This window comes from Dicentrarchus labrax, unplaced genomic scaffold, assembly GCF_905237075.1.
Source record: "Dicentrarchus labrax unplaced genomic scaffold, dlabrax2021, whole genome shotgun sequence".
In the NCBI taxonomy this organism is placed as follows: domain Eukaryota; kingdom Metazoa; phylum Chordata; class Actinopteri; family Moronidae; genus Dicentrarchus; species Dicentrarchus labrax.
Genome location: NW_026136712.1, coordinates 1,632,809 through 2,715,080, shown reverse-complemented (window position 1 = coordinate 2,715,080; position 1,082,272 = coordinate 1,632,809). Strand labels below are relative to the sequence as shown.

The 1,082,272-nt window shown below is 40.7% G+C and overlaps 29 protein-coding genes, 7 long non-coding RNA genes and 7 pseudogenes across 78 annotated transcripts; 25 read left to right on the top strand and 18 right to left on the bottom strand.

The window, feature by feature from the left end:
* Positions 1-5,268: 5,268 nt before the first annotated feature.
* On the bottom strand, positions 5,269-55,863 carry myo15b (myosin XVB). Its single transcript, XM_051416720.1, has 67 exons — positions 55,798-55,863; positions 52,620-55,174; positions 52,275-52,451; positions 51,014-51,078; positions 50,858-50,921; positions 48,808-48,917; positions 48,601-48,675; positions 47,821-47,914; positions 47,575-47,678; positions 47,375-47,438; positions 45,951-46,064; positions 45,673-45,834; positions 45,422-45,535; positions 45,283-45,341; positions 44,870-44,993; positions 44,678-44,773; positions 43,910-44,041; positions 43,600-43,725; positions 43,427-43,504; positions 41,281-41,429; positions 40,554-40,599; positions 40,340-40,464; positions 39,686-39,797; positions 37,415-37,590; positions 34,499-34,592; positions 29,840-29,902; positions 29,642-29,699; positions 28,556-28,680; positions 28,170-28,265; positions 27,825-28,060; positions 27,288-27,457; positions 27,095-27,167; positions 26,777-26,959; positions 26,579-26,685; positions 24,716-24,783; positions 24,270-24,354; positions 23,706-23,738; positions 23,525-23,587; positions 22,981-23,084; positions 22,619-22,882; positions 21,984-22,062; positions 21,461-21,583; positions 21,200-21,368; positions 20,033-20,123; positions 19,620-19,896; positions 19,381-19,490; positions 17,766-17,825; positions 17,535-17,610; positions 17,253-17,371; positions 16,690-16,805; positions 15,950-16,091; positions 15,678-15,789; positions 15,302-15,575; positions 15,126-15,189; positions 14,424-14,496; positions 14,257-14,333; positions 14,064-14,140; positions 12,578-12,708; positions 11,902-11,996; positions 11,712-11,789; positions 11,521-11,617; positions 11,016-11,164; positions 10,707-10,837; positions 8,519-8,649; positions 8,258-8,391; positions 7,702-7,842; positions 5,269-5,772 (listed from the first exon to the last, which is right to left on the bottom strand). The coding sequence occupies exons 2-67, from the start codon at positions 55,143-55,145 to the stop codon at positions 5,686-5,688; spliced, it is 9,927 nt and encodes a 3,308-aa protein (XP_051272680.1). The 5' UTR covers positions 55,146-55,174; positions 55,798-55,863; the 3' UTR covers positions 5,269-5,685.
* A 2,108-nt stretch (positions 55,864-57,971) lies between these two features.
* llgl2 (LLGL scribble cell polarity complex component 2) lies at positions 57,972-92,685 on the bottom strand. Of its 5 annotated transcripts, XM_051416763.1 has the most exons (27): positions 92,184-92,683; positions 81,183-81,304; positions 76,891-76,984; positions 75,524-75,605; positions 75,227-75,342; positions 74,675-74,833; positions 72,161-72,323; positions 71,933-72,065; positions 71,781-71,835; positions 71,455-71,609; positions 69,132-69,343; positions 68,172-68,239; positions 67,941-68,094; positions 67,347-67,451; positions 66,324-66,419; positions 65,944-66,140; positions 64,535-64,682; positions 64,256-64,403; positions 64,061-64,177; positions 63,790-63,956; positions 62,512-62,776; positions 61,429-61,570; positions 61,316-61,344; positions 61,029-61,076; positions 60,684-60,726; positions 59,888-59,949; positions 57,972-59,769 (listed from the first exon to the last, which is right to left on the bottom strand). In XM_051416763.1, the coding sequence occupies exons 2-26, from the start codon at positions 81,259-81,261 to the stop codon at positions 59,910-59,912; spliced, it is 3,015 nt and encodes a 1,004-aa protein (XP_051272723.1). In that variant the 5' UTR covers positions 81,262-81,304; positions 92,184-92,683; the 3' UTR covers positions 57,972-59,769; positions 59,888-59,909. The 5 variants fall into 5 exon arrangements, with proteins under 5 accessions (XP_051272723.1, XP_051272724.1, XP_051272725.1 ...); XM_051416764.1 differs by lacking the exon at positions 59,888-59,949 and having other exon boundaries at positions 92,184-92,685; XM_051416765.1 differs by lacking the exon at positions 61,029-61,076 and having other exon boundaries at positions 92,184-92,684.
* Positions 92,686-93,558: 873 nt separating this feature from the next.
* On the bottom strand, positions 93,559-108,069 carry galk1 (galactokinase 1). 3 transcript variants are annotated; one of them, XM_051416817.1, is made up of 8 exons: positions 107,742-108,068; positions 107,073-107,262; positions 106,686-106,805; positions 105,647-105,782; positions 105,332-105,513; positions 103,554-103,704; positions 103,057-103,219; positions 93,559-95,101 (listed from the first exon to the last, which is right to left on the bottom strand). In XM_051416817.1, exons 1-8 carry the CDS (start codon positions 107,904-107,906, stop codon positions 95,027-95,029), a joined length of 1,182 nt encoding a protein of 393 aa, XP_051272777.1. In that variant the 5' UTR covers positions 107,907-108,068; the 3' UTR covers positions 93,559-95,026. The 3 variants fall into 3 exon arrangements, with proteins under 3 accessions (XP_051272777.1, XP_051272779.1, XP_051272778.1); XM_051416819.1 differs by having other exon boundaries at positions 107,999-108,025; XM_051416818.1 differs by lacking the exon at positions 93,559-95,101 and adding an exon at positions 101,544-101,683 and having other exon boundaries at positions 107,742-108,069.
* On the bottom strand, positions 96,296-101,301 carry LOC127372900 (BTB/POZ domain-containing protein KCTD21-like). Its single transcript, XM_051416840.1, has 2 exons — positions 100,860-101,301; positions 96,296-99,838 (listed from the first exon to the last, which is right to left on the bottom strand). Exons 1-2 carry the CDS (start codon positions 101,271-101,273, stop codon positions 99,374-99,376), a joined length of 879 nt encoding a protein of 292 aa, XP_051272800.1. The 5' UTR covers positions 101,274-101,301; the 3' UTR covers positions 96,296-99,373.
* A 4,911-nt stretch (positions 108,070-112,980) lies between the features above and the next one.
* On the bottom strand, positions 112,981-131,233 carry LOC127372865 (voltage-dependent T-type calcium channel subunit alpha-1H-like). Its single transcript, XM_051416748.1, has 31 exons — positions 131,145-131,233; positions 130,574-130,698; positions 130,294-130,382; positions 129,801-129,960; positions 129,239-129,557; positions 128,949-129,041; positions 127,867-128,033; positions 126,164-126,212; positions 125,944-126,069; positions 125,532-125,680; positions 125,188-125,373; positions 124,959-125,076; positions 124,696-124,851; positions 124,567-124,614; positions 124,331-124,405; positions 123,343-123,428; positions 122,364-122,487; positions 122,151-122,219; positions 121,858-122,039; positions 121,610-121,736; positions 119,531-119,656; positions 118,877-118,966; positions 118,228-118,414; positions 117,977-118,122; positions 117,716-117,825; positions 117,484-117,617; positions 117,093-117,151; positions 116,665-116,743; positions 116,218-116,339; positions 113,949-114,107; positions 112,981-113,662 (listed from the first exon to the last, which is right to left on the bottom strand). Exons 1-31 carry the CDS (start codon positions 131,181-131,183, stop codon positions 113,561-113,563), a joined length of 3,801 nt encoding a protein of 1,266 aa, XP_051272708.1. The 5' UTR covers positions 131,184-131,233; the 3' UTR covers positions 112,981-113,560.
* Positions 131,234-132,711: 1,478 nt separating this feature from the next.
* Positions 132,712-137,330, top strand: LOC127372932 (uncharacterized). The gene is made up of 3 exons (XR_007886756.1): positions 132,712-132,781; positions 136,197-136,318; positions 137,244-137,330. It is a non-coding gene; the product is annotated as an uncharacterized LOC127372932 (long non-coding RNA).
* On the bottom strand, positions 137,302-169,648 carry plcd3b (phospholipase C, delta 3b). Its single transcript, XM_051416780.1, has 16 exons — positions 169,327-169,648; positions 157,251-157,306; positions 157,027-157,138; positions 151,192-151,420; positions 150,617-150,746; positions 150,176-150,401; positions 149,298-149,499; positions 147,968-148,112; positions 147,553-147,705; positions 144,933-145,076; positions 144,677-144,830; positions 144,316-144,432; positions 143,964-144,142; positions 143,541-143,676; positions 142,301-142,450; positions 137,302-142,215 (listed from the first exon to the last, which is right to left on the bottom strand). Exons 1-16 carry the CDS (start codon positions 169,409-169,411, stop codon positions 142,079-142,081), a joined length of 2,355 nt encoding a protein of 784 aa, XP_051272740.1. The 5' UTR covers positions 169,412-169,648; the 3' UTR covers positions 137,302-142,078.
* A 1,957-nt stretch (positions 169,649-171,605) lies between these two features.
* acbd4 (acyl-CoA binding domain containing 4) lies at positions 171,606-179,601 on the top strand. The gene is made up of 11 exons (XM_051416808.1): positions 171,606-171,841; positions 172,661-172,792; positions 173,697-173,817; positions 174,703-174,787; positions 175,027-175,147; positions 176,125-176,289; positions 176,368-176,465; positions 176,650-176,860; positions 176,954-177,165; positions 177,322-177,375; positions 177,750-179,601. The coding sequence occupies exons 2-11, from the start codon at positions 172,702-172,704 to the stop codon at positions 177,876-177,878; spliced, it is 1,287 nt and encodes a 428-aa protein (XP_051272768.1). The 5' UTR covers positions 171,606-171,841; positions 172,661-172,701; the 3' UTR covers positions 177,879-179,601.
* A 4,314-nt stretch (positions 179,602-183,915) lies between these two features.
* Positions 183,916-256,749, bottom strand: LOC127372859 (rho GTPase-activating protein 23). 10 transcript variants are annotated; one of them, XM_051416733.1, is made up of 24 exons: positions 256,213-256,749; positions 203,349-203,540; positions 202,294-202,324; positions 201,974-202,069; positions 200,218-200,296; positions 200,061-200,121; positions 198,037-199,486; positions 196,656-196,820; positions 195,875-195,983; positions 195,441-195,480; positions 195,199-195,336; positions 194,145-194,453; positions 193,995-194,056; positions 193,619-193,725; positions 192,435-192,547; positions 191,783-191,935; positions 191,558-191,636; positions 190,400-190,473; positions 190,183-190,272; positions 189,965-190,090; positions 189,827-189,871; positions 189,581-189,674; positions 188,137-188,168; positions 183,916-188,036 (listed from the first exon to the last, which is right to left on the bottom strand). In XM_051416733.1, the coding sequence occupies exons 1-24, from the start codon at positions 256,222-256,224 to the stop codon at positions 187,032-187,034; spliced, it is 4,662 nt and encodes a 1,553-aa protein (XP_051272693.1). In that variant the 5' UTR covers positions 256,225-256,749; the 3' UTR covers positions 183,916-187,031. The 10 variants fall into 10 exon arrangements, with proteins under 10 accessions (XP_051272693.1, XP_051272689.1, XP_051272688.1 ...); XM_051416729.1 differs by lacking the exon at positions 256,213-256,749 and adding an exon at positions 234,346-234,526; XM_051416728.1 differs by lacking the exon at positions 256,213-256,749 and adding an exon at positions 210,416-211,582 and having other exon boundaries at positions 198,088-199,486.
* Positions 256,750-260,764: 4,015 nt separating this feature from the next.
* On the top strand, positions 260,765-265,394 carry LOC127372884 (zinc finger protein ZFP2-like). The gene is made up of 3 exons (XM_051416806.1): positions 260,765-261,075; positions 262,159-262,563; positions 263,644-265,394. Exons 2-3 carry the CDS (start codon positions 262,377-262,379, stop codon positions 264,936-264,938), a joined length of 1,482 nt encoding a protein of 493 aa, XP_051272766.1. The 5' UTR covers positions 260,765-261,075; positions 262,159-262,376; the 3' UTR covers positions 264,939-265,394.
* Positions 263,231-351,341, bottom strand: LOC127372866 (AT-rich interactive domain-containing protein 5B-like). Of its 3 annotated transcripts, none has more exons than XM_051416751.1 (11): positions 350,731-351,341; positions 350,255-350,509; positions 339,873-340,086; positions 334,437-334,667; positions 278,221-278,375; positions 277,801-278,044; positions 277,583-277,635; positions 276,814-276,911; positions 269,623-269,673; positions 269,511-269,592; positions 263,231-268,345 (listed from the first exon to the last, which is right to left on the bottom strand). In XM_051416751.1, the coding sequence occupies exons 1-11, from the start codon at positions 350,749-350,751 to the stop codon at positions 266,324-266,326; spliced, it is 3,426 nt and encodes a 1,141-aa protein (XP_051272711.1). In that variant the 5' UTR covers positions 350,752-351,341; the 3' UTR covers positions 263,231-266,323. The 3 variants fall into 3 exon arrangements, with proteins under 3 accessions (XP_051272711.1, XP_051272709.1, XP_051272710.1); XM_051416749.1 differs by having other exon boundaries at positions 269,511-269,673; positions 350,731-350,863; positions 351,098-351,340; XM_051416750.1 differs by having other exon boundaries at positions 263,231-268,342; positions 269,511-269,673; positions 350,731-351,339.
* Positions 283,996-285,134, top strand: LOC127372915 (high choriolytic enzyme 1-like; annotated as a pseudogene).
* Positions 287,461-288,599, top strand: LOC127372908 (high choriolytic enzyme 1-like; annotated as a pseudogene).
* LOC127372907 (high choriolytic enzyme 1-like) lies at positions 290,979-292,064 on the top strand (annotated as a pseudogene).
* Positions 294,444-295,528, top strand: LOC127372906 (high choriolytic enzyme 1-like; annotated as a pseudogene).
* Positions 297,909-298,992, top strand: LOC127372904 (high choriolytic enzyme 1-like). The gene has a single exon (XM_051416845.1). It carries the CDS (start codon positions 297,909-297,911, stop codon positions 298,707-298,709), a length of 801 nt encoding a protein of 266 aa, XP_051272805.1. The 3' UTR covers positions 298,710-298,992.
* On the top strand, positions 301,320-302,454 carry LOC127372903 (high choriolytic enzyme 1-like). The gene has a single exon (XM_051416844.1). It carries the CDS (start codon positions 301,372-301,374, stop codon positions 302,170-302,172), a length of 801 nt encoding a protein of 266 aa, XP_051272804.1. The 5' UTR covers positions 301,320-301,371; the 3' UTR covers positions 302,173-302,454.
* LOC127372912 (high choriolytic enzyme 1-like) lies at positions 304,779-305,918 on the top strand (annotated as a pseudogene).
* Positions 308,247-309,380, top strand: LOC127372905 (high choriolytic enzyme 1-like; annotated as a pseudogene).
* LOC127372914 (high choriolytic enzyme 1-like) lies at positions 311,760-312,844 on the top strand (annotated as a pseudogene).
* LOC127372902 (high choriolytic enzyme 1-like) lies at positions 315,171-316,308 on the top strand. Its single transcript, XM_051416843.1, is given in 2 exon segments — positions 315,171-315,934; positions 315,936-316,308. Coding segments are annotated over 2 exon segments (801 nt in total). The 5' UTR covers positions 315,171-315,223; the 3' UTR covers positions 316,026-316,308.
* Positions 318,638-319,773, top strand: LOC127372909 (high choriolytic enzyme 1). Its single transcript, XM_051416847.1, has one exon. It carries the CDS (start codon positions 318,690-318,692, stop codon positions 319,488-319,490), a length of 801 nt encoding a protein of 266 aa, XP_051272807.1. The 5' UTR covers positions 318,638-318,689; the 3' UTR covers positions 319,491-319,773.
* Positions 322,098-323,237, top strand: LOC127372913 (high choriolytic enzyme 1-like). The gene is given in 2 exon segments (XM_051416850.1): positions 322,098-322,863; positions 322,865-323,237. Coding segments are annotated over 2 exon segments (801 nt in total). The 5' UTR covers positions 322,098-322,152; the 3' UTR covers positions 322,955-323,237.
* Positions 325,617-326,700, top strand: LOC127372910 (high choriolytic enzyme 1-like). The gene has a single exon (XM_051416848.1). The coding sequence runs from the start codon at positions 325,617-325,619 to the stop codon at positions 326,415-326,417; it is 801 nt and encodes a 266-aa protein (XP_051272808.1). The 3' UTR covers positions 326,418-326,700.
* LOC127372911 (high choriolytic enzyme 1-like) lies at positions 329,080-330,163 on the top strand. Its single transcript, XM_051416849.1, has one exon. The coding sequence runs from the start codon at positions 329,080-329,082 to the stop codon at positions 329,878-329,880; it is 801 nt and encodes a 266-aa protein (XP_051272809.1). The 3' UTR covers positions 329,881-330,163.
* LOC127372916 (high choriolytic enzyme 1-like) lies at positions 332,491-333,522 on the top strand. Its single transcript, XM_051416851.1, has one exon. It carries the CDS (start codon positions 332,544-332,546, stop codon positions 333,342-333,344), a length of 801 nt encoding a protein of 266 aa, XP_051272811.1. The 5' UTR covers positions 332,491-332,543; the 3' UTR covers positions 333,345-333,522.
* A 13,981-nt stretch (positions 351,342-365,322) lies between the features above and the next one.
* cabcoco1 (ciliary associated calcium binding coiled-coil 1) lies at positions 365,323-375,957 on the bottom strand. Of its 2 annotated transcripts, none has more exons than XM_051416855.1 (6): positions 375,832-375,957; positions 375,613-375,701; positions 371,534-371,703; positions 367,810-367,954; positions 365,839-365,911; positions 365,323-365,711 (listed from the first exon to the last, which is right to left on the bottom strand). In XM_051416855.1, exons 1-6 carry the CDS (start codon positions 375,874-375,876, stop codon positions 365,631-365,633), a joined length of 603 nt encoding a protein of 200 aa, XP_051272815.1. In that variant the 5' UTR covers positions 375,877-375,957; the 3' UTR covers positions 365,323-365,630. The 2 variants fall into 2 exon arrangements, with proteins under 2 accessions (XP_051272815.1, XP_051272814.1); XM_051416854.1 differs by having other exon boundaries at positions 375,811-375,902.
* tmem26b (transmembrane protein 26b) lies at positions 375,888-382,651 on the top strand. Of its 4 annotated transcripts, none has more exons than XM_051416839.1 (7): positions 375,888-375,980; positions 377,555-377,678; positions 378,429-378,525; positions 378,617-378,691; positions 380,196-380,395; positions 380,543-380,622; positions 382,108-382,651. In XM_051416839.1, the coding sequence occupies exons 1-7, from the start codon at positions 375,974-375,976 to the stop codon at positions 382,359-382,361; spliced, it is 837 nt and encodes a 278-aa protein (XP_051272799.1). In that variant the 5' UTR covers positions 375,888-375,973; the 3' UTR covers positions 382,362-382,651. The 4 variants fall into 4 exon arrangements, with proteins under 4 accessions (XP_051272799.1, XP_051272798.1, XP_051272796.1 ...); XM_051416838.1 differs by having other exon boundaries at positions 375,906-375,995; XM_051416836.1 differs by lacking the exon at positions 375,888-375,980 and having other exon boundaries at positions 377,395-377,678.
* Positions 377,562-383,980, bottom strand: LOC127372935 (uncharacterized). Of its 2 annotated transcripts, none has more exons than XR_007886760.1 (3): positions 383,822-383,980; positions 383,685-383,741; positions 377,562-377,646 (listed from the first exon to the last, which is right to left on the bottom strand). It is a non-coding gene; the product is annotated as an uncharacterized LOC127372935 (long non-coding RNA). The 2 variants fall into 2 exon arrangements; XR_007886759.1 differs by lacking the exon at positions 377,562-377,646 and adding an exon at positions 382,646-382,734.
* A 1,639-nt stretch (positions 383,981-385,619) lies between these two features.
* adgra1a (adhesion G protein-coupled receptor A1a) lies at positions 385,620-401,000 on the top strand. Its single transcript, XM_051416799.1, has 7 exons — positions 385,620-385,950; positions 386,311-386,580; positions 395,257-395,384; positions 396,654-396,777; positions 398,413-398,564; positions 399,112-399,207; positions 399,291-401,000. Exons 2-7 carry the CDS (start codon positions 386,578-386,580, stop codon positions 400,753-400,755), a joined length of 1,968 nt encoding a protein of 655 aa, XP_051272759.1. The 5' UTR covers positions 385,620-385,950; positions 386,311-386,577; the 3' UTR covers positions 400,756-401,000.
* An 11,163-nt stretch (positions 401,001-412,163) lies between these two features.
* On the bottom strand, positions 412,164-429,938 carry si:ch211-214e3.5 (zinc finger protein 518A). 6 transcript variants are annotated; one of them, XM_051416741.1, is made up of 3 exons: positions 429,557-429,938; positions 426,211-426,289; positions 412,164-421,300 (listed from the first exon to the last, which is right to left on the bottom strand). In XM_051416741.1, the coding sequence occupies exon 3, from the start codon at positions 421,287-421,289 to the stop codon at positions 417,138-417,140; it is 4,152 nt and encodes a 1,383-aa protein (XP_051272701.1). In that variant the 5' UTR covers positions 421,290-421,300; positions 426,211-426,289; positions 429,557-429,938; the 3' UTR covers positions 412,164-417,137. The 6 variants fall into 6 exon arrangements, with proteins under 6 accessions (XP_051272701.1, XP_051272702.1, XP_051272703.1 ...); XM_051416742.1 differs by lacking the exon at positions 429,557-429,938 and adding an exon at positions 429,054-429,521; XM_051416743.1 differs by lacking the exon at positions 429,557-429,938 and adding an exon at positions 427,020-427,355.
* Positions 429,939-452,493: 22,555 nt separating this feature from the next.
* On the bottom strand, positions 452,494-484,258 carry rab3gap1 (RAB3 GTPase activating protein subunit 1). Of its 2 annotated transcripts, XM_051416768.1 has the most exons (25): positions 484,116-484,258; positions 483,953-484,008; positions 481,198-481,276; positions 480,954-481,086; positions 480,443-480,521; positions 480,165-480,284; positions 478,140-478,305; positions 476,842-476,941; positions 475,890-475,971; positions 475,521-475,589; positions 474,552-474,625; positions 472,976-473,068; positions 472,599-472,771; positions 471,642-471,749; positions 470,843-471,015; positions 469,832-469,886; positions 468,191-468,547; positions 467,865-468,002; positions 466,811-467,038; positions 466,578-466,674; positions 465,116-465,219; positions 464,059-464,174; positions 463,703-463,805; positions 460,915-460,938; positions 452,494-455,387 (listed from the first exon to the last, which is right to left on the bottom strand). In XM_051416768.1, exons 1-25 carry the CDS (start codon positions 484,131-484,133, stop codon positions 455,154-455,156), a joined length of 2,979 nt encoding a protein of 992 aa, XP_051272728.1. In that variant the 5' UTR covers positions 484,134-484,258; the 3' UTR covers positions 452,494-455,153. The 2 variants fall into 2 exon arrangements, with proteins under 2 accessions (XP_051272728.1, XP_051272729.1); XM_051416769.1 differs by lacking the exon at positions 460,915-460,938.
* A 1,191-nt stretch (positions 484,259-485,449) lies between these two features.
* fasn (fatty acid synthase) lies at positions 485,450-523,748 on the bottom strand. 2 transcript variants are annotated; one of them, XM_051416723.1, is made up of 42 exons: positions 523,726-523,748; positions 515,814-515,949; positions 511,805-511,957; positions 511,410-511,583; positions 508,686-508,886; positions 508,387-508,509; positions 507,724-507,839; positions 507,415-507,549; positions 506,074-506,536; positions 505,777-505,964; positions 505,226-505,415; positions 504,007-504,101; positions 503,143-503,277; positions 502,791-502,994; positions 502,360-502,475; positions 501,846-502,021; positions 501,516-501,707; positions 501,328-501,408; positions 500,717-500,902; positions 498,731-498,910; positions 498,359-498,562; positions 497,937-498,253; positions 497,439-497,840; positions 497,038-497,202; positions 496,749-496,864; positions 496,447-496,601; positions 496,111-496,314; positions 495,831-495,981; positions 495,367-495,545; positions 495,003-495,122; positions 494,759-494,881; positions 494,018-494,241; positions 493,713-493,914; positions 493,218-493,369; positions 492,514-492,605; positions 492,030-492,424; positions 490,681-490,872; positions 490,315-490,542; positions 490,016-490,227; positions 489,681-489,779; positions 488,745-488,996; positions 485,450-488,563 (listed from the first exon to the last, which is right to left on the bottom strand). In XM_051416723.1, exons 2-42 carry the CDS (start codon positions 515,938-515,940, stop codon positions 488,426-488,428), a joined length of 7,557 nt encoding a protein of 2,518 aa, XP_051272683.1. In that variant the 5' UTR covers positions 515,941-515,949; positions 523,726-523,748; the 3' UTR covers positions 485,450-488,425. The 2 variants fall into 2 exon arrangements, with proteins under 2 accessions (XP_051272683.1, XP_051272682.1); XM_051416722.1 differs by lacking the exon at positions 523,726-523,748 and adding an exon at positions 522,933-523,254.
* A 1,814-nt stretch (positions 523,749-525,562) lies between these two features.
* ccdc57 (coiled-coil domain containing 57) lies at positions 525,563-559,344 on the bottom strand. 5 transcript variants are annotated; one of them, XM_051416771.1, is made up of 20 exons: positions 559,127-559,343; positions 557,509-557,661; positions 555,101-555,223; positions 552,106-552,249; positions 548,487-548,595; positions 546,208-546,309; positions 544,669-544,826; positions 543,888-543,962; positions 538,369-538,569; positions 537,961-538,119; positions 537,563-537,725; positions 536,216-536,308; positions 532,505-532,775; positions 532,190-532,354; positions 531,969-532,057; positions 531,468-531,696; positions 530,937-531,034; positions 529,201-529,338; positions 528,779-528,959; positions 525,563-526,742 (listed from the first exon to the last, which is right to left on the bottom strand). In XM_051416771.1, exons 2-20 carry the CDS (start codon positions 557,652-557,654, stop codon positions 526,525-526,527), a joined length of 2,862 nt encoding a protein of 953 aa, XP_051272731.1. In that variant the 5' UTR covers positions 557,655-557,661; positions 559,127-559,343; the 3' UTR covers positions 525,563-526,524. The 5 variants fall into 5 exon arrangements, with proteins under 5 accessions (XP_051272731.1, XP_051272732.1, XP_051272730.1 ...); XM_051416772.1 differs by having other exon boundaries at positions 530,937-531,037; positions 531,978-532,057; XM_051416770.1 differs by having other exon boundaries at positions 530,937-531,037; positions 559,127-559,342.
* Positions 559,345-560,934: 1,590 nt separating this feature from the next.
* slc16a3b (solute carrier family 16 member 3b) lies at positions 560,935-572,652 on the top strand. Its single transcript, XM_051416807.1, has 6 exons — positions 560,935-561,033; positions 567,296-567,551; positions 568,362-568,505; positions 569,381-569,991; positions 570,144-570,324; positions 571,314-572,652. The coding sequence occupies exons 2-6, from the start codon at positions 567,329-567,331 to the stop codon at positions 571,622-571,624; spliced, it is 1,470 nt and encodes a 489-aa protein (XP_051272767.1). The 5' UTR covers positions 560,935-561,033; positions 567,296-567,328; the 3' UTR covers positions 571,625-572,652.
* LOC127372931 (uncharacterized) lies at positions 571,807-616,745 on the bottom strand. Its single transcript, XR_007886755.1, has 2 exons — positions 615,467-616,745; positions 571,807-572,816 (listed from the first exon to the last, which is right to left on the bottom strand). It is a non-coding gene; the product is annotated as an uncharacterized LOC127372931 (long non-coding RNA).
* Positions 574,682-590,711, bottom strand: csnk1db (casein kinase 1, delta b). Of its 2 annotated transcripts, XM_051416816.1 has the most exons (10): positions 590,228-590,711; positions 582,416-582,526; positions 581,928-582,076; positions 581,286-581,514; positions 580,986-581,156; positions 580,730-580,878; positions 579,758-579,926; positions 578,905-579,044; positions 578,381-578,451; positions 574,682-576,427 (listed from the first exon to the last, which is right to left on the bottom strand). In XM_051416816.1, the coding sequence occupies exons 1-9, from the start codon at positions 590,301-590,303 to the stop codon at positions 578,419-578,421; spliced, it is 1,227 nt and encodes a 408-aa protein (XP_051272776.1). In that variant the 5' UTR covers positions 590,304-590,711; the 3' UTR covers positions 574,682-576,427; positions 578,381-578,418. The 2 variants fall into 2 exon arrangements, with proteins under 2 accessions (XP_051272776.1, XP_051272775.1); XM_051416815.1 differs by lacking the exon at positions 578,381-578,451 and having other exon boundaries at positions 590,228-590,710.
* c1qtnf1 (C1q and TNF related 1) lies at positions 597,986-614,895 on the top strand. The gene is made up of 4 exons (XM_051416841.1): positions 597,986-598,380; positions 607,400-607,539; positions 607,666-607,790; positions 610,238-614,895. The coding sequence occupies exons 2-4, from the start codon at positions 607,400-607,402 to the stop codon at positions 610,786-610,788; spliced, it is 816 nt and encodes a 271-aa protein (XP_051272801.1). The 5' UTR covers positions 597,986-598,380; the 3' UTR covers positions 610,789-614,895.
* Positions 616,746-623,728: 6,983 nt separating the features above from the next.
* LOC127372936 (uncharacterized) lies at positions 623,729-666,548 on the top strand. The gene is made up of 2 exons (XR_007886761.1): positions 623,729-624,131; positions 666,364-666,548. It is a non-coding gene; the product is annotated as an uncharacterized LOC127372936 (long non-coding RNA).
* Positions 661,869-951,106, bottom strand: rbfox3a (RNA binding fox-1 homolog 3a). 8 transcript variants are annotated; one of them, XM_051416824.1, is made up of 13 exons: positions 951,046-951,106; positions 863,196-863,317; positions 738,849-739,097; positions 727,368-727,514; positions 711,066-711,119; positions 706,947-707,039; positions 704,069-704,129; positions 700,141-700,194; positions 685,676-685,808; positions 683,588-683,627; positions 683,363-683,427; positions 678,663-678,741; positions 661,869-662,325 (listed from the first exon to the last, which is right to left on the bottom strand). In XM_051416824.1, the coding sequence occupies exons 1-13, from the start codon at positions 951,065-951,067 to the stop codon at positions 662,323-662,325; spliced, it is 1,122 nt and encodes a 373-aa protein (XP_051272784.1). In that variant the 5' UTR covers positions 951,068-951,106; the 3' UTR covers positions 661,869-662,322. The 8 variants fall into 8 exon arrangements, with proteins under 8 accessions (XP_051272784.1, XP_051272781.1, XP_051272782.1 ...); XM_051416821.1 differs by lacking the exon at positions 661,869-662,325 and adding an exon at positions 673,252-675,739; XM_051416822.1 differs by lacking the exon at positions 661,869-662,325 and adding an exon at positions 673,252-675,739 and having other exon boundaries at positions 727,368-727,511.
* A 41,553-nt stretch (positions 951,107-992,659) lies between these two features.
* Positions 992,660-1,015,500, top strand: LOC127372926 (uncharacterized). Of its 2 annotated transcripts, XR_007886749.1 has the most exons (7): positions 992,660-992,710; positions 996,224-997,835; positions 1,006,259-1,006,335; positions 1,009,014-1,009,400; positions 1,010,553-1,011,011; positions 1,012,170-1,012,646; positions 1,015,299-1,015,500. It is a non-coding gene; the product is annotated as an uncharacterized LOC127372926 (long non-coding RNA). The 2 variants fall into 2 exon arrangements; XR_007886750.1 differs by lacking the exons at positions 1,010,553-1,011,011; positions 1,015,299-1,015,500 and having other exon boundaries at positions 1,012,170-1,012,749.
* On the bottom strand, positions 998,674-1,011,673 carry LOC127372927 (uncharacterized). The gene is made up of 5 exons (XR_007886751.1): positions 1,011,240-1,011,673; positions 1,009,081-1,009,610; positions 1,004,329-1,004,568; positions 1,000,805-1,001,163; positions 998,674-999,081 (listed from the first exon to the last, which is right to left on the bottom strand). It is a non-coding gene; the product is annotated as an uncharacterized LOC127372927 (long non-coding RNA).
* On the top strand, positions 999,224-1,006,083 carry LOC127372929 (uncharacterized). The gene is made up of 3 exons (XR_007886753.1): positions 999,224-999,679; positions 1,000,878-1,001,336; positions 1,005,816-1,006,083. It is a non-coding gene; the product is annotated as an uncharacterized LOC127372929 (long non-coding RNA).
* Positions 1,015,501-1,082,272: the final 66,772 nt, after the last annotated feature.

Sequence of the window (1,082,272 nt, the reverse complement as noted above, 5' to 3'; positions counted from 1 at the left end):
TTTAAGTCTGTGTGTTTGAGTGGGACTGCTGACAGACAATAGTGTCAGCCTCCAGAGAGAGCTCACTGCAGATGAGATAACTAGAGAGAAAGGTAAAATCCCCAGGATGGTGCAAATAATTGTTGCCACTGTACTGCCCTCTAGACTCACAATTTGATTACATTTGAATATCTACACACATTTGACTCTTACATAATACACTTTGGGTTACATCCACTTTAAACTGATGAATGTGCTCCAGGGATATGTTTATGTATGTTTGTCTATTATGCAACATGTATGCATTTTGAATAGAATATACATTTTTCATCCATTTTGTTCTGGATCTATTTCTTGTGGTTTGGACTAGGGCCCTCCGATCCAACTAGGAAGATAATTTCAAAGAATTTGGGGTGTGCTGGATGTTAAAAAGCTGATGCTAAACTGCATACTGGCTTTAAAAAGTGTGTGAAAGGTGGAATAATATAAGGTTTGTTGAAAAGATAATTCTAAACTGAATTTTAATTTGTGTGAAAAAGAAGCTGAGGGACTATAAATTATGGCTGGGCGTTCCTGGCTTTAAAAGTTGAATAATAACAATAATGATGAATGAATGAAAAATGATGTTGAACTGAATTGCTAAGTTCAGTTTGTATGAAAAAGTCCCTTTCCTGTTTCAACATGACACTGCTCCTGTGCAGTGATTGCAGCGCAGTGAAGCCAGATCCATTAAAAAAAGTTTTTTGCCGTTTTGTTGTGGTCTTCTACGGAGTCCGCCATGTTGAACCATCATGTTTCTACAGTAGCACAGTAAGAACAAAACAAACACTCTAGATAGGACCTTTAGCATTACCATAGCTTCTCCTCCACATTTGGAACTGGTGGGTGAGCTGAGGATGTAATCTTCATTGGACTTGGACTCAGGACGTGGTACGCCAAGTTTAGCATTAAGATTAGAAGGACATGGTTAGCCTATGGTCTGTCCAAAGTTCAAAACTACCAACACCTCTGTCGGGCTCCACGTGGTAGGGAGTTAGAGTGGTCTAACTGCATTAGTTTAATCAATTAATGTTATCAAAAATTATAATTATCAAAAGATAATAGAAAATAACTTTAATTGATATTAAAGATCCTCAGGGCACCACCCTTAAATAAGGGAAATGATAACCAATAATTGATCGACCAGTCTCATAAAAATTACCCTAAACTATTAATTCAGAAGTCAGATTAATAATTAAACTAATAATTACAACCAAAAGGTAGTTGTTGCATAAAAAACGTTTAGGTACAACTTTCTTATAAGGCACACGTTATAAAGGCTTTATAAGTTGCAAATAATGGCTTCATTAATGGTTAGAATTGTTATAAAGAATATGAATGATTGTTGCAAAACCATAAATTTAATGACTAACATTTAAATTTGCAGATGACTTTTTCTGTTCGTTTAGTAAAAGTGAGAAATTGCAAAACTGCAAATTGCAGACTTGATGGTTTATTAAGAATCTGGACCCATTTCAACTTTCTGCTTTATTAGTAAATAGAATCATACAAGTATATAATTAGAGCATGTTGATAAGGTTTAAGGTATAACAATTAGTAAATGACTGATTAACTTTGAATAAATCCATTAGTTAGGACTTGATTGTACATACTCACAAACACACACAGGAAACTTCTCTCCTCTAACCTTCAGGCTGTGTCTCTGCAGTCCAAACTGCGTCAGTAGAAACTGAGGTCAGGTTGCCTCCACAGTGTAATTTCATTCGCTGTATTAATCAATACCTGTCAGCCCCGGCTGGTCCTGCTTTCCAACTTTCCAAACATTCCTCATAGTGATGCTTTAATATGAGTCCTGCTTCTGGGAGCAACGAAAGAACAAAGAGCATGTAGTACTTTTCTAATTGGTGTTAAATATATTATTATTTCTATACGATCGACTTGAAGCTCACCCTGTGTTATTGAAAATAAAATATGAAGTGGATCATACTGACTTTGACCTCAAATTAAACAAATTTTGCCTTTCCCTGCATCAGCACCGCAGCATTTATTGTTTGGTACACTATGCTATATACTATAGTGTAGTATACCATAGTGTCCTGACCGTACCACACAAATAATAACATTTGATGATAATAATGGAATAAAGATGATAATCATCAACCAATCCTCATGAATTCTACAAAACCTTCCTGTTTTGTCTAATCACTGCATTGCAGTTTCCTGTGAGTTTCACCAATAATAGAACCCCCCTCCTGCAATCCTTTCCTTGCATGGGATCAATAAAGTTGATCTAATCTTATCTTATATTGTGTCTGTTCACAAAGACAGAGGACACATGTGATTTATTAAATTGAATAGACTGTTTCCATCAAATATAGGAAGGACAAGGGAAATGTAGTGAGGGAGGGGTGGATAGAGCTGGGGCAGGAAGAGAAGGAGGGGTTAGGGTAGCTCATGGAAAGAGAAAGACAACACGTATTTCACTTCCAAAGGTCTGAAGTCTTCTGAAATAAGCTCGAGCTTGTCTTTTTTCAAAGGCCCGGCTGATGTTTGTCTTTCTCAGTGAGGAGTTTTTCAAGCTGGTTGACTTTCTTCTGCCACCTCCCTTCCACTCTCTTCAAACCTCTGGACTCTTTCCACTTATCAACAAAGACTATCGTGCTCTTCATGTCTTCTTTCTGAGCGCAGAGGCTCTGATGAATAGATCTGCTCATCTCTCTTTTTCATGTCCTCATCTGCCTTCTCAAGCTCTTTATTCAAATCCTTTGAGGCAGCTATGGTTGCATCATATTTCTTCTGCAGAGCAGAGAGATGGTGAGGAAGAGAGCCAATCTTCTCTTCGTCCATGTCCTCTTTTGCCATCTGGAGGTCAGCTTTAACTTTCTGTTTTCTCCTTCAGTGATGGATAGCTACTTCTGGAAGAATCCAAGACTCCTCTCCTTCAGGGCCATGGTTTTTGCTGTGATCCTTAACTTGTCTTCCATTTCTTTCATTTCACCCTCCATCTGTCTCTTCATGTCCTCCATCCCTCTCTTAAACGCCTGTGCTCAATGAGCAAAGAAGTATATCTTTTTCATATCACAGAGTCAGTTGGCTCTACTGTTCTTTACCTGAGAGTAGTCACCTGTTCAGAATACTGCAGGGAAATATGTCATATTTATATTTATACAAGTCTGAATAGAAAGCCATTGTTTGTAGAAAGCCAATTGTTTGTTTTGTATTGTTTATTGTTGGCCAAAATCAACACCATTTGTCATAATACATAAGTTAGTGTCATGGATCACGTTAGCTGGTGAAGTCATTTTACAAGCTAATGTTAGACAACTAACTTATCCACTCACATTATTTCTCAGAGTATTTTTCTAGTGATACCATTAGTGAGCAGGCAAGCTAAAGTTAGCCAGCTGTTGCTGAGCCAAAGTTACCTGCAAATGGAAAGCTGGTAAATATCAAATGAAATGAATGAATAAATATTGAATGAATAAATCTATTTAGTTCTTTATGCCTATAGCAAATACATACCCTCAGCAAGTTATTGTGAAACGTAATTTCATTATTAATTTTCATAAGAATTTTATTAGACATCATTTGGATTTCATTATAGACATCTTGAGTTGAAAATGGCCCTTTTTTATTTCATACTGTCACTTTTGATCACATGGTCGTTACTCCCTCCTCACCTTTCAGCCTATCACATGTCGGGCGGCTGTGGCTCAGAGGCAGAGCGGGTCGTTCCTTAATCGGAAGGTTGTGGGTTCGATCCCCGGCTCCTGGTGCCACATGTCGAAGTATCCTTGAGCAAGATACTGAACCCCAAATTGCTCCCGAGGTGTGTGACTTTGCCATCACTGAGTGAATGTGTGTGAAAGGGTGAACGTGGCACGTAGTGTAAAAGTGCTTTGAGTGGTCGGAAGACTAGAAAGGCGCTATACAAGTACAGGTCCATTTACCATGTCCCCTGACTAGTGAGCTCAACTGTTATCAAATTAATTTACTTTTAATTTTGAGCATAAATCTTTTTTATAATCTAACATACAGTGTGAAGACTGACAGAGCTGGAGGAATATGAAACCTTCTTCTCCAAACAGAAGATCAACCTTTACATGCAGGGCTAATCAGATAACTTCTAATCTTACTGTTATAATAGTTATGGTGACCGGTCAGACTGTGTTGGTATTTATGTTTTATTATTATATGTACACATATCACATAGTTGGGTGAAAATTGTATATTATAATTGATATGAATCTGCTGTCAGGCCAATCAACTTGATTGTTTGTGGCATCTGCAAATTAATAACTTAAAGGTTATTAGCATTACTAGCATGATCATTTTAAAGACTCAGGGCTTTTTTTATCAGCTAGTTGAGCTAGTAATAAGCTAGTTAACTCTGTATGTAACTGTTCGCCAAAAATGGTCTTTTTAATCTGATATCTCCTCTTTTCACTTGAGTTTAATAACTTGCAATAACAGCTGGAAGTTAAAGGTCCAGTGTGTAACATTTAGGAGGATCTGTTGGCAGAAGTGGAATATAATATTCATAGGTATGTTTTCATTAGTGTATAATCACCTGAATATAGGAACTGTTTTAATGTAACCTTAAAATGAGCTGTTTTTATCTACAGAGGGAGCGGGTCGCCTTCCATGGAGTCTGCCATGTTTAACTGTCATGTTTCTACAGTAGCTCAGAAGGGACAAACCAAACACTGACTCTAGATGAGGCCATTTGTGTTTTTCACACGTTTTGCAGCCACCATAGTTCCTCACTGGCACTTGGAAAGGGAGGGTGAAACTTTTTGAGTTGCAGTTTGAATTTAACTACACGGCTAGATGTCACAGAATGCTACACACTGGGCCTTGAGGAGACCGCACCGGAAATGGAGAAAACAAACAATGGTTGTCTCAGTTTTGTCTGAGGGGGGAACCCCAGTGTCAGACTTTAGAAACCCAGCTGCTCTGAATGGTATTAATCCTTTTCTGTGACAGTGCCACTATTGGCCCAGTTTAGGGGCATGTGAATGTTTATTCTGGCTTTCTTCCCATTCCACAGAATGTCCCTAATTAAATGATCAAACTGTTTAAAAATCCCCAGAGGAATGTTGACTGGCTGCTACTGCCCATTTATGGGTTTAAGCTGTGCCCTGAACTATTTCTTTTAAAGTTGTAAAAGAGATTCATATTCATATGACAAAGTTTATCATCTCTTTAAAACAGAAACCTCTCTGTAAATATTGTATGCTTGTGGAAGCCTCCTTGCAAGACAATATGAAAAAGATTAATCTCATGAAATTAAATGAATCAACATATTTTTTTAATGCTTATAAATTATTCTCTTATATTACATGACATCATTACATCAACTTCCCATAATGATTAACAAACTTTACATTTCAGCAAGTATGTCATACAATTTGAATGCCGTTTTAAATAATTGATTCATTCATACAATAACTGGAGAGTTTAATCTCTGCACCTGCATTCACTTATGTTCTATGATCAGAGTGGTACACATGCCATCACTTCCTCTCAGATAACACTGGAGAGAGCGTCGGCATCGTTGTGTGAGCACATTCATGTTTCTGTTCGGCCCATTTCATCAGTGAAACACTGTCGCAGGAAAAAAAGGAAATTAAAAAAAGGTATGACATTGTCAGTACCGTGTGTGTGTGTGTGTGTGTGTGTGTGTGTGTGTGTGTGTGTGTGTGTCTACAGGCGATTTGAAATGGAGCTGCTGACTGATGGTCGGATCGACTCTTCCATTATCAGAGCAAGGATGTGGCACATTTCCTTAGCCTGAAAGAGACATTGACAGATGGAATCAGAGATGAATGCACTAATGAAAGTTTTTTTCAAAGTTTAGATTTAAAGTGCCATATACTAACTCACAGTAGCTAACGGTAATTACCTAACCCTGGTGGGCTTTTTTTTTTACATTGCCTTAATGCTGTATGCAAAATTCAGTTTCTTTTTTCTTACCACATTAAAAGCCCATAAACAGAAAAGCATTGAAGATGTAATCCTTTTCTGTCTTAAACTGGGCTTGCATATTTGAAAAAGGTGATTAAAATGACCACAGTGCACAGCTGTCACACAAAAAAGGAAATTCGTGTTTAGTTGGCTCTGTGTACTGTACATGAACAAACATACTTCAGCCTTTACATACACGTTTATGTCGTGGGTATTTCACATTTCAATGATTTCTAAAACTGGTCTTTTTGTGTGACAAGATGGTCGGGAAATACACTTGTTGCTTTTGTGAATTTGTTTAGAGTCACAATGAGGCCCATTATGTAATTGCAGAGAAAATGATGAAGGACAAACATTTTCACAGGACACCATTATTTCTTTCTAAGTGCATTTTCCCACTGCTCATCATGGGATCATTCTCTTGTTGTTGTAAAATATTCAGTTTGAATAACTATGGGCCTCATGCAGCAACATTATCTTAAATTATTATCTTTCTCTTAAGAGAAAATATAAAAGAAGTCCAGAACTCCAGATCCACCAAACGTTTTAACCATCCAGATCTGCTTTTACTCAAGTATGCTGAACGATGAATCCCACTTGATCTTAAATTGGAGGCGTGTGGCTGATTGTTTGTAATTAGCATAGGTAACGCCCCTAAACACTATATAAGGGCAGGTGATGTGCCACGTAGAAATACTCTGACAAATAGCCAAGAACTGGAAGCATGCTAGATTGAATATATTATATATATAATATGAAAATATCAATATAAAAATAAACACACCAAATAACAAATGAATAGCTCAATACAGAGTATTAAAGTAAAAGTATAAGAGATCTATATGAAATTGATATATTGATGATACATATGATAAACTGAATGCACACACCAGGGTTGGGGAGTAATGGATTACATGTAACTGAGTTACATAATCAGGATACCAAAAAACAGTTACAGAAGAAAATACGTAATCAGATTACATTTAAAAATAAAAAATTTTAAAAAGTAAAAATGGGGATTATTTAACAGGATTGCAGTTTTAAAATCCATCAGTTTCTCTTTGAAAATACACAGAGGACAAAAACAATTCTGTTTCCATTTTCTTTTAAAGGGATAAATTGTTCTGTTGTTTGACCGAATACAGTTTCATCTTTTTTTTATTACAAATTTCATGTCGAGGTAACTCAAAAGTTACTTTACTTCTTATTGTGATACTTGGATTAGGTTTTATATTTATATTTTTTTATAATATTAAGTAACCCTCCCAACCCTAATGCAATATCATTGAAGGGTTTTTATAGTTTTAATAGGCATCAGTGGAGCAATAGTATTTTAGCCTTCAAATTTAATAATCCTATAATTATGCTAAAACATATAATCTAATCTGATGATATAATATTCATGGATTTTCTTTTATGTTCTTATCTTGGTAAGACTGCTCTCCACCACTCGTACAATGTTCTTTTACCAAAGAAGAGCAAAAATAGGAAAACATCCAAGAAATCGATGGGTACTAACAAAATAAGAACAAAATCATGGATACGGACAAAACTAAGAGAACATTTGTTTGTGTATCACTTCTTTCATGAGTCCCAATGTTAGAGAGGAATTAGATCAATATTTGGATCATCCCATTATGAGAGTGTCTCTCCTGTCTCAACCGCATTACCTCTACAGTAGCCAAAGTACAACAATAAGACCCTGACTGTAAAAGACAGTACTATGAAGATGCAGTCACAACTGTAAGTCATTACCTCTTTCAGATTAATGGTGATCGTTTTGGGATGAACTGGATTGCCATAATTGATGTTCATAGCTGGAGGTTTGCCTTTTTTCTTGGGAGAGATAGTCTGCATGGACTGCACGTCTGCCAGGAGAATCTGAAACACTCGCTCCTGCAGTAGAAACACAAATGATGAGCTGAAACTGGCTTTTTACATGAGTATAATACACTTCTGTTATCCACCAGGGACGCTGACCAGCTGCTGGCATGGTCTATATACTTTTGGGTTCAAACACAGGCTAAGTGCTGCTTCAGATGGAACTGCTTCTGACTGAAGAAACATCCCTGAAGGACAGGAGAAGATAAAAGGACAAAAAGCAGTTGTTATGGGGCATGAATTCCTACTCTGTTTAGCAAAGCATGTTGGAAAAAAACTGTACCCCTAAACCAGGAAAAATAATGCTAACAAATATGGCAGTACATGATGTCAAATATTTTTTAGAATGAAATCTGGTTGCAATTTGTCTTTAATATTGAGGAAATTACATATTTATACAGACACAGACACTGAGATCAGCTGAAGGTACCTGTGTTTTGGGGTGTAGGAACAGTATCCCCTCCTGGCTGATGCTGATCATACAGGGGGAGGGAAAGCCACGCTGGCTGACCTTCTGGGCCAAAAAAAGGTTGGAGCCAAACAGAGGCTGGGTGCTCAGACACTCTGAAACACAGGATTCACACAAAGACACTTATCTTCAGCTGGAGTGGAGAGGAGAGGAGAAGAAGGGAGAGCAGACGGGAGGAGAGAAGAGGAGAGGAGAGGAGAGGAGAGGAGAGGAGTTACTCACCAATGAATTGTATTTTGGCATCTTGAGGGCTGATGGACTGCATGTTGATCATCTGGCTCTGACAGTAGGAGTGGATCTCTTCAGCTTTACCTCTGAGCATGTTCTGTGGCAGGTACCCCTTTACCTCCGCCCTTGCAGAGAAATACAATCAGCAAGTGTCAATATACAATCCAGTTTGGCCTGTTAGTCAGCGTTGGGGTTGTGTTGACAACATAGAGGCCAAGATAATGAATATGTTACCAGGAGACTATAGGCGTTTGTTGGAGATGATCAGAATACTGGAAGGAAGTAATGACTGATCATTGCTGCCAGGTGCCACAGAGTGATACCTGGCCCCTGTGTTAAAGGGGTATTCCAACAATTTAGAACTGCACTAAAGAACTATTCCAGTTGAAACTTTTCGTAGAATGAAATCACTTCTTGATTTTAAGGGGTCAGGGAGAAAACCATCTATTTGTCAAAAAGAAACCTATTAAATATGTATGATTGTTAAAGTACAAAAATAGATAATAGATGCAGGATTGTACAAAACATTTCCAAAATAATTTGATCAATATTCACAGGAAATTGTTTAGGTTCATTGTACAATTTATCAGTTGTTCTCTACTGTTATTGTTGTAAATTGAATATAATATGAAATATACATAAAAGATGTCACTCAGTAATTAAAATCTACAAGTTGGAAAAGGCTATAAAGGTGGATTTTTTTGTTGCTGCTCTGTGCAGCCATATCACAGTAAGTAAGTAAGTAAGGCATTATTTATATAGCACCTTTTTAACACAGAGATCCAAAGTGCTTTACAAACAACAAATATCCATATGGGTATAACCATACCCAATCACACATACATAGGGAGCATGTAAATACAAACATAAGGAAGATAAAACAAGAGGGAAGGATAAATTAAAAGAGAGACGACAGATGAGAAACAAACAAGGAGATCTATAAAAAGCCTTGCCTGTAGAGGAGGGTTTTGAGTAGGGTTGGGTACCGAAAGGCGGTACCAATAGGGCACTGGTTCCGACTTAAACGGTAGTAACCAGACCGAATAAGAACGAACATTTCGGTGGCTGTCTTTTTTTTCTTTTTTACCTCCCCCCGGTGTTCCGGTGTCAACGTCAGTGCCGCTACTCAGCACACTTGTTGATCAGAACTGATAGTGAGAGGATCAACGAAGAAGCCGAAGGCAAAACGCTCCAAGGTTTGATAACCTACGTGACGCAAGGCCAAGCACTTCAGCAGCCGCAGCCAGTGTCGGCCTCGCCGGACAAATTGAAGAGACTCCCAGCCCTGCCAGTGTGGTGGTGGACATCACAGATGATGATGATCACAGCAGCCTTTCCTCTTCGGTAAATCTAGTAATTTAATGCCAACCGCAAATCATGCATGCATGACAAAGTGTGTGTGGTTTCGTTTTTTTAAGTACCGGTTCGAGAACCGTTTAAGCACCGGAACCGTTTAAAAAATACAGAGTAGGCACCGGTATCGGATCAAACCCAACCGATACCCAACCCTAGTTTTGAGGATACGGCTGGTTCTGGTTAAAAGTCTGGCGACTGCCTTTCCTACTGACTGTTAACGGTTTATCAAAGCTTGATTGAGGCACGTGTAGAGGGAGTTACAGTAATCTAGACGGGACAAAATGAAGCTGTGAATTAATTGTTCAAGATCACAATGTAATCTCACTTGCTCACTTGCTCACTTGCTAACTAGTTTCCATGCACCCTTAATAGCAACAACACCTAAATGAGTTAATTGTTTCAGATCACTGGAGGACAGGAAACTTTGGATTTTTGCTGTATTTCGTAGCTGCAGGAAACAAGACTGGACCAGTTTTGTAACATGAAGGTCAAATGTAATATACTGGTTGAAGATGATACCCAGATTCTTAGCAGTGGGTTTGATATTTGTGCGTAATGGTCCAATAAACTGATCAACTGCAGTGACAAAGTTTTCAGGGCAAAATAAAATTATTTCAGTTTTGTCAGGATTTAAGTGGAGAAAATTAAGAGACATCCAGTCTTTGGTGGCAGCTAAGCACTCATGGAGAGAGGACATATTGGGTTTTGCAGAAAAGTAGATCTGTGTATCATCTGCATAACAGTAATATGTTTGTGTTTGATTCCTTTTCTTTTCTTGATTAGTATTGTATTAGTGTGTGTGGCTCTCAGTGTGCGTGTGACTCACAGTAAGGGCAGGTGTGTCAGTCCGTGAGCCAGATGCTGCAGGGACGACAGCTCTGCCATCTGCTGGACTGGTGGAGAACCATCTGGAGCAAGAGAAAGCGTCAGCCGGCCACTCAAGTAGTCACCTAGGAGCTACACAAACACACAAACACACACACACACACACACACACACACACACACACACACACACACACACACACACACACATACACACACACACACAGAGAGAGACAATATAACAGTGAGCTGGAAACTGGATTAGTATGTAGAAATGTACTACTACTACTGCTCCTGTCTGATTCTGCCACCTGCTGGTAGTGGAACTCCAGATAAAGGTCACTGTTGAAGGACAGAGGGTTTCTCCACATCACTCTTCTCAGAGACAGGACGATGGAGTCGTCATCCATCAGGAAGTCGAACAGATACTCCTCAGCATGGATGGGACGCACTATCCCTTCTGATGGGGGAAGAGCAGAGGAGTAAGGAGAAGGTGCATGACACAATATACAGGAAAATACTAAACTTACTTCAAATCACATTTCAGCCATCTCATACTGTAAGTATTTCCTTTCAAAATGTTGTTGTATTTTGATAGTATTGTATGTTTTTAAATTAATTAATATAATTTTTTACCACTAGAGGCAGCTCGTACCATAGTTTGAGTTTAACCCAGGATTAGGGGTTCTTAGCTTAATAAAGCTGTATTAAATTCCAAAGACTGCCACACATCTATGAATTAATCCATTTGAAATTAGTTAATTAATGCAATGAGTGCTTTTTACATCAACAAGAAACAGTACCAGTGGGATTTACCTATATGTCGGTTGGCGATGAGGGAGAACTCTTTGATTTCTGTGGGATTTGAGATGCCCATTTCTTTACACAGCTCTGCTACCACATCTACTGCCAACTAGAGGAAGACAAACAAAATACAACCAGAGATATTGATAATAAAAAAGACTGCTGTTTTTTTTCATAGATAAGAAGGTATAAATAAATCTCACACTGAAGGTCCGAATCTTGATGGGGAAATCTACTCCTCCTGGCAGCTGGATAGGAATTCGTAGAGACGCTTTGCCAGCCTGCAGAAAGCCAAGACACATTCAAGACTAGTTCAGCTATAAATGCATATAATGGTGGTACTACATCATTAAAAAGACTGCTTTTATTTGTTTGAGGTGTAAGTTAACTTGCCAGAATGGCCTCCATCTCCACATGTGAGGGGAGGTTGCGGCGACCGCCGAAACTGAGACAACGCTGAAGGTTATCCTGAGACACACTGGCCAGCTCTGAGGACACATGTTTATGTTATTAAACTTAGAAATCAATATATAGCTGACTTATTTCCACATTACCATCAAATTTGTGGCACTGTGTATGTTATTTGACACTGATATCAGTGTGTCATCAACATATAAAAGATGGACGTCACATTTCCACTTCCTCTTATGGTACAAAAATTAAGCCAAAATATCCCAGATACGGCCGCTACCATCTTGCAATGTGACTTTATTTGGAGCCAGAGTCCACAGCCAGTAGTGATTGGGGTTGATGCATTGGTATCAAAGTCCCGTCCACGGCTGACTAAATCGCGAGCTGTGCTCAGCTGTAAATCATGACATGAAACCCCCTTCTTATAGCTTCAAATAACTAATTAAACCAAACTGATCTGAAAAATTAACACTTGAACATACATCAGCGTAATAAGAAACTATTTTTAGTTTGGCCGATGTCCCATCTGCTAACATGGAGGCAACAGGCTTTATGACCTATACTGCCCCCAGAGGGCGATAGAGATGTTTTGGCTTCAATTTTGGAGAGCTGTCGTGTCGTCCATTTTCATATATGTCGATGGTGTGTGTATAGATACCTTGGTATGGGTGATCAAGGTCCTGAGAGATTTCTTGAAGGTGATGTGTGACGTAGCGCTGCAGAGTAGCAGAGCAGGGGAAGAACCCGGTCACCAGGGTGAGCAGGCACCAGCCAAGTGTGCAGGTGGCTCTTTGGAGACAAAACACAACAATCAGTACATAACTGTTGTGAGAAATTGTCTGAAGTTTAGTAAAGCTGCAACGATTAAACCATTATGAACAATTCTGATCATTTTTCTCGAGGTTGAAAAATGTCTGCTTTCTTTAGTACTCTATGACAGTAAAGTGGATACAGTTTTCACCATTTTCTGACATTTTGAATCATTTAGATCAATTCTGCAACGCGGTGTTTCTGCAACTACAATCATTTGATTGTGACTCTCCTAAAATAAAACAATCAACCTCTACCATTTAAATGTAATCAACCTCTATGAATTTTAATTCACCCCTCAAAGTCTGTAATACATATAAACAGCTACACAAAATTGCAAATAGTTATTAACACTTAACCGCAACACAAGCTCTATATAACTGAAACTGCTGCGTTAAAGAGATATTGGGGAAATTACATTTTTGCTAATATTACAGATAAATGACTGCTAGCAAGTTCTGCTACATTAGCTTTGACTCTTAGCATCTGATATGAATTCCACCATAATATTAATTTATTTTTAAAATGTAGTTCAAAATACACAATTACTAAGGTAAGGTAAGGACACAATAAATTCACACAATAATTTAGAAAAATAGGTGTTGATCTTGACCTTGTTTTCCTTGATCTTGAGGGTAGATTAAGTTTATTAATCCCTGTAGGGAAATTATTGCTCTGAATTTGAGCCATCCAAGCAGTTGACAGCCAACTCCAGACCTGAGCCAGTGCCTTGGTCAATAAGTACGTAATAAGTTTAGAACAATTTATTTTAAAATAATGTTCTATTGAAATGGAATTATCTCATTTTACGTATCTTAACATTTAGACTACAGTTATGGGACATGAACAAAACTGGTGTTTGGATCCATAAAATTCAAAAACTGTTTTTCAGTGCTTTGTAATTCTTTGCAGTGACAAAAAAAATATGGATAAAACATTATTATTTCACAGCTCTGTCTTGAGTCCTATTCATAACAACGGCGTCAGACACTTTTGACAAGCACTGCACCATTTATCAATAAAGCACAGCAATGTAATGATGATGGCCAAAATGCCATTTATTTGTTGCTAAGTTAACTAATAATGTTCAAGACATCAAAGTTAACCAGCATGCTCCTATGTTTCTGTGTTGGGTACCACTGAGGTCATAATAACAGTTGTCCTTAAAATGCTAAATTTCTGCTGGCAAAATAGCACTTAAATAGTCTTAACAACCTACTAAGATTGATACTTGGTTAATTTAATGTGTAATTGTATTTATTTCCTGTTGTTACTCAGTAATAACATGTATTGAAAATATTACCAAAAACCTGTAATAAATGACACACACTCACTTGGTTGGGTTGTTGGTGGTTTGCTTGATGATCTGGCAGTAGATTTCATCTCTCAGCAGCTCCTTTTCCTTCCCTAACTGAACAGAACAAAGAAACACTTTAAATTCCATCAAACTCAGAGATACAGAGATACACAGACACAAACCCCATATGGATGCAGTCCATTAGATACACTGTTTGAAAAAGCACTGACCAGTAAGATGTCGTTCAGGCAGTCCAAGTGGGTGCTATTTTTCTTCACTGGCATGTCACCCATGAACTGCATCAGGTCTGGAGGGACAGAAACATGGGAGGATGACAGGGGAACAGACCAACAGTGGTCTCAGTGTGTGTTAGTACGGTTAGAGTGGATGCACTCACTTGTGAAGCACTGGACAGACAGATCATTGAGTTCAGGATCATTGTAGAGAATGAGGGACTCCTGTATGAGGACCTTGATAAAAGAAAAACACAATGCAGTTAGTCATCAAGATCTCTTATACAAGATAGACCTAAGAACAAATTACATATCCACATCACATCACTCCCCAGAGAGAGCCAGAGAGAGCACCTTTGGTTGAGCTCTTGTACATAGACGTGACGTTAACAGAAGTTTCACAGAGGTTACATTCTAAAGCACAAACACACACAGCCACGCCTCCACACAAACCTGCAGGAATGCCATATTTGTGGATTGTGTGTGAATGCAGCTGGAGTGTAGCTTTATCCTGTCTTCCCACAGTCAAACTGACACTGACACACAGACCTGCTGCTCATTGTGCATCCAGAACACAGACAGACAGGGAGCAGAGGACAGAGATAGCCAGAGACAGCGATGTAACCTGGTAGCTTTGTTTTTTTACAGTCACGAGTTTAGACCTTCCACGCTACCCAAAGGTTGACTCCCAGAATCGTCCGAAAATATAGGCTGGGGTCTCTGCAGATACAGACACTGCCACACACTTCGAGTAGATCCTGAATTTGTGACTCGAGTGTGACTCCAGTCCACACCTCTGCCAATAACTGCACTATGAACAGTTACAAACCATGGGATGTGATGTAAGAGCTATTATAGTGTCTCACCTCTGTGTGTTGAACAGTCTCTGAAAAATTCCTTCCACTGGCTGGCAGACCTGTAGTCCCCACTCTTTAACAAACAAATAATGGTAGCACAAAATTAGCCTTAACAAGGTTATGTGAACCCAAAACACTTGAACATAATCAACAACAATAGTTATCATCCTTCTTTTTCTTAATACCTAAAGTATTTCATGGCAAATTCAGCCATGGCTGAGTGGGTCTCTAATTCATGGACTGAGCCCCGAATTGAGTTCTGTGCGCTGCCCACATTTCCAATGACAGGAACTGAAGATGGGCCCTTGGCTGGACCAGCAGGTCTAGCAGTCCTCATGCTTTTCCTCCTGTCATCTCTTCGATCAAGGTGGAGGCCATGGTAGTCCGGGGCCGCAGAAGGCTGGGTGTGGTCCTCTGGGAAAAGACCAGAGCGTCCTCCCAGGGTGCCAAAACGCCAGCCTGGTGGAACACATGAAAATGTCACATGATGTGAAGGAGAAGGCATATCTAACCCTAAAAACTATTGCAAACATATGTCTGGCATCCGAATAATGACCTCACCTATCTGGAGCCCTTCCATTGGCAGCAGTTTGATGACGTCACCCTTGCTGAGAGTGAGAAGACTTTTGTCATCTGTCACAAAACTCTTCAGGGCAACCACATGGCCGGAGTCCTAGAGAGCAGGGAGAAGGACGTTAGTGAAGGTGATATATGGACCAAAAGTGATGTACGTAAGTACGTAAGTATCGGATCAACATGACCAAAAGATGCTACAGAGCATCAAAAGGAAAGATTGTGAAATATATGGTGATCATTAAAGAAAGAATAGGTACCCTGATGAGTTCCCGGAGGAATAACTGGATCATGGCAGTGATCTGAGGAGCTCTGGACGACTGCAGGACCAAGTCCTCACTCTTCAGCTCTAGTTCCACTCTGTCTGCACCCTGGAGGTCAACTGACAGCAGCTCTGCAAAGCTACATTCATGCAGACCTGAGTTAACATTCTGTGCTAGAAACATGAGCTGAAAGTGACTTATCAAGCAGAACTTGGAGAATAAGTAGAAGACACTGCTTGTGACAGCATTGCAACATATTCTACAATGATAACAGAAAATTTGAGGGGTGTGCTTAAAGCTTCGACATCTCAGCTCTACAGAAGTTTTTGCATCTTTCAGCGCAATATTGTGGTTTTACAGCCCAGAATTTTAAAGTTGAAGTTAAGGTTCTGCAAGTTGTGAAGACCTTGTTTTTCTTCAAGCATTTTTTTAGGTGGTTTACATTTAATATCAGAAAATTACTTTTTTAATATCAGAAAATTACTTTTGACAATTAGCCTTCTAGCAATCCCCAAATCTACGCTCAAAACCAAAGATGAAAGAGCGTTTGCGGTTGTGGCTGGAGAAAGGGTTCTTATTGTTATTATCTTGTAACTCTGCTTTTGAAAAGCGATTTATAAATAAAGTTTACTCACTTACTTAATTATTTACTTATTTGTGAATGTGAATTATGTAATTATGCATGTGTCATAATGTGTAGTTTCTGCTGTATTTGTGTACATAGGCTGCATGTTCACCTGTAGCTCCTGAGCAGACGGAGGTGTTTGGGGTTAATGCCTGATGCTCTGACCACCTTTAGGAGACGAATGCTGCGATGAGACACACCCAAAACCTGTGCGTCCCCACTGTCCGACTGCAACAAACACATACATAGTGGGGACACTTGTTAACATTCACAAGTGGTAAGTGGTTTGGCATCAACTAATGATATCTGGAAAGCCATGAAATCCCAGCCGGTATTAAATACTGTCTAAGAAATTTTGATCTTGTCTCTGAATAATTCTGCAGCACCACAGGGTTGAATTTCCACACTGTTAGAAATTAGTTTCCATCGTTTAAACTATGTATTGTGAGGTTAGAATTATGAGTTTTAAGCTGAAGATACTGAAGGCCTCAGGCCTTAGGTTAAGTGTTCTAATGCCTTTCTTTACCTACATAAAGCACTTTTAATTGCCTTTGTGTTTGAAATGTGCTGTAATGATAAAGCTGCCTTTCCTTGTAATGTCATAAAACAATGGACACTGAGATCTTTCACACTTAAATGATCCCCAACTTTGCCGTAATTTTTTGTCTTGCTCACCTTCACAGGGAACAGGCGGGTGAAGTAGTTTTCCCAGTTGTCTCGAGCAGCGATGACAATCCTCTTCTTCATGTTGTCATTCTGGATGGTGCTTATACTCGTTCCCACATTGAAATTTGCTACAGAGGGCAGATGGTATAGAATGGGATAAAAACTAATGCAGAAACAAGTTAGCAATAATGCACTGTACATTCAGTGTGTATTCCTTAAAACCACAACATTTGCGCCAACACTGCAACAAATGTAGCATCCAACTTCATGATCATCCATCAAAACTCTCACCCAGCAGGTCCTTCATCTTCCTCCTCTCCTCTCTGCTGATCCTCAAACAGCTGTCAGAATAGGTGTCCCTCATAATCTGAAAAACATCACATAATGACAATAAGTATGACGTGTACTGCCTCTGAAGTGCAATGGAGATAATGAGCAATAAATGGTTGGGTACTGTAGCTAAATATAACAGGATCAGTAAACTGCAGTATATAGTATATATAATATATATGATAGACCAACCTGTTCACAGAGCAAATTGAGGATGTAGGGCCGGTTGAACATCTCTCTGGGGTAGAACACCTGCACACAAATACATTATACTTTAGGTTTTTGAAGGGGCTTTAATCAAAAAGATTTCCAGTTCAAATCCCCTATGAAAGGCGTTATTGATGAGTCAAATGTACTGGTTTTGAGTGGGTCCCCGTTTTGTTTTTCTGTGCACTCGGACAACGCACTCTTGTCAATGCTTTATCTTATTCTGTTGATCTACAGGCAGCGTTTGTTTGTTTACAAGAAAACTCCACAGGGCACATTTAAGGTTCATGTTTAATCTCACACAAACAGGGAACCTGCATTCATGGATTGTTTAGCCACTGGGTGCAGGGGAAATTGTTGTTATGGTGAACAATTGGCTTTTATTTGGTGGTGTTCTGGCCAACCGGTGAATGTAAGTCTAAAATTAACTTTCCTATTAGCTCTCCTGAGAAAAATGTCTGGCTCATAAGCTGCTAAATGCTCCACTATCTTTGCCAGCTGGTCTGTTTGGTGCTGATCAAGTCATGTACAGTGAGTTTATCACTGCAAACAAATGCCTGCTGCTGCTGCAGTTTCATAAGAGCTGTGAGACTGAACCAAAACAGTTAAGTTGTGCACTGTGAAACCAAACAATGAGCTGAAAGACACCAAAACACTGCTGAGGAGAACTGTAGAGTTGGTGATAATTCTTGGTGGGTTCATCACTACGAGTGACACATTTTACATTCAGGAGAGCACCCAGAGGGACCAATCTGATTGGCCATCCCAAATGCAACCCCATTATCCTTACTTCTTCCACTCAGCACTATTTTCAGAGGCTGTAGTGGGCCCCATTTTAATGCTAGTGAAGATACTGGTATCATATGAAATTTGATTACCTACCGCATCCATTAGTACCAACCATGTGCATGTAAGGAAGGGGGGCAAATAATGCTCCAAAGTTAGGCTAAATTTTGGTATGGCAATTTTCAAAGGGATCCCTTGACCTCTGACCTCAGGATATTTAGGCAAAATAGGTTCTATGGGTACCCATAAGTCTCCCCTTTACGTTTTTTTGCATGTGGTAAATATTCATTATTTTCACTTTCTGCATACTGAGGTCCATGAACAGTATTGGAATTGCATTAATTGGGAATGACTGGAAAGCTGAGACCCATACTTTATGCCACCCCTGCATAAGTCAGTGCCCCACCCCAGTCAAAAAAATCTGGACACGCCCCTGTTCACAATACACATTCATTGGAATTGTTTGTTGTTCTTTGTTTTATATTTTTTAGGGCTTTTATTGCCTTTAATTGATAGTGACAGCTGAAGTGTGACAGGAAAAGGGGGAAGAGAGAGAGGAATGACACACAGCAAAGGGCGACAGGATTTGAACCCAGGAAGGACTCAGCCTTGGTACATGGGGCGTCAGTTCTACCAGGTGAGCTGTCTAGGCGCCCTGCATTTGAATCATTGTTAATATAAAAACATTGATTAGTGAAGCTTTAAGTGAATCACCGGCCTCCAGATAAATGTCCTCTGTGTGTGTGTGTGTGTGTGTGTGTGTGTGTGTGTGTGTGTGTGTGTGTGTGTTTGTGTGTGTTTGTGTGTGTCTTACTTCTTTTCGTAGGTACAGTTTTCCTGGCATGTTGGAGTTAGAGAAGTAAACGCCAGCAGAGAAGCGGTGGAGCTGGGAGCGAATGCTGTCTTCATCTAGCATCCCATCATCTACAGTTAATAAACAGCAAACAAAGGTCAATGACTGACATGAACTTCCTGTCATTGGATAACACTGGCCTATAAGCATTTGTCTCATATAAGAGGCCTTTTAATCCACATTAAAGTAATGACACCCACTGAGAGACGGGGCAGCCATGGGTGGCGGGTCGGGGATGTCCCGAAGGACGGGTGCCGGATGTGGAGGAGGTGGGGGGGAGTCGGGGGGAGCGGGCGGAGGGTCCTGGGAGCGCTGTGAGCCGAAGAGATCCCCCAGGGAGCGCTGTTTCTGCTTCATGTTGCTGGAGATGATGCGGCGACCCCTGGTGGAGGGAGGAGAGCGCTGCGGGGAGGGGGTCCTTGGACGAGGGGGCTCCCTCTTGGGCTTGACTAGTGGCGGAGGAGGCGCCCCCTGTTTCTGCAAGCAGGAAGAAGTGGAAGATTATCAGGATGTAGCATGATGTATATAATAATGAAACTTAACAATAGCTCTATCTTTTCTAGAGAAATTTAGATACATTTGATTTTTATTTCTAGTTGTAGATAATCCCAACCTTCTCTTGTGGCACTGGTCCTTTGTTTTTGAGTTTGGCTAGAGCTTCCTCTTTGGGGTCACTCTTCTTTACAAAATGCCGTACAGGAGGTCTGTAAAGAGTACACAAAAGTTATTATTTTAAGTGAATGAGGCCATTGTGGGATCAATTTACTCCTCATTTTGCTTGAGACCCCCAGGAAATTCATGGTACTCCAACTCCTGGTAGTATCAGGCCCAAAAACGGTTCTAAGCAGATTCTGATGCAAAGGGAAACAAACCACCAATGACAGCATTTTACGATATTAGATACATGATTTTAGCATGAGTGCAAAAGATAAACTAAATCTGCTGATCGTGAGCTGTCAGGAAAATTGTAATCTGTATGAGCAATGTATATATTACCCCAAAGTCATGGGGTAACTATGATAAAACGTGTTTAAAACAGAGTTGTGTTCAGTGTGTGTCCTACTCCGACTATTTTAGCAATTCTTCATTATAAAGTGGAGGAAACCCAGAGATCATGCAGTAACTGTAAAATTACAAAAATTCATCATGCTTTAACAAAAAAAACTTATATAATATTAAGAAACACAAAACTATAAAGTGCATGTAGCTTCCATGAAGCACTGATGGTGGTTTTGTCAGTGTAGTCTGATCGACTGTAGCCCCCATTATTTTGGTCTGAAATGCTGTGCTCTAGTGTGACATCTAGTGGCACTTGCAAGGTTCAAATCTTCTCCTTCAGCTTTGCATGCTGGGATTTCTGACACCGTTTTAACTGGGTAAACACATTCCTTGATTTCCAACCTCTTTTCCTTGAAGGCAAGTATTGATTGACACCTGATGCCTGAGGATTTCTGTTTGTTGTTTGTCAGTTGAGTAGTTTGTAGTATGTTCAATCTCTGCAAGGTGTGTTCGGAAACTGAATTTATAGCTTTCTAATATTGAATATGTTACACAGCTACAGAAACTATAGTTAAAACATTCACAACATGTCAAATCAAATGATTTCACCTGATACTGGCTGCACAGCAACGCCACAGAGACATTGCACCTCCGATGTTTCCTAAACTACTGAGTGATGTTCTAGGCCTAATTCAAACTTCTTGTGAAGGTGAAAAGGTGTGCAAGGTCCAAGCAGGATCCAGCAGGATATCAGATCAGATTATGTATAATGTGTACAGACCTGACAGGCTCAAAGGGTTTGGGTTCTGCTTGGGGTCGGCTGTTGTACAGTTTGATGATTTCCCGGATGCTGGAGGTGGGTTCGGGCTGAGGCTTAGTGAGGGGAGCTGGGGTAGGGGCTTCTTTTGGGGGGTCTGCTTCTCTGGCAGGAGGGCTGCGGAGACGCCTCACTGTGGTAAAATAAGAAACTAAATCTATATCCCAGTATCACCAGATTCCACACAATATTATCTAGCCCCTTTAAATTGTTTCATTTTCTTACCCTCAGGCTTAGGTGCGGTAGGGGGGGTTGATGGTTGAGGTAATGGCTTGGAGGGTTTCTGCTGTCTGGGTGGGCCGGGGGTGGCTGGGTGAGGCTTTTGGGATTTGGATTGGCCTGGAGTCCCTGGAGGACAGTAGCGGAGAGAGATGGTGAGAAATAAAGAAATCCATGACTTAAAGGATGAGTTTGTTTTTTTAAGTGGGGTTGTATGAGGTACTTATCCATAGTCAGTGTATTCCCTACTTCTCCAAACTGTGCGATCTCTTTCCATACACTAACTGTGTACCCGATACCACCCCATTTAAAAAAGTCCAAAGTAACCCTTTAAAATAAATTGTATAAGAACATTACTGAGTATATATGTAATATAGAATGATACTGTTAATATGATGATTTGTAGTGCTACGTATAACATTACAATATTGATTTTAAGACATAAACACATTCATATTTTGGCCCCAGCCTCTCTTGCAAAAAAAAAAGCCAAAAGTATTACTAATGGATGCTTGCTAACTCCACTCACCAATCTGCTGGAAGTATTCCCTCTTTTCTCTGAAAGACTGCAGGTCATCTGGATCTGCTAAGTCCACTTCTCTTTCTGGCTGTGGAGGCAATGGACATGGGAACACAACATGTATATATATGAATATGTAGATCTTCTTCCTCTGTGCCATGGAGCTCCATGGTTGTCCAAAAACTATTAAAAACACACCAATGACATGTTACTTCATTACCATGAACACACACTAGTAGAAGTAGTAGTTTATTATGACTCAATCCCACATACACCTTCCTGCTGCTCCAAACTCTAGTGATTCAGAGTACAACATGTGGGTTAATCCACAGCTAAAAAGAGACCCCAACAAAAGCATTATTTCCTCCTGTTTGAGTGAAGTTTGCTAAAAGCTACAATGAGCAGCTGTTTTTAGAAATCAATGAGCCTTTTTTACACGTTACATTTTTTTGTTTTTTGTAACAGTTTTCAATTTGTGTACTTGGGATAGACAGGTTTGGTAACAACAACATCAACTAAATGGTAGGGTACAGATCTGAACATAAATAGGGACAGTTTGCAGAAATGTAAGAATAAAATAAAAAAAAGTGTGTAATAAGGATGTGTAAAAAAAAAAAAGAAAGCAGCAATGGACTATACTATACCTCTGGCTCAGGCTTCCTGTAGCTGGAGGTGCGTTTAGGTGCAGGTGCTTTTGGCCGGGCTGGTGGGGGTGAAGGAGATTGAGGCGGGGGTGAGCGTTCCCGTCGCTGAGAGTGACGTCTCCGTTGCCTCTCCTCCTCCTCCTGCTTTCTCTCCTGCTCCTTCTGCCTCTGCTCCTCCTTCTTCTTCTGCTGCTCCTGCTTCCTCTGCTGCTCCTGTGTCTGCTGCTGGGACAGAGTCATCGCCTGCATGGTCATCTGTTGGGCCTAAAGAGGTAGATGGAGGAATTAGGAAAGGTAGATGTGGGTGGATTCAAAAATGGACAGTGCTATATGAATAGTTTACTAAGTGTGCTTGTCCCCACCATGAGAAAGGCCTGCTGGTTGATGAGGGCCTGCTGCGTTGCTGTCATCTGCATGGGGTCAGCGACAGGTGGGGCAGCCATGGCAGTCTGAGGCATCATCATGGCTGTGTAGGAATGAATACGACATGAAATCAGTTACATTTAAATCCATAACAAGGGAATGATGGATGATTTTTTTACCGAGCATACTACGCTGCTTGCTCCACTGATAAGTCTATATATTTATATATATATATCCAAAATATAACAAAAAGTGATGTGGCAAAAGTGACTAATTTTCTTTAATATACATGTACCAGTGTGTGGGATTTAGCAGCATCTAGCGGTGTAGTTGCTGATTGAAATGTCACTGCTTCACCCTCTCATTACAAGTATGCAGGAGAAACTATGGTGGCTGTGAAACTTGTGAAAAACAGCTATCCAGAGCCAGTATTTTGGTTGGTCTGTTCTGGGCTACTGTAGAAACATGGTGTATACTGAAAACATACCTATGAATTACACACTGGAGCCATAACTAGATGAAAGGTTAATGTAGGAGGATTACCTGGCATGGTTGGCATCATGGGAGTTGCACCATAGCTAGGCATTGCTGGGTTAACTGGCATTCCTAGGCAGAGGCGACACAGTAACATAAAGATTAGAGAACTGAAAAGTCTGAAAGAAATGTCTCCAACACGACACAAAAAGTTTGATTCTTGGCGATACAAATTAACCTCCTCACTTACCCATAGGATAGCTTGGCATTGTCATAGGCAAACCTAAAAAAACAGAATGATCAGAGACTGAAACATTTCTTTCCAAAATGAGACCATAAAAGTTCAAACGCTTTCTTACAGTTTTTATAGGTAACATTTACACTTTATTGCAATGGCAATGGCATAGGCATGAAGTGCTGCTACCAGCTGTTACTTTCAACTGTAATTCTGTATTCATAATACTTTGTAGCATTACTAATTTGTAGTTCTTGGTTGTATACTGTATTATTGTTCATTAAAAATGTATTTTACAGGGTTCACCAAGTTGAATTTAAGACTTTTTAAGACCTGTGTAATACTCCATAGAATGTACGTTCATACTGACCAAAGTATGAGAGTCCAAACAACCAGTGAGGACAATACAGACTAGAATGTATAATTATATCACTTTTTTCAGGTTGAAGAATGGCTGTAATGATATAATGTTGTGTTATATGTAATGCTATAATGTAATTATACATTACACTAAATGATTATGGTCCACATGGTGTGGACTGTATTGTGGAGGTGAAGCAAGAGATCCAGTTTTCCTACCAGCTCCATACATGCCAGGTTGCATTGGTCCAATCCCTCCTCCTCCTCTCATCCTGCGGTTTAGCATGGCTACTCTTTCCATGTCCTACACACACACACACACACACACACACACACACACACACACACACACACACACACACACACACACACACACGTACACACACACGTACACACACACACAATGAGTAATGCATTACATTGTGAGTGACATGGCAGCCACAAGGAGGAGTGCTGCTACTAGAAAGACAGCAGGAAATACAAACCAGTGACTTCACACACTCAGTAATAAGATACAGCTAGAGATACAAAATCCACCAGAGAGAAATGAGCATGCTCAGTAAACCGTATTGGTATAAAACTTTAACGCTTTTCAGGAACAGAAGAACAGATCATTTACATTAAATCCAGTTACAGTTGAAAATAAATCTGATGACATCACTGACCGGAGGTCCTTGGTCCAGCACAGGGTCAAACAAGTCATCAACATAGGCATCAATCTGTCGACCACGGCCTGTAAATAGGTGGAGAGGAGATATTAGAACAACACAAGGATGCAGCTAGGCATGGTTGGAATTTCTTAAAAGTGGAATCCCATTGATACCCCCTCCACCACCCTCTGCACTGTTTATGTATTCTGTCATGTTCAAAAAAAACAATTAAATCACTTTATTTAGGAATATGCACTGTGTGAACATGCTATAAACTTACATAATACGTATTAAAACTAGTTTTTGATATAATGGCATTATAAGCAGTCTGAATTGCCATTTAGATTCAGTTCATCAATCCAGAACAAAACTGCATGTGGACAAAGTTGGCAACTAGCTGGTGAACACAGTGAGCATTTAGCAGCTGAAAAGCCAGATAGTTCCTCAGGAGTTGGACACTGACCACAACTAGACTTGGAACTTACCAGATGACCAGAAATGCAACTGAATGCTAAATGTCATGCTGGACATGTAAACAGGCAACTATTTGCCAAATTGTTTGCCATCAACTTTCTATGTCTTGCCATATCTTTATACTAAAAGACAGCACTCACCCCAGCCACACCCTAATCACCCTGCTGCCATGTGACAAGCGATACAGAAGTATCTGCTGCCATACCACCAGACTTCAGAGCAGCTTCTTTCCTCAGGCGCTTACTAATTAAATTCATCCTCAGCCCTTCATTAAATTGTTTTATTTGTAAGACTTAAAATTTATTCACACATCTACTGTGCATGTGTCGTCTTTACCCAGTTGGTAATCAAGCCTGAGTTGGGACAATGCAAAGTCACTTGATTACATTTGTGCCTGAGTTCAAACCAGTCTCAGTTACATGACCTTAAAGTTCAGCCAGTGCGAGTGCAGTCACTTGGGACACAATCAAGTGAAAGTACATCCAGAGTAACTGATAGACGAGCTGTTGCCAGGCAGAGATAATAATGCAAGGGTAAAGTATTTGATTTGTTGTTGTGCACTGTGTAATGATTTGGGAACTTTGCCATCGACCCTTTGACCCGTAAAATAAAACGCAATCTGCCTATACCAGGAAAAGAGCAGGCTGGCCAAAGGCAGAAGAGGACTAGAAGAAACATATTACCACCTCCAGGGTGTCACGTTGCAAGGGTGATACAGAGTCCAGTCCTGCAGGGCGGGACTGTGGACAGGTGGAAGGCAGGCAGAAGCCTTTGGGAAAGCCCTCAGTATGCTTCAAACTATTTGTTTGTACAAAGTGTTACCTGAACTAACCTGACTGTGCAAGATGGTTTGTTACACAAAACCATCGGGAAAGTCGTCTTTGGAACCTTAGAAAAAGGGCAGTCACTTCACCCAGTCAGATCAACAAACCATATAACGTAGTAAACTGGGAGAAGGGTAAAAACATCTTTTCCATTGAGAAAAGCCTTCAGTGCCGTTCTCTGCTTTTTCTTTCAATGAAGAAATACTCTAAAGTTCTGATTTAACTGATTCTAGCAGCATCTATGCTAACTTCTTTAGCACCTACTATCGTTGTTCTCCAGAAAACAGTCACTTTTCACACATGTTGTCACAAACATCTAGCATTAAACTACGCCCACAGCTCAAGTGCATAGCTTGAAGCCTGGCAAGATTCTTGCGTGATGTTGTGAGTCCAGCTGCCTCGCAAGGTTATAGCTGAACACCTCTTAAGGCAAAAGAAGAAGAGTTAAGAAATGTGCCAGTTGCAGGACTTCAATTCCCACATCAGAAAGGTCTGCTGGAAGGCGGTCTCAGATGCTGTTTGATGATCCAGTAAGTATTTTATTTGAAGCATGCTGATCTCTTCACACTGTCACACTTACCTTCCTGTGGATAATCTCTTCCCCAGGGGCGTCCCTCAAAAGGAGGCAGCCCAGGAGCTTGCATGGGAGGTGCTGGTGGGATGAAATCCAGATCTGTAACTGGCATTCTAGAGGGAAAGAGAGAGACACAGAGATGCTCACTGTGTTGGCACAATCCTGGATTGACCCTAAAAACTAATTACTTGTTAACCCCTCTACCTGTCTCCTTGGCTGCTGAACAGGTAGTCAGAGTTTGTAGAGGAGGGAGTCCCTGGGGGTGGCATCACTTCAGCTTCAGCTCCAGCCAGAAGATCCATGACAAAGTCCGAGCCGGCCAGGTCTGACCAGCCTTCATCAGTCAGAAGAGACACCGACCAGCCCTGCACCGCCTCTTTCACACCTCTAACACACGAGAGAAGAATGAAAATTAGCATATGTAGCAGGATAGAACAGGGAATATGGATATGGAATATGGAAGTAAAAATATTAACAAGTAAATGGAGGTAAACACATGCATGTTCAGAAGAAGAAGAGTACCTGAAATGAAGAAGCCACGAGGCCAGCTGCTCTCCTGTGGTCCATGACTCCACTTCAGCCGTCAGCTTTTCATCTGAGAAAGTATACCAAAGGCTTGTTATGGGTTTATAAAATAGAGTTGCCAATAACGAGATTAGTCCAGTTTTGTGGGAAAACTTAAGGTGGTTAAGAATTGCACTTTAGCAAGTCTCACCATTGAAGGTGTGTACATCCAGCAGCATGGTGCCCTTCCTCTGGTTGGTGGTCCACTCCAGCTGGGTCAGGGGGTAGATTCGGGCAGTGGGAGCAGGCAGCTGCAGAGATGTCAGCAGTTTGTGTTGGCACAGTGAGCGGTACTCCCCTGGACCACGGTCTGACACATACCTGCACAGGAAATACTGTAGTCTGAGTCATGTGCAGACAGAAGGTTAAGTTGCAGATTGCAACTAAATGAACACCGCTCTTGTCAGTATTTGACGACAGTGGTGGCAAAAAGGCCTATCTATAGCCAGTGTTTGGTTTGTCCATTCTGGGCTACTGTAGAAACATGGCAGTTCAACATAGACTCCATGGAAGGCAACCTGTGGCGTCTGTAGATAAAAAGAGCTCATTCTAAGCTAACAAAAACACAACAACTATTCCTATATACAGGTGATTATACACTAATGAAAACAAACCTATGAATATTATATACCATCCACTGTATAACCCCAGTTGGTAATAGAAGGCTAACCGCTAGTGTAGCACCTACTTGAGCAGGGGTTTGTCCAGCGTTGGTGAGGGTGTGAAGGCACTGAGGCAGCAGGCGAGCAGCAACCAGCCCCTCAGACTGCCGTGCTCCTCCTGCAGTCCCCACGTATGGTAGGCCAACTGTGCCAGGATCTCGTCCCTCAAGGCTGGCCGGCTCTGACCCTTCTCCACTATGTAGTTACCCAACATCTGCTCCTGCCAGCCAGTGAGGTCTGACTCACCTGTAAAACGCAAGATCTGAGGAGAAAAGGATTGAATAATAATAATAATAATAATAATTAAATAATTAAATTTGATTTAAAAATAATCTAATGTAATCTAATCAAATCTAATTACTCCTTTATACCAGTTTGTAAATCTCCAGGGCAGTTCTGGCATCTTCAGGCTCCAGAGGGGTGAGGGGGCTCTGGAGGGGGTATCCCTGAGGCTGGGACCATGTATCCTGAGAAAGACACAACATGAGGAAACTCACAAAAACAGGAAATACAATCCAATATAAGGTGAGAGTTTGTTCCTCAAACCACGATGAAGTGTAAGATATAGCAGGATTTACAGTTTAATAAGCCTTAATAAAATTTATTGAATGTAATTTATATAGATTTTGTTTTCAAAAATACCATAAGGTGAACTCTGACCTGAATTTCAGTATACAACCCTACATTGTAAAATGGGTAAATAACCTTGTATCCTTGATTATGAATGTGTGCATGTGTGTGCTCCAACCTTGCTCACCTTTAATATGGACTTGGCATAGCGAGAGAATGGGTATCTGTCTATATCCAGAGGCAGGGTGAGCTTGTGTTCTGCCTTCACCTGTGGAGGTGCGACCTCTGTCACACCTGATGATGGCGGCCGCCCTGATGGGAAACAGAACAACAATCACAAACTGACACCACGGTGGCAGATATGTGAAGACTGGAGTATTATCAGATCAATTTTCTAATGGACCCTTCCTAAGTCCCGCCCCCTTTTGGAACCTTGGTCAATTTTCTCCTTTCCTCTACTTAAATATGCTATGTGCTAGGCTAATTTATGTTGAAAAGACAACCAACTTTTTTTAACACATTGCTTAAAAGATAAAAGTGACATATGATAAAATTTTAAATTAGCTTATGTGAGAGAAATGTGAGCTAAATAGCTACCTAATCTACATCAATCAGTTGCTAGCCTATTAGCTAATGTTTTGCTATGTAGAGTAGATAGCTACTTAGCTAGCATTTTTGTCTGTCGCAAAATAAACAATTGATCTAGATTAGCTAGATAGCATTTTGCTAACATTAGCTAACTTAATATGTCACTTTTATCTTTTAAAAAGCTTTAAAATTTTAACATAGACAAGTCTAGCACATACTAGCATATCTAATGGTGTGTTCCATTTCCCTTGGAAGTCAGGGTTGGGAATGACATCACACCGAGTTGACAGTGTTCCAGTAAAAGAAGTTGCTAAACCAAGCTCTAGCCAGGTTAGCCATTAGCCATTGTAAGCGATACCAACGAATTACACTGTAATGTCCACAGACTGAAGTTGGTCAGTAATGTGTGTACAAATAGAAGTCATCTCGGATTTTGAGGTCAGGGTAGGTGAGGTTCTCCGGACTTTCCGAGTTGGAAATCTGACTTCAGGGGGCATTCTGGTTGAAATTTCCGACTTCCGAACTCGGAAAGACCGACTTCCCAGTTCAAATGGAATACAACGTAAGTAAAGGAAAGGATGAAGTTGACCAATATTCTGACCGAGGCTTTCTCAATTATCATTGGAGCATAGAGCGAAAAAGGGCTTGACTTAGGAAGGGTCATTCAGCTTTTAATGATGCTGACCTCCTGCACTGCGAAGTCTGGCTGACAGCTCAGCAGGGATCTCCAACATCCCCACATCCTGACAGGGAAGAGAAGCAAACGTACAGCACGGTTACCACAGGAGAAACTAAAGGTTGGTCCTTCTACTGGGGCTTAAATCTATATTTCGGATTAAATGTTACAGCAGGTTCAATGATACAGGCCATTTTATTCCCTTACCATTCCTGGAGAGACAGACTTAGTCTTTGTCACTGCCTTTACTTTGTTCTTCTCGTGAAATTCCTGAAATTGACACACACACACACGAGTTAGTCATCTAATCATATTCTCCAACCAGCATGGTTTCATAATCTAAAAGACATATTAATCCCTGATTTAGCCTCCTTCACCTGAGGCTCGTTGCTGATTCAGTATGGAACTCCACAGGTAAGTTACCCTCTTGTTATCCGGTTACATCAAGCACACTCAACACTCCCTCAGAGTGTGTTCAATCAGACCTATTCTTAGATACACGTCCTGTTATATACTCCTGCAACACCCACGGCCCTGTTGCCCCGCCTCACATAATACGCCATGCTGTTCAAGAGTCCAGAAAGTTCGTTTTTTATCAGGAGGTTTACAGCTTACAGAGAGGAAACACCTCAATGAGGCAGGGCAGCGTCACTCAGATATGATTGTGGTGATGGTCAAAACCATCCCATGTATCTCTGTCCTTCCCAGCATGTACAGCATTTGTACATTTGTATTCCGTGGTCAGTAGTTTATTCTGTGTTATTCTACTGGATACAGGTATCAGACCAGTTCTGTAAACAAATGTGAAGTATGCAGTTCAGATTAAACATGGGTGTGCACGTGTATTCACGCAGCAAACACTCTTCTTTTATCGTGGCCTCACTTCAATAACCACAGTTATCAAATAACAAAATAACTGGTCTCTACAAATATGCAGGCAGCCCAACCCTGCTCTAGCTCCACATGAGAGGGTTTACAATGACTGACCTTCCCAAACCAAACAAGTGTGTCACATAAAAAAAAAAAAAATCAAATCAAAACACACCTGCTTGTTTTCATTCAGGCCCGGTGGATTCGTTCAAATACCATTAGGAGCACTAGGAGGAGCCAGAGGAACCTGATTGTTTCACAGATTACCTGTCTCATGTTCTACTGTCAGGATATAGTGAAAGATTCAGAAAATATGACAAAAGTTACCTACTGCAGCTTTAAAGCAGATTATGTTACTCATCTGGAAAAAATGACTCATATATGCAGATATGTTCAGTGTTAAGTCATGAGAGATGTACCTGAAAGATTATCCACACATGATAAACACTGGCTCACTTTTATGGCTGTTGTTAACACACATCTGTTTTGCTCAAACAGGTAATTTAAACTGTGTTTGAATTCACAGGGTACTTGTTTCGTTTAAGTGAAGAGGATCATATTGTAAATCTGTACATTTATTAGACTTCATTTTCTGGACAAATAGCCTGGCACAGAACAAGACACAGTATCTGGGGTTTGTGTGTTCTCTTTAGGTCAATATTTATAAGGATTTAAATTAGCCTTGTATTATCATTGTTGTCTTTTTTTTAACTTAAGTTTAATATAAATGAAAGGGAAACCTGCAAATTTTGTCAGGGACCCAAATATTTTGGTTGGTGGCTGGTGGTCAAGACTGTAGAAATTTGGAAGCCTATCCAATAATTATTGAGATATTACAGACATTAATGGTCCCATCAGCCTTTTATTGTATACTCCCCTGAAGAAAAGTCTTTAGAGTCTTTACCTCAGTGGTGGGTACACCCATACTGTACACAGGTGGCGGTACCCAAACCCAATAAGAAGTAAGGGGTCTCATGTGGACAAAAAACAGAAGTGCCGGTACTCAGTACTGGTGTGTATTGGCCAATTTCAGACACAGATTATCAGAGAAAATAAAATGTTACCTATAGGACTAATGACACAAGAGTACACATCAATAAACCTTCAGTGGAATTAGACTTATATGTTAATTCAGGTCCCAGACCTCAGTAAGTGAATCAGTACCATAATGAATATGTAAATAGACAACATTATATCAGAGGTAGATGACACTCACTGGCTGATGTCCCTTTTGGCCACAAAATCTGTCAAACTACAAATCTTTTTTTTTTTAGTAACTAAGGTACAACTCATGATGAGTCCTAATAGGTTTGAATAGCTGACATAAGCAGCCTGTTCATAGTCCAAGCCTCATAAAACAGTAACACCAAATAGACTGACAGGAATTCATCTCAAGTAAAAGCAATAAAAAAAGGACAAAGCGGTCGGTTAAGTTTACGGCTGAGGCACGAAAAGAAAAATAGATGAAAAAAGGAAGCATCAGAAGTGTGTTTGAGAGACTGTTTTGAAACATGATACAGACTATCACAATTCCTAATTCACGCTATATTCATGCTGCAAACTCTTCCTCTAGTGAAATAGGCTAAAAGGCTGAAGACGCTGTAGCATCTGCTCTGGTGCAAAAGGTAAAAAGGAAGAATGGAAGCCTACCTGTTGGAGCAGTGGAGCTGGAAGTCAGAGAGACAGGTTTCTGAAGGCGGAAAGAGAGATGCAGTGCTGCTTCAAATTTCACTGAGAGGGGTTGAAGTCCAAGACCGGAGTGTGGCTGAGGTGTAAGCAGGGTGCGTGTATGTGTGTGTGTGTGTGTGTGTGTGTGTGTGTGTGTGTTTGTGTGTGTGTGTGTGTGTGTGTGTGTGTGTGTGTGTGTGTGTGTGTGTGTGTGTGTGTGTGTGTGTGTGTGTGTGTGTGTGTGTGTGTGTGTGTGTGTGTGTGTGTGTGCCTAAGTGACATGATTAATGCAAGATAAGTTAGAGGAAAGGGATGGGATATAATAAAGTAACTGTAATGTTGTCAAGGAAGAAACATTTACGAGAATGAACACGCCCAATGTTGTGTATGTAATGTATCTCTATAGCCAAAAGTCTTGATCTGGATTATATGATTTCGCTGGGAACTCTCCCCTAAATCTCTCTTTAAATTAAAGTCAGCCAACATTTCAACTGATTTACAGTAACATACATAGCCTACATAAAAACAAAATAACAACCTGACCTTAAAACCATTGACAGTATATATAATGGACACAGCATCCAGGTCTGTTAAGTGAAAGCAACGCAATGTGTCTTAAACCTGCATTCTATGTAAAGGCCAGCAGGGGGCAGCTCCACTGGCTGCAATAAAAAAACTATACCTTGCACTCTAATAGAGAATGAGCCTGCTTCTCACTTGCTTTATTAATGCAACATTAAATCCAAATAAATATTGCAATCATTCATACTATCAACACAGTCTATGTGGCAGGTGTGGAAAGTTTGGTTCACTCAAATTAACATATCTGCCCTATGAATGGAATTTAATTGGTGCTTAGTGATGATATTTCAATTTAACAACATTTATTTATATGAACAGCGTGCTGTTGCGTTTGATCAACAGAACACGCTGTTAACAGTCTTCATAGGAACTATTTATTCATTAGAAAGTAGTTCCACTGAGAACTGTTCAATGCAATTTCTGTCAATTTTACAGAGTAACAGTTTCTGTAAAGACACAAGTCTTTTAAAGCTAAATGACTTTTTAGCCATCAGCATAATATATAAAGATGGACGACATGACAGCTCTCGAAAACTGAAGCCAAAGCATCTCCTCTGGTGGTGACTGCAGTTTAGTGGAGACGCAATATCCATCTTTTATATGTCCATAGTTTTGGCCACTTGTTATGGCTAATACGTTAGCATACAGTTGCCTATTTACAGGCTTTGGAAGTGACGAAGTATATGTAACCAAGTTACGTAAACAAGATACAAAAAAAGGTAACTGTATTACTGTATAATGTAAAACGTGAATAAACGTAAAAAAAAACATTTCACATTCAAGTTATATTTAATAAAAATTGAGATTTTAAAATACATTTTAAGATAAAGAATTATATACTACCATGCACATGTGCAGTGCTTTACAAGTCTCACAACAGCACTCTGGTCTCGATTCGAAACTTTAAGCTGTCAATTCATTATCATGGCCTATAGTGAAAAAATGTCTTTAAAGCAGAAAAGGAAACTACATCATATTACAGCGCCGTTCTGTCCTGTAGCGATGGAAATGCCCTAAAGGCTACTGCCTGAATTTGCTTTTTTCTTTAAAAACACACAAATACAATTTATGCTAAAAGTCTTGATTTCCATTTTCTTTTCTAAGGTTGCATTGTCCTGTTGTCTTACAGAATATGTAAAAGTAACAGAGACTGTTGCAGCAAGTAAAATCATAACAATGAACTTGTACAATGTACACATTTTCAAATTAAAAGTCATTTTATAATTTTTTATAGGAACCAAATTGATATGGGCAGCTTTAAATGTAAAGTTTTAATGTTTAGAGAAATATAAATTAAATTCCATTAATATCAGTTATATTGAGGTGGTAGATACCACTAGAGATAACAAGAGAAAACTGATTTTAAAGATAATAATTTGGGTTCTATATAATAAGGCAAAAATTGCCAATATAGGTAAATTGTGAATACAGACCTTTGACAATACAGGCAGCAATAAGGCTTAAGTCATTTGAGAGGAAATGAAAAAGATCCCAGTAAAAAAGACTACACTTTGACCCCAAACATGGATATCAAGTTGTTGTCACCGAGAGGGCATGGACATATTTTTCCTATTACAACTCATATGCTGTCGTATTAAGCTATATTGTGTAAGAGACACTGGGCAAAGATTTATAGCACAATAAACTCAGCAAACATAAGGTTGCCAAGAAACCCAGCCAAGGATCGATCTCTCTCTCTCTCTCTCTCTCTCTCTCTCTCTCTCTCTCTCTCTCTCTCATGTCTACCTTCCTCCAATGGCGTCTCTTGATGGTGTTCCTGGTTATCATCATCACCGCCCAGAACTGGGTGAAGGACTGTCTCAGACGCTTGTAGTACTTCCTAGAAGAAGAGAGGGGGCAGCAACACACAATACTCAATGTAAGTCTATCACTGTCTGACCTCATTTCAGCCCGCAGGTGAAACCTGGCCCTCTCAGCTCAGCTTTCTGATCCATCTCTAGGTTTTCTTCTATTCTTCTCTGATTCAGCCTTCACTACAGACACACTTTCCTTGCTGCATCTCTACGTGTTTATTTCAGCTGAGTTGACCGATATGGCAACTCTCTATGGAGACTCTCCATCTCTCAGTTGATGGGAGTGAATGAGGTGTCATCTGGAGGTGGAGTGCTTTATTTGAGTTTTCCCAGTCCTTCACACACTGTTTTCCATTTTATATGTTGTACTCCAGCATCTTCTACTCTAATTATTATGGACTTAAACACACATTAAATAGGGCTGTGTATTGGCAAGAATCTCGCAATACAATACAGGGGTTACGATTTATTATATTGTGATACTGTAAGCAAGGTGATATATTGCAATTTTTTAGATCTAATTTTTGGAAAAGTGTCATTGTATGAGGAACACCACCATATGCATAAAATAAAATATAATATAATATATAATAAAAATATAAAAGTTGCAACCAGAACATTTTAATTCAATTTTATTTGTATAGCGCCAATTCATAACAAAATTTATCTCAGGACACTTTTCAAATAGAGCAGGTCTAGACCGTACTCCTTATAAAATTATTTACCTGACAGTTTCCACCATGAGCAAGCACTTGGCGACAGCAGCAAGGAAAACTTCCTTTTAAGAGGCAGAAACCTTGACCACACCCTTCAGCTCTAGGTGGGTGGTCGTCTGCCTCGACCAAACAGTGTGATCTGCATTTGTATTTACCACAGTCCCTGTAACATCCAACATTACAGCCCTCAGCTTACAACACTGCTATCTAGCGGTTGGGGGTTTAAACACAAAAATGAATAGTGTTTTTGAGAATCAATATAATATCACAAAACTAAATATCATGCCATCAAGTATCCGATTAGAGTCTGAACAATATATCAGTCGACTGATATATTGGTTGACCGATATATCGGAAGACTGATATTATCACCCAAAATTGGCCAGTTTGCAGACATTGGTATCATATCAGTTAGGGTTACATAATTAATCACATTGTCCAAATCGCAAGAAGCTGCAATTTTTTGATAAAGGTCAAGTGTGTGAAAATTTTAATTGTGATGCAAAAGTTATCATTCCCACTAATCATGGGTAATATTGCAATATGATGTTTTTACCATATCATGCAGCCCTAGTATCTGTATCAGCATATATGTTATTCAATATGCGCCCATATGAAAATAGTTTTTTTCCTAAATATAATGCAGAAAAAAATGCTTACGGTAATATTTTGTCCCTGCAAAGTTTCTCCAGCAGAGTGCGCTGTGATTTATAATACTGTGGCAAACAGCACAGAATGAGAGAGAAGAAGCAAGCTCAACTAGAATTGGTTGACATATACATTATATGTTAAATTATTGAACATGTTAAAGAATATTTAATTCAGATTTTCTTTAATAGCTATTTGTTTAAGAAAGCAGCCTTCGGAGTACCTTTGAATAGTCCTATTAGTGCACAATCCACATATCTTTACTATATCAACTATACCATCGGTAATCAGTATGTTTCCCCCCACTAAAATCAATAACCACCTTAAAATTTAGTATCGATACATCATTACATCCCTAACATTAAGCCAACTACAAAACCAAGCAAATAGCAAGACTTAAAGAAAGTGGATTTTCAGTTGAGAACTGGATGTGATCTTTGCACTGGTTCCTGTGTGTCAAACAACAGATTTTAAAGTACTTCTGTTGGTATATAGAGCACTGAATTAACATTTCTGATCTGCTCTATTATGGAGCTCTCAGACGCTCTGGAACAGGTCTGCTTGTCCCCAAACTAGACATGGAGACACAGTGTTCAGTCTCTGTGCTCTACTGTATGAATGTGAGGCCCGTTAATAACAGGAGAGCTGCCGTCTGCAACATGAGATCATTTCTGTCCTCTTCACTCTGACAAGTTTCAGTAATAACACTTCCCTCCCTCCCTCCTTTCTTTCTCTCCTTCCCCCTTTTTTCCTTCTTTCTTTGTTACTTTCTCCTACTTTTGTTTACTTTCATTATTTCCTCATTCCTCCTTTATTTCTATCTTTCTTTTCCTCCTCCCTTCCTTTCTTTCTATCTTCCCTTTCTTTCATTTTTCTTTCTTTTCTTCCCTTTTTCTTTCCTTTGACTTTCCTTCTTTTTCATCTTTCTTCCTCTCCTTTCCATTTTCTTTCTTTCTTTCTTTCTTTCTATCTCTCCTTCCCCTTTACTGCCTTCTTTCTTCCTTTCTTTCTCCTTCTTTTGTTTCCCTCCTTCTCTCTTTCCTCCATCCCTCCTTTACTTCTACTTTTCTTCTTCTCCTTCTCTCTTTTCTTTCCATCTTTCCTTTCTCCCTCCTTCCCCTTTTTCCAATGTTCCTTTCCTCTTTCCTTCTTTCTCTCTTCCTTTAACTCTTTCTATTTTTTTAACCAAAAACACAGGCTCCTGACTGGAGATATCAGGTTTTCCCTCAGCAGCAGAACTAAACTCCACTCGTCCTAACGAGTATTTTTCCTTTGGAAACTGGAGAGCATTTTACTGCTGACATCATTTTGATTTCAGGACTCGTATAACAGTATTTCCTGTATTTTATTATGTCAGTTTGTCATTAAATAGATGAAGAGTATAAAGAGAAAATGGAACTGAATAATCTCTACATTATGTCTCCTAGATGCAGCTTTCGTCACCCTGGTGCTCCTCTCCTCTCTGCTCTCCCTCCGGTCTCTACCTGGCCTGGTGTCCTCGGATGTGGCTCTGGATGATGATGGCTTTTTGTTTGAAGAACTTAAAGTTCCTTCTGCAGAGGAAGCCTCTGATGTTCCTCTGGATGGTAATAGCAGCCCAGGTCTGGGTGCTGCTCCACTTCTCCTCCAGCTGCTGGTACAGCAGCTCCTTGAGGAACACCTAGCACAGATAAACAGAAGAAACAACTTGATATACCAATTCTACTCACTTTATATATGCTTCCCCTAGGTAATATTATTAGGAATCACTCCATTAACTCACTGTTATGCAGTTATATCTGTCGATTAAGCCAGATGAAATTAATCATCTAAGTTACAAACATGTCTTAAGGACATAAAAACCTTGATGAGCTGCAATTTTCTCATGCTAAACTCGCCCCCCCCCCTCACTTGGCCCCAAAAACCTTAGAGACTCACTGTCTAAAGACATAGTTACTCTAGATGGCATTAACTTGGCCTCTAGCACCACTGTCAGGAATCTTGGAGTTATCTTCGATCAGGACATGTCATTTAACTCCCACATAAAGCAAAGCTCTAGGACTGCTTTTTATCATTTACAGATTTTTACAAAAATTAGACACATCCTATCACAGACAGATGCAGAAAAACTAATCCATGCATTTGTTACTTCTAGGCTGGATTACTGCAACTCTTTATTATCAGGTTGCCCCAATAAGTCCATTAAAACGCTCCAATTAATTCTGAACGCTGCAGCACGAGTACTGACAGGAACTAGAAAAAGAGATCACATCTCTCCTGTACTAGCTTCTCTGCACTGGCTCCCTGTAAAATGTAGAATTGAATTTAAAATACTCCTCCTCACCTATAAAGCTCTTCATGGTCAGGCCCCTTCATATCTTAAAGAGCTCATAGTACCCTATTACCCCACTAGAACACTACGTTCTCTGAATGCTGGGCTACTTGTGGTTCCTATAGTCTCTAAAAGTAGAACAGGAGCCAGAGCCTTCAGTTACCAAGCTCCTCTCCTGTGGAACCAGCTTCCAGTTGTGGTTCAGGAGGCAGACACCCTCACCACATTCAAGAGTAGGCTTAAGACATTCCTCTTTGATAAAGCTTATAGTTAGGGCTGGATCAGGTGAGTCCTGAACCATCCCTTAGTTATGCTGCTATAGGCCTAGACTATCGGGGGATTTCCCATGGTGCACTGAGCTCCTCTCTGCCTCTCTCTCTCTTTCTGCACTCATTCATGTCCCATTAATGCATGTTACTAACTTCACTTCTTCCCCGGAGTTCTTGTGCTTTCTTGTCTCGCAGGTTCTTGTCGATCCTGGTGGAGCCTCCTACCATGGTCCTGCTTGACTGTCATTGCTAATATCACTGATATTATTGTTAGTATTATTATTACTATTATTATTACTACAGTTACTATTATTACTATTGTCACTGCTCATTGTCCCCCATTATTGTTGTCGTCATCATCTTCTTCATGTTCATCATCATTATCACCATCAGTTGTTGCTACTGTTGTTGCTGTGCACCTTTGTCTCTGTCTCTGTCCTTCTGTCTTTACCCCATTCTCTCTCACTCTCACTCTCACTCTCTCTCTGTCTCTCTCTGTCTCTCTCTCTCTCTCTCTCTCTCTCTCTCTCTCTCTCTCTCTCTCTTTGTCTCTCTCTCTCTCTCTCTCTCTCTCTCTCACCCACACTGGTCGAGGCAGACGACCACCCACCTAGAGCCGGGGTCTTTCCGAGGTTTCTGCCTTTTAAAAGAAAGTTTTTCCTTGCCCCTGTCGCCAAGTGCTTGCTTGTACAGTCTAGACCTCTATTTTGAAAAGTGTCCTGAGATAACTTCTGTTATGATTTGGCGCTATACAAATAAAACTGAATTATATTCAATTCAATTCAATTCAATTCAATTCAATTCAATTCAATTCAAGTAGTCTAGGCCTATAGCAGCATAACTAAGGGATGGTTCAGGACTCACCTGATCCAGCCCTAACTATACGCTTTATCAAAGAGGAATGTCTTAAGCCTACTCTTGAATGTGGTGAGGGTGTCTGCCTCCTGAACCACAACTGGAAGCTGGTTCCACAGGAGAGGAGCTTGGTAACTGAAGGCTCTGGCTCCTGTTCTACTTTTAGAGACTATAGGAACCACAAGTAGCCCAGCATTCAGAGAACGTAGTGTTCTAGTGGGGTAATAATCGAATAATTGAATTGAATTGAATTAAATTGAATTGAATTGAATATGCACAGTCAGAACTTGTAATCAGTGTCGTCATGAGTTGGTCAGCACCTTGGTGAGTCCCAGCTGGTACTGTCCCTCCTCTGCGCCAACCATGTCCAGCAGAGCCACCGTCTGCTCACTGTCTGTCTCATTCAAGCGCTGGGTCAGCAGCACTCCATATCTGTGAAACAGAAACACACGTTGTCTTCAAACTCTTCTTGGAAGTTCCTAAATCCAAGTAAAATGATGTAAACAAGGCACATGATTTGTTGGTGCATGCATCATGATTCCTCAACATCACTTCCAGCTGAAACTCCACACAGCCAAGCGTGGGTGTAGAGGGAACTCCACTCTGCATTAAGGGGGGTACCCAGGAAGGAGTGTCCTCAGCCAACTGGTCCTGGGGCTGGCTGACCTTTCACCTTCTGATATCACAAACCCCAGCCAGCCTCAGAGCAGTTTCACTATGACTAAGATTAGACCTAACCAAATTATAACTAAATAAGAAAAAGTAAAACACATCACTTGTTGGAATGATATTACACACTCACAACACAAGATAGAAACACATTTGGCACACCCACACAAACCCTAACCCTAACTCTAACCCTCCCACCTCCGCTGACTGAGACTTAACTGTTAACCTTGTAAAGCACCACTCTTCTTTTGCACAATACTTCGTAAAATTGCACAAGTACAGGAATACTTGTGTGTTTGCAGCACCTCTCAATGAAGTAGGAGTACTGTATACGTATGGGGAACCCCTCTTTCCTGATGTGGATGGTCTCCAGCATCCCAGCATGCCTCAGCTGAGCCGACACGTAGTCTACGTCAAAGATCCCAGGAAGCTAACAGAGGACATATGAGATATGGTAAATATGGTCATATGTTGACTGCTGACAGTTAGCCAGCATCAGTGTAAAGTATCTGGAATTACCTTGACGTAGTTTGGCTTCAAACAACGAATAAAAGTGGTTTTGCATCTAAGAGTTAAAGGACAAAATGTTGACACGTTATTCATCAGGAAACAAGCATGCAAAGACAGTGTGAGCAGCATCTGACAGCTGTTTTATAGAACTGAAATTAAATATCTACACTCTACATTGAGTAAGGGGAATGAGCTTTTCCTCTGCAACAGAAAGAATGTTTTTAAGTTGTTTAGGCTATTCGTAAAAATGTAGTTGTTTCAGCCAGTTTTACCAGTTATTTATGTCAACACAACTTAATAAAATAATCTTTGCATCTTAAAAGTTTTATCTAACCACTAAATTTGATTTTTTTATCTTGAAACCATGCATTTATTTAATTTGACAATAGGTCCAGTGAATTACTTATAGAGTGTACAGGTATATGTGTGATTGACATGTTTCCATGGACAGTCCTCACTCAGTCCTGTGTGATGTTTGTCATCTTGTTAAGTCTGTTGTAGAATGTCTTTCAGTTATGATTCCCACCAAACGAAAACATTATGAACCAACCATCATTACTCTCATATTTCTTTCCATGACATTTACTAAACCGACATTCTCTACAAACCGCAGCTGATTTTAAACACATGCAGTCAAACTGTGTCCCTCCGAGCGACGCTCTACTGCCTTTCAAACTGGCCGACAGCTCTGATAATGACGGCTCAGTGTCAGTCAGTCTGGTCGGCATGTTGGTACCTCTCCAGGCGGGTGGTGAGTTCGGTCAGGGACTGGAGGAAGTGTGAGGCAGCAGTGGAGGGCTGCTGACGGAGGCCCTTCCCTCTCCAGCCCAGTTCTCTCTGCTGAATGTACCCATCCTGAACCTTCCGAAACAGCTCTGACACCATCTGACAAACAGGGCCATGTGAAGAAAAAATGTAAAACTGTCAGAAAGAGCTTTTTTTATTTATTTATCTACCTACCTACCTAGGCGTGTTTTTAAAAGCCTATGGATGTGTTTCATTTTGATATGTGATATCTTCAAACTGGTCACTTTGGTATTTAGTATTTCCCTCAAATTTTTACTCTATAGTAACCCCAAAGTAATATTTACCGGTGTAAGTTTAAAATAAATGTGTGGCTTTAACATCATTAATTACATTAATCTACAAACTTACAATAGGAAAATAAATGCAATGCGTCTTCCTCTTCCTCCTTACAGAATCTACATAATGATGACTGTGCAATGTTATACCTGTTTAGTTGTTTTTTAGTAGCGATAGTAGTGATTTTATAAAATATGTTGAGTTGAAAGTTTCTGCAGTAGGAATTAATTGTTTTGTAAATTGTTCTGAAAATTTGTTTCCAAGGTATTAATATAATAATATTAAATTCATCTTCCCATGGGAAAGCAACAAGGCCTCTGTTCTCTAAAATAAATGTATTAATCATTTATTAATCTTTGTTTTTGCTAACCATTTCTGAAAGTAGTAGTAGGTGCACAGACCTGCTGTCTGTATCCACCTTTTTTAGTTTCCCCTTCCACACTTTCGCATCTTAATGAAAGCATTAAGAATGCTGCATATAGCCATACATATAAGAAAACTGATGGGACGTACCTTTCTTTTGGGAAAAAAATGGCCAGTGACAATTACAAATTAGAACAACATGTATAATATAATGTTGCAGAATTTCCTGCATTACTAAGGAAGCCCTGAGATGCAAGTGAGAAAACAAATACTGGTGAACTCCATGCGCTTTAAACACAAGGTACATATTTATTTTTCTTTAGGCTAGAAATTTACCAGTCAGTGCTAAGAGAAATTAAAAGCCTCTTGTGGCAGAATGGATTATTACAACAACAACAAACAGGCCAAAAAAAATTTGAAGTTGAGATGCCTTTTAACCCTTTTAGATCACATCCAGTCACACCGTTCACCTATTTAAAATGCCAAAAAATACAATAAAAAATATGTCATATATGCTTACATGAGCTTAAACCAACCTATTTCAACCAATAATATCATGCCATTCACCCATTAATCAATCCCCAACTTTAAGCTACACAGAGCTAAGATTCATTAGCATGTGTAGAGTGTTTCTGGAGGACCTCACTGAAGTTTATCACCGGGTGAAACTGTATCCTATTTTATGGAGAAAATATTGTCTGGATTTCCCTCTGATGCCCTGCTCTGCCTCTGCTCACTGCTGCTGTTTGGTTAGCTGCCGTTAACGCTCATTGAGCGCTATTGGCTATCGGGCTAGTTGCCTGTTTCTACAGCAAATAGCATAAATATTATACATTTCATTTATACTTTAAGGAACCTAGAAAGATTATCCAGGTAAAACCATTTTTCATGTGTTCTTACGTAATAAACACAGGAAAGAAAACAATTTTTTTTTCTCACTTGCCATTCAGGGCTTCCATATGTTTCTGTATGAGAGAACGTTTCAAGACAATTTAAGAAAAAGACATGAAAGAGGAAAAAACTAAAAACCTTCACCAGTTTGACAACTCACACAGAAATACAAATACACAAACAGAAGCAGAACCCCTGCAGGTCGTACACAACAACAGAGTATTCCTGGGAAGATTGAACATTTGTAAATATACCTGCATGTGAAATGTAATCACTTTTGTTATTATCTTATTGGCTTGTATAATTTGTTACTGTTGTCTATACATAGCTGTCTACATGTTTAGTTTTAGTGTTTAGTTTGTTAGTTACCCATAAAGCACTTTGACCTGCACTTGAACGGTGCAATTTGACTGATACACAAAGTTGTGTAATCTGATGTGTGATCAAAATCTCAGGCAAAGGGCTTGTTCTGTAGCTGCTACACATGTTTTTCTATGCTACGCAAAAAAGCCCATATCAGTGTGGGTCTAATGCTGTCGGTTCACCTTTAACCGACTCCTGGCGAAAAGCTCCACCACTTCTGTCCTGAACTGGTCGTGGTTCTTATTCAGGAAATTGTGAACCTGGAAAAACAGTATTTTTTAAATACAAATGTTCTCACTGCATTGGCTTCTGTTCGATAGATGTGCTGAATGTAGCAGTGTGCTGTGCCCGATACCTGGTAAGTGACAGCTCCAGCATAGTGATAGATAGTGAAGACTGGCAGTGGGTTCTTAGGCTTGGCATAGTAGGGGCTGTTCCCATGGTGGTAGTGGCACTTCTGGAGGAAGGTGTGGTCAGTGGCCTGATAAAATACAGGGACAACACTAAAAACTGATTTCAGATTCACTTCTACTTTGTATAAAAACGTATCATAATTCTTGGTAAAGTAAAAGGGTTGATGTATGTGTGTGTGTGTGTGTGTGTGTGTGTGTGTGTGTGTGTGTGTGTGTGTGTGTGTGTGTGTGTGTGTGTGTGCGCGCGTGTACCTGGGGGAGGCAAGTCTGGTCGTCCAGTATGCGCAGGATGCCGTGTGGTCTGGAGGAGATCAGCTCCAGACAGGAGTGGAAGTCCTTGAGTGGCATGGGATACCACTGGATCTGTTCTGCACTGTACTCCTCCTGCAGGAAACACACACATCATAAAAATATTGCAGTCTACACTCAGTTTAAGTGTGTAAAAGCATTTATTGAAGGTGCTCTTTGCTTGAAAGAATATAAATTCTTGCTTCTATTGGTCACGTTTCCTACTGGGTGATTAGAACACGGACACCAAAACCATTGGCTTACTTACTTAGTAGGTTTTAGAAGTGTTGAGGTATATTTTATTTAACTTTAGAGAGAGTTTTTCCCTCCTGCTTTGAGTCTTCATGCTAAGCTAGGCTAGTCACCTTTTGACTTCAACTCCCTACTTAACACACAGACATGAGATTGGTATCAATTCCAGAATTGCAGAAAGAAAGCAAATAAGTGTATTTTCCAAAAGTGTTCTAACACTAATCAATCAACTCTAGCTAATTAGCTAAAAAGTCATGCTGAATGATGACACTGGATGATACAACCAGAGGGATTTTTCACAGCCCAAAAGTTTTTCCTATTAATGCCTTATAACTGATCTATAGGGGATTAGTAAATTACTTATCAACCATTGATAAGCCATTAATCACAGCGTATGGGCTATTTATAAATTGTGACTTATTAGAAAGTGGTGCCCTAAGGTCAGTTGATCTTCGTGGATCCAGAATAAAACCCACTGACCTGCTCCTGGGCGATCACTGCCTTGTTGACAAAGTGCTGCAGCTGCTCATTGGCAAAGTTGATACACAGCTGCTCAAAGCTGTTCACTCCCAGGTCCTGCAGAAGAACACAGAGGAGCTGTAACGTCAAATCCAACACCATGAGCACATCCTCAGTTAAGTTTTCAGGTCTCAGTCCAGGCAGAATACCAACCTCAAACCCGTAGATGTCCACTATGCCCACAGTACTGTCCATCTCTGTGGGACTTAGCCAGTCATTGATCTGCTCCAGCAACCAGTCAAACAGCACTGAATATAAGGCTTTGGCAATGGCATCTCTGTAAAAGAGGACAAGGAGGAGAAGAACCTTTAAATGCAAGATAAAACAATTCCAAGTGCTCTCCACTGGCTCTATACTTTAAGATCTCTGGACCATGGGGAACACTACTCAGCCTGTGAAAAGCCCTGCAGGAGCTATTACAAAGTATGAAAAATTAACCCCTGATGATATCATAGTCAGGGTTACACTGGAACAATTGAAGTGCTAAATTTATTTTGGTTGGACTGACTTGCCTGCTACTTGGACTTATATTCAGCCTGCACCAACATTTAAGGAAATTGTCTTACCTGGATTCTATGGCACTTTCCACAGACAGAGGGCAGTAGATCCTGTCGTAGGTTGTCTCCTGTGGACAAGAGAGCTAATTAGTTTACATACGTGCAGAGGTATAAACGATAACTAACTGCTGCATGTGAGGCTACTGACTGTGACTCTGTGAGTGATGACAGTCTGCAGGGCCTCGGAGGAAATTTGCAAGAGGCAGCCAACCCTCCTGGCCTCAGCCTCGCTGAAGATACGAGCCACCTCAAACGACTCGCTCTTAAGAAAAAAACCCAAGTGAATTATGATATCAGTGTCTGATATGTTAATTCTGACCCTGTCTTCTATACACACACACACACACACACACACACACACACACACACACACACACACACACACACACACACACACACCTCATATGAGCTGAAGCACATGTTGCCGAGCTGCAGGATAGAGGAGAGAATGGCCCAGATGGTTGAGATCTGGTCAGCATGCAAACCGATGGTCTCAAAACACTGAACCAAAAGCTGGAAGTCCTGCTTGTCCTGCTTCCCCTTCAATTCACAGAAACCACCCTAGAGGAAGACAGAGAACAAATAAATGTGTAACATGTATGTGAGCAAAGACGAAGAGAAAACGTTACAAAAAACAGAGATGGAGAATTATTCTGGAGAATTGATGTCTGATGTACTTGGTTTAGGTAGTAATAGGTCTCGGCTCCCTGCAGGTAGAGCTCCTGTTTGTCCCAGTCGTTCATACCTGCCAGCAGCTCATAGAACACATGGTAGTTCCTCTCCTCATTGGCCTACGAGTGAAATGAGACAAACCTTAGAGAGTGACATCAACTGAGTTCATGACTTTTGATGATTTTTGTGATCTACTTACAGCATAAACCACCTTACCAGAAAGAACGTCAAACATACATTCTTAGTTCTTAGGACTAAAACTCAAGTCAAAGGCTATAGACATGCTATGCCAGCAGCACTGTGTGTCATGACTGGTGCGAGTGGGGCAACGGGAATAGGACCCAAATGCAGACAATAGAGGTATAGCTGGTGCTGATCAGTGACTTACTAAAAAAATAAGGAGCAAAGGCTTACAGGATTATGAGGCTGGCAAAGGTCAAAACCAGAGAAGCAGTCCAAAATAGGCAAACAGATTAATCTAGGAGAAGAAAGGAATCCAAACTCCAAATAATCAGACAGAAGACCAAACCTAGTCAGTCTATTATATCTGCATGTACACAGCACTACAGGATACTTCTACTATGTGACACGCCTTTGAAATAGTCACAGTTTGGATGGGTTTAGAAAAAAAACTGTTAAAAGTTAGTATGTTTATCTCAGGTGTTGTGTCATATAGTAAAGTGGGTGTGTTGTGTATTCTGCAATACTGCAGCTAGACCCTCTAGGTCAAACTGGCAGGTCAGGCAGACAAAAACAGGTTCAGGTATGAGGTTAGGACTGGGTTCTGACTTGAAAGCAAAGGCATGAGATATTTAAAAATCTGGGAGTGAGTGAGTGGAAAAGGGCTCATTAGATATTTGCAGGCCTGATGAAGAAATGAGATGCAGGTGAGGAGGTGGACAGGGAAGTGCAGGTAACTGCAGAGCAGATGGGGGAAGTAGGAACAGGTGTGTGGATAGATGGGGCTGTCATGTGATGGGGAAAGGAGCGAAAGGACGTTTGGTGGATGGATGGAAAAAAGCTAAAAATGTTCATTGAACATTTGTCAAGTCTGGAGCAACTGTTGTACCGACCAACCAACCAACATTGCCATCCATAGAGCCATATTGCTAGCTAAAGAATTAAAAACCTATTTGATCAGTTTTATAGCTGGAGGTGTCTTGTATCAAGCTAGGAAAGCTGAGCCTCCAAATTGTTCATTTTCTAAGAAGCAAAAGCACTCAACAACAAAAGGAACTTGAGACATTTTCCTACAGGACAACACCAGCAGCCATGCAATATATTCATGCTGTAGACGCCAAAGCCAATGTGAGTGTATCTTGTAAACAGTTTGAACGTGATGACATTTGCTTCTCTGGCAAATGTAACATCATGGCCTCCTCATGATGTCTGTTTTGAGCACACAGCACACTCCACTCAATGTTCTCACCTGAAAGACAACTCTGGACTTCTCAAGGAGATATTTGGACAATGAGGTCCCTACAACAACCCCACTGTCAACCAAGAGAAGAGACAGTCGACAAATAAAACAGCTGAAACCAATCTTGTCAGGGGCAGCAGTAAAGGAACATACTGTGTAGTGCAAAATCAACAGATATTTCTACAGAAGATGACATTAGGTGGACTCACTGGAGAATGTGGATGTGGAGGTACTTGCCAAAGCGGCTGGAGTTGTTGTTGAGGATGGTCTTGGCATTCCCGAAACTCTCCAGGATGGGAAAGACCTCCATGGGCTGGTCAAAGAGGAAGCAGTGAATCAAAGATAAACATGGAGGGAGGACTGCAAGGTACACCTGTCAGCACTTTTCAGTGATGCTAACTGATAAAACTGTACATTATTGAAGGTATTCCTTTGTGCTTTCCACAGCAAATTACCTGGCGCAGGTTGTCATTTCTGCCCTGATACATGGAGCTGAGGTAGTGGACAATCAGCTTGGTAGCTTCAGTCTTCCCTGAACCACTCTGACCACTATACAAAAAATAAAGTATTAGATAGCTGTTACTGAAGAGGACAGGAAAATGAGGGAGAGAGAGATGACATGCAACAAAGGTCCTTGTCTCATTGTCAACCAATGACATTGAGATAAGGCCACCAGGGCATCCAATGACCCAGCTTTTTATTAGATTTATACCATGTAACTGCACGGCCACACATGCGCAAATATAGCTAAGTGACCTTTTGCCTGCGAGGCAAAGACATAAGGTCACATGGTGTGGGGAATTGTCACACTTAAGAAAATAAGAATCGTTGTGTCTCTGTTAACTTTATCTACTATTTTCAGTGCCGAATTAATCTACATTTGGTGCAACAGGACAATTTATGAGGGATTGAACAAACTACGGTGAGTGTTCATGGTAATAAGGAAGATGTCACCCAGTGCAACAGTGGGGCTCATGGAGCTCTACAACACAGAGGAAGAAGATATATGAGGCTTTGGTGCACACACAATAATTGTTAGGATCAATTCATTGTTGGTTTGGGTATTTTCATTTGTTGGCCATAAGACAACATTGAACATAAGCAGGCCTCTCATTTTAATCAATCTGTATAGACTGTAGATAATGAGAAACAGCAGTGTTTATACCTGAGGCAGTAAAGGAAAACTACATAGAAACAGACTGTAAAATTGATGAATTGAATATTCTTGTTAGTACCTTATAATGATGCACTGCTCCTGTGTGAAGGCTTGAGACTGACTGAAAGCAGTGTCGGCTATGGCATACACATGGCTGAGGCAGAGAACAACAGAAACAATAACTAGGGATGAAAACCATAAGGGGGGCAGGTGTTCTGAAGGCACACAAAACCTGCTGCCAGTTGTTATAAACACTAAGCAGAAAGCAGAATAATGTCCTGCTTACGGTGAGTTTCTCTGCTGCTCTTTGCCCTGGTATTTCTGTCTCAGCTCCTCTGTGAAGATGTTAAGGGGCTTGAAGGGGTTAATAGACAGCAGCATGTTTCCAATGTAAGTCTGGGGGAAAGAAAATGACAGGCATTCAGAGTATTTGCAATACACTGTGATCTGTCACTATTGGGTGTGGTTGCAGGTGCAACAGAGCACACATCTGACCACACCCAAACACACATTGAACTGTGAATCACTCGTTTTCAGCCCAGTGCCAAGTCACTCTCAAGGGGTTGGTCTACCATCTGATTTTCAAAAACAAATATACATTATTTTACTATCTTCTTACAAATTCATGTAAGATTACTTTATTCTGCCTTCCCAGTGAGCACCAACCAAGATTTCAATGTAGGTTCAATGCAGAATTATTTCCTGGGTGTATATTTATATAAATAACTGTATATATTGATTTAAATTATTCAGTGTTACTTTCTGAATTTGATTACCCTTTTCTATGTGTGTGGCATAAGGAACTACAAACTTTCATTTCCTTATTCAACCTTGTGTTTTACAATGATGAATATATTTCCTTGACTCCTTGATTTCTCATTGAAAACTTGGTGATATTTGGACTAAATGTCTCTTTTCAACAAGTTAGAATGCAGTTACAGTGTCACAAAACACTAATGTGTTTAATAATTTTGATAATGTGTTGAGTTGTAGGTTGAGTGAAGATAATGATTAGAGTGCAGGTATTTCTGTCATATTACACTTGTAGGTGAAATGTGGTTTACACATAGACGTGATTTCAACACATTTTATGTTTAATATAAAATATGATGATAGGCTATTATTTACACATTGTAAAGGATGAAAAATGTCACTATTGCAGATCCCGGTGTTGATGGCCTAAAAGTGAACATTCAATCTCTTCAAATAGTCGGTGAACAAAACTTTCAGTTTTCAATCAAGGTTTTTAACCTTGCGAGGCAGCTGGACGCTTCAGTCCCTACGTTTGTGGCCGACCTACAGTGGTACCGGCCCAGTCAGTCCTTTGAGGAAGTACTGGCAGCTACAGGCGCCAGGTGTGATGCAGCGAGAAGACACTGTTCACTAAACAACAGTGGTGGCTGCTGAAGAGGCTAGCGTAGATGCTGCTACCATCAATTGTATCAGAGCTGGAGAGTATTTCATCAATAGAAGAGCAAAGAACAGAACTGAAGGAATTTCTCCATGGAAAATGTGTTTTCACTCGTCTCTCCAACTGGCTTTGTTATATATATATATATATATAGCGTATATAGCATATAACATAGTTTGACTATGTTATATGGTTCATTGATCTAATTGGTTACTTTAGAGCAGCAGGTAATTTTTATAAATATTTGTTCAATCTTTCACTATATCCTGACAGTAGAACATGAGACAGATAATCTGTGAAACAATCAGGTTCCTCTGGATCCTCCTAGTGCTCCTAATGGTATTTGCAGGAATCCACCGGGCATGAACAAAAACAACCAATCAGATCAGAGAAAGATAGTTGATTTTTAAGTCTCATTCCCAGGGTGTCAAATACAGATGCTTTGGTACTCTGGAAATGAGACTCAACAATCAGCTATCTTCAAGCCCCCAATTCAAAGCGTCTTTACACCTTTCTCGGCTCTGACTAGTTGTTTTTGTCCTGGTGGATTCACGTAAATGCAATAGAACAAGAGGAACCTGATTTTTTCACAGATTTTCTGACAGAACTACTGTCAGGATATAGCGAAAGTTTCCTACTGCAGCTATAATATTTTAACAGATTGTTCATCCAATCACCTGCGAAGTATTTTTTGAAAGTGCCTCCTCATTTCCAAAGAGTTTCCAATAGCGATTTCTCAGTTGACAAACCATCTGATGCAGTCAGGTATTGTCTGGTGACGTCTTTATGTCTGAAAAATGCTCACTTGGCCTCTATTTACATAAAAATACAGTTGCAACATGGAATTATTTCACCCAAACATTTCACCAAACATTTTACCTGCTATAAATGCTTCAGATAGTATGATGTCAGTAATGAAACTTACATAAATACAGTCACGGTGGAATCTCTTCTTCAGATTCAGAAGCACAGAGCTCTCGCACACCTCTCTAAGAACATAAGACAAAAAGGTTGAAAAAGCATATTTATACTGTACTGTGTGGTACTGTGTGCGTGCGTGCGTGTGTGTGTGTGAGCTCACTCCAGCTGGGACAGATCCTCCACCTCATCAACCTCTACAGCTCTTTTGCTGCCAGGCATCACCACCTGTGAAAGGCAGAGACATGAGCGGAGCATCAGCATATGAGGACACGGGTCAAAATTGAAGCATCCCTCTAGTCAGGACCATGAACTTCAGATTAATTTGCCCCTACCTTCTCTCCACAGCCATCCTTGAGTCTGGCTGACATTGAATTAAATTAGTTTTTTCTAAAAGTCAATGAGCCTTTGCAGGAGCCCCTTGTTTCTGCACTCCCCCACTGCTAATGCTCCACTCCACTCATGACCATTCCATAGCAGGTACCCAATCCACTTGCAGCAGTGGAGCAGTGTGTTAGCTGATATACTGCAATCTCATAGCAGTGTGCTGCGGTGTGTTGTATGCCCTATTGTATCTGGATCGGGAAATAAATAAACCAGCAGCAAGTCCTTTATGTCCTATTGTCTGGTGTGCACACCGGCTTTAAGTGATGAAGTAGAACTGATACGCTGACACTCCAGACTTCAGCCATCAGACTTAATTTATCTAAATTTAAGGTAATGTTTGTCTCTCTGGGATTAATATGGTCTAAAGGAAAATGCTACTTGACACAGTAGAGTGACAAATTACTAAAATGGCAAATACTGAGCCACACCAGTTGTAGCAACATAGAAAATGCTTTGGAGTTCCTGGAACTATATCTGGGCACTTCTCAGGAGCTGACACTAAACACAAGTTCCAGGTACATACAGTGGTAGCTGGAAGTGCTGTCAGTCATTACTGGCTGGCTCAATAAAACCTAAAACCACAATCAGAGATAATGGGTATGATGATGGTGGTTATCAACTTTCTTTGTTAACCAAAGTTTTCTTCATGAGGCTGTGCATGTTCCCATAAAAGGGGGATAGTGGCGCTTCATTTGAGTGTTATTCCACACAAACTTTATCAATCGGGTGCCACCTACTTCACTCAAGACAGACAGGTTTTTATAATGGAGAGCTATGAAAAATATAAAAAAATAATAGCAAAAAGCAATACTGTTGCTTAAAAAAAGGGGATAGAGGAATGCTGGCAGAAAATTACTAATCGACTCAAATTCATCTACTTGCCAAAATGGGTGTGACAATACCTTTTAATTTTGAACCCTTTTCCCTAGTACCACACTCAGGCAAAAATGAGAGTCCCAAGAAATTTGCTTTCATGGTCCAAAGACTCAACTAATTGAAAGGAGAGCAAAGATAAAAGAAAATAATGCAGTATCCACCTGTGTGCTGACTAGTCGACTCTCTAGCATCTCCTGGGTAGGGTCCTCTGATTCCCAGGGCCCTCTGCCATTGTGGGCAGGAACAGTTCTGGCCTGGCCCCCATCATCATAGACTGTCCACTTGGTTAGCTTCTCCACCGTCTGGTGGGGCAACAGGTTCTCAGCACGCAGCCAGTCCTGAACCCCACACAGCAAAGATGATTGACCTTAATAATCATCACACTGATTCAACAACATTTAGGCACTCACAGAAAGAACAGAGAGACTATTTATTCTCACTAAGACTGACAGAATGCTGTTTTATACTCATAATTTTGTGTCTACCACCAAAAATGTAGCACATACCTGAGGGTCTCCACTCATCCGTGGGTTCCCAGCCCAGTGCATCTGTGGTTGGGCATTAGTATATATACCCCCCTCACCCATCAGCTGGGCCACTTCACTGTCTGCCTCTTCTTCATACAGGGACCGGACACCTGACGTCACTGTACTTGCCTCCCCATTTGGAAAGGGCTGAGTGGTGGACCTGGGTATCCCTGCCTCTCTCTCTGGGTCTGGTTCCTTAGCCCGACTTGGTCTACCACTTATCGTTCCTCCTTGCAAGGACATCTTTGCCAGTTTGATCTGGGAGGGGTCCAGTTTTCCTCTTGCAGCATGTACCACACTGACTCCAACTTGATTGTCTAGGGCAGCTCTCCTGTTTCCATCCTCAGTGTTGGATGATGCTTCTGGTGTACCACTGGACCCAGGGCTCCTCTCTGCCACATCTCCACCTGATGTTAACCTTCCTAGCAAAGGCTTTTTGATAGACTTCAGGAGGCTGAGATCTGGTTTGACAGGGAGCACGAGCCTGGCCCCTGGTTTTGGAGGTTTGGGCTCTGATGCAGTGGGTTCTCCTATTGTTGTACTTGATGAAGTAGAAGGTCCAGGAGCTGCCTGGGGCACCTCAATTGTCTTTGCCTTGCCAAGTTTGTTCATCCTGGGAAGTACCACAGCGTATTTGGCCTCTACCTCTTTCTCCCCAGCTGGGGACACTTCTTCCCTTCCATCCCCTGCCTTTTCCTGTAGGCAGGCTTTGTCTTTAGCCATTTTATCCTCAGTGGAGCTCCTACTTTTCTTACTGGCCAGGTTAGTTTTACTGGCAACTCTCATGGCCATCCTGTGTTTGAGGATATTGCCCTTGGTTTTTTTTTGTCCTTGTCTCTGCTTTATCGCCCGAAGGGAGAGCCAGTGGGAAACCCCGATGGCTTTAGTCCAAGCAGAAAGCTTCTTTCTCAAGTTTAATCCCCCTGGCATTTTCTTCTGAATCCAACCAGACACTCGGCGAAGAGTGGTCATACTTTTTCTACGTGCTATCAAACATTCTTTGGGTTTGCTGGACCCCCCGTCAAGGGCCTCACCCTCTGATGTTTCCCCGTTGGGTTGTGCTAACATCTTGTTTGCTTTGTGTCTGAGAGATGTCATTTTGACCTTCCCCAAGAGCAACCTCTGTGGCTGCCCTTTGATGATGTTTCCTGGGTCCTGCTGCTCCTCAGGCTCCAGAATGGCTTTGAGGTCTTTACCTTTGGCTTTGAGAAGCATAATTCTGTTTTGGCCTTTGATGGCTTTGGTCAGTGTTGGTTCAGCCTCCCCCTCCCCCTCTTCTTCCTCCTCCTCCTCCTCCTCCCCCTCCTCAGCTGAATCAACTTCTACAGGAGCATCCTTCTCATTAATATTTTTTGTTTTGTCTGCTAATTTGGTCTTACCTTTTGCTATGTCAGCCTTGTTGAGGGAAAGACCTTTTGGTGGTTGAATCTCATATGTTGCAGAACTAGGTTTGTCTTCTTTTTGTGGCTTCTTTTTGTTCTTTTTGTCTTCCTTGGCTTTTTGTTTGGCTTCCCTTTCTAACCTTTGCTTCTCCGCTTTGGCCCTCTGTTTCTCAGCCTTCTCCGCCTGCTTATCTGCCTTTGTTTTCTTAAACATCTTGTATTTCGACTCTTGCGCAGGTTTCGAGAGACGTGGCGTCTGTCTGCGTTGTCTGCAGGCTTTATCAGCAGTTGGCTTTTCAGACGTGTCCTCCTGGGTTATGTCCTTGTCTTCACTCTCATCACTGATGACTGCATCGGATACATCAACTTCCTTCTGGTTTTCTTCTTCTTCCTCACTGGATGCGACTGATTTGACCACAGAGTCACTCCTGGATTTGGCTTTGTCTGAAAGCTCTTTGTCTGATTCCTCGTTTGCTGTGTGTTCTGTATCTCTTTGGGTATCGTATGCCTCAGCCTCCTCCTCACTGCTCTCCTCACTCCCCTGCGTCTCAGCTGGCTCTTCTTTAATGTCCTGCTCCACCTCCTTCTCATCGCTACTGGTTTCCTCTTCCGTCACCTGCACTGAACTTCCTGCGTTGTTCTCTGATTCCTCCTCCTCACTCTCTGTCACAGTGTCATTTCTCTCATTTTCAGGCTTGGTGGGGAGCTTGTTTTTGATCTTCCCTTGCGTGGTTGGGGGTGCTTTTGGTGAAGGTTTGAGTTTGGTGGTCTTGTTTATGCCCCCTGTAATCTTACCATCTTTCCCATATTGAGATTGTGAGCTACTATTTGCAGTTGTCCCATTTCCTAATGTGCTCCCCGCTTGTTTCTGTGGTCCCTTTTGTTCTGTACCTCTATTTTTACTTTGATCTGCTTTATTCCTTCTATTACTCTTCACTACATCTGTCTTTCCATCCTCCAGAGTTGGTAAATTCCCTTTACCTTTTCGTTTTCCATTAGACTCTTTAGAGGGAGGCTGGGATGCTTTGGAACCATTCTGTCTCATATCTTTTTGTTGCTTTCCTTTTTTTGCTGCCCTCTGCTTCGTTGCATTTGTTCTACCTTGGGACTTGACCGGTGACATTGCTATGAATTCTTCAGAGTTGAAATTACCTAGAGTATAACAAAACTTTATAGATGTATTTATTTATTTTGTCATATTGACCTGGAAAATTGAAAGACGTGCAGGTTTTACTAGTCAAACATGAGACATTTTTAATCTATCAATGTCACACTTAAGTTAGCCACTCACTAAAATGAACAATTCCGGTCTGTAAGTTGAGAAACGCATCTGTCAAACTATGTGAAACCAGGTCCTTGGCTCCATCCATCAGCATTTATACCAGGTTTCACACTTTAAGTCCTTGATCCTTGTTCTGAGGCTAAAGACACCCAGGTCAAACCTAGTTTATCCACAACTGACCTGATTCTTTATCTAACAGTCATTGCTAAGTTGGAAGGCTGCAATGCATCTCCATCAAGACAAACTCAACAGTAAAACTGATATAGTGAAACATGGAAAATCACAACAAATTCATGCAAAGTGGCTATAATCTTTCCCGTAGTGGATGAAAATGACTCTCATTTTCCTTCTGTAACAAAACAACAGCTATTATCTGCAGGATGAATCTAAACTGCAGTGAAAGGCTATCTTTAGATCCACCTAAATGTAGTTGTATAGCCTGTACACCCTGGGGGTAGAGCAGTGAGAGCTCTTTCAGTGTAATATAGCTTACCAGGCTTCTCAGGTGAAACCCAGGCATGGCTGGGGGGCTGCAAAGTGCTCCGACTTGTCCTCAAGAGCTGGTGTCACTGATACAAACGTGCACCCATGCTCAAGAGGATAAGTGAAGGGAAGTTACACACTAATATCCCACCCACTAACATTATACAGCAAGGCACACTGCCACCAGTGCAATACACACCTAACAAAAGTCTGTGTGCGGTTTATGCATACACACAATGCCCCCGTTGACAAAGGTGAGCTGGCGAGGGCCGACGCACGCGCACACAAACAAAAAGTGCCTTCTGAATAATACAGCCCTGCCTGGCAGGTCATACAGCTCTGCTGCCGTTCATATGGCCAGCTGGTGAATGCTTGGGAGGAAAGGTGAGAGGTGCTGCTTGGAGTGATCAACAAAAGGTGCTGATGGAGGAGAGAGGGAGAGGCAGAGAGAAGAGAGAAAAGGGGTTCATTACCTGTTTTTTTTCCTCTGGGAAAGGGATTCCGTCAGTGCCTGCTGGAATGCTGGACTGGACTCATTTCTAAATAATCAATATCTCAATGCAGGCCATAAGTATTTAGACAGTGACACGTTTCTTCTTGTATTGGCCTTGTGCTCAGATGACAGTTACGTTTAGTAAAAATTTTGATCATTTAGCAGGATTACAATTTTAAAATGTTTTTCTTTAAAAATACAGAGCAGAGGACACATAAAAATCTTTCCATTTTTATTTTCTATTCAAAGGTTACATGTTCAGTTGTCTTTCTATTTGCATATTTGGTGTTGAGGAAAGTAATCAAGTTAATTACTTTAATATTGTACTTGTATTAGTGACTACATTTTTTAACAGATAATTTCATTGTACATTTTTAAAGTAACCCTCCTAACACTGCTGCTCCAGGAAATAACATTTAAGAAATGACTACGGAGGTCTAAGTGCTGACTTTCACTTTACTTTGATCATCGTCATTATCACTTCAAATAGTATAGTTGTTGCTATTGTTGTTGATGTGCAACTTTGTCTCCATCTATCCTTCTCTCTCTACCACCAGTGTTGTCAAGTGCTTGCTCATGGTGGTACTGTTGGGTCTCTGCAAATAATGTTATGAGTTCAGTCTAGACCCGCTCTATTTAAAAAGTGTCCTGAGATAACTTCTGTTATGAATCGGCGCCATTCAATTCAATTAAATTTTCTTTGTATCTTCTATACAAATAAAATGTAATTCAATAAAATTTTCTTTGTATCTTCTATACAAATAATTTAATTTAATTGAATTTTCTTGTGTTTTTAAAATAGTTGTTGATTGAAAGCAAATGCAAAATAACAGATTTTACCATCCCTTGACCCTGGTCAGCAAAGTACAGTAATCCAAAACTATATTCTTTTCCAACAGAAATGAACAGGGTTTAAACAATAAAAGTGAGTACACATTAGATCTTGTCAGATGAAGTAAAATAAAAAAGATCATGGGTTGGCAATGGGAATAGAACATTTCTTCAGTGAAATTGTCTCACATTCAGGGATCAGATAAAGATGGAGTTGGTGATTTCTAAATTAGTGTATATGAAGAAATTTTCTCTGAGCTATGACCTGAATTTGTAATGGGGAAGGCAACTCCATAACAACAGGTTAAGCTTAATACAAAAAAGGTATCCAGGCACCATTTTCTCGCTCATTTAACGTCTTCAGGTTGCACATGACAATGACTCGTCTTGCAGGGTCATCCTCTAACAGAGCTACTGTTGTTAGCTGGTCTGACCTCAGCCAGGTCCTTAGAGAGCTCAGGTTGCAGCGAAGCCACCGTGGCTCGAGGCAATTAGCAGACAAAGCGCCTCATTCTATAATGGATGATCAAAACTCTTGGCTGTGCATGTATGACAACTGATCCCTCTTTTATCCACTTCACCAGAGATGGCCCAGCCTCTGCGGCTCACAAAGACCAAGATTATAGCTGGGCTTTTCACAGAAACCAGAAATTGAAAAAGAGCACCGAGCTTTGGAATATAATCAGACAGGCCAAAATGATGGGTTGGGAGTCTAAATGTTATGGCTTTTTTTAAGTTTCAGTGGAGCATACAGAGACTCTGAAACAACATTCATTCACTGTGCAGGATTTTTTTGCAGTATGACGTGGAATGATGTGGAAAATGTGAGGCGTCTGAGAAAATAAAAACAGACACATTCATTCTTGGGAAAAAACATGTAATAATAATTACAATTGTAGTGTGAAGTTACAAATCAAAAAAAAAAAAAATTAGGGTTCTTAATCAGTTCACTACAAAAATATATTCTAGGCTGACACTAAAATACCCAGCATTCTGAGACACAGTACCAAAATATTTCCTTGTACGATCTAAATAGCAGCCAACCCCGTTACAACAGGCCCACAGGTACAGACTGAGTCACATACATACTGTATATATTAAAAACATTTCACTACAATAGCTTACAATTACATTCCTAAATTACATTATTCATTGCTGGCATAAAAAATGGTTTACATAACAATTAAAAACCAAACCCCATAGAAAGCTGTTCCCCCCAAAAAAAGTACAGCATCGCGAGCTCCGGAGTAGTGGAGAAGTACCTATGGCCGTTTACAAAGTTACAGAGTGGACGGGAGGGACAGGGCACAGGGTGTTAGCAGTATACAGATTGTAATGCTATTACTAATTTAGTAAATGTGGACTGAAACATAAAAAAAAAAAAGTCAGTGTGGTTTAACATACATAAAACAACTTTTTTTTCCTCTATTCTAGAGCATCACTGACAATATTTTCCCTTGATAGTATGAATAGTATGGGAGCTCATTTATGCAAAAAATGAAAAACAAACAAATTTAAGGAATGACAAATAAAAATATTCATGCTTAGTCAGTTTTGACTTAGCAAGGTAAGATTATAAATAGTAACTTTTCAAGGTCAAAAGTCAAAATTATGTGATTAACTAAAAATTCTGATTTGAAATTTGTAAAAACAAAAAAAACAAAAGACTTATTTTAAAAATAAAAATAAAAATGAAACAAGTAAAAGTCAAAATTATGAGAAAGTCCAAATGTAGTTATTTAATACCATCTCATAATTTTGAGTTGGGTCAAAAAAAAAACCCAACATATTTCTAAATAAACTAAAAACCCCACCAAAATCGCAATTTTATCTTAATATATTATAATATAGTTTTGATTTAGTATCACATAATTTTGACTTAGCATGAAGTTTTTTTTATCATTCCTAACTTTTCATCATTTTTTTTTAATCTTGGCAGAAATGGGCTTCCGCAGTAAAGTCTGAGGTTTCTTTAAATAAAAATTTAAAACGATTTTAAAAATCTGGCACAAATGACATAAAATTTAGGCTACAAAATATTTTCATCAACATTATTCAAATCACCCCCCCCCCAAAAAAAATCCTTGCAGCTGTGTGTCCCATGCAGGGAGATGAAGGCCGGTGAGATTGCACAGCAGTGTTGATTGGACGAACCGTTTCCACTGGCAGAATCCACGTGAAAAGGCTGGTGGTGATAAAGGCTGCCAGGATGAAGTGGGCGTGGTTGAAGTTAAACAGCCTCAACGAGTGGTATCTATGGCAGATTTTGAGATGCTGGCGTTGATCTTGGTGTAATGAATTATGGCATTGGTCACATGTCAGGAATGTGCTTCATGTAACTTTGGGTTAATGGTTGTGACCATGCCCTGATGATCTGTGTACAGCGTGTGGTCTTTAGGCACAGGTGGTGTGTCTTCCTTCACCCTCTGTCTGCACCGTTTAGTGAGCCTTCAAACAGCCCGGTGGTGCTCAGAAAGCACTACTGCCAAGAGCCCTTTAGTGTCTCTCTATTAGGGGGCCGTTGTGAACTGAGAGCGGGGAGGTCAGTCACTGAGGCGAGGGGTCAGGGGTCAGTAGTGGTTGTTGTCAGCCGAGCAGGAGGCGAGTGCTGCTACGGGACTGCAGTACGCTTCATAGACATCCACGTGTCAGTTCACTCTGAGGACAGACAACAGAAAGACACCATTAACAAACAGAGTCTGACACTACGTTGACTACACAGCAATGACAAAAGCAGTTTTTAGTACCAAAGGTAAAAATGTGTCCTTAGTCTAACCTCAACTGTCCAGAGATATCTCTCAAGCTACAGCACTCTTCACATTATTCTCCAGGAATGACCTGTGGCAAAAAGACAATAGTTCCCATTAACATGACTAGTCAAAGCTTTAAGGCGACTGGACACTTTTCATGGTTGCCTTTAGATTAGAGTAGAAATGAAATAAAACATTTTTGTGAACTTAATGCCATGTTCACATCAAAATCAAAGCCCTAATTACACCTGGGAATATATCCGACATGGCCTTAAAAAGGGCCTAATAAAGCAGACAAACATGGATGCCTTGTGTCAGCCAAAGTTTTTCAAGAAAAATAAATGCTGAAAGGACCAGCGTGTAGGATTTAGTAGATGTAGCGGTGAAGTGGCAGACTGCATCCTATTAAATACCGCTCGCCTTCCAAGGGTGTAAGAGAAAGTATGGTGGCTGCAATCCACACAAAACACGTGTTGTGGGTTACTGTAGAAACATGGTGGTTCAACATGGGGGCTCCATGGAAGCAGTCTGTAGATAAAGTCTCATTCTAACATAACAAAAACACAACTAGTCTTATATTCAGGTATATTCACACTAATGAAAACAAACCTATGAACATTATATTCCATTCTGACAATAGAGCCTCCTAAATGTTACATACAAATATTTCCCCCTGTACTTTCCGGGGAGCTGGTGAGGACTGGATTTACGTCATCATGAAATACTTCCCTTACATTTGCTCATTTCACTCCCAGTATACTGATAAGAATGCTTTTAGAAAAGAACAGCTCTCAGATTGACTCATCAGGGGCTGCTACTTACGTCTGGTCTCCTTCTAGCGACTTCTGGATCTCCTGAAGAACTTCTGCAAGAAAACAGAACACGATTGTAACTAAACAGTGTCCATATGTTTATATGAGACCTGTAGCAGTCACATTAGGATACAGCCTGCAGGGACTGAAACCATGCTTTGGGATGATGTTTGGTACAACAACCTGCTGATTGAGGTGTGTCTGATGACAATGGGAGCAGAAAGCTGACATACCAGTAAGGAGAGGCAGCACATGGGGCTATTACAGCTCAAGCAACACTTTAAGGGTTCAGATACAATAACATGAATTTTCTGCTTTACAGTTTGAATACGCTCTCTCTCTCTCCAGTACTCACTCTCGTCATTCAGCAAAGCATGCTCCATAACACGTCTAGCTGCACTTTCTGGAACACACAGGCAGCAGGCGGAGGACAAGTCAGTACGTTCAGCCACAAACAAAGTGTGTGTGTGTGTGTGTGTGTGTGTGTGTGTGTATAAAAACAGACAGCACAAGCACAGAGTTTAACAATGTCAAACTACTACAAACACTACATCTGGACGTGTAGTGTTCTCTCAGCCAATGGCACATGCATGTTTAAGTATGATGCTGTTTTTTGGATTTAGAGCTCCCTGAGACGTTTACCTGCATCCTCACTGTCTTGTCGGGCGTTTCTAGAGGGACAGAGAAGACTAATGAGTACAGAAAGAAATTATGATATTGCCAAAGTAAAAAATAGGAAGTGGGAGTGTGGTTACCTATGAGCTCCGTCGTGTTTTGGCCTGTGTTGGTTGGACAAGCCTGAATGGAGGGGAACCTCGACCAGACAACGAGGCTCCACCACGTGGCGGGTGGACAGAGAGAAGCGTTCAAACTCGGATGGAGAGATTAGGTAGAAGCCTGAAGGGAGACAACAGGACAAAAGTTGGTTTTCTGTACACATGTGGCTCACCAGGCCAGCATGGCAGGGATTTGCTTCTCCATTCCAACAGGGCTACCTGCTCAAAGCTGTGTCTCAACAGGCAGAGAGCCGCAATGGTTGAGAGTGAACAAAGATAGAAAAGAAAAGAAAGGGAGAAAGAAAGTTGGGTCTCATTCCCAAGGTCTATATATAATGACCTGGGAATGAGACCCAATCAACTGTCTTCAAGCTTCCAACCCAAAGGGTCTTTCCATCTTTCTTGGCTCCGATTGGCCTTTTTTCATTCAGGCCTGGTGGATTTTTTAAATGCCATTAGGAGCACTGCGATTTATTTGTAACTAATTAATGTATTTTGTTTGTATCTTAAAGGTTATCAACCTATTCTGCTCCATCCCAATTTATCAAACCATCTTCAAGAAAATAAAAAACCAAAAAGTGAACAGATTTGAGTTGTCCTTTGCGTCCATCAGAGATCAAGCAGTTTTTCAAGTTTGGGCAGTGCTGTGGTCAATCACAAAACACACAGAACTTGACAAGCACTGATTATTTTCACAGATTATCTGTCTAATTTTTTTCAGCAAATAGGATGGAAATAGTTTTTTTTATAAAAGTTACCTACTGCAGCTTTAAACTCAGCTGATTTAACTTACATTGTAACATACATGAGTTTATTTTGCTTTTTCTATATAGTATCAGAATAATATCATAGTGACCGTCTGTGTCTGTCCAGATAACAGAGGAACACATTTGTGTGTCACAGGGGCTGCTGCAACAACACTGTTGGTGAAAGATTCCTAACAGACCTCAGGATTTTAGGGTTTACAGTAGAGTAACAGCTGGTGTAAGGCCTGTAGTTGCACTGTTATCAGAGCGTCCTCACAAATATAAAATATAAATGTGTGTTTAGGCATGTCCATACCCTGGCCGTGCTTGGTGAAGACGCAGGAAGCGATGCCGCTGACGTCCTCTCGGCGGATGCAGGGGTATTGAACCTGCATCTTGACTGTGGGCAGCGACACCACGTGGAGGTCGCCCTGATTGGTCAGAACCACCAGGCCGCTCTCGCCGTAGTCCTCCGACCGGCTGCTGCCAAACCAGGCCACACCGACCCTCCGTACTCTGGAGCCGTCCGTGGCCGTCAGCTTCAACTTCATCTTGGCGCTCACCTTCGGCAGCGTGAAAACCTGTACAGGCCCCGACATGGTCAGCTCAGCACTATCTAATACCGTTTTAGTTCATTTAGAAAAATGTCTTGCTCTCTAACTAAAGGTTTCAAACTATCAGGATCTCTATAGTCTTAAATAATATCTCAATTCCATCATCATTACAACTAGTCATGTCTCTGTCCCTTTGTCATTCTCACCCGGTTCTCATACACATTTGTCATTTCTCACTTTACATTTAATCCGTTCTTTTTCATAAGGATGATTTAAGACATAAATTGAGTGAAATGTAGCCTCTATTTGGTGATACTGTAAGCACGGTTGAATTCTATTATCATTTCTGAGTTCCTCACATTGAGATGTTTTTGATCAGAGACTTTTATTTTGAAATTATGGGTTTGTTTATTGTGTATTTTGTAGTAATAAATGTGTTTGCTTTTTTCCAATTCAGTTTAGTTTCAGAGTTTACTCGTTTCAGTTGAGCGTTTAAAACAATAATATGGGGGTATTTATCTGGGGCAAGACGTTCAGAAGAGGTATTACAATACAAACACTTTGTGAAGGCAATTGATTCACAGTGATGTGAACATCCCAGATTTATGCTTATTGTGTTCATTTCCTAACTAAAAACATTCTTTTTGACTTGTTTCAGAAATTAGCCTTGTTAAGTGTTAAGATAACCGGCTATCCTGACTAGCTTGCCCTGAGATACTGTGAACAGTATTCACACAGATTCATTTACAGGGGGAAAACACTGTTCGGTTTGCCAGTGCCTGGCGCTGAAACGCTGCGGTCTGCTGACCACGCACTTGTCATGGACCGCTTTCTTCTCAGATCTGCTCAATTTCAGGCACACCAGTGTGACCAATGAAAATGTGATGGAAAAGAGACATCACTCTACAACCACATGTGCTGAGGATTCAGCTGAGTAATGATCTTTTAAGCTGATCAATGTGTGTGCTAAGGTGTGTGTGTGTGTGCGCTAAGGTGTGTGTGTGCGCGCGCGTGTGTGTGTGCGTGTGTGTGATTCTGACCTTAAACTGTTCCTCTGATATGACCAGGAGGTGGTGTGAGCCCTGCATGTCAGGTGAGCGAGCCAGGTCGTGGGCCACCTCCAAGGGCTCGGGAGAGGGAGCCCCGTGACCGTCCAGCACCACTATACCGACAACGGGAGCTCGGTGCATCAGCTGGATCTCCTTAGCTGGGGGGGGAAAAAACAAAAAGAGGAAAAGGGAGAACGTTACAAAAAAAAAGAACAGATGAAATAAAAGAGTCTACCAAGAACACTAAAAAACTGTTTCTCACCCGGCTGTGCAGTGATTGGTTCATCTGCTCTGTGCTCTACGGGAGGAAGGCGGAGCATGTATGCAAAAACACAGCCGCCGTTGGTCCCTGCCCATAGGGAGGGTGTGTTGTGTGAACCTGAGAAAATGAGATGCGTGAAAAACCTGAGGTATAGTTTGTTACGGGCTGTATTTAGTGTTTGACGGTGTAACTCACTGTCTGAGAGGAAGCTGTCGGCGAAGTACAGTGTCCGTACAAGACCGGTAAAAGAGTCATCTGAGGAGCGAGCCTCAATCTTCCTCTGGACCGGAGCCAGCTCCATCTCGGCCAGTTCGGCCTCCAGACGAGCGTTCGCCTCCTGGAGCTGCACAAAGATAGAGGGAAAAGGTGAAGACGATAGCAGGAATCTGGGGGTTCTCCCTGGTGCCAGTGGTTCACTCAATCCTGCTTCTACTGAAACCCAGTGAGCAGAAGAGCAGAGAGTTGCAGGTCTACCTTAGCAGCGTTGTTGACGTGATGTTTCCTTAGCGAGACTCTGCTGCGTCTGATTCTCCTGAAGGATTGTCGGAGGGATTTCTTTATGCTCTTCACCCTGGACAGAGGACCCTCCATGGCAAGCTGGTCACTGGGGTTTAGGGTGCACCTACAATTGGGAAAATACAGAGTTAGCACAGAGTAATAAATGCACTCGTGCACAAACACTGGCACTGTTGATGTACTAAATAACCTTAAATTCCTGTAAATGTTCCAAATAATACCAGCAGTATCACTTTAAAGGGCGGCCCAAGTTTAAACCTTCGTCAGAGTAATTATATCCTATATAGGTATACCTATATACCTGCAACTAACAATTATCAGTTCATTTGTGGATCATTTACTCAATCAATCTATTAGTTGTTTGGTACATAAAATGGTCAATAATGTTGAACAGCGTTTCCCAAAGTGACGTCCTCAAATGTCTTGTTTTGTCCACAACCCCAAGATATTCAGTTTACTGTCATAGAGGACTAAAAATAGCAGAAAATATTCTCTACTAAGAATTTTTTCTTAAGAAATTACTCAAAATAACAGATTTATTATCAAAATAGTGGGCGATTAAGTTTAGGAGCAGCTCTATTAACCCCTGCCCAAATGTCCATGAGCAATAGATCTCCAACAGTCACAGGGGTCCTGAAGCCCTGTCATTCTCATCCTGCAAGTTGGAAATCAAAGTCTTCTTTTCCTAAGTTTGTTATGAGCCTAAAAAGGTAGAAGACCACTTCTTTAGCCGACTTTGAACTGTTGTTCAACTGTTGTGCTTCTTATGACTGCTTTGGTCATTCCAGCTTGAATGTTTGTAGAAGCTGCATTTCCCTCCACATGTTACATGTCTCATTTCACTCATGCATGTAGTTATTTTTCGGTATTTTTCCTCAGGATGGGAGTCACAAGGTAAACAATACAGGCAACTCTGCCTGCATGGTGATATCAGTGCAAGTGTATAAAGTCTGCCAACACTCCAAAAGTCAAACAGCTGAGAAAAGGTTCACAGTACAATAGTCTGCCATGGACAAAGACTGTAGATATGCATGAGCGTCACCGTGTCACAATATAATGCTTCAGCAATGTTTGTCTCGGACCACTAATGTGTACTATATTTGAACCTGGGGCAATCTCTCACGTCCTTTTGCATGTGAAAAGATGTTTGTGTTTATATAGCAGTCTCCAGAGGACTGTAAGTTAGAGCTTAGAGAAGGCGGCTTGTGACAAACACTGAATCTACAAACCAGCTAAGAAAACCTGGATGGCTGTAAAAGGAATCCATTAGATGTAACTATGCAACTGCTAAAACCATGAATCAGAGAAGTCCTCGAGGGTGGAAATGTACAAATACAGCTTTACTCTCTTTCTCTGCGTCTCCTTACTTGATGAGGACGGTGTTCTTCTGTTGGTAATCGTAGAGGCCAAAGCCGTGGCTGGTGCCAAAAGCTACCAGCTTCCACTCCGAGTGCAGGGTGAGGGCGGTGACCACGGCAGGAGGCTGGCATTGGACCAGAGAAAAGGGCTGGAAGCCTGGAGGAAACAGCACCGGCTCCTCTCGAACATCCAGCCGAGTGTGGCCCTAATCAATGGGAAAACCAACGATATACTGATCAGATGACTTTAACAAGTGATGTGACAAGAAAGTAATCTACTGTAACGAGCACTGTGAGATAGTACAGCTCTCAGGGAGTGATGAGTAAAGCATTCCAATAGTTATCTTATGAGTAACGTTTTTGCAGTATCCAGTCACACTGCTCATTACCTTCCAGCGGAAGCCCTCTTGGCCCTGCAGCAGATCCACGACTTTAGCTTCCACCGTCTGCTCCGCTGCCTCATCGTTCAGTTCTAGCACCAGGATCTGGAAAGACAAACCCAAGACACAGCGGAATAATGAGTGAATAAGCAGAACAAAGCCTCTGAAAACTAATGCAGATAAGGTTGAATGAAGAACAGGAGAACAGCTCTGTCCACCACACCCTCACCCTGTACACTCTGCCATGTTTGTGTGTGTGGAGGGTTTTTGTAGTGCCATTTCAAACCAACTAATGGGAGTGAAGTTGACTATAAAAACTTCCATTATCGAGTCTACACCACACTGACTTCTCATACTTAAATTAACCCGAAAGAGAAGTGCACCCTGGCAGATAATTGAGGAAATGTCATACAAATTCAGGTTCCCTTTTCAAACTTCATCAAATGTAATTTTGGTAATGAACTACACACATTTTACTACAAACCTTTAGAGACACCTTTTGCCTTTATTTGGAGGCATATTTTCGTGAAGCATTTGCACATAATTTCCAGTTATTGAGTAAAGTTTCATGTCTTAAGATTGTTCTAGGTTTGAACCCAAATATACCAGAATTCATCTTTAAAACAATGGAGGAAAAACTTCACTTTGTCCCTCGTCCGTTTGTACATAGGCATAATGCAGATTTAGATTTTATTTGCACAATAAAAGACATCAGGCACAAACAAAAGAAAAGTAGCAAACTGTGCAGGCGAGATCTGAAAACCCCTAGAGGCTTGTGAAAGATAGTCTCACCTATAATGCAACATATCCATTCCTGTTTTTAGGAATGAGTTTAGAAGTTCACAGAATATGGAATTACTCTCCATCTTTCTGTAATCATCATCACACCCTGAGGTGGAGAGCCTATCACAGCTGTGAACATGACTTCATGCAGAGTGACACTGAGGTAGTGCTAGAGCAGTGGGGATGAATCAACTTGAGAAACCTTCAGTATGTGACCTATGTTATAAATCGCAGTCAGTGTTGACTCACCTGTCCAGCAGTGCCGGCCACAGTCAGATAGCCACTGTATTTACAGAGGTGGATCTTCTGAATGCCGAGCCTCGGGTCATCACTGTAGGGGTCAAAACAGCCAACCTGGACCAAATGTGAAAAATGCAAACCAGCAATTCAGTACTGTTCTTACCTAAAGTTAGGAGACTTATATAAACTCAACCTCCAGTGTGCTTTCTGTTATACATTTAAAAGGCTCAAGGCATAAATGACAACATCAGGGTTATTTTCTTGACTTGATAATGTTCTTCCAGGTCCTTAGAACAGATTACACCAATGCTACCACAGGCTGAGCAGTAATACTGTGAAGAGTAAACAGATCTTTATGTCTAAAATTGATGGAACGCCCATTTAAAACAAACTAGTATGTGAATCACAGCTAAGGAACAGGAGCCTTCCCACTTCACAGGATGTGGTTCAAAGCGCCAAAAAACTTGAGATTACACTTTGATTACAAAGATTTCACTTCTAACCACTTCAGTTTTGCGTGAGGTTGCCACAACAAAGGTTTCAGCACACACACACACACCTACACATACCCACACACACACACACACACACACACACACACACCTTTCTGAATGGCGGCCACTCTCCTTCAGTGCCTTGGTTCATGTTATCATTGGGGTCAGCGTCTGTGTGGAACACTCCAGCTGTGCTCAACTTATACATTGGATACAGACAGACTCCTGATGCATCCCAGAAACGCACGGTCCCATCCTCGTGCCTTCACACACAAATAAACAGGATGTTGTTAAATCTGCCCAGAAATGTTTGATGATTCCAAATTTCAAATAAACTGACCCTGTGAGCAGCAGGTCTCTCTGTGGAGGATCTGGGGCCATGTTCTGGCCTCCTGTTATTGGCCACGGCTGCACGGAGAGAGGGGAAATTAAAGTTTAACAATAATACCAACTTAATGCCATTCTGTTAAACCAAAAATGAAGGAATGTGTCCATAGTCAGGGTACAACATACCATGTATGAACAGCTTTAGAGTCACATACAAGACTCATCACAGGTGCCATTATACTGCTGACTAACATGTATATAACTTTTAAGGCTATGAATCAACCTTTAAAAGTATGTTAAAACACATGAGAATTAAAAAGATTGTTATAGCAGCAAACCACTATTTGCTATGTAAAAGCAGAGAACAAGGTCCCTTTGCTGGTATTGTTACAACAGCCTCTCTGTGCTTTGTTGGTGATTGCTGAAAGAGTGGAAAGACTAACAGACTGTTTTGGGGAGGTCAATTTTGTTTCTGTCCTGTTTGAATAAAGATAAGTAAAGTTGATTTTTGTCAATTGAATCGGGTGGGCTATAGTGCCCATTGTTTTGCTCTGAGATGCTGGTGCTCTAGGGCAATATTCAGTGGTAGGTGAATTACAGGGTCTGGTAAAAAAAAAAAATAAAAATAAAAATAAAAAATAAAAAGGAATGAAAACAGTGTTTGAAAGACATTTTGAGGAGAAAAGACAATACAGCTGGTGCTCTCACAGAGATGGCAGGAAAATATTACTACATTTTCTTCAGTCATAAGTTAATGAAGCTAGAAATGTCTTAACCTTTGAGGTAAGTAAGTAAGTAGTAATAAGTAATTACTACTTATGGACCAAATAAATTAGACTACAGACTACCTTGACTCCTGCTTATGAATCATTATTAGTTTGCCCACTTTTCATCAGCATCATCCTTCCCACTGATGTGGGATGTGAATGTGATGAATATGCAAACCAGCAATGAACACATGAACGTTTGCTACCTTTTTGGAGTAGTGTGTCTTCTGCAGGTCTCCAGCAGCAATGACTCTCTCCCACAGTTTGAGGGGGATAGCGGAGACGTGGTGGGAGCAGGTGATGGCTGAGCTGTGGAGGGGGACCAGGTACGGTGTCTGAATGACAGGCCAGCCCTCCGTTTGCAGGTCAATCACTACCAGCTCCTCCTCTACCAGGACCACCAGCGCACTGGGATCTCCTGCAGAGGGTAAGGACAGAGCGATAACAGTAGTTAGATACACTGTGTGCACTGATCTGGGATAGGCTGGTCTCACTTTTCTAGGCTTTTCAGTGTCTGAGAAAATTTGAAGGACACACTAAAACAAAGACAATTATATCAACCACTTCTTTGAAAGCAAAACCAAGAGTCGGCACATCTTCAGGCTGTTTACCCCCTCCCCAGGACAACAGTGGGAGTTCACAATGAGTATATTTACAAGCACAGAAGAAACCAGGTTACTGGGAGAAATCAGGTTACAGCAGGAAGACACACAGTTTACATGGCAGTAATGAATCCTGTACCATTTGCCATCAGGCATGTATTCTTACACCGCTGTCAAAAGCTTTCAAACTGACTTTGAGTCTCTGAAGAACATAAAACATTTCCAGCCATTTATAATCACAATTCAATATAATTCAGGCTTCCTGTAAAAAATGTGTAATATCCAAGCTCAAAATGAGATGACATCAACATTTCTAAGACATTGTAATGCTCCCTCCACAGTCTCAGAAGATATTATACAGCTGTTTCACAGGCTGAATAGTACTCCACATGACAAGTCTAATGTGTGAAATTGGCAGTGGCCTTTAGGCCGAGCAGACACTGTACGGATTAAGCAATATTTTAACCCCAAAGTGGTCACCCTTGACTAATCTTAGAATTGTGCTGAATTTCTGCAATATGTGCAGTTTGAGGGGGTTCGGTACAATCAGTGATTGGTTGTATTTCTGGCAGGTCAGAAGGTCTGATTTCCCTCAGGGCTGCTGTTAAAACATCTCAATAAACTGTATTGAGCTTGTCTTGACATGGGAGTAGTATTTTACATGTTATGGCTAAAACTGTTGTCTTGATCAAGACTTGTCATATAAAACAATCATACTGCCATCTGTAGTTCCATATTTACATTTCTTCACGACACGACCAGTCTGTTTTTTGGGGGTTTTTAAAAAATATATTTTTGGGGTTTTATTGCTTTTAAATCCATACCGACAGCTGAAGATTGACAGGAAAGGGGGGGTAGGGAGGGGGGAGGACACGCAGCAAACACAGGTCAGAATGGAACCATGTGCCGCTGCAGCAAGGACTCAGCCCGGCTGACCCCACAGCCATCCTGTTTGACTAAACTTTATTGGAATTGTCACAGGACAAATGGGGTTTGGTGCTTCTGGTCATAGTGAGCTCTACGTGGTTGCTGGTCAGCTGATCTGTACCGTGTGATCATAAAAGTTTCAGGTTCTGGCTGTGCAGAAAGTCAGATTCAAATGTGTAATGAACAAGATTAATAAAAACACACACAATCAACAAAATAAGCCAACCTCCTCAAATGTCATACATGACCTAATGCAAGCAGTGGAACCAGACAGCTTTCAATACATATTTCAGTAAGAGCCACATAAGTATCGAGGTTAGATAGTCGGTCCAATGCAAAGGCATTTAAAATTATATATTATATACTTATTGCATATAGACATAGATAAAGGCTTCATTTCTACCTGGTATTAACATGTGATCAGTATCTAGATACATTATCTGGATGATGGCTAGATGCCTTTGCATTCACACCTGGTATTAGAGTAATCAAGGGTTTTAATATGTAAATCAGCTAGGCAGGTCTGCCAGCAAAAATGACACATCTGAGGGAAAGGGAAGCAATGCCATGGACACGTCATTCATCTTTAAATCACTTTTTGCGAAGGAAGACTCGCTGCTACCTCTTGTAGTTTTCTGCTGCAGTTTAAGATAGCAGGAAGAGGCAGGGTTTGGTGACCTTTGAACTTGCAGAGCTTTTTTTCTTAAAAAGTGTGGCCATGCTGTATGCGTTCACATCTGGCTGAGATCTGATCTCAGCGCGAGCCAGACCACCGATCACAAGGTGTTCTGGGTGCATTTACACCTGCATTAACAAATGTTTGCTTTTATCCAGAAAAAAAAAAAGGAAAACTGGATCTCACTTCTTTGGAAATAATGTATATAAAGTACTTTAGTTTGGGATGGATATCGACCATAGGCCTGTCAGGCTTTGCTAAACAGCTTCTTTTCCATTATTGCGCATGAGTCAGTCATTTGCGTTGGGTGTGTGCGTTGCCTGCCTGTGTACTGCGGTCCGTCTCTGATGGCGAAGAAGTCGATGATCCTGGAGGTGAAGTCCAGAGCTACGTGCGTTTTACTGTGGATCACTGTGATACAGTGTCTGTCCCCGTAGCTGGCCCTGGGCATACCGCCACTGAACAGCAGGAACGGAGGCCTACACACACACACACACACAGTTTAGTTTAGTTTGCCCAGAGATTAATGTGTAACAATGAGTCATGTAACACATTTAGCATATGAAGTTAAACATTAAAAAGGATGAACCACTTTCACTGAGGGAGCACAGGTCACAAATGAATCTCACTGGTGAAAAAAGTGAACTTACCCCTCTTCCGTAGGTAGCTGCACTATTTTAGAAATGGCCTTGCAGGGAAAATGACCTGCAGTGACAATAACACCATCATCAGACTCCAAAAAAGGAACGAAACATTTCCTGCCTGACCGTGAATAAAAATGTCAACGCCTCTTTGTCCTCACCGTAAGGAATGTCTGATTTCTCCTCCTCCTCATTCACATCCTCTCCACCCACCATCCATCGACAGTAACTTCCATCACTGTGCGAACTGAGAATGTAGCTTCCGTCCTCTGTCCACCACACACTTTCCAGTTGCTATGGTTACAAGGAAAATACACAAGGCAAATATCAACATTTAGCATGCTGGCTATAACCAGTTTATCCAGGTGGCAGGCCTTCGTAGCAGTTACCTGTGTGGCAGGGATATGCTGGATGGCACACTGTTTCTCCACATCCCAGATCACCATGAGACCTCGCCCGTAACCGATAACAACCTGGTTTGGGTTTACTGGGTTCTCCTGTAAGGCCTCTACGTGCTCCAGATTCCTGCGGCCAATGTAGTCGTCTGGCACACTGGAGGAGACAGGAGAGTGAGGATAAACACGAGAGACACAACAGAAAGACTGGAGACAGGACATCAACCTCATTATTGATCTGTAGGCACTGAGGCAGTGAGCACAGAGCTGGTTTGTTGAGGAAAACAAAGTGATGTATTTGTATTGTGTGACAGCGGTAAGTCTAAACGATCAATACACATTTAGGTTGGTTATAGTCAAAACATTTGAAATATAGGCAACAGCAGAACGGTGCATTTCTGAGGGAAAGCAAATCTACTGAGTATTAATGTAGCTTGTGTCTGCTTTCAAGCCCCTGCCTTTGTGTTTTGTGCATCTGGTTGTAAATCCCTGACTTGTAAGTCAAACAATTTAAGGGAGACAGCATTTACCTGAACAAACTGTAAAAAGCCCAGGGATCACAAACTACAAGAGAACCCACATCTCAATCTTGGGAAAACATGTGCTCTCATGCTGCCACCGAGGTTGGAGTAATAAGGGTCCCAGACCTTCACTGGGCTCTGTACCAACAGCAACATTGCTACAAGTCTGGCCGAGGAGAGAGTGGCTGCACTCTAGCCGGCAGCTGGCTGAGACATAATAGCCTTAATTTTCCACCAGGACTTGAGGCTGAAGTTAAACTAAACTGAACTTTGGGCTCAAATACGCTTTTGACACAAGTAAAAAAAATCCCTAGTGTGGTGGACAATATGACAAGGTTAAAACATTTAATATTGTGACTGTTTACTTTAGAAGTAGTGTGTAACATCCCCAGTTAGCTGCTTTGCAGGATTGAATTAATTACTTGACTTCATTCAACTCACTACTGTGGATAAGAAACTATAGCTGCGTTTCTAACCAACACTTTTGGTATAGTACGCTTGAAACCCATACCTGCTGTAAAGCCTACCTGGACGTACCTAAACCCTCGATCTGTTATGCATTTCCACCACAGACAGTTAAATATAAGCAAGGTTGTTACCAGCGCTTCGGGGCTAACCCTCTTTGATTTTCCAGCAGTTGGGAAACAGAGATTTCTCTAAGTATTGAAAAATTGTCACAATTCTTAACTGACACACTGTTACATACACTGTACATTTACTGCCAGACAACATAACCGTTTCTTTACCCGGTCTTTGCGACGCACACAGGGACACAAGCTCGAGTGTGGGAAATTCTACATCAGAGTGCAGACAGCAAGACGACTGTGGTGGCTTCGAGTCTTTCGGACTGCAGCGTTTCTAGCTCCACCTCAACGTCCTGGTTCAGTGAGTAGGTACCTCAACAGAAGGGTAACGAAAATCCAAGACAGAATAGAGTGTTTCTGGTGGTACCATATCCCACTCCTGGTGGATTGCTGACCATAACCGCCCACTCCCGCTATGTGTGTGTCCACTTCCAGCTGTAATCTTCTTCAATTTCATTTGTTGGCTCTAGCTCATCTTTCTGGCAAACTAAATCTGGGGACCCGCAGTTTATTTTTTGCCCACCAGCTCTCACCTGCAGCAAAGTCAAAACTGCCCGCTGCTGTGCGATTTGCATTGGGTCCCACAGGATCCCCATGCAGTCGTCTAGTACCATCCACAACTTTTGACAATGGAAATGCCAAAATAACTAACTACGTTCTAATGTGTAACGAACTGAACCAAACTGCTTGGTGGAAACTGGGCTTACGTGCCGTTTTGGATTTAGTGGGTAAGTGGCGTCAGGGGCCAAAAGGCCCCCAGGTAGTCTATGACTAAGTTCTTAATGCAGGCATAAGTGATCCAAATCTGATTTGTTTGCTCATATGTGACTCAGATTTGTTTTGTTTTTTTTCAAGATAGTGTGAACAGCACAAATTACATGCAATCTGATTTTTTCAATACTAATTTGGGCCATTTTCATATGTGGTCCAAATCAGTTACAGGTCTGGTTCTTTGTAATGCAACCTCAGTGTGAACAGTCATATGAGAACTCATGTGACTTTTATGTCAGATCTATGTCATGAAGGTCACTTGAGGGCTGTGACCTATTCTCACTGAAATTGGATATGAGCTACATTCAAAAACTAATATAATCAACGTAAAAAAAAAATTCAAGAAAAGCTGATCTGAGCCATAAATCAGAATTGACCGCTAAGGCTTGCAGTGTGAATGTGTGAATGTGTAATTTGACTAATTGCTCATTTGTTTAACAGTGGCTTTTTTTTTTTTAACCTAATCTTAAGACTCTGTGGCAACCTTTAATGTATTTAACATTTTGGTTGATTTTGTGAATAACCGCCAAAATAAAGTCACTTTACACAGTTGTAGCCTTTCCACTATACAGCCCGAACTCAAGGCTTTAAACGAGGGTGATGCAGTGTGTTGGTGTGTTGTAGATGCCGACCTGTTGGCGACTTGATCGAGGCTGATGTTTCTCTCTTCCAGCTCTCTGAACCCCGGGACTTCAACTATGAAGACGTGTCCTCCTTCTGTCCCCAACAGCAGCAGCTCCCCTGAGGAGTGAGCCAGCACTGCCGTCACTCTGGTCACACTTGGAGGGGCACTGTGGAGAGGAAGAGAGGGAGGTGAGATCACTTAGTGAAACAATGGCTACATTTTCTATAAAGTAGGGCTGCAACTAACGATTACTTTGGTTATCTATCAATCTGCGACTACTTCCATAATAATTTGTTTTACGAATTGTCAGAAAAATACCCATTATAATTTCTCAGAGCCTGAGGAGATTGCACTCTGTTCTAGCCTGGAGGCTTTATTAGTCAGCTCCACCTTGAGTGATTGGAAGGTACTACCTCAGGGACTTTTGGGGGGGAAGAAAGTACAGCCCAGAAAACCACAACTGGATGAATATCATTTGGTTGAAATGTAGATAAAGGTTCCTTGAAAATGACCAGCTCATTGAGACGGGGGAAAATGTGAGCGTGTCTGTGTGTTTTACCCAGGTGGTCCAGTGAGAGTGAAGCGTCCTATCTCCAAAAGTTCAGAGAGTCCCTTGTGGGCTCTTAAAGTCCACATGTGCAGACTGTTGTCGTCCAGCAGAGTCACCAGTTCAACCTAAACAAAAGCCACAGTCAACCAGTACTGTCCAAAAGGCTATTAAACGTCCCAGCAGGGACATAGTAGCAAGCAGGCAATATGGTACCATACAAAAGACAGTGTGCTCTATGATAAACAGGTCAAGATACTTTGAAAAGTTGAACTGCTGTTGGGAGTGTGTTGTGTGTTCTCACTATACCTGGTGGGGGAGGAAGTGCACCTGTGTGACGGCAGCATTCTCATCATGTAGACCCATGAACTCCACACCTGGAGCTCCATACCTGACCACTGGTCAAGGACACACTGGATTTGTGATAGACAGTCCTATCAAACATACTCACAACAAATGGTGAAGACATCGGCTCTCGGTTGGTTTTTTGGGGCGTATTCTTTTAGCAGATTTTGTCATTTCGCTAATTTAATGCGAGAATGAGAGCTCGGCTCAGCGACAGACACCGAACCAAATGAGTGGGAGGAGAAAGAGCTGTTTCACATCAAACTCTGTGAATTAAGGTTTTATTTTTACCAGTTTGATGACAGGGAATACAACACCAACCAAGTCCCGACTCCGGGGACACCGAAGACGGGACAGGAGTGAGAGGGAGGTTGGGTGAGTTCTGATGAGTTAACATGGCATTTAAGCTGGTCTCGGTTAAAAAGAGAAACATAAATTCAGAATTTGCACGGTTGTATTGTTGTGTTTAAAACAGAAAATAGGTGTTGGAGATTATTTTGTTTATTAAAGCTGAGCAAGCTTGTGGCACATAGTAAACTTGCCACTAATTTCCCAGCTGAAACTATGACAATACATCAAACATCTTTAAACCTAAAGATGGCTGGCTAACCTGCTAATGTGATTTTGTCATACAGGCCCCAGGCTGACAGTGAGCAGGGAGTCTGTCCATCATTGTGGGGAACAGACATCTCCCACACCAAGTGTCAATGAGCAAACCACTGAAGCAGCTCTAGGGATGCTGCTGTGTATCTGACCCCGACTGCACTGTGGAGGAAGAAGAACAACAGTAGGGACCATTAAAATCTATGGAGATTGATTGAAGTGTCACATTATTAAATCATTTGTGTGCTACATGAAAATAACAGAAGCTGCTCTGTTCTTTGACTTAGTCTGAAGCATTCTGTGCGTTGACAGATTTCCCTTTATCTGCGCTCTCTTGCTGTTCTATCCCTGAACAATATGCTGCATTGTATGAATGGATTATCCTAATGAGAGAAGGTACTGTGGTTATAAAATTCAGTGTGTGTCTCTGTGTCAGTGGGGAGAGCGTACCGACTGGCTCTGCTTCACTGTCAATGAGCAGAATTGTGTGAAAGGCTCCAGCGACAGACTCCACTGTCTGAAAATGCCAGGCGATGTTGAGCAACAGCGTGGGAAAATGAAAATACCTGAACCAGGTGTCTGTATGAACGGCAGACAAGGATTTAGCAGCGTCACAGAACCGTCATTAGAACCGCCTGCCTCAAGTTCAAACACGCCGCTCGGATTCCTCCCAGACAACAGCTTCTACAAATACTACAGTATTTACACACAGGTAGAGTGAAGGATACAGTTTGATGGCCCCGGAGCGGGTGCCGATGGCCAGCAGCTGCAGGGTGGGACTGTAGCTGAGAGCGCTGGGCTGGTGGGGGAATCCATGCTCAACTGTCTGCAGGAGACAAGAGGACAGACAGGGGGAGGGTGAGACTGAGCTGTGACAGCAGAGACAATGACAGGATAGACACATGAGACCGCAGAAAAACACCCTGCAGATAACAGCAGAAACAAGAAATAGGACGGATGACAGATAAACTTAAAACCTGCTGTCTCAAACTCGCACTTGAGCGGCATGTCTAGTACCAATCATTCCTCCATTTCTCAGACAAAAATCTACAAAATATAATTATAGTATCCTTTTTTATTTCTGAGGTAGGGTATAAATCAGAACAATGCATATTTCCTTTTCTTTGTAAAAATTAAACGGTCATCTCATAATGTAACTGTCTCGCAATAAATCTTTACATTCCCATCTTTATACTATGACAATTGTTCTAAAATTAAATTGCACTATATCACCTTATTTCCTGTATTGCAATATATTGAATAGCAACCCCTGTTGGAATACGTATTGTATGAACAGATTCTTGCCCATACACAGCCCTAGTTATAACTCCGCTATGTTTTGAACTTATACACAACTGGTGCAACAGGCTGCAGATGGATAAAACTCTCTCTCTCTGTGTGTGTGTGTGTGTGTGTGTGTGTGTGTGTGTGTGTGTGTGTGTGTGTGTGTGTGTGTGTGTGTGTGTGTGTGTGTGTGTGTGTGTGTGTGTGTGTGTGTGTGTGTGTGCGCATAGTAGGGCTGCACAATGCAAGTGCAACATCCAAACCGTTCCAAATTTGCCCTAGTTTACAAATCCGTTCCAGATGTCAGAGAATGTTTGTTTGGCACAGACCCCAACAAATGTAACATGACTGTAATAGTTTTTTCAGTTAAAATAAAAACTGATGCAAAAATGATCTTTCCCACTAATCCTGAACCATATCGCAATATCTGTCAAAGCCATATTGTGCAGCCCTAATGCATATACTCTTTGTCAGACTTATAAAGTCCTGTGTAAAGCCTGATTTCCACTCACACAGTAAACACCATAAACTGATGTAAACACACTTATAAGCACATGTTGGTATATCAGTACCTCTGCAGGATACACCAGTCTTTATACCGGTCAATAAAGAAAACCCACTGTCACACTGACATGGTTCTCCAACGGGGCAGGAGCTGCTGTCATTTTACATTAGCGTTAGCCACAGCTGGGTCTATTTATAGCTTCGGAATGATCATTAATTCATCACATGATCATCAATGATTTAGTTTATAGCACGAAAATTCAAACTAACTTTGCAAAGTTTTTTTTTTTTTTTACAATAAAAAAGGCCAAAATAAAAACCACATGCAATAATATATTGCAGAGAGAAAAAAAACACAAATGAACACACAATCCAAAAATTACACATAGCCATACACATCTAGTGAGATTAGTTAACAACCTTTATTTTTCCATCTCTACCTCATAACAGAGGTAGCTTGCTCTTGAAAACTGTGTGTTACGTATTATGTGTGTATGCATTATTTATACATTTGGCCCCTGGATTGAGCAGTACTAGTAACTAGGGCTGTCCCCTAATTAGTCGAGCCACTTTTCATTAGTTGGACAGTTGCAAAAAACAAAAACAACGTCAAACAGGGAGCTGCACCTTGTCACCAGGACCAAAGAATCAGGGGACTGTTGCAACACAGACCTTTTTTCTTGTAACACAGGGAATCTGGTACGCTGTTATGCTAACTGTACTAGCTGCGGCCACTAGCTAGTTAGTGGTCCTATTAGCTATCTGTACCAGGACTGGGAGCTTGAAGGACAGGGGGAGTTCAAACACTACCAGGAGCAGGGGACCCAGTGGGGAATGCTACCAATGAGCGGGGCCAGTACAGGTACAGCTCAAAAAATTACAATATCGTTTCTTGTAATTTTGATGATTATGGCTTACAGATAATGAAAACCCAAAACTCAGTGTCTCAGAAAATTAGAATATTACATAAGATCAATAAAAAAAAATAATAAAAAAAAATAAAAAAAAATGTCAGGCTTCTGGAACGTATGCTCATTTCTATGCACTCAATACTTGGTTGGGCCTCCTTCTGCATGAATTACTGCATCAAAAAGAGGACATTGGACCACTGAGCAACAGTCCAGTCCTTTTTCTCCTCAGCCCAGGTAAGACGCTTCTGACGTTGTCTCCGGTTCAGGAGTGGCTTGACTTGATGCGCTGACTCCAGCCTCTCAAGGCTGCGGTTATCCCTGTTGCTGGTGCACCTTTTCCTACCACACTTTTTCCTTCCACTTTACTCTCTATGAATATGTTTGGATACAGCACTCTGAACAACCAGCTTCTTTAGCAATGACCTTATGTGGCTTTCCCTCCTTATGGAGGGTGTCAAGTCAGCAGTCCTCCCCATGATTGTGTACTGACCCAGACTTAGCAGTGTTTGCTGTATTGATTGTATTGATTTTGGAGCGGCGGCCCGCCACTGTTAAATTTCTGCCGCCACGGTATCAGAAATGGGGCAGACGCACAATGTAGTCCCGGTTGCCTTTTAAATGATCCTGCCGACATAATGCACCCCCGCTGGCTGCCACTCACATTGCAATTTAACAACAAGTAGAACTATTCAGAGGTTATTGGGGCTGTCCACTTCAACTCCACATACTGTTGTGTTGATGGAGCTTATTGTCAAAACGTCAAAACATCTGGAAACATTAAAACGGTAAATATATTTGTTTGTGTTGCAGTGAAGTGTCAGTTCTGTTTCATACGTAAAATGTTTGCCAGCGTGACGGGGGAGACGTGCCTGCCCCCACTGCTAAAAAAAATCCTAGAGGAAACACTGCTTAGAGACCGTTTAAAGGCTCAGGAAACCTTTGCAGGTGTTTTGAGTTAATTAGCCGATTAGGGTGTGACACCATCAGTTTCCAATATTGAACTTTTTCACAATATTCAAATTTTTAAGTTTGGGGTTTTCATTATCTGTAAGTCATAATCATCAAAATTACAAGAAACACAGACTTGAAATATTTCACTCTGTGTAATCAATCTATATAATATGAGTTTCACTTTCTGAAATGATTGACAAAAAATATTGAACTTTTTCACAATATTCAAATTTTTTGAGCTGTACCTGTATGTGCGACAGAACTGGAGCGTGGTGGACTAACGAAGGCCAGCTGATTTACAGCAGCTCCAAGCAGGACTCTGGGCATAAAGAAGCATTAAACAGAGGAAGAGGAGCGAGTTTGTAGCGAGTTAGTTAAAAGTAACTGTTAAAGTTATCGATCAGCCATCACTGAGTCCACGAATATTTGTTTTTGTGAAGTTATTTATTCCGTGTTATGAACAACAATGATGTTAAACTGTGCAGCAATAAATGAACTAAATGTTCAGTCTCCTTGCTGGTTGTTCTGACAGATTCATATTCAACTGTCAATAATATACATTTAAATAATTCTAATTAAACGTGGACTACTAGTCAACTATAAAATCTAATAGTAACAGTGCTGAACATCAAAGTTTGCTCATGGTAGAGTACTGGATCTGGTCTAGCACATTAGAAAAGCTCTCCTTCTTTTTGACTAGTGACTGTAGAGTATATAAACAGGATGCATTAAATGATTTATATTTAGCATGCTTGTCATGAAGATACTTTTCTGTAAATCATCATTCAAATGAAACACACTATGTCCAATTCTATTTAGACAAAAGTGATAAAGCTGTGCACTTTTCTGGTAACGGTAAATTAAAATGGTAAATATACTTGTATAGCGCCTTTCTAGTCTTCCGACCACTCAAAAGAGCTTTTACACTACGTGTCACATTCACCCTTTCACACACATTCACTCAGTGCAAAGTCCATCAAACAGAAACTAATTCATTCATACACATTCACAAACCGATGCACAGCATCAGGAGCAATTCAGGGTTCAGTATCTTGCTCAAGGATACTTTGACATGTGGCAGGAGGAGGCGGGAATTGAACCAATAACCTTCTTATTGGTGGATGTCCCGCTCTACCTCTGCCTCTGAGCCACAGCCGCCTCACTGCACTGCAAATGCACCACACATAGTGGAACAGTTCAGGAAAAAGTATGCTAACATCAGGAAGCAGTTTTTTGGTTGTTTAACGCACTTAAATGGTCAACATTCCTTTCCAGGAAACAATTGAGGCCTATTGAACTTTCGGATGAGTCCGCTGATGCGATTTATTTCTTGTCCTGTCTGCCAGCTGTTGTTTTGTGTCAGGGTTCACTTGCCTTGTTGAACTGGAAAAGCTCCTGTTTGACTCGATCCCTCTGGGACTCCTGGCCGTGTCGCCTGAACCTCTTCATCCTGACTCAGCACCGGCGTGGAGCCTGCGGGCCCACTGACACGCTGCGGGGAGAAAAGAGATGGCATGAGGGAAGAAGAGGGGAGAGAAAGGCGGTGACCCTCCAGGGTTGTGTCGTAGTAGGCACTCATTGCCATCATGTTTTTACACTGATTTTGAAGTCTTTTTCCTTGAAGAGGTTTGCAAGATTGTGGATCGGGAGTTCACATGCTTGTGTTGGTTAATTTCTCTTTTTTAAATCGGCACACAGATTAAGCGCTTTCCTATTTTCTTCCCTGTTAAAACTGGGGTCAGGAATGACTTCAACAGTACGAGAGAGCTAAATGCAATTGGTAACATAATTGTGATGGCAACTTTACTTACATTGGTTGCCAGTGTCTGCACTGATTTTTTCAATTCTTTTACTTGTTTTTAAAGCACTTCATGGTTTTGGCCCGTCATATACGTCACACATGTTCACAGTGCAGGAGTGTGGAGGATTTAAAACCCACCTCTTCTGTCTGGCTTTTGAGTAAGAATATGACAATTTTATGTTACTGTATTCACTTATGGCATCCTATTTTGTTGTACATTGTTTTTCTATTTAATCTGTTATTTTCATCTCATCTATTTTATCTAGTTTCTAATCTAACTTTTATTTCACACAAACCTTTATTATTATAGCTGTTAAATCCATTTCATTGTATTTTATAGTCATGTTATCGTTGTTTTGCCTTCAATATATTTCATCAAGTTTTTATTTCACTCTATTAAGGTTTACACATGTTCTGTCTTATTATGGGCTTGTCAGTCATCTGTGAAGCACTCTGAAGTGCAACCTGTATGAAAGGTGCTATACAAATAAAGTTTGACTGAGATTCTTTTCACACAAAAACAGTCAATAAAAATGACCCCCTTAATGTCTTCAGCTTGCTAGACCAATGGTTCCCAACCTGGGGGTCACCAAAACTTCAAGGGTGGTCGCAAGGACTTCTTGATTTTAAAAAGGGGTTTAAGAAAACTTAATATAAAACACATGGGCTATATCTCATCATTTCTGTGAAGAAAATGAAATGCAACTGTTATATTTAAATTTTAGATTATTTTTTAAGATCTAACCTTTGAAGACCTGAACACAAGCTATTTTCACAGAGCCTAACAAAAAGACAGGACTTAAATAGTCCGGTTAAGTATGTATGATTGATTTAATATATAAAACAATACACAATACAGAGAGAGAATTGTATAAAAAAAAAGTTCCTAAAAATATGTCTGATCAATAGTCACAGGAAATAATGTGCTCAAACTTCCTGTAGTTATTGTGTTCACTGTACACTTTCAGTTGTTCTCTACTGTTATTGTTATACCTTGAATATAATATGAAATATCCATAAAATACACCACACGAGAAAAAAAAGGTAATCCGTCAAAAAGCTAAAGTGAGAGCCAATAGTGATGAACAAACTACTAACTTTTACATTGGAGTTTAGGATGATGCCTCGAGTGTTGCACTTAGAGCTGACTTGGGACAGTCCTGTCTGTAAGTATGTGCCTGCCTCAGTGCTCATAGGAAAGTGGGACCACAGCCTGGACTCCATGGAGCCTCAGGTAGCTCACTGTGTGTTTCCTCTAACAAGACTGATGATGAGAGAAAGGAATTCTACAGGCGGAGTCCGGTACTTCATCCCTTGTCATCAGTGCACGCACGCACGCACGCACGCGTACCCCCGCTGCCAAAAACAAAAGATAACGGCCAGAGGTCGATCAGGCACAACTAAGAAACCATTGTTTGGTTGCCACAAGGCACGCACACACACATACAGGTGCAGGTGCACACACACGGTCAGCCATCGCGATGAAATCACCTGTCACACACACGGGCGGTTTCCATAGAGGCCACTTCAGAGAAGGATAAGGAAGAAGACAATGAAAAGTATTCTTTCTTTAAGCAAGACATAGGAAGTGACTGAGCGCTGTAAAACACAACTTTTGATCAGTGGTAAAGTTGTGGGCTCCACGTTGTACACAGACTGACTCGCTAAGCTCCATCACGTGAAGGAAAGGTTCAACCACAGAGCAGCAGAAAGGCCTCTGAGCCTCAGTGTCTGTGCACTCTGAGGCCGGGCTCCGTCACTCACTGACACTCAGCTATGCAGCAGAAAGCAGCTCAGAGCACAGCGTTTCAGACAGAGGGACAGGAAAACTCATAACTGCAGTCAGACATATGATCCAGAGTGTCACAAGTTCGTGACAAAGGCCTGCAGCGTGAGTCACGGTTTTCCGTCTGAACTGGCTCGTTTTCCTGGGTCCAAATGGAGACATAGTTCTGGTATTACCCTCATATCAGCAGTGCTGCCTTGACTCACTGCCGGGCTGCGTCATACATTTCCAACTCCAGCTTCCCCAAAGAAACAGTCAACACTACAGCTCGGGGCTCAGTACTCACTGCTCTCAAACTCTTATGAGGGCAGACGGAGCTGCTCAACTAGACACACTTTACCTTTCTCTCCTGGTGAATGTTTGTTGCATCACTCTTGGCTGTAATGGTACAATGTGTTTATGAGTGTATACACATGTAGCTTTCAATATGTTGGACTTAGCATTAAATGTTTAATTCTTGTTACCACAATACACCTGCACACTGCTAGTTTGTTTGTTTGTTTGTTCAACCTTCATCAGGTATTAAGTAGGTACCTTCATTTAATATTCTATTTCTAAATTGTTACAAATGAATGAATGCAGCCAAACTTTCTCAGTACAATTTTTAAAAAACATTCATTTTTGATGTACTAAGACCATGATGCACCTGACAGTAGTAAATACATTGAAAAATACATTGTCTTGTTTGACATCAATAATGCTGGTTACTAAACCTCAGTATTTTTTTTGGTACTGACAAACTGACAAAGGCTTGCTCCCATTCATACGCTCACAAGTTAGACATTTATAGATTCAAATCAAAACTGACAATTTTAGGGCTTTGTTATATGAGACAGATTTCAACATTTGGCATCTTTTTTTTTTTAAAAGAACCAGTGTGTAGGATTTAGTGACAGTGATGAGACTGCAGCCAATTGAAACCCCTGGACTCAACCAAGCGTGCAGGAGAAACTACAGTGGCTACCCTACATAGAACCAGTGTTTGGTTTGTCTGTTTTGGGTTACTGTAGGAACACGGTGGTTCAACATAGTGGACTCCATAGAAGAGGACCCGCTCCCTCTGTAGATAAAAACAGCTCATTGAAAACAACGATTATTTTATTTTTAGGTAATTATACACTAATGAACATAACTTTGTATATTACTTGCATATATTTAAATTATATTATTTCTGACAATAAATCCTCCTTAATGTTACACACATACAAAAAAAGTTTTCATTTTGCCATTTTTGAAGAGAGGACATATTTGTTTAAGCCTTGAGCTCCCAAACAGGGTTTCCAATGAAATCGTTGATTGACAGCTAAGAGTCAGTGTTGCTAGGACAAACAGCTTCTGTGATGCCCCATTGATTCACAGCATAACTTGCTAACATTAGCAGTGATTACATTACTCCATTATTAATCACGGAGCAAAGTATGGAGGTCATCGACAGGGTTAAAAGGTGAAGTCAGTGAGTCTGCAGTTCAAACCAACTAATGATTACTTTCATTATCCATTCATCTGCCAGTTATTTTCTCCATTAATTGTTGCACAGCACAGGTTATTAGGGCCTAAGCTGATGTAAATGGTAAATGGACCTGTACTTATATAGCGCCTTTCTAGTCTTCCAACCACTTAAAGCACTTTTACACTACATGCCACATTCACCCTTTCACACACATTCACTCAGTGATGGCAAACGGCTCATCACAAACAGAAACTCATTAACTCATTCACACTCATTGATGTTGTCAAATGTCTGATAATAATTTTGAAGACAAGGAAATGTTCACATTTGAGAAGCTTGAACAAGAGAATTTTTGTTGATGATTGTAAAAAACAAAAAACATTTTAATAATAATTAGCACACCGGTGAAAAGAAACAATATATATTATATTGGACTTTAAAAGAGAACATTTCAGAACACAAACAACACTATCATTTAGACTGCTGAGACTATGAGGGATGTTAGAACTCTCACTGGTAAAATAAACACAAGTGGAGGTTCATCAACAAGTAACTTGCTTGTTATTGCAGCAGGTTACAAACTTGTAGTCCTTGTAGATACCGTGTGTGTGTGTGTGTGTGTGTGTGTGTGTGTGTGTGTGTGTGTGTGTGTGTGTGTGTGTGTGTGTGTGTGTGTGTGTGTGTGTGTGAGAGAGTGAGAGAGAGAGAGAGAGAGTGTCCCAGGAGAAGCAGCGGAGCAGAAAGAGGGAGCTCAGAGCCGTAAGCTCTGCTGACAATGGCAGGGTGGGAGGTCTGCTTCACAAGCACAACGGCTTCTACGGGCTACGGGAGGAATCTGCTGATGGAAAACCAGAAGAAGGATACAACCCTCACGCATGCACACGTGTAAACACTGACGCAACAACCTGCATGGAAAGCTTGGGTAAAAAACAGCCATCACCACATGCTACGTTGTCAGGTCAGGTGGGAGTTTCTCTCTGCAGACATCTTAATCCCACGGCTGTTTCTCTCCAACCGGATTAATTGTGGCCTTTCAAGTAACCTGACAGACATTAGAGTGCAAATTACCCGTTCATTAAACGCACTCAAGTGTTATTTCTACAGCAGCTACTTATCAAGGGCCGAAGCTGGGATTGAACATCACAATTATGTGAGCTGCAGTGATGTTTAAGGCTGTAAATTCAGACAGCTAGATTAACCTCCTCCTCTTCTCCCGCTCCAAATCGTGTACAGTCTGGCTTTGGCCACGAACAAACAACCCAATGTTCAACAAGCTGAGCAGACAAGGCAACAACTCAGCAGTTGTTAATGATCACCATACAACAATTTCTATGGAAGAGGTGTCTTTTTTATCCTCTCCGAGACACGGAGTTTCATCAGAGGACAGGTCACAGAGCATTAGTAGGCAGGAGAGGAGCAGGAAGTAGACCTGTGTTTTGCTCAAGGACACATGGACAGGGATGGACATACTTGCTGTGTGACTTGGCTTGCTTTAGGAAATGATCTACTAATCATCTGAGCAGCGTTGTTCATCTTAACCTCAGTGCTGACGGCACTGGCTGAAATGTGTCTGTGTGGCTGCTACTGTCTGACAATCAAACACTGGCAGTTGTTGAGATCTGCTGTCAAACTCCTGCTCAGACTCAGAGCACTGTTTAGTAATAACTTATGGATTTTGCAGCTTGCACCATTTTATTTGAGTGTCCTTGATTTTAGACAACATGTAATGGATAAAGAGGGTGATGTTCTGTGTTGTTTTTTGTTCAGAAAAGGCTTGGCTGGCTTTACCAGACAGATATGAATGTGCTATAGATCCTATCATCCAACTCTCAGCAAGAAAGCAAAAGGGCAAGTTTCCAAAAAAATTTCCCAACTATTCCTTAAAAAGATTCACATCTTTAGTTAGGAACCAGTGGGGCCTGGGGTTGAAAAATATAGAGAAAGACATTGTTGGTTGTTCATGGGATTTGTTCAAAATGAGAAAACTAGAAACAGACTTATCCTTTAAAAAAGGTCCAGTGTGTATGATTGAGTGGGTAGTTAGTTAACTAGGGATGTGGGCGATTAGCCGACTAGTCGGTTACACGTTGATAATCTCACTAGTCAACACCAGAAATACTAGTCAGCTAAACTAATTATCATATTTTATTAATGTACAGTGCTGTCTTTATGCAGCCACCTGCCACTACCCGAGGTAAACAAAAAGGCATCATGTATGAGGTTATCCAACAACAATCAAGCGGCCCACAACTCTAAACTGTGCTATGTTCTCATTAGAAGTCGTTTTCTAGCTGGTGCTTAACGTTAAAAAAGGTTCCACCTTCTGCTTTCTTGGAAAGAATATAACTTCCCCAAATGATGGTAGACTGACACGTGGAATTTTTCAGGTTTGCCATACACACAACATACTGACAAAGATATGGTTGTTATTCTGACAGGGAAGTACCTGTTAGTTTCAAGTTAATCAGGAGAACAACGACACAATGCCAGGTCAGGAGTGAGCAACACACACACACACACATACAGCAGATCAGGCCACTTTGAAGCAGAGCACTGCACAGTGACGTGCCCTAGTTCTGCTCTCGCATATGGATTTTCCCAGGAATTTCACCGGGCAGTAGAAGAGCAATGAACTTGTGTTGAGAAATGACTGTAAATGAGGGCGAGCGCTGCGTCTTTTCGTCACACTGGTCACATTGTTTGATCTACAGTGAGCTCATCTCTCAGTAAGATAAGGTAACATGGAGTATTTACCCATGATAGCAAATTCACCTGGCCTATTGACTCTTCTCACAAGGTCACAGTCAACAACACAGTCTACTTTAAATGTGTTGTCTCTGCTGTCCAATACACAATCCCAAATGTCCTTTACTTAAAATGGGTTCACTCTCGGTTAGCTTAAGTGATTTCATCAAATTCCCAGCATATCAACCGAGCAATCTAAGTTGAGAAGGGAGTCAATGGAGGAAAAATGTGCATAAACATGCCTGGACACGGCAATAACAACCTCAGGAGAAGGCGTCTCGACCAGCGTCTCTCAGCAACATAGCTAGCATAGTACCTCAGAGGAAGAATGAATGGCCAGGAAATGCCTGGCATCCAAATAATTCTACTTATGGACTTTAAGTAGACTTTCAATTAGCTGCTATGCCAGCACATGCTGCAAGACAGGAAAAAAAAAAAGATAAAAGAAAGATAATCAGCCCCTCCCTGGGGGGGGGGACATCTGATCGAGTCCTACACTTGGAGCTACAGAAGCTCACATTCATGGGTGTCAAAAATGCAGCTATAAAGTAAACCATACTCAGACAGGTGGAGCAGAACCTGTTTGACAGCTGCTGAGAGAACTGGCTCACACACATGGTCTGATCACAAAAAAACACTTGTGACTACACCTCCTGCTCTCCCTCTCCCTCTCTCTCTCTCTCCCACACACACCCACAGTTGATAAGGCACCAAATAAAACTGAAAGTGTACAGCCTGACACCTCTCTGTGATCTTGGGGTGGACCTCACTGAGCTATTTTTGGTTGTGGTGATGGAAACGAGCCCTCTCAAGTCAGCGTTGGATGGTGTGCTGCGGGTTAGGGTGCGACTGGTGTCAGGTCAGTGCAGTGAGTGGGGGGAGGGAGGGAGGACGTCTGAGCAGCATGAAACAGAAACCATCAGGTGCCATCATGCTGACACTTGGCTAAGACCAACCTCTGGTGAATTATGTGTGAAATAGAAAGTGTTTTCCCAGGTATTCAGACTGAAGAATGCAGATAACAAGACAGAGCAGTGGGAGGAGCTGTCAGAGCCACTACAGCAAACATTGCAGAGATGCTTCCTTCCACTGACAAAACACAAATGAGATCTTGTCAGTTTTGGGTGTGGCTGGCAGGATATCACGTCTCCCACCAGCTCCCTCCCTCCTTCCTGTAATCAGAACCAGGGAAGCACAGAGAGAAGAGGGGGGTGATCAGAACGTTTACACGAGTCAAGTTTTGATGGTTCAGGGTTCGGTTGGGCAAGTGGGTCAGAAAACTGCTTGCCCGAGGTCAACTAAGTGTTTTATTTATTGGCGGTTATCAAATAACAAAGATTCTCTTAGCTGCCATGCTAGCCAAACAGTCCAGCGACATTTTTCAAAAACTTTAGTCAACGTTTCAGTTGTCCACGTCTTCCCACGCCACCCAACTCAACTCCTGTTTTGAGGATAACTGAAATACTCGTGTTTCTGCACATAAACTTCTCCTGCCGCCTTTTTCTCACGAGTGTCTGATCGGTACTGAGCATGTGCAGCTCTCAACAGAGATGAAAAGGGAGCGAGATGGCTCACTCCTTAGCTACTTCCAGCATCAGCTCCAGAAAAACAAAATAATGCATTTTGTTGAGCCCTGCAGTGGCGAGTCAGCACAGTTAAACTGCAATTCACTCACATGACGGGGAACAGAGTGAATTTTAAGTTGGTCCTCTTGCTCAGTTTTTGTGCTGCCTTCATCAGCAGTTGCATGTAGGAAACAAAAACTACACTGGTACTGGTACGTGGTACACACGTCAGGTCTGACAAACAGAACAGAGGACAACTGCTGCAGGAGGACAACACTGATGATGAGGGCAGAGTCACAGCACTGGTGGATCAGTTAGTGCTCCAATTAACTGCCCACTTGTCTAAATGTGTCAGTGTTTATTTGTAGTGATGGGAGTGTTGAAACGTGACAGTAACATTTGGCTGATCTTGTGAATATTGTTGTCTTTTCACATTAAAATCTCAATAGACCCACAGCTTCAGAAAAAAAAAGCATTCTGTCTCATTCTGAATGTGGAATAATAAATTCAAATCTGCACACAAGATATGAAACAATTAGGGGTGGGCGATATGGGCAAAAAAATAATATCTTGTTATTTTTGGGGATTTTGGTAACCATAATCAGTTGATATCTTTTAAAATGTGATTGGAATTGTCTGAGTTAGGGCTTGTGTCCACCAAACGCGTTTTTAGCGCTGAGCGCTCAAAAACTAATTTTCCGACCGCCCAACGGTGTTAAAAGTTACAGTTTTCAACTCAAAGCGCTCTGAGCGCTGCCACCAAAGCACCTCTGCCTTTAGGCTGTGCATTTACAAAACCTGTCTTTTAACATATCCGGCAAAATGTATTTGGAACCATCTATTTATGCACTTGTGACAAATAATTAAGGGTTTCTTACTGCTGCCATGCTCTCATTGGTCTGGAACAAGATGCAACACTAGCAGCTCATATGTTGACTTCATGACAAACTTTACAATCCTAAGGCTTCATGGCATGTTTTCTGGCTGAGCTTTTATGCATACAATCTCACAATGAGCTATATCCTTATATATCTGCTGCAAAGCCTGATGAGCAAGAGGAAATTTTACAGCATTTCTACTTCCTATGCCATCCCATTAGCAGACCACAGATAAAAGCATATTTTTCTGCCTGATAATGTGTTGCACATTAGGGGAGGTAAAACAGAAATGGAGTTAACAGCTAACAGCGCTAAACACAGCGTGACAGTCTGAGGCAAGTGCTGTGTTTGAAGTTTACAGGCAAGGTACGCCTCTTGGACGTCTCCTCGCCCGCACAAGGTTAGATAAATTAACTTTCCTGTTCAAAGTTTAAAGAGGGAAGCCTTTGAAGACAACACTGACAGTCTTTGCTTGTATATTCACACTGTGCATACGGCAAAGACAGACAAAGAATTCCTGCCTTTGTTCTAGCCTACTCCTAAAATATAACACATTGGAAGCTGAGCAGGTGAACATGTCTCTGTGGCTTGCCCTACACATTGGGAGGGGCCATTTATTTTGCCTCCATTATAGTTTTCAGGTGGACTTTACTATGCAAGTGGAATAGTCCACAGAGAACAAAGGCTTTTTGTTTGGCTAGTCTTGCCCTGATGCAGGTGGAGCTGGAAGGACAGCCTGTGTGTCCTTCACTGTATCCTGTCCAGATTATGGGACTTTTTTTGCTGCTTGGCCTCCACAGTCTTTGTCTGTCCAAGTTAATCAAACTATGATTTAAAGAGGCAGATGATGAAGTAATGTTTGCAGAGGTTAGCATGGAGTTAGCAGAAGAGGACTCAGGTGTATCACACAGTTCAGCTACACCTGAGCTTTAGTTGAATGGATACAATGGGAGCAGGCCTGTGCAGTGTCATTCATTATTTTATGCTGTTATGTTATTGAGTTGTGTTTTTGTCCTGAAACTAGCCAAACCGGTGACACACACACACACACACACACACACACACATATATATATATACACACACACACCCCCTCCCCAAACGCTCCAATTACTCATGCTTGAAACTAGACCGTTGACTCAAAGGGCTTACTAACATACCTGCCGGGGAGACACACCTTGCTGAAGTTATACGTTTCCGTAATTATGCAACACAGCCTGCCACTACTACTCACCTGGTTGCACACTGAGGTTAGCAAGAAAAAACGCCACTTGTTTCTTCGGCACGACTGATATCAAAGTTAAAACACACATCAATTTCTTGCTAATTTTCTGCTGACTCATGTCTTGCCAAAATTAGGTCAATATCATTATGCCCAGGTGTGTGCTAACGCCCGTGTAACATAGTTATTTTTTTCTATCTGGACGCGTCTACGAGGTTTACGGTTAACAACAAGCTAGCCAGCGGTTAGCCAATCAGAACACGAGCTTTGATTAAAACTCACCCGTACCAATCTCTGTGCTGAGAAAGGACCATTGAATGTTGGCGTTGTTACAGACAGACACACTTACTTCATAGAACGTAACTGACGAGTTTGTACGAGCCGTTGGGGCAATGTGGTGCATTCGGCATGAAAATAATGCACCAAGCAAACTATTCAAGCACAATAAAAACTGAAAATAGAAATAAGTAGTGTTAGTGACCATCCGCGTAATGTGTTTTAATGGTGGAATATGTTTGTGAGATAATTCAAAACAACTGCTGAAAGTTAAACTTGTAGGTAAACAACCTCTTCTTGGTTAAGAATATGGTATAGGTGAATTTATGTGCAGAACGTTACTTACTCTACAAAAATTGCAAATTAGCCTGTATGTATATAAAAAGGCAACAACACTAAGCTGCCCGATGTGAGGGTGGAATATCAGCAGTAACAATTAGCCAGCTAGCCAGTGAGCAAATAGTAAAATGATGTCTGGCTAAACAAGCAACTTTAGCTAGCTTGAGTTAGAGCCGTTCAGGTGTTAAACAGAAACAGGTGGCTGTGATGAGCAGGGCGGTTCAGTTGTTAGCACGACTGGCTCACAAGCAAACACCTGTGGGCACCAGCTCTGTGTAAACGTGAAGAGCGGGCCCACCTCCCAACCCACCTGATTCAAAACGGCCGTTGCTCAGCCGATGTCCACCGTTCTCAGACGCTGGGTAAAGATTCCACCTCCGGCCAGTGTCCGGTGTTTTAGTTGGCTAGGAGCTCTCTCCTCATACAAAAGTCAAGAAAAATGTGTCCAGAGCGACAGCGAGTACTCCCAGGATCCAAGCGACAGCGTGTTTGCCGAGGAAAAATCACGTCTGAACACCGGTTACAAACTAAAAACTGCTCCTTCTTTTTCCACCGCTGCGGAGGTAGCTTCGGTGTTTCCTGCTAGGCTAAACTTCACTGCTAACTCCTCCCTTATGATGCATTCAAGTGCACCTTGTAAACCCCATGCACATATCAAGTCCCGCCTCACTTCCGCGTTCTGCTCCAAAAGCTTCCTAGGCTCAGTGCAAATTATTCTTATTATGCTACACTACCGCATTACCACTTTATCATTGTGACTTCAATTTAAAGACCCAATAAATCTGCGCTCACAATAGTTATAGTCCAGCTGCAAAAGCAATAGAGAGAGAGATGTGCTATCACTTTGTTAGGTTGTCCAGCGTCTCTCTGTTTCGGACAGCCTTTTAAAGCAGCAACCGGGCAGTAGTTACATACAAACATTCAGTACAATTTATATACACACACACACACACACACACACACACACACACACACACACACACACAGAGGAAGTCAGGTTATTGAAGGAACTCGGTGAATTAACAGAAAAAAGGACCATATATCACCAAAACTCGTGTTTACAGGTAGCTGAACAGTACTCTGTTCTCCAGTTTGGATACCACTCTGGGTACACTGTTACACCGTTACAGTAGGCAATGAGTGGAGATAAACTGTGGACAGGAATGCCATCCCATTGATAAAGCTAATACTTTTATCTTAACTTTCACTTCAGTCTAAAAGAAGGTCTATAACAGCTTCAGCGCCAACCATTAAGGTTCCTCCAGACATATTTAGACATATACAAATAGTATGCTTGGAACAATATAGACAGACATAGAATCTCTGAATATGCAAATATTGTTCCTTTCTAAAGTTTTCCTGTTGGACACATTCTCAGTGGATGTGCACTGGTGGCTTCAAGTTTCTACATCCCACTGTACAAGTTGATACTGGACCAGGATGGACTTCCTAACTATTTGTGATGTCACAGATCATGCTGGTAGGCCCCGCCTCTTAAAATCAGATTTTTAAGGAGCACAGAGAACCTTTCCACTTTCAGCAGATGAATGTTAAACCATCCTTGTAGAGTCACACTCTGCACAGACAGCATTCAGACAGCACACTGTAGGGACGAGAAGAATGTCAGATTGTGGAAAAGAGGGAGAAGTTTTGCTTATTAATATTTTACAATCAACACAACAAAGTATGCTTTAAAATCTTGTTTATTCTCACAAATCCAGTATACAGTTTATCTTGATTATTGGATTTTGAACATGTGCATGCTAAGATAACTAGTGAATAAGAAAATAAGACTTCCAGTATAACCTTTAAAAGCAAAGTGCAAACAGTTTCATTTATTTTCATTTATCTGAAGACAAGAGCAGACAACAGCTTCACTAAATTAAATATTCTAAAGCCCCTATATACCCATGGCTCCCATCTCTACAGGTGTTTTCACTTTATGTGCTAGCTAGCTATCAGTTGGTCAGCTAACATTACCCAAGCTAGCATAACTACTAATTTCTAACATTGTTAGGTTTGTAACGTCTGGACTTGATGCTGTATCTGAACTATCTTTCTTGGTTCTGATGGGTTGCTTTCATTCAGGCCTGGTGGATTCTTGCAAATAACCCGCTAGAGTAACTGTGGTAACAATAGCTAACATGTGACTCTGTGGTGGCTCTCTAGCTCATGAAAAAGCTGAACCAACTCTGAGCCAGCACGAGCACCAGCCCAGAACCAGCACGAGCACCAGCCCAGAACCAGCACGAGCACCAGCCCAGAACCAGCACGAGCACCAGCCCAGAACCAGCACGAGCACCAGCCCAGAACCAGCACCAGCCCAGAACCAGCACGAGCACCAGCCCAGAACCAGCACGAGCACCAGCCCAGAACCAGCACGAGCACCAGCCCAGAACCAGCACCAGCCCAGAACCAGCACGAGCACCAGCCCAGAACCAGCACGAGCACCAGCCCAGAACCAGCACTAGCACCAGCCCAGAACCAGCACCAGCCCAGAACCAGCACGAGCACCAGCCCGGAACCAGCACCAGCCCAGAACCAGCATGAGCACCAGTCCAGAACCAGCACCAGCCCAGAACCAGCACAAGCACCAGCCCGGAACCAGCACCAGCCCGGAACCAGCATGAGCACCAGCCCAAAACCAGCACGAGCACCAGCCCAGAACCAGCACGAGCACCAGCCCAGAACCAGCACTAGCACCAGCCCAGAACCAGCACTAGGTTCACCTATTGAGTCGGTCTACTTTTTGGGGCTGTGTAGATAGTGTATAGTGGCTTTATTAGCACTCTCTGGGGGGTTTTCTGCTGAAATCAGCTGCCTGTTGCTGCCAGAAGCACGGTTAATAAAAGCGCTTAGAGTTAACATGATTTATTCCATGGAAGTAATATAAAATGTAGCCTGTATTCACAGTACATACATGTCCTAATTATACAAACAGCTGCCACAAGTTATCGTGTTAAGCACCAATTTTCTATTTACGGTGAAGGCACTTTTTCCAAATAAACATAATGCTTTTCAATTAGTTCCAATCTGCATAACAGCATATTATTTTATTCTTATTAGTGAAAATTAAATAAACAATCAAATAGTAAAGCCTGTAAAGAGGAATGAATCTGTTGTGCTCATACAGCAGAGATGTGTAGGCAGAGGTCAGGACAGACTGAGAGCCCGAGCTCCCTCTGAAGGGGTTGTGACATAGAAAGTCGGGGTTCCTTTGTATCGCTCCTGTTTAGGAAGAAATAAAAAAAACATACAAACACACAAACAATTAGTACATTAAACCACCTCCAACCAGTAATGAATCTGTAACAAATCACAAAATCTGAGATCTAAGCATTATAGTTGTGTGAGTATACTGATGTTCCTGTGCAAAACAACCATAAACCCAACTGGCTGCAGAACCATTCACATTTCTCACAGTGTGAGGAAGGAAGTTCAGAGAGGGAGCAAGAGGAAAGAACCATTGGGTTTGTTTTTGCAACTAGACACCTTTCCTCTTCAGCTGAGACACATCTTTCCCTCCTCCGAACTTCCTTTACTACTGCTTCCTCCAAACTAAAATTACACACTCGGCCCATCACTCATCTGACTCCCCCTGTGAGTCATTCAAACGGATATAACCCTCCCACGAGGAAACTTTAATTAATCATGTAGTTCTGTGAATAACCTAATTTCAATGTGTAGGTGTTGATTGTTTTAGTAGGTGGCAAAAAATTATTAGCTAAATCGAACTAAAGTTTCATCTTCCTATTCATGCCAATTACCAAAACCTTTCCCTTCAAAATCAGTGCCAGTAAAAGGGAACTAAATGAGAGCCACAATATAACTATAACACATGTTTAGGCTAAATTCGTAGGTGTAAAATGGGGTTACCACTACGCCTACTACAACACCTCCTCAAAAATGAAACTACACGCAGCGGCTGCGGTGGCTTCGGAGATACCATGTGCGAACAGGAACTGTGACTGGTCAACTGTGGCTGCTTGTGTTTTCTCTTTGTCTCAGTAATGAGACATGGTTGTTACTTTGCAGCAACTATAATTAGAGTATAAAAGGAAGAGTTCCAACATTTTGAAGAATAGACTTATTAGATGAGATTCAACACACTCATGTCTGTCCATTAGCTGGAGCAGGAGTCTGGAGCTGATTAGCTAAGCTTAGCATAAAGACTAGTAAGAATGGGAAACAGCCAGCCAGAACAGATAAAATTCAAATTGTTTCTTGGCAATCAGCCAGTCTCGCTGTCAGCTGGTTGCCTGGCAACCTCGTGGTGATGGTGAGAGTCCGGGAATTTATTTTTTTCCCCCGTGTCTTCCAGTCTTTGTGCTAAGGTAAGCTAATCACCTCCCAGCTGCTGCTCCATAGTTAAAGGTACCCTGTGGATTTTTTGACCGCTAGGAACACCATGGAGTAATTCAATTTCAATTCAATTCAGTTTTATTTGTATAGCGCCAATTCATAACAGAAGTTATCTCAGGACACTTTTCAAATAGAGCAGGTCTAGACCGAACTCTTTAAAACATTAATTACAGAGACCCAACAGTACCACCATGAGGAAGACCTTGGAGACGGCGGCAGCAAGGAAAAACTGCCTGTAAAAAGGCAGAAACCTAGGACAGACCCCGGCTCTAGGTGGTCTGTCTGTACCAGTGTACAGGATTTAGTGGCGGTGAAATCGCAGATTGCAACTAACTGAACACTGCTTGTGTCTGTATTTGACGACTTGGGCATGAGAATGGGCTGTAAAGTGTGTAGGAGAAACTATGGTGGCTGCCAAACTTGTGAAAAATGTGAAAGGCCCTATCTAGAGCCAGTGTTTGGTTTGTCTGTTACGGGCTAGAAGAAACATGGTGGTTCAACATGATGGACTCTAAAAAAAAGATTTCTATATGCAGGTGATTATACACTGGGCCTTATTGTACAAAAACACAACCAGGCTCAGCAGCCTCCCAGTGAACACGGCTGGACCAGGATCAAACTCCTGAACTCAAGTCCCAGTACATCACCTCTGCTGGCTCCAACAAACTGTCATGTGAGGACCATAATGCCATACTAGAGGCTTCAAAATGGTACTCCACAAACCAATGGGTGACGTCACGACAGGTTTAATCTAGAGCCAAATCCAGAGGAATAAGAAAACCATCTCAATACTGTATTCCCTGTTGTCAAACTGGCCTCAGTCAGTCTTGGATGCTGTGTTCGGTCCCGTAGTGGGGGTGTAACACACACTCTAGGAAAAAACAGTTAATATCTGCAAAAATGTGCAAAAACAATAAGCACTGCTAGTCGTTTAATTGGAACTTTAAGTCTGTTTCCATGTTGTGCAAACACACAAGGACCAGAAGCCGGCAACAGTAACGTGTCGAGCAATGTAGTTTTGTTACAGTCCACTGGGCACCTTTAATGTACAGCCATGAGGGTTGTGTCTCACAGAGTCTCATCAAACCTTCACTTTTTTGTATAAATAAGGGAAGACACAAATTTCCCAAAATGTTGAGTTTTTTTAACTGTGCTTCAGTGCTGTCAGACATGGACAAAGGAATCAGAAATCTACATAGGGGGCGCCCAGTTAGCTAAGTCGGTAGAGCTGGCGACCCATATACGGAGTTGTTGCAGCAGCCCGGGTTCGAATCCGACCTGTGGCCCTTTGCTGCATGTCATCCCCCCTTTCTCCACCCACCTTTCCTGTCTCTCTACAGCTGTCTCTATAAAAATAAAGACAACAAAAGGCCAAAAAAATAACGTAAAAAAAAAAATAATTCTACATAGACCATAATGTAATAAGTGGCAATGAGAGATTTTATTGGGGATCTACAGGGTTATTCAGGAAGCAGGAGCAAGTCCTGCCCCAGAGCTGCCACTGGCTGCAGTTAAGCTTTGCTGATAAACATTCATTAAACTGCAAAGTAAGTTTCAGAATCAGTCACTCATGCAGCCTGTGTGAGACCTGAGAACATTCTTGTTCCTTGATGAAATTATTTCCAAATCACTGCTGTTCTCCAGTAGAGCTGTCACTGCAGTAGAGCTCTATTTGTAACACAGAGTCAACATAGAACATTTCCACTGCAGACACCTATGTTTGAAAGCCCAAATGCCGTCACTTTAATGGATAGATGAAGCCAGTAATGTTTTAGATTCTATATGAAAAGGGCTAAGTTACATCCAAATGTTACACGCAAATGTTCACAATATGAAATGTCAGCATTTGTTAAAAACTTTAATGTAGCGGAGTTTATTTTTTACTATTTTGTAAACTATGACATGAGTAGGAAAGAGTATTAGGGTCAGGCACAAGGAGAAAATGAGGGGGAATTTGTATTTATAAAGTAGAATTTTGAGTCTTTTTTTTGTCTCATTTCGAGAATAAAGTGGAAATTTCTAGAATAATGTGTGGAAATTTCTAGAATAATGTAAACTACTACTGAAACGAAGTTAGGAGAGCAACTGATGCCTTTTTAGTTTTGTATGGTTTCTCCTTCTGAACAGACGCAATTTTAGGCACAAAGTCCTAATACTTATCACCATACTGTTTATGTGCTAAAAGAGAAATAATGTCCTTGAAACTGAAACTAATGAAGTATAATTTCACTAATTCATCCAGACATTTCAAAGACACAGCAGTGCTAGTAATCTGATTCATTCTCAAAAGTTCGACTTTTATCTTGAAATGTCAAGTTTATTCTCAACAGTTTGACTTTATTCTGAAAATACAAAATGAAATAAAAAATCCTTAATGTTCGTCTTATACCTGGCACTAACACATTAAGTTTGACTCTATTCTCAACATTTCAACTTAATTCTCATAATGAAAAACAGAAGAAAAAAAAAATCCAACTATTTTTTCCCCTTATACCTGGCCCTAACACTCCATCGTACATAAGAACAGACTTAAGAGCCGATCACACAGAGAGGCATAACTAGAAATGCGTTGCTTGCAAAACCATTGTTTTCCTATAGTATGGCACGCCTGGCGATGTATTACACCGTGCTTTTCATCGCAGGGCAGAGTCCACCACTCGTCAATGTCGCCCAGACAGCCAATCAAATCAAGCAAGATTTCGTTGCCGTTTAATACACTGGTAAATAGGCTAGCTAGCTAGTTAGCGAGCTCATTGATGGACTGAGGGGTATAGTGGGGGTTAAACCCAAGTAAACTCTGTTATCCACCTCTTTTAAATGATAGCCCGGTTGCACATACTGCCTCGCTCCACAGGCGCATTCGCTGTTTTTTTTCCCCCCCACGCTTTTTGCCAAGGCCTTTTTGAAGTGCCCTCTCCTCTAGCAATGCATCTCTGTGTGATTCACCCCATAGAGGCCAAAGACCAGAAATCTTTTCAATAACCTCATAATCTGTAATTACAAAATTACACTAACCCTAAGATTTGATTAAATAATCGAAGTCCTAAAGATAATTGGCTCAGTTGTGAGTAGAACCATCCACAGTTCATTGACTTGGCTTATTCTACAGCTTTTTAGTTTATGTTCTTCGCCCAAAGCTCAGCACTTGACAAGTCGAAGTGAGGTGCAGTTGAGAATTTCCGCTGGGTCTGGAGTCACCAGATCAACCTTGAATCCCTCAGCCAGAGACAACTTCAGCAGCTCCTCCACAAACCCCTGCATGTCGGTGATTTCACAGGTGCTCCAGTGCACGTTCATGATGTCGTCCGACTGCGGGACTTCTGGGTTAGAGACAATTAGCCCCCGGTAGCGCTGCTTGTCGTACTGGTCCTGCGGGAGTTCATCAGGCCTCGGCACCCACTCCAGTTTTAGCCGGTTCTGCCTCGGGTTGCATGGATGGGGGCTGGTGAGTCCCTGGGATGTCCTGTAGGAGAAGCGCTCACAAAGCAGAGCCAGGAAGGCTCTCCAGGTACAAAAGAGGTCAACTGTGAAGGCTCGCACAGAGCATGTGCGAAGCTCATAGTTTTCTGGCCCATGGCGCAAGTTAAAGTGGAGAACGCGGACCTGGAACGAGAGGGCAGAGTATGCTGACTACAAAATCTCCGGGGTGTACACAACAAAGAACCGGTCTTTCCATGTCTCTGAATGTGCAAATAGAGGCACACACACATCCTCTGCTCATCTACTGTATATACACTAAACATTAGCTCTAAAAAGTTGGTGAAGGCCACTATCTAAGACTGACTTTCTAACTAAGAGTTAAAGCACTGGTTTTCAAACTATGGTACGTGTACCACTAAGATGACCCTAGTGGTAACTACTATCAAAATACGTAAACTATGAGATTGCTGAAATGTAACTGAAAATAACTGTAATATTTTTTCTCTATATCAGCGCCTAAAATAAATGGTTCAAATACTGCAATCGTGGCTCCTAAAGGGAACTCTTGCAAAGAAAGGTGTGGATCAGGAGAACCTCTTTTCCACCAAATTTGGTCTGGTTCTTGAACTGGTTCTGTTCAGGATTCAGCAACAGTCAACCAGTGCCTGAATTGGAACAACAGGGGCCAGTACCCTTAATCAACACAACCCTAACCGTAATTTCTCGAAGTAAAAAAAAATTCTTAGCGCTAAGCTTGCTATTTGTTTACACAGGGATGCAATTTTAAATGGCCATTATTTTTTTCCCACCCACACTCCACACCTAGTCTACCTCTGATTGGCTTGGACCCTTAGATTTTTTCTAAACCTAATCATCTCATACCTAAATCTAACCAACAAAGGCAAGGGACCCTAGCCAATCAGAGGCAGAATAGGGTGGGAATGCCAGTGGGGAGTTCGTACCTAGACGAACCCTAGAGGTGGCGGTACTCATGGACAAAAATCAGAAGTGTCGCTGAATAAGGTCAGCCTATGCTGCTGTATTTTCATTATGGTGGTACTTGGAGAGCCTAATATTTTCCACGGTGTAAAACGTTTGAGTTAGATAAGATTGATAGAGTGACAGGTAGGCTATCTGTACATGACTTGTACAGACCTGTATCACTCTCAGACCGGCACATTGGTCTAACTTTAAAAACACGTACCTTGGAGTCAACATTCACCATAATCATGGCTCCTAGTGGCCCTCCTCTAAGGCTGAGAGGCACAGATGCCTCATAGTGCCGAATCTCCTCCAGCAGGGGCCGTATCTGGAAGAAGTCTGCCTCTCTCCGAAGCAGTTCCAGCTCTGAGAAGCCATGCGGCAGGTCCAGGGAGCTGGAGCGCAGGTAATTCAGAATGTACCTGAATACTTTTCCGTCACGGTCTATGAAAACATTTCCTCTGTTGTCTCTCAGCACTGGGATTTGTCCGGTGAACATAGCACCTAGCATCGAGTCCCGGCAGCGCGTCAGAGTGTCCAGGGTTGTGGTATAAATTTCTCCACCAACATTCAGTGGCACCGGGTCCTGGAGAGAATTCCTGTTGCTGTTGTCATCCGGCGAGTTGAGGTTCAACATGTTAGAGGCGATTTTTATGAAGCCTTTTCTGATGTTGTTGTTGAGGAAAAGGACCCTTCTGCTCTGGTCAGGAATGCTGAGGACTGAGGGATGTGGAAGTTTCAAGTGTTTCTTTTGTGTCCAAGAAAGTCTTGTTCCCTTTGAAAGTTAGCCACAGTAGTAGCCAGGATACCGCCAAGTTAGGAAAGATGCAAGGAATTCTGCCAAGTCTGCTTCCAAAGCTTAAGATTTATAAAACCGGAGTTTCAAGCCTATAAAAAGGCTGCTGCTCTCTTCCCTCTCACTGTTCCTTCGAAGTAAACATATCATCCTTAGAAATACAGCTGTTTCCCGTGTTTTTCTGTTTACATCTTTGTTGACGTGTCTCCTGTAGGATTCTGGTGTCAGCCAACAGCAGGCCTTCAGTCTGACTGTGTTAAAGCAGAAAGGCAGCGGGGGCTATAGTGACCAGACCAGCATGCTAATAACTGGACACTTCTGGCTCCGTCTCCACGAAGCTCGCTTTTATTCTCAGCTCATACCCCCTGATCTCTCACTCACACACACACACACACACACACACATTCACTCACACACACATTGGAGCTGTCTGAGCAAGACACGGGGGACTGGGCAATTTGTCTGAAATGCCCCCCCCTTAAAGTGACAGCCAGAACACTGAAAAGTGCTTTTTATCCCCAGTGAACAAATGAACAATGTCCTCAGACACTTTTCATTTCAAATACCCTTTGGAATGCAAAGATTTCCCAGAAAACAGAATCATAAAAACAGACACATTTCCCAACTAACAGCAAAATTGACTTTGTTGCCCCTGCTGTATTATGTTGCAGGAAAAAGCTAAATATTTAAGTCCATTATTGTGTACTGCAACAAATACGATCTATTAAAAGGTCCAGTGTGTAACATTTAGGAGGATCTATTGGAAGAAATGGAATAGAATATTCATAGGTATGTTTTAATTACTGTATAATCAGCGGACAAAATAGGAATCATTAGAATGAGCTGTTTTTATCTGCAGAGGTACAGGTACAGGTACTTCTACAGAGTCTGCCATGTTGAACTGCCATGTTTCTACAATAGCAGACAAACGAGGAGGAAATCTGCAACTTCGCCGCTAGATGCCACTAAATCCTACACATCTGTGGATGTGGTTCTAACATGTTACTGTCAGTCGGCTATCATTTGTGTTGCTATCAGAAGAGTAGTGTTCCAGGATTAATGTCAGCGTAATTTTCCCTTAGATGTTCACTAGGACTGCACAATTACAGTACACGTGATCTCTACAGCAGTGGTTTTATAACCTTTTTCCCTGAGGGACACTTTTTCTATCATATACTAAACTGACAACCCCTGACTAAATTACATATTTTATGGATATTTTATATTATATTCAATGCGTAACAATAACACGAGCGAACAACGGATAAATTGTAAAAAGTTATCTCAACAAGTGCTAGGAGTTTGTAAAATAAGCAATTTGGAAGAATTATTTCCTGTAAATATTGTTCAGAGATTAGTCTTCCTGATGTTTTTAGAAATGTTTTATACAATTCTCTGTCTGTATCATGTTTTTGTTTTTTTTAACAATCACACATACTAATAGACTTCAGTGTTTTCTTCTCCCTGATGCTTGCTCTATTAGCTCACTTCTTTACTGCAGGACGAGGACATATAGGCCTTATTCTTTAAAGTTTTTCTACACACCTCCTAGTGGGGGTCTGACTCCCAGGTTGGAAAGGACTGCTTCAGTATATAATGTATATGTGTGTTTGTGTGTTTTTACCTGGATGTGTAGTATAGTCCTCTCGATGGCGTGGGCCTGCAGCAGAGTCACAGTGCATCCGCCGAATCCTCCACCTGTCATCCGGCTGCCAAACACCCCCTCCACCTCCATGGCTGCAGACGCCAGCTCATCCAGCTCCACACAGCTCACCTCGTACAAGTCTCTGACACGGGGACACTGAGTTACCTCACAATTCAATTCAATTCCATTCCATTCAGTTTTATTTGTATAGCGCCAAATTATAACAAAGGTTATCTCAGGTCACTTTTCAAGCAGAGCAGGTCTAGACCGCACTCCTTGTAAAATGATTTACAGAGACAGTTCCCACCATGAGCAAGCACTTGGCGAATGGCGGCAAGGAAAAACGTACTGTAAAGTAGGGAAAAACCCTCGGACAGACCCCAGCTCTAGGTGGGTGGCCATCTTCCTCGACCAGTTGGGGTCACACCGGACTCATTCTGTCCAAAACACCTAGGTGAAACAGATGTTAGCTGTACCTCAGGGAGTTGTGGCTCTCCACCATGAGCTTGCCGAATTCTTTGTAGGCTCCTCTCTTCAGGGCTTCAGCGGCTCGGGCAGTCCTGTCTATCTCCTCGATCACATGACGAGCTCTTTGATAGGTTACGTCATCCAGTCTGTCCTGTGCCTCTGAAATTACAGAGGCGGTCAAAACTGCACGATAAATGGGGTTTAAGAGGTTTTATACATCCAAAGATCTTCTATAAAGTAGTTCTGTAGCACAACTGACCAGCTTTAAATGTAAATGAAATGTCAGTTGAGATGTATAGAGCTGTACTAAACAGTTCAAAGCTTAGTTCGTAATGTTGACATTTGAATTATAAATCAGTGTTCGAATGCTGCGCAGGTCTGACTTATTTTTGGTTTAATAGTGTTGTTTTTGTATAGACCCAGGCTAACTCGTTCCCCTTGTTTCCAGTCTTTATGCTAAGCTAGGCTAAACGTGCTTACCACTGACATATACAAAGATGGACAACATGACAGCGCTCTAGTAGTGAGGCCAGAACATCTCCATTGCCCTCTGGTGGCTGACTGTAGTATAGGTCATAAAGCCTGCTGCCTCCATATTAGCAGAAGAGACATCAGTTTTATACGGTGGCCGACAAGGGCAAACGTGCCCCAGACGGGCAAACGCGCCTCAAACGGCAAAACTTTGCAAACACAGGAATGATGCAAAACACACAAACACATAAAACAAATGCAACAGAAAAATGCAGCAACAGAAAAATGCTGCAAATACCAAAAACACACAAAACAACAAAACAACTGCGAGAGAAACGTTGCAAATTCGCTCCACAAAACGGAAGGGGGGACCCGACCTGAGGGATGGACCAGTCCTGTGGGACCAGACACGAAAGACATCAAGAAGAAGAAGAAGAAGAAGAAGAAAGTTGGCTAAGTTTTGGAGAGGAGAGTAAAAAGGTACGTTTTCCTTTATGTCTTTTTTAAACACTTGGCTGTAATCTTTTATAATATGATAATATTACAATAATAATATTAAATCATATTAAATCATATTATTATAATATTATAGAGGAATATTATAATGATGAATATTCTTCTATAATATTATAATATAATTATAATATTATAACAATATTATAAACGATTACAGCCAAGTGTTTAATAAAGACATAAAGGAAAACGTACCTTTTCACTCTCCTCTCCAAAACTTAGCCAACTTTTTTAGTTTTTGATTTGCGTCATTCCCGTGTTTGCAGCGCGTTTGCCCTTGTCAGCCACCGTAGTTTTAAACAAAAAAATGTAATTACACATCAAAGATATTTTTCTGTCATGAACAGGTAGGTAGTTCGTATCACAGTGATGCATGTTCAAGTGTTCATTTTTCTTAAGTAATAAGTTGAGTTTTAATTAGTTATTTGGGGGTTTCACTTCATGATTGATTTTTGTACAGTGGGAGGAAGTGGAGACGCAACATCCATCTTTTATATATCCATCTCTGTACTTAACACACAGACATAAGTCTGATATTGATTTTCATCTCACTCTTAAAAAAGCATTACACAACACAAATATTTCCAAAAATGTTGAATTTCCTTTGAGGGAAAGAAAAAGAACAGCACCAAATCACTGGAACATAGCCAGTAGTATGAGACACAACCAGAGAGAACTGCATCAGTGGGATGGAAGAGGATATGATGGGGAAGGAATCAGGAAAGCAAGCAAGTCCAAGACAGAGGATAATAAAATAAGACAGAATGGATCGGCACAGGATAATAAAAAATATACTTCACACCCTCCAGGTCCTTCATGGTAGCATCTCTGAGACTGTCCTTTCCCAGGACGGAGGCAGCCATCTCACACTGTCTGCGTCTCATGGGGTACTCACTGCCGGTCAGAGAGTGTTTCACATTGGAGTTGGTGATGAGAATGACCAGACCTGGATCTGCCAGGGGGACAGGGGTGGCCTCCAGGGACCTGAGTCAAACCGCAAACAAGTACACAATTCACAACAGCGGACATAAATACACAGAATGCCAAAACATGCCAACAAGAGGAAGCAGTAATCTCGATGTTACCAAAGATTCTGGCATTAATGTACCCTCACTACCTGCAGTCAATGAGCAGAGCATGCCCCTCCCTGCCGAGAACAGACACAAACTGGTCCATAATGCCACAGGGTACACCACCATGAGTGTGTTCTGCCTGCTGACAGGCGACTGCTTTGGAAACCTTGTCTCCATCATCTGTGGAAAAGAGACAGAAATGTCAAATAGATAGTAGAGATCAATGATCATATACCTGCCCTTGGAGGGCCAAAAATGAAACTTATACAGTAACTTCAGTATTTTTCAAACTGGACTCCAAAGTACATCCACTAACAGAGTTTGTTTTTGCCACTGACAGGCTCAGATTGTTATTCTAAGCTTCTGACAACATCATGGAAAAGATCCCTACAGAGAAAGAGCCGTTGTATCGCTGAGTTAAAGCCACTGAGAAACAGAATATAAATCACCAAAACCTTGGTTTGTCTTTCCACCGTTCCAACAATCACCAACTGTGGTTTGGTCGAAATAAACTCCAGTGTGTATGATTTAGTGGTCCTAGCGGTGTACTTACAGAATGCAACTCCCTCGCTTCAGTGTTTTTTTAGCATTTAGCTGCAGCGGATTTGTGAAAATACCATTAGGAGCACTAGGAGGAGCCAGAGGAACCTGATTGTTTCACAGATTATCTGTCTCATGTACTACTGTCAGGATATAGTGAAAGATTTAACAAATATGACAAAAAGATATTATTATAAAAATTACCTACTGCAGCTTTAATTTTTTGCTAGAAATATCTGTTTGGCCAAATCAAACCTTATGGCGCGCCCCACTTTAGCCCTGCTGTAGGTAAATCATTAGGTATAATAAGTTAAGTAAAGTTGAATATTGAGACCATCAAATGCAGCAAGACTTCAAGTGTAATTAGGCAATATCAGTTTATATTAACATCAATACATCAGTTTGCCAATTTGTCGATCAAATATTAGACTTTCCTCGAAAATCACTGGACACTAACTATCTCTAACTAATAACTATCTATCTGACATAACCCACTCACTGATTATCAGAGTAACACTGGAGAGTCTCTAATCAGATTCTGACCTGGCTTGAGCTGCTGCAGGAATGTGTAGAAAGCCACTTCCAGAGAGGCAGAGCTGGACAGACCTCCTCCCAGGGGTACACTGCTGGCTATCACCGCCCTGAAACCTGGGACAGGAGGAGCTGAAGCACACCAGAGACAGACCGAGAGAGTGCACATTAAATAAATATCCTGTGGTATCCAAACAAGGCAGGATAAAAGAACATTTGTGAGATCAACAAGCTTCTGCTTTACATCTGCTCTATTTCACTCTGACAGGACATGATTCACTACCACGAGGTGAAAAATGAAAAATAAACTCCTTTTAAAGTTAAAGTTTCTTTTTCAAAATTAGAATACCTGAGTGTAATGTTTTTATAGCTGTGTACAGTCATTGCTCATTTGTTTACCCCTGTAATGGCATATAACACCCTTCACATAGTTTGCCCAGCTGGGTAACCCTGGAGACAGTGGCGATCCATCACTGGACAGGCTGAAGTCCACCCTCCGCGGCTCATCAGCATCTTCACTTGCTGTTACCACGGTAACATCCTGGCCAGAGGTCTGACGCCCTACCACCACAGTCACCAGGGGCAGCGCCTGGCTCATCAAACAGAGACACATGCATCTGGGTGGTTATCTTCTCCTCTGTGTCAGAGAGGACACACCCTGCCAAGCTCCATTTAAAAAATCAGGAAGTATTCAGTTTTATGCTTATTACTGGAATATGGAACTTTAAACTATGTGCTTATACTTAGTTCTGCTTTTCTGATAAATCCGGCAAGTAAGTGACCCACCAGACAGCAGAGGAAATCTTGTCATTTTAAACTCCAACATTGTTATTACTGCAAGATTACAAGTCAGTGCTTGAAGTTGCATTTCTTAAAATAACTTATAGCTGCTGGGTGCACTTGCATGCCGAACAGTAGACACCTTCAAACTGTTTGTGAAGAGCCCCAGAGGCATATCATGAGAACATGTTCGAGCAGGAGAACATTTAAATGCCACATTATTTGAATGACATTTGGTGCGACGATGATGTTCCGCTTGCTAAAGCAGCGAGTGAGCGGTCATGTTACCATTGGAAGAACAAATCCCTGGTTGTAGTCAGTGTGCTCCCCTATCAGGTTGACTCTTCCAGGAGCACACACCGCCGTCTGAGGAGCCTCTTCCCCGAACTCCTGCCCGTACAAACGCCGAGCCTCCGCAACCAGCCCGGGTACAGTTGGAAGGGAGCTGGCCATGGAGCAATAGCTTATACACTAATATATCTATAATGTATCAAATAAATGATATCAAATGATATCAAGACGCTGAAACGACCTGTGTAACTCACAAAGTGGCACATGCAACAGAGTTATTTTGACAAGTCAGTTGATTTTCACTTCCTGGTTGTGTGGCTAAATAGTTTGTTGTGAGGTTGTGATTGGTGGAAAGAGGTCATATGACACATCCACTTGCTCTCAGGATTTTTGAATGGGAGTGTCATGAATGTTTTTTTTGTTTAGATGAATTTATTGGAAATATAGTAAGTGAAATAAAGTAATGTGCAACTACAAAATACAAACAAGCACATTCCATTTTACCACCACAGTGACGTTACATCATCGTCGATCATTCCAAATCATTTTAAATTTAAAGGTAGCAATACACAACAATATATGATGCACAATAAAGTCAAGAAATAAACCTAAATAGGTCAACGGAAAGGGGCCCAGATACCTTAAGAATAGAATTAAAAATAAAATAGAAGATAAAATATAAAGTATTAGATATAGATATATATATATATATATAATATATAAAATTAACACTAACTACAATAAACGGTGCAAACAGTAAAATGTTGTATGTATACTATACATGCTATTTTATTTTATTTTCCATTTCCAAATGATATCTGCCATCATTTGGGGAAGGGCGATCCAGATATGGCATATATAAATGCCTATATACAACACACGGGAAAAATACTTTCCCATCCACCCCATCTGACATTTCCTTGGCTGCTTTACACCACTAAGGAGAGCTAATGCACAGGTACAGTATATAGTCATTCAGTTCACACATAAACTACCCTGAGAGATTGAATTACTGAGACAGTGAAACCAGAGACACCTGAAGGATTTCTTTGTTCTTTTTTTTCTGACACTGTCACTGTGAGTACACTGGAAGTCTGGGGGTGAACATTGTTTCCCCACAGTAGATGCACATGTAAGGTTTAGAAGTTAATTCATATATTTAAGGTAATTTACTAAAAATATATTGACAGTTTTTACACAGTTAACTATTTACATTTGTGTTTGAGTTATTCACATATTCACTTATTCATCTTTAAAACAGCTACAATATCATGCAGAATCTACCTCCTACCTGTGGTTTCTCCTTCTAATTTCTGATTGGTTAGTTCAGTCACATGATGGTCAGAAGGAGGAAGTGTTGTTGTGAACTTGATGAAGAACAGAAAAGTGTTGCTTTATCTGTCTCCATCCTGCTGTTTCTTCTCATAAAGAGAGCTCCAACCACCACACATCAAACCCTCGCGTTACACACATTAGACCACATTGAGAGGATTTTGTCTTGAGGAATCCCCTTTGTGTACATTTTTTTTTCTACGTTTCAAAATGAAGTCACAATTAATAAGTCACATTACAATAAATACCTATACCTTGTTGTTCTAACTTCCAAAAAATAATACAAATAAAAATGATAAAACAATGCAACTGACCCACTGAACAGCAGATGAAATCTTGCCATTTTAAACTACAACATTGTTATTACTGCAAGATTACAAGTCAGTGCTTAAAGTTGCATTTTTTTTAATAACTAATAGCTGCTGGGTGCACTTTATGCAAGATGGAACTACTTTCACAACACCTTTTCCAGAGACATGAGAAAGGACATGGCAAACTTCAGAGAAGACGTCAATTGCAAGTTAAATTAAATTGCAAAATTCTGCGTATCCTTCAACCACCTATACCAGCCCAGCAGAGGCGATGGAAGATTTGAAGCAGAGGGGATTGATCGGGGAGAGCAACGGAGAAGAGACCCCTACTGCATCTGCACCTATAGAGAGGCTGAAGAAAATCTCAGGTGGGACGGTGAGCACAAAAAGGCAGCGAAACCTAAAGCCCACTGGGAGAGAGCGCGGAAAAAGCTTCAGGAATTCTGCTCCAACAGCAGCTCCAAGTAAGACTTAAAGTAGATATCTTGATTATAGAAGTCCTTTCTTCTGAGTGTATGTTCCTCATCTCAAAGGGCTTCTGCATTTGAGGGAAGTAACATTGCTTAAAGTTTATAGACCACCAGGACAGAACAAATTACTAATTAAGAAAATATTTGATATAGTCGCTACAGAAGTTTCTGGTATCCTAAATTGTGGAGGGGACTGGAATGTACGGCTGCACCCCAGCTTAGACCCCAACATCCTCACTCCCTCAGTCATTATACTGTATGTAACAAAAATGCTTAAAGGGATAGGTATGAAGGCGGTGCTGAGAGGAAAACTTAAAATGTGGCCCTCAAGAAAGAAAAAAAGAAAAACAGAATGACCAGACTGACTTGACAAATAAATTGAAATGACCCCCAAAATTCTGAAACAAATAAATGCAACGAAGCAAAGCTTAAATCAGATACTTGACAAACTGGTGGAGATTAAACTCAAATATATGAATATGAATACGAGAACGGGCCCATAGCTAAAACAATTCTAGCATGGAAACTACACAAACAACAATCTGACTAACTAACGAAATGTGATATAAGCCAGAAGACCAGTCTTTTTGGAATCTGAAAAATGGGTAACACAAAAAATTACAGAAGCAGAGATTGATGTCATATCAAGACTTAGACGACTAGAAAATATCATTCCTGACTCGACGGACACCGACCAAACAGGATTTATTAAAAGCAGGCAGACACAAGATAGAGGCGAGCTTTATACCTGATCGACCAGCATGTCACAAAAAGGAGAGGACGACACGTGACTTTCATTCAACAAAATATAAGTGAAACCTATGCATCAATAAAGAAAAGTCACCAAGAAAAGTCTAACCCAAACAACAAACCATATACCAAAGAAGAGAGAAACTGACTGACTCCTCTAGCTTATATAGCTGAGGAGCTGCACTTCCTGCTTCCCTCCGAAAAGGGAAAGACAGCCCCAACAGGAAGTCAAGAGGGCTTTCACAATAGTATGAGTAAAAGCAGTTAAAGTCTCTGTTAATTAACCTTGATGCAGATGCTTGTATTACAGCGTTTCAGCTTTAATGATGAAGTCATAGGATGTCTCCAGTCCCTGGATCACTCACCAACTGCCTGAATTAAAAGCAATGGCAGGTTAATCTAGAACGGGGCTGCCGTCAAGGATGTCCCTTAAGCCCCCCCTTTGCATTATTCACAGAGCCACTTGCTCAAGCAAACAGATTTTAGTTAAAGAAGAGAGCCCAAGATATGTCTATATGCAGATGATGCCTAAACTCATGTCCCTTCTTGAACATTTTGGTTTTTAATTAGAATATAAATTAAATATACATAAAACCCAAACCCTCTGTTATAACTAGTCACCCCAAGAGACCATATGTATAAAGTACAACTTCAAATGGAAAACTTACATTATTAAATATTTTAATATACCAAAAAATCTGACCAACATTTATAGTATAGTAATTATAATCCAATCCAAAAAGATAAGGGAGGGATGTCTCTTCCATGCTTAGAAGATTACTACAAAGCAGCACAATTGGGATACTTAGGCTGCTGTTGCAACGATGATTATAATGCAAAATGGAAAGAGCTAGAATTAAGCCATTTGGATATTTCCCTGCAATCAATGTTGGTATACATTCAGATAATAATATAATGATAATAATAATTATATATATTAATCATAATAATAATATCTGGTTCAAAGAAGGTAAAAAATCTCAAACTGGAGAGGAATTCTAAGAATGGTGATTTTAAACCTGCACTACTGGATTTGAGGTTTAAACAATGGATTTGGAAAGGCATTACTTCATATTATTTAATGTCAACCAATACAGGCTTGAAAAGCTTTCAGTATCTTACTGACACTCACAATTTAGGCACCACTTTGATAGAAATATTAATATTAAAGAGGAAACCGGACTGAGTCTCATCAGTGTTTTTATTGATGCATAGGGGCAACAGCCACAAGAAATTAATTTAACACTCAGGATAAGTATCTTCTTAAAATACTACTCGTAGCTAGCAAAAAAGCAATGACGAAGAACTGCTTGGATAAGGACCCACCAACAAAAGGAGAGTGGATGGCAATAATAATAGAGATCTAGAGAAACTGACCTTTTCTCTAAGGTTTTGTATCAATACATTCCATAAGTATTGGTCCAAATGGTGTATACACATCAATATATGTTAAAGATATTGCAAAGAAAAAGGAAAGGGGAAATGTTTTACTTTGTATTTATTCTATTTACTTATTTTCTTTTCCTTTTTTAATTTGAAAAAAAAAAGTATTTAATTTATTCTCTCCTTCCTCCTGGTTGCAGTCTACTAATACAATCATATGCATAAACATTTCTCCTTCATAAACATTTTCAAACCGTGCAGGGTTACCACTTCATCTTTAATATCATCTATTATTAAAACATCTTTATTAATCATTCTAATAATCTGAGTTTGCACCAAAGGTCTCATACACATAAGAAATAATAAACATAAGAATAAGAATTGTTTGTCTGTCAGTCTCCGGTTCACTGCTTTTCCTTCCTTGAACTACTTTTGATAGGTACTGACCTCTGCAGACCGGGAACACCCCACAAGAGCTGCAGTTTTGGAGATGCTCTGACCCAGTTGTCTAGCCATCACAATGTGGCCCTTGTCAAAGTCTCTCAAATCCTCTCTAAGGACAAAATGTTCACTTGCTGCCTAATATATGCCACCCACTGACAGGAGCCGTGATAACCAGATAATCAGTGTTATTCACTTCACCTGTCAGTGCTCAGAGTGTTATGGCTCATCAGTGTATGTCATTCATTTGCTCATTTGAGTCCATTTTTACATTCTTTAAATGAAATTCTTGAAGAGGGTGGCATCTTGCCAGCTGGGGATGCTGGCTGCAGATGCTGAAATCAACCTTATTTAGCTGGCTTTACAGAAAGAGCAACCTTTGTATTTTAAATACAGTTAAATAAAACATTTCCAGCAGTAAAACAAAATGGTTTTATTCTTTTATCATCAATATTACAAATATTAAATATCTACAAATTACACTCTTTTTTTAAGAAATCTCTCATTACATTTTTTAACAGTATTTGACAATACACATTAAGAACAGCACATGTTAACTAATAATAACAATAATAGCAACAAAAGGAAAAAGGAAAAGATGTGATAATACGAGAGTTGAAGAAAAAATGTAAATTCCATAGTCCAAGCTGACTAAAGACGCAGATCTGGACCACCTATGGACTGTAGTTCATGCACAATGTACGAGGACTGCGTGGGCCTTCACTGGGCCAGACCAAGTTTGGAATGTGGGGAACTTAAATTTGTCAAGGGCAACCATAGGACACATTGACTTGGTCTGCAAATGAAATTGTCATTCAGACTAGAAAATGCATAGTGCAGTCAGTGTTATTAGAGGAGTTTCATTTGAACTAGGAAAATCTATCACAACAAAAGGAAATGGAGGAGACAGATAATGAAGTATAAAATGCACATATCAATATACAAACTGAGTTAAGAAAGGCTGAATATGGAAATATGTGAGCACTTTAGAATGCCCAGCGTTAAAATGATATATATATGTAAATAAAGGAATAAAAAGAAAAAAACATATATGCATGTTTACAATATCCAGTAGTTTTGTCCACCCAAAGTGGAAAGTTTTTACACCTGACCACGTCTGTGCGTGGCTCTACTCTGAGGGCCCGGCTGTGCGGATGCGGCTAGTGCTACTGGAGGTCCCGCTCTCCCCTGGAGACGGCTGAGCTGGCTCGGTGTGCACCGCTTCCTCCTCCTCCAGGGGGAGACAGAAGTTAGTAGGTTTGTTCTGAAATATTAAAATATTCTTCTGTCACATTGGTATTTCAATCTCAAAGTTAAAAATCTAAGTTTTTTTTTTCCTGCCCAATGTTTCTATTTCCAATATAATTGGTACCAAAGGCAATGACATCCAGGAAACTTTTACAGAAAATGATCAATAAAATATGAGGATATTACAGATGGTAAAATAAAGCTTTACAGCTGTCCTTATCAAAATGCCTCCATGTTTGTGTGCTGCTCTGCATTTGTAGTAACCGTACCACGCTGGAGTCCTCCAGTGCTTGCATTATTGCTGCCACCACCAGGTTCACCAACACAAACTGGGCCGTAACAGCAAAGGTGCTGTAGTAGATTGGAGAGGCCCACGACAGGTAACTGGAACAGCTGTTATCCCCAGGATGGCACTCCCTCAGCGTGTCCTTGAGGGACACAGAGCAAGATTCAGAAAGGAAGAGGGACCGGCACACAGACTGGAGGCTACATCACACAACCTTTCTTACATTGAAATCTATCTATTGAAAAATATACAAATAAATAAAATATACACTGCTTTGACTGAGATGCAACTTGCTACCTTTCTGTTTGAATCTGTATTGTTTTCAGCCTTCTTGCTGAAACATCACTGAAAGATGTCTGATTGGGTCTGACTTTAAGGGGCTGAGAACTGTTCAAACTGACTGGATTCAGGAGATTTTGACTATGGCAACAGCTGCACGTTCAGATGCTGCGACCGGAAGGCTAGCTCCTGAAATCAGAGACTGTCGTGCCCTCACCTTTACAGAGACCTGCTCCATCGACATCCAGGATCAACACTCCACTGGTGGACCGTGTTTACCATATTAAAATCACTATCTTGTTGCTTCTGTTTACATTCCCACAGATGCAAATGATGACCTGCAGAATTATTTACTGGGTCGTTTACGTGTATATACGTATCTATATAAATAACTGTATAGATTGATTTATTATATTTTATTTTATATTAGATTTTCTTTGTCTGTGTGTAGCATGAAGGAACTACAAACCTTCATTTCATTATACAATCTTGTGTTGAATAATGAATAGATTTCTTTGATTCCTTCAAAATTCCTCTCTTTAGCCTAAAAGATCTGATGTTACAAGTTGGGATGCAACATTATTCTAACACTTCATGGATCTGCGATTTAGAATTTCCTGAGAAGTTTTGGGCGAAGAACAACAGGACAAGAACTACTTGGTGCTAATTACAGGGAAAATAAGGCTTTCATTGTAAACTCTGTTTAAACTCAATTAAGTTAATTAATGCATTTTTCATTCATTATAGCAAACACTATTCTTCCTACTGTTGAATCACATGCTGCCTGTTTTCCACTAATACATTCCCTATGTTACACTAGCAACTCACTGAAATTAATTATTTGGATTCAGGTCCAGCAGATTCTTGCAGATAGCATCAGGAGCACTAGGAGGAGCCAGAGGAACCTGATTGTTTCACAGATTATCTGTCTCAGGATATAGTGAAAGTTTCAACAAATATGATGAAAGGTTATTTTTAGAAAAGTTACCTACTGCAGCTTTAATTGACAAACCGTTGCAGCTTTCAGGGCAGTGTAAATGGACAACTATGATGAAGTTTGTTTACAGCTCTAAATAAATGCATCAGTATTTATAACATAACTAATTCTATTTTTTTATTTGATAATATTTGGCAATTTGTTGGTAAACTGTCAGGTATAATATCCCATACATAATTGGTTTAGGGCAGTGTTTCTCAAATGCGGGTACGTGAACCTCGAGGGGTACTTTGGAGTACTGCAGGGGGTACTTGAGATAGTTTTAATGTTAATTTCAAAAATATCAGTGCAAAATATATAATTCCTAAAATAATTACAATATAATAAGTTTGATAAACCAAATTTTATGTTATATTTTTCCATGCAATTGTTAACTAACTTATTATTAACTGTTATAAACTGTCACCTGCTGTCAAACCTCTGGAAAAGAATTGTCTACCACCAAGAATGACAAAGTGAAGTACAAGCTCAGTTTCTCACTAATAAACAAAAAAATTCACCATGAATGTAGTGATGGATTTTAATGTAAGATATAAGGTTTTTGTTCAATAAAAGTCTTGGAGTGACTGACACACCTCATAATCCATTTTCAATGGAGAGGCAAGCAGGCAGGTTGGGAGACGCTGACAATCTAACAGGGTGGAGCAACACGTGGGTGCGAGGTGGAGTTGAATTTGCATGAACCTTTTCCTACGCGCAGTAACAGCTATGAAGGAGACTGATCCTCGCTGTTTGTGAGTTTCCTGAACTATAGAACTGTTTTTAAACTGCTATCAGGGCATTAAAAGGAGGGTATCAGGTAACTTCAGTTTTAAATTAAGCTTGGCTAAAAGTTATGACTATGCTAATTTGGCTAGCTATCAATAATAAAAGTCTCTGGTTGGCCTCAAGACCACCGATTGCCATTAATGAAGAAAGTTTGAGAAGCACTGGTTTAATGTACATACAGAGCGTGTGTGTGTGAGTGTGTGCATACTTTCATAATGTTGCTCCAGTTGTCTCCGGTGCATACTTGGTAGAGTGTGAGCAGGGCCTTCCCAAAATGCTTGAAGTTGGCGTGCCGATTGAGAGCCAGGCACGGGTTATCCTCAGTACATTCTGAGGAACAAAGACACGCATTTATTGATCTGGACATGTTGGTTTCAACCAATAGCTGCTCCATACTGACAAATAATTTCTTTGGAGTGAGAAAATGTGTTTTTGAACTGATGTGGCCTTTAGTATTCATCCATATAGTTTACTGGAACTGTTTTATTAAAGGAATACTGGAGAAATTACGCTCTGGGTTGGCTATGTTGCTAGAGTTCCTTGCTCTCCTTGGTATCAGTGTGGATACTGGGCAAATATGGGATCAGCTCTGGGACCATGATCCTTTGCAATAAGCCCATGTGGATGCGTGTGTTCTGCTAGTAGTGTGGCTGACCTAGCTTGCCAAACAGCTCCACTCCCAGCGCATCATAGATAAAAAAGAAGAACATGAAGAGGAGGCAAATGTTTCCAACCTGGAATCAAAATGCATGTTAGATCCTCCTGCGCAAGCAACACTACAACGTAGATTCTGCTGACTGTATCTGCATACGTAACACACACTGAGCAGCCAATAGTGCTCAGTGTGTGTTACACTCCCTAGCTGGCGGTTTTTACAGGAAATATGTAAACATGCAGGAGCGAATAGCTCACCAACAAGACACAGATACTTCAGAATCTGCATACAAACATTCAAATATCCCTCAACTCAAGCATAAATGCAGCTGCAATGTGCTTATGCCAAAGCAAATGATTCGTACTCACTTTACATTTAAAATGAATCAGACAAAAGAACAGAGTAAAGGCCACAGTGTGTGTGTTTACCTGCGACAGGGTCTTGATAATGGTCTTCAGCAGAACTCTGATCTTTTTAGCCTTCAGCACTGAAGAGACACACAAGGAAGTTGTCATAAATAACACACTTAAAGCTGCAGTAGGTAACTTTTATGAAAATAACTAATATTGAAGCATTCAATATTGAATACTATATCCTGACAGTAGAACATGAGACAGATAATCTGTGAAACAATCAGGTTCCTTTGGCTCCTCCTAGTGCTCCTAATGGTGTTTGCAAGAATCCACCAGGAATAAGACTCAACAATCTACTACTGCAGCTTTAATTTTACCAGCTTTCTTACACAGATACTCCTTCAATAGCACTTTGTGTGTGTGTGTGTGTGTGTGTGTGTGTGTGTGTGTGTGTGTGTGTGTGTACCTTGTGCTAGTCTGAGTATTCTGAAGACCCTCAGGATGCTGGGGTTAATGAGAATAGCATCCGCCACATTCATCTCGTTGAAAATAATGCTGATGATGGACACTATGACGATAGCAACGTCCAGCAGATTCCAGCTAAATGCACACACACGCAAAAGTCATGTGACATTCAGGCACTTACAATATCAGACATGCAAACACTAACCATGAAACAGACGTCTCGCTCACTCTACCTGACATTTAAGAATCTTAGCACACCAAATGCCAAGAGCTTCAGCAGGACTTCAATGATGAGGATAGCTGTAGCCACATGGTAGGAATACTCCACAAGCTTCTCTACCCACTGAACACACACACACACACACACACACACACACACACACACACACAGGTTAAATAAAGACTTGATGCAAATGTTTTTTGTGGAAGTTCTACGCTTGCAACTCCTGTAGGCAGTGATTTAATGTGTGTGTGTGGATGCGTGTGTGTGTTACCTGAGGTTGATTATAATGTTCGAAAGCCATCACCAAGACGCTGAGGACAATTATGAAAGTCATGAAGAGGTCCAAGAAGTTGCTGGTACACAGTGTGTGGATAGACTGACGGATGGGGGAGTAGTGTGCGTAATATGGGGTTTCCACTGAAACACACACACACACACACACACAAAGATGCGGATATTCAGATGTACACAGACAGCCTTTCTCTCTTTTTTTACACTCTCACAAATAGACGTTCTCCTTACCCTTGCTCAGGTCTTCCCCTGCTTCTCCAGCCTCTTTTTGTGAGTGTTCGTCTCCTTTTTTTTGCTCCTGCTGACAGTGATGGAAAGTCTCCACCATGACGCCGACAAACATGTCGAGGAGAACGAAGCTCAGGACCATGAATGGAATGAAAAACAGAAGCATCCATTCATTGTGGTTCATCACAGGCTGACGAGAGAAGAGACATCAGATATTATTTTTCTCTTGTGCGTACAAATTCAATTCAATTCAATTCAATTTTATTTGTATAGCGCCAATTCATAACAGAAGTTATCTCAGGACACTTTTCAAATAGAGCAGGTCTAGACCGAACTCTTTAAAACATTATTTACAGAGACCCAACAGTACCACCATGAGCAAGACCTTGGCGACAGGGACAAGGAAAATCTGCCTGTTAAAAGGCAGAAACCTAGGACAGATCCTTCGGGTCTAGGTGGGTGGTCGTCTGTCTCGACCAGTACACAAAGACATTTATTACACTGCTGTCTTGTGAAGCATTTCTCTCTGCATACTGACATGTGCTTGCTGCTCCCTTTAATGTATCTGCATTTACTTCAGATTTGATGAAAATTCAGACTTGTGTAAAAACATAAAAACATCAGTGTAAAAAACAATATTAAGCATAAATACCTGTTTGTCTACTTCCGAAGCATCCAGTCCATCATACATGACGTTCATCCAGCCGTCCTTAGAGTACATTACAAACAAGGCCATCAGAGCCTGAATGGAGAATGGAAATATCTTGTTGTAAACACACAGAGATTTTCCAGAGGGCTCTTTCACAAAACCTACATAATGGATTAAGCCAGGATTTTCCAGTTATCCAGGACACACTACAAGACTTTCAAAGTTGTCAGATCTCTGTACTGTTCATGCAACACCACTATCTGTCTCATTAACAGGGGGTCACACACAGGCCTTTCACAAGGAGTCTGACTGGTCTCCACACTACGTTTCATCAGGAGTCATTAAGAACACCATTTATAACAAGCACATCATGTTTAATTAGTAAAGTAGTTTAAGGACAGGCACAAAGGGCAACCCTTTACAGCACACTGCCATGAGTAAAATAAGTTAAAGTGCATTATGTGTTGACAGTCTTCTATCAATTTGGCATCAATATAATACACAAAGATAAACTGCATTCTCTACAAACTTTACATTTTGTCGCTTTAGTGCGTTCAGCGTCTGTTGCAGCTGCCCTCTCTCAGTGGGTAAAAAGTATGGGAATGAGAGGCACACCATTTTTCAAGCTCTAAGATTTCTCCTTTTTTCTGTCCATACCTGAGGCAGACTGTCAAAGTTGTACGTCTTCCGTTTCCAGAGATAGTTGGCCGTCAGACAGTCAGACTTGCTGTTGATGTGTCGTATGTCCTCACCCACGCAGTGGTAGAACTTCCCCTTGAACAGCTACAGTTTTTGTGTGAGACAAAGACAGAGAGTTACACTGTGCTGACACCTTCTCAACCACAGATACAGAAACGAAGATACAGCGTTCTTTGCTGTGCGTCTGTGTGGTCACCTTATTGTGGAGGTCTGTATTAACAATACAGAGAGATTCAGACTTTTTGTCTGTAACTTGCTTTAAGGTCCAATGTGTAACATTTAGGAGGATCTATAGTCATAAATGGAATATAGTATTCAGATGTATGTTTTTATTAATGTATAATCACCTGAAAATAGGAATCATTGTTTTTTTCTTACCTTAGAATGAGCCGTTTTAATCTACAGACGCTGTGGGTCGCCATGTTGAACCAGCATGCTTCTACAGTAGCCCAGAATGAACAAACCAAACACGTTTTTCGCAACCACTATAGTTTCTCCTACACTCTTGGAACAGGAGGGGGAAGCGATGGCGATCTACAACTTCACCACTAGATGCCACTAAATCCTACACAGTTGACCTTTATTTCCAAACCGATTTTCATTAAATTTATGACCAGTGTTGGGCAAGTTACTTTTAAAAAGTAATTAGTTACAGTAACTAGTTACTTCTTCCAAAAAGTAGCTAAATTAGTTACTCATTTACAAATTAACAAAGTAACTAGTTACTTTAGAAAGTAACTATTGCGTTACTTTCAAGTAAATCTTTAAATGCTCAAATGTGACCCCACCTCCACCCCTCTTTAACGGAACTTAAAATACATGTGCATGTTCAATTATTTATGATAAATCTGAATATTATAATGAGATGGACACTTAAGACAATACATTATTAACAGAAACAATGTACACAAATCTAAACTATTTTAATGTTGCTGTGGGACAAAGTGAGACTAGCCTCCAATCAAATGCCATGTATGTAGATATTATGTTTATATAGTGGATCCATACAAATAACACAATAGATGTTTTGGAACTTTTGATATTTATTGGCCCTCAACAGGCCACAACTGGGCAAAATTAAATGATGCTTGTTAAGCACTATACCAAAAATAAATAACAAACATATACACTCTTTGTAGTGCAAATAAAAAAAAACTTCAGACAATTGGTAGATATACTGTACTTCAAGTATTTTCTTCCTTGAAAAAGTAGAACAGTGTAACAATATGAGGTGCTTTCAATCTAACTGAAAAGTACAATGTATAGTAAAACTAAGGAATCCAAATATAAACAGGTAATACATAAGAAATAAAAAATATATCTCCTTAAAAATAAATCTCTTTCTCTGGCCATTGACAATCTCACTTCAAGAGGCTGCAGCCAGCCAACAAATAAATCTAAATTAAATGATGCTCTTTAAGCAATGTACCAAAAATGTATTCAAACAATGTAATAAGATGCAACACAACTCGCCATACCTGTCTCTCGTTGACTGTCTCTCTTGTGTTGTTGTGTGTGTGTCTCTACCTCTGATTGGCTTACCATGAAATTTTACTCAACCTCAGCCAATCGTCAGCATTTATGTGCTTGTCTCGTGCACTGCCCACTAACCAAGGAAGAACAGTAAAAAAAAGTCTTTGCCTCTCGGCTCAGTTGGTCTGATAAAAAAACAGCTTCAATTATAGTAACGCGCCGCATTTTTTGGCAGTAACGGTAACGGCATTATTAAGATGGAAAGAGTAATCAATTACATTACTCATTACTGAAAAAAGTAACGCTGTTAGTAGCGCCGTTATTTATAACGCCGTTATTCCCATCACTGGTTATGACTAACCAAATTTCATGAAAATCGGTTCAGAATGAATACAGTTGGTGTTGCAGTGAAATAGATCTTGACCTCCTCAATATGGCATACAGCAGCGGCCAATGATCTGCGTTTGTATATCTATGATCTCAACTGCATCAAAGCTAGTCGGCCATTACTTTGTTAATGGGAAGAATAAAAGCTGTGTGTGTGTGTGTGTGTGTGTGTGTTACCTGCACCCCAAGGATGCCAAAGAAGAAGAAGAAGGCACAGCAAATGAGAACAATGTTCCCGATAGGTTTAACCGAGGCAATCAAAGCCTCCACAGCCAGCTTCAGTTTCGGGGCTCGCTTGATCACTCTGGAACACACAAACATAAACAAACAGACGTTTGTTAAAAGCAGCACGTGTACCCACAGACAAAAAACTGACATGAAGCAAGGTAGAATGCTTACACACACTAACAGAGAAAAAGAAGTACCTCAGGGGGCGAAGTGTGCGGAGCAGGCGTAAGACTTTAAGAATTCCCAGCCTGTTGTTGCCTGTGCTCGCCAGAGACACGAAGATGTCGACAAAAGACAGAAACACTAGCAAACCATCCACCATGTTCCAGGAAGACTGGCAGTAGTTCTCCTTCCCAAACAGCAGACCAAGAGCTAGGACCTGGTGTCAAAGCAACAATACAAGCTTCAAGAAAATGATTGATCCATATTTCAGTTAAAAATAATGTCATTTCACAATAGACAAGCCTCTACACTTAAAACTGCTGTTTACCTTGAAAATCATCTCCACCAGGAAGACAGCAGAGAATACGTAGTTGGATATATCCAGGATCCATCGCTCCTACAGGCCAGAGTGAGGGTGGTTTTTAACCTCTGTGTGTTTAGTACTGTCAATCTCATATCGTTTGTTTCATGAAGTACATGACATCCAGCTGTGTGTGTGTGTCTGTCTGTGCTTGCATGTGTCTGTCTTCATGTGTCTCACCATGCTCTGAGGGTCAATCTCAGGCCTCTCCATAGCAATGGTGACACAGCTCAGGAGGATGAAGAACAGAATCACGTGGTCGAACGCGGTGTGAGAGATCAAACGTTGCAAACAGACACGGAACCTAAACCGAAACACACGGACGCACACACACACACACACACACACACACACTTCAATTAAAATATCAGCAGTCAGTTAAACATGAGAAGAAAACTTTAAAAAATGATGACATGAAAAATAATCCTGTGTCCCTGTATTCATTGTTCAGTTATCTCTTGGAATATGACAAATGTGTCAAAGAGACGTTTTTGTTATAACGTGTTTGTTATAACTCATACACAAAACTCCCCATGCACTACTAACAACAGGTTGCTGGCTGGTTGCAGGACCATGCTCGTGACTGAGTCAGCCAGGCGTATGGGCGGGACTTAGATACTGTGGCACCAACCCCAATCACTACTGCGCAGACTCTGACTCTGAGTCATAAAGGGAGTGGCCATATCCAGGATATTTTGGTGTTATTTTTGTATAATGGAGACATCCTTCTTTTATATGTCAGTGGGTTCACCACATAGAATGCAATTTAATACCTGTTTCACAATCACACTGGCCAAAGTATGAATGCATGATGGAAAAGCAGATGATATAGCCTGCAATTGTTATATCAGCACTATATAACAATAATTCTTTATGATACAAGTTAATAAATGAATGCAACCTGGACCTGGAAAACAGATTATATTATTATACAAGTTTTTGCTAAAATTGACCCTTGCACATTATGAGCTAGCAGTAGTAAATCACAGAAACAGCACTGTTGCTGCATATGGCAGGCAAGTGTGTGTTTAGATCTCAGTTGGCATTACATTTGTTTAAAGTCTTATTTATCATTCATCATAAATCTATCACTACCATTACTACTTTTTCTGTGTTCTTTCTATGTTCTTACTAACAACTTATTGTGTGTGAGACTCACCTGTTCTGAGGAGAAAACACATAGAAAGACCATTCTTCATGGTCTTTGCACCAGGCGAGCACTCTCTGGATCAAACTCAAAGATCTCTGCAGGGGTGAATAGTTACACATCAGTCACCTCTCTTTATCGAAAGCATGAGCAAAACACTTGAAAGAAAGAACAACCGGCAATACTGAGGAGGAGTGGTAGCCCAGCAAAATGTTGCTAAGAATAGAGACAAAGAGAGATAATTAACTTCCCTCTTATAGGCCTTTTCCACCAACAGGGAACCGGCTCCGTTCCAGCAGCTAGTTACGGAGCATTTTGACCAAAAATAATAATAATAATCAGTTTGGAAGCTGAAAATATTTTTATATTTTATATTTGTTTTCTTGGGAACCGTGTCATATTCTACAGGGCGTTATGCATGGTACAGCGCCCTCTGTTAATGATATGAAAGATATACTTTATTGATCGCCTAGAGACAAATAGAAAAAAAAAGAAAAAAAGAGTGAAAAAGAACAATTTCCCCAATTGTTCTTTTTCACTCTTTTTTTCATATACACGCACACACAGGCTGAAATACACACTTCACACACTTGTGGACATGCAAAGGGGAGAGAGATGGTGGAGTGATGGGGCTGCACGTTACCAGTGCCTCATGAGCAGGTTTTGGGGTTAGGTTGCTCAAGGGCACCTCAGCAGTGCACAGGAGAAGAAACTGGCACCTCTCCAGCTACCAGTACACACTCCATATTTTGTGGTCTGTGGGACTCTAACCGGGGACCCTCTGGTTCTCAAGCCAAGCCCCTACACACTGAGCTACTGCTGCCCCGTGCATGCTAAAATAACATTAAAATTACATTGCATCCCATTACAATGAATCCACTCAAAACTTGTGGAAACGTGGGCTGGTTCACTGGATAGCACCAACGTTATGAGAATCTTGAACAAAGCTCTTTCAAGAACCAGAGCTAATTTGGTGGAAAAGTGGCCTTGGTGAACTTACATAGTCATCACTGGTGTCTGTGGGTGCAGTTTTGTCCTCTGGGGCTGAGCAGTCTTGGGTGAGTACTGAGGAACTCTGGAACAACATGAAAAAGAGTTGAGTAAAGGTGTGTGTATTTGAGCAAACACCTTGGTTCTCCACACTGCAACTGCTATGTCAACAAGGGAGAAGTGAAGTCGATTGCCATTACCCTCTCTTTGGATTCTGAAACACAATTTGAAATCTTAAGAGCTTACATTTGTCTCGTCATCTGTTACTGAAGAGATGGATTCTTCATTGGTAGACTGCAACAACAGGAAATAGAGTTCAGCATTGGTGTGTACATCTAGCTAACATCTAGCTTTTGAAGAAAATTAAGTCCTCACCCTATCCTGGAAGCTCTGAACAACAATGCCTACAAGTATGTTGAGGAGAACATGTCTTCCAATCACATTGAGTGCCACAAAGTAGAGAGCGGCCCACGGTGAGGTAGCAGCCATGGCGTTGCTTTGCACGAGATTCCAGTCCTCCAGAGTCAAAATCTGTATTGACAGATTAAATAGAAGAAAGTCACACACACACAGATTGGGGCACAAACTGCATGATAATGGAAAACAATGATGACGACAAAAAACTCTCAAAAACCAACCTGGAAAACAGTCACCATGGACCAGAGTAGGTTGTCAAAGTTTTTCCGGTCTGTGATGATGTCTCCATTTGGTGCCTCGTAACTAAATTTGTCGCCGAACAGCTGCATGCCCAATACACTGCGAAGGATCAAGACAATATAGTCATTCATGTACAGTATGCATCTCGTAGGTGATAATCATTATAGAATAGCATTTGGTAGGAGGAAGGATTTGCGTTTGTGTACATGCCTAAAAATCAACATGAAAAAGACCAGCAGCCCACAGAGCACGGCTGCCTTTTGCAGGGTAATCTTCAGCACAAGCAGCTGTTGCTTCAGGTAGGGAAGGAAGTGAACCAGCCTCACAAACCGCAGCAGACGAAACGCACGCATGACCGACATCTTGCCATCAGCTTTAGCAATTAGCTCCCACAAACTGAAAAAACAGTTATTGAAGTCAGTGTCATCCACCTCCAACATGACAGAAACTATGCATTTTGCTTGATTCCTAAAATCAAATGTCAATAATGACACATATTACAGGACAAAGCCATAAGAGGAGGTCAAAAATTAGACTGTGTGGGATCATGTTACCTGATCATCACAATGGCAAAGTCAAAGATGTTGTTTGGGTCGCAAAAGTATCTCCACGAGAGAGCCATCAGCTTTAAGATCATCTCCACAACAAACACAAAGGTGAAGATGTTGTTGCAGATCTTTAACATGCTCGTCAACTCCTTCGGCTGTAGGAAGACAAAATGGAAATAAATAAAGCAAAAGATGAAGAGAGGACAGAGAGGAGGAGGAATATAGATGAAGAGATGGAGAGATGATGGGGAAGATCAAGCAATCAATACAAAATAATCGAAACAAGAAATGTTATCAAACTGCTGTCTTTATAACAGTTAGCCAGAGCCATTTTCCATCATTTACCTTACACACATGAAATATATGGGAGCCTGGAGAGGCCAAACAGTAAGCAGAGTGAAACACTTTTCCTCCTCACCTGCTTGTGGTGCTCTATGGCCATGGTGAGAACACTGAGGAACACAACAAACATGATAACTCTGTCGAAGAGTTTGCTTCTGACCATCCTCTTCAGTTTTCTCTGGAATGGGATCCAGGCCTGAATCTGCAAGACAGGGGAGTCGGTAAAGTGACTCCTCGTCAGTGATGCGACAATACTGCTCGTTGTGCTTCTGCAGAAAGCTATTTAATTGTCTCACCAGTGAGGAATCCTTCCTGCTGCCATCAGGGTGCACCCTGTTATGACGACTATTGGTAAAATGACAAGACACAATTAGCAGTGAACAGCTGAAAATACCAGGGAGGTGTTCATTTAAGATAAAATCAAGACATAATGATTTGTTCTGATAGAGTGTGTTTTTTTTGTTTGCATTTGAATGCATCTCTTCCCACTCTTTTTGAGAAATCATTTTCCAGGACATTTCCAGGCGTTTTTCTTGACAATACAGGACAGCACTTGCTCACCAACGACCATATCATTTACCGGCAGGCCTAGAATTGACACACTGAACTCAAGTTTGAATTGTCACTCTGTGCAGCTGATCCTGCCAACCGACGAGTTTCAAACAAAATATGCGCTACAAAAAAGTTTACGTAGGCGATCTGACTGAAAATACTATTACACTTTTCGAGGACAGCTTAGATTTTTTCCAGTATATAAGGTCATTGTAATACATTTCCAGGTCTCTACATTTTCCAGGTTTTTCAGGATGTGTAAGAACCCTGCTCTTAGGAATTGGCTCTCAACATTTTTGGGGTCCCATTCTTTAAATAAAGGTGGGGTATGGGATTCACATAAAATCAATCGGTGCCTGATTTTGGTACCTGGGATATAAATAAATAATTACGATACACGATATTATCAAGATAATTATAAAAATATACTTCATACTTTAAGAATGGCACTAAAAAATACTGGAATCCCTTTACGTTACATTTTGTTAAGAAACACATATTTAATGCATCACAGATACACCGCATCTCCCTGTTCTGTATTTTGGAATCTATACTATTTCCACACATCCAGTTAATTTTTTTTGTGGAGGATACAACGGGCCAGTTGAGCCTTCAGCCAGGGTGACAGGCTTAGTATTTTGGAATGAGTGGAAAGACGCAGGCTCCTCCTTGTCCCCCTTGTTCAAAATAAATCAGGAAATCAATATAAGACTGTATGCTGGAGACAGCTTTTTCAAGTCAACCCATGTGAGGAAATTCACCATTATGACAATAATGTAAATTCACATTTATTTATGTTTTTTACCTGAGGGTACTTGTTTTTCTACAGTACCAAAGGTACTGAGAGGCAATTGTCCCAGACCTCAAGGCACAGCATATACGCCCACACTTATTCTAGTGGGCTGTTAAATGCCACATGAAGATAAACATGTCAAAGATGGTGAAGTGCAGCTGCAAAAATAAACATTCATTCCGGTAACTCAAGTTGGCCAAGGCTACACTGAAGCAACAAACTAACAAACTAGCCTACTTTGTTTATATGTATATATATATATATATATATATAAACACAAAGTAGGCTATATCTTTGTATCACCTGTATTATTAAGGAAAATATAGGAGTATTGGATCAGGTATTGGTATCAGCAGATTTTATATGGGGATCGGGAGCAAAAGAACTTTTGTTTGGGTTGGATTAGAATCGTATTACTTATAATGACTACCCCACTACTAACTAATGCGAGCTCCATGCCCAGAAGATAACGATTTAATAATACCAAAATGCTCCAGACACAGACACAGGAAGACTAACAAGTAGAGGCACATCCAAGATTAATTTAAACTTGAACTATCATACACATAATTATACCCATCACTGCAAACTACAAATTTAACCACAAACACAACAAAGTGCAGCTTTAAGAACCATACATATTCAGAACCTAACCTGTAGTATCTGCTGTAGAGCTCTTCCACCCAGCAGCTTAACTTGTGAAAGATATGTGCGATAGAACCAGCACCAACACCTTGATCTCCAGTAGTGGTCTTCATGTTCTCTGAGAACTGGGTGGCGATGACAACTGCACACACGTTCATCATGATGAAGGAGCCCATCTGGTTTGAGAAGCAAACGGGGGCTACTTAGATCAAGGGTTTTAAAACGCTGCTTCAGAGAAGAAGAAGATGGATCGTTTGATATCCCATAGCTCTGACCTAACCAAATAAATCACAGTTCTGACTCTTCAAATGTTCACTGATTTTTTCTAAAAAAAAATTAAAACATACTTTGGCTTTCTTAGACCACAAAGCTTTGCGTAAGAATTCTTAATCAATTGTTGTTATTAAACTCAACTTTTTATCATATTTGCTGAAACTTTCACTACTGTGAAAAAATCAGGTTCCTCTGGCACCTACTAGTGCTCCAGTGGCATTTGCAAACATCCACCGGGCCTGAGTGAAAAGACCCAATCAGAGCCAAGAAAGACAGATTGTTTAGTCTCATTTCCAGGTTGGCAAAACCAACACTTTGGATCCTGGGAATGAGACTCCACCATCTTAAATCCTCCAACTCAAAGCATCTCTGATTGGTTGTTTTCGTTCAGGTCAGGATATACTGCTATACTGCAGCTTTAATTATCAGGATAATACATAATAATATCAATTTCCCATACGTTTCTAAATCAGAGCATGTAAAACAATTGTTGTTGTGTAAACATGTAAGTACATGGCAGAATATTAAATAATGATGTATTTAGCTTCTGGTCTAGCTCCCATCTGGTGTTAAGCATGGCATAAAACACAAATCTACAGCTAACAGATGTTTTCTTTTAAGAGTCCGGTTATTTAAAAAAAACTATAGCAAGCCAGGCTTACAGTGAAAGTACTGGGCCTGACATTATGTAAACTAGATTTTACTGCTGTTGTTGTTCTCAGTGAAGTTATTTAACCAGCTTCACAAACCATTAGGTCAACCGCAGCTAAATTTGACCAGTATGGAGGAACACCAGAAAGACAAAGAAGACCACTTACAATGGTGACCAGGATGAAGAACACAAAACTCCAGAAGGAATGAGCATCCATGACGAAAAACATGATCTCGGCCCATCCTTCTAGTGTGATAACCTGAGAGCAGAGAGAGACCAAGTCATGAAAACAAAATGTTACTAAGTGGAAACATTTCAACAACATTTAATTAAGCTTTTGGTGAAACGGTTGAAAACAAAATACAAAAGGATCTGTTAAAGATTGGGTCTGATGGGTTCTCCAGCCAGAGGAGAGTTAGATTCAACTATACTTGATAGACAGATAGTCCTTCCTACCTGGAATATTGTTGACCAGGCGTAGCCGATGTTGTCGAAGCTCACAGCTCCCATGTGAGGGTTGAGGTCCCCGGCACGACAGATGTTGTAGTACATGTTCCAGTTAACACAGGAGGTGTCAGCGCTGTCCCCAGCAACCGCAGGGACTAACTCAGGAACATGGTGGGGAGCGGGCGACGAACAGATTTCACCATCCTCCATGTAAGGTGGCACATCACTGCAGCGTAGCATTCCATTCTTGTTGTCAGGTGAGCAGATAAACGGTACCTTTTCTCCAAACGCGGACATATAGTATGGAGACAAGGACATATTGTACATTCTGGAGAGAAAAACAATGATGACAGCTATTACACACTAGTACTGATGTACTATAGAAATCATTACATAGCTTTTAGATTTCAGATCAGAGGGGGTTTTATGCTGTGTGTGAGAAGAGGGTTTACATTCAGCGGTTCGTATTTGTGACACATGGAGTCAGACACTGAGTCAAACGGGTCAGTTGCAACTTCGAACTCGTAAAGAAATGCCAACACTGGAAGAACAGAACAAACAGTTTCCTTACGCAGGAATGTCCTCTCCCAGGAAGCAGCGATTAAGCAGCTGCCCCGCCCACAGCTGGACCCCCACAACAGCAAAGATGTGGACGATGAAGATATAGAGGACAAGGACATTGGCAAGCATGGGCGCGGTGTCCAAGAGTACTTTCACCATGGCTCGCATGCCTAAACAGATGAACACAAAAAGTCAGAAATAATTTTGACTAATTCTTAGTACATACGTGCTTAAAGATAAAAATTATATATATGGTTCTATTGATCTTGTAAGCCTCCTCCTTGTAGCCAGCATAAGTATAACAGCCATATAATATAAATAATATTTATTCAGAAGTTACAGAAATTCCCCCTCAGCCACTGTACTGATCATCAGGGCTCTGGATAAGGAATCTGAGGACCACTGAGGAGTGCTAAGTAGTTAGCATGGGGCCAAATCAGTGATGGACAACTTTGGGGACCACATTCTCATTATGTCCAGCAAATGTTCAAATGTCAACTTACTTGGTTCTCTGCCCATCAGTCTCACTGGGCCCAGTGCTTTGGAGATTTCCCAGGGGATGCCGAAGGAAGCCAGGACATAATCCAGCAGTCTGAAGGGAAAGTAACACACAGAAACAGGGAGAGGAGTTTTATTTCTTTACAAAAGTTAAAACATACGCACATTCTCATACTGAATATTACATTCTGCAAGACGTTTTTCTAAGGTGACTGCTTTTGTCTATCGGCAAGAGAAACTAGAGTGATTTATAGGTGTCAGTGCAAGGAATTGTAGGATACTAACTTTCCGGAATTGATAAAGACATCGAACTTGTTCCAGTGGTTGCTAAGGTAGCCAAAGACACCCAGGGCCACCATTTTTATGAGCATTTCCACTATGAAGAATGCAAAGACAACGCCCTGCAATACCTGGACATAGATGATAAAAAAAGTGGAAACACTAATGCTAACATAAATAACCAAAGGACAGGTGTCTAGACAAACAGTAACAGAAACTGAGGTAAACAGAGTTAAAGCTGCAGTATATAACTTCTCTAAAAATAACTTTTTGTCATATTCACTGAAACTTTCTCTATATCCTGACAGTAGTACATGAGACAGATAATCTGTGAATTTCCCCTTGATGAATAAAGTATCTATCTATCTATCTATCTATCTATCTATCTATCTATCTATCTATCTATCTATCTATCTATCTATCTATCTATCTATCTATCCATCTATCAGGTTCCTCTGGCTCCTCCTAGTGCTCCTAATGGTATTTGCATGAAAGTCAACCAAACCTAAACGAAGACACAGTAGATGTTCATCCCACTGCCAGTGCTGGCATACAGGAATGCAGGGCTCACACTAACCTCTTCAGTGGCGCTCTTTTGTTCATAGGGCTTGTACATGGCCAGAGCCACACAGTCGAGCAGGATCACAAATTTGGATACAAAATCCAACCACGTGGAGGAAGAGGTTAAGGTCAAAGCATCATATTCATTTATTCATATCATCAACAACAGAGGAAAGAGAATTATATACTGGAAGCACCTACAGTAATTGGACTAATATTGGTTGAATTTATACACAAGCTTTAAAGCTTCTTATTATTACACATATTTGGTCTCACCAGGTACCAGACAAGGTTACACTTGCAGTAAGAAAGGATATGGACTACAGGTAATTTTCAGACACCAGTTACGGTGTCTTGAGGTTTGTTTCATATAGACATTGTTTCGAGCTCTTTGTTCTGGTATAGAGAGGGCCACCTCCTCCACCTGTCCCCCAAAACCAGTCATGATGAAGTTTGAGTATAGATACTCTGGAGGGAGCATAAAAAGAAAGAGGTTAGAAAGACGAGAAGAGAGGAAGACAAGCAGGTGAGAGTGAGACAGGACATGGGAGGGAGAGACAATATGGCTACACACTACTAGCCGTATGAGAGGAAATATGTTTATATTAAATAATTCATTTCATTTATATATATATACACACACACACACACACACACACACACACAATAATGCAATATAAAACACTTCATCATGTGGAAAAGTCCTGCAGTGAATATGTTACTTGATTAAAAGCACATAAGTAGGCCATTAAAAGGTATTAGCAAACTGAAAGTATTCATAATGCAGGAACAATTCCCCTGTATGTAACGTTATATGTATTGTCTATTTGCATGATGGTCACTAATGCATTAATGACAAAGTAATGTTTTACAGTTTACTGGTGAAGGTGGAGCTAGTGTTAAAGCTGCAGTAGATAACTTTTACAAAAATAAACTATTTGTCATATTCACTGAAACTTTCCCTATATCCTGACAGTAGAACATGAGACAGATAATCTGTGAAACAATCAGGTTCCTCTGGATCCTCCTAGTGCTCCTAATGGTGTTTGCAAGAATCCACCGGGCCTGGATGAAAACAACCAATCAGAGCCAAGAGAGATATAAAGACTCCGTGGGTTGGAGCCATGAAAATCATTGATTGTTGAGTCTCACTCCCAGAGTCCCAAAGCATCTGTATTTGACACCCTGTGAATAAGACTCAACATTGCAGATAGCATTAGGAGCTATAACGAGTCAGAGGAAACAGATTTTTTCACAGATTACTGCAGCTTTAATGATGAAGTTACGTTAGCATCTAAAGGTTTAACATTACTTGTGAAGGTGGGACTATTATTTAACGTTACTACTATTTGGTGTAGTAGAATCTCTATTACAGTAGCACATCCATCATATTCTGTATATTCTATTCATCTATGTACTTATTTATTAATCTTATTTTATATATAATGTAGCAGTTAAAAGTACAGTTTTTCCCATTGAAATGTATCATTAAATTTGTCCCAAGCAGCTACTGTACTGCTGCTTTAAGTGCTACTCCAGCCATCTGATTTTGTAAATTAGCTCATTGGATGCTAGCCATAATGCTAGGCTCTGTAATGTCACCTAAAGACGCGAGGTCTCTTCGACAATATACACGACTCCAGAACTCCAGAGGTAAATTCAAACATTATTTAAGGAGGCTAAGTGTTAGCAGCAATTTAAAAGATAACGTAAAGTGCATCAGAACTTCGGACAAACATTTGACAGTAAACAAATGACTCCAGTCAGATTCTACAGTTAACATAGAAAGTCTTTAGAAACCGGTCGAAACCTACTTTATTAATCCCACAGCGGGGACAGTCCCTTCTCACAGCAGCATTTTACGTGAAATAAAGAAATACTGATATAAAAACCTTTGGTTAAGAGGTAAAGCTATGAAAGGACAACATTGACCAAGAGTCTGACGGCGGCCGGGATGAGAGACCTGCGGAGCCTGTCCTTCTTCCACCATTCATTTGCCATTAATTAACAGATGAATTTAAAGTCATTTGTTTTTGTTTGAAGTATATTCTTTAGTAAAGTTGACTGGTTCAGAAAGAAAACATCATTTTAGTCACATTAGAGCTAATGTTGCCATTCACCAGTGCAGCCGGTGTTACAAGAAATCCTGCGACTGTTACAAATCTCAGACAACATTTCCACTGCAAAAGTTTCTGCATTAACATAACGTTATCTTTTATTTTTTATAATGTTAGCTGCCACCAAACATGGCGCGTCCATAGTGTTTAACATAGTGTTCACATATGTCGCACATTTACATATTTGCAGGATTAACTAACATTAGCTAGCGTTCATTAGCCAACATACGGGATACTGACAGGTGCCGTTAGGTCAGATGTAACTCAGTGACCCCAGGAGCTAACGCTACATGGGAGCTAACGCTACATGGGAAACACAAACCGGGGAAAAGCACTTACCAGAGCACGAACAGTCGGCAGAGTGTTGTCCACTTGTCGTTAAATGGTTTCAGAAGTCCGTTCAGGTTTGTAACAGCTCAGTTAACTTCGCTAACATTAGCAGGTAGCTATACCGACATGCAAAGCACAAGAGTTGTTTACACACAATAACATTAAGTGACTTTTAATTTGACAATAAACAGTTCCAGACACATTCTGAAACTGGAAGTCAAACAATAGCAACAGCAACCCAGTTTTATTTATATTTGTATCAGTTTGTTTTCCAGGGCAGTGCTGATCATACTGTATTGTTATAGTTAGTGTTGCCAAGGTAACAGATAACAGGGATCAATTTTAGTAACACAATACACTTATAAACCTTTTTAATAGAAAGACTTTTATTCCAATGCTTCAAATGTGTATTTAGCATTCAAGGGTTTATACTGTATACATAATACAGTTCATTAAAAACACTGTAGGCCTTCTACAGCAGTGAACATACGTTACCATACATAGTGTAACCCTGGCCTCTGACTCAGGGTAAATGTGCATTTATTTGTGAAAATGCGTCACATATCACATTAGTCACGTTGATCTGTTAGTGAATGACTCTAATATAATCAGCCTGTCATTTAACATTAATCCTTTCATTATAAAATAGTAAAATCCCACATTATTTTACTAATTAGACATCAGTAAGGTGTCGCTGGTAGTCATTCCTTCTTGTCTCTGTCTCCAGATGTGTCCTCATGTGCAGCTGCATCAGCAGTCTGTCATGGCGTCTGTCCTCACACACACATCCAGCTGGACTCATTGTGTTGTTTCAACATTGTGTTGTTAACATCACTGCTGTAGGCTCAAATATTACGTCTTATTAAACAGCAGTTAATTAATATTGGCAGTTACTTAAAAGCACAAAACCTAAAATGATCCATTTATAAACGAGGGTTTAAACATGGGCTAAAATACTTCAAAAATGTTCAACCATAAAAATGCTACAACAGAGGGAATAAAATGTCCAACACTAAAATGAGGGGGGCCTGCACACTTCTCTGCCACAGTGTGCTCCAACTGCGCCACCCACAGACCAAAGAGACCCTGCTGGATTTTATGACTGAACTTAATGAGCAGGTTAAACCTCACAAAATACTTAAATCACTCACCTTTCCAACCTTTTACACATGAAACAATATTAAATACAGATTTATTGTAATAAGACATCACATTTTTGTCAGGAAGAAGACACTCAGACTGTAGTTTCTGCACTCTGGCTTTGCACTACCTATATATCTGTTTATGATCGTACAAAGACAGAGTGCAGTATCTGCATTTTTTGGGTCATAGGTCAAATAATTGGTCATGATTTTTAAGCCACGAAAATTACTTAGACAATACATATTTAATAAGCACATAATGGCTGTCAAAAAACATTGAAGCCATTTTCCTCAGTTTCACTGTCATTTCGCTTTGTAGAACAGTATAGTAAGGTAATTACAGGAAGGAAGTCAATTTAAAACTAACCTTTTTCAACTTAAAAGCATGCAATAACAATCATGATTTCACAAACCATGCAATAAATAAGACAAAACACATCATCAAATATTATAAGCAATACTTCCGCCCTATCACAGTAACATTTTCTCATTCACTTTAATTTGTTTAACCCAGTAGGTCATTGGTTCCTAATAAAGATGATTGTTAAGGTCAAGATGAGCATTCTTCCCATACTTCTGGAAAGCAACATATGGAGTGTGGCTCCCCCTGGTGGTCACTGACCCACCCTGCATTAAATCCTCTGGTGATGAATGAGACCTTATAGATTACAGCAAATGTTGCAGGTTCACGTCCCTGTCCTGTTCCACTGGACTCAACAGAACTGATTCATTCTGTAAGTTAAAGGTAATGGACTGGAGAGGGTTCATGGTTGGATGGAAAAGAATACAGATAGGCTGGTTGCCCATGTAGTAAAAATAACATTTTCAGTCATAAAAAGAAAGTTTGATGGATATTTATCAATTATTTGTAATATTTCTGTTATTATTATATTATATTGATTCATATTTGAGTGATCCCTAAAACACAGTTGTATAGGTAAATGTGAACACTGACTTAAAGGAGCAGTCCACCCCACAATCAATTAATACATATTTTAGATTTTTCTTACCTGTAGTGCTGTTTATCCATCTAGACTGTTTAGGGGCTGAATTTTGGAGATATCGGCTGTAGAGATGTCTGCCTTCTCTCCAATATAATGGAACCAGAAAATATTTATCAAAAACATTTGAAAAACTCAACAGCAATGTCATATCACGTTTTGGTCAGTCAATATAATCAGAACTAGGAAAGGGGTAGCTGTTAAGGGAGCAGTTTTCATCTTGTTTTTCTCTATTGAGACCCTTCTCACATCACTGTGTTCTTTGAATGCAACCATATCCATTACCGAGAACAATAATAATAACATCTGAAATATGAAAGATTTAGCCCCTCGTTAGCATATGGGGCCTGAAGTGTGATCAACTTTACATGAATCATTTAAAAAATATATTGATCAAGATAAACTTATTGCTGGAAAAACGAGTTTCCTTTCCTCAGTAATAAAATAAGCTCCTCCCTGCCTTTGCATTTCATGCCAGTTATAACGGACCTGAACCTGAACCCTGCCTGTGCACTGAAGGAGAAGGGTGGAGAAGAGGGAACAAGTCGGAGCCGCTGGAAGCCTGCACACAGTGGTGGAAAAAAAGGGCAACAACTCAGGGTAAGGATTAGCACCCTAGAACACTGGTTCCCAGCCTTTTTCCTCAGGGGCCCCTTTTCTATCAATTAGTAACCTGACAACCCCTGACTCAGTGACATATTTTATGGATATTTTATATTATATTCAAAACTGTACAATGACAGGAAGTTTGTGTAAAACTAGTGATGTGGACACATTTTGAGCAGATTATTATTTAATGTTTAAGGAACTTTTTATACATTTCTCTGTTTGTATTATGCATTTCTTTATCATTTTTAGCAATCATACAGACTTAATATGCTTATTTTTGGGACAAATTCAGTGTTTTCCTCTCCGTGGCATTGTTTTATTTACTTAGATTACTTTTCTCCACAGAACTGAACCAGATATAGGCCTACTGTGTATATGTTTTAAGTTTTCTAGCACACCCTGAAATTAAGAGGGCCTCACTACTCCCCCATGAAGCTTTGGTGATCCCTTAGTGGGGGTTAGCTGAATGTTAGCTATCTCAGCAGTGCTAGGTGAGCTAGCTAACAGCTGTTACAGCTCAGCCAAGGAGGACACCACTGTCAGTAGATGCATGCTTCCTTCTGTGCGGTGATACGTAGAAAGAAAATAGTTCCTACATGAAACTGCCCACAACAAGGTTGTGGATTACACATTATTTCTCTACAGCCAATATCTCTAAAACTCAGCAACTCACACCAAAACAATGCAGATGGATACATAGTGCTACTAAGAGGAAGAATATGTATTTTTGATTTTGAACAGTCAGGCCTTGTTAAATAAAGATTGTAGGTTTCTGTAGGAATCCACAATATAATCATAAACATACAGCACTTTGGTCAACTTTGGTTGTTTTTAAAGTGCTTAACAAGTAAAGTTGGATTGGATTGGATTGGATAATGGAATGCTGACCTTACACATTTATGTTTTTTCACTGTAGAAACATCTGGATGTGTGAGCTGGACTGCAGTTAGTCAAATACCATCTGCTTCTTCAACTGTTTTCAGAATGTTTTATTGCATTTCTATTCTATCATGGTGTATTACCTGTTTAAATAAATAACATCAGGTTGATTAGTATACAGCTGGTGCAGCATAAAAGCAAATATAATACTTCAGATACAATAAATAAACAACAACAATGTCAACGCTTTCAATTGTACAGTTACAGTTTTTGTCTTCATCGCTACGGTTAAAAAAACACAACTTTGGTCTTCTAACCTTATCTGTAGTTCTTACAGCTCCTGATACACGACACTAAGTGCAGTGTTGTCAGATTAGTTTCAGACTGTTGAGTGTTGGCACTGGCTCTAAAACTTTTTTCACAGGGGCGTGTCCAGTCTTTTTGGACTGGGGTGGCACAAGGGGGATCTGACTTACGCAGAGGTGGCATTAAGTATGTGTCTCAGTCTTCCAGTCATTCCCAATTTCTGGGAGTTATTGGCCAAAACTGTATGGGATTAGCATAAAGTGGGTATGTCTGCAAAGGGGAAACTGACGTGTGGGTATCCATAAACCCATTTTCATCCAGATATCTTGAGGTCAGAGGTCAAGGGATCCGTTTGAAAATGGCCTTGCCAGTTTTTCCATCGCCAAAATGGTCCTGACATGATAGCGTGACAGGTCAGTGCCATAGTGCCATAGGATACCAGTATGTTTACTTTTACTACAGAGAGCCAACCTCTGAAAGAGTATGGAGTGGAAGAGGCAAGGGTAATGGGGTGGCCAATCAGATTTCAGGGCCCCCCCTTCTGGACACGCCTCTGCCAATTCTACAAGAGCTTTCTAATAATATGTTTTGTCAAACTGACAAAGCAGACACTGATTCCTCTGACAGAAAAGTTTCTTCTCATGATAACAAACATATTCTGAAGCTGTTTGATTAATTGATTAAAAAATCCTTCAAGTCGTAAGATTCTCTGTCGGATTATCGTCATATGAAATATTCATATTTGCCAAGTGTAAATCAACAAACAACCCTCATCAACAAAAACAACACTGTATAAAAGCTCTTCTTTAACATGATAACCTACAGTAGAGTGATTTGTCTTATACTCTGTTCAAACACTGACAATAATAAAGCCTTCATGTCACAGTCACTGGGATCATCAGTGAAGCTGACTCTCCCAAACACAAAGTAAACAAAGACAAACAAAGAAAAATCATCGCAGTTATGAAGCATATGCATAAATGTCCTCTAATAAGCTAACAATAAGGCAGCAGATTTATCTAGTGCACGTTGTCATTTTGCAATTGCATAACTTGTATTTCTAATATAAAAACTCTAGTATCTACTTAATAATATAGTTTGCTCTCAAGTCATTTACTGATAAAAAGAAACAACAATTAGACTGAAATTAAGTGAAGCTAAAATACAGTCACTGTGAATCAAACAGTTAACAAAAAAAGTCATCTCTTCAAAGTATGTTTAACATGATGATACACTAGGCTACAATTATAAAAGTACTGGGATGGGATTTAAAGGTCCAGTGTGTAACATTTAGGAGAATCTATTGGCAGAAATGAAACATAATATTCATGGGTATTTTTTTCATTAGTGTATAATCAGCTGAAAATTAGAATGATTCTGTTTTCCAATTAGTGAAAATTCACGCTTGGAAGGGGAGGGTGAAGGGAATTAGTTGCAATCTGCAACTACACCGCTAGATGCCGCTAAATCCTATACACTGGTCTTTTACCTGCCAATGGGCCCCTAATTCGTACAGCACGTCAGACAGGCAGAAACAAGATCGTTCATCATCATCATCATCATCATATCTCCTATAATTCCTTATTTTCCATGTGGCTTTTAGTGCTATATAGTGTTGGTTAAAGTTGCCACATTTGAACCCTACATCAGACTGACACATAGAGCTGTAGTAGAATCCAATTATCCCTAATACAGTTTTAAAAAGATAAGTTTAAGTTTTTGTATCTTGATACACGAGCACTGAAATGCATTCTTTGATACAGTAATCAGGGTAGGGGATTAGAAAAATGTGATGGATTTCTGTCATGTATTGAGGTAACCAGGTTTCTAATCAGCTTTCTACTGACAGGGGAAGTAACAGCTTAGGGGCTGGACCAAGTCCAACTGCCCAAAAAAGTAAGCTAAGGTTCCACAATCATCATTTTCACATTTTTAGGGCGTGTCCTCATATTTCCTCTTCCTGGGTAGATAAGTAACAGAGATCAGATCAGTCGTCAGCCCTAGGCTTAATTTTAATTTTAGTGTTATGTATTTGGGACACTTGCATACAGGGCTGTAAAAGCAGGACAGATATTTATTACAAATATTGTTAACCTGTAGCAAAGAGCAATAATCAGGAAAGGGCTGAGCTAAGAATCTCCAACAGGCCCTGAATGGATATTCAGGAAATGTATATAATGGAACAATTGACTTCTTCCTTGAGATATGCCACTTAAAAATGTGAAAAATACTGGAAAAACTGGAAATCTTATCTTATTTTACTTTATATCTGTTTGGAGAACTTTGTTCTATTTCTTCTTGTAATAAAACCAACACAATTGACTTTTAGTTATGAATGAATGTCTGTTAGTATTTTGTTTTTGTCAAAAAAGAATAAAAAATAAAGTTAAAAGAGTAAGGTCAGGGTAGGGGTGAAATCTGATCACTGACCTGCTGCATGTACACACCTGTTCTACCACTACCTGTGTAACCTGGCTGCATGTGGACACAGAGTATGATGCGCTCAAAAGCTTCAGAGAAAGCTTCAAAGTGATCCTTGAAATTAGAAGATTAGAATTTTTTATCAAATATCTTAATGCAATGCTTGCATGTATGTTGATGTATGGCTCCTGTTTGTACAGTGTAACAAAAAGTTTAGAAAACCCATAATTTCAAACAACTGTCTTCCTTAAATGTTTCAGCTCTAAGTCGAATGCAAACTCTTATATATATAAATACTCTTTATAATCTACTTCAAACATTTTCAATTCCAACTATTTAATTTTCAAGCACCCAAATAGTGAAAAGTTGTAGACATTTTTTAGTTTATTTTTAAACTTTAAAGTTTAATTTTGACATAAAACAGAAACATTTAATGAAGACAGCTGCCTTTAGAATTGGTTTTTACAGTGTACTGGCTGTGACCATATCTTTCCTAATATGCCCTCACTGTAAGAAAGCTAGCTAAAGCCAACAACAATATAAGTCGGACAAATCTAATGGGGTTCCCTTTCAGAGGGTTCCCCCGACACTTCCTTGATCAGCTGCAGCAGATAGGGGGACAGCATCAGCATCATCAGGCTACAAAAGCTGACCTCAGCCATGTAAAGTGTTTAGCTCATAGTCATCAAGGCAAGACGATAGAGTGATCGCTACTGCAATTTTAAGAGTTGAAAAACTGGACTTGTAGCTAAAGTATTTATAGCTGTTCTGAACTGCCAACACTCAAAGATGGGGTGATGAGTGGGGACAATGGCAGTTTCAGACCAGGGGCAGAGCGGGGCGTGGCTCCAGCCCTAAATGTTTTATAATTACTAGAACTACCATTCCAAAAGGCCGATAATAACTACTCCAACATAGCTGAACAAAACTAGGCTGCAAGATTAGTAATGCTGTTTATGCCAAAATCCTAACCTACCTGTGTTATGTAACTTAAAAATAGAAGAGACCATTTCTATTGCGTTTTTCCCCAAATGATGGTGATGATGGTGAAGAAATCCCACATTGTTCTGCCTCTGACTAGCATACCCTGATATTTTCACCCCTAACCTCAACCAACCAACAAACGCAGCGTGTGCTCGGAAAAGAAAATTTGCGCAGGGGGACGCAGTTTCAGGTGCCATTCTGATGATCCAACAAGCACTTAGTTTGAAGTAGACCATAGCCTCCAGACTCCTAAAGCCACATAGCTGAACTTTAAAATGTATTTTTTACTGTGATTATGTCTCTTGTCACTTACAGTAAGTCACATTAGGAAGAGATCACTTCACAGCCAGTATGGACGTCAATAATGACTACAGCAACCAATGGTTCTTTTAATGGACATATCACATCAGCGCATTCTTTATAGTTAATGTCTCCTTCACATGCTATTTATAAAGTTAATGAAGGCTTTCTACCCTACCCAAGTAATGTTTGAATCACATGCCAGCAGGCATTTCTACACTATTTAGTTAAAATAGATTTAAAAATAAGTTACTGTAGTTAAAAAAGTCCTTCCTGTGGAAAGCTTGAGACTCAAAATGTAGAGACAAACTCTAGCACCAAACTTTGGTCATGGTCTCGTAGATTGATATATGTAGACTTCTGCAGGCTGGTTCGACGGGTTGTCACTAAGTCCTGCTCTGAGAATCAACCCTCCATTAAATGAGGGATTAAATAGACAGTTCTGGTTTCAGGTATCCACCAGTCACAGTAACTGGAAGATTTGGTTTTTGAGGGAATGCGGTTAGTGCAGTTAAACCTACCATCCACAGCCAAATTTGACATTTGGGTTGATGGTAATTACCTCCCTGATTGTATCTCCTTTTTTTGTTTACACTCTTGGGAGGATCACAAAACTGAACATACTGTACGCATCTCAGAACAGTGTTTTCTTTCTTCTTCATACGTTGAAAATACTGGTCAGTTTTACTGTTTGCATGTCTGTAACAACACAGTTCTCTTCCATAAAATGTGGACAGAGTGGGGATATAGCTGCAAGGTCGACAATGATATAACCTTTAAGTTTATGAATTAGGTCTTCTATTGCGGGCAGATATGTCCTGGGGATCTTCCCATGGTGGCTTCCATGCTTCAGAGATGGGATTAGGGTTTCTTGGCTGAAGACTTGGCCGGTGATTTCGAGGGACTGCTCTGACACGGAGTGACCTTAATGTGGATGAAGAGTGAGGAAGGCGAAAGGCTGGAGCCATCCACCTTAAGCAGCCGAACATGGCGATAACCTGCAGTGATAAAGGAAGGAGGTCAGGAGGGCAAATCTTTGGTACAGTCCCAGTAATAGCCAAACTCTACTGTCCCAACACATACCTGTACGGAGACTTGTGAAAGGCAGGGTGTACTGTCCCAGGAAGTCATTGCTTGAGGTATAGTCATGGTCCTCCACCATGAAACGAACCAGAGCCAGGTCAGGGACATGGACGGTAAAGTTAAAGGTACAGTCCCACCGCGGGTTGAAGCCTGAACCAGGGAAAGAACACTTACTGACAAACTTATTCACACCAATTTGTTCAATTTTACTTGTACACAGTAGGTAGTCACTAGCCCTTTTTGTCTGATGTACAGTATTACTGATATAAAGTGGATATTGTTATAATGATCAGGTCAGTTAACGCTCCTATTACTACCACCTGAAGCTCCAGAAGGGTTAGGGTTGATTGATCTTTTCAAACTTTCTATAGATACTGCAATAATATCATTATTGTGCATTATTTGGCCACAATAATTGTGTAGTGAAAATCTGAAATTGTGTCAGCCTTAGTTTCAACCATCTATCTATTCCTTTGACCTATTTCAACTGTTCATCAATTACTTTTAGCTGTTTCAACCATTCATCCATTACTTCTAGTCAACTGTTAAGGCTGTTTGGACTACTAGTGGTGCCATGGGTAATATCTATTGTAAACACAGAGAAGTGGCTTTTAGTCATTATGCAGCACAGTTCTGAAACCAACCTCCTGATGGTTTTAGAAGAGCTGCAACCATTGGAGTTTTTAAATCCAGACTGAAAAGCAAGCACTTTTACCTAAATGTTTCCAAAACCGAAAGTCCTATTATAATTGTGCTATTATTATTTTCATTTATTTATCTTTATCTTTTATCTTACTTTTACGTTTTATCTTTGAACTGTGTTGCTTTTGACTACACTGAACAGCCCTGTGGACCTACCTTTGTGAAATTTCTTAAAAAAACTGTCTTGCTTTCTGTGCTCCGGGGATTCAATATGCAGATATATTTTTTAAAACATCATTCATTTTATTTCAAATTAGTCAACCTACTCCCTAGTATTGCCACACACCCCCTGGCAACTGCAGAAGTACCCCCTTGGATACAAATGCTTGGGAACCAATATTTTAGGATACTTTAAAGACCCCATGGTAATTGTACCGTTTTTCAACAACTTTTTTAACGAGGGTCCACTTATTATTTTTTTCTGGAGCTTTCAACCACATCTAAAGGTGTTCATTAGCTGCTTGACTTTCTAATAAGCTGTGTAGAATTTAACAAATGCCATTTAAAAGGGTCTTTTGTCGGTATACTAGATATTTACCATTGTTGTCGACATGATGAGTTTTCTTCTTAATGTTGTCGATGGGAACACCATGTATCTCTACCCACACCTGAGGGTCCACAATGGAGCTGGGCTTGTCCCATTCTGGTTTAGGAAGCTGCTGAGCTGAAATAACCTGGAATAACAGAGCTTCATTTGATTAGAGTATCATTATAGTATGTAGCAAGAACAGCTTATTAAAGAGTGAGTCTGACACTCCCATACAATGTGTGTAATGCCATCCATCCATCCTTTTGGGGTATACATTTACAACTGCTTAGAACCATTGGAGTAACATCCAGTCACCAATATGCTCTGTACTTCTGTTTAACAAACTGACAGTGGGGAAAATACCTTTGGATCCTGAAGTTTAACATATTCCGCTACTTGCTGTTCATTTAGGCCAGGGTACCACCTTCTTACCCGAACAGTGAGCAGGACAGGACTATGGGCAGGTCCTCCACCAACATTCTCTGGGTTGAAGGTGGTGTCCGGCCGGCACATGAATGGAGGCTTCAGGATGTACCCACACTGACCATTCTGCAGGAACCTGCCATGGTTTAGGTCCATCTGCTCACCAGGTGTCTGAAAATTCAAAGCAACTGGAAAAAACACAAGCGTGTAAGCGGCATACATTTCTGTCTACCACAATGTTCTTTTGATACTACCACTGGGGGGATGGGTGGCACACAATTAGACCAAAGAGAGGAAGCCAAGAACTTGATTAGTCTGTCTGCTTCTCTTGTGAACAGAATAAGATGAAATAAGCTCTCACCAATCTGACAGCCACCGTTCCACATCTCCTGAGGGTTGTAGTTGGAGGACTGGAGACGCTGGCCTGAGGGGTAGATCCTGCTGAGCTGGTGGCTGTTGTGGCGAACAAAATACATCCCTGGAGGGGAAGGACAAGAAAAGCCCAATTAATCAAATGGTACGCTGATGAAGACTCATTTTGCTTTTGTCTTTGTGCTGCCTGAACAAGGAAGAATCAGTATGTCTATATGCACCTAAATCTTTATTTGAATCGTTAGGATTTTCACTATTCCATTTTACACTTTTGAGTGGCATTGAGGGCAGCATGCAAACTACTTCCCTTTCATAGAGTAAGTTTAGTCACTCACATACACACATCTTACCTGAGTCCTTGATGTATCTGAGCGCGTCGCTCTCAGAGAAAGAGGACATGTCAGTTGCTGGGTTTTTGGCTGCTTGTTCAAAGCTTTTGAAGGGAACACTTTGGGTGTACACCACCAGCTCCGACAGCTCTGGACTCAGCTTAGACGCACCTGGCTGAGACGACACAGAATTATTATTTACCAGCCCAACTGCTAAACTAATGGTCACTGTCAGTTTATCCTCATTGCTATTTTCAAAATGTAGCATTGTACCCACCTTATTTTCCTCTTTCTTTCTCCTGGGTTTGCCTTCGGCGCAGCTGGCCTCCTCGTCTGAGGAGCTGAGGTCTGAAGAGCTGGACGAGCACTCCTCTACCACGCGCTCCTTCTTCCCTTTTACCAGGATTTTAAACTTGAGCTCCTGCACACACAAACACAATACACGCACTACACATTAACAACTTGTTTGAAAATTATACTACTAGTTAACTATTTTATCACTACAAGAACTACTACTGCAGTGTTAGCCACCATGACTACTACTTCATGATCTATATTACTACTGTAATACTGCTACAACTAGGGATGAAATGGTATATATTACCATGTGTCATGTATAATCTCACAATAAAAAACACTCTTCACTAAATATCTTCACGAGTAAATTGAGAAAGCTGTCTAGCTCGCTAATGTATAGTCTTGTACTGTTTTGCTGATTTATTTTACAAAACAGGGAAGCCCACATCTTTCCAGTCATTTCAAAATCCTAAGACTGTCACCATGGCTGAATGAATGAGGGTCAGGCCCCCTTCTGTCCTGTCTGTCACATTATATTAATTTGACACCTGTAGTTGGCAAATGTAATATGATTTATTATTACACATAAAACAATTCAACAATATAAAAAGTACTTCAAATTAGCTCCACCACACACAGCTATATTTGACATTGTGGCAACTTTTCTATCATTGAATCAACTGATGACCCCTGAACTGAGTGACATATTTTATGGATATTAGCTCTTTGTTTTTTTATAACTGCCTACTTTTCTAATGGAGGACGAGATTTAGCAGAGTGAAGGCTCTGTGAATATAGCTTGTGTTCAGGTCTTCAATGGGCCCTCAATCCTATGAGATTTTTAAAAAGTTTATATAAAAATCTAAACTTTAAAAACAGCAATTTCTTTTAGTTTTCTTCACAGAAATTAATGATTTGATGAGATATAGACCTACTGTATATATTTTTTAAATGGTCTTAGACCCCATAAAATCAAGGCCTCATGATAGGGTGGCCATTTCCTTCACATCAAAAAGGAGGACACTTTGCATACACAGGGACACGCAAGCAGATATTTGTTTGGTATGATCTGGTTTTAAATTTGAATGTTTTTCCACCAGATTACATAAAGGTGCATACACATACCACATAGCTAATAATAAATATACAAGATACAGCTCATGACAACGTGCCCTTCCAATTCAGATTACATAGGTCTAATAAACATCATACAGAAACTGTTCTTAATGTTTTTATCTGGGGATAAAGGGCTTTGCCTATCTACATATGAGTATGAGCATTTTCAGAATTTCAGTCCAACAACCCACGTTAGCTCACCTTATGTTCTCTGTCTGAGAGCTTGATTGACAGCCTGGTGGTAGCAACTGCTGTGATCATGTGGCAAATCAACACATGGCTCATTTGAATATTAAAATGAGCCATGTGTTGATAGGTCACTACACGAAAATGTAACCAATGAAATTACTATTTTGACACACATTTTTAGCCAATAAGTATTAAACTAACGAGGTAATGTGTCATAAGGCGGAGCTTTTTATTATTTTCTCAAAAGGAGGACAAACGAGTGTCCGGCTTAAGGCTGCGCCTGCAGCCGGACAGGGTGTTTAAAAACCGGACTGTCCAGCCTAAAGCCAGACAAATGGCCACCCTACCTCGTGACAACCCATGAAGCTCTGGTGCCCCCCGGGTGCTAGTGCTCTATATGAGCTACATAAACAAACAAGACCAACAACAAAATCCGCTATTTCTATATAAAGTAGTTATTCTTACTGCCTGCTACCGGGTCAGATTCCCCTTGAAATCAATGGAACCATTTTGTCCACAGGGGCTGCCAGAATCAACACAAAATGTTCCTTGTAGGGGCTTTAAGTAAAACATCTCAATAGTTTATCCACCACTGTCTACTGCTACTGCTACTTTATCATCACTGATAATAATACAATAATGTACAACAATGGTTAGACAGGAATAAAACGGTATATGGGAATGAAATCCTCAAAGCAAATAATTAAAGGCACAGACAGAAGTCAACATTAATATGAAAGTGCCTCAAGGGAGTGTGACTACTGGGGCACAGATCATACGTGCACATCAGCCCTCACACACGTTATGATCGTGTGCAAATGTAGAATAAGTGGAGCACAGAAAAGCAGATGGCCCCAGATTTCCATCCTAACACAAACAGCCTGCTCTCTGCTTCACACATAATCATAACAAAGTAATAGTTGACATCAAGACAGAGAAACTGTTTACAAATGCCACACATACACATCAGAAATCCACAGGAAACTCCTGCAGTCCAGTTGGAGAGAGTTTTTAAAAAAGTGTGTCAGAGTGAAATCCTCGACAGCCGGTCATTGGCTATTTTTAACCACGTCCACATTCTGTTGAAAAGTAGCAAGCACACTCCAAATATCTATCAGGACAAATCATTTAATCACGTCAGGTTTTTAATCTCTCAGGCAACATTGTGTGAGAAAATTGAATGTGGCTTTACACAGGCTTAATCTATGCCTCTAATTACCATTAGTCTGAATAATGATATAGTAGTTCTTATGGGGAATGGACTTTGATCGGGTTATGGAACAGTGTCTCCTTACCTCTGGAGAGGGCAGCTTGTGAGGATCCAGATCACTGACGGGCTTAGTGAGCAGCTTGTCTCCCAGGATGGATCGTAGGTGTCGAGCCATTACTGTCTGCTGCTCCACGGAGCAGTGGTTCTCCAGGGACAGGATCAGAGGGTACGGAGATGCCTGAGAGAGATGGTGCAAATTCAGTGAGAAAAGGATAGAGAAGAATGGATGGAAATTATCTTTTAAACTGTGAGCAAAATTGTTAATGTACATACAACTCTTCAACAACACAACATCACTTTTGTCCACACAAATTAGCATAAATGTATTAAATTAGAACGTAGTGTTTGATATTTATCTGTACCATATATCTCTGCATGAATGTGACCAAGACCAACTACTGTATGCAGCTGGCATGTAAAATGATTCTGATTCTACTCACTTTAAAAGCATATTCATTGATGGTCTCAATGACCTCGACAAAGGGCACTTTGGAGGTGAGTGTGTGTCCATGGTATATGATTGGCTCTCCTTTATCTCCATCCCAACAGTCCAGCTCCACACAGCGGCAGCTATGATTCAAGGCTCTAAGAGAAAAATCATCAGAAATTGCAATTTAGGAGCTTGTTACTAATCTGTGTTCTTGTCGACGTCCATGTCTGAAGTCTAGGGGCCTGAACTCACACCCTCTAGCCTCGCAGCAACCAAAGCTAACGGTTAATGGTGTGTTTGGTTCCTCCTCAACTTGTCAAGATGAGAACAGAAGGTTCCACATTGGTGTAAGATTTGGTATTTAGCAGTGACTAACTTGCTTCATCCTACCCATACTTGCATGTAGGAGAAACTATGGTGGCCCGCCCGCAAAAAAAGGCCCTATCTAGAGCCAGTGTTTGGTTTGTCCATTCTGGGCAACTGTAGAACTGTAGGACCCAACTCTCACTGTGTACAAGGACTGGATGGCTCCTAGCATTGGCCCTGCCTACTACCTATTCCAGCCTACTAAATACACCAAGGAAGACCTATAGAATAGTAGACTGAATGAGCACTTCCATTAACCCTCTGGTATCCTTGCAAGGGTATTTAATGACTGGAATGGAATCTGGACTGCTCTTCCTGTGGTTCAAGCAGAGTCTCCTCCTTTCCAGCACCCTGGCATGAGCTTACCCACCCACACCCCTATGACTGAAACACAGCTCTCAGCCACATGCACTGTTCCCAAGCTCTACAAATGATTAAAGAGGCATGTCACCTAAGACGGCCCAACAATACTCAGCGCCTCCAGCATCTCAGGGATAACCTCATTCATCCATAGATAGTTCCATAGCCAGGGAAATGGGTAAGATGGGTCCAGCCCTGCCTCTTCCACAGAGGGGCATGTCAGGTTTAGGAGTTCCTCAAAGTGTTCTTTGAGAGTTTCTGGAATTTTCCCAGAAGCTGGTGTCCATCATATAGACCACAGCCTAGGACCTGCCTCTTTCCTGTGCTGTCAGACAGTTTCCCAGTACCTTGTTGAGCCCAACTGAAAGACTTCCTTCATGGCCTTTCCAACTAACCCCCCCCCCCACACACACACACACACACCCCAATTTTTGCTTAGCAAACTACGGAAGCTACAGCTCTTCTGGCCCCAATATACCTCTAATACATAATGATGTGACTGAATGATTAATTTAGCAAGCTAGATATTAAAATGCTGTACGTTCACACGTTCATTCACTAAATGTTACAAAGTGCATACGTACAGGTATGTGTGTGGTCCTGTTCGTTCTTACCGGATATATGGCTCTGTGCTGCTCTCCCCGGTCAGCTGGTCCTTAGTGAGGTAGGTATTGTGAGAGGAGGAGATGAAGTAGTGTGCCAGTGAGTGTTTCATGTCTTGGTAAACCCTAGCATGCTCCGGGTTAAATACACAGTTCTCCTTAGAGAGCATGTACATGGTGAAACCATTGGGGGTCATGAACTGGTTCCTCTGGGCTGTACTGGGCAAAAGGCACAAACACAAGTCAGTAAAGGAGGGAAATTATTATACAGTGAGACAATAGGTGTTGGTAGTCATAGTGCAGGTTGTAAAATACAACAAATTCTTTCACAGTTTTGACCACATTCTATATGTTTTTTAGACCATATAGAAATACAGTAGGTGCAGCAGTTTCCTCACTAGATTCTTGCAGTGATATATTTTTGTGTATTCAAATGTCTGTACACATGTTAGAAATCTGGGCGTCATTTTTTATTCTACTTTAAAGCAACATTATTTAACATATCTACCTTGAAAAAATGACTTGGTGGTGGTGGGGACCGTCATACTTTGGTTTTTGGTTTATTTTGTAGTTTTTCTCCTAAATAATAGCAATAATTAGCTTATTTACACATCCAACCGACATGGAACAAAATTCAGCATTCATTTGGAATTGTTTTATCTGTGAACCCGATAAATACAATATTTTTTCTATTTGAGCTCTATTTTGGTCTTTACCACCTCCGGAGAAGAATATCTGCTTTTCTATGTTTACCGTCTAATCGCTAACTTTATCTGTCTCCCATTAGGGGCTGGGCAGGTAGCATCCAATGGGTTTATCAGAGCCATTTAGCTGAACACACACCCAATAAATGTTGGTCCTTTGCAATATATTGTTACTTGGCACCGTACCCCACTCATTAAGTTCATAGGTGAGTATGACGCTTTGGGCATGGATGAGGGAAGCGTCCTCCCCCTGGTCCATGAAGAAATCCCTAAGGTCCACAGTGGAAAGTACACAGCCATTTGCAGAGTAGCGGATAAACACAGCATCTATCTCCGGTCTCCGTAACAACTCCCTGCAGAAAACTTCAATCTCCCCATGGTCCAGGCGACCGTCAGCGGACTGATCACATTTCTATCAGAGAAACAGAGTGAGATACAGGTGATCATTCTATGTTTAGGTGTTAACATCTGTTTTAAATCTAGTCTCAAGTGTCAGACCCAAGCAACACACAGTTAATGCAGGTTTATCACTATTCAAATCAAATGAGTTTAAAAATCACTTTTATTACTGACAGAAATCCTGGATATGGAGCCAATGTTTTCAAGTGTTTGTGTGTGTTCTACTACCTGGAAGAGGCTGCGGGCATACTGGTCACTCAGGTCAATGTTGATCATCTGCAGCAGTGTCTGGACTTCCTCATAGCTCATTTTATCATCATGGTTCTGGTCGGCTCGACTCAAGTAAGCATGAATCCAGGTGACACACAAACACAGTCAAGGAAGCAGCAAGAGCAGAAAATGGATAGTGTTTGGGGGTGTTATAGTTTGACCAATATGGAATTTTGAAAAACAGAACTAATGTTTAATTATAATAGTGGATCAGGATGACAAAAGAGTTTGCATTGGATACTTGTTACACTGTTGGCATTGAGGGCTTTAATTGATGGATAAGATGTTCTCCCGACTGGCTTTGGTAAGAGTCTGACGTAATATGGTTTGTTGATCTGATTAGTTGAAGTTGCCTGTGATAGAAAAGACGGTTCATCCAATCACCTGACAAGTATTTTTTGGAAGTGCCTGCCCTTTTCCTAACAGTTCCCAATAACTTCCCAGACGGTTCTGTGTAACAAACCACTTGCCGCAGTCAGTTTATTATTATCTCCCCATATACCATTTCTACAAATGAACAAGAAATAGGATATTGGTCAAGTTTTTCCTTCTGGGTCATGTTGTCCACCCTCTCCTGCAGGGTTCGGATGCCGCGGACCCAGTGCTGAGCCTCCTCCTGGCTCTGACAGAGGAGATCCAGACTCTTGCGGGGCCCTTTGAAAACCACTGTCAAACACCGGCCCTCCGGTACTGAGCCGACCATCTGCCGCAACATCTCTGACTGGCAACCCTCACGAATGCACTCCACTTCCATGACTGAAACTGAGGATGTGTCAGAGGAACAGAATGAAAAAGGTGCAAGAACAACAAGTCAAGCGCAATTAATTTTCCATCCAATATCGAGTGATATTCACTCCAAGAGAAACTCATGAATGCTTTGTTGTTTCAGAGGTTTATTGGTTATTAATGGAACTAATGGGTAACCTCTGTTACCACAATGGAAATATTTGAGAGCTTGGACAAAGAGTATTGGAACCAGACATTTAAAAAGGAGACCACAACAACAAACATGGTAATTAAGAAGCCATTCTTCTGGGACCAATCATTGCAAATGACAAATCAATTAACTGAAGAAGTAAGTCTGCTGTGGGTTTTCTAGAGACAAGTGGTCAGTACTATGAATAAATAAGGTCTATGACGATAGATAGATAGATAGATAGATAGATAGATAGATAGATAGATAGATAGATAGATAGATAGATAGATAGATAGATAGATAGATAGATAGATAGATTCTTTATTGTCCTTTCCAGGCAATTTGTTATATCATCATAAATACCAAGGTGTTTTGTTGAGCAATGCTATGGCAGAGGGTACTCCTACGATAGCGTGCCCGTATTCAGGCCATGAGTCATATAAACATGTTCTCTCCTAGCATGATCCTGACCCTTCCATGAGTGCAGGAGAAGTAATGAGAGAAGAGGGAACATTTAGTGTCTTGCACAGCTCTCTCAACTGCAGTGTGTGTCTATGCTCGAATTGCTTGGATTTTATTACACAATCATAGCTGTCGCTTTGGATCTGTCTTTGTGTGATTTTCACTTACAACTTCACATTTTGTAATCTGCTCACAGTACTCAACAGTCCAGCACTCTTGGACATTCATTATCAGTGTTTTGAGCGCTAATTTAGTTTGTCAATACAGTGTACACACACACACACACACACACACACACACACACACACACACACACACACACACACACACACACACACCTCAGCAGCATACTTTGAATACCCATTAATTCCAGAGATTGTGTACTGCTAACATTTGTCCCAGTATTTCTGTGACTACCAGTTTTGCTACAGTGTACCGTATTATATAAAAGTAGATTTATAGAGTCTGGAGTTTGCTGTGCGTCAACAGGAAATCATGGTTAAAGGGTACAAGGCTAGGCCAAGGACAAGAAGTGGCTCCAAGATGTTGTGTTTCTGGTAATCTGGGTAACCCTGAATGCTGAAAATACCAGCCAATATTGTATTTTTGCAGGGAAAAAAAGACTGGATTGGTGACTAATAACACTGATGACTGGGCTGCACTGTTCACTCTAATTCCTACCAAATTTAGACACAAGCAACTCTACAGCTCACCTTTCTGTTTGTGTTATTCTTAACCTGTTTGCTCCTCTAGCACACCTTCCATACGACTGCGTCAATATGTGTACTTTGACAATCAAATCACACCGACTAATGGATTTGAATAAACCAAATTAAACATCAGTGCAGAGACCAAACATCAGCGATGTTTGCTGACCTCTATTTGCTTGTGGTTTCACTAGAAACTAGCTTGTTTAAGAAGTTCCGTGTACTGTGTTTACCTGACAACAGACGGACTGCACTGGGATTCTGCTCAAAATATATCAAATGCTGTTCCTAAGGAAGATGCTCACATAGGCCTTTTCCACCAACAGGGAACCAGCTCCCTTCAAAGCATTTCGCCAAAAAATAAATTGGTTCCAAACCTGTGAGTTAATTCCCAGCTGGAACCAAAAAATACCTGGGTTTTCTTGGGAACCAAAGAGTGTGTCATACTAATAATCTGTCCTTTTTTTGTGAAACATCTGATAAATTTGACAGCAAAACAGAAGCTTTACTTCTTTGTTTTATTTTCCATTTGCTCCAGTGTGGTGTGCAGCTGATACTTCTGTTTTTTTAAATTGAGTTTTCAGCATTTTCAACTATTGATTCCTCCTTTTTATTGTGTTGTTACTCAATCCCCAGTTCCTGCTATCCCACAATGCTTTGAGAGCCATTTCACTAGCCTCCCATTGAAAACAAATACACAGGACGTAGTTGGATTAGACATTTGTCAAAGCATTACCAAATGCCACCTGGGTTATCTACAAGAAGCCTTAACCTAAACATCAGTAGACTGTTATTGTATGTATTATACATTGATATTTTACAGTTTGCTAATGCACCTACTGCTCAGTGTCCAAGCAAAAGAGTGCTTTGTTGAGGTCAGATCTGTGACCTTTTCATCTACAAGCCATAAGGGCTCAATTTCCACTGTGGATTTTTTTTTTTTTTTTTTTTTTTTTAAGGTTGATTTTCTTACTAAAATCTATAGGATCATCTGATGGTTCTGGTCATGTAACTCATTAAAACATTTCTGGACCTCAATATTTCAAGTGTACTCGTAGATCTGCTACAAAACAATAGATCCTAATCCATATATGGCATTTGGTGCACCTTTATAGAACATAAAATTACTTCATATCAGTCATATGCTATAGCAATCACTTCACTTTCACTGTTACCACGATGATTAGTGTTAACTAGATGGAAGGCTACCAGTCTCTCCTCCTTTATATTATGGATCAAGGAAGTCATGATGTGTCTTCAAATGGAGATTCTGAAATCCACTCTAAAAGGATAACTGAAAAGATATACCAGACCCTGGCCTCCCCCTTGTTGATTATGTGGAGAACCCATCCTTCCCAGCAGTCTGATGGCTAATTTTATACAGGAGGTGATACACTGACCTTTCAATTTCATTTCTCTTTCTTTTGTCTTGAGTGTGAATAAATTCCCGTACTCTACAGCAGCTGTTTTCTTTTTTTGTTTTTCTCTTCCCCAGTATGCTGATGTATCTACATATCCCTCAGGAGCAGTATACTGGTTTGTGCCAAGCACCTTCTGTCATTGAAATATGGACTGCATGCTTATACAACTGCCTAGCATCCTTGTTTTATCTCTGTTTTTATTTCTTGGGAGTTCCCTTTGACTTTTTATTTTTCTTTCATTTTGCTTTTGTAGCTCAGGTGGTAGATCGGCTCATGTAATAATTGGACGGTCACTGATTCGATTCCCAGCTCCCCCAGCCCAATGGCCATCAGTGTGTTAATCGGTGAATTGATGTGAACTGTGTTGAGAAAATTCCATTTATCCCCATAATAGCCATAAAATAGGTATTATTATTCAATCTAATTTTTGCTTTTTTTTTCACGGGGAAAACCTGGATACTTGCACCTCTTCAGACGTCCATATTTTTTTCATATGAAACTATGTCTGATCAAAAATTACTATCTGGTTAAAGGGCGGCTGTGGCTCAGAGGCAGAGCAGAGCAGGTCGTTCCTTAATCGGAAGCTTGTGGGTTTGATCCCCGGCTCCTGGTGCCACAAGTCGAAGTATCCTTGAGCAAGATACTGAACCCCAAATTGCTCCCATCGGTGTGTGAGTGTGTATGAATGTTAGTTTCTGTTCGATGGACTTTGCCATCACTGAGTGAATGTGTGTGAAAGGGTGAATGTGGCACGTAGACCTTACTAAATTTTTGCCACAAGACAAAAAGGTTAGAAAATTACTGCAGTAGACCACCCAGTCACCTTAAAGCAAATACCTTTGATTTAATATGAGTGGGATAAATTACTGGGTGTGGCTGACAAACTTCCACTTTCTCGTATCCACATGTCAAGTCCAGTTAAATTGATTTGGGAGTTTTGGGATGCAGGTATGGATCAGAGAGGAGTATAGAAAAACAAGACAATAACAAGCACATCAAACTTTAACTTTAGCTTGTAAGTTTATGTTCACGGGAGAAGAAACTATATGCTTCTTTAGAAGTTACAAGTTCTCTGATGTAGAGTGGACTCTGTAATGATGCAGGGTGTCATGAAAAGCAAAATGTATGACACAAACACACACACACACACACACACACACACACACACACACACACACACACACACACACACACAAGCTATTGGTGGTTAGAGGAAAGGTCCTGTAAAACAAATACACACACACGCACACACACACACACACCAAACACCAAACACACACTGCGCCACATCATAAGCAAACCTAGTCTTGTGGCAATTAAAGGCCATGTACTTCACTTGGGAGGCTAACCTAGTGGGTGAGTCGTATGGTAACTATATAGCGCCAAACCACAGGCTCCAGGGCTGACTCCCACCACCATATAATGTCCTATAATTTCACTGTTTGAACTACAGCAGGATGGGCTGCCATCTTAGGCTCAAAATAGATGAGCTCTGTAATCACAGCACCGTGTGTGACCCTCAGATAGTGGAGGAGAGCGAGAGTAGCTGTGTGAGCGAATCTATGTCTGTACAGAGCAGTAAGTAGCATTTAAAGTTAACAAAAATAGATACTGTATATCCATGTTTCACCTTACACGCCCAGTCAGAGCACTGAGTTCTTCTGGAACACTTCAGATTATCACACAGAGATGGCTCTTAACCCCTGGGTGAGGCACCTTAAAGGGGGACTTCAAAGGTTTTACAAAACTAATTTTACAGCGTTTAATGCATATGGGAGAGGTCCTCATGGATCCACTCAGGTCTAAGTAACCAAGACGTGAACTGGGACCCATGTTGGGCGGCATCCAAATTATCCAGTGAGCATTTTTGAAAAGACGTTCAAACTTGAGACTTGCTTTTGGGAGCACACAGCGTATATTTCAATATTCCTGACTTTTATATGAAACATTAAATGTGTTAAAATTATGTCAGTGTAGACCACATTTCCCCTAACAGAGCAATATGACTTTGGAGAAATAACTTCATGCTAATCAATACTATGATAATATACTCTGTGTCCAATCTAATCTAATGAGGTTAGGTAAGGTCCTTTTCTATTGCCCCCGATCAATAGGTCTAAAGGTAAGGGTAGGCCTAAAACTAACTAGTTCATACTACTTGCAGCTGACCACATCGAAACGGCAAAGTGTTCAAAGTAGCTGTTCCAAATCCTTACTTGTAAAGCCCACCATTATACAGTAGGGGGAAGATGCGAAATAGGGTAACAATGCATACTATCGGTCAGCCTTTGTGTTGGCGATTTCACTTGTACACACAAAAAAGTGAAGTAATTATTTGTGTAAAGAATGTAAAAAGAGACTAGTGAACTGATTTTGATTCAGTTGGTAACCTCTGTAGTTGTCAAATGAAGCCAAAACTGCAGTTCATCCAACAGCCTCTTGAGGCTAGCTTGTGAGTCAATCTCTACAAAGCCCCATACTAAAATGCCAACTTTACAGCAGAAATGTTTACAACCTGGTACAAACAGTTTTGGTCTCTATAGTTTATATCCTGGTTCAGAACAACTGTATGGGGTTGATTTTACATAACTAACCTGATTAAATTATACCAAGGCTTTCAAATTATGCAGAATTAAGGGCATGACCGCTTTGAGTGACTGTAGTAATCAGGCTTCATTCAGCCCACCTCAGCTCCATGTCTTTGTCTGTATTTGGATCAACAGGTTGCCAAAATGGCAACAGCCAGAACCGCCCACACTTCACAACAACTTCAGAAAACTATGGAGACTACATCCATTATTATTGATTTGGTCTATGTTTTGATTTATATAAAATAACCCACACACAAACACACACACTTACAGGATTGTTGCTCCTTGGCCCGGCTGGAGGTTTTGTGGGACTGACACCAGACAGTGACGCCGTCTTCCAGCAGCTTCAGAGTTCGTCGCTTCTGCCAGCGAGGCGAGCGTACCTTTACATATAATGAAGTAAATCATTAAATTCCATTGATTTCATTGCTGCTACCCACTACTATTACTAACAACTAACAGCTACTAGAAGTTCATAAATTCTAATAGCTTTACCTTTACCATACTGGATCCCTGCAACATCCGCTTCACATCTTCATCATCCTGCACTCCTAGAAAGTAAACAGACAAAAAGATGGTTGAAGAAAGACAGATATGTCTTGAAAACATTCTTTCACTTTGGACAGGATGGCGGTAAGTGATCTGAACTCAGTAGCACTCAGCAGAAGGTGGGGGGTGAGGAGAGAAAAGGGAGAGTAGAGTATAGTCAGAATTAGAAGTTGGTGTATATACATCTGTTGGACCGCAGCAGCTCGTATGGGAGCTCTGTAATTCTGACATTTTGGTTCTGAACCAGCAGTCGGGTGTGGCTACAGATGACAAGGTATGGCCAGAGACATAGAGAAAGACAGAAGGACTTAATGTTGTGGAAGAAGAAACAGTGAGAGAAGATGGGGAGACAGAGAGATAGACAGATTGTATGGTGATAAGGTGAGACAGGGAGAGGAAATACCAATTAGTTAAGTGCTTTTGGCCTGTTATGAAAGCCAAACCCTATGACACCTTTCACAAAGAGGAAAAATGAGAATCGCCTGTATTTCAACCAGAAGAGATTTTGCAATACACAAATTCATTCATTTGCAAGCTATATGTGAGGCAGTGCAATAGCTGTATGTATAGCTTATTGTTGTTGTTGTTATGATAACTGCTAATCTCTCCACACTGTTAGGATACCCCTGAAGGTATGATACTGGATACAGTTCTCTTTAACCAACTTAAGTATACAATTACAATAGTTTAACTTGAGCATCAAATTCAACTTCTATACAGATGACACTGTTGCATACGCGGTTAACAAAGTGCATGACTAATAAATGTCTCGACCAACAAGTAGGAAATAAATGCTAAGGCTTTAAGCACCTGTTGACTATTAAAAACAGACAAATATGTCAATGTGATTTATTCAAATACTATTACTACTAACAACTTTCAATGTCATTGATTGATAAGGTCACCTTTCCTTTAGAGATTTCTTTAGAAAATATCTTGTGAAGGACCGTTTCTGACCATGACTATGACTGTGGTTCATACCTTCTACTAGACTTTTTTGAATTTGTTTTATGTTTGAAATACCCAATTTTCTGTGCACTGTAGTGCTGGTCACTATTTACTCTACTGTTTACCTGGGGAAAGAGTAAACAGCCATGCACTACCTCGATTACACATGGTGTTGCCATCCAGTGGCTATCATTGGTTTTGCCTAGCTTCGTTGGTAGCAAAATGGATACAATAATAATAATACATTAAATTATTAGAGGTGCCTCTCTGGGCACTCGAGGACACCGTACAACACAAAAAAAACAAAAAAAAAACAGGAAGAAATAAGAAACAGATAAGAAAAGACAATGTAGATGGTTAAGTGGGGTAGGCAGTTCTGAATAGGTGAGTTTTTAATCTTGATTTGAAGAGTGTGAGAGAGTCCAGGTTCCTGAGGTCCGGTGGGAGTGAGTTCCAGAGTTGGGGGGCAGAGCGGCTGAAAGCCCTGTTCCCCATGGTGACGAGGCGGGCGGGAGGGACAGAGAGGTGGACAGAGGAGGCAGATCTGAGGGAATGGGAAGGGTTGGCGATGTGGAGGAGTTCGGACAGATAAGGAGGGGAGAGGTTGTGGATGGCCTTGAACGTGAATAGGAGGATTTTGAGGTCAATGCGGAGTTTTACAGGGAGCCAGTGGAGTTGCTGTAGAACAGGGGTGATGTGGTGGATGGAGAGGGTTCTGGTGATAATTCGAGCTGAAGAGTTCTGAACCAGTTTAAGTTTATGGAGGTATTTGTGAGGTAGACCGAAGAGAAGGGAGTTGCAGTAGTCGATGCGGGAGGTGACAATGCTTCACCTTGGCAAGTGAATCCACTGATCACAGCAATTTAAATAGAATAACTGGTTTTGGTCTGTAATTTGACTCTTTTTAGTGCAGTTGTGACAGAGCTCTAACATGTGGTCGGTTTGCTCTATCGTCCCGTTTCAACCTCCAATGCAACGCCTCATGACTTCCATACTTGGAATTACAGAATGTAATTTCCCTTCCTGTGACTCTAAATATTAACCAATGATTTACATGTACTTCTAATAATGTGATAACATTACACTGTGTCTATGTATTAAACAAGTAAATATGAATATATCTTGGATTTCAGCTGAATTTTGGTATCTAAATTCTGTTTGTGAGCCCTGTGCACAATTCAAATTTACAATTTTTCAGAACATGCTAATTAACAAGCTTCACCCCAAGAATATCAGCATTGTGGTCTGCCCTCAAAACGTCCACCAGCGCCAAACCCTGCTTTTAATTTGCTTGGAACCCTGCTTGGAATTTCCCCATTGTGGGACAAATAAAGGAATATCTTATCTTATCTTTTATGCAGACAAGCATATGTTACATTTCCAAACAGCTTCTTTCTATAGCAAGAGACAGTCGAGGAAGTGCAGTAATATTACTGCACTCGCACAGGTGGTGGATAACTCTGGCTCCAGGCCTTGGCGCTGAAATCATTTCCAAATATTTACATGAGGGAATAGAGGACAGTGATCATGCAAAGTGGACATGTAAAAAAAATTGATTTTTAGTCATAGTTTGTTTTCTATAAATTTCCCCAAATAATGAGATCATGAGTCATGATAAAGCGTATAGTTAGGGCTTAGTTATACTGCTATAGGCCTAGACTATCAGGGGATTTCCCATGGTGCACTGAGCTCCTCTCTTCCTCTCTCTTTCTGCACTCATTCATGTCCCATTAATGCATATTCCTAACTTCACTTCTTCCCCGGAGTTCTTGTGCTTTCTCGTCTCGCAGGTTCTCATGGATCCTGGTGGAGCCAGAACAAGGTCAAGAGTGTGATTAAAACAATGAGTTGGTTTATTTACACTCTGACAGAAGCCAATTGAGTCTATTAATGATATAAATGCGTTACTAAGGCTGTCATTGTTAACATCCACATCCTCATAGTTGTTGCTGTGCAACTGTCTGTCTGTCTCTGTCTGTCTCTGTCTCTGTCTCTGTCTCTCTCTCTCTCTCTCTCTCACCCGAACTGGTCGAGGCAGACGACCACCCACCTAGAGCCGGAGGATCTGTCCTAGGTTTCTGCCTTTTAACAGTCAGTTTTTCCTTGCCCTTGTCGCCAAGTGCTTGCTCATGGTGGTACTGTTGGGTCTCTGTAAATAATGTTTTAAAGAGTTCGGTCTAGACCTGCTCTATTTGAAAAGTGTCCTGAGATAACTTCTGTTATGAATTGGTGCTATACAAATAAAATTGAATTGAATTGAATTGAATTGAGAATATTCTGCTTTTAAAATAACACTATTTTCTAGACCATATAAATGATTAAAAAAAACATTAACAGAAAAAAGTTTCAACCCTAAATCCAGATATCCAAAGCCTCTCTGACAGAAAATCAGAGCTGACACTTCCCTGAAAATCTTCCACATCCACACTCGAAATTACAACCTACAATGTCTACTTGAATAAATCCAGCTGCGGTTACACCTTCCTTTGTATACTCTCAGTCTGACAGTGCAACATCTGTTAACTCACATCCACATCATGACTGATCTTTGGGCTTATTTCTTCACAAGCAGTACATGAGTCAGAGCTAGGATTATTAGTGCAGTGGCTCTCTTGGATTGGATTAGCAGAGGGGAGCTCAGTGGGATGTATGTATGAGTATGATGCTAAAGATCTTGTGATACATGCACTCTTGACTCAGGAATCAGTATGAATTGAAACTCAATCTTAAAGCTGCACATGTCAATATTTATAGTGTTAATGGAAGAGTTCAACTTTTTGGGAATTATGCTCATTCCCTTTCTGGCTGAGAGTTGCATGAGAAGATCAATATCACTCTTGTGTTTGTCCGTTAAGAATTGGAGTTGGAGCTAGGACGCAATTAGCTTAGTTCAGCGTAAAGAAAAGGCTTCAGCATTTATAATAAATGCACTATAACAAATGTTAAAGCTGCATGTTTTATTTTTGGTCACTTAGTGGAAGTGGAGCAAGCTGTAAACACAACAAACACAACATCTCTAAAGCTCACTAATGAACATGTAATCTTGTTAGCAAGTTGTGGTTTTACAGAGAGTCGCCTGACAGACCTATTTCAAGCAAATAGTGGCTTTAGAGGTCAACGCTATACAGAGCCAGGCTGGATGTAATCCCTGCTGCAAGTTTTTATGAGATTTCAATGATGTCAGTGTTGTGTTTACAGCTTGTTCCACTGCTCCCAACTGGACAAAAAAATATCAATTCAGATTAAATATTTCAATGTTATGTATAACATTGAAATATTTAATCTGAATTGATATTTGATATTTATTTATTTATAATATTTATATTATAAATTCTAGCCTGTTTTGCTCCTGTCAAGTTGCAATTAATGGAGACAAATGTAAAACAAAAAAGCCCTGAGCTGCAACTGCAGACTTGTAATGGGATGTAAGGACGTGCACACGGCTGGGCTAAATTATTGAAATAGAAAAATTCATAATTTAGCACATTTTTGTTCATTTGCCTTGTTAGTGCCAATGCCGTTTTTCACAAAGCCAGATAATAGGCTTTATTAATCAGCCGACTGATTAATCTGAGTAGCCCATAACAGCTAAAGTTAGACCAAATTAAATCACCCCGCCTTATATTATGCTGTCCCATAAACCAATCTTAGCTAGCTAGCATACAGGGATGCAGGGTTAGGGTGAGGGGTTTTTTTTAGGTTAGAGCAACAGCCCTCAAAATGTCTGCGCACATCCCTGATGGGGGTTTCCTTTATCTTCTGCAGCCCCACTTGAAGCGAGTGACCATCAACAGCAATTGTAGTAGCCAATAGAATGTATGGAATGTAAGTTATCTTAAGTTTCCTATTAAGAGAGGCTTAAAATGGGCCCTAATGGGGCCCTGTGGCTTTGTTATCATATAGCCATACATAACCATATGTGTATGTGTACATATGTATTGAGGGAAATAGTAAGTTATACATTGAATTCTCTAGCAAAGGGACTATTTCCTCTGCAAAAAAGAAAATAAAAGTGCTGTGACATTGCCTTGAAGCTCTCCTCCAGTCCAAAGCTGAGTAAGCAGGACTCAGCAGCTGGAACAGATGTCTCACTGTGGGTTGGGATGGGCTGGGTCACTACACTCACAAAGGCGTCTTGATACTGGGAAAACACACACAAGCATGCAGACACACAAACACTCCCCTGTGTACAGCAGTGAGCTACTGTAAATGAGTACAGTAACGTTGCAGCAGTGTAAGGAATTCAGCGTGTGTGTGTGTGTGTGTGTGTGTGTGTGGTTGTAAGTGTGAGGATGAAGAGAGCCAAACCATCCGCGTGTCGATTAGAAACAGACAAGTACCCCACCACGACAGAACAGAGTTCCTCAGCTGGTGTGATGACACCATGTGGTCTGACTCATGCTACAGGCTGTTTAGAACCACATACAGCAGTTACTACAAAAGCTGCTGTACTGCACGCCAACAATGTGGTCATATTTACTCTAGCTAGGGAGTTGAGATAACCAATACACATAACAAACAGTGATATTATGGCACTTATGACTTCTGACGTGTTTCCAACTGGACCTGAAGTCAGTTGGTTGGCCATGGAAAACTACTGGCAAAATGCTACTGGAATTTTGAAAGAAAGTAAAAAGTAAATGTTTAAAACAGGTTTAAAACCGTATGTACTGCAGACATAATATTCTATGAACTAATATGTTTTGCAAGGGAAATCTGACACTGCAAAGTCATTGTAACAGTAACTGTCAAATATGTAGTGAAGTAAAGAGTACCAACGTATTCATATATACCAACATATCACTCCTAACTCCTCAAATACTACTGCTTGGTCAGTGGCCCTACATCATCATGTATGTAGGTAGCCTTCTAGCGTCATTTCGGGACACGCAGGGCTCCATGATCAAGTTAGTGACAACAAATTTCTGTTACCACTTTCAAAATAAAGCTTGCACGGTTACTATTGTGAAATGGACGCAGTTTGAGTTTAGGCACGAAAACTATTAGGTTTAGGAAAACGTCATGGGTTACGTTGTGTACCTGACGTGACTTACAGTACATGACTAAAACATAACTTACTTGCTTACTTTTGGTTAAACACGGGACACCGACAGCGTCTCCTGGGTTAAAGCCCTGTGTTAGTTGGAGCCATCCATCCAACCCATCGCCCCCATATGTGGACTGTCTGGCTTTTTATATATCACCTGACTTTGATGGCAGGTGCGTCCAGGGAGCCACTGACCAAGCAACAGTTTTTAATGAGTTGGGTGTGAGACCGAGTACATATGCATTGGAGTGGAAATACAGTACTTAAACTGGTTGCTCCAGCTCTTCGTTAGATCAACCTTAGCCTAGTGAAAATATTAGCCTTCACTCATTGAAAACAGGTTGGAACTTTTACATAGAGAATAGCTGTTACCAAACATTTACACCCTGTATCTGTCAGGTGTAAGCTGACTGAGTTACTGACAATTAATGCTAATGTGACCCAACATGATAAAATGCTGTTTAATAATAATGTAAACTGGCATACCTAGGTAATTCCCACTCAGTCTAAATTGCATGAAAAGAGAAACAGAAACATATTTTTTCATGTTTGCATATATAAACATTGGCAGTTAAGTGTAATATATTGTTGGACCTTCTAAAATTATTATTTTGGAAGTTATGTGTTAGCTTCTGATGCTACAGTGACTTCCTGTTTACATAGTTGATAGCTTTTGATTGGACAGTGCTACGAATGTTTCCTAGCAACCGATTTACACATGACTCAAGTCTTTACTAGCTCAATTCAATTCAATTCAACTTTATTTGTACAGCGCCAATTCAGAACAGAAGTACACTTCACAAATAGTGCAAGCAGATTTAGTAAATTACTAGTTTTAAACTAAAAACCTTAGTAATGGATTTGCAAATAGCTAGTGCAACCCAGATCCAGTACAAATTACAGTACTTTGCTGAAAGCAAAATTACTCTAAAGTTCGTAGTTGCATCCCATCTCTGTATTATGCCCTTCAAACTATACTTTTCCACAGTAAATGTACCATGCTCTAACTGAGCGGAGCAGTCTTTGATCATGTTCTCTGCCCAAATTCATTTTAGCTTCAGTGTACTTATCCAAGACCTAAATCTGTAGTAGGGGGACCAAACAGGGATTTACTAAAACAACATGTGACCTTGCCAGGATCATGACTGACTGCCTCGGGTCCTTACCTGGACCACAGAGCGACACTGCTGATTCTGGGTCAAAGAAAACACAAATATCCTGTCCAAACCTTTGAAAAAAAAAGTATTTTAAATAACCTGACAATACAACAGTTTCCTCTTTTTCAATTCAATTCAATTCAATTCTAGGCCGTACTCCTTATAAAAGTATTTACAGAGACCCAACAGTACCTCCATGAGCAAGCACTTGGCGACGGCAGCAAGGAAAAACTTTTAAGAGGCAGAAACCTAGGACAGATCCTTTGGCTCTAGGTGGTTGGCCGTCTGCCTCGACCAGTTGGGGGAGAGAGAGAGAGAGAGAGAGAGAGAGAGAGAGAGAGAGAGAGAGAGAGAGAGACAAAGGTGCACAGCAACAACAGTAGCAACAACTACACTAATAGTAGTGACTGATGGTGATGATGATGATGAACATGAAGAAGATGATGGTGACGACGACACTCTCTCACTTCTGTTCCAGGGAGGTCAGGATCCTCTGGAGCCTGTGAGCATTCAGCGCCCCAGCAGGCAGAAAGCTTGTTATCATACAGGATTTAACCACAGCTGACTAAAACACATGTTAAAATGTCCGGCTGCCCAGTTAGCTCAGTTGGTAGAGCTGGCGTCCCATGTACCGAGGCTGTGGCCCAGGGTTCGAACCCGACCTGTGGCCCTTTGCTGCGTGTCATTCCCTCACTCTGCCTCCCTTTCCTGTCTATCTCCAGCTGTCACTATCAATAAAAGCCCAGAAAATACTTAAAAAAATAAATAAAAAAATGTTCATGTGGAAAGGGAAGTCTTCATTAAGGAAGAGATTTAATTGTGCTGGACGATGATCACTGCTAATGCAGTTGGCTTTGAAGTCCCCTCAGACACACACACACACACACACACACACACAGTCAAACAGGGCTTTGAGAGACAATTAGTGCTCAGTCAGTGTCTTCATTAACTGGCTCACACTTAATAACTTCCTCAATAAAGGTCATTGACTGAGGTAAAGGAAACATAACATTACTTAAGGTGAAATAATGTGAAGGTAGATTTGTAATTATTGTACAAATCATATGTTCATTTCTACTACATTATTATGTATAGGCTATTTAGCTCACAAACACATTATGAACATAACACTGAGCGAGCTGGCTAGCTAGCTGTTGGTCAGATACTGTTACTGATGTTAGGTTTGTAACTTAAATATTATATCTGAGGTCTGTAACACTGATGTGAGAAATTCGTAGCAATGATCAGTACTCAGTCACTGCAGCTGTCTTTTTTCTGTTTATTATTATGAACACATCTGGATCAATGTGACAATTAGTGATTCAACACAAGTTGTTTAAAGACATCATTTTGCGTTCTTTTAACCTATGATAGACATTTGTAATGTTTTGACATGTTATAGAGCATGCATTGATTAACCAAGTTGTTTTTTTTATGGCATTAGGCCCTGTGTTGTAGCCCCGTTAGTCACTGGATGTTGCAGACAGACAACTCAACCACAGATCTACAGTCTATATTTGTAGATGATGCTGCTCTACATCTCAATGTAAAAACTGTGTCTGAGTATTAACCGGCTTCTCTCTGACATTTAGAGGCTCAGTGGTTCTGTTGGTGCTGGTATTGTCTGTGCAGGCACACAGGCCAAACTGTGGAGGGTTCTGAGGCTAAGTAATGTATCATATTAAAGGTCCAGTGTGTATTAATGGTTCACACCTGTTAACACTTTGTAGAACATACAGCTTGCTCCATCTCTGCTGTGTTTAAAGCAGAGCTAAAGCAATGGTAAATATCACTATTCTGCCAGCAGTTAACTGTTAAAGTTAGCTGTTTTCTAATTGTTAGTCAGTGTCTGCTGGGATACATCAGGGGCCTAGAAATCAAATCTTTCATTTCATTCAAATTAAACTTATTATTAGAGAAAATACACACAACTGTAAAATACTGTATATTAAAATGAGAGAATAGCAGCAGAGAACAGTGATTACGAGGTTCCAGTTGCACTGTGTGCTAACATACTGACCCCATATTACTGACCAAACCCCAAACAGCACGAGGACCAAAGCAGGGGCTAACACCTGGAACTCTGAATGCGTCCTCTGGTTGAGGAGGACATTTGCTTTAACAGCTGCTAAATGTTTGTTTATTTCCTATGTGGGACACCAAAGTTTAAAATCAGTCTGGACAAATACACAGCACGTCCCCACAGAGCAGAATCTGTCTGTGCTGGATTCCAACGCTCACACTACCTTTTTATGACTTCTTAAAGCTGCAGTAGGTCATTTTTATAAAAAACACGTGCTGTGTATTTGTCCAGACTGATTTTAAACTTTGGTGTCCCACATAGGAAATAAACAAACATTTAGCAGCTGTTAAATCAAATGTCCTCCTCAACCAGAGGACGCATTCAGAGTTCCAGGTGTTAGCCCCTGCTTTGGTCCTCGTGCTGTTTGGGGTTTGGTCAGTAATATGGGGTCAGTATGTTAGCACACAGTGCAACTGGAACCTCGTAATCACTGTTCTCTGCTGCTATTCTCTCATTTATATCTCACATAATATACAGTATTTTACAGTTGTGTGTATTTTCTCTAATAATAAGTTTAATTTGAATGAAATGAAAGATTTGATTTCTAGGCCCCTGATGTATCCCAGCAGACACTGACTAACAATTAGAAAACAGCTAACTTTAACAGTTAACTGCTGGCAGAATAGTGATATTTACCATTGCTTTAGCTCTGCTTTAAACACAGCAGAGATGGAGCAAGCTGTATGTTCTACAAAGTGTTAACAGGTGTGAACCATTAATACACACTGGACCTTTAATATGATACATTACTTAGCCTCAGAACCCTCCACAGTTTGGCCTGTGTGCCTGCACAGACAATACCAGCACCAACAGAACCACTGAGCCTCTAAATGTCAGAGAGAAGCCGGTTAATACTCAGACACAGTTTTTACATTGAGATGTAGAGCAGCATCATCTACAAATATAGACTGTAGATCTGTGGTTGAGTTGTCTGTCTGCAACATCCAGTGACTAACGGGGCTACAACACAGGGCCTAATGCCATAAAAAAACCAACTTGGTTAATCAATGCATGGTTTAGTCTATAACATGTCAAAACATTACAAATGTCTATCATAGGTTAAAAGAACGCAAAATGATGTCTTTAAACAACTTGTGTTGAATCACTAATTGTCACATTGATCCAGATGTGTTCATAATAATAAACAGAAAAAAGAAAGCTGCAGTGACTGAGTACTGATCATTATTCACAACAGCTCCCAGTTCACCCTGTCCTAGACTGTAAACTACAACCCAAAGAGCCTTCTGTTCCTGGATTTTATTTAAGTTCCTCAAATGTCTCTGTTATCCACCATTACTGTTCTGCAGAGACCCAGGTGTATTAGTTTGTTCCTCGTGTTCCTCACTGCACCCAGGAGTTGTTTTTCTACCAAAACATCCAAATTCTGACTGACAAGATTTTAGAACACTATCCACTCTGATACGCTGCCACAATGTACATTTTCATTGACACACATTCTTATGAATTAAAATTATTTTTTGAATTAAAATTATTTTTTAACTTTCACTATATCCTGACAGTAGTACAGATTATTACCCATGTACTACTGTCAGGGTATAGTGAAAGTTTTAGCAAATCAAATTTACCAGATATCATTTTTGGATATATATTTTTTGTTTTTACAAGTAGCATGAAGGAAACTACACCCTGAATTTCATTACACAACCCTTTTTGCAAAATCACAGTTCAATTAGTTTGTAACCTTGTATTATGTGACCTGACGAACAACACAGGGACCTTTTGAGTGGAATAAACCTCAGTAATTCTTAAACGTGTACCATGGCTGCTCATGAGCAGCAGATGCACATTCAGCTTGCTATGGCTGAGGGTGAGCAGATCAGAGAAAGCAGCCAGGCTCTGCGAACTCTTGGACTGAGCTGCATCGTCCCTTTATGGATTTTTCTTCCAGCAACGGGAGGATTTGCTGTTTTTTTTTGCTCTGTTTTATATCACTGTCGGTTGAATATCTTTTGATTGTTAAACTGTTGGTCATATTGGACAGCAGTTTGAAGACATCTCATTGGGCTCTGAGAAAATCTGCTTTTGACATTTTTCATAAAAATAACTGACATAATAATCAGTAATGAAGATAACTGTTGCACATACAACTTTTAATCACTTCCAGCTGAAAACGTAAGAAAGTATTGATACACTAGAGTATTGTGATATTGTATCGATTCTCAGAAACACTGTATGGATTTTTGTGTTTAAGAACCACGCGATAACAGTGCTGTAAACTGCATTTATGGTGGTGTGTCTAAAAATCAAAATGTATCTACTTGCTTACAGTATTGCAATATGTATCCTACCTAATACACAGCACTACTTCAACAGGACTTGATTATGGCGCAAATTTTTTGGCCAAAAAAATTAATCCTATAGATCATGGTTTATAACACAAATGTACACCATTCCTCTTGGTAACCCGAGCTCAGCTGGATTCATTATTCCACTTCTGATAATAACATGTAATTCAGTGTAACATAGGCTACATTATACAGCTGTAACATATTAAAGTGTGAATGTGTATTAAAACGCTAAGAAGAGGAATCTTGTGTTAATTCTACTACTTTTGCTTTCTTTTTGAGGTCGGCTCAGAGTATATGACATGAAAGTGTCCACTGCTGGATCCTTATTTCCCACTGATTTGAAATATTTCCTCATTGCAGAGAAGGGGGGGGGGGCGGGGACATAACGGTAATCTACAGTCAGTATATCAGTCTTACAATCTCAGAGGCAGAAGCCTTTCATCATTAAATAATTGCAGGAGCAGTATCAAACACTCACCCAGGTTCTTCAGGGGGTCGATGGCCTTAGACGTCCCGGCTCCGTTCTTCCCCCCCGGAGCTGCTTTCTTTCTGTTCCCCAACATAACGCAAGGAGGCTGCGCTTTATTTCTCCCTTCCTCCCTTCCTTTGCCTTCCCTGTGGCCGGATCCTGCGTTGTTGCTCGGACAGGAGGTCAGCGGTCTAGTGGATCAGCTGTGTGGAGCTCCTGCAGGAGGACAACGGGAGCGTCTCCGCAGACACAGCGCTGCGCAGGCTGCACCTCATGGTTTTATTCTGGAGGAGGAAACCAGGAGCCGGGCCAAACCTTCACCCTGCTGATGTCACTGAGCTCGGATTTATAAACACAGGGAGCTGTAGGGATCAAAAAGGCGTCGAACCCACAACACACCAAGGCTTCCTGGGGTGGCCTTCAAAATAAAAGTCGCTGAAAGTAGTTGGGATGAACAAAAATGAACAGTAGTTTATTGACCCAGTTTTATATGTGGGGCTGATCTCTTCCACAGAGACACAGATATGTAGATATGCTATGTGCTAGGCTCTCTATGTTGAAAAGACAATCACATTTTTAAGATGCTTAAAAGTTAAAAGCGATGTAGGCTATTCATTTTAAGTTAGCTTCTGTAAGCTAAAGGCTAGCTAACTATCTAGACAGTGCTGACCTCTGAGGAATAAAAGAAAACTCAAGTTGAAAATGGAGGAATTTATTAGCTGTGTTTCATCATCCAATTTCATTCAACCCTGCTTTGAGATGTAACTTATAATAAATTATATATTATTTAAACGTTTGATGCAGATTAGCTAGCTAGAGTCCACTGAGCTTCTGAAGGCTTGCTCAGCTGTTATTGGAGCACAGAGCAGGAAGGGGCGGGACTTAACCACTGTTTCCATCTTTATTATAAAAAAGTAAAAAAGAAAAATCTTATATAAGACATAATCTTATGAAATGGGCTGTGTGTGAAAGTGATTGGGACCCCTTCCCTGATTGTAACACCCCTGCTGTCCTGCATGTAATATGATTTAGGTTTTCACTTACAAGGAAAAACTTGAACTTGAAACTGCTCATTACTATTACTAAATAAAAACTGAATATTTCCCTATGGATCATTTCTCTTTATTTCCACAGTTTGAACTGGAGTTCTTTTCTGCTGTGCGATCTAATGAACATTATGCTTTTGTTGTGAAAGCAAAATCTCAACATGTCCGGCCTTTGTGTTGTGTGTCTGTTGCCGCTTGATAACGGACGGATTTTAAACGGATTATAGACCGAAGAGAGACGTTCATGTGTCTAATCTGAAGCAGCCGTCCTCCTCTCGGTCTACTAGTCTCTAATGTGATCCAAAGCACAGTCTGAGTGATGAACGGAACAGCTGATCCTCCAGTACTGCCCGCTGTAACTGGGGCAAAGGTGCTGCAGAATGATTGCTGTAATAGATGGACTGCAGAGAGTTGATTGATTGATTGATTGATTGATTGCTCTTTAGCTGATCTGAAACACGCTGTACATCAGTGTATGAATGTGTGTGAATGGGGTGAGTGTGGCATGTTGTGTACAGCGCACTGGGTGCTCGAAAGACTAGAAAGGCGCCATATAAGGACAGTCCTTTTACAATTTACCATTATGAAGTACAAACACAGAACTGGGCTCAATGATGTGATATCAGGCTGCCTGTGAGGAAGGCTGGGTCTGCTGCGGAGCTATACAGAAACCATTAAAGCTTATGTATTCATCTGTCTATGATGTGCTTCTTTTTTGTGCCTTTTTTGTATCACATGTAGCTTTTATTGTTTTGTTCATTTCAGTTCAGTTCATTTGTTTTAAGATAATATAGGATAATAGGTGAATAGAAATATATAATACATTTTAGTTATAACACTTTTAATCCAATAATGAGTTGTACAGTGACAAAACACAAACATAAATCAATAAAAACATTTAAGAAAATAAGTGAAAAGCGAAATTCAAATCAAATAACAAAAACAAAATTTGGGAAAAAAACAATATACACGTACATGTATATATAGTTAATGTATATGTAGTATAGATACATGCGCACTTTAGGGAGATAAAAATTAAATTATCAGTAAGCCATTAGATTTTACAGAAGACAATTAAAAGAAGATACTGGTATTACAAGTCTGAGTGCTTTAATTTGTATTATTGATATTTTATTAATGTATTATTATTCATTCATTCATTCATTATTATTGTTGTTTTATGGGTGTCCCTTTAAATACTCAAGTGGGCGCGGTCAATGACGTGTCACGTGACTTGACACGGAAGTCCTCTCCATACACTACAGACGATAGGTCAGTTGCAGCCCAGCTAGGTTCGTGGGCGCTTTCGCCATTAAACTTCAGTTTCCAAGTAAACGTCAAGTAGCCGAAGCCGCAGTTGGCGGTCGGCTCATTGAACGTTGCCGTGTCTGTGTGCTCTCTGTCTGTCTCTCTGTCTGTCTCTCTGTCCGTTCCCTCCGTACCGGGGATGGCAAGCGGCAGGACACACAGCCAGTGAGGTAAGACAAGTTAACAAGCTAACAGGCTACACCGGAGCTCCTAACTTGGTTAGCTAAGTTAGCTAGCTCGACTAACTTTAATTTGTGGCTCTTGCCGTTGTTGTTTTTCCTTATCAAAGTAAAACCCGGGGTTTGGTAATGCGTTGTTTCTCTTCATAAACGTGCAGCAGAATATTATGTGTATGCTCTTAACTTGAACCACCGGCAAGTCTTCCGTTCGGCCCGAAACTGCACGAGATGAAATCCATCAGAAAATGTTCTAATCGGTGAAAGTCGTTAATGCGCCATATAGACTGCGTATTAACCTGTATCAGCAGTACTACACACAGTGCTGGGCGGTAGGATCATGTAGCTTATGTTCTGCATTGGACTTTATTGGTTTCTTGTATTGAATATACATGAAGTATCACATTGAGTATAGCTCGGGCAGACTGTCACACTGCTCTGTTTTACCACTAAAACCACATCATGAACACTTTCCAATAAATCTCTGACCAGATGAAACAGCAATCAGTGGAAGGACAGGAGGACATTCCCATAGTGCTGAGCGTTAAAGCTTTGGAAAGCTTTATCTGGTTTCCCACTCCTGTTTAAGAAATCATTTTTCAGGAATATTTGTCACAATACAGGACAGACAGATATATTGTCCTGTTTGAAAGATATGTTAGCCACTGATGAATTTAAAGAAGCAGCATGATGTGAATACAGTTACTTATTGATTGCGCTCTCCTAACAGACTTGCTATAACTGTGTGTGTGTGTGTGTGTGTGTGTGTGTGTGTGTGTGTGTGTGTGTGTGTGTCTGTGCGTGCTCTCTCAGCTCCAGTTGCACTCCAGCTAGATTAAACAAGTCCCAGTGTCATGCCGGTCCCAGCTATGGCAGAGACCGTGGTTGATCACCAGAGACGCTTTCAGGCTGCTGTGGATGTCATCCATAACCTCCCCAAAAATGGTAAGTAGCCTTTTTACAGACATCACATTACATCACGCACCATGTGATGAAGGTTTGTTGCTGGTCAGACTGTAACGCTTCATGAGACCGTGTCTTTATTGTTGTAGAGTTGAAGTGTGGAGCTCAGAAGCCTCGGGGCAGTTGACCTGTTGGGGCAGATGTGATTCAGTATAAAACCAGATTATTAAAAAACTGAGTGTAGCCTCAACAGCTATGTATTATCTCCTGGATATTTGGTCATATAAACAAACTTTGAAAACAATATCACCTATTAGTATTATTTTTATTATTACATGCAAGTGCTCATACTTTCTATGATTTGTAAAACATTCCATACTATATGTATTGTTGTCAATGAGAAGCACTGTCTAGTGATCTGCAGTCCTTATTGGGTTTCTCCACCTGAATAGAGAAATAGGCAGTTGGTAAAATAACTAGACTTGTGGTACATATTTTATAGAGTTGTGAATGTTTCCAACGAGGCTCAAACCCAGAGGAATTGTCCTTTTATTCAGCTAACGGTATGTTTCTTACTTACTTACTTCTAACTTCTGTGTAAACGGTGGAGAGTGAGAGGAAGTCGTAATGTGAATAAAACTACCTCGTCTGTGAACATAATTTCTGCCTGAGTCAGGTCAGATAGATTTTCATCAGCAATGGTGGTTGTTTAATAATGAACACAACAACTCCCATGTTATCACATCCTATGCTACTTCACCAAATATCATACTATGTCTTTTGTTGCTTTGGTGTGAGAGACCCCCTGGTAGGGATGTATGATATTATTGCATATTGTGATAATAAAAACAGTGTCGTTTCAGTATTGTGAGAATTGTGAGTGAAGTGATTCCAGTATGTTTGTCCGTTTTAAACAAACCAAAAAGCTGTCTGTGTCATCTTGCAGGTTCCTACCGGCCGTCCTATGAGGTGATGCTGCGTTTCTACAGTCTGTACAAGCAGGCAGTGTGTGGACCCTGTACAGTGCCCCGACCCGGCTTCTGGGACCCAGTCGGTCGCTACAAATGGTCTGTATCTGTGTCTGCTTGTATAACATAGAGCCAGTGTGTTTAATTCTTTTGGCCAGTAGACATTACACGTTTTCTGCGTTTTGCATGGACTTTGGTGTGTTGGTCTCTCTGTGAGTCAGTTGCTTTGTCTTTAGGTACAAGTAGCAGATAATTCAGTTAATCTCTACACTGTGGCGACTAATGAGCGCAGAGAGGATCAGTGTCTTGCTTAAGGAAATCTTGATAGGACTTGATGGCCTAACACTGAGCTTAATGTGGGATTTGAACCTGATGGACAGTTTCTTACATACCAATACGATTAAGATGATGCAATTAGTTCTTTAACATATTTGCTGTTTCAAGCTGGTATTGTGTATTTTGCCTTCTGTACAGCTGAAATTATTAGTTGCTTAATATGAACAAACAGAAAAAAAAACCAGAATCGGTTGTATTGACTCAGGCAGGAACATAGCGAGTTACAGTAATCTAATAATAGCATGGAGAATAGCTTTCTTGTTCCTTGCAGAAAAAAATATACATTTTGAAAAGAAGCAAAATAGACAACATAAGTCACATGTGCATGGATGCAGGAGAACAGAGAACCTAAGTGGGGGAAAATGTGATCAATGGAAGAGTCTGGACCTGTGATCGTAGCTTATCAGAGTTTACCTAAAGGAAGTGTGGTGATGAGCAGTTTTTAGCATTTGTAAGGTTGGAATAAAAAAAGAAATGGTTGCTAACAAATCTTCAGGGCATTGATACTGAAGAATGATAAAGTGTCACTGCTACATACAGGTGTATTATTTATATATTGCTCTATTAGCACAGCTGCGAGGTCAGAAGAACTGCAGTACAATCAAATGTTGAGTAATGGTTGATGTTTTTTGACCAATTGTCCTTCAGGGACGCCTGGAGCCGCCTGGGACAGATGAGCAGTGTGACCGCCATGGAGGAATACGTGGACGAGATGAAGAAGGTTGCACAGGAGGTACATGAGGGATTTATTTCACTTTAACATTATGGTCCCCAATAAATGAATAAATAATGTTGATGTGAAGAGCCTCAGCTTTTGGCCACCTGTTTCCTACTTGTTCCTTAGCTCAGTTCACAGTAACACTGTGTAGTGTAAATAAAGCATCTGTCAGCAGCATGCTGCCTGCTCAGATGAACACAGGGACGGGTAAGTAACAATCTAGTGATCAATAAAGGTTTCCACTGACTCTGCAGGTCATCGACACCATGCCCATGAATGAGAAGACGGCCTCGCTCTTCCACCACTTCGAGCCTCTCTACCTGGTCATAGATGACATGCCGCGGCCTCCAGAGTCGCTGCTCACCCTCAGAGAAGGTCAGTGATCCCGATGGTCGGCCTCTAACCAGCACTAACCGAGCTGCACTGAGATCTGTTCTGCCACGTCAGCCAATGCTGTTAAACTGGGTGTCTGTTAGGAGCCTGAGCGGCTTATAATGCACTTCATATTATTTCATACGTAGCAGTGTGACATCAAGTCTAAAATGTCACTCAATGCTAATTCGGTAATGTTGGTATTTGTTTGGAAAATATGATGAGGATGCAGGAGGAAGAACATGCATTGTTGTTCATTCAAAACTGTAAATACAGCAAGTAATTAGGTTTTTAAAGCTGCACTTATTCATATTTTTTTTTAAATATTACCCGTGGATTGAATGGCTCACAGCTCTGCAGCTCTGTGGGGAATTCCAGCATTGTTGTTTGTGTTTTCTGGCTAGCAAACTGGTTTTGAGCAGCAGGCAGCTGTTTTCAATGAGAAAGCTGTGATAAAGCCACTGTGCACTACCTGCTGAGCACCAAACAGCTTCCCATAAGCTTACAGTGTGAAAGAAGTAGCTGTAAAACAGTGGATATATTTTTTTGAGTATCAACACCCCGCAAAATCACTTGTATGAATTTGATCCATTTGGTCTGATAACATTTGGAAAGTCTAGAAGAGCAGCATGATTAAATTGTTTTATCTCCATTCAAGTTAGCAGAGTTAGCCGCTTGGCCGTCGAAGTCTCTAGTGTGCTTGCTCAATGGGCCACGCAACGCAGAACCATATGTGGAAGATCTGGCTAATTTGTTGAACTTTCTTGGCTCCATGCGCCACTGAGCAGTTTCCGTAGGAATGAACTGAGCCCCGGCCCCAACACTGCGTCAGGTTCTTCTTAATACGGCCATGGTTTATCTGCTGTGTTGACAGTTTCTATTCTCACTCAGCTTTACAGGACACGAATGGACCTGTCCTGACTTTTTGATCACGATTCTCACAATGTGGATGTATGTCCGTGCTTCGTCCTTTACTGTAGGTCTAAAAGGAAGCGAGCATGCTAACAAGCCTGTGGAGACGAAGGATGAGGATGAGGAGCAGGGTGGTCCTAAAGAAGACTCTTTTCTTCCAGAGGGTGCAGATCCTGATCAGGAGTTCAACCTCTCTGATGTTATAGACCTCACTGCACACACCATCGCTAATGGTACGTAATGGATAGAGCTCAACTGCTCACAGCTCTCTCTCTCGTTATCTATCTAAAGTGCTTGTTGTTCTCCTGCAGACTCTGGTGTGTGTGAGGGTGTGGTGTTGACCAGCGACTCAGAGAGCGAGATCTTCTGTGACTCTGTGGATTCAGTGGAACAACTTGGCAACATCAAGGTACAACTCAACTCGCATCCTGGGAGATGAAGCACTTGTCCATGGCCAGGGTGCTGTCACTATACAGAGCTAATAAAGATCACCGCAGAGTATCAGAGAGCAGGAGCATGAGGTCAAAAGTAATATATGGAGAGTTTCATTAAATGTAAATAAGACTGTTTCAAAGATTGATTTCTATTCGCAGATTCCAGTTGTCAAGTCCAATGGTTTTCATAATGGCCACATGTCCTTGGAGTCCCCTCCGGACCAGAGCCAACAGCTGGAAGGCCATCTGGAGGTCAGACAGGTCGGAGCAGGTCAGGGTGGAGAGGGTGCAGAGGATGGAAAGGGTCAGGGTCCCAGCAGAAGGAGCCGAGACACTGGACGGGAAGGTTCCTACCACAACTGGAGAGAACGTAAGCTGCTGCAACATGGACGTATCTGAATGCACTGTTTGTCTGATACATCAGAAGAGGTAGCTGCATTCAAAGAACTATTATGGTCTGTAGGTGGTGTTCCTCAGGGCAGTCCGAGGCGGGGGACCCCAGGTGGTGGAGGTGGGGCCGGACGAGGAGGAGGGGACGGTTCAGAGGGCGGGGTCGAGAGGCTGCATGACGCCCAGCTACAGCAGCAGATCATCCTGGCCCTACGGAGGCTCAGAGAGGACATGAGGAGTGTGATGGACAGGCTGGAGGCAGTGGAGAGGCTTGCTGCTACACATGTGAGCACGTTATGTGATACACACGATACATGATAGTAGGATACATTCACTGTTGGTTTGTCTCAACCTAAGAAGAAAAAAGACGCAAAGAAAAACAATGTTGAATATCGCTAGACTTCAGTGGTCTAAGGCTCACAGCTGTTTCCTGTGTGACAGAGTCAGAGTTCAGAGTGGAGACCGTGCCCGCAGTGTGCAGCCTCACAACAACAGGTACGTTACGACTGTTTGCTTTGTTCCTGAACGTCCTAAACTTATGATAGTGTCTTCAAACTAACTGCTGAATATGAGCATAAAAGTTCATTTTGGACTTTGGGAACAGCAGTTTCCATATCTCCATCAGATAATCATTTTGGCTGTTAGACGCAGTTGAAAGCTCTGGAAACTGCTAAAAAGTCGACCTTAAGCTAAGGATCATTTGTCAGATGTGCTGAATTTTGACAGGTGCTAAATGCAGCCTACATGACCAGGTAAAAGGTGTACTTCCATCACGGGAAAGTAGTCTGTCCCTGGTTGTAGCTGCAGTAGGAGCATTGTAACAGCTGACCACGTGTTGTATGATAAATAATGAGATGTTTGATTTGCAGGAGGAGAAGTGGTGGCCGTTTGACGTGTCAGGTCAGACCGTCCTCCTCTTTCTGCTGTGGCCATTTGTCGCTCAGGGTCTGGTCTACATGCTGAGAAAAGCCCAGAAGAGGAGTCGCATATCTTCATGAAGGAAGCCCATGGAGACATTTAACCATCCGCCTGCAGTGATCCACCGGTGCAAGAAGTTTAATTTCTACAGCAGAAAGGATTGAATCAAATTCATGGGAAGGCTTCATCCTCCCTTGTTGTGTTCACCAAAAGGAGGGAGGGAAGTTAGCGGACTTACTGTCTGCTAGGAGAGAAATGCATCCACCTCAGGATCCAGAGATCCTCTCACTCACTACTGCAAACAAATCTTTATTTAAATTTCAAGTGGATTAATCAGCTGGCTTCTGTTGAGCAGCAGGAAGCAGATAGTGAACATGATATTGACTTGGATAAGTGCTTAAATACTGATCATGAGGAGCCTGAATGAAAGACTTGGATTATATTGGTATATTATCCAGGTTACTGAGACATAATGCACATTCACCATATTTCTTTCTGGGATAAGCTCCATGTCTTATGTAATATACAGAATATTGTCAAATACAGCACAATGCAACCGAAGTATCTGCTCTCCAGTGGAAGGAGTCACTCTGCAGATGGGTCGCTGTAGTTGTTGTAATGTCAGTGTCATTTTAAAACCCGCTGTCTCTCTGCGATGGGGACGAGCAGCTCTGTATAGACCTTTTTCACAGCGGCTATTTTGACATGAAATAGTAGGGTAAACACAGGTGACCAATGATGCTAATTAAGGTCTCGTTCTATTTTGGTGGAGGAGCTGCTATTGACCCTCCCTAAGCCCCTCCCCTTCCTCCTTTCCTGGATTTAGATATGTTATATGCTAGCTTCTATATGTTGGAAAGACAACCACATTTTGAAGATGGTTAAAAGATAAAAGTGACATATACAGTACAGTCACAGCTTAAGTAATGTTAAATAATGCTAGCTAGCTTATTAGCTTCTGTTTTGCTAACATAGCTAATTGATTTAGCTAGCTAACTTATGTGATATGCCACTTTAACTCTGAAGATGGTTAAATGATAAGAGATAGCTAGCTAATGTTAGCAAAAACACCAGCTAGCTAATCTACATTAATTGTTTGGTATCTAGTTAGCTGGCTAGTTATTAACTAGCAAACAATTGATGTAGATTAGCTAGCTAGTTAGTGTATATATATGTTATTTTATCTTTTAACTGCTGTTGTCTTTCCAACATAGACGAGCCTACGAGAAAAGAGGAAGTTGACTGAGGCCTGCTCAACTATTATTGGAGCACAGAGCAAAAAGGGGCGGGACTTAGGAAGAGACAGACGTGCATGTCTGCTCACAAGAAAGACTCTGCTACGCTAAGTAGTACACAACCTTCAGTATTATTTTTGGTAACACCTGTGTTTACCCTACTATTTAATGTCAAAGGGGTGCTGTGAAAAAGATCTGTTTGACTACTCGTCATTTCATTGTAATCTTTAAGGTATAATTCTGACAATGAAGCCATCTTTCCAGTGTTGTGGTTCTCTGTCTCTTAGACTGCCCGTGTCCTAACTGTACATAAATGACATCTAGAATACGACTTCTGATAGAACATCTATTTTTATGGATCCAGTATCAACGTTAAAATAATCAGATTGATTTGTTGCACCTGGAGTCATCTATTATGACTCTGGGTGTAATCAGATGAAATGACAAGTGTACTTGAGACTTCTGTCAATAAATGATGGAAGAACTATTTTCACGACTGCCCTGTAGTGAACAGTAATGTATAATACTAAAGCATGAGATCTAATTAAAAAGTCTATATTGAATAGAAGGTTGTGTTGTGTCAAATATGAAGAATCTTCTCATTAGGCCTTACAGTGGTAAAGTAGCAGTGGCTGCTGATAATGCAGTTATGAAAACAGTACTGAAGTGATATTGTTTAGTTAAAGTGAGTGTTAAACAGCTCTACACTCTGATACTGAGAGTTCTGTTGGTTAGCATTGGCCTCCCGGTCCCTCCTTTCTGCAGTAAACGGGGAATACAGTTTCTGGTATCCTTTATCCATTTTATCCAATCAGGACAGGGAACTCCACAAAAATCCCACAGACTTTCAGTGTGGTGGAATGGGAAGGAGGGAGGGTTCCACTAACTGCAAGATTGGACAGGAAGTTAGCCTAAATGATTCCAGCACAATGTTGGTGTGTGTTTCTCCATTTGCATTGGCACTGACTCTAACTGTCCCTACAACATACACCCATCAGCCATAACATTACAACCACTGACAGGTGAGGTGAATAACATTGATTATCTGGTTATCATGGCTCCTGTCAGTGGGTGGGATATATCAGACAGCAAGTGAACATTTTGTCCTCAGAGTCGATGTGTTAGAAGCAGGAAAAATGGGCAGCGTGAGGATCTGAGCGACTTTGACGAGGGCCACATTGTGATGGCTAGACCTTCTGTCCACCAGGGTGCCCAGGTGGTCACAATGTTATGGCTGATGGGTGTATAAACACACTGATGAGTAGCTACAACACAACATGTTAGAGTTCCATATGAATAAAGTCACATATATGTAACCGATAACAAATAAATATAAAGTAAATAATATTTTTTAATGTGTTTGTTTTAAGACATAACTTGGATATTATTGGAATATTAAACATGGGCTGACACAGTCCTATAATGTTCTACTGATATTCTGATTAATTCAAATGAAAATTGATCAAAATCACAGAAAACACTAATGATAGAAATATTGAAACATATTAGATTGATGAAACATATTACAGTGATATTAGAAATTAGTATGTAATATATATATATATATATATATATATATTACAGGCAGGTACTACTGGAGAAAAGAAAAAGCAACGGCTGACCTTTCAACCATTAGGTTTAATAGCGAACTGTAACCCTTAAATCTCTGATCCCCTTCTCCCATCAGGAATAAAAGCAAACTACCAGCCCAACTTACTGTGTCCCCTCCTACTTTAATGATCCAACCAATGCAATGAGCAAACAGCACACAGGGAGTGAGAGTGATCACTAACACGTACAGTTCATTTCTTAAGAACAATGCAAACCCTCCTTCCATCACATTATCATACAAACTGTGTGTGTGCACCTCAGCAGGATATGAATGCATGACAGCCCCCTACCACACAAAACCAACAAACAAGACTATTAAACAATTAGCAATGTGTGCATATTAAATCACATGTTTCGTAGCCACCATTCTCCTTCAGTTTCTCCCTCACGTTTGGAAAGGGAGGGTGAAGAGAGAGAGTTGCAATCTGCAACTACACCACTAGATGGCACTAAATCTTTAATGAACGCTTTCCCAAATAAACTGTAACATACACAACAGTGGCAGCAAGACAGAATAATATCAAGGAGCTCGATGGCCATAACAAATTAGAGCTGATGACTTTTTATTCTAAAAAGTAAAAGCATCCACTGCAGTGATATGTCATTCTAACTAATCTGACTACTGGTTGATTTCTTAAATAACCACACTGTGTATGGCCTTTTACATAGGTTGTATTATGCTTTACACTGATTGATTCATGAAGTCATTTATTCATTGATTGGCTAGCAGTAGTTGTGCTGTGCCTCTTGTACCAGTGAGTTTTAGTTGTACCTGTTTGTAACAAATCTTTTATCTAGTTTAGAAATGAGCTCTACAAACAGAAAACTGATCCCCAGAAACAACAGTACAACACATTCATATGAAAGAAATGCCAGTAAGCATTCAGTCGGTGATCTGGAGGCGGAGAGACATCCAAACCCGGCTCAATTTACTCATAAAGTGAAAGCTCATTAGACGTCTAGACTACATCCAACCGTTGTTTCAGCAGCGTTCTAACTAGGATTTTTCATTTCCACCACAAACAGGAGAACATTTTTGTAATACTGTAATCGGGACTACACAAGAAGGGACAAGCACCCCATAGAGGCCCTGCATGCAGAATTCTGTAGGTCCATACTGAACATCCAAAGAAAAACACCAACCAGTGCATGGAGAGCAGGATTAGGCCGTTACCCATTGATTATGAACATTACATTAAAGGACACTTACAGACTGGTTACATCTTAAAATGATCCCCCAACACACACAGAGATTTCAGGCACTACAAACCCAAGAACTGAACCCCAAATGAGTCCTTTCTGACGGCTGGTCCACTGATCAAATAACAGCCAATAATTCCAGACGTTAAAGAGTTAAATGACAATGAAAAACAAGAGATTATATTAGGAGAGGGACTGCATGTCACAAACTGAGGGACAGAGGAAGAGTGATGATTTCATATTAAACTTTAAACTGTACAGTGAACCCAATCAGTGGACTCAGTAACTGCAAGGAGATTTGGATGAATTTTGAGCTTTCTGCATTATGTATCTTTTTTTTTCATTTCAGTTTCAGCAACTTACACAATCATAGACATGCACATTCACATTTAGTCTGCTGTTTCCCATACATAATCTGCTTAATACAGACTAAGATCACTCTTCAGGTTAATTATGTATCTTTTTAACAATCATACAGACTTAACATTCGCTCTTTGGTCATTTGAACTGTTCTAATCCAGGACGAGGCTCTGTGAATACAGCTTCTGGTCTGCTCTTCAAAGTTTAGATCTTAAATAATAAATTAAACTTTAAAAATAGCTATTTTACATTTAATTTTCTTCACATAACTGAATAAAAAAACAAAGATTTAGGCCAACTGTGTATATTTTTAAAGTCTTCTTACACCCCTGAAAATCAAAAAGGCTAAGCAAACCCCCTGTGAAGCTTTGGCAACCACTAGTGGGGGTCCGGACCCCCAGGTTGGGAACCACTGGAGTAAACTAACCTCTGTATGTAAAATCAGTGGACTGGCCCCCAATATGCTAACATGTGAGTAGCCTATGAGGTACTCAGAGCATGTTCTGTAATCTCAATCTGAAATATTTGTTTTCGTACCACTTCCAAGGAAGTGTCAAAACGTTTAAATACATCACTGATGTTTTTCATGAATGAGTATATTGAGACTAGCCTTTATTACATGAGTTAAGACCCTGTTCTGCCTTTCTGCATTCTCTGTGTCCTAAATGGTGGCCTAAGACCTTTCTCTGAGTTGCACTCTTATATTTTCATAATCTATTACTCAATTGTAAGTAAGAGAGTAAATTGACTCTCAGTTTGTATCATGAATATAATCATTGTATAATCAAACTGGTTCAACCCCGCAAGTGAAAATAACTAGAGGTGAAAATGCACAACACTGTTATTCTGTTGGAAACATTGATTTGACCTGCTGATGTTCATCAGTACACAGAGCAGCCCTCCTGACAATGTTCTCTCTTTAGGTATCAGCTGCTATCAGCTGCTGGAGCCTGTGTTTGTCCTCAGATGTTTGTCCTGAGTTTGTCTGGTGTACCGATGAGATATACAATATTATTGCGTATCGCAATAAAAAACACATCATATTTACATCAGAATAATCATCATTTGGGATAATGGTGATTGTGATTTCCTCACATGGGTTGACTTGATAAAGCTGTCTAGCTCTCCAGCATACAGTCTTATATTGATTTCCTGAGTTATTTTGAACAAGGGGGACAAGGAGGAGCCTGCGTCTTTCCACTCATTCCAAAATACTAAGCCTGTCACCCTGGCTGAGAAAAAATTAACTGGATGTGTGGAAATTGTATAGATTCCAAAATACAGAACAGGGAGATGCGGTGTATCTGTGATGCATTAAATATGTGTTTCTTAACAAAATGTAAGGTAAAGGGATTCCAGTATTTTTTTAGTATTAAGCATTGTTTCATGATTATTGTGATAATATCATGTATAGCAATTATTTTGGCCAAAATAATTGTGACATGAATTCCTAGTCTGGAGGCTGATGGATGTGAGTGAACTGAAATACTACAGATGAACTTCTGTTAACCCTTGCGGCATCTGTATGGTTGATACTATTTTTGTTTAACTCTCTTGACATTTCACGCTCACTGCAGCTGGCTTCACATTTTCTGCTGTGAAACTAGTCTGTCTCTACATTCAGCTTGGTGTGATTATTGTAAATTGGGTAACTTCACATCTGAATTAACTAAACACCCACACTGGAAGCAAAAAAATGAACACAACCCCATTTCCAAAACAAATAATTTAATATATTATGTATAATATTTATATACACAGGTTAACTTAACAAGGCTTTGTACAACTGTTACAAAATTGGTCCACGCACAGTCACCCACGTACATAAAGTACATGCACAAGGGGACAGATAGAGAGAAGGACAGACTGATTTGATTAAGACAAACATGGAGTCTGGTTGTACAACAGTAGTTGGCAGTATAGTTCGGGTCACCTCCATTTTGTTTGTTCTTTTCTGATTAAAGAAAACTAAAGTTCTGGGATGGGGAGCAAAAATGCTAAAAATATCACTCAGGTAAGACTCAGTGGTTTTGGATTTAAAGCTGCAGTAAGATAACTTTCTGTCATATTAGCTGAATCTTTCACTATATCCTGACAGTAGAACATGAGACAGATAATCTGTGAAACAATCAGGTTCCTCTGGCTCCTCCTAGTGCTCCTTATGGTATTTGCAGATTATCTGTCTCATGTTCTACTGTCAGGATATATTGAGCAAATATGTCAAAAAGTTATTTTTATAAAAGTTACCTACTGCAGCTTTAAGGTGGTTATTCGCTCACTCTCAACTGCTCCCATGACACTACTCTCCTAGTAACACCGATATAAACTGAACTGAGCCTCTTTCTTGGCTCCATGCTGCTGATATTGTACAATTATCCAGATAGAAAAAAGTAATCATTTTGGCATGACTTCACATAGCTGCCTTAAACACATTGCTCCTCTGACGAAGCAGATCCTCAAACTCTGGCCCTCCTCCCCAAGCACTCTCTCTCTCACTTACAGACACACAGACACACACACACAGACACACAAAAAGGGAAGCACGATAGGCTTGTGTTGAACACTCAGGGTTTGCATATTTTTATATGTCACTGACCCCATACATGCACTTTTTTAGTCCATGGAAGCTTTGGCGTAATGCCCAAGTGACATCATCCAGAGAGAGAGAGTTGTTTTGCTCCCACAGATCGTAGAGGCTCCCTGTAGATCCACAGGAGGCTTTGGAAGAGCTTGTAAAGGGCTGAGAAAGTAAGATGAAGTGCGCTTTTCTTCTGAATTAGTGTACTGTGATGTACTCCGGCTGACAGGGAAGTGTGCATATGTAATATCTGCCCGTGCGGGTCGAAGACATCATTGGTGAAAACCAGTGGGGGAAGACACCAGCGTACAGCACAGTTGGTTCCTCCAGTGACTGAAGTCTTTGCTGGTGAGGGTAAGTTGTAACAGCAGCAACCGGGCGCTGGAGTTTCAAATGTCTAATATGGCTTTCTCTCGTTTTTTACTTCATCAGTCTAAATTTACAATTGAAGGGTTTCATTCCAAAACATCATTTCAGAAATATATGTTGAGTATAGGATTTGAAAATGCCTTACTTTTGCACCGCCAAGTGGTAGTATGAGGAATAACACTGTAAAACATCAGAATAATCTGATAGCTGCTGTAATCACATGGTGGCTTTTCATTAAGGTTGTAGGTTTTCTTGTCATTTTATAAAGAGTACTTCCTGGATATACCATTCCCTGGATTTCTCACCTTAAATGAAGTTTGATTTTAAAAACAGAACAGTGGATACTTAAAATCCTCTTAAAAGAACTTCTTCCCCCACCTCTGGGGGGGAACAACACAAAGCCAACCATACCTCAGTTTGAGTCTGTTTTCTCAGCATTTCCTATGACCAGTTCTGCATCCGAGTGATAACCATGACCATCTTCAGGGAGCAGACCTGAGGATACAGCATGTTCAGGATGCACCATTCTTCTTGGACCTTCAGCTGTAATGTTAGGATGATGTCTGCTTTCAACATTTCACTGCTCATCAACTGACTGTAGTTCTCTTTTTTTGATATGTTGGATTACGGCATAACTTTAATTGACAGGTTTTGCATTCTGCTTTGTTCGCTTAATCCAGTGGTTGTCAAACCACTCCTGGCATCCCCCCTCTTTCAGAACCCCACCATTTTTATCAGTCATTACAAATGATAGACTTAGCAACTAATAACAAAGGATCCAAGTTGAATTTTAGTGAAATAGAGGTCAACATGATTGGATAAGCTTTAACTTAGTTTTTCTCCATATTTTTCCCCTGGTCATCCACGCCCTTACAGTAGCTCTATGCTCCCCAGTTTGAGAACCACACAGCTAAACTCTAGTTTGAAAAGTTATTGGATGAAACCTCTCTGGGTGAAAAGTGCACCCAATTATATTTCTGTACAGGCCCGGTCAAACCAGCATTTTAAATGGCAGCATCTTGTAGCAAAATCAATTCATTTCAATGGAATTGTTGAGATCAGTGATTTTGTAAAGTAAACCTTTGAAACTACAATACTTGAATTTGCACCATTGACCAATAACAAACTGTGCAGGAGTCAAATACTCCACAAAAGGGTTGTAGATGGTTACAAACTGTGTTTTCCTGTTAGTGACAAAGCTAACAGTCAATTAGTAAGAACTATTGTGACTGACATTAGCATGTCCCTGGTTACTGTGCTAGAAGTTTGCTTGCCAGCTCCATCAGTTCACCACCTAGCCCTTGTGAGTAAGAATCATCTCGCCAAGCTTCTAGCACCACCTATTTCACAAAGACTCACAAATGAACTTTACCAGGGCAGTTCAGGGTTGGACTATATCTACAACTGATGTGTGGAAGTGTAGTATGTGAATACGCGAGTATAAATGGCCGATCCCACAGGTATTTTTCCTGGGAAACAGGATCACATACTGGGGAGAATTTCCCAGAAATACCAAGAAATTCTATCTCAATCCCTGTGTGCAACCCTCTTTGCACAATATATAAGGACATGGATAACTACATCTACAGTTATTTTGTAAGTAAAGGAGTAAAGATGAACAGCTTAAAAGCAGTTGAATAGTGGAACTTGAATATTGTTTTCAGCGAGTTTCAGAGTTTTCAAATAATGGTTATCTAATTTTGGAATGAAACTCTACAACTGCACACAATGTCAAAGAATTCCTTTACCATGAGATCACGTCTCCAACTTAAGGTCCCTAAAGCAACATAACACTTGGCTTTAGAAGCAGTGACACAGATCCAGTGTGTGTGAGTAAAGGGCGAGTACAAGGTACTGCATTAGTAGATGAAACAGTCGGGTTAAACTACCACCGTGTGACGACGCCACGCTCTTGTCTTGTCCCGCGGGTCCAGGGCAGATCTCCTCAGTACCACAATGGAAGATCCCGGGGTGCTCTGATCTATCCAGCCTGAGGAGGAGGAGGACAGAGGGGGTGCCTCCTGGGCGATACGAGGGAGGGGATCTATTTGCTGAATTGACCTTTGACCTACAGTTGATCCCTGAGGAACCCCAACACTCCTGTGCTGACTTCCCTCATTGACTTTGGTCACGTCCACCCTCTCTACTCTCCAACCTCTGACTCTGTCCTCACTCCTGCCCATCTCAAGGTCCAGATTCATGGACATAGCCCTTGTCCTCCCACCCCTGGTCTTCCTGTAGCGGACTGGCGCTGACTGGTTCCGGTCTGGCTGCTGGGTCCCGTGAAAGCTGGATGCCTGGTAGAGGTTGGGAAGCCTGGTGGGGCAGATCCAGAAAGGGACTGTGGGGCGTTTCGTGAGATTGTGAGACTTCAAATGGGAAGGAGGATTAGTCACAGCTGGGGGTCTTGGGTACGTGGCATGGATCTGATGGTGGGAGCAGAGGAAACTGTTCGGACGAGGTTGCGGTGCATTGCCCGTCATGGTTGTTCGCTGCCTGTTCTCCCTTTCTAACTTTTTTGCGTCATTGCCTGTTTCGCTTCCCACATCCTTTTCAGCCTCTTCATCTCCCGCCAATGAATCTTTTCGTTCTGTGGTCTCTGGAGCTTTCACCCCATTTTCCTTTTCATCCCTTTTTTCTTTTTTAGGAATCGTATGTTCTCCTTTGACTGGCTCTTCCTCCTCTCTATCCTCTTCCTCCTCACCTTCAACTCCTTCTCCCCTGTAGTTGCTGGCCTTGACTGGCTCATGCTCGGAGTCTTCGTCAGCACTGCTGCCCTGAAGGTGGGTACTGGGGCTTTTTTTACGTTTGCGGGTCACAGCAGAGATGATGGACATGGGTAGGAAGTCTCTGGCATTCAGGTCTTTCTTGGAGCCCAAAGAAAGCTGCAAGGATCAAATATCAGTCAAATAATGGTAACTCCAAATTCATATTCCAAGATCCTAGTCCCAGAATTAAAGTACAAGAAAGAGATTTCTTACTTACCTTTGACTTAAGTGAATCGCTGGTGGTGGAATCTATTGGGAAGGAACCAGATGTGGATTAGAACCATGTCATCACTGGATGGGTGGTGGTAGTAGTGTTAGTAGTACAAAGGTATGATATCTGGCTAACCACAGCACACACTACCAATTCTGCAACCTTTTGGGAGAACTCTAGCCATTATCTGAGGATCTGTCTTTAAAATAAAGCAAACAACCCTCTGCTTTTACTTTAAGTAGAAAAATGGCTAGAGTTCACCTTTAACGTCAGAGGAATGGTGATACATCGGGGTGAAACCATGGGTAAATGAAACCAAGTGCAATAGAAACACCAAACACACAAGGAGAAAGACCTGGTCCTACCGAAGGGGCTGATCCATTGTCTCAGCTAGAGAGAAACAGTGCCAAAAGGTCCGGGAAAAAAAGAGAAATTGGGAAAAAGTAGGAAACATCATGAGTATACAGAGCAGAAACAGCCGGGAAGTACAGAGATCTATTGGGAAGGGAAGACACTGAGCTGAGTCTCATTTGGTAAGGCCAGCAGTAGGAGTATAGAAATTTGAGTGAAGCAATTTAACATTAGGGTTTCAACTGGCACTAGTCATCAGTACCTACAATAATGCCCATATCATACAGCAATTGGCCAGGTGTGCAGAAGTGAGAAGGTAGGCAGGATTTTCATTCTTCACAGAACTTCCATGCCTCAGGATTTTACATCAACCAGAAATGCCAGCATTTTAAACCAAAACTGATGTATCTACTCACAAATGGAAGAGACACAGTCTGTCCTGAGAATGATCGATTAGCTTCCCAACCCTTTGCAATAAGTCAAAAAGTGTGTATTTTATTTAAGTCCTCTTTCTAGTCCATGGAGTCACCATCAAACTGCATGGCTCCCAGTCTGATCATTCCCTGGAGACAGCAGCGCAATGGCTGGACTACAAGAGGTGACTCCAGGAGTTGTCGGAGAATCACTAAGCACGTCTGTTAGAAGCAAGCGGCCTCACTGATTTTTATTTTCACAAGCCAATGGTTGTATTGAGTCTCAAACTGAGTATTTTTGTTTGCTTCCTTGGATCCTTTTTTTTTGTTGAGATAAGGACATTGTTAGTTGAACTGTGGGTTTTATATTGCATACTGACTTTATGTATAATCTTTAAATTCTGTGTAATTACTCATACAGCCAGACGGGGAGAAGAAAGTTCCGGAATGCAAGTTTAAGGAAAGTCTGTGCTGTTAAGCCCATTTTAATGAATATCATCTGTCTCCGCCTTCGAGTGTGGCTGTTTGGAACAGTTAGAAACACTCATGCCTTCAGACGTGGTAGGATGATGGCACATTGCTGTAGCTTCAAATGTGAAATTTGTGGTAATGTAAGATCCTTTCCCAGGATTTTATGTTGATGAAGCTTAAGTTTCTCTAAGTCTCACTCAAGTTGGATTCCTCACCTGATGCCTCTCCTGGCATGCCTGGCCTGCCAATGTTAGACAGCAGATGGTCAATGTTGGGCACAGGCTGCATGTCCCGCTTATCCTCTGGGGCCTACACACACACACACACACACACACACATACACACATTTACCATACCCAAAAAATAAGTACAAATGAAGACATCTGAATATAAACAATCTCTGTATTCATGACATCCTCAGTTATTTGCACTAATAAAGCCACTACTGTGGTCTAACATACCTTCTCTTCCTTATCAAACTCTCCATTGCTGAAGAACCAGTCATGCTGTTGAAGTAACAAAACACAACATCACTGGGTGATAAGACAAATACTGGTGCAGTATTTCTTGTGTGAGATGGAGCAACTGTTGGTTCTTACGTGCAGGATAAGCGTCTCCACTATTTTGTAGCGATCGGGCATGTGGGTGACCATGTCAGTCATATTGTCCTCTGACGTCCTCACCAGAGTAGGACCAAAAACCAGAGCCAGGTTTCTCGGCTCCATCTGAAAATGATATCAAAGTTATGTTCCTGTCTGGCTCCATTAACGCCCACACTAAACTGCTAATATGAAGGGGGAATAAGGTAATAGGTTACCTTATTCTTCTCAGAGTGATCTGCCACCTTCTTGAGGTGGCCCACCAGGAACTTAAGGGTGTGATAATAGTGATCTGGGAGGTCATGGATCTGGACAAAGACGGACGGGAAGCAAGAAATGCAGGTAGCAAGAAGAAGATAAAATGGTAGATTCAATTTTTAAACAAATCTATGATTAACATAACATAGTAATTGCTCAATATTATTTGACACATACCAGTTTCTTCATGGTCTTCAGCCTGTCCTCTGCGTCTTCTATCCGGTTGGCATCAATGAAGTCATTGTATTTGTCTGTAGACAGAGAAAGCGTATGAGTAACATATAATGAAAGGACTACATTCAATATTTCAACATTGGCCAATTCCTTATAACAGTCTATGGAGGTTTTTACATTATAGCAAGATATTTTGACATTATTATGACATATCATACAACATATCACATTATGACAAGAGTTTAACTCTTTGTTATAACATATACAATACACATTATTTATCTTGTTATAATCAGAGTTATTATAGTTTTGTATTTTTATTAAATGTTTGTTTTCAGTTCAGTTTAGTTTCAGTTAGTGGGTCAGTCTTTTTAGTTTAGTCTTTATTGTTTTACTAAATTGTTTTACTTTAGTTGTTATTCGTTTGAGTCATATTGATTAGAATATTTCCTGTATATTTTTATTTTATTTTACTTAGTTTAGTTTAGTTTACTTAGAATGACACAACATTGTTTTAGTTCTTGTTTTTTCACATATAGTTTTAGTTTCTAGTTTAGTTTTACTATAATAACCTTGCTTAATAACTTTCACATTATAACAATATAAATACCACATGCAAACAGCAGGCAGGAAAATTGCTTTTTATTAGTATCCAAACTGTGAAAATAATCCAGTGGCAACCCTGATTTTGCATTATATACCAGTGGTTCCCAACCAGGGGGTCGCTAAAGCTTCACATGCGGTCAGGAGGCCATCTTTATTTTAAGGGGCGTAAGAAAACCTACACACACAGTAGACCTATATCTCAACTTTTCAGTCATTTATGTGAAGAAAACTAAACTGAATCATTTTTTGATTATCTAAATCTTGACGAGCTGAACACAAGCTGTATTCACAGAGCCACCACTCTTTCATAAACAGCCTTATCCTGCATTAGAACAGTTCAAACAACCACAGAGCTAATAGAACAATGGCCAAGTAACAGGTAGAAGAAAACATTACATTTAAAGCCTATAATGATAGTTAAAAAATATAAATATTTAAATCAGGGGTCAATAATTTACTCAGTGACAGAAAAGGGGTCCCTTAGAGAAAAAGGTTGGGAACCTCTGTTATATATATAGTATTTACAGTTCACAATAAACAAACGAGTGGACGCACCATCAGTAAACAGTGGCTCAGGCAGTTTTCGGAAGAAGGATTTGAGCAGGCTGCTGATTACATTCAGGTCCTGCCATCTCTGTGGAGACAGTCAGCATTATAAAAATAATCTTACACAATGATTCTTGGTATAAAACATTCTTAGGTATGACTCCAGCTAAGACTTTTATTACAAAACAGCTTTGAAAAGACATCCTATGTGATATAAGCATGTTTCCTGCACACCTCCTCAGCAGTGTTGATGTCCATGCCCTTGTTGAGATGCTCCTGCAGGTTGGATACCATGGCGTTATTCCCCGGCACCCGGTAAATACCGGTGTACTCCAAACCTGTCGCCTCAACCACGTCGCAGCACATCTCCACAATCAGAGGGACAAACTGTGGAGAGATGGAGGCAGGCACATATAAAGAAGGGAAATTGATTGAAAACAGGAAGAGGGAAGTAAGTGTGGTGACAAAGAAGGAGTAAGAGATGGAGGTAGAGTCCAGAGACCTGCTAACTGCTAGCCTGCTTGCTCAGTAAGCTAACCCAACTCCTGGGTATTTCTCCAGTATCTGAAATCAGTCCAGTTGTTCCTGTTTCTTTCCTTGTTCTTCCCCTTGTGTATACACCAGGTAAGGACTAGAACTGGAACGCTTAAGCCCTAGACCTGACTGTATCATAAGTGAAAGCAATTAAGTAAATAAGCAGTATTTTCACCTGTGTTCCACTTCAATATTTCTGAAATATTGAAAACTTTGTGGTTAGTGTTAGTGTGTCTTCAAATGACTTGAGTTGTTTGGACTGAAGTAGAATTCATGTTATTTTTATGCTATGAATCATGTTGTTGGTGTAGTTGTAAGTCTTTGGCCTCAGCATGAAACACTCAAGGCTTACTTTATGGTTGACAGCTGGCTGACAGTCCTCCAGTCGCACACCAAAAGCCTTCGGGCTGCCTGTCTTCTTGGCCTTCTTCATGATGTTGATGCCCCACAGCGCCTTGTTGTCATCTGCACACGCACACACGCTCAATTTGATATTTACATCCACATGGAAAAAAACATCATTTAAACAGCAGTTTATTATCACTAACTGGCCCATGTCAGATTTTTACAAACAGAGCAACATCAGCAGCTCTATAGGGCACCTAAATCAAACACAGGTGGTGAAGAGTATGGCATATAAGTGTGTAAGATGCCTTGTGTACAGGAAAATTACTGATATCCATCCTCCAATGACTATATTTCACATCAAGATCCACTGATTGAACCATTGTCGTTCACAGTACCATGGACACCAAACCATTGGCACACACTAAAATGCTGCATGTGGATATTCATGAAGGACACTCCAGTTGTACAGGTGCATAAACTAGTTACCCTGTGCTTTATCTGCAATGTCAGTGCTGCCATATGCTGGTTTCATTTCAACGAAGACACATTTTTATTGTCTATCAATGCAAGACATTTAAACACCACAAAAAGTCACACAAATGATTTGCAAAAGATTACAGCTTCCAATATGAAGGGTAACATTTAGGAGGATCTACTGGCAGAAGTGGAAGATTATATTCATAGGTATTTTTTCGTTAGTGTATAATAACCTGAAAATAAAAATTGTTATGTTTTCGTTACCTTTGAATGATCCACTGGTCTTTTAAATAAGTCTATGCCAAATTTGTCTGTTGCTGTTTGTAAATGCATTATTTAAAGCTCTCGACTGAGCCAGAGAGAGCAGCCTTGGTCTAGAGGTTACGTTCTAAAGCTCAAATACACACAGCCACACCTCCACATAACCCTGCAGGAAGGAACCATATTTGTGGATTGTGTGTGAACGCAGCTGGAGTGTAGCTTCTGCCCTCAGTCCAACTAACACTAAGTCTCTACATTGTTTTTTGCATAGTATGCCTTTAAACCTCAAAATACAGTCCTTTATTGTAACAGTGAGTGTTGTATATTTCCAGTTATTACTAGTTAATAGTTTATCATTTGTTAATATGGTGGCATTAGAGGATGTAGGCTTCCTCCTCTGTAGATCGTGAATGTTTGTATAGAATTTCATGGCAATCAGTTTGTACCCACCAGCTCTGGGGGCTCGGTTCACTAAGGCGTTGTCAGTCTTAGCCAGGAGGAAGGGAGGCATCATACGATGGGCTCTGGGAGAGGAGTCCGGCTTATTACCTGTCAGACTGCACGCAGTGAGGGACACAAAGAAATTTGTTATTTTATGAAGATGGGGTTTGCAGATTTAAGAAAATGAGATGGTCTCCATACGTTTATAAAAATGTCATGATGACCTCAGTTTTATGCCTTGTTTTTCTTGGTCTTAGGAAACTGCATTTAAAGTTATTGTTTCTGACATGCCTATAGCCGAGAGCTACAGTGAGTCCTAATTATACAAAGGTTAAGGGACAGTTGTGATAAAGACTTTTGGCTAAATTTAATCCACCATGCTGACCTGTGTTTTCTGTAGTCATTCAGCTTCTTGTTGATGAGAGCTTGTCTTGAGAAACCAATCTCCTAGAGCAAATAGAGATTACAAAAAATTAGATCAATATGTGTGTGTTTGTGTAAATTCAATTAGATTAACTGGATATGAAGATCTAACCTCATTGTCGGTCTTGCTGTTCTCCCTGATGACCCTGATCCAGGCCAGCATGTCGTCCCTGTCCTCGGCCTGCAGCAGGTACTCGCAGAAGTCCTGCGTGGTCAGCCTCAGGGTATGCTTACGCTTGGTTTCACTGTATGCGATGTCGATCAGGCAGCCGCGGATGCTGATTGGAGGATGTTCATCCTGGCTGGGCCCTGCCCCCGCCCCGTGAAGGACGGCTTCTCGCTTGTCCTTGTAGAGGAAAAGCGAATGGGAGCGAAGCACGGAGAAGACACGCTTCCATGGACGCATGCCACCACCTACTTTCTACAGGAAGGAGAGACAGAAACAAGAACTTTACCTTGAATAGAAAACATCAATCACATAATTAGCTATGACAAGCTTACGTTCCCAGATGTTACTATTTCACAGTTTAGGGTCAATCTGTCTTTTTCTTTTATTACGTTCTTTTTATTCTTAAAAGTGAGGTATTCTCATTTGTTCTTCTTGAAATTAATAATAAATTAATAAATTACTGTAGTACTATAGAAGTCAAAAAACACAAAAAAACAACAAACGGAAAAAAGGAGTTCCCGGAGGCTCAATTCTGGGGAATGCAATATCTACATGCTTCCCCTACCCTAGCAGAGATTATGGAAAATATATATTACCAAAATTATGCAGACACAGATTTATACAATGATATTTAACATTTTTGGCATTTTGTCTTTTTTTTAGACTATTTTGCAGGGTTCTGATTTTCAGTCTGACTCAGTTAGACCCTTAAAAAATATAGATTAATTACTGGTAGCTAACGTTAGCTAGCTACAGATGATTAAATCTGCAGACAACAGTTCAGCTGGCAAACTCGTCAGTTGCTGGGTAGGAATAACAAACCTACTTCTACCTAAAGACAAGGACCCATTGTATCTGCCACTGTTATGGTTGTAAAATGCATATGTGCCATACTAGAATGGAACACTTGAGAGGTGTAACTGAGGCCCTTTATAAGGGGGGTGTGGTTAGAGGAAGAATCAGTTAGCTTACAGTGTGTACAGACAGTGTGTTGTACCTTTCCCTTCTCTGTGAGGATCTGTTTGTAGTGCAGCCAGCCCTCCTTGCGCACATCACTAAAGGTGATGGTTCCCAGTTCAGAGGTGGAGTGGCGCTTGGACCGGGCCTCCTCCTGGGCTCGCAGACTCTCCAGAGACTAAAACATAATTTATGGGCATTATTAGGGTGCACAATAGACAGTGTTTAGTTGGTTGCTGGTGTAAGAATAAAATAGAATTAGAAAGTGTGTTAAAGACTCACCCCATCAGTGAAAAAGCTCTTGACCCTTTTTGGTAGTTTGCTGTGGAACAGAAAGGAAACAAGTTACAAAAACAGCCCGCCTATAGAGTCTAGACAGTGTCTGCGAGGACAGTATTTTGCATACTACATAGTAAATGTAAGTTGTAACAGCCAACATAAATCCAAGTGAAAATTCCAAAAAGTAGAATTTAAATTTTAAAAACTTAACTATTATTAATTAATCTTAAAGCTATAATATCCTATGTTTTTTATGTCTATCAATGACCCTGTGTCTATGTTAAAGCCCCCTTTTAAATTATATTTGTTACTGAAGTTTTGTGGTACATACACGTATAGGCGACAGGTACAAGACAAAACTCATTTCTAGGAATATATCGACCCATTTTAGTAAAGAATACAGCATTCAAAGTGTCCCGTCTGAGTTCCTGACTCACGAGAAGACACGGCCTTCATCCCTGAAGGTGTTGAGACCCTCGTCACAGGACTTGGATCTCTCGGTGGTGATGGCCAGCAGGTAAGAGGAGCGGCGACTTTTAATACTGCCTGAAGAGAGAAAAAGGCGATTCAGAGAGGAGAAATGAGATGAGAGTGTAAAATAAATATGTGCAATATGTATTGCAGTGAACTGAAATGACAAGACAATGAGTGATTGTTGTTGTTTCAAACTGTGAGTGATAAATATGACAATAACCAGGTGGATGAATTAAGGGGTTAAACATACAAACTGCCTATTAAAGGAATACCATTGACATTTGATTTTCAAATTATACACACAGTGGCTTTGAGTACTTCCTTATGAAATGATGAATTAAAGGGAAAGATTTTTTTGCAAAAAGTGGATGGAATTCTTCCATGTAAATATCAATGTACTCCTTTAAGATGAGTCTGAGGCTACGGCTAGACAAATATATCAGTCTGCCAAAATAAATAAATAAATATAATGTGTAATGTGATTTGTATATTTTTTTGTGATTTGTATATTTTATGCACCAATGCACCAAGACAAATTCCTCGTATGTGTAAAAACGTATCTGGTAATAAACCAAATTCTGATTCTGATTCTAAAGGCATTACATAACCGCTTGTCATTTTGACTCAAAAGCACCGGCAGTGGTGTTTGGCAATGTCAGTTCAAGCATACTGGAAAACATACTGTATATTGATCTAGCCCTTTCTGAAGCCTTTCAGTATTTAGAGTGAGTGAGTGAGACTCACTGCAGTCCTGAGAACGAAGTCGGACAAAGGGGGAGATGGAGGAGAGGGTGGGGGAGACAGAGGTGGAAGTGAGGGTGGCCATAGCGGAGGCCTGGGAACTGGACACCACAGAGCAGGCTGGTACATAGTAGGTCTGTACGTCAATACTAGGACTGGTGGGTTCATCTGCAAGGTTGTCATCACAGGTGAACAATAAGGGATGAGAAATTATTAAAAACAACGACAAGACAAGACATGCTAAGAGCTTCCTCAGGTGCTGTTTAGGTTGTGAGGACCTCTTTCTGAGGCAGACCTACTCTGGAAGCAGAAATAGCCTCTGATGGAGATTAGCCACCTGACAAAATTAAGCTGCAGTAGTTAACTTTTATGAAAATAAAACATTCAATATTGAATACTATATCCTGACAGTAGTACATGAGACAGATAATCTGAAAACAATCAGGTTCCTCTGGCTCCTCCTAGTGCTCCTAATGGTGTCCTAGAATCCACTGGGACTGAATGAAAAACAACCAATTAGAGCCAGGAATGATATCAAGATGCTTTGGGTTGGAAGCTTGAAGATAGTTGATTGTTGAGTCTCATTTCCAGAGTGCCAAAGTGTCTATATTTGGTGCTCTGGGAAACAACTACCTTGGCACTGATTGGTTGTTTTCACTCAGGCCCGGTGGATTCTTGCAAATACCATTAGGAGCACTAGGAGGAGCCAGAGGAACCTGCTTGTTTCACAGATTATCTGTCTCATGTTCTACTGTCAGGATATAGTGAAAGATTCAGCAAATATTAGTTATTTTCATAAAAATCACCTACTACAGTTTTAACTGAACCTGTAAGATTATTTCTGACCCCAAAGCATCTATTTGTGTAGAAATGTCTACAGAACTAAAACTCCCTCTCGTTTTGCTTATTTAAAATACAAACACTGGACAGGTAAAGCTTCAAATGCATACTAGAACATTAAACATTCAGTATCCATCAAACACGTACAGAAAACTAAGTTTAGTGAGGGTACAAGCATTATGTTGGCGTGTACATGACACACAGACAGGTATAAACACACACAAAATTTTGAAAAGGATAGAAACACACAGAAAGAGAAGGTGCACGACTAAGGCCTCACATAAGTGAGATATTGAAGAGCTCTGTAGCAACAGACAACATAATTGTTCTAAATATACAAAAATGTGCCTGTTAATGACTGAAAATGCCAGAAAAGTGGTCTATTATTAAACCGAGTAGTGTAATCTCATCTTCAGAGGGATGTTTTGAATTTTACAACACTAATTCATGTAAAATGATGTTACATTTTTGAGTTAAGTTTTGTTATAGTGTTGACATCCTCTGACCGTGTTAAGTCAGTTGCTACAGAGAAAAGGTCACTAACCTATGAAGGGAATAGAGGACAGGGAGTTGAATGCATGCTGGGCCAGGCTACCATTAGCCCTGCGGCTGGGGCCAGGTCCCCCAGAGACAGGAGATGGGGTTCCAGATGTAGGTGTCAAACCAGGGGGCTCGGGTGAGTCCACAGGTGTGGCGTAGTGGGGATGTCGAAGGACCTGAACAGGGGTTCGGCGGCCAGAGGGCGGCTTCTGCCTCAGGACCACCTCTTGATTGAGGGAAATGGGGGAGATGACCTCCCTGTCCTCACCCAGGAGGACTCTCTCCTCCTCTGACGCAGACAGGGTGGGGGTAGACTGGGGCCTGGGTACCATCCCCCCCTCGCTGTCAGCAGGGCTGCTTCTGTTGCTGGGGCTCCAGTTGAGGTGAGGGCCGATGTAACTGGGCTCTCTGAAGGAGTGGGCCTGCTGGAGGAGGTGGCCTGCTTTGCGGCAGAAAGAGGGGCTGTAGCTTTTGTAGCCCACCAGCTCTTCTTCTTTCACTCGCCTCGTTTGGGGTTCAGCTACCTGCTGACCTGGCTGCCTGCCACTAGGAGGCACTGTGGCAGAGGCTGTGATGGGGGATGTCACTGTGGTTTGGTGCTGATGTCCTGCTGTGACTTTCTGCTCGCTGAACTTTGTGGTTTGGGAGCCTTGTGAGGAGTGTTCGTAGCGTGGTGAAACCAGTGCAGAAGCTTGTGCCAGTGTTTCCACTGAACGCCCGTAGTTGTGCTCGTACTCGGCGTAGGCTGCTAGCAGGCTTTCTGAGCACGACCTGCTTCCTGGTCCCGATACACCACCCCAGCTCCCTAGCCAATAGGAATCATGGGAGGCAGCAGCTGCCTGGTGGTGGTACAGGAGGGTTTCTCTTCTGCGATGCTCCACAGAGTTTGTGGAAGCAGATGTGGGTCCGGGGCCGAGTGCCAACCCCAACCCCAGCTCTGCTAAACGATCCTGAGATATACTACGGTGGCGAGGGGACATGTGCTCGGCGGCCTCAGCCTGGCTGTAGTACCAGTCCGACAGAGCCTGGTGGCAGAGAGCATCGGCATGAGAGCGGGCAGAGGCTGGCAGGCTGCTCTTCCGTGGCGGAGGCAGGGTTGCAGAGGCGATGGCAGCGTTGTGGTTAGCGAAGTGAAAGTCCAGCGCATTGACGGCCGAAGACGAGCGGCCACGGTGTCGTCCCAACGGGGGAAAGTGGCCACTAGAATCCTCAGGACCCCCAGGCCAGCCGGAGGTGGGGGTAGAGGCAGCAGGGGGGCGGTTGTCCAGTGGAGAGGCAGTGGGGCCGGGTCGGCACTGCCAGTTGTCCAGCGGACTGTGAAGGTTGTGGCTGGGCTGTGGGGCAGCGGAGATGGGCTTGGTGGAAGGGTAACAGAGAGGCGGTGGCTCAGGTAGGTTCTCGGCCTCGCCTGAATATGGCTCATTGCCTTTCAGGTAGGCATCCTGGGAGTACGCCTGAGGACAAGAGGGGTTAGGGCACAATGTAAAACCTGACAGAACAGATAAAAGAACAAAGATGGAAGGAACAGCTAGAGGGCAGAGTGGGTCAGATGCAACATGCAGTTATATTTCTTTTATCCTAAAAATCTGTCTTATACAACCAACACTAAAACCTTACTTGCTTTAGTAATTGTATCTGAATTTATTTTATTCTTTTGTAATTGATTGTATCTTCCACTTCATTGTATTTTTTTCCTTTATCTTATCTAAAGCACTAAGCTGACAACCATATTCATTATTGGCATGTGTAATAAAAATGAATAAAATCCAATGTGTTTAATTTTTGGACAATTGTGTTACACTGCCTCCTTTCATGCATTCTTTTATACCCGACTCGTAATGGTACAGTTTGTACTCATGGACAATAGCAGATTTCTGAAGTTAAACTTTAATAAGCGGCTACAAGAATTATAATAAAAATACACAATCCATGCTATCAAGTAAACAGCCTAGCTAACTGCTGTGGCTTCACACGGGAAGGAGGTCAAAAGAAGGGAAGAAGAGAAAATAGAAGAAAGATAATACTCACACTTACCAACTGCAACACATCCTCATCTTTTGGCATAATAGAGAGCTCCAGAATGTTTTCACTGCAAAATAAGATCAAATATATGAAAAACATAGGTAATAGGTCAGATTTGAACGTGATTTTTTGAACATGTGATTTATAAACACTAGTCTCCCACCTGTTTTGAATGAGTGCAATCACTTGAGAGTAGGTTTTCCCCAGAATGCTTTCCCCATTCACCTTCACCAGTCTGTCCCCTGGAGAACACACACACAAACACACACATTCAGAAGAAGTAAAATATGTGTTACATGTTTTTGAAATAGGGGAACACAATAAAGCCAGAGGTTCTTCATGTGTTAATTTCTGTATTGTTAATGCACTAAACCTACTTTTGTTAATTGGACCAAAAAAGTTGTCAGTACCCCAGTTGACTTCAGCTCTAACCCATCTAACCATTTTCAGAGTTTAAGGAGTACCTCACCAGCATTGCTGTAGACAGGGTTTTAGAAATATCAAGGTTGAATAACTGAACTTGCAACGGGGGTTTGGGGATAATTATTTCACAACTTTTATTATAAACAACAGAATACATTTTTTTTATGGTATTGTATTTATTGTTTTTATTGTATACAACGGAAAAAACATTGAAGTCCGGACCTCTGTGACCTTAGTTGTGGGTACAGCCAATCAGAAGTGCCGGTACTCAGTACCAGTGGGTACCGTCCCATTTCAGGCACTTACTTTAGATACAAATGTAGATTCCATTATATTTTTATACCTAGAAAGAAAATGCAGAGGAAGTGGTAGTATTTAGGATCTTTCGAGGAGTTTTTTTGACGATACAGAATAGCACTTGTCATATAATTAAACGGTAGGCCTAGTATTTACAATTGTTTTCACATTTTGTTTCATTAAGTATGATGAAGTGACTCAAGTTCATTACAGGTCAGCGTTTTTCTGCAGCGTCTCCAGTGATTTGACAACAGGTTTACCTTGGCGAGCTGAGTGAGGGTCTAAAATGCAATTAAAATTTTCCAAGACAACATAGATTATTTCCAGGATATTTGATCAATTTAATAAATTACTAGGTGTTTCCATTACTGGAAAACCGGTCTCTAAGTATATATTTTCCAGGATGCGTGACAACTCTGGATTTGCATCATCATTGCATTATCAAGAACCATTTGGGAAATCAAACTCCATTGACTGACTGCCCTTTAACGCTTGTAATGTGTATTTTTGTGTTGTCTGTTGTCACAAAGAGCTCATGATGCACAGCATGTGAGTTTATACAGATTGCTTATAAGATCAGTTTCTGAACAGTTAACGGACAGCGAAAGAAATTTAATAATAGTTTTGCTTTGGAATTCATGTTAAAATCACATGTCTGCTATCACAAAGTCCTGTGTTTGCTTTTAGACCACAAACCACACTTTAGTCTGCATCTGGGTTCAGCTGAAAGCTTTCCCAACAGGGAACACAAACAGGATAGATGTGAAAGCGCAGTTAGGCCACCTACAGTCCTAACAATCTTAGAGAGTAACTCCAGCAGTGTTCTGCTGCCCTCCCTGATTGAAATGTTCAAGCCTGTTTAGCCTCTGACCATGCCCAGCATCACTGGTGCTGTCACAGGGTCCTGGAGTACACCTGTTCATCACTGCAGCAAGGTGAGAAGTTACACCACTGGAGGTCAGCAAAGACAACGTGTTACTAAGAAGTTACTAACTTATTGATATCTGCTGCAAGAAAGATCTGTTTGAAGCCTGAGAGACGGAACCCAGGACAAAACACAGAAGGAAATTTTCTCCTGTACAAACTCCACTGTATCTTATGTCTATTGTATGTCATTCATATGTTTCCCAAATATTGTGTGTGTGTCTGTGTGTGTGTGTGTGTGTGTGTGTGTGTGTGTGTGTGTGTGTGTCTTCTACCTGTACACAGTCCAGCTTGTTGGGCAGGGCCATTTTCTTTGACACTTTTTACAAAGATGGTGTCCATTGGCTCCAAACGAGACCGCTGGCAACCTGCTTAAACACACACAGTACAGATTTATAACACATTTCGCACGTGGAAACAATAGCTCCTCCCCCCCAAAACACACACACACACACACACACACACACACACACACACACACACACACACACACACACACACACACCTCCTAAGCATATGTGCATTATGAAACAGAACACAATAGATCCTAGAGACACTTACAAGAAGCCGTGATACTGATTCATCAGACACTCACCTTTTCCAGTAGCGTTTCCATTCTCTTCATCCTGTGGGAGAAACACAGAGCAGTTGTTAGATGTTAGAGGAGAGGGGGACCACAGGGGGGCGCTGCTCGGCTCACATTTAACCCAGGTCTGACTGACTCCAGCTGACCGGGTAGTTTGGGCTGTTTCTCAGTGACTGTCTCACTGACTGACATACTGACTCCCTGTTGGTTTGACTGCCTGTTTCACTGTCTGTCTGTCTGATTAACAGGGCTGCTGGCTGGGTCTATCTGGAGGCTTTGATGCTTCGCTGAGTTAGCTCATTCCTGACCTGGACACACAAAGGGCTCTACACACAGACTAAGGCCTGCTGCTACAACACCAACCTCTCTCCAGGCAGAAGAACGTCAGCATACTGTCTACATTACTACAGAAGTGTGTGTAGATGTTATTACCTTGAGTCAGTGTCAGAATGATGTATGAATTTGTGTATAAAAAACCCTCCAACTGCTGAATAGCAGTGTTGTAAATATAAACTGAGGGCTCTGATGTTGCATGTGATAGGCACTGTGATAAAAAACTAATTCAGATTCCACTGTTCAGGTTGCATGAAAATGTTAACTTGTTTTTTTTTAACTTAGATTTTATGCATTTGGTTGTGTGTTCTTTATACTCTTATATGCATATATATATATATGCATCTATATGCTTTAAGTACCAACATGAGCAGGTTAACATGCTCACAATGATAACGCTAACACGCTAATTTTAGCCATTGCACTTTAGTCTTAGTTTATGCATGTTAACATCTGCTAATTAGCACTAAACTCAAAGTGCAGCTGAGGCTGATGGGAATGTCAACTCTTGTTACTAGCATGGCTAAAAACAACAGGATTAAGTCCAGTAGCATCAAAGCTAAATTCACACTGGAGCTGAGCCTAATGAGGACTTTTAGATTTTCAGAATCTGAAAGATTTTTCAGAATTTTTAAATCAGTGACAATATCAGTTTGACCAGTTTGTGAAATAATAGAAACAAATGTTTGTGTCCAGACCGAGAGTCCGACATCAGAGAGCAGTCCGCTCACCTTGAGGCTGTGGACCGAGGACTCTGGTGGGTAAACGATGAAGTGCCGCAAAGTGAAGCCAAATCCCTGTGAGTTCTTCTGGAGGTAAATGGTCCGTGGGCCCTGCCACAACACGCCCTCCACCTCACCCGACGACAGCGGTCGGCGCCTGTTCTCATTGGACGACACCATGCCATCTCTCCGCCCTTTAGCCTATTGAAAAGAGAAGATAGAGAAAATGTTTAGATCAATAAGCTTTCCTTTTCCTCTTGGTAGGAAATGAACATTAAACTTTACCATGGGAGTCTTAAAGTACATGGTAAGTATCATCTTGACGGGTCTCCATTAAACTTGTTTGTGCGACTGTGTATTCATCTATCATTGAATACATATAAGGGAAGTGAGTGGGTGGATGTGGGCGTATGTGGTCCATTCACTGAGTGCTCTGCCCAGATCTGACCAGGGTCAAATTCCACCAATGCCAGGAATTTTTCAGAAACTTCCTCTCTCTAAAGAGGAAGCTCTATTTTCACCGACAATCTCACCTATAATCCCCTTTATTACCTCCAGGCAACAATGGCAGGTTTAAAAATATATACCATCTATAAATAACAACCATGGAACAACAGGAAATTATTAGGGCTCATAAACACAGATCTGGAAAATCAGATGAACAATAGACAAAGGCAGCTTCACAAAGAGTGTGACTAAAAACATCCACTGATATTTCTATAGGCAGCAGGAGGTGAGAGTTAAGAGAGATTAGACACACAGTGGGCTCTCCAGCACTAATCCAGGGGCTAATCCACATGATGTTTAACCTTCATATCATAACAACACTGATCTTGATCATCAAGTTTGGCGCAAATAAACAAATACATATTTGTTAATGTCAACAATACTAAAAGCTTCAAAACATAAGGAGGAGGATGTAGTCAGCTGACGCATGAATCACTGATGGTGCATGAATGAAACAGCTGATAACTCATCAGCTGATGCCACTGCAGTGCTCTGCCTGAACTAAAGCCCCTAATTAGGCAGAAGGACAGGACTTTTTTGGTTAATTACTTATTCTAAAATTGGTTAGTTAGTTTTAATGACAATTTACAATATAAAGTGTTTTAAAAGCACAAAACACTGAATATAACCCAAACGTTAAAGCTGCAGTAGGTAACTTTTATAAAAATAACTGAAATGTTCAATATATCCTGCCAGTAAGATAAGATATTTTATTGATCCCCCTTAGGAGAAATATATATATAGTCAGTAGTATATGAGACAATAAGCCAGAGGAACCTGATTGTATCACAGATTATCTGTCTCATGTACTACTGTCAGGATATAGCGAAAGTTTCAGCAAATATGACATAAAATCATTTTTAAAAATTACCTACTGCAGCTTTAAAGCTCTAAACAAGGGTACACCAAAAGTTGTTACAACTATCATATTAGCAAACAGCTGCAATTTCTTTCTGCCCAATGAATTCCATGAAGTCCGTTATTTATTCCTCTTTTAGCTCTGGTTTGGTGCCCACCAACTCCTGAGAACATCTGGCTCTTTAGCTGCTAGATGTTCCACTTTCTTAGGAGCTAGTTGTTGGTTTGGTGCTGGGCATGTAGCATATTAAGAGCTAAAAGGGGCTGAAAAGATCTGTAGACCTGCTAATTCCTCACTTCAGGTGACACCTGTTAATAATAATATCTAGTCGGCAATATGGAGAAAATCCTTGTATGCAAATATAATGTCAGATGGACCATAAAACTATCTTTGAATCTGACGTCGTCTTTGAATCTGACGTCGTCTTTGAATCTGACGTCGTCTTTGAATCTGACGTCGTCTTTGAATCTGACGTCGTGGCGGCTGTGGCCCAGAGGCAGAGCGGGTCGTCCACTAATTGGAAGGTTGTCGAAGTATCCTTGAGCAAGATACTGAACCCCAAATTGCTCCCGATGCCGTGCATGGATGTGTGAGTGTGCATGAACGAATTAGTTTCTGTTCAATGGAGTTTGCCATCACTGACTGAATGTGTGTGAAAGGGTGAATGTGGCATGTAGTGTAAAATCTCTTTGAGTGGTCGGAAGACTAGAAAGGTGCTATACATGGTCCATTTACCATTTACGTCTCATTGATGGATTATGAAAAAAAAATTAACAGCCATCATGGGGGAGAAGAAAACAATATCTACAGTATTTACCAGCATACACACTGACACACACATCAGTCATCAACACAGAGAGATGGAGAACAGAAAAGCACACCCATTAGTTATATTAAAAAAACACTCAAACCCAGCTCAGCCAGTTATGAAAACAACAGGAAGTCTGTTTCTTGAGACAGGAAGTGGATGGCCGAGCCCTTCAGGGGCGTGTTTTGGGGAAACCTTCGCCTCTAAGAATAGTTCCAAGGAGAGCAGAGAAGAGACACACACTTTCCACAGAGGGAAGCCAATCACTTTAAATTCATTTCTCCATTATATGGTCAAACAACTAACGACAATTTATGCACTCTTATCAAATCACTGACCACATATGGAAGCCTTTAGAGGACTATATTAAAATGCTCATGTAAATCTTTAAAATCTACACAAAATCCACAATAGCTTTACAATTGTCCACATATGTATGTTTTATTCAAGTTAAAAATGAAAATACAATAATCTTCACATACAATGTTTCACATACTGATATTGGTGTTCTTTGACTATATTAAAATTAAATTTTTTGCTACAACAATTTGTTGCTAACAATTTGACTTGGATGTGAATACTGTCCACTGTAAAGCAGGTTTAAGTCCTTGAAAATTAAATGTCAAATGCTGCTTTTATTTTAAAATAAAATTGTATTAAATTTTTACCTAAATATTGCTTGCACAAATGTGAAAAATTAACATTTGAATATCAGTGAGTGTGAGTCAATTTTGAAACTTAAATGTCAGCTTTTCCATTTTCATTTTAACGTGAAAATGCAAATCGTATCATTGTACATTTTTACTCAAATAACACATACATATGTATGTGAAAGATTATAACACTATTGTGTTATTACACTACATTCTAATATAGTCCCTTAGAGGCTTCTATAGCCAAGCAGTGTTAGTTTGTGATTTCTAACCAAGCCTTGCCTTAATATCAGTAAATTAGCAGAATCTGTTGGATGATTTGCAGCTAAATATCGACCTGCCTAATGTGCTGAAATTATTATTAAATGATCAAATCTTACTTTCAAATATTTTTAAGTTTTACACTTCAGACTTACTTTTTCAAACTTTTTACCCACTCTTATTGCATTGCATAACATACAGTATATTATCCTCACCATCAGGCTTCACAAACAGAATGAAATAGCCTCAGAGGATTCCTGCCCACTGACATTTTTGTGTGTGCGTGGCTGTGGGTGTGTTGGAGAGTCGTGTTTTTTCAAAGCCCCAGAGCATGAAGTCATCATATATATGTGTGTGTGTGTGTGTGTGTGTGTGTGTGTGTGTGCGTGTGAGTGTATATAGGTGTGTGTGTGTGGGTGTGTGTTTGTGTGTGTGTGTGTCTGTGTGTGTGTGTGAGAGAGAGAGAGAGAGAGAGAGAGAGAGAGATAGTGGGGTACATTGCAGTGTTAGATTCCACATGTGACATCTCTGCAGGTGACATTTCACACGAGTGAAAGTAAATGTAGAGGTGAGATGCTCTACATGCTTACCCCCCTCTCTCACTAACACACACTAACCTTACTCGCTCAGCCACACACAGTGTGAAATGCCAACATGCCACGGTGTGTTTTATTGAACAGTGTGATTGTTTTGCCAGCTCTCTCTGTGACACACCTCTGTGCTCAGCCAGATGACTCAATGCAAGTCTGTGTACATTAGTTTCTCTTTATAGCCTAACAGAATTAACACTGACATTATCCATATCTGACTCCCTTTCATTTAGTAGTGGTCCATTACATTTTCTTTCATTTCCCATGGTTTTCTTTTGTCCTTCTTTTGTACAGCTGGAGATTGACAGGAAGGGGAGAGACAGGAGGGGGTGACATGTAGCTAAGGGACACAGGTTGGATTTGAATGTTGGGTGCAAGCTCCACCAGGTGAGGTCCTGGGATGCCTTATTACATTTTATTTTGTAACTTTTCTTTTTGAAATAAGAGACAGAACAGACTATATCAAACTGTGAGTGGTGTGTGTTGTACTTTCAGTGCAACTTAGACACATTAAGACAACATCAACAACTCAAAAAAAAAAAAAGAAGCAAGACAGTTACTATAATCTGACTGCAGTAGCACTCAGATTTTGTGGCATCTAGCAGTGAAGTTGCAGATTGCAACCAACTGAATACCGCTCGCCTTCCAAGTATGGGGAGAAACTATGGTGCAAAAAAGCACAAGGCCCTATCTTGACCCAGTGTTTCGTTTGTATGTTCTGGACTACTGTATGGCGGACTCCGCCATAGAAGAGGACCCACTCCCTCTAGAGAAACACACGTCAGTCTAATGTAAAAAAAACACATCAATTCTTACATTCAGGTGATTATACACTCATGAAAGCATACCTATGAATATGAATAAAGTGAGATGTATGGAAGTAAATAAGAAATAAATATTAGAATTTTAACAGCTACTAAATACTTAGCATTGAAATATTTTACTTTGAAAACCGTGTATCTGAATTTGTTATGAATTTGCCTCTTTGAAATTTAAATGAGCAGATGTAGTCAATGCAAATCACCTTTGGAATGAATGTCTTAGCATCACTATGTTTATATAAGTGAGGGCTTTAGATAAAGTTGTTTCCAGTTGTTTTACTGGTGTCACAGTCAGAATGTTGCTCACGCTGATATTGTGGATGAAATTCATTAAATGTTATAGCAGTAAACAATCAATCTCTTACTTTAAGTCAAAGTCTACGGCCCTTTTTTTGTGATTCATTCATTTAAGGAATTTAAATAAAATATTGTTTAATGGCTTCTCTCTCTCACCCTGAATAAAAGTCCTTACTTGATCCTGGACACTCGGCCTGATTGCGCTGCTCTTTCAGGACAACAAGGGCTTGTTCTAACTCAAATATAGCTCATCGTTAACAGGGCCCACTCCCTCAATTTACTTGTTTTCCTGTCTGCTGCACCGCTAATTTCATTTGGTTCACTTGAATGTAGTGTTTGAATTGCAGACCTTTACTGAAATGATTTAGCTCATCTGACATTCAGACTACGGCAGAGTGAGCTGAACTGAGCAAGAAAGACACACATCAGATAATACAAACTGACAGTGCCTTTGTGTAATAACACACACAGTGTACACTGGAAGCTGGATTACTGAAGCACTCACTCTACCAGCATGCAAACATACAAGAACTGTGTGTTGGAAAAGGTGTGATCCTTGATGCATACTGGAGCAGATGATGTAAAAGCACAACCACACACGCCCACGTGTGCATACACACCAGATTTTATATAAAGCTACATCAATCTCTGTGCGTAGTGAGGGCATCAGCCACATCTCCCTTCCCCTCTGCTAGTCAACAGGCCCCCTCAGTGCTACATTACATAACACCTACAGGAGGCAGAGATATGGCATAACACACACACACTCGAATGAATCAAACACCACGTGCTGAATCTTCCTCCAAACTGTACATAATGACAGGCTGGTAATAGCCATTCTGCTTGACTCAGCTGTGCAGGTTAAAGTCACCCCTAAAGTTGATGGCAAGGACATCAACCTTGACCCTCTGTGATAGAAGCAGGACTTTAACACAGTGGAAAAGGACAGGTAGACAGGGACGGTCAATAATGGTGTCCTCCTCTTGCCCTGATCACAGCAGACAGGAAAGGTTAAAGCAAGATGGTGGAAGGAGCATCCCGGAGGAAATACACCAGACGGGATCAGACAGGAGATGAGGACCCTTTAAAATGGTGACACATGGCTGTTTTTAGAGCTGTAGTCAGTCTACTACAGACAAGGATGGAGAACAAATTCCAAAGTAGTGGTAAAATAGTCCGGTATACTGCAAAGAACAGCACTGCAGTTACAGCAGAGCATAAGTGTCAACTGGACTAGTTAGTCTCACTTGTTTCCAGTGTAGTTACACTCCATGCCGCACTACACTTGTACAGGAAGCAAAATATTTTTTCAGTCAGGTGATAAGCACCGGAAGTTCACTTCAGGGGGAAAACCTAAGTACAAGTACATTCCCAAATAATTCAACCTTAAACCTGCACTAACCAATATTTTCATATCAACAATGTATCAAATGATGGTTGTGGTGACATACCCAGTATCGCCAACTCTGTAGTTCCCTTAAAACACCAGTGTGTAACATTTATGTTTTAATTAGTGTATAATCACCTGAATCAGAATCAGAATCAGAATTAGAAATACTTTATTGATCCCAAGGAGAAATTTGTTAAATATATATATATATATATCCTAAAATATAGGAAGTTATCTTTTCTTTACCTTAGTATGAGGCATTTTACCATGTTAATAGCAGCAGAAGCCCAGATGGGACAAACCACAACATTTGCTCTAGATAGGCCCGTTTGCGTTTTTTGTATTGCCCCTTGACCAGAAAATAATAAAATTTAACAGTACCAAATAATCACGAGAAAGAAATCAGGTATCAGCAGTTTCAGCCCAAAACTAGAAAGGCATACAGTCCTATGATATCAAAATCTGAAAACCATTCAAGTCTGAAAATCAGGGAATTGGATTAATCCAGAAAAAGCCATCACTGATTCCTTGTTTTTAACATACCTGCTGCATTTGTTTCTACAGTGATGTGTGAAGTCACTGTTTTGATTTTTTGTATATTTAGTCACGGCACACCATTCACTTTCATTATGATGGGTTTGCGCACTGACAATTCAGTTCATTTGGCCATTAGAGAAAAAATATTTGAGTAGTGCCCCCCATGATTCTTATTCACTCCAAAATTAAATTGATTCTTCCTTGTCCCAAGTTCCATTAAAATCAGGCCAGTAGTTTTTCCGTAATCCTGCTGACACACAAACAAACAAACAAACAAACAAACAAACCCACAAACCCACAAACAACAAAAACCTAACCTCCTTGGCAGAGGTAACTACTGTTTACCCTCTTACCCAGGACAAGCGATGGCGCTGTATGACCCTCCTTGAGCCCCGCTTTCTTGGTGATGCAATGGGGGTTGGCCGAGGCGAGGCGCGAGGTGAAACACCCCTTAAAACTGCCAACCAGATGCAGCGAGGTTCGGCGTCGCTACAGTCCACCCCGACGGAACACTGAAAACGCCACTCGTGGCCTGACGGAGCTGGTGCGACACCCGACACCCTCAGCATAGCACCTCCACATTTGTACGCACATGCATACACCAGGGGTCACAAGGTTTCAGACCCCACAACTGAGATATGCAGGCACCTCCTCTCAATCTCTGCTTGATGCATCATGGCCAGAAGTGACAAACGAGGGTAAATCAATGGAAAACACACTTCTAAGCAGTAAGTCGACCACTCAACACAGAGTCTTTAATTTGTAAATCTGTAATTCCTTGTAATATCTGGATCCTTCTTGGATTTAGCTTGAACTTCATCATTCATCTTCCTTTGGGCAACACATCAGATCATGTTTCATGGGTCTCAAAGACAGGCTGTCAAGCCATGCAGATCTTGTCCAAACCCAGGTAAAGCATCCAGTTTTCGATTTGATTAGACATCATATGTGGTATTTTGTGCAGTTGTTGCACCAAGTTGTCTCCAGCTAGTCCTCATGTTTTACCAATCTGGGTTTGTTTGGTCCTTGTCTTTCCAATTTAAGGCAAATTTCTGTGATCAAAACAGCAATTCAAGAACTCTCTTCTTGCCTTCTCTCACCTTTCATTTAGTCCAGTTCACAGTTCTAGACTAGGAATTCTTCAGCTTAAATGGCATCCTTGCGTTTTGAATGTGAAACAGCATTAGAAACAGCAGCAGTCACAGGGGAAACTCTAGTTAGCTGACAGCCTTCTACGATTTTAATTAGTCCTCTTCAAAGCTTTCACAGTAAAATTGTCCCCATGTCAGAAAAACTACACTCATTTTACTAAAGTAGAAGTTAGTTGATGCTGTGCGATTTGGCTTAAATCTAATCCTCATCTCTGGATTTCGGAAGTGAATCCATCTCAGACCAGTTGCACTCCATTCCTTGACCAGTTGAGCTGAGAAGGCAGTTTGTTGTCGGACCAGATTTTAGGATTGGATACAATCCCACGCCGCTGCTAAGAGATCCAGTGTGTCCCCCTCCATGCTGGCACTATAGTGCAGCATTGGCTGTTGCTGACTATCTTTATTGCTGTCTAAGTATAGTCCTCCCTCCTCTCAACCCTGCCATGCCTCTCTCTCTCTCTCTCTCTTCATTCTCTCCCTTTCCCTTGGGTCTATTTGCTGACATCCCTGCACACTCTCTCTCTCTTTTTCACTCTCAGTCACATTCCTCTCATCCCTTTGCTACACAGTCCAGCCCCCATTGGTAAGGCAGAAATCTCTCTCTCTCTCTCTCTCTCTCTCTCTCTCTCTCTCTAAGTCTCACATGATTCTGCTGTTGGTGTCCAGGGTACCTATGGACTGTGGAGCCAGTGTGCATTCATGTATAGTGACTTAAGGAAATAATGTAGCCAGAGGCTGTTTTTTTTACACTGGTGCAGTACCGTGGAACAGCCTATCATTAAACAAGAGGTAGGGTCAGTGCTTATTTATGGAGTAAGGCTCATTTATGAAATTTTACTTAGCCATTAATCTGTTTTTGTTGTATTAAGGTGTATTGATTTGTATATTTATCACTTTGTGCAAGATTATATTGTTTAATTTTATGTTAAATTCTTTAGGTCCATATTTTATCTTCTGTGGCCGTCGTGAAAGCAAAAATTAACAGACTGAACCTAACAGCACACAATCTGTGCATTAAATATGTTTCTGGAGATCAGATATGGTTAGCCTAGCATAGCTAAAAGACTAGATGCAGGGGGAAACAGCATTGCAGTATAGATTTAGTGGATAAAGCATATGGGTCTGTGAAGTGAACCAACGTGAAAGTGTCATTGTTTCCAGTGGCCAGCAGGGGGAGCTCCCTCTGATTGTATAGAGTCTTATAAAGAAATTACCCTACTTCTCATTTAAATTATTAGCCCATTAAAAAGTTTCCTTATTAGTTTATGGTCTTAATCACTCAGAAACATATTTTAGAGTACTGTTTATCTACAGACTGCAAAAAAAATTAAAAAAAATGGCTCCAAACTTGATTCCAAACTAGAGGCTACAAAACGGTACTCCACAAACCAATGTATGATAGGTTCATACTTGGTCCAAAGTTTAAAAAAACTACTCACCACCATCTCTAAAGCTCTGCATCTAATGGATTACACCAAGAAGATGCAATGTGTCTATATTTATCCTCTGCAATGTTCTTTGAGTATCCAAATTCTACTTTGGATACTCTACAGTACTTTTTGCCAACAATCTCACAATGCAGTTGTTGCATTTGACATATGTAAAAAATAACAATTGTGCACACATTGCAAAATGACCAAAATTCTAATTTACCGCTCACTTAACAGTAAACCACTGAGTTTCTATAGGGAAGAGTCAATGAATTTCATGTACAAGAGTGATTTATGACCTAGCTTTTATGCTAAGCTAGGCTGCTCCGTAATTAACACACACACAGTATATTGATGTCAGCTCACTGAGGGTAGAAAGTAGGGCTGGGCGATATGGCTTAAAAATAAAATCTTTTTTCACACCAAACCCGATTTACGATTTTAATCGATTTTTTTGTAGACTGTTTTTAGCGGGTGTTTGTGGGCTGTGGTCCTGTATATCTCGCAGAGAGCAACATTTCTCCTACTCGGCTGCATGCCTCTGCTTGAGGTGCTGGAATAAATTGGTCGTCCTGCTACCTTTGGTTGCAACAGCTTTCAAACAAACTTTGCAGTGGGTCGTGGTTTGTTCGCTGTCGGACGCCACAAAACCAAACCAGTTCCAAACAACCGACGACTCTGTGCCTTTTTTGGGGACGAGCTCATCCTGGCTTGCTGCCATGTTGTGTTTATCTGTGGAGAGGTGGGGGGAGGGGTCAGCGGACTCTGACCTACGGGAGCCCAAAGAGAGCGCTGGTGTTGTGGAAGTTCAAGAGAAAACCGATTTTAACTAAAAATAAATCGTGTTTAACTACAAATTCAAATTAATCGATAAAATCGATTTATCACCCAGCCCTAATAGAAAGCAACAAGCAGCGTATTTACCAAAATGTTAATAATGAATGTAACGGTCAGTATGAGTCCTATGTGTGTGCAGTATCAGAGCAGGGGCATGTCTCGGTGTGTTTGTGTGGATATCTGGTTCTAATGAAACTGTAAGGAAGTGTGAGTGTCTGAGAGGGTAAGAAATGATTACAACCAAACTGTCAACAAGCATAAATGTTTGTCCTTTCTGAATAACTCTAAATGTGGATGTCAGACTGTGTGTGTGTGTGCACGTGTCCATCCTCTTCTAGCCCTCCACAACAGCTCTGTCAGCCCCTCAGTCCTCTTTTCATTGACACCTGAGAGCAGCTAGGACGACAGACAGCGAGAGAAAGGGAGAATGAAGATAAAGAGGGAGCAGTGGGATGTGGAGACACTAAAAGAGGCTGACATCCGTGCAAACATCATCCAGCAGCCTCTGCATCTCCCATCTCCTGTCCTCCTCTGGCCTTTTCTCTCCTTTCTTCTTCTCCTCACTTTATTTTCCTCTGCTGTCTTAACAGCTTCTCTCTTTTTTTACTTTATATTCTTGACCTTTCCTTTCCTATAAGGAAATCTATATTACAACTGTAAAACTGAAGTCAAAGTAATGTTATGCTGCCTGACTACTGTGAATCTTGCATTTCTGTGCGTGCCTTCTCCATATGAGGAGGGTTGGTTTGGGAAAAGCATTGTGACCAATCTGTGCACTCATGACAGTGCTTTCCTGACGGCGAGGACTCATAATCATGGAGGAGTCAAGCCAGAACAAAAATAACATAATGTGATGTGTGAGTAGAATACGCATCTGTTCTGCCCTGATTCTTTATGCCTTGGCTCTGTTAGGACGCCGCTGGATCTCAAGGCGAGCCCCGCTGGTATGAGAGCGAGTGATCACATGATGGCTATGAGGAGAAATACTTCTCCTAGGCTGTCTGACTCTCTATTCAGTCCAGTTCATGGTATATAAATACAATGCAAAAACAACACATTTAATCAAATGAGGTTATCAAATCTATCAGTTAATCAATTGCTCTAGGCAGAATGCACAGCACATGTTCAGCCTTGGCTTAAATAACTTCTAAATGCTATCAACAGTTCAAAGGTCAAAGCATTCATAAAGATAGTCTTACTTCATCTTTAGTTTCAGAAGGCAGCAAGGGCGCAGCCTCCAGGTTATGAAAAGATACTTGTTGACTGTTTGACCCAACTGTGATCTGCCCTCACTGAAAGCTGCAGTAGGTCATTTTAATAAAAATATATTTTTTTCATATTTGCTGAAACTTTCTGACAGTAGTACATGAGAGAGAGAGTCTCATTCCCAGGGTGCATTGGTATTTGATGTCCTGGGAATGAGACTCAATCAACTATCTTCAAGTCTCCAACCCAAAGTGCTTTATATCTTTCTTGGCAGTAGTATAAAATAGATAAATACACAATATCACGATGATATCTTCCAGCCTTAAACTCACATCTATTTTAGCAACATGACCCATCCTTTTCTACACTCGTCCACCTCAGTTAAGTAAGTTGTATTCTGTACTCAAGTTTAGGGAGGAGTGAGTGAGAGGGTAAGAAATTGAGTGGGGAGAGGAACAAAGCAGAGAACAAGGTAAATAAAGAGCTGTCAGCTAGAATCTCAGCCTAAAGGAGAAGACACAGTCAGAGAGAGGGGAGAGAGGGGAGAGAGGGAGCAATGACTCAGCCACCGAGTATGATGAGAGAGCGCAGCGCAGAGAGAAAGAGATGATCCCTGTGGGACAGAGAGTGAAGACTAAATCATGTCACATGAGCTACAGTGTGAAAACAGCTAAATGTGATTTAAAAAACATTAAAGGAGAAAGTCAACTGAGACCAACAAAAACAGAGCTGTGTTAATTGACCAAAAGTTTCAAAGGTAATGTAAAATTGTGCCAAATTGTGAACCAAAACTTGCTCCCGATGGTTTGAGCCGTGCGTGGTAACTAGACCGGTACAAACACTCACAGACATTTGTACCTTCTACATTTATTAACATTCACTACTCTTTTGTTTGTTCTCATACGTCTGTACACAAATTTATACTAGCTTGTTTTGCAATATATGCAAACATCAGTGGCCAATTGTGACCAATGGTTTCTTTTGGGACTTCAAATGAAAGGTTACAATGAGTCTGTGGCTGCTTTCGAAGTCATCCGTATGAACAGAAAAACCTGCATATTTATGATATCTGGGGGATAAAAGGTGTTACTTTGCCACCAGGCTTGAACAAAAACAACCAATCTATTTGATGCCCTGAGAATGAGACTCAACAATCAACTATCTCTCTCAGGTCTGATTGGATCTCTTCATTCAGGCTTAGTGGACTCTTGCAAATGCCATTCGGAACACAAGGAGGTGCCAGAGGAACCTGAGTTTTACCTGAGTCAGGATACAGTGAAAGTCTCAGCAAATATGACAAAACGTTATTTTTATAAAAGTTACCTGCTGCAACTTCAAGAAATGTTAATAAAGCCTACACTAAATTTTAATTTTCATTCAATATTTAAATTATATAATACATAAATCCTCTTTAGAGACCCAATAATCCTAAAGTTTCAATTAGGGCTGCAACTAAAAGTAATTTCCATTATTGATTCATCTGCCACTTATGTCCAAGGTGATGTCTTTAAATGTCTTGTTTTGTCAGTTGTACCTCCAAAGATATTCAGTTTAATGGGATATAAAACAGAAGAGGCTAAAAACATCTTCTGGCATTTTTGCATGAAAAATGACTTTAACGATTGATCCATTATTAAAATAGTTGGAGATTACTTCAATGTCGATCGACTAATTGATTAGTTGACTTGCTGCAGCTCTAATTTTAATTACTTTTTACTTTTAAACTACTTTTACTTTACTTTTTACTTTTTTATAGAGCTCAACTAATACTATATTTGTTAGGCTGATTTAGCTGATTTTTTAACACATAACAAGATCAAGATATGGTTTACTATTAAAAAGGTGTGTTGGGTGAATATTATTTACCTGGCTAATAGTAGCATTTAATACTGTGTTCTCAGCCCTTGGCCACTAGGGGGTGGAAGAGATACTAAACATAAACATTAATCATCTGATTAAATGTTAATATAAAAAACTGATGAATGCAGCTGGAAGAACGCCATGTTAGTCTGAATGCTGTTTCAGGGACTTAACAAGAGTGGGAAAATACCAAGTATTGTCACATTTAATGAGGCTCTCTCTCATTCATTCCAAGAAAGCTCAGACGAATTCAAAGTGACATGTGTTTTAAGGAGAGAGTGACAGAGAGGGCCAGAGAAGAGACAAAGCAGACAGGATGAATAGAGGGATAAAGAGGAGGCTGGAGCTGATGACAGTACTAAACTCACTAACACAGCAGCAGAGGACGCTGAATAGAGACACTGGAGCCCCTCAACAATACTGCACGTGGGACAGATCAGTGATCCGAGCACACACAAGGGCTGCAACACACACACACACACACACACACACACACACACACACACACACACACACACACTAATCCCTGGTCATCAAATATGTTTGGCTAACCACTACAATTTGAACTATTGAGTGTTTTTTTATTAATGGATCCTAGTAAGAGAACAATAACTGCTGTGTTACTTCCCCCCTAAATTCGTGGCTGCATCCTCACTTCCTTCTAAAATCATCAGTTTCCTCTCCTGAGAAAGACCAGGAAACCAAACAGGGTTGATGTCCATTGCCCAGTCTATGATACTGGGAATATTTCCACCCAGGGAAAGAACGGTTCTACCATTTCTTATCAAACTAGCTACAACTTTTAAATACTTTCACATTTGTTTTTTAAAATTACATCAGGAGGTTCTCAAAGTGGGAGGTGGGCCTCCGAACAGTTTCTGGGGAGGTTCAGTGAATGGAAGTGATGTTAGTTATTACATTAGTTATCAAAAGGAGATCCCATAGAATAGCCTAACTGTGTGTGATTTGGTTTAAGAGATTCAGACATACAGTAGTTTGGGGGATTTTACTGTTTTCAGAAACTAATAAATGCCTTATAGGACAGACCTTAGCAATAGTAGGCTGTCTACCGGATCAGACAGCATAATCATCCCATAGGCATCCAGGAACAAAGCAAATAAATTAAGGAGGGGGAGGAGGCCTATTTCCAAGCTTTGTCTGAGGGGAGGCCCACAGTGTCAGACTGGGAAAACCCCTGCCTTACATTACTGTCTGGAATATTTTTAGGTGAGATTCCAAGAAAAAAAAGGAGTGATGGATAAAGACTCAAATTAATATCTAAACTTAAAGGAGACATATTGTGCTTATTTCTGTGCTCATACTTTTGTTTTCTGGGTCTACTAGAATAGGTTTACATGTTTTAAAAAACACATTTTCCATATACTTTTTCCCATACTGCCATATCTTCTGATATAGTCTGCCCTTGGTTGATTTATTTCACAGTTTCGATCTGGTAGGCCACCTAAATACCCAAATGTATGTGTACAAACCCTAAAAAAGTGCATTATGTATAACATGTCAACATAATGGACCCTTTGCCAGAAGCAGGTTTAAATGCATTGGGAATATGAGTTCCCTGACAGCTATTTATATATAGTTTTAAAGTACCTTACTTTAACCTACAAACTCATTGAACTCCTTGCATGCTAGGCTTTTTGTTAGTCTAAGTTCACTTTCAAATATTTCCTATCACAATATGCATTTTTCACTAATTTCCAATCTATTGTCATCTATTATATCTACTGTTAGAATATTCTGTCTCAACTAATAAATTAATTGGCAACTATTTTGATGATGAAAAAATGTCCAAATTCTCTGATTTCGGCTTCTCAGATGTCAATAGCTTCTATCTTTAGTCCTCTATGAAAGTAAACTGAATAGCTTTGAGTTGTGGACAAAACAAGACATCTGAGGACATCACCTTGGGCTTTGAGAAACACAGATCAACATTTTATAGCCAAATAATGATCAACAGATTAATCGGCCCTAGAACGCTATTCCCCATTGTGAGAGAGTTTAATGTGTCATTTTTCATAACACTAGGTTTTCACCTAGCAGCATTAATGACAAGAGTTTATATTCTGAAGAATACTGAAGACACACACACACACACACACACATACACACACAAAGCACAGACACAGGGAGAAAACAAAGAGCGTGTCACTGATTCTTCTTTATAGCCACAAGAGGGCAGCATTGCATCACAAAGCACTATTGGGGCATTCAAAATACTCCATTTCACACACTGAATCATTACAGAACACTGAAAAGAATCATGCCGTTAAGTCTATTAAACTGTATACTGGACTCTATACAAGCTTATTTTGTCATGGTACGTTATGTGTAGAGGTCTCTGACAGCTTTACATTTTATTTTGAAAAGACCTCCTCTCATTCAGATACAGCCACAAATTGAGGTCACTGAAGTAAAGCCCTAGTCTTGTTACCATTGATAAAACCATACATTCAGCTGCTGCAGTCATATATATGGGTCTCATATAGTAAGGTGAAAGAGACAGTCTGCTGAACATCTTTCTGATGTCTGTCACATCTAATAAGAGCGTTGGCTGAACTGACCTGTAAGTAAGAAATGTATATAGCGCACTGACCGAAATACGCTAACATGAGTTAGGATGGGATCACATTGGAGGCATGAATGAGTATAAAAGGAGGACACAAGCACTCGTAATATGTCTCTGATGGGATGAATTCAGGAAAGAGTCACTAATTGACCTATTTTTAGTCGCCTGTGAAAATTGTTCTGAGCTAAAAATAACTGCAAACTCATTTTTTCACATATGAGAATTGTTTTTACTTGAGACACAAGGGTTTTTTTATGCCTTTATTTGATAAGACAGAAAGCCGCTGCTCAGTGACAGATGCTAAGTGCACACGTGCAAATATATCATCAATCGCTGGTTGGAAAACTAACAACATATTGCTATATATGAATGGTTTTAATTTACCCGACACCAATCCAACCCAGTCACAATGATGTTCACTGACTTACTATACTCTGAACAAATCAAAAACTCACTCCAGTTTGGTGGAGCCAACATGAGCAGTAGTCAGTGACACCAGTCTGGGACGTTCTGTAACCACAGACCTCAAAGATTCATTATTGTTGTGCCCCAAGAGCAGAGCTGTTCTGAGATCAGCTTGGTCAAGTTAGCCGGCAGCAGACACTGTATCTTTACTGTGGACTAGTGCTGACCACAGACCAGCTCAGGCAGATGTATAAGACCATTGTTTCCCTTTAGACAGTGGCTCTGTGTATCTGAGGAGGCGCTGGGACCAAACAGTTTGGGTGTTTGTGTTTCAAAGAACGCAGCACTACAAGAAAGGAAGGAAACAGCAGCAGAGGATACCACACACTGACAACAAGGACTCAGAAGCATTATTGTTCTATACCATAAACTAGTCTGACTTACTGTGAGGTCCTGTGTTTCTGACCAAAAACAAGCACTTTTGTGGATAAAGCCTGTAAAAGTCAGTCCTAAAGTTTTATCCCTTGATTATCGTGTCTCGCCCCTCTCCGTGATAGCAAGCTTTTCACCCCACTGTGGCCGATCTGCAAAGGTAACATTTTTGCTTCCGACACATTTGGATGACACATTGTGACATTACATGAACTAGTTTGTTTCAAGCATAACTCTGCCCTTCAGGACTAATCTGAAATTGCCAGGAAAAATTAATTTCCCCTGCTCCCCCATCACTTAACGTACTACAAGGAGTTTTTAACCGGTTACGAGAGGCAATTTAATACTGATGCCTCTGTGACCTACATAAACAAACAAGACCATCAGAGAGAAGATTGGTTTCTATATTATTACTTTTAATGGCTAAGATGAAAGTTCTTTGTCAGTGAAACAGAAAGGTCCCTGAAGAAGATTCTGAAAAAACATCAACTGTCTGTAAACACAAGACCATATCCACTGGGAAGAGGTCAAAGGTCAGGACAAGGAGTCAGTGGACGGCTGGATAAAGATTGAGGACATACCACCTGCCCACACATATGACTGAAGTTCTATACCAGTGTTTGGGATATGGCTTTTTCAAAGACCAATGCCGAAGCCAGGCCAAAGATGGCTGTTATCGAATGCCGATATTAAAACAAAGAAAAGTCATGTATAATTCCATGCACAATACAATCTATTAATATACATGGTTATCTTCGACAGTGACAGGTTGGAGATGGAATTTTTCTTACTTAATGAACAGAAAATTAAACTAGAATGTGACTGGTATTTAAGGGAGAGCGGGGTACAGTCTGTCAAAAGAGACGTCATTCAACTGCATTATTATAACAGGACTATACACACATACACAAAGCTATATAATGCTGGCCAGAACAGTTCTAGATTAGACATTTACAAAACACGACCGTGACCGAGGACATTTCGGCAAACATTTACAGCAGGATGCTTGACAGTTATAGTACAGGGCTGGAAACTTGTGGCCTTGAATGCAGGTATCGACCAATGCCAATTATCTGAAAATGCCAGATAATGGGACAGATTAATCAACTTACTGATTACTCGATCCATTACAGTGGGTACGGAAAGTATTCAGACCCCTTTAAATTTTTCACTCTTTGTTTCATCGCAGCCATTTGCTAAAATCAAAAAAGTTTATTTCTCATTAATGTACACTCAGCACCCCATCTTGACAGAAAAAAACAGAAATGTAGACATTTTTGCAAAATTATTATAAAAGAAAAACTGAAATATCACATGATCATAAGTATTCAGACCCTTTGCTCAGTATTGAGTAGAAGCACCCTTTTGAGCTACTACAGCCATGAGTCTTCTTGGGAATGATGCAACAAGTTTTTCACACCTGGATTTGGGGATCCTCTGCCATTCTTCCTTGCAGATCCTCTCCAGTTCTGTCAGGTTGGATGGTGAATGTTGGTGGACAGCCATTTTCAGATCTCTCCAGAGATGCTCAATTGGGTTTAGGTCAGGGCTCTGGCTGGGCCAGTCAAGAATGGTCACAGAGTTGTTCCGAAGCCACTCCTTTGTTATTTTAGCTGTGTGCTTAGGGTTATTGTCTTGTTGGAAGGTGAACCTTCGGCCCAGTCTGAGGTCCTGAGCACTCTGGAAGAGGTTTTCTTCCAGGATATCTCTGTACTTGGCCGCATTCATCTTTCCTTCAATTGCAACCAGTCGTCCTGTCCCTGCAGCTGAAAAACATCCCCATAGCCTGATGCTGCCACCACCATGTTTCACTGTTGGGATTGTATTGGGCAGGTGATGAGCAGTGCCTGGTTTTCTCCACACATACCGCTTAGAATTAACACCAAAAAGTTCAATCTTGGTCTCATCAGACCAGAGAATCTTATTTCTCATAGTCTGGGAGTCCTTCATGTGTTTTTTGGCAAACTCTATGCGGGCTTTCATATGTCTTGCACTGAGGAGAGGCTTCCGTTGGGCCACTCTGCCATAAAGCCCCGACTGGTGCAGGGCTGCAGTGATAGTTGACTTTGTGGAACTTTCTCCCATCTCCCTACTGCATCTCTGGAGCTCAGCCACAGTGATCTTTGGGTTCTTCTTTACCTCTCTCACCAAGGCTCTTCTCCCACGATTGCTCAGTTTGGCTGGACGGCCAGGTCTAGGAAGAGTTCTGGTCATCCCAAACTTCTTCCATTTAAGGATTATGGAGGCCACTGTGCTCTTAGGAACCTTGAGTGCTGCAGAAATTCTTTTGTAACCTTGGCCAGATCTGTGCCTTGCCACAATTCTGTCTCTGAGCTCCTTGGGCAGTTCCTTCGACCTCATGATTCTCATTTGCTCTGACATGCACTGTGAGCTGTAAGGTCTTATATAGACAGGTGTGTGCCTTTCCTAATCAAGTCCAATCAGTTTAATTAAACACAGCTAGACTCCAATGAAGGAGCAGGACCATCTCAAGGAGGATCAGAAGAAATGGACAGCATGTGAGTTAAATATGAGTGTCACAGCAAAGGGTCTGAATACTTATGACCATGTGATATTTCAGTTTTTCTTTTTTAATAAATTTGCAAAAATTTCTACATTTCTGTTTTTTTCTGTCAAGATGGGGTGCTGAGTGTACATTAATGAGAAATAAAATGAACTTTTTTGATTTTAGCAAATGGCTGCAATGAAACAAAGAGTGAAAAATTTAAAGGGGTCTGAATACTTTCCGTACCCACTGTATATCTTACACTTGGGAGTTAAAAGCTTAGATTACTTTATTTTGTGAAAGTGAAATTGTTCTGCCCCACTCTCTTTCAAAATGAGCCTGTTATGGCCAAATTCGCTTTGACAGAAAGATGTAGCCACTTCCCTTCCTTTGTTTTGAATCTGGTTAGCTGCTTTAGCCGTTCTGCCTTCCACTGACCTGGCAAGTTTGACAAGCACTCAGTCTATTTTGGGATCGGTGTTTTGCTCAGAAACATGTGGAAATGATGAAATCAGTGGTTAGCAGACGGAGCTCTTGCCTTTGATGTTGTCTGTCCTTAAAGCGAACGCCTTCAAGGGTTCCACAGATGCACTGATTTTAGTTTTATCACAGTGTTTTACTCTGGAGAGCAGATTTGTGAACATTTCACAACGGTAGCTATCCTATTTTTACACTGGTAAAAGAGAATTATTGTGTGTATTGTGTGAAGCGAAGATATTTGGGCTTCATTCCAATTCTTTGTTCATAGCCTGGTTCACTCTCCAATAGTATTTTATTATTTTTAAGTACATTGCTTTGTATGTGAAATGGACAACTTCCTTCACTTAAGTGTTGATTACGGTATAATTTTCTACTCTAGTATTATAATGAAAAGATGACCTAAATCAGACGTAAACAAAATCTGTATGTTGTCTCATCCGTATCATCACAATATGTTTGTGAGGATTATTGTATAGTATGATCCCAGGGGAAAAAATGTTTCCTCCAACCATACTGCTTTTTCATTTTCACTTTTTAAATTACTGACCAAGGAAACAATTATGTCAAAGTGTTCACATGTAACCTACGTCATATCACAAATTCACTACTTCTTTTCATGGTCGTTTTGCTGAGTCTTAGCTGTGACTGTTCCAACCACTAGGCCTGAAGCCAGTTTGACACCTTTGGCCCAATTCCACCACAAGAAAGCCAATCAGAGCAGCAAACAGCAGATGAGCCACTGCAGCTGAAGAGCGGTCAGTGGCTGTAACTCTGTCTTCTCCTACTTTTTAATTATCACAGTTTATATTTCTTAGATATTCTTAGATTAAAATATGCTTACTTTTAACTTTTGACAAATATTGTGATATGATTCATGTTTACGATCACTTTTGCATCAAAAAAAAAAATAAATCACCTTTTTGTACATTTGAGATAATACAGCCGTTAAACTAGGAACGCTTCGTCAGTTTCAGAGCAGTGACGTGTAAAAACACACATAGCAGTATGCGTGTGCTTTAAACCCTGCCCCAGACAGCAAAGGACAGAAGCAGCACACCCGTAAATGACCCCAAAACACCAGTGCAGGGGACAGCCTTCCAAGATTTACTCGCCTCGTGGAAACTCGACGCACATTTGGTGTTTGGTGGGTGTTCATTTCGGACCCTGCGTGCAGCCACATAGAGTCAACACAAGACAATAACTGCCCAGTCAAAGCTCAGTAAACACAATTAATGCAAACACACCTGCACCATTGACACTCGTAAGAGCCGAGCCTCTCTGTATCTGTATGTGTTAATGCATCATGAGACAGTCAGTGAGGTCTCAGGGCTTCACTGTGGTACCTGATCCCAACAGCACAGGGCAGCAGCTGGATGCCCAGATGGAGCCAGGTCCTCCCCCGTCAGAGAGATCCAGCTGGATCCTTCTGAACTGGCAGGGTAAAGGGGGGGCATGTGTACAGCCACACACACACACTAGATAGACTGCACCTGATCCCTCATAGCCCTCTTCCCACTTTTTGCTGCTTTTATCTGTTTTATCGATCTCTTTCTGACAGAAGTTTCTCTGTTGCACTTTTCCCTCCTTTCACTTCTCTTTTTTCTCATCTGTTTTTGCTCTTTCTCTCAGACACACACATCATTCCGTTGCTGCAGTGTAATCACCAACACTCTTTCATTGACACATTCCTGAGCAGCCCACCTGTCGGAAGAAGAATGGTCCAGTGTGTGCATAGTAACTCTCTCTCTCTCTCTCTCTCTCTCGCTCTCTCACACACACACACACACACACACACACACACACACACACACACACACACACACACACACACACACCTTTCCTCCATGGGTTTAGGTGGGAACCATCAGCATTAAACAAGGCCATACTGGCATCCTGTCCAACCTTTCAACCTTGACCCACGCAGCATCTACCCACATCATTCCTCTCTTTCTTTCTCTCTCTCTCTCTCTCTCTCTCACACACACACACACACACACACACACACACACACACACACACACACACACCCACACACACACACACACACACAGAGCCTAACAGAGCTCCATTGTCACATATTTCACAGCAAGTCTCAGCCCATCCACCCCCCACCCCACGCACATACACACCCTACACATTGAACACCCCCCTATGCCATACAGTAGAGAGACGAGCCCTTGAAGTCCGGAAAAAGCACACAACACAACAAACACTGTTCCCCATCAGCATCACTCCTGACCAGCCCCTCCCCCGATGTACACACACACACACACACACTAATGTGAGGGGGGGTTAGTGCTCGTTTGTACAAGGACGTTTAATCATTGCAATTGGGGAAGTCACTTTGTGACATTGCTTTTTCAGATTTCGATAAATTTCGTCTCTACTGAAAGAACTGAACTTTTCCCATTAGCAGATACAGAGAACCAATGCAGTCCGTCATCTGCCTGATTATTCCGTCTGAACTGTGAACCTCGTGGCAAAATGATAGGGAACTTTGTATTTAATGGGAAACTGTCTTAAGTCTTAAGCTGGACAATGCATCCTTCCATTCAGTAATACCAATGCTGTACAGGATCCCAACATATACACATATACTCACTTAGGCTATGTTCACAATGTCAGATTGCAGTGTGACCCGCATGACTAATGTCAATCAAGAGTGACGTAAAAGTCACGTGAATTGAAAAAAAAATAATAATAATCGGACCTGAAGCTGATTTGGATCACATCTGAAAATGTCCCACATCACAATAGAATATATCAAATTCACATGATTTGTGCTGTTCACAATGTCACAGAAAAACAGATCTAAATCAAATATAAGCAAAGAAATCTGATTTGGGCCACTTTGGTCTGCACTGTGAACGAACATGGCTGCTCCACAGAAAGGCCCATACAACTGTAGCCCAATAAATGATTGACATAATGTTAGTATTTCTCAGCATTTTCATGGGGGCAGGATAGTTCATTTTGTTGGGAAACAGCAGTACATAGGATGTAGACAGAAAAGCAAAGAGATCCAGGGATGGTGTGAAAACCAGAGTTGAGTGTGGCTGACAATTATTTTCATTATACTGTAAATGAATCCATTAATCATCTTCTTGATGAATCAGTTAGTCATTTGCAGAGGTGGGTAGTCCAGTGGACTTAGAGTTGCAACAATTAGTTGATGAATCAATTATTAGTCAACTATCAAATTAATCGCCAACTATTTTGATAATGGATTCATTGTTTTGAGCCACTTTTCAAGAAGAAATGTCCAAATTCTCTGATTTCAGTGTGTCCAATGTAAATAATTTCTGCTTTCTTGAATATCTTTGGATTGTGGACACAAGACATTTGGGGACGTATCCTTGGGCTTTGGGAAACACTGATCCACATTTTTTACCATTTCCTGACATTTTATGGCCCAAACAACTAATTGATTGAGAAAATAATTGACAACAATAAAAAATAATCAGTTAGTTGTAGCCCTATCTATATACCATATACCATCTATGTCCACTATAAGCTAGAATGATCAGAATTGAAAACTACAGAGCACCTTCACAATGTCCACCCCAAAAATAAACTAACACACTGATGTGTCAGTACACCTGAGGCCAGGGTATCAAACGCACCAAATTTATTCAGCAACCCAGTGAATGATAAAACAAGCTCTGTTTGACTCAGAGCGTATATGCAGCAGAGAAAGAGAGAGAGGGACAAGCCAATTTAATGATGCTGACAAGCTTACACATGTGCCCAAAGCTACAGCTTTAACAGTACACAAGACTGTGTATGGTCAACATGCTCCTGAGGACGTGACTGAAGACTGTCTGCGCTGTCCTTGAAGGATAAGGCTGATGATATGTTATATTTTTCATTTTTGTCTGATGGAACAGACCCAAAAGCAAAGCATGATATTTCTTATTCTTCTGTGCCAGTTCAGTTCACTTTGACTCAATTCCACATATGCTGTGAAAATAGTCCCCAACAAAAGCACAAGTTCCTCCTGTTCGAGTAACATTTGCTAAAAACTACAGTGACTAGTGAGGTGTTTTTAAAGTGAGGTGTTTTTAAAGACTTACATCTTCAGTAGGAACCAATGGACTTGGGGCTGACAGCCACAGGCAGGGTGGAGATGTCACAAGTATTAAAAGACGGACTGATACATGGTTTAGATTTATTGAATAATTTAGCAGAAAAAATATAGAATAGCGCTGTAAGGCCATTCAGGGTCATTAAGAGATGCCAGTTATACATTAATCTCAGAAACAGCAACAACAAAGCTGACACCACTCTGTCCGTACAGAAGTATATTGATCACAGTTACTGTTTTTTTAATTATGCTTAGTCAGCATCAGTCCTAATGTAACTGTTGAAATAAAATAAATAATCTCTTCTGTCTTTTCCATTAGAATAACCAGTGCAAGTGCACTTTAGGACTTTTACAGAGCTAATTATGTTCCATGTATTAGTGGTCGATATCCTTTAAAATGTGATTGGAATTGTCTGAGTTAGAGATTGTGTCCACCAAACTCGTTTTTAGTGCTGAGAGCGCTCAAAAACTCATTTTCCAAGCGCCCAGCGGTGTTAAAACAGATTTCAACTTGGAGCGCTCTGAGCGCTGCGCTAAAAAAAACGTCTGCATCTTTTTACCGCTGAAGGCGCTTAGCGCTCTGAACGCTGAAGCTCATAGGATTTGTATTCAAAATAGGCGCTGCTAGCACTAAAAACGTGTTTGGTGGACACAGACCATTATCAGTCTTTTCGAAACCAAACCATTTCCATGCCAGAGAGGTAGACCCACGTCTAGGCACTAAATCATCTGAAGTACCGGTAGCTTCAGGGACTGGAGGTGCTTGCATTTTCTCTCTACCATCACAGCGTGCTGCTAAACTGTTGCAAGGAGGATGCTAGCGAGAGGTCACGTGATCACGTCGGCCCACTAGTCGTGTGACTGAATCCTGCCATGCTGTAGAGAGCGTTGCTGCACCGTGTATTCAGTGGATGTGAGGAGTTTCCGCGTGCGTTTCAATATTTTTGGCGAAGTAATTTAAATACTCGATAATGGAAATTTGGACATCGTCAAAACAACAATGACGATATTATCGCAAACGATATATATCGCCCACCTCTACCATGTATCATAAGTGCTTGTACAGATTTTTTTTCTCTCCATTGTTGCTGTTGGGTAAGTGACCTTAAGGCAATCAGGACAGGCCAATGTTATTGATACATGGTGAGAACAGTTGACCAGGCTCTACAGAAAAAGGGTAGAAAAAGCAAGAAAGAGTCCACAAGCCTCCCAGTGTGCTCTATCAATACTTCATGCATTAATAAAAGGAGTCTTTACAGAGCAAACAGACCTATTCTGAAATCCAGCGCTTGCTGTGGAAGAGACATGCTGCTGTTTTACTCATGTGAGCACGAGAAGTGAAACCAGCACAAACTAATTACCCCTTACTGCCCAAGCTAAGGGCAGAATTAGGCAGCCTGATACAGGACATATAAGGCAAGAGGAGCCTGCTCCACTAAACACACAGAATCTGTTGGGGGGGCCTCAGATAACCCAGACATTTGGAAGAAGTGGCAAAGCAGCAGGACTGTGTGTGATGGGGAACTTGTTTATACTGAAACTAGGGCTGTAACTAACAATTCTTTAGATTCATTTGTCAATTCAATTCAATTTTATTTGTATAGCATCAATTCATAACAGAAGTTATCTCAGGACACTTTTCAAATAGAGCAGGTCTAGACCGAACTCCTTATAAAACAAAAAAAAAAAAGAGAGAGAGGCAATCATTTTCTCAATTAATTGATTAGTTGTATGGTCAGAAAATTGTGAAAAATGTTGATCAGTGTTTCCCAAAGATCAAGGGGACTTACTCAAATGTCTTGTTTTGTCTACAACTCAAAGATATTCAGTCATAGAGGACTAAATAAAGCAGAAAATATTCACAGTTTTTCGCACAAAATTACTCAAAATGATTAATAAATTACCAAAATAGTTGGCACATCAGTCTGTTTTTAATAAATAACAGTTGGTTAGTTATGGTTCTAACTGTAAATTGACCAATCGACAGAGAATTAATTGGAAACTATTATTATTTATAAATTATTAAAGTAACTTAAGTAAAATGTTGAACATTGTATGGTTCCAGCTTCTGAAATGGGATGATTTACAGCTTTTCTTTGTCCAAGGTCATAATAAAGTGAATTTCTTTGGGCTTTGGACTGATGGCGGCAAAAATAAGGAATATGCCAACTTCAGCTCTGGGAAGTTATACAACTTGGGCTTTGGGAAACACTGATCAATATTTTTCACAATTTTCTGACATTGTATGGACCAAACAGTCCATTAATTAAGAATGCAATTGACAGATTAATCTATATGAAAGTAATTGTAATTTGGAGCCCTAGTAATGGTAAATGGACCTGTACTTGCATAGCACCTTTCTAGTATTCCGACCATTCAAAGCGCTGTTACACTATGTGCCACATTCACCCTTTCACATTCAGTCAGCGATGGCAAAGTCCATCAAACAGAAACTAACTCATTCATACACATTCACACAGCATCGGGAGCAATTCGAGGTTCAGTATCTTGCTCAAGGATACTTTGACATGTGGTGGGAGGGAACCGGGGATTGAACCAATAACCTTCCGATTAGTTGACGACCCGCTCACGTGCATTGACCAGCCTGTACAGAGACCTCTCCTTAAACCTGTGGTCACTGATCATATCTGGCAACCCCAGTTATAGTTACAGATGCTGCACACTGGGCGGATGGACAGTGCGGTCACTTTTTAACTACTTTCATTCAGACATGCAGAAAAATAAAATATTCAAACTTTATTGATCCGTCTGAATAAAAAATGACAGTCTATAAGCACAAAAGTGCATTTGAAGTAGATTGCCCTTTTTATTGCATGCTCAGTAAACCACTTGTCGGATGATCACCAGCATCAGTAAAGCAGTGTGTGGAAGTATTCTGTGTTCCAGACGGCAAAATGACAGACAAAGATGAGGCAGTTTGCTGACTTTGCGAAAAAGAATCAGCCTTACTCTGCAACCACAAAAAACCCGCGGAGAAACATCAACTGTACAACTGCGTCTGACAGTCACTCGGACTGCCCACTTAGAACCACACTCAATCTCAGGAGCCTGGCCAGAAGCTTGTAAAAAGGCCATTACTGATAAGACAGCAAGATTTATATGAAGGATATATGCAGCCCACTGGCATTGTCCCAGAAGGGGAGTTTTCAGGGTAATGACTGGAGCCACCACATAAATTCACACCACAATGTCAGACACAGAGAAGCTGACATGGAAAAATATATACAACATTGAAGGGTAAGAGGTCTCTCTCTCTACTCTATTGTTTGTCTCCTCCTAAACGCCCTTGAAAATTGATAAATGATTATATATATATATATATATATGGATACTTGTTTAAGCTGCGTACTCGCTGTGTATTTTTGAACTTTGGACAGAGTTAAGCAAACTTGTCTTTATGCTAAGCTAGGCTAACCATACCCAGACTCCAGCTTTGAACAACATTGATCTTCTCATCTCACTCTTAGCAGGAAATAATCAAAGAATCCTATTTTCCGAGCAGTGTGTATGATTTAGTGTCATCTAGCCATGAAATTGCAGCTTGCAACCAACCGAAATTGCTTGCCTTCGAAGTGAATACGCCAGTGTTTCTTAAACTTTTCACTCTGCATACATCAAACAGTAAAGCACAGTGCAGGCCGACCCAGCTACGGACCGTTCACACAGGAGGCATGTTCATTCCTAATAAGAAGACTATTTATTGTTGACTGTTGTTGAATCCTGAGTGGAACCGGTTCAAGAACCAGAGCTAATTTGGTGGAAAAGGGGTCCTACCCGGTCTACACTTCTCTTCCCAGTAGTTCCTGTTTGGAACCACAATTTTACCTCTGCTGACTATCTTACTATCACATTTGAGCTTGTAACTAATGGGGCTATCCATTTGTCTCGTAAATCCCGCCCGAGTTGGAAAGTGTAAAGCTTGCAGCTATCTCGTGACATTTCACCGAGACACACCCCCTTTTGGTCGTAATATCCACCGTCCCACTCGGGGCTCCTCAGCGTACACCGAGCTAAACGAGGGTGAACATACGACTCGAAAAACAAAGATGGCTGTGCCCATATTTCATATAAGTTGAGATGTATTTTCTTTGTATTTGTACTATGTTGGTCGGTTAAATGTCGATTTTAAATGCTCTTACACACTTGTTTACATTGCTGCTTTAGTCCGGTCACCAATTTATGCATTGCACGGTGTTGCTGTGCGTGTAATGGTAAATGGTAAATGGACCTGTACTTGTATAGCGCCTTTCTAGTCTTCCGACCACTCAAAGCGCTTTTACACTAGGTGCCACATTCACCCTTTCACACACATTCACTCAGTGATGGCAAAGTCCATCGAACAGAAACATTCATACACACTCACACACCGATGCACGGCATCGGGAGCAATTCGGGGTTCAGTATCTTGCTCAAAGATACTTCGACATGTGGCACCAGGAGCGGGGGATCGAACCCACAACCTTCCGATTGAGGAACGACCTGCTCTGCCTCTGAGCCACAGCCGCCCTTACAGCTGTAATACAATGTAAAGTTTTGTTTTCGAGCTGGTTTGCTAAATAGGCTAATGTAGCTAACAATAACACTAGACTGCCACTGCCCCTGGTGGCTCGAGACAAACACTACAGCACTTGTTGAAATTGAAATAGGTGAAAATGGCAAAATATTATTGAAATGTAAGACTTGCAATAACAGAATTACTTGAGATCGTAGTGTTTCTGTAGAAAAACATTATTATTTCACATTGAGCTTGTTTAGATGAGCCACAAACAATAACAAGACAGCTGCTGCACTGGTGACGTCCATGTTCTTTCCGACTCGTAATACCCAAAGACAAATGGAACGCTATAAGTGGTACAAACGTCACGTTCATGCGTCAGAGCAACTCGGGTGGGGGATTTACGAGACAAATGGACAGCCCCATAATCATTCATGTATGCACGTGCTACATGCATGAACATGACTACATAGCAGGCTGATATTTAAACAAAATATTACAGGAAAATCTAAACTTTAAGTTACGTTTCAGCAGCCTCATATTTTTGTATTTTCATTTCAATTATGTAGTATTTTGATAGTTTTATATGTTTTTTAATTAATTTATTTTATTTAAAAAAACATTTTAGATTCCTCGGTGTACCACTAAAGTAGGCTCTATAATTTGAGAACCAATGTTGTAAGAGAAACTACGGTGGCTGCAAAACACAAAAGGCCCTATCTAGAGCCAGTGTTTGGTTTGTCTGTTTTGAGCTACTGTGGAAACATGGTGGTTCAACATGGCCCCTGTAGAATCAAAGGATGTCTGAAAATAACTCTTCTGCAAGTAACCAGACATTTCTACAAATCATCACGAAAACTGCTACGGTTATAAATCAGCTGTAAGCTACCCCACTTCCTCCCTTTCTGTGACACTTATAGTGTTTAATCCTGTATAATCCTATATAACTTCACAGATTGTAACTTCACTTTGAAAATTCCACCACCGATGGCAGTTATCAGCAGTGTATGACCCATGACCCTGATGCTAACTAGGCCATGACACAATCCCACAGTAATAAGCTCTGAATAATATGAAAACCACACAGCGAGCGCAGAAAATAGCTCATATGCTCCGAGCAAGGAACAATGGGTTGTGTGACAGGAGTGATCAAAGTGATGACAGATGAGAGAAAACAATGTCAGAATCAAGATTAGTAACAGCCCTCATTAATATGTGCACTGTGAAGTTCAACGTCAGTGCTGCTGTGGTTGTTAAGAGAGGAGACATATTTGTGAAAAGTCATTTTTGAATGGATTCTTCTCCTCTGAGAGAAGACCAACGGCTACAATGTTCCTTCTGTCACTCCCTGTGCATATGTGGGCCGGCATATGGAAATACATGCATTCCAGCCCAATTTCTTATTGTCCCTCTGCCCACCCACCCGTACCTCATCTCTGCAATGGGGGGGGGGGTAACTGTCACAGCAAAAATATGTGCTGCATTCCCTGGAATCGTGGAGAAATTATTCAGTTATTTGCAGAATGTAACGTACGATCCGCTGCATTGAAGACATGACTCTGAATCTGGTGTTAGTTATTAGACAGATTTGTGTTGTTTCTGCAGTTGCCTCGCTCTGCTTTCAAACTAAACAGTGCACTTGAAGCCATCACTTATTCATAGATTAACATTGTGTGGTTGAACAGCCTGCAGCTTGCACTTTTGTTTCAAGCTGGGGGAATTTGACAAGTTGCATAAGACATGGACAAGTGCATGAGGACATCTCCAAAAAAAAACTCTAGAGAAGCTATGCCAGCAGTTAAAGTCCCCCTCCAGTCAAAAATCTGTGTGTCCTCCAGTCCCTCCACATGGTTGTTGGAGCTTCACTGTGCAAAGTGATGTCTGTGCAGAGTTTGACACTAGAATGTTTTTTTTTTTTACATTCATCTGCTAAAAGTGGAAAGTTTCTCTGTATGCAACTTGTACAGTGTGATCTACTGAGGCCTAGTATGGGAGTCTGGATAAAGAATATGGCCAAATGTATGTCCATGTAAAGAAATGACATACATTTAGATACATACTCAGACTCATGAGTGATGAATCAGGGTGACTTTTGGGGTGTACTGATACAAGGAGACCACTGGGATGAGTTATGACAAGTTTGTTCAAGCTACTGAAATACCTTTGGATCTTTTGCTGGCACTTTTTTTTATTTTTGCTAAATTTTCTTTTTCTTTAAAATATTCAGATTTTATTTTTTGCCTCCTGAAATGTTTTATTCCTGGTTCCGATAAAAGGCACTTTGTAACTTTGTTTTGAAAAACACTGTATAAATAAAGTTTATTATCATTTTTATTGTATTATGTGTCTGGAGGGGGTCTTTAAGTAGGAATACTGGTAGTGTGAAAACTAACACTTATACAATACAAACTGCAACACAAATAGAGGCTGTAAGGGTTAAATAAAAAAATAGAATAATTTAGTGTCCCTTTAAGTTCAGTAAAGGGTGTGTAACAGCATTTCAGGCTGCCTTTATATGGAGATGCCATATGCTAACGTTATATCACCACAAACATTCACTTATTACAGGTTCAAAGAGCATACACTTTAGCCAAAGTGAAGATTAGCACCTGGTATGTCTATATGGTTGCTGGCACTCGAGAAACAAATGCTATTTACAAGCAGAAACCCATTAGTGCAACAGAATAAAAACACAATGTAACGGAAAAAAACGGAAAACACTTTCAGTCATGACTTAAAAGACGAGAAAATCACTCATAAACATTGTAACGAAATATTCAGTTCTGACTTACTTCAGTGTCTGAGTGAGGTGGAATCCCAACAAGGCAAAAAGCAACTCCATTCATTGGTTTCTCAGCGTTTGTACACCGGAAAAAAAGAAACGTTTTACTCTTCTGTCAACATTGTGGACATTTCTCTCAAGTCCCGTCGTTGATAGCGGCTCCAGTGAGGACCGAACTGTCCGCCTCTCCCTCTCTGCACAACGTAAACAGCGCGCTGCCAGCCAGCAGCGTCAGGCGGCCATATTAAGGCACAGCAGTACCGGAAATCGGGTAGTCGGACTTCAAAATAAAGGCGTCAAAGTGCTCGCCTTTGGTTTGAATTTTTTTTGTAATGATTTCCATCATTACACTGTGATCAATGACCATGTCAAAACCCTTATCCTGACTGGGGTACCCGCAAACCCAGAGGTATACGTTTTGTCATATCACACAGGTACTTTTGTTCTATAATTCCAATTCTTCATGGCTTTGTCAATGTTTCCATACACCTACATCATCACTGTGCGAACTAACTCATCTTAACACTATAGCCGCCATTAACGAGATTTCCCGTCATTTAAGACGAAACGTTTCCCTGCCATTGACGAGATATGAATGATTGACTGAGGGAAGATGTCCTTACATCATTAGGAATGTTACACTTCCACTCAAACAGAATATTATTTTATTTATTTTATATAATAGTTGTTAGTTAGTAACAAAAATAGTCAAGTGCAGATACAAAATGAATAAACAAAGTTAGAATAAATTTTTTTTTTTAAATAAAAATTGAGGCCCTGTTCTGTCTTTTGATATATTCACTGTTCCCATATTCATTGAGCATAATATTCTGTGGGTCTTAGTGAATATGATCAAAAATGCTTGTGGTGGCTGGCAACTTATAAATAATACTTTGGCGGAGAAAGTTTTAATAAGACATGAGCCTGAAAACATGATTTGTGAAGCAATTCTGCCTATGCAGTTTTAAGTTCATGTTTGTCATAGGTCCAAACTCAAAGAGGTACTCCACCCTGAAACATGTTTTTTGAGCTGTAAACCTATCAAATGATATTACTGTACTGTGATGAAACACATTAATGCTGGTGTAAAACAATTTACATTATTACCAGATTTATGAAAATCTGCATTTCATGGGTTAAAAATGACTCCACATGTCCTCTGGTGTTTTAAATCACCCTGAACATTGTGAGTGCAATGCTGAGAAGCAGCTGTTAAGCTGGCAGGTGTAAGTTTAACATAAGACTGCAAGTTCATGTGGTCCGTCTACCCCTGCCTCCTGTTTCACTACAACACTGTAATGCGATGAGTTATAAGTTTATAGTAAGTTTTTTTTTTTTTCACAGTACAAATACAAATTACAAAATTAAGTCAGTCCCACCTAAAATTACTAAAGCTGACTTATCAAGAATGTTTTTTTAACTTACAAACTTTGGTTAATTTTACTTAAAAGTTTCAACGTAATCAGTTTCATAAATTTTTTTAGTTAAATTAACTTATCTGGTTTTACAGTGAATGCTTTGGAACTGGCTCCTTCATGTATTGCAACTCCCATTGTGACTGCAAAACTGAAATCTACTACTATTCAATATATGGCAATATATTGAATAGTAGTAGATTTCCTATTTTCAGGCAGCATGTGGTAATACTGGTAGGGACTATAACAATCTAAATTCTGTCTCCAGAGCTTGCATCCATATGTCAAGAGTTGTAAAAAGCTAGAAAGTGGACCTTGATTTTATATTACTTTGTCAAACTACTATTTACAAGGTTATGGATGAACTTCGCTCCAATCTAGAGCAAATACTAGAATATGAAGAAAATGAGTGGCATTGAATATTTTTTTACCCTCTTTCCACTCCTCAGGATGACTCTGCTTACTTCCTGCCTATTTGCTGTAGAAGCTACCACAATAACCTTTATGTAATATAAAAAATGTAGAAACAAGGTGAGTCATACCGAAAGGAAACTCTGCTCAGGAATATTTGCACTGTACAGCTCATGAGATGATTACATGGGAGGAAAGGACTGCAAGCAAGAGCCAATATTCCATATATTTATATGTGTCACCCTAACAGATGACAGGAACATTTTTGTGCTTGAGGCTACAAACATGTGAATTTAAGTCCAGATGTGCCCAGGCTGAAAGGAAAATTTGAATGTAGAGGGCTTATTACTACACATGAGGAAATAACCAATCATGGACAGATTGATACTTCAGTGCCTAACCTACTTTTTCACACACACACACACACACACACACACACACACACACACACACACACACACACACACACACACACACACACACACACACACACACACATACACACACACACACACTATAGGAGTTGACTTTCTCTGTCAGATGTCAATAATGTATATGGACAGCGTACATTGACTGTTAGAACATGCCTTCATATTCTATGGTCCATATAACTCCAAACTGATTTTAAGCCACTGCACACCCGTGATCCATCCACACAGTGCCACCTGATTGGACTTGTACATCACTTGTGTAGGTATAGAACCAATCCTGTAATTGTACTGCCATCAATTGTACTGCAAAATACATTTTGTAAGAAAAGGTTCTGAGGAAGCATATTTCTATTGGAACCACTGACAGTATATATAATGGACAGAGCTCGTGGGTCTATGAAGTGAAACCAACAGTGTCTGAAACCTGTATTCTATCTAATGGCCAGCAGGGGGAGCTCCATAAGTAAACAGTTTTCTAATGAGTTTCTGGTCTCAATCTCTAGTTTCAGTCTTCTTCCATACAGCATGATGTTCATTTAGTAACTGATGGTCCAATTTAGAGTAAAACAGACCATAAAGCAGGGTATGCTTTAGGGCGTAGCTACCCTGTGATTGACAGGTAACTCTCAGTGAGTCCGTCCAGCTCAACGCACCAAATTCAGATCAAACTGTCAAACTAGGCAGTGCTGATCAAATATGGATGCAGAATCTGTTACTGTGTTGACTATTTCTCACTTAAAATATCTTCGCAAAGATATTGTAGTGTACTGTTTATCGGAAATGTGTGACCAGGTGAGCAGCCATTGTTTCTTGCTACGGACAAGTCCAAAAATGACACTGTAGGAAAAGCAAATGAAATATGTTATCTGTGAACATTTTGCAGATATGTTTCCATTTGTTGTTACAAACTGGTACATAGAGATAGGATTGTATGGCCAGGTCCAGATTGGAGACTGAGTCATGCTGTCTAAACCTATAGGATGTCATTTTCATCAGTGTGCTACTCTGTTGACCTTTGCATTGGACTGTAAATAGAGTTTGGGTTGTTTGTTGTGTATCCTAACATTTTGTTTCACCTGGATGTATTTAACTACATGTCTTTTTATCAGGCTGTGTGCTGTGTTATGGAATTTAGTGGGAAGAATTGTCATTGTGTGTGTGTGTGTGTGTGTGTGTGTGTGTGTGTGTGAATATATGTACATGTTTGCGCATGCTCTTTCCTCTGTCCTGGGGGCACTGTCGGCCAACATCAGCACTGGGGCTGTATCTCTCGCTCCACTGACCATGAGCATGAGCATGCACACACACACACCCACACACACACACACACACACACACACACACACACAGGGTCATTATGTAATAGCAGGGCAAAGAATCATAGGGGAGAAAGACAAGAGATAGAGAGTGAGAGCGAGAGAGTGAGAGCGAGAGAGAGAGAGAGAGAGAGAGAGAGAGAGAGACCAGCAGAGAGTGAAGATGTACACCCTCTACTGGCCTTGCAATGCTCTCACAGACAAAGACAGACACACACAGCTACCAACGCTCATCATCCACTTGTTTCCTCGGCCCCTGACAGGCAGGGAACTACTAATGAAATTGCTTCCTGTGCTTCCCATAATGAAAACAGAAAAACACACACACACTTACAAATTCAAATTTCTTGTGGCTATCATCCCATCAATCTGATGTGGACGAACCATCCAGTGTATACTCGCTGACAGAAGATGGTGATGAACAGAATGAAGAAATGAGAACATTTGTGTCACCATTCCTGAAAAACAAGTCACTGCAGATTAGTTTTAATAATACATCTCTTTCCTGCTCTCTAACATCGCTTCTGACATGCGATCACACGTCATGGACCATGGGGGGCGGGAGGGGGGCGGTGGAGGTTAAATTCTGTTATATAAGCATTGGTCCAACTACTTACACCAGCCAACATCATCTGACATTGTGACGTCAGACTGGGATTTTGGATGCTTTTCCTGTTTGCCTTCGCATGGGTGAATTTTTGATCATGCTTAAAGCATCAGGAAATGACTTAAAGTTCTTCAAACCCCAATGTGATACTGGCTGCAGGAAGAACCTGAAAGTGTTGATAGACAGTGAGTCATAGGGGCTGCATAAGAAACCAGTATGGGGAGGAGTGTGACGGATGGTCAAAAGGTCCTGGTCCAGTATCAACTTGTACAGTGTGATGTAGAAACCTGAAGCCCCCAGTGCACATCCACTGAGAATGGACTTTACAGTGAAGGACGAGACATCTTGTGTCCAGCAGGAAAACTTTAGAAATTAACAATATTTGCATATTCAGAGATTCTGGAGTTTTTAATGAGGTAGAAGGAGTTTAATGTGGAAATTATACTCTTATTGTGCAGACAAAAAACATGTCAGACACACATTATTGTTGCAAATAAGGGCTTTAAATTGCACTTCCTGCTTAGTGCTGAACATGAACGAGGTGTATCACTAAGCAATTACCTCAGTAAATGCCAGGTAGCAGTACAACAAGTGATACTGTAGAGTAATGTTTGGATGTTTGGAGTGGGTCCATGTCATACAGCACGCCACAGTACAGATTACTGTTAACTGCAGAAGGTGGTGAAAGTGTTGACCTCAAGATATCTAAGTGAAAATGGGTTCTATGGGTATCCACTTTTTGCATGTGGTATAAATGTGTTATTTTCTCCTAGTGTATTTGAATATTTCTGCGTACTGGGGTCCATAAACAGTGTTGGAATTGCCTAAATTGGGAATGAATGGAAAGCTGAGACACATACTTCATGTCCCCTCTGCATCAGTGCCACACTTGTGCCACCCAGTCAAAAAATTCTAGACAACCCTGAAAGAACATAAGCTTGAGTAAATATATAGGGAATGTTAAGCCATAATAACACACAGTGTGTTTTGGCAAACTATGATTGTTTACATTGATTGTAAAACTATTACAGAGAGTATTATGTTTAGAATTAGTCTTTGATGGGATTTTTATTTTTGGCTTTCATTTCGAGCGATTCATTTTGTTAATGAAAACTATGACATGTATTTGTCACATACCTTTTTTGCTCAACTAATATGATTGACGAGCTAAAAATAGATTTTTGATGAAATGTATTAACCACTAAAATGTTACTGGTGGGCTATCAGATATTTAAAAAATGCACATTTTTAAATAAGTAAGGGACTCAACATGCAGACCAACAACAATTTTTTGCTTTTACTGTTAAATGCTAAAACCTAAAAAATGCAGAAACTTACTGAAGCATAAAAGACTGTAGACAAAACAATACCAAACCAGACATACAAACAAAGCAAAACACAATTGGAAAAAAATTATGATAATATAATAAATAACGGTTGTTTGTTTCCATTTCTTTCCATACACTAGACAGCACATATAGTGTACTTCTAACTTAAGGCACCAGTGCAGAACAGATATGAGATAATGTGAAAGCACATCTACAGTTCTTTATATACTGCCTTTGTTTGGGAATTCCTGCTCAGCTGGTCTCATGTTTGTCTTTTTTTTAGATTCAAACATCACCCCAAAATGTGGCTGGGGATTAATTAGAATTACTGCATCTGATCTTCCATCAGAGGAGATTAGCAGCAGTTATTGATGCCAAAACATCCCTAAACAAAGACTTTCCAAAAATGTTCCTAGAGCAAGAATCAGCGTCCAGGACCCGGCAGCACTCAGGTCTTGATCCTAACACCCCTGTGCTCCAATAAAAACAAGGCTGGTAAGGATTTAATCCAGATATTGTGTTGGAAAGTGATGATTGTCAGGGAGGAGGGTGACGTGTGTGTGTGTGTGTGTGTGTGTGTGTGTGTGTGTGTGTGTGTGTGTGTGTGTGTGTGTGTGTGTGTGTGTGTGTGTGCGCGCATGCATAAGGGGGGTGGTGCGTAGGCACTAATCTGGCCTTGTTCTAAAAAGAGTTTCATCCCCACTGCAGGGGGCCTAGGGAGACCCAGCATCTACATCCTCCCATCATCCACCATTCCCTGTCCTGGTGCACCCTATGACCTCCCCCATAACCCTCCCCCCTCAGTTAACCCTCTGTCCTTACTCACCATCTTCCCTATACCTCCTGCTACGGAGGCTTTGCAGTCATAAATCTCCCCGCAAACACATTCGGTGCTATCATGGAGACTGATGGAGAACTGGATGTGTGGAAACAATTACATGATTTAATACTAATGAGTACAGTGGAGTCTGATAAGTTTGGCTTCTGTGACATCATTTCAAGATGGTTACCCCCACTGCTACCACCCTATCACACACATTAACACCTGGCAACACATCTTAATAAAAGAAGTGAGTTAACATAAATTAATCCTCTAAAAAAGTCACTCATTCATATGAATTGAACTCAACTCAAAAATGAATTGTTGAAGCATCTCAGCAATTTTGAATGCACTTAAATGTGTGCAGTATTTTGTTCCACTGACTAATTTTGATTAGTTGACATTCTACCATTAATAAAAGTTTGGTTTTTCAGTTTTCTAATCATCATAAACCCAATTATGCATCCAAGTAATTCTTAATGATCATTATCACAGTGTGGAGCACTAGGACGAGTCAGAAGAACCTGATTTTTACAAATATGACCAAACTTTATTTTTTATAAAAAATTAAAAAACTTACTGCAGCTTTAATATGTGCTTTGATCCAGTGTATCAAGTGTGTCAAATTAATTTTAAACTTATTTTTGTGATTGTTTTGCATTTTTAAAAGAAAAACAATTAAGGCATTATTAAAATGAATCAAATCAAATCTTTTGATTTTGTCATAGCCACATGTCTCGAGAGTCTTCACAGCATTTTATTTGTTTCCACCTCTAACAGAAAAAATTCTGTGGGTGTGGCTTTTCCTTAACATACTAAATATAGTTGTTAGCCATTAGTGGGTATGGTACGGAAGATCCAAGCTGTAAAACCATTCAACATTATATCAACAAATGAAATTCTATGACTGAAATAAAAACACTATAAGTAACAGAAAAAAATAGGATCTAAATAATCTGTGGATATTGTTATTTTGGAATTAAAGTCTTAAATATACAAACATCTGTCTCTATTTTGTAGTTTTCTGCTATGTTGCAGTCTGGCATGGCAACAGAGAGACTGTGTGTGTGTGTGTGTGTGTGTGTGTGTGTGTGTGTGTGTGTGTGTGTGTGCGTGTGTGTGTGTGTGTGCGTGTGCGTGTGCATGTGTGTACATTGGGGGAGGGTGGGGGACACACCCATCTGTCTATTTACAGCAGCATGGGGAGATTTCGCTAAATATCTAATCCATCTAATCCTCACCACTGAAGCTATGGATAGAACATGTAGTGGCACCAACTGACAGCTAGAGGGCGAGCTAACTGTTTGCTGCTGATGGAAGGGAGGGACTTGTTTTTTCCTCACAAAGAAGGATGAATTAAAGTAAACATGGAAGGAAGAGTGTGTGTACAAGTGGTGGATGAACAGATAGTGCAAAGATATAACACAGTTTACATATACACACACACAGCTTCCTACGACTGTGAGGGCAAGTGACCTCTGCAGCATCAATGGTCCGGTTGTGTTGGAACTTTTCTGCAGGGATGTGCTGTCCTGGCCCAATCACATGTAAATTGCTGATTGAATTAGAGCTCTGTGACTTCAGAGAGAGGCTCTACTGTACTGAACTATCACCTCGCATCAGTATCACTTGCCCGCAGCCACAGCAGGACCCCACACTCTTACATCCCTGCACTCTACGCTGTTGGATGCCAATGACAAGTTTTCCAAAGTTCAATAAAGTTACTCGAGGAGACGATTTTTGTCCAAATACTCAACTAAATCATACAACACAACAGACACACCTGTCACTTCTTCAATTATGGGAAGTGACAAATAATATGTTCAGAGAGGAATCCAGACTGTCCTCCAGACAGCAGCTAGCAAGCATTCTGCCCAGCTCATCATACTGGAACTTTTGCCTCTCTTGTTTCTTTTAAAAAACAGCCAGGTTGCTAAAAATGAGAATGCTGTATAGAGTTTATAATGACATCCCCTCACAAGATCTTTGGCTATTCGAAGCTGTACTATGCTGTCTTTTAGCTCACTGTTTTGGTTTTCTGGCCCACAATGCTCACTGCTCTTATCATGTCCACTGTACACTTACTGGCCCAACACCAAACAGCAGAGAGACACAGGTAGAGACGAGCTGGTGAACAGAGACAGATATTCTTGGAAGGAGTTGGTGGACAAAATGGAAGTTCACCATATTAACTATATGAGGTGATAAAAATGGACTTCCACAGACCCCAAGTGGCCAAAAAAACATTAACATTGTTACAGCTTTAAGTTCAAACTTAAGCACAAATCTTCTCTTTTCCATTATAGCATTAAATAAATATGCATGTTTCCCATGCTAGTAAAGCCTCTTTGAATAGACCTTTTTTTACAGCAGTCATTTTGACATGAAATTGTAGGGTAAACACAAGTGTTACACTGATGCTAATTATCCATTTATCCGTTCCATTTAGCGTGTAGCAGAGCCTTCCAGTGAACCAACATGGACAAGATCGGAGTCTGTTTGACCTGAATGCAACACAACCTTAATTAGTATAATTGGTAAAAACCTGTGTTTACCCTATTTCATGTCAAATTGGATGCTGTGAAAAAGGTCTATGGAATATAATAATAATAACAGAAGTACAGTCTTAAGCCTAGATTTTTGTCTCATGTCTCCAATGTGAAAAAACTTTTGGTATAGTCTAATGCTCATGTTAGAGAAACCATTCAACATTTTGAGAAAATGCAGTTGGTGATATGAGAAGATCAATATTGTGTCTGTGTGTTAAGTACAGAGCTGGAGTCAGGACATGGTTAGTCTAGCTTAGCTAGAGCTACTGCACAGAAGGATGATACACTGTTTTTTGCCAAGAAATAGTAGCAACATGTAACTCCCCCTAAAACTCCCAACTGTTGTTTTCATGTCTGTTTCTCTACAGATTAAAAATTAAATGAGACAGAGGAGTTGGTCGCTGTTCTTTTTTCTTTTCTTTATATCTTGTATTTTTCTATTTTATTTTGTCATTTAATGTGTATTTCTTTTTTTCCTATCTGCTATGTACTATGTGAATAAGATAAGATAAGATATTCCTTTATTGATCCCCCTAAGGAGAAATTCAGGTTGACACAACAGCAATAGGGCAAAGTAGAGCAAAAACAGAGAAGAAAGAATATCACAAATAGAAATATTATAAATACAACATAAAATAGAAGATATAAAACTATAAATGAAAGTATAAGCCACACAATCCTCCTACAAATCCACATATTGAAACAGATCAAATCGATGGTTTTACTTTTCTATTTGTGTAAAGATTAAAAAATTGAATGAGATTGAGACATGTTGGTAACTATTTATTGTTGTTGTTTTTTTTTTAATTCAGACCGAGAGCCAGGATAGCTGAGCTAGCTTGACAATGTTAGACTAGGTTAGCATAGGTAAGATATAAAGCACATAAAGCCTCCTAAAACAACAAATTGTCGTTTTTACTCTTCTGTTTGGGTAAAGATTAATGAGTTGAGTTTTAGACATGTTAGTAGCTGTTTTGTTTGTTGTTGTTTTTACTTTGGAAAGACTGCCAAGATACTTGAGCTAGCTTGAGTCAGGACATTGTAAGGCTAGCTTAGCAGAGGCAAGGTTAAAGGGACATAACCAAAAATAGCTGTACTTTTCTGTTTATGTACAAATTAGCAGTTTGGCTACATTAGATTTAGACGTGTTGGTAGCTGCTTTGTTTGTTACTTCGCACATTATCCTCCTACAACCGCAAATCGTTGTTTTTATGTTGTGTACCTATTATTTTTTTTATTATTCTTCAGTACTCACCTTCAAGTACATTATATCCAGCTGAAAATGTTAACTACAATCCACTAAAAGGATTTTTTAAGTGCTGTAAAAAAAATGCCCTAAAAATATCCTGAAATAAGAGTAACCTTTTGCATTGTCCACACTCGGTATGCAAATTCCCAGTCTAAAACTTAGCTTGAGTACAAAAAATGAAGTGTTTTAATTGAATTTGTCCGACGTTATTCAACTTTAATGGAAAGACATCATGGATGTTCATTAGCGAAGTCTTCATCCCTTACAGACAACTGGCTTTTAGAGGAGCAGTGAAGTACCCCCCATTACATCCACAGGAAAATCCCCACAGAGAGCACATGTCAATCTCACAAAGCACAGGCCCACATACTGTACCATTACACAACAGCCTTAATCTGCTGGATTTAAACCCCACCACCACTCACCATGCTCGCCAGCTCACACTCACATGCGCACGCCCTCACACACACACACACACACACACACACACACACACACACACACACACACACACACACACACACACACACACACACACACAAATAAGTCTTATCTAGCCTGTGCTGCATCCTGTCACACATATCTGGGAGCAAAAACAAAACTTTGAATGATTACATTGTTTTAATTCAAAACAGCATAAGAACTGTTCAAGGGTGTTGCATTTACACCACTACATGTAATTTCCCACATTGTTTTATATAGGCGCATTGATGCATGTGCACCAACTGCATACCAACTAAACGTATTACAAGCACTTAAGGCTTCATGTTGCCAAGATGGTGAGTGGTATCAGGATTCATTTACTTTCTAGGCTCCTGCTTTGATTGTTGCTGCCAACCTGGCTTAGTCACCTGAAGTAAACCTGCTAATGTGGAAACACTCTGCAGGTTTCATGCTGCGCTGACTGGTGCCAATATATCTTGTCACAGTCAGTAAAAACACACAGCGCTCACTTCTTATGTGTTCATAATGGCTGTCCAAGATCATCTTCCATCGGGCACTGATATTTGCGGTCATCCAGATTGTGTTAATATGTTCAAACCTGGCATTAAAATATCATGTGCCTGATTTGATTTGATATGGCTACCGTGGTGATTTAGGCACATCACTACAATGATGACTTCAGTGTTTCCAAACACAGTGTTTCTATTGGCTGCACTGTAAAACAAAAAAATCACAAAAAATATCCTCCCCATAGGTATTTATTGTTTATTTAATAGATGTTAAATTCAAGTTTAATACAGTTAATACATTTCTAAAATTGCATAAAATTAATGACAATTAACAGTAAAATAAGTATTTTTTTGGTGCCCCAGGTTGTTGGAATATTATTGTTTTTGTACAATTTATTTATTTATTTATTTTACGGCGTAAGCCTGGTAATCAGATCTGGATATTTACAACTGGCCTGACCCAAAAATGGATCAGATCCTCTAGAGGCTGGAAGCTCAGTGAAAAGTTCATTCAGGTATTGTCACGTTCACACATTTACCAATAAACAGGCTCAAATGCAGCCAGACACAAGACTGAATAACGTGTGTATAATGTGTTACTGTTCTAATTTTTAACTAAACAAGATCATTTTAAGGCTTAGTCAAGTGGAAAGACGCGCACAGAACAGATAAGACACACACTGCCATCTGCTATGATTAAAAAATCACACTAATATAAAACAATAATCCACAAAATTTGCATGGTAAATGGCAATTTTGCTATTCTCTACGTATATATTCACTCTACATTCACTCATGATGTGTTGATGAATTCAGCCTCTAACATGTTCATAACAGCTGTTATATTTACTTTGTTTATTCATTCTAACATTTTCTAGTTTCTTTAAACTGTTATAGCGAAACTAGTCATTAAGCATGGACAGTGACCACCACTGTGGCCCAACAGACCCAGGTTTCCTTCCAAATTATGCGCAAATCTTCCAAATTTCCAGAAAATCGGCAAAATATACATTATTAATGTGAGGAAGGTTACAGTCTCTACATGCTGTAATATTTCTGTAACTGTTTATTAACTCGACCAGTACTTCTGTGCAGAATCACCATCTATAATGCAGGTTGCCAGATAGAGTAAATGAGCACAGGTTTTGGTTTTGGTTTCTGAACAGGCATGATGGTAGTAAACCTGGCAACCTGTGATGACATAACTCCAGGAAGCTGTACTTATGAAGCTACACAACTGAAGATGAAACAAATTCAGGATGCATCTTTTCTAACAATCCTTGCATCAGTAAAATACGATACGTCTTTATTATTAGAGACCCTATTATTAGAGACTCTCCTCACTAAACTGTTCAATCTTTTTAAGAAGACCAAAGACATAAATTCAAATTATCTGTACCATATTGAATTGCATAGCATCATATTGTTTTGCATTGCAATAGGGGTGAATCACATTGTGTTGCTCTGCACTGCAATAGGGGTGAATCATATCATATCACATTGGTAGTTGCTTCATATCTTTAATATATCTGATTGTTGGCAATGCATCAAGATCCCATTGGCCTCAGTGATGGTGTTGGTGCAGATACAGTATACATACAGAAACATGAGCTGGTTTAACCTTTTGGTTATTTTAAAAGTTCCTGTTGCTTCTGAGCAGCCAAAAACTTTACCGCAGGCAACTTACACATGTGGTGAGCTCATGCACACCAAGATGTATTTCCTGCGTTAAACGCCTCATGTTGGAACATCCATATATACAGTGTAATATGTGGGTAATGAACTGTAAAACACCTCACATAAAAAGGCAACTTTAGAATAAAAAAAATCACTTAAACTGATTTAAATTAAGTGGTATAGCAAAGTTTAGTCATGATCTGTCTCAGTGAGGAAGCACGCTGTCTGTGCTAAATGTTAAAATGATAAAACTGGGAGGATAATGGTTTGGATGAGTGCAGGTATGTAAGCTACAAGAAGAAGTCAAAGAGCACACGAGACAGGCCACTTTTACCAGACACACACACACACACACACACACACACACACACACACACACACACACACACACACACACACACACGTAATATGTTCTCTTTGGAGGACCCTTAGGGGGATGCACTCTGGAGAAAACCTATTATCAGGTCATGAGCAAACCCACACAAACACACACAAACACACACACTCACAGCACAGAAATAAGGCTTTCATCATTCTATTTAAAGCTCTGATGCAGCTGAATGAACTAGAGCGGAGCAAACACACACACACACACACACACTTACATTTGCTCTCTTTCTTTCTCAAATACACACATCATTACACAACGTCCACACAACCCATCCCTGTGGAGTGTGTGTGTGTGTGTGTGTGTGTGTGTGTGTGTGTGTGTGTGTGTGTGTGTGAGAGAGAGACAGCACAGATGGTACAAACAGCCGCTGTAGGTGCGAGCATGCAGATTTCAGCATGCTGATGATGTCACAGAAGAGCCCAGCGGGGCAGCACAAAGGTGATGTCAGACCTCGAGACCTCAGCAAGGACAAATACACCTGATAACTAATGATATAACATTAAAGATGATGATGACAATACTGCATGCTCTGGAAAATCATGTACAAGGAAAGATTTGGAAGTTAAAGAGAAACCATGTAAGTTTAGCTCAAGTGGTGATTACAGGACACCGTAAGGCCCTAGCTACAGCCAGTGTTTGGTTTGTTTAACTGTAGAAATATGGCGGACTCTGCCATAAGAGGACCAGCTTCCTCTGTAGATAAAATCGGCTTATTCTAAGATAACGAAAACACAACAATTCCTATTTTCAGGTTCATACCTATGAATATTATATTCCATTTCTTATAATAGATCCTCCTAAATGTTACACACTGGACCTTTAACACTAGGCTGAGAAGCTGCAGAGTCTTACCCACTACACCCATAAGTGATGCTGGCTGTGCTCTCTGGTTGTCAACGCTTATCTCTCAGTCGGACCAAAGCAAACACAGAGTAGCACCCTGGAAGAGCCATGTTGGCTAACTGCATGAAATCTGTAGCTTGCTATTGTTATTTGTGTAAATTTCCCTTGGAGTCATAAAACCTTGGGACAAATCTGAATGTTTTGATCAAGTTTAAACATTTTAAGCTAGAATGGATGGCTTATTGCCTTAATCTCTATTTGCCTTAATCAAGAGCTAATTTGCTTATATCTGTGAGTGTGTTCTTAAAAGCAGGAGGTGATGGACATGTTTTGTGGTGAGGTGGTTACTACAGTGTAACACAAGTAACAATTAGAGATACAGTCAGGGAACCGTGGGGATGCTACTTATAGAACAGTATTTATTAAAGTATCTCCCTATCATATCAGACCAGGTAAGGTTGTAGCAGCAAACCCTTGAGCAATTCACTTTTTATTTCTAAGAGGAAGATTGTGTTTCTTATTTCACAAGTTATATAGTCTGACTTTATGTCCCAAATGGACATGAAGCACTTTGTGCTGCTTTTGAAAATAAATGAATATAAAATTTGACTGTCTATGATACAATAACTGGCGAGGCTCAGGGATCCCTTTCATTTCACCACCACATTCCTCGCTCATTAAATCAGCAGCACACATTTACTATATTGTTTGGTGAAGTGTGACTAAATGCATGAATTCACTGGCAAACAATGAAGAGCTGCTGTTAAAACACGGACTGTGTGTGTGTGTGTGTGTGTGTGTGTGTGTGTGTGTGTGTGTGTGTGTGTGTGTGTGTGTGTGTGTGTGTGCACCACCAGCCTGTCTTCATTTAGTCATAGTTAAAGGGAATACTGGAAATAACTGCAGTTACATACAGTACATAATTCCCACTCCACACACAGCTTTTTCCACATTGGGGATACAGTTTTTGTTCCCAATTGGACAAGCCTTCCCCAATTGGTCTTTAGTGTGTCCCTGAGGTAGCCTAAGTCAGACCCCCACATACACACACTCATTTTAGTAGCTGCTCTTCAATAGACATACATTTGCCACTGCTACTTGGAGGCTAATGAGAGACTACATTCTACCAAAGTCATAGCTCTTTTGAAAACTGTTACAGAATGTTTTTTTTAAGGATAACCCCTTAAAAGGCTTTATTCTCTTCATCCCTCCAACCGTTAACTTACTATAAATGTAGTTACTCTCATTCTCTGGCTCGTCACTCCAGGGTCCTATATGGTTCTATTTTCAGACAGCAGTGGTGCCAATATTTCTATTGTGTTGTGCTTAATTAAATATCTTCAGAATGACATTTTAGCCATTTGCAGCTTCTATATTTTGCTTAAAATATATCATTACCTCCATCATATCAGAAACACATCTGAAACAATCATCTACTAGTCTTGCTATTTTCTCAGTTGCTGTGTTCTCAATTTCCTGAATGAACACTGAAATAATGACCTATTTAAAACATTTCAAACATTTGCACACAGTCCACAGAAAGAGAAGACAGACATTTCTAATTAGAATGAATGATCTGCAGTCAAGCAGCAATGAAATCCAAAGCTGCTGAGCTTTATAAGGCCGAGCTATTTTTAAAAATGAAGGTGAACGATGGTCACAACTGTGTCTTGTGTCTTGCATTACAGCTGCAAATGTTGCTTCTCTGTGGCAGTCAAAAATCATACAAGTGGAGCTCTAATGGATGAAACCCGTTTTTTCTGCTCAAATGAAGACTGTGGGACAGACTGAAGCTCAGTAAAAATACTAGAGGTAAGAGGTATATTGAATGGTGAATATTATAAAGGCATGTGGTCTTATTATTGAACAAAATATTGCAGTTAAGCCATATAATAAACTTAATCTGACCATCCAAGGTCCATCCAAGTAAAATGTGTATCTGGCTGCAATATACATTTTATTGTAATTATTTCAAATCCTGCTTTCATAAATACAAAGAGGAATTTAAAGATTTTAAACAAGACCAGAGTGTAGTCCGCACCAGTTAAGATCAAACAGTAGCATACCTGAGGGAACACCTTTAGCATGGCTAAAGTATACTACAAGTACATAAAAAGCTGATCGGCAGCAATTCAGTAGTTATCTGCATTCGGAAAAATATACATTATTTAATTCTACTACCGTGGAATTCCATGGCAGTTTTCCAAATAAGAGATTTGTAAGAATGTCTGTAGTAATCATATATTTCACTGTCAGGCAGCCACACAAAGACTAAATCTACAGCAGCTGAAATAAATGTGATCAAACAGATCTGTCTGTGACATGAAAACATTTGACAAGCATGCAGGAATGGGGAATTGTCATTATAATTTGTCACTGCCACCTCCTGCCTCGCTCTCCTTTGTCTCCCCTGCCCTCCCTGCTTCCATTCCTCCCTCCTCCCGCACTCCTCCCCTCTCCTCTGCTGAGTGCTGATAACAGTCAGGGTCCGGTGCTGGGATGTCGATTACAGGCCCGGATGTAAGAATAGACCGCAATGCTTTTGTGTCTCACTTCATAATGTTTCTGTAGTGTGTTTGCGCCTCTATTGAACTCAATAACAAACTTGATCACATTTAAAAACAAGTATCAAACAGCCACAAAGCATGATATTATTGTATGATTAGTGTTTATTGTAAGAGTGTACTGACTATCTTTAAAATACACACATGTTGTTGAAAATATGTATATAGCCTTAAATCTATGTGGCACAAACCCACACACAGGGGTTCCTCCCGGTGCCCCCATGTTCAAAAAAGGCCACAAAAGTGCCCCCTTGGATGCCCTTCTAGTGGACAAAAGACAATAAAATGCCCTGTCTAGGGTGCCCTTCCAGTGGAGAAAACTTAGTGCCCTCTAGGGTGCTAATCCTAACCCTGACTAAGCCGTTTAACCATAAATGCATCACAGTTTTCTGTGAGCTGGTGCCCTTTTCATTTTTTTGCCCCTACCCCTCAAACAGCCTGAGTCTGCCACTGGGGTGAAGTGCCGCAAATTTGCAACCTACAGCGCTCTTTTTCATTCCTACAGGAAGTGAAAGTTGTTCCAAACCATTCCATTTAGTAAGAGTTGAAAACAATATTGAGGAAATCAATGGTCAGTGGATTTCCAATTCTCTCAGGAGTAATAAACAAAAGATTTGATTTCAAAAGATGATTTTGGATTTGTGGATTGCGTTCACTATGATGGTTCACGATAAGTTGTGCAACGGTAGTGGCATGAGTATAGTGGCATTGGTAACGTCAGATAAAAACCACAAACCATAGTGGTTCAGACCAATCAGTGTCCTTTGAGGAACTACTGGCAGCTACGGCATGAGCTACGGGCATGGCTTTAATGATACGTGTGTGACAACATGTGTAAGAAGTGACTGCTCGAAACAAACGACGGCTGCTAGCTGCTAAAGAAGTTAGCATATATGCTGCTAGCATCGGTTACATCCGGACTGGCCAGTGTGGTTGGTTCGCTGGTGTTGGCAGGTCATTGGATGAACCATCTGTCTGTCACTGTCTAAGTGCCTGCCGTTTTCCAAACTGCTTCCAATCACGACCTCCCAGATGGTTCTGTGTAACAAACCATCTGGGACACAGTCGGGTTAGTTCTGGAAGACGTTTGCAAGTGACTTGTCATGTTGTTTAGGTCGGGGAAGTCCTTTAACCTTTATGTTGTTGTCGAGTGTAGCAGTGTTAGTAGTAGGAGTATTCTGTTACAGGATGGCGGATGCAGTCTATGATGGTGTAAATGCTCCACCTTCAGAGGCATATCATTTTTCCAAAAATACGGAATTCAAACATATTTCCTATCTGTACAAATAACCAGTCCAAACATGTTATTGGTTGCAACCCAACAAAAGTTATCAATCCAAGCACACGGAACTGCCCTCTGTGCAACTTCCCCCTTATTGTCTTTGTTTCCTTTGTCGTCGTGCCCATCCCCTCAGCTGGATGAGTCTGTAAGGGCAATGTGCTGAGCGAGATCCACATGTAAGGACACACACTGGCTCCTAGAGCACAAGTGGCCAGTGCAGTGTAATTAGAAGATATAAAGGAGAAGTCCTAGGAGAGGACTCGCACAGAGGAATTAGAAGATATAAAGGAGAAGTCCTAGGAGAGGACTCGCACAGAGGACATGTCAGCTCATTCTGAGTCACTTCAGTGAGTCACACAGTAAAGCTCATGTATGTCGACCGAACCTCACAAAGGCCTTTCTGCTGCTTCACGTAGAACACAGGACTGAATTAATAAACCTTTTCCCCTCCATCCAGTCTTTATGTTAAGCTAAGCTAACCATGTTCTAGTACTGCAGCTATGCTCATGATGGACAGTTCAAAAAATAAAAATAAATAATGTTTCTCATTTTGAAAGTCTAACTGGATGTTGCATATTCATAGTTGTTAACTTGAGGGGTACCTCACACTTTGAAGCATAGGACCACTGACCAAGCTGCGTATTTGATGAGTTGGGAGTGTGCTGTCCTCCATTACCCATAATGCAACTCGACCGCTGACAGTTCGGACAAAGATTCAGGTGTGTTATGCTAGTAGCAGCTAAAGTAGCGTCTAGCATGCTGCAGAGATCAGGAGCAGGTTGCAGAGGTCTCATAAGCTCATGTCTTTCTAACTCAACACCTCTTGATTTTATTTTATTTTCAAACTTACAGTCTTCAAACTGATGCTGACTCAAGTGACATCATCTGAGGACATTCATCAGACTTCACACAGTTCCACCTGGAGACAAAAATGGCTTCATACAACCTTGTTTCGCACGTGAAGCCTTTAGTGCAAGTTCAAGCAGGAAGACAACAGTGGCAAGGCTCCATCTACAGCATCTTAGGGGGATCTATGACTGCTTTTACAGGGCTCTTTCCCTATACATCTCTCTAATTGATGGGGTAAACGCCAAAGACTTTCTCAAATAAAGCTCCTGCATTCATGTTAACTTATATCTTTCCTGATAGAAATAAATCAGGTTCTCCATAAGTAATAATCACATTTGGTCTTGTGTATTTACATGGACTCAGATCAATACACGTCATTAAAACTTCAGTGCAAGTTAAAGTCTCCCCATAGTCAACCAGTTATAAATATTTAATCAGTCAAAAGTGCATACATGAGTCATATTGTAATAAAAGTATAATAAAAGTCTAATTTCATTGCAGTATATTAAATCTGTTTTTGTTTCACATATTGTTGGAAAGTTCATTAGTTTGAACCTGTCTCCTATTTGTTCCAGTAAATGTGTTTGTCTGTCCACAAGAGCAAGAGCAGGATATCCTGACGTTTCCACACACACAAATGTTCAACCTCCAAAAACACAATGCACCTTTCACACTTAGGCCGACTACATAGTTTCTCCATTATCCTGCCAGCCAGAATGAGTCGTTCCACCCTAACACACTCAATGCCTGCTCTATATTTAAGGATAAACTGTCCTCTATATCTAGCAGAAAGATCTCACAGACATCCCATGCTCTCTTTTTCTTGCTGTCTCTCTGTCACAGACTATGAAAAGACCATACACTCTGTCTCACAGTCTTTGCATACACACATGCATAACACAGACAGAGTAAACAGCATCACTTGAGCCGAATGGCTAAATATACACAACCTTCCTTTCTCTCAGAGAGATGCCCTCTCCCTCATAGAGACAAGACCAAAATACTCCCCTCTTCATTTCATTGGGTTTTGTCCATTGACAGTATATATAATGGACAGAGCTTCCGGGTCTGAAAAGTGAAGCCAAGTGTCTTAAAACCTGCATTCTATGTAAAAGCCAGCAGGTGGAGCTCCATTGGCTACAATAACACCAATACAATTCACTCTAGTGGAGAAATGAGCCGACTTCTCACTTGATCAGTAAACAGTTTCCTAATAAGTTTCTGGTCTCAATCTCTAGTTTCAGTCTTCTTCCATACAGCATGATGTTCATTTAGTAACTGATGGTCCCATTTAGAGTAAAACAGACCATAAAGCAGGGTATGCTTTAGAGCGTGGCTACCTTGTGATTGACAGCTCATTCTCAGTGAGTCCGTCCAGCTCTAGGTCAGCAAATATGGATTAACATTCTGTTAGTGCATTGATTATTTCTCTCCTAAAATCTTTTCACAAACATATTTTAGTGTGCTGTTTATCTGGAATATGAGATTGTGTGTGACCAGGCGAGCCGTCATTGTTTCTTGCTACAGATGAGTTGAAACTGTGCAGCCAATGAGAACAGCACTTGGTTAATTGCTGTTCCTCCACCGAAAGCCCCAGACCTTTTGGGTGTGATTTTATCCCCCACAAATTGTTACAAATTGCCTTAGCAAAAAGTGTCCCATTCTCACCAACTGAGTCACCACAGATCGCCCCCTAGTGGCCCAAATGAAATGTATCAGGTGAATGAAAGGAGATCCTCTCAACAAAGGAAACACAAATTAAAGTTGTAGCTCCTAATACAAACTCATAATACATTGTTACAGGTGGCCTAACTTCAATTGTAATTTTAGCACTCTCTACTGGGGGTAAGAAAATATAGTATATAATATATACTTGAGTATTGCAATATTTTGTTTTGTGATATTGTATTGGTTCTCGAAAAATACAAATACAAATACAGATCCCACGGTTCTGGTTGCATAAAGAAAGTAAACTTTTTTAAAACTTATTGTGCTGAGTTCTTTTTTCTATGACAGTTGTCCTAAAAGAAACAAAACAAAAAACAGCATATCGCCTTGCTTACAGGATCGCAATATTCAACATTTTGAATCAAAACTACTGTATCATGATACGAATGGTATCCCCAGATTGATGCTAATACACAGCCCCACTAGTCAGCAGTGTTGTAAACATAAATCAAGGGCTACAGGTATAGACGCTAATATTTTTAAGCATGGCCCACCAGGCTCCTACATTTAGTTGCTAAAGTGATTACCATGGCCCAAAAGTAAAACCAAGTTGAGGCCAGCTGAGGAAACTGGTGACACACATCATGGTACATTATGTCCTTAGATTTGTCATATTCTAGCCACAGGTTTCATTTCCACAAATATGTCCAAAAATGGTTGTGTTTATCCTATTTTAAAACATGTAAACATATGCACAAATGCTGCAGTAGCATTGTCTTTCCTTGCACAAAACATTAGGAGAATTAACATTTCACTTTACCATTTCAACATTGATTGTGCTTTAGTGGTTGATATTGGGAATCAAATGTAAATAAATCGAATTACCACAAAGTATTTGCCACACAGACACCTCCAGGACTTTGGGGCCCCTGAGGGTCTGGCTTCCTGGGGCAGTTTGCTCATTCGGTAATCCAGCCTTGGATCCACGTACGTAATGTTACATCATTTCTGAGTAATGATGCACTTCAAACTCTCAGAAATGTAAAGACTTGTCTTTCACTTTGGCTTGCCAAAGTTTCAAGCACATCAGTCTTACATGGTCATAGTACAGTAGCACAGACATTAAGCTGACAACAAGACAGATTTCACTTCGGTACATTTTCGGTGATGTAACAATTTAACCTTCTTCTGTTGTTGCACCCACTTTGACTTTTTCTGCATAAGATCTACAGAGATGCCTGAAATGTCAAAGTAAAAAAACTCATACAGCTTCTCTTGAGTGTTCGCATCTCTGGTTAGTGCCTGCATGCTTGGTAATAATGTGAGAAGCCGCAAGAGAGAGACAAAGAAAGAAAGGGGCATGTTTTGGTTGATAAAAACTTTAGGTTAACTCTGCCTGAGTGTGTTTCAAATGCATTCAAATACATTTTGTGTGTGTGTGTGTGTGTGTGTGTGTGTGTGTGTGTGTGTGTGTGTGTGTGTGTGTGTGTGTGTGTGTGTGTGTGAGAGAGCGCCTCTCCTCACCTGCTGGGCCATGGTGTTCAACAGGACTTGGGCTGGCTCCTGGTCCTCAGCATGGCTTGTGAAACCTCAGGTTGGTTCTCGGCAGATGATGTTGTGGTTTTGATGATGAAGGGGTGTGGTGGGAGTTCACTTCACACACACACATACACACACACACACACACACACACACAGCTTCAATGTTGTGTCACTCGTGTCCCCGGTTTGTTTCAAACCCACACGCTCACACACACCACCTCCTCCTCCTCCTCTGTGACAGCACTGTCCTCTGAAACGATCACTCTTGAAAACACAGCACTTCTCTTTCTTTTTCTTCCCCCTTCTTCTCACTCTCCTTCCCTCTTCCTGTCCACAACCTGTGTGTAATCCCCTGTTTCTTTTCAACTGACACAGAAGGAGAGAATATGTCAGAGGAGCTCGTATCCCTTTATTTTTGTCCTCCACGCTTCTGTCTTCCCTGCTTCAGTATCTGGTTTGTTGTAATCTGGGCTCACGCCGCTCGCTGCCTCTCCTTTTCCTACTCCTCTCTCTTGCTCTGCTCTCTCTCCCTCTCAGCTGCTCCCCCTCCTCCCCCTTCCTCTAAAACCCTCCTCCCTCACTGTACACACAGCGTTGGTAAGAGACAGAGGGGAGGGTGGAGGGATCAGAGGGATAGAGTATGTGTTTACCATGTGACCTGATGGTGTAGTAGGATTCCCCCAGCAGCTGTCACACTCATTCCTTCATACTGCTTTACTATGAGCTCCATACACTCCCATTGATGAGCGGTGTTAGTAAACTGTCAATGGAGCAGGGGTACTTAGAACCAGTCGAGTCCCAGCTGCATAGTGAAACACAGAGAGGAATTAATTGTCATATACTGTAGGTCCCACCCTTAAGAGGTAAATTATAATTTTTAAAGTTGCACCAATTCATATGGATCACTCATAAGCTGTGCCACACAAATCTTAAACCAAATTTCAAGTAAATCCGAAAAGCGAATTGAATGCTAGTTCCATCCACCGCGATTATAGACCTTTTTCACAGTAGCCATTTTGACATGAAATAACAGGGTAAACACAGGTGTTACCAATGTTACCAATTAAGGTAAAGTTCCATTCAGTGTAGCAGAGCCTTTCCAGTGAGCCAACATGTACAATAACAGCACATGGAAGGCCTGTCTTGTCTGACTTCTCTTTATTACTGCCAGATCTCAGATTTTAACTTGGTGAGCACATTGGCATTATAGGGTTAGGGGATTACAAAAACTACAAAAATAAAAGTATTTACACACCAAGTCTGAATTTACATTTATTACATTTTCTATTGTTCGCACAAGTAATCATCAGCCTTCTCAAAAAAGATGAACCTGAGCACAGGCCGGTCATAGATGACTTTGTTAAATAGCGTGACGAGGCCTTTCTCAGTGCCAGAATGAAAAATGGCAAAAGAATTAGGGTCAGGGTTAGGTTGTGTTCAGGGTTTGGTGTGTGCTGAATTGGGCACCATTTTTGGTCCAATTCAAGCACTGACCTTTCTCAAATTAAAATACCACAAAGACCAAGGATATGGTCATTGATTTCAGAAGGAAATCATCCCACCCACAATCTCAGACCTTCATCAAAAGAACTGTCATTTAATTTATCAAACAGTATAAATATCTTGGAATAGTCATCAATAATAACTTGATGCAGTCTGTAAGAAGGCACAGCAACGTTTCTACTTCCGAAAGAAGTTACATTTCTTTGAAGTTTATGTGGATGGGAAAATGAAGGAAAGTCATTTATTGAATCTGTTCTTACTTTCTCTGTGATTGATGGTACCGCAACCTAAATATAAGACATAAAAATCAGCTGAACCACAGGTTAAGGTGGCTGGGAAGGTGACCGGTATCCCACAGAACCCCCTGATGGCTATCTTTGATCGGCTGGTTCTCCGCAAGACCATACTGGACTGTATAAACCATCTGCCCCTTGAGTTTGAAACCTTTCCCTCAGACTGTACATTTAAGTTTGAAGTGCAATAACCCTGCTTAATTTGTAAATGTAATTAAAAAATTTAGCAGTATTTTGTTTCTCATCTGGGACAGACAAAACCAAGCAGGTAGTTAAAGCCTTGGGTTTCTATGGTTTCTTGCACACCAAAGTTTTAACTTTGGTGTGCATCATCAAAGGAAAAAAAAGGGGTTGTGTTGTCTTGCCCAATTTTGTGAGAGACAATGAAATCTGTGTCTGTTAAATGACATTAACAAGAATCTTGGTTATAACAAACTGGAATGATCATCAACACCAGAGATATGTATTAGAAAGATATTAGACATGTATTGAAATATTTACACTATATCAACATAGAATACCCAATTTGTAATATCAATGAATATGAAACAATAAACCATTGGCTGAACCGTGCAAACCTGGGAATAAAACAACAATCAACTAGACTTCAACCCAAAGTATCTTTATATTTTTATTGGCCCTGATTGGCTTTAATATTTTTCATGACAAACAAATAAACATGCAAGAAAGAAAAAACAACATGAAAATGTACACAGACCCCTTGGCAGAATTGCTGATTTAGACCATGTATGACATTAGGCCTATAATAAAACCCAGAATACCACAATATCACTGCTGCTACTACAAATAAATCATAGGCGCTCTACCTTGTGTGAAATCAAATAAAAAAGTTACAGAATTGTATTTATTTCTTGATGAGTTGAACTATGTTATCAATCACACTATATTATATCAATTATACACAAGGTAGTTAATACTGACTGGACTAGATCTGATTTTTATTAGTGTGTGGACCCATCACTCTGCACCAAAATAAAAGCAGCTGACAGAAATCGAAGAATACTAAAACATTTGAAACATATTAACCATCATAAAAACACAGTAACACACACATGCACAGAGTCATTCTATCCTTGAGGAATGAGGAAAAGGACATCCTGTGGTGCTTCCCCTGAGCTGTATAGCTGGAAACTCCCACCCCACAACAACAGGAACGGGCAGGAGCAGCAGCCCTGTGTTCTCCACTTCACAAATCACTCTCATTACTCCTGTTGCACAGTACTTTAGTGCTCACATGCACGTGGCCTGGAAAATAAGCATCCACCAGAGTCATTTAATTTATGGCTTCTCTATTTCTCTCTTCGATAATTTTCCTGCTGATTTCTACTAATTATTGCCACTGGACACCACAGCCCTGAATACACCCTAACTTTTTATTAATTACTCAGTTTAATTGGGGTGTATTTAAACAAAATGTGGGAGTTATCAGATAATTGTGTGGAACAAAGAGTAATCTCAGATGCTGGAGAGAGGGTGTGAAAATGGACAAAAAAGACAAAAACTATGGAAGGTGAATGGCACCCTCTGGTGCACAATACATGTACATGAACTCAAATGCACAAAGACTCCATTGACCTACGTCCATTCCTGCTCCCTGAGATCCTCTGATGCATCGCTCCTAATTGTTCCTATATGGGTTTTTTTTGCAGCCAACCACTGCTCACCCAGTCTACTACACTTGTATTTTTACTACTTTTGTAGTAGAAATACATTGAAAGGGCTAATACAACCCATTAAATGCACTTTTGAACTTGACAAAAAGTGACTTCAACTGCTTCCATTTACTGAAAGTCTTTTTTGTCTCAGAATGACTTCATTTCACTTATAGTGGTTATATTTTTAAACATATTGAAATACCTTCAAAAGGGCCATGATTCACGATTGGAGCCAAATGCAAGACAGCACTGGCTGCAGGATGGCCTCAGTGAGTTCAGTTTATTACAACTTACTGGCAGGTGCAGATAAACAGATACCAGTCCAAGAAAAGCAAAAGTGAAAATCCAACAAGGCAACACAGGGAAAAAAAGTAGCCAGGGACAAAACCAGGATGAAATGACAACTGAAGGAGGGAAAACACATGGATTACACACAAAAAGAACTAATTAACTCAATAAAAAACAAAGGTGAACCCAATCAGGGCGGTCAGACCCCCATCACGGTCTGAATCCACCCAGCCCTTGCTAGATTCTGAGGAGAACCAAGACATGTTGTTGCAGGAGGGCAGCAGACAGTCCCAGACTAATGTTTTATAAAATGTACACTTTAAATCTCTCTTCTTTTTATAAATGTGAACTTTAGCCTGCTCTAGTGTTCTTTGTTTTATGAATATACATTATAGGGAAGTGGATGACTCTTTCCTTTGGGTTCCTGCACATGTAGGGGTGGAAGGAAATGAGAAGAAGGTGGATACATTGGCAAAACAACCAGTAAAACAACAGCAAATTGACATACAAGTAAAACAGAAGTTAAAACAATCATAAAGGGTCATATGGGCTAAACTCCACAGGAATACTTGAACTTATGTAACACTGGAAGACAGTGTTTACAATATACAAGAACATGTAACGTTAGTCAAGTACATAATCGTTGAATTATTTAAATATAACTGGAATAATAGAGAGAATTTAGTCATTTATTTATTCATTTATCATATTTATTCCAGTCCAGCAGGTAGCGGTAATGCACCTACCAGCTGGTTTGCCAACCGTTATTAAAACCCGAAGAAGAAAGGGCAGCCGCTATGTTTTTAGCATAAAGACTTAACTTGACCCTGGACACTGTGTAACGTAGCGCTAGCTAGCTGTGGAGCCTTTAATGTCTGGCCAGCCGGGAATGTACCTTAATAAAGTTAAAGTCTAAGTCCAAAGCTAGTGTTGTCTAGTCAGCAGTTTGAGTTTCTCACAAGCTAACGTTAGTATGAACTACTGACTGTGTGAACTGGTGACTCAGCTAGCTAGCTAGTCTTCCTGACGCTAAAGCTGAGTCCGCTACAAGAAGAAGAAAAGAAGAAGACTGTCAGTGTCAGCAGGGTACGCTCTTTCATTCACCCGTTATTGTGGTTGACAGGACGGGGACAGCGCAGTGGTTTTTCACGTTATGTTTCGTTTAAACTACCGGAGCAACGTGTATCTCCGACAGTAGCTACAAATGGTGTGAGCGGCTAACTACGCCGAACTTCATTAAAAGTTCTTCCACTTTATCGTTTTCTAGCCGATAAACGTAACGTTACACAGTACACACACACACACACACACACACACACACACACACACACACACACACACACACACGCTGCCTCCTGAGAAATGATTCAGAATCTAGAAGTTAAACTAAACAAGCAATATAATCAGCTCTCTGACGTGAACCATATTTATATTAACATATTTGTTTGGGACAGACAATGATGTCACATCATTATGATTTTAATTTCTTTCGGTGGAAATTAAATGTGTAATGAAAATAATTATAATCCCCACTAATAGTGACTCATCTCACAATATCTAATAATAATTACCATATCGTCGGCACTGCACTAGATCTTATTTCAGCACACTATGGCCACCTGTCCTGTGCAGTCAGATCCATTTCTATCACTTCATTTTATTCATGAACGGTAAAGTAATGTCTTCTTATTGCTTGTTTGAACTGAGTAAAAGTCTAAACCCCCAAAGATATTCTCTTTACTGTCGCAGGAGGCGAACAAAAGCAGCAAAACAGAATATTTGAGAAGATTGAACAGAAACATTTTTACGATTATCAAAGTTGTTGTTCATCAGCTAATCAATAAAGAACAAATCATCTCCCTTGCATTATTTAAACAATGTGGAGAAGCTCCTCAGTTCCTCTACTGTTAGTACATTCTTTACACCCAGTGAAGTATTACAGTATTCAAATTCAAATATCAAATTCTTAAATTAATCAAATTTTCTTATTGCATTAGCAGTGCTACCTTTTTGGGTTGAGATGATTGAGAATCTGATATTGCTCCTCTCTGCGTAAAGAATTCAATAGATCTAATTTAAAACAGACACTACATCAAGGCACTTGAGAAGATCTGAATGAGCATTCTTTCTCCTGAGTAAACCATCACATTACCGTTAAATATCTTCCAGGTCTCCAGCTTATCCGCCTGGTTCTCATTGCTGACTCAGAAGCGGCCTCCTGCCAGCAGGATGTTGTGTTTGCAGACATGGCCAGAGCAAGGCGGGATCTGAGGACACAGGAACTTCAGGTGGAGCCGTGGAGCGAGCAGGATTGACGAGGAGGGTGGAGGGTACATGCCTGCTTCGTAAAGGAATACCCTGACTCTGGTTGTGGAGAACGCCTCCCCATGGTGAAAACGGCAAAGATGGAGCTGCTGAGGGCGCTCGTCAGCGAGTGTCTGTCTGCAGCCGCCCAGGAGATCTTCAGGATTGTAGAGAGAACCATTATAGAGTATGAGGAGGAAATATCCTGTTCAAAGTGGGTGGTGGACAGCCACCGCAGACTGCTGGATGTTGCCAAGTCACATAGTGAAGGTCAGTTTATTATAAGTTTGCTTTCTATAAAAAGAAACCATGACATGGATCCAATTTTAAAAAACACAGAAGTAGCTGAGCTTTAAAGGTCCAGTGTGTAACATTTAGGAGGATATATTGTCAGAAGTAGAATGTAATGTATTATAAGGAATAATAATATGTGTAATCACCTGAAAATAAGGGTTGTGTTTTCGTTACCTTAGAATGAGCTGTTTTTATCTACAGAGGGAGTGGGTCCTTAATGCTGAACACCAAGCTGATTTATCATTCCGGAAGAGTTGCAACTTTAAACAACTACTTGATTAATTGAGAAAATGATCAACAAATTCATCAATAATGAAAATAATTGTTAGCTGCAGGCCTACCTGAAATATACAAAATACTAAAACAAGTGAATCTTCTGTAACCCAGTAACATCACTTTTTATATAATCTTAACCTATTTTTAACCTGTTGTTTAGTTGTTTTTTTGACAATGTAATGATCATGAAATAATTATTACATCTGCAGCTCAGCAGCTTGGTAATGACTTCTGCTGAACATAGTATTTATTCGCTATCAAATGTCATAGTTCAGTTCAGTTGTCTGACAAGGAATGGAATTTAACAGGCTGCCTCCCTCCCTCGCTCTCTAACTGCAAACACACAAATTACTACTTTTGCTGTGTATTTCATTAAAAATGTATTTATTAAATCGGCAATAAATACAGGCATTTACATTCACGAGTGAGTGAATTTCACGTTTCAGAGACGCAAGCTGCTCCATTAAGAACAGACCTGGAGCCTAAAGATAGCAGAGCAAGGGAAAGAACCATGTGTACACTGGCTGTACGTAGTGCTGTCTCATTTGATGCCTGTAGCACACACATAGACAGAAAGACTTGCTAAAGCACAGGAGCCAGTGTGCCGATCTGGGAAGTGTGTGTGAAAATTGTTCGGTGTGTGGGCTCACATAGACAACAATGGGTGTGTGGGTGCCACATTGTTTGTCGTCAGCATGTGTTGCGGTTCAGTTACATTCTTCAAACAGTAATCTAACTCATGAATCTGTGAAATAAATATTGTCCTCTAATTCCTTTCAGACTCTCTCCGGATGTCTGCCACAGATGTGAGGTTGCAGTCTGGTCAACAGCTGCCTGCCGCCAGGGTGAACCTCAGTGCATGCTGGGAACCAGAAAACAACAGGTCAGAGCTGACAGAAGACGGCCCCAACATGAACAGCACTCGTCCAGACTCCTCTCCTGCCAGTGGCAACGATCCAAGTGAACAGGAGATACTGATTGATATTGAGGATGATGATGTGAAGCAGGAGTGTGACCTGAACACGCCTTTAAAAATTCTCAAAGTGAAGAAACCATTTAGATGTCCCATTTGCCTGAGTGGCTTTTCTTCCAAAAAGACTATGGTGCGACACATCAAAAAGCACCCAGAGGAAAAATCATCCTCGTACCAGTGCCAGTTCTGTGCGCGCACCTTCTGCCACAAGTCTGAGTTCATCATCCATGCCAGGACACACAAAGGTGCCAGACCATACAAGTGCCAAGAGTGTGACAAAAGCTTTGACCAGAGGGACAGTCTGCTTGTTCACAGACAAAAACACACTGAGGAGAAACCATATCAGTGTTCTAGTGAAAAGGTGGATGCACTCAGGTCAGTGACACCTGCTGGTAGGACCGAAGAATGGCTGGACTCCAGACAGGATGAATCTGGCATTAAGAAATTTCCTCTTCCTCTTACCATCACTCCCTATGATAAAAGTGAGTTCGATCAGGAGTCGCTGCAGCCCCTCTGTCTTTACCAGATCCAGACCGTCGCTGATATAGATAAAGACACCCCAGCTGCGGTTCCAGTCGATCACATTAAGACTGAGCTGGCTGGAGCTGATGGTGGTGTATCAGATGGCCCCACAGATGATCGGCCGCTCCTCTCAGTGAATCAAGGCGAGACAGAGCCCAAACACCTCAATGTAAAAAACATCCTTCCGAGAAGACCTTCGGCAAATTCCACCGAACTCATCGTTCAGTTCGAAGCAGGAACGGCACAGAAACCCTACAAATGTCCATGCTGCACCAAATGTTTCTCCCTCACTAAGACTTTAATAAGACACGTAAAGATCCACACAGAGGACAAACCGTATCAGTGCCAGTTCTGTGGGAGGAACTTCTGTCAGAAGTCGGACCTGGTCAATCACACGAGGATACACACAGGAGAAAGACCATATCAGTGCCAAGAATGTCACAAATCGTTCGCGCAGAAAGGCAACCTGGTGGTCCACATGAGGAAACATACAGGAGAGAAACCGTATCAGTGCCAAGAGTGCAGCTGCAGCTTTGGCCAGAAGGCGTCTTTAGACTGCCACATGCAGAGCCACTCATAGTTGGCAGGTTTGTCCAAAGACTGGCAGTCAGACCTCAGTACCAGTTTTGGTACAGTTCATGAGAAGCCGATACTGTGTATTCGACAAGGCTCACTCTGGAAACACACTGTTATTACTGACAACAAAAATTCAACAAGTAGCAGCTGACAGTGGGAGGGACTGTTTTTAACTTCTGAATCATAGGGTGGGAAACGTTACTTCTGATCATATTTATGGCTGCCAGAAGAAACCAGTGTAGCAGAACCTTCCTGTACAAGCATGTGTTTGTGTAGGGAAATTGTGGAGAATGGGAAAATGATTTTTGTGAGGCCTGTATTTTACAAATCCTTATATTGTATTCAAAGATTTTTATTTATTATAAGGTTATGACATTATCTGGTTGTTTTGTAATAATATGATTTTGCAAAAATATGTGAGGAATGTGTGTTTTTACATAAAATATAAAACTGTGTGAAAGCAAGCTTCTATCTCAGTGTATCCTAAGGAAAGCTACTGTGTGTACAAGCTGGTGACACTGATATTAGGTGCTCTGGGAGAATTTCATTTTATACATTTGACCTGTGTTTCATGCCATAACGTCGGAAGAATCATGATATGACCTTATATAATCTTGTTTGCCACAAGTAAATAATCATAACAACATACATTTACACCCACTCTATAAAAGTGACATAAAATAACAAAATCTCTAAATACAACCATGGTGACGGGCCTTTTTCACAGCAGACATTCTGACCTGGCACAGTAGGAAAAGCACAGGTGTTACTGACATTAACGATGACTCTGTTCTTTTCAGGTGTCAGGCGACAGTGAGCTAGTGCTGGGTGGATGAAGCTTTGAGGCTTTCTCCCCGTATATGTGGAAAAAAAGATTTGGAGCTTTCGTTTGTTTTGTTGAACACAGCAAGCACAGTGACATCTGGTAGTCAGCAGAATCCATAAGCCCTTCAAGACTGGGGACAAAACACAACATCCCAACTGTGAAAGACCAGGACCACCTTTATTAAATCTGTCTCCCTCCTGTTTGGAAGTGCCAACATGCACAATACAAGGGAACCTGAGAATGCAATGGAATTCACCAGTGATCACATTTATTACTCACAGCTGTGCTTTACCTACTCTGACATGTTTGTCTTTTCTGAAAAAAGTCTATTGTTGTAAAATGTTCTGTCTGTTGTAGCAAGGCAAAGACAAGACAGGTAAGGTTCTCGTATGAACCTTCTGTGAAATAAAAACTCAGAGTCAGGAGCTAACTCTGCATTATACATATCCATGTGATCCAGATGAGTATCGTTAAATTGTATTACACACACTTACGGTTGCTCACAGTAATCAGAAACAACTAGACCTGAGTAACGAGAGAGAGTAATGCCCAGAGCCACGGCCTTATGGCAGCTTGGTGCTTGGCTGAACTGAGTTTAAGTGCAGCTGGCTGGAGGTGGGCTGTGGGTTGACTGACACTGAATACAGCCTATGGTGAATCACATTCCCGTATGTTTGTTGGTAGATACGTATCGGACTGGCAGCTGTCTGATCCAATAGCTGCCTTTGTATGATCGAAGGATAGATGGCAATGGGTGGGACCATTGGGGAAACAAAGTCAGTTGATTGAGTCTTCAAGTATTGATGTGGGTTTTGGAGGTGTGAGTCCGAAGAGTGCGGTTGGTCCATAGCATAGGGAATGCTCAAGGTGTTCCTGCATAGGTCCCGAACCTGAGTGAGTGCAAGGGTTCTTGCGGGTATAAGGGTGTCGGGGATTTGAGAAATAGGTTTGAGAAGGAAGAAGGAGGAGGCAGCTGGACCACCCTCCACCTCCTCTGCATTTTCTCTCCCAAAACTATTATCCAATTCCTTGGGTGACTCGATCTTCCTAGAAGGAGACAAGGAAAGGAGGTCTTTAGGAGCTGGTGTAACAGCTTGCCTCCTCCTCTTTGAGATGTGGTTTCCAAGCTCGTTGAAGGGTCGTGCACCACAGATATTGTGCAGCAATTTGTTGTAGAGTGCCGTTTCAAATTGTTTTTGCTCTCCCTCGTCTCCTGCTTCCTGTTTCTTTACTCCTCCTCCATTGTGGACTGTACCATTCACGGCTTCCTCAGTGGCTCTAGTAAAGGATTCAACTGCTGGGTGTTGTCTGGGACTGCATGTGTTTGCAGGAGCCACCAGGACTGGGGGAACTTGCCTTGCTATAGAATAATGTGCAATATTGATGGCTGTGAGTCCATTCTGAGAGAGCATTGGGGTACTCTTGCAGAACACTTGAGGGGGACAGGCAGTGTAGGAATGGGTAAGTGGTTTAGGAGAGGACTTTGGGAGACTTAGATCTGTGGGTTGCTCATTAAATGCTGTTGTTCTTGGATTGCAGTATTTTTCCAGGTCAGAATGGGCGGAGTACTTTGAAACATCAGCAGACTGAAGGAATCCCACCAAGCTAGCGGGGTCTCTTGAGAGAGTAGCTCCCTGCTCATGATGTTGTTTAGATCCATCATGAACTAACTCAGCATCAATCACCCCATCACCTTTATCAGCTGCCCTGTGCCAATGATGAGGCTGTGAGCAGGATGAGGAGAGATCCTTGTGGAAGCCTTGAGGTGTCCAGCTGGATTTGGGCATCTTAGGAGTGACCAGAGGTGACAGAGGACACCGAGGCTGTTTTTGATGGGGGAGAGAAGGGAGCACATGATGGAAATGTCCGTGAGAATATAATGGAAGAGGTGTGCTTGCTTTAATCTCTGTTGCTCTATCTTTCTCGACTTTGAAACTTTGCACATGCTGTATCACCGAAGGGCGACTGAGTTCCACCACTGAGGAATTTGAGCCTACAACTGGTTGCTCTGCTGCCTCTTCCGTTATACAACTGGTTAAACTTGAGTTAATGAGTAGAGGGGGCTGGTCAAAGTTGGAACGACCGTGGATTTTCTTGGCCAGTGGAGACATAATCGCATTGCTAACCCCAGAGGAGTCGAAGAGAGTTGTGAAGCCTGAAGAAGTGTCCTCTGTCCTTGGTAGTTCGGCTTGTTCACTGGGGGGTTCTGGGATTGTTGGAGATTTCAGGTTTCTTGGTTTCTCAATATGGCCCTGATCCTGTAATGGTACTTGCTGATGCTGCCACAGATCCACCGCTGAGTGGGCATGGTTGAAAATCTTTGGAGCAGCAAGTGGAAATACACTCTTGTTGTCCTTTGTCACTAGAGAAGTTGTCAGGTAGGAGGGGTCACACCCACTATACCTCCTCTTCCTCTTCACCTTATCTTCCTGTTCCAGCATCGGCTGGATCTCGGTTTCATTCTGACAATCCTGTGTTAGCCTTCCTCTTTTTCTCAAACTATGTGAAGGCTGTAGGGGATCCAAACGGGTGATGCAGATTTGGGGTTCAAGTTTCAGCTGAGAATTCTGTTCCATTAACTCCTGCTAAGAGAAAAGAGGGAGGCAGACAAGAAAAACAAATGAATTTAGAAATACAGAAAATCTGTAAATGAGACATAAGAAAATATGTGGGCAAAGTGCTTAATGAATGTGGCTACAAAAAAGGGAGAGAACGAGTAACCTTAATTATCTTGGCTTGCTTGTAAAGAATACTGTAGGTACACAACTATATCTTTTACTCACTCACTAAAAGGTTCAGTGTGTAACATTTATGAGGATCTATTGTCAGAAATAAAATATAATATTCATGATTGATATGGTATGATTTCATTAGTGTATAATCACCTGAAAATAGGAATAGAATAAGCTGTTTACACCTACAAAAAGGAGTGGGTCCTCTTCTACAGAGGCTTTTTTTGTGGCCACCATAATGTTTGGTGTTTATACATGCTTGGAAGGGGAGGGTGTATCCTGTGAGGGAGGGTGAGGCGAGGAGGTTGTAATCTGTTATCGCATAAGGAAACACTTCGGTATTAGTGCTTGAGGAGCTCACCAGGAGTAAAAAAGCATTCAAACTAGTGTAGACTGGTCCATAACATCTAGTAAGTAACATCACTTTTTAAATAATTTATTTATATTAAATTATTACATACTGGTCCTTTAACTAGCTGAATACCACAGGAATAGCAGTATTCCATCCTTGGAGTTTTGTTTGACAAAGCAATTACAAAATGCTTAAAATTGATGTTTGAATCAGAAAATGAGGTTGATGAAACAGGTTTTTGTTATAAATTCATAATTTTCATAGTTGATATACATTTCCTGCTGCTTTAATTGTACTAATTGCCTTTTACTGTAGTATAGAGGCAAAGACAGGCATAATGGTTATTTTTTGAAACAACTTATTTTAAATTAAATGAGACATTTAGTGGTAGAAAGGAAGCTTATATGTTAGATTAATGGACTTTCTGAACATCAGCATATTTCACCTGAATATCAAGTGTGCTTTACACCTCACATGTGACCTTTTGCACTGTTCATTGAGAATGTGGAGTTAAAATAGGGCCTGAGGTTATGTTCTTATCTGTGTATGCATGTTCTGATGCACATGTTATCAGCTTACATTCTGATGTTATGAACCACTAATCCACATGACGGAAGCAAAGACAATGAAATGATGGGTGAACTGACAGATAACTAAGAGACTCACTAGTCTGCTGTGATCCTCATTCTTATCAGGACTTGGCTTGGTCTTCAGGATGGGGGTACAGACACTATTGGATGATTCTTTGTCTGAGCCCGCCTCCTGTTTCCTGGGTTTGACGGTCTTGTCCTCCTCACCTCTGATGAACTTCTCATAGGGCAGGATGAGTCTGGAGAAGAGATGACCACAAATCTCTCACAAATATCTCAATAGTTAAAAGATAGATAAATAGATAAAAGCTACTGCAAACTGTAACTGCTTGTTGATCGGATCAGGACATCCCTAGTTCTATAGGTACCCACAAATCTCCTTTTGCAGACATGACCACTTAATGCTAATCGCATGCAGTTTTTTGAATGTAGTATAAATATATTTTTGCCAAGTGTATTTGAATATTTCATACTGGGGTCCCTAGAGTGTATTGGAATGGCATAAATAGGGAATGGTGGACACATACTTCATGCCACCCCTGCATAAGTCAGTGCCCCACTTGTGCCACCTAAAAAGAAAAACGATGGGTTCTTTCAGGACATTGTGAGGTCACAGTGAAGTTGACCTTTTGGATAGAACATTTCATCAGTTAATAATTTTATCCTATTAGATGTGTGTGAAACATTACTTCAAGGCTGGATTACTGCAACTCTTTATTATCAGGTTGCCCCAATAAGTCTATTAAAACGCTCCAATTAATTCAGAACGCTGCAGCACGAGTACTGACAGGAACTAGAAAACGAGATCACATCTCTCCTGTACTAGCTACTCTGCACTGGCTCCCTGTAAAATGTAGAATTGAATTTAAAATCCTCCTCCTCACCTATAAAGCTCTTCATGGTCAGGGCCCTTCATATCTTAAAGAGCTCATAGTACCCTATTACCCCTCTAGAACACTACGTTCTCTGAATGCTGGGCTACTTGTGGTTCCTATAGTCTCTAAAAGTAGAACAGGAGCCAGAGCCTTCAGTTACCAAGCTCCTCTCCTGTGGAACCAGCTTCCAGTTGTGGTTCTGGAGGCAGACACCCTCACCACATTCAAGAGTAGGCTTAAGACATTCCTCTTTGATAAAGCTTATAGTTAGGGCTGGATCAGGTGAGTCCTGAACCATCCCTTAGTTATGCTGCTATAGGCCTAGACTATCGGGGGATTTCCCATGGTGCACTGAGCTCCTCTCTTCCTCTCTCTTTCTGCACTCATTCATGTTCCATTAATGCATGTTACTGACTTCACTTCTTCCCCGGAGTTCTTGTGCTTTCTCGTCTCGCAGGTTCTCATGGATCCTGGTGGAGCCTCCTACCATGGTCCTGCTTGACTGCCATTGCTAATATCACTGATATTATTGTTAGGATTATTATTACTTTTATTATTACTACAGTTACTATTATTACTATTGTCACTGCTCATTGTCCCCCATCGTTGTTGTTGTCATGTTCATCATCAGTCACTACTATTAGTGTAGTTGTTGCTACTGTTGTTGCTGTGCACCTGTCTGTGTGTCTGTCTCTCTCTCTCTCTCTCTGTGTCTCTGTGTCTCTCTCTCTCTCTCTCTCTCTCTCTCAAATTCAAAATGGGCTTTATTGGCATGAAAGTTTTTAAAAAAACAATATTGCCAAAGCAAATCATTCAAATACAATACAATAAATCAAAGATATACACATTATGAACATTATATTAGTTATATACAGAGTGTGTGTGTGTGTGTGTGTGTGTGTGTGTGTGTGTGTGCGCCTCGATCACTTACTGTCCCTCAGGTTGTAGCATGTTAATATATACTGGGCAGCAAGGTGTGCCCGCTCTCCTTCTCCGAGGATTATTTTTAATTTGGAGAGGTCGTTCAGCTCTTTGATATCTGGTATCAAAGAGCTGAACTTGTTCAAATACATTTTTCTCGTATCATTTAATTTTGTACATTGTAGGAGAAAGTGCATCTCTGTCTCAACCTCACCTGTCAAACAGTGACCACATTTTCTGTTTTCTTTTGGTTGCCATGATTTTTTGTGTCTTCCTGTATTGATTGGCAGTTTGTGGTCACTGAGCCTGTACTAGGTTAGGATCTGTCTCTGCTTTCTATCTCTGACAGTAGAGAGATATTCTGCTCATTCATAATCTCTTTTAAGGGCAAGATAACATTCCAGTCTGCTTTGGCTTTTAGTTGTTTCTTCCCAATGGTCCAGATAGCTTTCTTTACATTGTGCTATAATTTGAATTACCCTGATTACTGTTTGTAGAGCAGTGTTGTTGTGAGGCTGGTCAGAGTGTGTCTGAGAGGGGGCAGTTAGCCTCAGTACCAACTAACATAGGGGACTCTTTTCTGGGCTCAGCTCTTGGGTTTGGAGGGCTTTGGAGTGGAGGGTGTCTCTGGGGCTGGATTTCAGGTGGTTAAAGAAGTTGAGTGTTCTCTTCTGAATGTTAATTATCAGTGGGTATCTGCCTAATTCTGCTCTACATGCATTTGTTGGTGTGTTTCTGTGTACGTGTAAAATGTATCTGCAGAATTCTGCATGTAGAGATTCTGTTGGATGTTTTTCCCAACAGTTAAAGCTCTGATGACTGAGTGGACCCCATACTTCACTACTGTACAGCGCAATGGGCTGGATGACACTATCAAATATTTTAAGCCAGATTTTTATTGGAATATGGAAATCATAAAATGTTCTCTTAATTGCATATAGAGCTCTTTGAGCTTTTTCTTTTAGTGCATTCACTGCCATGTTGAAACTCCCTGATGCTGGGGCGTTTTTGAAAGATCATGACATTGGTTTTCTTCATGTTCACTGCCAGGGCCCAGTTCTGACAGTACTTTTCTACTACGTCCAGCTGTAGCTGTAGTCCTTGTTTAGTAGGAGACAGTAGAACAAGGTCATCAGCATAAAACAGAGACTTCACCTCTCTATCTAGGAGGGAGAGGCCCGGAGCAGCACATTTATCTAACTCAACAGCCAGTTCATTTATATACACATTAAATAAAGTCGGACTTATATTGCAACCCCGCCTCTGGGGGAAGAAATCAGTTAGTTTGTCTCCAATTTTAACAGCACACGTTTTCCAAATACATCGATTTAACCAGATCATATATTTTGCCACCTATACCACATTTTAAAAGTCTGTAATAGAGCCCTTAATGCCAAATAGAGTCGAAAGCTTTCTTGAAATCAATAAAGCAGGTGAATATTTTTCCATTCTCAGTTTGTTGTACATGTTTGTTGATTAAAGTGTGAAGGGTATATACATGGTCGGTGGTGCGGTGTTTTGGGAGGAAGCCAATCTGACTTTTACTTAAGATTAACTGATCCTCAAGGAAATCCAGTATTCTTGTATTAAGAATACTACAGAATAGTTTACCTTGACAGCTGCTGACACAGATGCCACGGTAGTTATTAGGGTCTGATTTGTCCCCACTCTTATGAATGGGGGAAATGAGCCCTTTCCACCAGATGTTGGGAAAACATCCTGCCTGTAGTATAATATTGAACAAATGTAACACTGCACCCTGCATTTCTGGGGTGCTGCTTTTGAGCATTTCGTTTCTAGTGCTGTCTGGACCACAAGCTTTCCTTGGCTTCAGACATTTTTTCAGACACGTTATTTCTTCCCAAGTAATTTCTAAATCAAGGGGGTTTTGGTTGTCTTTAATTGTTTCTTCTAACTTTTGGAGTTTTTCTTTCATAATACACTGATCTGAATTAATTTGATTGATTGGTATGTCTTTGTACAGATTTTCAAAATGTGATCTCCAGATGTCACCGTTTTGGATGGGTAATGTCTGCTGTTGCTTTGTGTTGAAGTTGTTCCACATATCCCAGAATCAAGTTTCAATTGGGTATAATTTTGTTTTTTGAGCCTAATTGTGTATTTATATGTATTTAAAATTTCATTGTATCGAATGTGCAGGGCTGGGTTGTTCGGTTGGCGATGTTTCTCATTTGCTATTTTTCTCAGCTCTTTTCTGATTGTTTTGCATTCTTGATCAAACCATTTGTCAGTATTTTGCCTTTTAACAGGTCTCCGTCTTTGCTTTATGAGGTAAGCCCTAATAGCTTCCTTATGAAATATCATATTGATATCCTCAATGGCCTTGTTTACCCCATCTCTGGTAGGGACATATTGATTCTGAGTATATATTGATATGTAATTCATCAGATCAGGGGAGTTTAAAGCCTTGATGAATTTGTCTCCACTGTCTGGGGCCCATCTGTAAGAAGGATTTAATTTATACAGCTTACTGGGTTCCCTTTTTCTGTCACTAATTTGACCTGACAATTTAAAGAACACATTAATTTGGTTGTGGTCTGAAGAATTGCTGTCTGACAGTGAATGCACTCACTCACGATAGTTAAGGGGTCCATGTCAGTGATTGCATAGTCTACAACACTAGACCCAAGAGCTGAGGAGTATGTGAACCTCCCTAAAGAGTCCCCTCTGAACCTACCATTAACTATGTACAGGCCTAAGGCCCGACAGAGATGCAATATCTCCCTGCCACTTTGATTTAACATTGAGTCAAGGTTATTCCGATGGGTGATGTTTGGTGTGGTAAACAGGGGGGCCTGACCAAATACATGGTTGTTGCCCTGTGTGTCAGTGATATCAGGTTCAATTCCTGTACGTCCATTTAGATCTCCAGTTAGAAGTACATTTCCCTGGGCCTGGAAATAGGTGATTTCTGAATTTAGGGTGTCAAAAATGTCCTCTTCAAAATAAGGAGAATCCACTGGGGGTATGTAAATTGCACAGAGGTATATTGATTATGCCTAGGGTTTGATCTAACCTCAACCAAATGTGCGATTTACCCTGTTTTACTGGTGAGATCTGATTGTAAAGATCTCTATTATACCACACCAAAATCCCCCCTGATGTTCTGCCCTTGTGTATGTTTTTTAGTTTTATGGATAGCACCATGACTTCATTATATCCTGGGGGACAGCGAGTGAGCAAATCATCTTGACACAATGATATCAACGTCTTTGATAGATTTCATGAACTCAGGGTTTCCACTCTTCAGCTCAAAGGTTGAGGAGTGGAGACCCTGAATATTCCAACAGCTTATATGGAATGAATGCATCAAAAAAGAAAACACACAAAATGAACCTGTATAGTGAGACAAAGATTTAAAAATCTTCTATCTATATATTTATATTATATATATTGGGATATTAATTCCATGGAGATGTACTATTTTCAATAATATTACCATTGTACTGACTACTACTATTGCTATTACTATTACTAACTAACAAATATATGTCCATGTTGTTTTGTAACTCAAATGGGAAAGTGCTCTGAGTAAATATATCTTAGCTGGACAGAAGCCGGATGCACAGGGTGTGCAGCATCTCCCTGATGTCTCTCAGCTCACAGGTAGCGGGGGGAGGGGCTGTGACAGCAGGCCGGGCTACAGCTGCAGCATAGCTCTGCTGCTGTGGGTGGGGAGGGGGACGTGACGCTCCATGGCTCAGCTGCTGATGCTGTATAAGGGGTTGTTGGACAGGGACTGAGGAGGGGAAGGGAGAAAAGTTCTTCAAAGGATTTCAAGATTTCTTCGCCCCCCTGGACCATCACCTTTCCCTTTGTGTAGTAGGTGATGGTGAGCAGGCGGTCATCCTTGTTCATGTGTTTATCCTTACAAATTTTCAATCGGCCTCCTGAGATGATGCCCTCACTGGAGATGTAACGTTAAGGATATTTCTTGCACAGACTTTCCTTCCAGATGTATATGGAGTCTGAAGAATATGAGGTTGTTCTTCTTCCTCACTTCTTTGTGTAGTGCACAGTCCGTGAACAAGACTTCTTTGTTCTCCTGAAGTGTCTTTTCCTTAAACTTCTCCCTGGCTGCTGCACTCTTACAGAGAGCAGGGGATTTAACCTCCCTGCTCTCTGTTCTCTGCTTGGCTGTTTCCATGGCGACCACTTTGTTTGTTTACTAGTGGGCTAACTCTTTACTGTTGTTAGCTTTTTTAGCCTTTAAACACAGTTATTAATGTTATGATTTTTGGTTTGTTCTTTTCTTCTCCTCCTTATCTTCATAAAACCCATCTTCTGTTATCTTATTTAGTCTGGTTCCTCCTTAGAAATGTTCTACACTGTGGCAGGTGGTAGCTTACAGCAGTTGATACACAGCTGCCAGCTAGCTTTTGACAGTCAGCTGGTTGTTTTCATTTAAAAAAATATCCAAAAATGGTATTTTCTTTCTTCTGTTTTGCTGATAAAGTATTTACCTTTTCTTTAGAGTCCTTTTTGAAGAAAATTATGTTTTTTTTTGCAAAATGTTTAGGTCCATGTTTGAGATGAATTCAGGAGCACATTTTTCATGCAGCCTTCTCTCTCTCTCTCTCTCTCTCTCTCTCTCTCTCTCTCATTCTCTCTCTCTCTCTCTCTCACCCCAACTGGTCGAGACAGATGCCCACCCACCTAGAGCCGGAGGATCTGTCCTAGGTTTCTGCCTTTTAACAGGCAGTTTTTCCTTGCCCCCGCCGCCAAGGTCTTGCTCATGGTGGTACTGTTGGGTCTCTGTAAATAATGTTATAAAGAGTTCGGTCTAGACCTGCTCTATTTGAAAAGTGTCCTGAGATAACTTCTGTTATGAATTGGCGCTATACAAATAAAATTGAATTTAATTGAAATTTTGTCATAATTAGCAAATTAATTCTTGAATTATGGCCAAAAACTTGTTTTATGAGGTCACCTTTGACCACTGAAATTTAATCAATTCATCCTTCATTTGAAGGAATTTCCCTTGAGGCGTTCCTGAGACATCATGTTCATGGAAAAAAGACAGATGGATGAGTGGATGGACAAAAAAACATAATGCATCCTGCCATGGCTGTCAGGTGTGGAGGCTTGAAATGTAAAAAGAAAAAGAAATGTCAACTGTCCTAAAGGAAAAACTAGGGAAATTGTTAAATGATAGCTGCTGAAATGATCCCTTGAAGTCTGTCAATCCATTATGGCACTGTACAAGCTTTACCTGAGCCCTCTGGGGTTGGAATACACTTTGAGCCGTTTGGTGTTTTAAGGATGTGCTCGAGTTAAGAGAGGCAGGGTAGAGCTGAAGAGCTGTTTTGAGAGAATCAATTGCTACATGAATAGCTGCACTGAAACAGTTATTTTATTTTTGGCACACTGCGTGGCTTCTGAAACAGCATTAGACTTCATGGCAAAGCTCTGCACTGAGGACAATACAAATGTTCTATGAATATTATGTGAAAATAAAAGTCAGCCAGAACAGCAAATGTAGGAGTACATCTTATTAAAAGAGAGCTCCATTCAGCTGGAAATGTCCTTTAGTGAAATGCACACATTAGTGAACACACTGACCTTTCGTAATGTCGACGTGTGCAGGTTGCAGCGCTGGTGCTGCCTGGGTTTCCTCCCAGTTCGTCATAGACGTTCTTCCACTGCCTACGAGCTGTAATCTACACGACAACAATAAACAGAATGCTACCACTTTCTAATGAGGCAACCTGAATCCAGGGTTTATGAGTTGTAATTGTTGTACCACTATTTATCAACAATTTATTGAGGGATTATTGTAAAAGACATTTATTTGAGTTACAAACATTTAAAACTGCATTATTATCAAACAGGAAGGCATCATTGTAACTGTACAAGCACTGACCAATGTGGGAGTACCTTAAAGCTCTGTTGGTTGCAAAAAGAAGCCTGGTTGCGTTTAATGTAATGACCCAATGACTTGACCTATTAGCTCAGTAAACAGTTTTCTAATGAGTTTATGGTCTCAATGTCTAGTTTCCTTCTTCTTCCATACAGCATGATGTTCATTTATCAAATGACGGTCACATTTAGAGTAAAATAGACCATAAAGCAGGGTATACTTTAGGGCGTGGCTACCTTGTGACTGACAGGTCATTCTCAGTGAGCCCGTCCAGCTCAACGCACCAAACTCAGATCAAACTGTCAAACTAGGCAGTGCTGATCAAATATGGATCCAGGTTACTGCGTTGACTATTTCTCTCCTCAAATCCCGTTTATCTGGAATACGAGATTGTTATGATAGTTTTACACTCGGTTACTACACCTCAGATGATTGCCCCCTGTAAACTAGAAGAAAATCTGTAAACCTCACCAGTTCATATCCTCCCAGCTTCTGTGCAGCTTGAAACATGGTCCAGAGGTTTACTATCACACAGAGACAAAAGGAACAAGACACATATATGAATAAATAATATCCACACAAAGATGTGTTACTATCAGGGATTTCCACATTAACAAGTCTATCTTTTTACTTTGTTTTTAAAGTTCAATTCCAGTTTATTACAACTTGTAATACATGAGGTCTTTTACTCTGTTTGAAGCCCAGGTAGGGGATCCTGTCAATTGGTGTCTTCCTCTCCTTCATATATTTATAGAGAGACACCAGGAAAGCCTGCTCCTCCGCTCTGTACTCCACCCCTCGTCCTCGTCCTCTTCCTCTTCCTCTTCTCTCTTCTGACAGAGCGAGTGTTGTGGTCTGGCTACTGTGATTGATCCTGTTACTGCCATCACTGCTGCCTCTGGGTTTGGATAAGCCTGCTTTGTCTGCTGTTACCTGGAAGAAAAAAAAGTGCAGGACAGAGAAATGAGTGTACATATGTCTCTATCAAAATATGCACAAATTAATCAGAATCAGAATCAGAAATACTTTAATAATCCCAGGGGGAAATTATTTCGTAACGTAAGAATACAATTACTAGTTACTATTCCAGAAAATACTTGAATTTGTACCTTGACTGTGGTTCCTCCTGCTGTTGCGTCAGTCTCTTTGGAAAAAAGTGATTTTTGACAGTGACCTTTAACCTCTAACTCCTTTTGACTTTGAGAGTCACGAAACAAAGAATTGGATAGCTTCTTTTTCCGGGGACGGCCCTTCAGATTGGGAGCTGAGGATAGAGAAAACGACAATAATCAATCAATAATTTGTGTTTAGAAAATTTTAATGTGCTAGCTTATGTTAAAGATTGGCAGTGCAAACTCTGGCAGCAGGTGGCTTAAAATGTTGCTTGTTTGCATGTAAAATATTGAACAGGAGTTGCAAATGACAAAAACAAAACTCCTGATATAAGCCCTTCTACCTTGTGGGAAACTGCAAAGGCTTTTATATGTGGGGCTATTATATCTTATACGTCACCGCAGAAAAGAGATGCCCTTAAGAGACAACTGGCTCTAGAAAAACAATATACAATCTGTAGACTCAATTAAATCAATAGATAATAATGGGGCTAGACACCTCAGATCAGAATAAAAGTACCCCCAGATCTGAAGGATCTATGGTAAAATGGTAAATGGACCTGTACTTGTATAGCGCCTTTCTAGTCTTCCGACCACTCAAAGCGCTTTTACACTACGTGCCACATTCACCCTTTCACACACATTCACTCAGTGATGGCAAAGTCCATCGAACAGAAACTAACTCATTCATACACATTCACACACCAATGCACGGCATCGGGAGCAATTTGGGGTTCAGTATCTTGCTCAATGATACTTCAACATGTGGCACCAGGATCGAACCCACAACCTTCTGATTAAGGAACGACCCGCTCTGCCTCTGAGCCACAGCCGCCCATCTATGGAAACTTAACTTTGCCCCAATCTGCACTTAAGTCAAAAAAGACCTAGAGCGATGGCATAATCTACCACTGTCCTTGATTGGTCAAATCAGTCTCAATGAGATGAATATCCTCCCTCGACTACTGTATCCATTGCAGATGCTCCCTCTGTACTTAACCAGGAAAATCAACCAGGACTTAGAAAGGGCATTTTCATCTTCTCCTCTTGGCGAAACTGGGTGATTCATGTTCTTGTTGACTTATTTAAAGATAATGCTTTACTATCCTTTCAACAGTTACAAGAGATGTTTGATATTCCGAAGCAGCATTTCTTTGGTTATTTGCAAATGAGACATTTTATATATTTTCAGGTTACCTCTTTTTCTGTTAACCTCCCTTATAGTAATGGAGAAAGATTTATACTGGCACGCCAAAATCTAAAACCTATTTTATCATCACTTTATTCACTTCTTCGCTCCTATGACACATATGAATTGCCAAATATTTCTCGTAAATAGGATCCATGTTTACCTGTAAGACTGAGGGAGACTGAGGTCAAGATTCTCCACAGGCTGTATATCACACCTGTTCCCCCGTTCCCTCTCACCTCTGTGCATTAAGTGCCATTCTGATAGGGGGACATATTTCCACTATTTCTAGGACTGTAATCTCCAGATTCTGGACATTTATCTCCAAGGTAATGCAAGGAGATTTCCTTTTTCTTTTGGGCCTTCCCTCCAGGGAATTACATCTCCCTGTATCACACTACAAACTCCTTGAGAAACTAATCTGAAATGCTCGAAAGTGCATCCTGCATTATTGGATCAAAGACTCCTGCCAAATGCTACTCTTTGGTACAGAGAGATTGATAACACTCATGAAAGAGCACAGGCTGTCTGAAAAAGAAAAGAAGACCTATTTCTATTCACACACCGATGCACAGCATCGGGAGCAATTTGGGGTTTAGTATCTTGCTCAAGGATACTTCCACATGTGTGGACCAATACTGTCATTCAGCACAGGTTGTGGCCACCAAAAAGACCTCTCACATCAGGCTTCCCAAATCTGCAGAGGTAAGCGGAGGATGGATATAAAATTAAACTTCAACCCAAAGCTATTAATCTTAGGCATCCTCTTAGGAAATCAAATTCTGAAAAAGAAAATGTTTATAATAAAAGGATCCTTCATTAATAGCCGAACAAACTTACAATCCTATAGTTTGCATCCATAACCCCCAAACATAAAACAATGGCAACAAAAGGTCAATGAAATGATGGAAAAGGTCACCACTAAAATACAACTAAAATAGACATTTTTATGGATATATAGATACTAACCGTCAAAAAAAATAAAAAAATAAAAAATTTAAAACACAGAAAATCGCTAGAACACACAAGGAATCTGACTCTGGTTTTATGTTGCTCTCAATGTACAAACAAACAAATGTACTAAGCATAAATAAACATAAATTATATTAATATATAATCATGTCTAATAATAATTGTTTGTTTAGTATTCTTTTGACTTATATTAGGTGTGTTGTTGTTTTTTGTTTCTTATCCATATGTCTCTATTCCATGAAATTCACATGAAAGACAAGACGTGAATGCAGAGATACTTATTTACTAAATGTTGGAAATATAAATTGTATGGCATAAATAAAAAATAAAAATAACAATAAAAATAACATTTTATGAAAAGGAATCATCCAAAGACAGATTAGAAGCATGGAAAGTCGATATTGGAGAGAATATACCTAAAGAAGACTGGGAAGTGGCATGCTTAAAGGCAAAGCAAAATACAATTATTACAAGATTGAAATTGCTCCAATATAAATGGCTAATGCAAACTTATATCACCCCAGTAAAGCTGAATAAAATCTATCCTAATATTCCAGATATTTTTGTTGTAAGTGTTTAGAGGAAAAAGGAACACTGTTCCACTGTGTTTGGGAATGCTCAAAGGTACAGCTATTTTGGCAGAGTGTGATGGGGGCCATTTCCCAGATGGTGGGTAAGAATGTTCCCCTACAAGCGAACTTTGTATCCTAGGTATATACCCTGAAAATTTGGTCGTCAATTCTAAACAATCAGTGTTGACTGATTTTGGGCTTCTTAACAAGCTAGAAGACTGATCACTCTTTTCTGGAAAAATATACAATTACCCTCTGTAAAGTTGTGGCTGAAGGAGATTGCAACATACCTTGCACTGGAAAGACTTATTGTTAGAGGGAAAAGAAAACAGTTTGTTAAAGTGTGGAAACCTTTTTTGGAATTTTTGGAAGATGAATGGAGAATGTTGCACTAACTTGAAGATCATCACTACTGCTGCTTTTTCAGTTATTTATTTGTTTTTATTTACTTATTATTTAATTTGTTTTTCATGTTTTGATTGTTTTGTTGTATAGTACACTTATACATTATTTTTTATTGCTGTGGTCATTGTTATTTGTTTGTTTTCTATATGTGAAAAACTTAATAAAGTATTGTTTTAAAACAATAAAAATAATGATTTAATGATGATAATGATGTAATGCCCAAATCCAGGATTGCATTCTCCCGTAACCTGCACAATTCAGGAGGCTGATATGACCAATATATTAAGAGTGTGGACAATACAAACTGGATGGAAGGAAATCTTCTCAAACACGAGCAGTTAACATGATTTATGTCGACAAAGAAATGTCTCTTCCATTAAAGCCAATACAAACCATGTACAAACATGATGCAAGATGATGCAGGACATCTTTGGAACAAAAAGTCGTTAATCCTGTTACAGGGTACAATAAATAAAGAAACAGAGATAAATCGACAGATAGATCACAGATCTCTTATCTGGGTGTTTCTTTGAATTCTTAATATGGCGAATGGTAGAGGCATATGTGCTGCTAAAATTTGCATAACCTTCTCTTACTCAACCCAGATTATAATTCACAGAGGACTAAAACCATTGCCAAACAACACACGCGTGGGTGAACATTCTGGGTCGGGACCCATTAGTTTTGTTTTCTTGTACTGTTCACATTGTTAGTTGTTCAAAGTTGATCAAAAAATATCTGACTGCGATGGTTGTAACAAAGAAAAAACAGATATTTGTACCAAACATAATTCTATCTTTGTTCACCAGGAAAAAAATCGGATTAAAGCTCTAATCTGTAACATTTCCACGTTACAATATCTATGAACTACAAAGCTGTGTGCTTACATTACACCAAATGTTTCCGATAATGTTCAAACTCAAAGAAATTTGTCATTTTATTCAGGTAACGCTGTGTTTCACGGGTCGCCTGTCAATGGCATCATATCCCCTTTGTGCCTGCGTCAGCATTGTGGTTGTCTATCAGAAGCTGTCATACATTGACTGTTTATCCAGTCTGAAGCCACATTTTTACCATCGACTCTTTAGATCTTGGTGCATTTTAACTCTAGATTTGAACCGGATGAAGGAGTTCAGTCATCGGACGTCTGGATCTTAAGTTATCAGAGAAACAAGCTGAGCTACTATAGCAGCAGCTCGGCTCGCAGCCCCTCCGGGACGTCCTTTGTCTATCCAACAGTGTGGGACAAGCATAAATTTGTAAGGTTGTGGTCATTTGTTAAGATGATCTAAATGTGTAAGAAAACCTTTGTTCGACAAAGAGAATATTGTGTGCAGTAATACCAAATCACATTTGCTTATTGTCGAACAAACCAGGTTGTCCTAAAAAAAAACTTTTCTTCCATGCAATAATATTTGCAGGGTTAAAGGTTAGGTTAGAAAAAAGGCCTGTTCAGGACTTAGACATACACTGGAGCCGGTGTAACTAGTCTTAGATGCTGCTTACCACTTTATCCCAATATCCCGGACCCAAATGCTGGTTTCTCATTTTCATAAGAGTCAATAAGAAACATTAAAAAGTCAGCTAGGGGTGGAGTTTCCAAACAACTCACAGAGTTAATGTTATTTAGCTAGCTAGCTACAGCTACAGGGTTTTGTCTTTTGGGGTTTTTCGGTCCGTACCCTCTAGTACAGGGGCGCCCAAACTTTTTCTCTTAGAGGGCTACAACTGTGACTTAATGGTGGGCCATGGTGCCAGAAGCAAAGACCTGTTGTATTGTATTGTTAGGATGCAAACTGGTACTAGGATCCCATGTTCCCTTAATTGAGTGACTTCCTGCACATGTCCCTCCCTAAATATTTAAAAACCATTTTGTAGTGCACAAAGGTCCTTTGACCTTCATCAGGTAAAAACCTTTTATCTGAAGACCTAAGGTCGAACCGTCGTGAATCGTTTATAAAGTTTAGTCAAAGTAAAAAGACAGAGTTTGGGAGTCCTCTCTTCCTTTGCCTCTGTATTTTTCCTCCCACACACCTATCATAAAAGAGCGGCATGGAGGGAGCCGGAGATCGTACCGCTGATCTTCCGATTGGTGGACGACCAGTTGTAACTCTAGGGCAAAAAACAGCTACGTATTTGGCAAGTTATAGCTATAATGATAAACTGCTGGTTTTCGAAGAGCGTTTTGTGTCTAAATTGTTTCATGAAACAACAGAGTTGTTTGTCCCACTCAGAGAATTAACGTCACATTTATGTTGCAGACACGATGCAACTATTGGCTTCAATAAATCTATCTTTGAAATTGTAGTTGTGATATGAATTGATTTATCGTTCAGCTCTAGTTATTTCACTTTGCAAAATAAGAAAATAAAAGCCAAAGTTGGTATCACATAGATACCATGAACTCTTTAGCTTGAAGACAATTTAAGATGTCTAGTTAAACATGTCTGACCAAGTAAACTAACTGTTCATCCATCTAACGACCAGAGATAACAAACCATGTTGAAGTAGTAGGTTTGTCTGTGGAGTCCTGCCTGAAGAGGTTTATTTAGGCCTAGCAGTGTGGACCCCAACCCATAATCCTCATGCAGACACACCCGTAGAGGAGAGTATAAAGAGCCTGGACTGAACTCAGTGAGACATCAAACTTCAAGGAGTCTCTCCACAGCTACCAGACCCACCCTGAAGATGACTCCCTCTGTCAGTGTGCTGCTGCTGCTGCTCCTGCTCGGCCTCTCTCAGGCACATCCTCTCACGGAGGAAGGAAGTGTTCCGGATGTCCAAATGGACGAAGACGACACTGTCGACATCACCACCAGGATCCTGACCTCCAACAATGCCACCAATGAGATTCTGCTGGAAGGAGACTTGTTGGCTCCCAGAACCAGAAACGCCATGACGTGCTGGTCCCAGAGCTGTCTGTGGAAGAAAGCCTCCAACGGCCTGGTGATGATCCCCTTCACCATGAGCAGTGAGTTCACCAGCTGGGAAAGGCAGAAGATCGACTACGCCATGAAGGCCTTCCACAGCAGCACCTGCCTCCGTTTCGTCCCCCGTCAGAACGAGTACGACTACATCAGTGTCGAGAACAGAGCCGGATGTTTCTCCGCTCTGGGTAAAACGGGAGGCAGACAGGTCCTCTCTCTCAACAGACAGGGCTGCCTCTACCACGGCATCATCCAGCACGAGATCAACCACGCTCTGGGCTTCCAGCACGAGCAGACCAGGAGCGACCGCGACTACTACGTCAGGATCAACTGGGAGAACATTAACCCGCAGATGGCCTACAACTTCTACAAGCAGGCTACCAACAACCTCAACACTCCCTACGACTACTCCTCCATCATGCACTATGGGAAAACAGCCTTCTCCATCCAGCACGGCAGGGACTCCATCACCCCCCATCCCCAACGCCAACGTGCAGATCGGCCAGAGGCAGGGCATGTCCTACTGGGACATCATGAGGATCAACCTGCTCTACAGCTGCTGATGACAATACTACTGATGCCTGATTGAGAGTTCACTGTTAAGCAAACAAATACGCTTGAAGCACAATGCAACAAATTAACACTTTGCTCCAGCTATCTGTAATTCATCAAAAGCTACTAAAAGTGACGCGATCTATGATACGGATTTCAGCTTCTGTGACTGTATTCTTTCAAAACGTTCAGGCAACTGAATATCGGTCAGAAATGTAAAAACTGTTTGTATTAAAGTCAACACAAAATGAAACCATTACAATAAAGTTGGTTAGCAGCAGTTTGGCAGTTAAACTTTGTGTTTTTAGTGCAGTATGTTGAGTGAGATCATCCACTGGCCTTCATTTTCTTTGTTTCTCCTTGGTTTCTGTCAGCTTTCCTTCCTTCTTTCCTTTCCGTCCACACAGTACCTCTAATTTATTGCGCTCCTTCTTCACAAGGAAATCATTTTCACTCCTATCTGTCGGCAGCTCTGTAATGTCCGTCTGAAGGCTTTTCCCCAACCAAAAAGAACAAAGGTTTAAGAGATGTATAACTGCGTGTTTTTCTGCTCAAAAAATACACCGATGCTAATGCTAGCATGCCTAGCTAAGTAGTTACCTAGTCTTACCTGGAAGTGAGTTAGCACATCATTAGCTACTTTATTATTTTGCAGGGTTAAAGGTTAGGTTAGAAAAAAGGCCTGTTCAGGACTGAGACATACACTGGAGCCGGTGTAACACTAGTCTTGGATGCTGCTTACCGCTATATCCCAGTTTAAGGTAACGTTAGCAGATCAGTACTGCTCTGTATTGGGTTTGGGGAAGTTTAACTGAGATGGCTTTGCTTAAGTTATACATTTGTCCTCGTTCTCAAAGTTTATTCTCATGTAAAAGTGAAACCATGTATTACAATACTTACAATAAAGCATAAATCTAACCTCTGACTTATTCGGTAATGAAATGTATTACGTGTATCTAGACTAAGAGGGAAATAGTTTTAAACTACATTTTTCCTCATGCTTTAGTATAATACTGGAGCTAGATAGTTACCCTCTAATATTAGAGCGATGGTGCTCTTTTATTTCCATGTATTCTAAATGTTTCATCGATTCATGAAGATAATGACCTTTTACCTAGGACCTCTAAGCTTTAGCCTCAGTCTTATTTACATAGTTACATAGTGCAGAGCTGGCATGATATCATGTATGTAGCCCTCTAATGAAGGAATATTTCAGACCCAAATGCTGGTTTCTCATTTTCATAAGAGTCAATAAGAAACATTACAAAGTCAGCTAGGGGTGGAGTTTTCCAAACAACTCACAGAGTTAATGTTATTTAGCTAGCTAGCTACAGCTAAACAAAAGCTGTCAGTGAAAGTGGTCATTTACGTCATTCAAATCAAGTCGTCAACTGAGGATGAAAAGCTTCTTTTGCTTTCCTCTGCCTAAAATCTGAGATCCATTGTTTTAAAACGTACTGTAAGTTTTAAGTGGTCAAATGAACCATTGTCATCATTGTAAACTGCATATGTGCAGTGCTAGACTGGATAGCTTTATGGGCATAGCAACAGTAACTAAGGGGGGTTGGGCTTAGTGAATGGTCAGTTGTTTTGGGGGGTTTTGTCATTTGGGGTTTTTCGGTCCGTACCCTCTAGTACAGGGGTGCCCAAACTTTTTCTCTTAGAGGGCTACAACTGTGACTTAATGGTGGGCCATGGTGCCAGAAGCAAAGACCTGTTGTATTGTATTGTTAGGATGCAAACTGGTACTAGGATCCCATGTTCCCTTAATTGAGTGACTTCCTGCACATGTCCCTCTCCCACCCTGCTCAGATATTGAAAAATAATAATTAGGGATCCTAAATATTTAAAAACCATTTTGTAGTGCACAAAGGTCCTTTGACCTTCATCAGGTAAAAACCTTTTATCTGAAGACCTAAGGTCGAACCGTCGTGCATCGTTTATAAAGTTTAGTCAAAGTAAAAAGACAGAGTTTGGGAGTCCTCTCTTCCTTTGCCTCTGTATTTTTCCTCCCACACAACTATCATAAAAGAGCGGCATGGAGGGAGCCGGAGATCGTACCGCTGATCTTCCGATTAGTGGACGACCAGTTGTAACTCTAGGGCAAAAAACAGCTACGTATTTGGCAAGTTATAGCTATAATGATAAACTGCTGGTTTTCGAAGAGCGTTTTGTGACTAAATTGTTTCATGAAACAACAGAGTTGTTTGTCCCACTCAGAGAATTAACGTCACATTTATGTTGCAGACACGATGCAACTATTGGCTTCAATAAATCTATCTTTGAAATTGTAGTTGTGATATGAATTGATTTATCGTTCAGCTCTAGTTATTTCACTTTGCAAAATAAGAAAATAAAAGCCAAAGTTGGTATCACATAGATACCATGAACTCTTTAGCTTGAAGACAATTTAAGATGTCTAGTTAAACATGTCTGACCAAGTAAACTAACTGTTCATCCATCTAACGACCAGAGATAACAAACCATGTTGAAGTAGTAGGTTTGTCTGTGGAGTCCTGCCTGAAGAGGTTTATTTAGGCCTAGCAGTGTGGACCCCAACCCATAATCCTCATGCAGACACACCCGTAGAGGAGAGTATAAAGAGCCTGGACTGAACTCAGTGAGACATCAAACTTCAAGGAGTCTCTCCACAGCTACCAGACCCACCCTGAAGATGACTCCCTCTGTCAGTGTGCTGCTGCTGCTGCTCCTGCTCGGCCTCTCTCAGGCACATCCTCTCACGGAGGAAGGAAGTGTTCCGGAGGTCCAAATGGACGAAGACGACACTGTCGACATCACCACCAGGATCCTGACCTCCAACAATGCCACCAATGAGATTCTGCTGGAAGGGAGACTTGTTGGCTCCCAGAACCAGAAATGCCATGACGTGCTGGTCCCAGAGCTGTCTGTGGAAGAAAGCCTCCAACGGCCTGGTGATGATCCCCTTCACCATGAGCAGTGAGTTCACCAGCTGGGAAAGGCAGAAGATCGACTACGCCATGAAGGCCTTCCACAGCAGCACCTGCCTCCGTTTCGTCCCCCGTCAGAACGAGTACGACTACATCAGCGTCGAGAACAGAGCCGGATGTTTCTCCGCTCTGGGTAAAACGGGAGGCAGACAGGTCCTCTCTCTCAACAGACAGGGCTGCCTCTACCACGGCATCATCCAGCACGAAATCAACCACGCTCTGGGCTTCCAGCACGAGCAGACCAGGAGCGACCGCGACTACTACGTCAGGATCAACTGGGAGAACATTAACCCGCAGATGGCCTACAACTTCTACAAGCAGGCTACCAACAACCTCAACACTCCCTACGACTACTCCTCCATCATGCACTATGGGAAAACAGCCTTCTCCATCCAGCACGGCAGGGACTCCATCACCCCCATCCCCAACGCCAACGTGCAGATCGGGCAGAGGAAGGGCATGTCCTACTGGGACATCATGAGGATCAACCTGCTCTACGGCTGCTGATGACAATACTACTGATGCCTGATTGAGAGTTCACTGTTAAGCAAACAAATACGCTTGAAGCACAATGCAACAAATTAACACTTTGCTCCAGCTATCTGTAATTCATCAAAAGCTACTAAAAGTGACGCGATCTATGATACGGATTTCAGCTTCTGTGACTGTATTCTTTCAAAACGTTCAGGCAACTGAATATCAGTCAGAAATGTAAAAACTGTTTGTATTAAAGTCAACACAAAATGAAACCATTACAATAAAGTTGGTTAGCAGCAGTTTGGCAGTTAAACTTTGTGTTTTTAGTGCAGTATGTTGAGTGAGATCATCCACTGGCCTTCATTTTCTTTGTTTCTCCTTGGTTTCTGTCAGCTTTCCTTCCTTCTTTCCTTTCCGTCCACACAGTACCTCTAATTTATTGCGCTCCTTCTTCACAAGGAAATCATTTTCACTCCTATCTGTCGGCAGCTCTGTAATGTCCGTCTGAAGGCTTTTCCCCAACCAAAAAGAACAAAGGTTTAAGAGATGTATAACTGCGTGTTTTTCTGCTCAAAAAATACACCGATGCTAATGCTAGCATGCCTAGCTAAGTAGTTACCTAGTCTTACCTGGAAGTGAATTAGCACATCATTAGCTACTTTATTATTTTGCAGGGTTAAAGGTTAGGTTAGAAAAAGGCCTGTTCAGGACTGAGACATACACTGGAGCCGGTGTAACACTAGTCTTGGATGCTGCTTACCGCTATATCCCAGTTTAAGGTAACGTTAGCAGATCAGTACTGCTCTGTATTGGGTTTGGGGAAGTTTAACTGAGATGGCTTTGCTTAAGTTATACATTTGTCCTCGTTCTCAAAGTTTATTCTCATGTAAAAGTGAAACCATGTATTACAATACTTGCAATAAAGCATAAATCTAACCTCTGACTTATTCGGTAATGAAATGTATTACGTGTATCTAGACTAAGAGGGAAATAGTTTTAAACTACATTTTTCCTCATGCTTTAGTATAATACTGGAGCTAGATAGTTACCCTCTAATATTAGAGCGATGGTGCTCTTTGATTTCCATGTATTCTAAATGTTTCATCGATTCATGAAGATAATGACCTTTTACCTAGGACCTCTAAGCTTTAGCCTCAGTCTTATTTACATAGTTACATAGTGCAGAGCTGGCATGATATCATGTATGTAGCCATCTAATGAAGGAATATTTCAGACCCAAATGCTGGTTTCTCATTTTCATAAGAGTCAATAAGAAACATTACAAAGTCAGCTAGGGGTGGAGTTTTCCAAACAACTCACAGAGTTAATGTTATTTAGCTAGCTAGCTACAGCTAAACAAAAGCTGTCAGTGAAAGTGGTCATTTACGTCATTCAAATCAAGTCGTCAACTGAGGATGAAAAGCTTCTTTTGCTTTCCTCTGCCTAAAATCTGAGATCCATTGTTTTAAAACTTACTGTAAGTTTTAAGTGGTCAAATGAACCATTGTCATCATTGTAAACTGCATATGTGCAGTGCTAGACTGGATAGCTTTATGGGCATAGCAACAGTAACTAAGGGGGGTTGGGCTTAGTGAATGGTCAGTTGTTTTGGGGGGTTTTGTCATTTGGGGTTTTTCGGTCCGTACCCTCTAGTACAGGGGTGCCCAAACTTTTTCTCTTAGAGGGCTACAACTGTGACTTAATGGTGGGCCATGGTGCCAGAAGCAAAGACCTGTTGTATTGTATTGTTAGGATGCAAACTGGTACTAGGATCCCATGTTCCCTTAATTGAGTGACTTCCTGCACATGTCCCTCTCCCACCCTGCTCAGATATTGAAAAATAATAATTAGGGATCCTAAATATTTAAAAACCATTTTGTAGTGCACAAAGGTCCTTTGACCTTCATCAGGTAAAAACCTTTTATCTGAAGACCTAAGGTCGAACCGTCGTGCATCGTTTATAAAGTTTAGTCAAAGTAAAAAGACAGAGTTTGGGAGTCCTCTCTTCCTTTGCCTCTGTATTTTTCCTCCCACACACCTATCATAAAAGAGCGGCATGGAGGGAGCCGGAGATCGTACCGCTGATCTTCCGATTAGTGGACGACCAGTTGTAACTCTAGGGCAAAAAACAGCTACGTATTTGGCAAGTTATAGCTATAATGATAAACTGCTGGTTTTCGAAGAGCGTTTTGTGTCTAAATTGTTTCATGAAACAACAGAGTTGTTTGTCCCACTCAGAGAATTAACGTCACATTTATGTTGCAGACACGATGCAACTATTGGCTTCAATAAATCTATCTTTGAAATTGTAGTTGTGATATGAATTGATTTATCGTTCAGCTCTAGTTATTTCACTTTGCAAAATAAGAAAATAAAAGCCAAAGTTGGTATCACATAGATACCATGAACTCTTTAGCTTGAAGACAATTTAAGATGTCTAGTTAAACATGTCTGACCAAGTAAACTAACTGTTCATCCATCTAACGACCAGAGATAACAAACCATGTTGAAGTAGTAGGTTTGTCTGTGGAGTCCTGCCTGAAGAGGTTTATTTAGGCCTAGCAGTGTGGACCCCAACCCATAATCCTCATGCAGACACACCTCTAGAGGAGAGTATAAAGAGCCTGGACTGAACTCAGTGAGACATCAAACTTCAAGGAGTCTCTCCACAGCTACCAGACCCACCCTGAAGATGACTCCCTCTGTCAGTGTGCTGCTGCTGCTGCTCCTGCTCGGCCTCTCTCAGGCACATCCTCTCACGGAGGAAGGAAGTGTTCCGGAGGTCCAAATGGACGAAGACGACACTGTCGACATCACCACCAGGATCCTGACCTCCAACAATGCCACCAATGAGATTCTGCTGGAAGGAGACTTGTTGGCTCCCAGAACCAGAAACGCCATGACGTGCTGGTCCCAGAGCTGTCTGTGGAAGAAAGCCTCCAACGGCCTGGTGATGATCCCCTTCACCATGAGCAGTGAGTTCACCAGCTGGGAAAGGCAGAAGATCGACTACGCCATGAAGGCCTTCCACAGCAGCACCTGCCTCCGTTTCGTCCCCCGTCAGAACGAGTACGACTACATCAGCGTCGAGAACAGAGCCGGATGTTTCTCCGCTCTGGGTAAAACGGGAGGCAGACAGGTCCTCTCTCTCAACAGACAGGGGCTGCCTCTACCACGGCATCATCCAGCACGAGATCAACCACGCTCTGGGCTTCCAGCACGAGCAGACCAGGAGCGACCGCGACTACTACGTCAGGATCAACTGGGAGAACATTAACCCGCAGATGGCCTACAACTTCTACAAGCAGGCTACCAACAACCTCAACACTCCCTACGACTACTCCTCCATCATGCACTATGGGAAAACAGCCTTCTCCATCCAGCACGGCAGGGACTCCATCACCCCCCATCCCCAACGCCAACGTGCAGATCGGCCAGAGGCAGGGCATGTCCTACTGGGACATCATGAGGATCAACCTGCTCTACAGCTGCTGATGACAATACTACTGATGCCTGATTGAGAGTTCACTGTTAAGCAAACAAATACGCTTGAAGCACAATGCAACAAATTAACACTTTGCTCCAGCTATCTGTAATTCATCAAAAGCTACTAAAAGTGACGCGATCTATGATACGGATTTCAGCTTCTGTGACTGTATTCTTTCAAAACGTTCAGGCAACTGAATATCAGTCAGAAATGTAAAAACTGTTTGTATTAAAGTCAACACAAAATGAAACCATTACAATAAAGTTGGTTAGCAGCAGTTTGGCAGTTAAACTTTGTGTTTTTAGTGCAGTATGTTGAGTGAGATCATCCACTGGCCTTCATTTTCTTTGTTTCTCCTTGGTTTCTGTCAGCTTTCCTTCCTTCTTTCCTTTCCGTCCACACAGTACCTCTAATTTATTGCGCTCCTTCTTCACAAGGAAATCATTTTCACTCCTATCTGTCGGCAGCTCTGTAATGTCCGTCTGAAGGCTTTTCCCCAACCAAAAAGAACAAAGGTTTAAGAGATGTATAACTGCGTGTTTTTCTGCTCAAAAAATACACCGATGCTAATGTTAGCATGCCTGGCTAAGTAGTTACCTAGTCTTACCTGCAAGTGAGTTAGCACATCATTAGCTACTTTATTATTTTGCAGGGTTAAAGGTTAGGTTAGAAAAAGGCCTGTTCAGGACTGAGACATACACTGGAGCCGGTGTAACACTAGTCTTGGATGCTGCTTACCGCTATATCCCAGTTTAAGGTAACGTTAGCAGATCAGTACTGCTCTGTATTGGGTTTGGGGAAGTTTAACTGAGATGGCTTTGCTTAAGTTATACATTTGTCCTCGTTCTCAAAGTTTATTCTCATGTAAAAGTGAAACCATGTATTACAATACTTACAATAAAGCATAAATCTAACCTCTGACTTATTCGGTAATGAAATGTATTACGTGTATCTAGACTAAGAGGGAAATAGTTTTAAACTACATTTTTCCTCATGCTTTAGTATAATACTGGAGCTAGATAGTTACCCTCTAATATTAGAGCGATGGTGCTCTTTTATTTCCATGTATTCTAAATGTTTCATCGATTCATGAAGATAATGACCTTTTACCTAGGACCTCTAAGCTTTAGTCTCAGTCTTATTTACATAGTTACATAGTGCAGAGCTGGCATGATATCATGTATGTAGCCATCTAATGAAGGAATATTTTAGACCCAAATGCTGGTTTCTCATTTTCATAAGAGTCAATAAGAAACATTACAAAGTCAGCTAGGGGTGGAGTTTTCCAAACAACTCACAGAGTTAATGTTATTTAGCTAGCTAGCTACAGCTAAACAAAAGCTGTCAGTGAAAGTGGTCATTTACGTCATTCAAATCAAGTCGTCAACTGAGGATGAAAAGCTTCTTTTGCTTTCCTCTGCCTAAAATCTGAGATCCATTGTTTTAAAACTTACTGTAAGTTTTAAGTGGTCAAATGAACCATTGTCATCATTGTAAACTGCATATGTGCAGTGCTAGACTGGATAGCTTTATGGGCATAGCAACAGTAACTAAGGGGGGTTGGGCTTAGTGAATGGTCAGTTGTTTTGGGGGGTTTTGTCTTTTGGGGTTTTTCGGTCCGTACCCTCTAGTACAGGGGTGCCCAAACTTTTTCTCTTAGAGGGCTACAACTGTGACTTAATGGTGGGCCATGGTGCCAGAAGCAAAGACCTGTTGTATTGTATTGTTAGGATGCAAACTGGTACTAGGATCCCATGTTCCCTTAATTGAGTGACTTCCTGCACATGTCCCTCTCCCACCGTGCTCAGATATTGAAAAATAATAATTAGGGATCCTAAATATTTAAAAACCATTTTGTAGTGCACAAAGGTCCTTTGACCTTCATCAGGTAAAAACCTTTTATCTGAAGACCTAAGGTCGAACCGTCGTGCATCGTTTATAAAGTTTAGTCAAAGTAAAAAGACAGAGTTTGGGAGTCCTCTCTTCCTTTGCCTCTGTATTTTTCCTCCCACACACCTATCATAAAAGAGCGGCATGGAGGGAGCCGGAGATCGTACCGCTGATCTTCCGATTAGTGGACGACCAGTTGTAACTCTAGGGCAAAAAACAGCTACGTATTTGGCAAGTTATAGCTATAATGATAAACTGCTGGTTTTCGAAGAGCGTTTTGTGTCTAAATTGTTTCATGAAACAACAGAGTTGTTTGTCCCACTCAGAGAATTAACGTCACGTTTATGTTGCAGACACGATGCAACTATTGGCTTCAATAAATCTATCTTTGAAATTGTAGTTGTGATATGAATTGATTTATCGTTCAGCTCTAGTTATTTCACTTTGCAAAATAAGAAAATAAAAGCCAAAGTTGGTATCACATAGATACCATGAACTCTTTAGCTTGAAGACAATTTAAGATGTCTAGTTAAACATGTCTGACCAAGTAAACTAACTGTTCATCCATCTAACGACCAGAGATAACAAACCATGTTGAAGTAGTAGGTTTGTCTGTGGAGTCCTGCCTGAAGAGGTTTATTTAGGCCTAGCAGTGTGGACCCCAACCCATAATCCTCATGCAGACACACCTCTAGAGGAGAGTATAAAGAGCCTGGACTGAACTCAGTGAGACATCAAACTTCAAGGAGTCTCTCCACAGCTACCAGACCCACCCTGAAGATGACTCCCTCTGTCAGTGTGCTGCTGCTGCTGCTCCTGCTCGGCCTCTCTCAGGCACATCCTCTCACGGAGGAAGGAAGTGTTCCGGAGGTCCAAATGGACGAAGACGACACTGTCGACATCACCACCAGGATCCTGACCTCCAACAATGCCACCAATGAGATTCTGCTGGAAGGAGACTTGTTGGCTCCCAGAACCAGAAACGCCATGACGTGCTGGTCCCAGAGCTGTCTGTGGAAGAAAGCCTCCAACGGCCTGGTGATGATCCCCTTCACCATGAGCAGTGAGTTCACCAGCTGGGAAAGGCAGAAGATCGACTACGCCATGAAGGCCTTCCACAGCAGCACCTGCCTCCGTTTCGTCCCCCGTCAGAACGAGTACGACTACATCAGCGTCGAGAACAGAGCCGGATGTTTCTCCGCTCTGGGTAAAACGGGAGGCAGACAGGTCCTCTCTCTCAACAGACAGGGCTGCCTCTACCACGGCATCATCCAGCACGAGATCAACCACGCTCTGGGCTTCCAGCACGAGCAGACCAGGAGCGACCGCGACTACTACGTCAGGATCAACTGGGAGAACATCAACCCGCAGATGGCCTACAACTTCTACAAGCAGGCTACCAACAACCTCAACACTCCCTACGACTACTCCTCCATCATGCACTATGGGAAAACAGCCTTCTCCATCCAGCACGGCAGGGACTCCATCACCCCCCATCCCCAACGCCAACGTGCAGATCGGCCAGAGGCAGGGCATGTCCTACTGGGATATCATGAGGATCAACCTGCTCTACAGCTGCTGATGACAATACTACTGATGCCTGATTGAGAGTTCACTGTTAAGCAAACAAATACGCTTGAAGCACAATGCAACAAATTAACACTTTGCTCCAGCTATCTGTAATTCATCAAAAGCTACTAAAAGTGACGCGATCTATGATACGGATTTCAGCTTCTGTGACTGTATTCTTTCAAAACGTTCAGGCAACTGAATATCAGTCAGAAATGTAAAAACTGTTTGTATTAAAGTCAACACAAAATGAAACCATTACAATAAAGTTGGTTAGCAGCAGTTTGGCAGTTAAACTTTGTGTTTTTAGTGCAGTATGTTGAGTGAGATCATCCACTGGCCTTCATTTTCTTTGTTTCTCCTTGGTTTCTGTCAGCTTTCCTTCCTTCTTTCCTTTCCGTCCACACAGTACCTCTAATTTATTGCGCTCCTTCTTCACAAGGAAATCATTTTCACTCCTATCTGTCGGCAGCTCTGTAATGTCCGTCTGAAGGCTTTTCCCCAACCAAAAAGAACAAAGGTTTAAGAGATGTATAACTGCGTGTTTTTCTGCTCAAAAAATACACCGATGCTAATGTTAGCATGCCTGGCTAAGTAGTTACCTAGTCTTACCTGCAAGTGAGTTAGCACATCATTAGCTACTTTATTATTTTGCAGGGTTAAAGGTTAGGTTAGAAAAAGGCCTGTTCAGGACTGAGACATACACTGGAGCCGGTGTAACACTAGTCTTGGATGCTGCTTACCGCTATATCCCAGTTTAAGGTAACGTTAGCAGATCAGTACTGCTCTGTATTGGGTTTGGGGAAGTTTAACTGAGATGGCTTTGCTTAAGTTATACATTTGTCCTCGTTCTCAAAGTTTATTCTCATGTAAAAGTGAAACCATGTATTACAATACTTACAATAAAGCATAAATCTAACCTCTGACTTATTCGGTAATGAAATGTATTACGTGTATCTAGACTAAGAGGGAAATAGTTTTAAACTACATTTTTCCTCATGCTTTAGTATAATACTGGAGCTAGATAGTTACCCTCTAATATTAGAGCGATGGTGCTCTTTTATTTCCATGTATTCTAAATGTTTCATCGATTCATGAAGATAATGACCTTTTACCTAGGACCTCTAAGCTTTAGTCTCAGTCTTATTTACATAGTTACATAGTGCAGAGCTGGCATGATATCATGTATGTAGCCATCTAATGAAGGAATATTTTAGACCCAAATGCTGGTTTCTCATTTTCATAAGAGTCAATAAGAAACATTACAAAGTCAGCTAGGGGTGGAGTTTTCCAAACAACTCACAGAGTTAATGTTATTTAGCTAGCTAGCTACAGCTAAACAAAAGCTGTCAGTGAAAGTGGTCATTTACGTCATTCAAATCAAGTCGTCAACTGAGGATGAAAAGCTTCTTTTGCTTTCCTCTGCCTAAAATCTGAGATCCATTGTTTTAAAACTTACTGTAAGTTTTAAGTGGTCAAATGAACCATTGTCATCATTGTAAACTGCATATGTGCAGTGCTAGACTGGATAGCTTTATGGGCATAGCAACAGTAACTAAGGGGGGGTTGGGCTTAGTGAATGGTCAGTTGTTTTGGGGGGTTTTGTCTTTTGGGGTTTTTCGGTCCGTACCCTCTAGTACAGGGGTGCCCAAACTTTTTCTCTTAGAGGGCTACAACTGTGACTTAATGGTGGGCCATGGTGCCAGAAGCAAAGACCTGTTGTATTGTATTGTTAGGATGCAAACTGGTACTAGGATCCCATGTTCCCTTAATTGAGTGACTTCCTGCACATGTCCCTCTCCCACCGTGCTCAGATATTGAAAAATAATAATTAGGGATCCTAAATATTTAAAAACCATTTTGTAGTGCACAAAGGTCCTTTGACCTTCATCAGGTAAAAACCTTTTATCTGAAGACCTAAGGTCGAACCGTCGTGCATCGTTTATAAAGTTTAGTCAAAGTAAAAAGACAGAGTTTGGGAGTCCTCTCTTCCTTTGCCTCTGTATTTTTCCTCCCACACACCTATCATAAAAGAGCGGCATGGAGGGAGCCGGAGATCGTACCGCTGATCTTCCGATTAGTGGACGACCAGTTGTAACTCTAGGGCAAAAAACAGCTACGTATTTGGCAAGTTATAGCTATAATGATAAACTGCTGGTTTTCGAAGAGCGTTTTGTGTCTAAATTGTTTCATGAAACAACAGAGTTGTTTGTCCCACTCAGAGAATTAACGTCACATTTATGTTGCAGACACGATGCAACTATTGGCTTCAATAAATCTATCTTTGAAATTGTAGTTGTGATATGAATTGATTTATCGTTCAGCTCTAGTTATTTCACTTTGCAAAATAAGAAAATAAAAGCCAAAGTTGGTATCACATAGATACCATGAACTCTTTAGCTTGAAGACAATTTAAGATGTCTAGTTAAACATGTCCGACCAAGTAAACTAACTGTTCATCCATCTAACGACCAGAGATAACAAACCATGTTGAAGTAGTAGGTTTGTCTGTGGAGTCCTGCCTGAAGAGGTTTATTTAGGCCTAGCAGTGTGGACCCCAACCCATAATCCTCATGCAGACACACCTCTAGAGGAGAGTATAAAGAGCCTGGACTGAACTCAGTGAGACATCAAACTTCAAGGAGTCTCTCCACAGCTACCAGACCCACCCTGAAGATGACTCCCTCTGTCAGTGTGCTGCTGCTGCTGCTCCTGCTCGGCCTCTCTCAGGCACATCCTCTCACGGAGGAAGGAAGTGTTCCGGAGGTCCAAATGGACGAAGACGACACTGTCGACATCACCACCAGGATCCTGACCTCCAACAATGCCACCAATGAGATTCTGCTGGAAGGAGACTTGTTGGCTCCCAGAACCAGAAACGCCATGACGTGCTGGTCCCAGAGCTGTCTGTGGAAGAAAGCCTCCAACGGCCTGGTGATGATCCCCTTCACCATGAGCAGTGAGTTCACCAGCTGGGAAAGGCAGAAGATCGACTACGCCATGAAGGCCTTCCACAGCAGCACCTGCCTCCGTTTCGTCCCCCGTCAGAACGAGTACGACTACATCAGCGTCGAGAACAGAGCCGGATGTTTCTCCGCTCTGGGTAAAACGGGAGGCAGACAGGTCCTCTCTCTCAACAGACAGGGCTGCCTCTACCACGGCATCATCCAGCACGAGATCAACCACGCTCTGGGCTTCCAGCACGAGCAGACCAGGAGCGACCGCGACTACTACGTCAGGATCAACTGGGAGAACATTAACCCGCAGATGGCCTACAACTTCTACAAGCAGGCTACCAACAACCTCAACACTCCCTACGACTACTCCTCCATCATGCACTATGGGAAAACAGCCTTCTCCATCCAGCACGGCAGGGACTCCATCACCCCCATCCCCAACGCCAACGTGCAGATCGGCCAGAGGCAGGGCATGTCCTACTGGGACATCATGAGGATCAACCTGCTCTACAGCTGCTGATGACAATACTACTGATGCCTGATTGAGAGTTCACTGTTAAGCAAACAAATACGCTTGAAGCACAATGCAACAAATTAACACTTTGCTCCAGCTATCTGTAATTCATCAAAAGCTACTAAAAGTGATGCGATCTATGATACGGATTTCAGCTTCTGTGACTGTATTCTTTCAAAACGTTCAGGCAACTGAATATCAGTCAGAAATGTAAAAACTGTTTGTATTAAAGTCAACACAAAATGAAACCATTACAATAAAGTTGGTTAGCAGCAGTTTGGCAGTTAAACTTTGTGTTTTTAGTGCAGTATGTTGAGTGAGATCATCCACTGGCCTTCATTTTCTTTGTTTCTCCTTGGTTTCTGTCAGCTTTCCTTCCTTCTTTCCTTTCCGTCCACACAGTACCTCTAATTTATTGCGCTCCTTCTTCACAAGGAAATCATTTTCACTCCTATCTGTCGGCAGCTCTGTAATGTCCGTCTGAAGGCTTTTCCCCAACCAAAAAGAACAAAGGTTTAAGAGATGTATAACTGCGTGTTTTTCTGCTCAAAAAATACACCGATGCTAATGTTAGCATGCCTGGCTAAGTAGTTACCTAGTCTTACCTGCAAGTGAGTTAGCACATCATTAGCTACTTTATTATTTTGCAGGGTTAAAGGTTAGGTTAGAAAAAGGCCTGTTCAGGACTGAGACATACACTGGAGCCGGTGTAACACTAGTCTTGGATGCTGCTTACCGCTATATCCCAGTTTAAGGTAACGTTAGCAGATCAGTACTGCTCTGTATTGGGTTTGGGGAAGTTTAACTGAGATGGCTTTGCTTAAGTTATACATTTGTCCTCGTTCTCAAAGTTTATTCTCATGTAAAAGTGAAACCATGTATTACAATACTTACAATAAAGCATAAATCTAACCTCTGACTTATTCGGTAATGAAATGTATTACGTGTATCTAGACTAAGAGGGAAATAGTTTTAAACTACATTTTTCCTCATGCTTTAGTATAATACTGGAGCTAGATAGTTACCCTCTAATATTAGAGCGATGGTGCTCTTTTATTTCCATGTATTCTAAATGTTTCATCGATTCATGAAGATAATGACCTTTTACCTAGGACCTCTAAGCTTTAGTCTCAGTCTTATTTACATAGTTACATAGTGCAGAGCTGGCATGATATCATGTATGTAGCCATCTAATGAAGGAATATTTTAGACCCAAATGCTGGTTTCTCATTTTCATAAGAGTCAATAAGAAACATTACAAAGTCAGCTAGGGGTGGAGTTTTCCAAACAACTCACAGAGTTAATGTTATTTAGCTAGCTAGCTACAGCTAAACAAAAGCTGTCAGTGAAAGTGGTCATTTACGTCATTCAAATCAAGTCGTCAACTGAGGATGAAAAGCTTCTTTTGCTTTCCTCTGCCTAAAATCTGAGATCCATTGTTTTAAAACTTACTGTAAGTTTTAAGTGGTCAAATGAACCATTGTCATCATTGTAAACTGCATATGTGCAGTGCTAGACTGGATAGCTTTATGGGCATAGCAACAGTAACTAAGGGGGGTTGGGCTTAGTGAATGGTCAGTTGTTTTGGGGGGTTTTGTCTTTTGGGGTTTTTCGGTCCGTACCCTCTAGTACAGGGGTGCCCAAACTTTTTCTCTTAGAGGGCTACAACTGTGACTTAATGGTGGGCCATGGTGCCAGAAGCAAAGACCTGTTGTATTGTATTGTTAGGATGCAAACTGGTACTAGGATCCCATGTTCCCTTAATTGAGTGACTTCCTGCACATGTCCCTCTCCCACCGTGCTCAGATATTGAAAAATAATAATTAGGGATCCTAAATATTTAAAAACCATTTTGTAGTGCACAAAGGTCCTTTGACCTTCATCAGGTAAAAACCTTTTATCTGAAGACCTAAGGTCGAACCGTCGTGCATCGTTTATAAAGTTTAGTCAAAGTAAAAAGACAGAGTTTGGGAGTCCTCTCTTCCTTTGCCTCTGTATTTTTCCTCCCACACACCTATCATAAAAGAGCGGCATGGAGGGAGCCGGAGATCGTACCGCTGATCTTCCGATTAGTGGACGACCAGTTGTAACTCTAGGGCAAAAAACAGCTACGTATTTGGCAAGTTATAGCTATAATGATAAACTGCTGGTTTTCGAAGAGCGTTTTGTGTCTAAATTGTTTCATGAAACAACAGAGTTGTTTGTCCCACTCAGAGAATTAACGTCACATTTATGTTGCAGACACGATGCAACTATTGGCTTCAATAAATCTATCTTTGAAATTGTAGTTGTGATATGAATTGATTTATCGTTCAGCTCTAGTTATTTCACTTTGCAAAATAAGAAAATAAAAGCCAAAGTTGGTATCACATAGATACCATGAACTCTTTAGCTTGAAGACAATTTAAGATGTCTAGTTAAACATGTCTGACCAAGTAAACTAACTGTTCATCCATCTAACGACCAGAGATAACAAACCATGTTGAAGTAGTAGGTTTGTCTGTGGAGTCCTGCCTGAAGAGGTTTATTTAGGCCTAGCAGTGTGGACCCCAACCCATAATCCTCATGCAGACACACCTCTAGAGGAGAGTATAAAGAGCCTGGACTGAACTCAGTGAGACATCAAACTTCAAGGAGTCTCTCCACAGCTACCAGACCCACCCTGAAGATGACTCCCTCTGTCAGTGTGCTGCTGCTGCTGCTCCTGCTCGGCCTCTCTCAGGCACATCCTCTCACGGAGGAAGAAAGTGTTCCGGAGGTCCAAATGGACGAAGACGACACTGTCGACATCACCACCAGGATCCTGACCTCCAACAATGCCACCAATGAGATTCTGCTGGAAGGAGACTTGTTGGCTCCCAGAACCAGAAACGCCATGACGTGCTGGTCCCAGAGCTGTCTGTGGAAGAAAGCCTCCAACGGCCTGGTGATGATCCCCTTCACCATGAGCAGTGAGTTCACCAGCTGGGAAAGGCAGAAGATCGACTACGCCATGAAGGCCTTCCACAGCAGCACCTGCCTCCGTTTCGTCCCCCGTCAGAACGAGTACGACTACATCAGCGTCGAGAACAGAGCCGGATGTTTCTCCGCTCTGGGTAAAACGGGAGGCAGACAGGTCCTCTCTCTCAACAGACAGGGCTGCCTCTACCACGGCATCATCCAGCACGAGATCAACCACGCTCTGGGCTTCCAGCACGAGCAGACCAGGAGCGACCGCGACTACTACGTCAGGATCAACTGGGAGAACATTAACCCGCAGATGGCCTACAACTTCTACAAGCAGGCTACCAACAACCTCAACACTCCCTACGACTACTCCTCCATCATGCACTATGGGAAAACAGCCTTCTCCATCCAGCACGGCAGGGACTCCATCACCCCCATCCCCAACGCCAACGTGCAGATCGGCCAGAGGAAGGGCATGTCCTACTGGGACATCATGAGGATCAACCTGCTCTACAGCTGCTGATGACAATACTACTGATGCCTGATTGAGAGTTCACTGTTAAGCAAACAAATACGCTTGAAGCACAATGCAACAAATTAACACTTTGCTCCAGCTATCTGTAATTCATCAGAAGCTACTAAAAGTGACGCGATCTATGATACGGATTTCAGCTTCTGTGACTGTATGTTTCAAAACGTTCAGGCAACTGAATATCAGTCAGAAATGTAAAAACTGTTTGTATTAAAGTCAACACAAAATGAAACCATTACAATAAAGTTGGTTAGCAGCAGTTTGGCAGTTAAACTTTGTGTTTTTAGTGCAGTATGTTGAGTGAGATCATCCACTGGCCTTCATTTTCTTTGTTTCTCCTTGGTTTCTGTCAGCTTTCCTTCCTTCTTTCCTTTCCGTCCACACAGTACCTCTAATTTATTGCGCTCCTTCTTCACAAGGAAATCATTTTCACTCCTATCTGTCGGCAGCTCTGTAATGTCCGTCTGAAGGCTTTTCCCCAACCAAAAAGAACAAAGGTTTAAGAGATGTATAACTGCGTGTTTTTCTGCTCAAAAAATACACCGATGCTAATGCTAGCATGCCTAGCTAAGTAGTTACCTAGTCTTACCTGGAAGTGAGTTAGCACATCATTAGCTACTTTATTATTTTGCAGGGTTAAAGGTTAGGTTAGAAAAAGGCCTGTTCAGGACTGAGACATACACTGGAGCCGGTGTAACACTAGTCTTGGATGCTGCTTACCGCTATATCCCAGTTTAAGGTAACGTTAGCAGATCAGTACTGCTCTGTATTGGGTTTGGGGAAGTTTAACTGAGATGGCTTTGCTTAAGTTATACATTTGTCCTCGTTCTCAAAGTTTATTCTCATGTAAAAGTGAAACCATGTATTACAATACTTACAATAAAGCATAAATCTAACCTCTGACTTATTCGGTAATGAAATGTATTACGTGTATCTAGACTAAGAGGGAAATAGTTTTAAACTACATTTTTCCTCATGCTTTAGTATAATACTGGAGCTAGATAGTTACCCTCTAATATTAGAGCGATGGTGCTCTTTGATTTCCATGTATTCTAAATGTTTCATCGATTCATGAAGATAATGACCTTTTACCTAGGACCTCTAAGCTTTAGCCTCAGTCTTATTTACATAGTTACATAGTGCAGAGCTGGCATGATATCATGTATGTAGCCATCTAATGAAGGAATATTTTAGACCCAAATGCTGGTTTCTCATTTTCACAAGAGTCAATAAGAAACATTACAAAGTCAGCTAGGGGTGGAGTTTTCCAAACAACTCACAGAGTTAATGTTATTTAGCTAGCTAGCTACAGCTAAACAAAAGCTGTCAGTGAAAGTGGTCATTTACGTCATTCAAATCAAGTCGTCAACTGAGGATGAAAAGCTTCTTTTGCTTTCCTCTGCCTAAAATCTGAGATCCATTGTTTTAAAACTTACTGTAAGTTTTAAGTGGTCAAATGAACCATTGTCATCATTGTAAACTGCATATGTGCAGTGCTAGACTGGATAGCTTTATGGGCATAGCAACAGTAACTAAGGGGGGTTGGGCTTAGTGAATGGTCAGTTGTTTTGGGGGGTTTTGTCATTTGGGGTTTTTCGGTCCGTACCCTCTAGTACAGGGGTGCCCAAACTTTTTCTCTTAGAGGGCTACAACTGTGACTTAATGGTGGGCCATGGTGCCAGAAGCAAAGACCTGTTGTATTGTATTGTTAGGATGCAAACTGGTACTAGGATCCCATGTTCCCTTAATTGAGTGACTTCCTGCACATGTCCCTCTCCCACCCTGCTCAGATATTGAAAAATAATAATTAGGGATCCTAAATATTTAAAAACCATTTTGTAGTGCACAAAGGTCCTTTGACCTTCATCAGGTAAAAACCTTTTATCTGAAGACCTAAGGTCGAACCGTCGTGCATCGTTTATAAAGTTTAGTCAAAGTAAAAAGACAGAGTTTGGGAGTCCTCTCTTCCTTTGCCTCTGTATTTTTCCTCCCACACACCTATCATAAAAGAGCGGCATGGAGGGAGCCGGAGATCGTACCGCTGATCTTCCGATTAGTGGACGACCAGTTGTAACTCTAGGGCAAAAAACAGCTACGTATTTGGCAAGTTATAGCTATAATGATAAACTGCTGGTTTTCGAAGAGCGTTTTGTGTCTAAATTGTTTCATGAAACAACAGAGTTGTTTGTCCCACTCAGAGAATTAACGTCACATTTATGTTGCAGACACGATGCAACTATTGGCTTCAATAAATCTATCTTTGAAATTGTAGTTGTGATATGAATTGATTTATCGTTCAGCTCTAGTTATTTCACTTTGCAAAATAAGAAAATAAAAGCCAAAGTTGGTATCACATAGATACCATGAACTCTTTAGCTTGAAGACAATTTAAGATGTCTAGTTAAACATGTCTGACCAAGTAAACTAACTGTTCATCCATCTAACAACCAGAGATAACAAACCATGTTGAAGTAGTAGGTTTGTCTGTGGAGTCCTGCCTGAAGAGGTTTATTTAGGCCTAGCAGTGTGGACCCCAACCCATAATCCTCATGCAGACACACCTGTAGAGGAGAGTATAAAGAGCCTGGACTGAACTCAGTGAGACATCAAACTTCAAGGAGTCTCTCCACAGCTACCAGACCCACCCTGAAGATGACTCCCTCTGTCAGTGTGCTGCTGCTGCTGCTCCTGCTCGGCCTCTCTCAGGCACATCCTCTCACGGAGGAAGGAAGTGTTCCGGAGGTCCAAATGGACGAAGACGACACTGTCGACATCACCACCAGGATCCTGACCTCCAACAATGCCACCAATGAGATTCTGCTGGAAGGAGACTTGTTGGCTCCCAGAACCAGAAACGCCATGACGTGCTGGTCCCAGAGCTGTCTGTGGAAGAAAGCCTCCAACGGCCTGGTGATGATCCCCTTCACCATGAGCAGTGAGTTCACCAGCTGGGAAAGGCAGAAGATCGACTACGCCATGAAGGCCTTCCACAGCAGCACCTGCCTCCGTTTCGTCCCCCGTCAGAACGAGTACGACTACATCAGCGTCGAGAACAGAGCCGGATGTTTCTCCGCTCTGGGTAAAACGGGAGGCAGACAGGTCCTCTCTCTCAACAGACAGGGCTGCCTCTACCACGGCATCATCCAGCACGAGATCAACCACGCTCTGGGCTTCCAGCACGAGCAGACCAGGAGCGACCGCGACTACTACGTCAGGATCAACTGGGAGAACATTAACCCGCAGATGGCCTACAACTTCTACAAGCAGGCTACCAACAACCTCAACACTCCCTACGACTACTCCTCCATCATGCACTATGGGAAAACAGCCTTCTCCATCCAGCACGGCAGGGACTCCATCACCCCCCATCCCCAACGCCAACGTGCAGATCGGCCAGAGGCAGGGCATGTCCTACTGGGACATCATGAGGATCAACCTGCTCTACAGCTGCTGATGACAATACTACTGATGCCTGATTGAGAGTTCACTGTTAAGCAAACAAATACGCTTGAAGCACAATGCAACAAATTAACACTTTGCTCCAGCTATCTGTAATTCATCAAAAGCTACTAAAAGTGACGCGATCTATGATACGGATTTCAGCTTCTGTGACTGTATTCTTTCAAAACGTTCAGGCAACTGAATATCAGTCAGAAATGTAAAAACTGTTTGTATTAAAGTCAACACAAAATGAAACCATTACAATAAAGTTGGTTAGCAGCAGTTTGGCAGTTAAACTTTGTGTTTTTAGTGCAGTATGTTGAGTGAGATCATCCACTGGCCTTCATTTTCTTTGTTTCTCCTTGGTTTCTGTCAGCTTTCCTTCCTTCTTTCCTTTCCGTCCACACAGTACCTCTAATTTATTGCGCTCCTTCTTCACAAGGAAATCATTTTCACTCCTATCTGTCGGCAGCTCTGTAATGTCCGTCTGAAGGCTTTTCCCCAACCAAAAAGAACAAAGGTTTAAGAGATGTATAACTGCGTGTTTTACTGCTCAAAAAATACACCGATGCTAATGTTAGCATGCCTGGCTAAGTAGTTACCTAGTCTTACCTGCAAGTGAGTTAGCACATCATTAGCTACTTTATTATTTTGCAGGGTTAAAGGTTAGGTTAGAAAAAGGCCTGTTCAGGACTGAGACATACACTGGAGCCGGTGTAACACTAGTCTTGGATGCTGCTTACCGCTATATCCCAGTTTAAGGTAACGTTAGCAGATCAGTACTGCTCTGTATTGGGTTTGGGGAAGTTTAACTGAGATGGCTTTGCTTAAGTTATACATTTGTCCTCGTTCTCAAAGTTTATTCTCATGTAAAAGTGAAACCATGTATTACAATACTTACAATAAAGCATAAATCTAACCTCTGACTTATTCGGTAATGAAATGTATTACGTGTATCTAGACTAAGAGGGAAATAGTTTTAAACTACATTTTTCCTCATGCTTTAGTATAATACTGGAGCTAGATAGTTACCCTCTAATATTAGAGCGATGGTGCTCTTTGATTTCCATGTATTCTAAATGTTTCATCGATTCATGAAGATAATGACCTTTTACCTAGGACCTCTAAGCTTTAGCCTCAGTCTTATTTACATAGTTACATAGTGCAGAGCTGGCATGATATCATGTATGTAGCCATCTAATGAAGGAATATTTTAGACCCAAATGCTGGTTTCTCATTTTCACAAGAGTCAATAAGAAACATTACAAAGTCAGCTAGGGGTGGAGTTTTCCAAACAACTCACAGAGTTAATGTTATTTAGCTAGCTAGCTACAGCTAAACAAAAGCTGTCAGTGAAAGTGGTCATTTACGTCATTCAAATCAAGTCGTCAACTGAGGATGAAAAGCTTCTTTTGCTTTCCTCTGCCTAAAATCTGAGATCCATTGTTTTAAAACTTACTGTAAGTTTTAAGTGGTCAAATGAACCATTGTCATCATTGTAAACTGCATATGTGCAGTGCTAGACTGGATAGCTTTATGGGCATAGCAACAGTAACTAAGGGGGGTTGGGCTTAGTGAATGGTCAGTTGTTTTGGGGGGTTTTGTCATTTGGGGTTTTTCGGTCCGTACCCTCTAGTACAGGGGTGCCCAAACTTTTTCTCTTAGAGGGCTACAACTGTGACTTAATGGTGGGCCATGGTGCCAGAAGCAAAGACCTGTTGTATTGTATTGTTAGGATGCAAACTGGTACTAGGATCCCATGTTCCCTTAATTGAGTGACTTCCTGCACATGTCCCTCTCCCACCCTGCTCAGATATTGAAAAATAATAATTAGGGATCCTAAATATTTAAAAACCATTTTGTAGTGCACAAAGGTCCTTTGACCTTCATCAGGTAAAAACCTTTTATCTGAAGACCTAAGGTCGAACCGTCGTGCATCGTTTATAAAGTTTAGTCAAAGTAAAAAGACAGAGTTTGGGAGTCCTCTCTTCCTTTGCCTCTGTATTTTCCCTCCCACACACCTATCATAAAAGAGCGGCATGGAGGGAGCCGGAGATCGTACCGCTGATCTTCCGATTAGTGGACGACCAGTTGTAACTCTAGGGCAAAAAACAGCTACGTATTTGGCAAGTTATAGCTATAATGATAAACTGCTGGTTTTCGAAGAGCGTTTTGTGTCTAAATTGTTTCATGAAACAACAGAGTTGTTTGTCCCACTCAGAGAATTAACGTCACATTTATGTTGCAGACACGATGCAACTATTGGCTTCAATAAATCTATCTTTGAAATTGTAGTTGTGATATGAATTGATTTATCGTTCAGCTCTAGTTATTTCACTTTGCAAAATAAGAAAATAAAAGCCAAAGTTGGTATCACATAGATACCATGAACTCTTTAGCTTGAAGACAATTTAAGATGTCTAGTTAAACATGTCTGACCAAGTAAACTAACTGTTCATCCATCTAACGACCAGAGATAACAAACCATGTTGAAGTAGTAGGTTTGTCTGTGGAGTCCTGCCTGAAGAGGTTTATTTAGGCCTAGCAGTGTGGACCCCAACCCATAATCCTCATGCAGACACACCTCTAGAGGAGAGTATAAAGAGCCTGGACTGAACTCAGTGAGACATCAAACTTCAAGGAGTCTCTCCACAGCTACCAGACCCACCCTGAAGATGACTCCCTCTGTCAGTGTGCTGCTGCTGCTGCTCCTGCTCGGCCTCTCTCAGGCACATCCTCTCACGGAGGAAGAAAGTGTTCCGGAGGTCCAAATGGACGAAGACGACACTGTCGACATCACCACCAGGATCCTGACCTCCAACAATGCCACCAATGAGATTCTGCTGGAAGGAGACTTGTTGGCTCCCAGAACCAGAAACGCCATGACGTGCTGGTCCCAGAGCTGTCTGTGGAAGAAAGCCTCCAACGGCCTGGTGATGATCCCCTTCACCATGAGCAGTGAGTTCACCAGCTGGGAAAGGCAGAAGATCGACTACGCCATGAAGGCCTTCCACAGCAGCACCTGCCTCCGTTTCGTCCCCGTCAGAACGAGTACGACTACATCAGCGTCGAGAACAGAGCCGGATGTTTCTCCGCTCTGGGTAAAACGGGAGGCAGACAGGTCCTCTCTCTCAACAGACAGGGCTGCCTCTACCACGGCATCATCCAGCACGAGATCAACCACGCTCTGGGCTTCCAGCACGAGCAGACCAGGAGCGACCGCGACTACTACGTCAGGATCAACTGGGAGAACATTAACCCGCAGATGGCCTACAACTTCTACAAGCAGGCTACCAACAACCTCAACACTCCCTACGACTACTCCTCCATCATGCACTATGGGAAAACAGCCTTCTCCATCCAGCACGGCAGGGACTCCATCACCCCCATCCCCAACGCCAACGTGCAGATCGGCCAGAGGCAGGGCATGTCCTACTGGGACATCATGAGGATCAACCTGCTCTACAGCTGCTGATGACAATACTACTGATGCCTGATTGAGAGTTCACTGTTAAGCAAACAAATACGCTTGAAGCACAATGCAACAAATTAACACTTTGCTCCAGCTATCTGTAATTCATCAAAAGCTACTAAAAGTGACGCGATCTATGATACGGATTTCAGCTTCTGTGACTGTATTCTTTCAAAACGTTCAGGCAACTGAATATCAGTCAGAAATGTAAAAACTGTTTGTATTAAAGTCAACACAAAATGAAACCATTACAATAAAGTTGGTTAGCAGCAGTTTGGCAGTTAAACTTTGTGTTTTTAGTGCAGTATGTTGAGTGAGATCATCCACTGGCCTTCATTTTCTTTGTTTCTCCTTGGTTTCTGTCAGCTTTCCTTCCTTCTTTCCTTTCCGTCCACACAGTACCTCTAATTTATTGCGCTCCTTCTTCACAAGGAAATCATTTTCACTCCTATCTGTCGGCAGCTCTGTAATGTCCGTCTGAAGGCTTTTCCCCAACCAAAAAGAACAAAGGTTTAAGAGATGTATAACTGCGTGTTTTTCTGCTCAAAAAATACACCGATGCTAATGTTAGCATGCCTGGCTAAGTAGTTACCTAGTCTTACCTGCAAGTGAGTTAGCACATCATTAGCTACTTTATTATTTTGCAGGGTTAAAGGTTAGGTTAGAAAAAGGCCTGTTCAGGACTGAGACATACACTGGAGCCGGTGTAACACTAGTCTTGGATGCTGCTTACCGCTATATCCCAGTTTAAGGTAACGTTAGCAGATCAGTACTGCTCTGTATTGGGTTTGGGGAAGTTTAACTGAGATGGCTTTGCTTAAGTTATACATTTGTCCTCGTTCTCAAAGTTTATTCTCATGTAAAAGTGAAACCATGTATTACAATACTTACAATAAAGCATAAATCTAACCTCTGACTTATTCGGTAATGAAATGTATTACGTGTATCTAGACTAAGAGGGAAATAGTTTTAAACTACATTTTTCCTCATGCTTTAGTATAATACTGGAGCTAGATAGTTACCCTCTAATATTAGAGCGATGGTGCTCTTTTATTTCCATGTATTCTAAATGTTTCATCGATTCATGAAGATAATGACCTTTTACCTAGGACCTCTAAGCTTTAGTCTCAGTCTTATTTACATAGTTACATAGTGCAGAGCTGGCATGATATCATGTATGTAGCCATCTAATGAAGGAATATTTTAGACCCAAATGCTGGTTTCTCATTTTCATAAGAGTCAATAAGAAACATTACAAAGTCAGCTAGGGGTGGAGTTTTCCAAACAACTCACAGAGTTAATGTTATTTAGCTAGCTAGCTACAGCTAAACAAAAGCTGTCAGTAAAAGTGGTCATTTACGTCATTCAAATCAAGTCGTCAACTGAGGATGAAAAGCTTCTTTTGCTTTCCTCTGCCTAAAATCTGAGATCCATTGTTTTAAAACTTACTGTAAGTTTTAAGTGGTCAAATGAACCATTGTCATCATTGTAAACTGCATATGTGCAGTGCTAGACTGGATAGCTTTATGGGCATAGCAACAGTAACTAAGGGGGGTTGGGCTTAGTGAATGGTCAGTTGTTTTGGGGGGTTTTGTCTTTTGGGGTTTTTCGGTCCGTACCCTCTAGTACAGGGGTGCCCAAACTTTTTCTCTTAGAGGGCTACAACTGTGACTTAATGGTGGGCCATGGTGCCAGAAGCAAAGACCTGTTGTATTGTATTGTTAGGATGCAAACTGGTACTAGGATCCCATGTTCCCTTAATTGAGTGACTTCCTGCACATGTCCCTCTCCCACCCTGCTCAGATATTGAAAAATAATAATTAGGGATCCTAAATATTTAAAAACCATTTTGTAGTGCACAAAGGTCCTTTGACCTTCATCAGGTAAAAACCTTTTATCTGAAGACCTAAGGTCGAACCGTCGTGCATCGTTTATAAAGTTTAGTCAAAGTAAAAAGACAGAGTTTGGGAGTCCTCTCTTCCTTTGCCTCTGTATTTTTCCTCCCACACACCTATCATAAAAGAGCGGCATGGAGGGAGCCGGAGATCGTACCGCTGATCTTCCGATTAGTGGACGACCAGTTGTAACTCTAGGGCAAAAAACAGCTACGTATTTGGCAAGTTATAGCTATAATGATAAACTGCTGGTTTTCGAAGAGCGTTTTGTGTCTAAATTGTTTCATGAAACAACAGAGTTGTTTGTCCCACTCAGAGAATTAACGTCACATTTATGTTGCAGACACGATGCAACTATTGGCTTCAATAAATCTATCTTTGAAATTGTAGTTGTGATATGAATTGATTTATCGTTCAGCTCTAGTTATTTCACTTTGCAAAATAAGAAAATAAAAGCCAAAGTTGGTATCACATAGATACCATGAACTCTTTAGCTTGAAGACAATTTAAGATGTCTAGTTAAACATGTCTGACCAAGTAAACTAACTGTTCATCCATCTAACGACCAGAGATAACAAACCATGTTGAAGTAGTAGGTTTGTCTGTGGAGTCCTGCCTGAAGAGGTTTATTTAGGCCTAGCAGTGTGGACCCCAACCCATAATCCTCATGCAGACACACCTCTAGAGGAGAGTATAAAGAGCCTGGACTGAACTCAGTGAGACATCAAACTTCAAGGAGTCTCTCCACAGCTACCAGACCCACCCTGAAGATGACTCCCTCTGTCAGTGTGCTGCTGCTGCTGCTCCTGCTCGGCCTCTCTCAGGCACATCCTCTCACGGAGGAAGGAAGTGTTCCGGAGGTCCAAATGGACGAAGACGACACTGTCGACATCACCACCAGGATCCTGACCTCCAACAATGCCACCAATGAGATTCTGCTGGAAGGAGACTTGTTGGCTCCCAGAACCAGAAACGCCATGACGTGCTGGTCCCAGAGCTGTCTGTGGAAGAAAGCCTCCAACGGCCTGGTGATGATCCCCTTCACCATGAGCAGTGAGTTCACCAGCTGGGAAAGGCAGAAGATCGACTACGCCATGAAGGCCTTCCACAGCAGCACCTGCCTCCGTTTCGTCCCCCGTCAGAACGAGTACGACTACATCAGCGTCGAGAACAGAGCCGGATGTTTCTCCGCTCTGGGTAAAACGGGAGGCAGACAGGTCCTCTCTCTCAACAGACAGGGCTGCCTCTACCACGGCATCATCCAGCACGAGATCAACCACGCTCTGGGCTTCCAGCACGAGCAGACCAGGAGCGACCGCGACTACTACGTCAGGATCAACTGGGAGAACATTAACCCGCAGATGGCCTACAACTTCTACAAGCAGGCTACCAACAACCTCAACACTCCCTACGACTACTCCTCCATCATGCACTATGGGAAAACAGCCTTCTCCATCCAGCACGGCAGGGACTCCATCACCCCCCATCCCCAACGCCAACGTGCAGATCGGCCAGAGGCAGGGCATGTCCTACTGGGACATCATGAGGATCAACCTGCTCTACAGCTGCTGATGACAATACTACTGATGCCTGATTGAGAGTTCACTGTTAAGCAAACAAATACGCTTGAAGCACAATGCAACAAATTAACACTTTGCTCCAGCTATCTGTAATTCATCAAAAGCTACTAAAAGTGACGCGATCTATGATACGGATTTCAGCTTCTGTGACTGTATTCTTTCAAAACGTTCAGGCAACTGAATATCAGTCAGAAATGTAAAAACTGTTTGTATTAAAGTCAACACAAAATGAAACCATTACAATAAAGTTGGTTAGCAGCAGTTTGGCAGTTAAACTTTGTGTTTTTAGTGCAGTATGTTGAGTGAGATCATCCACTGGCCTTCATTTTCTTTGTTTCTCCTTGGTTTCTGTCAGCTTTCCTTCCTTCTTTCCTTTCCGTCCACACAGTACCTCTAATTTATTGCGCTCCTTCTTCACAAGGAAATCATTTTCACTCCTATCTGTCGGCAGCTCTGTAATGTCCGTCTGAAGGCTTTTCCCCAACCAAAAAGAACAAAGGTTTAAGAGATGTATAACTGCGTGTTTTACTGCTCAAAAAATACACCGATGCTAATGTTAGCATGCCTGGCTAAGTAGTTACCTAGTCTTACCTGCAAGTGAGTTAGCACATCATTAGCTACTTTATTATTTTGCAGGGTTAAAGGTTAGGTTAGAAAAAGGCCTGTTCAGGACTGAGACATACACTGGAGCCGGTGTAACACTAGTCTTGGATGCTGCTTACCGCTATATCCCAGTTTAAGGTAACGTTAGCAGATCAGTACTGCTCTGTATTGGGTTTGGGGAAGTTTAACTGAGATGGCTTTGCTTAAGTTATACATTTGTCCTCGTTCTCAAAGTTTATTCTCATGTAAAAGTGAAACCATGTATTACAATACTTACAATAAAGCATAAATCTAACCTCTGACTTATTCGGTAATGAAATGTATTACGTGTATCTAGACTAAGAGGGAAATAGTTTTAAACTACATTTTTCCTCATGCTTTAGTATAATACTGGAGCTAGATAGTTACCCTCTAATATTAGAGCGATGGTGCTCTTTGATTTCCATGTATTCTAAATGTTTCATCGATTCATGAAGATAATGACCTTTTACCTAGGACCTCTAAGCTTTAGCCTCAGTCTTATTTACATAGTTACATAGTGCAGAGCTGGCATGATATCATGTATGTAGCCATCTAATGAAGGAATATTTTAGACCCAAATGCTGGTTTCTCATTTTCACAAGAGTCAATAAGAAACATTACAAAGTCAGCTAGGGGTGGAGTTTTCCAAACAACTCACAGAGTTAATGTTATTTAGCTAGCTAGCTACAGCTAAACAAAAGCTGTCAGTGAAAGTGGTCATTTACGTCATTCAAATCAAGTCGTCAACTGAGGATGAAAAGCTTCTTTTGCTTTCCTCTGCCTAAAATCTGAGATCCATTGTTTTAAAACTTACTGTAAGTTTTAAGTGGTCAAATGAACCATTGTCATCATTGTAAACTGCATATGTGCAGTGCTAGACTGGATAGCTTTATGGGCATAGCAACAGTAACTAAGGGGGGTTGGGCTTAGTGAATGGTCAGTTGTTTTGGGGGGTTTTGTCATTTGGGGTTTTTCGGTCCGTACCCTCTAGTACAGGGGTGCCCAAACTTTTTCTCTTAGAGGGCTACAACTGTGACTTAATGGTGGGCCATGGTGCCAGAAGCAAAGACCTGTTGTATTGTATTGTTAGGATGCAAACTGGTACTAGGATCCCATGTTCCCTTAATTGAGTGACTTCCTGCACATGTCCCTCTCCCACCCTGCTCAGATATTGAAAAATAATAATTAGGGATCCTAAATATTTAAAAACCATTTTGTAGTGCACAAAGGTCCTTTGACCTTCATCAGGTAAAAACCTTTTATCTGAAGACCTAAGGTCGAACCGTCGTGCATCGTTTATAAAGTTTAGTCAAAGTAAAAAGACAGAGTTTGGGAGTCCTCTCTTCCTTTGCCTCTGTATTTTTCCTCCCACACACCTATCATAAAAGAGCGGCATGGAGGGAGCCGGAGATCGTACCGCTGATCTTCCGATTAGTGGACGACCAGTTGTAACTCTAGGGCAAAAAACAGCTACGTATTTGGCAAGTTATAGCTATAATGATAAACTGCTGGTTTTCGAAGAGCGTTTTGTGTCTAAATTGTTTCATGAAACAACAGAGTTGTTTGTCCCACTCAGAGAATTAACGTCACATTTATGTTGCAGACACGATGCAACTATTGGCTTCAATAAATCTATCTTTGAAATTGTAGTTGTGATATGAATTGATTTATCGTTCAGCTCTATTTATTTCACTTTGCAAAATAAGAAAATAAAAGCCAAAGTTGGTATCACATAGATACCATGAACTCTTTAGCTTGAAGACAATTTAAGATGTCTAGTTAAACATGTCTGACCAAGTAAACTAACTGTTCATCCATCTAACGACCAGAGATAACAAACCATGTTGAAGTAGTAGGTTTGTCTGTGGAGTCCTGCCTGAAGAGGTTTATTTAGGCCTAGCAGTGTGGACCCCAACCCATAATCCTCATGCAGACACACCTCTAGAGGAGAGTATAAAGAGCCTGGACTGAACTCAGTGAGACATCAAACTTCAAGGAGTCTCTCCACAGCTACCAGACCCACCCTGAAGATGACTCCCTCTGTCAGTGTGCTGCTGCTGCTGCTCCTGCTCGGCCTCTCTCAGGCACATCCTCTCACGGAGGAAGAAAGTGTTCCGGAGGTCCAAATGGACGAAGACGACACTGTCGACATCACCACCAGGATCCTGACCTCCAACAATGCCACCAATGAGATTCTGCTGGAAGGAGACTTGTTGGCTCCCAGAACCAGAAACGCCATGACGTGCTGGTCCCAGAGCTGTCTGTGGAAGAAAGCCTCCAACGGCCTGGTGATGATCCCCTTCACCATGAGCAGTGAGTTCACCAGCTGGGAAAGGCAGAAGATCGACTACGCCATGAAGGCCTTCCACAGCAGCACCTGCCTCCGTTTCGTCCCCCGTCAGAACGAGTACGACTACATCAGCGTCGAGAACAGAGCCGGATGTTTCTCCGCTCTGGGTAAAACGGGAGGCAGACAGGTCCTCTCTCTCAACAGACAGGGCTGCCTCTACCACGGCATCATCCAGCACGAGATCAACCACGCTCTGGGCTTCCAGCACGAGCAGACCAGGAGCGACCGCGACTACTACGTCAGGATCAACTGGGAGAACATTAACCCGCAGATGGCCTACAACTTCTACAAGCAGGCTACCAACAACCTCAACACTCCCTACGACTACTCCTCCATCATGCACTATGGGAAAACAGCCTTCTCCATCCAGCACGGCAGGGACTCCATCACCCCCCATCCCCAACGCCAACGTGCAGATCGGCCAGAGGCAGGGCATGTCCTACTGGGACATCATGAGGATCAACCTGCTCTACAGCTGCTGATGACAATACTACTGATGCCTGATTGAGAGTTCACTGTTAAGCAAACAAATACGCTTGAAGCACAATGCAACAAATTAACACTTTGCTCCAGCTATCTGTAATTCATCAAAAGCTACTAAAAGTGACGCGATCTATGATACGGATTTCAGCTTCTGTGACTGTATTCTTTCAAAACGTTCAGGCAACTGAATATCAGTCAGAAATGTAAAAACTGTTTGTATTAAAGTCAACACAAAATGAAACCATTACAATAAAGTTGGTTAGCAGCAGTTTGGCAGTTAAACTTTGTGTTTTTAGTGCAGTATGTTGAGTGAGATCATCCACTGGCCTTCATTTTCTTTGTTTCTCCTTGGTTTCTGTCAGCTTTCCTTCCTTCTTTCCTTTCCGTCCACACAGTACCTCTAATTTATTGCGCTCCTTCTTCACAAGGAAATCATTTTCACTCCTATCTGTCGGCAGCTCTGTAATGTCCGTCTGAAGGCTTTTCCCCAACCAAAAAGAACAAAGGTTTAAGAGATGTATAACTGCGTGTTTTACTGCTCAAAAAATACACCGATGCTAATGTTAGCATGCCTGGCTAAGTAGTTACCTAGTCTTACCTGCAAGTGAGTTAGCACATCATTAGCTACTTTATTATTTTGCAGGGTTAAAGGTTAGGTTAGAAAAAAGGCCTGTTCAGGACTGAGACATACACTGGAGCCGGTGTAACACTAGTCTTGGATGCTGCTTACCGCTATATCCCAGTTTAAGGTAACGTTAGCAGATCAGTACTGCTCTGTATTGGGTTTGGGGAAGTTTAACTGAGATGGCTTTGCTTAAGTTATACATTTGTCCTCGTTCTCAAAGTTTATTCTCATGTAAAAGTGAAACCATGTATTACAATACTTACAATAAAGCATAAATCTAACCTCTGACTTATTCGGTAATGAAATGTATTACGTGTATCTAGACTAAGAGGGAAATAGTTTTAAACTACATTTTTCCTCATGCTTTAGTATAATACTGGAGCTAGATAGTTACCCTCTAATATTAGAGCGATGGTGCTCTTTGATTTCCATGTATTCTAAATGTTTCATCGATTCATGAAGATAATGACCTTTTACCTAGGACCTCTAAGCTTTAGCCTCAGTCTTATTTACATAGTTACATAGTGCAGAGCTGGCATGATATCATGTATGTAGCCATCTAATGAAGGAATATTTTAGACCCAAATGCTGGTTTCTCATTTTCACAAGAGTCAATAAGAAACATTACAAAGTCAGCTAGGGGTGGAGTTTTCCAAACAACTCACAGAGTTAATGTTATTTAGCTAGCTAGCTACAGCTAAACAAAAGCTGTCAGTGAAAGTGGTCATTTACGTCATTCAAATCAAGTCGTCAACTGAGGATGAAAAGCTTCTTTTGCTTTCCTCTGCCTAAAATCTGAGATCCATTGTTTTAAAACTTACTGTAAGTTTTAAGTGGTCAAATGAACCATTGTCATCATTGTAAACTGCATATGTGCAGTGCTAGACTGGATAGCTTTATGGGCATAGCAACAGTAACTAAGGGGGGTTGGGCTTAGTGAATGGTCAGTTGTTTTGGGGGGGTTTTGTCATTTGGGGTTTTTCGGTCCGTACCCTCTAGTACAGGGGTGCCCAAACTTTTTCTCTTAGAGGGCTACAACTGTGACTTAATGGTGGGCCATGGTGCCAGAAGCAAAGACCTGTTGTATTGTATTGTTAGGATGCAAACTGGTACTAGGATCCCATGTTCCCTTAATTGAGTGACTTCCTGCACATGTCCCTCTCCCACCCTGCTCAGATATTGAAAAATAATAATTAGGGATCCTAAATATTTAAAAACCATTTTGTAGTGCACAAAGGTCCTTTGACCTTCATCAGGTAAAAACCTTTTATCTGAAGACCTAAGGTCGAACCGTCGTGCATCGTTTATAAAGTTTAGTCAAAGTAAAAAGACAGAGTTTGGGAGTCCTCTCTTCCTTTGCCTCTGTATTTTTCCTCCCACACACCTATCATAAAAGAGCGGCATGGAGGGAGCCGGAGATCGTACCGCTGATCTTCCGATTAGTGGACGACCAGTTGTAACTCTAGGGCAAAAAACAGCTACGTATTTGGCAAGTTATAGCTATAATGATAAACTGCTGGTTTTCGAAGAGCGTTTTGTGTCTAAATTGTTTCATGAAACAACAGAGTTGTTTGTCCCACTCAGAGAATTAACGTCACATTTATGTTGCAGACACGATGCAACTATTGGCTTCAATAAATCTATCTTTGAAATTGTAGTTGTGATATGAATTGATTTATCGTTCAGCTCTAGTTATTTCACTTTGCAAAATAAGAAAATAAAAGCCAAAGTTGGTATCACATAGATACCATGAACTCTTTAGCTTGAAGACAATTTAAGATGTCTAGTTAAACATGTCTGACCAAGTAAACTAACTGTTCATCCATCTAACGACCAGAGATAACAAACCATGTTGAAGTAGTAGGTTTGTCTGTGGAGTCCTGCCTGAAGAGGTTTATTTAGGCCTAGCAGTGTGGACCCCAACCCATAATCCTCATGCAGACACACCTCTAGAGGAGAGTATAAAGAGCCTGGACTGAACTCAGTGAGACATCAAACTTCAAGGAGTCTCTCCACAGCTACCAGACCCACCCTGAAGATGACTCCCTCTGTCAGTGTGCTGCTGCTGCTGCTCCTGCTCGGCCTCTCTCAGGCACATCCTCTCACGGAGGAAGAAAGTGTTCCGGAGGTCCAAATGGACGAAGACGACACTGTCGACATCACCACCAGGATCCTGACCTCCAACAATGCCACCAATGAGATTCTGCTGGAAGGAGACTTGTTGGCTCCCAGAACCAGAAACGCCATGACGTGCTGGTCCCAGAGCTGTCTGTGGAAGAAAGCCTCCAACGGCCTGGTGATGATCCCCTTCACCATGAGCAGTGAGTTCACCAGCTGGGAAAGGCAGAAGATCGACTACGCCATGAAGGCCTTCCACAGCAGCACCTGCCTCCGTTTCGTCCCCCGTCAGAACGAGTACGACTACATCAGCGTCGAGAACAGAGCCGGATGTTTCTCCGCTCTGGGTAAAACGGGAGGCAGACAGGTCCTCTCTCTCAACAGACAGGGCTGCCTCTACCACGGCATCATCCAGCACGAGATCAACCACGCTCTGGGCTTCCAGCACGAGCAGACCAGGAGCGACCGCGACTACTACGTCAGGATCAACTGGGAGAACATTAACCCGCAGATGGCCTACAACTTCTACAAGCAGGCTACCAACAACCTCAACACTCCCTACGACTACTCCTCCATCATGCACTATGGGAAAACAGCCTTCTCCATCCAGCACGGCAGGGACTCCATCACCCCCATCCCCAACGCCAACGTGCAGATCGGCCAGAGGCAGGGCATGTCCTACTGGGACATCATGAGGATCAACCTGCTCTACAGCTGCTGATGACAATACTACTGATGCCTGATTGAGAGTTCACTGTTAAGCAAACAAATACGCTTGAAGCACAATGCAACAAATTAACACTTTGCTCCAGCTATCTGTAATTCATCAAAAGCTACTAAAAGTGACGCGATCTATGATACGGATTTCAGCTTCTGTGACTGTATTCTTTCAAAACGTTCAGGCAACTGAATATCAGTCAGAAATGTAAAAACTGTTTGTATTAAAGTCAACACAAAATGAAACCATTACAATAAAGTTGGTTAGCAGCAGTTTGGCAGTTAAACTTTGTGTTTTTAGTGCAGTATGTTGAGTGAGATCATCCACTGGCCTTCATTTTCTTTGTTTCTCCTTGGTTTCTGTCAGCTTTCCTTCCTTCTTTCCTTTCCGTCCACACAGTACCTCTAATTTATTGCGCTCCTTCTTCACAAGGAAATCATTTTCACTCCTATCTGTCGGCAGCTCTGTAATGTCCGTCTGAAGGCTTTTCCCCAACCAAAAAGAACAAAGGTTTAAGAGATGTATAACTGCGTGTTTTTCTGCTCAAAAAATACACCGATGCTAATGTTAGCATGCCTGGCTAAGTAGTTACCTAGTCTTACCTGCAAGTGAGTTAGCACATCATTAGCTACTTTATTATTTTGCAGGGTTAAAGGTTAGGTTAGAAAAAGGCCTGTTCAGGACTGAGACATACACTGGAGCCGGTGTAACACTAGTCTTGGATGCTGCTTACCGCTATATCCCAGTTTAAGGTAACGTTAGCAGATCAGTACTGCTCTGTATTGGGTTTGGGGAAGTTTAACTGAGATGGCTTTGCTTAAGTTATACATTTGTCCTCGTTCTCAAAGTTTATTCTCATGTAAAAGTGAAACCATGTATTACAATACTTACAATAAAGCATAAATCTAACCTCTGACTTATTCGGTAATGAAATGTATTACGTGTATCTAGACTAAGAGGGAAATAGTTTTAAACTACATTTTTCCTCATGCTTTAGTATAATACTGGAGCTAGATAGTTACCCTCTAATATTAGAGCGATGGTGCTCTTTGATTTCCATGTATTCTAAATGTTTCATCGATTCATGAAGATAATGACCTTTTACCTAGGACCTCTAAGCTTTAGCCTCAGTCTTATTTACATAGTTACATAGTGCAGAGCTGGCATGATATCATGTATGTAGCCATCTAATGAAGGAATATTTTAGACCCAAATGCTGGTTTCTCATTTTCACAAGAGTCAATAAGAAACATTACAAAGTCAGCTAGGGGTGGAGTTTTCCAAACAACTCACAGAGTTAATGTTATTTAGCTAGCTAGCTACAGCTAAACAAAAGCTGTCAGTGAAAGTGGTCATTTACGTCATTCAAATCAAGTCGTCAACTGAGGATGAAAAGCTTCTTTTGCTTTCCTCTGCCTAAAATCTGAGATCCATTGTTTTAAAACTTACTGTAAGTTTTAAGTGGTCAAATGAACCATTGTCATCATTGTAAACTGCATATGTGCAGTGCTAGACTGGATAGCTTTATGGGCATAGCAACAGTAACTAAGGGGGGTTGGGCTTAGTGAATGGTCAGTTGTTTTGGGGGGTTTTGTCATTTGGGGTTTTTCGGTCCGTACCCTCTAGTACAGGGGTGCCCAAACTTTTTCTCTTAGAGGGCTACAACTGTGACTTAATGGTGGGCCATGGTGCCAGAAGCAAAGACCTGTTGTATTGTATTGTTAGGATGCAAACTGGTACTAGGATCCCATGTTCCCTTAATTGAGTGACTTCCTGCACATGTCCCTCTCCCACCCTGCTCAGATATTGAAAAATAATAATTAGGGATCCTAAATATTTAAAAACCATTTTGTAGTGCACAAAGGTCCTTTGACCTTCATCAGGTAAAAACCTTTTATCTGAAGACCTAAGGTCGAACCGTCGTGCATCGTTTATAAAGTTTAGTCAAAGTAAAAAGACAGAGTTTGGGAGTCCTCTCTTCCTTTGCCTCTGTATTTTTCCTCCCACACACCTATCATAAAAGAGCGGCATGGAGGGAGCCGGAGATCGTACCGCTGATCTTCCGATTAGTGGACGACCAGTTGTAACTCTAGGGCAAAAAACAGCTACGTATTTGGCAAGTTATAGCTATAATGATAAACTGCTGGTTTTCGAAGAGCGTTTTGTGTCTAAATTGTTTCATGAAACAACAGAGTTGTTTGTCCCACTCAGAGAATTAACGTCACATTTATGTTGCAGACACGATGCAACTATTGGCTTCAATAAATCTATCTTTGAAATTGTAGTTGTGATATGAATTGATTTATCGTTCAGCTCTAGTTATTTCACTTTGCAAAATAAGAAAATAAAAGCCAAAGTTGGTATCACATAGATACCATGAACTCTTTAGCTTGAAGACAATTTAAGATGTCTAGTTAAACATGTCTGACCAAGTAAACTAACTGTTCATCCATCTAACGACCAGAGATAACAAACCATGTTGAAGTAGTAGGTTTGTCTGTGGAGTCCTGCCTGAAGAGGTTTATTTAGGCCTAGCAGTGTGGACCCCAACCCATAATCCTCATGCAGACACACCTCTAGAGGAGAGTATAAAGAGCCTGGACTGAACTCAGTGAGACATCAAACTTCAAGGAGTCTCTCCACAGCTACCAGACCCACCCTGAAGATGACTCCCTCTGTCAGTGTGCTGCTGCTGCTGCTCCTGCTCGGCCTCTCTCAGGCACATCCTCTCACGGAGGAAGAAAGTGTTCCGGAGGTCCAAATGGACGAAGACGACACTGTCGACATCACCACCAGGATCCTGACCTCCAACAATGCCACCAATGAGATTCTGCTGGAAGGAGACTTGTTGGCTCCCAGAACCAGAAACGCCATGACGTGCTGGTCCCAGAGCTGTCTGTGGAAGAAAGCCTCCAACGGCCTGGTGATGATCCCCTTCACCATGAGCAGTGAGTTCACCAGCTGGGAAAGGCAGAAGATCGACTACGCCATGAAGGCCTTCCACAGCAGCACCTGCCTCCGTTTCGTCCCCCGTCAGAACGAGTACGACTACATCAGCGTCGAGAACAGAGCCGGATGTTTCTCCGCTCTGGGTAAAACGGGAGGCAGACAGGTCCTCTCTCTCAACAGACAGGGCTGCCTCTACCACGGCATCATCCAGCACGAGATCAACCACGCTCTGGGCTTCCAGCACGAGCAGACCAGGAGCGACCGCGACTACTACGTCAGGATCAACTGGGAGAACATTAACCCGCAGATGGCCTACAACTTCTACAAGCAGGCTACCAACAACCTCAACACTCCCTACGACTACTCCTCCATCATGCACTATGGGAAAACAGCCTTCTCCATCCAGCACGGCAGGGACTCCATCACCCCCCATCCCCAACGCCAACGTGCAGATCGGCCAGAGGAAGGGCATGTCCTACTGGGACATCATGAGGATCAACCTGCTCTACAGCTGCTGATGACAATACTACTGATGCCTGATTGAGAGTTCACTGTTAAGCAAACAAATACGCTTGAAGCACAATGCAACAAATTAACACTTTGCTCCAGCTATCTGTAATTCATCAAAAGCTACTAAAAGTGACGCGATCTATGATACGGATTTCAGCTTCTGTGACTGTATTCTTTCAAAACGTTCAGGCAACTGAATATCAGTCAGAAATGTAAAAACTGTTTGTATTAAAGTCAACACAAAATGAAACCATTACAATAAAGTTGGTTAGCAGCAGTTTGGCAGTTAAACTTTGTGTTTTTAGTGCAGTATGTTGAGTGAGATCATCCACTGGCCTTCATTTTCTTTGTTTCTCCTTGGTTTCTGTCAGCTTTCCTTCCTTCTTTCCTTTCCGTCCACACAGTACCTCTAATTTATTGCGCTCCTTCTTCACAAGGAAATCATTTTCACTCCTATCTGTCGGCAGCTCTGTAATGTCCGTCTGAAGGCTTTTCCCCAACCAAAAAGAACAAAGGTTTAAGAGATGTATAACTGCGTGTTTTTCTGCTCAAAAAATACACCGATGCTAATGTTAGCATGCCTGGCTAAGTAGTTACCTAGTCTTACCTGCAAGTGAGTTAGCACATCATTAGCTACTTTATTATTTTGCAGGGTTAAAGGTTAGGTTAGAAAAAGGCCTGTTCAGGACTGAGACATACACTGGAGCCGGTGTAACACTAGTCTTGGATGCTGCTTACCGCTATATCCCAGTTTAAGGTAACGTTAGCAGATCAGTACTGCTCTGTATTGGGTTTGGGGAAGTTTAACTGAGATGGCTTTGCTTAAGTTATACATTTGTCCTCGTTCTCAAAGTTTATTCTCATGTAAAAGTGAAACCATGTATTACAATACTTACAATAAAGCATAAATCTAACCTCTGACTTATTCGGTAATGAAATGTATTACGTGTATCTAGACTAAGAGGGAAATAGTTTTAAACTACATTTTTCCTCATGCTTTAGTATAATACTGGAGCTAGATAGTTACCCTCTAATATTAGAGCGATGGTGCTCTTTTATTTCCATGTATTCTAAATGTTTCATCGATTCATGAAGATAATGACCTTTTACCTAGGACCTCTAAGCTTTAGTCTCAGTCTTATTTACATAGTTACATAGTGCAGAGCTGGCATGATATCATGTATGTAGCCATCTAATGAAGGAATATTTTAGACCCAAATGCTGGTTTCTCATTTTCATAAGAGTCAATAAGAAACATTACAAAGTCAGCTAGGGGTGGAGTTTTCCAAACAACTCACAGAGTTAATGTTATTTAGCTAGCTAGCTACAGCTAAACAAAAGCTGTCAGTGAAAGTGGTCATTTACGTCATTCAAATCAAGTCGTCAACTGAGGATGAAAAGCTTCTTTTGCTTTCCTCTGCCTAAAATCTGAGATCCATTGTTTTAAAACTTACTGTAAGTTTTAAGTGGTCAAATGAACCATTGTCATCATTGTAAACTGCATATGTGCAGTGCTAGACTGGATAGCTTTATGGGCATAGCAACAGTAACTAAGGGGGGTTGGGCTTAGTGAATGGTCAGTTGTTTTGGGGGGTTTTGTCTTTTGGGGTTTTTCGGTCCGTACCCTCTAGTACAGGGGTGCCCAAACTTTTTCTCTTAGAGGGCTACAACTGTGACTTAATGGTGGGCCATGGTGCCAGAAGCAAAGACCTGTTGTATTGTATTGTTAGGATGCAAACTGGTACTAGGATCCCATGTTCCCTTAATTGAGTGACTTCCTGCACATGTCCCTCTCCCACCGTGCTCAGATATTGAAAAATAATAATTAGGGATCCTAAATATTTAAAAACCATTTTGTAGTGCACAAAGGTCCTTTGACCTTCATCAGGTAAAAACCTTTTATCTGAAGACCTAAGGTCGAACCGTCGTGCATCGTTTATAAAGTTTAGTCAAAGTAAAAAGACAGAGTTTGGGAGTCCTCTCTTCCTTTGCCTCTGTATTTTTCCTCCCACACACCTATCATAAAAGAGCGGCATGGAGGGAGCCGGAGATCGTACCGCTGATCTTCCGATTAGTGGACGACCAGTTGTAACTCTAGGGCAAAAAACAGCTACGTATTTGGCAAGTTATAGCTATAATGATAAACTGCTGGTTTTCGAAGAGCGTTTTGTGTCTAAATTGTTTCATGAAACAACAGAGTTGTTTGTCCCACTCAGAGAATTAACGTCACATTTATGTTGCAGACACGATGCAACTATTGGCTTCAATAAATCTATCTTTGAAATTGTAGTTGTGATATGAATTGATTTATCGTTCAGCTCTAGTTATTTCACTTTGCAAAATAAGAAAATAAAAGCCAAAGTTGGTATCACATAGATACCATGAACTCTTTAGCTTGAAGACAATTTAAGATGTCTAGTTAAACATGTCTGACCAAGTAAACTAACTGTTCATCCATCTAACGACCAGAGATAACAAACCATGTTGAAGTAGTAGGTTTGTCTGTGGAGTCCTGCCTGAAGAGGTTTATTTAGGCCTAGCAGTGTGGACCCCAACCCATAATCCTCATGCAGACACACCTCTAGAGGAGAGTATAAAGAGCCTGGACTGAACTCAGTGAGACATCAAACTTCAAGGAGTCTCTCCACAGCTACCAGACCCACCCTGAAGATGACTCCCTCTGTCAGTGTGCTGCTGCTGCTGCTCCTGCTCGGCCTCTCTCAGGCACATCCTCTCACGGAGGAAGGAAGTGTTCCGGAGGTCCAAATGGACGAAGACGACACTGTCGACATCACCACCAGGATCCTGACCTCCAACAATGCCACCAATGAGATTCTGCTGGAAGGAGACTTGTTGGCTCCCAGAACCAGAAACGCCATGACGTGCTGGTCCCAGAGCTGTCTGTGGAAGAAAGCCTCCAACGGCCTGGTGATGATCCCCTTCACCATGAGCAGTGAGTTCACCAGCTGGGAAAGGCAGAAGATCGACTACGCCATGAAGGCCTTCCACAGCAGCACCTGCCTCCGTTTCGTCCCCCGTCAGAACGAGTACGACTACATCAGCGTCGAGAACAGAGCCGGATGTTTCTCCGCTCTGGGTAAAACGGGAGGCAGACAGGTCCTCTCTCTCAACAGACAGGGCTGCCTCTACCACGGCATCATCCAGCACGAGATCAACCACGCTCTGGGCTTCCAGCACGAGCAGACCAGGAGCGACCGCGACTACTACGTCAGGATCAACTGGGAGAACATTAACCCGCAGATGGCCTACAACTTCTACAAGCAGGCTACCAACAACCTCAACACTCCCTACGACTACTCCTCCATCATGCACTATGGGAAAACAGCCTTCTCCATCCAGCACGGCAGGGACTCCATCACCCCCATCCCCAACGCCAACGTGCAGATCGGCCAGAGGCAGGGCATGTCCTACTGGGACATCATGAGGATCAACCTGCTCTACAGCTGCTGATGACAATACTACTGATGCCTGATTGAGAGTTCACTGTTAAGCAAACAAATACGCTTGAAGCACAATGCAACAAATTAACACTTTGCTCCAGCTATCTGTAATTCATCAAAAGCTACTAAAAGTGACGCGATCTATGATACGGATTTCAGCTTCTGTGACTGTATTCTTTCAAAACGTTCAGGCAACTGAATATCAGTCAGAAATGTAAAAACTGTTTGTATTAAAGTCAACACAAAATGAAACCATTACAATAAAGTTGGTTAGCAGCAGTTTGGCAGTTAAACTTTGTGTTTTTAGTGCAGTATGTTGAGTGAGATCATCCACTGGCCTTCATTTTCTTTGTTTCTCCTTGGTTTCTGTCAGCTTTCCTTCCTTCTTTCCTTTCCGTCCACACAGTACCTCTAATTTATTGCGCTCCTTCTTCACAAGGAAATCATTTTCACTCCTATCTGTCGGCAGCTCTGTAATGTCCGTCTGAAGGCTTTTCCCCAACCAAAAAGAACAAAGGTTTAAGAGATGTATAACTGCGTGTTTTACTGCTCAAAAAATACACCGATGCTAATGTTAGCATGCCTGGCTAAGTAGTTACCTAGTCTTACCTGCAAGTGAGTTAGCACATCATTAGCTACTTTATTATTTTGCAGGGTTAAAGGTTAGGTTAGAAAAAGGCCTGTTCAGGACTGAGACATACACTGGAGCCGGTGTAACACTAGTCTTGGATGCTGCTTACCGCTATATCCCAGTTTAAGGTAACGTTAGCAGATCAGTACTGCTCTGTATTGGGTTTGGGGAAGTTTAACTGAGATGGCTTTGCTTAAGTTATACATTTGTCCTCGTTCTCAAAGTTTATTCTCATGTAAAAGTGAAACCATGTATTACAATACTTACAATAAAGCATAAATCTAACCTCTGACTTATTCGGTAATGAAATGTATTACGTGTATCTAGACTAAGAGGGAAATAGTTTTAAACTACATTTTTCCTCATGCTTTAGTATAATACTGGAGCTAGATAGTTACCCTCTAATATTAGAGCGATGGTGCTCTTTGATTTCCATGTATTCTAAATGTTTCATCGATTCATGAAGATAATGACCTTTTACCTAGGACCTCTAAGCTTTAGCCTCAGTCTTATTTACATAGTTACATAGTGCAGAGCTGGCATGATATCATGTATGTAGCCATCTAATGAAGGAATATTTTAGACCCAAATGCTGGTTTCTCATTTTCACAAGAGTCAATAAGAAACATTACAAAGTCAGCTAGGGGTGGAGTTTTCCAAACAACTCACAGAGTTAATGTTATTTAGCTAGCTAGCTACAGCTAAACAAAAGCTGTCAGTGAAAGTGGTCATTTACGTCATTCAAATCAAGTCGTCAACTGAGGATGAAAAGCTTCTTTTGCTTTCCTCTGCCTAAAATCTGAGATCCATTGTTTTAAAACTTACTGTAAGTTTTAAGTGGTCAAATGAACCATTGTCATCATTGTAAACTGCATATGTGCAGTGCTAGACTGGATAGCTTTATGGGCATAGCAACAGTAACTAAGGGGGGTTGGGCTTAGTGAATGGTCAGTTGTTTTGGGGGGTTTTGTCATTTGGGGTTTTTCGGTCCGTACCCTCTAGTACAGGGGTGCCCAAACTTTTTCTCTTAGAGGGCTACAACTGTGACTTAATGGTGGGCCATGGTGCCAGAAGCAAAGACCTGTTGTATTGTATTGTTAGGATGCAAACTGGTACTAGGATCCCATGTTCCCTTAATTGAGTGACTTCCTGCACATGTCCCTCTCCCACCCTGCTCAGATATTGAAAAATAATAATTAGGGATCCTAAATATTTAAAAACCATTTTGTAGTGCACAAAGGTCCTTTGACCTTCATCAGGTAAAAACCTTTTATCTGAAGACCTAAGGTCGAACCGTCGTGCATCGTTTATAAAGTTTAGTCAAAGTAAAAAGACAGAGTTTGGGAGTCCTCTCTTCCTTTGCCTCTGTATTTTTCCTCCCACACACCTATCATAAAAGAGCGGCATGGAGGGAGCCGGAGATCGTACCGCTGATCTTCCGATTAGTGGACGACCAGTTGTAACTCTAGGGCAAAAAACAGCTACGTATTTGGCAAGTTATAGCTATAATGATAAACTGCTGGTTTTCGAAGAGCGTTTCGTGTCTAAATTGTTTCATGAAACAACAGAGTTGTTTGTCCCACTCAGAGAATTAACGTCACATTTATGTTGCAGACACGATGCAACTATTGGCTTCAATAAATCTATCTTTGAAATTGTAGTTGTGATATGAATTGATTTATCGTTCAGCTCTAGTTATTTCACTTTGCAAAATAAGAAAATAAAAGCCAAAGTTGGTATCACATAGATACCATGAACTCTTTAGCTTGAAGACAATTTAAGATGTCTAGTTAAACATGTCTGACCAAGTAAACTAACTGTTCATCCATCTAACGACCAGAGATAACAAACCATGTTGAAGTAGTAGGTTTGTCTGTGGAGTCCTGCCTGAAGAGGTTTATTTAGGCCTAGCAGTGTGGACCCCAACCCATAATCCTCATGCAGACACACCTCTAGAGGAGAGTATAAAGAGCCTGGACTGAACTCAGTGAGACATCAAACTTCAAGGAGTCTCTCCACAGCTACCAGACCCACCCTGAAGATGACTCCCTCTGTCAGTGTGCTGCTGCTGCTGCTCCTGCTCGGCCTCTCTCAGGCACATCCTCTCACGGAGGAAGGAAGTGTTCCGGAGGTCCAAATGGACGAAGACGACACTGTCGACATCACCACCAGGATCCTGACCTCCAACAATGCCACCAATGAGATTCTGCTGGAAGGAGACTTGTTGGCTCCCAGAACCAGAAACGCCATGACGTGCTGGTCCCAGAGCTGTCTGTGGAAGAAAGCCTCCAACGGCCTGGTGATGATCCCCTTCACCATGAGCAGTGAGTTCACCAGCTGGGAAAGGCAGAAGATCGACTACGCCATGAAGGCCTTCCACAGCAGCACCTGCCTCCGTTTCGTCCCCCGTCAGAACGAGTACGACTACATCAGCGTCGAGAACAGAGCCGGATGTTTCTCCGCTCTGGGTAAAACGGGAGGCAGACAGGTCCTCTCTCTCAACAGACAGGGCTGCCTCTACCACGGCATCATCCAGCACGAGATCAACCACGCTCTGGGCTTCCAGCACGAGCAGACCAGGAGCGACCGCGACTACTACGTCAGGATCAACTGGGAGAACATTAACCCGCAGATGGCCTACAACTTCTACAAGCAGGCTACCAACAACCTCAACACTCCCTACGACTACTCCTCCATCATGCACTATGGGAAAACAGCCTTCTCCATCCAGCACGGCAGGGACTCCATCACCCCCATCCCCAACGCCAACGTGCAGATCGGCCAGAGGCAGGGCATGTCCTACTGGGACATCATGAGGATCAACCTGCTCTACAGCTGCTGATGACAATACTACTGATGCCTGATTGAGAGTTCACTGTTAAGCAAACAAATACGCTTGAAGCACAATGCAACAAATTAACACTTTGCTCCAGCTATCTGTAATTCATCAAAAGCTACTAAAAGTGACGCGATCTATGATACGGATTTCAGCTTCTGTGACTGTATTCTTTCAAAACGTTCAGGCAACTGAATATCAGTCAGAAATGTAAAAACTGTTTGTATTAAAGTCAACACAAAATGAAACCATTACAATAAAGTTGGTTAGCAGCAGTTTGGCAGTTAAACTTTGTGTTTTTAGTGCAGTATGTTGAGTGAGATCATCCACTGGCCTTCATTTTCTTTGTTTCTCCTTGGTTTCTGTCAGCTTTCCTTCCTTCTTTCCTTTCCGTCCACACAGTACCTCTAATTTATTGCGCTCCTTCTTCACAAGGAAATCATTTTCACTCCTATCTGTCGGCAGCTCTGTAATGTCCGTCTGAAGGCTTTTCCCCAACCAAAAAGAACAAAGGTTTAAGAGATGTATAACTGCGTGTTTTTCTGCTCAAAAAAATACACCGATGCTAATGTTAGCATGCCTGGCTAAGTAGTTACCTAGTCTTACCTGCAAGTGAGTTAGCACATCATTAGCTACTTTATTATTTTGCAGGGTTAAAGGTTAGGTTAGAAAAAGGCCTGTTCAGGACTGAGACATACACTGGAGCCGGTGTAACACTAGTCTTGGATGCTGCTTACCGCTATATCCCAGTTTAAGGTAACGTTAGCAGATCAGTACTGCTCTGTATTGGGTTTGGGGAAGTTTAACTGAGATGGCTTTGCTTAAGTTATACATTTGTCCTCGTTCTCAAAGTTTATTCTCATGTAAAAGTGAAACCATGTATTACAATACTTACAATAAAGCATAAATCTAACCTCTGACTTATTCGGTAATGAAATGTATTACGTGTATCTAGACTAAGAGGGAAATAGTTTTAAACTACATTTTTCCTCATGCTTTAGTATAATACTGGAGCTAGATAGTTACCCTCTAATATTAGAGCGATGGTGCTCTTTTATTTCCATGTATTCTAAATGTTTCATCGATTCATGAAGATAATGACCTTTTACCTAGGACCTCTAAGCTTTAGTCTCAGTCTTATTTACATAGTTACATAGTGCAGAGCTGGCATGATATCATGTATGTAGCCATCTAATGAAGGAATATTTTAGACCCAAATGCTGGTTTCTCATTTTCATAAGAGTCAATAAGAAACATTACAAAGTCAGCTAGGGGTGGAGTTTTCCAAACAACTCACAGAGTTAATGTTATTTAGCTAGCTAGCTACAGCTAAACAAAAGCTGTCAGTGAAAGTGGTCATTTACGTCATTCAAATCAAGTCGTCAACTGAGGATGAAAAGCTTCTTTTGCTTTCCTCTGCCTAAAATCTGAGATCCATTGTTTTAAAACTTACTGTAAGTTTTAAGTGGTCAAATGAACCATTGTCATCATTGTAAACTGCATATGTGCAGTGCTAGACTGGATAGCTTTATGGGCATAGCAACAGTAACTAAGGGGGGTTGGGCTTAGTGAATGGTCAGTTGTTTTGGGGGGTTTTGTCTTTTGGGGTTTTTCGGTCCGTACCCTCTAGTACAGGGGTGCCCAAACTTTTTCTCTTAGAGGGCTACAACTGTGACTTAATGGTGGGCCATGGTGCCAGAAGCAAAGACCTGTTGTATTGTATTGTTAGGATGCAAACTGGTACTAGGATCCCATGTTCCCTTAATTGAGTGACTTCCTGCACATGTCCCTCTCCCACCGTGCTCAGATATTGAAAAATAATAATTAGGGATCCTAAATATTTAAAAACCATTTTGTAGTGCACAAAGGTCCTTTGACCTTCATCAGGTAAAAACCTTTTATCTGAAGACCTAAGGTCGAACCGTCGTGCATCGTTTATAAAGTTTAGTCAAAGTAAAAAGACAGAGTTTGGGAGTCCTCTCTTCCTTTGCCTCTGTATTTTTCCTCCCACACACCTATCATAAAAGAGCGGCATGGAGGGAGCCGGAGATCGTACCGCTGATCTTCCGATTAGTGGACGACCAGTTGTAACTCTAGGGCAAAAAACAGCTACGTATTTGGCAAGTTATAGCTATAATGATAAACTGCTGGTTTTCGAAGAGCGTTTTGTGTCTAAATTGTTTCATGAAACAACAGAGTTGTTTGTCCCACTCAGAGAATTAACGTCACATTTATGTTGCAGACACGATGCAACTATTGGCTTCAATAAATCTATCTTTGAAATTGTAGTTGTGATATGAATTGATTTATCGTTCAGCTCTAGTTATTTCACTTTGCAAAATAAGAAAATAAAAGCCAAAGTTGGTATCACATAGATACCATGAACTCTTTAGCTTGAAGACAATTTAAGATGTCTAGTTAAACATGTCTGACCAAGTAAACTAACTGTTCATCCATCTAACGACCAGAGATAACAAACCATGTTGAAGTAGTAGGTTTGTCTGTGGAGTCCTGCCTGAAGAGGTTTATTTAGGCCTAGCAGTGTGGACCCCAACCCATAATCCTCATGCAGACACACCCGTAGAGGAGAGTATAAAGAGCCTGGACTGAACTCAGTGAGACATCAAACTTCAAGGAGTCTCTCCACAGCTACCAGACCCACCCTGAAGATGACTCCCTCTGTCAGTGTGCTGCTGCTGCTGCTCCTGCTCGGCCTCTCTCAGGCACATCCTCTCACGGAGGAAGGAAGTGTTCCGGAGGTCCAAATGGACGAAGACGACACTGTCGACATCACCACCAGGATCCTGACCTCCAACAATGCCACCAATGAGATTCTGCTGGAAGGAGACTTGTTGGCTCCCAGAACCAGAAACGCCATGACGTGCTGGTCCCAGAGCTGTCTGTGGAAGAAAGCCTCCAACGGCCTGGTGATGATCCCCTTCACCATGAGCAGTGAGTTCACCAGCTGGGAAAGGCAGAAGATCGACTACGCCATGAAGGCCTTCCACAGCAGCACCTGCCTCCGTTTCGTCCCCCGTCAGAACGAGTACGACTACATCAGCGTCGAGAACAGAGCCGGATGTTTCTCCGCTCTGGGCAAAACGGGAGGCAGACAGGTCCTCTCTCTCAACAGACAGGGCTGCCTCTACCACGGCATCATCCAGCACGAGATCAACCACGCTCTGGGCTTCCAGCACGAGCAGACCAGGAGCGACCGCGACTACTACGTCAGGATCAACTGGGAGAACATTAACCCGCAGATGGCCTACAACTTCTACAAGCAGGCTACCAACAACCTCAACACTCCCTACGACTACTCCTCCATCATGCACTATGGGAAAACAGCCTTCTCCATCCAGCACGGCAGGGACTCCATCACCCCCATCCCCAACGCCAACGTGCAGATCGGCCAGAGGAAGGGCATGTCCTACTGGGACATCATGAGGATCAACCTGCTCTACGGCTGCTGATGACAATACTACTGATGCCTGATTGAGAGTTGAGATATATACTAAATTCAAAGGAAGTCAATCCTGTGTTCATCAGCAGGAATAGATTTCAGTTCCTGTGACATCAGTGTTAAGACAATAGAATATATGTTAAAGTAAATGAGTAAATGTCTTAAATAAAATTGACTACCAGCATTTATCTATCTTCCTTCCTCCTTTTCTCACTTGATTCTGCCATATTTTGCCCCATACCGTTTGATTAACTGCATTCTTTAAACGTTTAGATGATTCTAATACTGCCTCCTATCTCGAAGCGGTCTGAATGAGCGTACATCAGATTTCTTCAGTTTTTCCTAATAAAGGTGTTCTCACCTGCTCCATGAGTCAGCGCCAACAGGCTGATATCCAGATTTATGGAAATGTATCCAAATCCATCAATCACACCATATTATGTACATCATTTCATATAAAATAAAATCTGTCAAACATCCTTATCTCTAATCTTCTGGATACGAACAGTGTCTGGGTTCTACGTCGCTAAATTTTATCTTACCAGCTCATCCCACTAGTGTTGCTGTTGAAAATATTCAATTTGCTTGGCGCGTATTGCGGTGGCTTTTCCAGTGTTGTGTGGTAAGGACTGGAGAGACAGAGCTGCTGCTCGTTGATAGACAGCTGCTTGAGCCCAGAGAGTTCGACACAAGATAACATTCTGCTCTCATCTGGAGCCATACCACTTGACAAGGCACTTGGCTATATCTCCATTTTAATAATATTGTGATTAACTGTTCAGCCCTACTCTCAGCATGACCGACCTGTCTGAGTTCACTTTGGTAAGACTGACCTGGTTTCATCTGTTTCAATTAGTGCTGCGCAGTTTCTTCCCTAAGCATCTCCCATCTCATTGGTTAAATTAGCCAACAATTTTGTGCCACCTACTTGTGTTTACATGCTCGTTTTAAGCGGTGCAGTTTCCTTATTTGACCCTGCTTTGATTAGAAGTTTTATGGTAAATTATCAATACTGAAAGAGTTGACATTTGAATCCTACATACCTGTTAAGACTGTATGCATCTGCAATTGCTGTATCTGTGTTGAATTATGTCTTACTCACCAAATTCCTCACATATGCTCTGGTTGTGCAGCAATGTGGGGTGGTGAAACGTGTCCCGACAGTAAAGGATGTGCATGTTTTCAGACAGCACTACGATGCCACCCAACGCCAAAACCACCTGGTTGGTCAGCAGAGATCTGGGTTGCTCATGTATCCGGGCTACAACCGAGCGATACCTGCAGTACCGGGGATAGGACAGGACCAGCACCTTCTTCATGGTCAAGCCGTTACCTAAATAAATAGAGGGGGACAGTGGTATGAAGAATCAGAGTAATTCTACAGCCATGCTAGCAGTCCTCTAAATTACACTCATTATGTACTCATGCTAACTTTAGCATTCAGCTCAAACAGCTGTAGTTATACCGTTGTAGTTTATCTCAAACCAGTTGGCTAATAATGTGTAGTTTCTTGTAGTGATGTCGGTACGTGTGAATCACAAAAGATTCACAGATAAGGAAAGAACGCAGCAAGGACAATAAAAAAACTCTGCAGGACGCTTTTAAAAGGAATAAAAAAAGGGAAAATCCCTCCAGACAGCTACAAGACAAGATAAAAAAATATTACAGTTTGTTCACACACACATATATAATAGGTTATATTAATATATGAAGTATTTAAACATTAATTAACAGCTTGGTTAGCTTGGGAATTTATATTCATAGAGCAACACAGAGCTGTCAACCTGTATTATTCAGGAAAACACAAATATTTGATCAGGACTCAGTATCAGCCAACACTCAATATCAAATAGGGATCAGGGGCAAAAAAAAACTTGATTGGGACATTGTTATTTTTTTTTATTTTTTAATCGTGGAATTTCACAGATATTGGTATAGACTAAAATTCTGGTATTGTGACATCCCCAGTTTCTTGTGCTTGACAACAGTGTTTATGTCTTTATACACAGGTTCAAATCAGTAAATTAATTTTATCATTGTACACAACAATATTATGTTATGACCCTGAGTCATATGTGTATTTGTATTTCTATGAGCATATCATTTGCTGTACTGTTTTTCCTCCCTGCCTGTAGGTGGTGCTGTCAACCTGCTCTGTTCTGGTTTCTCAGTGTGGTGTGCTGCAGGGGGAAGCTGATTGGACGGGAGATTGATGGCATCTCCTGGGACCCAGCCCACTGACTTGTGTCCTCTGTACTGGACATTTGGTTCACATGGATCATCTTATACTCTTTTGAGCTACTTTAGTTCATTTTTTTTAAATAATAAACACTTTTTTAGGAATATATACACTCACTGGCCACTTTATTAGGTACACCTGTTCAACTGCTCATTAAAGCAAGTAGCTAATCAGCCAATCACATGACAGCAACTCAGTGTACTATATTTAGGCATGTAGACATGGTCAAGATGACCTGCTGAAGTTCAAACCAAGCATGAGAATGGGGAAGAAAGGTGATTTAAGTGACTTTGAACGTGGCATGGTTGTTGGTGCAAGACGGGCTGGTCTGAGTATTTCAGAAACTGCTGTTCTGCTGGGATTTTCACACACAACCATCTCTTGTGTTTACAGAGAATGGTCTGAAAAAGAGAAAATATCCAGTGAGCGGCAGTTCTCTGGGCAAAAATGCCTTGTTGATGCCAGAGGTCAGAGGAGAATGGCTAGACTGGTTTGAGATGATAGAAAGGCAACCGTAGCTCAAATAGCTACTTGTTACAACCAAGGTATGCAGAAGACCATCTCTGACTGTACAACACGTCGAACCTTGAAGCTGATGGGCTAAAGCAGCAGAAGACTACACCGGGTGCCACTCCTGTCAGCTAAGAACAGGAAACTGAGTCTACAGTTTGCACAGGTTACCAAAATTGGACATAAGAAGATTGGAAAAACGTTGCCTGGTCTGATGAGTCTCGATTTCTGCTGCGACATTCAGATGGTAGGGTCAGAATGTGGCGTAAACAACACAATGGTTCAGGCTGGTGGTGATGGTGTAATGGTATGGGGGATATTTTCTTGGCACACTTTGAGGCCCTTAGTATCAATTAAGCATTGTTTAAATGCCACAGTCTACCTGAGTATTGTTGCTGACCATGTCCATCCCTTTATGACCACAGTGTACCCATCTTCTGATGGCTACTTCCAGCAGGATAACGCGCCATGTCACAAAGCTCAAATCATCTCAAACTGGTTTCTTGAACATGACAATGAGTTAACTGTACTCCAATGGCCTCCACAGTCACCAGATCTCAATCCAATAGAGGACCTTTGGGATGTGGTGGAACGGGACATTCGCATCATGGATGTGCAGCCGACAAATCTGCAGCAACTGCGTGATACTTGAAAATAATTTCCCCCTAGGATTATTAAAGTATTTCTGATTCTGATTCTGATACTATCAAGTTAACATGGACCGAAATCTCTATGGAATGTTTCCAGCACATTGTTTAATCTATGCCACGAAGAATTAAGGGAGTTCTGAAGGCAAACAAGGGTCCAACCCGGTACTAACAAGGTGTACCTAATAAAGTGGCCGGTGAGTGTAAGCGGAAGCTGGATAGATGGACAGCAGTATCAGTGTATGCCGGCCTGTAGCTAACAGGAAATGTCAGTACAGTTAATGTGCAATACTCTGGTAAATGTGCAATACTTTGGTTTATTCTATCACTAAATACTTAATACTGCAATCTTTAGAATTTAGCTCTCAATATTAACATTATCAGTCATCACTACTATTATTCATTACACGTCATATACTGTAGCACACATATCCTTTTATCTCTTTGTATTGTCATTTGTTGCATTATAATGTACATACTTCCGACTATAATAATAATAATTCTATTTATATTGTGTTAGATTGTAATACATCATTTTAACATTCTATATAATTATTTCCTAACAGCGTGTGCTTTACACTTTACACACATAATGCTTCATGTCTGCTCTCTTTTGACATATACAACGAACTACACTGAATTTGTGATGAGCTGAGAGCACTGGCAAAGTCCTTCTAGTACACAGCAGCACTGTGCCTGAACACGTGAAACTGATGGAGCTGCTGCGGTGTTAGGTTTTATCACACCATTTAAAAGGTCCAGTGTGTAACAGTTAGGAGGATCTATTGTCAGAAATAGAATATAATATCTATAGGTATGTTTTCATTCATGTGTAATCATCTGAACATAAAAACAACAAATAAAATAGATAATATGTTAAGTGCCAATTTCAAGGCATTTTCAGGGAGCTCTGAAAACCTAATTGTGTTGCCCCTTGAAAGTGAGTTAAGAAGAGCTTTTTTGTGGAGCTGCTGTAGGTGAACAATCTTACAAGCTGAAACAAAACACCTGCCAGAAACAAATGACTCCTGTAATCCTCTCTGACAGCACTCATACTGTAGCTGGCTAACCTGCACACTAACACCTATCAGGCCTGCTTGTGATAGTTCTCTTTTTCTCATATTCTGTCCCTTCCTTTGTGTTTATTGATTATTTATGGCTGACTATGTTGAAGAGTACTTTGTCTCTGTACTTAGACTTAGGTTTTATGAATACATACATGTGTACAAAGCAAACACATGTCAAATACACAACATACAGTTTGTCTCTCAGACAGATCTTTGCTTTTATTCTGTAAAGCATTGATTGCTCCAGGGCTCTCAGGCCCTCCTGCTGCTGCTTCGCACCTGCTTCTTCTTCTTCACCTCAAATATTGTGGTATGCATGACATTACTCAATTAAAACATGATGTCTTTCAAAAGTGAGGTTTTCTTTATTGATAAAGCTAAATCTTTACAACAAGTGTGTTATGAGTAATGCGGAGAAAATGTTTTCAAATGCACTTCAAGTTTCAAAAAAACCTTTTGGAAAAACGTATTTTGTATTTGCAAATCACAGATAAACAAAACAATTTGTACAAGAGCAAGTGTAAACGGACTTCAGGTGGAAATCTATACATATACGCGTACAGATCAGGCTTTTCTCTGGCAATAATACAATACTCATATGCCATGTGTGTGTTAGAGTTATTTGCCACTGTAATCATTCCTCCTCTCATACTGGCTGTGGAGTAATACTTTAATGCAACTATATGATGAGAGGAGGTAGGCCAAAATCCACAGACCAGCATGTTAGCTTCATCACAGTGAGCATGAAAACCACTGCTATTATTACTTCACCATGACTACAATGGATCAAAAACCAACTGTTCTTGCACTTGTTGTTTTTAGGCACAGATGTGATGCATTTTGGCTAAGACACACCAGGCTGGAGTGTTTGCAGTGTAAAAATAAATCTTTTTACTAAGATCACACAATTTGTGACTGCCAATTTATCCGTTTTAGCATAATTAGCGCAGATGGAGTTTACAGGAGCCAAAGGACTGTTATGACGGGAAAGAAAGGGGATTAAAATGTAGTCTTTTTGTCTGCGTCTGTTGGAAAAGCAATAAACACAATGTAATTCAGAAATGATACATTGTCTTCCATTTTTTTCCCCATAAACAAAAAAACTTGGGGTTCCCTGCAGTGTCTGACTATACCTGGGCTTTTGGGGGAGCTTACTTTTTTAGAGACCTTTGACTTACAGTATGCTGAGTACAAAACAGATAAATGAATAATGCCGATTCATGTTTTCAGGGGAGCGCATCTTATTAATAGGAGCGAAGCTCCCCCTGGCTCCTCTGTAATTCACACCCTCATTCCCTAGTATTTAATAAAATGTATGTATTTGAAGTTAAGCAATGTCACATTTATAGAGTTATAGCTTATTTAATTTAGAATGGAAAATAAATGTCTTCATTAAACAAATGTTAACAACTGTATCAGATGGCATCAAATCACACCGAACTGTTCCATGTTAAAATGCATGGTCCCTGAATCGTATCCAGATACGTATCGGATCGTCTTAGATGGCAGAGATGCACACCTCTTATACTTAACAGTAGCGAAGTTTATTAAATTGAATAACCTGAACCGATAAAGGGGAGGGAGAGAGAACAACTGAGAGGCAGTTCCACCCTTTTTTTTACCAGATAAATGTTTGTCTACCAAGCAAATCCAGACATTTGACTAAGAACTTAGAACAAAGTACAACCATCCCCACAGAGGGCAGACCAGATGGTCTTTAAATACTTCTAACCCTGTATTTACAATACAGGATTGCTGTTCACATAACCATCCATCCATAAAAGCAAATCACCAAGAATGATTTGCCCTCTGACTCCCACTGACTATTGATTTCACAGCAGCAGTCAGATGTAACAGCTGACAGCACAAAGCCCCCATTATTGACTCTCCCACCTCATCTCCATGCAGGAATAGAATACCTAGGCTTCCATTTAGCCACTCATTGACAACTGAACAATTTGGAGAAAACAAAAACAAATGCAGCTCAACCTTCCTTCTTCCAAAGCCCCAGTGTTAATATATTGGAATGTAATGTTTTTTACAAACGCTGTTTTTACACACAGATCTGTTCTTACCTAGTGCTGCTTTCTCTCTTAAGACATCTTTGAAGTGAAGGCCACAGTTGAGGGTTGAGTCGTGGTAACGGAGGAAGGAGTCCGTGGTTATGGAGCTCATCTTCAGGGGTAAAGCTTTCATTCCTCTGTCCCAGGCGTGCTGGTCCCATACGGTCCATTTGACCAGGTCCTTCAGTCGAACTACAACCTTCTCAGACACTGCGATCACCTCGTCCTGCAGCAGAAACACACACACACACACACACACACACACACACACACACACACACACACACACACACACACACACACACACACACACACACACACACACACACACACACACACTTTCAATTCACAACGTTATTTGTTTAAGAAAGCAGCCCTCTGACTACCTTTGCAGAGTCATATCAGTGCAAAATTAGTGCACAGTCCAGATAGAAAAGGTTCATTTTCATTCTAGCTCAGAATATTCACTATATCATATTGATCATTTGTGAATTTTTCTTTTCGATATCAGCCTCATAATTCCATATCGGTCAGGCTCTACTTGTAATGGAGTGCTTCTAAATTGTGTTATTGCTATTTTTCCGTATTTCACACCTCTGAAGTGAGACATTCAAAGGTTTAAGTCAAAAGGTTAACAGTGTAAGAGTAGTTAAAATAAAACAAAATAAATATACACAAAGAAATTAATAAGAAAACAAACAGACAGCAACAGAAAACAATTTAAAACAGTCAACATTCAAAAGGAGAGAAGTTTGTAATGATGGTTTTAATTTGTGTTGTGAAACGTTCCAAGTGTGTGCAGCACAAAGTGTCTTAATGCGGGACTTTGGGGTTTAATAGGGCAATGATATATGATGGCAGGCTGCCATAGAAACCAATCCTCGTCATATTTTACTAGTGATGTCGGTCAGTGAACTTTACAGCCGACGGATTTTTGTTTTGAAAGGAGAAAATCAAAATCAGGAAATAAGCTGTTTCCCTATGTACCATTTATAAATATGGGAAATAAAACGGGTAGTTTTTCAGTTTTTTATTTTCAAAACTAAAAACGTGTTGTTTTTTCTGCTCTTCATTTTCAAAACATAAAACAGAAAATAGCTTGTTTCCCAATTTTGGTTTTCTCATTTCAAAACAAAAATCTGCCGCAAAGTTCTCTGACCAATGCCAAACCAACCTTATCATACAAGTTGCAATGATGAGTAGAAAACCTTACACCAGTAACAAATCTAAAGGCAGAGCCATAAAATGAATTTAGGGGTTTAAGACTGGAGTGCATACACCACTAATGTAATATACACACACCAACATAAGATCTCTCTCCTGTTTTGCTTGAAGTCACCAGATCAGCTTTAATTTCTAATGGAACATTCTTGATACTGAGTGGCCTTGTTGCATTATGTATCTGCAGTCTGCCGATAGGATGCATCGCTATCATACAGGATCATTCAGAGCGCCTGGACTGCTTTGCCAGATAAATAAATGTTTTATTAACATGATGAGGCAATGAGCCAGGCCACGTTGGGAGGTGAGTGTGTGTGTGTATGTGCTCATGCACATACACTGAAGAACTGTTGAATTGAATAGAATGTAGTACATTATGTTTGGTTAGTTCATTGGGATGATGATGAGTTTGAGTGGTTACACAATTATGTATAAGTGAAGCTATTAACATTACCTAGACAGAGTAGGACTATTTGATTATATTCTATACAAGGATATATTGGTTCATGGTCTGTTGCCTCTATGTTCAAGTCTCATTTGTGCTGCTTTCATGGCCATGCCTGCTTTGAATATGAGTGAACCTCAATGGGACTTTCAGAAAATACTACTCTTCCACCTCTCCTCTCCTCTGCTGTCCCTCTGTTGAACTCCAGAGTGAAGCCTAATCAGAGGTGACATCACCCGGGTGTCAAAGCGCCCTCTGGGAGAGAGGTATAATCATCATAATGTCTCATTACATCTCCTAGCAGCAGCCAGTTATTTACTCTAAACACACGCACACACTTGGCACATTTAATTATGTGTGTTGATAAACCTTGTAACTCTGGCTTTAAAGGCACTACAGACATAGTGAGTAAGTTTACTTACTTTTTTTTTTAAGAACATAGCCAAGAGAAACAAGCATCAGTAATTCAACTATGGCCCCAAAAACACAGGGAAAGTACAACTGCAATGAGTTACAATTATGGAGAAAAATACTATTGTATCGTAGTACAGTCGTGAGTTTAATTTGAAAAGCCTGGTACCAGACCTCTGAATCACTGCTCCCATCACTTGATTCTTCAGTGATTAAAATAGACCTTTTTCACAGCAGCTATTTAATGTTGACATGAAATAGAAGGTAAATGGTAAATGGACCTGTACTTGTATAGTGCCTTTCTAGTCCTTCGACCACTCAAAGCACTTTTACACTACGTGCCACATTCACCCTTTCACACACATTCACTCAGTGATGGCAAAGTCCATCGAACGGAAACTAACGCATTCATACACATTCACACACTGATGCATAGCAGTAGGGTAAAAACAGGTGTTACCAATGATACTAATTAAGGTTCCATTCCATTTAGTGTAGCAGAGCCTTTCCAGTGAGCCAACATGCACAATAGCAACACTGAGTCTGTTTGACCTGAATGGAACGCAATCTTTTCTTGTGCTCCTTAAAACTTGTTAAAGAAACAATTGACCAATCAAAGCTTTGTAGGTGGGATTAAGAATGAGGACATCCTCTGGATACATGTCAATTCCATTAGTTGCATCCCCATTTCCATTTCCCCATTGTGTTTTTCCCTTGCATCTTCTTCCTTCCCTACCTTAAACACGGAGACACAAAAGGAAAAGATGCGAAGAAGAGTGGAATCAATGAAACGCGTTTCTTCTAAATTGTCATCTTGGACGATGCCTGCTTCTGAAGCAATGGTGGCCACTTTAAATGTGCCAGATGTAGGGGTAGAGTATTTGTACATCATGGCTGAATAAATGAAATGACAATCCAGTCTGATTAGCAAGCTATACATTGTCCTTTATGGTGCTGGAGAACCTGAACTTTTGGAAGCCAGTTAGAACATAGTAAACCTTAAAGTGTTAAGCTCAATTCCAGCTCTATATTCTTAGTCTGAGACGCCACTAGAATAACTTTGTATGATTCACTCTTCAAAAACATCTTTATTTATCTTATAGTGACCCTTCATGCATCATCTTCTGTCGGAAACGAGATTTCTATTGGCAAACTTTGCAGAAGCCTGCTGATTGCTGGTAAACAGCGCTTCATCCTCTGGCCATTTTGATTTGATGAATTTCATGACTTCACTGTTTATCAGACCACAAATGAGAATTAGGATGGAAAATGATAGACGCCACTGGAGCAGAGTATTTTCTCGAGACTTGGCCTCACTGATTACTGTAAACAAGCACAACTTTATAACTTTATAACTTTATTTAGTGATTTCAGTGAAACTGGATCATATTTTGTGGAGAAATTTCATTTTGTGAATGTCCGTGTTCTGCCTAGACCAGGCAACCATATAAAGTAATTTTTTGACGAGCCACGGGGGTAGTTACAAAAAGTCGCAAAATAGGTTGGAAATGTTTCAGCGCATTTTGGATTCTGAACATTTTGTTCACAAGAACTACTTTTACATGCATTTACCTCATTGTTTTTGTTTTTTTGTTTGACCTTGTTTAATGTCAACATCCTCCAATATAACATTACACGTATGACGTATGAAACTCAGGAAATAAGATGCATGGTCAGCAAACTAAACACAAGGCTGTTTCTTAGTTCCTGAAAAGTTGATCCAACACCCTGACACCAACATGCGCATGAGGAAGAAATAAGTGAGTGAGACAACCAACCCCTCACTTATGCACGTATTAAGGCAGACAATAATGTACACCAATGTCTATTTGGTAATATCAATATCAATTGTTTTAATATAGCAGTGAGCTCTACTTTGTAAACCAATAGAAAGGAAGAAAAAGTAAAATTATTGTTCATCAGCTGTCCCTCCAGCCCTGTGTAGAATACACTATGCAGAGAGCTCTGTGACACTATTGGTCTTCTCATCTTACTGCATGTGACACAGTTTGACATTGATATTCAGATCAGCCATATGGTGCTAGTTTTCCACCAGCCGAAGGCAAACATCAGGGATATGACATCACACCCATATTGGAAATGTGTCCTTTCTCTTCCATCACATCATTCAACTTTGCAAGATTAACTGCAAAAGTTTGGAAAAAGAATCCAGGTCTTTACTTCATCATCAGATGAGCTCATGCCCACACCACGTGCTCCCTCCACCCCCCTGTCCTCCTTAAATAAGATTGAAGGTTCATGTATGTTTATTTAGTTTGGATTCTTGATGGAGGTCCTTCACAGTGTACCACACAGTACAACTATGTACAAGAACAAAACCATCAGTGCCTGAGCTGCAGCAGGCAAATGGCAGATTTACCTTCATTAGTATCATTGATAACACCTGTGTTTACCCTACTGTTTCATGCCAAAATGGCTGCTGTAAAAAAGGTATATTGGGCAGTTTAATATCTTGTGTGAATCAGTGTTAATTTCGTTGACGAAGACTATGACGAAAAATATTCATCAACAAACCTTTTTCACGGACGAAAACTAAATAAAAAGTCAGATATAATGACGAAGACTGACGAAATATAACTGACACTTAAGTCAACGAATAAAAATGAGACGAAAATGTTAGGGAGGGACGAATGGAGAAGAGATCCAATCAGAACTACTCTTCTTGTGGGACAAGTTGGGAAGAAATCCAATCAGAGTGAATCTTTGAAGGTAGGTTGATCTATGCAGAAGCAGCAGAGCCATTTTAAAAAGCCGCGGCAAATGCAGGCGCAACAGCTAAACGAGTTTGCAGAACTTTGCACAGTTTCGAGGACGTTTTCACATCAGTTCAGTTGTTTACTTTATATTTAGTTGTGTTTAGTTGCACAGTCTTAGATACACAGCTTTGGCTGATTTCAGTTGACTTCGCTCATTAGCAACATGCTAACGTTTTGCAGTGCACCCGGTCCGAGGGCAATGTCTCATGAACAACAGAAATGTCAGAGCTAGGTCTAGGATGAAAACGAAGAATTGACATCTGGTCACACTTCACATATGACAACAAGGACAACAAGACCGTCTGTAAACCGTGTGGAGCAAAAATCACTGGGAAAAACACCACCAACTGGAAGTGACATTTACAGACGACTCATCCAGAAATACATGTGAAGGTTAGCGTACACACTGAGGTTATTTTATCAGATAAACCACCGTGATTTAGTCGACTAAAATCTGCTAATATTTGGTCTACTAAAACTAGACTAAGACTATAAGATTTCAGATGACTAAAATATGACTAAAATTAAATGGTGTGTTATTCAAAAGACTAAGACTAAATCAGAATTTGCTGTCAAAATGAACACTGTTGTGAATGACATCTCAAGTTATAACTTCATTTTTGATTTGTTGCTTCAGGAAAAGTGTGTTTGCGTTCAGAAATCTTAACCTGGCCGCAGATCACAGAATTAACACAAACACATTTTGATTTGGGTAAATTTTTCCCCTTTAAAAAACAGTAATCTGATCTTCTTCTCTTGCCAGAGGAGAGAAGTACAAACAATGTGAAGAAAGTGGAGGGGGAGTTGTTTTCTTTGCAATATGGGCTGACTCATATAATTACAATAACTGAGAGCAGAAGATGACACAGATTAGCTCATTACACAAGAAGGCCCAGAGTGGAGGTTTCCAGGAAATTCACAGTATTACTGGATGAACATGTCAGTGCATTGTTCTGCAAGTGGCAAAGTCAGTACACATACTGTATCCATAACTGTGTAACAATGTTCCAGCACAGAAGAAATCATTGCCACTGTGCATGACTAAGATACAGTGAATTAAAGCAAAGCAGGAAGGCTCCATTATTAAATGAGATTATTTATCTATTGTTCACATTGTTTTGGTTCTGAATGCTGCACAGAAGATTTTTCCAACCAATAGACACACACACATTTTGGATCAGATTTTGTAGTCTGTGCGCACACACGTGCACCCATGGCAACCCTGAAACCACAGAGCCACCCCCTACATAAATAACAAATCCCAATTTAACCCCCGAGTACTCAGGGCTCAACAATAAGGACTGCAAGTAGAATGCATCGTCGACTCTTGGCAGAAGAATGGGGTAAAATAGGTTCAAAGGCACACACCAACAACACTCAACTGAGACTAATACAGTATAATTGGCTGATGAGAACCCACATAACCCCTGTGAAGTTAGTGTGTAAGTGTAAAATGCAAAAATAAATATGATTTCTAAGCCTGCAGTACGTTTTCATACCAGTATATCGTTATCGTGTTAATTGTGTTAAATGTAAAATAAATCTATTAATACATAATTTAAAAGTGCATCAGGTTAGTATATATAGCTTATTTATAATCAATCTATTGTCAGGTAGTTTTCTGACCCACTTGCAAGTGACAAAACCGTTAATGTTGAACGCCACTACTGTATGCCTACTATGCAACATCAACAGTATCACTGTTACTGTGACTGCTTATGAAATGGATCATCTAGGTCCCGTTTTTTTTCCCTTGGCATTATTTTTTCATTTTGCTTCTTTGATAGCATGCAGTGTGAACTTTATCTACTCTATATTGTGGGTGGGACAAATAATTGATGCAATCATAGACTCAGTGACCATGAAAATAGAAACCGCAGTACAAAGTAATGCAATCCTACAGAAACGCCCTGCAATAAATCCTACCTTTGTGAAACTGAATATGTTCCATTTTTGTTGAGACTGTGCTGAAGAGGAGCTGACTCAAGTCTGTGGTCACTTTCGAGGCTGCCGTTTCATTTTCTCTTGAACTATTCTACTTACATTGATGACAAATGTCTCACTGTGTATTCTGAAGATGATCCATATGCAGTAGGCACTACATATTATTTGCTTGGTTAAAGTTCAAAACAGGCAAATGTGCCATAATCCCCAACCTGATCAGTCAGAATAGAGCCATCACCTGAAACACCCTCCAGCATATTCCAATCAAGTGTTGTCTGTGCACAGAGTATCAGTGTAGCTACAAAACACACATTGTTTTCAGGAATAACTACTGAACGATTAGTCATTTTACATCACAAATGTGATTTGAGAAGGAACAATTGTCAAATTGCAAAAACCTTGATTTTATATACAACTTAAATACTGAACATGATTAACCCTGGGAGGAGCTCCAAACACAAAGCAACTGCAATCTGATTCTATTCATGTACAAATAAGATCAATCTGTGATCTTGCTCAGTACGAGCTAAACTACCCTTACATAGATAAAAATTAGGTATTTTCTGACAATTGCCTCAGTGTTCAAGTTAGTTATCAAACAAAACTGTCAAACATTTAATGCTTCCAGTTTCTCAAATGTGAGTAAACTGACCAACTTTACAAAACCAACATTTATTTAGGGATGGAAATCGAAAACCAGTTCAAGTTGAGAACTGGTTCTAAATCAGAATCTTGTACGACTGAGCTTATCAATTTCTTTTATCAGTGTCAGCATGTTTTTCTGACGTAACGACGTAAAGCCTCTACGCTGCTGGAAACTTGCAACATGGCGGAGACAAATGGTCCAAAGCGTGGCCTTGTGAAGAAGCTCAATGGCATGAAGATTTCAAATAAAGCAGATGATGATTGCCGCACAATACATACTTCCTGGTGCCAGTTGGTGGCGCTATGACTATGACTGAATATTGGCATGTAGATGTGTTCAGGGCGGGACACTTATCAGACGTGAAGTTTGGTCGAGACTGGACCATGTACGCTGAAATAACGTTGAGGTTCACCGCATACAAGGCATTCAATGCACAGTCCGGAGTCAATCCATTCAATTCCCTAAAGGGAGTTTCTCAAAATACGATGGGTACAAATAGCCAAAAATTAATTAAAAATGACTGACTTCCTGTTGGGTTTGGGGTATGGGTCCAAGATGCTTTCCTGTCTATTTCCTGGTATACATGCACATACCAATTTTCATACATATCAGTAAAAGGTGCCTTGGGAGTACATTTTCGCCATCGCCATATTTTGTGTCGCATTTCATAAAAAGAAGAGGAAGAAAAATAATTCCCTAATAACTACTCTTCTTATACTCCGTGTTCAGACAGACAAACCTGTGAGGCCTACATTTTTCCATACAGGAAATGATCAGGAATCAATAAGGATATCGACAATTGCACAAATAAGCAAGTCGGATAATGGTATTTTTATCAATAAAATCTTGTCAACACCCATCCCTTAATAAAGGTATTAAATAAAACAAAACATTTCATGACATAGAATATAACCAAATGAAGGATTTCAGGTCACAGTAGCTACAAAAACTCCACAGTTTCAGTTTCACTGTTTACAGCTGCACCTGGCTTATAAACAGGTAGTGCTGCAGGCAAACACCACTACACTGTGCATTACAGCCAATGCATTCAAATTACAACAGCCTAAATTACCTTGCTGAGTACTGCATAATATTGCCTTAGTATTAATATTAATAGTGCAGAGAGGCTCATTCAGTCACTGGAGCTGTAAAATTAAATGAATCTGGAGACTGCAGCACTGTGACACAGTAACCTTCAGAAATGCCAATGGCTGCCTTTAAGGCACAACCATCATTAATCAATTCATAAAGAGAGAGAGAGAGAGAGAGAGAGAGAGAGAGAGAGAGAGAGAGAACCAGTACGGTTCTAATTTACTACAGGCCTGCATGCTACAAAGCCGAATATATCCTGTTAACAAGTGATACAGTCAAATGATCTTCAAATGGAATTGTGAGACATTCTGTAATGTAGAATGGTATGACTAGAATGTCAGTCTCTTGATGCTGTGTGTCACCAGTTGAAGATGCCCTTAATCAAAAGTCAGTGTTTTTTTCTTTTTTTGTGGAAAAAACATCACTTATTGGTGACTATACTATAGGCAGACTGTCAGCTCTCAATACAATCTTGAAATATGAAAAAGAAAACTGGAAAGGTATATTATCTCACTTTGGTTTGGCAGGGAGTTAGTACTGACTACAGATGAAATGTGGTGAATAACCTTGTCAGCTCATATCTTGTCTTTACCCCTTAGAACCCACATTTTCAAGCTCTAACCTGCACATTTCAGCTGTCACTTACTCTTAGTGTATCCTGCCACAGACACACACACCAAACACGCTACACACAAAAATACAAGGGCGTCATCATTCATAGTGAAGTGTAATTTCTGCACTCTTTGATCTATGTCAGTAAAACATGAACAGATACAATCAGCTACATCAGCATAACCAAACACCTAATATAAATGTACCCAAGATCATTTCCATATATTATTATAGGAATTTGTAGTGTGTACTTTATGGGACAACACAATGCACTGTTCAAGGAAGTCCTCTTCACATCAGTTTGCTATGTAGTCTTAGATTAAAGGGATACATGCAGCTTATCTTATCAGCCCATTGTGTCACAGCAGGCAGAAAGCGGAACAGATTGCTACATGTGATATGAATCATTGCTAAATACAAAATCTCAAATATGTGAGTCAGTTTCCTCTAAAAACAGTAACAGAAATCATAGTCTACACAACACTTCTCACCTACAGCTTCAGGGCCAAACAGGATTTTGTACTCCCCAGAATTACATACTGTACCTCACGGTGTAGATAAGACTTTGAAACACCATTCTGACAGATAACATTGACAACAAATATAACGGAACAGTAGAATTATTTAATAAAACATAACATTTTGTCATTTCTTTAAGTAGTAAGAATATAGTTTGGTTCAATTTTCCAAAATGGGTGTGGTTCTGCTGGGAGGAATTTGGCCTCATGATCTCAAAACAGGAGCGTTGTTAGGTTAGGTTATGTGGTCAGCCCAAACTCAGTTTAAAAAATCTGACATTTTAAGGCTTTGTTAGTAGTAGTTTAAGGTAAATGGAGCAAACTCAATTCAGATATCTTTAAGCAATGATTATCAGTAAGGCTACACACCAAATACTTCACAACATAAACATTATGAACCTTAATAACCGCAAAATGCAGCATGGTGGATCTTAATCATGACAAAAACACGTAGTAAAAGTCGGGATTGTACAGAGAGTACTGGCTGTCTGTGCACTGAATGTGTGTGTGTAGTGCTTTACAAAGGCTCCACTGTCAGTGTGTGTACAGCTCCTCTCACATGCCAGCACACTTAAATTCAATCTTAAAACATTCGTGCTGCTTCTGATGTTTGGACAACAAGCGTCCGACACACCGGCAAACGTTGGCTCGTGTTACTTAAAAAGGTCGGAGCAGATCAACTGCGACAATTACAGTAGAACATAAACGAACAGTGATGGTTTAACTACCTCGCCGTGGCTGGCACTCCGCCCCTGCGGGGTGTCCTCTGGGAGAAAATAAAGTTTGGAGCTGGACAGGAGTTGGTGATTGGTCCTCTCCTCCCAGAGCAGCTGCAGCTCGGCGATGCACAGCGGCTCTCCCGGCTCACAGCGCACCACGAAGAAGTCTCCCAGCGACAGCAGCCGTGTCTCACAGCCAAGGTTAAAGCGAAAAGCCTTGTAGAATGTGTACGGTCCGTGTGAACCACAAGGTGAGCCTACCCACTGCGGGAAACAGACACACGGTCGAGAGAATTAGTGAGTTACAGCAACGCTTCAGACACAGAGCAGAACATTAGAGTTCCCCAAGCTTTCACTTAATGAGCACCTACATGCCCCCATACATATTTATATATGTATTAAAAAACAGATTAAGCAGCCTGTAGAGCGGGTGACTGATCAACATAAAATAGCAATTTAATAAAATCCTAATATTAAGAGCCTACCGTGAGCGAGGCGGGCTCCATCTCGGCTCTGCAGATTGATTAAAGTCCCAACATTTTCCTCCAAACTTGTCGGCTTCAGTGGTTTGCAGGTTGGTCCTGGAAGGCTGCAGAGGGAGCGCGGATAGGAAGCAGCCTGTGGCCAATATCAAGAGGGAAGAGCTCACACACGCTGCCGAGAAAATGTGCAGAAATCACACCCAATATTTGGCCCGGCGGCCCCGTCCACACACACTCATTTTGTCCCGGTGTTTTCACCCGGTGGCTTCATTTTCGAATAAGATAACGTCGCAGTGAGCCTCGCCGCCCACAGCCAATGATTTAATGTGAGAGTTTAAAAATATTAAAAGGTGGAATAATCACAACCTACCTTCCTGCATGAGATAAAGTCAGGTTTCTGCGACTACCTGAAGAGTTAATGATATTACTGCTTTCACTTTCAGAGTTTAACCTCGTCATTTATGTTATTATCACTCTATGGCTTTGCTAGGACCTGGGACGTGTGTGAGCCAGCGTGCTGTAGGTACAAAAAGACCGGAAATTAGCAATAACTTTCAAAATAAAAATGTTAAACATTGTCAGAAATATTCTGTAAGTCATTATAATGAGAAACGCTCTCAAAATAATGACTTACAGAACCCATGCACAAGACAGGGAAAAACACATTGGCAAAAATGGGCTTCCACAAAGACTTGGACGGAAAATTGAAAAAAAGAAAGAAAATTGTAAAGGTGGACAGAACTCTCAGTGAAGTCCCCCTCCACTCAGAAATCAGTTTTCTGTTTTTCATTGAAAATCAGATTTTAAGGGGATTTGTGACACAAATAGTCGCCAAGTCAAGCCTGGACCGATTTGGAACTAAGGCTATGTTCACAATAAAGGCACAAGTGACGCAACTCTGATTCTTTTGCTCATATGTGACTCAGATCTGTTTTTTCATGACAGTTTGAACCTTAGTATAAACAGTCATATCAGGATTCATGTGACTTTGATGTCACTCTAGATCTACCTTTTGTCATGCGGGTCACTTTAGGACTGTTCATACTGGAATCTGATGTAGGCCACATCTAACAAATCATCTGAACAGCAAAACAAAAGAAATCTGATCTGAGTTATCAGAACTGAGTGCTAAGGCTTGCAGTTTGAAATTAGCCTTGTACAGTGTGATGTAGAAACTTGAAGCCACCAGTGCACATCCACTGAGAATGGACTTTACAGTGAAGTAGGAGACATCTTGTGTCCAGCAGGAAAACTTTAGAAAGGAACAATATTTGCATATTCAGAGATTCTGAAATTCTTCATAAGGCAGAAGGGGGAGATGACCTTTTAAGGATTTTAATGTGAAAATTCAACTTTTTTGTGGAGCTACCACACCTTATCAGTCAACAAAGCATAGACTCTATTACTCTATTAATCCTAGTAAGCAACACACCATTCACTTGTCAGTTTTCCAAATGAAGTGGCTAAGATAAACTGGATAAACTGCTGGTTTGTTTTCAACCTGTCTGACTGCTTGTTGTTGCCCAGTTGAACCTATTTTTAGCAATGTCTCTGCTTTCCAAGATCCCAGCAATTACTTTTAGCGAGCACAGTGTAATCATAACTGATACAAATGGAAGTTGTAATTAACCATAGTTTTCCTTTAAAGCTGCTACACAATGATGTTAATTTGTTATGAAACGGTCTCAATTTAAAATACCTGTGTGTAGGATTTAGTGGCATCTAGTGGTGAAGTTGCAGATTACAACTCCCTGAATGCTTGTGTCAGTATTTGTTGACCTGAGAATAAGGACAGTCTAAGTGTGTAGGAGCAACACTAAAGGCCCTAGTGTTTGGTTTGTTCATTCTGGGCTACTGTAGAAACATGGTGGCCAGTGGAGGACCTGCTGCCTCTGTAGATACATCTAGTTCACGGAAACACATATATTCAGGTGATTATACACCAAACTAACTATTTTTTACAGTTGGCAGTTATTACAGTTGGGACCCAGCCATTTTGTTTCCCATTAGTTCCTCTAATAGTGTTCTGCATGAATGTGTTTATTGTGTTTCTGCATTCTTGGAAACGTTGTGTGGTTTGTTATTTTACTACGTTTTGCATGCAGGATTTTAATGTTGCCTAAAACAGCAGATAGTCTATTTAGGGGTCTGTGTTTTTTCATAAAGCATAAAGTATGCAGAATTAGAATTTTATGTGGCACTCTAAATTTGCACATGCCTGACTATATCATTTGGTCCCTTTGGGCTCACCACTTGTGCCACTGGTTTGGTGACAGCACATGAGCTGAATTTTAGGATCCATAAGATCACTTTCCTGAACCTCTGTCTCAAATGGTCTCACACACACACACACACACACACACACACACACACAATTTTGCTACAAAATGTGACAAAGTTATAAACTAGCTTCCAAATTAGGTCTATGGCAAATACTTCCTGGAATCTGGGGACTGTTTTAGATTACTGTACTGTATTAATATAAAAAAATGAAATCCGCTAACTGCTGATGTAGCTGCCGTTAGCGTGCAACTGAACGGGGCTCAGCAGCCTCCCAGTGAACACAACCTCTGAGACAGAGAGAGGACAGTTTGACGACAGCACTACTGAGGTGATTTACGGAGTTTCCAGATGGACTTGGAAAAAGTAATGTTAGCTAGCTTGTGCTGCTCGGACAAGTTACTGCAAGAATGTGTGACTCTGTGGTCACCTCATCTAACACAATGACCATCTCTAAAGACAAACATATGCTGCAGTCTGATCCTGGCATTAGCATGTATAGGCTCAGGGTATACAGCCCATATTCCTTTTGATGTTGGGAGCACAAACTGGTATGTCTAACCTTTTGTCACAGTTTTTGTTTTCATGCCACTATTTCCCACTAGCCCCACCCCACCCAACCCATATATCACCACAGCATTATAGCACTCACAGTAATAAAGCAAAGTCAGGCAGAGGTGCAGAAAGCTTATTTACTGCAGTCACTGCAGGGTAATGTCATGGGGCGAGGGATGAATGATAAATACAGAGTCATACGATCTCTCTGTCATTATGTCTGAAACATTAATAATGCCTCAGAGGCAGTGGAATATATCTAAATAAAGACAGAGGGTAATGAAGTGTATCACTGGATTGAGGGGAGTTAATGAATTTGTTGCGACGAGGAAGAAATAACATAGTTGAAATGGAGCCTGTGACTCACATGTGAGTGTGACAAAATGAGTAAAATTGTTAAATACAGTCCTGGAAGAGCAGTTGCTGCGCGTCATTGGCAGGGTTGTCCTTTTGGAGGGGCGGAGGTTGGGGTCTGTGGTGGTGATTCTGCAGTGAAAACAGGGTTTTAGATTACATGGTGAAGTAGGAATGTGCTGGGAGCCAGGAAAGGCAGGCAGGCCTGCACCACCACCACCACCACCACCACCACCAACATCTGGACACATTAGACTGGGACTGAGGGTGGGTGTGTCTGTGAATGTACCCTGAGGGACAGATTATGTTTGTAGTTGGTACAGTAAGACTGTATTGGTTTCCAACTGTTAACAAATTAAAAATGAGCTGAGGGAACACTGTATGATTATGAGGAACAATATGGCCACTATATAATGCCGTTATAGTAGTAGTAGTAGTACTAGTAGTATAAGATAATAGTAGTAGGCCTGTATATTAAAGGTTGTTCAACTGTCAACTATACCAGATGGGGAATGTGTTGTGTTGTCTTTTCAGTGACATCTAGTGGTGAAATTGCAAATTGCAAACAACTGAAATAACTTGACTTAACCAAGTGTGTAGGAGAAATTGTGGTGGCCACAGAGCTTGCAAAACTAAAAAAAGGCTCTAGAGTTTGATTTGTCCGTTTCTGGGCTACTGTAGAAACATGGAGGACTCCGTAGAAGAGGACCCACTCCCTCTGTAGATTAAAATGTGTCATTCTTAGGTAACTCACTGTTATCCACTCTGAAGATCAGTCACACCATCAGACCATCAGGTCAGACATACAAGATTATTTGGAGCTTCTTACACCTCCCGCACAGCTCTAACATATCATTTCAGAGCGAGCATTAATTAAGCATACATTTTGCCTGATAGAAACATCAAGCTACTGCTATAATGTAAAGTAAGCTCAGTAACTAGGCAACAGGGACTCCAGTCCATTTTATTTTTAAAGTGATCCTGTTGCCTTGTTGACTGACATCTGCAAATAAGATTGTATTCACTGATATCAGTGGTTCATTTTACGCTGGTTAAATGTTGTGTTGGTTGTTTCCAACTTGGATATTGGAGAAATAATCACCTCTGTTTTCCAGCACTGGTCCAAATTGAACACAAATACCTATTGATGTGCCAGTGAGCAGCACTCACAGGTACTGAGTACTGACACTCCTGATTTTTGTACATTTGTACTCTTGTTTCTCATTGTGTACCGCTACCTACTGTTAAGTCTAATTGCGTACCCCGAAACACCTATGTCACGCTTGATTGATTTTTTTCCCGACGACATTCCACAAAGACCCACCCTATCCTGCCTCTGATTGGCTAGTGTTGGTTGCCTTTGTTGGTTTGGTTGGTTAGGCTTGACATGAGGGGTGAGACAGTTAGGGTTAGAAAAAAATGTCAGGGTTATAGTGCTTCTTCTGCTATTGATATTACTAATTGTCTGTGCTTATAAGCGTTTGTATGTTTTCCTGTAATGTCCTTTGTGTGTCATATGTTTATGACATATATGAGACATTAATATGACCATTGTGTTACTACTGTTTGTCCCTCTGTGCTTTTTTTGTTTCTGATATGCCACCAACCTGACAGGGACAGCAAATGAAAATTAGCCTGTATGTAATACAGTCATGTTCTATAATTTAAAAAAAAGTTTATAGCTTTCATTTTACATAAAATCTTGTGTAATTTTGTAGCCTTTTAATGTTTAATTAAAGATATTTACACTTGTAAAAACAATGAAATTACCTATACATACATGCAAACACTGCTATAATACAAATAATCAGGCTTAAATAATACAGAAGAGAGCTGTTAGTATTTGATAATTGATTCTTTCAATGGAATGGAGCTGTAATAAAGTTCATTATCTGTGAAATTACAGTAATTATTGATGTTTTCAGTGATAAAAACTGTATTTTAAAAGTTTACCAATGCTTATACACTAATGAAATTCAGTTCAGTTTTTGTTGTGAAAACTTCCATAATTATACAAGATATCAAATTACTAAATACTTTTTCTGTTAATTGGCACTAATTTTACATAATTTTAGAAATGTATAGACAGTATTAAACCTGATTTTGACATATTTAATAAACAGCATCTGCAAAATTATAGATTTGCAAATGTATTCTTTTTATATGATATTATTTCTTGAAATAAGCAGTTACAGTTTTTTTACAGTTTTAATTTTGTCATGTTATTTTACATTACGCATGTCAATGTCAAAACAGGAGCCAGAGCCTTCAGTTACCAAGCTCCTCTCCTGTGGAACCAGCTTCCAGTTGGTAAATAATAATAGTAATAATAATACTAAAAATAATATCAGTGATATTAGCAATGGCAGTCAAGCAGGACCATGGCAGGAGGCTCCACCAGGATCCATGACAACCTTCAAGACGAGAAAGCACAAGAACTCCGGGGAAGAAGTGAAGTTAGTAACATGCATTAATGGGACATGAATGTGTGCAGAAAGAGAGAGGAAGAGAGGAGCTCAGTACATCATGGGAAATCCCCTGATAGTCTAGGCCTATAGCAGCATAACTAAGGGATGGTTCCTTTCCTTTACCCCCACATAAAGTACTACATACACACATCTGAAGCCAACACAAAAGAGAGGATGTAGAAATGAAAGTGGGAAAGAATGTGGTTAAAAAGATGTTTAACATCTGTTGATAAAGTGATGTGGTTGAAAGCTCTTGAAAAAAACTAGTAAGTGGACCTTGGGTTAAAGTGGCACTCTTGAAGATTTTGATTTAAATATATATCATGAAAATACAATAGAAATTACAATGGTGACTGGGTCTGTGGCCCACTAATTAAAGTATTATAATACGTGCCAATGCACTCACGATCCTCCATGAGGCTTTGGCAGGGGCGGTCCTAGACCATTTGGTGCCCTAGGCGAGCTTTACTGATAGCGCCCCATCCCCACGAAAAAAGAACTCATGTCCAAAGAATTGCACATTTATTTAAACAATGATAATACAAACAATATAACAATATGTGCAAAAGAATAAACCTGTTCAATAATAAATATATTAAAAAAATAACTTTTAAACATTTTTAACAGTAGTGCAACAAAAATTAAACTAACAATAAAACATTGTGTGCAAAATTAGATACTGTAAAATGTGATTCATATAACCTATTAATCAAAATATACAAAATAAACAAATAAGGTTCAAATTCACCCCAAGTGAATAGAATAATATATTCTACTTCACACTAATATCACACTTCATTCACAATGCAATCTTTCTGGCCTTCCTTGCCACAAAGTCTAAAATAACCTCCCCGTAGGAAATCTGACCACCAACCTCATGGTTGATACTGATTGTGGCCAGACCACTGAGGCGTTCTTGAGCCATGGTGGATCTGAGGTATGTTTTCAGGAGTTTTAACTTTAAACTCCACTCAGCTGAAGCTACCGATATTGGTAGCGTTGTGCTTATCCGTAAGGCAATGCACAAGTTGGTATTTATTTCTGTGAGCTGCTTTTTGTGTATGAATTTCAACAACTCAAATTACGTACCTTTCTCTTTTGCACGTTTCTCCTGCTCTTCTTTTCTGTGCTTTTGAAAGTGCTCCCCGGATGACTTTTGCCGTTTCATTTTCCATGGACTGTAGCTGTAACCATAGTAACCCGTCGACACACAGCCGACCGACCGACTGCGCGTCAGTGTGCACGCTTATGGCAAGCCCTTTTAACATTTAAACGCTAAGTTTGACTATCCGGAATTAACATTGTAGATATCAACAACGTCTTTCTGACTAGTCGTAATTACATTTTGGATAGTCGAAATTGTCATTCAAGATATCTGTAACATAACAGATATCTGCAAAGAAGTCATTGAAAACGACATTCAACTCGTCACACATCTTAAATGACAATTGCAGATATCTGTAATTCAGTTTTGACTAGGCAGAATGAAAGTTAAAGATATCTCAAATGTCATTATGACTAGTGCAAATGATTGTGCATGACGTTGCTCTATTTTAGATATAAATACATAATTTCCCCCTCCTGCCACAATCAAAGAAGAAGTGGGTTTACTTCCTTATTTCTATGAATGGAAGAAGAAAGAAGCAGTCATGGCGTTGGCTGTAATCGAAAAAGCCACCAGAAAATGCCATGAAATTGAACGAGCCCTCACACAGGGGATTTGTGGAGAGAGAGAACGTCGTTCTATTGAAAACTGTGAAAGAAATCTCAGAAGAATTGAACATTTGCTATCACCAGACACAAATAATGAACTCAAAAGCAGTTTGGCTCAACTGAAAACTCTAGTAGACGCAAATGTTCATGCTGCCAGCTCCTGTCTTGCACGCTGCAGCATTAAAAAGCCGATTAAAAACTCCTTCGCCCTCTGGCTGCTCCGCCATGGTACTAATTAAGTTAACAGTTAACAGGTGCTAGTTCTATGTGGTTTGATGACAACACGCTCTGCTCCCGCCTATAGTGGGATGCAGGCCTAATTTGCATACAAATATCTGCAACGTAATTTCGTCTAGTCAAAACTCTAATTCAAGATATCTGTAATCACATTTTGACTAGGCAGAATGAAAGTTACAGATATCTCCAATTTCAGATATCTCTAATCAAAATTCATTTCAAGATATCTATAACTTCATAATCGATATCTACAATTAAATTAGGACTATCCCTAACTCCAGTTACAGATATCTACAACGTCATTTCGCTTAGTCAAAACTTAATTTAAGATATCTGTATCTAATCTTGAATTGAGGTGAATTAAAGATATCTTGAACTGGAGTTATGACTAGTCAGAATCAAATTGTAGATATCTCTAACTGGAATTACAGATATCTACAATTCAATTGCAGATATCCGTAATTCACATAGTGGATATCTGCAACTGAATTGTAGATATCCGTAATGATAAACCCCATACAAATGAATGGCAAAAGTGACGTCATTTGTCCTAGGAAGAATGTCTGTCTTTGTAGATATCTGAAATGACAGTTATGGATAGGAAGAATGTAGTTGCGGATATCTGAAATGTTCTTTTTGACTAGGCAAAACTGAATTAGAGATATCTGCAACACATATCCAGTCTAGCTGTTAAATGTTAAAATGGCTTGCCATACGCGCTAGCATGTTGTGACCGTGACGTGTAACAGCTAAAGGTCACGTCAGCATTGTCATTTCTTTTACTTAAGTTTAATTTATTTTTTCTGTCACAGTATTGTTGTAGATAGAGGGATGGCAAAAACTATTAAACTAAATAGACATTATAATTTTAATTATAATTTTTTTCTCGCCGCATATTTGGCACCCCTCACTAGGTGGCGCCCTAGGCCAGCGCCTATGTCGCCTGTAGGAAGGACCGCCACTGAGAGACCTTATTGATTTTAAGGCTTGCTAGAAAAATGTACACAGTAAGCCTATATCTCAGCATCTGGTTCACTTCTGTGAAGAAAAGTAAATGTAAAGCAAATGATCTAAACACTGAATTTGACACAAAAAAGAAAAAAGTCTATTAAGCCTGGATAATTGTTACCAATTCTAATAATACATAATACAGACAGAGAATTGTGTAAAAAGTTCCCTATAAAGGAGATAATCTGCTCACAAGTCATCCAAATCACTGGTCTTACACAAACTTCTTGCAGTTACCGAGTTCACTGTTTTGAATAGAATAAAATATGTCACTGAATCGGATGTCAGTTTACTCGATGGTAGAAAAGGGGTCCCTTAAGGAAAAAGGTTGGGAATGACCCATCACAAATTTTAAACACTTTCACCTCAGGGCTCTCTGAATGAACTTATCAGGTTCTTTTCTCTTTTACGTTTCTTGTCTTCCTCTTCCCATTTTTTCCCCCATTTGGCAATATTTAATCCTGCACTCTTCAAAGACAAGACAAAGCATTATAACAATAAACTGAAAGAGCACAAAAAAGTAAGAGAAGTTAGTGTCTGGAATTAGCTGTCTCTCCCATTAGTTATTTTTCAGCTTTTCAGCAGTCCTGGGAAAGAGTCACTGACCTCTGTTCTTAGAATGACATCAGTGTTACTCTTTGGTTGAAACATGATCCCAGTAACAGATTTACTGCTTTTAATCAGTGCAGAATATGACCACTGAGCTCATAAACCAGATGTCCAATTATGTCCCTACAAAAAAACTCTGAAGCAGCTCTGCTAAACTTACTCTCCTGAGCTCTTGTGGATTTCCACAGCAAAATCCGAACATGATTGGGTTTTGACTCAGGTTCACTTGTTCAGCGCACTGTACTGACAGTGTGGTCACCACCAGCAGATATCACCCATACTTCATGAATATTGCAGACTTCCTGACCATCCTCACCTTCCGGAACGGACCCGCGAAACGGACCCGTATCGCGTCCACTTGCTCTCAGTGACGGACCCGCCGTGGCTCCGCGCTGCATCCGCGATTTAAACCTTACCTCCGCGGTGGGTCCGTTTGGGAAATTGATACATACATCCGCCGCGGACCCGCAACAGACTCATAAAAATCCTGGCTCATCTGGCCCGGGTCCGTTTTGGACCCGTTTATCTCATTTTTAAAATCCCTTCTGTTCTTGCTGTAGGATAAAATAGGATAAACTAAACTAAAAGATAAAACTAAAACTATCACTAGGCCTAAGCTTAAATCTGCATTGCCTTGTATTTTTAACCTAACAATATTGTCAGAAAAGGTTCAAGTCAAGACATCAATATAGCCTGCTGTACAAAAGTAATCACTACTCAATGGAAATATAAAATTGACATTAACATTTAAGGAAGGTTATAGGTTATAGCCTATTCTGTTTTTGTGAGGTTACTCTACATTCATTTTGTGGTCAAAACCTAATTTAGTGCATTTTTTTTTTGTGGTAGAAGTATCGGTATCGGTACTCGGTATCGGCAAGTACTCAGATCCAAGTATCGGTATCGTATCGGTTTGAAAAAAGTGGTATCGTTGCATCCCTAGTTACTATTATTACTATAATCACTGCTCATTGTCACCCATCGTTGTTGTCGTCGCCATCATCTTCTTCATGTTCACCATCATCAGTCACTACTATTAGTGTAGTTACTGTTGGGTCTCTGTAAATAATGTTATAAAGAGTTCAGTCTAGACCTGCTCTATTTGAAAAGTGTGCTGAGATAACTTCTGTTATGAATTGGTGCTATACAAATAAAACTGAATTGAATTGAATTGAAAGCAGTGTGATGGATGTACAACGTTGGAGCAATAATTTCACTGTTTGAGTTTGTTTTCCCTTTTTTTAAATAAGTGTTGATTCTGTACATGAACCCTGAAGTTATAGTACTTGTTGTAGCCTACCTTTTGTTGTGTTCCAAAGTGTGAGCTCTGTTGAGTACAATGTTAGCATAACTGGCAGTGGAATAAGTGTTGGAGGAAAAACTTCCAACTTTAGGTCAGGAGGTCTAAACACTTTGCCCAAAATATACTAAAAACACTTCATCACAGTCAGGAATAGTCAGAAAGATGCTCTGGAGTCTGCAGAATCTGATGCAAAAAAAATTATATATTGTAAATGAGCTCCTCCTTTGCCAAATCACCACCCACTGTTTTCCCAATGTTGACTATTATGACAAATCAGATCAAATATTATTATAATTTTCAACAAGTGGTGACGTTTGTTTATGCTCAAATTAAGGACTGGATCAAATGTTTTATTTTTTCATTTGGTTAAACTTTCTATGAACTCCATCTTAACTTACTATAGTTTCTATGTGGCGTGCTAATTATGTGGCACACGCACCCCTCCCCTCATTTTCTGCTGACTCTGCTTTCCACAAACTGGCATTGCAAGGTGTCCTTGGACTTTTGACGAACCCCCCAGTCCTCCAAGATATCCACACACCCTTAGCTCTGGTGGTGTCTACCATCCATACCTCCGGCCTCGCCTCTCTTTGTAATTACTGGTGTTTTACATCCACTCTGCCACTACCTTCACTCTAACAGCCAGTGGCTGCATGTGCTCTGATAGTTCCTGATCTTTTTTATTTCATCTCTTTTTCTTCAAACAACTTCAGAGGAGCTCCCATACTTAACAGCAAACATGTTATATAATAGAATATAGATTAGTTTACTTATAGTATTCATTTCTCACCATATTTTTTCCACAACATAAGCTATATGGAAACAAAACTCAAGCTGTAATAAACCGCAGTTTTCCGTCAGGTCAGCAGGGGCGGGAGGACGGGAAAGTGGTAAGTCATCACAGTGGAAATACCATAAACTGTTTTAACGCCACAAGATATGATTAAAAGCTACAGAACAAGCTAGAAAGTTGTACTTTGAGTCAAGTCAAGTAATTTAGACATTATTGTTGTTCTTCATTTATATACCCATTTCTTAAAGCACCCACTGATTTATATTCACATATGTCAGCACTGGGATCCTGTACATGGAAGTCAAACATAAGCTCTGTAATATTCAGTGTTTCTGCAATGTGTATTGTTGTCCAGAAGAGGGCAGACTGTATTTGACCACTGTTCCATAGACACAAGCACACACCACACACACAGCACTTAACGATTGCTCTCCCTACATCTCCAATCACAGTTAATACTAAAAGTAGATTATAGTAAGTAAGGAACTAGATTTCACTCCCCCGTCACTAAAGCAGGCAGGTAACCATCATGAAGTTAAGACATGACTTCATACATGTCACTACAACTCACTTGAGCGACTCTGGAATCACCAAATGTAATTTCTAATGTGATGTCATATTTTTATTTAGGCACCCTGAGAGGCACTCTCTCTCTCTTCTTGCACAGTTTTGAATATAATATGAAATATCTGTAAAGTAAGTCAGGGGTTGTCAGTTTACTAAATGACAGAAAAGGGGTCCCTTAAGGAAAAAGGATGGGAACCACTTTATTAGACACATATCTATTAGACATTAGTGTGACTTCTTGTCTATGCAAAGAAAATTCATCTCAACTGACTTCCCTAATCCCTAATTACAACCATCCTGTGACTCTACGGACACATGTATTCTACGTTGCTTACAGTCTCACAGCATAGTTGAACTTGTTTTGTATACTCCGAAGTGAAACAGTTCCAAACTCACTTATTTGTTCACCCTCTGCTCCACTAGCCAGTTGTCTCAGCATCAGCCTTATAAGGCCTGATGAGAGCCACGTGCCTGGTGAGAACCTTGAGAAACTCAAATATCCTTCCCATTCGTTCGCACAGAAAGCTTTCATACGTGAACCTTTGTTCCTTGTAGCAGTTTGAGATTTTGCCTTGATAAAAGCTTGCTAAATAAAACATGCAGTGATTATTATTACCGCAGATGGGAAGGTCGGGGAGAAAGGATGGAGGGTATAAAATACCATTTACAAGGATGCAGAGTGGAACAGCACAGGCAATCAGCGGCAGGCTAAAAACAGATCCCCAACTGAAATATCCTGCTGAATGGAAAGCTGAAAGCACCCAGGGCACAGAGTTGTTTATTTATCATAGTCCACAGTGAAAACACCAGGACAATAAGAGAGAGTGTACTGTTGAACCGTCTCCTCTTACGTCTGTGTTCAACATTAGAGGTTGAGGTTGATTGACTGAGTGAGAATTTACAAAGCTGTGTTTTCATTTTCTTTCATTTTTATACTTTTCATTTGAAACTTTTCAAATGCCTGTAAACTATGGCAGCACTATATAGACTGCTAACATATAAGCTCATACATTATTTACAAATGTTAAAATCCCATCTGAAATTCATGCATTCCTGTCTGCATTATTAATCTGCTCTGAGCCTGTGGTGGATTTACAGCATGTCTGTATACTGGTCAAAGATATCATCCAACATATTGAGTGGTTATTATATTTAAATGATATGTTGTATGCCTAATTTTAACAATTAAAATGAAATCATAATGTGCTTATGAAGTGTGGTGCTTTAGATTAGGGCTGTATAAAATATCTGGCACTGTCCAACACTAGAGAAGTTTTGGAGTGGCATATTTAATTGGTTTTCTTTACTTTTCTGACTGTAATTTGGCAATATTTGGTTGCTCTGACAGGTCAAGGGCCCTTCTCCCCCATCAAAAGCAGGCTCTCAAAGCAGGCGTGGTTGCAGCTAAAAACTGAATATGATTAAATTGGACGTCTCTATTGTCCCCATGCTTTAGGATGTGGCTGAGTGGAATCATTGATAATGCTAGGAAACCTTTTTTTTGACAGTGCTGGATGAGACCTAACTGTTTGACCCAGGAGCTCTGTTGCTGTTACTGTGCTGTGTCAGTATCAGTGTAAACCAGTGCCCCCCCCTTATTTGTTTGTTTGTTTTTTTCTTACCCCATGACCGTTTATTGGCAAAAGGGGCAATCTTCAACACTGCTGTCATTGTTCCCTTGTCTGTCTTGCTATTAGTTTGTGTAATGGTACTGGATACTTCATGTCTGTTATGTGTGTTTATTGTTAAAAGAAATGTTGAAATAAAATAATAATTAAAAAAAATAAAGAAAACATAAATTTGAAGTTAAAATGCAAAGAATGTTCTGATTCTGTGCTGTGTTTAACCCCAGATAGCAGTGTTCTACCTTCAGCCATTGCACAAAAAGTAGTGCTATGACATAACACATCACTCTGTTCTGGTGTGGGTTCTTTATACTTTGACAGTTTTCCTTAAATTAAAAAATTAAAATCACAATATATCACACAGCCCTACTTTATATGGAACAGTTTCATAGACGTTTTATGAAAATGGAGCGAAGCCTGCGAGCTAGTTCAGGCAGTCAACTCGAGCTGCACGGATTACACACATGACCTGCCTCATTCCATAATCACTAACCAAACGCTCCCTTCCAATCTGGCGGTCTATTTAAACTGCACAATTTCCCAGCTCTCCCTCTGCTCTGTGAATGCCGCTGTTGCCCTGCATCTGTATTGCTGCTGCGCTGTAAGCTATTGCTGCCTGCTGCTCTGTAACCCACCACCACCCCAGCACCCACCTGTAGGCTCTGACTAGAGTTTAAGGTATTTAAACTTTAGCCTAGACGCCAAAATCTAAATATGCTATACTGCTGTAATAAACATTTCAAACGTGAGTTGTCTGACTGAATTCTGTTTGTGCACAGATTTAACAAACAAGATACAACATGTTAATTAGTAAATGTGTGTATTTTTGACCCCCGGACCAGTCTAGCTGTTTCCACATCCTGACTTCAGCTCCGTACTTTACACACAGACATGAGACTGATGACAACCTTCTCATAAGTGTATTAGCTAAGAAACTGAACCATTCCTTTAAGATGCTGCAGATCATTTTCAGGTTATGACTCGTCCTATGTTGGTCATTACTAGACTAGGTCCTAGTTTTTTTTACTACATACACAAAGAGAAACTGAAATCAGAGTAGCATTAGACATGATGAACAATATCTTTATATGAAGCCATTTGCACATTCCAGGAAAGGCTTGTTTTATTATTAGTTTTTGTTAACAGGCAACCAATCTATTGCGAAGGAAAACATGAAGGGCATGCTTTACCATGACATTACAAAGTCTGAATATTAGCCTTGATTGCTATCATCTGTTATGTGATCACCCTAATAAATAACATGGAGTGTGAATGGTACAGAAATAAAGCTAAACTTGAAGTGTGGACTGCTTATGTAGTCTGATTCCACAGACAGACGACGCCCTACTGTGGTCATCATCACCTGTCCATTTTTCTGCATATCAGGCTATTTACTGGGAGTAGAGGTGAGAGGAAATGCCTTCTTCCAGTGGAGTGAGAGCTTCCTGACAGCAGAACACCTCAACAGTCCTCTGGAAAACAGCGTGTTTGAAATATTATCTAAATGCACAGAGACATGGGCACTCACGCACACACACGTGCGCACGCACACGCACGCACGCACGCACGCACACACACTAGAGTCACAACCTGCCTCACCTCCATGCCTGTCAGTAGCTCCTCTCTGGGTGTGATGAAGAGGAGCTCGTACAGTCTGTATTTCTGAAATAGACTGCGGCCAACAGAGTACACAGGGTCAGCTGCATCCGTTGAATTATTAAAACACAATATAGCCTACCAGAGCACTGAGCTATTTCACAATCTTAAATGGTATAATATATTTAACAATATACTGGCTGGAATTTCAAGTAAGTATGTTTATATCTTCTTCAAATTGTTGGTAAATTCTATGCGACCAATACTATGCCTTTCAGGGGAGCTTACGTTTTTAGGTGTGACTAAGACTTTTTTTCTTTGAGTTAACGTGAATGAAATTTAGGATATTGTGTCACCATGTTTGGATGGTGATGGCAAGAATCTTTGTTAAAGTAAATTAGTGATGAAACACCCTCTTCCATGTATCAATAATAGTCTAAATCTATGCAGGATCCATGAAGATGAAGATTTTTCACAATTTCACAAATCAGGTTTCCAGGGCAGCTCATGTCTTATTAAGTGCACATCCACTGAGAATGGACTTTACAGTGAAGTAGGAGGCATCTTGTGTCCAGCAGGGAAACTTTAGAAAGGAACATCAAACGTAATCGGCTGATATTGGCAAAAAACAGGTTGATTGGTGATCTCTATGAACTCTATATATGTTATTCTGATTATCGGAAGCATTATTTTCTTTAATAACTTTAACTTTGGCTCCTTCCTCAATGACCCGACGCAGCACTGTCGGATGGTGAGACAAGGTTACACGCTGGTAAAGGTGGGGATTTTTTGATTACTTTATACTGCTGGGTAGATTCATCTATAATAATTCATAATCAATTATTTTCAATCAAATATATGTTGTGGATTTAACAGTTCAAGACTTGTACTAAATACAAAATGTAGAGGAGAGGAAGTATAATAGCATAAAATGGAAGTACTCAAGGACAAAAATTTTTACTTATGCACAGTACTTGAGTAAATGTACTTAGTTACACTAAACCACTAGCTGTTAGACATTTTGAAAATGAGATTACAATTTTTACTGCAAATGTAATCTGATTCCAATTATCTGTTTCCCTGATTACTAATAATCAGTATCTCTATCTAAACCATTAATAATCGATCCCTAATTTAAATACATTTTTGCAGTACTTTACCCCTTTCTGCTTATTTATACTGCTACATTTCAAAGGGAAATATACTTTTGACTCCACTACATTGATTCAATGGCTGTAGTCAGATATTAGGATTTAATGTGCAGTAAAAAAACATATGATCAGCTTGTAAAATATGCACTGTTACATATGGTAATGAATAGAAATAATCCAAAAGTATTATATATATTATCTTAATACTCTGAAAGGGGACATTTTGCATAATCAGTACTTTTGATACTCTAAGAACACTTTGAGAACACTTTTTCTAGAACTGTAATCTGGGTCTTAAAACCTTCTCCCTGTCCTGATTCTGAAAGCAACTCAGAAGCCAAGACCCCTGTTTCCCAACCTACTGTGTTTTACTAAGCATGCTGGGACAGCTACTCAGCAGGTGATACTAGTTTCACAATGATGAACCCAGTCAGCATGTCCAACGCCCACACTGTATGCCACCTGGGTGTTGCAAGGTGGGCCACTGATGCAGGTGGAGTCCATGCAAGCAGTGATCCTCAGGACCTCTTTTTGTGACATTGTGTGGGCTAATAACTGGGCCATTAAGGGGTACAAATTGGGCCGTTATGTCCCATGTTTGTTGTTATATGTGTTGTTGAAAATGTAGGTTAGTGCACACTAGCATGACCCACATGGGGCCTGCACAGAGCAAATGGATGGACATGTTTTTATGCCAGCATATCACTAACCCATGCTGGGCCCACATGGACATGTTGGCTGAGATTTTTCCAGGAGGTATGTGTTCGTCTGGCTTCTCTGAATGGAGTAGATTTTACCCGTGAATACAAAATTATTTTCTCACCAGTCTCTGATGTAACTTATGAGTGCCGTGGCTTCTTCTCTGTCTAGAAGTGAAGTGGTGTCTGCCTCTGAAGGGGAGCACTGGCAGGCAGCACCCAAGGCCTTAGCAAACTCCATTAAGTTCTCAACCAGAGCCATCTGTTTGTCTGGAATATATAGCACAAGTTAAAGCTGTGATTCTGATATATTTGACATGGTATTGTATGTAGTCATGTTAGTTTACTACTAGCTTTCTGCATTGTGGTGACACATCTTACATTGACTGAAATATGAAAGGAAAGGGACTATCTGCTGCAATCTAGCATTTATGAGCTAATATCTGTGTAAAACTCATAATGTTCTGTTGACACTATATCTAAGTGATGTCCATTTAGGGGTCCAGTGTGTAGGATTTAGTGGCACCTACCAGTGTACTTGCTGATTGCAATGTTCTCGCCTCACCCATTCTACGGTGGCTGCAAAAGGTCCTATCTAAAGCCAGCATTTGGTTTGTCTGTTATGGGCTACTGAAGAAATGTGGCGGTTCAGGTGATTATACACTAATGAAAACATACCTATGAATATTATATTCCATTACTGACAATAGATCCTCCTAAATGTTACACACTGGACCTTTAACAACACATGGTCATTTCTGAAGCTAGCTGTGGTTTTGTATTGGACAGCCTTATTTTGAGATGTACTTGTAATGTAATTGAAGAAGGAGGATTTAGTATTGGGCTATTGTAGGATTGTACAGGTGTACTGAATAAACTAAACTCATTGAAAGGTGTGTCCAAAATCCCTTCCTATACTATATAAGTGTACTGTAATTACTGTCCACCATTTTATTTATGTGTGTAAGTGTATCCACTTTAATAGTGCTCTCAAAAATTCCATAATGGGATGAAAAAGTAGTGTAATGGCATGTATAGTCTCTGCTAGGGATGCACAATATGATTTTTCAGCCAATACAATAACCGATAATAACCTGCTTCTTGTGGCCAAGATAACCGATAATTTCCCATTTTTATATTTTAAAAAGAAGTTCATAACCTGCAGTTTTTACAAACTTGATGGTAAGAAAGGCTGAGATATAGAGAGCAAACATGGATGATTTAATATTCCGTAGCTCCGATCTAACAAAATCTAACTGACATCACTTTTATTAACACAACAAAAACAAAAATACACAATAATTGAATTATCCTGATAATTTACATTTCCCATTATCTGCCGATTTATCTGTTCCAATAATTTGTGTGTGTCCCTACTTTCTGCTAACAATCCCACAATGCTCTGCATAATATAGGTAAGAAAATGACAGTTGTTACTCTATATTAACCAAAATGATGATGGTACACATACATTCATACATACTGTAAGCCTAGAGAGGATTTTCAAGAGTTTTATATTTTAATTATTAGTAGGCTGGACATATCCATTCATTTCCACATATCCATCATGTCAGTCAGTATCGTCCCCCTGCACTTAGAATTTAAGTTCCTGCCCTCTGGTTGCTGCCTCAGACAACCACTAGCCAAAACTAACAGATATAAATTCTCTTTCATAGCCATATCATAAATGTAGCATCAGCACAACTCTAACTTCTTTATTCATTAATATTGGGACTTTTGTCCTTGACTTTTCGCTCCTGTAGTTATGTGTTTTTTTTCTATGTTTGGTTATGAATGTGTGGCTTTTTATCTTATCTTCACCCGGTGTGTGTGCTGTTATCATTGTTTTTTATTGCGACTGCAGCAGAACCAAACTCCCCTCAGGGACAAATAATGGTCTTGAACTTGAATTTTCCCTTATAGTATAAAAATGTCCGACTCTGGTAATGCAGACCAGACTTTTTTCAAATGATCCTCCACTGAAACTGACTTAACATGGAACAATAATGTAACTTAGACCAGTGATTCCTAACCCATTTCCTTAAGGGACCCCTTATCATTTAGTAACCTGACAACCCCTGACTCAGTGACATATTTTATGGATATTTCAAATTATATCTAAAACTGTACAATGGACCCAAACAGTTAGCACATTAACTGCAAGATGTTTGTGTAAGACCAGTGATTTGGATGAATTTTGAGCAGATTATTTTCTTATTTAGGGAACTTTTTACATGATTCTGTCTGTATTATGTCTTTTTTACCAATCATACAGATTTAATAGGCTTCTTTTCTGACAAACAGTTTTCTTGTCCCTGACACTTGGCCATTCTTTTATTAGACAATTTCCTTTACTTTACTTTACGTATACTTTTCTTCACAGAAGTGAACTAAATGCTAACATATAGGACTTCTGTGTATATTTTTTAAGTTTAAGTGAATCAAGAAGGCCTCACTACTACCCCATGAAGCTTTGGCGACTCCTAGTAGGGCAGTAATAGCAGAACCTCTGCCTAAGACCAAATGAATGCAGACTTGTACACTGTGATACATTTCCATAAATTGAGCAAGTTTCAAACATGTGCTTATTGATTTTCATATTGTACAGAAATGAATGGAAACCAATGGCTGCCTGTTGGTAGAAGATAGCATCATGGTTATAATATGGTAAGCTTTAATCACTGGTGTGGTCCTTTAAAGTTATTGATTATTTTGAGTTTATTTCAGATAGTTACATCTAGGAGTAGGACGATATAGGATGTTACTGCATATAGTGATAAAAAAACACTGAAAAAGCTGTCTAGCTCGCTTTAGTACAATCATATTAATTTACTGCTTTATTTTAAACTGCCACAAGGGACCACATCTTTCCAGTCATTCCAAAATCCTAAGCCAGTCTCCATGGCTGAAGGTCAGCTTGCAGGTTGTAGACCCACAAAAAAGGGAATCAAAATTATTTTGGCGAGGATAATTGTGACATGAAATTTTCATATCGTCCCATGCCTACTCACAACCAGGGTGCGAACTACAGGGGAGCCAGGGGAGTTCCTCTTAATAAGACATGAGCTCCTCCCCTTAAAACATGAATTGTGAAATTTTGGGGGGGTCTCTAAAATACTGACAATATCAGCCCCTCTTAAAGACATTGTAGGCCGCAACAATCCCCAAATCCCCTGGGATTTCTTTCTTTTTAGAAAGTTGTGAGGCATGTTCTTTGCAGGAAAGAAAGTAAAATAATCCATTAAAAATTGAAGGCAACTTGTTCCACTGAGACAGGGATCAGTTGAATTTGCGTTAATTATTGCAATCGCAACTTCCTGGAGGCACTGCAATATGCTATTTTTGGATTATGTGTAAATCATCACTAACTCACTTGAAAAAAGATACTTCTTGCTATCACCACTGAAGCATGTCAGCCCAATATCATTAACTTCAGATCAGAAAATATTCCCCCACGACAATAGAAAAAGTAAGCTCCCCTGAAAGCCCTGGTATAGCTTGCACACTGCTTCCAACCATGTAGGAGTTGTAATTGCAACTCAGAAACACACTTTTTTCCCCTCCTTTGCTGACTACATAATCTATCTATCTAATAAGTAAAACTTTATTTAAATTTACAAAGTAAGCCAAAAAACTACAATAATAAGCACTTGAACATATGTTTGAGTGAAAGATGAGAGAGAATTATTAAAACTTAAGAACAAGTAGAAATCATGCAAAGGACAAGAGTATAGTGCATTACAATGCTCAGGACACGAGGAGACAGAACAATGGGTGATTTGTTGTAGCTTCTGGAAAGACAAGAAGGGTTGGAGGGAATTACAGTCTGCCTGCCATCCTCTCTCTCACCTCGTATGTTATCCAGCAGCATGCGCAGTACAGCCATGGTGAAGGAGGTCTGCATGGGAGTGAAACTGGCCTCTTTTGCCCACCAGAAACCACAGACATAGTAATCCAGCAGAGCAGCTTCCTTCATAGAAGTCTGATGGTTCCTGAAGCCCAGAATCTCCTTTATTTCCCTACAGACAACAGAAGGCAGATCTGGATGACGATGTTTCCGTCCAGCAGTAATTATGCACTGAAAGTCAATAAAATGTTGATGAAACATCTGGACCACCATCAATATGTTTCTTTCCTTTTTGGTTAATTTGTGGGTTTTAGCTAACAGGGGAGAGTTTACACTGTACAATAAAAGCAGTAAATATTTTAAAAGGCTGAATCCAGCAGTTCTCAGTATGTTTAAATGTAATACTTTTAGGTCAATCGTTGATAACTAATGAAAGACTTCAGTACTAATCCCTCAAACTTTTATTCCTGGCAGTATGGAGAAGGCCTTGAAACACTATTTAGGATTCCATGTCAGGAAATAACATTTTCACTAAATGTCAGAAGTTGCTAAAACATGGAAAGAAAAAATCGAGTATATATTTTTTTTATGTATATGCTTATACGGTATTCAGACCATATTAGTGTTATTTTAGAAAATATATTGAATTCTAGTTCATTGGTGTTATAAAAATTAAAATAGAATACTACCATGTTATTAAAAAAATATATTTCAAGTTTATATCAAGTGTCATGTCTTTTAGGACACAATATTTTGTTAAATTATAATAAAAGCTTGTGTTCATTCCTTACTGTAACTGATAATATTATGTGTAATAGTGTAATAGATGAGAGCAGCCATACATCATGTTCTTCAGCACGAACACAAGCACTGTAAAAGTGTATAGTGGAACAATACCTAAAAGCTGCCGTGTTGCATTTTGCACATCAAACAAGAAAAACAGTTTACGAGTTTACAGTTTTCTTTACTTCCCCAAAGAGCTTCAGGTCATCATCAGAGAGGACAAAAATGTTAAACTCTAGGACAGGGACAGTCACACACATCACAGGTAAGTTAATGTTACTGAGTAAATGACATTTGTGCTGATTGTAACTGGAGATTGAAGAGAATCAGTAAAGAGTCTTGGTGATTGTGTAAATAAAGTTTCTACTGTTAAAAAATATGGCCCTACCAAAAAACAGCCCCTTTTGAAATAGAGTTTGGTTTGACAGTGTGGAGCAGAGGGTATTTTAACTGTAATAATTCACCTAAACTCAGCTGACCTACCTTCTAATAATGAACCCTGTAAACAGCATAAAGTAACGCAGGAAGTGGAGATAAAATCCACCTGTTTTCTACTTCTGTCAGTAGGTCGACAGCGTTGGAATTAGTTTGAACAGATGACCAAAACAGAAAAATAAAGTGTCTGGGAGGTAGTTGTATATGTCAGGTCCATCCGCTTTGATGGAGACAGACTGAAAGGACACTCATCAACTCCCATTTCTTTATATTTTATTCATATAATAAATATAACCAATCATTTTCAAACATGATTGTTTGCCTTGCTGGCCACAGGATTTTAGCTTCTAATAGCTAAAGATCAATACAGTATTCTTATTTTATGGTATTAAATTGACAAAGACCTCAGAATTTACATTTACTAGCAGTCAAATTAGAGGTACTGTTTTAACCCAAAAAGTTACCACAACTGCTGCCATAAACACCACACAGCTAAAATAACATTACTCATAATATTCTTATATTTTGAGCACTTCTGGACAACGCAGAGCATGGCACACATTTTATGTGGTCACACCAAGTGTAAACCTATTATGACATCACCCATTGGTTTGTGGAGTACCATTCTGAAGCCTCGAGTTTGGCGTTTTGGTCGTCGCCGTGATAGTTTATCGGAGCCAGCAGAGGTGATGTACTACGAGTTGATCTGCACTCATTGGCTGTGCAGTTTCAACTTGTCTGTAGCAGGAAACAATGGTGGTTGCCTAGTCACACACAATCTTGTATTGTAGATAAACAGTACACTAAAATATATTTGTGAAGAGATTTTAAGTGAGAAATAGTCAACACAGTAAACGAATCTGGATCCATATTTTATCAGCACTGCCTAGTTTGATCTGAGTTTGGCGCGTTGAGCTGGATGGACTCACTGAGAATGAGCTGTCAGTCACAAAGTAGCTACGCCCTAAAGCATACCCTGCTTTATGGTCGATCAGGATATGTCCTTTAACTCCCACATAGAGCAAACCTCCAGGACTGCCTTTTTTCATTTACATAACATTGCAAAAACCGGACAGATCCTATCACAGACGGATGCAGAAAAACTAATCCATGCATTTGTTACTTCAAGACTGGATTACTGCAACTCTTTATTATCAGGTTGCCCCAATAAGTCCATTAAAACGCTCCAATTAATTCAGAACGCTGCAGCACGAGTACTGACAGGAACTAGAAAAAGAGATCACATCTCTCCTGTACTAGCTTCTCTGCACTGGCTCCCTGTAAAATGTAGAATAGAATTTAAAATCCTCCTCCTCACCTATAAAGCTCTTCATGGTCAGGCCCCTTCATATCTTAAAGAGCTCATAGTACCCTATTACCCCTCTAGAACACTACGTTCTCTGAATGCTGGGCTACTTGTGGTTCCTATAGTCTCTAAAAGTAGAACAGGAGCCAGAGCCTTCAGTTACCAAGCTCCTCTCCTGTGGAACCAGCTTCCAGTTGTGGTTCAGGAGGCAGACACCCTCACCACATTTAAGAGTAGGCTTAAGACATTCCTCTTTGATAAAGCTTATAGTTAGGGCTGGATCAGGTGAGTCCTGAACCATCCCTTAGTTATGCTGCTATAGGCCTAGACTACCGGAGGATTTCCCATGGTGCACTGAGCTCCTCTCTTCCTCTCTCTTTCTGCATTCATTCATGTCCCATTAATGCATGTTACTAACTTCACTTCATCCCTGGAGTTCTTGTGCTTTCTCGTCTCGCAGGTTCTCATGGATCCTGGTGGAGCCTCCTGCCATGGTCCTGCTTGACTGCCATTGCTAATATCACTGATATTATTGTTAGTATTATTATTAATAATAACACAATTTATTATTATTATTATTATATTATCATTATCACCATCAGTCACTACTATTAGTGTAGTTGTTGCTACTGTTGTTGCTGTGTCTCTCTCTCTCTCTCTCTCACCCCAACTGGTCGCTGAAGGATCTGTCCTAGGTTTCTGCCTTTTAACAGGCAGTTTTTCCTTGCCCTTGTCTCCAAGGTCTTGCTCATGGTGGTACTGTTGGGTCTCTGTAAATAATGTTATAAAGAGTTCGGTCTAGACCTGCTCTATTTGAAAAGTGTCCTGAGATAACTTCTGTTATGAATTGGCGCTATACAAATAAAATTGAATTGATTTGAAATGTAATTGAATTGAATGGTCTATTTTACTGTATGGAAGAAGACTGAAACTAGAGACTGAGACCATAAACTCATTAGGAAACTGTTTACTGAGCTCATAAATAAAGTGAGAAGTCGGCTCATTCTCCTTTAGAGTGCATTGTGTCAGTGTTTGATTGCAGCCAATGGAACTCCCCCTGCTGGCCTTTACATAGAATGCCGGTTTAAGACAGTAATGCGTTGGCTTCACTTCACAGACCCACAAGCTCTGTCCGGTCTGTACTGTCAATGGGTCACACTTGAACCACATTTAGCTTCCTTTTAGCCAGACAGCCAGTATAGCACATTTCTAACTAAGCTAGCTCATTGTGATGCTGCCATAGACATTTTTAACACTCCGCCATATTGGGCAAGACTACTGGCCTGTAAGTAAATAAAAGTAAACAAGGGCTGGCTTCTTCTGGATAAAAAGCACAGCTATCATGTTCACATTTCTCAACCGATTTCCTCAAGTCATTTGTAAGTTCAAATATGTAACTTATGATAAACTTTTTTTTTAAATCCAGACCGGTTGCCCGGTCCAATATGGCGGTGACGTTGACGTACGATCCGGCGACCAATGCGGCGTCTATATATGTCTATATATAACTTATATATGTCTATCGTGACGCAGCAGGAATATATGAGGCCAACTTACGACTCGACTTCATCCGCAGTCTTCTTCAGCAGCTCCTGGATGTGTTGGTGTGGCAGTGCGTCCCACTGGAGGAAGACACTGTCCTTTGTCTGTGGAGGGAGGAAGATAGATTCTTTATTGTCCTTTCCAGGAAACTTGTTGCCACAGTGTGTACAGCCTCACGTACAAAGGACAAACATACATATGTGTAGTTACTACCTGAGGCGTGTTATCTTTTACTTTTGGTTGCTCTTTCTTATCACGACGTGACGACCCTCCGGACATGTTGACGCTCTAGTCGTCGCCATGGCAACGCCCCATGAAACTGCTGTTGTAGGCCCAGAGTGGCTTATACAGTGACTGTGGAAGCCCATTTCCGCAAATGGAACGTAAGGACAGATTTTGTAAGTCATTATAATGAGAAATTGTATATAACGTTATATTTTGTTTTAATATTTTGACTTAGCATCTCAAAATAATGACTTAGTGTCACAGTCACAGTCATTATTTTGAGATATTATGATTTAGAATTTGTTATTAATCACTGTTGTGTCTGATCCTCAATGCTGAGGGAAAAAAAACACATGAATGTGTCCATGGATGAGGGCAAATTTCATCTTCTCTCCTCTTAGAGTGGATGTTAAGGACACAGGGAGTGCTCCTGCTGCCATTCTATTTCTCCAAAAAATTGTGTTGAGAAGAGCCAACCTGTTCTTGAAAAACAAACAACAAAAATGTGTGCACTGTATTCACATTCACATGCAGGAATTAAAAGGAACCAATAATGGATAATTAAGGATTTATTAAACTTCTTTAATCTCTAAAATCCATCTTAGTCTCAAGGTGATTAGGGCTTGTAAGAATCTCGATCATCATCATCGTTTTTTAAGACTTAAAACAGCTGGCCAGCTTAGCAAACATCATTCAAACAGGAAGAAATAGTGCATTTGTCGGGGGCCATTTTCAGCGGCGGATTAACTCCATTTGATGCTTTAGTGAGTATTTGGGGCAGCAGAACGGTGTATGTGGGATTGAGTCATATATTACTCTGTGTGTGTGTGTGTGTGTGTGTGTCACCCAGTGCAACAATGTGGCTCATTGATGTGTTTTAATACTTTTTGGACAACAGTGGAGCTCTATGGCACAGAGGAAGAAGAATACACTGTAAAACTTTAATCAAAAGCAGGGTCCCAAATAGAGGCAGGTCTCCTTTACTAGCCGGGTGTGGCTACGTATTTTGACAAATAGGCTCTCAATTAGAGGATTTTATAGAAGTTCTTTGATGAATAAAACCTCTTAAAACCCACAGGGCCGCTTGAGCGAGTTCTAAGCTGCTTAGATTACCTACACAATTGGGCCACAATATGGACACACATCATTAGATCATTTAAAAGGAACCAAAGTATCAAATGGTCAAATTAATGATTTGTAATCTATGTTATTCGTTGAAATCAATAATTTGAAAGTATTTCCCATCTTCGCTGATCAAGAGTTTTTTGCAAGGGATCAAAGGCCTGTCCCATAGAGAGGCCTCTTATATCTACTGTACCTGTAAACTATTTACTGTTTAGTTTTTGTTGAAACTCATTTAAAAAAAAAAAAACATAAATACCATCACTTAAACACATCTACTGCAAGACCAGGCTTGTTGCTGCACAGGTCACAGAGCTGTCAGAATCAACAACTGCATGGCTCTGCAGGCAACTGATGTATCATCAAGATTACAGCAACATTGCAGTAAACCAGTAAATCAGTCATCCAGCAGGTTGCGGGAGGCGTGCCCCAGCTCCCTTTTTTTCTCCCGCTGTAACACTGAACTCTTTTAAACCTTTCACATAAAACTCCTTCGTCCCCCGCAGCAGCCGGAGCTCCTCCAGTGTGCTTCAGAAACTAAAAGACATGTTCTTCAAGTTCATTTGCGCCGTGGTGACCAGGTCCCTCTTCATCCTCATCTCTCTTATAGGGGTGTGGAGGGTGGTGTGGGTGAAGGACAACGAACTCTACTGGTTTCTCACCATCCTCTACCTGCCCCTTGTAGTTGAGATGATCCTGACCCTGAGGAGACGAAGTGGAAACGATTACAAATGGTATGAGACTCTGGTTCATTACAAATATGTATATAGCTACTGTTTAGCTACACTGTAAAAAAACAAATTGTAAAAAAACGGTAATATTCCCGCAGCTGGGGTGTGAAACTTTAATACAAGTCATTATCTGTAAAATTGCAGTAATTATTTCTGTTTTCAGTGATAAAAACTGTATTTTGACAGTTTACCAATGCTTATACACTGCTTAAAAAAACATGTTTTCAATGTTTTTTTGTGAAAAATTCCATGATCAAAGATATGACTGTCAATTAACAAACAAATCCATGTACAATTATTGTCACTCATTTTAGAAATGTATTAACAGTATTAAATAGTTGTTGTAAATATAAATATAAAATGCAGTAAAGCTTGGCAAAAAAATTATAGCTTTGCAAATGTATGTATATATATATGTGTGTGTGTGTGTGTGTGTGTGTGTGTGTGTGTGTGTGTGTGTGTGTGTGAAGAAGGGGCATTTTCTTTAAATAAGCATTCATTTTAGGATTATTTACAGTTACAGATTTTTCACATTATCTTACATTGGGCATAGATGTAAATCCACTGGTTATTTTTGTAATTTTATTAATATTTCCATGTATCTAAAAATTACAGAAGAAATCTGTCAAATAAACGGGAAAAAACACATACATTTACAGTTTAAAAAAAAAAAAAAAACCCTGGCTGGTTGTAAAAACCAGTAAAGAGAAGATTATAACAATATTTCTGTAATGATGTCTTCTTTCCCTACAGGTTTTCTCCAGCTATCTTCTTCTTCCTCATCAGTATTATCCCGTCATTGTGGATTTTAGAGCTTCACCACCAGGAGAACAAACCCACTGACTCCAAGGTATCATGCATGTATTCTGTTCTCTGACATTCTGACAGTTTTAATGCCATAACGCTGTGTTAATTGAGGATCACAATGTCTGTCGTTCCAGTGTGAAAAACTTGACTCGACTGAAAACTTTTACAGACTCTGGAAGAATGCAACCAATGGCGGTATGCTACCTATGGTAAGTTTCAGGTTAAACTTACATTTCAAGTTTATTGTTATTATTTTAAATTCTCTTCTTGAATCTATCTTTAGTTCAAATGATAAAATACAATCGAATAGGGCCAGATTGAATTATTTAAACCATTTTGAAATACTTTTAAAAAATATCATGTTATATTACGTTAAATCATATTCAAGATGAGAGCTTTAAAGTTCAAATGTATTTTAAAATACACTGAGATTAAAGGTATGTCATGTCTTTGTGTAAATGAGTTGATAATATAAATTAAGGTAGGATGAAACTTAAGATGAGTGATAAACATCCTGCTTGGATCAACTTTGTTCTATTTTCAGCACTTCTGCTTTTGCTGTTCCATGTCCTCACATGTCTAGACAGTGCTCTTATTCTGCGCAGTGTTTGGTAATGCTGGTTCACCTCAAAGAGGCTGTTGTGAGGCTGCGGGTGTTTTTTCCCCCCCTATAACCCGAGCACATTCACAGGGCTGGCTGCTTTTAATAAAGTGACCCACCCTCAATAAAAACAATTACAAGCTGAACATGAAAAGCCTACTCTGCGCCTTGAAATGTGTTATGACCAGGTTTTCTTCACAGATTTCACTGTGGAGAATGTTATACTTAGCAATACTTCTCCTTTAGATTTGATCTATAACCTTTTGTAAAGTTTTAAAATTAGAGTCACATGAGGTTTATCCAGTGACGTAAGGGAGTTACTCCGGGCCCCAGTCCACGCTATTATGACCAAGTGCATATTTCACTTGGAATTATTTCACAGCAGCCATTTTGACATGACATCACAGGTGCTACCAATATTTCTATTTAAGGTTCTGTTCCATTTAGTGTAGCAAAGCCTTTCCAGTGAGCCAACACCAACATTAGCAGCATCCTGACCTGATCTGAGATCAGACCTGAATGGAACAGAGCCTGGGGTCCAGGGATCGTTGGGGGTCCCCAGAAAAAGGAGGAATAGAATTCTTATCACATTGTTTGGAAGTTGGAACAAGGGAAGAAATATGGTTGTTTTTATTTTAGTTATCGTAATTTGATCATTGATCGACTATGAAGACTATGACTTTAAAACCTAAAAGTAAAATACAAATCATTTTAAAAACACTTTGGGAATGAAATGCCATTAGGAGCGCTAGGAGGAACCAGGGGAACCTGATTGTTTCACAGATTATCTGTCTCATGTACTACTGTCAGGATATAGTGAAAGGTTCAGAAAATATGACAAAAAGTTATTTTAGAAAGGTTATCTACTGCAGCAAGTCACTCTTTGAAGTACACTTCTTGTGGTTTCTGAAGCATCTAGACTTTCTACTATATACAGTATACTATTCTCTTGGATTAACTGCCTGGCTTCATACTTTAGTGAAGCCTTGTTAGAACCCTAAATGAACACTATATGATAATGTTGATATTTGAAACATTGCATAATCTGTGATTAGTGTATATGAAACCTTCTGGGCCTGTAAAACATCTGATTCTGTTGTTCTTCCTTCCAGGTCCCTCTGTCCTCAGTGTGTGCCAACGACTGGATCCTGGCTCTACACCAGATTCTGCTAATTTTACTGATCTTGGGGAAGTGGTTGATGCCCGCCGCTGGAGAGCTGACAAGGGACCAGCTCTCCCAGTTACTGCTCATATTTGTGGGAACGGCTGCCGACATACTGGAGTTCACCTCCGAGACGCTGTCTGACATCAAGTGAGTGAGAGGGGAACAGGAGGGGGAGAGAAGGAAGGATGTAACATTTAACTTGTCTTCTAAAACAATGAAGTGAAAGCAAACGTGTGTGTGTGTGTGTGTGTGTGTGTGTGTGTGTGTGTGTGTGTGTGTGTGTGTGTGTGACAGTGACAGCAGTCCAGTCATGGTGTACATTATTCTGGCTGTGTGGACTTGGAGCATGCTGCAATTCCCGCTGCATCTCTCAGGTACAGTAATGTGAATGCACTAACATGGCTTGAAACATAAATAGATATTCTGTTATGCTGCAGAAATGAGTCTGAAAACCTGGAACTTGGTTAGCATTTTAGCACCTCCAGTTCCCTTCTCCGACGTTAAATACATCAGTAAATATTCCACCTGTGGATTTTTAAGCTTTTATGTGTCTTAAAAAGGCGGTTGCTAACAAGAGGCTAAATGAGACTACAGAGGTTGTTGTTGACATTAAAACATGGAGACTAATCTACTCACTAGTCCGCCTTTACAGCCCGTTGTGTTTATATTCGCCTCTCGCAAACTATTCTAACTCTAACTTTAAAAAAATTTTGATTTTAATTATGAGATTTCATTACAAATGTTTAGTTATTACAGTTTAGTCACGGTGACTCTGAAGTCATGTGACCGGTGTAGTTTGTTTATGGCCTAATGTTAGTCTTTTTACCTCTGGCAATTGTATTTACGCTTCAAAAGCCTTAAAAGTGGTGTTAATTTGTGAAGATTATCTTCCTGAAGAAAAAGTATATGTATCATAAACCTTTGCTCGCCACAGAGCTTATTTTCGGCAATAATTCAAAATCCAGTGGAAAAATCCCACTGGCTTTATGTCGAAGGAACCAGGGTGATTCAAAAGTCACCTCAAAAGAACATCATCCCTGCAGCGCTCTATTGTAGGGACAAATACTTTTGAAAACATTGGTACAGGACATAAAATAAAGGTATACGGTTACACTTAATTATGGGTTTTCCAGAACTGTCCAGTATCAACGTTGTGCTTGGTGAAAGGGTTGTTCAGTTTTGTACAGATCTCAAAAACAATTTACAATCAAATGGTTAATATCTTTCCTGGTTGATGTTACAGTGGATTATGATACCACAATAAGCATTTAGAAATTTGAAAAAAGTTTTCAAATGTTTGTTAGCTGTCAGTGTCATCTGGTTCAAAACTTGGAAGGAGGGGATTGAACCAACATCCTTCCGATTAGTGGACAACCCACCCTACCTCTGAGCCACAGACACCCCATATATACTGCTGAAGTATAACCCCTAACCCAGTGGATCCTAACCTGGGGGTAGGACCCCAACTAGGGATCGCAAAAGCTTCATGGGGGGTTGCCTGTCCTTACTGATTTTAAGGCGTGTTAGAAAACGTACTCACACAGTAGTAGAATATTTTATTTAGGCCTACATTCACTGAGAGTTACAGTAGAGTAACAGACTACAGTCAGAATATCAAATAATATTTCACAGAAATAACTTAAAAGTTGATCTAGACGAATGTAGGACCATTTATGCACCGGGATTCTATAACTCTGATTTGGGCCCCAGGAAAGCCTTGAGACACAACACTGCCAAGAATCCCTACTGTGATTTATCAGTGATTATTAGATAGGATAACGGATATTTTCCATTGAAAATATGGCAGATTACAATTGAGCTACTGCAGCTGATTTAAAGTCTTTCCTCCTCTGTGTCAGTAGTAATGGGTGCGTCCTCAGATGACCTGTCCGACCCGGCCTCCTCCCGCCTCACTCAGCTCAGGACTGATATCTGGAGCACGGTGGAAGCTTTGTTTATCCAGGACGGGCCTTTCCTGGTGGTTCGGCTCATCGTCATGATATACTTCAACGTGATCCACCAGATGCTGATCTTCTTTGCCATTAAAAACGTACTGGTCGTCATTCTCAACATCTACCGGCTGTATGTGCTCATCTGTGACAAGAGAAACTAAGTATGGATGCAGTCCCAGTGCAGCAAGATACAGTAATTATGTTACTGTGCGCCATTGTGATTGCATGTCACGTTCTAGTGTATCTGCAAAGTTTGTCTAAACTTCAGACTATGTGTGTACAAAAAATGTTTGAGAAAACATATAATTGTCTGTCTTCACAATTTTCTTTTTATTTTAAGCTCAAATTTTTGAGTTTTGAAATAGATTTTAAAAGGTTTTGTTGACCTCCAGAAAACACTGACCTCATGTGTTAGTCCTGATGAAGATAATAAATTAGTCTCTGCTTTGGAGTCATGGTGTTTCACTCTCAGAAGCATGATGTGGATGTTGAGGTTCTACTACAGAACCTCAACGCTGTGAAAGCAGTGAAACACTGGGAGCAGAAACAGAAACATCAAAAGAGAAGTATATGATTCAATTTAGCTTCTGAGCTTCAGATACATTTTTATTGTCCCCAAAAGATTTGATTCTATTTACTTAGTTTCATGAATTTACAATTCTGAGAAAGATCCAATTCCTTACACGCAAGTGGAACCCTTCCTGTGGGTAACAACCGGAGTCCTATGTAAGTGTTTCCACGTAGACTGCTAACTAACATAGGTTAATATAAAATACTCCAGTGTTGTTGTCTATGTTTTCATTAGTGTATAATCACCGTAATAGAGGAACCCTTGTGTTTTTGTTAACTTAGAATTATCAGTTTTTAGCTACAGAGGGAGCGGGTCCTCCTCTAAGTCTTTTCATAGGTTTCACAGCCACCTACCATCTACTTCACTGCTAGATACCACTAAATCATACACACTGGTCCTTTAAAATAACAGATTGTGTTGTATGTAGACAATCAGTTACACCGAGCCAGATTTGAGCATGTGCACACACACTTCAGAGAAATCATGTTGTTACAAGTCAGAAATATGCGTAGATATGCTATTTTAGACATTAGTCTACACCAGCATGGGCCAAACTGCTAATTCCAGCCAGGTCTGGTCTCAACTCAAATACAGTAGCATCTGGAATAAATAATGGCCGGCCATTATGGTCATTACTGTACAGTTAGGGCTTTGATTGCTAAATATAGAAACGTGCATCTTAAGTACAGTGCTTCATTATAATGCTGTTTGTCACAAATTTTACCTTTATCAAAACGTTGCAGCATCTGTGATTTGCATATTGCACATGCAATACAATTTTGATAATATTTAAATTAAATATGCAGGCCTAGTCTGGACCAGATCAAGCCTCTCTTATGTTCTAAGTGTGGACCCAGGTGCAAAATACAGATCAGGAGCCAGATGAAGTTTAACAGATTTATTGAATAATTACCACTGTTGGAGATGGGTTGAGGAGACATGATGGCTGGTTAGAGCAGAGGGAGGGATCCTGAAACACAAGGAAACAGGTTAAAAAACAAATAAACCAAAAACAAAGACATGAACTGAGTTGGCTGTGAGATTAGCTACCACTGTGGTTGGATAGAACACTCTGGCGCTGGATGTGTGTTGAGGTGGGACTTGAAGTAGTGGGGGTTTGGGAAGCAGGTGAGCCAAGCTCAGCACTCTGTGAGCGGGGCTGGGGAGACCTCATACACCTGGCCTGCTATGAGGATGCTCCTCATTTTCTTCGTGGCGTGGCCTCTTAAAAATATTAAAGAGTCCAGAAACACTCCATGTTACATTGTATTATTAGATATAATTACTTAATGTTGTATTTCAAGATTTGTTTAATAAAAAAGCATCATATTTTAAAAACTACTTATATTTTTAATGTAAAACCTTAATCTCGCCGTCAAATAAATACAGTGGAGTAAAAAAATTCCCTCTGAAATATGCTGAAGTAATTAGAATTGGATGTAATGAAGTAGACTAGTAGCCAAAGCAGATAGAGCCCTCTGTTGTTTACATAGAGTATCACGATTCATTTTTCATCTCACCGACTTGAATCTTCACACCATGTTTCTACAGTAGCCCAGAACGGACAAACCAAACACTGGCCCTGGATAAAAGCGTTTTCTTTCACGCCTACCATAGTTTCTTCTTTGCGCTTGGAAGAGGAAGGTGAAACGTTGGTGTTGCAATGATAATCTTATCTACGTTTTATGCATCCATATTTTATATTTTGTTACATCCTTAAAGGTCCAGTGTGTAATATTAGGAGGATCTATTGGAAGAAATGGAATATAATATTCATATATGTGTTTTCATTAGTGTACAATCACCTGAAATTAAGAATAGTTGTGTTTTAGCTACCTTACAATGAGACGTTTTTATCTACAGATGCAATGGGTGGCCGTCCATGTAGTCAGCCATTCAGAGCCATTGACATACATGAAGATAGACGACATAAAGCCAAGTGTTTTGTTCATTTTTCTGATGGTTTGATTTTAACTGCTCATGGTTGAGTCGGCCTGGTGTGTGGATGGGACTTCGATACTGCAGCGCCAACCCCGATCGCTACTGCGCAGACACTGCCTCTGACAGTGGCCAAATCTGGGATATTTTGGCTTCATTTTTCTACAGTGGGAGGAAGTGGAGACGCATCGTCCAACTTTTATATGTCAGTGTTCACAGGCCATTCTCATCCCCAGGTTGTCAATTACAGACAGAAGCCTGCAACTTCACTCCCATGCTGTAAAAAAATAAAAAAATTATATACATATAATATTCCAGCAGCATAAAATAACTGACTCGTAAAAATACGGTAATTTACTGTAATAATTAAAAGTTTTTAGCTTGAATTTTACATACAATCTTAATCTTGTCTAAAATATATTTACACATGTAAAAACAATTAAGTAAATACATGCAAACACTGCTATAATACAAATATTCAGGCCTAAATTTACATTATTGCTGTTTTCAGTGATAAGAATGGTATTTTGACAGCTTATACACTGGTAAAAAATGTATTAAACATTTTTGTTGCAAAAACATCCATAATTATACAAGATATCTGTCAATAAACAATCAAATCCATGTAACTATCAACGTTTTCACACATTTTACATAATTTTAGATATGTATTAACAGTAGGCTATAAAACTTGAATTTACCACTGTAATCTATTAAATAAACAGTAAATATCAGAGAAACAAATAATTTTATGATTATTTACAGTTGTATATTCACTGGCTATTTCTGTAATTTTATTAATATTTGTATTTAATAAATAAAATAAACAGGAATTTACAGTGTAGATGCCACTAAATCCTTCACACTGGTCCTTTAAGAACAGTACTTGAGTCAATGTACTTAGTTACATTCAATCACTGTCGTGAGAAAATGGAAATACTTGTTAAGTACCTCAAACCTGAATCCACCTGTTAGTGCCTCTTTCTACAACCTATCAAAATCCGCCTCAAAGACAGCGGTTACCATGGCTACCACAACCCGCAGCTGTTTGATTGTCAGCTCAAACGTCACACCCTCCTCCGCCTCGCGTGCCGCCTGCACTTTGTTTAACCGGGTCTCCCCGCCCTCCCACTACGTAACATGCGGCACATCGTTACAGGCAAATGGAGCGCAGCCACTATCTCCACTGACCTGGATTGAGTCTGCATTCCACTCAGCTGAGAGGAGAATCACCACCGCAGGTAAGTCAGCCTCTACTGCTCACAAACCCTCCTTCATACATCCTCATCTAATCTGTGTCATTTGTCTCGTCACTTTGCTGTGATTGGAGAAATAACTGAATTATTCTCTGTCAGCGCAACGCAGTCAAATCCTATTAATAGCCGCTGTTCATTAATAAAGACATTATTACCGTATCATGAGCGCTGTTTGTTGACAGTCTGATCTGCTGCCTGTGCTCGCTCTTATAGAACATTATTCTGAAACAGTGATGCTCTCTCATCCTCCCCGCCGCCCACACTCGTGTGTCATCCAAAACTGGAATAAGATGTAAAGTGTAGGCTCCGTTATAGCGACACTCCTCTGCTCTGATCCCCGGTCAGTGCTGCCGTGCAGATGGAGTCGGGACCGGGAAGCCGTGGCTGCCCGTCAGCGCAGCTCCTGGAGCCGCCGAGCTGGAGGCAGAGCACCGCCGGCCGGCTGGACCAACTCCTGTGATCGGATCGTCCTTTTTTGGAGGAGTGACACAAACTTGATTCTAATTCTCGTCCCCTACATGGAGCCGGAGGGCGCAGGGTAGGGGGGGCAGCAGCAGGGGCCTCCGGGAGAGACCAGAACTTCACACCTGAAGTGTAACTCCACTAAGGCTAATGGTAAGATGCTTTTTAATCATGGTGGCAAACCTTACTCTCATTGCTGCCTATCTGTGAGTGCATTCTGTTTTTCAGGGGAAAAAACAGCGTATCTTAATAAAAGAGGTAAGTTAACATAACGTAACCCTCCAAAAAATGTGAGTCACTCTTTTCCCATGAATTAAAAATGTGTGCAGCATTTGAATAATAATTCCAGTTTGTTCAACTGACTCATTTTTTTTTCAAGTTTACTTTATATCATTATAAAAATGTAAGCCTCAAAGCCACAAAATGAATTGGCTACCATTTCTATGATCGATTAATTGTAAATTGTTTTTGTTTTTTAACCCATGTCAGCTGTTTTGACATGTAATGTAATAATTTGCTTCAGTGGAAGAAAACTCACTCAATTTAAGTGGTAACATTTGTATAAAGAAGATGCATTAAAGTTTGTCTTGCTTTATTCAGATAAATTCTGTTAACACATTTTAAATATATTTGGAGCAATGCTGCCTTTGAGTGTAATATACTTACTAGTTTTTAGTACAATTAACTTAACTGACCTTACCTTAACAATAAATGAGTTAGTTTAAATATAAATATTTTTTCAGTTTCCCCAGAGAGTTTGAGTTGAACTAACTCATTAGGTTACAAACAAAAACTTTATTTAAATATAACTATGTTTGGTATTGAGTTAATATAAATTAAACGAGACCCTTTGTAGGTAACCATTTCATGAGTAGATTCAAATAGAAAACAAAAAGGAATTAATTAACACTTAAAAATATTGGGTTTAGGAACTTTAAAATATGAATAAAAATTATTTAAATTTGACATATCAATGATATATAAGTGAGTATAATCACCTACATTTATTAGTTAATTGATTTGGGTTTATTCAATGCAGTGAATTCAATTTAAATATTCTTTATTTCTTATTTTGTAAAAATGGGGATTGTTTATCAAATATTTTACACTAAACATGTTTCTATTTTCGTTTCTAAGGTTACATTGTTCTGTTGTTTTATAGACTACACCTACATCAATACTTCTTACTGTCATTTCTTTCCTCTTGTCTTTATTTTCATATTTGCTGTTGGAGTGATCTAAAGGTAATGGAAAGTAATCAAGTTACTTTAATACTGTGATCCTTGGATTAGGTTACTGACTAGAGTTTTTAACACGTAATTAGTAACTATCGGACTAAATTTTTTAAGTTACTCTCCCAACCCTGGGGACAGTCATATTATTTTTAACCCATAGCTCTGCTCACACTCACTGTCAGTGTGTTTAACAAAACTGTTGGCTGCTGTTTGCTCAGTTCCTTTCAAAGCAGCATGCCCGGAACAGGGCAGTGTGCGAACTATACCATGGCTATCAGGGGAGCTCACTTTTTCAACAGATGTAGGAGTTTGGACTGACTGTGACTCACAGTATGCTGAAAATAGATGAATTGAATAAATGCAATAATATCTTCTGATCTGAACTTAATAATTTTGTACAACTACACTTCAATGGTGATGGCAAGAGTACCAGTTCAAATATGTTTATTGAGCTTTTTATTTATTAACATAACCACAACGATAAAACAACAACAACGCTCAGTACAACATTGGTCTAGACAGTCTATACACATTTACATCTCACATGCACCCGACCAGTACAATAAATGGGAAATAAATAAAATAATAAGAAATAAAAAATACACCCCAGTTCGCAATTCCGGAAGTTTAAAATGACCAGGTTGCAAGTACAGTGTTATGAGCAAGACACAGGAAAAGAGCCAAAGGCTAGCCACGGACCACACTCGAAAGCACTGAAGCCACTGTAGAGTTGGAAAAGTGAAGATATGGAGTCCAAATGTTCATAAACTGTCCCTCTGAAGAGTGAAGCAGACAGGTCAGGTACTCAAGGGGAAAACATTCCATAATTATCTTATGCCAGTTTGATTTAGTAGGGGGTTTGTCACTTATCCAAGACAGAAAGATGTTCTTCCTTGCTGCATATGTGAGGATATTATACAGTCTGGTAGAGTTAGCATCCACAATAGTATCTTGACTGGGGTAACCCAGGATTAAAGAGAGAGGGTCCATGTGCAACACAACACCAAATATATTTTCCAGATCTCGCAAAACATCCATCTAGTATGCTTGAATTTTAGGACAAGACCAGATACAATGAGTATAGGTGCCCACTGAGATTTTACATTTTAAGCATGCAGGTGAGAGTTGAGAGTTCATTTTATGTCTTTTGTTGGAGAGATTTGTAAACGGTCAATATCTTCAATCTTAAATTGTAGCAATCTGGCACGGTTACACACAGATATTTTCTTTGTTTGAGTCCATATGTTGGTCCATTTATCCCCATCAATATATATACCAAGTTCACCCTGCCACTTCTGCACAACATCCTGTACATTTATCACATCAGTCTGGCTTAAGACATTGTAAAAGCGAGTAATAGATTTCTTAGCTGGGCCAAGGAGGAGTAATTGTTCAACTGCAGATGTAGTGGCATCAATATTGAGAGTAGTTCCCCTGTTTATGAAATCCCGAATCTGCAGGTATTTGAAAAAGTCATGCCTGGGGAGATTATACTTTTCTTGAAGTTGTGCAAATTATAGCATGGATGCACCCTGAAATAAGTCACGCATCCTCTTTATCCCTCGAGATGTCCAAGTGCTATACCCACCATCCACCATGCCTGGTAAGAAGTTAGGATTGCCCTGAATTTGAACCAGTGGAGATGTTAGTCCAGACCTCCCTTCAAGCTTTTGTGTAATAAACCATGCTTTTCATGTATTAGAGATTATAGGGTTGTTTTTACAATGGCTCCTGGCTGACTTTAAGTCCTTGAAGGCCAAAAGGCCTAACAGGGAGCCTGAGGACTGTGACTTTTCTATACTCAGCAAATCAGAAGTAGGATCCTCCTTGACCCATTCTGCTATAAATCTTAAATTGCCCTGACGTGTTGAGCGATGAAGTGGGAAGTTGTCAGATCTATAGCCATTGGTGATGACTGCGGCCATGGGATTTTTAGACCCATCTAATAAACTTGTCTCCCAAATTAAATTTATGTAAGACATTAAACAGGTATGACCATTCGACACAGTCAAATGCCTTTTCTGCATCCAGTGAAATGACCATGCTATCAATTTCCTGTGTCTGACAAATATTGATAATATGTAGAAGCCTCCTAATATTGTAACTAGAACTTCTACCTTTGATAAAGCCTGTCTGATCCTCTCTGATGAGAAAAGGTAGAACTTTCTCGAGACTTAATGCCAATATTTTGGATAGTATTTTAATGTCCTGATTCAGAAGATCAATAGGCCTGTACCCTGAGCAGTCCTCAGGGGACTTCCCTTTTTTAAAATTAAGGTGATATCGGCTTCTCTTAATGAATGGGGGAGGCTACCAGTGATGAAAGAATGTTCCAACATTTCCAAGAAGGGGTCTACAAGCACATCTTGAAATTCTCGATAAAATTCACTGCTCAGGCCATCAGGCCCTGGTGCCTTGCCTGACTGCAGGCCCTTGAGTGCTAATAAGGCCTCCTCCCTGGAGATGGGAGCATTTAATTCACGTGAGTACCAGTATCTTGAGCCCCCCTAAAGATTTATTTAGTTTATATTGTGTTTACATGGAAGATTTAACGAAATAATATTTGTCTATCGTCAAGTTACCAAAGTGTGGTGAGAAGCTCTGTGGCCGACTTGCGATCTGCAGCGATTGTTTCAGCGTCTTTTTTTGGCCACTGTAAGCTAATCTGGCACGAAAACACAATGAAAACCATGGAAAAAAACCTGCTGCAGCAGACACAGGTTCATGCTGACTAGAAAAGTGCAGAAGTTGGGACTAATTTAGAGACTGAAGATTTGGAGAAACAGAAACCAAACAGAGACAGAGAAAGACGGGCTGTTTGTTTGCAGAACATTTGTGAGAAATTTACACTAATTACATGTGTTCTACAAAGGTTCAAAAACATTGAAAATATTCAATTCCTGCTTTATATGTATATTTGTTCAGAAAACAAATAGCTTTAGTTTGATCTATTTATACCTTTTATCATTAATCAGAGAAATGTGCTTTCTAGCCTGCATGGATCTCCCCCTTCGATTGAATGCCTGCAATTCATTAAAACATTAACAAAATGCTACTTTTGCCATGCATTTCTTTTTTTTTCTGTATCTTAATCATCATTGTTTTTTGTGCATGAGGGGGATTCATCACTAATTCATTTTATTTCACTAATAAAGATTAGTGACCCAAACTAGAAACTTAAAGTTCAGCCTCTGCTGTTTTCATTTTTACCATTCCCTAGGCATTCTAGTGGCATGGTTCTAGGGATGCCAATTTAAGCCCGCCTTTTGCTTGATTTGATTGGTTGTCTGGGCCAAGTGTGACACTAAAACTGTAAAGTTAGAAATATTTGACCTTTTATGCACATCTAAAAAGCAATATAAAACCGCAAGAGAGGAGTGAAAACCATACGAAAACAATGGTTTTACAGGCATTAGCAATGAGTGTCTGTGTGATCAGCCCCTTTGGGCATTTTCATAGTAGGTACGATTGCTCCGTACTGAGCCTGAATACGAGAAATATAGATATGTATTGGATCTACTGGAAGTCACCCATTGGTTTGTGAAGTACCGTTTTAAAGACTTGAGTTTGGCGTTATGAACATCGCCATGACAGTTTGTCGGAGCCAGCGGAGGTGACCTACTGTGAGTTGAGCTGCTACAGTTCATTGGCTGTGCAGTTTTGACTCGTCTGTAGCAGGAAACAATGGTGGCTCGTCATACAATCTCATATTCCAGATAAACAGTACACTAAATTATGTTTGTGAAAAGATTTTAGGAGAGAAATAGTCAACGCAGTAACAGAATCTGGATCCATATTTGATCAGCACTGCCTAGTTTGACAGTTTGATCTGAGTTTGATGCGTTGAGCTGGACGGACTCACTGAGAATGCGTTGTCAATCACAAAGTAGCTACGCCCTAAAGCATACCCTGCTTTATGGTCTATTTTACCCTTAATGGGACCATCAATTACTAAATGAACATCATGCTGTATGGAAGAAGACTGAAACTAGAGATTGAGACCATAAACCCATTAGGAAACTGCTTATGGAGCTCCCCCTGCTGGCCATTAGATAGAATGCAGGTTTAAGACACTTCTGCGTTGGTTTCACTTGACAGACCCGGAAGTTATGTCCATTATATATACTGTCAGTGACTTAATCTGAGCCAGGCAAAACAACAATGATAGTAATCATTCAGGGTTAGTAGTATACGCTAAGTGGTATTGGGGGGGAAAAAAATAGTATCGGAACATCTCTAAACGAAATGTGTCTGATACCTTAAATATCGATGATCGTCAAGAGTGTTCGATTTAGCTTGTACGTCTCACAGAAATGTAAACAGTGGGGGGAAAAAAGGGTTGGAAGACAATACAAGAGATGAATGCTTCTACCTTTTAACTTGTAACTGGAGTCCCTGTAACACTTGTAAGATGTGATGCTCTAAATACAGATTCAGATCAAAAGAAGCCGAATTACAAAATCTTACCTCGTGACACAGCGCGGTCGGTCATCTCAGATAAGTGGAGCGTAGTGCGCACAGATCTCTGTGTGTGCATGCCTGTGTTTTTTCATTTTATGGGATCTGCAAAGGATTTAATCAGTCATGCTCTGTCTAATAGATGGGTTGTTCAGTGGAGCGTGCTGAGAGAGCATGCTGTCCCGGAGTGAGAGAGAGATGAGAGGAGGAAGACGTGACAGTGTCTCTAAAATACAAGGCCTTGGAACACAAAGGGAAAAGCGAGTTGACGCTGTCATAAAGACGGAGCCAAGTTAGCTCTTGATTCCTGCCTCCACAGGAATCTTCAGCTTGAATTATGCACATGCAGGCGTGTGCTTCAGTGAAAGGAAGGAGAAGGCCGAACTGTTGTTTGAAGGCACGTTTTGCCATTTAACGCGCAGGGAATGCTAGACCTGTCCAGGAGATCACATCACTTACTGTATATGAGTCACTTTCTCTAACACTCCTCCACATTCCTGCCCCCACAGCCATGTCATCGGAGCTTGGATAAACAATGTTGATGCAAGTGCCTTGATTCTCAAGTAAAATGTGTTTGTTGGTAGCTTCATTGATTTGCCATCACCCAAAATGACTCACATAGTCTTTTGAAATGTCAATCAAAAACATGAGACTAAAGGAATAGTTTAACATTTTTAGAACTAGTGTTAATTCACTTTTACAAGATCATTAGAAGATTGATATCAATCTCATGTTTGTGTGCTACAATTTTAGATTGGCAACCAAAACTCTGACCATGTTTTTCTAATGGTTGTCAACTTCTGTGTTGGGCAGGCCAAAAAAAGCAGTGTGTGGTAGCCTTTAGAGAGACATCACACGGCAAGTTTACAGTTTTATTATTTTAAAATATATAGATTTGTCTTCATTTATTAAAATTATTAATTCAGCAGTTTCTAAAAGCTTAAATTCTTTCTTTTGAATTGTGTCTCTGCGGTCGGACTGTAGATTTCCATGTATTTTTCCATGTAAATGGATGATTGTTTGGTGTAGTGAGTGACAGTGGCGATATGCAGTGATATCATGTGCATACACTGCATTGCAAATGGGAAGTTTGTTGCTGTGGACATGAAAGTTCACAGAGATTTGGATTTCAATTTAAAGGACCAGTGTGTAGGATTTAGTGGTGAAGTTGGCAGATCACAGCGAACACGAACGCTGCTATCGTAGTAAAAATATATCTTATTTTTGTCTGAGAAATAAAGGAATCATTTTTAGTCATGATTTGTCTTCAATCTAATTTTGTTTAAAAAAAAATCATGAGAAAATCATATTTTGAACCCAGTATCGTGAATTGTGTCGAATCATACGTTGAGTGCTTGTTAGATCCCTGCCCAGTGGCTTTTAAATCAGTCACTGGTTCCATCTTTTCAAATGTGAATGTGTTCTGGTCTTCGTCTGAAACAATAGTAAATAAGATAAAAACTATTTTTTCCTGACATTTTAGACAAAACAATTAATCGATCAACAGAAAATAATCTGCAGATTAGTCAATGAAAATAATAGTTGCAGCCCTATATTATTAGCAGGAGGATGGGGGAAGAATTTCATAATAACTTGTCAAAGAAGCTCCTCTCATCTTATCAGATCACTAGATAGAATCTGGCTAGGAGAAAAGTGCAGCTAGGTTATCATAAGAGAAAAACTTGTTTTCTAAAAGACAAATATACAGCCTCCCAAACGAGGTCTGATAATGTGCCTTTTGTTCACTTGATTTCATATTTCAGGAGGTACTGAAATCCCTGTTGCCATGTTTTACACACTCAGTGATGTGCACTGAGTTATTTTAAGACAGTGATGTCAGTGCAGTTAGGCAACACTACAACTACAGGAAGCAATAGTCCAAGACTTTCCCTGTCTAAATCCAAAGCAAATTGAGAGGGTTTGCTTCAGTAATGCAAATCAATCAATATAATTACTATAATTTACATTTACATTACACTACAATGCACAGGGGAGTGTGTGTTGCTAGATCCTGGGACCGTGTCAGAAAATTTCATTAATGCACTCATATTGAAAGCGGCTTGAGTAATTGTGCAGGGCTTCGGAAACATGCAGCACATTCCAAACTCCAGCAGCAAGTCTGCAGGCTTCATGTAGTCAGTCTGACTAACATGAGTGAGGCAGAATGTTTTGAGTGCTGATGGTTCATGGCAGCGTTGTTGGTAGCGGCACTGGCTGTATGCATAGAGAAAACATCATTGTTTGCTTTCACAAGCATTCTTAAAGCTCTTTGCTTGCAGTAACATGTTGGCATTGGTGTCAGAAGCTTGAGATATAGAGCTACAGGTTCAGCTGTTTGGGTTAAGAAATAGGTCAACATTTGGGGAAATGTGCTTCCTTGTTGGTGGTATATGGTGGTAAATGTAATATAATATTCATAGGTATGTTTTCATTAGTGTATAATCACCTGAAAATAAGAATCGGTGAGTTTTTGTTACTCTAGAATGAGTCATTTTAATCTACAGACACCGCAGAGTCTGCCACGTTGAAAGTGCCATGTTTCTGCAGTAGCCCAAAAAGGACAGACCAAACAATGGCTGTAGATAGGGGCATTTGCGTTTTCCGCTGATACCAGATTATGTGCTGCACACTGTGCAGACACAATGCTCAAATGGAGCAAACTGTTGTTCACCAAAAGAATAGTCCCGACATTTAACTCCCCCAAACACATTTCTGTTTGTAACCACATACAACACGTTGAGCTTTGAAGCTCAATCCCCCTGCTTCCATGCCAATTAAACTAATCAAGTTCTGACTCCAGTTCTGTAACTCATACAGAGACATGCGATTCTGAACATCGAACACACAAAACGAAAGCCTATATTTCCCAAAATGCTGAACTCTTCCTTTAAGCTGAATAACGTAGGCAGACAAATGCACCAGCACACTCCTGACCAAGTCCTGCTTGGCTTAGATCAGAACAGGACCATCTGGACAGTGTTATAATAACTTTTGGCAGCGATACCGCAGTTCAGATCATCTTCAATCTGCATTGTTTTTTTCATTGAATGAGGGTGTATGTCTCTTGGCATGTTTTGCTTTTTATTATACATTCTTGAGGATCTAATGATTCTGTTCTATTTGTAAACTTCTTTAGGATCTGAAGAGAGTGCTGTCTTTCCCACCATACCCTGGGGATTACCTGCATCCAGTGGTGTATGCCTGCACAGCGGTCATGCTGCTCTGTCTGCTCGTCTCTATCATGACCTACATTGTCCACCACAGGTGAGGGCATTCTTAATACAATTCTCACATGTCCATATGTATACTGAAAGAGGTATTGGTCGCTGTAAAGGCCTCATTATGCTTAAAAATGCTTTTGATAGTGTGTAAAACCCTCTTTCTGATGGTTGAACGGGGGAATTTTATAATTTTTAACTGTGAAATGCAATGCAACGTCATCCTGAAACCCACTGTGTATGTTAATAAAGTGCATGCAAACAAGCAAGCAATACTTTCAAAGATTCTGATTCAAAGTTGTTGATTGTATTTCAAACACGTACAGTACATGGGCATTTGATAAGCCTTAAAACCGATGAATCTAATAGTCAAGCTGTACTTCCTTCATCCCACCAGTACCACCGCCACTTTGGGAATTCCTGAAAAAAGGCTATTTATTTATATAGTGCTGCAGGGATGACGAATTTTTTTTCGACATAAAGCCAATAGGATTTTTCCATTGGATTTTGGATTATTGCAGAAAATAAGCTCTGTGGTGAACACAAGTTTATGATACTTACATGCTTTGTTCAGCAACACATTCATGATTTTGTGTAAATGTGATCTCCAGAAATGAAAAGCTAACGTTAGTAGCATGTCATCTGCATATAAACTTATTTTATGGTTTATTCTGGTGGACTGGACACCTATTATCTGATTATTGGACAGTGGCAGCAAGGTGCTAAAAAGGAAGGAGTGGGCATCCTTGTGTTGTCCCCCTGTGCAATGTGAAATTTAATGATTTTAACCCATTGCGTTTGACACAGTCATGTTTTTGGTCTGAATGCTCGGTATCTGACCAGCTATCTGCTCAACTTTAATATTGGCTTAAGCTTGAGAATTCATTGTAGCATAGAACAAGGACTGCGGATTGTGATCCCATCTTCTACATTAGGGGGGGGTCTGCCTCAGTGGCTCTAGGGACAGGAAGCATTATCTAAACATTTGACTGAACAGGGGAACATGTCTAGCCAAAATGCAACAATTGGAAAGTACAAAATGCTATATAGGAGTTAATTTAAATAACAGTTTATTAGAAATCAATATGCCATACTAATGACCTCATATGACATTTCACTCGCATTAGCACTATATTTGTGAGTCACAATTTTATATAGTCCAAATTATTTCCAAATAGGGTTGTTTGTTGTGTCACTCTTGTATACACATACATGTTTTCCACGTTTTAAGTGGATTTCCATTCAGTTTTGATGGTAAATGTAGTCAATGGAAGCAATAAATTCCTAACTCTGTAATTCTATTCATTGTTTGCAGTGTCATCCGCATCAGCAGGAATGGCTGGCACACACTCCTCAACTTCCTCTTTCACACGGGGCTGACATTTGGAGTTTTTGCCGGGGGCATCAATCAGATCAACTTACCTTTTATGTGTCAAATTGTAAGTTGATGTTTTCCTACAGCTTGTGTTATTTCACAGCACTTTTAAAAATGTGTTCTGCACAGAATGATGGTCCTGAGAGAACTGAAAGCTTCCTCAGTTGTTGGTCAAGCAGTTTTCAGGCAGCTTTGAGGTTACTAGCAGCTATAGGCTTCACTTTTTGAAGTGGATTAATGTTAAGCTGTAACATTTACTAATTAGCTCTAAACACATTGTACATCTGAGGATCATTAGCTCACCAGCATTGCAGGTATTTAGTCATAAACTAAAGTGACATTTTGACCTGATGACAAAGATGGTGCTAAAAGAAGAAAAACCACAAAAGTTATTACAAATCATCCCGTAGGGAACATGAATGTCTGTATCACATTTTATAATAATTCACCCAATTTAGTGGAGATATTTCTCTATGGACCAAGGTGCTGGGCCAAGAAACTGACATATTGTCATCCTCAGAGCCCCACTGCTTTTGTGGCTGAAAATCATAATTACTAATGATTTAATATTTTCAAAAAGAAGTCCAAAAAGAAGTGAATACTGTATAATATTTTTTAGATCAAGTTTCCTATACCATAATTGATTTTGTATCTGCACAGCTTGGCTATCTTTTAATGAATATAGCAAAGAATGAAAATCTTGGTCAAGTGAAATTCTACTGAATTCAATTGGTTGACGGGAAAAAAAGTTCATGTTATTCCTAGGTTAACTAAATCGACCCCAGTGCACTCTACCCTGCAGCTGCTGGTTGCTAATCAAAGTTCAAGAGAAGCCAAGAAAATAAATTCTTTTACCCTTTCTTTTTCACACATAGCTTTGTTACCTTTAGGACATGACTCTCCAGTCAATTTACATACAGCTGCAATGCAGGCTGGCAACTGCACAAAAGGTAACAGTTACCGGCATCTAAGCTGATACAGTTGTTATTTAGTTGGCTTCAATAGAGGCAAATGGTTCACACAGTTTCTTTCAACTGTCCCTCCAAATTGCAACCAAATTCAGCAGGCTAAACAACAAAATAAACACTAAAACAACATAAAACATGGCAAAACATAAAGCTCCAAAGTTTCAAGTCAGGTCACAGGCAGCCAGTAACGTTATCTTCTGTCCTCTGAGGCTGAAGGTAGATGTAGAGATTGTTGCTGGTTATTTGCAATTGTGTCAGTTAAAATGTTCAGTAAGTTAAGTCCTGAAGTCTCCAGGCTGCCACTTGAAAGTCTTATAGATTTGATTGTTTGTTAAACCATGCAATTAATAAAACAGAACCACATTTGTTGAGTAAAATATAATTTAATATTACTTTCATATTTCTAATAATATAGCCTATCGTTTAAAAATAAAATACACCCAGTCTACATATGTCACTCCTGAAAGTAACACCAATGATTGTCTGACCAATTAGAATTTGGTCAGACAAGAGCATATCGACCAACCGACCAGAGGGTGTCAGCCCTAATGTAATCACACTGACTGCACCTTGTGATTCAGTGAACAGTTAGCAGCATAATGCAAAAGTGAGAAATTTGTGGTTTGGTGATTACCCACCTATCTTAGTCTCATGTACAAAACACACACATGCTAATTTGGACAATGATCTCATATTGCTTTTAATATTTTTTACATATTTATCTGTGTTAGGTTGGCATCGTGCTCCATTATGCTTCTTTGTCTACCATGCTGTGGCTGACGTTTACAGCTAGAAACATCTTTAAAGATGTGTCCAAAGACCCACTTCGGACCCAGGACAGGAATGGGCCGGCCCAGACTCGCACCAAACCAACAGTCCTCAGGTAAGATGTAAGCTAGTGAGTAGGTGTTTATGTGCACGACAGGGCTGAGCAATGTTCTGGTTAAATCACTAATTGACTAATGTATGAATTAATCATGACTGCACCACTGGGTTCTGTCAACAAGCAGTATCCTGTTTTTCAAAACCAACATGAGAGCTTGATATAAGAGTAAGGAAAATGGCAGTGATGGAAATACCAATCGTCTTTGTTGTTTTTACAATATTCTTAGCTGATTTTAAGAAAACTTATTTTGGACTGTTGAGCCAAGTGGTCATTATTCAGTTCATCCTTAAGACCAACACATCTCAGTGCACTATGACAGCATGAAAAGAGTTGCGAATTTAACATTAGGAGGATCTACTGTCAGAAATGTCAGGTGATTATACACTAATGAAAACATGAATATACTTTCTGCCAATAGATCCTCCTAAATGTTACACACTGGACCTTTAACTTGATGGTTTAAGCTGGACGAAAGTTCCATCTTTCTGCACCACCAATTACCCTGCAGAATCCCAAAGCCAGCATTAATACTTAATTTTTGCAGATTTTATCTCGTCAGTGATGGAATTCCACTCATAATTGTTGGAGTTACAGCAGCCTTTGGTATGGATAACTATGGCAGCAGGGATGACGCCTTGTAGTAAGTACTCATAATTTCTAAACAATCGTGTTTTCACAGGGTTTTAGAAATAAAATAAATGTTTGTCTTTGTATGTCTTTCAGTTGCTGGATGGCATGGGAACCAAGCCTGGGTGGTTTCTATGCCCCCATTAGTCTTCTGGTCTTAGTCATGTCCGTGTACTTCTTGTGCACCTATATCCAGCTTAAACGCCACCCGGAGAGGAAGTACGAGCTGCGAGTTCTGAGTGAGGAGCAGCAGCAGTTATCATCCAGTGAGTCAAACCATCACTGCCACACTGGCACTGGGGGAGCTTCTGGGCCTGCTGGGGACTGTCCACCATTTGCAACAGGCTTGTCAGTTCTAGCCAATGAGCACTCATTTAAATCTCAGCTCCGGGCCACAGCCTTCACCCTCTTTCTGTTCCTGTCTACCTGGGCTTTAGGAGCCTTGGCGGTATCACTAGGACATTTCCTGGATATGATATTTAGCTGCCTGTATGGGGCTTTTTGTGTCACTCTAGGACTCTTCCTTCTCATTCAGCACTGTGCCAAACGTGACGATGTATGGCACCGCTGGTGGGCTTGTTGCCCGTCCAAGTCCAAGACAGAGGGTGGGAATGAGGATGGACAGAGCCAGAGGCAGGAGCTCCATCAACCACACTGCCACTTGAGCTCCCCATGCTCAGGCAAGCAGCCGCTGCTCTCTCCTCACCTTGTGCAGAGCGCTTACCACAAAATGATACCACCTCCCCAGAGCCCTACACCAAATCACACAGGTCCATGCTGCGTGGCAGTGATGGGACCTGTTAGCCCAACCCCAATCTCACCTCTCGTTGAGCCAGTCCCATCACCACGTCCACAGTCGCTTTCTGAGGAGCTCTCTCGTCCCGCTCTGCCTCTACAGAGCTGCCTTAATAACAGAACAAAGTCACGCTCCTTCAACCGCCCACGCCCATGCCTTCAGGACTACCGTTCTCACATGACTTCCACCAGTATGGATGGGAGTGTACACAGCTCCCACCTGGACAGCCCCCATGGTGCGCACCACCTTGAAGGTTCATCTCTGGTTTGCAACAGCCCCCACCCAGACCTCCAGCTTCCCTGCCCTAGTCCTCACTTGGATAAACAGCTGGCTTCCTGCCACAGTTTGCAACGCCAGACCTCCTGCCAGAGCGTACAGAACATGCATGACAGCATTACTTCCTGTCACAGCCTCCTCCTGCCTTCTCATGGGGTCCACACCTGCCAGTGGCACATGTACAGCTCAGCAGATCATTCTTCCACTACAAGCTGCTGTGAGAAACCTGATCCCTTCACTTTACAATATCAGCAAGACCCTGACACATACAGCTGCATGTCAAAGACAACAGACAAAGAAAAGGATAATCTCTGCGTAGAGGCGGAGCAGCAAGGTTTTCCAAGAAATACTCTGCCTCGGCAGCACGCCACTGTCAGCCGGCGGGGTACCATTGGCCGAAACAGGAGCCTACAGGAAGATGGCCTGTTTGGTTCAGACGCAACAGGAAACATACGAACTGGCCCTTGGAAAAATGAAACCACCGTATAGTTTTAATATGCTTGTACTTCTTAGACCTTCCAGCAGCCCTGTAATCTAATTATTTCGTAAGTGTTTGGGTCTCAATGCCTTCAGCTTTGACCTTAAACTATAGGCCGAGTTTCGGTCAGGCACCGTATCCCAATGATATTTCAGAACCCTTTATGACAAAGTTATCTTTAATTGTGTTACCATTACGTTTTTATAATGAATTTTCAAACGTAAGAAAGGTTCAGTTAATGTTGAGTTAATGTTCTGCTCCATTCAGTTTAAAGTTGCAATCAGTACTGTACAGCTCTTTAGGGGCACAGTGGCTCAGTAGTTAGCACGGTCATGCAAGCATGAAGGTCCTGAGTTTGAACCCCATCAGTCCCAGTTGGGGCCTTTTTTTTGGTTTGTGTTAGTTGCTCTACATTCCTCCTACAGTCAATACAGGTAGGTACAAAGATCAGTCTTATCTAGAGATCTTCACAGATTCACAATTTTCAACATGATCCCAAACAGACCAGTGGAAAATGTACCGAAACTCAATGTGCATAAATTCATTTTCTTAAAAACGAGACCTGACCCAAAAGGGACTTGAAGAGGACCAGGATTGTATCTAGGATATAGCTGATTGAGAGCCCACTTGGATCCCATTCAAGACAAATTGATAGACACACCTGAGACTTACCTTGGTTAGACTGAGTAAACAGGACCCCAGGACCCGGGGCAGGTCTTAGTTACTAGGAACCACATGGACCTGTTAAGACCTATAGTCATGTCTAACACCTGCTGGCTGACTCAGTGTTTCCTAATCACAGACAATACTTTCACATTTAATTAATCATTTATAAACCTTCATGCATTAAAATAAATAAATATTCTCTAGTCGGCAAACATCCATAAACTCATTAGCTACCCAGTGAGAGAAATCCGAAGCTCCATTCATCTTTCAAATGCTGCGTATACTGTAGAGGTCTTCCTGGGTTTGGACCCAATCCAAAATGGACAGTGAAGAAAAAACAAGGAAATCATAGCAGCCATTGAGAAGGAATGACATGACATCAGCATATACAGTATTATGCAAAGAGGCAGTAAAATATCACTGATTGCACCTTTAAATACTTGGATTGATCGTTTTAAAAAGATTTATATTTGTTAATAAATTTCTAATGACATTGCTAGACACAGTATACTTTTAAATATGAGTGGTTACACATGTGAAAACACTTTTGAATCAGTGTGAGCATGTGTGTGTTTTTTTATGTGTGCAACTGTGCATGAGTAGGTATACAAATGTGGTGTGTTTGTGCTATATGTATTTATTATTATGGATCCACCTTTGCAGAATTTAATATTTATGATTTTCTTGATAAAAATGTATTTATGAAGCCTATGAAGATTTTCTATGGAGACACTTTATGTATGCTGCCAATTAGAGTCAACTAGACTCGTCAGACAAATATTGCACTAGTATGTACAGTACTATACTAACCTTCACTTGGTGAGATAATTCCAAAAAAAAGTGCAATGTGCTACAAAGCACAAACTTTGTGTAGTGTCAAAATGACATGCCAACTTTCACTGTGATGAGAAACTACATACAACTCATTCTCAATGAGTTTTGAGAGATCATATAGTTTGTAGCATCATACAAACTTGAACTCAGGTTTTAGAAGATCATCAGCAACCCAGTCGTTCCAGAAACTTCCATATGTTTTCTTCAGAGTAGTTTCATAATGCAGCCAGTTAAGCCAGGCTTACTTCAGTAACCAGGCTCATTTTCTGTACATTACACAGGTTTAAGTCTGATCTAAGTTACCATGGAAACCTAGCCCTACAGAATAGCCTATTTCTGGTAAAGTTAATTTAAAAATGTCCACCTCAACCTGAACCAGCGTTATAATCGATCAGTCAGAAATTCACTTATTTGCTTTCCGTATGAGAGTGAGTTGAGAATATAGACATCCACTGTATGTCTGCGTGTTAGTAGGAAGCCAGAATCCACCAAACCAGAGTTGATGATTGTTGGAACAGTGAAAAGACTAATAAAGACAGTTTTGGTCAGGTTTACTTTGAATTAAATTATTATTAAATTACGATGTTACAAGGATATGTAAGGTAAAAAAAACTTTAAGTTAGGATGAATACAAAATTTATTTCGACCAAACCAGGGTTGGTAATTGTTGGAAAGACCAGTTCAGTTTTGGTGAGTTTATTTTATTTGTCCCATTGTTTTATTCTAAGATGCTGGTGCTCCAGTACGACATCCAGTGTATAACATTTAAGGCAGTGAAAGGTGTGTGTGTAAAAGGTAATTCTTTACCATTGGAATAGGAGTTGTGACAAAATAATATTAACTCAAGGTCCACTTACTAACTTTTTTCAGAGCTCTTAAAACTATTGCACGGCCTTCATTGATTAATTCAAATTGGCTCAGTTGTCGTGGAGATGGCTTAATTCCATGACAACCGAAATGTCAACAGCTGATGAAAGCTGATATGTATGGAATTAAATTTGTGTCCCATTTTTAAGCACATAATGGCATATGTTTAGCACAGAAAAATATTTTTTACAAGCACATGAATTATATTTTGTAGAGAAATTATCATCGTGTAAAGAAATATTTAAATTGAGCAAACAAAAATATATTCTGTGCCATCATCCACATAAGCATCTCTCTTGCATTAGCCAGGTTCCCTACAGTTTGTGCTCAAACCCTTGCTCAAAACTTCCCATCATACATTCAGAAAGGAGATACAAATATAATAGAGATGTAGTTCTGGAAAGAACTAGCGAGAGTTCTGATCCTGGTTCACTTTGCTACGATCACTCAAGCCAGTTTTTACAGTAAGCTTTTCTGAGCTTTCTTTATGAAACACCGCTCTGGTTCATGGTATTTAAATCTTCTGAATTTCACTCAATTGAACTCATGCTTACATTTGATTCTATTTTTAGGCCATAATCAAGCTGTCACACTGGAACTAGTGTTACTTTAAAGAGGGATGAGTCATATCACTCTGTTATATATTGTAGGTTAAACACAGATGTTCACTTATGTGTCAACATATCCCAGTTTGGTGTAGGCATAGGTGTGATCATCAGGACACCAACCTTCAGCCTGACGTTGATGACTGTGTACATGTGATGTGTTGTCGTGTCCCAGTGTTGCGACAGCTTTAAGCGTCTTCCCGGAGCGGGGGCAGGGATCACCTGTTAGTGTCCAAATGACACTGAAGGATACTGTCCAAACATGAAAGCATTTTCATGTGACATTTTTGATTTCTCACTTCTATTGTGGATTTTCTCAGCAGTGTAAAAAGAAACAAAGTGACACCTTGTAAGAAAAAGAAAGAACCAGTATGAGCACTGTGTGTTGTCTGCACTAGAAATAAAAATTTACTGTGATACACTGCATGAGTCATTGTTGTCTTTCTCTACCGGGCTGTAGCTACCATCGAGGATCCTAAGGTCATGTTCTTTATACTTTTCTTTTCTTTCCAAGGAATTTGGCAGCATGGGGGGGCGAGTAACATTCTTCAATTTTAAATACATAGTTGGTATTTTATAGGCTGATCCAGTACTTTTAGCATCACTACATTTAAATTGTGTTTTCAAAATTGGACAAAAAAGAAGATTTTGAAACTAAAAAGAAGGTCAGACTTGTATTTCGCTTTGTGATCAATAAGTCTTAACCAAAAAATACCAAGGCACACTGCTTTGAAAACATTAAAAACCTCTGCCAGTCAAAAACGGAGCTGTGTGCCTTGGTATCTTTTTATGACTTATTGATCACAAAGCAAAATATAAGTCTGACGTCTCCTCTTTTTTGGTCTCATGATATGTCCTTGGATTGAAAGAACATCTGTTTTTATGAAGCAACACTCCTTGGCCAGTCTACTGGCATTTAATAATAATAAATAATAGCCTAGCCTGAAGCCACAGATTTACTGTCCTTCACTATTTGGGGAAGTAAAAACAAACAAAACTGTAAAGTTGGATTTTTCTTTTTATTGATCGATTTGCACTATGCCCATTTACAGCACCAACCCATAATGGGGCTGGGTTGTGGAAAGAAAGTGACTTATGTCTGCTCTGTCAGTATATTTCAGTGTGTGGGGTTGAATTCTTTGGGATGTAATATTGTTCAACTATTTCATTTAAGAAATTAATCAATTTAAAATGAATTTGACGAGTAATGCCTAAGATTATTCTGCTATCATTGATTGTGTATGTGTGTCCAAATGTCTCCACAAGGTTGTTGAAATTACTGGCACACCTTTCATAGTTTTAGTTTTGGGGGGCAGATTATATAAATACATATAAAAAAACAACCACCAACATACAATTTAAAAAAATTTTGATAAGAAAGTATTCATTGTCAAACATATTAATGTATTGCTCTGAATATGCGCTTCACAACCCTGTCCCCTTTAAACTATATTCACATTCTGCTATTCTACATCAAATACATTGAAGGAACATAATAAGGTTTTTTGTTTTTCATCAACACTATGTCACAATAGGACAGGAATTGGACCCAAATGCAGACTCGAAAGCAGAGCAGGTGGTGAAACAGAAACTGAAGTCCATGAGGCAGTATTCCAACGGTTGCAGTCTGAACAATACTGAGCAAACACAAGGGAACAGGCTGAAAGCTTTACATACGGGGGATGAGGGGAGGACAACTAGACACAGGTGAAACTAATCAGCAATTACGCTTTGTCTTAAATCTTATTTGGCACAAGTTAGTAATTTCTAGCAGACAGTCCTCGCAGACATGGGCAGATGGCGAAAGTATCATTTGCTTAGACACGCATAGATGAGTGGGGAGAGTCACTGCTTTTAACTATATTGGTCGTCATTGTCTTACGGACTGGTTGTAAAGAAGAAGTCGGGTCTTATCTATAACAAACAGGTGACAAATGAAGGGAAAAACCTTAATAAATGAGTGGATAAACATAACAAAAGCAGATGCTTCCACATAGCTCCACTGCATGGTACAATGAAGCAATTAACATCCAATCATGCTCTGTTAAATGAATGAAATGCTGAGCAGTTGATTCAGATTTTGTCAGAGGCATATTACAGTAGGGTTGCAGTGCATAAACCCCTCATTAGATGACATGATGATGCACATTTATGAGTTCAGTGGTGCAAAAATCACATCTACAGAGATGTGGACAAGTGATATGGTCAGATAAGTCCTCCTTCACCATGTTCTGGACAAGTGGACAATTGCATGTGTCATGTACATCAAAAGAAAGGCACAGGGCTTAATGCTTGACCCCTACAGTGAGGGGATCCAGTGGCTCTGTTATGCTTTGCTGGCATTAGTTTGAGTCAACTTGTCCCCTGAGAGGGAAGGATCACTGCAAATCAATACAAAGTTGTTCTGAATTATCACTTTTATCCTATGATGAAACATTTCTATCCTGATGGGAGTGGTCTCTTCTAGGATGACAATGCCAATCCATAGGGCACGAAGAGCTTTGGATAAAAGCGCTGTGTAAATGTAACCATTTATACTTGATTAAATGGTTTTGTATTAGGGAAAGCTTTGTTTAGGGATGGGAATTGGTAAGACTTTGATACCAATACCATTATTTATTCTGCTTATCAGTCCAATTCTTTGTTGATCTCCTTATTAATTCCTGATAAATTTTTCTGTGTGGATAAAAGTAGGCCTAGATAGGTTTTCAGAGTCAATACAACTTTTTTTGTTATCTTTAGGGACCGAGCCAGCGACCGCTGGAGGACCCTATTGTTTTTGCTCGATTTGTTACCTATTATTATTATTTTTAGCGCCTTTGATTGCGTTTTTGCCCCCCTGAACAAATACGAAAACTCAATTTTATTTGGCAAAGTTGCCAGGCCTGGTGAAAAAAGTTATATTCTATGCGTCGCTTTTGGGTCGGCCACTAGGTGGCGCTACTATTGAGAAAAGTATTTTGACTTTTTGGTTACTTTATAGCTTCTGCATAGTTTGTGGCACATTCAAAAAACTTATATCTATGCGTTCGGTGAATGGAGCTGAATCTCTCCATATAAGCCCCGCCCACTTCCGCCTATAATTTTTTTCTGTTTTCTGTCTGAGCGCAAAATGTCCTTAAACTGCTTTTTCGTGTTCCTCCTACACCCTATGTCCAAATCGCACAAAAATTTTCACCTAGCACCTGGGGACCGCCCTGGCAAAAAAAGTAATTTGAACACTTTTGAGATTTCAAACTATAAGCACTATAAAATTTACACTTCCTGTACATTTTTGTCAAAAAAGGAAGTGGACCATTTCTCCACATTGCTATGTCCGATTGACACCAAGCTTGGGTCCATAGTTCCTCATGTCTTCCCTAGGCATCATGTACAATTTCAAGCCATCGCCACAAGGTGGCGCTCTTAAAATTAAGAAGTTTATATCGCTGCATCGGCACGTGATTCAAATGAAACTTGGTACGATGCTTGCCCATGGCTCCCTGAGGCTCACTTAAAAAGGAGAAAAAAAACACACCACTGGGTGGCGCTCTGGTGGCAGTGTAAATCATCCAACCGTAATAGTTATGAATATGAAATTCACAGGGCACGTGTAGACTGGAGCCTGAAGCTCACATACCAAAAATCGTGTTTGTAGCGCCCCCTACAGGATAAAAAAAAAAATCCCTGGCGCCACGTTTCACCGATATGTACGAAACTCGGTAGGCACGTGTAAGGTGCCAAGACGTACAAAAAAGCCTCTTGGACCCATACCCCAAACCCCACGGGAAGTCGGCCATTTTGATTTTCACTTTCGGCGAACAGCGCCTTGTACTTGAAGGAACTCCTCCTAGGAAATGTATCGGATATACTTCAAAATCGGTCCGTACAGTCAAAAAATGGTGCTGATTAAAAGTTGTGCTATTTGTGACTGTACGTTGAACGGTGTGTCCTTGGCGTGCTGTCAAATTTGGCCACGTTGGATTTGGAAGCCATTTTCGGCGTTTTTTTGCGTTGTATTTGAACGAACTCCTCCTAGGGAATTCATCGGCTCTACTTCAAAATTGGTCAGTAGAGATAGAAAATGTTGCTGATTAAAAGTTGTGCTATTTGGGCATGTACGTTAAAGGGCGTGTCCGTGGCATGGCATCAAAGTCAGCCATTTTGACTTTTTTTTGTCATTTTCTGTGATTTTTCGTGTTGTAATTGAACCAACTCCTCCTAGAGAATTTATCAGATCTGCTTCAAAATTTGTCAGTACAGTCAACATATGTTGTTGATTAAAAGTTCTGCTATTTGTGACTGTACTTTGAAGGGCGTGTCTATGGCGTGCCGTCAAAGTTGGCCATTTTGAATTCCGTGCTCAATTCGGTGAATTTTTTGTCTTGTATTTGAACGAACTCCTCCTAGGGAATTTATCGGATCTACTTCAAAATTGGTCAGTACAGTCAAAAAATGGTTCTGATTAAAAGTTGTGCTATTTGTGACTGTACGTTGAAGGGCGTGTCTGTGGCGTGCCGTAAAAGTTGGCCATTTTGAATTCTGTGGTCATACAAACCAGATGAAAAGTTGAGCTATTTGTGAATGTACATCAAACCATGTGCCAGTGACGACTTGTCAAATTCAGCCAATTCACCATAAAACAGTACTCATAACTTAAGTGTGCAATGCCCAATCTCCAATAAACTTCATATATTCTATAACAGTCTCGCCCTGAACACGTCCTAACTTCAGCGTATGTGGTCCAATCTCAATGAAACTTCATGTGTTTGATAAGAGCCCCGCCCTGAACATGTCTACGTGACAATATTCAGACATAGAGATAGTGCCACCTACTGGCAACAGGAAGTAAGCGCTGCATGGCGATTTTGAGCTGATTAATGTGAGATTTTCATGTCGTGGTCCGCACGTGTTGCGACGGCACGTGACATGGCCGCAACACGACCCGAGTTGCGTGGAGTGCGAGGTCCCGCCCAACGCTGCTTGCAGCTTTAATTTGTTTTGTTTTGGGGTTTTTTTTGGGGGGGAGGGTTAATTGTGTTAATTTAACCCTGAAATTGATATAGGTTGACGCTGCTATACCGGTACTTACAAGTACAGATATTGGCACATTTTGCTTACTACTTACTTTAAAAAGTACATTATCTGTACCCGATACTCAGTAAATGGTACTCAGCCTATCCCTAATCAGGACTAATTGAGACCAAGTCAAGGCCCAGTCAGAAAAAAATGCTTTAGCCATTGCCAATGAGATGAGTTTTGGAAGCCGGGCATACGATTGCAAGTGACCTTGATTGGTTGCCTGGTAACCATGGATACCAGGCAGCCAATGTTGGATGGATTTTGAATTAAACCAATACTTGTAATCGGAACAAGTGCGCATCATCAATGGTTTTGTTTTGAAGGAGGAAGTTACTTCAGTCCGAGTGAAAATACCAACGAGTCCAAGACCAGTCTGAGACAAAAGAAAAAAATTCTCAAGTCCGAAACCAGACGTAACGTACGTACTATAGCACTGTGTTGTGGCCTGTAAATGGCTGGTGTCACTGCAAGGTTCAGTCTTAAGTCCCCTATAGACCCAACAACAAATCTTTTCTCTATTTCTCAACTACCAATGCCATGATCTCATTTTGACAACAGTAACACATACATTAAATAAGTACAGTCAGCTGTGAATCCATGTGTTCGTGCTGCACGACAACCAGAGCTTTCGCACTGACTCAGTCACAGTTACATTCACCCAGTGACACATTGTGACCAAACATTTACACACTTAAATGTTTCATATATCACACTAATTCCATCAATGTGACTGATAAATAAATCAGTTGTCCTGTGTTTGTCTCTCTGAGGATAATAAGGCTTCATGTAGAGGTCTCCTCTATCCATCCATCCCATCCCCCCCACACAGTGCTCTCCTCCACAGCCACGGGCCACTGGCCTGAACCACTTCAGCAGCAGAGAAGTCAGAAAAATTATGCAGACACCCCTGATGTGAACATGACCTATTTTGAAGCCCTACAGAAGCCTGCAGACCTGGCTGTCTTCCTGCTGTATTGGCCTATTGCCTGCGTCTACCTACATGACACGCTGTATACACATAGTTAGAAATTTAAGCTCTTTTCATGTAGTTTCACGTCACTATATTTATACCTAATTATTACAAATGTACTGCACAAATGTCCGATCTTTCTGCTGCACTGCCTTCCCTCTGGACATGTCTTCTGAAATTTCTTTATACATAAAATCCCTTTCCTATTAATATACATTATATTTACACTTATCCTTTACTTAGATATTTAGAATACAACATATTTAACTGATGTCAAAATAATATTAATTTACATTGATTTGATTTATGAATTATTCATTGTTTGTTTATTTGAATCCACTTTTATTAATTTCAGAAGCAATGTATAGTATAACCATATAGAATGATATTATTAGATATTATATTAGTTAACATATCAAAACCAGTGTATGATGCAGGATAATCTCCAGTGAGAGCATTTACCACACAAAAGCCAGGTTCCATACACATCACTGCTGCTAGTATTCTGTGTTTGTTATTACTTTCTTTATTCATTACTGTTATTAAACGTTAACTTGAAATTGATTACACTGAAACATTTTAGTATCAATCAACTAATTATTAGTTGATTGATCGATAGGTCAACTGATGGATAGTTTAGTGATTTAGTGATTTATTGATGTTCTACCCTTCATGGGCAATTTCTAGTCAAGTGCAGTTTTTTACTGTATAAGTGATATCTGAATACATTGTAGTTTATATGGTTTGTATGTACAGAACATTGTGTTATCTATATTATGCAGATGATAGGAACAAGTAACAATAGACTTAGGTAAAAAGGGGATTTTAAGGTTAGTTAAGATAAAGCTAGAAAATATGCTGTTAAAAGATGAACACAGGAAAGACTCAACTGAAGTAAAAGTAGTTACACTCAACAACTGTTTACTCAATCATGATTATTATTAATATTACACAACATATCAGGACAATATTTCAAGTAAATAGTCTAATGTTACACAATGTTTGTTTGCAAAGCCCAACCTCTCTTTCTATCTCCAGCTATAGTTCTGACAAGTCTTTTTAATCAATCATTGATGATGTAATTGTCACAGGAGTGTACAGGACTCTTTATTTGATTGGTTGTTTCAGTCTACTATATAAAGACCAATTCTATACACTGAGTTGCCAGATGGTCTATGATACACTGCATTTACAATAAACTTGGTTGTGTCCCAATTTCATACTATATATTTTTAGAACAAAATCAAGTTAATTTAAGTAAAAAGTAATGCATACTATTGCCATAATTTAGTAAATTGAAAATGTTTCTTCTGCTATCCATTCCTTTAAATTGAATTATATATGTAAATATAATGATAAAATAAACTTAAAAATAAAGAATATAGAAATTTAAAAATAAATTAAGTGGTTTTACTCAATATACGTAAGTAAGCTGAAGTGATTCAGTTGCATTAGCACTTTAATTCACCCGTACCTAAATGTAGTGAATACATTCACTCAATTTGAATTCATCTACAATTTAAAAATAGAAATGTTTCGAATTAATTAAATTAGTGGAAACTGTTGCCATTTTTTAATCTTTAAAAACGTATTCATTTTTACAGTAGTCTGCAGAAATTATGCAGCATAAATACGTGATGTTGATGTAAACCATTCTCCCACAGTGAAATGCACAATGCAGGGCTCCCATGCATCCTGGAAAACCTGGAAATTTAGACACTAGTCCAGTCATAGAAACACTTGAAGATGGATTAAAATTACCAAAAATACAGGAAATAATCTATGTATTGCTAACAAGGTGTGTCCCATAGCTGACCACCTACCTGTAAGGAACCCGAGACACTTCTCCATATGGCCATGTGCAATATCCAAACCTCAGGAGCAATTTTGTGATAAAAGGTGTGTGTGACAAACAGCATTATAATGAAGTACTTTAGCTCTGCAAAGATACCCTGGGCTACAAATCTTGTTGTCCAGATTGAAGAAAATGTTTGTTTGGTTCCATCGACAAATGTCACATCATGATTTTTTCAATGAAAATGAAAATTGTAATGCAAAAATGATCATTCCCACTATTTGTGATACATATCATATCAATCAGTATATGTCAAAATAATTCAGTTAATACAGTTCACAATGATGTATGTTATATGGATTTGGGACATGGTATTTTGAAGAAGGCTGGAGGGCCGAAATGTCATCACCTAAATAAGAGAATTACATGTGGAGCCAGCCCCTAAAGAAAAAAAATAACTGAATAAATTTCAAGTGGGTAACATGTCAGTGTAACATTTTGTCTTGTGCTGCCCCCCTGTGGATCTTTTCAGCATCATCATGTGCTATATAAAGCATATAAATATGAATAAATCACTAATAGGTGTGGCATCATTTGTGATCATTACAACAAAAAACACCATTGTTTCCATAAGGTATGTACATTTATTAGAGGAGAGTACACCACTACGTTGAACAAAAGAATACAGTACACATTGTCAACCTGCCAAAGCACATTTGAGGCACTTAGCATGAGGAAAGATTCAGTAACAATTTGAACAGTTGACTGTACATGATGACACAATCTAGTGTGTGGTAGAGAATTATCATCCTAAAAGCTGACAGGGCTGAGCTGTAGAAGCTGGATTTCAATGATTGTTCACTTTTAATTTGAGGCTCATAAAAAATTCAAAATGAGCTCATCTAGTAGTGTATCCCCATATAATGAGTGGTTTGTAATTATCACAGTGCAGGACTTATACAGTTAGAAATCCCATCAGCAATACTCCTTTTTAAAATTTTATGATAAAACCAAATCGTTCTTTGGCCTGAGAGCAGTGACGAGAGGAAACAACAAAAACGTTTTTTCACACTGTGCATCGCCATTATGTAAATGAAACTTTGTGATCAGTCAGAAACAAACCTCTGAAACTAACTGAAATAAGAGTTAATTGGCATCCATATAATGCAGACATGAGCTGAGTTCAGTTTAAACAAGTAAAAACCAATCATCAAAAAGTTAATATCTTAATATCTTAAGGTTTAATTAGTTAAATCTTAAGTTTCTTTATATCCTGTTATTTTACATGAAAGTACTGCATATGTAAGCAGTATTTTAAATGTAGCCCTTGATTTAAAGAAATTGGTTCCAGAAACCACAGTTTGAAGAGTGGAATAGTAAAATCACATGAATATTCTAGGACAGGAGATTAACTTAAATCCTTTAAACACTGTATACACTGTGTTAAACATTTTGCAGGCTGAGTTAAAGTCATGATTGTAAAATAAGCTTATTCTCTTTCTTTCAGAGAATGACATGAGAAGATCAATATCAATCTAATGTGCATTAAATACAGAGCTGGAGTCACATTGGTTGGCCTAGCTTAGCATAAAGACTGGAAGCAAGGGTAGATAGCTCATCTGGCTAAAAGTATGTCCAAAGGTCCAAGCTCAGCAATTAACTCACTTTTTTATCTTAAACAAATAGAAATGCTGATTTGTGGTTTTAGGGGGAGTTTTGGTGCTGGAACTATTTCTTGACAAACTTCAGTCCTGCAGCTTCCAGAAGTCTTGTATTTAAGGGAGATTGACAGGTTTGGTGACATTGTGCCTGTAGAGAGTGTTATACCAAAACCTGCGCAAACTAAGCATATCTGGCAACCCACGCTGGAGCCGAAACACTGCATAGAAGTACTGGACGGATGGATACTGGAACTGTTGTTTGTCACAAAAAAGTTCCAACTCACCTAATTAGTGAGCTTAAAAGGCCTTTGCACATGGGGGACGTGGCATATAAACAACATGAAAAGGCAAAATACTCATCTGTGAATACGTCACATTGAAACTACTCACCACATAGCATCCCAACTTACTGTTGTCACACCTTTGTCATATAATACAGGGTGATGAGAAACAATCAACAGGTCCACAATGAGTTACGATGCGACATCTTTTCCGCAGAATGTAGAAGTTTGACAAGTACGAGTTAATCACACGAGGAAAAAACGGTGTAAAGGCCTTTAGTACGACGGTGTAATAGAGCCAGACTAAGAGAAAAAAAATATTAAATTTTTTGGGAAAATAACGAGAATAAAGTCATAATATTAGGTCTACGAGTATAAAGTCGTAATAATACGAGAATGTAATAATAATAATAATAATAATAATAATAATAATAATACAAGAAAAAAAGTTGTTTTAATGAGAAAAAAGCTTCGATAGAGTTATCAAGATCTGACTTGACCAGCTCAACCGAACAGCAGCCTCAGCCTGAGCCCAGCAGCCGCTGTTTGGCTCAGTCGTACCGTACAGTCAACAGGTAACCTAACGGATTGATATCGTCGTTAAACAGTTTCGCTGGCTGAGCCAACAGGCTGACAGTTCTCATGAAATTACTACTTTATTCTCGTAATGTTATGACTTTATTCTCGTAATGTTACGACTTTATTCTCGTAATGTTACGACTTTATTCTCGTAATGTTACGACTTTATTCTCGTAATGTTACGACTTTATTCTCGTAATGTTACGACTTTATTCTCGTAGACCAAATATTATGACCTTATTCTCGTAATATTATGACTTTATCCGTTGTACTTTAGAGATCCTGGTATGTGTATTTTTAAACTATGGACAGAGCCTGCTAGCCATTTCCTTCTACTTTCAGTCTTTATGCTAAGTCAGGCCAAACACCTCCTGACTCCACCTCTGTACTCAACACACACAAAAGATTGATATCAATCTTCTCATCTCACTCTCAACAGTACAAACATTTTTCAAAAAAGGGATTCCTTCAAGAAAAGTTTGTGAAAACACCCTGTGAACCAAGTGAAAGTCAAATGTATGTTCGGTTTCATTTTTAAATCCTAATAATCAGTGGAATGTAGCTACTACTCATGCTACATTTATAGTTTTACAGGATATGATGTCAGGGAATTAACTAATATAAATAAAATGCCCTGTTGCTGATTGGAGTGGTCAACTTAGCAAATGCTGGTGAAAAGCGGACCCTGCTGAGGTCAGAACTTCAGCAGTTGGAGGCTGGCTGATTAGAACCATTTTGAAAGGAAAAACAAACTAAAAACATTAGCATGGCTTGCATTGTTTTGTCACTTTTGCATATTGAACGGAATAAAACATTCATTCCACGATTCGATCATCCTGTAATACAATCATTAAAACCCATGAAGAAGATAAAGTCCATGTCTTGTTGCCATAAAAAATTATGCAAAATGTAACATCAAAAGAAATGAATGTAGAGCATACTGAACTCAGTGAGCAGATTTACAGTACATTAATGCAATAAAAGGTCAAAGTTAATGCAGAGTCTAAACAGAGCTCCTACTACACTTACAATGTCTAGAGCATGAAAAACCAAAGTGACAGTAACTGTTTAATCACTTCTTAAAGTATTTCAAAGTAAAACTTTTACTGAACCACAAACCATTGTAAAAAGGAATGAAAATTTTTCATATTGGGGGTCCCTGGGTGCACTTTGTTCTATTATTCTAAAATGTAGTCACATTTTTTTTATATAAACCGTAATCTATTCCTGTGCAGTTGAAAAAAAAATTTCTCCGTTGCATTGTGTACTTGGGATTTATGATCCAGCCAACCCCTCCCGTCCCCTCATAACAACTACATTTGTCCTTATTCTAATCAGCACCAGCAGCAGTAACACAGATTCAAGGGGCAAAAACAAAGTTTCCCACGGCCCTAAGTGCTGTGGTAGTGGTCCAGGTGGCTGAAGTGTGGGTGGCAGAGTAACAAAGGGTTCGCCATTATTTGCTATTCATTGATGGTGACATCAAAAAGGCAAAGTAAAAGCAATTGGAAATGTTATATCATTATTTGAGCTTTGGCCAATATTTTCATACCTGCTTTTATTTGAGAATTTACAGTAATACATTTAACCTAGGGCTGAAACAATAAGGTCAATTATTCTATTAATCAATAGACTGAAAAATAATCTGCCAATATTTGATAATTGATTAATTGTTGAAGTAATTTTTCAAGCAAAAACTTTGCCTTATTCCAGCTTCTAAATTGTGCTGATTTGCATGAAGTGATAATACACTGAATATCTTTGGTGTCGGACTGTCAGAAAACAAAGAAATGTAATGACATCACCTTGGTCTTTAGAAAATAGTGACTTACCCATACCCATTTCTGACACTTAATTAGTTAATTATTAGTTGAAGGGTTAATCAGCAGATTTATTGATAGTGGTAATTGTTAGTTGCAGCCCTAATTTAACTATTGATGATCTCACTCATTATTGACATACAGGGTATGTTTACTCACTCAATCTTTACAATTCCAATTATCAGTGATCAAAAGAATGCAGCCATTTTCTCAAATCTGGCATCTAAAGGTTGTGGAAGTGGATGCCAAATCTTACAGTCAAGCCCAGTGACAAGATTCTGACTCATTTTCATATTAAGTCTCTTGATGTTGATGTTTTTAATGAATGAATAGCCAACATAAAATAACAATCTGAAATCAAATTAATGGGACCTTAAAGATTTAGCAGAAAATTTAGAAATGTGGATTCACAACACAAGCAAACAGCCGGAGCTGAAAAATATTGTTGCATCGATACTGCATAGGGGGTAAAACAGGCTGATCTGTATTTCTCAAGTGCTGACAAAGTGCCAGGACAACATCCTTGTATAAGAGGTACAGGATTTCTCTTTTCTTTTTTTGTATTTTAGAAAACTGTCTGTCTATTTAATAGATTACCGTGAAAAATCTTTGCACTAGTTATAACAAATACATGCTACAGGTTGACAAAATCCTGACGAGGAAACTGTAAACTAATCTTGACAATAGAATAGTGTAAAATGATATCCTGTTCAATTTAAACATACAAAAAGGAATAATTTGGACCAGAACATTTTTCATCACAAGCGCAATAAAATGTGTCTACAAGCTTTTGTTAAGCTATACAAATACAGTTTCCTGTCCTCATGTGCAGGATAATAAAAGATACAAAAGTCCCTTGAACTATGTTTTTGAAATTTATGAGCAAAAATAACAAACCAGATTAATATGAAATCACCTGAGTAATTTAAACCAACTCTGCATACAACCTTTGCTGACATTGTCCCCTTTCTTTAAGCTTGTCCTCTTACAACAACTCCTAATTACAGTGTACCATTTTCACAGTTCAATTTGACCTGTGCGTGCATGATAGAAAATCACGCTTGCAGTACATAATTTACAAGAATATGCACCTATGAAAAGATAAACTATGATTCACTTAAGAATATCTATGTACAGGAACAGAAATTTAACAAACGTGTCGTGGAAGGTTATTAAAAAATATACAACTTCAACAATTTGTTCCACCTCAAAAGGACAGAATACCAACCCATTAAAAAAGGTAATGGAAAACTCTCAGAACAGTTTATTCCAGTCTCTAGTTGCCTCCATGAGGTGTCGCTGGCCGTGGCCAATCCAGTCTTCTTGGCTGTTGAAGAGCCGACCACAAAACCAGCAGTCAAACACCACAGGCTCTTGTCCACAACTTGATAAAGTATCCACTACTTCGTACTTTTTTTTGCTTTTTTTCCTCAACTTCATTTTCAGGAGGAAACGCTCTCGGACAGAACTCCGAACTGGCCGAGGTCTTTGATCATCGCTTTGAGACGACGCACCTTTGGTCGAAGAATTCTCTCCTAGAGCACCAAGCTCAGAGAGTGCTTGAACTGTTTTCTGAGACAGAGAGACCTTAGTAACAGCACCTTTATGCCTGTTTACAGCCTTCATAATATTGGCCACTTCAGGAATGTCAGCATCTGGATGATTGAGCACCACAACAGGTTGGTATCTACGAGGGCATTTGACCTGCTGTAGGGAACTGAATGGAGCAAGTCTCAGTTTCCTTTCAACTTCTTTGGCTACAGGCTTCCATAACACAGTAGTCTCTTTCTCAGTCAGTACTTTATTTGAGAGCCTTCTAGCTTTATGCACCGTTGCTGGAAGCTCGTCAAATAATGCTTTCCTGCGCCTTTTCCTTTGGCTTGGAGGCCGAATTGGCCTTGGGGCTAGGATAGGTTTCTCTGCTTCACCTGGTAACTTTACATTCATCTGAGAAGGTGAAATGCAAGATTCCTTGACATCTTTCTGTGTAGTATTTTGTATGGTAATCAATTTCTTTACTCCATTGGAGGCATTTGTATTAGTTTTGTTTGATGACACCAGAAAACACTGGGTCTGAGGTCTGGTGGCCAAAAACAAAGGTTGACTGCTTGAGGTGGGAGCGCCACTTGTAAGAAGGCTACCGCTAGGAGTGACAATTTTAAATATAACTTTATTTCCAGTACTTTCACTGGTTTGGCTACTCTGAGCCCCAGTCTTTGCGTCTTGGTTGTTCAACAGTAGGCCGGATTTGGATGGAGAAATGTAACGGAGCAAGAATGCCTGCCGACCGGTCTGCAGAGTGCTGGGTTTGTCTGCAGAGTTCACAGGCATGGCCAGAACTGGCCGTGAGTTAAGTAAGGGTTGTGAACTTGCCAGTCTGAGGCCAGGAGTACTCGGGGTCTGAACAAATGGAACAGACCTCTGTACTAAGTAGCAAGTTTGCTGTGTCTTTGCGGTTTTGTCTGTAGCTGTATTATGTGGTGTGCTTGACAGGAGTACAGGACCCTTAAAACCTGGACTGTTGATGAAGTAGTGATTTGAGGTGGTGCCAACACCTGGTTGAACCGCAGAGAGAAGTGTTGCCCCTTTTTCAGCAGCTCCTGCCTTAGGTGCTGATACACCTATCCTCCTGCTGTTTGGAGAAAGAGTTACGCCAGCAGGGTTAGTTGATTTTTCTAACCCTGGCTTCATGTAAGATACATTGATCTGAGGGTTTGCAGAATTGGTTATCAGTTTGAAACCTGGAGTGGTCTTGACTTGCACTGGCATGGCAAATCGATTCTCAGTCGTCCTCAGGAGTACTGGCTGCTTACCCTCTGGCAATTGAAGAATTCGTAGAGTTGTTTTTGTTTGTTTCAAAGAATCATTGCTTCCACTTGAAGACCCTACTTTTTCCTTATAAAGTTGTTGGGTAATGATTGCATCCGAGTGTTCTTCCACAAAAGTACCCAAGGAAGTTGAACTACTCTTTGTTTCGGACTGTTTTTTGGATATAGGAATGCTCTCCTCCTCAATTTTGATAATATTAAAGTCTTGGAGCACTGACTCTGGATTTTCATCCTCAGTGAGAGGATCGCCAACTATGCACTCATTAACCTCAATATTGTTATCTGTCACTTTGTTCATGTCCTCCCAATTCTTTTCTTGAGCTGACTCTTCACCACTGCCACTTTCTGTGAATGTATCGGGAGACTCTGCCAATGTCAAGCTAAACTGTGATGATTCGCAAATACTTTCTTTGTCTGCTGAATGTTCGTACATATTGTCAAAGTTTTGGGTAGTGTTGGGTGAAGTGCTGAATGTTTCCTTGGAGTAATTGTGAAAAGTAAATACTTCCTGGTTTGGTGAATTTTGTGTGCAGTTTTCTGAGCCTGTGGCACTCTCTCTGCAGCTACCTGAAGTGGGTGGGCATGACTCTGATGGATATGTCAAAAGCTTTTTAAAATTTTGTTGGCCATTTCTATGTTTAATCTCAGTTCTAACCCTAATAGGGTTCTCCTTTTCTGGTGTACTCTGAGAGGACTGGTCATTTTTTGCTATTGTGTTAAAGGAAGAAATCCATTTGTGTTCATCAATGAGTTTATCTGCAACTGTATCAGTCACTGATAACTCATCTACAGCCCCACAGTTTTCAACAGTTTTTTTGGAGACTTGTTTGCAAAGCATAGTTTCCTGAGCAACTTTTGAAGGTGAAGATAAACCTGTCAAAGTATTACTTTTAGAACCGCTATGGCTGGTTGCATCAGAATTAAATGTTGCAGAGTTACTATCAAACTTACTTCTCTCTGAGCAGGTTGTTTGAATCGGGCGACTTTGGTCGCCTACATGAAACTCATTTGTCACAGGATATAATGTATCTGCACACGTCAAAGACCTATTCAGTAAAGAATTGGATTGTTCCCCAACATCATCTCTATGTGGGCTGGAATCAAGGTTGCAGACAGAGGTTTCTTCTTCCTCAATCTTTACTTTTACTGCCATAATATCGCCTTGATCTATTTGTATGCAAGAGCCACCTCTTGGTGAAACAGCAAAGCAATGTGATGTTGAGCTCTTGTTATCAGAGCATTCCCCATTCTCAATAGTAATTTTACTGTTGTCCAACACAGGGTGTGGTGCTGAGGAGCCTACATCTTCAACTGAGGAATGGTTCTGAGTGGATGATTCCTGCTTTGCTGTTGGTATTACTTTGAGAACTAAATGTTTTTTGCCATCAACCATCTTGAATCCCATCACTTTGGTTGTACAGTTGGGTGGAAGAGAGATTTTGTTCTTAACCATCAGAACAGTCAGTCCATTAGGATTGGAGTGACTTGCAGGATCAGAACTTGTCGAGTTGTCACATTCCTGTAACATTACTGGCATTGACTGCTCTGTGTAATGAGAGCCTTTGCTCCAGTTTTTGTTGTCCTTATTTGCTATAGTCCCATCCAAAAAGTGGTGGGTCTCCTCTAAGGGTATCTCTGGTTTGATTAGCCTGCCGTTTTGGTTTGATAAACTCCCAGAAAGGCAGTTCAGTTTTGATATCCTCTGAGCCTCCTGTGATTCACCGCTCTTTTTTAGCAAAAGTTTTAAGCTTGCAGATGAATTTGCTGAAGTAGCTCCGTCTTCTATAGCTTTCCATACATTCCTTCGCTCTGCTTCCTCTTTGTGAACAGCTGCCATGTGTTTTTTAAGGTACTCGCTTCTTGCTGCACCATATCCACACATCTGACAAGAGAAGGGGAATGTACCCGAATGAGCTTTCACATGCCTCTGGTGATCCTCTTCGTTTGAGCTTATATGTCTACATTTTGAACACTTCCAAGGACTCTCATTATGATGATGGATGTGCTGGACGAATGTACCTGCATCCACAGTTGTAAACTCACACCAATCACAGTTAAACTGTCCATTTAGACTGTGACACATGATGTAATGTCTGGTAAGCAAAAGCAGAGAGTACTGAACATCATCGTTGCAGAGCTCACATGTAACCAAAGTATTCCTGTGCTCAATCCGATGGCGTTGAAGAGCAGGAAACTCGTTTGTAACAAAACCACACAGGTCACAAGGGTATGTAGGAAGGGTTCCTTTGTGAGCCGCCCGAAAATGTTTAAGGAGATCATTGGGGCTATATGTGGAATCATCTTTACACACTGAGCATTCAAAGCTCAGAATCTTTCCAGAGAAAACAGCCCCCTGCTGAATTTTACAATGGGCTTTATTGAGAGAGAGTTTCTCTTTCTTGGTGGAACTCCCATGTTCCTTAATGGAAGATTCTTCTCCATTACTGAAGAGCGACCCATCTGTCACTTCTCTGAAATGCTTATACACAAAGTCTTTTACCTTTTCTTTTTCATCCTCTGTTACTGATATGTTGCGGGTTTTGGCAGAATCGTGAGGTATTGTGAGGTCTTCTTCCATAGTTGTAAAACCTGCAGATAGAAATGAATATATTTATGAAATAAATCATTAAATAAAAAATTTAAAAAATTAGGACAAAAACAGCAGATATGCCATATATATATATATATATATATATAAATAAAGATAGAAAGATAGAAATAAATGAAATGCTCTATATCTATCTATCTTTCTGTGAAGTTTACATGAAGTTATTTTTTAAGTGTAGATTAAGATCTAAATTTGGAACTCTCTGCTTAACAGTCTCATCCTGCATTAGAAATGTACGCAGCCAAAGCATTAGTAAGAAGAAAACTTTTGCCAAAAAAGAAGTATTGATTGTCTGATTATAAAAAGTAAAATTAAAAATACACAATACAGACTGAAAATTGTACAAAAAGTTCCTAAAAATTATGATGAATGAGGAAAACATATCACTTATGCTCACAGGAAAGAAATCTGCTTAAAATTCATCCAAAGCATTTGTTTTACTTTCCTGCAGTTATTGCATTCACGTGTTGGGTTAATTGTACTGTTGGTTCTGTACTGTTGTTATGTATTGAATACAATATTAAAGCAAAGTATGCCACTTAGTCAGGGGTTGTCAGTTTACTCAATGATAGAAAAGAGGTCCCTTAAGAAAAATGGGTTGGGAACCACTGGCTAAGAGGTTCTATAAAAGTTGCAAAATCTCTCTGTGATTGATTTTGTGTGTATGACATAGACCTCATACCAGTGCCACATCATATTTTTCCAATTTGAAGACCTAACAATTAAAATAATACGATACATTTTTCTACTGTCCTAGAATTTTCCCAGACTGTATTTTCGTGTCCTAGGCAGAGGGAAATCTACACATGTGCACCAATTATAACTGAAGTCACATGCAACTTTTCCTAATTTTAGAATTGTAAATATAAAAGTATATAATGATATACATTATAAAACATAAAAAAAACAAATAATCCCACTCAATGACCATCAAACCTAGAGGAAATTATGTTATATGTGTATGTCACAAAAACAATGTTTATATTGAGAGTCATTTAGTCAAAACAGAATCACCTAGTCTGCATACCAGTGCTGTCAGTGTAGACGGAAGAGACACTGGTCACTGAATGCTCTATCACACTGGAAGAAACACATCACACCAATCAGAATAATGTGAGTCTCTTCTTTCTGCGTACACACAAATAAACTTAGCACACTCAAGCTTTTCAATGCAGTGTACTAATATAACTGAAAAGAAAAGTTGACTGCACATGCACCTGCTGGTTAAAGCCTCTATTTTATACATCACTTGAGCTGTTTAGCGTTGCTGTCTCTCTGACCTTCAACCCTGATCTCATTCGCCTCCTCTTTTGCGCCACTATTTGGCTAGAAACTGGCTCAGCTGCTGGTGAGAGTAAAATATTATATTGTGTTTGTGATAAAAAAGATTTCTGTTTTTTTGTTTATCTGGAAAAAAACATATAGAAATGGGTATATATATATACAGTGGGCACGGAAAGTATTCAGACCCCTTTAAAATGTTCACTCTTTGTTTCATTGCAGCCATTCGCTAAAATCAAAAAAGTTCATTTTATTTCTCATTAATGTACACTCAGCACCCCATCTTGACAGAAAAAAACAGAAATGTAGAAATTTTTGCAAATTTATTAAAAAAGAAAAACTGAAATATCACATGGTCATAAGTATTCAGACCCTTTGCTGTGACACTCATATTTAACTCACATGCTGTCCATTTCTTCTGATCCTCCTTGAGATGGTTCTGCTCCTTCATTGGAGTCTAGCTGTGTTTAATTAAACTGATTGGACTTGATTAGGAAAGGCACACACCTGTCTATATAAGACCTTACAGCTCACAGTGCATGTCAGAGCAAATGAGAATCATGAGGTCGAAGGAACTGCCCAAGGAGCTCAGAGACAGAATTGTGGCAAGGCACAGATCTGGCCAAGGTTACAAAAGCACTCAAGGTTCCTAAGAGCACAGTGGCCTCCATAATCCTTAAATGGAAGAAGTTTGGGACGACCAGAATTCTTCCTAGACCTGGCCGTCCAGCCAAACTGAGCAATCGTGGGAGAAGAGCCTTGGTGAGAGAGGTAAAGAAGAACCTGCACCAGTCGGGGCTTTATGGCAGAGTGGCCCGACGGAAGCCTCTCCTCAGTGCAAGACATATGAAAGCCCGCATAGAGTTTGCCAAAAAACACATGAAGGACTCCCAGACTATGAGAAATAAGATTCTCTGGTCTGATGAGACCAAGATTGAACTTTTTGGCGTTAATTCTAAGCGGTATGTGTGGAGAAAACCAGGCACTGCTCATCACCTGCCCAATACAATCCCAACAGTGAAACATGGTGGTGGCAGCATCAGGCTATGGGGATGTTTTTCAGCTGCAGGGACAGGACGACTGGTTGCAATTGAAGGAAAGATGAATGCGGCCAAGTACAGAGATATCCTGGAAGAAAACCTCTTCCAGAGTGCTCAGGACCTCAGACTGGGCCGAAGGTTCACCTTCCAACAAGACAATAACCCTAAGCACACAGCTAAAATAACAAAGGAGTGGCTTCGGAACAACTCTGTGACCATTCTTGACTGGCCCAGCCAGAGCCCTGACCTAAACCCAATTGAGCATCTCTGGAGAGATCTGAAAATGGCTGTCCACCAACGTTCACCATCCAACCTGACAGAACTGGAGAGGATCTGCAAGGAAGAATGGCAGAGGATCCCCAAATCCAGGTGTGAAAAACTTGTTGCATCATTCCCAAGAAGACTCATGGCTGTAGTAGCTCAAAAGGGTGCTTCTACTCAATACTGAGCAAAGGGTCTGAATACTTATGACCATGTGATAATTCAGTTTTTCTTTTTTAATAAATTTGCAAAAATTTCTACATTTCTGTTTTTTTCTGTCAAGATGGGGTGCTGAGTGTACATTAATGAGAAATAAAATGAACTTTTTTGATTTTAGCAAATGGCTGCAATGAAACAAAGAAAAAAAACAAATGAAAAATTTAAAGGGGTCTGAATACTTTCCGTACCCACTGTGTGTGTGTGTGTGTGTGTGTGTGTGTGTGTGTGTGTGTGTATGTATATATATATATATATATATATACACTAAAACTGCCATTGACCAGTCAGAAGAGACGCAATGCATTATGGGACGGATGAGTATGTACAGTAAGAAGAAATACTTCTTGCTAATCTAGTATACTTCCAGGCATTACTCTCGAACACAAAAGTCACATACTACACACCCAAGGTCCACCCACACAGGCGTTTTCCCTGTTTTTGATTAGACCTCTGCTCAGGACTGTGTAGGCTGGCCTCTTTAGTTACACCTAAACAGTCTAATGCAATTGAGTACAACAGCTCTGTCATGTGTTCCACGTCATCAGCTGTCACCACATAATGTTGAATCCTACAGTAAATGGATAAGAGGTCAAAATGAAGCTCTTTTGGAGCCAGTGTCTGCATTTGGCCAAAGATTGGTTGTGAGGGAAGAGGCTCCATTCTACATACTGCTGTACATTCGCAAGTGGACAGAGCTTCTGTAGTTGCCAAAACACCAACAGAGTGATACCTCTTCTTCTCTCTAGCCAACTGCCACACAGTGTTTCCTCTAGGATTTTTTTTTAGCAGTGGGGGCAGGCCTGTCCGAACAAGACCCCCCCCCCGTCGGCAAACATTTTACGTATGAAACAGAAGAGACACTTTGCTGTAACACAAACAAATATATTTACCGTTTTAATGTTTCCAGATGTTTGATATCAGGACGTTGAGCTGAGAACTGACAAGTTGAACGTTGTCCAATTGAAACGGACCCACTACGGTGACGTTTTTGGTGGAGCTGTTAGTTTAATAGTCAACTTGGAAGAAAGCGAACGTTTTGACAATAACCTACATCAACACAACAGTATGTGGAGTTAAACTGGACAGCCCCAATAACCTCTGACTAGTTCTACTTGTTGTTAAATTGCAATGTGAGCGGCTGCCAGCGGGGGTGCATTATGTCGGCAGGATCATTTAAAAGGCAACCGTGACTACATTGTGCGTCTGCCCCATTTCTGATACCGTGGTGGCAGAAATTTAACAGTGGCGGGCCGCCGCTCCAAGATCAACATAGAGGAAACACTGTCACATCAATGTCAGGACTTCTATTCCTCCTAGTTTAACTTTCATTCAGATCATGTCAATAATTTCAGCTTAGAAATTTCATAGTTTCACACCACTTAACTCGCAACTCAGTTTATTAGGTGCACCTAGCTAAAAGTAACAGTCTAATATAACAGTAGTGTAATTTATCCTCCCTTCATGAAGGTTCTAATGCCCAATTTTAGTCTCACAGAGGTGTTGATTAAACTAAATAGTAATTTTGCATCAGTTTGACCAAATTACAAAAAAGTCATGCAGGCTTTGAGAAATCCATCATCTCTACCAGAACACAATGGAGATGAATGGAGTTTGGCATCTGTGGCTCAAAGGATTGAAATGTTTTTTTCTTATTTGTCACAGGGATTTCTTGACTATAAAGTAGACGTTGCATAAAGTGTTCTGTGGATTATCCAGAGTAACAGGGACACTGTTTCTGAAGAGGGATATGGCTGTTAAAGATAATTTTTTTGTGCCACAAACTAAACTGTCCATTGTGTTTAGGATGTCTGCAGAAAGACTGATCCTACTATCATACATGTTAGGTACCACTAAAAGTGTGCCAAGTAGTCACACTAATAAAAATAATCATAAAATTGTTGAATAAAATCATTTATCTCTTTTTAAGGGTAGAGAATTGGTGTCTAAGCAGAAAAATAAGTCCCAAAACACAACCCACTTGCTTTTAAAAACTGTCTTCAGATTTCAAAGACCCACACTGAAGTTATAAATTCACTGCTGGGGTTAAGAAAAAAAAAACTGTGAAAATACATTAAAAATGCAGTTATTACCTGTAGTCCTTTAGGGAAAACTCAAACATTAATGTATGTCGTGTCTGAAGCAGAGGAGCTCGTGGTGTGGCCACGGTGCCTGTAAGACACAAGCAGAAAAGTCCAACTTACAGTTTGCAAGTTGTAAAATTAACTTTCTATGCCCTCCAGACATGTATTAAGTCATATATAAATAGTCTGCTTGAAACAATGTGTGTCTGATATGTTTTTTCCACATTTTTTATAATTTCCACATTAAATTCCTTAAAAAGCCATCTCCTCCTACCTCATTAAAAACTCCAGAATCTCTGAATATGCAAATATTGTTAATTTCTAAAGTTTTCCTGCTGGACACAAGATGTCTCCTACTTCACTGTAAAGTCCATTCTCAGTGGATGTGCACTGGTGGCTTCAGGTTTCTACACCACACTGTACAAGTTGATAGTGGACCAGGACTGACTTCTGAACCATTCGTGATGTCACAAATCATGGTGCTAGGCCCCGCCCCTTAAAATCAGATGTTCAATGAGCACAGAGAAACTCAATAAATACCGACATGTTATCAGTTTTACATTGTTCAATTTTATGAACATGAAAATCTGTCCTCTCCCCTTTTTAGTAGAGCCCAGGAAACACTGCTCTGCTGGGCATTATGCCACATGGACTGCGGTTGAAACCACACCGAGTGACACATTCACTATAGCTGCAACAACGTCTCATTTAATTAAATTAAGCGACAACTATTGTGATAATCTTTAGTCCTCTCTGACAGTAAACTGAATGTCTTTGGGTTGTGGACAAGACAAGACATTAGAGGATGTCAACTTTACCTTTGGAAAAGAGTGATCAGAATGTTTCACCAGTTGAGGCTTGAAGATAGTTGATTGTTGAGTCTCATTCCCAACCTCAGTATTTAAGTGAATGAGTTCAGTTGTTGGTTTCCTTGATTACGAATCTGTATCTATATCAGCGCCGAAAAAAACATATCAGTCATCCCTACTACTTACTTGCAGGCCTTGTCAAAGGCGAATCCTTTTTCTATAAGTGTTAAGTATTGTGCCTTCAGTATGTATATATAATTTCATAGTTGACAACTAATCAATTAAATAAGAAATTGTTGCAGCTCTAGATGACGGAACTGATGCGGCGTTTAAACTGAAATTCTAAAATAATTTCATCAACAGATTGGGGTGTGATCTGCTAGCAGCAGCTATGTTCATCGCTTGAGGACATTTATCAGACTTCACATACACAGCTGTGTGGTTCTCTCAGTGAAAATCTGATTTTAAAAGGGGCGGGGCCTACCAGCATGATTTGTTGACATTTGTTCCAAGCGGACTATTTGTATGAATTTAACAGATGTCTGGAGGAGCTCTTTAATCAGTTGGTTGGTAGATTGGTTGAATGGCAATTTTCAGTCATTTAAGTATGATGTAGTGTCTTGATGTTTTTGAACCACTCAGAATAACTAGACTTTTACTTTTTGGGGGTAGACTTTCTGCCTTGTTATTGATAGGACAGCTCAAGATAGACAGCAGAAAGCGAATGACACAAAGCAAAGGGCCACAGGTCAGACCCGAATCTGTGGCCGCTGCAGCAAGCACTCGGCCTTGGTACATGGGGCACCAGCTCTACCAGGGCGCCACACTTTTACACCTGTCTAAATGAGTGAGCAGGAAATGACAGGGCAATGGAGGTAGCATTGAGATAACTGAAAAAAAGGCCTGTCACAATAATAACTTTATCGACTTATTGTTCAATAGGTCTATTTACAATATGCAATTATCTGCTATCTTGCTGACCTCAGTATTGCCCATTGTCTTTACATGTGTGTTTGTTTACATAAGAAAGCCCCCAAAACTGTAATCAACATGATGCCAGAATAAATATAAATTCTTCCCCTATATAAGACTTGGGCACAGTGCCTAAGCTGAATGAACACAAATAAGCTTTACAGAGACACATATTTATTTCAAATTCCAAAAAGGATGGATGAGATGGGAGGGAGGGGATAAAGAGTGGTTTAATTAGGACTGTATGAAGTCTATCGACTACCGTAGTGAACTGATATATACTGAATATTTCAATTTGTTGTCTATGATATGTAACATATCCTCCATAATCATATGAATAGAAACTCAATAACAATTTGGTCTCCAAAAAAACCCCAATATCTAAATATTCTTAATAATTAACAGTTAATTGTTCTTTGAAAGAGCTGAGCAATATATCAGTGGCATAAAATGGTATTAAAATTACAGGAATATTGCAGTTATCATGACAGGCCTAACTTGAATTTCCCTCAGGACAAATAAAGTATCTATCTATCTATCTATCTGAGAATAAACACAGGGACATGTTCTTCCTGATAGTTCCTGTGCTCCATACATACAGATCTAAAGACCCTGTTACTAAAGCAATGTGCAACAGGGCCAGCTCTTAAAACACAGTGTTGATAACAGGTTACACTCCCTCAATTCAACAGTACACTTTTAAAGTATTCATGTAAAACCAGCAGCAAGCCTGCATCAGCCTACAACTCCATATGTCTCTGTCAGCTGTCAACCCTGTGGATCCGAGGGAGCCATGTTAGGGGGGGAAAAAATGGCTGCCATGATTTTATGACTAATCTGCACCGGCTACTTCCGTCTAGCAAAACTTAATTTCTGCCAACATTATCTTTACAAAAGCACTAAGGCTGAATTACACCATTTATATCCACAACCCAATAATAAACACGATGGACATTACACTATGAAAATCAAATTCAACTACACAAAAAGCCTACTTAGCTTTTATTATCACTAATAAAAGTGTATATATGAAGCTAGTGGCGTAACAAAGCAGAGCAGGACGTTAGTCACCTGCAGTGCAGACAGGTACTCTGGGCCCACACCGTCCAGATGGGATAGATAGAAATGAAGCTTGGAGATGAGGGAAAAAGTTGCATCGTCTGAGAACTGCAGTTCCACTCAGCCTCAGTACCACAACACAGGGACAAGAACAACATGTTGCGAAAATGCCAATCTCAGCCATAACATTACAATTCGTCATTTGAGTTCGGTGCATTTTTACTTTTTCCGAGTGACTTGCTCCATAGTCGCTTAAGTTTAGGAAACGCGAGGGAACGCTGCATTAGTGGGAGAATTAAGGCTGTGGACAGACAGCAACAAAGGACTAAAGACTAACTACACTGTGGTATTTTATTGCACTGTGGCAATTTATACCTCAGTACGTGGGAAATATGTGAGCCGCTTCGCGACACTGTTAGTGTCTGTGGAGTTTAATAACCAGTTATTTTACACCAAAATAAAGCCCCCACCCACGCGAAGATATTCAAAGTTACAGAAAATGTGTTATTTCTTACTATGAACTCGATGGAAGTTCTGGCGGCGTCCCGTCAACGTCCGACATTATGAAAAGGAGGTTTAGGTAGAAAACACACACAGCACAAACATTTGCCTTCCTTCTCTCCTCTCTATGGAACCACAGCGACGGCGGCCATGACAGTCCATCCGGGTACTGCTGTGCTCTTGAAACTCATGTAGAAGCGGATGAATATGTATTGCTTGTCAAATACCAAACTAGTGCCATGAAGGACATTTTTTTTCGTAGAATACACAGTTAAAACAACTTCCATTAAAGTAGAAATATATTCTGTTTTACGAGACGTCCAGAAGAAGCTGACAATGTTTTCGCAGCATGAGCACTACGTCATTCGTTGCCTGCGTGCATGTGTGTGTGTGTGTGTGTGTGTGTGCGTGAACTAGGTGGGAGAAGAAGCAGCAATGGCGGATATACGCCATTTCCTCTTATATGCGTTACATGTAGGCTGGGGGATACATGCCTTTGTTGGTCTCGAAACTGAGTTATTTCTTGTTCCACTCTAAATACTTATTAATCTCTCTCTCCCCCTTTTTCTCTCTCTCTCTCTCCCTCTCGTTGTCTCTCCGTCTCTGTCTCATACACACACATACACACTCACAAGCACAGACTTACAGTAATGGAGGACGTAGAGCTCATTCAATGTTACCTCATCCCCCAACACTGTAACATTGTTTCCAAGCATGTATCATAGGAGCCTTCAGTGGGTATTTATATTTTAAGGTGTAAATTTGTCTCCTTTTGCCTCTCTGACATCTTTATGTTTTGGTTGAACATTATCCATTTGAACTGAGACACTACCATAGATTTGACAATTCAATTGATTGTAATAGTCTGTTCAACCATATGCATACAGAATGCTATAAATAAAAATAAAAGTTATTTGGCTATATAAATGCTGGATAAACATTAATGTTGGAAAACATTTCTCACCACAATGTTCATATTGTAGCAGTACTAGTCACATAATCTTCATCAGCAGATGGACTTTGTCCAGGTGTCATGGAATTGTACACAGGGTGTGAACTACAGGGAGCGGGGGGGCTTGTTCCTCTTGATAAGACATGAGCTCCCCTGAAAACATGATTTGGGAAATTTTGGGGGGTCTCTACAATATTGACAGTATGCTATTTTTGCCATGCATTTCTGTTTTTCTATATCTTCATTGACATTTGATTGTGCGTAAACTTGGGCTACTATTGATTTGTGATTTGTGCATGAGGGTGATTTATCTCTAATTCCCTTTAATTAAAATACTGCTATTCTTGCCATCACCATTGAAGCTTGGCAGCACGAAGCTGTTAACTTCAGATCAGGAAATTTATATAAAATAAACTTTCCCTTGTCCCAGTCAGTCTATTTTGACAGAATAGCTTCCACAAATGTGTCTTAAGTGAAAACAGCCTGTTTTGTAGGTCTTACTCATTTTGTTTGTAAAACGTTATGCAGTGAATTTTATTCATGTTTGTAAGAATCAGCAGCACGCATGTGATGTTCATACTCAGTGTATCATCAAAGTCATGTGCCCTGATTGCAGGGATGACAATATGTGTATATTTTATGTTAAAAGAAAGATGGCATTGTATATGTGGGTTTACTAACTGTAGCCTATGCCTGCTCTGTGTTTGTGTGTGTAATGTCACTCATGGCAGTGTTTCTTTGAGTGTGTAGAAGTATACAAGGCATTCATATCTAACAGCACCCTGCCTGAATGCAGGGAAGAGTGAAAACTGTCTATTTTTAATGTAGAAAAACATCATGATGACATTGTGTATTTGTAAAAAATAAATGTGCTTGGTTTGATTTCTATAAAAGTGGGTGTTTAAGGTAAGATCACTTGACAAAGCACTTTTCTAGTGGATGATTCAACAGTCAGAATAAGTTCAAGGTGTGGCACATATGAAGCAACGTCAACAAAATGTTGCGGGGTTAGGCCAAAGCAGTTTTTTACCTGGATTAAACTTTTTCTGTTTTTCTACTCTTAAGTAAGGCCTTCAGAAAATCAACAGACCTCACTGTCACCAGTTTTTATACTTCCTATTGAAGAAATAGTTATAAAATACCTATAAACTTTGTTGTCATCATATTAAGTGGATTACCCAGAGTGACATTATTCTAGGAAAGAGAATTCAATTTCAATTTAATTAAATTTTATTTGTATAGCGCCAATTCATAACAGAAGTTATCTCAGGACACTTTTCAAATAGAGCAGGTCTAGACCGAACTCTTTAAAACATTAATTACAGAGACCCAACAGTACCACCATGAGCAAGCACTTGGCGACGGGGGCAAGGAAAACCTGCCTTTTAAGAGGCAGAAACCTAAGACAGATCCTTCGGGTCTAGGTGGGTGGTGGTCTGCCTCGACCAGTTGGGGGAAGAGAGAGAGGGACAGATACAGAGAGAGAGAGAGAGAGAGAGAGAGAGAGAGAGAGAGAGAGAAAGAGAGAGAGAAGAGGCTTTGATTTTTTCCATACATTTTGTTTTCCATCATGAAAGTTAAATATACTTGTGAATCCTGAACACTGGTGCTTTAAGCCTACTCTTAATCAAAACGGGTTAACTTCAACCAATTAGATTAACAAACCATCTAACGTAGTAAAACTCTTACTGAAGAGTGAAAACATCTTTTCCACTTTGAAAAGCCTTCAGTGCCATTGAAGAAATACTCTCCAGTTCTGATATAACTGATGCTAGCAGCATCTACACTAACTTCTTAAGCAGCTGCCATTGTTGTTTTCAAGCAAACCGTAATTTCTCACACGTCGACACACACCTAGAGTTGAACCTTGCGTAGTAGCTCATGCCACTAGCACTGTGATTGAACATAAGCGCATAACTTGAAGCCTGGCAAGCTGGATTGTCATGTGATCTCACGAGTCCAGCTGCCTTGCTTTTCTCCTTTGTTATACATTTATTGTGCACAGTGACTTTGAGAGAAAATTCAATGAGACTCCAGGCCAACGGTCGGCCAATGTTGGGCCATCTGTGAGCGTCTGTAGCCCTAGTTTTTTTGCAGTGTGTTCTGCACTGTTGGCACTCGTCAGCCTTCATCTGTGGCTTTTCCCGCCAACTGAGCATGTTGAATCGACGGCGGAAGCCATCAGTGAGAGGAATCACTCTGATTGGGTGTTCAGCTTAAGCGAATCAGTGCACGATAAGAGAAACGAAAGTGAACAAAGCAGAAAACGACTTCATTAAGATGGCATGCACGAAGAATCGTCTAATTTTTCAACTTCAGCCATCTGAGTGAGAGCGGTCAAACCTACCTACATCCATAGGGCTGCTTTTGTTTATATTTGCAGTATTAGGTCTTCCAGTCTTCTTTTTTAAATGACAAATGCAGACTGCCGCTACTTACTGGTATGGAGGTGTTATTACCTCTCACGGTTGTCTGCTATAGCTTGTGCGACACAGGTGTCACAACTAGTTCTTTGATGTCGGTATGGTGTGTCAGGGCTTTTACAGACCAGTGTTTGAGAGTTTATGGCCATAGACTATGTATAGACTTGAATTCCTACCATGTTGAACTGCTGGCTTTCTAATTTTAAGACTTTTGTATGAAGACAAAAAAATATTAAGGAGGCAAGTAAATAAGATTAGGAGTGTGTGACTGATGCCCTACTTTCCTGTTTGCTTACTATCTGTTAATACCAGTTTATACAGAGTAGATGTGGGACCCAGAACCACATTAAAGCTGCCAGTATCAGAACCATCTATCCATGTCAATAACCCATCTCTTCCATTAAAGACATTCAATGTGTCAAATTCAGCTCTAGCTATGTCGGGTGTGTCCAGTCTTTGCTATGGTATGTTACCATTAGATCTCTAGTAAAGCTATTGAGCTGATTTTCCATGAGTGGTTCACTGTTGCACACAAATCAGTTTCTACTCCTTTCTAGTTTAGTTTATCCCGTGGTTTCACCAGATGGATCTGGGGGGTTGTGAGACAATTAATGGAAGAATAAAGAAGAAGAAACTGTACACTGTAAATCCAAAGAGCATATCTTAATAAAAGAACTCATTCAACTAAAAAATTAACTGTTGAAGTAATAACTTAATGACTAATGTGTGCAGTATTTTAAGTATTGGTGGTATAATTCCAGTTTGTTCCACTGATTCATTTTCTTTAAACTGGCTTTATGTCATTACCAAACTATATTAATTAATTGGCTACCATTTTGATAATCAATTAATTGTAATCAGTTTTTTCATCGGACGTCAGCTGTTTTGACAGGTAATGTAATAATTTGCTTTAGTGGAAGAAAACAGAGTAATAGGTTTGGAGAAATGCTGCATGTGAGTCTAATATACTTCATTAAAAAAAAAATTCATGCTTAAATGGTTGGAGTTAAACAGTATTTAACTTAAACCATTTGGGAAGTTTAGAGGTGAAATGTCTCTTTGGTGGAACTACTAACTACTAACAACTCACAGACATCTGAAACATGACAAGGAGACGCAGCCACACACTGCTTTTGATATAAGGGTTTACAAGGCAAACAGTGCGGAAGCCACTGATTTAATCTTCAACAATGTGTAGCATTTTGAAAGTTATCATATGTGTTTAATGTAAAATCTTAACCACTAACCAGTAAGGTGTCAGATAAATAAAGTAAAGGTACAAAAATGAGCACTCAAGTAAAGTACAGGTACATCAGTACTGTGCTGAAGTAAAGTACTTTCCACCACTGGGCTGTCCTACTTACTTTTACTCACTGACTATTACTCATTCTGTCGCATTTGAGTCAGAGATTTACAATCCCTGTAACCCCAGGTTCTTAGCATAACTTGATTGCCAGCATCTCACCTGGTGAGTTTATTATTCATATGAGAAGTATAAAAGGTTGCTTCATATGTATGGAAAAATTCAGCTTGGAACATTATGTGTGTCTGATATGTTTTTTTCTGCAGTAGATGTGCACTGGTGGCTTTAAGTTTCTACATCACACTTGTATAATTTGCATACTGGACTTAGGTCCAAGGTCTTTGATAACATCCACACAATGACCATATTGTGAGCAGAAGAATACATCCAACACAGCCCATATCCATAACATGAAAGAGCAGCATCACCTGTTTCCTCCTGACAGAAGAATATTTGTTGCCAACAAGAAATTCTCCTGCTAGCTCTCCAAATGGAAATGTAACATTGTCACACAGTATGAGCACTGAAGCAGACCTGAAGAATATTATTTTGAAGGTTCAGTTCACCCCAATCACAAAACACACTTTCTCAGCAGCAGATGACATGTTTGTGGTTTGATTTGCTGAGGTTTGGAGATCTGAGACATCTGCCAACAATACAATGAGGGTGAATGGAAATGGGTTTGTGGCAGAAAAATAACAGCAATGTCATTTACCAAAACAACATCCTGGTTTCTCATGACCACCCAGTGTAAAAATGAGTTGAGCTGGGCCAGCTAGTTGTCTCAACAACGAGTTTAAAACATTCCTGATCAAGTAGATCAGTGACAATTACTTTTTATTTTATTTTGTTTACTGTGAAAGCAAAATATCTAGTAAAAAGTTATTAATCAGGAATGTTTCTGTAACTTACAAAACTTAGTTAGTGCCAATTAATATTACAAGTAAAAGAATCAATAATCTTTTTAACCAAAAACACTGAGTTAGTATTACTAATTCTGATTCTGATTTTTTTTAGTTAAATTAACTTACCTGGTTTTACAGTGTACAGGTTTATCAAACTCAAAACGACCAGATTTGACTTCAGTTTTGTATTTAGTGTGCCTCACTACCTGACTACTGCAGATTTTGCTATACTGCTAACAGTCACATCCAAACATGCTGCCGTGTAGTGACTTGTGGTTTGAAATCTGAGGCTGATTTGTGTTATAAAGAGGGTAGGGGCTAGGGATTGGTTGGAGTGGACACTTATTTTCATCATTTACGTTGCTCCACTTTTGACCATGTGACTCATCTGATGTCTCTTCACCATATTAGCACTGGTTCTCCGGTTCCATTCAAGATTGTTGGAACCTTGGCGCTATCTAGCGAACCAGCCAGCGTTTCCACCATTTTTGAGTTGGAACCATTGTAACTGGGTGCATCAACAGAGGGCGCTGCACAATGCACAACGACCTGTAGAATATGACATGCCCCCTTTGGAAACCTGCTATTTTTTGGTTTCAGTTGGGAATATTTCATGTTCCGAACCAATTTATTTTTGGTCAAAATGCTCCGAATGGTTCAAAACTATGTACACAAACTGGAACAGACCTGGTTCCCTGTTGGTGGGAAAGGCCTGGGAAATGTGCAACAGATACATAATAAACCTCTGCTATAACTTTCCACAAATTAGTAAAAAATTATTTATAATGTATATAATGTATTATATTATATTAGTTATGAAATGGTTGCACAAAAGAAGAACACAAGATAAGTGTCTCACTTTGTGATGAATCACAGCTAAAGACTAAGTTATCAGTCAGTCACCCACTCACTCACTACTCTAAGTCCATAATTCCTTATTTATGCCACAGTCCAAATGTACATTTTCAATGCTTTGAGCACCATGAATTAAATGCTATTCAGCTTCAAGTTTCATGAATGTCTTAGTTGCCTTAGAGTCAAGATTGCATCACTGTTAATATGATACTGCCTGTTTGTGTGCTTTTTGGAAATTAAAGGTTAACAGGGGAAAATAACAAAATGTCCAATAAATATGAAAAAAGCGACTCCCGTTGACAGGATATCATTTATTAATCTACTTATATTGACCCTATAACCAATTTAGTAAAGGTATGGTTTTGTCCACTCAGATGGTACAGATATCTGGTCTGGCTCATGGACTAACTCTAGTGAAACTAGACTTTTACAGAGCTGGTAATGGCTATAATAGGTCTTTAACTGTAATTATAATACAGCAGTGTGGATTGTGCAGAAAGACTCACAAAATGACATTCAGACAGATGAGTAACAAACATCCTAAAACTCACTGTACAGAACGTCAGCAGCCACTGTGTTGCATTATAACACTGTTTATAAAAACTGTTCAGTTTCTCCTTTATATACAGTGTGTGTGTGTGTGTGTGTGTGTGTGTGTGTGTGTGTGTGTGTGTGTGTGTGTGTGTGTGTGTGTGTGTGTGTGTGTGGGGGCTGCCGCTGCTGTAGAACTTATATTGTTTATGCATCTGTGTTGTATTTTTTAACACTAACAAAAACAGAAAGACTTGTTCACATGTGACACGAATACTTGCATCAGAGGAAGAACTGCCTGATCTGAAGCTCCCGGGAAAATCCAGACATTCTTTTCATCCAGAGCCAGTCCTGACCACCATGGGGCCAAAGACAAAATTCTGTTAAGGGGCCCTCCTACATAATCCATGAGCCCTATACACCATTTGCCACTGCCACACAGTCACACTCCCTCTACAGTCCATCTGCACAGAACTAAATGAGGTCTAAAAAACAGGTGATTGGATGAACCATCTGTCTATCACTGTCTATCATGGGCAAACTTCAACCAATCAGATGAATGAACCATATAACATAGTCAAACTCTTACTGAAGCCAGTTGGGAGAAAAGTGAAAATCCTTCAGTGTTGTTCTTTGCTCTTCTTTCAGTGAAGAAATACTCTCCAGTTCTGATGATAACAGCATCTACGCTAACCTCTTTAGCAGCCACCATGTCGTTGCACACACCTAGCTTTAAAAAACAGCCGTAGTAGGAACTACTGACTGATTGGTCCAAACCTCTGTGGTACACATATCTTGAAGCCTGGCAAGATGGATTTTCGTGTGATCTTGTAATTTCATGATCCAACTGCCTCACAATGCTAACGCGTATAAACACATTCATGCACTGTTATCTTTTCTGAGCTGCAGTTCAAAAACACCACAAACCATCACAACAGTTCTTCAGGAACCTTTGGGTGACCTCATGCAGACTACATTCATTTTTAATTATCCGGTCTGTGGATTTTCCTCAAACACACTGTTAACAGCTGTGTTGTCTGTTGCAGTGTTTGTGATTATTTTCTGTTCACAATGCTTGGTGGTTCCAGGCCGGTTTTCGAATCTCAGGCAGATAAACAATATGCAGACAAAGTCAATGGTCCACATTATCTGGGTTTAGAACCTCTAAATCCTCTGAGGAGTAGAACATACATGATGATTGAGATTCTCCTGCAATGAAACTTCTGTGTGTTCTGTGTGTCAAGTCCTTGAAGTAGACGCATGAATAAAACCACAAGCAGGTTTTCACCACCATGGTCAGATCTGTCTCTCAAGGGTGCACACAACACACTGCTTTCAAAAACTGTGATGTCACGACTGTCTGTGCTGCACTTGAGGTTAGGGTATCCAGTTCATCAGTGTCCATGAATCACAAAGCCCCATCTAAAAAGTTTGGATAACATAAGAAAATGATTACTTGAAAATTATGGAAATATAGTATGTTGTCTGGAAACAATATAGTTGTGAACTTCAGTTTTTAACTTTTGGCAGTTCTTTTCAAGACAGGGCTCAACAATAAAGGCTATTGCACACATCACAAGTCTGTATTTTTAATCCGAAATTGGCACATGATTAAAATGAAATACAACCTCTCATTGTGTGAATCATGTTTACAACCCGACCATAACTTTTGTCCACAAGTGTTCGGAACAGCCACAGTGCCAAATGCAGGATGAGAGCAGAGAGCGGCAACAGGGACAGGAACAGCAAGGGAGGAAATGAGAGGAGTGAGGGAGAGTGACAGCAGTGAGCAGACAGCAGGTGATACTTCCATTATTCTAAAATTTACGACATAGGCGCTGGCCTAGGGCGCCTCCTAGTGAGGGGCGCCAAATATGCGGCGAGAAAAATATTATAATTAAAATTATAATGTATATAATTAATTTTTTCAACAGTTTTTGCTATCCCTCTATCTACAACAATACTGTGACAGAAAAAATAAATTAAACTTAAGTAAAAGAAATGATAATGCTGACGTGACCTTTAGCTGTTACACGTCACGGTCACAACATGCTAGCGCACACACTGACGCGCAGTCGGTCGGTCGGCTATGTGTGGATGGGTTACTATGGTTACAGCTACAGTCCATGGAAAATGAAACGGCAAAAGTCATCCGGGGAGCACTTTCAAAAGCACAGAAAAGAAGAGCAGGAGAAACGTGCAAAAGAGAAAGGTACGTCATTTGAGTTGTTGAAATTCATACACAAAAAGCAGCTCACAGAAATAAATACCAACTTGTGCATTGCCTTACGGATAAGCACAACGCTACCAATATCGGTAGCTTCAGCTGAGTGGAGTTTAAAGTTAAAACTCCTGAAAACATACCTCAGATCCACCATGGCTCAAGAACGCCTCAGTGGTCTGGCCACAATCAGTATCAACCATGAGGTTGGTGGTCAGATTTCCTACGGGGAGGTTATTTTAGACTTTGCGGCAAGGAAGGCCAGAAAGATTGCATTGTGAATGAAGTGTGATATTAGTGTGAAGTAGAATATATTATTCTATTCACTTGGGGTGAATTTGAACCTTATTTGTTTATTTTGTATATTTTGATTAATAGGTTTTATGAATCACATTTTACAGTATCTAATTTTGCACACAATGTTTTATTGTTAGTTTAATTTTTGTTGCACTACAGTTAAAAATATGTTTAAAAGTTATTTTTTTGTATATTTATTATTGAACAGGTTTATTCTTTTGCACATATTGTTATATTGTTTGTATTATCATTGTTTAAATAAATGTGCAATTCTTTGGACATGAGTTCTTTTCTCGTGGGCACCAAATGGTCTTGGACCGCCCCTGGGGCCAGGTTTCTATAAGCAACTACTTGAAAAATATGGACTTGCTGTACTGAAGGATTGCTTGCTTGCCTAGGGCAAGTAAAATGCCACATCAGAAAGTAAATCTAAAAAAAGAATGACACTGTTTTCTTGTTTTCAAGCTTATCAGAAACCACTAATAAATAAAACAATCTGTATTGGGGCAAGTTGATTTTTGACACACTTGCCCAATCTCAACGTTAAACCCTGCTGTCTGATAACCAACCTTATAAGGTACATATTCCCATCAATGTGCCACAAACTGTTGGGGAACGGTGCATGATAAACCTGTCTTGCAACTGTTCGGCTCCATCTCCTTGCAGCAGCAGTAGGGTTTATCTTCGTCAACTCCTCACACACTCTGGATAGTGTAACATTCACACCCTGCTCACGCAACAGGGCTCTCATCATCTGAAATACATTTTTTGAAAAGATAAAAATGACCATGGTACTCACAAAACAGACACACAAATGTGAATTACTATACAAAAGACAAAGACCACCAGTTACCTCATTCCCAGAATCAGGATATTGGCCCTGAAGTTGCCTTTTCCAGTTTGCCATCATTTATTGCAGACAGCCTATTTCTCAGACATATACCCATCAGCTTTGATCTCTTGTACTGACATGATGAGGTGGATTCCAGTGTTTTAGCCTTATTTGTATTGCTTCAGCAGACATTCAGTATGTTCTCTGCTAACATCAATGACTGGAAAGGAAAAGGAGAACAATATCTCTTTAGATGCGATTCTCCAGTTAAAGGTCCAGTGTGTAAACTTTGGGAGGATCTATTTGCAGAAACAGAGTGTAATATTTATAGGTATGTATGGACAAACCAAACACTGGCTATAGATAGGGTCATCCATGTTTTTCCCGTGTTTTACAGCCACTGTCAGGGACCAAACAGTCAAGCAATAAGGAAAACAGGAGATGGTTGAAAAATAGAAACCAAGAATTTAACGTCTAGGACTATAAAAGAGGTCAACAAAATATAACTATACTCAAAACAGCATGCAACAAACTCAACAAACTGACCTGCCTGAATGAGACACACAAGGGAACATATATAGTGCCTTGGCCGAACCAATTTACACACAAGGGGAAAACAAAATGGAAGCCAACTACAACTACTACAGGTAAAACAAACTAAACCCAAAATCCCCCTCCAACATGGCAGCACATGGTACAGCTTGATTGGCAGGCCACAGGATATAACAATCCTCCACCCTTGGCCATGCCTTTTTCCACCAGGACAGACCTCTTCCACATGGTAACACAAGAAACAATGATTAATATAACAGAAAATATTTACTTAACCCTACAATGTGAAAATGTGTGCACTCCATTTAAACAGTGTATGGCCAAAAGCAACTAAATGTATATTCTAACTCAAATAAACTATGTAATCTGTAATTTGAAATTATTAATTGCTTGAGGTGTGGCTAACTGCAAAAAGAACCTAACCTGTGCACTTAACGAAACATGATAGCCTTGTGTAATGTATTACCATTGCTGGCTGTTACCCTGTGTGGCTTGGGCCATCACAGCCACTATAGTTTCTCCTTCACGCTTGGAAAGGGAGGGTGAGGTGAGTATATTGCAATCTGCACCTACACCACTAGATGCCACTAAATCCTACACACTGGTCCTTTAAGCAGCAATGGACACATTTTAGAGGGTGCTGTTATTTGTTATTCATTTATAGTATTTATGAGAGCAAGATTATTTAATTTGCATATTGATAATAAATAAAATTAGCATTTTATAATATCAAGAAATATTGCAAAGGTAAAAGCTTTTTATCACAGGAGGACACTGAAACTGGTTCATGCTTTTATTTCCAGTGAGACCAGAAAATTTGAGATAAGATGACAGTAGAGAAATATTAAAAATAAGAATTTAAGAATTAAAAAGTAATTACTAATTCCCTGACTTTCCCTATTATTATGTGTATTACTATAAAATATAATTTCTAATAATAGATCAGATATCAAAACCTCATTTGCCGTGCCCATCTTTCTAATTCCCAGCCAGTCATCATCATTCATCACACAAACTGCCAGTGTTGACCTGGTACTTGGAGTCTGTGTCTGCCACAAAGCTGCTCCTCCTGAAATCTAGCTAGCTTGACTGCTTGCTAGTATCTAGCTAGCTAGTGCTAACTCACAAAAAATGACAAGTTTTTGGACACTGTGCAATGATTAAAGATTTAAAATACAAATGTAATCATTTTTGCATTCATAAAAGTAAGGAAATATATTCAGAATAAATCTTGAAAAAGCGGGGCCCTGGCTATAAACTAATGATATTTTGCTATTTAGTAGGCCTTGGCATGAAGAAGTCTGGGTTAGACCAGTGGTTCCCAACCTTATTCCTTCAGGGACCCCTTTTCTGTCATTCAGTAAACTGACTCAGTGACATATTTTATGGATATTTCATATTATATTGAAAACTGTACAATGAACCCAAACAGTGAACTCAGTAACTGCAGGAAGTTTGTGTAAGTCCAGAGATTTAGATTATTTCATGTTTAGGGAACATTTTACAATTCTCTGTCTTTGTTATGTATTATAATTTTTAACAATCATACAGACTTAATAGGCTTCTCTTTTCTGTTTTCTTGTCCCTGATGCTTGGCCATTGCTCTGTTTGACAATTGACTGTACATTGAAAAATCAAGATCAAAATCAAGAAGGCCTGTGACCCCTCCATGAAGCCCACCCTGTGAAGCTTTGGTGACCCCTAGTGGGGGTCCTGACCCTCAGGATGGGGACTTCTGTAACATGCTGCTCACATGAATCGAATTACAGCTAGGTTACTCCAGAATGCAACTGCTAGAGTTTTAACTAGAAAAAGAAAATACGACCACGTAAAGCCTGAGGTCGTTACACTGGCTTGATTGTAATGCTTGTCTTTAAGGCTCTACATGGTCAGGCACCCCAATATCTCTCTGACATGCTTGTGAGTTATGACCCAGGTAGACCCTCCCCTTCTAGCCAGGTTGTCTGGTTATTTCTTGGGCCTTCACAAAAACCTGTGCCATACGCCTCTGGAACCTCCTACCCAATCATATTAGGTGTGCCCCAACCAAGGACGAAATTTTGATTTCAGAGGTGGGGGGGACACGTCCGTGCACGCACGCACGCACGCACGCACGCACGCACATAAGCACGTGGACACTGATTCAAACGTTAATGTAAATGAAACCTCTGATATTACAATCCTTCTAGCTGACGTGACCCAGGCAGAACAAACTTACAGTGGCAGATTAATAAGGACTCCTGGGCAACTAGCAGACCGGTGTGGAAGCAATACATTTGGTCCAAATAAGACTACATTACTTCAGCTGGGATAAATGGGATTTTGTGATGAAGAAGAGACTGTGCTTCACTTTCAGAGAACAATGATGTCTTAGAGAAACTCATATGATTGAAGGCATTTTAACTGCTATGATTATTTGAAGTTGCACTTAAAAAAATTGATATTTTTATAAATTGAAATTAATTCAAATAAAAACAAAAAATGCAGAACAAACCAAAAAATTCAATACTACAAGAGTTTGGAATAAAAATACTAAAATGTCATAGTAAGGTAGTCAGCGGAGGTAAAATTAATGGTATAAAAACACTGCAAGTGGTAAATGGACTGTACACAGAAAACGATGTGGGCTTCATAGATAACTGGCAGCCTTTTTGGGGAAAACCTGGTCTGATTAGGAGAGATGGCATCCATCCCACTTTGGACAGAGCGGCTCTTTTATCTAGGAATATGACCAAGTTTATTTCTAAAACCTGACAGTCCAGAGTTAGGACCAGGAAGCAGAGCTGCTGTCTTACACACTTCTCTGCTCTTCCATTAGAACAGTCACCCACCCAAAACCCAATAGAGACTGTGTCTGTCCCCCGACCACCTACATTATTTAAAGAAATAAAAACGAGGAATTAAACATAAAAACCTAATACAAATTAAAACAAACTCCACAGGAGCACAAAATAAAAGAATTAAATGTGGATTGTTAAATATCAGATCTCTGTCCTCTAAAGCTGTTTTAGTGAATTAATTAATATCAGATTATGATATTGATTTACTTTGTCCTACTGAGACCTGGTTGTGCCATGAAGAGTATGTTAGCCTAAATGAATCCCCCCCAGTCATATTAATACTCACATTCCTCAAGGCACTGGCCGAGGAGGTGGAGTAGCATCCATATATGATTCGAGCGTTTTAATGGACCCTAAACCAGAACTAAATTATAATTCCTTTGAAAGCCTTGTTCTTAGTCTTTCTCACCCAACCTGGAAAACACTGCCGCCAGTTCTATTTGTTATAGTGTACCGCGCTCCTGGCCCGTACTCTGATATTCTCAGAGTTTTTATCAAGTTTAGTCCCTAAATCAGATAAAGTAATTATTGTAGGTGATTTTAATATTCATGTGGATGTTGACAATGACAGCCTTAGTAACGCATTTATATCATTAATAGACTCAATTGGCTTCTGTCAGAGTGTAAATAAACCAACTCATTGTTTTAATCACACTCTTGACCTTGTTCTATCATATGGCATTGATATTGAACATTTAATAGTCTTCCCACATAATCCTTTCCTATCTGACCATTATTTAATAACTTTTGAATTCATATTACTAGATTATAAGCCATTTAGCAAAACTTCCTACAGCAGATGTCTATCTGACAGTGCTGTAGCTAAATTTAAGGAGGAGATTCCATCAGTGTTTAATTCAATGCCATGTCTGAATATAACAGAGTCCTATAATAACTTTAGTCCCTCCCAAATTGATAATCTTGTTAATAGTGCTGCAGGCTCACTACGATCAACATTAGACTCTATTGCTCCTATAAAAAGTAAAATATTAAAACATAGGAGACTAGCACCGTGGTACAACCACAAAACCCGCCAATTAAAGCAAAAGCAAGGAAATCTGAAAGGAAATGGCACTCTTCGAAATTATTAGAAAATCGCTCAATTTGGCAAGGTAATCTTAAAACATATAGAAAGGCCCTCCTTAATGCCAGAGGAGCCTATTATTCGACACATAGAAGAAAATAAGAGCAACCCCAGGTTCCTCTTCAGCACTGTAGCCAGGCTGACAGAGACTCACAGCTCTATTGAGCCACATATCCCCATAAACTTAAGTAGCAACAATTTCATGAGCTTCTTTAATAATAAAATGATTACTATTAGAGACTAAATTAATCACCAAATGCCCTCAACAGGTATCACTGGCTCTCCAAGTTCAAGAACTTTAACTAATGTAAAATCAGATATATATTTAGAATGTTTTTCTGCCATCGATCTTCATCAGTTAACTTCAATAATTTCTTCATTGAAGCCATCAACCTTTCTGTCAAACCCCATCCCAACTAGGCTGCATAAAGAAGTCGTACCCTTAATTGGCACTTCTTTACTAGATATGATTAATCTTTCTTTATTGGCAGGATATGTACCACAGTCCTTTAAAGTAGCTGTAATTGAACCCCTTCTTAAAAAGCCCACTCTTGACCCAGGGGTTTTAGGCAACTATAGACCGATTTCTAACCTCCCCTTTTTCTCTAAGATTCTGGAGAAAGTAGTGGCCAAACAGTTGTGTAACTTTCTACATAACAATAGCTTATTTGAGGATTTTCAGTCAGGATTTAGAGTTCATCACAGCACAGAGACAGCTCTGGTTAAAGTTAATAATGACCTTTTGATGTCTTCCGACAATGGACTTGTATTATTAGATCTTAGTGCTGTATTTGACACGATTGACCATGACATTCTTTTACAGAGACTTGAGCATCAAATTGGCATTAAAGGAACCGCACTAAGCTGGTTTAGGTCATACTTATCAAATCGTTCTCAGTTTGTACACGTTAACGATGAATCTTCCATAAATACTACAGTTAGTCATGGGTTCCACAAGGTTCTGTACTTGGACCAATACTATTTACTTTATATATGCTTCCTTTAGGCAACATTATTAGGAATCACTCAATTAACTTTCATTGCTATACAGATGATACACAGTTATATCTATCGATCAAGCCCGATGAAATCAACCAATTATCTAAATTACAAACATGTCTTAGCTTTTCAAATACAGCAGGTCTAGACCAAACTCCTTATAACATTATTTACAGAGACCTAACAGTACCACCATGAGCAAGCACTTGGCGACAAGGGCAAGGAAAAACTGCCTGTTAAAAGGCAGAAACCTAGGACAGATCCTTCTGCTCTAGGTGGGTGGTCGTCTGCCTCAACCAGTTGGGGTGAGAGAGGGTGAGAGAGAGAGAGAGAACAGAAGTGCCACCAAAGACCATGACTTCTGTCTTTTCTTCATTAAAATTCAGAAAATTTAAAGACATCCAAGCTTTAAGGTTGTGTAAACACTTTAGCAGTGGGTCAACAGAGTAGGAATCAGACTTTTTGAGGGGGACATAGATCTGGCTGTCATCTGCATAGCAGTGAAAAGAAATGCCATGTTTCCTGAGAATGGAACCAAGTGGGAGTAGACAGAGAGAAAATAAAAGAGGGCCAAGCACAGAGCCCTGTGGGACCCCCAACACATCCATTTGTTACTTCTAGGCTGGATTACTGCAGTTCCTTATTATCATGCTGCCCCAATAAGTCCATTAAGACGCTCCAATTAATTCAGACGAGTAGCACGAGTACTGACACGAACTAGGAAAAGAGATCACATCTCTCCTGTATTAGCTCCTCTGCACTGGCTCCCTGTAAAATTTAGAATAGAATTTAAAATCCTCCTCCTCACCAACAAAGCTCTTCATGGTCAGGCCCCTTCATATCTTAAAGAGCTCATAGTACCCTATTAACCCACTAGAACACTGCATTCTCTGAATGCAGGGCTACTTGTGGTTCCTATAGTCTCTAAAAGTAGAACAGGAGCCAGAGCCTTCAGTTACCAAGCTCCTCTCCTGTGGAACCAGCTTCGAGTTGTGGTTCAGGAGGCAGACACCCTCTCCACATTTAAGAGTAGGCTTAAGACGTTCCTCTTTGATAAAGCTTATAGTTAGGGCTGGATCAGGTGAGTCCTGAACGATCCCTTAGGCCTATAGGCCTAGACTATCGGGGGATTTCCCATGATGCACTGAGCTCCTCTCTTCCTCTCCCTCTCTTTCTGCACACATTCATGTCCTATTAATGCATGTTACTAACTTCACTTCTTCCCCGGAGTTCTTGTGCTTTCTCGTCTCGCAGGTTCTCATGGATCCTGGTGGAGCCTCCTGCCATGGTCCTGCTTGACTGCCATTGCTAATATCACTGATATTATTGTTAGTATTATTATTACTTTTATTATTACTACAGTTACTATTATTACTATTGTCACTGCTCATTGTCCCCCATCGTTGTTGTTGTCGTCGTCATCATCTTCATGTTCATCATCATCAGTCACTACTATTAGTGTAGTTGTTGCTACTGTTGTTGCTGTGCATCTGTCTCTCTCTGTCTCTCTGTCTCTCTCTCTCTCTCTCTCTCACCCCAACTGGTTGAGGCAGATGACCACCCACCTAGAGCCGAAGGGTCTGTCCTAGGTTTCTGCTTCTTAAAAGGCAGTTTTTCCTTGCCCCCGGCGCCAAGTGCTTGCTCATGGTGGTACTGTTGGGTCTCTGTAAATAATGTTATAAGGAGTTTGGTCTAGACCTGCTCTTTCATGATGACAAAGCTCATCAAACAGAAACTTACCCATTCATGCACATTCACACACTGATGCAGGATGCAGGAGCAATTCGGGGTTCAGTATCTTGCTCAAAGATGCTTTGACACATGGCGGGAGGAGCCAGGGATCGAACCAACAACCCTCCGATTTGTGGACTACCCACTCTGCCACCCCATTGTGGCTCTAAACAGGAACTACTGGGAAGAGAAGTGTGGACCAGGAAGGACCCCTTTTCCACCAAATTAGCTCTGGTTCTTGAACCGGTTCGACTAGAGTCAGCCTGCACTGCTGTATTTTAACGTCGGTTGAGACCTAAGATGGCGCCACAGACGGCTGCCTCGGTGTGTTGGTGCGCTTGGTTTTTTCTTGTTTTGTGTGTTAATTCAGTTTTTGGCTGTGATACCCGGGGCTCTTTCACTAGAGAAGAGCTCATGAACATCAGGGGAACAACTCCAGCTGATCTCTTTCCCACTTTTCTTCTTTCTTCCATGGAATTATTGGACATAGTGGTCAAAGGTGCGCTCACCTTTGCTCACACAGTGAAACGCAGGAGGAGAGGGAAACGTGTCGGTGCACTTGTGCGTCTCCGCCAGCGCGAACATCGCACGCCGGTACCTGGAATATTCCTCTCCAACGTGCGTTCACTGTGCAACAAAATGGACGAACTTCCGCTACTTCTGGGGAAAAACAGAGACTTTTCTTCATCCTCTGTTTTATGCTTCACTGAGACGTGGCTGGGTTATATCGATACCGGACTCTGTGCTGCAGCTGGCAGGCTTCCAACTCCTCAGAGCGGATCGTGACACGGAACTCTCAGGCAAATCGAAAGGTGGAGGTATCTGTTTTCATACCAACAGTAGCTGGTGCAATGATGTAACAGTGATCCAACAGCACTGCTCTTCTACTCTGGAATATTTGATCATAAACTGCAAACCTTTTTACTCCCCCCGTGAGTTAGTTTCATTTATTCTGTTTACATTCCACCGCAGGCCAACGTGCAGGAGGCACAGCGCATGCTCGCCGACCAGGTACTGTGTGTGGAGCGGACTAATGGTGCATTCGTTTTGTCCACCTGACTCGATCGCCGAGTCAGTTTCCTGAGTTACGAACCGGAAGTTGCAAATAGAACGCTCCCGAGGACGTATAAAACGACTCGTTAAGTCGTCTGAGCTCAGAGGACCCTTGAGTTCAGTTACCAAGATGGCTACTCCGAGCATCACACGTAGTAAACATTGTGGTTTTCTACTATTTTAAGCACTTTTGTCTTTGTTGTAACCAAATGAAGAAGTCGTACACACAGCACTTCACTGATTCTTCTCTGATTCCCAGACCATCAGCACTGGTTCCCCCCAAGGCTGCGTTCTTTCTCCTCTACTCTTCTCCCTGTACACCAACAGCTGCACCTCCAGTCACCAGTCCGTCACCTCACTCATTGGGCTCATCTTAGGTGGAGATGAGTCCACCTACAGATGGGAGATTGACCATCTGGTGACCTGGTGCAGCCAGAACAACCTGGAGCTAAACGCTGTAAAAACAGTGGAGATGGTTGTGGACTTTAGAAAGAACCCAGCCCCACCCGCCCCCATCATCCTGTGTGACTCCCCAGTTGACTCTGTGGAGTCCTTCCGCTTCCTGGGTACCATCATCACCCAGGACCTCAAGTGGGAGCTGAAGAAAGCCCAGCAGAGGATGTACTTCCTGCGGCAGCTGGGAAAGTTCAACCTGCCAAAGACGATGATGGTTCACTTCTACACCGCCATCATCGAGTCCATCCTCACCTCATCCATCACCAAATGGTACGCTGCTGCCACTGCCATGGACAAGGGCAGACTGCAGCGCATCATTCATGTTAAAGAGTTCGGTCTGTTAAAGAGTTCGGTCTAGACCTGCTCTATTTGAAAAGTGTCCTGAGATAACTTCTGTTATGAATTGGCGCTATACAAATAAAATTGAATTGAATTGAATTGAATTCCGCTGAGAAGGTGATCGGCTGCAACCTGCCATCCCTCCAGGACCTGTACGTCTCTAAGACCCTGAGGCGTGCAGGCAAGATTGTGGCTGACCCCTCCCACAAAAACAGTTTCTTCCCGTCTGCAGCTGGCCTTATTAACAAGGCCCGGACCCCCCACTGTCACTGACTCTTATACCCACCCTGTATATATATGCATTACATTAATGCACTCCCGTCTTCTGGACAGTTTTCCTATCTTTTCTTGTCTTTCTTATCTTTATTTATTTATATATATATATATATATATATATTTTTTTTTTTTTTAAAAAGTACTTTATTCTTGTGTGATTTTTGTGTGACTTGTATATTTTTGTGTGATTTATATATATCTTTTTTTTTTTTTTTTTTGTGTGATTGTATATTCTAAGCACCATTGCACCAAGACAAATTCCTAGTATGTGTAAAAACCTACCTGGCAATAAATCTCATTCTGATTCTGATTCTGATAATGATGGTACTCCGAGAGACTGATATTTTCTGAGGTGGTACGCTCTGTAAAAAGTTTAAGAAACACTTTTTTAAGTGTAACGTCCTGGCAGTGACCAGGAATAGGACCCAATGTGAACAAGCTGGTGCTGATGAATCAGTTATTCACAAAAATAAAATAGGGTTGCAGGGAGGAGGGCAGGTTCAGCTACAAATTCTAGATAGCAGGATGTAAGGTAATGCCTGAATGCAGAACAGATGAGGGAAACAATTGAGCAGGGAAAGCCAAGTAACTGCAGGCCTGTGCAGTGAAGTGCTGATAGGTGTGTAAATGGGCCGGGCAGTCCAGTGATGAGGAGAGGAGAGGAAAGAAAGTCAGGGGGTATCTAGTGGAAGGAGGGCAATGAAAGGAGCTGAGAAACTGAGAAAGTGGCTGAAGAAGAGGAACAATTATAGCGTTTTCCAGCTGGCTCTTCAACCGGTTCCGCTCAAGATTTCTGTAATCTCGGTACTAGTGAAGCAGCCTGCATTTGATGTGTAATCAACAGAGGGCGCTGCACAATGCACAACAACCTGTAGAATATGAGAGAGAGAACCATCTTTTAGGTTTTGAACCAATTTCTTTTTGGTCGAAATGCGGTTCAAAACTAGGTGTGCAAACCAGAACGGAGCCGGTTCCCTGTTGGCCTATTAGAGGCTAAGAATTGTATTATTGATCCACACTCTGTACCAGTTGTTGGCGGTAACAGACCATTTCAATGCTAACTGCACTTGTCTCTAAGGGGTTTTACGTTCCTTCCAAGTGCTATGCTCCATCTAGTGGCCTTTTTGAATATTGCACTCTGTCCATAACACAAGTACAATGAAATTGGCATTCTCATTAGTCCCCTAATGGTCCAAAGGACTTTTTAACTTCCTGAATATACAATTTTTTTGCCCTTACCTTAAAGTCCAGCGTGTGTATGATTTATTGTCATCTAGTGGTAAAATTTCAGATTGCAACTCCTTTGCTTCACCATCCCCGTCCAAGCTTGAAGGAGAAACTACTTTGCCTACAAAACGCTCCTTTCTAGATCCAGTGTTTGGGTTATCTGTTCTGGGCTACTGTGGTTTAACATGGGTAAACACAGCTCAATCTAAGGTAGTGAAAACAAAACACAACAAATCCTATATTCAGGTGATTATACACTAATTAAAATATATCTATGAATGGTATCTATGGTTGCAGTTTACATATTTTCTGAGGGTAAATAATCACTGGTGAATTTGATGAATAGAAAAATAGAAGAAATATAGTTCTTGTTAATATATATGTTCTATAGAAACCACACATTTGTATCATTCACACAAACTTACTATTACAGTAGGGTATTGCACCAGAGACAGAAACAATGCTGTTAAATGTTTGACTTAATCTGTTCTTGTTACCTGTCTCATGTCCTACTGTTATGATATAGTGACGGTTTCAGTGAATATGACAAAAAGTTATTTTTATAAGTTACCTACTGCAGCTTTAAAGTCTCCATGCCACCCACTTGACACCCGATGAATGTTCCTTTAGATCTGCTCCTGTATATACTACATGATGCATTGCGTCAAATACATATTCATTTAAAATGTTGAAGATAACACAAAAAGTTAAATTAAATATTCCCTTGAAATATATTTCAGTATCTCCATAATTCTCTAAACAGTTTGTCTGCAGCATTGTGCTTAAACGTGATTTATTACTCAACTCAAGCTAAGTCAACTGATAACAGAGCTACAAAGTTCAATCATAAATCAAGCAAGTCACACTGTTTGCTGCTCAGCATCACCTGCCTGATATTGCATCTCCTGTGCTCCAGGTTCCTTCCTGTCTGGATCTTGTCTGCCTGCCCACCTGCCCACCTCCACCATGAAGCTCTAGAGCAGTTCACTCAGCCAGCATCCAGAGTCATTACATCTGAATAAATCTACTGTGAACTTTCCACTAACTGTTGTCCAAATCCTGCTCTTGCGTTCAGAAGATTACTAAAACTAAAATCACAGGTAAAGCAGGTCAGTTCTCAATTATGGATGGATAATTTATGACTCAAAAAGTTGGACACAATCCAGTATCACATTTTGAGATACAAAGACTACTTCAATGCCAGCTTTACCAGGAGTAAAAGTAGTAGTGCCTTTAGAAAAAGCTAATATTAACATGTTGGCCAAATTTAAAGCTCTAATCTGTAAAATTTCCATATTTAAATATTTATATACTATAGTACTTCCATTATCCCAAATATTTTCAACAATGTTCAAACTCATCGTCATTTTATTCAGGTAACGCTGCGTTTCACTGGTCGCCTGTCGATGGCGTCATATCCCCTTTGTGCCTGCGTCAGCATTGTGGTTGTCTGTTGTGTGGGGTTGACTGTTTATCCAGTCTGAAGCCACATTGTTACCATCCACTGTTTAGATCTTGGTGCATTTTAACTCTAGATTTGAACCGGATGAAGGATTTTAGTCATCGGATGTCTGGATCTTAAGTTATCAGAGAAACAAGCTGTGGCCGAGTAACTTTTAAAAAATTTGAAAGGCCCTATCTAGAGCCAGTGTTTAGTTTGTCCATTCTGGGCTTCTGTAGAAACATAGTGGTTCAACATGGCAGACTCTGCTAGAAGAGGACCCGCTCCATCTGTAGATAAAAACTAAGCAAATTTTGAGGCAACTGAAACACAACATTTCTTTATTTCAGATGATTATACACCAATGAAAACATACCTAATATTATATCAGATAGATCCTCCTAAAATGTGGCCCTTTAAAACCAGGTCAAGAGAAGGAAAAAGGACAGACAAAGAGTTTTGGTTGGACAAAAGAGAATATGGTGAATGAGACAGGAATAGCTGATAAAAAACTACATTGCCATTCTTTCTTGTCCCACCATGGACATTCTTCTAGAAGAAATGGGAACCCTCTTGTACAGGTGGTCTGACCTCCCGCCTGCTCTCACTTATGTATGGAATCCAGAAGCACAGATAGAGACAGGAGAACAGTTTATTTTTAGATTAGAGGACATTTTGGTCCAACATTTTACAGGTACTGTATACACACATCACTTGTTACATTAGTGTAACACCTACAAAGCATTTGCCATTGTGATAATACAACCATTTTTCCTTATAATTAATGCACACTAACGAGTGAGCACATTGGCTTCTGCTGCAATAAGTAAAACTATATTTTTCCAGCATTAGTACTAGGATCTACTGATTTGTGATTGCACTTATGTATTATCAACAAGCGTTCATGTGCAAAAGATTCTGGTTTCATAAAGTAGCAACTGCTTAAGCCTATAAACTATTGAAGAAATGTCCTCAGCACACTGAGCAGGATCAGTTAACCCTTACTGTTCACCACCACACAGGGATAGAAGTGTTTTGTGTTATGCTATCACTTGGCATGTGGTCAGTAATAAACAGGTTACAGTTAAACTTACATAAAGGATACCAGAACAAGAAAATGATTATACAGAATATATTATAATTAGAGAAATGAAGCTCTGAATGTAAATTGAATGGTTTTTGTGAGATATTTTTATAGCACACCAGTGTTCTAATCATCTGACTGACTGAGGAAATTAGTTCTATTTCATTAACACATTTCATCAGACAACTGAATGAATATAAAATGCTAATACAATTGCAGTTGATATTTGCTATTGTGTCCAGTGAAATTGTAAATTCTGTCCTAGTACATGAAATCTGTGTGCACAACTTGAGTGGATGAGAATATTTACCATTTTCTCTTCTTTTTTTGAAATAACCACAATGCAGTAAGAACCAAATTAGGTGAAATAAAATAGGTCTTGTTTTTACAGATAGCAATGCTCATTAGTGGGGCTGACTCAAATGCTTCGTTGCTTCAGCTGTTGCCATGGTAATCGATGCCCACATCAGTATTGGTTTACTTTGTTGTTTTTTTTTTCAAAGCCTGATCCAGCAGTGTTTCCCACATAGATGTTACTTGGGATTGAAACCCAAAGCACTATGAGGAGCCAGAGGAACTTGATTTTTTCACAGATTATCTGTCTCGTGTACTACTGTCAGGATGATGAAAGTTTTCAAATAAGACAAAAGTTACAAAATGCAGCTTTAAGAGCTGGCAACCCATTTTAGCATTTTGAAGAGAAACAGAGAGAAAGAGATATTATATGTTATCTGGTTGTTCATTAGAAGATGCAGACATGGGGGATAGCCTATTTTACAAGCACAGCCCTGGTAGAGCGTTCTGTCCCATGTTGGTTTCTAACATTTCGATGTGCTCTGTCATTAACAACAAGCCTCCTCCACATGTAGGTCACCTGCTGGGTGGAAAATCTGAAACATGCATTTTTTTTTGGGTGACTTAAAACATAATGCTGAAACCGCTGAGAAAGACAGTCAGAGAGAGACAGAAAAAGGCAGTGTGTGTGCAGAGAGAGAGACAGGCAGTGTCTGTGTATGGGGGGGGGCTGAAGGGAAAAGCAAGGTGAGCAGATTAACATAGAAGCTTTGAAGTCCAAAAAATGGTATTCAGGACTCATTAGTCTGTAGGCCAGAGATATGTAGCTAACACAGATATGTCATATGTCTGAATACAAAACATTCACTACTTTTGAACAAGCACACAAACAGACTCATTAAAGTGTAACAAAACCCCTAAAGTTTGCTAGCTCCCTCCCTCCTAGCACTTTTTAAAAAAGAGAATGAAATATGGGGCATGGCCTTGTGGCTATGGGGTGTGTAACAGAGTGACACACTGACTACTGGGGACTGTACTCTAGCTGAGCTAACTGAGCTAACCAGCCATGAGCAGCTGCTGGAGCTTCGTCAGTCACTAGAAGCACATTCACAGCTTTTGTAAAAGTTTCTGTGTAGTGGCGAAGAGGTGAAGAGAATACTGGTAATGGTACACAGTATTGCCGTCAAGGGTGCTGTCCATCTGCCATGTACCATTTGCCTGAATCCATGTGAATGCAGCATAAACTAGCAGCTCAGAGCTAACCAAGCTAACTAGCCATGAGCAGCTGCTGCCACACTGTCCATGTCTGTGCTGGAAACAGCACTAACAGTCACTAGAAGCACATTCATAATAGTTTGTATAAGTTTCTGTGCTGTAATCGTTAGCCAACTGCTAGCTTGGCAACCGATGCCGAAGAGCTCAAAGAGGCTAACTCTCTCGTAGGGGGAGTGTCAGGCTACGGCTGCATAGCAGGCCACAGTCTGCAGAGTCGGGAGAGGTTTTATAGGAGCAGGCGGGTAGGAGGGGTTTGTGATGAAAGCTGCCTCCACATATGACACCTGCCTCAAGATCAGCCAATAGTGAAATTCAATTGCAATAGCTGTGTTTCAACCAGTAGAGGGCGGTCACTACACATATTTATAGCACCAAATGTAGAATTCAAACACTGGATTTGGACTTGAATTGATCATCAATGCTACTAAATTAAAACCCATATACGTTAGTTTTCAGCAGAAAAAGTGGTTTAGGGGTTTAGTTACTCTTTAACCAACAGAGGACCAACAAATAGACTGAATCATTTTAATGTGCCACCCTGTGTCCTTCATCGCTCTTCCAGCTCTGGCCTCAGGGTGTTAATCATCAGCGGCAAATGGGACATGGTTTCAGATGAAATGCTGTGTAATAGGCATTTGGTCTCAGAAGAAGGAAGTGTCTGAAGAGAAGGCCCCTGCCAGCCTGAACTCCTCCCTCATCAGCACGCAGAAGAGCCGCTGCGGCAGAGCTTTGGAGTACGGCGCAGGCCGAGGGACACACGTCCGCACCAGAATCTCCCGGCCTGCCGGAGGAGGAAAGTCAGGCACTTTGTTGCTTCCTGCAGTCTGCTTCCTGTCGCGGCCAGAGTCTTCTTCCAGTGGTGCCAGGAGGGCGGCCTGAGGGTGGAGAGAGTGTGGAATGTTACTAAGCAACTAAAATGTAAGACAGGGAGGATGCTGAAGGGGTCTGTATGGAGTTTGAAAAAGTGCAGCCTGATGGGTCAGACAATGTAAGCTAGTTAATGTACATCAGCACAATGAATACATTTAAAGGTTTGGGCTCATTCTAAATGTTAAACACATGAATAAAAAGATCAAGGACAGTTGACTTCCCTCAGCTGTCTGTGGCACATTGGTTATCTCACAGCTCACAAATGTATTGTTTTTATATTATAACTGAGTATAGTTTCATTCAAAATAAAATACAACAAAACAGCTGGCCACTAGCTAATTGTTTTAGTAAACAATAGTCAAACAGGTGGAAATAGGACATTTTTTGTATTTGGACTATATTCAGCAACAGATTAAGACACATTTGGTGATCTATTGTAGTGTAGCTCTAGTATTTTCAGAACATTCATTCTACCCCTTTTGATGTGAATAGATTAAATATTAATACAATCCAACAGCACCACAAACTACAACGTCCTGCTGTAACTCACAAAACTGCACCAGAAACACGAGTAACACCAAGCAGTTCAAATATTCACCATTAACAAGAGTTTTCCCTTAACAACCTCCTAATTACTGCTTATTGATAGTAAGTAAGGAAGTTACGTATGTGAATTATGATCTTAACATGCTTTGCTCAGTATGGGCCTTATAGGGCTGTTGAACAATAAGAATATTCATTCTCCCTTAATAACACTTAATAATAATAAATGTGTTCTATTCTGATGCAACAAAGCTTGCTGCAGTGTCACTATATGTCACACTGCTAACTTGCACATTCCCATAGCAATATTTTGAACATTCCTGCAAACTATACAGCTCTTTATTTATTTAAATAACAGAATTTTACATAGTCTCTTTTTATATTTGCATACACTGTCTCTTTTAATTGTCTCTATTTTTTTATCTTTCTCTATGTTTATTGTAATACACCAATTTACTAAGGGTGCCCCGATTGATCGGACGATATTTTATAACACAGGAAGGTTATTCAGTCTTTGACACACAGATTTACTTGGGCGGGCCGTCGGTATATTAAGGGTCAGAGAAATAGAGAGAGAGACATTATCTGGTGGATGCTTAACAAGCACCCAACATGTAAAGCAACAGTTTAGTTTTCGATAGGCGACGTCATTAATTGTGTTTCTTCTGTGACTTTATAAAACTTACTGCTGACCAACAAAGTAATGAAGCAAACACATGCAGCCTGTATATGGAGAGAGACAGAGGACAAATGTGTAGGTGTGTGCGTGTGTGCATTCACTTTGAACATAAGGCTTTAAATAGACCTGGTGATCGGTAACGGCTGATACCACTTCTAGTAATCTGTGATCGGCCTCAAAAACCCTCATCAGAGCACCCTTACAATTTACCAAGGCAAATTCCTTGGATGTGAAAACCTACTTGGGAATAAACCCATTTTGACATGAAATAGTAGGATAAACACAGACATTACCAATGATACTAATTAAGACTGTTCTGTTTAGCAGAGCCTTTTGAGTGAGCCAACATGTACAATAGCAGCAACCTGCTACACAATTTAAAAAAAAAATATATATATATATATTTTGGAGGCCTTTATGCTTTTATGAGATAGGACAGCTGCAGATAAACAGGAAATGGGGAGAGAGAGTGGATGACGCCAAGCAAAAGCCCAAAGGTCAGACATGAACCCTACTGAAGCAGGAGGAACAGGAAGCAGGAGGAACAGGAAGCAGGAGCAGGCTGGTGGCGTGGTCCCGGCAGGGGGACGACTCATGAGCAAATAATGTTAAGATCATAATTAATTCACAACTTAATTACCTACTATAAATAATAAGGAGGTGGTATAGGGAAAACTCTTAGTTAATGCCCTAGTAGTTGTAGAATAGGGTCATGTAGAATAAGTCATGAATAAGGGCTGTATGATGACTAATAAAGAGCCAATATGCTACGGATATGCACGCTAAAAAGCAACTAGTTAATGGTGAATATGTGAAAAAACTATTAGTTATGCAGTGAATGAGGACCTGAAGACCTGGGGGTGAGATTGCCAATGCTAGAGGAGGAAATACTGTCAGTATATATCAAACTGTGTCAGACTCCAGTCAGCCTATTACCAAACTCCTCCATCTAGAACCCGATCGACTGTTTACTGAGCTAGGGCAGAGGTACTGGCTCCTCAGGAGTAGGGCCCAACCTTGCAGACTCACCACCTGCTAGACTCTGGCTATTTAAACAAACACAGTTCTCTTTGCCCGTCTGTGACACAGTAGCCTTCAGTGTTGATGGGCTATTCTTACGGAGAGTGTGAACCTATCATGGCGTCACCCATTGGTTTGTGGAGTAGCACTTTGAAGCCTCGAGTTTGGGGTTATGGCCGTTGTCAAGTTGTTTTTTTGCAGCCAGCAGCAGTTCTAATTGGCTGTGCAGTTTTGACTTGTCTGTAGCAGGAAACAATGGCGGCTCACCTGGTGTCGCACAATCTCATATTCCAGATAAACAGTACACTAAAATTTGTTTGTGAAATGATTGGAGGAGAGAAATAGTCAACACAGTAACAGAATCTGGATCCATATCTGATCAGCACTGCCAAGTTTGACAGTTTGATCTGAGTTTGGTGCATTGAGCTGGACGGACTCACTGAGAATGACCTGTCAATCACAAAATAGCAAGCCCTAAAGTATACCCTGCTTTATGGTCTATTTTACTGCAAATGGGACCATCAGTTACTAAATGAACATCATGCTGTATGGAAGAAGACTGAAACTAGAGATTGAGACCAGAAACTCATTAGGAAACTGTTTACTGAGCTCATAAATCAAGTCAGGAGCAGGCTCATGTTGCCCTTGCATTAAATGCAACCGGGCTGGAGCTTCCCCCTGGTGGCTATTAGAAAGAATGCAAGTTTAAGACATGTCCACATTGGCCTCAATTTTCAGACCCGAAAGCTCTGTTCACTAATTAAATAGTGTCATTGGGTGAGGCAATAGCGTTTATCACTGCAACACCATGCCACCCCTGAATCCAATTATCCTCAGGTCTGACAGTCTTTGGGATTAAACTGGTCTTCAATACATTAATTTATGCAAACGTTGGGTAGGCTTTTCACTTTTTCATTTAAGACGTGTGAAAACCTCTACCATCATCCTGTCACTTTTACTTTCACTGTAATGTGTGAATCATTAATATATTCTTTATTAGCTGCTGTTTCTGCTATGTACATGATATGAGTCAAAGATGTGACTTTGCAGACAGTGATTGATTAGGTTTAGGCAACAAAACTACCTGGTTAGGTTTAGGAAAAGATCAAGATGCAAATATTGAAGCATGGTTGGCTGCTGACACCTGGGTGCTAATAGCATTGGCCATAATTGAACCAGTGTCAGCTTTAAGGAAACTATGGTTTATTACAACGTAGGTTTTATTTTAAACCTACGTAAAAACAATGCGTAATAAACTTTAACCACATTCTGCAACCAGGATATGTTGTTTACATGCACAAACACAAAGAAAACATACAAAAAGATGATTACAGCAAATTTACCAGCATGAAGGTTAAAATACTCAGACTTACAGCATCCTACTGTACTTAGGAAGGAAAAGGGGAAGCTGAACACATATACCAATAAAGGAATGAATCTGAGGACAGTAAAGGGAGGAGAAAAAGTATCTAGCGGCTTAGTGGAGTGATTTGGTCCTATGTGCTTCTTTGATAAATCTATCTATAGTGGTAGGGTGCCAAGACACAAAGTATCTGAGCTGGAGCTATAGGGAATCAAACTCTAAGTGCAACACAGGAGCAACAAGACTACCACATATATATATATAGAATATTCTGCTGTGCAAACCTCCATGTCACCAAAAAGACTCTCCTTTCAATGCGGGTCACATCAGAGAAGTATGAGAGGAAATGAAGATACAAAACAGACACTTCTGTTAAGATCTGTTAGAAAGAGGTCTTTGTTTTAAGTGCTATCATCTATGGAATGGATAGAAGCTTTGGAGGACAATGTGGCTATGTGGGTGTGTCTATGGGTTGCAAGGGTTTTATACCTAATAGGAGTGGTTATGTGTGTCCACAGTTCAGATCTTTACATATGTACATATAATGTATGTATGTTTGTACGTTCAATCAACAGTAGGGTCCAAAACTCTGAGTCCAATACAATACTAGTTCAGGTAATGCTCTTATACTGTCCAGGTTTTCCCATGAACAGGTGTTGCTTTAATAAAGCTGCAATCATTAGCTCATTTCCATATTCTCACCTCATAAATTTGTTATGGCAAATGTGTTTGCCTTTACACATCCAGAAGACACAGACCAATATTTGCACTCATAAGGGTTCAAACTATATTATTTGTCTTGGGCTGAGGCTCAAATTGCTGTGAGCTGCAATGAGCTGGAAACTTTGCACAATAACTGGAAATAATGCGCACATGCTTCCCCAGAAACATGAGCACAATCAGCCAGCTGGTGGTGCTACAAAAATGCAAATTTATAAAAGTCCACCATGATACATGTTTCACTCAGTGTTTCCTCTATGTTGATTTCAGAGTGGCAGCCCGCCATTGTTAACTTTCTACCGCCATGGTATCAGAAATGGGGCAGACGCACAATGTAGTCACGGTTGCCTTTTAAATGATCCTGCCGACATAATGCACCCCCGCTGGCTGCCGCTCACATTGCAATTTAACAACAAGTAGAACTATTCAGAGGTTGTTCGGACAGGCCTGCCCCCACTGCTAAAAAAAATCCTAGAGGAAACACTGTCACTCTACTATCTGCTTTTTTTTTATTTTGATCAACACCTAACCCAAATCTTAGAAGGTTCTCAGGTTGAAGCAACTCTGAACTGGCACTAGCACCAGCCGAGAACTAGCACTAGGTTCGCGTTGGTGGAAAGGAGGTATTCGTGTCAACCTGTTAAATCTTTTTTTCTCAACCACACCAGAGAAAAATATTTTGTTCTTTAGAATTTTGAATTTCTTTTCCAGCTACTTTAGCATACAGTGAGCTTTAGTGTAGAGCTTTTTCATAGAAAACAGCTTCCAGCTAAATTGAACTGCAGAGTTGGTGATAATTTTCTGTGGGTTCATCACCTTTAAAATGACAACAATGGAAACAGACCTTAGATTATAGAAATCACAATAGATAACATACACAGACTAAACCCAATTCCACTCAAGATTCTAAAATCTTGACTGTAAGAAGGGCACAAATACTGCACAACAAAATAAGTACAGAAACTGTACACAAGTTGTGTTACTTGGCAACCCCAAAACTGAAACTCAAAACAATTAAAATCTAAAATTTTAGGAGTTTGAATTAGTACAAGAACTTAAGTATTAGTGCACACAGACTTCTGGAGCCCATTTATACATATTTGTGTGTTTCTGTGCGTGTTTGCTGTTGGAATGCTACTGACAGACTGTAGAGGGGTAGGGGTATATACTGATAGTTGGGAGGAAAAGTCTCATTGCTAGTGGTTACCTCATCACTGGTGAAGTCAGCCAGCTTGACGTAAGCAGCAGGGGGAGAAACAACACAAAAACATTTCGAATGGAGGAAACGTACAACAAAAAAGAAAAAGCACATATTTGTGTCTCAAGAGGGTCTGAGAAACTGCTTGACTGCCTATTACACACACACACACACACACACACACACACACACACACACACACACACACACACACACACACACACACACACACACACACACACACACACACACACACACACACACACACACACACACACACACCAGTGTCATGTGATGTTTAGTGTTTGTTTGGAGGGGTCCCCAGCATTTAGATTTGATACCCCACATTTATTTATATAGAAATACATTCAAATGCGAGCATTTACCATGTGAACATTACTGCATCACTGAGTGAGCTTTATGAGCACTAGTGCACTAGTGCTCATAAAAACACGCTTAGTGTCTTTAGATATTTCCACTGGTTGGAAATGAGTCAGACACTATTACATAACAAACTAAAGTTCAATTGTTTGGTACCAACAATGTCACACAACCAAGAATGGAGGAAGATATGAACTCACTCACTGTTTTGAGCAGAGTCAGTGGCTTAAGGGGGAATCAGTGTAAAATTGTGGAAAATTGTGACAACAACATGCAGCAACAATAGTGCAATGACTGTGTCAATGTGGAAATCCTCAACAAGCATCTCCATCTCCCTCTGAGACATCCACATGTTATGTTTTTCTCACAGACTTAAAGAAGAAGTGACTTAAGCCTCTGTGATAATCTACAGGGGGAGCAAAAACTGACAGCTTGTACATTTGTGCTGGGCCTCGATTTATCATGTGTCTCAGAGTAGGAAATCAGTCCCAACTGGCCACAAAATTCTCAGACAGACACAATTTAGGTCCTACTTTCAGGACAAGGAGTGCTACATGCTCCTCCCTGCTGGTCTGACACATTACAGTTAAGTAATGTTGGTCTGTTCTCCTCTGAGGTGTGGCTGATCTCCTCATCTAGGAAACCAATAAAGAAAGAGCAGGGACTTTGGCTCAGTCTCTCTATTCCATTTCCAGCCTGAGCATGCTGCTTTTGTGACTGGAGTCACGGTGAAGTAGACTTTTGTTTGTTGTGGTGTCTTTGTTTTCTGATGGGACCGGTAGTTTGATTATCAGGGCATTATTTCTGTTAGTCAGGTTTATTTTCTTAGAGAAGAATCAAAGATCCTGCAGCCCTATTTTTTGTATTTATTTTGGCAAGCCCATCAGACATGTCTTAATTTGGTTGCTTTGAGTAGTTTTGACATTTTGGTATTTTTGGTCATCATTTTTATCAAAATAAATAAACCGTCACGGCATCGTCACGAGGAGTAAAAGTATTTATCAACTTTCTTGACTTAATGATTCCTATTCCTGCAGATATTTACTCCAGAATTGTCCTAACCTGTTATAAGGTGGATGTGAGGACACATGCTGTGCGGAAACAACCATTTCTGCAGTAAGAAATTAAACTAAACGCCTCATGCGCACAAGCGAGGGTCTATGGCTGACGAACCCAGGCCAAATTCCTTGTGAAATCTGCTGCCATTACAGAAATGATTTCTTACACCTGTAAGAACACATACATAAAAGCAGGTGTCACTGAAAAGGAAAATGGACAGTGGAAGGGAAGACATGCTCCACAGCCCACGCAGGGTTTGCAACGTCATTACTGCATGTGTGCATGCAATACTGTATGCAAGATGCACCACAATTATAGGCACTGTGAAAGTGATTGTGTGTTTAATTTGTCTATCATTTTAGCAACAACTTTGTGAGTTATCATGCAGGCAGTTGAAAGCTTTATGGGTGTATTGTGGATGGATTATGTTGCAGTGACAACCGAACTGATACTGCATTTATTTAAAGCTGCAGTAGGTAACTTTTATTCCACTAAGCCTGAACGAAAACAACCAATCAGAGTCGAGAAAGATAGTTGATCGTTTAGTCTCATTCCCAGGGTGTCAAATACAGATGCTTTGGGACCCTGGGAATAAGACTCAACAATCAACTATCTTCAAGCTTCCAACCCAAAGCGTTCGTATCTTTCTTGGCTCTAATTGGTTGTTTCCCGTTCAGGTGTGGCAGATTCTTGCAAATCCCATTAGGAGCACTAGGAAGAGCCAGAGGAACCTGATTGTTTCACAGATTATCTGTCTCATGTACTTCTGTCAGGATATAGAGGAAGTTTCAGCAAATATAGCAAAATGTTTTTTTGGGGGGGCTTTTATTGCCTTTACTTGATAGTGACAGCTGGAGACAGACAAGAAAAGGGGGGCAGAGAGAGGAGATGACACGCAGCTAAAGGGCCGCAGGTCAGATTTGAACCCTGGGCCGTTGCAGCAAGGACTCAGCCTCGGTACATTGGTCGCCAGCTGTACCCACTGAGCTAACCGGGCGCCCCACATAAAGTTATTTTTTATAAAAATTACACAATACTACAGCTTTAATAGTTCAGTATCAGTGCTGATACTGATTCTGTGTATTGGTACCACTATAGATATGCCAGCCTCGTGTAAATGGGAAATTCATTTATACTTCAAGTCAGCTGCAAGACACCAGATCGAGCAGATGAATGGCTGAGAGAAGGTCATGAAGCATAATGATCAGCAGAAGCAACCCATTTGTGACTAGTGTCCAATTTTGAAAAGCCTGAAAACCCTATCGTAAATTACAATACTTTTTTAAACATGGTAAGAGGCTACCATCAAATGAGATAACAGCCCATGGTAAATGGTGTCAAAGGAGAGGCTGCTTACCCTCTGAGCATTGACAAACAGACGGTGGATGATGCTGCCAGCCGGCCCCTGGCCAGCTCCGACCACCACCACCTCTGGTTCCTCCAGCAGGGAGCTCACAAACCTGCAGAAAGACATCAAACAGGGATGTAACAATACACTCAACTCACATTTTTTTTTTTTTTTTTTTAAATTGTCTCTACTTTATCTATATTTATTTTTATCTGTTTAATTATTATGCATCAATTGACCAAGACAAATTCCATGTATGTGAAAACCTACTTGACAATAAACTGGATTCTGATTCAGTACAATTCACAATACTAGGTTCATGATCCTTTTCTAAGACGCTGCTCAAATAAATCTGTGGAACTTACGTCTCTAGTTCATCTGTGTCCTCCACCTTCTCACCCTCACACATGGCAAACTTGGCCTTTAGTGAGCGAGCTCGGGTGATGACCGTCTCCATGGCCATCAACTGGTTAATGAAATCCTGCAGATAGAGAAAGGTCACACAGACATGCTGTCAGAGCAGGGGCTTGAGGAACTTCACAAGAAGTATGCTTTGACTCAAACACATTAACAAGTAATGGGCGCCTCAAGGTTATTTCAGTTTTTCTTCAATGTACTTATGTATGATGTTGAAGTGCCAGTCTTTAATTTGAGGACTCTTCTGATGTCCACATTTGAAAGGTTTTCTGGCTTTTAGCCCACAAGGTAATGCTAATAATTCAAGTGAATATGGTAAATTACTTTGTGTCAGTTTCAGTCTAGACATGGTATCAGTTTGTTATGAATAAACTCATAATGGTACCCAAATAAAATCACTTTCAAACTTATGTCTCTTCACTGGGGTGGGTTTTAAAACAGCTGTGACTCAGTTCTGCAGAAGTGAGTACTAAACTGGTAAGAGACTGAATAATTTAAAGAAGGAGTAAAAGGTATCTATGGGAGTAGAAAGTCCAGCCTGGGAACTGTGAGCTCTGGCAGATGCGTCTGGCCCCCTCCCATTCAGACAGATCTTGCCCCAGTCCTGGATTTAATATGGGAGGCAGGTTTTATATGATGACTGCACAGAGGAGCGGCATTTCCATAGACAACCAACATGGCTGCTGCTGATGAACTGTTTCTGTTGAACCTACTATCACGTCTGTATTAAATGAACTGGGGGGACAACTGCACTTAAAGCTTTTGATGATAAGACTGATAATACATGTATCATCAGTAAGAAAAGCCTATACTTGCTTTTATGTTCCTGAGAAGTGTAAACTTCACATCTACAAAAAAGCTGTTCATTTTGACAATCAACTTTTCAGGTGCATAAAATTTGCGAGCAGTTGCTCCAGCAGTTAAAGTAAAACACAAAGTGAGGGGCATGAAAGATGTCTTATCATAGTAAGAATGAGCAGCTTGTGGAGTTCATTTGTCACTGACCTCTAACTTCTTGTAGTCATAGTTGGGGGTGTGCAGCAACTTGCTGGCTTGACTCGTAGCTTGTTGGATGGTTTTTCTGACTGATGGAATGTCTTCTACTGCCTCTGTTAGGGAGGGGATCAGGAGGCCACAGAGGAGAGAAGGAGATAGAAAAAACAAAAGGAAACAGTAAGCAGGTGATGGATTAAAGGCAACAACACAATATAACATACTACACTGTAAAACCCAAGACCATATTATATAAAAGAAGTAACTTGACATAACTTAACTCATTCCCATAAATTTAACCCAACTCAAAAATTAATTGTTGAAGTAACAACTCAGTTGTTTTGAGTGCACTTACATTTGTGCAGTATTTTAAGTATTTGTGATATAATTCCAGTTTGTTCAATTGACGCATGTTCTTTACGTTGACTTAATATCATTACAATTTTTTTTTCTTCAATTTTAGTTTTTATATCAGTTTATGAATCATCACATGCCAAAGTATGCATCCAAATAATTCCTAATGATCCCCCAAAGTGTAAAGAACAAGTAGGCTATTGTTAACAACTTAATCACTGCAGTAACAATTAGATTGATTTTCATAGTTGATGGTAAATTGTTCTTATCATACATTGAATGTTTTGAAGAGTAATGTAATAATTTGCTTTAGTGGAAGAACCCGGACAACTTAAGTGGTATAATTTGTATAAAGAAGATGCATTTAAGTTAGTCTAACTATAAATTCTGTCAGCACTTTTAAATAAGTTTGGAGAAATGCTACAAATGAGTGTAATAGTTTTAAGTTCAATTAACAGAAAGGAATTTGTACAATGAACTTCATTTATCCAAGTTACCTAACAATAAATACTTAACTTACGTGTATTGAAATCATATATTTAAAATGAATTAAAATAGTTTGAGTTAATAAACGCAAACGGTTTAAAGTCAATTGGTTTCCTCAGTTTTTGTTGAACTAACTCATTAAGTTTGACTGTACTACCACACTCCAGGTGTTACACACTGTATTTGAAGTCATTAATCTGCAGTCATTTCCATATTTTCAGCATTCAGTTGCTCTTCGGGAAGGACAGCAATCAATAAATTACATTGAATACTTTAATGGAAGATGTTTTAGAATTTTGTCTTGCATCATGAGACAAAGATTGTTTCATAACAACTGAAAAAATGACGCTTCCCCTTTTCAAACACAGAGAACTATAGACGCCAACTCATTTCTTAGCATGTACGGCAGCCTAGACAGCATTTTATCACGTTTTTCTTGAACATTAGGCTGCATGTAATATCCATAGGGGCATCCAAGTGACAGTGACAGCTTGTTTCTTTGTCAACCCTGAACCTCCAGGTAGCCTATTTAAGCTCAACAGAAAGATAGATATACAATGCAGCAACCCCATCACACTCTGTATGACCCATATGTTTTAATGTTTGATGTCATGAGAAAGCATTTTCCCCTCACCTTCCTCCTTCAACTTCAGAATAGCAGCATGGAGGATGCAGGGCAGCAGATGTCGGGTCAAGTCTGCAGGTTTCTGCACCGCCAAATAGTGCAGAACCTGAAAAGACAGCTAGTTACATCTGTAACGTCTGAACAGGCTAACATGACTTTCAGCAACACACTTGATACAGGGCACTCTCTTTTTCAGACACTGATAAACTTAGTTATGACAGTGTCTTTTGATTTGAAATTACCTTTTCAGCCTCCTTAGTGTCGTCAAAAAGTCTTCTCTGGCGGCGTGCAGGTGTGACCCTGGCCGTCTCCCAAGCTTCCACCCACATGTTGCCTGGGATCTTCATCCTGGCACTAAGCTCACCTTTCACCACTGTGTTACCCTTCTCATCAACTACCTCCTCCTCCACGTAATCCCTGGGTGAGTACCAGCGCACAAAGTCCTCCAGAACACAGCCTGGATTGGCTGCCTGTGGAGAGACAGGAAAACAGCTTTATTATGCCACAAAGGTTATGTTTTTGCTGTCATTTGTGTGTTTGTTTGTATGTCTGTCTGTCAGTAGGATTATTTATTTTTAAATAAAAATTTTTAATTTTTATTAAACCAGGTGGAAGGGTGTAGCATGGGCCAGGCAAGAGCCCATTCAGTGTAGGTCTGGTTACATATCACAGGGCAGATTAACACATTTCTTTTTCCCCCCTAGTGTCTATTGCAAAATGAAGCAAATTTGTTGTGCATGCACAAACCCATCAGAATGAATGTGAATGATATGCTGCAACTATGTACATACCACAAAACAACCTCAAACATCACTGTAGAAACAAATGCAGCAGGAATGTAAGAAATCAGCAATCAGGCATGGGATTTTTCACGATTTATCTGGAATTGCGGATTTTCCAACCTGCACATACTGCTCGTAATTACGGTGAATGGTGTACAAATGAGGAAATCACAGAACGCTGGACTATAAGCCTTGGCAGACGACTGTGCTGCCCAAATGCCTTTCTAGTTTCAGTCTGTGTTAATAGCGATTCCGATACCTGAACATTACCAATCCGATGTGCATTAAAGAATAGATGTGTACATAGAAATATTTTAACAGGCATATACTATAAAGCCTATATCCTGTATGATTGCTATTGTTGTATGGCATGGTGAAGGTTAAACAGTTTGTCAGAGTCACAGTCAGAGTAGGGTGGGTCATGTGGTATCGGATTGGTGCACAGACAAGTGTACTCGCTGATGCCAGATAAATACAGCACAGCATGTATAACCTGAATGTGTGCCTGTCTCACCTTAAAGGACTCCATGTCAGAGAGCAGACAGGCACTCTGCATCCGGGCACGGAGGTGGGTACCTTCAGCTGATGTGCCCAGTTTGGCCAGTACTTCTGACTGCTCCTCTAACAGATCCTCAGTCATTGGAGCAGGTTCCTGGAAATCAAACACACACATGCATACACACACGCATACACACACGCAGCAGCAATGAACTTGTGTAATTTACACAGAAGTCTCTGCTCTTTTGTTGTTCAAGTACACAGGACTGGATTTCAAGCTCTGCAACAACCAAAACCAAAAATATATGCGTGTGTGAATGAGTGAGACAGAGGGATCCTGACCTGTGTGACAGGAATGTAGAGAGGCTCTGTAGAGTTGAGTAGAGTCATGTTGTTGTAGGGGTGCAGTCTGCCCTCTGCTTTACTTTTACTGCCATCCTTTTCTCCCTCAGTGTGTGGAGCCTCTATCTCCCCCTGGTCACTGAGGCACTCAAAGAACTCATCCTCGCTGTCGCTCCACGAGTCCCAGGATTTCCCTGGAGACACCTCCTTCTTTGATGCGGATGCGGTCGCAGACTCCGATGCGGGCCGGCCGTTCTGACCACTGCCGGACACCTTGCGCTCTCTTTCTTTGCTTTCTTCCAGCACCTTGCGAGCTTCGTCTCTGGCCCTCTTCCTCTCAATGCAGCAGTTCAGCATCTATGGGGGTAAATGAGGCTTTTTCAGACACACTGCTGTCTTCATCTCTCTGTTATAGTCATGGCTTGTTGTTATTCTGACGCTGATGTTCCTTACAGCTTTATTCAGAAACAACACAACCATACAGAAAGAGTGGGAATGGAGCCACAGCTAAAAAACAGCAATGAGTTTAAAAGTTTTATGATATGAGGGAAACCGAGTGGTTTCTGGATGCATTTTTGCAGTTGAAGACTTAATTAATGACTATCAGAGTGCAAGGCTCTGCCACTTCTCCTCTAGTGCATCCAGTGACAAATATTCTCATCAGTTTCATCACTTTTAAGATAGTAAATTCTGTATTTACATTTTAACGCATAAGATGGTATGATTTTTAATTGGACCTCTCCTTTAACTTAACTTAATATTTGCTGTAGTAACTTTATTTTCAGCATAGAGGATAATGCTTATGTGAGAAGCTTATTAGTGGTCTTAATTATGATTTAGTTACGAATGTTTATAGGTTGTTCCCTTCCACTCAGTGGAAGATTTTTAATGATTTTGGGATAATTTACTTATACTTATGTTCCTGTCTGCCCACATCACCTTGCAAGCAGTTGTTATGGTTGGTTGGCTGAGGCACACACAATAGATCACAAAAGAACAAAGCCTAGTAGATATGTTATTGATTCTTCTCAATACTGTTTGGAGAGTGTGTTAAGATCTTTTTCAGTCAAATACCTAGAACCACCAGCAGCAGGACTGTACAAGCCTTGTGCATCATACAACAGGAGATGCTACACACAGCTTATACAGTGGGTACCTCAGTAATGATTTAAATCTTCTGACACAATTAAGTGACAACCTGTGCTTTTGTGTGAGTTGTTCCACACAGATTCAAGTTTATAAAGTGAGATAATTTAAATAGCGGACAAGTGTTTCCTCTGAATAATCCAAATAAATCCTGTGCCGTCACAAGGATTAGTACAGAGAGTTTATGTAAGTGGCTTGATTGTTTTTTTGGTTTTTGTAATGAGGAAACACAATATGTAATCCAAATTGTTTTCTAAAATAACTGGAGTTTAAGATCTTGCCTAGAGCACCACCTAGTCATTTATCTAGTTAGTTATTATGAATGTAATTTATTGTTGGACAATTTCACATTTTTTTGTAGTTTTACATTTGTTGCATTAACATGGATAATTGTTATGAAATAAATCATTAGAAACATAGATACTGATTTATTTGTCTTGTGTATTTTTAAATTTGATCTATCCTCGTGGGTCAAACACACACACAGTATGCTACCTGGAGCTTCTGATGCAAAAGGCAACAGCGAAGATCAGGAGGTCCACCAGCCAGTCTGCAGATCAGGAAGCACATGGAGGAGATAAGAGTATATATTAATAGAGCAACTACATCAACTACTGCTTGAATTGCTTCAACAGGATTTCTCACCCTTTTTAAGAAATCATTTTCCAGGACCTTTCCAGGAGTTTTGAAAATACAGGACAGTACTTGCTCACATAACTGTCATATAATTTACCAGTACACCTAGTATTAACACATTTTACCTCCTCGTAACATTATTTTGCAACGGTTCAAAGCAAGTAGAATTTGTTTTATTTGACAGAAAATAGATTTTCTAATCCTTGTGCATGTTTTTATTCACAACAACAAATGTAAATGTAACAAATTGGATCATTAACAGACTGTATGCATGTAGATATGGCTCTAGAATAAATAGTCAACACCAGAAAGAGTGTTGCAAATCCTTCAATGCTTCACTTCTGGTAAACCTGCTTCTTACAGCGCAGATTATCCTACCAACAATTGAGTTTCAAACTAAATATGGACCAAGGTTTACGTAGGCGATATGAGTGACAAGCTAAAATGATTTTTTTTAGGACAACTTAGATTATTTCCAATTTTAATAGATTTCCAGGTGTTTCTATGACTGGAACACTAGTCTCTAAATGTACAGGTTTTCCAGGATGCTGGGGAACCCTGTTCAACTAGTGAGGCCTTTCAGAAATTATAATCTTAGATGTCTATCTTAGATGTTTTACACTCGGATGTCTATATTTTATCTGTTATTATTATATTATTTGTTTGCATACTCAGATTTATAGTATTATTAATAGTAATAGTCATATTCATAATGTGTAAATGAAATCTACATGCGAGTTAAGAGAATCAAGATGTGCCATCACATCACAAAATTTAATTCTTCAAGATGCAGATCTCAAAATGTTAAACTGTGGCTACAGCCCTTTCCAAAAAAGCCTGAGAGCAGCCCAGGTATGTTTGGGTACCTACCCGTAGATGAGGTAGTTGTTTTCCCAGCGGTAGCGCAACTCTAGGACAAACTCCTGCCAAAGGTGGGCGACAGCCCGCAGCCCGCCGTGGTTGTAGTTTACCAGACACACACACAGCGCCAGCCGGTAGGTCAGACTGTCAATGGGTGCTGACTTCAGCTGGAGAAAAAGGTTCTGGACACAGGGGAAAAGTAAGGACTGGGATAGGGATTGTGTTTACAGCAGAATTATGAATTATGCAGAATTATGACTGCAATAGTTCATGCAGTGGTTGTTAAATTCTATATTCCAATGTGTGCAGTTCTGCAATGGTTGTGCTTCTTTTTATGGTTTGAGAGTGTATGCTACATCGGTGTTTCTCAAATGGGGGTACGCATGGTGCAGGGGGTACTTGAGATTGTGATGCATAAATAAGAAAATAATGATATTATAATAAGTAAAATAAAGCATGTAAGTGTAGTTGCATACCAGAGAATGACAGAATATACTCAGTGAAGCTCATGTTTCTCACTAAACTATATGTCCAATTCAATGAAACTACAATACTGTCATGTTATTGCATGATGACAAATATTTGGTTTGCCATGATTTTAGTAATGGATTTTAACGATTTGCAATGTAGCATCAAAGTTTTTTTTCTAACAAAAATTTTTTGTGCTGGTCAGGGGGTACTAGGCTGAGAAAATATTTCAAAGGAGGTACATGAAGGGCTACATGAAACATTCCTTATTAAAAACTTGCATCCTCAAACTCGACTCGACTTGAAACCTTAGATGTCAGCGTGTGAGTGGTAAACATACATAGTCTGAGTTTTTATCCTGCTCGGCTTTCCCACAGGCGTTAGACTGTGCAGGTTTATTCTTGCTATTCTCTGATGACTTCTCCACAGCAGCATCTGGAAAGACGTACTGACACATTCCAAAAAACAAAAAACACATTATCACTTAAATATAAACGTGCAGTTCAAAAACACATTCACAATAATATTGGTTGATTGATTGCTTGATTCTGTGACTATGCTTGTCATGTTTGTTTGGTACAGACCCCAACAAATGTCACATCATCATGATTTTAGTAGTTTTTTCGGAGAAAATGAAAATTGTGCTGCAAATATAATCATTCCCACTAATCGTGAATCATATCGCAATATCTGTCAAAATAATCGCAATATGACAGTTTAGCAACAGAGAAGCACACAGGGTATATTTGTGTGAACCTTAATCTGTAATTTCTTTCATTTTATTTGTCTGCACCATTCTAAGTTGGCCGCCCCTCTTGAGCCGGGGAGCGGCACTTTTGGTCGAGCTACATAGAAAATGAATGAGGAGAGGGAGTGACGTTTGCGAGAACAAAGCAGTGGATCTCAGAAATAAAACTCTGTTTTCTGATCGTTTCCCAGAGGTTACATTCTAAAAGGACAAATACACACAGCCACACCTCCACACAACCCTGCAGGAAGGAGCCATATTTGTGGATTGTGTGTGAATGCAGCTGGAGTATAGCTTCATCCTGTCTGCCCTCAGTCAAAGGGGGGGCAGAGGGCTGCAGGGTCTCTGCAGATACAGACACTGCCACAAACGTCTACTGGGTCAGAATGGATGAACATTCATACATTATGTTTGTGTGTATGTTATGCAGATAGTATAGTATTTTCCCAGTCCCAGTTGAGTTAACAAAGGCAGTTCTCCTCTGTAGTTTCCCTTGTCGTGTTTGTTTTCGGTGACAATAATACCAGTGTCAGGAAGAATAACTCTCACCAGAAGGACAGAGTTGAGTATATCAGTGTTGAGTGGTGACTCATCAATGCGTCGGTGGCGTCGGATGTGTTTCCGGGCACTGTGCACCATATTGGAGACGGAGAGTTTGGAGATCGGCACTGGTGCCACCGGCTCTGTCAGTTTATTTAAAGCCGAGCTGATGTCACTATTTTCTGCAGGGGAAAAAACAGCAGTTATTTACAATCACGGTATGCAGTTACCTCTAATATTTTATACTGTATGAATGAGGAATTTGTATTTCTGAGGGAACACCAGCACACATTTCACAAACACCAGTGAAAGAAGGTAGTAGGCGCCATGTTTTAGAATGTGCTTAGTGACATTCCAGTGTAAAACAGTACAGCCAGTAACCTGACCTTTGCCCTCATCTTCAGCCGATCCTCTTCCCAAAACCTCTTCTGTAGACTCCTTCCTACAGCAGAGCTTAAAGAACTCTGACAGAAAGTCACCTGCATTGAAAGAGAATGGGTCAGACGTGTTTTACACTGATTCTACTGCCCCACACAGCTGAGGAGCAAACTAAAAGACTGAATCCATCTTTTGTCTTGTTAAAGACAGATAAAACATAAAAACATTCTTCAACATTCAACAACCTTCTGCTTTTTAGGGTATTATACATGCCATTAGGCAGTAACAATTCCCTTCTTATGATAATAAATAGGAAACATCAATGACATTAAGTTATCTATATTGTCACAGTGACAAGATATATTTTGTCCTATTATTAAGTTGTAGGTATTATCTAACATGAGTCAGTGGACAGACACCAAGGCAGAAAGAGAAGTGAGAGTGTGAAGGAGGAGATACAAACACATGGGAGTTGGTGTGCTGCTGAGATTTGTCCCCAAGGATTAGCTTACATTGCTGCCAACATTATCATTAACTCGTTTCACAAATATGTTCACGTCTATCTCAGTGAATTAAGAGTTTGTTTGGACCAAACCAGAGTTGGTGATTGTTGGAAAGACTAGCGTGACATCTAGTAGCAGTAAATGTCGTATATATGAGCTTTAAGATGTGTGGGATAACTATAAGTATGTGCTAATGAATTTTGGACAGAGGTACAAGGTCCGCTTGTAAATGGTAAATGGACCTGTACTTGTATAGTGCCTTTCTAGTCCGAACACTCAAAGCGCTTTTACATACTATGTGCAACACATATACGCCCTTTCACACACATTCACACAGTCCTGGCAAAGCCCATCAAACAGAAACTAACTCATGCACAGCAATTCGGGGTTCAGTATCTTGCTCAGCCAGGGATCGAACAAACAACCTTCCGATTAGTGGACAACCCTCTCTGCCTCTGAGCCACAGCCAATCATTACAAACATTAACATGTCCCTCTGACAGTTAAACTGATTGATGAACAAATAAGGGGGCACGAAAGAGTCTTCAGACTGTGAGGTAAATATTTAATTTTGACCAGTACGACTACAGATTCCTCCCAATGCAACATTACGTTAGAACAATCATAAATAACATTCATTTGGTGAACCCAAAGGATGTAATAATTAACAGTTTTATATCCGCCTGTAACACTGAATAATAAATATATTTCAAATATGTACAATTGTTTTTAAAACAGAAGATCAGAAGAGGCACTCTATTGGAGAGATATGGGACAGGGAAAGTTCCTGCTGTGGCATACATTCTGACAAATACATTGGAAAACTACACCTTCCATTATTTGGAGAGAATTTTGTTGGAAGTCTCCACAGCCAACATTACTATCTTTCAGAGGCTGTAGCAGGCTCTGTTTTAAAGCTAGAGTGAAGATGCTGATATCATATGAAACCAGAACAGGCACCAATTGGTACCATGGAATGGAATGTAACAGGGCAAAATAAAAACAAGCCAAAAGGAAAAGAAATCAGTAGGGTGGAGATAATTCCACCTGTTCGCAGTGTACTTCACTAGGATTCATCTTACCCAGTAAACACTGAGGGTTTTCAGCTGTCCTCACTCGGACTGACCAGTGAGGAGCTTGGAGAGGGTCAAGGTCACTGCCAGGACACACAAACAGATTACATATGATTAAATCTCATATCTTTCAAGATCATGGCGCATAGACTAAATCTACTCAAACTAAACAAAGGAAACAAACTTGTGCTGGCGCTTACAAGCCAAGGACAGACAGCCTTTGTCTGCATTGGAAAGGAGGAATACCACAACATTAAGCATGTAAACTGACTGATGTTGACATTTACACGTGGGTTGTTAAGTTGTTATGTGCTATATCTGACTAACTTATATGTCTATCCTTTTAACTGATGTCAGCAGTGCACTTATTCCACAGTAGATGTTTTTCATCCCTCATTCAGAAGACCACTCATAAAGACATGTGTCCTAGATGTACTGAGTGTAAAATGTAGATAGACATTTTTTGCATATAGCCAAATCATAGACATATTTCATAGAGCAGAAAACAGCTTTCTGACTAGGGATGGAAGAATACACGCTATTATCGAGTATGGATAAGTTACCAGATTTCCATTGTCAGCGGCATAAGTTGTAGACCCACAAAAAAAGTTAAACTGGATGTGTGGAAATATTATAGATTCCAAAATACAGAACAGGGAAATGAGGTGTCTATCTGTGATGGATTAACAATATATGAAAATGTACGGAAAAAATATTCCAGTATGTTTTAGTGCCATTTAAAGGAATTTTAAGTATATTTTGATAATTATTGGGATAATATAGTGAATCACAATTATTTTTGCCAGGATAATCATGACTTGAAATTTTCATAATCATGAAAGTCACAGTCATAAAACAAAAAATTGTTTTGCCCCCGCTGTTACGGAAGGTATATTACATTACAAGCTTTATAATTGTATGGAACAACATATATTTCAACGAACGCATTTAAATGTTGTTGCAGTTGGAGTCTCTTACCTGTAGACGTCATTATCCACTACTATGCCTTCCGTCAGGTGAGGCCAAGTGGTTGCAAGATGAAGCTCACTACAGCAGCCGAAAACAGACTAAATGAGTCATTTTGTTTTGCACAGACATGTGTTCTTGTGATAAACTGTTTCTATTAATTTATGTAAACACAGAAAAACGGAAACACGAGCAAAACAAAAATATAAAAAACCACCCCACCCACATGCCAAAACCCAGCCAGGATCTCACTGACATCAAGTGGACATAACACATCAAATATGTTTTCTTATATGTGATAGTTCTCCTATTGGAACTGAAATGTAATCAAAGCACAGTGAAACAAAATGTAAAACGTAAATTAATTTACAATGCCTTTACCTGATTGGCTCCTCACAGGCTCCAAATGGTATCTTCCCAAACTCCACCCCTCCCACCTCACCTCCAAGGAGTGTGTCAAAGTCTGTCAGAAAGCCAAACAAAATACACAACTGTAGCAAAAACAGCTGCAACACACAGCACTAAATCTGTTGTTACCGAAAACTGAGTGTGTACAGGTGACAAACACCAGAGGTCAGCAGGAGGCCATGACACATCTGAAAGAGCTATAGTGTTCAGTGAGACGGGAGGCACTGCCTGTGTCTGACATTTTCAGTGTAAAATGTGTGCAGGAGCAGTAGTAGCATTAATAATACATTAACTGTACTTTGCAATAATTCTTGGGTTCTGAATAAGCATTAAAGAAAATACACATAAAAACACTAAGGCTTGGAGAACATTTTTATTCTTAGATGTGTCTCCAATAATCAGAAATTTAAAACTAAACTCTTGACATTCTGATTGGCTGTAACAAAACAGTACCTGGCTGCAGACAAAAAGAGGAATGTATGTTTGTTACAGCCGAATGTTCCTTATAGCTAATGTAACGAATGAGAACATATTTTGTGTTTACATTCTAAGGTCAGCGTACAGCTAAATACTGAGATTTGGTGAGCAACCGAAGACTGACACAATCCAACTGGCACCCCATAGCTTAGCAACAGCTTTTATCAAGTGATTTAGAACACACTGAAGTCTGTGTGCTGTTAATGTACTACAAGGAAGCTGCTGTGATGCTTGTTCATGTACATGATGAAGGTTATGTACCGAAAACAAAATAATTCATATGCAAGACGGACAGTGGACAGGATTACTGTGAGCTACAACATTGCATTGTTGTACTTGTATTGTACTTTGATATCATGACAGGCCTGTTGTCAAACTGACGGTATGCGATCGATGAGATTTTTTGGTAATGTGTAACCACATCATCCTCTGTTCAGCATATGCATACCTGGAGGTTGCTGTGGCCACGAATGCTGCTGCCAGTCCTGGAGAATGTAGGTAAAACGGATGGTGATGTTGACTGGAGGTAGGGGTGACAGGGTACAACCCTGAGGAGAAAAAAAAAAAAAAAGCTGTTGGTGAACATGCTCTGTGGCTCTTTAGCCCCACTCCAGTGGCTCCCTCTGGTGCGAACCAAGACCCTCTTTTTAAAGCGGTCTCAGTTAGGGCTGTGGGATAAGATCAAAATCTTATATTCCAAGTCAGTGATCTCCTGTAAATCCCTTCTTAAAACATACTTTTGTGTGAGAGCCTGCACTGATTTTACTTGAACTTTAATTTTATTTCCTAAATGTTTTTTTTCTGGTTGAATTTTTGAATTTGTTTTTAAATTGATGATTTTAAAGCTTTTTTTGTTTTTATGTGTAACATGGGTTTTTAAAGTGCTCTATAAAGATTATTATGATATCATTACTAACGATATACATCGATCAGCCATAACATTCTGACCCCCTGGGCACTCTGGTGGTCATTATGTTCTGCAGCCCAATACCAACAAACTGCTCTGCACTGTGTGTTCTGGCACCTTTCTATCAGAACCAGCATTAACTGGTTCAGCAGTTTGAGCTACAGTAGCTCGTCTGTTGGATTGGACCACACGGGCCAGCCTTCACTCCCCACCTGTATCAATGAGCCTTGGCCCCCCATGACCCTGTCTCTGGTTCTTTTCCTTCCTTGAACCAGGTTTGGAGATACTCTGACCCAGTTGTCTAGCCTTCACAATGTGGCCCTCGTCAAAGTCGCTCAGATCCTCACGCTGCCCATTTTTCCTGCTTCTAACACATCAACTCTGAGGACAAAATGTTCACTTGCTGTCTGATATATCCCACCCACTGACAGGAGCCATGATAACCAGATAATCAATGTTATTCACCTCACCTGTCAGTGGTTATAATGTTATGGCTGATCTGTGTATTTATCTCATAAAAACTCAAGAGTGTGATGCACAACAAAATAAGAAAATAGAGCATAATATAAATCGACGATGTTCTATCATCACAGGATACAGATCATCACATCGCACAGCCCTGGTCTCAGTGTTGTTTGGTCAGACCCTGCCTGCCTATATCCTATAACATGGACTTGAAAACAAAACAATACCTGTCTGTTCGTACACAACCCTTATAAAAGGAGAATAAAAAACACAGAGAAAGGCTAATTGGGCATGTGACCAAGTTAAAGAGAGGTGGGTGACATAATAGAATTCCATGAAGTAATTTCCTCATGTTCTTTCTCTGTAACACTTACTATCTTAGACCTGAAGATGTCGAGCAGGCCAGACAGGTGATTGTACTGGCTTGGCACCTTGCGGAGGTGGACCATCTCAAAGTCAGTGCGCACACCTGGTCCCTGGCACTCTCCGGCATACATCCGCCTCCACTTCTGCTGGATCTGCACAAACATGGGCACCTGGCTGAAAGTACAATATAAAGAGGAGGGGGAATTATTACTATGAAGAGTGCGCTCTATCTCTCGGATAGTGCTCACACCCAGCAGCAGGTTCTCTCAGCCAGCTAGCTCCTCTGAAGCTACACAGTGCTAAGTGAATGACTGCAGGTTCATGCTTGAAATAATGAAAAAAATCTCCAAATTAGACAGATATCAACTCTTTGCAGGATTGGCATCCGTAGTTACTTATGGAGACAAAACAATGAATTGATTTTCTCTGCTTTTAAATAAGAAATAAATCCTCAGTTCCCGCTCTTCTTAAGAAATCATTTCCCAGGAGTTTTTTCTTGGCAATACAGGACAGCACGTGCTCCCCACGGTGGTCAGCGTATGGGACACTCAGCGTAAGCTCGCTTTCATGGCGCGCTCGGCTATTCTCACCACAGCCAAATTTTCCGCTGCGGCCTTAGTGAAGCAGAACAGCAGTCTTCATGAATTTCTTACAGTTTCCTCTAACCATTATATTAATTTAGCCACAGCCCATAAATAACAGTTAATTGAGTAGAAATTATTTTAATTCACAGGAAACTCATCTTCTGACATGGGGGCCAAAATGAAAAGGGGTTTTTTGTTCCGTGTCTTGTAATCCCACCATGATGTGTATACCGAGCAGCTTATCCTGCCAACAGTTACATTTCAAACTTAATACATTTTGCATTAAAACTTTGTCAGTCTATAAAGTCTATAAACTGTAATATTTGCCTTTGTCTTCTCTCTCTGGTGGTTTGTTTCCAATCTGTTCTGTTTCTTCACAGTGGTGTATCAGTGTCCCCAGATGGCAGGTATTGAACTGATGAGTACAAAGGTATATTGATCGATTGAACCAATGGCTAGATCTATGAAAATAAAACTGTAGCCCTTAAAAATAAACCTGTTGCTGATTAGCTTACATTCTATTAGTCACATGATTAACTGTCTTTTTTTTCAGACCATTTACCCTGTTAAACCCCATCAGAAATCCCAGAATGTTTGTGAGTTAAGGCCACTGTTGTTGTTTTTTGTAATTTTCAAATATTTTTAAGAAAAGGACAGTATGATGAAGTACACAGGATTTATTGTTTGGTTTTAACCACGGTATAAAGAATCGTGAAATTTCACTAGTATTGGTATGGTATGGATTACTACATTTTTAGTATTGTGACATTCCTATATCCATCCACTTATGCATATAGGGATAACATTTGGGATTCTTACAGTATCTGTAGCAATGTAACACTATAAAAAGCTCCTTCAGCCATTTAAACTACAGCCTCTGATTTGAGAAGTGCTGTACCAAAGCACAGCGCCAGTCTCCTCCTCTCCAAAACAAACGGACCCACTGATTAAAGCAGTTCCACCTTAAAAATCACTGCTTCTCCCACACTGTTGGGCAGACAAAGGACGTCCCGGAGGGGCTGCGAGTCGAGCTGCTGCTAACGTTAGCTCAGCTTGTTTCTCTGATAACTTAAGATCCAGACGTCCGATGACTAAAATCCTTCATCCGGTTCAAATCTAGAGTTAAAAAGCACCAAGATCTAAACAGTGGATGGTAACAATGTGGCTTCAGACTGGATAAACAGTCAATGTATGACAGTTTCTGGCAGACAACCACAATGCTGACGCAGGCACAAAGGGGATATGATGCCATCGACAGGCGACCCGTGAAACACAGCGTTACCTGAATAAAATGATAATTTCCCTGAGTTTGGTAGGTATATAGACAGCTTTGACAGAAAGGACAGAAATGTTACATATTACAATTTTAACAACTTTTCAGTTCAGCTCCTTTTGCCACATTAGACTAAGACAGAAAACTGCATCAGAGCTTTGAGTGATGACACTCACCAGCCACTGTTGGCCAGGGAAATGGAGATGGAGCTGAGAAGCAGATTGCATTTGGACTCGCTGATGATAGCTTCGCAGTTGGTTCCAGGGCTGATGACCACAAACTCTCGTATGCCGTACCTGCCACCACAGACACAGTTACAGCAGAACACGTCAGCATCACATCTTTCATTTTACAGTGAATTTAAACATTTGTCTGATTTTCTGCGTAACTTCTCTCTCTGTAACCTAGTTTTCTCTTTACATAAAAACAAAATGACTGACTGTGCTCAACTCACCATCTGACCAGGCAGTGGGCTCGAGGAGGGAAGTCATTGTTCATGCACAGAAGGTCCTGCATTGCCAAGGGGAAGGCATCTGGACAAAAGAGCAAGAGTTGTGTGAGACATTCTTCTCATATTCAGAATGGCAATCAGGATGTTTGGATTTCAGGTGATAAATTAAACCCGACGTGGAGAAACTCTTGCAGATGCACCCCCTCTTGAAATTTCAGCATTACACGTTTTGCAAATCGCTATCCGTGGGTCTTTCTCAGATATATTTAAATACATCCACACCGCAGACATGGTGGCGCTTATCCAGACAAGCGTGTGCTGGCCGCGGTTTTTGTTTGCATCATCACAACTTTCTGTTTCGGCCGTGTTGTTTCGGTGATAAAAGTATTTCATCCGAAAACCGAAAATGCGCTTTTGGGACATTTTCAGCCGAAAATATTCGGTGCATCCCTAGTTAAAACATTGCTATTAACTCATCAGGTAAATATTATGCCGCATTCAGACATGACTGTACCTTCCTCAACCTTGTCCTTCTCGTCATCCTTCTCACATTCTTGTTTCAGGAAGTGGTGAGTTATGTAGAATTTGAAGTCAGCAAAGTTGATATCCTGACACTTCTCCCCCCAGGTGCCACTGGTGTATTCTCCCTGTGTTGGAATAATGCAGCATCATTACAGAGTGAAGGGGAAGAGCCTACCGGCAGCTCACTGCTGTTATTCAGCTCAATATTTGATTTTGATTTAATGAAAGCACAATACCTTCTCAGGGGACAACTTTCCTGCAGAGCTCCCGATCAGCTTCCAGTCATTCAGCACTTCCTCCACTCTGGACACAAACCTTCAGGTAGGCAAAATCAGTTCTGCTGTCATACACAATATCCTACTATGGAAGGCGCTGATAGTAAGGCCAACAGCAATAGACATGAGCTAACTTAGAACTGAAAGAATTAGTCAATTAAAGCTGCAGTAGGTAACTTTTCTAAAAATAACTTGTCGTCATATTAGCTGAACCTTTCACTATATCCTGACAGTAGAACATGAGACAGATAATCTGTGAAACAATCAGGTTCCTCTGGCTCCTCCTAGTGATCCTAATGGTATTTGCAAGAATCCACTGGGCCTGAATATAATAGTTAGCTTTTCTTGGCATAAATCATGAAAAGGCAACTCGTTCCAGAGACAACATCACTAGTAGTTAGGTGATGTATGGCTCAATGACTGCTATGACTGGTGATACTCACGGGAAACTACAATGATTAGTCAAATTTGTGGAAAATTGTGGCGATTGGACAAAAATGCAAGCTCGCACAGAATTCGCAGCGATTAGCTGAACTTGTGTCAGTTGTTGCAATCACAACTTCCTGGAGGGACTAATGACTACTCATGGGTTAGAACATGCAATTACTTATTTTTACAACATGCCATTACCTCCTTCTGTAACCTGTGCAATATTCTATTTTAACTTAAATCACATCTGTATAGAAATATTGTATATAGTGTACATACAACCCTAACTCTATTTGTTTTTATTGATAACTTGTATTTTCTATTTTATTGTGTTATTTCATGTGTATTTATTTTTTTCCTATCTGCTATGTACTATCTGGAGCTGCTGGAACAAGTACATTTCCCCAGTGTGGGATCAATAAAGTCTATCTTATCTTATCTTTACATGAAGTAAAGGAAGTAACAGATGTACACATTTTGAAAAAAGGTGAATAAAGACTTTTGTTTTATTTGGCACTTCACTGTTGAGATTTGAAACAATTCACGGGGCTGTTAAGAATATTTGACTTCACTACTGTCACTGTATGTAAATCTCCATGAGAAATTAAACACATCTTCAGTAGACTCCATGTTCTTGCCATTTTGATACAGTTGCTCAGACATTGATCTGTCTTGGTTTAACAAGTGATTCTGGTGTGTTTCATTTTGGTTAGAGATATCCTGATCACGTTCTTTAGCCTCTGATGTGATCTGAGTCATTTAATATTGAATAACTGCCAATAGCAAGGCCCAAGATAATACAGGTGCACAGCACACACTTCAAGTACATTTAAGTTATTAAAATAAACCCAGTGTATATGCATGCATTACAATTGAATAGCTCTGCATCAATATATAAAACCAATCATTTAAAAAATGCCTTGATCAGCCCCGATACCACTCTCTGAGTTCGAATCCGGACATCCCTAATTGTGGCAGCTGTTATTGGTTTCTTTGATCAACGCTGCACCGTGCTCTAGTCTACATCATTAAATAATGTGGCGATGGCTGTTTGAGAACCCCTGGCCTAAACACCTTCCTCATTATCAAACATACATAAGCATTTAATCAGCATTTACTGCTAACTGATCTAATGTTGGAGAGATTGGATTAAAACATAATAATGTATTCATTTGTGTTTAGATAACTGCGACTTGCTGTAGGCAGCTTCTGCCTTCTGTCTATGGCAGGCCGTTTTAACATGTATCATCTTATTTTGCCTAGTCAGAATTACATTGTGGCTAGTCAGAATTTGTATTCAAGATATCTATAACGTCATTCTGACTAGTCAAAACATCAGTTAGAGATATCAGTAATTCAGTTTAGACTAGTCAAAATAATAGCTGCAGATATCTCAAATGTCATTATGACATGGTCAAATTGTTGTGCATGACGCTGCTCATGCAAAGGCTTCCCACTGGATATTGTCCCAGCAAAGCATTTATTAACTGTGTTAGCAGAAGCAATGGCAGTTTCTATTGTGGATAAAATACCATGACACTATGAACTAGTGTCTGTCTGAACCGGTGTCAGTCTGACTGTATGAACCGGCGTCAGTCTGAACCGGTGTCAGTCTGACTGTATGAACTAGTGTCAGTCTGACTGTATGAACCGGTGTCAGTCTGACTGTATGAACCGGTGTCAGTCTGACTGTATGAACCGGCGTCAGTCTGACTGTCTGAACTAGTGTCAGTCTGACTGTATGAACCGGCGTCAGTCTGACTGTATGAACCGGCGTCAGTCTGAACCGGTGTCAGTCTGACTGTATGAACTAGTGTCAGTCTGACTGTATGAACCGGTGTCAGTCTGACTGTATGAACCGGTGTCAGTCTGACTGTATGAACCGGTGTCAGTCTGACTGTATGAACCGGCGTCAGTCTGACTGTATGAACCGGTGTCAGTCTGACTGTCTGAACTAGTGTCAGTCTGACTGTATGAACCGGTGTCAGTCTGACTGTATGAACCGGTGTCAGTCTGACTGTATGCTTCGGGCTGTGTGACCCTCTGCTGTACATCCGGCCGTCCAGCTGTGAGGTTGTAGTGGACACGTACAGTATGACATCACGGCTCGGCTGGGGCTGAAGCGGACCGACCGTGAGCAATGGAAAATCCTGTTTGTGTGTGTGTGTGTGTGTGTGTGTGTGTGTTTCTGGCAGTAACACGGTGCTGTCCTCGCTGCAGTGTCAATGACTCATAATACCAACTCTAATACAGGGTAGCTAGCTGGCCGTGAGAATAACTCGCCTACCGTTCCCACTCTGACGCCGTGGTGAAGTCGGTGATTTCAAACACCTCTGACTCCGGCTGGAAGACAAAGAAACAGAGTATTCAAGAAGATGAACACACATTCAGGTCGCAAATACTACTACGCTGACCTCCTGCACTCAGTTCCTTCTCTAAAAAAAACTCACATCGCTGTCAGCGGCCATGTTGGTGTCCTGTTGTTGTTATGCTTCTTCTTCGTCCACGTCTTGCATTTGTGTTTCCGGCATTGTAGACGCTGCGTATGGTTTACTGCCCCCACAGTTCAGAACATGGATGTACTCTCTTCTTCTTTTTTAATGGCGTTTGGCAAACAGCTTTTATGCGCATTACCGCCACCTTCTGGATCGGAGTGTGGTTCATTACGTTACTGTCCAGCGGTTCCCAACCTTTTCCGCCTTTCTGTCAGTGAGTAAACTGACTAAGAGACATATTTGATGTCTGTTTCATATTATATATACTGTGTAACAGTGACAGTAGAGAACAGCTGATACACTGTACAATGAACACACACAGTGAACACAATACCTGCAGGAAGTTTGTGTAAAACCAGAGATCTGGGTGAATCTTGAGCAAATTATTGAATATATGTGAATATTCATCAGTTTTCCTGATATTTTTAGGGACACTGTTTATACAATTCTCTGTATTACTCTCTCTGTTCGCTCTTTGGTTGTTTGAACTGTTCTAATGCAGGACGAGGCTGTTTATCAGAGAGTAAAGGCTCTGTGAATACAGCTTGTGTCATAAAAAAGTAATCTAAACTTTAAAAATATTTATAATTAATAATTAATGAAATACTGAGAGATAGGCCAACTGTGTATCTTTTCTATGTATTCTTACACCTCTTAAACATAAAGAAGGCCTCTGAAGCTTCAGTGACCCCAAGGTGTTCTAAAACTGTGTTTTTCAAATTGGGCCCTGCCTGGGGGTGGCAGGGGGCCTTAGCAGATTTTAGGGAAGATGAGAGAAAAATGCAATTGTAGCAAGTATTATAAAACATAAATTATGATTATTATTATAAAATAGAATTAATTATATTAAAGATATCCAAACCTACCTATCGTTCTAATTGCCTGAACACTATAATTTAAAATCAGACAGATATTATCCCATAAACTCCACGATTTGCCAATATATTCCCATTCTAAAAAAATCTGATAATAGCCCCTGTATCACCTAAACTCCTCTGCAATGTTTCACAGCATCTCACGAGTCACATGTGTACAAGTTTCCTGCAACAAAGTGCACTGAAGATGTTTAATCAGTCTCCCCCTCCCCCCCGTCACCCCGTCTTCTAAGATGGTTCCTCGTGTTTCACAAGAAAAAGGAAAATGTACCATTGTCAAACAGAATCCGGCTACTATCTAATGGAATTTACTTTGTTTTTTTAAACTGGTCAAGCTCAAACATTACAATACATCATGCTTATTTCCATCTTTCACATGTTTGATTTATTGAAAAACACACAATAGTCATAAAGTGATTAGCTAGAGGCCTTTATTAGTTGAAACACATACTAGAAATATTACAATACAAGAGAGGAGCATAATATACTGTCACTTCCTTCTCCTTTTCACTGCAATCAATCACCATATTCGCCTCCAGTCACCTGACCCTTCATAGACCACATTTGAGGTCTCAGAAGTCAGGCTGGCTGTTGTACAGTGGGCCTGGACTGCTTTCTGGGGGTCATGAAACCAAGTGGGAGTCAGAGACAGGGAGGATACAACCTTTCATCAAAGATCCTAGGACAGAGGGGATCCCCCTACTGCTCAGGGGCCTGCTGTTCAGATCTGTTAAGTCCACATACAACAGGCGCCTTAGTAGTCATACACAAACCTAAAAGCTAAAAGTGAGACATTTATGTACCAAATGTATTAATTATAATCACTCTGGGTCTATCAAAATACTGTGACTGTCACTAGCTTTCACCTTGTGTTCACACAGATCATTTGTTATGGAGCAGAGCAACAAATATAACCCACCAACCAAAGATACACTTGAGTATAGCGATATTTTGTTTTGCGATATTGTATTGATTCTCAAAAACACGTAAACTGTGGGCTATGATGTTGGATGTTACAGGGACTGGGATAAATTCAAATTCAGAACCCACTGTTCTGGTTGCATACCAACGTTTTTTACTCACATTTTATGCATATGGTGGTTTGATTTTTAAAAACTGCAATATATCGCAGTATATTAAATCGTAACCCCTTTATCGTGATACGTATTGTATCTGCAGATTCTTGTCAATACACAGCCCTAATAACTGAAGCTGCACTACATTACAGAAATACAAGTTGCTCTGTGTTAACATCATTTTAGACATTTTAGTATCAGGGGTCATTTTCACGAGTATTGATAATTCTTTACCCTAAGAATTACATTGAATTAGAAATTGTCCTTTCCCTGTATCCTGTCAAACAGCCAATTTAACCATCAGTACAGTCTATAGAGGTCATTCACACTGTGAAAACACTTTCTTCTGACATACTGTGTTTGCAGCACATGATGTTTCTAGAGGCTTTTCATTATTTGAGTGGGTTTTGGTTTGGTTTGGCTCAGTTGACAACAATAACAGTACAAGCAGCTGCTGCTTTGCTTCAAGGCAAACGAATGATGAAAACAACAAAAAAAATCTGACACACAAGTAAACAAATATCCTTTTGACAAAATAAACAAATAAAAAAAGACAAAACTGAAAAAAAAAACAGCCTCAAAATGGTCATATTAGCAGAAATAATTGGTGCATTAGGTCAGGAGTAATTTTACAGTCTAACAGGTCTGTGTGCAGATACAGATACAGAGAGAGAGAGAGAGAGAGAGAGAGAGCGCTCTGGGGTTTCACTGGGTAAAGGACATGTACATGTACAGTGAAAGCATTTAAAGTAGAATACATGACTCCTCCTTCGAACGTAAACATGCATTAGTGTACAACTACGAAGCAGCCTTTGGCAGCCAGACAGGCTGAGTACCATAAATGTGACTAAAGCTATGAGGCAGCTGACTTTTACTTTGCTCAGCCAGAGAGCTAGCCTTCCATATATACTGCACTGGGCTGCATTCCATTCCAGTTGTTTTGATATGAGAAGTACAGGTGGGACATGGTGTATAAGATATTATACTACAATCTAGACGTGTAATTAAGTACAGTTAATAATTTAACTAATTGAAATAGTACGAGGTGACCCTTGTACATTTTCTGTGCAGGTGAGACGGTTTTCAGACCAACATCAGTGATCATTTATTTCAGCTGATGACAAAATAGGTCGTCTGGTAAAAGTAGAGTCTCAGGGTTCTTTTGGCACAACCAAATGCAATGTTGTCCAGCAACCAACTGCACTGGCTAAGTGCACATTCCTGAATTGGGTATTTCTTTCACTTATCTGCCGTCTGTTGAGACGGAGTAACAAGTTGGTGGTGTGTGGTATTAAACCTATATCCTACAGCTTGTGTCTGGATATAGACTGTGTGGTCCACAGGGACTGAAGAACAAAGTAACTTGGGCGAATTACCTATTAACCTAGTCCCAACAGAGAGCGTGACTGCAGCTATGATACTAATGGTGCTCCCTGTGGATAAGCGCTTTACACATGCCTCAAGTGATCTCTGAAGCAGAAGGCAAAACAGACACACCTTCTCTGTATGTGAAACCAATTTACTCTCAAAGGGAATATCAGAGCTATCCTGGGCTCAACAGGATTTGTACACTGGTGGTTTAGCAGCTGGACTAGCTGCAGGGGACAGACCATGTAGGGACATGAGGGTAGTCTATTTTATGTTTCTGCTTGCTGACAGACATTTGCAGTTGGCCAACAGACACGACAGAGAAGGATCAGGCTTGGTCTTAAAGTTAGTTTAATCTGTATCCTCCATTGACGCCTGTGAGCAGGGAGCATGCACTAGCAGCAATCTTAAGTGATGAATTAGTTTGTGTTATGTAATTCATAATAAATGTTTTACTTGTTTATCTAATAGCTAATTTTCTTGGATTGCGTTATGAAAATTGCCCATGGAAAAAGTAAAAAAAATCCTTTATTAAAGACAAATGTAGATGTTGTATTTGATAAATTACTGATAATTAATCAGTCCTGATTGGTATCCCTTCTATAATCCAAAAAGAAAAGAAACAGGTTGAATGAAACATTGCAACATAATGAAACATAACTTACACTGTACAAACTGACAGCACATTTTATTTCCCAAATAGGAAGAGACCAGCTAAGAGCTCTGATAGGTTGAAGGGAGCGTCCATTGATTGAATTGACCCATGAGCATTGAGAAGGTGCAATAATGAGGAATAAGGTGCGTTTGGGTTATTGGGGGGTAAATGGCACAGAATGTAAACATAACCATTAAACCTATACATCCTGACCTAATCGAAGGAGGAGAGCTGTTTTGGGAATGTTGTGGAATTAGTGAGAAGGTGGAGGGTGTGAGGGTGTGGTCGGGTCTAGCCCTCCCTCGCCGTAACGCGTGGCTCGGCCAGGGAGCTGTGGATGATGCTGCTTATGGACTCCGCCCCCTCTCCTTCCAGGAATGTGCGATGGTCTCCCTCGATAATGTGGATCGACACCTTGCCATCACATACCTGAAGAAAGAACCACAGAGAGAGATTCAAGAGAGAGTCAAATATAGTCCTATCTGCCATCATCCTTCAGCTTTTCTCTGCGGTGGACAAATTCATTTTCTGGAACCTTCAAATGTTTTAAATAATCTTTACTCCACTTTTAAATAAACCCTTGTGCAATTGTGTGCGATCTGTAAGTTACCTCGCCGAGCTTGTAGTCAGCTCCCAGGTTTTGTTCGTACTCGCTGCTGGTTTTTGCACGCAGTAGTGTCACATTGCCGCGGTATTTTGCTGCAGGAACGTAGCTGTCAGCAGCCTTCAGCTTGTGGTAGAAGGTGGTGGCAGCAAAGTGAAGCGAGTCTCGGCTGATGTCCTTGTGGGCAGAGGTGATCAGGTCCACCGCAGTGTTGACGCGGGCCTCCAGGTCCACCAGCGGGAGAAGAGTCTCCAGAAGCTGCAAAGATTTAGATGGAGACCATTGTAGGTACTGACTTGTTGAAGCAATATATAGTGATATACAGGATCAGACACAAGGATAGATCAAATATGAGTGTTACACATGATCTCATCACTCCTGTCTATGTATATTCTGTATATCCATTCCTATAATATCCTCTTTTTCATTTATTTATCTTTTTCAGAGAATTTAATCTTCTCAAATGTGAGTATGTTCTGCTTTCTTTTGTCCTCTATGACGGTAAACTGAATATCTTTGGGTTGTGGACACTGTGTGACATTTAAGGACGTCACCTTGAGCCACATTAAATATACTGTAGTGTTTTATCAGAATTTCAGTTATAATTAGAAAATGAGAAAATTTGTACAGTCAAACTTAACCAGAGCTTGGATTCTCTGAATTTCTGGTGGAATAAGTAGTAATTAAGTAACATCACCTGTCATCAATTTTAAGAAGTACACTTGATGAGTGTGCCAGGAACCTAACCACATACCACGTGTATTCTAGGACACCTCACACTCCCAGATTGTATGTAGAAATTATCCAATTTCCAATGTCTGACATTTCCAACGTAAACTACTGGTCTGCAAGCCCACCTTACGCGTGACATGCTCAAGCACCCACATACTCTCTGAAATGTGAAAATCTTTAGTGAGAGTCGAAGTGTGTGCATGTGTGTACCTTCTTGTACTCAATGCCAGTGAACTGCTGGATGAAGGCACTCAGGGCTTCAGTTTCAGCCTCTGACTCTTTGCCTGGTGTCAACTTGGCCCTGTAGCTCTGGAATCAAGAGAATGAATGAAGAAATCAATAGTTAATATGTGTCACCTCTCCACACCCTCCCAAACCGCCATGAGTAATTAAACCAGGTCATACTGTTAATTCACTGACTGTGTGTGTGTGTGTGTGTGTGTGTGTGCTGTGTGTGTGTGTGTGTGTCTGTGTGTGTGTGTGTGTGTGTGTGTGTGTGTGTGTGTGTGTGAGAGAGAGATAGTGTATCGGCTCCTTTTTCTTACCTTTGTGTACGCTGCCACATAGGAGTGTGATCCGTCAAATAGGAAGAGGTATTCCACGGGCCGATTCTGGGCCTGAAGCTGAGAGACCATTTCAAATGCCACGCAGGCCCCAAAGGAGTAGCCAGCAATCCGATATGGGCCATCTGGCTGAACCTGTCTGATGCAGTTCACATAGTAGGCTGCCAGGGACTGGATGCTGTCCAGAGGAGCAGCTGAGGGAGAGGGGGCACACTAAGATGAGCCTGGAGCAACACTGTATAATCAGTTCAATGGAAACACTCAGAGCATCGACTCCTCACCTTTGGTGCACTGCAGGCCGTAGCAAGGCACGCTGAGCTTGAAAGCGAGCGTCTTAAAGGCAGCTGTGGAGCCCTCGATTGGATGGACGAGGAACAGTGGCCTCTCCTGGCTCTGGATCTTGTTGAGCGGCGTTACCGTGGGGCCGTCAGGGTTGACTAATAGCTGGGTCAGATCAGACTCCAACAAAGAGCGAACGGCGTCCCTCTTAGCTGTCGCCTGCTGGGCTTCTGGATGTTGTTGCAAACACAAACAAAAACAACTATTCTTTCTGTTCTGATCTGCGTGTCTAAAAGCTACATCCTACAAAGATCTGGATTTAAGATTGATGTTACAAAAATAAAATCTAATACAGTTCTTAAACATACCATTCTGTCCACCTGGCTTGCTGTTGGCCAGCTCTCGCAGCTTGTTGATGGTGAGCTGGCGGATTTCCCTCATGGCCATGACAATATCGTAGTCACGCTCCAGAGTCTGGCGGACCTCCACGCCCATCAAGGAATCCAGGCCCAGGTCAGCCAATGACGCATCGGCGTTTAGGCTGTTCACATCCCGGACACCTGAGGGTGAGGGGTGCAGAGAGAGTTCTGTGAGCTTCGTGTGGTAGATGAATGTTTTAGGTGGGGGAGTTAATGTAAACGTTTTGGTTAGGGGGCTGTGTTTTATGGTCGGAAATGACTGGTCAGTCACAGGGTCATTGTGAAAGACCTAAACTGCCCATGTGTAATATAGATTAAGAATGTAGATAGGACAACAGCTGTGTCCTGTTTAATGATGTGTTGGGTATATAAGGCAAAGCATTCTAGAAGTCTAGAGGGAACGTCTATGCTGTGGTCTTCCCTCCATACAGCATGAGTAAAGGAATTTGAGTCATCACACTGGGTTTGTAATTCTTCAGAGAACTAGCACCTCTCCAGATTATGGAAGAATTTCCCCAACATTAGCCTGATCACATTAAACAAATGAATGAATGCTGGGGGCGCCCGGTTAGCTCAGTGGGTAGAGCTGGCGACCCATGTACCGAGGCTGAGGCCTTGCTGCAGCGGCCCAGGGTTCAAATCTGACCTGCGGCCCTTTGCTGCGTGTCATCCCCTCTCTCTGTCCCCCTTTCCTGTCTGTCAATAAAAGACAGGAAAAAATGAATGCTGTAGAACCATCTCGTCTGGCCGAAAGTGCATGAAATTTTTTGAGCTGGTGGTTGTTGGAACACTGCAAAGACTAACTAATATGATTTTGGTGAGTTTTATTTTGTTTCTGTCCATTTTGAATAAAGTTACAATGTTAAGATGAAAATGACCTTTTTTGTCTGGTGGAGAGTGATAGTGATATTACGGCTGTTTGTGGTTAAACTAAAGGTCTATCTCTGACACTGAGAATAACAATCTGAGCCTGCCAGTGGCAGAAACAACTTTTAGTGGACGGGCGCATTTGTCTCCAAGGATTAGCTAACGTTAGATGGCAGCCATAGCAGCCTGTTTCGTGGCTATTTTCTCATCTGTGTGTGAAGTAAGGGTTTATTTAGACCAAAGCAGCGTTGGGTGATTGTTGGAACAGTGGAAATACTAACAAAGATAATTTTGATGAGTTTTATTCTGTTTCTGTCCACTCCGAATGAAGTTAGGACTCTGAAGTTATATTTTTGTTGTTTGATTCATAATTACAGCTTGTTTGAAGTGTCTTTGTTGGTAGGGGTGCTTTTGTATAGCTTGGCTCTTACCCAGAATGTGAGCTACGGCGTCCTCCAGGCTCTTCTGGCTTCCTGCCTCACTCTTTACTACTGTCCTCTCTGCCAGCACAAAGCTGGACATCACTGGCCTCTGCTGGCACAGGAAGAGGTCCAGCACCTCCAAGCAGGATGCAATGCGCTGCGGGAGGGTGCCGCCAATCACTGCGTCGTTGCCACCCATGGTCTCCAGCACCACGCCTACGTCGCCGATGGCACCCCACTGGACCGCCAGTCCAGGTACGCCGTCGTAGCGGCGTTTTTCACATACACGCTCCATGGCTGAGTTGGCGTAACCGTAGTTGCTCTGGCCGGCATTTCCACGGCCGCAGCTGACTGAGGAGAAGGCCACGAAGTAGTTGAGGTCCGGACACGACTTTCTTGTCACTCTGGAGAAAGAATGGAAGTGAGTGCATTAAGATCCAGAGAAGAAAAAATCAATTACGGATTTAAACTGCAGGATGATTGTGTGTCTTACTTGTCCAGGTGTATGGTGCCGTCATATTTAGGTTTGTTAACATCAAGGAAGAGCTGAGGAGTCAGATTCTCCAACATGCCATCTTTCAACACCTGATAATGTCAAAGCAAACATGCAAATGAACTTCAGATCAAAGTGGAAAGCAGTTTTTGGGGCAATAACACCAGAGAGGTCAGTGTGAGTATGGTATAGATATATGTATAGTATATGGATGTATGAGTATAGTATAGATATGACAGCAGAATGGAGCATGGATATAATAAAAAGCTATTAGCTCATTACTCTGGTGGTGCAGAAAGCCTACCATAACATATCAAATAATTCTGTCAAGGTGATATTTCAAATTATGAAAACTGTAGGCAGAAAGAAATAATAACACTTTTAAAAAGCGCTTCATTAGACAGTTGAGGTCTCGCCTATTTTTTCCACAAACAGTTCCCAGAAAAAATACACTGAAAATGATATTATACTAGCAACAAGTTAGTGAGATCAGATTGCCTCCACTATTTCATCACCTAGGCTGAAACTGTTAAAGTTGGACATGGATTGTCAAAACAATGTTTACCTAACGTTCATAGTTTGTATTTTTTTTACATTTGCAACAAATCAGAGTTTATGATTTCTGATTTAAAATGCTACTGGTGGCCTGAAAAGGACCTAGAGCTGAGGGCTACTGATGATGATGAGGTGGTGTGCTGTGTTACCATGGCCAGGTGGAAGACACCGCCCACTGGGCCCATTGCGCGGGCCTCAGCGACGAGCTGCTCTGTTCCCTCCAGTGTGCTGACATCATTGGTGGACACCAGCACTTCCACATCTTGACTCTGCCATTCACGCACTCGCTTTGCCTGGTAACCTAGCAATAGTTATAAAGGATATACATGTAACTGCTTTTTCTCTTTTCTTGAGTTAGAAGTTATTTTTGTTAAATTTCCCATTTTTTTTCGTTTTTACGTCTGTTTCATTCATATTTTTAATAATAAATGCCTCCTGAACGACTCCTGTCTAGTAACCTGCTTCTTCAACATAGTGTGTTGTCTTTGTGTGAATTGTTCTTTTCTCACTTATCAAATACTAAATATGTATAAAACTGAAGGCCAGCAGCTCTCTGCCGCTCACTAGCTCTGCACTTCAATGCTCTTATGAATCTGAATGGAACTGAGCAGCAACCTCCACTGCCTTGTGTCATTGTGCCTTACCGTTCCTGATGCCTGATCTGGAAGTCAGGACCAGTTTTTTGGCTCCTCTTTCTGTCAACCACTGAGCAAGCTCTAGACCAAAGCCCCCCAGTCCTCCTGTGATGATGTAGGAGCGGGAAGGGTGGCAGAAGGTGCGACAGATAGCTGGAAAAGACAAAGGGGGAGCAGTTTGGACTGCTGCACCCTTCTCCTCCTGACGGACCTGTGTGAGGACAAGAAGCAGTCAGAGGATACATACTGCTGTAGTAGACTTGGGGAGGGAAGTGGTTCACTTTCTAGGACTGAAGGTCAGAGGTGAAACTGACCTGCAGGAGGACCTTGCCAATGTGCTTGCCCTGAGCCATGTATCTGAAAGCTTCCTCCACTTGGTCCCTCTCAAATACTGTGGTCTTCAGAGGTTGAACTACACCTCCCACAATGCCTTCCTTCAGCAGCTCGGACACTTCCTCCCACTCCCGGTTGCCCTCTTCAAAGAGAGCATCTAGCAGGATGCCATGGAAGGCTACGTTCTTCAGGAACAGAGCCATGCCTGGAGAGAACATTGGTAACAGCCCAATTTATAGTGTGAGAGAAATGATTTAAAGCTGCAGTGGGTAACTTTTATAAGGGTGTCTGAGGAGGATAGTTGAGTCTCATTCCTAGATCTCAAAGCATCAGTATGTGACGCCCTGGGAATGATATTCAACAGTTAACTATCTTTCTTGGCTCGGATTGGTTGTTTTTATACAGTAGGAGCTCTAGCAGGATACTATATATATATATATATCTATATATCTATATATCTCTCTCTATATATCTCTATATCTATATATCTCTATATATATATATATATCTCTATCTCTATATATATATATATATATATATATATATATATATATATCTCTATATATATATATAGAGATATATATATCTCTATATATAGAGATATATATCCACACACACACACACGCACGCACGCACGCACGCACGCACGCACGCACGTATACTTTTATTTCTGGAATTCAAAGGAGCAACTTAATAAAATACTAGTACTATGACCTACTGACCCAGTGGGGAGTTGTTGGAAAGGTCGTATTTGCCAATCTCCAGGAACCGCCCGTGTCTGGCCAGGCAGCGGATACTAGCCTGAAGCTTCTCCTCTGCCAGAGAGTTCAGCACCACATCCACACCTGAAAGACACACAAAATAGTGCCTTTAAAACGTGGAACTTATTTTAGAAATTCAACAGAGAGAATATGCTGAAACTTTGTGAAGCAACACAACTCGTTACTAGAGGAAGAAGGGTCTGACCTTTGCCCTGTGTGTGGAGCAGGACGTGCTGTTCAAAGGAGGTGTTTCTGGAGTTGGCGAAGGACTCCGCTAAGAGCTGAGGGAACCTCTCCTGCAGGTAGGCCTGCTTCTCCTTAGAGCCTAGTGAGAGCACACAAAAATTTTTTAGCAGATACTATGTTAAAATTATCTCAGTTATTAGATACTATATCAATATCATGACCTTGTAATTACTGGAAATGAGACTGGAAAATAGAAGACACGAGTCATAATTATGAGGGAAAAATATTTAATAATAAAGATTTCGGTGTTTTCAAGTGGCTTTCATATAAAAATAAGTGTTTGAGAAGAGTTTTTGTGTCTAATCTGAGTGTTAGATACTGACCGACTGTAGTGAAGACTTTGCATTTCCTGCTGAGTGCTATGGCGATGGCAGCCTGGCCGACCCCCCCTGACCCAGAGTGGATGAGAACAGACTCTCCGGGGCGGAGCCTGCCGCGCACCACCAGAGAGTAGTAGGCTGTGGCATAGACCACGGGCACAGAGGCTGCCTGCTCCAGAGTCCTGCACACACAACAGAAGTATTATATAATAACTATCCTTTATGCTGCTGTGAGAGCATGCAGAAAGGGAGGAGCTTCTGCTTTCGATACATAAAAGTATATTTTGCTACTACTTCAATGCTTTTTATTTTACACACACACACACACACACACACACACACACACACACACACACACACACACACACACACACACACACACACACACACACACACACACACACACACACACACACACACACACACACACACACACACACACACACACACACACACGTAACACTGACCAGCTGGAGGGAACATCCCAGAGGAACCGTTTGTCAGCGTCCACACTTGTTGCCAGGCCTTTAGCGGGCAGCAGCCCCATCACACGCCGACCGTTTGGGTCACGACCAGAAAACTCCATACCCAACATGCACTGCTGCAGAGCTAGGTCACCTACACGATGTAGGATGAACACGAGAAGTTAATTGTCTAATTGTGTGGTAACTTACACGACGCTGTGTGTTGCTATTGTTAGATGAACACAGAAAGTGCATCCTTGCTGTGTGTCTTTACACTCTCTACCTGGAATAGCGTCTGGTGGCAGTTTGCCAGTGGCCAGCATGATATCTCTGAAGTTGAGCGAGCTGTAGTAGACACGACATAGCTGCACGTTGGGATTGCTGGACACAAAGTGGCGCAGTGGGGAGGCGATCCAGCGCAGAGAAGACAGATCACCTCGAGTCAACACATTGACGTAAGCCTGCTCTGTCAGCTCTTCATTTAGATCTGACAAACACAAAACACAGACTCAGTGGAGGTGTAAGCCGTGGGCACATCAAACACACTGAAAGGAAAACAAGTTATATGCATTAGAATGCATCTGAAATCAGAATAAGCAATATTCCGATATTTTGGTACCGTGAGTGATGAGCTGGTGCCTGAAGACGCCCCAGTGTCCGTCTCTGAACACATTCATAACCAGATCCCCCTCCAGCACTGACTGCATGGACTTGTGGGTCGGCTGGAGGGTCGGTGCAGCTGAAGACCCGTTTAGATTGGACACAAACGCACAGCTGGTGACCAGGAAGGAGAAACCAGAAAAGAACATTAAACCGTCAGACTGACCCAAAACAAGAAAAATAAGTTCTGTGACTTGTTTATGTAATTAAGTATGTTACACTTATGGTACAGGAGTATGTACGGTAGGGGACATGTCTCACCGTATTCGGTTGCCACCTGGCTCCTGCCGTAGACAGTTGACCATTCCCACAATGCCACAGTGGGCCTGAGAGGCAGTCAACCACACTGGACAGTCTGATGATTCAGCAATCGTCTCCTGCAGCACAGTAACAAACAGTTATGACTAATGTCACATTTGTAAATGGTGACTGAAGTCACAAGGAAACTGTATTCGGATATGTTATAAGGTTTTAAAGTAGGTGTTATGACACAAACAATTTTCTACTTCCTTTAACTGTCATTTTGACTCCAAAAATGCAATTCACTCACCTTGAGTGTCTCCACCCACTTGTAGTCGGTGCTGTCCACAGGCAGGAAAACAGGCTGTGTGCCCGGAGAATGACAGCGACACAGAAAGAGGGCCGAGCCGTAAAAAGACTTCCTGACAGCCACGAGGCTGAGGGAGGCTGAGGAGAACACCTTTTCCCACTCAGCCTGGTGAGAAGAGGGAGATAATATCAGCAAAACATCAACTCCAATCATACATTCAATTTGATGTTGGCATCTTGGGGGTGGTTGTGCAGATCGATAGAATGTGCTTCTAATAAACTGAGGAACTATTTGTTATATTTATTTCTGAGATCATTGTGATGTCTATAAGATGCATTAAGAGTGTGCAAAAGGGTAGAAAAAAGCTCACTATCATCATTAGTGATTTGATCTCCACTGACCTGTGTGAGCAGTCCTTGCTGGCTGCTGCTCTGAGTGGTGCTGGAGAGGAAGGCAACAGTTTCCCCCAGAGTCTCTCCCTTAAGCAGAGTGTGGAGGAGAACAAAACCCCCTTGTTTGGCTCCAGAAGCCAGATTTGCCACCAGCAGTTCAGGGTCTGTCCTCAGAGGGCCCCATGCGTGGTTACACAACACCAGATCTGCCCCTCCTACTGCCCCTCCGGGAGCCGGGCCAGTCAGGGGGTCCCACTGAGCTGATGTGACCGCCAGCTCCTCCAGGGCAGATTGATGTGGAGTCAGGAGACTCAGGTCGGGCGCCGTGGCGGTGTAATCCACGCGCAGCATGGGCTGGATGTTGAGGAGGGCTACCACGCGAGAGAAGAGCTGGCCGTCATTGGAGAGAGCCTGACAAAGGTCGGAGAGGTGGAGAGGGTCGGAGAATGTATATCTGCATTCTGCATTTTGACTGGTATTGGACTTTCAACTTGTTTTCAGTCTTACCTCCACGACTTTGATCTTGCCTGGCATGCTGTTTTCTAAGGTGGTGTCCAGGCAGTGTCTGAGGGCCGGGTGGTCCAGCAGACCCTGCAGCAGGCCGTCTTGCAGCAGACACGCCCTCTCCTTCTCCACAGTCTGCTGCAGCTCGGACCGAAGGTTCCCGTTCAGCTCCAGGCCGCAGAGCAGGGCCAGCAGTCGCACCAGACCAGGTTCAGAGGGCTCTGGGCTGGGAAGAGGGCCGTCCAACTCCCCCTGTAGCCCAGGGATGGAGAGCTTGACGCCGTGAGGGGCCAACTTCTGCTGCAGTCTGGTGATTAAACCTGGACAGAGAGAGTAGGAAAAAGAGTTTAATCATTTTAAACTGTCATCTTTAATAATGAAAAGTGATACAGCCACAACAACGACAGAGGGTTTATTCGTTGTACCTTTGCAGAGCCTCAACTGCTCTGCGAGTTTCCCATTAGCTGTCAGACACTCAGTCTCCACATAGGGAACAAACACAAACTCCTCCAGGGTGGGAGCACTCTGCTGCTGCTGTCGACGGGGGGCCACGGTGGCGTGCAGGCCGCAGATCTGGACTCCGCCAGCAACAATGTTGTCAAGGCAACGGTTTACGTTGACATCCACAGCTACGGGAATGAGACAAAAGTTTAATGTGGAGTTCAAGATTTACAGGCCTGTAAACATGTTTCTAATCAGATCTCACGTAAAAAATCTACACCCTATGTTTTTGTTAAGATTCATGTTCAGATACAGATTACAGAAAATACATTTTTAATCAAATTGTTAACACACACCTTGCTTTCCGTCAGCGTACTCGCAGACCTTCTCCAGGTGGATAGCTGGATCAACACACATTGAGCGGATCCTGGTTGGCAAACGCAGACTACGACCCGACAGCCCGACCACAATCATCTGCAGCATGGTGTCGAGAAAGGTCACCCAGTTTCCTGTCCACTGCAATTTCCCACAGTCTCCTGGAAGCAGCCAATTACATGACAGTGGCCAATCAACAAAGACAAACATATAGCACAAGAGCACTACTTAAGTCTGGGAGATATAGGGAAAATATTATCAAAGCACAGTGGAAACTTATTGTGTTTTAGCTACTCTATTTTCTTGTCTTCTGTGTTTACTCTTTGCATTATAATAAGTAATTAAAGCTGCAAGCAGCGTTGGGCGGGACCTCGCACTCGACGCAACTCGGGGCGTGCTGCGGTCGCATCCGTGCCGTTGTAACACGCGTCACGTAAATCAGCTCAAAATCGCCACGCAGAGCTTACTTCCTGTTGCCAATAAGGCACTATCACTATGTCTGAATATTGTCAAGTAGACGTGTTCAGGGTGGGACTCTTATCAAACATTAAGTTTCGTTGAGATCAGATAATGTACACTGAAGTTGTGAGGTTGTGTTCAGGCAAGGACTGTTACAGAATATGTGAAGTTTGGACATAGTACTCAACTTCAGTGTACAATCTGTTCATGGTGAATGGTCGAAATTCAACGCAACGCCACAGGCACGCCGTTTGATGGGATGTCGTAAATAGCACAACTTTTAATCATGAATGTCTTTAGATTGCGCTGATTAAATTTGAAGTTGATCCGATAAATTCCCTAGGAGGAGTTTGTTCAAATACAAGGCGAAAAATCCCAGAAAATGAGCACAAAATCCAAATGGGTGACTTTGATGCCACGCCACAGACACGCCGTTTGACGGAATGTCGTAAATAGCACAACCTTTAATCAGCACCATTTTTTGACTATACTGACAAATTTTGAAGCAGATGCGATAAATTCCCTAGGAGGAGTTCGTTCAAATATAACGCGAAAAGTTTGGCGAAAGTGAAAATCAAAATCAAAATGGCCGACTTCCGGTGGGTTTTGGGGTATGAGTCCAAGAGGCTTTTTTGTATGTCTCGACATGATACATGTGCCTACCGAGTTTCGTACATATCGGTGAAATGTGGCGCCGGGGCTGCTTTTTTCTTATCCTGTAGGGGGCGCTACAAACACGATTTTTGGTATGTGAGCTACAGGCACCAGTCTACACGTGCCCTGTGAATTTCATACTCATAACTATTACGGTCTCTGCACAGTGATTTACCATGCCACCAGAGCGCCACCTAGTGGCGGATTGTTGACACATTTATTAGTGAGCCTCAGGGAGTCATGGGCAAGCATCGTACAATATATAAACTTCTTAATTTTAAATTGAGTGCCATCTAGTAGTGATGGCCTGAAATTGTGCAAGATGTCTAATGAAGACATGGGGAACTATGGACCCAAGCTTGGTGTCAATCGGACATACCAATATGGAGAAATGGTCCACTTCCTTTTTTGACGAAAAATCCACAGGAAGTGCTAATTTTATAACATCCTTATTTTTTGAAATATCAAAATTCTTTGAATTACTTTATTAGGACGTTTCCCAGATGCTACCTGAAAGTTTTCATGCGAATCGGACAAAGTGTATGGGAGGAACAAGAAAAAGTAGTATATGGACATAAACTAGCGAAGAAAAATAATAGGCGGAAGTGGGCGTGGCTTATATGGGGAGATTCAGCTCTATTCACCGAACTCGTAGATACAAGGTTTTTGAATGTGCAACAAACTATGCAGAAGTTATTAGCCTAAACACGTTTTTTATGAAAATAGCGCCACCTAGTGGCCAACCCGGAAGCGACCTCCAGCGGTCGCTGGCTCGGTCCCTAATTATAAAAAAAATCAAACAATGACAGATGCAACAGTAAAAAAAAGCAACACAGACACAAACACCCTTTTACCTGCATTGTTGGACTCTAAGATCCCTTGGAAGGTCTTTCCATAGTCATAGCCACGCAACCGCAGCTCTTTGTAGACATCATGGGCCGTGAGCTTCATTTTGGGGTCACCACTGTCGTTGGCAGCTTGTTGACTTATCTGACTATGGAATGAATCGAGCGCTGCATCCTCCAGAATGCTCACCTTACCTGAAAAGTCACAAGCAGAACAGGTCAAATTGTATTCATATAGCACCTTCTAAAACAAAGTTACAAAGTGCTGCACATAAAATCCAGAAAATTAAACAAAAGTACTGAATGAGAAAGACTCAAGAGACTCTAGTGCTTATAAAGGCACTAAATTACAAACCGTAGGTACATCATGTGACATTGTTTTTTTATTTTTATGTCTTATGCATCAAGTTCACCATATATAATTTTTGTATATATTTTGTTTCATAAGAAGTATGACTACATAAGCGCAAAGCTATGACTTGAATTTCATTATACAACACCCTGACACAGTACAGTGAAGCTGATTCTAAGAGTTCAATTCAAGATAAAATATTAATTTCTAATCGAGATCAATCATATCATGTGGATGTCTGGCACCAAAATGTCTTAAAACCACCTACCGCTGACAGCCAGGTTTCCATTCTCTGAAACCTCAAACTTGTTGGTGGCCGGCATGAGACGCACCTCCAACTGGACAGAGCCTGAGAGGAACAGAGAGGTGACAGACAGAGAGTCAAAATCAGACAGACATTGAACCATAATCACAATCAAACCCCCTGACTCACACCGCTGCTTGCTCTGCTCTCACCGGTCTTTGGCAGGATGGTGGCCCTGTGGATGGTGACATCTTCAAAGGTTACAGGGGTGGTGTCCATGACAACCCCCAGATTTCTCACCAAGGTGCGCCAGGCCAGCACCAGGTAACCCGTCGCTGGGTAGAGGACACGCCCATCAATGCAGTGTCCAATCATGTAGTAGTCTGCAGACTCTGGGTTAATGTCTGTTGTTGGTCAAAGAAGATTTGGGACAAGAGGACACAGGGTGGTCAAATGACACAAGAAAGCACTGCTTACCTCAGTTTCTTAATGTGACACAGGGGGGCAGAACTGCGTCTTAATCCAGATGTGACATTTCTTACCAATGTTATAGACGGTGGCAGAATTGGATCCTCCTGAGCCAGAGGAAAAGTCCTCTACCTTGGGGACATCCCAGGTCTGGGCATGGTCCCACTGCACCAAGGGGGAGATCAGAGGGGTACCAACTGGCACAGGGTACTTCACCGCTGGGCAGATGTTGTTAGCATCCACGTTGATGCTAAAGAGGTGCATTGAAAATAATTAGCTAATGCAACTGCAATGGAAGGTGTCTCTGGCTGTCCTTCAGTTTTCTCAAAAACCATTCATCTGATCGATCCAACCTCAACAAATTGTCTACAACTGGTGGTGTATTTTAACATTACATGGCCTCTGTGTTGTTAATATACTGTGGGACTAGAACTGGGGCGGCTCTCTGGCTCTGCAGGTCGATGATATTGAGAAAGCTGCAAGCAGTGATACTGGAGGCCGAGTGTTAAACTAGTGTTAGCAATCTGAAACTGCTTCCAAGATGTACCAATAGTCACTAAATGCAGACAGTGAGAGGCGTTTACTAACCCGTTCATGTAAATTTTGCCAATGTTTGAAAGGAAGAACTCGAGGTTGTTGGTGTGGCCTCTCTTCATCAAGGGGAGGATGGAACACGTGTGCTTCAGGCTACGCTTCAGGATGGCCTGTGCAGAAAACATGGATGAAAAATCAACAGGGGTTCCCAACTTTTAAACCATTTTAAACCTTTAGTCTCCAGTAGATACTGTTCAGATCAGACAAAGATAAGCCCACGTTCTGTGGGAGAGGTGCCAGAATTGATAAATAGCTTAAACCTCATAATGATATTTACCAATAAGCCATACACAGTAGGTTGTAAGTATGTCACTTAAACAATATTTGTGGCTTAAATAGTAGATAAATAAATATGTCTAATTTGAAATGATATATAAATCAAACAGCGGCTTCTCTAGAGTGCTGATATTGTGCTCCGAGTGTACCTGCAGCAGAGCGTGAGGCGCTATCTCCACCACCACAGCGTTTTCAGGCACCAGACTGAGGCCCTCCTGGAACAGCACCGGGCTCACCAGGTTGTTGACATGGTAGTCAGCCGAGCTATACAGAGCCAGAGGAGAGTCCCACTCAGACTGTGGGATGCTGGTGCTGATCCAGCGGGAGGAGCGCTGCCGTGGCTCTTTGATCACCTACACAGGTGGAGGATGACATTTTATATTATCTGTTAATATTCAAATACTTGCCAAACAGCATGTGTTTCCCAGTCTCCCCAGTAGCTGCCCCTGTACCAGCAAGAGTCAGAGCTTCACTGTTGCATACTACAGCAGAGCTACGTACCTTCTTCAGAGCAGCCAGCAGGGTTGGAGCGATGGAGGCCATGTAGTAGGAGTGGAAAGCGACACCAGCGCTGCGCACCTCCTTTGCAAACACTCCCTGCTCCTTCAGCTCAGACACAAATTTACTGATTGCTTCCTGATGAGAGACACACACACACCACATCTGTCAAGACACACACAGCACCTGGGGGAAAAAAAATGCTTACATAATAGAGTTGCCATTATTCGTTTACAATGTTTAACATTCTTCTCTTCCTGATGTCGTCTGTCAGAAAAACGTCTGAAGCTATGCTGACCAGTTCAATTAGCTATGTCAGGGTTCCCACTCTTATTTCCAGGAAATATTCCAGGCTTTTTCTTGACACTTCCTAACACACATCATTAACTGGAAGTCGTAGTTTAGAAACATTTTTCCCAGTTTTAGTTCTCCTTTTTTAAAGATGCAGGCTTCATGATGAAGGGACGCAGGTTCATTACAGGTAGGTGATCTGCATTTATAGGACACTCCATTTTCACTTTCCACTGTTCTCACCAGTCGATTATTCGGTAGTCTAACTTCAGTTCACTACAGTTTGCCTTTAACCAAGGTTTCCCAGGATATTATTGATTATTTTCAGGATATTTGGTCATTTTAATCAGTTTCCAGGTGTTTCCATGACTGAAAAACTAGCCTCTAAATTTCCAGATTTTCCAGCACCCATGGGAACCCTGTATGTATAAAGTTTTGCACAATAGTGTTTACAAAAACGTTCCCTAACTTTGCCTATATTGCAGGATGTGTAAGCTGTACCCTGCAGTTACTAACTCAACATGAGCAAATGGAAATGGAAAATTCAGGTTGTTTGGGTCTGATAGAATGTCAGACCTGAGGACCAGAGATGGTGACGGTGTCCTCGGCGTTGTGGCAGGCTGGGACCACTCCCTGAGGACACTGAGCCAGACACTCCTGCCAGGTCAACCCTTGAACACACACACAGCAAGCACAAAGGTAAAACATGTGCAATGTTTTGCATAAATTTAAACCAAACACAAAAAAGCTAACACGGTAAAATGAGTAAAGTTAATTATTTGTCTATCTCTGGTTCTCTTGTCCTGTCTAATGGAAATATACAGCATCCAGTTGAGTTTTATTGGTAATGTGTTATCAAGCTTCAACATAAGGCTCTCGTATGGTACTGCATTTGAGAGCAAGGTGGGTTTCTTCATATGTGTGTGCTCATTGAACACCACCACCTTTTCTTCCATGTTCAAGTTTACAGCCTTGCTGGAGCAAAGCAGTCTCGTTTCTTTAAGCCCAGTTCACACCAAGGACTCCTGATACGATGAGTTGAAACTTGCAACTACTTGCAATGCACTGGTCTGCAACATTCTGGAAACCTGCATGTTTACACATGTGCAACGCTTGGCCATACCTGCTCTGCAGCATAATAAGATTTTGGGCTGTTATGTATGGTCATCATTTCCAAACTGACATGTGTAAACTGACATCTACTGGGATTGTTAGCATAACTTTTGGCTATTAAGGTAATCACATTTTGGCTTATTACTAGTTAAATGTCTGTAAAAAGTATCACTATTACTCTAAGATAAGTTATATAAAAACTGATTATGATGATTTTAGGTCTTAATCTTGTTTTTTATGTAGTAAGAAGACGTTTATCATTGCAGTTTACAGTGAATGAGTAATGGGAAGAGAAAATGGGCTGAAAACAAAAAAATGTGCTGCTCACTCATTTTGAACAATCAAAGTAAACACAGATACATTCTTAGCTTGTATGGATGAAAATCCAAAGTAATCAATCAACAGAAAATACAACTCTGGCTGATGACTTTTATTTTCAGTGATTAAAATGTCAGTGATGTCTCCAAAACAGAAATGGTCTTTATGTTGTTTAAAACCTTTGTTAAAAGAAAGTAAACATCAGAGAAATTTAAACTTAATAAACCCTCCTTCACAGGACATTTAGTTGTCATTCCAAACAAGCACATTTCACAATGAATCCCTTCTCTCTACACAGTGTGCTTATTCCATTAAACCCAGCTGTTTACTATGGTAAAGAACCACTGCCCTCTCTCCCTCTTACCGACTGCAGCCATGCCTCCTGGAGGAAGATTGGCCTCCTTGATGCAGCGGCCTCTCCAGTAGGCGGCGAGGATGGCCTCACTGTGGCTGAGGGAGCCGTCAGCATAGCCGCAGGCCAGCTCTCCCACCGAGTGTCCCACAATGCCGTCAGGCTGCAGACCCATCTTAGTGAGCAGGTCAATCTCAGCTATCTGTAACAGGGGGAGCCACAGAACATATGCAGGCTTATTTATATAATTTGATTTTAAGTAACTGTACACATAGTCTTAGCCCCCTGTGCACAAGTATCAGTGTGTTTTTATAGTGGTTGACATTTAGCACTGCAAACTCTGCCCAAATAGTTCCTAGATCACCAGAGCAGGGTCCTTTTGGAAAAATCCCTGTGGCAGTAAATGGCCAAAAGTTGCCGTTTTGTGTTCAGATCACCTGTAAGATGGAGCAGGATATCAGAAGTACATGTGGAGGTTTTTAGATTCCAAATCTGTAACTTGTATTAAAATGACACCAATTTGCATTTGCGTTCACACATTGAACACAACATCTCCACTCTACCTGTATGGCAGCGAGGGCGACAAAGGCGTGAGCAGTGTCTTCAAAAGTAGCTTCATCTGCCTCCATGAGCAGGCGAGACACCACCAGGCCGGTGTCCTTCAGGGCTTCATCCGACCGCAGGATGGACTCCCTGAAATCTGGCAGCTGCATGAGGCTGCGGCCCATACCTGCCCACTGTGTTCCCATACCTGTTCATACAGTCGCACATACATCAGTTACTGAAAAGACCCAACAGTCCCATTCTAAAGCTCAACAGTCATTGGTCACTGACCACGCAGTATTTGTCTAATGACTCACCTGAACAGATGTACCAGAGCGGCCTGCCGGTGGCCTGCAGCTGCTGCACCTCTGTGGCGTCACTCTGTGAGCCAATCAGAGTGTAGCCTCGGTAGGGCATGCTGGCAGTAGGAACACCCGACACCTCGTTCAGCAAAGACAGGAAGCTCTCATCTGCAGCGTGCTCCTTCCCCTTTTGGAGCATAGCGTTCACCGCAGCCTCTGTGCGGCCACAGGCCTGAAGCAGCCTCGGAACAGTCCTGGAGGGTGCGGCCACATCGGCCGGTCTCTCTGCTGGGCGGAGGATCACGTGAACATTCGAACCTCCAAATCCAAAGGAGTTGATGCCTACAATGCCGCCTCGAATGGGAATGGGCCGGTCGACAACTTGAACCCGGCCGTCGGTAAGGGCAGGAATGTCGGGGTTAGGACTTTTGAAGTGCAGGTTTGGAGCCCAGACTCCTCGCTCCAAAGAAAGCAACACCTGCATGTGGGATGAAAAACAATCAATAACATAAAAGCAAAGGCTAGATGATGAGCAGAACTTAAGTATGGCTGAAATCACTAAAATAGCTCCTCATCCACAATACGGAGCAAAAAAACCCCAACAACCACAACCACAGCTGTCTCTGGCTTTAATATATTTGACTTTAATTCATGCCAACTGCATGAATGATTACATACATTTCTAACAAAAAAAACATTGAGCAAATAAAAACCAAATTACAGTTTAAACTTCCGAACTTAAAATCTCATTCTATCTTTGACATTATAAATTAGACAGCAGAATGCTTGACCTAATAACCGAGTTCAAATCCATCAGTGATGCAGGCTGTTAATCACAAAACACTCTTCTTTCTTGCTATCATTTAACTTTTAACACATTGCAGTTTTTTTGCAGTGACACTGCATTCTCTCGTGCACCACGTGCCAAATATCTCGCACGCACATGGCTCTTTTAGTAAATGGAACAGGGTACAAAATAAACAGCCCTCAAGCGCCAAATGCGGGTACATTTTGGGTTTGACAAATCAAATTAAAAAACAGCTTACTATTACTATTTGCCACTTTCTACACAATTTCTGTCTATGTTTTTGCCATTAGAAACATCTGTGTGACATGTTATTAAAGGTGGCGTCTGAACAAGCTGTCAGATCCTGGCTAAAATAAAATTCAAAAAAAGGTTTACATAGGCTCAAAAAGTGAGGTAATTCATCTTTAGTCAAATAATGCATGATGCAGACCGGGTGTAAAAATACTAATACATGTTAAGTTGCAAAAGAAAACAAGAAAAGAAAAAATAGTAGTGTTGTTGTTTTGAATCTTCAGAGCAGCCAGTAACAGGCATGCTGTTGCTCTCACCTTTGCCAGAGCAGCCAGACCAGAGGCCGGTTCTGGATGGCCCATGTTGGACTTAGTGGAGCCAATGAGCAGAGGCTCTCGCTTTGATTGACAGAACACACCGACAATGCCATTTACTTCCTGTGGGTCGCCGACCTGCATGTAGAGAGCAAAGACATTCCTGCTGAGTGACACTGGATGAGTGTGTGAAGGTGACCATTTCATTGCCAGATACAAAATGTTTAGAGATTTTAGATAATGTCTTATCATTTATTGGTCATGTGATGCAAAGATCAGCACTGAAACGAGTAGTCTGTTGCGTGCACTAACCTTTGTTCCGGTGCCGTGGGCTTCGACGTACTCCACCTGCTCAGGAGTTACATTGGCTTCCTGGTAGAGAGAACGAACCAGCCTCTGCTGCATCTCACCTGAAGGGAACGTTACACCTGAGGGACCAAGAGAGTGTGTGAGGACCAGTGCAGTACACCATACCATGAAAAACCAGAAAATATGTAACTTTCCTTTACAACTGAAAAAGCACTTTCTGAAAGTAGTCCTGAGCAGGGCAGCTGAATGCTTATGATTATAACTTAGACTTATATAAAACTTAGAGTGTGGATGGGTGTGTCCCTGCACTTTGTCGGTCTGCTGTGGCTGGAGCAGCTGACCAGTTAATGAAATTTGTGACGAGAATAAAACTGAAAAAAATGTTGCATTTTTAGCTTTTAGCTCACTTTTACCTCAATATTTGACACTCATTTTCATATTTGGCCTCATTTACATTTAATATCAGACATTGTAATATTATATATATCACTCAGGAAAGGATAATTGGTCCCCTTTCAGTCAAAGTACAACAACAGTCGAACAGTATTATCAGTAAAATGTTCTTAAAGAATGAAATGATTCACTATGTAAAAACACTCTACTGACTATCTCTACAGGTTCAGTGAAATCCCTAATGTGTCACAGCATGAGTTCACAGCTCCTCACCCTGCTCTTTGTATCCATCTGTGTTGTTGCCAGCATTAAGCACCGTGGCGTAGACCCTTTTAGCCGCCGACCGCTTGGTCAGCAGTACTGCCACCGCTGCCTCAGAACGGCAGTATCCATTTCCTGAAACAAAAATATAAACTTTATATAATGGTATACCCACAATGGTGACAGTGAGAGCTAGTGAAGAGAGGACAGGAAACAATGGAGAGAGAGATGCAACAACCCCGCCAGACTCAACTGGGGGATGTTGTTGTTCATGGTTGGGGTCTGGGAGCACCCCACAAACCTTCTTTTACCTGATGAGTCAAAGGACTTGCAGGTCCCCTCAGGACTGAGCATGCCCAGTTTCATGAACTGCACCGAGGTGTTTGGCTTGAGTAGCAGGTTGACTCCCCCCACCAGAGCGGCGTCACATTGGCCTTGGCGTATGGCGTGGAAGGCGTTTTCTAAAGCCAGCAGGCTGGAGGAGCAGGCTGTGTCTATGGCGGTGCTGGGGCCTGGAGGAGGAGAGGAGAGGACTGGGATTAAAGCTGGAAACCACATCTGCAGAAAAGGATACCCTCGGATACTGGACAGCATTCAAAATGTGGAATGGTTCAAGTTGACTAAATGACATTAAAGGCCCAGTGTGTAACATTTAGAAGGATCTATTGTCAGAAATGGAATATAATATTCATAGGTATGTTTTCATTAGTGTGTAATCACCTGAATAAAGGAACTGTTGTGTTTTTGTTACTTTAGAATGAGCTGTTTGTGTCGTCAGATGTTGCGGGCATGTTGAACTGCCATGCTTCTACAGAAGGCAGCCCAGAGTGGACAAACCAAACACTGGCTCTAGATAGGGGGGTTTGCAATATCTGCGCATTACATAGCCACTGTAGTTCCTTTTTACACGCTTGGAAGAGGAGGGGGAAGCCATCGAGTTGTGATCTGCAATGATAGCTACATGCCACTAAATTCTACACACTGGACTTAAAAGCACTCAGAGAGTGCATGACTGAACAATCCTCTAAATTAAATTGTAATAACAGACAACCTGCACCCAGCTCTGCTTGAAAATACAGACAGCATACAATCATGCTGATGTTAGCAATACCTTTAGTGGAATTCTGTCAGCTATGCATGAGGATTATGAATGTTACACAGACTTGTGCAGTAAATTACATTCAAACTGATCCACAAAAGGCCAAATGCCATTAAATGCAGGCTCTGTCATAGTAATTATGTCTATGTCTATCTAACTAACTAACTACTCTATCAAACCACTGAAGGAGCTCTGAGTTGAGAGATGTGTGGCCACGTGGGGGCAGCATTGTATCCAGATATGCACTGATACAGAAGGCTGCAGTATTCTCTTAAACCATCCTTTGGCTCAGCATCCATGCAGACAGGAGACAGGGGAGAGAGATGGGTGTGACAACAAAGGTCGCTGGCTGGAATCGAACCAGCGATGGTTGCGACCATGTGGCCATGCAGCATGCACTGTAAGCATTTGTTTGTATTTTCAAGAGTTAGTATTGTTAGTTAGTACTGTCCACCATAATACAATAGTGTTATAAGTACAAAAGCTATAAAAAATTACAGACACTTCCAAACTTGCAGATCTGATTTCAACTGCTTGTAACCATAGTTTGTAACCATGGTAATTAGAGTGAGGGCATAATTTAGGGAAAGCAAGCATTACAGATAAACAGTTTCTAAATCAATATTCCTAATCTTACTTAAGACAGGAAAAGTGTATTAGAAGAAGAAGATATATACTTATTGATCCCCTAGGGGAAATTCTTCTTTTCACTCTTTTCTATTCTCTCTCTAACACACACACACACACACACACACACACGGTTCTTGGGGTTAGGTTGCCTTGCTCAAGGGCACCTTGGCAGTGCACAGGAGGTGAAACTGGCACCTCTCGAGCTACTAGTCCACACTCCATATTGTGGTCTGTGGGATTTGAACCAGCGACCCTCCGGTTCCCAAGCCATATCCCTACACACTGAGCTACTAACTTCCCTAAATCTTAAAAGGTCCAGTGTGTAACATTTAGGATCTATTGTCAGAAATTGGATATAATAGTCATTGCTATGTTTTCATTAGTGTATAATCACCTGAAAATAAAAATCATTGTGTTTTTGTTACCATAGAATGAGCCCTTTTTACCTCTCTACGGGTTGCCATGTTGAACCGACATGTTTCTACAGTAGCCCAGAAGGCACAAAACAAGCACTGGCTCAGTTGCGTTTCGTGGCCACTGTAGTTTTTCCCTCGTGCTTAGAAAAGGAGGGTGAAGTGAGTGAGTTACAACCTGCAGGTACACTGCTAGAGGTCACTAAATCCTACACAATGAACCTTCAAATAAACTCTCCTAACTATAGGATAACTTAAGCTATCCTAACTTCACTTTTTCACCTTTCCAGTGTTAGCTAATATTTTATTTCCCTGAGTTAGCCTTGTTTTCAGTTTGCTAAAAAGAACATCTTTGGATTTCTCTACAGCCGTTAGCTCTAACTCATCTGTCCTAAAGTGCCCCTTATTGTTTTTGCTCCATTTTTTGTATGTTTCAATCTGTTTCAATAAGAAAATCAATGGTTACAAAGTTGTTTAGCTCAGTGAAATAAGAAAGCCTTGCTATGTAACAGGCATAAATGTTTATAAGTGCTGTTGGATTGAGTATTTAGTATTTAGGATTTCCTAACGTGAGATAAGATAAGATGGAAGTAAGATAAGATTAGCTAGTATTTGCTTCTGTAATACCAAACTGGGGAAAATCCCATCTTCTCTTTAACTTCCTATCTTAACTTAAGACTTAAGATAGGAAGTTTCTGTAATACGGCCCCTGGTATTTAAGTTCACGTATTCTCACATTCCAGATTCAAACAGAAACAAGATAACAAACATGCTCTGTGACATCTCCAGCTGGTGTATATTTGTGCTTCAGTGCCGGGGAGTTTTCAGAGCAGCATCAATGTAACAGCATAAAGCACTGAAGGCATATGTTGGAGCTGGCTGTGTGTGCGTACCACTGAAGTCAAAGAAGTAGGAGAGTCTGTTGGCCAACATGGCGCGCTGGCAGCCAGTCATGCTGTAGCCCAGTAGCTCCTCTGGATCTCTGCTGAAGGCCTCGCCAGCCTCTGAGCCGCTCACTCCGATGTAGACGCCTGTCTTACTGCCGCGCAGTGTGGTCGGGTTCAGTCCTGTGTCACAACATTTCATTGTGTTTTTAAACCATCCACTCAGTGGATCAGGTAGCATCAGGTAGCCTCACTCATATCACTAGCTCTTTCTGAAACTACCCCACCGAGTTTTAAAACAGGTGATGTAGAAAATATAAATAACTATTCAGTCACACATTTTTACTCATGTTACTGTCCTTTACCAATCTGCAGTGCTGAGGCTTTTTACCCCGTTTCCTCACCTCCGTCTACGATGGCCTCGTAGGCAATCTCCAGCATGAGCCGGAGCTGGGGGTCCATGGTGTTGGCCTGTTTGGGGTGGACTCCGAAGAAGGCTGCATCGAAGTGGCTGATATCCTTCAGTTTACCATTCCTCTTTGGAAGACCGTACAGACCTAGAAATAGAAAATGTGGAGAAAAGGTCATTTTGAAAAGAATTCCTCACACAGGAAGTTGTATAAAACGTCAGAAAATACTCAAACACAAGAGATCTAGAAACAAAATATAGAGCAAGCAGGTACAAAAGATGAGGCATTTCTTTAATAACTGTTACAGTACATGTGACCTTATGAAAGAGGGTTTTTGGCTCAGAACCAACAGAAGACGGTTTACTCAAAAATACAAGCATATCTACATTGTCAGGGGTTAGTTATACATGTAGTTCTACACTTAAAGGAGTATTAGGTAGGATTATTTCTATAAAAATAGCAATAGACCCAAAACACAAAAATAATCTCTCTCAATCATCCATTATAACCCAGTAGAAGTGTGTGGCAGTGTCTTTATTTGTATTTTCTGATGTTGCTGTGCGCAGGACGTTTCTGTCTGTCTGTCTGTCTGTCTGTCACACAACGAGCAGCAGGTCTGTGTGTCAGGATGGGCAGACAGGATGAAGCTATACTCCAGCTGAATACACACACAATCAACAAATATGGTTCCTTCCTGCAGGGTTGTGTGGAGGTGTGGCTGTGTGTATTTGTGCTTTAGAATGTAACCTCTGGGAAACGATCGGAAGATAACACTTTATTTTCCTGATTCAATGCTTTGTTATCGCTAATGTCACTCCATGTCCTCATAAACATAGCTTTGAAGCTCTAAAAGACTCCCCTAATATTCATACTTTAAAATGCTACACTTGTAGTAAACAACAGATTCATAGACCCAGTATATCTGCATAGAGCCTCCAGCTATAGCATGTGTTGCCACATACAGTCGGTGAGAAATGAAACTAAACAATGGTACCAAACTTGGCAACCTCATTATGACAACAAGAGTTCAGGAAGCTGCACCCAGCTGTTGAGTGACAAGAAACAGTGCCAGCACATAACTCTTAACGCAAATTGTAATTTTGGCAGAAGATACAAAATATTTTTTCCCAGAGGATAACAAGGTTAGCAGTTTCCCCTTGCTTCCAGTTTTAGGTTAAGCTAAGCTAACCACCGTCTGACTCCAGCTCAGAATATTTTCTCATCGCACTCTCAGAAAGAGAGCTAAAAAGTGCATTTCCCAAAATACTGACCAATTTCTTTAAAATATCCTGTGTGAAATGATGAAGCCTCGGAATAAAGGGATAATGTACAGTGAGCCTGATAAAAACAATGTGCATGGAGGAGGATCACTCTCACCCATATTCAACTGGAATGTTCAGGCTATGCAAACTCAGACATTTCTAACTTGCAGTAAACTGGTTCACAGTCACTCAGTCTTTTATTTTCCAACCACTTAGACTGTGGCACCCTGCACAGTGAGAAAGGCGTGAGCCGAAACCTGTCTGACTGTTACTCCTCTACTGCAGTAAAAAAAGTGAATAGCAATGCAGCAAATGTGAACTTCAAAAGACTACTTTGTACTCTGAGTGTGGACCAGTTTAACTCTAGCTGGACATAAGCAGTTTGCTGTACTTTATTCCTCATAAACATGTCTGTCATTTCCCATGTTTTTGTTCTTTTTGTCCATTGTCACTAAGCAAGGACTCCCTCAGGCCATGAACCTCTCTTTGCTTTCTCCGTTTCCCCTTCTATTCTCCCTACTCTCCCATGATGCCCGGTGTGTGGTCTTAGCAGCATCAGCTGGCCCCATCCAACCCTTTCAGCAAATGAATGTGAGCTCAAGATGGTTGCCAAGCACTGAGAGATGGGTGTTTTATTCACAGAGGAAAACAACTGCCAGCAGGAGAGGGAGGACTGAAATGAGTGAGACGGCAGAGACCAGCAGGGAGAAAAAAGAGAAGTTATTAAAGCTGGACAGAGGTATAAAGTATAAAAGTAAAACTGGAGTAGGGTGAAATGATACAAGATGCCAAGTTTTGTGGATTACAGATGCTAAATGCTTTTTCTTGCTAAATTTGGTTAGTCAGGATGAGTGACCAACTTGCACTCACTGAGAGAAATACTAAGGAAATGGGTGAGTCTGCAAAAACACAGCCCCCCCATTCATTTCTGTAACAAAGCGGAGGCAGCCAATGCTAAGGAAGAAACGCAGGATTGACACCAAGAAAGTTGAAGCATGGACGTATTAGGAGGACTGGATACAGAGTTTGAGATACGGGTGTAAGAAAACATCAAATCGTGATTTTTTTTTTGTTTTTTTGTGTTATCGATTATAATTATATATTATATTTTTTGATAGGGCTATGATGGTGGATGTTACAGGGACTGTGATAAATGCAGATCACGCGGTTTTGTACTGCCAGATTCACAGCGCTAGTTGGAGACGGGCCCAAAACGTCCATGTGGCAATATTAAAAAAGGTTTAATATAGATTTAGATTCTGGCACCCCGTCTTTAAAGTCTGAATGGAAGTTGTTAAACTTATTTCATATGGAAATCTGACACTCAAAAAATACTATTTATCCACCATTTTACAGTCACTTTTTCCACAATGTAAGCAACCAATGATTATTTTCATTATTAACCATAATCTGTCAGTCATTTTACTGATTAATCAATTACTTGTTTGGTCCATGAAAATGGTGAAAAATGTTGATCAGTGTTTCCCTAAGCCCAAGGTGATGTCCTCAAATGTCTTGTTTTGTCCACAATGCAAATATATTCATTTTACCAGAAGTATTCACATTGGAGAAACTCAGAGACTTCGGACATTTATTCTTAAAAAACTATCAATTGATCAAAGTAGCTGCTGATTAACTCAATAGTTGACAATTAAAGGCATACTTTGCAGTTTTCCGGTTTTGTCAAACAGCTCCCCCTAGAGTCACAGCAGAGTACTTGTATTTAACGTTAACTGTCGTAAATACCACTCACCAGAGCCGTCTCTCTATACGGCTCTACGTCTCTGCACTCACGGCCTGATCCCCTCCCCCCTGTATACCGGTACATGTTCAGTAGGATGGAAGCGTTGGACATCGAACAGGCAAAGATAGACTCCGAAGATGTCTACTGACCAGGTAACGTCTGAGTGAAAAAATTAATTGACAAAATGCTGCCCTCTTCTCGGAGGCTTGGTTCAAAGCGCTGCATTGGCCAGTCAAATACATACAAGCGCACTATCCTGGTGGATTAGTTTGTAACTTGAACTTTACCAACGGTTAGCCAAAATGTTCTCACTACACAGGCAAATGGTTTTCTGGTCAGCCATCTGATATAAAATGACAATAAAACACACCAACTGAAGAGCCTCATATCACACACAGACTCACTGTCCTGCATGGTCTGCAAAATGGCTCCCTGACAGTAGTATTAGTGACAAAATGTTGGCTTTTGCACAGAGCCTCTGTCTGCTAGATCTGTTTTATTCAATAGTTAAACAACAATGCCGACAAACTGGTTGAGATCAAATCATAACCTATATCCCAGAAATCAGAAATGTTTACAACATCACCTGCTAAGATAACCATTGAGGTGGCACAGTGAAAAGAGCCGGTTATCATTTTAAAACGAGAAGAGTGTTTTCTTATCAATCATCTTATCGATGGGGCCCATAAGAGGTCATCACAACTATGTCAGAATGATGTTATTGATTAAGCAGTGATGGATTGTGGCAACCCACACTTTAGCTGGAGATGCTGCACAGGAGAAACTGAGATGCACTGTGTGTATAACTCAGCTTTAGCAGTGATTGCAGGTGTATTACCATTACTCTTTACTGCCTTTCATCCATAATTACTTTAATTACCACAGCATAATGGTTTGTTGTATTTTTAACTGAACAACCGATCAATCAATCAGTCATTATTGGTTCCACGCAGCACCCTGACCAATCAATCAAATCCAGCTTCATAAGGGCTCTCACCTGGTGTCCACCGCCGGTTGTCCTCTGTCACCATGTCCACACCGTTGAGGAGGTTTTCCCAGAATTCCTCCAGGTTGTTAGACTCGGGCAAACGGCCCGATATCCCTGCTATGACTATCTCATCCATGCTGAATTGCTGGAGAGAGACACAGAGAGCGAGAGAGATATGTCAACAAGATACAGCATTACTGTCCCCTGTAGCATTTCACAGCTTTTTTTTTTGATTGTTGCTGCCTAAAATGGCTGGTTGTCACGTCAGCTTTCTAAGAAACTGCAATGCTTGTTGCAATGTTTTAAGCAATGAAATTGCAATTATTATTTTTCATTATTTTGTTTAATACATTAAAAATTGAAGGCGACTTGTTCCAGTGAGAATACAATGGCACTGTTTGGAGGGTAAATGTGAGACGTCTTCATTTTGTGTAAGGAACTAGAATTATCGGTAACATTTGTAGGACAAAGCTGCACAGAATTCACAGAGATTAGTTGAATTTGTGTTAAATGTTGCAAATAACAACATAGCAACTTCCTGACTGTCATTATACAACACAAGGTTGTACGATGAAACGCAGCTGTAGCCCCCTGCAGGCTGACAGAATATGTAAAAAAAGAATTCAAGTCCTCAATTCTCTATACTAAAGATCAACACTGTGCCTTGGTTTAACATTTACAGCCCTTCTCCAGCTACTGTTCGGAATGAACTCTACAATCGGTGTACATCATTGGAACAATAATCTCTCAAAAACAAATATTCCTCTCTCCAGTGGGCTACATTTCTGACATTCTTTCAATTCCTGGGGCCTCGTTCACCAAATCTGCAACATGCGAGCTGAGCCCGTCAACGTGAGGTTGTTCGAAACATTTCACTGATCAAAACAAACACCACACTTCAGACCCAGGCACGAGCATGTAGTTGATTTTTAGTATTTGCTGATTCTCTTCATCATGTATGATAGTTAATGAATATTCTTTGGGTTTTGGACCATAAAGAAGCTGCATGAAGAAGTCAATTTAGGCTCTAGGAAGCAATTTTCTTCGACATTTTAGAGACATTAAGTGTGAAAACAATGGCTAATGATTTTTCTTTCTGGAATTCCACATTTTCGAGAATGTTCAATGAAAAAGATACCCACGCAGGTTTTTAATCTGCCCTTAGATTCTTATCTGTATTCACATTTTAAATTCCCTCAGCTTGATATTGAGGATAGCTGGCTCAGTGAACTACTGCCGGTCACTGATATATTGTACATATACAGTCCTGTTGGCAAAAGAAACGTGGGATAGCCTTGAAATTCTTAATCACAGCAAAACCTGCAATTTCAAAAAAGGTCCCTGTAGCAGTTGTAGTCTGTTATTATTGAGGCATATGTAATTGCATTGGCGTTGAGTGGCAGGTTTGGAAATGAGGAGTCCCTCTGAGCACGCATGAAAGCGCACTTACAGCAGACAATGTAGTCTGCTGATAGACTCCTCTGTGTACATGACTGAGCATATCCATGTTGTACTGTGTACGTCCTGGTCTTTGTTCCTCGTTTCTAGGCCAGGCCTTTTTGTGTCAGCAGGGCCAGAGCTGTCAACCAATGAGCTAGCAGCGTGGGACAGAGCTCCTCTGAATCAAACCACCATGTCTCTACCTCAATGTAGAGCAGCCAGAGAGGCTTCCATCATCCCCAGACTCCTTCCCTGCTAACATACTTTACACACCTCAGAGATGTACAGCACTATAGTCAATAGATACAAACTGGTACTAGGCAGACAAAAGAAACTCATTTCACCTTTGGAGGAGACATTCTAGTGAAAGTGAACTGGGGCAGTTCTCAGCAGAGTGGAGGCTTCAGATGAGGCAAAACCTCTCTGGCCACAGTTTGTTAGTTTTCTCTCTCTGACTCACACTTTCAAACAGCACCAGCAACTCATGCTTGCAGATTACAGTGAGCTCTGGTTGAAAGTCAGTAAATCAAACAAGTCCGTCTTCTGTATGCAGCAGACACACATTAATGCAGTTCAAAATATTACACAGAATATCAAAACTGAGACTCTCAATGGTGTTTCCTACAGTAAATCCATCCTGTGATCCATGTGGGCAAGCACCACCTTCATTAACACTGCCCAAGCATAGTTAATTATTGGACTGACATATCACAAACTCTCAGGTTTTACAGAAGCAACTCTATCTGACAGTGTCTGGAGCAGAGATTTTCTGATGATTTTTTTCCTTCTCTATCCCCATTCTGAAACCTGAACACTCTGCATCAGCCGTTACTGAAAACAAATCAGACACACGTGCAAAAAAAAAAAAAATATATATATATATATATATATATATATATATATATATATGTGTGTATACATACTTTTTTATGCACATGTATTTGATTTGTACTCTGTGGCGACTGATACACAGCGTTCAGGTTTCAGAATGGGGATAGAGAATGTATTTCTAAGCCTGTATGATTGCTATCATTGCTCTATGGCCTGACTCAGGATGAAGCCTTTGTCAGCGTCAGAGGCAGAGTAGGGCGGGTCATGACTTTGATATCCTGGTTCTGGGGCTAATAAATTCTTTGGTATCGGAGCAGTGTGTAGCCTGCATTTTAGGCAGTATTGGAGGAATTTCTGATACTGGTATCAATATCGTTGCAACCATTGACAGTATATATAATAATAATATATAATGGACAGAGCTTGTGGGTCTGAAAAGTGAAGCCAACGCATTACTGTCTTAAACCGGCATTCTATGTAAAAGGCCAGCAGGGGGAGTTCCATTGGCTGCAATCAAACACTGACACAATGCACTCTAAAGGAGAATGAGCCGACTTCTCACTTTGTTTATGAGCTCAGTAAACAGTTTCCTAATGAGTTTATGGTCTCAGTCTCTAGTTTCAGTCTTCTTCCATACAGCATGATGTTCATTTAGTAAATGATGGTCCCATTTAGAGTAAAACAGACCATAAAGCAGGGTATGCTTTAGGGTGTGGCTACCTTGTGATTGACATTATCAGTGAGTCCGTCCAGCTCAACGCACCAAACTCAGATCAAACTGTCAAACTAGGCAGTGCTGATCAAATATGGATCCAGATTCTGTTACTGTGTTGACTATTTCTCACTTTGTTTTAATAAATGTACTACATTCATGTACATTAGATATGTAATTGTATTTAAAAGTAAATAATAAACCAAAGTGAAAAAAACAAAAAGGTCAGAGCACCGCGGTGACACTGTGCTGACACAGGACAGTAGTTTCTTTACACTGTGCTCCACACAATACAGTACATAAATTATGCATAATACAGAGGTGATAGTGGGGAAGTGTTTTAAACTCGAATTATACTTTGTGTGCACACAGCCGAGAAGGTTGTAAATTTTATTATCTGCCAGCGTCTACAAAGATCCACATGGATGTCTTTGGGAGCGTGCAGACTACGCATCTACTGCACATGTTCTGCAGTATACACAGAGCTGTGGACCCAGACAAGTTCCATTTTCATTTTCTGTTTCAACAGTTTCCATTTGGAAACCCACTTCAGCACCTAGAATAGCTGGCTCTGATGTTATACTCTTAAGAATTTGAGCAAAAGCTTAACAACAAAAAGCAGACAAACAGGTAATGCTGGATGAACTGGTAGAGCAGTTTTAATTTATTTGAGTATTTGTCAGTTTACACAACTATTTTAAAATAGTTTGTTTTGGAAAAGGTGTGGGGCTAAGAAAACCCAGCAGCAAACAAAGCCAAATGGTTCTTATATTTTAGAATATTCCACTATAAACCTATATAAAGGCTCTGTCATGCAAAAACATTTTTTAAATACAGTGACATATCATGAAACTGCCAGAATCTTAAAAGATAGTGTGATACAAATCTTTGCTCATACCGCCCAGGACTACAAACAGGTCAGCTTCAGTGCTGTATAATGTGGTAGATGTCAATTAAGCCTGTATAAAATGAGGAAAATCTGCAATGTGAGATAACACTGCTCAATATTGTGATTAAAATATGACTTGTAATAAATAAACAAATATTTCAGTGTTCGTTAGGGGCGCATGACATGATAAAATCATCATATTGCAATTATTTTGACAGATATTACGATATAATTCACATTCATTAGTGTCATTTTTGCATCAGAAATGTAATTTTCACTGATCTCTGCAGAACTACAGTGCTTCATTATAATGCTGTTGTCACATATTTTACATTTAGCAAATAATTGCAGCATTTGCAATTTGCATATTGAACTTGGCCTTATTGCAATTTTGACAATATTTGGATTTACTGTGCAGCCCTAGTGTGCGTATACAGTTCCTATGTCTTGCTGCTTTAATAGGTACACTGCTAACATAGACCCCAAACATTGAACAGCCTGTGTCCACCGAATAAAGACATGACATTGATAATTGAACAAACTGCCCCATTGTCCTCGCTCTTCTGTCCTTACTCAGCCAAGATGCTAGCTAACCTCACCAATTAGTCTGAGCTAGCTAACAGCTAGCTGGGGCTTCCATCTGATTGGCCAAATGGTGTGTAAATACTGTATACAGATTTTTCTTATTCATTCCATTTCAGGAAGTGTGTGGTGTGTTCATTTATCATTCAGCAGCACTAATGTCAATGAGACAATCCAGGTAATGAGAGTCAGACTGTGAGCCCAGGCACAAGCAGGATGATCACAGTATGATAGGCTGATTGGATTTGAACTCAAGGATACACTGGTCGGGGATTAGACCTAATGTAGGACCTTCAGTACGATACCTAGCCTTACCTGACCCAGATCACACACTAACACCCTGCACACGACAGCAGGCATAAAGACACAATCAGATAGCTGCAAGCCGGGCTAGCCAACGCTTCTATGTACCATTACTCAGCATTCTGTAAACTGTGTCTCCTCCACGCAGCCTGTCTGTCACAGCAACCCCTTATTCCATTCCCACCAGCCCCACCATTCTGGATATTAGACTGCTGAGCTCATCCAGCAGCACCCAACAACAAGACCCAACTTGTTGTCACACAGCCTGATGGAAAGAACCCGAAGGTGCAAAAACAATGGCGACAAATGCCAAAATCTATCATTACTCAGCAGATAACTATACGATCCTCTTCCACCGAGGGAAGAAGACAAACTTGTTCCTGGATTACAGGGCTGAAACCAGTTCACATCAGTCTCTCTCTCTCGCAGGGACAAAACACATCCTTCAAATCATGTCCAGCTACATTCAAACTGCCTCATTTCACAGTGATTTGTTGTTAGAATTACATTTATGATTATCAAACAGCTATTTATTTTTGATTGATTTAAGCAGATTACACTTTTATACATCATGTGCTATTTTTCAATATTGCTATTCAAACTAATTAAATTATTGCTATTTTAAATATTGTTAATTATGTTGTAATTTAGGACTAATACTGAATACTAATAATCAATTAGTTAACACTGTACTACATGAGCCCACAAGCCAAGCTGGAAATGTGGCTGGAAAGAAAGATGGTGGACTGCCTGCCGGCGACTTTCTCTCTCTCTCACTCTCAAACACACACACACACACACACACACACACACACACACACACACACACACACACACAGCTAATTCCTCAACCACGTGTTAAAGTGAGCAAACTGCTCTAACTTTGTTCCAGTGTCTTTTTGTGTCTGTGTCTGCCAGTCTCCATACAAGAGGGAATTTCAGATACTTTTTAAGTCTCAATACAATGGCCTTCATTTGGTTAACCTAAAGCAGTGGTTCCAAACCCGGGGTTGCAAGGCCTTTTTTATTTGAAAATGTGCTAGAAAACTTAGACAATATACACAGTAGGCCTATATCTCAGCATTTTGTTCACTTCTGTTAAGAAAAGTAAAGTAATGTGTCGAACATTGCTATGGTCAAGCATACAACAACATATTATGAACATATTAAGTCTGTATGATTGTTAACAATTATTTTAAAAATTCCATAATACAGACAGATAATTGTATAAAGAGTTCCCTAAAGTTAGTTACGGAGTTCACTGTTTAGATTCCTTGTATAGTTTTGAATACAATATAAAATATCCATAAAATATGTCACTGAGTCAGGGGTTGTCAGGTTACTCAATGATAGAAAAAGGTTGGGGATCACCGACCTAAAGTAACACACAATTAGTAAAAACCACCTCCAAACAAGTGAAGGGAACAGTGACCATGAGTTTGTAAACCTATGGTCAAGGGTGGCTGGTGGTTTCAGTGACCTGCAAGTCCTCATGCTCCCTGTAAAGTGGGAACCATCTGCATGTCACTGCTATGACATGTGACAGACTGCAACACCAGCTGTATAAAAATAATAACAGACCACTGGCATGTTATTTGCTCCATACCGCATAGTTAAGTTCCAGCATGCACTGCAGTTACAGCAGGGTTAGCTAGTTGTGGACAGCAGCTTTCTTTAAACAGGCAGCTTTATCTGATGCACCATCACAATCTGAGGAAGATGAGGGCAAAATGTTGAACACAGTGGGCGATAAATAGGATACTGACGGACAGTTTGTTTAACTATTAACGTTAGCCTGTGTCTCACAATGTCTTTACTGGATACCGGCGTTTAGTACAGCAGGAGTTACCATCAGAGTGCAGTGGAAGCAGGAGGACCTACGCACTGAGAGGATGCGCTGTCGAACAATACACCAATCTTCGTTCATTTTTTGGGGCAATTTAAAAAGGCCTTTATCACCGGTAAACCCATTACACAATGCTAAATAATTTGAGAATAAGCAACAACAGGAAACATTTTTAATTGGCGCTTGAATATGATAATGATAACAATGATAATATACCAACATGGGTAATCTCCATCAGCAGGAAGCAGACAACGCTAACCATTTTCAAAAGTTATCATTCGTTGAAATAAAAGCTGCAGTACGGATACAGTATGTGCGCCCAACACAAGACACCAAAAATGTCAAGTCATATCGTTAATTGAAGTCCCATTGTCACATAACGCGGCCACACGCCGGTTTTAATAAAAGCAGTGACATGTGTAATATTTTAATGTTTAAACATTTTATAATTTAGCATACAACTGTTAAAGTCACGCACACCGGGCTGTGACGACGTTAGTCGCTATTACCCGTTAGCGAACTTACCTGTGCTGCCCGGACCGGTTTGATGTCACCAAAATATCACAAATTCGAACCACTTGGTGAAGAGTTAGCGCCTGTTTGGCATGTATACTATCGGTTGTTTCCGTTAGCTACCCTATACGGCTCCCCCGGTGCTGTTCCTCTTACTGTAACTGTGTCTCTGTCGCTTCCCTGTCTGTCTAAAGAGGTTGACGTTGGCCTTCGTGCTTCTGAGTCTTTTTACTCTGATGAATTTAAATGTCTCACATTCTGCCTGGCCACGCCACATGGGCTGACAGCTTGGCTTGGCCGCGCAGTCCAATGAGAAAAGAGGCAGGGCTCTCGGATCCAGCCAGTGATGGAGTAATTCGTTGAACGCCCCCGTAGAAAAAAAAATTTAATGTTGAGACGGGGTTATTGGAGTTCAAACGGAGGTTCTTCTCGGCCCCCACCGTCGCTCCACCAGGCTGCAGGCGACAGGCAGCAGCATCAGACTACTAAATAACACCGAAAGCGTCCATTAGCCTTAAAGATGAAATAAGAGTGTGGGAAAACGCACGTTCAGGTCGCCACATCTGACGGTAGCTAGCTAACTTGCGAGTGACGCACTTACCTTAAAGCGTAACAAAGCGGTACAGTGTGCGGCTCTGTTCGCTATTACCTTACATTATTTCTTTTTAATTGGGTTGGTTGTCACTTAAAATTGACCGAAGGTGAGTGTGTGTGTGTGTGTGTGTGTGTGTGAACCAAGGTACAGCATCTATATAAGCAACTAACTGGGGGTAAGGCGTTAGCTGCTTACCAACATACCTCATACCTTGTACTAAATTCCAGTCAGCAGCTGTCAGTGTTCCTGGGACTTATGGTACTGAACCCTTAGTTCACTAAAACCAAAGTGTGTGTATCTGTATTCCTTCTCCTTGCTACAGTGTGATGGTTTTTTTAGCTTCACTATACAGAATGATGGCTGTGACGTCTGACACTACAGGGGCGGATCTAGCTGGGTGGCATGGGGTGGCAGCTGCCCTACTGGCCACCCAGTTTGGTGGAAAATGCTGTCAAATTTAACGCATGAATTTAGATAAATGGAAAAATAAAGTGTGAAGAAAGAAGGTCCAGTATCAACTTGTACAGTGTGATGTAGAAACCTGAAGCCACCAGTGCACATCCACTGAGAATGGACTTTACAGTGAAGGAGGAGACATCTTGTGTCCAGCAGGACGACTTTAGAAAGGAACAATATTTGCATATTCAGAGATTCTGGAGTTTTTCATGTGGAAATTAGACAAAGTTTTCACAGAAAAAGAACCACAGACACAAAACATAACTGTGTAACTCAGTTAAGCGTGTTAGTAATGCTAACATCTGCTAATTAGTTAGCACTAATCACAAAGTAAAGCTGAGGTTGATGGGAATCTCATTAGTTTTGTAGGTGTTCGGTAATAAATCAGTATTTGACAAAGTAACATTTTCAGTTACATTTCATCTTCTAGGGCAGTGCTTCCCAACCATTTTGGTTTCAAGGACCCCAAATTGGTACACATCAGGCCACAGACCCATATTTGATGAGATGTAGTCTCAGGGATCCCCGTCTCACAAGATTTTGTTATTCCATACCTGTATGTACTGAAGATCAACAGTGAAGACTGAAACCTATGAACAGAATAGTTATTCTTATACATTCTTTCTTCTAGTCAATAAAATAATAATACAATTTACAATTTTCTGGGGACCCCTTTGTTTTCATCAAACTGCATACACTGAATATCAGTAGCATTTCATTTTGTAATATCTTAATATGTGTTCCCTGTTCTGTCATGAATATTTTCTTACTTTAATAAATAAAAAATGTCTGATGATAAAACACACAGTAATTGTGCTTTATGTGTTTAAAAAATAAATATGAATAAACCTTTTCTTATAAAACTCATTGATCAGCCTGTGAACCGTCATGTTTCATTTACATTACGTAACTTTACATTGAGTGTGAACGTACATACCGGCGTCGGCACATGTACACACACACACTGGAGTATTCTGAATGATACGCAAATTAGCCAATCATGGGGCGGGGGGGTGTGAGGCTTCGTCCAATCACAACAGAGGGGCGGGTCCTTTCAGGAGGTAGGGTGATTAAAAGGCGGGGCCCAAGTGGTGACGTAGCCGGGAACGCTCGTCTGACTTGTTGGGGTTACTGGAGTTCATCACATAGTATGATGTTCTGATCATCCTACTGACCTACTGTAGCAGCACACACTGACCTGTGATCGATAGAGAAACACACACATTGGTTGTCTGAAGTAGCCCTATTTATGTCACATTAATGCTAACTAGGAAATTTGGGTTTAACATACACAGTTTATAGAAACAAAATTCAGTCTATTGTGTTTAATAGAAATCTATTTTATAGCTGTATTGCTTAATAAAAATTAATTCAATAGCATTGTTTAAAGGTCCAGTGTGTAACATTTAGGAGGACCTATTTTCAGAAATGGAATATAATATTCATCGGTAAGTTTTCATTAGTGTATAATCACCTGAAAATAAGAAGCATTCTGTTTTTGTTACCTCAAAATGAGCAGTTTTTATCTACAGAGGGAGTGGGTCCCTTTCTGTTTCATGTCTTATTTAAAAATATAATAATTATAGTCATATTGTTTGATAGAAATTTATTTTATAGTCATATTGTTTAAAGGTCCAGTGTGTAACATTTAGGAGGATGTACTGCCAAAAATGGAATATAATATACATAGGTATGTTTTCATTAGTGTATAATCACCTCAAAAAAAGCATTGTTGTGTTTTCCTTAGAATGAGCCGTTTTTATCCACAGATGGAGTGATGGTAAATGGACCTGTACTTGTATAGCACCTTTCTAGTCTTCCGACCACTCATAGCGCTTTTACACTACATGCCACATTCACCCTTTCACACACATTCACTCAGTGATGGCAAAGCCCATCGAACAGAAACTAACTCATTCATACACATTCACACACCGATGCACAGCATCAGGAGCAATTTGGGGTTCAGTATCTGAATGGTAGTAAAATAATAAAACACAGAACTTACAACAGCCTTGAACGTTACATACATTACAAAACATTACTGAGGTTTGTACACAATAGGTCTGTTTGTTTTGTGGCCTGTTGTTGTCCCTTGACTGCTCAGGCACGTGAGCTCTGATGTTGGAAGCAGCAAAATACAAAAATATATTTCTACCATAAGTTTTATTGTAAAATGTAATTATGATATTTGTAACATTTCTTGACTTAGAGAGCACTTCTCTTGTTGGGCTTTAAAAGAGTTCCCAAAAGTTGGGGAACTCACTATAGACAGATAATAAATGAATGGCACAAATCAAAACAGAAGAGGCTGAGATATCTGGAAGCTCTTAGTGGGCTAAGCTCCAACATAAAATGGGATCCTATTCTTCCCATAAAGCAACTTGATATCTCTTCATTAGACCCTCCCTTTCAAACTGCAGGCTCTCTGTTATAAATGTGTGGCTGATATCATCCTGCTGACCTCACTATGACAACATCAGGGTTTATCTCTCAGACTTGACAGAGCTCCTCCAGTAGCACTCTCTCCATGAGCAGCATACTGACAGACTGTCAGTCTTTAACGTTGTAATTTCTGATCTTGCTCATCCTGTCTTGGGCTCCATGTCTGCTGGTCTTGGCAGTGTTTGACGGTGTTGTAGATGGGTTCCTTCTCTGCTTGAGCTCGGATGGGGGCTGGTTACGGAAGGGAGCGCTGGTACCGTGCACCATCATCTGGACTCCAGCACTGCCAGACTCAGCCACCTCCACCCTGCTAGGCTCGCCTTCACCTTTAAGTGCAGGGAATACAAAGAGGTGTAATTGTAATGGCCGTTACAGATGACACTATTTCATTTGCTGATGTCTTTGGATGCCTGAGTGGATCAGTGATCTGAGGTGTGACCATTAGTGACAGGAAAACTATTTAGAGCCATCCCTTTGTAAACCTTAATGAAAAATTTCTAGCTAACAAAGGACGTCCCGGAGGGGCTGCGAGCCGAGCTGCTGCTAACGTTAGCTCAGCTTGTTTCTCTGATAACTTAAGATCCAGACGTCCGATGACTAAAATCCTTCATCCGGTTCAAATCTAGAGTTAAAATGCACCAAGATCTAAACAGTGGATGGTAACAATGTGGCTTTAAACTGGATAAATAGTCAATGACAGCTTCTGGCAGACAACCACAATGCTGACGCAGGCACAGAAGGGGATATGACGCCATCGACAGGCGACCGGTGAAACACAGCGTTACCTTAATAAAATGACAAATTTGAGTTTGGAAATTTGGGATAATGGAAGTACACAACTCAACAACATATAGAACATAGCTCTAGTGTTTATAGATATTTTTAATGTTGAAATGACAGATTAGAGCTTTATATACTTCGCAAGATATTTTCTAGCACATGCAGCCATGGTTGCCTCTTCCTATTTGTATTTTGATACAAATGAAGATACAGATTACATTTTTCTCTTCCTCTATTTCCACATTGTAACTGTGCAGCATCTCCTCGCTCTGAATAATATAGGAACTTTATCTAACCTTTACTCATCCAGCTGTTCCATATCTGTAATACACTCTTTGACCCAGTGCAGTTATCATAAGTGTACTGAAAGCTCGTGCCAGGTTTGTCTGGTTTCACAACTGTTAGATGGCATGATGCTGATCACTGTGTCTCAGCCTGATCTGGCAGCTGCTCAGGTTGGGAAACTGTTCCCTGGAGAGCTGACAGAGACTGCAGCCACAAATTGGGCAACGTCCCTCCTTCTATCTGTCCATCACTGGTCCAACCACTGCAGCGGCATTCATACTGGCCAAGGACTTACTGTCCCTAACATAGAAGACTACACCCACTGGATGATTACTGATTACTGCTCCCTGTTCATACAAGACTACACTTATGTGAGGACTTCATGTATTTCAGGATGGGTAGAGAATGCGTCTTTCTGATTCTGTATAGTCATGAGAAATAAGCGGCTGTGTAGAGCCCCGCAGCCTGAGGGGTCCCCAATGTACATGAAAAAGAAAATGAATTCATGTCCACCTGTCAGATATTATTTCCTATGTGACCCATCCTGTAAATATTTTCTGAATGGTTCTTATTGGAACCGATACTGGTCATTTATAAAAGATTCTAAGTGTTTTATAGAAAGAGACAGACACAGTAAAATTTCCCCTAATATTGACATTCTTAATGTTATGTTATACATCAAACGCTGAGCTAAGGATTCTCATATTGTAGGTGCACCATTTTTTTTCTTAGTTGGATGAACACCAACCTTTGCCTCTCTCAGAGAGGAGCAGTATTTTAATTAACTGTATTTAAAATGGGTATTTAAAGAAACCCTCCAGACACGTATTAAGACGTACTGCATGAACAGATAATCTGCTTGGAACAATAATGTGTGTCTCCTTTGCTTTTTCCACAAAAAAGTATCATTAAAAAATGTTCACAGGTTTCACACTCTTCACTGTTAATCTGCCCATCTACAGTATAAACAGTTATGAAATAACAAAATCTTATCAGAGACGGGTACGTGGCCTGATCTGTATCAATTTGAAGGTCCTTGACACCAAAAAGGTTCACAACCACTGCCCTAGAGGATGAACTGTAAACCTTTCAACTAGTACATTCATCTTACTTTGTTACTTTGATGGTGGTGAACATACTGTTGCCCTGAGCTGATAGGAGTTGCTGGGAAAAAAGGACAGTTTAGGATTTGTAGGCGTATGGAAGACCCAAATTTAATAATGACTAAATAACATAAATATTGAAAAAACAGTGTCCGTCTCTAGCAGTCAAGCCCTAATTATTCTGGTGTGGTTACCTTCAGAGAAAATAGATGGACTGAGTCCATGGTCCAGTATTCCCCACAGCTGGTTTAATGACCGCAGTGATTCCTCTGATGACAGCAGAGACCTGGACTGACCTGAGCGGGGCTGTGGCCCACGGTCCAGGGACCTCACAGACTGGCTGAGAGGAGGAGTGTTCTCTTTGTTCTTGGAGCGCTAAAGAAGAAGAGAGTAAATTTTAAGTTGTTTCACTTGAAAGGCCTGGAGTCCTAGAGATAGTTAAACATGAAATACATTTTCTACATTTTCCATTTCTTTATAAATGTATATATAAAACTATGAATATTTTAAAATTGACTTTTGCACCAACAGATATGCATTCAATATGAGGAGTGAACTGGGCAGCTGGGTTGTCATTGTGTATCAGTTAATGCAGTATTCAAGACTGAACTGTTACCTCAGGCCTGTCTGCGCTTTCGTGCCCCTGGGACCAAGGATTGGCAGCCCCTTCAGTGGCAGGACCTAGGTTGTGGGTTCCAGGGAGGAGTTGTTCAGCGAGAGTGCAAACCCTCTGCCTCAGAGCGTACTGCAGCTCCTGAAGACACAAACATTAGTGGAGCCACTGTGCCCTCTGCAGGCAGCACAGAGAAATACAGCACACCGGGATCACTCTTCCTCTGAGGGCTTCTTTATTTGTTATCATTTTGTGTCTTGTGCTATTAACGTTCTTGTCTGAGTTCCTGCAGAATGGTTATAAGGCAAAGTAATGAGCAAAACAATGAACAAAGAATGCATTTAAATCATTTCTAACATGAATGTCATCAGAAAAATTAAAAACAGTCAGAGTGTGCGTTGAGGGAAGAACAGCCATTCCAACAGGCCAGTATCAGTACAGTAGACTCAAACAAATTATGGCACCAAATGGGAGACAAGAGTAGAAAAGATTATTCTCACATCCAGCTTGTGTAACAGAGTTAGAAATAATCTCTATTATGAATTTCTACAAAAGTCATATGCTTGTCTCACATTGACATAGTTTTAGAGCCACTTGGTGGGTTAACGGTGCGGCTGCATAGATAGGGTTCTTGTGAAGCATGCTTTGCATTAGAAAAGTAATCTGGTTTTAAGAAAATATATCTAACTGTGTCTTAATAAGATATTACCGCTGATATTGAGCTTGATTTAACCAGTAACAAGTTACAAGTTTGAATAGCATCCCTGCAGATAAACAAGATTATTTTACTTATTTTCTCTGTTTAAGAGAAAGTAGTCTTGTTCCAATGTTATAACTGAAGCAGCAGTTTAGCTTTTTATTGTTTTGATCAAAAATGCTAAAAATGAGAATGCTTCTGGTGCCTTCATGTAAGACTAAGTCACTTATTTTTATTATGCTGTTTGAAGAAATTGTGTCTTATTGTAAGATTTTTTTTAAATTAATTAATTAATTAATCTTATGTTAAGGTACACATTCTTAAATTCAGCTCAATAAAATCACCAAGATACTTGTTTTAAGAAAGTCTATCTTAAATAACCTAGTTTTCATTGCTGGTAAGGGAGCACAACTTGCTTAAATGTTTGGCATTTCAGTAGCTAGATTTTTTATGTGACTTTTAAGAATTCTAGCCAAACTAAATTGACTTACCCCATTGGCAGATTGTTTGCTCAATACAAGAAAATGTGATTATATTTAAGAATATTTGGCTTGTTTCAGAAAGGCTGTTTTTGTAGTGCATGCATACAGAGTAACACTTTTGGCTGCATGTTGAGCTAATGCTAGCTGGCTAACCATGCACTTGCTCCCGGCTGTAATGTTTCTAGTAATTATTTCAGATAGTAACTTTTCTACTCTTTGTTACACATATCTTGATGCTTGCAGTTGCATAACCCACTGTTGATGACCACTGCATGCTGCAGATTATTATACCAGCTCCAGAATACAGAGAGAACCAGAACCGTGCTGTCCTTCCTGCACCATAGACATGAGGGGACACATCCACTATAAAGTCCACAGATAGACACCAACCGTTACGCTTGCTGTTCCCAGTTGGGTACAATAGTGAACCCTACTTCTTTGTTACCATCACACTTAGTGAATCTGAAGAGGTAGTATATGAAGGTGACACTGAGGTAAGAGATTGGTGCCTGTTGTTAGAAGGGAAGAAGGAGCAGTTTATTGGTGAGAGATGCAGATACCTGTGAGGTGAGCTGGTACTGCAGCTGTTCCAGAGCAGACAGTCGGTCATGTTGCTCTCCTAGTTTTTCTGTGGAGGAATCTCTTTCTGGTTCCACTGCTTCTGTTAGACACACAGAGTTCTGAGGGACTGCAGGTGCTCATGATTACTACTGTTCCTGCTCCTCCACCCTCCAGATGGTAACTAGCCATATTGGCATCGTGTTTCGGTACCTGACCCAAAGAGAAGGCAGACATCACTACGGCCGATGTGTTCAAAACCTAGCAACTCACAGCAAAACAATGTAGATGGATAAATAGCGCTGATTTTGGGGTGAACTGTCCCTTTTACATCCCCCTACGGAAGTGAGTTTTTAAGACCACAAATCTTTTGTTTTATTATCATTATATTTTGGGCTATTACTGCGTTTTTTAGAGAGTAACAGCTGCAGAGTGACGGGAAAGCGGGGTGAGAGAGGGTGGTGACATGCACTACCTGCTCTTAAGCGTAATGTGTGTGTGTGTGTGTGTGGTGAGTGTGTTTGTTATTGTACCCTCCAGTCCAGCAGTGGTGATCTGTGCACGGAGGCGGTTGCCCATCTCTATCAGCTGCTGTTTCTCTCTGCTCAGCCGGGCGATGCAGGACGCTGCCTGCTTCAGCCTGGTGTGCAGGAGACGAGGGTTGCTTTTAGCACCCTGGACATCTTCAAACAGACCAACTGACATCTGACCTGAGGCCTGCTGCTGCTGCAAATACAGGTTCTCCTCTCGGAGCTGTGCATTCTGGAAGGAATATGAGATTAGAGTTGAAGGAAGGGGGTTGCTGCAGCAGCTTACACAATATCTTCCCAACATCTCACACATCTGACCCAACTGGTAAAACTACCATTTTTGCTGTGGCAATGTTACACAGCACTGAGATACAATAAAGGTCATTAATTATCTTGCCCACTTTCGACATTTATGTGTCGATGGTGGGAAACTGTCTCAGTCATGGGGCAGCACTAAAGACATCAGTAGCTTTAACTGGTCCAGGTAACTGGTTTACTGATTACCTTTTGTACCTGTTCTATGACGTGTGTCACTCTGGCCTCCAGCCTCATCAAAGCAGAGGTGTTAGCACGATTCTCCAAACAAAGACCACCTGAGGATCCATACCACATAGAGGAGAAAAAGACAAATTAGGACAAAGTTTCCACAAAATGCCATTTTTAAATACAAATAACATTTCAACCGAGATACAGATTTCAGTTCATAGGTGGAAATAAATGATCACCTTGCTTAAGTCCCTGGTACTGTAGGCGTGTGTTGTGTGGAACTGTGGGTAGCAGGTCCTCTGGAGCCAGGCTTGGGAGTCCTATAGGCCCTTCTAGCTTCTCCTCGAGGTGCCTGCATCGAGCCTTTAGTTGGGACACCTCCTGCTCCAGAGCCTGAGTGTAGTCTGGGCCACCAAGATATTTGCATGCTAGGCCGGTCTTAAGTTTGATCTTAGATTATTCTAATGCAAGTTACACAGTTCTACAAGAATAAAGACTGACTTATTTTAATGAAAATCATCAACCATATTTGTGTAAAAGAGTGCTGTCCACACCTGCTGGGTTGATGGTGGAGGAAATGTCAGCGGATTGGGCCGGTGGTCCAGTCTGAGTGTCAGCTTTAGGCGTAAAGGAGGTGGTGGCAGGGCCTCCTTGATGCCGAACTGGCTGAAGAGAGGAGGCCTGTGGCTGGGGCTGGGGTAGGAGACGGCTGAGGCCCTCCATGTCCTTCCTCATCTGGGTAACCACAGCCCGCAGGGTGCTGTTCTGCTCCTGCAGGCGACGGATCTCTTCTGATGCTAGAGAATCGACCTTTGGTGTGAAACCCTGTGGATAGATAGTAGTGTACTGTATGCATCTTCTTTTTGTAATATATCACTTAAACTTTACTGCAAGCACGGCATTCATTGGAGGATAATTTGTGGCTCTTTGTTTTGCCCCAAATGGTTGGTAAAGTTACTTTACCAAGAACTCACCACTCAGCACCACAACACAAGACAAAAGAGCCTACTGTATTTTCCACACAATTTTACCTTTCTGTTTTCTGCAGTTTTCGCCTGATTTTTTTTCCTGACTTGTGGCTCACAGTAGCTCCAGTGTGATATAACTGAAGCGGTTAGCAGCAGTAGAAAGTAACTAACAACATTTATTCAAGAACTATTCTTCAGTAAAATTTTGATACATATATATGTCAGTGCTGTAGTGCTCCAGGACAGTTTTTTCTATTGTCTAAGACTTGCCTTGGACAAAAACCAATGATGGAGCATGCTTGAGAAACGGGTATTGGTTTAATTCAAAATCCACTGACATTAGCTGTCTGGTAACCAAGGTTACCATGGACAATCCATGTAATTTGCAATCGTAGGCCTGACTGCTAAAACTATTCTTCTTTTTCTGTCTCTGTCTCTGGCTTGTCTTGGGCTAAATATTGACTACAGCACATATGTTACTTAATACTACTGCACTAAATTTCAGATGGAATTGTATTTTTTACCCCACTACACTTATTTCACAAACATAGTTATTGGTTACAGATTAAACATTTTCATGAAAATCATAACCACTTTCAGTTAGCTCCCACCATCAAGTCACAAATTTTAAAATATCGATATTTCAGCAAAGAAGATGACAGCAGCATAACGTCTCAAAGCTACTGGCCCAACACAGGGCGGAGCATGGCAGGGACTTCCTCTTTCCAAACTCTAGACACTAAACTTGACCAGATTCAAACCACAGTTTCTGGCCAGGAACAATTTAGGTTTGTTACACAGAACCATCTGAGTTCTGTTTGAAAGAAGGGCAGGCAAAAATACTTGGCAGGGGATTGGATGAACCCTCATCCCATGTCACGGCTGAATTTCAACCAGTCAGAAAATGGTGCCAACCTGCCCTATTCAGGACTAATTCAGGACTTGTCCAGAGTCAGGACACATCACTGCAGACCCATCACACCCTGGACACAACACGTTCCAACTTCTCCCCTCTGGTAGAGCACTCACTGTATGCCAAAAACAACCAGATACATGATACACATCTGAGAATGAATGGACATGGATAGTACTTTCATTATTAATGTTTTCTTTGGCATTCCTGCTAATGTGCACAGCTGTGAGAACATCTGTATGACGTTTGTACTTTAAAATGGTCACTTCAGTTCTGTTCTTATTGAAATGTGGTGGATTAGCTGTAACATTATATTTAGTATTGTATAGTTTGAACATGGCTGATATAATGTTTGAACATTCTCACAGAAATTTGGAACATGCAGCCTAACATCTTTGAATAACAAGTCACCAAATATATCATGCCTCGCTATGTAGAGCCTCATTCCAGGAATTTAGCCTAAGTATTTTTTTTGTCATTTGAGAAGGTTTACATGGACAGGACCTTGATATGTTTTTCCTCTTGGTGCCAATGGAGCTTTCAGAGGCTGCTATGTTGGGGAGTCACTGAGCCTGACTGAAAGGCCACCATACCTCTCAGGATGCTCCAAGAAAAGGCCAAAGGCCAAACACAGGACAGCATTGAACACACTCTGAGGGAACAGGGCAACAGCTGGATTACTAATACAACACCCCATGTAATATATGACTGTATGTTAGCCTGTAATAGGTTTGTTAGCCCTTATGAGAATAATAAAATGTCAAATCTGCCCAGCATTATTGGCTCAACGGTGGTCCATATCATCTGATAATACATTTTGAGAAAGATCATTTGCAGATATTCCACATGTTGTAGCTCTCTGATACTCAGATCCTGGGAAAAGGGGGAAAATACTGCAAGATTGGACAGTTGGATTTGTGCCAAAGCTAGTCATGGTTCTTTAGGGAATACAATCTGTGGCTAAAGGACCATTTGAGTGTCGGTATCATGGTAAGTAAACCTACATAGCAGAGAAATCGGAATAGGAAGTTCCACTCAAACAGAAGTATGTCCTGGTTATTTTTATGGGAAACGTGTCCAGGGAACAACTCTATTTCAGTGACCAGTATCACTGATGGGAACACACTGAACTGATCAACAAGATATGCACTAAATTGAGATGTCACAACATGTCTCATCTTACCCATGCAACAGATACCTCAGTTTACAGAGGTGACATGTTGGCCTGGGGATAGTGTAAGTCATGAAAAGGAAAGAATTTGTCCTCATTTCATTTTGTGGCAATCTGCCAAACAGAATATGAGCCTCAAATAAATGGTTGTCACCATCTGGGGGATATCCAAAACAGTTTTCACAGCAATCGGGTCAATTGTCAAGATTCCTTGATCTGGACTATTGACAGTCTTTACAGTCATTAGTGGGCAGAGCTTCTGGGTCTAAGAATTGAGGCCAATGCGGAGGCTAGTGTCCTTAATCTAATGTCATTTAAAGGTCCAGTGTGTAGGATTTAGTGCCATCTAGCACTGAAGTTGCATGTTGCAACTAACTGAACACTGCTTGCATCTGTATTGGACGACCTAGGCATGAGAATGGGCTGTAAAGTGTGTAGGAGAAACTACGGTGGCTGTGACACTTGAAAAATGCAAAAGGCCCTACCTATAGCCAGTCTGTCCGTTCCGGGCTACGGTAAAAGCATGGCGGATCAACATGACAGACTCCATAGAAGGCGACCCTCAGTGTCTTCAGGCTGAGAGGAGTCTTTTTTTAAAGTCTTCCTTTAACACCAGGAGGCTGTTCTCATCTGCTGAGGGGTTAAGTTTCCTTGTGGGCAAGCTCCCTAACCCGAGCAAATCAGTTCCACTCTATCTGAATTCCACACACAAGACAGGACATGCTGCTTATGCCAACCTGAACAGCTCTGTGTGGCACATAATTAAAATACTAAGTGTTCCAGCAGCCTCATAAATGTGTTAAATGAAATTAATTGAAAATGCCATAAGAAGGAGACGTGAACGTTAATATTTCAACTATAAAGGTAACATAATATTTAGAGGGTTTATGCCACTGAGCTGGACCACTTTACCTCCTTGGTTTGCTAACTGGCCATTTCCTCTATAAAATCAGATAAGCCATAGATGTGGTCACATCCCTGGGGAATGCAGATAGAGGAATGATGCACAAACAAGCAGACAGTGGACACAGTGAAGTCCACACACCACCGAATCCTGCTCATTGTGTGCGACTGGGACCAGTACAGTGTGTTTGTGTCCGTGCGGAGGACTAACAACAAGACAGAGCATGCCTGGTAGGTTTGCTTTGGTTAACAGGTCAGCACTTTTTAATGTTCTATTAGTCTGCACAGTGTAAGGTGGATGTATTCTCACCTGTATTGCCTGGTCTCTCTCCGTCTTAACAGAACGTAGTAAGACAGTCAACTCCTGCAGCTCTTGTTCTTTCTCCTTCAGCTCTGCTTTAGCCTGAGAGAGACCAACATAAAACCTCTATTAGTATCAACTACATCAGCCTGGGCCTTCAAACCAGTACAGAGACAGACGTGGTTCTATTTCTATCTCAGCACCCTAGACAAAGATCAATGCACTCACTGAATCATAACTGTGAGTACAGTGTCTATGGGCACTACAGCGTTTGTTCACATGCAGGAACGTATTTTCAGTCAGAAACAGTGACACTAGTAGTATATTTTCTATAGTTAAATCCAAAACTTGCAAGGAACTATGATGAGAGTAATAAACGGTATGATCCATGTGATTCAGGATATTTAAACCTAAAAGTTCAGCTGCTGCCAACTCACTCAAAAGTGTAAATGAAAAAAATCTTTTACATACAGGCTTATGTATGGGCTTTTGGCCTTTGTCTGGCAAAAAATGTGGCTAGGTGAGCTACCGGGCACCCCCTTACTGTGTGTTATTAACAATGCAACATGTTTCAGATACTGTAGATGTCCTGTCTGTCCTCAGAATCAGCAGCTGTCAGTACTTTCTCTGTTGAGCATTTGTATTTATCTCCTTACATTCACAAGTCAATAGTGAGTTATTTTCTTCTCTGTGAGATTCAGTTCCAACAAAATTAAAGGGGATTAAAACTGGATTTACAGTAGACAACAGAAATCAGTAGAAATTCTCTATAGCTGCACCTGTGGATGTGCAGATAACAACTTCACTTCTTACTACTGGATACTGTGTCAATTGTTTTACACTTGCCTGTTGTTTAGTTGGTTTTGGACTATTTAAAGTGAGAAAATTTGCTATTTTATGTTATTTACCATTAATTAGCTACAGCCAGTTATGTTGAGCAGCTCCTCTTCACTTTTAGCCGAAGTAAAGGTGCACAGTCACATCAGGATGCTTATGTAGACAACCATAAATATGTTTATCCTTCACATTTGCATATTTGCAAACTTTTCTTTTCTTGATCAGATTTCATCAGGATTAGATTTTCATTGGCTCCATTTCAAAACTGTTCCTTCAAATGCAATAGGAAGATAGGCAAACCTTGCAAACACACTAGAATGACACACAAACAGCGACTCCATCGAGGTATCCGTATAGGTTTTATGAAAATCAGTTGCTGAAGTCTCAATGTTTATCTTTTTCAATACAAAGCAGCATTCACATTTAAAAACCTACAGTAGGCAAACCCTTCAATGAATGTGCGGCAGTAAATCCACATGCATTGTGCAGGGGGGGTTGTGTGATGTATGAGAGGCTGACCTGGTCTCTAGCATTGCTCAGGTCTTGTATTAGCTGCTCATTAGCAAGGTAGAGTTCAGCCTTCAGGTCCTCACAGCGTCTCTGCCACTCCAGTTCCACCTGGACTCTCTTCTGCTCTAAGGCCCTCTCTCTCTTCAGACCAGCACTCAGCTGCTGCTTGTACCTGACAACACACATAGAGGACATTTCATAAATCATAGCAACGACTCAGACTAGGTCATATAATTCATGTCTTTAAAGCTACATAATCATCATAATGCTTACCCCCCTCTTCACCGTAACCTCTGTGTTCTCCTGAGGATAAAGGTACTAAATCACTGTGTTTTACCCATCCTTTCCTCCATCTCTTTCTTCTTCATTTCTTAATATCTACCACAATATTCCTGCTGTCTTCTTACCCCTCCATCTCCTCCTTGATCCTGTCCAGCTCAGTCTTAAGTTTGGTTTCTCTCTCCTGCAGGGTAATGACCTCTGTATCCTTGACAACCATCTCACTGGAGACCTGACTGATGTACTTGTCCCATCCAGTCCGGGTGGTTTCTACCTCTGTGTGAAGCCTTTGAAACACGCACACACACATGCATGCACACACACAGGATCAACTGGTCACTGGTTACATCAGCACAGGTCATAGATGCTGGTGTCTGTACACATTAAATTAGCAGCCACATACATTACACACACTGTATATAAAATACACACAGAATCATACCATCTAAAGCTCCACAGATATCAGGTTTGTTAATGCCAATATGATGATTTTTGGCTTTTTTGTGGGATCTTTTTTTCATGAGTGTCTGTCTCACCTCTGGATTGTCTTATCTTTCTGTTCCATGGCATCCTGCTGGGTTCTCTGTGAACAGTGTACTTGTGCAGCCAGAACTTCCATATCCTCCTGTAGTTTGACAATGCGTTTCTTAGCCTTCTGCAGCTCCTCTGTGTGGGCCTGACACCGAACCTCCAGCTGCGCATCACGCTCCTTCAGAGCCTGCACCACAGCCTCATATCTTAACAGAAATAGACGGACAAGACATTAGGGGACATTTAGAGGACTTATGCTCAGCTTCATGCACAGCTGACTTGACTTTAATGCCCAAGGTGACAAGAATGAACAGTTATTACCCCTACAGCTGAATGAAAGGTTGCTGAACGACTTAAGCCTTTCAATTTATGTTGGGCCACCACAGATTTCATAAAATTAAATAGGTTACCATTGACATTTGCTGATGTTCTAGTCTGATATTTTATTTTTTTCTATATCTCTACCAAATCCATCACCCCGGCCACCCACTCCACTGTCTCCAATTGCCTCACCGACATCAAATCCTGGATGCATTCCAACTTCCTCAAACTCAACTGTGACAAATCAGACCTTATCATTATCGGCCCCAAATCCCTCACCAAAACCACAGACAGTTTCCACCTCACCACTGACAACTCCACCCTGTCTCCATCCCCCCACAGTCGCAACCTCGGAGTCATCTTTTACAATAACCTCTCCTTTGAACATCACATAAACCAAATCACCAGAACTGCCTTCTTTCATCTCAAGAACATTGCCCGTATTCGCCCATCACTCTCCTTCTCTGCTGCTGAAACCCTCATTCACGCCTTCATCACCTCCAGAATCGACTACTGCAACAGCATCCTCTATGGCACACCATCCAAAAATAAGCTACAGTACATCCAAAACGCTGCACGTATGCTCACCAACACCCGCACCCGTGATCACATCACTCCCGTCCTCCAGAACCTCCACTGGCTCCCTGTTCCACAGCGCATTCAGTTCAAAATCCTCCTCCTTACACACAAAGCCCTCCATAACCAGGCTCCTTCCTACCTCACTGACCTGCTCCATCGCCACAACCCATCCCGCAGCCTCCGCTCATCTGACGCAAACCTTCTGACTCCTCCACCCCGGACCAAGCACCGAACCTGGGGCGACAGAGCGTTCTCTGTAGCTGCCCCCTCCCTCTGGAACTCTCTCCCCAAACACATCCGTGACTGTACCGACCCTCCAACATTCAAATCACTGACAAAAACACACCTTTTTAAAATTGCTTTTAATGTTTAGCTTAGTCTGATGTGTTTTTAATGTTTTACTATTTGATGTTGTTTTGCTGCCTTTATGTTTTTATGTAAAGTGTCTTTGAGTATTTAGAAAAGCGCTTATAAATAACATTTATTATTATTATTATTTTTATTTAACCTTTATTTATCCAGATAGGTTGATTGAGCAAAAATGTGTCTTTCACGGAAACACCCTGCAACAAGTAAAAGGTCAGATAGACACATTAATAAATTAGAGATCACATGTCCGACTAAACTAATTGCATGACACCTGAGTACTTACTGAATGTAACTCCGCCTGGGTGCTCTGAGGTCTTTGCACTCACTGCCGAATCAGGAGGTAGAAACCACTTATTATAAAAGACCAGCATGCACCCGCTGCTTATCTCCCTTTTGAACTCAGCCACAGGAAAAGAACAAGAGCCAGCTAGGCCTCTAGTTAATGGGGCTACAAAAATACTCATAGAACTGGAGTTACATCCAGGAACTACGCCCTCCAACAGGCTTCGCTATTGGTTACCACTGGCGGCAAAGGCCTGAGATCCATGCATACTACAACTGAGACCCACCTGCTGGATGAAAAGGAGTTAGGGCAGTGTGTAACATTTAGGAGGATCTATTTTATATATATATATATATATATATGTACACACACTACCAGTCAAAAGTTTGGACTCACCTTCTCATTTAATGGTTTTTCTTTACTATTTACATTGTAGATTCTCACTGAAGGCATCAAAACTATGAATGAACACATTTTTTAGTTATGAATTATCTAGTAAACAAAAAAGTGTGAAATAACTCTAAATATGTTTCATATTTTAGATTCCTCAAAGTAGCCACCCTTTGCTTTGTTTACAGCACTGCAAACCCTTGGCCTTCTCTTAATGAGCTTCATGATGTAGTCACCTGAAATGGTTTTCACTTCACAGGTGTGCCTTGTCAGGGTTCAGTTGTGGAATTTCTTGCCTTCTTAATGGGGTTGGGACCATCAGTTGTGTTGTGCAGAAGTCAGGTTGGTACACAGCTGACAGCCCTATTTGACAACTGTTAGAATTCATATTATGGCAAGAACTAATCAGCTAAGTAAAGAGAAACGACAGTCCATCATTACTTTAAGAACTGAAGGTCAGTCAGTCCGGAAAATTGCAAAAACTTTGAATGTGTCCCCAAGTGCAGTTGCAAAAACCATCAAGCGCTACGACGAAAACTGGCTCACATGAGGACCGCCCCAGGAAAGGAAGACCAAGAGTCACCTCTGCTGCTGAGGATAAGTTCATGCGTATCACCAGCCTCAGAAATCACAAGTTAACAGCACCTCAGATTAGAGCCCAGATGAATGCCACACAGAGTTCTAGTAGCAGACACATCTCTACATCAACTGCTCAGAGGAGACTGCGCGAATCAGGCCTTTATGGTCAAATAGCTGCTAAAAAAACACTACTAAGGAAAAGCAACAAGCAGAAGAGATTTGTTTGGGCCAAGAAACACAAGGAATGGACATTAGACCAAATTTTAGATTGTTGGTTCCACCCGCCATGTCTTTGTGCGACGCAGAAAAGGTGAACGGATGGTCTCTACATGCATGGTTCCCACCGTGAAGCATGGATGAGGAGGTGTGATGGTGTGGGGGTGCTTTGCTGGTGACACTGTTGGGGATTTATTCAAAATTGAAGGCACACTGAACCAGCATGGCTACCACAGCATCCTGCAGCATCATGCCATCCCATCCGGTTTACGTTTAGTTGGACCATCATTTATTTTTCAACAGGACAATGACCCTAAACACACCTCCAGGCTGTGGAAGGGCTATTTGACCAAGAAGGAGAGTGATGGAGTGCTGCGCCAGATGATCTGGCCTCCACAGTCACCTGACCTTAACCCAATCGAGATGGTTTGGGATGAGATGGACCGCAGAGTGAAGGCAAAAGGGCCAACAAGTGCTCAGCATCTCTGGGAACTCCTTCAATACTGTTGGAAAAACTTCCTCATGAAGCTCATCGAGAGAATGCCAAGAGTGTGCAAAGCAGTAATCAAAGCAAAGGGTGGCTATTTTGAAGAATCTAAAATATAAAACATATTTTGAGTTATTTCACACTTTTTTGTTTACTACATAATTCCATATGTGTTCATTCATAGTTTTGATGCCTTCAGTGAGAATCTACAATGTAAATAGTCATGAAAATAAAGAAAACCATTAAATGAGAAGGTGTGTCCAAACTTTTGACTGGTAGTATATATATATATATATATATATAGTATGTTTTCATTAGTGTATAATCACCTGAAAATAAAAATCATTGTGTTTTCATTACATTAGAATAAGCTGTTTTTATCTACAGAGGGAGTGGGTCTTCTTCTGGCAGAGTCTGCCATGTTGAACCACCATGTTTCTCCAGTAGCCCTTAACAGACAAACCAACAACTGGCTAAAGATAGGGCCTTGTTTGGAACAGGAGGATGAGATGAGGGTGTTGCAATCAGCAACTACATGTCTACATGGCACTAAATCCTACATATTGGTCCTTTAAGTGGCAAGGAAACTGGACAACAATCCACCTAGGGGTCCCTCAGTCAGCTGACCTAAGAAGACAAAGATTTCCCCCAAAAATGTCCCTTGTCAAGCAGACCTGCAGAGATGAAATACATCCTGCCAGAGGCAAGGACCCAGGTTGATGGCACTGTCCTAGCACCGACTCGTGAACCCACACCCAAAGCACCGAATACATGTCCTCGGAGTGGAGGAGGTTCATGCGTTTCTGTGGAACCATTGCATTGCATTGAGACTTAAGCTGCTCAGCTGCTTCCTCTCAGCCATTAAAGCATGAGGTAGTGTGAGGTAGGGGCGAGATGACAAAGAAACCCCAGCTTGAAAACGTGCTGTGGGTAGGTCTTAGAAACAGGCGAACAAGAAACTTATAGAGGACTATTAGGAGGGACATCTCAGCAAAACCAGAGGGTGACAAATGTTTTGATGAGTGCTGTGTCTGTACAAAAGGGGGATAAGTTAAAGAGATGAGCAGCAGGTGCGCTGGTTATTATAGTATGTAGTTAGCAGTGAGTGCAAGGATCTGTCTCAAAGAATATTTTTGATCAAAGCCAGAGGGAGCCAATAGAGAGGGGCTAAAGAGCAACAGGTTTCCTACCCCTGGTAGCACGTATGAAATAGAACTAGCTGAGTTAGACACTGAAATGAAATGTCCTCACCGTGGCAGGCAGCTGTGCCACAGTTAATCACTGTCTATAAAAGGTTAAAGTCACTGCTTAGTGCTCACTAACATGCAGGAGAGAGGGAGCAGCTGTGTGCAGCTTGCACTGTCATGATGCTGGTAAGATCTGGTTTTGCGTGGAAGTGATTCATGTATTGTATTTATGCACACGTGACGAATGATGACGGAGAAATAACATTCAAACACTAATAACTACGAAGGTTTGTCCTTCTGACAAACTGACATGATTATAAATAAAAGAAATTGGGAGGTGAAATGATTGCCACACTGCTGTCACAGCGAAGTCATGCACATGCATACACATGAAAAGGTTACATATATAAATAGCCAGTACTTAAGTGCATGTAAATGCACAAAGTGACATTCTGAGTACTGATGAACTAGTTTTGTGGAGACTGTTACAAACTGTGAATCTCCTCATCTCTCAAGTAAATTTCTGATACTAAACTAACGAAATTACAGCGGATCAGCTAGGCAGTGGGATGATATATAAATTTCATGTCACAATTACCTTGGTCAAAACAATATTATCACAATAATATAAAATATACTTCATACCTTTAAAATGGCACTAAAACATACTGGAATCACTTTACCTTACACACACAACAAGCATGTTTATTGAGACTGAGATGTCTACATGACTGTGAGTCACTATGTTTGTATTACCTAATACCTATTCTGAACTTCTTAAATCTTGCCCCTGACAAATACCCCCTATATTATAATATAAAACCTAAAACTAATAAAAACTAACCTGAAACAACCAAACACAGTCTGACACTATATAAAAAATAGTGTTACATGCTTCAGAAGTTAGAAAAAGCACAAACAACCACATCAAAAACTATAAAAACATGGTGTCTGGACACAGCCTTTTTATCCCTGCTGCTATTGGTGCTTTCCTTTGTAAATTTAAAGATTTGCTTATCTCTCTCTCTCAGCCGCTGAGAGCTCCATCAGTACCTACCTATGCCGGCAGCTGGCTCTGACTGGCTGGCTGAGAGGAGGTTATTAAGGACTCACTTCTTAATGTGGTTATCCTCCTCATTCTTCAGTTTGGTTTCCATACATTTCAGCTCATCCTCAAGCTCGTTCATTCTGAGACAGAGGACAGACACAAAACCATAAACACACGTAGTGCTGGGAAATATAGCTGAAACAAGTGTCAAGATAAAAATTTTTGTTTCAGTCAACTCTGATAATTATTGCTCATTTTTAATCTATGACCTATTTATATTAAAGACCAGGTAAAAAAGGTTGAATTTAATCACTTTTCTTTTAATGCTATTGTTTTGTAATACGGTATTGTTGCTGAGTACTCTCCACCTTGGACTGGCGGTGGCCTGTTTCTTGAGATGTAACCCACGGTATCAGAAATGGGGCAGACGCACAATGTAGTCACGGTTGCCTTTTAAATGATCCTGCCGACATAATGCACCCCCGTTGGCTGCCGCTCACATTGCAATTTAACAACAAGTAGAACTATTCAGAGGTTATTGGGGCTGTCCACTTCAACTCCACATACTGTTGTGTTGATGTAGCTTATTGTCAAAACGTTCGCTTTCTTCCAAGTCGACTATTAAACTAATAGCTCCACCAAAAACGTCACCACGGTGGGTCCGTTCAACTTGTCAGTTCTCAGCTCAACGTCCTGATATCAAACATCTGGAAACATTAAAACGGTAAATATATTTGTTTGTGTCACACCGAAGTGTCACTCCTTGGGGGGGGGTTCGAATGCCCCCACTGCTAAAAAAAAAATCCTAGAGGAAACACTGTAACCCCACACAGTACAGGAGCAGACCTGCAGTCCTTGTCAGCAGTGAGGTCTTTGATCTCCTGCTCTTTGTGTTGCAGCTGGGTTTCTATCTGCTGACAGAACTCCTTAGATACTTTGAGAGCCTCTGTGGCCTGGAGCTGAGCCTGGTAGTGAACTTCAGTCTCTTTAGACAGCTGCTTCACCTGGACGGGGACACACACACACAAACACAAATGCAGCAACAAAAAATGATAAAAACATGGAGGTGTGAAGCAGTTTGTGAGATCGCAAGAGAATCCATCCATGCAGGCTTCAAGCTATGTGCCTGTGTCCAACCACAGTGGTTTACAGCAATCAGCGTCCTTTGAGGAACTACTGGCAGCTACGGCGTGATTTAATGCTAGGTGTGTGCAACGACATGCGTGAGAAGTGACTGTTGACTCTAAAACAACAATGGCGGCTGCTAAAGTGGTTAGCGTAGATGCTGCTAGCATCAATTATATTAGAATTTACTTGTGGTTCCTATAGTCTCTAAAAGTAGAACAGGAGCCAGAGCCTTCAGTTACCAAGCTCCTCTCCTGTGGAACCAGCTTCCAGTTGTGGTTCAGGAGGCAGACACCCTCACCACATTCAAGAGTAGGCTTAAGACATTCCTCTTTGATAAAGCTTATAGTTAGGGCTGGATCAGGTGAGTCCTGAACCATCCCTTAGTTATGCTGCTATAGGCATAGACTATCGGGGGATTTCCCATGATGCACTGAGCTCCTCTCATCCTCTCCGTCTCTTTCTGCACACATTTATGTCCCATTAGCATGTTACTAACTTCACTTCTTCCCCGGAGTTCATGTGCTTTCTAGTTTTGCAGGTTCTCATGGATCCTGGTGGAGCCTCCTGCCATGGTCCTGCTTGACTCCCACTGCTAATATCACTGATATTAGTGTTATTATTATTATTATTATTATTATTATTATTCAGGAGGGGAAGATGGGCAGTGACTTGGCCACCACTGCCGACCCACCATCGGGAGGGTGTTGTGGATGAGGGTCGAAACAGCCAATGAACGATGGGTACCACCTGATGACATCAACCCCTCCAGGTCAAGGCTACATTCTCTTAAGGTGAATGAAGATGAGAAGCATCTTCGGATGTATTTGTAATTGATTAATATTATTATTACTAGTTACTATTATTACTATAGTCACTGCTCATTGTCCCCCATCGTTGTTGTTGTCGTCGTCATCATCTTCTTCATGTTCATCATCATCATCAGTCACTACTATTAGTGTAGTTGTTGCCACTGCTGTTGCGGTGCACCTTTGTCGTTATCATTTTTCTCTCTCTCTTTTTCTTTCTCTCTCTTTTCTCATTAAGAGTTTGACTACGTTACATGTTTTGTTTATCTGATTGGAGTTTGGATTGAAGTTTGCCCGCGATAGATGGTGATAGACAGATGTTTCCTCCAATCAGCTGCTGAGTATTTTTTGAAAGTGCCTTCCCTTTTTTCCAGTTTCCAACTACGACTTCCCAGATGGTTCTGTGTATCTAACCACCTGGCGTAGTCAGATTACCTTTTACTCTCCTCACCTTGAGATCATGAGACAGCACCACAGCACGCATCTCATCCATTTTCAAGTTGAACTCATGTTCCTGCTGTCTAAGCTCACTGTCGAAAGCTGCCGTCATCTCCTGTTGGCCAAAAGAGTGATTAGAGATGTTGTGTTTAGAATAACATTATTACATTTATTGTGAGATGTATGCATAGCTGCTATAACTAAACAAAAACTAAAATCACTACTAGCCTCCACTTTGTATGTGTGGTGCCAATTCAAGCAGCTTGGTTGCTATACAGTGCAAACTTATATTACAGCACAAATAAAGAAGAGATCACTGCTCTCTAGTATAAACATTGTTCAGCATTTACAAAGCAATAGCAGATAGTGGATTGAGTGAAGGCTGGTGGAAATTAAGACAAACAGAGAAAGTATAAATCCTCTTCTGTCAGGAGGAATCACAATGCATAAGAAATAGTCTTACATCTGAAAAAGCAGAAAGCAGTTTATTTGTCGACAAGTAAGCTATTAAAATTTAAAAAATACTGAAAAGTAGAATGAATTTCTTTAGGGCCGAAGGATGGTGGATACGAAGTAAAGAAAGACAGAGAGTGGGGCGCCCTGTTAGCTCAGTTGGTAGAGCTGGCGACCCATATACGGGGTTGCTGCAGTGGCCCGGGTTTGAGTCCGACCTGCGGCCCTTTGCTGTGTGTCATCCCCTCTCTCTCCACCCACCCTTCCTGTCTCTCTACAGCTGTCTCTATAAAAATAAAGACAACAAAATGCAAAAAAAATAACTAAATAATAATAATAATATAATAAAAAAAAAAGAAAGACAGAGAGCAAGAGAGGAGTCAAGTCTCAATGAACACTGAAAACCTGAGATTAAGCCCAAAAGTTTTACAGTTTGACTTTGATTTGCTGACTTTAACCTCTGTAAACAGTGTCCAGATCAGAAAAGAAAAAACACTCCTCAGATTTTGAATCACTTTGTAATTATAATATTCTTCTAAAAAGACACAAGGTTTGAACCAGTAACTGAGAGTGCTCTTTTTAGTAAATATGTCCATACACATTTTCTTAAATTTTGTATCAGGTTTATATTAAGGTTGGGATGGTGGATTAATGATGAAAAAGTTTACATACCATTCCTTATTTTGTTAGACTGGCATTATATATATATATAAATATTATATATATATATTGTAATTTCTTATTTTCTACATTGATACAGCTAAAGGTCCGTTGTGTAACATTTAGGAGGATCTATGGTCAGAAATTGAATATAATATTCATAGGTATGTTTTCATTACTGTATAATCATCTGAAAATAGGAATCATTGTGTTTTTGTTACCTTATAGTAACACAATGGTTGGATGCAAGGGGTTGCAACGCTTCCCAGCATTGGACACTTGTAGTCACAAAAGGCTACATCCTCCTATAACCACGCAAACACTTCCTGCCTGCATCTGATTGGAAAAACACTTCCTGCTCCAGGATTTCAAAATGGACTAACATGACAGCCCGTTTGGAAACTTTCATTTATATTACAAAAATAGTTCACCGAAATGTTTTTCTGAAAACATTTAAGTGAGAAATATGCCATAGATATTGAGTCTGTCTTTATTTATAATGTTTTTCATACGTTTTAGAGGGGATGAGTCGTGCTGCTGGATGCCCCTGATTTGCATATAGTATATAGCAAGGGGAGGGTGATAATGAATCTTTTACACTGTTACTTGATGAGTGTCAAATACAGAAGATACCCAGAGCCAACACTAGCCTAAATGTTTCATCCTCTCATATCATTTATCACTTAGTGTTAGCACCTGCTCATTTTCCCTGACAGACTGCAGTAAGTGGGGATACAAACATACACACACACTTGGACATGCACCGTGTGCATGATAACAAAACCAGCCAATTCAGTGTAACAGACAGCAGTCAGAGTCAGAGATTGAGTGCTCTTTTGTCTGGGTTCATCCTAAAAGGTCTGCAGCTGGTCCCTTCTAAATGTTTGGCTGCTCTACCAGCCACGGGACAGCGCTAAGAGCAGGGGGTGGTAACACAAGACGTAGTACATTTTACTGTGCAGATTTGCTTTGTAGCACAGCTGCGCATATGTGTCAGTAGCTCAATGTGCTTTACACTGTGTCCTATTAATATATTCTTTATTTTGGGCGCAGCTAGCAGAGGCCATACTGGTTTTATTCACAACAGTTAACAATAGATATTTACATGTCACACATTATATAAAGACATCAGACAAAACAACTTCACACCTTCAGAGGAATAAAAGTATGTGTGTTCACCTGTCTCTGTAGGGTCAGCTCTCCTTCTAGCTCTTGTATCTTGTGCTGCAAATCCCATTTCATCCTCTCATACTCCTCCGTTTGCCTTTGAATTTCACCAGCCATGGAGCTACCATCAAGCCACATAAAAAAAAAAACACACACACACACACACACACACACACACACACACACACTCTAACAATTAGAGTACCGTACCACTGATTAAGTTAAAAAAAAGTTCAATATTAAGTAGGGATGCACCATATGGATATTTTTTCAGACGATACAATAACCCATAGTTGGGTGTCACTGAGAAGATAACTGATCATTTAAAATTTTTGTATTTTAAAAAGAAGTTCATACTAATACACCTGAGGGTAAGAAAGGCTAAGATGTATTCAATATTCCATTGCTCTGAGCTAGCCAAAACTAACAGACATCACTATTTTCTTCAAATGTTCATTTATTTTTTCGTTAAAGTTCATCAAAAAGAATATTTTGGCTTTCATAGAACATAAAGCCTATTAAATGTTTTGCATACAAATTCAAAATAAATTAAAGCTGCAAGCAGCGTTGGGCGGGACCTCGCACTCCACGCAACTCAGGGCGTGCTGCAGCCACGTCACGTGCCATTGTTACACGTGCGGACCAAAACATGAAATTTCACGTAAATCAGCTCAAAATTGCCACGCAGCGCTTACTTCCTTCTGCCAGTAGGTGGCGCTATCACTATGTCTTAATATTGTCATGTAGACAAATTCAGGGCGGGACTGATATAACACACGTGAAGTTTCATTGAGATTGGACCACGTACGCTGAAGTTATGAGGATGTGTTCAGGGCGAGACTGTTACAGTATATATGAAGTTTATTGGAGATTGGACATTGCACACTGAAGTTATGAGTGCTGTTTTATGGCGAATCGGCTGAATTCGACAAGTCGTCACTTGCACTGTCATTTCACGTAACTCAGCTCAAAATCGCCACGCAGTGCTTACCTCCTGTTGCCAGTAGGTGGCGCTATCACTATGTCTGAATGTTGTCATGTAGACATGTTCAAGGCGAGAGTGTTATCAAACACATGAAGTTTCATTGAGATTGGACCATGTACGCTGAAGTTATCAGGACGTGTTCAGGGCAAAACTGTTTCAGAATATATGAAGTTTATTGGAGATTGGACAGTGCACACTGAAGTTATGAGCACTATTTTTTGGCGAAACTGCTGAAATCGACAAGTTGTCACTGGCACGCGGTTTGATGTACATTCACAAATAGCTCAACTTTTCAATCAGTTTGTATGACCACAGAATTCAAAGTGGCCAACTTTGACCTCACGCCACAGACACGCCGTTCAACGTACAGTCTCAAATAGCACAACTTTTAATCAGCACCATTTTTTGACTGTACTGACCAATTTTGAAGTAGATCCAATAAATTCCCTAGGAGGAGTTTGTTCAAATACAAGACGAAAAATTCACCGAAAATGCACACGGAATTCAAAATGGCCAACTTTGACGGCACGCCACGCCACGAGACGCCCTTCAACGTACATGCACAAATAGCACAACTTTTATTCAGCACCATTTTTTGACTGTACTCACAAATTTTGAAGCATATCCGATAAATTCCCTAGGAGGAGTTCGTTCAAATACAACGTGAAAAGTTCGCTGAAAGTGAAAATCAAAATCAAAATGGCCGACTTCCTGTGGGGTTTCGGGTATGGGTCCAAGAGGCTTTTTTGTACGTCCTGGTATGTTACACGTGCCTACCGAGTTTCGTACATATCGGTGAAACATGGCTGTTTTTTTTTCCTGTAGGGGGCGCTACAAACACGACAAACACGATTTTTGGTATGTGAGCTTCAGGCACCAGTCTACACGTGCCCTGTGAATTTCATATTCATAACTATTACGGTCTCCGCACAGTGATTTATCATGCCATCATGCCACCAGAGCGCCACCTAGTAGCGTATTTTTTTTTGTCCTTTTCAAGGTGAGCCTCAGGGAGCCATAGGCAATCATCGTACCAAGTTTCATTTTAATCACACGTGCCGTTGCAGAGATATAAACTTCTTCATTTTAAAGAGCGCCACCTAGTGGCAATGACCTGAAATTGTGCACGATGCCTAAGAAAGTAACTATGGAACCAAGTTTGGTGACAATCGGACATAGCAATGTGGAGAAATGGTCCACTTCCTTATTTGACGAAAAATCCACAGGAAGTGTTAACCACATTATGTTTTCTCCCACACCCACCCACAGTGGAATCTAGACACGCAGATTTCAGGTGGGCGATACTCCAACATTGCACCGTTCTTTAACAATGTTCACTAGGTGGAAGGAGAAAGGTTTTTCCAAAGCCTATGGGGCCCCAATGACAAATGCACAAAAACCTTAAGTCCTCACCATCAATTGAGAAAGAACGAACAAGGTTTTATCTGAGGATGTAACAGTGGCACTGGAGTTGTTCAACATGAAATTAATAAATAATACACTGTGACTAAATTGTGAATAGTCTGGCATGACAGACAAAAGAAGTTGTGATTATTATGCTATCATTTTAAAATAAGATGACCATCAGGGGAAAATTATGTTGTTAAATAACAGAATATGTTGAAATACAAACGGTGAGAATTAACTCTTATCTTAAGTTAGCTAATGTTAGCAAAACACTAGCTAACTAGGTAGCTAGCTAATATTTTATTGATCCCTGGGGGGAAAAACACAATGTTAAAGAATAGAAATATTAATTATATTACACAATATATATAGAAATAGAAAATGTATAAAATATATATACACACATACATACATACATTCAAATATATATATACATATAAGTAAAAACTAAAAATAGAAATATAATAAGAGCCTAAGTACTTATCTTATATTAATTTAATAATACATAATGTAACTAGAAGTAGCTAGCTGACAGAGTTTCTGGCTTTTTTGCTCATCTCTTATTGGAGCACAGAGCAAAAAGGGGTGGGACTTAGGAAGGGTCAATTATATTACATATTTTCTAACTAGCGAACTACCTATAGTATTTCCAGCCAAACTTGCCTTAGATACCAAAGCATTTGTCAAACTCATGGCTTATTCCCAGGGGTTAAATAGTGATTTGTAAAGTAGGAAGATGCTACTCTCTTACAAACATCCAGCAGACCTGGGTTCACCTGACGGGAGGCCCTACTCGTGTCTGCAGCAAGCTATGCCTCCAACATTGTTTATGTTGTCTGTTTTTCACTGTCCTTCCACTGTAGGTTTCGACAAGATGGTAGCACAATAACAACAAACTTTACATTTTGTTCCTGGATTCTGTGGGTGCAGACCAAACTGTCCATATGAGCCACACCCATTTGTGTCTGGATCGATTTTGTGCCATTTAGATTTTTGTCCAAATGTTTTTTTCTGAATGGGCACGCCCCCCAACTACTGCACTAGTTGTTTAATTTAAAACAAAAAAAACACTGGATATGACTATGGCAGTAATTTGTTACTGTGTGGTGGGTTCACCCACCTTACTCTCACATTTCAATATTACAATAGTAAATTCAGAATGGGCTCACATTAATCACTGCTGTAATTGTTCTTTTGCATTTTTTGTTTCTTATTCTGAGTTTCTTCCTCCTGACTCACCGCTTGAGCTGATCCAGCTGCAGCCTGTGCTGAGCAGCACTGTGCTGACTTTTACATTGCTCCTCCTGCCTCTCCTCAGTCTCTCTGGCTCTCTGCTCCTCCAGCTTGGCAACCTGCATGTGGAGCTGGTTCAGCTCTTCCTGCCTGCAAATGACAGCGGTATTTTAGTATTAGTCGATGGAGACAGTCATTGTGTCTGCAGGGGCCATTACTGTTCTCCTTGTGCCCAGACTATGGATTTAATATAATGTATTAACAAGGTGAACTCTGGTTCCACAAAGTCACCCTGCGTCATCTTATCAGCACAGTGCTTTATTCCATGTTGAGGTGTATAAGAACAATTAATCAACTGTACTCCGTAAAATCAACAAAGGAAGAGAGGAATTAAATGATCTGTTGATTTATCCATTTGTCAGTGAACAGAAAATGTATCAAGGATCTGATAATTTATCAATAAAAAAAGATGAATGAAGTGCATTTCACATTAAACCAATGACACTTTCCAAGCAAAAAGAACAATATAAAACTTGCTGAATAAATAAAAAGCTTGTTAATAGTTACCTGCATTTCTCCATACTGAATTCACTATTTCAAACTTCTTCACACAGAACTCTCACCAACTCAGCACAACAGTTAATCTCACATCCACAATCAGAATCAGAATCAGATTTATTGCCAGGTAGGTTTTTACACATTCTAGGAATTTGTCTTGGTGCAATGGTGCTTAGAAAATATAATCACACAAAAAAATAAAAAGATAAATATATATAAATCACACAAAAATATACAAGTCACACAAAAATCACACAAGAATAAAGTACTTTTTAAAAAAATATATAGATAAATAAAGATAAGAAAGATAAGAAAATATAGGAAAACTGTACAGAAGACGGGAGTGCATTGATGTAATACTACATACTGTATATACAGGGTGGGTATGAGAGTCAGTGACAGTGGGGGGTCCGGGCCTTGTTAATAAGGCCAGCTGCAGACGGGAAGAAACTGTTTTTGTGGCGAGAGGTTTTGGTCCTGACCACAGCCTCCTGCCAGAGGGGAGAAGGTCAAAGAGTTTGTGGCCGGGGTGGGAGGGGTCAGCCACAATCTTGCCTAGTCCGACTGCTTTTCTGCCGACGGTCGGCTGTCGGGTTTGTGTGTCCTGGCCTTTATCTGTCTGAGCCCCTTCCAGACAGAACCAGAGTCATTAGCTAAGAACTGATGTTTGAGTTTCTCTGAGTACTATTGTTTAACTTCTCTCACTGCCTTCCTAAACTTGTACTTAGACTCCTTAAACTTGTCCCTGTCTCCACTCCTAAACGCTTGCTCCTTCTGCAGCCGTAACTGTCTGAGCTGTCTGATGCTATGATCTACACATCAGTCATTCTACTATAACAGAAAGAAATGTCCTTTAACAAGACTACCCTTGCTCCTAACAAGAATCCCCCTAACACAGTGACCTATGTGGAAGACTTGGAAACAACTGAATAAAGGGTATAACGTATTTTTTTTCCTAAATGGACATTATCATATGTTGATGATACATACAGGGCAGCTGTGGCTCAGAGGCAGAGCGGGTCGTTCCTTAATTGACTCCTGGTGCCACTTGTCGAAGTATCCTAACTTATGGTAGAAATATATTTTTGTATTTTGCTGCTTCCAACATCAGAGCTCACGTGCCTGAGCAGTCAAGGGACAACAACAGGCCACAAAACAAACAGACCTATTGTGTACAAACCTCAGTAATATTTTGTAATGTATGTAACGTTCAAGGCTGTTGTAAGTTCTGTGTTTTATTATTTTACTACCATTCAGATACTGAACCCCAAATTGCTCCCGATGCCGTGCATCGGTGTGTGAGTGTGTATGAATGAGTTAGTTTCTGTTCGATGGACTTTGCCATCACTGAGTGAATGTGTGTGAAAGGGTGAATGTGGCACGTAGTGTAAAAGCGCTTTGCGTGGTTGGAAGACTAGAAAGGCGCTATACAAGTACAGGTCCATTTACCATTTACCATTTACATACGTATGATTTCAGTGAATGTTTAAACATATAAATTAAGGACTATCATAGATGTATTGGCTAAATTTGATTACTATGTAAAGACAGATCTTATACAGTAGTTATACAAAATGTGGTGCTTTTATTTCTCCTGGAATATTTAGATGTGACAGCTCAATATAATGTTTGCAGTCACATGATTCCAATGATGCTCAAAATTCAGAATGAGGCAGGAAGTGAATGGCAGAATGGATGAGATTTCTTACTCATTGTGTCATCCTGTCAACGTGTGTGAAATCTGGATTCAGCCAATTCATTCTTAAAATATGGCAAAAAAACTATTTTGAGGTCATAACAGCCTTTGACCTTTGAGAACATGTCACCAATTCAGGGTCTGACCAACTGTAATCTCCCCTTCTGTTCCTGAGCGAAGGTGTTGAACAATGGGCAAAAAAGTGTTTTACCAGGACATTATGATTGACAAATACATTGCCCGACCAATTGTTAAATATGGTCATCAATTCATCAACCAGTTCATTAAGTCCAAGTGGCCCTTTGTGCCAAGATAGAAGAAATTCCCTCAAGGCATTCCTGAGATATCAAGTTCACAAGAATAGGACAGACAGACAACCCGAAAACATAATTCCTCCAGCCATAAGGCATAAAAATACAACCAATAGATTGAAAGGACACCTAACGCCACCTCTTCCTGCTATCTCAAGTAGAAAACAATCAGACTGTATGAAGCAGTTTCATGTTTTGTTGTTTGTCTTTCATTTGTGATTCTGATGAGGGGAAAATAAATGCATACACAATTTTTGTATATTTTTCTTTTTTTGATGCACTTACTCTGACACGACTCACATGACTTTTACATTATTAGATTTTTGCATTGAAAGTATTTCCTTACTTTTTATTTCAATCTAATCTAAACGTCACACAGAAACTGTACCTTCTGTGAATCTGAACTGAAGAGGCTCTGAAGAGGGATGAATTGTACCTGTGGCGCTCCGCATTTACAGCTCTGGCAGTGATGACATCGTATCTCTCCAGCTCTCTGTCTCGTTCATCCAAGATGGCGAGGTTGAACTGGAAATCCTCACTCAGTTTCTGGTAGCCATCTCTGACAAAAGAAGCATTACAAAATAATTAAACGGTTATTACTTTGCTCAGAAAGAAAGACATTTTCAAAGCAGCTGTAAATCAGGAGGCAGACTGGGTCGTCCACTGAACACAGTGTTAGCGACTCGATCCCCACCTCCTCCTGTCCACACCTCGAAGTGTCCTTGGGCAATGCACTGAACCCCAGATTGCTCCCGATGGTTGCAGCCCCTTACATAGTCACTCCCTGCCATTCGCTGTGTGTCTGTGTGTGTGAATGGGCGAATGAGAGACAAATTGTGAAGCACTTTGAATAAAAGCGCTATATATATATATATATATATATATATAAATGTCTGTGGTCATAAAGTCCTCAGAGACACTGGTGTTGCCTCCTTAGGGACATTTGCAAAAATCCTGTTTGTGAACAGCTCTGTGCTAAGCACAATCTTACCAGAGGTCCTCCACTGGAAGCTGACCCAACTGCCTATGTCCACCCCCATCTGTAAGTGGATCAACTTCTTCCTGACAGACAGGAAGTAGCAGGTGAGGCTGGGGAAAGCACTGGTGTAGAACCCTACACAGGACTGTTTTCTTAATCCCGATCCCAGTGGATTTCTAACCATTACTGCCCGATGCCTCAATGTGTGTGTCCACTCCTGCCCGCACCCACAAACACTCTGATCATTCACACCCGCCTTGATTTGCTGTTTTGTTCTGTTGTCTTTCCAATTTGATTTGCTGACATTTTTCCCTCCTTCTTGTGGGCACAAGATAAATCCCAGGACCTGCAGTTTATTTTTTGACCACCAGCTCCCACCCACAGCAAAGTCAAAACTGCTTGCACCTGTGAGATTTCCAATCCCATCGCAGTCCTCTGCACTGGTGCCCTTCCTCCTGCTCCTGAGGCCTAAAGAACCTCCGCCTCCCGGTGGTCCAAGGCTACTGTGCTAGAGGTGCAAACACAAGACAGCACAGCTAACTGAGCTAACTAGCTTAGTGTTTAACCTACTTTAGCAACAAGTAAAGCTTTCTGTCCGGTCGAGGCAGACAGCCGCCCACCTAGAGGCTGGGTCTGCTCAAAGATTCTGCCTGTTAAAAGGACGTTTTTCCTGTGGGATGGTGGGAACTGTTGTCTCTGTCTCTGTAAATAAATGTATAAAGAGTACTGCTTTATTTGAAAAGTGTCTCAATCTTCTGTTATGATTTGGTGCAATACAAATAAAACTGAACTGAGTGGAATTTTCCATTATCCATGTGAATCAGAGGGCTGAGGCAGAGCAGCCAGAAGACATCAGAGGGCAAACCAGAAAACATTTTCTCCATAAAATATGATCTAGTTTCACCAAAATCACTGACAAGTTTGACAAGTTTTTCGTGTAAACTTGTCCCAACCAGGATCCAACTTCTTGCCAAATACATAGAAGTGAAATTTAAATGTTTCCCATTTGTCTGGGGACCCCCTGGAACTCCAACCGGACCCAGGCTAAAAACCACTGTAAGGTAAAATAGTTACATAAAGTTGCTTTAAATCTGTCATACGTGCTGCTTATGAAGGAATGTATTTGTGCAAGTGGTTCTTGCATGAGTCAAATTCCTTGTACTTTGCCAATAAAGCTGATTCTGGTCTGTTTAATTAAAAATCCATGCTTTGTCAAATATTTAGTTACGACATATATTGTAGTGGTATCTTTTTAGTCCGGTATTTTTGTTTGTATTATTTGTTCAGACCGAGATATCCGTCTCTGAGATTTCTGCCTCCCACAGTACAATGGTGGTGGATAGAATTTAGTTTGCGGTGCTCACAGCATTGAAATATGACTTTTAAACATTTCAATAGCAATGTGGCTTCCAAGACACAATGTCCTGGTTACTCTTGATAATCCACAGACCTCCATTGTATTGGCCTGGAGGCAGATATCTCTGACAAAACCTGTCCAAACAAAAAAGCTATTTGAATGGTTAGATTGAGAAAATGTGTTCTTTTGTAACGTTGCTTCACATGACAAACAAAACACAATCCACCCAAAGATGGTAAAGAATCTCACACTCCACAGACATAAACCAGACACATATATACAAAATTAATCTGAAGCCTAAGAAAATAAAAAAGACATGGCAGAAGATATGTCACTGACTATTAATGGGTTGATTAAGTATTTTATTTTTCAAAAATGAGTGAATTCACTGAAAAAATAATTGACAAATGAAGTGTATGACCGTAAAAATAATCACATTTCCAGCTAAAAGCTGAGGTGCACAGTGGAAAGTTGACATTGCGGTATGAGGAGGATGTAGACGTGGTACCTGAGGGAGGAGCACTCCTCCTGGGCCTTTTTCAGGAGACTCTCCAGTTGATGAACCCTTGCAGCCAGGAGCTCCTTCCACTCCCTCTCTTTACTGGCCAGCTGGGCCTCCAGATCTCCCAGTCCACTGTCTCTGTCTGACTGCATGGTGGAACTGGAACACCACAATATAGGTTATCATACAAAGCAGTGCACAGTATTCATGCTAATAGTTAGCTTACTTCCTGTAGCAATGCTAACAATGTTTCTGTGCTATACATTTTGGAGACCCCCAGATTCCAGAAAAATCCTGTTTAGGAGTAGGAGAAACTAAAGTGGTTGCGAAACGTACAGAAAACAGCTGCCACAAGAGCTTGACTGGGTACAGTCAGATGGCTGAGAGGACTGCTCTATACGTTTGAATGGTCTTTAGGTTGCACAAAGTCTTCTTTACAAATAACTGTTATTTTATTACACAGGTTTTCAAACACAAATAGGGCTGCACAATGAATTGCAATATTATTGAAATTGCAATATACAAATCACAGGAAGCTGCAGTTTTTTTAAAGGTAAAATGTGTGGGAGGAAAAAAGCATTATAATAAACTACTGTAGTTCTGTAGAGATTCCCTGGTCTACAAATCTTGTTCCCTAGACAGGTACAAACCCCCCAAAATGTGTCATCATCATGATTTTCATAGTTTTGTCAGTGAAAATTAAATTTGTGATGCAAAGATGATCATTCCCACTAATTGTGAATCATATCATAATCGCAATATCTGTCAAACTAATGGCAATATGATGCTTTTACCATATCGTATAGCCCGACAAGAAAAGGAATATTTTGTACATGGAAAAGAAAAAACACTGCAATGGTTCAACCAGACTGACAAATGAAAGGGCAGAAAGAGACAAAGATCCCTCTGAGCAACAGTTCAATAAGAATAGAAGAAATTAGCAGTCACTGGACAAAGAAACTGGAAGTTAAGCATCAAAATCGGTGCAGATTTAAACAGGAACAAGTTCCTGTTTCAGTTCATTATAATGCCTACAACAGGCCGGAATTAAAACTTCAGAACAGAAACAGACGTTTAGTCTAGGGTTAGAACTATAGAATATCAACTGAACGTGGTATGGACTGACAAATCACATTTAAACCTGTTCAAACTGCCCACTGAGTAGGCTTTTTTTGAGTCATATCATATTGAACATGATCTAATTTGCAAATACGGACATTTTAAGGATTTTAAGGAAAACATTAAAAAAATATATACAGAGTTGGCGTAATGTTACATCTCAAAATTCCATTAATTTGTGAAGTAAACTAAATGAAATTGTTTAGATTATTATTCAAGATCTAAACTTTGAAGACCCGAACACAAGCTATATTCACAGAGCCGTCTCTGGTAAACAGCCTCGTCCTAAAACCTTCAATAACACTTTACTGACAGTTCTCAGTCAATGAAGTTGTGTCCATCTAGTGAGGGTAAATCATCTGAATTTATAGTCAATTTTCAACAAGATAAGAACGCATGCGCACAAAATAAGAAATCCTTGAGATGATTTGTCAAGGACTCCGTAGAACCGCTGGTGTAAACGGGTCCCACTTTACAAACTACTGACACAGTTCAGTTAGCTTACCGTGATACAGTAGCTTTAGCTTGCTCTCTGCCGTTACAACCGTTGGAGCTTCATTCAGTCTTCATGTGAAACGACATGTAGCGGTTCAACTAATAACGGTTTAACGCTTTAAGCAAATAATATCAACGTTAACGAGCTTATGTCGACGCTAATTCAAACTTGGCTCGTTCCTCTTTGAGGCAAACGGTTTCTATGGTAACCGAACGGCTGTGAAAGTGTCCCCCAGCTACAGTGACCGACAGACAAAGGTTCCTGGCTCTACCGCCAGTTACAATAAACATTGCTAATTTATTCAACACTGCCTACTTTGTTCTATTTTTATTAATGATAAGCTAATGAATTGCTTATAAAGATCACAATGGAAACCACCGACGCTACTGAGAGTCAGTGAATCAGACAGTTTATAGTCAGTGGGCTTACTTGAACCGAAAACCAGATTAGTTCATTTAACTCAAAAAAATTGTTGAAACTGATTACATCTGAATCTTTGGTAAAACAAATTCAGTTTTTCAGTTAGAAAAGATTCTTGATGAAGCCGCTTTTAATTGTAACATTAAGTGGAACTAACTTATAAATATTCCTGATGAATAACCTTTTACAAGGTTTTCACAGTACAAATAAAATTCCAAAATGACAATGAACAATTGGTGGGAGGTTATAGCATCATAATAGAGTGGAAATGTTGAGCAGATATTTGCCCCCACCAGGACCAATGTCATTACTTTACCTATAAACACACTGAATTAGTCGTCTGATATTAGCTTTCAGCTTGGCTTCAGCAGTGTTGCTTCTGTGCCAGGAGAGGTAGCCCACAGCTGTTCCAAAGGATCCATGGATTATTTCATTTTGTAAGTTTTTTCTCTTTATATGTAACCTATCTTCAGTTCGTGGGTAGGGGTGTATCTAAGAAATATTCATGGGGTGGCCAGAGGTGGCAGAAATATATGCTGATTTAATCTCTGAGTTTAATCAGTTTATTTCAAGGTAACAAAAACACAATGATTCTTATTTTCAGGTGATTACACACATACCTATGAATATTGTATTGTATTTCTGACAATGTCCTAAATCCTAAATGTTACACACTGGACCTTTAAGTAAAAGATATAACGTTTCATATTATGCACAGGTATGTTTTGTTATTTTGAGTAATGTGTATACCGTGAATAAAATAAAATAATAAATGAATTGTATGTAGCAGCTTTTGAATGTTTGTTGCCAATTGATCAAACCAGATGGCAAAATGCAAATAAATAAATTAGAGAGTGTCAGTCATTCTACAGAAGCGTATTACATTCACTTGAATATTTCTTTTTTGGTTTGTTTTTTGGAGTAATTATTTCTGTTTTTCTGAGTAATTTATTTATTGGTTTGTTTTTCGTTTTTTTTTGGGGGGGGGATTACGAGAAAAAAGTCGTAATGTTACGAGAATAAAGTCGTAATCATACGAGAATAATGTAATCGTTTTAATGAGAAAAAAGCTTCGATAGAGTTATCAAGATCAACCAATCAGCAGCCTCAGCCTGAGCCCAGCAGCCACTGTTTGTCTCAGCCGTACCGTACAGTCAACAGGTAAACTAACGGATTGATCATATCGTCGTTAAACAGTTTCGCTGGCTGAGCCAACAGGCTGACAGTTCTCATAAAATTACTACTTTATTCTCGTAGTTCTAATATTATGATTTATCTGATATATTATATTATGATTAGTCTGGCCCTGATACTCCGTCGAGCTTCCGTACAATACGCTTCTGTATCATTCAGATGTTTCATTAAGCACGAGGAGGTGGGGGTGAGCGGTGAGGCGGAGTTTTAGAGAACGCGCGCCGTCAGATAAAGGAAGCGCGCACACGCGGATTATGTAGAAGCGCTCGCGAAGGGAAGGAGGGAAGTCCGCATCTCAGCAGGTAGCGTGTCTTTACTCTTTCTCTTTTTAACCTGTGTTTCTTTTATAACGTGTGTCTGTGTTACTGCCTTCCTGGAAATACTCTATGTCCCCTTTAATGCGGTACAGCCGGTTGTACAGTAACAGGTAGCCATTTGGCTGTGGGCCTATTCAAAGCAGCCAAATAAAGATGAACAGCATATATTTCTGTGAAAACTCTATTAGAGATGCTTCAGGCTCTGTTGGTTCTTCAGACTGACTGTGCTCGGTCTAATGGGAGCTCGGTCTGCGGGGATCCACATCACAGACCCACGCCTCGGTCCTCACGTACGCCACCAGGGTTGTCCGCACCGCATCTGTCTGTCGCACTCATACCATAGAGTGAGCTCCCATCATGTAGGAAGAGGACCCTGTGTAAAAAGAGGATAGAAAGCGGGTGAAATAGGAAGCTCACTCACTTCAGTACTGGATTTAAACGTGAAACCGTGAACGTTTCACAAACTGTTGCGTGGCTGTGACACTGGACTAATTATGAAGCAAAAAACTAAAACGGAAACAGTCGTGTGAAGTCGTATTTTGTCTTCCAACAACAAACTGGGGCCACACAAACAAACAAACAAACAAACAAACAAACTTAAGTTGCGGGAGTAGGTGTGATTTCACAGAGGACGTTACACGGTCGCTTCCTGCTCCGCGGGGTGATGAAGAGCGCGTGTGATGCAACGCGCTGTCAAACTTCGTAGTAATGGAAGTGACGCATTAGTAGTAGTCAGCTGCCTACGTGCTGTCGGCTGCATCCCACGAGCCTGATGATGTCAGGGCTCTCTACATCATCGTCCTCGGTTCGGTACTGTCTGCTGAGAATACCTGTGTCTCAGCGGGGGGGACACAGGAGACCCCCCCCGCTGTCAGTGTGAGGACGCACTGTAAAAAATGATGGGTAAAATGGTTACATCTTTGACACTGATTTGAAACCAGTGTCTTGGTGAGGAAGTGCTCAAGTAGCTAATCTTAGTGTCTTACAGTACAGTGGCTCAGTGGTTCTGGGTTCGATTCCCAGCAGGACTTTTCTTTATCAATTCCATATACTTTTTTGAGAAAATGAATTAGGTAATGAGAAAAGTAAATACATTTTTTTGTACACTTTTATAGGGGCAAATGTTAGTGAAGCTGCATTGCTTAAAACAAGCAGGTAAATACAATCAGGTGGAATGAATGAATGAATTGAGAGATCTTATGGGGAGAAACTGCTCCAACCAGGTCAGCCTTACCAAAGTGAACCGAGACAGGTCAGTCATGCCAAGAGTAGGTTCAAACGATGAATCACTGCCTGACAACTCACAGACATGTGGGAAATTGTACAGACAACTTGTATAGTCCAGTGTTGCAGTGTCGACTTCACTTTGGTTAGTTGAGCCACACCATATATTCCCATTTTAAGTTATGGTCACCATTAAACCTCCACTATTAACTTAAGAGATAATAACCCACAACATGTGTATGATGTGTGATCAGTAATCTTTAAACCTCCAATAACTTTTTGGACTCTTTTTGGGGGCAGCAAAAAGTTTTGAATGCTAAAGTGGATATAGGTAATGGTTTGGATTACAGTCCACCAATTTACAGTGTCATTTGATATATTCAAATATGGTGTATGTTGTAAAGTTGACCTACAGTACTATTAATAATCAGTAATCATTCATTTTGTTCACCTGATGAATTTAAGTCTGATCTGATAATTCACATTTTATATCATTTAGGGCTGCAACTATTTTATTGTTTTCATTATTAATCAGTCAATCATTTTCTCGATTAATCCATTAGTTGTTTGGTCCACACTGTAAAACCAGATAAGTTCATTTAACTAAAACAATTGTTGAAGCTGATTACATACTTTTTTTTCAGTAAAACTAACTAAGTTTTGTAAAGTAAAAAAAACCATTCTTGATCAGGTAGCTTTAGTAACTTTAAATGACAACAATTTTGTAATTTTATTTTTATTGTGAAAACAGATTAATAATTAATAGAGCTGTCAGTTAAACGCGTCATAAACGGCGTTAATGCAAACCCATTTTAACGGCGTCAATTTTCTTGTCGCGAGATTAACATTCTTTATGGCCTAGCACACTTTGTAGTTTTTTTCACATGCTGTTGCAACAACTAGTAACGTTAGAAAAACTACAACACCACACCGGATCTAGCTAGACCGGAAACAAAACAACAGGCACGCCGCACACACTTGTTTAAGAGTAGTAGACGTTACGTTTTGAGTGGATGGCGAGTGCGAGACGCCGAAATGGATGCCAATAATATTCTGAATGGAAAGTTTACTTTTGAAAAGTTGCCAAATGGTTCCATTGACAAGACCAAAGTGATCTGTGTGTTTTGTCGTTGTGAACTGAGCTATCATCGCAGCACGTCCCGTCTGAAATACCACTTGATGGCCGAGCACACAGCTGATGAGAATTCTCCACCCATCGTCAAAGCCAGGCGACAATGGATGATGTTAGTGTGAAATTGAACACTACAGTATATGCCAATGTTGTTTTCAATAAAAACAACATTTTCACAAAGCAAGCCGATCCACTTTTCCATGTTGATAAGAGCACTAAAATGAGAAAAAATAATGTGACAAAAAGAAATCAAGGGACATTTAGAATAGATAAAAATGTGCGATTAATTGCCATTAATTGTGAGTTAACTATGACATTAATGCAATTAATCGCGATTAAATATTTTAATCATTTGACAGCACTAATAATTAATTAAGTTATTAATCAGGAATGTATTAACCTACAAAACTAAGTTGCCACTTAAAATTACGTTAGTAATTAAGTAAAAGCTGCTCAATCAAGAATCTTTTTTAACCAAAAACATTGAGTTTAGTGAGTATAACTTAAAAATTCTGATGTAATCAGTTTTAACAATTTTCTGGAGTTAAATGAACTTGGTTTTACAGTGCAGAAAGTAAAAAATGTTGGTCAGTATCTCACAAAGCTCAAGGGGACTTGTTTGGTCCACAGCCCAAAGATATTAACTTTACTGTCATAGATAAGTAAAGAAAGCAGAAAATATTCACATTTGAGAAGCTGAAACCAGAGAATTTAGACTTTTTTTTCTTTTAAAGTGACTCAAAACAATTAGTTGATTATAACAATAGTTGGCGAGTAATTTAAAAGCTGACAATCAATCGTCTAATTGTTCTCTCTATGGCCTCCTCTAGCTGTTAAAGAGAAACTTGTATTTTAGAATATGAGATTCTCCCCTTTGATTCAACTATAACAGTTTGCGGTGTTGGTGAGTTGGAAGTTGTCCAGGGTTCTTGGTGTGGCCTACTGATTATTCAGGGCACATGCTCAGTGGTAGGGAGAGCAAGGTCACCCTCCCAGTCTCAACAACAACAAAATGGATAAATGTATTATAAATATTAGTTTAGATGTCGTTATAGAAATAAGAAAGACGCTCAGAAATGATGGTATAACCAGCTGGGAGAAGATTGTTTCTGTTTTACTCTGTGTGTGTGTGTGTGTGTGTGTGTGTGTGTGTGTGTGTGTGTCTCACACATGCACACAATGCAGGATAGCGTCCAAGTGCCTTTCATCTGCATATCAGGGATGAGAAATGATCCCTGTGTGATAGCTAGTGTGTGTGTGCATGCGGAATGTAAGGGTCTTATTTTAGTATGGGTGGTCATGGAAGGTGTGAATGATGTGGGTGGGCCTGGGGGTGCCATACTAATGTCACTGGGCCACTGTGTCTGTAGAGGTGCATTTGCAGTATGTTTACTTGGCAGTAACCCCCAGGTTGGTTGCTCATTCAGGTAAACCCAGTTGGTTGGCTTTGAACTATGGGAACTAGAGGATGCCCCCTCTGTTAAGCTTCTCTCTGACGGGTGCAAAGAAGTCAGACAGAGGTCACAGAGGTCACAGAGGTCACAGAGGTCACACACCTCGACAGGCCAACAGCAGGACTGCAGAGGGAACGGGTGCAGTATGAAAGGTCAACTAGGGAGAATTCTGTGTAACTGTTTCTCAATACCATTATGAAACATCCTGATAGACTGATGTCACAAATGAGTGCAATGAAGAAGCTCAGAAATCTACGAGGAAATACGTTAGACGCCACCACCTATGTTCCAAATGTGCTCATTTCATTTCCTTTCAAACTGGATGTTATTTAACTATTCATCATATAAAAGTGGATTTTATAATAGATGTTACAATATTTTCATACAGTTGAACTGTTAATGTCTAGTTTGGTTTGGTCAAGTTTATACAGCAACCACATGGAGCGTTCCAACCATTTATTCATTGCTTTAAGCTAATTATGTAAGTAAGTAAGTAAGGCTTTATTTATATAGCACCTTTTTGACACAGAGATCCAAAGGGCTTTACAAACAACAAATATCCATATGGGTATAACCATACCCAATCACACATACATAGGGAGCATGTAAATACAAACAAAAGGAAGATAAAACAAGAGGGAAGGATAAATTAAAAGAGAGACGACAGATGAGAAACAAACAAGGAGATCGATAAAAAGCCTTGCCTGTAGAGGAGGGTTTTGAGGATCTGCTTAAAACAGTGCACAGATTCAGTGAATCTGAGTGAATGGGGAAGACTATTCCACAATGTTGGGGCTGAAACAGCAAAGGCACGGCCACCTTTAGTTTTACAGTTAGAGCGGGGAATGGATAAAAGGCCGAGATTTGAGGAGCGGAGTGGCCGAGGAGTGGAATGAGGAACAAGGAAGATCTGAAATGTAACTGGGGGCAAGGTCATGAAGTGCCTTATATGTAATCAGTAAGATCTTATAATTGATTCTGAATTTTTGACTGAGCTTGACTGAGGCACGTGTAGAGGGAGCTACAGTAATCTAGACAGGACAAAATGAAGGCGTGAATGAATTGTTCAAGATCATTTGTATTTACCACAGTCCCTGTAACATTACAACATTACAGCCCTCAGCCCTCCGCACTGCTGTTTAAACACAAATATCAATACAGTGTTTTTTCTTACATCCGTAATATGTATAACACATCTATAATATATGAACGATAACTCTGCTTTATATATATCATAAATATAGCATGGATGGTCTATTATCTATTATTTAAGGAAATGATCACATACACACATCATATTTCTTGTTTTTCAAAAGTAATATAATTATTTTACTTATTACTCCCTGCCAAAAGTAATCAGTTACTCTGCTAGTTATATTACTTTTCTGCTACTCCCCACAAAATTGGTAATTGTGTCCTTTCTCCCCCCCAAAATATTTTTTTTATGATGACTAATGATTAATGATGATCCAGTTTTGTTTGTTAAAATAAATTTAAGTAAAATTTTCAGCAATATTATCGCTGAAATGTATTAGTAACACTACTAGTGACTGGGGAAAATAATGAATTACTGTAATGTTATTACTAGTAATGAGTTACTGCCCAACACTGATCATGACACAGGGGGGCTTCCTTCCACTTTTATAGAATGTGCTAAAAGGGAAGCAAAGGAAAGGGTGTTACACTACACCAGCTAAGAACAGTATTCATGGGATATACTCTCACACAATCTTGTACCCAGACTGATTTAGTAAAAAATAATAATTCATTTTATAAGATAAGAAAATAATATACTGAACTTATGTTAACAGTGATTATAGTAATATTATATGATATAATATAGCACAGAAAATAAAGTGCATTACTTCAAAAAAGCTCTTAAATGAACACAAAAGAAGAAAACATTTTCCATTTTACAACACACTTTGAACACTAGATTGTGAAAGAATTGTACAAGCATGACTGCAATGTATGAGAGATGTGTGTGTTATACTGGAGTACACAGCACAGATAAAAGGCTGTGCAGGAAATATGAGGATGTGTCTGCATGTGTGTGTGTGTGTGTGTGTCTGTGCATGTCTTCTGGCAGAGAAGGAAGCTTTATCTGTCGTGACAAGCTGTTAACATTAAATCAACCCTAGCAAATACCATGTTCTCATATTTACACCGTTCTCTTCAACCAACACACACGCTGTCCTACACGCAGCCTTGAAAGTGCACGTCCTGTAATTAAAAAAAGACTATATCTTATCAAATACAGGCCTCGTGTATCAATTTGGGGGTCCTTGACACCTAAAAGGCTGAAATGCTCTAGGACATGACTACACATTTTATAAAATAATTCACAAAATCAACATGAAAGCCAGAGTGACAGCACAGGCTACAGCCCTGCACAGTTAAAGGATAAGTCTCTGTTTCTTTACCATTGTGTTTACAGCCACTGACCTGAACACAGCAGTCAGAGAGCATCATGGGAGGAGCAGTGGTGGACGACGGGCCCACTGGGGTGAAGGCACCAGACGGCGGCTGGGGCTGGGCGGTATTGGCCGGCGGCTTTGTCATCACTGGCTTCTCCTACGCTTTCCCCAAGGCCGTCAGCGTCTTCTTCAAGGAGCTGATCCGAGAGTTTGATGTCGGCTACAGCGACACCGCCTGGATCTCGTCCATACTGCTGGCCATGCTGTACGGCACAGGTACGCGAGGGTAACACACACGTCTGATAGTGAACCCTTTCGGGACCCGATGGCCCCTACATATGCCCCGCCTCTTTTGGAGCCTCAACTTCCTCCCTTCCTGTGCACTGATATGCTATATGCTACACTCTCTGTGTTAAAAAGACAGCCACATTTTAAAGATGGTTAAAAGACAAAAGTGACATATACAGTATAAAGCCACACGCTTAAGTTCGCTAAGGTTAACAAAATGCTAGCTAACTGGCCAGCTAACATTAGCCATCAGTTAATGTAGATTAGTTAGCTAGTTCTCTAACGTTAGCGTTCTGCTCTGTAACCAAACACAAGCGTAATACCTGATCAGCTATCTGTCCAGCTAACCATTGATTTCCATTAGCTAGTGTGTTAACAGTGTTTAGCTACCATTAGTTAACTATATATCTTGCTTTTATCTTTTCACCATTTTCAAAATGTGGTTACACAAAGCTAATCCAAATGTAAATACAGGGAAAGGAAAAAGTTGAGCGAGGTTCTGACCGAAGCTCGCTCGCCTGTAATGGGAGCACGGAGCAGGAAGGGACTTTGTAATGGTGGATTTATCCTTAGCAGTAAAACATATTTAAAATACTTTATTTATTGTGTGGTATTTTTTCTGTGCATTTGAGTGAAGTCAGATAACAGAAATTATACACATAGACAGTCGAGACATCCTAGAAAGTTAGGACTATTGGAATGGAAGGGAGATCTGGATGGGTTACCTGTTAGCAACACAATGCTAAATGTCACACTCCACATGTGTATATTGTGTTCTTACTGATTGTGTTTTGTTAGGTCCTCTGTGCAGCGTGTTGGTGAACAGGTTTGGCTGTCGACCAGTGATGATGGTCGGAGGGCTCTTTGCTTCACTGGGAATGGTTCTGGCCTCCTTTGCCACCAGCATCATACACATCTACCTCTGCACTGGAGTTATAACAGGTAGAGTTACAACATACATAAACATAGGAACAACACAAACAAGGACGCAGAAAGGTACATGCATCCATTCTGTTGGGTCTGGTAACTAGCTACTTCTTTTTAATCTTTTTTAGAATACACAGCATCAATATTGATGAGACAGAACACAAAGGGTCGAGGAAATCTACCTTAACTGTTCCTGTGATTCAGTGATCATTAACATATTTTAGGTGTACACCATGGTAACTATAATGTTATGGTAAAATCTGATTTATATAGATCAGAGTCATCTACTTGACACCCTGTTACCATGGTGTGGAGTCATAGATAATAAATAGTGGACGGAGCTTCTGAGTCTGTGAAGTGTCTTAAAGCTGCATTCTTTCAAATGGCCAGCGTGGGGCAATGCCACCGGTTTCAAAAAGAGGTCAAATTATAGTGATTCTAATGAGAAAATGAGCCTGCTTCTCACTTGATGTATGAGCTCAGTAAACAGTTTCCTGATGGGTTTCTGGTCTCAATCTCTAGTTTCAGTCTTCTTCCATGCAGAATGATGTTCATTTAGTAACTGATGGTCCCATTTAGAGTAAAACAGACCATAAAGCAGGGTATGCTTTAGGGTGTGGCTACCATGTTATTGATAGGTCAAACTCAGAACAAACTGTCACTGTCGTGAGGAACAACGGTGAAGATAATGGCACCAATGATGAAACTGAAGCTGAGAAATGTTGAAGCAAAGCCAGAATTATGATAAATCTGATTGTGTTGTAACAGTTACAACATGTTGTAACTCTTTCAACATGGTAGCAGAAGTCTGAGGTACTGCTCACTAACTGCTGGAATCACAAAAAATGATTTCTGTAACATTGCCTCTGTGTCTGTCTGTCCCTCCTCAGGTCTCGGCCTGGCGTTGAACTTCCAGCCGTCTCTGATAATGCTGAATCGCTACTTCAGCGAGAAACGTCCTCTGGCCAACGGCTTGGCGGCAGCGGGCAGTCCTGTGGCACTCTGCTGTCTCTCCCCACTGGGACAGATTCTCCAGCACCATTATGGCTGGAGAGGGGGGTTCCTCATCCTGGGGGGGCTGCTGCTCAACTGCTGTGCCTGCGGTGCCCTCATGAGGCCCCTGGTGCCCCCTAAGAAGCCCCAGGAGCTGGAGCTGAAGCAGTGCTCTCCCGCAGCTGCAGAGGAGGAGGAGAAGCCGAAGAAGAAACTGTTGGATTTCAGCGTGTTCAAGGACAGAGGATTTGTCATCTACACCGTCGCAGCGACTATCATGGTGCTGGGCTTGTTTGTGCCCCCTGTGTTCGTGGTCAACTACGCTAAAGCCCTCGACTACGAGGACACCAAGTCAGCATTGCTGCTCACCATCTTGGGATTTGTTGATATGTTTGCTCGGCCCCTGGCAGGACTTGTAGCAGGCACAAAATGGGTACGGCCCAGAAGTGTCTACCTGTTCAGCTTTGCCATAATCTTCAACGGGGTCACTGACCTCATAGGATCACAGGTAAGACTGCAGAAATGGGTTCGATATTTCAGGGAGAATGGAGAGGAACTGATCAGGCTAGCTTACTGTATGTCTCTGCTCTAGGCTCTTCAGATCACCTGTACATCCTCTACCTGTTGTGGTTCCAATGTTTCCTGTTTCTTTTCCTGCAGGCGAAAGACTATACAGGTCTGGTGGTCTTCTGCATCTTCTTTGGTATTTCGTATGGCATGGTGGGAGCGCTTCAGTTCGAGGTCCTCATGGCTATCGTAGGGACGGAGAAGTTCTCCAGTGCCATCGGCCTGGTGCTGCTGATGGAAGCCATGGCCGTACTAGTGGGACCTCCTGGAGCAGGTCAGAGAACAAGAGGAACGAATGGGAATCTGTCTCTTCTAACGGCACTTTGTTTTTGTTCAGATGAGATTGTGTAATGTTTCGGGCTCGTCATTTTCAGTTTTTTATAAATTTTGGACAAAAATATGCAGATGTTTTAAAAAGAGCTTTAAAGGAGCTTTCTCACCAAGATGTTTCCAAGCATCCAAAAGCTGTTGCTTTTTAAATCATTTTTTGGTATTTTATGACGATATACTGGTTGTGGAGAGATGACGACTTTGTCCTTTTAGGTAAAATAAACTATGTGCCAGTGTCCTTCTATGTAAAAACAAAAAAATACTACTAATGTCAACTTCTTTCAGTTTCTATTTTAAAACATGTCTGTGGTGCAAATCAACATGTTTATGATAGGACCTGATAACTGACTGAATGTATCATAGTGAATTGTTGGGTTGGCAGATTCTGATCCAGGAAATATCCACTGACAATTGAGTTTGGTCTGGCAGACAGGAGGTGACTAATAGAGCAAGGACAAGTTCTACCCTAGTTTCTCAGCGTTATGCTAGCTATGTGTTTACACAGAGATGCATAATTCCCACACCTAATTCAGTGAAGACCCGCCTCTATTCTGACGCATTTTTCTCTAACCGTGACCGAGACGGTGAGACACTCCTAAACCCTTAACAAACACTAGCCAATCAGAGGCAGAGTAGTGCTTATCTTTGTGGAATGTCAGCGGAGGGAAAAATCAAGCGTTAGGGAGGTGGAGGTATGCAATAACCTCATGGACAAAAATCCCAAGTGTCAGTTCTCAGCCCATTTCTGGCACTGACTGAAACCAACATAATTATTGACTCAAATTTTCACCAAAGAAAAGTTTGCTCACTAATGTCATTTTGCAGCCACTGATGCTCCTCAGTCTTCTTATTGTGTGAAGGCGTTTCACTTTATAACTCCAGCTTGATGAGCACCAGTAACAATCATGTTAATCTTCTTGTACTCTCCACCAGGTCGCCTCTTGGATTACACAAAGCAGTACATGCACGTCTTCCTGTTGGCGGGCTGCGAGGTCACACTGTCTGCCATTGTCATCGCCCTGGGCAACTTCTTTTGCATCAGCAGAAAACAGGAAGATCCGGCGGCGAAGCTCGAGATGGCTGTGAGTGATGCAGAGAGGGAGGGGCTGAACCGTGGCGTGGAGGGCGAGGAAGAAGGCGAGGAGGAGCCAAAGGGGAAAGAGAACGGAGAAGTCGGAGCTGTGGAAGTCGGGGAGGTGATGATGGTGAAGGAGGAGTGTGAACAGGAAAACACCTCACTATGAAGTTAAAGACGAGTGATGAGAAAAGACAAACTATGCACCAAGATGGGGAGACACATAAAAAGTGCGGGATATGGTCTGTGGCAAAGAGATGGAGCGTGAAGCTTTCCAGAAAAAGAGGGAACAAAGCATTACTGTAAGATATAGATAATACCTGGGTGAGATCATTTGTCTGTACTGCTGTCTACTCAGATACACGTTACATTTTAGAACAAAGACATTTCCAGTTTTTTTGTCCTGTTCTCAGCACAGTTTTTTCTAATACAGTTCCTGTTGTTGTGGTATTCTACTTTCCATTTACCTGATGATTTCAAATAAGTTGACAGAAAAAAAACTTCACTCAAGTTCCACTTACTGGCTTTTTCTGGAGCTCTCAACCACCCTGCCTTTAAGAATCTGGCCAGTCCGAGTGCAGTCAGTCCCCCTGTAAAGCGCCATGCTTAGTTCACATAACGACAACTCCATTCACTAACAAGGTCTGTGAGATGCTCTGGAAAAAGGTATCAATTGGACACAGTGTTAAGAATAAATTATCAAGAATGACTTTTCACACTCAAATAATGTACTTGTTGCACTCTTTTGCTTTATTTATTGCAAGTATTTATTGACATGACAAGTTACATTCAAAAACTTGTAAAAACTTATAAAAATGAAACGGTTGAATATTTGGGGCACTTAACATGCACCCTGGCAGCTGTATTACATACTGTAGCTGTTCACACATTGTTGAGATGTCTGTTTTGTTGTCTGATCCACGATTGCTGTGTGCTACTTTGTGAGACTTCCTCCGGTTGCTGTCTGAGACTATAACACAATGGTACAAACCTGGATTGTTAGTCTCAGTGCAGTGTACCGCTGCTGATGAATGTATGTCTGCTGTGATCTGTGTGCTCTGTGCCTTCTATGTATGTGTTCAGTGGGTGACGAACGTAGCACACACCCAGTGCACTTACACTGCTGTATTTCTGAGTGATATCTAACACAACATGGGCATGTGTTTCCCAAATAAATATTTTTTCTGTTGAGTAAAATGACATCTTTGTACCATTTAGTAAGTTATCTCAGGACACTTTTCAAATAGAGCAGGTCTAGACCGAACTCTTTAAAACATTAATTACAGAGACCCAACAGTACCACCATGAGCAAGACCTTGGAGACAAGGGCAAGGAAAAACTGCCTGTTAAAAGGCAGAAACCTAGGACAGATCCTTCGGCTCTAGGTGGGTGGTCGTCTGTCTCGACCAGTTGGGGTGAGAGAGAGACAGAGAGACAGAGAGAGAGAGAGAGAGAGAGAGAAACAGACAGACAGACAGATGCACAGCAACAACAGTAGCAACAACTACACTAATAGTAGTGACTGATGATGAACATGAAGAAGATGACGACGACGACAACGATGGGGGACAACACGCAGTGACAACAGCAACAACAGTAACCATAGCAATAATAATACTAATAATAATAATAACAATAATATCAGTGATATTAGCAATGGCAGTCAAGCAGGACCATGGCAGGAGGCTCCACCAGGATCCATGAGAACCTGCGAGACGAGAAAGCACAAGAACTCCGGGGAAGAAGTGAAGTTAGTAACATGCATTAATGGGATATGAATGAGTGCAGAAAGAGAGAGAGAGGAAGAGAGGAGCTCAGTGCACCATGGGAAATCCCCCGGTAGTAACAGGTTTACATCCACATGAAGTGTTGGGCATTGACCCCTTTTAATTGCACTGCTGCTTGAATTCCTCGGTTGATCAGTCTAATTTAGACAATAATCTGATTTGCCAGCTGTATTTTAAAGGTCCAGTGTTTAACATTTAGGATCTATTGGAAGAAATGGAATATAATATGCAGTACTATGTTTTCATCAGTGTATAATCACCTGAATATAGTTATTGTAATGTCTTTGTTACCTAAAAATGAACCGCGGGTCGCCTTCTGTGAAGTCCGCCCTGTTGAACTGCAGTGTTTCTACAGTGTTTCTACAGTAGCCCAGAATGGAAGGCAGATGTATTTATATAGCATATTTCATACCTGAGGCGCAGCATTCTCCAGCAAAAGATAAAGACAAAATTAAACAGGCAACAAAAAAATAAAACCAAGGGTCAAACCAAACACTTTTTGTAGGAAGCACGTTTCACACACATTTCACAACCATTGCAATTTCTAGACAGTTGCAATCTGAAATTACACCATTAGATGCCACTAAATCGTACACTCACGTTAAGGTCTTTATCATTTTTTGCACCCCTCACAGCTTTCCTGTAGCACCCCCTTTTGGTCACTGAGCTCAACTGATTCATTTACACAAACTATTCAGAACTACTAGAGGGTGAAAAAAAAGCAGTTTTCTGGGGCCCGTGGGGGCCAGCACTATAACATTTTATTTTAAACAAATACTTACCTTCGTTATTGAAACAAAAAAACAAACATTTTATTTATTGTTGATTTAGTGAAATGTGGCCTGTTTCATAAAAAAACCCACTCTTCTGAAAATAGTATGATCTGACCTCATAAATGTACTGATCTAACCTAACTACTCTAACTTAATGTTGGAGCGGCTTAAAGCTGCAGTCTCATTCCCAGAGCGTCAAATACGGACACCTTGGGACCTTCTTTGTTCAGGCCCGGTGGATTCTTGTGACTACCATTAGGAGCACTAGGAGGAGCCAGAGGAACCTGATTGTTTCACAGATTATCTGTCTCGTGTACTACTGTCAGGATATAGTGAAAGATTCAGTGAATATTAGTTATTTTTATATAAGTTACCTACTGCAGCTTTAAAATCAGGATGCCAGAAGAGAAAAGAGGGAGAAGAAGAAGAAGCTTTAGATACTAACTGACAATAATGTAATGACCAACTTTGCTCAGGAAGCTGCACTAAGCCAGGCTAAAGAGGCCACCAGGAGGCTAATTTCACAGCCCCGGTCATGTGTCTGAGTTTATGCAGGAGAGAGCGCAGGCATGCATGGATATGAATAAAGCAGATTTGGGCCCTCTAACCAGACCTTTTCAGGGGCCCGGTGATGTTTGTGCAGGAACAAGTAACGGCACAAAAAGGTACAAGTAATTCATTTATTTACAGTTTAAGTACACAAATACAGTGGCAAATATAAATGTGAGAAAGTAAATCTTGCTGATCCGGTTGCTTACATAATTCAATAGGTGTAGAGTGTCTGACCAAAGAGGTCATGGGTCAAAATCAAAAAACTATTTATAGCATGAGCAGCAGCAGCGAGAATTAATTACAACAGGCATGGCAGAGTTATTCATCACAGCCAGTGTCGACGAGTTGAATAGAAAAAATCCCAAAACGCTGCTGCTGGAGAAGCCTGTGAAAACATGGACAGCTTTCCACTCAACAAAGAATCCCTCCAATAATTGTTTATGTAAGAGGATTCATACAGAACGCATTTTCCATGACCACCCTGCAGTTTGTTTGCAAAATGGGTGCAGGATCACTGAACGGCTCGTATTGAGAGCAGAAGTTGTGACGGTTCAGTTCAATATCACTGCTTTCTGTTCAACTGCATGGCTCTGAAAGGGTGGGGGGGCAGAATACTACACTTATGGCAGCCCGAACTTGCAGCAGCTAGGTTCCTGGACCAAGCTAAGAAGTCTGTGAATGTTCAGACCTGTCCCTACAAGGTCAGTTTAAACAAATTGAGAAAAACATTTACACATCAATATTACAAGTAATTCACAGCTTGGAAATCATACAAATAAGAAAGAAATATGAGAATGTTTATCTGTACACAGTGAATGGACATCTGGTAAAATGTGTCAATAATATGATGCCCTTGCACCCTCATAAAGTGCACTTCCTTTTGTACGGAACATTAGAAAGAGAACAGGGCTCATTGGACAGTACACCAGAGCCTGGAGGTGAACTGACAGAACAATAACTAATGGGTGAACACACAACCTCCTGCACCCAAGATACCAAAGCATACATTTGGTACATCCCAGGGTTCAACTAGCACTCGAGCTTCTGCGCCCGACTCTGAAGGCTCGCCTCTAAAACATGCAAAGAAGTACTTTCTTTTTATTTAATACAAATGGCTATAGGGTTACTGAAGAAAGCCGTCGATGAGTGGTATTAAAAACAGGAAAAGCGGCTGGTGGGAGGAGGGAATGAAAACTTCAAAATACCAATGAAAAGCATCACACTGCCAAAATAAACCTGCCCGTACATTTATATACAATGAAGAGCTGCTGGTTCAGCTTGATACATCTTACTGCAAAAGAGAGAGAAAAGCTGTTTTATTGATCAGGCATGTAAGTAGCAGACAGTGAAAATGTAGGGTCATCAATGACAACAAGTGTCCACAGAGGAAGGAGGAGCCAGTGGCGTTGTTTCATCAGTCAGTCAGTGTCCTGGAAAAGACTGCTGGGTTGCCATGTCTGCCCTGGACTGCACTGGAAGCACTGCCCATTCAGAATCTGGTGGTGGGGCAGTGAGGAGGGTTGTGCAAACGTCTCCTGAAAAAGTGGACAGTCCTGAGGTCCAACATCCCCTAAATGTTTTGGGGTGGGGTCAGACCAACACACAAACGGGAAGAGAGTGAAAGAGATTGTACAAGATTCTGAAGGAGGCAACAGTACTGTGAGCAGTCGTTCAGAAAGCAGTTCGTGCTGAGTCAGAAGCTGGCTTCCCATGGTAGCTGTAGTAGTAATTAATGGTGGTGGTAGTATTAGTATGTCAGATTGCTTCAGGGCTTGGTCCGCCAAGGTTGCATCGTAGGGGAGGGGGGGCTCATCGAGGAGCTAGGAGATGGAGACCAGCAGGCGGTACACCGGACACCATCTAGAGGAAACGCAGGACAGGAAGCAGGAGGGTCAAAAAACAAACATCTGTTCTAAAACAACTGGACTTGCTGAGCTTTCCATGCATGCTTCCCCCTTCATACAGTCTTTAAATTCACCTACAGGCAGACGTCACCTGAAACATAACAATATCCCAATACTTTCTAGTTTGGGCGTTTTTCAACTTATTTTGGGTGACATCTTAACTGGACTGATAATTCCAGCCCATTTCATAGAAAAACACGCTTTAATACTGCTGTGATGAAGGGAACAAGCTCTCGGAAGGATCATGAGTAAAGATTGAGGAGCGTAATGATTAGCGGCAGAGCTGTGAAGCAGCTGCAGGTGCGTTAGCTGACAGCCAGTGATGGGGAAATCGCTCACACTGAGCGTGGCTAAGCTGACGCCTCACAAAAGCACAGTGGCTTCTGCAAACAACACTGACAGGTGAACAAAGGCATCTGATGAAGGTTTTTATTATGGCCATGCCTGGTTACATCCAAAATACAATAAAGTCATCCAGATGGTATAATAACACGGCTGTGAGGAAAAGTCATTGTAAGGATTATATTTCAGCTAAAAGCAATATTGACATGTTACTGGTCACTGTTATTGTTCCTCTTCTCCTATACTGGCTGTGAAGAGATCCCACTGTACAGTGACTTTAAGTAATTGAGAAAATATCCAGTCTCTTAGCTAAAGCTATCATCTCTTTTCCACTGCAGGTCTTAGCAACCCATAACCTGAACCTATAGGGTCTAGGTTCTACGTTTTGCCTCATTTTCCACAGTGTTTACAACCAGAACATTTCAGATGTACGTCACCGACAACAAGAGTGTGCAGAGTGCAGCGCACTTGTGGGACCAAAAAAGTGACACTAATATAGATTTTCAAGGACGATTGATGTCAATATTGTTGAATGAACAGAAGAAGGCTTTAAGTTAAGGGGTTGTTGAGTTCCTGTAGTGGTAAAGGCCTACATGAGGCTTCAGCAGTCTGAGCTGGACAAATCAACTAGTTATCTTTATCCTGGTGGTCCTGTGTAGGTTTACTGCCAGGTTTTTATTCTGACAACAGACCTACAGTACATGCAACAACCACGAGATATATATAGAATTTTGTACTATGAAGGCAAGGAGCAAGGACTGATTTGAGTCATTTTTGAAGACATGCTTTCAGCCACAGCAGTGAGAAAGCTGAACGCTGACTTCCAAACAAGTAGCTTCATATCATGCAAGTGTTTATTGTGAAAAAAACAAGGAGGCAGAAATCTGAAGGTGAAATAATACTACACTGCACCAAGCAAGGCTGGGGGTGGGGTGGGGGGTTGTAGGTAGGGGAAATCCTTTAGGTTGCTACAGCTGTAGGCCTGCCATCTGAAAGATGGGGCCTCAGGCATCAAACCAACAGTGCAAGCAACAAGCCACAGGCACAGAGCTGATTAAAGGGGCATTACGTTAACCCTGAGTAAGCAATGAGGGAGTGACAGTCTGGATGATGCATTATCCACTCTAGTTCTCAGAGGACAGCTCTCAGTCAGTATCTGACTGTTCAATGAGACTTAGGCTGGTACGATGCGGCTATGACGTCATCAACAGCCAGGTAGGTGGCTGTGACGGTATTGTGTAATATGACATCAATAACTGGCCGTTCAAACTAAGTCTCATTGACAAACTTGGACGTCCAGCTCACTGGTGAATGACTGAGCATCTGCTGTGTGTTCAGCCCTGATTCCAGGTATTCCTCGTAGAGCTGCTGATCTAATCTCATGCCCATTTTGTGTTTCCTTCTTATGCCTCTTGTACATTTAGAGAATTTGTCAGATAAAATGGCAGACATTGGGCTAGAAGAAAACCATGCCAGAACCAGGACCAAACACAAGACTGAGAGGCAGGCCAGTGGAGAACTGGAGTTTAGACCTATGCATCCCTGGTGCTTTAGGGACGAGACTCACCCAGTGTTGCCGCCGTCACACAAGGACGTGGCGAGCGTCTACTTGGCGTGATGCTCGTAAGGAATGCTATTCTGAGGTTGGGGGAAGGGAGAGAGAAGGCCCAATATGTCAGAACCCAGTTAGAACCCACATCCTGCACCAACAGCACAACTGGAGGAAACTGGCTGAATAGCAGCACTTCACTTGTCTCTAACAAGAAACTTGAGGCTGGTGTGCTGTAATAGATGAGACTTTCTTGTGCAGCTCCAGAACTGAATCCTGCGTTAAGCACTACACTATGAAGTAGCTAAGTAATGACTTCCATGAAGACAAAGTTTAATGAACTTTACAATGTAATTCTACCTGCTATTGGTTACTATAAAGCCTAAAACAAACTTCCTCCTGCGTATTCAGAACAGGGCTTCTAATTTAGGCCTACCCTGGGTCGAGGTGGAATTACCTATGTAAAGACTTTCTTCTTTCTGCCCTCCTAGGGGTTAGGAGACATAAGAAGAAGGCAGTTGTGTCTCAGGGGTGTCTTGTACCTGTGAGGTGGACATGCGGGAGGTGTCCTGCCGTCCGGTTAGATCTGAGGAAGATACGTTGACAGGAGCACCGCGGTGCAGTCGCATGCTGACCTTTCGTTCGCGTTCCATACCGGACACTTGTCGAGGGGATGTGTTCGCTGGAGATCACAGACCAGAAACAAAGAACACCATCAGCATTGTCTACTTCTGAGGGAATAGACATGATGATAGAATTCATAAATGCTTCCACAGATTTGCATAGTTTTGATTAAAGTACTAGAGTTCTTATAGTTTCTTTTGATTAAATTTTTTTTTTCCAGACAGACAAAATAAGTGAAACTGCATTAGCATTGAGTTTTTCTTGACAATACAGGGCAGCACTTGCTCACAAACAGTGGTCAGCATTAATGTGACACACTGCATCGGCTTAATTTGGTGGTTTGGCTGTTCACACCACAGCGGAGCCGAGTAACAGTCTCTGGCAAATGGACTACATTTTACTACAGTTTTCCTCCAACTGCAACATTAATTTGACCACAGCCCACAAGAAACACTTACCACCTCACCTGTTAGCCTTTTAAGTGTTACAATTAACATTGCTGTGCATGTATTTCTCAACCACAACAACAAATGCAAATGTGATCATTAACAGGCTGTTACACGTCGATAAGTCTACAGCATTTCCACTGGAATCTGAGAATTCCGCTCTTGGCCCCCGAAAAAATTGACTGCAAGTTGCTAAGTCTGTTTTTAAAAGTCATGAAGCCCTTCCCATTAAACTGATGGCATTACAGTACTTGTATCAGGATCATGCCAGACAGACAGCTGCTGTAGAGTCCAGAGTGGCAGAAGAAGGCTGGAGTCAACTGACCTGTGTGTGAGGTGGGTGTTAGTGGGGTGGGTGGGGCTCCTTCCTGGGTTCCCCGTGGTCGTCCTGATGCAGCAGGTATTCCTCTGGCCCCTGGGTTCCTGCCATGCCTCAGCCTGTCCTCCCGGTCTCGGCGTTCTCTCTCTGCTTCCTCTGCCGCACGGTTAGCTCCCTGTGTACAACAATAAAAAACAATCAACAAAAACAAATGGCTACTCGCTGGTGGCAAGCTGCAACTAACCATTATTATTATTATTATTATTATTATTATTATTATTATTGATTACAGAGCCGATTTGATAGATTAACCAATTCATTGTTTGATCTATAAAATGCAAATAATTGTCCATCCCATTATCGTGTTTTGTCTAGTATATTATTTTAAATATAAAATATAGAAAAGCAGGAAATCTCTGAATATTTGAGAAGCTGAAAACAGCATTTCAGTCTAGGGCTGCACAATTAATCGAAATATTATCGAAATCGTGATATGGCCACGTGCAATATGCAAACCACAGGCACTGTAATGTTTTCATATAGGCAAAATGTGACAAACAGTGCTGCAGAGGTGCCGCAGAGGTGCCTTGGTCTACAAACCTTGTTCTCCAGATTTAGGAAAACATGTTTGTTTGGTACAGACCCCTTAAACATTTCATCATGATTTTTTTAGGGGTGACAATTATGCAAAAATATGCATTCCCACATAATCATCAATCGCAACTGTCAAAATAATCTCAATATGTTTTACCATATTGTGCAGCCCTAATTTAATCAAAAATTACTTAATTGGATATCTGATGGATATATACTTAATGGACCCTCTCCCCTGCTTAAATGCAGATTTATTTGAATAAATAAATAAAAAACAATTTCCTCACCATGAGTGAAGGCAGGTATCTACAAACACCATTAAATATATATAGTGTAACTGGTGTTTCAGCTCCACACAATTCAGACATTATGATTAGTACTCACAAACTTGAGCATGTTCCAGTCAAATACATAGTCGTAAGAGAAGCCCTGTCTGTGGAAGAGGTTCCTGAAGAGCTGCCGTAAGTATGAGTAGTCCGGCTTGTCATCGAAGCGCAGGGAGCGACAAAAATTCAGGTAGGTGGCAAACTCAGCTGTGACAAGGAGAAAACATTTCTGGGAGTGATTGACTAATACTGGTCAATATGCAATTATGAAATCATTTTAGAATCATTATAAATGAAAAAAGATAAGGACTCACAGGGGTATCCCTTGCAGAGCACCTCAATGGGAGTGGACATTTTCTTCTCACTGATACGTTCATACTTCTGCCTCTTGGTAGCAGCCTTGAGACCTTGCCAAGGCAGCGAGCCCAGATTAAAATACATGAGAACGTAGCCCAAGGACTCCAGGTCATCGCGCCTTGACTGCTCTATGGAGGCAGACAACAGGCAGGGAGAAGGATGAAGAGAATAAACTTCAAATGTACTGTCTAAGATGTGCAATAATGTGTTCATGTCACACAGGCTTATTCAGTGCTTTTTTTTCACTTATTTTTTACCAATGCCCAGATGTGTGTTGATTGAGGCGTAGCGTGCAGTGCCAGTCAGGTTCTTGTTTTCGCGGTAGGGGATGTGCTGGTGTGTGCGAGCGTCACGGTATTTTTTAGCCAGTCCAAAATCAATAATGTAGACCAGGTTGCCCTTTTTGCCCAGTCCCATTAGGAAGTTATCAGGCTTCACATCTCTGTGGATGAAGTTCTTGGAGTGAATGTACTCAATGCGACTGATCTGCAGTGGAGAAAAAGAAAAAAAGAGACAAGTTAGGTCACAACACCATGTTAACATGAGGACACTTTCCACACACTCACCTGCCGGACATGGGTTTGAAGGACCCAGTCTTGGTACATGGGGAGGCAGCTCTACCAGGTAAGATACCAGGGTGCCCCAATAAAAAGGCTTCAATCTCTGAATCATAAATAGTGGTCTGACTTGAAGTCAAAAGGGCACCATTTTCTTTGCATGCACCAGAAAAAGAAAAATGATGATAACAATACTAACAAGTAAACTGTACATATGTCTCAGTAAAGTGCCCATAGAAACATTGAAACCCTTTCTGCTCTCATCTGCAGCTGCTCTGGGTTAATGGTAAACAGTTTGATGGATGTGGAATGTGTGTGTGTTTAGTGAGTAGGCAGTCTCACCATCTGATCGGCGAGCAGCAGCACTGTCTTGAGGCTGAACTTGCGGGAACAAAAGTTGAAGAGATCCTCCAGGCTGGGCCCAAGCAGCTCCATCACCATCACATTGTAATCACCTTCTGCTCCACACCACTTTATTGTTGGAATGCCAACTGCAAAAACATAAAAAATACAGTTACAATAGTAAGTATGTTGTAGTCAGTCTCTCTCCCTCAGCTTTGTTTGGTGACTCATGTGGATCACTAGCTGCTGAAGCTATGTATGTATCACATTTACATGGAGGAGGAAGACAAGCGGTGGGTGGAAGGAAGAGAATCGACGAGGAATATCATTACAAAAAAGCAGAAAGAAAAAGAAGGAAAATCATTGGACTTTGTATGACTAGAGAAGTGATTATTTTTTTATGGATAGAGAGAGGAAATGATGAGGAGATAGAAAGTGAGAAAACTAGGGCTGAAAGAGGAAAATTCCAGCACGTGAAGATACATCACCTCCTCCTTGCATCATCTTGTAGATCTTGCTCTCGATGTGGAGCTGGGGGTGTTTGGTCTTCACACATTCCAGCTTAATTGCAACCTCCTCGCCAACTGAAATATCTGTGCCTGGAAAAGGACAAAAAATATACATGGTGAGTTTAAAGGATCAGTTCAACAAAATAACAAAACCTAGTAGCATTTGAATCCTGGGCCACTGAAGCAAGGACTCAGCCTTGTTACATAGGGCACCCCTCAAATGTATATATTAATGAAATTAAAAATGTATTAATTGAAATTATATGTAATTTATTTCCTCAATAACACAGCTTCACAGGGCAAACTTGTGCCAACTAGTCCAACATAAAAATGAATAAAGCAAGGAACAGACAGATAGGTGATTATAATGGAACTAGTCAAGGCCCATCTCTGCCCAGCAGGAAATCAAAACACACTTAAAAGCCACTTCTGCCCTGGCTTTAGAGGGGAACCATACATTTCTAGTTTTAACCTAGTAGAAAATGCCACAATGTTAAATACGGTACAGCTTAAAGATTAGTGAAAGGACACCTGATGTGACTGCTGCTATAAAGTATTGTGCTGATACAGAATGCAAAGTTTGGGACAAATCTGTGGGAGGTAAACCAAACCAAGATTTGCTGTCCTTTTCTTATTTCCTTATCACATCTTTTTTGACAGCTGTAGAGCTCCCTCTTGTGCTAAATACGTTCAAGCACTGTGGCTCCCTCCTTATGTGCAGGGCTGTATGTTAAAATGTTTTGGTGCTGCAGAGGTTGAAGGTTTTGTAGCACAGACCACAAAATTGTAGAATGAGCATAAACGTCTGTTTCCATCTCTGAAAACAACCAAAAGTGGTGCAGTTTATCACTTAAACAGGAGCGTGACTGCCAAAAGACATTAATGCTGCAAACGGGGCACATGCATACAAACCTTAACAAGAAAGGGACATTACACCTCTTGCTATACAAAACATCCATATATTACACTTCAAATGAGCAGTACCAATCTCAATAAATACATACATTATTACTTATATTAAATTCTTATTGAGAAAATCATTTTATGAACCCACTATTGTGAATTGTATTGAATCGTGAGTGTATCATTAACATCCCTATTTATCAATCATCAATCTTTTTCTTTTTTTTAAGTATTTTTTGGGGGCTTTTATTGCCTTTATGATAGAGACAGCTGAAGACAGACAGGAAAGGGGGGCAGAGAGAGGGGATGACACGCAGCAAAGGGCCACAGGTCGGATTCGAACCCTGGGCCGCTGCAGCAAGGACTCAGCCTCGGTACATGGGTCGCCAGCTCTACCCACTGAGCTAACCGGGTGCCCAATCATCAATCTTTTTATACATTAATATAAGATTAGAGCTAATGTTTGATTTTTGGTCTCTCTGGTATAACCATGCACTCTTAAATCATATAATGAAGTGAATACAGCAGTAAAGGGAGACCTGATAAAGAGAGCCATCATTTAGTTATTTCTGATGGTCCCTCTCAAGAACATCAAAGTCTTTTTACAGGTCTTGGGCCATACAACTATATATGTGAAAAAAGATGTGGAGTTAGAACAGAGAGATGCTACTAGACCTCTCTACCACTCCTCATCCCTGCTTGAGGCTACGTTAGCCCGCAGCACAATACCTTGAATCTGTTGTTGGTGGATGAGTTGCATTGTGTGGAATGCAGGCACCAGGTTTTGACAAGTAAAGGGAACGCACAGGATAAAAAAAAGACAGTATCTTCAGTTCTACTGCATTGATTATTTACTTTTTTAAAACCATCCATCAAGAGTCTAACAGTATTATTGGAGTGCTGAGCAGAGTACTCTTTACACCTCCATGTGCAAAAAAACATGTTTGATGATTCGTGTGTGTGGTTACATAAAACCAACCTCAGTAGTAACTACAAGGTTAGGGAATCATGGCTGACTAGAGCTTTTCCCTCTTTGTCTGCTTGCGCACATGCACGCACAGACACACACAGACACACACACCTGTGTCCAACCTCAGCCTTACATTCTCTCAAGACGAGGGAAAAGTGCTGACCCAAAAGGATATGACTGAAGCACACAATCTGGGTACACTGTCAATGTTGGGGTAGACACCGAGTTAAGGGGGTCAATTTATGCTTTAGTGGTTCTTTTCACATTTCAACTGCTAATAGCACAATAAACTGGTGTACTGAATACATTTATGAATAAATAATGTTTAAAGAGTTCGGTCTAGACCTACTCTATTTGAAAAGTGTCCTGAGATAACTTCTGTTATGAATTGGCGCTATACAAATAAAATTGAATTGAAAAATTTAATGGAGGCTCTGCACTATTCGTGTCCAACATGCCTGTGAGCCAGTTGCATAATACCGGGGTCCCTCAGACTGACACACCTAAATGGAATGAAGACATTCATAATTGCTTTTCTTGCTATAACATGTCAAAATGTTTGCTTTAAAAAAAGACCTGTTACCCATTCTTCAACGCCCCCCAGGTCCAATGAGGGACAGTCATATACAGGCTGTTTATATTTAGCTGTGGACAAAATTAAACTACATGGCCTTAAAAGGCACATATTTCCTATGCTCTGTGGAAACAAACTAATAGTTATAAAAACTATTCAGATAAATCTTTTGTGGTGAATTTCCTCTCATGGTGTCTCCAGCATACAGTCTTATATTGATTTCCTGATTTATTTTGAACAAGGGGGACAAGGAGGAGCCTGCGTCTTTCCACTCATTCCAAAATACTAAGCCTGTCACCCTGGCTGAAGGCTCAACTGGCCCGTTGTATCCTCCACAAAAAAAATTAACTGGATGTGTGGAAATAGTATAGATTCCAAAATACAGAACAGGGAGATGCGGTGTATCTGTGATGCATTAAATATGTGTTTCTTAACAAAATGTAAGGTAAAGGGATTCAAGTATTTTTTAGTATTAAGCATAGTTTCATGATTGTCATATCGTGTATAACAATTATTTTGGCCAAAATAACTGACATGAAATCTTTATCTTTGATAAGCAGGAACAGCTAAATATAGCACAGTGTTTCCTGTATGTTGATTTTGGAGCGGCGGCCCCCGACTGTTAAATTTCTGCCGCCACGGTATCAGAAATGGGGCAGACGCACAATGTAGTCACGGTTGCCTTTTAAATGATCCTGCCGACATAATGCACCCCCGCTGGCTGCCGCTCACATTGCAATTTAACAACAAGTAGAACTATTCAGAGGTTATTGGGGCTGTCCAGTTTAACTCCACATACTGTTGTGTTGATGGAGCTTATTGTCAAAACGTTCGCTTTCTTCCAAGTCGACTATTAAACTAACAGCTTCACCAAAAACGTCACCGCGGTGGGTCCGTTTTAATTGGACAACGTTCAACTTGTCAGTTCTCAGCTCAACGTCCTGATATCAAACATCTGGAAACATTAAAACAGTAAATATATTTGTTTGTGTCGCAGAGAAATGTCAGTTCTGTTTCATACATAAAACGTTTGCTGGCGTGACGGGACGGGACGAGGGCGTGACGGTGTTCGGACGGGCCTGCCCCCACTGTTAAAAAAAATCCTAGAGGAAACACTGTAGCACTTTGCTCTGAATTCACTGTCCATCATTTTTGGAATTATGACTCATGATATACAGTTTCTTGAAGTGATGATCACACACAATTGTAATACTGAATCTTGATAGTATCAAATACAGCGTATCGTCCCAGCCCTGCTGCTTAAGGCATGTTTCATTCCCAGTTATACACAATGTTTATGTTTATGATGTGAATGTGAAGAGTGTTTTTGGACAAGAGGAAACCCCCATGGAGCAGGCCAGGACATTTGCCCTTATCAAACTAGTTCACAAACATACAAACCTGGCTGGATGAGGCCCTTCTGGACTGGCCACCATAGAGTTACATAGTGGGGAGCCGCTGGTTCTTTCAATGATATTCTTAAAGTCCAACTGAAATGAACCAGCCAATAAACTAAAACAAAAACACCCCTTTGAGAAAAAAAAAGAGAAATTTGTGTTTTATAGTTCTTGGTTTCATGATGGAACCTCAACAACTCAACAGAATACTGTATGTTATCTGTCTAGGTAGATTGAGACCCTCTTTCGATACAGCCAATCAAATCTTGATAGTCAGAGTATATGGTCACGCTGATCCAGACAGCAGCCTGCTAAACAACACAAGAGCCACAATAACAACAACAACAACCCACATTAGCTTTCCTGCTAAACCAGGGGTAGGCCACCTGCGGCTCTTTAGCCCCTCTCCAGTGGTTCCCTTTGACAAACTGAATTATACTGAACCATATATAATGCCAACATATATAATGGCATATACCGTATAACCATTATTTTTTAGCATTTTCATCCATCACTGTTGTATGCTTAAAGTGATTCTTACATTCTCCAACTGTAAAGGTGTGTATATATATGATCATGACCTAAGATCATGACATTAATACAATGAACAAACCCCAAAACACCTTTGACTCTTTAAATGGAGATATTTATTTTTTCCAATGAAAAACTATTGGCAAGCCTCTCAAAAAAAAAAAAATAAAGGCCCCTTGAACTGATGCAAATACATGAATCGGGATTACAAACGGAAAAAGTGCATTCCAGAAGTTAAAAAAAAAGAATATATATAGAAAATTGATGCACTGACACAAGTTAGATTCAAACATTTCTATGTAAACACAATCAAAAAAAGTGCATTCCTCAATAACAATAAATAAAATGTGCATAATGCACTGACACAAGTTACACTTGTCTGTGTAAACAAACTGAAAAAGTGAATTCCATAGTAACAAAACATTAAGTTTAAATTATTTTGGCTTATGGTTCCATTCAAATTAATACCTTTTCACTAAAGTAAATGAGCTTCAGTTGTTTTATCGAGAGAGAGAGGGAGAACGAGAGAGACAGAGAGCGAGAGAGAGAGAGAGAGAGAGAGAGAGACTCCGTCAAAGCGATGGCTATGTTTCAGGTGACCTATCAGGTTTGATGTATTGAAGCTCGTGCTACTCTTACCTCCTTGTGGAACTTGCTTGGAACATTTGTTACAAATAACAAGCACCCTGTCTTCTTCAGAAACTTTGAAAAAGTCCCACACAATCAACGCCATGTTGTCTGTTTTCAAACGTAAGCACGCTGTGCTGCATTCACGGTGTGATGGTAATTCCCTGTTCCCACGTTTGCTAGTCGTTCTTTTGGCGTTTTTAAGTCTGTTTCTATTGTTTATGTGTAACATGTGGAAAAATACTGTGGATATCAATTCAAGTCAGCAACTACCAAAATTATGACTGAGTTAACAAGTTATTTTCGACATGAGGGGGTATTCTTGCATTTTCCCAGTCAGAAAGAGTTTTTCTGATTATGCCAATGTCACGTGAACACAGCATTCACTGCAGGCCATTCAGGTCTCATAGTGGGAGCGGGGCACTGCTGTGCTGACAAAATTATATATGTTATCAGGGCTATTCGTCATGATATCGGACTTATCGGAATGACGTAATAATTTCCTGTTATCGGGCCGATAATTATCGTACACCCCTAATTTCAAGCACAAACAAAACTCTGTTCAGTGTCTGTTGTAAAACCGGACTAGCCTAGAGAAAATGCAATCAATCATCTTACTACAACAAACCGGCAGAGGTTACCAACAAGCCCACCTTCCTCAAAGGGGAAGGCTCAGCTGGTAACACACAGCTACCAGCACAGTGTGGGTACAACAGAAGACTTTACTCCACTGCTGAAAATAAATCCTCAAGGAAACTCTGAAACTGATGCTAAAGACCTGTCTTATTTTCTCTATTGTATATTCATTATTGCTCTATTTCTACTATTGCTTTAATAAAGCATTAATAAAGTATTTCCTATCCGATCACTCGATTAATCAATTGAATATTTACTTACTTAAATCGATAGCTTTAACCCTAGAGACGAGACGTACACAAACAAACTTCAACTGGCCATTGGCTTCAAAGCCTGGCAGTCTTCCTGGGGGGCTTCACTATTTTTTAATGTTTCCAAACACCATCAGTATCAAACACCACAAAGTGACTGACAACAGTTTAATCTTCACTATCCATGTAGGTAACAAATTGTTTGTGTGTGTGGATATCCCTCTGTCACAGGTGTATGGTGGCATTTGTCCTTTAGACAGTCCACGTCTATTCTACCACTTCACAAAAGGTGACTCCAACCAGCTGATGTTATCCAAAGAAAACAATGTTTTTTTGTTTTGTTTATCTAGTTGTCATGAACTTAGTAACTGCTGGGTGCGTGTGCTGTGCCAAACCTAGTAGGTTTGTGGGACAGACCCCAAGTTCTTAGCTCAGGTACAGTACAGTAACTATATAAATCCCTTTCCAACACACATGCTTTGGTCCAGAACAGAAAGGTCACGTCAACATCTCTTTAGGCTCTGTGACCAGAGGTCAATCCCTCCCACGTGTAGTCATGACATGGCAAAATTAAACTCACTCTTGTAAATAACTATTATCTCACAAGTTTCAAAAGCCAGCATATCAAAGACTATTGTGCCTGAGAACAAGATTTTAAAAACAGTATACCCAGTGTTTATTTGATTACAAACATTTCCCATGACAACTCACCAGTAAATCTTGGTTGGGTTGTAGTTGGTACACTAGTTCCTGTTGTTCTTGCCTCTCAGGCATCAGGGCAGAAACTGCTTCACCATAAAGCTACTGTCATCTTCAGAACTGGATTTAGCTGACAGAGCAGGGATCAAGCTAGCTTTCAGGCTACTTGTCTATTTAGGGGGCTACTTATTTTCCCAGCTAGAACGACAATCATTGGATTTTATTCAACTCTTGCCTGTAAAATGTCAGTGGTGACTGTTTAATGTCTCAGTCAACTCGAACCGTGTACTTGCTGGCAAACAACTGCAATTAGCTGAATCTACTCAGCTTAAGTACTGTACTAGCGGTTAGATGACTGTATTAGGGGTGTAAGAAAATGTCAAAAACTATCACATTGCGATATATATATTTTTCTCATACTGTATCAATTTTCTAAAATACTATCAATATTTCTGTTTAAACCCCCAACTGCTAGATAGCAGGGTTGTAAACGGAGGGATGTGATGTTGGCTGTTACAGGGAATATGGTAAATAGAAATGCATATCTCTCTGTTCTGGTTGCATAAGAAAGGGAGCTTTTTTTTAACTCAGATTTTATGCATATGGTGCTGTATTCTTTACACTATGAATTTTCCTTAAATTTATTTTGTATTAAATCACAATATATCACCTAGCTTACAGGGCCGCAATATATCATAATATATTGACTCGTAACCGTAAAAAGTATAAGTATTATATCCATGGTGTCTTGGTCAACTCGAACCGTGTACTTGCTTGCAAACAACTGCAATTAGCTGGATTTACTCAGCTTTGTTCTGCTTAAGTAACGTTACTGTACTGTAACGGTTAGATGAGTGTGTATACTTCTAAAGATTAATTTAAGCCAGCAGTAGAGGCTAAGTTTTTACTGGCTTTATGTAACATGTCAGTTAAACAAGCTAGCTGTCTTACCTGAGTTTTCTATAGAACCTGCAATGACACAAACAGGTTACGGTATTTTAACTCACAATGGCTTGTTTTGTCATTTCAGCAAGGTTAGACAGCTTACAGTTAACTCAGCAGACAGACGGAAGGAAAAGTAACCATTAGCTGGCTTGCTGATGTACACTGAGGTTAATACGAACATGACATGAACCCAATGTGATATAGACTCGGTATAACGTCCAGTTAGTGAATGTAACGTTACGAAATGTTTTTACTCACCTAAATAGATGTCCCCGAAGGATCCACTTCCGATTTTTCTGCCCAGTCTGTATCGGTTCCCCACTCTCAGCTCCATTTCGCCGTTAGCTAACGTTACGTCTGTTGCTTCGTCGGTACCTTCTTGGAAAGGAACGTTTCTTATCCTTATAGTTCAGCTCCTAACCTTTTGTTTACGCTACCTCGGCAAATATTCCACCTTGCTTGACCGGTTTACAACCCCCTTAATTCACACTCCCCCGTCCCCCAGAATCCTTCTGTAACAATACAAATTTCACCATCCCTTTTTTATCTTTCGGAGGAACGAACACCTATAATATCGATATCGTCCGATAGTGTGAGACGCGTAGTTTATGTCCTCCGTATTTTGGGGGTCATTATTACCCAAAAAGAGAAGGATGGAGACGGATTTCGCCGATAGACTTAACCCCGGTCGTACGCAGCTTCACTCCACTGTCGGATTTTTCCTCCGCCGTGAAAGCTGTCATTTGTTGGTGACGTCACTTCCCCTAGCAACTGCAGGCAGATCTGGAAAAAGACCCGAAAGTGTATATGGCAGAATCCAAAAGTCGGTCAATTAAATGATGTTCTTATTTTCACTAATGTTGTTATTATACAGATTATTTATTCATGTTTTTTTTGGATGTTGATTTGTAGCCTATTTGTCCTGTCTTGATTTTGTATACTACTTTTAGTTTCACTTTATCACTATTGTATTGACCAAATGTTATAGTATTGTCTATGTATTCTATTTGGAAAATATGAATTAACAGATTTTGGATTTTAAAAAAATTGGTCAATTAAAAATCTGTGAAAATGTTTTTTACATACAGTTACATACATATGGAAAACTAGAACAATTCAGATTATGCTAGATTTAGACAGCATTACTTAAACCTTTCATCAAATAGGTACATCTCCTAGTTGTGTTTTATAACCACATAACACTTTTATTCAAATGTTTTTATGAATCTTATGTTGTGTTTTACACGTTTAGGCTGTTGGCATCAGCAGAAGTGTGTCCCCTACTTAAAGGAAACACAGGCAAGTTTAAATTTGTGACTGATTATTTACTCATCCAGGCATAATAATATATACATGTCATCCATTGGAAAGAATCAAACAAGACAACATTAAGTAACACAGCCTGAAAAGCTCATCTGAGCTACTCTGACCATGATGTTAGGAAACCATGTTTCAGGATATGGTAACATAACCGGCCTTATATGAGCGATTACAGAGCTGTTGACTGCTGCGCCATGCAGGGCTGATTCAACCAAACAGGAATGAAACCTGTCCGGGCCCACGGCATGCATGTGCATGTTTGGATCGTGGCTTGCTCTCAAAATAATACGGCATCACATGTTTCTGCATATATTGTTGTATTGTGAATGAAAACAGAGTAACTGAACCTGTGCCACAAAGTCATTTAGTTTTGTATATAGCCAGACAAACTGTTAACAGACTGCTCTCTGCTTTATGAGACTGTGGTTGCCATAAACACCGGGCTACCGTTCCGATGAATGTAACTTGATCTGCTGCTGGCAAAACCAGTTTCAACTGTCAGATTGACACTTATCCAGCATCTTTTAGCAACAGTTCTTCTATCTGTCTCAGGTCCATGTAGGGAAGTAGGCCACACTCTGCTTCCCCTTTGGACACATCCCATGAAAGGACACATCTAAGATAGACAAATCATATGGAAATCCATGTCTCTGTTATAGAGCAGTAAAGAACCAGTCTGAGTCATGCCCTTACTGTCAGAGTATACAGTATCAGATGTTCATTTTTGCATCTAATATTTTCCAAATGGATTTACATAATACACAGAAGTGGCAAATAACAGTGTGATAAATGATTAGGTAGGATAATGAGAGATGTGTTTTTTGTTCATACAGCCATCTGTCAGATACTGCCAACACCTTGTCATTTACTTTTTATGCGCTTAAATTCTGTTACGATAGATAGCCTAAATAAATAGATAGATAGATGAGGTTTTTACTCATACCTAAGCTAGGTCAGCTCCAGCTCTGTAGCCACACCCACGGATGCTGAGATTTTTCTGATTGGCTGCATATGGGCCGGCCACACAGATTTTTTCTCATTGGTCGCCTGTGGGCCAGTCAACAAAAGCAGAGGCAGCTCACATGGCAGACCTGTTGTTCTTCAGATTGGGTAATCCCACTGGCACGTGTAGCCCAATGCTCTGCATGGAGTCTGCCTGCTGTTCACATCCTGTAGGAATAACAACTGTGACTGTTACCTCATAGTGTTCCAGATCTTAGAAATGATGATGAGTTTCTGGAGATCGTCTTTAGACTGGGACTTCTTGGTGGTCAGTTAGAGAAATATAATTTTGTATAAACAGCATTGTAATGTTCACATTAAAAAATAATACAGTAAGCAGCCATCTAATGCAATTAAACTAATACAGGTTTTGATGAAACAGTGGAAAGATTAATGTAGTTATGAAGAATGACCAAGAATGCTTTCCTTTTGTATAATTTGAAATTGACAGTAGACGTGCTCCAGTTTCCTCCCACAGTTTAAAAACATACACACCATACAGCATGAGTGGATGTGAGTGTGTTTGTGATAGTCCAGTGACTTGTTCATGGCATATCCTGCTTCTTGCCCATTGGCATTGGCTGCAGCCAGTTATAGTAACTACCTCCTGCAAGCTAAAGTGGAGTGTTTTCAGTAATGGAGGTCATATTACTTGTTATTATTTTATTATCTACTCCTATTGAAGGACAGAATCAGGCTCTTGGTATGTTGTTTGGCGTAATGTGGACAGGGTGTCCTAAAAAGTTTTAAATACAATAATCAGAATTTTAGGCCTTAAAATCTAAATGATTTAGACAGGTCTTAAAAATGTATGGATTAATAAAGGTAATGTTACTTGTATAAAAAAATGTCTGTCTTGCTTGCAAATCGAAATTCTTAATGGCCTTAAAAAGGTCTAGGAGCATAGATCCAGCGACCAAATGCATCCTGTCTTCACGCTTCACACTTTATTCTCAGCTGGTTTGGGAGTTGTCAGAGTTTAGGCGGTTTAATCAAATCATTAGTGGGTTACTGTTCTCTATCCCTGCATAAAACAATATCGAGACGTGTGCATGGCTTACTACAGAACATACAGAGAGTGTCTTATGAAACAGCTGGATATCTTATGGTAGTGTAAGTCTGCCCAGTATCTGAAGAAAAATGCTTCTCTTTTGTTTTCTCAGTCCAGTTAAAACAGATAGCTGTTTATTGGAGCTCCTGATCAGATCAGGGGATGACATTATGATACACAATAAACTTCACCTTAACTTTTCATAAACACACAGCCATGTTAACATGAAACATGTATGTTCTGCTTCAGCTCAGGCTCATGTATCAGTTATTTTACATTACAGTCAGAGAGAATTCAGAGAGAATCAAATACATCATGGTTAAAAATCTGGTCTCCCGGGGTCCCCAGGAGTACCACGGAGTTTCCCTCACAGATTAAACCTGATCTACAGCTATGAATCATTTTAAAATCTCAGTAATCCACTGATGACAAATAGCACTTAACCAGAAAAACGTTCATCTGAATGGTGTCTTTAGCAGTTTGAGCTCAAACTAATGGTGCCATCTAGTGGATATTTGGAAATAGTACAGTGAATCAGTCACTGCCCTGCAGGAAATTCTCAGTTGAAGAGCTTTTCCAGTAAGATACAGTCACCAGGGAATACAGATAAATATTGATATTGCAGTGAATATGGGGCTGTGAGTTAGTTCAACTCAAACTGTTTGAGGAAACTGATTGCTTTAAATCATTTAAGTTTATTAACTCAAACTATGTAAGTATGAAAAAAATATTTGACTTGAGTACAACTTATTGTAACTAAACAATTCATTATCCAAATCCATCCATCAAATCACAAAAATAGAAAAGATCCTAAGCTACACAGCATTAGCACTGTGGGGCTCACATTTTTGTAATGATATTAAGTCAACTTAAAGAAAATGGGTCAATGGAACAAACAATTATATGACCAATACTTGAAATACTGCACAGATTCAAGTGCACTCAAAACAATTAAGTTATTCAACAATTATTTTTGAGTTTGAGGTTTAATTCATGGGAATGAGTGACTCAAAAACGAAGTAACTTTAACTTACTTCTTTTATCAAGATATGCTGTTTTACAGTGCATGTATAAACAAACGGTATAGGATATGCATGACTAGAATGCTAGGGACTGATATTAGAACTTACCTAAAACTAAAATAGCTGTTTTAACAGAGAAGTTAACAGTATAACAATGTAAAAATAACACACTTCCTTTGCTGTATTACTAACACACAACTAAGTTCTCTTTTTAAATGAATTTTAATTCTTTAATTTTGTAAATTATTTCATGTTTTTTAATTAAACATTTACATTAAAATTGTGTTGATTCAAAAATTGTGTTAATTCAAAACAAACATTATATTCATAATCCTATTCTTATTTGTTTATTCATTTGCACAAGTTAGAAAAAAACAAATATTGCAAGTGTATCAATATTTTTTTACATCCCGAGAAAGAAACCCTCATTTCCATGGGGATGGAAGAAACATCAGATCCTGGCAGATAGACCTGACTTGCTTCCATACTGAAAAACTCTACTGGTATGGCGAACTTCAGGATGTGTTAAGGTACAAAATATTATGTCAAATGATCATAACTATGACATATGAAACAATAAACACAACTTGTCATTCAAAACAAATGACTGCTTGGAACCCTGGTCCAAAAGCTTTCTGGGTAACACTGCAAGGGTATGATGTCATTGTTGAATGCTATGCATGCTGACAGAGTTTGGCATATCAGACTTGTGTGGGCATTGAGAAACATGCTGTGTTACCTTTGTACCGGCTCTCTCCTTTACTAAATGTAGATTTATTTACCATATTTATTTACGCAATACATACTTGGAAATAGAGATACGCACATTCTTTAATCAAGTGGAAAGTCAGATACTTGAATCTGAAAAGTACTCTCTTGGTTTCTCTGAAGGACATTTCTACCGGCTGTTTCTGTGCAAAACTGAAACTTCAAACAGGATCGAGTCTCCCTCTCTTGTCTGTTCTGTCATGTCTTCTTCTTTGATTTTGCCATGAAAAAATTATATGCACCGGTAAATGATGATAAAAACAATATTAATAGCAATAATTCACCTCAAATGCATTAAAACAAAAGCCTTTTGAAAATATAAGAAGTAGAAAGTACAGATATTTCTGTAAAAATGTAGGAAGTAAAAGTAAAAAGTTGTCAGAAAAATAAATACTCAAGTAAAGTACAGATATCTGAAAAACTAATTAAGTCCAGTAAGAAAGCACTTGTACTTTGTTGCTGCCTACCTCTGCATAGAGATGTGTACAGGCCAAACATTGTCAAATGAGATTTTGGCAACAATAATCAAATCTATGGTATGTACTGGTTTAGGATTTATTCATACTGATGCAATTGTCAGTGATTATTTATTTTGGTTTTTGGGTGCACCAACCTTACCGCACCAACCTGGGTTTGATTCCAACCTGTGGCCCTTTGCATGTCATCCCCCGTCTCTTGTCTAGCTTCACTTGTCCTATCAAAAAAAAGGCATACAAAGCCTCAAAATATCTTTAAAACAAAGTCTAAGGCTGATGGGATGATCACTTACAACATGAGAGATCAGTGGTGAGGACAACACAACATCTTATCCGTGAGGAGGAGGATAGAGAGGTGTAGCAGGTCCAAGGGGCACTCATGGCCAATGAGCACAAAGACTGGATGAAGGAAATCCAGCCCTGGCACTGGATCAGATTGGACCCTGCTAACTTAATGGGAAATAGAAGCGTCCCAGTGGCACTTGCTTATGTGGACTGCCAGAGGGTTTTATGTCACAAAAAGTCAGCACTTACTTCAAGTCATTTAACATCTTAAGATCTGCAAGCACTGTAGAAGGCACTGCACGAATACTGGAAACAGACAACCTCAGATGTCTGTACACATCAGACCCTAACCACTGCAGAGAAACATCAAGGATATCATATCAGACGCCTCAAATCATCTTTGAACGGAGACAGGGTTTACCATCTCCCCCCATATACAACCAATGTGACTGACATTCCATACTTTGGTCATGTGATGGCAACTGAACCATTCCTCTCTTGTTGCATTAAGTCCCATCAATGATTCAATGTTTTCCTCAGCCTCAAAAAGCACCTGGTAATATGTCAGAATGTCACAGACCACAGACATCATATACAGTACATTCCAAAAACAGTATTTCAACATTTCCTCCTTGTTTTTGTTCCCAACCTCCATAAGAATGCAGGTTGTTCATGCTGGTTGAGAAATTCCTTCAGACGGAAGCTGTGACCCACTACGCTCTTTGTCCTTGCAGATGGATACTGGAAAATATGTCTCTGTCCGGCAACCAGTGTTCCAGAACAGTCGTTCCAAACCTTTCTCTCTAATGCATTGATTTCCAACTAAATCTACCATACTTTTACAATTGGTTAGGGGTAATGGGAAAGACACAGTGCAAGCAGACAAATTAATAAATAGTTAAGACTGATATCAATTGATAGTATTTTAACTATTTATCCATAACTTCTAATAGCAATGCTTAAGTGGTTAAATAGAAAGCTAAAATTACTTGATAAATGGTTGATATTGTCAGATTAAAGCTGCAGTAGGTAACTTTTATGAAAAAAACGTTCTGTCATATTTGCTAAAACTTATATCACTATATCCTGACAGTAGTACATGAGACAGATAATCTGTGAAACAATCAGGTTCCTCTGGCTCCTTCTAGGGCTCCTAATGGCATTTGCAAGAATACACTGGATGAAAACAACCAATCAGAGCTGAGAAAGATATAAAGACACTTGTGGGTCAGAGGCTTGAAGATAGTTGATTGTTGAATCTCATTCCCAGCGTCAATTATCTGCCTCATGTATTGCCGTCAGGATAAAGTGAAAGTTTTAGCAAATATGATAAAAAGTTATATAAACGTTTTTTTTTAAATAAAAAGCAGCTTTAACATAATGAATGAACAGTTAACAGATAGTTAGCAGAAAGTATTCAGTGATGACAAGGCTAAAATTAGTGAATAAATTGTGCAAGTAGTTAAAAATAGTGGATAAATGGTCCAATATTTGAAATAGTTTGCTGAAAGTTTAAGAAACAATTGTGAAAGACCTAGTGGGTGAAACACTGTATTGCTTTAGCATTACAATGTGAAAAAGATACAAGTAATGGATAAAAATATCCAGCAGTGGCAGCAGTGCAAATGTAAACCTATCCAACCTGACTTGTATATTTACAGTTCAACTATATAAAAAATTAAAACATCCAGTTTAGAATAAATTCAAATGAACAGCAAAAAGAGCCCTCTTGGATGCCCCTATTTTAGATATAACATGATAAAGTCCCCTCTACTGTGCCCTTCCAGTGTAAAGAATGTGGTAAAATGCCCTCTGTGTGCTAGTTCTATCCCTGACTAAGCTTTTTCACAATAAATACAACTTTCTGTGCACTGGAGCTCTTTTTATTTGATGTGAAACTACAATGGTGCATCACTTTATATATTGTTACCACATGGAATTATGGGACAACATTATCTCCTTTCCTTTGGTATTTAAGGAAGGTCCATTGTATCTTATGCTAAAGGATAAGAAAGGAAGCACTGAAGTATTTAGAGAATGATCTTATCACAGCTTCCACTTCCGAGTCATTTCCCTCAGTTGGGAATCTTCCTAAGCCAAAGCTTCTGCTGCTCTGACCCTCCTCCTCTTTGTACTCTTCTCCCACACACAGCACTCGTCTGTTTCTTATCTTCTGTGTTTTTGTTATTTTCCTCTTTGGGTTAGAGCTGTGCTCGGAGCTCCTCCTCCCCAGAACCATTAAGCATTGCTTTCCTCTGTTCCTCTCTCTCATTCGCCACTTTCTCTCTCTATTTCCTCCTCCTCTTCTCCACTTGTTTGGAGGAGCAAGACTCTCTGGCAGACTGTGTATGTTCTGTGCTTGAGGAGAAAAAGAATGACCTGAGGAGGGAGAGACGGGACGACAACCTAAGAAAAGAAGCAAGGACTGCAACAGTGTGGCACAGGAACCAGACAGACATTTTTCATTGCGGAGAAATAACAGCAAAAGTAAGATTCCTCTTCTTGCAAAGAACTTTGTAGGGAAGCGAGTCAAGCACTAGCTATGGTCTGTTGATTCCAAACTGTGAGTGTAATGAAGCAACCGCAATTAAACAAGATCCAGGCATGTTGGCAGCAGGTCCTTCTTGCAGTTGTTGTGCTCTGACAGCTGGCCTACAGACACATTAAAGACTGCACATGCAAAGACATTCCACTTGGCATCAGTTGTACACCCACTCAACTTCTACAAGTGTAGGACAAACCTTTCCCAGATGTCAGACCTTGAATGCCCTGTACTCTCAGGGTGATAGCTTATAAAAAAAATAAACACTTGTACATCAACAGCTTTTGTTGATGCAGTTTTTATCCAGAGCATGTTCCTTTAAAATTCACATTTCTAGACTAATTCATTTAGGTCTATGTGACAACAAGTGTTATGAGCATATGCTGCTGTGCACAGTAGATAATAATTACTTTAGTTTTGTGGGATTACAGCACCCACCTCACTATGCCAAAGACTGATTTTGACATAATTACATAGATTTTCTGCTTTCCAACTTTATTATGAGCACAAAACAGCAGCCACAGTGCTTGGAGGTATTGTTTTTGTTCAACTTGCATCATTTTAGTATTCACTTCTACTGAGCATTTGGTTTGCACATATACCACTGGACACTATGGACATTTGTTGTTGACATATTTGTATAGTCTGGAAAACATATGTAAGCCATTGTTTTGTCTTCACCACCATTGGCGTCATTGCAGTCAGCTTCTCCTGGTTAAGATTCCTTCAGTGTTCATGGTTCAGGAGGTTTCTACCGGGAGTCCAGTGATCCACAGAGGTCTCCTCCTCTCCAAAACAAACAGATTAAAACCGATGAATAAAAACACTGAATAAAGCAGTTCCACCTTAAAAATCACTGCTTCTCCCACGCTGTTGGACAGACAAAGGACGTCCCGGAGGGGCTGTGAGCCGAGCTGCTGCTAAGGTTAGCTCAGCTTGTTTCTCTGATAACTTAAAGGGGAACTTCGGCAGATTTTTACCCTAGTCTTGATCACTAGAGGTCACCGAGTACTGTCGATAGGAAAAAGAACGACCAGAATTGGTTCTAGCAAACTGGAGATCCTGCAGCTAATGGCCAGAGCTCCCAGTTAGTTATAATACACTTTTTGGGGGCATATTCTAAAGAGTGCCTTTTGCTCCTCTTAACAGACACAAAATGGAATTAAAATGTCTGTGCAACATGATCAGGGCCCTTACGTGACAACAACATGCCTTTTCAACTCATACGTTGTGCAGAAACCGTACAAAACAGTACTGTCGCCTACCTGTTTTTCCACCGCTCGCTTCACCGAAAGCCCAGAATACTCGATCACGGAGATAATGCCTTCACAACGAAAAAAAGTTTATTTCCCCCTCAAAAATGTCCATGTCTTCACACACTACTCTCCGATTTGCACACTTCCTGCAACAATTTCTTCTTCTGCGTTTCCCTCCAACAAGTGAAATCCCACGGGACTTCAGCGTGACTCTGCTCTAGCGCTGAAGTCGATGAAACTCAACTAGAACATAGCTCTAGAGGTTATAGACATTTTAATGCAGAAATGTTACATATTGTAGCTTTAAATAAACTGGTTTAATTTGACATTTCTGTTGCAAATGAGTTAAAAGTGTTTAGTTTTAGGCATTCATTTGGTTCAGAAAATAAAAACAATATAGTCTCCTGGTAGTTCAAGTAATAGAAGATGGAAGTAATTGGGAATGCTATATGGGTGCACAAAAATCTTAACTGTAGAAAAATACATAGTTATACTGTCGGCTTACAGGCAAGTTACTTAATTGTTGACCACGTAACGTTAATGTTACAGGTTTACCAGGTTACCATTACACTGAGTTTGAGTGAGAGGATAGGGGAATGTATCATGAGAGACCCAGTGTAATTAAACAATACGGTTGCAGAGTGCAAACCTTTAACTTTTTTGTCCACTGGCAAAATGGCTAGACTAGTGAATGTTGAAATTTTACCAGCCACTCAATAGATTACCATTGTTATTTTGGCTGGTGAGTGCAGCAACAGTACCAGCCACTTGCATGATTTACAGCATCTGAATGGTGTTCATTTTGTGTCCAGCAGATGTAGCTAACTATAACTGAGATTGGATGATTAGTTATTATTGCATGACTAATAATGTTAATGTACAGAATACAGTTTCCTTTAAAGGAAAGCATTCATTGTGTGTTTTCTTCATATTGCATTGCAATAGCCTGTTTAAAGTGATCATATAACAAACAACTAATCAGTACTGATACTGTATGCTAATAGATAAAGGAGTGATAATAATACAGTAAATGCTTTGAATTTCTTAGATATAGCTGTGCAGTATTCTTAGTAGACTGGATAGCAGCAGATGACAGGAGGCTCATTACAACCAGAAGAGACATATGACTTTTATTTTTTAGAGACTTGAGACTTGACTTGGATCTCTGCACAGAAGTAGCGGGCATTGCTCCGCAAAAATGTGCCTCTCTGTCTCCTCATTGCTATCTTCTGCTCATGAATTCACTGGCTTGAATCAAAGAAGCAACATCTGGCATCTCTCTTGCTTTAGGGAAATGGGTGGATTGTTCTGTTGTAGATGCTGACTCTCAACAGTAATGCAGGCGCTGTACTGGACCGATGTACACACACACAACCTTTTTCTGGCCTGCCGTCTGTATATGCCCTAAACTCTCATTTATACCATGTAATCTTTCATGTTTTCTTTTGTGCAAGTTTTGCAGCCAACGTAGTTTCTCCTACATACTTGGAAGGTGAGCGGTTCACTTGGTTGTAATCTGCAACCTCACCTCTCTCCGTCGGATCACTGGTCCTATAAGAGTACCTAGCTGAGTCCAGAAAATTGACAGTATATAATTAGTGAACAGAGCTTCCAGGTCTAAAAAATTAAGCCAATGCAGAACTGTCTTAAACCTGCATTCTTTCTAATGGCCAGCAGGGCGCAGCTCTGCTGGATCCAAAAAGAAGTCCAAGGTTTATTAAGAAATGAGCCGACTTCTGATTTGACCTATTAGCTCAGTACACAGTTTCCTAATGAGTTTATGGTCTCAATCTCTAGTTTCAGTCTTCTTCCATACAGCATGATGTTCATTTAGTAACTGATGGTCCCATTTAGAGTAAAATAGACCATAAAGCAGGGTATGCTTTAGGGCGTAGCTACTTTGTGATTGACAGCTCATTCTCAGTGAGTCCGTCCAGCTCAACGCACGAAACGCAGATCAAACTGTCAAACTAGGCAGTGCTGATCAGATATGGCTCCAGATTCTGTTACTGCATTGACTATTTCTCACCTAACATCCTTTCACAAACATATTTAGTTTATCTGGAATACAAGAAAATGTTTGATCCTACGAGCTGCCATTGTTTCCTGCTTGAAAATGAAGCCAAAACCAAGCACCACCCAACTAGCAGTATGTCACCCACCAGCTCCACGCTCCAGTCCAAATATGGACACTTCTGGCTCATAAAAACCAAGATGGTGACGACCAATGCCCCAAACCAGCGTGTGATGTCACAAGGTTTTCCACTTGAATACATTTAGAGTTAACTGTGGGAAACTGTGGGTCAGTTCTGGAGTTTTGTAAAACTGGACCTGTGCAGGAAATACACACACAAACCTATTATCTGTAATGCAAAATGAGATACACTCAAGCATGTGGAGGCTTGCACATACAGATAAGGCATGAGTGCAAGCATGCACACATGAACCCACCCACACACCCCAGACATCCACCCTTCCTCCTCGCTCTCCATGTCTTTGTCACGCACACACCCTGCCCCAATTCAGACTCGGAATACGTAAGATTTCAGAGGATGAATGTGAGTGGGACTGGTGTCACTGCTTGTTGGAAAGTAATAAAATGAAGGTAGAAGAGTGACTTCAGTCCTCTCAGAGTGATGGATTGTGAAGCAGTTGAAATTAATTAATCAAAAGAATCTGCTCAACAACCTAAAATTAGCTCAATCATAAACATTTTATTTTATTTTATTTGTGAATAGGAGATGAAAATGAAGTGATGCATTTATTAGTGTGCTCTTAAGAGGGCAGAATAAATTGGACATGTAGCACCCCAACACTTAGTAAACGCCTAAGTCATCTTGGACTTGAAGGATGGGGTGTTTGGGTTTGATTTATTAAGGTAGCTAGTTTACCTGTTTCGTGTGAAACTTTTATAGCCAACACCTTATATAACTGACCCCAGACAACTCTTTCAAATAAATGAAATTATATTTTACTGACCAGTTGTTTGCAGTGTAAAACAACTAATATGTACAAAAAAACTCAAATTACACTTTTTTTTTAAATAAAAAAAAAAAATAAATAAAAAAAAAATATTATAGTTGAAATACTAAATTGTAAACAAAATACCCTGTAGAAAATTAGGCAATTATAATAAGCAAAATACTATTCAAAACTTCTCTGACAAGGGTGTCCGGTTAGCTCAGTGGGTAGAGCTGGCAACCCATGTACCGAGGCTGAGTCCTTGCTGCAGCGGCCCAGGGTTCGAATCCGACCTGTGGCCCTTTGTTGCGTGTCATCCCCTCTATGTCTGTCTTCAGCTGTCACTATGATAAAGGCAATAAAACACTAAAAAATATACTTTAAAAAAACAAATTTCCTAGTTCTAACCCCTTTAATACAATTTCTCTATACTTATCAGACTCAGATCAAATATGCTACTTAACTAAACTCTAAACAAAACAGTGGGCCCACACACACACTCTCACACGCACACAAAAACAAAAAAAGTTGCAGGCCTGTGTGTTGCTTGGTTCGGTGTGGCTGACAAATCTTTATCCTCAGTGGCAATTAACAGTCACATAGTAAATACGATCCGGTCTGGAATAAGTCCTGGAGAAACTTGGTTTACCACACACTTTTCTTCAACTACTATATAGAACAATTTAATGTAACTACTTAATAAACTATTCACACTCTATTTATTATGAATTTATGTTAATCTCTTGGTTAACATTTCATCTTTCTCTGCTTTTAACCTAAATTACTTCCAGTTTAATGCATTTCTGAATTATTTAATTGATTAACTGAAATAATTGTTTTCTTATTGCAAATTAACTTATTTTAACCCCTGTACTTTTACACTGGGCTACATACATATGATCACTCTCTGTGTATTAAACCTTGTGATATAGAAACTTTTACATTAATGTGACATTCGAATCAGACTGGTGTCATCTTAGAAGTGTTACAAAGATTTTAGAGGTCTGACTAGTAATCAGTTATTGGCTGTGGCTGATGATCTCAACTGTAATGGCTGATCACACTCATCAAGGAGGAACTTTTCAACATCACACAATCCACTGAACTTTTTTTTGTCACTGAACCGGAACGTTTAAGTGATAGTTGGAGGAGCAGCAGCTCTCTATGGGATTTTCAGGAGACGCTGAAGAGGAAACTGAGACAGCGGGGATTTCCAGCTGTGCTCTTGTCAATCCAATTGAAAAATGTTTGCTCTCTAGCCTACAAGATGGATGAACAGTGGCATCTCAGCAGGGCGAACACAGACTTTTTCAGAGACTAATTTCATAGACTAAACCATTTTATTCACCAAGGGAGTTTTCCTTGTCAGTGTTTACATAGGGTGACCAGATTTTAAAACCCCTGGGACCCTAAAGACTTGAATATACTCCCAAATGGACGTGTACACGCACAGCTGTGGATGGCCATGTAGTAGTTCTGTTTATACTATTTTCCAGAGGACATGTTCCCCACAGTGTAGTGCATACAGTCTGGACAGTCACAGTCACTTTGTTGGTACACAGATGTCCACACAGAGCCTACGCGTACACGCTGTGATGATGCAATTTACATCACACAGACTCTAACAGACCCTTGTTTACTTGCAGACCTGGGAAGTATAATTACTGCTTAAGTGTACTGCATGTTCATGCAGGCACAAACTAATGTGCTTATGCGTGCACCAAAGCAACATATCAACAACATGGATGCCATGAATGCAGCATTTTTGTTGCTGGGTACATTACAGAGGAGTACGCCTCCTTGAGCTCAAGAAAAAAGTGACTTTCCTTTCAGCATGACAGCCAACTGTTAGAATACTGAAAAAGCTGCAAGCATCTAGCCTATATTCAAGACCAAAAATATTGTACAGGTGTGAAACTCTCATTTCATGAATTTATATACTGATTTACAGATGTGCAAAATTTGTATGTGACCTATTTACTGCTGGAACTGTAGCAAAAATGAATAATAATAAACTATTTTCTACAACTGCAAACTCCACTGTCACAGGTGTTTAGTTGTTTGACAATGAAGATCAGGAAGCAGGTGAAAATGATGTAAAACTTTTACACTGGGCAAGTAGTGACATACTGTCCCACCTCATTTTCCATGTAGGGCCACCAGAAATGCCACTCAGTGAAAAACATGGTCTGTTTAATCCCTGGATTACACGAGAGGAGTGAGGTGTGAGCCCAATGGAACACCTGGGAAGGTAGAGAAGAGGCACTGCCTGGGGCATTGGAGGAGTTCGGACCAGGGCGATAGGACAGAGAAACAATTAAAGACAGGTCCCACCTTGCTTGATAAGGGTTGCACCACTTTGCCATCCCGCCTTTCTTGGGATCAGTCTATACATGAAAAAACTTAAACCCCAACATACTTAATATTTTGATTGCCTCGTCAGGCATACTCGGTACTGTACCACTGGTACTATTTGCACAGTACCACTGTATCAGGCTTTAGCCTGGTATCAAACTGGCATCAGGCTAAAGAGTATAATGCACAGGCTTGTCCACTTTGGGATTGTCATATTTTTTCTCATGTAGGTGTGGCAGTTCCACATTTTTTATGCTCTTTCTGCAGTCAAGATAACAATAATAAATACGCAACATCCAGTTAGACTTAATAAGTGCAGTTTGGTTATGTTTAGGCAGCAAAACTACTTTTAAAACTAGGTTTAGGGAACCATCGTAAGTTACATTCCGTACCTGATGAGTCTACATTGACTTTTGGCTTCACACATGACTTAAACAGCGGTCTCCCAGGTGTAGTCCTGTGTTTCCACTTAAGCCTCTTCCCAAAACAGACTTTGTGACACGTGAGTACCTTTCACATCTAGGCGACACATTGCATCACTGACATGGTGTCCTGTAGTGCCCTTCATGGCCCTTCCTCCAGCTCCACAAAATGATGTAAAAAAATACAATTTAATCCTTCCTGCAAGATAATAATAATATTTCTTTTAAATATAATTATAATTTTTTTTCCTACCCATTCATGCTCAATAAAAAAATAATAATGGCAAAGGTGACTGCAAATGTGCGTAAAGGATTGATAAGAAGAGAGCAGGTTTCAGGGTTTTATTTGTCATTTGGCTATGAACAACAAAGATTATATAAAAGGATGATATACAAATCTATATAAACTGCCATGCAGTTGATTTTGTTAAGTAAGATGTTAGTAATGGAAATATTTTCTGAATATTGCTTTCTTGTAGTACTTGAATGTTGAAGTGGCCGTCTCATGAGATGAGAATACTGGCAGTGACCCCAAGCCAATTTGAATTTGAGACCCCTGCTCTAGTGTACGAGAGAGGTTATACACACTTTGGGCTGGGTTTAGCAGTATGATTATCTACAATAGCAATGCAATGGGATGTCAAGAAGGAATAACTGCAAACACATTGGAGGTTGAAAATGTGTTATCAGGATGATTGTGTTTGGCATTTGTTTGTGTGACACTGGGTCCTAGACAGGTTGGTCATGAGTGGTAAGATGCCCTACTGGTTGAAGGTCATTTCTAAATCCTCATCTCCTGTGTGAAATTAAGGTAGACCGCTGTGAGTCATGGTTGGTTGAACATTGGGCAGGCATGCTGTCTTCAAAGTCCACAATGTTTGACTTCACTGATTAATCTTACCTACACATTACAGATGGTGTATGAGTTAATGTGTGTGTGTGTGCATGCGTGTGTGTTTGTAGAGAATGCCCATATGGATGTGACTATCTTATTGTGTCCTAAGAGGTGAAGTTCAAAGACTCGTGGGTTCATGGTGGAAACTTTAATCCTGAGTTAATCCCAGTTCACTCCAGTGACCTCTGATTCCAATCTTTCCTACACATGGACCTACAGATTGTCCACATTTGTACATGGGTGAACCACATGAAAGAGAACTCTTTGAACTTTCATGTCATTAAATCAGATTTACAAGACTATACACCGATCAACCATAACATTCTGACCTGGTGGTCATTATGTTCTGCAGCTCCATACGCAACAAACTGTGATGCACTGTGTGTTCTGACACCTTTCTATCAGAACCAGCATTAACTGGTTCAGCAGTTTGAGCTACAGTAGCCCGTCTGTTGGATCGGACCACACGGGCCAGCCTTCACTCCCCACGTGCATCAGTGAGCCTTGGCCCCCCATGACCCTGTCTCCGGCTGACCACTGCAGACCGGGAACACCCCACAAGAGCTGCAGTTTTGGAGATACTCTGACCCAGTTGTCTAGCCATCACAATGTGGCCCTTGTCAAAGTCGCTCAGATCCTCACACTGCCCATTTTTCCTGCTTCTAACACATTAACTCTGAGGACAAAATGTTCATTTGCTGTCTAATACATCCCACCCACTGACAGGAGCCATGATAACCAGATAATCAATGTTATTCACTTCACCTGTCAGTGGTTGTAATGTTATGGCTGATCGGTTTCTAGACAGATGTAAAAAGAATTATCTTTTACTTTGGTAAAGGCATCAGATCCACCATGGAATAATATCTGCCTAACAAAAGGTACAAATATATTGGCAATAATATGTATTAAAGTATTAAAAGTCAATTTCTCTCTCTCTTTTTTTTTTTTTTTTTTTTTTACAAAATTGCATACTGGGGGGGGCAATGAAGACTAAAATACCTACAGTTTACCAACATTTCCAACTTACCCTGTTTATGATGTGTGTAAGGAATACTGTTCTTGTGTATTGTAGATGACCACAATCTGTGTTTGGGCCCTATTGGTCCTCTTGGCCTGTCCAGTGGACCCCTTCCGGACCCTCTACAATGACAGAAAAGATCCAGGTCCCAATCAGGACCAAACGGACCCAAAAGACTACCATCAAGATGCCAGGTACCTTTTTAATCCCGTCTGTATTGGGGGAATAAATATGAAGTTCCATGTGCAAAATGGTGGTTTCTGCAAATACTAAAATCTGACTCAGTTGAATGCCTTGGTTTGGTTGTACTGTATGGAAAGGCGCAGGGAGGAGGGGAAGTGTCGACGATGCTGCGACCCAGGAGAGGACACTCCCCATCAGTACTCCAGCCAGAACTACCCACCGTACCAGATAGTACCACAGATCAACATCACTCTGCTCAAAGGTAAGATCAGAGATTTCTATCTGAAAACAGCTGCCTGCTGCGGCCGAAAATGAAGCTGTGAGAGTGAACCATAATATTAAAGTTGTCAAGACAGACGCTTAAAGCAGTGGTTCCCAACTGTTCAGTAGGGGACCCATTTTCTATCATTTAGTAAACTGATAACCCCTGGCTAAGTCACATATTTTATGGATATTTCAATCATCATTATCAAAAACTGTACAATGAATCCAAATAATAAACTGTGAGATGTTTATGCAAAACGAGTCATTTGGACCAATTTTGAGTAGACTGTTTCAGGGCGGCAGTAGCTCAGTGTAGGGACTTGGGAACCAGAGGGTTGGTGATTCAAGTCCCACAGACGACAAAACATGGAGTGTGGACTGGTAGCTGGAGAGGTGCCAGTTTCACCTCCTGTGCACTGCAGAGATGCCCTTGAGCAAGGCTACCTAACCCCAAGCCTGCTCATGGGGCGCTGCTAACGTTGCGGCCCATCACACCACCATCACTCTCCCTGTTTGCATGTCCACAAGTGCATGAAGTATATAGGAGAATAATATATATCTTCTTCTTCTTCTTTCCCGTATAGGGGACTTTTTTTATACAATTTTCTGTCTAAATTATGTATTTTATTTTATTTTTTTAACAATTATACAGACTTAAAAGGCTTCTTTTTTGACAAATTATGTGTTTTCTTGTCCCTGATGCATGGCCATTGCTCTATTAGACAATTTACTTAACCATTTGTTTTACATTTACTTTCTTCCTTTATTCTAAGGTAATGAAATTGCAACGATTCCTATATTCAGGTGATTATACACTGATGAAACCATACCTATGAATATTATATTCCATTGTTTACAATGCTATGATGCAATGCGAGAACACATGCCACAAGACATGACATTTGCGAGTCTAAATGGAACTAAAGAAAACAGGGGCTCTAAATTACTGAACTTTTCATCCACAGGAGTGTTAGAGAACATACACACTAATATAAAGCTAACTCTTGAAGCATCGTTTCTGTTCTCTGTGCTTGTTGCATTTCAGTCTCTCAGCTGGTCCAACTTTCCACACTCGCAAATCTCATCTCTTGTGGCAAGTGTTCTAACATTGCATCATAGCATTAAAAAACTGCAAAATACCCAATTCGGTAACACTTAATAATGAGTACACACTATTAAGCATTAGTTAAGCATGAATAAATACTGAATTCATCATTTATAACGCATGAATACACATTAGTATGTAGTTTATAAACACAGTTAAAAATGTTTTATTCATCATTGATAAGCACATTAGTTATGGATTAGTAAATACTGAATTCATCATTTATAAAGCATGATTCTGCTGTAGATAGTCATTACTGTGTGGTTTATAATCACAGTTATAAATGTTTTACTCTTCATTGTACTGTACATTTCTGCATGCACTTGCACATCCACTATTCAGACATGTATTAATGATTAGTGACTGTGTTAGCAGATGTTCTATAAAACTCACAACAAATTCATTTTCTAATGCTGGCCTATAAACAGTTATTAATGCAGGAATTCACAGTAACAAAGCACTTACTACTCGTTAATTAAGTATTTTGCACAAGCTTATCTAAAGTGAGCACTATCTATGGCTTATTAAGCATTTACAAATGAGATATAAAGGCTGACAGTGCCGAGACTCACATAATGTTATATCCTCATAACTGTCTATAACAATGTAAACACACATGTAGCAGTAGCCAACAGTATAAATCAAAATGTTAAAATACATTTATTGAAGTCGGGTCGAGGCGGACCATTACTGAAGGTGGAAAAGACGACGCCATTTGACCCTTGGCTCACAACCATTACCATGTCATGGTTTTTGATGTCCAACCAAGACCACTTGTGGCTGGGGACACACCAATGCCGACCAATATTGATAACTGACCTCTCACAGTAGGAGCCCCTCAATGGGTTTTTAAGAATCGTCACTACAATTGACCCTTCCTAAGCCCCGTCCCGTTTTGCTCTGTGCTCAAGCCTCGATCAAAACCTCTGTGAACTTCCTCCTTTCCTGTACTTAGATATGCTAAGTGCTAGGCTCTCTATGTTGAACAGACAACCACATTTTGAAGATGGATTATAGATAATGTTATTGGAGCCCAGAGCGAAAAGGGGTGGAGCTTAGATTGGGTCAATTATCAGAGTTTGTACTTGAATGAATGAATGAATGAATGGACATGTTTGGAGTTCAAGCTTATAGCTTGGCAAGAATTTTCAAAATTTCTTGACCACAGAAATTTCTGCATAAATTGCTTTGTCTGCCTCTTGTGGTGACAAATCTATTGATGCAGCTTTAAGAAAAAATAACTAATCATTACAGTTTGTACGTTTGCAAACTAATGCACAGTTTGTTGGTGGCCTTACCCCCACTACATCCTTGAACGTGACTCTTTCGACTGCTTCTAGGTGAGAAAGGTGATATTGGAGACCGAGGGCCTTATGGTAAATCCGGCAGAGCTGGTCAGATGGGTCCTCCAGGTCACACTGGCATGAAGGGTAGCAAAGGCAGCATGGGCCTCCCTGGTGAGTCCTGCAAGTCTTACTTTGCAGCCTTCTCTGTCGCCCGCAAGAAGGGTCTACACTCCAACGACTACTACCAGACACTGGTGTTTGACACAGAGCTGGTCAACCTCTACGGTCACTTTAACATGTTCACTGGTAAGTTCTACTGCTATGTGCCCGGCATCTACTACTTCAGCCTAAACGTGCATACATGGAACCAGAAGGAGACATACCTACATGTGATGCACAATGAGCGGGAGGTGGTGATCCTCTACGCCCAGCCCAGTGACCGCTCCATCATGCAGAGCCAAAGCCTGATGCTGGAACTTGAAAGAGATGACCAGGTCTGGGTCAGACTCTTCAAAGGCGAGAGGGAGAACGCCATCTTCAGTGATGACTTTGACACTTACATCACCTTTAATGGACACTTGATTAAGTCCAAAAATGAGTTGTAGGTAGAAGACTGGACAAGTGTGAGTTGGCACCTCAACAGATTGAATATGGACGAAAAATGGTCTAAAGGGGAGCTTCATTAATATATTATCAATGTGGTTTGAAAAATCATGTCATATAGACAGTGGTTTTGTACAGAAAGACAACTCACTTAAAAAAATTTAAAATTAAATCAAGCCACACAATGGAACTTGCAGGTAATATTAAAGAATTTGTGGCATTCACTAATTGTCTCCTATTTAGAATTTTCTTCTAGGTACGAACAAAATTCCTTAGTGGTTCTGACCTGCCTGTGTCCACATGGGTAAAAAATAAATTACACAAAATTATAATGCCTTAAAGTCCAGGTAAAACGTAAATCAGAGAGCTATTTGCTTCCAAATACTTATTTCCTGTAAAAACAGGCATTTAGGGAGGGACTTTTCGTGGTAGCCAATTGTGCTGTATGTTATGTCAAGCAGCTGTAGAGGACCCATTAGTGCTGACTGGAAGCTCCCAGCATAAACAGCACATCCAGATAGAGACTGAATGCAGCATCTGATGCCGACATAGGACAGTTTGACGACAGGGAATAGTACAAGTACAGAGGTGTTTTTATTGATGGATTTAGCTTCTAAGTGGCAAATGCTATCTAACATTACGGTTGGCGACAAGTCCATCTGGAAATGTACCGTAAATCACCTCAGTACTTAGATCCAGTTTTTCCCCCAATCACTGATAAAGTTGTGTTTTTGTACAATATTCAGCTACCCAAGCTGTTGCTGGCTAGCAAACAAATGAATCTTTGTTCTGTGTCACTAAAATATGAAGATGGCATGATATTATTGTTTGAAATTGGTTAGTTCATGCTTACATAAGCACACGTCTTTTGGATTGGAAATGATTGGATTTTGATATAAAAATACAGTTTTTGTGAATTTCTTGGCATACATTGTTAAAGGGGGTACAATATAACCAAGGATGCAATCATAAAGGGTTAAAATGACATTTGTAGTTTCACCTGGACTTTGAAATGAAATTAACTAAATAAAATTGAAACCAAGAGATTTTATTGGCATAATTTGGCACAGTAAGGTATACAGTATATTTTAGTAGTTATAGACAGTTCTATCACTCTGCACTCAGGGTCTTTATGCAGGTCTGTGTCCAGTTTCATGCTCTGTTGCATCCAACAGTCTAACATCACTGCTTTAGGCTACAATATTATCCCATCTAATATTTCTGTGACTGCCACATGATTGTCTCTTCAGTTCGTCATGGACCCCTTTGTTTAGAAAGACATTTCTATGCCTCCACGCCAGTGATAGCCATAGCCGGAGGAATTATGTTTTTGTGTTGTTCTTCTCTCCCATTCCTGTGAACGCAATACCTCAGGAACGCCTCAAGGGAATTTCTTCAAACTTGGACTCTGGTTAGATTTTGGTTGGCAACTGTCATGTTTGAGGTCACTGTGACCTCACACATTTTCGGCTTTAACTCAAGAACCAATTACCATATTTCACAACTAGTCGGACAATGCATTGGTGACACTTGACTTAAAGGTCAAAGGTCATTGTGACCTCATTATGTCCTGGAAAAACTGTTTTTTGGCCATTAGACAACACCATAACTCAGGAACAGACGGGGATATTGAACTGGCTGATTCCAGCTTTCACACAAATGTGACAAACTCAAAAGAGTGAGTAATTTCAACTACAGCTCACATCTAAAAATGCAAGGACAAATGAGCACCACATTTTGTATAGCTACACTATCTTTACATTGTAATTTTTGTGCCTGTTTAGCCAATACATCTCTGATTAATCAGTTCAAAAATGTGTATTCACTTTAATCATACATATGTACCATGAAATATAGTGATAACCTCCATTTAGCCAAAAATGCAGTTTATACCTTAAATATAATTCTTTCAAAGATTTCACCACATATATTATAAGTGTCTGGAGAGACATGGCTGTAGACTGCAACTTAACTGCTTGCATACAACCACAGGGCTTCATGTCAAACAATTCCTCTTCTGTGATTTTTCAGCCGTTTGAGCTACTGTAGCTCGTCTGTTGGATCGGACACATTGTTGCATCAATGAGCCTCGGCCCCATATGACCCTGTCTGTGGTTCACCGCTTTTCCTTCCTTGAACTACTTTTGATAGGTACTGACCTCTGCAGACCGGGAACACCCCACAAGAGCTGCAGGTTTGGAGATACTCTGACCCAGTTGTCTAGCCATCACAATGTGGCCCTTGTCAAAGTTGCTCAGATCCTCACGCTGCCCATTTTTCCTGCTTCTAACACATCAAGTATGAGGACAAAATGTTCACTTGCTGCCTAATGCAGTGTATATTAAAGTCTGTACAACTAGCTGTCAATAATGTGTCACCAGAAAGCTTCAACCAAACTTTGGGCACCAAATTGTAAAAGAAAATATTTTGTTGAGAAGCTTCAAAGAAATGTTTATGGTATAACTGTTTTTGAAAGATTTAAGTTTTTCTCCGTCCACAGGATTAAAAAAATACACAAACAAATAACAAGATGTATCCAGGAATGCATGGACCACAACCATTTCACCAGTGTTTCAGTTTTTTTACTGCTCATAAACCCAGCTGCTTCCTGTTGTAGAAAGGATGCTACTACCTGTGTCTTACTCTCTTGTTTTAAATATCTGGATATCTAAATATATATCTAAATAACTGCATGAAAGCTAACAACACTGCTGTATAAAAGTGCATGAGGTTAACCATTTACTATGAACTTGTGGCGTATCATTTAAATGGAGGGTCAGTCTCAGTGATGGTCTTATCATTCATATAAACATGTAGCACTATTAAATGATCATTTTACTTAAAACATTTCGAAAGTTATAACTAATATCTTCAGGGCTTCTGTTCCAATTGACCCTTCTTAAGCGCCGCTCCTTTTGGAACCAATGTCAACTTCCTCCCATGTTGAAAAGACAACCAAATTTAATGCTAGCTAACTAACTAGCTACTCTACATCAGTTGTTATCTAGCTAGGTAGGTGGCTAATTCGCTAATGTTTTGCTAACATTAGCTATCAGTAACTAGCTAGCTAATGATTCATGTAAATTAGCTAGCTAGTTAGTGTTACTGCTCTGTAGCAATATGCTGGCTAACTAGCCACTTAACTAGCTAAATGACGATTGATGTAGAATATCATTTATGTGTTATTATGTCACTTTTATCAATCTTATAAATCTTTTCAACTCTCAACGAGCCTAGCACATAGCATATCTAAGTACAGTAAAGGAGAAAGTTGACTGAGGCTTGCTCAACTGTCATTGGCTCACAGAGCAAAAAAGGGCCGGGACTTAGGAAGGGCCAGCTGTGTTTTTTTTGTGCTATTATTACGATGTATTTGACGAATGTTTAAGTACAGTAAACTTACTGTTCTTAGGCATACTGACCTGTCATATTTTAGATGTGGATATTTGTATGGTTGTTTTCTTTTGTTTCTTGCTCTGTTCCTAAATTGTACCATTATTTTGCGACATGATGGGCAAACTCCCCTTCTGGAGTCCCCCATGGGACCTTATTCTCTGAAAATATCCCATGACAATAAAGTTTTAGGAACTGTGCCATGAATTACACATACAGTGTTGTCAATTTAAAAGAGAATTTGGTGAAGAAAGTCACAGTTGTAGTAACATTTATTTTTTTGTGAAACCTCCCACAATATGACCAACATGGCTGTCATCTTGTAACATTATCTTACCTGATGTGTTTTATCCAGCCACTCGTCCTTTTATCAGCCAGAAAGTAAAAGAATGAGCAAGACCAGTTGCTGGTGTGACTACATCCTGGTACGAAACACACAGCATCGTCAAGTTCAGTGTCTCTGGTTAGCTTCTGGAGAGAGAAAGTCATGATGCCACTTTTGGGTTGTCTTTCTAATTATGTTGTACCTTGTACATTTACAATAAACTGTGACTTTCTTGACTTGCAAAATTATCTTTTAAATTGACAAAACAGCATATGTGTAATTCAAAGAACCACACATATTTTTTCTGAAATAAGGTCCCATGGTGGTCCACTGAAAGGTGAGGACTTTGCCTCTCAGTACAGACAGGTGATAAATAAAATGATAAACCACATGGTGTCTTTATAAGCTGCTGTTTTACCATGAGCGGCTCCTGTACGGCTTCAGTGGTCCTTGTCATAGATTTTTTTTTAGAAACATGCTGGTTCAATATGGTGGACTCTGTAGAAGAAGACCAGCTCTCTCTGTAGATAAAACAGCTCATTCTAAGGGAACGAAAACATAATGATTTTTATATTCAGGTGATTATACACTAATGAAAACATACCTATGAATATTATATTCCATTTCTGACAATAGATCCTCCTAAATGTTACACACTGGAATTTGACATCAGTCTATACATTATGGCTAATTTGGAGTTGGGTATGTTTGAATATGGATGTATAAATCACCTCAAGTCTGGTCTCCATTCTTGGATTGGTCATGTGCTAAATTCAATTCAATTCAATTCAATTTTATTTGTATAGCGCCAATTCATAACAGAAGTTATCTCAGGACACTTTTCAAATAGAGCAGGTCTAGACCGAACTCTTTAACATTAATTACAGAGACCCAACAGTACCACCATGAGCAAGCACTTGGCGACAAGGGCAAGGAAAAACTGCCTGTTAAAAGGCAGAAACCTAGGACAGATCCTCCGGCTCTAGGTGGGTGGTCGTCTGTCTCGACCAGTTGGGGTGAGAGAGAGAGAGAGAGAGAGAGAGAGAGAGAGAGAGAGAGCGAGAGACAGACAGACAGACAGGTGCACAGCAACAACAGTATTGGCAATGGCAGTCAAGCAGGACCATGGCAGGAGGCTCCACCAGGATCCATGAGAACCTGCGAGACGAGAAAGCACAAGAACTCCGGGGAAGAAGTGGAGTTAGTAACATGCATTAAAGGGACATGAATGAGTGCAGAAAGAGAGAGGAAGAGAGTAGCTCAGTGCACCATGGGAAATCCCCCGATAGTCTAGGCCTATAGCAGCATAACTAAGGGATGGTTCAGGACTCACCTGATCCAGCCCTAACTATAAGCTTTATCAAAGAGGAATGTCTTAAGCCTACTCTTGAATGTGGTGAGGGTGTCTGCCTCCCGAACCACAACTCGAAGCTGGTTCCACAGGAGAGGAGCTTGGTAACGGAAGGCTCTGGCTCCTGTTCTACTTTTAGAGACTATAGGAACCACAAGTAGCCCTGCATTCAGAGAACGTAGTGTTCTAGTGGGGTAATAGGGTACTATGAGCTCTTTAAGATATGAAGGGGCCTGACCATGAAGAGATTTATAGGTGAGGAGGAGGATTTTAAATTCAATTCTACATTTTATAGGGAGCCAATGCAGAGTAGCTAGTACAGGAGAGATGTGATCTCTTTTTCTAGTTCCTGTCAGTACTTGTGCTGCAGCGTTCTGAATTAATTGGAGCGTTTTAATGGACTTATTGGGGCAACCTGATAATAAAGAGTTGCAGTAATCCAGCCTTGAAGTAACAAATGCATGGATTAGTTTTTCTGCATCTGTCTGTGATAGTATGTGTCTAATTTTTCTAATATTACGTAAATGAAAGAAGGCAGTCCTAGAGGTCTGCTTTATGTGGGAGTTAAATGACAAATCCTGATCAAAGATAACTCCAAGATTCCTGACAGTGGTACTAGAGGCCAAGTTAATGCCATCTAGAGTGACTATATCTTTAGACAATGAGTCTCTAAGGTTTTTGGGGCCAAGAACAAGAATTTCGGTTTTTTCTGAGTTTAACATCAGAAAATTGCAGGTCATCCAGGATTTTATGTCCTTAAGACATGTTTGTAATTTAGATAATTGATGACTGAGACTGGTCTTGGTTTTGACAGGTGTTGGATTTTCAAGACCCTAGATACCCAACTGTGGGAGTTTATAATGGAAGTAAATTAAACCAAATCATTAAAGTTCTAAAATTTTGAGTGAAGGATGTTTTCACATTCTTCTGCTAAAAGTGGAAAGTTTTTCTGTGCTCACTGAAAATCAGATTTTAAGGGGCGGGGCCTACCAGCATGATTTGTGACATCACAAATAGTTAGGAAGTCATTCCTGGTCCAGTATGTAACTTGTACAGTGTGATGTAGAAACTTGAAGCCACCAGTGCACATCCACTGAGAATGGACTTTACAGTGAAGAAAAACAATTAGGATTCCTACATTTATACCTCACAATAAATAAAACTGTTTTTAAAATTGTATTTCTCCATAAGTATCTGGTGGGCCAAATCACACCTTATGGCTGGTCAACTTTGCCCTTCGGGCCCCACTTTGGGTGGCACTGCTCTAAACACTCACTGACCGAGTGTCAGGGGCCACAAGGGGTTGTAGTCGCACCCGGGCGATGTCACCACTAACATCTCCAACAACTTGAAAACATTCAACACATAATTTTCCTATATGGGCTCATTTGAAGATACACATTTCATCATCATGTGTGTCTGTGCTCAAGGCACTGTAAACTGTGGAAGCCAGTGTTGATTCCACCCAGACGCCACATGATGGCACACTTGACTGCAAATTGCTCTGAGTGAGGCTCATGCAAGGCTGCGCTGAGATCAGATGGATGCTATTTGTAACATTAATAACACTGACACCCCAGGGCTTCAATACTGTTAGGTAGTCAATAGGGCTGTCAGCTGAACATGCAGGAAACTAAACAGCTTCAATCACACTCTTTTACCACAACCATTAGCTAGACCACACCTAATGTGTTGCAGAATGAAAGTTGGCTCCAGTCTACTCTCTGTGTGAGACAAATAACCACAGCGTCTCTCAACACAAAACATGAATAGCCTCTCATTTCTTAGAGTACTTAAGAGACAGTGACTATCTCCAAAAGCCTTGTTCATAACTTCAATGAATAATTTCAATTCAATGTGTTATCTTCTCTACTGAAAATGACTAAGAGTTGCTTGGTAAACAAAATTATGACACAACATGTAGAAAGGGACTGGAATGGGTGATTGAATGGCAGTTTTCAAGATGTCCCTTTTATGTGTGAGGTTTCAAACCAACATGGCAACACAGTACAAAACCAAGAGAAGCCTAATGAGACACACTCCCTGCTTGATATTTGCTAACATTAGGGTTTCAGCAGGTTTCAAAAGGTTTAATTTAAGACTTTTTAAGACCATTATGAATGTATTTCAATACATATTTTACATCCATACTGGCAAATAACAATAGATCTTTATTAGTTTCATGTCCATGTTGTTTTGAGTTGTTACAGCATGACCAAGACAAGCTGAAAAACGCAAATTTATACAAGTAACTTTAATCCAATCAATTTTTAAGACCTGTCAAAATCATGTTTAAGGCATCTGAAGACATTTGAAGGCCTAAAATTCTGATGATTGGATTTGAGACTTTTTAAGACCCTGTGGACACCCTGTTATATCCTTCCTTAGGTTTCTTTTTCCTCTTCACAATTAAAACTGTTGCACAACTCTTCCCCAGTGCACCATGTTTTTTTTTATAAATTAACCATAAAGCATTTTGTATAGCCTGCTTGGGAAAAGTTGTGCAACGTGTTTTAATTTTGCTGGATTCAAAGAAGCTCATACTGGTCTGCATCTCACAATGTGTGCTCATCTCAAAGTTAGACATTTATTAAAAATCTTCTAAAACATCCATTTTGTTTCCCCTTAAAGGACCAGTATGTAGGATTTGGTGCCAACGACTGTGTAGTGTAGTGCAGTGTAGTTGCAGATAACAACCCCCTCACTTCACTCTCCCCTTCCAAACGCAAATGAAAAACTACGGTGGCTGCGAATCTATCTATCTAGAGCCAGTGTTTGGTTTGTCCGTTCTGGGCTACTGTAGAAACATGCCAGCATCATGTACCTATTTGACTGCAACTTTGCTGCTTGATAAGGGTTTAATGGTAGCTTCCATACATAGCTATGGGTAGTTTCTAAACAACACCAGCAGTCTGATTTTACCTGCTCAACCACCATCCCATACTGCACTGGTGATAATAACCACACATGGTTATGACAATCAAACAGCCTGTCAAGCCTTCGCAGCATCATATGAGGGTCACTTCTTTTTCCATTAATTTACCAAATAACCGCATTTGTCACCCAACAGCCAGCCATCCTCGTCCCCGGGGGCTTGTGGGTACTTGTGAAATACAGCTCTCAAGGTGCTGGATACATGATTCTATGTGAGGGCTCTGAGCAATATAAATGTTTAATTCAGCAAGCGCTTTGAATGGACTGCCACAGACATGGTGATGTCGTCTATTTATTAGCACATGCCGATAGGAGGCTTGTACTAAATAATCAACCTCCGAGGGGCTACCGGCAAGGCACTAATATTTCAGAGCACATGCCGTAGCTGTGTATATACAGCATAAACATAGATTGTCCTGGTTGTAATTTTCATCATGGTTTATTAGGTATTAAAGATTGAACTCCTGTTTCCCCCCGTGCTTTTTCAGTAATCAGGACGCTATGCAGTCCTGAATAACACATCACCAAAATAACAGACTTGGAAGGATTGTGATTTGATTCTATAATGCTCTAAAGCTCAGAGGTGCTGATTATAGGCCAGGAACCAGGGCCACATAGTGCTGTGGTCTCTCTGGTGCTGAAGGTGGTGCAGCAAGTAATTTTATTGAATTCTTTAATGTGTATTTTTGTTATTAGTTTATGGATATTTACTGGTGTTCCTTAGTCCCCCCCCCCTTTGTTAAAAGTAAAGAGTTTTGTATTTCATTATATGTTTGTTAAATGTAGGGGTAGGTGATATGGATTAAATTAGGGATGCCTGATAATTATCAAGGCTGATAAATTATCGTCTGATAATGGGAAATGTATATTATTATGTATATTCTGATAATTAAATTAAAATAAATACATGATCTGTTGATAATAATAATATATTTTGAATTCTTATGCAAAACATTAAACAGGCTTTATGTTCTACAAAAGTGTGTGTGAAGTTCTTGATGTCCTTGACTAGAAATTATAAAATATTTAAAGAGTCAGAACTGTCTGTTTTTGTTGTGTTAACAATAGTGATGAATAGTGGCATGTGTGGAGAGTCATACAGGTATATCATTAGAGGACTGGGAATCAGTATGTATGAAGGCCCACACTTTTTACAGATTTTTACAATATAAATGGCTATTGAAAATATAAATTACTCAAATTTGAATTTTTAAGTAAGTAAACCAATTCAATAACAATAGATATATTCATATATATGCACAGATTGCACTGAGGTGAAGGGGACACTATTTGATTGTGAGATCAAAAGACCTCAAGTATGCCAAAAGTGAACAAATAATAATGGGCATGAATGATGTGTCATGCTAAAAGCTTGATCGCAGTGTTTTGGGTATAGAAATAGTTACACATTGTATTAGGCAAATGCGAATAACTTTCCCTCTGGAAAGAAGAATGGAAAACAGAGTATGTCAGAAAATGTCTGCTGTCCATTTACTGTTTTTGTGAAGGGTGTGGATCTATTAGATGATGAAGAGGAGGAGAGGGTACTCCATGATGAAAACCTTGCAGTATGTTAACTTGAGCTCAGTTTTGTAAGGACAACAAAATTCTTTTAATTTCATTATGCTGTAAGGTTTATGTATGCATCTAGATTGTTTTATGTCTGAGAAGTTGTTCTTTGTGATCTGTCTTTATTTGGCTTTGGTTTGCGAGGCACTCATTTGTCTGTATGTGCACATGATGTCAGTTAGATTTGATTAGATCAGAGCTATGAAATATTAAATCATCAGTCTTTGGTCTCTACATCTTAACCTTTTTAACTATCAGCTGTGCATAAACTCCATACAAAATTGTGAAATTATCAGTTATCTTTTTGGTATTGGTTCGAGAAGCAGGTAAGTATCGGTTATTGTATCAGCTGAAATTAAAAAATCCACAGCATGCGTCCCTAGATAAAATCCTGAATTCATCAATTATCTTATTGTGCAATAACAACCTAGTTACCTAGTTATTGCACTATAAGATAGTAATAATATAAATACATACATATATATACACATATATATAAGCATATTCAAATTTCTGCAAACTCAAATGAGTAATCATGCAAGAAATCTATTTTGGCTAACCCAGCAAATAGCAGACATATCAAAGTACTTCGTCACATTAATGCAACAATCATATACAAATCCAATATGACTATAAAGCATCTGTGCTCATTGATCGCTAACATTAAAGTGAGAGCTACCAAGGTACAAAATGTATAGCAAAATGTATATTGTCTCCAAACCCAAGTTAAATCTAATAAAAACTGGTTTAAAAATGGTTAAAAAGAGCTTAAATGGGAAGCAATGAAACAAGAAGATGGGTGCGAGATAAAAAGAGGAAGAAAAGGAAAAACAAAGGAGAGGACACAATGAAGAAAAAGTTTAAGACTGACCTCACCCCATGTTGTGTGTGTGTGTGTGTGTGTAAAAGAGTGTAAGCACGGCGATCTTCTTTTAGTCTTATTAATGAGGAATCGAATGCGACATACCCAGAGATGTGCAGCAGTGAGTGTGCCGACACTGCCCCCTGCTACAGTAGATTAAAACAACAGGGCTCTCCCCCTCTCCCACCCTGTGTGTGTGTCTCTCGACTGCCGTCCTCTCCCTCCACTCAGGCCAATCGATGCTGGGACAGAGGAGGCTGTGTCAGCACCGCCGAGAGCTCCCCTCTGCAGCCACAGCACGTCAATGCTGCTCGTCAGCCTCCTTTGTGTGTGTGTATTTTTCATTAATCCTTTATTTAATCATGGAGTCTGACTGAGATCAAGATCTGCTTTTCAATAGACAAAATAGACAAGAAAAAAGAAAATGTTCATAAAAATGTCACAGGATGCGGTTCAGTCACAGGCAGGCAGCAGCAGACGGCGACATGTATTATTAGAAACAATCCAAGTGTCGAGGAAATGACTCAATATTGCTGCTTTACAAATCATTGCAGGAAACAAGGAGGTGAATCCTGCACAGTCTGCATTACACTGCATGGTCTGGTCAGATCCAGAGCTTACAGTGTTCATCCACATCTGCCTGACATCTGCCTGTTCCCTAGGAACAAAAGAAAAAAACAAACATTTAAATGAAAAGTGGTTCAACAGTGTAGCAGTGTTCCACTTCATGATGGAAAGCAAACTAATAATACTGAAATAACCATTCAGCAGCATCCAACATTTACAAACCTCAAATGCAGGTACATTCTTGGTTTTGCAGAAAAATAAACTGGAGTCACCAGCCAGGTGGCAGGTAAAAAATTTGGAATCACAGCATAGGGCCAGGTTTAAATTGATGTGTGTTTATGTGACGCCCACTGTCCGCCATAACTATCGTGAGATCAGTAAATCAAATCAAAGCAGCTTGTCGGTCCCTCCAGGATTTCACTGGCTTTTCTGCAGATCGTTGCGGCCATAAATTCCTGACGTTTTTAAGTTTTTTTTGCAAAGAAGTTGCAGGAAAAAGTGAAAATTGCTAAAATAACTGCAATTTTCTTTTCGAAATGGAAGGCAACTTGTTCCAGTGAGAATAAAATCCCCAATTGTTCGGTGGCTTATGGTTCAGCTGGAAACAACAAGGATTGGTCAAATTTGTAGAAAAGTGTGGGTGCTTTCTACACAATGTCTGTCTACATTTTTCTGGTAAGAAACATCTGTGTTATTATGTTATTAGAGATGTGGTGACACATTTCCTGTGTTAAGCCACCGAAAAGAAGACAGCAAGACAGCAAGAAGAGGAAGACTAAGGAGAATGTCACAGAGATCTGCATTTTTGCTAAAATAGGTCAGTATCTTTAGTTAAATAATGCAGTTTTATGGCCGGTAAAATAATACAGGCTGTTTAATTGTCTCAGTTTACCTGCCATTGGCAGATGAGCCACGTTCATTTTGGACCCTAGCCCTCAGGAAGTGGTCCGTGTGGCCACAGTCAATCACACAGTCACATATAATGCCCTCAAAAACATCTTTTGACGTACACATCCATTACTAAAAAGATCTATGTAAAAATGTTCAGAGCGTATAGATATAATAAATTAAACCAATAGGTCTATTATACCAAAAGTACCATTACCAATAGACCTTTTTTTCCAGACGCCATTTTGACATGAAACAGTAGGGTAAACACAGGTGTTACCAGTGACACTTATTAAGGCTCTGTTCCATCCAGGTCAAACAGAATCAGGGTGCTGCTGTTGTGCATGTCGGCTCACTGGAAAGGCTCCAGCACAACCTACTGTTTCATGTCAAACTGGCTGCTGTGAAAAAGGTCTACAACCACATCAAAGAGTTTTTTCAATCCATTATCTGTGTGCAGTGGCCAGGTGGAACCAGCACATTAGATGTATGTATGCACCCGCAGCAGGAGGTGGATGGGGATGTAGGAAGACTTTCTGACCTGAAGGAATGTTTTAATCATCCATTATTAAATACAGCCATGTAACATCCATGGAAATATGGATAAAATTCATTGTATATGTATTTTTAGGTCTTTATATAAATATATCCTGATAATTCTATCAGTATCTGACATCATCTCAGAAATTAATTGAGAGACTAAGAGAAAAGTTTATGGATAGAATATCCAGATAGGACTTTTTTAATCTTTTATCAAGATGGCACTGGTGCCTAATGGCAGCCATTGCGTCTGCTCCGTTAAAATATTGTTTTTATCATGAGTGACCATCAGGATCTCTCCCAATCAGAAGCCATGGGAGGATCACACCACCCGTTACTGCCACCTGAAGGCCAGGAAGAATTTTTTCCCTCAGGCCAGTTGGGCCTTCAATCACTGACTTTACACACATATATACTGTAATGTATAATCCATCACCTGCCATACATCACTGTCATGTTGCATATATTATTATATGGCACTGGTTATATCCTTTCATTTGTCTGAAACTCACTACTAGTTATATTGTTATATTTATATTGTCATATTGTTTTACTGTTTAATTTTTCTGAACCACACATTCAACATTGAAAAATTATAACTGATCACATTGTTCCTTATTCTCCTCTCCTCCCTTCCTCTCTCTTTCTGCACTCATTCATGTCCCATTAATGCATGTTACTAACTTCACTTCTTCCCCGGAGTTCTTGTGCTTTCTCGTCTCGCAGGTTCTCATGGATCCTGGTGGAGCCTCCTGCCATGGTCCTGCTAGATTGCCATTGCCAATACTGTTGTTACTGTGCACCTGTCTGTCTCTCGCTCTCTCTCTCTCTGTCTGTCTCTCTCTCTCTCTCTCTCTCTCACCCCAACTGGTCGAGACAGACGACCACCCACCTAGAGCCGAAGGATCTGTCCTAGGTTTCTGCCTTCTAACAGGCAGTGTTTCCTTGCCCTTGTCGCCAAGTGCTTGCTCATGGTGGTACTGTTGGGTCTCTGTAATTAATGTTTTAAAGAGTTCGGTCTAGACCTGCTCTATTTGAAAAGTGTCCTGAGATATCTTCTGTTATGAAGTGGCGCTATACAAATAAAATTGAATTGAATTGAATTGAATTCTACTGCTAATTTTTACTCTATTTTATATATTTAACTTGATCTATTTGCAAGGTTATTTTATATTGTATTGTTAGATTCATCTTTATTTTAATTTATCTATTTGTTAGACTTATTCACGAGGTAGGCAGCTACAGATTTCACAATACGTTGTAGTGTGTGTGTCACAATAAAAACTGATCAGAATTTTTTACTTTGATACACTGACTCAAATAAACTAATTAATAGTAGTCCTAAGCATTCCTGAAGGAACTTTTTAAATTTCAATATTCCTCTGTTTGAAACATGTAAGAACATTATTATTATTTTAACGTTCTCTTAATTTAATAAGATTCTGTGCCATAATAGGTGATGTTGCATTGTCAGGCATTGTAACAGAGGATGTTACTCTGTACAGCGACCTGCATACACCTTAGTGTGAAGAGAACCAATCAATCAATCAATCAATCAATCAATCAACAGCCAATTTAGATTAATGAGGATATTGTTAGGCTATATGATACATTTAGAACTATATTATAATTCAAACTATACAGTCAAACAGGATATCAACATAATTATGAAGTGTAATTTACATAGAAGACTCAAAATTGCATTATAGTAATGCAATATTCAATTCATTAGTGAAAACTGTTTGTTTGGAGAAGCAGAATTGGTGAATGCCAAGTTCTCCTGAATCGGTTGAATATGTTTGTATGAGTGGTTTTTGTTTGAGGCCCACAGTCTACACATGTTGTAAGTCTGCTTTCACTCACAATTTGTAATTTCTAGCTTTCACTTCTATCTTATGGTCTTCATCAGCAGACAATGTGACATGCTATTTAAGAGAGAGAGGAGGTTGAAATCTCTGGAAACAGCTAGTAAGTGGACCTTAAGTAAGATTATTTTGCTGGGTTACTGTTTCCAAGGTACTACTTGTTGGCTCAAAGTCTCCCTCTTTGGCTTTATGAAAACCATACTGGCAATACGTTTTCCACCACTGCCAAAAACTTATATTTTCCAACTGGCACCTTAACCAAAGCTTTGAAAACCTAACTTTCCTCCATGAATCATGAACCATCTCCTGCTAGAATACTTCTAAAGTGCTCCCACTCTACCCTTCTATTTCTTCTCTTCCCTCTCCCACTCCCTCTTTCCTCTCTCTCTCTCTCTATAGCCTCCCTCCGTGTCTCTCCTCACTACAGACCTGCGGACATAAAAGGCCCAGGAAGAAGACAATCTCTCTACCTGCTCTGATTGCTGTTGCATAATTAAAGGCAATGCTCAAAGCAGGGGTACTGAGCCCCAGGTGACACACAAACACACCTCCCTCTCTCAATCTCTGATGTCTCTCTCTCTCATCTTTCCTCTCTCTTTCTTCTCCTCATTTCCTACCCTCATTCTCTCTCATACTCTTACATTTCTTTCCTGTCATTGAACCTTTTCTTTACGACTTACATGTACATTTTTGTCCCTTAATGCAGCATTTGAGACAGACAGTTTTATTTGTTCTGTCCAGGTTAGGCTAAGCATGTCCCGGTTCTTACCCTGTAAACACTGACAATGATTCACGGACGTCAAACAAGCGTATTTCCCAAAATGTGATCTTTACATAAATGCTGTTATGGCCTAAATGTGAAAGGCGCTATCTAGAGCCAGTGTTTGGGTTGTCCATTCTGGGCTACTGTAGGAACATGGTGGTTCAACATGGTGGACTCAGTAGATAAAAACGGCTCATTCTAAGGTCACAAAAACTGCTATAATCAGGTGATTATACACTAATGAAAACATACCTATGAATATTTTATTCCATTTCTGACAATAGATCCTCCTAAATGTTACACACTGAACCTTTAAATAAAAGAACCTAAGCATTATCAGCAGAAACTTATTTAAAGTATCCAGAGCTGGTTGGCCTTATATGTTCACCGCGCAGATTGCTCCGCAAATTATGCAAGGGCTACATAAATTATATTCCTTCAACATGAATCACACCCCCTCTCCCCCAAACCTAGACTGTATGTTAGTATTATTATTATTATAATACCCTGTAAATATGGAGCACTTAGCAGCAGTTAGGTAGGAGTGAGAATCCCTATTTGTTTTTGAACATGTTGTATTCTCTTGTTTTCTGGTTTAGGAGCTTAGGCTAGAGATTTGTCATTATGTTTTTTTAGCCAGGGAAGTTTAGGGTTAATACAGAACTTTTGTTTGTTGCTTGGAGCGTTGCTCAGCTCTTAAGTCTGAATGAACTGTTACTCTGAACTTTGGTTCATTCTGTAAAGCTGGCCAGGGACATAGCAAGGAATTTGACCATTTTTTTTGCACAGGAATAGACACAACAGCTAAGAACAAGGACAACAAAACTGAACATAAAACACAAAGAATATAATTTAGTAGTCGTTTTTGTGCCTGACCCTAACCAAACTGCGACCCATTCACAACATTAACCATGCAAGCCTTATTTTGTGTTGATCAGATGTTGCTATATTTATTAAAAAGCTATTTACAGAGCAGCCTCAGAACTGAGCTTTAGGGCTATGTTATGATCAAAAGAGTAAGAACAGGTTTTTTAAAATAAAGGTTTCTATATTTATTATATATATGTATACATATGATATATGTATGATCTCTTTTCCAGGATAGACAGTTGTATTTACAGAATAGACTGAAACAGAGGAGGAACTCAAACAGACCAGTCACCAGTCATAATGGCAACATTACATTTCTAATTGAGCTACAATCCAGTGAAAACACCATCTCCCACCATGTTATTCAGCTATCAGAGGGGTGAAAAGAAGAAGTGATATTTGGGTGTGCTTCATCTACAACCCAGTCCAAAGAAAAGCCAAAAGCGGGGGAGAGATCATGTGGATCTAAACCAAAGGAGAGTGGAACAATACACTGCCATCCATATGTGAAAATTTGCAAATGGTGCACACTGTTACACATTTACTAAAATGTGAAAATATATTAGTTTAATTGAATTTAATTAATTCAAAGTGGGGCTGTAATCAACAGAAGAAAACCTTGGTCGACTGAAATTCTGCCTGCTCTTCAACCAATCGATCGGTCAGTTGGCTAATCAAAGTTACACAATGTTGCCAAGAAAATGAATTCCTGCAGCTGATAGTTCTGAGACTGGGGTCTGTTGCCGGTTATTTCACATTGTGTCAGTTAGTTTGGAGCTGAGTAAATGTTCAGCCCTGCAGTCTCCAGGCTGCCAGCTGAAATTGTGAAAATGGGGGTGTTTTGACTTTTTGAATTATAGGTCTTATCATCTATTAAACCATACAATCATTAAAACAGAACCACATTTGTTAAGTAAAATATATTTAAACAATTACAACAAACAACAAATAAAACCCTAATATGGTTGTGTGTTTGTGTGTTCAAACATGGACAAAGAGAGACATGGGCAGATAATGGGATGGGTGACTGACACCGCGACAAGGGGGGACAGCTAACATAGACTGACCTGAGTCTTTCCTCTCCAGTGTTATCAGCAGTGTGTGTGAGTGTGTGTCGGTACAGGACCCCTCTTTCTGATGTCTATCTGGGTGACAATGATTGTTGGCCAATTTCTTGACACCTCAGAGACCAAAAAAGGGTGAGAGAGAGAAAAAGGAAAAAAAAGAGAAAAAGACAATGTCGACAACATGAAATAATCATCAGTTCCTTCCCTCTTCACCGGGGAAATATGAAACATTAATACACATATTCTCCCTCCTTCTCCTTCACGCTGTCTCCATCCTGCGCTCATATCTCTGGGGAGAAAAACTAATAAAGAGGAACAAAAATACGGGAATGATTAAAAGCTGCTTCTATGCAAGAGAAACATTAAAATCAAACAGAATGGGATGGAGAGAGCCGGCGAGAGAAAGACCAGGAGAGAGTGAGAGGAGAGAGATGGAGGGGCAGGTTAAGACTGACAGAGGAAAGGAGTGCAGGTAGACAAACACGGAACAAAGGGGGAGGAGAAGTAAGAGGTAGATGATGCAGGGAGAAGGCAGGGACTGCCACTCTCTTTGTCTCTGTCAATAGTTAATATTCCAGTGCTTGGCTTGGCACCTCCACCTCATTTCTGTCTGCAAATATTTACCCTGGATAGCCCTGTATTCATGTTTTCTTTGATGTGCACAAACACACACACACACACACACACACACACACACACACACACACACACACACACACACACACACACACACAGTATACACCATACAGAACACACACCTAACTCCTCCTGCCAGTGTCACTGTGGTCAGAGTGTCACATTGAAAGCCAGGCTGACAATATTTCTGTAGGCTTGTGCTATAATGATGTTACTGCAGTCATTCTGTTACACCATTAAATGATGCCAGTAGTGCCTCAAACCAGTAAGATAAAAACAACCGACCCGCCTGCGTGCCCTGAGTCAGCTGGCCTCCAGACTGCACCCCTCCCAGTCGGTTAGCCTTCCTGTCTGCCATGGTCCTGTATTTCCTGTATTTCCTTTTGTTACTCATGACCAATGTTGGGAGTTTAAATGGGCCTAATACTCAATACTTTTGTCCTACCTGAAAATAATGGACAACTGCAGAAGACAGCAGAGAAACGCAGCGCATCCAAGCGCATCAGCTTTATTAACACCACCCGACCTTACGGTGGCTGAAGTCACTTCAAGCATTGTCGGCTTCCTACTAACCAAGTGTGAACCTCTTGGTGACGTCACCCATTGGTTTGGGGATTACTGTTTTAAAGACTCCAGTTTGGCTTTATAGTCGTCACCATGACAGTTTGTCAGAGCTGGTGGACATAACATACTAAGTTGAGCTGCTCTAATTGGCTCATTCTCCTTTAGAGTGCTTGGTATCTGTCTTTTTATTGTAGCCAATGGAGCTGCCCCATGCTGGCCTTTACACAGAATGCAGGTTTAAGACACTATATACTGTCAATGCTAATAATCAAGAGAATAAGTGTAGCTAACAGGTAGGAATGCTAGTCATTGCTGCCCTCTGGTGATTGGGAGTATTAATAACTAGATACATTAGTCTTGTCCCAGAGCAACACTAAAAGAATACAGATGTGTGTATTATCAATAATAATTATAATATATAATTATTAACAGACATTTAAAGGTTTTATATATATGATATTTAGTACATGAATATAGCAGCAAATAACCATTCTCTATGTAAAGATATAGTGGAGTCATGGTGTCACACTCCCTCTGCCTGTGTTGCTACCGCAGCCTCTCTGTGGTTTGTTTCCATAGCCAGCCTGCTCTGTGTGCAGCTGAATAGAGCAACTGAAACTGCTGTTTTTATTATCTACCGCAGTGAATTAAGGATTTATTTCCACCAAACCAGAGTTGATGATTGTTGGAACAGTGAAAAGACTATTAAAGTGGTTAGTGTTATTTTTTTTCTGCTCACTTTGAATGAAGTTAGGATGATGTGCAAAGTAATCTTACTGTTTTTGTCTATGGAGTCTGGTGGCAAGTGACAGTGATATAGTCTGTTTCTGGTTAAACAAAAGGTCTATCTCTGTAAGGACTCTTTCCATAATGTTGTCAGACATTAGATTTAGATTTAGATTGATTAGAAGTATTAACATTAGGATACCTAATGTTTTGACCAAACCAGCACTGGTGATTGTTGGAAAAGAGTGTGGAAAGCCTAACAAAGACAATTTTGGGGAGTTTCATCTTGTTTGTGTCTCATTGTTTTGGTCTGAGACACTGGTGTTCTAAAATCAATTGCATGGAACTGGCAGTGTGATGTTTAACTGTGTTTTTTGTCTGAGAAGAAGTTTACAGTGAAAATAAAGTAGGACAGTGAAACTTAGTAAAACTCTGCCACATTTGCTGCAGTTGAAACATCATGTGCAATGTGTGGAAAGTTACAGATTAATCTAAATTGGTTTTATTTGGCAATACTTTATTTATCTTCAAACAAAGAAAGAGCATGAAATAACTTGTTAATGAAAGTCCTACATTACCTAAACAGTTTGGGGTCATTAAGTTCTGTGATCTAAAGAATTTGTACTAAGTTTTAAAGATGCAGTTTCAAAGACCTTTTAAGAACCAAACAGGGTTTTTCCATTCAGATTCATTACATTTTTAAATTTAACAAACCAGAGGCTTCTTGCTGCAGTGAAAGCAACGAGGCAATGTGAGGTGGGAGGATCTCTCCAGTGACCCGAACACCATAAAGCATTTATTGTCTGTGTTGTTGTTATTAGAGTACAAATGCACACACTGAGTTGTCTGTAGGGGGTAGAAAAAGAGAAGAAGTACACAGTGGGGAGGTGTAAAGCGGGGTTGACGCCACTTACGGCCTGTTTCAGCGCCTATTTTATGGGTGTTAAAACAGCAAAATAGGCTTTTAATGCAGGCCGAGGCCAGATGTCGATGTCGTTTTGGGCTGCTCTCTCCCCTCCTGCCTCCCTGTGTACTTCATTAATCGAGACGTTAAAAGATTTATCTGTGTCTTCTGCTTTGTCGTTTTTTTCCTCCTCTAACTCCCATCCTCCCTGTTGTCCTCTTTTGTAATTAAACGGTTCAGGATGCCGCTCTGTGTGTGTGTCTTTGTGTGTGTGAGTGTGCATTAAAGCAGAGAGCGAGGGAGGCGAGAGACAGTGTTTTCCTCCCCTTTCCTTCTCTTTGCAGCAGATGCTTCTGTTCTGCCTTAACGGCCAAGGATTCCAACTTAATTAACACTAAATAATTAACTGAATAAACATGCTAAGCACAGCAAACTCACGCACACACATGCAGATACTCGTACACTTTCTGCATCATCTTCAGGGAGCTGGTCATTCGGGGCTGTGAGAAAGGAGAGGAAGCGTTGTGAATGTTTGCAGCGAAGCTTGTGGTAAAGACACAAGCTCATTTTCTAATCAGTGAGGTAATTAATGTGCTTAATACTGTCATTAATCATGTTGTGCAGCACAGGTAGCACACTGACAATGTTCTGTCTCTGAGGCCACGACTGTCTCTCTGTGTCTGACATACACATATTGCTTTATAGGTCCATACTGACGACAATATATCTTAAAATAGACAGAGATTGGAGTTTAGTCAGTGATCTTAAAGGACCAGTCCAACACTTTGCCACTTACTTACAGCCAGATGAGAAAAACTATATAACGAGCATAATTGCCATGCCTCACTGTCCCTGTCTAATGGTGTGTTTCCACCGTTGACATATATAAAGATGGACGATATGACACAAAAATCAAATACATTTTTCCCAAAGATGGTTTCTGTCATTTGAGGTAGCTCTTATCATGTTGATGTATGGTCAAGTGTTAATTTTTCTGATCAGTTGGTTTTAATTAGTTATTCGAAGCTATAAAAAGAGGGTTTCACATCATAATTGACAGCTGAGCCCTGCTTGCGATTGAGTATCGGGACTTGGGTACTGCCAGCCCGATCACTACTGTGCAGACTCTGGCTCCAAGTGGAGAAAGATTGCAGCGGCTTTAGCCAGGACATTTTGGCTTCATTTTTGCACAGTGGGAGGAAGTGGAAGTTTTATATGGCAATGGTTCCCATTTGTGTGAGTAGGTTATATACAAAGTCAATGCAAAGACACCAATAGATGTTAATTCGTGCCAGGCAATGGAGTGATGCAATTTGGATGACGTGAATGGCGCGAACACACAAAATTTACCTCATTTGTGTATTTGCTGCAGTTGAAAATATTGCATGTACCGCAGTGTAGTGTAGGGAAGACGGCAGAGACAGTGCTGAGCTAGGGGAGCTCTGCAGAAGAAAGCCAGGGGCAGATCTGGAGCTTCTGGAGGAATAAACACCTGTACTCACACCAGATTCTGCTGGAAAAAATGAGATTGATTAGAGAAAAGTAAGAAAGGAAGTTAGACTACTTGGTAAGATCTGAAAATATGTGTCTCGTACTTGATTCCAGCTATTGGTTTCTTTGCTATCTGAACTAAGTTCGCATAACCCTGATTAATCCAAACTCCATTCAGAAAACTAGCATTTTAAAAGTTGTTCACTTGTTCTCAGAGACTTAAAACAGTGGTTAGCACTGGCTAGTGTTGCCCAGCTTATCAACATTTAGGCACGATTAGGTTGATTTATTTTGCTAAAAACGGTTGGTATTAGAATTTCCTAATGTTTGGTACTTGTAGATCAATAATTGTGTGTTCACACAGAAAGCGTACTCACGTTAGTTTGACTGTGGGCCACCATAAATTTAGCGAACATAACGTTGCCCATAGTAAACATAAGGCCCCTGGATTGTTGGAGTAACATTTAAGTGGGAACTGTTGGGTCTCTGTAAATAATGTTATAAGAAGTTCGGTCTAGGCCTGCTCTATTTGAAAAGTGTCCTGAGATAACTTCTGTTATGATTTAGCACTATACAAATTGAATTGAATTACACTGCTTCGAATTGAATTGGGCTGTTGGAATCATGGTTTATCTTTAAGGAACTACTATACATTTATAGTTTGCATTAGCATTGTGTAGGGCAGGTCTATAATACATAATATATTCATATTTGACACAATAAATATAACCATATATTAGCAATTTGCCGTGAATTAAATTAAAAGAAATATTTCATATTTCATTGTAAATTTATTTTGTACACTCTGTGGGTATCTTGGTTTTGCAACAGCATACTGTATCTGTATACTGTACAGGGATCCACAGATATGAATTTTCACGGCTGGTACAGATACCGATTATTAATTATAATGGAAACCGAGAACTAATATTTGTAACAAATATACATGGGCAGTAAACATGAAAACCTTTGAAACCTTTTGAAAAAATGTGGAGAAACAAGGGGTGGAGTGTAAATAAGAACATTACTGTAGAAGAACAGGCACTGTATGAAAGTACAGTTTTGAGGTACTAATACTTTACTTGAGTATTTCCATTTTATGCCACTTTATACTTAATGCTTTATACTACATTTTAGGGGTAAATATTGTACTTTTTACTTTATATTGTTTTTTTTACATACTAAACTAGTAAAGTACGGCGTACATATAAGCACATTTTCATGCTAATACTTTAGTACTTCAGTATTTTTAAACACTGTGGTATTGCAACTTTTACTGAAAGACCCCAGTACTTTAAGCATATGTTTAGTAAAACGCAGAAAAAATTTACTTTTCAACATCATCTCGACACTGAGCTAGAAAAATATACAGAGAATTTACTCCTCGTCAATATGCCTTAGACACACTGTAATTCAGTTTAAAATTGTTCACCATCTTCCTTAGTCTAAAGATAATCTAAGATTAAGACAGACTTGGACCCTACTTGTAATAGATGCAAACAAGCTCCTGCCACATTAATACATAGGATTTTGGCAATCCATTTGCAACCCATCTCCATTAATTTCTCTGTTTGGTGTAGCCCCAGTAAATGGCCAGAAGGCTTAATTTCAAATGGAAGGATTCTCTCCCTCTAATCTATGGCCAGTGGATAAGAGAGATCATGTGTTATGTCCACCTCAAAACAAATCAGATATACCATCAGAGGGTCCACCAGAAAACTCTGTGCCAGGTTGTAGCCATTTATATGCTTTGTTGTTGGCATCAATTGCTCAACAATTTTGTAACCCATATGTTTTTTTTTTCATTCTGTATTTTGTTATTATTTCTGTACTTTCTTTTCTATGTGTATGTGAACTTATTTGTATGAACACATTTATATAGATATATTTTTAGATGGGTGTCTGGTGTCTGTACACAAATGTACCAATTTACTAATGGTCTAGTTATTGGGGGGGGGTGGACTTGACTGTCCTATGTTTAAGTTGTGTTTGTCTTTTGGCATTTATTTTTAAAAAGTAGCACCATTTGAAATTAATTTTATCTGCAATCGCTTAAAAATAGTTGGAAAAAAGCTGAATATAGGATCCGATAATCGACCAGGCCGATATTCGGTCTATCCATAACAGTATATGCATAACCACTGGGTATTGAGTATCAAATCTGTATTAATTCAGTCTCAAGTATTGTTCTGGTATTGAGTATTGTAATACTAATTGGTAATAAGGAAAAATTGTGGTAGCGTGAAAACACTAGTAATGTCCCCTCATAGCAAGAAGTTCAAATCTCCATATTTTAAATAACATGTTCTTCTGCAAGAAGAAAACAATCTGACATGTGTTTGATGGTGCACGCTGCCTCTCGCAAGAGGGGTTGCGGGATCCAGGGAAAAAACTGATGGACTACTTTGAATTCACAGAAACTCTGAGAAACTCCATACTGACAAATGTAAAGATATTGGATATCAGTATGTATAAATTGCTACGATAAGCATCTTTTGTTGGTGTTTCTGTTCAGAGTGTAAATTTAGGGTTGTGGTGGTATGTGTGTGCACATGCAATATTAGTGTGTGCCTGTATGAGCGCATGTCTGTGTGCGCTCCAGGGACCTGCTTCATCAGAACTCAGTCGAGTGTGTCAAGCGGTGATGTGATCTGGTCCATGGTGACATGCCCTGTACCCCCCACAACCAACCACCAGCCCCCATCTCCTACACACACACACACACACACACACACACACACACACACACAAACACACAGAGCTCTGCTTCAGTGTGGCCCAGAACAATAAGGGCTCATTTGGTGAAATGAATCCGTCTGCCACTGAGGCTCTTCCTCTTAGGAACCTAATCGCACTCAAATAAATGACTAAACTCTGTGTGTGTGTGTGTATGTGTGTGTGTGTGTGTGTGTGTGTGTGTGTGTGTGTGTCAGACACAGAACAGAGAACGCTCCACTCAGAACACTGGACAAAGAGATAGAAGGTGTTCAGCTGCTTTACAACACAACTCGTAGCATTTGAGGCCTTTTATCTGGGCTGTTGAGGGGGCACCGTTTGCCCAGATGCTTTCCCTTTCAATCCTCACTAATCAACAGCTCAACCTGCACCAGTACCCCAACCCTGCCCCCACTACTCCCAGTGCTGCTTCCAGCGGCCCCGATCATGTAGCTTCAGCAGCAGTGACTGCAGTACTGGTGAATGGTGGTAATTAATGGATTTACACATTGAGCTCTTGTCAAACACATGCCAAGGGCAGGATCCCAGCACACCATGGCGATTAAGTTCTTACACACAGACACCTAGACACGTAGATACACACACACACACACACACACACACACACACCCACACACACACACACACACACACACACACACACACACACACACACACACACTGGTGAATACAGCAGCTCTGAGTCCCTCCAATATAAAAAGCACCGGCACAGGCAGACACACACAGGCTATTACCTTGACCTGAAGGCCCTTCACTAGAGCACTGAGACAGGTAAAGGGACTGTGTGTGTGTGTCTGTGTATGTGTGTGTGTGTGAGAGAGACAGGGTGATATTTTCAACTGGCAGCTATGAGAACAGATTCAGAACAAGAGATTCTGATAGAAAGGTTGAAATGGCCTGGGCAGGTATGACATTACCAGCACTGATACACTGATACATGAGCTCATCGCTTAACATCAACATCTGTATCAGAACCTGCAGCTTTGAGCTCTGATCGGCAAGCAAATGTGAATACTGGGAAAAGAAATATTTTAAATACAGCTGCTAACTTAATAATGAATTCTGATCCCTACCTACCCACCCAAAAATTTTATTTATTTATTTATTTAAATCCATTTTATTCATTTATTATGCTATTGCACTAAATTTATTGAATGAGTCTGATGCTCAATGAAAAAAAAAACATATTTGGAAATAAAACAATGTATTGATGTCTAATACCATCTTTATTTTGCCACATATTTCTATGCAGTGCTTTACCAGTGTTCAAATATCTACATTTGGAAGCCACCTCAGTCTCAATGCCACCCTCTGGACACCCCATGAATATCTCTCTAGATTAGGGCTAAACAATTAATCGAAATATTATCAAAATTGCAATATGGCCGAATGCAATATGCAAATGACAAGAGCTGTAATGTTTTTATGAAGGTAAAATGTGTGAATGTTACTACAGTAAAACAACATTATAATGAATGACTGTAGTGCTGCAGAGGATGCCCTGGTCTGCAAATCTTGTTCTCCACATTTAAGAAAACATGTTTGTTTGATACAGACCCCCAAAAATTGATCATCATGATTTTCTTTATGTGTGTGTGTTTGTGTGTGTGTGTGTGTGTCTCTGTGTGTGTGTGTGTGTGTGTGTGTGTGTGTGTGTGTGTTTGTATGTGTATGTGTGTGTGTGTGTGTGTGTGTGTGTGTGTGTGTGTGTGTGTAAATTCTTGAGATACTCCTCTAGATCCACCCCTGCCTACTTACCTCTTTTTGAAAAAATGAAGAAACAATTATTATGCTATGTTGGTAAATTCTCCTCTGCTTCTTCTTTAAATATATAATCATCATGAGATCAACATTTTCTAAAAACATTAGTTGACTTTTGTCACTTTGTTTCAATGAAAAACACCAACTTTCAATAAGAACTAAAGCAGGAGAAATGGATTTAGCGGGAGGAGTTTTCCATCTTCCATCTGTCTGAGCCTTTTTCTCATTCCCTCCCTCCTCTAAACATCTCAGGCCATTTGTTTTATTCAGGCTGGGAGAAAAGGGGGGAAAACAATGAGAGAGAGAGGGAGAGGAAGAGGGCAAGAGATGTGGAAATAAAAGTCTACGAGAGCAGTAAATAGAAATGGAGGAGGAGAGGAAGAAGAGGGCAGTGCAAGTGGATAGTGTTGTAAACACTATCTGGCATCCCACTCCGATTGCATTCCTCCATTTTAAATAGCCGCTGGCTGAGCTGCCTGCCTGTCTTCAGGCCAGGTGTGTGTGTGTGTGTGTGTGTGTGTGTGTGAGAGAGAGAGAGAGAGAGAGTGCATGCATGTGAAAATGTCTGTGTGTACGTGAGTGGATGTGACTGAGATAGATGACCAGTGGTAAATAGAGCTATTCCTCACAGCCAACAGTGAGCAAGGCCACTGGCCACACAGCAGGATAGTGTACACTCTCATGTCAACACTGTTGAGTATGCTAAATGCCTCCTTTGTACCAACCAAAAAACAGACCAACTGTAGTATCTCAGAGCCCTACATTATTTATTATTGAATGTGAGTATATATATGAATATAGGAGTTTTTGAAATAGAGTTTATTGAGAGTATATATTGGCATTCATTTATGTCTGTGTGTGTGTGTGTGTGTGTGTGTGTGTGTGTGTGTGTGTGTGTGTGTGTGTGTGTCATATGGTGTGTGTGTGTGTGTTTACACTCTCAGTCCACACACACACTTCCATCTAGGGATAGACTGATTATTGCATGTGATATTCAGCATTTTTCTTGAGAATAGTACTTGAGTAAATGTTTTTAGGTACTCAACAACACATTATTCTAAACATTGACACTAACATTTTCAGTTTTACTGCAAATGTACATTGGTTTTGAATATTGATTATCAGTTTTCTTGATTGCTAATAATCTGTATCTGTATCGGCAGTGAAAAAATCACATCGGTTGATCCATACTTTTATTATCTCCTGCTTTTAACCTTGGACAATTTATAATTAGTGGACAGAGCTTCCGGGGCTGTGAATGAAGCCAGTGTGGACGTGTCTTAAACCTGCATTCTTTCTAATGGCCAGCAGGGGCAGGTCCATGGGCTTAAAAAAAAAGTACTGAGTTTAATGGGGAAATTAGCCGAGTTCTCACTTTATTTATGAGCTCAGTAAACAGTTTCCTAGTGGGTTTATGGTCTCAATCTCTAGTTCCAGTCTTCTTCCATACAGCATGATGTTCATTTAGTAAATGATGGTCCCATTTAGAGTAAAACAGACCATAAAGCAGGGTATGCTTTAGGGTGTGGCTACCTTGTGATTGACAGGCTTTCAGTGAGTCCATCCAGCTCAACGCCAAACTCAGATCAAACTGTCAAACTAGGCAGTGCTGATCAAATATGGATCCAGATTCTGTTACTGCTTTGACTATTTCTCTGTAAAATTATTTCAGAAACATATATGTACTGTTTATCTGGAATACCTGAACGTTTCCTGCTACGGACAAGTTAAAACTGCAGCAATGAGAGAAACTCAACTATGTCATCTCTGCTGGCTCCGACAAACTTTCATGGCGACAACCATAATGGGTACTCATTCAAAACGGGTACTCCTCAAACCACAATGTTATTATAGATTCACACGTACCTTAAACCTTTTCTATACTGTTCCCTACGAAGAAATAGAAAGTCATAACTCGTTGGATGCTACTGTAGCTGCAGAACTGGTCTCAGTATCACGCACACAATGTCCGCAAGGCTGGTAGTGATGGGATCAATAGACCTTTTTCACAGCAGCCACAGCAGAGCCTTCCAGTGAGCAAACATGCACAATTGCAGCACCCTGACTGTTTGACCTGAATGGAACAGAGCCTTAATTAGTATCATTAGTAACACTGTGTCTACCTTACTATTTCATGTCAAAAGGCTGCTGTGAAAAAAATCTTTTAATGTAGGCAATTAAGATTTTATTTTCTGTGTAAAAAGTTGGATTGCATAATTTGTTGTCCAAAACAACAAAATCAAACTGTTCACCTTCTTAGTGTCATCTTAGCACTACAGAACTCCCATCCATCCACTGACATCTCTGAGAGGAAGACTGGAGTAGTGTATTCATTGCATCATCAGGACAACGCATGCAACATCAGTGAAAAAGAGAGGACTCTGAACGGGAAGAGACTGAAAGGACACCGGAAAGCAACAACATCAGCTGTCTGTCCAAAACCACCCGCAGTATCTACTGGGAGGTCAAAGGTCATTGACCAGGAGTCAGAGAATGTATAAGCATCTTACCTTAGATCCCCTGCTGGGTTAATGTCCACGACTTCAAGCTATAGTTTACACAACTTTTTATCTGTAACATACTCAATATATCTCTTCATTGTGTCGTGAAAGGCTTTGTTGCCCCCTCCATTACTGAGCTCGACATAATAAAATATCCAAAATACAATTTAACAAAGAAAATATATACAACAAAAAGTATATCATATGTGTAGATATTAAATATTAAATATGGTCAAATATTAAAGGGTTGCAGGGGAAAGGTGGAGGTAATTGTCAACAAAGAGGAGCCCTGGTAGTGTCATCATTCAGGATTCAGGTGGCCTGAGGGAACAGAGTGCTGCAGGAATGAGTCTTAAAACCTGGAAGTGAGTCAGAATTTTCTCACTTTTGGTTCCCTCTCCTCCAAGTCAATGGATTTTTGTTTAGATGGCTGAAATAGGGTATGTGGTTAACACAAGCTTAAAAGATTTTCACATTTTGTTCTACAACAAAAAAGAACTACCACACCTGTGAATGCTGAAGCTTTTACGTGTCTTAAAAAGGCGGTTGGTCGGTGAGACCAATCCACTCTCTAGTCCACCTTAACTTAAACCTCTTGTTGTTTCTATACTCTATACTTCTGCAAACTATTCTAAATCAAACAACTTGTGGATTTTATTTACATGTTGGAGGTTTAGTGGTGGTGATGTTGCAGTTATGTTATTGTGGTGTAGTTCGCGTTAGCTTTTTACTGCTGGCAATCACATGTATGCTTCAAAAATGTGTTGTTCATTTGTGAAGATAATCTTGCTGAACAAAACATCTGAGTATCACAAAGCTTTATTCACCGAAGAGCTTATTTTCTGCAATAATCCAAAATCCCATTGGCTTTCTGTCCAGGAACCAGGGTGATGGTAACTTCTGGTAACCTTGTGAAGCAGCTGGACTAAAATCATGAGGTCACAGCCATATCCATCTTGCAAGCTCTCTATTAGCTTCTCTTTAGCCTCTTTGCTCTGGCCCTATGACTAACTCTCTGAGTTCACAGAGGCCATTGTTCTGAGGAAACAGAGGCTCTCTGGTGAAAAAAAGCTCATAAACCCAATCCAAGATAACCCAGATTAATTCATTGGGGTTATTATCTTAGACTAACCCTAGGCCAAGTTTTCACTGGCTGAGTCCTTATCATCTATAATCCAATCTTAAAGATCCAGGAGGATCTATTGTCAGAAATGGAACATAATATTCATAGGTATGTTTTTTTTATTTTTTATTATAGTGTATTATTTATTATTTAATAGTCTATAATCACCTGAAAATAAGAATGGTTGTGTTTTTGTTACCTTAGAATGAGCTGTTTATAGAGGGAGGGAGTGGGTCCTCTTCTACAAAGTCCACCATATTAAACTGCCATGTTTCTACAGTAGCCCAAAACAGACAAACCAAATACTGGGTCTAGATTTTGCCCATTTCACAGCCATCGTAGTTTCCTTTAATGTGAAAAGCCGGTGGAGTATGCCTTTAAAAGTTGCAGTGTTGGTGATTTTGGAAAGCATATTTGACTGGCCAAGGTAAGAGGAGGTAAAAAGTAATGTAATCACTGTTGAGTAGTCTAAGTACTGTATGCTTGTGCTGTAAAATGACATAAAATACCGTGTACCCTATAAATGCTATTACTTTTATTAATGAGTAATAAATAATGAGTAATTGATTTCATTCTCCAAGTAACTTCCCCAACCCTCCTCCTCTGTAAGCTGCATCTTCCCTTTAGTATTAACAGCTGCTCACTGTGGTCCATTTTAAACATGATTCCCATTGATTGTGACTATTAGCTGAAGGTACACACACCTCTGCCAGTTGGAGCCAGTTCACCTGAACCCGGAGTGACAGGAAATCGTAGGATGTCAGGAGAAGTCAACAGTAATTGTCAGTAATTCCCCCCACTAATTGCCTGAAGCTCACTAAAGAACACATTCAGCAGTTATCGCCATTCAATTATATTCAATTATGAATAAATTATAGCGCAAACAGAGCTGATGTAATTTGCAGGGGGCTTTTATTTTCTCTCTCCTCTCTGTGTTGGATTGGCAAATTGGAAAATGGACAAGGTGGGTTTTGGACGGAGCTCCGGCAGTTTGAGGACAAACAAATGTGTAGCCCTCAGAGTATAAAGTGGTCAAAGAGGAAAAGAGGGATTTAACAGTTAAATCCATTATTAACTGCAACTTTCTGAAGACTGTGTTTCCCTCATAAACAGGAAGTGTAACCAGGTGGTAAACTACTGCACAGAGGAAGTGGCGGCGGTGGGCATGACTGATGGCGGACGGTCTTGCTTGTGTGTTTATGTGCGTGTGCCATCTCTTAATAACAACACCACAAGACGGCTGACACATCTCCTCTGCCTCTGAAGAGACCATTTTAGTGGGGATTTATTTTGTGGAATGAATTACCCAGTATAATTAAAAACCTTAATCTCTTTTTTTCCCCTCAACAAAACAATTTTGTTCAAACCCAGAGAAGCAATCCAAAATTAATTTACCGCACCACTGAGTAGTATTAATGCCAGTCCCTCCCCCCCTCAGCCACCCATCCACATCCTCATCTCTTACATGGGTTATGTGATATGAGACGATAGGCTGTGTGTTGTAACATGGGATGTTCCCCATGTAATCATCAGGAGCAGAACAATACACAGAGGATGGCGGGTATTAGCTCTAATAGACTGTCCTGTGGGGGAGCTCAGCTATTGTCTGACACTTCTTGTTGTGTCTGTATGTGTGTGTGTGTGTGTGTGTGTGTGTGTTTGTGGAGCTTTTTCTTGTGGTAGGACTTTCTCCTATGTGCCAAATCATTAAGGACCGTAAAGGAAACATGTCATGCTGCCTCGCTGTGCGACTCAGATAATTGCAATGCTTAAGCCATATTGTTTTTCTAATCTATCAACCAGTGAACGAGGAGATGAGTCAATCAGCCCAAATCAAACAAAATGTGTCCATCTGAGGATTTTCTTGGTGCTTTGGTATAGGCTCACCTACTCATCAAAACAATCACTACATGGACATAAAGATGAAATCCTAATTAAATGTGTTGGCTCATGCATCTTTGTGCATTTGGATTATTCTGTGTGTGCATTTGCAAACTCCCCCTTGTTTTCCGCTTCTTGTATTCATGAGAACACATTGTTCATGTTATATTCTGACAGAAGTTTTGTCGGTTTGACGTCGTCTTTTAGTCTCATGTGAATATGACAGCATTGTCTCACCCCAACTTGTCAAGTACCGCAGTCAGTGTACCCTCCGCTTCAATATATGATGCTATAGGTGCCCTCCTCCCGTCATTTCTAGACACAAGGGCTCCATGGTCAAGTTAGCAAGGATAGATGCAAAGTGTGGTTAGACTTCCAAAATAAAGCTTGCATTGTTATCGTTGTGAAACGGTCACAGTTTGTGGTTTAGGCACAAAAACAAATTGGCTATGTTTAGGAAAAGATCTTAAAGGACCAGTGTGTAGGAGTTAGTGACATTTAGTGGTGATATTGCACACTGCAACTAACTGAACACTGCTGGCGTCTGTATTGTAACGATCTAGGAATGACAAGTGTGTAGAAGAGACTACACAAAGTTAACAAAATAAGCACATGACTTTCATACAGGAGACCGTTGTTCAAGTCCTGTGTGAAACCAAAACTCAACATAACATAACTTATACATAATGTAACTTAATCTTTTAATATATGAGTGTATGTGTGTGTACTTAGGCTACCTTCAGGGACACATTTCAGCCTAAAGATTGGCTTCAGTGGGTCAGTGCTTAAAGTTTGGGGACTACAAGTCCCAGTTTTGAAGACTCTAACTCAGGTTATCTGCTCAACATCAGCACAGTATCATATGAGGAAGATCAAGGGTTAAGGTTAGATTAAGACTCCAGTCTATGTGCTGTCACAACAATTGCTAACATTCCTGTAGTTATTAGTTGGTGGGATTGGGCTGGGCAGCTGTAGTAACTCTCTGTGTGCATCTGTGTTTGGAAATGTCGGTAACATTTGAAAGAGCAAAGGGTATATACAGTTATCAGTGTAATGCCAGTTTCTAATATCTGCCCCTTCATAGCTCCATTTACCGCACAGACGACTCCAATCAGGAACCCTGCGATGGCTTGAGTGGTCCTTGCCACCATTTTCTGGACAGTTAGACGCCTTAAGCCTCACAGAGGACAGAGAAAGCTGCTAAAACAGCAAAATCTATTGTCTTGGACAGTGGCGACAGTGGGGATTGTTTAGTACACAATGGAAGGTGATGACAAAGTGCTGCAGAAGAGGATCAATGCTGTGAGGTGTACAAGACTGTTTTTTTTCTCTGTTTGTGTATCAATGCAGTGTGTGTTGTGTGTGTCCCCTGGTTGCTGTGGTGGAAAGGGAACAGGGGGGATGTGGGGTGCGAAGGGGGATCGATGAAGCATTTGTTTTGTTTAGGTAAATGATGTGGTGGAGACGGACAACAACACACTCAGTCTTGTGTGTCCCTAAAGAGTTCGAAGACAAATGGCTATCAGTGGCCCATCATCCCTCTCTCTATCTTTGGGATTGGCATCCATGGTGTGCTGGGTAAAGTTGGGAGCCAGATACAGGTAGACTGTGATGGCATTCACTGTGTGTGTGACCTCTGACTGGGACAGGCTGCACTGTACACTACTTGCACCTTAAGGATAAAAGGGGAAGTGACAGGCAGTCTTCATCATTATTTCAATCAGCTGTCTTTATGCAGATGAGCCTGAGCTCTACAGATATTTGTGATGGCAGAACTGCTCTGGAAGCAAATGTATTGACTTGTCAAGCTTCAATGGCCAGAGTCTAAGGACATTGGAAGGGACTCAAAATAAAAAATGAATGACAATGAACCCTCCAGTGTGCATGTAAGACAGTGGATGTTTTTGAGGTGGGGCTCATGGCTGGATTAACCTGATAGGGGACATTGGGGGAAAGAATTGCTGTTGTTGTTCTATATGTAACTTTCAGAAAACTGTTACAAAACTGTTAAGTGAACTTCAGTCAGCATCCTGTTGCTCGTGGTTGTGGACCGTACACAGTTTGTAGGCGTGAGCAAGCATCATCCTGGACACTGGCCAAAGGTTGCTGTAAAGTAAATTACGATCATATTTAGAATAACTTGCTTGCACATGACGTCATGTCACTGCGTTCCTGTGGCACAAACTTTACTTTGCTGTCAGACAACCCTTTCTTTCTGACATGGAACTGAAGCTGTTATATCTATCTATGCTCTCCCAAAGCCACCAGACTCTTTGACAAAAACGACAATTCTACCTGGCAGGAGTGGGAGTTTTTTTTCTTTCAGTTGCCTTGATCTGGTTTTTTTTTGTTTGGATCCTTAATAACGTGTTAAAACACCAAATGAAAAAAAAAACAAACGGATCGAGGCAGCGGTAGACTAGTAACTCCCATGGTCTGTGAGGTAAAATTACACAACAGTCTGGTAGCTTTGAGCAGAGCTATAGATAGAACGTCAGTTCCCTGTTGGAAAGAGAAAGTCAAATTCAGCAGGGAAAAAAACACAATATCGTTTAAACTAGCACAGCACAGACTGTCCTCCATCTAATCCATTCTGCTCTCCACTTCCTGTCCTCCATCTGAATTTCAAGCGACATCAGAAACATTATCTGCAATGTAAATGCAAAGGACCAGTGACTCCCTGCTACTAACTAGCTTGGTGTTTACAAATCCCCCCATCAGCAACACCACGAAGGTGCCAGACCCACACCGCACAGCCAAGACACTGTTTTTAAAAACTCTGTGAAACAGACAGATTATTAATAGTTTGGGTCTCATTGAAACATTCGGCAAACGTTTGTGTAAAAAACAATGACCCAGCGTGTTGTCTTCCTATTGCACCAACAGCGATACCAGGTGTAAACTTGCTGTCTGACCATCTGTGTCAACCCCCACCACTGCCAAGGGGGTTCCCGACAGTACACAGCAAACAGCACCAGCGGGAGCATTGTGGCCCGCTAGTATTGTCGTTGATTTCACCCCCTCAGTACCCCTTTAACAGGGCCCCCGCCACTCTGTGTTCGGCAGCTGAGCAGAAAACAGCGGGAGTTTTAAAAGCCTGCAGTCTTTATTTCTGTTTCCCTCGCTGTTTTCACTGACCAGCAAAAGTGTAAAAAGATTTAATTAAGAAGTGATTAAGACATGATCTCTCTCTCTCTCTCTCTCTCTCTCTCTCTCTCTCTGTGTGCTTGAGTGTGACTCATTTTCAGCATAGGTGCGTGCGTTGTCTCTGACCAGTGTGTAAGCTAGCTAGTAGTAGAAGTAAAAAAAAGTTTTCGGACTTTAAGGAGAAAAAGCGGAGGAAGAATCTTCATGTGTTCCCTCACAAACTTCTCCTCACTGTTAACAACTCAACCCTCCATGTCTGTTAGATTCCTGCTGCTGTTAGCTCCGCTGCTAGCCAAGAAAGTGAAAATGTTAGTCTGTTTTGGACATTGGACATTTCATGTAAGCTGCAGTGGACTCAAGCTGACGGCTGCTGGATGAAGACAACATTGGTAAGTTGTTTCATATTCATTATTTGTAATAAATCAGGCTGTCATAGACGCTGGCTATCAGGCTTTTTTCAGAAGTAGTGCTGTTGCTGCTTGTGTTGTAGACCGCAGTGTTAGGTATAATAGTAAATGGTAAATGGACCTGTACTTGTATAGCTCCTTTCTAGTCTTCAGACCACTGAAAGCGCTTTTACACTACGTGCCACATTCACCCTTTCACACACATTCACTCAGTGATGCCAAAGTCCATCGAACAGAAACTAACATTCATACACATTCACACACCGATGCACGGCATCAGGAGCAATTTGGGGTTCAGTATCTTGCTCAAGGATACTTCGACATGCAGAGGGGGAATCGAACCAACAACCTTCCAATAAGTGGACGACCCTCTCTGCCTCTGAGCCACCCGTCTGCTGGTTACTGTAGTAATGGCAGGACACATATTGCTGCTAACACACTTGGGGCTCTATCTGGCACTCAGTGCAATTGACTTTATACACTGGCGCTTGTATTATTCCTATTTTGCACTCGACGCACATTGGAATTTTCCCTCCACCGATGCATGTCCTTAAATTAGGGAATAAACTTGCGCGGTTCAGCGAAAAGAGGAGGCGTGTTCCGGCGCAAACGTTCCCTGGTGCTATTTTGCTGTTTCAGAAAACAATTCCGCCACAGACCAGGAAAGACCTAGTCTAAAGTCAGTGGCGCTTATTCAGATGCTATTTTAAGGGCGCAGACTTGAGGGGATGCACCTGAGAGGCAGCAGCAACATCGCCACCCGGTCAAGACGGGCATTAATACTTTGCCGCATCCCGAACAGCTCCCGCTCCAGCATGTCAAACCCGGTTTGCTGCAGGAACGGGTGGTCCTCCGGCGTGTAGTGGGTCTGGATCCTCTGCACCTTGGTGTTTGCGCTGCTCCCTCCTCAGCTGGCCCTTGCACACTGCTCGGCCCGTGCACACTGCTCCCGAGGCCAGGGTCTTCTTCCTGCAAAGGAATTTATTTATTGTATGGCTGTGTTACATTTATTTCATGTCAATAATGTCACTTCTCTGTATTTCACGGCCCTGATGAGAACGTCGGTCTCCTCGGCTGTGAACCGCTCCTGGCGTGCGCCTGGCAACTCCGCTGTTATAATAGCAATCCGCCATGGAACAAGCGCGCCTGCTTTTAAAGGGAATGTGAGATGACGCTCTGATTGGTTTATTGCACGTTACGCCCAAACCACTCCTATGACTAATGTAGCTACTTCAGACCAACCCATTTTAGATTTGCGCCGGGCGCAAGAGTCATTTATCCCGCCGGCATAATAGAAACAGCGCCCGAGATTCGCCCACAAAGCTACTTGCGTTTTGCGTTTGATACTTGCGTTTCAGATCGAAGATAGGGCCCTTAGAGTTTTTGGATTCTCTCACTGTTTAATGATAAATGGCGCTGTCCATGGTGCTCATTGTAATCCACATTTCTGTCTGTTCCTCCCCTCTGTCTCAGAACTACGACAGAGTATTAGAGCCAGACTAAGAGAAAAAAATTTTTTTGGGGGGGGAGAATTACGAGAATAAAGTCATAATATTAGGTCTACGAGAATAAAGTCGTAATATTACGAGAACAAAGTCATAATATTAGGTCTACAAGAATAAAGTCATAATATTACGAGAATAAAGTCATAATATTAGGTCTACAAGAATAAAGTCATAGTATTACGAGAATAAAGTAGTAATTTTATGAGAACTGTCAGCCTGTTGGCTCAGCCAGCAAAACTGTTTAACGACGATATTATCAATACGTTAGTTTACCTGTTGACTGTACGGTACGACTGAGACAAACTGCGGCTGCTGGGCTCAGGCTGAGGCTGCTGATTGGTTGAGCTGGTCACGTCAGATCTTGATAACTCTATCGAAGCTTTTTTCTCATTAAAACGATTACATTATTCTTGTATGATTACAACTTTATTCTCGTTATATTATGACTTCATTCTTGTAATTTCCCAAAAAATTTAATATTATTTTTTCTTAGTATGGCCTTAATACTCCGTCGTACAGAACACTCTCAGGGTGAACTAAAATAATTAAAGTGTTTCTTCTTGTTGCTACAGTGTGCTGTTTGAATGCTGTCTGTGCAGAGTTTGACACTAAAAGGAGGTTTTCACATTCTTCTGCTGAAAGTGGAAAGTTTCTCTGAGTTCATTGCCTACCTGCATGATTTGTGACATCACAAATAGTTTGGAAGTCAGTCCTGGTCCAGGATGCACTTTTTTTGTTCTACTTTTATGGCTGCTGTGCCAACTGATATTATTCTGGCCACAGCTGCCAGTGTTGTGAATAATTTATTTGGGAAAGCAGTAATTAATATTTGCATGTCATGCAATGTTGGCTGTGTGTGTTTGTGTGTATATGTGTGTGTGATGTTTATATACAATTTGGTTGGTTTTGTGTGGTAGGGGGCTGTCATGCATTCATATCCTGCTGAGGTGCACACACACAGTTTGTATGATAATGTGATGGAAGGTGGGTTTGCATTGTTCTTAAGAAATGAACTGTACATGTTAGTGATCACTCTCACTCCCTGTGTGCTGTTTGCTCATTGCATTGGTTGGATCATTAAAGTAGGAGGGGACACAGTAAGTTGGGCTGGTAGTTTGCTTTTATTCCTGATGGGAGAAGGGGATCAGAGGTTTAAGGGTTACAGTTCGCTATTAAACCTAATGGTTGAAAGGTCAGCCGTTGCTTTTTTTTTCTCTTATAGCACCTTTCTTTGGGGTGAATATAATATGGTTATTTATAGTAGAGGGAAGGTCATTCATTTTCCCCCAGTCACTGAGGAAGGCTTAGGTAAAAATATAGGTCATTTTGAAGTGAACATCACTGTCATGTTACTGACACACACACGCCTGTGACTATATCAGCAATAGCTGATTGTTGGACTGGCAGTGGCTGGTTGTAAAATTTTAACAAATCACCCAACCCTAATAGTAACGGCATTCTAAATATGTTTGTGATGTATTTTATATGCCATGTCAGTTTTTGGCTGACGCCTGTAATGGTGTGAGTGCTGCAGTTAAGACGGCGAACTACTGCAGGACTGTGTCTTCTCACCTGAGCCAGCCCCTCCCCTCTGATAAATAATGAACAGTTCCTTGGCTACAATCAACACCGCTGGCCATAATACTTCATATCAACTTAGTATCATGGATCACGTTAGCTGGGGAAGTCATTTTACTAACTAACACTAGCCAACTAACATATCCTCCGAGAGCAGGGGTCACAAACTCAAATTGGCTTGGGGCCATCTTGTAGCAGGGCCACATCAACATTTAAGAACTACAAGAAAGCAAAATTTCCTTACTACCATGGCCGCATAATAATAATCTTAATAACTTAATAAGTCATGTTGCAACCTGTTCACCCATTGGCAGTAAAAACTGATCGGTTAACCAAATTACCAAAAAACAGTTGACATGCATTGTACCTTACATTTGGTTTAATATAATTAATATATTTTTATTAACTCAAATAAAATTCTCCTGTGATGAATCAGGTTTATCAGCATATTGACTTCACTGGAACAGTTAAACACTTATTATTAAAAGGGATCCACTAGCCAAATTCTCCTCACCCACATGAAACCCATAGCCCATGTGTGCTTATAAACCATGTTATCTAACATGGGTACCACCTATTGTAGAGTTCTCAGGCCCCACTTATGTGCTCATTTAGCCCACATTTAATCCATAAAGGCTACAAGTAAAGCACACCTTCACAGGTAGAGGCCAGGATGGCTGTCTCCAGCTAGTTAATCCTTTGTCAACTTCCGCCCTCTCTTTAGGCTCTACGATCTACAATAATAAGCATCAAATATGAAGTATCATAACCAGTTTTTTCATGATTTAGAAAACTACAGAATTGTGATTTGTTCAAAAAGGATGAAGGAAACTGCTGTATCACCCAGTCCCATGCAGTCCTTAAAATGGAATCTAAAAGTGCTCTATATTCCAAACCAGCAGCCTGCACTCCATATACATGCTGCTGTTGTACTAATATGGTGTTTAGTCAGCTTTAATTAGATCAATGAGCAACAAGTACGCTTATGTTTATACTAGCTGATCATTTCAAGACAAAAGAAGCAAATAAAATACATATAATGGTGAGAATGATAATTAGGATAGTTTTAATTTCTTTTGTGAATTAAAAAACACTGTGTACATATAAGCAAGATGACAGGCTCAGTAAAAACCTAGTTTTTTTAAAATAATATCTTTATTACATTTTTGTATCTAACAGGATACACAAAAAACAAGTAACAAAGAGCAAGACAAACAAACAAGCAAAAAAACCAAAAGAAGAAAAACACAGGGCATATTTAAAAAGAATAATTAAGTACACTGCTGCATCACTAGGATTAACATTTTAGCACAAATTGTAAACAATGAGAGGTGGATGGCACTCTATGAACTTCCTTGCTGGTCAGGGTCAGTGTCATATTTAGCAAGGTGAGCCAGAAATGGCTGCCATATATCCGAGAACTTATTAAGATTGTCCAGTGAGCTCACTCAACCAAGTCTTAAACTGAGGCACAGTATCTGACTTCCAGAGTCTTAAAATCACTTTCTTTACAATTACCATTCCATACATAATTGTGCTCTTTACCAAAACATTGTGTTTAAATAGCGAAGGAGAAATCCCAAATAATGCAATCTCCGGGACAGGTTCAAACACACAGTCGTACACATCAGAAAACCCTAAAATATGTCACACCAAAAATTATACAGTTTTGGACCTGTCCAAAAAAGATGGGTCAGAGAGCCCTCTGCAGATTTACATCAGTCACATAGAGAGGAAATGGTAGGAAAGATTCTGTGCAATTTGGTTTTTGAATAATGAAGCCTGTGCATCACCTTAAATTGGATTAACTGGTGCCTGGCAGTAATAGAACAAGATCGGGTCCTACCAAGGCCCTCCTTCCAAACATCATCGCCAATCTGCACTCCCAGCTCCTCCTCCCAGGATTTTTTCAAAGAGTGCGTGGCATAAACCACTTGTTCAGAAAATATATTTACAAAGCCTAAGACCAATTTTTTGGATTCAGGCGGACCCAACAAAAGCTTATAAATCATTTTACCTTCCAGGAGAGACTCAAAATTAGGCATACATTGACGGACATAATTCCTAAACTGCAAATATCGGAAAAAATGTGTTGTGGAAGAGAAAACTTGTTTTTTAGTTGAGTAAATGTGGCAAACTGTTAATATACAAATCTTTCAAAGTAACTAAACCTTTTAACCTCCAAATGTTGAAGGACCCATCCGAAAGCAATGGGGAGAATGCATGATTGCAATATATTGGGGCATGAATAGACGTGTTTGGCAACCTGCAACGCTTTCTAATTTGCCGCCATATTTTTAAACAATTAAAAACTATCATGTTATCCACCTTAGTCTCAGGGGGTCTGGGTGCTGAGAAAAGAAGTGCTGGAAGAGAACTGTTCTTGACACCACTCACTTCGATGGCAACCCAGGGGGGAGTGTCAGCAGATACTTCCATCTTGTAACCCGCCTGCCAATAGACAAGGGCTCTAGCATTTGCTGCCCAATAATAATGCAGGAAATTTGGTAATCCAAACCCTCCCATTAATGCTGATTTATGTAAATGAGTTTTTGAAATTCTAGGAGCTTTGAAGCCCTAAATAAAAGGCATAACTATCGAATCCAAAGATTTGAAAAAAGAACGTGCCAAAAAAATGGGTACATTTTGAAAGAGATACAAGAACCTCAGCAGGGAGACCATTTTGATGGCATTTATTCGACCCACCATAGAAAGAGGAAGGGTCCTCCATTTTTCAATGTCCCTTCTCAGTTTTTCCACTTTCTCAAGAAAATTCAACTTAAAAATTAGCTTAGGGTCTTTTGGCGGAACTACTCCAAGATACTTCAGTCTATCCGTAATTTTAAATGGGCCCATATAGGCCCATTCCACTTGGTCAAATGCCTTTTCTGCATCTAGGCAGGGGGCAGCCACCCTTAAACTAAGGCTGCTCAATTAATCGAAATTTGATCATGATTATGATTTTGGGGCCAAACGATCTCAAAACTAATAAAATTGGGGGGAAACGATTTTCTTTTCATTTTCTGTTGTGCAACGTTGTATAGAAAAAAGCTCAATTCAGGGATGCAGCCCCTGAATTGGGACACAACAACAGTCTGCGTATTTCGCGCATGCGTATTTCCGTCCTGCCCCCAGAGCATGCACTGCACATGAGTCAGTCACATTGTTTTCGTTGGAACAGGTAACGCGTTACAGTAACAGGTAATCAGTGTTCCCTCTAGGATTTTTTTTTGCAGTAGGGGCAGGCCCGTCCGAACACCCCCCCGTCCCGTCACGCCGGCAAACATTTTACGTATGAAACAGAACTGACACTTTGCTGCAACACAAACAAATATATTTACCGTTTTAATGTTTCCAGATGTTTGATATCAGGACGTTGAGCTGAGAACTGACAAGTTGAACGTTGTTGAATTAAAACGGACCCACCACGGTGACGTTTTTGGTGGAGCTGTTAGTTTAATAGTCGACTTGGAAGAAGGCGAACGTTTTGACAATAAGCTCCATCAACACAACAGTATGTGGAGTTAAACTGGACAGCCCCAATAACCTCTGAATAGTTCTACTTGTTGTTAAATTGCAATGTGAGCGGCAGCCAGCGGGGGTGCATTATGTCGGCAGGATCATTTAAAAGGCAACCGTGACTACATTGTGCGTCTGCCCCATTTCTGATACCGTGGCGGCAGAAATTTAACAGCGGCGGGCCGCCGCTCCAAAATCAACACAAAGGAAACACTGGGTAATTTCAAATGTTGTGGCAGTGCACTACAATTTGAGAACACAAATTGTTTTTCTATGGCTTCTCTTTTGTGTGTTATTTAATTTAATTTAACTTTTTGTAGAGATTGCAAGAGTGCACTATGACTGTCAATGTAAAAAAGAGACTTACAAATGTTTATGGGGAAAGGAAAGTGTAACTGAGGACTTCCTTGCAAAGTGTTTTTGACAAATGCCCAATAAATGCAGCATGTTTCTGAAGTTTAAAAACATAATCGTTTGAATAATCGTGATTTCAATTTTGACCCAAATAATCATGATTATGATTTTTTCCATAATCGAGCAGCCCTACCTTAAACCCCTACTATACCCATGATACATTATATTCATTAATTGCCTGACATTAAAAAGAACCTATTGGGGACAAAGCCAGTTTGATCAGCATGAATGATCGATGATCATGATGATTTATTTACCCTATTTGCTAATAACTTTGTAAAAATTTTCATGTCTGAGTTCAACAATGCAATAGGACAAAAAAAAAAAACCTTTATACACTTAGGATCAACAACAAGTTACTCAGATTTTGATTTAATTTTGTGTATGGCTCTACTAGCTTGTAAGCCTCTTAACTGTCGAGCCAGTAATTTATGGGGCTTATCCCCTAACTCAAAATGTTTCTGTCTGATCTTAAACAATTGGTCACATACCTGGCCGGATAGGATGGTATCATATTCATATTTTAGTTTAAGAATATTTTGTAAGGTGGGAGGGCTGGAGGAAGTCCTGTAGGCAAGTTCCAGTTATGATAGTTCAGTTTCAATTTCTAACAGCCGTTTTCGCCTTTCCTTTTTCAGTGAAGATTCAAAAGAAATGATGTGACCCCCCGAATCACAACTTTGAAAGTTTCCCATAAAGTGGAGTCTGTGACTTCTGAGTTGGCATTACGCTTCTTAGTAGATATGTATTGACAAAATTAAGCATCAGAAAGCATTGATTGGGGCACATGGTTAGCTCAGTTGGTAGAGCTGGTGACCCATGCACGGAGTTGCTACAGCGACCCAGGGTTCGAATCTGACCTGCAGCCCCCTGCTGCGTGTCACCCCCACCCTCCCTACCTGCCCCTCCTGTCCATCCTCAGCTGTCTCTATCAAATAAAGGCCAAAATAATAACTTTTAAAAAAAAAAGAAAGCAGTGATGGGTGAAGACGCCAGGTATACTGCTGCTTTTTATGATTAAGGTCAAGAACCAATGAAGTCGGAGAGTGGTCAGAAATTAAAATATTGTGGTATTTTGAAGAAACCACATTCAATATCAATTTAGAGTCAAGTAGAAAATAATCTGTAAAAACCTAGTTCACATTGTGAAATACTGTACATTAATTCTATTTTACTGATCAGCTTGGGACTAATTGCCTTTTAACTCCAGCAAAAACTATCCATACACAACTAGTACTAATGTATTAGGTCTATATTTAAAAATACAATCACATTCATTCAATATTAATATTATCTGATTATTTTAACACCCTTTCAACCTCCCTGATCAGACAATAAAAGAGTATCAAATGTTCATCTGTTCTATTTGAGTTTCCTTACCTTGATGCTTCTCCATCATGTAGTATAACAAATAGTATTATTAATAGTATTTTTTATGGTCAAAACCCCAAGATAATGAGTCTAAAACAGGGGGTCCTAACTTTTTCATGTCAAGGACCCCCACAATGGATGCACATTAGACCACAGATCCCCAATTTGAGAGGATTTTGTAGTAAGGAGTAGGACTGTCGTGATAACCGTAATAATGAAACACTGCACAACCCCTGAGTAGAAAAACCAGCAGAGAGCTTGCTAATTATAACAATTCGCCATAGTGTGTTAAAGGTATACGATATTCATAGGTATGTTTTCATTAGTGTAAAATCACCTGAATATAGGAATAGGTGAGTTTTTTTTAGCTGTTTTTATCTATGGACGCCTTCCATGGAGTCCGCCATGTTGAACCGTCATGTTTCTACAGTAGCTCAGAAGTGACAGACCAAACAGTGGCTCTAGATAGGGGCTTTTGTGCATTCCAGGGTTTAATGGCCACCGTAGATCCTACACACTGGTTGTTTAACAGACTTTCAGCCAAATATGTTGACTAACTAGCAACTTTATTTGGCAGAAAGTCGCTAGTTAACAGGATCACAGACCCAGGAGGCAGGAGGGGGGAGAGTGCAGGTGATTAGTAGAAGGAGGTACTGAAATGAAACTTACCCTTACAAAGTAATTAACAAAAACAACAAAAATGGCAGTAACGCTGCACTATTGAATCATTTTTCATTTTTAAGTTTATTAATCTTTATTTAATCAGGAAGTTTTATTTTTAGGTTTGAAGACAGTAAAGTTTTTATAGTCAATAATCAAACTAGCATCACTGTGAATTACAGTCAATAAAAATGGCCAACAAACTTCCAAAGATTCTCCCTCCTTTTGCTGGGGACTATAACCCACTCAAGGACCCCTGTTGGTGCCTGGACAGCAGTTTGGGTGTTCACTGTGAAATTCACTCAGAAGCAAGGTAATTACATGTAACTAAAACTAAACTAAAAACTAAAACTAGGTGTGAAAAACATTTTAGTTAACTTCAATAAATAGAAACACTAGAAAGACTAGGAAATGTCTTTGGCTTTAGTTTTTGTCAATTTGGTCAAATGTGTCAACACAATAAGCATGAGGAGGCATTGGTGCATACATTTACTGAGACTAGGATGTCTGCCTGACTGTGAGTAAAACCTATTCCCACAAATATCCTGATATTATAATAAAAAAACTAAAACTAAGACTGAAACTAATAAAAACTAAACTAAAACTAAAACTAAACATTTTCAAAAATAAAAACTAAACTGAAACGAGCAAACCCAGTCTGGGAACTAACTGAAACTGAAAACAATATAAAAATAAAAACTTAAAAAATACAAAACTATAATAACGCTACTCAGAAGAAAGTGTGGGACAAGAGTGCACATACCACTAGAAGGAGCTATTTATCTGTAAATCATAGAGCATGCAGGGACATAAGACACATGCACACACCCTCGTGTTGCTGCGTTTGTGGGGACCTGTCTTTGACATATTGCATTCCCTAGGCCCTTATCCTTACCTTAACCATCACAACTAAGTGCCTAACCCTACACCTTTAAACTTGTGGACCCCACCAGTATAGTTAAACATTCCCACACACGGTGTATTACTATCTAATAATAGTTTAGTCTGTTTTCACTTTTTTTCACTTTCAGAAGAACCAAATGAAAATCCAAATAATGTAGTCAAATGAATTTTAAGTGACACTGTGGCTAATCATAATCTAATCTCTATTATATAGTATTTTCATAGCAGAAGTGCTTCAGTGTTTTGAACAGATTTATAAGCAATCCAAAAAAAGATTACCTTTTGCTTCTGTCCCTGCAATCTATCTTTTGGTAACTTTAACTTTGTCTTTAACCCATCACTGTGTATTATGTGTGCGTAAGTAGACTTGTTTCTGTAGATAATGAAACCACTTTAAGTGCATTGACTGCATTAACAGGAGTTACTGAGGAAAGAAATGTTTATTCATAGTAATCATGGTAGTAATAATTGTAATAATAACTGTGATAATAACGTACCAGTATTGTAATAAATAGTATTGTTTCTTTGAAGCACATTGGGAGCATACAGAAATAAAAACCAGGAAAAAGAAAATACAAAAACAACCAAACCCAGTACGGTACAGGTGCTGAACAGGAACGGTTTTGATTGCACAGGTTAAGTGAAGCCACAGCCACACATGAAGAGTCTTTTTGTTGTTCTAATATACAGTAATACAAGGTTCTGCTATTGACAGAGAGAAAGGGAGGATCTGTACAGAAGGAATACAAAAGCACATTGAAGCCTCAAACAGATAAACAGACCAAAAACAGACAGACAAATACAAACAGAATGGAAGGAAATTCATCTTTAACTTTCTATTTTACTCACTAGTCACCATTCAAACCTTTGTGCTTTGGGGATCTGCATAGGACAGGGCTTGGGGTATGGGGAGTGACATTGATGTTGTGAAGGCAACAGTATACTTACAGCAAAAGTCAAAAATTGCTGAAATAAAAACACAACAGAACACACTGCCACTTACAATTTGTAGTTATTTCACGACAGCTTTCTATTGTACAATTATTTACACTCCACACCAGTTTGGGGGGGGTGCATGAAAATAAAAAAAACCTAAGGAAGTAGCAACGGCAGAAGTAGCGTGAAACTGTTATCCTTCTTTAGGGAGTACAGTCATATGGGGGAGGTCGGGGTGAAAGGTTCTGAACACCAGAGACCATGGTTTGTGTCCTGTCTCCTATCAGCAGTCAGTGTTTGTTAAACCAAGCACTTTCTCATTCCTGCTCGGTCAGTGGCCCTCTGCTTCAAAATAGGATGCTATAAGTATCCCTTTTGTATGGACACACAGGGCTCTGTGGTCAGATTAGCAACAATAAATATGCAACGTAACTTGCATACGTTACTGAAATAAATTTGTTTATTTTTGTTTCACATGGGATACGGTCTTTGTTTTTTTTGCTTGGTCAGTGGCCCTACACTTCAAATGACTTTGTGGCGCTGCACGTGCAGGGCTCCCTGGCCAAGTTTGCAGTAATAAACATGCAATGCCTGGTTTGACTTTACATGTAAAGGTTAGGTTTAGGAAAAGTTGTGGTTTGGGTTTAAATAGGTATGAAACGACGCAGAGTGTAATGTAGAAGAATGAAGCGCACGTTAAAAAGAAGTCAATGCTGACTTTTGCTTTCACATGGGACATGAACAGCGGTGTCCTGGGTGGAAGTCTTGTGTTTGTTTCACCTATTCATCCAACTCCAAACGTAGACTTTAGCGTTATTTATACTATGTCACCTGACTTCAACAGCACATTACACAACATGGATGTGTCCAGAAATGTCGCTAAAGGGGTACCACAGCGTCACAGTTTGAAGCATAGGGCCACTGACCAAGCTGCCATATTTGACAGGTTGGGAGTGGGAATGGGCCGTCTACATTATGACAACAACGTTTTGCATCAAGTTCAGTTAACTTGAATGGAATTTTTGCGGTCTGTAACGTCCCACAAGGTCTTGATGCCAAGTTTAACATAGGTGAACCTTCTCTCTTTCCACTTGTGTCCACTTTCCTCAGTAGTTGATTGCACGGGTGAACTTTACATAGTGTAAAATAGTGTACATTTTTTATATGTGGTGCATAGTACTTACATTTGTGCTCACTGAGCCTGCTCTCATGTGAAATAAAAAAACAAACATCTTTTTATTACTGCATGTACAATTGTGGACAACATTTAAAAGTAAATTTAAGTTAAATAATGTACTGTAACCCTAACCAACTTTGTGACAAAAAACCCCAAAACATTTGTAGTGCTGTTACACAAAGCAGGACCTTCACTTCACATCAGATTTCATACATTAGAGCAGTTTGAAACAGATTTCATGGTTGTAAGACAATCTCGGCTCATTAAAACAAAATTCAACTTGTTGCAAACAAATGCTGCTATGCTGCTTCAGACCGACTGCAAAATAATGCATAAGTAGGGCTGGTGTGGGTAGAATTGTCCTTTAGTTTCTCTCTGCAGAAAGTATACTGTGGCCTTTATGGTGGAGGTCAGTGGGTTACCAGGGGAGGTAGGTGTGGTTTTGGCTTATGGATTGTAGTTGGGCTCTAGCTGGGCTACATTTAGGGGGGCGGAACGAGGTCTGGTTGCCAGGAGATTTCATAGAATAATAGCTGCTTTAGGGCTTGCATCTGAGGTATACACATTATAAAGAAATAGGGAACGTTTTGCAGAAGACCCACGTAGGTTTTGGTAGGAAGCTCAAGGATTTTTCATATATGTACTATAGAGCAGGTGGAAAGAGTGGGGGCTTTGCTAATGGAATGGGTATGTTCTACCTACAGGCAGGGTTTTCTGGAGGGAAAGGGGATGGAAGGACTATGGGATCAAGGTAAGGAAGGACATGCTAGCTTGAACAGAAGGGTTTTCTCAGGGTTACAGTAATCAGCCATAGAGAATACCAGAGCTAGAATGAAAGCTGCTTCACACCTCTTTTTTTTTAATCTCTCCAACCAGTAATGGATGGACAGCATTTACAGTACATGTAAACAGGACAAAATTCTTTAACCAACAACAGAAAGAACAGAAAAGTTCAGAATGAGAAGAACATGGCAGAGATCTGAGGATACCTGGATCTCTGCTAAGATTGACATCGTTAGTTGTTTTTCATTAGTTTTTTTTTGTGTTTGTTTTCCGTAAAGTCCCAGTCTGTGTCTCTTATCCCAGTTAAACAGCTCAGCAGTGGTTTGCCGAGGGTTGGTGGTGGGCAGACATTTGAAAAAAATTCAGTCCACCGGATGCACCCACACACAATCGCGTAGTCTCAGTCTTTGAAGTAGCTTTGAGACATCCATCCAGAGAACGGTCATGTACTGCGTGAGCCCGCCGTCCTGTCCACTGTGCCACATGCACTTTGAACGACTGAGAGAGAAATAAATGCAGCAACATGGGAGGTATCACTGGATCCTTTCACACAGAAGCAAAATCTATTTCACTGAAACACAAGAGAACTTAGCGCTCGCTCATCTGGGAAGCGGGCCTGGACGAGGGCGAAAAAGAACAAGAGGAGGAGGAGGAGATTGAACAGTTGGGCTTTCTAAATTCGTGGCAGGTGCTCCCAGCCCTCGGCCTCAGATCAACAAGGCCTCCAGAATGTCGGTCACCAACCCAAGAAGACCTCAGGTCGCTTCAATTTCACCATTACACACTGTGCTCTACAGGAGGTGGACAAAATAATGGAAACACAACATATCAAAGGAACTTCAAAGGAACAGCGGCAGAACTGAATCAGAACTACACAGTCAGTAATCAAATGGTCAGCAAGACAACCAGGAAGTCAGAAAAAGAATCAATTGAAATATAAATTGTCAACTGAGAATGAAAATGTTTCATTGAACAAAAAAAAAAGCTGTCATGAAGGTTGCCTTGTTCAGCACCAGTGTGCTGCTTTCATCTGAGCTACATTCAGCCAGTCAGGTCATTGTTTTAGCCTCACAAACAAAGGAGGCAGTGTCAGGTCTAAAAAGGGTAAAGGGCAAAAAAACCCCAACTCATTTGACTAATCATTATGCCAATTAGGGCCAGAGCAGCTCATGTGAACTTTTACACAAGTCTGTATCTGTTCACGGCCCATGTCAGGTACACCACTAAAGGGTTAATGAATCTGGAGCTGACAGAATTAGTGATTTGGTATTGAAGTGTTTAATAATCCTAAAACCCTTTATATAATGTTTCCCCTGTTTTTCATGTTTATGTTACTGTATTTGACACTATTGTCAAATAATAATTTAGTTAAGTTCATTTGCACAATACAAAGTTATTACAGATATAGAAGCGTATTCATTTGCTGCTTCAGCAAAATAAAAATGTAAAAAATGCCATTATTGATAACCTAATAATAATGCAATAATACTACTAATAAACAGGTTTCTTCGGGATGTAATGTCATTATCATAATATACCACCAGAAGTTTCCTTTATTTTGTCCACCCCATGTACCAAAAAGGAGACTGTACCCCATCCTCCTCATGACCCCTTTTTCCTCTTTCTCCTCCTCTTCCTCACCCCCCACATTGCACTCACCCACAGCACCTTAATAATGCTAAGATTCAAGGGAGAAAGACAAAGAGAGAACGAAGAGACAAGGAGTAAAGAAAAAAAAACTGGGAGAAAAATCAATATTTCAAAAAAATCTTTTTATCTCTCCCCTCCTCCCTCCGTCTTTGTCTCTCACACAGGACGGGCTGCTCCCCGTCTCCTTGTTCTTATCAAATTTGAAAAGCCTGGCTGAGAAAAATTCTGACTGATCCTGTAATGATTACACATCTCTGTCTCTCCCACTGGCTCCCCCACTGGCTGCAGGGCACTGCTGTTCCTTTTAAATGCTTCCCTCATCTTTACTTCTTTTTTGTCTCCTTTTCTTGCTCTTTCTTTTTTTTTTTGGCCATGGCATTACAGTCTATCTGGGTCAGCAGAAGAAGAAGTCCAGCATATTATCAGAAACATTTTTGCTATATCATTTACACATGTATATCATTTACAGAGTACTGTATGTTTCTTTTTTAAGTATATAGAAAACAACAACATCTACCTAAAAAGTTTCTGGAAGTTACATTCAGTAGCTGAACTGAAGGGAAACCAAATGAACGTCAACAGAATAAAACGTCACACAAGTAGAAACCTCATCATACGTCGACAGTGCATTGAATCCTGCATGAAAGTTGAAAACCAAAGGCAAACTTATGTCCAAGAGTTGCAGATCACAAATAGATATATCTATATTCATATATAAATGTTTTTTTTCTTCTTACTGGTAATACAATAAATACAACATTAGTAAATGGCTACAATTGACTCTCCGACCATGCCTGACAGCATGTTATTAGTACAACGTTTAAATATAGAAGGATGTCACTAAAGTAGAGATCCATATAAATAGAAAGGTTTAAAGAGACTCTTAGTAAAACTTTGTTTGCTTGTGACCCTTTGTTTCAACTTCATATAGGGCCCCCCATCCCCCCTCCCCTCCCCTCCACCCCACCATCCCTCCTCGGCGGCGGGAGCCAAGGGCTGTGTTCAAAGATGGATGGGAGAGTTTCCCGTGACGCTTCGAAGCAGACAGCTCCCATGTTTCTAATTTGTACAATCCCTCAGACTGCCTGTTCCACCCACCCCTCCCACCCCTCGCCCCCCATACCCAACACGATGTACAAAAGCAGTTCACTACACAGCACAGCCACCTCAAACCACAACACTACAATGACATGTTTGGTAGTGATGTCAGGGGCTGCCAGGCCTCCAGCAGACATGACCTCCTACTGTCCCCCTTCAGCTCTCACGTGGTCTTCAGCCGAGCTCGTGCACTCGTCAAATTATCATTTCCATCCTCTCTTATCTCTATTTGCACAGGCCAATGTCTGGATACTTATTTTTTCCTACGCTTATTTATTTTTGTGAATCTACAAAATGCAGACTAAACTAGCCAAAGTAACAGCTACACTACTGCAGTCCGTTAGTGGAAGACAGGCTGGAAAAGCTATCTGAAGACTACTCCATATCTCCTTAATCACATAGTGACATGTCTGCTGGACCAGCCCCTCCCCCCCCATTCCACACACCCACACACACACCCACACACACACCAAGACCCCCCACAACGCCCCTGTCCCATCCAGCAGAGGATGAGGAGCGTGGGGCGTGGTGGGACACAGTCAGAAGACAGGGGGGGATGCTGGCTTCTCCTCACCTCACCTCCCTCTTCTAAATTGCAAAGACACAGAACACCCCCCCCCCCAAGTTCTCTCTCCTTTTTTTTTTAAACATACTTACTATATTACACACATATAATATATAATATGTATATACGTACATTAGTGTTTGCTCTTTTTGGAAATCATAAACTTAAAAAAGTTTACAAAAATAAAATGTTTTTATGGTGACCTCTCTAATTGGTCTCTTCCACTCGGCAAGGCTTGTTTTTCAGGGGTCAGAGCCAGCAGGCTCCCCCGCCCCCCTTTGACTACAGGCTCAATGGTTCGGGCCTGGGCCACAGAGCAGGCCCGCAAAAATCCTCCGTCCATCCGTCCATCCGTCCGTTCCATTCCATTCCTGATAGAAGGGCTCCATTACAAATCTGCTTTTTGTTTTAGTTGATCTTTTTTAGTGTCCTTCTGTCCACGTTGTTCTTCTCTTTTTTTTTTTGTTGATGTCCATCTGTACTCATCCCTCTAGTCTTTATTTTATTTACTAAAAAAAGAGAGAACAAGCAAGTCAGTGTGAGGCATTCAACTATATGGTGAATTTTCTTCTATACATTGTAAAAGAACACAAAAAATGCTGTCTACTTTCATTTTCACAGTAAAAAGAAGTAAAAAGCAGAAGGGTTATTATATACACATTGTCTACCATAATGACATCAAAACAGCTGCACCATCATTATCAAGCAATTTTAGCATTCACTGAACAAATAGTATTCAATCACTGAGCAACGAGGAGACATTTATTTTGGCAGAGTCAGATTTTCTTGTGAAACATCATTAGATTACACTGTACATACAGTATCAAAACAATTGTGTACACAGCTGTGATATTCTGCCATCTTCAACAGTCAGCAGCAGGGTTTAACACAGGAGCTTAGGCTGATTTCTTTGTCCATTGGTTAAGAATGAGATCTTGTTCAATCAGTGCGATAATATAAAACAGTGCAATTCTGTATTTATTTCTTTCCTTTATTGCAGATTGGTTAGGTTTAGGCAACATAACTTCTTGGTTATGTTTAATAAAGATCATGATTTGGGTTAAAATAAGTATGTTACATAACGCAAGTCACATCCAGTATGTAACATTAAGAAAATAAAACTTTAAATTACTTTTGGTTTCACACAGGACGCAAACCCTGGTCTTCCTTATGCAGACTTTCTCACTCTTTACACTGTGTTCACAATGCAAACCTTAGCGCTCAGTTCTGATTTATTGCTCATATCTGTTTTTTAAATGTGGACTTTTAAAGTCACACTGCAACAAATCAGACCTGTATCTGATTTGGACCACATATGAAATGTCCCTATTCAGATACCATGTGATTTGTGCTGTTTACACTGTCAAGAAAAAATCTGAAAAAGAGTTACATATGAGCAAAATAATTGGATTTTCGCTCACCTGTGACTGCTGTGTGAACATAGCCTATGCCACCTGATGAGGATGGATTACATTGGAGTTAAATGACAGCCCACTGTGTCTTATCTGCATTTACTGATATTCTGAAGATTAATTACTTAATAATCCAGTTCATGATTATAATAGTGTGTGGAACATATTTAGTAGTCCAAATAATTTAAGGAAATAACAGACGACAAAATCAATCAGATCTGTATATAAAAAGCTGTACATGTATCTTTTATTCTAATTTTATTGCTTGTATGTTTCTATTCTGTTTTTATTTAATGTGTATTTTCTTATCTATTGTGTTGTGCTATAGCTGGAGGTGCTGTAGCACTTCTACCTGTTTAAGGTTGAGACCTATTCCACACTGTTTGACAGTATCACAAATATAATCTGTAAGTACATATTCTAACACTTAATTGGAGCTGCATGACCAAAATAACTGGATTTATTGGCTGTGAGATTTATCTGGCTCATTTAGAAAATGTTATTAGTCAGCAAAGAGGAGCTGTTAAACCCAGTGAGTCAGATATTTTTAGACCAACTGCAGATGGATGCAGTTGAGAATGGTCACGAGACTTTTATGCCGAGTAAAATGAAAGACTTCATATTTTATGAATATTTCCCACCAGTTCACTCAGCCTGCTGTTTGGTATCTTTCCAAACTACGGAATCTTAACTAGAATTTAAAAACACATTTATTTTTACTAATTGGTTACTAAATTACTAAACATGGTTTAACACTAAACTGCAACTTCAAATTCAATCAGGAGTAACAGGATCAGCCTTGGAAAACCATCTCAGTCAAACCCTCACTACAAATATTACTGCTGACCATCTTAGAGGCTTAGCAGCACCAAGTGTGTGGGTTTTTTTTGTACAAGACAATCCTGATTTTCCACAGCGAGGGTATGAGAAACAAAGTACATCACACTCCAGCAATATCGGGAAGAAAGAAGGGGAGGAGAGGAGACTGAGGCTGGCTATGTCCTGGGAGGCTCTCATCTTGACAGACCCTTTAATTCTGGGAGATGAGTTGTTGAGGCGATGGAAGGATGTGTGTGTGTGTGTGTGTGTGTGTGTGTGTGTGTGTGTGTGTGCGTTTCGGGGGGGGTTGGGACTTCAGAGGCGAGAACAGAAGAGGCCGACTTTAATTTCAGCATCGCTTTGTAGTTGCTGGGCCCTGCCCCTACGGAGCGGGAGACACAACCTGTGCAGCTGCGGCGCCGAGTCGCCAATCACAGCCAATAACGGCGTCCTCTCGTCTCAACTTAACAGCCCTACACCCTCCCACATGCCTTTTAAACCAGGGCGGCTGCAGAGATGGCGCCTTGGAGGGAAACGGAGGGAAGGTGAGATTGGGGGGGGGGAAGCAGCAGGGGCTGAGCAGAAAGGTGGGGTTGGGGCCGAGGTACACACTCTGATACCGCGGAGGATGCAGAGAGCCCAGCCGAGAGCTGAGCCGAGGTGACAAATATATTAATCACTTTGGGCAAATACGTCCCGCTGAAGTTAATGGGTTGAGAAGCCTGTGCCCCCACCACCACCCTCCCCCTACAACCATCCACTGTACCCTTCCCTTCCCTACAGGCTTCCCCTCGCTGCTCTACACCTGCGAGTTGAAGTGCATGCATGACATTTGAAACTACCACATCTGCTCTGACTCCTCAAAGAAAGAATGAGGGGAGAGTTGAAGCAGACTCATCAGTCGTGAGCCAGAGCCCGATAACCTCGAGCTGACTGTTTGTGTGAGGATCCTCGAAAAGAACAGACGAGCATGAACCTGACAGGTGTCTCTTTAAGGACAAAGTATATTGAGATTTGAGGACAAACAGTTAAATATGATATATGTATTTGCATAATACAGACAGTGAAACAAAAATAAACCAGTGTTGCATTCATTGATACTGCAGGGCCAACAGGAAGGTTCTTGTATGGCCCAACATAAATACGCAGCCTAGTACATATTCATCAGATACTGGCATGTTAGTATTTCAGAGAAAATTTGAGTCAAATACAGAAGAAAACAACACAGAAAGTTCTTAAAGATTTAGCAAATACTCAGAATAAACCACTTACCAAATAATTAGATACATCAGATCATATACAAAAAAAACAAATGAAAATCACACACAGCACGTGTTTAAACTAGAACTACACAGCATTTGGTTATTTTTTCATATAAAACATTTATCTCTAAAAATCCCTTAACATGTAAACCCATGACTTTGAAACAAAAGGAGAGCACACATTTAAAAAGCTGTCAAAAGAAAAAAAGAGTCTGTATTAAACGGACAATGAAATGAACTTGCTTATGCGGTTCTTTCTCACATCTGCACCTCAACTCTGCTTCTGCTCGGAACATTGCTGTGATGAGTCCTACTATGGCTTTATGAAAAATATGTGGCCTTTAAATTGGCTCCCCTGTGGCTCCTTTGATAGTAGAAGCTATGCTCTGTTCATAAGTCTTTTGACTTGGGCTCTGTCACCCACAATCCCACAGAGGTCTGTGTGGCTTTCCACTGGAGCCACAGTCATTTACAACACGAGCAGACTCTGGATGTACACTGAATGGATCACTACGCTGCAACCAAAACTACACAGACATGTATATGTACTAGGGTTGTCACTTTTTATTCAACAGTTGATCATTTGTTTGAACGCAGTTAATGTTTGAGGTGTAATGACCTGTTTGAAGTCTATAAACACACCAGACCATTTGAAGGAGTTTGCCTTGTGATCCATCAGAGGGAACTCCACCATCAGACTGACCTATGGCATGCCCTATTATCCTATTATTCAGTAAACTAAGCTAATAATGTCATGTTGCTTACTACGAAAAATGGAGTACACTAGCAAGCAAAGCATGGAGCAAAGCCGTCCTGAGCGGACAATCGCGACACCAAAGCACCTGTAAAGCAGTGTGCGTCTGTCCCCTCTGTACAAACAGCTGTCTAACCTGACTGCGCTCCAAGACTTACGTAGAATCAACTGGGAAGCTGATGTTGAAAACTGTTTGGAAAAGGGCAGGCACTTTCAAAAAAGATCAGATCAACAAACCATATAACTGCCAACTGGTCGAGACAGACGACCACCCACCTAGAGCCGGAGGATCTGTCCTAGGTTTCTGCCTTTTAACAGGCAGTTTTTCCTTGCCCTTGTCGCCAAGTGCTTGCTCATGGTGGTACTGTTGGGTCTATGTGGTTGATGTTGGGGAGTTCGGTCTAGACCTGCTCTATTTGAAAAGTGTCCTGAGATAACTTCTGTTATGAATTGGCGCTATACAAATAAAATTGAATTGAATTGAATTGAATTGAATATAACGTAGCCACACTCTGACTGAAGCCAGTCGGGAGAAGAGAGTCATTGTCGTTCTTTGCTCTTCTTTCCATTTAGAAATACTAGCAGCTAGCAGCATCTATGCTAACTCCTACGCACCCCCCCCTTAGCTGCCAGAACTTCCTCAATGACACTAAATGGTTCGTTCCAACTGGATTTTTGAAAAATGTGACAGCCCCAATATGTACAGTATATGTATATACATTTGTGTTCAATGTGATATAGAAATATAGAAATAAATTCTGAATTAATTAGCTTGATGGAAGGCTGTGAAGGGCTGTCATTTAGAAGGGTTTTAAGCCACAGAAAGTGGCACTCGTCGGTGTGAAAGAGGTGGTGAATGACGCTTGGTGACGTGGCGGCTAACTACAGGCCCAGCTAGTTTAGTTGGTAAATGGACAATACGTCACACTGTTCATGCAAGAGCTGTGTTTAACTGCCCACTCAGGATGACTGCAGACCATGCTGCAGCCCTTTTTTCTTTCTTTATTCTCTAGCACAGATAGCTTCCTCCATTTTGCAGCCTGGAAATACCGTCAAATACCAGCACTTTGGTTTGCCTAGGAATAAGACTAAATCATCAATTTTTCTCCAGAATGAAAGACCCAACCTTTAAAGGCAGTGATTGCCAAATTGCCGTAAACTGAAATTATCATTCTGCAAGATACACGTAAACATCTCTGTGGACCTCCACAGTGGAGAGTGTTAATGCTATCCATAGGGCAAGGGAGCCAATGCGCACACCTTCCACTCAGTTACAAGACGTTGGTCCTGTGCATCAAGCCAACAATCATGTCCACCCCTTGTCTGTCAGTGTTGAGACAAAAAAAGAGAAAGGGAGAAATAAAAATCCAGAGTCAACCATTTTGTATTTGGATGGTGGCCCATGGTGCCATCTTACAAATGACTGCATTAACAGAGGCAATTAAACTGGCAATCATTGAATTGCTGCCTAGTACCCAGCCATGTGAAACATAGACTTTCATCATGTCAATTGCCAAAGAACTAAGACTGTGATAGGAACTGCCTTAAACTCAAAGCTGAAAGCTCTGCACAACCCCCAAAACAACTGCCATTAACACAGGGGGGACAGTGGGCCTGCTCTGTGGAACATGAAAACAGGAGCTAATGATGCTACCTGATTGGTAAAACATGGAAGGAATTTGAGGCAATATTTAAATTTGTCATTTTACGAAAGATTTTTACTTGTTTTTGGGATGATAGAGGAAAAACAGAAACTTATTGGATGTCAGTGACACTCACTGTACTATCTTTGCTTAACATTAATGGCAACTTAAATACTGCTGTCTGGACGGCTGCTTCATCCCTCAGCACGGGCTCTGTGTTTTAGTGATGTCATAAAACCAAGAAACAGACTGACAGTCGTTTAAACTTGTGCTCTCAATTTCCCCAACAGAAACAAGCTCAAACAAACAGAGGGGCAGCAGATAAATAAAGTGTCTGTGTGAGCTGGGAGACATAGAGGTTACTTAGGAAACATTGCTATAGACAGTAGTAGGCCTATGGCTTAACAAAACACACCTCACACAGTAATGTGACCACAAACACATAGAAAGATATTGAATTTGATCCAACCAAAAACACCAGTTAAAGCCTTTTTCTTGTCATATAAAATGTTGCCGTTGTCTAACCCCTAACCACTGATATATAACCATACAAAAGGAAGAACATTTTTTTCTTTTCATATATATTTGTTTCTTCTCTAGTATAAGAACCTAATGTTAATATCACTATAAATAATAGACTAATAAATACTACGCTATTACACTTCTTTCTATGATACACAAATACTGGCAAATGACTTTTAGAACCTTAAGACAAACATACATTTAAAAATTGTAAAGTGCATGGAAGAGCGATGGATGAAAGAAAACACAAACACCAGATTTCTATTTACATCAATGGTTATGAAAAGCAGTTGATATCCCATTACCACTGAAATTACCTTCTACTCTATAGAATATATAAGCATTTTCTGTGTGTCAGAGTGCATATCTTTACAAGCTTCTAATGTAAAATTAAAAGTGTTAAGCTTTGCTGCAACCATTTTGCCACCAATATTTAAATCATTTGAATTATTCATGTTGTCTCTAAGGTTGTACACTAGAGTTTTAAGGACAAGGTTGGCATTATAATTTTTTCTGCCAACAAACCCATGCCAAGATTAAAGCTAATTAAGTTAAAATTGAGTTGTTAGGCCCTTACTAACTCCCCATTCATCGCAGACCTTAAAGGTCCAGTGTGTATCAGAGGGTGAAGTGACAAAGTTGCACTAGATGCCACTAAATCCTACACACTAGTCCTTTTAAGGCCCCTATCATGTCATTTATATTGCTTTAGTAATCACTTAAATTATTCTAAACTAAAATAGTGTCAGACATCCCTAATCTTTTCTGTCCTATTGGTTCCTTTTGAAAATGCAGTGTCTCAAAAATATAGTGTAATTTTTAAAAAGGCTCAGTGATTTCTTAAGATAGCTGGCCACTGTTGTTTTGTAATTTTTTTGACAAACATTACTAAAGCAGGAGGAAATAATGTATTTGTGCAGTGGTTCTCAACCTTTTAGAGTGGCAACCTTCCAGGATAATCATGTTGGTGTTTGTGTCTAATATAACACATGAAAGCTTCCAAACTCACACAGGAAGACCACTGCTTTGCCCACAGACAGAACAACTAATTCATGTTTTTAGATTCTTTAAAATAACGGCACATTCACCTTGTCTGCTTTAAAGGGACATTGTGTAGGAATTTCTCCCATCTAGTGGTGAAATTGTATTTTACATTCAAATGAATAGTGCTCTCTAGTGCCTCGCGTTTTCAAATGCGTATTGCAACTACGGTAGCCGTTATGTACCAAGAAGCCTACCTGTCGAGGAGAAAGCAGGCAACTTCAGCGTCCCTTTGAAAGTCTTTCTCCTTCATTAGCTCTTTCCACCTGGGAAAAGCTACCCCGATGTTTACCCTCGTCTTTTTAATTCGCCACGTTGCCTTTTTAATTCCCTTTTTGCTTTTTTGGCGATGAGGACTCCTTCTCCTGTGGCTCGGCATAAGTATGATCCTCCATTATTAACTAAAGTGCAGTGCAGACTTTCAAATGTGCCGGGGTAGTGATCTCCTTCTCCGTTATAGCTGGTTTCAGTCACGTGACGCTGGCTCTGAACGAAAACGCGCTGTGGATTAGCTAGACAGGTAGGCTAGTGCTTTATGTCCCTCTCGGCGATTATAGTTTTTCAAAATGGCGGAACAACATGGAAGCCTCCATGGACTTGCCCGTCCAATGTATATACAGATAAGAAATTCTTTGCTTACGAGGATAAGTCAGATCATTGGCAGAGGTAATTTTACACCAATGAGGACACATTTATGAATGAAGACATTGATTTTAGCTAATAAAATACTTAAAACACTACACAATGTCCCTTTAAGCCTAAAAGCATGATAGTAGATAGAAATACACTTTCATATTACTGAGCTAACTGGCCCTGTTAACAAGTAGAAATAGAGAGTATATAAGAGTATATAGCCTAGTACATAGTGTTTTTGAGTTTTGTCCTGAATGTCATTAAAGGGATGACTTTGCTGATAGCTGCTTGCTTTCTCTCATTCTGCGCTGTCCCGACACCCAGGTTGAGAACCACTGCTCTAGTGAGTATTGCAGCAGGACGGTGTACATGGGATTGAGTCAAAATGAACTACAGTGTGTGTTTTAATGGTAATGAATGTCACCCAGTGCAACAGTGTTGTTCATTGAGGTTTTGAACAACGGAGCGCTATGGCTCAGAGGAAGAAGATATATCAGGCATGTTATTAGGATCAGCCATTGTTGGTTTTTGTCTTCTGATGAGATTTGTTGACAGTAAGAAAAACACACTTTTAATGCTATTTAATGCTAAATACAATACAGGGATGATTGTGGTAAACATGGTCTGTAATGTGCCGTAGCCTGACTAAACACTGAAGGGAAACTAAGAGGGGGAAAGTTTAAGAGTGAAGGGGCTTGTCTTAAGAGGCTGCGGACATGTTAGATTAAGGCCACATTTTGTCTGTGCAAAGAAAAAAAAGAAGACGTGTGGTTAGACAGGGAGTGGGAAATTTGTCCAATCCATATTTACTGTAACAATGGCCTTATCCTTGTTGGAAACAGCAAGGGCTCTAGAAAAGACAGTGTGCAGACAGACACAACAGTGACAGCAATAGACCAACTAGTGTGAATGTGTGTGTGTGTGTGTGTGTGTGTGTGTGAGAGAGAGAGTCTAGTCAGTCTGGTATATCTTCAAATGAGATCAGTGCTTATTGACTGAACTCTCTTATCTCTAATCTGTGGGGTAAATTGCCTCGGTTGCTGCTTCTCTTCACACTCCCCTTTCTTCCTGCGCTACTGACTCCTCTCTTTACGATCCCATCAGACACAGCAGGCACAGATGCTATTTACTGGTGGGAGTGTGTGTGTGTGTGTGTGGCTGGGAGAGAGGGAGGGAGATTGGTGGATAACTGAATGCTTGGGTGTATTAGGAGTGTTGCCTGTTCTGGTTTTAGCATAGCTCTCCTAAGCGGTGCAGCATGTGAGTGTGTGCGCCCTGAGGCTAGACCGTTAGGCTACTGATGAGGATCTATTCTCAGAAATGGAATATAATATTTATAGGTATGTTTTCATTAATGTATAATCACCTGAATATAAGGATTGTTGTGTTTTTGTTCCCTTAGAATGAACTGTTTATATCTACAGAGGGAGCGGGTCCTCTTCTATGGAGTCCGCCATGTTAAACCACTATGTTTCTACAGTAGCCTGGAACGGACAAACCAAACACTGACTCTAGAAAGGGCCTTTCACGAGGTTTGCAACTACCATAGTTTCACCTACACACTAGTCAAGCCATACTTGCATTCACCTGCAATTTGTGCAATTGGCTTCAAAGCTGCAAAGAAAATAAAATTGACTAGCTTTCTGTTTGTGTGATTCAACTTTTTTAAACATATTGAGCTTGTGATAACATCATTTGATTTACCTTTATTACCACATCCATAATTTGTTTTCCTGATTGACAAGCATGCCTGCTCAAGCTTGCTCTTCTTAAGGATTAAAGAATACCACTCCCTTTAAAGTGTGTAGAAGAAAGCACGGTGGCCTTTTTGTCCATTCTGGGCTACTGTAGAAACATGGTGGTTCATAGGCAGACTGCATGGAATAAGTGATCATATACTAATAAAAACTTACAGATGAATATTATATTCCATTTCTGAAAATAGATCCTTCTAAATGTTACACACTGGACCTTTTAATAAATATATATTAGATTATAGTCGCTCCAGGGCTGACCATATTTTGCTATGTGTCAAATTAGTTATAAATGTATTATTTTCTTCCAATTTTATTTCCTTATTGAAGACTGGCCTTCTCAACCTTTTCTGGCCCTTAGTCTCATTTTAGAAATTCCTAAAAGTCCTGTCATTAGAGTTTTGTCAAAGTATGTGTCAAAAATGAAATGCATCCATTCAGTTGCAAATAAATATCTTTATCAGGCTTAGGAGAATTCTAAAGTTTCTGTGTATCAGTGGACCCCATTCAGGGTTCTGAGCCAAGGTTGAAAAACTCTTACCTCGTAACAGTTATCTGGGGTTTTGATGGAGGGTTGGGGTTATTAGGTTGAGCAGCCTTTCTGTTCTCTGAATGACCCTCCAGGACTCATCAAGCTGCTTCTGCACACCAGCCTGACAACCTCTTAAAACACACTCTACCTGGGAGTGGGGGGTGGGGGGTCACCTTGAGAGTCAATCTTCCAGCGGAGAATGAGAGGAAAACAGAGTTTTTGAGTCTCTTTTCAGGTTGCAGATGATACAATAGAGTTTTAACCATGACTGATGTTAACATCTGTCCATGGAGTGACTTCACCGCCAATTTTGTACTCCCTCCTTTTTTTTATTGGTCTTGAATTTGAGCTCTGGGTGACAACTCATCCCACTGAAAACTAATCAAACTGAAGCCAGTGAGAGATCTTGTGTTAAAACACAAACGATAATCCTAAGATTGTGAATCTTAGGATTCTATAATTCCTTCTTCTACTTGACATCATTTGGATTTCCTCCCTGGATCTAAAACTTATCCTGTAAAACTCTGGTAGTAGATCCCTCTCAATGCTAACAATAACTTACACAACTCAGGTTGGACTGAGGTTGCTGGTAGACAGTATCTTGCACTGTTTTTCCCTTTATTGGATAGTCAGTAATGAGGAGGGGGCAGCTGCTTTCAGGAAGGAGTCTCTGTCACATTAAAGGTGAAGTTAAACTTCAAGCATGCCTTAAAAAACTCAGACAAAACTTAAGTTCTAGTAGTTGGCCCCAGACACCTCCGAAACACATTATCTAAACATATGGTCACTCTAGATAGCGCTGCCCTGGCCTCCAGCACCACCTTTAGAAATCTCTGAGTTACCTTTGATCAGGGTATGTCATTTGACTCCCACATATAAAAAACTTCAAGGACTGCTTTTTTCAACTACGTAACACAAAATAAAAGAACAACACATCCACAAAAAGATGCAGAAAAGCTAGCCCTTGCATTTGTTACTTCTAGGCTGGATTACCGCATTTCCTCATTATTAAGCTGCCCCAATAAGTCTCTCAAGACTCTCCAGTTGCAACTGTTCTCTTCCCTCTGTCTCTCTCTCAGCCTATCAAGGAAGTTGACCGCCCACCCAGAGCCTGGTCCTGCTCGAGTTTTCTGCCAGTTAAAAGGTAAGTTAGTATAAAGTATAAACAGTATAGTCTAGACCTGCTGTATTGTAAATTTTGGTAAGCAAGTCCGCTTTAGTTTCCAGGTATATAATGAGCTGGTAAACATATGTGGGGAGACAATGTAAAGTAATGGTAAATTTGTTAAAAACCTTGTATTGATTACTGATTGTATCTGAATCAGAATTTCCTGAAATTAATCTTATTTTCCTGTTTGGTTCATCGTCCTTATTGCAGTGCAAGGGTCTGGTTGGGTTCACATGCTTGGCTAGCATTCAGATCTGGAACTGCAGAGTGTGGAAACGGGGACTGTGTCAGGAAAAGACTCAACTCGAGGGTACCGATGTTTAAGGGGCAGCCCTCATAAAACCTCTCCAGGGATAATCACACTGAATAGCAGGAATCAGTCCCAGCCAGTTTGATCATCTCAGGAGAGGATGTACCATTTCACTGTCTGCCCAGTGAAAAAGTCAATTGACTGACTGATATTAACAATTAATCAATTGACTCTGTCTGGCTCGGTTTTAAAAGGGTCAGACATGGTGTTAAAGTCGTGATCAATCCTGCTCCATGGAGCGTTTTGCCTCTTCTAGCTCTGGTTTTGGTTAGGACCATTTACTATATGGTTGACTCACAACTGTTCTCATCAATCATGGTTGACAACAGTTTCCTGCAAAAACGTTTGAATAAACCCCACTACCTGTAGTACCACCGACGGGTGGAAAAACATGTAGCAGCTAAAGAGCCAGAGATATTATTTTCAGGAGGCTTTAAAGACCTACCCTGATTCCATATCTTTAATTCACTCCACAAATCAAAAACACATGGTGTTATGCTAATTGACAGCTGTTTTCAGGTGTAACAACTGACAGATCAGAGCTTTGTAGATGAGACTGAGAATGAGGATATCAACTTCCTACATAGCTCCCTGGCTGAAGATACAGCAACAGAAATGTTTGGATGAGGACACAGGTGTACAGGTTGTTGTACATTAAAAAAAACCCATTTACTTTAACATTGTGACAAAAACTGATCATACCAACTGCTCCCAAAGTATACAGGATGGATATTTCATTCACAGCTGATTGGTTAGAGCTAGCTATCAGGATATATTGGAAATTTTGGACTTCATCATCTGGACACAGACACAACTCTAAATGAATGATAAGATGCTCTGTGTCTGCTGGATGTGAAAGTAGACGATTGGGGTTTGTGGTGGCTTTATCCTTCAGTAAGTTTTGATGTTTTTCTACCCCTTAGTGTCCAAAATGCAATTAATGCAGCTTTAACACGAACACTGTATTAAGATGTCTTTGTAAGTAAATTCAAGAAAAATCACACTCTCACATCTTTTCACTAAAAAGTCAAACATATTTGTTAGCATTCCTCCATATGCATATGTGGCATTATTGCTTAGTATGTGCAGGGCATGAGGAGACATGAAACAGTGAGAGGCATTGTGTGAAAATAATGTTGTTTTCTCCATTCAAAAGTAATGGGATACCTCCTGCCTGTGGCACTATGCCAACGATCAATGGACACTAACACACTGCTGCCCATTTTGCAATGGCTGCCATAGCTCTTGCTCCACGCCCTACCATACATCACTTCCTCCTGCATTCAGATTCAGCAATACATCACACTCTTCCTCTCGCCTTCTGGTTTTCACAATGCATCACTTCCTGGTAGCCATTTTGTTGCAGTTTCACCTCCTTTGGGCTGAACATTTCTGAGTCCCATTATGCCGTCTGAAACTTAGCTCCAGTTATTGGCTCACTCAGAATGGAGCCAGTTCTCTAGGGGGGTGGAATGACGGTATCATTTACTTTATAAGTCCAATCTGAAATTTGTTGCTCAAACTGGAATTGCTGAACAGTAGTGCTCTTAATGCATATGGGGGAAATGACTAATTGAAACAATAAAGGTAGGGAAATTAGGTGGAATTAAAACTAGCGCAAAAGGCCACCCCAAAGGAGCTGAGCTGCAGACCAATAACTTGGAGAGGAAAAGAGTGAGGAGGAAGACAAAGTTTGCCCTTTCAGCTCTTTCCCCACTTTGTCCACATTGAATGTTGTTGTCATCTTTCTTCAACTACAGACATGTCAGTGCAAATACATTCAAGTCAACACAATGTTCTTTTCCAAAATAAGTACATTACATCAATAAATGACAATGTGTACACTCTGTAAATGGGGAAGCAACTTGAGATTCTTGCGTTTCAGGGTCACATTTGCCACCTGGAAGCGTTTTGTTTTTACTTTTTCCATGAAGAAGGTGAAGATGGATATTTAGTGATTTCATTTGTTGCGGTCTTTTTTTTGTGTCTGTTTTGCGGGGAAGGAAAGGGGGCGTGTCTCCCTCTTTTCTAGTAGGGAGTGAAGCGACTGCACCCTCCTCTGTAAAGGCTAGCCTGCAACATCAAAGATGAAAAAGCTCCAATCAGTATTCAATGTAGTACCTTTGTTTGTTATATTAATATTAAAATGAACTTCTCTCTTTCCTCCAAAGAAACGTTCCTCCCTTTTTCCACTTGTCTCTTTAATTTAGAGTGATTTTGTGCACAAGGTAGTTAGGACATTTGTACAGTTAAAGAATGTGATTGTGTGTGTGTGTGTGTGTGTGTGATTGCTGTATGTACATGAGACAGACGAGTTAAATGAGCTGTTTAGCCCCAGATTCTTCTGGCAAAAAAGAAAGGCAATAATGTCATCATTCAGCAACTGTTGTAATGTTTGAATGTGACCTTAACTACCCCATTTGCCATATAACAAGTTCTACAGTGTACAGCCACTACCAAATAATACTCTTAAATAAATAAAACTGCTCTTAATGCTAAAAACTTGAACCATCCCTCCTTGTCCTTTATGGTATATACAGTAGATCAGACAGATAGGCAATAGAAGCTAAGTGCTTATATAATTTTCCACACAAAAACAAGATGGTTTCCTAAGTCTCATTCCTCATGTGACGCTGAATAGAGACTAAGGTGAATCCATTCCAGGCACTGAGGTTCTGTTAAGACCAACCTCAACACTAGACAATAATGTCAATATTCGACAATTCTTCAAACCTCTGATTATGCCCAATTTTTGAAATAAAAAGACAAGCATTATAATTACAAGTCTGTGATGGGACATGAACTCTGATGCAGACAGATTCAGCAAAAAAACCCTCACCAACACGTAACCAACACCACAACACATTCTCACTCCCAACTGGTTAAATACGGCAGCTTGATCAGTGCCCCTCTGCTTCAAACTAGGAAAACAGACCCTGTAAGTACACCTCTAGTGTCAACTTTGCACATGCTCCATGGTCAAGTTAACAATGATAAATATGCACTGTCTGGTTAAACTTTTAAAATAAATCTTTTTTATTTAACATTTTATGAGTTTAAATGGTTGCAGTTTGGGTAGGATTAGGAACAAAACGTAGGTTTAGGAAAAGACTGTGGTTTGAGTTAAAATAAACTACGTAACTTAAGTTAACGTAAGGTAACATAGCGTATGGTAACATGACATAAGATAGCGTAAGTTAACCTAACGTATGGTAACGTGACAAAGTAACGTAAGGTAATGTAACATAAAGTAAGGTAACATAAGGTAATGTAATGTATGGCAACATAACGAAAGGTAATGTAACGTAACTTAAGTTAAAAAAAAAAGTTGACTTTTGGTTTCACAAAGGACACAAACACCTGTCTCTTTCCCGCTTTCCTCTGTCAGTAACCATCCTCAATACAAAATATCTCCCTGTTATAACATCCTCCAGCTCCCGAGTTAAAGTCCTGTGTTTTGTTTGAGCCATCCATCCACCCCATCCTCCTCCAACTGGCTTGCTGTTTATACAACGTCATGACTTCAACAGCACATCAAAACATTACACCAGAAGGACGCGTTCCAGGAATGAAGGGAGAGGGCCACTAACCAAGCTGACATATTTGACAACTTGGGAATCCAAATATCTGACAAGTTATCACAAGAGTAGGTCAACCTAATCCAGAATATCTCATCCAGTATAGAGCCACACAGACGACTCTGGCCTAAACTCACAGGACCTGAAAGCGCTAATTAAAAATTATCCCCACATGGGATCTACAAGAACAACACAAGGCACAATTGATTTAAGTTACAATAAGTCACTTATCCAACCCATAACTCTACCTTTATCAGTCTATTGCCTACATCTGACCAGTTTCATCTAATTAAGTTCAGAATGATAAAGTTTGAGATTCATTTATTGAGTGTTGTTGTTTTTCAAATTTAGAATCAGGAATACAAATTTGAAGTGAGGGGTTTGGATATGGGAGGATGGGGAAAAAGGGAGGAGTAATTTGAAGACAAAAGAGAAGAAAATGTAGAGTAATAAGGAGGAAAACACAGGCCACTGTTTTAATTAAGTAAATGAAGAGGAAAAAATGGTCGTAATTAATGAAGGCTTTTAGCTAGCAGCTGCACTAAGGGAGGAAGGGGGGGGGATTGGGGGACACATGGGGGAGATGGTAGGGCTTCTGATTTCCATCACCACAAGCACGTCAGCACTCATCATCAACCCTCATCTGTCTGGAGTCCAAGATGCTACACCAAGCAGCAGCTCCAGCTGCAGCCGGTCTGCTAAGAACTCTCCTTCTCCTACTGTTCCTTCTTTTTGTGCTCTATCTTTCTCTCCTTCTACTTTAATCTGCCACAGCACGTCCAAGCATGTTCTAGATGGTCGTTAATCTTTGGAGGAAGTCCCTACCCACACCCACGAAAGAAAACAAATTGTACTTTCTCTTTCTCCCCCATCTTCTGGGGTGCTCAGTTTCTTTCTTTGGAAAGATTTTTTTCATCTTTGATGTTAGCTGCAAAGCTAGCTAAAAACAAACATTAACCATTCGACTATCTCCCCTTGCAGAATTTGAAGAGACTGTTTCCTGCGGGGAGGAATTCTCAGTCTCTGTTGGGTTTCGAGCAAGTAGCTTCAGGCCAATGAAATTGAATGGGGAGTTTGAGAATAAGGCAATGTCCCTTTTTCATTTACTGAAGTGGCAAAGATTCACATTAAACATTAAAATGGGTCTCTCAGAGGGAAACACAACTCCAAGGAACAACAAGTTGAGTAAAAAACAGGCTCTTTTGTTGAATATATCTCTGAAGCATGTCAGCAAATGATTTGATTTAAGGAATTCATTCATTGTTAGTAGTTTAGCAGTTCATATGCACAGTCCAGGTGCTGCGTCATACAGTATGTTATCAAAGACAACCGTGTGAGGCTGCAGCACCACACCCAGTTCATACAGTCTGGCACAATATTCACACAGTCCGCAGCTACGAAACAGGAAACAGACTCACCATAGTGCCCACACTGTATGTGGCTGCAGGACCAATCGTATGGTGATATGGGTCTGCTGTTGCATAGACTCTGCCATAACTATAAAGGAGACAACAGGCAGAAACAGTTTACGATGACAATACATTACAAAAACTTTAACACCTACACTAGCTTCTTCAAGATGTAGACAAATGTAGCTAAACACAATGTATGGATATTTATTGCAAACATCAGGGCCTGCATTTATCAAACATGACAGCATCCCTCCAGGGAACAGTGCAGAGTGTTTGACTGGGATTTAGCTCATTCATAACTCAGATTATGAGTTAGAAACTCTGAGAATGTGCCTCGACAACAGTAATTCAGCAAGAGTTTGCACCCAACAGTATCAAGGCATGGCTGAATCAACTTGCAAGGGGACCCACGGGCAAATTTGAGCAGTGGTCTCCTACTGACTCCCCACTACTCCCACTATCTTTGAATTGTGTGTGTATCTTGTTACCTTTAAGTACCCTTCAGGTGCACACAGCAACAAACAGCACATTACACATGCCAGCATTATTATATTCTGCCCAGAGCCCCAGATAGCACTCAGTATTTCTGTTTGTGGTTATTTATTTTAAGTCCACCTCCACTCAAAAATCTGTTTTTCTCTTCAAATGTTTAACCGCATTTATTTGTTCTAATTATCAACCGATAATTTCTTGGCTATAATTATCTTAGTACTATATAACATAAATTCCATTATCCAATAATAATAATTTAATAATTTATCTGCCCCGATAATTATCATGCATCCCTGAAAGATTGTGGAATTTTTATTGAGGTAGGTGTATGGGCATTTTTAAGGATGTATATGTATTATATGTATTATACTTTTCTTTGAGAAAAAAAACATATCAGACACACATTGTTCTAAGCAGACTATTTGTATGTATGCCTTAATACACTGATTCTCTAACTATAGCCCGCTAGTTGCCTATAGTGGTACGCAGAGGAATCTTCTCCTAAAAAAATTAAATGAATTCATTTAAAAACACATAATACTATGAGGTTTTGCACTTCCTGTAATATTTTATATTTTTATATCAGTCTGCTATGTTGCCATGCTCATGCACATAGCACACACACATCCATGATTAGTTGGGAGCTACAATGTGATGGTAAGATAGTAAGATAGTTAGCGGAGGTAAAATGAATGGTTTAAAAACACTGCAATTGTGGCTCCAAACACGAACTATTAGGAAGAGAAGTGTGGACCAGGAGGACCCCTTTTTGACCAGATTAGCTCTGGTTCTTGAACCGGTTTCATTCAGGATTCAACAGTCAACTATAATTAGGAATAAACCTGCTGTGTGAACTGTCCATAGCTGAACCTGCAGCCTGCACTGCTGTATTTTAACATAAGTCATAATGGTGGTACTTGGAGAGCTCACCATTTACTGAGGTGGTATGCTCTGTTAAAAACTTTAAGAAACACTGCCTTTCCACATGTCTACAGGGGATCTATTCCTATAAAGGAATATGCACCATGAAAGCTTAACATCGAATGAAATAATAAGGTTATAAAACTAGATTCAGCCTTGTTTTAAGGATTATGTATCCATAACCAATTAAAAAGGTAATACAGTTCCAGGTACGGTTGGATGTGTGAACACACAGTATGTTATTGTATATTTACCACCTGCAAGGAACTCCTAACAGGTTGGGACAGTTCTGGAGATTCACAATCAGAATGACATTTTGACTTATTCCCCAAACATAAAACCATATGGATTCTTTCAACCAGTACAAATCAAAGGGGAATTTAATCAGCTGGGAAATACTGTTAATTGTTTCCCCCTTCCCCAGCTCCAACCGCCAGACATAAAACTTGTGCATGTTGGCTTTGATTGAATAGATTTGATAATGGATAGGGAGTGCCAACCGACCACAATGAGTATGCATGAAACACATAAGACATTGGGTCGTCGATTTTAACTGGGGTCCGGAGGAGAGATCTATAATCATTTCCCCCTCTCACTCACACTAAGGACAGGCCCATAGGATGAAAATGCAATCGATGTCTCCCTATAAATGTACGTAGTAAAGGTGAGAGTGTGTGATTGCAATGATTTGTTTTACCCGTTTCAATTTATGAGAAAAAGGGGACGAGTGTTTTATCTTCCGGATGGCGGGGAAGGATTGCAATAAAAGTAACGTCAGCCAAAGAGGGGGGGAAAGAGAGAGAGAAAGATAAGAAAAGAAATCGGCGGAGAGATAAGAGTAGTAGATGGCTGAAGGGAGGGAAATAGGATTATGAATAAAGAGAAAAATGAGAAAAATCATCATTTGGGGGTGGGGAAACAGAGTCAGAAGGCAATGGGGAATGAGGTTTGTAAAAAGAAAAAATATTTAGAAGAAAGAAGTTGAATCAGGGGCCACAGAGTGGGAAGAAAGAAGGAGAGAGTTTTAGAGAGAAAATTTCCCTGATGGTGTCCCATACCTCCTTCTCTCCTCCTCTGCTCTGTGCCATCTCACCCTGTATCTCTCTCTCTCTGTCTCCTGAGGCTTATTTCCAGTCTTTTCACCAGCACTGGCTTGGAACTAATCCCCTCCCTCAATGCCCCTCTCTTTTCTCATTCCACCCCTCCATCCCTCTTTCCCTGATGGCACCCAGACCGCTTTATTTATATTCCTCTCCTCCTGTCTTGTTTGTTTATTCTCCTCTAAAAGTAAAGGGAAGCCGATGTAGGTCTGGAGGGCAAAGATAAGAGGCTGCGCGGCTGCACGACTACACGCTACAGAGGGAGACCTAAGGAAGTAGTGGGCGTACATGGAGGGAGGAAGGAAGGAAGGAAGGTGTTTGATGGAAGATGGAGATGAATGTGATGGTCAGTACTGATTGCCTCCTCTTACCTGCTGTAGTCTAGTCTAATGTGTGTGAGTGTCTCTCAGTCCCCAGCCCATCTACTCCGTATAAGGCCTCTCTTATCCACAATAAATAAAACTCCTCCACCCCCCCCACCCTCTGTCCCCATCTCCACCACACTGCCCGGGCTTCCCTTTAAATCAGGAGAGCTTAAAAAATAGAAAGAGAGACACACAGTATAAAAGATGAAACAGGGAGAGAGAGAGGGATATACTACACATCAGCCATGGGGGGAGAACGAATAACAGTGCGAGTGAGAAAGAGGGAATGCATGAGAGGAGAAAAAAGAAAGGGAATGAAATAAGTCTTGCGGAGAGAGACGTGCCCCCTCACCTGCTCCGCTCCTCTCCTCTGCTCTGTTCATAATTCTCCCGAGCACGCAGCTCGCTCCTTGCCTCTGATAAATCTTACATTATCGGAGGCCTACAGGCTCCTGCTGTGGCTGTTTCTTATCGGGCCTGACATGCTCAATCTCCCTAAGATTAGCTCCCCAAGCACCTTCATACACACACACACACACACACACACACACACACACACACACACACACACACACACACACACACACACACACCTAGACAGAGTAGTAGCAGGGGCACGCAACACACACACACACACACACACACACACACACACACACACACACACACACACACACACACACACACACACACACACACACACACACACACACACACACACACACACACACACACACACACACACACACACAGTTTTCTATAAACATGTATCACTTCTGATCTGGAGGACTCGCTAGCAGACTGCAGGCTCCCAGAGGACTGAGGACAGGCAGGGGCAGGGGCAGGGGCAGGGGCAGGGGGGCTCCACAGGTTCAGGGATCATAGGTGAGGGGGACAGGGAGCTCCTAGGGGAATGACAACTGAGAGATGGAGTAGATGAAACTCCTCTCTGATCCAAAGTCCCATGGCAGGATGTTAAATTGTCTTTGGTTCTGGTCATGACCTGTCCAGGTGAGCCTCTGTGGAGATTGTTGGTACTGTATGACTACATTTACTCCTGCGGCCTGTGTCACCAAGCAAGATTTGTGGTTCATTTGCTCCTGTTTAACTGGGGTTATATCACCATGGTAACCTGTGCTGTGGGGCTCACCTGAGCCAGAGCAGGTCCAACACGTTCTCACTCCCAACTCCTCAAATACTGCAGCTCGGTCAGTGGCCGTCCGCTTCAAAATATGACACTGTAGGTATCCCTCTAGCTTCATTTGTGGATATGCAGGGCTCTGCAGCCCAGCAAGAATAAATATGTAACGTCTGGTTAGACTTTTAAAATAAAGCTTAGGTAACGTTGTGAAACTACAGGTTGGTTAGGTTAAGGCAAAGAAACTACTACTACTGTAAATAGATGACTTTTGGTTTCACACAGGCCATGAACAGTGGTCTCCTGGGTCTGTTTGAGCCATCCTTCCACCCAACCACCTCCAAATGTGGACTTTCTTGCTCTGCTGTGTCACCGGACTGCGACAGCGTGCGTGTCAAGAAATGACACCACAGGGATACCTACAGCGTCATATTTTCAAACAGAGGGCCACTAATCAAGCGGCAGTAGTTGCTGACTCCGGAGTGAGACCAGGTTGGCAGGTCTGCTTCAAAGTATCAGATGAAAACCTGTCATCATTTCTACCGGATGCTGACCTGTTAGCTCAAATAGAGCAAGGCTGTGCTAAGTGTGCCGCCCCTCCTGTTCCTTGTTTTCACGTTTACATTTTTAAATGAATAGATGAACTGGAGTTTGAAATCTATACGTGAAGGAAGAGGCACGCCAACATACCTGTCACTGTATGCTGCTGCAGCAGTACCAGCTGGCTGGGCATATCTGTAAGCTGCATACCCTCCCTGAGGAGAGACGGAGGAAGGCAGCAACACATTAGGAATACAAGATCGTCACCAAACTGAACGTGCAAATATAAGAACTGACTTTATGTAAAGCACTGGAACACATGCTCAAGACATACACTCTTTTCTTAATTGCTCATAGTGAATTGTTTTGACTTACATATATTTCTGCCCCATAAAAGCCATCCTGGTAGACCACACTGTTGACAGAGGATATCAAACATTAAACACTTTTTTAGGCATTGAAGGGAAAAAAAATGAAACAGTGATATGGCGTTCTAAAGAAATAGTACAATATGAATGTTCTGTCTGTTCTGACATTGTGTGGTGGAATTTCACATAAAATGTGAGGGACAGTGTACAGACTTCAATTAGTGACTGCACGACAAAAACTTTAGCACATGTGCAGTCAGTGTGCTTTAGGCTGAGGTGTGGACTCAAGTCACACATTGGATGACTTTAGACACCACTTAACAAGACTTACACTTTAACACCATTGACTCTAGAGCCTTTTGACTTCAAAATATACTGTCCCCCAAGCCCAATCTTTAAAAGGTGTGTTATTTAAGTGTATCACAAACATCATAACATCATATTTATTCCTCTGTAGTCTGACAGAAAATGTCTTACAAATTTGGGAAGAGAACTATTATTATTTGTTCTAATATGAGATGAGTTAAATACAACAAGAGACAGAAATTCATTCTGTTGTGGTACTGGTTAATAGTGCTATATGCTATGGAAGTGCAATGTCAGCACTACACTTTTTAATTATTAAGTTCAGTCTAATATATACTGTAAAAGACATGATTTGTGTAAATGTAACATATTATTACTCTGTCCTCAAAATGACATATTTGGTAAAGCACATGTTACAACTTGTTTAGGACTCGAAACTCAAAGTTTATGACTTGGGATTTGAGTGCAAAGATTTGAGACTTGTGACTTGCAAAACAATGACTTGGTCCACCTCAGCTTAAAGGCATAATAATAACAGTCATAATCCTTTTTCTGTAATGGAGCTTCATTCAAGCTCCCACAGAGAGAAGGCCATGGGGCAGGGCAGTGAAGAATTTCTTTTTGCTGTTGGCTTAAATTATTCACAATGCTCAGTTATCCCAGGTACTTTCTGATGTAGGGAGGAACTACCCAAAGCATTTCGAAGCACAAAGCTGTAGCTCTTTAGTATGCAAATAACTTCCTGTTAGCCTTTTTTACAACAGAATGTAGGCTCTGCATAAACGAGGGAGAAGTGTCTTGATGTACTGTGCAGATGTACTTTTCTCTCGTTATCAAACGTGAACACAAGCATCCACTCGGCACTGAGGATTTGTGTGATGAACACCGCCATGTTTTGCATGTTCGCTACATGATATTTTGTCTGTACTGCTGCCTGGTGTTTCAGAAAACACAGCCTCAGACAGTATGCAAACCATAAAAGCCCCTGTGCACGCTTGAAGCTCCTGTACCAACTGCAGAGGCCTTCACCGTGCTATCTTGAGGAGGCATAAAAAACAACAGATGTTTGGGCAGTGTAGACGCTTGTGGACAATTTTCATCATGGGGACCCTGGCAGTCACAGAAGCTACTCTACATCCAAACCAATTGTGACATTTATTAATTTTTGGTTTAAAAAAAAGATCACAAATAGTTTGTTTTCCAAACTGCTGTTAGAAACTAAATAAAAGAAAAGTAATTTGTATTACCAGCATACAGTAAAGGATTCATTCAGCAGTTCCATGTGGTCAAACTGCACCATTCATTCATTATTCTTCTCTCAGCCTCCTGCCTTTACTCCCTCTGTCTCCATCTGCATTTCTCTTCTTCTCATTCTTCCTTTCAACCCTAACATGCTCTCTTTCTCTCTCTCTCTCCCCCTTCATGTTCACCAGGTCTCTCGCTCCCTCTGAAGCAGGCCCAGTGAAGTGTGCAGGGCAGGTCATAGCTGTCCATTCACAGCCGAATAAAGAATGACACATTAGAAAAAGAGAGACAAATTTGGCCATTCTGGAATCAAAGAGCAATTTTCTGCTCTATTAGAAGGCGGCCTTTTTGTTTTCCATTCGCCATTCTCCTGTTACTGCATGTGTGTGAGTTTGTGTGTGAGTGCGTGTGTGTCTGTTAGCTTCAGTGTTTGAGTACCGCTTTGAATTAGATTTGTGCAGCAGCGTGTCTTGAGACCTGTCATACAGTGTTTATTTGATTATGTGTATTTGTTTCAGTTGGATGTGTGTGAGCAGGCACTCACGCTCCATACGCAGGGATAGGTGGAGGAGGAGGTGCAGCACGGAACGTGTTGTAGACGGCGCGACCCCTCCCTCTCAAGTGGGCCCCTCTATAGGCCACCGCTGCTCCTGTACTGGGGTATGGAAACCCTGTCACTGGGACAGAGAGAGAGGGGTGGAAAGAAATAGAACATGTTATTTTCATAGTTTTCTTTGCAATAAAAAGCATCTAAAAGAGATGGCTGCCACGGAGTTTTGTTATTGCAAATAAATTCCATGAAAATACCAAAACGTGTGTCAGTCCATCATTCAGTAACTTCCCTACCCTGTCCGTGGCTCTCAGCTCCAAGCCCATTGGTTCCTACTGAGGAAGCTAATCTTTAAAAATGACTCACAAACATAAAGTCACTTTTAAAAAAGCTCAGCAATTCTCTCAAACTGTTGGCCACTGTGGTAACAAACGTTACTCAAACAGGAGGAAGTGTATGCATTTGTTGGGGGACTATTTTCAGCTGCGTATTTGGCCCCTCCTTCTCCTCCCACTTCTTTTTACATCTTATTGTTGTATATTCTTATACTATACAATAAGAAGAAGATTCACCTCCAGACCTAGCCACCTCTGTAACCAAATATATACTAAATACTATTACAGTAGGATTAGGGTTAGGGTCGTCCCCTCTGTTAAAAATGAAAATATCACAGACTGGTTCAGCATAGTACATTTTCAGGTATTTCGGGACCCATGAAGAACTCAAGTTCACAGGCAACAATCTGGAAGAGATTCCCACTCTTGTGCCTTGTACATATTAACTTTTTAGGGATATGATGATTGTGAATTTATCCTTAATAAATTGTTTACAAGCCACTTTACATCAAATATATGGACATGGAAGATAATGAAAATACACACATTAATGATAGCCTTAATTCTGGTCTAAATTAAAAACCTCAATCTACAAATTCTAATGACAAGAACAACTTGACAGGATAGAAATATAATAAATGATGGAGGGATACAGTAGGTAGGGTGGAGGGGAGAGGAGGAGGAGGTGGAGGAGGAGGAGGGAGAGCTGAGCTGGCAGAGACAGCCCGAGAGGCACAGAGGCCTTTGTGGAGGTTCGGCTCACTGTTTGGCAGCTGCGACACAAAGCAGATGGCCTGTATTGTTTGGAGTGGCAGACTGAGCCTATGGCCACGCTTCATCATGCCTGCACGCACGCACGCACGCACACACGCACACACACACACACACACACACACACACACACACACACACACACACACACACACACACACACACACACAAGGGTCACCCTTACAGGCACGGGTGGCATGGTGATGTGCTGTGAGCTGGTTTAGCTGAAGGTCCTGTTTAACCTTCAGTTAGCAGGGGAGCAAGGCCTTCACACACACACACACACACACACACACACACACACACACACACACACACACACACACACACACACTCCACCTCCATCTGGCTCCATCAGGGTGATCAGAGTCAAGCTTAGAGATGTTTAATCACACTGGACTGTACATCTCTATTTATTTCTTTCTTTGGAAGATGTCTGCTTAATGTTTTTTATTTATTTATCTTATACTATAATTGTTGCCTTATTTTTGTTGCTGCCGTTGTTTGAGATGTGAACTGCTGTGAAACCTTAACTTCCCTTCAGGGATCAATAAAGTATCTATCTATCTGTCTATCTATACAAACAGACAGTGCTGTGGAAAGTGGCACATTTTTTCAGCTTTTCCAGTCTGAATTAAACTTTCATACCTATATATAACTGACACAAGCATCAGTCTGAGGAACACTGGCCACACTTGGTCAACAGCACTTTCTGCATATATTTGCATTTACATTAGTTGTAACTTGTATGCTGGCTTTAGGTGTATGAATGACCAGTTACATTACTGTAAATAGTTTTCCAGTACTGCATTAATTCTTTTTTTCTAGATAAATATTCTGAAATAAATGCTCTTCAGGTGTTCAAAATGGTGTATTTTAAAGCTGTAACTGTCTATAATCTGGCTTTAATTTCCTTGTAATCCTACAGGCTATAGCTGGCATCATGCTTTTAGTCTGAATGACTGTGTAGTGATCAACAGAACGGTACAAACATCCCAGCAGGGACTCTTGATGTTGATTAAAACTGTTATTTTAAAGAGGAAGGAGCAAAAATGAGAGAAGCAGAGAACGGAAAGTCTTGTGGTCCTCTGTATGTGGAGACATAAGACATTCTTTAAAAAAAAAAACGGTCTGATATTAGTATTCCGTTGCAATTATGCAAAATGTAACAGTTCCTGTTCACAGTGAAGGTGTATAATCCATCACTGTGATGGATTACTAAATTAGAAATCTTCAGAGTTGTTTTCTGTGCTGTTTGAAACTAATCGAATGAGCCAAAGCTGGTTTTGTAAAAGTTAGTTAGCAACATATAAAGACACCATGTCTAATTCAACGTCAATCCTTCCTGTCAGAGACAAAACATCTTGTGTATGTTAACCAGTCGGTTATTTGTTCATTTTTAACGGGGGGGGGCGCTAAACCTGTAGTTAAAACTAGGAGAATAGTATGTTCAGCATAGGAATACAGCACTGTCACTCTTCCATGACTGCACACTGCTACTTGTCCCTCTGATCATGAAGGCGACACTACACTATAGAGTATATAGGCTACAGTATAGTAAAGAATTGACTATAATATATAGTTTAGAGAATATTACAGATCGGACTGACAGAATGGCAGCACTGAGAGAAAAAGGCACAATTGCAAATCTGTCTGCTACTTCAGCACCACGGACAGCGCCATGAATGTATCAATACACAGCACAGTGGGGCTGCTGATATTTCAGAGATGTAGACTTAACTTGCACATACTTTGGTCAGATAAAGGATTGATTTGGTAGATAAAAGAAATCTTTTCAAAACAGGTACAATACAGCACCACCTTGTACAACAGTTAACAACAGTTAAATGCTATATTTCAGTGTTAAGAATCCATCACCAAACTCATGGCAAATCAATTTTTGACATCATACAATAACACTAAGACGGCACTGAAGTTGCATTGAACTTTAACCAATTAATCAAACCCACATTCTAATTTTTTATTTAACTTATTATGGTATAATTATCTTGCATGCAAATCTCACATACCCCCTGCAGTATTCCAAAGTACCTCTAAGGGGACATGTACCCCTATTTGTAAAACACTGAACTAAACAACCCCCTCTGGCCCTACTACTTAGGGGACGGAGGTGGGGGGGTGGCAGGTTAAGGTGCATGCATTTTAGTAATTTTTAGGGGGATGACGTCTTCCCTCATCCCCCCTCAGAATGTCTACTGAATGTAATGCATAAAAACTGCATAAAATATTGATACATGTTTAAAGTTTAACTGGGGAATTCCTACTACTGTTTACATTCTGCTAGCATTAGTTGCCTGTCAATATACTTGACTGATCCCCAGCTGGACTCACAAGCTATTCTCTAAATGCTTCGCTCAATAGACACTGAGGACTATCTCCAAGCTTTCAATGCTAAAACTGGGTGGAAACAATGAGAGTGTTCAGAAAAAAACATACATTGCAGAACCAATTTGAGGTCTTTAGGGTGTTGACAGCACTGCTTGTGCTTGTAAACACTATTGTACCATATAACGTTGCTCGGGACATCCATTTTCAAGGTTTTAAAAAAGCTCTCTCCATGTTACAACGTTATTTGCTATATCTACAGTTTGTTTCAATACAGAGGAGAGTGGGTGAACATCAACGTTTCAGGTAAGGCGATACTGTCCCTCCTTAAAGTAAGGGGCATACATTTGTTAGTGGACATTCTTGCCACCATTCAAGCCACCACTTTGCATTTAGAAATCCCCTGGACAATTGGTAGGCAGTGAGATCTCAGATCGACTGATATTCCCATACTAATACCCAGCTAGCTGCTAGTGCACAACTAAATTATTTTACTTAATAAAGTTCACACTTCATTAAACCATGTAGTCCAGACACTTTGTGTATACATAATGGAAGATTTATGTTAAGGAGTATAAAGTATAGAACCTTTTCCACTGAGGACCAGTGGGCTGCAAACTCAAACACATAGATGCCTCAAGAGGAGTCCGGTTAAACTCCAGATATACTGTATCACCTCCCACGCACCTTCAGACCTCTGAGGGGCCCCGGATATGGATGACTACACCTACTGTCTGCAGCAGCAGAGAAAAACACAACATCCTCCACTGTAAGTGCTCAGAAACGCTCTCTTTCGGTGTCTCTCTCTCTCTCTCTCTCTCTCTCCATCTCTCTCTCTCTCTCTCTCTCTCTAGCGTGATGGAGATCCCCTACGCTGTGCTGTGTCTGCCTCTGCCTACTCTAACTAGTCATACAACAGCATTAATATGCCCCACCGCCAGCACATAGTCCATTGGTGATATATCTTGAGCAAAAGATCAATTTCCTCCAAGTTGCCCCCACCTCGCCTCTCTTTCTCAATATCAGACATCCATATATTCATTCCTGTGTGTGTGTGTATGTGTGTGCCAGCAGGTGTTCAGTATGTGTGTATATGCATATGAGTGAGCATGAGGACAAGTGTACGTGCATGTTGTGGTGTGACGTATATGAATGCAATCTGATGATGAGCTATGGCTTGTGCATGCTACAGCGGAACTGTAATAACCCATGAATCATGGCAGGGCCTCTGCCTGACAGTCAGCAGGCCCATAAAACAAACAAAAACATCTACTGATACACACAGACACACAGACTGTGCACCATACACACACACACATTTGTTAATACATGCAAATCTTATGTAGGTGGAGTATGAGAATTAGTTGGATGTTAGCTGTAGTCACTTACGATATAAACAAAAGTACACTTAAAAAAGTGTGTTATATAGAAAATTTGATATGTGTGACTGAGTAATATGTGAGTATTTTTTGCAGAGTGTGTGTAGGCCTCACTGTGTTTAATGCAATTCCAGGACAATGACAGAACACTCAGGTTTTATCATGATGCGTCTAACTAATTGGGCTTTAAATCGATCCTCTGAAAAATCACACTAATCTGCATGCTACATTACAGCAGCGAGGTTGCAAAAATATTAAAGTGAATTACATTCATTTTCATTGAGCTGATACTAAAATCTGACAATGACGACATCAACCAGAGTGGCAGAATGAGCTGCAATAAAAGCATTTCAGTAATGGATCAGAAGCCTGTTTGAAATGCAGCCCGATCTTTAGATAAGGGAAGCAAAATTAAAGGCAATTTTAAAATATATTTTACAGAAATGGTTTTCAATAAAGATCACACTCACACTGCAAATGCCATATCTGATGAATTTGGATGGGACAGAGCTCTAACATGCTGTAATTCAAACTGAAAGTAGACAGAAACCTTTTTTTGTTTTTAAAATAGAACAATATAAACTTCAACTGCGTCCAGAATCTCCTGCTCACTGCTTCAAATGAAGGCTGAACAGAGCAGTGGGGGCACTAATGGCCTTTTATTCAAAACAGCATATTGGTGTGATACAACTCACATGATGGATATGATGTATTTGATTGATTACATATTTGTTGTAGAATTGATCAATGCTACTGTGACTATGGGAAGACAGATTCCATTCAAGTATGTATATTATCATTCATTCATCATTCTTTTATTATGTATCATTTTTATGACGACCCTCTCCACCAAAACAAAAAATCCTTGTATGAATAGTCCCCCAAATCTTACAATGTCAAAATCTTTTAAACATAACTTTAATCTACTCTTACTTATTTTACCATTCACAAACACAAAGTCACAAACCAAATGGGTCACCAACATACCAATCAACAATTTCTCAGTCTCACTTAGGCTGGATTAAATCTTTACCAAACAGGTTTGCATCCTGGGCGAGCCCCCATTTGTGACAAACAGGCTGAGGGAATGTGACAAGTAGGGAATCGACGCAAGATATTCACTATAAGAGTATGTTTTTAAACTAAGGTTAACACAATCCAAAAGTATAATGATGCAGCTGTTGGAAGGGAGAGTTGGTATGGTCCAGTATGCAACTTTTACAGTACAGTGATACTTGAAGCCACCAGTGCACATCCACTGAGAATGGACTTTACAGTGAAGTAGGGGACATCTAGTTTCCAGCAGGAAAAGAAGAAAATCAACACAATTTGCATATTCAGAGATTATGGAAGTTTTAATGAGGTTGAAGGAGGAGGCTTTTAATGTGTAAATTATACTTTTTTTGCAGGAAACACAGCAGACATGCAATTATTGTTCCAAGCAGATATATATGTATTAACACGTGTTTGGAGGGGTTCTTTAAATTTTCATTTTATTGCATACACACATGCATCATGTTGTTGTAAATTTTCCCCCATGAACCAGTAAAGTCCTATCTTGTGTTACAGCCACATTAGAAGCGTGGCTACAGTCATACTACTTTATGTAAACCCCTGAACCAATCAGTGCACGCTATTAAACCACCCCAGATTGATTCAGTTAAAAAAGGCGGGGTCAACAGCTGACAGTGATCTCGGCCGGCCTTGGACCAATGACGGCGCGCCAATATGACAAAGCCCAGAGTTGATCTAATGTTGCCCTTCCAACTTGCAAATTTTTCAGCATATGTTAAAAAGGCCCGAGCCGCTTGCCTTGTTACTTCCCTGCCTGCATTTTGCATTTTAATCTTATTTGTTGTGTTCTGGAGAGCTGCTCTGCCAAGCTCTGCATACACCAGCTCACATCAGATGCACACACACACACGCACACACACATTTGTCCTGCTTTGCATATACTCAGTCTAGGACACAGTCAATCAATCAGTATTACATTTCCCTCATTGTCCTTCATGCCCATGCAGCCTATTTTACTCAGTCACCCAAACACACACACACACACACACACACACACACACACTCCACATAGGCCGAGGCTATTATGCAAACTCTGATAAAAAAACATTAGAGGGAGTCTGGTCTCCATTCTCATCAGAGTTTACCCCTTAGACCAAGCTTCAGTATATCATGTCGTGTGTGTGTGTCTCGTTGTGTTGTGCTGGAACACTTCAAGACAGACCTTAATTTAAGGAAGGCTATAATTAAAGACAGGGCTCTTTTTCTGATTTCCCTTTTTTTTAGTTCATTGTAGGGTAATAGTGAGCATTTGAGTTGCAATCTGTTTCACAGCTTAACACAAAGAAAGGCAAAGTTAATGGACTAACCTGTCCAACAATGTCTTCTAGAAATGATGTTGAAATAGTAGTAATTAGCAACAGAAAATACATTTGAAAGAAATGTAATGTAACCCAGATTATGTTTGTTATTGTAAGAAGGAAACATGCTAATTAATGTATCTGCAAATTGTTCACTGAAAATGATTTAATGTTTTTAATTTGTTTTCTTACTATATCTGCTCACAGCGCAACGAAAACATTATTAAAAGGTCCCCTCCAGACATGTATTAAGATAAATATCCAAATAGTCTGCTTGAGTCAACAATGTGTGTCTGATATGTTTTTTCAGCAGGAAGGGATCATTTCTACATTAAAATCCTAAAATCATTCTACCTCATTAAAAACTCCAGAATCTCTGAATATGCAAATATTGTTCCTTTCTAAAGTTTTCCTGCTGGACACAAGATGTCTCCTACTTCACTGTAAAGTCCATTCTCAGTGGATGTGCACTGGTGGCTTCAAGTTTCTACACCACACTGTATAAGTTGCATACTGGACCAGGACTGACTTCTGAACTATTTGTGATGTCACAAATCCTGCTGGTAGGCCCCGCCCCTTAAAATCAGATTTTTAAGGAGCACAGAGAAACTTTCCACTTTCAGCAGATAAATGTGAAATCAAACTCTGAACATACAGCATTCAAACAGCACACTGTGCTTTGTACCCACCATGCACTCTGACCACCTCCCTACAAATTCGTCAGGGTAAAGAAACGTAGCACTTGACTAAATCCAAAAAACATTGCCAAACTTATCCACACTGCAGTTGTATCAACACGTATCTTTCAAAACACATCTGTAGTATAGAATTTTGACTTAAGTGTATTACTGACATAATACAAACATTTGAACTAAGGTTATAGTCAGAGGAAAGACGGTATAATGTTCAGCTGTGTCTCACTTTTAGTTCTACAAGCCAATATTTGCATTAAATAATAATATAGTTCTAATTTCAGTTGGCCTTTGGATTTAATTAGTAAGTAATAATGTTTCCTCTCATCCAACCATGCACAGTGATACTTTCCCTATCATGAACATGCTTGCTTCTAAAAGTTCCATTAGACGTCCGGTCACATGTACACAGGGGCAAGGAATTTGGTTTGTTAATAAATATGTGTGTACTCTTTATCTTATAAATGATTTAGGCCTATGGCATTTTCAGTTATTCTGCATTGCCAAAAGGCAGAAAAACAGTGACCATGTTGCTGCCCACGGTCAAGTGCAACACACAAATAAGTTCCTGGTCACACAAATGGGACATTAAATATTTAAATCACACAGCTGCTGCAAACACATTTGCAGATTCCTGTACACATTCAAAAATCTCAGTAGATTATTTTACACATTTACAAATCTGATTTTGACGGATTGAGATACATTGCATCATTGCTACAATAATGGCACACTGTATCCCTAGCTATTATTTGAGACCTGGCCATTATTTAAGAATTCATGCTGTAGTATCCATGTATGTTGAAGTGTGTGCCTGTGTGAGTGTAACTATGAGTGTCTGGTTGTTTTGGTGCATACCTGAGTGTGAATGTACCAGAGCGACTGTACATCTATGCTAACATTCCTGCCTGTGTACCTACATACAGGAATTCATGAGTGTGTGAGCATGGCTGTGTATGCATGTGGAGGTCATCCGTCATTCTTCTCAATGGGATTTGCGCACAATAAACCTGTAGCCGAGCCCGGCAATGGAGATGGAGTGCACTGTCAGCTGGCCAGGATTTATGGAGGCCGATTCAGCTGATGGATGCTGGGAAAGCCGTCTGATAAAGGGTGATTAATCGCCCTTACATCTCGCTTTACATCCTGCTTTACTCCCGCCCCAAACTAGATTAAATGCACTCATAATTATTCTAGAAGAAATCCCAATCCCACACACTTTCACTTAGGGGTGGGATTTTTTCTATTTTCATACAGTGGAGGTGAGAGGAGCGCAGAGAGAGACGAGAGGAGAGAGAATTATGAACGCCTGGAGGAATGCAGGAAGGGCAAAATGCAGGGTGGAGGCGTGGATAGAAATTGCACTGTGTATGTATGGGTGAATGAATGCCAGTAGACCTGAGCCACAAGAAAGATTCAAATAATGAGAAGAAAGTATGAACAGAATGAAAAATGCAAAGGGCAGATGGAATACAGGCATGGCTGATTTTCCCTGTTTCCTGTTGTGTAGTTTTCCCTCTTTTTTATCCCTCCCTCCTAAGGTAAAGAAGGGGAGGCTTATGGTGTCTTTTAGGCTTGCTAAACTTTAGTGGTGCATTTAAGACCACCCCATGCATTACCATTCTATAAAGTCAGAGCTGATTCACTTGTTACAGCTGTGTCCAGCTATGGGAAACAAACATTTTCAGCGACTGTAAATGCCTATAATGTAGATGTGATTCTGCGATTAATGATTAATGATCATTAGAGTTTTGTGTTAAATAATCAGAATGACAGAATTGTTATTCATGTAGAATATGGCTACATTTCACTAAATACTGTAAATGTAAGTGAAATCTCTTCTTTAAGATTTGAGCTTTAAGGCATAAATTAATATTGCACTGCAAAAGAACTTGCTGAACTTGTAATATTGCTGAAGGGAAGACAGTATTGGAACCTCAGCCAACAGAAGGCAATAACCAAACAGTTTCAGCTCACCAAAAAGTTCAGGGTATCGAATAAAAATGTGGGAAATTATTGGTAATTAAAAATGTAAACTCATTTGCTGAAATATTCGTCACTGAATTGCTGGCATTGTTGTCTCATCAGTTCTCTTACAGCCTAGGCCATGGTATAGCTGCTCTCCCTCTCAACACAGAATTTGTACCTTTTCCGCTTTTCCATCATTGTACCACTGCAAAACCTCAGTGTGACCTACATTAAATGTGGACAACTGTTTAAATCAGGAGAAATGGATATAACTTAAATATATGGAAAATATTTCTATTTAATGTCTTTGAAATGTATTGCTATGTGGAATGTTCTCACCACTTCATTACAAAACCAGTAAAAATTCAAAATCTATCTAGCACGTCCTCTGTCTGTCAAAGTAATTTTGCACAGTTTAGGTAAATATTGCCTCAGATGTGGAGCATTTAATGTCAGGCACTTACGTCCTCGTTACAGCATCAAATCTGATCAGTTTCACTGAAACTTTCAAAGCCAAAGCAAGTATGACTGGTTATTATTATAAGTGATTGGAAGATTAGATGACCAACATAATGCCACAACCAAAAGAACTTTGCCCTTATTTGACCTTTCTGACCATGGGATCGGTCAGAAAGGAAGAAGAAAAAGGAGAGCATGTTTCGGGACTGGACTCAGTATTTGCTGCTGCTCTGTGGGTTTGAAGATGCAGGTCAGGAACAGTTGATGACGTTAATCAGCCAGATACACTCAATGTGGTAAAATGGCTGGATTACTACTATTTCAGTATGACTTACTGTTTATGTAAAGTGAGTTTAGGTTCAGGAGGATCTGGACTGAGGTTAACCAGAGAGCAACTTGCATTGGGATCACACCAGCTGTGGCGCAAAATCGTTATGTATGATGCAATGGAACACATGGAAGAGAGAGAGTGGAGTTTGAGAAGGTGAACTGTGACAGATATATTCAATATGCCTAACCATCATCACAGGGTCAACTTTTAAGCTATGTTAGTACTGTAAAATCATGGTCCCTAATTATGTCCATTGAAAAAGTAATTCCCTGATTCCCCCTACTTCCTACCTCGATAACTGCATTTCTCAGACATATAAAAACCTGGAAAGGTACTTGTAACCTCCGGTAGTCCCCGCTATGGTAGGCGTCTCCAGGACCATATTTTGCCATGATGACAGACACGCAGACTCACAAGGTGAAAACAACACCAGCCGTTGCTGTAGCGGCTGGTTAAAGTGTAGACTAGTGTTAGACTAACTAGTGAAACAGTTGTGTTATGTACATAAGTGTTTGTGCTGTTAGACAGATGGAGCAGTTTTTGTTTTGCATGCAACTTTAAAGACATGTTATATATAATCAGAAATATAAATCTGTGTATCTCAACATAAACATACACCACAAAACACACACACACACACACACACACACACACACACACACACACACACACACACACACACACAAACACACTGACAAAGGCAGAGGCACATACACACACACACACACACACACACACACACACACACACACAGGATAGATCCACAGGCAGTGGAGCATAGCAGTGTGATATACTGTAGGGTTCGGCGGAGGTCATCTGAGGTTGCAGTTTGGTTGGATTGGTGGATGGAAGGATAGATGGCAGGATGGGGGGACAGTGGCAGAAAAGCGAAAAAAGAGGGAAGGAGAAATAAAAAAGATGGATGGCCTCTCTCTGTCAGGGCGGTTATTTAGAGGAGTGCTGTAAAGCTGTCTGAGAATGAACAGATTTCGGACTAATGAGCAAAAAGGAGAGCAGTTAAGGGGAGCGGACAGTCTCAGCACTTCTACCAAATGAAACCAAGCTGCCACTTTAAACTGCGTGCCCCCCCCCCCCACCACACACACACACACTAAGACTGACGGGACCAGTTGGGACCCAACGTGTCGGGCTCGGTTTGGACAAAAATTTAGGAATGATGTTTGGGTTTGAGTCGGGTTGGGTCACGTTGGCTGGGCTAGCCTACTTGACATGGTTCTTCAGGTTCCTTTTAGTGAAAATTACCGGGTGAACCGCCCACATATGTAATACCCTGATTCTAATGTGACCACAACAACTGACCCTTCCCAAATCCCGCCTTTTTTGGAAACTGTCAACTTTCTCCTTTCCTGTACTTTAATATGCTATGTGCTAGGCTTGTCTGTGTTGTAAAGAAAACCACATTTTAAAGACACATCTACGTAGTTACATGTTAGCTAATGTCAGCAAAATGCTAGCTAACTAGCTAGCTAATCTACATTAAGCTAAGCTAGCTAGCTAGTTACACCTGATAGCTAATGATTGATGTAGATTAGCTAGCTGGTTAGCTAGTGTTTTGCTAACATAAGCTAAGTTAAGATGCAGCTATATACACTCTCTACATTATATGGGTGGGATATATCAGACAGCAAGTGAACATTTTGTCGTTTATTTGTCGTTTACATTTAATAGTTTTTGCCATCCCTCTATCTACAACAATACTGTGATATAAAAAATAAATTAAACTTAAATAAAAGAAATGACAATTCTGACGTGACCTTTAGCTGTTACACGTCACGGTCACAACATGCTAGCGTGCACACTGACGCGCAGTCGGTCGGTCGGCTGTGTGTCGACGGGTTACTATGGTTACAGCTACAGTCCATGGAAAATGAAACGGTAAAAGCCATCCGGGGCGCACTTTCAAAAGCACAGAAAAGAAGAGCAGGAGAAACGTGTAAAAGAGAAAGGTACGTAATGTTGATTATATATTTATTAAATTCACCGAACATTCACGATATAATCATGCTAGCTAGCAGTAGCATCATGTCATCTTACTTGTAAGCTAACGTTAAGTAGCAGTGAGGGTGTGTGACGTCCCGCTTCGTTCGGCTAGGTTTGGTCGTTATTAACATGCAGTCGGACCAATATTGTCGTAATAAGACTGTCATAAGACTGGTTCAGACTGCTGGCCTGGGTTGGCTTTGACTGGAGAAAAACACTATACAAGTTGATGCTAACTACAGTATATAGCACTTTGTTATCATTGTGTGCTATGAAATGAAAAACTGAGTGGATGTGAAAAGTCTATTATTACTGTCCATATAGCAACATTAGATTAGATTCAGTTTTGGATTAGTTTTAACTTTACTGTCAAGTTCAAGTACGGTGAAATACAGTTTTACATCCAACCAGAGTGCAAACTAGTGCTGAGTGAGTCAGTGCCTCATATGCAGATGAGGATATCAACATGTGGACTTTATAGACAGAGGTGCAAAAGATGAGCATATGTTATATACTGATGAACAGAGATAAGTATAAGTTACATACTGATGGAATATTGTATCAAACAGCATAATAATAATAATAAATGATATATACAGGTAGAGTATGTTTATGCAGAGAGGTGTGCACATAGAGCTGTGAGCAGATGGGACTGAGGCTGTGTCCTGTATCACTCACTACTCCCTATATAGTCCACTGTGTTGGACTCTATGTAGTGACTAGTAGGGAATGGGTGAGTGATTTCAGACACATCCTAAGTGAATTTATATTAAAAGAATGTCAAAATTAAAATGCTTAGCAACTTAACAATAATATCATTTGAAAACTTTACTCCATGTTGATAATACACTTGTTTGTTATATCATTTTAGATTCACTATTAAAATATTTGGGACCACCTGCAGCTGAATCATCAGACCAGGAACAGCCATGCACCTCAGCTGCTCCGGTTTCCTCAGGTGAGTTTAATGTGTCAGTGAATGTTTGTGAAGATAAAAATGTATTGACTTACGTGAAAATGACAATATGTTGTGCCATGTCTCATCCAGTCAATGTATTTGCTCTTGTGTGTTCTCTCTATGTTTATGGACCTAGAGCCACCAGAAGAGACACAACAAGAGCATGCTGCTCTTCCTACCAACCTCACATCACATTTTACACTATCTAATTTTGCACACAATGTTTTATTGTTAGTTTAATTTTTTGTTTTGATTCTTTAGTGTGCACTTTCTGTTCTCAGATGTTGCACTACTGTTAAAAATATGTTTAAAAGTTAATTTTTTGTATATTTATTATTGAACAGGTTTATTCTTTTGCACATATTGTTATATTGTTTGTATTATCATTGTTTAAATAAATGTGCAATTCTTTGGACATGAGTTCTTTTTCGTGGGGATGGGGCGCTATCAGTGAAGCTCGCCTAGGGCACCAAATGGTCTAGGATCGCCCCTGCCTGTTGGGTTTGGGTCGGGCTTGATTTCTACTCTCTAGGACTCAGGTCGGGTTCGGATGGGGGTATGCAGCCTGAGCCGCACTCCAACCCACACACACACCATTAGGTATATACACATATAAATGGGTGAAGCCAGGAATGCACATACAGAAACATGTACATCTGTTATCTTGTTTCTGATCTAGATCCAATGCACAAGGTGGACGCTTAAACATGTCCTTCACACAACACATGGAAGGAAGACAAAGGAAAATAAAGATGAAAAAAGAAGGGTGGATATAAAGACTGTGAAGATTCTATAGTACAGTATATGTTCTTCAATTAGTTTTCTTTTCAACTGTTTGATTCTTTACCTGCATAAAATTCCGGACCATATACCGCTCCAACCACTGGATTCAGCTTCCAGCCTGCACAGGAGACACACACACACACACACACACACACACACACACACACACACACACAGAATCACATACACATACACAACAGGGTGAATGTTAGCATTGCTGAATGAACTTGTATCTGTCTGGAGTTCCAAAACAAACCTTCAGAATCACTACACTATTATCTTTTCCCTTTTAAAATACAAGCTATCACAATATGAGCCTTTGCTGCAATATTCGTCCAATGAGGAGTTATACTGTATGTACTTATGTTGAAGAGATCTCTTTGTAGGATTTTGAAAAGGGTTTTCTGGCTGTTGGTTATATCATGTGTGTTTCCATAAAACATGTCCCACATTTCCGTTTGACATTGAGGAGTAGTACAGCAGAGCCCAGTCTGCTACATATTCATTGAAAGAAATCATACACAAATAATCTGATATGTAATGGTGGCAAAATAGACAGCTATTGGTTGGTCTGTTATGCATTAAATACGTATGTGCATGTGGTATTTCCTGTGCAAGTGCCACCAATAATGTCAAGTGCGTTTACAAACATCAGTTCATTACATGGCAGTTGCTAAAAATCCCAGCTACTGTTAAATGCAGCATTTTTAATGAAAATCTCAACTGTTACTGTAACATGGGATAAAATGCAGAAACTGACCAAGCACAATCAATAAGTTCACATTATTCCACAGATCGATATCTATTTTTATTACCATATTTCGATTTAATGTATCTACTGCAGCATTTTGATATTTATATATTGATATGTAAATATGAATATTTTCTGTTCCTTATTTGATCAATGTATCTGCTGCTGATGTGGCACCTGATTGGAACTGTTCTCTTGAATCTTTAAATATTGGGTAACACTTCATTTGAAGGTGGGTGCATAAGACTGACAGGACACTTTTCGTGAACATGAAGCAGTCTTTATGAATGTTTGAACTGTTGTCATTAAGTACGACTGTTCGAAACATGCCATAAAGAAACTATTTAGCTTTGTGTGTTAGCATCAGAGCATGTGAACGTCCACTCCTCGCTCACAGACCTGTCACTGCGCTGCTCGTCAGCTCCGCCTGGTTCTGCGCATTCTCCACTCCATCATACACACTCCGCTCAAAGAACCCCTGCATGGTACAACCCTCACCTGCAATCTTCTATTCACAAATAAAAGACTAGCTCACCTTTTGATTTGGCAGTGTGTTCCTGTATTAGACTGCCGTGTTTCCGAGAAATGTGTCTATAGATTCCAAAACGACTCTTTACCGACTGCAACAATGTCGCCGCATTCTTTTTCTTGTTCCACATTATCCCCATCTGTTACTTTTACAGGAATAGTACACTTGTACGACTTCTCAGTTTCTTTTCTGAAATACACATTAAACTCCATACTTTTGAAAGAAAATAGTGTGGGTGTGCGCGCAGGTGCAAAGATGCATTCTGGGTGGGGCATGAGCGACCGGAGTGAAATTGGAGCGAGAGATAAGGCTCCGCTCCCGGTCCGCTCACATGCTCCGGTTAGCATTATATCAAACTGTGATGTGTGGTTGGCTTTGACATTGGCTGTCATGAGACAACTATAATGTAGACAAATACTTTTTCTAACAGTGACATGAATAATTCATTTGACCTCATATACAGTGGAACAATCTGCACTTTCCATTAAGATGTCATTAAATGCATTTAAATACTTTAAAGCAGCATTATGCAAGAACTGATATTTTTTGCTACTTGGCGCTCCTACAGTCTCAGAGTGCAATGGACCGGTTGTACAGCAGACAGTTTGGCATGTCATAGCACAAACCTCACAGGTCTATTACTGACTACTGCATTCCATGGAGTGGAGGTCCTGCCAGTGTGCATGCTGGTTCACTGTCACTGTTACTGGGACACTTATTGGAAATGAACTGTTGTAACTGTTATCAAGTCCACCGATGTTTTTTCTTCTGTGACAAGTCAAAATGTCTGCAGTGCAACCAGTCCATTCTGTCACTGCACGGCTAACTGATCTAACTAGCTAACAGCAGCTACAATTAGCAGCAGTTAACGGTTACTTTAGCATCAAGTGACTAGAGATGCAGCAATTAATCAGCCGGTAACTGAAATCCGCTGGTTTTAAACTTGATTGCCCATGACCACTGACCAACCAATGAGTCTCACATATGAGTGAAGAAGGCATAACAAGATTCCTCTCACCTGCAGCTGGTGGAAGTGGAATTGAAATGGTGGCATAAGATATACTACAATCATTTTCAGTTGGATTTTATTTGTACAAAAGGCTCTGTTCATTCTGTTATTCAGTGTTTTATTATGAACATATAATAGAATTTTCCATCAAAGAGAAGTTACAAAATGTTTGTGTATGCTGTCAATTATAGTTCTTCGAAAGGAAAATTGGAATCAGCAGGTCTGACTTTGGAACCAGCCAAGAAAATTGCAATTGGTGTGCCTCTTTAAGTAATGTTATCTGTCTGTTGGGAAACTCACTGTCACGATCACCGACAGTAAAGGCAGAGCAGTCTGCGGATGCCAGAAGGACAATCCACTCAACTTTATTTATACAGCACCTTTCATACAAACATGCAGCCCAGTGCTTCACATGGAAAAACTCAAACAACACAGACAAAAACATGTTTTATGCACCCCACATCAAATTAAGTATTAGCAAATATTGTGTCTACTTCCTTCAGTGCATTTTTTGCTGTTTTGTCAGAAGATTTGTAAGAATTCAGAACCAACTTGGGACCAGAAAAAAATGCTGATTGTTGTGCACTACTGTAGTTCTTCTTCTATTTTTATTCAGTTGTATTTTTGGTGTTGGCAACAGTTTGCTCAACCACAGCTGAAGCCAATAAAGCAGATTGAACAGAACTGAGAAAGAGAGAGAGAGAGAGTGGAAGAAAGAGAGAGAGAGAGATGAGTTGGGAGGAAATACGTGTGTGTGTGTGTGTGTGTGTGTGTGTGTGTGTGTGTGTGTGTGTGTGTGTGCGTGTGTGTGTGTTTGTTCTTGGGGCCTGATGACAGTGACAAATGGAAAACCCTTCAGGGCTCATTCTCTCTTTCTCTGCACCCTCAAACAGGATGGAGGTGTGTGTGTGTGTGTGTGTGTGTGTGTGTGTGTGTGTGTGTGTGTGTGTGTGTGTGTGGAATAGAGGTGCTGACCAGTTTTGGCCATTTAATTCCTCCCCTTGTTCATCCATCCCTCCCCCTCTCTCCCTCTTTTACTTTTCAGCATCTCCGCTGTTCACTCCCTCTCCCTCCACTACTCTTTCATTCCATCCACATGAATGTCTGTGAGACGGAGGAGAGAAACACAACCTAAAGGTCCTTCTCCCTCTCTTCACGAATGCCTCCTGGCTCCTTTTATTGGCTCTATTCATTTACCCATTCACTCTCTCGTCCATCTACCAAATTCTCCTCCTCCTGCTTTAAATCCACCCTCTGTCTCCAATCTTCCTCTTTCTACGCCGCCCTTTACCTTTTACCCATTCAACGTTTTTCCCTGACGAGTAAGAAAAGATTTCACTTTGCTATTTGCATGATATTTCAAACCAAACCCACTGCTTCTTTGACAAATATTGGTTTCAATAATCAAACAACTCTTTTTGTGTGAAGGCCGAATCTGCTGCCTGGCTTCTTTGTGTAGCTTTTGGTTTTCTTTTCATTCAAAAATTCAAGCTCAATAAGTGAAATTGGATCATAACGATTCACTTCTCCTCATAAATATAACCATAAGATCTGGCACTCTGTGATGCAGCCAGATCTGATACTGGGAGTGAAATGTAACGATGGGCAAGGAAACCAGAGAGTGGGAGAAATGAAAGGCAAGCAGCAATTAGAAGATGTACAAAGGAGCTGGGAAGAGACGGAAAATAAGGCTTAAGTCTTACCGTTTGTGTAAGGGTTTGCCACCTTTTTGTTGGTCATTACTCTGGCTGTGGCATTGTTGACCTGTCAGCAGACAGACAGCGGTTAGTGTGAGGGCAGACGCACAAAAACACACACACAAACAAACAGAAACAGCGCACACTGTGGATAATCCACATCACAACCACAGTCCATGCCATGCTGGTATTTTATAATTTCAGCAATGAGGCTACATGCAGTGAGTCAAAGGTCTGATGTTGAAGCACATTCAGAAACATCAGAGAAAGTAAGTGAGATAAAGTCAAACAATATTTAGAATTGGAATGAATGCACACAAAAAACCTGAAAAGTTACAAAAGATTTTTATTTGAGACCTTAACAAATTCTTGAACTCCCGTTTTGGAGGTGCTCTTGTTTCACTGTTATGTCTACATCCATCCTGTCTCCACTGATACACACACGTCTGCCCCCACTTCCCAGTGAGTCTGATTTAGATGATTTACAGGTGAAAAAATGAGGCTTCAGGACAAAAAACAGGGCTACTTAAGACCGGTGGACCACCGTGGTACCTTATTCTGGAAAAATATGTACAGAAGTTAATGGCGAGAGTTACTTTTTTTTTAATCCTGTTTGAATTGGGCCATGAAATACTCATATGATGTTTCTCAATTTAAAAGATAACTGCACAAGTTAAGAAAGCTGCAGTTTGTGGTAAAAATGTTTAAGTACAACAATGTAAATTGTTAGCCTACACACCCAAAAGTTGCCATCATCATGACTTTCTCTCTCCTTGAAGCTGCGATGCCTGTGTGTTTGGTACCAGAACAACTTGGCCATACTCTTGCTTTTCTACCTCTTTTAATACTTTTTCCTTCGTTCTAGAAGAACAAAATGAAATGTACCAAGGTGATGGCCATGTTGGTGATGGATTGTACAAAACAAGACATGTAGTTCACACAAAACTAAAGGGTACGCTTAAACAGGGAACTTGTGGTGATATAAACTGACAACCATCCTGTGTTATTCTTAGGACAATTCATACAAGATCTAAACATTGTCGTTTTTCCAAAATAAGGTCCCATGTGGAACAGCGGAAGGAAAGGGACCTCTCTTTGTCTCCTGGTGCTGACTTATTTAAGATGGCTTGTTTGCCGTATTAACAAGGGTTAAACATGAAGCTTGGGTCACCCTTTATTTGACAGGTTTGTTATTTGCTAATAATTTCACAATAGACCCTTTTCATCAATAAGATTAATGATGGCTGCATTCCATTTAGTCTAACCAGTTCCCAGGCCCTTGAATTGTGCACTGACCCTGCTTACTGGGACACTTAATGGAATGGAGCCATCGTTAATGTTATTGATTGTGTGCTTTCCCTGCTCTGACAAGTCAAAATGTCTGCTGTGAAAATGGCCTGTAGGGACTCACAGCTCACTTTCACCCAGGCCTGACCCCGTCGCAGGTTGAACAGGCCCTTGCAGAGTTAACCCTGCATGCACCTCAGAGATTACACAAATACCACAAATTTTGCAACAGCAAATAGGTTTTGGAGAAAATGTAATGCTACCCACATTTATTTTTAACATAATGAATTTTTTGTATGGCTCTGTTTAGGCACTCAAAGCCCTTAGTTAAGGTAAGGAGACATGGTGGTCGGGGTTAAATATTGAAAAACTGAAAAGTGACTTGAGGGATGAGTGAACTAAAGTCAACTTAATTTATATAGCACATTTCATACGCCAAGCGTAGACTCAATGTGCTTCAAAATAAAAAATAATTAAAATATTAATAAATAATAAATAAATAAAAAAGATTTTTGTGAACCTTAATTTAACCAGATAAGTCTATTGAGAACCAATTCTCCTTTACAATGATGACTTGGCTAGTAATGCATGACAAACACATATAAAGTAAGAAGGTATTACATATATAAAACATATAAAATAAAAAGGTATAAGTGTTATTATTAAATAGGAAATAATAAGCATAATAATACTGAATCTAAAATAAAAGTGTTACCAGCTAACCACACACTTTAAACCTCAACTCAAAGCTGGCAAAAAACGTACTAATTTACTAGTATTTAAACAAAACTACCATCTGCTTTAAGCTTTGTACACCCGCACCAAAAAAAAATTAAAATAAATAATAATCAAATGCAGGCAGCATATACATGTCTTCAAAAATATGAATGGGAAAGCACAGTAGTATACTAGTATTTAAAAGTATTTTCTAAGAGATAGCATTGCTGCATGTGAGCTTTTTGGTTTTCCAGATGAAAGGTTGTCAAGGTAAAAAAAATTAAAGATCCTGTGATACAGTAAAAAATGTTAGTATCTGAAACAGCCTCAAGATTCATCCATTAGATGAGCCCTATAGTTCAAATGGAAAAATGGAAACAGGAAAAAAGAGTGAGCAGACAGATGGGGAAATGTTGCTCTCCATGCAACAGGAGGGTGACATCAAAATGGGACAACAACTGGTTTAAGGTCAACAAGTCTGAACAAGGTGTAAGGCACACATTTATAACAGGCCAGTTTCTGACTCAAACCAAAGCCACCCTTATCTCATGCACAAGAAACAGACACAAACACACATGACACAATCCATCACGAGCAAAGCAGAATTCAACATTTGTGTAAAAAAAAACCACTGCAACACACACCGCTCAGTAGGTCTGTCTTTCTGTTTGTCACACACACTTACGGATCAGGGTTCGGCATGCAGCGTTCAAGGTGCAGCAGGCAGGTGGGAGAGAGGAAATGGATGGAGGGAGAGAGGGGGAGGGAGGGGGAGTATTGCAGGAAATGTCAGGCAGGCAGAGAAAGGAAAGAGAGATTCAGGGGGAGTAAAAGAAGAGGGGGAACAGGAGGTAAGGAGAGACAGGAAAAGGGAAGGCACCTCTATTTTGCGTCCCTCTACGATTGTACCATTTAGTTTCTCCCGTGCACGGTCAGCATCTGCACTCGTTTCAAATGTTACAAACCCAAAGCCCTGTAGTGGCCAGGAGGCGGGGTTGAATAATCAAGCGACAAAGGGAAGAAGTCCAGAAATGAAATGATGAAACAAACATGGGGAAAGAAGAGAGAAGAAAAGACACAAAGCAGATGAGAGAGCTGCGGGTCAGGAGGAGATCTAGATCTAGAAGCAGAAGCCAGAGAGATGTCAGGCTGGTTAGACAAACATGAGAAACAGAGCTGAAGTTACAGTAAGGAAAGGGAACACAGGACACCAAACCACAGACAAGAGCCCTGATTATAATGAAATTACCACCTCATCACTGTGTGTGTGTGTGTGTGTGTGTGTGTGTGTGTGTGTGTGTATGCATGTTTCTGTTCCCTGTTCCTTCTAGCAACCTTCTAGACTCTTCTTCACATATATGGACCTGATTAAATTAGCAGATGGAATGGAAAGCCTCCACACACACACAATGGAATTTGGGACGTGTGTGTGTGTGGGTGTGTGTGTGTGTGTTTGTGTGTGTGTCTGCTGTAGGATGCAGTTGCTGGTGTGCACAGGCCCTGTGGGAAAGCAGATAAGTGCCATACAATTACAATCTCCACGGCATCAGTCAGCCGTTCCACTCAGAGCCCCGGGACGCAGCTCGCTCATGAGACCCTGTCTGCGTCTCAGACTGGGCCTGGAGAGGCAGCTCGCTCAAACAGCCCGTATACGCAGCAGAACATGCCTCCGAACCCGAAGCTGCAAAGCCTCATCTATCTATGTCAGTGAGCTTAAAGCGGGCAGAGAGTAAGAGCTGAACAATCCTCTCTGCTATCATTGATCATTGCTTGTGTGAAGGGCTTTATGTTAAATGTTCCATTCTACCTGATCAGTGTTGTTGAACTTACTGTGGTCTAAATGAGGAATTCACCTCATGAAGTTGCAGAGAGACATATTAGAGCCATAGGCACCTGCTTAATCACACTTAGTCCTATGGGCACATAAAGCAAGATTTCTGTTGTCTTACTTCTGAGCCTTACTTGATACTACGTACTATTGATATTTACATTATATTTTACAGAATATGGAGTAAAATCCCTCTGCAATGATTTCTTCAAACTAAGAGCCTGGAGAATAACTTCCAACCTGGTATCACGTCGAAGCATGCGAAAGACAGTCCACCATGGAAGTGTCACGTTTTCAACACCTTATTCCACGGTCAAATTGGCAGTAATGATATTATGTAACATCTGGTTACCACTGATCCACAGTATGTGTTTCTACTGCTGCTGCTAGCCCTACCTTTCTATACTATACTATATTCTATAGTTTGCCTTTGATAAATACAATACAATAAAAGCCTTGTTAACAAATGAATGGATTCTGTCCACGCGAGAGAGCTTTTAATCTCAAAAAGATTAAGGAGGTGTTGAGTAAAAAAAATATTTTGTTCATGTCTGTGACTATAGATACAGAGATCGAAACTGTAGTGAAAGGTGTATATGTTGCTGGTATAATACTGACATGACTATAGACAGATCGTTTTCACTCTCGCATGCTACGTGGACAGGGCTTTACAGTTTCAGAATAAAGCTCACTGACGTAAAAAGTTTGATCAGGTTGAGGAAAAGATCGTAAGCCTTGTTACGTACCTGACTAAAGTTAACTTACATACGTAACTTAAACATTGACTTTTGGTTTCACACGGGACAATAACAACTGTCTCCTGGATGGAAGATCTGTTGGACCCCCCCCCATCCTCCTACCTACGTGGACTTTTTCGCTCTTTATACTGCACCTTAATATAGTCATGTTTTTTTCACAACTAATTGAGATAGATTCTGTTGAGATTTGCTGCACAGATGGGTCCTTGTTCCAAAAATCCTTGAAGACGCTTAGAACTTTTTGAAGTACCAGTTTTATTGTTCTGGTATAATGCTCTGCCCAGTTTATTATCTACGTAACCTGGTCTAAATAGTCTCTCTCTTACTCCCCTTAGAGAGTCCTGCCTACAACAAGTGTGGTCCATGCTCTCACTGCTCATGGCCCGCTTTGTCATTGTTGAGTTATGGTGTGGAGGCAGAGAGGGAACTCCATTTGATATGCCTGGCAGACACGCCTGTTGGACGAGCAGCCGGTCCTTTTAGCTTATGTATCCTGGGCCAGTCGTTGCCCTGTAATTGCTTCGCCAGATAATATGCGCGAACGGCACCTGGCGCCGTGATCTCGTATGCATATACAGGATTCACTGCCTTCCACTGGGCATAAATAACACATAGGCCTGCCCTTGAGAGGGGGAGCAGATAAAAAATACATTTAAAAGTGCGAAGTGGGAGCGAAATTAATCCCTCTGACATTTTGTTGCCACGTACGGGTACGCTCACTGCTCTTCACCCTAATGCAGATAGTCTGCTTTCTTTTCTTTATCATGTGTAAATAATTAGTGTTCTAGGGAATGCTAGGGAATGGGACGCAGCCAGACAAGCACTGAATGTAAACAAGACCTGTTAAAGGTGGAAAGGTAAAAGTGCTTACAGAAGGAAACAGGGTAAGACAAGTAAGACAAGACAGGCAGCTGACTACTGTCTTGGTAACTATAAATCCTTCTCTGTGTTAGCTCTTAATGACCATGCTAAATCACAAGCTGGGTACCCTATGAACCTTACAACCATAAATACACTTTCATTAAGGCCCTTTGCAGTTAAATAACAAGTAACCACTACATTAAAATTACATTAGTTTATTGTTCCTTCCTGTTGTCAAGCATGAATATTCTCTAAGTCATAAGGATGAAAAATATCAGGATATATAAATGGGTGATAAATCAAAAGGAAAAAACATCCTTAAGGCTCTGTTCATAGTGCAAGCTTTAGTGCTCAATTCTGATATATTGCTCAGATCTAAATGTTTTTTGGTTTGGCTGTTCACAGTACTCTTTATTTAATGTGGCCCATATCAGATTCCAGTGTGAACAGTCACAGTTCTGAAGTGATCTGCATGAAGAATGTCGATCTAGATATGACTGCTCACACTGACGTCACATTGCAATAAATCAGACCTGTATCTGATCCAGAACAGCTCCTTGTTATAGATTCTCCAAAAAAAAATAGTATGAAACAGAAATGGCTGTATCTCAAAAACTACAAGAATCTATATAAAATGCTTGGTACCGTTGCATTCAGTCAAACTTTATTTTTGTGTTTTTGTTTTGTAGGTCACATGTCTTGACAGTCTCCACAGCAGATTTTGTGTTTCCACCTCGAACAGAAACGCGGGGCTTTTCCATAACATACTAAATATATTTGTATCACTTTAAACAGGACTCTGCTGAAGATACAGCTTGCTCTCAGTGAGTTTCTCCTTGTATGAATATGTTTCAGTCAGTCAATCAGTCAACCAATAAATGAGCAAATGAGCCTCATCAGATACACAGTAAGCAGGTGTAGATATTTAATAACAGCTAACCTCTGTGTAAGATCTAGTTTGTGTGGTACAACCCGTTTTAATTTAGAGATGCATAAATCTCCATTTAATAAACAGTACATTTGAACTAGGCTACATTTCAACCTGTAAACTAAATGTAGAAGCTGTATGAAATGGCTAGAGGGTGAATCACTGTTATAATATAGTTCTGTAGATAGTAGATACTTGTTTATATGAGGATGATGCAGTTAATCAGTGTGTTGTGAGATTTAATACTGTCCTGGATTGGGTGGAGTATATTCACATATAGTGTATTCTTACTTCCTGCCACTATAGGTTGGGAAGCTAACCAGGGAAGACAGTGCGCGTTTGCAGACTGTGTGAATCCTATTGTCAGCGCAAAGATAAGTGGGAGCGATTTATTGTCTGTCACAATGTATGGCAGGCGGGTAAGGTGTAAAAGCTGCCTGCAGGCAAGTGTCACTGATAGGTCCGTAATTACTAGTAGACAGAAGGAAAGAGAGCTGTGAGGACACAGTCAGGAGTGGAGGGACTGCAAGAGAAGAGGAGGGCAAGGGACCAATACATTCGGCTGGAGAAATCATGTGTGTGTGAGAAAGGGTGTTCATGAATGTATGGTTACGGTGCACTTACCTTGGAGCCTCGCTCATTAAAAATAATCTCCACGTCTAAAATCTTGCCAAATTGCTGTGGAAGACAGGGAGGGAGAAGGAGGGCAGGGGATGAAGAGAGGAGCAGGAAAGGGGGGAGGAAATAATTAGAACATGGCGACCTGCACAGCTCTCTCCTACTCCAAAATGAAAAAACTTATTCAGTAAAACACACAGCTCCATTCTTGAACAACCCCGCCCCTGACACACACACACACACACACACACACACACACACACACACACACACACACACACGCTACTAAAAAGGTCAAGCAGTCAATGCTCCGAATTAACAAACTCCTCTTCACCCGACAATGAGATTAATAAAATATCCATTTACTCTTAATGCTGTTTAATGCTGTGTTTGCTCTGCCATGGTGATAAAGAGGTATGTGTGTGTATTGGGGACTAAGGCTACGCAGTGTTAATGAACATTACAGTGGTGGATGCAGATGCTATAGCAGCGCAACGCCGCAGTATGCACCGCTGATCTTAATGATGCCCATCATCTTGCTTTTCCTCTCCACTCTCAAAAAGAAAGAAAGAGAGCAGAGTATTTTTAGTGGAGGCAAAGACCCTCTCAGTTAAAGCAGGAAATGGCTTGTATTTGGAAGGAGAGGAGGGAGAGGGGTGAAGGGATAGCCCATCAAGACTAATGATAAAACGTACATTTGTTTATGTGCTCATGATGCAGATATTGTAATTACCTGCCACAGCCCTCTCTCACCAGCCTAACCATGCATTTGGTGCCTATAGGTTCACTTTTCATCTAACTCTTAATAGTTAATTGGTTAAAATATTGTTACTGCCGGCCCTGTTAGGCTTCAGCACGGCCCTGTATAAGTGTTGAGATGCTCTAATTGGCTGCGCAGTTTGACTTGTCTGTAGCAGGAAACAATAGTGGCTCACCGGGTTACACACAATCTCATATTCCAGATAAACAGTACACTAAAATATGTTTGTGAAATGATTGGAGGAGAGAAATAGTCAAAGCAGTAACAGAATCTGGATCCATATCTGATCAGCACTGCCTAGTTTGACAGTTTGATCTGAGTTTGGTGCGTTGAGCTGGATGGACTCACTGAGAGTGACCTGTCAATCACAGGGTAGCTACGCCCTAAAGCATACCCTGCTTTATGGTCTATTTTACTCTAAATGGGACCATCAGTTACTAAATGAACATCATGCTGTATGGAAGAAGACTGAAACTAGAAATTAAAACCATAAACTCATTAGGAAACTCATAAATCAAGTGAGAAGTAGGCTCATTTTTTCGTAGGACTCCATACGATTGTACTTCTTTTTTGCAGCCCATGGAGCTGTTAGAAAGAATGCAAGTTTAAGACACTTTGGACTTTGGATAAGACCTGGCCTTATAGCTTTAAAACATGGTAGACTCCAGTAGCTGCTGTGGTGAATACAAGCAGATAGGATTAGACCACTTATCACACATCTACAGTATGTTTTCTTTATTTTTATGTTTTCATGTATCTTTTTCTTTAAAATCAGATGTTTGACCCATAAAACTTCATTTTGCTGTGGGCGGCTTTAAATGACTGCACATCCTATATATAAAGTAGCCCAATACAGGCTTCCATAGCTGACTCAGTACATTAATAATTCTTAGATAAAATATGAAATGCAAAAAAAAAACTTGTACTCTGCAACATTTGAGCCTACCTAAGGCCATAAGTGCTACATATAAAATAGTGCAAAGATGATATTAAAGGGTAACTCAACAGCAGGCTGTACTCTCTGACTGACAGGTCTGTTACAGCCAGCATCGCTGATGGGTAGTCAGAAAACAAGGGTGAATATTAAACTGTATGTTATATTTAAACATCGGGCACCGTTTTCAGACCCACTTCCTGCTTCAACTTTGACCTACTGCAATTAGTTGAGTCCAACGCCTGTTGTTTTCTTTTGCTGATTTTTAAGTCATTTTTTTCATTTTGTGTCACTAATTTAATGGTCTGCCTCTGAAGAATGAGAGCTGCTGCCCAGCGACAGACAGCAGAGTGGTACAGCAATGTTATGCACAGAGCTGAAGAACCAGTTTGGCGACAGGGGATACAATAACAACTTGATTTACAGCTTCTGCAACCAAGACTCTGACATGGCAAAGACACAGCCGGGCGGGCCGGACAGAATGGGGGTCTAGTGGGAGAGAAGCTAGAGGGAGGTCGGGCATCAATGAGGCAGCAGCAGCATGTAGAGCCAGAATGTTTTCACATCTAACTTGGTTAGACACCAGAGTTGGTGACTGTCTGAACAGTGGAAAGACAACTACTACTTTTGGTAAGTTTGATTTTGTTTCTGTTAAATTTGGTATTTCATGATTACTTAACAAGGCAATTAAGCTGGTCTTAGTTTGGTACAGAGGGAAAATTGAATTCAGAAGATGCACGTTGTATATTTTTCTATTTAGTAAGAAAAATAGGTGCATTTTGTGTGTTTATTTTATTTATTAAAGCTAAGAGAGCTTGTCCCACGTAGGGCAAAATCATTATAAATAATGTTTTAAAATAAAACCAAAGTTGGAATAATCTGGTATTATCCCTTAAAGCAGAATTTACATTGACACTGGCATGTTCTACTTTGACACAGTGGCTATGTATTTAAGAGGTTACATGATGTACAGCACTTTGGAAGCGATGATGGCCCAAATACAGCTTATGAAATAAGTCCATTTAAGGATATATACCTGCTCCATTCTGTATTATGACCATCTACAAGAATATAAATAATGCAAGAATTTAATTACACTGGCTTGGCTTTCAAAACCTTTTAGTGTTCATACAACTCTTGTTTGCATTTAAGAGTATGATTATTCCTGATGAAATACACACTTGCTTAATGGTCTGAGGTCAGACTACAAGATGAGGACATTACATTCACTGAGAGCTCCTCTTCGAAAAAAAAAAAAAAACCCTACAAAGTGGAAGTTAATAAAGCTGCATTACTATTTTAAAGTTCCTCTCCGGACATGTATTCAGACGTATATACAATAATCTGCTTGGAACAATAATGTGCGTCTGATTTTTCTATTTTCTTTTCTTTTCTACAAAAAAAGTTTAATTTCCTTACAAAAGTCATCTCCCCCTTCTACCTCATTACATATTCCAGAATCTAGAGTGATGGGCTGCCACGTAGCGCCCCCCCAGGAGCAGTTAGGCGGTCAATGCCTTGCTCAAGGTCACATTGGCAGTTCCCAGGAGGTGAACAGGCACCTCTCCAGCTACCAGTCCACATTACTTGACTTAAACTGGAAACGCTCCGGTTCCCAATAATTTACAATTTAGTTTTATTTGAGTGTTTTTCCTTTCTGTCTCTAAAAGGAGAAATGCACACTCTCAGTCCTGCTTCTTCACTGACAGACAACAATGCTGAATTACTTTTTCAGGATATTTAATTTCCAAATTAATTAATATCAGTGTAAAGCTATTTTCAGCTTCAGTATAAATAAATGTCACTGTCTGAAACCCAGATCAGTGTTAGCTAAGTTGGAGCCTGTGCTGTAGGAGCAGCTGGGATGAACTCATGGCTATGTGAAGCAGCACTAACCTTGCCAGGCATATGATAATGCTCAGCCTTGTGCTCCCCATAACTAGACCTTGAATCAAGCAGTTTATTTCAATAAATAAATAAACATAGAGCAGGCAGCGGAGCAAAGGCAAGGTCACAGCACCAGCACCAGCACCAGCCCTGAAGACGAAGGAAGTCCACCAGCAAAACACGTCAGATCATACACAGGATCAGCATGTCCATACATGTTACACATTTATGCTGCAGAACTACGCACAATCTATTTATGTGTTTAAGGTGAATATACAACACGTTCTCATGCCAGGTCGTCAAAAACCGACGCTGCTTTGTCACCCGCTCATACGGATGCACCCTATAGTCTGTATGAAACACCTTTATAACACAGGGTTCAAACTGGTAAGAGTTTGGTTAGGTTTAGGAAAAGATTATTTACAAGCACAAATAAAAATGTCTACATGCCCACACCAGCCTGTGGCTAACAACCACAATGCATGATGTGGTAAGCATTGGGCCTTAAGTCTGGTGCATGTCATACAGAGGGGTACCTAGTGCGTCTATATGAGACACTGGCATTTGATTCCCTGGGAATGAGAACGGGCTGGAAAATATGGACACACTGAGTCAAAAGAAGAACCCTAAAGAAACTCTAACAAAGATTGCTTTTGATTTCATTACAATAAAAGACAAAATGTTCACATTAAGTTAGACGATTGGACTTTTTAGGATTGATGATTTAAGATGATTTTCAAATTAATACAAGAGTTAATGTCCTATTTCTTTGCCATGTTTTTCTGTTTGTGTTTGTGTTTGTGTGTGTGTGTGTGTGTGTGTGTGTGTGTGTGTGTGTGTGTGTGTGTGTTTGTGTGTGTGTTTGTGTGTGTGGATAATGTTAGAGTTCAGGGCTGTAGACAGCATCGATCAGAGCTCTCTTTCACTGCCTGTCTCTGTCTGGGTCTCTCGCCCCAGTGAGAGACCTATCCATAGCCCACTGAACAAGTCATTTAGCTCAACTACCTCTGTTTTCTGTTCTCCGCCCTCTGTGGAAGGCTGCATTTACAGAGTGTGTGTGTGTGTGTGTGTGTGTGTGTGTGTGTGTGTGTGTGTGTGTGTGTGTGTGTGTGTGTGTGTGTGTGCGTGTGTGTGTGTCACAAGAGGCTGGTCAATCATGAAAAGGAGGACATGGTTTGGTTTGGTGTAAAAGGCCACACACAGAGTGTGTATGCTTTGCAGAATGATTATCTCTGTATTTATGAATGCGGGGAATGTCATTTGATTAAAGCAGAGTAACCCAACAGACCCTTCACTGACCCTCCTGTGATTATTTATAACGGTACTAAATATGTCTATTGCTGCTGCAGTTTACACTTTACAGTCATTAACTGCAGTATGAGAAAGTGTTACGTGGAAAAAACATTCACTTTTCTGACTACTAACCTGCAACTTGGTGTCTGTGGAATACGTTCAATATTTGCAGTGATGGAATGTACATAACTAGGTACATTCACTTAAGTGTCATACTTAATTTTGAAGCACTACTTTACTTGAGTATTTCCATTTCTTACTTACCTTATTTACTTATACATATACTTATAATACTATACTACATGACAGAGGTACATTTAACTATTATCATTATTCATTAGGGCTGGGCAATATATCGATATTATATTTATATTGTGCTTTGAGACTAGATATTAATGATGAGTGAGTACACTATTATCGGAATATGTTCAACCGACATTACTTAAATCCGTATCCATACTCTGAGGGCTTAAACCAGCCATGTGTGGGGCTAACCGGAAGGCCTGAAATTGATATGGGTTGATCAGAAGTTGCTACTAGATATTGTCTTAGATTTTGGAGATCGTAATATTGTAATATGGTGTTAATAAAGTGTTGTCTTTTCTTGGTTTTGAAGGCTGCATTATAGTAAACTGATGTCATTTTTTAAACTTAGCAGACTGTTCGAGCTCTTCCATTATTTGCCTTTACCCATGTACTGATGATTATTTACCAGAAGTCTTGTGAAAATATTGTGTGAAAGCCCCAACAGTAATCCCTACAATATGTCACAATTTGGATATAGAGGTATTTGGTCAAAAATATTGTGACATGATTTTTCCATATAGCCCAGCCCTAATTATTTGCATTGCAGATTTAAGTCCAAATGATGATGATGATTAATTGTTGTATTTTAAAACTGTGTATAAACTGGTTAAAATTTGCTCCACCTCAATCAGCTGCAACAGTAACATTCTGCTTATATGTTCACGTGTGAGTAATTATACCACAGTAACACATGATACTACTACTATAGATATAACTGGGATGGACTAAATATTAGAAACACCTCTTCATTAGAATTCATCAGCAGCACAAATTATAACCTCCAAAATGATCACAAAGTTCACTCAACACCTCTCTGAAACAGTTTCAACAAAAACGGAACATTAGAGTGTTCATGAATGTAGGGCTGTTGGGTTAGACTCCATTACCTTCAGCTATATGGACCCAATAAACCAACCCTCTACACATTATGTTTGTATATTGTTATATTGTTTTTACAATTACATTCTTGTGACAAATCTCGTACTGTAATATGTTCAATGACAAAGCTTTTTGGATGGAATGAAGCACTACATTTATGCACTGCACCAGATTTGCAGGAAGGTGGTCTTTGTGAGTGGTCAGTCACAACATCATAGCACTAAAAAAAACTCTAGAAAATGTTGTTATTCCAGTGTGGCTATGCACCTTTACTGTATCTATCTGTGTGTGCGGCGCGTGTGTGTGTGTAAGACTTTGTTCAATCAGTGGGTGTGTCCTTCAGATCAGATCATTAAGAATCGGGGCAAATGAAAGCACTCTTCCACTCAGCCTAATGAGTGGGATGAAAGCTACTCTTAATTGTTGTCCACAATGGCTGCATTATTTCATTAGAACTAATTACTCTGTCAGCCATGCCAGTGGTAAGGCAGCCCCACCACACACACACACACGTATATATGCATGCACACAAATACATCCCTGGTTAGCACAAATTCAATAGTCTTGATCAATGAGCTGATGAACAAGAAACAAGGAGGTGATATAGCAGTGGTTTTTGTCTTCTATGGTGTGATCACACTAACCTCGTCTTCTATGAAAACCAGAGGAAAGTTAAAGCAGTGAGAGTTATAGAGGAAAGTTAGAATTACTGCATGTTCACATTGCTCAGTTGCACCTGAACCAAAGACTGTAAACACAAATATCCTCAGATTCAACATGCATATTGTAGTCTTTTTGTAACTTATCCCAGCAAGTTAGAGGTTTTGGCAGGGAAGAGAATACAAATAATATAACTGCTGTCCATGTAGCTTTAATTAGAAATGTTTACAGCCTGGTTCAAAATAGCTAATTTCCCTGTTCATGACAACTGTACGGGGGATGAATTTTTATATAACTCACCCGTTTAAAGGTCCAGTGTGTAACATTTAGGAGGATCTCTTGTCAGAAATGGAATATAGTATTCATAGCTATATTTTCATTAGTGTATAATCACCTGAAAAAAGGAGTTGTGTTTTTGTTACCTTACAATGACCAACGTTTTCATGTCATGACCCTGCTTACTCTAATCAGAGACAGAGTAGGGTGAGTCATGACTTCAGTATCCGGGGCAACAGGAATGCCTTGCGATGAGAATGGGCTGGAACGGGAGGGTGAGGTGAGTTGGTTGCAATCTGCAACTACACTGTTAGATGCCACTAAATCTTACACACTAGTCCTTTAAATTCTATTATAGCTTAGAGTTACAGGTGTCATCACAGGCAGCTGTCTTCAGTAACCAGGCTTTGCCCGCCCACCTCAGCTCCACCCACACTCCTTGTCTTTGCCCATATTTGGATTAGCAGGTAGCCAGCAGAGTCAGGACAGTGAGCTTCACAACAAATCTACAGGAACCTATGGGTGATGTCACAGACACTACAGTGCGTCCATGTTCAATACCGTCTATGCTTGAAACCAGAGTGGGCCGTGAAACACTGCTCTTCAACCTGCTCTTTCAAAAAAGCAAATGCTCTAGAGTTCACATGAACTTGTCCAAACGTTTATTGCCTTTACGATAGTGACGGCTGGAGACAGACAGGAAAGGGGGAGAGAGAGAGAGGGGATGACACACAGCAAAGGGCCGCAGGTCAAATTCGAACCCTGGGAGCAGCAAGGACTCAGCCCCGGTACATGGGTCGCCAGCTCTACCCACTGAGCTAACCAGGCGCCCACCGTCATTGTATTAAAGTGATTACATATTAGATGCATATGGCACATGGAGTTACACGTTTCACACAGCTGTAGCAGTGCTGCAGCACAGGTGGAAGGTAAGGTGGGTGGGAAAATATTTTCATCTACTATGAGCATATTTTTGTTATAAAAATCCTATTCCCTATTATTCCTTCTCAATAGAATTACATTTAAAGGTCATATCAGTAAAAAGTATTGGTATTTCAATAATGGTATGTGCCCTCGTATTGTTTTTAAATTTGTAGTATTTTGTCACTTAAGTCCTGGTTGTGTCTTCCCACCAATAACTGTTGTTTTTCTACTTTCTCTCCTCTCCTTCATCTGTCTCTATTTCAGTGTTTGGACTGTGACAGCAGTTGTCTCCATTAGTCCAAATTAGAGCTGTTTTCGAGGGAAGACAGAGAAGTGTAAATTAGCCTCGGCGAGCTACAGACGCAGCGTGGTGCCCTCACTGATGATGGCTGCTTTTTTTACACACTGTCTGGGAAAAGCTGGCTGGTTCAAGAAACGATTAAAACATGAATTCACAAAACAGATATATGAAGAGATGTTGCTCAGCCACTGTTGATGAAATGTGATCAGAAATTCTTTAATACTTTAATGTATGGAATGTGATGTATATGTATCTATTTTTAGGTTATAAAATACATACTTTTAGACCATTTAAAGATTTAAACCATGGGCTGAGGGGCTCGAGGGGCTACTCACTATACATTAGGTCCTGTCAGTGTTATTACATAGAGTTAGTACAGGATTATAATCACCAATGCATTAACATGTATGCAGCATTTTAATGTGGTAGTTGGGCACTGTTGGGTGGTTTCACTTTAACATTGTATTTTATGCACTATATTGTTTTGCTCATACAGTTTTAAACTCTTTATCAGTGACCAGAAGAGTTATCAAATAAATGAAGTGGAGTATGACAAGTACAATATTCCCCTGTAAGCTTTAGGGGAGCATAAGTATAAAGTACAAGTATTTGGTGGCGGTAAGGTGTCATGATATGCTACAATGTGTGGTGGTGTTTCCTTAAAAATATATTGAAATTTTTGCTTAAAACACGAGTAATATGGCAAAAGAAAATGTGAATGAATGCTTGTTTCCATCCACTATCATTATGTGAATATTAGGAGCTGGTTAAAGAGATAAGTCGGAAAACCTGAAGAAGAAGGCGTGACAAAATGACAATGACGCAATTAAAAGAGCACCAGTTGAAATTCAAATGGTAAAAAACAATGCAGAAAAAAGTTCCATGTATTTATGTGTTGTTACTTCAAATGTACAACTCCATAGGGCACCTTTAAGAACGCTGCTTGAGTAAACTACTTTCACCGCAGTGACTGTTTGAGGGGCAGGGGTGGAAAAAATTAAAAAGGCACCAGCATGCAGAACGTTTTGATGCATTTATGGTGAAACAGCTTAGTCAGGGTTAAGATTAACACTGTAGAGGGCACTTTATTGTGTTTTGTCCACTGGAAGGGCACCCTAGAGTAGTGTTTCTCAAATGGGGGTACCCCATAGGGGTACTTTAGAGTACTGCAGGGGGTATGTGAGATTATTTTCTAATGTTAATTTGAAAAATATATATTTTTTTAAATGTATATTCACTATACCTATTTTGAATGCAATTGGCAACTGCTGTAAACTGCCAACTGCATTAAAACCTCAATAGTCTGGTCACTGCAGTTGCCTCCCTGTCACAGAAAGAAGATCTTTAGTGAAGCTCATGTTTGTCACTAAATTAAATAAGTGCACCTCATCAAAAAGACAGTGCGGTGCAATTTCAATGCCAAAATTGGTTTGCCATGAATTTAGTGATGGATTCTAAACATTTAAAATATGGCATTTAACTGTCTTTCAGTTACAAGGTTGCTGCTTAATAAATCAGACACTGATGGACATTTTTATGGGTGTACCAAAACTGTTTTGTGCTGGTCAGGGAGTACTCAGGGGGTAAAAATATTTCAAAAGGGTTACCTAATTGAAAATAGTTTGAGGACCACCCATACAGTGTCGTCAAAAGTACCCAAAAGAAAGGAAAAAACGTTTCTGGAAAGAAGACACCAATTCAGCTTAAGCTTAAGGTCAAGCTAAGCTCTTGAACCTATAGGTAATATGTAAGGCTGTCTAACTGATGACTGTTTATATGTTTAATGAAACTCCTGTGGTGACATCACCCAAAATTACCAGTCTCACCTGCAGTGCCTTAACTGGTAAACAGAGTAATACCTTCTATCACTGTCCCTCTCTATTCTAAAGACACTAATTGTCTTAATCAACACAAACACATTGGCACCACTGGGGGACAGAAAAATGGCGGGGCCCAGCCTTTCCAACTACCCACTCAGTGCAAAATGGCTCTGTCGCTACATTGATATGTTGATGTAAATTAGCAGATTTTCAGATTATAATTACAGCTCACTTCCTCAGAGGCAGAGCCGGTTAGAGTGGAGCCTTATGGAATAATTGGGGACGCAAATGAGAGTGTAGCCATGAACAGGAGACATTAAAAAGAATTCCCTTGCTGGGAACACTGGGCTACCTGGAATGCTGGAAGCCTCCAGAACAGGTGATTAGGCAGGAGTAGGTGTCATTAAAACTCCATTAGTGCAAAACCCAACCCCCAGTGTTCACACACACACACACACACACACACACACACACACACACACACTGCTGAGGTAGACCAGAAGTGTTTGTGTGTATGTGTGTGCGCAGAGTATCTAATGACTCATTTAGGACCCCTACCTCTGGGAATGTGACAGTAAGGACCCTCTTGCGGCTGGCTCACTAAGTGCCTGCTTATTAATTAAACACAACCGAGGCTCAGGGGATGACAGCAGTCCTGCATATCAGCCTGTCAAGTTTCACTCGGTGTGGGGCTAAATGAAAAGGGTCCTGCAGCCCAGCTGGATCCACCGGCAGACATTTTGGTTCCATGCATCAGAAGTAATTACAAGAAACTCATGAAAGGCCAAAACAAACCCCACAGACGCTGACATGTGGTCAGACTGGGATTGCTTTCCTGCTGTTTGAAGGATGTAGAAATCCAAATAACCCTGTGTGTGTAGGTAAATGCGCAGTGTGTGTAGGGAGTTTTTGGTCCCAGGGAATTATTTGAGGTGCAGATTTCAGCCACATCTTGAGAATGAGAGAATTGAATCAGTGAAGTGGTGCTGTGAATGCCAATTATCATTCTACCATTAAAACCCTCTTCCCCAGCCTAGTAATTTCCCTCCAAATGTGTTGTTCTAATTATGAATTAAACTCAAATAAGCTTGGGTAATGAACCCAGTTTTATGCCTTTCTGAGGCCATACTTTTTCTGCCTGTGTTGCTGCAGCCATACACAACAATCTGGCTTTATTCCTGTGTCCTGAGCTGGACTTCCAGGGGTGTTTGAGGGAGTATTATTGTGTATTATTGTGTAATTCGCAGAGACATACTTGTGGCTGCATCACCTTTGATTGAACTTCTTTATATGGCTTTGTTTAATGCTCTCGTATTGCTTTTCTATTACAGCTTTTGCTGAAATGACACAGAATTCCATTTGCTGTAATGTCCTAGCTATTGCCTTTGTTTGCATTGTGGTGGTAGTCTAGCAGAACCGTAATGAGAGATTGAGCCAGTTGCTCACAAGTCCCATTTTAAGTGAATAGAGGAGAGTGCCACTATGAGCCCATTGTGGCGAAGGCTGAGCCCAGACAAAATCTGGACCGCAATGCCACTGCCCTGCCCACATCCATTAATCCTTAAAGCCGGACCATTAGCAGGGAGAAAAGAGGAGAAGGTGTGTGTGAGAGTGTATACTACATGTGCCTGTGTGACAGCCTCTTCTAGCAGAAAGCCACCAAACACAATGGATCAACACTGCTAAACTGCTCTGCTGAAGTGACAAAAAGAGCAGTTTGGGAAGTCACTGGTGAAGTCAGCATTAGAGTCAAAACTTTTCTATTAACCCTGCAACACTGATTGTTTGCCAAAATGAAATGCCATAAAAGTAAAAAGGGGAAACAGAGAAAGAAACATGCCTTTAAGCTTTGCCTAAACCACACAACTTTACATATCTGCTGCTAGTGAATTCTATAAAATAACAAACTATATTTAGACTTATAACTTGGCTTAAAGCTAAAAGCAACTCTCATTTGATAGTTTCTCATTTTGTGTTTTCAGGAGCAGACAGATCTCCAGATGGGGGACGGGTGGAGTAAGGGAATCTTTGGTTTATTTACATCCTGGGTTGCATTTTCAGCTTTGTCCATAATTTCTAACTGCAATTATATAGTTATATTGTGTACATCTTTTTTCATCATTATGTTGTTGCTGCTGTTTGCATTCCCCAATAAGCAATTTTAAAAAATGCACTGCAGAACTATTTCTTGGGTGTTTACGTGTATGTGTATATAAAAGCTGTATTTATTGTTTTATTTTATATGTTATTTTAATACATTTCATGATCTTTATCTACGTGTGTAGCATGAAGGGGTCACAAACTTTTGTTGTATAATGTTTTAAATTATAATGATTGTATAATGATAAATAAATGTCCTCGATCAAGTCAGTAGCTGAGGTCTGGGAACACAATGACATCAGTACAATGAAGTCTGATCATCATCAAATCATTTTAATAAACTGATCAGAAATCAGAAGAATGTTCTCAGTAGCTTCATAATGGCTCACTCACCGAGTTTTAATTATTTTGTTTTCTTTGTGCATAAGAGATGATAATTAAGTGTTAAACTTATTAAACTGCTCTCGATAAGGTGAACAACATGTGCATTTAGTATCTCTGTTTTAACACGGAGCAGTTGCACCCTATGGAGGAACACACTTGTCACAGAAATAGTAATAAATAATTTCATTAATAAATAACTAATAACTAAATAAAAATAGGCTTCAATACATTTGTTTACAAATTATTTTTATTAATCTATAAAATAGATAATAGACTAAATTTCAAAGTAAGTTATTATCTTACATTTTAATTTATAATAATAATATTAAATTAGAAAAAAGATTTAGTTCCAATTTAAAAGGAATTTACAAAAACAAATTAAACAGTCAGTTAAAAATACATGAATAAATTCATAAATAAATTATGTAATTTAAAAATCTGTTTGAAATGCAGTTTAAAAGGAGAAAAAAATAACTGGATTTACAAATTGAATTAAGAATACAGATTTTAATCAGGAATTTAAATGGGCAATTTCCTTTGCCTTTTGCATTTCCTATTAGCTATTTGATTTGCTTAGTCATTTGGCCTCTCCATTTAACCCTTCTGTGGGCTTTAGTGAATTAAAAATTAGCCATGGGATGTTACAAGCTCTCTGATTGGTTAGAGAGCTGCAACTGCCTCATATCCTAGCTTTCTTTTGCAACATTGTGTTTGAAATTATGTACTCATTGACTGTTTTATTTTGTTTTTGTAAATACCGTTTTAATTTGAACTATTTATTGTACATTTGTAAAAAATAAATAAATATATATATATATATTATTATTATTATTATTATTATTATTAGTAGTAGTAGTATTTTGGCCATTAAAATATCAAATAATGGATTACTTTGTCATTTAGTCTATTCATTTATAGATGAATTAATTAACTTGTAAACCAATGTATTAATGTCTATTTTCATTGTACAAATAGTTATTGAAAAATGAAATGCATTTTTATTATTTCCGTGACACTTGGTCCTGCATATCCTTAACATTAAAGTTTTGATATTCAATTCAGACTTGTAGAAAAGGGTTACAGAAATGTTACGGGTCTGATCTAGTAAGACTGCCACTGTTAATCTTTTGTAAACCTGCCTCTGCAGCTACTTCAGACATGAGACCAACATGTAAAATTGCCATTATGTTCAATTAATGTCTGAAAGTCCAATGTTGCTATTACTGACAGGAAAGATGTTTGAAACTATTATAATAAGGCCCAAGTTGTAATAAATCAGAATTATTCCACAAATTTGAGTTGAATGTAATTTGTATTCTTTGTCATAAAACCATTTTTCAGTGAAAGAAATGTGCACTTATTTTGATGGAAAAAGTTTGATGCATGGCTCCAGTTCACCTGGGTCCCAGTGATTTGGATCTTCAGTCTCTGTGATGGTGCTCTTAACAGTGCTGGATGACCTCTGAGTATCACTGATTGTGGTGAGAGCTGCTGCATTGTCTGTCTGTTCTAATCCCACTCTTCTGCTTCTTTCCTTCTCACCATCTCTACTCCGCCTCCACCTGATGATGTCACTGGTTAATTGTGGTGCAGTGCTCAGTGCCTTGGAGACCTCACTAAAAGTGACTGGAGTCAGTTGGGAGAAAGTTCCACTCCTTTTCAAGAATACACACAAACACGCACACACACGCGCACCTACTTCGCACCCATAACTGGAGCTGTCACCCAATATACACCTAATGAGGATAAACTCCCTTTTAACCTTGCTGAGGAATCCCATTAATTGTGTCTCCACTGACGGGCCCTTCAGTCCCCTCCTCTTTTCCCCACATCAAGCACTCCGAGGCTGGGGAAGGAGAGCGGGGCCGGCTCCCCTCCTCCTGGAACAAAGTGCCTGCAGGAGCAGATGTTCCACTCCATTGGAGGAACAGGGAGGTGGGTGGTGGTTTCAGAGGGGGGTAAATCTCCAGCCTCCTATTATATGAAATGTTAGCACCAGGTTTGTGTCAGTTAATCTATATTCAGTAATGTGCCTGCCTGTGTGTATGTAGTTAGGTAGACTTCATCATCAGTAAACACTTGAGCGGCTTTGGCTGGGCACTGTCTTAACAAGCTTGGGCACACACACACAGAACTTGATTTCTACAATGTGTGTTTTCGCAGCAGTTTGGGAATTAGGCGGTCAGTGTTTCCTGTGCAAGCATGGTACTAGCTGCCCCCTCTCTCTCTTCCCCTTGGTAATCAGACATGCAGAGCTGCAATTTGCGAGGCAGAGACTCCTCTCTATGCCATGTTGCAGTGAGACGTTCCACTGAGAACACAGTGAACTGCATCTATAGTTAATGTCATCTAAACGTTGCACTTGATCTAAAGAGTACAAACAGGGAGGGAACTATAAAGGGTGTACAACCGCGTCACTACCTGCTGTTAAACCATGAGTTGCAGAGCCATGATGAAAGACAGTTAAATTGAAGGAAATAATGTCTCACAGTGGAGGTGCAAGCATAGGTCAACATTCAAGTGACCTGTCGGCTTAATTGTATACATTATTTCTTTGTATGCTGTGACATGGTTAACTGATTGTCCTAGTGTATTTTCTATTCTAGAACAGAGTTGTAGGTACCAGGTGAGGTAGGTTCATGATTCAAATGCATGTGATGCCACCAAACCAAAACTTTATTTCAGCTACTAGTCAAGATTCCAAGGTTTTTTAAGTGAATGTAGACAGGATGTGTAATATTTCCATTTCATGTAATCATAACAGCATAAAACCAAAACAACTTACATTTCAATACTATATGTCTGATGTAAATAGTATTTAATATATTTAACATGTCAGTGTTAAACAGTTTTTTTTATTATTTTGCATTTATAAAATATTAACTTTTGTTTACTAATTCAGGCATGGTGACAATACAATACGTGACATCAAACAGATTTTGTCATGTGGAGCCACATGTTTCCATCTCTAAAAGCTACGCAACACTCCTCATACCTAAACAACAAAGTAGGTCTTTTGTCAGTACCTTCTTAAATTATCAATATGTTGCATTAACAAGTCATATGAGCGTTTTCCATGTGCCATTTCTATGGTTAAGTTCCATTAACTTAGCATTATACACTAACTGTTGCTGTTGAACTGTTTCTTTCACACAGATAAAAAGAACTGCAGCATCCACCTATCCACAAGTCCGACTCTCCAAGGACCACTTAAGGACGGGCACCGAAGATGAAACATTAATAAGCTCTGCCTAATTTGGGTTAGGGGCCATACAGAGGTAAAGCTGTGAATTATTTACAGCATTATGGAGCAAGGCTATAGTGATAGTGGAAGTGGCTGGTGCATTGAAAAGCATCCTATGGAATACCTGATGTACACTGCCTGAAACACGATTTAATACTTTAATACTGTATATAGAAAGTAGGCCACAAAACCTATTTTACATAAGAAACAAGATTACCAGCTTCAGATTTCAAACTAGTGGTTCCTTCTGCCAGTTTCACAGTCCATATTAGAAACAAGCGAGGTATGTAATCTGCTCATACTTGCCTCTGACCTCCCATTTATGATTTACTTTTACTTTGATAATTCTAGTATTAGATTTCTCTTAAAATATCTTGTTTTGTATGAATTTGCTACTGTGTTCTTGAAAAGTACAGGCAGGAGTATTGTATAGTACGCTAAAGTGAATGATTTCAACTGGATATATTGCCCTGCAGTGTATGGTATATCCGTACAGTGAAGCAGTGAAGTTGTGTGTGTGTGGTGCAGTTGTCATCTCACCCCGAACATTTGCCGGAGGTCAGGGTCTCGGAAACGGAAAGGGATGTTGGAGACGTGTAACCTCTTGGGCTGCTGCTTCTCCGACGAGTCGCTGGGCTGCAGGTGGAGCTGCTGGGAGCCCTCCGTCTGTGCAACCTCCTCTGCCTGCTGCACAGAAACACACAGCGTGCCACAGATTAGCTCCTATAGTAGTAAATAAAAATCCTGAGAGGACTAGAAAAGAGCCAGGTGAGAGGCAAGGTGCTCGAGGGACATGAAAAAAACAGACCCTGTACGCTAGTGGAGGACTGATAGAACAACTCCATTCCGTTTCTTCCTGTGTAGCTTTAAATGTTAAGTCTTAAGGTTTTGGTATGGTTAAAGGGTAATTCCGATATTTTTTAATAGGTCCAAAAGGTTTTGGAATTGGTCGCCTTGTGCAACGTAATCCTTGGGGGCCAATGTGCACATCAATATACGTCCTAAAAATGCTTTGTTTTGCCACTAACTGGCCCACATTGTTATTCTAAGTGTCTGACAATATTATGGAAAGGATCCCTTCAGAGATAGACTCTCTGATTAAGAGGGAAGATCCTTTGTGTATAACCAGTAACAGCCGTTATATCGTTAGTGGTTATTCTCCTTTCTCTTCAACCCCAAACACCAACATTAGAAGATAGATGTCTGTGCTACTTTTCTGGGCCAGATCCCACCACAACTGATACCCAGATAAGTGGTGGAAAATGGATGGTGGTGATGTCATGTAATGATGCATTCTGGGTATTTCAGAGGTCAGTCGACCATTGTTGGAGGCTGTGCGCAACAGCTCTATATTTGGAACAAGCCCTGGAACAGCACTCAGCAGTAGCAATTTTTGGAAATTGTGGGAATCATGTGACAGGTTTGTTTTTTCTCTCTCAGTTGCGGAACTGATGGAACAACTGCTACTACATACTCTGACAGTCATAAACAACCTGAAGCGACTCTGTAATATCACAATCTGAGCCATTAGCTCCAATAAAAGACAAATAGTTTTGGTTGGCTACAGCAAAAAGCCCACTGGAGCCAGTCAGAATCAGTCATGACCCCTTTTCACCCAACAATTTATGTTGCACATTAGAAAAACAGCAGGTTCCCAACCTCACTGTTTGCTGGGATGTTCACTATGAATTTATGTCAGCAAGATTTATTATAGCCTAAACCACTGGTTTAGGCTATAATAAATCTGGCGGGCGCAAGAGATCGCAGAGGGGGCGCAAAACTTTGTCTGCTGAGGTTGTGAGGTTACCAAAATTATTATTTACAAAAATTAAATTTATAAAATCCTGATAACACACCCAATTGGATAATCAAAACTCTGTGTAATCCAAATTGAAACATATTTTTGGTCCACATTTAAATTCATTAAGCTATTTATTACCTATTTAGTGCATATATGCGGGTAGGGGTTGGGGTTGGGGGGGCCTGACTTGTCTTGGACACACGCAAGGGGAGCTTCAAGGACAAAAGGTTGGGAACCACTGGCCTAAACAATAGGTAAACTGTACACTGCAGACGAAACACTAGCTTTATCCTGCTCTGCATCCCATAGGCTGGGAACGATATGGCCTTTGGTTGGACTGTCTCTACTGGCACCGGCAAGCAAGAACAGTTCTGATCAACATTCACAACTGAGCAACTACATTGTTGCAGGCTGACATTTTTTCCCCAGATCAGTCAGCATCTAATGGTGAAATTGCAGATTGCAACCATTTGAATACAAATGGTGCGCCAATGTTTGATTGGTCTGTCCTGGGCTACTGTAGAAACATGGCAGTTCAAAATGGCGGATTCTGCAGAAAAGGACCACTCCCTCTGTAGATAAAACAGCTTCTAAGATAACAAAAATACAACAATTCTTATTTTCAGTTGATTATACACTATTAAAAACCTATCTATGAATATTAGATCCTATTTCTGTCAATAGATCTTCCTAAATGTTACACACTGGACCTTTGACACTATTGTATATATAAAGATAGATGTTATTAGAATATTTTTTCTTACAGTTGAACTGCTTTGCCTTCATAGCACTTGTGCCACAAGCTTCAACCATTTATCCAGTTATCATTTCTGTGGTGTTGGTGTATGAAATACACTCTCTGTTGGACCTACACTGTGGGGAAACGAATAATGAATGCATTTTAAAATGCTTTTGTTCGTGAGACAGCAGTCTCCATAAGACACAGAGACAGACAAAAAGATGGCTCTCCCCTCAGATGGCTTGAGGTACATTGCAATTCTCTTAAATGTGTCCACCCTTCCCTTCCATCTTGCCTTTGAATTTTAGTCCCTCCCAATGAGGACATAAGAGTTGCAGGAAATGAGGGGGAATAGTGGAAACATGTCATTAGCGAAACATGACGTAAGTGACATCCCTTTCTGATGATGACGGAACAGCTGGATCAGATGCCAGTCTGCAGGTGTTAACAGCTCTGTGGCGAACTTTGATGGTCCCTCCTGCTCCTCAGAGCAGAAATAAAAGCATTGGAACATGGCAGACCGGAACAATATCTGGGTCATGCGAGGAGTGAGCAATGATCAAATAAAGGGAGTGAGATGTACTCCTGATTTGATCTTGTGTTATCTACTCTTGGATGATGGGTCAGATAGTCCAGTTTTAGAGGCTTTGTTTGTCAGGTTTAGTTTCTAATATTGGTTTAGGTTCGAGGGAACCCAGGTCTGATGATGCATTGTATGGCTGGCCTGAGTGGCTGGCACAATTATTTTTGTTGGTATTCACATCATCTATTTGAACTGCTACTCCTCGACTCAGTGAATTGACCTGTTAAAAATAGAGACGTTCTGGTTGCGGTCATAACCACTTCTAAATGTTTCAAACTGTGCTGTTTGCAGTGGGAAGCAAAAAAAGGAGAGAGAGAGAGAGAGAGAGAGAGAGAGAGAGAGAGAGAGAGAGAGAGAGGGAGAGAGAGAGAGAAGGAGTTGATGTACAGGGGATGAAGAGAGAGAGAGAATGAAAAAGAAAGAGATGGAGATGGAACGATGATGTCAGCTAAACCTGCCCGATCAATGAGAGAGAAGTGCTGAAGGTAGCGGCATTTATACCGAGAGACGGAGAGAGAGAGAGGCAGAGAGAGCATGGAGAGCAGAGAGGGAGGGAGAGTTCAGAGATGCATGCAGGATAAGTGCTGATTGAAGAGAGAACAGTAAAAATGGAGAGACAGGCAAGTGAGGATAATGGCATTACATCACACAAACACACGCATGCACGCACACACACACACACAGAAAGGTGAATAGGCAAGGAGTGCTCTACTGAATGGGACGCAGCAATAATCAGCTGCCTGTGTGTGTGAGAGAGAGAGAGAGAGAGAGAGAGAGAGAGAGAGAGAGAGAGAGAGAGAGAGAGAGAGAGAGAGAGAGTTCAATAGCAAAGAGCTCATATCAATCGTCAGCCAATGGCAGACACTGGGACCCTGTAATGATAAAGCACTCTCACCCAGGCACTTAGTCCCTTATCTACACACACGTACACACACACACGCACACACACACGCGCGCACACACACACACACACACACGCACGCACACACACACACACACACGCGCACGCACACACACACACACACACACACACACACACACACACACACACACACACACAGGGTGTTACAGGTCAGATGGACGGTGTGGACACCGGTGTAATTAACCCCAGTCCTCCTGCACCTCCACCTGTCAACATCCACTCAACCTCCATGCCACACACACACTGAGACACGACTATTTCCGACTTATTAACGTATTTTACTGACTCAGATTTGACCACAGATGACCCTTCTGCTGTACAAAATACATTTTGGCAATGGAAAGTGTGGGTGGACACAGGTCTTTGGCAGCAGGGACCAGGGTTCACATCCTGTGTCCCATGTGTTTTTGAAAATCTTTCCAAAAATCATTTGTTTGTGGATGGATGGACATTTTTGTAAAAACATTGGTTTTATTGGATTTGAATGACACAGACTTGAAATGATTGTTATTAACCTGTAAAAACCTACCTACCCGCTGGTGAAGAGCTTAGGGTCAGGGTTATACAGGTGTGGTTGGGTTAGGGTTAACACCTTAGTTCAATGCCTAAAACAAGAAATAGCGACATTGAATTGAATCTATATTTAACATGTTTAGGATAATGTCAGCTTTTCTTTTCAGATAATTGACATGAACATAAATGCATTTACAAATTGCAAATCAAGGGGCTGTTAATTGTCCAATCAGAGCTCCTTTCCTCATCCTACTGTACATCCCTCCCCATCACCTTGTTCTCTCCTCCCATCACCTCCCTCCTGCCCCAGAGCTAAAGTCTTCCACTGGGAACTGCCTTAGCTCTGTTTGGCCTTTTAATTTGTGTTAATTGCATGTTAATCGAGCCACATCTGCCTAAGCACAGGAGCAGGAGTGTGTGTTGGGGATGTAGTAATTGGAAAGGTACAGTGCTTTGGGTGTAAAGTGGGATTACACAGCAATGGGTCACAGATAAGTAACTGAAAACCTCTGAAGCTTGGTTGTACTAAGTTGTACTACTTATAATACAGATGGTGATTTGCTACATTCACACATTAACATTATTAACATGTGTAGCAGTTTCATAAAAAATCTATATCAGTCATGTTGAGTACAGTGATCAAAGAAGTGTGATGGAGAATATGTTGTACAAGAAGAGCTAGCTGAAAAACTATTACTATGGTTTTCAGTTTAGTAAGATCAAAGTTATCAATCTCACATAGATTTATTTCTACACTGGGGCTTCTGTGAGTGACCATCTTCTATAACAGAAGGACTACCTTGTCTCCAATAAAAATATCTTTGTATCAAATGTGAACCTTTGGTAACGTCACCCATTGGTTTGTGTATCGTTTTGAAGCCTCCAGTTTGGCGTTTTGGCCATTGCCATGACAGTCGGCGCCAGCGTAGGTGGCATACTACCAGTTGAGCTGCTCTCATTGGCTGTGCAGTTTTGACCCGTCCGTAGCTCACCTGGTCACACAATCTCATATTCCAGATAAACAGTACACTAAATTATGTTTCTGAAGAGATGAAGTGAGAAATTGTCAACACAGTAACAGAATCTGATCCATATTTGATCAGCACTGCCTAGTTTGACAGTTTGATCTGAGTTTGGTGCATTGAGCTGGACGGACTCACTGAGAATGAGCTGTCAATCACAAGGTAGCCACGCCCTAAAGCATACCCTGCTTTATGGTCTATTTTACTCTAAATGGGACCATCAGTTACTAAATGAACATCATGCTGTATGGAAGAAGACTGAAACTAGAGATTGAGATCATAAACCCATCAGGAAACTTTACTGAGCCAATAGGTCAGAAGTAGGCTCATTTCTCCATAAGACTAAATGGAACAGAACTCCTGTCTGCTTCCGAAAATCATACATGATGCGGAAAGGGGGGAAAGTCTAAAGACATCTCGTGGACGGATGGAAAATGTCAAGAACCTGAGGACAGTCTCATGTCCATTCACACCCTGAAGCGCAACAAATCACAACACTGTCATGACAAAATGAAACTTTAACTACTGAAAGCCTGGATGCCTTAAATAACTCATTACCTTTTCCAAAAATAATGTGGTTGGTGAAAACGTTATACGCTATTATTCACACTACATTGTCATTTACATAGTGAGTCAATTACACAGTATGTGAAATAATCCTGTTCCAAGTAGCCAATGCGTCACAAATCCCTACATAGAGTATGTTTCTCTTGTTGATCCCTGTTCCAGTGGAATCTTCTATCCAGTGTGTATGTGTACATGGAGCCGGCTGTAGTCTTTCATTAAGCTTAGCATGGTATGGAATGGAACGGCTTTAAGGCTGTAAGCCCTCTTCTGCCACAATCGAAGAGCTAAAATCCGTCTTTGCACTTCTTTCTTTCTTTCTCTGTGGTCGCCATGCCTCCACCATCCATGGGGTGTGAGCAGCCAGGCAGGAAGAGGAAATAATTACATGAACATTATCATACACAAGCAGCCCAAGCTTCCTCTATTGTGTGTGTGTGTGCGTGACTGCTGAGCTCAGCAGTGCACCTGCGGCCTACTCCCCAGGCCTATAATGGAAGCTATCATGGGGGAGCACCACCAGACAGGTAGATTACAAACGGTTAGACAGCTCCAAGAGCTTTCTCTCACTAGGGATTAGACCAAAACACACAGAAATACACACACACACACACACACACACACACACACACACACACACACACACACAGAAACACACACAAGCACATGCAAGGACACAAAAAGCAGACTGTGTGCCATATTTAACCCCTGTCTCTGTTCAAAGATGGCATCTATGATGTGAATGACATTGCATGGGACAGCTGTGGGGACCAATGCAGGACTCAAGAGACTGCCTGAACACCAGAAAAAGACAACATAAGCTGTGTGTGAACTCCAGAACAAAACTGCTCACACTGGGAAGAGGTCAAAGGTTATTGACCAGGAGTCAGTAGTCATGTTATCATCCAAATGTGTTGCAAATTTTAACCAAATTTCAGGTTATTCAGCAAAAGAAAATGTGAATGAACGCTTGTTTCCATCCACTACCATTATGCAAATATTAGGAGTTGGTTCACAAGATAAGAAGTAGGTGGTGCCAATTCTCCTGTCGGAAAACCAGAAGAAGAGGATGCAACAAGTTGACAAAATGAAAAGCGCAGCAGAATGCAGAAAACATGCGACGTTGTGACTTAAATGTTCGCTGGACAAAGTGTTTCCATCTTCCATTAAGAGCATTAACTCTTTTTCCAATTGATTGCATTGTTTTTTTATTTTGCAATTTCCATCAAACTTTTCTAATGCGATAGTTCAAAATTCATATCAAAACACGGCTAGTGTTCTCCATCTCTCCCCACATATACGACATCTACACATAAAAGAAGTTCCATACTTGATAAATCTGCCAAGTGATCAATGTTCATCACTGAGATGCACAATCACTTTTAGCACAGATAATAATTTCATGTATGGGGATCATTGTAGCAAATTATATTTCACAATATGATATATTTAACAAATTAACTTATAAGTTATAATTTAAAGATGATAAATTAACAAATAAATGCAGTTATTCATGCAAGTCATTTTTTTTCTCTTTGTAATGTTTTAGAGCAGAAGTATGTTGAAAAAGAATCAACCTAAACAATTAAGGCACAAATAATCGACTCCAGTATTTGAATAAATGTCCTTAGTATCCACTGCTGAAGAAAATACAACTGAAATATCCGACCCTTGGGAGAATTGCAGGTTAAGATCTCTTTACAATACTAAAGCAGTGCCCTGTTTACCCAATTGTGAAGTCAATCGGATGAACGGTTCTTTCAGACAGACAGACTCCTTGCTTTATACTTAGATATACAGTATGTAATTAAATTATCATCAATCATCAGGGATGTCAGTGGTAAAACAACGTATCGACCTGATGTGTTGGTCTGACAGTATATTTTTTGACAATAAATGCAGTAAGTGTCTTTCAGGGCACAGTGAGCGAGTGTATGGTGTCTTTTTCCTTTATCCTGCAGTAACTATGTCTCTTGACAGTAACAGTTACAGCTTGTGACAAACTCTCCACAGTGACTGTAAAACACTCCCAGTAATGCTGACTGTACCATGTCTTCTCCTCTCGCTGGACTCCCCCTTTCTGCCATCACTGTCTATACACTCCCATACCTTCCCAGCATGCTCTAGTCTTATTGGCCCTGACAGCTTGAAGGCTCCTCAACTAGAGACAAGTGGTAGTGCAGTTAACTATAGTGTGTGGACATCCTTAGCACTGCCTGTGTGTATTGTGGGTATGTGTTTGCAGTTTGCTGAAATGCAGCTGAAATATAGCTAATTTGTCAGTGACATGCAACCACCAACCTGTCCCTGCTGTGTGTGTATGTGTTTGTGTGTGTGTGTGTGTGTGTGTGTGTGTGTGTGTGTGTGTGTGTGTGTATGTATAGTTCATGCATGCATTTGCTCACTTGATCTTGAGCAAAGGCCTAAGAGACTGACTAAAATTCCTTTTAAGTGAAATCTAACTGTTCTCTCATCCTGTATCTTCTGGATCTCATTTACTTTCTTGTTTTATGCATTTCCAAATTTTAAAGTTTTTATTGCGGGGTACTTTTTTACTTTTTATGTTTTAGGTTTCATGTTGTGTGAAATGCGGTGTCAAAGAAACTTCAGAAAGACAGTTGAGAGTGAGCAAGAGAGGTTTCACTCTCAGTTTCCTGCATGCTTCCCGGCGTACTACCCACCACTACAAAAGCATCTGGGCTGAGCTGAGTGCAGCAAGCGAACTCTCTCTCAGCTAACTATCTCCCAACCATGAAACCTTCAAAGGAGAATAGCACACCGGGGACTGGCGGCTAAAATAATCAATAAATTATAAAATGGCGGTTTTAATTTTAGATTTCACTGTCTGCATCCCATTGCATTCTAAGGGCAAATTTAGCCCACAGGTGGGTCTTTATCCCATGGCCACTTTAAAAATAATCTGTTTTTAATAAATAAACTGAAGATATACTCACAGATAATTTCGGAGTTTAAGTTATTTGTGAACAATAAGCATTTCTGTGTTGTTTAAAGGCACACTATGCAGTATTTTTCCTTTGTTGTTAAACACTCCTGTTGGCCCCTCCAGCACAGCTTTTGTGAGCCAGAGAGAGCACCTTTAGTCGAGCTACATAGAGAATGAATGAGGAGAGGGAGTGACATTGGCAAGAACAAAGCAGTGGGTGAGAGGGAAATAAAGTGTTATCTTCGGATTGTTTCACAGAGGTTACATTCTAAACCACAAATACACACAGCCACACCTCCACACAACCCTGCAGGAAGGAACCATATTTGTGGATTGTGTGTGAATTCAGCTGGAGTATAGCTTCATCCTGTCTGCCCATCCTGACACACAGACCTGCTGCTCGTTGTGCATCCATGACACAGACAGACAAACAGACAGACATACAGGGAGCAGAGGACAAGGATACACGGAGAGAGACCCTAACCTCAGTTTGAAAACGACTGTTATAGAAGTTGCAAGTTTTTATGAAAATCCCTAGTATGCCTAGGATTTCATGATTTTGTGACTGCAAAAATGAAATACAATTTAAAATCAACCAAAATCAAGCATCAATCTCAACAATCCAATCTTGTACAGTAACTGGGGAAGAAGGCATTCAATCCCAATTTTTAAGTTACCAAAACTGAATCTGTAGGCAGAGGTGGGAACTAACTAAATACATTACAAAACATTTTTTCAGGCATCTGTAATTTTTCACTTTTCCTACCTACGTTTTACACAAATATCTGTACTTTCTGCTCCTTACATTTTCAAAACAGACTTGTTACTTTAGTTTATTATTATTATTTTTATTTTGCATCATTGCACGCCTTCCAAACACAAAACCGGTGCATATCACACATGATTATGGTTGGGAATTGTTAATTTATATGGATATTAATACCATTTCTGACAGACTGCTTAACGATCCGAGGCTTTATCGATACCACTATGGATACTTTAGATTAATCTGGTGGAAAGACAAGGTGACAGTAAATTCCTAACAGAACTGGTTTTGCTTTTATTGCTTAATTGCTGTTGGCAGGCAATTCAACTGAATTCAGTTTAGTCAATATATTGATTAATTAAGTAATCGATTATTCCATCGATTAATCGAGTGATCAGATAGGAAATACTTTATTAATGCTTTATTAAAGCAATAGTAGAAATAGAGCAATAATAAATATACAATAGAGAAAATAAGACAGGTCTTTAGCATCAGTTTCAGAGTTTCCTTGAGGATTTATTTTCAGCAGTGGAGTAAAGTCTTCTGTTGTACCCACACTGTGCTGGTAGCTGTGTGTTACCAGCTGAGCCTTCCCCTTTGAGGAAGGTGGGCTAACCTGTGCAGGTTTGTTGTCAGAAGTGAGTCTTTCCCTGTGTGTGAGGGGTAGTAACGTTAATGTCAGCCATAAAGTGTGTAGTTAAGTTCAGGTTGCAGTATAACAGCTAGTGTGTTGTGTTTGCTGCCACAGAAAAGAAATAAAGCTCCCTGTTTATGTAATGTTAATGTTCCTACAATGTGTTCTTGTTCTGTTCACAGCTGAGTTGGTCCAGACTGTGGACAGATAGTTAGCTATCTAGCAGATAGGAATCAGGTTAAAGACAATTAAAATTGTCTAAATTGGAGGTAAAATGTTTCAGTGGTGAATGATCAGATGACTGATTGTGATTTCTCTTATGATTTTATCTGGAGATAAACAATGACTTGTAGCTGCTAACTAGATTTTTACAGTGAGGCACTAAGGTTGTGCAATTGAGCGGGGCTAGTTCACCCTTACAACAGAGTTTTTGTTTCTGTCATTTTTCTGGCCTGCCTCTCCTCTTTGCCACTCACTTTTTCTCTCTCTCTCAGTAATTATCGTCTGTGCAAAACCTGTTCTTTACTTACTTGAGTTGAATCAATACTTCTACTTTTACTGTAGTCTTATTTTTATTTTTACACACTACCTGCCCTTCTACTTGAGTAAAGAATGTGTGTACTGCAGTGGACTAATGAGTCAACCTGGTCTGTCAAACGTGTTTTCAACTGCATCACCATGATGGAATGAAAAAAATGTCCAACCGTATGCTTGAAATGGAACAAGTTGGATAGAACTGAATGAAGTTGCAATAATGGAAAGGCTACAGCATGTCTATTATCACAAATTATAGAGAGATGTTACGTGTGTCTTCTTCCATTTTCTGAAGACAGCCATGCAGTATATTTATAATTCAGTTATTCAATTATCAGTTCAGTTATGAACAATGTTCATAGAGCTTTTTAAGAGTAAAATTCAAGCATTTTTCAAGCATTTTTAAAGATACCCTAACCAAAACTTCTAGACTCTTGAAGCCTTTATCATCACATCTAAATTGTTACTATAAATGCAACTGTTTACAGAATTCCTTGTCCACCTTTTGCTAGCTGTTCATTTAAACTTTGATTGTATGTTTTGATCATGATTATTTAACGCTTGCTAATTTCCAGAGGAAGTGATCAACAGAAGACTTATCTAGCTATGAATGAGGATTGAACACACCAGGACACAACAAACAAATATGGGATCAATTCATTTCAAATATTAAAAGACTTGGTTTATATTTGTGATTGTGTAGATGACCAGATTATTTTGAAAATATTTTTTTCAAGGAATATATTCAAACTTAGATTAACTTTGAAGATGCAACGGTTAAAATAAAGCATTCCAAACTTTCAAGAGTTTGTATGAACCCTGTACAAAGAAATTAGTTTAATAAACAATTAAAAACTGGGAACTGGATAATGTTTTTCGAAAGTGTTTGTATTGAGAAAAAGAAAACCCTTGGAAAATTACATTAACCATCAGACCAGATCAGTCAAGTCCCCTAACTGTTTTAACCTTCAGTGTTGCCAGTATAAAGTGCAGACTCACTGTTACTGTGTTGGCTGTGAGGGCGGGGGTGTTGCTGTCGTTTCCCGGCTGTTCGCTCTGTGTGTGCGTCTGCGTGTAGAGCGTCAGGGCGTGCTCGGCCACTGTGCTTGGTCCCGTGTAGTCGGCCGGTGGGTGGGCGTGGGGCGTGGCATACTCGGCTGGGATCCCATTCTGTGGTGGAGGGGGGTACTGGGCCGGTGGGAAGGGTTGGGCCATGGCTTCAGGGGGAGCTGGGGCTTCTTGGTTGCCCTGCAAAGACAAAGACAGAGACAGAGGAAAAGACAGGAAGAAGAGCAACAGGTTAGTAAAGGCTGATTTCCTAGTGACTGCTTTAGTTGTCTGAGTTGTGTTGCAGCTTGTCAAATCTATCTGAAGGGAAAATTTAGAATGTAAACCGACAGAAACATTGCATAGCGATTTCTACAATTAGAACAATATTGGCTTTGGCAATGTTTCTCACCATTTGACTGCATTCTGAGGAAGCTTTTTACCAAGAAAAGATATGGAGGTGCCTGTCCACATTTTGAGTGAATAATGGCAGGTTTACCCCAGGCTTATGTTCTGAAATACAAAAAAAAGTTTTCTAAAAAGCCTTCTGCAATTCTGCTTCCAATCAGTTGACCAGGCCCCCAACATTATTAATTAATTGAGCCTCTCAGGCTGTGGTTGGGGTTTAGGCTTTAGTATCCCTACGACTAAGTGCTTGTCAGATTATCTAAGAGCATCTTTTCTCATGGCAGAATCAGAGAGCTGAGTCCGACAATTTTTGGAACTTTCGGAAACAGACAATTCAACAGTCCTGCTCTCGTTGTGTACAGATTGGCCAGGTGAGGTGGCAAGTTTGGAAGTTCTTCTCAAACAATCTTTTCCAATTTTTCACATGACAACTATTGTCACTTTTCATGTGCACAACTGAGCGCAACACCACGAGAAAGCGTGCAACATTAGACCATTTGTATAATTCACTGTGTCAAGATGTTTGACTAGTTTGTTTGAAGCATACCGAGACCTTTAGGTTGCACCTATCCCAGCGAAATAAGTGGGATTACTAGCAGCCAGACTGGAAGATTTGCTTTGCTGACATTGTTTCACTCCAGGCAGAAAACAGCCTTGCAGGAAAGGTATAATTAATCAGATTCTGCTGCTTTCCTATGGTTCTCTTCATTTTACTATTTGAGAAAAAAGCCAGATGTATGAACAATACATACGCACAAAAAATATGCATGTGCCATTTCTCACATATAAAATGGTATTTGCATTTATTTGTACACACCGTTTTACACAGGTACAGAACTGTACTGCAGCCGGGAGGCTTCTATCTCCTGAGAGCGGATTGCGACACAGAACTTTCAGGACAAACAGAAGGTGGAGGAATCTGTTTCTACTCCAACAGCAGCTGGTGTAATGATGTGACAGTGATCCTGCAGCTCTGTTGCCCTGATCCAGAATCATTTTTCATAAATGATTCCAGTTCATTTCGTTTATACGGGTTGGTGTTAACATTCCTGCTAACATGTTGGACTCCTTAGTTATTGTCCTCAGTGACTTTAACAAAGGTAATCACAACCATGAACTTCTCAAATACAGTTTATCAAATGCCTGCCCAGGGAGGAGATTATTCTGGATCACTACACTACAACCAACAGTGCCTATCACGCTGTCCCCCACGCCACACTGGGCCACTCTGACCACGTCATGGTCCATCTAATCCCTGCACACAGGCAGAAATTAAAGTGGAACAGTGAAGCTGTGGAGGATCTTGTACTGACTGGGGGGCTTTCAGGACAGTCTGGATGACTTCGCAGAGGGTTAGGCTTCTGTGGAGACTGCTACCATCACGCACCAGGGTGAGTTATAACGGTGACAAACCCTTCTTTACAGCTAAGCTCAAACAGTTGGTAAAGGAAGAGGCATTTAGGAGTGGGGACAAGGACAGGTTTAGTAAGGGGACTGGACACTAACGTGTCTTAGGTAATCCGATCACAAGTGGACAGCTCTCAGTACGTCAGTTCACACCTGGCATTAGGATGCGTCTCAATGCGTGATCCTTTATATTTCTTATTTTATTGTGTGTTTTCTGTTTATGCTTCTTGACTTGCAGTACTTGCTTTTTATCTTTCTTTATATTTTCCACTTACAAAGATTTTTGCACCAAAACACAGAGGTTCATTTTTTGTGTGTGAAAACCTACTTGGCACTACACTACTATTAACATAGAGTCTTGAGCATCTAGCCCCAGGCCTTTATACTGGAGGATGGTGGGGATATGATTGGCAGTTAAATTTGACAAGATCTTTTACATGGGGACATGAGACAGACTGGGATGTGACAGGAACAAGGGAGGGAAGGTGAGGGAAAGTGACTCAGTTAATTTGTGTGTTTTCATGAGTAAGAATAACAGCCACTGTTTAGTCGTGAAAGCCGATGATGAGACTGGGAGATGACACAGGAAATCATCAAAATACCCGTATGTCCGTCAGTAAACATCAAAAGAGACAATCAAATACAAATACAACATGTGGCCTTGTGTGAGAGGGAGTGTGTCCTTTGTACATGGCGAGAGAAGAATATTGGCTTTATTTGCGGAACAGAAGTCTGTTTGATCGCAACATAAACCACCTCACCCACGCTGAAATTTCTCCGTGGCTGTACATGTTCACCAAACGCACAAACACACAGGGAAAGACAAACACGTAGACCAAAGCAAAGTGATGCAAATTACATCTTATAGAGATGAGAAAGATCAATTAACTGATACTCTTTTGACAACCTCTGTTTTGAAATCCATGTTTCTAATAAAAGCTGGCATTTTCCCTCTCTCCACTTTTCTCCACTTATTCCTCACTTGCTTGAGCTGCTGTGATTCCCTTTCTTTCCCCCGTTAAGGTGAGTATCATGCTCTTTCACCCCTGTCCGGGCTCTCCCTCTCATTTAGATGCCTGTCAGATAATCATTTCCTCAAACCGATGATGATGAATCCATCTGACATATTAGTGCCCTGCTTTTCTTCCGCACTGCTCCAAAACTTGATGGAAAATGGCTTAAAAATGTAAAAATCAATCACAGCAACTTTTTGAGGTGGGATGAGGCTCTGACCTTAGCTGTTTCCAATAGTGGTATTGAAGTTGGCTATTCTTATGCATGGAGATTGATGGCGTTGAGCATAACAAAGCAGATTGCCGATGGCTCACTGACTGTAGCCACATCGTTCCTGGCAGAGAGTCATCGTCGACTCCCCAGGCAGAGAGGCGTTATGCTCAATTTAGGGTTTACTTAGGCTCACTTCACACACAAATGAAGAAAAATATAAATCTCCAGCAGCAAACGAGTCAAGTCATCAATAATGAATACAGGACTTTGTTGTGCTTGTTAGATTTGGATACAAGTAATGCTTTTTTAAATGCTTTGTGATGTCCTAACAGCTGAAATGTGCACAGTACAAATACACACACATACACAGATTCACACTTAACAGCTCTTTTCAAGCTTTACTGACAATTTCAGCCTGTAGTTATTTTGTATTTAATGTCCTTTCTCTTAGCTCAGCCTGTAAATTTGAATGATATTTTAAATCACCACTTATGAAGCGCTTGCTTTTTTGTGGCAATATTTGATGTGTAAAAAGTGTTATTGATATCTTTCCTGCTTAGGTCTTCCAGTTTATTACAGCTTTGCCTTGTTTTCATAGTTTTGCCTATGTTAGGGGTGGGTGATATGGTTCTAAAAGTAAGATTGTTGTATTGGCAGCTTTTGTTGTTAAAGTATTCTTGCTCTTCTTACATATGATTGTGGTTTGTTGTACATCTGATCCTTTGTAACCAAATCAAACCGTGCTTCTGAAGTCGCTCCCCTTTTTGGAACACCATAATCAGCAGGCTTGTTACACAGAACCATCTGGGAAGTCAGGCAGAAAAAGGGCAGGAAGATACTTGGCAGCTGATTGGATGAACCAACTGTCTATCAGCATCTATGCTAACCTTTATGCAACCACCATTGTTGTTTAACGAACAGTGCCTTATCAATGCGTCACACCAAGTGCCCGCCTCCGTAGCTGCCTGTACTTCCTCAAAGGACACTGATGGTTTGGTAACACTGTAGTTTGGGCACAAACGCACAGATTGAAGCTTGGCAAGGATTCTCACCTGACTCACAAAGTTACCTCCATTGTGGAGCAATGTTCCAGTCGCTTTCAGCAATGCTTGTTGCTGCTGTGCATAAGGGTATATCATCATTATGGCAACAAGTTGGAATATTGCCATTATCATGATATGAAGGTATGAATTATTTTTTAATTATATTAAAAATCATACTGATACTACAGTGAATAATACGATATGACACACTCCTAGTTTATGTAATTCTGTTGGTTCTGCTAACACTGTATTCACCAAAGTCATTGCTGAGATATCTGAGATCACAGTGACATTGTTACAACAAAGTCAAGACAAGTCAAGAATCGAACAGCACTGTCAGTTTAAAAATAATATAATCAAACCGTTTCACTTGCATCCAGAAGTGACTGCCATCAGATTTCCAGTGCAAGATTAAGAGCTGTCTGCCTGTCTAGCCTCTGTTCAACTAGGTTCTGCAACTCAATACAACCAAACTGGCTCTAGATAAGGTCTTTCATGTTATTTAAAAGTTTTGCGGTATTCAGTTGGTTGCAATCTACAACTTTTACTGTTAGATGCCACTAAATATTATAAACTGGTCCTTTTAAGCCTGCTAAAAGCAGAAATACTAAATACACAATATTACGTAATTGTTTTAGGAAAAATATACCATTCTTATCAAGACAGAGTGACCAGCTTTTGAGCAAGGTTACATTATGGAGGTTTTCTTACTTCTGGAAAAGGAACCAGAAGTTCAAGGTTTACACCAGCTCTCTGTTGCACTCCTATATATTGGTCTAGGCCTGAGTTCTCTCATTGTTAATCTCAGTCTGTGCAGGGTGGAGCTGTGGCCTGGGGCGAGTCTTGCTTCACTAAAACAAGTAGCCTCATCGATAGGCCTCCCTGCCTCGCAGCATCGATAAAGACCTGAGCTGATATATGGCCCCACCTGGTCAATACACACACACTGGAGACGAGCACACACATACACTAACACAAACACACACATACCACCAGCGAGCCATGAACAAAGACGGTAAAGTTAAATAATGGCAGCAGAGCGCGTGAAGTGTGAGCTGCAGGGAAAGTGCTTCACCTGGAAGTTTTCTTTTTAATATGCCTAAATTGTCAGCTGATGTGTGATACATCTCCCAGTATGTATGCACAGACACACACACACACACACACACACACACACACACACACACACACACACACACACACACACACAGCCATGCTCCCACGCTGTGCTGGAGACAGTTTTGCTCTGCTGGGGTTTAAGGCAGAAAAAGAGTGAGCAGGAATAGAGGCTGAGGGAGAAAGAGAGTTAGAGAGAGCCAGAGGCAGAGAGAGAGAGAGAGAGAGAGAGAGGTGAGAGTTAGAGTCAGTGAACTTCCATCATCCATCAAAGTGACTGAGGCGCTGACACACTGAGACATCCCCAGATCCTTGTCGACAAATTGCGCTGGTAAATGATTTCTCCTATCAGCTAAATCATACTATCCATCCCTCTCTCCCTCTATCCTTCCATCTATCTCTCTGCATCATCCATGCATCTCTCTCTCTCTCCATCCTTCGTCTTTCCCTCATTGAGTTTATTTCCCTTTGGCTCAGTGGAGCGCCATGCCTGATGTCTGATGGACTCTGGCTCTATTTAAACATCAGGCACATGTATGACGCCCTCTCTCTCCCTCTCTCTCTCTCTCTCTCTCTCTCTCTCTCTCTCTCTCTCTCTCTCTCTCTCTCTCTCTCTCTCCACACACACACACACACACACACACACACACACACTCAATCAGCTGCTGGGATGGCCTTACCTCACACAAGTTAAAGTCAAGTCAAGCCACCATTGATGAGAACAGAAATAGAAAAATTGATGGCTATTGAAGTGTTACTTCTGTAGCTGCCAGCATCAAATATACAAAACCAACACCAATGAATTCTTGGTTCATGCAGCCATACTTCCAGCTCATATATATTGCCAGTGCGCTCAGGTGTTAGCAGAGGTGTAGATTTAAATCATATGAGTCAAGTCATGAATTTGACGACTTAAGAAAAAAAAAGAAAAACACATTGGTTTAAATGCCATCTTGGAACGAACCAATGTGTCGTACTTGTCATTCTTGCATATCAAGTTGCTAATCGGACTGCAGAGGAAGTCTTGGGCCGGATATTTATTATCTGTCTTCTGGATATCTGTTGGCTACATCGAAGTGGAAGTCAAACATAGGCCGTTGCCTCCAGAGGGTAAATCGCCACACAATACCTGATGGGTTCTGAGATTGGTTTGGGTTGTTTTGGAAAGAACCAACAAATGACATATTTTGTTGTTTAGGTATAAAGACTTATTGCTAGAGATGCATAGTTTTTTTTACTGCACCAAACAGGAAGAAGGGGTTCTTGGAGCACAAAGAGATCTGCGATTCTGGAGAAGGCAGATGGTGGACGGAGGAAACGGCCGATGGGGAAAAACACTTTCAACATGATTATTCATTCCAGTATGATGAAAGGGGAGGGGCAGGAAGTTTTATGGGGAATGCCATCTTAATATTGAATAGAAACAAACAAACACTCCATATGCCACTTGTGAGAGAAAGAAGCCTCCAAACATCTGCAGCAATGCTAGATTCATTTCACTAAATGCCCCATCCAGCATTTTTAATGACAGAATAAACAAATCTCATCATGTAAGAAGTGTGTGTGTGTCCCTGTTCAATATCTAAAATATGACTCACATAGGATGAGAGATTTATTTTGGCTGAATTGACCCATGATGCCTTGAACAAAGTAGAGGAAGCCAACATCAGCAAGAGGAAATTGACAAGGAACAGAAGGCTTGTTGGCTAATTTACAGATGACTGTAACACTTTGCATTTATTCATTTGTGGACCTGTCTGTGGACCTTCATCAAACAGGCTGAACTGCTTCAAGTGCTACATTTAGAAACAATTACAGGCAAAGAATAGTTTTCTTTTTATAGACCATGGTGTAGTCTGAACAGACGAGTTTTCAGACAGCGACAGAAGATGTGTAGAGTTTCTTCTGGCCTGAGGTCGATGAGCAGCTCGTTCCACCATTGTGGACCCAGGACCCCAAACACACACACACACACACACACACACACACACACACACACACACACACACACACTTGCACAACGGCTGTGTGTCTAATATTGATTCCTTTTTCATCAGCTATTTTCCAAAGTTGCCTGGGGCTTCTCTCCACCACTACTAACCATTGCCCGAGCTCTCTGCTGGGCAGAGACACTTCAGACAGCTCTGCCCTCAAGTTAGACAAAGTAAAGACTTGATTGAGTCCTAAAAAGTTAGCCCTGCTCAGTTGGCATCTAAGCTCGGCTAAAGGTCTGCACTCAAATTATATGGAGCTGGAAGTTGTCAACTCACAGATGGATTTTCAAAGTAAAATGTCTAAATGTTGCATTCTTCCAGAAATCAAACATTTTCTGCAGGATTGAAAGGGGCTGAGCAGTGTGGCATGGTTGATCAATCAGTTGTGTTTTTTAGTTTGGAAAAAAATGAATCCTCGATTTACCCAGAATTCATTTCAAATTAGTCCATTGGCAGTGGCATGGGCACCCCAGCTGCCACCCAAGTTTGGTTTCAAGTTTAACACATTAATATAGATTAATTTTTAAAAGTAATGTGTTATGTTATGGCCACATTTTAGACTAAGCCAATGAAAAAACACATGGATTTGGAAAAATGTCCAAAAATGTTTGGAAATAAAATAATGTATTGATTTTTAATGCCACCGTTTTCTATTCAATGCTTTACTAATGTGCCACAATAATGGAATGTTTTATATCTTCATTTTGGGGGTTTTCCAAGTAAATATTGTTGTATGTGATTGTTTGCTTGATTAAATCAGCATCCCTTAAACCCCTTAATGTATCCATGCCACCCTCTGGACAGCCCATGACAATTTCTCCAGATCTGCCCCCGGATTCATTGAATAATCTGAAGTCTAACTATTAGTTTGATGTAAACAATAGTCATAGTCTCAGATCCTGGAGCTACACCGGCCTGTGTATATGTGTGTACAGTGTAATACGCTGTAATGGTCTTAGAATAAGAGGGTGCCTTGGCAGAGATGACATGCAGAAAGCACTGAAGTCAAAATGAAGCCCATAATTCACTTTGGTAACAGACACGCACCGTAACACACACACAGACCACAGCCGGCGTGACACTGTCTGGGTCCCTTACACTCCCATCACCACGGCTTTATTGTTCCGGGTTGACAGAGACAACTAATGAAGATTGGGGCTGAGAGCCAGTGAGCCTGATCGGCCAGGGACATGCAAATAGAAACACACACACACACACACACACACACACAAACACACACACACACACACACACACACACACACACACACACACACAGATGTTAAGGTAAATGACTGCAAAAAGAGAAGCGCTGTCATACAACCTCATACACTAAGAAAACACAGCATCCACTAACAGATCGTCAGCATCAAAGGGACTGGGACTCTTCGCATGTAGAGTGCATGCTTGTATTTACATACCTATTAAATGTATTAGAAAGTAGAAACAGCCAGCCACATACGCACATGCTCGTTCAGGCAGACTGTAGTCTTTTGCCTAATGCAGCTTTTTTGGCCAGACTGTGTAAACATGCCAGAAACTTGCTGCTTTAGGGGGCCATTAATATTGATGTGCACTGCAGACATCAGACATAAAAGAGGACAGAGGGAAAGAAAAAAAAGATGGAGGGAGAGAAAGATTGGAGGAAAGGAGAGAGGGAGCACTCTCCCAAAGCACTGCAGACATTTTGTCAGTAAACAAAAAATAATGTTGTTGGCCTAGCTGGATTCCATTTTAATTAGCTTTAACATGGTGTCTCGATGAAAACAGCCAGGCAGAGGAGGTTGAGATGAACACCTCTCATCCATATATTACTCCATGTGCTGCAGTCAGGGTGGTCCACCTCCTGGTATCATGGACATGATGGAGTTTGATTGAGTTCCTATTGATTATGACAATACCAGGCATTTGTGGGGAGCCCAAAGTCTGAACTGTTTCGAATGACAGTTTTACCCCGTGGTAATAACATGCCATCTTATCTGGATGACGAAAAACACGTTGATGCAGGTGCACATAGACACACACACACACACACACACACACACACACACACACACACACACACACACACACACACACACACACACACACACACCACAATCAGAATTTGATCCAAGCAGCTGGAGGTGTGCAGGGAATCCACATGCTGTGCAGATATCACCCACCATTATTTTACTGAACTTATTTTTCAGACTTCCTGCTTTTTTCCTCTGCCCTGCAGTCACATAGTAGTTTGGTAAAAACACACCAGTTTTGAGGTTTCAACCATATCCAGTGTCTTTATTATTGAATGGAGTGTGCTCAGTTGTCATTATGTGACCTGTTGGTCGTGTGATAAAAGGTATTAAACACTGTATCTGCTAATGAACCAATCCGGTCTCACTCCCAACTTGCCAAATACTGCAGCTCGGTCAGTGGCCCTCCACCGTCAAAAAATGACACTGTAGGTATCCCTCTAGAGTCCTTTCTGGACGCGCCTGCTGTTGAAGTGATGCAGTATAAAGAGCGAGAAATATGAAGGTGGATGGATGGCTCAAACAAACACGCAAATATAACCCAGGAGACCACTGTTTGTGGCCCCTATGAAACCAAAAGTCAACATATTATTACAGGTATGTCACGCAACTTACAACCTCCTAACCCTAACCAAGTAGTTTTTGTGCCTAAACCTAACTTGAATTTCCCTCGGGATAAATAAAGTATCTATCTATCTATCTATCTATCTATCTATCTATCTATCTATCTATCTATCTATCTATCTATCTATCTATCTATCTATCTATCTATCTATCTATCTATCTATCTATCTATCTATCTATCTATCTATCTATCTATCTATCTATCTATCTAACCAGACTGCTTCACAACGTTAACCACGTAAGATTTAAAAACAAAGGACTCAGTGACACAATTGCTGACATTGACACTTTTTATAATTATGCACTTCTACCTAAATGAGTTTATGTAGCACTTTGAAAGGGTTACATACATTTCCACTGGTAATACTAAACATTTTTTTTCAATAAACAAAGTGCAAACAAGTATTTTTTTGAGAACAACGAATGTTTCACAACTTTTTTTTAATAAACTAGTTCAAATAACTAAACAAAAGGAAAAACTAAACTACCCTCAACCATTCTTCTCTCACAGTGGTAAAAATAACTATAAATATTTCTTTCAGCCATGTGTGTCAGTGTCGGCTCCCAATACGCGCTCGAGTGCGCTGCTCACACACAACAAGAGAATTGGAGAGACAGAAGAGAAGAGGAGATGGAGAGTCCTGTTTTGTACAGGCGGTTCTACTCTTTCATGACACAAATGAGTACAGAGTCGAAGAAAAAAACAGATTCCCTTTCTGGTATCGATCCTATTGATGCCGGAGTCGATCTTCAAAACTGAGACTTAGTGTTGGAAGTATGGATATTTTGGGATCAATCCACCCACCCCTACTCCAGAAATGACACGAGAGGGGCACCTACAGCATCATATTTTGAAGCAGACCAGGCGGAAGTATTTAACAAGTTAGAAGGTGTTAAAAGAACACCATGAGATGTGATAGAAAGCTCTGAAAAAAGCGTGGAGTGAAGTGGACTGATAGAGTTAAAGGTTTTTTGGGAAGCCATAAACATTAGTTCCAGTCCCAGCAGCGAATGGCCTCACCTTAGGAACTCACCAGAGCTGCAGCCACCCTCCCTCTTCTGGCCCTGTCCTCGTGTTTGCACGGGACGCAACGGAGGCAGTAGCTGCTCACGGTCTTAAAGTTTTCAGTACAATCAGAGATATACTAGAGGAAAACAGGTTAACACTCCTGCTTTCATTGTCTGATTCTCCCTGCCGCTGAAGCTTTATCTGCTCATAGTCAAACAGGTTCTTAAGCAGTCTTTATAGTGTACAATTTCTCAAAATGCAGACATTTGTGCGCGTTTTTGAGTTGCCTGCTATGGGATTTATGCTTCCGACACATGTTCCTTGAGATAAAAATGCTTTAGAATCAATTCAGAAAATGGCGGCAGTGATGTAAATGCTGTGTGAGACTTTATCATGTTGAACCACAATTGAATTTTTTGTGAGGTTCTGGAGAAAAATGTTCAAATTTTAAGAACGTTAACAAAAACACATCCGTCTGAGAAACTGATTGTGACGAGCCTCTCTCTACCTGCGTTTCTCCTCACACTCAGCTTTGTCTCATTCATTTTGTCGCCGCGACAGTGGCTTTTTAATAATGTTTATTAATTAGTACTGTCTGCTCTCCTGTCAGCCTGACTATTATTTTATTCAGGCACCATTAGGCTGTCCTGTTCTCACAAGCCCGGGTCCTTCCCCAGCGCGGGCTGCTGCACCAACACTACCATCGATAAGTTAGTCTGACGCCGATTATAAATCGGCCTCGACAACGGCAGCCGGAGGAATAGTTACCTACACACACACACACACACACACACACACACACACACACACACACACACCACTCATCTATTATCAGGCTAAGCACGCCCCACTGGTCATATAATCATTAAATAATAACATTACATCGGAAATATACTGTTATAATATATTATGCAGCGTGAAATAGCCTCCATCTGTTCGTAGCATAATACAGTCATGAAATTAAACCCTCCCCTGCTAAAAAGACGCTAATTCTCCATTTGCTTTAATTATGGAGAAATGAGCAAGCTGCCTACGTAGAGGAGGAGAAGAAGAGGAGAAGATGGAAAATAAGTAAAAAGGAGCAGGTCTCTGAGGAAAAACCAAACACAATATAGATTTTTTTTTTCAGTGGGACTTACTAAGTGTTAGCCAACACACACTGTCTTAACTCTGCATCATCATCATCATCATCATCATCATCATCATCATCGCGATCATGATAATCATCATCACCATCAACACGAGGGTGGCTGCTGCTCTGCAGACTCACTGACTTTACCCTGAGAACAGTCTCCTGCTATGAATATCAGTGTGTGTGACAGTGACCCAGTCCCTATGAGTGAGTTATGCTCAAGTGTGTGAGACACTGTTCACACACAAACACACACACACACACACACACACACACACACACACACACACACACACACACTCTGACAAACACACACACTCTGACACAGAGGCAACGGAATCTAATTTAACACTCGGCTGAGCAGAGATTGGCCGACACTCCCAGTCCCTCACCGGCCAAGCAGGGACATTCCACGACCCAGCCCCTGTGTGTGTGTATGTGTGTGCGATGATAGCTATAGAACAAGAAAAGCCAGCAAGTGAGAGAGAGAGAGAGAGAGAGAGAGAGAGAGAGTGAGCGTGAGAGAAATCATGCTTATGAAGGGGTAGAGCGCTGAGGCTGGTTGAGACTGTTTAGGATTCAGAGTGCGTCGCAGGTCCGCTGGCTGCCAGCTCCCTCTAGGCCTGCTACATGATATTCACTAACCCCCGTAACAATGGCAAACATATGTAAATCTGCCTGTGTGCCCGATTCAATCAGACCCAGGCACAAAGCCACCGACACCGCCGGCACACCCGGCAGAAGAGGACGTGTTCAGGGGCAGACACACACTCAAATATGGAGGAAAGCTGTGCGAGCGTTTGAGTGTGTGTCACTTTATTCATACAGGCTCACACTCTATACACACTATAAAAGCCTTGTGCCTGTCTAGTACAGGGCCTTACAATATATTTTTAAGTACTTGAACAGTCAAGTGGGTAGATTCAGTAATTATTTCTGATAGAGATCATGTCCTTTTCACAAGTCATATTAAAAAACATCCTGAATGAAAGTGGCATTTTCTGATCCTTTGTACAAAAATTTGCCTCGCACATCTCTTACGAGATTTCAGTGGATCCACTCTTATTAACAGAGTATTGCACAGCTTGCTGCTGGTAAAGGAAACACAGGCAAATGTTAGGGGTGCCAGGGAACAGCTGGAAAAAGAAAAAGTCTTTCATGGTTTAAAATAAACTATTGCACACGTAATGTTGTATGTTTTTGCCTACATACTACCAATCCTATACATTTGACACAGCCGACTATTGGGCAAACCTTACTGCTGTGTTTTAGAAACTATTTGTAAAATGTGTTTTTACTGTTCCAGACATCCATTGGTTTCCACTCATTTCTGTTCAACATGAAAATTAATTTGCAGGCTTTTGAAATGTGGCACCTAAATGCAATGCAAATGTTTCCATGCAAACCAGGGGCGGAGCCAGACACTGTAAGCATTCAGGGATTGGCCATAATAATGTAATAGATGGTGACATTTCCCTAGTAATAAAACTTTTGCTCTGGTCTGGTCAGAGAGACTGAGGGGAAATGACACAAAGTTGTTTTAAAATCCTAAAACATTTAGGGCTCTTGAGAAAACATTTGGGTCTGGAGCCCCAGGAACCACCCCTTTGCTCAGCCCCTGATTCATCTTGCACATTTTTTATGTATGACCAGCATTACCATGTATTGTAACTTTGACAAAGTGAATGCATAATTGATGTTCTCTGCAATTAATTACTCAAGTTAGATTGTGCTAATTGATTTTCATACTTCATATAAATTAATGGAAACTAATTTCTGCCTGAAACGATAGGAAAAAAATGCATCTCTTTAACTGCAGAACATGTCATGTAAATGCTCAGCTGTATAGTCTGGTGTAAGGGGTGTAAGAAAATATCAATATACTTAAATACACTTGTATCATGTTATTTTATTGTATCGATTCTCAAACATTTTTTTACTCAGATGTATTCATATGTTGGTGTGTTCTTTATACTACAACAGTTTTCCTAAAATTAGAGTTTTGTAAATATCGTAATCATAACAACTGTATCGTGATACCTACAGTATTGCCAGCTATTTGCCAATGCACAGCCCTGGTCAAGAAGGCATGAATTGAAGTAAAAGTATAAGGCAGGTGTTAGTCTGTACATTTCTTACTGTCAACAAATCCCATTAAAAAGACTAGAACCAACAGTGCGCTAATCACACAGATCACAAATACATAGCTTTATTTTCATTTTTGAAATGCCCAGTAATTCAATAAAACAGCTGCTCACTGTAGTATTTAACAAATGTTGGGAACTATTTTCAGTGGTGGATTAATCCACATTTGGCAGTATGAACAGTGAGTATTTGGGACAGCAGGATGGAGTGTGGGGGATTGAGTAGGTCGTACAATACATTCATTGTTGATTGTGATGATATAATGGTTTGTTGACATGAAGAATATACAGTAATCACATATGTCTTTAAAATAAATGAATGTTTCACTTATGCTGAAGGGAAAAAAACAAATTATTTAGCAAACAAACAACTCCTTCAAACAGACAGCTTTCACAAAGCACACACACACACACACACACACACACACACACACACACACACACACACTGTACGTCTCTGATCTCATTATGAGGCGGCAGTGAGAATCAGCAGGGCCCTAAGTGTATCATGATCAGAGATAAGGGGAGCTGGATAACTATTAGCAATCTACAGCTTCCCTTTGGGACTCAACCAGATATCATCAGCCCTGATGAGCCACCACTCTCATCTCCGTAATGACTGGCCTCATTCTCTTTGGATCTATGCGAGTGTTCTCAGGTAAATTGAAATGCTACTGTTTTTGTTTGCATTTGGATTTTTTCTCTCTCTCTTTCGGTCTGTGCTTTAATCAGTGAAAAAGCCTCAGGGGTATTAAACCATAGGATTGCTCTCCTGATAGCATCAGCTGACACACTGCACACACACTCACACACGTGCATTCATACTGTATTGACATGGCCAGTGAAAACCATTAGGCTAAATGATTCCAACCTGGCTATAGAGATAGGCTGGTCAGCTCAATCAAATGAGAGTGCCTTGGACAGGGGGTAGTATCAATAGTGGACAATTGAAGCAGTGCTGATACAGTTGAATAGTAGAGCAAGGGGAGAAACTGAGCCCCCTAACATTTAATTTCAGGTGGATAAGGAGACGAGAAACGGCTAATATGTGTTTTCATTTGGCAGGAATGAGTAAGATAAGCTGTGCTGTTGGGATTTCTCACAGAAGATAGTCCCCCAATACGAATGCAAACTTCAGCAAAGTTCAAAGTTTAAATATTCACTCTACCTTTAAAACTGAGCCCACTACAGCCTCTGAAAGAATGTAGGCTACGGACGTATTCGTTGAAGAGGTTACTATAACGCCTGAACTACTCCAGCACTAGTGGTTGTCATTAGTAAGGAAGTTAGAGAAAACACACCCAAAACACCATTAAAATTAATTTGCCTTTTCTCTCAGTGACTGGTTTGTTTTTAATGTTTCTTGATCTGTCAGGCTTTGCTTTAATGATATCACTACATCTCTCGACATTTACACTAGTGAGTACACTGTTATTGTTATTGATAGGAAGGATGGCCAAAACTATAAAAATAAGTTCCAAGTTGTAATAAACCAAAATCATCATTTAATAGTGGTGATAATTCATTTTTATCATTTGTAACTGAGATGAAAATTGTATTTGGTCGGTCCAAGAGGATATTTTAATAGGACGATGTACAGTTGTTGAAGCTGCTGGCCTATAGGCCTCTTCAGTAGCCCGTTCCTTTAATGGAGAGAGAAGCCCTGCTAAATGTTTGATGATTTAAGACCGTTTCATTGTAAAAGGAACCAGAGCAGAGTGATAACAACACTACATTATTCATAGGGGGCCCTCTATCACTGCACTCTTTCTGTCTGAGGCAGAGGGCAAAACAGAGGAAGAGACATGAGAGAGATGGGACAAAGAGAGACTTATGGAGAGTGAAAGAGACTTGGGGAGACAGACGAAGAGAGACAAAGAGCTTGGAGGGCGGAGAGACTGACAGGGACAACATTCCACTTCGACTTACAAATGAACAATTCATGTAAGAATCGAAACGCATCAATATCACAGATACCAAACCAAACTAAACTTCAGGAGAACAAAAAAATGAGCTTGTTTTTTGTGTCGTAATCCGGCCTTACACAATGCTTCAACCAACACTGAAGATCAAAGCACCTGGATGTGCTCCGTCACTACAATATAACAGCAGGAATATAGGAAGAGAACTAGATAATATTCACATATCTGCAACCCCAAATGATACCAAGAGGAAAATTGAGGAAGAAAAATTATATAATCTTCGTGACCATAAAATATAATTTAATTAATTTTTTATCAACATAGGGAGTGGGCCCTCTTCTACGGAGTCCATCAAGTTGAACCAGCATACAGCAGCCCAGAATGGACAAACTAAAAACTGGTTTTAGATAGGGCCTCAGTCACAGCCACTGTAGTTTCTCCTTCCCAAAGCGAGCTGTATTCAGTTAAACTTCACCACTAGATGCCACTAAATCCTACACACAGCTGGTCCTTTAGTGATTTAATGACACATTTCAAGACCCACATTGAGTCGATACCTAAATAGCCCTTACCAGCTGAGTGATCTGATAACAATGAGATCAAAATGATACCTTACCGGCCAACAAGGCCAGGCCCTTTGCAGCTGAATGGAGTAGAGTCTTTTCTCCCTGATGGGACTTCTATAATTGGATGTACTGGTCCGCATCTGTGTTCCACCCTGTGGTTCCCACCAATCCATGTGCTTGATCAATGAGGCTGCCCCATGGGGTGCTGCTGGATATGCTAATCAATTGCCAATCTGGGCCCAGAGAGTGAGGGGGTGGGCATGCAAATGAGGGGATTTAGGTCGAACTGCCACATGGGAACCTGGGACATGATCAATTTATTAATTGGCCAAATTCTGTTGGCCGTGGATGATTGGGTTGAATTGAGTATTTAAAAGCAGGCATAAGAGAGTGAGAGAACACACCTGAACCAAACACAATGGTTCTCAAACAATACCAAAAACAAACTCAAGTCAAGAGGGATCACTGTGTAGAAGTGCTTTTACTCGGCCGCTACTGACAGGTACAAAACTTTAGATTTTCTTCTGCGTGTAATAAATCATTACTGCCACATGCTAATAAGTGTAGTAAAGCATGTTGTTGTCATGTCATCTATTGGATCACTTCCTTTCCAAACAAGCCCTGTGATACAGTATGGGAACAAAGTTGTGTCCTTCCTCACTAAAGCTGCATGTATGCTCTGTGCGGTGTCCCGCTATAAAAAAGTCACTCAGACAGTCTGAGTAATAATTTCACCACTGTTGACACCTTTTTCAACCCACCAGAAAAGAATGGCGATACTGATGCCACTGAATGGATGTTAATTGTGCACAGTACAATTGAAAGTTAATTCCTAGAGATACTGGGTTGCTTCTTTTTCTCTTCCAAATCAATATAACAGTGGATTAAATTCAAAACTATGCAAAAAATGGCTGAATCCTAAAATTCACAGATGTTATAATGCATGGATGTACAGCTGCTAAGGACCCATTCAGTAAATTGGGTGTGGTGTGAAAAAAAGAGATTTAATTTTTAGGCCATATTGCCCAGCCCTTACTCCTAGATATCAACAATTAAGCTGTTCAGGCCATAATTTTCATAACTGACAGAAATGATGGCCAAATCTATGAAATGACATCTAGATGGTCAAAAAGTACTTGAAATCAAGTTATATTTTACTCTAGTGGTGTCTTTGAGGCCATCCATCCTCTGCATCAATGGCAGAAGTACTCCTAATACGACATGCCCATGAGAAGAGCACATATGATCCACAGAAAGTACACATATGCAATAAAACTAAGGGAATGCCCCATAGCTGAACACATACACACACAGACATGGTGCAAAAGGCACTTCCACGTGAAGTGATGCAGGCAGAGACCTGGCACAATAAATAGAAATACAATTTCCCAAAGTGACACTTCCATTCTGCTGAGCGCCCAGTCAACTGCCTGTAATTATTTTAAACATTCGCAGAGATGTGCCTGTGTGTGTTCGACCCCACCCTGAAGCACTGCATGGACTTACACACACATTACACAAATGCACACCACACACACACACACTTTACCCCTTCATCTACCCGTTGCTCCATTTCTACAGAATGGCCCTATAGAGCGAGATGCCTGTTCAATCTCCATGCCATTCCTTAGTCCACCCAACGGCACCCCATCACACACACAGTGTTTTATTACACACACCAGAGAACGGTCGGAGAGTGAGGGGAGGAAGACGGGAGGAGAGAGAGCAGAAAAAAATCAAGGTGGAGAAAACAAACAAAAATACCTAGATATTTCTCTGATTAGCACTCTGCATTAACCTTGTTGTGATATTTGTAGTGATATTATACTGAAACATAAGATTTATTCAAGACAGATTTCAGAGGGATTTCCAGAAGGAATTCCAGGATTCCTTTAGCAAAGCTTCATGGGTGCTGGAAAATGAGGAACTTGTTTCACACTACTAGAATTGTCTAGAATGGTTTCCATATAGTATAGGAGTGACTGAAGTCTTCACCACTAGTATTTGTCCACATTTCTGTTTGGATAGCCAAAGTTTGTGACTGTTGAAAGATGAGACAATCCCAGTGGGAAAGTGCTTTCTGCCACCATCTCTTCCCATACTGCCACTGGGAGGAACCAACATTTCAGATTCTACACATAGTGGCTTTATTGACAGTTCTACAACTGGGACTAAATCTTACAAGATGAAGATCTGTGGTTGTCACAGATGTCTGTTTGGGGGATATGAAAATATAAATGATTGAAAACCAGTCAGTGCAGTATAAATAATATTTTGGCCAAAGGAGCAGGGTTGTAGCTGCTGAAAACCTTTCCCCATTTTGTTGGGTACCCATTGATCCTAGGAACCAACTTTTTGTCTACCAATTTACTTATGGTTGAAATGCACAAAACAGTTTAAAACTAGGTGTATAAACCAGAACGGAGCCAGTTCTGTGTTGGTGGAAAAGGGAAAGAGAAACCTTAAATCATCTCAGGCCCCTTTTCCACCATATTAGCTCTGGTTTTTGAACCTGTTACATTAAAGATCCTTGGTGCTATCTAGCAGCCAGCCAGCGTTTCCATCAGTTTTGAGTGGAACCTTAGTTTTATGATGCATTATCAACAGAGAAGCCATTTCCCTGTTGGTGTAAAAGGCCTATCAGAGGGGTTCCCAGGAAGAACCTCAAGCCAAGATGAGAATTCCAGGACCCCCATGCGGAGAATTGCTGGTCTGCAGCATTCTGTGCAGTCACAAATGCTGTCTTTGACAGAGTTTCTGTTACATTGGGGGACTTAGGTCAAGTGTGTGCATCTAGACACATTATCTATGGAACCAAAAGACAAACCTCTCAGTGATGTTTGCACACTTTAACTTTTCCATCATTGGGTGTTCTGCTAAAAATCCCCAAATATTTCATCGCCACCTCAGCACCCGGTGACCTATTTTTGGCCTCCCTCAATCTCTCTTCTTGTCTTTCTTCTCCCCCCTCTACTGTCCCCTTGTTCTTGTGCTCCACTGCTGCCATGTCCCAGTCTGCCTGCCCTGACTAATGGGTACAGAGTGCCCCAAAGTGCCCCGGAGTGCCCTTTTGCATTCCTCCCATGGATATTCCATCACACACGCACACTCACAGGAAAACACATACCCTACCAACAGGAACACACACAATGATGACCCAAGATGCTTGTCTACTCAAGAATTCCTCAGGGTGAGGGTGGGGGGTGGGGGGGCTTCCCACCTGCTGAATATCTTGCATAATGTGTTTTGAATAATGCAAATGCTTGAGCCGGCAGACGTCGGGTACAGCATGTTTCCCTGCCCAAAAAGAGGACAATTTCAGGGTTACACGCTTAAGTGGCCATGTACTATTCATGTAGGAGACAAAAAAAGTGGGGTGGAAGTCTATGAGTTTAGACGTACTGTACAACCCATCTCTTCCTCAAATTCTAATTGGTTTTATTGGCATGCCCATTGTCAAATAAAGTGCTGCCAAGGCAGCATGTGCAAAGTTTACAATGCAATAGTAATTTAAAATGTTTGAATAAATAAAGGCATATTCCACCATGTATGTATATGTCCTTTGGCAGGCTGAAATTTCCACATGTACAGAGAGAATACTATAAATCTAATGTTGTAGGTTCTTTCTTTTATCCATTTTGAAAAACAGTTTTTCAGTGAAGTAAGTATGCAACTTTGGATTACTCCAGATTTCATTTTCATGGCACCCAGTGAAACAACATGTCTCTTTGAGGTTGTTGGCATCACTCCAAACTCGTCAAATATTCGGCCGGTCAGTCAGTGGCCCTCCACTTCAACATATCACACTATAGGTATCCCTCTAGGATTATTTCTGGATGTGCAGGACTCTGCAGCACAGTTGGGGTAAAGAGACAACATCCTGTTAAAAGAAAATAAAGCTTGCATTGTTAAAGTTCCACCCCATTGCCTCAGTTATTGTTAAAATTGAATATTCAGAACTGGACGAACTGAATGTACATACAACGAATATGGTATCTTCAATTTATTGAGTTTTGCTCGTTACTCCCATATTCTTGCCTTTCAAAAGCACTACTATTCATTAAAAGAGATTTAGCATCCTGTGATAGTAAGCAAGAAAACACATAGTATTGGCAAAGTTTTTAATTTCCTGACAGTAAAGTGGCCATGGACTCTGTAAATGTAGTGAAATGTTTTTTTTTACTGATAGTGTAAAGTGAGAGTATGCAGCTCTTCCCCAGTCCAGCCGGCCTTATCTACGTGCTCCGCCTCCACTCGCAGAGTGGAGATTAGTCTCTAAGCGCTTCTTTAAATCTCTCCTCCATCTTCTCTGGCCTTTGTGATTTCTAGAGACCGTTATCACACCAAGGGGTGAACAACACCAGAGGCAGTGGGTGTTTTCTATTTGAACTCCCCTAAACCCAGTTGTTTCTTATCAGAGGAGTGGGAGAAGAGAGGGGTGGTAACTCCTGCTCATGTCTGACTGTTTAAGGAGGCAGAAAAATACGAGGCAGCCAATAGTAAAGCCTATTTCATCCTATTACATGCACCTCTTTATGGGAATGTGATGCCAAATTTACATGTTACATGTTTGAATAATCCTACTAGGAAAGCCCTGTAACACATTTCTGAATGTCATCGCATTAACTTAAGGGCCAGAGCAGATAAAGGTTAAACACACAGAGAGAGATTAAATATGTGCCTTGTTCTGCCCTCCTGAGAGAATTGTAATAACTGTATCTTTTAATTATCTCTTAAGCACAAAGAGAAAAAAATTTCCTTTTCTCAGGGCTATCTCACTAGATGAATTTGCTTCCTGCATAGTTTAAATTTTGAATATAACATTTTACATACAGCATGTGGGCAAACAGGAATTCTATGACGTTTTATGACATGATCATGAGATTTGATGTCCAAAAACTATAAAAACACATCAATAAGCCACACTGTTGTTGCTGCAGTGGGTGACATGTTCTGCCGTGAACACACACACTGTAGCTCATTTTGCCTCAATCTCACACACACACTGTCCTGCTGCCAGAAATCACTAGAGCACCAAATGTGGTTTAATCCACCACTGAAAATAGTCCCTACTAAATCCACTATTTCCTCCTGTTTGATTAATGCCGTTGGTGGACATGCACATCCACATCCAGTCTATCTCACACATTCACGCACATTATTCCGGTGACACCCAGACATACATGCTGACACACAGAGAAACATACACAGACGGAGACAAGCTCACACATACACGCTGGTGTAACACACTCCTGTCAGTGCCCAGAGAGGGTAGAAGGTCAGACTTTAATTGAGTGTGCATGTTGTAGAGTGTGTGCAGCTTTTGTGAGTGTGAGCGGGTGTGTATAAGGGGGTGAGAGTTAGCTGCCTATCACTGTGGGGTAATAGGACTCCATGCTCAGGAGTGCTGACGTGGGCAGGATGAGGCTGCAGAGAAGTGCTTTTCATTTTCATTCACACTAATATCACACACTGTATATACTGTATGTACACCATATACATATATATGTGTGTGTGTGTGTGTGTGTGGGGATTAGGACACAGAGAAGTGTCCCTATCTCCTCAAATCACATTTTTCTAATGAGAAATGAGACCCCCTCGCTCCTCTTCCTCCTCCCTTTTCCACCCATCCCTCTCTCCTCTTTTTCTTCTTCCACCAGTGCATGATTCATCATGTCAGATGTTAATATCCCTAAAGGTCAGAGGGAGTCATAAAAGAGGAAAATATGCTTTGTTAAACTTTTTCCCCGCCATTTTTCCCTGTCGTCTTCTCCCCCCACCCGCTAACCTTATCACATCGGTGCGGGGGGGATGTGGTGACCCGGGCTACTGTTACCACAGCGATCTTTAGAGGATGATTGATAACAACAATAATGGGAGCTGGCGGTCGGAAAGGCTCCGTAAAGGAAGTACTCCATATTTGCTGCATCGCATATATACATACGCGAGGAAGTGTGAATGAGGGGGTGGATGGAGAATTTAAAGAAAAGAAAAGAGAGTTCATTTTTTTTAATTCTATCCAATGCTGTCAGATAGATAGTGGACACAAAATGTCCATACAAAACTAGAAACAATGGGATTTTTTCTGCACAGTGTTTGAGAAGTTGAAAAGAAAATCCTTCAGTGTTGTTCTTTGCTCTTCTTTTAATGAAGACAAACTCTCCAGTTCTGATAAACCTGATGCTAGCAGCATCTACGCTCACCTCTTTAGCAGCCGCTATTGTTGTTTTTATCACACACGTCGTCACACACAACCCTTATGTTGAACTACAACTGTAGTTTAGGCCGTAGTTGCCAGTAGCTCCTCATAGTACGCTGACTGGTGTGAACCACTGTGGTTGGACACAAGCTTGAAGCCTGGCCAGATAAATTCTCAGTCCAGCTGCCTTGCAATGTCTTTCAGGTGGTGTGACACACACCGCATCCAATTCTAGGAGAGAACCATGAAGAACTAGCGTTAAGTTACTACGTTACTGAGCACAAGCTGGAAAAAATTAAGGGTGCTCCGTTTGATCGGTCACTGATCGTAATCGGCCGATATTTGCTATCAAAGATAATTTTGTTTGCGTACATACAGGTTCTGTTTCAGTCATTGTACAGCATTAATGTTTAATAAGAGGAGAGTGATGTGGGTTCCCTCCCCAACTCGCACTTTGATTGAGTCAAATCAGCCTATAAATTAGATACAGCAATGCACAGTATGAGAAAAATAATGTTTTTTCTTCAATTCATCAAAGCATGCCTGTGAGCTAGTTCAGGTCAACAATGCAAGTGGCACTGCTACACTCACCCATGGTAATATGGGGGCATCACCACCAGCACCATCACAGTATCATCACTGTTTCTATCTCCACACCACCACCCCAGCATGCACCTGCAGGCTCTGAGTCCTATTTACCCTGAAATACTTTCATCAATGTCCTTTCTCCCTTTCATTCCATCTTATCATATATCTACATGTCCTCTGCTGCACACTGAGGACAGGCTGAGGAAAAGTAGTGAACGTGACCATCATGAATTAGAGATTGAATGAAAGCGAGTGGAACCCCAAGCACATGAACACCTCCTACACAGAGAAAACAGAGGCAATATGTGACACAGAAATATTTCTGAAAATTACAGTTTACTCTGCATCATGTCAGAAGACATTAAGAGTGAGAGCATGAGAGGACGTGTTAAAGGTGTTTGCATTCCACTAGAGTGTGTGTGAGAGTTTATGTCTGCTAAAACACACACACACACACACACACACACACACACACACACACACACACACACACAGGCTAATTAGCACTAATTTGACCACTTGTCTCTGAAGAGAAGTGTTGAATGAGAGAGAAACGGAGGAGAGGAAATGAACGCAGACACAAATCATCTACACTAAATACAGTGACAGCATCCTTCCTCCCTCCCTCTCTCTCTCTCTCTCTCTCACACACACACGCCTTCTTCCCCAACTTATTTCATTGCCCTTAATTGCATCTAATTTTAAATCTTACAAAATGATGCAGTATTTGTTTTGACAGCTCTGACATTTATTCCAATTATGATTATTGTACTTTTTTCAGATTTACATACCAGGATGTGGTGGAAACTTCAAAAGCCTTTAAAAAAAAAAAAAATCCAAATACTGTTGAGTCACCATTTTAGGTTGAGTTTATGAGGCAGATTCATAGTCAAAAAATGCCTTAAAAAAAATCTATTGCCTAACATTATACGGCAGTATATTTCATCTGAAAGAATTTCCCTTGAGGCAGAGGGAGGAAGAAAATGTTGGTGGCAAAATATGAAAAAGTCTGGTAATTAAAGGGACATTGTGTAGGAATTTCTCCCATCTAGCGGGGAAATTATATTTCACATCCAAACGAATAGTGCTCTCTAGTGCCTCGCGTTTTCAAATGCGTATTGCAACTACGGTAGCCGTTATGTACCAAGAAGCCTACCTGTCAAGGAGAAAGCAGGCAAAGTCTTTCTCCTTCATTAGCTCTTTCCATCTGGGAAAAGCTACCCCGATGTTTACCCTCGTTTTTTGAATTTGCCGGTCACGTTGCCTTTTTAATTCCCTTTTTGCTTTTTTGGCGACGAGGATTCCTTCTCCTGTGGCTCGGCATAAGTATGATCCTCCATTATTAACTAAAGTGCAGTGCAGACTTTCAAATGTGCCGGGGCAGAGACAAGCGCCTCTCACTGATCTCCTTCTCCGTTATAGCTGGTTTCAGTCACGTGACGCTGGCTCTGAACGAAAACGCGCTGTGGATTAGCTAGACAGGTAGGCTAGTGCTTTATGTCCCTCTCGGCGATTATAGTTTTTAAAAATGGCGGAACGAAATGGAAGCCTCCATGGACTTGCCCGTCCAATGTATATACAGATAAGAAATTCTTTGCTTTCGAGGATAAGTCAGATCATTGGCAGAGGTAATTTTATACCAATGAGGACACATTTATGAATGAAGACATTAATTTTAGCTAATAAAATACAATAATAATTAATAAATTTTAATTTAAATTTAATAAAGCAAGAGTAGGATTAATTCTGAGACACTGAAATTATTTTAAATCAGCAGGTGTTTCTCTCCCTGCTAACTAAAATCACTCATAATACATGAGCAGGGTTGGAAAAGAAAATGTGATCATTTGGTTCAAGGCATCAGTTGGAAAGAAAAGATGAATAAAAGACAAAAAAACAAACAAATAACTAAAGCATACTGCAGTAATATAGGGGTCAGGCAGGATCACAGGAAAATGACTAATATTAAAGTGATAAAACCACAACAAAACGACAGAGAGGCATGCTCAGTATTCCTCCTCCACTACTTCTTCTGTGTAAATCTTAATGAGCTTCACTGGGCCCTATCATCAGGATGTACAGTAGCTGTGTGTGTGTAGGTGTGTGTGTGTGTGAGTGCATGGTGGAGAGAGTGGGAGAGGGGGCTTCTTCCCTCCACTCCTGAGCAGAGATGTAGCACTTCATCAGCATGTATGAGTGCAAATGAGGGAGTGAGTGCGGGGAGGATAGGGGGCAGGGGGGACAATCAATTATTCAGCAGTGAACAGTTTTTCACTTATTACTTAACTAAATTCTCAACATCCACACCGCCTCTCGTCCAATTCATCATCCTCCGTCCTCCTCCTGTGAAGAGCCCTTTGCACCGGCTTCATGTTTGCACTCTCGCTTTCTCTTACACACAAATATACAGTAGAAGCTACCCCGCCCAAAAAAGGATATTAACGATCACCAACAAAAAGCTCTAAGATTGGGAATCACTTCAGTTCTCAGTGGAAGCGTGTGCTGCAGAGGGAGGAATAATCTGATTGGTTGATCACTGGGCAGAGCCACAGAACCACAGATGTTTAGCTACCTGTGCCGCTAGGTTCCAACGTGCTTCTCCAGGCTACACGTCAGCAAACATGCACGGGGATTGTTTAGAGGCATTATTGATTTGTTGCATAATGTTTACATCTGTTCTTTTCAAAATCAAACCCAGAGGAGCTGGATCAACCAATCACCTGACACCTGATCTGAAGCACAGGTCAGCACAACCTTGGTGAGATGCGAGTCTGCTGTGTGAGTAGGGTTGGAAGTTATGTTGCCTCGGTAAACCAAACTTCTAACATATATGGAATAGGAGTATCGCAATATTAGTATTGACAACTGTGATATGAAGACAAGACACTACAGGTAAAAACATCAGTTTGGGTTTTTTTTTGCTTCCTTAACGTCTTCTTTCACACTAGTAAAAAGAAAAGGCCTACAACACATATTAAATGTTTATTTTGCTACTCTTCATCTGTTTGCGTCACTAAAAGTTAGAATTATTTAAGCTTCTTTTGCATCTTTAAAGATAACATTTCAGTCAACTTGTATACAAAAAAATAATTGTCCTAATGTAAGTAATCAACTGGGGTGATGATATCTATTAGTTAACTTTTTAACCCTATTCGCCTGTAGTGTCGGTTACAATCTATATCTTTAAAGGCCATTTTGTCAAAATGAGTTTTTTCTCTCACTCTGAGCTAGAAATCTCCACTTCAGCAGCACTTACATACACCAAACCTTCCAGTGTAATTCCTATCTATATTCTGAAGGTTTTTACAGAGAGCTTTGTTCGTATATAATTCACAACCTGATTTATATCACATTTCGTACCTAAAAACATGGAGGAAATTGATTTTTTTTTTATGGCTGTTGACAGTATCTTCTGATTTATGGAGTGATAAATATCCAACATTTTTTCTATAAATACTTTTGACTCTAATATGTCAACAACATGAAACAGAGTTCTGTTCCGGAAATGTGCGCAAATGAGCACATTTTACATTCGAAAATGCCCTATTTGCATATTTAAACATCAAAATTCAGAAATCTTGTAATGCAGAAACAGTCTTAATCTAAGCAATCAACTGGGGAAGTTTCATGGTGATTTTTTTTTTTCCCTTTCACCTGTAGTGGCTTCCCTTAAAATGAAACATTGATATAATGTTAATATCATATAAATAATCCTCTAAGCCTCTTAAATCATTTCTTTTTCTTTCCGTTCTCGCTGTGGGTCACACTCAGTGTAATAGTTATGGTAACAGACTCTCTCTCCACCTCTCTACACTCATGAATTCATGTGTCAAATAAAAGACAAAACACAAGAAAAGTTAAAGCTGAATTTAACTTGTAGTTTTCTATAGAAATCGTGATAATATCGTTATCATGAATTACTCTGGTCAGTAGTAAGGAGTGAAGAGTGAAGAGTAGTAAACATATGATATTGTGCCCTAATATGGAATATAATCCTGTACTCACCTCAATTGGCATCAGTTGTGGTTTTTGTATTGCTGATATTGTCATCAGCTTTGATAATTTTCATTTAACAAACAGAAATATATAATTTTGTCAAATAATGGCCGTTCTCTGTTTGTCATACGTAAGGACTTGCCCTTTGGCTCTGTTCTATATCTTTATCAATGACATAAGAATGAATATCTTTGGATGTTGGACTGGCATAACAAGCCGGTGATTGAAAGGTTGAGGTAATAAAGAAGGAAAATCATTAAAACAAATACAAAAAACAAACAGAATAGGAAATGCTGTGTGACGAGATGAAGAGATGACTCTTTTCTAACAACAGATGAGCGCTATGAATGAAGAGGTGAATGTGTGCCAGCTGCTTTGATCATCTTTCAAAACGAGTGACCACTTTAATTAAAAGTCTTTTCCCACTCATCCATCATGTTCAAAAAGCTATCCATCACACTGAGGAGGCAGTAAAACAGTCACCAAGTAATTAACTCGCTCTTATTTTTTCACTGCATGAGAAATATTTGTTTTCACGTAGTTCTGTGTGTGTGTTTATGCTGGCTGTGGCACAAATTGCCACAAATAGTGGTAGTAAATTGGGACAAATAGTAAACGAATTGAACAGAATTATTTGTTTAAAATATATTTTTCCATCACATATGCACGTTTCAGACCCAAACATTTGATAATTCTGTATTTCTGTAAATGCAGTAGTATACGGTAGGTGTCTCTGCTGGTTCTTTGAGCAATCAGTGCACTACATATTAAACAAAATTAAGGTTTAGCATGTACAGAAAAGTTATATAATGCATTGCTTTAAAAACACCTGCCCTCACTGTACCAGTCAGTGTATGCTCCAACTCTTACTGCTGAACACGAGCTTTGGGTAGCTTGGAGTTTTTTTATTTATGGTTCTGTTTAGACATCTTTAGTTAAAGTTAGGGAACGATGGTCTCCATTAAATATTGAAATAGTCAAAAGTGAAAGACAGGAGGGGTTTTACTTTCTGTAGTTTAATCCATAGATTGTCTTTACAAATCCTGGACAAAAGCAAATAAGGTACCATCATAGCAGCATTTTAGGTAAAGACAGGATCTTAAGCTTTGCAAATTTGATCGATTTTCACAATAAAAAGCTGGCCTTTAAATGTTTAAATTGGACTTGCCCCTCAGCCTCTCTGCAAAAACATCACGAGACTGCAGAGCTGCAGCAAATCCACCAGAGCAGCTTCAAGGTGCAATTGTAAAGTTTCATTCTGCAAAACTGCTGCTCATACAGCTCTTTCTGTCAGAGGAGCAAAGTGCTGGAACTGGTCACCCGATCACTTGAAATTAGCTACCGAATCTTGGTTAAGCAACAAAGCTGTACTCATGCTGAGTTTTAAAATGTAACATCTTGAATTCTGTGTTTTAGGTATCTTTTGGTATTCTGTTTACTCTTTCACCTTCCTGTTTCCACCTCTTACCTCATAAAAACCCTTCTTGGGACGCGTGTTGTGAATTAGCATCTGCTATAAACACAATGATACTTGCATCCAATAGCTGTTTTCAGCCTGTCTATGTCTACTGTATCTGTACCAATCAAATTAACTGTAAAAAATAAATAAAAATAAATAAAAAGTCGAAGGAGGTCAAAGTACAAACTACACGTCTCTAGCGACAGACCATCACGCACTGTTTTTCACGTACGTTTGAGAGTGTAAAGACCATGCATAAACCAGCACAGCAGTGTCAGCACTATCACTCTCATATGGAAAAGTGATGCCTGTCATTCGTAGGTCTATCACACTGTTAAATTCTCTATACCTCCTCATGGTTCAAAAGGGAACAAATCTTTAGCTTTCCGAGCCATTCCCCTCAGGTCAAAGGTCAAAAAGCACTAATGTAAATATAATCCATAGATAAATCATAAGAACTAGATACCAGACACCAAGATGGTGCCTATTCAGTTCAATGAGAATTACTCGCAAATGTTTTCTAGCCTCTGGATTTACTTACATGCAACCCTCTGCAGGCAGCTTTGACCTTTGCCATTTGCCATTATTTTAAACAAACAAACAAACAAATATTTTTGACATGTTGCGGGCCAGAGCGAGGGGGATGGAGGGCCAAAAATGGCCCACAGGCCAGCAGTTTGAGACCCCTGCTTTACTAATATAAAACCTCCCTTATAATTGAGTTTGTCTGCAGTGTGAGATGAACAGTTTACACACATCTCTTTTATAATAGTGGTCTATGGGGAAAATGCCAAATCTAAGGGAATTGTTTGCTGCAATACTGTAAGTGGCCACTGGGCAATACCCGAAGCAATACCGGAAGCAAGGCTGAGCGGCGGCACCATATACAGGTTCTAAATAACATATCCGTAATATCAGCTAGATTTATTCAGTACACACACTGTACTATACACAAACACAAGCAGCACAAGCACAAAACAAACTACACATATGCACACACATATGCACATAAATGTGTCCATAAATACACATATGCTCAATGTCCAAGGAGATTGTCTCTGATGCATCGATGCTCCTGAGCTTAATACACCTACTGTTTAACACACACACACACGTACACACACACACACACACACACACACACACACCTACACACACAGTGTGAAGACTCTCTCTGGTTGGTTTCCTCCTCTGTCACTCCGCCTCGGTAACATTTGTCAGCACTTAAGCTCCCTGATGTGGAAAATGGACTTTATTTTTATGGTGTGACAAATTAAAAAAAACTTCCAGCCTCACACCATTAAACCAGGTGGGGGTGGAGAGGGGTGGGAGGGGCGAGAGACACAACGAATGAATGGTGAGAGGAAAGGGGAAGGTAGGAGAGAGAGAGAGAGAGAGAGAGAGAGAGAGAGAGAAAGATAAGGAGAGACAGAGAGAGAGAGAGAGAGAGACGCCCTAGGCAAAACTAATTTCTGTGGCCTTCTAAACCTTCTAAACACCAGAAACCACCCATCTCTGTTTCCTTGCTCACTTTTGACACACACACACACACACACACACACACACAATAATACAAATTCCTTTTCCTTTTAAGCATTTATGCTTAATTTGTTATGTATATACTCTTCTTTTTTTTGAAGAGTATATACATATACTCATATTGTATATACATGAATATTATTGAAAGGACCACTTGTCAATTAAAATGCATCACATTTGTTTTTAGAATAGCTGCTGTGAAATCAGGCATTTTAGGCCACAACAATACCCAAAAAAGCCAGCGAAATACTGGACTTATCCTTTATGCTCGAGGTATCTCACTGATCTAAGGTGGTTTAGCAGACATTATATGGGACGATGTATTATATCGTGTATCATTATAATTTGCATTAAACAGATTATTGTGAATATCCTCATAAACGATTTCAAAAAGCTGTCTAGCTCACAAACATACAGTCTTATACTGATTTATATACTTATACTTATTTTGAATTGCCACAAGGGGAAGCCTGTATCTTTCTAGTTATTCCAAATTCCAAAGACTGTCACCATGGCTAAAGGCTTGGTTTGACCATTGTATCCCACACCTGCCGTGCCTGGCTGTGATGCGATACAATTAGTTCCACACAAACAGTAAGGTAGTTAAAGTATGTTTTAGCATTTTAAGAGTTTTAAGCATATTTTGATGATAATTGGGAAAATATCATTAATGGAAAATATTTTGGCCAGGATAATAGTACCCAGTAGACATTTCCTTACTCTCAGCTGATGGAGTGAGTGTCGGTGCTCAGATCTGTGTCAGAGGTAAACATGAGTTTGTCTTGAGGCTGATGGATCTCAGTGGTGAGCTGAAATGTTAGATATACTTCTCTTGAGCTGTGATGAGGTTCATGATATCGGTCGATGAGATGGCTAGAGGGACAACCTACACAGCTCATTAGTTCTAATCAGCTCCATCTTTTCATTCTGCCGACTCTCACTTACTGCCTTACCACGCCAGCATGGCGCTGTGTGTTTTATTCAGGGTAGAAAACCCTCTACAACTCCTCTCAATCCAAAGATCACAACTGTTTTCTCACTCCTCAATCACCTCAGTTTACTCCGGACATCTCTTACTGTCCGTTTTAAATTAAGCACGCACTCAAAGAGATCTAAATGAGCGAGCTCGCACACTGTGTCCTGATCACTGGCTCACCCGCACCCTAGCTCGCTTTCAACCTCTCTCTCTGACACACACCTGCATGAGCCCCTCCCCCTCCATACACTTGTTTGCATTAAACATTTATGATCCAAACCATTAGTCCTTTTATTTCTACTCCCGCCTGCTAGCAGCCATCTACAGGCCACAGAAATGTTTGCGTATGTGTGTGTGTTTGAATGTGTGTGTGTGAGTATTTTCATGACTAGATGGAGGTATGATTATTTATTTCACCCTATTTTACACATCTGCAGTAAAATTGATTAACACATTCAATATGGCAGTAAAACTGGCAGAGTGTGTGTGTGTGTGTGTGTGTGTGTGTGTGAGTGTGTGTGTGTGAGAGAGAGAGAGAGAGAGAGAGAGAGAGAGAGAGAGAGTGTTATGTTAACGGGGGAAGAGAGAGATCTCTGTAGATTTGTGTTATTTAATTTTTCCTGCCATTTTTATCAATACTGGCGTGCTAGCAAATTACTATCTGACACAGCTTTGATTGGGAGGTGTGTGTTTATGGGAGAGATCAAGCGGTGAGTGAGAGAATGTGTGTGTCTGATTTTGCCAATGTGAAATTGTGAATGGCTACATGCGCAGATGAATGAGTCAGTTCGTCAAAGCCAGTAAATGAGATAGTGTGTGAGTGTGTGAGCAAGTGTGTGACGGTAAAACTGAGGGAGTGTGAGGGTGATTAAATGAGTCAATAAATGAGTGTGTGTGTCTGTTTGAGTGTGTATTCATTAAATAAATCAGTAAATGAGTGAACAGAGAAGTGGTTATGTATAAACAAGTCCTGAAATAGGTGTGTGAGTGTGTGTGGTTAAATAAGTCAGTAAATTAGTGTGTGACAGAGAGAGTGTGTAAAAACACCAAAAACAACACTCTCGAACATCTCTCAGATCTATGGTATTAAATCACCATCATGATACACTGAAAAAGTGATCTTGTGCTCTGAAGTTACCAGTTCTTGGAAGGAACAAAGTTATATATCGTGGACTGAATGCATCCATAATCCCACCTAATCCCATTTACACAAGAAGCAACAACAAAACAGCTGGGACAAACCACAAATCCTTTCTATAAATGCCAGCGCACTGTGACATTTATAGGAGCCAATGTTCACGTACCATCATCAAGGTAGCTTGACTGTGTGTGAGTGTTAACATTACTTTCAGTCAGTAGTTTTTTGTTTATAGTCGCAATGAGGGAAAGATTGCCAGCTGTCAGCTGTCTAAATGTTCCTCTAGATGTTCACTTAAGCAGCACGCAGTGAGTATTTTAGTCAACAGGTGAGTGAATCCAACTTCTAAAAGAGAGCACAGGTAACTTAAATAATGCTAAATAAGCATGAATGACGGTGAGTGATTAGTGTCAAACAGTCTGCTATAAACAGGTAAACACTACCCTATTTACACCTGTAACTAGGGTTACAACGAGATTTTCACAGTATCACAGTTCATGGTATCACAGTATCACAGTATACTGTATTACACAATGAATATTGGTTTCAATGACCATTAAAGGAATTAATTTAAACAGAAGGTTTTTTTTGGTTGAACAAACACTTATAATATAATTTTTTTTTTAAAAATATCATTTTCATCATCATATTTTTTAAAATAACACTAATTCAGTAGAATTCAATACTGTAGATAAGCAAATGTACATGGTATGGGAGGGCAGAAAGTGATTTTGTACACTGGAAGCACTATCACAGTTTTGTGTCATTTACAGTGCAATTACAGTCATTCTATATATCTAAGCTCTCTCCAAAGCCACCAGACTCCTTTGACAAAAACAGTCATTTTACCTGGCAGGAGTGGGAGTTTCTGGTGTACCGCTGCCCCAACCCACAGCAATGTTAGTTCTGATCTGAATCAACATGTTAAAACACCAAAGTGAAGCAATAACACAACAAAAAACAACCGAGCAAAGCACCAGAGGACCAGTAAATCCAGTGTCCTGCCAGGTACATACGAATCATGTTCAACATATGTTGTGATTTTCTGTTTGTACATTTCTCTCCAATATCGTTTAAAGTAGCACAGCACAGACTGTCCTCCATTGGAATTTTAGTCATTTGAATCACATGACTGCAAATAAGCTACAGTCCATTGTGACGGTACAGAGCCAAAATAGTTTTACTGTCCAAATACTTATGCAGCAGACTTTATAATTTAAAGGTATACGACATGTAGAAAGCAGCATCCTATGGGCTTCACGCTACAGTAAGCAAACAATCGTAAAAACTACACACTGAGCTTATAGTACCAGACACGCTGACATGAGACGGGTTGTGGTGGACTGACACAATTGTAGGAATAGACGTTTATCTGCTGAGACATCTGACAGAAGACGAAAATACTTCAGAAAATACCATCGCTGTGGATTGGCCATTAGGTACACACATGCACTCACTTATTTACACTCTCCTACTCCCATTCAGCCTGTGTGAAACCACTCTAATGGGCACACTGACTGGATTCAATAGGCAACGGAGAGAGAGGAGGCCAGCAGGTCTACACCATGAAAACCATTGTGTTCAGAAAGAATCAATCAGTGCTTTCCAGTGTAATTCGATTCATTCACAAAGGGCCGGGAAGCAATTTTAAAATGGAAATGCCACTTGACTTCAAGTGGAGGAGAAAGAGGGAGAAGGAGGGGGAGGAGGAGGAGGAGGAGGGAGGATTGAACCTATTCATTTGAGGCTGCTGTGTGTTAAGGTATCTCTCTTTCAGCGCGGTGCGGTTACACACACTCCTCTTTGAACTGAGCCCAATGAGGCACCAGCAACCATGTCTCTGTGGATGTGTGTGTGTGCGCAGTTTATCTCTTGAAAGCCAATTCCAGTTGTATACCTTCGGGCGCAAGGGACATCTTCGCAAATTCACATTTCTTCACTATAGGGCTGGTTTAGGATTTATAGTTAAAGGAACAGTCCTAGGAAATATGCCATACCGTCCTACCAAGAAGTAAACAGATTCTCATACCTAAACCAAAAAATAAGTTCCTTCTATGGTTATGGTTTAGTTTAGACAGGAAGACCAACATGAAATGCATCTCTGTTATAGACCTAGCATGTTTTGGTCTATTTAGCACATAGATTGGAAGCCGTGGGAATTATGGTAGGAATATAATTCTGCGTTTACTTGTTGTAATTAAATGATCAACAACCACTGAGTGCTCTTCTCATAGTGAGTTGCAAATTCATTCTTCCAGTTGTCAGCTGCAATTGGCCAAGACCAGACAAGACTATAGGTCATCATAAACAGTTTGATAATCCTTAGAGGCCATGAAAACCATTTAATAATCAGGTTTACTCTGTGTGAGGGGTTCCTACATGAACATTTTCTATGGGGGGGAAAGTGAGAAAAAAAAATGTTGGTGATACATTTTCTAAACGGTGTGTGTATCATTTATTGGCAGAATTGTAATATAACATTCATAGATTTTCTTTAGTGTTTTGTTTTCTGTTTTCTTTATTTTTTTTCACCTGATAATAAGAATTATTTTGTTTCATTACCATAGAATGAGCCAGTTTTATCTACAGATGCCATGTTTCTACAGTAGCCCAGAAACCAAAAACTGGCTCTAGATAGGGGCATTGGCATTTTGCACATGCATTGTGGCTACTGTACTCATTTGTGCTTTGAAGAGCAGGGTGAAGCAGAAGAGATTCAATCTGCAATCTGCAGTTTCCTACAAGGTGATTTTTAATTTCTCTGAGTACAGACATGATATGAATGTTACAAAACTTGCTAAAACATAATTTATGTACCTTGTGTTTAGAGTGCATGGATAAATTAAAACTCACCTGGAATAAAACAAACACTTTTAGTCCTATGTAGAGCATGAGCTAGTGGTTTATCAAAGCTGATTTTCCACTGTCCCCAGTGGCCTACAAAAATGGTGGTGTGTTCTATAGAGGTTTCTGTAAAAGCTGTAAGACTGAGCAATCAAAAACTGCAAAGGTGCACTTCTACACTGTTCGGTTCACTCGACACCTGAGAAATCCTACTGGACTAAGTGTGTGTGTGTGTGTGTGTGTGTGTGTGTGTGTGTGTGTGTGTGTGTGTGTGTGTGTTGGGCCCAGTGTGAGTGGCAGTGGGTGAAGGGTGGGTGGTAGACCTCAGAAGAGTGATAATGTTTCAGGAGGAGGTGGTGAGGTGGTGGAAGGATGTGGGAGGTGGGGTGCAGGAGGACTGTTCAAAAGAGATATAGAATGAAACAGCAGCTGAGGAGGGGGAAGAGGAAGGGCGGAAACTTTGTTAACAGACAGAAAGAACTCAAATTGCTGTAATGTTTCGCAGTTCATTGATTGATTGAGTCACTCCCTCTCTGCAGGAGGTGTCCCTCATCTTCATCAGTTTCTCCTGATGGCAGGCTAACTGGCCCTTAGCAAATGGAAACCACTTCTTTATCTTCACAATTCTACCAGAGCATGTATCTCATCAATACATCAATCAATGGGAGTTATAGTGGGTGTTCTCCAAAAACCAAACAGGCACAGTGCTGGCTTGTGGTGAAAAGGCAGGGGTTGCTGTTTTTGCCGATTTGAGTCGATGGATGTAAATAATATGTCAATAATAGAATCTTGTTAACACATCTTTCTCAACACCTCTCATGGCTGAGTCCATGCAGAGGTAGCTTAAGCATTCACCCTGATGTGTACAGACGTATGAAGCAAATGTTGAGACAATGTGATAAAGTCCATGCAAACGAAAAGTTCAAGCTAGTTTTTTTAAAAATCATTTTGCATTCAATCTGAACACACCTCAACAGATACTGGTTTAACCAAGCGGCAACCTCCATGGATGACAAATGAAGGCTAAGCATAAGTGCCAAATGCCAATTCCTCCAACGACCACCTGAGGCTGGCTCCAAAAGAGACTTCCATAGAATTACTTTTACAGCTGAAATATCTTTTTTTAATCTTTAGCGAATTTTTCCGTTCATGACAATTGTATCGCTTAAATTTCTGCATAATGACGCTTTGAGTGTTTTCAGTAGTAGGCTGAGTAGTACAAACCTTGACGAAAAAACTGAACTTATTGCACGAAATCACTTTAGTGCTCCATTAAAAATGGAGAAATGTGCATATAATGATGTATAAAACCTATATCATCATAGGATACTGCTGTATCATATAAATAATATCTTGGTTTAAATATTTCACTCAGTGTAAGCCTCATACTGTACAGCTTCAGTGAAGATATTATCATAAAGTATGGAAAAAAAACATTTTCAGGTTGCTTTCACAATAGTTATTCATGAAAAGTTCAGTGCATGTGCATCTGTGCCATATTCGAGACTGGGATGGCAAAAGAGTAACAACGGGGAAAAAAAGAGGATATGTGTTGTGAAGAAAACAAAAAAAATATATAGAAACCATGTTTAATATATGTAGAGGAATTGGTAGACAGGGTATTATATTGGTCCAACACTAACATGTGAAGGCTCCCTGGCTCCAACAACCATCACAGCTCTCTCATCCCACATACATTCATCTCCGTGCCAACACACATGCCAGCCAAGCCTCTCCAACTGCACACCACCCTGCCCCCCCCCCCACACACACACACACACACACACTAACACACACACACACACACACACACACACACACACACACACCCCAGTGGCGAGTGGTCCACTGTCCGGGATCAAGCCAAGGTCAGCGGTGTGATTAGCGCTTAGCGCCGGAGGCTAGCACTGGCAGGCAGTTTTCCCTTAATGAAGCCATCACTGCATGGAGAGAGCGAGAGAAATACTGCCAGTCAGCCCAACTGGACCGGCCTGATTTACAGCTGCAGCAGTCTACACATCAGCCATGCTAAGGGAATATATGGAGACATGGGTAGAAGAATAGTTAAACTGTCAGTGAGTGACGGGCTGATGATATAACGCCAGCTTCTAGTTCATTGGCATTTGTGAAGTGACACATTGTTTGGCATTTTCTTACTCATACTGTTTGATTTTTACTTCACTCAGGCAGGCAGGCGAAATGACTGGGTGCCCAGAGTAAAATGAATACAGAATAAGACTGTAGTCAGTAAACTAGTCAGTTTGTATGCAGTCTGTCTACAATTCTAATTTTGCACCAGTAAATATCGACATCATCTTAGGTAGTCTGCAGGACTCTACGCTCATATTTTTGATATTTCCTCCAGGAATTTGGGGGTGTAAGCAACCTTGTATGTAACAAATGTTAGATACTACAAACAGAAAAAAATATTTTTTAAGGCTGATTCCAGTATTTATAGACTAGTAAATCAAAATTGTACTACTGTCAGGCCAGTAAAATAAAGGGCAACACTTTATTTGGAAAGTTTGCCTGCAGATAGTTTGCAATAGTGTTCGTAGTGTAATTGTAACATTTCAGCAGCTTATTAATTGAAATTGAACAGCTGTCTTCTGATATTATCTGATATTACACCACTGTGGTTAAAGTTTGGTCAGGTTTAGGCACAACAAACATCTTGGTCAGGGTATGTTCATGAACTGTCACATAAACAAACAAACAAAACAGCTGAAATGTTACAAATACTCTATAAACCCTCTGTAGGCAGTCTATCTGAAGAAAGTGTTACCAAATAAAGTGATAAATAATTCCATATTTCCACACCAGAATTTGATTCCTGGCAGTGTCCAGTGGGCTTTAAAATAGCATTTACTTTTAGGTTTAGAAATAAAATGGAAACACTATGTTTATGGTCCTTGTTTACCTAGGGAGGGTCTTGGAAAGACCTGTGTGTGCTCGGGAGTTCTTAGACAGCTACTCTACTCATAGTTTAGTTAGCTGTGTTTTTTTTTTTGGAGTAAACTTCCAGAAAAAACTTTGGGGTTTTTGGGGGGTGGGGGCTTCAACTCATGACCTCGGTATTACTAAACCCCCGGCTACAGCCTGGCTGGGTGGTGGCGAGTCCTGGTATTAAACCATTATGGATGAATGATTACCCTGTTATATTGGGCAGGGGGCCACAGGTTCTGCTCCCGGAGGCACTGCCTGCATGAGTCCCAGTGCATGGTAAAGATTCAACTCAAACCCCCGGTGTATACAGAACAGAACGCAGCAAGCACAAATCACTGTGATATGGAATATACATAATGCACGAGACAAGAGATGCCTTTGCAAATATATACAGTGTAATACATATGAAAGTCAGAGCAGGGGAGGCTGAGGAGCTGGAGGGAGATATGGGCACGAGCGGTAGCATCAGTGTGGAACAGGCAGGAATAAGAAGCAGAGACACGCTAACATGCCTAGCAGACGTCGGAAAATGTGCTGTTAGCTCAAGTATGTTGAAGAGGTATCAAACATGACAGTTAGCTGTTAGCACATTACATTCCTGACATAACACTAGATTCAACTGTTATATCTTCCTCAAATCCTTACACTTTTATACAGCTTACAGGCTGAAAATGAATATATCTGTATATATTTGGTTATTTTCCTCCAGGAGAACTCAAAAGGAGATATAAAAATGAAAGGTCTTTTCCACGGAGGCAGTCTGAGGGCTGGTTCGGAGCCAATGCCCAGTCTCAAACAAGTTATTCGCATTTCAAAGAACCGGCTCTTAGCCAGGAAAACTTGCTCTAGAACCAAGAACCACTTATCATCCTCATTAGCGGCTGGAGGCAGCTATGAACACCCAGCTACCAATTTATTAGCTGTTTAGCGAGCGACTACTACAACACTGAGCTAGCTGGCTAGCTGTTGGGCAGCTAGCATTGCCCAAGCAAGCAGATCTACTAAGTTCTCACGTCAATGCTTTGTTTGTAACTTTATTGTTACGGTCAAGGTTAGTAACACTGATGTGAGAAAATAACAGGTTGGGTAATGTTAGCTGACCAAGACCAACTGCAATACTGACAATGGCCATGCAGATTAAGAAAAACAGAAAAAAGAAAACTAATAGCACAGGGTACATGGATCAGAAGAGACAAATGAATTCATCAAAAGCACAAACACCATCTTAAGTGGTTTGTGTCATCTTTTCACGTCCTCTTAAATATATTCACATAAAGACTGATGATGAAAAGGAGCACAGCAATTAACAGTTACAGTACAGTGTGTTCTTTTATGTTATGTGTGATGGTATTCTGCTATCAACGTGGCTCATTGTGGCACATGCTTGGGTTTCATTCTTCTGACCACATCTGTACACATCTGGCCTGGTCTGCTGCTCTCTTTTCTGATATGGAGACCAGGAGGCGATTGCTCTCATAATTCTCTGTAATGAAACAGAGAATTATGGTGGTATTAAATACCACAATGGTACTGGCACTTGACACACACACACACACACACACACACACACACACACACACACACACACACACACGGAGCTGATACTTCAGGTGGCAGGGAGAAAAAGTGTGGAAAAATGGTTTCATAAGGAAGACCACAGGGGTGAATATATCTATTGAAATGAAATCCAATGAGATAATGAATAAAAGTAGATCATGTTGGAGCAGGCAGCACTGGGTCCGTCCTTTAATGCAGCTTTATACAGCCAGTGGGGAGACAAAAAGACTGGACCAAAGATGGCTTAAATCACACACTCACACACACCCGAGGGTGTGAGAGTGAGGGAAAGGCCAGGGCCGAGTCGGAGGAATTAATTGAGGTAGTTTGTTTCACAGCGGGGAGTCTATTAAATGCCATGTCACCACTGGGCCATGGGGAGTAACACACTAACACCGGGAGGAAGGGAGGAAGAGGAGGGGGTGTTGTAAGTCCGATGCCAGTACGAGCCATTCCTCTAAAATCAGCACTCACATCTCACCTCATTCATCTCCTTCTCCATCTCTCACACTCCTTTTCTTTTCCTCTCCCTCTCCCCTCTATCTCTTGCTGCAACAGTATCTCCAACATTTGTTTCCCTGTTTTCCTTCAACCTTTCTGTATTTTTCCTTCCCTTTTTGCATTCCCTTCCCTTGTGTCTCCCATTCCCACAGCTTCTCTTTACCTCTTTTAATATATTTCACTCGCTCCTCCCTGCCATGGTAGTTCCATCACTCCTCTCTTTCTCTCTTCTCTAGATGTCGTACTAGAGCATCAGCATTTCAGACCAAAATAAATAACCAGACGAAACTCCAAATTTTACCGGGCAGTAAAACACACTTCAAACTGGATGAAACAAAATGAAAACTCACCAAAACCTTCAAAATCAATTCTTAATTCAAAGTTAAAGCGTTAGCTGTAAAAATATTTGCAAATCATGCTGCAATAGCTGCAACACAATCCTTGGGGACAAAACGTCCATTGAAGTATGTCCACTAGAAGTTGTTGTTTCTGCCACTGACAGGGCTGATAGGATCCCTACAGAGATAGGCCGTTTGTTGTTAACCTTGCGTATCGATGAAATTTCAGTCAAAGAGGACAGAAACAAAAATAAAACCAGCTCTAGTTTGGTGGAATTAGATCCTTAATTCACTGCTATATTAAGTGTACTAAATATCATATATATAGTTTATAACATTTATGCATTTGTGTTTGTAGTTGTATTCTGTATTTAGAACATTAGCAGCAACTATCAGTCATGTTAATGATGTTAAAGGTGGTATATCAATTTCAGTACACTATTCTTTCAACTATTCTTTTGTCTGAATTACATAAAAGTGGATGGTTGCCAACACTGCAGGCTAGTTGTTGTATACGTGCATGTAGCTATCTAAAAAATACCCAGTACTAAGATAATAAGATAAGATAATTCCATTCCAAGGGGAAATAAACATGCCAGTCATATCTGAAGCAACTATTAGACTTAGACTTAGACAGACTTTATTTGTCATTTAGATTTGCATCAAAATTAAATTACTATACTACTATTCTATGGATATCAGACATCAACAATAGATGGACTTTATAATATACACTAAAGTTGCATGTAAACCTTGTGATGTCACCCATTGGTTTGTGGAGCCTCACTGCAAACTTTGACAGTTTGATCTGAGTTTGGTACGTTGAACTTGACGGACCCCCTGAGAATCTGTCAATCACAAGGTAGCCACGCCCTAAAGCATACCCTGCTTTATGGTCTGTTTTACTCTAAATGGGACCATCATTTACTAAATGAATATCATACTGTATGGACGAAGACTGAAACTAGAGACCATAAACTCATTAGGAAACTGTTAACTGAGCTAATAGGTCAACTCAGAAGCTGGCTAAAAAGACTCAATATCATCAGACTTCTTTTTTGCAGCCTGTGGAGCATCAACACTTCGCGCTGGCCTCACTTCACAGACCTGGAACCTCTGTCCACTAATTACATACTGTCAATGGTAAACACACCAAATCATTACTGTTTGGGTTTTCAGTCTAGAGGTACCCATTAGAAATAATGCATCCAACATTATCCAGAGCTATACGTTATCCTATACACCTAATACTGCATGGTTTATGTTGACTCGGTAGATGAGTAGGAGGGAAGGAGGGAGGGATGGAAATCTGGACACACGCCCAGCACCTGTCTGGAGACTTACCCACAATCACGCTCTCTCTCCCCCTCTCTGGCTGGAAATATTGACTGGCAAGCACTCTGCCCAATCAAATTAATTTTCTGCAAGACATGCCAAAGGTGACGCCTGAGAAAATGGAGGTTACATGGGGAGGAGATGGAGGGATGGGGGGGGGTTAGTAGTAATGGAGATTGGGGAGAGGGAGCGTGTGAAGACCTTGCAGCTGAATGTGACATAGATAGGAGGAAAGAGATCTGGAGACGGAGAGACAGACTGGACACAGCGAGAGATGTATAGTTAATGAGAAGAAGAGGATGAAGAAATAAAAGAAGAGGGAAATAGGATGAAGGCCCCCCCCACAACTTAACTCTTTTTTTTTCACTCTCTCAACCAAACAGCCTGACTCCCCAGAAGATATATATATATACTGTATATATTGTACACACTGTCTTTAGATAGGTGGCGTTTTCAGGTTTTTATACGTCTTGCGGCTACTGTAGTTTCTCCTTCACTCTTGGAAGGGGAGGGTCAAGCAAATGACCGATCTGTGATCTGTGATCTGCAATCAGCGATCAACTACACCACTAGATGCCACTAAATCCTACACACTGAAGATGATTATTAGTATTTTGGACACATTCAGAGCAACAATATTTGTATAAAATGCAAACCTAGAAAATGCAGAATTTGTGGCTACAGAGCTTTTTAATGTGTCTCTTTATGTCATCTGGTAAGGCCCTCCACTTTCACTATGGTGATAAAAATGTCACACTACTTACAGCAGTGGAAGAAAATGGTGAACACAACATACCATTATGGTACATAAACGATGGTTGCCTATTAGTTGCTTATGAATGTAATTTGCAGGATACAGGTTGGGGATGAAGGATGTGTAGACAGCAAGTGGTCCCAATGATCCTAGGTGTGCTGTTCCTGTGTGTGTGTTGGTCTATAGTTAATCAAGGCAAAAACAACAGCAGCAGCTCATCAAATTTTTATACTCAACAACAAGTCAGGGAAGGAAGATTTGCAAGGAAACCAGTGTTACTCACGGTTTGGTTAGTGTGTCTTGGTGTGTATGTGTAACATTTTTCTGTTTTGAGTTAGACAAAAGAAGGGCTGTGCTAAATTGTTAAATTTTCCAAACCTACTTTTTCTCATTTGTCTTTCACATGTATTTCCAACAACAAGACAGAGCAGGAGGTCAAAGCAAACAGTGAAGATAGAATTAAAGAGGATGGAGATGCTGCTGGCGCCCAGCGATTTAGAGTAATGTCATAAATGCATACTTTATTTTACTTGGGCTACAATCCACTTTAAATAAATATCAAAGTGAAACTAAGGACATGTATTTTTGTCAAAGAGTGCATCCTGTTCCCAGACGTCAGCAATAAGGTTATCTGCCACTGTGGTTACTGCGTGCTGTACTGTTGTAGCCCTGTGCTGAGGCAGATATAGAGGAGTGGCTAAAAAATGCCTGGTCATCTAAGTTTGGTGTCAAATGCTGTGAACTTCAACACTTTAATTTACATTAATTTGAAAAATAACGTGTTAAAAAACAGAAATGAATTTAATGATCTGTTGTGGACACATTTTAGACTCAGTGATAGGCTTAAGTTCAATAAATAAATACATGTTTTTGAAAAAATGTCTGAAGATTGAGAATTAAAACATTGACTTCTAATGCCACCTTTAGATATTTCTATTCGCTTACTAGTGTGCCACACTAATGTTATGTTTTTGACTTAAAATATCTCGATTTGGGGGCTTTTCCAAGCAAATATTGATATATGCGATTGTTCTTTCCCTTTGAAGAAAAGAGGACATATATCAGCTATATGTCTAAATAGCCAGAAACTCGGCAGAAGCTCCATTTTTGATGGCTTTGGATGTCTCAGAGACCAGCATATACACTATACACCAAGAGAATATTTAAACACAGAATAATGTTAACCTCTGCAACCTAAGTGGCGAAATGGAGAAGCCATGACAGAGAGAGCCTAGGACTCTACTGAACTGTAGTCAAAAACTCCAAACTTCTCTTTCTGAAGAGAAGGTGTTGTGGGTTGTGTTTGCGTGACTGACTGACTGACAGACTGACTGTTGCCTGCTCATCCCACCTCAGCTTCATCCAGAGTTTGTCTGTTTTGACTAGTTTGGGATTCTTGGCTGGGCTGTAACTGACACAATGAGTGGTAAACCCAAAACTTCAGAAAGCTTGAAATAACCCCCCAAAAAAGGAAGGTGACGCTGCACATGTTAAATCAATGCCTTTTGTTTGCAGACTATGGTTTATTGTTTCTACAGTAGCCCAGAACACTGGCTCTAGACGGGGTGTGTTTTTTGTTTTTTTTTAAGTTTCACATCCACCGTAGTTTCTACTACATGCTTCAGTTGGTTGCAATCTGCGACTTCACCGCTAGATGCCACTAAATCCTACACAGTTGAACTTTAGGTCATTTTTCAAGCCAAGTGATAGAGGGAATTTCTTTGGGACTGTTGGTTGGACAAAACAAGGAATATGTCACTTTGGACTACGACAAGAAAATAGAAAATAACTTTTCAATAACTAAACAAATTTATCGTGGTGAATTTCAAATATTGTGATAATTGTGAATAAGGATAATGGTGAATATCCTCACATGGATTGACTTGACAAGGCTGTCTAGCTGTCTATTTGATTTCAGATTTCCTGATTTATTTTAAACAAGAGAGACAAGGAGGAGCCTTCCAAAATCCTAAGCCTGTCACCCTGGCTGAAGGCCCAGTTTCAATGTTGTATATGCAACAAAGAAGAGTTAACCCCATTAAACCCCATTCTGGAAATACTTTACAATCCAAAATAAAGAACAGGCAGATGAGGTACCCGTCTGCGTTGATAGTGCCATTTTAAACGTATGAAGTATATAATACCAGTAGTATTCTCATCCACAGAACTTAACTGTAAATTCTAGACTAGATGACAATAATGAGATGAATATATTGAATGAAACATCCAAATTATTCTAATTGCTGTGCTGCTGTAGCCACAAAAAATGCTGACTTGGGGTTTGAATATTTCATGCTGTAGGAAATTTAGGGAGGGAATCCAGGTTCAAGAATTAATTCCAATTTATTCCCAGATAAAGATGAGAAATCAGTGTGACCTTTAAAACAAGACGCTGTGACCAATCAAAAGCATTGACAAAGTCTACCTTTTAGACACCAATCACCAACAGCTCTGGTGCTTTGAATGCATATAGGAGTGTGTGTAAATGCATGTGTGTGTTCAGGGGTAAAGGCAGGACAGTAGCAGTCAGTGCTGGGCGGCCCGGCAGCTCCCAGATGCTAGATGAGGTAAATAAAAGCTAGCTGAATAATATATGCTCTGGATGCTGCTGGCTTCCTCCCGCTGCTGTCCAACTGTGTGAACACACACACAAATGCAAAAAACAACAAAGGCACATGTTGCTACGGTCATAACCCCTGTTCCCCCTCAACAACTGCACGCTTTGGTCATTTCATTCAAAGAACAAATCATTTATAAAACCCTGTGTGTATATATATGTGTGTGTGTGTGTGTGTGTGTGTGTGTGTGTGTGTGTGTGTGTGTGTTTTCATAGCACCATATGCAGCGATTGCTATACCAAGCCAGTCCATGTAATTGATTTGGACATGTTGAGAAGAGACCATTAAAGTAAATAGAGGTGTGAAAAAATGGGATGGAGGGGAGGCATCTGTTCATCTCTAAACTACACAGCAATTCCACAATTACAGACTTAACCCCACCCCCCCATTTCATGACCAATTCAACCCATCCAACCCTAACCCCTTTTTATTTTTACCTTGTGTACTGTAGCGGATAGAACCAAGCGTTCATTCACATTTTCTTTTATCAAATTAAATTTGTGATAATAGTCCAACATCTTTAACATAAAGTCAAATTCTGTTACAAAGAATGTTTTCATTTTGGCTGGGCTGTGAGTGAATCTGGTTTCAGGTTCAATTTCAGTTCCTAGATATCAGATATTGATGGTTAACAGATCTTGCCTTTCAAAACTCCTCTCCCTCCCCCCACTCCATCTACCTCTCTGACTCCATCAGTGTAATCCCTGACCCCTTTACAGTGGGGATGATATACATCTCAGGTACTGGTCAGGGCATCTATTATGAATGAGAGGCACACACACTGCTGCTAGCACTGGTAATGGATGGGCTGGACACACACACACACACACACACGCACACACTCAGGGATAGCCGCACTAAGTCATGTTTGGGACTATAGCATAGCTGACAGCTCCTGCATATTCAGCAGGGCTTGTCCAATTTGTTTCTCGCTAACAGAGGGAAAACCTGAAAGAGGAGGGGAAAGAAGAGGAAAGATAAGGAAGAAAGAGTTTGGGAAAGAGAGGAGTCTTTTAAGCCAGACTGTTTTTACTTGGCTAGTTTTTCATAAATCTTAACACTTGTACTGCTCTGTGCTTACATATTTGTTTCTCCTACACAACTAGCACAACTACTATTGCAGCTGGTACAGATATTATTACAGGGAGTAAGGCTGTTAGTGCTAATATCTAGATACTGTTATTCTGTAAAAAAGACTCACTGTGACTCAAACAACCCCGTTAACATAATAAATCATTGGGTCAATGGTTCTGTGTGTGTGTGTCTGCATCCATGTGTGTTTTACTAAAACAGACATCCCTCACATGTCAAAACAGGAGCCAAAAAATATGTATGATGCAGAAGACACTAAGGCGAGTACAATAAAGAGATGTGTGTGAGTGAGCGTGTGACAGTTCCCATCAGTCAGCCACCATTTAGACAGCTGGAAAAAGTAGTCATAAATCAATTTTGCGCCGATTATGACAAAATGTGGGGAAGCACACTCTCTCACGAATAGTACCATAATATCATGTTCTGTTGGTTTAATCGATCGTTACGGTGAGAGACGGGACAGAATAGAAGAGAGAGATACGGAGAGGTTTATTCAAACGGAGAATGTCTGAAAAAAGTCAGGTGTAAAAATGGAGAGATATGGGTAAAGTGGAGAAAAATTCTTCTGATTCATTCCTTCAAATCACTGTATCCCTCTCTCACCCCCATCCTTCAATCATCCAAACTCTATATAATCCTTACATATAATCTATTTCCTATGAAGACAAAAGGCTTGATTTAATCCTTGAGTGCCTCGTTCGTCTCTCAGCCATTGTGACTTTTGACCCCGCCCTTACCACTACCCAGCCCCACCCCTTCCCATGACCCTGTTGAGGTCATGACCTCTGACTAAGGGCTGAAAAGTAGTGCGTGTTTTGGGGGTAGGAGGTCATGGATAGAGCCGGCTCGGCCATGAATAGAGATCAAATCAACATTAGGAGCACCCTGGGGACCCATTTGATTGAGGCGCACTTCCTTTGCACAGTAGTGATAGAAGTGGGGGCTGGGTGGGGGTTGAGGGTTAAGGTGGCAGTATACTCCGCCTGATGTGCTTGTCACATGGTCAGATAGCTCCAGAGAACCCCTCCCCTCCACAATCCAACCATTTAGGTAACATTCCAAAACCGACTGTCTGATATTCATTCACACCCACTTCAAGCATCTCAAGGTTGCTCCACAACTATTTGTGGCACCTTACGTGTGCACAACAGAGTGCTACTCTATGGATGACTTCCAGGAGAGACTGCACCATTATGTAAATGATGTTGTGCCCAACTCCCTGTGATGGCTGGCCTTTTACTCCACCTTCGAGTGTGGTTGTTCCCGCAATATTAATTGAGGCTACCACACCAAAATTAACTGAATTGACTTATCATAATTTTTGTACAGCCTTGTTCACTTACATCAGTATGCTGTTATTTGCAACTGGTCAACATGCTACTGGTTGAATGTGTATTTTTTGTTGTTGACTTCCATAGAATTTAGCTGTGATCTGCTATAACTTGATGTTGACTTTTTAAAGAACTTGCAAAGAGAGTGTTCTTCAACGGAAATAAAGATGCTTGAAGTTGCACTGAATATATATTCTATATTGTTTGAAAAACCCAGCTATGTTAATTCATAAAGGAGAATTTTCCATAATGCCACATGAAAATTAAAAAGTCTTGTCATTGGGGTTTGTTGTGGTACAGTAGTGCGCTGGTTATAATTCATACTATGCCCTTATATGCTGATACATCTAATAAAGTATGACAGGTTTCATATGGAGAATAGCAGCACATGACATGAGAGAGAGAGAATCTAACTTGAGAAACCAAGAGAGGCGACGCATATACATACATGGCAAGAGAAAGAGATCAACAGATAGATCTCCAGTAGTTGAAAGAGCATATCTCTCTATGCTGTAATTCACATATATAATTCATCTGGCACAACATGGAAAAAGAGAGCGAGCCAGAGCGCACTTCAGAGGAGAGATAACGCATTCCTCACATCACTGGGAGCAGCCACGAGGTGGAGAACAGAAGGAGGAGGCTGCAGTGCCGGGGAAAATTACACAGTATGAACCCTGACAAACAGCAGAGGAGGGGATTTAAAAAGTAGCCAGGAGAATGGAGAGATGTGAGGGGATACAGAGAGGTGACATGATCTGAGTGGGAATCACAAGAGGGATTTTATCGAGTAACAGCCTGTCTGAACACAGAGGCAGGAAAGGCCACGAATGGAGAGAGCAACAGGGACTTCTGATGCAGGTGCAATCTGAGCCTAAAAAACAAAGAAGCTAAAGGAAAGAACCACAAAAGAAAAGGTTCTATGATACAGATGCGGACAGCTGATGGCCGGCAGTTAGTTAGAAGCACAACAAAATAGCCCGCAGATCTGCACTGCTGCTCAAATTCAGCTGTTCATGTTCTCGGGGTCTCGGAGACCACAAAGGTTAATTACAACGAAGCTTGTGGACAAGTTCATCATGCTCAGCTACGGTTACGGGCACTGGAATTGGAATTCGTACCAACCAAACACGCTCTACCCAATTTGGTAATTTTATTGGCCTGACATATTGATGCATAATAGCAATCCCTCACTCCTTCAAGCCATGGATATTGATCACAGTCCGCCTTCCATTAGGGGAGGGAACAAAAACCCATTTGAAATCTATTGGATCCATAGAATAAGGGCAGTAGTTATCCAGCATGAAATGAGGAGGTGGACCTTTAACTCCCTCCTCTTTCATTATCTTTTTGTAACTCTCTTTATTCTGCTACCTTCTGTGATTCCCTTCATCCTGCTGTTAATAATCATCCTATGCTTTATTCTCAGTCACTAAGTATTCTTAGGCTATACCGTGCTATGCCACTGCAGTATAAATTGTACTGTCATGTCTTCATTTATTGTATTTGCTGGATTTAATATGGACTTAATACACTCAGTAGCCAGTTTATTTGGTCCACCAAGCTCAAACTACTGCAGTCTAATCCAGCAGCCCTGCAATAAACCCTCCCCTCATGAAGGTTCTAATGTTCAGCTTTTGTTCAAGCTGTTTTAGAGAGATGTTAATTCAACTTTATGCACGTTTATATAGTTTGTGGCGCTGTTGAATTGTATTGTTATACTGAGACGTGTTCCTTACGGTGGCCAAGAGGGCTCAATTTGAGATGACACAAGCAGATTAAGAAACACAATGATGATAAAGAAATATACTGCAGATAGAGCAAACACAAGCAAATTCAGAAACTACAGAACAATGGACCTAATTTATTAGTTTTCAGGGGACAATACATTCTGACGAACCTGCTGGTAAAAGGCTAATAGTGCTGCAGAAATGAGTCCTAAAACCCAGCGTTAGCATTTTTGCACTTCCGGTTTGCACTTGAAGTCAATGGATTTTTTAAAATGGGTTAGATGTGAAATAAGGTCTGTGGTCTACACAAGCTTAGCAGATTTTTGCCTTTTGTTCTACGACATAAAATACATCAGTAAATATTCCACCTAAATGAGACTACAGAGGTTGTCGGTGACATTAAAACACGGAGACCTATCTACTCACTAGTCCGCCTTTACAGCCCCGTTATGTTTATATTCACACTCCAATGGAAAAATCCCATTGGCTTTGTGTTGAAGGACCCAGGGCAATGCTAATTTCCGGGTTGGCCTACATAAAAAAAAAGTCATCCTGGATATATAGATGTATGGTCAATATATCCAGTAACATCAGTACTAAAATAAACATTGTTTCTTCAGTGCATAGTGTCCATTGATTTTTGCTGTGTTTTGACTTGCAGTATTTCTGTATTAGCAGTGTGCTTCCTTATTCTGTGTTTGTGTCATATTAGTGAATGTGTTTCTTGATTAGCTTGTGTTTCATAGTTCCATTAATTTGTATATTATGCATAACATGTACATCATTTTCTCAGGATGTCGATGAAGTCAGTTGATGAGTTCTACTGTGTATTGTCCTATTCAATGCTGAATTGTCAATTTACAGGATTTGTAGAAAAAAAAGAGTTATATGAGTTATTACATCTCATATTTTCCAAATGATTTTATGTATGTATAAATATATGTTTGTATTTTGTACTTTGCAGTGTAAGTCGTTGTTTTAAGAAGCTGCAGGTCAGAGCAGCAGCAATACTTAAGCTTAAGGTTTTGTTTTTATGAACTAGCCATAAAATGATAGTTTTTCATATGCTTTTGCTTCAAGAGAGTCTTAGACTTTCCCTGGTTTTATTAAAACAACCTCAAACCAAAAAACACTTTAAGCAAATTGTCAACATCTTGTGTATTCAAGCCCCAAAAGAAACAAAATCAGTCTCCTGCCTTTAAACTTTAAATGCCTGCTTTACCTCTGTCCCTTTATGAGGGTCTATCTATTAATCTACACAGTCCCTGTAGTGAAGAAATTAAACCTTTAGATCATCACAGATGCTCTGCTCTTTACATCACTGCAGTATAGGAACGACTCTGCAGGGAGGGAAGAATTCATGGTGAGGAGAGGGAGGAGGGGATGAAATCTTATCCCTCTTCCTCTACCACTTAACACATTTTGAGATTATAGATGCAACGTAACTCATATCTATCTATCTATCTATCTATCTATCTATCTATCTATCTATCTATCTATCTATCTATCTATCTATCTATCTATCTATCTATCTATCTATAAATTATTCAGAAAATCTGAATCTCATCTAAATTGGTAATCAGCAACATTATTTGACTCTGCTGGAAGATTTATTCACATTTTAAGTAAAATTTGTAGATTTAACGTAATAAGGGTGTGTATTTTTTTGCACTGCACACCGATGTACTCACACACACACACAATCTCAGTGGTGTACTGTGGTCTGATCTGATTGCCGTTTCAGCGATAGACCACCAGTGAAGCGGTGGTCTAATATTATCAGATGAATTAAATTAATATAATCTCATTTCCTCTTAAGTGCTGCTCCTCTAATTAAGTATGGGGAGACGCAGGGCATGGACCACCCGCTGGTTAGCAAAGCATGACAGAGTATGTGTGTGTGTGTGTGTGTGTGTGTGTGCGTGCATGCGTGTGCAAAGTAAATGTGCAGAAGCAAATGCATGTTTGAGTCTGTGTATCTATATGTGTGTGTTTGTATTAAAGCAAGTTGCACAAGGGTATATGTACCACTTGTGCACACACTCTCTCTGTCTCTTTCTCACACACACACACATACACACACACACACACACACACACTGATAGGACTGGTACAGATGAAGCAATATCTGGAGGCTGGTGTAATTAGGGCCAATTCCATTGGACTCTGATACTTCATTATACACCTGCCAACAACACCAGCGATTGATAGCCATATTTTCCTTCTCCATTTCGTTTTCTCGCTCATTAATGGCGCAGAATTAATGAAAATGGCTCTGAGTGGCCTCACTCACTGCTGGGGGACAGCATTTGCACTGCATGGTCTGCAAGTGTGTGTGTGTGTGCGCATTTGTGAACTTTTCACCCGTGGGGTCTTAATCACACTTTTTTTTTTTTTAGACAAAGCTTTACCACGTAAGATGTGTACACACGGTAATACAAGCCGGCAATAAGTCACTCTCTCTCACTCACACACACACACACACACACACACACACACACACACACACACACACACACACACACACGGCTGTGCGCAAAACCACATACTCTAGAGTGCATTAATGAAATCTTTGATATGGAAGCATGGCAGCATGTATTTTCTCTTGTGTGAGTGCCGTCTTTTATTAATTGTTGCATTTGTTCCACACACACACACACACACACACACACACACACACACACACACACACTGGGGTAATTAATAAGCCATTTCTGGAGAGATGGATGCTACATGTCCATAGGACAGTACAAAGTCTAGACTACTTCTACTGTCCACCATCTAATTTGAAATGCTTGAATCCACACTAGCATTTTCAGGTTGGTTTTGCAGAGACCTCTGCCCTCAGAGAAACACCTGAACATTAGAGAAAAATGCCTACATTTCTTATTCTTTGCCTCTTTTCAGTTGGCAAACTATTTTGCATCATAACTAACATCTAGTACGGAGGCAGAGACAGACACAGCTCAACTGACCAAATCATTATTTTATACTCGAACTTATTGTTTATTTTTGGTTATCCACCGATTCTTTTGGCGAGAAGATATGACCGCAGCACATTTCTGAACATGTGAAAAACAAGCTGGTGTTTGGAACAGTCTGTTGGAACTACTGACCACTGTCCTAACCAGTCCTTGGTGAGCAGTATGATGATCTTAGGTCGAGGATCAGACTCCAACAGGAAATGGGGGATTGTGGCACGTGTTGTCAAAGTTTTTAAGCTGACTCTATCCTAATTATTATGACTATAATTATTGTACACTAAAGTTTTAGCACATCCTCTAGAGTGTGCCATCAACGTAAATACAGTGTCTTCCTAACTTTACTGCCACACAGCCCCCTGCCTCACTGGGGAGCTTAAGTCATCGTTTTGCCAAAGCTCAATTTTCCCTGTACACACTGAAACACAGGCGGTGTTTTAAGATTTATACACTCTGGAGGCCGAAAAAACTGAGAAAACTGAGAAAAATGCTGTTGTAGTCTGGACGAAAAGGCTGAAACCCTTCCCCTGAGAGAAAAAGATGTGTTTACAAATTTAACCGACTAAGTGTGGACATACTTTCCAGCTGAAACCATCCAAAGCATTACATTACATTGAAGAACAATACATTCAAAAAGTGCATCGCTCCCAGAGAGACAACTAAGAGTGCGTTTAGTTCTACTGTACCAGTGGAGAGGATTTCTTCACTAAAGAAGAGCAAAGAACGGCACTGAAAGATTTTCTCCTTGGAAACTTTTCTCTCTTCTCCTGACTGACTTCGGTAAGAGTTTTACTACGTTATATAGTTCGTTGATCTGATTGGTTAAAATTGTGTGTAGCAGCAGATGATGTATGATCTGTTCTAGGTTAAAGCATGAGGTGGGTTTGTAAGAATATGGTCAGCAGTACCAACCAAGAAAACAACAATGAGGCATCAACTACCTTTGCCAAAGTGGTCTGGACACAGCACTCATCACTGAAAGAAATAAAAGTTTGTGACATAAAAGTTTGAGGGAGTTGGGAGTTTTGTTGCTCATATGACTCAGTGTCCTGAATGCTACTGTATGTGTACTGCATGTGCTTCTATTGTACTCCTGTACAGCGTGTGATTTCATACAGCGCACAGCCCTCCGGGGAAGCTCTCCTCTTCTCTATCCAAGAGCCTCTCAGACCCTCACCAGGGAATATTCACAGAACTTTTGGAATCCAGCCAGCTCCACAATCACTATTCAGCCCTCTGGCTCACGGAGATCTGGAATATTTGTGCCACTCTGTGGAGCACTCATTGCTTTTAATGTGCCAACAACTCTCTCTTAATTCGCAGTGTTTTTTCTCAAGAACTTATCTCCGCTTATTTTTAGCCATGCTAGTGGCATGGCTCCAGGGAGGGCAATGTCATCAGATGGTCCACCGCTTTGGTCCAGACTGAAATATTTCAACAACTATTGGATGGATTGCCATCAATGCCATTTGTACAAACATGCATGGCCCCCAGAGGATTAATCCTACTGACTTTGGTGATCCCCTAGACCAACAGGTCAAAGTTTCAACATATTAAGTGAAAAGACATCTACTAGACTAATGATATTAGATGTATTCTAATTACACAAAGCTCATTCAGTATACAAACTTTTCACTTTAATTTCGCCGTACAATATGGAAACACGATACATCCAAAATGGACAACGACAGGAGGACATTTATCGGATCAGGTTGGGAACAGAAATCCACTTTTACATATTTCTTCATTTAAAATGAATGAATACTTGTTTCAACCAGAATGCAAATATTAAGAGTTAATAAAATATTTTATGAGAACACTAAAAACACAAATATCTGTTTTTTCTACTTGTTACCAATGGCAGGAAGGTCTGTGTTTTCAAAAACTCCTCCGGTGTGTGATCTCTTAAATATGCCTGAGCAGTCCAATCAATAGGTGAGCTTCATGGGGTTGCCAGATCAGAGAGGTGGCCTGTGCAGGGTTGCCAGAGTCAGGGATTTGATGTCCTTTTCATGAGGCTAAAAGTGCTGAGCTGCACATTTGCCTCTCCAAAACCCTGCCTGGCAACGACCAATGGGCTTATCAGATTTCACACACATGAACGCACACACACACACACACACACACTCCCATGCTCCTTCACACCCTCTCCCCTCTGCTCTACTCACTTCTTGTGTGAGTGTGTGTGTAGTAGGTAACAAACTTTCAGTGTTGTGCCTCAAAGTCCCACAGTGCAACCTGTCTCTATTACAGTATTCTGTCAGTTTGCGCACACACACACACACACACACACACACACACACACACACACACACACACACACAGAGCAGCCATAGCGATGAGGCCAGGTTAGCGATCATCTTAATTCCTAATTGTCAGTGAATAATCTATGCAAATGAGGGTTAATGGGAACCTAGTGGAGGCAATTGGGGGGGGGGGGTAACAGCTCTGTCAATTAACATCAATATTTGTCTACCTCTCCTGATTCAATTTACACCTTGTTCTCATGTTAATGGCCACAATTAACGCTAATTAGGAGGAGAGGACAAGGAGGAGCAGAGGCACGCTTGATTAAGGTGGTACATGTGTGTAAATATCTATCATCCGTGTAAGTGCGTATGTGTGCATTTGACACTCTAGACAATAAACTAATAATAATCCAATGAGTAAAATGTGTCAAAGTCTAATTAACATTTTCATCAAAAGATTAAATGAATGTATAGATAGATGTACTCACAAACAGCTGTTGGCCGCTCTCATCCACCCACACACACAAACACACACACACACACACACACACACACAAACAATCGCACACACAAACAAACACACAGTCGACGGCCCCTGGTCCGTCCTGTCAGTCAGCCGAGTGAATCCAGGGGTAAACACTGAGGGTAATTACCCACCGCCTCCCATCAGCGCTGCTACAAAAGCACTCGAGACTCCAACCAGAAGTGTGTAACCTTAAACAAATGACAGCAGGGTCCTCCACAGATGCATCAGGGTCATGACCTGTGACCCCACAACCCCTCTCTCTACTGTACGCTGTCATATCACTGCCCCACTAACAAGCTGGCTTGTCTGGATAACCTTTAACTGCGGAGCCGACCGGCTTCTCAGAGACCTTTAGCTAACACGATACCTGGAACTTCGAGTGTGTCAAACTGTGACCCCCCTCCTTCATCCTCCTCTCTGAGCGCCTCCTCTCCTCTCACTTGTTTTTCCTCCATTCTACTGTACTTTTATTTTTTTTTATTAATCTCTCATTTTGTTCCTCTCTGTCACCGCATCTCTCTTTTTGTGCTCACAGACAATTTTTCTAACCTTAAGTCCACAAGGTTTATGCTCTGTTCCGGCAACATCTCATGGTAGCTGCTCATCATTGATAATAAAGTGCAACACACAACCACAACACAGAGATTCATTAGGATGGCACATTAAATAAGAGTATGAAGTAAAGTACAAATTACAGCATGATGAGGCACAAAGCAGATCGTGTCTAACATGTAGCGTAAAGTAAAACTAGGAAAATTTGAAAACGAGAGAAATGAATTCACACTTGATATTTACTGTCATTTTACTGTGTGAAATACAAATGTGCAAGGGCCAGGTTATGCTTAAAAAGTTTGTACGAGGTATTGTCCAACCACGTTGGTTGTTAACATTATTCTTATTCACTGAGGTATTTTAATTTGTAGAACAAAAACAAGACAACAAAAATGTTTTTCAAACTTTAAAAAGTGTTTTCTCCTTAACAGTTTCTTCAGCTGTAAGCAGGGTTAGCTTTAGAGTATCACACTTGCATAGCTACTATGTGAGTGCAAACATGGGGGAGCGAGGTAAATTTACAGGGTGTGAGGACGAGTGGGAGCTGATGTTGTCAGATACAGAAAGGGTGGTGGTGGACATGACAGGAGTTCAGAGGCTGGCCGTTGTCATTGCAATGTTTTTCTCCTCTTTGGCCGTCCCCACCAGACGGAAGCGTCGTAAATAAGAGCTGAATGATGGGGGATTTATGAGACACAAATCTCAGTAGCAGCTTATCATTTGACCGAGTCTGTCACTGTAACTCTTAGCAGAGAGAGAGAGAGAGAGACAGAGAGAAAGGGAAAGAGAGGGAGTTGTTTTTCTCTTTTACGTTTTTTTTCATTCAACTTTTTAAAGATGTGACCTTTTTTTAGGTTTTATTGTTAATGACTGGTACCTGTGAGTTGTTTACAGCTTTGGCAGTGTTGTTTTTTTGTGTTATAACAATGAAACCAATAAATCTAACGTAATAGAAAGTAAGAAGGAGCACAAGTAAACTTTCAGCACTGTCTGACTCGCAGCGTATTAGAATTCATTGCAGACTGAGCCCCGTAATCCCAACTTCCATATCATTAGTTGTCTGCTGTTTATAAGGGAGCCACTTCAAGGTCAAATGTATATTTCCTCATCCAGCAGTGCGGGAATAAAGACAGAAGAGTCGACAAGGAGGAAGGGAGGAAAAGACAATGGGGACAGGAAAATGGAGGATGAAAGTGAAGAAGAAAAAAGACGAGAGAAGAGAAGGAGGGATGAAGAGAGAAGAGAAACAAAGGTCTCTGCTCCGTCCAATTACATTGTTCTTGTATTATAAATTGGGACAGGGGTGAGAAAAGCTAATGAGAGGCAGCACACACTGTCTGATGGAGACGTGTGTCCGTGTGTGCAAATGTGTTTGTGTGCGAGCGTGTTTAAAACAGGTGAAAGAATGACATTAGCAATTCAGCTCTAACTTTGAGAGATGTAAAACATGTTCTGTGTGAACTCAGCCTCAGAACAGATGGGCTTATCAAGGCTTAGGAGAGATGTGTAGGAGCAAGGGAGAGGACGGAAGAGGTGGAGACAGACAGGAAGACAGTAAGACAGAGAACACAAAGAGTGCTCTCCTTTATTAGCATGACATACCAGTCAACTATTCACTATCAGCACAGAAGGTTTATACTGAGTACGCTGTATCTGCAACAGATTCAGTGATTACATAACTCATTTGTTTTCCAACAATATCCTTTGAGTATGATCAGTGGTTTTTATGTTTCTGTTTAGGCTAATGAGGTTCTGTATAGGACTTTCATACTAGAGCACCCAGACCAAAACAAATGAGCGAGCGCTATGGCCCACCAGACTCCACTCACAAAATCACTAATTTTACCTCCCAGAGGTTAAAACACACTTCATTCAAACTAGGGCTGCACAATATATCGAAATATTATCAAAATCGCAAGATGGCCAGTGCAATATGCAAATCACAAGAGCTGTAATGTTTTGATAAAGGTAAAATGTAAAAATGGTCAACTGTGTGACAAACAGCATTATAATGAATTACTGTAGTGCTGCACAGGTGCCCTGGCCTACAAATCTGGTTCTCCAGATTTAAGAAAACATGTTTGTGTGGTTCAGACCCCCAAAAATCTTAAATAATCATGATTTTAAAATATATATATTTTTTAAGGAAAATTCAATTTGTGATGCAAATATGATCATTCTCATATAATCATGAATTGCAATCCCAATATGTGTCAAAATAATGTGAATATGATGTATTTACCATATTATGCGGCCCTAATACAAACTTTACAGAAACTACATTAAACTCACCAAAACGGTCTTTGTTGGTCAGTTTGAGTCGCTGTACTCAAAGCCAACAGGTAACGTTACACATAGAGAGGCTCACATGCAGGTGTGGCAGCTGTAGCGCCATAATATTCAGCCCTGCTAGGAAAGTTAAAATGACAACCAAACGGACAGATAATAACAATATTATAAAGAGGGACAGATTGTGATGAGAATACTGTGAATGTGTGCATGGATCCACCTCCTGCACATCGTTGTCCATCAAATGCTTCCTCCTTTGTCTGTTGCTACTATTTTTCAAGACAGTGCCCTTTCTCTGAAGTACTAGCCTCATGTTTGTTTGTTTTTTTATTTATTTATTTGCTTTCTCCCTTTAATTTCTTTCTTAATCTCTCTGCTGCTGCATCCCTCTTCCTCTGTTGTATCTCTCGGCTGCTGCTGAACTCATTAGCTTTGTTTCTGTCTTGAAGAGGATCAGCAAAGACACAGACGGTTCAAGCTAATTACAAAGTGGATACAACCGTACAGTAGTGCAGCAGCGAACTGTGTGTGTGTGTGTGTGTGTGTGTGTGTGTGTGTGTGTGTGTGTGTGTGTGTGTGTGTGTGTGTGTGCAGAGCTCGTGTACAGGTGAGTGCCCTCGTCTAAAAGCTGATAAAAGCGGTAAAACTGCTGCGGTACAGGATGTTGATGATATTAGGCAGCAAGCCTTTTTGAAGTCGGCGGCTCAGATGGAAAGATCAGAGCTTCCTCTCGCAGTAACAACCACATCACTTTCACATCAGCAGCAGCCACAACACCCGAGTGGAGAACACACAGGGAGGGAAGCAAATGGAAATAATGCAAACACGCTCCAACAGTGAGTGGAGCTGAAATCCTGATTTTCAACAATCCAGAATGAGATGCTGTTGTTTCAGCAGAGCTGCTGACTTTACATTTTATTCAATCGTTTTATTTACTTCATATGTTGTGGGATTGTTGGTTTGAGCGTGTTTGCATCATTGTTGTTACATTGTATACCTGCCCTCTACATGTTTTTGGTAGCAGCAGAAATGTGCTTGCTCAGATTCATACACTTTACTGATTCTTTCATTCATGTGAAGCAACCACAAAAGACAACAAACACATCTTTACTTACAGTTCATTTGTAAAGATTCAACACACGTCTTTGTCCAGAAGGAGATGGTTTTACCGTTGGCACTGTGCATTTTGGCGACTGAAAGCTCCATATTAATTCCTTCAAGGTAAGTATTAATCCACTGTGAGATTGTAAGCATGTGTGTTGGATGCCAGTGGAGGGCCAACATCTTTTTCACAGCAGTTAGACCAGTGAGCATTATTCATCCCTGTAAGTATGTCAATAACAGTAGGAGAACAAGGCATATCAACATTTCTTTGACAAACTTCCGTGCAATCCCAAAACATAAGTGAGCCAAACTGATCATGAGCAGAGGTCAGAGAAAATGTATTTATTATTATCTAAGCTCCAGGAATGGAGGTCCATATTGTATCAGAGTGAATCAAATAGAGTAGATAGGCTATGTGTACATTAGGGCTGTGTATTGGCAAGAATCTGGCAATACGATACATATCACAACACACGATTCAATATATTGTGATATTGTCAGCAAGGCGATATACTGCAATTTTTTAAAAGTGTCACAGTAGAACACACCACTATATAAATGCATAAAATATTTAAAACAAGTTTACATAAAACTTTTTTATGCAACCAAATCAGAGAGATCTGCATTTGTATTTATCACAGCCCTCAGTTTACAACCCTGCTATCTAGTGGTTGGGGGTTTAAACACATATATCAATACAGTGTTTTTAAGAATCAATATAATATTGCAAAATAAAATATTGCAATACAATATTTTTCAATATTTTCTCACACCCCTTGTGTACATGCATATAGGCAATGATAGATGGCTGGATGGGTAGAACAGACAGAAAGATGAATTGGGTGTAATGTCATCAGACTCTCAGGAGTAACTGCAGACTGTAACTGATCCCCAGCTGCCTGCAGGTGAGTTTATTAACACACCCACCAGGCACACAAACCATTTATTAATCCTCAATTCCTTTCTCTTTCACTTTCTCTTCTCCTCCTTTTTTTCTCTTTTCATAAATTTTTATTTAGCCTTTATTCAGCTAGGAAGGTCCCACTGAGATACAACATCTCTCCTTCCAGGGAGTCCTGGTTAAGACGGCCATGTAAGCAGTTTCACAGAAAAAAACCCCAACAATTCCTGAATGTGGTTAAATGGTATCAATTGTGCACGCTAACAAAGCCACACCAAAAGAGTGTGCACTCTATTATTCTATGGAAAAAATAATATCCACATGAGACGCAGAAACAAATAGAGTGTTGCCTCACAAAGCGATACACGCTCTACAAAAGAGACAGAAAAGAGAAAACAGAGAATAAAGACGAGATGAAAAGAGCAAAGTGAGCAGTGGGCGGTTTATTTCTCCTCGTTCCTCAGTGTATTACAACCAGCAGACAGGAAGTATTTAACTATTAGGTGAGCCTTGGTAAAGATTCCTCCCTCCAACCCCTCCCTCCCTGGGGAGAGCAGAGGAGCTTGCACAAGCAGATTTAGCACATGGTATTGACTTAAGAAGATTTTTTTTTTTCTCAAGGCAACGCCTTTGAAAAAAAAAAAGATGGGGAAAAAGAGAGACAAAGGGGAGAATGGAAGAGAGAGAGAGAGAGAGAGAGAGAGAGAGAGAGAGAGAGAGAGAGAGAGAGAGAGAGAGAGAGAGAGAGAATGGAAATCCAATACACAGGATGAGAGAGATGAATGTATGGGGGGGTGTTTAGCTGTGATCCATGTTGTCCGTTCAAATGGATGGATAGAGGAAGAGCAGGCAGATGAACGGTGGGATCCTATGGAGGGTTTAAACACAGTGTCACAGTCAAAAGCGATACACACAGTACTTAGTCAGGAGTCAGCGCCAATACTGTACAATCCTGTCAGGAGGAAATAACGACACTGGCTTTTTTTCACATATGCTGCTCATTTAGATTTCTTATCATTTGAGGAGTGTGACATTTAACTAACTTTACAGCCAAAACAAAAATTAACATAATAATTTCTCTTGACATTGATTATCTAATTCAGTCTTTAATATTTAAACTTCATAAACATGTGGATAACCAATATTTTGACGTTTATGGGAACAATGTCTTCCTGCTGTTAAGTGCACTTACGCCATTTCAGCCCTAAAATAGTTGAACGTGTTCAGTTTTGGGTCTTTTGGTTTTTGATAAATAACTCTGGATTGGTTTAGAATTAACATGTGCCCTTTTACCAGCAGAAAGAGCTCATCAAGAGCTTTTATCTGATATACCATATAACTAATTTTCACCCAAAATGTCACTTATGCCCCTCTGGTTTTACCCCCTGCATTTTAGTTTTCAAAAATTCCATCATCAAAGCATGCCTGCATACTTCAGCCCTGCAATAAATACGCAAACCCCTCAAAAATCTTTATAACTATTTATATACAGCAGGAATCTAATGTCTAATCCACAAGAATTTAATTCAGGATTCATTGTTTAGCAGCTACTTAAGGCAACTGGGGGTCATTACAGCATTCACAACAGAATAATTTTTCAAATATCAAATTCAATTTCAATTCAGTTTTATTTATAACAGAAGTTATCTCAGGACACTTTTCATATAGAGCATGTCTAAACCATAGTCTAAGCTTAGCTTCAAGAATCTCTGTCACATTAGAGGAGGATAAATAATAAATCCCTGCACAAAATTCCCCACAAATATTACCAGTAGCTGGTGTAAAAAACAACAAAAAAACAAAAGTTCAGTGTTAAATTGCACTGCCTCTCCCTATCATACTCTCTTTCTCTTTTCAAATGAGTACAGTGAAGCAGCAGTGTGATGCTCTCTGTCTATGCCCCTGGCTCTGGGTAGGAATGCTGTTAAAAGCTTTGTTGTGGAGGTTCATACTGTACATTTGGCTGACGCTGAAACAAAAAACCAGACCGTCCTCAGGAAACTGAGCAAGAGAAAAACATGCTGAAAACTAACTTAAAACATGAAATCTCACTCTTGAAATTGGAGTCGAGTTGTAAGAGAAAAGACCTGACGTTGTACGTTCAGAAACCTTTCTCAGTTTCATTAAAAACACAGAGAAAGATGTAAACTGAATCCTGCCCGCGCCGTGCAAAGTCCACCGTTACTCCTGGGCTTCAGGAGGAAAATCCGCAGTGCAAAGAGCAGCTTTCAGCAGCACAAAAATTTAAATCTCAAAGCCCATCCCTCCACTGCTGGAACAGACTGAGTCTGACACACTGGCAAGCATCCTTCATCTCTATCTAACAACAATTGTACGGCTCAACAAAATCAATCTGAACCAAACGGGAGAAAAAAAGAGTACAACTTTGCATTATGTGACAGGGTTTTCCCACGTGTGTCATAAGCAGGGAAGGCAAATAGATGAACACACACACACACACACACACACACACACAAAACGAGCGACTAACAGCCTGCTTCCCTGAGGACTTTTGGTGTTTGTTTTGCCGCATGGAACTGAGTGTGTCTGTGTGTGTGTATGTGTGTGTGTTTGTGTGTTTGTGGATCCCAGCTGGTGCATGCTCTGTGTGTATGAGTGTGCCTGCGTGTGTGTTGCCAGCAGGCGGGTGGTCTGGGCCGCCCTGTAAAGGTGATGTGTGGGGGCTATTTGGAGCCTGGACGTGGCAGGTTAGCTCACTGCAGCCCGCTAATATTTTATATGGCAGCTCTCTCCAGTCTTATCATATTTTATACGGCCGCAATAACAAACTGTCTAGAGAGAAAGGGACCGCCTGCCACTGCACATGCTGCCAGTAGTAAAAACCAGGCACAAACACACACACACACACACACACACACACACACACACACACAGAGGCACAGCAATTGACCGACGCTGTGTCAATTGAGCACTTTTACAGTAAACAAACAGAGCGAGGCGCACAGAGTGATAACTGGAGGAACGAGGCACAATTAATAGAAACACAGCCATCTGAGTGACAGGCATGCAGCCACTCCAAGGAGCGAGCCAGCAGTCATTTGGTTCTATTGTCTAATTCATTTCTGAGCCGACATCTGTCCCTGTCCCGATGCCCACTGAACACTCACACACACACACACACACACACACACACACACACACACACACAGGGGGTGGGGTGGGTTGCTCCATGTGTTCATCAATTCAACGCCACAGAGAATGCGTCGGGGTGTGAGGAGGAGAGATGAAAAAGAAGTTTACAAGCAGCAAGAAGACAGAAGAAGTTTTTAAAAGATGTGGATAAAAGAGGGGGAAATGGAGATGACTGCATGGAAGAAAACCAGGTTGGGCAGTAGGTTTGTGGGACGCTTTGATGGAGAGATGGAAAATGAGAGAGAGTTGAGAAAAGTGGAAGAAGCAGGTGCCATCCGGAAGAAATGAAACAGGAAAGGAGGGATGGAGAAGTGTTTGGGGGGGGTTGGGGGGATGCTTTCTTACCTGGGGCAGGTAGAGGAAGGCAGGGGGGCACTGCAGAGAATGGGGTAGCATCCCGGACCCAGACAGTAGCACACAGCCAGAGTTCGCCATGGAGCACAGCATGTGGAGACGGGACACCTTACTCATAGAGACTCAGTCACACCTCTATTTACTGACGATCCGCTCTGTCTATCCTCTCACCCCTCAACCTCTCTGGACCACTCTCTCTCTGTCTGTCTGGCTGTCTTTGACTTCTTATCCCCTCCCTTCTTCACTTCTGTCAGCAGCAGCGACGAGCAGTCAGAGAGTTACTACTTCACTGGATGCAGACGAGGGATGCCCACGCAGAGACACACACACACACACACTACGCGGACACACACACCACTGCGGCTGCCAGCACACACACTCTGAGACGGATCGCGTGGAAGAGTGTGGATCTGATGCGTGCAAGTGATGCTCCTGTCCTCCTCTCCTCTGTTTACTTTGAGAAAGAGGCGGAGAAGCTGTGGCACGCGAGTGGGGTACGGAGGGAGGGAGAGAAGGAGGGATGGAGGGGATGTAAAAAGAAAAGGAGTATGTTAGAGGAGGCGGAGGAAGGAGGCGTGACAAGGGAGGCTTGGGAGGTCCTTGAGGAAAGGGAGGGAGCGATTGGAGAAAAGAAGAGGGTTGGGAAGGAGGGATTGGAGCGAGGGGGAGTGGCTGGGAGAGGGAGGAGAAAGGGGAGGGAGGAGGAGGGAGGAGGGAGGAGGGAAGTCTCTGGGGTGTTCTAACATCAAATGGGCAAGCATGAGAGAGAGACAGAGGGAGAGTGTGTGTCTATTTCTGCGTGTGTGCACGCTCGCACACATAACAATAAGAGAGCAGCTGATCCATGCCATTAACCCTTTGCAGAGAGGTTCAGCGCGGCCTAGTCGCTAATAACCATCTTATAATAGCAACAGCCGTTGTAATGCGGCAGTTTTGACTAGCAGGAACTAAAGAGCTTATAAACACACTTTTATGCAAAAACCCCACTTACTCCTCCTGTAAATCAGTGTATCTGTGTCTTTGCACTCCAACCAGAGTCACCAGATTTCTGTTGGCTTTTGCCCCCGTCTCACTCTCTAAAGGTTTGGATGAAAAGGCGAAATTATTGCGAGGTGGAATACAGTACGCACGCCCCCCTAAAAATAATTTCATTTTATTTAAGAAACAATTAAGGACAGAAACAATTACAGCGCGTGTTTAACGCCTTTGCAGAAATCACAGAGCTGATGCAACGACTTAATTGAATTTATAGCTCAGCTGTAGGGAGGATATTTTCTTTAAGCATAGCATTTCCCTAGAAAGAACAGGGCTAATGGTTGAATAATGAGATACAGTAAAATCTACATTCCCCCCACTCCTTCCTCTGTTCCTTTTGTCCCACCGTGGGGGCCTCGGAGGGGGAAGGCAGGCAGCCGTTTATTTATATTTGGACATTATATTTGTTGTTTGATGTACTACAACACTGACTACATTATTTAGTTTAATCTGAGGCTGGTAGAGGGTTTGGAAGTTGGTCTTATACACCTCCGCCACTGAGAGGGAGGGAGGAAGGAGGGAGGAAGGAGAGGGATGGAGGGGGATGGAGGGGGAATAGGAGGAGAAATATGTTTAATGCAGACAACAGTGGTTGTTCATTCCACCCCCATCTATCATGTTAAAACAGTGGTTAATAAAAATGGTAAAATAGTAAAAAGAAAAACAATACAAAAATAAAAAAGAGCAAGAAAAAGGGTGGAAAATATGTATTTAGAAAAATGCACAAACAAACCTATGTGAATTCATACAAATCCACCCATCTTTCTGTACACATTCATTCTATTCAGGACCTCTCTCAGCTATTTAGTCCATCTTGTTTCACCACCAGAGCGGACACAGGAAACAGACCAGTACCCATATAGAAGGCTCAGAATGGCAGCCATATAGCAAATGACTATAGGAGCTGGCTAAAAGCCTTAAGCCCATCAGTTCAAAGATGGAAAGAAACAATACAGTAAGTCTCAGAGATTGAGAGAATATGTTACAGAGTGAGAAATGAAGAAGCAGAGTATAAAAGTGGACGAGTTATGAAGCCATGAATTCAATTTTGAAATTACTTACACCAACATTAACAAAATAATCCACAAAAGAGGCAGATCTTAGGCAAATAAACAGACTTATTTCAGAGTATACATCTAAGAAGGGAAGTAGACACACACAACCCCCCTCCTGCCTTTATTTATTTTATTTATATGTACTTATTTATTTTTCTTTCTTATGCATATCAGTACAGACTCTTTTTTTAAAAAGATGCCTTTTGGACTTTTCATGCCTTTATTTTGATAGGACAGGTGAAGATAGATGGAGGACAGAATAGATAGACAGAAAGAGGGGAGAGAGACCGGGGCAACGACATGCAGCAAAAGGCAGCCTGGAATCGAACCAGGCCTCTGCCAGCCTACATGTGGAGCGTGCGCCCTTGTACGTGTGTATGTATATGTGCATAAATTGATACATTTGTAGTTGCAGCTTGGTTTTCTTTCTCTTTGTTCATAACACTGAGTGTTTAGAATACTCAAATAATAATTGCAAAAAAATGTAAATATACTGAATATATTGTGGATGTATTGAATCATGAAATTATGGCAATTAAAGTATTAATAAAAAACAAAACAGAAGAAAACGTTCAATCTTTTTTCCAACAGATTAAACCCTGGAGGTAAAGGAAGAATGCAATCAGATGTAAAGAAACGTAAACATGCATAAGTCAAACATAAGAATTCCTTGAAAGCCATCATAATTTCAGAAATTCAAGGGATTGACACAGCTAGGTGGAAATTAGAACTGATTCTGGATCTGTTTCAAAAATAAATTTGATGTGAACAGCAGGCGAGTGCGCATAGTAACACAGACTAAAGTTCTGAAGGAGTGTGTGTAACAGCACATATTGTTTCATCTCTCTTCATTTACTATATGAATACAATTGTCCTACAGTATAGCTACACAAACACACACACACAAACATGCACGCACGCACGTACACACACACACACACACACACACACACACACACACACACAGAGGCTGATTGAATGGCAATCTAATCTCCAATCTGGCTGTAATGTTTCATTATCTGAAGATATTAGCCAATATTTTGAGTTTCCTGAGAGTGTGTGCTCATGTGTGTATTATGTATATTGTCTTTTATATGAAAATCTGCTGCAAGATACACTGAGCGCTACATTACGTCTAAAACTGACTCCTGATGAGGTTTTAATAGGGGAAAAAAATACATTTTGATGTACCTCGCAAGCTTATTGAAATGTTCTCTCACTTAAGATCACAGTGAAATGAAAAATTAGGCCATTTTGTATTTAGACAGGGCAAATAAACCAACTCAGATAAAAGAAAGTATATAATCTAGAAACTGTCACATGCATTTTTAATCCAGCCAAAGACAATGTAATTATATCCACCTACACCTAGACCCAAAAAAAGAGGTCTGAGTCACACCTTATTCTAGATTTTGACCAAAATTAGTTTCTTTCATTCATAATATAATAAACTCAACCAAAACTAAAAACGTGTTAATAGTCAAGCACAGGCTGCAACAACCAATCAGAAAAAGGAGTTGAATCAACAACAAAACAAAAGACAATTACACTCAGTTGTTGATGCAAACATAAAATGAAAGGACCGATGTACACAATACAAAGAATACAATAGAAGCAGTCTTGAATGGGTGATCAATAATCAATATTCATCAGGGGAGAGAAATCAACCAGTCCAATTATCCTCTCCAGACTGCAATAATTCATGCAAATATTTTAAAAATCTACCAAGAGTCAATTATTAAGGGAATTAGTTAATTACATTTTTGTTTAAAAAAATAACTATCCCTGTCTGTGCATGGCAACTGGCTAATGTGTGTTTAAGATGTTAAAACAGCAGGTTACTGTTGGGGAAGACGTTATAAAAATAACAAGTTCATCATTGTACTGAGAAAGGACAATGTGACGCTCTCCTGCGTGAAATTCAAATCCAACCACCACCTCAGTTTCTACATTCTCACATTTTATTACAAACCTCTCTGAACTGAAGCTTGATGTTGGACGCTAATTGTGTACTTCAGAATCCTCCAACAAATCAGTGTTCCTACAGTGTGCTGTTTAAATGCTGTCTGTGCAGAGTTTGACACTAGAAGGATGTTTTCACATTCATCTGCTGAAAGTGGAAAGTTTCTCTGTGCTCACTGGACATCTGATTTTAAGGGGCGGGGCCTACCAGCATGATTTGTGACATCACAAATAGTTCAGAAGTCAGTCCTGATCCAGTATCAACTTGTACAGTGTGATGTAGAAACTTGAAGCCACCAGTGCACATCCACTGAGAATGGACTTTACAGTGAAGTAGGAGACATCTTGTGTCCAGCAGGAAAACTTTAGAAATCAACAACATTTGCATATTTAGAGATTCTCATTTTGTCATTATTAATGAGGTAGAATGATTCCTTTTTAAGGGTTTTAATGCAGAAATTGTACTTTTTTGTGAAAAAAGATACACATTATTGTTCGAAGCAGCCTATGTGCATATGTCCTAATCATACCTGCCAACATTTAGGTTGAAATACAGAATGTTTTTTGGGGGTGGGCCATGACAATGCAGCGCTGTGAGGATATAGACCACATTTCATACATTCATCACAAGCCTCAGTGTTTCACTGTTAATGGAAACTCAAGTCTATCACTGATAAACAGAATTGTACATTAGGCTTTGTGATCAAAGAAATTATTTATATCACTTGTGTGTATACTGTGTTTCATAGATGATCTGACAACTTGGATGACGTCAGACAAATTCTTTGTATGATGATTATTCATAATAAAGTGCAAATTACTGGAGTTTCCCAGAAGAAACAAGAAAACAGGGTGATGGGAGATGGGCAAAGGAAAATTGTTGGCAGGTTTTAATACATATCTGGAGGGGATCTTTAAATAAGACTGGGCTGGCCTTGCTTCAGACTGCAATACATGAAGCAAAGCCTGCAACGCATGCAATTTTTCTTCTTTATACATAAAATCTGGTCTAAGCAAATTTGCATGTGACATCTTGTTTCTGTGTCTTCAATTTCCATTTCCTTGATGATTTTCAAAACTTCCTGTGTGTACTTGGCAAGTGTGAACCTATTGTGATGTCACCCATTGGTTTGTGGAGTACTGTTCTGAAGCCTCAAGTTTGGCCTGGTCACACAATCTCATACTCCAGATAAACAGTAGACTAAAATATGTTTGTGAAATGATTTGAGGAGAGAAATAGTCAACACAGTAACAGAATCTGGATCCATATTTGATCAGTACTGCCTAGTTTGACAGTTTGATCTGAGTTTGGTGCGTTGAGCTGGACGGACTCACTGAGAGTGACCTGTCAATGAAAAAGAAGCTACGCCCTAAAGCATACCCTGCTTTAGTGTCTGTTTTCTCTAAATGGCACCATCAGTTACTAAATGAACATCATGCTGTATGGAAGAAGACTGAAACTAGAGATTAAGACCATAAACCCATCAGAAAGATTGTTTTTGTCTTATGGAGCTCCCCCTGCTGGCCATTAGACAGAATGCAGGTTTCGGCTTCACTTCACAGACCCGGAAGCACAGTCCATTATATACACATTCAATGGTACTTGTCAAACACACAAATGGGATTCAAATTCCGCAGAAAAGTCACTTTGTGATTTCAGCTGAATTGAATTGGGGAAAAAAACCCTGTCTGATGTAGCTGTAATGCAATCTTAACTTCCTGTCCTCTCAGTCGCTCAATAAACTGTCACCAATTACTCGCAACCTCCAATGCATTGTATTTCTAGTAATGCATAATGTCATATCAGAGGCGAGGCAGTGGTATGTTGACGAGTGTCTCCTCTGAAATGTAAAGTAGAGCGCGGACAACATCACTCGCTCCATCTTCATGTTAACCAATGCAAATGACAGCTACTGTTGTCTATTATCATCTGTTATTGATCTTCCTCACCACAGTCACACCTCTCAAAGAGGTTTGGCAGCGGAAAGTTTATTGCAATATTTTTTCATCCATCCTCGCTTTGAGTGTTACCTGGGCCTGATGAAAACTTAAAAAGCCAGTGACATTGAGGCTTCAAAGCCACGCCTCGGCATCAAAGCCAGTTTGAACATATTGAAATATTTATCATTTTTATTCCTCACTGCAGATGGATCTGCTGGTTACTGATAGCATGGGAAGCGTGGAAGGCAATGGGACGGGAGGTCAGTGTTTGTGGGTTCAGGTGAATGTGCGCTTGCACTTTTGTACTTCTTTAAACAGCACAAAAAAAGAGAGACAAACAGATTCAGAACAAAAACAAACCATGAGGACGCAAAACTGTAAGCATGAGCAAAAGGGACTGCGAGTGAGAGTCAATGAAAAGAGAGAGAGAGAGAGAGAGAGAGAGAGAGAGAGAGAGAGAGAGATACTGCCCATAGCAGGAGGCACTGGAGCCCTTATGCAAAGCGCAGGCAGGTTGACTCGGCAGGAAAAGTGACTTTGAAAGTGGAGGCCGGTCCCTGCCGGCGAGGCGAGGCGGCGTTTGGAAAAGTGGGGGATTGTTGAGAGGAATCAAAGCGGCCTGAGACTTGACAGGGCGACGACATTAGGCATTCTCCTCCCTTCATCCCCTAAGGTGCTTGTCCTCTGCAAGGTGGAACCACACTCACAAAGTCGAGGAAGAAACAAAAAAAAAGCCTTGTCTCTTTCTCCTCACACACACTCAGACACTCACACACACACTCACAGACACTCACACACACTCAAACACACTCTTTCACTTTGTACTTCTGTTTTTTTTTTTTTTTTACCTCTGTCTCCTTTTACTTTCCTCTCTCTTCCTCCTCCCCCTCTCCTTCTCACCTCTGTCTGTCTTTAACTGTCCTTACCACAGCTGCAACAATAAGATTCAATGAAAAATGAATTGCCAGCTATTTTTATAATCAATTAATTGCTTCAGTCGTTTTTCAAGCAAAAATTTCGTTATCTTTCATCTTTAAGGTCCAGTGTGTAGCATTAAGTGGCATTTAGGCATTGCGCAAATGAGAAACTATAGTGGCTGAGAAATGCATGAAAAACGCGAACGCTCCGATCTAGAGCCAGTGTTTGGTTTGTCCCTTCGGGACTATTGTAGAAACATGGTGGTTCAGTGGTGTCTGCAGATAAAAACAGCTCATTCTAAGGTAACAAAACACAACAAGTCTTATTGTATGTTACACAACCGACTATTAAATGCAAAGATTTGCTGAAGCTTGATTTTCACATTTCAAGCAAAACTTAGATGTGATGATTTGCTGCTTTTCTTCGTCATTTATAATACTACAGTAAGAGTCTTTGGGTTTTCGACAGCTGGTTAAAAAAAAGAAGCAATCTGAAGATGTCACTTTAGGCTCTGGGAGTATATTTCACAATTTTGACATTTTATAAACTAAACGAATAATCGATAAATCGTGAAAATAAGAGTCAGATTAATTGATAATTAAATTATTAGTTGCGGCCCTAGTCTTTACATTAGTATCCTCAACTCTCCTGATTAGCAACTATAGTTAATTTTATTATTATTGATTAAGTCCTTTGAACTGCTTTTTATGGTAATTTCCAACAAAAAGGAGAAACTGTGTTTTTTTAAAACAAAGCCTTTTTATTAGCTCACTTATAATACACTTCTCCTTCTTTTGGTTTTATGTTTGCTTTGCCGATCATATGAAACTTATTTGCCTTTTACCATGACTATTTGAGCTGGTGTCAGCGAAATTAAGAACATAAAGACACAGAAAGGGGGAAAACAACATGTACATGCTTGCCAGAATCTCTTCACATGCATACTGAGTGTGGACCGGGCAGCTCCATCCTATGGTGGGCCGCTAACATGACAATAGTGGAGTATATCATGGTTTATGTGCTTCTGTGCGCAAGGAGAGAGAGACACACAGAGAGGGAGAGAGAATGAGAGAGAGGAAAGTGAACAGTGAGTAAAAGAAAGAGAGAAATGGGAGCTGGAGTAGAGAGAATGAGTGTGGTTGTGTGTGTGTGTGTGTGTGTGTGCGTGTGTGTGTGTGAGTGTGTGAGAGAGAGAGTGAAGCTGGTCACAGTAGTTGTTAAGCTAACGTTACTCAAACAAGAGGAAATAGAATTTGTTGGGGACTATTTTCAGTGGTGGATTAATACAAATTTGGTGCATTAGGGACTATTTGGGGAAGCAGGACTGTGTATGTGGGATTGAACAAACTAAAAGTGTGTGCGTGTTTTCATGGCAGGCCTGGACTGTCCACCGGGAGCACTGGGAGATTTCCCGGTGGCCTGGCCAGTGTTATAAAAAACTAAATGAAATGGGTAAATCAAAGAGAAAGTAACAGTCGCAACCCCTGCCTGCTTTTAACCTGATGGTATGATCTCTGTCTGTCATCACACGTGTACACATCAACACAATGTTGAGGCAGTGCGCGTGGCCGGCAGCGCAGAGAGAGGGAGAGAAAGAGAAAAGGTGGAGCTGAGAGGGAGGGCATTAAAGCGAGAAGCCCGGGAGGAAAGCGCAGCTGAATGCTGCAAAATGAAAGCTGTGTTCACGAGCAAGGGACATGGTTAGGATTTAAAAAAAAACAAAGCATGCTAGCAGGGCCGCCCTCAGCATCTCATTATATCACCATTTGATTCTATGTTTTAAAAACCAGTAACACTTAACATTTAATCATGCTCTGTAGGAAGAAGGAGATGTATGTGCATGAAAATGATATTGAAAAAAAAAAGCTGTATAGTCTTTTCACTTATGCATCAGTAATGATAAAGGCAAATAATGATTATGGAGTGTAGCCTGTAACATCTAAAATATCTACATTTTCATTAGGCTGTATCAGAGTGAGGCCTCTTGAATCTATATAAAACTATGATGTGGCATATGGAGGAATCAGATATATGAAAAGAAACACACATTTACAGACACTGTTATTCCGAATATGACAATATTCCACATTTGATAAGCATTTTGATAAACAGCATATTCCATTTGGATATTCCTTATCAAGCCTTATTCCAAATGGAGCATTTTCCGATTAAAGCTGCAGTAGCTAACTTTTATAAAAATAACTTTTTGTCATATTTGCTGAAACTAGTAGTACATGAGACAGATAATCGGTAAAATCTGTGGGATATGCTGATATTATTCAGGTTTTAGGAGCATTCTTTGGACACACACACACACAGTGTATATGTAATTAATATGCGTCTCATTTGGGGTTTTACCACAGTCTGCCTGTTCATGGTCAGCTCTGTGCATTGTTGTCACAAACAAAACTAAATGTTTATATGAAAGTAATTTCTGGCCTGGCTTGGAATGGCCCAACTACCAAAGAGATAGAGAGCTTGTTCCTTCCATGTTGTTAACCCAAACTGAGTTTGACCCCACGCTGGGCCTGATTGCATTAGAGCACGACTCCAACATATGATTACTGTGCTCCGGGTTATTAGGGAATAATAGTAAATCTAATTTGAAGGTAATTAGTGTAGGATTGCTCGCTGTGCACCGCTATGCGAGGGTGTGTGTGTGTGTCCAGTGCTGATTAGAACAAGGTGGCAGGGATGTACCCCTGAAGCTGACTCATTATGATAGTGAGAATAACACTGCAAATTCATAGAGGGAAGCAGAAAGGCATCACACACACCAACAACGAGACATAAGATATTATGCAGAAGATATTTGCATGAAGAGGCAGGTAGCTGCTTTTGTCTTCTTCCTAATGCTGGGGATCATTTGATCTTTTGATACTTGAGCCGATACAGTACCTGACTTTTAGCTCAGGTCCACCACTAGGGTTGACAATATATCAGTCTTTCACAACACAATTTTAGCAGTGTAGTTACAGATCGCAACTCACTCACTTCACCCTCCCTTTCCAAGAGCAAAGGAGAAACTACAGTGGCCCTGAAATACAGCAAAAAGGTAACCTGCCCTAGAGCCAGTGTTTGGTTTGTCCATTTTGGGCTACTGTAGAAACATGGTGCACTCCATGGAAGGCGTCTGTAGATAAAAACGTCTCATTCTAAGGTAATGAAAACTATTCTTATTTTCAGGTGATTATACACTAATGAAAACTTTAAATAACCCAATAAATGTTGGTTTTGATTGTTTGTCAAACTTCTAACAATTACACTTCTACAAGTTAACTCAGAGGTTATATATTCCTTCAAAAGTGACAAAGAGGGCATGTCTATTGAGAGACTCATTACTTAAAGCAAGATGTAGAAGTAACTCTCTCCGTGCTCAGTGATCTCAGGTATGCTCAGAGCAGGAACAGACACTGCCATGATTTTCTCTACATTTGTTCACTCTTGAATCCTTATTTTTTCTCAGTGCCATGTTACTCCTCAAAATGATATCTGAATTACATTTTTTTCAGTTTATTTGTGAAAAGTAAGTGAAAGCTTGAATGTTTCTTGTAGTAAATAACATGAAATTGACAACAAACTAAGATATTTGTAATATATGTGATGGAGTATATCAGAGAATAATAATAAGGTTTTTTTTTAGTGACAATGAACCTGAGGTCTTGTAAATGTATCTGTAAGTAATGAGTGTCATAGTGGGGGGGAACATTGGAACTGATTTTGGTCCCCCAAAAAGCCTGGATTTAAAAGTTTGTTGTTTAAGGAATTAATGGTATAAGTTAACAATTACTGCTGAATAAATAGTTTGACCGGATATTGTATACTAGATATATACTATATCTAAAACAATGTTAGAGCTTCAGAGGGGTCAGTTAGAGTCATATCCTGTGATTTCAATTTTACACTAGGGCTATCTTTCTGTAGATGGCATATGTTGAGACGTGTTAAATCAGCTTGATTCTGCCAATAAAACAGGATTCCAGTGACATAAAAGAACGTCAACAGAAACAGTGTTGTAAAACGACACAGTGCAAGCTTTACACAGACAGTATGTTGAGAAAAGAGGGCTGAGATGTGCTGTGATTTCAGATTGTGCAGATTTTCTTCCACTATAACACTTTATTACCGACTACCCTAATAACCACTACAGATGCATGTGTTTACTTGTTGATTCAGTTATTTGTACATGCATGACAATGGATGTATTAAAAGGGGAAGAACGCCCACTGAGGCTGCAAGGGCCCAGATTTTTCTGCTACACTAGTGCAGTAAGTAAAAAAAAATTGACTAAATAGGTTTTATTCTTAATTTTCCTCTCCTCTCCTCTCCTCTCCTCTCCCCTCCTCTCCTCTGAGGCGTAATGGAGGGCCTGACATGGCAGTATTTCATCCAGAGCTCGCTGACACCAGGGCTCCACGCAGGAGAGTGGCCCAGGACCGAGGCCCAGTCGGTGGGCTGTGAGGCAGCGAGAGCTCCCCGGGGGACAGTGGAGGGATGGGGCCTTTAATGTTCAGCAAATCTGTTAAAGGAACATCCATCATCGATGCCCCGGCCGAGAGGCCACGGCAGGCGTCAGATACTCATCACTCCATCCATTGTTCCTCCTCACTTGTTTTACCTCACCTTTTTCAGATAAATTGTGCAAGATCATCCCTTTTCTCTCTCAGCAACACACACACAAAAAGAATAGTGAGCTACCACACACACACACGCACAGTCACACACAGTCAGTTTTTCAGTCAGCCAGGATGAATTGCTGCAGAGGACAAGAGAAAAGGAAGAAATCTGCTTCAATCTTTATGCATTCAGAAACAAAATAAGTCCCCGGTCCTCAGGACGCAGTCCAGTGGCTTTTTATATTTTGACGTCACAGAAATGCAATTCTCAATCCGCCCCGTTCTGCTTTAGCACTCCCAATGGTCGACCGCAATATATCTCTTACCCATACCGACACACACATACACACACAAACACACACACACACATAAGGCAAGAGGCAGTAATATATCTCTGGGAGAATTTAAGTGCACCACCACCAACATTTGCATTTCTGTGGAACGAGTGCATCTGATTTATAGAAGTGGAGGCCTGAAGCATCTTGGGAAATGAGGCGGGTGGATGGAAAACTACGTTTCCCAGCGGCGGCATGTTTTGGCCATGTCAGCAGCAGGCATTTCAGAACATTTCAGTTCTGCAGCGCTGGTGAATTTCCAAAACAAGGAGGAGAGAGAACGAGGAAAAAAAGGAGAAATGAATAAGCAGCAAAACAACTTTTTGTGTGAGCATGAATTTTCAAGAGGAGCCAATTTTTTTTTTGTTAAAGCAAAGTTTGAGCGCAGAGAAGTTGGGGCTGGGTTCCTCAAGCAAACTGAATGATTTGTTCTTTGAAGCATCAAAGCCTGTTTTCCAAACGAACAAGTTGTTTTGTGAAGAATATCAAAAGAGGAGAGCAGGAGAGTAAAACGAGGAGAGGGACAGAACAAGCAACCAGCTAAAGCAGCATTGAAATGGAATCAAACTGGGAGGAGAGAGTGGGAAATGATGAGAAAGGAGAGGAAACCAGAGGGAGATAATGCAGAGTGGTGAGGCGACACAAGAAACAACAAACCTTTTTTGTCATGCTATCATTATCACTCCTCCTTTCCTGTTCTCCGCTCAGTAAATAAGAGAGCGGAAGCAAACTGACTCTGCAGTGAGGAAATTACAGAACGGATGAGAGTAAGAGTTGGAGGACTGACTGAGAACGAGGGATGTGAGAGAAAAGTGAAAACACTGAAGGCAGCCAAATTAGTGGACATAAGCGGATAGAGGGATGAGGGGAGAAGGAGTGACAAGAGGGAGGGCAAGAATCCCCGTCGAGTTGCCTCTCTGTATTATCTATCAAGTGTGACTCGTAAATTTCCGGCGCGCTGCGAGCTGATTTATCCGCAGTCAGACGGGTAATTCTGCCTCCCTGGGGAGCAAAAACCCCGCCGTCCCTCCCACCACACCTTCTGCAACAGTCCACATCCCACATCACACAGGCTGCCTCATCCAGGGATTCCAACTCACACACTAGCAAGTATCAGATTTTTGGACTCTTTTGAGTCAGTGATGCCCCACACAAGATCTGCAAGCCTGTTGTATGAAAGATCGATCTTATCAAAGCAGAACTAAAGAAGTATATACATAGCATATTATTATTGCCAGTTTGAAATAATAAATTGTTTGAAATTAATGAAACTGATTCTGTGACCACTGACATCAAACATCAAAAGGTCACACTATGTGATGTGTGTGAAAGGATTACATTATTTTATACCAATATTAGAGCCCGAGCGATATCATCGGCCGATATTGGCCTATCGCAGACATATCGAATTATGAAAACTGTTTTTTTCCGTATATAACGCAAAAAACATGCTTGCAGTAATATATTGGCGCTGCTGCAAAGGTTATCCAGCAGAGGGCGCTGTGATTTACAATACTGTGGCAAGCAGCACAGTTAGAGAGAAGAAGCAGCCTCAAAATGAGCCTACATGTTAAATTATTTAACATGAACAGAATATTGTTATGTTATATAACTGTTAAAGAAGGCAGCCTGAGTACCTTTGCAGAGCCAAATCAGTGCAAAATCCACATAGAAAGGTCTATTTTCATTCCAGCTCAAATATAGACTATATCGGCCACCCATGTCTGTTTTTGTTGTTTCTCCTTTCAAATTGAGGATGATATGAGGATTTAATAATTATTGTTGTTATCTTATTTAATGTGCCTGGCAAGTAGCAAAATTGTTGATACTGAACGTATCAGTAGAATGTCCCCTGACAGCATATTTAATTGTTTTCTGCCAAAGGAAGCAATTTTGCAATACTATTCACTAATAGTGACTACAGCATCACTGAAATAATAGAGTAGAACTAGATAACATTTTTTTATTAACATTTAACTTAACCATAACCAAAGTTTTGCTACAGAGCATAAATTTACATTAATCTACAGCTAGCTAATCTACATTATTATATAGTTAGCTAGTTAGCTAACATGAGCTAACTTGAGATATATATTTTAACCATCACAATTTGGTCTTTTCAGCATAGACGAGCACATAAAAGTAGCCAACAGGAAAGAAGAAAGTTGACTGAAGCTTGACAAACTCCTGACGAAAGGAAATGTCAGTTATCAAACGCACACCTGTTCTAGGTTAACTATATATGTGTCTGCTGTATGTCTTTGTCCATTTCGACTCTGATGAAGACACAGTAGTGTTGAAACTAATAAAGGCTACACATCAATCAGTGTGCTCCAGTCCCTTTGTTTCCCTTATAAGTTTGATATCCTCACGATTTAGCTGCACACTGCTGGAAGTAGGGGTGGGTAAGAATATCGATTCATCAATGCATTGCAATATATTTTTTCCCAATTCAATATGGATTCATTAAATCCTCTGAATCGATTCAAGCCCCTGGCCACTGGGGGCGCGGTGAGCAACACCTTTGTGTGATTTGCGTTGTACGGATGGAGGCCGCACTCGACCACACAGCAACAACATGGCAACCGAAGCAGGTAGCAGCAGTGTTAAACCAGCGCTTTAAAAGCAGTGTAAACCCGGAACATAGGAAATAGACCAAAGTAAGGTAGTGTGTAAGCGGTGCCAGGCAGTACTAAAACACTGCAATAACACAACAAATTTGCGTAACCACTTAAGCCGACACCATGCAGATGCTCTGCAGCAACCCGCGGCTAAACCTGTGGATTCAAAACAGATGCAACTCAACAGATCCTTCCTTTGCAAACTGCCGCCAAACTCTGCCCGCGCACAGAAGATAACGGAGTCTGTGGCTGTCTTCATATGTAAGGACCTACGACCGTACAGTGTCGTGGAAAACGGGGGTTTTAAGAAGATGGTATACACACTCGAACCATGATACGCCATACCAACACGCAAACACATGACGGAAGTCGCCGTCCCGAAGCTGTAATTTACTTATTACTGAATCGATATCGAAGCATTTAAAATCAATATCGAATCGATATCGAATAGAATTGTGACCTAAAGAATCAAAATCGAATCGAATCGTGAGGTTCTTAACAATACCCAGCCCAAGCTGGAAGATGCACTCTGTTTTAACTACACTTCACCTTTCATTAGACCTGGCGGAGAGAGCACAAAACTTACTAAAGCAATGCTGGATTGTGGACAGTTATGGTCAATATTTCCCACTGTCTGGACTAAAGTGCCTTTGACTGTGGCTGATGCTTTACTGTCAGCAGCTGCAAGAGTTTGTTTTAAAAAAATGTTAAAACAATTTCACCATGTTGCAGAATAAGGATGGTCTCACCGTTATCTGCTTATTTAATATGGCAGATTATTACAGACTCAAATGGTGGTTTATAAAACCTGATTAAATTAATCAAGTAAGAAAATAAAACATCGCTTTGGAATCAAAGTGACTTGAAGAATTAAACTGCTGTGAAGCTACTTCACATTCAGAGTTTTGCACAGAATGAAATAACCAGCAATGTTCCATACAGAGCACAATGGTAAACATTTACTTTAAATTGAAAAAATTATGTAAACTTTTTGAGCTAAATAGTTACGGTACTTAAAGGCCCAGTGTGTAACATTTAGCAGGATCTATTGGCAGAATTGGAATATAATATTCATAGGTATGTATTTAAATCCTAAACACTGGTCCATTGAGTTTAAACCATAAATATCATTGATGCAAGGTAACATTTACCAAGCTATAACATATATTAATCATTTCTATAGACTGCAGTATAGTATGAGAAGCAGAAATTAAATGTAAATGTATTTGCTGCAATAAAGAGCTCTCCTCCAAGGCTAATGACATGTAGTCTTCCAGTCCAAAGTGTTTTTTTCTATTGCAGTTAGAGGGAGGAGGTTAATTGGACAGTACACGGCTGTGTATAGGACACGGTTGCTCTACATTAAATGAAAGTAAAAATAAAGCCACGGTGGAAACAAACACTTCACTGCCTGTGCAATAAATAAAACCTGAATTGTGACATTCAAAGACCTCTGAAATGACAATATCAATTGTATCCAATGAGAGCATTTCTTAAAATAATTACATTGACCCACAATGTGCATAAAGAGCACCACAACTATAGTGCAACTGAAGCAGTATGTGTAAAAGCTGCATCCACTCCAGCTTGTCCTTTATCCATCTTCAGCACATGTCTTTGGGCAAGATCAGTGTACATCAAGACAAGGGCGGGTGTGACGGCTCCATGTTGAGCAATCTCCAAAACCTCTGGCCATTTTAACATTTAATCAAGTTGATGTCAGATCGGTCAGTCTTACTGTCTGCAGGACCACACAGCCCAAACAAAGTCAAACTCTGCAGCTACACCTCATGAAAGAAACATGGCGGCCTGTCAGGCCCCACGGCGTCTGCGTTTGGTTGAGGTCCTCATCTACGAATCAGCTCACACTCAGAGCCGGAGAGGAGCCATCCCTCGTTGCCGTCAACTCACCTGAGTAACCCGACTCTGACCCCTGTCAATAAACCTCTCTGTCTCTCTCTCTCTCTCTCTCTCTCTCTCCTTCTGTTTCTCCATGTCTCTCTCTCCATAGCCTGTGGTAATGCATCCTCAGTGTGCTGTAGCTAGCGGCACAGTGAACACCAGGGTCCATAAGAAAGATCATATATTTTACAAGACACAGTACAGCCTGGAATCCACACTCTCAACAAAAAAGCTTCCATGTAACTCCAGAACACCTTTCATTTGGTTTGTACTGTGGTACATGCTGTTTTCATCCGATTCTGCTCGAGGCCCCGAAAAGGTTCAGAATACATAAACCTTACGACATGTTAATGATGACAACTAAGGGTGGAAGAAGAGGTGGAGGATTCTAAAATGAGATGAGAATGGATTCATAGACTGAATATGTCTGCCAAGTGTGAGACTGGGCTATATCCACTGGAGGATACGTGTCACTGTCAGGTTTTGCCTCGCCTGGACATTAAAAGTACACACAAAAGTACCCAGTCCACATAGAGGAGGATGGGGTGGAAGGATGGGTCAAACAAACCCAGGACTTTAACCCAGGAGACAGCTGTTTACCTCCCTTGTGGAACCAAAAGTAAACCATTTCTTTTAACATATAATACACAAGTTAACTTATTTAAAATACTTAAGTAATGTTAGGTATGATACAAAACTTATAATCTTTTCCTAACGAGTAACTGAGGAGTTTGAAGTGAGAACATGTTGTCCTGGCAGGATTACACTATAAAAAAATGTTATAATCCAAAATTCCAATGTATTCACAGAATGTAGTGTTAAGAAGCAGAAAAAACTGCAGTTCCTCAAACAGCCACTTGAGCCTGGCTACATTATGCCTTAAATTAAAATTCCCAACTTTACAGCAGAAATAAACATGTTTACAGCCTGGGACAAAAAACACTTTTCTCTATAGCTATTTTCCCAGTCCATTAGGTTTTATACAACTGACCCGTTTAAATTATATTTTGCATATTTAAGGATGTGGCCGCTTTGAGTGACAGGTGGATGCAGTCACAGCAGCTGGTTTCATTATAGCCATGCTTCATCCATGTATTTGGCCCTTTTTAAAATTCTAAATAAATAGATTCAAGTAGTGGCAAGAGGTTAAATATGTCTTTTTTTATTATTTATTTAGTTGTATTTTTTATTTTTTGTGGGGGGTGAATCGACCTTCAAAAGACATTCTGTCATTGTTTGTGAATGAAAGAATGTTCCAATCTGAAGTTTTCAGTTTTGGTGATGGAAAAAGCATTTAGTCTACATTTACCAAAGAGTTTGTACCCTAAATGTTAGATAATTTGACAAAATGTTTGCTTCTTTAGGATCAGAGTCTGGATGGGCTGCTGGTTACAGTAGATGCCAGACGGACAGATGACAGCTGGATGTACAGTGACACCTCGGTAGAATCTCTTTCAACACAAAATTGTGTGTGTGTGTGTGTGTGTCTGTGTGTGTTGAGGCCTCCAGCCTCCGCTGTGTTGTTTATGTGGTCATGTTAAACCGAGTGTACAGTACTCTGTGCCGACACAAACCACAGGTCGTGTATTCCCTGTAGTTCACCTCAGCACAGGCAGGTCGGCACTGTTTGGCACCGACTCACAGGCGCAATATGTGGGCAGTCTACCTGCATCAGGGAGGTGTGTGTGCATGTGTGGAGAGAGAGGGACTGTGTGTGTGAAATTAGCTTGTGTGTTTGTACATCATTGCAACAGTGCATGTGCTGTACCGAGGTGTGTGTGTGTGTGTGTGTGTGTGTGTGTGTGTGTGTGTGTGTGTGTGTGTGTGTACCAGCCTGGCTCTGTTCGGAGCCCTGATGCCCACTGGCATCAGCGCAGCACCCCGTTGCAGTTGTTGAAGAAAAAGGGAACAGCTGGCACTGCTGGGAGAGGGACAGAGTGTGGGCAGAGAGAGCATGAGCAAGCCAGAGAGAGAGAAAGTGTGTGTGTGTGTGTGTGTGTGTGTCTGTAGGTGTGTGTGTAAGAGAGAGAGGGGTGATGGTGTCTATGTGTGATACAAGGAGGGTAGCAGTCATCTTGCCAAAACAGAGCCACAGAGTATTTAAAAGCTTTCATTTGACATATGAGTCTATGCTGCACAAACACATACACACACTTTAAACAAATACACTGTATATAAAATTACACCAGGAAATCCCCTAAAGCTTATTGAAGAGAATAGCAGGCCTCCGTCAGTAAAACTAAATGTGATTTTATGAAGGGATAAGGTGTTAATATCGCAGCAATTTACATAGAATTTATAGTCACTTGAGGATTTCATTTCAAAACACTAAAAATATCCAGCGTTTTAGCACACATTCATCATGTGATATTTAAACAACTTAACTTTCATGCCAGCAGTCACTAGTGAAAAGGTTTCATTCTGAAGCAAAACTCTTAAAGGTTATCTATACAAATTTCACTGCTACTGAATGGTGCACTAAAGCGCCAGCATTTCTGACCAAAACAACGGGTGCTACAGCCCTCCAGCCTCCAGTGCCAAAACTAGTCATTTTACCTCGCAGATAATCGTAAAACTCAATTCAGACTGGACAGAAACAAAATAAAACTCATGAAAACCACGGACCACTCTGTACAACTAACTCTGGTTTGGTCAAAATAAGCCCTTAATTTACCGATTTAGATGACAAATTATTCAGGAAACGGGCTGCAATGACTCCAATGTTTGCTAACCCTTGGGGACAAATGTGCCAGTGAAAGTAAGTCCACTAAAAGCTGTTGCTTTTGCCACTGAACAGGCTCACATTGTTCTGACAACATTACTGAAAGGATCCCAACAGAGATAGACCTTTTGTTTAACCAGCCGCAATATGGCTCGCCTCCAAACTCCATGGACTCCTTCAGATTACTATAACATGGTAACTTCTTTCAAAGTGGACAGAAACTTACTTAACTTACCAAGACTTCCTTTGGAACAGTTGTGTTGCATGTGCATGGTGGATCATCTTGATTTTTATTTCGGTGCTCATGTTAACAGATTAGAGCGGTGACTTTCACTAGAGAGTCAAAGCCTATTTTTACAGCAATTTTTAATTCACTTGTGAAAGATTTTCTGGAAGTGAACCGGTTGAAGGGCAGTATCTTTCCACTGCGCTCTCTTTCTCCCCCACCTCTCTCCAAAAGAAAGAGAGAATGAGAGGAGAGACGCTTCGGGGACACGACATGCCGCTTCGGGTGGAATTTAGAGCATTTTCTAGAACGGGAGCGAACAACTCAAGCGGCAGCGGCGGAGCCAAAACGTTTTGCGACCACGTCTGGTGGAATTTAGAGGTTAGTTTTTTCAACAGTCACCAACTCTTTATTTAACTGCACGCGGATGACTCACAGGCCATTAACATGCATGCACATTCATTTTCTTTTAATTTCGAGGATGTGTTAAACATTTGACACAACGCAGCCTAGGATTAGCTTCAGATACCTCATTATACTCGGATTGACCTCTCGACTATTTCAATTCAGCATAAATTCACTCTGGCTTTTTTCAGCTGCTCTAACAGCTGCACAAGGTACACACACATCTATAGCTCATGAAAGGCTGTGAAAAAACTTTTTTTCTCTGTTACATGGAATGGAAGGATGGTGTGTTTCCTTCCTAGGAGAGCCTAAAGGAGGATCTTTTTGACAAAATTCTTACTTACAAATCCTCTGCATGTCCATAGGTAGTTTTCATTTGGCTTTGGCGTAATATGCAAACACACTGACCATATTCATGATGCTAAGAGGCTGCAGAGGTGAGTGATATTATTTCTATTAAAAAATAAATACATTTGTTTTTTTTTCTATTATTAAAGGAAAAAGCAATTGAACTGAGCCCTTCCTCCCCCGCCTCCCCTTCTTTTCCTCTCTATATTTGTTCACTCATTAGGGGTGGGTGAGAGGAGCAGAGGCGATAGCATCTCGTTATGTGCCGAGGAGTAAATGACTTACCGCCTGCCGAATATTAAAAACACACAGTGCTGTTTCCTGTATAGGCCTTATCTCTGCCTGGGACAACACACAGTTGTCATCTTCTGCAAAATGATCATGAGAATGAGAGCAGATAGCAGCTGTTTGATCCCCTGGCGTGCAATTGCAACAACGCCAACAGCTAGTGGGTGTGTGTATGTGTGTGTGTGTTCTGCTACACATTAATAAGCACTGGAGAAAATGTATAAATAAGAATGCACAGAAAATGAGCAAAGACACCGACTGAGGGACAAAGACAATTTGTGGATAACTGCCCCCAACATTGCTTCTGTCTTTTATTATTATTGTTCATAAGACGATATCTTCAACATATTTTAAAGATTTTAATTCTTATGAATTTAGGTGGACAAAAGTGTGATGTTTTAGGTGAAGCAGACAATCTCACCTTTCAAGCACAAAAGAGAAATTATGGTGACTTCAAGATGCACAAAAAAGTGTGAACACCACCTATCTAGAACAAGTGTTTGGTTTGTCCCTTCTGAGCTACTGTAGAAACATGGCAGTTCAACATGGCGGACTCCATGGAAGGTGAGCCACAGCATCTGTAAATAAAAACAGCTCATTCTAAGGTAACAAAAACACAATGACTCATATTTTCAGGTGATTATTCATTAATAAAAAACATACCTATGAATATTATATTCCATTTCTGACGATAGAGCCTACTAAATATTACACACTGGACCTTTAATGTTGAGACAGTGGGCGGTGAGACGGGGTTGAATATAATGCAGACCATTGGTTCTCAACCTTTTTGGTGTCAAGGAGCCCCGAATTGATAGACATCAGGCTGTATTTGATAAGAAGTAGTCTCAGGGATCCCGGCTGGGTAATTACAGAAGGTGTAGGTGTAAGAATATTCTCAATGCGGTTTGAAAATTAAGTAACAGTTTATTATTCTTGTATGTTGTGTTTCATGCTGTCACCTCTAATGTGCCGTTAATTAACAATGTTTTATTCTTCAAAGGTGTGGTGTAATAAAGTTGCATTGTAACTCTAACAGACTCACTCATAAACACTTGCAGCACCTGTTTTCATTGCAAAAGACGAGGAGAAATCCTTAGTATCTGTAGTACATGTGTGTGCGACGTGTGTAGGCACATCTGTGTGTGTGAGAGCTTCCAGGTTGTGTTTAAGCAGGTGTCAGAGAGTGTTGGCTCCCCAGAGTCTAAGCCCTGTAATCTACAAATGGCGATTCGCTATTAAATGGCTAATTCCCCTGGATTAAAGGATTCCTGTGAACACAATCCCCTCACCCGCTTTTCTCTCTCTCTCTCTACCATTTTGGCGGGTGAGTTTGCTCAAGGTGTCGCTTTAAATATTAATGATGGGATGAAGGGATGGAGGAGAGAAATTTAGAGGCATGTAATTTCAATTTGGGAAAAGAGAAGAATGGAGAAAGGCTGCGAGGGGGCAAGGGGTGGGGTGGCTGGCTGCCAAACACACACACACACACACACACACACACACACACACACACACAGTACTGCAAACTGTTCTAACTGCAACACACAGCCAGTGAATAAAGCCTAAAAAGCCTGTTGATAAATTCAGGAATCAAAGTGCCTACACAGTCTGTTTGGTGTTTGAAAATTATTTTTGCCCTTTTTTACAGGAATATTCATTCAGGCGTTGAAGAGAGACACCCTGATTGGTTCATTAGAGTTTCAAGTCCCTCGTAAATGCCTCATAGCAAACAATCCCTTCCTCTTAAACGTACATGCTTGGCTTGCAGTATTGGTGCAGGAAGATGACAATTATTCCTTTTCTGCATGGTGAGCGACAATTCCTCCAGTTTAAATATCATACGTCCCCTCTAGCCTCTCCTCCGTGCTATTACTTACTTAACTTTGCCTTGAAACCCAATTACTGTGGCTGATATTAATTCTGCTGTAATTACATACGAGGTGAAAAGTAACCGGCTCATCTGTGAAATCAAATGAATGTGAAACTAGGTCTAATTGGGTCATAATTTTGACTAAAACCCCATTATTGAACGAATGTCGCTGGCATTATTTGCAGCAGAGTGAAACAGCGGGGAGCAACGTTCCTAATTGCATTAGCCAGCTCTCTGGTAATAAAGCAGATTAACTAATAAGAGATTAGAGATAATTTGAAAACAAAAACGGCAGGTGACATCACCCTGTTTTCTGTTATAACTCCAAAGCCATTTGCAGAATGAGTCGATATTAATTGTTTTGAAACCCTGCAGTGATATTTCAGTATAGGCTCTCACTTGCCTGTAAAAGAAGGGACAGAAGAAATTCTTTCTCAAATTCATGCCTTAACTTTACTCAGAAAAGTTCCTTGTGGTAAAAATAAAATGATGCAATGAATACATACATTCAGCAGAGTTGCAGTGTGCTCGGGCAGATCAGATAAACAGCGCAGACACTCTGGCTGTCAAATTAAGCTGTCAGATGCCTCACATCGTCTGGTCAAAAAGTGATAGCAGAGAGCGGCATTTACATAGGCCTGACAGCACAATCAATACTGCTCTGGCCATTTCTAAGGGAATATTAGGTTATGGTATTAAGTTTAGAGCCATCTGATTAATTCTGTATGGGGCGAGCTGACTGTGAGACAGTAATCTTGTCTGTACAAAGTTTGAAGCTGCTACCAACCAACTGTGCTGGCCATGAAACTTCTTATTTTCTCTCCTGGATGGTGAGCTTCAACTCAAAGAACAGTTACAGTCAACACTTGTCCTGCTGAAGCGCTCTTGAGCAAGGTACTGATCCCTGCCTGCTCAAGGAAGTGCTGTGCTATGAATGATACTCAGTTGACCTCTCTTCCCAAGAACAAAAACATTCAAAAAAAACAAAAGGCAGATTTCTCGAGATAATAAGATCATTTATCATGAGAAAACAACTTTGGTTTTCTCAAGATCAAGGGGTAAATTATGCAGAACTCAAAAATGAGTGTGTGGTTCATTTGATCATGCCTGATTTCACCCTTCAAGATCACTATCATGACTGTTGGGAAGGATTCATGACTTAACTAAAAATAGTTGTTACCAGAATATACACCAGGGAGTAAATTTAAGCTATTAATTCAGACTCAAGAATCAGGTTTATTAAATGAGCACAGAGATCCCTGCACTTCATATTTGAATTACTACACATTTGTTTGGTAGTATGCACCACTTCAGAAAACTGAAAGGTAAAGCTCTTAAGGTATAACACTTTATTTAGTTAGTCTGCCTACAGAAAGTAACCAGTATTTGTAGCATTTTCTTTGTCTGTTGATGTTTAACAGATTACCTATAAAGTATATATAACAATTGGCAGCTCTGTAGTTACTAGTTAGCACTGTTGCCTAACAGTGAGAAGGTCCTTGGTTTAATTCCTGGCTGGAACAGGGCCTTTCTGTGTGGAGTTTCCTCTGGGTGCTCCAGTTTCCCCCACCATGTATGTTAGTTAAATTCTCCAGCCAGTGGCCTTGACCAATAAAGGATGATCAATAAAGGATAACTTTGGAACTCCAGAATTTATGAATATACCTTGACCAAGATATATATATATATATATATATATTTTTTTTTTATTTTATTTTATTTTTTGAAACCAAAACTCATCCAAACCGTCATTTAAATGGTTGAATCTCAGCTAATAAGCTACACTGCCCATCCAAAAAAACCTCTAATATTTCGTTGGACCGCCTTTAGCTTTGAGTACAGCACGCACTTGCTGGGGCATCGTTTTGATAACCTTCTACAATGTCACAACATTTATTTCCATCCAGAGGTAAGGGAAAATCTGGATTCATCAGACCACATGACCTTCTTCCATTGCTCCAAAGTCCAATCTTTATGCTCCATAGCAAATTGAAGCCTTTCTTTCCGATTAGCCTCACTGATCAGTGGTTTTCTTATGGCAACACAGCTGTTTAGTCCCAGTCCCTTGAGTTCCCTTCACATTGTGCATGTGGAAATGCTCTTACTTTAACTATTAAACATAGCTGTGAGTTCTACTGTCGATTTCTTACGATATGATTTCACCAAATGTTTAAGTGATCTCCGATCACAATCATTCAAGAGTTTTTTCCGACCACATTTCTTCCTCACAGAGGATGTTTCACCACTATCCTTCCAGGTTTTAATAATGAATTGGACAGTTCTTAACCTGAATTTAGTAGTTTCAGCAATCTCCTTAGTTGTTTTCTTTGCTTGATGCAGGCCAATATTTTGACCCTTCTGAAACTGATTAACACCCTTTCCATGACCACAGGGTATGTCTTCGAACATGGCTGTTTAAGAAATGAGAAGCTACTCACTGCATCAGCTAGGGTTACATAATTTGTTGCCAGCTGAAACATAATGATCACTGCAGTAATTATCCAATGGAAGGCTCTTACAAATTTGTTTAGTTAAATCTAGGTGGTGACTTTTTTTTGGGACGGGCAGTGTATTAGAATGTTACAAATACCCTATAGACTGCTACCAAATCTTGAGGCCCTCTGTAAAAATATTAATTTCAGTAAAATTGGTTAGGTATGCGTGTTGGCACCCAGAGCATGGCCATTCAAGACTGGGTCTGTGTTTTTTCCCCTGAGGACAGTCTCAAATAATTCCCCAAAAGATCAAACTTGCAGATGTTACTGTTGCAGCTATCTCTTAAACAGGTGAAAATAAAAAATAGCTGTGACACTGGGTCATGTTTAAACACAGAATACAATAAAAACATGAAATAAAAACACAACTGCAACATAAGTTTTCATTATTTTAATTCTAAATGAAGAGATATCCTCCTATTATGTAAATATTTGTGTGCTAGCTTTCAGAACAGTGACAGAGTGTAGTATGGCTTTATATAATGTTTATTTCAAAGATCTGGTGCTCCAAAGAAAACAGTCGTGCATCAGTGTCAGCCCAGTACTGCCTGTCTCCAGACAGTCTAACCCCAGGATAACCAAGCCAGATCACTGCCTGGCGTACACTCTCAATAAGATCAGCTCCAACCCAAGCATGATTAACCTCTGTGACCGCCATTTTGTGCCCAGCTGCACAGCAAAAGCCAGCAGGGTGCAAGCAACCCCACTGTCCTCCAGGGAGTCGCCTTGGTTAACATAATGAGGAGCGTGTTTGCTACAAATAAAGGCAGAGAAACAGGCTGAAAATGATAATGCAGTGAAGATCACACACTCATTTTCCTCTAGAGGGACGATCATCCAATCAATACAGACTTTGACCTGTGACCTCAAAACTTTGAGACAGCTCATTGGTGGAGCTGAAGGTATAGGAATTCTCCAGTGAGCAGGAATGCTTCTTGTGGGATACACCGTATGTTCTCATTAAAGAGCAGCTACTGTTAAACAAACAGCGGGAAAACGCTGCTGCACCCTGACACATTCTGTAGGTACATGTACACGAGTACATGTTATGAACATACACACTCTAACATGCACACACACACACACACACTAGAGAATTCCAATGCTAAACCAGCATAAACCTCCTCTCGTCGTGCTGCATGTCAATAGAGCATGTGTGTGCAGAATAACCAAGTGCGATCAGCTAAATAGACAAAGTGATGCATGGGTAAACACACTCTTGTCCCATGTGTGTGTGCATGGGGTTGGGGGTGGGGGACTCCAGCACTGTATATTCATGGGAAGTCCACAGAGACTGGTGGTGTTGTTAGACCACCATTCAGGTCAGTATTGGTTTGTTTCAACATACTGGAAATTACTGTAATTCATAGGCCTGCAGGTTCTGAGGCCACGTACAGTCAGTACAGAGAGAGAGAGAGAGAGAGAGAGGGGAGGGGTGACCCTAACTTCAAAATTGAAGGAGGTGGCCATTAAAAGAAACAGAATCCGAGAGAAGAGAGAATCTACAAACTAATTCAGGGGAAGAAATCTATTTTCTCCTCTTCTGGCCACTCTCATCCGGTCAGCGAGACCTTATACGCCCTACCTACCTGTCTACCTCCATGTCTTAAAATGTTGCAATGGATACAAAAAAGAGGTGTTTGGTGGAGATGTTTCAGGTACAGGTAAGATGATGAAATCCACAAAAGCTAGTTGAGTATTTTAAAAGTGATAAGTTGTATAAGTGTTAAGCATAAATGTTGTTATTCATTTTAACAGGGGGGAGTCAGCAGAATTGATGCCTTTAATAGATTACATTGCACTGTGTATGTTCTCCTTTAGTCATTTTCACAGCTTAATTTTGAATCATGGTAAACCAGTTAATTGATAGATCATGAAAATCTAAAAGTGCAACTCAGAGAACGTTGTAAGGACTTACACTTCCTTGCAAGCATTATGAAAAAAAGAAATGAAGATCAAGATTGAGATTACAGAACATGCTCTGTGTGGTTACTCAGGAGCTACCTGGTGCCCTCTGCCACCACATTGGAGACCCCGGCTTAGAGAATATTATAGATCCAAGATGAAACAGAAGCGTGGGACTGAGAGAAAAAGGCGCAATTACAAATCAGTCTGCTACTTCAGCATCATAAACAGCGCCATGAATTCATGGCTCTCACTGAAGTGAAAAAAGACGCAGTGCTGCTGCCTGCCTAAACACAGCTTTATGGGTTTATTTATATTCTGGTGTCACAAAGAGCTCAGTTATAAGAATTAATAGTGAAGACTGCAACAGAACTCTGGTTGCTACTCACTTTTTGACTGCTAAGGATACCATCTCCTTTATGCCACCACACAGGCTGGACAAAAATGAACTGCCATGCAGCAGACAGAGAGCCTTCTTTTCAATCGGTTTTGGTTTGACCAACACCATTCACACCAGACTGAAAAAAAGTGTGTTTGAACAGGTCAAGTGTGAAATCTCTCTTTATTTACGACTGAACGTGTTGACATGACTTCTAAATCTGATCTGCTGCCTCTCTGCCAAACATGAGCTGAACATGTAAATAAACCCAGATTTCTTCTGGCTGTAGTGACGGGGAAAGAGGGAGAAAAAGAGGGAAGGCAGCGGAATGGTAAAAAAGAGCAGACTGTGCTGTTGGATGTAAAAAAGAAAAGTGGGTCTTTTCTTCTCTCTGTCCCACAGCTCCCTCCATTCCTCACGATTTCCAAGAAAGCTGTTGTGCACATTCAACGGAAGCCCACTAAAACAGCTTTTTAGAGAATGTTACTCAAACCCATGCATGCGTGCACATACACGCACACGCACACGCACACGCACACACACACACACACACACACACACACACACACACACACACTCACACACACACACATTAAATAGTGTGAGACTGACAGTGAAATCCAGACAGCCCCAGAGGGCCCCAGTATACCAGAAAGCAAATGTCCAACAGAATCAGTGAGACACTCTAATAGACAATATCCTCTGATACTGTGCTGTTACTGTACTAGAAAAAGAGAAATAATTTGCACTTTTCTCTTTGTTCTGATGAAATAACATTTTAAGTGACAGTGCCTTTGGAATAACACTTGTTTTCATATTATAGTTCTGTCATGAAAAACAGTGTAATTATGAGATAACTGCCAGTGTGCAGCATTCCAGGTCGAGCAACCTGCAACTTCAACCAGAGTAAAACTAAACTGCACAATTGTATAGATCTTCTGTGTTCAGTTGTTGCTCACACTTCAGTGACATCCAACTAAAAACTCAGTTACATTACATGACATAATACACATTCTACTATGAGTACTGTGTTTAACTGTACTAAGTACTAAGTTACTGTATTAAAAATAGGTCCTTTAATGGTGCTGTATGCAAAATCGGCATTTTGGCTAACTTCCTGTCTGTTCTCGCAGTCCTCCCCACATCACCACACTGAAATTGTGCTGCCTGCTTCAGGACCGCCTCTTTGTGGAGCTTTCTCTCCTAATTGGATAAAGTTGGAACGAGATACCAGTAAATGTATTCTCTGTTTACTGCAGAAAGGAGGGACTGAGAGACCCTGTTACTGACTGAACACTCTGTATCAGTGATGGCTGTCGGTACGTAGAGCTATTTAACACTTTTCTAAAATCAAAATAGAAATATAACTTACAGCACAGTAGCATAGAGCCATAAAGAACGTATACATGCATAGATGCAGGTGTTCACACACACACACACACACACACAGTACAGTGTGGATGCCAAGCTGCTGGGGATTGGGGAACAAAGGGGATAGATGTGAAAGCTGCAGATGACTTCAAACAACAGCTATTTTCCAGGCTGACCTGGTACACAGGGTGGGAGATGTAGGAATGATGGAGAGAGGGAGGGAGGGGAAAGGAGAGAGAGGGGGAGGGAGAAGAAAAAGAAAAAACAGACAGAGGGAAACAGGCCATGTTGAGAGGTATAAAACTCTCTGGTAATTTATAGGAGCAGCGGTGCGGCTACTGCGTACTGCAAAGGCCTGTGTGTGCGTGTGAGTGTGCGTTTCTCAGCGGTCTTATTTCTACCTTGCGCGCTCTCTCTGCCACAGTCTCTTGCCCTGCCCTATAAATCCTTTAAAATCGTTCAATAACCTATAACATTAATGTCACTGGGCTGCTGTTCCATTTACTGTACTGCACGTGTGTGTGTGCAGGTGCAAAACAAGCTCTTAATGAGCCATACTGGTCATTTGGTGTGTGTGTCAGTGTGTGGAAATAGAAAATCTACCCCACGGACCACAATGTGTCTCAAATGGGTCATTGCCGTCCATGGTGAGATGGGTCCTGGTGGAGGGCTAAAGGGTGGTAAAAGTCCGCCAAAAAGTTCTTGGATTTAATTATTTTACCTTTATGTCACGAGATTTCACAATACGCAGCATTGTTGTTTTTTCTCTCCATTTTCTGAAAAAGGCCAGAATATAAAATAAGAACCCTTTCAAGGTAATACGTGTTCTTTTTCTGACTTGGAGGTGGTCACTGCTGTGTGCACACATTATTATTTGATGTTGTCTGTCGGTCAGTGACCCTCAACTCCAGAATATAAAGCTGTAGGTGTCCCTCTAGTGTCATTTGTAGATGTGCCCGACATCAAAGTCGGGCGATGTAGTATGAAGCGTAAGAGTCCATATATGCTGTTGGTGTCCCGTGTGAAACCAAAAGTAAGCAATTTCTTTTAGGTAACATACTTAAGTTAAGACAGACACGTAGAAGAAGTTAAGCTTTTTTCATCAACCCAACCCAGTCTAACCTGATGTTGCTATTTAGTATTGCTAACTTGATGTTTCTGAAGCGCCCACCTTGAAATGTCATTCAAGTGTTGAAATGTTTACCTTTTAATCCATCTCTGAGGGTTATTCTGAATGTCTCTGAAGCAAATTTACATCTGTAACCTGAGTGACTGACCTAAGTTTCTCTTGTTGGTGCATTCTAATTTAAATATGTAGCACACATATTTAAATTAGACTCACAATTAGCATGATCATCATTATTATTATTACATCATCACATTCATTATGAGTCTACAGTATAAACAGTGCAAACAGTGTATGAGCTTCAGACTTAAAGGTCCAGTGTGTAGGATTTAGTTGCATTTAGTGGTGTAGTAGTAGAATGCAACTGCCTCGCTTCACCCTCTGCTTCCAAGTGAGAAGGAAAACTATGGTGGTCATGAAACATTTTAAAAAAACATGAACGCCCTATCTACAGAAAGTACTGTAGAAACATGTGGTTCGACATGGGGGACTGGAAAAAGTGCTCATTCTGAGGTAACTGAAAGGCAACAATCCTTATTTTCAGGTGATTATACACTAATGAAAATATACCTATGAACATGATATTCCATTTCTGACAATAAATCCTCCTAAATGTTACACACTGGGCCTTTTGAATGTAGTCTGGCTACCATAAACTTGACCAGCACTTTTGTTTGAGTTTGTGTTTTCCATGGCTTGTTGGAGATGCATACATAAAAACTGAGTTTTTAAAATGTCAGTGTTGCTGGTTTTAGTGTGAAAGGTTCCATTCCCCATTCTGTAAACAGGTCTGACAGCAGCAATGTAGCACATCCAAGTGAAGTTGTCTTTCCACTGCGGGTTGTTTGTGTGTTTGTTACTGTGTTGTCCTACATAGTAAGTGATTATACTCATTGCTTGGCCTCCTTTAATTGTTCATTTTATGCTTAGGCTCCCTCTATCCACTGATCCTTCTTTTCCCTCTCAGCAGCCTCGCCCACATCAATCCCAGACACAGGGTGTGGACCCCAAGGCTGACCTTGCGCTGCCTGTTGGGGAGGGAGTGGAGGAGGGTGAGAGGTGGTGGCAGAATATTGATCGATAGCTAACTTTATTGCCTTTAAGCCCCGAGCTCTCGTCTGCCACAAGCTGTGTGTGTGTGTGTGTGGGTGAAAAAAGAGAGAGACAGGCACAGAGTGGCAAAGAGCAAGAACGAGAGATACAGTCACTCTGCTATTGACATTACTGGTCGACCTGAATGCACAGGATCACTTCAACTCATACATAAAATCATTTTGTTCATTAAATTCATCACTAGATCAATGGTGGCCTCTTTTATTTGGAAGTCTATTAAGAGTCCAATCAAATCTGATCTAATTACACCCTGTTGCCAATCACAGATAAGACCTAAGTATCTCAGGAGGGTGTGTAAAAGGTTTATGACCTTGCCCATTGAGTTCAAGCGATAGTAGGTTTTCTCTGGGACGTTTCACAAAACATACACTTGAATTACCCTCTCCAATTTTCCTGGTGTTTAATTATTTTCTTTAATTTTACTTTAACCTTCATTTATCCAGTGACAGTTGATACTTCTGCAGCAGCACCCTGCTTCATATTTATACAGTTCCACAAATTTCTCATTAGAGAGCTGCCCACAGTCTTCTACTGTAGGCCTGTGGGAGCTGCCAAGTGGAGGAACTGCTGTGTCAGGGTTACCAGAGAGGATTGGAGACACATACACACCAATAAATAAATAAATACAAAACAAATTTTCTAAATTCAATTCCAGTTTCAGAACTCTGGGAATGGAGTAAATAAATAACAAAACATTAAAATTTTAATCTAATTCTTCAAGCTCATGAGTGACATTTTTCAAGACTCAGATTGTCAGATAGCATCTGAACCCCGTATTCTCTGAAAGGACCTTTTTCACAGCAGTCATGATGAGATGAAATAGTAGGGTAATTATTCTGAGATTAATATCATATCTCAAATTTCTATATATTTTAATGGCCTTTTTCCTCACAGTTCTTCACAGGTCACAGCTTGAGCACCACATCTGCAACCTACCCGAAAGCAACATGCATAAATTCATTTTTAGAAAAAGAAACTAATTCCGAGAGGGACCTGAGCATGGTCAGGACTGGTATGAAATAAACCTGATCCAAAATGCAGTCAACCAGAACAGACGCAAATAGAGAAAGAACTCCACCAATTAACAAGCAGAAGCAGTCGAATAGAGCAAAGAAACAAGTCGTAAGAAACAGTTTGCACTTCCCGTATGCCTCAAAATATATATTTTCTCCTGTAATGATGATGATGCAGTGTGTAATCAGAGCTGAGAGAGTCAGCTCGGATCTAAGCAATTACATTTGGATCCAGTTTGACTGAATGTCCTGGGTCAGGTCATGGTTACTGGGAACTGAGCAGAACCATGAAGATCTTTACCCTAATCCCCCTCCCCTGTTAATGTTCAATGCCATGATACATATAATTTCTTACTACAGTATCTCTGCAAGGCAGATATGGTAAGCTCAAGTTTAGAGAAAGAATGCCTGTCATTGCAAAGCAGCAAAGATTAACTTTTGGTCCATAAAAAGATGCAAAAATGGAGTTGCACGCACCACATGCCCATACACGCTGTTACATCTGCTTTGCGACCTATAGTGCACACTACCTTCCTGCATTGGCATTGAACATAATCCTTGGTGCCCAATGTCTAGTATAAATTATTTATAGAGAAAATGCTTCTATACACAGACTAGTTAAACACATAAGAAGTATTTCCTATTTGCCAGCAACACAGTGAACATTTTTCAGTTGAAAAAAAGAGAAAGACTGGTTCAAAAGTAAAAGACTTTTCACCAACTATTTGAAGATGTTTCAACGACCACATTTAGGCCATAGTACACCTGCACACGTGCAAATACTAGCCTATTGTCACTTTGTCTAAAACCACATCCAAATTTCTCAGTTGAAAGTCAGTATCAATATAAAAACTTTCTTCACGTAGGACTTTTTGCAGTACCAAAGGCCGGATCACATACCTTCAGCTGAAGCTGTAACCAATACGCCTGAGTAATTACACATGCAGCAGTAAGCACAATTTCTTTTTTTACATTATGTACAGAACTTCTCACATCACAGTGTCCTGGAAGCTTCTTGTTAGCAGCACACAGCCTATATAGTTCAATATTTATGACATTTTATATGAAACATTCAACACTTTGAAATTACGTCTTGGTGTCAACCACATTTCTCCTACTAGTGCAATATGACTTGATATGAATATGAGAAATACCTTTACACTGATCAATATCGTCTCTCCTTCAACTGAACAAATCAAAATGATTAAAAACGTGTGTTTTTGTCACACTGATGTTGAAACCGCATGGTTGAAAATAGGGACAAAAGAGGTCTTAGACATTCAGACCTGATATCATCCAAAATCAACGTTGAAATCCCAGTTGGTTCTCACTAGGAGCAACTACTAACCCTCAGTCCCCTAGTCTATCAGGCTCGCTGCTCACACCTCATGAAGTGAGTGCGTGTCTGCACTTAAACACTGATCTGGGGTCAGAGATACGGCACAGGCTACATTCAGAACTGTCGCTGTGGTGATAGCATTCTGTCGTCGAGGAGATAAGAGAATGACGGCACATTGACCTTACCCTGGTGGTCCCTCTGTAAACAGCGCTAATGATGGCTCCAGGTGATAACACCTAGCTCCCCTGCTCTCTTTCTTTCTCTCTATCACACACTCCTTCCAGCTCCATCTATGTGCTGCTATCCTGCTCCCACTCCTCTTTCCTTCCTCTGCGGTGTTAAAGCCTAGGGTAATATCCCTCCCTCCCACTGATATCCTTTTGTACTCACAGGAGAAATCCTAGAAATCCCCTCTCCTGCTCGTCTGTTTAATCTCCTTATCGGCGTGGAGATTACAGCAGACAGTGAATAGAAGAATGAGCAGCAAAGAGCCAAACACCAAGTGAAAACTACTGTACTGTGATATGGTGGGACTGGACGGATTACAAGGATCTGAAGCAAAAGATGGCTACAGAGGCCCCCCGAGGGCTTGACCGATACCAGTTTGGATACAATTTTGCATCAGAAAAATGCCCAAATATAAAGAAATATCACTTTTTTTCATGTATTCCTGTATTTAGACCATCATGCAATACCCAGACTCTTTACTGAAACCTAAACTAATGACATTCTGGCAGCTGGATTAGCTGTTCCTTCAGGCAGAGTGAAAAAGTCTTCACTGAAGGAATCTTTGGTAAATGAACGATCTAGCTTTTTACATTACATTCCACATGCTTACATTTTTCAGAGCTGCTCTGGCTTCTAAATACTATTCACACTATACTATTTTCTAAATTGTTTTTTATGCTCTCTATGATTTTCTTAATGATTGCCTTACATCCAACACATACCCCAAACTAGGGCTGCCCCCTAAACGTCAGCAATTTAAGTCATCAGTCATGGAGCCTTCGATTCAAACCCAATCCGTAGTCCAATAAATCAATCATCTTTCCCTCACTGTCCGCAAAAAAAACGCATGGCAGGCTACAAAGTTTTACAAACTTGAATGGTAGTGTTGTCAGCTCCTAAACAACACAAGACTGTGGCGTCGACCCCAAATATTTATGCATCAGCACAATCGGGTGAAGCCCTACAACAAAACCAGTATGAATTGAGCAAAACCATTATGTTAATCAGGTTTCTGATTACTATATTTACTCCAATTTGACCATATTGTTGGGTATAAGTGTTTTGGCATGCAGACAAATTATGGCAGTTGTCTCCAGTAAATTCTTTACCATGTACAGCAGGAGTAAAACATTCCTGTTTGAACTCCAAGCAGCATGTTAGTGGCATTACTCAGGATCTAACTGTGTACATCAGTCATGTGGGGCATATAAACGCTGGAAAAATTAAGGGATTTCATGCAGCCTGCAGCTCCCAATTATAAGAAAACTGATGTGAAAAGTCACGGAGGAAAACAAAATCAGGGCCAGACATAAATGTTGCTTCACAATAATATGCCATAAAAAGATGTAGACACGCATGTAACCTACTGTTTCACTACTCGCCTGTTGCATCACAGACATTGTCTTCACACTGTTTATAGCTCCGGTATCATCATGAATTCATGTACCTGTAAACAACCATCAGCAGTGATTTCTCAACCTTCATCAAAAATCTGAAAGTTACTCAATGATTTAAACATACAAAACGTAATTTCCGCTGCTAGGGGGTCTCTCACATTAAAAAAATAAAAAAAGACGAAGTTTGAATTGTCCACAGAGGTCTACCCCTTTGCAAAACAAACAGACCCACTGATTAATCCACCTTAAAAATCTCTGCTTCTCTCACACTGTTGGGCAGACAAAGGAGCCGCGAGCCGAGCTGCTGCTAACGTTAGCTCAGCTTGTTTCTCTGATAACTTAAGATCCAGACGTCCGATGACTAAAATCCTTCATCCGGTTCAAATCTAGAGTTAAAAAGCACCAAGATCTAAACAGTGGATGGTAACAATGTGGCTTCAGTATTTGTATGTATTTCTGGCAGACAACCACAACGCTGACACATGCACAAAGGGGATATGACGCCAAAAATATTTTTAAAAATGCTTCCAATGTAAATGAAAAGATGAATAAAATTGATAAAACCAAAGAAATTAACTTGTTAAAGCCCACCTGACCGCTGGTGTTGAGCTCCGGCTTAGGGGTTTACTGGTGTGCTAAGAGGTAAATTATGATAATAAATGAGGTGCACTATATGTTCTGTTTATTCAGTATAAATACTGGCTTATGTGTGGAAAATGTTGTGCATATACAGTTTTAATACATCTGGTCCCACAGTGGGAACAAAAAAAGCAGCCTCTGATAAAAGAAAAGAAAAAGCTTCCTTTTCCTTCACGCATTCTAAAGCATCAGCTGTTTGCCAGAGCTTCACTCATCGTTGCTCAGTTTCTGCTTTTGGCCGTAACTATGATGAGAGGCCACAAACATGGATCAATTAAAGCATTACTGAGTGGACACTGGCAGCACTTTGTCCATTTAACAGTTTGACACCGTTCTTGCCGTGGAGAATTACATGGATTACACGGCTGATTGCCAGCGCCTCGTGGCCTCTGAAATGAATATGGAGAGGAGCAGAGATTCACACAGACACGGCAGCTCTTCGAACAGTAGCGGCAGGGGCAACCACACTTCCTGCCCGCTAGCTTGTCACTGAGCTAAATGAAGTGTGTAGGCTGCTACAGAGTAATGTCAGGTGGTGGAATGGGGGAGTTTATCAAGAAAGCGTATGGAGGATGTGGCACACTGTGGCTGTGCAGCCTCAGCTCCAAGCTGACAGCCTGCTCCCACAGTCCTATCTCATCTATACATACACTGATATACCAGTTCATCAGTAAATAAGGCACTATATGTGCCTTTTATTGTAGGTCAGACCAGGTCCAGCAGTATGGTCAACCTCTGATATGGTGGATATGATGATTGTTTGATTACATATATATTGTTAAATAAATGAATACAATGCTAGTTGTGGGAAGGCCAGACGCTAAAATGATTCAAATTTGACATAAAGATTTTATGTTCATTATTTTGTTTATGTTCACTGTTTGCCCTGTTTTTGGTTGTAATTATTTGTTTATTTTAGGTGTCAAACAGAAAATGAGTGAATATTCTTATTATTTATTTTTTGGTGTGATATTAAAATTGCTGTTCTGACCTTGTAATATTATACTAATGCCACACAAACTTGTGTAGACAGTTCAACAGCAGCAATAGGCAGCCCGTTCTCACCAGAAAAAGATTGTATAGGTTGATTGTGCAAGCAGCTTATTATGACCCATATTTACATTTATTGTAAGGCGGCAATCTCTACTGGTGTAGTATAATACTGGATAGTATATAAAACAAGTCCATGTATAGAGTTTGTGGGGTGGATGGTTGGGTGAAACTAACACAGGACTTTCACCCAGGAGACTAAGGTCTGTGTCCCGTATGAAACCAAAAGTCAACGTTGATTTATTTAAAGTTCTAAGTTACTTAAGTTAAGCTGCAGACAAGACTTAAGTTCCGTCAGGTATGTAACATAAATTACAATCTTTTCCTACACCTAACCAAGTAGTTTTTGTGCCTAATCCTAACAAAACCATGACTGTTTCACAACGCTGACCACACAAGCTTTATTTTGAAAACCAGGCTTTGCATATCAGGATTTGGTCAGGACCATTTACCACTTATGTTGTGTGACCTATGCTATGTATCTTTTTTAACCCAAAATGTGATCTTTTCCTAAACCTAACCAAGTACGTTTGTTGCTTTAACCTAACAAAACTTTACTCTGTGTTTAACATCATGTGACATCAGGCCGGGATGAAATAACATTTTGATTTAACCATTCAGTAGTTTCAGAAAGGTCAAATAACACATTCAGCTAATAAAACATACAGCTACTGTTTTTCTAAATCAAAGAACACAATGACAATGAACTTGTATCATAAAAAGAAGCTGGCAAAGAAACCAAACTAAGTGATGGGCAAACAAACAACTCACTGCAAAGTCACTAAACCAGGTTAAGTCCTATTTGGATTATTAGAAGAATATTATACAAGGCTGTAACATTTTGGCTGGTTGTGTTTCATTCACACACAAATGGAATTGGTTAGAATAAATATGCTTTAAGAGTGGAAACAGTATTTTTCTTTTTCAAGTTATTTTTTGGGCCTTTTATTGGCTGTATTGGATAGTGACAACTGTAGATAGACAGGAAAGGTGGGTAGAGAGAGGGGATGACACGGTTTCGAACCCGGGCCGCTGCAGCAATGGGTTGCCAGCTCTACCGACTGAGCTAACCAGGTGCCCAGAAACACTACTTTAAAGATGATGGTGCGAGTGTTTGGCCTCAGTTTTCTGTCAACAGCTGGAGGTAAATATGAATTTGTCTGGAGGATGACAGATCTCAGTGGTGAACTGAAATGTTGCAGATGTCAAATAAAGTTCTGTTTGACTGCGAGGATGTTCATGATATACAGCATACGATCTTTAATTAGCGCCACCTTTTCCATCTCTTCCTGCCAGCTTTGCACACACCACCGCTGCCTCTTCCAATGCACACATCGCCGTTCCATCATGGTATAAAACAGGCTTCAGAAAGACTCAGTTACATCCAAGCTCTCTCTTCGATGTACATGTGTCTAAGCCCGGCTGGAGTCAGGCACACAACAGCGGGATTGAGGGCTCCATCCCAAACACCCTTAGATCACGGCAGCAGAGCTGGAGGTACGGAGCGAGTAAGGAGGATCAAAACCGAGACAAGCTAAAGAAGAAAAGGAGTTTAACGGATGCGATCTCTATTTTGGAGCAGGCCCTCATTTCACTGTCTAGCGCACCGGCAGGCCTCCCTCTTTCTCTCTCTCTCTCTCTCCTCCTCTAACCCATGCAGTCCCCTGCTCGGCGCACTCAATTATTTATCAGCTTACAGACGCACTGAGAGCAGAGAGGAGGGAGGAGGCAGCCGCAGACCTCCTCTCTGCTCTAGACTGTTGCTCCTTTCTTTCCCTCTCCTCCTCTTCAAAAGTGACCATCCCTCCATCTCCATCCTTCCATATATACAGTGTGAATAATTAACACTTATAATGACCCTGTAGGCCCAAATGAGAGGAAGGGGAAACCTACTGGTCATCACCTGTTCCCTTCTTCCCTTTCTGTGACTCTGGTAAGCACCTAAATGCTGACCTCCCCCTCCCCTCCCTCCAGTCTCTCTTTTTCTCTCTTCCTCTTTTTCTTCCCTCCACCTTCGATGTACCTGTTCATTAGTTCCGGCTACTTGCTTTGTTTCCTCTCTTCCAGCCCCTGTTATCGTTCTTACATCCCTCGCACCGGAGGTCTTTGTTCTCGCTGAGAGTCTCCGAGGGGACAGATGGAAGTACTTTAACTGTTACTGTTGTCAGAGCGGCATCAAGGAGATCACTGCAACCTCAGCAAAGTCTCTCTGTGTGTGTGTGTGTGTGTGTGTGTGTGTGTGTGTGTGTGTGTGTGTGTGTGTGTGTGTGTGTGTGTGTGTGTGTGCAGAAGCACTGCGGTACAACTAGCTCATAATATGTAAGTGTGAATAAATGTAACAATTAATACATTTTCAGTTTAAAGTGTACAAAATTACTTTAAAAATATGTCTCAACATCTTATTAAATTTGTGAAGTGCAGGTGTGCCTGCATTATCAGAACCTGCAGTTGTGTGTGGAGTGTTGTGTTGTACATGTGCACGTGAATTCCTTGCCTATGTTTATTTACAGTATATTTGTGTCTCAGAGAAAGAGAAAAGAGGGCGAGAGAATCGGTGAGCAGCGGTGATGAAGAGGAATAGCTAATATCAACTGCACTGGCTGCCGCCTCTGTATCAAAGCCCCCTGCTTGCTTCATATCTGCAGACAGCCACCAGCAACAGACTCCCCCATCATTATCTACTGTACAGCACACGGGACTGAGAGAGGAGGAGACGCCGGGGCAACAGGGGGAAAGCGTGCTAAAGGGAGAAAGAACACTTAAAAGAGACAGGAAGGAGGAGGAGGGCACCACAGAACAGCATGACAGAGGAGGCAGAGATCGACTGAGGTCGTCACGGCAGCACTGTTACATCACCTCTGTCCTTTTGCTCTTCCGTCCCTCGCTTTCTCTCTTTCTTTCTTTCTTTCTTTCGTTCTTTTTTTCGTCCTTTCTTTCGTTCTTTCTGTGTTGGTAAACAATACCTTCCCACTTTGCCATTTAACAAAAGTCCCAACCCTACCAGCAGCGGTGTTGGTGAAGACAAATGTGACGCCAAACTTGAGCAAATTAACACCATTTGTAGTAAAGCAGATGTTCTTTTGCCAGCAGCCAGTTAAAGGCAGCGTGGCGTGGGTGGATCAGGAGGGAGCGGGCTGGCGGCTCGAATAACAGGTTTTTGCATCTTTTAAGCGATGTAATCTGAACAATGTTTCGACAGCTTCACCCTCTGATGGCTGCTTGCTTACAATTAGACTTCTTAAAGCAATTACTGCGTGCTGAACCCAGGAGTCTCACACTAAATGGGGTAAACTAAGCCTGAGGCGAGGAGAATTTCCATTCAATGCATAGTGTTGAGTTTAAAGTTCTGAAACTCAGAAAGCAACCCAAAACTATGGGCTGTATTGAATCACAATGCAAAGCTAGTACTAAATCGATAAGCCCAAGCCTTAAGGCTTGCTGTTAAACAATACACACCAGCCTACTTCAGCAGTTAAACCAAAGCACTGATAGCTTAGAAACACACACTTGACTTGATGGGTGTCCCTGCAGTCCAGACAGCCGTGCAGATGCTCAAGAAAGCCCACTGTACTGCAGACCTACAGAATCCTCCTGTAGGTCTGCAGTACAGTGGGCTTTTTGAGCCGAAGGTCAGTGCACGCTGTATCGCTGCGTTTCCAGTTCCACGCGGCACATCAATAAAAAGCCTCTTTACACACTTTCAGCTGAATCTCCAGGCAATGCGGAAGCACATGCTCGCACTCACACATATGCTCACACAGTGTGATGGAGCTGCTAATCCACATGATGTTTAACCCTGATAATGGGATACAGCTCGAGCATGCCTGGAGATGAATGGCGGATGTGTGCTTCAGAATGATGTATCACTTTCTATGCTGACTTCAGGATTTATTTAAGAACAGAAAAAAAAAGTGACAGTGTGTTTACCTCTAAAGAAACTATATGCTGTGTGTTAACAGACTGTGAAGTCTGGATATGGGATGTGATCTGATCTCGTTTTGCTCAGGACTAGAAAACATCTTGATTCTGGATTTTTGTAGACAGAATTCTTCTTTCTCACAAAATCCCTGTGATCCTTTCAATTAAGTGCTGCAGAGAGGAAAAAACTATTATATATATAATTTCAACTCTTAAGGGTTATATATACCGCATTCAGTGCTACTAGAGCACCAGTGTCAAAGACCAAAGCAGGCCAACCACATTCCCTTGGCAAAACCAGTAATTTTACCTTGAAGATAATTGTGAAACACACTTTAAACTGCAGAAAAATGAAACTGTCTTTCCAACAATCACCAACACTGGTTTGGTCAAAACAGACTGCAATGGTGGCAAGATGCTTTTTGTTTAACCAGAAACAGCTGTTAGATTACTATCACTCACCACCAGCCTCCATAGACAAAAATGGTAATTTTACCTCACATATTATATCATAACATTAGTAACACTGCTTTGGTCAAACTAAATCCTTAACTCACCAACATAGATGAAAAAAACAGCTGTTTGAGATGCTCTTCTCAGTTGCACTAACGTGCATGTGCGACCAGACCACAGAAGTAAACAATGCACAGACTGCTACAGGCCCAGAGGGAGTGCGACTTCATTCTCTGCTTAGGACACCATGACTCCACCATCTCTTTACATAGCTGCTATATTAATGTTCAAAATCTTATATATATATAATCTTTAAATCAGTGGATCCCAACCTTTCTCATAAGGGAGCCCTTTTCTTACATTGAGTAAACTGACTAACTAAACTAAAACTAAACCTCTGACTGACATTCTATGGATATTTCACATTATATTCAATGTATAACAATAACAGTACAGAACTGATGAACTGTACAATAAACACAAACAGTGAACACAATAACGACAGGAAGTTTGAGTAAAATGAGGAATTTGGATGAATTTTGAATCAGTTTTCCTGATATTTTTAGGGACACTTTTTATACAATCTCTGCCTGTGTAATGTTTTTCAAACAATCATACAGACTTAATAGTCTACATTTTTGAGTAATTTGGTGTTCCTTGACATTGTTCTATTAGCTCGTTGATTGTTTTAACTGCATACTTTTCTAATGCAGGTGAGAGGCTCTGTAAATACAGATTTTGTTCAGGTCTTCAAAGTTTAGACCTTAAATACTAATCTAAACAACTACTTAGTTTTCTTCACATAAATAAACTAAATACTGAGATACAGGCCTGAATATATATTCAGTCGGCCTGTATCTCAGTATTTATATATATATATATATATAGGTTGGGAACCACTGCTTTAAAGTATCATTCTATTCAAAATCCATCAGCCTGTGGGAGAACTGAAAACACTCTTCCTCCTTCATATTATTACTTTCCAACTCAGCAGTGACACTGCTCACTTTCATGCAGCAGGTGACAAATATCGTGGGACCTTGTCATCTCTGAATAAAACCCCAACACACAATAATGTTACACACACCTATGTCTGAATTACTGCAACAAATAGTTGAAGGCAGCATATGCATTCCTAGAAAAAGACTATATGATCGACTTAGATGGAATGACAGGACAATAAATGTCTCCCCTAAAATGCAAACAGACCCAACAATAATACGATAATAATATCACTTGCTGAAATGTTATTACCAGTTTGGGTTTACTTTGACAGACTGTCATGTGATGTTGCCATGCTTTAAAAGAAGCAATTAATCACTGTTATCATCACTTCATATGGCTCTGTAACATCTCTTTAATTTGCTTGTTTTGATTTTGTGTTGTGATTCAGAAATTGGAGAGCTGTGACTTTATTTGTTGTAGGTGACAGTTATAATTACACAAGCCTGTTTCCTAAATGAATATTTTGCCTAATAAATCAAACAGGCTGGACCTCTGCAGCCTTTGATTAAAGGACTTGAGAGATACTAGTAATACTTTCTAGATACTTTAATAGAGGAGCTTATGGAAATAAAAGGCGTTAGACACTTTCAGTCCAGAGCTTTTTTACAAGTTTGAAATTAGAAATAAATACAAATACACTTCTGTCATGATAGAAAAATAAATGTGGTTCTGCTACAGGTGTTTCACATGATTTCACATATAAGGAATCTGTCTTGGTATATTATAGGTGCATAATAATAGTATGAGAAAAATATAAATGAAGATGAAATAAAGACAATAAAAAGAGAAAGAATATCTACAAATACAAGACTATAAGTATGTTTTTTAAAATAAAGAATTGCTAGTGCAGGAATGTGCAAAATATTGTTCAGGGAATGTGCAAGTTCACAGTATGAAGTATGATTTGCAGTGTGCGAGATGTAGCCCAAGAGATGTGCATTAATGTAATGCATAGATTCAGGGTGACTAGATATAAGAGTCAGTGCCATTTAATCTCGCAAGAATATAATAATTTCCTGCTTTTTTACCTTTAAAATCATACTTTTTAAATTGTATCATCTTGTATTAGTGGTGAATGAATACAAATAAGCATGCTGTGATGCACTGACCAATAGAACAGGCATTGGGAGCAAAATGAAAAACAAAATTCCACCATCCTCCACCATATTCAGTTCAAATATCAAAAATTGTGATTAATTGCTATCTGGGAAAACTCATGCATTCATATTTAAGTTATTCAGTCATTATTTGACTGTGACTGTGATGTGGAAATATTGCACAGTCACATTACCATAAGAAACAATGTATACAGTATCTTTCATATTGTAAATCTCTATTTTGTTTTCTTCAATAAAACATATTTCTTTTCTTTAAGAACATGCACAGTATGTGGGATGCAGGTATATTTCTCATAGATATTAGTTCATACGTCAACTGCTGGATGTCTCTATATACTGTACATGTAGTATTATTGTATGTGATGGACTACTTCACTGGAAGACAACCATTTTTGGCAGTTCCACATTCATGGCTTAAGCAACACTCTCACATACAGAAGTTCCCAGGAGTGTGACCACTGCAAAGCCACAACAGCATCACATCACATACAATATACTGCATCAACCCTGCTAGCGCCTGCACTGACAGCAGTTTCTGAAACACCTTAACAACAACATCAGTGCTGTCTGAAATGTCTCTAATCTTCACGTCACTGAAAGATTACATGCTCCTCTTACAGATGGGAATAAATCTCCCAACTTGTTGGCTGGCTGTAACACTTTGGAAGTGGTCCTGACACTGGAGATACAAGGTTCCCTCCAGTGAGACCACGTTTCATAATTTCAAACATCCCCTCTTTACACATGACCTCTGTTACTGAGGATAAATGCCATTTCTGCTGTATCACCTGCAGTAAAATCTCTGAAGTTAGACAAGACATCATGCTCCTGCTTACTACAGCAGCAGAGAGGGAAAGCATCACTGCAACAGGGGTGCACTTGTACTTTACTCAATGCCAATAAAAAACGCCAAATCATTAGTAAAGGGCTGTGTGAGTGGGAAATGAGATAAACTATCATGCCTTGTCACTTTACTCTCTCTCACACACACACAGAGACAGTGGTTCAAAGAAGTCCTCTGCTACGCGCTTTCTGGTACGAGATGATAAAACACCTGATAGGATCAATGAGCACACATCTTTTTGATCAACTGAAAACAAAGAGCTGAGATTAGTCAGTCACACTCTGTATGTCAGTGTAGCGTGGTACGCCTTCGCTTTTATGTGCGTGCCCCCGACCCCTCAGCAGTGCTCAGGAGCCCCTGCAGGGCCCTCGGTACTCACCCAGAAATACATCATCATCTCGGCTGAGAGGGGATGGGAGACCAGGGGGTGGAAGACGGGGGTAGGCAAGGACACCAGACAGGCCAGCGCTCTTCCTCTTTCTCTTTGTTGGTGTGTTTTTCAGTACGTCTGTCCTGTTCTGCACTGATCTTCTTCTTCAGTCACTTGACTTTCTCTCGGGGAAGTTTTTTTTGCTGCCAGCGCTGTCTCAGTGTTATCTGACGGCCAACTAATTGCCCCTGTGTTTGTAGTTTTGTAGCTGCAGCTAGAGTTATAAAAGTCTCTTTTATGTGTCCCTTTGCCCCTGAAGACAGTCGGTCCTGCTCTCCCGCTGACTCCTATGAAGTATGACTTTGTCTCTAAGAGTCGCCACAAAAGCTCTCACGCTGCTTCTCCTCCCCCTGCACCTTTCAAAAAACTCTTCCTCTGCTTCTTCGCCAAAGGGGGGAAAGAGAGAGGAAGAGTGAAGAGAGAGGCAACAAGGAGAGAAAGTGCTAAGAGGCGTTGTTACTGTACCTCCCCTCGCTTTTTGTTCTTTACTTCACTTCTTCTCCTGCTTCTTCTTCCTCCTCTTATCCAATGTGGCACCCTTTCCTGCCCGCTCAGCTCTTCCTGCCTCCTCTTTTTTCCTCTTTTCTTTGCTCGCTGCAAACTATCCTGCTCTCTGTTTCACTGACACACACTGAAGCCTGTCTCCTCTTAGTCAGAGCGCACTCTCTTCCCTTTGCTTTTCTTCGTCTCTTGTTCCGGATAGCTCCAGTCCAGCAGCTCTGTTTTGAGGGGAGGCAAGTCTGAGACGTACTCTCTTCTACAGTGTTCCTGGGTGAAGAGCGCTGGAGAGGCTGGGGGGTGGGAAAAAAGCTGGAGATCACCACAAGGTACAGTAGCACAGCAGCTTTCAACCGGGGGAGAGACAAGTGCAGAGGGGAAGGAGTGAAGGGGATTGGGGGGGAGGGGGGGGCAGAGAAAGGGGAGAGAGAGAGAGAGAGAGAGAGAGAGGAGAGAGGGAGGGAGAAGGGAGGGAGAGATGAGCTGGTGGAAGGGATGCCGGTGTTGCAGATACACACGCTGGGAAGTGGGAGATGGCGACAGGCTGCGTAGAAGTTGTGGGGAAAGCCGACGGAGGAAGCCGGAGCGAGGGAGGCAAGACAAAATGAGAGAGGGAGGAAAAGAGATGCACAAAGCTGGGAGAAAGGAGAGAAAGAGGGAGCAGCTTGGCTTGTTGTTGCTTATGCTAAAGAGCCAACGATACCAGCCGGTTTCATTAAGTTGCACTGGGAGCGACGGGGAGGAGGAGGAGGAGGAGGAGGTTTGGAGGTTTGGTGGTGGTGTGTGTGTGGGGGGGGTGTAGAAGCAAGAGAGCCGTCAAAACAAAATACAATTTAGAGCACTTGTGTAACCCAAGAAGAGAGAGAGGGAGAGAAGTGAAAGAGATGAAAAACAGCTAAAGTGGAGCGGCTGCCTCTCTTCTTGTTGTTCTTTTGTTCCCTCCGTTTTTTCCTTCTCTGCAGAGGGAGGGAGGGGTGGTGTGTGCTTGTGTTAATGTGTAAGTGTGTACGGATGTGTGTGTGTGTGTGTATTGGCTGGTTGGCCAAGCAGGTCTGGCCCACAGTAGTGCAGAGGGAATATTGAAGGCTGCCATGCTCAAGCTGTGCGCACATATGCGTGTGTGTGTGTGTGTGTGTGTGTGTGTTTTGCACGTTTAACTCTGAAAAACTTGTCTGCAAATGACTTGTATGTCACACACACACCAGCACTGGCCACAACTGGACAACTTTGCATCAGCATACACAGGGTATGTATGTTAGTGTGTGCCCAATTAAAGGGTGTGTATGCAATGTGGCTGGACGAGAGACAGGCAGGAGAGGGGGGGGGGAGAGAGAGAGAGAGAGAGAGAGAGAGAGAGAGGTGGGTTGTAGGTTGAGGGTTGATGTTGCAGCCTGCCTCAGCACATTTAACCCCCCCTCCACCCCCCCTCACCCAACAGTCAATACACCACTGAGGCAAGCTGCCACGTTAACCCCTTCCTTCACTGCCTGAAATACCGCACTGCACACATTGGGAGCACTGGAAACACTGGACCACTCCAGTGTTGCTCTATTTCTGTGCGTCAGTGTCACACTGCAACTGAAGACAGAAATATAAAAAAATATCCATCTTCTCAGGAAATCATAAATACTGTAGCTCCTCAAGAGCCAAATCTAATCTATTCATACTGGCAGCATAAGAAAGTAACAGCATTAAAATTGACTTTTAAAATGAAATATGATTCAAGTTTCTCTCTTATGCCAGGTTAAAAACATAACTTTGTCCAGATAAAAACAGTTGGCTGTTGGCATAAAGACACATTTCTGTATGGTAAAAACCAAGGCTGGTTGTCAGTTCCAATTCCAGCAGCTGAGTGCTGATAACTTATCTCATAATTATTGTCCAGTGTTGGGCAGCAACGCATTACTAATAATATTATTACAATAGTGTAACTCTGTAATAATATTACCCCCCAAATAACAACTGAGTGAATGTGTGTGAAAGGGTGAATGTGGCAAGTAGTGTAAAAGCGATTTGAGTGGTCGGAAGACTAGCAAGGCCATATACAAGAACAGGTCCATTTACTATTTACCACCAAGTAGGAAACAAGCTTGGAAGATTGAAACGCTTACATTCAGCAGCTGGAAATATTCCCATTACTTTGATTTTAACAAACAAAACTGGATTTTAACTGTGGACAGCAGACAAAGAACTAATGAAGCTTGTGGCTTCATTAGAGTGGATGTGTGCTGGATGATCCTTAGGAAAATATTGGTGACAGGCAACAGAAGACGTGCTGTTTCCAAATAACTGAAGTTGTCTCGTCATCAGTTTGAGCCAGATGTGCTTCTATCTATCCTGTGACTTTTATGGATTCATATGCTGCTGAAAAAACTGATGGTTTGAAGCCTAAACTGTGATTACCGGGCGAGTTCCCTGACATTCACACAGAGGCGCACATGCAAAGTCTGAATTTTGGGGTTAAAGGAACTAATTACTGTTGGCAGGGAGTAATAAGTAAAGTTATAATATCACTTTTGAAAAGAGTAACTAGCAAGAAGTTTGAAATTAAATTTTTTGAGTAAGAAGGCCAATAATGTTAATGTCATCAACATAAAGAGGAAGTCTTGCTTTCTTTCCTACTTTTCTGTCAATAAATCCTATTTGCAGAGCTACACCAACAGTGTTTATATCCAATTAATGAGTATTGTGTGTATTTCCAAAAGCTGTGCAAGCTGCTTATTACAACCTATATGCACAATTTTTGTTAGGCAGCAATCTCTAGTGAAAGTCAGGTGACATGGTATAAAGAGCGACACTACAGGTATGGCTGAAGTTGAAGGTGAGTAATTTGGACTGTCTCGCTCCTTATATTGCGTCACCTGAGGTGTGTCCCACAATATCGCTACAGGGATACCTACAGTGTTCTATTTTAAAGTGAAGGGCAGCAGTATTTGGCGACTTCTGAGTGAAATTGTGTTGGGTGGGCATATGTATGTGTTAAGCTTACTAACTGATAAACAAGCAACCACTACTTATGGATGTCCATGCCAGTGGGTGTGTGCTTGTACCGCAGCACTTTATTGCCAATATCCTGCAAACCCTGAGGACACGCTGTCCACTAAGGACAGGGGGAGAGGGGAGGAGGGGGGGGTAAGGTGAGGTTGTGTTTTGAACTTCAATATAATGCTCAGTAAATGTTAACTTCTAAAATTTCCCACAAGTAAACCATCATAAAAGGTTGAGTAAACAATATTTAGTAATTAATAAGGAATGTTAATTGTGCTTAGATGCATTTACTTCGAACTACAGCCCTGCGGAGGACGTTAGGTGGATGGATGGGTCAAACTCACCCTGAAGACCGCTGTTGCTGCCCCCTGTGTAACCAAAAGTCAGTGTTGACCTATTTTGATTCATGTACGTTAACTTATTTTAACCCAACTTATGATCTTTTTCTACACCTAATCAATTAGTTTTGATGCCTAAACCCAGCCAAACTGCAACAACATTAACCATGTGACGACAGTGAAGTTCCAGTACCTCTGATGCTGGTACTCTCCAGCGGTCATATATGGGGTTTTGGTAGTCATTAGCAATCAACCTATTCAGTGGTTTAGGTATAAGGAGGTGTTGCTTATTCCTCTGTGCTACAGAGCTCCTTATGTTCCAAAGACTATTAAAAACACATCAATGAGCCAAACTGTTGCACTGGGTGACATTTATTATCATCAACTCACACACAGTAGTTTATTTAGACTTTATCCCACATACACCATCCTGCTGCCCCGAATACTCTCTAGAGATATGGTTCCTATTTCCTGGGCCGGACTGGTACCATGCCTCGGAACATTAGGCTGCAAACAATGCGATGTGGCAAAGAAAACTGAATAATAACCATATAACCTATAGGGCATGATAGGCCACTTTCATGGCTTGATTCTTAAGAATAAGGAAAAGTAAAAATGCACACAGCAATTACAGTCCTTGCCCCTCCACAGCAAATGAAAGACAGTGGCATGGAGAGTCAGAAATGATATTCTATACATGTGCGAGGGTGGATTATGAAGTCTACATCGCTGATTCTAAGAGATGATTTATGCACATTAGCTCTTTTTTAACTCTTCCACTTCAAATGTAGAAGAACTTATTTTAAGATCTGCATTGGGGGAATACATTCGATATTAAAGTTGCATCAAACACTCTCAGTGTGGTGAGGTTCTTTTTTAGTTCAATCCAGTTTTTTGGAAGGTTATGTGTATCGTTTCATCATTAATAAAACATTAGCACATTAATTTTAAAACATTGGTATAATTATTCTAAACAAACAAGACCATCGCCTCGACGGCGCATACATTTTTACATTGCATGCTAACTGAGCTGGATTTAAAGAGGAAGTAACTGAATGAGGCACAAAAGCTGCTGTACAACACAAACCAACGTGAGGACAGTCCCGTCCCTGCACCCTTTTTATCATAGGAAGGAGTGCAATCTATGGAAAATGTCTCAAGTTTGACATATCGACACTTACCAATGTAAAAAAATAATGAGCTTATTCATAGTTAAAACAGATTATGAATACCTATTCATCTGCACCCATTTGTGCTGAAATTGGTTTTTAAGACTTGCTTGAAATGAGTCCATTTACATACATGTATGCATGCATGGTGTGCAGCCTCAGCTGTCACTCTCCCTCACTCCTCCCTCTGAGACGGCAGAGAGCTCACAGACGGGCGGGCTTCTCTCTTTTTTTCCCCTAGCAACCACCATTCAAAAGAGAACATTTTCCTATCAAATCTGGGCGTCATGCTATTTCAGGTCTGGGTCATGAATAAGTTAGTCCAGACTCTGCATGTGAGTGAGCTAATGCAAAAAGACGACAGGCTGGTGGGAGACTGGGTGGGTGTATACGAGGAGAGGAGCAACATCAGGTCAGACAACAGGGATGTGGAGTATGAACAAATATACAGAATGAATGCTGTCTTGATCTTTTTGGTGAAGTGTCTCCATGATGTGTGCATTCCATCATACTCTGTGTGCTCAAGGTTACCCCGACTTCAGGTGACCCGAAAGTCTTTCCTAATTAATAGCTCATAACTCATCTATAAAGCATTAGTAAGTGATTCATTAACCATTAATGAAGCTGTTAGTTACAACTTATCAACATTTTATAAAGAGTGTCTTCTGAGTGCCAAAAAATGTCTTTGCTCAAAAAGAGGACAATCCATGCGCTGAGGATTTACTTCTGTATTTAACATGTTGAACTCTCTGTTGGAACCTCTGATCGGAGTGCCCAATACCCAAAAATACACTGGTCCAGATTTACCAAGAAATTTACAAAGAAAACTATGCAGTACATTTGTTTAGGGGGCTCACTGCCATAGACAAAACTGCATGTAGGGGTTTGTGCAATTGTTTACTTGTTTATTTATTAAACAAAATGCACTGTTGAGTTAAAACTCAGATAATATAAACTACTCAAATAACACAGGAGTACACATTATGATATACAAATATTATCCTTAAAAAAGTAAGTAGTAAAAATCAGACCAGTGTGTAGGATTTAGTGGCATCTAGTGGTGTATTTGCAAAACACAACTCCATCACTTCACCCTCCCCTTCCAGGCGGGAAGGAGAAACTACAGTGACTGTGTGCAAAAACCGTGAGCACCCCTATCTCGAGCCAGTGCTTGGTTTGTCCCTTCTGGGCTACTGTAGAAACAGGATGGTTTAAAATGGTCAGACCCCATGGAAGGTGACCCACGGCATCTGTAGATAAAAATGGTTTATTCTAAGGTAATGAAAACACAGCAATTCCTATATTCAGATGATTGTACACTGAAATGAAACACTGTATACTCAATGAAAACATGAAAACAATAGTCCATTTCTGCCAATAAATCCTCCTAAATGGACCTTTAAGTTTCACTTTACGCACACAGACAAAGAATAAAGGAGGGTTCAGCTCGCAGTTATGAAATGAATCATAAATATTGAGTGTTGGTTTTGGTAGGCCTATTGATGTTGGAAATCTGTTATAGCAGTAATTTAAGTAATTATAATCTGTAATGTTTAGCAGTGTAGTATAGACCGGTTAGCCATAACATTATAACCACTGACAGGTGAAGTGAATAACATTGATTATCTGGTTATCATGGCTCCTGTCAGTGGGTGGGATATATCAGACAGCAAGTGAACATTTTGTCCTCATAGTTGATGTGTTAGAAGCAGGAAAAATGGGCAGCGTGAGGATCTGAGCAACTTTGACGAAGGCCAAATTGTGATGGCTAGACAACTGGGTCAGAGTATCTCCAAACCTGCAGCTCTTGTGGGGGGTTCCCGGTCTGCAGAGGTCAGTACCTATCAAAAGTAGTTCAAGGAAGGAAAAGCAGTGAACCAGAGACAGGGTCATGGGCAGCCAAGGCTCACTGATGCATCAATTTGTCCAATCCAACAGACGAGCTACTGCTGAAAACGTTAATGCTGGTTCTTATAGAAAGGTGTCAGACCAAACAGTGCATCACAGTTTGTTGGTAGAACATTCTGTCCAGGGTACCCAGGTGGTCGGAATGTAATGGCTGATCGGTGTACATATTAGTCTGGCTTGCTTGATTTATGGTTGTACTTCGCAGCTCTGTTGTAAGTTGACTTACCTTGGTTATGAGTAATGTGTAGGATATATTATGTTGTTTAAGCACAATGCTGCATTACTTTTATCAAAAACAAAACTGGACTGTAGACAAAGCAGAGCAGATCGAAAATATAAAAAGGAAAAGAATAGTGAGTTATCCTGTACGTCCTCTGAAGTTAACCAGGCTTTTTTCAAGTTTGGGCAGGAGCTGAACAAAACCTTACATAAGTTGACATACACTTTGGAATAATATCAACCTTGTTGTGTCTTCTTGTTGACAGAATAAGAAACCAAGAAGATAACTTATTGCTTTTTATATATATATGATAGTAGTTGGGACATGAAAATGCACCTGCTGATATCCTGGTTATGAATTTTTGTGTGGACCTAAAAACTCTGTTGTACACATTTCCTGAGTGTTTCGTTTTGTGAACCCCCAACCTTCAATTTCAAATTGCCCCTATGCCTGCAGATGCTTTCTGCCGGCAGTGGGACTTGTGATTATATCACTAAGATCCGAAAAAAACCTAAATGATAACATTGTAATCTTGATTGTTATGGTAAATTCCACATGAGACACACAAAAACACGTTGATGGGCACCCAGTCTCACTCCCAACTCATCAAATACTACCACTTACTGCTTAGTCAGTGGCCCTCTGCTTCTAGGTATCCCTCTAGCCTAATTCCTGAATGTTACTGCTGTCAAAGTCAGGTGACGTAGTATAAAGAGCGACAAAGTCCACATATGGAGGAGGTGGGGTGAATAGATGGATCAAACAAACACAGAACTTTAACCCAGGAGACTGCTGTTCGTGTCCTGCAAGAAACTAAAAGTAACATTTTTTTTTAAAGTAACATATGTAAGGTAACCTGTTAAAACCAAACTGCCTGCTGGTGCCAAGCTTACAGGTGTGGTTGGGTAGGGGTTGTGGGTAGGGTTAGGGTGGATCTTAAGAGATGAACTGATGAATGTAACATACTTAAGTTACATAAGGTACATCACATAATTTACGTTTTATTCCATTTTTTAATGTAACGCACCATGTTTTCCTAAACCCAAGAAATATATTTGTGCCTAAACCTAACCAAACTCAAACCTTTTCATGTTAAGCTTGCGTAACCTTTATTTTGAAAGTCTAACCAGACGTTGGATATTGCTAACTTGAACTTGCTAACTTGTCCAGAAATGGGGTACGTACAGTGTCAACTTCTGAAGCAGCAATATTTGACTAGCTGGGAGTGAGTGTCAACACTGTATAACGTCTTAATTCACTATACTTACATTCACAGTGATTATTCCGATCTGAACCTGAACAATTGCAAACCAGTTTAAGGCACGGAGGTAAAAAGCCCTACGGGCTGGAAATGTCTCGCCGTGATTTTTGGAACGTAGCAACTCTTTAAAATTTAAACTCTCCTGGATGAGTCCTCTCAGCCTGGGTGCTTCCATTGCTGCCAGCAGCCCTCTATCACGCCTTCAGAGAGCACTGTTGCCAGCTCCACCTGATCTCAATCCTCCTGCCGGAGTTCCTCTCATTGACTCGCTGTCTGCTGCCAGGCACACCGAACAATCTCTCACCTGGAAAAACTCAGCAGACTGCTTTGGCTCCACCACTGTTTACTCTTCCCTCTCCAGGAGGAAAAAAAGACAGGTTTATTGTGCATTTGTGCCGGATTGTGTTGCATCTTAATAACAGGTGTCCTTTGGTGTGTTAGTGGGCACATAATGGCATTCCCCTCGTCTCTATTTTCCTCTAGCTGGAAATATCTAGGGACAACACTGGCTGCTCTATGTCCTCTGCTGGGATACAGGAAAAGAACAAGGGAGGAAAGAGTAAAGTGTTTGTTCAAGGCAAATAAGGAAAAGACAAATGAGACCATACAAAAAGATATTTGTGTACACTGTAATTCTGACAGTTGGTCCAGTCAAAAAAACTGGCTCTAACAGCTTGTGTCAAAATTATATATATATATAATATATATTATATATATATATATATATATATTGTCAGAAATTTAGGGGCAAATTCTCATAATGTGATAGCTGCTACAACCCAAACTAACCAATCAGAATATGACACTGTCTGATGCTGCCATTTTAAGCAGAGCCAGGATGCAGTTTCTACAGTGTGATGTAGAAACTTGAAGCCACAAGTGCACCTCCACTGAGAATGGACTAGTAGTGGAGTCCAGCAGGCGTTGGAGATGACTTTTTAAGGATTTTTCAGAAATAAATAGTTCCCAGTCTTCCCCTTAGGCTGCATATGGGCCCTAGAAACTTTAAATTACAAAGGGCAGTCTGATGCCTGTGACCTGGCTGAAATCAACATATCAGCTCTTCTCTTCTCATATCTTGATTGAGTCTCATGCAAATTGAGACTCATCTTGCAATGAACATCCAAGATGGCTTTTATCACACATTGTACAAATGCAGAAGTCAATTCTTCCCCAACAAACTAAATTGATACAATGCTGATTTGTTTTGGTGCTTCATATTGGGATGATCCTCTAAATGAAATCACAAAAAAACTTTTGCAACTCACCTTTAGAACGACACGTAGCATTTTCTGATCTGACAGCCATAGTGACATAAGGACGATGTCAGTTGTCACTACAGTTTAATACTCTTAGAAGTCCTTGTTGAAAAATAAATCTGTTATATCATCTGACAATACATTGTCAAGTTTGGTTAGATTTAGATTTTTAAAATTATTACTTTTATTGCTGTTAATCAATATTGACGGCGGAGGAGTGAACCCATGGCCGCTGCAGGAAAGACCCAGTTTTACCAGGTGAGCTACCTGGGCACCCCTAAAATTTTTACTTCGAGTAAGGTCACTATGTCTTCATAGTAACAGTAATGACCACTTGGTGAAGTTTAGGGAGTGACTGTGGTCATGGTAAAAAGAAACCAATGACGATTGTCGTAGGAAACGACAAAAACAAACCGTCTCCCAGAGAAAAGTCCCATCCATCTACCCCAACTTTGCAGAGTTGGCTCTATAATACCATCACCCAATTTCCTCTTCTGCTTCTGACAGACAACAGGCATAATTCCTAGGGCCCTACGAGAGTGCTGCAGGAATGAGTCCTAAAGCCCTAAAATGAGTTAGGATTTTTGGATTTCGGTTCGGTTTGTAGTTAGATACCTGAAATAAGGTCTATGGTTAAAAGGCGGTTGCTAACAACTGGCTAAATGAAACCTCAGAAGTCATATTCGTATTAGTTTGTGAAGATTATCTTGCTGAACTAAGTGTGTAAGTATCATTGACCCTTTTTACCACAAAGCTTATTTTCTGCAATAATCCAAAAAAACAATGGAAACAACTTGGTTGTCTTTTTTTGCCAGAGGAGCCAGGGCAGTGCTAACTTCTGGGATGTCCTACAAAAATATGTCACCCCTACAGCTCTCTATAGGGTTTTGTCACATGAATGAATGTAAACATATGTTGTTTTGGGGCATTTGCTGAACAATTGATGCTATTGTTTTTTCCTCCATCAGGACATCAAGTTTCAATTCAATTCAATTCAATTTTATTTGTATAGCGCCAATTCATAACAGAAGTTATCTCAGGACACTTTCCAAATAGAGCAGGTGTAGACCGAACTCCTTATAACATTATTTACAGATTTCCCACCCTTGTCAATGCTATTCTTCTGATATGTCAATCTAGATGTCTGTGAAAGGTTGACTTGTGCTATTCTGCTCATTTCCTTAAATACAACTGGCTCAAAAAATAAAAATTCAAAAAGTTGTCTGTGCACAGTGAGATGAGGGGCTGGAGGAGGTGGGATTCCTTTAAGCAAAAGGGATATGAGCAGTGCTGCTCGAGGCTTTGCTGTAGCTTTGTGTTGCCTCTGCATAGCTAAACTGGTAGACGAGATGACCAGCAGCTCCATCAGCAGATCCAGAGAGGCTGCTGTAAGTCTTCTGCACAGCACTCAGCCACTCTGTAAACCCTACACGTACCTTCCTCCTGCTAATAAAAGGGAGGTAAATTGGAGAAATGTTGCCATGCTCCTTATGGAGAGATGAAGCTAATAGTCAAGGAAAGATAAGTGAGAGCACTACATGTATGTTTGATAATTAAGCTGGCGGCAGGGAAATGAAAGGGAAAGTATTATGAGATTATGTTCTGTATGCAACATGACTTTCAAGGGGAGACAATCTGTCCTTGATAAATATTACCAGGTAAATACTGGTATCTATCCCGAGTCATTCATTTAATCAACTTCATCAGTTCCAGCATATGATTGATCTCCAGCTATTAAACTTTATTCTTATAATCTTTGATAATCACCCTGAACCAAAGTATCCATGAGTGTGTTGCTCTGAACTGGATCTAGAAAAAAAAATCTGATCTACAATGATCTAGTGTCCCCAGTAGAACAATTGAAATTATTGAAAACACTTAATTAATTAATCCATATTATGTTGCGGTACCAATTAATATGGTGGTAAAGGTCTGCTTCTTTTTGGTCCCAACAATGTGTTAATTCGTCTCACAGTACTTACTGACTGCCCGACACTGTAAAAATAGCTCACAAAAATATATTTTTTTACTTTTTATAAAGGGTTCAGTAATTTAGTCTTTAGTAACTCAAACAGGACTTATTTCAGCTGAGGATTAATCTGCATTTGGTGCTCTAGTGAGTATTTGGGGCAACAGAATGGTGTATATGGGATTGAGTCAAATTATACAACAAGTAGTTCCGACCAAGCAAGAAAACAATCAAAGGGGTAGATGTTTTAAAATGTTTTTAACTTCCTGTAATTGAGGCTTTTTGATGCAGCTGTTAAAGTAATATTTATAGAATAATTAAATCATCTGCGGCAAGCCAGAGAGAAAACTAAACGCCTTTTTTTGGTTAGATAAAAATGTGAATTTTGGAAATGCTTTAGTCTATATTTTAGATGTGTATTTTGACTTTAGACTTTACAACGCTCTGGAGTTGATGGAAATGTTTGGATCACACGGAAACTCTGGAATCAGCTATGCTTAAAAATACATAGTTAACGGCCATAGTTCCTTAATCTGTTCATGGACAAATTGTATTCTTCAGCAGATATCTTTAGATATTAATATAGATTGAGCTAGCAAGGCAGTTTTGTGTATTTTAATGGGATTTGACAAAGAATAAAAAAGAGAATATCTCTAGACGCAAAGGTGGAAAGTCACTCCAACACCACAGTGGGCAAATTGAGTGACAAAACAAGAAAAAAGACTGAACCCTATAACGTGCTTCGAGGAACCAGTATTTCTTTTCTCAGCACACTAGGAAATGCCAGACATGCATTATAAGAGGGGCTCAGATATATCTACCAACAGATACACATACGCAGTGTGTGCATTGTATACACACACACACACACACACACACACACACACACACACACACACACACACATTCACACACCTCCTCATTAGCTTTTAGGGCAGTTGCCTTTGTCATCAGTTCTGGGTGCACAATAAACCCAGTGGAGCGAGTGCTGTGGCGCTTAAGTCTCTCTCTCTCTCTCTCTCTCTCTCTCTCTCTCTCTCTCTCTCTCTCTGTGTGTGTCTCCTAGTCTGTCTCTATTCATTTTCAATTAGCTCAATTAACACATTAATTACGTGTCCCTTAGATAAAGGGACAAGTCAGTGGCTAGAAAGAGAAAAGCTTCTGACTCAGCTTACAGTACAGTACAACTACTGTGTAACAGACAGGAGTTTTTATAGCAATTTAGAGGCCTGATGGGGGTTTTACATAATATATATTGGGCTCTCATTTTTAAATGGGTCCTCCAGCAATTTGGTGCTTCTGTAAAGTTTGGGATCTCAAGAGAAATAAAAAACATAAATCAGTAAAATAAAAAATAAAAACAATAGTCTAATATTCAAAGTAGGAGAGGCCCAGATGCTATATCCTACATTTCCCATTATGCATCCTGGAACTCTTTCTTACACCCTCCCTGTATGTCCATGTACTGGACAAGTCAAAATCAAACTTTCAAAAATGTACAAAGTCAAGTCCCAAGTATTAAACTTTGAGTCCTAAGCAGGCCATAATGCACTCTCACATGTCGAGTTGCAAGTCTTTTGTTCAGTCCAGTTTAAAGTAATACAATTTAGGACTTGAGTCCACGCCATATGACTCAAGTCAGTCCTTAAATAAGTGCAGTGCCGTAAGTACAATATTTGTGTCTGAACCATAGTGGAGTGGAAGTATTTAGAGGAACATGATAATACTCAAGTACCTCAAACTTGCACTTATACAGTACATTGTTTAATTGGCTTCATATTTCAGGACTTTTCCTAATTTAATGGGGACAACTGGGTAAAATTAACAAGATGATAAGTTTTCAATGTCCTCTACACATTTTGTATGCATCTGTGTTTTTTGGGATAAATTTGACTGCAAGCTGTTTTAGCTGTAACAACAAAATATTACATTAACATTAAAACATTAAATAAACATTATACACATATTTGTTTTGTTTTGTTTTGCTTTGCTTATATGTTGAGGTCACCATCACATGCAATTTTGCAAAACTTCCCTCTGCATGGGGAAATATGGCAGGAAACATATGAAAGTGGGCAGCCTTCAGACCCGTTTCTCTAGGTGCTGTTTATGCTCACTTTCAACTTTGTTTTTTTACTCACGCATATGTACAGTACGTGGCATTTATAGTATATTTACATACACAACACTTACAGCAGCATCTAACAATCCCTGGCTGAAATTATAGATATTTTTTGTAAATACAGAACTGCTATGTGTTCCAATACCAATGTTCTGATTGTGATGATTTCAGAAATCCCTGGGGTCAAATTGACCCTGAACATAAAACATTTCTTTCCAGATTTTATAAATTAAACAAATCTGTAAACGATATGAAGTCACTGAAACACCGGAAAGATATTTCTTTCCAATTATAGGTCAGTGAGATATGTATTCTGGTTGATGATGCTTATCATCAGCAACAGGCTAAAAACAAGCAAGTTTGTCATTAAAATAGCAGATGCCGGCAGATTATGACCTTACTCTTTGCTTTGTTTTAATGCATGTTGAATCTGAATGTACAATGAAGAGAGCAGTGAAAACTGAATGAGGAGTTGAGAGAGGCCAGCTGTTAACTTTGGTATCTTTGTTATAGAGCTCCAGCTCCATTACACTCAACAGCTGTAATGCTCTGAATCATGTAAAACAGCCCTGTGTGTGTGTGTGTGTGTGTGTGTGTGTGTGTGTGTGTGTGTGTGTGTGTGTGCACTGCATCACTGTAAATAAAACATGCCCGATGGAGCTAATAATAATTTTTGATGAAAGCAGCTGCTGTATAGGTATGCTCAGTTCAAATATTCACGATGTTGAAAATAAATATTGTAGGCTACATCTCCCAGTACACCATCTGAAAGTCCTACTCTTCGTTATTTGACAGCACAACTGGTTTTCCAAACAGTGATAATTTATGTGATTTTAAAATATCTACAAACTAAAGCAAAGACAACAATTATTTTCCCATAAACCAAAATCAGCTGTCTTTCATCAGATGCAATAAGAAAGCAAACAAGTCTGAGAGAGTGTGTGTCTCACGGGCTGACAGGCGAGTGATCAAACTGAGCCAGCAAATATCCTTTGCTGTATCCTGACGGGGAGACAACATCGATATCTATCAAATATAACATTTATCAGCAGTTCAATAATACAGAACCATGCAATCAGCAAGTGACATGGAAGACATTACAGCCTAATTCAAAGTTAATTGAAATACCACTAATATTGCTTTAGTTTGTGTTAATGCTAGAACGCAATCCATTATTTATAGGCCTGGTCTTGAAACAACAACAACAACAACAACAATATGGGAACATCTTGAGGGACCATGTGACCGATGGGGAAGCTGAGCTAGCACTACACATAGCTGTATTATGGATCCCACAGATTTTCATGGCATTCGCGCACTAGGATTGGCTAGGCGCCTATATTCATACGAGTGGGAGACCTTTTCTGCCAGGAAAGCTTTCTAACATGTAGTAACACTGTGAAAGGCTCAATTTAAATCCAAACCATGACATTTTTCTAACCTAACTGAGCCTACCTAACATAGCCAAGTATTTTTGTTTCCCAAATCAACTGAAAACTTAAGATAAACAAAAAACAGAAATGAAAATAATAAGTTAGCTAAGATAGAATCAAACCTGGTCTGCCAGGTGCTGTGATTAACCCATTTATCCACCACTACTTCTAAGCTAGACCTGGACTGTATCGCTATTTATACTACATATAAAGATTTTGGTCGGGCATAGGTGCCTGGCCAATCTAAACACTGGAATGCTACACAAGGGCATGTCTTGGCAAAAAATGGCAGTAGGATTCATAATTACTAACAAAGTAATCTGCTCACATGCTGTAATATATTGCTGTGTCAAAAGCGCAGGTTGATTGACAAGCTTTACTCTGCACACATCACCTTGTTACACTACAAGTAAAGCTTACACGACAAGCTAGCAAAGGCACCCAAATAGGCTACTGACTCAGTATTTAGCAACAAAACAAGCCAAGGTGAACATTAAAGAACTGTATTTAGTCTTAAAAGATATAAGGCTGTACTGACAGTCAGTTAACAAGACAGAGTTTGGCTTTACATGATGTGATCGATTGGTATAATATGCTTTGTTCCTGTATTCATCAAATATCTGTCCATCTTGGACTTTAAACACTCTGTGGCTGAGAAATGAAACCTTCAACAACTCCAGTTGAAACAGTTATGACAACATTACAATACTGTTAAAAGCACTACATTCATCTGATTTACTTTTTTGGACTACTTTGAAATACTGAAAGCCCCAAAGATACATGTTTGATCTGTTGTTAGGCAACCATGAAACAAAGCAGAGGTTTATCAGTATAACTCTGTTTTTATGTTTGTACAAATCCTCCAGCACTTGGCACACACTTTGGTCCACTCACAGTAAGCCCAGTACCATAAGTGCAAACATTATTGTTTGTAAAGCTACTCTCCATAATGTAGGCTCCTGGCTTTGGACACCATCAGTCACAGAAGACAGTGTGTGTGTGGGGATGTGTGACTTAGGCTACCTTCAGGGACAACTTTCAGACTAAAGACCAGTGAAGGGAACAGCTTGTCCAATTGGGGACAAAGGCAGTGCCCTCAATTTAGAAAAAGATGAATTTTGGGTTAGTGGTTAAGGTTAGGGTAAGAGTTAGGGTTAGGGTTAGGCAAGTACTGCTTAGAGTTTCCAGAAAAGTAATGTAAGTCTATGTAATGTCCCCAAAAGTGACATAAGTAAACATTTGTATGTATGTGTGTGTTTATGTGTGAGAGATAAAAACAAACAGCCACAGAGAGAGATAAAGCCAGCAGCTGAAGCAAAAAGACAAAGCTGGGGAGAGAGTGAAATTAAAGGAGAGGAAGACAAGGAAGGAGTGAAATGAGGAAAACTAATAATAATCAGGAACTGACCAGTCTGGTGACGAGGGGAACCCCGAAGTGCCAGAAGTGCTCGTTGAGCAGCCCGCTGTACACCACGTTACCAAACAGAGCAATGGTTCCTGGTTTGCACAGACCACTTCCTGGCTTGGCTTCTGCAAAACAAAAAGTCATTTTTTTCACCAGTGCATATGAGACAATGATAACACATCATACAGCATATACAGTTCAAACAGTGAGAAGCTGTTAATAAAACACATCAGTCATTCCTTTCTGTTTGCCTCCTCTTTTTCCCACAAAAAATGACATCATTTTTGCCGAAAATGTGAAAAGCTCTCTTGGCCATTTTCCATGAACTTTTGAGACGTTGTCATGAAAATTGCTTCTGCTTTGGCCACTGACAGTTCCTGTTCGCATTGAACAGCCAACAGTCACCTGGATTCCTTTTGAATGCACATATTACTGCAGAATAGTGGATGCTGTTCGTATCTGTTCATTTCCAAATAATGTATTACTTTACATCCCTCGTAAGAAGTGCTGTCAGGTCTCACTACAATGAATGGGGCTGTCAACAGACCACCCCACCCTGCACACACACACACACACACGCAGTGTTTGTGGGCGATAAAACAATGCACATAAGGCAAGAAAACCACAGGAGCAACAAAACAAACAAAAGAAAAGACACTGCCGCTCTGCCTCTTGTCGTTTCTGATTTAGGTTGCAGAGTAAAAACTGTGGGCCATTAAAGTGTCGCTTGAGCTTCTGGGGTGAGCCCAAAACAGCAAAGGAGTCACACAGAAAGAGAGCCAAACCATGCCATGCCAGGCGTGGATGGGCCGGGGGGTACATTACAGCCTGACAGGCTTTATGGATGCACTGCTGTCTTTGGAACTGCACTCCAGAGTCTGTCTGCAGCACACACTGTCACTCACTCACTCTGCTCAAAGTCTTATTCACCTGCATTTCATCCATTCATCTGTCCCTCTTTTCCCCACTGTCCCTCTCCTCTGGAATTTGATTTGTTCCTGCCTGCACCCATCACATTATCTTGGAAGACAAGGCAGTTGCATTTAAATTAAAGCTGATCATTTTGTTGCTTTAATAATGGCCATTTTAATTTTCACAAAATAAAAAGGATATTCTTTAAAATGCATACTAATGAGAATCATTTTACTGTTATTGCTCATTAGACTAAAGTTTGATCTCATCTCAACACTTTTCTTTAGATTTCTGGTAAACATCCAGTTACATTTCAGTTGTTTTACATCAAGTCTTGATTCTAATATTGTCATTATATTGCTGTCAGTCACTATGTTTACATGGACACAAATTTCCACTATTATTCCCAATATGACTGAATGAATAATCTGCATTTGATAAGGGTCATGTAGAGAGCATATTTAGTTTGAACATTCATAATTTGGCAATATTTCGAATTGAGCATTTTATGCATTTCCTAAGACATGTGAGATATGCTGATATTACTTAGGTTTTAGGAGCATTCTTTGGACATGAATATAGCACATTCGGAGGTTGTGTCTCATTTAGGGATTTTCTGCAGTTTGTTGTTTCTAGTCAGCTCTGTGCATTGTAAATGAACCAACTACCCAACTGTTTGAAGGGCTGGAGTAGAGATGCATGCACAAAAGAAAAGCCCACATTTCTGGTCAGAGGGAGAAACATACCTAATTTTAAATATTTAAAATGCTTGGATATCAAATATCTCAATCTCAAAAGGCTGTGTTCACACGGTCGAACAGGTCCGCTGCCGGTGGAAAACTTTGAAAAAATGATTTTAATGCAAAGAGGCAAATAGGGAAGGAAAAGGAGAAGTATGCACAGCTGCACGTAAACAGAAATATTAGTGGAATATTAATACATTAATTACCATGCAAACAGCTTAGTAGGAATATTGTCTTTTTCCGAAAAAAGGGCAAAAACTAGAATATTTTGTGCATACAGTCAGTGGACTTTCTCTGGCGTGTTATGAAAGAAAGAAAAGCTTGTTTTCTGACTTTCAGAGGGGACCGTAAGATCCATGTGACAGTGAAACCTGCAGTTGATGTCAGAGCTGTTGTTACAGGTTCTAAAAAGAAAACCAAAGTGATAACATGATGATGTAAAGCTGACTTTCAGTGTTAGACTCTTTCAGTGTACCTCTCTAGTTAACAGAATAGTTAGAATAATAATTCAAGAAAATGTGACAAAATATGAATTGATGTGGTCTGTAAGTTTACATTAAAATTCACATGATACCTGTGTACCTTGTGTTGTATAGTGAAAACAGCATATTTTCCAATTTTCATGATATTATATATTTTTTAAATGACTACAAAGTGCATGTGATGTCCTCACAGCTACTGTACACTGAGAGGGTCAGACTGGATCTAAATCCTTAATTCCTTTGTCCTTGCTCTTTGTTTTATTGTCCTGTCTTGCTTTTAGAGAAGGCTTTATCTTCAAAAACATTATATTTACAGTATAAAATGATACTGATATGGGGTGACCAGTAGGTCAGCTGGTAGAGCCTGCAGCCCATATACTGTACTAAGACTGTGTCCTTACTGCTGTGGCCCAGGTTCAGTTCCAACCTGCATGTAATTCTCTCTCTCTCTCTCTCTCTCTCTCTCTCTCTCTCTCTCTCTCTCTCTCTCTCTCTCTCTCTCTCTCTCTCTCTCTCTCCTGGTCTATCCTCAAACTGTCACTACCAAAATACAGGCAAGAAAAACCCCAAAATATATAAATAAATAAAAAATATACTGATACTTTAAGTGTTTAACAAGTATAAAATGTCTGTGTGATAATGGCCAGTAGAGACAGATGTTTGTTAGATCAGTTGTGCAGTCAAATAGCTGTCCATATTCTTGAGGCTTTTGAATGTGTGTTGCATTTGGTTAGAAAAACATTTCTGATATGTAAAGGCACTGTGTATATACATATATACATATATTACGGTCTGTGTTTCAATTAACCAATGTAATGATGTGAAAAATAATGGTAAAAATAACTTCTACATCGTTCTATTGTAAGGCAGACGTAGTAATAATAAATGAGTGAAATGTTCACACCATCGTTCTTGATCAACGATGGCGTAAGTGTGTTGAACAACCAGTCCTAGTGTGATTTTGGTACTCAAGAATGGAAAGGTTTACCACGTTACATTTTTATACAAGCAGTGCCAAATCAAGGATGGCAGAATGTAAGTGATACCAGGCCCTCTAAAACAGAAAATGTCCTGACAGCAATTCAAAGAAACACCACATCATTAACAAGTTAAAAATGTTACTGAAAACATTTTAAAGCAAGTTTAAAGGAGCTTTTCTGAGTGTGTAAAAGAGTGTAGTCCCAGTGCTGTCTTTTATTTCTTTATCTGTTCTTATTTGGTTGGAATAGAATAGATCTTTATTGTCATTGTCACAGGTACAACGAAATTTAAAGTGCTCTCCGATCAGTGCTCAATTATTATTGGTTTGTTATGTAAATCCTTTTATATACTTTTCACACTATTAAAGACATCTATTCTGCATGTTGTCACAGTCACAGTTTGTCATTTGTTATTTTTGAAAGGTTGTCAGTCCTTGGTCTTACATACTGTAACATGAGCTGGCCTGAGAGCAGACGTCAGAGGGGAGTTGCAGATTTTTTTTTTTTTTTACCATTATTTATTCAGAGAAGTTTCACTGAGACAAACAATCTCTTTTGCTTAAAGCTGCACAGTACAACCACAGTCTGATCTGCTGGCCACTGAAGCTCCACTGGAGCAGTTGGGGTTTAGGGCCTTGCTCAAGGGCATCTCAGTAGTGGTAGTGAGGGATTTATCCTGCTATCTGGGGATTTCTAACCTCTCCAACTATGCTATGATGACCCAATTTTCCTTCGGGGATCTATCTATCTATCCAACCCCACCACTGCCACCACTTCTACATGAATGCCCAGAGCAACTTGATACACAGTAAATGATAACCCTCATCACTGAAGTATTTTTGTTAGTGTCAGTTTATTAACCTAAATTAAGTTAAACCAAGCACAGTTAGCAACAGGAGAAGAGGACTTGATAGGAACTGATCCAGCTGGCCCAGCTTCAGACTTGAGTGAGTAACACTGTGGGGAACAGAATAGAACTGATGTCAACATTTTGTGTCTCAGAACGTTTACTGGTGCCACCTGAGTGTGAATGGCAGTGCTCTCTGCTGACTGAACAAACTAAAACAGATAAATTGCCTGCAGGAATAAATGTTTCAGTGAGTTCAAATAAACCAATCAGGGTTCAAACAAACCACTCCAACACCTTGGCTCGAGATGAGCGGCTTCCATGAGTTACAGTCCAACCACTGAATGGATGTGAAGTGTCGATCTGCAGACGTAATTACGGTAAAGCCCATAATACTAAATGTGATTGCAGTGTATGGCAGTGAATGATGAATTCTAAATAAGGAGAGCAGGTAAATGAAGCTCTCCCTCCAGGGTTTCTGAAATACACTTCGGCCTGTCTCACTGCACCAGCTCTTCCACTGTGCCATGATCAGGCTGCGTTCTCCTGGCTCCACTTAGAATGGGCCTATCTTACATTCCATCACTCTAAGTAGTTTGGCACACACACACACACACACACACACACACACACACACACACACACACACACACACTACACACACACACAGTTATGGCCCATTGGCTTGGTTCTGGCCTGGTTCTTTGGCAAGTATGTGTCTGCTAGGCTTGCATCCCAGTCAACACCCCATGGGTTGTGAGTGTGTGTGAAAGAGACAGAGAAAGAGAGATTACTGCTCAGTCTGCTACCCCACTTGGCTCACCTGATGCTGATGGCAAGAATAGAAGGACAGGAGGAAAAGAAAATACGAGTTGGGCATATGGAGATGTTTGGAGGCCTGGGGTCTTAGAGTAGGTCTCTCTCTCTCGTACACACTCTCACTTACACCCTCTGTCATCTTTAGAGAGTTGGATGTGCCCAGTACACTCCCACTCCAGATCAATTTATCGCCTCCTTTCCTCCTGTGTTTCAGAACCACTCTCTCTCTCTAAGCAGTAGCTCACTTCCTAGTATTTATCACTCTCCATTCCCCTGGGGCCTCTGAGCACCAAAACGTAATCCACTGGGAGTGTATGTGTGCATGTGTGTAAGCAAGAGAGAGGAAAAGAGAGCGCACGAGAGAAAGGCAGAGGGATAAGAAACAGACAGACAGCTTCTAGTTTTATGGTGTATAGTAAAAAGACCATTGACAAATAAGTTTCAGTAGGCAGCATACTGAACCCATTGAATTTCTGTACACAAATAATAACAATTAGCAATTGAATGGTGTTAATATATATTTGTCTGTCAAAGCAGCAGAGAATGTGATTTTTTTTAAATGGACTGAATTAACTATTAAAAACATATAGGTGTGGGAAATGTTATTGACAAATTCTACTGATCACAAAAGATAAATACAGAAAACAAAAGATAAGCTCACAATATTTTCTATAATATCCTCAGTTTACAATGAGAACTTAACATACTTTACATTATTTTATGTAATGTCCAATGTTACAATAATAAATAGATGTTACAGGTACTTTGAATATTACACTTTTAAATATTCCTTGATTATCAGTATTGTATTTATATCTCATTACTTCATCCAACTATTTACCAATTTACCATGTCATATAGTAAAAAAGTATAGTATGTTCGGTTGTTGCTACTCTACAGGGAGTGGATCTAGAGGGGTGACATGCCTTCATTTAGACTGATTTTACAAATATTGTGTAATAAAGCTGCAATTAATGTAATGACCTGACATTACATGCTCAGTGAAAAAAGGCATGTATTTGGAAAAATGTCTGAAGATTTGAAAATAACAGGTTAAATTAAATAAAATTTAAATCAGCCTCTATTTCAGCCGCCCCTTAAAGTTTCCATGCCCTCCTCTAGCCACACCATAGAGACTATTTCTCTAAATTTGGCCTTGAATGGGTTTGTTGTTTTCCAGATGAAGAGGAAGAGTCTTGTCTTATCTTGTCTCTCACAGGTGTTTTCGGTGGAACATTCACAAATAATATATTCATGGTAGGGACCATTGCAAACTGGATATTCCTACCAATGTGCAGGGTTGTGGCATCTAGCGGTGAGATTGCAGAACTGAAACCCCTTGACTTAACTAAGCACAAAAGACAAACTACAGTGGCTGAGAAAGTTGTGAAAAATGTGACAGGCCCTAGTGCCACTGTCTGGTTTGTACATTTTAGGCTACTGTAGAAACATGGCAGTTCAACCAGTGTGAACTACAGGGGAGGCCAGGGGGGCTTGGCTCCTCTTAATAAGACATGAGATCCCCTGAAAACATGATTTGTGAAATCTCCAATTTTTAATATTGACAGTATATGCAATCTTTTCCATGAATTTAAATTTTTCTGTATCTTCATCATCACTGATCATGTGTAAATCTAGGTTATTATTTATGTATAATTCAGGCATGAGGTTGATTCATCACTCATTCACTTTAATAAAGATTCTTGCTATCACCATCCAAGCGTGGTGGTGCAATATCCTAAACTTCACTCACTTTAACTTTCGGAAAGAAATTAAAGCTGCAAGCAGCGTTGGGCAGGACCTCGCACTCCACGCAACTCGGGGTGTTCTGCAGCCGCGTCGTGTGCCGTCGTAACACGTGCGGACCACAACATGAAAATCTGCCGTTAATCAGCTCAAAATCACCACGCAGCGCTTACTTCCTGTTGCCAGTAGGTGGCGCTATCACTATGTCTGAATATTGTCATGTACACGTGTTCAGTGCGGGACTGTTATCAAGCATTTGAAGTGTGGAGCCGATTGGACAATGTACACTCAAGTTATAGTGAATTTGTGTTTTGTGGCGGTCCATCAAAATTTCCCGCCACCCCACAGACACGCCCCCTCACCACAGTCAACACATATCATCAACAATGTGTTTTGCATTTTACAAGTAAATTTCAGCTGGCTCTGATCATCCTGCGAGGAGTACAACATGAAAGTATAAAATGTGATACTTCCTGTTACCAGTATGTGGCGCTATCACTATGTCTGAATATTGTCATGTAGACGTGTTCAGAGTGGGACTGTTATCAAACATGAAGTTTCATTGAGATTGGATAATGTACGCTGAAGTTATGAGGACGTGTTCAGGGTGGGACTGTACACTGAAGATATGAGTACTATCTGTTTGATGGCCAATCGGTGGAATTCGACACGTCGTCACGGGCACACGGTTAAACATACAGTCAGAAATAGCACAACTTATGATAACCAATGTGTGTAGATTGAAGTGAACGATACTTTAAATCAAAATGGCTGACTTTCTGTGGGGTTTCGGGTATGGGTCCAAGAGGCTTTTTTGTACGTCCCGGCATGTTACACGTGCCTACCGAGTTTCGTACATATCGGTGAAACGTGGCGCCTGGGCTGCTGTTTTATTATCCTGTAGGGGGCGCTACACACACGACAAACATTTTTGGTATGTGAGCTTCAGGCACTACTCTACACGTGCCCTGTGAATTTCATATTCAAGCTATTACGGTCTCCGCACAGTGATTTATCATGCCAAAAGAGTGCCACCTAGTGGCGTATTTTTTTTGTCCTTTTTAAGTGAGCCTCAGGGAGCCATGGGGAAGCATCGTACCAAGTTTCATCTTAATCACACATACCGTTGTAGAGATATAAACTTCTTCATTTTAAAGAGCGCCACCTAGTGGAAATGGCCTGAAATTGTGCACAATGCTTAAGGAAGACATGTGGAACTATGCACCCAAGTTTGGTGTCAATCGGACAAAACAATGTGGAGAAATGGTCCACTTCCTTTTTTGACGAAAAATCCACAGGAAGTGTTAATTTTAAAGCGTGCTTATAGTTTGAAATTTCAAAAATGTTAAAATTACTTTTTTTGCCAGCGTGGTCCCCAGGTGCTAGGTGAAAAATTTTGTGCAAATCGGACAAAGCGTGTAGGAGGAACACGAAAAAGTAGTTTAAGGACATTTCGTGCTCTAACGAAATAAAAGTATAGGCAGAAGTGGGCGGGGCCTATATGGGAAGATTTAGCTCCATTCACCGAACGCGTGGATATAAGTTTTTTGAATGTGCGACAAACTATGCAGAAGTTATTAGCCTAAAGGCATTTTTTATGGTAGTAGTGCCATCTAGTGGCCAACCCAAAAGCGACGCATAGAATATCCCTATTTTCACCGGGCCTGACCAATTTGCCAAATAAAATTGAGTTTTCGTATATGTTCAGGGGGGCAAAAATGCAGTCAATGGGGGCTAAAAATAATAGGTAAGAAGAAGAAATCGAGCAAAAACAATAGGGACCTCCAGCGGTCGCTGGCTCGGTCCCTAAATAACTTACTTTGTCTGATTCGGCCTGCATGCTGAATCGCAAATTTTCCCTAAAAAAGACTGAACTCCCCCTTACAGTATAGTTTGCACGCAGAGTTCACCATTGCAGGCCTGGTAGAAAAGAAAACGCTCCTTAAAATGACTCATTCTAAGGTAACAAAAATGGGATTCTTATTTTCATCAAATTATACACAAATGAAGATACACTTATGGATATTATATTCCAGTTCTCCTAAGTGAACACACCCTTGCTGTGATGTGAGCAATTTTCAACAGTTTAATGCCATGAAATTACAAGCCTACAATCAAAAAACACATATAGACAGCATACCATTCTGTCCATTATTGTCTCTTTTTAATAACACATTGGACCTTTGGACATTACTCTGAACATTAGAAATTACATTACATTACACAAAGGCCACCTGAGGTCCTGAAGCTTACTGTACAGCACTGCTCACTGTTAAGCAGCACTTCTGGATAATATTGTCAGCTAAACGCATAAAATATTAAAAGTACAGTCCATCCAGAGCCATTTCTACTGCAGCCCTTTTGGAACCACCGAGTGGAAACAAAAACTTCTTGTGCTCCTCATCACGCAATCCAAGGGAGCCAATAAAGACTTCACAGCCCATCAAGCCAAGCTGTGGATTGGTCAGCACTGTTACTAATAACTGCTGATGAAAATCTTAAAGGCCAATAAAAGCCCACGGATGAGCTGCTATGGTTTTCTATTACCAGCCACTCATCTGGAGACTAATGTGTCTAGGACAGCATCTTAGCTAACTACAGCAGAGATTTACACAGCACTTCTGCAGCGTCCATTGCCTTGTAAAGATGCTTTTTTGATGCACTAAAGGGATTTTGATAAACTCGACCAATTGGTGCTGTGTTGAATCATCTACTACAAACATAAACCTGTACAGTAGGAAACCTGGTAATGTCCCAGGATGATTAGGACTGACAACACATAGCGTAGAGACTACATGGTGCAAAGCTTGTCTGGAAAATGGATACCATGCATTATGTGAATCTCACAAAATGAGCTCAGATGAAGAGAGAGACCGTCAGCAGAGATGGACAGTTTCTGCAGTATTTCCTTTTTATTCATTTATTAGACAGCAGGAACTTTACAGTGCTCCCCCCATTTGTGACCAAATATTTGTTTTGCGATATTAATGTTCAGAGAGCTTTTTTGCCATTCTGCATCCTGGCGTAACTTATCAATGCATGGTTAAATCAATGTTAAGCTTCCTTATGGATTAGCTCAAATCATAAAAAGGGCCTTGACAAGCCATGTGGAGGAAGTAATATGATTCAATCACGCTCACTAACCTTCCCTCCGGTATAAACACACACACACACACACACACACACTGCTGTGAATAGCAGCCTGATAAAACAGCTCTTACTTGGCGCACACGCCAACAGGGCTGACTGTATGTTTATTTAACATAATGCTACACTAATAAAAAAGTTAAAGAACCAATCTGTTATTGAACACTGTGAATACATGTGCATGTAGAGTATGTGTGATACTATGCATGTAATGCACACACATTCAAATGCACACTGCTACATTACACAGTGCAACATCAAACTTACTAGGTTTTCACAGCTTTTAATTGCATATCATCAACAAAACTGAACAGAATGGAAGTATGTCACCTATGTATGTAACTTGGAACTTTTCGGTTGTATATGGGGGGAGACATATCTATGTTCAAATATGGTCTCTGGTGTTAATGTCCTCCTTGTTCTTTCTTAACCCGTCCACTGACTCCTGTGGGGGTCCTATCCTTAGGGTTTCATTGATCGACTAGCTGAATGAAGACCCATACACTATATAAATAAAAATGGATGTAGTCTCTGTGACCTCATCCATAGGTTTCTGAAGAGCCGTTGTGAAGCTCAGTGTGGTCGGTTTTGGATGTTGCTATCTTGGCAGCAAAAGGGGAAAAAAGGTGGAACGTGGGGGGAGCCACCTGCACTCAAAGTAGCCATGTCCCTAATTATATATAACTTTAAGTCTTAATGTAATGTAATTAGACGAGTTATATAGAAATCAACCTTACATACTGTCATGAATGGGGAAATTAGCTATAGAGATGGACATTCATTATGTTACATACTGTGTTAAAAAGAAATCAACACTGACTTTTGGTTTCACATTGGACGTGAACATCCGTCTAATGGGTTAACGTCCTGTGTTTGTTTGACCCATCCATCCACCCACCCCACCCACCTTCATATGTAGAGTTCCTCGCTCTTAATACTTTGTTGCCTGACTTCAACGGCACATCAAAACATTACGCCAGAGGAGCGCAACCAGAAATGGCACTAGAGGGGTACCTAGAGCATTCTAGTTTGAAGCATAGGGCCACTGACCGAGTTGACATATTTAAGTACTTGGGAATGACAACCGGCTGAATATCCACAGTGCAGCACAGTATATGTGTAAGCATGTTCCTGTCCCACCTCATGCTCTGCCCGTTGATAAAGAATCCTCTCCCACTGGCTCGAGGCCACATATTAAAACACAATAACAGCTACCTGGGACTGTCGCTGATTCCCCCACAGACTACATGACCCAGTGTGTGAAGAATCTTTCAAACAATACCTGGCCTCGGTATCATTTCACATCCTTGATTCACTTTGCTACAGTTTACCTTCAGGCCTCCAGTTCACATGACTCTATGCTATTTTAGCTACTGCTGCCCTCTTTTTTTCTCTTGTTACTTCTGCTCTCTCTTTTTTGTCCCTTCTACTAGTCCTTCGCCAATCACTAATCATCAGTATTTATTTATTTATTTATTTTATTTTGTTTGCTGTTTTGCTCTAACTTCCCTTTTCTCCTCTCCTGCCTTGTTCCATCCTTTCATCTCCTCTCTCCACTTTTCTGCCATCCCTCCCTTCCTTTTTAGCTTCCCATCCTCGCCTATTGTTTGGCTCTCTATCCGGGACAGCTGGTTAGGTGGGTCTGCCTGCTCCTGTCAGTTTAACCAGCTTGGCTGCCTGGCCAGCAGGGCTTTGATCCACTACCAACAGCCTCAAGCCTCGGCAGACCAAGCCAGACCAGGGCCCCCTGAGCACTCAACCTCCCCCACCATGGTACCTGGCTGTGGGCAGCATTATGTGGCCAATATCCCCCACCCGCAGGAAGTATGTACATGGCAGCTCTTGCAAAGGTCAGCTCAGGCAGAGGTTAAGGGCGAGGCAACATGATGGAGGCGGAGAGTATTGCCAGAGAGAGCTGGCTGGGATCATCACTCTCTGCTGATGATCCAGCAAATTAGCAAACAGGAAACCCCTAAGGATCCTGCTTGTGATGAAGATGCCAGATTTTAAATTGAGATGTGAAGAATTGCAAGTTTAGTCACAAATGTAAATGCAAATACACTTGGAATTGAGGGATGGTGAGGCCGGGAGGAGCTCTGAGATACACAGATACATACTGGAGATGGAAAAAGTTACACAAACATGTGAATGAGGAACTTAACTTAGAAAAGCCAATTTTGCAGACTCTAGGTATCAGATATTAACCATATTTTTATGTTGCATGAAGAAACTACAACACAAAAAGGCAGAAGGTGTATGACAGTTGAGGTAGGAAGTGTAATCTCTATAGGGGTTTGGGATACGGGTATTAAAATGACTGAATAAAGGAGGTGGTAGCATGGAGACGCACGACTCAGCGTGGGTGTATGCAGGCAGGATGAGTGCCAAATTCTTACGCCTTGATTCCACCAGGCACCAACGCTTGCTCAAATGTGGTAATTTTCCCTTGATTTATGTGCTTTTACCAGGCTATGTAGATTGTTTCCTTCCTATTTGCCTGTCTGTTTTACAACCAGGAGTCTGCACAGAGTGTTTTATTTTGAAAATTTGCTGCTTTTTCAATTTCTGTGTCTGACTTCCTGGCAGCCACAACAGGATGCGGCTCCCGTAAAAAAAATGGACCAGCTTCTGGTGGAATCACAAGCATCTAGAACGGCAGTGATCAGCTCTGGCAGCTGAATAAAGTTGTTACAGACCAGTAGTATTTCATAAAAGTTATGTGCATGATTGGATAGTCTTTGCAGTATCTGATTATAAAATCACTCACTGCCTACCTGAATTGAGACTGACCTGAAGCTCAGGTCATCCATATCTGTAGAACCTCCATGAGTTAGCAAAGGCAGCTAGTGTTCTGGAATGTGATGGATATCACTTCAAAATATTTTTTTCAATTTATGTAGTGTTAGTGTGTATTATTTGAAATCTAACCTATAATCCAGCTAGTTTTGGCTATACAATAGCCCTGGTATTCCTAACTATGTCCATGCCAACATGCACACACTGTCCAAGAATCCACAGATATTCAGTATATTCCAGTGAAAAGCTGTTCTTGTAGTAAAAGGCTTTTGAGCAATCATTCACAATCCGACTAGTGCCTCAGTGCAATAGAAGCAACTTGGCATTCAGCTGCCGGCATTAAGGCCTTAACTCGAATTGCCACGAAACACAAATAGTGTAATGTGAACGCAGTATGGTGCGCAGTTTGCTTCAAAGCCCGTTCTTATGTGAGATTGGAAATGTGCCACTCTCCTCCGCCTGGAATCACCTCGCCTCGCTCGCCTCTGTCAACAGCTGCTTTGAGAGGATTCCCATGGGGCTGCTGGGGGGATGGGGAAGGGGAAGGGTCGCTTTAAGCTTTGTGCCGGCTTCTCCTCGTGTCGCCTGTTTATTCCGGAGACTAAGCACTACAAAGCCAGCTAACTGTAAAACAATTAGATTAGCATAAATATGTTCAATTATACATGCAGATTTAAGGCCCGGCGCTTTGCAAGAGGGAGAAAATCCACTGAATTATTCAGAATGTACAAATATTGGTTAAATCAGATCGAAACAACAGGAAGCAAATACGATTTCATTACTCTACAGTGGCCAGGGAGCGCACCATATGCCTCTGTCCACATTGGTTAAACATTTTATACTGTTTACTCACTGTTTGCCACAAGGATACAGGAAATATGCATATGTGTATAGAGATGGAAAAAGAAATGCCCTGAGAGCGTGTAAAAGATATGCTAAAGGGAGGATGATCATGGCACAGCTTTATACATCTCTGATATGAAAAGGGAGATGTTCTAAATTAATGAGGCTATTTAGAAATACCATCAGTCAGTCTGTGGCATGGTTGGAAATTCTCCCTCCTAGCCTCAACCAAACAAGGCTCACCTGAACTGATAGTCTTGGCTCAGACAATGTTCCATCTTTAAGGATCTCAGGATCTTGTTAACGAGGAGCCTGTGATGGACAGGCTTCGGCAGTGATACAGGCGTTGTATTGGACAGCTGTGTTGAGGAGGAGGCTAAGCCATAAGGCAAAGCTTTTGAGTTACTTGTCGATCTACATTCCAACCCTAACCTAAGGCCATGAGGTTTGGGTAGTGACTGAAAGAATGAGATTGCAGATACGAATGGCCAAAATGGATGTTTTCTAAACACGTCCAAGTGGGAGGAGACCCTGGGGTAGAAACAGAAGTCTCTAGAAGGATTATATATCTGATCTGACCAGGGAATGCCTCAGGATCCCCCAGGAGGAGCTGGAAGGCGTTGCTGGGTAGAGGGGCGTCTGGAGTGGCCTGCTTGAGTTGCTTGACCCCGGAGAAGCGGATGATAATAGATGGAATAGATGGATGGAGTACAGATGATATATTATTTGTGTCAGTCATCACTATTTGTTAACATTACTAAAGAAAAACTAAAAAATGTTTTATAAATAAATAGTTATAATAGTTAAATGGTTTCTAAGCACACTTATGGCTGTTTATCTTGGATGGACATTGAGATTGCTACCACTGGAAAGAGTTCCTCTGATTCCAGACGTGTGAACAGACACCATGAAGAAAGGATACAATTCTTTAAGTCTGGTTCAAACGACAAAGAGCCTTTTTCTACTGAAGCTGGAGTTCAGCTGTGAGAGTGTGAGCGATTGAGCATGTTTCAGACCTGGTGGATCAATAGCCAACACATCTGCTCTAAAAGAAGATGCTGTAGACACACACTTAAAGAAAAGACACACACACATGCACTACTCCATGCTGCCGAGGAGAGCAATAATCTGCAAGGTCAAGGGAGCCGCAGTTGATGTAGTTGGTGATACATACATGTCGTCTGTCTAATGTTCGCTCCAGGGAAATCATTAAATCCATACAACCAGGATCTATGTACATCACTGGATTCTATGAGTTTGTGTGAGTGTATATGTGTGTGTGTGTGTGTGTGTGTGTGTGTATATGTGTGTAAGTGTGTGTGTGTGTGTGTGTGTGTGTGTGTGTGTGTGTGTGTGTGTGTGTGTAGAGGTACCAGGGGACCCAGACTAGTCATTTCATGCATGAAATGCTCATCCCCCATTGGTCTTAAAGGAAGAGAAAATCAACCTTGGAAGGATGCACGGATGAAGGAATGCAAAGATGGAGGGATAGAACACAGAGGGCTGGAAGAGGAGAGAGGGATAGACAAGAGGAGAGTAATGTATTATACATGGGCTTAATTTTAGAATCGGGGGGGTAAAGAAAGAGCAGGTTGTAAATCTCTCCAGCTTTAAAAACACACCAGACTGCAGCAAATAAACACGGACTGCACAAACTCTTCTTTTTCCCCTGCTTTTCTCATGCTCACTCTCCTTTTCTCTCTCTCCTTCTCTCCCTTGCCACATTTCTGCACTCACTCATTCATGTTAAAACACACACCCACCCACACCCACACACACTTTCTCTCTAGTACTGCTCCATTACCAGCAGTTTCCAGTGATTGAGGATTCCTATGGTAATGGTGATGTGGGGCTGCCCTGGCTGCCAGCTGGCTCGCCCCATGACTGATAACGTGTTATTGTGTTTGTGTGTGTGTGCGTGTGTGTGAATGCCTGTGATTGTTGGTTGGTTAGGTTTTTCTATGTATTAGCAACTGCTGAAGAGCTCATGTAATTAAGTTGGATGCAAAGAATGAGTAGATGTGTGTGAGTACCAGTTGATATCAGTGTGTGTGTATTTTGTGAGTAAGTCGGTGAATGAAAGAGAGAGAAGGCAAACCTATTAGCGCCCAGTCACAACAGAGGGTGGCACAGTGTGATTCATTTGCACTGGATATGAGAACTGGATACTGGACATGAACTAATGGCAACAGCAGCACATGTATATGCAGCGGCTGGTAGCTTCTTCAAACTAGCTACATATTTATTTTAATGTTGTTGTTTTTTTCTGCAATATTGCTGAAAACATAATTTAATGATGATTAGATCTGATTTGAACGTGTTACAAGCCAAAATTGTTCAACTCAACTGGATAAGGAGATTTAGATTTTGACTATGGCAACGGCTGCACATTCTAGCATCCATCTATCTATGCATCCATCTACCTTCTCCATGGCTCCACCAGCTTGTGGGATGGCATCAGACAAAAAAAACATTTTTTTAAGTTACACTACTAGTTAATGGGAAAAGTAATATTATTACTGTAATATTATTATTAGTAATGAGTTTTTTTGTGTAATATCCCACAGATGGCATCTTGACACTTTAAGTCTCCAGAAAAGCTCAGTTTTGATCATATTTTCTGTGTAAAGCATTTATATTACATGTTGCATTCACCCATTCACACACATTCATACGCTGGCTGTGGCTGCCATGCAAGGCGCCAACTGCACAGCATCAGGAGCAATTTGGAACACTTTTCTCAAGTCACTTCAACATGCAGCATGAGGAGCTGGGGATCGAACCACCAACCTTCTGATTAGTGGACAACCCGCTAAGGCTGTTGTGACCAGAGCCTTGGCGATGCAAGCACTGCACTACCTGACTGAGTACAGTCCAACAAAGCTCTCTTAACAAGCTAATTCATACAGCATTAACTATCTGACCAATCACATACAGCCATGGTCTTTTTCCTTACTTTCAATGCATTCCCCGTCTTTAACCTGTTCCCCTTTTCCACCTTACTTGACATCTTTTTGCCTTCCTTTTACCTTGTCATCCATTCCTTTCACTTCTATTCTTTCCCATCTTGCAGTCCTCTTAACCCATTGCTCCATTTCTTCCACCTCTTTCTCCTCCATGTCAGCATTTCTTCACTCTTCTTTGTCTTTCAGCATTTCTTTACCTTTTTCCTTTTCTTCAAATCTTTTCCCCATCTTCAGCTGTTTTTGTTTTTCTGTTTTTTAGCCTTTCACAACTTTTTCTCTGTTTCAGTGATTCTTTCACACACACCAAAACTCACTGCACAGGAGCACAAATACACACACCAACAGCCTCTATGCCACTTCATTCTCTTTCTGTCACACAAAACTGGTTTTATTTCCTTCTGCCCCTTTTGCTCTTCCATAAATACTCTTTCCCTCTATCCCTCTCTCACCCCCTCTCTCTCCCTTTACAATGTGCCACCTGCCAGCCTGTCGCTGCCAGTCCACACCACATCACTAACATACTGTGGAGCTCTACGGGGAGTAGGGGAGGCAAAGCATGACCCATAATGCCAAGTTTGTATTCTTTACTTTCCCAATACACCTCTACTACATCAGATCAGAGAAGGAAACAAAGTCAAAGTCAAAGGCTATCACTGTAGACACTGTGTCCTGTCTTCCCTTGCCTGAGCCTGGTATCCCTAGGAATTACATTCATATTGGACAAATCTGCAGTGAACAATTGACACTGACTGCCAATGATTATTGCCAACGCAGACAGTAATGTGCCCTTCAGGTAAGTGAAGTGCAATGTAAGAATGTGGAGGTTTGGGTGTTGGATGGAGGTGCAACTTTTCTAGAACTCATGCAATCTCTTACGGCAATGTGAATAAAAACTGTATTAATGAATTAATGATGAATGTTGTTTTAACACTGCAATACATCTTAAGAAAGAAGTCTAGGTTGGTGGTAGATGTATAAAGAGAAACTGAACAATTGACAATCTAACATAAATGTTAAATGGGCTGTACTTACATAGCGCCTTCATTGGCTTCTGACCACTCAAAGCACATCACAGTACACACATTCATACATCAATTCATTCATACACTTCGACATGCAGCCAGAGGAGCTGGGGACCTTCTGATTAGCGGACCACCGGCTCTACCTCCTGAGCCACAGCTGCCTCATTACACATGACCATGACCTTAACCAAATAGCTTTAGCCTAAATCTAACCACATCTCAAAGTAGAGCTGGCAAATCAGAAAAAAGGTCAAATGAATCATTTTGTGACAGTGATTTGTAACAGTTTTGGAAAGCAGTGACAAAGTCATAGGGGCATCAGATTGGAAAACATTCATATTGATCATTTTAGATAGCAGTGACAAATGGCCTGTTCTGTCATTTAGTTTTGAAGACTTGTTGAGGACTTTTTCTTTCTGATTATATTCTTCTCTTACTATTCCTTATCCTATACACATTCTTATAAACCACGCTTTTGTCTATTCCATCTTTTCCCTTTCACAATGAAAGGATGGAGTAAAGAAATAAAATAACCAGAAGAAAACACAAATACTGTTTTCCCTTTCTACATATTTTTCTTCGTCGTCCACCTCCTTCTCCACATTTGTCTTTCTCTCACCTCCCATCATTTGTCATGCAGGTGAAGATTAAAGTGGTTTCTGTCTAGGGTCGTAGGGTTCGCTGCCCTACGATCACTCTCCCCCTTGAGTCTTGGCACAGGCCTGTGCCTGGCCCCATATGCCAGTCTACAGCCAGGCCTGGACCGGTCTGGACCGGTCCAGGCCTGAATGGAGAGGGTTGGCCTGGACTGGACAACACTGGTCCAGGTGGATGTGGGCCATTTCTCTTCTCTGTCCAATGGAAAAAGAGCCACTGGGGGATCCTTTATGCAATAATGATTCACTGGATGACATGATATATGTGTAATTACTGGGAATGGCTCACAGAAAGAAGACACATCATATCGCACATGGCAGCCGCTGGTAATTAGCTGTAATTAGGTGTTGGCTGGCATGCAGAGAAATGTATGGCATTGATTGTTGTTATTATGCTGCTCCAAATGAAAAGGAAACAAATCTATACTTCATTAATGATACTTTGTTACTATTTGCCCTCAGTGTTATGTTCTGTTTCATTACATCATGCTCTCTATAAGACGGCCTTTGTCTATGAAGGAGAGGCTTTCATTAAAGTGAAGACATTGCTGGTACATGGTGTTTCACTACAAAATACATTCATATACAAATTTGCTTTGACAAATACTTTTTGCAAGAAACATGATCACTGCCTGGATTATGACATTACTCTATTTCACAATAGTTGAAGCAAGCCCTGGGAACAGCGCTGGGCTGTGAGGTGATTTTTGACATAGTTGCCACAGTCAGAATTGTTAGTCAAATTAAATGTACACGTCCAAACAGTTCCATTTGCAAAATAGTTTAAAAGAAAAAGAAATGGCTGTAAAATCATTTATATGTATTTTTTTCTATGTTTTTAAGGTTAGGCCACTAAAACACTTTGGGTTGGTTTAATATTGGAAAACCAAGGTTAGGGCCAATTACTGACACTAAATTTAGGACCAGTGTGTAGGATTTAGTGGTATCTAGTAGTGAAGTTACAGATTGCATCTAACTGGACACTTCTGGCTTCTGTTATTGACGACCTGGGAATGAGAATGGGCTGTGGACTGTGTAGGAGGAACTACAGTAACTGTGAAACTTCACAGCCAGTATTTGTTTTTTCTGTTCTGGACTACTGCAGAAACATGGTGGACTCGGTGACCCACCACATCTGTGAATAAAAAAGTAACAAAAACATAACAAAAGCATAATTCCTACATTTAAGTGGTTATACACTAATAAAAACATACCTACAAATGTTATATTCCATTTCCGATAATAGATCCTCCTAAATGTTACACACTGGACCTTTAAGAAAAATATTAATTACTTGGATTTGACTTCCGTGTTTGTTTAATACTTTAATTCAATTCAATTCAATTCAATTTTATTTGTATAGCGCCAATTCATAACAGAAGTTATCTCAGGACACTTTTCAAATAGAGCAGGTCTAGACCGAACTCTTTAAAACATTATTTACAGAGACCCAACAGTACCACCATGAGCAAGCAACAAGTGACAAGGGCAAGGAAAAACTGCCTGTTAAAAGGCAGAAACCTAGGACAGATCCTTCGGCTCTACGTGGGTGGTCGTCTGTCTCGACCAGTTGGGGTGAGAGAGAGAGAGAGAGAGAGAGAGAGAGAGAGAGAGAGAGAGAGAGAGAGAGAGAGAGAGAGAGAGAGAGCGAGAGAGAGAGAGACAGACAGACAGGTGCACAACAACAACTTTATTATATTTATATATTGTGTAATTGCTAATGTAAATTAGTTGCATATAAACATAATGTCTAGGAAACACAGAGTGGGTTTTTGCTTCAGTCTCCAGGACACCAAACTCACACAATGTTTTTAAAATTCAAACTCCTTTCAGGCTTTTTTCTCTATCACTGCTTCTTTTCAACAGGACATATTTGTGTGTATGAGTGTGCGTTTACATGTAGTGATAGAAACCAGAGGGAAAGGTGATGAAAGGTCACTCCCATCTGAGCTTTCCACTGCTGTATATGTGCTCGAGAAAACAAAGGAGGCCAGGCCGCGATGTAGACAGCTAATCAATAGTGGACTTACTGCCTCATAACTGGCCTGGTTAGGAACTCTGTCTCCATCTCCTAGCACATGTCATCACCACTCCCTCATCAGAGAAAGAAATAGGCAGAGGAAGGCTGGAGGGAGGGAGAGGGGGTGAGACTAAATGCGCAAAAAAAATTCACTTGAAAATGACCAAAGGCCTGTTTTTTTTGCACTTCTCTTAATCCCATAGATAACTGCCCAGACATGGAGACTTTACATCATACTCCAACAACCTCAATGATACTTCCAGGCTGACGAGATAAGGGACATTTCATCACAAAGTATGTATAACCTGAGTATAACCTGACTGCGCCAGATGGTTTGTTACACAGATCCATCTGGGAAACAGACACTTTCAAAAGATACTTGGCAGGTGATGAATCATCTGTTTATCACCGTCTATCATAGGTGAACAACAATTCAAAACAATAAACCATATAACATAATCAAACTCTTACTGAAGTTAGTCGGGAGAAGAGTGAAAACATATTTTCCATCGAGAAAAGCTTTCAAAGCCGTTCTTTGCTCTTCTTTGAACAATACTCTCCAGTTCTGATGTAACTGATGCTAGCAGGATCTGCGCTACCTGGACTCCCAAAATCACAATATCAAGCAAGAATCTATCTTGCCAGGCTTCAAGTGTCCAATCAGCGTTCTTTGAGGAACTGTTGGCAGCTACAGCATGAGCTACAGGTGTGGTTTAACACTAAGTGTGTGTGATGATATGTGACAAAAACAACAATGTCAGCATAAAGAAGTTTGCGTAGATGTTACTAGTATCAGTGACATTAGAGGTATTAGTAGTATTTTTTCATTGAAAGAAGAGTAAAGAACGCCACGGAAGGCTTTTCTTGATGGAAAAGATCTGGTCTCCCGAAGAGTTTGAGTTTGGATTGGTTAAGGTGATGGACGGTGATAGACAGATGATAATCCAATCATCTGCCAAGTATTTTTTGAAAGCGCCTGCCCTTTTCCAAACAGTTTCCAATGGAGACTTCCCATATGGTTCTGTGTAACGAACCATACAGCACAGTCAGGTTAGCATTACTCTTCAACAAACAAGTAAACAAGTTAGCTTCATACTAACATGCCAAAATAATAAAGTAAATAAAATTAAGAAAACAAATTAGGTAAAAAATAAAAATAAATAAAAAACAGAGGAGGGGAAGCCTGCCAGCTCTTACCTGCCCTGTGGCAGGGATTTGTGGATGAGCCCTGCCCTCTTGCTGTCCCCTTGCCCCCTACGGTCTTTCTCATCCTACCTCATCCCTGCTCCAATCTATCACTACGGCAGCCCCAGCTGGAACACAGAGGACTGCTGGCTAATCCCTCACAGACCTCTCCTAACTCTAAAAGCATTTTCAAACCTGTAGTATGCCTCACCAGTCTGCTTTCACTCTTACTATCATTATCACTAACACTGAAATCTATCACAAGGAAGCGGCAATTTCTGGATGGGTAATCTTCCAAGGTTAAATGAATAATGTTTTCATAGATAACAGATCATGTTCTCCATCCAAACAAAGATCTATGGTTAAATAGCACAAAGTGTGGGAAAAAATCCCTCTCAACAAGGTCCTGATCTGATTGCTGTGTTCTGAAATGGGCAAATACAGTCAACTAATAAAGAAACACAAGGTTGGAAGTAACTACTATGCAATAAAACTACTATACTATCCCACAGGTGTGGGAATGCTTCAAAACAATAGCGAGGATAGAATAAATGGCAAGAAATGTCCATGAAATGTGCCATTATTTAGCAAAAAAGCTATTGGTCATTTTCTTATAATTGACCACGATACAATTCTGCTTCAGCTTATGGACTATTGCTAGCATGTAGCTGATGTGTGTGCAGAAAGAGATAGAGGTTTAGGTGCAAATGTCTGAATCCCAAAATTGTAAACCGAATACTAGGGCTGCTGCCTAATAGTCGTGTAAACTGTTAGTCGACGAGAAGAGTCTTAATGGGCAACAGAGGCGGGCTGACACTGGGACTGAGCACAGCCTTCGACACCATCGGAGGACTAGACACACATTTAGGGAGAGGAGGAAAGGCGTAAAGGGAGAGGAGAGGGTTTGTTGCAAGATAATTTGTAAGTAACTGTTTACGTTAAACATCATCCATCGTATCGATAGGTCTGCGAGTGTTTTTGTGAAGATCCGTTTGAACAATGAGACTGGGTGATGTTATAATTTGCTGAAATAAATAAATTAAATGTTCAGTCTCCTGGCTGGTTATTCTGACACATTCAGGTTCATTACTGCTTTTTCTGTTAGCATTTAACAGAGGGCTATTAAAATATATATATTTAAATAATTCAATGAACATCATAAATGTTTGATGATTAGTTGACTATTGGCTTTAACTAACGAGTGCTAGTCGACTAGGAAAATCTTTGGGTATAATTGTTAAAGTAAACCAACTTCCCAGCTCGTCAAATACTGCTGCTGGGTCAGTGGCCCTCTGACGCTACAGGTATCCCTCTAGGTTCATTTCTGGATGCACATGGTTCTGTGGTCAAGTTAGCAAGATAAAAATGCAACATCCAGTTAGTCCAGTTAAAAAGTTTGCGTGGTTAATATTGTTAAATGGTTGCAGTTGGTTAGGTTAGGCAATAAAGAGGCTGGTAAGGCTTAGGGAAAGATCTTAATTTCAGTACATTAACAAGTATGTTGCGTAACTCATGTACAAAACACAACATACTTTTGGTTTCACATGGGACACAAACAGCGGTCTCCTGGGTCAAAGTCCTGTGTTTGTTTGAGCCATTCATCCACCTGCATATGTAGACTATCTTGCTCTTTATGCTACATCACCTAAGTTCAATGCTGAGTGTGTCCAGAAATAACGCTACAGGGATACCTACAGCGACATATTGTGAAACGGATTGGGAGTGAGCAGGTTGAAAATGGGTTATAACACTGGTGTCTCTTACATCAAAGTCTGATGCTTTGTTGACCCATCCATTCATCCTGACCCTCTTCTTCGGAGATTTTGAAGCAACACCTTTACTCCTAACAGACACGATTCATTATTCACACTGCCAATTGAGGCCCTTGTCAGGGAAACTTAAACATACCCTGATGCTGTAATTCTTCTTCAGAGAACAGTCTCAGTCCTCTAGCTTCAAAAGGCTTTAGTAATTGCACTGGATTCTATATGCTCAACAGCGTCTTCGCTTCATTCAATGGCAGTTTTTACTTTAAATGATTTTGTTTGATTTTGCACTTTCAATTAACCTGCACGAATGCAGGAAGTTGTTCTCTGTCTCAGGGAGGTACTGGCAGAGTTTAGGGCACAGGACCCAGGACACGGGGGGGAAATTCCCCCACAGGCCGACTGCTGTTATCCCATTACGCCCCCAGCTGGGAGCCTCCCACTTGCCCACCGTGCTCTCAGATCCATGTCCTGCAGAGCTCCTGCTCACTAATAGGGGAGCTGTTATGGGACATAATTGACTTCATCAATTAAGAGACAGACGCCACGCATCTGCCGGGTATGGAGATGTCTTAGTGTGTGTGTGTGTGTGTGTGTGTGTGTGTGTGTGTGTGTGCGGTGAGAGTCTTTTGTCATACTTTTGTTTTCTTTCACTTCTCTGTCTCTTCTTAGTTTGGTCTAATTCAAAGAATTTGAAAAGCAGTAGACAAAATATTCAAAATGAAGTTTTAAATATTCAGCACATATACAGATTTGGACTCTTTGGCCTAACACATCAGAACATGTAATTAAAGAAATTCTTCCGGTGTGTGTCTTGGACTCTCAGTCTTCCTTTTTCCTCCCCAGTGGCAGAGTGGTAAAAGCACCCATCCAAACTGGAATTGCCATCCTGATGAATTACTTTATAGTGTGCAAGTATTGTGTGCAAATAGTTCGACATTCATCTCGAGCACAATATGTGTCACAATGCACTGCGTTTGTCTGTGCTAAATGTCTCACGGCAACAAAAAAGTCAACAGCTGCTCTTACATGGCGTAGCGCTGACATCCAAGATGGCTGCCGTAGCTTGGGGAAACAGGAAGTGGGAGGGTGGGGGTGGGGGCGTACAGTACAGGAGACAACAGCTGGCTGACAGTCACAAATGAGTAAACAAAGGCTGCGCGACTCAGCCATTTATTATGGCATAAGTAGGCATTGTTGTTATTGTTGTCGGCAGAGAAAAGAGGATGGGGGATGTTGGTGTGTGTGTATGGGGGGGGGTTCAAAAACAAAGTGAGAAAAGGAAAAGAAAAAAGAAAGGCAAAGAGAAACTCCTCAGCTAGAAGTAGACTTTGAAATCAATTATCGAGCATTCCCTGCTGTGACAAGCGCCTCAAACACTTTGTGTGTAGACGCTGACACACATGACGCATGCATGAAAGTCTCTCTCACACGCACGCACGCACGCACACACGCACGCACGCACACACACACACACACGCACACACGCACACACACACACACACACAGATGCAGTGTCTCCCAAACCCAACAGGCAAAAGTGGGAGAGGAAAAGGAAATACATCACAGGAGTTGAGCCCTCTGCTGCTTTCTTCTCTTCTCTGTCTTGTTAAATGTGATGGCTGCAAGAGCTTGTATTTTATCTGGAAGTGGAGAAGCATTATGAGTTGAAAGCCGGGGCAACTTGCTGAGTGCTTACAGAGCAAACACCGCACTCAGCTTTTAGCAACTAAGGGAAGGAAAAAGTACAGCAGGAGTGTGCATCTGAGCACAGCTGTCTCATAGACCAGCACTGAGAGAACAGATTATTCTCTGTTTGGGGACTCATGCATATGTGTGTGTTGTGAATATGTTTCTGTGCATGTAGGACGAATGGGGCGAACTGCACAGCATATTGTACACAGTAGTCCTAAATGTGTATACATGCTTGATGTGTGTATGGCACAGGTGTCAGTAAATAGAATGTCTGCAGGCCCACATCTAGGAAAAAAAAAAAAAAAAAAGCTGAAAAACTATTTAATCTCCTTCAGACACATATAAACAAATAGTCAATATGTGTGTCCGTCTGTCTCTATCAGTTTTTCTGCAAAAAAAAAACTATAATTTTAAAAATCCTTAAAAAGTAATCTCCTCCTTCTACCTCATAAAAAGCTTCAGAATCTCACTTCTGAATATTGTTCCTTTCTAAAGTTTTCCTGCTGGACACAAGATGTCTCCTAATTCACTGTAAAGTCCATTCTCAGTGGATGTGCACTGGTGGCTTCAGGTTTCTACATCACATTGTACAAGTTACATACTGGACCAGGACTGACTTCTGAACTATTTCTGATGTCACAAATCATGCTGGTAGGCCCCGCCCCTTAAAATCAGATTTTAATGAGCACAGAAAAACTTTCCACTTTCAGCAGATGAATGTGAAAACATCCTTCTAGAGTCACACTCTGCACAGACAGCATTCTGCACAGTGAAGATCGAACATTACAAAACATATGGGGGACTTTAATTTCATAATAATTGTTTTGCTTTAAAAAAACCCTAACCAACAAAAGATCCTTATATGTGGGTACGATGTGGTACAAAAATTTAATTCCAGGCACTAGAATAGTGCAATTAAGTCCCGCCCACACCGGAGGGGAAAATAGTTCATCGCTCTCCACCGACTTTGCACTATGTGAAGGTGCATCCTTGTCACATTCCGTCTGCTAGCAATTAACAGAAAAATGCCTAAAAGCTGCTGTGTGGTGGGATGCACTACCCACGGGGTAAAGAACCCAGAAGTTTTTATAAACTGCCGAACTAAAAAACTAAGCCTGAGGCATCAGCAGGAAGAATGGGAAAACTGTGGGACCCTGACACTCAGTATGCCTACGTGTGCAGAAAGCATTTTTTTATATCTATGCAAGGGCTGGTTTTGATCGTTGTAACGTTAAATGATGATCTTACCTGGTGTAAATATCAAAGCATTTCTCTTCCATCATTCAGGGGATCATTTCTCCCAGAAAAGCAAGGTAAGGAGAAGGGACACAGAGACACAGACAATACTGAGTTTGTCAATGTACATTTTGCTCTCTGGTAGACATAGAGGGCTTAAATAATCCTTAGATATGCTGAAATGGAATGTTTTAGCTACAGGCTTTTTGTTAGTGTATCAGCCCTTGACTAATGTGGCACGATGGTTTTCCCTTTCAGGTCGGTGCGTGTTTCAGAATATTACGCAATGTGTTCTGTCTCTATGGATGGTTGCAGGTGGTTAAGACTCTAATGAACACGGGCCACCAATCTATATCGGCAAATGGGTCTACAGTTTATTAATCAGATTGAAGTTGCTCAAAAATGACATGACAATGATGTCTTCAAGACATTGACACTGATCATTCTGAGGATGGGAAACTGATCCTGGTTCTGAAAGGAAAGCAAGGACAAGAAATATAGTATGGTATTATAGTATTACAGATAACTTCACTCAGGGAGAGTTGAATAATGTTATTGGTACGAGTTGACAACAACTGTGTGTGCGTGTGTGTGTGTGTGTGTGTGTGTGTGTGTGTTGGTGTGTGAGCGTGGATCCCTGGCATTCATCCACAGCAGATGTGGTCAAGCTAACAGTTTGGGTTTGTAGGTCAGAGGGCTGCAGAGCTGCATGCACTCAGTCGGATAATAAGGGATTTTCCGCTCCGCTGTGAGGTAGATCCACCTGATCCTCAGTCCTTACACACACTGCAACACACTCCTTTCATACATGCTGTACACACTCCAGCCAGGAAAACGTCTCTATTACTCAAGTGAGTGCAAGGAATAGCAGCAGGTCAGGCTTCTTCCTAGGAAGAGCAAGAGAAAACAATCCACAGCTCCTTCTGGAGGGCCCGGACCGCCATCTCATAGTCATCGCAATCCTTCTGCCTTAACTCTGTTTACCTCTCACTCTCTCATGCCACATATCAACTCATGTCGACTGCTTTCTCCTCACTCTGTCAGTATCTCTTCCTCCTCGGCCAACACTCCTGACATCTACCTTGCTGCAGTATATTTTATTCTCTCTTTTCTCCTCGTGGTTCAGGGCCGTTCCCTCTCTCTCCCTGCCTCCAAAGCCTCCCTCTTTCCCGCAAAGTCATGTTCTGTGCTCTTGCTGTTCTGAGCTTTCAGGCGCACTTCCATTCAATAGTCATAATCCTAATGCCGCAATAAGAAGGTGTTCTTTGGCGAGGACTTGGCTTTAAGAGAGCCATTCATTAGGCAATGACAGGGTCTGCATTTGGACTGATGAGCCCATATTCCCTCGATGGCACTCCCACTCAGGGATCAGAGAGGCCTGGTAAATTTGTCCTGGTGACATCAAGACAACATCCTTTGTGGGACGGCACGGAAAATTGATTTAGGAAATGCGTAGCGGTGCTCCCAAAGGTACTTCGCTGACAAATAGGTAGATTCTGCATGAATGCACAGGAGGAGAGGCGGAGGAAATAAGAGGTGTGGAGATCAGCATACTGTTGCATTAATGAGAGAGAGGAACTGAAAGAATGGTACAATGGAATGATAGGGAGAAAACACAAAAGCACAATGCAAAGATTTTTCAGAAAGAAAGACTATGGTCCATTGAGTGAGAGATGTTTGCACTGGAGGCAATGAGACTGCTGAGGTGCTGCTGCCTCAGGCAAAGACCTGGGGAGGCTCCAGCGCCAGCCAGGCCTCCAACCTCCTCCACCTCAAAGCCATTCGACACGACATCGACTGCAGCAGCTCCTGCCCAAAGCCAGAATCGATGGTGCCAGATTCCAGCTGCAAAGGTGTTTAGCTCTGCGTTGTTTATTTAGTGGACCTTCAAACAAACTTGCGGGTTTGCCCCGGGGGAGACAAATGATGGAGATGAGCTCACCCCTCCGTAGCTGGGTTTGATTCAAATCTCCAGTTCAAGTGGTTCACCTCGACTACATGCAGAGATGTTTGTTCACACTATAGACAAAGCAAAATGCTGGAGTTGTGGCTGCTACAGTCAAACTTACTCTATCGGCTACATTGAGTTCAAGTTCAAATACTTTATTGTCAAAAATACAACTTTGATCTGCTCCTGTCTTAATATAGATCCATCTGAAAATCTCCTCATCGCCCACAGGCTGCATTACACATTACAGCAAAAAATAAAATAAATTGAAAAAATAAAAATAAAAAGCATTGGCTCCAGGGTTTGTGAGGTGCAACTTAAAGTCTGCTGACGAGGGGCTTCCAACCAAACCTGCCCTAAAAGTGCTGCTTGGTGTTTTTGGAGACAGAGGCACGGGAGGAAGCTTATTCAAATTCAAAGACTTGCTGTTGCCAGGGTTCAACAAAGTATCGCCTCCCAGCTAATTTTGGACTCCGGAGCTATTTGTTCCATGCTGTCTCAGTTGGACTGTTTTAGCATTCTCCACATTAATGGGCCCATCATAAATCATGCGATATAACAAATGGACTTTGCAGATAGTGCTGCTCCTTCCGACGCCCAGAACAAGAAAAGCAAAGGTCAAATGATTAGCCTTGGTATGCCTGTGCGCCTTTAATGATTGTGCCGAACCTTTGTGTTGGGCGCGTGCCTCCTCAGCACATGTAGCGCTTGTTAAATACAGAACAGAGAGATAAATTAATGAAGGCTTCCTCCTGCTGCTTCTTTGGCCTCTGCATAACCTGGTAGTGATGACTGAGCAGAAATGTGGCCTCGCTGTAGCTGTACGGTAACACTGTGTTAAATTACGTACAGCTACTGTACGCCAAAGTCACTTAGCAGCCACACTGTAATTAATGCAGCACTGTGTGTCTGAACAATGAAACTGTATTGAAATCAACACACAGTGACTATTGGCTTTGACTAATGTGAATCACAGAAGCTCAAAAGATATGATCATTGGAAATACTGGAATTATTTTATATACTCTTTATAGGATAGTTATAACCCCTTACAACAGTTACTTCCAAAGTCAAATAAATGTACAGTACCTATATGTGTTGCCCCACGCCCACCATAAAAAAATAAAGAACAAGAGAAAATACAAATAACAATAGTAATACATTGGTTTCAGAAAAAAAGAATAATGTGGTGATAACTGATCATTAAGTTAATTTAAATTATTTATATATAAATAATAAACTGGAATGGCAGTTGGGCTGGGCTGCCTTTTTTTTACCCCTCCAGATCTGCCCCAAAGTCTCACACAAAACAAAAAAGCTAAATTCCTCATCCTATGATTTATTATATTTATATTTATTTTATAATTTTATACGTGTGCCCTTCTATTTGCCATTTTTTTGTCATCTGCTTATGAATCAGCACCTAGTTTATGTTAGGGTCCCATATGCTATATTACTGTTTTCATGGCAACAAGATTAAACATTTTTCTCTTGCATATAGTGAATTTGGTGAAAAGAGTGGGGCTGAGTGTTTGATTTGCTTCAGCATCGGCATGGTGAGTATCATTATATATTAAATTAGATCAATCACTGTTAGCCATAAACAGTTCAGGGGCCTAGCATTTTGGGCACAATTTGCTTTTCAGGTGACACAGAATATTTATCATCATATCCTGCCATCACACAGAGTGGCTGGTTTCAGGAGTGTCCGCAGCTCAGGGGAACACCGAGCCACTTCGATCACAAACAAGAGTCTGTCGATACTGTTGCACAACACTTTGTACACCCTAACACAGGGAACAACACTTTGTGCTGACCCTCCCACTGCCGCCGTGCCAGTCTGATAGAGTAATGCAGGCTGAGGAGAAAAACACTGTACCAAACCGTTTTATGTGCTGCTTTAAACACTCGCTGAGGACTTCATCCTCACCTACTCTATTTTCTGCACTGTGTCCCCAGGCCTCCATGCTCAACAACGCGGCCATTTACTCTGTTTCGATCCCCAGCTTATGGCCAATTATTAGCACAGCTATAGGATGCAAAGCACAGAGTCAGCGAAAAATACAGTGCAAACAGTCATTTAGCATGCCATCACAGGCATAGAGGGGGGAGGCAAGAAAAGTATGGAGGAATGGAGCTTCCCCAAATAGGATGGAAATGATAGTGGTGGTGGGGGATGGGGAGCTGTACTGTGTAGCGCTCTATACAGATGCAGGCTGGAGAGAGAAGGAGATCATACCAAAATTGTTCAGCTAGCAAAATGCAAATGGAGAATACTCTACTATGCAGGTAACCAATTCCTGAAAAAAAAAGTTTGGGATTTTTTTTTTTCCTTGGGTGGTTTCATAAAGTGAGGAGGTTTTAGATTATGAAATGTAAGGGTTGGGGGATGGGGGGATGTTGAAAAAGTTTGGGAGAACTAAAGTTTGGGTTTTCTTACACTGCAGAACCAAACATGGAAATGGAAAGGCGACAGAAGATGAGAGCTTCTCTCACTCTGTAACTTTACAAAGTTCATGTATGAATAAGGAAGAGCCATATAAGGAGCTGATCAGACCGCTGGCTCTGTACTGCCTGCAATACAAATATATGACGAATCATTATTTGTTTGTATGTGTCCTATGCAACCTGTTTTAAAGTATGCCGAGGCACAATACCACTTATAATGATGTAATCCTGTACTGTTCCCAAACCGCAAGCCCTGGCCCAGGTGCACCCCTCGCAACCTCTGACACTCACTGTCACCGCTCTGATGGAGCTCTGCTCTCCTGCAGCTGCAGACACACCAGCAGCTTCTTCTCTGCTGCAGCTGCTAATTTGGCTCCTTTCTTTGTGTCATTCTCACAGGGTTTATTAAGTCTTGATTCCAATGCAATCTGAAATGTATTGAAGTACAAATACGCAACTACTTAACTACTTAATTAAGTAAAATTACTGATTTTAATAATACTCAAACAAGATTAAACAAGAGTAAATTAAATTTGTTACTTGTACCCTTGGTCATAACCCTACTTCTCTCAACTTTAAGCCCCATTTACCCCACAAAACTGCTTTAATTGAGAAACACAATCTTGTTGTTGTTCTTCCCATCAACATTGTTTCATTGGACTAAGAAATGAACTATGAATCTCCAGTTCATTCTGAGACATCAGGCACTATGACAATAGAATCCATACTGATGCAAATGAAAATGAAATGAAAATAAAAAAATATTTTTTACCACAAGTGGACAACCAAGACAAGTTTCAAATTCAACCATGAGGGTGACCACAAATGAGACCTTGAGAAGACTAATAACACAATCACAGAAACACACCATATCTGCTCTTGTCTCAACTTTCAGTTTCGATTAAGACGCACACCTTTACCCAGCTGAACATTTCAAAAGGCTACCTACTTCTCTGGAGTGGGAATCATGCTAAATTACTTAATCAGAAAGAAAGTTTGTAGAATTTAACATTAAATGAACTACTGAAAGTTATGTACATATTAGTTTTATATGTATGTCATTGTCGCAGTTCTCATTGTCAAATCAGCACTGCTAATTAAAAGCTGCCTTTTATCAATGTTATAAATAATCTATTATAATGGTTTTCCGTTGGTCAAGACAAGGAAGGTGTCTATGTAAAGGTCCAGTGTGTAGGATTTAATGGCTATCTAGCGGTGAAGTTGCAGATTGCAACCAACTGAATGTTGCTCACGTCTTTATTTGAGGACCACGGAATGACAACGGGCTGTGAAGTGTGAATGAGAAACTACACTGGCCCCAAAACCTATCGTTACTTATTACCCTATCTAGAGCCAGTGTTTGGTTTGGCAGCTTGCTCCCTTCGTAGGTAACAGCCCATTCTAAGGTAACGAAAACACAACAATTCTAATTTTCAAAAGATTATACACTAATAAAAACATACCTATGAATATTAAGTTACATTTTTGCCAATAGATCCTCCTAAATGATACACACTGGACCTTTCAACATTAGGCCGTTATGCATGTCAGTATAGTAATAGTGTAAAACCTGTTCAGGTCTTCGGCGCACTAAACAAGATATATTTCACGATCCAATGCAAGAGTAGACATATAATGTGCAATAGATAATTAATATACAGATCAGCAGTTTACAGTCCACAGGTAGAGTGTGGTGTCATCCTTCCTTTCAGGACCAACTGCTAGTTTTAGATCAGCTGATAATGCAGCAGACAGCACCTCAAGGAAGATCATATATTAAAACACAGACTTGAAGGCTTTTACTTTATAAATGTGACCACAACTCCACATTCACTAGAAACAATGTGAGTGTGAACTATTGCTAACAGCAGAGAACAGTCTGACGTGATGCTAGAAAGCAGGCACCGACTGTTCAAAACCAAACTAGGCTATGTGTTAATCTTGAATGAAACCACTGTGTATAACATGCATATATTTCTAGGTTAAATATTCTTGCTGAATAACAACTGCAGTTATCGGCTCAGAATTAGCAAGAAAAACGATGAACATTCAGAGATAGTGGTGCTCGATTTGGCACCTGCAGGATGAAGCTATAAGGGCTATGAATGCCACAGGATACAGATGTAAAAACAGCAAAAGGAATGGATTCCATAGACGTGTAGGAAAAACAGACACCCCTGATCACACTGTAAATAAAAAACTGGTTTTGTAGCGTGTGCTTTGTGTCTATTCACAAAGTAAAGTAAACTGATTAGAGAAGACATGAAAAAGAGGCAGGAGCAGATGTAAAGTGTGGTTTGACCCAAGCCACAGCAGCTGTTTATGGCCGCTCTTTACCTCTCCATGTAGGAGGCAGTGTGTTCTGCTGTGCTGCCCTCATATTAAAACCCCAGCCATTAAACAGCACTCGGCCAAAACATTAGCAACCGCCCAGGAATTAATTGAATATAAGCTTGTTCAGCACATGCTGGGATGTGGTACAGAATCACACACACAACACACAACACACACACGTAGATACATGTGCTGGCGGGGCCTACAGGGTCTTAACTCACTGCTCTTCCTTTGCAGTATTAAAGGATAATTCAGGTTTATTGCAACTTGGGTCTTATTTATGTACTTTGTCCATCATTTCTATCAGTTAGGTCAACACTGAACTCACCATAGTAATCAAACTTTGTTACAGTAGTAGCAGTTTCTGTACTTATATATTCTGTCAACTTACACTTTCCTTGATAAAGAATAAAATATAAATAAATTGTTTCAGTGAAGGGTGTTTTACGCTGATCTGCAAGGTAAAATGACTGGTTTTATTATTGGAGTCTGGTGCACCAATTTGCTTTGGTCTGAGATGCTGGTGCATCTAGTGGCAATGAACATTATATAGAACTTTTAAAGGACAAGTGTGTAGGATTTAGTGACATTTAGCGGTGTAGCCAATTGCAACTCACTTGCTTCAACCTCCTTTTCCTAACGCACATAAATACAACAATTCTTATATTCAGGTGATTATACAATAATGAAAACATACCTATGAATATTATATTACATTTCCACCAGTAGATCCTCCTAAATGTCACACACTGGACCTTTAAGCAATTTGCTTGAGTAAAGTGCACTTGCAGCATACTCACTTGAGTAGATTTTTAGAGTAAAATTTGTTTACTTAATTACATTTGGATACATTCAGTGCACTACATTTATGTATTTATGCAAATGTATTAAAGAGGCTAGTGGTCTGCTGATTGCAGGTCTGCTGGATCTGCTACCACAACTACATCCCTCATTACTCTGAGGGTAAGAGAATAACGGCTGAAGCTACAGCAGGATATTCTGATGAGACAAAACATCCTCCACTGTCGGAGGATAGTTTTTGCTAGCACCTAATGTTGACAGACCACAGTGCACAGTGCAGCGAGACAACGATCCTGATTAACTGAACTGACAGAGAGCAGTAAGCGTGTCTGTTGTGTCAGTGCTAATGACTTTAACACTATACACACACATTATATCAGAGTTCAAAACTACTACTACTCCTGCTTGAAGAGATTAGGCAAAAAAACATACTTTTATTTTATGTGTGAAGACTTGTAATTAATAGGCAATTCATAATAAACCTCCCATTATTATCTCCTAATTATCCTGAATGAGTGTTGGAGAAGATTAAACAACAACAACAAACTCAGTTCAGATCTTATACTTTTGACTGAAGTGACTCATACCTGATTTGTGGCTGCATGTGACCTGGAACTGGATTATCAAAGTTTAAGGATATTGTAACATGCTGATGCTCATTTTTAACATGGCCCATGCATATGTGATCTACTGATTGTATTTTATAGTATGTCCACGAAGTGCAAATGATTTAATTTAAAAATGTCTTTACTTGTTGGTGTACTTGAGTATATAAACGCTACAGTCACATAGGAATATTGTCCTGGTGTATGTGTGGCAGATTATCTAATCGAGAGATGATAAAAGGACAAACTGTAACAAACTGACCATTAATACAGATGTACGCAATGATGGAAGAAATTATAATAATACTATCGATCATTCCCCTCAAATACATTCAAACTAAAGGCAAGCCTGTTTTTAAACACGTAATAAGTAATATATGCATATATTTGTGTAAAAATGTAGGGGAAAAAAGGTTTTACGTAAAAAGTACAGATACCTGAAAAAACTGCTTCAGTATGTGTACTTCATTACTTCCCACTTCTGCTTGGGTACAGTTTTTGGCTAATTTACCCACCTCTGGTTAGTTGTTACAGATTAGGATATCCATTTACATTTTACATTGTAGAAGCACAAATATACACCACTGTCTAGTACAGTATAATATAGTGTAGTGTGGTGTGGTGTAGTGTAGTATACAGGACAGTGGTTTGACTCATCCCTTTAGGCTTTAGTGTTCTTGAGCAAGACTCTCCATCCCTCCTAAGGCACTGGTCTGTAGCTGATCATGACCTTTGACCTTCTTGTGGAGGGTTCAACTGAAAAGACATCAATCCCCAGAATTACATTATTATGTTCCATAGTTGTATTATGTACACACATGCACACAATACATAATACATATAGCTACAGTTTCTCCCACAATCCTCCAGTGTCTATACAGCTGCTCCAGTTATTATCTTCCTGTTTGTTAGCGCTGCAGTTGGAGTGAGCAGAGCTCCACCCTGATTAACAATCAAGGCAGAGCTGCTTATTTTCACACTTCTGTTTGATTCATGATCTGCAGGCTGCGAGTCAGTGCAGGGTCACAAAGTCTTTTCATGAGTTATGAGAGTATTTAGTGGGTACTAGAGAGCCATTAGCGCTGGCTAATCACCACAGGTGTGTGTATGAGTCTGCCCTGTGGGTGAGGTTAATTGCAAGTAGGAAGGCCTTGGATTCCGGCAGGGGTCCCGATGAGTGGAGGGGAGGAGAAAGGAAGAGGTAGACAGGGGGTCAAAGGTCAGAGACCTGCTCAGGGCAACTTCTACTGTAGCTCATTTTCAGAATAAGGGTCAGGGGGAGAGAGTTCTTGCACACACACGCGCTCACACACGTATGCAGACAGACACACTTTCGGGGACATTAGATGGACTTATATTCATTTCCTGGAGACTTACCCCAACCCATAACCTTAACCACGGACTGAAGAATCAGCTTTTTACAAATTGGGGACACAACCTTTGACGTAAGTCAGACCACACACTCAAAAAGTATGGTATGCACAGAGGTTTTATCTTTAATCTGTGGTGTTTATTTAAAATGAATTAAAAATAGATCAATAAAAAAATCATATTTTAGAAATACAATTTGAAAAGAGCATTTGTACAGTGTAATACAGTTAATATGACATCTCACTGACAAAAATCACATTTCAAAAGTCATATATATGTTACAGTGTTGATGATGTTGATATTAAAAAAGGCCAAAGTGTCAAATAATGGGGTGAATGTATGTAAAAGTAATCCCTTTGAGCAAAAAGCCAAGGATTCAGACTCCCCTGAATGCAACGTTTCAAACGTCTTTTTACATGACCAGCCGACATCGGATCATCACAGATTTCTTTATATGGTTATCTCCTCCAGTCACAGCACGACCCACGAAGTACAGGGACCTGCTCCGTATCTCTAAGGTATCTGACTGCTCTGCTCAGGAGTCAGGACTAACTCGTCAAAGTTTTATATGCAGAAGGTGCTTTTTCAAAAGTAACATGTTTACTGAGTTTACTGCCTTACTTGCTGCTGTTAGTTAACCTGTGAATTGCTGCATACTGCTAACAGACTGGGAGCTTGAGGCACCGGCACTGGTGGTGGTCCAAAGCCCCTGTACTTAAACAGCTTGAGGATGAACTGAGGGGCTGCATAAGGTCCAGTATAAGAGAGAAATGTTTTTGAAGGGTGAATCATGCAAAAATATTCAAGTGGAGTCTCAGACTAAGAATACAGAGCTGGAAATGAGCCCAATAGACCCTCCTTTAACTTTGCTAGCCGTTCAAATTACAGACAGAAGTGACGTCTGAACCAAAACATACATAATTTATTTAAATAAGCATGTTTACCTGAGACAAAACAAAGCCTTTGAAATGTGCGACGCAGTATAATTTTTGTCTAAAAAGGACTATTATTTGGCTATGTTTTACGAGATCATGGCTAAATCAGAGCTAATACCAGAAGAATTTCCTGTCAAAAAGAAAACCTCACTCAATATATGTGCCAGTGATCAGTGCCCTTTTGCAGCAGGAAAAAAACTGAATTGAAACTAATTTTCAATTTGGTAAAGAAATCTAGTTTTAAAAATTTGTAATTTTCAATTAAAAATAGTCAAAATTGACAACAAACAAACAGCATTGCATATAGAATTACCGAAACACACACAATATGTTATTTACTCATAGAAGGTAGCCAAACTAGTGATGACACAAATGCTATTTCCAGCCCAGGTCCTTAAAGTAACTGATGCTGAAGCATGTTTGCATTGCTTTTCCCAGGTTTATTCCTTCATGTAAACTGTGAATGTAATGCAGCTGAGACACACAATAAACACAATGAACATACTGATACCTGCTCAAGCCTCTCTGGTCTAATGTGGCCTAATAAAGCCTCTTCCTCACTAGAACCACCATTATTAATGTTTCAATCATGATTATGTTGTTTAACTTTTGCTTGGCGGATATGCCGTTTAGCAGGTTTTGCTTACTGAATTATCAGGGTCTGTACTCCATCTCAGTGTTTGATGTTGTGTACTTTATTTTTTACAGTATGTTTGTAAATGTTCATGATACAGATGTATTGTTTAGGACTGTCAAAATAACAAATTGCTTTGAAGAAAACATTTCTGTGGGAATATGCATGATGGAAAATGTACTGAATGACTGCTGAAAGCAGCTTCACAGGCTGTGCAGCTGAACCACTGTTTGACATAAAAAGGTTCAGCCAGACAAGAATCTGAAAGCAACCTCTAAAATATTCACTTGACCTGCTTTGTTTGCTCTCTTCCTCCCCGAGGCACGCTACGTCCTTTCACTCGCTCTTTCTTTTGCTTTCTTTATCACCTCTTTCTACGCTGTTGACCTGCTTTTGAGCTGGTGGTTAACACAGAGGCCTCAGTCCAAATCACATCTACAGGGTACTTTGCTCCGCTTTCTCTGGCATCCTCCCCTGGTTTGGATTGAAGTAGATCACATTTATAACTGGCATTAAAATGTGTTTGAGGTATACACTTTGAAATGCAATTTCCCTCTCCCTTTCAGATTGCTACTCACATAAGAACTGTTATTTCCATCCTTTGATCTACGGTATATATGTAGCAAACATCCTGCACTGTAGTTCACTGTCACAAGGGGAACACATTAAGGGTCCAGTGTGTAACATTTAGGAGGCTCTATTGTCAGAAATGTAATACAATACCTATAGGTATGTTTTGTTTGTTTGTTCATTAGTGAATAATCACCTGAAAATAAGAATTGATGTGTTTTTGTTACCTTAGAATGAGACATTTTTATCTATAGAGGGAGTGGGTTCCTCTTCTGGTGGAGACCGCCATGTTGAACAGCCATGTTTCTACAGTAGCCCAGAACGGACAAACCAAACACTGGCTGTAGATAGGGCCAAGTTTTGCGGCCACTGTAGTCAGATGAGGATGCTGCAATCAGCAACTACACCGCTAAATGCCACTAAATCCTAAACACTGGCCCTTTGAGATTAGTTTACTACTCATGCTCAGTGTGTGCAAACAGTGGTACGAGGTCCTCTGTAGCTCTGGAGGAGCCTTGTCGAGTCTGAGAAAATAATTCTGATGATGTCATCAGGGACATCAGGGACTACAACTTTATAACAGAAACACATACATACATGTATGGGTACATGGAGTTTAATGGAGGATCTAATAAAAGACACCATTGAGTTGTATTATGGGATGTGTAGTATCAACCATTTTTAGTACTGAAGCTTGACCGTAGCTTAACCTGACTGCTTCCGATTGTTTGTTACACAGAACCATATCGGAAGTCATCGTTGGAAACTGTTCGGAAAAGGGTAGAAACTTTCAAAAAGTCTGTGGCGGGTGATTGGATGAACCATCTGCATTCTAAGAAGCAATGCATTGGTCTCTTAGTTTGGAGACATAAATATCTATATACATATCTATATTAACAGGTTACCATTTATTAACTTTTATTTTACTTTCCCAATAATTAAAAATACTTCCAAGTAAATATTCTTAATTAAATCGTAAGCATTTGTATAAGGGCGTGTCCTAATGATTTAGCTAAAAAAGTAAAGTCCTTCCACTGTTTGCTCTTCCTCCTCACCCGGCCATCTGTTATTTGTGCCCCCGCCAGAAAGTGGACAGGAAAGGACCCATGACATCTATGACAGGACCACAGCAGTGATATTTTCTGTTTATTGAAGGTAACTAACTTAGTGTTGTATTTTGAAACGTAATGGCAGAATTTAATAGTTTGGTGGTGGTTAAAGTCATATTTCTTATAGTAATTAAACCTTAAGGTGATAGCCGATGCTAACTAATTTGCTTTCGACACATCAGAAATTTGTGTAAATATCATAGACCATTCAATCTAGGTTAGAGTCGTAGAGCTTTAGTTATTTAATAAAGGTGCAGGACGTTGACGTTAGCATAACCATGTAAAGAGTCAGTGCCTGCATGGACATGCCACCACGTGTAACATCATTTGAAAAGATGCCGCGAACACAACAGCCCAACCACAATGGCTGCGGGATGGCAACGTTGGAAAACAACTTAACAGGGTGCCCGGTTAGCTCAGTGGGTAGAGCTGGTGACCCATGTACCGAGGCTGAGTCCTTGCTGCAGCGTCCCAGGGTTCGAATCCGACCTGCAGCCCTTTGCTGCGTGTCATCCCCTCTCTCTCTCTGCCCTCCCTTCCTGTCTGTCTTCAGCTGTCCTATCAAATAAAGGCAATAAAAAGCCCCCCAAAAAATACTTAAAGAAATACTAAAAAAATATAAGAAACAACTTAACCGTCTATCACAGGCTAACTTCAACCAATCAGATCAACAGACCTTATAACGTAGTCAAACGCTTACTGAAGCCAGTCAAGACAACTATACCAATAGCTGTAGGAATATGCCCAAAAAAAAGGAATGAAACTGGATTTTTGACACAATGTAGTGTAGTGTGAAAGTCACAGCAAAAAAAAAAGCTAAAAATGCAAGGGCCTGTCTTTGGTCATATTGTCCTTTCATCTTGTAAATATTTAGGTTTGCCTCGAAGATCATTTGGTGATTCAGGCCTAAAATGTTTGCTTCTATTTTACTATAATTACTACGCTGTGGTCATTTGGCATGGAATTCCATCAGGTGAAAGTTTAATTCTGTGGTCAAAGAGTCAATACAGCTTCGCATGAGAACAGAACTGTAATATCTACTGATATGTGTATGCATGCTTTCTGACCATCTTTAGGTGGTTTCCTCCTTCCTTCTCTCTCTGTCGTCCTGTTCTTAATCCTGTCTCCAAAGGTATTTACCACTATCTTTACACCACTGCAAGGCGTAGTGACAGCAGGTGAGCTGGGTGATACATTCTGTCTCCCTTTTTCTTGTCTTTCTTTCCATCTCTACATTTCCTTTTCTTGGTCAGTGGACCATGTATCTCCCCACTGGGGGTAAAACCACTAAAGCCACTTTACCAGGACAGAAAAAAGCATGTCAAGTCAAATCACAGTGTAAAACAGACTGAATATACACTGTAGCCCCTGTGGGAAAGTCACAGAGACAAAACACCTGTCCATTTCAATCTCCCTCGAACTAAACACTATCTGACACTGCTGCATTGTGAGGGAAGGCTGAGTATTTTATGATATATGCCCCTGAGGATCAAGAGCACATTCTGAGTCCTCAAAGAGTCAAGCAGTTTACCTGAGCATCTAATGAAACACACACAGAAATACACACGCAGCAAGAATGAACCTCTTACACTGCTGTACCATGTGTACTGTGAGTACTATTAAAAGTCTTAGCCAGCCATTTGGTTGTCCGTCCACTTTGAAAGCTTTGATATTCTCTTGGCTATAGTGCAGCCCTGCAGTATGAGTGCTGGTGGTTCAGTTGCTTGCTCAGTGGCACATAGACTATACAGTTATTTTCAAAGAGCACACAATGTTAATTGTTCACTTTTCAACTCACATGAATCAAGCTCTGGAGTTCCTGTCAATGGTCTTTCTTCCCTCTGCCTAAGGCATACTGGAGTAGAATCCAGTCTCATGCTGTTAATTCATACCATAGGTAACAATGGACAGGTAAAAAAAAAAAACAGAATCAAATATTGCACCACTTTCCCTTTACCCTTGAATGTTCACATGAAATGAAGCAGTTTCGTAAATCAAAATGGTGTTGTGTAAAGTCAGTATTCAGCCATCAAAGGCGGCTGTGGCTCAGAGGCGGAGCGGGTTGTCCCCTAATCGCAAGGTTGTTAGTTCAATCCCTGGCTCCTCCTGCCACGTGTCGAAGTATCCTTGAGCAAGATACTGAACCCCAAATTGTTCCCGATGCACAGCATCGGTGTGTGAGTGTGTATGAATGAGTTAGTTTCTGTTAGATGGACTTTGCCATCACTGAGTGAATGTGTGTGAAAGGGTGAATGTGGCATGTAGTGGAAAAGCGCTTTGAGTGGTTGGAAAACTAGAAAGGCGCTATACAAGTACAGGTCCATTTACCATTTACAATCTTTCTCACTTGGCAAAGCTACCCATAAAGCTTTGCTGAATGCTGAGAAAATCAACAGTCAATGAGCCAGTCTTAATATCTCTAGCATGCAGATGACGTAAGGTTACAATCATTTTGAAACTCAGTACTGAGTTAAATCAGTTAATAAGAGTATAATTAACAGTTACTAAGAGTTTTCTGTTGCTGGTGACCAGTCTTCAGTTTCCAAATGACTAAAATCTGTGCACTGACTTCGCCTTCTAAGCTATTTGAGCCCTTTCCTCCCATCCCTGGTCCCTGCAGTCTCTTGCAGCATGACTGACTGGCTGACAGAGAAAGTGCTGATTACAGGTTATCATCTCCAGCGAGGGTGATTAGTGGAGGTGCAGAGCAGCCCAGGAGCCAGGCTTGTCAGGGACCCTCTGAGGAGGATCAAGGGGGGCCTACAAGCTCTACTACCAGCCCCACCGATCTCTATCTGCCCTCGGGCACAAAGTGGATCAACCTCCCATCACCCCTCCATCTCCTCAAAAAGTACCATGAGAGAGGGTAGACTGGGGGCAGAGAGTGAGAAAGGTAGTTTCAGTTGGGATTGAATGAAACAATGGTTGGTGGCGTTTTTACAGCCAACTCAATAACAGAAATTTTGCCAGAATTCATGATGACGGCGGCACATGCATGTGTGGTGACCAGTAGCTCCATCAAACTTTGCTACATTCTTGTTTTATTTTATTTTTAAAATTATTACCTATGACAGAAATACATCTGCATTGGAAAAGGAAACACAGGGGTTTGATAAAGAGTAGCGGGCCTTTGGATGATCGCTGATCATCGTCCAACCAACCACCCAGAACAGCGGGACCAAGCACTGCAACAGGGCGCCCTATGAAGAGAGCTGGGATAGGAGCTAAGCTAACCCAACTTGTACCTAAGGGTGCTCCATTATCCAGCCAACTCCGCTAATGTCCGGTCGCAGTTAAATAGACAAATTGGAACTCAGACTGAAAAAAGCAATGGAAAATCAGAGACTTTCATGCCCACATCTTACACAGACCTGGCTCCATCACAACATCCTGGATCAAGCTATTGCACTTAATGGGCGGACTGTGTTCCACACCAACAGACAAGACTCCCTTACAGTTTCTTCACTCTGCTCATGCCATGGAAAACAAATGGAAACCCTTCAGTATATTAAAACAAAATATGCAATCAAACTAATTTGGTTAATTTTTACACCAACTAAGAGGGTAAGTACTAAATATGTGAATGAAATCAGGAGATTTTAACATTTGACCTTCTGAAAAGTGAGAGTAATTTCCATATAATTAGAGAGTTAGATAATCTATATTTAACAAATGCTTTCCACTTGTTTAAATCAACAGAAAATGTAAGTTTAAAACCTCTAAGCCCTGGATCACTGCAGGTCTACAAAGATCCTAAAAAATAAATTATACCATGTTTTGGCATTACTACTTTATTAGTGACAGTGACAGCTGGAGAGTGTCAGGAAGGACAGAGGAGCGAGAGAGAGGATGACACGCAGCAGAGGACATCAGGCTGGAATGGAACCTGGGCCGCTGTGGTAAGGACTCAGCCTTAGTACATGGGGCACATGCTCTAACAGGTGAGCTACCAGGGCCCCCCAGCCCCACTCTATTTAATATTGAATTTTAAATTACTGAACATATAGCACACTTGTGTATTAATGTATAAATATGTACACCTGACTCATGACTTGCTTAGTGCCTTCCAAAGTCTTCCTCAAACATTCACTCATTTTCCACAGGACACTCTAAGGACTTTCGTCTGCCATATTGACAGACATCCCTTAATCAATATTCACTGAATACAAAGGACCATCTTTTTAGAACAATCTGTTTCCATCTCTATAATCAAAATCCAGATTATCATTATTCAAAAAAAGATCTGACAAGGACTCTAATCTCTAATTATCAAAGATTTATAACACTTAATCGATTTCATTGTTATGCATCTCAACTTGTAAATATAAACTTCTATGTAAAGTGTATATTCCTGTTAATTTTGTATTACTGTTTAGTTTTGAAACTTTGATGAATTTTGGACTCTTTGTTTGTAACTTTTTTCCTTTTTAAGTATGTCAACTCATAATTACATAGGGGAGGTATACATTATACATTACTTTTGGCTTTCAAACACTCCTGCACAATGTTCAAACTTTTGTAAATTCTTATTGTGTTACATGTGCAAATACACTCAACCAAACTAAATCATAATGAAATGAAGTACACTGCATGCAGTTATAAAGCGGGGCATAACATTGTAATCATTCATTTGAGGGAAGTTCAAAGCCTGCCTACTGTACTTTCCCACCTCCGCTGACCTGGCCAATATTTTAGCTGCAGATCCAGCTCAATCTGGAGCTGGCCATTTTACAGAATAGTTTTACCTGATTCTCATCTCATCTGAGGACTCAGGTAATAATAATCGGGCAATTCAATAATGCAGTTTGTAGGAATGTTTTTAAAGAGAAAGTTGTTTACTTTGACTTTTGTTCCCCTGAGGGCTACAGTACTCAGTATAGGCACAGTGCATTTTTAGTAATAACACAAACTCAACGTGGCCTAGTGGTGGTACTAAACCCTGAAATACTGCTGCTCTAAGTGAGTGCAATCACACCACAAACCAGCATACTCACTGCTCATTTCATGACAGTCTGTACATACTGCGCCTGCAGGGTTTGTCCAGGTAAGTTTTTCAAGCATTATCACTAATCAGGTTAAGCCAGGTTCCTCTGAATTGCCGACACACAACTCCAACTTTTCCAGTGACTCTACTCACTGAATAATGGGTGTTTCCCACAGTTGGAGAAACAACCAAGCCAATCAGAGCCTTGTTGGAAGGAATGAGGAAGTCAGCTTCATGTTCCAGATCCAAAAAGACTTCCAAACAACTCCTACACCACTCATGCATGTTTTTTTTTCTCTTTGTGGTTAGCAGTGAAGATAATTCAAGAATAATAGAGTTTGTTTTTCTCACTCCATCAGCCTACAAATTAGTTTTACATAATCAACTAATTTCTTCGATCAACATAAAACTGCTCCAAGCAATTGCTACCACAGCTTTCCCTAGAAAACAGCCAACTGAACAACGCAGTGAAAACAAGAAGGCAATGGAGTCAGACCATCAGGCCAAATCAGGGTACTTATTAAGTATATTGGTGTAAATAATACTAACTTACAACATCCAAATATTGGTGGGTTTATTTAACTATTAACTAATAACTGGGTAAGTACTTTTAAATTCACAAGTAATAATACATGATAAAACAATATAATACAAGTAAAATCACACAATTATAACTAATACAATTAAACATAAATAAGAGGCCATGCTCTGTCTTCAAGAGGCCAAAGGGTACACTTCACAATTTCAGTGAACACTACAAAATCTCATAAAATGATTTGCATGCATAAAAGTTCACACTCACAGTAGAACTTGAAAAAGAATGAATTATTTGCCCTAACCAATGCAACTAATCAGGTGGCAAAAAGTGTACCCAGCGGATGCTAGCATGAATCATAATTGTGATCATTATACTTTACATTGTACATCAGCTAACAAGATTACTTGTTTCCATTACAAGCACCAGAAAACTAGTGATGCTGCTGATGATGCAATGATGAGAACAGTGTTTATCTAAAGAAGGAGGAGAAAGTGACGTGATGTGACAGATGATGAGAAACTGAAGATGGCTATAAGCGAAGTGAGGAAAGACAGCTGAAATGAGAGGAGGGACTTTTCTATCCCGAGATGGACAGTGCCTTTCAAACAACAGAGAGAGTCATAAAAGCAGCTTGCCTGCCTTTAAAAGCATGAGTGTCGTTAAATCAATAATTCATTTACTTTAATGAGATAAGTACTCGCAAAACTAATTGCACACCGCCCCATTTAGCCCAGCCAGTCAGGGCCTTAATGCAAAATATCTCATTGCTATTGTAGCTGCAGGACAGAAAGAGAATGAGAAGAGGGACGGATGAATGGAGATAGAAGGATTGAAGAAGTAACAAAAAAAAGTGGTGCGAAGAGGAGAGAAATCAAGGAGCAGAGAAAAAAAAGCGTGGCAGAGAGAGTGGAATGGAAGAAGGCAGAGCTGGGGAGGGGGATATGCAAAAGGCAGCAGTACACAGCAGCAGATTTCTGAGAGGTTTTTTAGTTTCCTCCTGTTCACTCAGGACTCTCTGCTTCTTCACTATAATTCCTGTTGAGGCACAGTCAAAAGCTTCCTGCTCATCTCTCTTGCAAGTTATATCATGAACTCAGTCTGTTACAGGACACAATCAGGGTAAAGTTAGATTTCAGTCCTGTTTGATTTGGTGACACCTGCAGTGCTAACAAAAAGTGCCGTTTACTAAAAAAGGCCCTAGGGTTCATGTGAATCAACCACTGGGGGCAGCGAACACACCTTGAGTAGCTTGTCTGTCTGAAGTACAACAGAAGAACAACTGTTTACAGCAGCCAAACAAACTGTGTGCTGAGAGGATTCATCAAGCCATGACAACTACACTTCTGCCTTCAAATGCCCAGCATCAACAGTTGTCTTCTGCATTACAAGCATAAAGGAGTTCATTTGCTGTCTTTCCCTTGTGTGTCGATACATAGGTTAAATCCCATGTAGGAAAGGCGGTATACCACCAGCATACCAATGAAAACTACTTTGCAGAGAGCCGATTGAGCACACTTGGTGAGAGGCAGGGTACACCTTAGACAGGGCTGACACACACAGAGCAACAACTCACACTCACATTCCAGTCCAGAATCTCTTTAGACAATACGTTCAAATTAGACGAATCTGCAATGCAGGAAGAAGTTTGTGTCCCGTCACAGACCTGTAAATCTTGCTTTTAAACCACTTTCTTTTTTCTAACCATGACCAAATCTTAGTTGGCATGAGGATATATTGTAGAAAGTAATTCTAAAAGTGTTGGCGTTGGATGTAATCCAGAGTCAAATATATGAACGTTCTTTTCTGGTGAAATGGTTGTAAATTCATACCAACAGCATTTAGATTCTCCAGTTAACTTAACCTTTAATGTAATTAGAAATCTGTGGACATAGTTTTGAAGTAAGAGGCTTAAGTCATTTAAAGTATTATACATAAACCTGAGGTTGAGACCTAATTGCACAACAATCAGTTTCATAAAGTAGTTGTTGTGCAATAGGCAAATGTTTGCAGGCTATGCATCACACCTCGATCAAAACATCCCGATGGCCAGTCACCTTCAAATCTCCTCACCCTGCATACTACACATTATTAGTCCTCGCCATATCTAATTACACAAACATTGCTTTGTCCTGTTTTGATGAAATCACAAGGAATTATCCCCTGTGGTGTCTTGGCAGGGTTTAAAAATCACCTTTCCATTTCTGATATTGAGCAGGGATTCTGGAGCGATTAGTCTTCACAGAGATCCACATCTCATAGCTCATCCTGTGTGTCAATGGGCCTGTAATGGATCACGAGGCTCTGCAGCACTGCGCTGACAGGGAGAAATTTCACTATACAGAATATACACTTAATGTGCTTTCACTGTCCAGTACTGCCACAGATGAATTCCTATATGGTGAGGCCATATGAGACAATGGCTATGAAACGCATTTGATCATGCAGAACATTTAGTTGGTTTATTTTTGGTTTGAGTTTAGTATGTATGCACAAGAGGTAGTCTTAGAGACTGATGTTAATCAGACTCCAATCATTAGACATCCAGACATTATAAAACTGCTCTTCACAACAAGAACACCTGCTAAATATGCAAGACATGGATATGATAATGCAGTTTGGTAACATACAGGCATCCAATTTCAAGGTCACCACCTCCACAAAAAACAAGACAGACCATAATAGTTTGACAAGGCTTTCCCTTTCCAAAGGCTCACACTAATGTAGGAATTAACTTAAGTCTACACAGGTCAGCATAGGTCACCCCAATGTATTCAGACAAATTTTTTCACACAAAACTAAGAATTGGTGCTGTTGGACAAACCCAGACTCTCAGAAATCTCAGACATGATCTGGACCTCTACAACTGCCCTCCTGAGTGGCCCCATTCTTCCCTACCATGTTTTCCATCCTGGAGAGGGACATTAACACGCTTTTTAAAAGGCAGAACCCCCACAAAGCAATTGGCCCAGACTCTGTCTCTCCACCCACACTGAAGCACTGTGCTGATCAGCTTTCTCCAGTGTTCACGGACATCTTTAACACCACAGTGGAGACATGCCATGTGCCAGCCTGCTTCAAAATTTCCACCATCATCCCTGTATCCAAACGACCTGCCACCCTGACCTCTATGGTAATGAAGTAATTTGAGTGCCTTGTGCTGTCCCACCTTACAGCCATCACCAACCCACTCTTGAACCCTCTGCAATTTGCCTATAGTGGATCACAGACTTTTGAACGTGAGGCTGGGAAAACATGTCTCAGTCTCTGGAGCCATCAACACCCGATCCCCCCAAGACTGCGTCCTTTCCCCTCTGCTCTTGTCCATGTATACCAAAAGCTGCACCTCCAGTCATCAGTCTGTCAAGCTCCTGAAGGTTGCAGATGACTTCACCCTCACTGGACTCATCTCTGGTGGAAATAAGACCAGTGAGGGTGGAGACTGATCATCTGGTGATCCAGTGCAGGCAGAACAACCTGGAGCTCAGTGCTCTAAAGACAGTGGAGATGGTTGTGGATTACAGAAAAATCCCAGCCCCACTCACCCTAATCACTCTGTTGTCCTTCTGCTTCCTGGGTACCATCCTCAACCAGCAGCTCAAGAAAGAACAGCAGAGGATGTTCTTCCTGTGCCAGCTGAAGTTCAACCTGCCAAAAACTGTGATGGTGCACTACAGCCCATCACCATCTGGTATGCTGCTGCCACTGCCAAAGACAAGGGCAGACTGCAGCGTATCATTCACTCTGCCGACAAGGGCCTGTACTCCTCCAGGACCCTAAAGTGTGCAGGTAAGATTGTGGCAAACCCCTCCCACCCGGACACAAACATTTACTGTGAACATTTGCACATTCACTGGTGAATATTTAGCATGTTCCTGCACAAAACTGTAAAGCTGTTTATTTAAAGAGCCATTGTATCGGATTTAGTGGGATTTAGAACCAACTAAATGCTGCTCGCTTTCCAAGTGTTGCCACTGTGACGACCCTCTGGTGGGTGGAGTCACTTAATCAGCTAGATCACCTGGTCTGGTGGCTAGACTATATAGGCTGGAGGCAATCAGCCAGTCTCTCTCTCTTCCTTGGCTTGGCACCCATTGGTTTTCAGTGAATAAGTACCCGCCATCAGTAGCTGCCTGAAGACTAGAGTTGAGATTAGTTATTTGCATGTAGGGGAAGACTACAGGTTTGTCTGTCTGGGCTACCTTTTGGTTTTGTTCATGCACACTGGAATTGAGCACTTTACATCTGTTTGGATCAGGTTCTTTTTTTTTTTAGTTATTTTTTGGCCTTTTGTTGGCTTTATTGGATCAGGTTTGTTTTAATAGTGAGGGTTGGTTACCTTCCTATGTGTCATGTAGTCAGGGATTAGGCCTTGACACTGACCTGATAACTGTTTTTTGTTTGAATATTGTGGAATAAGCATTTGTCTTGCCATATAGCTCTCTCTCTCTCTCTCTCTCTCTCTCTCTCTCTCTCTCTCTCTCTCTCTCTCTCTCTCTCTCTCTCTCTCTCTCTCTCTCTCTCTCTTCCTCCACGCTTTTAGTTTTGGTTAAAAATGTTTGTCTTTAGCTTCATTCCTCTTTTAGATTTGTTAAATAAACATATTTTTAGTGTGTGTTCTCCCCTTTGTCCAGCCTTGAGCAAGGCGGATATTCCATTTGTGCCAATAAATCCTCCTTTAATAACTTTAAAATGTCATATTGTAAATTTACATTTTACTTATATTCATGTTAATTTAGTATTTTCAATGAATATTTCTTGACTTGCAGTACTTTCTTTCATTATTTCTGCTACAATGTTAATTGTTCAATTCCTTGTATTAAAAAAAAAAAAAAACTACTCTGCAATAAACCTGATTCTGACACTGATTGCTTGCATGACAAATCCCCATGTGGACAACATGGATGAGGTTCCAGAGTCAGAGTTTAGAAGATGGATACATGCGCTGTAATCCTCAAGTGCTTCTCATTGAGGTCCAGTGGCTGGCATGTATGTCAATAGAAACTGCATTTCTTCTGGAGGTTTCGACAGCCAAACCACGACGCTGATCAATGGAGCCACAATCCTGGGCCTGCAGCTGAGCAAATCAGACCCTCTTGTGTCTGCTAAGGGATCCAGCTGTCCACCAAAGCCTCCTCCATCACAGCAGACGGAGGGATGGCCTGTCAGTATGGAGGACAAGTGATACATGATGCCCACAGACGAGGCCAGAGATACTGAGCGAGGGATGATGGGGATAGATTGATAAAAGAGAGGGGTCTTGTCTCTATCGTGGAGTGAGTGATGACTGTGTGTGTGTACATCTGTATCACTCTGTCCTCACGTGTCTAATATGAGGCGCATGTGTGTTTGTTTGCCTGTTTGCATGTCATTTCCAGATCTGTTCAGCTGATTGATGAATATTGTTCGATGACTGATGAAGAGCTTTAAAATGATGAAATCTGTGATAATGACTGTAGCCTTTCACAGAGGTGTCAAGCAACTGCAGCTTGCTGCATGTTCCCTAATGCTTTTAGCAAAAGCAAAGGTTATGTTGTTGATTCACAATTTTTCAGGGTGTGCCTATGTTTGTTGTGTGTTGAGGTGGTGGGAAGGCGGGCAGGCGGGCAGGTCATGGATGATTTAAGGGTGCAGAGATTGGAGAGTTCAACCCAGGGCCAGACGTACTGGCATGACTATCAATCAAAAAGAAAAGAGAGAAAGAGAGAGACCTGGAGAAAGCTGGAATCAGAGACAGACTAACAGAGGAAGGGACAGTGAAAATGAGAATAGAATAAGCATGCTGCTGAGATAAAAACAGATAACACTCAGATCACTACCATGGTGGCTGGATATTTCTCAGGTCAAACTACTGCTATATACAAAGAGGTACAGAAAGTGGACCAAATAATAAATGAAAATAAATGCTTTGCATATCTGTGGATTTTGTTCCACATCACAATTGTCTTGCTGGTCAGTATGGACAGGAGGAATGATTACAATTACCAAAAAGCCTTTAAGCCTGTATTGTTTTAACAAAAAAAAAATAAACCTATCCTTTTATGCAGTACCATCCATCCACCTGCCCAGTGCCAAGCAATTCCAAAAGGCCACCTTCTTCAACTTGAGCACCTCCTTTACCGCTGGTGTACACCAGCAGATTCTTAGGTCGCCGTCAGTATAGGCACTGACAATCTTCTGACTATAGATTCCATGTCCCTAACCTTCCAAAGGATGCCTGAGAAATTCTTCTTGAGGTGGGAGTTGAAGACCTCACTGACAGGGGCCCAAACAAGACATTCCCAGTCCATCCCCATTTCAAGTTTGGGTTTACCAGATCTGTTTGACAGCCTCCCCTGCCATCTGATCCAACTCACAACCAGGTTGACAGCTCTGCTCCTCTCTTCACTTAATTGTCCAAGACATACGGCTGCAGATTTGATGATAGGACCAAAAAGTTGACTATCCATCCTTGGCCTACGGTGGTACAAGGTACATCTATGAACCATTCTATGCACGAACATGGTGTTTGTTATGGCCAATCCGTTACTAGCACAGACTAGTTGGTACCGCTCCACCTTCCGAATCAGCCCTGTTTCCTTCCCTGCCAGAAAGGTGATGTACCACATCCCTATAACCATGTGATGCCCACGTCCCCGCTTTTGCCTGGCTATCCCTGCAGGTGTTTGGCCCAGAGGGCGGTGACTCCATGTAGTTCTTTTGGGCTGTGCCCAGCTGATCCCCAAGGGGGACAAGACCAACGCTTGTCAGTTAGCTTCCCTCCCTGTACTAGCCATTTTAAATATTACTGTATTACATTTATATGACGCTTTATCATTGATACTCAACATGCTTCAGACTGATGGGGGAAAGTCACTTCAACCTCTACTACTTTGTAGCACCCACCTAGGTGATGCATGGCAGCCTTTATGTGCCAGAATGCTCACCACTATCAGATTGAGGTGAGGAGGGAGGGAAACATAAAGCCAATTACACCAGGGGATTAGGTGGCCAGATGGAGAGAGCCATGTTGGGAATTTTGCCAGGACACCGGGTAACCCCCTAAGTAAATTAACAGTGCCTAATTCCTAATTAATTAATTAATTAATAATAAATGATTAATTTAAATACTGTGCATTAACCATTTAAAACCCCAGTTTTCTCTTTTTCTATTTACAGGTTATTGGCATAGTCTCTACACAACAAATTTAGCTTTATTCCCTGTTCACACATATGGACTCAAACAGTCATGTGTCAGGATGCATGTCATTGTAAACTGAACCCCAAAATGCATGTAAGAGTTGCATTCCACCACACAAAGACTTAAGTATAGGCCAGTACTATGAAGTGGAGGAATTGAGAAAGGTCCACCCTTATGCAAATGTCCAACGTACGAGCAACAACTTGGTGGTAACCTTCTAGTTTTTAAACTAAAAAAAAGCATATATTTGTTTAGTATGCGGTGATGTCGTTATAAGGAATGTCTTTCTAAATGTACTTCTGGACATTTAGGTAATAATATCTGGTACAGATAAGCTGTCATACACTATATAACATTTGTCCTTGGCAAGGCAAACCTAAATGTACAGACATCTGAAGGGAGTCTGGTCACTTCTCCTTGTGTAACAAGGAGTTCTGACTTGTAACATCATTAAAATTTACAAACCAAAAACAACCTTGTGGTATTATTCCCAGGTTCCACAAAGCTCGCTGACACCATGGTGGTCACCTGAGACTGGCCAACATGTACAGAAAGCCATAGACAGCTTTTTGGTGCATATCTGAATTGAACATTCAGTTCCAATGTTGGTGTTTGCAAGAGGTATGAGTAAGATTCTTTTCTCTGTCTATTTTTTTCACTTTCTAGTTCAGTATGTGTCTGTGTTTGTGCAGTTGGCATGAAACGGCCATGACTCACAGTTGAAGACCTGAGATGTGAAGTCCTGAGGTACCCACTGTGGTAGCTGTCAAACTTGAAGCATCATACACACACACTTTCACACCATCGGGGACTTCTTGCTGTGGGGTAGTGGAGTGTAGACTTGTAAAATATTCAACAGGTTTTGATACCTCCCCTCCCTCCATCCATCCCTGTGTCTGGAAAAAGACATCTCACACACTATGAGAGAGAGATTTGATTGAGTTCACTCTGTCTTCACTGGGAAAACACTATGTTGCATGGATTGGGCGTGACTGACACACACACACACACACACACACACACACACACACACACACACACACACCTCTGCGGAGTGAGGCATAGAGCCTGGGAAGACATGAAGTACTGTTGTCGAAGCTTTCACCATTCAATATTATAGATGTGCATTTCACACTCTGCTTTGTGAGCTCCATTTACATGGTTGAGGTGTTATCTGACGGTCATGGTCTCTATAGAGTGTGTATTGCCTGTGTGTGTGTGTACAGTGATAACTGAAACTGTACTGAAACTAGCTCAATGCTTCTTCTTAAATACCCCCGAAAGGACTGTGTCATTGATTTTACGTATGAAACCATCACTGCTGATGAAAAGCCATTTAGTGTGACAACAGTGTGTGTGAGGGCAAGAGAGAGAGAGAGAGAGAGAGAGAGAGAGAGAGAGAGAGAGAGAGAAAGAGAACGAGCAAGAGAGAGAGCAAGCAATGGGTAGAGAAAGACCTTTTCGAGGTGTTCAGATGATCCCTCGGGGCAACATTATAATGAGCCACCTGTTTAACACCAGGCTACATATCTAATCCATCATGCCTCTCGCTTTGTGTGGTCATATAAACATGGTCTGGCCTCCACACTTAATAAACACCGGACAAAGAACAACAATTAAATGCAGCAAAACAACCAACATGTCCTCTATTACTAATGGCTTCCAAAAATAATATCTTTTTGTAATCTTTATGGTTACGGTTTGATTTGGGTGAGCAACTGGAAGTAAGGTTAGTGAAAGATTGCAGTCATGGTTTAAGGTTAGGTTCAGATTTTTTATGAGATTATAATAATTTAATACTTGCATGCCCATGTGTATGCTGAATGAGTTATTGGTGACTGTACTCATTCCTCCTCTCCATACTGGTCATGAAGCAATACATTTAAAAAATAACTACACTGAAAGTCCTTATAACCCATATCTTTGAATAGAGAATAACAATGGACAGGTATAGCACAGGTAGTCCCAAGGAGGGCAGTGTCTGGGTACTTGGTCCAGTGTTGGTACAGAACACCACAGAACACCATCAATGCCACACTGGCATCTGCCTGTGGTGGTATGCGCACAGTAGGGATGATGAACAAAGTGAATTCTCAGTGAAGTGAACCTCCCACGACCTGCCAGGCCACTCTGATTGTTTGACAGCTTGAATGAGCCACTGGTGGGTGGAGCCATGTCCCAATTACACTTACCAAAGGACGCCAAAGTCTCCTATGTCCTATTAGAATCTGATCCTCATCCATGCGGCTCTCCAAGGACTGGATGCTTGTAAGTAGGTTACTGAGCTGGGGTGGATGGTGGGTGTGGGCTTCCCAGTGTTGTTTTACGCCTTTTCTCATTCACCTCCACCACTCCCATTATTGTTGTTGCCGTGGAGTGTTTCACAGGATCTCTGCAATCCATGTTGGATCAAAATACAAAAAAACTGGGAAACTGGTGACTAGTTTTATGTTCAATCAAAGTAGCAACAGTCCAGAAAATACAATTTTCTGGACAGATTTGCAGTTTTGCCCAGATCTGGACTTTTAGAAGCTGCATTCTATGAATTTGCACACAAGTTTGTACATGTGCACACACACCTCAGTGGCTGCAGTGAGCAAATGTGCAGTGAAGCATGCAAGCTATATGAAATCTCTTGGTTTTTCGCTAATCTACAGATTAACAGTCGTGCTCCAATAAATGCAGCAATGCACCAGAGAAAAGCAGGGAAGAAGAAGAGTGCTAGCCAATGTAAATGTGGAATTATACAACAGAAGTTTCAAAGTAAAAAAATGACCTTTGAAAAGTTTCATTGGGAAGGAAATATATTCAATACATTTGTTAGACCAGAAAAATAAACTAATATCCTCTGGTGATAAACAAAGCAGCAAACTTTTTTTTTTCATGAGAACACTCCACAGAGTACCTTTAATGTTGATCTGAAGACACAGCAAAATGACTATGAGTCAGATGTTCACATATGGAAGGGAAAGCCTGTGTAAACCCACCCAGCATATGGACACCATTACAATAAGTAGAAGTGTGGAACCAGGAATAAGTTTATTTTATTACCACAGTGTTCTGGTGGTGATGGTCTAGACATTCAAACACCACAACAACCACAATGAGTCCGATGAATGTAAGCCCTGAAAGGATATAACCGTTTGGTACAGTAGCTGTTATCTGTTATCATATCTGCTTGTGTTTATGAGTCGGTGACTGTGTTTGTCTCAACTCTGCTTGTGTCACCTGGAGTGCATTATGGATCCAAGCCTAATTATTAAAACCTAACAACACAGTCATCCAAGGATGCATATAGATTACGGCTGCTAAAATAATCAGGACACACATCTGTGTGTGTGTGTGTGTGTGTGTGTGTGCTGGGAAAGGTGCCAAAGGGGCTTAAGTGACATTTTTGATCAAAATGAACATAAGTGTAACACAGCTGTTGAGCTCTGTCTGATAGCTTTATTCTCATGATGATGAATCTTGTTTGTAATAATAAGCAGTATTAGCATGAAAGGGAAATCCAAATGACCCAAGTTTTGTGCACAAAGGCTTTAAAATCTTGTCATAACATTGAATATTAAAGTGTGTATGTGTGGATATTAAAGAATGTAAAGATATGACTTTTGTTATTTAAAATGAAAAAGAATTATCTTAGACTCATTTAAACTGTTAGAGAAATGCAGGTATGTATGAAGTACGTGCAGTAGTAGAGTGGATGACTTCCCTGGGCTCCCCCTCCCTCTTCTTCGCTGTGTGGAGGCAGGGCAGGCAGAAAAGAGAAAATCAATGCTTGGCGTCTCAATGAATGTGGCGAGTGCTGGATTGATCGCGACTCTAAATTGGGTCAACAGGATTGTCTATTTAAAGGGCAAGACCCCTTAATCATCGTTTTAGCTGAGATAGACTCTCAGGCACGCACTGTTCCATCACTAACACACCGTTATCTACGCCTCTACGCAACGAGAACTCACAAAGCACACACTAACATGTAGGAATGCACGCTGGGCCTGCAGGATATTTAGAGTGTTCACACCCATGTACAAACTGAATGATAACTCATGCCAACATTTATACAGTACCTGCAGTAATATTGACATACAGTAATCAGACAATAGAAAAGCATGTTGAAACATACAGTTTGTTTTTGATACAACATTTTGCTGGTTATATTTGGGTTCACTTCCAGCCATCCTGTTATATACCTGATTGGTCAACACAGGGCCAGATAATGTTGCCCTGTGTTGCAGTGGAAATTGAGCCAAGTTCAACTTCTGTGCCCTCTGTGTCGGATGCCCTGCTGTGCCAACATGGTGGTCTCATTGAAATAATCAGGAGGCAGCATTTTTTCTGATGCAGTGATGTTGGTCAGAACACAGCCTGAGGCTCTTTTACACTGGCTTTGAATTGGCACACACATAAGTAAGCTCAGTGTCCTGACAAAGTTTTTGTGTTTTATCACCTTAGAATGAGCCGTCCACCATGTTTCTACAGTAGCCTGAAGAGCAGACAAACCAAACACTGGCTGAAGATAGTGCCTTTTGCGAGGTTCACAGACATGGTGATTTCTCCTCGAACTTGGAAAGGTAGGGTGATGCAATGTGCAATTACACCACTAGATGCTAATAAATCCTAGGATTTTAGTTGCAGAAACATGGAGGTACAACATGGTAGACTCTGTAGAAGAGTTAATGAAAACACGATGATTCTTATTTTCAGGTAATTGTGCACTCAACATTGTCTACTATACCCAAAACATACCTAACATAAAGAGATAATACTGACAGAAAGCCTTTGTAATCAATACATTTTGCACATAATTTTTTTTTTTAGAAAAACCTGCATATTCATTGCTCGATTTTGAAGTCAATTATGGTCATGCTTTGGTGATAAACTTGATACATTTTCTATTCTTCAGCAGATTCTTCTAGCTCCTCCTGAGGGGTACCCAAGCTCCAGCTGGGAGATGTACAGTAATCTCTCCAGCATGAAATCCCATTCTCTTCAAACCCCAACGTATAAAACACTGTATCATAGTAACTACATGTTTGATTGTCTTAAACCAAGCGCCAAACTGCCGTGAGAGGAACCACATTCGCACCCTTCCCCCTGTTGTACTTGAAGCTGCCCTGCGACCTTTCCCCTTTAAGACATTCAAGGCCATTGACTGTAGAAATATGGTTAGGCAGCAGTGGCCATTAACAGACCTGTTTATTTAGTTTCTAGAATGGCTTTCCGTAACAGACCCCCCAGGGACCAGAGAAACAGCCGTTTCAGCAGCTTTTCCCCATTGCCCTCAGGCCCCATGTTTGTGTGTGTGTACTGCCTTGTGCTAAGTGTTTGTGTGTTTGGAGGCTGTGGTTGTGGACTAAGCGGCACATGGAATATACAGACTCAATGGTTTGCTTCTTCACACACAACTAATCTTGTGCTGATAGCTTTTCTGCTACATCACAACTTCCTTCTTTTTTCTTCTCCTCCATTTCCCCTCTATCCCTTTGTTGGCTGATACATTAAAAAGGGGATGGGGGGTGGGTTACTCTTATTCATCCCTGACTGTAATCCCAAACCACAGCAGCCAAATCTGCATTCTGGCAAATCAATTAATTGCAACATTCATTAACTGATAAGTCGATTAATGGGCGTGTTTTTCATGGGCAAGCTGACATATAATCAGAGGCTGGTTTTAACAGGAAACCACCAGGGCTGCTGATTACCGCCTGATTCACTGCACTATGCACAAGAGGCCCAAAAGTGCGTATGTGTGTGTGGTAGTAGTAGTAGGTGGAATAGTACTAGGATGCATTGCTGTGTGTTTTTAAATAGCATACAGGGCAGCTTGTGACCTTTCAATCATAAAGATCTTTCTGCAATCTGAGGTACTATTCAGTCTTTACATTCTAGATAGCAAAACTGCAATCAAGTTCTAAAATAACAGTCACCCTAAACGTACACTAAATGTACCACTTTGGTCCATAATGAAATGTTATGAAAGTTAGAGAATAAAGTGACTTTGAAGATTGTGCAGATATTCCTAGTCGGCAGAATCCTAATGATATTGGAAGGACACCTTAATGGGCACTTTACTATCATCAACTATGTTATATCCACTGGACGTTCATACTAGTGGGCACTTTACCAAGTTTTATCCACTGGAAGAACACAATTGTGTGCACTTTATCCCATTTTATCCACTGGAAGGGCACCCTAGTAGGCACTTTATCACGTTTTTCTTCATATTGGGCAACTGTAGAGGGCACTTGATAATGTTTTAACTACTGCAGGAGCATACAGTGGGTGGGGGGAAGCTAATAACATTCCTATCAGCCTCAGCTGTACTTTGTGTTCAGTGCTAATTAGCAAATGTCAGAATGCTAGCATGCTACAACTACATTGTAAGCATGCTGATGTCAGCATTTCGCTGAAAGCAACGCAGTGCGCAAGTACAGCCTCACAGAGCCGCTATAGTCATAATCAAATCAAAGGAAAACCTGAAAAAGATGAGAGCAGAAACATAACAAATGCAGATGGTTTCATCCAGGACGGGGGGGGGGGATGATGATGATGTGGATGAATTCAGAATGATTGGAATGGAGAGGGGTTTCAGAGACTACGAGGTTGGTATTGGTTTTTCCTTTAAATCGTCACCCATGTGTAGCATGGCTGTAGGTTCTTACACTCAGTCCAAAATCACTGCCTCTAGTATTTATTGCTGAAGGGAGTTATCAGACTTAATTTACAAAACAGTTCATAAGCTTTTAGTAACCAGTTAAATTGCACTACCTTTTTGCTCTGCTTTTCTTCTCAGGAGCTAACCAACTAGCTGCCTGATGAGTTATTATCAGATGACTAAAAGCAACTAAACTTAAGAAATCTGACCTTATCTCAGATTCCTATGAAATGAAACTATTATCTATTAAACTATAGATCCTGCTGAACTGATAGGCTATGTGGGACCAGTTTGAATGTTAGAGAATGACTTTGAAACACACATAGAAACCTTTTCTCTTATCAAATTGTAAGTGCAGGAATGCATAAAAATAAAAAATAAACCACACAAAATGTTAACAACAAAATATAAAGAATAAAGAAGAATGGATTTTTGGTCAAAAAGTCAGATAAAACTTTACAATTCTGAAGCATGGGTCTAGTCAAACAAACTTTCAGAGCAGCTTTTCTAAAGAAGAAAAACTATTTTTTATTTGGATTGGTAGTTGTGGGAGGTGCCCACCCATCCTCGATGCTCTGATGATGATGTTGATGATGATGATGGTGAGGATGCTAATGGTGTGCGCAGGGAATTTATGTGTTGCAGCAGCACAAAGAAGAATATTACAGGCAATCACAGGAAAAAATCTGCAAAAAAAGAGAGCTGTACAGCAGATAAATAAAGATAAAGTATCTTCATTGGCATTGCTCACTAAAGCTTGGTGGAAGGTGTCTTGACTTTGAACTCTTTGTTGTGAGGATGTAAAGTAATAAACTTCATCCTCTTTGCCTCATAAATCAGAGGGAGTTGTCAGCAATCGCAGTGAGACTCCATAATGCAACCTAAGATGAGGAGGTGTGTTCGTTAGCTGATACGGTGCAGCGCAGAGGCACGCCTGCGATTTGGGATGTGGAGGGTTGTTTTCTGATGATTTAATGAGGCTAGCGTGCGGGCACACACACACACACACACACACACACACACAAAACACACACAGAGCTTTGAAGTGTATGTGAGTCCAGAGCAGCAGGGCTAACAGTAGCTTGATGAGAGACAGATGAAGTCAATCAGAGAGCTATCAGAGGGGAATAACACTGTGATATGCAGTGCACATGCACATACACAGACTTATCGTCTCTTGTATTCAGGCACACTAAAATACCAAGATAGAAACACAGGCAGCCCCCAAGCAAAAGTTACAAAACCTGTGGAATGACATCCCTTTGTGACTGTCTGCGTGTGCTGAAAAAAAGGGAAATACCAGCTATATAATACATACACATGACAAATGTTATAGCAATACACTATGCTGCCATCTTTGTGTTGCCTGTGTGAACTTTGTGTTTATATGTATTTTGAAGGATAAGTCTGGTGGCATTCTACGGTGTCTGTTAGAATAAACTACAGTATGTGGGCCTTGTTTCAATCCAAGCGTAAAAAAAAGTGCAAAGTGGTCTTTGGTGCACAGAAGTGGGTGTGTGTGGGTGTCTCCACCTGCTGTTTTACTGCATGTATGTGCTGCAGTGCAAAGTGTAAAAGAGCTACATGAAGTAGAAGTTTGGACAATGTAGTGGTTAATAAATATGCTCTTGGCCAATCATATCACTGGTCTCATCTAACTTTTTTTATGTTGGAAAGCAGGCAATGACACACACTATTAATGAGCCTCTGTATTCCCATGACTCCCACGCAGAATACAGAGTTACAATTGACCAGTCTGATGTCTGTAGGATTATTTTGTAACAGTTTGGTGTCATTTCCGTGTGATTTAATGAAGTTAAATCATCTGGGGAAAAAAATCTGAATCTGCAGATTTATCAACATATGTGTCCCTGCTGCCTTCGGATGGCTGCAGGGATTTTATGAACTAAAGGAGAAGCTTTTATGGCAGTTTAAATGCTGGTTGGGACATTTTAATCACAAAGTTTGATTCATTACATTAGTTTATTTATCTTTGAAGTATTTGCTCCAAGCTTTTTATGTGCTTGTGTTTACAAAATCATCAGATTGGCAGCAGGTTGACGTTGCTCCAGAAACAGACGACGTTCTCAGAAGTATTCTCTAGAACCCAATTTCCACCATAATACCAACAGCTCGCTTTGTGCTGCCTCATTTGAATGAACCTCCCACCAGTTTGCTGCTTTCCTCCCTCCTGTGTACTGTGCGCTTGGCACTAACTGAACTATTAGAGGCTGCTTGCAGTCATTGAGCCACCACAAAAGCAGGTCCTTGTTTGACCATGGTTTAGAAGGTGGTCACCCCTTGTTTATATGCAAACATTTTAACCATATTATAGATTAGATCTACTCCAGTTTTACACTTTCTCCATTTTCTCTGCTATTTTAAAAAAATTCAGCTAACGTACATTTACACAGCATCTGTCAGATCAACAGAGGAACGTCATACTACATTACCCAGTTAAATTAGCTTCCAGTTTGTTGTGGGTTGTTTCACATTTACATTCACAAGTCTTTAATCTTCGACGGCAAAAGAGCTAAATATGTAAAGCAGGTAGAAACCATTGGATTCAAAAAGTGTGGAGACAGTTAAAAAGTAAAAGTGAGTGTGCCATCAGTACACTCTGTTGGTATTAGTGCTGTGGAATGGACATTTTATTGATTTTATCATATTGTTTAAATATTGGTGCCCCTTAGTGTTTTTTACCCTGCCTTTAAGGCCACCAGCTTGGTCATGCTGCAGGCTATTATTTGAATATTGACTTTTAATTGATGGAGAAAATATTATTTAATCTGAGATTATTCAAATAACAACGTATCCAAGCAAGTTTACTCTTTATTTGGAAAGAAATCTATATGGCACATTAGAAACAAAACAATTCAGAGATAATACAGACAACCAGTTCAGCATCGATCCCACAGCCCATAAAAATATGCAACAATGGAAACTGTATAATACTCATCAGCCTGACAACACTGACTGGGCAATATCAGATTTTTAATAAAATGCCAGTGGTGGCAAACTTGTCTATTGATCTAACACTACTTTGCAGACAAAGCAGACAAAGTGAATGTTAAGAAAACAGCTTCTTTGTGCAAATCTGCAGCCGAGGCTTCACTCTTCACACTGCCAGATGCAGAGATGAATAGGACAAGGTGGAGAAAGCCAGACAGCTGGACAGAGAGAAAGACAGGCCTAACTTAAACCATACACACACACACATTTCATTCCACCTTGACAGCTTGGCCGCCTGATAAAGAAAGTCCTTAACGCCCGGCATGTGGTGAGGCAATCAGAAACAAGTGACCCTTCCCATTGAGCCACGGGGAATATATTGAAAGGATTCAATTAAGGATGCGGAGTGGTGGCTGGAAGGAGGGGGGGTGGGCGGATGAATGAATGGATGGATTGGTCTAGGTGGGCTGCCAGTCAGACCAGCTCCAAAGCACACAGATGGAGAGACGGGTGTCAACTATTGGGACAGGTGAGCTGGTGGAACCAAGAGGTAAAAAGAAACGGTGGACGACGGGGAGGAGGAGGGTAAGCAGTCGCTATCAATCATCCAATCAATCACTCACTGAATCAAATGAGCCTCATGGTGACAAATGGCACAGTAAGCAGGTTTTGGTGGCAAAGCAAAGCCCCCACAGAGATGTCGGTGATAACACAACAAGTGTCACAAAGATAATGGATGCTCGTTTACAAGGGGTCGGAAAAATCTGGAAATTACAGGAAAGTCACTCACTTCTTCAAACTGTATGCCAACAGACTTGCATCTGAATCCTTTACTGCTGCAGTACTGAAGCTCGTGTCAGCTGCCAATTCCAAAGAACTTGAGAAAGTAGCTCCATGTATCTACACGTTCTAACAAAGTCCTGCTGCTTTAAAGATGTGTCAAACACATTCCCTCATGTCTACCATCAACTTCCACACACATTTCCATTTCTTTGCTTCTGTCAAGCCATATAGTGCTGTACAGTACTGGCATACAAACAGATTCTGATAATACTGTTCATCTCCAGTACTAACAGCCACCACATTTGCATAAGGAGCATTAGTCTCTTTGCATTTGCCAAGCATACAGTACATTATACAACTGTGCTTCATCTGCTACTACAATATCAATTCAGTGATTCATAGACTTGAGTGGGAAATGGTGCTATTTCAGCAGGGCAAGAAACACTGATACGTAAAATATCTAACTATAGAATTAGTGCTGTCAAACGATTAAAATATTTAATCGCATTAATGTCATAGTTCACTCGCAATTAATCGCACATTTTTATCTATTCTGGTATCCATGTGCTTCTGTCTGAGGTCATCCATTGTCGCCTGGCTTTGACGAGGGGGCGGAGAATTCTCATCAGCTGTGTGCTTGGCCATCAAGTGGTATTTCAGACTGGACGTGCTGCGATGATAGCTCAGTTCACAATGACAAAAGGGGCGGCTGTGGCTCAGAGGCAGAGCGGGTCGTTCCTAAATCGGAAAGTTGTGGGTTCGATCCCCAGCCCCTGGTGCCACATGTCGAAGCATCCTTGAGCAAGATACTGAACCCCAAATTGCTCCCGATGCCGTGCATGGGTGTGTGAATGTGTATGAATGTTAGTTTCTGTTCGATGGACTTTGCCATCACTGAGTGAATGTGTGTGAAAGGGTGAATGTGGCACGTAGTGTAAAAGCGCTATGAGTGGTCGGAAGACAAGTACAGGTCCATTTACCAAAACACACAGATCACTTTGGTCTTGTCAATGGAACCATTTGGCAACTTTTCAAAAGTAAACTTTCCATTCAGAAAATTATTGGCATCCATTTCGGCGTCTCGCGCTCGCCATCCACTCAAAACGTAACGTCTACTACTCTTAAACAAGTGTGTGCGGCGTGCCTGTTGTTTTGTTTCCGGTCTAGCTAGATCCGGTATGGTGTTGTAGTTTTTCTAATGTTACTAGTTGTTGCAACAGCATGCGAAAAAAACTACAAAGTGTGCTAGGCCATAAAGAATGTTAATCTCGCGCTAAAAAAATTGACGCCATTAAAATGGGTTTGCGTCAACGCGTTTAACTGACAGCACTATATGGAATATGTAATGATAGAGAAAGAGGCAGTATGTTACAATGTAATGTTAGCTAAAAAGCTGGAAGTTTTGAACTGTATTGGAAGTACAGTGCTGGTGCAAAAAAATTTGCATCTAATCTCATTCAAGGCATTGACTATTCCTTCGCAATTTAGCTTCACATTAGTCTGAGGGTTATACCAACCAAATTTTAAATGAATACGATAAACCCTCTACCCAGAGTTAGAAAAAGTTCCATACAGAAAAAAGGCACAGAATCCAAAATGACCTACTCCCAGTTGGGGTGAGCTAATAAATGCCAATGTGAAATATGTCCACAATGATAACAGCAAGGGAATATCAGAGCAACTTTTCCTGACTAAGGCCTACCATGCATTAGGGGGTGCAAAGAGCAAAGTAAGAGTGAAAGCAAAGATGAGAGTAATGATCCCACCAAATTTTGTGAACATCAAAGCAACTTTATCCTAATCCTGGCGTGCAAGTCCTGTGGAGTCTGCCGGCCACGCCCTGCAGAACTTTTCAGTTCTCACCAGTTCTGATGTGTCTGCCAATTTTAGTTCCTTTAACTAGCAAAAGCAAAAGCTGTTTTGGTGAGCCGATTGTCTGGTCTCAACTTATACACAAGGAGAGACCGTGGGGTCTCCTGGGGTCCATATTTAGTAGGTGTAGACTAAAAGTCTTCAGTACTGGACAAAGAAGTAATAAACCCACTAGCGATAAAGCAAAGGTCTCATAGAATCTGGGGTTAAAGTGCATAACTAATGTTTGCACCTATTTATTTTGAAAGGACAGCTGCCATTGGGGAAACACTCAACTGACCAATGTTATCGTGTTTATACTGCTTGCCCCAGCTTTGCGGCAGAACAACCAAAGGACTAACAATTTCACTATGAAATTGCTACATCTCATGATAGTACAATATACTACTACTGTGCAAACACAATACCATGCTTTGCAGTACCTGACGCATCACATCTGGGTTGCTGGCTGTACAGATGCCGTTTTTTTAGTGCAGCAAGTGGTTTTTCACAGAACATACTTTCAGCTAAGGAGCACAGCTAACTCCGTTACTGTGACTATATGCTGCTGATCCCTGTGAATCCAGCCTGTATGTTCAGTGTCTGCCTGTGTGAGACAGAGAAGGCTAGAATGTAAAATAATTCAGGAAAATGGAAGGCTTAATCTTTGAGCATACATGGCCATGTGGAGTGTGGCGCTCTGCTTGCTAAAACCCACATCCTGTGGGTTACACATGTTTCTGGGTAATCATACATGTTCATGGGAGCGCTGAACCACATCTACTCATGCTGGCTATGATTGGATAGAGGGAGTCCCCACGCACACACACACACAAAAAATGCAAATGAAGTGAGAAAACATAAATGCTGCCAAGCCTGAGAAAAGGACAGCAACAAAAGACAAAAGGAGGACTAATTAAACAGAGAGAGAAGGATCAGAGTGAGCAGAGTGATTTGAATATATCAAATATGAGAAGCACTGGTTTCTTCGCTCTGTGTCCAAACAAGCTGCTGTTTAAAATGGAATTCCTTCTAATTCGGGCTCCGCTTTCTTCCGCCTGGACTTAAACACAGCGCCTCGCCACTCCAATCCCCCACGGGACTCCAATAGGAATCTAATTAACCAAGATCAATATTAACACCATCTTTCTCTCCCTCTCTGCTCTCCCCCTATATTTTTCCATACCTGCATTTGAACAGGAGGGGAAATTCATTTCTCCAGCCCAGCGATACCACCACAACGGAGGAGAGCAGTGTGATAGGGATCACAAAACACAGGGAGTGAGCAGTGCGGGATGGAAAGAAAGGAAAATGGAAGGAAGAAAGGTGGTGAAAAACAAAAAACAAAGGAAAAGAGACATTACAAGAAATTATAAGAACAAGCAAAGGAGGGAAGTGAAAGAGAAAGGCTGCAGACAGAAACAGTGATAGGAATCGATAAGCATTAGGGGCTCAGTCTGTAAATGTCTCTTTTCTATTGTTACCCCGCATGCAGACGGCTTCAATATACAAAAGCAAATGCCGGTAACTGAATCAACAGATTGATGGTGTTTGAGGGCAAGCAAGCTGTCGGCATACAGCCAGACATGGAGTGCTGGGCTATTCTGCAGCATCCTGCTTGTTCACATATTCACCGCTGGAATTGCACTTGTCTTTTGACTGCTGGAATTCATCCGAGTACAAAAGCTGCTTTGTGGAGATGTCATGGGTCTGAGTGGGTAAAGATGCTTTCTCTTGCCTTAAAAAGGGAAGAAGTAGGAGTAGATCAGTATGTGTTTTCAAATATAGTGGGCAATGGTTATAACTTGATTTTAGTCTTTTAGTGTCTAGTGTTCGACCTGAAAGAATGGATGCGATACACTTTATGTTTATAATGTTGCTAGATGATACAACGCTGATTATTAAATGTCCCACTTATGAACGCTTATTATAGAAGCTAATCACAGTGTCATTAATACAAGTCTGGGAAGGAATGAAAACAAGCAAAAATAACAAATACAAAAACTAGCTTTTTTTTTTTATTGCATTACCAGGAATTCCTCCGTTGGCCATTCCTCACTTTGGTCCACAGCGATAAACCGTGTCTGTATAGGGATGTGCATCTCAATTTCTGAGGCTGATGCCAAATATTTAGATTCTGCACATCTGAAGCAACTACTGATGCAATATACTACTACGTCTATTGAGATGCACTGCAATTCAACACAATTTGATTGAATGCAATACGATGTGATGCAAAAGAATATGATGCTATCCAATATGGTACAGATAGTTTGATTTTATTTCTTTGGCTTAAACTGCTTGAGAATCAGTTTAGAGAGGAAGATCCAAAGATAAATCCAAATATAAAATGATTGGTCACTTTTCTATATAATAAAGCCATAAGAATTAATAATATATGTAGATAGAAATACATAGTTTTTACAAATGCAAAAATGTTATAAACAATGCACCACAAGTCCAAATTTGGGTTGAACTTTTATGCCAGTTCACCACTTTGAGTATCTCACCATCCCTATTATCTCGATGACTAAAGCCTAGATGTTAATAAAATTTGGATATGGTTTAGATCACTGGTTCAAAGCCTTTATTTCATGTGACTCCAGAATACAAAACCAAATTGTGACCACTCACAGGTTGCATGTCTGTGACCTCTGAGCAGTTAAACTGAAGACTGATTTCCCCTTCTCAAATTCTTTAACTGTATTATTATTTGAGGCCTGAATATAAGAACTTAACAGTATTTCACAGGTGGTAAGTGTATTAAAAATGTACATAATTTTGTCTAAAATAAAAGTGGAATAGTAATATGGTGTTTGTTCTAATCAAACCAAAAGGGCAAAGGTTTGAAATGTCTGTCTGTTCTGTCCAACTGTAATGTAAGCTGTGGTGAGCCTGCAGACTCAAGTTTAGTGGGGGTTAGAAAAAACTGTGATCAACCTTCCTCAATGTCTGATAATTCAAAATAGTTTAATTTGCTCAGCTGATAGTGGTGTCACCATTCCTCCTTATTTTAGATGCTTTTCCATCCTGACAGGAATAAAAATATTGCTATCCATGTGTCCAATCCAAAATCTATAATTCCTCACAAACCTGTAACAGCGTTGAAGCTGAAGGTAGGGAGTGAGAGTGAGAAAGAACGAGAACGCGTGGCGAAGGAAGAATAGATGAGGATGGAGAGGAAGAAAGGAAGAGGAAAGAGGGAGAGAGAGAGAGAGAGAGAAGAGGAGGTGAGGGAATGGGTGATGGAGGAGTGGTGGAGGTATAGAGAGGGCGTTATGAGAGCTGCAGTATCCGAGCCCCGGAGCCCTCCTGCTTCCCTCATTAGCCACAATGGTGAGCTGGGAGAGTGATCAAAGGCCGGGTGCGATCGGGCCGGCACACAGCTGTCACACTGTCACCACCACAGGGAGGCCAAGAGACACTGACACAGACAGAGGCTAAGAGAGAGAGAGAGAGAGAAAGAAAGAGAGTGAGAGAGAGAAAGAGAGTGAGATGAATGGTTGTGTTGAGTGCTTAGATGAAAATAGGAGGAGGAGAAAGGAGGAAAGAAAAGGAGAGAGCAGAGGGAAATGAGAGAGGAGAAGGAGCATTGGGAAAAGGAGAGGAAAGAAGGGCAGAGGGGAAAAGGGGGTGAAAAGATAGGAAATTAAAATGGAAGGAAAAACAAGGGAGAGGAGTGGAATATATAGCAGATGAAGAAAGGAGAAGACAATCAAGTAGAGGAGAAAAAAACATGCAAAAGGCAGAGAACGGCAGAAGAGGGGGCAAAGACAGATGAAAGCAGAGGAGGGTAAAAAGAGATGAGGGGAAAAGAGAGAATCAGATGAGATGAAAGGGAAAGAGAGGAGGAGAGGAGAGACAAGGAGGAAAAGATGGGAGGTGAAAACAAGAGGAAAGATGGAGAGAAATTAAAATAACACAACAGCGAGGAAAAGTGAGGAGCAGCAATGATATTAAAGAGAAAAAGAGCAAAAGAGGGAATGGGAATGACAGAAGGTAAAAAAGAGGATAGTAAATTAAAGGAGAAAGGATAGAGGAGAGAAAAAAGGAGAGGTGAGATGACAAAAGAAGTGAGGAGAGAAGAGGAAGTAAAATGCAGTGCACATCCATCATGTAGATTCAATCCAGTGTTCAATCCCCCTCCTCTCCCATTGTCTCCGTCTGCTCTCCACTGCTAATCACTCCATCCAAACCAAAGAGACCAACAGAGCACATCTCCATCCTGAAACTCATCTCTCTCCTTCTCTCTCGCCAATCTCTGTCCCACTCCTCCTCCTCTGTCCCTGTCCTAATCACTCTATCCTCAACCTGAAGGAGAGGTGTGATGGGAGGAGGAGGAGGAGGAGGTGTTGGCTACCCCCACTTGAGAGAGGGGAGGATGAAGCCCTGATGGAATAGAAGAAAGGAGCAGGAGGAGGGAAATGAACGAGCAAGCTAAGGAGTAAAGGAGCGAGGGACAGAGGAAATGGGAGGGAGAGAATGAGGGAGAAATGAGGAGGAGAGGGGGAGATTGGGCCCAGCTCATTCCCATTCACTGACTCACTGGGAGGAATAATGTGCTGATCTCCACAGCAGGACGGCTGCGTCAGTGGAACACAGCAGAACAGAAGCAATAAGGATGACAAGAGACAAAGAGCAGAAGAGGAAGAGAGCAGGTCCCAGCTTTGATCTTATGAAACTGTATTCAGCATTTCATTTCACTCAAGAAACACTCTTTTGCAACAGCCCACAGTGCTGCGCTGGGCGTGGCCATCAGGATGTTGCATGCTGGGAATATTCTGACTACACGGACTAAATCTCCTCACCGTTATCCTGAGATATAGTAGACTGACAGACAAAGTGCTGCCATGCTGACATCATGAGGAGTTAGAAAACAAGTAATGTAACTGTATAATGTGATACATTTGAAAAATGTGATGAATTTTCATGATGTCATGAAGTATAAATACGTGCTGGTTTTTACGGGAGGGTGACCCAACCCCGAGCATCCTAGTGACGAGATAACTGGTTCTTTTAAGTAACCCACGATAAGTTAAAGTTCAGAGCAGGGGTATTCAATCAACACTCAAACAGGGCCAGTTAGAGGAAATGCTAATGTACAACTTGCGTTGTATGCTGTTGTAACCTAGTAGTTGTTTCAATGTATAGTCTGCAGCTGACTGTTAAATCAAATAAAGTAGAATTCAATAATATTTCAACAATATTTATTGTCAGTTTTCACATTGAACTGGAGGCACTATAAATAATAAGTACTCTAATAATAAGTCAATCTTTTTTCCTTCATTTCAAGTAAAATAATGGCTGCATTTAAAAATAAAATACACAAGAGCTTTTGAAAAATGAGCTTTTCAAAATAAAGGGCTTCATTTTAGAAAAATGAAATGAAAATAGTTGCTTGAGTTTCTTCATTTTTGTTACCTCCATTACCTCCATCTTAACAATGTCAACCAATTTTCTAATAAACAATCTCGCAACATATATTCTCTCTTTCTTTACCTCTTTTATCTCACTCCCCCACTTTCTTGTTCAGTTAGAGAAGTGATAAAATAAATGGTTAAAATGTATACTCTTAAAACTGGATAATTATCAATAATTTATTGGCTATAGGTTTGGGTCCACATAGGATAGTGTCTAGGTCCTGGACTGCATTCCGCCTCAGTATGGGGATAGAGCGAGAGGATGGCAGGTTAACAAGATGGATTTTGATATTTTGCTAACATGCTATAACGGGCCCCTGAAAGTGGCCCCCTGGAACATCAAGTTGAGTATCTCTGCTTTACAATCTCAAATACAGTTGTGTTAACTTGTGATGTTCATAGTGAAAACAGTGTGTTAATGGTGAAAACAGTGTGTAGTGCAGTCTGATATCTGCAAATTTGATCATTCTGGTTCTAGAGAGGAAGAAAAGAGAGAGTTGGTCTTTTCCCCTCACCATTAATTATGACTTGCTCCACTTAGAGGTCAATTACCATAAATCAAAGTTAGAACAATAAGCCCATCAAAGCCTTGTTCAGTCATTGGCCTCTCCTGTCCTATCACATAGCTTCATCATGTTTTATGTTCACTATATCACATGGCAGAGCAGCAGCAGGGGGGTTGAGGACGTTACTTTCACTTCAGCCTTCTTTTTGTCTTTCCTACCCTCTTTCCCATGGGTATCAGCTGAATATGACCATACAGAGCACTCATTATATTATAGCCTGAATCCAAGTTTTATCCTATAGTCTGTAATCATCACAACAAAGGGCAAAATTAAAACAAAAGAACCTTAAAACTAGATTTCTTTGAATGGGGTTCTGCCCGGTTTAAGAAAGGGTCCATCATTATCCTCTTGTTCTTCTTCATTAAGAGGCTGTGTAAGTCCTTGTATACAGTGGGTACGGAAAGTATTCAGACCCCTTTAAAATTTCCACTCTTTGTTTCATTGCAGCCATTTGCTAAAATCAAAAAAGTTCATTTTATTTCTCATTAATGTACACTCAGCACCCCATCTTGACAGAAAAAAACAGAAATGTAGAAATTTTTGCAAATTTATTAAAAAAGACAAACTGAAATATCACATGGTCATAAGTATTCAGACCCTTTGCTGTGACACTCATATTTAACTCACATGCTGTCCATTTCTTCTGATCCTCCTTGAGATGGTTCTGCTCCTTCATTGGAGTCTAGCTGTGTTTAATTAAACTGATTGGACTTGATTAGGAAAGGCACACACCTGTCTATATAAGACCTTACAGCTCACAGTGCATGTCAGAGCAAATGAGAATCATGAGGTCGAAGGAACTGCCCAAGGAGCTAAGAGACAGAATTGTGGCAAGGCACAGATCTGGCCAAGGTTACAAAAGAATTTCTGCAGCACTCAAGGTTCCTAAGAGCACAGTGGCCTCCATAATCCTTAAATGGAAGAAGTTTGGGACGACCAGAACTCTTCCTAGACCTGGCCGTCCAGCCAAACTGAGCAATCGTGGGAGAAGAGCCTTGGTGAGAGAGGTAAAGAAGAACCCAAAGATCACTGTGGCTGAGCTCCAGAGATGCAGTAGGGAGATGGGAGAAAGTTCCACAAAGTCACTGCAGCCCTGCACCAGTCGGGGCTTTATGGCAGAGTGGCCCGACGGAAGCCTCTCCTCAGTGCAAGACATATGAAAGCCCGCATAGAGTTTGCCAAAAAACACATGAAGGACTCCCAGACTATGAGAAATAAGATTCTCTGGTCTGATGAGACCAAGATTGAACTTTTTGGCGTTAATTCTAAGCGGTATGTGTGGAGAAAACCAGGCACTGCTCATCACCTGCCCAATACAATCCCAACAGTGAAACATGGTGGTGGCAGCATCAGGCTATGGGGATGTTTTTCAGCTGCAGGGACAGGACGACTGGTTGCAATTGAAGGAAAGATGAATGCGGCCAAGTACAGAGATATCCTGGAAGAAAACCTCTTCCAGAGTGCTCAGGACCTCAGACTGGGCCGAAGCTTCACCTTCCAACAAGACAATAACCCTAAGCACACAGCTAAAATAACAAAGGAGTGGCTTCGGAACAACTCTGTGACCATTCTTGACTGGCCCAGCCAGAGCCCTGACCTAAACCCAATTGAGCATCTCTGGAGAGATCTGAAAATGGCTGTCCACCAACGTTCACCATCCAACCTGACAGAACTGGAGAGGAAGAATGGCAGAGGATCCCCAAATCCAGGTGTGAAAAACTTTCATCATTCCCAAGAAGACTCATGGCTGTAGTAGCTCAAAAGGGTGCTTCTACTCAATACTGAGCAAAGGGTCTGAATACTTATGACCATGTGATATTTCAGTTTTTCTTTTTTAATAAATTTGCAAACATTTCTACATTTCTGTTTTTTTTTCTGTCAAGATGGGGTGCTGAGTGTACATTAATGAGAAATAAAATGAACTTTTTTGATTTTAGCAAATGGCTGCAATGAAACAAAGAGTGAAAAATTTAAAGGGGTCTGAATACTTTCCGTACCCACTGTATGTCTTATCCATCTTGTGAAGCTAGGTGGAGACTGCTGCTTCCAGCAGATCAGGACGATCCTTATAGCAATTAAAGATGTGAGGGCTGTGACTTCTTGCCTTTAATGGGACATGGTTCTGGCATAACTCCATATACACACAGAGGCACATAGAGGGTTGGGAGAAACCTCTTTTTAGAATCTTTGTGCAGGTGAAAACATTGGGCCAGAATGTAGAAGGTTTGAGGCAAGAGCAAAAGATGAATGATCACATAGGACAGAGTCACTGATGAAGCTTCAACACTGAGTTTTTTTATGCACGCTGCTCCTTCACCACTCTTTCAGCTTCAAAGTAGAAACTATGATTAAGTATGGGAGTTTTTAGCCACACTATTGGTTTGGCTCTAGGGATGCCAATGTCAGTTAGTGTATCACTTTGGTCCAGCCTGAAAGATGTCAGCATTTATTGGATGGATTGCCATTATCAGAACAAAGTGTATATTTGCCTTGTGTGACCAAATAGCAACAAAATATATGACATTCCTCACTGACAGATTCCCTTTACTGAGTTAACCAGGACTGCACAGCTAAGCACCAAACTGAGCAACTTGTTATGGTGAATCACTTTTCCGGTGTGAATTCCAATTGTATACTACAGCAAGTGAAGCTAACTCCGTAGGGGCTCAGCTGCAGCTAATCAGTCCTGATGCTAATACGGGCTAATAAGTTAGCATAACAAGTGGGAGAGAGAAAGGCACAGTAGCATTAGCATACTGCCAGCTAATTAGCAAGCTGCTGATTAAAGGAGAGACTACAGCGGGACTAAAAGCTATATGAGCAAATCTTGTTTAGCAAACTAGCTCAACAGTGCTAGGACGATAAACATCCATCAGACACCTGTCAGGTTAGGTCACCACTCCTCATGGCCTACACAAAGATACACAGGTAGCAGGGGTTTTAACTGTTAATGTGTAAACACATACAAACACACTCTCTTGCAGCTATTGTGTGTGTGCGTGCACAGAGAAGCACAAACATGACCAGTTTCCACTGACATGTGTTCCATTAATATATGCTGTGGAAACCACATTCATGTTGACACGGGATTATTCATGACCTTTGACCTCTGGGGTTTCAGATCAGCTACAATTAGGCTTATATTCTCCTAACAGCACACACTGGCAAAACAATCCCAGCTTTGAAGTCTGTTTTCATTATTTCTAACTGCTCACCTGGTTACTGCTATAAACAGCAAGCTGCACGGTGGGGGAATAGTGTGTAGTGAATGTATACTGTATGTAAGATTTTAGTTTACTAAATCTACAGTAAATGTATTTGCCTAAAATGGGTTTACAGGTTTCATGAAAGTGCAATGCATTATTTAAACATTTCTCTACAGTTTCCAAACTCATTATATACTCCTGGAGATCAGATTTTTTTTGTTCTTCAAGTGTTTATCCCCCTAATGAATGCATGTCCAATATTCAGTCTGCTTTTAGCTCTGGTTTGGCCTCCTTCAACTGAGAAAATATCTGTCTCTTTAAATGCAAAATGCTCTGCTAGGTTCACCAGCTACTCTCTAACTTTACCTATCTGCCTTTTGGTGTTGAACAGGTAGTGTGCATTACAGCGGCCTACTGCTGCTGACAATGATTCTATGTAGTGGTGAGAGTGAACAAAAAAAGTTTAACATTAGAAAACATTAAGCTGAAAGAGGCTAAAAAGCTCTATATAGCTGAGTAGGCCATGCTTCTATATCCAAAAACAAGCTGTTGATTTGACCAGACACACAAAATATCTGCATAAAGTTGTGTGTACACACACCAGCATACAAAGTCGTAGCAAAGTATGTCTGAAGAGCATACACTTTAAAGGTATATCAGAACGTTTTCAGCCCAAGATGTGACTTTTTAATGAAAAATGGCAGTTAAAGGGACAGCGCAGTTATGAATCAATGAGTCTTGAAAGGCAGATGGTACAAGACGTCCTCTGCAAGGTGCATCTACACTAACAGTATGACCAGAGATCCTTTTATGTTAACAGCTTCAAGTGATTTACTAACTCAGCTGCAATATGTGGTTCGACTTTGGTCTCCACTTCTGTGACTTAAAGAATTCAACTTGTTTTGAGACAGATTTTGTTTATCAATGTCTTATTTTAGCGTTTAAAGATCCATTTCCAATATCTTTAAATCTTTAATCTTTAAATCTAGAAGTCTTTTTAACAACTTAAAAACTATACTCACCTTTTACCTGTATTTATTATGTATTTAAAAAGAACTCAGTTGCATGTTTTTACTGTATTCAAATTAGAATGAAGAAAGTAGAGGCCTGGGGAACTGACATGGCACAGACACAGTCTGTACCGCCAGTTAGGTAAGCTTTATTAATTAAAGAAGTCTCCTTGAGATAAAAAAAAATGTCTTCCATGATAAAAGACAAGAAATTGCATATATATATATATATATATTGCACAAAATTCACAAATATTATTAGACATATCAGTGACTATAGTAAAGTCATGATGGAGCTTAATGATGAGCAATGTAATGTCTCTATGTTCAGTTTGTGTTATACATTATTCCAGTACTAAGGTTTTTCACCTATGCAATATAGCTAAAATGAGGTCTTTTCTGTTTTTGGCTGATGCAGATATTCTAATTCACACTTTTGTTTCATCCTTACTTGATTATTGTAATGTCTTGTTGTCAGGCAAAAGTCTTTAAATCTTAACTAAAACTAGAAAATATGACCATAATACACAATTTTTAGCTTTCCTATATTGGCTCCCTATCCATGTCAGATCAGACTTTAAGGTGCTTCTGATCACTTACTAAACTGTACAAGCCCATTCATACCTGTCTGACCTCCTTAAACATTGATACAATGGTTTGAACTGCCTGAACATAAATGGGCCTTTATATTTGTCAGTGATTATCCTCCTATGCCAGTTCCAAACTATTTCACCAGGTAATTGATGAACTGAATGGCACCGTGTCCAGTTGGTTTTGGTTCTGATGGTAGCAGCAGCCTGAGCATACAGGATATCTCTATAGATAGTATAGTGGATGGGATAATGTTTTTCTGATTTGGAAATAGAAACAAGCTCTGTTCCAGTATGAGAATCGGAATTTACTTTTTAGTTTTTGAGTGAGGTGTTCAATGTGACATTTGCAGAACAATCTGCTATCTAACCAAGTATTTATACTGTATTGATTAGATTTCCATTGAGAGTATGGGTTGGGTTGGTGCAGAAATGCATATATGTAGTCTTTAGTTCTAGTGTTTTAGTTTTGCAGTTTGCAAAATTGTATTCACAACAAAACAGACAGATGTCATCAAAAACAAACCATTACCTGAAAAATCCTGGTTTGCTGTAGAGCCAGAGGTATAAAAGATAGGTATATATTGTCAGTATAAAATTGAAGGTTACAGTGCTGAGGTGGAAGACAGATATACTGTATATGTATAGAAAAATGAGGGCCGAATATTGATCTTTTTTGGACAATTTTGATCTGATCCAGGATCTGAACCAGCTGTAAGCAGAATCATCACATCTAATAAAAAGCAGCATACACCAGTGGGGTGCCTTGAGGACAGGTGAAGGGTAGTGCAAGATTTTTTTCATTAATTGTTTATTTATTGTGTGTTTCTAATAAGATTTTATTGTGTTGAGACAATAAAGCAGCATATACTGCGTCTGCTATTCTGTGATGGTGTGCCTGTTGCCTTGGTTTGTGTTCACACACTCTTTAAATACTGTATCTAGTCAGTGTAGTTTTCTATATCTCTTTTGATACTTTCACAACTGTAAAACAGACATAAAGCAGAGTTGTAAAACATCCCTTCTTTCAGTCTCTGCTCAGTCCCCCCCACCCCTCTACTTCCACACTGTTCAAACACTGTTGACTGTATTGGGCAATAGACTTTCCATTAAAGCCTTTTGCATAACCATGAAAGTGTTGCATGGAAGACTAGACGTTGAGCAAATATTCAATATGACCTTTTCTGAAGGCCTGTATTCCAATAAATACTAATTTCCTGTTGATCTAATTAGCGCCTGGAGGAATTTGTCTTCATCAATTATTGAGTAAAAACAGGAGGCACTATGGTCTGCCATTATGATGGATTTATTATGGTTGGGGGAGGGGAGGGAGGCTATTATTTATTTAGCAGTTCTTTAATTGCGTTGAAACCACCCGCTGACGTGTGCAACACTAAAGGAGTGGAATATAGTCCCGCTACAGTGCCACAGTCTCCCCATAGGCTATAGAGAGGGACAGAATAAACATGTGTTAGCTCAGTGGAGAGCCCTGTTTAAGTGAATATTAACTATGGTCACCTAGCTGCTTATTGTGTACTACATGCCCTACTTTCAGGCCATTTGTAATTCTATTATGCCCTGTGACTAATTCCCATGGGTATCTGGCTATATGTGACTTCAAGTTGCAACTTTTGTCATGTAGCCACAATAGTGTTCAAAAGGAGGAAATAATACAACAATCTAAAATATTAGCATGGTGACAGGATGGTTAGGATTGTCATTTTTTGTAGTTTCTTTCATATGTATCAGTTGAAATCCATTGTAGCAGAGACAACCAAATTAGACCCAATAGACACATGGCTGCATTAACACCATTAATCATAAGTTATTTCATCTGATCACTTTCCACCACAAAGCAACTGTTGATTCTCAGAGTAAAAGCTTCCATTAGTCCCTGTGTATCAACCGTTTCCATGGTTCATATTGCATTTGCTTTTAAAACACTCCTCCCAGCTTTGTTAAGTTGACCTTTGTATGAAAGCCAAAGCAATTTGCAGCTTTTCTCAGTGCAGCCCCATTAGTCATTAGGAGTGTAAATGACCAGGGACCTATAGGGAGTGGTCCCTGCATTGCATTGCTTGCAATTCACTGTTAAAACAAGCAGACTGACCAATAGTTCAGGAAAAGACTAAAGGCAAAATTATACTTTATGCATACTTGAGTGCTCGAGGGTCCACTACGTGAAGTCAATTTTGTCATCACAGGGTGTAGGCTCTGTGTTGACTGGACTGTCTTCAAGAACACTGGTGATCCAGGGAGTGCGATTGCCCCTCCAGTGCCCCCATGTTTGCAAAAAAGTGCCCACTTGGATGTGGTTCATACAGTTTGCTTTGTTGGGTGCATTACATTATGATCCTTTCACTCCCCAATTCCACCACCAGCTCTACAGGTATTATTGCCTCTAAACTAATATACAAAAACAATTCACATATCAGCTTGTTGTCATTGTCAGTTTTGTTTCACAAAAAAATGTAGACTGGGTTTTACAGTGCCTGGCAGTATCCTCCCACAAATCCAGTAGTGATGGGCAAACTGATTCTTTTCACAGAAGCAGATCCTTTGAGTTGATGAACAGTTTTTATACTTTTTGCTAAATGTGGTGTTAGTTTCACCCTGCCACTCTGTATATACTGAACACTAAAAAAGAGTCATTCAAAAAGATCTGTTTGTTCATTTTTGCCAATCTGCTTGTGTGCACAGTGCAGCAGCTCAGACACTAAGCAACCTGTAGATGAAGAGAAAGAAAAACACGCTCTGCACAGAGGAAGCACTGGTAGCTGCTCAGTCTGAGGACAGACAGGATGGACTTCTACAATGTCTGGAACCTGATGCATTACTGGTGTTTGATAGTAAGCTATCAACATGATTAGCAATTATGTATTCAGCCTGCATGTTTAAGATTCTTCTTCTTCAGTTTTACAGTCAGCAGATAGCTTGTTGCAGGTTTAAATATCCTCAATGGTATTGATCAGTTGTTTATTGTTAATATTAAGTTGCACACTATCTGTTGTGCACATGCACGTATCCTTCCACTCCCCCCCCCGCAGGTGAAAATATCTCATCTTAATTGAATTAAATAAATAAATTATTAGCAGTGGAGTCACAAAGTGAATACAAAACGGCGCCACCTTCACACACACACACACACACACACACACACACACACACACACACACACTGCAGTAGAGTACAGTAGAGGCTACAGTGTAAGTGATGAAGCAGCAGAAGCGCGCTGGCGTCGATGAGGATCCAGCCTGACATTTATTAAAGCACTCTTCCTCTCGTGCTGCAACACTGGGACTTCCACATAGAGCCAGTGGACGAGGCATAATTAAAAAGATAATGGTGCTGGCAGTGGCCTGGCTGGCATGGCTCGAGGGCTGCCCACCGCTATCTGGGCAGCCAGAAATGAGAGGCGATCCATTTCAGTTCGTCCTCCCACAGTCCCTCTCTGCGGACTAAAAGCATATAATACCTACAACCTCTCACGGCGTCTGAGTGGACCGGAGCTGAGCGGGAAGGTGGGAGTCGCAGATAGGGCCTTATCTCGCAGTTTAAAATTTAATTGTCGTCTTCCCTCTGCTAGGTTTTTCCTCCACCTTTACTTCAATCTTTAATGAAGATTAAGGAGTCCCAACTAAGCCTTATCAACATGACTGAGGAGGAGAGGAAAGGCCTAATCAGGGGTAGCCTTCACAGGCACACACATCCAATCCTACTACTAACCTGTGCCACACACTACAGGCTGCTGCTACCCACCTACTGTAATATCACCATGCAGTTAAACAGAACAGTTTGTAGCTGTGGTTTTTATACAGTAACAAGACCAACAGAGCGGTTAGCCTTTCCTACTGAATCAAGCTTCACATCAGTTTCCGTACACTACTACAAGAGTTAAACTTTCATGCATTTCAATTATTTAGTTCTAAATGGTCACCTCATGTATTTGGATGAAGTTGCTCATGAAAAATTAGGTGTGCCTAAATTCAGTTTGCTACAGCTGTTATTTCAATGTGTCAGATCCATATTTAATCAACATTTCCCCAGCTAAAAAAAAGACACAATAAGTTCTTTTTGCCAAATTAAATATGATTGTTGCCTGAAATCGCAGCCCACTGGGAGGACGACATCAGTGTAAGTGTCCAAAACTGTTACAAATAAGGTATTCATTTATTTACTGTTTCCTGATTTGCCACTGGTTGAGGTTTGTTTTTATCTAAGAGCAAAAGTTACTTGGTTAGAGTTAAACCTGTAGTGAGGAACTCTCATCTCCCTCCTCTGGCAGTGAGAAAAATTCCACAAAAAACAGACCAGTCAAGACGGGCCTGACTGTGGCCGCGGCAGGGTGTTCTTGTAGAGCACACTTTGATAGGTTATTATTACACTCAGTGCTCCATACAAAACCCACAGCTCAACTAATGATAATAATGTCCCAATTTCAACAAAAAAGTATTTTAATAGACAAGCTTAGCAATTATCCAATATCTCCAGAGTCGGGCCAGTGTGCTGCTGTCGACCAGCCTTGGAGTCGAGCGGTTTGATGGTGGGTCCACAAAGTAGAAAGAGGATGGGGTACTATGAAATAGTGCCTTGTTGCCAGGGGTTGGCAAGCTAACCGATCACTTTGAGGACGGACTCGGCCTCTTGCACTGGTGAGTAATTGCGCCCTTTTTGGTTTAAAACGCCGGCATTAATCAGCGTTGTTTAGGGATTTGCTCAATTCACGATTGAATACAATTTACAATATGATTTTCTTTTAAAACAAAATCAGACTGACGTAAAAAAAAAAAGGTTTCTTGTGCAAAACAATGTATATTTCATTTTCTTTGTAATACAGCTACTGAAACGAGTGACGTAGCACAAGCAAAGACAAAAGTAGCTAGCGCCCTCTGCTGTTTTTTGGGATTCGTTTTTCAATTTGGCTCTTCACATATTTGTATCGCGAACTGTCTTGCAATATACCTTTACATTTCTGGTCTTTGGTCATACATACATGTAATTGTATTGTAATATGTAATAGTATAGATTAGCAGTACAGCATATGAAATGTTGAGACTGAGGACACAAATGCAGGATAACATCCACATCCTTTGATGTGATAAGGACACACATACAAAAACACACAGAACCACACAAACTCCACGTGGATCAGCTCACAGCCATCTCAAATCAACAGCTGACAGAGGACGACCCATTAATAACAGCCCCTGTTAGATCTCAGCCAGTCAGAGGAGAAAGAACCCAAATTGATATCCTGGATTCAATCTTAATCCCATGACACAATCCTGCCTCCACTAAAGCTCAGAGACGCACTCCATTTATCAGATAGAAGTCGCTATTTTCATTAAAGTCATATTATCGCACGTATTTACACACAGAAGCATGCACATATGAGTATGCATATATGTGCGCGCACACACACACACACACACACACACACACACACACACACACACTGAATAAGGAGAAAAGGTTTCCATATCAGAATGGAAGTGGAGGTTGTGTGTCTCTTATTGATATCAGAGAGGAGGGAAAGAGCAATATTGGCACCTAAATTACTTGCAGGGCAAGTTTTCTCTCTCTCTTTAAAACACACATACACACACACACGTACATCTTCCCACAAGACAGGAGCAGCATTCACACCAAATCAGGGCTAAGTGGATGTGACATATGGGGAGATGAAGAACACGCTTTTTTATTTGTATAACACTGCGTTTGTGTGTGGGGTTTTTTTTACGTTCCGCCTTCTTCTGCTTTTCTGTGATACAAGTTGTGGGATGATAGCATAGTCAAAATTGCTTCTGCAGGAAGACGCAAAGCTGCATAAGTGTGTGTGTGTGTGTGTATCTATACTTCTCTCTATATGAAGTTTAGGGCATCGAATGTGAGTCAATTCACTAATAACTGGCAACTCTGCATCTGCAGCCAAATCCCATACGGGTCCTCATATGTAAAGTGCTTTCCACTGAGCAGAAATTACTCCCATCTGCCCTCCTCACACACGCACACCCACACGCATACATCCGCACACATATGCACACAGCCACATGCACATATCTAGATGGCCGAGAGGGATGAGGGAGGGAGAGAGAGAGAGAGACAGAGAAAAGCTGACTTAAACATTTTTCTCCATTTCACAAAAGTAGCTGTGCTGTTGTCAACATGATGAATGAGAGAATAAAAAGAGAGAGAGACATAGAAAGAAATGAGAGAGAGGGAGGTTGTGGAGGAACAAGTTTTAGAGGAAGGGGGATTGTGGAACTGTCTGACCTGAAGATGTGACAGCAGCTGTTGAACATTTTCATTTTTGATATTTTAAGTGGTGGAATCCAAATTAGAATGTTTGTATAGGTGTGTGTGTGTGTGTGTGTGTGTGTGTGTGTGTGTGTGTGTGTGTGTGTGTGTCTGTGACAATTATGTAATGACAGTGCGTGCAAACATGCCCTTTCACTCATTTAATGATTAGACGGTCAGCCCGTTAAAGTGTGTGTGTGCTTGCATGCACACATGCGCACACACACATTTACTGTATGACCCCATCCTGCTGCTGGTCATTAAACAGGTGAGAACTGACTCTAACAAGCAGCCTCAGCATGTTACTGCGATGGACTGAAAAGCTGCATGTTCGGCATATAGGCTGGAGTGAGTGTGTGTCAGTGCATAATGTTGTGAAAAATGTGACGCTAGAAAGGCAGCATGCTGTCAAACAACTGATGTCTTGATTTTATTTATGTATTTATTTATTGAAAAATCTGCTAAAATGTTGGATTAGAATATCAAAATAACTGAAAAAAACAACAGTTTAAAGGGTATTTCAATAAGCCAGGGGTGGAGCCAGATGTTGCAACCATCAGGGCTTAGCACAAACCTATGGGGGGGTCCAGGGGCATGCTGCCCCAGGGAGATTTTTTTTCCATTTACAGCATATATGTATGTTTGCACTAAATGAAAAACATCATAGTTGACCAGTTAAAAAAATCTATTTTGTATCTAATTGCTCTCCAACTGTCTGAAATCAAAAGACAACATATGTAGAGGATGGTTTTTCACTCCTGCCACCTAAAAAGAGGTCGTGTCCATACTCCATAAGAGAGTTAGCTTGTTAGCATGTTCACTGAGGTGACACAAGACAGCAAACCCGCCATGACAATGTTAGGGCGTACCTGTAATATATGTCGATACGTCCCCAGTAATAGAACTTTTGCTCTGTTGATTTTCCAGTCCAGTCAGAGAGATTGAATGGAAAAAAACAAAAGTTTAAATTTTTATATATATATTTTGGGGGGCTTTTGCCTTTATAGACAAGACAGTTCAAGATAGACAGGAAAGCTGCAGCAAGGACAGCCTTGGTTCATGGGAAACCAGCTCTACAAGAGCTACCAGGGCGCTCCAAATAGCACAAAGTTGAAGTTATTTTAAAATTCTACAAGATTTTGGCCTTTTGGGAAAAGCCCAAGAAGCCACCCCCCTGCTTGTCCATGGTGATAACTCTTAAGCCAAGATCCAGAAGGCAAAACGGCTTATAGTTTGAGTTTCTATTTCTCTAAAGAAAAGCATCCGGGTTAAGATTTTAGTGGAAAAGCATTTTGGTGGATTCACTGGTTTTATTTCCAAATTGGTGGTTTTGTTAAATGTAATAAACTGGGGCTTTGGTCAATATCTGTACAGCTGCGTTTCTGCCATGCTGGACTGTTGTGCAGTAGCTTCCCCAGATCTCTGCTATGAAATTGATAATTAAAATGTTGCCAAGACTATGAAAAAACAACCCTAATACAAGAAAAAAAGGATCTTGTGGTAGAGATTAAAAATGCACCACAAATACATAGCCTACTACACACAACAGCTACTGCTGTAAGGAAAGGTTCTTAACTCCACCAACTAAGGTTAAATCAGAATATGGGGGGGGGAATGATGCAACTTATTTGACTGTAACTTATTATGCAGATAAATGTAGTTGTTGAAAAACAAATGTTTTTTTTTCTCGGTAGATCACTGACCAGAGTGAATGCCAAGCTGCAAATGTGCAAACAGCAAGGCAGTCAGCAGCATAGACCAAGGATTGACTGCTCTGACACATTTCAACACTGCATTTTTAAACAATCCTGCAAATGTGATACCCTTCAAAGTGTGTGAGAGCAGTGCAATGAAAAGAGAGAGGAAAAGACAAAAGACAAAAAAGTTAAATATCTGGTACCACCTGCTGGTCAGAGTCAGAGGAGATGAAACACCATCACATCTACACACTCTCATCTATTCTTTTCCCCCCTAATGCCTGAGAGAAAAATATAGAACTCAACTGAAGCAAACACTTTAGAAAGATATGATACGAAGTGTTGAAAAACAGCACAGAGCATGTCTGAGTGAGCCGATGAAGGCGTAGAGGGAAGGTTTATTCATGATGATGTTTGGAATTCATTGCCTGAGAGTTCTCTAGCCTATTATAACCAGTAAAACAACATGAATATTCAATGTGAAATGCCCCTCTCCTCTGGATGGCCCCAAGGACTTGCCGGCTGATTGTGATCCATGGCAGCTGACAATCGGCCCATTGCAGAGGGCCATAACCTGGTGCTTGTGTGCTGATGACAGTGTGAGGCGCAGGCCTCAAACGGAGCAGTAATTGGACATTACTCCTGCGGAGAGAGGCTAAAAGCATCTCCGCCACTCTTTGTGCTGACATCCCTCTTTTACTCTCATCACACTCTTCTCCATTTCCCTTCGTTCTGGCCAGCGCTCCTTTAATTGTAATGGCCTTTCTGGGAGTGTTAAAAGCAGCTCAGAGACACTGGACATCACTTTAACAAATACAAAGAGAACCTTCATCATTTACACTCCTGAGCTGTGTGTTTGTGTGTCTTTACAATGAAATCCATTGAATCCACAATGATCACAGCCTCTATTGAGCCTTTTCAACCTTTAGTGTTGATATTCGCAACTGAACAGAGGACATTTGTAGTGTATAATCATGCTTATATATGTGTGTGTGTCAGTTAAATCATCACCATGGCGATCTTTCCTCTTAGCCCCAGATGCTAGTGTTTATCTGTGTTAATAATGTAAGGGTGGCTTTAACAGCTCACCGGTTGCTTTGTGCTATCACCATTAAAGCTAAGCTTTAATTTTTAATGACGGGGAAACAAACTCACAGCTTAACAACATTAACAAATGACTATGGGGTCAAATTCCACCAATCAGCACGGAGCAATCAGCCCGGAGCAATCAGTGTCACAGGTACGGTTTGGATTCGTTTGTGCATCCAGGGATCAGTTAGTAGTCATTGTAGTTAATGTCTCTCTGGCTGGATCAAGCCGCTGTCTTGTTTCGTTAATTTTACCAAGATGTGCTGTGATACTGTCCCATCTGTTTCTAACTGATGGCAAATATGTGACAAATGTAAAATAACCATGGAGATGAACAACAAGAGCTTCCATTAACCCTTGGGCCGTAGAAAGCCCTCAACTTAATTGTATAATTTTGAGAAGACAAGTTTCAAGAAGCTTTACATGCTGCTAGAGAGGTACACTTGTTTAGGACTCACCACTGAACTGAGCTTTAGATAGAAAGGGTACACTATTAATCACTGGAGGAGGCTTTACATTTGTTGTATCTGTGATCTTAAAAAGATGTTTTTGGCGACAAGCAACTTAATCAAAAACCTAAAAATAAGGACACTCTAACATCTTGCAAAGGGAGCTCAACAGTCACAGTTTTTTTGTTACTTTGTGTTTATGCTTTAGAACCAAGAACCACAACAATTACCTCGTTTTTAGTGAGTGAACAGGAAGTTGTTTTCCATTCAGTTGGTCAATGAACCTTTGGACCTTGAACTTTCTTTTCTGAAGCTGCTGACGGCCGCTTTCTGTCAATATTTTTCAGTCAGACACATTTTTTTTAAGTCAATATGAATATTCAAACTGCCCCAGTATTTCACACTGCACTTGACAGAGTGGAAAAACATTGATACCACAGTACACAAAGACGCCATACATGCTAAGTTTTTGATGGGGATTAAAAGGAAAAACACACTATTAGCATGTACATCAACACCCACTGTTCAAAATGAAAAGACATGCAACTCTCACTGAGTATATTTTCATGTGTATGACTTAATATAATGTGACATGGCTCATGTTGTCTTTTGGACAATTCAGTTTTCCCTAACATTCTAGGTAGTGTAAATGGGTGGGAAGTCAGTGAGGGATCACATGTGTTTCCCAGTGGTTAGGGCACAGAGAGAGGCTGGATCTAGAAGGGGCCGTGAGAACCAAGGTGCAAACCCCACCCTCTTAGCTCACTAATGAGGGAAAAGAAAATGATTGCTAGAGGAGGCACATGGCAGCATACAGACAAACAGAGAGTTAGCAGAGACAAAGCAATGTAATGCATGGGGAACTGGCCATTCCAACTTGGAAGAAATAGGGGACATGCCAGCATATCACTTCCAACCAAATCAATGCATTTGGTTTAACTGGACTTCAAACTTCAAACCTGTCAGATGTGTTTTTGTTGTGATGCCCTGAAGACCCAAAAAGCTGTGGCTTGCAGTGTCACCATGTTACGTCACAGCCAAACTCAGACAGTTAAGGTTGCCAAAGGAAGAAGCGTTCAGGAGTGGGAACAGGGACTGGTTTAGGCTTTTCATTTTAAAACACATATATTTTTTGCTTTACAACTAGCCACACTACTCTAGCATTTTCAAGCCCCGGAAGCAGAGACCTTTGGAAAGTGCTGGCCCCACAGGGTTGCATTTTGGTCTGGATGGCTAGTGCTTATGTTCACTTCTTGATTGGGTCTTATCAGTCACTTGTCTTTTCCTGATTTGTCATGTCCCTATTACATAACTGCTTTCCAGAAAAACGGCCTTGACTGCCAGTGGCTTATTCAACATGGATGGAACAGGATAACTGGAGAACTGCTGTGTTTCGACTTACCTGACAAGTTAATTTTAGTCATCATCTGATGGCCATCACCTTCTTCCTGAGACCGTACTACATCAAAAAAATGAGTACAGGGCCCAAAGTGAAGGATTTTGTTGTCAACTTCTACCAAACACACACTATCCCACAATGCTTGGGAGCAAATAACTACACACACATTAAAGTAAAGCAACCCCTGGCTAAATCATTACACTACATCAACAGAAAGGGTAAACATTCTTTGAATGTACATGCGTGCTGTCTCATGGACATTGTTGTCAATAATGGATTCATTTTGTTAATGTTGTCATTGACCATTCAATGTTTAAAAGTTTGCTTGTGTATGATAGCTTTGGTTAGCCTGCTGTTAAGTTTGTCCAGCAAGGTGATTGGCTGAAATCTGCCATCCCTCCAGGACTTGTACCCCGCCAGGACCCTGAGGCCTGCACCTGTCCTACAAACATTTTGGGACTCTCACCTCTAGCAGGAGGCTGTGGACTCTCATGACCAAAACCTTGTGGCATGAGGACAGTTTCTTCCCATCTGAGGCTGGCCTCATAAGTAAGGCCCAGGACCCCCACTGACAATGACTGTCATTTCTGAAACTGTGATAAAATGCTCGTCCGGACGGAGATCGTTTTCATTTTAAAACAGCATTTTAAAATGCTATAACTGGTAGAAATGATGAAAAAAATCAGAGGAATTTGTAAAATAGATTCAATCTATCAGTACCCAGGTTGCATAAAAACAACAATTATTATTTTCTTGATGCTGAAGTTCAATAAAATACCGATATCGACCCTGTATATTGGTACACATCAAACACAGTTTTGTTATAACAGCTCTTGAACTGTATCACCAACACACATCTCACCACAGAGCTTCAAAGGCGCCACAACTCTCTCCAACAATGATCCTCTCTTTGAGCCATGCACAACTTTCCAATTAGCTGCCATGTCAGTGTGATTGGGCTGCAGAGCCTTGATTGGGCCTGGAGGCCTGCTGACGAACACTGATAGAGGCTAAACCAGGCCAAGCTGTAATTGATATTATGAAGAGGGAGGAGGATTTGTGTGTGTGCGAGCTCCAGCTTATTATGTGTATTATAAATTCCTGTCACTCCCTCGTGGCATACGTTGATTAAACTGATTTCTACTATAAAATATTTCACAAGTGTGCTGTATGGTGTTTGCTCTAAGAAGCTCAGATCATAGTCTCTTCTAATGATAATTTGTGTATAATATCCAAATAAATCTACAATATAGCTTCCTAATGTCTGTGTATTTTCTAAAAACGTTTGCCACAAAAGGTGCTGAACACAATGTCAAGCCATCAGAGGCATGGGCTACACACTGGAGTGAAGCAGAGGCTGCAGAGCAACCACATGGACTGTGTATATTTCCACAGATCTAAGCTGGTTGTGATTGATCTTTTCTCCTGCTATTAGATTGGTATTGATGCGCTGGCAGGACAGATGGCCACACCTACAGCCAGAGTCATGCTTCAGAACCTCAAATTTAATCGAAATAATAATACATTTTTTATGATCAAGCTGCACGGAGGTTTGAGAGCGAGCGCCGAGTTGCAGAGAGTGTGCAGGGTAACATTAGGACCGAGCGTTTACAGCCAGCATTTACGAGTCTGCACTAAAACATACCGAGCACGCAGTGGAAACTGGGAAACATAATGGCAAAACACTTTGTGTTTAAGATCCAAAAGCTACGGCGCAAGTTCATCCAACACAAGGCTTGGTGGCAGCCAAACAGTCAACATTGTAACGGGAGACATTTGAGTATTCGGTTATCTCTGCTTTCAAAATGTCTCTGCATGATTAACAACTGCTGCTACATGCTCCACGTCTGAGGGCAATTTAGAATTCTTCATCTACAAACTCACTACAATTTTCTTATCCTTCCTCCCTTTCAACAACCAAAACTGTCTTTTAATCTAAAATAAAAGCACAGTGAGAGGTCTAGCTGTACATAATATTTCATCGACGCTTGTCAATAATAGATACCACGTTTATAACTGTGGATATCTTCACCCCAACAGGCCTCTTCTTTTTCTAATTTAATTATTACATAGGAAGGGAGAGAGAGCGAGAGAGGGGAGGGAGCAAGAGGGATGGTAGAGAGGAGAAAACGAGAGAAAGAAGAAAGGTGGATGGGTAGATAGATAGCCAGATAAAGAGAAAGAGGGAGAGAGTGTGCAGTGGTGTGGCAGAGGCAGGCAAAATTAAAGAGGCTTTTTTGTGGCGTTTAATATCCATTCATTGGCTGGACTGCTGACACAGTGAGAGCACTGCGCTCAGGATTTATAGCCACTTCTAATGGGCATGCCCAGAACCAAAGCACTGCAGTCAGCACATTCTCCCCCTGCGTACACACACTCACAAAGGCAGCCCACTGAACACACACACACACACACCTGCGTAGCTGTGCTGTAGATGTCTGAGCACATGTATCAGTGAACCCACTGGATGTGAGAACATACAAATGTGGTCCTGTTGGGAGGTACACACACACACACACACACACACACACACACACACACACACACACACACACACAAAAACATAAACACTGACCTGCCCAACTGGGGGTCTCCATGTACAGCCGACTGGTCGGAGAGGAGGGACCTTTGCGCTGCCCTGTTAGACAAGAGAGAAAATAGAGGAAAAGGTTAGCCATCACAGACACATTTTAACATCAAACACAGGCTATTTGAAACAAACCATCCAGACAGAGATGAGACACATTCACGTGTTAAAAGTCTGATGGTTCAACCAGACATAATTCCTGTATATGTGTGTATGCTACCAGACAGAAAATAGTTCACTGTGTGTGTGAGTGTCACTGCAGTAGGACATTGTACTGTAATTTTCAATGCTGGCATGTGAGAATTAAATAATTCACCTCTTTGAAAGAACTAAGCGGGCTCTGAATGGAAACTAAGAAAAACTTTACTTCACTTTTAAAATATAAAACAAATAGACTATTTTACACTTATTATTTAGTAGATACACAGAGAAAAAATGAATGAACCACCCTGGAATAAATGCTACCATCATAAAGGTTGTAATGTTCAGCTTTTGAAACTCTTTTAGGGAGCTGTTGATCCAACTGTATGGAGTGTGTATTTATATTCATGTATTAAAGGTCTAGTGTGTAGGATTTAGTGCCATCTAGTGGTGTAGTTGCAGACTGTAGCTCCCTCACTTCCCCCTTATGTTCCAAGCGCAAAACATGAGACAGTGTTTGGATTTTCCATTCTCGGCTACTGTGGAAAACATGGTGGTTCAACATTGTGGACTCCATGAAAGGCGACCCATGGATTCTGTAGTATTGTAGTCCATAGTACTATGTATGAAAACAGCTCATTCTAAGGTAACAAAACATAAGAGTCCCTAGGTGATTATACACTAATTACAACATACCTATGAATATTATATTCCCTTTCTGACAATTAATCCTCCTCAATGTGACACACTGGACCTTTAATATATGAATGTTTTGCCCACTATGTTTAGACTCTCACCTAAAATTAGAGAAGCACATTAAATTGTTGAGAAAACTTCCATAACTTTAGACTTATTAGAGAGTGCGTAACAGTTCATGCTGCTAATAGCTTCATGCACTCTATGATATTTTTACATTTAAGTTACTGTACTGTGTAACCTCTTCCTCAGAAGCAGCATCTACAGTAACTAAGTCTCTTATGATGTTTTCCCATCAAGCAATCCAAATTGGAAAATTAAATATATGGGTTAGGGTTAGGGTTTGATAATTTTATCAAATTTGCTAATCTTAAACTCATCTACATATGCCTACATGAGAACTTCAGGCTCAGTAACACGTGGAGCATCCAACAGGAACTGTAAAGAGTACAAAATGTGGAACTCCTTACCTACAGAACTCAAACTGGATCCTGACTGGGATCATTTAAACAGTTTCTGAAGAGGGATCAGTCATGTAGTCATAAATGACACTCTAATGTATTACTTTGTGTCCTGTATTGTTCTGTCTGTTTTTCTTGCTGACTTCTGTGTTTTTAATGATCATACTTATTGTGGAGTTCGTGTTTTGTACTCTCTCTTGTGTATTTGTTAAGTTTTATGTATTTTAAAAGCCCATCTAGGGACAGGCATTGCAATTTAGCTTAAGCTATAAATGCAGTGGTGTGTGGCATTTGTTTATGCTACACACAAAAAAATTCATTAAATTAAAAATACCAGCTAGGGTAGTCTAAATATTAGAAACACATGTGATTATAACCCATTACAATTCAACAGCGGCGTCTAAAACACATTTATTATAGGGCTGATGAATGAGACTATGTTAGGTTTATCTAGGTGTACCTAATAAACTGCCAACTGCATGTATACAATTATAAATAATGGTTAGTTAGGTTGTTTTGAAATTTAAAATGTCAGCAAATTGTCCTTTCCAGTTTCTCCAACTGCAGGGGGACAATGTTATTTTGTCTCAGCAACAGCCCCAAACCCAACGATATTCAGTTTACAGTATAACAAAGAAAAAGTCCTTACAGTTTAGAAGCTGGACATGATTGCAATTTAACCAACAATGTGTCACTTAAAATAATTTCCTGTCAATTGAGATTTGTGTTGTGATTCACAATATGTAAATGAGCCTACACTCCTCATCCGCCATATTACAGTCTTAGTAAGACTGTACTATAACTGGATATGACTAATAATGCTTATGTTAAATCAGTGCAACTCTTTGCTACTTATTTACAATTTTTTCATTTGAGAATTGCACAATAATACATGTTTTTAAAATGTTAATTTGCTGACTGTGGAGGGTCTATATGATATATTACACTACATATGCCTTTTCTAATGTGTTTTGTACGTAAATGAAAAGGAGATTTAGAGAAGAAGTCCAACTGATGAAAACAGAAGCGAAAAGTTAACAGGTCTGCCAGAGCAGCGCCTTACAGTCCAGAACATTACAGCATCTTAGAATATATTAAGAACATTTAAAAAGCATCCTTATTGATTCTGTTTGAGTAAAAATTTTGGACTGATGTGTGTTTTTTTTCTCAGATATATCTACACACAAACAAACAGTCACAGAGTCGTGTTCCCAAGACACAGCACAAAGGAAAGAAAGATGGAAAGATGTGCTCCTGTAGCCAAACAGCAGCTGTGACAAGCGGTGCTTGTTGGTGTTGGTGGGACAAGCGGCTCAGAGTGGGGCGGGGGGGGGGGTCAGCCACTCACTGCTGTATTATGGTAATTAGTGGGGTATAATGGTGAAGTGGGGCCTATTCTGATTAAAAATGCATGTGGGGGGCGCAGGATGGCGGCAACTGTGTGGCTCTAATCCCTCCAGTGGTTGGGATATGTGTGTGTGTTCTCAGAGAGAGAGAAACAGAGGTTTAGTTTCATTTTTATAAATCAGGGATATAAGGCCTGATGTGTTTGTGTGTTGAAATGTCTTTTTTTCCCTGTGTGTGTGTGTGTGTGTGTGTGTGTGAGAGAGAGTGAGAGAAAGAGTGTGTGTGTGTGTGTGTGTGTGTGTGTGTGTGTGTGTGTGTGTGTGCCACTGTGTATGTGTGCCACTGTGTATATTTTATGTTTTTTTTGACTGGGGTAGCTGACACCAAAACCATAAGCAGAAAAGAAAAGAAAAGGAAGGCAAAGGAGAAGACACGAAAAATAAAAATATATAATAAAAATAATATACAGGAAAAGAAAAGAAAAGGAAAATAACAATAAAGAAACAAGAAAGGAATGAAAATTTAATGAAAGGTAAGGACATGAAAAGAACAGAAAAATAAAAAAAGGAAAGGAACAGAATGTTGGGAAAAGAAAAGAATGGAAGGGAAAAGTAAAGGAAGGGACAGGAGAAGAAAAGAAAAGAAGAACAAAAAAAGAAAAGAAAGGAAAGTAAAGGAAATGAAATGAAAGGAAAGGAAAAGGTTAAAGTTGGACCAAAACAACAGAAAAAAGTTAAGAAGGAGAAAAAAAAACAGGAAGGAGGAAAAAATAGACAAGAAAAGGCTGAAATGAGGATTAAGACAAATAAGCGTAAATAAGGGTGACAGAAAATGCAGAGTGAAAGGGGCTAAAAGAAAAGAAAGAACAGAAAGATGAAATGAGTTCTGAAGGGGAACAGACAAAAGAGAGCAGAGTGTGAAACAGCAATTTATCCATTCACAATAGTGATAGAGTTCATTCAGCAAACAATAGCAAACAGATAATTAGCTGTCAGCACAGTGTTTAATATACTTTTCATCTCTCCCCGACCGAAGCAATAGCAGACATATGAACACATAATTTAACAAATATAGACTAAATGTCCGCAGCAGATGCATTTATCCTCCTTAACACACACATACAAGAACACACACAAACACAGACCTAATGCTGCTGGGCTGACTTACACTCACGATCTAACAAACATGACTCTCATGGTACTTTCATTTCCACATTTCTATACCTTTCCACAAGAATAATACAAACAGACAATGAACACTCAAATATCAGCACATTTGGATTGAAGCAGTAGCCAACACTCAAGGGTTTTAAATTTAATTTAATACCCCAAAATAGTTTATTTTATTTGTATTTTTTTTAAGAAAGAAGTAATAATTGTTTCTTTCTGGATCTGACTGTTATTTCGGTTGGAACATATCTGAGACAGCATGTATATTTTTTTAGAGATTATTTAGAACCGTGTTTTACTCCGGGGTGTTCCAGCCCCAGCGCTCACTTTTCTGATGAAATCTAAAATGTAATGCCAAATACCCATTCAGACAAACTGAAAGTCATTTTTAGTTTGGACACAAGGGCCCGGTGGTGCAGGGACGGGGGACAGCAGCAGAAACTGTCAGAAACTGCATTATTCAGTATTTTTATATTAAATCAAATGACTTAATATGAAAAAGCTAGTATTGCACCCATGAAAACAGTTTTGTTTTTGTCTGAAAAAAATGACCATGATGTCAACAACAACAACCACCAGAATCAGATTTATACCAGAAAGCAGGGACTGGGTGTAGTGGTCTAACACTAGTTACCACAGTGTCTGCAGTCTGTAAAAACCTCATCCGTCATCAGTGTAATTAAAAGTGCCTCCTCGCCTGTTGTTGCTGCTGCTGACTCTAATGAATAGCAGGAGGATAAATAACAGGTTTAGGACCTGCTAGGCTGGGAGGAATTAAACCAGGAGTCGCTCTAACTGACAATCAGGGCCACAGGAAATGATGTCAGAAATCACAGAGTGGAGGGATCTGATGTCATGACCCACCGGCCTTTACAGCGTCGCCACTTGGTCTGATCAACTGCTCATTTCACAATAGCACGTTATCGGCTCAAAGAAACGGATTACTTTAAATGTGAATCTGTGTGTGTGTGTGTGTGTGTGTGTGTGTGTGTGTGTGTGTGTGTGTGTCAGGGCTGAGCCCCTTGACTACGGGCCCCTGGCAGGTGACTGGGCCTGATTCCATTAAGCAGCCAGTAATTTGGCCCACGCTTAATCAAATCAACTTTAATACCTCCTATCAAATTACAGCAGCCTCCTGTGTCCCATCACGCTGAGCCGGAGAAGAAGAGATGGAGAGAGAGATAGAGGGAAGGAGGGACATGGGGAAAATGGAGACAGAGGAGAGCAGAGGATCTCAAAAATAGGATGTTGTGAGAAGAGGGGTGAATAGAAGGTATGGGGGAGATCTAAGTTAAACAGAAGGAGAATGAGAGAGAGCAAGGAGATAAAAAAGTGAAGAAAGTAAGAAGTAGGAGGGAGGGAGGGGTCAGGCAAAGAAGAAAGAACAAAGGAAGTAGGTGTGAGAGAGAGAGACACTTTAGCCATACAGGAAATTGATTCTGCTTTTCAGGAAAGTGGACCAAGGACTAAAATAATCACCTCCTGTTCTCACTGCCATTTACACTGAGTGTGTTTGTACGTGAGACGGACTGTTGAAAAAATTGAACTGGCCACTTCTATTAAACGTTTTTCTTTTTTTTAATGTGACAGATATGCAGTTTCTTAAGGAACTTGGCATGTTTGTGATGGGGTGAACAAGAATAACATATGAGTTTAAAGGAACACCATTACTGGCTCATTCCACACACATTAAACTTGTTTGTGGAATCACGCAAATAAAAAAAGGCAAAGACAAACAAACAAAGCCACAGGTACAGTAATGTCTCATTAGTGTATAAAGAATTGTTTTGTTGTTTTCGTTACCTTAGAATGAGCTGTTTTTATCTACAGAGGGAGCGGGTCGGCTTCTGCGGAGGCCGCCATTTTGAACCACCATGTTTCTACAGTAGCCCAGAACAGACAAACCAAACACTGGTTCTAGATAGGGCTGTATGCCTTTTTTATGGCCACCATATTTTCTCCTTCACGGTTGGAAATGCAGGGTTAAACAAGTAAGTAACTACACCAATAGAAACCACCAAATACTACACACTGGCCTTTTAAAATGAGCATGAGCTGTAAACTCAGATAACAGTAATATATTATACAATACAGATTCATTTGCAGTGTGTTTTTAAGCAGATGATGATTAACTATTATTAATTAGAGAGAAAGTAGAGATAAAGATACATAAAACAATCATATTTATTCATCTGTTACCGAAATACAGGATTAAGACTGAAAAAAAGCAACAACAAAAAGACAAACAGAAAAACATGGTTTACATTGGACTCATTGCACATATCTTACAAATACCTCCAAAATGTCTGTCTTGTTTTCACATACTGTATGAGATAAAGATAAGTTAACCTTGCCTAGTGTAAAGTCTATTTATAAAAGGTGCAATATTAACATTTATTATTATTATTATTATTATTATTATTATTATTATTATTATTATTATTATTATTATTATGGGGTGGCAGTAGCTCAGTGTGTAGGGACTTGGCTTGGGAACCAGAGGGTCGCCGGAGGGTCGTGGTCTCACAGACCACAATATGGAGTGTGAACTGGTAGCTGGAGAGGTGCCAGTTTCACCTCCTGTGCACTGCCGGGGTGCCCTTGAGCAAGGCAACCTAACCCCAAGAAACTGCTCATGGGCGCCGCTAACGTGGAAGTCCATCACACCACCACCTCTCTTCCTGTTGCATGTCCACAAGTGCATGAAATGTGTATTTCAGCCTGTGTGTGTGTGTATAAAAAAATAAAAGAGTGAAAAAATTGTTTCCCTGATGAACTGATATGAAAATAAAAACTACACTTTAGAACTAACTAAATTAAAAAACAAATATACAGGTCTATTTAAAATTTGTCAACATAACAAGAATGAGGAGGCATTGGTGTGTATGTTTAGAGTGTGTGCTAGATTTTCTAAAGCCTGAAAACAGAGCCAAGAGTAAGAGTCTAGTTCCCTCTCTCCTTGAATTACAATAAAAAATTACCAACAATACCTACACAGCTTTAATGCTGGTGGCACTGAGAAAAGTAAAGGTGATTTGTTGTTTTCAGAGTACACTTAATGGTTAACAATAAAATAAATGCTCAAAAATACGGTAATATCCAAAGTGGTGATATGTTTGAAAAAAAATTACAGACAGCATCTATTACACATTTTATTTTTATCTTTATATGATGTAATTTGAGATAATATGGTATGATATACAGATCTGTATACAGATCCATAAACTTGTATACAATTGGATCTTTCCAATGGTCCCTTTTGTCCAGTAAATGTTAAAAACTTTGTTAATGGAACATACATTACATACATTGTCCTATGAAAAGCAAATTCTATCATTCCTGAAAAAAGAACTACCAGGAAACCTTTGTTAAATGAGAAGGAGCACTTACAGTGAAACAGGACATGCATCTTTAGCAGCAAAAGTTTGAGGTGTGGCTGTTGTGGTTCACCTGCAACTGCCTCTAACAATGGTTGAGGTTGTCAAAGATAATGCAGAAAGGTATATTATGATAGAAGAGATGCTGTATGTGGAAATGTTTCCCATTTAATCATCTGTGCTCCACCTGGTTGCACAACATAATATTTCACTCACATACCCTCCCTCTTTGAGGTAGCAGGTGACAAAAATCCTTAGATCAGACTTTAGCACACTGGTTTTCAAACTATGGTACATGTACTACTGGTGGCACATGAGCTGCCTCTAGTGGTACACGGAGGAATATAGAAATATTTTCTAAAAACTAATTTAAAAACATACAATACTTTCTAAATACTACATACTAATAGGAACAGAAGTGTGGACCAGGAGTACCCCTTTTCCACCAAATATGCTCTGCTCCTTGAACCACTGCACATTTACTGTGATAGAATGGGTCTTATTGACACCTGCATCCTAATAAGCAGGAACATGTCTTTTCCAGACCTACATCCTAAAAAATGCCTATAGCACTACTCTATGGGCAGCACAGTGCTCTTTGAGCATGTGTGGATGTTCCTTGAGCTAATAAATACAGCCAAACAGCAACAAGACAGGAAATGACAATCCTTATATCTCCTCTAACTCTGTCTTTAGGATACAGTTGAGGTCTACACTTGTGGTACTGTCATCTCAAATTCTGCAAATGAGACTGAGCAGCCTGACAGGCTTTGGCAGAGCAACAGAATGACTTGCAAAAAAAGCAAAATGCTCATCAGTCTGATGAAGTGAGAACCAGAGTTACCAGTAGAAAATCTGTTCTTTAGCATTCTTCTTTTTTAATGCAGAAATCCCGCTTATGTATGCCTGTAGATACATAGCTAACTTGATGCGGCCAAAGACCAATGGGCTCTAAGGCAATTGCCTATGTAAGACTCTTCAAGCAGTAAATTCTATAACAAAAATGCTATCAATTCTACTTTTCAATCATTCTACAGAAACAATCACCTTAGGTCCAGTGTCAGAAATGGGATATAATATTCATAGGTAAGTGCTCATTAGTGTATAATCACCTGAATATAAGGATTGTTGTGTTTTCCATGATAGTGCAAAATCACAAGATCAAGAAGAATCCATCTTACCAGGCTTCAAGCTACGTGCTTGTGTCCAAACACAGTGGTCAGTGTCCTTTGAAGAACTACTGGCAGCTACAGCATGCACTACATGCACGCTTTAACGCTAGGTGTGTCTGACAATGTGTGTGAGAAGTGACCGTTTGCTCAAAAACAACCCACAGCGGCTGCTAAAGAGATTAGCATAGATGCTGCTATTATAAATAACGTAGTTCCTAAATAGTTTCTTGCTACAAATATGGTGCATTGAAGTTACAGTATCCCAGAAGGGATAAACCAAACATTGGCTCTAGATAGGGCCTTTTGCCTTTTTTGCAACTTTTGTGGCCACTGTAGTTTCTACTAAACGCTTGGAAGGCAGTGAGATTCAGTTAGTTGCAATCTGAAACTTCACCGCTAGATGCCACTGAATCTTACACACTAGTCATTTATATGACTTTTCAATCAGTGTCAGCTGATCAACAATTGCTGGCAAATTGTCATTCTGCTCTGGTTCTTAGGTAAATGGGGTAGTTTCTTTTAGTTGATTCCTACTACTTTGTCGCAGAGAAACAATTCCAGCAACAGGTGTCAGCAGTAGTAGAATATCAGTATTCACAGAGGTATTAATAACAGTGCTAGTAGAAGAAGCAGTATGAGTCGTAGTGCTGTAAAATGTCTCCACAAAAAACGTGAAGAAAACATAAATTGTACTGAAGCAAAGCTGAGTATGACTGATGTAGCACCAAAGCCCCTCCAAAAAAATGACATGTCATGCCTTGATGACAAGAGCGGGAAAGGCCAGTTTCCAGGGTTTTTATACAGCAGAGATGGATGAGAAGTGAATCCAAAACTCACAGAGACAGAAAGCTGTCACATAGTCTGAAATGTGACTGGAGCTGCCTTCACTGGAATGAGAATGGCAACAAACACACCTGTGAGCCAGGTCAGATAATATCAGAAGCAAGTCACTCAAGTGTTCCATGGGTCATTAAATATCAAGCAAGATAATGAGCTGTTTGATTTCAACTCCAGACTAAACATAATACAACTGTTTAAAATACAGAATATATTTCCTATGTCAGTTCTTTGTAATTTCATGGCCTCAGGTTCACCAGTAATCTACTCAAATAAAGATTTACCTGTACAGTATGTTGTGGAAGATTCTGGAAATAAATATAAAAATGAATGGACAGTGAATATATTCTCAAACATCTTGAGACATTGTGTTGTATATAAAATGATTTAAGTGAGGGTTCTGTAAATGGCTATAGTGGGTTTTACGTGCAAATAGTTACAGACAGAAAAGTTGTGGAAAAAAGCAGTCAAGTTCTGTTCTCTTCCTCTTGGAAATCCCACCTCGCTATCGAGTCTTATCTGAAACCCAGAATCCCATATTTCCCCCCTCAATTTAAACCCCATACACCCTCCTTTTTGCAACAGTTCTCCCAGCAGGCGTTGGTGAACCACAGCCCTGCAAACTCTCCTGGTGGGGCAAGATGAATAGTTGCAGATGTATCTCAGCACCACCTTTACTAAACCACATGTAGCAAATGTTAATGAGAGCTCCCAAATGCCAGCGCATAGAGAAGATAGGCCTGTTAAACACACAGTCACTGATGAATAACAGCAAGTGCAGGGATGAGACTATTACTGCTATTAACAGAAAGACAAAGCCGAAGGGAAAGAAAAGAGGACGGAAGACAGCAAGCTCAACCTGCTGGGTGTACCGTGGGTGAGAGCAGGAACACGTAAAACAAGGAATTTAACTAAGGGTAGAAACAGGAAGGGTAAGATATAGCACTATATAGGAAAATAAATAAGAAAAACAACGAAGGAAAACGTGAAAATCAGGAGAGGCAGGAGATCCAGTAAAGAGCGTGTGCATTATGTATATAGAGATAGAAAGCCCAATAAAAAACACAGAGAAAAGTGGAGGGAGATTGCTGATGGGAAGGACGTAAAAATGAAAAACGACTAACAGTAAAGCCTCCAAAATAAGAGACAACACAGAAAAAAACAAACACTCCTACAAACACACTGCCACAAACAACAAAACCATGCATAAATAATCACAAAGAGCACAATACTTTACTTCCAATTTGTGTTGATTTAAGAAAATGTAAGAAGCTGTAAAAGGTGACAAGGATGTAAAGCCACATCATAAAAATCCATCATGTCACACGCAAAATCATTCCTGCTCTGGGATGAAGGGAAAAAAGTAATTTGCTGTTTGTTCGGGGATGGATAGTTGTTATTTTGTAGCCGAGGCGCCACTGTTTGGTTTGTGGTTTGGGGGGAAGAAACGCTGTGAAAGTTCCTGATGGGTGGGTGGTTGGGGATGGGGGTAGGGAAGACATGAAGACTGGCTTTTTACGGTAATGATGAGAGCTGAGCTGAGAGGATGTCAGCTGTTAATGCTGGAAACCCAGCTTCCTCACCAGCAGTAATCTCGTAGATTTCATCCTATTTAATTGGGAGCTCCTTCGCTAGGAGTAATGGGCCTTTTTATTTTCAGATGTGTACATGCTGCTGGGTGAGACTGGCTACTGATGAGATCCCTATCTGACTTTATTTCGCCTTTCCTCTAAGAACATTTTACAGACAACATGATGCTTCTGGATCATTCTGCATAGCCACAATCATTCCTTGATTACATTTGCCAGAAGATGTAAAGTATAAATACAATAACAGAACTTGACTGGATTCCACCAATTTCCAGGCGGCACTCGTCCCACCATGGTGTAAACGACTCCTCTTGCTGATCTAGGTATATTCATGTGGTTTACCAGATGGCAAATGAGGCTCGACTGCATGGCCACGATGAGGGATCAGGGGCTTGTCCCTTACTTAAGTGACATTTGATGGGACGAGGTGCGGTTAGAACCTTGGGATGTCATTGTACTTCTCCACAGTGAGGGCATAAAAGAGGAGGGTATTAATGCCATTGCACTGGCAGTGTACAGTGGCAAGTCCTGTACAAAAACCAAGATAATGAAACTAAGTGCTGCCAGACAAAGTTAATTTAGTTGAAAAGAAGGTTGAGAAAAAGCAAGACAGTGTTTCGTTTATGCACTGTTAGCATTGGATTAATCATATGCTCAAATAATTAGGTGGGAAATACTGCACCGCTGAAAAATCTATGAAAAGACGACATCCCATTCCATCCCAAGATTGTATCTTGATACAAGACTTCAACTCTCATTCCAGATAAATTGGTAAAAAATTGGTAAAACCAATAAAAACAAAGAATAAAGCAGTTTCATTGAATCAGTGTTTCTCCAACGCTGTTCGGTAGACAATAGACTGTAGAAATGAACAAACAGTAGTAATACAGCCTTCATATTACAAAGTATACCAGGAATTCACGCTTCCATGTATTTGAGTATTTTTTCACATAGGGCTAAAGTCTGTCTGAGCCTAAGCACTCTTCTAATGCAATAGGTATGACATATATTCCATCTACACTTGCCACATATAATGGCTTGTACTTCATGCACACTATTGTGATCTGAAGTATATTTTTAGGCTTTACCTATTGTTTTCCACTAACACGCTTAAGTATTTGATTGTGTTTTGGGATTGTGTCAAAATGCTTCTGAACACACAGCCGTTCTGTAGCTGAACGGATCCAGTGGAGACACTGACAGAGGACTGCAGCAGCTGCTGCTGTGCTGCTGACGCGCTGCTCTTTCCCTGCACGGTGGGTGAGACAAGGTGTCAGCCTTTCCAAACCCTCAAACCATAGGAACAACTGTTTAAAATAGATGCCACGGGTATAACCTTAAGAATGATTGTGCAGCTGCATGGTATATTTATTTTCTCAAACTTGAGAGTGGTGCTGGTGGATGGTTCAGGAGAGATTTAACCAATGACACCCCAGAAAGAATTGCATGACTGGTTCATGCTGTAAGTGGAGAAAACACCAGTCTTTCCTAAAGCGTACTTGAAATGTCCCAAGAAAATGTCTGTTGAGCCTTGATAAATAGCTAAAGTTGCAGTTTAGCTTAAAGCTGTAAGTACGTTTACATATAAATTAATGTCTGTTACATTCAAACAATGCAGATTAAGCACATCACCACCAGGTACGTAAATCTCTGTATTTTACAGAGTTTTTAAATTTGATGTCTGTGGCGACTTTCTTGGGCTGGAGCAACTGTATTGATGCATTTACCATCAACCAGCAATGCCGGCATTTTAAACAAAAATAGGCGGATCTACTCACAAGTAAAAGAAGCCAAGTCTGTCCTGAGAGTGATCGATTAGCTTGCCAACCCTTGGCAACAAGTAAAAAAGTCTATATTTTATAGTTCACCCATTCTACAGAATCTGATTATTCTACAGCTCCATCCTCTTCACTCCGTGGACCACCATCAAACCTCCTGGCTCAAAACGAATATTTTGCTTGCTTCCTTGGATTCCAAAGAGAGGTTTTTTGTTTGAGATCAGGACTGTTCATTGAATTGTGGGTTTTGTATGGAGCACTGACTGTATAATACACTGTGGTGGGCTGCAAATTCGTGTATGTCCTTTGTGTAATTACCAAAATGTTTCAAATAACAGTGATGGTAGAACTGTCTTGGGAGGCAAAAAAGTCTGAAAGCCTTGTTCACTACATCATCTGTGTAAAGGATGCTCCTATTCCAATAGAAATACCTCTAGATACCCTTGTTGGAAGAGAGAAAACCATGTTAGGACAGGAAAAGATTCTGTGCACTTTGGAATCTCTCTTTTGAGATCTTTTCCTGTGGCTGATTTTCACAGTCGCACATATCTCAGTCTTTATGGTTGACTGTCCTTACTTTTTGAAGACCCACAGTATGCAGAATGGCCGTTTCAGTTCCCGCCCTCGTTTATTGTGCCAGGTCCACATAAAGCTTGATTGTAGCCATATACTGCAGTATGCTTGGCTGTGTGTTATGGCCACTGATCTTTATGTCTCTCTGCGCAGGAGGAAGACCCCAACCTCAGCAAAACATCGGCTACATCGGCATTCATGCTTGTGGTGTGTGTATGTAGGTGTGTGTGTGTTTGATGGAAGTCTATGCCACCACCACCACCAGTCCATCTGCATACATTTTCCCAGGGGATGCATACAATAGGAACACTTAAATGAGGCATGCATAAATGGATGAAGCCCCTCTTGTGTCATATGCAAGACCCCGTGTGTGTTTCCTGGTTGCATGTGTTTTATTCTCCCTTCTACATGCCTGGTGGTGGCAGTTTGGTAATTGAAAGTGAAATGGAGAAAAAATAAAGGAATAGAGGGTGGGGATATGAAGATGGAGCGGGATGAGGAGGGAGGGTGAAGTTGTAGGCGTCAGACACAATTAACCCCCGGAATAATTCAGGGATCAGATGTGCTGTAAACACCTGAAATGGAAAAAAAGAGGAGGCAGGGAATGGGTTAGGAGTGAAAGGGGTGAGACGAAAGAGTGTAACATGATAATGTAATGAGTCCCACAGTGGGTATGTGGAACAAAGCATTTGTGCGTTGTTAAGGTGTGTGTGTGTGTATGTGCATGCATCTCTATTGCATTTGACTACACCTCCCTCTCTTTGTAAACATCTGAATTCCTCCATGTCCGATGGACAAGTGGTAAGCTGCCATCTCTGGGAGGGTGAACTCTATTTCACGGGTTAGTGCTACAGCGAACAGCATCTAGCCTCTCGGCTTCATGAAGCACATTGCCGCTCGCTCTCCGTCTCACAAATACTGTTTGTCTATTTTCAGTTCCATCTCAGTGGCGCTATCTCCGGCAGAGCCACTGCTCCAGGCCACGAGGGGAGCTTCTCTAAACAACAACCCAAGCCAGGTGAAGCTTTTCCCGGAATTACAACCAGAGCACCACTGGTCTTCCCTGAAGCCCAGTTCTTACTATAACTCCCTGGACCTTCCAGTACCCTAAATACGTGCATGGCACACAGAGGAAGGAGAACACAGGAAGGGAACAAGCATGGCAGGATGCACACACAAAAATATAAGATGGCCACGGGTGGATTAGTCAGCACGCATCACTACCTGACCAGCGACCACGTCAGAAAAAGTAAAACAGTATTTATTCATATTGTAACTACAGACATATTATAATAACAGGATGTTATTGTGATCTGCAGTGCAAAAAGGTTGCATGTGAAGTTCACAAGTGATGCTATAATTCACACATATTGACTAATGTTCAAATGTTTTACAAATGTAAATATGCATGGCTACAGGTTTAGATTTTGGTTTTTAGTAACTATCCTTCATGTTTAATTATGCTCTAATGTATAATATTCTTTGTTAAGCCTGCAAAATGTATAACCGAAACTAAATAAGCAAGGTTTTAGTAAGAGCAGAAAGAAGGTGGAGTTGGTGGAGGACCTCGCCTCTTTCCACTGGTCTCTTGTAGAAATGCACTGAGCTCTGGGGGAAGATATACAGTCCATAGAGGCAGACACAAAAAAACACCTTCATTGCTCTCCACACTACTTCCAGGAGTGCTAAAACTGCTGAGCTGAGAATAATCTAAGCTAGCATTTTCAGCTTGTGTCAGTGGCAGAGGGAAACAATGCAAGACTAATGGGCGGGTGGTAGAATAAGTAAGTGTGTGCGCACCTTTGTGTGTATGTGCGAGTGTGCACGCGTGTGAGAGCGCATGCATCTTTGTGTGCTTATGTATTTGCATGCACAACAGTCTTCCAGCGGTTGTTACGGTAATGCTAACTCAGACTAATGTATTCAGCATACCTTGGATTAATGCACCTACGGAGGGGCTCGAGGTGGGGCTTCTGCTAACTCAGGCTAAGGTGCTAGCTCGCTAGCATATGGCAGGCCATAAAGGGAGTTCACTATTCGGTGGATGTAAAGTACACAGAGACAAATCCCCAAAGGGAAAGTCACTTGACAACTCCCCTTATGTCCATGCACTCCAGCCCCTGGATTTTAACATCTGGATTAATCATCCTCATCATGATTGGCCCCTGTGTCCGGTAAAGAGACACAGACCCAGGAGAGAGGAGGGATATAGCCAGAGACTGGCTTTGCTCTGTGCTGTACCAAGTTAGAATAATTGAATATTTATATGAATTTCTTTTAATGACACAGCTTGTGAGCTAGTGTGAGATGTTGCTCATTTTCCAATTGTGACAGAAATTATATTTTGGTTTTGTCTGCTACATACAGATCTGCTCTGCAAACTGAATGTTGTGTTTTACGAGAAAAAAAAAAGAGAAATAGCAGGTGAGACGAGACAAGACAGAACTTAAAACGTTGGGAGACATGACAGGATTAGCATGATGGACTGACACTCACTAACAGCCAGACAGCAGTCTGACACACAATGTGAGAGCCACATATTTACATATATTGAACAACAGGCGTTTGGTACGTCTACAGACAAATCTTTAACAATTTCTAAGGCTACAGTGACTATACTGAATTGTCACTGAATCAGTGGCCTCTAACACTGGTACTATTCTCACTGGGGATCTAAAGTGCCATTGTAGGCTCACCCACAATGTAAGCAGTATGTCACCCACCTCTCGCCCACTGAAAGACTGCAAAAGTCACACACACACACACACACACACAATGTAATAACTAATAACTAAGCTGGCTGCTGAGCTAATAACTTTATACACAGTGCTTATATCAGCCTAGTTGGTTGGAACTGAATCAAACAGTTGAAACCAAGTAGCAGACTGAACTTACTACTGAACTAAGGACAGTCAGAATCAGCCCCAAATGTCGTGGCATTATGTAGAGCAGTTGCTGCCAGGCAACACCTCTCTATTTTCCAACTAGCCTGTACAACACAGGCTGCTGCTAATCACTATCCACCTAGCATAATGCAGATAAATAGAGAGGATTGTTGCTTGGTTAGCAACATGGTATGATTAACAGAAAGTTTTTAAACCATGTCCTAAATGATCTGTCTTTTCTCTGCGGGTGAAGATGTGAATCATTCATTGAACTCAGAGTAGTGTAGTTTCTGTGGTTGCCATGGTAATACAGCTATGTGGCTGCACGTTGACTTAAACCATCACGGACCACCGCTTGCAGCGGCAAAGCGCTGTGCGTGGTACATACATGCACTTAAACCAAACCTGTTGAAGGACGATAACATCCATACTGGACAACTCTACAAATCAAGATTACGTTAACATTTTTTTGGATGTTTAATGTCCAATACTAGTGTTTTACAATTCTTGTCATCTGGTGTAAAAAGAGTAGTCTTTAAGTGGGAGTGGGGTGTGATCATGATGCCATCTTGTGGTTCATCATAGATTTCTCACAGATTTGTATTTATTCATTTGGTCTGCAGGGCATTTTCTTGGGAAAAAGGGCAAAGAACTACTATTGCAATGAACACTATAGACTAGGACAGGAGCGGATGTAGAGAAACATTTATGGGGTGTCCAGAGGGTGGAATGGAGAGGTGTCAGAAATAAATGCTGATTTAATCCCAAACAAACACATCAATATTTCCTTGTAAAAGCACCCAAATGAAGATATTTTAACTATGCACATTAGTGAAGCATTGGATAGAAATTAGAATTGAATAATAATAATAATAATAATAATAAAACAAAATCTGAAGACATTTTTCCAAATACATTATGTTTTCATTGAATTTAAGCCTAAATATAATTAATCCAATTAATGCGTTAAATTTGACGGCTTGACAGGCATTTTTTAGGTGCGGCAGCTGTTAAGTCACACCATGCCACTCTTCTAGGAAAATTGATAGTATACTACAGCAGCTGTACACATAATTTACTAACTCAAAGAAGTAGATTTAGTCTTAAGATGTTCTTCAGACAAAAGTAGCCTATGCTTTTTTGCTGAGGTAAATTCTTACAGTGTTTCTTATGGGTTTCAATTAAGTTTTCTGTGATAGTCTAAATTGTCCATCTGATGGTCCACTTTTCCTACAATAAAGAATACATTTATAGAGGAAGTGACGGAACTTTATTTAGTTTTCTTTTTTTAATGCTATGAGATGACACATTTGGCTCCAATCCAAATATATTAGTGTCAGCCTTACACACACACACACACACACACACACACACACACACTTGTGGCTATGGACTTACGTGTGAATTTATGATTATGGGTAGAGAGCTGATGCAAGTTGTCATTGTGTGAGTTTGTACGTGCACGTGCTGCATGTGTGAATGTCCTGGTATGAATGATGGCATGTGTTGTGTTTGATGGCAAGTAAGAAAGAAACAGAGCAAGGGAGGAGAGTGAGGCAGGATGGAAGTAGAGGTTTGTGTCAGTGTGTGTAGGTGTGTGTGTGTGTGTGTGGGTTTTGATGTGTGTGGTGAGATGGACACAAAGCAACAGAGAACAAATAACCCATTAGGTGGTCATGCTAGACTCTCAGGGGCAGCAATGTGGGGGGTTCTCTGTGCGTGTGTGTGTGTGTGTGTCTGTGTGTGTGTGTGTGTGAGAGAGAGAGAGAGAGAGAGAGAGAGAGAGATGGAGAGAGGACTCTCTCTATGTGACATGATTGGTACGCATAAAAAGACCCATTCTGCTGACAGTTGCAGAAAGACACAGAATGGGTAGACACACACATACACACACACACACTTTCACACCCCTCCTCCAACCGCTCGTCCCGCTGCCGTCGCTTTATTGATTCTTAATGACACCAGAGTCACTGTCATGGATCTGCTGTGACCACTCTGCTGGCCCTGTTTCATTATAAGTGGAGAGAAAGAAGAAGAAAGACACAGTGTGTGTGTGCGTGTGCGTGTGTGTGTGTGTGTCTGGTTGCTTGCGGAAACACAGAAACCCCTATAAGCTCCCTAATTGTCAAATCTCCCAATCTTAATTAATAACACTAAAATAAAAAGTAATTTAGGGTGACATATCCTCCTAAAACTATGAAGCACTCTCCAGCATTTTGTGGGTGAAGAATCTGTTTACCGCTCAGTGATGACTGAATTCATCTCTCGTCCCCAAACAGAGAGCTCTCGCTGCTAAATTGTTCACACATCAGCAGACTTTTAGCTCAATGATTAATGTAATTTGGTTTATCATAATTACTTTCTCCACTCTGGCCAAATGAGCAACAGGGTAGGTCTGTCAGCTCACCCAGCACACAGACTCATTACAGAGAGAGTTTTGACTGCTACCAGACAATAAATCCACTCCACAGACATGCTGCTGTAAATACTGGAGGGATAGACTGATATGGGGCCAATGTTGAGCTTTTATTCCAAAAGTGATTCGCTCCAGTCAGCAGTCGAGGTTTCAGTTAAATGTTGCGCAAATGTTAAACAATACAGAAAGAGGTGGTTGACTATTACATAATCAACACAGCATGAGTGACTCTTTTCTAAGCCGTTGGTGCTTTTTAAACCCTAACCCTAACCCTAAACACTGACTGACATCTCACTGAGTCAAGTATCTGCAGCTCAAACGTAAAGGTCAAACGTGAAGGAATTCCAAGTAAACTAGACAACAAATCATAATCCAGTGCACACCCAATCCCCTTTCCCTCCTTTATAAAATACCTTTATCTTGGGATTCACCTCCTGATACGTATTAATATGGTAGGCCTATGCATTTGTATTTTGGACAGCATTCTCTTTTTTCTGATCTAGATTTTTTTTCAATTAGTATGTACTACTGTATCTAACCCTTACCTTACAAGACCCGCCCTATTCTGCCTCTGATTGGCTGGTTGGTTAAGTTTAGGCATGAGGCGTGGTGAGGTTAGAAAAAAAATCTCCGGACCAACCCCAGTCAGGGGCAAAGAAGAGGTGGGTCTTCCAATGTTTGCAAAAGTTATCAAATTACTTACATTATAAAATGTATAAAAACAACATTTTGATGTTCACAAATAAACAAAGTTCATAGTTTATCCTCATTATTCCTGCTTAATGTTTTCTTAAGTCACCTTTTCTTAGCAGTCATTCATTGATTAGACCACAGTATTTGTGATGAAAGTCATATAATTTATATTGGCTCAAACACGTAGACCAGGATATCCTTATTTCATTGATTTTTAGTTGCTAAAATTGTTACCTTAAATAACATTTTGAATTTATTTTTTTATCTGCTATGGTCTTCCACTGTAACTTAATATAAAAGAGGCTGTGTTTTGGAGGACGCGTGGTTTGGACTCTGCAGCAGCTTTAGTGCCTTTGCTGTTATGATAATAACGTGGCGTGGTTTTTAGTTTCTGTCCAGACACATTCCTGTGCGTATTTTTTTAGGACGAATCCTTGGCTGTCTCAGTTTTTTTTTTTTGTTTGTTTATCTTGGTTGAACACATGTGAAACCCCTTAAATTAAAACAGAGAGTTGGCATTTTAACTTTATTTAAACAAAATAAATGTTTCATTTCAAATGTGCGCATGTGTGACGCTGAAAAGTTGTTGTACGCGTCACATATGATCATGGAAACTTTTACAACTTAATTGTGAGCTTGAAACTAATTACAAAGCACATCAATGTTACTGCAACATCAAAGAGTGTGGTAAATCTGGAGGAGGGATACAGAAAGCATCATAAAAAATGGAACATCTGAGGTTCATTCCCCAAATGTGGAATATGTACCCGTAAAACGCAGATCATTATATCTATGCAGGGAACTGCAATATTTAATAGTGCTGTTTACACCATACACCCTGCAAATGAGGATGAAGCTCTAAAACTGCTTTATGACATGAACACTCAAATCCAGATGCTGCATTTGTCATCGTTGGTTTCTTTGATCACAATAATCTCAGAGCATGCCTACTGACATATTATATCATCTTCATGATCAGAGGAGATACCACACTGGACCACTGATATTGTAAAATTATGAATGCATACATTGTAGGACTTAAAGCAAAATCTACAGCATCTACTGAGTCATTCTCTTCGGATCAACATAAATAAAAAAACTCCAGGCAGAATAGTATTCACATCCAGTGATCAATCACTACAAGATGGCTTACTATGCAAAGTCAATTAAAGGAGTAAAGCCATTAAGAAACATGTGCAGAATGTGTCAGGTGAGCCACATATTACAGAGGAACAAATCCTATCATAGACAACACCCTCTAGGATGAATGCCCTAAAAAAGGACACCTCATCAACAGCTACATTTAAAATTGTGGTAACAGCTTATATTAAAGGCATATTTACTAACTAGTTGCTTATTAGCATACATATCAGTAGCATATTATATAGTCATATTCGGCATGACTGTATTCTCCAACTACTAGGCCATTAACTTAATTAAAGAGTTTTCCCTCAACAACCTCATAATTGCTTCTTACTCATACTAAGTAAGAAAATTGTTATACATGAATTATGATCTTATTGTGCTTTTCAAAGTATGGGCCTTCATAAGGTGCTAGTTCTACAAGAATACTTATTCTCCCTTAATAACACTTAATAAAATAATGAACATTGCTGGCGTCTTTATTGGACGACCTGGGAATGAGAACAGGCTGTAAAGTGTGTAGTGTAGTATAATAAAAAAAAAGATTTGAATTCAAGTTGAAAACAAGTTTAATAGTTTAAAGTCTTGCAACTTAGGACCATACTGTGCAAAGCATATTAGTTATGGGCATGAACTCACTTTAGAATGAGGAACATATTCTGAGTTAGAAAGACTTCAGAGTAGACAAGGCTCTAGACTTGGCCAAGAATAGACAATATTTATTTAGTGCTATTATGGGACAATGAGTAATCTTGTGGTACTACCACCTTATAAAGGCCCATACTGGACTTGTTGTACATACTTACAACAGCAGTGGTCTGCAGCAGTGAAGTCAGCAATACTGATCGAGCTGACAGTGCCATGGGAGGAGGGACTGGAAGCTGCCTATGAGAGAAAGAAGGCGAAGTATGCAGACCTGCCTGATGCAACCTGGCACTGCCCCGGTAAGTGCAGGTCAGACAAATGGGATCCAAGGCTGGGTTGACAACCACAGTGCCAACGGGCCCAATGTTGCAGAGGTAGAGCAGGAGGAAAGGAAGGAGGAGGAAGAAAGGGATGCTGATGAACCCCAAGAAGTGAACCCAGTAGCACCCCCAAGTGACCCAAGAACGGAGTTGAGCCAAAGGGCCAGGAACCTGAAGAACCCACTCCGAAGGAACAAGATCAAGTGGCCAAAGGCCAACGAGGCTGAGGAGTGGAGAAAGCTGGACAAACATCTGTGCGGGCTGTTGCAAAAAGCTCTGCATGGGTCAGTGGTAGCCAAGCTAAACCTGTTTGGGGATATCCTGTATGAAGAATGCAGCAACAGGTATGGTGAGGTGACCATCAGAGAAGCCAAAATAAGATCGAAGGGCAGGAGGGAGAAAGAGATCGATGACCTGGGGGCAAGCAGAAGGCAGCCCCGCAAGCGTTGGAGGAAGGCAGAGGAGTCTGAGAAGGAGGGCCTGAAAGCTCTCTGGGATGAGATCAGAAGACGCCTTGCAGAACACATCAGAAGACGGAGAAAAAGGAAGGAGACGTGGGCTCCTTGAGGAGAAGACAAGTGGAACCCTGGATATCTCCAAAGAAGAACTGCAGGAGCACATCCATACTCAGTACAGTGACCCAGCAAGGAACAACCCCCTAGGCTAGCCAGGGTATGTGCCTAGACCCTCAGAACCATCAGCCCTGTTTGACGCATCACCACCCAAGCTCAGCGAGGTCAGGCAGGTGATCCAGCGGGCAAGATCTGCTTCAGCACCAGGCCTGAACGGAATACCGTACAAGCTGTATAAGAACTGCCCAGGAGTGCTGAAGCTGCTATGGACCCTGATGAGAATCACCTGAGCTAAGCAGACCATACCATATGAGTGGCAAGAAGAAGAAAGATCTGCACGTCATATGGCTAGACCTAGCTAATGCCTATGGGTCAGTGCCACACCTGCTCATAGCCTACGCTTTGGTATTCTTCTACATCCCAGACAACATCAGGACCATGATCATGAACTACTTCCAGGACATGCACATGTGCTTTGCACTGAAGGTCACCACTGGCTGGCAACAACTGGAAGTAGGGATCGCAATGTGATGCTCCAATTCCCCCATCCTCTTTGTGGCAGCATTTGAGGTCATCCTGATTGGGGCAAGGCAGGTGGTGGGTGGGTTCCGGCTGCCTGCAGGCCAGCGGCTCCCGCCCCTAAGGAGCTATATGGACGACATCACCTGCCTGCTGCGAACCGCCCCATGCACATCCAGGCTGCTTAAGAGGCTGGATGAGCTGATCACCTGGGCCAGGATGGAGTTCAAGCCGCAGAAGTCAAGGAGCCTCTCATTTCGAAAGGGGTAGAGAAATTAGTCACCTTCACCATCAGCGGGGAAGACATCCCCCGTATCGTGGATCAGCCCATCAGAAGCCTGGGAAGACTTTATACATCTTGTCTCTCAGACAAGGATATGGGGAAAATCATTCTTCGGCAGCTGTCAGAAGGTCTGTCCAAGATCGATGCAAGCCAGCTACCTGGAAAGTACAAGGTGTGGTGTTATCACTTCACCCTGTACCCAAGGGTGATGTGGACCCTGAAGCTGTGCGAAGTCACATCATCAGCCGTAAGCCAGATGGAGGCAAAAGCCAACTCCTTCATCCGCAAATGGCTCGGCCTACCACGGTGCTTTTCAGCTGCTGGCCTGTATGGATCGAACTCACTCCAGCTACCCCTGAAATCCATCACCCTGGGCTACAGGCAGGAGAAGGCAAGGCTGGTGATGGAGTTAAGGGACTCGCCCGACAGGGCAGTGGCTGGTGCAAATGCCAGAGTTGAGACTGGAAGGAAATGGAGGGCCAAGGAGGAGGTGCAGAAGGTGATTGGAAGATTGCAACATCAACAAGTCATGGGCATGGTCCAGACAGGGTGGGCAGGCCTTGGATGGAGCGAGCCACCCATCCTATGGTCCAAGGCAAGCAGGAAGGAGAGGAAGGACCTTGTTGTTGCAGAGGTCACCAGGATTGAGCAGGAGGAGCTCAGACTAAGGTCTGTGGAATAGGGGCAGCAGGGGCGGTGGACAACTTGTCTCGAACCGAGCAATCAGCTGGGCAGAATTCTGGAAACTGCCACAGGCTCGGCTCAGTTTCCAAATTAGGGCAACACACGACACCCTCCCGAGCCCTAAAAACCTCCACCAATGGCTTGGAACAGAGCAATCCTGTGACCTTTGCGGGACCATCAATGCTTCACTCCAGCATGTTCTGTCGGGCTGCAAAACAGCACTGACAGGGTCAGCTCAGATGGTGGCATGACCAAGTGCTCAGGAAGCTGTCAGAGGTGCTGGAGAAAAGAGTCCATCAGAGAGCCGATGCAGGATCCACTTCCTCAGGCAGGGGGAACCCGCAATGCATACCAGCAAGAGACCACCCGCCAAGCTATTAACACCAGAGGCAGTGTGGAAGATGGAAGTAGACCTGGGAAGGCAGCTCCAGTTCCCACAGGAGATATGCAGCACCACCTTAATACCAGATGTGGTGCTGTGGTCTGCAGCAGTGAAGTCAGCAATACTGATCGAGCTGACAGTGCCATGGGAGGAGGGACTGGAAGCTGCCTATGAGAGAAAGAAGGCGAAGTATGCAGACCTGGTCGCGGAGTGCAGAGAAAGTGGATGGAGTGTGAGGTTGTACCCGGTGGAGGTGGGAGCCAGAGGCTTTGTGGGCAGATCGACATCATGCATGCTCAAGGACCTGGGACTACGTGGAGCCACACTGAGCAGATCCACCAAAGAGCTCTCTGAGGAAGCTGAGAAAGCAAGCCACTGGCTCTGGCTGAAACGACGAGACAAGGCTTGGGGAGTAACATCCAATTAGGTTTTGCTGCAGGGGGTGTCAGGGAGACGTCCCTGTTGACTGCCCCACCACCAGGAGATGTTCTGGGTTAAGGGGCGAAACGTCAATGAGCGGTGGTCCCCAGCTGAAGACCCTGCAGCAAAACCGTGTGGTATGCGGTCAGGTTTAGGCCTGCCTCAGGGGAAGAGGATGACCCCTGCCATGCACAGTCAACCACAGTCACTGTTGGAGGTGCAACAGGCCTAAGGCCCAGCAGAAAGACCACCACACTGTAATGAATAAAATTACTTACTATTAATAAGCAGCAATTAGAAGGTTATTGAGGCAAAATTCCTAGTTAATGGCCTAATAGTTGTAGAACATGGTTATGCAGATTGCTTCATAATGACTAAATATGCTACTAATAGTGTTACCAATTGTTTCTTCCATACCACAGCATACTTAAACACATTATAGAATTACAAAATAAAAGCTATAAGCAGAGAAAACCTTGACCAAAGAGTGATTTTATTGGCCTGTGATGTTCGAACATAAGCTGTTATAATGTGAACCTCCCCAATCCCCCTTCAGCCTGGTTTAATTAAACACATCAACCTACTGCCTGGACTTAAATTACACCTGACAATCACATACATGTCAGACTGATATAGGATGTCTAGACCAGTGAATGTCAGAGTGGGGTCCAGAAAGCCCCCCAGGGTATTTTACGGGGTGTCTAGGCAGTTTTCCACAGTTCTGTTTATTGGTTATGGTGACACCTTCAAATATCAGTCACATTATGGAGATACAGAGTTCAAAGACTGGTGTGTCTTGACTCTGTTAACCAACTATGCAGACATACCTTATCAGAAATGAGCTTTTGTCTGCTCTCCCACTTCCTTCCAGTGGTTGTATGAACATCATGTCTAGCTTGCATCCAGTAAACACATAATATTCACTTCACATTTATAGTTTTGAAAATTTGACATCAAATGATGACATTCAACTTGCAATGACCTGCGCTTTTTCTATTTTTACAGATGGTTTTACTATGGAGACAGCTAATTATGTCACAGTAAACACAGCTAACATCATAATATACAGACAAAAAACAGATATATGGGTGTTTAAATGGAGCTCTGTCTAAAAATACTTGCCTCCTCCCTCTTTTCTGCATCTATCAGTAGTAAATGAGTCAGTCAAATGAGATCAGAAACTGCAGTGAGATGGCTGTGTGATTGTTTTTTAAGGCTAATAGTGTTTGTATTCAAAACACTCTAGGATACAATTCAATCTGTATTGGCAATGTCAAGACAGTGTTGAAAACCTGCCACAATTACTCAAACACATTTTCTGTCTTCTTCTGTAAAGATGTGGCAGAGGCCAAAAAAAACATTCATACCACTTGAAAACAGTTACAGTAATAACAGACAGGTATATGCAGACAGCCTAAAGGCTGCAAGTGCTACTTGTGTTTTATGAGTTTTTGAAAATGAAGTCACTCAGTTGAATGTCATGTCATCTTTAACAAGCTGTCCTGCATTGAGGTATAAAGCCAAAGAAGTCCTGGGGGCAATGGGGGCAACAACAGCAAAATATCTGTGGAAATTTGCATCAATGCCTCAAAAACAGTAAAATCTGTGAGCTGGGATTACTGGCAGAAAAGCATGCAAATCAATACTAACTGGCCTTAAATGAGGAAGAGCTATCTGTTCAAATATCTATCACTGGTCTATAACAGAAACCATAATTACCTTTTTTTAAAGGATAGCTTTGGATTTAGTCTGTTTTACTATAATATTCACATGCTATTAAAGAAACAGTGTGTAGGATATAGTGGCATCGGGTGGTGAAGTTGCAGATTGCAACTCCATCGCTTCACCGTCCCCCGCCAAGCACAAAGGAAAAACTATGGTGGCGGTGAAGAAAGTGAATGAACATATCTAGAGCCAGTGTTTGGTTTGTCCATTCTGGGTTACTGTAGAAATATGGCAAACTCCATGGAAGGAAACTTGTGACATCTGTAGCTATAAATGGCTCATTCTAAGGGAACTAAGACATAGCAATTCCTATTTTCAGGTGAACACACTAAAGAAAACATAGCTTTACATGTTATATTCTATTTCTGCCATTGATGCTTCTAAATGTTACACACTGGACCTTAAATACTTTAAAGAGTTATAGGTCACTCTTATTAACCCTTTTCTCCTTACCAACCAAGAAGAGATCTGTGCCTGGCATGAGTACACTGTAAAAGATGGGTTTCAAACTCCACAGTGCTTGTTCTGAGGTATCTTCACCCTGGATGTTGTATGTAGGTTTATTACCAGTAACAAACCTACATGTGAGTACAAGAATCAGTTAAAATGAGTTAAAAATGAGGATGGCCGTCCAGCAGGAAAGATCTGCTGTGCCGCTTGGTGGAGTCTGGCTAAAGACGCTCCTCTTCTCAACCAGCATGTCAAGGAGGGAGTTGGAGAGGATGTTCAGGATGCTAACCAAGTGTGAACCTATCATGACGTCACCTACTGGTTTGTGCAGTACCATTTTGAAGCCTGTTTGGCATTGTGGCTGACGCAGTGTTGTGTTTTGGTCAGCAGTGACGTACTGAGAGTTGAGCTGCTCTCATTGGCAGTAAACAATGGCTGCTAAACAAGTTGAACAGCATCCTGTTCTCTGTCTCCTCATCCAGCTTAACTCCTTCAAAGAAAAGTTCCTCTTTGTTGGAATTTGGAATGACTGCTGAATATCAACATATCAGCTTTGACAAGTATTGCCACTCGGAAGAGCTATTTAGACTTTTGCCATTGGACGTGGTCTGACAATAGACTGTACAAACTAGTTTGTTTCAAGCAAGCGGACCAATTAGAATGCAGTTCTTGGATTTAGTCCCTTATCTCTTACAGGGTAGCCACGGATTGTGTCAGTGTGGACAAGCAGAATGATCACTGTTAGTGTTCATATACCATGAAAGTATTGTATACACCTGAGGGAACATTTCTTCAGGATGCAAGATAGATTTACAGAAGAAACGGGTCTTGTTATTCTTTTTTTTTTCTCTGAATGTGGGAGGGATAAAATTATGAGTGTGTGTGTGTGTGTGTGTGTGTATATATATACGTGTCCAGTGTGAGGAATAGCCATGCTCATGTGAAGGTGCATTAGGTGGAAGTATCACTTGTGTAGTTAATACTGACTCCTAAGACAGACAGACACACACACACACACACACACACACACACACACACACACACACACACACACACACACACCTTGGCTGGGAAGTATTGCTTGCTCATTGTAAATAAAACATAAAGTCCCTGTTTCCCAGGAGAAGCCTACATTACTGTTTCTGCACAGGACAGCAAAGTTTGCAGCTACTGTGGAGATGTCTCTGTTTATGGCTCGCTCGCTCGCTCTCAGTCTCACTTTCTCTCTCAATTCACTTTGATTCAATTCAATGTGATTTACAGGCGTGAATGTAAAGAACAATATTGCCACTGCATCAAGATAAAAGGTCAACATTTTTACATGAAATCGCTTTACTGTCTGTGTTTGTGTGTGTGAGTGTGTGTGTGTCAGTGACTGGTGGATGTGGCTTTCAACAATACACAGTGAAAATCAATAGTGCAATAATAATAGCCATTCATACTAGCAGTCACAGAGGAACATTTACTATGATGATTATAAACATTAACATTGACAATAAATATATGAGTGAATAAATTATCCTGTCTCACTCCAAATCAGCTGCTTCACTGCCAAACAAATGTAAGATCTACATACATCAAATTCTCATTCTTGCCTATAATTATTTTTTATATTAATTAATGTTTTTTCTTTCCAACAATAACAGAGGCCAAACCATGCAGAATACATTGGCAAATGTATTTAGTCAATGTCAATATAGCTACAAGGGTCTGCATCACACCAAATGAAGGGCTCATAGCGAACTACCAACTCATCAGCTTGGCCAATAGGCCTTAAAAATAACACTATCAGCAACCTTAACTATTAAAGGAGACACTTTCGCCCCCAATTCTCTCACCAATACAATATCAAATAATGACTGAATGCTGCTGAGCAAGCCAGGGCAGTGGGGAAAAGAAGTGTGATTGTTGTTGTTGATCTTCAACATAAAAAAAAAAAAACAGAAAAAGTTTGCGAGAGTACATTCCAGCACCCAGATGGTGTCCAGTGCACAGACGGAGTTACCTTGTTGTTTATCTTCAAAGAAGGCAAGCGTTTGGGAAGATTTAGGAATTAATAACTGAATAATTAGCTTTGTGAGACAAATGGTGAGTTTTGTAAATACTAAATACGCTGTTGCCCGCACACTGCGTTTGTTAAGTGGAGAGGCAAACTCCACCATTACCAGACCAACTGACACACGATCAGCCAAACTTAATCATTTGATTCTATTAAATTAATTCAGATCATTGTCAGTTTCATGTCAAAACATACATAATTCCCTAGATCCACTTTGACAGCGTCCTATCAAGTTAAGCTAATGTTACGTTACTGAGCACCAGTTGGAAGAAATTATACCAAAGAGAATTTTGTTTGCGTACACACAGGTTCTGTTTCGGTCATTGTACAGCATTGATGTGCTGCAGCTGCCTCTCCAACTCATACTTTGATGTTCATCTTCATGTTTTAACTACTAAACTAACTGTGTGTTAAACTTTTCTAATACACCTGCTGTATAAATGTATTAAACTGAAAAAGATGGCCTTTTAAAAATCGTATTACTGTTACTTGTTAAATGGCATTACACTGGCTGAAGAGTCAATTATAACTTTTTTATGACTCAAAACTCACGAGTTCAGGACCAAGACTTGAAACTTACTTGTGACTTGCAAAACAATGACTTGGTCCCACCTCTATTGGCATGTCAGAGATATAGACATGAGGCAACCCTATATGTGCACCTTAAAAATAATCATTAAAATGTATTATAAAACATAGAACTATAGGTAGCAGACAACAGGTAACCAGGTGGGAATGGGGTTATGTGCATTATTTTGGTGGATCTTGTGTAAAGTCTTGCTGTGGCATTCTGGAGCAGTTGAAGCTTGGACAGGCTGTACAGACTCAAACAGGAAAAGAGTGAGTTGTAGAGTTTGCCAAGATTGTTGCTTTGGACATTTTATTGAAATGAATGCTATTTTGACACAGATTGCTCTTCAATTTGACTTCTATAATGCCCATTAAACTCATTCAATTTTTGTGTCTGTTAGTGTGCGCATCAGTTCTTATGGTACATGGACAGCAGGGGATCTGTTTGCACTTATTTTCTATTCTTTTCTTTAAACAGAAGCTATAATTGTTTGTTTTGAAACCAGAAAGATTTTCAGGAAATAAGTGACACTCTCTCTCACTTACTCCCTCTCTCTCGGTCTGGAGTGGACTGGATAAACCTCTAAAGCAGAAGGACTATCAATACATTCTTTATTGTAGCTTCCGACAAAGCCCTTTTGAGTGCTTTATGTCGGCACTCGGCGAGCCTGCCATAAGTAGCCGTAATCATTCATAAAGAGTTATGGCTAGTGGCTGCAATGCTGCAGAGGCATGGAGGAAGAAAGACCAGAGAGGAAAAGGAGAGGTGGAGGGAAATGGGAGCAGAAGAAAACTCAGCAAGGATGGGGGAGAGATGATGAGAACGGCAGAAAGGAAAATAGAAACTAAAAGGTACGCTGCTGCGTTTTCTTATGGGATGTAATGTTTATCTGTGTGCTGTCTGGATTATTGGATAAACCACTGCCTCAGCAGGAAGTGCCACTTGAATGTCCAAATCGGGCACTGAAGCCAGGAGAAATGGGCTTTTAGATGGCACATGAATTATACTTTAGCTGCCTCACCTACTACATTTGCACTGACAGTGTCAGTGTGTGTTTCCTAGTTGAAGACTGGTTGTAGTGGCCAGAATATCTGCTGTCCCCTGTGAGTGCTGCTGTCTGTGCTGTTAATCGTTCTGGGCATGTGTGCAAACCATGATTAACTGCATTACCCTTATAGTGTGCATCAATGTGCGGGCTTCTTTTTACTGATGTCCCTATAAATATAGATAATAGAGAAAATTGGTATAATTGCATTTGACTTGCTATTTTGCAAATGACAGAAACATATGTTGGACTAATTCAACTCAGAAGTAAGTCTCAAGTCTTTGCACTTAAGTCCCAAGTAAAGAGAGGCAAATACAGAGTCAAGTCCCAAGTCAAGACTCAGTCTAGACCAAACGTAATGCCATTTTAATAACCAAATGAATGCAAAAAACTAAAAAATTTGCTTTGGTGCTCAGTAACTTAACACTAGTTCTACATGGTTCCCTCCTGCAACTCCATTGGATGCTGTTGACTAAAAAAAAGTGGATATAGGGGAATTAAGTGTCAGCTTGCGGAGAATGAATAATGCTAATGTTAGTTGATTAAAGAAATTAAGGGAAATGAATTGGTTTGTGGCAGACTTTTTAAATAACATACCTACCAAGTCAATGAGATATCTGCACTTATTTGTAGCCAATCGTGAAATAATTTTTTAAGGTGTGTTCAGGCAGAATGTTTAGCAAATCCTCACTTCCTGTCATTTGACAGATTTGACCACTGGACAGTTAATGTACCAACTGCACAGACTAACTGTGCGCTAGCTAGAAATGGATGCACTGACCGTGTGTTGGAGTGTACCTGTGTGTCAGGGCCTCTGACAGTTTACAGAACAGCAGGAACTGATCAATTTCCACCAGTGTCTTTCTCCTTTTTCCTCTTGTCTCTGTATGTTCCAGTATAGGCGTGACTTTTTTACAGAACATTTTCAACTTGAGCAAATGTTTCTTCAGTTTGCGTTGCCACAAGCAACTGTGTGTCTATTCACACTCACTCATTTCCCTTCATTGACTTTCTATGTGACCATGCCACCTCTTAACTGAACACACCTTTAGTGAAGCTGCCTGTGTGATCAAGTGGTCAACATGCCAACATGGCGGACAACAGTGTTTATCTTTGTGTTGACTTCAGAAACTAGGGCCGGACGATAAATCGATTTGATCGATTAATTCGAATTTGTGGTTAAACACGATTTATTTTTAGTTAAAATCGGTTTTCTCTTGAACTTCCACAACACCGGTGCTCCCTTTGGGCTCCCGTAGGTCAGAGTGCGCTGACCCCTCCCCCCGCCTCTCCACAGATAAACACAACATCGCAGCAAGCCAGGATGAGCTCGTCCCCAAAAAAGGCACAGTGTCGTCGGTTGTTTGGAACTGGTTTGGTTTTGTGGCGTCCGACAGCGAACAAACCACGACCCACTGCAAAGTTTGTTTGAAAGCTGTTGCAACCAAAGGTAGCAGTACGACCAATTTATTCCGGCACCTCAAGCAGAGGCATGCAGGCGAGTGGGAGAAATGTTGCTCTCTGCGAGATATACAGGACCACAGCCCACAAACACCCGCTAAAAAACAGTCTACAAAAAAATCGATTAAAATCGTAAATTGGGTTTGGTGTGAAAAAATCGGAGATTTTATTTTTAAGCCATATCGCCCAGCCCTAACAGAAACTATTCAGTTAGACACCAGTGGTAAATGGACCTGTACTTGTATAGCGCCTTTCTAGTCTTCCGACCACTCAAAGCACTTTTACACTACGTGCCACATTCACCCTTTCACACACATTCACTCAGTGATGGCAAAGCCCATTGAACAGAAACTAACCTTCATACACATTCACAGCATCAGGAGCAATTTGGGGTTCAGTATCTTGTTCAAGGATACTTCGACATGTGGCAGGAGGAGCCAGGAATTGAACCAACAACCTTCTGATCAGGGGACGACCCGCTCTGCCTCTGCACCACAGCCGCCCAATCTACTGACATCTGAGCCGGCCTGAGCCAGGTCTTGGGCTTACAAATTTTGATTACATTTTCCATTTTATGTGTTTAAATCTAAGACAAAAAACACATGAACTGACTCCTTAGGTTTGTATCTATCTCAAACATACTGTGATGGTGTGATGACAATTTCTTCTTAAACATCTGTGATTGTACATACTGACTTTGTTTGTTTTGTGAGTCTTTCCTGAGCATTCATTTGCAACTATGTTTGTGCCTTTTCAACCCCTTTAATACAGCTTGTTCCAACCAAGTACAAAAGTCCCAAGAGGGAGTGTGTGTGTGGGGGGGGTCATTGTTGTTCTGCCTCGTTCTCCCTTTTGCTTACGGAGGCCAGCATGCAATCTAAAATTACACACAGGGGGGCAACATTATCCCGGTGTTATTTGGTTCGTGTACAAAAGAAAAGGCTAGAACCAAGCAACATTTTGACTTTCCGTAAGTCTACATCTCAAAAGGTTGTGATCCTGTGTGGAGGAACAGATTGAACAAGAGAAAGAGCAAAGGAAGTGAAAATGATTAGGATTGGGTGAGGAGACAAAACGATAGGAAAGAAGGATAAAGGCATGATAAAGGGATGTGTAAATGATGAAAGGGTATGGGAAAGAAATGGAAAGAGAGAGAGAGCGAGAGAGAGAGAGGAAGGGGGGACTGAGAGAGAGAGAGGCAGGGCTTCTTAAACTAATGAGATATTGATTTGGGAGAGACACACCTCCTCAGGGCTTCCGGCCGACACTCAGATAAATGGGCAGCCATTCATTACCCAGAGAGAGAGATATAACACTCATGCATGGGGGGGGGAGAACAAAATGGTTACAATGTTTATAGTTCTCTCTTATTTGTATTGGGGTTTTTTTGTTTTTTGACTGCAATTTTTTTGGTTTTTGTCCTTGACTGTATATATACATTTTTCACACTTGCTTTGGCAATGTTTCTCATGCCAATAAAACCATTTTGAATTTAATTGAGAAAGAGAGAAAATATATGATCTGCGGGAAAAACTGTGCAACAAAAAGGTATTGTGTGTGCAGTTTAAGGGAGGAGTTATTTTAGGATCAAGCAACGTCAAGTTGGAGCAGAGGGCTGAATTCAAAGGTATGGTTATGACTAAGGCAGAGGCTGTAGTAAAGATCAATACCATCCCAGGATCAGAGAGAGCAAACACTGACTCATGCTGGGTTCACTGGGCCCAGCTGTATACACAGTGTGGGTTTGGGGTTTTTTTTTGGTCTGTCCTTGAGAAACAATTTTCCCACCAGTTTAGGGCGGTGTGGTAATGCAGTATGTGCTGGTGGAGCAATGAGATGGTGGGTAGTCCCTCTACCGGCCAGATTTAGCTCATCCAAGTTTAACAGAACTGGATCAGAAATGGAACTGCGTGCACATTCCTGGTAGAAGCCCACAGCTGTCACGGAACGCGAACAGTATGCTTAGCCTTTTTCCTTGGTTATTTGGCCATATTTGTCATGAAATGTGCGATCGACAGCTTTAAAAACGTAAGCACTTTGCATATGTGTAGTATAATACGATGCACCTTCAGTCTGTGCACCCTCCAGATAATGAGGAATGCTTTTCTTGCTAGTTGTGTTGCATAGTGCTCACTAGTCAAATCTGTACAGAATAGCAGAAAGCAGAATATTTACACCAACAGCATGATCAGCAAACCCAGCCAAGTGAAGCAGACCAGCACAAACAGAAGATTCAATGAAAACCAGATCAAACATGCACAAGCGCAGTGTTCTTGACTATATTAACACCAGTTTACCACCAGTTTACCTCTATTAAACTGTTGCCTACACTGGTAGGGTTGTGTTTTTTCAGATGCCAGTGAGACAACAAAACAGAGCTTGGGAGGCCGGTTTGAATAAATGACATCCTTCCAGCAGTAAGCACCAGTACAATGTCTTTAAGAAAGACTCTGAATCCTCAACTGTTATACAGTACAGGAGCTTAGTTAGTTAGTTGGTCTACAGGGCAGCGCCGATGGCAAATACAGACTATAGCAAGAATTATGGGATTCATTTTAAGTTTCATCTCTATTGAGAGATTTGCCTCTGTCCAGATACTAGTACCTTTTTCAATGCATGCATTATAGAAACATGATGATCTTGGTAACCTGAGTGCAGATGGTTTGTTACACAGAACCATCTAGGAAGTTGCCTTTAAAAGCTTTTTAGAAAAGGGCAGGTACTTTCAAAAAATACTTGGCAGGTGACTGGATGAACCATATGGCATCACCATACACAGACTCACTATATATCAATTAATGTTATAAATATTAGTCCCCATTTTGATTCTATTTATGGTCAGATGGTTTTCTGCAATAATTTTATTTCCATTTCCCTCTCTTTATAAAAGTTTACAGTGTCCTGCAGGGGTTTCAAATGTCCTATCCATGCACAAGGTATACAAAATGAAGGGTTAGGGATCCTGCACATAAAAAACATGATTCAGAAAACAAAAGCTAGTGTGTGTTTCACATCATGCAGAACAGAGGTATCATTACTTCAGTATTACTGTGTTGGATTTCTTTGTTGATGGTCTTCTTTGGTCTTCTGTGCAATTAATCCTGTGAACTCATAGTTTGCTTGGCTCCACTGTAAACAGATACACCGATTGTTCTTTTCTGTAGCATTTCTGACAGTTCTTTCTGCTATACCCAGTGGTCAATACACATTATATTTTTAACAAAACCCTGGTGTTTGTTTTATTTAAATGCATGTTTCATTGCCACAGTTGCACTAATGAGAATAAAATCGAGGCGATAGAAACACAAGGGTCACCAGGATGAACATAAAATTAAGTTCCTTGTGGGGGTTTTAACAGGCGCTGTCCCAGCCATGCTAGTAGTTTCCTCCTGATCCCACCTCCAAATAATACATGTAAATAGATGTAAAAAGGGCCACAGGAGAAATCACCCTAAAACCAATGAAACAATGGGATTCATGAGTGATTGGCTGAGTTGCCAATCAAAAGCCCACACAAGGGAGGCTGTTATGTTGGTATTTCTCACACTATCAATAATGGTGACTTATTGTTAGGGAAGCTGAGACTTTCAGCCATTCAGTCTATTCTACCTTTTTCAGAAAAAAAGTGTTAAATTAGGTCTAATGTGAGCCATTTCGAGCTCCACTGATCCAGCAGATGCGGACAAGATGACGAAAAAAAGCGGAGCAGAAAGATGGTCTGATAGGCTAAACTGTAGTCAGCTGCCACTTTGTACATATACTGCTGCAAATTTGCAATGCTCTAACCATGAAAGAAGTATTCAAGTATTACGCACAATACCAGAATATGACAACCCACTCGAGACAATCTTGTTATGATGTTAATGAAAAATGGGAGTGAATGCATATTCAGCATTAATGTTGACTTTAAAGCTATAATACCAGTATGTAACATTTCAAATGTTTCCAACATTGTTCAAACCCACACTACTTTACAACATCAACAAATTTCATCCTTTATTATTGTTTTGTATGCTTAGATATTTTAATTCAAACTTTTTTTTTTCATTTCTTTTGTTTTTTTAGGGGCTGCTAAGAAAAGACACCTAAGAAGCAAGGATGAGCTAGTGGATGAGTGTGTTTGCTTCTCTGATTCAAGTGTTGAGTAAGCCAAACCATCTATGGTTGGAGTCATTCATGTCACTCATGTGTAAGTAGAAGCTCTCAGCGCCTTTGGCCGGAATATATAAAGTTGTTTATGTTAAGGTCCATGAATTAATATAGTCTGTAGAGGGTCTACTGTGTCTATATGTCCGTCCATAGATCTAAAATGACCTCACCACTGGGAGACGGCTGCAGGTCTTTAAATTGAGCTGCAGCTCTGAGCTAAAGCCTGCCTCTCTCATTCATCATTAGGCATATAGATGCATGCATCCACCACCGCACACAAACACACGCGCACACACACAAAAACACCACCGACACGGTCACATCAGCATGTGGGGCCATAAAAAGGATACTTAGAGTACACTTTGTTCCCTCAGAAATGCAACAGAAGCAAACAGCGCTGCACCAACCAAGCATTTTCTCGTTGCTTTATGATCTAATTTCACTATCCAGTGAAACAGATGACCACATTAGCAATCTCTATTGTATTCTCACACTGCTTAAATGCGTTATGTGTGTTTTTAGTGCAATTAGCTGTGTTTAGGTATTGTTCCTGGGAGTGTGCTTGCATTTGCCTATACGACTTCTTAAGTGGGCGCACAGTGGAAATATATTTAGGCACACCGACATATAATAATTATAATGAACTGACAAACAAAGCAAAAAGTTTTGATGAGAAAAACTAAATAAGAAAAGCTTTTTTTCTCGGTGGAAACAGCAGAGTGTGCTTACATCTGGATCTCTGGTTGATTGAAAAAAAAAAACTATGAATAATGCATGTGGTGAGTATGAAATTACACTATTACAGCTTTAAGATAATTTGTGTTGTGAGAGCTGAATATAATTGTTTTGAGACTATAATTTTCCCTTTGCCTTCAAGGAACCTAATTGAACTAAGTGGGAAGGAGCTGCTGGTAAAGAATGAATGTGTTCCTTTCAAACTGTGGGCATCTGAAGTTACAAGGATCAATACAGCTTCTTTGGCTTTCATACTGACATTATCTGTGTGCATCTATGCCATTCTGGTGCTTGATGGCTCTGCTAATTTAACACAGCAATAATGAAAGTTACAGAATGAGAAAGATGGACAGATGCACTGCAGGCAAAGAGGAGTAGATAAGATTAAAGGAGAGTGTGGAGGAGCAAGAGAGAAGCTGCTGATATCCGAAATACTGTAGATTCCAATTAAAAGCATACTGTAAGAGGAAGCAGTGGGCAGACCTTGTCCAACACAGAGCAGTCTAGTCTGGGTTCAGCCGTGATGGCCTGGTTCCAAAACTCAGGTTTAACTACTTCATCCATTACACTTTGTTCATACATATGGATTCAGAAATTACTCTCATGATTCTATACCTTTTGTGTGTGTTTGTATATTAGGTCAATTCTCCAGTCAGTGCCCTTTATCAAAGCACTGGCCCAGATCTGGAGTTGGTCCATGGGCATTGCATGGTGCCTGCCCACTGCTCCTAGTACTCAGGATTGGTCAAATGCAGAGAATGGATTTCTATACAGGGATCAATAAAGGTAAACTTAACTTAACTTTCTTCTACTTTCTATCCCCATCAGCTCCCACCGAGGAAGCTACTTCCTGGGGTCCACACACGTTGGTGAGCAGGGTACGGTTGCTGATGTTTAGAATCAGTGTTAATTCAAGTTATAATGCCTATTTATTTATTATAGATATTTTTTATGATAGATTGGTGGCAGTTGTTGTCTTTAATTAACTACTTGAGAAATTTAAAACTGGTAAACCTTTAGAGTAGGACCTAAAATGATATACTGTCTATATTATTAAATTACTATGTTATTTTCTAATTTTGTTTACCTAAAGAATCCTGCAAGCACATTTATTCCTTTGCAAAAAAGTAGTGCTATGATGTTGGATGTTACAGATTTTATGTATATGGTGATGTGTTCTCTACACAGTTTTAGATTATTAAAAAATCGAAATGTATCATCTTGCTTACAATATTGCTATATATTGAATTGTAGCCCCCTGTTTTGTGATACATATTGTATTACCGGATTCTTGCCAATACACAGTCCTACTACTTATTATGGTAGTATATCTGGGCTTTCTTATTATGTCACAACTTTCATGAAATACTCATTTCTGAACATTTGACCTGGATGTCCCCTTTGCTTGCTACAACACAACACCATTCTTCACACCTGCTCCTGTCGCTCTCTGAACTGCAGATACATGGCATCTGCCCTCTGCTTCCTGCTTGATAGACTTATCTCGCCTCAGGGTAGACAAGCTAACCTGATGCTGAGGTGTGTTGTGAGGCTGCCTTAATATTGTGTGGAAAATGAAAAACGGTTTCATTTCAAAACAGTTTGTTTTGAAGCTTAATTTCTCTCTGAAAGGTGCCCAGGAGTGAGCCAAGGGGAAATGTAAACAGAGGGTAGCGCATGAGCATCACTGTGGGAGCTTCATAATGAGTCTGTTATGATTTTGGTCAAACTTTTTTTACTCACTGCAGTATTAGCTTGAACAAATACAGTCTCTAACCACTGCTAATATTACCCTGCCTACACTCTTAACACAAATGAGCCTGGGAAAATGGTGTAGGTCTGAACCATAACAGGACAAATCTACTGCTATATTGAACCAGACTCTGGTATCTGGTCTTCTGATGCCATTCATACCCCTATTACACCTGGTAGTAAAATGTGATGTGTATATGGATAAGGAAAAATGCATGTTAAAGCAAGGTGTAAATAAATGCAGAAAGTGTTGGGATCAGAATGTGATCAAACCAGCCATATCACATCTTGAGGGGGTCATGCTTGTAATCAGATGGATGCATGTTATGTCATCTCACTCCCCACATTTCTCTCTCTCTCCTGTCCTATTCCTTTATAAATGTATAACATATTTCCCTTCATTGACTCTCCCTCATCTCTTACAACTTCCATAATATCTTCCTTCTTTCTGTGACCTGTGCTCACTACGAGATGGAGCACAAAACACAGGTGCGGTATAGGTTTATGTCACTAACAAGCACCAGGTAAGCTATAGAAGAAAATAGTCTAACAACTCATCAGTTTAAAATTAAAGAAGGCACTGGCAACTATCAAGATGGGTCAGATATTAAGTAGAGTGCATGGGCATATCTATAATATGCTTGGTACTGCATGTCTTAGCAGAAAAACAACACCTCTCTCCCAGGTATCTGTCTCATTATGTCACACACAGCTGTCATCTCATTGGTTGAACATTAAGGGGAACAAACAAACATTAAGGGGATCAAACAAACAAGATCACAGATAAAACTGATTGAACTTGCAGCAACAAAGTTTAAAAACTGTGTGGTGCACAATGCCGGTTATTTGCTTTGTCTATAGGAAAACAATAGCTCAGGCTGGTTAATAAAGCTCCTGCCTCTGATCCTGTGCAGAGAGCCTAAATCTCCTGTGCAATGTCTTGCTTTTCTTACTCTCTTTCTCCTCTTGCTTATCCAGTTGTTTTCTCCCTCCTTGATGATGCAAAAAGATTCCCAATGAGCGAACCACCACAACGATTCTCTCTCATGACCCATCCAGAAGCCCCAAAAGAGACCATCGATTTCAGCAGGTCTTTGCTCTCTTTCCTCTTTCTGTCTCCTCCTCCTTCCTAAACAGAGCGGAGTATCTTCAGTTGGCCTGTTATTGCCATTCCACATCTTAATGGCTCCGCTATTGACTGTGTGCTGATTGTTTTTAGCTGGTAGAGGATGGCCATTGACCCAAGTGGGCTGTCTTACAATAGGCTCAGTGGGATAACAAACCAGGTCCACCTACAACAGCCACAGAGATAAGTGCCCTCTCCAGAGACTGAACAGGCAGTCAAGAGGATAAACAGATGTGTGGAGAGAGAGAGAGAGAGAGAGAGAGAGAGAGAGAGAGAGAGAGAGAGAGAGGGGGTGTAAGGGGCATGGAGGAGAGGGGAGTGATAAATGTGTCAATCAATAGGCAGAAATGACCAGAGCTGAGAGCCAGAGCTGTGAGGACTCTCCAGCTGCTTAGGTTAACAATATCGGAGAGTAGATTAAAATGTGTATCAGTGTGTGTGTGTGTGTGTGTGTGTGTGTTTATTTTTTGCACAGCAGTCCTGGTTCCAGACCTAAAAAAGTCAACAGAACACAAACTGACTTTACTGTTTGTAGTTGTGTATGCTCTGTGCTGTGTTTTTTCCTTGCTGCCGGCGCCAAGTCCTTGCTCATGGAGGGAACTGTTGGGTCTCTGTAAATAGTTTTATAAAGAGTTCGGTCTAGACCTACTCTATTTGAGAAGTGTCCTGAGATAACTTCTGTTATGAATTGGCGCTATAAAAATAAAATTTAATTGAATTGAATTGAATTGAATATACTGTAGTGTTCAATTTCACACTAACATCCTAACTTGGAGCAAATAATCTCTCACACAATGTAACACTGTCCATTAATAAAAGGGTGAAAAAAATACTTTGTCACACAAACGGCCCCTTCAACAGCCCTTTCTAAGGGATCAAAACAGGGCGATACAAAATAAAATTACAAAGTACACATGTAAGGTAAACTAGGACTCAGCCTATAGTGCAGTTAAACCATGGCTTAATACTTTTCTCAAGTTTGCTTTGAACATAGCAGTCAGGCTACTGCTCTTTATTCACCAGAGGCTCAACCCAGCCTCTTATTTCAGAAAGAATGAACAGTAACGGTTACCAATAAAAGATAAGCCTACCACTTTTTTGCTTTGAGTCAGTTACTCAAACAAACAAGCCTGTTGACATTTTCAGACAACAAGGAATCCATCCATTTCGGCGTCTCGCACTCGCCATCCACTCAAAACATAACGTCTACTACTCTTAAACAAGTGTGTGCGGCGTGCCTGTTGTTTTGTTTCCAGTCTAGCTAGATCCGGTGTGGTGGTGTTGTAGTTATTGTGCCTTGCATAAGCAAGCACAATACTACTCTTCCTCGGGCTTATTATTGTGCCTTGCATAAGCAAGCACAATACTACTCTTCCTCGTGCTTATTATTATTGTGCCTTGCATAAGCAAGCACAATACTACTATCCCTCGGGCTTATTATTGTGCCTTGCATAAGCAAGCACAATACTATTATTCCCCATACTTATTATTGTGCCTTGCATAAGCAAGCACAATACTACTATCCCTCGTGCTTATTATTGTGCCTTGCATAAGCAAGCACAATACTATTATCCCTCGGGCTTATTATTGTGCCTTGCAAAGCAAGCACAATACTACTATCCCTCGGGCTTATTATAATATTTTATTCTTCCGTACGTTTTTCGGCGCGCTTCTTCTCCCGCAGCTTTTGTCGCACGTACACAAAAAAGGTATCAAAACGTGCGGCTCGGCCGGGAATCGAGTGCTATGACTTTTCTAAGAATTTCGCCAATCGGTTTTCCGATAAATCGCCAAAAACCGGTCCAAAAAATGAATGGGTGTGTATTGCGAGAACCTCCAACTGAAAAAAACTGCCAGAGTGCGTGATGTCATCGCTAGAGTGTGGGGAGAGAGAAAAATTTGTCGAAAAAAAAAATTTGTAAACTGCTGTCATGGCCACAAATTTCACTCTACCGAAATAATTTATAGATAGAAACGTAGATAAATCCGTTGGGGTCGCAGTGATACTACTGCTGAAGCTGTCAGACAAATAGTTCTGGCGGGAGACGCACTGATGCGCCAGCAACGCCCTCTCACGGCCCCATCTACTCCCATATTAAAAAGGAGAGGAGGATTCTTGAAACACGCTCGTTGAACCTTTTCTCTCTCAATCTCCCCAGGTCACATTTTTTTACTTTAACCACTGAAACTCGGCACTGCTATAGTCAACAAGATGACGACGCTCACGGTCTTTTCGGTTTTCATTTCGGTCGTTCCTGGCCATGCTTTTGAGGGGATTCATTTTAAATGTTTCTGTCTCTCTGAGGAGTTAGAGACAGAGAGAGAGCGTGCGCAGCTGCTGTGGGCTCCCCTGATTGCCATGACAACTAAAGCCTGCTCACACACACACACACACACACACACACACACATAGCTAGCTACAGAGAATGACAAGACATTAATAAGCTAGGTAGCTACCTAGCTAAAGATAATTAGCAGGTGGCTAACAAGCAAACAATTTAAAGCTGAATGATTTTAATATTAACACAAAATAAGAACAATACACCTTAAATATTTTACCCTACTATGAGCTGTTCCTTAATTTACATTAGCACTCCTTCAGGAGCATAATACAATTAAACACATTAACCAGAGCTAGCACTTAGCTAGCGATTAGCGCTTAGCTAGCGATTAGCATGTAGCTAGCGATTAGTAGTTAGCTAGCGATTAGCACGTCGCTAGCGATTAGCGGTTAGCTAGCGATTAGCACGTAGCTAAGCGCTAGCTTTGGTTTATGTGTTTATGTGTGCTAGCTCTAGCTAGCTAGCTAAAGAGAATGACATGATATTAATATGCTAGCACTAGCTAAGGAGGATGACAGGTTATCAGTATGCTATAGGGAGGATTACATGGCATTAATAAAAGGTCATTAGCGCACAGCTAGCGATTAGCGGTTAGCACGTAGACATGGTATTAACATATGGGCCAGAGCAAGGCACAATCAAAATTGCTTTAGGAATTTTCTAGTTAAACTTATTATTCTTCCGTACGTTTTTTCGGCGCGCTACTCCTCCCGCAGCTTTTGTCGCACATACACAAAAAAGGTATCAAAACGTGCGGCTCGGCCGGGAATCGAGTGCTATGACTTTTCTAAGAATTCCGCCAAACGGTTTGCCGGTAAATCGCCGAAAACCGGTCCAAAAAATGAATGGGTGTGTATTGCGAGAACCTCCAACTGAAAAAAACCGCCAGAGTGCGTGACATCATCGCTAGAGTGTGGGGAGAGAGAAAAATTTGTCGAAAAATAAATTTGTAAACTGCTGTCACGGCCACAAATTTCACTCTACAGAAATAATTTATAGATAGAAACGTAGGTAAATTCGTTGGGGTCGCAGTGATACTACTGCTGAAGCTGTCAGACAAATAGTTTTGGCGGAAGACGCACTGATGCGCCAGCAACTCCCTCTCACGGCCCCATCTACTCCCATATTAAAATGGAGAGGAGGAATCTTGAAAAACGCTCGTTGAACCTCTTCTCTCTCAATCTCCCCAGGTCACATTTTTTAACTTTAGCCACTGAAACTCGGCAGTGCTATAGTCAACAAGATGACAACGCCCACGGTGTTTTCGGTTTTCATTTCGGTCATTTCTGGCCATGCTTTTGAGGGGATTCATTTTAAATGTTTTCTGTCTCTCTGAGGAGTTAGAGACAGAGAGAGAGCGTGCGCAGCTGCTGTGGGCTCCCCTGATTGCCATGACAACCAAAGCCTGCTCACACACACACACACACACACACACACACACAAGCTAGCTACAGAGAATGACAAGACATTAATAAGCTAGCGCTAGCTAGCTAAAGATAATTAGCAAGCGGCTAACAAACAAACAATTTAAAGCTGAATGATTTTAATATTAACACAAAATAAGAACAATACACCTTAAATATTTTACCCTACTATGAGCTGTTCCTTAATTTACATTAGCACTCCTTCAGGAGCATAATACAATTAAACACATTAACCACAGCTAGCACTTAGCTAGCGATTAGCGGTTAGCTAGCGATTAGCATGTAGCTAGCGATTAGCGGTTAGCTAGCGATTAGCGGTTAGCTAGCGATTAGCACGTAGCTAAGCGCTAGCTTTGGTTTATGTGTTTATGTGTGCTAGCTCTAGCTAGCTAACTAAAGAGAATGACATGATATTAATATGCTAGCGCTAGCTAAGGAGGATGACAGGTTATCAATATGCTATAGGGAGGATTACATGGCATTAATAATCTAGCGCTAGCTAAAGATAATTAGCAGGCGGCTAACAAGCAAACAATTTAAGGCTGAATGATTTTAATATTAACACAAAATAAGAACAATACACCTTAAATATTTTACCCTACTATGAGCTGTTCCTTCATTTACATTAGCACTCCTTCAGGAGCATTATACAATTAAACACATTAACCAAAGCTAGCACTTAGCTAGCGATTAGCGATTAGCATGTAGCTAGCGATTAGCGCTTAGCTAGCGATTAGCGCTTAGCTAGCGCTTAGCACGTAGCTAAGCGCTACCTTTGGTTAATGTGTTTATGTGTGCTAGCTCTAGCTAAAGAGAATTACATGGTATTAATATGCTAGCGCTAGCGTGCTAGAGAGCAAGACATGGCTAGACATGGTATTAACATATGGGCCAGAGCAAGGCACAATCAAAATTGCTTTAGGAATTTTCTAGTTATTATTATTCTTCCGTACGTTTTTCGGCGCGCTACTCCTCCCGGAGCTTTTGTCGCACGTACACAAGAAAGGTATCAAAACGTGCGGCTCGGCCGGGAATCGAGTGCTATGACTTTTCTAAGAATTTCGCCAAACGGTTTGCCGATAAATCGCCAAAAACCGGTCCAAAAAATGAATGGGTGTGTATTGCGAGAACCTCCAACCGAAAAAAACTGCCAGAGTGCGTGACATCATCGCTAGAGTGTGGGGAGAGAGAAAAATTTGTCGAAAAAAAAATTTGTAAACTGCTGTCATGGCCACAAATTTCACTCTACAGAAATAATTTATAGATAGAAATGTAGGTAAATCCGTTGGGGTCGCAGTGATACTACTGCTGAAGCTGTCAGACAAATAGTTTTGGCGGTAGACGCACTGATGCGCCAGCAACTCCCTCTCACGGCCCCATCTACTCCCATGTTAATTTTAGAGGAGCAATCATGAAACACGCTCGTTGAACCTCTTCTCTCTCAATCTGTCCAGGTCACATTTTTTAACTTTAACCACTGAAACTTGGCAGTGCTATAGTCAACAAGATGACGACGCCCACGGTGTTTTCGGTTTTCATTTCGGTCGTTCCTGGCCATGCTTTTGAGGGGATTCGTTTTAATTGTTTTCTGTCTCTCTGAGGAGTTAGAGACAGAGAGAGTGCGCGCAGCTGCTGTGGGCTCCCCTGATTGCCATGACAACCAAAGCCTGCTCACACACACACACACACACACACACAGCTAGCTACAGAGAATGACAAGGCATTAATAAGCTAGCGCTAGCTGGCTAGCTAAAGATTATTAGCAGGTGGCTAACAAGCAAACAATTTAAAGCTGAATGATTTTAATATTAACACAAAATAAGTTCAATACACCTTACATATTTTACCCTACTATGAGCTGTTCCTTAATTTACATTAGCACTCCTTCAGGAGCATAATACAATTAAACACATTAACCAAAGCTAGCACTCAGCTAGCGATTAGCGTTTAGCTAGCGATTAGCATGTAGCTAGCGGTTAGCGGTTAGCTAGCGATTAGCACGTAGCTAGCGTTTAGCGGTTAGCTAGCGATTAGCACATAGCTAAGCACTAGCTTTGGTTTATGTGTTTATATGTGCTAGCTTTAGCTAGCTAGCTAAAGAGAATGACATGATATTAATATGCTAGCGCTAGCTAAGGAGGATGACAGGTTATCAATATGCTATAGGGAGGATTACGTGGCATTAATAAGCTAGCACTAGCTGGCTAGCTAAAGATAATTAGAAGGTGGCTAACAAGCAAACAATTTAAAGCTGAATGATTTTAATATTAACACAAAATAAGTTCAATACACCTTAAATATTTTACCCTACTATGAGCTGTTCCTTAATTTACATTAGCACTCCTTCAGGAGCATAATACAATTAAACACATTAACCAAAGCTAGCACTTAGCTAGCGATTAGCGGTTAGCACTTAGCTAGCGATTAGCGCAGAGCTAGCCATTAGCGCAGAGCTAGCCATTAGCGCAGAGCTATGGTAGCACGTAGACATGGTATTAACATATGGGCCAGAGCAAGGCACAATCAAAATTGCTTTAGGAATTTTCTAGTTATTGTGCCTTGCATAAGCAAGCACAATACTATTATTCCCCATACTTATTATAATATTTTATTCTTCCGTACGCTTTTTCGGCGCGCTTCTTCTCCCAGAGCTTTGATCGCACGTACACAAAAAAGGTATCAAAACGTGCGGCTCGGCCGGGAATCGAGTGCTATGACTTTTCTAAGAATTTCGCCAAACGGTTCGCCGGTAAATCGCCAAAAACCGGTCCAAAAAATGAATGGGTGTGTATTGCGAGAACCTCCAACCGAAAAAAACTGCCAGAGTGCGTGACATCATCGCTAGAGTGTGGGGAGAGAGAAAAATTTGTCGAAAAATAAATTTGTAAACTGCTGTCATGGCCACAAATTTCACTGTACAGAAATAATTTATAGATAGAAACGTAGGTAAATTCGTTGGGGTCGCAGTGATACTACTGCTGAAGCTGTCAGACAAATAGTTTTGGCGGGAGACGCACTGATGCGCCAGCAACTCCCTCTCATGGCCCCATCTACTCCCATGTTAAAATGGAGAGGAGGATTCTTGAAAAACGCTCGTTGAACCTCTTCTCTCTCAATCTCCCCAGGTCACATTTTTTAACTTTAACCACTGAAACTCGGCAGCGCTATAGTCAACAAGATGACGACGCTCACGGTCTTTTCGGTTTTCATTTCGGTCGTTCCTGGCCATGCTTTTGAGGGGATTCATTTTAAATGTTTTCTGTCTCTCTGAGGAGTTAGAGACAGAGAGAGAGCGTGCGCAGCTGCTGTGGGCTCCCCTGATTGCCATGACAACCAAAGCCTGCTCACACACACACACACACACACACAGCTAGCTACAGAGAATGACAAGACATTAATAAGCTAGCGCTAGCTGGCTAGCTAAAGATAATTAGCAGGTGGCTAACAAGCAAACAATTTAAAGCTGAATGATTTTAATATTAACACAAAATAAGAACAATACACCTTAAATATTTTACCCTACTATGAGCTGTTCCTTAATTTACATTAGCACTCCTTCAGGAGCATAATACAATTAAACACATTAACCAAAGCTAGCACTTAGCTAGCGATTAGCGCTTAGCTAGCGATTAGCATGTAGCTAGCGATTAGCGCTTAGCTAGCGATTAGCATGTAGCTAGCGATTAGCGGTTAGCTAGCGATTAGCGGTTAGCTAGCGATTAGCACGTAGCTAAGCGCTAGCTTTGGTTTATGTGTTTATGTGTGCTAGCTCTAGCTAGCTAACTAAAGAGAATGACATGATATTAATATGCTAGCGCTAGCTAAGGAGGATGACAGGTTATCAATATGCTATAGGGAGGATTACATGGCATTAATAATCTAGCACTAGCTGGCTAGCTCAAGATAATTAGCAGGCGGCTAACAAGCAAACAATTTAAAGCTGAATGTTTTTAATATTAACACAAAATAAGTTTAATACACCTTAAATATTTTACCCTACTATGAGCTGTTCCTTCATTTACATTAGCACTCCTTCAGGAGCATTATACAATTAAACACATTAACCAAAGCTAGCACTTAGCTAGCGATTAGCGATTAGCACGTAGCTAGCGATTAGCGCTTAGCTAGCGCTTAGCACGTAGCTAAGCGCTACCTTTGGTTAATGTGTTAATGTGTGCTAGCTCTAGCTAAAGAGAATTACATGGTATTAATATGCTAGCGCTAGCGTGCTAGAGAGCAAGACATGGCTAGACATGGTATTAACATATGGGCCAGAGCAAGGCACAATCAAAATTGCTTTAGGAATTTTCTAGTTATAATATTTTATTCTTCCGTACGCTTTTTCGGCGCGCTTCTTCTCCCAGAGCTTTGATCGCACGTACACAAAAAAGGTATCAAAACGTGCGGCTCGGCCGGGAATCGAGTGCTATGACTTTTCTAAGAATTTCGCCAAACGGTTTGCCGATAAATCGCCAAAAACCGGTCCAAAAAATGAATGGGTGTGTATTGCGAGAACCTCCAACTGAAAAAAACTGCCAGAGTGCGTGACATCATCGCTAGAGTGTGGGGAGAGAGAAAAATTTGTCGAAAAATAAATTTGTAAACTGCTGTCATGGCCACAAATTTCACTCTACAGAAATAATTTATAGATAGAAACGTAGGTAAATTAGTTGGGGTCGCAGTGATACTACTGCTGAAGCTGTCAGACAAATAGTTTTGGCGGGAGACGCACTGATGCGCCAGCAACGCCCTCTCACGGCCCCATCTACTCCCATGTTAAAATGGAGAGGAGGATTCTTGAAAAACGCTCGTTGAACCTCTTCTCTCTCAATCTCCCCAGGTCACATTTTTTAACTTTAACCACTGAAACTCGGCAGTGCTATAGTCAACAAGATGACGACGCTCACGGTGTTTTCGGTTTTCATTTCGGTCGTTCCTGTCCATGCTTTTGAGGGGATTCATTTTAAATGTTTTCTGTCTCTCTGAGGAGTTAGAGACAGAGAGAGAGCGCGCGCAGCTGCTGTGGGCTCCCCTGATTGCCATGACAACCAAAGCCTGCTCACACACACACACACACACACAGCTAGCTACAGAGAATGACAAGACATTAATAAGCTAGCGCTAGCTGGATAGCTAAAGATAATTAGCAGGTGGCTAACAAACAAACAATTTAAAGCTGAATGATTTTAATATTAACACAAAATAAGTTCAATACACCTCAAATATTTTACCCTACTATGAGCTGTTCCTTAATTTACATTAGCACTCCTTCAGGAGCATAATACAATTAAACACATTAACCAAAGCTAGCACTTAGCTAGCTATTAGCGCACGGCTAGCGATTGGCGCTAAGCTAGCGATTAGCGCACAGCTAGCGATTAGCGCACAGCTAGCCATTAGCGGTTAGCTAGCGATTAGCGCTTAGCTAGCGATTAGCGGTTAGCAAGCGATTCGCACGTAGCTAGCAATTAGGTCTTAGCTAGCGATTAGCACATAGCTAAGTGCTACCTTTGGTTAATGTGTTTATGTGTGCTAGCTCTAGCTAGCTAGCTAAAGAGAATGACATGATATTAATATGCTAGTGCTAGCTAAGGAGGATGACCGGTTATCAATATGCTATAGGGAGGATTACATGGCATTAATAATCTAGCGCTAGCTGGCTAGCTAAAGATAATTAGAAGGTGGCTAACAAACAAACAATTTAAAGCTGAATCATTTTAATATTAACACAAAATAAGAACAATACACCTTAAATATTTTACCCTACTCTGAGCTGTTCCTTAATTTACATTAGCACTCCTTCAGGAGCATAATACAATTAAACACATTAACCAAAGCTAGCACTTAGCTAGCGATTAGCGGTTAGCACTTAGCTAGCGATTAGCGCACAGCTAGCGATTAGCGGTTAAATAGCGGTTAGCACGTAGACATGGTATTAACATATGGGCCAGAGCAAGGCACAATCAAAATTGCTTTAGGAATTTTCTAGTTATTGTGCCTTGCATAAGCAAGCACAATACTATTATTCCCCATACTTATTATAATATTTTATTCTTCCGTACGCTTTTTCGGCGCGCTTCTTCTCCCAGAGCTTTGATCGCACGTACACAAAAAAGGTATCAGAACGTGCGGCTCGTTGAGGACATTAGTGCTATGACTTTTCTAAGAATTTCGCCAAACGGTTCGCCGATAAATCGGCAAAAACCGGTCCAAAAAATGAATGGGTGTGTATTGCGAGAACCTCCAACTGAAAAAAACTGCCAGAGTGCGTGACATCATCGCTAGAGTGTGGGGAGAGAGAAAAATTTGTCGAAAAATAAATTTGTAAACTGCTGTCATGGCCACAAATTTCACTCTACAGAAATAATTTATAGATAGAAACGTAGGTAAATCCGTTGGGGTCGCAGTGATACCACTGCTGAAGCTGTCAGACAAATAGTTTTGGCGGGAGACGCACTGATGCGCCAGCAACGCCCTCTCACGGCCCCATCTACTCCCATGTTAATTTTAGAGGACAAATCTTGAAACACGCTCGTTGAACCTCTTCTCTCTCAATCTGTCCAGGTCACATTTTTTAACTTTAACCACTGAAACTCGGCAGAGCTATAGTCAACAAGATGACAACGCCCACGGTCTTTTCGGTTTTCATTTCGGTCGTTCCTGGCCATGGGTTCGAGGGGATTCATTTTAATTGTTTCTGTCTCTCTGAGGAGTTAGAGACAGAGAGAGAGCGCGCGCAGCTGCTGTGGGCTCCCCTGATTGCCATGACAACCAAAGCCTGCTCTCACACACACACACACACACACACACAGCTAGCTACAGAGAATGACAAGACATTAATAAGCTAGCGCTAGCTGGCTAGCTAAAGATAATTAGCAGGTGGCTAACAAGCAAACAATTTAAAGCTGAATGATTTTAATATTAACACAAAATAAGTTCAATACATCTTAAATATTTTACCCTACTATGAGCTGTTCCTTAATTTACATTAGCACTCCTTCAGGAGAATAATACAATTAAACACATTAACCAAAGCTAGCACTCAGCTAGCGATTAGCGCTTAGCTAGCGATTAGCATGTAGCTAGCGATTAGCGGTTAGCTAGCGATTAGCATGTAACTAGCGATTAGCACGTAGCTAGCGATTAGCACGTAGCTAAGCACTAGCTTTGGTTTATGTGTTTATATGTGCTAGCTTTAGCTAGCTAGCTAAAGACAATGACATGATATTAATATGCTAGCGCTAGCTAAGGAGGATGACAGGTTATCAATATGCTATAGGGAGGATTACATGGCATTAATAAGCTAGCGCTAGCTGGCTAGCTAAAGATAATTAGCAGGTGGCCATCAAACAAACAATTTAAAGCTGAATGATTTTAATATTAACACAAAATAAGTTCAATACATCTTAAATATTTTACCCTACTATGAGCTGTTCCTTAATTTACATTAGCACTCCTTCAGGAGCATAATACAATTAAACACATTAACCAAAGCTAGCACTTAGCTAGCGATTAGCGGTTAGCACTTAGCTAGCGATTAGCGCACAGCTAGCGATTAGCGGTTAGCACGTAGACATGGTATTAACATATGGGCCAGAGCAAGGCACAATCAAAATTGCTTTAGGAATTTTCTAGTTATAATATTTTATTCTTCCGTACGTTTTTCGGCGCGCTTCTTCTCCCGGAGCTTTTGTCGCACGTACACAAAAAAGGTATCAAAACGTGCGGCTCGGCCGGGAATCGAGTGCTATGACTTTTCTAAGAATTTCGCCAATCGGTTTTCCGATAAATCGCCAAAAACCGGTCCAAAAAATGAATGGGTGTGTATTGCGAGAACCTCCAACTGAAAAAAACTGCCAGAGTGCGTGATGTCATCGCTAGAGTGTGGGGAGAGAGAAAAATTTGTCGAAAAAAAAATTTGTAAACTGCTGTCATGGCCACAAATTTCACTCTACCGAAATAATTTATAGATAGAAACGTAGGTAAATCCGTTGGGGTCGCAGTGATACTACTGCTGAAGCTGTCAGACAAATAGTTCTGGCGGGAGACGCACTGATGCGCCAGCAACGCCCTCTCACGGCCCCATCTACTCCCATATTAAAAAGGAGAGGAGGATTCTTGAAACACGCTCGTTGAACCTCTTCTCTCTCAATCTCCCCAGGTCACATTTTTTTACTTTAACCACTGAAACTCGGCACTGCTATAGTCAACAAGATGACGACGCTCACGGTCTTTTCGGTTTTCATTTCGGTCGTTCCTGGCCATGCTTTTGAGGGGATTCATTTTAAATGTTTTTGTCTCTCTGAGGAGTTAGAGACAGAGAGCGAGCGTGCGCAGCTGCTGTGGGCTCCCCTGATTGCCATGACAACTAAAGCCTGCCACACACACACACACACACACACACACACACACACACACACACAGCTAGCTACAGAGAATGACAAGACATTAATAAGCTAGGTAGCTACCTAGCTAAAGATAATTAGCAGGCGGCTGACAAGCAAACAATTTAAAGCTGAATGATTTTAATATTAACACAAAATAAGTTCAATACACCTTAAATATTTTACCCTACTATGAGCTGTTCCTTAATTTACATTAGCACTCCTTTGGGAGCATAATACAATTAAACACATTAACCAAAGCTAGCACTTAGCTAGCGATTAGCACTTAGCTAGCGATTAGCATGTAGCTAGCGATTAGCATGTAGCTAGCGATTAGCACGTAGCTAAGCGCTACCTTTGGTTAATGTGTTTATGTGTGCTAGCTCTAGCTAGCTAGCTAAAGAGAATGACATGATATTAATATGCTAGCGCTAGCTAAGGAGGATGACAGGTTATCAATATGCTATAGGGAGGATTACATGGCATTAATAATCTAGCGCTAGCTGGCTAGCTAAAGATAATTAGAAGGGGGCTAACAAACAAACAATTTAAAGCTGAATGATTTTAATATTAACACAAAATAAGAACAATACACCTTAAATATTTTACCCTACTATGAGCTGTTCCTTAATTTACATTAGCACTCCTTCAGGAGCAAAATACAATTAAACACATTAACCAAAGCTAGCACTTAGCTAGCAATTAGCGATTAGCACTTAGCTAGCGATTAGCGCACAGCTAGCGATTAGCGGTTAGCACGTAGACATGGTATTAACATATGGGCCAGAGCAAGGCACAATCAAAATTGCTTTAGGAATTTTCTAGTTATTATTATTCTTCCGTACGTTTTTCGGCGCGCTTCTTCTCCCGCAGCTTTTGTCGCACATACACAAAAAAGGTATCAAAACGTGCGGCTCGGCCGGGAATCGAGTGCTATGACTTTTCTAAGAATTTCGCCAAACGGTTCGCCGATAAATCGCCAAAAACCGGTCCAAAAAATGAATGGGTGTGTATTGCGAGAACCTCCAACTGAAAAAAACTGCCAGAGTGCGTGACATCATCGCTAGAGTGTGGGGAGAGAGAAAAATTTGTCGAAAAATAAATTTGTAAACTGCTGTCATGGCCACAAATTTCACTCTACAGAAATAATTTATAGATAGAAACGTAGGTAAATTCGTTGGGGTCGCAGTGATACTACTGCTGAAGCTGTCAGACAAATAGTTTTGGCGGGAGACGCACTGATGCGCCAGCAACGCCCTCTCACGGCCCCATCTACTCCCATGTTAATTTTAGATGACAAATCTTGAAAGACGCTCGTTGAACCTCTTCTCTCTCAATCTCCCCAGGTCACATTTTTTAACTTAAACCACTAAAACTTGGCAGCGCTATAGTCAACAAGATGACGACGCCCACGGTGTTTTCGGTTTTCATTTCGGTCGTTCCTGGCCATGCTTTTGAGGGGATTCGTTTTAATTGTTTTCTGTCTCTCTGAGGAGTTAGAGACAGAGAGAGTGCGCGCGCAGCTGCTGTGGGCTCCCCTGATTGCCATGACAACCAAAGCCTGCTCACACACACACACACACACACACACACACACACACACACACACAGCTAGCTACAGAGAATGACAAGACATTAATAAGCTAGCGCTAGCTGGCTAGCTAAAGATAATTAGCAGGCGGCTAAATAGCAAACAATTTAAAGCTGAATGATTTTAATATTAACACAAAATAAGAACAATACACCTTAAATATTTTACCCTACTCTGAGCTGTTCCTTAATTTACTTTAGCACTCCTTCAGGAGCATAATACAATTAAACACATTAACCAAAGCTAGCACTTAGCTAGCGATTAGCGCTTAGCTAGCGATTAGCATGTAGCTAGCGATTAGCATGTAGCTAGCGATTAGCGGTTAGCTAGCGATTAGCACGTAGCTAAGCGCTACCTTTGGTTTATGTGTTTATGTGTGCTAGCTCTAGCTAGCTAGCTAAAGAGAATGACATGATATTAATATGCTAGCGCTAGCTAAGGAGGATGACAGGTTATCAATATGCTGAAGGCAGGATTACATGGCATTAATAATCTAGCGCTAGCTGGCTAGCTAAAGATAATTAGAAGGTGGCTAACAAGCAAACAATTTAAAGCTGAATGATTTTAATATTAACACAAAATAAGTTCAATACACCTTAAATATTTTACCCTACTATGAGCTGTTCCTTATTTTACATTAGCACTCCTTCAGGAGCATAATACAATTAAACACATTAACCAAAGCTAGCACTTAGCTAGCAATTAGCGGTTAGCACTAAGCTAGCGATTAGCGGTTAGCACTAAGCTAGCGATTAGCGCACAGCTAGCGATTAGCGGTTAGCACGTAGACATGGTATTAACATATGGGCCAGAGCAAGGCACAATCAAAATTGCTTTAGGAATTTTCTAGTTATTATTATTGTGCCTTGCATAAGCAAGCACAATACTACTATCCCTCATACTTATTATTGTGCCTTGCAAAGCAAGCACAATACTACTATCCCTCGGGCTTATTATTGTGCCTTGCATAAGCAAGCACAATACTATTATTCCTCGGGCTTAATATTATTATTCTTCTTCCGTACGTTTTTCGGCGCGCTTCTTCTCCCGCAGCTTTTGTCGCACATACACAAAAAAGGTATCAAAACGTGCGGCTCGGCCGGGAATCGAGTGCTATGACTTTTCTAAGAATTCCGCCAAACGGTTTGCCGATAAATCGCCAAAAACCGGTCCAAAAAATGAATGGGTGTGTATTGCGAGAACCTCCAACTGAAAAAAACCGCCAGAGTGCGTGACATCATCGCTAGAGTGTGGGGAGAGAGAAAAATTTGTCGAAAAATAAATTTGTAAACTGCTGTCATTGCCACAAATTTTACTCTACCGAAATAATTTATAGATAGAAACGTAGGTAAATTCGTTGGGGTCGCAGTGATACTACTGCTGAAGCTGTCAGACAAATAGTTTTGGCGGGAGACGCACTGATGCGCCAGCAACGCCCTCTCACGGCCCCATCTACTCCCATGTTAATTTTAGAGGAGCAATCTTCAAAAACGCTTGTTGAACCTCTTCTCTCTCAATCTCCCCAGGTCACATTTTTTAACTTTTGCCACTAAAACTCGGCAGTGCTATAGTCAACAAGATGACGACGCTCACGGTCTTTTCGGTTTTCACTTCGGTCGTTCCTGGCCATGGGTTCGAGGGGATTAATTTTAATTGTTTTCTGTCTCTCTGAGGAGTTGGAGACAGAGAGAGAGCGCGCGCGCGCAGCTGCTGTGGGCTCCCCTGATTGCCATGACAACCAAAGCCTGCTCACACACACACACACACACACAGAGCTAGCTACAGAGAATGACAAGACATTAATAAGCTAGCGCTAGCTGGCTAGCTAAAGATAATTAGAAGGTGGCTAACAAGCAAACAATTTAAAGCTGAATGATTTTAATATTAACACAAAATAAGAACAATACACCTTAAATATTTTACCCTACTATGAGCTGTTCCTTAATTTACATTAGCACTCCTTCAGGAGCATAATACAATTAAACACATTAACCAAAGCTAGCACTTAGCTAGCGATTAGCGGTTAGCACTTAGCTAGCGATTAGCGCTTAGCTAGCGATTAGAATGTATCTAGCGATTAGCGGTTAGCTAGCGATTAGCGGTTAGCTAGCCATTAGCATGTATGTAGCGATTAGCAGATAGCTAGCGATTAGCGGTTAGCTGGCGATTAGCACGTAGCTAAGCGCTAGCTTTGGTTTATGTGTTTATGTGTGCTAGCTCTAGCTAGCTAGCTAAAGAGAATGACATGATATTAATATGCTAGCGCTAGCTAAGGAGGATGACAGGTTATCAATATGCTATAGGGAGGATTACATGGCATTAATAATCTAGCGCTAGCTGGCTAGCTAAAGATAATTAGCAGGTGGCTAACAAACAAACAATTTAAAGCTGAATGATTTTAATATTAACACAAAATAAGAACAATACACCTTAAATATTTTACCCTACTATGAGCTGTTCCTTAATTTACATTAGCACTCCTTCAGGAGCATAATACAATTAAACACATTAACCAAAGCTAGCACTTAGCTAGCGATTAGCGGTTAGCACTCAGCTAGCGATTAGCGCACAGCTAGCGATTAGCGGTTAGCACGTAGACATGGTATTAACATATGGGCCAGAGCAAGGCACAATCAAAATTGCTTTAGGAATTTTCTAGTTATTGTGCCTTGCAAAGCAAGCACAATACTACTATCCCTCGGGCTTATTATAATATTTTATTCTTCCGTACGTTTTTCGGCGCGCTTCTTCTCCCGGAGCTTTTGTCGCACGTACACAAAAAAGGTATCAAAACGTGCGGCTCGGCCGGGAATCGAGTGCTATGACTTTTCTAAGAATTTCGCCAAACGGTTCGCCGGTAAATCGCCAAAAACCGGTCCAAAAAATGAATGGGTGTGTATTGCGAGAACCTCCAACTGAAAAAAACTGCCAGAGTGCGTGACATCATCGCTAGAGTGTGGGGAGAGAGAAAAATTTGTCGAAAAATAAATTTGTAAACTGCTGTCATGGCCACAAATTTCACTCTACAGAAATAATTTATAGATAGAAACGTAGGTAAATTCGTTGGGGTCGCAGTGATACCACTGCTGAAGCTGTCAGACAAATAGTTTTGGCGGGAAACGCACTGATGCGCCAGCAACACCCTCTCACGGCCCCATCTACTCCCATGTTAATTTTAGAGGAGGAATGTTTAAAGGAGCTCGTTGAACCTCTTCTCTCTCAATCTGTCCAGGTCACATTTTTTAACTTTAACCACTGAAACTCGGCAGCGCTATAGTCAACAAGATGACGACGCTCACGGTCTTTTCGGATTTCATTTCGGTCGTTCCTGGCCATGCTTTTGAGGGGATTCATTTTAAATGTTTTCTGTCTCTCTGAGGAGTTAGAGACAGAGAGAGAGCGTGCGCAGCTGCTGTGGGCTCCCCTGATTGCCATGACAACCAAAGCCTGCTCTCACACACACACACACACACACACACACACACACACACACACAGCTAGCTACAGAGAATGACAAGACATTAATAAGCTAGTGCTAGCTGGCTAGCTAAAGATAATTAGCAGGCGGCTAACAAACAAACAATTTAAAGCTGAATGATTTTAATATTAACACAAAATAAGTTCAATACTTCTTAAATATTTTACCCTACTATGAGCTGTTCCTTAATTTACATTAGCACTCCTTCAGGAGCATAATACAATTAAACACATTAACCAAAGCTAGCACTTAGCTAGCGATTAGCGCTTAGCTAGCGATTAGCATGTAGCTAGCGATTAGCAGTTAGCTAGCGATTAGCACGTAGCTAGCGATTAGCGGTTAGCTAGCGATTAGCACGTAGCTAAGCGCTAGCTTTGGTTTATGTGTTTATGTGGGCTAGCTCTAGCTAGCTTGCTAAAGAGAATGACATGATATTAATATGCTAGTGCTAGCTAAGGAGGATGACAGGTTATCAATATGCTATAGGGAGGATTACATGGCATTAATAAGAGGTAATTAGCGCACTGCTAGCGAATAGCGGTTAGCACGTAGACATGGTATTAACATATGGGCCAGAGCAAGGCACAATCAAAATTGCTTTAGGAATTTTCTAGTTATTGTGCCTTGCATAAGCAAGCACAATACTACTATCCCTCGTGCTTATTATTGTGCCTTGCATAAGCAAGCACAATACTACTCTTCCTCGTGCTTATTATTATTAAACTTATTATTATTCTTCCGTACGTTTTTCGGCGCGCTTCTTCTCCCAGAGCTTTTGTCGCACATACACAAAAAAGGTATCAAAACGTGCGGCTCGATGAGGACATTAGTGCTATGACTTTTCTAAGAATTTCGCCAAACGGTTCGCCGATAAATCGCCAAAAACCGGTCCAAAAAATGAATGGGTGTGTATTGCGAGAACCTCCAACTGAAAAAAACCGCCAGAGTGCGTGACATCATCGCTAGAGTGTGGGGAGAGAGAAAAATTTGTCGAAAAATAAATTTGTAAACTGCTGTCATGGCCACAAATTTCACTCTACAGAAATAATTTATAGATAGAAACGTAGGTAAATCCGTTGGGGTCGCAGTGATACCACTGCTGAAGCTGTCAGACAAATAGTTTTGGCGGGAAACGCACTGATGCGCCAGCAACACCCTCTCACGGCCCCATCTACTCCCATGTTAAAATGGAGAGGAGGATTCTTGAAAAACGCTCGTTGAACCTCTTCTCTCTCAATCTCCCCAGGTCACATTTTTCAACTTTAACCACTGAAACTCGGCAGTGCTATAGTCAACAAGATGACGACGCTCACGGTCTTTTCGGTTTTCATTTCGGTCGTTCCTGGCCATGCTTTTTAGGGGATTCATTTTAAATGTTTCTGTCTCTCTGAGGAGTTAGAGACAGAGAGAGAGCACGCGCAGCTGCTGTGGGCTCCCCTGATTGCCATGACAACCAAAGCCTGCTCACACACACACACACACACACACACACACAGCTAGCTACAGAGAATGACAAGACATTAATAATCTAGCGCTAGCTGGCTAGTAAAGATAATTAGCAGGTGGCTAACAAGCAAACAATTTAAAGCTGAATGATTTTAATATTAACACAAAATAAGAACAATACACCTTAAATATTTTACCCTACTATGAGCTGTTCCTTAATTTACATTAGCACTCCTTCAGGAGCATAACACAATTAAACACATTAACCAAAGCTAGCACTTAGCTAGCGATTAGCGGTTAGCTAGCGATTAGCACGTAGCTAAGCGCTACCTTTGGTTAATGTGTTTATGTGTGCTAGCTCTAGCTAGCTAGCTAAAGAGAATGACATGATATTAATATGCTAGCGCTAGCTAAGGAGGATGACAGGTTATCAATATGCTATAGGGAGGATTACATGGCATTAATAAGCTAGCGCTAGCTGGCTAGCTAAAGATAATTAGCAGGTGGCTAACAAGCAAACAATTTAAAGCTGAATGATTTTAATATTAACACAAAATAAGTTCAATACACCTTAAATATTTTACCCTACTATGAGCTGTTCCTTAATTTACATTAGCACTCCTTCAGGAGCAAAATACAATTAAACACATTAACCAAAGCTAGCACTTAGCTAGCGATTAGCGGTTAGCACTTAGCTAGCGATTAGCGCAGAGCTAGCCATTAGCGCAGAGCTATGGTAGCACGTAGACATGGTATTAACATATGGGCCAGAGCAAGGCACAATCAAAATTGCTTTAGGAATTTTCTAGTTATTATTATTATTCTTCCGTACGTTTTTCGGCGCGCTACTCCTCCCGGAGCTTTTGTCGCACGTACACAAGAAAGGTATCAAAACGTGCGGCTCGGCCGGGAATCGAGTGCTATGACTTTTCTAAGAATTTCGCCAAACGGTTCGCCGGTAAATCGCCAAAAACCGGTCCAAAAAATGAATGGGTGTGTATTGCGAGAACCTCCAACTGAAAAAAACTGCCAGAGTGCGTGACATCATCGCTAGAGTGTGGGGAGAGAGAAAAATTTGTCGAAAAATAAATTTGTAAACTGCTGTCATGGCCACAAATTTCACTCTACAGAAATAATTTATAGATAGAAACGTAGGTAAATTCGTTGGGGTCGCAGTGATACCACTGCTGAAGCTGTCAGACAAATAGTTTTGGCGGGAAACGCACTGATGCGCCAGCAACGCCCTCTCACGGCCCCATCTACTCCCATGTTAAAATGTAGAGGAGGAAACTTGAAAGACGCTCGTTGAACCTCTTCTCTCTCAATCTCCCCAGGTCACATTTTTTAACTTTAACCACTGAAACTCGGCAGAGCTATAGTCAACAAGATGACGACGCTCACGGTCTTTTCGGTTTTTATTTCGGTCGTTCCTGGCCATGGGTTTGAGGGGATTCAATTTAAATGTTTCTGTCTCTCTGAGGAGTTAGAGACAGAGAGAGAGCGCGCGCAGCTGCTGTGGGCTCCCCTGATTGCCATGACAACCAAAGCCTGCTCACACACACACACACACACACACACACACACACAGCTAGCTACAGAGAATGACAAGACATTAATAAGCTAGCGCTAGCTGGCTAGCTAAAGATAATTAGCAGGTGGCTAACAAACAAACAATTTAAAGCTGAATGATTTTAATATTAACACAAAATAAGAACAATACACCTTAAATATTTTACCCTACTATGAGCTGTTCCTTAATTTACATTAGCACTCCTTCAGGAGCATAATACAATTAAACACATTAACCACAGCTAGCACTTAGCTAGCGATTAGCATGTAGCTAGCGATTAGCGCTTAGCTAGCGATTAGCATGTAGCTAGCGATTAGCGGTTAGCTAGCGATTAGCGGTTAGCTAGCGATTAGGACGTAGCTAAGCGCTAGCTTTGGTTTATGTGTTTATGTGTGCTAGCTCTAGCTAGCTAACTAAAGAGAATGACATGATATTAATATGCTAGCGCTAGCTAAGGAGGATGACAGGTTATCAATATGCTATAGGGAGGATTACATGGCATTAATAATCTAGCGCTAGCTGGCTAGCTAAAGATAATTAGCAGGTGGCTAACAAGCAAACAATTTAAAGCTGAATGATTTTAATATTAACACAAAATAAGAACAATACACCTTAAATATTTTACCCTACTATGAGCTGTTCCTTCATTTACATTAGCACTCCTTCAGAAGCATAATACAATTAAACACATTGACCAAAGTTAGCACTTAGCTAGCGATTAGCGGTTAGCACTTAGCTAGCGATTAGCGCAGAGCTAGCGATTAGCGCAGACCTAGCGGTTAGCACGTAGACATGGTATTAACATATGGGCCAGAGCAAGGCACAATCAAAATTGCTTTAGGAATTTTCTAGTTATAATATTTTATTCTTCCGTACGTTTTTCGGCGCGCTTCTTCTCCCGCAGCTTTTGTCGCACATACACAAAAAAGGTATCAAAACGTGCGGCTCGGCCGGGAATCGAGTGCTATGACTTTTCTAAGAATTTCGCCAAACGGTTTTCCGGTAAATCGCCAAAAACCGGTCCAAAAAATGAATGGGTGTGTATTGCGAGAACCTCCAACCGAAAAAAACTGCCAGAGTGCGTGACATCATCGCTAGAGTGTGGGGAGAGAGAAAAATTTGTCGAAAAATAAATTTGTAAACTGCTGTCATGGCCACAAATTTCACTGTACAGAAATAATTTATAGATAGAAACGTAGGTAAATTCGTTGGGGTCGCAGTGATACTACTGCTGAAGCTGTCAGACAAATAGTTTTGGCGGGAGACGCACTGATGCGCCAGCAACTCCCTCTCATGGCCCCATCTACTCCCATGTTAAAATGGAGAGGAGGATTCTTGAAAAACGCTCGTTGAACCTCTTCTCTCTCAATCTCCCCAGGTCACATTTTTTAACTTTAACCACTGAAACTCGGCAGCGCTATAGTCAACAAGATGACGACGCTCACGGTCTTTTCGGTTTTCATTTCGGTCGTTCCTGGCCATGCTTTTGAGGGGATTCATTTTAAATGTTTTCTGTCTCTCTGAGGAGTTAGAGACAGAGAGAGAGCGTGCGCAGCTGCTGTGGGCTCCCCTGATTGCCATGACAACCAAAGCCTGCTCACACACACACACACACACACACACACACACACACACACACACACACACAGCTAGCTACAGAGAATGACAAGACATTAATAAGCTAGCTAAAGATAATTAGCAGGTGGCTAACAAACAAACAATTTAAAGCTGAATGATTTTAATATTAACACAAAATAAGAACAATACACCTTAAATATTTTACCCTACTATGAGCTGTTCCTTAATTTACATTAGCACTCCTTCAGGAGCATAATACAATTAAACACATTAACCACAGCTAGCACTTAGCTAGCGATTAGCGCTTAGCTAGCGATTAGCATGTAGCTAGCGATTAGCGCTTAGCTAGCGATTAGCATGTAGCTAGCGATTAGCGGTTAGCTAGCGATTAGCGGTTAGCTAGCGATTAGCACGTAGCTAAGCACTAGCTTTGGTTTATGTGTTTATGTGTGCTAGCTCTAGCTAGCTAACTAAAGAGAATGACATGATATTAATATGCTAGCGCTAGCTAAGGAGGATGACAGGTTATCAATATGCTATAGGGAGGATTACATGGCATTAATAATCTAGCGCTAGCTGGCTAGCTAAAGATAATTAGCAGGTGGCTAACAAGCAAACAATTTAAGGCTGAATGATTTTAATATTAACACAAAATAAGTTTAATACACCTTAAATATTTTACCCTACTATGAGCTGTTCCTTCATTTACATTAGCACTCCTTCAGGAGCATTATACAATTAAACACATTAACCAAAGCTAGCACTTAGCTAGCGATTAGCGATTAGCACGTAGCTAGCGATTAGCGCTTAGCTAGCGATTAGCGCTTAGCTAGCGCTTAGCACGTAGCTAAGCGCTACCTTTGGTTAATGTGTTTATGTGTGCTAGCTCTAGCTAAAGAGAATTACATGGTATTAATATGCTAGCGCTAGCGTGCTAGAGAGCAAGACATGGCTAGACATGGTATTAACATATGGGCCAGAGCAAGGCACAATCAAAATTGCTTTAGGAATTTTCTAGTTATATTTTATTCTTCCGTACGTTTTTCGGCGCGCTACTCCTCCCGCAGCTTTTGTCGCACATACACAAAAAAGGTATCAAAACGTGCGGCTCGGCCGGGAATCGAGTGCTATGACTTTTCTAAGAATTTCGCCAAACGGTTTGCCGATAAATCGCCAAAAACCGGTCCAAAAAATGAATGGGTGTGTATTGCGAGAACCTCCAACCGAAAAAAACTGCCAGAGTGCGTGACATCATCGCTAGAGTGTGGGGAGAGAGAAAAATTTGTCGAAAAATAAATTTGTAAACTGCTGTCATGGCCACAAATTTCACTCTACAGAAATAATTTATAGATAGAAACGTAGGTAAATCCGTTGGGGTCGCAGTGATACTACTGCTGAAGCTGTCAGACAAATAGTTTTGGCGGGAAACGCACTGATGCGCCAGCAACGCCCTCTCACGGCCCCATCTACTCCCATATTAAAAAGGAGAGGAGGATTCTTGAAACACGCTCGTTGAACCTCTTCTCTCTCAATCTCCCCAGGTCACATTTTTTAACTTTAACCACTGAAACTCGGCAGCGCTATAGTCAACAAGATGACGACGCTCACGGTCTTTTCGGTTTTCATTTCGGTCGTTCCTGGCCATGCTTTTGAGGGGATACATTTTAAATGTTTCTGTCTCTCTGAGGAGTTAGAGACAGAGAGTGAGCGTGCGCAGCTGCTGTGGGCTCCCCTGATTGCCATGACAACCAAAGCCTGCTCACACACACACACACACACACACACACACAGCTAGCTACAGAGAATGACAAGACATTAATAAGCTAGCGCTAGCTGGCTAGCTAAGGATAATTAGCAGGTGGCTAACAAGCAAACAATTTAAAGTTGAATGATTTTAATATTTACGTAAAATAAGAATACACCTTAAATATTTTACCCTACTATGAGCTGTTCCTTAATTTACATTAGCACTCCTTCAGGAGCATAATACAATTAAACACATTAACCAAAGCTAGCACTTAGCTAGCGATTAGCGCTTAGCTAGCGATTAGCATGTAGCTAGCGATTAGCATGTAGCTAGCGATTAGTAGTTAGCTAGCGATTAGCACGTCGCTAGCGATTAGCGGTTAGCTAGCGATTAGCACGTAGCTAAGCGCTAGCTTTGGTTTATGTGTTTATGTGTGCTAGCTCTAGCTAGCTAGCTAAAGAGAATGACATGATATTAATATGCTAGCACTAGCTAAGGAGGATGACAGGTTATCAGTATGCTATAGGGAGGATTACATGGCATTAATAAAAGGTCATTAGCGCACAGCTAGCGATTAGCGGTTAGCACGTAGACATGGTATTAACATATGGGCCAGAGCAAGGCACAATCAAAATTGCTTTAGGAATTTTCTAGTTAAACTTATTATTATTCTTCCGTACGTTTTTCGGCGCGCTTCTTCTCCCAGAGCTTTTGTCGCACATACACAAAAAAGGTATCAAAACGTGCGGCTCGATGAGGACATTAGTGCTATGACTTTTCTAAGAATTTCGCCAAACGGTTTGCCGGTAAATCGCCAAAAACCGGTCCAAAAAATGAATGGGTGTGTATTGCGAGAACCTCCAACTGAAAAAAACTGCCAGAGTGCGTGACATCATCGCTAGAGTGTGGGGAGAGAGAAAAATTTGTCGAAAAATAAATTTGTAAACTGCTGTCATGGCCACAAATTTCACTCTACAGAAATAATTTATAGATAGAAACGTAGGTAAATTCGTTGGGGTCGCAGTGATACCACTGCTGAAGCTGTCAGACAAATAGTTTTGGCGGGAGACGCACTGATGCGCCAGCAACGCCCTCTCACGGCCCCATCTACTCCCATGTTAATTTTAGAGGAGGAATCTTGAAAGACGCTCGTTGAACCTCTTCTCTCTCAATCTCCCCAGGTCACATTTTTTAACTTTAGCCACTGAAACTCGGCAGTGCTATAGTCAACAAGATGACGACGCTCACGGTCTTTTCGGTTTTCATTTCGGTCGTTCCTGGCCATGGGTTCGAGGGGATTCATTTTAAATGTTTCTGTCTCTCTGAGGAGTTAGAGACAGAGAGAGAGCGTGCGCAGCTGCTGTGGGCTCCCCTGATTGCCATGACAACCAAAGCCTGCTCACACACACACACACACACACACACACACACACACAGAGCTAGCTACAGAGAATGACAAGGCATTAATAATCTAGCGCTAGCTGGCTAGCTAAAGATAATTAGCAGGTGGCTAACAAACAAACAATTTAAAGCTGAATGATTTTAATATTAACACAAAATAAGTTCAATACACCTTAAATATTTTACCCTACTATCAGCTGTTCCTTAATTTACATTAGCACTCCTTCAGGAGCATAATACAATTAAACACATTAACCAAAGCTAGCACTTAGCTATCGATTAGCGCTTAGCTAGCGATTAGCACGTAGCTAAGCGCTAGCTTTGGTTAATTTATTTATGTGTGCTAGCTCTAGCTAGCTAGCTAAAGAGAATCAGTAGGTAGAAGAAAGTATTAGAAGGCTAGCTAATTAATTTAAATGTTTTGCTTGCTAGAGAGGATAAGCTACTAATGTTCTAGCACTCGTTAGCTAGAGAGGAGAAACGATTACTGTGCTAATTAAACGTCACAAGAGACACTGAAATTCTTATTTAGCCATCTATTTCAACTTGTTACACCTGACACAAGTTATACAGATTTAGTAATAAAACATCAAGTTAGATTTATTTTGTGAGGAAGAAGACACTCAGACTGTTGTAACTGCCTATGACTGCACAGTAAGAATAGTTTTCTTTCTTAATTATGTATTATTTATTAATATAAATATTGTTATTCATATTATTGAAAGCATTACTTATTATTGTTGTTATTATTATTATTATTATTATTATTATTATAACTACATACTTATAATTCCCACCATTGTGGTTATTACTTATTTAGTTACTTTAGCAATTTTAATCAAACCATGACCCTTCCTGCATTTTCCCAGGACAATATTATGCCAAACTCCCTTTAAGAAATACAATATATTAACAATTATTTGCGCTTACATAAAAGCACATAACTGTAGAAACACAAGAAAAAACTCATCATATCTCAACAGTCTTCTTGTTAATTCGGCATCAATATAATACATAAATACCAACTTTTTGGCCGACTTTGTCGCATCAACTCGTTACCGGCCTCACGATTTCAATGGGAGAAGATCGTGGGAATAGATGGAAAAAACAAGATTTGTCATCAAAATATGTGGTTGTTAGTGGATCACGCGTACGCCAAATTAAACACAGGTGTCTCCCCTCATTGTACTGTAAACTACTCGGCAGTGTCTGTAATGTATGGGCCAGTGTCACGGGCCAGAGCAAGGCACAATCAAAATTGCTTCAGGAATTTTCTAGTTTTTTCTAACGTTACTAGTTGTTGCAACAGCATGTGAAAAAAACTACAAAGTGTGCTAGGCGTTAATCTCGGGATAAAAAAAATTTAAGCCGTTAATAACGCGTTAAACTGACAGCACTAAATAATAATAATTAATTTTATAAAATGATTGTAAAATAAAAACTAAATGAAGAGGACAGGTCCCAGGGAGGAGCCTTGTGTACCTCCCTTGGCCAGGCTTTGTTGTTGTTTGTCGCAAATCATTTCCACATCAAGAGAGTGCAGAGCCTAGCACACCCAATCTTTATCCACCACACCCTCCTATCAACTTTGTCTGGTGGTCAGTGGTAACCATCTGGGTCCAGCAGTGTGAGGATGTTCATTTGTCACCTGTCTGTAAATGTTTGTACAGTTTTGTCAACTGAACATCATTATATCTCAAAATTCTGGGTGTCTTAGAGACCTGACTCTATATCTGCCTCCATGTAATCACTTACTTCCATCATTTAGCCTCTCCCAATCTTTAAGGGCTGATGCCCTATAATAAAGATTAAGAGATGCAGGGAGTAATATAATTCATCAGCTCTCTCTGTGTTTTTAGGAGGATGGTGCCCAGGGGCTTCACACTCCACACACAGTGGAAATGTCCTGGATCTCACCCAGCAGCGTTTGGATGCTTAATTTACTTGTTTGTTTGGAAGGGAAGTTAAGGGATATACTTAGATAGACTAAGCCTGGATGCTCTTGCAGTTACATGTGTTTGTTTTGTGTTTGTGTGTGTGTGGCTGCAGGTTTGTGTGAGTGTGTGTGATGATCAGGCAGCTAAATATACAGCTAGATTTGGGGGGAGCAGAGGTGATCAGCTGGGATTAGCAAAGTTATGCTGCCCATTACAAAGCTCTGTGAGGAGGGCAGACTGAGGGATGGCTGTTAAAAATGTTTCAATGTACATATATCTCACATACATTATATAATAATATAATATATAAATATAATTCTCTATTTTGAAGTCACAGATAAAGAGATGATGATGCTTATCTCAAATGGACTCCAACCTGTTGCTGCGTATGGCTCCACTGATGTGAGCACATCATCTAAAATCAACTACAGGTTGATCTGGATGTCTACCTGACTCCTGTCCCCTGAATGGTCTTTCTAGTTAATTAAACCTTATTCCAACACTCATGAAGGTTAATATGTAGGAAAAATATTTTCAGAATAAGAATCAGAAGTTGGTCCTGTAAAATCTATTTTGAGGAAAGCGTCTTTTTCATCCCTTCCAGCCAGGAAACCTTCTAACACCTCAGCAGTACTGACTTAGACCCTTCTCTAGAAGGTCATTCAGGAGGAGAGGCTGGCTCCAGTCCAACATAACCCTTGGGTAAAATGTACATACAGTACAGTGCAGTACAGTACATGTGTTTGTGTAGATGTACATAAAAACAAATACATACCAATGTACACATATACATATATATATATGCACAGACACAATTTCTGTTACACACACAAAAAAATACCAATCTTGCCTTTCTTAAGGGGCCCTGCGCCACCAGAACAATAGTTTTGCCCTACAGAATGCCTGTATGAAATATAACCCCATTCCCCAAGCCAGAACCCTGTGGTTTTGTGATAAATCGCTCTCTGAGATGCTACACAAGAGGAAAACATGCATAACCAAGACCTGGGCACAGGACACAGCTCTGCAGCTTGGAACTCACACTGGATAAAAAGAAAAGTCATTGCTTGAAGTGCAGTATTCTGATCAGTGGCTCCCATCTAGTTTCATTTGAGGAAGCAGTTTTATCTGGACATGGTGTAGAGTAAATGGGTCAGCAGTTGGACTTTTAGTACACTGTGTTGTCTCTATCTCAGTCTCTTTTCCTACAGGATCCACAGTTCCTTAAATCTTAATAATAAATTACAATGGAAAAGGTCTTAACTGTCTAACACTATTAAGGTCCGTTTCATAAATACAAAAACAACCTGCAGATACCCTGATTGGCCTCCTCTTTCTCTGTGTACATGTGGCTAGTTAGTCATGTTAGTCTTTGAACAAGTCGAACAAAAAACAGCTCCTCCTTTGCTTTTATCCCCCTAAAGCAACTGCAGCCGCACTGTAGTCTTCCTATACCTCTCCCCCGGCTTTGACCAGTTTCAAATACTGTAGTTTTCCTTTCTGTTTCTTCCTCTCTCCATCTACCCCCCTTCCATCCCTCTCTCCCACTGAGTCTCTGCACAATTAGCCTGGTGGGAGAGATGTATAGCATGACTGGTGAAGGTAGCGATGGAAAGAGCAAGAAAGAGGAGAGAGCAGGGAAAAGGTAAAGGGGGGAAAGAGAGAGGTGCAGGGACAGAAGGAAATAAGAAGCATATCATTTCTCACAGATACACACTGTACATTGTTGGAATATGCACAGTCAAATACCTGCTTCAGTACAGACAGCATGCACTGACACACACTCACTCACACACACACACTCTCACACACACACACACACACACACTCTCACACACACACACACACACACACACACACACACACACACAGTACATGCTCTCAGCGCCGCAGTAACACACTGACGATACATGGCCATCCGTTCCTGGCCAGCACAAAAGCAAAGTAATGGCCTGTGTCAGGCTGCTTCCTGCTCTTTAATGAAAACACACAGCCCCTTCCCAGCTACAATCTCCACTGCATTCTCCACCATGCTGCCATGCCACAAAGTCCCTTTAATTACCCAGCATGCAGTGGGTAGGTCTGGCACATTGCAAACAGGATGGAGATGATGTCCGTTGCATATCATCACACATGGCTTGGCCAGGAGTGAGGTGGTTTAGGCAACAGTCGTTACTGGAACCTTTCCATGGATAAAATGATACCAGCATAATGATAACTGGAGAGTTGTACTTTACATATAAACATGGGAGGATCATGAAACAAGATTGAGATACAGATACAGATAATTATACAGATGTCACACCTAGGCAACAAGTCCACCAAACAGGTTGAATGTCATTGCCTTCCAAAATGACACATACGTATTTTCTGATCTGACGTCCCTTTTAGCAGGAAGACACTGTTTGTCAGTGTCTTTCAAAGCTGTTTAAATCTAGGGTAGGTAACATCAAAGAAAATAGCAAGATACAACTAGATTTTGAAAGTATCTGATCGAGAAAAAATCCCACTATCGGGGGATTTCCCATGGTGCACTGAGCTCCTCTCTTCCTCTCTCTTTCTGCACTCATTCATGTCCCATTAATGCATGTTACTAACTTCACTTCTTCCCCGGAGTTCTTGTGCTTTCTCGTCTCGCAGGTTCTCATGGATCCTGGTGGAGCCTCCTGCCATGGTCCTGCTTGACTGCCATTGCCAATACTGTTGTTGCTGTGCACCTGTCTGCCTGTCTCTCTCTCTCTCTCTCTCTCTCTCTCTCTCTCTCACCCCAACTGGTCGAGACAGACAACCACCCACCTAGAGCCGAAGGATCTGTCCTAGGTTTCTGCCTTCTAACAGGCAGTCTTTCCTTGCCCTTGTCGCCAAGGTCTTGCTCATGGTGGTACTGTTGGGTCTCTGTAAATAATGTTAAAGAGTTCGGTCTAGACCTGCTCTATTTGAGAAGTGTCCTGAGATAACTTCTGTTATGAATTGGCACTATACAAATAAAACTGAATTGAATTGAATTGAATTAAAGAGAATTTTAACAATATAACAGTTGTTTCTGAAATACATTACCTACCCTAGCTTTAAATGACCATTAGAAAAATGTTCTGATCTGCCACATCTGGTTAAGATTTCCTTAGGTTTAGGGGGAAAAATACTTTGAGATCCCATAAAATTGCTACTTGAACTTGGATCTTGAGTGGTGATCTCAAGCTGCACTGAGAAACGGTGAGCCTAACACAACAGCCTGCCCTGCTGTGTCAAATCGCCTACATATCCTTATTTAGACAAATGGAAGTTACTGCATGCATCCTGTTAAGGAATGTTATGTTGTAGGGTTGGAATGTAGGTCATTTCCATTATTAGAAACGTCATTGCAATTTTGAAATGGTTGCTGTGAAGATTTTTTCAATCCAACATTTGGGTGAAGTTATAAATCAGAAGTATCCAGCGATAGTATGAAGAATTAAAATACAATGAAAACAGCTCTTGCGTCAAAGTCTTTGTTGCCTTTGTGAGCCACTGTTTCAGTTATATCAGCGAGTGACCCTTCATATTAAAATAATTAGCCACAAGTTTGTCTCAGAGGTATCTGAACAATGAAACAATTCTTTCTTCCTCTGTAAGTGATGTTTTCTCCTCTACAGGCCTTTATCTTTTTATGGAGCCTTCCTTTAAATCTGCCCCTCTGTTATTCTCAGTGGTCAAACCAACATGACAAACAAAGATGTGCTGTGGGGAAAAGTTACAGTGCAACAGCGGCTTGATAGAGACACATTATAAATTGAATTTCTATCCTTCAGAGGCCGACGTTTTCATTAATTTGTCCTCACTGCAAACGCTCGCTCCTTAAATCCCCCTTTGTGTCCTTTTTTATTGTTTGAAAACTTTAATACCGAGCAATATTAATTAATGGATGCTCTCTCTCAGCAGTGTGTATCCAGGAAGAAGCAGAACTGCTGGAAATGCAGGACATCAGGGATCTCTTTGGCGTGAACGGTTTAATTCTCCCGGCATCTATTTAAGATGCTGTCAACACTGGCTCCTCTTCTTCCTTTTTACCTCCGTCTCTCTTACTGTTTTTTTCTTCTTGTATCACTCTACCTGCACTTTCTCTTGTGTCATCCCGTTTTCTGTCCTTCTCTCCTCACAGAGTCACTGGACTAAAGGACAGTCCCATTCTTAAAAGTTCAACTTACCATCTGCAAGAAGGAATTGACTTTTGTTGTTAGGTACAATATCCATACAGATCTCCTCTTGCTCTAATTAAGTCCAACAGGTTTGTGCAGTGAAGTTTTGCTCTGTGAATCATGGGAAGTTGCTGAATCAAACCAGTTGGCTTTCACTGCAAACATGAGTCTAGGTTCTTGAAAATGAAATACTACTGTTAGAGACGGTGTGTAATAATGGACAATACATTTGTCAGTTTATTAGGGATTAGCGATGTGATTCGCTTCTCACTGCACTGCCAACAATCCGATACATTAAAGCAACCAATGCGATATGATATATTCACCCCTAGTGCGATGCAGTGCAATTTAACACCATTTGATTCCACACAATGGGATTCAACTCGATACGATGTGATGCTATACAGTTCAATATGGTACATACAGGTTGATTTTATTTCTTTGGTTCTTCTTAAGCAGCTTCTGAAACAGTTTAGAGAGGAGGAATCTATTGCCACTGTTAAAATAACTATAACACAGCACTCCTGTTTTTATTATCGGTGTAATCCTGCCACAAGATAGCACCATTCGCCAAACAGAAAGTAGCCAACACAGGAGCAGTGAAGCTGGCTTGTGCATAGAATATTACCAGGTGAAATAAATGTGTAGTTAACATTGCCATGTGTTATGTATGTACTTTGCCAGTGATTGACATTCACTAACACACCGTGCTGTCTAAGTTTTAAAATGGCACTTTTATGTGAGAAGAATTGCGTTCACATTAGCGTTTCCAGGTCGTCTCAGTAGAAAATCACTGTCCACAAACAGTTAAACCTCTTCTTCATCTTCTTCTCAGTTAGCAAAAACTAAAATATGCAACGCAGTCAACATCTGGTAAGGAGCTGACAGCCAGGCTGACCAAATCATTATTTTATGGTCGCGACACGTCTGACAAAATCAACATAAGGTTAATGACAACAGCTGTGCTGTATCATCAGTTATTTCAGTGTTTAAAATGAGAGTTCAGGCGGTAGAAGCTCCACCTGTGAATAAACATCTACAGACACAGCCGGCTACTCTGCTGATTGAAAACCTGTTCAACCTCCGTTCAGTCACCTCCTGCTCTCTGTGATCACCTATGCTTCAGCTGAATCCACGATATAGTTGTTCTCATTTCCATTATTCTGCTTCTGTTGTCAGACAAAAGAATGAGTATGAAATAAAAATTTAAACCTGTTTCAATGATACTTGTTAACAAGAAGTCATTCCCAAGCTGCTGCGCTGCGGTGAGAAAATCATGTAATCACAACATCATCTGACAAAATCAACATAAATTTGAAGACAACGGCTCTGCTGTTCTGCTGTTCAGCTATAGTGACATATAAAATGAGTGATCCCAGAGACAGGGTGTCCTTCTTAACATTATCACCCTGGATGGAGGGCTGAAACAAAGAGAAACAGGTTTACCGACTTAGTGTGGACGTACTCTGAGATGCTGCCCATCCTCCTCCCTACCACCTGTGATTGGCCCCACTTACAAATCTTGTAAACCCAATTTTGCCAGCATGCTTCTTATATGCAATGGAATTATCATTCATGGTGGCCACGAATTGGTGTCACCAAATCGTCAATGCACCTGTAATTTTTGGTTTTTTGATTGAACTATCCAACCTTTGTTTAAACAAGAATCTTGTAAAGTCAGGACTGTGGAACTGGGTCAGGTTTAGCTGGCTGTGCTAATTGTACATACAAGTTATTTTACACTGACATATAGGTTAACTACTGTATGGACACCTGAAGCGGTTATCTACTTTATATGAGAAAACATAATTCACACTCATACATACACGATAACAATGCACAGTGACAATCACAGACACAAATGTTAAAAGATGCATATACATGCAAGTACAAATACAGGCATATGTTTGCACAACCATATGCAGGCTCTATATGCAAACACGCAAACACGCAAACACACACACACACACACACACACACACACACACACACACACAAAAACACAGAGAGTTAATCAACCTAAGGCAGCCCTGAAGCTCTCTCTCTGGTGTTTTATGGAAGTAAATTCCAGAACAAACCAGCTCACTCCAGCTCCTCCCTACATCCACTCCTTTTTACATCCCATTTCCCCTCACACTGACTGCCTATGACAATTTCGACTCCTCTATTTTGTTTCCTCTCGCACAAAGTCTATTTGCACCGAACATACGCCCTTTCCCTGTAGTAGCAAACGTGTACATTAGATATGTTTTTACTGTTGAGTGAAAGACAGAGTACATTATTTCCCAGCACAAAAGGTTGAGAATAGGCAAAAGAACTACAGCCTCATTTATAACCATTGCAAACACGTAAAATAGGCCTTTAAACATGTTTACGCCACTTCCCATGGAAAAGTTGGGATTTATAAAACCAAAGTTGTGTACCACAGCGCTGCTGAAATGCAAAGCATGATACCACAATGTGTCAGGATGCTGATTCTGGTTGATTCTTGCCGTTTCCTGTTATTAACCCTGAATATCCTGATACCTTTTCATCTTAACTACCTCTGTAGGGCTGTGCGATATGACCAAAATCTCATATCCCGATATAGGCAATTTCATATTCAGATAACCATACAAATCATATAGCACATTTTTTGTAAATTCAATGAATAAACTGTTTATATAAGACAATGTTATAAGGAGTTCGGTCTAGACCTGCTCTATTTAAAAAGTGTCCTGAGATAACTTCTGTTATGAATTGGCGCTATACAAATAAAATTGAATTGAATTGAATATAAAATGACCACATGTAAAAGCCTATCTCTTATTGCATTTGGAATTATATACTCAACAAATAAAAGGCACTTTATCATATTTGATTACTTTTTATTTAAAACCTTTGTGCCAATTTTTAATTAAGTATGTAACGAAATATAAAATACTAATGAATATAAAATATAAAAAGGTAAATAGAAAACAGTTATTTTACTGTATAGTACAGTTTTCTGGTCCATGTCAGACTGTTCATACCCCATGTCCACGTGACTAGGAATCAGCATCCTTCTCCTGTTCAGAATTACTCCAGTTGTGTCACGTTCAATGTCCTCCATGTTTGTTTGTGTTGCCTTCATGCAAATTTCCTGATTACATCCATGCCATGCAGAAGAAAGCGTCGTCCAAATGATAAAAATATATATATATATAAGAGTGTGCTTTGAGACCATACCATGCATATATCTACTAAAATGATTAAAACACTGTTATGTTGAATTTCTGACTTAAATAGTCTTTAAAAAACTTAAAAATAGATACTAAGTGCGTGATCAATGCCACGCCACTTGGTCTTGCAACTTGCAACTATGCCTCAAAATATGAATATGTACCCCGACACATATTCCATCACAGATTGAAAACTGATCTGATTTCTCAATGTAGCACTTGAAGCAGGTCTGCATATTTGATGAATTTGCTTGCCACATTCTTGCAATCTCTAGGTTATATCCACAGGGTTAAATGTAGGTACTGTAAGTCGCAATGGCTAAATAAATGTGATGTCATGTGTCCGACCACTTTGTTTAATTTCAGGAATTTTGGATTTTCAGGAGGTTTGTTGAACCAACGTGCATGTCAGATTTTGTTCCATTTGTTCCCTTCAAATTGACTATATGTACATCAGTGTAAATGGTTTTGCCTTCAGCGTTTGTGGTTAATTGTGTCATGCTCATCAATGTGTGCACATCTTCAAGCTGATTGTGATTAAAAAAGGGTTTGTGTGCAGGTGCTTGTGAGCATTCTTTATGCACATAAACCTTTAGTATGGATCCTACGCATAGTTTTATGAAGAACTTTTTTTTAATTCCCAGTCATCAAAAGTCATTCATTGAATGTTCAACAATTAAGCAAAACAACTTAAAAACATTTAGAAAATCAAATCTGAAAATAAGCCTGAAATGAACAATAAAAAATGTAAACTATTAGCTTTTCTGTTTTCAAAAATAGTTTTTTTTTTAATAAGACCTTTTGTTTTGAAGGGTTAAATAATTCAACAGAAAAAATCCATGTTTAGAAGGGCACATAGAAATGTTTTCTGATCTGAAGCCCCTATTGGCAGGACGACATCATTGTGCCTCCCCCCCTTCCTTAGCAAGTTCTATTTAATTGCATGTCATAATGAAATCTAATTTGATCGGGAACAATCCAGTGCTGCCTAATCAAATTAACAAAGTCCTCCTTTGATTTTCAATTATCTCTCCTCCAGGCTCTAGCTTTATTTTATATCCTCCATCGGCCGCCAGCCACAGGCAAAAGAAGGACGGATGGCACACACACACACACACACACACACACACACACACACACACTTCAGAAGCTCATGCATGCTTTAGAAGTATACACAAAGGAAGTCAACGAGCATTTGCAGATAATCGTTGGGGTTGCATTTATCCTACATGGGTTACCAGATAAGTAAAGGTTTAGCAAGTTGGGACAATTAAAATGGTGTCAGGTTAAGACAAGATACGTTTGCTTTAATGAGCCCTGTGGGGCAAGTGAGTCAATGTAGCAGCAAATAGCACCAACAGAAAAATGACAAAGAAAAAATGTAATATAATAAAAATAGAACAAATAACCATGCACAACATGCTAGATTTGAACATGTTATGCACTCATGGAGACTCTGCGTCTGGAGGCAGCCATATTCATTGCATCCCAAAATACATGCATCAATTATTGGCCACTCATCCAGGTCACAGTGCTAACAGGCTAAGCAAAGTAGCCCAGATGTGCTTGCTCCCTCGCTATTTCCTCCAGCTTTTCCTGAGGGATCCACAGGCCTTCCTAGGCCAGGTGGGATGTATAATCCTTCCAAGTGTGTCCTTGATCTGCCCTGGGACTTCCAGTTGGACTTGACAGGCATTCCTCCACAGGCAGATGACCAAGCAGCCACATCAGAAGCAGAACCACCAAAACTGGCTCCCTCAGTGACAATGAGCCATAGTTCTGCTTCTCACTTCTGTGTCCTTTTCTTTCTGCACATGAAACTATATGTTATCTGCAATCTCATTCTTAGATTAAGTACCCAAAGCTGATAAACATGGGTGATGACTTCATACTTAGCTCCAATGCCTGTATTACAGCTGGCACTGTAACCAGTCTCCCTCTATCACTGTCACTCTCCAATGTCACTAACCTCTTGAAGAAAACCCTGAGATGTTTGGTTTGTGTATGAAGAAGTTCAAAGGAAACAATCCACTTTTTAGAGTATCAGTTTTAAAGGTGGAGGTCCTGATTCCTTTGCCCTTCATGATAAACTCTAAACCAGCAGAACCACATCATCCACAAAAACAATAGCTAATGCAGGGGTACCCTGAATTCCTTTTCTAAATGCACAAGCTCATGCAGATACAAGAAATACAGTAAGACGAGATTGTTTGAGCAAACTAACACCATTCTGATGACTGAAGGATGGGAAACAAGAGGAGAGGGCACACACATTGTTAGGCAGTCTGACTGACTACAGTAGTACATTGATGCAAGTGCTGCCACAAAAGGTGCAAACTACAGAACAACAACATTCTGAAATGGACAAAGAATAAATGAATGGAATATTTGTAGGATTTTATATGAGTAAATTAAGTGTAACTTTACAATAAACAGATCATTTAACTTTAGTGTATACAGATGACAATGTAACCCCTTTGGGTGTCACAGCCTCAGACCAAGGCCTGTCTTGGATGCGTGCAACAGCTATTGTTATGCGGTTGCAGGTCAAGTCTTGGACACGCAATAATATGACACACTGCCAATAATCCCCTCGAAAGGACTCCAAAGCCAACAAGTGGAGACATAGTGAATATGTTAGGTGAGACCAGGCCCGGGAACAACCCCTGCGTTAAGACCATATTGAAAGGTGCACTGCCTCTGTGTTACACTCAACAGCCGAGGAGATGCATGGCTTTTATTAGCCCCTGACAATAACTGTCAGCCTGCATTTCATATTCAAAGTAATGTGTATAATTACAGTTTTACGAGCAGCCTCTGAATACATTTAGACAGCGATTTTATTTCTGAATGTGATGCTGTTCCACAGATTATCAATAGTTAATGTGCTCTCTGTCTTCCTCTGGATAGCCACAGAGAGCGAGCAAGTGAGCGAGTGAGTAAAGATAGAGAGAAGGAGAGAGAGGGACTAACCCAACAGGAGTTTATTTCCTTCATTAGGTATAGATGGTCAGCCACAGCAACGTATTCTAACTTTAACATCTATAGAGCCTGTGTATACCAGGTTCAGCATATAGTCCTTATGATTTTCATTATACCAAACCAATTTTGATACTGTTTATGAGCATTCAGTGTATTTACATTCTGCAAATGGTTCATAATATGGTAGTTTTCAATATTAAAGGTGAAGTCTGCCTCTTCAGTCTAAATTTTGTTCCTTCACATGAGAGATTCACAGGAAATGATTCGATCTTGTGGACGTGAAGTGGAAGACAAATTAGTGAAATCACTGGGCAATGGGCGTCATGTTCTTTCATTACTATGAAAACACATGCTGTAATTTATTTTCACTCCCACATACACCATAAAGCTGCCAGAAATACCCACTAGTGCACCAAATGTGTGTTATTCCGCTGTTGAAAATAGTCCCCAACAAATGCACTATTTCTTCCAGTTTGAGTAACTTTTGCTTAAAACTACAGTGTCCAGCTGTTTCAGGGAAATAATGAACCTTTAACAGATTAATAAGATGTTTAAGATTTATATAGTAAGGAGGAAACAAGGGATTTGGGAACCGGGAGTCGGGTCTGATTGAGGTTTCTGCCTCTTAAAAGTTTTTCCTTGCCCCCATCGCCAAGGTCTTGCTCATGGTGGTACTGTTGGGTCTCTGTAAATAATGTTAAAAGGAGTTCGGTGTAGACCTGCTCTATTTGAAAAGTGTCCTGAGATAACTTCTGTTATGAATTGATGCTATACAAATAAAATGTAATTTAATTGAAATTTAATTATTGAGAGATGGACTTGTGGATACAATGTTGGTTTTAGTATTTGACAATAATAAAATAAAATAAATAAAAATAACAATAACAAGTCTTAATGATCATTAGTTTAGAGCCCAAGATAAAAAATGCTTCTACATAAAAAGTTGCTGTAATTAAAGAGTACAAATTACCATCTGTTGATGTCAGTCACTGTGTGTGTGTGTGTGTGTGTGTGTGGTGGTAGCTGAGTTTGAGGTTTTAGGCTGGAAAATGCAAGATCAGTCATCCTCTGTTTGTCATGGGTGGGATACTGTGGAAGAGAGGCAGCTGTCTACGTGCACACACACCCACACACACAGAGTCATCATGCATACACAAAGCCTGGTTTCATGGGCTTCATCATAGTCCTGTTTGCATCTGCTCCAGCTTGTTTTCCATCCCTTATTTACATGCTTAGGGAAGCAAAACGTCATTTCTAGAAAGGGCCGGTGCAGCAAACACAGTTTAAGATATTCACTCTCCTCCTCGCTTACATTTAACTCATTACTTTTCCTTAATGCATGCAGATTTGCTTTCTGCCTGACTGAGGGAACAAACTCAACACAAAACAAATGGATTTTTCCCCCCCTCGCTGTCTCTCTGTGCTGTGTTTCCCCATATAGCATTCATCCTAAATTTGAATAATGTTGAGATAATAACAGTAGAATGTGGGCCCTCTTCCCAACATAGTTTGTGTGTATGTGTGTGTGTGTGTGTGTGTGTGTGTGTGGGGATACAAGGGAAACCTTCTCTCATTTCCCATTCATCATGGTTATGACAGCTCTTTGTAGTGGAGGCCCTACCTCCTCATATCTAGCAGTGAGAGAGGGTAATCATAGGTGTCATTCAATCATTCTGAATGACTCTGCTCAAACAGACACACACACACACACACACACACACACACACACACACACACACACACACACACACAAACACGCAGCCCTTTGATCTAATTACAAACCTGACCTTTAGTTGAAATGATTGCTGGCATAACCGCTCATCCGACACACACACACACACACACACACACACACACACACACACACACACACGTTCTTGCCTTACTTACAAACACCCTCCATCCCTGTTACATGCAAATACACAAGCAATTTTTCAAACACACGCGCGCACGCGCACACACGCGCACACACACACACACACGCGCACACACACGCACACACGCGCACACACACACACACACACACACACACACACACACACACACACACACACACACACACACACACACACACACACACACTTCTCTGCTCCACAGATCTTCAATGCTCTGTCCGGACTCTTAACTCTTTTTGCTTCATCTTCAGTCACACTGACTGTCCTGCCACATCATGATGGAGCAACTTGTGTTTCACAGGCTAAAAGACTCTCTGCTTCCCAGGGGCAGAAATACATTTCTGGACCAAACATGAAAACAAACAAACAGACAATAACTTCCAGAATTTTGGGATATGGAAGTTGTGCAATCTGAAGACAGAGTACCAGATATGAAAAAAGCACAGCAGCTTCAGAACGAAGGCTGTTAAATATAAAGGCTGGAAAACAGAGTTGTGATATTTGTACATTGCTATGGACAAAAACATTTGCCACATGGAAATGGTTCTATGAAGGAGTTGGTTTCACCATTATGAATTCCCATTTGAAACTTTTCTTTTAGTGATCATACATAAGATTTCACTGGATATTTTCACCACACTATTCATTTATCTTATGGCCAACAATTTGAATGATTTCAACTTTTTCTCTCAGATAATTTTCTGGCAGTTTAGTATGGCAAATGGCTCTAAATAAAGAGTCCTGTAAGGACGCACTGGGCAGCTTTGTTGATTAAAGCTTCTTTCTGCCTGTCAGATGCCTCATAGGAAAAGGGAAAAAGTGTAGAAAAAGAGTGTAGCCAATGAATTGAATTAGCCTGGTGAGCTAACCAAGGCTGGTTCTCAATTAGGCAAAAGTTGGCAACTAGGGCCCCAGGAGCCCCAAAAGGCTCAGGTTTATTGGATGTCAAACAGTTACACATAATTAGATTTATTGTAAATGTTTTTGTTTTTTTATTTACAACACTAAGGGACCCAACAACATTTTGCCCCAGGGCCACCAAACAGGTTAATCTAGCCATGAAGCTAATGTTCAGTAATGGATTAATGGAAATGGAAAAAATATACCCGCGGTTCAAGTCTCCAATTTGCCAATGCCAGCCTGTTTCATGCAAGTTTGCTCTAAAGAAGCAAGTATGGCCTACACTCTAAAGGCTACCCCTGTGAGGAACCATTGCTATGGAGAAAGAGCCTGTCAGAGCTTCGATTGCAGACCAGCATACTGCACCATGGTTGCTGAATTCATCTAAAACTGAGCCAGAAAGTGAAAAGTGAACTGATCTCAACTGCTAAATGTTTTATCAGGTCATCTGCAAAGTGCAGTCTCGAGTAACTTAACACCCGGCTGAAAAGCTGTGTAACACTGCCCTCTTGTTGGAGTCAGTCTTTGTGACAAAACTCTTGGCTGTGATTACAGGTACAACAGAGTACCGACACACCCAGGGGTACACGTCTACATCGCTGCAGCAAGGCAAGTTAAACCACACGCTGGTGGCCTATATAAGATTACCAGGGGGTGATGGGTTCATCTTTACCTTGGTGATCGGATGTTCTAACTAAAATGTACTTTGGGAGTTGACTTCTCACCCTGTGTTTGTACACAGGCTTCTAACTTCTGTATAAAGAACCAGAACACAGTTGTTGATCTTTTGTTCTGCTACCAGGAGAGGTTGGTGTCAGCCTGAAATGTAATATGCAGAAAAAAGGAGGAGAACTTTTACTTGACCACCTGAAAGAATTATCCTGCTTAAAACTCTGGTAATATGTGGAATAGAGATAGGCACAGAACAAAAACAGAGAGAATTCTGATGACCACAGGTGGAACGGTTGAATCAAAAACAGAGCAGAGCAAGAGACACAGGCATGTGGGGAGCTGACAGGAAGGAAAATGATGGAGGCAGAGAATTAGAGAGAAAGAGGAAAGAACAAGTGTGAGCTCGGAGGAAGATGATGCTGATGAGAGCCTCGACAGCCAGCGTAATAAAGCATGCTAAGTGCAAGCCACCAGATTTACAGGGCCTTTATACCACAGCCGAATGCGCCATCATTTTCCCTCCCAAAACGTTAATGTTGCACAGGACTGCCATAAATACATCACCGCGCTAATTTAAGGGTCCTGCAATGGAGAAACCCCTCCATTGTTCTCTCTCGGGGCTCAAAAATGCCCTGGAATAATGGGATTTTTTATGAACATGAGGGAAGAGGATGTTCATGATGGTGTTCTAATGCCTCTGCAGCCCCGCTCCCACAATGGCAGTCGGATGTAAAACACACAACAAACAAATGAGTGCGAGAAAATGGTCTTTTCCTCTGATCTGTCATTTCAGTGGCTCTGCATAACAAGCAGTGATTGTCAGCCTTTGTCTAATAATGGCTTGGAAATGCATCTTACTATGCATAACTATGCGCACTTGTGCAGAAATATGTTTGACTATTGCTCGCTGTGGTAATTGGTGTCTGTAGTGCACCAACAAATAGCAAATCTCAGTGAAAAGGAAAAAAATTTGGATTTTATATTAAGAAAACTGTCCAGAACTCGTCCAAAAACCCTTTCAAGTAAACTTAACTTTCATTGTTGAGCTCACCAGGAAGAGCAAACAAGTTAAGGACAACTTGTCTTATTTGTGTATTTATTCTCAGCTGTGTGTAAAAAAAAAAAAAAAAAAAGGCCATCATTAAAAAGTACAGACCTAGAGCGCAGAGCGATGCTGGCAAGCGAACGGTGTGAGAAATGAAACGGACAGTTTTTTTAATTTCTGCCTGCATGCAAGCAGAGGCCTTTCACACAGGTAATACATGGCAACAATTACACAGCGTCACTTAATGAGAGGTGTAAGGGAAAGACAATGGCTAATAAGCGAGAGAGGGCCATTCGGCACTTCCCAGGGAGTTAATGAAAGCTTTAATTAAGTGTCAAACAGTAGCGAGGCTGGGGAGGCAGAGGAGAGCGCTGCTGAGACCCCATACTGGGTGTTTCTTCAAATTCATCTAGAGACCGGAGCCTAAACTGACAGCTAGACTGCTGAGCTGAGGCAAGAAAACCCTTTCACTATGCACACACACACACACAGTATACACAACACACACTAAAGGGATTAAAAATTTACCATGTTTTGTAGCCTTTGTTTCTCTTGCAGGCCTGAGTCAGGATCAGGTCACTTACTGTCGTCAGCGTTTCTCAGTATTCTCAGCACTGCACAACAAGCCGCACTGATGTGGTGGTAGAGGGAGGAGAAAAACACTTTCCGATCAAAGATATCTGAGTGTAAGCAAAACTTTATTTATACAGCACATTTCATTCTACAGGAGATACAAGGTGCTGCACAGGCTATTTGTTTATCTTTATTTATATTAGATTTACACAGAGGTGTAGAGAATGTTAAATCTATAGTAAGGTGCCAGTTCCATCACCAAACCTAATGCAGTCTAAGAGGTGTTGATGCAACTATATGCTCATTTTGAAAGCTGCATTGTAGTTCTGTCAAACAGTATTGCAATTCTTCTTATTATTCTTATTATGAACCCTCACTGACATCAGTGGAGTGAACACAATATTAGATATTGGTGCCGAAAAATTTATATTTGTGATTATATTCATCTACTGCAGTGATCTGTGAACCTGTAACCCCACACACACCAATAAAAATATGATCGCAAAAAACAACAAACCCCTGGTGGCCCATTGTTGGATTAACCTGGCAGGGCCCCGAGCTGCTGGGCCTCCACTTGGCGAAGTGTGTATACAGGTTTTCTGTGTTGCACTACCTTTGTTTTTGAATGCACATTAGTTGAGGAATTTGCAACACAGGCAGCTCAAAGGTCTTTGACACATGGGACCCTGGGTCAAGCAGAAGCTACATTCTCATGTCAGTGGAGTACAGTATAGAGTATAGTGTTGATTTTGTGTTTGTCATGATGTTTTCATAAAGAATCTAAAAAGACAGTCAACAACAATAATTGTTACAAAATCCTTGAAAAGTCTGTGAATTATAGGAATTGTACACATGAAAGAGGTTTTTTCTACAGCATCATGTCCAGTATGTGCATGCATTGTGAATCTGGCTACGCAGCGTCCTAGCATTAAGCTAGAAATGCGTTTACCCAGAGACGCACTAATGCAAGCACAGACCTTCCACTACTCTGCCTCTGATTGGCTCTGACCCCAACATTTGTTTCTAACCCTAATCATCTTTTTCTTCGTGTAAGCAACTAAACAAAAGTAAACACGAGCCAATCAAAGTACGGCGGGTCTTTGCAGGGTCATATTTCATGGGCACGGTGCTCTCAGATTACAGTACGCATTTAAGATGTGGCACACTTCCTTGGGAAGCAGGTCAGGTGTTTGTACCTTTCTTTAGGAAGCTATAATACAGTGTGCTGTGTTTAATGTCCACACAGAGCAGAGTGTCCAGTGTGCTCTGGGTTATCCGTACAGAGAGACTCGGTTTTAGCTTGAACAAGTTCCCTTCACAAAATCACACAAATGCAGAAACACAACCCCACCCCCTCTGCCACTGACACTCCCCACCCCCTCACAGCTCTGTCAGATCATTGCTCTAGCATCCCTCCATCTTCCCCCCGATTGTCTGCACAGACATACTACAGCTAATGCCTGTACATCGCATTTCATCCTTTATTCATAGATGTCTACACCGTCTGCGTCTTTTGAGGGTGAAGGCAGAGAATTGTAATTACAATGAACAGAATAGAGTGAGAATAAGGATCAACTGATAGTATAATAAAGTGTCTGTACATATGTGGAACATTAAGTACATTTCTGAGTTCTGTGTTGTTGGTGCTCTTCCGTCTAGTAAACCATGGTGGTGATCTCCCTAACTGTTTTGCAGTGTGTGAGTTTTTCCCAGGGAAAGACCTGTCAGACAGCAGGTGTCTAAAACAGCGAGTGTAAACGTGGAGAGCAGCGAAAACGATGCCAAGCAAAACTTTCTAACCAACTCGTTCAATCATCCTCTCATCTTCTCCCTCCATCTTTTTTTTTCTGTAATCCTTCACCTCTCTCTGCACTCTTCCTCCACCCCACACCTGTTTTTTTCTCCTCATCCCTCTTTATCTTTCTTACTTTTCCTTTCCTCCTCCCTCTCTTGTTCTCCCTCTCCTTCCTCCCCCCTCTCAGCGGGAGGAGACAGCAGTAATGACTATAATTAATAATGGAAATAAATGCAGCGTTTTAAAACTCACCGGGATTTCACTCTTATTGAGTCTTATTTCTCCTGTACAGCTGTGCCTCTGTGCATGGGCTGATTGGAGAGCGTACACACACACACACACACACACACACACACACACACACACACACACACACACGTAGGCTACACAGACAACCCTAAGGTAGCTGGCTGAAATACACCAAATCTTATTTTCTCTTCCTTTATGTTTGCTTTTTCCTTTGGTTTATACTCTCTCATGCACTCATGCACACACGCGCACACACACAGCATATCATCAAACCATATCTGGCTGGTTAATTTTAATTTTTAATAAACAAGAAAGTGACTTAGCACTATACAAATAAAATTTAATTTAATAAAATTGAAATTGAACTTAATATTTCAATCATATTTTTACACTAGCTTATTCCTGCTTCAAAAAAAGCAAACTTAAAAAGCATGGTAAAACACTGTTATATACAGAATGTATAGAACGTATATACTTAGAATGTACATAACATGTAGTAGGGTACTCAAAGCACACACTCATTACCAGCTATTGCATGATTCATCAGACTTAAACAGGAAGATGCTCTCTGTCCAGGGCTCACATATGATGATTTGTGCATTTTAATTAAATATTGGCTAATCCAACTGTGGTAACACTAAAATAAACAAGTTATAAAACAGTTCTACCCCTGCCTATATTCAACACATTAAATTGCATTGTGATGGGATGAAAGGATTATTGCTCCTCTTCACCTCTGAGGGAACCCGACTCATCCTCAGTGTGTATGTCATTTATACAACCAGCCTGTTAGGCCTGAATGAACAAACTTACATCCATAAAGAGTGTGTCTATACCGTAAAAGCAGACCATTGGTCAGTGGAGCAGTATTTATGTGCGAGTAGATGTGTGTCGGTGTTACTCTCCAGGCTTTAGTGCGGACAGTACTGCAGGTTTACACTGCCATCTGTTGGCAGCTTACACACTCTGCTGCCACACACACACACACACACACACACACACACAGACACACAGACACACACACACACACACACACACACACACACACAGGCACATTTCAGAAGAGATTTAGCCTCATGCTTGGGTTTTTCCCTCTGATAAGGTCAGATGAGTTTAATTCTATCTGTTGGGTCATAATGTCTAAACCAAAGGAGCTGAATCTGGAGACTAGGAATAACATAGATAATGGCATAAGAACAGATTACAACCAGGGGTGTAGTGTTAATACAGAGGTGGGTAAAGTGTGGGCACACTGTAGTTAGAAGTTAGTTACTTTGAAGTTGGAAGTTTACATGGACACTAATTTTCCAATACTGTTACAAATATAACAAAATTCTGCATTTGAGGAGTTTAATGTAAATATTCCCTTTGGATATTCCGAAATAGGCCTTATTCCATAACAGAACATTTTCCAAGTAAGACATGCTGGGTTGGCTGATATTTATTCAGGTTTTAGAAGAATTTTTTGGACATCATATTCAGAATATGCATCATTGGGGTTTTTAGATCAGTCTGGGACACATAGCCTCTTGCCTGTGCAAGATCAGCTCGGTGTGTTGAAAACAAACCAACTAGCCAACAGCTGGCAAGGCTGGAGTAGAGATACATGCACAAAAGAAAAGCCCATATTACTAGTCAGAAGTATGCACAGCTGCTTACAAACAGGAATATAAGTGGGATATTCATTTTCAATTACCATGTGAACAGCTTAGTAGGAATATTGTCTTTTTCCCAATAAGGGCAAAAACTGGTTTATTATGTGCATGTAAACACTGTCACTGATCATTTCAAAGTGGTAGAGTTCGAAAAAAAGGAGAGCAGAGGGAAAGAAAGGGAAACAATAAGAACAACTGATAGTAACAATACTAATAGACGGCATCGAGCATGAAACATGAATATATTGTATAAATGAATATGAATAAAAAACAATTAATTAGAGACAGTGCAACAAAATGAGTTTGAAATGAATGAATTTATACACAAAATACCACACAGAGAATGACACATTCAGTTTCATCAAATATTATGTTGATGAAAATCAATCAAAGTAATGCGTAAAGTTGTGTTTCAGTGAGCTAGATGATGGATTTGTAGTGAGGCAGTCTAACCACTAGATGGTGGGGTCAGTACAGAAATAGCAGGGCCCTCTCCTCCGCAGCATCTCTATGGAGAAAATGCAGCTACAAACATCTGTTCACAATGCTGCTGCAACTTAACTTATGTCATTAAAAAAAATAAAAATTCACATTTCATTAGCAATATTAATCTAGACAGAAAAATTTATAAATCAGATGTTTTACTTTGTACATTTTTCAGTTGAATTTCATTTGTATAGCGCCAACTCATAAAGAAGTTACCTCAGGACACTTTGTATATAGAGCAGGTCCAGACTACTTGGACAGTGGCAAGGAAAAACATCCTTTTAAGAGGCAGAAACCTTACTTCTGGGTGTAATCTTTGAGCACATATAGGCCTACACAGGTAAATACTGCATTTAGTGTTTGACAATGTCAGTAACCCAACCAACTTCCTTGTCTCAGGTCATTCCTCTCCTCTTCCACTCTGATCCAGACTGATGCAGCCTACATGTGACAGTTATCACATCTTCCACAGTCCTCAATAAATGTCAGTACATCTACATCTGTGCTGCCTGCCTACTCATTCACTCCTGCTCCTGCTCCCATCCCGCATCACTCCTGTCCTAAAACACCTCCACCTGCTTCAGGATCCACAGTGGATTTAATTCAAACTCCCTCTTTTCACTGACAGAGACTTCAAAGTAACCAGTAACCTGTTCCACCTCGCCCACCTTCTCCACCAACACTTCTTCTCTGCTGTCACAACCTCCTGTCCTCTCCATCCAGGACTAAGCACCAGGCCTGGGTTGACAGGGCCTTCTCCATGGCTGTCCACCCTCTAGAACACTGCTTTCCAGCCTGATTTTAAAGGACCAGTATGTAGGATTTAGTGGCATCTAGCTGTGAAGTTGCAGATTGGAGGAAGGTGAATGAGAAACCATGATGCCTGATTGCACAATTGTGTTGTTGTTTTTGGGATGTTTGTGATTTTGTAAATCAATCTAAAATAAAATTGAAAAAATAATGCCAGACAAAATGACAGACTTTCTACTTTTCTTTTCTTTCTCTTTTAACCTCCCAATTTAGATATGGCTATAAAGTGAAGGAGAGATCTATACAAGGGAAGATACAGCTCTAGTCATAATCTAAAGAAAAGAAAGCTACTCCATCTTGATTTGCATGGATTCATTTGAGGGTGTTTTTGTCCCCATTCTTACAATTCTGGGGGTTTCCAATACCTCAGTATTGTTCTCGTACCCATAATGACCCCAACCATAACAACCGAAAATTCCTCTCTTCATACGTTATGTACTTGTGATCCGTCCCCTACTAGAAACATTCTTGGAGATTCTGGGAGCATACAAAGTTATTATCAAGTGATAAACGTACTACAAAAACCACAAATCACAAATTCAGATTGACAAAACACATGTATGTACAGTACATGCAACCGAATCAAGTTCATGTTAATTAGTCATAATCAGGATGACTCAACCCCATCGAGAGAGAGAGAGAGAGAGAGACTTTGCTTTCCAGACATCCGAGTGGCGTGCAGGTTGGTTGGGGAGAGCAGGGACTGACATGAAGAAAAGATTAGCACAACTTTGGAGTTTAAAGAAAAAGGTGAGGGGGAGAGAATGAGTAACAAAGACAACAGACAGTGAAGGACGTGAGAAAGCTGCCGTGCTAAGCAGCGCGGATCAGAGCCGAGCCTCCCGTCCTCTGAGGAAAACAAACTTCAACAATTAACAATCAACTGAATTTGTGATGAGCAAGCACTATCTGCAGCTGGAGGACAGGGAGAGAGAGGGAGAGAGAGAGGGAGAGAGAGGGAGAGGGAGAGAGGGAGAGAGGGAGAGGGAGAGAGAGGGAGAGGGAGAGGGAGAGAGAGAGGGAGAGGGAGAGAGAGAGAGAGCCTCCGGTCTCAGGCTAAAGCCTTAGCTCTGCAGCAAACCTTTCATCCTCCCCAAACATCTGCATTCAACCTGTTAACCTTCCGCTGATAAACAATAACCGCTCATCCCCGCCGTTCTCCCCGAGTTACCTCCACACTCTGCTCCCTTTCTTAACTCTTCTCAGTAACTTACCACAGAGGCACTTTGTGGAGCATGATCAGATCCAACAGAACTTGAGGCTGATAGAAGTTTGTCTTAAACTCCTGACGCAGCAGGATTACTCGTATATTACAATTTATAAAGAGGGATCAAAGTTCAAGCTCCAGCTCTGAGACTGTCTGCCTCCAGACACTGTTCTCTCATCTCCAACAGCCAGTCAGATATTGTATGTTTTCCCCAGGCACACAACATCGTGACTCCACTCAAGACTCAGGAAAATTAGAGTCTGACAGATCACTGGCATGGCCAATGTTCGATTTTAGCTTACATATCAGGATCAATGTATATTAACTAGAGATGTGCATCTCCACTGAGGCTGATGCAAATTATATATAAGTTGTTTTTTACCGATGCACATGTTAGAAAAGATGCATCCCGAGTTCATCCCAAATTGTATCTGATTTTTTAAATCGGGGAAATCACATCTTGAACTTCTTGAACAAATCTGTAAATCTTATCATCCCTAATGTCAACTGATTAGTAACAGAAATTGTACAGAAATGTCAAAGACATGGGGCGCCCGGTTCAGTGGGTAGAGCAGGCAACCCATGTACTGAGGCTGAGTCCTTGCTGCAGCGGCCACGGGTTCGAATCCAACCTGCGGCCCTTTGCTGAGTGTCATCCCCTCTCTCTCTATCCCCCTTTCCTGTCTGTCTTCAGCTGTCACTATTATTCAGGCAATAAAAGCCCCCCCCAAAAAAAAAAAAAAAAACTAAAACAAATGTCAAAGACATGTTTGATGTAATTTAGAAATGTCACAATGTGTCACGGTTGTATAGTCCGTATACTAGACAGCACTGACAAGTTGTTGTAAAATGTCCTCCTCAATTCCCAATTCTGTAATAATGAAATGTATGGGATCCTTATAAAATGTTTTTTTATGTAATGTCTTCAAATAAATATACAGATACAGATTTTATACTGATATTTTGTATCAATGTCAGTCTCAAAAATCTGTTGGGCAATAGTATGAATTGAAATCAATTTTCTGTGGAATCAGTGAGCAGTGGACTCACAGAGGCCATCTGCACAGGGGTTTTGACTTCAACTTTGACTTTTGAATCTGCACGGCCAACCAATTGCAAACCATCTCGACACTGCTGACCTGTGAACAAATGAAGACCTGGAGAGTCCCACATGGTGGAAGCTACTGTGTTAAATGTGTAGAACCATCCAATACTTCTGTATATAACCCTCCTGTATGAACTGCTCCACGAGAGAGAGATGCGTAAAGGTCAGTGAGATTGTACAGATACATTCCCTTTAATTAACTGTGTTAACTTCCTGTCCGGGCAGCAACAGAGGGCACAAGTAGTCACTGAATCACCAAGATTGCAGCAGCACTTATTTCACAGTGAAGTGCAAATTAATTTATCTGGGCTATGTTCTGGTGGGGGCAGGTACTAAAAAGAACAGAGGTAATTCTTGTGCATGTGCTAACTGCTGTTGTTAATGATTTGTATGTGTTCTTAATGTGTTCCTGTGATGAACTGGGCACAGGGAGTGCATGATCCTAAATAGAAGTAAGTATTTAGTGAGACATAATTTATGAAAATAACAAACTTGCATAACATTAAGACTCTGCAACACAAATTTGTATACATTTTCACGTTAGTTCCAAAATAATAATAGACTATTAAAGAACACCTGAATTCCATATTGTGCTGTTGTTTCTCTTTCTGCGAGGTTCAGGTCCCCTCCACTCCAGTCTCATAAACTCAGGTAGTTTATAAGTGCCTGAGAGGCTCCTGTACAGTCAGCTGCTGCCTGTCTCCACTCTTAAGTTTGAACAAAGATGCCTTATAGTAAAAGCTTTACACGGAGTGCCATGAGCCAGGAAAATGGAAACTGAAATTCAAGTAGATCTGTATTCCATTATAGCAAACTCCTCCTCCATCTTGTCTTCATACATTTCTGTCATTGTAACATTTTTAGGCAAAATTATTAGTGCTGTCAAACGATTAAAATATTTAATCGCGATTAATCGCATTAATGTCATAGTTAACTCGCAATTAATCGCAAATTTTTATCTATTCTAAATGTCCCTTGATTTCTTTTTGTCACATTATTTTTTCTCATTTTAGTGCTCTTATCAACATGGAAAAGTGGATCGGCTTGCTTTGTGAAAATGTTGTTTCTATTGAAAACAACATTGGCATATACTGTAGTGTTCAATTTCACACTAACATCATCCATTGTCGCCTGGCTTTGATGAGGGGGCGGAGAATTCTCATCAGCTGTGTGCTCGGCCATCAAGTGGTATTTCAGACGGGACGTGCTGCGATGATAGCTCAGTTCACAACGCCAAAACACACAGATCACTTTGGTCTTGTCAATGGAACCATTTGGCAACTTTTTAAAAGTAAACTTTCTATTCAGAAAATTATTGGCATCCATTTCGGCGTCTCGCGCTCGCCATCCACTCAAAACGTAACGTCTACTACTCTTAAACAAGTGTGTGCGGCGTGCCTGTTGTTTTGTTTCCGGTCTAGCTAGATCCGGTGTGGTGTTGTAGTTTTTCTAACGTTACTAGTTGTTGCAACAGCATGTGAAAAAAACTACAAAGTGTGCTAGGCCATAAAGAATGTTAATCTTGCGACAAAAAAATTGACGCTGTTAAAATGGGTTTGCGTTAACGCCGTTTATGACGCGATTAACTGACAGCACTAAAAATTATACATTTTATACATTTATAGTTGCAGTGTTATCAAACTGATTTAACTAAGACAGGACGAAGTCTTTGAGGGACAAAATCAAATGCTTGCTTATGAGTTTTAACCCTATGTTATTATTTCCCTTTCAATGACCACCAGATTTATTCATCAGCCACTCACTGGGTGCTGACTCAGTTTGTGTTATTTTAAAAATACCCAGGACTACTATAACTATCCAACTAGACCCTGGAGCTCTGACTGGGTGCGGAGACCACACCAAGTAACTATAGCAGCCAACATCCAGGCCTTCCGGCTGCCTGCCACCATCAGAGTCAGAACGCTATGATTGGGCCACAGTTACGTCTTTTATACCAACAGGGAACTGGCTCCATTCCGTTTCAAGCATCTAGTTTTGAACCGTTGGGAGTATTTTGTCCAAAAATAAATTGGTTGCGTTTGAGCTTTAGAGTGTCCTTCTAGTGAGGACATTTTTGGAAAGTGAGAACATTTTGGCCAGTCCTCACTTATTCAAAGGGTCTGTTTGAAGGTTCAGAGTTGGTTTTAAGGTTCAGGTTATGATTTTCTTTAAGTTAGGTTTGGCATTAAGTTGTGATGGTTAAGGTTAGGGTAAAGACCCAGATAATACATCATATCAATGAGCGTCCTCACACACACACCAACAAAAAAAACCCATGCATCGTGTGCATATGTCTGTGTGTTGAACCTCCCGAGCTCTCTCAATCTAAATCAGTGTTAAGGAGAGGGGCCTCTCTCCTGGCTAAGGAGTGAGCATTGTATCGTCCTCTTCAGCACACACACACACACACACACACACACACAAATGAAGAGGCTGTCCGCTGTTTTCTATTTGATTTGTATTTGAAGAAATATTAGATTTTTTTTTCCCAGGCAGGCTTAAATCCCTCCCCTGGGCCACGAGATAGTGCAGGGAAAGCCGCCTCGCCCGGGCAAATAAGAGCTGAATCGCTAAAACACCTCCACTCCTCGCTTTATTCATGAAGAGAGACAGAGAGAGAGAGGGAGAGAGAGAGAGAGAGAGAGAGAGAGAGAGACTTGGTGTGGGGAGGGGGTCTTCAGGATTTTCGAAGGTCGCCACATGAAACAAAGAAGTAATTTAAATCCCTGAAGGTTTCTCTCAATGAATATCAATAGAGAGCATTGCGTTATTTTTGTTCAGCACTTTCACAAAATGAGGAAGGATGGATAGAGAGGCAGAGGCGGAGAGCACAAAAGAATAAAAAAGGAAAAAGGTCTATCAGCAAGTGGCCCCCACCCTCTGTGGTACTATTGATGTGATCCTGATCCGGATTGTGGGTGCAGTGGCAGGCTCAGCGTGTTTTAATGGCTGGTGATATTGTCACCCATGTGTCAGCTTAGCAGGCAGAGTGCAACATGGGACCACCACAAGCCAGAAGCATGTCACAGCTAATATTTACAGTAGATAACACTTTCCTTTGACACCTGAGCAGAGGATTAGCCAAGACCTCCGCTCCGCTTTCCACTCCATCCCTCCTATCTTCTCCCATCAGGCACTGAAAAATCCCTGCGAGGCAAATACTTTTTTCTGCTTTAAGAAATACAAGTCCTACATACAGGAATTCCCTTTCTTTTACACAGCCGAGGTTACACCCAGACAGAATAAGATATGAATATTAAGGTTAAAACTAGAGAAGAATGATATCCTGCTCCGTGTTCAGTCAGAGTTCAGCTCTCTGGTGCTTTCTGAGGCTGTAAATCTATCTTGTGTTCTGTCTGGGGGTATATCACCTTCTCAGCTTTCTGTTAGTTGGCATCAAGTCTTGAGCTTACTCTGCATCAAGGTACAGAAGTTTACATACAGCCATGATGGAACGCAGTGTAGTGATTAATAAATACTCTCAGCCAATAATTTCACTGGTCTGTGAAACACCCGAGCCAATCACACTGAAGTATGACAACTATCTCAACAAATGGAGAAACAGCGTCTCCTGGAAATCCTACTATTGTCTGGATGAAGCAGACATGGTAAATACAATGATGATAGTTAATAATAACAGAAAGAATACTCATTTCTAGGGTAATCCATTTCACTTTTTATCTAAAAAGCCGCGTGGAAAATTAGCAGCACTGAAAATTTCAAGCTCAAAAGAATAAAAATTGGTGGAGCACTGCCTGCATCAGTCGTAGCACCACCACAAAAACACAGCCAATTGTGTCTCCCAAATGAGGAGTCGTCTATATTATTTAGGCTGCACAATTAATCAAAATATTATCAAAATCGCAGGCCAAGTGCATACAGCATAATAATGAAGTACTTTAGTGCTGCAGAGATTCCTGGCCAACAAATTTTGTTCAGATGTTAAAAAAAAAGAAGAAATAAGTTGGTGCAGACCCCAACAAATGTCACATTATCATTTTTTTTATGTTTTTTTCAGTGAAAATGAAAATTGAGATGCAGAAATTTGCACCTTGCATGGCAGTCACTGCCATATGAATGTGAATGGGGTGAGTGTGGCATGTAGTGTACAACGCTTTGAGTGGTTGAAAGACTAGAAAGGTGCTATATAAGTCCAGTCCATTTATCATCTTATTTTAGGTGATTATACACTAAGAAAAACATGTCTATGAATATTATATTCTATTTCTGACAGTAGATCCTCCTAAATGTTGGACATCTAAATCATGTCAGGAACATAATATAACTTACCATCTGAACAGGTGCACCTTGTTCTGTGCATAAACTTGAACAATGTAAGAACAATGTTTTAAGCATCAGAACAGAATCACTTTCTGCATCTGACACAGGTGGAGCATTGGTGTTGAGTAGGTATCACACAGTCTAAAACACATGCATACAGCATCAGTACACAAAGCAGTAACTGGAGGGTGGCATTATGTGCATTACATTTTTAGTCTTGGTGTTAATGCTTGCTTATTCTACTAAATCCAACTTAACTGGTGTACACACAGTGGTAGCATTTTTAATCTTAGTTTTATTGGTTTGACCTTGCATTAGGAGCGTAAAACATTTGTAAATCAAAATTAAAATAAATGTTACCCTTCCTCACTTAAGTCAGGAACAACCTGCACCTCTCTCACTGTGAAAGCCACTAATGGAAATACAAACCGAGGGGTCTAACTGTGTTTCTGAATGTAAATATAGTTGCAGGAAGCAGGAGTGTGTGTAAATATCAGTGTCACACAGACACTTTGATTCAGGATGTTGTTGTAATGGATGCAATGTTTTCATTCCCTGCAGAAATTGGACCCACAGGTTGAGGCTTTTTTTTTTTTTCATTGTTAACAAAACCACTGAGAACAGAATATGCAGATTTTCTAAGTCTTTGTACCCTCTCAGTAACAGCTTGTTTACACTCAAAGCCTTGCACACACACCACCTCACCCCATACAAAGTGTAGCCTATGTGAAACTATGCTAATGTTGCTGCAGCCTATTTGTTTGGCATAATTAGCCAGAGGACTCATGAACTCCATCGTGTCCTTTCTGATGAATGAATAACTCTTGCTGGGGGGGCTCGGCTGGGCAGGTATGGGGCAGGTATGTGCAGATATTTAAAGGAAGAGGGTAACAACAGATGAGAATAGAGGAAATCCATAGAGATGGAAAAACAAACAGATTCTATACGGGCCAAAGGAAACAGAAGGAAAAGTAGGCTATTTTAATTTCATCCACACATGTCAAAGAAAAAATATGCAGAAAACTTCATCATCAAATCATCAATGCAATGTTTTTGTCTCCATGAAGCTTTTACACACTGAGTGACCAGAAAAAAACACAGTTCTACTTCAAATAATGAGAACAAGCTTCAAACTGCTGCCTAACTACAGTGGGCAGGACTTTGGTCCCTAGAACTTGTCTCACTTCGCAAGCCCCTCAGTTTAAGAGCCCCACCACAAGAGCCCCACCTCCCTCTTGTGTTAAAGCGTGTTTCAGGGCCTGTCCTCACGAATCCGTTTTTCTCGAATCCGGATAAATACGTCGTATCGGCCTCGCGACCAGACGGATACGGAGTTCTTGGGGTGTGAAAATTGTATTTTTTGGAAAATAAAATCCCAGAGTGGGAAAATCCAAAAACGCCGAATTGCCCGGAGTTGTCTGGACGGCGAAAACGGATTAGCCCCGCCTCTCTAGCCTTTAACCTCAGCCGCCGCCGCTCATAACAACAACAACAATGGCGTACTACTACTACTTGTTTGTAAACAGCGCATGCTCCATGGATTATCTTCCGGCCTTAGTGTATTGGTGTGGCGGCCCTCACAGCGCCACATACAGGCCTGGCATATGTACTACAGCGTTTTGGGTCGTTTCAGTGAATCCGTGTGGACGCAGATATTTCTGGAAACGACGCCGTGTTTACGGAGATTTTTTTCGAAACAACATCGTATTGGGTGAGGCCGCGTATTCGTGAGGACAGGCCCTCAGTGTTAATGACACACAATGAAAGTGAACTAAAGGAACAGCAATCAAGTTTGATTTCAACAAATAACAGTAACATTACGCCACTGTTCTAGCTTGCAGTGCATCACTCTCTAGTCTAGTGAAATACAACTGTTAATTATATTTGATAAACACCAACAGTGTTTATAAACTGCAGCTCGGAAGATAACCACCTTATGTATGAACATAATCTGTTCTTTCTTCTTTTATTACGGCGCCGGCGTGAGCAGGGCGCTTATCCAGTAGCTCCGTGCGTGTCATGTTGTTTTTAGTAACTTAAGTGTGTTTTTGTAAACTTTTAACTCTTTATATAACACTAGCTGTGTAGAACTCTATCCTATGGATACAATGACTTTTCACGGACAACATAGCTGTGGACATCTTGTTTATTCAAGGGAGAAGTTGCTTTCACTCCAAACAATGGGACGTGCCGGCATTTTCCACCCCATACCTGAGGAGCTGAAGAGGAGGCGCCGGCTGCAGAGCCGGAGCGAAGGTGAAGGCTAGGCTAGCGGCTAAGCAGTGGAAGTACTAACCCTCGGTTCCGTCGATAGTTATGGGGAATGTGAACTGTCTGACCAACAAGATGGACGAGCTGGTTGCCCTTGTGAGGACGGACAAGACGTTCAGGGAGTGCAGTTTACTCTGCCTCTCTGCAACCTGGCTAACCCAGAGCACCCTGGACGCTAATGTGGATCTACCTGGATTCACCACAGTGAGAGCGGACCGGGACTGTGGACACAGCGGCAAAAGCAAAGGAGGGGGACTCGCACTGTTTATCAACAACAGATGGTGCAACCAGGGGCATGTCACGGTGAAGGAGATTGTGTGCAACAGAGACATCGAGTTGCTGGCGGTAGACTGTACTGCATGCCTAGAGAGTTCTCCCACGCCATTGCTGTTGTTGTTTACGTCCCTCCGCGTGCACGCACTGCACTACTGACTACCTGAACTTCTGTATGGACGTTGTGGTCCCCATCAGAACTGTACGCTGCTTCCTCAACAACAAGCCCTGGATCACCAGTAATGTCAAGGACATCCTGAACAGGAAGAAGAGGGCATTCAAGGATGGTGACAGAGATGAGCTCAAGCGCGTACAGGGGGAACTCAAGGTCCACCTGAGAGAGGCGAAGGAGGACTACAGAAGGAAGGTAGAACAGAAGCTGCAGCACAACAACATGAGGGAGGTCTGGGATGGCATGAAAACCATCACAGGCTGCAAGAAGAAGGGCAACATCACAGGAGAGGGGGATGCTGGAAGAGCAAACCAGCTAAACCTGTTTTTCAACAGGTTTGATACTCCAGCTCCCACAACCAGCGACGGCCCACTTCACACCCCCACCATGTCCATCACCTCCCCCAATTCCACCACCTCAGACTGCAGACCACCCCCCACCCTCCACACCCATGGACAGTTCAACCCCCCTCCCCACCACCATCACCAAGGATCAGGTGAGCAGAGAGCTGAGGAGGCTTCGTCCAAGGAAAGCAACACCATCCGGCCGCTCCTGCTGAGAGACAAGCTGACAGAGATGAGGGTGGACCCACTCCTGGTGACATGGATTACGGACTACCTCACAGAGAGACCACAGTTCGTCAGACTGAAGGGCTGCACGTCAGACACTGTGGTCAGCAGCACCGGAGCACCACAGGGGACCGTGCTCTCTCCCGTCCTCTTCACCTTGTACACATCTGACTTCCAGTATAACGCTGGGCTCTGCCACATGCAGAAATACTCGGGCGACACTGCGATAGTTGGCTGTATCAAGGATGGAAGGGAGGAGCCTGGTCGAGGACTTTGTGAGGTGGTGCAGGTCCAACCATCTGCAGCTGAACACCTCCAAGACCAAGGAGATGGTGGTGGACTTCAGAAGGAAGAAACCACATCTCCAACCCGTGTCCATCGAGGGGGTCGATGTGGAGGTGGTCAGGACCTATATATATCTGGGGCTGCAGCTGGACGACAAGCTGGACTGGACAGCAAATATGGACACTTTACACAGGAAAGGGCAAAGCCGTCTGTACTTCCTGAGAAGGCAGGGGTCCTTCAACATCTGCAAAAAACTGCTGCAGATGTTTTACCAGTCTGTGGTGGCCAGCGTGCAACAAGAGAGACGCCGGTCGACTAGACAGACTGGTGAGGAGAGCTGGCTCAGTAGTGGACACAGAGCTGGACTGTCTGGTGACAGTGGCAGAGAGAAGGACCCTGGACAAACTGCTGTCCATACTGGACAACACCCACCATCCTTTGCACGACACCTTCACCAGGCAGAGGAGTGTGTTCAGTGGCAGACTGCTGTCCCAGTCCAGCTCCACCAACAGACTCAAAGTTCCAGTTTACTGTTTGCACCGTTTATTGTAGCTACTGTTAATTTTATATATATATATAGATATCTATATATATATATAATACTTTATATTTTATTTTCTATTTTATTTTTAATTCTATTCTTAAGGTTAGGGATTTTAATTGTAGTCTAATGTATGTTTAATGTATACTTTATATTTTATCTTCTATTTTATTTTTAATTCTATTCTTAAACTTAGGGATTTCAATTTTAGTCTAATGTATGTTTAATGTATGTTTTGTATTTGGTATGCTACTGGATACTTGAATTTCACTCGGGATAAATAAAGTATCTATCTATCTATCTATCTGTCTATCTATCTATCTATCTATCTATCTATCTATCTATCTATCCTTGTCCAAATAATGAAAGTCGTGGGAAGTAACCTCTATGGGGACCAGTCTAGACAACATATGGGCGTGATAGCACTCCTCATAGATATAAGACAGTGATCTCTCTCAGTCAAGATTTAGTTACAACTAGGACTAATGTAAGCTGGAAAGCAATAGATATAGAATATAGAATATATAGAAATAGAAATAAAATGTTGATTAGCAGGGCAAACTGGGCAATATAGCTGCAAATTAAATGTATTCAGTCAAGCCACAGTGTGAAAAGTATTTTATATATGAAAATGTATCAAAGGACATCGGGAGGAGCCAGGTTGAATGCACCTGATGCAATCATTTTAAGATTTAAAGCTGCAGCCATAGAACATAGACACGGTATAGCAAAGCTAATTGTATACAGTGAGAACTAGACTAATTACCAATATAGGCTGTATAATTAAAAATGATACAGCCTAAATGCAGCGTGGGTGGAGCTGAGGTGGACTGAACGAAGCCTGGTTACCTTAATTATGCATAAATTCAAGCCGTAATATAATTCAGGTGAGTTATATAAAAATTCACCCCCATACAGTTGTCATGAACGGGGAAATTAATTATAGAGACCAAAACTGCTTTTTGTACCAGGCTGTAAATGTGTTTATTTCTGCTATAAAGTTGGGCATTTTAATATGGGGCCTAATAAAGACTGCCTCACTTCTGGAGCCAGCCTCAAGTGGCTGTTTGAGGAACTGCAGTTTTAATTATCTAATCTAATTAATTAATTAAAATTGAATTGTGTTCTTATTTGAATTGTATATGAGTATATGAATATACGAGTAGAGTTTAAACTTTCTAATAATCGGGCCGAGGGAGGGGGATGGAGGACCAGAAATGTAACCGGACCGACAGTTTGAGAGACCTGCTACACAAGTACGTAGCTACAGAGAAGAATAACCTCTTTTAATCATTGTGTGTAACAATCGTTAAATTAATCTTTATTATACAACAGGAAGTTCCCCTATAGTCTTTAGAACTAATCAGTAAATGTATGTGTGTGTGTGTGTGTGTGTGTGTGTGTGTGTGTGTGTGTGTGTGTGTGTAGGTGTGTGTGTGTGTGTGTGTGTGTAGGTGTGTGTGTGGTGCTGTGTCCTGCTGCTGCAGTTTTGATTAAATTGAAAGGCGTGCTGGGATAAATGAAGTGAGGAGTTGGTGTGTACAGAGCTGACATGTATTAATGACCCTGGATAGGATGGAGAGACACTAGTAATAACCCATTCAACACAGCCTAACAGTGGGAGGAGGAGAGGAACAATGGAGGAGAGGTGGAAGGACAGCAGAGTGATTGGAGGGCTCCTGATGTTTGCCTCTGATGATTAGAGCACGGACAAAGGGAGAGAGGGATGACTTCATGAGCTCAGAGCGACTGACTGACTGCTCACTGGAAAATGTTGACAGAGAAGGCTCTGAGCAGCAGTCACACAGCAAGAGGAAACAATCCACAGTCAACAAATTACATTCATGTTTGTGCACATACACTAACCCACTCGCCAAACAGCAAGCTGATATGCAGTATAGGAGTAACACGGTCTAACTCCCAACTCGTCCTATCAAATTATAGCGCTGTAGGTATGCCTCTCGTGTCACTTTCAGACTGACAGTTCTCTGTGGTCAAGTTAGCAATGATAACGTCTCGTTACACTTTCTGCAAGTACAGCTTGCAAAGTTAACATTGTGAAACAGTCCCAGTTTCACAATGTTAACCGTTTAGGCACAAAATCTACCTGGTTAGGATTAGGAAAAGACTGAGTCACATTACAGGACCCACATAAATTAGTTCCAGTGTGCAACATTTAGCAGGACTAAATAAATTAGATCAATTAGGGATTAGATAAATGAATTACCTTGTTTTACAATTATTTATCTCCAAAATAAACCAAACAATATCTAGATTAAAATGTCTCCATTAAGATGGAAAACAAATAAATGAACTTGTTTTTTTTTGGATTCCACATTTCCAAAGCAAAATGTGGTGAGTGCTGCCGTTCAGTTGATATTTTACAGTGCAAAGCAATACATGGAGGCAGCGTGAATGTTACAAAACTTCAAGGGCAACTCTGGTGATTTTATATTTTTATTTCTGCCAACAAATCCTGTGAAAAGCCCCGAATCAACAATGAATGTATCCTACAAACAAGTAGTGTCTTCTTCCTCTGTGCCACAGAGCTCCATTGTTGTCCGAAAACTATTAAACACACAACAGTGAGTCACACAGTTGCACACGTTCTTTCATTACTTACAGACACACAATGCAGGTTATTTTGACTCAGTCCCACAAAACACTGACTACCGAATCATTCAATGTGAGCAGAATAGCAAGGCTAATGGGCTGGATTTAAGCCTTTACATGGGGTGCAAGCTTCAGAACTAAAAATCTATCAAATCAACTCCTAAAAACATGAAGTGTTAAAGACAATACAACACTTGTCAAACTTAAGTTCAGAATATTCTCGACTTTTAAACTGAAGATAGCGTGCCCTTTTAAGTCCAATCAGTTTGCCTCATGTTGGATTATTAAACTGGGTGAAGTTACCTGGGGTTCATTGTTGATGGGGTTTTTTGTATAATACCCAGTAGAGCAAGTGGGTCAGAAATCTTCGAACAGCAAAGACTCTCTTAGCTGCCATACAAGCGAGATGCTGTTGGTTCTTGTTGTGGTACTCCAGTAACATTTTTCAGAAACTTGACGTGCCTTTAAAAAACATCTGAGTTTAACCCACATCATCTAACGTCACCCAACAAAGCTCCTGTTACAAGAATAAATTAAATGTTTGCTTGTGCTTCAGCTCATAGACTTTGCCATTTTTTTGAGAACGCCCTGTCAGTACTGAGCATGATCAAGATGAGATGAGAAGAAAGCAAGATGGCTCACTCCTTAGCCATTTTTGTCCTGTACATATGGTCAATTACACATGGACACCTTACACATGGATACTGTACACATGGTCACTTTACACCTGCCATTTTTGCACATTTTGCACATTTGAAAGTGTGATTTTAAACTGTACATTTTTAAACTGTACCTTAATATATATATATATATATATATATATATATATATATATATATTCTTAATATATTATATGTCTATTACATCTGGAGTATATGTAACAAAAGTAATTTCCCCCTGGGATTATTAAAGTATTTCTGATTCTGATTCTGATTTCCATCATCAACTCTGGAATAAAAACAATGTATAGAATTCTTTATTACCACTTGCCCCATAGTTGGATGATTTGGTTGCCCAATCAGGCAGGTGAGTTCCTAGATTTACTAGCCCAACGTGGCATTTTACTTGCTCCATGCAATCGGGCCATCCTGATTGAGCCCTGTTACACTTTAAATAGTCCACAAACTCCCTAAATTGTCATTTAAGTTTCATTTGGTTTTAATACTCCACCATCAGGAGTTCCAAATGACCAAAAAGTAAAAGAGACAGATCAGCACTGTTTGGTTTAAACTCATTTTCAGTCAGAGATTTGTCCAGTTATCCAGTGCTGTCTATTTGTTGTGATGTAGGTGAGGCAAGGCTGCACTGGCTCCACACACATAGATCAGACAGTGATCTGAGGTGGTGAGCAGGGACTGAAACATAGTGAGTACGGATGAGTCTGAAGAAAGACTGTTTGCTGCTCTATGCCATTTTTATAATTTCCTTAATCAAAGCGGTGTTGGGACTGCCATATAGCGGGTGTTTCTGTACAACTGAATAAGATGTGTATGTGGGCATGAGCCATGTGGAGGCAGAGATGGGGATCTATGGAAAACTGAGAGGGTCACTATAACATAGACGCTTACACAAAGCACACACACAAACACACCCTCTCTCTGGTGGCTGTAATCCATCCAAGGCCTTTCAGCCTTAGGGTGTTTAATGTAAACACTGTGATAACACAATCAGTCCCAGTGCTCTCCATCCTTCTCTCTATCTCTCTCTTCCTGCTCCCTCCTCTCCTCTGCTCCTGGGCCAGATAATGAAATACATAAATGCAACATGGGTTTTTTAAGACAGTGGGCTGTTTTCCTCCCCTCTCCCATTTTGCCTTTGATGTCAATGCGTGTTTCGCTCCAGAACAAAATGCACAACAGCCAATGAATAATGGAGCCAAGCGCGGCACAGCCACCTTCTAATCTCAGCAGGCCTGCAGCCCAGTGCTTCAAAGCTTCACGAGCCCCTGAAGCCACGGCAACAACACCACAATTATCATACACTATCACCACAGCAACAACAGCTTCATAATGGTGAAGCAACGTGACTGCAACAACTGGTTTCGACATCGCCATCACAACAACAGAATGAAAATTCCAGAACAGCATTATGATGCTACAATATCACAGTACAACTGCAACAACATCATTAAGATGATACAACACAATGGCGTCAACAGGAATATGATGCATAAGATTTACATTACGATACACTTTAAAAGTGCCAAACAAATTTTAGCCTTGTTGTTGCAACTGTATGTTAACAACCACATGATGCCACAACAACCACACCTTGGTAAGAACATCATTAGCCATGTTTCAATCAACGTAATTTAAAGCGCATTTTGAAGTATTCGATTAGAAACGTTTGATGGAAACATTTAGATTTAAAAAAACCTCCTCAATTTCTCTTGCTTAAAGTGATTTTCTGCGTTTTTCAAAAAAGAATGAATGACTTAATGGGAGATTGACTTTTCCGAATAAATTGATACAATGAACCATCAGAAATGTCATAATTCCATCCTGTTTTTCACCATTAGAGAGTTGACTGACGCTCTTTTAATTACATGATCTTGTTGCACCCTCTTCTTTTGGTTTCCCGTAGGCAGAACTGGCACCACTGACTACTTGTCTCGACTCCTATTATTCTAATAATGGTAATGGATGAACACAAGCATTCATTTGCATTTTCTTTTGGACAATTACTAAAAATTCAGTTAAAATTTGCAATACATTTGGATGGAAACATGGCTACTGTGTTGATAAACAAACCAAAACATAGTGGCCACAGCATTGTGATGCTGGTGGAGCAGCTTTTTAGTAAAAATTAAGACCATGGTATGTTTTGGAAAGAAGGGACATCTATCTGCAAGCTCTCCTTTTAGCGCTGGTTTGGTTTCCACCAAATCCTTAGAAATGCTCCACTATGAATAGAATAAAAGGGATCAACTATATTGTCAAATAAAATCATATACAGTACACTGTATACGGCATTTAACCCATACTATGTCATATGAGCAATGGTGAGCCACTATACAGCGCTTGGGGACCAACTCCAGATCTGAGGCAGTGTCTTAGCTAGGGTTGCAAAATTCCGGGAATTTTCAAAGTTGGAAACTTTCCATGGGAAATCACAGGAATATATGGGAATAAACAGGAATAAACAGGAATTAATGGGAATAAACTGGATATTTTTAATATTGCTTGTTATAATACTGTTAGTCTATAACAGGAAATTTACATGTAGTTGAAAAGAAACATCTTGCAGGATAATCTTGCTTAAAACAACCTGATGATTTAATGCAACTTCAGTTGAATGTCCTCCCTATATTCGTCAATGACATGCACACACGCAGTAATCAGCAAAGGCTACTACATACTTGCCAACATTTATTTTTTAAAATATGGGAGTTTTTTTCTTTTTTCGGGGGGGGTTAATACATAACCCATTGCTATTAACCTATCTTGGTTAATTGTATTATACGCATATAACCATAACCATAGCCATAGTAAATCAAAGGCAGCATGCTAGCTACCATCATATGTTAAGCTAAGGTCAATGGTTTGGGCTAATACTTATGGTGCTATCCATTTGTCTCGTAAATCCCCCGTCCGAGTTGCTCTGACGCGAGAACGTGACGTGATTACCTGGCTTGTACCACTTATAGCGTTCCATTTGTCTTTGGGCATTACGAGTCGGAAAGAACATGGACGCCACCAGTGCAGCAGCTGTCTTATTATTGCTTGTGGCTCATCTCAACAAGCTCAATGTGAAATAATAATGTTTTTCTACAGAAACACTAACATTTCAAGTAATTCCGTTATTGCAAGTCTTACATTTCAATAATATTTGAACCATTTTCGCCTATTTCAATTTCAACAAGTGCTGTGGCGTTTGTCTCGAGCCACCAGGGGCAGTGGCAGGCTAGTGTTATTGTTAGCTACATTAGCCTATTTAGCAAACCAGCTCGAAAACAAAACTTTACATTGTATTACACGCACAGCAACACCGTGCAATGCATGAATTGCTGACTGGACTAAAGCAGCAATGTGTGTAAGAGCATTTATAACTGACATTTAAACGACCAACAGAGTACAAATACAAAGAAAATACATTTCAATATTGTATGAAACCCAACTTTTCCAGTTAATTCTCCTAAATTCCCATTAATTCCCATAATTTCCCATTAATTCCCATAATTTCCATTAATTCCCATGAGAGTTTCCAAATTGGAATGTTTCCAAAATTCCCCAGCTTATCTTTCCACGGAAAGCGTCCACCCCTTTGCAACCCTAGTCTTGGCCACCGATTGAAGAATAAAGCTACAAACAGAATATGTTTTTGATGGTGGGGGAAACTGGAGCACCTGGAGGTTCCACACATACAGGCCCTGCCCCAGCTGGGAAATGAACCCAGGACCTCCAGTAAAAACAGAAATGACCACTGAGCCCTCATGCTGCCTGCTAGTCCTTCACTTTTTCTGTCAGCTGTTCGTGCTAAGCATGTAAAGTGTACAGTGGGTTTATCTGAGCTTTTTCACTGAAAACAGCTGCTGGAAACAATGTTGATAAGAGCAGTGGGTTGAAGAAACAACAAAACTAAAAAAAAAATCAAAAGAAGCTAAAACACTGCAGAGCCGAAAGGAACTGCAGAGCTGGTGATACTTCTCTGTGGGATCATCACTACAAGCAACACCTTGACCATTTTGGTCAACATGTGGTAGGCCACAATGTTTTATAGAAGAGTTGCAGAAGTTTTATGAAGACCAAGGGAAACAAATACAATAGATGAAATCCTCTGAGAATAGATTGACCATTTAAAAGAAGCACTGTCATGGAACCTCAGGGACTATGGAGTCATTTTTGAGGCTGTAATTTCAGTTGGATTTGAATTTGATTGCACTGTTTCAAATTGAGAGGTGGTCACACAGAACTAAATTTTTTTGCCCAACTTTGTGTAGCAACACAATCTTGATATTTATCTGATTCTCAATGGATAACAACTTAAGACAAATACAAATATTTATAAGAACACCAAGTTGTGTGTAGTTAAATTGTAGTAATGGTAAATGGACCTGTAACTTGTATAGCGCCTTTCTAGTCTTCAGACCACTCAAGGCGCTTTTACACTACGTGCTACATTCACCCTTTCACACACATTCACTCAGTGATGGCAAAGCCCATCAAACAGAAATTAACTCATTCATACACACTCACACACCAGTGCACAGCATCAGGAGCAATTTGGGGTTCAGTATCGTGCTCAAGGATACTTCGACATGTGGCAGGAGGAGCCGGGGATCGAACCGACAACCTTCCGATTAGTGGACGACCGGCTCTGCCTCTGAGCCACAGTATATATAGTAAGTTCTATAGGAAGATATTTCCTTTTTTTCAAAACACTGAAGACAACTAAAAGCAACTTTACAGCCATGATCTATCCACAGAGGTGTTTCCACTTGTTATGTTAAAGGACAATTCATAGTTATCGTGTGGGTCCGTGTGAGGCACATTTTAGCATCTGCCCATGTCTACGGACGTTCATCCGGACGAAACAAAACAGAAACCCACCCCACATTTAATTCATGTTCTGTATTGCTCATCTTTTGTCTTATTCGCTTTAAGCAACCACAAACACCATTTTTGTTTCTGACATTTCTTCTTCAAACAAATTGTCACCATATTTCTTAAAATATATTCTTGGGGCTTTTTATGCCTTTATTTGATAAGATGGTGACGATAGGCAGGAAAGGGGGAGAGAGTGAGGGAGGACAACATGCAGTAAAGGGCTGCAGGTTGGAATTGAACCCGGGTATGCGCTCTACCAGGTAAGCTATTGTATGCCCCGCCATATTGTTTTCGTAGTGCATTTGTATGTGGGCCATGTGTAGTAGCTTCTCAGTACTGTGTGGGGGTGTCTATGCTTGACTGGCTTTTCTCTCGCTCTCCTGTTAACTTTTTATTACTGATTTTGGGGAACACCTTTATTATTCTTAGTAGTACATTCAGTTTGGTGACACTGTGCAATTCCTAGAATAACACTCCACCAGCAGATGTCTTATCAGCCAGAATAGTTGAAACACCTGCATGGGCCTTTAAGCAACACCAAAAAAATCCGTATTGTAAAAAGAAAGCTGTTTACATGGACTTGCCAAGGTGTGTTTGCTGTAGATTTGTCTATATCACAAGCTAAAGTGCTGCAGTGCGGCAGCAACTCCTAATAGCACAAGAGTGTACCAGTATGCAGCAGTGAGCATGCAGAGAGCTAAAGGTTCCCTTCTGTAGAACAAAACATTTTAATAAATGTCATTGTGTCAAATACATGTAACACATTACAGCTTCAAAACTGATGTAGAGGCAACAAGACATCTCTCTGACACTGTCAGCAACAACTGAACACTGTATATGTTCCCAATGGTAGTGAGTGTATTGGATTCGACTTTGTAACTTAAACTGCTCAGTCAGTGTACAGTGCTTCCTTGTTGCTTGCAGAGCATTGCAGACAGAATTATTTTATGTATTACATATGGTACAAATGTGACATAATAAAGTGGTTGGAGCTATCTGATTTCAGTCTTGAATGCTTCTTGGATGCATTTACACTTAGCTTTATTGAGATCAGACTATCCGATCCACCCAAGACACCTGAAGTGTAAACAGGGTAATTTTCTGTCCACTGAATGTAGACCTGACACCATAATGTGCTCATGCTGTCATCAGTTTATCAATGAGGCTCACAGCTGTACTGTATCCATTAAAGTAAAGTAGAGTATACAGGTGGCAAGCAGAGGAATACAATGATAGCGGGGGAGGCCGACGTTGTTTCAAAGCAATCATCATGCTTATCATGGAATCAGTGATAATCCCCTCATATTGAAACAGGCAAATGAGCAAGACGGCTGTGAGTAGGATCTTCCATTAGGCTAATCATGCACAGCGCCACTCTTCCAGACGTTATTTCATTACACCACGCCGCGTACCATGCGCACCGCCTTTGTTTGCATAAACACCGCAGAGGGATATCTGATTGACAGAGTTGAAATGATAAGAGGCAGCTTCGTTTGAGCTCGGCTGTTTGTTCAAAGGAACTCAGCTAACTGGCTCTGTTGTATCTCTCTTTTCTCTTTGCGCCAGCTGTTTATCTTGTGCCTCACTTCCCTCCAACCTCTTCCCATCCTGCCAACTATAGGAGATGGACAGAATAATGAATATAGCACTAAAATGTATATGATTATGAACTATCCAAGTAGACAGTTTTTAAATTACTAGCTGAACCACATAAAAACACATATCAACAAACAAATGCTGTTGATTTTTTGGTGAGGAGCGTCTCAGACTATCTCCTGGTGGTAATAACATTCAGACAGCCTTGCACTAATGCTATGTTGGCGGTCTTTCTCAAACACACGTGTGAGCAAGAACTTAATTCATCACAGAGTGTGTTAGAGTGGGAGGGTGTAGTACAACTTGTTCCTTTTTCCCTCCACTTTGCTCTTGTTAAACTGTTTGGGCAGTGCAGACAGAATAATGTATGACTTTCATAAGAAGGCCTCACAATCCCATGCAAATAAGTGTGAAATTGCAATATAATCATTTATGTAAATGACATCGTGCTGAGGAGAAGATTCATTATTCCCCACAAAGGCTGTAACAGGCTGCAAACACAAGACCAGAAACAGAAAGATGAAGGGTTACAAAAAAGTAAAGGTAAACTTAAATTAATAAAGAATGGGGAAAGAGAAAAAGTGTGAGAGAAAAAAGTGAGAAGAACTAACAAAGCTTTGATATTCTGTTGAGTAAAAATACAAAGGCAGAGGATTTGTCAACTGTGAGAAAATAACCCTAATGGTGCTAATTAACTGCTGCTAACTGTATCTGCTGTTATCGGACAACAGAACCAGACTCTGCAGCTGGACTGGAATTGAACACAAGCTCCGGGACCGCCAGAAAATGTTATAGTACCGAGGTCAGTTTAAGAGTTTCCTGATGGAAATATTGATTAAAGCAAAGTAGCTAAGCCAGCTGTTCAGCTGACCTAGCTGACTAAGTCCTGGGAAAACCACCTTGGTATTGTAGTCCCTGTCAAACTGGCACCATCGTTCTCGGAGAAGGTAGACGCTGACGCCAGCTCATAGTGGTTGCTGCATAGCAGTGGGGGAGCGCTCAGAGCTACTGGCTAGTTGCTCTGCCTGTTTTTACACAAAAACAAATAAATATGCAGAAGCTAATAGCACTCTGCTTTCTGTTTCATTGGAACTTCATGCCCCATATAAACATTATGAACAAGAAACATGCTGAAAAATCAGGTTCACTGACAAAACAAGACTTTTCTACATATGAAGCAGTGGTTTGAGCTTAATGCTAATGTCAGCATAGCATGTGCAAGGTGACAATGTTAACATGCTGATGTTTAGCAGGTCCAACATATATATACCATGTTTACTCTTAGTTTAGTGTGTTAGCACATAAACCAAAGTATTGGTCATATTTAATATTCAACTGATTATGGTGCTACATCACCAAAGTGCATCCTGAAGGGAACATGAATGTCTGAACCAAACAACATGGCAAAACATTTCACTCAAAGCCACACAGTTCCAACTCATGGTGCACTAGATAAAAATGTAGAGGATCACTAAAATCATTAGGATATGTCATCTGACCATGAATGACCATTGAATGAATGTCAGTATAAGAACTTGGAGAGAAGTCAGCTACAATTCCCAAGGAACACTGGGGTAAGAAGAAACCTCAAACTACACAATTTGCAATTCTGCTGCTCCACATCTCATGGCACGCTAAAGCTAGGGATTGTGTTTTGTAGAATTTTGGATGAATTCAGCATCTACGGTGAAGTGTTTTGTCCGTGACTGCAATGCCAAAGTATTCTGAATATGCTACAGCTATGAATTATAGCCTCTGACTGACATCTTCTCATTTACCACAGCTGCTGTGGCTCAGGGGTGCTGTAGTATTTAGACATTTGCCATTCCACACTGACAGAAAATTACTAAAAATAAAACTGAAACAGTTATAATAGATGAAACCATCTCAACTGTTAAAAATGTGCTATCATTCTTCATATACAAAACTGAAAATACACTTCAACGTCTTCTGAGGTGTAGAATGTTGTTAAAAAATTGCAAGATTGATAATCCAGGATTATCCAGGATTGGATAAATGTAATGGATGTAGTAACCTAAATCTTTAATGACACTGAATGAACAATGGGGCATTGCAGTGGCAAGATACAGCAATATGAAGAGAATAGAAATGGTGGGTAGAAGATGAAACATATTGACGTTTGGGTGGGCTTGGTTTCATGCAGGTAAACAGTGTGTGGAAAGTTTACCTGGAATGGTGCCGGCGACAACGGCAGCCTGTCATGGCAGCTCCTATCATCGTTGTAGTTTTACTGTGTTTTCGGTGTGTTTTTAGCCTGTTTCTTTCTATTTTTAACTGTTTTCTTACTTTCTTACTTTCTTACTACTTTGTTCACGTCGCCTAAATACTTTTTCTGCCGTTTTTGAGCACTTTTTATGTTTTGTTTGCACGGGTCTCCATGGCGACAGGCAGTCGCATTGTTTACACCCACGACCAGATAATCATCCTGCATCATCCTGACTGGAGAAAGACCCTCCATACCGGAGGAGCTGAGGAGGAGACGGCGAGGCTGCAGAGCGGGGGTTAAACAGAGGATGAAGAAGAGGAGGTTTAGGGCATTCTTCACACCTATAGTTCGTTTGCTCTGGTCCAAATCAGGGACCAACTTGTTACAATGTTGCATATGGCCTCGAGTTTGGTTTGTGTTCACAGGGCAGCATTTACAAGCGGACCAAAATGTGTGATGCACGAGGAAACTGCTCTCTAATTGGTCAGAATTTTCATGCGGGAAAACTCCCGGAAGTAAACAAAGAAGAGCAGACTCCAGAACGCCACTCTTCAATTTTACAATGGAAGGACAACTACGCGGGTTGCTCTTGGCCCTGGTCATCATGTATTACATAGTTTGCACTTATCACTGTAGGCAAACGGTACAGTTTGAAAATGAGGCAAGGCTGAGGCTGGAAAATAATGTCATGAAGCACTGGAGTCGCCGACAACGCATATCAAGACAGTTCAGGCGGAGGCTTGCATTAATCCTCCTGAACTGTGACATGCTCATCAGCCGAAAATATTTCCGAAGATCCATCAGGTAACATTACACCCGTGGTCTTCAACACAGCATGCACAGCGGAGCTGGCTACGGAGGTGGTTTAGTCCAAAACAGGCGCAATGCTCCCTGCAGTTGGTTTGGATCGAGGTTGGATCATGTTCTAACCACAAACGAACCGTACCAGAGTTTGTTTGGAACCGGAACAAGACCATCTCTTCAATAAGGTCTCGGTCCGGTTGTTTTGGTCCGCACATGAGTGCAATTGATGTGTTCACACCTTCCCAAACCAACTGCACCAAGGGGGTAAACGCTCCAGGGTTCGATTCAACCGAACTAAACAAGGCAGGTGTGAAAACGCCCTTAAACTCTTCATCCCTGCAGTCATCACTTGAAACAAACGTGGCTACACGAGCAGATACCGGACTCCAACGTCACCATTCCCGGATTCCAGATGGTTCGAGCCGACAGGGACACCACCACGACCGGCAAGAAGAAAGGAGGGGGACTGGCCGTGCTCATAAACAACAGGTGGTGTAACGGGCACGTCTGTGTGAAAGAGCGCCTGCAGGCCGGACATCGAGCTTCTCGCCGTCGACACTGTGACTGCAGGACTACAAACGAAACACCTTGAGGCCTTCATCATCATCACCACAGGGGCCTTCATCATCATCACACTGGACTTCAACCATGTTTCTCTCTCATCCACACTCCCAACCTTCCACAAGTTTGTCACATGTACCACCAGAGACAATAAGTCCTTGGACCTGCTGTAGGCAAATGTTCCTGTTTTTTATATCTGTAGCTTATCTATTTCACTCAAATGTTGCTGTGACAAGTGAATTTCCCCATTGTGGGATTAATAAAGCTATCTATCTATCTATCTATCTATCTATCTATCTATCTATCTATCTATAAAGCAAAAGAGGCAGAACACCTATCTCTTTATAGGAATTGGATGAAATGTGTCTTACTTGTCATTTTCGCATATCAAGTTGCTCATTGGACTTCAGAGGAAGTCTCAGTTGTAGGTAAATAACAAGAACTAGATGGTGTCTATTGAGTCCAATGACATTTTCACGCCTGGTGCATAAGCCAAAACGTTTTCTGGCTTCAGGGTTTACTGTAACCGTTACAACTCAAAATGGCCATTGCCCACAGAGGGTAGATTTTGTCAGACAATAGCCAACAGGTTCCTAAATTGATTTTTAACGTGATGCATGTTACTACAGGTAGACTGTTTGATTAAAAAAAATGTGGAAAAGTGATGATTACAGCATTATACGCATGTGGAACATGGACGCACACTTGGGGTTTGGGCTTAATAACTGAAAATATATTTCGATCAAGGCTAATGCGAAGCATATGCATATACATGTGCTTTTCATTCCCATGCAGCATAAACCACAAACTTGTAGAGGTGTTAAGTTCACAGTGTTCCAGTCAGCACAGCTCACAGCAGGAGTCGACTGCCAGCAGTGCCGCTCATGTTTTCATTTTCCTGAATATTTTCAGACAGTTTACCATGTTGTGCTAATAACACCCCATCCTCCTCTTGCATCCCTCCAAAAATAAACCATAATTAGCTGCTGTATTGATTCATGCAAAGGCTCTGAAAAAAGAAAAAAGAGGGGAAAAAAACAACATTTGGAGTTTTGGAAATTGACCGCGTTAATTATGGCTGCCAACTCCTTAAAATGCATTTGGTTCATAGGGAAATATGTAGATCATCAGTTAGAGGCAGTCACATCTTATTAAATATGGAAAGCAGGGAAAACAGACCTTGGCAGGCTTTATCACACACACATACACACACACACACACACTCGGTCTCTCCTTTCCTCCCTCACACACACATACACACACCTATCTACTGGCAAATGGTTGCACACAATGTATAAAACACTGACACACACGCACACACTCAGTACTTACAGTATGAATATACAGAGACACACACACACACACACACACGCACGCACAATCCCTTGCCTGTGAGACTCTGACTACCCCTCTCTATTCTTTGGTCTCTTCAGAAACATAGTTTAAACTCATTAGCTCATGCTAAGCAACATGGCCCTGCGTTGATTACTGTAATATGAATACAAAGCCATCTGCATTTAATACACGCAAACAACACAGGTTATTGCCTCAGAGAATCTAAAAAACCAACCATGCTCAGTATTCTGTGACTTGTTTATTACTTGAAAGAATATTAACAGAATTACACACCTGTTTGCAGTATTATGAAGCATTCACATCTTCCTAATAACATTATCAACTGCTGTAGTTCCTTTTTCCAATTTGATGAGACTAATTAATGGGCCAATATTTGGGCCATAGTAATAGTAGGGCCAATAGGCAACACTGCCATTGGAGTTCATTACATTTTTTCAGCTTTACAATGAAAATGTAGACCAATGGTGAATAATATTTAATATAACTCAACCTAAAATTAAAAGTATAACACAAAAGTGATACCTCTGGGGAGGTTATAATGTTCCATTTTTGTTGAGGCTATAGTTTGTCATGCTGTTGAGTTGTACTGCATTACACTGAGAAGTGTTCCTAATATAATGTCCAACATACCAGTGAGTGTAGAAAATACATCCTGCAAAATGATTAGTTGAATCAACAACTCCCCAAAACAATTTCAACAAAAACTGAATGTTGTAACAGTAATCAGGGACGTATTATAGGGCTGTTGTTTTATACTGCATTCATTAATGACAACCTTATGGAAATAATGAAGTCTATGATCTGCAAACAGCTAGAAGAAACCAGCACAGATGCAGGGAGCACATATAAAACAAGTGAATGTGTATATGAGGCTGTAACAGCTGTAAAGTTAGAGTTAAATATCCCTTGGTTGTTATACACTTGCTTTGAGTCTTGAAGGCCACTGCAGCATATTTCAAACATTTTAAGTGGCATAGTTTCATGAAGACAGTTTGTTGTCATCAAATTTACTCTGAATGTCCAGGCCTGTCCCACAGAACACCAAACATACACATATGATGGCTTTGGCTCAGGAGATAGAGCGGATTGTAACTAATCGGAAGGTTGGCAGTTTGATCCCCGGCTCCTCCCGCTGCATGTCGAAGTGTCCTTGAGCAAGAAACTGAACCCCAAATTGCTCCTGATGCTGTGCATCAGTATGTGAATGAATGGGTGAATGTGGCATGTAGCATATACAGCGCCTTGAGAGGTCAGACGACTAGAAATTGGTTTGAACCAATCTGACAACATTCAGTCAAGTTGCAGGAGAGAACCATGAAGAACACTGCCTTATTGAGCTGCAGTTGAAAAAAATATATCATTTAGTTTTGACGGTTCTGTTAATGGCACTACATTTGGTGAGATTATTAAATTTTTCACTTTATGACTTATTTACGACTTGACACTTAAGGTTTAGTACTTTTTAGTCTTGAGTTGGGTCTTGAGTAAAAAGACTTGAGACTTAACTTGTGACTTGCAAAACTAGGACTTGGTCCCAGCTTTGCTCATTTGCCATGGAAATACAGATGGTGACACTTTCCATGATTTTGAGCTAGTTGATAAGCTGAGTTTAAGTAGTTCTACTCTCCAACAGGACCTTGTTCATGACCTTCCAGTGAAATTGTCATTCTTACCTATTAACCTTAAGAGTTCAACTCTTGTGAAAGTTGCAGTGATTTAGAAAGTGATTTTCCTGACTGTGCTAAACAGTGTAGCCTGTGGCCTACAGAGGTGAATTGAGAGGAGCTGAGAGTGTTTATGAGCTCCCCTCTCTCCCTCTCTCTCTCTCTGTCTCTCTCTCTCTCTCTCCATCTTTATCCATCTCTCTCTGGAGGATGGAATAAAGCTTTAGGCCTCTGATCTCCTCATCACCAATGCCCAGTGGTGATGGAAGTGGGTGGGTAGGGGGGCTGGTTTGCTTGCGAATCTTAAATCAACCCATTTCTCACATTTAATTCACCTCATTCCTCTATCTTTTCTCACTCTTTTGCTCTCTATCTCTCCTCCACTCCCCCACTCCTGTGTCTTCTAATTAGAACTGCTAAAAAAGCACAAATAAAGCAAAGTAGGATGGAGAGCCAGTTCCCTGGGTGGCATGCTGAGATTTGGGCAGGGTCGGGATGACTTAGGTGGGTTTACTTTGTGGGAAGGGAAGTAGGAACTGAAAAGTAGAGAGGAGCATACAGAGGAGGGAAAGCAGGGAGGAAATAGGTTACAGAAGATATCTCTTACAGTAAATACATAAAGCATGAACATTCAGACAATGATCAGCACTCATCAGAACCAAACTGATGATGGAATGCCTGCTGGGTAATCTAACACTTTATAGAAAATTATGTCCTTTTTTCCTAATGACTTAGTTTAGTAAGTTAGTTGATGGTGACGCTAACTTTATACAATCCACAAAAGAACAGGGATCCTCTAACATGATTTGTGTACTGTGATTTGGGGCTGTTCTTCCTGGTTTGGTAGGCCCCCAATGCAGGGAAATCTTAATACTCCACCATGATTTTAGTGGTTTGCCTTTCGACCCTTTTCTGTTTTAACATGATGCCATGCACAAAGCCAGTTAGAGCAAAGCTTTAGAGCAATTTAAGAGAGTAAGAGAACTATTTAGTTGAATTATTTTTATAAAAGTTGATATATTTAGGACTGCAGATATTGACACACATTACTCTCTTGTACTTGTAAAAAGTACTTTATCATTACTAGATACTCATTTCGCTGAACCCTAGTGTATGACCTCATTTACAGTATGCTCTTGAGGGTGACTGGGAGAAAACACCTGAAGCCAGATTCCAAACCCTGGTGAAAAGCCTGAAATCAGAGTGGTGGCTGTTACACTGGCACATGAATTTGGAACAATATTTTCAATTATTACATATTGGTATCCACATACCTCTGGCCTTACAAGCTCCATCAGATCGTATAACTGAAGCCAGAGTAAATCAGTGAAATACAAAAATGTAAGTACCCTTTCCATGGTGTAAACCAAATAAAACTAACCTATAGATGGGGGTGCACTGAATCCCTACAGATTTAGGAGGATGTTTGCAACCTTGGATTAAAGCCCTGTCTATAAAACATGAAAACACTGCAGAGGCATATTTTCAAAGCACTTTGTGGCCTCTTGCCTGTCTTGATGCCAATTGACATTTAAAATGTGCTTTTTTGATGATGGGTGGGGGCTGGGGTGGAGGGAGATGGAGGGCGCATGCACAACGCCTGCTTCTCCTGGAAGGGTTAAGTGTTTGTGAATGTATCCTGCAGCGTCAACACTGGCACCACTGGCTTAGCCTCATTAGCATAAAGAAATGTAGCCGCGGAGAATCTGACGGCAAGGGGGTGAGCGAACAAGGGAGGAGAGCAGGGGAGAAAAAGAGAGATGGAGGTATGGAGAGGTGTAACAGACAGAGCTGGCATAGGGCAAAAGGAGAAGAATGAGGAGATAAATAAAACACACACACACACATACATACACACACACACACACACACACACACACAAACGCAATGCTATCTATACTGGCCAATATCTAAGATAGAGGTGTAACATTTCATTGATTGCAATGATGCATCCATCATACTTGGCTGCTGCATCAATCTGATTTCAAGAAATAATTGATCGAAACTTATCTTCAGCGGTAATCAATACAAAATGCTTCAAACTAATGGCAGTTAGGAGTAGGCAATATGGATAAAATCCTTTATATGTCATTCTATATTGCGATACTGAGAAAATCTAAAAATAATCAAGACAAGTTTCTTTGTTAATCCATTTAATTAAATACTCAAAAAATCAAAGTTCTTCTTCACATCAATGCAAAAACTAAAAGCAATGCACACAAAACTGAAAATATATTGTGTTATTGAGCCTGCTGATTGTCCCGAGCAATGGAGTGCTGCAGGAATGAGTCCTAATACACGGAAATTAGTTAGCATTTTAGCACCTCCGGTTGCCTCTCCTCAAAGCCAATGGGTTTTTGAATGTTTTTTGGTTAGATGCCTGAAATAAGGTTAACTTATCTTAATACAATATAGGTTAGCTATACAAATTTTCACGTTTCATCTATGACATAAAATATGTCAGTCAATGCTTAAATATTTGGAAGCTTTTGCGTGTCTTAAAAAAGTCCCACTGGCTTAAAGGCACACTATGCAAGATTTGTACCTTAATATAACAGCTTCAAAGTCATTTTGATGGTAAACAAACTCGTAGTATAGCGAATCATCCCCATAGCAAAGCTGGTGAGGGACGCCGCTAGTAGAACCAGCAATGCAAGTCTGAAGGTGGCGCCCCGCCAAATCTTGCGAGAATCACAAATTCCTTACCGCGCGACGTGACATACATCAGCGACATAACCACAATACAACATCAATGGAAAACACTAGCAGGCATTTACTCAGACGTGAATCATGGCAGATTCGGCGAAGAAACCGAAGAAAGCGCGAGAGCTAAAAGCAGAAAAGGATGTAACGTTAGCAGCGATGCTGACTAGAGGTGGGCGATATATATCATTTGCGATAATATCGTCATTGTTGTTTTGACGATGTGCAAATTTCCATTATCGAGTATTTAAATGACTTCGCCACTTAATACACGGTGCAGCAACGCTCTCTACAGCATGGCAGGATTCAGTCACACGACTAGTGGGCCTACGTGATCACATGACGTGATCACATGACCTCTCGCTAGCATCCTCCTTGCAACAGTTTAGCAGCGCGTTGTGATGGTAGAGAGAAAATGCAAACACCTCCAGTCCCTGAAGCTACCGGTACTTCAGATGATTTAGTGCCGAGACGTGGGTCTACCTCTCTGGCATGGAAATGGTTTGGTTTCGAAAAGACTTTTTTAGCGCAGCGCTCAGAGCACTTCAAGTTGAAATCTGTTCAACTTTTAACACCGCTGGGCGCTCGGGAAATGAGTTTTTGAGCTCTCAGCGCTAAAAACGTATTTGGTGGACACAAGCCCTAACTCAGACAATTCCAATCACATTTTAAAGGATATCGACTGATTATCGTTATCGCCAAAATCCCCCAAAATAACAAGATATTATTTTTTGCCCAAATCGCCCACCCCTAATGCTGATCTGGTGTTCTTGTTGATGGGCTAGTAAGTAAATCCCTTATTTGTAAACTTACTTGCTTTCTATGTGGTATGTTGTTGCGCTTGCTTGTTGTATGTCAGTTTTTTACGAAGTTGTTCATTCATCCGTTGTTGATAATAATACCAGTCAACTAATTTACTATGTCTAGCTAGCTAGAATAGCGGAGCTGTTAGCAGACTAGCAAACACTCGTCTCCCTTACGTGTTTTTGCGTTGTTATATTGGCTAGCTTGCCACACGAGCGAGTTTGCCAGCTGAACTCAGGTGTTGTGAGGTGTATTTATCACGTAGTCCTTTGTCCGGTTCCGATTTCGTATGGATTGTGAACTGTGCTTATGCAAACTTTAGCTGGCTAACAGTGAACTCTCGACTGTACCTTTACTTGAAATTGTGATTTTTACGAGTCAATTACATCTTACCGAGTTACGGAACCCAAGAATTCATACCTAGTTTCGAGTGCAGAGAGGCAGAGCTGTATATAGAGACGCAGAGCCGTATATATAGAGACGCAGAGCTGTAACAGTTAACGTTAAATACAAGTACTCCGCAGCGACTCTAGGGGTAGCTGTTTGACAAAACCGGAAAACTGCATAGTATGCCTTTAATGTCAATAGAACCAGGGTGATCCAACTTCTGGGTTAAACCTACAATAATTGCTGTTTATTTTAACCAAGATTATTCCCAAACATCTGGTTCTGATTGTAACCATGGAGGAAAAGGTCCCCTAACCTTGATGATGTGGAGATTTTACCTGAAACCTCAGTGTTTGTCACATCATAAAACAGATTTATGGTACAATAGTTATTTGTAACTAAGGTACAGACAAACAATGTCATAGGTCAATAGGGACCTCAGATCAGAAAATGCTTGCATGTGTCAATCTAAAGGGCATTTACCAATGAAATATTTAGTTGTTTAAAGCTATAATATGTAACATTTCCACATTAAAATGTCTAAAAATGTTTGACCTATGTTATATATTTTGCTCAGTTGTGTGCTTACATTATCCCAAATGATTCCAACAATGTTGAAACTTTGAGGAATCTGTCAATATATCTTGGTAATAGTCTGTTTCCTTGCTTTCCTCTAGTTGCTATATATTCTGGGCAAATGCGGCAGAAATAGCTTATTATTATACGTTTAACTTGGAGTACTTGTTGGGAGTAGTTGACAGAACCCTGGCTTGGTAAGTTCAGCTCATTTGTTTGAATGACAGCACAGCATTTAAAGACTTTACACCACACAACAAGAAAAACAGAAAAACATACTGTAACTTATAAAGCAACCTGAAATATGTGAAGGCAAATGTCATCTCCTGTACCTTGTTTCTGATCCATTATGAAACAATTTGGTTTGATTTACTTTTTTGGAAACTGTCAATGCCAAATATGACCAAAGCATTGTCTTTCAGCTCCTGTTGACCTTTGGGCTTTCGGGCCAGCAGAAATGCTATTTCTTCTAGCAAAATAGGTGAGATACTCATTTAATCTCAGCACGTCTTGCATTTGATTTCACATAGACATCTTTTATGCCTGAGACTGGCAGGAAATTCACATCCTGTCATCTTCCTCCTCCTCCTTTCAGTGCTCCCTGTCCGCCTCTTCTTCTCATTCTCTTTATGACTCCCTGCCTTTCCCTCCCTAAACCTCTCACGACTCTTCCCACACAAATATTTTCTCTCTGTCACTTGTGGCAATAAAGAACTCGCAATCTAAGCTATGATAAATGAGGAGTAACAAAAACTAGTTACTCCTTTGATTTGCTATCATCAGAACTTCTCAATAATTGGACAATATGAACCAAAACTAAAGAACAGACTACACTCCACTGTTTTTGTGAGATTGCTCCCAGTGCTGTGATGGAGGAGTTGAATATGAGCTAGAGGTTAATTCAACTGCAGATGAACTTTCCACAAACATCCCAGATGGGCTGTAAAAGACATTTGTCACAGCAGTATTGGTATATGCTCTGATGGAATACAAATGCATGATGCCCTTTCCATGTTATATACAATATGTTGAGGCATACAGAGTGAGACACCAAAGGCTAGAGGCCATTTTCTCAGGTCTTTCTTTTAATGCATTGGAGAGGTGTTCTTTAAAAAATAGCAAAACCCCTAACCCAAATGTACCATGTGGAGTGTGAGGGGAACCTGGTGCCAAACACCAACCAACAGAAGTTGGCCACTTCACTGTCCAACTTTCTACCAATAGAAGTCTGGCTTTACATAATTAGGGTTTTGATATCCCATGAAACCCAATGAATGGTGGGAAGGAACCAACGTGTTACAGTTCTAAAGAACCAATACATATACATTTTTACTGCATATTCATTCATTCATCTTTTGTTACACGCTTCAGTGTTTCCTGTATGTTGATTTTGGAGTGGCGGCCCGCGACTGTTAAATTTCTGCTGCCACGGTATCAGAAATGGGGCAGACGCACAATGTAGTCATGGTTGCCTTTTAAATGATCCTGCCGACATAATGCACCCCCGCTGGCTGCCGCTCACATTGCAATTTAACAACAAGAACTAGTCAGAGGTTATTGGGGCTGTCCAGTTTAAGTCCACATACTGTTGTGTTGATGTAGCTTAATGTCAAAACGTTCGCTTTCTTCCAAGTCTACTATTAAACTAACAGCTCCACCAAAAACGTCACCGCGGTGGGTCCGTTTTAATTGGACAATGTTCAACTTCACTTCAACGTCAGTTGACGTTTGCCGGTGTGACGGGACGTGGGGGGGGGGTTGTTCGGACAGGCCTGCCCCCACTGCTAAAAAAAATCCTAGAGGAAACACTGCGCTTGATCTGCCATGGGCAACCAGTCCATCCTCATTCTCAGGGCGTTAAATACCAATGTTTTACCACAGCCCTTTAGCCCTTTTGACGCTAAAAGGTTACCTTGTGCATCTGTATGAGACGCATCAGGCTTTCATCTAACTCCAGAGGTGGATGCACGGGTCAAACCAACACAGGAATTTCACCCAGAAGACTGGTGTTAGTGATTGTGTAAAACCAAGTCAACGTTGACTTATTTAAAATTTCATTCTAAAAGGTAAAACACAATGATTCTTATTTTCAGGTAATTTTGCACTAATGAAAACATACTAATGAATATTATATTCCATTTCTCACAATAGATCCTCTTAAATGTTACACACTGGACCTTTAAACCATGATTAAGGCAAATTTACCCTGACATACCTTTTCTATGCTAAGAAATCAAAGAGCTCTTTGAATCATTACAGAACATTGAAACAACCTTTCTAATTCAGTGCAAAGCAATGAAATAAGAAACATCTTTTGTCACTACAGTAGCAGAACCTCACCTCTCTGCCACATTGTGCCCTTTCTGTCATAAAACAAATCCTTTGCTTCGGGGGAACAAAGACAATGAGCTTGGCTGAAGAAATAACTGAGAAATAGAAAAAAAAAAGGAGACGAAAAAGAAAAGATAAGGATGCAGCCAAAGGCAAGGCAGTCTTGTTGAAAGGAAAGAAAAAAGAAACACATTTGCTTCACTTCATATTCAGGCCATGCTTAAGAATAGCCATAACTACTCAAAAAAAAAGATTCTAGTCTATTGCCTCTCTTCTATTCCATACCCTTCTTTATCTTATCTGTTCAGTTTTGTTATATTATTAAGATATGTCTGGTTTATTTTGTTGAAACAATACAGTGATTAAGAATGAGAATGGGATGTAAATAATTATTTTATGGCCATGAGCACAGCACACATGCTTGAATGTTTGCGGAGGTATTCAAACTGTTAAATAGGGAATTGGAAAAGTCTTCACACACTAATGGCACATAATGGCAGATAATACCTGCAATACATCAGATTTGAACATGAACAAATAAAAATAAAAATCTGACAGATTTTTGACTGTGATATCAAATAGTGTAAATAAAGTGCTTTTGAACATTTAGTGATTGGAGATCCTCTCTTCCTCTCTGCAACAGCCCTTCACAGTTTTTGTTTGTCAAAACTGGACTGTTTATTTTTTTATTGTTGTTTTTGTGAAAATAATTTTCGCTGTTGTATTTGACAACAGATGATAACAAAAGTTTGACAGAAACTGAAATAAGTTTGGCCCCAAAAGAAGAATAATTAAATGATTAAAGCTGATGTCCCCGCAGTGCTGCATGATAGGGGACGATACTTTAGTTTTTCCCCAAAATACCTTTGATTTTGAATTAGTTTTCCAGTCCAGAAAAGCATCAGTGAACCAAGATTATTACTGAACCACATAGGTGAAACTGGGCTCTGAATATTTGGCAACCTGTTTTTCTTGAGGCCCTCTGCAGCCTACTCAGTAGGTGTGGTAGAATTCTTGTGCACTTGACACTGAAACAATTCTTTTCTGTTTAAATCTTCACAGATTTTTATGCTAAGCTTCCAGTTTCTTTGACCAGTGCTTATTTCTTATATTATTATTGAACCGTTGCTCAAAGGGATCTTTATCTCTTCCTGCCCTTTCAGTCAGTTTGGCTGAACCATTGAATAACATTTTGTTCTCCATGCAAAAATTATTACTGTTTTTGCTAACCCTTTACACAGAATAACATCTATTTGTAAAGAGGACAACCTAAAATGACCACAAATGTTTGATCGGCAGTGTATACAAGTATATAAGAATGAAGAATATTAAGAATATAAGAACACATAAGAATTTATCACACTAGGAAATGATAAATGCTACAAGCCACTGAAAGCCTCTGACTGGGAAAGGAGAGAGTGGACAACAAGGAAACAAGTGAGGAAAGTGAAAATAATGAAAACTGTTGTTGCTGCTCCATCGTGTCTCTTCCCAGTCTAATCTTCCTTCCTTATGTCTACCACATGCGAAAGCAAACACACAACTGGCAAAACAAGCCTTCATCTGATTGGCTGGCTGTTCATCACCAGAAAACTACTCCAAGACTTTAATATGCAATCTGGACTGCTCTTAGAGCATCACTCACTAAACTTTAATATCCAGAGTCTTCCTCCATATGTCCATTTCTCTCCCTTTTCAATTTCTCTGTCTCCCTCCACTCCTCCATCGCTGTGATAGTTTCATTGAGACAGAAATCAGCAGACTGGCAGAGAGGCAGAAAACTACTAGAGTATCAAAATATATTGTGGACACAGAAATGTCTACATTTTCAGGTTACACTGTGTATTATAAGGCCATTACCCACAAAGGAAAACTCTGATGCCAATAAAATAATCAATAATCAATATTTCTTTTAGATTATTACATTATACATATGTATAATATCATCTTGATATTGTTACTTCACTATTATATACAATGAATACCTTGTAATGTCTATTAAACTTGGGTATTATGTTTGATTTTACAGGCTTTGACAGCATATTTAATTTTATATTAATATATACTAGTGCAGTGTCCGTAGGAAGTATGTATTGCTATAGAAAGTGGGAGGTTCAGTAGCTTTTTCATGGATGGCCAAATGAGGTTGTGTTTGAAGGTGGGACGTCAGGGACATTTAGGTTTGTTGTGAAATGTGTAGATTGATAACTATTGTCTTTTCATATAATTTGTCTTCTAGCAAGGACACTGTAGGGAGATGAACCCCATTCCACTAATGTGAAAGTACCACACCTCATGGTCAGCGCATATAAATTCTGAAAGAAGAAAGTGAACTACATCTGAAATGGGATGAAACCTGGCAGCATAAACAGACTAACTTGTAGCATAGCCTAGTAAATGAACTGGGCAGGACATATTATTTAGCCCTGTAATATAGGCTAGCATACATCATCAGAGAGAGAGAGAGAGAGAGAGAGAGAGAGCAATGGCAGTAAGGGTTTCCACATCAAAAAATTGTTTTGAAACTACCAAAATAGTGTGAACGGATAAGCCGACGGCGCGGAGCGAGGGTGTGTCGGTCAGACAGTCTGATAACTGCACAGGTCTCTCACTCAACTTAATAAAGAGAAATGTCCCTCAAAGCAACGTTACAGGACCAAACAACAGTAACGTAGTAACTGTAACTGTCTTTGGAAACCTATATGAGAAAAAAAAATACCACAGCTGTATGTGGAGAGGCGTCTGTCCTCCTGTCTGTCCTCCCGCCTGTCCTATCAACTCTTCCATTACATTTGTGCCCAAAAAACAGCGTCTATCACCGGCAAAAACTCACGGTGTGTTTGTGATCAAAAATCACCGCGACCGCCAGCCCTCCGGACCGAGACATCAGTTTACTTTCACTTTCCAGGATGTTTGGGCTCTGCAGTGATTGGCTCTGGTGCGCACGTGGCTACGGTGGCTGTCGTTGACAATGCTAGCGGAATTCGGAAATAATTTATGAAATAATTTATTAACGGTATCTTTATAGTCCAAACAAAGCCGACGTTGCACACCCTTAAACCACACAGCAGCCATGTTGAAACTCTCAGGTCAGTCTGATCCTGATCTGCAGAGATATTTGAGCTACACACACACACACACACACACACACACACACACACACACACACATACACAGAGAGATTTCTTGATAGATAGATAGATAGATAGATAGATAGATAGATAGATAGATAGATAGATAGATAGATAGATAGATAGATAGATATTTATATTATTTTATATTTCATATATATAACCTTTAAGTTACAAATATACAAAGCTACACCTATATAAATGGGATTTGAAAGCATTCAGTTTGGATAGAACAATATGAAACCTAAATATAAATATGCAGTTCTTCCCCAGTCTGTTCCAAAGTTAACTGAAATCAAGAGCAAGAGCTGGGAGAATCCAAGAGCTGCTTGGAAAGATTCCCACCATATCACACATATTGACACAAAGTAAGCAAACCTTCATGAACTGGCTGTATAACAACATTGAATGTATTCTAAAAGTTAAAAAATATATATAAACAGACTTTTCAAGGACCCGTGGATAACCTTTCAGAGAGAGTGTGAATTGATAAACTGTTTTTTTTTGCTGCCTGGGGTCAGAGAGACTGATAGTTTCCATCAGGACTGACGAGCTGACCTTGAGTGTCTACTCTGACCTAGAGAGACGTACAGCCTGGATCATATCACTGACGGAGCAATACACGCTCTCTCTCTCACACACACACACACGCACGCACACGCACACACACACACACACACACACACACACAAAAAAGTGAACTGATTATGTAGTCCCTCCACATTGGCCCTCTGAACAAAGGCAGGAGACAACAGAGGGAAGAGGAGGAAGATGAAGTGGAGAAGAAAGATGTGTAACAGGAAAGAGAGAAAGAGGACCTACATTATTTTAGCACATGTTTTTATTTATTGCCAGGACAGCTAGGAACTGAGTAGGATTCTAATCATAGGGAAAATTATGTTTCTCATATATTGCTTCTGTATATTTATGTGTGTGTGTGTGTGTGTGTGTGTGTGTGTGTGTGTGTGTGTATAAAGGCTGTGATAGGTGTGTTAAAGTGCCTGCTGCCGCTGTCGGTGAGCTGATAGGGCCTCTAATCGCCTCTGATAGTGGGGGACAGCCTGTGACTTTGCCTGGGGCAGTGATTCTGGAGTTTGTGTGTGTGTCTATAAGTGTGTGTGTATGTGTGTGTCGGACATGTAGACACACATAAAACACCAGTATGTCTTGTGTGTTAGGAGAAGAAAATGAGTATGTGGTTTGTGTTTTACAGAGAAAAAGAAATATATGTGTGTGTTTTGCGCAATGACTGAGGGAGAGAAATGTGTGTGTTTGTATGTGTCATCCCAATGGCCTAATTACGCAGTGACATACACTCCGGAGAGCAGATTGCTCCCCCCGTGGCTCTAGATTTACACATTTGCTGACAGAAAGTCAGCAACACTTGCTGCAGGTTTCTAAATATTGAGTAAGACCAGAGTCAAACAGCTGATCTCTTTCCTAAACTCATCGGCCCACATATGGCTCAGAAATCTCACGTCGAGCACAAGAAAGTCCTCGCTGTCAGAAGCACCCGTTCCCAATCTGCATCATACGGCACCCTGGCTATCAAGGCGACACGCTCAAAGTTTTATTCTCTAGTTTATCTCCACGTCCCTGTGGAGCTTTGTGCTGAACACAACAAAGTCCTCTGTTTCCCTGTAGCCGGAGATCTCCCCATGCTCAATCTGTCTGCCTCTTTGATTTCTAACATTTCAGAAGTGTGTGCTGTATGCGTGCTGTCTGCTCCACCTGTTCAGGTAGCATTAATCGATGTGTACAACTGTCAAACAGGTCTGAGCGCAGACCCCTGGAGACTCTGAGTAGATACAAGAAATAAACAGATATATATTTGCGGCGGTGTTGCTCATTAAGGAATCACAAGAGTTATTTAATGTACAGACTGAGCAGCTGGTACAGGAGGAGACAGATACAGCATAATATAGGCCTACTGTGTATTTTTTACATTTTCTTACACTCCTTAAAATCAAGAAGGCTTAGTCTGTGAAGCTTCACGGGGGGGGGCTGTGAAGCTTTGGCAACCCCTAATGGGGGTCCTGACCCCAGGTTGGGAACCACTGCTCTAGTGCAACATACAGTTGCCAGCGAATTTTGTATATACAGTATGACCTTTAAAGTTAAGGAATATTAATAACTGCTAGAAATGTCAATTTAATACTCTCTATAGACTTAACCACTAAGTGTCTTTATTATGAAGGGAATAGTGAAGAAGTGAATGAGGGAGTGAGTTCTGACACAGCGTACATTTCTCTATGAACTCTTGCTCTTTGGAAAAAGGTGGAATAACAGAGACACATCCAGCATTTGGGTGCGTGTGTGTGTTCTTTACAGCTCTCACTAGGTAATAGTGTCTATTACTGTTCTTCCATTTAACAAGACTAGCTAAGAACTGTTGCATGTTAGAGTTTTGCACTGTGTTGCATCAGCTTATCACACGCATGCACAGACGCACACACAGAAACACACACTGCCCCCACATGCCCTGCACACAACTCTGATGACTTCTTGTCTGGGTGTTTTATCGCTTTTTGTCTTAACCTGTTTCTGATTGATCGTGTCTGTCTCTCAGGTTATCTGTCTGTCTTTTATTTGCCTCATGCTGCAACCATTGCACACTATGTTGTTGAGTTACACTTTATCCGTTTGCAAATCAGTAAAAATAATCTTTTCTAACTCTTTTTCATCACAGTACAGTTCTTAAAATGTCTTTTGTAGCTGACTCCCTGTAGCATTCTGACAGAGCCCCCAACTCCCCACCACCCCCGCCTTAAACTCATGTCATCTGAACCACAAAAGAACGGCACTACCTAATGTATGCAGTATATATTCACCGCCACGCTCCGATGGGCACTTGCTGTGGGAGCGTTTACCCGTACGATAGCTTCTGCAGAGTAATACAGCCTCATCTCCCATTCACAGAGACAACACACACACACACACACACACACACACAAACACTGGCCTAAATTCCATTAGCGTGATTTACAGTTGATCTTTAGCGCTACAGAGCTGGAGGGAAACCTTTTACTTTCTCATTTGGAGGAGCGAGCGGCCCTCCTCTGTCTATGGGCAGATAGGAAGATGGATAGTGCGGTAGACCAGGAACACTGAAGAACATCCTCTAAATACACAAACGGTGAGAGACAATCTGTGACAGTGCACACACACACACACACACACACACACACACACACCTATTCACACACCTACACACACACACACCAAAATAAAAACAGAGAGAGATGGGCAGAGAGACACATAGAGAGAGAAATAGACAGAGAGGGAGGGTTAGAGTTCTCTGTGGACTGTGCAGTGGCTGCCTTCAGGCTTCATTCATTAGATACATTTAACACTTGATATCACTGATATTATTTTTAGTGTTACAAAATCGATCAGAAATCAATAAGGTAATCGAAAAAGAATAGGACCAATAAGCAGAATCAATAATGGCATTGGTATCAATAAAATAGCCCTGCATGCTCATAAACTGATACTCTGGGAAGAGTCATAGTCAAGGGTTAAGGTTAGGTAGTGCTTATATCCATACCCAAAAGGAAACAAGCAGTGCTCTGTTAACCTGAAGAATTGAATTTGTTACACTGCATGAATTTGGACCGGCATGGTTTAAAGGTCCTGACAGAACCAGAAGGTTTTACGGTCTTTACAGTTTGTGCAATGGTACAAACTTAAGCCATTTTCTGGCACTGTATAGGAGCCTTGCTGTTAACAGTGCAGCAGTAGGAGAAACGCAGTGATGCAGCCAACCTGCTCTCTGCTTATCACAGATGGGTTTCTGACAAGAAAAAGTGTCTGCAGGAAGATAGCAGATACAATCTGATGCTCCATGACTGTGACAGCTGGAGAGGCTTATCATATATCCAACACACACTGCAGCACTGCATTCTCATAGGTCATTATGAACTCTATGTGCTAGGGAAGGCATCATCCATGCTAAAATACCTCAGCATATTCCAAGACCTCAGTGTTTTAGTAAAACTTCTGAAATGAGTTTTAAAAGTTTTACAGACACTAGGGACTCTACTGTCTCTTCCACAACTGCAGTTTGGTTCATTTGGTCTGGTCCTGGTCCCATTTGTGTTCACACTAACTAATTACAAAAAGTAGTGAATATGAAGTAAGTCATTCATCAGAAAGTTTTGGGGATGTCATCCTGCAACATGAGCAATACATAGGTATCTGCATTTTTAAACCTGAACTTCAGTGACTAATGGTGTCCCCAGGACAGGTTTTGAATGTGGTCCAGTACTGAGTGAGAGTACTGCAGCTGTGAAACAACGTAAACCTTATGGGCAATTGCACACCATCAAAATAAGCCCATTAAAAGTGCCTGTTTTTGTCATTTTTGTTATTTTAAGTGTCTGACAACATTATGGAAAGGGCCTTACAAAGAAATTAAATGTTTTCTGTTCCTTGTTCTGGTCTGTGAAATCTCCTCTGTGGGCATAGGCTAACTGCACCCACAGAACACCAGCAGCCTCCTGAGCGGCTCAGCCCTGTAGCAGCGGGTTCACCCTCCTCCGCCTGTTTCCTCTGGCTCAAATAAATACGACAGCCTCGTACAAATCAGATAAATATTCAACCATGACAGTAAAATCTTTTACACAACCCTAAGCTACACTTTCTGTACTCTGACACAACAAACTCTTCCTGTATGGCATGACTGCACTCATGTTTCTTCCTGCAACAAGTCACCTCACCTCTCCCGATACTTCTCCCTGAGTGAGACCTGGTTAGACACAGTGGATCAAGAGAGAGGAACAGAAAACATTTCATTTTGAAAGCAGTCTCAGTCCAGGAATATTACAATACAATTTCAATTGGGACAGATTTTAAAACCAACATTTTGCAAACCCAAATGCAAATGAATGCAGTAAAAATAGCAGGCTTTTAGAGATAGTGGAAAAATAAACAAGTACTTTGATTCCAGGGTTAAACTGATGGTTCATTGTTTAGCATATGTTTCAGTGTTGACAGAGACATATTTTTCAGTAGAGCACTTCCATACTGGTGACACTCAATAACCAGATGTTTCAAAGCTACTAATCGTAAAAAGATGGGCTATGTTGTTACGTCCGTAAACATCCTGCCCAACTGACACTGCGCATTTGCAACTCTCAACAGAGAAGAGGAGCAAATAAGACGACTTCCATACACTATAGTTTACGTATATTGTCATATGTGGCCCGCACGTCTTCCATAGGCTGGATCTACACAGTTAACCTGAACCATACCAAACAGATTAGTGGTGAAAGCTAAGACTCCATACTAAAACAAGACACTGTTATTACTACTAATGACATTTTACACAGATTTAGCTTTAATCTTTTACATCATGATCAAAAAAATCATGTAAATATGACTAATACAGTAATAAAACTGCCTCATATCTATTATATCCATGTCCATCATTTAAATAATCTGACAGTATATAATTGGTGGACAGTGCTGAATGGAGAAATGAACCCACTTCTTACTTGATTTATTAGTTCAGTAAAGGGTTTCCTAATGAGCTGATGTCTCTGACTGTAGTGGACCCTTACATTGCTTATGGAAGAGGCAGATAGACAACCTATGGGCTGTGCCATTTCACCACCATGCACAGTGCCATGGATTTATCATTAAACACAGCCCTGCTGATACTGAAGCATCACAACCTCTGATGGGCTGTTTCACAACCATGATCAGATAAAGGATAAAAAAGTAACATCGACTGAACCAAAGGGAATTCAGCATTAGACATTCAGTGATGCTGGATGGACACAGCCATAAAGCCTACACAATACAGCCACATAATCAACACTAACATGACAACAAATTCAGCTACAGGTCTGCAAGAAATGTGTGTCCTGCCATTACTACAATAGCCAGCAGACATTGCGGTCTAAAACACAAGCAGCGACGAACAACGCTACTTTTGGACAAATAGACAGAAACTACGACAGCCTGTCATCACAAATAATGAATATGAAACAACTGATCAGTGCTGTTGTAGCAGCTGTCAGCTTGAATCCACTGTAGCCTTTATAAAATGTCCAAACAGTCCAACACTTAAACCGGTCGACCTCATTCCACCTCCACCGTTATCTGCGCGGTTGCTTTCAGCTACCTGCTGGGCGGCTCCTTGCTAACATTGCCACCTGTTTGGCAGGGGGAGCTAACAGCAGGACTCTGTCAGACATGGAGGGTTGAGTTGTTGACTGAGAAGAAGCCATAAGATTCTTCCTTTGCTCTCTGAACTTCTTTTACACGTTTATTGTAACAAAAAACAGCGAGTTAAGCAGCAATACAGCAGACAGGATGCAAGCTTTTAAAACTCCCGGTGTTGTTCCTGTGCGCATCCTAATCGACCGGCGGGGGCCCTATGAAAGGGTATTAAGGGGGCTCGAATCAGCGACAGTGCAAACAAGCCACAGTGCCCCCGCTGGTGCTGGCTGCTGCGTACCGTCGGGAAACCCCTTGTCAGCGGATAGGGCTCGCCTCTGCTGCAGGATGAGTCTGACTTTTTGCCGCAATCAAGACACACAAACAAACTTTATTCAAAATAAAAGCAGACATGACGGCAAACTAGAGGCTTCAAACCGGTAATCCTTAAACTAATTGGTGATGTTACAATAGGTTCACACTTGTTTCATAAGTAGTCCACATGGAGAGGGCAACATCCGTTTTCATTTAAAGCCTTATATATACTGTCAATGTTTACTGTCAACAAATTCAAATCTAGCCTGTGTGTGCATATGTGTTTCTGTGTGTAAGAGAGGAGGCATGTATACCACCAGTACAATTAATGCTGAAAGAATGAATAACAGTCACCTGCAGTGCATATCTGAAACCCCTCTTATTTCTTTTCAAGACACACACAGACACATCTAGACACACACACACACACACACACACACACACACACACACACACACATCAAGCTCAGCCCCCACCACCTCACAGACCTCAAATTAATAGGGTTTGGTTCATTTGAGTGTTGTGACCTAAGGCTATATTCAATACAACCATACAGGTTTCATTCTCACTAATGAAGGGAAGGATATTCATTTCAAGGTGAGTCAAATAATAAAAAAATAAATAAAAAAAACATGCTGGGTGTTGAAAAATAAATTACTCGGAGAGCTGTTAAATTGTCAAGGCCAGCGGCTGCGCCACAAAAAACATCTCACAGGGAAGAAAGTTCATTATTTTATCTGAATGTTATTGCTTGACCCAAAGTGAAACTTGAAAACATGGAAAAGCAGAGTTAAAAGAAAAACTCAATTGTTGTTACAAAAGTAAACTTGTGTAAGAACCTTGTGGGGGCCACCGTGGGGACCCCGAGCCAAGGAAACTTAACTTAACTAACCATCATCCTTATCCCCAACTGCAACGGCTTCACACAGTTTTTGTAATTATCATTCAAAGGGATATTAGGCAAATTGTTATTAAAACCACAAAGTGGATGTAGAATGTCGGCTAAAGTGCCATTAGCTGAGTCATTGCCCATTATGAGGATTTCCTTCCTTTTAAACAAAACTAGTCTATTCAAAAATCTGCTTTTTCAAGAGAGTAACGTCTCAGTAGCTCTGACTCAAACAGCCAACATTAGCTGAGGGGGAAATGACAAGGAGAATGAGGGGGCAGAGGAAAACATAATCCTCATTCTTATGAAATCAGTTTCTCCCAGGCTGGATGGCTC

Bases quoted from the DNA above. Each gene is read 5' to 3' on its own strand.
- fasn (XM_051416723.1), bottom strand. From the start codon at position 515,940: ATGGATGAGATAGTCATAGCAGGGATATCGGGCCGTTTGCCCGAGTCT. The intron at 501,409-501,515 runs GTGAGAGCAGAG...TGTTCCTCTCAG, and splicing joins CACCATCCTGCCAAAGACCG to GCTCTGTCCAGTTGGAGGTG. The intron at 490,543-490,680 runs GTATGTTTAAGA...AACAACATCCAG, and splicing joins CAAGCCAGGTGGACAGAATG to AAGCCCAGCAGGCGACAGCT.
- acbd4 (XM_051416808.1), top strand. From the start codon at position 172,702: ATGCCGGTCCCAGCTATGGCAGAGACCGTGGTTGATCACCAGAGACGC. The intron at 174,788-175,026 runs GTACATGAGGGA...CTGACTCTGCAG, and splicing joins TGAAGAAGGTTGCACAGGAG to GTCATCGACACCATGCCCAT. The intron at 177,166-177,321 runs GTGAGCACGTTA...CCTGTGTGACAG, and splicing joins AGAGGCTTGCTGCTACACAT to AGTCAGAGTTCAGAGTGGAG.
- LOC127372916 (XM_051416851.1), top strand. From the start codon at position 332,544: ATGACTCCCTCTGTCAGTGTGCTGCTGCTGCTGCTCCTGCTCGGCCTC.
- si:ch211-214e3.5 (XM_051416741.1), bottom strand. From the start codon at position 421,289: ATGGAAGAAGACCTCACAATACCTCACGATTCTGCCAAAACCCGCAAC.
- galk1 (XM_051416817.1), bottom strand. From the start codon at position 107,906: ATGGCCAGCTCCCTTCCAACTGTACCCGGGCTGGTTGCGGAGGCTCGG. The intron at 106,806-107,072 runs GTAAACAAATGA...GGTGTGCTTCAG, and splicing joins TGTTATATGCCATTACAGGG to CTCCTCCTGTCCCAGGTTTC. The intron at 95,102-103,056 runs GTAAAAACACAC...CTTCCTAAACAG, and splicing joins GGACTATACTACACATCCAG to GAGCGATACAAAGGAACCCC.
- LOC127372866 (XM_051416749.1), bottom strand. From the start codon at position 350,751: ATGGAGCCCGCCTCGCTCACG. The intron at 277,636-277,800 runs GTAAAAGACCTC...TCTGTGTGATAG, and splicing joins CTACCTGGGCTTCAAACAGA to TAAACCTCTGGACCATGTTT. The intron at 269,674-276,813 runs GTCAGTGTGTTC...TCTCTTCTCCAG, and splicing joins ACACGTCGACATTACGAAAG to ACTCATCCTGCCCTATGAGA.
- LOC127372859 (XM_051416724.1), bottom strand. From the start codon at position 210,631: ATGCTGAGGGTGTCGGGTGTCGCACCAGCTCCGTCAGGCCACGAGTGG. The intron at 196,821-198,036 runs GTTAGTGACCTT...ACAACCTTGCAG, and splicing joins GTCCTCTATTCCCTTCATAG to ATGAACCCACCAGTCCTAGT. The intron at 195,337-195,440 runs GTGAGTCTTTAA...ATTATGTTTTAG, and splicing joins AGAGCTTTTTCACTGATGGG to TCTCTGGAGAGTCTGCGAGC.
- rbfox3a (XM_051416821.1), bottom strand. From the start codon at position 951,067: ATGGAGACCCCCAGTTGGGCAG. The intron at 727,515-738,848 runs GTGAGTCTGCAC...GTTTCTGTGCAG, and splicing joins TCACAGCCAACACAGTAACA to CAGGCAGAGGAGGTTGCACA. The intron at 704,130-706,946 runs GTGCCTTCCCTT...GTCTGCTGACAG, and splicing joins TAGAGGGACGCAAAATAGAG to GTCAACAATGCCACAGCCAG.
- LOC127372903 (XM_051416844.1), top strand. From the start codon at position 301,372: ATGACTCCCTCTGTCAGTGTGCTGCTGCTGCTGCTCCTGCTCGGCCTC.
- LOC127372865 (XM_051416748.1), bottom strand. From the start codon at position 131,183: ATGTACAAGCCCTATGAACAAAAGAGCGCCACTGAAGAG. The intron at 125,077-125,187 runs GCATGTACACAA...GATCCTTCGCAG, and splicing joins TTTTTCATGTTGATTTTTAG to TGTATTGGGCATGCAGCTGT. The intron at 113,663-113,948 runs GTACGGTTACTA...CTCCCCCTGGAG, and splicing joins CACTGGAGGACTCCAGCGTG to GAGGAGGAAGCGGTGCACAC.
- adgra1a (XM_051416799.1), top strand. The intron at 395,385-396,653 runs GTGAGGGCATTC...CATTGTTTGCAG, and splicing joins ACCTACATTGTCCACCACAG to TGTCATCCGCATCAGCAGGA. The intron at 399,208-399,290 runs GTAAGTACTCAT...TATGTCTTTCAG, and splicing joins AGCAGGGATGACGCCTTGTA to TTGCTGGATGGCATGGGAAC.
- LOC127372909 (XM_051416847.1), top strand. From the start codon at position 318,690: ATGACTCCCTCTGTCAGTGTGCTGCTGCTGCTGCTCCTGCTCGGCCTC.
- slc16a3b (XM_051416807.1), top strand. From the start codon at position 567,329: ATGGGAGGAGCAGTGGTGGACGACGGGCCCACTGGGGTGAAGGCACCA. The intron at 567,552-568,361 runs GTACGCGAGGGT...GTGTTTTGTTAG, and splicing joins GGCCATGCTGTACGGCACAG to GTCCTCTGTGCAGCGTGTTG. The intron at 570,325-571,313 runs GTCAGAGAACAA...ACTCTCCACCAG, and splicing joins AGTGGGACCTCCTGGAGCAG to GTCGCCTCTTGGATTACACA.
- LOC127372911 (XM_051416849.1), top strand. From the start codon at position 329,080: ATGACTCCCTCTGTCAGTGTGCTGCTGCTGCTGCTCCTGCTCGGCCTC.
- tmem26b (XM_051416836.1), top strand. From the start codon at position 377,491: ATGTTCTTCAAGTTCATTTGCGCCGTGGTGACCAGGTCCCTCTTCATC. The intron at 378,526-378,616 runs GTATCATGCATG...CTGTCGTTCCAG, and splicing joins ACAAACCCACTGACTCCAAG to TGTGAAAAACTTGACTCGAC. The intron at 380,396-380,542 runs GTGAGTGAGAGG...TGTGTGTGACAG, and splicing joins GAGACGCTGTCTGACATCAA to TGACAGCAGTCCAGTCATGG.
- cabcoco1 (XM_051416854.1), bottom strand. From the start codon at position 375,876: ATGTCCGGAGGGTCGTCACGTCGTGATAAGAAAGAGCAACCAAAAGTA. The intron at 375,702-375,810 runs GTAGTAACTACA...CTCCCTCCACAG, and splicing joins TAAAAGATAACACGCCTCAG to ACAAAGGACAGTGTCTTCCT. The intron at 371,704-375,612 runs GTAAGTTGGCCT...TGTTGTCTGTAG, and splicing joins ACTGCGGATGAAGTCGAGTC to GGAAATAAAGGAGATTCTGG.
- LOC127372904 (XM_051416845.1), top strand. From the start codon at position 297,909: ATGACTCCCTCTGTCAGTGTGCTGCTGCTGCTGCTCCTGCTCGGCCTC.
- myo15b (XM_051416720.1), bottom strand. From the start codon at position 55,145: ATGTCACCGGTCAAGTCCCAAGGTAGAACAAATGCAACGAAGCAGAGG. The intron at 23,588-23,705 runs GTAAGTGAGGAG...GCCTCTGCCTAG, and splicing joins AATGCCAAGCTATCCTATGG to GAATGCCAGTTAACCCAGCA. The intron at 5,773-7,701 runs GTAATGACTTAC...TGTCTCTTTCAG, and splicing joins TCACCATTAATCTGAAAGAG to GCTAAGGAAATGTGCCACAT.
- plcd3b (XM_051416780.1), bottom strand. From the start codon at position 169,411: ATGTTGGGGAACAGAAAGAAAGCAGCTCCGGGGGGGAAGAACGGAGCC. The intron at 149,500-150,175 runs GTACGGTGCCAA...TGCCCAGTACAG, and splicing joins CTATGAACTTAATGAGTGGG to CCCAGAGGAACCAGTTCATG. The intron at 144,433-144,676 runs GTAAGATGTGTG...CTTCCCCTCCAG, and splicing joins CAGATACATCAAGGACTCAG to GGATGTATTTTGTTCGCCAC.
- c1qtnf1 (XM_051416841.1), top strand. From the start codon at position 607,400: ATGACCACAATCTGTGTTTGGGCCCTATTGGTCCTCTTGGCCTGTCCA. The intron at 607,540-607,665 runs GTACCTTTTTAA...CTGTATGGAAAG, and splicing joins GACTACCATCAAGATGCCAG to GCGCAGGGAGGAGGGGAAGT. The intron at 607,791-610,237 runs GTAAGATCAGAG...GACTGCTTCTAG, and splicing joins CAACATCACTCTGCTCAAAG to GTGAGAAAGGTGATATTGGA.
- ccdc57 (XM_051416770.1), bottom strand. From the start codon at position 557,654: ATGCAGTCAGACAGAGACAGTGGACTGGGAGATCTGGAGGCCCAGCTG. The intron at 555,224-557,508 runs GTACCACGTCTA...TTCTTTTGTCAG, and splicing joins GAGGAGTGCTCCTCCCTCAG to AGATGGCTACCAGAAACTGA. The intron at 532,355-532,504 runs GTGTGGACAGCA...TTGGTGGCCCAG, and splicing joins CTCCACCATCAACCCAGCAG to ACTACACTCAGGCTCTGGAG.
- LOC127372910 (XM_051416848.1), top strand. From the start codon at position 325,617: ATGACTCCCTCTGTCAGTGTGCTGCTGCTGCTGCTCCTGCTCGGCCTC.
- rab3gap1 (XM_051416768.1), bottom strand. The intron at 468,548-469,831 runs GTAGCATACTGT...TTACCCCCATAG, and splicing joins TTTTGCATCAGAAGCTCCAG to ATGCTGAACTGCTGCATTGA. The intron at 463,806-464,058 runs GTAAGTTCCACA...GTCTTTCTGCAG, and splicing joins GACACAGATGAACTAGAGAC to GTTTGTGAGCTCCCTGCTGG.
- csnk1db (XM_051416815.1), bottom strand. From the start codon at position 590,303: ATGGAGCTGAGAGTGGGGAACCGATACAGACTGGGCAGAAAAATCGGA. The intron at 582,527-590,227 runs GTGAGTAAAAAC...GTCCTTTTCCAG, and splicing joins CTTCGGGGACATCTATTTAG to GCACAGATATTTCAGTTGGC. The intron at 579,927-580,729 runs GTGAGTACTAAT...TGTTGTACACAG, and splicing joins ACTGGAACATGCTCAAGTTT to GGAGCTAACCGTGCGGCAGA.
- LOC127372900 (XM_051416840.1), bottom strand. From the start codon at position 101,273: ATGTTGAACCTCAACTCGCCGGATGACAACAGCAACAGGAATTCTCTC. The intron at 99,839-100,859 runs GTACGTGTTTTT...CTCTCGTTCCAG, and splicing joins TGGTGAATGTTGACTCCAAG to GTCCGCGTTCTCCACTTTAA.
- llgl2 (XM_051416763.1), bottom strand. From the start codon at position 81,261: ATGAAGAGGTTCAGGCGACACGGCCAGGAGTCCCAGAGGGATCGAGTC. The intron at 71,610-71,780 runs GTAAGTTCACTT...GTGTGTGTGTAG, and splicing joins CAGCTACCTACGGAAGAGGG to GCCTCCGTTCCTGCTGTTCA. The intron at 64,683-65,943 runs GTAAGGAGACGC...TCCCAATTGTAG, and splicing joins AAGAACACCGTCCTCATCAA to GTGCACCCTAAACCCCAGTG.
- LOC127372884 (XM_051416806.1), top strand. From the start codon at position 262,377: ATGGTGAAAACGGCAAAGATGGAGCTGCTGAGGGCGCTCGTCAGCGAG. The intron at 262,564-263,643 runs GTCAGTTTATTA...AATTCCTTTCAG, and splicing joins TGCCAAGTCACATAGTGAAG to ACTCTCTCCGGATGTCTGCC.